This window comes from Thermobia domestica, chromosome 3, assembly GCF_964235325.1.
Source record: "Thermobia domestica chromosome 3, izTheDome1.hap1.1, whole genome shotgun sequence".
Lineage (NCBI taxonomy): Eukaryota > Metazoa > Arthropoda > Insecta > Zygentoma > Lepismatidae > Thermobia > Thermobia domestica.
This window is the reverse complement of record NC_137456.1, coordinates 81,097,178-82,047,839: the sequence shown is the minus strand read 5'-3', so window position 1 is coordinate 82,047,839 and position 950,662 is coordinate 81,097,178. Positions and strand designations below refer to the sequence as shown.

The following is a 950,662-nucleotide window of genomic DNA, read 5'->3' as shown; positions in this document are numbered from 1 at the left end:
ATATATATATATATATATATATATATATATATATATATATATATATATATATATATATCATGGAATTATGTACGTTTAAAGTAAATATCTTGAAAACCGTTAAAGCAATCAAAACAAAGCCTCCTAGACCACATGGCTATCCTGGTCGACTAGAAACGAAACGAGGTAGTAATAAAATATTTCCAACGTGTAAAAGAATATGTCACGTGGGAGAGGAAGTAAAATAATATGTCACTTAACACAAAAGACACAAACCAAGAAAGTACTCCTCTAAATATTGATAAGATAATCGAGAACCAGTTTACAAAATTAGAAAACATGTATTTCTTTCCTTGCGTGTATCATTTTGTTTTCGCGAGTTGTCTGCTTAATAATCGGGGCTACAGAAGTATAATGCAAAATCCTAACTTTTTTTAGTGCAATTCTTTATTACCCTTTGTTGCCACATATCAGACTTCTCTATTGTACATTTTCAGTACATGTAGCTCCAAGAGTGTGCAACACTGTACCACTACACTTCACTGTTATGTTTAGTGATAATAATGCATTTTAAATCTTGCAAACTTGTATATGGTGCTATTTCAAATAAAATATTTTTATGCTGAGTTGGCAACACTGCTTCACCTATTGCACATTGCTTGCGGTTTTCGATAGGGCATTTTGTTCTCATTATATTGTGCAACTTTTGTTTTGATTGCTTTAACGGTTTTCAAGATATTTACTTTAAACGTACATAACTCCATGATATAATTCTTTGGATATTCAAATTTTGAATCCCCTTAGCTCCTATCCTTCTGGTCCATAGCACCTTAAGTTTTGCTCATGTTCATTTCTCATGATGCTCTTTCAGATGTACTATGCGGCAATCAGATTTCAGCGACAACTTGTGGGACCCTCCCGTGTGAGTCTATACTACTGTTTCATCTAAAACAATAGCTACATAATCTGCAAAAGAAATAAAGGATCTTTGAAGTGTTGGAATCACATAGTGGACACCTTTTATCTTGACGGATACCCGAAAAAAAAAGAAAGTAAACAATACAGATGCAATCAAACACAAATAGCCAAATTATAGTTATATTTCGATTGATGTATTTTCAATGCTTTCAGTTGAAAACATTCTAATTCAAACTTTATGATCTTTGCTTCAATTTTGAAATACAAATTTCTACCAGTAGCGAGAAACTTGCTATCGAATAACCGAGACATAAAATAGGAAGACACGAGTATAAATGTGCAATTGTTAAAACAGTATGTTCAGTTCTTTGACATCTCATCATGCAGGGATTTAGTTCCCCATCTGTCTGGTACAAATTCTTGAACCACTTATTGGTTATTCCGGTTTCTACAAGCATTGTGATTAATGTATTAACATGATCAGTGAAAATAAATCGCTTTGAAAAGCAGACAGAACCGAATACTATTGGCAAACTACCTCGCAAAGTATGGTATTGATCGTCACATTTCTTGCACAATGACAAAGCTTTATACACATAAAATATTGCGTGTTCATCCCCAAGAAAAGCATACAATTTGTTTTCTCGAAATTCAGTAAGCCCATGCTGATAACTTTGTATCGTTTTAGATTTCTTACTAAGTTTTTCTAAATATTTATTACTTCCTTCAAGAAGAACAAGGTTGTGCTTCAATCCAAGAACTATTATACCGGATCGCGCTACATCTTCAAATGTTTCCAGTTGAGAATAATACCTAGGAATTGTTAAGAAAGACAATATTGATCCTTGGTACAACGAGCTGATAATAAGTGAGAAACAGAACCAAATGCCAAATAAAAACCTCTCGTATGTTATCTTTGGCTGGCGAACAGATATTAGTAAGAAAGAAGACAAAAGATCCAGATAGACTTTTACTACATTCATGCCCTGACATTGAACTTTCTGAACCACTAGTAATGCAATTCCTGTAAAGAGAAACACAATAGCTTGCATCATCCACGTTTCTGGTAGAAATGGAAGGTAAATTGACATCCACGAAGGTAATGTTTCTGATTTATGTACAATTAATACGAAATTACCCATGCTTAGTGGAGTAGAAAACTGGAAATCTCGAAACCTTTCGTAAGTTACCATTACAGCGGAAAGAAGAAAATCTGCTCGATTGTGTTGTAAATCTCCTAACAAACTTGTCCAAGACCCATTTTCTGTTTTCTCACCAGCATTAGGATTATTTCTACTTGACACAACAATAGGAGTAAAGTTCATGTAGTGTATCAAACAATTGAACATTTCTCCAAATGCTCCCTGATATATATAACTGTTATTTCTGGTATGCGTAACCATTATCAGTGGTACAAATTTTGTTATTATTGAAATGTTCAGAGGATGTTTGTGCATATTTCTTGAATAAGATGGTAAAAATTTACTCCAAGTAGTGTGTTTCATTGATTCATTATCAAGTTTAACTGAATATATGTGTTTCGTAAATGGATTGTACAATCTTGCAAGTACACATGGTTCACGGTTATTTGCTATGATGTTGATATTGTTGCAAGTTGTATCTAAAAGTAAAATAACATCTAAAAGGTACGCAGCCCATGACACATTAAAAAGTTGGCGAGTTATTCGCTCAGTGTTATCCACATTTAAAACAATGATGAGAAATATTGCTTTGAAGTTCCAGTAGAATGCAGATTTTCCTTTGTTTATAGCGTTTACCAGCGCTGTATGTTTCTCAACATATATTACTATCAGTTTAGTATTATGTTGTGGAATTTCCAAATTAGACAGGTGTAACAAATTCAAATGTTGGCGATTGTCAATGTTGTGTATGATAACTTCGAAATTAATAAATAATTTTTGAAAAAGTTCGTTATTCAGAACTTTAGATGTTGGTGTTATTACTGTTATTTGGGACATTAATGGAACAGTGTTCATGATTATAGACTGAACATAACAAGATAATGCAGTATCTGTTGTAGATACTGAAGATATTATTCTTCTATAAATAGTTTGTACTTCCACCTGATGTTTAACAGAATATTCCAATGATGTGACACACATAATTAAATACAAAACTGTTAGTCCATATATTGTCATATTTCATTCTTCCTTTGTACCTGTAAAGAAAAAATCTTTTATTGTTTATTAAGTTAAGTAATTTATTGCACTACATTGTGAAATTGATGTTAAATGTAATATACGATTTAACTGTAAGAAAGTTGTCATACACCATAAATTTAAAATCTACTCACTATTCCCTCTGCATGAGCATGTAATTCTATCACAGGTTTATTGAACGAAGTTAACGAAGATAAGAAACATTTAATTTAATGTCTCATAGCTATGCACTATAGGACTTCCTCTGTACCATAAGAGGAGGGGCATCTATTAGATTATATGGCTTGTGTATAGCCCGCTCCCCCCAAATCTTTGTCACCGGAACTGGAAGAGTCACTTCTACTGCTACTACTACTAATAATAATGCTAATACCGGTACTACTACTACTGCTGCTGCTGCTATTAATACTACTACTTATATCGAGAACAGAACCCAACCAATCCCTGCAGGGTTTTTAACCTGTTCCTACTACTACTACTACTACTACTACTTATACTAAAGCTTCCTTATCACAAAATTTACATATTAAATCTTTATAACTTGTGATTCCGATTCATTATGAACTAATGTGAATCGTTAGAATCACCATGATTCGTTAAAAATCACTGGGGGGAGCGGGTTATACTCAATCCGATTATATATATAAACAAAGAGGTCTGCGCTGATGCAAATATACTCGGAGACATCATTATACCTATTTGTGAATATGTTTTTACTTTCTGTGTGGACGGCGAATAAAAATGCGGATATTCGTTTTAAAAAAAGTTATTGTTTCTTCTAAACACTATTAATTATTTAAATCTTGTAATAAAATGTCATTACCTTTTCGGGGCGAATAACCACCAAAACAAAATTGAGTTTCATTATTATATTATTCTTTTCTTCTTTTAAACCTTATAATAAATATGAAGTGCTAATATGATTTTATGGCAGTTTGTGTGAAGTAGCTTATTTTTTCTTCTGGAGGGTCCTTTGCCTTCATCTTACCTTTACGTTCTGAACAAAAACACTTATCTTATGAGTTAGAGAAAACAAAGAAAAAGATTTGCACGAAATTAATTGACAGAGAAAGTATTATTTCCTTGACAATTTTTTTGCTCAGATATCTACATTTCTGAAGTAATTCTTTATGTTTTCCATTAATTTCGTATTTCTGTTTGCATGAATTTTATTATATTTTATTCAGCTTAGTTGACTTACGATAGAAAGAAATATTATTGAATATGGTGGGTAGCTTGAATTTTATTGATATTATATCATAGAATTCACGAAATTATAAAGAAAGAATTTACAATTGTTATAGTTGAAACTATTTTTGAAAATGTAATTGTCAAAGAACAAACAATTTTATCTGAATTAAACCTTTAATTATGTTTTCGCTAACATTAGCTACAAAAGAAAGAAGATATATTGGTCTGTATGAAGGTATGCACTCTTTAGGCTTGGATTTGAATATGACAATGACAAACGCTACTTTTCCACATTGGAGTTATATGGCCATTGGGACTAATTCTGTATTTTTGTTTTTATGAATAGTAAATTTTCAGTAGGCTTGGTCAAACAATCACTGAGTAAGCAGTTTTGACAATGAAATTGTTCAAACTTTCTGAAAGGATTCCGAAATATACTTGAATAGGCTAATTAAACACTGATGAAAAACATAAGTATTTTTTAAAATTATAAATACATCGTAGTGTCAATTCTGTACAGTAAGTATTATTGAAATAGGACTACTATCTTTAAGAACAAACGTATGTGTTTTTTTCTAAATACCTAAACTGTTAGGAATGAGGCCTAATGTTACGGCAACTTCAAGTTTTGGAGTTCTGTAATTACTTGACAAGTAATTAATACATCTATACTTATACATTTATAAATCTATTCTTTTTACTGTAAACACAGGCGTCTTTTCATTTTTAACAGAAACCTTCATAGTCATAATATAAGAAAGGTAGTGACATATTTGTGATGCATCAAAAATATGCTAATATAAGCAAAAGCGTGTATAATAATTGTATGAGGTTGTATAATAAACTTCCTATGTACTTGAAGAATATGACTAATGTTTCCATTTTTCGTAAGAAGTTATTTTACCTACTTGGTATAAGGTGCTATTATACTATTAAGGAATATTTAAATGATTCATTAAATGAAGAGTTGGTAACAGATACTCGTGAATACATGCCTGGTGTGGTGTAAACGGTTGCCTAATTACAATGTAAATGTTCATGTTTATATATTTGATATATCCTATTTTATGGTTTTGTATTTTATGATTTTGTATTTTATGATTTTGTATTTTATGGTTTTGTATTTATGGTTTTGTATTTTATGGTTTTGTATTTTATGATTTTGTATTTTATAATTTTGTATTTTATGGTTTTGTATTTTATGGTTTTGTATTTTATGATTTTGTATTTTATGGTTTTGTATTTTATAGTTTTGTATTTTATGATTTTGTATTTTATGGTTTTGTATTTTATGGTTTTGTATTTTATGATTTTGTATTTTATGGTATTGTATTTTATGGTTTTGTATTTTATGATTTTGTATTTTATGGTTTGGTATTTTATGATTTTGTATTTTAAAAAAGATGCACAGGTGCAATATGATGTATACATCTGCTACTTGACACTATTGTATGTATTTTTATTTTATTTTTTTATTTTGACAACTGTAATGCTTACATGAGAGCTCCTTCGTGGCTAAGCGGTTAGCGTACGTGCCATTGGCGGCGGAGACCCGGGTACGATTCCCGGCGGGAGCTCATGTGGTTCCGATTCCACGTTAATCAGTAGGTACACGTCTCATATAGCCTTGCTGCTGAAAGGGACGTTAAATTCAATTCAACAACAACAACGACAATGCTTACATGAGAATTTCTCGTGTTTTGTAAGCTAATGAAACAGTTAAATAAATTAATGAAATTAAATAAAAATTTGATATTTTTGCTTGTAGTAAAACTAATGATATGTGCGGTACTTGTAGTAAATATATTTAGCTTCTTTCCACAAGTTCAAAATTTATTTAAAAAAAAATATTTTAATTTATAACTAAATTATAAAAGCAACTAAACACGATAGAGTAAAAATATATAGTGCTTTCTTGATCAAAGAGAGCAGTTTCGGGACTTACCAATGCTATTTAAAATCAAAATTATGGTGCGATTTATGTAAATTTTGTTAATGTGTGCTTTAGAGGTTTTGAAAATGTAGTCCTTATCATAACAATGCACTGAAAAGACTAAAACAAAAGAACTTGTTCGTGTAATGTTTCGTATAGTGACAAAATACAGATAATACATATATTGATTATCAATAAACTGGCTTCTTTTATTGCTTTCGTTAGTATCAGTAGTTGAAGATGACAGATACATTATTATGTGGTGCACTCATTTACGTTTTCTTATTTCATACTTAATGCTATGTGGGAATGAGGGAATCGAAGTGTATATGGCATTCAAAGTGTTAAGTAAATGACACACATAAAGGAAAAGAAGGTTCCTACATATGAGCTTATCGATTTAATGTTCGTGATATTATGCTATTGTTATTTACTTTTGTGGCTTGGTGATTACTTTAATATATATTCCGAGAGTTTGTTGGTATCCTAAAATATGAATCTGGAAATGAGTGATTACGTAAGAATCGGTGGTTCATGTTTGTTACATATTAATAATGTATGTTGCTATCATGTGTTACATATAATGAGAGTCAAAACTAGCAGAATTGTGGATAATCGTCATTACCTGGAATACTAAAGAATTATTAAGCAAAGTTCTTATGCCTCTATTGTGCATTTCTTTTAACACTTTTTTTTTCAAGACAGTTTAAGTATCTTGAACAAACCTTGCATGTAAATAGCTTTAGAGAGATGGTTATGGTCGATTCGCATCGAGGGATGGTGGTTGGAACCTTGAGAATAGTGGCAGAAAAACTGTGCTATTCATCTAGTATTATCAGATTGAATAAACAGCGTGTTTTCAAAGTATTCATCCGAGTTCAAAGTATAATAGCTTGAAAATCGCTAATTGTATATGAATGAAACGTCTACAGTTTGAATGAGGGATGTTCAATCTCACACACATACATATAATCTGATTTCAAAAGTTCTGTGTTCGCTTACAAGAAACAATACAAATTTGTTACAAAATGCAACATCATTATAGTTACATCACGGTTTCAGTTGAAAAATGTTCATTGTGACTTCCTCCGGTCCACAGCACACATGAAGCCGATAATCGAACTCTTCCCATACTTTGAGCACTGAAAGAAGTTGTAGAATTGACTGATGGTTAGCGCGATATGCCACTAGCATGCTTCGCTCCTGCACGCTAGTAACATCTCTCACCAAGTAGAATTTGAATACTCCCTCTTTGAAACTATAGTCGTTTCATTCATATTCGATTGGTCACTTTGAAGCTATAACAGTTTTTAATCGGATGGAGACTTTAAAAATACATCGTATTTTCTATTTTTCATGATTAAATGAATCCGAAAAACTTTGAGCTACTTTCAGTAAATTTTGAACAATACTGCTGTTATAGTCTGCATATATGATTTCTAACCAACTAGTTAATTGCGTGGGTATATCCTTACCCTTAGAGCAACGACAGAGAGAAATAGGCTTAATCAAGAAGAAGATATATAAGAAGGGAAAAAAGGTATAGAGAGGTGTTAGAAATGTACAAGTCGTCATGGATCCACGAATAATCACCACTGTCTTTATCAACGCTGTGTTTTTTGTCTAATCATTATGCCTGTCCTCTGGTTTAGTGAAATAGAAACAGCAAACTATGACATTATGGAGCACCAAGTTAGAATCGACTGAACTATATGGTTATTAAAACGAGATGACTGTCATCGATTATGTCATTGAGAAATAATAGAGAAGAAAAAGTATGCCATACATTTAGATTTAGCAGATTAAATATATTTTCAAGTTTTCCTAATCAGCAGTAGCAATGGGGATATGAGACATACTGAATAAACATACGAGTCATGATAGTAGTTAGATTGTAGATGGTTCTGAAATGAAATTGTTATGATTGTTTTGTCCTTGAAGAATACTGACCAAAAGACTGTATCAATGGATTGGACATTATTTCTTACTGAATAAATCCGAGAGTGTTTGAGCTTCATGTAACAAACATTGGATGGTTACAGAAAGTTTTGAAGTGAGACCGTTTTGACAGGTTATAACTTAAGAAATCGAGTCAATGTTCTTATGCTTCCATTGTGAGAAATGGAATGTCGCATACTCTTAGTATTAGCAGGTTGATACTTTTCCTCACTGAATCAGTTTGAGACAGCTTAAGGTACATTGAAGAAACTTTGTATGATGATAATCCTGATAGTGTAGGTGTCTGGAAATTAATTATGTCGTTACGAAATGATGGCTGAGAAACTGTTCTATACATTCAATATTAGCAACTTATAACTATTACTACTCTTTCCTGGTTGAATCACATTGAGACAATTTGGACTGCATTAAGCTAACCTTTCACTATGCTATAAGTACGCATGACTTGCTTGCTCAGTTCAATTTTGAATATAAATTGCATTTATCATCCTGTGTTTCTCTCACAGGATCTTTGGGCGTATTTTATTATGTTTATTTCATTATTGGAATCATACATTACTGCTGTACCAACTTCACTGTTCAAAAACAATGAATTGAGGACATATAAGTTTATTTTATTTAATAAACCAGATTACATATTAGCCAGTTACTTCCTTCTTCAATCAAATAGTTATTAATACATTAATATTACACAGAAATTGATACATTAATAAAAGGGGTTTCATATGCTTTAATAAGAAGGATGTTGGTTTTGTATATATTCCAGCATTTTTACTGATAGTAGACGAAGAAGTACAATTATTGATCATGTATACGTAAGTAGAAATACATTATATACCTTATGAAGTTATAAACATTTTAATCTCACTCTGATAATACAATATTCAATATTACTAACTTGTATGTTGTGTTGTAAGAATAATATACTCGTCATTTTGATCCAAAAGAAATACTACGTGTGCGGAAAAGCAGATAGTTCCTGAAACAGTCAAAAGTAAACTTCATTGGAGACAAGTTTGATTAAAATGGAAACTATCATATTTCCTATATATTTTCAAATATGAGCTCTTCCTTGAAAACCGTCACAAATAATTAAGATAGGTACGATTTAATTTACGATATGATAGAGTATGACCGTCAGACTTTCTTGCAAGCATTGGATTATACTCACAATATTCGATTAATACATTGGGTATTCCACACATGATCTACCATATACTGTAACCAACTGGACTTGATTTCTGTCATGATTGTGGTCTTCATCTACTGATTTTAATTGGCCTCGTAAATTTAAGGATTTCAGTTAATAACAGACAATTCAATTTTATTCGCAAGTTAAGAGGTCATTTTGTTTTCGGAATGAGCGCTGAAGTTCACAATTCCTATACTATATTCGGATAGTTTGATCAACTGTAAGTGGAAGAACTCAACGCAGCGAAACAAAACTTGGACTCCACTCCTATTGAACACCAATAGCGTGAGTTGAGGAAATAACTGAGGGCAAATCACATTGGTCCTTAAAATTGTTCGCAGTAATGACGAAGGAACAGAAACAACTTTTTAAAAATATCTATTGCAAGATCGTGGAAAAGCATTCTCGAAAGGTATAAGTTTTGAACACAACAAACGCTATTAACATTAAAGTACGTTACTATTCGTAAGGTTCTATCGCCCATTTCCTGATAGAATTTTCAAGATATTCCGAAGGGATTGTAACTATATTTACTTTTCATCGCTTCTTTGGACAATTAGAGAACATTTTCTATAGTTTATCCGCTTATCACCAAAATGTATGCTAGGTATGCATCGGACACACAAACCGCAATTTAAAAAATTGCTCTAAACAGTCTGTTTTCAAAGTATATAAAGATATAAATTGCATTTTAAGAAATACATCGTACAACAATTCATTATACTCATGTATTCTTGATGTATTAATAACAACAAGGTTCATATAAGGAATATATGACAGATGATAAACATGAAATACTACAAAAAACACATCCTGATACTATCACAAGATGACAAATGTACAAGATGTTAAATATACCTGTATCCAGAATAAATACAATATATCACCAGTGGATGCACATTTATAACTGAATACAAGGAAAGACAAGACAAAGTCGCCACATACGTCAAGAAACATAAATAAAACAGAAAACTATAATTACTGGAACAACTACCGTATTGCAAATATCAATCGGAAACCATATTATAAGACAAGCAAGAACTTCACTAGGGGAGATCAATACTATCTGACTAAAATAGTATATCTATTGACATAACAGGTCGGATTTCAAGAAAAACAGCTACACCTAACAGATACAATTCCAAATACTGTAAGAAATCATATAGAGAGAAATATGGAAGAGTACAAATAACTAGCCTAGAACTTAAAAGAATAATGTAAGACGAAAAAAAAAAAAAAAGGAAAATAATACCAATGGTAATGTAGGATACCGGAGTGGCCCACAAGATGTTAAAAATGCTCTTTGAGCAAATGAAATTGAAGAAGAAAACATAAATATGATTCAGAAGAGAGTAGTATTGAAAACATATAGAATTGTAAGAAACTTCCTGCAAAATCCAGACAAGAAAGCAACAAGCAATAATAGACTTGTATGGCAGGTATTACTAAATCGCCTGCCTAGTTAAGGAAGAGAGGAAAAAATGTAACAATAATAAGGACAAAGATGATATATACGAAGAACTGTTACTGTGGTGATTCCTATGATGCCTCAATGGTTTATCTCTAGTGGAGAGAAGCTCTGCTTCAATTCCCAATTATATGCTTTTAATAGTAAATAACGTAGTGAGTTTTAACCGTCTTCCCATTTTTTTTTCATTCTAGTAATTCTTCAGTTTCTCACTTTTATTTATCATTCATTTCTCTTTGCTTATAGAACTAGGATTGTCCACAAAATGAGACAAAATTTTCGTAATAAGACACAAAACTCTTCTAATAGGAAAGAAAATAGATTTTCTGAAACAAGACAAGACTTAGACTCCGCATATAGGCGCAGAATAGTAGTTTGGAAATATGTTATATTATGCAGTCTTGGGAAATAACGTAACGCAAGTAACGTTTCCTAGTAACGCGTTACATTTTTTCCAAAGTAACTGTAACGGTAACGCGTTACAAATTTTTAAGTAAAGTACCTAGTTTGCGTTACTTTTTTCGCGTTACATTTGGGATGAGTAACTACAATATATGTATGTATATATTTTTTCGGAAACAAATGCTTCTTTCCTGTAAGTGAATTTCTCAGAATAGAACAATGTAGCATGAACTACGTATGTCAGTAACCGACAGTCAGTCACCGACACACAAAGAAACATAAGATCATAGTGCCACTTGATGTTTTTTGGAAGATGAGGACAGCCTCAGGGAAATCACGTGTACTGATTGCAAGCACCTGAAATATTTTGTAGATTTTGACAGCTTCAAATCAACACATTCAGTGAGTGAGCTACGAGTGCAATGATACCGGTAGTCTATTTTACTTTGGTGTTGCTTTTATAAAGATGGAGAACGAAAATATTTTATCGATCGAACATTTGAAGGAATACTTTTCTTAAAAGTTGAAGATAACGGACAGAATTTAAAAGTAAAGTGGTGCCCTGGTGGAAGATATTTATCAACAACTTGGGTGCCATAATTAACGATATACAGTAGGTCTAAGGGGTTAATATGAATAAACTGTTCTGATGAGCAGGTCTACTTTATTGATGTAATGTTGATGGAATGTAATATTAGATTTTTTTTTCTTTAGATCAGTTTGCGTATCCTAAAGTCCCGTTGATTATAGAGTTTTGAACAACTAGCGTCAAAACGTATGTATCGATTTTAGAGTTACATACTGGAAAGTTTTGATTCACCCACAGTTCATGTGTTCTAATTTTATTAGATGTAATGTAATGCTTCTCTATATTCTGTATTTTTAATTTTACATAACAACATTTTTATTATTATATAATTAGTTTGGCAGAATAATAATAAGCAGCAATTTTTTCTAACGCATAGGGATGGGCATGACTCAAGCTAAAACTCGATTCGAATTCGATTCGAATCAAAGGAATATTTTCGAGTCGAGTCGAGTTTGATAAATGGCTCGCTCGTTCAGCTCGTTTTAACTCGTTTTGAAATCATGGTCTGATTACACTGGAAAGCGAAAGCCATGAGAAATGTAAGCTAAGCAGTAATATGGAATACTTTTAGTGTTGTTCACGAGAGGGGACACTGCTCCCATCTCGTCTCTTTTCTAGATAGAGAGACTACAAGAGATTTTTTTTATAACAAGCTCAGCTCGGCTCGGCTCAACTGAGCCGATGGCTCGAGCCGGTTCGCTTGGGGTAAACCATCGGCTAGAATTGGCTTGGTTGGGATGAACCGTCTGTTCGGTTCGGCTCAACTGAGTTGAGGGCTCTAGCCGACTCGGTTGGGTGAGCTGTTGGCTCGGCTCACTTCTCGGTTCGGATCGATAGTGATTGAGCTGTGAGCCGAGCTGCTCGAGTCGTTGACAATTCTAAATCTGTGCCGAGCAGTTTTGAAGATATTTGGCCAGCGCCATATAACTTTTAACAATGTTTGGCTTGAGCCCGAATACTCAACCTAGACCCTCAACCCAAATTCAGAAGCTCGTGAACAATGTCCTTGACTCCAAGACTTCACGACTACTGAGGTTGGATACTAGTATTTTAGTATTCAAATACAAAAACCACCTATCTTTCATGTTTATACACAGTATTGCTATAATTAATAATAATATAAGTAGTAGTAATAGTAGTATCATTGATACTAATTACATTGTCTATGTAAGATACTTGAAGAGAGTACTCGAAATTACACACCGGATTTGGCTAGACTCGACTCGAAACTAGACCCGAATTCGAGTCGAGTTGGAGGAAATTTTTCGAACCGAGTTCTCGGGTCGAGCTCAAAGATGTCTGTTTCTAGTCGAGTCGAGTTTCAAAGAAAACTCGCTCGTGCCCATCCCTACAAGTAACGCAGTATGTCAATTTTACATTGTATGAAAGAAAATGTTCATATAGCTGTCAAGTAAAAATTGGCCCTTGCATTTACATAAAACGATTCAGAACGCGCAATAATAATAATAATAATAATAATAATAATAATAATAATAATAATAATAATAATAATAATAATAATAATAATAATAATAATAATAGTACGGAAAATTGAACTAATAAGAGTTTTTCACATATTCAAAGTTTCGGACCTAAAAGTAACGCGTTGGTAACGCGTTACTTTCGAAGTAGGGTAACAGTTACTTTTGGGGGGCAAGTAACGCGTTACATTTTAAGGGAAAGTAAAGTAACTTGTAACGCGTTACATTTTTACAAGTATCTTACCCAACATTGATATTAGGTTAAGTTAGGTTAGGATTAATATAATTAACTCTTCTGTTGTAATGAATTGCTTCCCTGTAAATTTTATTTATCCTGCTTCCAGCTGTGGAACTAACCTCGAAACATCACTTTCATGACATGTTTTTGAGAATAAACACCCTTAACTTTGTTTCGTTGTAGGCTACTCTACATAGTGCATTGCGAGACGTTTGAACTATAAATATACTAGGAGATCAGAGTGGCTCATTGGTAGAGCACTTACTTCTGGTGCATAAGGTCCTTGGTTCGATTCTCTCGCAAGTAAATTTGTGAGGAACAACATCGTATCCGTGGATTTTCTCGGGGTACTCTCGTTTTTTTATTCCACTAATTCTTTCATCATCATTTGCTTGCCTTAATCGTCATCTCCCTTAGCCTAACGGACATACTCATGGGATGTTGAACTGAAAAATTTGATTTCATAAATATACACTAAACTAACCTCTCTTATGTCTACAAATGTCGTCACTGATCAGTCCTTAGTATAAATCACTACTTTCTTTGTGACATTAATGTTCCATTGGCTGTGCATTCTGAAAATACAGTAAAACCCCTCTCGTCTGCCCTCGGCTGGTCCGCCACTCCAATTGATCCGATTGTGCTCGATCCGAACTAGTCCCGACTCGTCGGTGAGTCACGAGGCCCATTATCGTTTACTGCTATCGCGGCATTGTTGTTTACTTCCTTCTTACCGAATATCCGCTTCAGTGCTCCGTCATCTCTTGTATCGTTTCTTCCGTTGTGCATGTTTCTGTACCGTACTGCGCAGTTTTTAGTACTTACTATTAGTTTGTTTTTACTGTAGAGAACAACTCAGTTGTTTAGAATTCAGAGATTGTTTGTTTTATTGTAAATCCGTATTTTTCGGTATTTTCTGATTATCCGACCTTTCTGCATTCCGACCATGCCCCTAGTCCCAGTTGTTTTCCCCTTTGTTGCAGTTAAGTTTCTTGGTTTACGCGTATAAACTGACATCAGATTAGCAAAATAATGTTTTTTATATTTGTATTTTGTGTAATTATAAACATTTAACACACATTCACGGCTTTATGTTTTCACACGCTATCAGGCAACATTATCTAAATTTCCAAGTGAATCCGCTAATCCATTTGTTTTCTTGGAAGGAAAAAGTTGAAAAGAAAAGAATACTACTGCACTATGATATAATATCTGATTACAACAAAAGGAACTTGTTTTCTTTTACTGGCTCATGTATTCAATATAAACACTACTTTCTCTGATGTTCAACTGACTATTTTCGGAACGCAAGAATGATAATCATGTGACTAAAACTGCGTGGACCGGATCTAATACAAATGGTCATTCGAGCTCCTTCTTGCCTATATGGTTAGCTTACGCGTCGTCGATTCCCGGCTTGAGCTCATCTGGTTCGGATTCCACGGTAAGTTGCAGGTCCACGTCTTATATGGCTTCCCTGCTGTACAGGATGCTGAGCACCAAATCAACCGGCCAACCAACGTATGCCCATGTTTCACAAAAACACGATAACGTTTGGGAGGTGATTCCTGACAACCGACCAACCAACGTATGCCCATATTTCACAACAACACGACACGTTTGGGAGGTGATTCCTGACACCAAGATGAGACAAAAGTATAGAGCAACTTAGATTCACAAACATGGGCGGCGAATAGGGGGGGCAAGGGGGGCAGTTGCCCCCCACTTTTTTGAAGTGACGCCCTAATTTATATAGTTTTATTTGTAAACAGGGTGTCCACACAATTTGGAGAAAAGATCTCTGACTTTTCCCTGACTTTCCATGACGAAAGTTCCAGACTTCCCTGACCCCTGAATAACTTAAAAATATAGAAAATAGAAAGAAACCCCAGCCTCTACACTCCGAATATTTGGCCATGTTTTCTTCCGCTTCTGTTTCTTTCTTTTTTAAAAGAAACATTCTTTCCAAACGAATGTAAATTTACAAACATGTGCATTAGGCCGATATTGATTAGGCCTAAATATTACACAAATTGTAAAGTTACAAACGAAAGTGTGCAGTATACAGAGTACTTAAGATATGGAAAAAAATACACATTACAATACCAATTACAATATTATAATATTGCCTATAGTAATAAACAGTTCATACATGATTTTACTGATTATATAAAAAAAACACACACACACACATTATGTAACACATACTTTTGATGATGCAGTTGTTAAATGCAACCTATTTAGAAATTTGTTTTCATCCTTTCTCGCATAGTTTTCTCCTCATTGATCTGAATATTCTTCTTGTTGTCTCCGCAGTTTAATTTTCTTCTCTTTTTTCTCCAGCTCCTTTAGTTGTTGCTGAATCTTTCGTTTCACTCTCCTCTTCTCGTCTCCAGCATTTATTTCTCTTTTCTTTTCCAGATACACATGGTATTGTCTCATTGAACTTCTCACTGAATTTATCATACCTCTTGTAATTATTAATCCTGATTATCCACATATTCTCATCACAGAATCATATATGATCCGCTGAGCCACTAGAGATTCTTCTTGTAAGTTGTCAACAATGAGAATTTTATTTATTGTGAAACCACTTTCAAAAAATGCGTTTCCGTGAAAGAAGATAAAACACAATTTCATAACTGACCACAAGTCAACGAAGTTGTTCCCATTTCCTAAGACTAAGTAAAAAACTCATCAAGTCCAATACAATCTCTGTCATTGGCTTTGAATTCACTCGAGTGTTCCTTAAATTCTTAAGTCTGAGCTTTCACTGTGAGTTGTAGATACTATTTCTTCGCGTTCTCAGCCACTTGTCCAGATATCCTCTTGGCACCATGCAATTCTTCTAGAACAGCGTCTACCCTTTTGAGCAAATATGCCAGGATGCAGTTCGATGTGTTTCTCGCAGAAAATTAGTCTCAACTACTATATCAGAGAACACCGACTCCCTCAATATCATCATTGAGAACACCAGATTTTGCATTCATTAACAGTAAAGAAATCAACCTTATTTTATAAATTCAGTAATTGAACAATGGACCTAAATCGATTTTTCCCTGACTTTCCCTGACCAATCTGCGATTTCCCTGACTTCACCTGATACATTTTTACTTCCTGACCTTTCCCTGACTTTCACTTATTTTCCAGAATGTGGACCCTGGTAAAGATTTTGTATTGTATTACTAAACAGTATTTGGAATATTCATTTATTTGTCAAGTTATTTGATCATTCTGATATGAGTAATTACTAGCTATACATAAAAAGAAATCACTCTATTCAATATAATTCAGAAAATAATTTTGTCTCATTAGGATACTCAATACAGATATGGTGTGACAACATAATGAAACTGTTCTACCTAGTATATTTCTTTTCAGTTTAAAATATTCAGTTCCTGTCAATCCATTGCACCAATAAACTACACAAGAACACAATTGCCATTTTGTAAATTATACAAAGGAAAATACTATGTTCTGCTCAAAATTATTATGGATAACTGTTCTTTTACCAATAATAATATTAATAATAATGTCATTTAGAGTGTTATTTATTCAGAAAAGAAGGGAAAGTATTTGTATTTGAAACAGTTATTTTGCAGAAGAAAGGAGGTCACTTTTAAAAAAAAGTTTCTGCATTACTGGTGTAAATTGATAGGTTTATATTCATGTATCTAACACATCATAAACCATTTTTTTTTTACATGAACTAAAGTACATCGTTGGAGAGACTTGGGGACTAATCTTGTAATCTTATTTTCTGGGAAGTAATTGTGATGGAAAGAAAATCCCTCTTCTACGTGAGATGATCTTGCGTGATAGACTGTGCAACCGAATTACAGCAGATCCAAATCTTCGCGTGTGTTGGAGATCATATAAATACGTACGTCCGCGCCTCACAACCTTGATATTACCCCTCAAAGATGTAAAGAAAGAGAGCAATTGAAGTACACAATTTGTGTATGCTTACTTGTTACGGATAGTGGCAACGGAGAACTTATTTCGGCTATTTCAAGCTTGTTCCGTGCAATAATAACTATAACACACACATTTGCTTGTAACTTTTTTTTCATCTTTCATAGTATCATTTCTACATGTATTATTAATCTAGCAGCTGAGATGCTTATTCTTCGCACGGAAAGAATAAGTTTATGAGAAATATTTGGACCCCTTTCCCCTTACGATACGCATGATGATGAATTTCTACTTAAACGGCATCGGGATGTGTCCACTATTTATCAAATAGACCCCAAAAACTATGGATTCAAAACTAATATTTTTTTAATGAATTTTACATGTCACTTCCTTATCCCCCTCTTGCCAAAAATATGCAAATATGCTAGAAAAATAAGATATGCCAGGATTCACTCGTGCAGTGGCAGATCGAGAAGATAGAAAGTGGAAGTGGGACAGCCTGAACCCAGACTATGATAAGTGTATCATGAGCAAAACTTTGAAAGAAATAGCAAAGAATTGTAACAATGAATTTTTGCTTTTCGTGCAAAATAAGAGAAAGCACATACGTTTGTTGATTTTTTGGCTTCGTTTTCTTACAATTTATTACCAACACACAGTGATATAACACATAATCGTGATCGATTCAAGAACTAATTCGTTGACTGCCTTTGGCTGCAAATTGATTTACAATTTTTCATGGGTGCTGCATAAATTTCCAACTTAACTCTCTCTCTCGATTGATATTATTATGGCTAGGTTGGACGTTAACATTGCGGCCTTCAAATATTGTTTTACACATTGCATAACAGAAAAGAACTGCAACTGCAACTATTACTAATGTTTAAAAAAAATGCAGTAAAGAATAGAAGGCAACGCTTACTTTAAACTTTCAAAAATATATTAACAACAGCTTTAATTATTTTCGTCACTCAAAAAATTGAGGAGGGGGTAAGCACCCCCTTCCCCGAGACTAGATCCGCTACTGCACTCAAGTACCAAAAATTATCAAAATCGGTACAAACAGTTTACGAGGAGTTTAATGTCAAACATCGTTACATTAATTTTTATTCATATAGACAAAGCATTGTTTCAAAATTGTATATACATTTTAAAGCACTGTGTTTCTCAGATGTTGAACAAAGGACTGAAAAGGCTACAGGACAAGCTATTTGCTTATATATGGCAATAGGTGAAAATATATGGAAAAAACGAAGAAATTATATGACGTTTACCGCTTTTACTTTCATTGCAGTACTATAAAAGAAAACTAAGTTAAAATGAAATAATCGAATAGCTTTAAAAAGCATAACTATGTATCAAAGGATAAGAGTTAGAATAGAAGAAGTATTAGAAGAAACCGTACTTACAGTAGAATTCTGCAAGTCTTCTCTTTCACATCAATATAGTCAATATCTCTTTAGAACAATGGTTTCCAATCTTGTTTACCAAGCAAACTTTTCGTGAACACTGTATACTTCACGCATCCTCTTCCTTGCTTCTCGCTAGTCTCATTTCTTTTCGAATTTCAGATTCAGCATTAAATTATAAAAACTTCTGTTATTATTATTATTATTATTATTATTATTATTATTATTATTATTATTATTAATAATAATAATAATAATAGTAATAATAATAATAATAATAATAATACTAATAACCAATTTATATTTATTTCCTGGAAAACTCCCCCTTAAAACTGTAGTGCAGTGAAATATTACAGCTTTGTTCTTAATGGAATCACAGTTCTTACCGTCGAACGAGGCAATGTTGATAGACTTTTTTAGGTAAAAATGTATGTAACTTCAAAATGATAACACCTGGAATTGCAAACAAAATTACTTTATGTACAATCCTTCCTAGATCTTCACATTAACACAAAAATGGGATTAATTAGTATTAACATATTACAGAAAATAATAATAATAATTAGTACTGTATCAGCATTACCCCGAGGTCAGGGCAATGCTGATACAGTCAGTTGAATTTCCATTACCTTGACGTAGATGTCTGTCAGTGAGGCAATGATGATATAGCAGAAACGTTCTCTTTTATCTGTAGATATGTAACATGACATACTTCGGGGCAGATTTTGTCCATTTACATACATGTTTCATGGGAAATAGAAGTTGTGCAAGATAGCTTCTATTAGGCGAATTGGATAACAAAATAGTGTACAACTGAACCAAAATACTTTCAGTATATTAATGTACCAAGGAGCATGAAAATTCTCCATAAAATAAAACCTGGCGAAAATTATACATTCCAAAAAACATTGAAAATGAACATGGAAAAACAAATAAAATTAAATATAGCTATTCTGCTTCTGTGAATGTAGTACATATATTAATGAACGTTTGCTACTGATCCGTTGTGTACAATACCTGTACCATATCAAATAAGGCCTACAGCTCACTGGTGACAAAACAGTTGCGGAACTATCTTGTCGCTGTCGCCTTCAGTCAGCAGCTTCACGGCGACAAAACATTTATGTTGCCACACCCTCGCTCACTGGCAACAAGTTGCCGGCATTTTAGGCGTAACAACGGACGAAAAGCGGATGCAAAAAATACCAATAAAGGAGATAATGGTGGTAGAAAAAAGAACAATTTTATAAAAGGCGATAACATTTCAGTATGCTCAATTTGTTATAAGAAGAACCACGGAGCATCCACGTGTTGGAATAATCCTAAAAATTCCAACCAGGGAAACGTATAACTGGGCTCGCAGGCCAAAGCCAAGCCTCGCGGGCCACACAGACACCACCACAATCAAAATGTAATAACATTCAAGAAGAACAGGCAACAGTGGAAACTTTTAAGGATATGGATGGCAATTTTTTTCAGCCAGACGACCTATAATGAACACCGAGAACATGTTAAGCTGGGAATAGAAAATAATAAACTATTGCTCAATATTAGTGTAAATTCAAGCAGTCTACCAGTTATAATACATACAGGATCTAGTCTTAGTCTATGGTCTAGGCGAGACGTACCTTCAAAATGTACGCTAATACCATTTCAAACTCGTATGAAAGGCATTGCTAACAAAGTTCTAACTTTGAAGGAAGTAGCTTTAATCAATTTTAAAATTGGCACCATCACCTTCTCACATTACTTCCGCATCATAGATGCTGACTTTAATCCGATTTTTGGGAATGACATTCTCACAAGACTTTTCTCTCAAATAGACTTGAAGAATAAGTACATATCGTTATATAGAAAACCTAGGAAATCTACGTTTCCAATGGAAAAAGAAGAATAGGAAGAAATGTCACAAGAAACTACTCACTCTTTGCACTTGCAAAAGAATGCAAACGTCATCACAGCCAGTAAAGTTACGATTCCGGCGAAATCACATTTCTACTTCCCTGTATCGATTCAAAGAGAAACAATTCATGACGCTGCATTTTATATTACTCCACTACAATCATTATTAGACCGATACGGCTTACAGGCAATGACCATGAGAGTATCTAATAACGACCTTACGTTACTAATTTCCAATCCTACGGCACGAATAATAACGCTAAATAAAGGTACACCAGTGGCGTATACAGAGGAGGACGTGGAAGAATTTTAATTTAGAATAGAAGAAGACGAGAAGAAAGCGTACCAATTTCGTACTCAAGAAGAACTAGAGGAAAAATTAAGACAAATCGCTAAAAACTTTTAATATTGATCTTTTTGATATAAATCCGGATTTACCGGAATACCAGCGAATAGCTGTAACCATCTTATTGTATAAATACAGGGATGTGTTTTCATACAGTCCAGAGGATATAGGTTATTTTAGGGGATACCAGCACAAAATTCGTATGGATAAAAGTGCGTCATTCCATCATCGCTCACCACTTTTACAATATACACTATAAAAAATAAAACACCATTGAAACACTTTTAGTACAGATGTTGAGGGGAAAATTAATGAAATAGTGTTTATAAAGTGTGCTTCGCGAGTCGGAAAGTGTTACTTCTATCTTAAAAAAAAATCAGTATCTAGTACGACATATTTAAAACACATCTGTTCGGCAAATAGTTCGAAAACAAAGTAATGACACACATTTTGCACATTTTGTACATACATCTGGGACATACTTGGACAACACAGTATCTACAAGGGGTGAATATGTGTCATCTGGAGGCAATGACGACGCCAGCTTTAAGTTCTTAGGGGGCAAAGGAGGGGCAGATACATTTTCGGGGGGGGGGGCTATTTGCCATACCAAAAATGACATATTTATTACGTTTGACTTATTTTACATTACATTGTGTATTTCGTTGCTGTTTTCATATTAGACCTAATATGATTATAAATTAAACTTATTTCAAGTAAAATTTGTTACTAACAAATAAGTAACGTCTGCACATGAAATATTTTTCAATGAAACTTTTGAAGCCTAAACATAATTACTTTCGCGTATGATATATATACACACAGAGAGAGAGAGAGAGAGAAAGAGAATTTACAAAGAGCTGCTGAAAATGTGGTAGTCCAATCCAGAAGGAGTGTAGGTACTAGGTAGAAAAATGAAACCGTAGTTTAGAAAAACATATCTCTGTATATACAAATACAAATTTTCATATTAATAATGAAATTCTTATTGTTTCTCAGGCCTCTGAAGTGATTACGTGTGCCCAAGCAGCGAATTTCCCGAACATCCAGACACTAACTGTTATAACATTTTTGTTCCACCAAGGAAAGTCACCGAAGTATATTAACTAGGAAACTAGTGAAACACCATGGGACCCTCCTCCGTTATATACAGTGGTGAAGAAGTAAATGGCTTAGTATAAACGTGGCGATTTCTCAACAAATTATGCTTTACATCCAGGATGATTAAAAGCAATGACTCTTCCCGAAATCATGGATGCAATTTGTGACATTATTCTTGAAAATTGCAGCATTTCAGCCAGTAGTGGATAGAGCCCGGGGCCGGAGGGCCTAAGCCACCCCAGTTTTTGAGTGACAAAAATAATTTAAGCTATTATTTTTATAGTTTTAAAAGTGTATAGTAAACTCATGATATATTTATTATAGTCTGAGGTCTGGCTACACCCTGCTTGATCAGTTTTTACCTTCTCAGCAAAACTTGTGTCAGAGATTCTGGGCATTTCTTTGGAACTCGTCGGTAGCATAATTCAGAATGGCTTGGGTATGCTCAAGTTCTCGACATAATGGGTTCCCAAAAAATCTGTCAGGAGAATAAAAGAATGACGGTATTAAGAGAAGTCTTCTTCCAATTTGACCGTAATGCTGATCAATTTCGCTCACGAATAGTAACCATAGATGAAATATGGTTGTAGGCCTACTACTATGATCCTGAATCGAAACAACAGTCAATGGAGTAGTAGCAATCATTTCTCCATCGCCCCAAGAAGTTCAAGACACAGAAGTAGGTTGAGAAACTGTTTGCAACATTCTTCTGGGATAAGTATGGAGTCGTACTTATAGACTACTTCCGCAACGGTCAGATATTTAATACAGAATCTTTACATTACTTACAAAACTGAAAGAAAAATTCAAAGTTCAACAACGTGGAAAATGAAAAGAAAGGAATTCTGTTCCTTCAGGAGAATACACCTGTCCATCAAGCCCCTGCGAACACAACTGACATTGCATAATCTAGGATTTCAATGTATAGGTCATCATTCTCATTCCGCGGATTTAGCTCCGTCTAACTATTACGTGTACTTATTTCCCAAAATTAAATAACACTTGAAAGGACGCCATTTTAGATCTGATAGAGGTAGTGCTACGATCAGTGGTGCGAGGAAATCTTCAGATTTTTTTAACTTTTCTGCAAAAACTGGAGCTCTGTACAAGGTAGTATATTGACTCTCGGGGGAAGTGTAGAAGTAACACTTCAGCATTGCACGTGCACTCCTTCTGGGTTGGGCTACGAATTTTTCAGCAGTTCCCAGTCAATATGGTAGACGTCACGTCAGTACTTTGAAACAAAATAAGTAAGGGAGCACTAGTGTAAACCAATTACTAACTAAAGATCAGCACTCTGACAATACGTTTTATTGGGAATCAATTTCATTCCATAAATTTATTATTATTATTTGCAGGAAGGGAAAGCACAACTCTTTTTATCCCCTTCAAAAAATTAAGCCTTGGTAGTTGCAAACTAAGCTGTTATAAGCACATCCTCTGAATATTGAAAGCCGAGAATAATGTTTCAGAAAAAAGAAGTATAGAACCTTTAAATAAAACAAAATATGAAACTGAAAACTTCAAACCTGGATAAATACAAACAAGTTACGTAACTGATTTTCTTTCTTTTGTTTCCAATCGAAGTTGATCTAATGTGAAGAAACCAAGTCGACCAAATCTACTATTGTTCGCTAGGCACAATAATTAAAAATCATAAGAAAGAAGTATAACTAAAATTTACCTCAAAAGGCGCTAAATTAGAAAACGGAAATATGTGTGCATACCCAGACGCTCAAAGAAGAAAGCTTGAGGACTAATCTGCTACTGAGTAAAGGCATGGAAAGTAGACTACATTTTAACAATGAGATTGGTTATGATACTGATATAAAATACTACATGTAGAATGTTTAAAGATTGTAGGAGTCTGGCGGGGCAGTCTAGGTGACAGTCAGGAGGCAGAAGTAACTACTAGGGGGGCGCTTGCCCCCTTGCCCCCCCTCTGGCGTCGTCACTGTCTGGAGGTGTTTAAAGAGTGTCGGTAATGTGTACAGTGTCCTATTGTGTCTAAAAGTAGTTTCTGTATGTTTTGCACTGCAGTTTTGGCATGTCTCCGACGTATGGTATGCAGGCACGTAGCCAGGATTTCGTAAGGGGAGGGAATCCGTGACAAGAAATATTGTGCTCATCACACCAGGGGCTCGATAATTCTAAACTATTTTACTGGCAACATAGACCTATATTGGTTCATTTAGACAGGATTTTGTAACGCAGGGGGGGGGGGACATGACAGGAAATACAGTGGTTATCATTGCAGGAGCTCGATCAGTCCAAACTATTTTACTGCCAACTTATATTGGTTTGTTAGGACAATAAAATGAGGATATGTTAGTAAGTATTTTGATAAGAAACCAGAGCCCTGGCGTAACCGGCCTGAGAACAACAAAGTCTGATAAGTTAAGTCAATCCTTCAATATGCAATGGAAAATGAGAAATGTGTCGTCATAATATTGCAATGTCTATTTGTCCTTCTGGAATGGGAAAATCATGTGAAAGGTTACCCAAGGTTTGTTTTCTATATCCCTATTCTGTCTGTCTATGTGTTATCTGTGTTTGCTCTGTCCAGCCAGGTTTATTATACAATAATATAGCTCATGAACGTAAAAGTCTTATACTACACTCATTAGTGCATTACGAGTAACAGACAAGATATTATATGTAAAATTGCTACACCATATGTCATACTAACACTACACTGAGAAAAATCCATTATCCGGACAGCGGTATATTGTACAAATACAAGGATTCGTTATGTTTACTAAGGAAATCTGTACGGAGCGTACTTTATCCATATGCTACACAGCTACTGCCTTTAACGCGCTTGGATGTTATATCATGTCGCTGCAGGATGTCTGATATCTAACAATCTTCCGTATTTTATATACGTATACGTATGTTAAATACTTCAGCTATATGTTATATACGTCCATCTGTGTGTGAGGTCCTGACCGCCTATAGACACCTCTTTCTTGCACCATAGATGACGTCATGAAACAACTGTCGTATGCTTGCGAGCTGGTTTATAAACGAGGTTGTTTACAAACGGAAAAGAACAGCGGAAGGAAAGAAAAGCCTGGGTAAGTGCAATAGTAAATTATCACTTTAGTTAAATATTCCATTAATTATATATTCCTTTAGTATAACTTGCTTTAATATAGTACTAAATAAGTAATGTGATTTATGACCACAATTCTTACTATTGTAACTCGTTAATGGTTGAGGAGAAAGAAATGGGTTAATCTGAATTTTGAGAAATCTTTGAATATTAATGTTTTGTAACTTTTTACATTTCAAGGTACGCAAAATGAATGTTATGTGTTTATTCTTTCCTTTTTATATGTGACGGTTTATTACTTGATGGAGATTTACTACAGGACTGCTTAACATAATTGCTAAGAAACCGTTTTCAGCGCGAACATTTTCTTGTGTAGTGAAGATTTAGGATTTAGATTTCTGGGCTTTCGGCATCAATGACCTTGTTAGCCCGTCACATGTGAGTTATGACGTCCCTCGGTGAGCACACTATCCGGGGAAAGGGAAGGAAGCAAACGGCCTGGGACCTATATGTTGGGTACTACCCGGCATTTGCCTGGTATGAAATGAGGAAAACCCAAGAAAGCCTCATTCAGGATGTCTGGACTTAAAAGCTTTTGATACTTTTTCGACCGAGTGCCCCTACCGGAATCGAACCTGGGTCCGCTCGTACCGAAGGCGAGAGCGTTAGCAACTACGCTACGCGGAGCCACTTGTGTCTAGGAAACCTATTTTTACTAGGATATTTGCAACAAAATTTATTTCCTTTCTTTCTTTATTTTTCTTTTTCTTTTTGTTTTTTAACAATAAAACAAAACATATTTTACAGCCTCACTGAAATTTAAAAACAGCAGTCAGGGAGAGCTCACGTTTAAGATTCTTTTTGTTTTGTTTTGTTTTGTTTTGTTTTGCTTGTTATGTTCTTTAGTTAACTAATGTTTGAGTTCCTGAGAATTACATTATTATTATTATTGTTTCATAATTTTCGAACCAAAAATTAGATGTTTTTCTTTTTTTCCTTGTGTTGACGTCATTGTGGCAAGTTGGGGTGTTTGTATCGTACCTTGGCATTAATTTGGTTACTAGCACATAGTTTCAAGGTCATAAGTTGTAGGCCGCTTGAAACAGCTATTACACAGTTGAGTGTCAGGCGTTTGACTTGCAGCTTTCGTTACAGCGTCTAAATTGCAGTATTGGATTGCGTCCAGCTTCTATGGCTGGTAAAAAAGTTATATCGCTTTCGTAATATGGTAAGAAATACAATGTAACAGTTAGGTATAGGGTTATAGTTAAGGAGCCGTACTTCCCATTTAGGGAAGGACGAGAAACGCCATACTTTCAGGAATTATTCATTGACTATCTAGGATGTTAAAAAGTAGGTAATAGACTGAGTTCTTGCCCTTGTACTTAGGGTGTTTAGGTAGTGCAACAGTAAGATGTATCCTCGTGCACGGGAGATGAGAAGTAGCTGTTCTTAACTATTACCAGGTATAGTATATATGACTAGTTTAATTAGTCGGAAATTACTCTGTTTCCTTGTCTTATTCTTTCGATTATGTTTAAGTACTGTGTCTTCATAGTATTGTTTCACTATTTCTAGAAGGAATTAAGTATTAACGAAGTAAAGAATAAGCAGAAGTCCACTTTGATTACCGTTTACTATTTCTCATACTTCATTGAGAATGTTTTGATCCCCAATTGCGCAAACTTCTAATATGTATGTGTGTTTCTTTTTGTTGTTGTTCTAGTATGTATGTGTGTTTCTTTTTGTTGTTGTTGTTGTTGTTGTTGCTTACACTGCTATAGATATGAGCTCCTTCATGGCTAAGCGGTTAGCGTACGCGCCTTTGGTGTGGGAAACCCGCGTTCGATTCCCGGCGGGAGTGGTTCGGAGTCCATGTTAATCAGTAAGTCCACGTCTCATACAGCCTCGTTGCAGAAAAGGATATTAAAATCAACTCAGCACTGCTTTACAGATGGAGTTGTTTGATTCAGGGTTCGAATGAAGCTTTTTACGGGAAGCAGGCACGTAGCCAAGGGGTGGGTCCAGACCCCCCCTTCGGATCCAGAAATGAAAAATATTAAGGAAAGATGAAACAGAAAGAAACAGATGAATCAGCCTCAAAAATATAAAGCTACAATAAGCGTTTTGGTTACTCTTTCTTACGAGGAGCTTTGTGTGGAGGAAACGGGAGGGGGGGGGGCGGATCAAGTTGAAATTGGATATTATTATAACGGAACATTCCGAATTCCATCTAGCTCCATGTTAACCGTATGCAGCGGCGCAAATCTGTCTTCAACATTGGGAGGGACGGGTAAGACAGTTCTCATAATTTTTTTAAGGATGTTCAAATTATGAAGTTGAAAAACAATGCTGCGGAGGATCAGGGGAGCAGAGTTGTCTTCAAAATTGTGAGGTGGGCAGATTTAAGGCTTATTCTGGGGTGGGGACATCAATTTCATCTTACTTTCCTTTGTGGCAATCGGACACAAATCATCACATTTCTCTCCAAAAAACGCATTTCAAATCGGATTATTGAGGGGAAAGTCCCCCCCCCAGTTCTAAGATTGGAGGGGACATGTCCTCATCCCCCCGGGACTTGCGCCAGTAACCCTATGGACTACAAATGACGATCGATAAACCGGTTCTTTCAGATAGCCTGTCAGAACTTAAGCAATGCCCAGAATTACCAATAATATGAACCATTTTGAATTTCGCGGCAACACTAATCCATTTTATAGGATGTCTTTACTCCAGAAAGAGATCTCGTTGCTATCCTTGACGGCATTGAACTAAGATAAGAGAAATAGAAAGAAGACGAGAAGAACCGAGTTCGAATGACCTTGGAAGACTATGTCTTTGTCAATACTTTTTTCTATTATTTTACGCAAGATTTCTTCATAATTCTTTAATTAAAATACTTACTAACATATCCTCATTTTATTGTCCTAACAAATCAATATGGATATGTTGTCAGTAAAATAGTTCAGATTGATCGAACCCCTGGTGTGATAACCACAGTATTTCGTCACAGACCTCCCGTATTGCGAAATCGTGGCTACGTGCCTGCGGGGAGGGGGCGACTTTTCAGATATACAATCCAAGCCTTTTATTTCTCAGTGATGCAAGATATAATATATAGTATATAATATGTAAAATATGAAATGAGGGAACATATTTTCCCGGCAAGGGAGAAATTCTTTGGCGAGTTGGGGAAATTACTTGACGAGAGGGAAAATCTTCATCCTCCCGTTGATTCAAATCTTGATCGAAGATCATGCGAGTAGGATTCCATATTATGCTGTAGGTGTAGGTAGTACACAGTCTTGGCGCTGAATAGGACGCTAAGCTTCAAGCCAACCACATGTCTGTAATAACCTATTGCGATTGAATGGTAATGTAACGTAATGTACGATATGTGCATTTTCTAGATGCCATAAAATTATAATTTTAATTGAACATTCCACGATTATATACTTCAGGTTAAAGGAGTTTGATGATTAATTGAAGTGAATAATCGAGGCAGTGATTCTCAATCTTCTTGACTTACGACACACTTTAGTAAACCCCAATGACATCGATATATTTGTTTAGATTTTGGATTGCTTTCCAACAAGTCGAGCCGCGCCAAAGCTGTAGGCTTACTAAGTTAAGTGAACTGATCCTAATCTAAATCCATTGTTTTCGGGGGCGCAGAAATGGACAGTGACACTTCCGATACTATTTAAATCAAAATTCAGCCAAGCAACTTGGGGAGGGAAAGAGGGGAGACGGATCTTACAAATGATCGAAAATAACCGATATGAGAGAGCGTTTCGTAATAGTAAAAAAAGTGACTGACTAACGTAACATACATGTATTACTGGTTTTCTTATTTTCACCCAACGAAGCAGGTAATTAACGCTAGTACTAGGTATGTGTAGACTAAATGAGGTTATTTGCTTCGTGACCCTTCGAACAATGTACGAAGCGGATGCAAGCAGTTAGTACATGGAGTTAGCTAACCTAAATTTAGATTTCGCTTTCCGAAATCTTAATGGATGTATTAAGTGATTTCGTTACTTACACTCTTAATCTCTAAATACAAGGATTCAAAACACATTTTCGATTCCAAACTATGACTCTGCTAGACAAAGAAAGCATAGTCCAGTGTATGTTTTACTTCATTTTCATATACGTGCTCGTAGGTTTTCTCGGGGACTTGGTTTCCTCCCACTTTCTAATTTCACCAAATATTCCATAATCATTAACTTGCTTTAATCACCGACTCCCTTAGCCTAACAGCATAATAGTGGGACATTAAACTCAAAGACTTTATTTTTATTTTCAAGTAATTACTTTTCTCTCCCTTATTTATTTTTAATTTAATTTCTCTTTCAATTTCCCTCTTTTAGGAACATCAACATAATTTACAATTCTTTCTCATTATAATAACACTATTAAAAGTCCCATATGCAGCTCACCACGTTGGAACCCAGCGGAAACAGATGAACAACGAATATTGTCGAAAATATGCATTGCTTACAGCGGCGTAGCGAGCATTACAAGATTGGGAGGGGGGATGAAACTTGAAATTGCCAAGTCTTGATTTTTATCTTAAAAAAATGTCAAGTCTTGATAAAAAAAAAATGCCAAGTGTTTCGAAAATCTTACAAACCCTATGAAAAACTATTACAGCAACCTTATTTTCATATTCGTTCCATTCCATGCCCCCCGTCTGAGACACGAATAAGGTCAGCCCTTGTTCCGCTCTCGAGTCCAATTTAACATCTAACCTCAGGATCATTATCATCACCCACGAAGCACAACTGTTAATTTGATAACTCATGGCTATGTTAGGTAACCTCCGCCAGCTAATCTTCACGAGAACCTTTAAAGTTACAATCAGTTGTAGAAATGCATTTAAAAACGTAGAATAAGGTAGGTTATATTTACTGTTTGTGATGTAGAAGTGCCTAATTTACATATTAAACATTCAATTGAGGGGTTCAGTGAGAGACCAGGCTAACTTACATCCAGGTCAAGATTGAGATTTTGACAGAACAGCATACTAATGTCATTAATTGACCTTTGCCTCAACCACTTGTCTGTGTGGCTTGTCCTGAGACAGGGGCGGATCCAGGGAGGGTCTATCTCCCCCAAGAAGAGGAAACTTTGTGTATTTTAATATAAAATAAAACCCACCCAGAGTTGAATCTCTTAAAAGTAGCTCTATCTTGTAAGTAGTGGCATTACAACCCACCGCCCCCCAGTAGTCCATCCTGGATCCACCCCTGTTGTATACTAAACCAAACTATGAATATCAGTCGTATCCTTTGAAACGTGCTGTTTTCATTTGTTTCCTTTTCTTTCAGAAAGTTAAAATTGTCAGTTAGCCTAGTCTCTCGCTAAACTGTCAATTGTGACAAAACACACCAATAATTGTTGATGCCAACTAAAACATACATATCCAAAGCCTACAAAATATATCACATTATTTAAGTTTTTTTCTTTCTTTTTTTTTTTTTTTTTCAAAATTGCTTGCAATGTTTTTCTTCGTGCCAAGCATCCGAATGTCATCTTGAATTCTGACCTCATTTCACAACAATTCTTTGAAGTGTAAGACTGCGCAGCTTTTTTTCCCCCTCTCTCTCGCTCTCTTCAGTCCTTCAGTCTCCCCCACTTTGATTTCATGATTTCGCACTCTGATGAAAAGTATTAAACACCAAAATGGAAAAGTACTAATATATAACCTCTCTTTTAGTAGCCCCTCCAACCACACGCCCGGGGCACGTGCCTTGCTTGCTCGCCCATAGCTCTGTGAGCTATATAAGTAAAATACAATGCGCGCGCATATGTAAACTTGGTGCCAGCTTTGATTCTCGCTGAGAGAGTATACATATAATGTTGGTTCGAATTCCATCAAAACCATAGGCTCATTTTTGTGTAACCTTGGTACTGAAGAAGACAGTAGACTTCAACAAATATTCCTGTCGGGCCTCGATGGCTCAGTGGTAGAGCGTTCACCTCTGGTGTTTGGGGTCTTTGGTTTGATCCCAGCTCGCGCCAAGTAAACTTTGTGGTGGACAAACACCGTGTGAGTGGGTTTTCTCGGGGTTCTCCCGTTTCCTCCCACTTTCTTCATTCCACCATTTCATTCATTATATCATCATCAGCGTCTCCTTTAGCCTAGCCGGTATACCCGTCATTATTGATACAACTATTATATACAGGATGCATCAGAAGTCCCTTGTCATCCTTTCTGAAAACTACAGGGATGTAGTTACATTGATTGCGAGATAAGAGATACACATTAGGCCCAGAGGGATACTTTCGGATTACATCACGCGGACGGTCGCCATCTTAGATTCGAAATTGTAATACGGACGATAAGTGGGTAGTGTGATACATGGCCATGCACTAAAATGTTCTGAGGATGTCAAATATGCAATCAGATATCATGTAACTTATTCTGGTGAAATGTTATTGGCAGTGAACCAAGTGAGACTATATGTAGTGGTATGTCATACCCTTCTTTTTTTTTTTTTTCCAGTGATAGAGACATACCGTTTCTGGTTTTTTAGTGATCAAGATAAACCTTCACGGAAGAATAAATGCTAAATACCATTAATAAATCCCTTTTTTATACGTATTGACGAATAGCTTTGCACATAAAAAGATTTTATTTCTTATGTAGATTCTAAGTTGACAATACTGACATTTTTACCTTTTTCTACCTTTTGTTTGTAAAATGAGGTGTTTTCAAAGAAGTTCATCTAGTTTATATTTTGATGTGCCGTATTGAATTGTTTCTTTCGTATGTATGTATGTGTCGTCTTGTCTGAATTCTTATAAGCGTCGTATTTTGAGCATGGGCGGATTTAGGGGATTGCTGTGGGGGCAGATCTTACGGGAGTTTGAAATACCCCTCATTCGAGTGTGTGGTCCAGGAGTTTTCCCGCTGGAAATTGTTAATATTGAAAGTCGGTTTTTGAGCACTTTCGTGTATAATTCTCTGATACAAGGTAAGGGCTATTTTTATTTATTTTTTTCCAGAAAGTTGTTCACGATGGATGGATCAGTCTCTCCGTTTTTTCTCCGTAACTAAAAGAAGCTTTCCAGTGGTTTTCAGACATTATGTAAATAGAAATGCAATCTTGTAGGCTTCACACCTCACTGCATTTGAACATTTAGATAGCCGATATGTCGAGTCAAAATCGTAATAAAACACACCGCCTCTGATTTTTCCCACTTCGAACACATTTCCCTGTTATAGTCAGGGGTAAAAGCGAGGGGGAACGCGGGGGACGCAGTTCCCCACCTCGAAAAATATGTAGGACGTCCCCCAGATCCTAAAATGGTACAATGGGCAGAGATAGGCAGGAGGAACGGCGTGGAGTGATGCCGCTACCTACCGTCCCCCCACCTTTTCAGATCCACTTTTACCCCTGGTTATAGTATATGTTCTACATGTTCCTACTGAGCAATAAACATTTGCAGAAGCTTCTTCCAATTGCTGTGGACACAAAGTAGGATATAGGGTCAAATTTGTGCACAGACGATGGCGATACTTTGTTCTAGATGATAAAAATTATGAATATTTACTGCACAAACCATAGCCTTAACTTTTCCACTTAGCTAGAAATTGAACAGCGTTAGGTCCGGTGATCGAGCAGCCATTCAACTGCCTCTCGTCGATCAACCCATGTTCTAGAAAATTGTTCAAGTAGTGACGCAATACGAATCCATAATGAAGAAAGCGCCATGGTGTTGAAAAAACTGCGAGAATGTACCATCCTCGGGCATCGCAGCTCGCAATATCTATCCCTGTACGAGCGTGAGGTATTATTCCGCAGTTAATTTTATGGAATGAAAAAGTGACTGATTAGACGTATTCCTCATTTGTCTGCCAACAACATAATTAATTTTCTTTGCGCTGGTCATGTTGGAGGGGTCTTGCACGCGGGGTTGTCAGGTGACCAATTGTGCATGTTCTGCCTATTAACCTTCCCATTTACGTAGAGGTCAGCTTCATCTGAAAAGAGTATTTGCATAAAAATGTTAACCATAATTACTCACTGCACTTGGCGATCAACATCGTTCTCGTGGAGATGTTGCTTCATTTGCACCTTGTACGGATGCACTTATACACGCGCAGACCCTATGACTCAACCCACATTGCATTAATAAATGACGTGTGCTCCTCTGGGGCCACATCGAGAAAGAAGTCAGCACTGCCGTAGGCGTTGCTTCATCTGTAGCTCTCTACGATCGTCCGCTACGACGTATGTTCACGAATGTGCCCGTCTCCTCAAATTTAGTTAATTACTGTGACACTGCAACATGTAACACAGTCACATTGTGGATGATTCTGTTTGCAATCGGTAACCACTGTACAGGCACTCCTCCCGCTCCACAGTTTGAATATTTCGATGCATTCCTCACGTGCTAACGGTATGGTTCTACATCTAGAAGAAAGAGGTAAATACAACGTTCAATTGGCAATAACTTTTCACCAAATTAAGCTCCATGGAATCTGATTGCATATTTGACATACTGAGAAAATTCTAGCCTGTGGCCATATATATATATCACATTACCCACCAGTTTATAACAAACAAATTTAATCCAAAATGGCGGCCGTCTGTGAGAGTATTTCCAAACGGCCTAATGTGTATCACCCATCTCACATTCAATTAAACTACACCCGTGTAGAATTTAGAAAGGAACTTCGTATGATGTATACAGGGTGTTTCGAAAGTCCTCTGACGTTACAACAAAACGTAAGAGGAAAAACCATTTCTAAATATGTTGTTTTAATTCTAAAGTGAACACTTTTTAAATCGGAGGAGCCGTTTGGGCTGTACTCTTTATGCGCCCAATGTGGAATGAAAATGCAATGTTACCATTTACCTGGACCCACAACATATGTGAATGAAGTTACTGTTTGAAATGGGGGCTAGCCATCGACATGTTAGCGTAAAAATCAGTAACTTCATTCACTTATGTTGTGGGTCCAGGTAAATGGCAACGTTGCATTTTCATTTAACATTGGACGCATAAAGAGTGTACAGCCAAACGGCTCATCCGATTTTGAAAATTCCTTCAACTTACATTGGAAACATCATATTTGGAGACGGTTTCCCAATTACATTTTGTTGTAACTCTGATAATAATCGAGTTACTTAATGTCAGGGGACTTTTGAGACACCCTATATATCTTATGGAATATATGTTTGATGTCCCTATAACTGTAGTATAATTTAGTTTGTTTAAATTTACAAGTTATTACAAGTAGATTCTGACTTACATGCGTAAGAGTTTGTATGTAACTAACTAATGAATTCTATTTCATGAAATTTACATTGAAATATTTAACACAAAATCTTTTATATTCATGCTTAACTTAGTGACTTGGCTTTGGACTGCAACTGATTATTGTACCCCATTATTGCTTGAGAAGAAAACCGATGTCCGAATCTTCATTTGGAGAAACCAAAGAACTATTGGAATGCTGAGGATTGCAATCATTAATTTCTACACTTCAAGGTGCGTAAATTATATCTAGGTATATTCTGTGTTTATTGTTATAATTACTATTACTATTATTGGGTTTAGAATCAATCAAGTACTTCATGATATTTTAGAGGGATCAAGATGGCTGCCAGATAGATAAATATTTGAGCGTCAGGCCCTTATTTCTTTTCAATTTTATATTTAATCAATGTCTATTTCCCCCCCCCTCATTATTCCACCAAATCGTATTCCAAGATCATCAATTTTCAATACTCATTTGTGACTGTCAGCATACATAGCATAACCGTAGGAAGTAAAACAAAGATTTATTTTTATTTTTCGTTTTCATGTCTTTTCTCCATAGCTGTGAAAAATAACGACTTCAACATCATAAATTTGTATGCTACTTGCCTGCTTTCGAGCACAGTAATCAACTATTTGGACATTACGAAGCAAAGCAGGTCTACGTTGCAGTTAGCATACTTTTGAAAGGATGTGACATAATGATATTGGTGTTGCGATGTTCAGCCTAAACAGTGCAAGTAAATAAATCTGTAACAATTGTATTGGTGTTTAGCTTACATGTCCTCCAGACGGGCCAATTTTTTTTTTTTTTTTTTTTTTACATCTTGTTACTTCTACTCTATATGAGGGGTCGCGGTAGCTCAGTGGTGGAGCGTTCACCTCTGGTGCTTGGGGTCCTGGGTTCGATCCCAATCCCCGCCAAGTGAACTTTGTGGTGGACAAACACCGTGTGCGTGGGTTTTCTCGGGGTTGTCCCGTTTCCTCCCACTTTCTTCATTCCACCATTTCATTCATTACTCATCATCACCGTCTCCTTTAGCCTAACCGGCATAATCGTGGGACGTAAAACACAAAGATTTCATTTCATTTCTACTCTATATGAAGTATATTCTGAGGTTGTGTTTTTGGGGACGTGGTAGCTCAGTGATGGAGCGTTCACCTCTCCTGCGTGGAGTTCCTGGATCGATCCCAGCACGTGCCAAATGGGCTTTGTGTTGGACAAACACTGTGTGTGGTTTTCTCGGGGTTTTCCCGTTTTCTCTCACAGTTTTCCTTCTACTATTTCATTCATTCTCATGATTATAGTCTCCTTTAGCATACCCGGCAAAATCGTGGAACGTAAAACTCAAAGATTTCATTTCATATAAACTTTGGTGCAAAGTAACCCCATAGATGAAGATATTTTGCACCACATACAAAAAAGTATGTTCAATATACTAACATAATGTTTGTCTGCAATGTTTTCTCTCCTGTATTTATACATTTCACTTTTTACACAAAACTGCATGTGTAACGAATTTTTGTTACGAAATTCGAGACGAGACATAGCTCTTCCAATAGAAACAGATACAGTTTTCGAGACGAGACAACTTTCGCGACACCTTTGCGAGAGGTGACAGTCTCAAATCATTTCTCGTGCGTACCCCTAGCCCATATCGTGCGTTATCAAAAAGCATGTTAATGAGAAATAACAACATGTAAATACAATATAGGTAGTTAAAAACATTTTTGTTTTCATTCTTCACTAATGCATTATTATTAACCTCAGTATTTTATTGTCCATTCTTAATCTTAAGGTGATATATAATTAAGTTTTGAATTCGGTTAACTTATTTTGTTTCTCAAATTGTATTAAAAATGTATGTACAAGCATGTTTATTTTCATTCTTGAGTGCTTAAAGTCACTATAGTTATTAAACATAGTAATTAATATTGTACTCTTAACGTTAAAATAATATACAGTTAACTTTTGAATTCAGTTAACATTTTTCTTACTGAAATTGCTTTAAAAAGTATGTAAAAACTTTTTTATTTTCTTTCTTGAGTGCCAAAAGTAATGCACAGTTATTAAGATTAGTACTTTATACTCTATTCTTAATTTTAAACTGATAAACAGTGCGTTTCTGAATAAATTATGTCAAGTTATTTGAGTGACGAACACTGGTACAAAACCCTAACTACCACTGGAACATTTCGATTTTGAGATGACTACTACCGGTGCAATACAAGGGATTTTAAAATATTGTTTTTCCTTCAACGGCTATTCGATTTTGAATTCTGACTACATGGTCATATATAGGAAGGATCAGTGTCTCTTTCCAACTATGGTACAGCTCCGACCGATTCACGGTGCTCACAGAAGAGACAAAAGAGTATGTTTTCAACCTTAAAGTAACGACCACTGGTGTTTTTACCCTGGTATGCAAAAGTAAGTGGGTACCCCAATGGGGTAGAGGGGTACTATGCGGTACCTAATTTCTGCATTTTAGATATATGGAAATACATGTGTCTAAAATGTAAAGAACTGATATTTGTTTACCGAAAACTGCAACTCGGTAAGCCTTACGGATACCGAGACATGGGAAAATAAAGAGCGACACGATATGTATGTGGGGCTTGCATACTTGAAGGTACAATTTGGAAAATGAATTCAAATATGACTAACGGCTATCAAGATATGGTCAAATAAAGAGAGGACCAATACAGGTATGGGATTTTCGTATTAGATGATAAAATTTCCGAAACCGGTCATGGAAAGTTAATAAACACCAGTAGCAATTCCATCTTCAAGTAATTAGATATTTCCATGGGGTGTTAGAACATCTTACAGTCTACCAAGATTAAATTTTAAAAGCTTTTGAAAATATAACTTGACATTTGTAAAGAGTATTAGAAATATGTATTTACCTAAAACTTGCAGCTAGTACATCTAACATATAGAGAAACACCGTGAAATAAAAGAGTATGAGATGTTGAAACTTCGGAAAAATTATTGGTCCCAACAAAATTAAATAAGATGGTATTTCTATGGGTTAAGTAAGTACCTCAGTACAATTTCGATGGAAAGATTAGTTCTAGGTTTTCTTCAGGCAGTTCCAAAGGTTCATCGAGCTGTGTAAAAGAGTGAAAATTCCCTGTGAATATCTAATATAGTAACCAAAATATAACGAGTCATTTATTTTATGACGTAAAAATAGAGATCTTTAAGGATTTGTACTTCTGGGTCTTTGCTATAAGAAAGAAATTCAAAAACCTACTGTATATACCTTAATATGCAATTAAATCAGTGAGGACACAGTAACTTAGTGGTGGGGTGTGTACCTAGTATGTTTTGCAGAAACTACACTGGAGTATTCTCTTAATCCACAGAGATACGATCACACTTAACTGCCCATTTAATTTTAAAATGAAATTAAGGCAAGTGAATGTTGATGATAGAATTGATGGAGTGTAAAGGTGGGAGGAAAGGAGTACACCGAGAATACCCACGAATACAATGTCGACTACAAACTGACTTGGACACGGATCAAACCAGGGACCCAATACACCAAAGGTACGCACTCTACCACTAAGCCACCGTGCCTCCACCCATTTAATTGTCTATTAAGGTGTATACGGTAGTTTTCTGAAATTTCTTCTTCTTACAGCAAAGACTCAACAGTACAAATCCATGTGGGTCTCCATTTTTACGACCTCGTAAAATACATAATTACTTATATCTCGGTTGCTATATTAGATATTGACAAAGAATTTTCATTCTTTTTGTACGCTAGGAATTATCACGCTTGGATTTACCCGAAGAAAACTTCGAGCTGAATTAATCTTTCGATCGGAATTGCCCTGACGAGTGTGAGGTACTCACTTAACCCATATAAGTACCATCTTATTTAACTTTTATTAAGATCAAAAGTTGTTTTATGAAATTTCAAGATCTAATACTCTTTTATTTCACGGTGTCTCTCTAGCTGTAAGATGTACTGGCTGGAAGTTTTGGGTAACTCTATTCTCTTTTCTAATACTCTTTACAAATGTCAAATTATATTTTCCAAAGCTTTTAAAACTTAATCTTTTTAGACCCATGATGTTCTAAAACCCCATGGAAATACCCAGTTACTTTAGGATGAAATTGCTACTGGTGCTTATTCAGATTTCATGATCGATTTCGGAAATTTCACCACCTAACACGAAAACCCCATAACTGTGTGGGTCCTCCCTTTATTTGACAATATCTTGATAGCCATTAGTCATATTTTCATTAATTTTCTAAACTACTGTCAAGTATGGAATCCCCACATACCTATGGTGTTCCTATTTATTTCACCATATTTCGGTAACTGTTAAACATACCGACTTGCGGTTTCGGTAAACACACACCTGTAACGTTCTTTATAAGTTTATTAAGATATATTTTAGAATGTTTAGAAATGGGAGGTCTGCGAATGCCATAGTACCCGAAAACCCCCATAAGGACGTGTGTGTAGTGTATTGAATTGAAACTACTTTTGAGGTTGTTGATAGCCCTCAGTAATTACGTTTTCGAAACTGCACAATCTAGTACGCAAAACTCACACTTCTATGGTGTTGTCCTTTATTTTCCCATACCTCGGTATCCATAAGGCTTACCGAGTTGCGGTTTTCTGTACTAAACAGATATCAGTTCTTTACATTTTAGAGACATATATTTCCACATATCTAAAAATGCAGACATATTAGGTACCCCATGGTACCTCGAACGCCAGTGGGTACCCACTTACTTTTGCATAGTAATACATTTCGAGTTGTTCAGCATCAACAAACACTTTTTTTTTTAATTCATCATTTTTCTACCAGAAACCCAAAAGTCCATACCTGACCGAACAGATTTTGTCCATTTAATCTAAAAAATGTTAAATATTTTAAAATGTAACATTTTAAATATTTTTGGATTTTTGTTTCAGGTATTTCATGTATCAAAACAAAACCAGGATTCTGCATGAAAGACAGCGAAAAGAAGCAGTGTAATTTGTGGCTAAAAGCACGTCCTTTCTGAAGACAGACCCGATTGTATTTACATTCTTTTGTACAAATATGTAACCTTAATAAATATACTGCTCCGCAAATTATTTCTTTCTTCCATAAATTAGAATAAATGTATGTCTGTTTAAAGAAAATGTTTGTTAGTTAAAGGTCTTTTCAACTCTTTTTCTCTGTAAATAAGAACATTATACCTTGCAACATTTTTTTTTATCATTGTGCAATTCCGATTGGATAAAGTAAATCTGCACGAAGCACTATTATTTCAGTCATACATTAATAACTAATGTATTGTTCTGTGAATAAGGCAATGGTATAGTGAATATGTTTTAACATAAAATCTGTAACTCAGCTTTTCAGTAGTCAACTTTATTGAGAATCCGAAGAAAGAAAGAAAAAATGTTGGACTTAACGAATTTCAAAATTATTTTTGTTCGAATTCTGGACTAATCCAAATTATCCAGAGAAATCATTTATGTTGCTCTCTACAGATGTATCCTTTCTCCAAATCGTATGAAAAGGAGACTTCATACATCGCTATATTTTGTATGTACTATGTTTCGTATTTATTTAATCACTTTGTACCTTTCTCTAGTGTTGACAAGGCCGCAAGTGTCAATCGAATAATTTAGTGTTTCACTCATGTAACCTTGTGACTAACGTACGTCCTGTCGGTATATATATGTTACTGGGTTCGGTTAGCGACAAACAATTTTTAGTGTTAAACAAATACAAAAATCTACACGCAATGAGATACGATGATCTCTGCGTCATAGACAATACCAAGCAACTAACGGTACTGAGTGTGGTTGAGTTTACTAGTGGTATTATCTGGCTAAAATCAATGTTCCGAGAGCTATACTTCTTTTTGTGCTCTGAATGCAAACTTTGATATAACCGTTTTAAATTATTGTACATCTATCTATCTATATAGCTATATCTATATCTATCTATTTATCTATCTATCTATCTATCTATATATATATATATATATATATATATATATATATATATATATATATATATATATATATATATATATATATATATGTGTGTATATAATTGTAAACTAGAAACTTCCGAGTAATTCTGAGAATCATCGCTCTTTCTTTAAATAATGTATGAGACTATTACACTGCTCGTTACTTAAAATGTTGAACTAAGAAGGATACATCCAGGAAAGTCCAAATTTGCAGAATGTGTAGAGCAGGGAAGGATAAATATGTTTGGTCGATGGCTGCACAGCTTCTCATACCTGTGAACTCCGCCAGCTACAGTTGATGAGCTGTGGCATTGGATCGTAAGACGCATGGCTTACCATACCAGAAGAGAACATCCTCTCGATGTCTCGCTGTGTTACAGTCGTTCTGGTTGTCAATGTTGGGTCAGTTCTGCTCTGCTATCACCACGTTGTCACACAGCGAATACAGCGGTAAGTTTAACCCTTAACGTAGCAAGCCTAAGTCGTCAAAGTTGTTTACCAAGCTGGAGTCTTCTGGGGACCCCAAGTATTATTTTAATTTCTCAACATAGTATTGCAGAGGGTTACTCCAACTATTATTTTTTGGATGTCTAGAAGCATACTTAAGTTAAATGAACATTGTTGACGTCAAATATTATGTATATTTGAACACTATTCAGTTCTTCATACAATTTCATACTTGTGTGTTCGTAAATCTGAAACACAGGTTTAACAATGAAGTTTTTACATTTTGAAGTGTGTTTTTATTTTTTGTATTTTTTAAAGAAACGCATCGTTGATCTAATCATGTAATTGATATCTCAAAGGGTTGCAGGATACATATAAAAATCGAGAATAAATTGATTCTTATAATTGCGGCAGTATCACCAAATATCACTCTCTGGGGTCCCTAGAGTACCCCGCTTGGTATGTTAAGGGTTAAGCATATTCGACACTTACTATTAGATATCGGCTTGGGAACTTTGGCGTAGCTACCCTGTCTCCTTGAAGTTGCATTTTTAATGGGGAGTACTGTTTAGGAATCATCTTGTGAGGGAAAACGTTTTCAGCTGACACCATGTTTTTAATTATAGCTTCATTTAAAAAATAACTTATCTGTTAATTAAAATGTTCATAGAAGTTATTTCTGGAAAATCCTATTCACGCCTCTTGTGGTAACAACTGCATTTTGGAAGAGGATATTATTAAGGAAAAGAATGAGGTAAAGTCGTCTGTATATAGTACACACGGAAAAGAAAGTATTTGACAGTTGACAAATTTTCTTTTGCCAATAGGTCGGCAACAAATTAATTAATTTGGATCTTTTTGTTGTTATTCTTCGAATAGTTATAACTTGACAACCTGCCAAAGTCGGTACTCTGATAGGTTAATTTATTGTTGAGTTTTTAGGAAAACAAATTTTGTCAACTGAAGAATATTTTCTTTCGTGACTGTACAAGCAATGGATGATAACGGCTTAATAAATGACTGTACGTAAGTCTTTTTTGAGTTTGAACATAGGATTGTACATGGCTGTGAATTTTGCATTATTATTGAAGTGCTGCAACTAAGTTATTGCAAAAGGTATGATAAATTCTTACAGTAATATTGTCACATATTGATTTACTCTGTATGAAAACTAAAATAGTTTAACATATGGTTACCCTCCTTTGTGCCAATAATTTTAAAATTAACTCTTGTGCCACTTTTCAACACTTGGCTTTGCAGTAGCTTTCCAAAGAATTAGCAGGAAGTCCAAACTTACACCCTGCAGATAAATACATTTCTCTGGACAGTTTTACTGCTCCAAACTAAAATTTGAAAAGTGTAGTATTTTCAATTTTATTATTATTGGCACAAAGGAGATCAACCATATTTTAAGCTATTTTTGTTTCCATACAGAGAAAAACAATATGTGGCAACATTACAGTAAGAATGTATCATGCATTTCTCAGTATGTTGCAGCACTTCAATAATGGTGCACTATACGTACAATCTAGATCCTGAATATGTCCAATTCATATATTACAACAAGGCAATACGTATGCGATACAGGTAAAATCCGTATATTTCATATGGACAATCTACAAGCTACATACATCCAGTCCATACATTACATATGGCCAGCCTGTACGCGACATACGTGTAATCTATATGCCGCATGCAGACAGTCTGTAAGCTGCATATGTGCACTCTGTATGGTGCATACGGATATTCTGTATGCTGTATCGGGACAAGCTGTGTGCGACATAAGGAAAATCTGTATAATACATAGGTACAATACGTACACTGTATCTAGTCGTACGTACGGGGCACAAGTACAATATAGATGCTGTCTCGGGATTGAACGCAAGAAACACACGTACAGAACGTATATTGCATACTTCTTGAAATTACGCTCCGTCCTGATAGTCAGTGAGTGTCGTCATTATTAACCCACATGCTACATACGATCCTGACGTCACAAAGCTAGATATTACCTCCGTATATACTTGTTACTGTAGATGACGTCACATGAATGACGTCATTGCACTTATGTAGACAGTACGTATAATACATACTTTTTCAGCTATACGTTTGCTGCAGGATGCTATATACGGTTGTACGTTAAGTCCAGAAACTACAGGAATTACGAATGTAACCTACGTTTTTAAGTATGCCACCTACATTTTTTTTCTCAGTGTACAACTACTACTGCTAATACTACTATTACTATTACGATTACGAATGCTAGTGCTAATTCCACTATTGCTGCCACTGCTACTACTATTACTACTACCACTACTGCTACTACTCATTACTATACTAATACGACAGCGTATACCACTGCTGCTATTACTAGTAATACGAAAACAAAGCAATGAAAATGAAATCTTTGAGTTTTACGTTCGACAGTTATGCCGGCTAGGCTAAAGGCGAAATGGTGAATGAATAAAGTGGGAGGAAACGGGAGAACGTCGAGAAAACCCCCTCCCACACGGCGTTTGTCCATCACAAAGTTCACTTGCGAGTGCTGGGATCGAACCAGGGAATCTATGCACCAGAGGTGAACGCTCAACCACTGAGCCACCGTTCCAGGAACACCTAATTGACCCTGGCATCTTGGTGATTTATTTGATCATTATATTTTGTTATATTTGTAGTATCATACTATAAACAATACAGGAACATGTAACACCATTTTGATTTTCCCTTGCTAATTGAACATTACTACAAATTGCGCTGATCTTATGAGCACGCCAGTTCACGGTTTTGGCCTACGTGGTCTAATGGTAGCGTACCAAATTCTACGCTGAGAAAAAAAAATTGTAGGTGGCGTACTTAAAAAGATAGGTTACATGCGTAATTCCTGTAGTTTTTGGACTTAAAGTACAGCAGACGTATAACTGAAAACGCATGTTTTATAATACTTTCTGTATAAATGTTCCATCTATACGTAGTTTCCGTATGAAACAATGTAGGCGGTCAGGATCTCACATACAAATGGACGTATATAACATATAGCTGACGAAGGTAACATAAATATATGCATATGATATACGGAAAACTGTTAGATGTCAGACATTCTGCAACGGCATGATGTAACATCTAAGGGCAGTGCCTATGTAGCATACGGATAACGTATGCTGTGTACTGATTTCTATAGTAAGCAAGAGGATACCGTATATTTGTACAATATACCGCTGTCCGGAGAACGGATTTTTCTCTGTGTACTTAGTAGGTCAAGTGCTTGACTTTATCGTACGCTCTTTAGGTAACTACGGCTCAGGGCGTATGGATGATGATGGGATGAATTGGTGGAATGAAAACAGTGGAAGGAAGCGGGACCACACCGGAAACTCCCACACACACGGTGTTTGTCCACCACAAAGCTCACCTAGCACGAACAGGGATTAATTCGACGACCTCTAGCACCAGATGTGAGTGGTTTTCCTAATGAGCCACACTGAGAAAAAAATTGTAGGTGGCGTACTTGAAAAGGTAGGTTACATGCGTAATTCCTGTAGTTTTTGGACTTAACGCACAACAGACGTATAACTGAAAACGCATGCTTTATAATACTTTCCGCATAAGAATTCCATCTATACGTACTTTTCGTATGAAATAATATAGGATCTCACATACAAATGGAAGTATATAACATATATAGCTGAGGAATGTAACATAAGTATCTGCATGTGATATACGGCAGACTGTTAGATGTCGGACATCCTGCAACGGCATGATGTAACATCTAAGGGCAGTGCGTATGTAATATATGCATAACGTATGCTCCATACTGACTTCTGTAGTAAGCAAGAGGATTCCGTATATTTGTACAATATACCGCTGTCCGGAAAACGGATTTTTCTCAGTGCACACTGAGAAAAAAAAATGTAGGTGGCATACTTAAAAACGTAGGTTACATTCGTAATTCCTGTAGTTTCTGGACTTAACGTACAACCGTATATAGCATCCTGCAGCAAACGTATAGCTGAAAAAGTATGTATTATACGTACTGTCTACATAAGTGCAATGACGTCATTCATGTGACGTCATCTACAGTAACAAGTATATACGGAGGTAATATCTAGCTTTGTGACGTCAGGATCGTATGTAGCATGTGGGTTAATAATGACGACACTCACTGACTATCAGGACGGAGCGTAATTTCAAGAAGTATGCAATATACGTTCTGTACGTGTGTTTCTTGCGTTCAATCCCGAGACAGCATCTATATTGTACTTGTGCCCCGTACGTACGACTAGATACAGTGTACGTATTGTACCTATGTATTATACAGATTTTCCTTATGTCGCACACAGCTTGTCCCGATACAGCATACAGAATATCCGTATGCACCATACAGAGTGCACATATGCAGCTTACAGACTGTCTGCATGCGGCATATAGATTACACGTATGTCGCGTACAGGCTGGCCATATGTAATGTATGGACTGGATGTATGTAGCTTGTAGATTGTCCATATGAAATATACGGATTTTACCTGTATCGCATACGTATTGCCTTGTTGTAATATATGAATTGGACATATTCAGGATCTAGATTGTACGTATAGTGCACCATTATTGAAGTGCTGCAACATACTGAGAAATGCATGATACATTCTTACTGTAATGTTGCCACATATTGTTTTTCTCTGTATGGAAACAAAAATAGCTTAAAATATGGTTGATCTCCTTTGTGCCAATAATAATAAAATTGAAAATACTACACTTTTCAAATTTTAGTTTGGAGCAGTGAAACTGTCCAGAGAAATGTATTTATCTGCAGGGTGTAAGTTTGGACTTCCTGCTAATTCTTTGGAAAGCTACTGCAAAGCCAAGTGTTGAAAAGTGGCACAAGAGTTAATTTTAAAATTATTGGCACAAAGGAGGGTAACCATATGTTAAACTACTTTAGTTTTCATACAGAGTAAATCAATATGTGACAATATTACTGTAAGAATTTATCATACTTTTTGCAATAACTTAGTTGCAGCACTTCAATAATAATGCAAAATTCACAGCCATGTACAATCCTATGTTCAAACTCAAAAAAGACTTACGTACAGTCATTTATTAAGCCGTTATCATCCATTGCTTGTACAGTCACGAAAGAAAATATTCTTCAGTTGACAAAATTTGTTTTCCTAAAAACTCAACAATAAATTAACCTATCAGAGTACCGACTTTGGCAGGTTGTCAAGTTATAACTATTCGAAGAATAACAACAAAAAGATCCAAATTAATTAATTTGTTGCCGACCTATTGGCAAAAGAAAATTTGTCAACTGTCAAATACTTTCTTTTCCGTGTGTACTATATACAGACGACTTTACCTCATTCTTTTCCTTAATAATATCCTCTTCCAAAATGCAGTTGTTACCACAAGAGGCGTGAATAGGATTTTCCAGAAATAACTTCTATGAACATTTTAATTAACAGATAAGTTATTTTTTAAATGAAGCTATAATTAAAAACATGGTGTCAGCTGAAAACGTTTTCCCTCACAAGATGATTCCTAAACAGTACTCCCCATTAAAAATGCAACTTCAAGGAGACAGGGTAGCTACGCCAAAGTTCCCAAGCCGATATCTAATAGTAAGTGTCGAATATGCTTAACCCTTAACATACCAAGCGGGGTACTCTAGGGACCCCAGAGAGTGATATTTGGTGATACTGCCGCAATTATAAGAATCAATTTATTCTCGATTTTTATATGTATCCTGCAACCCTTTGAGATATCAATTACATGATTAGATCAACGATGCGTTTCTTTAAAAAATACAAAAAATAAAAACACACTTCAAAATGTAAAAACTTCATTGTTAAACCTGTGTTTCAGATTTACGAACACACAAGTATGAAATTGTATGAAGAACTGAATAGTGTTCAAATATACATAATATTTGACGTCAACAATGTTCATTTAACTTAAGTATGCTTCTAGACATCCAAAAAATAATAGTTGGAGTAACCCTCTGCAATACTATGTTGAGAAATTAAAATAATACTTGGGGTCCCCAGAAGACTCCAGCTTGGTAAACAACTTTGACGACTTAGGCTTGCTACGTTAAGGGTTAAACTTACCGCTGTATTCGCTGTGTGACAACGTGGTGATAGCAGAGCAGAACTGACCCAACATTGACAACCAGAACGACTGTAACACAGCGAGACATCGAGAGGATGTTCTCTTCTGGTATGGTAAGCCATGCGTCTTACGATCCAATGCCACAGCTCATCAACTGTAGCTGGCGGAGTTCACAGGTATGAGAAGCTGTGCAGCCATCGACCAAACATATTTATCCTTCCCTGCTCTACACATTCTGCAAATTTGGACTTTCCTGGATGTATCCTTCTTAGTTCAACATTTTAAGTAACGAGCAGTGTAATAGTCTCATACATTATTTAAAGAAAGAGCGATGATTCTCAGAATTACTCGGAAGTTTCTAGTTTACAATTATATACATATACATATATATATATATATATATATATATATATATATATATATATATATATATATATATATATATATATATAGATGGATAGATAGATAAATAGATAGATATAGATATAGCTATATAGATAGATAGATGTACAATAATTTAAAACGGTTATATCAAAGTTTGCATTCAGAGCACAAAAAGAAGTATAGCTCTCGGAACATTGATTTTAGCCAGATAATACCACTAGTAAACTCAACCACACTCAGTACCGTTAGTTGCTTGGTATTGTCTATGACGCAGAGATCATCGTATCTCATTGCGTGTAGATTTTTGTATTTGTTTAACACTAAAAATTGTTTGTCGCTAACCGAACCCAGTAACATATATATACCGACAGGACGTACGTTAGTCACAAGGTTACATGAGTGAAACACTAAATTATTCGATTGACACTTGCGGCCTTGTCAACACTAGAGAAAGGTACAAAGTGATTAAATAAATACGAAACATAGTACATACAAAATATAGCGATGTATGAAGTCTCCTTTTCATACGATTTGGAGAAAGGATACATCTGTAGAGAGCAACATAAATGATTTCTCTGGATAATTTGGATTAGTCCAGAATTCGAACAAAAATAATTTTGAAATTCGTTAAGTCCAACATTTTTTCTTTCTTTCTTCGGATTCTCAATAAAGTTGACTACTGAAAAGCTGAGTTACAGATTTTATGTTAAAACATATTCACTATACCATTGCCTTATTCACAGAACAATACATTAGTTATTAATGTATGACTGAAATAATAGTGCTTCGTGCAGATTTACTTTATCCAATCGGAATTGCACAATGATAAAAAAAAATGTTGCAAGGTATAATGTTCTTATTTACAGAGAAAAAGAGTTGAAAAGACCTTTAACTAACAAACATTTTCTTTAAACAGACATACATTTATTCTAATTTATGGAAGAAAGAAATAATTTGCGGAGCAGTATATTTATTAAGGTTACATATTTGTACAAAAGAATGTAAATACAATCGGGTCTGTCTTCAGAAAGGACGTGCTTTTAGCCACAAATTACACTGCTTCTTTTCGCTGTCTTTCATGCAGAATCCTGGTTTTGTTTTGATACATGAAATACCTGAAACAAAAATCCAAAAATATTTAAAATGTTACATTTTAAAATATTTAACATTTTTTAGATTAAATGGACAAAATCTGTTCGGTCAGGTATGGACTTTTGGGTTTCTGGTAGAAAAATGATGAATTAAAAAAAAAAGTGTTTGTTGATGCTGAACAACTCGAAATGTATTACTATGCAAAAGTAAGTGGGTACCCACTGGCGTTCGAGGTACCATGGGGTACCTAATATGTCTGCATTTTTAGATATGTGGAAATATATGTCTCTAAAATGTAAAGAACTGATATCTGTTTAGTACAGAAAACCGCAACTCGGTAAGCCTTATGGATACCGAGGTATGGGAAAATAAAGGACAACACCATAGAAGTGTGAGTTTTGCGTACTAGATTGTGCAGTTTCGAAAACGTAATTACTGAGGGCTATCAACAACCTCAAAAGTAGTTTCAATTCAATACACTACACACACGTCCTTATGGGGGTTTTCGGGTACTATGGCATTCGCAGACCTCCCATTTCTAAACATTCTAAAATATATCTTAATAAACTTATAAAGAACGTTACAGGTGTGTGTTTACCGAAACCGCAAGTCGGTATGTTTAACAGTTACCGAAATATGGTGAAATAAATAGGAACACCATAGGTATGTGGGGATTCCATACTTGACAGTAGTTTAGAAAATTAATGAAAATATGACTAATGGCTATCAAGATATTGTCAAATAAAGGGAGGACCCACACAGTTATGGGGTTTTCGTGTTAGGTGGTGAAATTTCCGAAATCGATCATGAAATCTGAATAAGCACCAGTAGCAATTTCATCCTAAAGTAACTGGGTATTTCCATGGGGTTTTAGAACACCATGGGTCTAAAAAGATTAAGTTTTAAAAGCTTTGGAAAATATAATTTGACATTTGTAAAGAGTATTAGAAAAGAGAATAGAGTTACCCAAAACTTCCAGCCAGTACATCTTACAGCTAGAGAGACACCGTGAAATAAAAGAGTATTAGATCTTGAAATTTCATAAAACAACTTTTGATCTTAATAAAAGTTAAATAAGATGGTACTTATATGGGTTAAGTGAGTACCTCACACTCGTCAGGGCAATTCCGATCGAAAGATTAATTCAGCTCGAAGTTTTCTTCGGGTAAATCCAAGCGTGATAATTCCTAGCGTACAAAAAGAATGAAAATTCTTTGTCAATATCTAATATAGCAACCGAGATATAAGTAATTATGTATTTTACGAGGTCGTAAAAATGGAGACCCACATGGATTTGTACTGTTGAGTCTTTGCTGTAAGAAGAAGAAATTTCAGAAAACTACCGTATACACCTTAATAGACAATTAAATGGGTGGAGGCACGGTGGCTTAGTGGTAGAGTGCGTACCTTTGGTGTATTGGGTCCCTGGTTTGATCCGTGTCCAAGTCAGTTTGTAGTCGACATTGTATTCGTGGGTATTCTCGGTGTACTCCTTTCCTCCCACCTTTACACTCCATCAATTCTATCATCAACATTCACTTGCCTTAATTTCATTTTAAAATTAAATGGGCAGTTAAGTGTGATCGTATCTCTGTGGATTAAGAGAATACTCCAGTGTAGTTTCTGCAAAACATACTAGGTACACACCCCACCACTAAGTTACTGTGTCCTCACTGATTTAATTGCATATTAAGGTATATACAGTAGGTTTTTGAATTTCTTTCTAATAGCAAAGACCCAGAAGTACAAATCCTTAAAGATCTCTATTTTTATGTCATAAAATAAATGACTCGTTATATTTTGGTTACTATATTAGATATTCACAGGGAATTTTCACTCTTTTACACAGCTCGATGAACCTTTGGAACTGCCTGAAGAAAACCTAGAACTAATCTTTCCATCGAAATTGTACTGAGGTACTTACTTAACCCATAGAAATACCATCTTATTTAATTTTGTTGGGACCAATAATTTTTCCGAAGTTTCAACATCTCATACTCTTTTATTTCACGGTGTTTCTCTATATGTTAGATGTACTAGCTGCAAGTTTTAGGTAAATACATATTTCTAATACTCTTTACAAATGTCAAGTTATATTTTCAAAAGCTTTTAAAATTTAATCTTGGTAGACTGTAAGATGTTCTAACACCCCATGGAAATATCTAATTACTTGAAGATGGAATTGCTACTGGTGTTTATTAACTTTCCATGACCGGTTTCGGAAATTTTATCATCTAATACGAAAATCCCATACCTGTATTGGTCCTCTCTTTATTTGACAATATCTTGATAGCCGTTAGTCATATTTGAATTCATTTTCCAAATTGTACCTTCAAGTATGCAAGCCCCACATACATATCGTGTCGCTCTTTATTTTCCCATGTCTCGGTATCCGTAAGGCTTACCGAGTTGCAGTTTTCGGTAAACAAATATCAGTTCTTTACATTTTAGACACATGTATTTCCATATATCTAAAATGCAGAAATTAGGTACCGCATAGTACCCCTCTACCCCATTGGGGTACCCACTTACTTTTGCATACCAGGGTAAAAACACCAGTGGTCGTTACTTTAAGGTTGAAAACATACTCTTTTGTCTCTTCTGTGAGCACCGTGAATCGGTCGGAGCTGTACCATAGTTGGAAAGAGACACTGATCCTTCCTATATATGACCATGTAGTCAGAATTCAAAATCGAATAGCCGTTGAAGGAAAAACAATATTTTAAAATCCCTTGTATTGCACCGGTAGTAGTCATCTCAAAATCGAAATGTTCCAGTGGTAGTTAGGGTTTTGTACCAGTGTTCGTCACTCAAATAACTTGACATAATTTATTCAGAAACGCACTGTTTATCAGTTTAAAATTAAGAATAGAGTATAAAGTACTAATCTTAATAACTGTGCATCACTTTTGGCACTCAAGAAAGAAAATAAAAAAGTTTTTACATACTTTTTAAAGCAATTTCAGTAAGAAAAATGTTAACTGAATTCAAAAGTTAACTGTATATTATTTTAACGTTAAGAGTACAATATTAATTACTATGTTTAATAACTATAGTGACTTTAAGCACTCAAGAATGAAAATAAACATGTTTGTACATACATTTTTAATACAATTTGAGAAACAAAATAAGTTAACCGAATTCAAAACTTAATTATATATCACCTTAAGATTAAGAATGGACAATAAAATACTGAGGTTAATAATAATGCATTAGTGAAGAATGAAAACAAAAATGTTTTTAACTACCTATATTGTATTTACATGTTGTTATTTCTCATTAACATGCTTTTTGATAACGCACGATATGGGCTAGGGGTACGCACGAGAAATGATTTGAGACTGTCACCTCTCGCAAAGGTGTCGCGAAAGTTGTCTCGTCTCGAAAACTGTATCTGTTTCTATTGGAAGAGCTATGTCTCGTCTCGAATTTCGTAACAAAAATTCGTTACACATGCAGTTTTGTGTAAAAAGTGAAATGTATAAATACAGGAGAGAAAACATTGCAGACAAACATTATGTTAGTATATTGAACATACTTTTTTGTATGTGGTGCAAAATATCTTCATCTATGGGGTTACTTTGCACCAAAGTTTATATGAAATGAAATCTTTGAGTTTTACGTTCCACGATTTTGCCGGGTATGCTAAAGGAGACTATAATCATGAGAATGAATGAAATAGTAGAAGGAAAACTGTGAGAGAAAACGGGAAAACCCCGAGAAAACCACACACAGTGTTTGTCCAACACAAAGCCCATTTGGCACGTGCTGGGATCGATCCAGGAACTCCACGCAGGAGAGGTGAACGCTCCATCACTGAGCTACCACGTCCCCAAAAACACAACCTCAGAATATACTTCATATAGAGTAGAAATGAAATGAAATCTTTGAGTTTTACGTCCCACGATTATGCCGGTTAGGCTAAAGGAGACGGTGATGATGAGTAATGAATGAAATGGTGGAATGAAGAAAGTGGGAGGAAACGGGACAACCCCGAGAAAACCCACGCACACGGTGTTTGTCCACCACAAAGTTCACTTGGCGGGGATTGGGATCGAACCCAGGACCCCAAGCACCAGAGGTGAACGCTCCACCACTGAGCTACCGCGACCCCTCATATAGAGTAGAAGTAACAAGATGTAAAAAAAAAAAAAAAAAAAAAAATTGGCCCGTCTGGAGGACATGTAAGCTAAACACCAATACAATTGTTACAGATTTATTTACTTGCACTGTTTAGGCTGAACATCGCAACACCAATATCATTATGTCACATCCTTTCAAAAGTATGCTAACTGCAACGTAGACCTGCTTTGCTTCGTAATGTCCAAATATTTGATTACTGTGCTCGAAAGCAGGCAAGTAGCATACAAATTTATGATGTTGAAGTCGTTATTTTTCACAGCTATGGAGAAAAGACATGAAAACGAAAAATAAAAATAAATCTTTGTTTTACTTCCTACGGTTATGCTATGTATGCTGACAGTCACAAATGAGTATTGAAAATTGATGATCTTGGAATACGATTTGGTGGAATAATGAGGGGGGGGAATAGACATTGATTAAATATAAAATTGAAAAGAAATAAGGGCCTGACGCTCAAATATTTATCTATCTGGCAGCCATCTTGATCCCTCTAAAATATCATGAAGTACTTGATTGATTCTAAACCCAATAATAGTAATAGTAATTATAACAATAAACACAGAATATACCTAGATATAATTTACGCACCTTGAAGTGTAGAAATTAATGATTGCAATCCTCAGCATTCCAATAGTTCTTTGGTTTCTCCAAATGAAGATTCGGACATCGGTTTTCTTCTCAAGCAATAATGGGGTACAATAATCAGTTGCAGTCCAAAGCCAAGTCACTAAGTTAAGCATGAATATAAAAGATTTTGTGTTAAATATTTCAATGTAAATTTCATGAAATAGAATTCATTAGTTAGTTACATACAAACTCTTACGCATGTAAGTCAGAATCTACTTGTAATAACTTGTAAATTTAAACAAACTAAATTATACTACAGTTATAGGGACATCAAACATATATTCCATAAGATATATAGGGTGTCTCAAAAGTCCCCTGACATTAAGTAACTCGATTATTATCAGAGTTACAACAAAATGTAATTGGGAAACCGTCTCCAAATATGATGTTTCCAATGTAAGTTGAAGGAATTTTCAAAATCGGATGAGCCGTTTGGCTGTACACTCTTTATGCGTCCAATGTTAAATGAAAATGCAACGTTGCCATTTACCTGGACCCACAACATAAGTGAATGAAGTTACTGATTTTTACGCTAACATGTCGATGGCTAGCCCCCATTTCAAACAGTAACTTCATTCACATATGTTGTGGGTCCAGGTAAATGGTAACATTGCATTTTCATTCCACATTGGGCGCATAAAGAGTACAGCCCAAACGGCTCCTCCGATTTAAAAAGTGTTCACTTTAGAATTAAAACAACATATTTAGAAATGGTTTTTCCTCTTACGTTTTGTTGTAACGTCAGAGGACTTTCGAAACACCCTGTATACATCATACGAAGTTCCTTTCTAAATTCTACACGGGTGTAGTTTAATTGAATGTGAGATGGGTGATACACATTAGGCCGTTTGGAAATACTCTCACAGACGGCCGCCATTTTGGATTAAATTTGTTTGTTATAAACTGGTGGGTAATGTGATATATATATGGCCACAGGCTAGAATTTTCTCAGTATGTCAAATATGCAATCAGATTCCATGGAGCTTAATTTGGTGAAAAGTTATTGCCAATTGAACGTTGTATTTACCTCTTTCTTCTAGATGTAGAACCATACCGTTAGCACGTGAGGAATGCATCGAAATATTCAAACTGTGGAGCGGGAGGAGTGCCTGTACAGTGGTTACCGATTGCAAACAGAATCATCCACAATGTGACTGTGTTACATGTTGCAGTGTCACAGTAATTAACTAAATTTGAGGAGACGGGCACATTCGTGAACATACGTCGTAGCGGACGATCGTAGAGAGCTACAGATGAAGCAACGCCTACGGCAGTGCTGACTTCTTTCTCGATGTGGCCCCAGAGGAGCACACGTCATTTATTAATGCAATGTGGGTTGAGTCATAGGGTCTGCGCGTGTATAAGTGCATCCGTACAAGGTGCAAATGAAGCAACATCTCCACGAGAACGATGTTGATCGCCAAGTGCAGTGAGTAATTATGGTTAACATTTTTATGCAAATACTCTTTTCAGATGAAGCTGACCTCTACGTAAATGGGAAGGTTAATAGGCAGAACATGCACAATTGGTCACCTGACAACCCCGCGTGCAAGACCCCTCCAACATGACCAGCGCAAAGAAAATTAATTATGTTGTTGGCAGACAAATGAGGAATACGTCTAATCAGTCACTTTTTCATTCCATAAAATTAACTGCGGAATAATACCTCACGCTCGTACAGGGATAGATATTGCGAGCTGCGATGCCCGAGGATGGTACATTCTCGCAGTTTTTTCAACACCATGGCGCTTTCTTCATTATGGATTCGTATTGCGTCACTACTTGAACAATTTTCTAGAACATGGGTTGATCGACGAGAGGCAGTTGAATGGCTGCTCGATCACCGGACCTAACGCTGTTCAATTTCTAGCTAAGTGGAAAAGTTAAGGCTATGGTTTGTGCAGTAAATATTCATAATTTTTATCATCTAGAACAAAGTATCGCCATCGTCTGTGCACAAATTTGACCCTATATCCTACTTTGTGTCCACAGCAATTGGAAGAAGCTTCTGCAAATGTTTATTGCTCAGTAGGAACATGTAGAACATATACTATAACCAGGGGTAAAAGTGGACCTGAAAAGGTAGGGGGACGGTAGGTAGCGGCATCACTCCACGCCGTTCCTCCTGCCTATCTCTGCCCATTGTACCATTTTAGGATCTGGGGGACGTCCTACATATTTTTCGAGGTGGGGAACTGCGTCCCCCGCGTTCCCCCTCGCTTTTACCCCTGACTATAACAGGGAAATGTGTTCGAAGTGGGAAAAATCAGAGGCGGTGTGTTTTATTACGATTTTGACTCGACATATCGGCTATCTAAATGTTCAAATGCAGTGAGGTGTGAAGCCTACAAGATTGCATTTCTATTTACATAATGTCTGAAAACCACTGGAAAGCTTCTTTTAGTTACGGAGAAAAAACGGAGAGACTGATCCATCCATCGTGAACAACTTTCTGGAAAAAAATAAATAAAAATAGCCCTTACCTTGTATCAGAGAATTATACACGAAAGTGCTCAAAAACCGACTTTCAATATTAACAATTTCCAGCGGGAAAACTCCTGGACCACACACTCGAATGAGGGGTATTTCAAACTCCCGTAAGATCTGCCCCCACAGCAATCCCCTAAATCCGCCCATGCTCAAAATACGACGCTTATAAGAATTCAGACAAGACGACACATACATACATACGAAAGAAACAATTCAATACGGCACATCAAAATATAAACTAGATGAACTTCTTTGAAAACACCTCATTTTACAAACAAAAGGTAGAAAAAGGTAAAAATGTCAGTATTGTCAACTTAGAATCTACATAAGAAATAAAATCTTTTTATGTGCAAAGCTATTCGTCAATACGTATAAAAAAGGGATTTATTAATGGTATTTAGCATTTATTCTTCCGTGAAGGTTTATCTTGATCACTAAAAAACCAGAAACGGTATGTCTCTATCACTGGAAAAAAAAAAAAAAGAAGGGTATGACATACCACTACATATAGTCTCACTTGGTTCACTGCCAATAACATTTCACCAGAATAAGTTACATGATATCTGATTGCATATTTGACATCCTCAGAACATTTTAGTGCATGGCCATGTATCACACTACCCACTTATCGTCCGTATTACAATTTCGAATCTAAGATGGCGACCGTCCGCGTGATGTAATCCGAAAGTATCCCTCTGGGCCTAATGTGTATCTCTTATCTCGCAATCAATGTAACTACATCCCTGTAGTTTTCAGAAAGGATGACAAGGGACTTCTGATGCATCCTGTATATAATAGTTGTATCAATAATGACGGGTATACCGGCTAGGCTAAAGGAGACGCTGATGATGATATAATGAATGAAATGGTGGAATGAAGAAAGTGGGAGGAAACGGGAGAACCCCGAGAAAACCCACTCACACGGTGTTTGTCCACCACAAAGTTTACTTGGCGCGAGCTGGGATCAAACCAAAGACCCCAAACACCAGAGGTGAACGCTCTACCACTGAGCCATCGAGGCCCGACAGGAATATTTGTTGAAGTCTACTGTCTTCTTCAGTACCAAGGTTACACAAAAATGAGCCTATGGTTTTGATGGAATTCGAACCAACATTATATGTATACTCTCTCAGCGAGAATCAAAGCTGGCACCAAGTTTACATATGCGCGCGCATTGTATTTTACTTATATAGCTCACAGAGCTATGGGCGAGCAAGCAAGGCACGTGCCCCGGGCGTGTGGTTGGAGGGGCTACTAAAAGAGAGGTTATATATTAGTACTTTTCCATTTTGGTGTTTAATACTTTTCATCAGAGTGCGAAATCATGAAATCAAAGTGGGGGAGACTGAAGGACTGAAGAGAGCGAGAGAGAGGGGGAAAAAAGCTGCGCAGTCTTACACTTCAAAGAATTGTTGTGAAATGAGGTCAGAATTCAAGATGACATTCGGATGCTTGGCACGAAGAAAAACATTGCAAGCAATTTTGAAAAAAAAAAAAAAGAAAGAAAAAAACTTAAATAATGTGATATATTTTGTAGGCTTTGGATATGTATGTTTTAGTTGGCATCAACAATTATTGGTGTGTTTTGTCACAATTGACAGTTTAGCGAGAGACTAGGCTAACTGACAATTTTAACTTTCTGAAAGAAAAGGAAACAAATGAAAACAGCACGTTTCAAAGGATACGACTGATATTCATAGTTTGGTTTAGTATACAACAGGGGTGGATCCAGGATGGACTACTGGGGGGCGGTGGGTTGTAATGCCACTACTTACAAGATAGAGCTACTTTTAAGAGATTCAACTCTGGGTGGGTTTTATTTTATATTAAAATACACAAAGTTTCCTCTTCTTGGGGGAGATAGACCCTCCCTGGATCCGCCCCTGTCTCAGGACAAGCCACACAGACAAGTGGTTGAGGCAAAGGTCAATTAATGACATTAGTATGCTGTTCTGTCAAAATCTCAATCTTGACCTGGATGTAAGTTAGCCTGGTCTCTCACTGAACCCCTCAATTGAATGTTTAATATGTAAATTAGGCACTTCTACATCACAAACAGTAAATATAACCTACCTTATTCTACGTTTTTATATGCATTTCTACAACTGATTGTAACTTTAAAGGTTCTCGTGAAGATTAGCTGGCGGAGGTTACCTAACATAGCCATGAGTTATCAAATTAACAGTTGTGCTTCGTGGGTGATGATAATGATCCTGAGGTTAGATGTTAAATTGGACTCGAGAGCGGAACAAGGGCTGACCTTATTCGTGTCTCAGACGGGGGCCATGGAATGGAACGAATATGAAAATAAGGTTGCTGTAATAGTTTTTCATAGGGTTTGTAAGATTTTCGAAACACTTGGCATTTTTTTTTATCAAGACTTGACATTTTTTTAAGATAAAAATCAAGACTTGGCAATTTCAAGTTTCATCCCCCCTCCCAATCTTGTAATGCTCGCTACGCCGCTGTAAGCAATGCATATTTTCGACAATATTCGTTGTTCATCTGTTTCCGCTGGGTTCCAACGTGGTGAGCTGCATATGGGACTTTTAATAGTGTTATTATAATGAGAAAGAATTGTAAATTATGTTGATGTTCCTAAAAGAGGGAAATTGAAAGAGAAATTAAATTAAAAATAAATAAGGGAGAGAAAAGTAATTACTTGAAAATAAAAATAAAGTCTTTGAGTTTAATGTCCCACTATTATGCTGTTAGGCTAAGGGAGTCGGTGATTAAAGCAAGTTAATGATTATGGAATATTTGGTGAAATGAGAAAGTGGGAGGAAACCAAGTCCCCGAGAAAACCTACGAGCACGTATATGAAAATGAAGTAAAACATACACTGGACTATGCTTTCTTTGTCTAGCAGAGTCATAGTTTGGAATCGAAAATGTGTTTTGAATCCTTGTATTTAGAGATTAAGAGTGTAAGTAACGAAATCACTTAATACATCCATTAAGATTTCGGAAAGCGAAATCTAAATTTAGGTTAGCTAACTCCATGTACTAACTGCTTGCATCCGCTTCGTACATTGTTCGAAGGGTCACGAAGCAAATAACCTCATTTAGTCTACACATACCTAGTACTAGCGTTAATTACCTGCTTCGTTGGGTGAAAATAAGAAAACCAGTAATACATGTATGTTACGTTAGTCAGTCACTTTTTTTACTATTACGAAACGCTCTCTCATATCGGTTATTTTCGATCATTTGTAAGATCCGTCTCCCCTCTTTCCCTCCCCAAGTTGCTTGGCTGAATTTTGATTTAAATAGTATCGGAAGTGTCACTGTCCATTTCTGCGCCCCCGAAAACAATGGATTTAGATTAGGATCAGTTCACTTAACTTAGTAAGCCTACAGCTTTGGCGCGGCTCGACTTGTTGGAAAGCAATCCAAAATCTAAACAAATATATCGATGTCATTGGGGTTTACTAAAGTGTGTCGTAAGTCAAGAAGATTGAGAATCACTGCCTCGATTATTCACTTCAATTAATCATCAAACTCCTTTAACCTGAAGTATATAATCGTGGAATGTTCAATTAAAATTATAATTTTATGGCATCTAGAAAATGCACATATCGTACATTACGTTACATTACCATTCAATCGCAATAGGTTATTACAGACATGTGGTTGGCTTGAAGCTTAGCGTCCTATTCAGCGCCAAGACTGTGTACTACCTACACCTACAGCATAATATGGAATCCTACTCGCATGATCTTCGATCAAGATTTGAATCAACGGGAGGATGAAGATTTTCCCTCTCGTCAAGTAATTTCCCCAACTCGCCAAAGAATTTCTCCCTTGCCGGGAAAATATGTTCCCTCATTTCATATTTTACATATTATATACTATATATTATATCTTGCATCACTAAGAAATAAAAGGCTTGGATTGTATATCTGAAAAGTCGCCCCCTCCCCGCAGGCACGTAGCCACGATTTCGCAATACGGGAGGTCTGTGACGAAATACTGTGGTTATCACACCAGGGGTTCGATCAATCTGAACTATTTTACTGACAACATATCCATATTGATTTGTTAGGACAATAAAATGAGGATATGTTAGTAAGTATTTTAATTAAAGAATTATGAAGAAATCTTGCGTAAAAGAATAGAAAAAAGTATTGACAAAGACATAGTCTTCCAAGGTCATTCGAACTCGGTTCTTCTCGTCTTCTTTCTATTTCTCTTATCTTAGTTCAATGCCGTCAAGGATAGCAACGAGATCTCTTTCTGGAGTAAAGACATCCTATAAAATGGATTAGTGTTGCCGCGAAATTCAAAATGGTTCATATTATTGGTAATTCTGGGCATTGCTTAAGTTCTGACAGGCTATCTGAAAGAACCGGTTTATCGATCGTCATTTGTAGTCCATAGGGTTACTGGCGCAAGTCCCGGGGGGATGAGGACATGTCCCCTCCAATCTTAGAACTGGGGGGGGGGACTTTCCCCTCAACAATCCGATTTGAAATGCGTTTTTTGGAGAGAAATGTGATGATTTGTGTCCGATTGCCACAAAGGAAAGTAAGATGAAATTGATGTCCCCACCCCAGAATAAGCCTTAAATCTGCCCACCTCACAATTTTGAAGACAACTCTGCTCCCCTGATCCTCCGCAGCATTGTTTTTCAACTTCATAATTTGAACATCCTTAAAAAAATTATGAGAACTGTCTTACCCGTCCCTCCCAATGTTGAAGACAGATTTGCGCCGCTGCATACGGTTAACATGGAGCTAGATGGAATTCGGAATGTTCCGTTATAATAATATCCAATTTCAACTTGATCCGCCCCCCCCTCCCGTTTCCTCCACACAAAGCTCCTCGTAAGAAAGAGTAACCAAAACGCTTATTGTAGCTTTATATTTTTGAGGCTGATTCATCTGTTTCTTTCTGTTTCATCTTTCCTTAATATTTTTCATTTCTGGATCCGAAGGGGGGGGTCTGGACCCACCCCTTGGCTACGTGCCTGCTTCCCGTAAAAAGCTTCATTCGAACCCTGAATCAAACAACTCCATCTGTAAAGCAGTGCTGAGTTGATTTTAATATCCTTTTCTGCAACGAGGCTGTATGAGACGTGGACTTACTGATTAACATGGACTCCGAACCACTCCCGCCGGGAATCGAACGCGGGTTTCCCACACCAAAGGCGCGTACGCTAACCGCTTAGCCATGAAGGAGCTCATATCTATAGCAGTGTAAGCAACAACAACAACAACAACAAAAAGAAACACACATACATACTAGAACAACAACAAAAAGAAACACACATACATATTAGAAGTTTGCGCAATTGGGGATCAAAACATTCTCAATGAAGTATGAGAAATAGTAAACGGTAATCAAAGTGGGCTTCTGCTTATTCTTTACTTCGTTAATACTTAATTCCTTCTAGAAATAGTGAAACAATACTATGAAGACACAGTACTTAAACATAATCGAAAGAATAAGACAAGGAAACAGAGTAATTTCCGACTAATTAAACTAGTCATATATACTATACCTAACTGTTACATTGTATTTCTTACCATATTACGAAAGCGATATAACTTTTTTACCAGCCATAGAAGCTGGACGCAATCCAATACTGCAATTTAGACGCTGTAACGAAAGCTGCAAGTCAAACGCCTGACACTCAACTGTGTAATAGCTGTTTCAAGCGGCCTACAACTTATGACCTTGAAACTATGTGCTAGTAACCAAATTAATGCCAAGGTACGATACAAACACCCCAACTTGCCACAATGACGTCAACACAAGGAAAAAAAGAAAAACATCTAATTTTTGGTTCGAAAATTATGAAACAATAATAATAATAATGTAATTCTCAGGAACTCAAACATTAGTTAACTAGAGAACATAGCAAGCAAAACAAAACAAAACAAAACAAAACAAAAAGAATCTTAAACGTGAGCTCTCCCTGACTGCTGTTTTTAAATTTCAGTGAGGCTGTAAAATATGTTTTGTTTTATTGTTAAAAAACAAAAAGAAAAAGAAAAATAAAGAAAGAAAGGAAATAAATTTTGTTGCAAATATCCTAGTAAAAATAGGTTTCCTAGACACAAGTGGCTCCGCGTAGCGTAGTTGCTAACGCTCTCGCCTTCGGTACGAGCGGACCCAGGTTCGATTCCGGTAGGGGCACTCGGTCGAAAAAGTATCAAAAGCTTTTAAGTCCAGACATCCTGAATGAGGCTTTCTTGGGTTTTCCTCATTTCATACCAGGCAAATGCCGGGTAGTACCCAACATATAGGTCCCAGGCCGTTTGCTTCCTTCCCTTTCCCCGGATAGTGTGCTCACCGAGGGACGTCATAACTCACATGTGACGGGCTAACAAGGTCATTGATGCCGAAAGCCCAGAAATCTAAATCCTAAATCTTCACTACACAAGAAAATGTTCGCGCTGAAAACGGTTTCTTAGCAATTATGTTAAGCAGTCCTGTAGTAAATCTCCATCAAGTAATAAACCGTCACATATAAAAAGGAAAGAATAAACACATAACATTCATTTTGCGTACCTTGAAATGTAAAAAGTTACAAAACATTAATATTCAAAGATTTCTCAAAATTCAGATTAACCCATTTCTTTCTCCTCAACCATTAACGAGTTACAATAGTAAGAATTGTGGTCATAAATCACATTACTTGTTTAGTACTATATTAAAGCAAGTTATACTAAAGGAATATATAATTAATGGAATATTTAACTAAAGTGATAATTTACTATTGCACTTACCCAGGCTTTTCTTTCCTTCCGCTGTTCTTTTCCGTTTGTAAACAACCTCGTTTATAAACCAGCTCGCAAGCATACGACAGTTGTTTCATGACGTCATCTATGGTGCAAGAAAGAGGTGTCTATAGGCGGTCAGGACCTCACACACAGATGGACGTATATAACATATAGCTGAAGTATTTAACATACGTATACGTATATAAAATACGGAAGATTGTTAGATATCAGACATCCTGCAGCGACATGATATAACATCCAAGCGCGTTAAAGGCAGTAGCTGTGTAGCATATGGATAAAGTACGCTCCGTACAGATTTCCTTAGTAAACATAACGAATCCTTGTATTTGTACAATATACCGCTGTCCGGATAATGGATTTTTCTCAGTGCACCGTTGTCCCTCGTAGATCAAGCATCGGTTCACATTCTACGCAGACCGGCCATAGTAACTAGTATTTCTCCTTTTTTTCCTTGTACATCGAAGGTAAATACGGTACCACCAGACATGTCAACTCTGACGCGAAGTCGTAGCAATTGTAATAGTATTAGCAGTGGTTGTAGTAGTAATAGTAGAAGTAGTAGTATTAGTAGTAGAAGTAGTAATAGTAGTAGTGTTACAGTGCTTTGCAGTCTTGAATAAAGAGCCAGTTTTCCAAACACATTACGATTAGCATAGGCTAACATTAGTTCCCGATTCGTCTTTCAGAGTGTCCGGGCCGGCCCGGTCATTTGAAATGGGCCGGGCACATTCCGGGCCGAACCGGGCGCGCCCGGCCCGTGCAGGGCTCTGTAACAAACTATGAAGTGTAGTATTTTGTAATGACATTTATCTTAAAAAGAAAAAAAAAGAAAAGTAAGTCACTGCTAGCGCCCCGAAGTTTAAGCGGAAACTTGAGTAACGATGAAAGCTTCGTGGGTGGAGACAGGTGGCTGGGAAGCCATTGGTATTCTGAATAGGCTCAGGACACAAGTACCTGATATAAGTCAGCTCTATATGACTACTAGTTTCAGTGGCCACCGATAAGTCAGTTATCTTTACTTTAGTGAAAGTTTAAAAGGTTTTTTGAAGAATTCTATATATTTCAATTGCTTTGCGTGGTACGAATTAATAAGTGGTGTTTTAAATTGAAAAATATTATAGTCGAAAGAAGTTATATGACTTACTTCTAAGTTTTAAAGAATTTGGAGGTTAAAAAATTTAAAATTATTTGACGGTACTTTATATAACTAATAAAATGATTTTTTTAAGTTCCATTTCCATTTGCACTAAAAAGTAGGGTAATTGTTTAGTATTGGAGGCCAAAACTAGCAAAAAGTAGGATGATTTACGGAAGAAATGAGTTGATAGTGATGTTCAAGTAGTCAAGAAAGTATTGAACATATTTTTTAAGGCAGTAGGGGATTTATACAAAACGGAAAGGTAAATGGAAGTGATTTATATGAGAAAAGAAAATGAATTGTTGGTAACGAATATAGAAAACAATGTGGCAAGCGAGGCTCTAACCCGCCTTCATTCGCTAACGCTCGCTCTGCAATGCGTTCTGAATTTAATGTTGGTAACGTAATTTAACGTATGAAACCATAAAACAACTGCATCGGAATAGAATATCGCAAAAAAATGTAGGTGCAAAAGCTGCCCCCCAATGCTAAAGAACAGCCAAAATTAGCAAAGTACTAATTTACAAATGATGAAAAGTTACCATTTTGTAAAGTAATTTAGAATTATGTAGAAATAGAGATGAAGTACTATTAATAAACCCTGAACCACCATTAGTAATAGACGTCGGTCTGTCTCCTCTCTCTGACTCGAATTTCTGAAGAAGTACTCAGACTTTTTTTTATTTATTTTATTTATTTATTTATTGAACAATTTCCCAGATACAGCATAACTTTGCCATTTTACACAGGGACATGCTAACAAAAGAAAGAAAAAAAACAAGACAACAATAACAACAACATAGAAAAAAAGAGTGTAAAAGTAAAACTATTCCGTCAAAGCTCGTTTAATTGCTCTTTCAAACACTGGGTAGTTCGAAAAAATGTCCACATCAGTTGTTACTTGATTATAACTGTTTGGTATTCTATAAAAAAGAGACCTCTGTATAACAGCCAACCTAGGACGGGCAAGATGGAATAGGTGGGTATTCCGAGTGATGCGGGAAGGGACACGTAAGGTTAGTTCCTGAAGTAATATTTCCGATCTTAAGGTTCCATTAACTATTTTATGTAGATATTTCAGGTCAGAGATAATTCTGCGTACTTCAGGAGTCTGAATATTAAGATGTCGCAAGAGCTCCTTCTTAGATAATATTCGAAGTGCAGGAACACGAAAACGGACTATAGCAATGAAGAAATTGAGAACAGAATCAAGTCTGGAGAGATGTGTAGGTGCTGCCATGGCCCATATGGGAGAGCAGTATTCAATCTTGGGCGCTATTAAAGTCTTATAAAAAGTTGCTAATGAAGAAACAGTGCGTAGTTCGGTGAATCGATAAAGAAGTCCCAACATGCGCATTGAATTATTTAGTATTGAGGAGATGTGGTCAGAGAAGGTGAGTTTTGAATCAAAGATGACACCAAGATCATTATGACTAGCAGAATGTGTGATAGGGGAATCGTTGATATGGTATGTGGAGGGAACAGGAGACTTTTTCAAAGTAATAGTAATACTGTCACATTTCTTACTGTTGAGTTTCAAGTGCCACATTTCACACCAGCGTGTAAGGTAATTTATGTCTTCCTGTAGAGCAATTGTGTCATGGAGACACGATATTTCTCTGTATAACTTACAATCGTCAGCAAAAAGCAGAAGGCCACTAGGTTGAGCTGATAAGTGCGTGTAGAGATCATCCATATACAGGACAAACAGTAGAGGCCCAAGCACACTCCCCTGAGGCACCCCTGAGATCACGGGTTGGGGGTTAGAAGTCGCCCCTGAAAGAACAACTCTCTGTTTACGGTCCTTCAAGTAGCTTGTGATTAGAGAGAGAAATTTACCATGTACATTAAATCTATTGGAGAGTTTATGAAGAAGATGAATGTGACTGACAGAATCAAAGGCTTTCGAGAGATCAAAGTAGATAACATCTAATTGAGTATTGTTATTCATACATTTGACTGCACAGGAAAGAAGAGTACTTAAGTTTGAGAGACTTGAGCTTTTCGGTAGAAAGCCGTGCTGAGAACTATGGATGTAAGGTGAGGTGAATTTAAGTAGCCTGTCTTTAATTATTTTTTCGCAGATAATTGATATTACAGAAAGAAGAGATATTGGCCTATAGGAGGATACATGATCTTTAAGTCCTGATTTATATATTGGGGTCACGTGAGCTAGTTTCCAACTGGTGGGATAATACCCTTCCTTGAAGCATCTATTGAATAAGATAGATAGAGGAACCGCAATAACTGAAGCAGTTTTGTTGAGAAAGAGAGGACTAATTTTATCAGGTCCAAGTGATCTATGTGGAGGTAACGATAGCAAGAGAGCCAGAACTTCGCTCGGGGTGGTAGAGAGAATGGATAAGGTGTCCGAACAGATGGGGTGGAGAGGGGGGAGATGGGTTGTAGAGGAAAGGGAAGTAAATGTTTTGCAGAAGTAGTTATTGAAGAGGTCTGGTCTTTGATCATCACTCGCTTCAGTATTTTCATCTTGAATTGTTGCCGGTATGCCCGGAGATTTTGTTCTAGATTTAATTACAGACCAAAAGACTTTAGGGTTACTAACAGTAAAATCACCAATTGAGTCCATGTATTCAAAATATTTACGCCGCTGTATTTCCTGACCAGGATATTAGTGCGGTTTTTCGTGGAGGGCGCTAGTGTAGTGTTTACATCAGTTTTTAGGTAAGCGCGGTGGGACAGGGGAACGGAGAACGTCACTCTGCAGTGTATCCAACGATTTTCAAAAGTTGCAGTTTTCATGTTATAAGTAGCCTAATCTGTTTCGCTTAATAAAGAACTCCATAAATTATATAGTTGTTATTGAATGCAGTAATGGTTATTCCTGCAGTAATGCAGATGTATTGTGGATAATGGCATATGCATGGAAATTAACAATTTAAGAACAAGATAGCATACAAGTGAGTTTCTACCGTGTATTAAGCAAATTATATAAAAAAAATTGATTACGTTTTATTTGATTTCATTATAAAACAGTAGAAACCTGTAAAACTTAGTAATAAGATGTAATGACTAAAATATTAATTATGGGTTGGTAGCTTAGATACTTGCGCAAAATCTTGTAACTGTAAGTTCAAATCAAGTTAAGGCTCGCGATGCTTGTATTTGTTTTAATGTAGGTCTATCGATTGACAACTAAATTATTTTCTTGAGTTGTAGCCAAGAAAGAATTCCGATACGTTTCCACTCGAGAACTCTGGAAGTTCTCTCCGTCGGTCTATTGGCTAGCGCATGTGTCTTTGTTGTACGTGGTTCTGTGAGAGCCCAAGAATTAATTTTACAATGTTTCACTTTCATTAATCATCTGTCTCCTCTAGCATAAAGAGCATAATCATGGGACGTTAAACTAAAGAAATTTCATTTCATTGTTTCGATTAATGTGAACCCTTTGGGGGAAAAGGAAGTGAAGAAGAAATTTTCCTTAATTTTTTAAAGGGCTACGGGATTGGATAACTTGTCTTTCGGGATTGCCTTGTAAAACCTGATTACAATGTATCTTTCTTTTAGGATTATAATCGTAATCCAGCCTTTTGGTAAATGTGAAATAAAAGTATCGATAAAACATCAGCGTATGGGTAATGTAAGCATAAATATCATTGGTTCAATACACAATAAATTCACAACTTTTATTTATGAGTATAGAAATTCCCTTTGAACTCCCTCTAAATTTCTTTCAGACCCTAGGTCTCTTGTGACAAAGAATTAATTCTATTATCTGTTTTCATACACAATATAATTTTGAAACTTGGGAGCCTAGTGTTGTCTTTGTGTCTGTAATACGTAATCATTTGTCGATTGACTTCAGAAGACTGAGTTTAGCCCGTGAGCATAAGTTGGATATAGTTCAAACATATCAGATGTACGGTCTTGTTTAACAAATCCTGTGTGCACATATGAAATTCAAAGACAAAGGTAATCAATCGTCTTTAAACAACTGTATTTTTATTTCAAGTGTAAGTACTAAAATGTGCTACGCAGATTTTCGGCCAATTGTTTCATTGCCGGTATCTTTGAGCAATGAGATAGCAGTGGAAGACAAACTTCGTTCTTCTAACTTGATATTTTGAAAAACTTACGCAAGTGGTTTTGTTACTTAAATACATATCTATTCACTCTAATCAATTTCAAAAGTACCATTAATTTTATAATAACATAATGAATGTAAGAGTTACCCTGAAAATGTATTTTGTATTTCTTTTTTAATACGAAATTCATTTTTTCTGAATTTCACGAGCTATAAGAAATCAATTGTCAGGCTCCCCACTTTAAATTTTAATCGCTCCCCTACCGCCTCAATGTAACATTGGGTTTATTTCTTTTAAATTTTTTTTTTCAAAATATGATAGAAATACTGGATTTTTAAATTACCAAACCATGCTAAATAATGACAGGTTAGATATCAGAGAAAGTTATCTTTATCTACCTTCTTAATTAGGGGCGGATTCAAATCTCCTTCGGAGGCGGTTAGATTATCAGTTTCTCTCTCACCAGTCTTTTGCAGCACATCCGAAAATGATCTCAATGCAAATTTGTTACTGAAGGTACTGTCAATCGATCGATCACATGGTCCAAATTGGTAGCAATTTCGAAGACGCCTTATCTCAAAACTACACAATAGAACTTGCTTTAAACAATGAAAGCGCAGTTGCCAAAGTATAACTTTGATTCACAAAGATGAACTTCGAGGTCTCGTTAACAGATGAATTAGGAATTCCTTACACTCTAATGCTACGAAGTTCTCAGTGTTCCTTTGTACAACACTGAGGTTAGTTTATTCGCAAGTTATTGTCATATTAATATGGAGGGTGTATGTACTTTTTTTTTCTTGCAGTCCCTTAAAATGTTCTGAAAATAACTTCCATAACTTTTGAAATTGTGTTTGTCTTAACTTGAACATATGCGTGAAGTGGTTTATTATGAACAGGGCAAAAACAACTGTGATAGATTAATTACAAGTGATCCGGTTAGAAACACTGTTGTTTGTATTTTAGTTCCAAAATCGGCCGCCCGCACTCGTTCGCTGGTGGACTAATACCTTCTTGGCAAGACTTCTAATTCTAGCAAAGTTTTTGTATGTGTAGTCACTCGGATGTGATTTCCATAGAGTTCAAGCAAGCTTTTTGTTTTTAAGAAGGTCACGAAGTTCGTTGTCGTACCAGACCGGAAACCTGTTCGATTTTGATGCTTTCACTGGCACAAAGTCCTTTATGGCTGAGTGGACAACGGATGTAAATAAGTCCACAGCGTCGTCAACAGTTCCTACCTCTAACAAACACCAAGGAAACAGTTCAATAGCCCGGCAGATGTCACCCCAGGGGGCTTTCTTCCATAGAAGTTGTGACCTACTTTTGAGGGGCTGGTTTGCAGTAGTGGAGGGGAGGAAATCGAAAGAAACATCCAAGGAATCGTGATCCGAGGGAAAAAGATTTCTGCATGGGACAATACAACGAGGTTCTAAGTTAGAAAGAATATAGTCAAGATTGCTATTATTGCGGGTATTATGCATATTATGTTGACCTAGACCAAGTCCATGAATAAAATTGTCCATGAAATAACTGTCGTTTCCATCTTTAGCGACTCCATGCTTGCTGTCCTGCCACGTGATGGAAAGGTTGAAATCACCCAATAGGATGACGTCACCGTGTGACAACGCATGTAACAGTGAGTCATGGCAAGCTTCTAAGATGTGCTAGGGGGTGTTCTTGTGCGGCCTATAGAAGCATCCAATAAACACAGAACGACGCTTTGGAATAAATACTTCCACCCAAATAAGTTCACAATCCCGTTCGAGATCTAGTCTTCTCTTGCTCTTCCACTTATTATTTACACAAATCATCACTCCACCTCCACGAGTTATGCGGTCTTTACGATAAATGGTGAAATTATTAGAAAAGCTAATTTCACTGTCGTTCACTGATTCATTCAGCCACGATTCGGTCACTGCGAAACAATCCAGTTCCCTTATCTCACCTAGGTTCAATGGGCACTCAAGTAATTTGTTTTTAATGCTACGAACATTTTGATAATATATATTGAAAGCACTAGTGTAATATGGACAGGGTGGGCCAGGGTTTACGTGAATATCACCACAAAGGAGAAGAAAACAAACGAGAATGAGGCACTGTTTTTTTTTTGCTTTTGACTCATACCTTGTCACAAAATCACTGATAGTTCCTCCGTCATTGTTAGCAGTACCAGAGAGAGCACATGGCGGTCCTCTTGGTATGAAGACAGCAGCAATAAAATGAAATGATCTTCCACTACACTTCAGTCCATGTTTCATTGGCAATGCTTCATTTGGGAAAGTCACAGCACCGTTACTACATGAAGACAGTAGAGCACGCACATAAACACTACACACAACCACGAGAAAAAGATAAACAATAAGAGCACCACTTTGCATCGACTTCGAGCTTGACGCCATCTTGAATTTTTGCATGTGAATTAACGTATGGAATTTCGAGAAATAGGTAGAATGAAAAGTCGCGTATGGAAATGTTACGTGCTAAAATATAAAGATAAGTAAGTATCTTGCAAATTTTGTGAACATAAATATGTACGCGCAAATGTTGATAAATTGGTGAGACATGTATCTTCTAGCATTTACCCAATCTAATTAGTTTATAACATTTATAACTTTAATGTGTTTATAATATCAGTAATAGAGTCAAGTTGAGCATATCAACATACATATAAATTTAAACTATTACTATATAATTTTTTCACACATATTTTATTGATAGATCATATTGTAAATAAATATACATTTATGCGTACTCTCTAAATATAATAAAGTGTTAATAAAGTAACATAGTACCGTTCAGAATATATAGATTTTAAAGAATCCTGTGTGGACAACAGTAATAATATGTTGTGATATAAAAATTAATTCAACTTTGAAATCATAATATAGTAATAGAATGCAATTTTCTTTCTGATTGTACATAAATTCCCGGATAAATTCCCATTTTGGGAATCTTCCCGGGAATTTACTCATCACTATCTATCATATATACGTCTATCATGTTTTTCTGAAAAGTTACGAATTTGAATGAGGTGTCTGCAAGACTATATTTTGTGGTTCAGTTATGGTTTATTTAACTAAATTACTGGTAAGTTGCACTTATACTTTATATTATATTCAATTTAATTTTGAATAAAGAAAATGCACTATCAGAAGTATAAGTGAGAATGGTAGAATGCGAATGATTGCTAATACGCGAGACCTATAATGAATGGTGTTTTCAGGAACTTGCTTTATGCTTCAGTGCTACTGTTATAAATTATTTTCTTTGAAAGACTGTGTGATGTTTGGACTTTCTACATAAAAGTGATAATTAAAATATTATATCAAATATAAATAATAAATGGAATTTTATTTATTGGATTTTTAGAACTTAACGGTGGTTTTGTTAAGTGATAATCGTATTTGCACATACCCTTGTATGTATAACACTCTTAAGTATGAAACTTTTAAATTATTTTGTGTGGTTTTTATTTAGCCCGGCACCACGGCATGTTTTGTTATAAAACCTACGCGTCGCCACAGAAGAAATCTCAAGTAAAAGACTATATAAAAAAGAAGTGAAACAGATTTTACAATATTTACGTTCCTTCTTTTGTTGATTCAAATATAACCATTTTCCTTATGACCTCAAAAAAAAGTACATAGAATATCCACTATTATAAAAAGTACGTATCCAATAATATTTTACATTATCTTGTATAATATTTTACATTATCTATGTTCCTTTTTCTGTTTAATCAAATGTTAATAGAAATTTCTTTCCACATAACATTTTGTGTTCATTATTCCGTCAACTACTGTCTGTTCCAAATGACAGGTTAAAGGATCAGTAGAAAACTTTTCCTGAAATAACATGTTTGATACTGCAGAGAATCGATGACGAAAAATTATGATAAAAAAATGTCCACGCTGTTAGAAAATGGCACTCTGCTTTCGAAAGCTTGACATTTCCCTGACTAGTAGCAGAAATTCTGAGAATTCCGTAACTTTTCTAGAAATTTAAAATTCTCTGACTTTTCCAGGATGTCCCGCTCATTCGCCACCATATATTGCAAGTAATAGGCCCGTACAAATCTCCTCATAAGAAAGAGTAACCAAAAACTTGCTGTAGCTTTTTATTTTTAATGCTGATTCTTCTTTTTCTCGTTTCTTTTTGTTTCATCCTTAATTTTTTCTTTTCTGGTTTCGAAGGGGAGTCCGGACACCCCCCCCTTGGCTACGTGCCTGTGGTATGGGAAACTCTTAATCACTATTTTAAATAAACAAGGAATGAATAAGAAAGAAAGAAGACCAATGTGAAATGTATATACGGTTTTTCTAAAGTTTAATACAATGTCTAACAATGGTGGATATTAAACAACTTTCATTATTTTTACTACGAAAATTTTGAGATACGCATTGTTATGGCACAGTATTTGAATTCCAACAATTGCGTTCGGTAGTGATATTCAGAGCGAAGAAACGAAGCAAGTCCCAACTCACCTCGCTTATCGGCGTGGCCCTATCGCCTTCACTTGTTTGTTGATGTGAGCAGTATTCGGCTGTCTAGAATGGAGCTCGAAAGGGAACATTTTCGTGCAATGATTCTTTACGATTTCAAAAGTGGTTTGAACGAGACACAAAGCCTTGACCGTTTGCAGGGGGCATTTGAGGACCTTGCTCCTTCCCGTGCTACAATTTTTCGGTGGTTTGGTGAATTCAGAAGAGGCCGGACATCGCTTAAACATGAAGAGAGAGCTGGACGTCCGGCAACAGCTGTGTGAGATGAAAACATTGCCGATGTGGAACAAATGATTCGAGAAAATCCTCAAACAACTTTCAAGGACATAGAATCTACAGTGAACATTGGATCGCCAGCAGTAACAAAAATTCTTCATGATCATCTTCGGCTCAGGAAGGTTTCATCTCGTTGCGTGCCTCACACTTTGACTGAACAGCAGAAGCGCATGCGTGTGGAATGGTGTGAAGATATGCTTGCAAGATTTGATGGAGGCAAATCTCGACGCGTCTCTGACATTGTTACTGGTGATGAGACTTGGATTTATCAATTTGATCCTTCATCATGATAACGCGTCCGCACACACAACCAACATCACAATTCAGTTTTTAGAACCTACGGAGGTCAAACTTATGACTCATCCACCGTATAGCCCTGACCTAGCCCCGTGTGGTTTTTTTTTTGTTCCCCAGGATCAAAGATCGCATGCATGGGAAGAGATTTTGCAGCCCTGAAGAAGCTGTAGTGGCTTACGAGAATGTACTTTCAACACTTGAGGAAAAAGACTGGCAACACTGCTTCCAAAAGTTGTTTTCGAGGATGCAAAAGTGTGTACAGTGTAATGGTGAATACTTTGAGAAAATGTAAGTGTTAAATTGATTTTAAGTATGTAAGTTATTTCACATCTCAAAACTTTCGTAGTCACCCTCACATAAAGAAGCTTACCAAATAGTTTGGAAATTCTCATTTCTCTTAAACTAATATTGATACAGCCTACTTACTTTGAAGTCGAAATTTCTTTGGTAACAAATAAGTGACCTGCTGAACATATATTACTTACGTATATACATTAATATGTATTAACCATCAGCATCAACAATACTTCAATACAATCTCATTTCGTATAGTTTCAAATATTGAAGTGTTCTTTGTTGTTCTTTGACAAACACGATAAACACTATTTTGTGTTGACACGTTGACAAATGTGTCAGATTCTCTTCAAAAATTTTTCATACATAAATACCAATGAAATTATGCTAAATTATTTTTTTCCGAATTTTTGGATGAGAAATGGGCCGGGTAGAAATTTTTGAAAACTGTGATTTGGCGCCAATTTCACTTTCTGGCACACTGCATCGTGGAACTAAAATTACCATAACTTCCTTATTTTTCAAGTTATTGGGCTCATCCAGGTGTCAAATGAAAGCTTAGTTTTCACTCTTTCAGTAGATTTTAAGAAACCTTGCAAGAGATTACACTGTCAAACATAATAATTGACATATAAAGCAAATTTTAGATCTTTTTTTTTTTTTTTTTTTTTTTTTTTTTTTACGAATTGTGCCATTGCTCAAAAGTTGCTACAACTATGAAACTTTTGAAACTACTTTTGTACATTCATATCAACACGCACATGGTATGGTTAAAAGATAAACAAGTTTTTTTTTTTTTTTTTGTATTTTACATGTACGGAAATATACAGTTTTAAGTTTTGTTACAAATTGTGTCATTTCTCTTAAATTACAACTATGAAACTTGAAACTTTTATTATATTATAATCATCGAGGTGCTGAAAACAAATGTAATTAAAATTGTTTGATTTGTTACTAATTTTCAGTAATGGAGGAATTTATCTTTTTATTTAGTTATCCTTAAGTTTTGTATGTTATTAATTATCAGGCCTGAAGTCAAAGGTAGAAAAATTAGGAAATCAATTTGTGTAAATTATTCTAGATTTTAAGGTACTGTTTTTATGGAAGAAAGAGATATGGACCCCATCAGGATCTTGCCGCCTATAGTCGGACAATTTGTGCATGCCGACCAGATGCCGCGGTCGGATTGCCGGCGCCGGACACCGGCGTCTTTCCGCTCGATTTTCGACCGCGACGAGCAAAAAGAGATTCGTTCACCAATAGAAAACAAAGAGAGTTAGAAGGTAATTTGTTGCTTTAAAATACGAATTAGGGCTTATATTTCCCTCGTATAAAGCTTTCTCGAAACAGTCGGCAGACAGTCGGACGACGACTGCAAAAAGAGACTGCCGGCAATTTCTTGAAAAGCGACGTCGGCACGACGTCGGCGAAAGTTGCAATAACGCGTACCAGCGGCAAAGAGTCGAAGTTTGGAAAATGAATAGAGCCTGTATCTTCTTTAATGATGAAGTAAAAATTGAAACTGTCCGAAGGTTTTTCTTGTGGGTGGGCACTAATTCCATAAAATATGTCTTGTGAAAACGGAGTCGGCAGAAAGTCGGCATACAGCGGACGGAACGACATCGTCAAAGGATGGTTGTAAAGACGTCGAAACGTTGACGGCGTGCCGACCACGAAAAAGGTAAATGCATGAAAAGAAATGTAGTAAAGGGACTGCACGTAAAGGGTATATGAGAAGTAAATACTTAAAATAAATGACAAGTACGAGAGGATTCTTGACAAACATTTTGCAAGGAGACGGCAAACAGCGGACGGCGACCGCGGCAAATATTGTCGGAAAGACGCCGAAACGTTGGCGGCGTGCCGACAAGTAAAGGAGCCGAAAGAAGGTCGGCAAACAGCGGATGGACCGACCTTGAAAAGATGTTCGGACAGGCGCCGAGCCGCCTTTGCCGCTGAAGAGCCTGATTGCAGAAATCGTAGTCTGGTTGCGCTGCCTGTATGTTCGGTTCGCGTTCTTCATTTGTCACATTGTGGTGCAGTGTGGGTAAAGTCCTTCAAAAAAAATTCGTTGAGATAAGTTTACAAATGGGAAAAATAATGTTTATCATAAAAATATTCATTCATTGGAACTGTACGCAGTTGCTGGTTAAGCAAATACCACGAAAACATGAAGTGAGAGAGTGGTGAGTTAATTTAATATTATTCATATACATTTGCATATATTATTGCACTTATTATGCATATACATGGGGTGAGTTAATTTAATATTATGTATATACATTTCAAATTGTCATGAATTTTATATGTTGTGTTACATATGTTAATTGTTGCTGCGCATGAAAAAGATTCGGTTATAGTATGTTCCCGCGCACTGGCGTTTCTGGCATATAAAATTTTGGGGGGGGGTATCAAAGAAAGTAATTTAAATGGTACTACCTAGCTCAACCTGTGTATTAACTTCGATTCTATTTGTTGCCTTGCTGCTTACCTTCACGAACCCCCTAAGGTATATCGGCAAGTCATTACTTTAGGCAAGGCAGTGACAATAATCAAGTCATCTGAACTGGTTCCCGCAATTATAGTTACAGTTCCCAAGAAGGAAAGACAGAAAACAAAGTGCCCTGCGGGGCTCTAACCCGCCTTCACTCGCTAACGCTCGTTCGGCAATACTATGTACTGACAGGATATCATTGCCTTGCCCAAAGTAAAGAGTTACCGGTATATCAAGAACTCGCTTACAATTGTAGGGTCCGCGCTGGCTCAGTGGTAGAACGTTCACCTCTGGTACTTGGGGTCCCGGGTTCGATCCCAGCCATCACCATGTGAACTTTGTGATGGACAAACACTGTCTGCGTGGGTTTCCTCGGGGTTCTCCCGTTTATTTACACTTTCTCCATTCCACCATTTCATTCATTACTCATCATCACCGTCTTCTTTAGCCTAACCGGCATAACCGTTGGACAAAAAACTTAAAGGTTTCACTTAATTTTTATTTACTAAACGAGGGACAGTTAAGAAACTGTAGTACATTATTTTCTTCTTGAAATTGCAAAAGTTTACATGTCTTAGTTTTTAAGATAAGTGTCTTCTAACTCAACGCCAATGTATTTCTGCACAGTGTACGAAAGCTGTATTTTATGTTTACAACTGAAGCGTTACTAGTATGAAACCATAAAAAGTGATATTGAAAAATGTATGATTACCAAAGCCCATATGTTTTCACTACCCTCGCTTACGCGTATACCCACCGTCGCTGACGCACTTGTTCCCTTCGGACACACCCCCGCGTTGCCCTGCTCTGACTCAGTTATATAGAATTCGTGCTCTTTAGTGGCCAACTAGCACCTGGTGCTAAATTATCTTAGAGAAACGTGGACAATTTCTCATAATGCTTGTGCCATGACAAGGTTTGTGTTCCTTTAGTATTTAGTGTATCTTTAGTAACCTAATAAGATCCACTAGATTATATACTGCAGGACTTGTTTCACATGTGAGCGAAAACTTCCAATTTAGAAAAAAAAAAAACAGGAGAAATGAGGTAGTGGTTAAACGCTCTTGTGTACAGGTTTACTTGTGGCGCAATACTAAAAAAAAAAAAAAAATGAAAAATTATAATTCTTTCACCAGTTTCTTTTTTATTGTCCCCTAGTCGGTTTCAAATGGGCGGAATATATTTTACTTGGCATAAATAAAATTCAAGGGGACCTCTAGAAGTAATTGTTAAAAAATTATAATTCTTTTACGATTTGCGTATAAATAAGGCTTCCAGATGTCTAGCATAAAAACAGCGCAAAAAAGCACAAAACAATCTGTGCTGGGTGGCCACTAAATAGCACGAATGCTATCGAACCGAGTCAGATAGGGCGAAGCTGGTGGGCCCGCGCTGGAATACGTCCGAAGGGAGCAGGCACGTCTGCGATAGTGTGTATGCGGAGAAGTGAGGGTAATGGAAGGAAGTGCGTTTTGAGAATAATACAAGTTTCAACAACACTTGTTGTTGTTTCATACTAGTAACTCTCCACTTGTAAACAAAATACAGGTTCTGCACGCTGTGCAGAAATATGATGCCGGTGTACACGGTGCAGAAATAAGCCGCCCGTGGAAAATATCATCTAATAGAGCCATTTTTCATATGCACTCATTTGTTTTATTCGTCGTAAAGCACTTGTAATGGTTTAACATTAGTAAACGTAAGATACAGTTGTATTACATTGTATGTAATTAAGTTACCTGTAGAAATTCGTTCCTTATAAACATGTCTTTTCATGGAAAGTATTGAATTTTACCTGTAAATTTTCCAAAATGTAGTGCACCAAAACTACACCTGCACCAGACTGTCTTATTTTGATTTTTTGCTGGCCGCGGTGGCTCAGTGGTAGAGCGTTCATCTCTGGTGCATGGGATTCCTGGTTCAAACCCTGCTCCTGTCAAGTGAACTTTGTGGTGGACGAACACCGTGTGCGTGGGTTTTCTCGGGATTCTCCCGTTTCCTCCCACTTTCTTCATTCCACCATTTTCATTCATCTCTCATCATCACCGTCTCCTTTAGCCTAACCGGCATAACCGTGGGACGTAAAACTCAAATATTTCATTTTCATTTTCCGAGTGTTAACCCTTTCTCCTGACACTGTTTCACGATGTGTAGGTACAAAAACTTGGACATCGGAAGTTTGAAAAAATTTAACAATTTAACATTAACATCTGTAGAAAACCATTAGCGACTACTATTAAAACATTTTTGAGGAGAAAAGCTCATCATGAACGAGAGTTTGAAAAAACCCGGGCTTTTTTGAAAAAGCCAAACCCACCTGGGCCCATTTTTTCGGGTGTTTTTCGAGTTTAATTGGGTTTTTTCGGGTTTAATCGTTTTTTTTTTTCGAAATATTTCAATGTCTTTGGGGTAAAAGTGTTAAAATGTGATTTATATTTCAATATTGTCATTGTCACAACTTGCAACAATTTTCTACTCACTGCCGTTTTGAAAAAATGGCCGCCATTTTGATTATTTTTTTTTTTTTACATTGGACCGCCGAGAAAATCTACACAGCAAATTTAGCATATCTTGTGCTTCTACCGTCAAAATTTCAACTTAAAAGACTGAAAATTGCGCTTCGTAGCGTAGATACTCGTTCATTTGACAAAATGGCCGCCATTTTGATATATTACGTTGGTATGCCGCCAAAATCTAAACAGGGAATTTAGAGTGTCTTGTGCTTGTACTCTGAAAATTTTAACTTAAAAGGCCGAAAGTTGAGTTGATTTTGTGTTTAACGTCCCTTTCAGCAGCGAGGCTATATAAGATGGGACCTACTGATTAAGGTGGAATCCGAACCACGTGAGCTCTCTCCGGGAAGCAAACCCGGGTCACCCACGCCTAAGACGCGTACACTAACCGCTCAGCCATAAAGGAGCTCGGCAGACAAACGAACAAATGTAAAGTTATAGTTTTGTGATTTTTTTTTTTATAGCGTTTCTCAAAGTTATGTTCATTCGATTGAATTCTCATTACAGATGGTTTGTGTTTTAGATATGTTACTCAAATTGACTCCTAGGAGAACATAAAATGTATTTGTTTTGAAACTTTTATCATTTTTGCCCACCTGATCGATTTTACCTGTAGTTTATTTAAGTATATGTGCATTTTATTTGTTCCATTAACAAGGTTTTATTTTAAGATGTAATATTTTGTATTCAGCCGAATACAAAATTCTCAAATGCCAATACAATAGTGTCGCAAAACCCTGACGCGTATCGAAGTTCTATTTCAAAGTAATATAATGCTATCTTCACTAAATAAAATATTCTATTTTAATACATCTTTTTGTCTGGTGAGGGACTTAGGGATTTATTGTTTAACTTGCAGCTTCAAGGTAATGTTTCAAAGATTTCTCAAGAAACTCAAATTCCTACCATTGGATATACGGCAGGATTTCTTTTCTTTTCTGATTCTCGTTTGGGGTGGCGACCGTACTGTTGTAATAAAGATTAAGTAAAAGTTAACTGTTTCGACGTAATTGAATTCTTCATCAGTGACTATAGTTTTCATTACTCTTACAGGTTTTCTTGTAACATATAGCGTCTAACATATAGCGTTGAAGCCGGTTCATTGCAACAAGGTCTATTACACTGTGTAGTTTGGTTTGGTTTTGGTGTGATGAAGTATATTTTCTATTGTAATAAATATACGTGATGTGCCAACGCCGTACACATTGAAGAGTATATTTTACAAAGCATTGTATTTGTTCTATTTTAGATAGTTCATTTATTTCTGGAAGCAAGGGGAAATGTTGCTCAAGAAATACAGAAGTGTTGCAATGGAAGAAGACCCACAGAGAGCAGTACCGTAGCCAGGATGTGTGTTTGGTGGGGCAAGTGCTGTTATAGGTACATATGGAACAATTCCAAACAAAAAATATATAAACATAAAAATATATAAAAAATTACAAACATCAAACTACATTGTCGGACCTCTTTGGGGGCCCGGCCTCTCTGGGCCCCCCTTCCCTACGCCACTAACGGAGAGTATTGACAAAAATCATATGTACTAACATCCTTAAAGATATTTGTGAAGAGTGATAGGATATATGTGGGACTACAGTTTTTTTTTTTTTCCTTTTAGAACGGGTGAATTTCATTCAATCATAACATTTGTAAAACATTTCCCATTTTAATGCGGTTTATTTCAAATCACACGGGAATTATGGTCATCACTTACCTTTGAAGCGAATATTGAGAATTACGGCTTTGAAATTGATTTTTGTTTTGCCAATATTACCTTAGTCTCCCTATCCCAGTTTTTGTCGTTAAATTCTTTTTTTATTATTACTTCATCTTTTCTATGCAGTGTTGTAAAATTTTCTGTATCTCTCTATATTCTCACAATCCTGATTCTGAGCTATTTAAATTCTACATTACTATTTCATAGGTTTGAAGTTTTCTTCAATTATAAAGACAACTGTTGTTTGATATTGTTCTTCACTTTTTTTTTTTTTTTTTTGCGTGGAATCAGTTAAGAGAGAAAGTGTAATTATATTTCTTAGAGTACAAGCTCCTTAACGGTGAGGTTCAGTACCATCGCCTCCTTTCTTTTCTATCCCATTGATTTGTAGGGGAAGTATTCTTCCTTTTCTTTGAAATGAATAAAATTTTTGATGTTCTGATTTTACTGATTTCTTCTGAATATCTATTTAAATGTCCCTTGCTTTGTCAAAATGATCTTTTAGTATATATAAGTATATTATTATTTAAATTAGATGTCATTTATGAATATTAAAAACATACAACACAGAATTTTATTTCCACAAAGTAAGAGACATTTAAATAGACCTGAAGAAAAATAATAAAAAGTAAAACCCTTAAAATCTCAAAGAAACAGAGGAAGATTTCCTCGTATATATCAATGGGCTAAAAAAGAAAAATGGCTGAGTTATTCAAGACAAAATATGGATAGCAGGAATTCTTTAGAATAATATAGTGCTTTTTTGAACATTGTAATCACTTCATATATATTTGCTTTTCTGATTGTACATACTGTATGAAGGCTATCTGTGTTAAAACTCAATGTTATGGAATGCTACAAATTTCTGTTTTTAAAAAAAAAAAAAGTAGTAGTACATCCGAAGGTATATTACATATAACTTCTAAATGATGATAAGGTGCATTACATAGGCTAATGTATATAAGTTAATACGATGTGCATTGTATTTTGTTAATATAGACCAGGTGTGTTTTTAGTGCTAATATAGACCAGAAAAAATTGTGATCTTCCCTTCATTTATTCTCTTAAAGAATTCCTTTAAAACAAAGGATCTTTGCAAAGTATTATGTTAAAACACTTCATTTTTTATGTAAATGACTTCATTAACCTTTTTTCTCTATATAATGGGTATGCACGATGAGTATACTGTACATGTGGCTGTTTCATTTACGATATAAATTATTTTCTCACATTTTTCTGTTTCATTGTATACAATTAATGTATAAATCATATAGGAACGCATTAAATGAACAAATAGTTACCTACTTAATTGTTATTTTATCTTAATATGATTTCCACTTTTAAAGTGTATTTAAATAAATATTTAAGGCATAGAGTTAGAACTGACAGCTTAGTCGTTAGAACTTGTGTTTAGTGCATTTCAGTGTTTGGTTTCTACGAATATAGTCATGGGTGTAAGCAGACAAGTGATCGCTCCGGCCACTTTTTTTTTTTTTTTTTTTTTTTTTTTTAATACCAAAGTTACAACAAATGCAGAGACATTTTGGCTTGGCTGCTTGGATACACGTCTCTGTTTTCCATATATTGACAAACTAACATGGTTACTGTCCACCTTTTTCTTGTTTAACCTTTTTTTTTTTTGTTTGTTTTTTTTGCGTGTAGGCTCGGTTTGAATCTCTCCGCCACCACATTCCTTTTATTACAGTATTTTTATTTATAAGTTTTACTTCATTAATTTTTCTTTAAATCTCATTTTCCATTGGGAGTGTGACCCCTGTACTTTAAAAAAATTTAGAAAATCATTGACGTTTAAAATCCTTTTCCAATAGTTGATGGGAAAACGACAACCTAAAAAGACCGTATTTCCGACGGATTGCTGCGGCTTTTTTTTTTTTTTTCCGAAGAAAGCGTTTGCAACTAGCAAATTTTGATTGCATAGAACAGTGTTGTTCCTAGTGGTCGTGATAGTGAAAGATGTGCTTTCAGGGGGAAAATGTACTGACTGTTATAAGTTTTTCACATTAGGCGCACAGACATGTTAATTGAATTATTCTTAACGTTCATTATTAGCTGCTCAGTTGTTATTTTTAGTTCGCTTTTAAGCATTTGTAAGTCATTCCCAGATACTTTTCCTCTATATAGCACTTAAATCGTACTGAGAATTGTAGAAATGTACTGCGTATGTACCGAGTGCAATATTACTGGTGGGGGGGGGGCGCGGTGGCTCAGTGGTAGAGCGTTCACCTCTGGTGTTAGGGGTCTCGGGTTCAAACCCTACTCCCGCCAAGTGAACCTTGTGGTGGACAAACACCGTATGCGTGGGTTTTCTCGGGGTTCTCCCGTTTCCTCCCACTTTCTTCATTCCACCATTTCATTCATTATTCATCATCACCGTCTCCTTTAGCCTAACCGCCATAACCGTGGGACGTAAAATTAAAGATTTCATTTCATTTTTATTACTGGTGGGAATCCGCCATGATTTTCATTGCAGTGCTACGCATCTTTTCTGCTGTCTGTCGACTGGTCGGAAAGGCAACTTTCCACCGGCGGCGCTGGCGCATTTTATGCGCCTTTCCGGTTGTTTGCCGACTGCTCGAAAGGACCTCTTTTCGATGTCAGCTTCTCAATTCTCCCACAGGCGGCATTCGACCTCTTGCCGCAATGGAAAAGTAGCCCTTTGCCGACTGGATATCAACCCTTCAGGAAGGCAAAATTTTCACCACTTTTTAGAGTAGCTTTGCCTAAGTTTGCCTCCGTGCTATGATTTCTCATGAAGGGCACAATTGCTAGTTCTGAAAGTATATAATACTTCCATGTCCCATTCAATTTCTTGTTTTTTGGCTGAAAGTGCTGCAAAAAAGAAAAAAGAACAAATTTTGTACTGGGACACACAAAAAAATGCAAGTATTATACTTCAAGAACTTCCAAGGGTGCTCCTTGTCGAGAAATCATAGCATGGAGGAAGACTTAGGCAAGACTAATGTAAAAGCTGATGAAAATTTTGCCTTCCTGAAGCGTTGATTTCCAGTCGGCAAAGGGCCACTTTTCGACGGCGGCAAGAAGTCGGATGCCGCCAGTGGGAGAATCGGGAAGCCGACATCGAAAAGAGGTCCTTTCGAGCAGTCGGCAAACAGCCGGAAAGGCGCATAAAATGCGCCGGCGCCGCCGTCGAACAGTTGACTTGCCGAGCAGTCGGCAAACAGCCGGAAATGAGCATTAAATGCGCCGGCGCCGCCGTCGGAAAGTTGCCTTGCCGAGCAGTCGGCAAACAGCCGGTAATTAGCATTAAATGCGCCGGCGCCGCCGTCGAGAAGTTGACTTGCCGAGCAGTCGGCAAACAGCCGGAAATGAGCATTAAATGCGCCGGCGCCGCCGTCGGAAAGTTGCCTTGCCGAGCAGTCGGCAAACAGCCGTAAAGGTGCAGTAAATGCGCCGGCGCCGCCGTCGAAAAGAGGCCGGCATAAGGAGTCGGCAGAGGGTCGGAAAGAGGTCTTCCCGACTGTTTTGCCGACTCTGGCGGTCGGCAACAGTCGGCAAAGAGTCGGCAAAGGGCATTATTTTTTACGATTTTCGACCGCTTGCCGCCTCGGCAAAAGGTCGGCAATTTTGAACAAGTAGATCGTCGTGCCGCCGCGGACGGGTGCCGGCTGCCTACCGGCGGCCTGCCACCGTCGACGGCGGCAATCCCTCTTGCCGACCGCGGCATCCTGATGGGGGACCCTTTGTCATAAAGTTCCCTAAATTGACTTCGATATGACTTACTTACTTATCAAACTTACGAAAGGTAGAGGATTTCTAATACTTGATGAAACTTGTTATTAACTTACAACGACTCACCAAAGGTAGCCGTTAACCCTGGTTCAGTTATATCTTCAGTGGCAATAATCGTTTTCACCTTAAAATATCTTCTGAAGTTATATTCACTAGTATGCTCACCTTTTCTACTGAAATTACAAGTCCATGATGAATATTAAATAATTTATTCTTTGATTCCTTTTTAATGTATATTCACACTAACTGACTTGCAATCAAACATGTCCACTGAGTATCTATAAACAACGACATAGCAACCAACCAGACAATAATGTATATTTCTTATATATTAAAACATTCTTCTTTTATTATTTTTAATTAACATTATAACAGGTATAGTGCTTGTGTAAAAGCACTTTCTGCCCGAGATATATGTAATTATGAGCCGATACAAAGTATCTCGTTATATAAAATGTCGCCCGATAAAGGGACTAAATATAAAAGTTACAAGGGAGCTTGACTTTTATGTTTAAGAACCACTGGTCCGTTTATAATAATGACATAAGAATAGTGCTGTTCTTTACATTTTGATCGCCCCTCATATATCACTTTGTTCAATTACTTTATATAAATACATTTATAATAAAACTTTTATTCCATTATTATTTATCTTTTATCATTAAAAATGTCGTCGCTTACTAATACAATCAACGAAGGATGCGAAATCAAAAGCGTAAGAGATAATTACATTTTAAAACACAAATTACAATGATCAACGATTTCATTCATCATTAAAAACGGTCATGTTAAAAAAAATGTTTGCTCTTTCCAGGGCGCATTATATAACAATTACGTAAGATGGTATTTTAGAGTATACATCATATCAACAAGGCGTCATGATACAAAAGAATCTTATCCAAGTATCATATAAGGTGATGATTGAGTACAGTCGTCGGATAATTAGCTTAATAGAATGAACCTTCTACTGAATATAATCTTTGACAATAAAGTTTCAACATAAATCAATATAATATAAATAATCTTTGTTTTTAATCAGTAACAACATTAACATCTTCCCGTATGGTAGATATAATAATCTATGTTCAAGTGAACGAAAAGAAGAAATTAAATTTATTTTCACACATAAATATTCATAAGAATCAATAGCTGATATGGGTTTAACCCCTACCACATCAACTGCAATCAGTTTAGATTCGTACTTGTGTATGATTCCAATAAAGTACATTGTACTGCACAATCATGATTATGTTCCGCATTATTATTCTGTACAGGAATTGTGTCATTATTTTGATTTTGATACGAAATGCCATCTCTTGAACTACGATTACGTCTATCACTAGGGTTTACAGTATTTCTAGAATTTCGCCATGTATTTCGTCTGTTTTTGAATCTACTTTGGTTAAATGGTCTGACATAATTATTGACACGATTAGTTAGGTTAGGTGTGTTCCCATCATATCTTTGCCTATTCTGATTGTTCTGATTGTTTAAATTTACTCGATTTAGGTTATGTTCCGTATCGTCTACATTACGGATATTTAGATTCCGGACTGGTACTGATCTAAAGTTATCTGAATTATTTTTAATTTTGCCTATTCCCGCTTGATGATTCTGTGCCTGGTATTGAGTTTCATAACATTGAACAAGCATCAATAGATGGTTAAAACTCATGCATTGCGTAGAAAACAGGATTTGTTGTAATTTAAACGGTAGTAGATTTCGAATAGATGCAATCACTCTAGATTCAGATTGCAATGGATTTACGATTTTTAATTCGTTGTACGTATTCACAACAAAATCAACAACAGATTTGTGCACGCGAGGATTAAAAGGTTGATTTCTAATCGTAGCGTCTCTGTTTGCAAGTAGAAAGTCATTCTCATAATTTGCAATCAGCGCTGCCTTGAATTCCTCATATGTGTTGACGTGTTCACGTACTGCCTTAAACCATAAAGAACACGGTGGAAGTAATAAATGAGGGATTAGTTTCATATATTGAGATTTATCTATACACATTATACTGCATTCGTCCTGAAATTTTTCTAGGAAAGAAGTAGCATTTTCATTACATCTACCACTAAACTTACTCATAGCACGTATTTCGCTCATTTTTACACTTAACTTTACATTTCTTTCACCGTTTCATGTTCGTGTTGAGTGAAAATTTCTACCTACTGCGTTATGTGTGGTTCCACCATCTCTTTTCCGCCCATCTGTATTCCTTGGTTGAATTCTTTCCAAAATAATATCCTCATCGGATGAGTTACTTGAAGAAGAGATAACGCAAGGTCCTTGTCGATCTGCTTCTGGTGAATGCGAGGGCATCACTTGTGGATGAGGGAACTCCAAACGATCAGTAACAATGTTGTTGTTGTATGCATTGTCTTTAATCTGTAACGTCCTAATTTCTTCCTGTAAGGTAGATATCAATTGTGTATTTGCACGTATTTGGTTAGAATTATCTGTCACCTGAATCTTTTGCTGACGAACAGAAGATTCGATTACTTCAAAATCTTTTTTTTTACAATATTAACTTCTTGGATTACATGATTGTAATTATCCTTGCAATCTTCAGATAATCTTTTTAACTTCTCGTCGAATTGTAACGTGATGTCTGTCACAGCTTGTATTACAGATTGTTTCGCTTCTTCGGACTTTTGATCTATTTGTTCTAACTGCCTACCCAATTCTTCATGCTGTCTCTCTAATCGTCCATTCAATTCTTCATACTGTCTTTCTAATCGTCCATTCATTTCTTCATACCGTCTACTCAATTCTTCAGATTTTCGCTGTACTGTTTGTTTTAACTCTTTGGACATCTGAGCTAAATTTTGTTTCATAATTTCTAAATCATCCTTTCGGCTTTGTTCCTGTCGTTGCAATGCTATTAAAATTCTATCCTCTAGGGTCAACATTCCGGGTGCAATAGGAGCTATATTCTGCTCGTTGTTAGCACTGTCAACAGTTTCATTTTCTACTGTCTCACCAATCATGATTTTTCTTGTGATTACTCTGCCACTTCTAAGAACGGTTGAGTTCGTATTCATGAACCTTCTTACTAAGGTAAATTCACCCTTACTTTAGACTTCGGGATATGAATTTACAAGAATTCCCGGGTGAGGTAAACCAAAATTTTACAACGACTCACCAAAGGTAGCCGTTAACCCTGGTTCAGTTATATCTTCAGTGGCAATAATCGTTTTCACCTTAAAATATCTTCTGAAGTTATATTCACTAGTATGCTCACCTTTTCTACTGAAATTACAAGTCCATGATGAATATTAAATAATTTATTCTTTGATTCCTTTTTAATGTATATTCACACTAACTGACTTGCAATCAAACATGTCCACTGAGTATCTATAAACAACGACATAGCAACCAACCAGACAATAATGTATATTTCTTATATATTAAAACATTCTTCTTTTATTATTTTTAATTAACATTATAACAGGTATAGTGCTTGTGTAAAAGCACTTTCTGCCCGAGATATATGTAATTATGAGCCGATACAAAGTATCTCGTTATAAGCTTTAGTCCTGTAAAAGTATTCAGCTTTTGTACAAATTCAATGAGATACGTTTTATGAATGGTATGAACTTCAACTACTAGGACCTACATAAAAAGGGTTGATTATATTACTGTACGTAAAAGATACTCAACATATGTAAAATGTATTTATTGGTATTTCACGTTATTAGAATATATTGTTACAAATCGTATACAGACTCCTGATGTTATTGATATAACAAAACATTTTACAGTATAGCAGTAATCATGTCACCATTAGTAGTATTCAATAAATGCTGTTCGATATTGCTTTTGTTTATACATATCGGTATTAAATAATAATAATAATAATAATAATAATAATAATAATAATAATAATACAGTGAAACCTCTAATAACGGACACCTCTATAAAGCGGACACCTCCCATAACGGACATATTTTGTAATCCCCAAACACTGTAATAGGAAAAAACATATTGGCAAACCTCTCTAAAGCGGACACGGACTAAAGCGGTTTCTTGTCTTTTATAGGTATTATTTACCTCCGTATTACGGACACTTTCTCTAGAAACAAGTTGGAAAGTGCAGTAAAAATACACTTCAAGTAATTCATACGTATGTCACCAAGGAAGAACATGTGGGTGTGACAACATTTTGCCTCCTCAAGTGTCTGTTCAGCAACCCAGAGGAAGGGTCTGTTTCACAGCACCCTTATATCCTTTGCTTGCATTCCACTCCCACCAAACCTGCTTCAGAAAAAAGTGATTGACAGTTGCCCACTGTTTGGAAAGACACATCATTCTACTGTCCCGCTGGAATCTCTAACCAAACATAAGACAAGTTTGGTATTTTTGACCACGGGTACGCATACTGACTTTTTAAAAAAAGTCATTGCTGGACTGCAATTAACTCACAAATTAAAGCAACACACCGAAAACGTAGTAAGTAGCGATAAGTGTAAAGTGCAGAGAACTATAACATCTTATTCCCATGTTGTGCCTCAATTTGGATGGCGCAAGATAATGCAGATACAGTAACATTTTGGTAATATTTATAAATACGTGATTCATACAAAAATATTTTTTTCTAATTGCATATTACCTTGTTTATTAATTTACGTAAAAAAAATACAGAAACCTCTCTAAGGCGGACACCTCTCTATAGCGGACAATTTTTGATTCCCCACGGCTGTCCGCTTTAGAGAGGTTTCACTGTAATAATAATAATAATAATAATAATAATAATAATAATAATAATAATAATAATATATTTATTTTTAGTGCCATGAACAGCCAGATAGCAAAAATACAGCACTTAGTCATAGAACTAAGGGTTATAACACACATCTTATATTCCTTTTAATATTAATAATACATTTGTTTCGACGATAGGAGGTCATTGTTTATCCTATAATGTACACATAATTTTATGACTTGTGTCTTGTCTGGACAAAAATAATTACTTCATTCTTCATTAAAATAGCTAGTCAATTATCTTAAAATTGTCCTTAAAACAAGGATACCGTCAAACATACAAATATACTTGTAACAAGATGGATTGGCGTGAATTTTTAAACCAACCATCGTATTATTCCAACATCAATTCTTGGAAATGAAATGCGACTAATCAACAGTTGGAGAAGAACAATGCTCAGGAATTTCTCACCCAAAAGGTACCTCACTTCTCCAGACAGTCTTACTTCCTCCCGTCAGTCCATATTAAGAAGAAAAATTTTGCTACTCTCGAGAGAAACACCCACGCACAAGTCCTCATGACGATGACAGAGTTTTACGTGACAATGTGAAGTCTATCAATAATCGTCGATTGTACAACTTATTCGAACAATCAGTGTTTTTAATGTGATTTCTATTAACTTATGAACCATTCATTATATATTATTAGCAATAGAATAAAGTCAAAACTTAATGTTCTCTACGAACTATATTTTAGTTTAGTCAGTGTATTCTTGCGCTGTGAACTGGCAACAGTACGCGCGAAAAGGCTGGGAGAGCGTCATCACCTACAAAGCAAGACAAACGCAAAAATACCAGCTTTCTAACATGGAAATCATATTAGCAAATATATCAAGCGAAGCATTCAGTATATTCTTAAGTTCCCTTATAAGTTTCACGCAATATTTACAATGGCATAACCACCAAAATTAGTAATTTGTAACTTTGTTGTGTGAGGAATGCATATTCGTCTCATATTTATGGTCGACTTTTGAATGAACATACGCAGAGAGGAGTGTCACTGTGAGCCGTACCATGAAAACATCAAATAAACTTAGCTTCATATAGTGATGAAGTGAAGTGCCGGCAGTAAACTGCGTTCGGTCGATAATTTCGCGTATTAATTCGCTTACGTTTCGGTGCACATATCGCAGTGATTGGGCCATCTTTTCGTTTAAGTGAAGTATTGTGTTTTGTGTTGTCATACGCTTGTAAATGTTTTATTTCCAGTGAAATTAAAGGTTAAAGATGAATATTATGCAAAATATTTTCTTTTTCAATATGCAGTGAAAGCAGTTTTTCATAATGTCAAAGTGTGTGGTTTATATTGTCTTTCTCAGTTAATGGAGAATATTACTTTCTTATAGTGTACATGGCTTAGATTAGAACCAAACAGGTAAGGTATCTATAAGCAGTGAAGGACAAACATTACTTTCGCCTCCCACTATCCATCTGGCGTAAATCATGCATTGCTGCCCCACTTGTATTCTTTTACAGGTATTAACTGGTATACCTTGAAGCTGACGCAGCAGCGAAGGTGGGTAAACGGCAAATGTCTCTAGTTAGGGCGACGCCCGAATCCTAGGACTGTGGAGGAGTGAAGATACTTGTTTATAGCTAGCCTCTTACTTCATTTTACTAATTTGTGCATTTGAATGATGTTGTAAAGGAGATTTTTGGGAGATCCAAGGTTCGGATCCCAACATTATTATTAGTTAGTCTTCTCGGACTGGAACAAACGAGTATCGAACCCCATTACATCTGGCGCTTCGAATACGGACATCCGGAACTCGAACCCAGGACCGGCACTCCCCTTATATCTGTCGCTCCGAACAGAAACACACATTATATCTGGCGCACCGACCAAAGACAGATGTTTTAGTGGGAAGAAAGCAAATTTTTGAACTTCACTGTTGTATTCAATGCCACTAATTTGCATGTTGTATTTTTAAGTATAATATTTTACAATGTCAACGCTTAGTGAAACGGAAACACTGCTTGAAGCGGTGAAACAATTGTCTGCAGATTTGGCTGCAACTAACCAAATATTAAAATCAAATCAAAAAGAGTTGACCAAACAATTTGAGAATCTAAAAATACAACTGGCTGAATTACGTGAAAAGTATGAAACGCACAAAAAGGTTGAAAATTCTCAGGAGCTGTTAAATCAGCCAAACGCTGCTGTACAAAAGCAGGTAGGTCCTAGTTTACGTATACCAGAATGCGAAACAATCACTGAAATTTAAAATGTGAACTTAGCAATTAATGTTCTGCGAAAGAAATATATCCTTGCATTCTTTCACATGTAGTGTATATCTATTATCTAAAATTTTCTGAATAAAGTTTTTCTCTATCATTTTTCTTCTTACATGTAATTCTTGCAACCCCCAGTATTTGTTCCAGTAATCATAACTATGAGAGTAGTAATCTTTTTTCTTATTTCTACACAATAGCCTAATGAAACATTTTTGAACCGATTCAATTTTGCTACATAATGTTGTGGATATATTATTCCATATAATTGCACCAAATTCTAATCTGGGTCTTACAAGTACCTTAAATAGGTAGACATATGTATTTGCATTCTTAAACTCAGGCCACTGTCTAAAAACAAACCCTATAGTCTTTCGTGTTTTATTTACTATGTCATTAATATGATAATTGAATTTCATATTCATGTCAAATATTATGCCTAGATCTTTAATCTTTTCAACTTTCTGCAGGGATATTCCATCTATGACATATTTGCTAACATAGTATTGCGTCTTATTGGTATATGAAATAAACTTAGTTTTATTACAGTTTATTTTCAGTAGATTATTTTTACACCATATACTAATACTATCCAAGTCTTTTTGGAGTAAGTAGTTATCGTATTCGCTATTCACTATTCTAAATAACTTCAAATCATCAGCATATAATAATATATTTGAGAATTTGACCTTTTCCGTCAGGTCATTAATAAATAATGAAAAAAGAAGTGGTCCTAAAGGAGATCCCTGAGGTATACCATTCTTTATACAGCCAATACTGGAAGTTACATGACCAATTTTCACTCTATATGTTCTGTTTGATAAATAACTTTGGAACCATCGAATATACTGAGAAGATAGACCAACATTGGATAATTTACGAACTAGAAGTCCATGTTCTATAGAGTCAAAAGCCTTTGACATATCAATATATATAGTGTCAACCTGTAGTCTATTTTTAAGAGCTAAGTACGTAAAATCTGTAAAGTGTACAAGATTCGTAACAATTGATCTGCCTTTATAAAACCCATGCTGAAATTCAGTCAGTTTATTTTTTACATTAAAGTATATATGGTTGTGTATTATTATTTCAAATATCTTACTAAATGCATTAACTAATGTGATTGGCCTATAATTTTTCATATTATTTTTATCTTCTGTTTTATGTACAGGTACAATATACACACTTGTTTCCATGTCGATGGAAACTCTCCACATCTGAGTGATTCATTGAATATATTTGCTAGAATGGATGACAACTCAGTACCACATGCTTTTATTATATAGTACGGTATGTTATCTGGACCAGGAGAGGTACTTCCATTAATCTGTTTAATTGCACTAAGGACATCCGATTCAGAAATATTAGGTATATTAATTATATCTCCGCTACAAATAGATAATGTAGAATACATGTTATGGCCATTTACATGACTTAGTCCCAAATTAAAATTTTCACTGAACATGTCTTTAAACAGCTCTACAACATCAGTCTGTGCAGTAGCTACTGTATCATTATATTTCATTTCATTAGGTAATTTTTTGTCATCTGAGTTTTTAAATACTTTCCAGAATACCTTATTGTCACTAACAATGCTGTTTTCTAAACTAAGATAATAGGCCTTTCTCGCTTCTAGATATTTCTTTTTTACAATTTTACGTAATGCAGAATACCTTTGGTACCACATACTGTCATTGGTTTGTCTTGCTTTGACGAAACATTTAGTTTTCTTATCTATTAAAGTTTTAAGTTCCCTATTCATCCAGGGGTCTTTAAACTTAGGTTTATTAATGACTACTTTCTTAGGTACACAAGTATCTAGAACATTATATATCCTATCATAAAAACTGTTGGTCATAGTATTAATATCAATTGTATCTATATTCAATTCATTAACTGCCTTCATACCCTGATATACACCTAAGAAATCAGCATTCTTAAAATCAAAAACTTTTGTTTGGTTAGAGATATTGTCTTGATTGTTATTATTACTTTTAATTATTTCCCATTCAAAAACAAAAGGTGGATGGAAGCGGTCAATTTTTATTAAAGGTGGGACATCATACACAATGGAACTATTATCCATGTTGGTTAGCAACAGGTCTAGAACTTTATCTTTCCTATTAGGATCATACGGCCTATTCAATTGTTTTAGATTAAGTATATTACTTAGTTCAATTACTTTGTCAGCTTTTTTCATAGTGTAGTAGTTATATGTGGTTATAGTTCCAGTAGCCCAATCTATTCCACCTACGTTAAAATCACCTAAAACTATGAGGTTACAATTTCTTGTTATTAGAAAAGTGGTTAACCATTCACAATAGTTAATAAAATTCTTTAATGGTAAGTCAGGGGGAATATAATGCAAGCACAATAATAATGGCTTGTTGTCAGGGATTAAAACTTTAAGTATAATAATATCAAGAATATCATCTGGGGGAGTTATAATTTCATATGCATATTCCTTTTTTATGATAACTATACAGCCCCCACCCTTAGTCTTGTTTACTAGTGCCAAGTTTCTATCTTTACGTATAGTATTGTAATTATTTGATAATTGTACAAAGTGTTGATTCCTTTCTTTTAACCAAGTTTCAGTGATACAATAAATATCAAAGTCATTACAATTTACTTCATCTATAAATACCTTCTCTTTCGTATTAATTCCATTAGCATTTTGATAATATAATCGCAAGTGCGTCATACTTATTTTATATTAGTTTATGCTATTTATTTACCTTTACTATCCACCTTCTCAGCTCTTACTTCATGGCACACAATTTCTTCCTTTAGTCGACCCATAAATTTAGTAAATAAGACACCATCTGGCCAGACATTTGGATTATAGACACAATCAAAATCATTTTCTTCTACAGCTACATAAAACGAAGAGTAACTACTGTGTTTTGTTTTTAACTGTACACATTTAGTAACATTAACATTAGCACTTTCCTTCACAAATGCAGAGAGATCTTTACACGAAACACTAGGATCGAGTCTCGTCACAAACAGTGCAGACGTACGAGGACCTTTTTTGTTTACTTTCAGTTTGCCCGTGGCATTCTTTCCTTGCATTAAAGTATTACGATTCCTGTTGTCAGAGTCAGATAAGGTTGTAGTTTTTGTTCCACTCGGAAGTTCTTGGTTGTTTCGCCTTAGGCGTTTGGTTACCAGCTTCCATTCATCAACACTTGTTTCCTGTTGTAAACTGTTAGAGGGTGCTTCATTGTCCTTGACATTCATAGAATCACCTTGCACTTTTTTTTGATCAGAGGGTATTGAACTATTTATCACTTCAGCAAATGTACGAGCTTTATTATTAGCTGATAGCAACTCATTTAATTTTATATTTTCTTGTTTCATCGATATCAGTTCAGCCTTCAAGGAATCATATTTTTCACTAATATCACTTAACATAATTAAAACCTCATATAGCTTATTTTTCACTTCGACACAACAAGTAGAGCAGTTCTGTTCTTTATGGCTTAAAATCGAATCTGATTTCTCTTCTATATCTTCAGCTTCACTTATCTCAGCATCGGAATTCAGATTTTGATCTTCTTTTCGAGGTCCAAACTGCTTCGTTGTGGTCGGAGTAATGGTCACATTCTCATCTCTATTCCTAATGCAATTCTGGCATTTATACGTAGATTTACCATTGAAGAAATACATGTCATATTCAATACGTCCAAATTTTAGACAGTTCTTTACATGAAATCTAATTTTACACAAACAACATGCTAATATTAGTTGTTTACCGAAAAATGGTCTGAGGCACAATAATAATAATAATAATAATAATAATAATAATAATAATAATAATAATAATAATAATAATAATAATAATAATAATAATAATAACACAATATAATTGATACCATTTTAAGTGCTAAATGTACCTTATATGTACTTGAGTATTAATTTTTCTTTTTGAAAAATGGATTTAAAATGTTAAAATCACAGTAATAAAATGTAAAATATAGGCTAGGACTAGGGAAGGGGCGCGCCAAAAAGTCACTTTGCTCTGGTGAAAACTTAGCTTTAGTCCGCCCCTGGAGAACAACACTTGGCGCGAGCTAGGATCGAGCCAGGGACCCCATGCTCCAAAGGTGAACGTTGTACCACTGAGCCACCGTAGCCCCCAATAGTAAAAAGAACAGAGAAACTTTTATTACATGTGAAAGGTTACCCACAATATTTTAAATAACGGATGACGCAAGAAGCAAGTAGGATGAACTTAAAATGAAAATGAAATCTTTAAGTTTTACATCCCACGATTATGTCGGTTAGGCTAAAGGAGGCGGTGATGATGAGAAATTAATGAAATGATGAAATGAAGAAAGTGGGAGGAAATGGGAGAACCCCGAGAAAACCTACGAGCACAGTGTTTGTCCACCACAAAGTCCACACGGCGCAAGCTAGGACCGAACCATGGACCCCAAGCACCGGAGGTGAACTCTCTACCACTGAGCCACCGCACCCCCAAGGATAAATTTATATATAGTATAAATGCAACTTAAATGACAGTTTGAAATTGAATTATATGCTGAATCACGTGTTTCAAAGAGATTAAAAGTAATTACTTACAATTTTGTGTGATCATGCAGTCTTATGTAGGGTGAGTTCGCCAATAGTCGACCGCCATCCAATAGTCGACCATTTTTGCTTACTATTGTTTATATAAAATATATCTAATGGTCTTTTGGAGCGGAAAGTGAATCATGATAAAGCTTGCATCATATACCACCAATGACAATCATTGTTTCCCTTTCCCTTGGCCAGCTGGTCGTCTTTCACCGATAAATTTCGACGTATCTGTAGAATTACGACTCAGGTGCACAGTTTAAGACAGCGTGTAATGGGAATCTTGTGCACCTGTTGTTTTTCGCTTTTCTGAGGATATAGATAGTACGTGAGGTAAAAAATGTTTTTGTTACATAACTAAGTTATCCTAGAAGCTGTACAGTATAATTTGTCAATAACTGGAAAGTATTAAATGAAAAAATACATGTTAAAATATGATCGGAATTTGGAATTTTTTCTTTCTCATACAAACCAATTGTCGACCAAGGATGGTCGATTATTGGATTATTTCTTAGTGCGCCAAATTGCTTCAAATTATTTCCTGTTTGGTATTAAGGTCTGTTTTTCAACATGTATGTATAAAATTTTTGATTTCGTGACTTATTCTAAAAATCGACCGACTGTTTCTCGTGTTGGTCGACTATTGGAATATTTCTTGCCACCTGTCGACCGCACTGCTTCATAGCATGTTTCGCGTTTCGCTGACTGGAATTTGTTCAGTAACTTAGTTGAAAGTTTCTTTTTCTGACGATCTACTATTTCAATGTGAAACCAAGTTTTTTTTTTTTTTTTTTTACACGAGAATAAGAAGCCCTCCTCGCTGGTCTAATGGGTATCACCCGTGCCTTTGGTGCTTTGTGTCCCGGGTTCAATTCGAAGCGGGAGAGCATAGAACGAATTAAAGCGGTTCGAATATTACTATAAACTGTAGATCCATGTCTCTACATAGTCTCGCTCCTAAGAAGGGACGTTAAACCATAATAAACAAAGAAACAAGCAAACAAACGAGAACAAGAAGGGTTTCCTGTACGTCTACCAGGTCTCCATGAATGAGAGAAATAATAATAATTTCTTGGAGGCAGGTACCAGACACGTTGTCCAGTGCCTAGCCTGCTGGATTACGAATTGGAAATGGAGAAATTTGCTGGTTGAAACCCCTTCTGACGGGTTTGTTAGGGGTTTTGTCAGTTATACAAGGCGCATGTCATGATGTTATCTACATAATAGGCTCTGGCCGACACCTTTCCTCATCCTTCTCCCTCCCCTATCCCGTCCTGTGCCACAAATGCTGAAAGGACATAAATAAATTCAACAAAATTCAAGTAAGTGTTAACGTATGGTGCTTTGTAATAAAGTCCTGGGTTCAATTTTCCATGGGAATACAATTGGTTCGGAGCTCACGTTAAACTCTAGGTCTCACGTCCTTGGGACGTCATCATCATCCGATTAATGGCAATAAAAATATCGATTCACTCGGCTCAGGGTTTTTCAGGTCAGAACCTGCTTTCGGGAAGAACACTGAAATATTAAGATGATCGATATTGAAAAACAACTTTTGTTGATATATTCTTGACTACTACTGCTTTATAATATAGCAATGCATTTTGTTGTTAGAAATATAGCGAAGCATTTTAAATTTTGTGTATTTTTGACAGATAGCATGGCTCCGGGATATAAAAGAAAATTTTTCCGCTATTCGGAATTTGATATGCAGTGCGCTTTAGAAGCTGTAAGAACAAAACAACTTTCAGTTATGTTTGCTCCAACAACAGAATCAGAGGCCTTTAATTATTCTGAGAAAGGAAGCGTCTATTCCAGAATTTGTGCCATCAAATGAGAAAAAAGGAAACACATCAACTACACTGAATGAAACTGAACCTATGAAGGATATTCGGCAAGATATTTATTCTTCCAAAGACCCTCCTACTGAAGCTTTACTTTCTATACCAGAAACACAGCAAGAAACAATAGACATTGAAAGCGATGTTGTTACTGGACCAAGTGAATCAAGTCAGAAGAATATCACAACAACACCTAAAACTATTAGACCCATATATATAACGCCAACTTTCAAAAAGCATCTGTTCTGGCCTAAGAGTCCAGTCAAAAAGCCTAAGAAGAGGTAGAGAAGATACCGTTTGCAATTAGCTCAGAAGAATATCGCCGCGCACTGACTGCAAAACAAGAAAAACAGAAAAAACTAGAGGAGGAAAAGAAACGCAAAAGGGATGAAAGAACAGCAAAAAAGAGCAACAAACTGAAAAATCCAAAGAAACGATCGAAGAAGACAACCACTGCTGTTATAGAAGAACATCACAATGAAGAAAATGTAATTGACTTCGGCAATGGAGCCATATGTGCAGGATGTAGAGTGATAACAAACGATTTTGCTTTGGAAAGTGAGGATAAACCAGTGGGTTGCGGTCAATGTGATAAATGGTTCCATCTTCGATGTACCGATTTATCTGGCTATGCATGGGAAGAACTTGCAGATAAGCTGTTCCTGTGCGCAGATTGTACCATATAAATGATTTGAATAAACAATCAGGAATTTACTGTTATTATATGAAAAGATAACTCAAGTAACTCAAAAGAGAAACCTAACACGGGAGAGAAACCTTATCATATATGAGACGATAACTCGACGTGCTGAAGTAACAAAGGAGAGAAATCTTATCATATATGAGAAGATAACTCGATGTGCTCAAGTAACACAGGAAATAAACCTTATCATATATGAGAAGATAACTCGATGTGCTCAAGTAATAAAAGAGAGAAACCGTATCATATATGAGAAGATAACTCGATGTGCTCAAGTAACATAGGAGAGAAGCCTTATCACATATGAGAAGATAACTCGATGTGCTCAAGTGACACAGGAGAGAAACCTAACACCGGAGAGAAACATATTTCACACAGGAGAAAAGTGAACACTTAGGATTTTCTAAATTATTAGAGACTCGTACTTTGTTTAGGATTTGTAAAACCGTAATATAAGTGATAAGATAACGTGTGCATATAACGCAGGAGAGAAGTCTTGTTTCACGTGGAAGTTCTATTTAATATTCAAATCCATTATTCCAAATAGAGTAGCTATGTATCAAATCCTAATAGCATGATTCTTTTCTTTATAATCACTAAGGAGAAAACCTTAATGAAAATTAAATAAAATCTATATAATCGTTTTGTCAAGTTCAAATCTCGCGAATAATACTATTTCGAAATATCACCTAAGGCAATCAATTACTTCTACGTGATAGAAACAATAGAAATTGCGCGCGGTCGACTAATAGCATGAATGCGGTCGACTACTGAGCGATGATGGTCGACAAGTGGGAATTTTGATGAGTTTTCGTAAAATGTATTTTTATATCACTGCAAAATTTTAAAAGTGAGCAGTTAACACACGGCATGGTACAAAAGAACCCAAATAAAACAAATAATTAATTTTTGCCAAATCCTATGAAATCATCACGCTTTATAAGTGCTTAGAAGTAAGATTTTTTTTTCAGCGGTCGATTATTAACGAACTCACCCTATACCTTACTGAATTACTATTTTATATACGTACGATAGATATACATACCGAGTTCCACTAAAATATCAAAGACTAGTTTCCGTATTTCTTTTGTTCTTTTAATAAATCATACAATCAATATTGGATTTACACAACAGTGACAATAAACGGCGATGAATTTCGGAAATTTATGTGGATGCATACAGAAGTAAAAGTGCGGGGGAACGCGGGGGTACGCCGTCCCTCCACCTTCAAAAAATATGTACGGCGTCTTCCCAGTTCCTAAGAAATTACAATGGGGGGAAAGGCAGGGAAACAGCGTGATGTCATGCCGCTACCTACCGTCCCTCTACTTTTTCAGATCCATTTTTAACCCTGGATGCATATCAATGGCGGGACGTGTTATATGTTTTCAGTAGTCTCGATATTTTTGATTGTTTTTCTTTTAGTTAAAATATTTTATGAACGCTGGCATAAAGGATAGTGCTGTGATAAAGTAATATATACTGCTACTATAAGGATAAGTTGGGACTCCCTAGCTCAGTCGGTAACACGGCTAACTTAAAGTCAAGAGAAACGGGTTCAAACCCAGGTCCAAGGTTGTTACTGTAATGAATATTCTCAGCATATGTAATCGTAACACTTACATGATGCACAATGATTGCAAATGATATTATCAACACATTACTAAAAGAAAATACCACATTTATACAAATTAAAATGAAAAAAATTTCATAAGAACAAATAATTTTAATTATATTGTAGAAAGAACTGTACAAGTATTTTGTTGTGAACATAAACTACAAAGTGACTAACTTAAGTGTGTTACTTGGTTGCATTTGCACAAACACATTTGAAATAATTATCTTTTAGAGGTTAAATATTTTAACTTCCCTCTCAATGTTTTAATTTGCTTATTATTTTATGTAAATGGCAAGTGAGAAATATTTACTTTATTTTGTTTCTATCAAACTAAAAATGTCGTGAGTGCGCCGCACGCACGGGGTTATTTGTGTGAGTGCTGGAGCACCGGAGCACCCACGTAGTAGGCGCACATGGTGACAATACCATCGATCAGAACCGCATATCAACTGTCACGATAGGCAAAGTAGAGTCATAATAAATAATTGCTGTTACGAAACTGAAAATAAATGTAATCTGATAAATATTCTTCCTTTTTTTCGTTTTCCCCTTATTTCTATGGTACGTATCAATGGCTATATGACATGCAAGTCTTCGGAGAGGACTCTATATGAAGGTTGTAAACAACCAGTTATCAGGTCGCTGTTCGGGTTGCCATTTATTTGTAATCGATTCGTGTACCTGGTCAATGTTCGTTGTTCTGCCAATAAGTATTCTCCTGAGACCTGCGATTACCTGGGTAGGACACTGAAGGGCCTCTCCAAAAAGGGATTACAAAATTGTTTCAAAATCGCTCGTCGGTCTCAATGATGAGATGAGCATTAGGTGCCGAGAGGTTTGGATGGCTCGTCTCGAAAACCCCACGAACGATTAGACGGTCATTCCGACCATAACGCACACAAAATCATTCACACACACAACGAAAACACACTGGGTTAAATGACACTATACTTATTTATTAGAATACTTTTAAAAGAAAAATAATGAAGAGAAACGATCACAACACTTAACACTGGATATATACTGTATATATATATAGTTATTTCCATTTTAAAAAAGCACTTTACTTTTCACTATATTGTAGCCCTTTATCACTTTGATTTATATATAGAAAATTATAATTGAGATTCACATAGTGAGTGAAATGCTTTTCTTACACCATTGATGCACTTGGGGGATTAGCACTGGGGGAAAAGTAGCCGGGATAATCCCACGTAGTAATCCAGTTGCTGCCCCATACAGTCCTGAAGAGTCGACATGAATCTTCAGCGAAATAACACAGTCTCCAAAGTGAAATGCTGATGTTGGAGGGCGCGTTTATAATTTTATCGCACTAGGTATATGAACCTGGGACTTATTGATTGTGGCTAGCCGTAAGTAAACGTCCTTCACCGGCTAATAGCTTGTGCCCCTTAGCACAATTATATACTTGAAGCTCGACGCGACGTGCGTGGTTGCTGCTTCGAGCACTTGGAGTCACACTCCTCGAGCGCAAAAGGTTCGAGTTACGAGCTGCAAGGTTGACTGAAGAATGTTTTCAGTTTATTCTAAAAACCACTCAGTTAAATCACCTGTATGTACATGCAAACAGAATACGGAAAAGAATCTATGTTAATTTTAGTCTACTGGCTACGACGCACCAGACAGTGCGATAACTCTGGCGTGAGAAAGAACAGATAACGAACTGGAAAAGCGGTGTAGCTGGCGACGATCAGACGCTTGGACACCTGTTCTGCTCTGGTCTGCTCTAATCTACTGCAATATTTCGATAAACGATTAAAGAAAGCATTTAATTCAGTTCCAAATAACAGTAGAATATATACGGTGCATATTAATAAGTCAGGGAGAAACACTGAAAAGGTTCGTAGCTCACTGAAAGCAGTGTTATAAATATAAATAGGAAAAAACAATGGAAGACTTCTTTGTCCAGTTGCGGCTTTTAAACTGTGTTGCTATTCATTTACGCAGTGTTCGAAGTGGAAGATCTAAAGAAGTGTATCATGCATACTCCCTCGAGCCTATTTAGAGCATTGCCTTTACGTCACTTATGGAGGAAACATAATGCAAAGGCTTGGATCGGGAGTAGAAAAGTTTTGCTGTATTCGATAAAATTTACATGCTTCCCAACATAATTTACATTAAGTTAATTTGTATTTTAAGCTGAACAAGTAGAATAAAATATCTTTCATATATTGTCACATGACGTGGGCTGATTGCAAAGCCTAGCAATCGAAATATAGGTTCTTCAATCACACTAATACTAGCCTATATTAGTGTAAAAGCTACGGATGCCAGACGGAGAAAACGCAGTACGATGCTACTATGATAACCGTAGTGGGGTTAGCCATACTGACAATTGAAAGAAGTTCTATGTGAGTTCGAGCGGCAACGCCGGATTCTAGTTACAAAGAAGAATTTATGGTAGGAACAAGTGAACCCTTAGTGACCTTCGAGGAAAAAAATGGTTATGTTCTGTCGCGTGTTCAAACTGTCTCTCATTGGTACACTTCAGCACTGTGATTTGGAAATACCATGCAGTGCTGTAGTCCTAAAATTTTCAGAGGGTATACGCTGTATTGTGATTATCAATGATTGTCATTAAAGATTTAAGGCATTTTTTAATGAACAATGTAAAAGGCAAATTAAAATATAAACGATATATTACTGTTTTATAGTCTAAAAGCATTTCATGCTATTTTCTTGATGACACTCCTTACATCACACCCTTAATAACATAAATGGGTGTAGGTATGGAGAAAGAACCAACTCACTCCGAGAAGAAACAGAAAAAATTGCGCCTGATCAGCCAGAAGTAAGAAAATTGTTTCCAAATGTAACTCTATAAAATCATTAAGGCATGAAATATTTGTTTCAATTAATAAGTTCTGTATTGGTCAAAGTTACGTAGTTACGTAGGCGTGATATTGAAAATATTCATATCTTAGTTTAAAAATGTCAAACAAGTTTGGTTCTTTTTCAGCAGAGAACAAGAGTTCAAGCAATTGGAAAAGCACAGCCGTCGATCTTGAAAGCGCTTGGATATCCTCTCAGAACAAAAATGTGCCATTTTGCATCGATCTATTCCCTCATTCCAAAACTAACAATTTGTATCTTGGTTTCTTTCAGTATAATAACATCTAAATAATAATAGCTAGTAATAACAGTAACAATGTAAACCTATGAAATTTAAGACGTGACGCTAACCTTGATAAAGTCTTCTCCGGAAGCTATTTGCGTCCGTTTGCTCAATAAAACTCTAAAATGCAACTTTTAATTGTCCTTACACTTGTCACTAGAACACTTTTCATAAATACCTTAAGTATCACTAATAACACAAAACATAGAAAGCTTAAACAAAATAGTTTGAACACCCACCATAAACTTCCTCTGCAATAATAAATTCTTCCTATGCAGATATTCACATCTCTTAACACGAATCTACTCCACATTTATTACATGTAAACTCTTAATAATTAAATAACACTGCTAGAAGAGTTTTAAAATCTTGAACAAAAAAACATTATTTTAAAGATCTTATTATTTATCTTCAACACTACAGTTGTGTTCTAGAGCTATTTGCACCGGTTTACTTTAAAATGCTCCAAAGCGCACTTTTTCATTCTTCACAAGTGTCACTAGCGCTTTTTCTACAAACTCTTGATTTGCTGTCATTTACAGCAAGGTGATTTTGAAGGCACGTGTTCACGTAATCTAAGGCTCGGTTCAGACGAGCAGAAAAGTCTGTTGCGGGCGAGCAACAGACTCGCAGCAGACTCGTCGCAGCGGGCGTCACAGATCAATCAGTTCAGACGAGCAGAAAAGTCTGCTGCGGGCTCGCAACGAACTCGGGCGGGCGTTTCAGTCCAACATAGGAAACAGCTTATTTTATTTTCAGCTACAAATATCTTCCATGTTTATTGATTTACGCAATGACAAAGAGAAGTTTTTAAAATTATTTTCGCATGAGCAGCTCTTCGTTTGATGAACTCTTAACGATAATAAGTTAAGTGATAAACTTAAAGCAGAAGGTACCATCATAAGACTTCCGATGCCACCAATTCAGATGTTAGCTGTTACATAAAATGTAAGCTAATTATGTTAACTAACTATCGTTTGTATGAATACAGAAAGTAAGACATTCGGGGACCTATTCATAGACATTTTCAGTTGTTATTAGCTTCCACTAGCGTGGATTAACTAATTTCAATTTTTGGCATATGTTGGCAACTATAAATTAAAAATTACACATTTATTTGAGCGTTTCTAAATATTTGGCTCCTAAGAGGGTAAGGGAAGCATTTCAGTAACAGTAAAATTTCCCTTTATTCATTCACAAAGAGCCGAATGTGAGAATTCACTTCGGTTAGAGATGTAAAATTCGGAATGTAAACTCCTAATTAAAAATAATGGAGCACAGGTTCCAGCGTTTTGAATTTTTTTCTTGAAGAGGAGAAGGGGGATTTCTATAGTAGTGGGGTCGCGGTAGCTCAGTGGTAGTGCGTTCACATTTGGTGCATGGCGTTCCTGTTTCGATCTCAGCTTGCTTTAAGTGGGATTTGTGGTGGACAAACACCGTGTGCTTGGGTTTTCTCGGTTTCTCTCGTTTTCTCCCACTTTCTTCATTCTACCATTCCATTCATTCTCATCTTCACCGTTTCCTTTAGCCTAGCCGGCATAATCGTTGGACGTAAAACTCAAAGATTTCATTCCATTTCTATAGTAGTGAAATTTCCCTTTATATATTGAAAAAGTGTTCAATGTGAGGAGTCGCTTAAATTGGAGATGTGAAATTCCGAATGTAAACTCTTAAATAAAAATATTTGATTTAGTGTTTCCAAGTAGTCCACTTCTAAGGTGGGGAAAGGGGACTATTTTTATAATTGTAACATTTCCCTTTATTAATTCAAACAGTGCCGTGTGTGAGAGTCTCTTAAGTTAAAGATTTGAATTCCAAATATGAACTCTTACATAAAACAATTGAACATGTTTCAAGGCTTTCGTATATACCACTACTAAAAGAGGAAGGGTACCATTTATATAATATGAAAATTTCCACTTATTTATTTACAATGTAAGTGGATAGGGAAGTTCAAAATTTATGCCTAAAATAGAGTATCTAATGGAGTTTTATAAGTACATTTTGATTTAAATGCGATCATCAGGAGGAAGGTGGTTCAAATATTTTACGAATAACTATAAAAGGATTTGAGAAAATTCCCAACATGTGTAGCACACCACAAGGAGGCAATGCAGCAAACGAAAACAGATAAAGATGGGCTGATTATTTTGTAAGCTATATAGGTAGAGTTTCTTAGCAACATTTTAAGTTGTTCTTCATGTCAAGAAACATTCAGTTGCTATCTCTAAAATAGCAACAATGTGCACAATATTATCAATTATACGAGAACCAATATTTTTCTTACGCATCCAGCACGCTTATTTTAAAACCTCGGCAAAAGGTCGGCAACTTTGAACAAATAGTCGACGGCGGCAATAGGTCTTTCCGATCGCGACTTCCTGATGGGGAATCCTGTTTTTTTCTTCTTTGTTCTTTCATTAAATTTCTCACATACGCCTACGGTCTGACACATCTTGTTCCATGCCTCTCGCTTTTTATTTCTGTCTCGATATTTTTCGCACTTTAAATACCATACCTCGGGATATTTTTGTATTTCGTTAATGAATAGTTCTACATCCAAATCTTGGATTTCCACTTCTACGGGCGCGGGAAAATCTGCTCGTGTGGCCTGACTCATTGCTGGCAATGGTTTGCCGACCCACTACACCTGTGCAGACTCGCTGCGAGCCAGCAGTCCCCACAATTCAATTTTTGCCCGCTGCGGGTCCACAGCAGAGTCGCGCGGTAGAGTCTGCTCGTGTGGCATGAATGATAAGAACCAATGTATTTCCGGCTCGCGCGGGTCGCAACAGACTTTTCTGCTGCGGGCCCGCAACAGAGTTATCTGCTCGTCTGAAACGAGACTAAGCTATGAACAGATCAAGTGGTAATCCATTTGATTTGATGAACATAAGACTGGAGACGTGGGTAAACAGCAATGATGATATGAAGTCAGTGATAATGTTATTCATCAAGCTTAATCCTCGGTCACAATCTGCTGTGAAACATGGCAATGTGGAAATTGTTCTCATCACTGGTAATATTAACGTCATATCTCGGTACTATACGCTTTAAAGCGGAAGGTACACTCTAATTACTAAGATTAAGCAGAGGGTATACGGCGTGTACCGCCGTGTACACTTGACTACAGATCTGGTACCATGACACAACCGACGATTTGGTTGCAACCTCTCGAATTATTATTTGATTACTTGTTTCAAGTGATCCAAATCCTGCCGTTGATCGGAAAACACCTCGCCTTTGACAATACTCCACATGGAGAAGTCGAATGGTGTGAGGTCATATGAATGGAATGGTCAATTTGTCGTACCAAGATGACCAACCTATTCATTGACATGTTGATCCAAAAAGTCTCTTACAACAATACCAAAGTGAAACGGTGCTCCATAGCCTTTGTCTCACGAAATGAATTTTTTCGTAACGAGGGTTTTTTTCAAGTTCTGGAATGACAACTTTCTGGAACATCTGAAGGTATTATAACCGTCACCAGGTTATAGAAGTATTTTTTGTGGACGCTCTGTTTATTTCGTAAAAACAGTGATTATTTTTTACTATACTTTAATCTGCGACACAAAAAAGTTCTTTCTTCGGTGGGAATTGCTTCCTTCCCACGCAACTGGACAAAGAAGTCTTTCATTGTTTTTTTCATATATATTTAAAACATTGCTTTGTGGTGAGAACGTTTCAGTGAGCTACGAACCTTTTCAGTGTTTCTCTCTTACTTATTAATATGAGCAGTCTATATTCTACTGTTATTTGGAACTGAATTAAATGCTTTCTTTAATCGTTTATCGAAATATTGCAGTAGATTAGAGCAGATCAGAGTAGAGCGGGTGTTCAAGCGACTGAATGGTACCAGCCACAACGTTTTTCTAGTTCGTTATCTGTTCCTTCACACGCCCGAGTTATCGCAATATTTCGTGCGTCGTGGCCAGTAGACTAAAATTAACATAAATTCTTTTCCGTATTCACATGAGCATACAGGTGATTTAACTGAGTGGTTTTTAGAATGAAATGAAAACATTCTTCAGTCCACCATTGCAGCCCGTATCTCGAACCTTTGCGCTCGAGGAGTGTGACTCCACGTTTCGAAGCAGTAACCACGCACATCGCGTCGAGCTTGAAGTATAATACTGTGCTAAGGGGCACAAGCTATTAGCCGGTGAAGGACGTTTACTTACGGCTAGCCCCAATCAATAAGTCCCAGGTTCATATACCTAGTGCGATAAAATTATAAACGCGCCCTCCAACATCAACATTCCACTTTAAAGACTGTGTTATTTCGCTGAAGACTCATGTCGACTCTTCAGGAATGTTTGGTGGAGCAACTGGATTACTACGTGGGATTATCCGGGCAACGTTTCCCCCAGTGCTAATTCCTCAAGTGCGTCAATGGTGTGAGAAAAGTATTTATAGTGAAATCTCAATTATAATTTTCTATTATAATTCAAAGTGATAAAGGGCTACAGTATAGTGAAAAGTAAAGTGCGGAAATAATTATTATATATACAGTAATAATAATTTAATAATTTATATACAGAAATAATAATTTAAAATGGAAATAATTATATATATACAGTATATATCCAGTGTTAAGTGTTGTGATCGTTTCTCTTCGTTATTTTTCTTTTAATAGTATTCTAATAAATAAGTATAGTGTCATTTAACCCAGTGTGTTTTCGTTGTGTGTGAATGATGTTTGTGTGCGTTATGGTCTCGATGACCTCTGATCGTCCGTGAGGTTTTCGAGACGAGACATCCGAACCTCTCGGCACCTAATGCTCATCTTATCATTGAGACCGACGAGCAATTTGGGAACAATTTTGTAATCCCTTCTTGGAGAGGTCCTTCAGTGTCCTACCCAGGTAAGTCCAGGTCTCAGGAGAATACTCATTGGCAGGACCGCGGAGGACAACGGAGGACAGACTACGATCAGGCGATTACTAATCAATGGTACCCGAATAGTGACCCGATACAGTTGACGGTTACAAATAAATGGTAGACCGAACCGAGACCCAAGAATCGATTACAGTATATGTCACTGGTAACAATCCCTTAATAATGATCTTATGACACCAGCACTCCAAATACCATCCCAAAAGGTGGCATCGGAATGTTTAACTCCTCTGTTAGAATTTCTTGTGGATTGGTATCACTCCAATACACACAATGTGTCTTTGTGGGATCGTTCATCTTGAAAGAAGCCTAGTCTGTCCATAAAATTAGTTTTCTGAAGCTTCTGTCAGCTTCGTTCCGAATGAAATACTATTCATAGAATTCAACACGTCGGTCCGGCTCACATTCCTGCAACGTGTGCAGGATGTTGGGCCGGTAAGGTTTCAGCTTCAAATCCGTTAACATGTTCCTTAAATATATATATTGTCACTCCCAGGTCAAGTGCTCGTTTTCTGGTATACTTCTTCGAACTAGATACACAACTCTGAGAAACAAGTTAATTGTTTCCTTCATTTTGTACACTTCGTAGTCGTCCTTTTCGCAGTAGATGATATACAGAACCTGTAATTTCAAATTCTTGGTTTACTTTCTCATGGCTTGACGTGATGGTGGTTCCACCTCCGGAAATCTCCTAATGTCTGCTGTCACCAAATTTGTGTTTTTGTTTCCATCGAGCTTATAGCACGAAAACAATTTTTACCTTTTTTTAAAATTTCATCTCAACGTCTATACTACTCGGCAATACTTCACTCAGAAAACAAATCTTAAACAAAATAAGTGTCGAAACATGGTTACCAATTCCAGCCACACTAAGAGAGACAGTACTACCAGTTCTAGTACAAAACAGTCAACTGATAGCTCTCTTATTTTCTTTTTGTTCCTTACTTGTTTTGAAGAAAGTGGCTTTGTCCCCATAGCTCGTATTTTTCTTTTCTTTCTTTACTTGTTTCGGAGAAAGTGACTTTGTGTCAACAGGATGCGTATTTCTTTCCTTTTCTTACTTGTTTTGGAGAAAGTGATTGTGTGCCCATAGCTCTCGTATTTCTTTTCTTTCCTTACTTGTTTTCGGAAAGCGACGTTGCAACAGCACCGAACAACAGCATCTTACGTTAAAAATTCGATAACTGTTGTACTTTGAAGAAGTTATCTTGTGTCTACATTTCTCTTCTTTCTATGATACCCTGAACTGCTAATTTAGAGCCTGTCTATTGAATGACAGTCACAAAGAATAGCTTCGTCCTTGCTTCATTTCTTCTAATAAATCATTAAAGTCTTCATTCTCAATTATAGACATCAGATTCTACTACTGTAGAACACTATTTTATACAAATTCTCACTGAATATACTTTATGTTCATATGAACTATAACAAGCAACCGTGAGTACTGGTTATGGTTAATTCCGGAACGATTCTTTTCGAAACAGTGAATTCTTCAGGAAAATGAAAGGATCAAATCTCTAAAAGGAACTTTATTGATTTCGGCGGAATCAAAAAACACAAGCTCATTGAGCATTGTTAATGGATCAATTAAATGAACACAGTCCTTTACAATGGACCAGATTTGGAGTATAGTAGAGAGAAGTTAATTCCCTCTGCCCCATTTTTAACTTCTTCACGGATATGGCATCAAATGATGGCACATATTTATCGGGAAAATAATCCGAATTTTTTTCACGAAGAAGAGTGCGAACTAAAGGTAAGTAAAAATAATATTCTGAAGCACTTGTTTTTACTTACCTTCAGTTCACAGTCTTCTTCGTGGGAAAAAAATCGGACGGATTATTTTCGCGATAAATATATGGCATCATTTGATGCTATATCTGTCAAGAGGTTAATACATTTATACTTTCGAATTATGAAAGGAGAGAGAAAAGTATCGTGTAAAAAAATCGAGTTCGAGATTTCAATTGGTTTACACGTTTCATGGTCCATATATAGCTAAAAAGTGATTTACACTTGCCTAGAGGTCATAGTATTCAACATATCGAGACCAAATTTCAAACTTAAGATATTTATGTGATTCTCCAGCGGGGTTTGTGAATTTTCTTTCTACCCGTAAACATAAGGATTGTTTACTGAAGGGTCGAAATTTGCTATTTTCTAAAAAAAAAAGGAAAGAAAAGAAAAGAAAGAAAAAAGAAAAGCTGTTATTTTATTTATATCTCATAAATCCATTTTTCAATAATAACCCCATACAGTGGGGAAAATTGAGAAGAGATAGGAGTGAGTTTTCTCGCGCAATTTTCTCATAACAGCCAGACAATATGACATAACTCGTTTGTCCTGAAAGAATGTACGGGAGTAGTTTGTTCTTTGAGGTGAGTTTTTTCGGACGATTTTCTCAAAAATGACTCAGGCAATTTTATTCAAAATTCATAAATAAATATTAAATATTTCACCAATAACCTGACAATATGGGATAATTTATTTGTTCTGAAAAAATGTACGAGGGATAGTTTATTCTTGGGTGGAGTTTTTTTGGACGATTTTTTCAGAAACGACTGAGGCAATTTTGTTCACATTTCATAAATAAATATTTCATTTACCTCTTTATACCTGCATATATATATGTTAAAATCAAAATATCGTCTTCTTTTTGATAGTTAACCTTAACTTTCTTGATCAAGGCCGAATTTAAGGGGGCGTGAACCAGTGCACGTGCACCGTCTTCGTTGTAAATTTACACTATTTTAAATGAGAAGCTAACAGTGAAAATAACAATACTTTCCAAAATTTTCTGTAGTCATGTTTCCGGTTAGGGCTTGAAAGACAGGAGAGTTATGCAAAACCAATAGTTTAAGTCGATTTTCTGAAGGTTGAAAGAAAAGGATTCAGCAAGCAAGACAATATTTCTCATTCACAAACCAGATGCATAAAGACATTTAAAAAAAAAAATCAGATTTAATTAAAATGTAGTGGTAGTTGTTGGTGCATCCCCCGCCAGAAAATCCTGAATCCGGCCCTGTTCTTGATAAATCTAAACATTAATCCTGTACGATAACCATAACACTCATTGAGGTGAAAATTATGTTGAAATCTTTCCTCATCGTGTTATGGTTAATAAGATACAACGTAAAAATACCATTTACTGTTAAAATTTTAATTTCTGTGTAACTAAAATATGATCCAAATATAAGATATATATGAGATGGTAGATCGCTCCACAGTTAACAAACCAAGATGCATGATAGTAGATTCTGATGTATGGTTTTCGAGATAAAAAAACTACTTTTGTATCATTAAAATGTATTACGTTCGTTGCCAGTAATGATTGCAAATTTTTATTTTGCTTGAATAAATTGTAATCTATGTACTATATATGCAAAATAAATTCATAGCTATCAGATTGTCTCTCGTCTTTTCCTAATACTCTTTATTCATATACTAGTTGTAATTTGTTTATTGCTAGAATGCAACTTTGAAAGCCATACATTGAAGGACATTAGTGTTATGGAAGTCATGAGAGTGAAGTTACTTTCGATTGAGCAAACAGTTTATAAAATTAAATGTACAAGTCAAATATCGTTTTAACGAAACATTCAATCAACAAACTGCTCAACCTTTTACTAATTCACTAAAGTATGTCAGTTATTTCCGTAACGCATTTGCAATAATTGATATACAATGTTTTAAGAAGAAAATTATAAGTCAACAGCAATTTATTTCGGTGCAATTAAGATTAATTGGTAATTTTCTAATGCATTAGTGGCCACAAATATTCTAGTATTGTTATTTTGTAGTTACCATTTACTACTTGTTATAATATGTTGTTTTGGAAAATAGTTGCATGCATTCAGGACGTTTCCAGTTGTAATATTATAACTTTATGTGTTATTATACAATTATCTTTAATTGAACACTAGTTTTGTCATATAATTAAAACAAAAAGCTCTTGAAGAAACCTCTTCCTCTGTTTTAAGAAATATCTAATTAACGAACTCTCAAAATAACACAATAATTAAACCTGGAACACAATTTCTATTTCTCTGAATTTTAAAATTAACCCTTTTTTGTACAAAAAGAATATTACACATTAATCGTACATATTTGCTTGTACTATAGTCATGATAACAAGTAGATTTTTGCTTGTAATTCTTTTAAGACTGCCAGGATGCATTCTAACAGCGTTTCAGTCTGTAAGTGATAATAATTTCTATGTTATGAATTGCTTTCTATCTAAGGGAAAGACATACTTTCAGAATTTTACACATCTTACTGTATATGACTCTAGTGATCAAGAACTTGGATCATCGATTGCCAAGTATATTGAAAATGATCTAGACACTTCTGTTATTTACCAAGGAAAAAATGAAGATATTAAAATAAAAGACCCACTTCCCTACCAACGTAGTGATGTATATATTATAGTAACTGTGAATGAACATTCATTCGAAAAGGATATTATGCAACTGGAAGCATGGCCTGCATGGAATTCCAGAGGAAAGACATTTATTATATTTACTGGAAGTTCAACAACACAGAGCTTCAGAATTGCTCTGGAGTGTGCATGGGCGCACAAGATGATAAACACCATTCTGTTTAGTTCATGTAATAACACAATATGCCAACTGATAAAACTGATAAAACTAACCAGAAAGGAAAAATCTATATTCAACCTTGCAATCATCGACATTCTTTACCATATAAGAATGTGGATATATTTACCGATATATTTAGAAACGTTTATGGATATAGAATACGAATTGCTATAATAAAGGAATTTCCATTCATTCTTAGAGATGTTATATCTGATAATGGTGGTGCACGTATAACAGGTGGAGTGGATGGCAACTTCGTAGTGGCAGTCGCACAGCATATCAACTTAACGTTGGATGGCTATGATGGTACTTATTTAAGTAAGAATAACAATATTGAAGAAATTACTAAACTTATAACGCTTGAAATGATAACAGGAAAAAGTGAATTTTCCGTTAACTCTTATATGTTGCTAGCGGAATCTTTACCGGTACTTGATCACACTGTAGTAGTTGATTTTTCACCCATGTGTTTTGTAGTACCTGCTGCAAAGGAAATTCCTCTTTGGAAGAGTATGGTGCAGGCTTTCGACAAAATTGTATGGTTATTGATAATTGTGTGTTTGTTGGTAATAGAAGTAAGTATTAGAACATTGTGGAAATTTGTTAAATCAAAAGAACAATATCTTGTTCCTACTAACCCCTTCATGTATATATATTCTATTTTCATACAAGTATCTGTAAGCCAACCAAGATCCATACCTTTAAGAATAATATTTCTTCTATTTACATATTTTAGTCTCATTATAACCACTGGCTACATAACTTATTTAACGCTTGTATTAACAAAGCCTTCACATTATCCTGAGTTAACTACTTTACTTGTCGTGGAGCAAAGCGATTTGGAAATTAGTGCCCATCCACTTGACAGACCGATTTTGGAGTTTTCTTCTAATCCACATGTAATGAAGATGTATACACGATATATACCATTTAGTGGCGGAAAAGAAGGTGTGAAACGTATCGCCTCCGGAAGTAAAATAGCCCGTTTAATAGACCAAATAATAATTGAAATATTTATTGCGAATATGAGATTGTTTAAGAATAAGAGGCTACTCGTACATGTTGTAGAGGAACCTGCCAATGTTCAGCATTTATCACTTTACTTCACAAAAGGATCACCTTTCCTTCCAAGATTTAATGCTCTTTTCATGAGGTTGTTAGAGGGTGGGTTTCGTCGTAAATGGTACGAAGACATGTTAGTGAACCTAACAGCTACACGAAAGCAAATTCAATATGATGATGACAACAGCAAAGTCGTTTTATCACTGCAACATTTAAAATACGTCTTCTGTTTATTGCTAATGGGTCTTGCATTAAGCTGTGTGTCATTCATAGTGGAACTGTTAATTTTAAAATTCAGAGCAAAAACAAATGGAATCCAGTAACAACTTAGTACATAAAGTAAAAAAATAAATCTACGATGGATAAGAACAGTTCTTAATCGTGACATTCAACTTGAATGGAAGGATATACTGTAGTTCGTATTTAACATTATTATTGTTTAACCGTAAGGTCCCACGATTATGCAACGAAGTTAAGGGAGATAGTAATGATGTTAGAATGAAGTCGTGGAATGAAGACGGTGAAAGGAAACAGGAGAACTCCAATAAAACTCACGTACATAGTGTATATCCACCACAAAACTCATTTGGTGGAAGCTGAGATCGAAACAGTGACTTCATGCATCGTAACGAGATGGACGCTCTACTACTGGCCTCTATATTTAACATTGTTGCTATTTGAGATCTAATATATTTTCAGTTCGGCACTATATTAACAAAAATATATACAATCTCCCTCATTGACAAAATCTGTAATCTATTTAGTTTCGTAGAAAATATTCTATTCATTTTGTGGACAATTAACCTTCAGAATTTTGAATTCATGGTTCCAGAAAACTAGAAATTTTATGTAGATTTGAAAACACTTGTAGTTTATATCAATATATTGATCATAGTCGTATAGTACCCCCAAACATTTAATATGTAACAATTTTAATTCCATTGAAAACAGTGATTTTAGCTGTGTGTGCTATTTAGGGAATTCTCTAAGGAATAATGACATTTAAAATAAGTACTGGGCATTGTCGTAATGCATTCATTATGAATTAAGCTAAACTGCGGTAGCGTTCGGACGTGAGTTAACATCGCTCCAGGAGTCATCCGTGTCAAGATGGGAGTAGATACCTCAACTTTGAGAACTCGGATAGGGTTATTTGCAAGGATGTTATAAAATAGAGGATCTTCCCATACAACAAAATCGTGAAGCCATACGTCACAGCTTCGCCACACCTACTCTGCCCACTCCGCGCCACTAAGATCGCAATGTTTCGAGCCAACAATCATGGCGGAAACGAGAGTAGCCAATCAGACGTGCCGGCTCAGACGATGCTCGATTGTTTTTAGGCTTCATTGAGTTCATATGATGAAGATACGTATGGGCAGATCCTCTATTATATAACATCGTTGGTTATTTGTTGTGAGTACTAAGTTTCAGTGTTCGTGCAAATTCTGATATTTGTAGCGCAGTGCTTAAACTCTCGTTTTTCTGGTTTAATAATTGCAGTGGTACTTGTAATTGGTGGAGTTGAAGTAAATCAGGCCCTAAGTCATTAGATGACTTGTACAAAAACCTAGAAGAAATGGACTCAAAGATAAATAGAATATACAGTGTGACTAACGACCTAAATAATCAGCAGCAAGTAGTGGTAAATGAACTCAACGCTGTAAAACAGGGGAATGAAGTACTGAAAATTCCATTAGCTGCTAACAATGAACTCTTGGACAAATTATAAAATCATTCAAGAAGAAATAATTTAATATTTCGAAACATTGGCGAGTGCGAAGGTGCGGAAACTTGGGAAGAATCTGAGAAACGTGTTATAAAGTTCGTCACAGAGCAATTGAAAGTGGATCTGATAGCGAGTGAAATAGAAAGAGCCCATCATCTAGGCCGCAGACATAACAGACCCATCATTGAAAAGTTCTGTTCCTACAAGAAGAAAAAACTAATATTAAAAAATGCTTATCATGCTAAGGGAACCCCTGCCTCAGTTACCGAAGATTTCTCTGCCTCAGTTCTTCAAATTCGCAAAGAAATAACCGTCTTCATGTGGTATGCGCATTCCAAACGTGACCATGCAAAGCTTCAGTATAACAAGTTAATTATAAATAATAAGGCATTTACTCTTGAAGAACTGCAATAAAATAGTGCGACGCCATCAAAGCAAGAGGAAATTCCGAGGAACGTGAATACAGAATTAGCAACACTACCAACGGTTAACCAAACCCCGATTTCAGTGAGTGAGGTGGATACCCGGGCAACCTTGCCACACCCCAAAAGGAGCAGAATGTGACTAACAAAGGAATGCAATGGGACATGTGGTTAGTTATCTACATCTGATCTCGAAGAAATGTGTTTGTGTAGTTCAAAAATAGCAACTGGTCTTACAAATAATTAAGACACTAAAAATATTCTATCAAAATGCTCTAGCTTACGTGGTCGAACATGTGAGTTCTTTTGTGGTGTATTACCTAACAATTATGATCTAATTGCAATCACTAAGACATGGATTAACAAATCTCATTATAATGCAGAGTTATTTGATAACAGATATACTGTGCTGAGACAAGACAGAAACTCTTTCAAAACTTGTAAAACAAGGGGTGGGGGTGTTATCATTGCAGCCCTAACTAAACATTACATGTTCTTATTGGAGGACGGGTGTGATGATAATGATGACTGCTTGATAGCCAAAATAAACAGTAAGGAGAAAACCATATATATTTGTGTTGTGTATTTCTCACCGGGATCTAACATTGAATTGTATAATGATTTATTTACTCGCCTGGGACAGGGCGGAAAACCACACACTTGAAAAACAACTCCCTTCCCAGTAAGCCACTGCACAACACTGCAGGACGCCACGATCAAGGTCGGGTGAGTCCATCCTGCCCGGGAGGGGGAAGGAACGAAATCGGCCAAATGTAGGCTGAACAACCTCTGTATTCTCTTACTTCTGTAATTATTGTTTTAAATAATTTCAGTTATATTTGAATTTATGGTCATTTTTGCCTATTGTCATTGTTAAGATAACAGATGATAGATGTCCGTGAGAAAAATATGTACCTTAACAAACATTTTAGGAAAACCAAATAAATAAATAAATAAATCAAAAGATTGCAATCTTGGCCAATAATTAGTCTTTAGATCACGGACCACAAAATGTTTGAACGTCTCCTAAATCTAACTTTCTTATTTTCTGTGGAATAACCATATTATACTGAGTTAACTAATAGTTTGGGTTTGGCTACACTATATATATTTCTCCAGATATATAGCCTACAAGAAAAGTTTTGTTTCAATATATTGGATTTTTTGATTCAAAAATAAAAAGAAGGAAGAATAAACATGAGTGATACAAAATTTTAAAAAATGTTTGAAATAAATTACTACTACAAAATAGAGAAGAAGCACATTTTTTGAAGAATTAGTTAAAGAATATGGATTCGGAATGAAGAAATATAATTATAGATGCAGTAAACTTACTATTGTTATAATATCTTATGGTATTCTACAGGCTATTATTTTATGGTATTGTGGTGCTGATCTTGTGAAATGCATGGAAATATAACAGTTAGTGACTAATTATAATTGTAAATTTAAACAGAAAATATTTTAGAAAGAAGGAACAGATAAAGTAATTGTATATGTTAATCTTGGCATCTGCGGAAATAAGGAAGAAGAAGATGGTAGAAGACGAAGATTGAGACCGACTCTTTCAATCTGATATTGTATGAACAAAGAAAAGAGAAAGAAATATGGAAAATTGTAGTGACAGTGATAGTTTTAAGTGGATCTGTTGCGAAGGCAGAGGCAATACAACAACAAAAAGAAAAAAAAAAAAGACAAAATGACTGGAAAGGTAATTCCTTGTGACAATGTAATTGTTGGTATCATTTCAAGTGCGTAAATCTTGAAAAGGTTCAGCTTGAGTAACCCTTCAAGTTAGAAGAACATCAAATTGATTTACAACGATTATAATGAGAAGGAAAGAATAGAATCCGGAAAGAATGCTAACAGCCTTGTTCTGCTGGCAGGAAAGACAGAAAGTGACAAAGAGACAAATCTAAACTCTAAGAATGATCTCGCAAAAAAAAAAAAAAAAAAAAAAAAAAAAGATCATCCCTAGTGGTAGCCTGGACTTGGCTTCTTCAGGTTTTCATTTGTTGACTCACATGAAGGGGTGGGATACAACAGTTCGCTGACGATAAGGATCTTCAAAATGCTGTGATAGGTTGATTAAATTCCCTGATGGCTGACTTTAATGGGGAAGGGAATAAGTTGGTGAAGCTGAATAGCGAGTACTTAAATTTACATGGCAACTATGTTGAAAAATATGGAATAGCTGTATTTTTAGATTTAGGTAAAAAAAAAAATGTAATAAGTGGTTTTCAGAAATTATTACTTACAGCAAAATCTGGTTACTTTCCGAATTACCCTCGTATATTCAATTCAAGTTTATTTAAAACCAAGCTATAATATAGCTTCTTTAAATTGATTACTATTGACTCTATACATCACGCAGTGAGCGTTAATCCATTTCTGATCCCTTTGTAAAGGTATAATTTTTTCGACATTAACACGACAACGTTAACACTATACGGAAGACAATTATTTTTCTCTGGACTATCAATGAAAGTTATGTCATATTTTTACTCGGATATTCTTAGTTTTGACGTTCATGATGTATATGATACCATGTAAGTGTTTTCTTTTTCTTTCCTTCATTAAAGACAGGTTACAAGCTAGTAAGTACTGTACTTTCTTTGGAGCTTCGTAAATGAAACATAAATTGGAACAGGTATTAGAGCACTTTCCATGTGATTATATATAAAAATAGTTTTTGCTGTCATAACAAAAAGTATAATTGAGAAAATTACTATGCAGTTGACTAGGTAGTTTATCACATGATATCAATACTCATAGCAACTAAGATAAAGTTATTACCAAACTTTAGTCTGCAACTTGAAGAATTTGAGTTGGGTTTCAGTTGGTTATTCAAGTGAATAAAGCTTTGTCTCATAAGGTTTGTTAAAAATATTGGTTGTTAAAATAGTTCAAAGATGAGTATAATAGTGACCTTATGTATTTGTATAACAATGCATATTGAAGAAGGATCTTTCTAATTTCTATACCAGTAAAAAAACCATATATTTGTTAATCAATATCGTAACCATCATTTGATTTTCTTTCAGAAAGTTTTCGACCGGGAGAAAGTGGGAAAATGAAAATGTGGGGAATTGAACTGAAACAATATTTGCTACAGAATATGCTTTGCGTAAGTGTTACATTAATTTAGTTTTAGATTCGGGGAGACAAACCTTCTCACCATGCAATTGTGCCTTGAATGTAAGGCATCTATTAGTAGAATATATTCCATTTAGGTCTGAAGAGTGTTGGAATGGAACATATGATATACAAGGTAACTAAAGAAGTTTCTTGTCGTGCTAGAGCAGTGATAAACAAATAGTAATACAGTACATGGTACATACCCTTAGGTTTCGAAGTTTTCTTCATCAGAATCCAACATCTGTTCCTAATGTTCCTGAAGCTGCACAATACCCTGGTGATAAAACTTGGCGGAGGTGGATCCAAAGAAGTCTGTGAGTGAGTTCCACAGGTCTCTCTGATTTGTGAAGAATCTCCCACGTACGTGGTTATCGAAATTAGGAAGCAAATGATAATCTGTTGGCGCAATGTCCGTTGAATATGGTACATGCACAGTGACTGCGAGTCAAATTGCTAAAGAGTGTCTCGGGCCCTCTTTGCCACATGTGGCTTGCCATTGTTGTGCAGAAACAGCATACCCTTCCGATTCACCAATGACACCTTCTTCTGCCACAATGCACGGTGCACCCTTTGCAAGTGCTGAGAGTAGAGGTTAGCAATGATAATTTGACCAGACGGAAAGAGCTCGTAATGTGGCACTTGCCGACAAGTTCACCATACAGGGAGTTAACTTTTCATTTGTGCAGAGGTGGCCTTGAAGTGTAAAGAGAAAGATCACATGCCAACAACCAATATCTGGTACGGTTAGGAGTGTCATAGGGAACCTATTTTTCTTTACCAGTGAGCAAGCGATTAAAGATGGGTGTGTTCAGGTACCGAGTGAACAAAAACGAACACGTTGTCACTCATTGTTCCTTGTTGGCTACCGACAATGTCTAGGGTACCCACTTGTTTAACTTGTATGACTTCCCTATCTCGTGCAGGTGAAGTCTGACTGTTTCAGCAGAAACTTGAAACTTTTCTGCAAGTTCATCACATGTTCGACCACTGTGTTCCTCGATGTCTGTTTTCAGGGCCTCTTCATCTAACACATTGGTCATCTACTGCAAGGTTCATCTCCAGAACGGACTTTCGGAAACCAGTCTCTGACAGTGCGTTCATTCAGGGAATTTTCGCCAAATGCACAGTGTGTGAGGCGACTTGATGCGTCAGCTGATAGGCACACTTTAAAACCATACAACAAGCACATGCGAAAAAGCAGCTTCGACAACTCCAATTCTCTTCAGCACTGAAAGAGCTGTAACTGGTGTATGTGAATAACGAGCCTTTATTGCTAGATATCTATGGTCAGACTAACTCATGAACGCTTGGCAGGCACATGCGTCATTTTGCTTCCTCTGTAAGTGCATGATCAATTGGACTTCAACAACGGTAAGAATTTTTTTCGTTATCTTGTATGATAAAAAGTGAATGTAGCCTATTTAAAGAAATAGGCATCGCTACTGGCAACAACTTTTTCTGTATAGAGCAAAATAGTAAGTGTGTCGTTCAGCTAAAGATAACTAGTTCATAATCTTCCAACTGGTCTCTAGTTCGGAACGACCTACATATTTCTAATCTGAATGTCTAGCTACAGGAAGATACGCCACTTCGAAATAGGTATGTCTGAAAATAATAAGGAGGTTGTCTATAAACAGTCCATGCAAGTCGCTACGATAGATGTGAATCTCTATTGACTCTGAAAGATTTTAGTAATCGAATCCAGTTTAGTTCAGAGAATAGGTGCTTCTCTGTTACTCTATTTAACAAGGTAATGGCTCAAATATATGGCATAAAACCGTAATTTGGTATATACAATTGAAATTTTAATCCCGGATATTATTTGTTCCCCCTCTCAGTCTTTAAGGCACTGTACGCTGTAGGTTAAAACCATACTTAATTAAAAGCTCTAAATTATTACACCAATTTAACCTTTCCTTAATTTTCTTCAACTAACTTGCGGTTACACAAATATTAGTCCTCAAATCTATGTTACTACCTGCTAATGATAGCGTGCTTCCAGTAAGTTGGCAGTAAAGTTTGCTAAATATTGAACAGTCCTAAATGTAAACAATAACAGCTGTCTGTAGATTATATACTGTGATCATGTTGCTTAACTACTAGATTATATTGACATAAATACTTGTGGATTTCATACAAGTGATTACAACCTAATTTACATTTAACAGTCGTGGTAAAAGGTAACATCCTTCAAACAGCTTGACGGTTAAGCTTCTTAAATATTGCATTACCCTAAAAGAAAACAGAAAGTTTCTCTACTATATAAACTGTCTCTAGTTTATATACTGTGCTCATGCTGGTTAGCTACTAAATTAGAGCAGACTCTCGATTCAGCCCTTCTGTTCTCATTTCTCGCAGGATACTTTACTGTCGGTGACGTCACGTGGAGGTATCACCAAGAATTTTATAAAATAGAGGATCTGCCCATACCACAAAATCTTGAAACCAACATCACAGCCATACGTATCTTATGATTGGTAATTTTCTTACCTATGGAGTGTTATTCCAGATAATTTCCTCTCACTCCTATTTGTACATCAATACACCCGCATATAACCATTGTATAATATAAATCTGAAGCAACGACTTAAATAAAAATAAACGAACTACACGTCTACATATGAAGATTGCAATGTTTTAAGCAAACATATACATCGGAAACGAGATAGCTAATCAAAGGTGCCAATAATAGCTTGTTTTCTTGGACGTGCCAATGATCAGTTAATAAGATGAAGACACATACGGACGGATCCACTATTTTATAACAAAATTGGATAACGCGAGGCATCGTTCAAGATAACAAGTAAAATACTGCATACGCCACTACATTAGTCAGTATACTGTTTTAAGATGGGCAAAAGTCCGTCCACATGATGTCACGGATAGGGAGCCAATCAGAACGATAAATGCAAACTGGGGCTACATTTTATTTTATATACCTTGAATAAATTATATTGTGTTCAGGGGACTCTTGATTCAGCTTTTCTGCACTCATTTTTCCCAGGATACTTTGAGGCCGGTGATATCACGTGGAGGTATCGCGGTATTTTTCAACAGAACAAGTGAAATACTCCATAAACAATTACGCTACTGTTTCAAGATGGGCAAAAAACATAATTGTACAGTAGCTTATTGAAATAACAGAGGGAGCAATACAAATGAATTAATATTCCATCGATTCCCTAAAGATGATGAACTTCGAAGAAGATGGATTTCCCGCTATAAGCAAAAGAACACAACCCTTTCAGACCTGGTGGTCACATTTGTGTATATTAAGTTTTAAGCTTAATATAATTACTCTGGAGGATTCTAAATGGCTGGGTTTTTATGTCAGAATTCTTTGAACTTTTCTAAATCACTTTCCACTATTTCTGTGGTGTTTTAATCTGTTGTCAGGAAGCAATGCACATTTCTTGTAGACTACTTGCAGGGGCTATCACAATGGACAAAGTTCAGCCACGTAGGCTGTTTTATTCTTGGCGAAACAAGCTATTTGCAATAAATTCTCCTTTTGTTTTAGTGATGTATTTTGAGTTTCTAAACTATATAGATCACAATAATGTGTTCGATTAATCCCATTTTTATTTTACATACGTATTTCAACCCTAATGCACGCAAAATGTTTCGTCCATAATTCTCTAAATATGACATCCACAAACGAATTGACGGTTGTATTTCATTTGTTAAGTCATAAAGAATAATAATTCAAAATAACAATAACACCGGAGAGTAAACAAAAAATCAGGTCTGAAAGGGTTAATATAGATAATGCACGAATATGTACTACTCACTTTTCATCACAGAATTATGAAAGGGTTTGAAAAATGAGCTTGTAGGTTTCGCGCAAAAGTAGTGTTTAAAATCTGACACTATTCCTTCATTATTGATACCAAACTGTCATGGGGAAGAAATAAGCTAGACGCTAGTCAAGTTGAAAAACAGGTGTGTAATAAGGTGCAGCGTTTTACCACTTTTTTCCGGAACGAAATGTGATACCTGGCAAAAGTGGCCCACCCACATGGACATTACAGGTATATATTTTTTTTCAAATCGGATAATATCTTCTGTAAGAACTATTGCCTCAAAGCTTCAAAATTTCACTGAAAATTATAAAAAATACCAAAGTTCTTCATTAATTTTAGTTATGTTAAAGTAAACATTTTTTGATTAAATACATGTCAGTTGCTTAGAAAACTGACATTCAAGTATAAAAATGTCAGTTATGTGCCCTTGGGGGAATAGGGATGCCTCCTCTGGAGCCAGAAAAGGGGGCAAATTCAGTATATTTAAGGGTTATGCAGGTCCTCGCTCACCTGGTCATATAGCCTATCCAAGCGTCCCAGAGTCTACCATGTGGAGGTGGCTGCACCTAGGGCTCCTGCGCCAGCCCTATTTAACCAACTAACCATACATAGGGACGGATGAACTAATCCAATTCGTCACTGTCAGGAAAAATAGTCACAAATTGGGACTTTGATTGAAATTTAGACACAGCTTGCCTAGAAAGTAAGGTTGACCTGATGATCCCGTCCCTAGCATCACTACTACATACTCGAGAGACTGCTTCAGTGACTAATTTCACTATCCGTTCTACTGCCACCGTGTGGCATGGATAGACGGTAGAGGACTATTCTGGCACAGTGTTGTCAGAAAGTGAAAGTTTGTCCATGAGCTATTTGTTTGATACCGACCTTAGAACTGGTGGTACAGTTATTGAAACATCAGTGCTTTCCCAAAAGATCATTTCAGTGTAATCTTTCGCCTCAAAATTCAGTCTAGGAATGATGTTATATCTAGTAGTGTTATGAAGATTCTCTGCTTCGTGTTTTCGAGCACTAAGAATCTTATGTAAATAATCTTGTCGGACAGCAAGTAGACCATCAGTCATCATGGCGAAAAGAACATTCTCTGGGAGTGCGAGAAATACATTCGTCTGAATAGATGAACGGATTACAGCCTGGTATTCATATGGTAAGTATCTAGACCTATGAATTGTCTCAAAGACGTGACGAGGACCATTAGCAATGGAAGACTTGAGATAAGTATCACGGTCTTTACTGAGTTTTCTGAGCTCTTCTGACTATGATGAGGTAAGTCACATTTTATTGGTTTGAATGATACCACTGGAAGCTTTTCACAGTCAGATAGCTTTGAACCTATGGGACCTGTGTAAGAATAGAGGCTTGAATTAGCGCCAATATGCATGAAGAGAGCTCGGAAAGGCAGTTCATTAAAATGCAAGAAACAAATAGCCTGTTAGTTCCTTTAATTTTCGAGGAATACCTCCCTTCCAACCAGTGTTAGTGTTAGCGTTTGTTCCATCACACCCAAGAACCTCAACGTCATCAAAGCCACCTTCGATTTGGTTCATGATGTACTCGAAAATAGCCGTGGTCTCGTCATGGCCAGAGCCAGAGTATGGTGTCACGTCACCAACGTATTGAGAGTTAGGTTCAGCCATAATTGATAAGTGCTCTTCTCTAACGATGCCTGCGTGTGTTTTAGTGTCTTCCCTTTGACCATCAAAGTATAGGCTTTTAATGGGATCATCATTTCTAGAACTTTCTTTTAAATTCCGAGCAATTTTAATTTTCGCACGCCTTATTTTGCTCCTGTCCATAATTAAAGCAGATTTATGTTGCTAGATTGTTGAGAAGTTATAATTTCAGCCTTTAAAGCTGCCTGGAGCACAGTTGATGTTATATGTGCCGCAGCACTTTCGCTTACATTGTATCTCTGAGCAATCATAGCAGTTTCAGTCAAATCTAGCTTCGGCTTAGATGTTCTGTCTCTGGGTTTGGTCTCTTCCTCAGAAGAGCTTTCGTCTGTTTTCTCTTCAAGGTCTGCTTCATTGTCACTGAAGGCATTTTTGTGATATAAAAAATAATATTGACTTTTTAAATAAAGAAATACAGAATTTTCTTTGAAAATAGTGTTTTGCAAACTATTACCTGTAACGGCCATTTCATATAAGCTGAAGGCAACAGTAACCAAATATAGCGCTTGAGAAATGGCGCCCAATTTGCAGCGTATCCGACTCGTTCCTGATACTGACGCTGAGTTACGCAGATCGGGACAGGAGAAGGGCGTTGTAGTATTATGAGGTGGAGGGATGGGAGTGTCATGGTGAAAAATAACAATGCTCTGCTACCACTATGAATCACCAGTAGAAGGAAAAGGCAAAGACGAAAATAGCTGTAGAAACGCTTAATTGTACTGAATTTGCCCCCTTTGCCGGCCCCAGAGGAGGCACCACTATTACACCGTAGGGGCATATAACAGGCATTTTGAGACTTGAATGTCAGTTTTCATAGCATCTGGCATGTATAAATCCAAAAATATGTTTACGTTAACATAACTAAAGATAATGAACAATTTTGGTATTTTTTGTAATTTTCAGTGAAATTTTGAAACTTTGAGGCAATAGTTCTCACAGAAGATATTATCTGATTTGAAAACAAAATCTATACCTGTAATGTCCGTGTGAATGGGAAACTTTTGCCAGGTATTACATTTCGTTCCGAAAAAATGTGGCAAAACGACCCACCCTAGTGTGTAATAACAATAATTTATTTTGCTTTTATTGACATTTGTTTCTGAGGACCTGAAACTTAAGGAGTTTATGTACGTAAAGCGAAGTGGAAGACGGTACCAACGAGAATATAAATGTATACTCTCATATATTCTTTAATTTTAATGATATTCTTGAATTTTTTTGAGTATCTGAATCATTATTCTGGCAAAGTACTCAAAGTGCAGTTTGAGCAGAACATTCATAGGAACCTATTACGAACCGAACTTAACATAATCTACCTTACCTAATCTTGTCTAAACGAACCGTACTTGTTACGTATAAATTACATTGATTTTATTTCTTCTCCAATGTCACATCGTGAGACAAAATCACTTGTTCTGCTCAAAGTGCACTCTTACCATTATTCTTATAATTCTATATATATTATTACACACTCTTACCATTATTCTTGAAGGGCTGAGCTCAGTGGCGGCTAATGTTAGTGTTGCAGCGTTGCGCAACGACCAAAGTATTTCAAGAAAAAAATATTATTAGCAATAGTAATAAAGAACAGAAAAAATACTTTCTAATACTCCCAGATATACTTTAAATAACATATTTTTTTGCTTCTCTAACTGTCCGTTTCGTTAATCCGTTTTAAAAAGCGAAAAATAATCCGTCACAGAGTCTCTAATTTATATTGTGTTGCAGTGAGCATGCAACGACCAGATTCCTTCAGCGCGGGAATTGGAGCAAATGTTAAGTCTCCTTTCCCCTATCTCAGAAGTTAAAGGGACTGGTCGTTGCAGTGCTTCTGCAACACAGCACGGTTTCCAGTGAACGAGAAGGTTTTTCACGCTAAATATGATTTCTGAATTTTATTTCACTAGCAATTAACAAATGGAATTTGTTTTTATGCATTCATATTTTTAAATTACGGTACTTATACTGAAGCAAATCAATATAAAGACAGTTAAAAAAGTGATAGCAGAATTACAAAATAAAGAAAATATGTAGTAGAGCAGAAATCAAATGAAAGTAGATCCGCATTTACAAGTTAATTCTTAGCTTATATAGATAATGAAGGTTTCTTCTACAGTAATTTGTGAACCAAATATTAATAAGTCAATATGCAAAATCCCCCCCTCTGTGGATAGTATTTTAGTATATACATATTTATTTTATAAAATATGGTGGGGAACGCCCCATTGAATTTGGGACTATTTAGCAATGCTCAGAGGCGTAGTCACGAGGGGGGTCCACTGGGTCCGGAATCCCTCAAAATTTCGAAACTTGACTAACATTTGTAGACTTTCCTAACGAACTATACTTGTTTCACAGAGAAATGATTGATGTACGCTAAATATTTTATTTTACGCCTCATCATGTACTCTTTCTTTTCTTATAGAAATAATCGTTCTATCATTTTTTCTAAAAATATAGGTGACAGTAATTAAGAATTACTTATCTTTTCGGGTACAGTATAAGACAGGTTCGTTATTACGTAGACGTATTGGACCTTCCTGAAATACTTTGGACCCTTCCCAGATAACATGTTGTTCCTATATCTGGCGGGTTTCAAGGTTGCTTTCCAGAACGTTGATAAACATTGTTTCGCCTCATGTGGAAGTATATTGTGTTCATCGTGCATTGCTAACAACCAAGACGGATGATTTGGAATGTAGTTTTTTTCTTTTACGCACATATATATATGTGTGTGTTGATATATGAATAGGGTTGCCAACTCTGTAAAATAAAAAAAAAACCCGGCACTTCCTCAAAATTCTCTATGATATAGGTCTCAGCGTGAAGTATCTCTGTTCGGACCTATCCGTGGGAAAAAAATGAACTATCGTGAGCAAAAGTGCATTAACACATATATTCTGTATGTCTTTGGAACATTCACTAATAAGCTTAATAGCTACATTGTGCTATAAATGAGAAACTGAAATTGATCAATTTATTGTATTTAGCAGTAACTACTATTTCTTTAAAATTATCGAAACAGATGAACAAAAGTATAATAATCTTTACGTGACAATTTTGGATTTGGAAAATGCAATTCACTCTTTAAACATATAGTCTCTACTTCAACTATGGAAAATTTCTTTAAAAAGTCCTTTTCTACTCTTAATAAATGTATAAAATTCCTTGAAAGTAAATTTCAAATTTTACCTGATCTCTCTAAAATTTTCTAAACAGGTGAACAAAATATATTAATCGTTGATAGATAGTGAAAGGTAACAGTTTTGAGTTTACAGAATGACAGCTACTTTTCAATATCTATACTTCGAACTAGATACAAATTTGAAAAAAAGAGGTTATAAAGGTGCTGGTGAGAAGTTTGTACCCGTCACCGGCTTTAATCAAAATAACAGCAAATTTTCCGGGCAGGCCAATGAAAAGCCGGCCAGTTGACAGCCCTATGTATGAATATGTAACATCCGCAATTTATATACCAGTATCTCTATGGTATCAGCTGTTTTGGTTATTAGTTATTAGATTTAATTTTTTGTGTGTGCTTTAATTCTGTACATAACCTACAAATTCTGAATGAATTACATACCATGACTTCTGTAAATAACTTACAGAAAAAAAATTGCCCAGCTTTCAACCGAGGAAAAACTTACAATTAAGCCTTAGATAAAACAAGCAAAGTGCAATTCAGGAGAGTGTTCGAAAAAAAAAACAGTTTAAATTTACAGGACATCTTATGGTAGTAATGCTGTATGCACTAGATATATTTCCACAATTTATTTTCAATTTTCCTAGATAAATTGTGAATAAAGCGTGTTCAATGTACATTTTTTTTATAACATAATTCTCTGCTACGAACTCTCTTCAGTCTACACTGAAGAGGAATTCGGATCACTGTCAGGAACTGAGTTTGCTAGAATGAATTGTTCACAAAAATCTAGAAAAAATATTTAGTGAATCTACAAAGCTTCTGAAATTAATATTAACTGTACCTATAACGTCAGTAAAAGAAGAAAAGTTTTTTTTTTTTTTAACATCAAGAGAATTGACACTTTCAAGAAATTGAATGTCTCAAGAAAGGTTATCACCATTTGTTATGCTTTCCATCGAAAAAAGACCTGACAATAAGAATACTAGAGTTCAATCAGCATGTATTAGGCAGATTTGTTCCAATCAAAGAAAGGAGAAGGAACTTACTAATTAATTAAGGTGATCAATCGGATTAAATGTTCTGCATTTTTTATTTTTTAAAACCAGAATTTTATTTAATTTAACATGTCACATAGCATTTGCATCTAAAGTTATGCTGATTAGTCAATGAGTCCACTTTACACCTTCTGTCTCCGATCGTTCGTACTGCAACACCCGAAACCACAATCCACCGGCCGCCACTGGCTGAGCTACAAAGGGAGCTAAGCCACGGAAACTAAATTCCAAGAAATCGAAGGGTAAAATGCAGGACAAATAACTGCAGATTTTCCCCTGTTAAGGTGGTTCTTTTGTGTGTATATATATATATATATATATATATATATATATATATATATATATATATATATATATACCACTCTATAGATATATGTGCAACTTGCAATCTGTAATATATAATGTAAAGTGTGTTGTATTGAGTAATAAACGAATATTGGTAATGTAAAGGAAATATTTTGCAGTGATATCTGACAGTTTGATTAATATACACGAAAAACAATAGGTTAGGTTAGATTTCTGACCTAACCTAACCTAATCAAATTAGGTTAGGCTCGGTTATATTAGGTTAGGGTAGATTACATTTCTAACGTAACGTAACCTATCCTAACAGAACCTAACCTAATTTGTTATTACATACCCGGAATCTCTGAATATTTTGAATTATGTTTGTTTATGTATTTTACTACCTAAAATGCTGCCATGGAGAGGATTGGTTTATGGAGAGTATTTGAACTTCCCCCCTTAGAATTCACGTTTCAATGAAAGTGTAAGCCAAAAATCTATAATGTCACCCCTTCCCCACGCTCAAAGAGGATGAATTTGGATTTAAATGGTATCGGTACGGTCACTATTCATTTCAGTGACACCGAAAATTATGGACTGAACACCAATTTCGGCTGTTTACGATTATTTGTCGTCTCCTTCCTATCTCCTCTTACCCCCGAGCTGAAAAATGATAAAATCCTGAGTTAGGCCTGGGTGTATTAAAGTACAAAAAAATACTTAGTACTTTAAGTTGGTCTAGGAGGAGTTAGCAGTCAAACATTGTTACAATGATTTTTATTTATATGAATAGAAAATGCCCCTTCTTTTCCTTCAAACGGAAATTTTCAAAACAATGAGACATGTTTTCCCTTAAGTTTAATGAGGAGTTTATATGCCAAGTATCATCTTCTAACTTAATAGGCTCGTGAGATACTATATTTTAGGCGCAAATTTTGAACCACTTCTTCCCCCGTAGGATTCGCTCTTTTATCAAAGTAACATGATAAACATTTTAGGTGATTTCAACTCATGTACTAAAAATTATAAAAATTGGCCCAATGGTCTAGGATAAGTTAGCGAGCAAACATTATATTCATTTTTATTTGTATAGATAATTAATCATTATTGATGGTATTTATTTATTTATTAAATCATATTGTCTCATCGAACATCTATTATATCAAATATCGATTCAACTTAATTTCTGAAATAATATTTTTGTACTCAACCAAATTTAGGATTTGAATTGTTAATTAAGCACTCTGTGTCAATTTGTATCAACTTCTTAGCAACATGCCAAAGAAAGTATTTTTGGAATAATTTTGGAACTGGAGGACCGAAATCAGTTTTAAAAAACACTATGTTTACGGAAGAAATGAGTTGATGTTACGTAAGGGTAATTTACTAAGTACTAACCTAAACAAACAGAACCTAACCTGAACTAACCCAACCTAACTTAAACTAATCTAACCTAACCTAAGCCATCAAAAACACTTAAAATATGAGAAGAATGTACGGATTTTAAGCAAGGAATTCTGGCACCACAAACCCAAAAATCCTAACCTATCCTAAACCATCAAAAATATAGCAAGAAAGTGCAAATGTTAAGCAAAAAATTCTGCTGCTCCAACTCCAAAAATATACCGTATTTTCTACTAAACTTTTACATTCATTTCGAAAAAATGCGAAATCATTCGATATTTGTTAATTACTCTTTTAAATGAAAAAGTTCTAATATTTAGTAACGACGAATAACCAATACTATAATGAACATAATCATCGACATTAGAAATATTTAAATACTAAAACTACACATTTATTATTTTAATTTTATCATTAACTATAAGTGAACTGTAATTATCAAATACTTTGAGCTACCTAAGTTATTGTTAATTGTCTTTCAGATGGCAGCATACGCACCATTTTCTAAGAGCAGCATAAACAATCTTGTCATAGCCACAACAAGAATAACGTTTCTAATCAACCCAGCAGTCACATTATCATATAACAGTCTGAGTGCACAACAAGATCACAATGACTCTTTTAATCGCTTATTCAATTGTGTCATCTCTGTAACGAACCATAACATAGCAAACATAAGACAACTTACGATCTATGATAGTACTGAATACCATTTAGGATCACAAATAGCTAAATATTTGGAAAATCAATTCCAAAGTCCAGTATTTTATCAAACAGATATAGTTTGTTTGAAAATTAAAGATCCGCTCTATTTTTCTAAAAGTTCTATGTCTATTGTCATTACTTTTAACGAACGAACGTTTGTAAATGATCTACAAAAAATCATGTCATGGCCCACTTGGAATTCCAGAAGTAAGATCTTAATAATAATGGTTGAACAAACTAGAACACAGCAAAGTTTCAGAGAAATACTGGAACATTTGTGGCTACAGAAGACGATAAATTCTGTTGTAATAGCTTCCTGTATTAATGCGTCCGGATCTCAAAGTGAAACAATTTGTGAAGTTACTTTCGATCCATTTGACATCAGTGTCTCAAATGGTAAAGGGAAGATTTATATTGAACAGTGCAATCAACAACACAACAGCAAAACAATTAGTATGATATTTACTGACAGAATGAAAAATCTTCGTGGTTACAAAATAAGGAATAGGGTATACTATGAATTTCCTTTCGTTATTATAAGTACAGTCTCCGAAGACGGGAGAGCCATAGTAAACAATGGACTGGATGGGAATTTATTGCTTATAATTGCAGAGTACATGAACTTTACGATGAACAGTTACGATGCACATTCTATCAGTGAAACAAATGACTCCCAAGAAATATATGAACGTGTAATTTTGAACGAAATGGTGTCTGGAGAAACGGAATTCCTTGTGAATCCATTCATGCTGTACTTAGAACCTGCAGAAATACTTGACTACAGCATAGTCATTGACTTGCTACCATTGTCATTTGCAGTACCAGCAGCCCTTGAAATTCCTCTGTGGAAATGTATGGTGTCAGCATTCGATATAACCGTATGGTTGCTGGTACTTCTGTGTTTATCAATAACGGAAATTACTTATAGAATATTATTGAGAGTTTTATTTTCAAAGGAGTCTCAGCTACTTTCTAACAACCCGTTTTTGTACATTTACTCCATATTTTTACAAATATCAGTTGTACAACCAAAATCAATCCCTTTAAGAATAATATTTTTGTCATTTGCATATTTCAGCCTTGTGATTACCAATATATATTTAACGTATCTGACAAATGTGTTAACTAAACCAATGTATGACTCTGAAATAGACACTTTAAGGGATGTTGAAAGAAGTGGTCTCAGAGTTTATGGCCATACACTGGATGAAGAGGCTATTCGATTTTCTTCGAATCCAAATGTAATTAAAATGCATAAACGCTATGTGCCTGCGAACGACAGAGGATCAAATATTAAACTTGTCGCACTTGAAAGAAACAGAGTATTTTTCTGTGAACCAATTTTCATTGACATTGCAGTTGTTAACTTTAATTTATCTAAAAACAACAGAGATCTTGTGCATGTGGTTGCAGAACCCATTCTCGTTCACTACACGTCAATTCTTTTCACTAAAGGATCACCTTACCTCCCAAAGTTTAACATTCTTTTGAGAAAATTGTTAGAAGGTGGATTTCGTAAAAAATGGTATGATGATATCATGGGTGGTTTAAAAAGTAAACAAAGGTATTTAGAGAGTATGAAGGAAGATGAGAATGAAGTTTTGTTGTCTCTCGGTCACTTACAGTTTGTACTTTATCTGTTATTGTTTGGACTTGGATTAAGTGTCTTGTTCATTTTAGAAATAATCATCTCTTTATCGTTGTCCACTCAGCAAAGTAACTTGTTACAGGTTTCATAGTATCTTTCAGAAACGTGTTTGATAGTAATTTTAACACATTAGCTGCTACATTAGTTGAATTTAGCTCAGGTTAAATCTAAGGGTTCGTGAATCAAATACAACTAACACGTATCTTTACCTTGGGAGCTGCAGTGCAGGGCGACTCAAGCTACCTTGCTGTAACATTTAAGTAATCAAATTAGTGACCTCCTAGAGAAAACTCTTTAGTTTGATAAATCACAAGCCATGACTTCCATAACCACACAAGTCCAGCTGAAGAGATATTAAGAAACTCGATAAAAAAACTGAATATTTGTTGGAAATATGAACTTGGAAATCAGATTTTTTTTACACGTAGTGACATTTGTTATTCAGTAACATGTAAGTGTGAAAAACGTCTGATTTCCAAGTTCACATTTCCAACAAATGTTCACTTTTTATTGTGTTTCTCAATATCTCTTCAGCTGGACTTCTGTAGTTTTGGAAGTCATGGCTTCAATTATTACATAAATAAAATATGAGAATCTAAGTAGAAAGGTCGATACGTAATCCGTAAGATGTACATCTATTTCCGTAATAAAACACCATAACCACCAGAAAAAGACTTTTCCCGAGTGTGGTAGTAAGTGTGTTAAGCACTGCAACATTGTTGAATATGTTCCAATTATTTCTCATATATATTGCAGAATATTATCACAAATTTTATGTATGTTTCTAAGGAATCACATTTCGTTTCATTCAATTTATGTGAACGCGAACTCTTTAATTCTAGTTTACCCTATTCTTTTATTCGACTCAATACTTACTTCTATAATAGTTTTATACTAAACTAATGCTATGTGAAATGGTATTATCTGGACATCCAATCTTTCCGTCAGCTTAGTTTAGTATATCAGTTTATTTGGATAAAAAGCAAGGTGTAACTATCAAATGCTATCATTTTCTTTTATTTTTTTCATGTCGCTAAATTTGCAGTATCGTAAGATGGGTTTACTTTGCACAAGATTTAAGCAATTTTAAAGAAAATCGCTTGTAACTTACAAATGTAATAATTTAGAACACTGTATTTTAAACATATAATAGCTAAATATATAAGGAAAACATTAGCGCAAGTTCATTAGTAAACATTCAGTATGACCACAGTTATTGAAATATAAACTTTGGTGCAAAGTAACACCGTAGGTGGGGTTACTTTGCACAACATACGAAAAAGTATGTTCAACATACGAATATAACGTTTCTGTGCAATGTTTTCCCTTCAATATTTATACATTTTACATTCTACACAAAACTGCATACAGTCTACAAATATTGATATTAGAATGATGATATTGGTATCTGTACTTAGTTTGAATTATCGATATTTGCAAAGAAAATTATGTATTTTCTGGTACCGGTACAAGGAACCACATTCTAATAGTTTAGCGTATGTCTCACAAAGATGCCAACTGAGGAACAGAAGGAAAAATCCCCGTGAACTGATTTGCATTGTCTATTCATTATGTCCAAGAATATGATCCCAATCGTAATCAGTGGAAAATTTACGGGGTTTGGGAATTTTAGGCTGAAACCCACTCAAAATACATGATTTATTTTTTTTTAAATCTAATGTTAGTCATTCGTATGCGTATAAGCTGCAAGCTCCACCCAATAGTATTGTGATTTCTAAAAAAAAAGAAAGAAAGAAAGAAAGAAAAATAAGCGAAGCCTTTGTGAGTGAAGCCTTTCTCAAACTACTTTTCTAAATCCGCCACTATTCATAATTTATTTTCCAACAAGAAATTCATTCCGGCATCTCCCTAAATAGGAAATTTATCTAAATTTAAAATGCAGGAGGTTCCAGCAATAACAATTTCCTATCCAAGGGATATTTTGGACCGGTACAAAGTAACCCTGAGTAGAGGCTGAAAACGCCTTCTCCCAGTTTTATTATTATTATTATTATTATTATTATTATTATTATTATTATTATTATTATTTTACGACTTTAAACGTTTCACATTTTAATTTCAATTATTGCATCAAAATCCCATTATACACAGAGTATTCTACGAAACTGACTTAATTTTGACGGAAATTCTTGTAGTGATATCTTTCAAATTTTGGCGGCCTTTACAGTGACTGCTTTCTATACCTCTACAACAACGAACCCTCCCGGTAATTAGAACTGATGTTGACCACCAACATTACAGCCAAAATACAGTTAGATGTTCTATCTTACGGTGTCAGTTGAAACTTTTTCTTTGCTGTTCATGGTTTTGCTGACAGAGGATTGTGAAACTCTTTTCATATTTTGTGCAAAGTAACCCCTGATGTGCAAAGTAACCCAGAATTAGGTACATCTTCTTTCATTTTAACACGCATAGAAGTTAGTTTATTTTCCTGCACTTTGACACAAAATATCTCTGATTTGTATGGAAATTGTTTATTCTGAAAAAAGGTAATTTTATTACCAATTGTAAATTGTAGATTATGATCGAGAAGAAATAAATATATTTGTTGAAATATTGAATTATTGAAATATATATGTTCTTAATGTCTTTGGATATTTGCTTTCCAGAACAACACAGGTCCATGGACTTGTGTGCTAATGAATCTCAACACGTCAGTAACATCCGAAAGATACGAGAACCTGTGTTGTTTTGAATGTCAAACTATAGAGCTCAGTTAGGCGATTACAACGATATATAGCCTATAACTCATATAGTGCCAAAAAGTCGACTTGCGTTGTTAAGGAACGTGCGGCTTTAATTCTTTTTGACACATAGTATTCACAAATATATCAATTTCCTATTTTTAAAAGAGTCGTGACATCTTTTTAAAAGAATTTCAAAAATAATTTATTTAAAAAGGTTTAAAGAAGAGAATTTACTTAAAATATATAGAACAAGAAAGAAGTGAAATTAAACTCAAATATGTGTAGGTTGAACCAAATAGTATTCTATTAAAACCATTTAAACCCATTTTAGAAGACAAGACTACGAGGTCAATAGCAAATTCTAAAACACTCACATAAGAATGCGTGCCTCAATATCCATATATATCTATAACATTTAAATAATTTGATATTCTAATATGTATGGCATTTTGTTTTGAATCAAAATACTCAATATATTTCAGGCAAAAAATTTCCTGAAGGCCTTATATCTGGAGAACCACATGCAAATCCACTATCACTTAACACAGTATGATGTGCTAATTCCGTAAAAAAAAAAAAAAAAAAAAACGAAAACTCAATTTAGATGTTGTATAAAGATTTGTGACCCCTGATCCAAAAGTTCCTATATATTTCTTTCAATCAAAAATTTCTTTTGTACGCTTTATATCTGCAGAACTACAGATAGTGTAGCTAAACCCAAATTGTCACTTAACTTAGTATGATGTGTTTATTCCTTAAACAATACAAAAACTCCATTAAGGGGCCCCTGAGTTTAAAAATGCAAAAATTTTTTGATCCCTGATCCAAAAAATCCAATACACTCATTCAATCAAAAAAATTTTTGTACGCTCTATATCTGGAGAATTACATATAATATAGTCAACCCAAACTATCACTTAACTCAGTATGATGTGCTTATTCCGTAAAAATAGGAAAATTCGATTCAATGGCTATTCAAATATTTTGTGATCTCTGATTAAAAAACTAATTATTGGCCAGGAACGCAGTCTTTTGATGCATTTTTTTATACATTTCTAAAATTATTGTTAAAAGATCAGCTTAGTTTTATTCTGATATTTCTATTGTTGCATTTGACTTATTTTTATATTTTGTGATGTAATGATGTGGTTGTGATGATTCTTATTTTTACCTGTATAGGAACAGAATCTTCTTTAAATCGACTCTTATCAATCAACTTTAGTTCAATCATTTACATATTTTTGTGAATCTATAGCAGGTCACTAATGTCTTTTTGCCTATCACTATTAACTTTTCTCGTATAAGATAATTGTGTAAAAATATATTATGATATTTTCTTCAGTCATATAAATATCTTACTAAGATTATCTCTTGCTTTGAGATTGCAGGAATAAAATTTTTGATAATTTCTTTCCATGTTATTGTAATCAAAATCATTATAAATTCACATTTCCTAGGTCTCCAAATTTTTAATATTGTTCCGTTTATATTTGTATTGTATACTACTACTTCACATAATTTACCATAGACAAACACTTTGAAATTCTAACTCTAACTCTATATGATGAAGCTAAGTCGATGAAAAATGTTGATTTTTGCTCCAGTAATTTGGAATTTTGCAGTTTATTTCTTGTTAACCATACCTAACATTTGATTACTGATCTAATTATGTATGTGAATTTATAATTACCATTATATGTACTAATTTACGTTATATAGATGGTATTAATATGTGATTTTTAAAAGAATATTATTTTTCACTTTGTTTGGGCTAAGGATCTTTACCTCTTGCATTTTGAGCTTTCCATGTACTTTTTGGTAAAAAAAAAAAAATGCAGAAACTAGTCTATCTATTGTCGCTACAAGCACTAGTAGCTTTAACACAAGCAGGAGAAATTCAGTCTTTATTGATAGTAGTAAAACTTTGAGCATACAATGCAGTAAGAAATTAATCAACAATGTAGGCTATGACGTCAATTTCCGAGAAGATTAATTTTGCTTTAAATTCTTCACAATAAATTGGAATTTGACATCAATAGAATATACTTTCTCATTGTTTGGATCGTCTCTATACATTGTGTGTATTTTGTATCCTAATTGACTGGAACCAAACATCTGTATATCATAATATTTCATATTTCATACTTGCAGTAGACTTATAGAGTGCTACGGCCACTCTAGATTTGGCCAAAATCGGGTGGGTTTTATTAATTGCGTTTTTGTGAAATTTATTGATTTCAGTGATTCCAAACCCAATGCTGATGGCTAATAACTCGAGAATTAAAGGCCTGCACGTTAATATATATATATATATAAAAATTCACATGCATATTAAGCAGATAAAGGTCTAATGCTTTGCTGAGTTTGGTCAATATTGATGAATTTTATTCATGAGATACTAGTTTTTTGACTTTACTAAGTCCAAAGTTCGAGATTGATGACCTATAACTCGGAAACTGAAGATCTGCATACCACACTATCTCACATGCGAGCTAATAACATCAATATCGTCTACAATGGCAACTTTGGTGAAGATCTGATGATATTCATCGATCGCGCTTTAGTGATTTGTGGGGACGGGGGGATTTGACGAAGAGCAAACCCAAAATTTGATAACCAATAATATGGAATGGAAGATCCACACATCATCATATTTAATTTGCGTACTGAGCTTAATTTTAAAGTCTACTAACGTGCAAACCTTCGGCAGATTCTGACGGGCGTTTGATAACATACTATACTGAATGCTTCACTAACTCTAATTCCGAACTTTTATGGACAACAAAATGGGAACCAAACATCTGCTTTGGTCTGCACGACAAGCTTGAATGCATACTACATTTATGAAGGACTATCACAATATCAAGTTTGTTCAATATCGGATGAGTTTTACGGTTAGCGTTTTAGTGAAATTTCTTTATCTTATTAAGTCTCAACTCAAACTTGATTGTCAAATACCTGAAGAACCAAAGGGATTATATCACGTGCGTACTAAGATTGTTAAAGTCTACCACTATGTCAAGCTTGATCAAAATTGGATGTGTTGCATCAATAGCATGAGATATACATGCAAATGTATCCTTTCACTAAGTCTAAGCCCAGCTTTGAGGGCCAATAACACGGAAATCAGACACCTGTGTATCACCGCTAATGTTGTAGAAGAATGTCGTAGTGTTGTAGACAGATTGTGTAATGTCTGGTTTGTAGAAAACGTGAAACTAGAGTTCCCCATCAGAATATTCCGTAGTGAGCAAAGTGTGGGAATGCAATGTCATATTGATTTTATTTGAAGGATGTTTATCTCGCAATGCACGATGATTGTGAAAAGTTTGCAAATAACGGCAGAAATTTATGGTTTTCTCAAGGTTCTCACGGTTCTTCTTCCCACAAGGTGGTGCCCTTAAGTATTATCAGAAGAAGGCATTGTCTTTACTTTCAACATTGGTGGCCTTGCATGCTCTACGGTTTTGAATACTATATTCAATAATAGATCATCTGCTTCCTTTGGATTTCTCTGAAGAAATTCTTTATCATTGATTCTTCTGCTCTTCCAGCCGTAAGTAGATGGGACTCAGCAGAAGTCATGAAGTAAATATCCAATTTCCAAGTTTAACTTTACAATTTTTCGACAGGCTAACCATAAAATTATTCATTAATTACTTTTTACACTGCATTGCGCCTTGTATCTAATATTACTACAGTGACCAGCTTATCTTCTATAACGATGTTGAAAACACTTTCAATATTGCATTCTGTTAAGGCAAATCCTGCGTAACCGCTCCGAGGATGACTTCTGTTGTTGATGTTTCTAGCATTGGAATATTTCACACGTCTTCAAAGACTGCTTTAACCCATACACTCTCTAGATTCGTACCTAGTTGAAATGTATTATGAATTTCAGTAGCAGGAATCTTCTTTTTAACATGAAAACCAATCACAGCAAGTTATCATTGTCACCTATTTTGAAACAACTGTTTGCCATCACGCAATCGAAGCCAATGACATAATTTCGTTTTAGTGAAGGATATATACTGCGAAAATTTAGTTTCTTTTACCTGCATTAATGGTTTCAATTTCTTTTAAAAAAATGATCATAGCTTTTGGTATGTCCCTCGTATATGAGTACTCTGGCATTAATTTCTCTGAAACACAAATACATTTACTATGAAATTTTCTGTGTGTATTATATTTATGTATTGTACAGAATATATATCATAAATTAATAATGTGTTATTTATTTTCAGAATATGCAAATTAAATGTGTAATAGTTTGAATTCTCTGTACTAAATTGTTCTTTGTTTTTAATGTGCGCAGATATTTCGTGGCAATATTTGCCTTCTGAAACGTTTTATTAAACTCAACTCCTGTTCTTGAAGTAATTTTCAAGTTTTAATAATAAACGTAAATTCTAGTATAAATATTGAATATGTTGTCATAATTAGGTAATACCTGATTAATTGAAGAATCCATTGCAAAACATATGAGATCGAAAGTAAGAAAGCCAGAAAACTTGACTTCACACCAAGTTAATATATTCTGGTGTTAGTGTTATTTTAAATGCAAAGATGAGCTGAAGTGAGCTTTCCAGAAGCATGTATCAAGACTTAAATTATATTTTCGCTTTTACTTTTTTAATTTAAATTCCTATTGTGAACAAAAACAATATTCTGTACAAACTTGGGAGTTTTACAGTATTATCGTTGGTATGTCATGTAATTTCGTCCCTTCCTATAATGAAGAAAGTGTATAGCTTCCAAGATTACAATTTTGATTTCATGCACTGCGGTTGATAGGTGACGGACAGCTGATATAAAATTCATGTATACAGATACTTATCAATTTAATGTTACCACATGAAAAAAGTGCAACTTACCATATTATTATGGCATTGAACCACCATCCATCCTAAGAACAGGTCCAACACGATATGGAATAAAGTCACATACGTCGTGAATAGTGGTAAGTGGACTATTACACTATTCCGCAAGCACTGCATCATTCAGTTTCATGAGAGATGAAGAAGATGGAAAGCTGGAATCGTATCTCCAAAACTGACAAATGTTCAGGCTCCGGTCGATATTCAACTTTATTCTGATGTTCCTGAAACCACTTCACAACAGTTTCAGCTGTTTAAATGGATGTTTCATAATCCTAGTTCATATGATCATACGTTGTACGTGATCCCTAGAAATGGTTATATCATCACTGTCAATGACATGACCAATAAGCGTCAGCACGGGAACCACTGATGCGGCGCACAGCATAACAGAGCCACAATTATGTTTTACGGTTTGGTAAAGACACTGCGGATAATATGCTTCTTTGGGCGTCAGCCACACACAAACACATCCCATGGTTTGAAATAAAGTGAATGATGACATGGATACACTGTGCTACTCAACCTCCTATGTCCATGTTATGTAACTCGTGGTGGATTGTGATAGTCAACTCAAGACTGTGTGAGGTGCTGCTTGAGTTCCTCCCATCACTTACATCGCAGTGGCATGGCGGTTCTGAGTGACAGTCCACTTTAATGCACGGCGAGATCTGTCAGTGAGGGTTCTCATGCAACCATTATTTATTTTCGCCGATATGCTTCTCCTGAGAGTTTTGTAGCCCATTTATCGTCTTGCATATTGTTCCTAGTGACATACTGAAAACACTTGACCCTTTCTTTACGCTTACACCACATATAAAAGTTCTAACAATTTGTCCTCTTTGCAAATCAGAGAGGTCGTCCATTTCACACTATAACCGTTTGCTCGGTTTATTGAACACCGCTGTTCTACTATTTTTATTATTTACATTTATTTTGTCTTACGATTTCTAAAATGTATTTGAGATATCTAACACTTTTGATAAACGAAAACATTGTATGATTCACAGATAATTAGTTTAAGGGATGTCGATAAAAGTGACTTTTGAACTCACGGAACTAGAATGGATGGAAATGCTCGTCGATTTTCTTCAAACCCAGATATACTTAAAGAGACATGAATGGTACGTACTTGGCATTAGGAACTTAGCTATAAAAAGTATGTCATTTGAAAGAGTCTTTTCCTGTGATAGCACGAACACTGACATTGCGATTAATTATTTTAATTTATTAAGAATACTCCACTTGTTCATGTTATAGATGAACCTACCCACTTTACTATACAAGAATCTTGTTCACTAAAGTGTCTCCCTTAGTACCAAAAGTTTAAAGAACGTGCACTGGGAACAGTATGATCTCGCAAACAAACAGTGTAGTTACAACGGAGAATTCATATTTTTAAAAAAATCCATTGATAGTTCTTAATTTGACGAGTTGAAAATAGCATTCTCTACAATATACGTATCTATGAAATTCAAACACACATGAAAATACAGAAGAAAATGGAACTGTCGTGTTTCTTTATGTAAATGGTTAGGATTTAACGTCCGTTTTCAGCACAGACAGTGGCGTATTTAGGGGGCTTCCCGGCTTCAGCCACCCTCCCCCCGAAATTTTACTTTTTATATTAAAGTAAATTAAATCTCTTGCAGAATTTTCACATTTCCAGGAATAAAGTTAGCAAAGCCCCCTCCCGAAACAAAATCGTAAATACGCCACTAAGCACAGAGGTTACATGAGACTGAGTTAACTGGTTAAAGTTGTATCCAAATCATCTGATGCGTACCTGAGGCAATTTTCCTTACCTGTAATTGAACCTTCGGTTCCACAGCACATAAAGCATGTCCCATAGCCACTCATTTCTGAAGAAGCACCGGGTTTCTTTAAATTTTCACGATAACAAATAAGTTTGGAATCAAAAAGCTTATCTTGTTATAAAAAACATTCGAGAAATGATTTATTAATTATAGAGATGAATTATTTCTTGTTAACAAGTGGAACAGAATAGATTGGTTGATCGAAATATGTAAGAAATGTCAACTGTGACAGGACAAGAAGATATCCAGTGGCGGATCCGAGGGGGGCTATAGGAACTATAGCCCCTTCCTTGACGCTCAGATATACACTGAATAAAATGGGTTTCAATCCTGCTTTACACTGCATAAAACGGCAAAATATGGTTTAGCCCTTGATCATATGCTGGATCCGCCCTATATATATATATATATATATATATATATATCCGTTACTAATTTTTCTGTTCAGTTAGTCAGCATGTGATGAATTTAGTATACGTATACATCTTTCTTAATGTGCTAGATTTATGCGTAGAAGATTCAAAGCTCTTCAAAGCTTTTTCAATCCTCTTGCGAGCAAATCGTTTTTAGTTATTTAAAGGTAGCGGATGTTTAACTCAAATAGATTAAGGAGGACGCATACACTTGTTAGGTTACTAATGAGATTCAAGGGATCTATCACATATGTTTCTGTGTCTATCACTGGGAAGAACTTCAGACTCCTTGAACAGTTTCCAGTAAATGATGAGGCGAAATGAAATAATATAAATGAGTCAACAATCGATCATGGAGTAATTCAGTGCTTCTTAACATATACGAATAGCAAACAAAAATCTAAAAACCAATATTCGTATAGTCAGCCAGAGAGGTGTGCTCTGATGAATCACCTAATGGAAGAACGTTTTTTTTTTTAATGAGACCTGCCACCTATATGTGTAAAGTATGTGTTTTCCTTTTTTAGTTTTTTCTCTTGTTTTAATAAAACAAAAATATACTCTAGAAAAGAAATTTAAACTTTTCTGATTACTTTTAGCTGTAAATAAGATATTACTCTCAATGTATGACTTAAATAGGAATTTAAGGATGTAATTATTAAATATATGTCATAATATTGTTAAGCAGCAAGGAGTAACGATTGCAAGGTTTTCACGTATGATTACAGGGTGTTTCAAAACAACACCGACAAGGTTTGGGAGGTGATTCCTGACACCAAGATAAGACAAAAAGTATAGATAAGACCAACCTGGGTGCACAAATGCTTCCTTTCGGGGTTATAGGCTGTATTGAAGAATTTGGTAGGGAAAACGCGTTGTGTAGTATTTCTGAGAAGTTGCAATTTGCACTCCTGGACGTTGCAGTTCTTTTTAATTATTGTTTAATGACTGAATTAGTCGGAAATATGCCACATTAATGTGTAAACAGTGCGGACAATTTTCATTATTTGCGACGAAGTAAGGTTTGCTATACAAAACAGAAATTCACGCAAGTCATAAAGAAAGCTCACCACTTGCACTTTAGTTCTAAACTAAAAGACTTGGACAGGAAGCGAGCATGACATATTTGTTGTAATAGTTGTTATACAAACTTGCGGGACTCGCTACATGAAAAAAAGGCCATGTATGCCGTTTGTAATTCCAATAATATGGAGAGAGCCGTTAAATCATACTTCAAACTGCTATTTTTGCATGGTTTCCCCATGGCCAATCGAAAAAGAAAAAAGGAACTATTGCTTATCCCAATATTCCTTCAGCTATTCGTGCGGTACCACATTCTGAAGAACTACTTGCTTCCCTTCACTACATGTACTACATCCTTCATCTTACTCCAGAGGTTCATTCGATGAAATGCAAGAAGATGTTAAACTCGAGCAGATATGCCAAATTCTCGAGGAAACTTCTCGTCATCCACCGATTCTAATTCATATCCAACATATTATCATCTAATCACCATATGATCAGTCAATATGAATTAAATTACCTTGTGAGGGATCTGAGGGTTGCAAAAAAATGACACAAAACTATTGACATTCTGATTTAGACAGTGGGGGAGCTTTTGCTAAATATGTCACAGTATCCCTGTTTCACACTATCAGAAGACCCTGGAAGAATATTTTTCGGTTTAAAGTGACATATTATGTTGTAATATTGTAACTGATCTTATGACTAAACTTAATATAATTCCAATGAATGGTGACTGTTTCAGACATCAAAACTAAGTCTGAAAACTGTGTTACTGAACAATGGAAATCTACGTCCCAATTGATTATACAGTGCACTGGAAGGAGATATATGCAATGGAAAAACCGCTGAAAGTAATAAATTAAAACGAATACAAGTGGAGTATTTGTAGCGACTTTAAAGTTCTAGACATACTTCGTGGCCTGCAGCTCGGCCACTAAATCTTTGTAGCTAGGAACAAAGAACGTTCAACATGTTCCTTTGATGGATTGCAACAGGGATTTACTTCCTTCTTTATGTAACGAATAATATGTTTAATTAAGAACTTCGTTAAAGGTATGGACCAAGCCCGTGATACCTTCAAATACATTCCGCGTAAATTTCCGCTAGTTACTGGTGTGTGGCTGTTTTGTCCATTTGTGTGGGAGTTTTGACCGATTTTGTGGGCGATTTTGACATTTCTTGAGTGTGGGGGTTTTGGCTGTGGCGGTTTTGACCGTTCGTGCGTTTGGGAGATTTGTCCATTTGTGTGGGAGTTATGACCGATCGTGTGGGCGTTTTGACATTTCTTGAGTGTGGGGGTTTTGGCTGTGGGGGTTATGACCGTTCGTGTATTTGGGAGATTTGTCCATTAGTTGAGTCTAGGTCAAAACCCCCACACTCAAGAAATGTCAAAACGCCCACAAAATCGGTCAAAACTCCCACACAAATGGACAAAACAGCCACACATAGCAACGGTCATAATCCCCACTCCACTTAAACTGATGTTGCAACTATTCTTCTTGCACTGTTTTCTAATGACAGAAGCACTAATGTGGGCGTCATAAAGAGCCGCAATAAAGACGTGCAATCACGATCATTTCAAAGTGTGGGGGATTTGTCCGATTGTGTGAGGGTTTTGTCCATTTGTGTGGCAGTAGTGACAATTTCTGCATGTGGGAGTTTTGTCCATTTGTGTGGGGGTTTTGTCCATTTATGTGGGGATTATGACCGTTGCTATGTGTGGCTGTTTTGTCCATTTGTGTGGGAGTTTTGACCGATTTTGTGGGCGTTTTGACATTTCTTGAGTGTGGGGGTTTTGGCTGTGGGGGTTTTGACCGTTCGTGCGTTTGGGAGATTTGTCCATTTGTGTGGGAGTTATGACCGATCGTGTGGGCGTTTTGACATTTCTTGAGTGTGGGGGGTTTTGGCTGTGGGGGTTATGACCGTTCGTATATTTGGGAGATTTGTCCATTTGTGTGGGGGTTCTGACCGTACGCGAACTAATTCAGTATTTTCTATTATCAGTTTCGTATTCAGGACTCTCAATTGCATAAGGAAGTGTACGTTTCCCTTCAGAAGCATGAAAAAAGTTAGTTTGTTGTCAAGTGTTATCCTTTTTCTTTTTTTTTTTCGAAATAGAGAAACTTGCTATTCTAAATCGTTAATACTTCTTCTAAATTTAATATTAAAAATAATATTTCTAAGAGGAACTGTACGTTCTGTGTCGGTAGCTGCTGATCTCTGAAAGACAAAAGTCTGTTGCAATGAGTATAAATTTTAAAAGGTAAAGAAGGGTTATAGTATAATAAATAACTAAAGATAACATTCTGAGATTAAAATACAATATTTCTTTGAAATAATTTAAATTAAATGCAAGCATTGCTTGTACATTAAAAACAGGCATCTGTCTATTACTTTCATATCTTTTTTTTTCTTCATGTGTGATTTATTCCTTTTACATCGTAAAAGGGTAATGAAGTCTATATGTATATATTTAAAAACTATATTTTATCAATCATCTGCTGCGTTATGGTACTATACATATCAATTTGTTTAATATATTTGAAAATTCATTGTAGTTTGGACAAAGTACTTTGGAAATCTGTTAAAATATTGTTTGTACATCATTTTGCATTGTATTTCAGTCATTTATTTCTAAATACTTTTAAGGAAAATTCTACAATTTTAGAGCTTGTAATCTCCCAATTTAATTATCAAAATAAAATTTCACTTGTGTTATACTACTGACTGGCTCGTGAGGGATGTCACATCGGTAAAAATGAAAGATTTTTCACTTGAAACTAAAAGAAGAAAACTTTCTTAATATAATAATGGTTGTATGCTACAATTGAAGGTACACTACTACTGTTCCCTTAGTTTCAAACAATAAAACTTTTACCAGTGTGAATTTCCTTACGAGCCACCTTTTCGCAGAACAAACGTAATATGGTAAATCAGTTATTTCCAACTGACTGCTCTATGACGTCACAGTTTGGTGCTCATATTCTCAATAAATCACACAAAGAGAGCAAAGAGAAGGTAACAAAACCTAGCGTTAATAGAAAACAGTAATGACAAGCAAACAAGATGCAGTCAATGGTTTTGCAGATACACTATATTTTTAGATTGATGACAAATCGTACACTACCAACATTTGTTCTATTATTCCATTCCTCCTTCATCGTTCACTCCCCTCATTTGTTCTCTCTGTCCTCGCTCTGACTGTAAAAGCCCACTCTAGCGCCATATGACGGCCAGTTGGAAACTCCTGATGAGGGTTGTCAGCTAGTTATAGTTTATTTGTTTACTATATTCTTTAATCCTCTCTTCAAACCGGAAATGGTAGAAAATAAACATTTGCGGTTTGAAAATTGATCGCCATAGAACAACTGACAATAGATGGCAAGAAGCAGAATTTTAAAATCGATTCTGCATACGAAAAGTATCTTCCGTTTCCATCCGTATCATTCTATTAAAATCGGAAGTACTTAAAAAATTTACTACTACTTCTGGTTTCAATTTTGATCTTCATAGAGCAAAAACGGTTAGAGATAATGAGAAACTGCTTTTTCATATGGAATCAGTGTTTCAAGAATGAGATTTGACTCGACGTTTATCTCTCTATTCAAACCGGAAGAAGTCAAAATTGTAGATTTCCGTTTATAATACTGAAAAGCAGTTTCTGATATGGATTCAGTTCCGCAAGAGTAGATATGTTTCATCTTTATTCTACTATTGATACCGAAAATGACAGGCACTAACTATCACTTTCGTTTCAATATTAATCTTTATAGACCGCAAACATTAAGGGATAGAGCGTAATGCCTTTTTGATATATGTTTAGCGTCCGAGAAACAGATTCTATTTCTCATCTTTTCCTTGTATTGCAATCAGAAGTTATAGTTTATTCCTTCGAGTTTCATCACTAAATTCTCATAATTCGGAAGTCTGCCCTAGTTTTACATTGTAAAACTAAACTCACTGGTTTCTGATTAAAGACTGTAATATAAATGAATGCTTTATCTTTATTGACGTATATTTTTCTCACTATGCAACCTAAATTTTCCTATATTTCTTCGTATATTCATTTAATTCTTAAGTGTGAGTCGAGGCACTTCAATTGAAAACATCTTTAGACTGTTCCACCATACCATCTTAGTGATATCGATCGCCCTCGTTCGATTTCCGACCAAATAAGTGTATGGTGGACAACATTGCGTCCTCAGGTTTTCTCAGGGTACTGTTGTTTCCTCAGAGTACTCACGTTTCACCAATTCTTCCGTTATCATTCATTTGCCTTAAGTATCTCTCTCCCATAACTTAACGGGCATAATGTGGGACGTTATCTCGGTTTTTCTCGGTTTATTTCACTTGTCTTCTAACAATTATGACATTATTCACTATTTACTATTGCGTATTATTGTGTTATTTATTCGAATGTTTGTAAAATATCTACTTTCATCTCCTTCGAACGTCACGACAGTTTATGTTAAAGAAACATCAATTGATGTATGCAAATGACTTCATTTTCTGAAGGGAGGAAGCAATGCTAAACATAGTTCTTGTTAACAATGAATATCTGATCTACATTCTCAACTTATACCTCTACTTCAGCTCCTTAATTGTCAATGTCTACATACTTTTATGAACTGCAAGGGAAAGGAACTGACCATTCTATCCCTGCTTTACTGTCTCAATGGCCTCGCCTGGCTTCTTCTCTAGGTAAGTGGGAACGAACCTGCCATTAGATAGAACACACAAGAAGGAAAAGACTTTTAAAATTCAAAGGGCTTACCAGCTGAATATTAAATTTAAAAATATATTTCTCTCATTTACTTGTCTTTTATATCTATTTGCCTAAGAAATTAACTTCCGGGTCGTAGCAGCAACATACATTAGGAATAATACATTAATATAAATAACGCAATGATTTAAGAGAAATGAAGTAATTTTATAATGATTATAAAACTTTCCCTCAAAAAATTCTTAACACGACTTCTGACATACACAAAACCCACTTCTGCGTAGCGTAGTCGCTAATGCTCTCACCTTTGGTGCGAGTGGTCCCGGGTTTCATTCCCGGTGGGGACACTCGGTTGAAAAAAGTGTAAAAGTCTTTTCAGGCCAGTCATCCTGAGGGAGGTTTCCCTGGGTTTTCTTCATTCAAACGAGACAAATGCCGGCATTGTACTTAACATATAGGACCCAGGCCGCCTCCTACCTTCCTCTTCCTCGGATAGTGTGATCGCCGAGGGACGTCATCCCTCATACGTGACGGGATAACATAGCCATAGATGCTGAAAGTCCACAAATCTAATTCATAACATAACATAACCTAACGAAACCCACTTGTTTAAAATGTTACAAAAAGTGTTCTGTATTAAAGTGCTCCAAAACTTAGCAATACAACCCCTGTGCTGCTATGCAACCATAATTACGGTAAAGAATGAATGGTTGCCTATAACCATGTTACTTTGCTGTAATTGACACAGCATCTAGGAAGAAAAAACATCAGCATCCAGATGTTTTATAGTCTAGTTCCAAATATGACTACCATATTCTAAAGAATTTTTTATGGGACCACCTTGAAGGTATACTCTTTCAAACAGAAAAAGAATAATAAAAAACCTGTGTTGAAGTTACGGGTGAACATATATAAAACATAGGGTTAAAAGAGAACTTACATCGCTTATTAGGTCTGGAGCAAGAAAGTAAATAATAATAATAATAATAATAATAATAATAATAATAATAATAATAATAATAATAATAATAATAATAATAATAATAATAATAATAATAATAATAATAAAGCACTCTATTAAATACAATTGAGTAGATTGTCTTGCAATCGATTTATACTATGTTCAATTCCCAGAAATTTCCACATACGTATTAAGATTTCATTTATTATATTTTTAGTCGTTGCCTCCAAGGTTTCGACTCGTCTTCAAATCGCTTGCACTCTAACGCCATGTGCTGGCGTCAAGTAGGGGACACCGCAACTAGCGACACTTATTAACCTCACTGTGTATTATTAGCCAAAGCGTCACTGGCGGGCTCAGGTGTCATTATTTTATAAGTTTTGAATTTCTCTCACGGTAGTCGATATAATTGAGCCCAAAAGAACAAAATCATTCAGATTTTTCACGATTCGCTTGCTCCGTGAAATCACAGTAATAATGTAATGACAAAAAATATAATTATAAGAGAAATAGAATATTTTGCTGTCTATTAGCAAAATTCAACTTCTTACGAAAGAAGCTGAATACTATTAATATTCGGTACATACATGAACGTAAACAGACATAAACCTTTGAGAAATAATTAAAAATGTATTAATTTTTATGTATTTGCTTTCATTCAATTTCCTAACACATTATTGTTTACTAAAATTTCCATACAAGGTATTAGTATTCTTTGAAACTTCTGTGACATAAGATAAATTCGATTCCAAAGTAACTTTGCCCATACTACAGATCGAAAATAATTAAGAAATCTGATCTCTCCACTTAATCTCCTTACGTTACAAAAATAATTTTAAAATCCATCCAATAGTATTAAAAATTATTTCATTTTCTTTTTAAAAAAATATTTGAGAAGAAGGAACAAGGATTATAAAATTCGTAATTTGTGTGTTTTGTGTATGTAATTCACAGAGTTCACACTAAACTCATATAACTATTTCTTTGTCCATAATATAAAGTAGTAATTTCAGTTGCCGTAACGTGTCCAGTAATATAGATTAGCAGCTCAGAGTCATCTGTTGGTGAAATCCAGAACCAGTATGTCCACTTGGTAGTCTTTATCACGAGATGGTGCTGAGAGCGAAAGCAGCGTTAGAAGCCGTAAGCGTTGTAGGTCGCGGAGATGTCCAAGGGGACTGACAGCCAAGGGGGACAGTACGTGACGTCAGAGAAAATTGGAAGCACGAATCGTCGAAGAAATTTCGAAGATCAGAACCAACACACCACTCCAAAAATCTTCGCAGAGGTAGAATATGAGTTTGTGGAGCGGTCCAAGATGTAAGGAAGTCTTCCAGTACATGGTGCACTCTGGTGGGACGAGGCAGATTCATTCTGTCGTGTCGTATCATCATATCCGCTTCTGGAATAATAATAATAATAATAATAATAATAATAATAATAATAATAATAATAATAATAATAATAATAATAAATCTGAGTAGTTTTCTGTTCTATGAAAAATAATGAATAAACCTAGATAATTCTTTTTCTTTATAAAATACGATGAATGAACCTAAAAATGACATTATTATAAATAAATAAATACAACAGTTTTGTGTAATACCAACAATATATTTTAAAACAAATTCAAGATTAATTATATGTTTGAAAAAACACGTAATCTGCAGAACAGTCTAGGATAACGCCATAATAAAAGGCAATAAATATTATTTCATATATACATCTGTATTTAACAAAACAAAACAATGAAAGATATGGCCCACCTAGGGTTTACAACTGTCCCGGTTCGGAAGGAATTAACCAATAATTTTACGCCTTACCCCGGAAGATTGTTTTTTCTTTCACCGGGACGCGTAAAATACCGAAATTCAGGCTTCTTGTTCTTGAATAATGAATATATGATATGTTAATTAGTTACAAATAAATAAATACATGTAAGTTTGCAACTATCACAATTGCAAATCTCAGGGAAGATTATGACTTAAATTTTCAGCTGAAGCGTGGTCCAGTGACCTTACCTGTATTACTGGTTGTACAAAAAGCAATTAGTATTCCTGTCTTTTCTGTGTAATTTCATGAAGAGTGTTCCTTGCACTGAAAATCCTTTTAAAATAAGACATTCTTTAAAAAAATATTTGAGTTGATTTTATACTTTTAACAATTTTCCCTATCCCAGTAAGTACGAGTCTGAATATTTTTCATATCTAAAAGTGTTATTCTTTGTTTGTGATATGATGCTAATGACACTTATGCGAGATTTGAGTTTTCATAAAAGCATGTATCCCATGCAGATATATACGGTAAGAATAGAAACCACAAACCTGGGAGTTATACAGGGTGGCCCAAAAGTAGGTATACAGCCCTGCATTAATCAATATGACATTTCAGTTTATTAAGATAATGAGTTTCTTTACTTCCATCTGTTGCAAGCTTAAAATATCAGCGAAAAGAAATTAAGAACATATAATAAAGAAACTAAATCAATACCTGTATGGATAACAATAAATAAATGATATAAAATGCCATGAGGCGATCAAGATGGGACTATCCTATTTTTGGGCCACCCTGTATATAGAGAGATAGAATGTTATACATGTAATATATACGAGGTTTGACACTGTTCTAAAATATATATTTTTTAATTATTGTATAACAAATTTAATGATAAATATGATGAATTCTAGACAACATTATAGATATCAATATATATAAATAGCAATGGGACTTATGTTTAAATGTACCTTTAGAGCTTAAACTATATTATAAAGCTTTTATATATAAATTGCCTGGTAATTGGTCTATTTCTCGATTTTTAAGTCATCTCCAGAGAAATGAGGATGAACAGGTCTATTGTCAAATATTTGATCCGGAATGGACCAACTCATAGATGGGAACCCGAGGGTCACTGCATTAAATTTTCTCGCTCCAATTTCCTAAAATAAATCATGCCATGAATTCCCTCATGGCTATACGATTAGCTTACCGCTCTTCGGCGTAGAGGACACTAGTTCGATTCCCAGCAGGACTATGTAGTTTGGATCCCACATTAAGCTGTAGGTCTACGATCTCATACTAAATGAAATTAAGTCTTTCAGTTTTACGTCTCACGGTCATGCTAAATGAAACGGTGATGATAAGAATAGATGAAATGAAAGAATGAAGAAAGTGGTGAAAACCGAAGAACCCCACAAAAACCCACGTACACAGTGTTTCTCCTCCACAAAGCTCACTTGGTGCGAGCAGAGATCGAACTAGGAATCTTACGCTCTCAGTGCTGAAAGGGACGCTAAGACCAACAAAACCAACTATCAATCTTTTCATGTTGCAATTATTACATTTATTAGTGCAGTATGAACAAAGTTACAAGACGTTTTCGGAAAACTTTGTCTCTTGCATGAATAGGCCTATAATTTCTCATACTTCAGAAAAGGGAAAACTGGACTTAAGTTGCTAGTCGTAAGGGGCGAAATATGATATACAGAAATTTCTTCATGTAGCAACACGAATGTTTCATTTGCAAGAATTTTGAAAAAATGGATGAATTCAATATGAGAGACTGAGAAATAGGACTGAAAAGCTCTTTACGAACTTCTACATGTACATGCACGAAATGAGTTCATATGGGAACTTTGTTTTATATAAAGCATAACAAACATCTCATTCATTCCTACGAATATCAATGAGCTTCCTTGTGGCTAAGCGGTTAGCACACGCGCTTTTGGCATGAAAGACACGGGTTCGATTCCTTGCGGGAGCTCACGTGATTCGGAGTCCACGTTAAGCTGAAGGTCTACGTCTCATATAGCCTCGCTGCTGAAAGGGACCGAAAATCAATTCAAATCAAGTCTACGGATATCAAACATGAAAACCGAAGTGATGGAGGAATGGGAGAAATTTTAAATTATTATAATGCAAGTTTTTCTTGAGTCATACAAGCGAAGACTTGGTATGGAAGTGAAATAAGCATAGTCGTAAAGATAGTCTTTTACGAGTAATCTTTATTTTTATTTAGGTCCAAGACAGGCCTAGAACTTTGATTTAGAACTTTGGTTGTGCATAGATTGGGAATCAGAAACTAGCACAACGTATTTTACACTCTTATAAGGCAGATCAAAATCTAGCACCATGCCAATTTTCATCACTATAAGACAAGTTTCGTTGACTTTTGACTTCTAAAATTGTGACTCAAAACTTAATCACCCAAAATTCGGGAACCAAAATGACTGTGCAATGTATTTTCACATTCCCACGATCTACCATTATGACAAATTTGATCCCAATGGAATGAGATCGGTTGAACTCAGACAATACGTAGTGTCCTTGACATTTCAGAGAAAAAATCAAATGAATAACGAAAAAAACTTTCGCATCAATTAATTGGAACGTCTTACTCGTATTGCAAATTTAATTTAGAGTACAGTAATAATTTATAATAAAACACTTAGAGCTATTAAGTTTTCGTACCTATATAGTAAAAATCAATCCTTGGATTTGAATAAATATTTCAATTAACCTAAGAGCTGACGATTTTCGTTAATGGACTAATAGAGTACAAACTACTTATTCAAAATAGACAAATCCTGAGTCAATGCAAGCACTGAAGCGGTTGTAAAGAAGTTACTGTGCAGTTTTGCTATTCCTTTTTCGAAAATGCCTCCAAAATGGCAGTTGAAACATTTTGAATATGTGAAATGGTGTGGAAACACCTTCTTTTCAACGCCAAATATCAGTTTCGGAAATAGAACTCGCATAGGGTCAAACTTGGGGAATATGGGAGTGATCCAGAACGTAATTTCTTTTTGGGCGTATACTGGCGTATTATCCTGCTCTGTTGCACGGGTGCTTTATCGTGCAACTGGGATCATGAGCCTCGTTGCCCATATTCAGGTTAAACTCTACGAATCCTGGCCAATAGACATTGTAAATCACCCACATAATACTGGCGTTCACAACGTGACCCTATGAAATGATTTCCTTATGGACGATACCTTTGCAATAAAAGAAAATAGTGATTAGAGTTTTGATTTGGCTCTTCTATCTGAAACATATCTGCTATTAAATACTAATTTAAGGCATAAGAAAGTTTAAGGTGAAACGGTTCATTAGTTATGTTCTAAATGAAGGGCGTAGTGATAATAAAGATACATGGATTACAAACCTATTATTAAACGTTAATTTTAGGCATAAGAAGGTAAAAGTAAGGCAGTTCATAGCTGTGTTTTAAATGCAGGTGTACTGTTAATAAAGATAAATGGAACATAAATTTGTTATTAAATCTTAATTTGAGACATAAGAAAGTAAAGGTAAAAGGAAAGGAAGGTAAAAGGAAAGGTAAAAGGAAAGTAAAGAGATAAAGAAGGACCTGTATTACCTAGTAAAGTTAAGAGGAGATGTCCTGCAATTATATTTGCTATTAACTGAACGGCTAGGGTCCCAGGCCGAATGATGTTACTAATTATTTCAATGCATACTATAAATGGTATGAGAGGGGCCGGAGTTCCAGAAGGAACGAGATGGGCAAATATATGTTGAGTGTGATTAATTCAGCCGTAGATTATGAAACTTATTCAAAGGGGGAGGGCAAGAGTTAATGTAAAAGTTAGATGTCTAGAGCTGGTAAATACATAAGGGAATAAGCCTATAAAATTATTAAATAGGATGAAGGAGAATAAAGAAATAAATAGGAAGGTTCTTCCTTGATGACTAGTGGGACCAAGAATAGTTTTGAATTCCTTGTGAAGGGTTAGGGTAATTTTATTTCATAAAATGTTTGGCCGTCCTGGCAAGAATCAAAATGGGATTGGAATAATTAGAAGTCCAATTACTGTTCTAAGTCAGTTAAATGATATGTTTATAATTGAAGTAGAGGGATCAAATTGAAAGAAAACGTTCTGAAAAAAAAATAAATATGTAAACGAAGAAAAAAGTGCAATGTACTGGAGAGGAGTCGCTAAAATTAATTCTCTTTAACGAGGACGATTACGAAACATCACCTACTGATTGAAATCCAGATTATTTTCCAATAAAGTAAATTCCAATAAACTTCTTGTTATTGTTAATTATTCCATATTGGACTCCCGAAGAAAACTCATCGAAACAACTTATTGACCGTGCCAATAGCGACTACTCTCAGTCATGACTCCGTTTTCTTTCATTTAGAAATAGGAAAGAAAGAAAAGAAAGTAGAAGGGTAAAAGAAGGAGGTAGGAAAAGAAGAAAGAAAAGAAATAGGGTATTTTAATAAGAAACAGATTACTGGATAATTCCGGAAAGATAGTAAGAAGTCGAGAAAGTCGTTGAAAGATGAATCATTCTAAATGTTATTAACGACTAATCAATTTTGGAATGCTTCGGAATAGACACATGTTCCCTCATACCACCCGGACCTAGCTCCAGGCACCACGATCATGGGGTTGCCCAGACCTAGACCTAGAAATGAGAAAAGTGAAATCATTCTTTGTACTGTTATTCCAACCGGTGATTGATAACCATCCAGCATCTGAACTCTGTTCTCTAGGATCGACCACACATATGAATTAGCCAAGAAAGGAAAAAAATCAAACTTATAAACTCAATATAAATTTATGTATCGTATCAATAAGAGTCTCAACTTCCTGGAAGAAAGATGTCGTATTTAGGCTCATCCTGCTATTTTTGTTTCACTCCTAGAGCCGATTTAAACCATTAGTAGCGGTCCTTTATGACCTAGGTTATTTACCTTAACACATATATTAAAACATGACACATATATTATAGATGTTAATACAACAAATGATATCACTAAAATTACTTAAATCTATCATGCATTCACTCGCTCACTCACTCAGGACAGTGTATATATGTTTAAAGGAAACCAACTAACTACAAAGATACAAATAGTTTATTACATTCATAGTGAAAAAGGAAAAATAATTACAAAGAAAATCTTAAAAGCACAAGTTCTTGGTTATATATTAATAGAGTACATAGTGTTATATTCTAGTAAATTTTTATATATTCAATCATCTTGACAAATAAGGCATGCTAAAGCAAAATTATGATTTGCGACATACGCAAAGGAGACACTTATTTCACTTTAAAAAAAAAATGGACAAAGAGGAAAGAAAGAAAAAAAAACTTTTAGGTGTATTAAAACTTATATGAGTCTCTACCTCACATTGAGCAATAAAATATTAATAATTCTGAGCGTTCAAAATCACAAATCACGCACTACTCGTAGTGTCCAAAAACATTTCGCTCCATTTAACTTAGTTTATGTTTATATATATATATCTATATCTATATATATATATATATATATATATATATATATATATATATATATATATATATAACTATTGGTTTATAAAAACCATTCATCGACTATATTTAGTTTGTAACTTAGCAGTTTATATCTGCACTCGCACACTGCTACGTTTATACGCATCTAGGGATTTCGAAAAAATCACTTTCGCCAGAGGATGTTTCTCCTCTTAGACAGTCCATTCACAAATTTATTAATTGAATAATTTTAAGTTATTTATTCAACACTAGGACACGTCATGAGACCTTTCCTTTAGATCACTTTCGTATATATGTATACATGGTTCGGATTAAAAAAAAAACGATCTTCCACAGGTGTACGGAGTATGATGGTTCAAATTGAGGATAGAAAAAAACTGGTCAAGTCACAGGATACATATGCAGGTGAAAAGGATTCAAGGTGCACTTTCTACAATGGTTTTAGGTTAGTAGTTCAGGAATAATATTCGTTATGATGTGGGTTACGTTTAGACCTGCCGTTACTTTTCAATACATGCCATTACATAATTACAGAGGTTATCAATTACATTTATTCAGAAGAAAAGGAAAATTACTTGAGTGCACGGCGGTATTCTTGACAAAATCTACATTCTTATATTCGTCGGAAAACTTACTGGTAAACTATAGCAACCAATACACGTTTAGGGGGACAGACACGAGCGCTCTTACATATATTCATATAATACATTTAATATCATACTTTTACTATAAAATCATATTCACATACTAAGTACCTTTACATTTCGACGTATTCATTTCTCTATATATATATTTATAATAAATGCGCACAAATTTCAATTAATCACCCCAATAATAATTTTTGAAAAGGTTGCAAGTACAAGAAAACAAATGAATTCCGACATTACATATAGAAAATAAATTGAATTTTTTATCTGATACCGCGCGTCTATAAATTTTTAACTTTTATATAATCAATTCGTGCTTAAATAATGAAAAAAAAACTTTGTGAGGCAGGCACATAACACAAAGCATTTCTAAAGATATAACTAGATAAACCAAAATACAATTTCTGGGCCCAGGTTAACTACAAGGTAATCGAAAACCAAAACAGAAAGGAAAGTGACCAACGGATTAAAAAAAACTTAGGAAGGACGACGGTGAAAGAACGTAATTGAAGTGTCGTCAAATACGAAGTCTTTGTTCATTTCGGCAATAGGTCAAAATGTGATGGAGGACCCAATCACTATCTACTTTATCCATGAATCGTGTCTTGCAACGTCTCAGCTGGTAATTTCAGATCAGAGTTGTACGTTAAATAAATCGTAAGCGACAAGTTCAAAATCGGGGGGGGGAAGGTTGAAAATTTTTTTAAAAAAATCTCGAAGTAAGAAGGAAGAGACAAGGGAGAGAAAGCGGCGCCAACGAAAGGAGAAAGATTAAAGTACTACTCACTACACAGAAGAGTGATCGAATTTAAATATATAACAACTCATAGCCAAAATATTCACATGCCAAAAGGGTGGTCTACTCAAATACGTAGACTCAAGGGGCGCCCTGCTGCCAAGGATGCAAGTTCTGTGTCCATCAGATCCCAATCCCACAAGAGTTTGGTTGTAAGATTGAAATCCGAGCCCCGTATCCGGCCCAAACCAGCAGGATAAAAGGAGAGGGGGAAGGGACCAGGTAACTGCGTCCCCAATTTTGAAATCTCTAAGTAAGTAAAAAAAAAACATTCGACCCCTGAGAAGAACTAAGGAGGTTCTAGGACAGTAATGAAACTAGAGTAAAAGTAATAGCTAAGATATCCCTAATTAGTGATTTGCCAAAAATAAAAAAATTAAATAAACTGGATTTTGGATCGGTGATTTCAATGACCAAACATCACCGATAGCTCCCCTTCGCAGAATGCGCTAAATTCTGAGGCATCGATTAATTTCCATCACTATCTAGTTTGAAAACTAAGAAAAGAAAACGAAAATATTCAAGGGGAATGGGGTCGATGCCCGGGTACGGGATAATTAATTTCAATAATTAATTGTTTTGATTCTGTAACCCTACCAGAGCTGTCGCCTCCATGAACATTATAAGCTAGCCCGAGTAGGTGACGTGAAGGAAAAAAAATCTCACAAAGCAGGATATTCTATTTTTAAAACCGACCAGAAAATATAATTCACTACAGCCCTGATGTATAACTACTACTGTCTTTTCACAATTTATTATTCAATATGTCTAGTCAGCGATTATATGATGCTACCCATTCTATCAGATGGTATTACTACGGTTGATTATTACTATAACCCATTAAACTACAAAGTATTACCATAGTCCGACTATATATATCGCCCTCCGGTCCGCGTGATATTATGGTGCAGGGGTCAGAACCCGAGATGTTTGTAGCTACACGTATCTATTCGATATCTATATATCAACACGCGGCGAAGTATTCACTGGGCTACTATATATATTTAACTATATGGGTGTCCTATCTTCTATATTCATTTACTACAATATTCATATACTTTCATATTCATATTCGTATAATATTCATATCATCATCTTTTTCATTCATTACGACGCTATATTCTACAAACACCCTGTTTCCTCTATCTACGCCCAGCCTATATACACATTTCATCATAACACTTTAAACTCTATAATCACTACAAACATTTCCCATTCCGATCACCGCACGACAACCTCACTCGAACTCAAGACTCTTTCACCACACACACACAATACTATGTAATACCTGGTAGCTTTATTAAGAATGGAAAAAAACCTACGTATGATCACTGAAAATAGAATTATCCGCGATAATATTTAATGTTTATGAAATTCTGCAGCAACAATGAAATTATTCTGCAGCCACAAAGAAAGAAATGAACATTTAATATAATTTCAAAGCGAAGAACTAGCATCATATCGCCCGACTTCTGTTAAAAAATTACGTATTGTTTATTTACTTACATATTTCGATTTCTAGACTAAGCAGAATGTTGAAATTTTCAGTATATATTAATTTTGGGTCACTTGACCTAACTGTACATTCATATGGGCTGTGAATTATACCTTCTAGGTTTTATTTCGAAAAGAAAGGTCAATTTCACGGAAACTAAATCACTAAGAACATCGACATGCTAATGGCGGTTAGTACTGACTTTTGACACTAGGGGCTAGCGACGATATAATCAACCCTTGAACAACTGAATGTGACCTTGTACACGGAATTATTGTACTATATTACGTTCACTTTTAAATATTGTGTATGAGTTCACTTAATGACGGAATAATAAAAAAATTATCGCATAGTAAATACTACACTGTCCATATTTAATTATCTCACACACTCTTTCATCACTTAACTACCACTACCACTGATACTACATTACAAATATACACATACTACTTAAACTACAAGACACATCATGCCAATACACACCAATCATCACTATCATTAATACATGTTATACTGATAAATATACACAGAAAACATTCATATTTTACCATTTTAAATCGGCTCGAAAAGAAAAGGGAAAGAAAGGAACAGGGCCAACTGGCCCTTGTATTTACTAAATCACATTCTTAAGTGTTTAATTAATGCCCCCGAGGGGACATATCGAAGTATTAGCTAACAATAGGACCCCTGCCCTGAAGGGGCAGGAACCCGGAACAAACTACATGTTCAACTTATCCCACTGGAAGCCGTACTCCCAATTTGGGAGTCAGATAGGAGCCCTTACTGTAAATTTACACGTGCATTGTGATTACTATACTAACTACAACGAAATTAAACACCGCCATGTATGTTAAAAAAAATCACTCGCTACCTACATAAACAAATCTATATATGGACAGGTCTTGTAACCCTCAATTAGCAGGAAAATTGGAGGTGAAAATATCAGGGGAAACACTGATCTTCAGAACCGGTTTTAGGAAAAGAAAACAGAAATCACACTACTTCTGAATCCTGTCCATAGCGATCGGCAGATGAAATCATGGCGTCACTATATTGCACTTCCTATTTCAGCTTTTTAGTTCAGTTTTTAGTATGAAATTTAATAGTTCATGGCTCCTCGAGACTTCCAGTGATTTTAGATGTTAATGAAATCCAAATGTTACCTTGTTTGCAGCTTTTCTAGCTCCTTTTTCGACTTTTTGATCGAGAAGATCTGAATCTGGCGTCTTCAGTGAGACTTCCCGGCATGGAATGGAATAATCGCGCTCTAATATCATCGCGTGGGTGAATCGTCCAATCAAAACAAAGCATTTTTGGCGGTGGGGCTTTGAAACGAATAAAATTTGGTAAAATCTGGATCAAACTAGATTTTAGAAGGACCTAGGTATCTAAAAGAGAGGTGAAGGGTGGTCCTGAAAATTCTGTCGAATTTTAGATTGGTTATTTGATCTGGAAAGTTCCGTCCAATGGTGGACCTATGTTTTCAGATAGCACTGACACCGTAAGAATTGTAATAATCCATTTACACATCCATATACAAGACTTATAACTAATTTAAAATATAAATAAAGATATTGATTCCCAAAACTATAATTCGCAATGAATTTTTTACAGTTTTCCATGTTAAATTGAAATAGAATAACAAATAAAATTACGAATTATATGAACAGCCAGAAATTTTTTGTTAAACGTCAAGTACAGTCGGTGCAAAAAATTTCGGGCACCCTCCTATTAAAAACCATAATCTCATTAGACTGTAATGGCATATTACAGTTCCCCGGCGTCGTTAAAAAAAATTTTGTTTGAATAACAAAATTTTGTTGAATAGAATTAACATGTATTAATATTAATAAACTAACTACTCACTCATACACTCATACACTCAAATGAGACAGTGTAACATTCACTTTGGGTATTGAGATAGAAGTTCCCGTTTTTTGTCCTCGGTACAGTTAAAAAGCTTAAGATTCTGGAAATTGTTAGTTCACCTCTTAGGTCGCAGGAAAACACTAGGTAACCCGTTAGCAATGTTCCCATCGAAAGTGGGAAAACGTTCGATGTCCCGGAGGGAAACTTTAGAGTTCATACTAACATAAGTAGAGGAATTGTTAGTGGGAATTAACATATTATCCTGCACAATCGGAGTAGTCACCGGATTTACCACTGATGACGTCGTAGCGGTGTTATAATTACCCATGTAATTAAAAGGGATTCTATTGGTCGTATTGAATATGTTGGGCTCCATCCCCGGACCAATCGCACCCGTGAACAACGACTCAGAATGGTACCCATCTCCTCTTCCCGGCAACACGCTATGTGATTGTATACCTCCATGTAAGGAGGGAGCACTCACGCTAGTGACCGTAGTCGTCACAACACTCGACTGATTCGCCACACTATTGGAATTAAACCATGACTTTGGTTCTGACCGATGCATGGGGTAGTGCGTCGCAATATCCCGTGCATCAACTGACATTAAATTTTCTTTTCCTGCGCTACAGGTAGTTGTTATAGCAGGTAATATTTCTGAGGAATCGCTACCGGGGAAAGGATAGGTTACCTCTGATTTTCCGCGACTAGGTTTCGTTATTTCTTTTTGCATATTTACTATGTCGTTCTGAATTTTCGAAATTTTTTGATCAGTTTCTTCCAGTTTGGTTTCCAATGATAAATCTGACAAGGTTGACTTTAAACTATCAATTTCGGCCTGCTGTGTTTCTATTTTATTGTTAATCTTATGCAATTTGGCATCTACTTGTTCAAATTCAGAATTTACATGATCTAATTTACCATCAGTCTCCTGCTGAAGTTGCTTTAGGGACTGCTGAGCCTCGAATCTGACCAAATCAATTTCAGTAGACGTTTGCTACCTCAATGTAGTTATTGAGGAAGCAAAGTCCGAACATATGTTGTCGATTTTCTTGGTTAGTACCTCAAATCGAGATTCGGTTTCTCGTTTCGAGGTGTCAAATTTTTCATTTATTTCACGTCTCATCTCTCGGCTATTCTCATTCATTTCATACCTCATCTGTTGATTATCCCGATCTATTTTCTGTAACATCTGTTGTAATGAAAGGAACAGAGCGTCATTATTAGATGACACGGTCTTCCTTTGCTCTTCTTTGGTTTTATCACCACTTGAATCCCCATCTCTTTCATCATCATCGAGGTCAGATATCTCCACTGGAGATATTTGGCCTCGGTTCTTCGGGGTACTATACCCTCGCTCACCGTCTGAATCGGGATGTTCATTTTCTTTCTCAGAGGATAAACTCATGGGTTCACGCGACTGGTGGAGCTTCCCCTCACATTCTTTACAATATTTAACTATCTCACCAGCCCGGACCTTTTCTGCATTTTCAGCAGTATCCTCTAAATTGATACAACTGAAATGAATCCATTTCAGCCCACACTCGTGACACCTCACTAGCCTACGGGAGACGCGAGCTCTTTTCTCTTTACTTTCTAATGTACATTGTGTACATGAGACTTCCGCGTTCTCGTGTGATACAACCTCTCTATTGGTTGCCATAGTTTCCATACAAAAAAGACACAATATAAACACATGCAATTATATACTTATAGACTAACAATACTTATTATTCAGGTACTGTTCATAAATTAAAGGACTCCTATCTAATTCCCTCCTTGGGTCAACTTCCAGCATTTTCAAATTTTAGAATTCACTTTGACAAATTCCTTCATTTCCCCCTTTCTACAGAGAGAGACAAAGATAGCAGAACAGCCAATGACTATGATTATTTCATCTCACTGTGACCTTTTTAATTACTCACCCTTTTGTGGCCAAGTCAATATGTGCTCGATCCTAAACAGTGTTTAATAAATAATTTCAGATTCGTTACCAGGGAAAACAATTGTTTCCATGGTAACTGTCCGATGTCAACGGTCGCCAATTGAAAGAAAACGTAAAAAAATAGTAGTAGTAAACAAAGAAAAGAGCGCAATATAGAGGAGAGGAGTCGCTAAAATTAATTCTCTTTAACGAGGACGATTACGAAACATCACCTACTGATTGAAATCCAGATTATTTTCCAATAAAGTAAATTCCAATAAACTTCTTGTTATTGTTAATTATTCCATATCGGACTCCCGAAGAAAACTCATCGAAACAACTTATTGACCGTGCCAATAGCGAATACTCTCAGTCATGACTCCGTTTTCTTTCATTTAGAAATAGGAAAGAAAGAGAAGAAAGTAGAAGGGTAAAAGAAGGAGGTAGGAAAAGAAGAAAGAAAAGAAATAGGGTATTTTAATAAGAAACAGATTACTGGATAATTCCGGAAAGATAATAAGAAGTCGAGAAAGTCGTTGAAAGATGAATCATTCTAAATGTTATTAACGACTAATCAATTTTGGAATGCTTCGGAATAGACACATGTTCCCTCATACCACCGAGACCTAGCTCCAGGCACCACGATCATGGGGTTGCCCAGACCTAGACCTGGAAATGAGAAAAGTGAAATCATTCTTTGTACTGTTATTCCAACCGGTGATTGATAACCATCCAGCATCTGAACTCTGTTCTCTAGGATCGACCACACATATGAATTAGCCAAGAAAGGAAAAAAATCAAACTTATAAACTCAATATAAATTTATGTATCGTATCAATAAGAGTCTCAACTTCCTGGAAGAAAGATGTCGTATTTAGGCTCATCCTGCTATTTTTGTTTCACTCCTAGAGCCGATTTAAACCATTAGTAGCGGTCCTTTATGACCTAGGTTATTTACCTTAACACATATATTAAAACATGACACATATATTATAGATGTTAATACAACAAATGATATCACTAAAATTACTTAAATCTATCATGCATTCACTCGCTCACTCACTCAGGACAGTGTATATATGTTTAAAGGAAACCAACTAACTACAAAGATACAAATAGTTTATTACATTCATAGTGAAAAAGGAAAAATAATTACAAAGAAAATCTTAAAAGCACAAGTTCTTGGTTATATATTAATAGAGTACATAGTGTTATATTCTAGTAAATTTTTATATATTCAATCATCTTGACAAATAAAAATAATTACATATATTGTATCTTAGGCATGCTAAAGCAAAATTATGATTTGCGACATACGCAAAGGAGACACTTATTTCACTTTTTAAAAAAAAATTGGACAAAGAGGAAAGAAAGAAAAAAACTTTTAGGTGTATTAAAACTTATATGAGTCTCTACCTCACACTGAGCAATAAAATATTAATAATTCTGAGCGTTCAAGTCACAAATCACGCACTACTCGTAGTGTCCAAAAACATTTCGCTCCATTTAACTTAGTTTATGTTTATATATCTATCTATCTATCTATCTATCTATCTATCTATCTATCTATCTATCTATATATATATATATATATATATATATATATATATATATATGTATATATATATATATATATATATATATAACTATTGGTTTATAAAAACCATTCATCGACTATATTTAGTTTGTAACTTAGCAGTTTATATCTGCACTCGCAGACTGCTACGTTTATACCCATCTAGGGATTTCGAAAAAATCACTTTCGCCAGAGGATGTTTCTCCTCTTAGACAGTCCATTCACAAATTTATTAATTGAATAATTTTAAGTTATTTATTCAACACTAGGACACGTCATGAGACCTTTCCTTTAGATCACTTTCGTATATATGTATACATGGTTCGGATTTAAAAGAAAAACGATCTTCCACAGGTGTACGGAGTATGATGGTTCAAATTGAGGATAGAAAAAAACTGGTCAAGTCACAGGATACATATGCAGGTGAGAAGGATTCAAGGTGCACTTTCCACAATGGTTTTAGGTTAGCAGTTCAGGAATAATATTCGTTATGATGTGGGTTACGTTTAGACCTGCCGTTACTTTTCAATACATGCCATTACAGAATTACAGAGGTTATCAATTACATTTATTCAGAAGAAAAGGAAAATTACTTGAGTGCACGGCGGTATTCTTGACAAAATCTACATTCTTATATTCGTCGGAAAACTTACTGGTAAACTATAGCAACCAATACACGTTTAGGGGGACAGACACGAGCGCTCTTACATATATTCATATAATACATTTAATATCATACTTTTACTATAAAATCATATTCACATACTAAGTGCCTTTACATTTCGACGTATTCATTTCTCTATATATATATTTATAATAAATGCGCACACATTTCAATTAATTGCCCCAATAATAATTTTTGAAAAGGTTGCAAGTACAAGAAAACAAATGACTTCCGACATTACATATAGAAAAGAATTGAATTTTTTATCTGATACCGCGCGTCTATAAATTTTTAACTTTTATATAATCAATTCGTGCTTAAATAATGAAAAAAAAAACTTTGTGAGGCAGGCACATAACACAGAGCATTTCTAAAGATATAACTAGATAAACCAAAATACAATTTCTGGGCCCAGGTTAACTACAAGGTAATCGAAAACCAAAACAGAAAGGAAAGTGACCAACGGATTAAAAAAAACTTAAAAGGGACGACGGTGAAAGAACGTAATTGAAGTGTCGTCAAATACGAAGTCTTTGTTCATTTCGGCAATAGGTCAAAATGTGATGGAGGACCCAATCACTATCTACTTTATCCATGAATCGTGTCTTGCAACGTCTCAGCTGGTAATTTCAGATCAGAGTTGTACATTAAATAAATCGTAAGCGACAAGTTCAAAATCGGGGGGGGAAGGTTGAAAATTTTTTTAAAAAAATCTCGAAGTAAGAAGGAAGAGACAAGGGAGAGAAAGCGGCGCCAACGAAAGGAGAAAGATTAAAGTACTACTCACTACACAGAAGAGTGATTGAATTTAAATATATAACAACTCATAGCCAAAATATTCACATGCCAAAAGGGTGGTCTACTCAAATACGTAGACTCAAGGGGCGCCCTGCTGCCAAGGATGCAAGTTCTGTGTCCATCAGATCCCAATCCCACAAGAGTTTGGTTGTAAGATTGAAATCCGAGCCCCGTATCCGGCCCAAACCAGCAGGATAAAAGGAGAGGGGGAAGGGACCAGGTAACTGCGTCCCCAATTTTGAAATCTCTAAGTAAGTAAAAAAAAAACATTCGACCCCTCAGAAGAACAAAGGAGGTTCTAGGACAGTAATGAAACTAGAGTAAAAGTAATAGCTAAGATATCCCTAATTAGTGATTTGCCAAAAATAAAAAAATTAAATAAACTGGATTTTGGATCGGTGATTTCAATGACCAAACATCACCGATAGCTCCCCTTCGCAGAATGCGCTAAATTCTGAGGCATCGATTAATTTCCATCACTATCTAGTTTGAAAACTAAGAAAAGAAAACGAAAATATTCAAGGGGAATGGGGTCGATGCCCGGGTACGGGATAATTAATTTCAATAATTAATTGTTTTGATTCTGTAACCCTACCAGAGCTGTCGCCTCCATGAACATTATAAGCTAGCCCGAGTAGGTGACGTGAAGGAAAAAAAATCTCACAAAGCAGGATATTCTATTTTTAAAACCGACCAGAAAATATAATTCACTACAGCCCTGATGTATAACTACTACTGTCTTTTCACAATTTATTATTCAATATGTCTAGTCAGCGATTATATGATGCTACCCATTCTATCAGATGGTATTACTACGGTTGATTATTACTATAACCCATTAAACTACAAAGTATTACCATAGTCCGACTATATATATCGCCCTCCGGTCCGCGTGATATTATGGTGCAGGGGTCAGAACCCGAGATGTTTGTAGCTACACGTATCTATTCGATATCTATATATCAACACGCGGCGAAGTATTCACTGGGCTACTATATATATTTAACTATATGGGTGTCCTATCTTCTATATTCATTTACTACAATATTCATATACTTTCATATTCATATTCGTATAATATTCATATCATCATCTTTTTCATTCATTACGACGCTATATTCTACAAACACCCTGTTTCCTCTATCTACGCCCAGCCTATATACACATTTCATCATAACACTTTAAACTCTATAATCACTACAAACATTTCCCATTCCGATCACCGCACGACAACCGCACTCGAACTCAAGACTCTTTCACCACACACACACAATACTATGTAATACCTGATAGCTTTATTAAGAATGGAAAAAAATCCTACGTATGATCACTGAAAATAGAATTATCCGCGATAATATTTAATGTTTATGAAATTCTGCAGCAACAATGAAATTATTCTGCAGCCACAAAGAAAGAAATGAACATTTAATATAATTTCAAAGCGAAGAACTAGCATCATATCGCCCGACTTCTGTTAAAAAATTACGTATTGTTTATTTACTTACATATTTCGATTTCTAGACTAAGCAGAATGTTGAAATTTTCAGTATATATTAATTTTGGGTCACTTGACCTAACTGTACATTCATATGGGCTGTGAATTATACCTTCTAGGTTTTATTTCGAAAAGAATGGTCAATTTCACGGAAACTAAATCACTAAGAACATCGACATGCTAATGGCAGTTAGTACTGACTTTTGACACTAGGGGCTAGCGACGATATAATCAACCCTTGAACAACTGAATGTGACCTTGTACACGGAATTATTGTACTATATTACGTTCACTTTTAAATATTGTGTATGAGTTCACTTAATGACGGAATAATAAAAAAATTATCGCATAGTAAATACTACACTGTCCATATTTAATTATCTCACACACTCTTTCATCACTTAACTACCACTACCACTGATACTACATTACAAATATACACATACTACTTAAACTACAAGACACATCATGCCAATACACACCAATCATCACTATCATTAATACATGTTATACTGATAAATATACACAGAAAACATTCATATTTTACCATTTTAAATCGGCTCGAAAAGAAAAGGGAAAGAAAGGAACAGGGCCAACTGGCCCTTGTATTTACTAAATCACATTCTTAAGTGTTTAATTAATGCCCCCGAGGGGACATATCGAAGTATTAGCTAACAATAGGACCCCTGCCCTGAAGGGGCAGGAACCCGGAACAAACTACATGTTCAACTTATCCCGCTGGAAGCCGTACTCCCAATTTGGGAGTCAGATAGGAGCCCTTACTGTAAATTTACACGTGCATTGTGATTACTATACTAACTACAACGAAATTAAATACCGCCATGTATGTTAAAAAAAAATCACTCGCTACCTACATAAACAAATCTATATATGGACAGGTCTTGTAACCTTCAATTAGCAGGAAAATTGGAGGTGAAAATATCAGGGGAAACACTGATCTTCAGAACCGGTTTTAGGAAAAGAAAACAGAAATCACACTACTTCTGAATCCTGTCCATAGCGATCGGCAGATGAAATCATGGCGTCACTATATTGGCCCCTCGAGACTTCCAGTGATTTTAGATGTTAATGAAATCCAAATGTTACCTTGTTTGAAGCTTTTCTAGCTCCTTTTTCGACTTTTTGATCGAGAAGATCTGAATCTGGCGTCTTCAGTGAGACTTCCCAGCATGGAATGGAATAATCGCGCTCTAATATCATCGCGTGGGTGAATCGTCCAATCAAAACAAAGCATTTTTGGCGGTGGGGCTTTGAAACGAATAAAATTTGGTAAAATCTGGATCAAACTAGATTTTAGAAGGACCTAGGTATCTAAAAGAAAGGTGAAGGGTGGTCCTGAAAATTCTGTCGAATTTTAGATTGGTTATTTGATCTGGAAAGTTCCGTCCAATGGTGGACCTATGTTTTCAGATAGCACTGACACCGTAAGAATTGTAATAATCCATTTACATATCCATATACAAGACTTATAACTAATTTAAAATATAAATAAAGATATTGATTCCCAAAACTATAATTCGCAATGAATTTTTTACAGTTTTCCATGTTAAATTGAAATAGAATAACAAATAAAATTACGAATTATATGAACAGCCAGAAATTTTTTGTTAAACGTCAAGTACAGTCGGTGCAAAAAATTTCGGGCACCCTCCTATTAAAAACCATAATCTCATTAGACTGTAATGGCATATTACAAAATGTTGAAAAAAGATTTGTTATCACTTTCAGTTTATGGTTGTTTTTTTAATGTTAGTGCTATCTAAGGAAGGATGAGGTGTATTTGAATTAAAATATATAATAGATGCGAATAAAAGGTAGCACAAAGAAAATATAATAAATAATATGAGTCATTTTAGGGGAGATATTTGTGGGATAGAAAAATACTATTAAGTAGTAATTTAAGCTTGACATGCTTACGTTATAATTTAACTAATTTTTCCATTAGGAGTAATTGTTACTTTACTATATTTTGGTTTAAGAGACCATTGCTTACTTTCAGCCACCCAATGAAAGTTCTTGTATTATTTTTGTTATTCAGTTAATAAATACTGAATGAGGGCAGGCCTCAACAACAATTGGTATGAAACTGTGATTTGCACCAGAAATTTCTGAACATTGACCGAAGAATAAGCCTGTGCGTGTAATATTAGCTGCTACTTGATTTAAACGTCCTGGAGTAGCATCTGCTTTAATACCAAAGGCGGGTATAGCTCATGAGTGAAGAACATCGGCAGCGGTGATTAAGATACGAATGTCAATATTAATAGGCAATACGATGCGATTGTCTACATCTAGAAGACGAAATGAATTAGGACTTATTTCATTGATAGGCACTATATAAGAATCAAATTCTGTTAAGGAGAAGTCAGAATATTCATAACTTCAATATCATTGATGTCCAATTGTTTTAAGAGTAATTGCTGGCTGGTGAATTTCGTCTAGTAAGTATAAGAGTCGTAAGGATGGGAGGGCGATAAAGATTAGTGTAATGGCAGGCAAAATTGTTCAAATAGTTTCTAGGGTTTGACCCTCTAATAAGTTACGGTTAATATATGTGTTTGGTAGAAGAGAGGCTAGTAAATAGCCTACGAGAACTGTAATTATAGTTACAATGAGTATTGTATGATCATGAAAAAATACTATTTGTTCTATTACAGGGGACGCTGCATCTTGAAGTCCTAGCTGATTTCAAATGGCCATTTCTAAAGAAGATGGTTATTCTTATGTTTGGGGCTTAGGCCCAATGCACTTATCTGCCACCTTAGAAGTTTGTTAGTAAGGGAAGTTCTGCATAACTATGTTCTGCTGGCGGTAAGTTCTGGAATCATTCTAAAGATGTTGTTTGTTGATCTGAAAAGACTACTGGTCGAGCTCTCGCAAAGGCTTCTCATATAATAATTACAAGCACTAACACGGCGATGAAGGAAAGGAATGAGCCAATACTTGATACTATATTTCATGTAGTGTAGGCATCTGGATAATCTGAATATCGGCGAGGCATTCCACTTAAACCTAAGAAATGTTGAGGGAAGAATGTGATGTTTACTCCTATAAATATTACTAGGAATTGAATTTTTAGTCATGTAGGATTTATTGTTGTTCCTCTAAATAGAGGGAATCAATGAATAAGACCTGCTATGATAGCAAATACAGCACCCATAGATAGTACATAGTGAAAATGTGCTACTACATAATAAGTGTCATGGAGAACAATGTCTAAGGATGAATTTGCTAATACAACTCCCGTGAGACCTCCAACAGTAAATAGGAAAATAAAACCTAAAGTTCATAAGATTGAAGGTGAGTAAGTTATTTGTGCCCCATGAAGTGTGGCAATTCATCTGAATACCTTAATTCCTGTAGGAACAGCAATGATTATTGTGGCAGCAGTAAAATAGGCACGAGTATCAACGTCTATGCCAACAGTGAATATATGATGAGCCCAAACAATAAATCCTAGGAATCCAATTGCCAGTATTGCATAAATTATTCCTAAAACGCCAAAGGTTTCCTTTTTACCACTTTCTTGGGTTACAATATGTGAAATTATGCCAAATCCTGGAAGAATTAAAATGTAAACTTCTGGATGACCAAAGAATCAAAATAGGTGTTGGTATAAAATTGGATCCCCCCCTCCTGAAGGATCAAAGAAGGAAGTATTAAGATTTCGGTCAGTTAGGAGTATTGTAATAGCTCCTGCCAATACAGGAAGAGATAAGAGAAGTAGTACGGCAGTGATTACTACAGATCAAACGAATAATGGTATTCGTTCTAAAGTTATTCCAGGAGTTCGTATGTTAATTACGGTTGTAATAAAATTTACGGCCCCGAGAATTGAGGATACACCGGCTAAATGGAGGGAGAAAATAGAAAGGTCAACGGAGGCTCCGGCATGAGCAATGGCTCTGGAGAGAGGGGGATACACAGTTCATCCAGTTCCTGCACCACTCTCTACAATTCTTCCTGTTAATAGTAGAGTTAATGAAGGTGGTAATAATCAGAATCTTATGTTGTTTAGGCGAGGGAACGCCATATCAGGTGCTCCTAGTATTAAGGGCACTAGCCAATTACCAAAGCCTCCAATTATAATTGGCATAACTATGAAGAAAATCATAATGAAAGCATGAGCAGTAACAATTACGTTATAAATTTGGTCATCACCAATTAAGCTGCCTGGTCGGCCAAGTTCTGCTCGAATGAGAAGACTTAATGATGTTCCTACTATTCCTGCTCAAGCCCCAAAGATCAAGTATATTGTACCAATATCTTTATGATTCGTAGAAAATAGTCATCGTTGCAAGTAAAATTAAATAGGGTGGCCGAAGTATTAGGTGATAGATTGTAAATCTATTTATGGTTAATAAACCTCCTATTAGGTTTTATAGTCAATATTTATGATGTCGGACTGCAATTCCGGAGTAGTAGTTAATATATACTAAGACCTAAAAGGTTGCCTTTTATTTATAGCTTTGAAGGCCATTAGTTTTTTTAACTTAAAGTCTTTGTTTAAAGGATGTTAACAGTTAAAGGTAAGATAATTATACCTCTTAATGAAATAATAATGAATATCGATCTAATTGATGTTTCTAGACTTTTTTTCATTAAAGATGTTCATGTTTGATTATAGTGATTAATGATGAAAGCAGCATAAGCAATTCGTATATAATAGAAAAGAGTAATTAGTGCTGTTATTACTATTAGGGTGAGAATAATAAATGATATTTGTTCAGCAGTTTTTATAATGATGATTCACTTAGGCAAGAATCCTAAAAATGGTGGAAGACCCCCCAAAGATAAAAGACTAGTAAAGATAGCTAATTTTGTTGTTACAATAATTTTATTAGAGAAAGTTTGATTAATATGGAATATTTTGTTTATTGCAAAAAGGGTGACTGCTATTGTTGAAAGTAAGGCGTAAAATAAGAAGTAGAGAGATCATGCTATGTCACTTAGCAGAAGGGCTATGAGTATTCAGCCAGTGTGATTAATAGATGAAAATGCTATGATTTTGCGTAGTGATGTTTGATTTAAGCCTCCAATTGAGCCTACTACTAAAGATAAAATTAAGGTTATATAGATTAGATTTGCAGGATTTAAGCTGTAGGATAATAGGCCGAGGGGGGCCAATTTTTGTCATGTTATTAAAATAATGCAGTCTATTCAGAGCATAGCCTCTATTACTTCGGGCATTCAGAAGTGAAGAGGAGCTGCTCCTATTTTAAAAAGTAAGGAAATAGTGATTAAATAATATGTAGTTTGCAGTCCTATGTAAAGTAGAATAATTGCTATTAAAAGTAAGGATCTTGCAATAGCTTGTACTAAAAAGTATTTTAAAGCAGATTCGGTGTGACGTTGATTGTTGGTCTTTGAAATTAGGGGGATGAATGATAGGAGATTAATTTCGAGACCAATTCAAGTACCAAATCATGATGAGGAAGTTAAGGAAATAACACAAGTGTTGTAGAGAATAAAAGAGTTTTAGGGTTAGTGAGCATTAGAAAAAGAAGAGTAATCTTCATATGCGGGGTATGAGCCCACTAGCTTATCTTAGCTTATCTTTCTACGCTTTAGTGTACGATGCACGTTGATTTTTGATATCGAAGGTGAAAGTTTAATTCTTTTAGGTGTAATAAGAGTATATTGAAATACTTGATTTATCCTATCACGATAATCCTTTAATCAGGCATCTTATTATTTAATAATTATTTATAGAAGTATACGGAAATTTAAATAGATGAGTATTGTGTTATAGTAATTAAATTTAGAAATAATATATATTAATAATAATTAAAACTTGAAAATCTATTAAATCCTCTTAATTAACCTGAGATACCGGCTAAAGGTATATTAATAAGACTAACGTATCCAAAATATGCTAGTTTTTACAGCATATGTGTAAGGAGAAAATAAATATACTTGTATAGGATACAATTTTGTTTGAAGGGGGAAAAAAACAAAATTGTATCCTAGACAAGGGGGAAAATAGGTTTTAATTAATACTAATTTTTATCAATTGGATTAAATACATAACTAATAATTATTTAATTTAGCGTTATAAGTTAATAATAAAGTATTATCCTGGCTTTTCTTCTCTTGTTTATCTAGTTGTACATGTAATCTTCCGAATAAGAAGTAAGTATTATTTATCTTAAAGGTAAATGATGAAGTATAATTGGTCGCAGTACTTGGTTTTGTTTATTAATTAGTGTTTGAAGCAGTTAAGGTTTAGTAAGACCCGGCGAAATTCGTGCCAGCTGCCGCGGTGAGACGAGGGGGCCGAAGGGAAGAGTATTGACGGTTAAGGTGTAGTTATAAATTTAAGTTATAGGATTTTGTCTTTTTATTTTTAGGTGAAATTATTATTTAAAATAATAAATCCTATGTTTGAAGCTATGAAATTATTTGTTAAACTAGGATTAGATACCCTATTATTTTTAATGTAAAATGTAATACCTGGGTAATAGTAGGGTTATATTCTTGAAACTCAAAGGATTTGACGGTATTTTAGACTGTTCAGAGGAATCTGTCCCGTAATCGACAATCCACGATATATTTTACTTACTATTGTTGGCAGTTTGTATACCGCCGTAGTTGAAGGTATTAAGGAGAGGTTAGAAACCTTCATTATCTTTATTGAGAAAGACTTCAGGTCAAGGTGCAGCTTATTAGTAAGAGGAGATGGATTACAATAGAATGTTTATACGGATTTTATTATGAAATTATTTAAATGAAGGTGGATTTGAATGTAATATTAGTTATATTGCTATTATGAGTAGGGCTCTAGGATATGTACACATCGCCCGTCGCTCTCATTTGTTTAGGTGAGATAAGTCGTAACATAGTGGGTGTACCGGAAGGTGTACCTAGATTGAATTAATAACAAAATAGAGCTTGTTAGTTGAGCTATTCGTTTACATCGAGGAGGTTTCTGTGCAATTCAGATTATTTTGATTGAAGGATGTACTTATATACATATGATTTTTATATTGAGATTAAGTGAATCAACTTTAATTGATGTTATTGTATAGGGTATAGAGTTAATTTGTTGATATTATAGTTAATTAGTACCGTAAGAGAATGTTTAAATAAGTGAAATTTTGTTTGAAGAGAAGAAGACATGAAATGTTGTACCTTTTGTATCAGGGAACACTAAATAATATTATTATATAATTATTTCCCGAAATGGAAAGAGCTAGAATATTACGGTATTATAGGTAGCATACTATTTGTAAATTTTATTTTAGTGGTGAAATGCCTTTCGGTTTCCATTATATCTGGTTGTGCAGGAATTGAATTTAATTCAGCCGCGGCTAGACTTGTTGTAGATTTGATTTTTGTAGTTTTGCCGTGAGTAATAGTAAGGGGGATTTGCTCTTTACTTGTATTATTTATAATGTGGTTGTATATTAAATGAAAGATGTGGGCTTAGAAGTAGCCATCATTTGTAATTTTGTTATAACTTATTTGAGTCATTTATCATATTTTGTTACATTTAATTTATTACTGTACTTTTGCTTTAAATTAGTTAAGGTGATTTATAATGGTGTTATTAGCATATTAGAGAGGATGATTAAAGGAATTCGGCAAAGATTTCCTCCGCCTGTTTATCAAAAACATGTCCTTTTGTTAAAATAAAAGGTCTGACCTGCCCAGTGAGGTTTTAAACGGCCGCGGTATCTTGACCGTGCGAAGGTAGCATAATCATTAGTCCTTTAATTGTGGGCTTGTATGAAAGGTTGGACGAGTGGAAGACTGTCTTTATTCGTAATATTGAATTTTACTTTTGAGTGAAAAGGCTTAAATAATTTAAAAGGACGATAAGACCCTGTAGATCTTTATATTTAGGTAGTAATTTTTGTAGTTGGTAATGAATAAATTTGCTATTTAATTGTTGCGTTGGGGCGACAAGAAGATAAAATAAACTCTTTTTTATATAGTTACTTTTAAGTATTTTTATGATCCTTTATTAATGATTGTTAGACTAAGTTACCTCAGGGATAACAGCGTAATTTTTTTTGAGAGTTCACATCGACAAGAGAGATTGCGACCTCGATGTTGGATTAAGATTTTATCTAGGTGTAGAAGTTTAGTGTATAGGTCTGTTCGACCTTTGAAATCTTACATGATCTGAGTTCAGATCGGCGTGAGCCAGATCGGTTTCTATCCTTTATTGACAATAGTACTTTAGTACGAAAGGACCAAGTACTAGTAATATTTATTTTTAGGGAATAAAAGTAAATGAGAATTACTTTGGCAGATAAGTGCATTAGATTTAGGATCTAATAATGGATGAATTGAGTCCAGGTAATAATGTATTATGACTATATTATAGGTGTGGTTTCTTATTTGATTTTGATTATTTGTGTTTTAATTGGGGTTGCATTCCTAACTTTATTAGAACGGAAGGTTTTAGGGTATATTCAAATTCGTCGGGGACCTAATAAGGTGGGTATCTGTGGTTTACCCCAGCCTTTTGCAGACGCAATTAAGCTATTTACTAAGGAGCAAGTTTTCCCTACTATGTCTAATTATTATCCTTATTATCTAGCTCCTGTTTTTAGTTTGTTTTTATCCTTGTTAGTATGATTAAGAATTCCTTATTTAAGTGTTATATTAACTTTTTCTTTGGGTTTATTATTCTTTTTATGTTGTACAAGTATGGGCGTGTATACTGTAATAATTGCTGGTTGATCTTCTAATTCTTCATATTCTTTGTTAGGAGGTCTCCGAGCAGTAGCACAAACTATTTCTTATGAGGTTAGTTTGGCTTTAATTTCGTTGTCTTTTGTATTTTTAGCTAAGAGATATAGATTATTGAATTTTGGCTATTATCAGGAAGAGTTATGGTTTTTATGAATCACGTTTCCTTTGGCATTAGTTTGATTTGCTTCTTGTTTAGCTGAAACTAATCGTACTCCTTTTGATTTTGCAGAAGGTGAGTCAGAACTTGTTTCTGGGTTTAATATTGAGTATAGAGCAGGAGGATTTGCTCTTATTTTTATGGCTGAATATGCTAGTATTTTGTTTATGAGAGCCTTATTTAGAGTTTTGTTTTTAGGATATGATATTTTTTCTGTTTTATTTTTTTGTAAGGTAGTATTTATTTCTTTTGGTTTTATTTGGGTACGAGGAACATTACCACGATTTCGGTATGATAAATTAATATATCTTGCTTGAAAGTGTTTTTTGCGTTTGCCTCTTAATTATCTTTTATTTTTAGGGGGTATAAAGCTTCTTTTTATTTTTCTTTTAATTTAAGTGTATTAAATTGAGAATAAGTTCTTAGAGCTTTGCTCTGTTGTATGTTTTCAAAACATATGCTTATTCTCAGCCAAAAAACTAAGTTTTATTTAGTAGGAAATCTCATAAGGAGGAGAGATATGGGAGAAATAGGAAGTAAGCGAAGTAGATAACGGTGAGAATTTGGCCTGTTAGAATGTAAGGGTCTTCAACTGGTCGAGCTCCAATTCAAGTTAAAAGGATTACAGTGCTAACTATAATTCAGAATATAATTTGGTTAATAGGGTAAAATTGTAGGCCTCGTATTTTTCTAGTATGAAAAAATGGCATAATCATTAAAATGAGGATTGATATTACTAAGGCAATAACCCCTCCAAGTTTATTGGGAATGGAACGAAGAATGGCATAAGCAAATAGGAAGTATCATTCTGGTTGAATATGTACTGGTGTGACTAATGGATTCGCAGGAGTGAAATTTTCAGGATCTCCTAGTATGTAAGGGTTTCAAAGGGTAAGTAATATTAAGGCTGTTATTATTGTTAGAAATCCAATAGTGTCCTTAGTTGAAAAATAGGGGTGGAAGGGAATTTTATCTTGGTTTCTGTTAAGGCCAAGAGGGTTATTAGATCCTGTTTGGTGGAGAAATAGGAGGTGTACTATGGACATGGCAGCTACAATGAAAGGTAAGAGAAAATGGAAGGCAAAGAATCGATTTAAAGTAGCGTTATCTACGGCAAATCCTCCTCAAATTCATTGTACTAATATTGTTCCTAGATAGGGGATAGCTGATAATAAATTCGTAATAACTGTTGCTCCTCAAAAAGATATTTGACCTCAAGGTAGGACGTAACCGACAAAGGCAGTTGCTATCACTAGTAGTAGAATAGCAACTCCTACTCTTCAAGTGTGAAGGTAGAGATAAGAACCATAGTAGGCCTATATTCCTCGACCGACGTGTAAGTAAAGACAAATGAAGAAAAAAGATGCTCCATTAGCATGCAAGGTACGTAAAAGTCACCCAAAGTTTACATCTCGACAGATGTGAATTACTCTGTTGAAAGCTAATTCAATACTTGATACATAATGTATTGCTAGAAATAGGCCCTAGCAATTTGAATAATTAAACATAAGCCGAGAAGAGAGCCAAAGTTTCATCAATATGAAATGTTAATAGGAGCTGGAAGATCTACTAAAGCGTTGTTAGCAATTTTAAAAAGAGGGTGATGTGAGCGAATTGGTGTTGACATATGACTTAGAGGGCCGAAGAGGACCTTGGTATAGTGAAGTGATCTTTACTACTGCAATTAGCGTAATAAATAGATATGTTGCTAATATAATAGTATTTATTAAGATTGATGTTATATAAAATTTTATGCCAGGAATTTCTTGGTAATTAGTTGTATAGTGGTGTGGGTCTGGCAGTGAAATTATATTTGGAAGTATAAGAGGGTCAATAATTATTATAAGGATTAAGAGAAGTGGAGCTAAGAAAATTAGTAGGAAAAGGCTAGGTGTTAGAGTAAATATTTCATTTGATGCTAGTCTTGTAACATAAATAAATAAAACTAACATACCCCCTAGAAAAACTAGGAATAGAATGTAAGAAAATCAGGGAGATTCTCTTATAGTTGAAATAATTAAGCAGGTAGTAATGGTGTTAATAATAAGTATTAATCCTATTGATAGGGGGTGAGATATTTGAATTAGAATGAATCTTAAAACTACTAAAATTATAAGTAATATTCAGGTTATTTTAATTTCAAGAGGTAGTTTATTAAAATATTAGTTTTGGGGACTAAAGATAAGTTTGCACTTTCTCTTGATGCTTTTAGAATTTTATTCATTAATGGTTTACAAGACCAACGTTTTAATTAAACTATAAAAGCTTATGAAAATATTATTTATTTTATTTTCTTGTTTGCTAGTTATTTTAGGAATAGCTTGTTTTGTTATTCAGCGTAAGCATTTACTGATGGTTTTATTAAGACTTGAATTTATTGTGCTGATAAGTTTTTTTTACTTCTATCATATTCTTTAGGTAGCCTGTATGTTGAAAATTATTTTTGTTTACTATTTCTAATTTTTAGTGTTTGTGAAGGTAGCCTGGGGCTATCAATTTTGGTGTCTATTGTGCGAACTCATGGAGGTGATTATTTGAATTCTTTAGTTGTGTTACGATGCTAAAATATTTAATATTTATGTTGTTTTTGATACCTTTAGGTTTTAATTTTAAATTATGGTGAGTTGTTCAATTTTGTCTTATTAGGGTTTGTTTTTTATTTATAATAAGAAATAGTATAGGACTGGTTCCCTGGGAGGTGGGCTATTATTTGTGGAGTGATAGTTTGAGTTATTCATTGATTTTATTAAGTATTTGAATTGTTATTCTTATAATTATGGCTAGAGAAGGTGTCTTGAGAAGTTCATTTTATAGTGCGAGCTTTATTAATTTAGTTTTATTGTTACTTATTTTACTTTACTTGAGATTTTCTTCTTCTAGATTGTTTATATATATATATATTTTTTTTTTTGAGGGTTCTTTAATTCCTACACTATTTTTAATTTTGGGCTGAGGTTATCAACCCGAACGAGTACAGGCAGGGATATATTTATTATTTTATACCTTGTTTGCTTCACTTCCACTTTGGATTGGTATTTTTTATTTGGAATATATTAAGGGTAGTTTATTGATAATTAATATGAGAAGTGTAATAGATTTAGGAATTACATATTATATGTGATATTTTGCTTTAGTTATTGCTTTTTTAATTAAAATACCTATATTTCTGGTTCATCTTTGGCTACCTAAAGCACATGTTGAAGCACCTGTAAGTGGCTCAATAATTTTGGCGGGAGTTTTATTGAAGTTAGGAGGGTATGGCTTGTTACGTATTATGTATTTTATAGAAAATGTAGCTGTAAGTATAAATTTAATTTGATTTGGTATTAGAGTTGTAGGTATCTGATCAGTTAGATTAGTATGTTTACGACAAGTTGATGTAAAGTCTTTAATTGCTTATTCTTCTGTTGCCCATATAGGCTTAGTGTTGATAGGCTTACTAACGATGGGACTATGAGGAGTTAGAGGTGCTCTTACATTAATAATTGCTCACGGTCTGTGATCTTCAGGATTATTTTGCCTCGCAAATATTTCTTATGAGCGCCTAGGAAGTCGAAGACTGTTAATTAATCGTGGAATACTGTCTTTTATACCGAGATTAGGGTTGTGATGGTTTTTATTAAGAATTGCTAATATAGCTGCACCACCAACATTAAATTTATTAGGGGAAATTAGTTTGTTAAATAGAATTGTTGGTTGATCTTGATTGAGTATATTAGGGTTAGCCTTGCTTTCTTTTTTTTAGAGCTGCCTATAGACTATATTTATATTCATATACTCAACATGGAATGCCTTATTCTAATTTATATTCTTGTTGAGGAGGAAGTGTGCGAGAATATTTATTATTGATATTACAATGGTTGCCTTTAAATTTATTAATTTTTTTTGCAGGACCGAGATTCTTATGGTTGTAGTTGCTTGAGTAGTTTAGAATAAAATTTTAGTTTGTGGAACTAAAGAAGGTTTAATTGCCCTTAGGCCATGGTTTGACCTTTTTCGATTTGTATGGCTAGATTTGCCTTTTTAAATAGAATAAGTATTCTTTTATTCATAATGGGCTTGAGTTTTTTAATCAATAGATATAGTGTATTTATTGAGTGAGAAGTTATTTCTTTTAATAGAAATAAAATTATTATAACTCTTCTATTTGACTGAATATCATTTATGTTTATAAGATTTGTACTCTATATTTCTAGAATAGTAATTTATTACAGTGAACAATATATAGGATCCGAGCGATACCTTAATCGGTTTATTATGCTCGTATTAATATTTGTTCTTTCGATAGTTTTATTAATTGTTTCTCCTAATTTAATTAGAATCCTACTTGGTTGGGACGGGTTAGGATTAGTATCGTACTGTTTAGTTATTTACTATGAAAATGTGCGGTCTTATAATGCAGGTATGTTGACTGCCCTTTCTAATCGTATTGGAGATGTAGCAATTTTATTAGCTATTGCCTGAATATTGAATTATGGGAGTTGAAATTATGTCTTTTATTTACATAGAGTTTTAAATAAAAATGAGATAGTAATTATTTCTAGTTTGATTATTTTAGCTGTAATAACAAAAAGTGCACAAATTCCTTTTTCTGCGTGACTGCCAGCAGCAATAGCTGCTCCTACACCAGTATCAGCATTAGTTCACTCTTCTACACTTGTAACTGCTGGAGTTTATTTGTTAATTCGTTTTAGAGACGTTTTATTGAGTGTTTATATAGGAGATGTATTGCTTTTATTATCAGGATTGACAATATTCATAGCCGGCATCGGTGCTAATTACGAATATGACTTAAAGAAGATTATTGCTTTATCTACTTTAAGTCAGCTTGGTCTTATAATAATAATTTTGTCTATAGGGTTTCCTGTATTAGCTTTTTTTCATTTATTGACACATGCTTTATTTAAGGCATTACTTTTTTTATGTGCGGGAGCAATTATTTATGGTGTGGGTGATACCCAAGATATTCGTAGAATAGGAGCACTTGTAAGTCAGATGCCACTCACTTTATCTTGTTTAAATGTAGCTAATTTGGCTTTATGTGGAATACCATTTTTAGCTGGATTTTATTCTAAGGACTTAATTTTGGAAATTTCTTCTTTGTCTTTAATTAATGTAGTCAGTTTTTTCTTATTGTTTTTTTCTACAGGCCTAACTGTGTGCTATTCAGTACGTTTAAGATTTTATTCAACGGGTAAGGGCTTTGGGGGTGTTAATATTCATTCTATTAGTGATAATGAAGGTTGAGTTATATGTAAGGGAATATTAGGATTAGTAGTAATGGCAATTTTAGGAGGTGCGACATTGAGTTGACTGATTTTTCCTACTGTTAATTGTGTTGTTCTACCTTTACATCTAAAAATAGGTGCCCTGCTTGTGAGTGTAGTAGGTTTGTGGGTTGGTATTTTATTATCAAGTTATTCTATTGGTCAGCCTTTAGTGTGTATGAAATTTTATTTTAGTTCTACAATAATAGGAAGCATATGATTTTTACCTTATTTATCAACAAATTATATTACTAAATTACCTTTATATGTAGGGGGTGTATATTATAATAACATTGATCAAGGGTGAAGAGAATGTCTTGGTGCTCAAGGCATGTATAGTAGTTTTAAGGATGGTTCAATATTAATTCAACATTCACAAGATAATTTATTTAAAATGTATTTATTAATTTTTTTAATCTTTACAATTTTCCTCTGCTTCTTTATATTTGTGTATTTAGGTAGCTTATACTGAAAGCATAGTATTGAAGATACTAAGAATTATGTTCCTAAATATACTCCCTGAGAAGAGCACTCTCTTTTTTACCCCGAAAAGGTAATGTAATATTTATACTAAGGGGGTTATAATTATTTTATATTAAGAGATGTTAACGGTACAACCCGCTAAAGATAAAGTTAGCAGCTTCTTCTTGATTATTCACATCTCCTTAGTTGGGGTGTGGAATATCCAGTAGTATCATTAACAGTGAAATGCCTCTTTTTGGCTTCAACTAACAAGCAGGGGTCAAGGGACCAAAGGTTCAGGTCGAAACTGAGTGCAATTGTTTGCTTCCTACTTATGAGATAAGTTGACAGCAACACCTTTTGGATGCAAACCAAATATTATATTTAACTATTATCCCATCTCATTAGTCGGCTCATGTCAGAGATCCTTGATTTCATTCATGATAAAGGCCTACTAGGAGAATTACTAAGAATGTTAATCTAACGAGAGATCAGGATAATATATTAGTGCTGTTAATAGTAATTGTTATTGGAAGTAGAAGGGCAATTTCTACATCGAAGATGAGGAAGATTACAGCAATAAGGAAGAATCGTAATGAGAAAGGAATTCGGGCTGATGATTTAGGGTCGAATCCACAGGATCGACACGGCATACGACCGACAATTCAGCTCAGAAACCTGTTTCGGTCCTGTGCCGTGTCGATCCTGTGCCGTTTCGGTCCTATGCCGTGTCGATCCTATGCCGTTTCGGTCCTGTGCCATTTTGCTCTCACGCCGCTGCTCTGAAATAATTTAACTTTTAATCATGTGACTAAAAAAATAATATTTTTAATATCTGTTTAATCTTTGCTCTTACAAATTATAAACTCCTGTCGATTCTATGCCTGTGCAAGTTATATGCATAGAATACGTACGATCGAAACGGCATAGAGCCGACACGGCATAGGACCGAAACGGCACAGGATCGACACGGCATAGGACCGAAACGGCATAGGATCGACACGGCATAGGAACGAAACGGCACAGGATCGACACGGCATAGGAACGAAACGGCACAGGATCGACACGGCACAGGATCGACACGGCGCAGGACCGAAACGACGCATGATCATCGCCACTGCGTAGGATCTATAAAACCAAAGATTTATTTCTCATAAAAGCAATCAGAGCCCTGTCAATTGATTTTAAAATATAAGAATTATAAGATATTTACTATATGAATATTAATAATTGTGAGTGACAAAAGAATGATAGTGCTAAATGGACAAAATATAATTTCTTGTGTGCTTGGTCAAAAGCATTTCTATATGTATGGAATACTTATATTTATTATTACTACTACTACTACTACTACTACTACTACTATTATTATTATTATTATTATTATTATTATTATTATTATTATTATTATTATTATTATTATTATTATTATTATTATTATTATTATTATTACGTTTTAACTCGTTTTGAAATCATGGCCTGATTACACTAGAAAGCGAAAGCCATGAGAAATGTAAGCTAAGTAGTAATATGGAATACTTTTAATGTTGCTCACTAGAGGAAACACTGCTCGCATGTCTTCTCGTCTCGATATTGAGACCACAAGAGATTTTTTAATAAGAAGCTCAGTTGGGAAGTAATAACTGAGCCGATGGCTCGAGCCGGCTCGCTTGGGGTGAACCATAGGCTCGAGCTGGCTTGATTGGGATGAGCCATCTGCTCGGTTCGGCTCATCTGGGCCGAAGGCTCTAGCTGACTCGGTTCGGTGAGCTGTTGCCTCGGCTCACTTCTCGGTTCGGGTCGATAGTGAGTGCGCTGTGAGCCGAGCTGCTCAAGTTGTGGACAATTGTAAACTCGGGGCGAACAGTTTTGAAGATATTTGGCCAGTGCCCTATAACTTTTAACAATGTTTGGCTCGAGCCCGAATACTCAACATAAACCCTCAACCCAAATTCACAAGCTCGTGAACAATATCCTTGACTCCTAAAATTCACGACTACCGAGGTTAGCAATCAACTAGATTTTTAGTATTCAAATACAGACCGCGTATCTTTCATGTTTAATCACAGTGTTGTTATAATTATAATTATAATTATTATTTATTATTAATATTAATAATAATAAAAGTTGTACTAGTAGTAGTACTAGTATCATTGATAACCTATATTGTCTATGCAAGATACTTGAAGAGAATACTCGAAACTACACACCAGATTTGGCTCGACTCGACTCTAACGCTGGTATAAAGGAGAAACCAAGCTCTCTTGAAGCAAAGGAAAAGAATTCTAGGTGTAAATAGAGGAACCGGGCTCTATGTCCCGCCTGCACACTTGATTATAAAGAATTCTCCACATGACCCAGGGATTCCAAATATTGTGTGAATACATATGGGGCAAAAGTAAGCTGCATTAAACGGTTTCCTCCTCGTAATATGTAATTTCGTGGAATATGGTACTTCTGTGCACAGAAGCAACAAAAGTGGAGAAACAAGGGATGTTGTACACGTTGCATAAGGATACCAAGAAGTGCGCTGGAACAGTATACTTGATTTATCCGTTAGGTGAATCTTTTCCCAGGAATACTTTTGATGGCGTTTTCCCCTTCCTTCGAGTTGGCAAACCTCAACTTTTCACTGAGCTATGAAAAACTTCATTGCTATTGTGAATATACCAAAATACTATCCTAGTGTAGACCACTTACATTTTGATTTTGTCATTGCTGGAGAAATTTGCTAAAAGGAAGCTCGTTGAAAATACATTTTAAAAAAAGGATAGTCTTTTTTCGACATTAATGTACAGATGGTGATCAGAAAAACGGAAACACCTGTAGTTGGCAACACGTCAGATGTATTGGTTGGCAGTGGTGTCGTGCGTCCGCAGCGCCGGACCGCTGGTGGTGGTGTGTTAGGTCGGTCTCCATACTACGTCAGGCGCAGTGGAACAGCAGTGTCCAGTGGCTGCAGCAGACGGAGGTAGTGTAAAATGTGAGACCTCTCAGATTTTCAAAGAGGGCAAATTATTGGTGCGCGGTTATGTGGAGTATGACGGCAGTGGCTACTGTGTTAGGTGTGTCACGTGGGACAGTGTCGAAGGTGATGACGGCCTACACAACACACGGGAAAACCACATCGGGTAGGAATGGTATCGAGACGAGACGAGACGAGACTTTGTACAGTCTCGGTCTCGTATCCGTAGATAAGTAGCGGTCTCGGTCTCGATCTCGTCTCGAGTCAAAAATCGCCGTCTCGATCTCGTCTCGGTCAGCAGATGCTTGTCTCGATCTCGGTCTCGGTCTCGAAGGCCAAGTCTCGGTCTCGTCTCGGGTCTCGTCTCGAAAGTCTCGAAATAAATAGTGTGAAATTAAAATTGTGAAAGTATTATTATCGTACAGTCTGGCGTTTTCGCTTCTTATTTTTTGCCTTCATTCTTGATTTAGAATTATGGTATGATGTACCTCTTCGTAGCTAATTTGCTATCGCTAATGCTTTCCATGCATGTGTTCCAGGTTCAATCATCAGTGTGGGTATAATATACCTGGGATAAAACCCTAATAGTAACCCATATTTCACTTTCAGTAATAGACTTTGTCTCATATAGCCTCAGTACTGCCTATACAATTAAAACCTATTAAATTAACTCCAGTACTATACAGTAGTTTATTTCCTTCCTTTGAAACAGAGTTGTTCAATACCTCCTAACGGATAACGCAGCACATAGCAACACGAATGTATTTAATCGTACCGAAATTGAAATTTTACAATTTCTCAGTTACTATCCAATACATTCTACTTTGACTGTCATTTTAAAAACAGAATATAACGGTCATTATCTTAACAAATAGAGTAAATTATTACTACAATATATTTTGTTTCAAATTGATCAAATGCTTTATTACCGTTTCACATCTCAGTGTTTAATTGACACTTTAAAACAGGCACTTCCTTAACCTTGTGGTGAAAGCTACGACTCTCATCTTTGCTGTCTGTGGTCTCTGGTTGGATCACCAAACAAGTTAGATTCAAAGTCCGATGCTTCGTATAGTATGCGTCTCAATTTAAGTACATTCTGTTTCTTATACAAGTCCATAATGTCGTAATGTATTACATAAGCATATATTCAGTGTCGTAACATAGATTAAGCTTATTCCTGAGCTCTCAGCGCTGCATGTTATCTTTATTAGAGAAAACTAATCGTGCGTTCATTACGCTGAAATTTTATATTGATTGAAAATTACTTGCGAAACATGGACACACATATTATATAAGTATATAGGTAATTCGAGCTATCTGTATCTATTTTCTCTGTCCCGGCAAAAGAAGTGATTCTTAACTTTCTAGTTTTCTTTTCTATTAATTTTCGTAGTTTTGCTGCAATATGAAGGATCAACAATATTTTTTTTTCGCTGTACGAATTTCGTTAAATTTTGGATCCGTTTTTACCCTACCTTACCTAGTAAAAGTTTTATATATATATATATATATATATATATATATATATATAAATTTTAAATTTTAGAGGTAGACTATGCTAAGTCACTTTTTGGTCGAAATTGAGTTAACTATCCTTTTTTTTTTAATTATTACTTTGTAACTGCTTAGTATAGTTTGAAAACAGTACTATAGGTCTTAGTTAAGGAACCGGATTTTCGCTTCTCCTGTAAAATTGCGAAATTGTGACTTGGTTTAGTTTACCTCTGAGGTCCAGATATAATAAAGTCATAGCCATAATCATAATCAACCATTATCAATCCACTGCTGGATGAAGGTCTTTCCAAGTTTTCTCCACAACTATCTATCTTGACCAATTCTTTTTCAGGTCACTCCCCAGTTGTTCTTGATTTCGTCAAACCTTCTTGTATAAGGACGTTTCCTAGGCTGTTTCTATCTCGTGGTATCCTGTCTAGAATTGTTTTTGTCCATCGATCATAATTTCTTGCAATATGTCCAGCACATTTTCCAGCCCATGCTAAAAATAATTTTATTAGTACCAGTCATTAACTGCCAAATAATTCTTTCTATTTTATACATTTGGCCTACAAATAGTTCAAATCCTCTACTCTTGGAGCACAGAAACGCTAGTTTTTGATCTTTGTGTTGAATCTGACAACACTGACTCAATGATTTAAATCAACACAATATGAGGACCTCCATTTGGTCTAGCGGCTAGCACGCTTGACTTCGTTTCGCGTGGTCCCGAATTCGATTTCCGGTGCGGGTACAGTTGAACGACCGAAGTGGTTCGGATTCCATTATAATTAGCTCCACGTCTGCTTTAGACGCTCTACAGGGACGGCGCTAAGGGTGGGCGGGGGTGGGTAACCGCCCAACCATCCGCCCACCCCAACAGAACAGGGGTGTCATTAAGGGGGGACAGGAGGGGGCATTTGCCCCCGGCAAGATTTTGAGGAATACATATACTTTATCGATTGTCTACTAATATACTAGTGCAAACTGTGAAAGTCTTATGTTGTTGGTGTTCTTGCCCCCTCAAGCGAAGTCTGAAATGACACCCCTGCAACAGAAGTAGAATAATGAAGGTGACCAGTGCCGGATTTAGGTTTGATGGGGCCCTAAGCTATTGAAGATAATGGGGCCAATTTATTTCTAGCATTCTTTTTCAGCGACAAAATTTCGCCTTTTCTGTTTGAATATATGCTATATGGTAATTTATGGACCTAATACATATCTATTAAGTAAATACGTTTTCGTGTATATTCCGTTAACTTAACTTACTGTTTTGAATACATTACAGAAAAATTGTAAAATTTGTAAAATTAGCGGTAGTTTAATTTGGTACCAATAAAGTCCCTTGCCGATCTTTTTGCACCAACTATGATCAACGCTCCACGCCATGCTTCTACAATATGTGGAGACTGCATCATTTCTCATTTCAAGTTGTTTCTATTCAGTTGGGTAAAGTTTGAAACGTTTCCAGGGATCCGTGTAAGTAAATACAGTCTAAATATCATCCAGGGTTGGTAATTACTGCCTGAAGCTCAACTAATCGTGTGAGCTTTTTCCAGGTCAGGTTACTGGAGTAACTCAAAATGGAATGCAACTCTCGAAAATTACACAAGGTGTAATACGACACAAATTCGCTGGAACCAGAGGCGAACTTAGAAGGTTAAAACTGGAGAAGGGGCAAATAAAACTCAGATTATGATAGATATATCGTGAGTTTGCTCTAAACTTTCAAAAATATGTAAGTAATGGCATCAATTAATTTTGTCACTCAAAAAACTGGGATTGTAGACCTCTCCGGCCCCTGGCTAGATACGTCTCTGGCTGAAAATCATAAAAACATCGTTAAAAAACCTAACTGTTGCACTAAAATTATTATAAGACCTATAAATGTAGGTAGCATCTTTTTACTGCGACGTGAAAAGATGTTGGTACCTTGCCTTGCTATGTAGTAACCAGTGGCGTATTTAGGGGGGTGGCTTCCGGGCTTAAGCCCTCCCGAAATCACTTAGTATAGTAAAGTAAATTAAATATCTTGCAGAATTTTCACATTTCCAGGCAAATTCCCCCCCCCCCCCGAAAGTTAGCAAAGCCCCTCTCGAAACAAAATCGTAAAGACGCCACTGGTAGTAACTAGTGCCGATAACCTAATGGATTCAGCCTGTTGCATACTAACTTACACAAGGTAAATTCGGGCAGTTCTGAACGTAACAATACATAAAATACTGTTAATATATACAAACGAACGACTCATATGCCTAGAACGAATGGATGAAATCACTACGATTCGTGCTCCTATTCTTTCCTTTAGTCAGGGGCGGATCCATTCTGAATGTTTAGGGGGGACAGTCGTTCGAAGTCAATAGGTTTTATTTTACGTTTATAATACAAAGGTGAAAATTATTAAGATATGTTTTATTTTTAAAATAAAAACATATTCAATTCTGGGGGGCGATCGCCCCCTGGATCAGCCCCTGCCTGTAGTGATCCATTATTGCACTCTATAGATCACTATATGAGCTCCTCCGTGGCTAAGCAGTTAGCGTACGCACCTTTGGCGTGGGAGACCCGGGTTCGATTCCCGGTGGGAGCTCATGTGGTTCGGATTTTACGTTAATCAGTAGGTCCCGTCTCATGTAGCCTCGCTGCTGAAAGGGACGTTAAACTCAAAATCAACTCAACTCTATAGATCACTATGAAAATCAGTGCCAAGTTCTGAAAGTTATGAAAATACTTCTGCAAACTACTTTTCATACTTACGTACAGCGAAATAAAATAGCTATAATTTCGCGATGTAAAGATTATTGCCGCTTAGGGCTGTAATTCCTTTATATTTTACTATTATTTCGCGAGCTTGTCGTTTCATGCCTTCTTCTTAAGCATCCACTGTTACCAGACTCAATTTCTTGTCGAATTCCAAATAGTACAAGAAAGAGTAGAACTAGAGTTCTATCCGCATACAAGATACTGTATCACTTATGCTGTGAAGTCTTATTAAAGTAGCTAAGTGTAATGGCTGGAAAACAGGGTCCCGATTATAAATGGGGCTCTGAAACAAAATCCCCATTACAAGCGGAGCTGGGAAACAAGGGTTCCATTATAAGCGGGGCTGGGCAACAGAAATCCCATTGCAGGCGGGTTGGAAAACAGGGCCCTATTACTTGCTTCATGAGAGCTTAATACATAACAGTACAGAACACCGTTGTTGTATGTGCGTTTTATCTTATTTGCTTTTTCTTATTATTTGGAAATGACATTACAGACACTTTTTCTTTAAAATTTTTGGGGCCCCCAAGAGAGCTATAGCTTGTTTAGCTTATACGCAAATCCGGCACTGAAGGTGACATCCTGTACTTCACAAGCAATAGGTATTACTTTCGATTGTAATGTAATAGGTTCTATGACTCTGTTTAACTCTGCAATGGACAATGATTTTAAGACAGAACTTGTAGTAATATAATGATGCCAAAAGTCGTGATTAATGAATTGAAGTTTAACACACACGCACAATCGTGCTATTGAAACGCCAGTGTTTGTATGTGCTGCACTGAAAAAAAAAGTGCTTTTTAAAAAGCCAACTAAATAATGGACAGAGCTGGCCAGTATTATCTATTGTCTTATTTTGAGAAAGAGAGGGAGGAGAGTAGTGGTTTGTGTCAAGGGCGCCGATCCTGGGGGCCTAAGGGAGCCCGGGCTCCCACAAAGCCCATGTGCGCCCCCGCATTTTATTTATGAATATACAATATTTGGCATAATTTGAATTCAATTTGTCTTAAAATCCTCATGCATGCCTTCTGCATCTGAATGCCCCCCCCCCCTTCAAATTTACAGAGAAATCGGCGCCCTTGCTTTGTGTTGGCGCGATAGCTTCTTATAAGAGGGTTCCAACTTGCAATTATTTACAGCATTATAGCATTACAGCATTATAGCAACCCTTATTATAGCATTGTTGAGTTGATCTCTGTTGCGTTCAGAAGTCTTGGCGGTCGGTGCTTGTTCAGCTAATATGTCGAAAAAATTTAGCGATTTCTTCTCAGGCTCGGTGTCTTTCTCGTGTTCAAAGAAGCGCGATTTTCAATCCGTTGATGTTAGTGATAATCCTTCTTCTTCAATGGGGAAAAAGACAAAAAATACAAATACATGTGACAACCAGGATTCGCAATTTGAAGTGTTCGATTTCGAGGAAAGTGAAAATGAACTAGATGTTGGAGAGAGCGAAGACGACAGCATTGCTTCTGAAGTTACTCATTTATATTTTTTGTCTCTTGCTTTCTTGTAATAAATACTTCAAAGATAAAAATGTTTGCAGCAGCCTATTTTATCCTTGTTTTACTTTACCTACTTATTGTGTATTTTATGTTATTAACGAATTATCTGTTAGTCTGCGTTGTTTGAACCTTCTTTTATTTCTATGCATTCATGTGCATTCTTGGAGGGAGAGGAGGTAAAGCAGTCTTGAACTTCTTCGACTACACAGAACACACCGTTATTATTGTTTAAAAAGCTGAAAGTAGAGGTAGTGTGTGTGCCACGCGGAATTCGGTAGGTCGAGCATATTGCCACGAACTCCCGCAGCCCATCCTAAGTCCTGCATTTCTTCAGTCTTACCAGGTGAATGCTGGAATGGCACCTTCTATAAAGCCAACACAGCTGTTTTCCACATCCTTGTTTCTCCCCTATTTCGGTCTGAGCCTTAGCTAACTAAAGAGTATAAAAATTGAAATTTAATTATTGTCAAAAAATGTCTACATTGCCCAGTTCTCATTTTCGTTGTCCGCCCACCCAGCAACTAGGTCCGCCTCTTTCCGCCCACCCCATCAAGCGTTCCTGGCGCCGTCCCTGACGCTCTAGCATAACCGTGGGACGTTAAACTAAAACAAACCAAACCAAAATCAACACAGTGTGTATTACTAACTGTAAGTCCTTAAATAATTTGCATATAGCTATATGGTATGGATCGAGTTTGAGGTGGTCGGTAGTCAAACGAAAAAACAAGTAAAATGTAAGTAGGGTGTAATTAGAACTTTTAATTAAGTATGGTTTTGTGTATATCAGGCCTAAGGCTAAGGGGAACAACTAGTGTTACTAAAATTATCAGTTACATTTAATTTCAGTTACAATTTGCATTTACATGTATTGCTGGAACCAAAACTTTGACATTAACATTAACATTATAAAGACTGTGAAAAACATCGTCTTTTGAAAACATTCTTGTACCATAAAACAAATTACGTGTAATTTAAAAATATTTTGCAGTTTAGCTACGTTATTTTCACTGTATTTAGAATAATATCTAGCATTTATTTAAGATGGCAACACTGCTTAAAATAATGGAACTGCGACTTGGAATTAAAACCACCAGAAACTATTGTTGTAATGTTATAGAAGCAAACTAAAGCACCAATCATTATAAAAATTTAACATAAATACGATATTTTAAGCAGTATAACAATCACTATCCAAGTGTTTGGTATCTCTGAAACGGTTTGAAATAACAATTGTTGTAAATGACGATCACTTAAGTCTTTTGGAAGAATCTACATGATGAGACGTGATATGTCAGCACGTTTTCGAAGTAAAGTCTTCAGAAAAAGTTATATTTTTCATCTATATATATAAAAGAGAACGTACAAATCCTTTGTTCCCTCATCACGCTAATACGGCTGAACCAATTTCTTTTATTTTTGGGGGGTTATTAGGATTTGGACCCTAGATGGTTTTTATCATATCACTTTAATTTTTAATTACCAGTGTCTTGAGATAATTGACCATTCAAGTGTCCATAACGTACAAATCCTTTGTTAGATCATCATAGGTAAAAATAAACGTATTTATATGCAACCCGCATGACCGTGTCACTCGGCGGGTTAACATAAATGACAGGCGCTATAATGTTAACATTTACTGCAATCACTTGAAAGCGAAAAAGTAAAAATTATCTAAGTAACAAAGTTTATTGCGTTCCGGGGTGACCGCAGCGAAGCGGGGCGGGTTAACATAAATGACAGGCGATATAATGTTAACATTTAATGCAATCTTCTATGGTTTTTATCATATCACTTGAAAGCGAAAAAGTAAAAATTATCTAAGTAACAACGTTTATTGCATTCCGGGGTGACCGCAGCGAAGCGGGGTGAACGCTGCTAGTTTCTTATAACTTTGTTCCTTCATTCATTCGAAATGCATTATGCCATGATCATAGTATTTGACGCTAAGATACAAATAATGAGCATTGCACCATTCCATTTGAGTTATTAGTCATCTCCAAAATGTTGATGTTAGTGATACTGTATTGTCCTTTGTTACACGGAATAATGTATGTGGTATTGTGGTTTTATTTAATATCTAAATTAGAAATAGGTAATACTTTACATAATGCAATTTGAGAAAATAAAACTTTATTTTGCGTTAGCAACACTGCTTCTTTATCTAGTGGTATTGTAGGGTATCTAGAAGAATTTTTCCTTCAATATTTCACATAACATGGTACAAAATTTCAGCATTTTGAATATATATATATATATATATATATATATATATATACGTGGATCCAAGGAGCTATATTCCCCCTTAACGCTCAGGTATACACTGAATAAAATGAGCTTCATTCCTGCTTTACACTGGATAAAGAGGCAAAGTATGGTCCCTCCTCTCCCCTCCCGGCCCTCAAGCCCCTCCCTTTATCATATCCTAGATCTGCGCCTATATATATATATATATATATATATATATATATATATGAGAGAGAGAGAGGAGATTATGTACAACAGCAGTGGATTTTGTTTCGGGAGAGGCTTGAGGAACGGGTAAGAAACCTTTGTGTTGTACGTGTAATGCGAAAAAATGATCATAAATATATTTCTGGAGGGGCTTGAGCCCCATACCTACCCCCTAAATACGCCACTGTACATCAGTCAACCGTTCCCATATTAGCTCACACAGCAACGAAACAAATTTTGAGTAAAGGCAAAATAGCTGTCAATATTCGAGACGAGACCGAGACTTTCGAGACTGACCAAGGTCTCGTCTCGATTTATAGAGGTCTGTCTCGATCTCGGTCTCGTCTCGGTATGTAAAAGTCCGTCTCGGTCTCGTCTCGGTATATAAAAGTCCGTCTCGGTCTCGGTCTCGGTACCATCCCTAACATCGGGGAAGCGGTACAGTGGGCGGAAGAAAATCATGAGTGACAGGTCACGCCGGGTATTAAAGCGCATTGTCAGGCAGAACCGTCGTGCCAAAGCGGATCAAGTGACGGAGGAACTCAATCAGCATCTCCCCCACCCTGTTTTGACAATCACAGTCCGCCGTGAATTACATGACATGAACTTACGGGGTCGTGTTGCACGGGCCAAACCGCTCATCAGGGACCATAACGCTTTCGCACGCCGCAAGTGGTGCCGCGACCATGCAACTTGGACCGTTGAGGACTGGAAACGTGTGATATGGTCGGATAAGTCATCCTTCACCCTATTCCCAACCACGGGCCGTATTTATGTGTGGAGAACGCCCAAAGAAGCTTATGATCTGCAGTGTCTCCGCCCAACTGTGAAACATGGCGCAGGCTCGGTGATGCTTTGGGCTGCCATATCATGGTTTTCATTGGGTCCTGTGGTCACCCTTAGCGGACGAATCACTGCCAACAATTATGTCGCAATTTTAGGAGACCACTTGCATCCTATCGTCTGGATGTTGTTCCCGGACAATGACGCCATCTTCCAGGATGATAATGCACCCATTCACTCAGCTGGCGTTGTTGCAGCGTGGTTTGAGGAACATCGGGATGAAGTTCAACACCTCCCCTGGCCCGCCCAATCCCCAGATCTCAACATAATTGAACATCTGTGGTCCGTCTTGGAAACACGACTCCAGCGATGATTTCCCCTCCATCCTCTCTCACAGAACTGACTGATGCCCTGCACGAGGAATGGTGTAAAATTCCACTTGCTACCATTCACGACCTCTATGCCTCCATCCCACGTCGCATCAAGGCTGTTCTGAAGGCGAAAGGTGGCCCGACACCATATTAATCTGGTAAGTTGCAATTTCGTTCAGGTGTTTCCATTTTTCTGATCACCATTTGTACCTTAGAGCTGTATGGAATACCTACACGGAGGAATACCTACGGAACTATCGTCCCTTGTGTGCCAATTGCGAGTCGCTTGCAGAAGGCTGTCTTGCAGTTTTATTGTGGAATGGCATCAATTAGCATGGCTGAGTTGTAATAAGCATCTACGCAACTTGTGAGTGATATACATAGTCAGATGCTCTACTGTTACACGTGTAATTGCTGTATAACAGAATGGAAAGTGTTGCGTTCAACGGTAGAGGGTTGTGTCCAGGTATTTAAGATCGTGTAAAAGTGTAGACGTTGGTGTTTAAGTAAAATTGATTGTGTTAACCTGTACACGCCTGCGCAATGGAAGATTACCCTGTCCACGAGCTGGCAGATATGCAACTCATTTATGGAGTAGCAAGGGGCAATAGCCCAGAGGCGAGGCGTTTATACCGTGACCGTCGCCCTCAAAAGAGAGTAACTTTCCTTGTATTTTTTCACGCCTCCATATTCGACTTCGAGAGAGGGGTCCCTTCAGTTTCTCGTACGTGAAATCGGAGGAAATAGCCCCATATAGACAGCTGAACTTGAAGACAGCGTACATCGAATGATCAGAGACCGTCTTGAAACTATCATGTGTATGGCGTAAAAATCCACATGCTACTCTAGTAAAGGATCAGCAGCAGAAATTTGGTGTGGTATGGTGGATAATTTTGTGGTAGGATCTTATTTATTACCGGCCTGCCTCTGTAGGAGTACGTATCTTTTATTTTTACGTAATTTTCTCCCAAAATTGATAATTTTCTCCCATGTGCCCTTGAACATAAGACAGCAGATGTGATTTCAGTATGACAGTGCACCTGCACATTTTGACAGGAATATGCAGACTTACCTAAATGAAACATTCCCAGATCGTTTGCTTGGGAGAGAAAAACCTGTGTTATGACAACCTCGTTCATTCTACCTCACGCTGCTTGATTTTTTATTTCGGGGATACGTATGAAACTCCGGCCACGACAGTCGAAGAACTTGTAGCTCGATTTAATATAGTGCGGCAATTATCTTCGAAATTTCAGATGTGCTTGACCACACGCGGCAAAATTTGCTTCGCCGATGTCATCTTTGCAATAGGGTCAACGGTCGACAATATCAGACTGTGAACTGTTATTCTTCATAGTTGTCTCGTGTACACATACTGCATTGCACAAATACTGTACAAGGTACCTCTGAGTATTTCACAGTTATCCTACCTTGTACGAAACAGAATAAATCGATAATTTGAAATTGTATTTCTTTCTTTCCTTGTGCAACACGCGCAACACCTTGAGCATCGTCGAATTTCATTCCTTCTGTACTTGCAGTTATTATCTTCCACGGATTTACGCATTACGGGGAGGAAATCTTTTAATGCAGCTTACTTTGGCTCAAATTATATTCACATAATTTGTGGGAATCACTGTTGTTATGTGAAGAATCCCTTATACTCTAGTTCACCATACATGATTTTTTGCCCCTGACTGTCTTATACACAGTCGTTATAAACCTACTCTGGATGAAAGTTATTTTTTCCATTTTTACACACTCTTAAGTTGAACAGGAAGCCGTTTATTGATCATCCGTTACCATTAGCATAGAAGTTATAATTGTGATAAGCTATAGACTTCGTTTCATTTAAATTCTTCTTCCGAGTCCAGGAATCACCTCCAGACGTTCATTACATTAATTAAGTTACACCCTATATATATATATATAATGATAAAAAATAATACCGATATTAGTGTCGATGAAATAGTATTTGGAGTCACTCAGACGAACAGTAACACTTCCGATGCAGTTTAAATCCATACTCAGATACCATTGCCCTTTATGCTCAAAATGAAACTATTCTCCCCGTGCGAAGAACGGGTATTCTGTTAATAATTTATTATTAAACATCACACCATAAAATACAGTGTATCACGTAATGTACACGTTATACTGTTACTTGCTTAATGTATAAATGGAGGATGAAGGACTATTATTGGATCAAAAGATCCAATATATTTCAGACAAAAAATTTCTTGTAGGCTTTATATCTGGAGAACAACATATAGTGTACCCAAACCTAAACTATGACTGAACTCACAAGGAAGGGTCACGCAGTGGCTCCGCTGAGATTCGAACGAGACAATTGTGTTTGCATTTGAAATGCTATAACTAGATGAATCCCAAAGTTATACGTGCCACCGGGAGGAATATCGTGAGTTACAACATATTTTGTAATGTAAGAACTACAAAAAAATTACATGGCAGAATAGTTTGAACCAAGTCATTTGTTCGGAAACGGTTGGGTAAGTCGAAAACTCGGCCAACACGTATCCCATCATTTTCAACGACAACCTTTTCGGGGTAAAAAACTTTGTCTCAGGGTCCCCCGCAGGGTCCCAGACGGGGTCCAACTCAAAATTTTCAAATGGCAAGGGGGGTTAAGTGGCACATCATTTGAAAGCTGTTGTAAAATGAAAGAAAATGCAGCAGGTCTCGACTCTCTACAACAACCCTGTGCAAAATTACGGAGGGTCAAAATATAAACAAAAACTTAATTGAAAAGTCCATGGTCCCACCTATAAATCGGAAATGGTGAGACTTGAAAATAGGAAGGGAGTCTTGCATTATGTTCAAAGTACAACAATTTAAGTGAAAACCTCTTGTCGCAGGGTACCCACAGGGTCCCAGGTGGGGTCCAACTAAAAAGTTTCAAATGGCAAGAGAGGTTAAGATGCTCATCGTTTGCAAGATATTGTTAAATAAAAGTAGATGGAGCAAGTCTTGACTTTCTACGACAACCCTGTCCAAAATTGCGGTGGGTCAAAATGTAAACAAATTGGAAAACAATCCAAGATGGCCGCTTAAAACCTATATCGAAAGGATAAGCATACCAAACTGCTGAAGCTAGGAAAACAAATTTGGCATTAATGTTGATTAGTAAGTGACTAAAATATGCAAAATGTTCAAAAACGCGACATCTTGAGTTCAAAATGTCGCACTATATATCGAACGCATATCCAGCTCACACCACTGGTGTTGGAGAAGTGAACGTTTATGGTTAAGGTGGATCACTACCCGGAAGTCAGTACATATTTTAGCTCATTTCCTTAATTACTGCACCATGAAACGTTACATATTATAAATATTGTACTATAAGATAGAGTATTGTTTCAGCTACAGCACAAGACACTGATTCATTTGGTTGTCTCTCCTGATATCGAAAAATGTAACAAATAAAAGAAAATATTTGATTCGTTTTACAATGAGCACACAAGATGGCACTTGCTCTTATACCTTAGTAGAAGTGCTCCGTTTCATGAAATGTTTACTTTTGTGTGCAAATTATTTTAAAGTAACAATCTTATCACGAAATAGATATATTGTTTGACTGTTTTTCGTGTTATGTTTCATATTTTATTGAAATATTAATTTATATTTAAGGGAATAGATTTTGAGACGAAACTTGCGCAGAACGACATAATGCATTGTTGCCAAATTTGTACGTTTACTGTAGTAGTCACAATAAGAAAATTCCTGGATTCTAGCGTTGCAGTTTGAGAAGCGGAATTGCGGTAAGGGTCGAAAACTAATTTCTCTAGTAAGTATCTAAGCAGAATTCCATGATTACTCCCTTTATTATCTGGCATCAGTAAACATTCGACACTATCTGGCAACGCCGCACTATTCAAGCAGCGTTTAGCATAGCCCCGAGAACACATAGTGATCCACCTTAATAGTCCACAAAATATCAAAGAGTATAATCTGTAATCCAATATGGCTGCCAGCGTGAAAAATGAGTTTGTATATAAACATGTTATTTCTTGGAATACTGTGACCAAGCCATCAAAGTTTGACGCAGTTCGATGTGCTGAAATGACTTACATATGTTTGGTACTACTTGCCAATCTTGCAAATGATTTTTTTTTTATTTGGTATTGTTTGAAGTATTGAGATTAAACCAACGAATGACATACAAATGTAACCAACACGAATACGTTACAATAGAGCCCCCAACCTACTGGTGCAGCAAGTTCTTTCTGTATGAACTACGAATGACAAAATTAGAAAAATACCCGAAACAGGGGCGTCATTTAAGGGGGGCAGGAGGGGGCAATTGCCCCCCCCAAGAGTTTGAGGAATACATATACTTTAATCGATTGTCTACTAATGCACTAATACAAAACGTGAAAGTCATATGTCGGTGGTGCTCTTGCCCCCCTCAAGCGAAGTCTGAAATGACGCCCCTGACCCGAAAGTATTCAACTTTTTTTTTTAACTATGAGTAGGAAGTCATAGTTGTGTGTTCATCGCATATTCGTTATATTCAAGTAAATAATGCGAGAGAACCGTGACGAACGTGCATTAAGAAGAAACCATATATATGTTGTTACCGAATGAAATAATAGTTGAAGTGAATCGAAATTCAATTGTTGTTTAGTCTTCCTAGTATTTCTAAATACATAATAGAGAAAAATAGAGATTTAGATTTGTACTGTTATGAATGACAGGTTTTAAGCACCTTGGATTCAAGGTGGCCATATTTTTCAATTAAGCTTTTATTTACATTTTGACCCGCCACAATTTTGGACAGGGTTGTCGTAGAAAGTCAAGACTTGCTCCATCTACTTTTATTTAACAATATCTTGCAAACGATGAGCATCTTAACCTCTCTTGCCATTTGAAACTTTTTAGTTGGACCCCACCTGGGACCCTGTGGGTACCCTGCGACAAGAGGTTTTCACTTAAATTGTTGTACTTTGAACATAATGCAAGACTCCCTTCCTATTTTCAAGTCTCACCATTTCCGATTTATAGGTGGGACCATGGACTTTTCAAATAAGTTTTTGTTTATATTTTGACCCTCCGTAATTTTGCACAGGGTTGTTGTAGAGAGTCGAGACCTGCTGCATTTTCTTTCATTTTACAACAGCTTTCAAATGATGTGCCACTTAACCCCCCTTGCCATTTGAAAATTTTGAGTTGGACCCCGTCTGGGACCCTGCGGGGGACCCTGGGACAAAGTTTTTTACCCCGAAAAGGTTGTCGTTGAAAATAATAGGATACGTGTTGGTCGTTTTCCACTTACCCAACCGTTTCCGAACAAATGACTCGGTTCAAACTATTCTGCCATGTAATTTTTTTGTAGTTCTTACATTACAAAATATGTTGTAACTCACGATATTCCTCCCGGTGGCACGTATAACTTTGGGATTCATCTAGTTATAACATTTCAAATGCAAACACAATTGTCTCGTTCGGATCTCAGCGGAGCCACTGCGTGACCCTTCCTTGTGCTTAGTGTGTCAGTATGATGTGCTTAGTGCCTGAAAAATAAGAAAACTCGATTTAGGGGCCATTCAAAAATTCTGTTGCCCTTGATTCAAAAAATCTAATATATTTCATTCAATAAAAAATAAATCTTGTACGTCTTATATCTGAAGAACTACATATAGTGCAGCCAAACCAAAACTATCACTTAACTCAGCATGATGTGCTTATTCCGAAAGAAATACGAAACCTTGATTTAGGGACCGTCCAAACGTTTCTAGCCCCTGATCCAAAAAGTCCAATATATTTCATTCAATCAATAATTTTATTGTATGTCTTATATATGGAGAACTACATGTACTGTAACCCAACCCAAGATATCACTTAATTCAGTGTGATATGCTTATTGCGTAAAAAATATGAAAAGTCGATTTAGGGACCGTCCAAAAATTTTGTGGCCCGTTATAAAAAAAATCCAAAATATTTCATTAATCGAAATTTTTCTTGTACTCCTTATACCTGGAGAACTACATATCTGGAGAAAACTCGATTTAGAGACCGTTCGAATATTTTATGGTAACTGATCCAAAAATTAATATTAGCCAAGATCATAATATTTTGATCCATTTTTTAGATCATTCCTAAAATTCTTGTTTTTATCCAATCTTTCTTTTAAACAGTATCACTCTCTTTGTTCTCAATTTGAAATGTATCAAGCAATTGTAAAGCATTGCTTATTATCCAATTTGTATTCGGTGTAGAGCTTCAATTTTCTCAAAGTTTCAAATAAGATAATGAAATATGATTTACTAGCGGAATTCGTGTCAGGTATTATTATTACTTTTATTGGTGTTTTCCTTTCTTTCAATTGTTAAAACAAGAAACTTCCTTGCACTGTCATAAAATATGTGCTCTTTTCCAATAGCATAATAAGTGCTCATATTATATTAAACTTTGAAATTAAGAATTGAATCAGTACAAGAAGTACAATTTAGATAACGAATGATTTATAATTGATGTTTAGTGGCGTACTGAAGGAAAGGGATTAAGGACTTTGAAACCCCCCTTGAGCAAGGTATTATGCAAAATTAAGCATGTTTATCATATTAGCACGTTTATATATATAAACACTTGATATTATATAAACTTGTGTTCCTAAAGCCCCTGAACCCCCTAAACATTTGCGTAGAGTACTGATTGTGTTTCTCTTATTATTTTAACCGTTTTATGCTTTGAACGAAATTTGAAGTGCAGAAACCCTGTGAAGGTGACCACTTTTACTATCAAAATTTCTTTAATGGTTCTCAGTTTTTCTTCAAAACAATCAATAACGAACGAAAAATATTTAAATGATTGAGTTTGATTTTGAATCGAAATTTGAAATACCACCAAAAAGTTGGCCCACCCAACCTTATTTTGTAAATGCCTCTTAATAATTTTCCAAACAAACTATTTTCTCTTCAAACCAATCAATAAGAAAGGAAAACACGTTATTAGCTTGAGTATTGAATCGATATTTAAGAGCAGAAAAAACAGTATGAAGTTGACCACTAAATGTATCCTGCAAATAGATATATTTTACTGGTTGTTTTGAAACAAGTGATTTTTTCTTCAAAATAAGCAACCCGCCCCGAAACAAATCACCTTCATCAACATTATTTCTTAATTATATTCTTATGTTTTTCGAATCAAATTACTTTTCTTCCAAACAAGCAACAACAAATCCATATCAAACGATTGATTTTGGTCTTGAATCGAAATTTGTAAGTAAAGGAATCAGATTGAATTTGATCACATTCTAAATTTATTTTGTAAATCTCTTTCTCTATTTTGTCGAAACAAGCGATTTCCTCTAAAAAAACAACCAATAAGAAACGCTTGGCTTCGGTTTTGATTCGAGACTTTAAAGTGGAGCCAATATGAAATTCCATCACCCATTTCTCTTGAAAAGACTCTTTATGTTTTTCGAAACAGACTATTCTTTTTCAAAATAGTTAATAGCATACGCATATCAAACAATTGATTTTGATTTTCAATCAAAATTTTAAGTGGAGGAACAAGGGTAAATTTGGCCATATACCAACTTTATTTTGTAAACATCTCTTTATGTTTTAAGAAAGATACGATTTTTACTATTTTTTCTTCAAAAAAGTCAATAACAAACGAAAAACAAACGATTGGCTTCCGATTTCAATTCGAAATTTGAAGGGAGGCAACTTCACATAGGTGCATTGATTCCCTTAAAAAATTCCAAATTTCCAAACGCAAATTCTAAGCCTATAGTTTTAAAATTGCAGTTACATGTACATACTTCAACTTAGTATACATAAAAAATTACAGCATTATAAAAATATCAGACAAATAATATTATTTATTCGGTATTGAAAACCTCGAATCAACTATTGGAGTTATTTAGCGTCATTTTTTTTAATATCACAAAATTAAAGGTGTGGGACATGGATATATTACGAACAGTATTTTTATATATAAATTGTAAGGATATATATACATAATTTTTTTAAAATAGACCATTTAGAATTATTTATCCTTACAATTTTTTATATCCACAAATTCAAGGTGAGGGATATGCGATATTGATATATTCAGAAAATGTTGACCACCCTACAGAATGTCGATCCTATGCCGTTTCGGTCCTGTGCCGTGTCGATCCTATGCCGTTTCGGTCGTGTGCCGTGTCGATCCTGTGCCGTTTTGGTCCTATGCCGTGTTGGCCCTGTGCCGTTTCGGTCCTATGCCGTGTCGATCCTACGCCGTTTCGTTCCTATGCCGTTTCGATCGTATGACGGTTCTCTCCTATATATCTTTAAGAAAATAATTGTTACTTAATATTGCATAATTATAAAATAATGTATTTTTTATTATTTCGATCGTATGAAAGTTCTGCTGTCGATCCTATGCCGTGTCGATCCTGTGCCGTTTCGGTTCTGTGCCGTGTCGATTCTGTGCCGTTTCGGTTCTGTGCCGTGTCGATCCTATGCCGTGTCGATCCTACGCCGTGTCGATCCTATGCCGTGTCGGCCCTACGCCGTGTCGGTCCTGTGCATGTAACCCGTTGATTAGCAATGTTGTAAGTATAATGTGTACTGATTATACAAAAACATGTAATTTAAACCTGTACTGATAAACATACTGATCAACGTATGCATTATACGTTAATTTCGGCTATAAGAAAGTAAAGGTAAGACGGTTGCTTATATCAGTGTTGTAAATATAGTGTGTACTGATAATACAAACACATGGAATTTAAACCTGTTATTAAACGATAATTTAAGGTATAAGAAAATAAAGTTGAGTCTGTTGATTAGCAATGTTGTAAATGCAATGTGCACTTCTCATTCATTAAGAATCAGTAAAGAACGTTCTTTCTTTTTTTAGCAACAGGGAAAATTACTAGTTTAATAAATCATTTTCAAAGCAATCGAAAAAGTATAAAATCTTTGGAATCTGACAAGAATTATTAGAATGAAAATTTGGGTAAAAGACATATTATTTTCTGCATTTATTTCTCTTATTTGTTTCTCGGCTCTTTCTCAAGACCTTCAGCGTTCTGCGTCCAGCTGAGCGTGCGTCTGACATCTAGCCATGCTTTCCTATTAGAATCCCTCCAGGTCTGTCACCAGGTAATCTCTTCTAAATTTATATCTTTTTTTCTTCCTTCTTCACGAGAATTCAGATGAGCTTACTATTTCTCTTTCTCCCCCCGTGTCCTTCACTCGTACCTGTTGAACTACTGTTTAACCGATAACGCGCAGATATCGAATTCTAAACAGTCTCGAATAGAGGATTTATACAAAGTCACAACAAAAACGTACAAAATGCTGAGTTAAGAACGCGTGATTTTCTTATTTACCTAATATCAGTAACGTGCGCAGGAAAATATACAATTTTCGAAAATAATACGATGTCAATAAAATACCATGAGTACTTCTTTTTTAAATGATTTTAATTTATATTTCCGTGAAAATTTAACAGATCGAGAAGCAATAGAGACGGCTTTAGATGTGAATTAGTGGAAGATCTAGCTAGCTTCAACATAACATTGTGAGTACTCCCATTGGTAATTAGATATAGATTAGTTACATTAACAACACCGCTTCCCAATAGCGGCTATTCGCTAAATATGTTAGAAAACACATAGAAATGTGCATCAGCCTTCAGTTTAGTTGTCTTCAACTGACGGTGAGGATAATCTATGAAGATTAATTTTTCCAACACTTAATTAATTTTGCGAATCTGCATCAAAACTAAAGCAATCATTAAGTGCTTCAATGAATTATCTCTGTTTATTGCAACAAGAACTCATATTTATTTCAAAAGAATGCCACGTTATATTTTATGAAAAGTATTCTCTCTCCGAAACTACAATATTTTCCCACATTTTGGAAGACATATGGATTTCGCGGTAAAAAAAAAAATGCAGGTTCTTTAGAGACAATACACCAATCGAGCCATTTTTGATATCTTCAAAATATCTGAAGTGTTGTTCAGAAAGGCCATGCTGCATCGACCGAAACAACCGATAATCTGAAGGAGCGGCGTCTCGTAAGAAGAAAAAAGAAGTGTGGTGTAAGATATCTCATCAAGGTACCTCTAAGCTTTCCTTCAATAATTTTGCAATATTGTCACGGAGAACAAGTCTTTTTATCATGTTTCGGGCGTGTTTCTTTGAATGCTTAATTGAAACTGGGTAATTGTGTTCGGTAGCGTTCAGCATTAACTGTTTTATAAGATTGTAGAAGCTCATAATAGACTACACCAACTTGATCTCGTGAAATTCACAGTATGGCCTCCTTTCTATGTTGTAGCGTTGATAATTAGCCGGAATTGTCTGCGCTTTGGATTGTGGTAGCATATTCACTTTTCATCGCTACTCATCATTCGATGCAAAAACGACTTCCATTTTTGTCTTTGAAGGAGCAATAATCAAATGGTGTAAACGTTTAACAAACATCTTTTCTATCAATTCATGTGGTATCCAATTTTTTTTAAATTTCTGGATCATTCCATTGTTTTTGAACATTTGCTAACAGTTTATGCATTGACATTTCGTGCTTAAGACAATTCTTTATGCGCCTGACATGAATCTTCTTCCAGATATGTTTTTAATTCTCTATCTTCAAATTTTTTAGTGGTCCAAGACAATCTTTGTAACTTAGGTAAAAATCGCTGTCTTAGAATTGTTTAAGTCAATCTTTCCAAGTAGTGTCAGATAGACCATGGTCTTCATACGTCTTTACTAGCAAACAATGACTTTCGGCAGTATATTTCTTGATACGAATGCAGGAAAGTACGATCCTCTGCAAATGCTTTTCTTTCTGTACAAAATTTTATATTTTTAAACAATAATTATGTTATTCATAATAAATAAATAATTATGTTCTTTTCACTTCAATCTGAAGTCATACATTGATTATTTAAAGCCTATTGATAGTACCTACTATATACGTCTAGTGTCACTTTAAGTTACGTTGAAATAGCACAACTACTGACCTATATTACTCAACAGCAAGAATTAATTCGAGCTAATACAATACAAGAATAAAAGGATTTAGCTGTCAGTAGTATAGGCGGACAAGCTAAAAGAAATTTCTCTCCTAAATTTCCTATAACTAGTATTCATCTGTAAGGATCATCAAAGAACAAACTATTCTGCGGTATAAAATAATAGCAAGAAAAGTACACAGTAAATGAAGAACACTTAAATAATGGAAGGTATATTTTGGAAAAGGATAACACAAGAATAGGAAAAACGTATACTCTGGCATTTCCACATTCAGGGAGCGCTCATTTTCGTTCCCTGTCCTCATCCTCAAACTACATTGGTAGTACAAAACTTAGAAAATAAACTCGAGTAGTGATTCGAGTTTCGATTTTCATAAGAAAGTGTCCTTCAAGATAGGAATTTCTTTTCTTTCTTTTTTCTTTTCTTTCCTTTTTCTTTTTTTAAGTACGTGAATGGACCCTTATCCTGAATTGATTAATGAGTTAATATGTCACTCGTTTCCAAAGTGTCAAAAACATACTTCTCTTACCTGTAGGCAATTTCTCGTAATAATAAAATACTGGATGAAGGAAATTAGATCTGTGGGCCTCAAGAGGGTCGCCAGTCGCTCGATCAGTTCGAAAAGTATCCTTTCCCGGTCCTGAGAAATCCGGTCCATATTCTAGGAGAACAACAAGAACAGGTCCTGCCTGATGACCTGTGAGTTCAGTTAGCCTCGCCAAAAGTGAAACTGGTACTTCAGGTATAAGATCAAACACTGTCATGTTTCTGTTAAAGAAATAAACACACATATATATTGATATGATCTACAGTCAAACATATTGCAATAGTCATTGGCAGAATATTCATAAAACATAAAATGCTCATGTAACTTGCAGTGAATAATGTTTAAAATATCAATTCAGTTGTAGAATCTCTGAAGCACAATTATAAAGATAATAAGAATGTATGCTTAGTATCAATGACTACCGTTTGTTTTTTAGTTTTAGCGTGGGTTAAACAGATAATTTCGAATTAATAGTTTAGTAAAAATTTGTAGCTTTTTATTTATCTTTAATTACTAATAAAATAGATTACTAGCAAGAATCTCCTATAAACTACAAGTCTTTCTACATCTTGCACTTTAAACTAATTGTAACTTTGATGTATCATTTATCTTTACTGCCTAATAAGATAAGGTACTCATAAGAATCTCGCATAAGCTAGCGAGTCTTTCAACCTCTTACTTAAATTAACTTTATCGTTAATAATATATCATTTGTCTTCCGAATAAGATACGTCAGCGACCAGAATATCTTATAAGTTGCCATACGTTTTTATATGTTACATGGATATCACATAAAAGTATCTAATTGAAATATCACATTGGAAACAAGAGAATCTACATTCCTTTGGAAGTTAATTTTTAAATAAATATGTTTCATACAGAAATATAATCCTGTACTCTCTTTCTAAATATTCATATTTATCTCTCAGGTCTTCAAATCTAAGTTATATCCAGAACGTGTGAGCACATGTGGTCGTCGTAGAACAGCGCATAAACACCAAACGAGCTCGAACAATGACCATTGCCGAAGTACACCATGCTCACATAGATATTCAGAATCTGTACGATTGAGGACTTTCTCAAAAGGCTGCCGCTTGGATAGTTGCACGTGCTTTCTTAACTTTTACTGTACGTTTTAACACTTTGTTCGAGATATTCTACAGATACCATATTGGAACAATCATCTTCTTGTGTACAAAATTTGGACCAGATTCGTGAATTCCTGCTGGATGCATTTTCATCATCATATTGCAGCGTATTCACACTGCATACTAAGATTGGTACTAAAGTTTTACCAATATTATTGTATCAAATTTAATAAATAATGTGAGTTATTATATGTCCTTAACTACTTTTATGTTTATATTACAGGAAGTACATTGAATTGTTACGAATAATAGTTGATCCTCTCAGGTTCATTGTAGAGAGATACTATTATGTACAAAATGAGTAAAATATTCAAAAATTATCTTTCGTACAATCATGTGAGACGTTCAAGATCAGATAGAAATCTGTAGATTTTACGAGAACCATTCATATAGCTACAGAATATAACACTTACATAAAACTGAAAATGTATAAACTTAATGTCCACGTTTTACTTACATTTTAGCAGACATTTACGCACGCTGTAAGCTAGAAAAATTTGATACAATAGATTGTACTATAGGTTATTTAGTTTCTCCTATGTTTACATTAACTTTATCGGATATATTGTTTTATACCTCGCGTACTATGTTACACTGATAAAATTTCAGAAAGCTGATAAAGATTTGAATGTATGTTACCAATTGAAGTAATGGTTGCAATCGATAATTAATAATAAAGATTATTATTAATAATCCAAATAATGATAATTAATTATTACTAATTAATAATTGCCGAGACGAGTACAGAAACATCACTGTCACAATATAATGCTAGAGAAATAAATGTAATTATATTCAGTGTTGATACCTTTATTTGGAAGTATTCATAAAAAAAAATGAATTACATGCCTATGAGGAGTCTTTAATAATAGTAATGTGAAAATTAGTTTTGATTCGTAGAGTGACTGTTATATATTTGGACATAGAAGAAACGCAAATGTAACAGTCACGCTTGGCAAATCTACACGTGACAAATTTAATGTTTAGATTCATTCTAACGTCTAATTCAAATTTTTCTCCCTCTACTTCCAAGATATCTTGAAGTAAAAGCAAATACTTCATTATTTTCGAAGTTCTTAATATTTGCTTTGGCAGAATAGGCTTACTTGTGAAATGTAATGATATCTCCAAGAAGTCCAAACATCTGATAAGGGCCAGCTGCTTCGTTTATTCTCTTCACTACAACATTTAGTATATCTGTCACGTGATGACGGGAAGATGGCCAACGAATACCATGATATTTATACTCCAGAATGCGGTGCAAAGCACGAACTGAAATAAATATAAAAAGTTAGTCACATTATTTGAATAATTATAATTTTAGTTTCGAACATTATTTGTAACAGTACCAAGTGTTTACTAAGTTCCAATACCACGTTAAAATATAATGAATATTAGTAATATACTAAGCAGCAAAGTAAAGAAAATGTGCCCAATGTGCCCATCAACTTTCGTGAAAACAGTAGCTTTAAAGCTCCATCATTTGGTGTCACTATTATCGGCTATTGGTTGAACTAAATTTAGCGTTCCGTTCAACATCGAAACTATATGAAACCTGAACCTACAGCTTAACGTAGGACCCGAACTACATTATCTTCGACGGGGGATAAACCCAAATCTCCCAATCCGAAGACGCGTATTGTAGGCATACTGTCACCAGAACTCTGTGGTGCATACCCAGTAATGTGAGACATACTCAGTCCCTTTCACACTTCATTGCACTTATGAGATTTCTGCATTTGATGCAATGGAGATCCGCTGGTTCATGTCCGATGTAGTTGATGAAAATTAAGATCATGTAGAGTGTGTTTTCTGATTAGGAAGACGTAATACATGCTTTTCCAGGCTAAATAATTACTGATAAGTGCTACATCCATGTTCTTCGCCGGTTTTGAGATACAATACGACGAAAATAATCACAGTTCTATGAACTGATGATTGGCAGCTTCTCCTCGACAACACGTCCCTTCATTCATCACATCATTTGAAGAGGATTTTGGTCAAACAGGAAATTGTGACTCAGGCAGCCTATAGCTAAAATTTATAGCCGTGATAATTATATCTCTCCCTGAAACTAAAAACATCTCTGAAATGGAAAAGATTCGATACCATGATGAGATTCAGGTCAATGTAAAAATAGAAGGAGACAGTTATTCGCTAAACAGTTGCAACACAGGACTTTGTTAAAAGTATTGAAAAGTTGAAGTATTGTGCGAGAAGTATTGTAAGAGCCCAGGTGGTTACTTAGAAGGGAACTATGGTGTCTTTGTCATAGTCTAATATTTGCACTACCTTGTACTTTTTCTATTGATTACCTATGTACATGGATTTTGTGTATTATATTACTCTATAGTTCCGGGACAAAATTTGTACTAGCACAAAAACTGGCATATTTTGCCTGAAATTACGATGAAGAAATAATTATGTTTCAAATGTTAAAAATGAAAGAAACAACGAAAATTAACTCTAAGAACATATAAAAGAAAGTTAATATTTAACTTATTAACCATCTTGTATCTTTACACTTAAAACTGTACATATTCTAAAAATTCTTATGCGGCTTATTGTAACTTATTTTCATCTTATGAGTGAAAATAGAATTACCATATATTACCTGTGTATCTAAATCCATGGATAAATCCACCAGCAGATCTTCTGAAGTCTAAAGAGTGGGTAATTGTACCAATAAAGTACAGTCCAGGAATATTGATAGATTCGTAAGTCTGTTTTATTCCAGGATACTTTAGCACCTTCACAGAACGAGCAGGCTTCGTATTACTGCAAACCAAAAATAATTATTATATCGATACTATCGACTATGAGAAATATTTCGATAATAAATATTTTTGATGTTGGATTCTCAATATTGATATTTTAGTGTGATATTTTAGCATTCAGAACCTATCCAGGATTAACTTGTGTTAGCACGCCTTCACCAGTAGTAAATTCCCTAGGCTAGTCCGTGCTAATTCAAGCTAACACTTACCTGAGTGGTCCAGTTACAATAAATGTCAAATAGTTACAATTAAATGACTCGGCCAAACCATTGCTAATATTGCTTTTGAAACTGCCATGATTACTTATAATGAACATTAACTATGAGACGATGTAAGTAGTTTACTGTTAGCAGTATGTATGACATTATTTATAAAATCACTATTAACTAAAATTTGAAAATTTCACACAAATATTAAATACAGGTAATTGCAGTAACTAAAAATGTAAAACATATTTTGAAGGAAAGAACAGTCAGGTATGTTCTGATCGAACCTATTAAAAATACACATGTCTCTCTCGCCATCGATAGCTCTTCTCTCTCTCTCTCTCTCTCTCTCTCTCTCTCTCTCTCTCTCTTTCCCTCATTCTTTCTTTATTTTATCGTCTGTTCTTAGCCTTTTACCAAAAATAGAACGTTCAATGCACCAAAGTCTTATTTTTGACATTTTGGACATTTCATATTAAAAATTTATCTTTGAAGCTCCTTGCAGTGCTGAAAAGATTCAGGGCCAGAGTAAGTAATTCTTATGATGTCTTCCCATTCTGCCTAATTCCCGTTCTGCTTAAAGGCCCTTCATCACTTTGTAGAAAATATTTTAAATGATCTTATCTTTAGGCAGAACGGAAATTCCTGTTCTGCATAATCTTTTAAGATGAGGAATTCTGTGCAGGGGGATTTTTCTAGGGAATTTTTCTTTAATAATTTTAACAGATTTCTTAAGAAGAATAACTGAAACTTCAAGTTTCACCACAAACTTTAGATGTTATTTTACTTCTTCTTCTAAAAAAATACTAGGATCGCTTCAGTTATTAGCAACGTTATTCACATCTTTACTTTAGTAAAGATAAATGTATTTTTTCTTTTAATACTTGCAGGGAAATGGAAAACTGATTGACTCAGTTGCAAGAAAGCTATTTGACACTGTAACTGGAACAAACATAAAATAAACTTACTTCGGTCTAATATCACGTCATTTCACAACAAAACTTTATTCAGTTTTCCAGTAGTTCATCTCTAACATTCTAAGGCTCGCAATACGTAAAAGGTGCCACAGTTTACATCTATAAGACATCTTTGACTATATATAAAACAAACAATGCGAGAGGATGTATAAGATGGCCTTAAGAGAGAGCGTTTGTCTTCTACGTCACATCTCCTTTCTCGAATTGACTGACTCGGTTGCAAGAAAGGCGTTTGACATTGCAATTGAAACGAGGACGAAACAATCTTACTTCGGTCCGATATCAAGTCATATCACAACAAACTTTTATTCGGGTTTTCAATAGTTTATCTCCAGCAGTACTTAAAAGGAGCCGCAATACACATCCTCAAGACATGTTTGACCATATATTAAAAAAATGCAAGGAGATGTCTAAGGATGTGTATTGTGGCCTTTAAAAAAGCCTTTGTCTTCTACATCACAACTCCGTTTTCGGCATCACCTGATCAGGTGATTTGTCTTCTACACATGATTCTATACTACATGCATTATGTCATATATATTTCTATTGTCAATATAAATACTAGCAATACTAAATACTACATATCGTCAATATAGCCAATAAAATTTAAACAAGATCTCATCATCACTGTTTTAAATGTAAAGAGTATACAATCGCAAACAAACACACGTGTAAGCCAACAATTACACGTGATTCCAGCCTTCGTCTCAATGGTTTGATTTTCTGTTCAACTCGTCTACATTTAACGTCGTGGTTTGGTTCCTTCGGCTTCTTTCGTACTTCCAACATTAACATAGAAACTTCATGTTCTGAACGCTGATTGGCTACTGGTGAATCCAGTAGGCAATCATCTTCAAAAGTAGCAAACTGAAACTATAAACCACTTTCCCTTTCCGATTTCTGACATTTTGATTTGATTGAAATCCTACAAAAACATACAAGTATTTCAATATGTGATATTGATATTTTGTATTGCTGCTATTTACACAAGACAAATTAGCTAATAAAGTGATGCCGAAAAATGAGTTGTGATGTAGAAGATTACGACTATTTCTTAAGGGCTGCATTATGCACCCACTTGCATTGTTTGCTTAATATATGACCAAACATATCTTGAGGATGTCATACTTTTTAATACTGCGAACCCTAGCATGCTGGAAATAAATTACTGGAAATTCGAATGAATTTTTGTTGTGAAATGACTTGATGTTAGACCGGAGTAAGTTTTGTTTTGTGTTCTTTTCAGTTATGTCAAACGGTTTTCTTGCAACATAGTCGATCAATTTTCTATTTCCTTGTAGGTATTTATAAAAAATAACCTATTCATCTGTACTAAAGTAGATGCGAATAACACTACTGTATCCCAGTCATCTTTCCGAGAAGAACAAATGGAACAATATCTGAAATATATTATGAAACTTGAAGATATAGTTATTCTTCTTACAGAATCTGTTTGAATTCCTAACAGATTATTAGGAACGCGGGACAAAATCAAAGGAAAATTCTGACAAAGGACAAAATCATAGGCGCAGCCTAATGAAAATACGATTATTTTTTCTTCAACTGTCATGTCATCTAAAATATATTTGTAATTCTTCATTTTATTGAAATAACATTTTTTTAAATACTGAAAAGCGAATAAAACGTAAAACTCTTATAGTAAGTATACATTTTACATTTTGATCTTTTGCTTAAAAATCTTTGATTAATATTTCCGAGTTAAAATAAATAAATATTTATACAACACTAAAAAAATAACTCATAAGGATGAAAGTTTTAAAGATCAAATAACATCATAATTACTTTTCGTAATTGAAATGAATGATGTACAGTAAATATGCAGAACATATTTTAAATGTATTAAATGTATAATAAATAGGAGTACCCAGAACTTTTCATATGGGAGTGTGAAAACTAATTAAAGCCAATCTGCCATTTTATTATAACATTTTACGTTTTACTGGGTTTTCAGTATTTAAAAAAATACATTGAAAAATTACAGATAACATTATAGAAAACATGACAATTGAAGGAAAAGTAATCATATAGGGTATGCACTGGTACATCCAATATATACTCTTATGATTCTGTCCTAGGATTTTGTCTGTCTCGTCAGAATTTTCTTGGATTTTGACCGCTTGAAATTTTGTGGATTGTCCTTGTTATTACAGCCGTTACTACATGAATTCCGATCTGCATAAAATTACGCTAGATCTCAAGCATTTCGGTGCTGCATTTTCCTAAAAGGTCCCTTACCGCATAAATTCCTGTATCCAAAGATTGGGCAGAACGGGAACTCCCGTTCTGCCTAAATGTAAGATCACTGAAAATATTTTCTACAAAGTACTAGAGGCTTTAGCAGAACGGAATGAATCATTCTTATAATGTAAAAAGACAGGTGTTAAGTTTTTCGTGTATTTAAACGTTGATAACTGGACTTTTGTGCTCTGAATGTCTCATAAAACAACACTACCATGCATAAGTAACTATTTTACAGACTTTAACTCAATACATAATTACAGACTTTGAATGGGGAATTATCACATTCAATAAATTGAGAATCCCTATGGAATGAGTACAACAAAATTTCTGATTATATAACGTATAAGTATACAATGATGCATAAAATATCAATATAAATTAGTTTTGTCAACGTATTCTAGTGAAGAAACTACGTGACATGAATCGCAGCGAAATTGGTTCTCTTTCTTTTATTGATGATCAACGAGACCAAAGGATTCAGGTCAAAAAACACGACCACTGTCCTCCATCTGACCTAGTCCTTCGCGATCTCTACTTCTTCCCTAATATGAAATTCCAGTTGAAAGGCAGTGTTTTAACCCTATCGTATAGATCAAAGAGGAATTGGAGCAGTTCTTGAAAATGTTACAGCCAACAAACTTCTAATTAATACGAGTATAACATTATTTCTACTATAATTTATTTATTCATTTACACAAAATTTCTATGTTTAAAGTATTTTTATGCTTCACACTAATTATTTTTTAAAGACAGATACGATGAGTTTAAACCAAATAATTGAAAGCTACAGCAGGTACTTTTCGTGTAAGTCACATATTATATTACACCACAATAACTTATTGAAAACAGGTTCGATCTGTGAAATGATTAAGACTGGAATGATAGATAATAATAAAAATAATAAAGCAATAGAAGTACAATAACAAATACATAAACGATAAATTTAGATGAGAATAGTAATTGGCCTGACGGGATTTGAACTTTGTTTGCCACTGATAGTTTTTGCGCTACTAATATGCTACAAATTCTTCAGACAAGCTGACAAATTAAACTGCTATTTAAGGAAGCTATAGATTTGCGCTTTATACTTGATACAACTCAAGCAATTTTACAAATATCATCTGTAATCTTTATTCCCTCTGAAATAGAAGTTAGGACGCGGTACGAAAGCCTCAACTTTGACGAACCATTTTAGATATTTCCTCATTAAGGAAGGTATATGTAACTTGTAGAGCTGAAAAAGGAATACTAAATAACTCAACTAACAGTAAGGAACCTGTCTTCATACGGGTCTTATTATCTCGTCTAGTTTTACATGTAAGTTCTTTTACTAGGTAACAGATACTGATCTGCGTAGGTAAGGTGATTTTCTCATTAAACTTCGGCCGACGGGGCTCAGGTTCGAATCCAAATAATACTTGGTTTAATGCTTCAATTTTAATTTCAATCCATACTCAGTGTGATAAACAAGATCTTCTCCACAGGAGAAGGAATGGATATGAAATGGCATAGGATGATTGGAGACAACCATTTCCAAACTCATTTCCTCAGATTGTTCTAAATTTGGTATTTTCAATTACAGTCTATTTCAACCATTTTGTAACTGATGGATGATCAGTGTTTTTTCTCTTTTTTGTCTCATGCAGTACGTAATGAAGATAATGTATTATATACACACAACGAATTATAATATAATTGATATATAGTATTCATTGGACAATCGAGATTTATCTTACAATGGAGAAACCGTTCATGCATGAAAACAGCAAAATTCAATTTTGGTCGTATCAACATTAGAACTGTTTGGTGTGTGTTAGGTTGGATATCTGTTCAGGCCAGTGGCGTATTTACGATTTTGTTTCGGGAGGGCTTCGCTAACTTTCGGAGGGGCTTTGCCTGAAAATGTGAAAATTCTGCAAGATATTTTATATACTTCACTATAGTAAGTAAGATTTCGGGGGGGCTTAAGCCCGGAAGCCCCCCTAAATAGCCCACTGGTTCAGGCGTTAGAAAGCCAAGCAAAAAGAGATAACTTCATTTAATGGAATTATATAGGTCAGGGTCCTGATACTAATGTTGGTAACTTTAAATACTCTGATTGCATGCAGCATATAGTACATGGTTAAAACTTGTACGGTTTCTAAGAAATACAGTGTAACAAAAATTAGATGTCTGTAGTAGATTCTTTTATTCTATTAGTTACTTATAACTTTGGTTTGGGGTTTAAAATTCTCTTTAGCATTGAGGCTTTATGATACCTACACATTAACATGGAATGCAATCTACTTGAAATTTTACCGGGAATAGAAATTGATGCTCTTACTCTGAAATCGAGTATGCTGACGACATAAGCACGAAGTTGTGACTTGCAAAGCTACAAACGAAAGAAACAAATGTAATACCAGTACTTGAAATATTTCTTTCGTTAATTTTTTTCTTTTATTTCATGTGATTATTTTGTTTTCAGTAATTTCAAAAGTTATAGACCTTATAAACAAACAATTTGTACTTCAAATGGTCTTCACTTGTACTGCACAGGCCTTAGGCATCTTTTATATGTATACCTTTTCTGAATATTCAACGTTAATATGCATATATGCATGAATATGTGTTTGTAATTTCTTTTATATGGCTGTAAAAAGTAACGAACAATTTAAATATATGATTGGGGACTGACTAGGAAAGTTTTAAAGTAGTGCCTAGGGCTAACTCATACTTTTGTTTTTCTTATTAGGTTTTCGTATTAACTATGCCTAATTCCAAGATCGTTAAGCTAAAAAATTCTTACGTAAGAAGTTCTTTACTGCAAAAGATAAGGTGCGGAGAGTGTATCTTGTAACACCTATTGTATATACACTGCATAAAATCGAGTACCGGCCACTAGCAAAGCCTTTGAAAACCACCGTCCGACCTAGAGGACACCAACAATAAAGCAGAGCAATCTCTCTAATCTAATTCTAAGCACGGATAATTGAGTTAGAGTTAGCCAACGAAGCGCAGGACCACTTTGACAACTCCACAGAAACACCCCACAAAGTAAAAGGACACAAGAGATATATATGCGTGGGAGGTGAGGAAATAAGTAGATGTTCCTGTGAAAGGAGAAAAACTGAAGAAAGAAAAAGATATATACTTATTAGTATGGCTTGCATTTTTGGTGCCCTACCAAATAATAGAATTTTGTAGGAATTGCAGAAACAATTATTTTAAGTCAACACATAAAAGCCCAAAAGAATTTTCTTCACCCAATCAAGAAATTCTCACCAAATCTTAAGTTTTCATTCGTTCTGTACATATTATGTCTATATACGTCTCACCTCTTTCTCGTTCCCCGCCAGTATTAACGTTAATTTATTGCCTTCTTATATTATCTACAACAATGCACGTAATTTTGTTTAAAATATATTACAACATAGTAAAAGATATATCGAAACATAAGTTCAGGAAGGCATGAGGTAGGGAAATGTAAAATTTCTCCGGTCTCTCTTACATTGCTAAGAAAGTAAATACTAACGTGACAGTATATAAACTTGTTGAAACTATGAAATTTTGCTATTCCCGGTCCCAACTAAAGGGAGTAAAATTACTTATCTTTGCTAAAATAAAGGAGTTTGAGCCAATGTTAGAAAAAATCTCATCCGTAGGAAATGTGGCGACGGGAAGCAGAGAAAAACTAGTGGAAACTATCAACTCTAATCTTATCTTGTATTTTTTTTTATTACATATCAGTTATGCACACACACACACTCTTTAATATCCTTAATTCTCCATTTACAGTTCTAGATTCAACATAATAAAATGTATTCACATAAAAGCTATATGAAAGATTCGGAGACCGTAGAACCACAATGTTTCATTTTATCGTCCCTTCAAATTGTTGTTTGAAGCTTATTTATCCCCTCTATCACACGGTCCTACTAACATACACATATAAAGCTATTCGTGCACTTCCTACACAAGTTGTATGACAAACTGTGGTTAGTTCTAACCGACTAAGCAGCACATGTGTTGTCTGTATTCAGATTGTGGAAATGTGTGTACAGCAAAATCGCATCATGTTAGATGTACCACATGCATTTCACCATGTATGTGAGTTCGTACGACCGAAATATTGTAAAGCTAATCGTTTCGTTGCTGAAATAAAGAAAAAAAAGTTCTACTTAAGTGCCCATATCGTATTCAAGTGAATAACGAGACAATGGGATTACCGCTTCCACCAGAACCAGTTATCACAAGGCAGTTAGATACATGACATAGTATTTTATTGCGAAAAAAATGACAAATAAGGGAATTCCATGGAAAACTACATTCATCATCAGAATCAATCAACAATGCTTAGAAACTTATTGCTGAAGAAAATGCTATTAAGGAACTGCATGAAGTTCATAATTAAAAACTATTTGCTGACTACGTAGTAAAGTAGGAGTACACAGTACATTTCTAAGTAGGGGCAATGAAACGTACTTCAAACTGCAAAAGACAGTCTGCAGGGACTAGCAAAGCTTACACGTAATAGTAGTTTGGCGAAAAAACCCAAGCTCTTAGAAACTGGAAATCCATTAGTGTGAAGAACCTGGAGTTTACCGTGAAAATAAAGTACGAGCGTATGCTTCATTGGTATCTAGACATTGAACATTCTTCCTCGCAGTATAAAACACTGTTGACAAATCGGAAAACTGATATTTTTCACCATTGACATGACGAATGTTGTTAAATTCAATTCATTTCTATTTTACATTTTTACGCCTTGAATTGTTAACAAATCAAAGATCAAATTGTGATATTATGATTTTTGTGTTCAATCAACGACATTTTTTTCAAGTGACCAATTATCTAGCCCTATAGGCTTTTGTACTTGTTTACGACGTACTGTAATTATTACTTAACCCTTTGGGGATCCTGGCTTTTTGGCCTATTTTTTAGACTTTCATTCAAGCAGCTACTGTTTCGTCACTATTTATCCTAGGATCATGGTTCATACCTCGTTCTCTTCAGAATAGAGCTGGCTTTCAAATGGTACCACTTACATGCTCATACCATATACCAGAAGCGGGGAAAAAATGTCAAAGTGAAAATTTCGGAGGGAAAAATTTTTTTCTCGAACTTTGGCCCCCCCTGGACCCACCCTGTGTGATCGTAGCCATCTAAAAAAAATCTGATAAATAGTACTTGGTGTACTGAATGTGTGTGCCAAATTTCAAGTTTCTATCTTGAATAGTAAGGGAGGGAGAATTTTTATCAAAAATTCCCACAGTGCCCCAACGTACCATAAAACACTATGATCTGAGGGAAAAAAATTCCTGAGACATCCATAATTACCCTAGGACTATAATCCACCAATCATTCTCTTCAGAATAGAACTGTCTTTCAGGCGGTACCATTCACATGTCTCCATCATGTATCTAAGGTGGGAAATTCCTCAAAAAAGGGATTTTTTGGGACAAAATTTCCAGTTTTTCAAACTTTGCCCCTCTGGACCCCCCCTGTTTTTACGCAGAAATCGGAAAAAAATTCTGGTAAATACTACTCGGTGCACTGAATGTTTGTGCAAAATTTCAATCTTCTACGTTCAAAAATAGGCCCGCCAGAAAAAATTCCCCTACTTTGCCCCACTTTTACCCTATACAGAAGTATATTTGGATAAAAATTCACTGAGACGGCCCTAATTACCCTAGAATAATAATTCGACCGTCGTTCTCTTCAGAATGGAACTGCCTTTCAGACGGTATGACTCACGTGGTCCTATCATGTATGTGTGGCGGGAAAATGACAAAAAACGGGATTTTTTGCGGCAAAATGTCCCTTTTTTCAACTTTTGCCCCTCTGGTTCCGCCCCTGTTTTAACACTGACATCGGAACAAAAAATCTGGTAAATACTACTCGGTGGACTGAATGTTTGTGCAAAATTTCAATCTTCTACGTTCAAAAATAAGCCCGCCAAAAATATATATATACCGACAATGCCCCATGTTTCCCTATATAAAAGTATATTTTTCAAAAAATCCCTGAGACGTCCCTAATTACCCTAGAATAATAATTCGACCGTCATTCTCTTCAGAATGGAACTGCCTTTCAGATGGTATGACTCACGTGGTCCTATCATGTATGTAAGGCGGGAGAATGACCAAAAACGGGATTTTGGGGGTAAAGAAATCCCTGTTTTTACCCCTTCGCCCCTCTGGTTCCCCCCTGTTTTAGCACTGACATCGGAACAAAAAATCTGGTAAATACTACTCGGTGGACTGAATGTTTGTGCAAAATTTCAATCTTCTACGTAGAAAAATAAGCCCGCCAAAAAATATTGAACATAGGCTTAGAAAATGAGAAGAGCAATTTTTGACTTATGACGTCATCACCTCCTGTGTCTGGACGCAGGACGGTCTGAAACCATACGTAATGTCTTCTACAAGGCCTCTGGACTTGGAAAACAAAAAAAACCCGGACGAAAAAGCTCAAATAGAAGAGAAATAACGCAATGTACCATGAAAAGTGCATATGGTACAAATTGTACCATAGGATCCCCAAAGGGATAAGGTAGTTATCATTGGAGTAAATTTCCACCAAGAGTGTTATTATTTATTTTTACCTTTCCACCGATCAATTTGAGTATTTTTTTTTTTACCAAAAATCCTAGTTCTACTTATTAGCAGTGTTGGGCAAATTTCAATTGAATTAACAATTAACAATTAATCTGTAAATTTAATTGTTAATTGCAATTGACAATTGAAGTAAGTAATGGTTAATTGTTAATTGCAGTTGGCCATTAATAATGGAGAATCAATTGCAATTAATCAATTGATTGAAAGTAATTGCAGTGGAAAGTAATTGCAATTGAATTCAGTCATTCAATTGCAATTGAAATCAATTGGCAATTAATTCAATTGCAATTGATTCCACAGCAATTACTTTCAATTGATTGATCAATTGCAATTGATTTTCACTGATTAATTTTCAACACTGTAGTTCAGAGAGGGCGTGGGACAATGAAAACTTTAGTCACGACCAATTGGCTCACCACCCATCGTGACCCATGACCCACCGTGACCCACTCTGACCCACTACCCACCATGAACCACTCTCACCCACTGTGACCCACAGACCCAGCAAAACCTACTGTCATCAACTCTGACCCATGATTCAAGCCCTCTTCTCTACTGACTAAAGAGTTTAAACTTGTAATAAAACAAGCCTATGAAATTATCACTCATCAGAGTTTGAATTTCTACGATCAATCGCTCAAGCACCGCTCTATTACAATAACGGCGGGTCTGACCTTTCTAATATAAATAAAATAAAGAGTTTGTTTGCGTCTGTCTGTCTATCTTTGTGCGGCCTGTGGACCAGATGAGTGGACCGAATCTTTTCAAAATTTGGTCACGGGTAGCTTGGTCTAGGCCCCAGATCAAGACGGAGAGCTTTTTTTTTTTAATTTCGAACTAAGGAGGTCTCAGGGGGACGTTTTCCGGGAACGGCCTAGGGACCAGACAAGTTGACCAAGAGTAACCAAATTTTGGTCATGGGTATCTTGGTCCAGGTCCCACACCAAGGAAAAGCGTTTTTGACAAAATTCGAACCAGGGGGTATAAGGGGGGTGTTTACCGAGACATGTAAAAGTAGTAGAAAATGACCGATATTAGTGTCGATTTCATTGTTTTCGCGTTCGCTGAGATCAATGGTGAAACTCCGATCGCATCAACTTCCAAATTCACCCTATTCAGCTGCGGGCCGGGGGTCAACTGGGAAGGGGGAGGGATACCGAAACGTAAAAGTAATCCAAAATGACCGATATTAGTGTCAAATCCATAGTTTTCACGGTCGCTGAGATCAATGGTGACACTACCATTAGCGATGACTTTCAAATTCTTCCACCCTTGTATGCGGGCCTTAGGTCACCAGAAAGGGGAATTCCGAGACATGTAAAAATAATCGAAAATGACCGATATTAATGTCAAATTTATAGTTTTCGGGGTCTCTGAGCTCAATGTTGAAACTCAAGACCGCGTTTACTTTCACATTTAGCTCCCATTAGCTAAGGAACAGAGGCATTATAAAGGGGATCAAGAGACATGTAAAAATAATCCTTAATGACTGATATTAGTGTCAAATCCGTAGTTTTCGCGGTCGCTGAGATCAATAGTGATACTTTCATTAGCGATGATTTTCAAATTTAGCCACCATTGTATGCTGGCCGGGAGTCACCGGGGGTGGAGAATTGCGAGACATGTAAAAATAATGGAAAATGACCGATATTAGTGTCCAATCCATAGTTTTCGCTGTCGCTGAGATGAATGGTGATACTTCCACAGTCGTTGACTTCTAAATGCAGCTCCCATCGGCTGCGGGCTAAAGGCGTTGTTTTTTGAAAATTGGAACCAGAGGATCATAGGGGCTTTTACCGGGATATGTAAAAAGTAGTAGAAAATGGCAGATGTTAGTGTCACATTCAGAGTTTTCGCGGTATCGGCTGGGGGCCAGAGGAGATTTTTTTTTTTTTTTTTTACAATTTGAACCAAGGGGGTCCGAGGGGGCGCTCACCGGGACATGTAAAAGTAGTAGAAAATGACCAATATTTGTGTCGAATACATATTTATCGGGGTTGCTCAGATGTATAGTGACCCCCCCGATAGTGTTTACGTTCAAATTCAGCCCCCATTGGCCTTCCCAATGAAAACACATGTACGTTGTTGGATATATATTCACACAAAATATATCCAATTTTAGAAATGTTTCTTAATTGTTCTCCCGTTGTTCAGTTTGTGTACATTGATATTTTATCTGATCCGTGCGAAGAACGGGCATAACAGCTAGTGCGAAATGGTAAAGTGTTTGTCATGGATCAAATTACAATGAATTCAATTATATAGGTAATTATTATAATTATCATTGATAATTATTTCCTTGCTACCGTTTTCTAAGCCTATTTCCACGTTTTGTGAATCAATGGTAGTGGGTCAAAATGGGCATTCAATGTGGGAAGAAAAATGACCCACTATCCCACCAGTATCCCACAGTCGCTTTTTCCGCATTGTTTAGTGCATGTTTTGTACCGTTTCTGCGCATATTTTCACGTTTCGTACGCCACCGAAAGTGGGTCAAAGAGGACCTACAAATATGGCAGAAAAAGACATATTCATCCCACATTCAAGGACCATTTTGACCCAGTTCCACTGATGTACAAAGCAACACAAATCATGCATAAAAAATGTGAAGGAAACGACCTCAACATTCGATGGTGACGGAACAGCATTAAGTTATTCCGCTATACTTGTAGGCCATTTTGACCCATTTTTCTACTCGCACTAAAGGGGAAATAGGAGCACAAAACGGTACAAAACAGGCACTGTAAGATGCGAAAGAAACGACCTCCAAATTCGATAGTGACGGAACAATGGCTCTTTTTCCTCACACCTTGAAGAACCATTTTGACGCATTTCTGGCGATGCTCAAAACGTGGAAGTAAGCGAACAGAACGGTACAAAATACACACTAAACGATGTAAAGGAATCGTCCTCCAAATTCGTTGGTGGCGGAACAGCATTCACTTGTTTCGTTATATTCATAGGTTCATTTTGACCCACTTCCGGTGACGCACAAAACGTACAAAACAGGCACTAAACGATACGAAAGAAACGACCCCGAAATTCGATAGTGGCGGAACAGTGAGCCATTTAACTCCCACTTTAAAGGCCCGTTTAACTCACCTCGGGTGATGCAGAAGACGAGCAATAGATGCAGATTTTTTTTTTTTTTTTTTTTAAAAAAAAAGGTACTAAGCGATGCGAAAGAAACGATCTAGAACTTCGATAGTGTCGGAACAGTAGGACATTTTCGTCACACCTTGGAGGCTAATCTTGACACACATCTGGTGACGCACAAAACGTGGAAATGGGGCACAAAACAGCACAAAACAGGCATTAGTCAATGCGAAAGAAGGACCTCGAAATTCGGTAGTGGTGGAGCAGTGAGTCATTTAACTCCCACTTTGAAGGCCCGTTTAACTCACTTCCGGTGACTCACAAGACGAGGAAGTAGGCACAGAAAACTTTTTTTTAAAAAATAGTCACTAAACGATGCGAAAGAAACGACCTAGAAATTAGATAGTGGCGGAACAGTGGGTTATTTTCGTCACACTTTGGAGGTCCATTTTGACACACTTCTGGTGACGCACAAAACGTGGAAACAGGGGCACGAAACGGTACGAAACATTCACTAGTCGATGCGAAAAGAAGGACCTCGAAATTCGGTAGTGGCGGAGCAGTGGGTCATTTTCGTCCCACTTTCGAGTCCCATTTTGACCCTCTTCCAGTGAAGCACAAAACGTCGAAATAGGCGCACAAAAAGGTACGCGATATGAAATTAACGACCTCGAAATTCGATAGTGGCGGAACTGAAAATGAAATTAAATCTTTAACTTTTACGTCCCACGATTATGCCGGTTAGGCTAAAGGGGACGGTGATGATGAGAGATGAGTGAAATGGTGGAATGAACAAAGTGGGAGGAAACGGGAGAACCCTAAGAAAACCCACGAGCACGGTGTTTGTCCACCACAAAGTCCACACGGCGCGAGCTGGGATCGAACCAGGGACCCCAAGCACCGGAGGTAAACGCTCTACCACTGAGCCACCGCGCCCCCAGTGGCGGAGCTGTTGGCTCGGCTCACTTCTCTGTTCGGCTCGATAAGTTAATGAGCTGTGAGAGAGCCGCTTGAGTCGTTAACAACCCTAAACCCGGGTCGAGCAGTTTTGAACATGTTTGGCTGGAGTCCTATAACTTTTAACAATTTTTGGCTCGAGCCCGAGTACTTGCTCCTCCTCAACTCAAACCTAGAACCTCGTGACCGATGTCCTTGCCTCCTGAAGATTTCTTGACGACCGAGATCGACAGTCAACTAATTTTTATATTCAGATACAAACCGCCTATATTCCATGTTTATACACTGTGTTATAATAATAATTAGTTATAGTAGTGGTAGTAGTATCATGGATAATTATATTGTCTATGTAGGTTACTTGAAGATAGTAGTACTTGGAGCTACACAAAGGATTTAGCTCTAATTGGCTCGACTCGACTGGAAACTCGATCCGAATTCGAGTCGAGTTGGGGGAAATTTTTCGAGCCGAGCTCTCGAGTCGAGCTCAAAGATGTCTGCTTCGAGTCGAGTCGAGTTTTAGAGAAAACTCGCTCGAACTCGCTTGTGCCCATCCCTATTGTATACATGACGGGCATATAGAGTTCTTTCGAGGTGATAGAATCATAAACATAATATATTTAAAAAATGCTTAGTTTCACGGCTTTCTTCCCAGGGTGGACGAAGGGATGGTAGTTATCCAGCATTTCTTATAAGTACCTTTCTTGAAATATGTAAAACAGTAACAAGTGGACAACACAATACACACATATCTTCTTATTTTCAGTTTTAATTGCTGATTTCAATTGCAATTAACAATTACAATTAACAATTACAAGTTTCAATTGTCAATTGCAATTAACAATTAAATGTTTCAATTGCACTCTTTGCGATTGACAATTAACAATTAAAAGTTTGAATTGCCTGGTGACCAATTAACAATTAACAATTGACGAAAATTGAATTGCAAATTTTATGATTGAATACAATTGCAATTGAAATTAATTGTCAATTACAAATTGAAATCAATTGCAATTGATTTTCAGAGCAATTACTTTCAATTGATTGATCAATTGCAATTGATTTCAATTGATTTTGCCCAACACTGCTTATTAGATACTGAACAACAACATAAATAAAGATTGCTTAAAATCATCCACCCAAATTCGCAGCTAGGAGGTGAAAACGGTGGGCTCAAACACCTGAAAGTTTTAGTTGATTGTTTAGATGAATCCAATATGTTCAAAAAAATAAGCAGTCAACAATGTGAGGTGAACTTAAAATACCATCCTCCAAATACTCTCCTTCTCCCTTCCTGTCTTTATGTTTTGGCATCTTTCCTGTCCTAACCACGTATGATCCATCCATTAAATTGACACATTGCTCAACTCAAATACTTATTCAGCAAGTTTTTGTCAGCAAATAGTTCTGATAAAATTTTCTGTTGAAAAGACTGCATTAGCCGTAGTCGAATTATGAAATACTGCTACACGTATACATCACTAATTTAGCAGTTACTATACCTTATAAAATTCACTATAAGTACCTATCCCCTAATGGTGCATAGCATCTGTATAACGTACTGTATATACACATCGGGTGTTCTAAAAATGGGCCCACGGACCACAAAACATTATTCTACAAGTCAAAATAAAGCACAAATATATATAATTGTATACCTTTCGGCTCTCCGTCTAGAGAGTGAATTGCACTATGTAGTAATCTTGCAGATAAAGAACCACAGAGATCTACCAATCTATCAAATAGTTACATCGATTCTTTCCAGATGGAATTTGGTCGAAGTAGATATACGCTGACACTATCACCATTTATCGGCATAACAATCGATGTAACCGCTTAATGTATTAGTAAAGCAATGCTAATGGTTCCAAGTTAATGTACAACGTGTCCATATAGCAAATTTTGATCCGTTATACCGGTTGAAAGAGGCTCTGTCATTAAGATATATAAGATTTTCACTTTATTTTGGCCTGAAGAAAAGCGCTCTCTTGTTCGTGGGTACCATTTTAGAATATCCGATATACATATGCTGTTTCAGATAAAGCGTCCAGTGCTTATAATCCGCAAAACGGCTGAAGATAAAAAGATTATACAAAAAGTAAGACAAGGAAATGTCATAAGGTGCAGTGAATGAAAATTGAAATCTTTAAGTTTTATGTCCCACGGTAATGCCGGTTAGGCTAAAAGAGGTGGGGTTGATGAGAATTGAATGAAATGATGGAATGATGAAAGTGGGAGGAAACGGAAGAACTTCGAGGAACCACACGCATGCGGTGTTTGAAGACCACAAACCTCACTTGGCGGGAACTAGGATCGAACCAATGAATTGAATGGAGCATACTACAATAATTTTCGACGTAGGATTTCCTGTCATGAAGCACTAGCAGGTTACTCCAAAATTTTAAATGGGAAGCTAGTATGTCGTTTAATGTATCATTGATTTTTTTCGTGTCGAGTACCGTTTATGGAGCGTCCACTCCTCAAATCTCATTTCCTACATACTACAGCATGGGTTGTTAATACAGCATGGGCCAGGAGCAAGACTTCAAAACCAAAGTAGACATCATTACAAAATTCAGCCGATCAAGCGCAAGTATTCAGTGTAAAAGTGCATTTTGCGAAGTGAAATAGTATAGCGTGGTGTGACGTATAGTAAAGCATCAAAGCTACCATAAGTGCAATTTTTGTAGTAAAATACGAGTGCAGAAGAGAATAATAATAGTACTGCCATAGACGACACAGATGTTACCACTAACTATTTATTTTATATATATACAGGGTGTTTCAAAACAACACCGACAACGTTTGGGAGGTGATTCCTGACACCAAGATAAGACAAAAAGTATAGACCAACTTGGACGCACAAATGCTTCAATTCGGAGTTATAGGCTGCTGAAAACATTAAAAAATGAACTTTAAAGGTCTATAACTCCAAAACTATGGGACCTACCGTAGTCAGGTCAAGACTTTACTTAAGAACTAATATGTGCTCTATTCAAAAATATATGTTTCAGGGTCCTGAGGTACTCCCGCAATAATTTTTGTTCAGGCAGTTTAGTTACGGCCATATAATCTAAAATATTTACCAACTACCTCTATAAAAATTGTTGCGGAAGTACTGTAGGATTTTGAAGCATGTATTTTTGGATGGAGCACATATTAGTTTCTTAGTAAAGTCTTGACCTGACTACGGTAGACTCCATAGTTTTGGAGCTATGGCCCTTTAAAGTCTATTTTCTCACGTTTTCGAAAGGAAGCATTTGTGCACCCAGGTTGGTCTATCTTTTTGTCTTATCTTGGTGTCAGGAATCACCTCCCAAACGTTGTCGGTGTTGTTTTAAAACACCCTGTATACCAGATTATTTGGGCTTCGTCGAAATTGGAATATTTTCCCTAAATTAACTCCTTTTTCTCTTTCTTTACTTGTTCATTGTAATTAAGAAAACAAATCGTCAAGTGTGAAAATAGGACTTTGAGTCATTAATCGTAAAAGTAAGGAGTAATACCCCATGAAATGGACGAATTTATTAAATTTAGTAAGTATCTTGTTTTGAACAAGTGTGGACAATCTCAACTGCTCGCAAATCCATACGACAAACTAGCAGCCAACTACAAATCCCAAAAGCAACTGTGCACAGGATACTCCACAGGAAATTGCGCCTGCACTCTTACAAAATTCAAATTCATCAGCACATAAAATTAGCTCATAATCTGAGGGTACAATTCGCCGAAAAACTGGAAAAAATAATAAAGATGAAACTTTCCTGAACATGTTTGCTTTTCAGTCGAGGTGGCCTTGACTGTGAATGGACATCTTAACACAATATCTGTAGGGTTTGGTGGTCAGAGAATCTTCACGAAGTGTGCGAAAAAGAACGCAAGTTTTCGTAATTGAATGTGTGGTGTGGTGTCATGAAGAACAAAATTATTAATTCTTTCTTTTTGCTGAGGTATCAGTGAATTCGAACAATACAATGCAGCAAATTGTAAGGTCCCAAAATTTTTACGAAAATGTAAGTGTACTTGATGTATTTCGACCTCCTGAATTCGAAAATGATACTCAAAATATCGTATCACCCACAGTTTTCCCACAAATCTCTTACATATGCAATTGATTACAATAGAATATAATGGTATTATAATATATACGAAAACACCACATGAAGCTCAGAAGCGGCGCATCACTTTCAACTGTTCAACAGTTGGCCCCTAGAGGCACACAGAGAACTGTCACATTAGAAATGGAGCTTCCTCTTTGTCACTGTGTTGTTTGAGGGAAGAAGTACGTGTTTGTGGTGAAAAAAGACTTTGTGAAGTCTTTTTTCTTCCACGACCATGAACTTCCTTCAATCGCTTGGAAACAAACGATTGGTAAATATTCTCAATTGGTTAAACTTTTTCCTATAGTTCCCGAAAATTTTTGAAGACCATCTAAATGCTCTAGAATATGTCTTAGAATATACCATTAAAACCGCAAAATTTCAGACCCTTGCGGAAAATGAAGATGCAAATTATTTTTAAAATCATTAATGGTGTAGTCAATCTAGTCATTATGCAACTTTTGTCACCTATTTCGATTTCATTGGGCAGCTTGAAAAAAATCAATATATTCAAAAAAATTCAAATTTTCAAAAAAAATGCAAACATTTAAGGTTCTTGCAGGGAGTGAAGATGGATTGCAAAAATTATGAAAAAATTCCCGAATGTTATACTAGTCAACACACAACTTTTGACACCTAGTGGTATTTAATTGGACAAATTTGATTTTTTTTCGCTCTACCCTAATATGGACCCATGATTCCACCGGCACAATGATTTCACCGGATGCGTATTATAGTTCAGAGTAAACGCAGTGCGAAAACGATCCATAGTTTCTCAAGTTAATCGCTCTGATGGACGAATTTGTTGAGTTTGTGGAATTAAACCATGGTTTTCAAAATAAATGTGCACAATTTGCAAATATTCCTCTGGCGTGAGTCTATTCATGATGAACTGCCAAACCAAACTAACTTCAAAACAACCGAGAACTGTAATATCAGATGTCACAGAAAACAGTGTTGCCAGTTTAAAGTTCTCCGCCTCTTAAAAGAAAAGCTTTACTTTTGAAAAAATCTTAAGTTCTGTTACTTATTAATTCTTCATTTTATTAGCAACATCACACACATTTGAAAAAAACATGCATTGTATCGTTCTCTGAGCCATTTCTCTGCTGAGCGGCGCATACTTTCACTTGAACCGACAGATGGCGTACAAACATGACGGCCATTGTTTTAAGCTCACGAGTAATAGATCGAAATTCACTCGCAAATTTCGACTAGTTAGAAGCAACGCAGGCGAGGAAGGAAATAGAACGGTGTAATTCCTGAAATCAGCTACCTCTGAAATATTTTATAGAACATTAAATAAAAGAAAAAACAGTGAAAATGCCCATTTTAACTATCGGCGATCATAGATTGACACAGTTTGTAGTTCCCAATTACTTTTAAGGAGTTTGGTTTATAAAAACTTTCATTACTCTGTCCGTGTTCTGCCAGGGAGAGACAAAGATCACAAGTTCTATCTGATGGATCACCAATAATCTTGAATAGGATCTAGAAGATCAAAAGTTAGAATCAAGCTCGATTCATCCACCAAAAGTGGTAAAAAAAATAACTTTTTCCGGTTTTAAGGTTGATCATAGTAAACCAGAAACAAGGCCTATATATAGCGAGACTTGATTTCCTGTAATCGATTAGGCATCTCAAGAATATATCTTCTCTCTTAACGTTTTTACTCAAATCGGAAGTGACAGAAATCAACCACTTCCGATTTTAACGTTGATCTCTATCTCTATAGAATAAAGACGGTAATAGATAGCAAGAAGCGGTTTCCTGTAATCAATTAGCCGTCCGATTCTGACCATCCGTACTACATAGAGCAGAAAGGATAGAAACGATAAGGGATAGGGAAAAGTTTTCTCTTTAAAAAAAATCGTTATAGAATTCTGAGTATTAGTACCATCTTCTTCCCTAAACTTCCATTCACATCGGAAGTAGCAAAAATCACTACTTCTAATCTTAACGTTGATCGCTATAAAGGAAAAACGATAGTACATAGCAAGAGTAATGGTAGTAACCTACAATCAACTAAGCGTGCCAAGAATATATCAGGGTCGGATCCAGGACGGTAGGTTGTAATACTGCTACATACAGCTACTTTTAAGAGCTCCAAGCTCTGAGATGGGTTTTATTTATATATAAAATAAGAAAGCTTCCTCTTCTAGGGGAGGGGCGATTGCCCCGATCGCCACCTGGATCCGCCCCTGGAATATATCCATGCTAATCTCTCTACTAGATCTAGAAGTGGTAGAAATCTACTATTTCCAGTTTCAATATTGAGAATATATCACGTTATACAAACCAAACTCCTTCAGATGGTGAACACCTGACACTGCTCCTTGTCCTTTTTAAATTTGTTTCTATCCAATTATTATTTAACAGAAGAAATGTTGTACGTCTACTCACATAGGGCCAAGAGGTCATATTTAATTACTTTTTAAATATCAAAAATCGAAAATTGATGATGTATTTAGTAAGGTTTGGTTATGTAATATAATTTCAACAATTGCAAACAAACAAGAAAAATATTACTACTTTGATTTTTTTAATTTCCAAATCAACCGCGATTATTAGTGAAACCATTATATATGGAGATGTATGGTAAGTTTGCACTCACACATAATTCTTATTAACTATTTTTGTTTCTGCCATTTTTCTTTCCAAAGATGTAATTGTGTATTAGAATCATTGGAGTATGTTTAGCAGAATGGGTCCAAAAAGCACGTAAAAACACCAAATTTACAAGAGAAATTAATGATGAATGTACTTAGACGTGACATAACGTAACCAAATCTAACCTAATCGAACTTAAACTAACCTAAGCTAACCTGAACTAACCTAATGTTAATAGAAATAAGCGAAATTCTATAATTTTTTTTTTTTTTTGGAAAATTACGCTGGACCCCTACTCTAACATAATACAACATAAACTAACCTAACTTAACCTAACCTAACCTAAACGTTCCTAAACTATCCTAACCGCACCGAAACTAACCTAACGTAAACAGAAATTACCAAAATTGTAATATTTTTTAAAAAGCTGGACCCCTTCTGTTAAACATAGGCAGAACCATTACATGAATAATTAGGAATAAGGATGACATTTTATTCCAGGCTGTTTTCAAATATGCCGATACTGCTTATTGACTGATTGAGCACATACATTACATGAAATTGGGTTTATTGTTTTTAAAGTTCTATCCGAACCACTATCGGTACTCAGTTTCCATCTGAAATTTAGAAACATCAAAGTAAAAACAAACCTAGGACCACAGGTGATAAACATTTGAACAAGGATTACGATTAGTCGATTCCACTTCCTAGAATAGGATTTCATAAGTATCAAATTCTGTGGTATTTGAAATTAATCACTCAATCATTGTCTATGTTGACTATTTTTTGAAATTTTAACTGTAGTTAAATGGTTCGAGTTCTCAGCTCGTCACAAGTTTCGGTTCGTGTACCGACGTTATCTTTAGTTTAACGTGTCACAATTACAGATTGTTAACAAAATAATGAGAACACTTCTAGTTTGCAAGTGGCAACACTAAAGATGTGTGTGCAGTGTCTTGGTCATTATTACAGAATGCCAATTCACCTCAGAAGGTCAAAGTGTGTGCGCTCAACTGATCATGACAATCCCTTCCTCCACCAACGGTTGTGCTCGATGTGGTGGCCACGAGCCTGGACTATAGCCCTCCAACGCAATTTCCACTGAAGCAGTAAGCGTCGAAAGTGTGTGAGGGGAATTGTAGACCACGCCGCTTGACAAGCTTTCCAGAGTTCCGCTATGGTGGTGGGACGCCTTCGCGCGAGGCCTTGTTTCAGAAGGCTAAAGACGCAGAAATCCATCGGCAACGCATCTGGTGACTTCACAGATATGGACGAGAAGGATATAACAGATACACCAGTCTCCGTGACCATACGCCGACAATACGCGACAGAACTGCGAGAAGTGTGACTGGATGCTTTGTCCATGTGGATCCACATCTGCCGGGTGTCCCTGCCATACCTCTGTGGGATGTGCGTTGTGTATAAGAGTTCCACGATGTTCGTTTGAAAATAGGCTGCATTCACCTTGGCTCTCGAATTCACACGATGCATTGGCAACTTCCCACGGGCGCAGAAACCTGCCACCACCATGAAGCCTTTGGAAAACTTCTCGTGACATTCACGGACAAACTTGCTGTGGTTCTTCGCATCATATGGTAAATAAAAATTGGCCCTGGGCTTTTATTGCTGTTATCAAGGTAGATCCAGGCTTTATCCAGAGTGATAACCCACTGCCATTTGTTGCCTAAGTGGTACGTACTGCTTATACAATGTTCTTCTGTTCGTGAATCTCTCTTGAATGTGCCTTGGTGATAACTTATGCCCCATCGCCTTATGACGTTTTTTTCAGTCCCAAATTGTCCTTTATGACACACTATGCTCTGTGATATCCTGCTTTGGGTGGGTGGGTTCTCCTTCACAACTGATACCATGATCTTTCTCACAACACGTGGTTTCCTGACTGGACATGCCTGTTTCCTTTTCACTCTTACGACTTGATCTTGATATTTAAGGCCGATGCTTTTACAGCGCTGGCTTACCCTTGCCACTGTACGCCTGCTGAGATTGTTGCCCCTTGTCGCACACATTTTCATCATCACTGACGCACTGCATTGTGCATTGGAAAGTGCACATATGTACCCTTCGCAATAAGGTGTCACTGTAACAGACATAATAGCTGTTCACCACAACAACTTCCACACAGTGTTGTACATGACTCACTGCTGGATTCACGGGCTACTGACTTCAGGTTCCTTCTCCTATGCTGTGCTCGTCATCAGCTCTGTAAAATTGGCCACTTTAGGTGAATTAACCTTCTGTAGAGATGTTACATTGTCGTCTACAATACGCCAGGCGAAGTAGGACAGAGGTGTGTGTTAAAGCGAAGGGCAAAATGTGGGTGCGAATGCGAGGTTAGCTGTCACCCAAGTGTCTGTACGCCGGACAGTGTGCCAAATGTGTCACGGAGAGCAGTAAACAAGTTGACAGCAGTCTACAGAGCTCGTAGCAGAACAACAATGAACAAAGAGAAGTCTCAGTTACAGGAGATCTGCAAGTATTGAAGACTTATCATCAAGCATCGTAGACAGAATGTGCCAGTGACTTACTCATGAGCTGCAATTAATTACCTACTGCGAAAACGACAGTCTCACGCGAGTTGCTTAAACTGAACATCCATGGTCAGGTTGCCATTTCCAAACCGCTTATCCTCTCCAACACTTTGATCGTAAAAAAATGCCACCGTTAACATACGGAGTGGACCGTCACAATTTCATGCTATTTCTTGGGTCCTCTAATTATGTTCACAGACGCATTACTGCCATTATGTGCACATTTTAAGTGATTATGTGCATGTCACGTTCCAGATGTTATTTCTGGCCGTTATCATGGAATGTTTCAATGTGATAAATGCGCCAGTTCACATTGCTGGAGCTATTTAGGCATGATTACATGAACATGGCGATGAACACCAATTTCATTCTTCTACATCCCACTTTACAGAACTGATTGCTGCACTGCATGCGAAATGGTACAATATTCCTCTGGAAATCATAGAGCTGTTCTAAAGGTTAACTGGGGTCCTATACAGTATTAAGCGGAAGTTGCATCTTATTCCATTATTTTGATACCATCCTGTACCATTTAAGGATAATTATAAAACAATCGTGATGATATTAAAATGAGAAAAATGAAAGAAACAGAATAATCCACGAGGAAAAGTCCAGGAGTACGTTGGTGCTCACGATAAGTCACATTGACTGAGATCAAACTACGAAGTTTCGAACCAGGTGTGAACACTGATTGCGGGGCAATCGTGAATATTTTGCCTCATTCATGCCAAGCAAACGTTATGATATTTGTAAATTTAGAGACCTACCTGCCAATTTGTAATTTAAAAAGACGTCATTCTAACTGTTCTACAGTGGTGGATCTAGCCCGGGGCCGGAGGGCCTAGCTCCCCCCTCCCCAGTTTTCAGGATGAAAAAAATTAAGCTATTATTTATTTATTTTTGAAACTTTATAGTAAACTCATGATATACTCCTCATAGTCTGGAGTCTGGCAGGCCACCCAGTTTTTATCTTCAAGATCCGCCACACTGTTGTTCTACTCACCAAGTTAAGATGAGAGTTCGTAACAGAAGTTGTTTCCATTCGGAAAATGCGTGCCAGTCAATCTAACTAGAATTTTGTAGTGATTTCCTTAATGGGAACACACTGGTTAGCAAAAGAACTATATATGTAAAATCACTGACTAACTAATTACAGTATCTTCAGAAACTCTATCGATGAGACAAAGTCTGGCATAGTGATTGTTCTTAACTCCTACGTGCTCGCTAAGAATGGAAACTTAAAAAAATCAACTGAAGTTGGTTGAAAAGGAGTGTTGCCCCCTTAACTTTTGAACTGCTCAATGTAAAAGCACAAGCTTTAGTATATAGCGATCTCTTGAAACACAGTACATGTCATTAATTTAAATTTAATTTGGAGTACGCAGTGGAAGGTGACAAGAAATTTTCAGTATTTTTGTATGTCGCAGTTTTTTGTTGCAAAAACAGCTTAAAGAATCAATAATAATAATAATAATAATAATAATAATAATAATAATAATAATAATAATAATAATAATAATAATAATAATAATAATAATACAGATAATCAAATATAGGTGATTTGTACAGGGTGACAATTAATGAACTGTATTAAATAAAACCGTCATAATTTCTGAACAGTTCGCGTGATGACGTCCATAATGCGTGGCTGACCACAGGGCATGATGGGAATTCGTATGCGCATGTGCACGCAACGTATTGATGTCGGCCATTTGCAAGTGAAAATGTCACGTTACCGCATGCAGGAGCGTATAGCACTTGTGAAAACAAGTGTAGAAACGCCTGAAACCATCGCGAAGACACGCGCTGTGTTTAAAACCAGCCCACGGATATCGAGCAGATGAGCTGCACAACAGGTGGGAATCAGCCGGGAGACCCTGCGATAAATTCTTGTTGAAGACCTGCATCTCTTCCCATACAAAATTCAAACCCATCAGCCATTAAGCCCTGTGGCCATAGAACAGCGGTTGTTTTTCGCCAACACTATTGTCCAGAGAATTGACGACCAGGAATTTGATGTGAATATGGTTTGGTTTAGCGACGAAGCCCACTTTCATTTGGATGGGTTTGTCAATAAGCAAAATTGGCGCATTTGAGGGACTGAGAATTCGCATTTCACAATGGAGAAGTCTCTCCGCCCTGAACGGGTGACGGTGACAGTGTGCAATGTCCAGCCATGGAATAATCGATGCGATATTCCTTAATGGCACGGTGACTACTGCACGATACGTGACGCTTTTGGAAGGTTATTTCATACCCATTATCCAAAGTGACCCTGATTTCGACCAAATGTGGTTCATGCAAGACGGAACTCGACTCCATCGGACCATGAGAATGTTTGGCGTCCTGGAGGTGTATTTTGGGGACCACATTCTAGCTCTGGGGTACCTAGAGGCCACTGGAAGGGAACTCGTTTGGCCGCCATATTCCCCGGATCTGAATCATGTGACTCAGTTTTATGGCGCTATGTTAAGGAGAAGCTGTACTGCAATAACTCCAAAACCATTGCCGAGCTGAAAATTGTCATTCAGGAGGTCATCGACAGCATCGATGTTCCGACACTTCAGCGGCTCATGCACAATTTTGCTGTTCGTCTGCGCCACATCATCGCCAAAAATAGCAGACATATCGAACATGTCATAACCTAAATCCGAATGTCTGTAGTGCCGTTTACATATGCAATACAATTTGTGTGTACTACGTAGTTCGTCACTAATTTTCATTTTATTTCATATAGTTCATTACTTGTCACCCTGTACATGTAGGGAACGTGTGTGTAAATCCAGAAGTTTTGCAAAACAAACTATTCTATACAATAACTCCTTCCAAATATCCGGTAAGGCAAAAAAAAAAAAAGAAAAAAAAGAAAGAAAAAAGAAAGAAAATTGGGTGCTTCTATAGGCCGCACAAGAACACCCCCCAACACATTTTAGAAGCTTGCCATGACTCACTGTTACATGCGTTGTCACACGGTGACGTCATCCTATTGGGTGATTTCAACTTTTCCATCACGTGGCAGGACAGCAAGCATGGCGTCGCTAAAGATGGAAACGACAGTTATTTCATGGACAATTTTATTCATGGACTTGGTCTAGGTCAACATAATATGCATAATACCCGCAATAATAGCAATCTTGACTACATTCTCTCTAACTTAGAACCTCGTTGTGTTGTCCCATGCAGAAATCTTTTTCCCTCGGATCACGATTCCTTGGATGTTTCTTTCGATTTCCTCCCCTCTACTACTACAAACCAGCCCCTCAAAAGTAGGTCACAACTTCTTTGGAAGAAAGCCCCCTGGGATGACATCTGCCGGGCTATTGAACTGTTTCCTTGGTGTTTGTTAGAGGTAGGAACTGTTGACGACGCTGTGGACTTATTTACATCTGTTGTCCACTCCGCCATAAAGGACTTTGTGCCGGTGAAAGCATCAAAATCGAACAGGTTTCCCGTCTGGTACGACAATGAACTTCGTGAACTTCTTAAAAACAAAAAGCTTGCCTGGACTCTATGGAAATCACATCCGAGTGACTACACATACAAACACTTTGCTAGAATTAGAAGTCTTGCCATGAAGGTACAGTGGCGTAAATATTTTGAATACATGGACTCAATTGGTGATTTTACTGTTAGTAACCCTAAAGTCTTTTGGTCTGTAATTAAATCTAGAACAAAATCTCCGGGCATACCGGCAACAGTTCAAGATGAAAATACTGAAGCAAGTGATGATCAAAGACCAGACCTCTTCAATAACTACTTCTGCAAAACATTTACTTCCCTTCCCTCTACAACCCATCTCCCCCCTCTCCACCCCATCTGTTCGGACACCTTATCCATTCCCTCTACCACCCCGGGCGAAGTTCTGGCTCTCTTGCTATCGTTATCTCCACATAGATCACTTGGACCTGATAAAATTAGTCCTCTCTTTCTCAACAAAACTGCTTCAGTTATTGCGGTTCCTCTATCTATCTTATTCAATAGATGCTTCAAGGAAGGGTATTATCCCACCAGTTGGAAACTAGCTCACGTGACCCCAATATATAAATCAGGACTTAAAGATCATGTATCCTCCTATAGGCCAATATCTCTTCTTTCTGTAATATCAATTATCTGCGAAAAAATAATCAAAGACAGGCTACTTAAATTCACCTCACCTTACATCCATAGTTCTCAGCACGGCTTTCTACCGAAAAGCTCAAGTCTATCAAACTTAAGTACTCTTCTTTCCTGTGCAGTCAAATGTATGAATAACAATACTCAATTAGATGTTATCTACTTTGATCTCTCGAAGGCCTTTGATTCTGTCAGTCACATTCATCTTCTTCATAAACTCTCCAATAGATTTAATGTACATGGCAAATTTCTCTCTCTAATCACAAGCTACTTGAAGGACCGTAAACAGAGAGTTGTTCTTTCAGGGGCGACTTCTAACCCCCAACCCGTGATCTCAGGGGTGCCTCAGGGGAGTGTACTTGGGCCTCTGCTGTTTGTCCTATATATGGATGATCTCCACACGCACTTATCAGCTCAACCTAGTGTCATTCTGCTTTTTGCTGACGATTGTAAGTTATACAGAAAAATATCGTGTCTCCATGACGCAATTGCTCTACAGGAAGACATAAATTACCTTACAGGCTGGTGTGAAATGTGGCACTTGAAACTCAACAGTAAGAAATGTGACAGTATTACTATTACTTTGAAAAAGTCTCCTGTTCCCTCCACATACCATATCAATGATTCCCCTATCACACATTCTGCTAGTCATAACGATCTTGGTGTCATCTTTGATTCAAAACTCACCTTCTCTGACCACATTTCTTCAATACTAAAGAATTCAATGCGCATGTTGGGACTTCTTTATCGATTCACCGAACTACGCACTGTTTCTTCATTAGCAACTTTTTATAAGACTTTAATAGCGCCCAAGATCGAATACTGCTCTCCCATATGGGCCATGGCAGCACCTACACATCTCTCCAGACTTGATTCTGTTCTCAGTTTCTTAATTGCTATAGTCCGTTTTCGTGTTCCTGCACTTCGAATATTATCTAAGAAAGAGCTCTTGCGACATCTTAATATTCAGACTCCTGAAGTACGCAGAATTATCTCTGACCTGAAATATCTACATAAAATAGTTAATGGAAGCTTAAGATCAGAAACATTACTTCAGGAACTATCCTTACGTGTCCCTTCCCGCATCACCCGGAATACCCACCTATTCCATCTTGCCCGTCCTAGATTGGCTGTTATACAGAGGTCTCTTTTTTATAGAACACCAAACTGTTATAATCAAGTAACAACTGATGTGGACATTTTTTCGAGCTACCCAGTGTTTGAAAGAGCAATTAAACGAGCTTTGACGGAATAGTTATACTTTTACACTCTTTTTTTCTATGTTGTTGTTATTGTTGTCTTGTTTTTTTTTTCTTTCTTTTGTTAGCATGTCCCTGTGTAAAATGGCAAAGTTATGCTGTATTTGGGAATTTGTTCAATAAATAAATAATTAAATAAAGGTTTTAAGAATTAAAAATCCAAACTTGAAATTCCCTGACTTTTCCAAGTTTTTCTCGTGGAAACGACGTATAATGTCCCTGTGTAAAATGGCAAAGTTATGCTGTATATGGGAATTTGTTCAATAAATAAATAAATAAATAAAGGTTTTGAGAATTAAAAATCCAAACTTGAAATTCCCTGACTTTTCCAAGTTTTTCTCGTGGCAACGACGTATAATATCCCTGTGTAAAATGGCAAAGTTATGCTGTATTTGGGAATTTGTTCAATAAATAAATAAATAAATAAAGGTTTTGAGAATTAAAAATCCAAACTTGAAATTCCCTGACTTTTCCAAGTTTTTCTCGTGGAAACGACGTATAATGTCCCTGTGTAAAATGGCAAAGTTATGCTGTATTTGGGAATTTGTTCAATAAATAAATAAATAAATAAAGGTTTTGAGAATTAAAAATCCATACTTGAAATTCCCTGACTTTTCCAAGTTTTTCTCGTGGAAACGACGTATAATGTCCCTGTGTAAAATGGCAAAGTTATGCTGTATTTGGGAATTTGTTCAATAAATAAATAAATAAATAAAGGTTTTGAGAATTAAAAATCCAAACTTGAAATTCCCTGACTTTTCCAAGTTTTCTCGTGGAAACGACGTATAATGTCCCTGTGTAAAATGGCAAAGTTATGCTGTATTTGGGAATTTGTTCAATAAATAAATAAATAAATAAAGGTTTTGAGAATTAAAAATCCAAACTTGAAATTCCCTGACTTTTCCAAGTTTTTCTCGTGGAAACGACGTATAAAAATGAGATATTTCAGGGGGAAATGGACATAGTTTACGCTTTTCATAATGCATAGTTTATTAATCTGTTCGGTTTCAATTCAGAATGTCCTAATAAACATACAAATTTCTCATAAACATTCATATCTGCTCATTACAAGTTGAATGGACTAGCTTTAATGTATAATTTTTAATACATCACAGCGTTCATTAATTGAATTATTCATGAGTTATATATGTCACATTATCCTATTTGGTTTCAGCTTCTCATTTTGTAAGGTCAGGGTTCCTACTGATCTGTAGAAATATATTTCCCTGACTACTCCCTGACTTTCCCTGACCTTTGACAAGAAATTCCCTGACTTTCATAACAGATGTCGGATGACGTCGACCTATAAATAAGAAATAGGTCAAGTAATGGTGAATATTTATTCTATAGAGACAAATAGTAATCAATTGCTCATATGTACATTCCACTTACCTCCCATAAAAATCTGAATAACGTTTATACTGTGATCATTAATATCTATCCCCAAACGTCTGACAACCAATTACTCTAAAGATACAATACTTCTTATAATTAATTTAACTGATAATGGTTGTCTTAGCTGAAATTGGTGTGCAATTAATCTTAGAAAAATATATTTTATAGAATTTCCCTGAATTCCCCTGATTTCCGGTCTTTTTTCCCTGAGCTTCCCTGACCTGCATCATTTTCCTGAGATTTTCCTGATTTCTTTGACCAGTAGGAGCCCTGGATATGCGCATACAGTCTCACCATTACTGACACACTTTTTAAAGTTTTCTTTTCAGTTATTATTTTGGAGAGAAATAGAGGAATTACATTTTTAATTATTCATCCTAAATTATGGTTTAACACATACTCAGGGCTGGATCCAGACTTTTCTGACGGGGGTGCACCAATAACTACCAGATTTGAATTAAATTTGAATTTAAATGCCATTAGGCATCTGTTGTGTGAATGAGGAATTGCCCTGGAAGTGGTCAATCTCGGGAATCAAACTCATTTTCCGAGCTTTAGCAACTGAGGCACGGACGCTTAGTCTCGGTATACTTTTTCAGTATATAATTAACTTGCTGCTTTAGATCAGGAATTTCTTTAATCATGGACATTTGGAATATGATGGATACTTGTATCGTACAGAATCCTTATGAAAGAGTTGCTATTTTCACTATTAACTTCACATTTTAGATAGTGTAGATTTATAGCAAAAGGGAGGAATCCGGTCTTGCACATAATATTTAAAAAATAAAATAAAATAGCATAAAATAACTTTCAGAGAACGCTTTTGGCAAACAGGCAGGAAAGAGATTTTTTCTGTCCGCTGGTCTAATTGCTAGCGCGTTCGCCTTTGGTTCAGGTAGTGCCAGGTTCGATTCAAGGAATACCTTGAAATGTGAATGCATTACAGTGATTTGGATTTTATCTTAAACTGTGGGTTTACGTTTCACATAGTATCGGTCCTGAAGAGGGACACTTACTCCAACACACAACAAATTAAGAATTTCTCTGCCTAAGAGAACTCTAAAATGCTTTTTAAAAAATTACTTACTTGTGTCTAGAAGTGCTAATAAAGATTTCAAAGATTTAGTTTATTCCTTGCTTATAAAGTGTGTGTGTGCCCTTAACGTTTCGCCATTCAATGCTTAGAAACAACTTTTCTTTTTTCTTTTTTTTTTTTTTTTTTTTTCGTTTCGACCTCTTGAGAGGTAATTAATTGAAGTGCGAAACATATTCTCTGTCACCTTTATCCTTTATGGATCTTAGTCTTCTTGCTTTTTTAATTTATTATTTTTGTGCAATGACCGGTGGAAAATTTTGCAACCAACTGGAAATCCCCCCATCCAAAAAAATATTTCAGGCTGATGGGAAGTAAATGCTAGTTTTCTATGTTGATGTTAGTTGTTTCTTTCATTTCTCTCCCCTGGTGTACTGGTAGTGCATATGCCTTTGGTGCTAGTAGTGCTGGGTTCGATTTAAGGTGAGAGAGCACAAGAGCTTCACAATCATATCCTTAAGCCGAAAGGACATAATTCTGGGACGTTAAACTTATAGAAACTAACATACAGAGTGAAACCGTGATTGAACTGAGACTCAAACCCTGGATCTCCCGGCATACTGTGCCGATGCATTAACCAACCAGTCCGCCTCCCAGAACAGCCAAACACTCTCTCACTCCTGTAGTCGGTGCTCTCCATTCAGACCACATGGCTTGCACCACAGTCTAGTTGCTGTGTTTGGAAAATCCAGTATCCATATATTGAGAACACCTTTTGATGGTTGTGATTTCATGTACGTATTAATGAAAGAAGGAAACCGCCAATTTAAACTTATTTTCACACACCAAATCCTCTGTAGGTGCACATTCAATAACATGAAAAGCAATACTTTGTATGTTATAGCATACTTTGAATATTATTGAATTCGCACCTACAGAGGATTTGGTATGTAAAAATAAGTTTAAATCGGTTGTTTCCCTCCTCTCATAAATGTATATTTTAACAAAAACCATCATTTTTCTTTGATTTTTTAGTCCAACAATTCCTCACATTTTCCATTTAGCATTTTTTTTAAATCAACAATTAAAAACCAAAAAGAAATGGGTGTAACAATCCTTTTTACTCTTCATTTCTATACCAACCATAATTATTCGAAATCTCCACCGCTGAAGACGATGAATGGTGAGTTTACAGTCACTATTTAAGTTTACATATCTTCTAAATGGCTATAGATGCAAATTTCAACAATGTTTTCTTTTGTACATAGAATAAGCATATTTCAGCAATAAGGTATTTACGTTTGTTTCGGGTTGACCCATGTCCCAAATTTTAAGAAAATTTTCAGTTGAGTCGAATTACGACGAAGATGGACGCATTACATGAGACGGCGAATAATCCCAAAACATTTACAAATTATGGGATATAAATTCTTAGTGACATTTGTAGATGTCGATCCACGTGTGTATACCTATGACTATCGAAAAGAAATGAAATGAAATCGTAAAGTTTTACGTCCCACGATTATACCGGTTAGGCTAAAGGAGACCGTAATGTTGAGAAATGAATGAAATGGTGGAATGAAGAAAGTGAGAGGAAACGGGAGAACCCCGAGAAAACCCACGCACACGGTATCTGTTCACCACAAAGCTCACTTGGCACGAGCTTGGATCGAACTAAGGACTCCATCCACCAGAGGTGAACACTCTACCACTGAGCCACCGCGGCTCCCCTACGACTATCGAGATATTGATACTATTCTATCGTTAAAATTTTTCGTGTCGGCCGTAAAATCGCCAATAATGTTATTCTTTGTACTGGCTCAATGATTTGTAACTTTTTTTTCAACTAATGGCCTACAAGTTGTCAAATTTTCATTCATCACTATATATGTATTTCTTATTATTATTATTATTAAATAATTGTACATACAAATTTGGATATGAGGTACCGGCACATCTAATATTTAAAAATGAAACAATATCTAGCATGAGGATACCATAACCCATTTTCAGTCACAACATATTTATATATATATATATATATATATATATATATATATATATCTTTCTGGGTTTTTCCGGCATTTATGACCGTACGCTCATCATGTAATAAAGGATGACGTTTCTCAGCGAGCACTCTCCAGGGAAGTGAGGAAACAAGAAAGAGATTGGGAATGAAGGAAACCTGGGACCTGTAGACCTGTAAGTTAGGTACCATCCCGATATTTGCCTAGCGTAAATGAGGAAAAACCCAGAAAAATCTCACTCAAGATAGCTGGTCTGAGAAAGCTGTTACACCTTTTGGATCGACTGCTCCCACCGGAAATCGAACCCGGTACCACTCGCACCTGGGAACAACAAAGTATATTTTAAATATCGGTAAACTGTACACTAAAATTCGAACAGTGTTCTTTGATTTTAAAATATTTGTAAAAAATGGGAGCAAGAGGAACTTTTTTTTTTTTTTTTTTTTTTTACATTTGCATTTGCTTCAAAGAGATAAAAGAAATTACCTCACGAAATACGCGTAAACCAATAAATTAGCTCGGGGATAGTGCTCCTATTAAACAGTTGTACTGCATGTTTCAGTTTGTTATAAATATAACTAATAGTCTTAGAACATTAAGTTACCTTTGGCAATTGCACCGTAAACGGGGTTACTTTGCGACAGTAGAGTAACTCTGAAAAAGGCATGGCGTAGAATACCCTATTATCGCCGAAAATGGAATTCCATAGCCTCGTCAGAAAAGTAAGCCCGGACAGTCTCTTGTAAGAAGTGCAAGTATCTGAAGTGTGTTGCGGATATGTAAGGGAGGAGGTATTGTTGACATACGTCCAGGGGCGTCATTTCGGACTTCGCTTGAGGGGGCAAGAGCACCACCTACATAAGACTTTCGCGCTTTATACTAGTATATTAGTAGACAATCGATTAAATTATATATATATACATATTCCTCAAACTCTTGGGGGGCAATTGCCCCCTCCTGCCCCCCCTAAATGACGCCACTGCATATGTCTATCGCGCATGTAGAATAGAGCCACTGTTACGCTAACTGGTACCTAAAATGAATACTGTATAGGGCCTGCCTTGATTATTACCACATGTAGGTAACGTGGATATGTATTGTATTGTAATGATGGTGAACTGTATCAAAATTGAAACATTGGCTAGGTAACTCTGTGAGACTCATTATATAATGCTAAAGAAGGCACCATCATTCGTGATAGCAAGAGAAGCGGACTCCTAACAGGAGAAACTCTCTCTTGGAACATCATCATCATCATAATCGGTTTTCTATCCTTATTGACAGGTCACCTACTTCAACTGAGAAGCATCTATGCTTCTCTTCGTTTTCATGTACGATTTTTCTGTTTTGATGTCGTCCATGAATTATAGCCTTCTTCACCCCCTCCCTCTCTCTCCTTCTATCATACCCTCTAGCACGTCCCTCATGACACAGTTCCTTCTTAGCCAATGGCACAACCAGTTTCTCTTCCTCTTTCTAATAATATCTAAAAGTGCCCTTTTCTCCCTTACAATTTCTAAAACCCTCTCATTTGTTTTCCGCTCAGCCCAACTAACTCTCTGCATTCTTCTCCGCACCCACATTTTGAAAGCTTCTAGTAGGTTATCATCATTTTTGCGTAATGTCCATGCTTCTGCTCCATACAGTACAATACTCCACACGAGTCATTTTATGAGTCATTTTCTCAACTCTTTATTCAAGGTCCCATAAAGCCAGGTGTAAAAGTGCGTGGGAATGCGAGGGACGCCGTTCCACCACTTCCAGAAAATATATGTATCGTTCCCACACTTTCTAAAAAAAATACAATTGGCAAAGATACGCAAGGGGGACGGCGTGACGTTAAGAGTCCCCCTACCTTTTCAGATCCACTTTTACCCCTTCATAAAACATACTTTTTTTTATTTTTACTCTTAAAAAAAATGACATATGAAAAGCAAATGGGAGGGGACTGCAGCAGTGGAAGTTCGTTATCAACCTTAGCAGTTCCTCACGCAAAGTCTGATGATAACGGACCTCTCGACAACATGGATATTAATTCCAATTGAGACACGGTTTCTCTTGCAACTTCAGGACTAGCAAGTCCATGTCAAATTTGTGCCACTTCATGCTCGCAAACTATAAATATGAGCTGTACTCCAATTTACCCAAAAGATTACGACCGATTATTATTATTGTTATTATTATTACTTAGCATCTGGGAATAATCGGATAATGAAGACGCCTTAACTTTAAGCTAGATGATATCTTCTAAATAATACATAAGCATCCACGAAAAATTTGTCGAAGAATCTTCAGTATGAACAAGCTGGCTTTGTGTGACGAATAATCCCGTGCTTAATCTACTTTGTGTGCACTTTGGACACTTTCCCCTTCGTTTCAATTGTTGTATTTGTACACAACGACTTGTTTGTTCATTTTGTTTTGATTGTACAGTCAGCGACAAAAGTTCTTTTCGTTTGGTCAAATTTGTTTCGTAAATAACTTCCGAATGGAAAAACAATTTGCGTACAGTTTTCAGTAAATTAAAAAGGATGTAATTCTGTATATTCCAGCCATACGACTGCTATTCCCAAAATAAATTTTATCAAACGGAAAGAACTTTTGTCCCTGACTGTACTTTCTTAGTTTGAATTATTGTTAATATGTTCAACGAGAGTTAATTTCAGTTCTTGTGCATTTATTTTTCAAACAAATATGCTGAAACTTTTCAAAAATGCTGAAACTTTAAAAACTTATATTATTAATTATTGAAAAAAATATAATTAATAATAAACACACCCTTTAGAACCCTGACATTGATACATATCAAATGCGTAATGCGTACTCTCTTGCAAACATGACTTCTCTCGAAGTTACTCCAATTGATAGGGTAACATCAGGACAGAAATGAAACGGAAGGTTGGCTCTATTCTGTTCAGACAGTCTCGGATCGAATTTACTTTCTTTTTTTTTTTTCGTAGTTTTCTAATTATACTAAAAATTATAAAGAAAAGTAACTCTGCTTCAAGGTATTTAACATATTGTTCACGGTTTAATATTGTAACTTGAAATACCTTTATTATTATTATTATTATTATTATTATTATTATTATTATTATTATTATTATTATTATTATTATTATTATTATTATTATTATTATTATTATTACACTTATTTCTTTCTCCTTTTTTCCAGATCCTTCGATGCATTATGTAATCTGACAAAGAACAATCTATTATTAGTACATCTTATTGGTTCATCTTTTGTCTGCCAAAACCTGATTGGGACCATTGGGGTCCCGTGCGATCTCACGGCAGCATATTTGGTGAGATATTTCTTCTTAATTAACAACAGTATAGCTGATATCTACTTATCGTTATATGCATATCTAAAGCAGATATGAAATTTAAAGGAAAATGCAACATAGCAACCAAATTCTATTACCCTATCCTTGTTGAAAGTCAACTCTCTACACTGGGTCAATGGTAGAGAGTTTACCTCTGGTGCGAGTGAAGAGTCCCAGATTCAATCTCAAAGCATAATTGTAGTGAACAACATCGTGTTCGTGAATTCCTCCCGTTTCCTCTCGCATAATAATTTCACCATTTCTTTGAAAATCGTTCACCTACATTAATTACACTGTTCAACAACGAAAATGTAAATTGAACAAAATCAGCTAATTCTTATTGATTTTGTGGTGCTGATCACGAATTTGAAAGTTATTTTCGAATATTAGCTCTACTTTTCGTTTTACAGGCATGTCTAATAATAACGCTTTAAAAAGAAATATATTCGCTTCGTTTGGGGTAAAATGTTACACTGATCCGGAAATACTGGAGAAACTATATGAACGCTTGGTTTCATTGTGTTCCCTATCTCAGTAGTGTTCTGCTATTGTTAGAAAAGACAGGTTTAGTGCAGTTATCAGCGTTTTGGGTGTGACGTTTGTGTAGTGCAGGACACAAAAATACAACTACAAGTACGCAAAAATACTGGTATTTCGAATGTATATTTTTAAATAGTTGTCGGAACTATTTCAAGTGACATTTTGAGGATTTCAATAACCAAAAATGCCGCGAAATTGTGTAAACAGTGCGGATAGCTTCTGCTACGTGTGTGGGGAAGTGACATTTTCCTCACAAAAGCAGACTATAACACCACTAATAAGAAAAGCCTATCAATATTACTTTGGTTGTAAAATTGGAGACCAAGATAAATCTTGGGCACCCCACATTGTGTGTAACATTTGTGCCAGCAATCTAAGAAATTGGATTAATGGGAAGGGGCACTCAATGCCTTTTGCAGTGCCCATGATTTGGAGGGAGCCAAGCGACCACATCAGAGACTGTTATTTTTGTATGGTTCCTTCCGTCAAGAAGGGAATTTCCACGAAGAAGAAGCGGGCCTTGATCTATCCTAACATTCCTTCTGCAATGCGCCCTGTTCCACATGGAGAAGGACTACCTGTTCCTGACCCACCTAAAGAATACGATCTTTTTTCAGATGATGATCAAGAAGTTGAAGCTCCTGAATCAAGTACTTCGAAGGAACCTACGTTTGTTGTAGAAGAACCTCCATGTGAACCACATAGATTTACTCAAGAGGAACTAAGTGATCTAATCAGAGACTTGGATCTCTCGAAAAGCAAAGCCGAAATTTTAGCGACACGCTTAAAGCAATGGAATTTTTTGCAGGAAAAAGTAAATATTTCAGTGTATCGGAATAGGGAGAAGATGTTCATTTCATTTTTTACTATGGAAGACACACTTGTGGCATGTACAGATGTAAATGGTCTCATGAGGGCACTTAAAATTTATTACGAACCTACGGAGTGGAGGCTCTTTATAGATTCGTCCAAGGTGAGTTTAAAGGCAGTGCTTTTACATATTAAAAATGAACTTCCTTCAATTCCTGTAGGTTACGCAGTTCATATGAAGGAATCTTATGAAAACTTGAAACGTTTACTTCAAGTCATTAAATATTACGATTTTCAGTGGCTCATTTGTGGTGACCTTAAAGTAATAGCACTGTTGCTAGGTATGCAGTTAGGGTATACAAAGTATTGTTGCTTTATATGTGAATGGAACAGTAGAGATCGTGGATCTCATTACCGCAAAAGTGATTGGAGTACCAGAGAAACTCTTCAGCCGGGAGTGAAAAATGTGCAGCATGAACCACTGATAGATCGTAACCGAATTTTGCTTCCCCCTCTACATATTAAATTAGGTCTTATGAAAAGTTTTGTTAACAGCATGAACCAAAAGGATGAGGCCTATAAGTACCTAAGAGGACAATTCCCTCGATTAAGTGATGCCAAAGTTAAAGAGGGTGTTTTCATAGGGCCACAGATTAGGCAACTATTCAAAGATCACAAGTTCGACGAAATTCTCCAAGGTGAGGAGAAAGCTGCGTGGGAAAGCTTGAAGAGTGTTTGTTCACAGTTCTTGGGAAGACACCGAGCAACAAATTACAAACAACTGGTAACAAAGTTGTTATTGTGCTACGAAAATCTTGGTTGCAATATGTCTCTGAAACTCCACTTTCTTCATTCACATCTAGACTTCTTTCCCGAAGATTGTGGAGCAGTAAGTGACGAACATGGTGAGGGTTTCCATCAAGATATTGCAGCCATGGAGAAGAGATATGAGGGAAAGTGGAGTTCTAACATATTGGCCAACTACTGTTGGACTATTGCAAGGGATGCTCCAGATGTAACCTACAAAAGGCAACCCAAGCGAAGACGCTCAAAATAAAATAAACATAATCCTGTACAAGGGATCACTTGAAACTTTTGTCTACATTACAGTGCAGTTCTTGCACAAAAAGGTATTTGTACATATTTTTCATGTTTTGATGTTAATACTGATTTTTATTACGGAATTGTTAATGTTTAACTTGATCACGGTTACTTTATTTTCTGTATCGCTGTGAAACTGGTATTTGCGCAATTTTGAAAAAGGAAGTACAAGGGTATAGAAAGCTATAGGTTAGGGTACTTCTTAACTCCCCAGCTTATCACATCACAGTGAAATAGATAAAAAAAAAGTGAAAGGTAGGTTTTTACAAGGATTTTGCTTAAATGTTCTATAAATATTAATACATTTGTATATATACAGCTACTGTTGTACAAGGGCGTTTTTTTCACAACCTGAGCTAAGAAAATTCTTCTATTATCATTTCCTTTCATATTAAGCTTAAATGAATGTAAAAATCGCAATTTCAAAGAATTTACATACTTTCGATCAAAATTTGTTGAACAGTGTTATCGTTCTTCTTCAGCCTAAACAGCAAATGCGTGAGATTTTGAACCAAAGATTCAATTTCATGTATTTTCACTTGCCTACCTTTCCAAGTTTACTAAAGCAGCTGCAACTAAGAACTGTTTTTTTTTTTTAATATCGTTCATACTGTATGCATTCCAACTCATCCCTCAGTCCCCTCAGTGAGGAAATACTGAAAGGGATGCTCCCTTAATTTTCCCCTTATCCAGCAATTTTTGATGAAACTAAGCCCAAAATGCCTGCAACAGAAGAAATTATAGACTACATTTATTCCTTCCAAAATTTACTGCAATTTAGAGTATACGTGGCAAGTTTGCGTACTCCAGTAATTGGTTGTTATGCATTTTCCTTTAAACTTGTTTGTTACAAAAGCAATCAATCGTACGCTTCCTCAAAAGGAAATCACAGTTTTATTTTAAGGTCAGCAGATTATTTCTTTGGTAAATAGCAATATTTCCAGTGTATGATCAAATTAAAGAAAATTGTAATTAGATTTTAACACACATTCGCTAAATTGCTATACATTATGTATTGGAATATATGTAGTACCCATCGCTACTGAAACTGGATGAAACTTTTCTTTATAGAAATATTTTCAACTGTCTTTAGTTGTAGAGGAAATATACAAACGGTGTACAGAAACTAAAACTACAGAAATCCAAAGAATGGAACTTTAACAGAAAGAAACTGGGGATTTACGAGAGCATGACAGAAAATTCGGGAACATCGCGAGGGCAGTTTTTTTTTTTTGTTTGTTTGTTTGTTTGGGGGCGAAATACGGGATACGCTATTGTCATTATCAGTTAACATTTGATTACTGACTTAAAAAGAGAAAAGAAATCACTCAAGACAAACTATAATTCTAAGCAATGCAAATTTGAGATTTTATTGCTCCCTTGTACTCCCTTGTGTTCACAGTCTAAAATTTGTTCCTTGCTTAACTTAATATCTGATGTCTCGAGATAGTGACTTATGCCATTGGAATATTTATTTAGGAAATACGAAATAATCGCCTGAGTCTCTTTGAGAAAAGAGTTTGAAAATAATTTGCCTCCAAAAGTAAACTATCCTTTCAGGATTATTTTTTTTTTTCAGAAAAATAACATACCACATTATGGGATTATTAATGAAAATATTAACAAAACGGTTAAAGGCTTTTCCAGAAATTAGAATTTTTTACTTGCATTCTTAGTATCCAGAAAACTACTCTTATTTTTGGAAAATGCAAGAAAATTCGACAATTCACATCTCTTTTAAAAACCATAAGTTTAAAAATCCGGTCCGCATATGCTAATTTGTATGCTCTCTAAGGCGAGTGAACTTACATCAGAATGAACGAACAGACACTTAAACAATCTATTTTTGGCATGCAGAGGCCACGAAACATGTAAATATGCTAAAACCTCGTTTTCTAACGATATTTTTTCTTCTCTTATGATGTCGCTCAAAAGTGACTAAAATAAAACTCATTTTGACTGACCTAAGAAACATTAATCACTCAATAAAGGTTTGTCGCCACATTAAGACGGCGTCAAAGTACTAGAACCACTATTTCTTGTTGAAATGAAATTTTCCTTCAAAACGAAAGAACTCTTGTAAACTTCGACACACGAGAAACTGATTCTGTAGTCAAGTTAAAGAACAAGAAAGGAAGGTTGATTAATAAAAACTGAAATGGAATTTTCAGTTTATTCTTTGCAGCCTAAACAAGATGCATGATATATACGCTTGAATAATAGTAGAAGAACTAGTGAAATCAAGACAATACATACCAACGTGAGAACTCGAACGAAATCTAAAGGCCCAATGCTATTTATTGAGATGTCCAATTTCACGTTTGGTCGGAAATGCAACCAATGGATAGCCCAAGGTCACGCGTATGACTTCACAAGCTCCGTACATATTCAGGAAACAGGATTGGCGTGTCCAGTCAGTCATGATGGAGTGTGTTGTTAAAGAGGGTCTTCTGTTAAACACTATGGTAAATATACAATTGAGAGTGATTATGCTTTAAGGGTTTACACTAAGACATTCTAAATATCTATCTACAAAAATATCAACAATGTATTTGAACCAGGAAGGCTGAATGAACACATTATAACATGCTGTTGGTTTGTAAAATTTCGTGCAGATGAGAATACACGGAAAAATGAACTTGGCGGCCACCAACCAACAAGCATGTTTTGGTGAGCTTCTCAGGAACACCATCGAAGTGCACCATCACAAAAGCGCTCGTACCGGTACCATTACGAACAAATTACACCTATACCATACCCTGCCGTTCGATGGCTCTTAGCGGTGAAAAGGTTGGACTCATGAGTTGACACCGCATTTTCTAAGTATACGACATTACCGTGACGGTTTTTTGAATCCAACTGTTACTAACTAACCAACTCTAACGGAACCCGGAGTATCAAATACTCATTCACAAAAGCTCTCCATTGACTCCTGTCCTTAATCAACTGGATCTAGTTTCTACTTTGTATTCCTATTTCCGCGAGATTCATCTTTATATTGTCCTTCCATCTACACCTAAATCTTCCTAATGATCGTTTTCCGATTGGATTTCCAGATAAAACTTTGAAAGGGTGCCTACTTTCTTCCGTTCTGCCTACATGACCTGCCTACCTGAGCCTCCTAAACTTGATGACCCTAACAATCCAATAGTCACTTCTGATGAAAAACGTATCTACTACAAGAATCGTAAACGGTCAGGGCAGTGGCTGGATCGTGATCAACGTCTATAGGACTGTTTATAATTCCAACCCTCCACCCACACTTGTTGTTGCTGATATGGTAGTCTTCAATACCAGTGGCCCATTATATCTTTCTCCGTCGAGGCTAAAACATCACAATGGTGGATCTTACTGTTCAACTACATGAAATGCACCACAAACCTGTTCGAAAGCATCCAGCAATGATTGACAGACATGGTGTTCTTACATCCACGTGTCACTCAAAGGGCGTTCCAGACTCTCCATGAGTTGAAGCGTGAAACCTTTCCCCACACATTGTATCCTCCAAATGTCTCTTCCATCGACTTGTATCACTTACTCCGGCATCTCGAACAATTCCTGGCAGTAAAGAACTTTCTTGATGACAGGGCAGTGCAATGAACGGCTGAGGACTTCTTGCATCGCAGACCAAAGACTTTTTTTCATTATGAAATCCAATCGATGTCTGAGCAATGGCAAAATGATACTCGGAAATACTTTGACTAAGCAGGCGGTGTATTTTTCTCCCTTTGAAAATGACATACGCCAACATTACAATAACATCAACCCAATATCGCAGAAGTTACAAGGCCTGGAATCGATCAAACCAGACCGAATATTAAGCGATCATGGTGTAGGACAGAACATTGCTCTGTGAGTAATATTGCAAAGTGTGGTTGAAAGCACACAGAGGAGAAAGGGAGAAGCAGGACAATCTAAACGTATCAAACTAAACCTTCCCTCATACACAGCTTGAATCTCACAAATAGCTCTTTTTCGAGAGAAAAAATATTACAAAACTTGTATTTTTAGTTTTGCTTGATATAGTGAACGAATGGTATGTTTTTCGGCAGTAGCAGTAAATATTTTTATGCACAGATGTTCGAATCTAGTGTGTGAAAGCCTCTGTAATATAGGAAATAAGTTGATGATCCAGTCTCACGAGAAAGTCGGACTGTAATCTGTTTATGCAAACAAGTCTATGTCCCTAATTGAATATCCAGAAAGCTTTGCATTCCGTGGATTCTTGCATCTGGTCAACCACAGCCCTCTACAGTCTGTAATGCCGGTGAAGTAAATTCTAATTTGTTATCAAAGACCTTATAAAGTGATATATTGCCTAATATCCCGATATACAGTCATATGCATTAACTTAAGAATAATGTGAAATAGTATATAAACTTTGGTGAAAACAGGTGTAAATGTATTGAGTTCATCCCAGACAAAATTTTGAGCATTTGTCACACGTGATTCGCGATGTTAGAGCTTGGCAGGGCTGTATACACTCATTGATATCGGGTATGTGACTGACAAGTCCTGTTCCAACATGCGAATAGTTGTGTTGACACGTCACATGCAGCGTACATATAGGCGTATTGTTGATCTATTGCAAGTGTAACTGTAGGAGTAGGGCACCAAAAAATCATATTGATTATATCATGCGTAGGAGAATCATCGGGCGACTGGAGAGGAGTCAGACCCACTTGGAAGTATCGCATGAACTCGGTGTCCCACACAGTGTTGTCATAAAGATCTGGTAACGATTCTAACAGAGTGAAAACGTCTTCCGGACATTTGGCGGAAGCTGTCAAAGAAGTACCTATGACCATAAGGAATATTTATTATGCCCAACAGCCAGACGCAATAGACACAGCACCGCCTAAGGATCTTCCATCTACTACAAAGACCACCGGTTCAACGGTTCAAGGCTTACAGTGACGAACGGTTCACCTAATCGCACCTTTCACTTTTTGTGTACATTTTGAAATTGGGCGACCAGATTTCTTCTTTCTTGATGCTTCACCAGTCTCCACATAATTTTTCAACATTCTATTCACTGTACTATAAGGATATTCACGCTTAAAATGGTCTAAAGCAGCCGTAAAGTCACGCGAGCACTGGTTCTTGTAGAACTGCATAAGCCGCTTGCGGACAGCCTTGATCTGTTCGAGTGTCATTCGTTTCTCGTTAATGTTTACGCGCACACTTAGTGTACACTCGTGAGATACTATGACGAGCAAAAGGTGAAACTTTCATTGAGATTGAAAGAGTTATTTTTGTTTTCATGCTTTTTACCAGTAACTTAAATTACACTCCTTAGATTAGGGATACCTGTATGCCAGACAACCGGCAAAGAAAAGAAAAGCTCCTTTGAATTAGAGTAGGATATCACACATGGCCTCAGAGTAATGCAGGCATGTCATCTTCATAGATAAATCTTGGTTTAGTTTCACTAGTGATTCTTGAGTATATTCATCTGTAGAGACCCTGGGGTTAACTGAATTGGATCACTATAGGAGTGGACGAATCACGGTGTGAGGTGGTATAATCCTGGGATCTCGTACGCACCTGCATGTCTTTCTACGGAGTACCATTGCGGTATCGATGAGTTGGATTAGTGGATGAGTATCTTGAGACTCAGGACATTAGACGATTCGACTGACTCAGTCGATCACCAGATGTGAAGCCATTAATACCTCCCTGGGGCATGCTTGGTAGGCGAATTGCACGCCATCACATGACTCAAAGATCCATTCCTGCTCATTGAAGAATGAAAAGAATGGCAAGTCATTCCTGGAAACCGACTGATAACCTCATCATATTCTGATGCAAGTTTTGAGCGAGGGAAGATTACACACTATAATGTCATACTACGTAACCCTTTTTCCGTGCAATACCACATGGGAACATTTCCGGATTTTCACGCTCCTATGCATTTTTGTCCCTGTTGCCTATTATGTGCCTTTTCTCACACTATTTTCAGTCTGTTTCCACAGGATTTCTGCCTCTCACCAATATATGGGACATTCCGAGCACAAGAGAATCAAGTCAAAGTTCGTAATGCACGGTTTATGTTACATGGAAAACTTTATACTGATATTTACCTTACCACAGTTATTTACAATATTTGAACATGAATCTTCTAAGCTCTGAAACAAGCTTGAGAGAGAGATCTTAATAATGAAATAAGTCCAAAATGACCAAAAGTGGACTTCATTCCCTTGTATACTAAACGCGCATTTGGCTAGTTCTTCTTCGTTCTCTCAGTGTGACACATCATACAAACAATATTACTGCTAATTTTGCATATGAGTGTAGTAATTATCCTCCTTCATCTCCATTGCTGAGAAAAATCATAGTTTTCTTTAGAAGGATGTTTAAACAATAGGACTTCGTAGTATTGCTTTAATTTTCTTTTATTCGTTATTATTATTATTTTAAATATTCTTGAAAGTTCTTCTTTCTCAACAGGAGCTGGAGGCAAAGATATTTCCTCAGACAAGTACATTTATCTAATCCATCAGCACCACCTGTTGTTTACACAACACTTCTATTAAACAGTTAAGACTAACTGAAGGTGACTTCTGCAAAAGCTGAAATGAAAACAGAACGACCTTGTTCTGATCTTAGTGAATACGTCCCAGAAGCAGACTATTTCAATATCAAATCAGAATACAAACTAGTTATAGCTTTTATTCTGTGAAGTTAACCAAGTGCAAATATGGACGAAGATGCAGTGTTAACATGTGAATGCGATATGAACCAAAGTATTTGCGAGTATGATTTTTGCACGAGAAAGACTGTTAAATGTTTTTAGAAACAATTTTACTCACACCTACATTTTGTGAGAGTGTTTCTGTACTGTCATCTAGACTGAGACTTAATGACCAACAATTGTGCTTCTGAGAAATTTGGAAATTAAGGTTCAAAACTGCAATTCTCTACTGAGATGCAAGAAATTGTCTTTGGTACATCTCTATAATTAAGTCTTGAATCACATTACGAGATACAAATCTACTACTCATTTAAGGCTATAGTAAACTTATTTATTTTAATACTACGTCTTTGGACTTAACAAACCAGCAAAACCCACTCAAGTGTCTTGCCTTTGGATATTAAGTATATCAAGTCAGAGCAAACCGTTTTCGACATGATTATGAAGCTCCAGGGACCGAGTAGTTGCAATTTGGATTCTTGCAAACAAAAACTGATTTACGTATTCCTCAGAAATATCCTTATGGATTCGCACTGTGTGAATGCTGTATTGCCATCCGCATGCAAACTGGTACCGAACAATGTATTAAGAAGATTTCAAATATGAATTTTCTTTTGTGCTACGCACCAAAATGTTTCTGACAGATGCAACATACACACACTGAGTACAACGCGTTTGCTTTACATCAAATCATCAGAAACTTCACAGCTGTCTTCTTCTGGAATGAAGCAGAAAACAGTGTCATCACGTACTCTGACAATGTATGTCTGTTTGAAAAAAATTAAAAAAAAAACAAGAAAAGAAAGTAACAGAAATCAATAAAAATTCGGGGGAGCTTTGATAAGGTGGGGTGGCTGGATCCATAGATGGATGGGGTATGTCTACCACCAATCTTCCTGGGATCCCTAGGAAGATTGGTGGTGACTGGATGGGCAAGCAGGGGAGTAGACTGGGGGACAGGACGGGACTTTGGGCCGCTGGGCAGACGGTCCGGTAAGGGGGAGACGGGTTGACGGATGGATTGAGGGGGCCTTGGAAGAGGGGAGGATGGGGGTGTGGGTGTCTGACTGAATAGGCAGATATACACAACATATACACGTACGCACATCCAAACACCTACATTCCTCATCACCACAGACACAGATGCAGCGAGGGACTACGCACTGCGATCCAGATGGGTAAGTATTGTAGCATTTACAGATTTTTACACCTTGGCTTATCTTCTTCGGAAAATTTTTCTGTTTTCAGATTGTTCTTCAAATATTTCTTCTACTTTTTTCAATATGTGTTGAATGTGTCTTCGTCCTCGTCTTTCCGTATCCAATGTTTTTAGTTCTTTATAATATCTCTATGATAACAATCATTGACTCCTCGCCCTACATTTGTTCTATCGCTATTACTATTTATTTCACACACTATGATAACAATTACTCACTTTTCAATTCACAGCTGTTCAGTATTATTTCTTTCCTTTTTCACAGCTTCCAATAGGACATCTCTCCATCAGAATACAGAAAAGAGCGAAAAAATGAAGAAAAAAGTGTTACTATTGACCATATTACATATTCTGCTAGTATGTTGTGATGGGAGAACGTACTATCAGGTTGTAATTTAACATACAATATGTATTACAATAGTTGTAATTTAAAATAGTGTAGAGGGAGGAAGCAAATTGAGATGAAGGGGTGGTAAAAGGCTGGAGATAGTGTGGTGAACCAAATTAATAAAAAGAATATAAACAAATAAATTAAATAAATAAAGAAATAAATTACTTAAATTGATAAGTTATAGTAGCTAAGAAATATAAATACAAAGTTAAATAAATAAATAAATTACTTAATTAATCATAACTCCTTCCCCACCATCACCACCACCATCATCATTATCCTCATCATAATCCTAATCATCGACCACATTGTCTCCAGTTTCTTTCCACCCAAATTTTTTCTCTTTCTGCACTATTTTATATTATAGCCGTTGCATCTACCCGCTTCTCTAGTGATTTTCTTAGTGTTGTGCCTTCATCTTTTCTCATCTCTTAATGTCTACTCAAGACTTTCGACCTCGCCACACGTCGTTCCATACTAACATTCCAGCACAAGACTCAATATGGTGATAGTGACACTCGACTGCACTTTTGTCTAGTATTCTCCATTTTCTTTGGTTTTGGATACACCATGATGACGAGATACTCAATCTTGAAAGCTAAATCTTTTATTCTTTCAGTTTGCTTTTCTTCATAAATGTCATGTACAGTACCTTTTATGACTACAGACCGCACGAAAACATTATTCACACACAGAGGCGGCTCGTGAGAAAAGTCACACTGGTAAAAGTTAAAATTTTATTGCCAAAAATTGAAAGAATGAAAGTAATCTGATGTATTAATTGTTGTATCCAACAATTAATACATTAAGAAAGTTTTCTTCTTATACGTTCACGCGAAAAAACTTAATTTTTACCGGTGCGACTTTCCTCACGAACGCCTCTGAAACAGTTAATATTTCTTTTTCAGTTCTTTCGACAGAGAAGAAAGAAGAAGAAGCCGTACCACGACATATTATCTGTCTGTCTGGAAGGGCATCTGTGTTCTGTCTGACCTGACGCTGGGGTTCTTGATATCTGTCCTGATGCCTGAATCCTAAATGTTGATCCCGACCTGATGCCCTATGTGCTCTTATACCCGACCCGAAGCCAGCCTTCTCCTCTGCCTGCTTTCCCCCTATCTATCTATTCTTTCAGCCACCCCACAAAGCTGGGAAATAATAATAAAAAAGTCCTTTCTTTTTATTTCTTGATGTTTTTTTGCAAACAAATTGATACCGATAAAATGCTTAATAGAGTGCACTTAGCATGGAGCAGAAGCAAATGGTGATGTTTGGCTTCTGCAATGATTATTTCTGTTTAATCAACTTTTCGTCTGTTTTATTGTGAATGTGTCAACAGTTTTTCCCTCAGTCCATGTTCTCAATGTGGTACTTTGTCAAGTCTCGTCAAGGATCTGAATGAAATAAAACGAAAAGTTTAACGTCCAACGATTAGACTAAGCGAGAAAGATGACTGAAGTCGCCCTATATGATTTCCTATACTTATGCATAAGACTAATCTTTAGATGTGCCCTTCGAATTCTAATCGGATGGTTGGGCTGCGGTGGCTCAATGGTAGAGCGTTCACCTCTGGTTCATGGAGTCCTTGGTTCTATCTCAGCTCGCGCCAAGTGAGCTTTGTAGTGGACAGGCACTATATGCGTGGGTTTCCTGTTTCCCCTCACTTTCTTCATTCCACCATTTTCATTCATTTCTCATCATCACAGTCTTTTTTAGCCTAATCGGCATAACCGTGGGACATAAAGCTTAAATATTTCATTTTTTATAATCGGATGGTTAACAAAATATGCCAGATTTAATATTTGTTTACCTTAACTGCTTTTCTTTCTGACCCTTTTCCCTGACTTTCTGAAACACTTCGTAATTGGTTTGTATTACGCTGTTTCTTTACATTCATACTTGAATTGCTGGTATCTCGTCGCTCTTTAGCAATGTAAACATTTCTCCCCATAAAGTATAGTGCACCACAACAGAGCTGTACTTCGTAAGTAATTTTGGGAAGAATGAAATAAAGCTATTAATGAGAGATGGTGTGGAATATTCCACAACGCTTCCCAAGGTACAATTAATCAAGCAGGCTTTAAAATCTCTCCCCTTCTCCCCCCCTTAAAATAATGCTACGGTACTTGTCAACTTTCGATCGAAAGGTTTGAGGTTTCTATGTCTCTGAGAGTACAGTGAAATCCTTTCCTGGAAGTTTTCCCCTCTGTATAAGGTAAGATGAGACATGGGAAAGAAAGGTTTGTCTCATTTCCGATGGTCAAGAGTTGAGTTGATTTTGGGTTTACGTCCCGTTCAGCAGCGAGGCTATATGAGACGTGGACCTACTGATTAACGTGGAATCTGAACCACATGAGCTCCCGCCGGGAATCGAACCGAGATCTCCCACGCCATAGGCGCGTACGCTAACCGCTTAGCCACGGAGGTCTCAGATGGTCATGTTCCATGTGGTACTGACGTGATACTTAAGCCATAATGTAAGGAAGGCACCACAGGGACTCGAACCTCTTTCTTAGTCTCCGGTGAATTGATGGATTGGGTTGGTGAAAGCATGGAATGTATCAGAGGCGTTGGTATGCCTCGTGATGTCATTAGTGGAATTGATATTGACTTAACACTCCCGTATCGGCCCTTGATAAGTTATTAATCTTCTATTCACTACAACACTAAATACAACCAGGAAATAAGGTTTGGTTTATTGTGCAATCAGTCTATCCGATTACCCTTCATCGGGTATGGCGGGAGATCTTTCTGAGTGAAAGTAGAATGCTGACTACGAATCGTTCCGATCACTGATTAACTGCTAGGTTTTTCTTTTAGACTTTTTTCGTCCTTGTACAAGATTACTTTTGGTTACATCCTTATATATAAGAACGATGTTATGAAAACAAGAATCATTTTTGACATTAGGTTCCGAACGAGGACTAGGATCACTATAGGGCGTTCCGCACCACACTATTTCGCCTTCACAAAAGAGCTGAGTTACAGGCCCACGGCATTGATCCAGGCGAACTGTGAGGACGATATTTGTATCCGTGTATGTGTGGCTGTGAGGTCTCTCGGATTAACACACGGGAAATGCTTTACATCGCACATGCATCTTACTCCCCAGATATGTCTCCCTATTAATTACGTTTGGTCCCAAGCATGAAAAAAGGCCTTTACAGAAAATATCTGCCAATAATTCGGAAGTAATTAACGCTCCGGACACTTGATAAGAGAAAACAAGCACTATGTTGTATGAAATGCGTGTTACCAGTACATTGTAGATGGCGTTTATATTGGTACTCCTAATTGTGAGTTAGTTAGGGGAACTAGGATCGAACCAATGAATTGAATGAAACGTACTACAATAATTTTCCCCATAGGATTTCCTGTCATGAAGCACTAGTAGGTTACTCCAAAATTTTAAATGGGAAAGTAGTATGCAGTTTAATGTATCATAGAATTTTTGTATGATTTTTTTTTCGTGTCGAGCACCGTTTATGGAACGCCCACTCCTCAAATGCGATTTCCTACATACTACTAGTTGTTAATACAGCATGGGACAGGAGCAAGACTTCAAAACCAAAGTAGACATCATTACAAAATTCAGTCGATCAAGCGCAAGTGTTCGGTGTAAAAGTGCATTTTGTGGTGGTGTGACGTATAGTAAAGCATCGAAGGTACCATAAGTGCACTTACTGTAGTAAAATATGAGTGCAGAAGAGAAAAATAATAGTACTGATATGGACGACACAGATGTTTCCACTAACCATTTTTTTTTCATATATAAGATCGTTTTGGGCTTCGTCGAAATTGGAATATTTTCCCTAAATTAACTCCTTTTATCTCTTTCCTTAGTTGTTCACTGTAATTTCCTTAGTTGTTCACTGTAATTAAGAAAACAAATCAAGTGTGAAAATAGCACTTTGAGACATTAATCGTAAAAGTAAGGAGTAATACCCCAGGAAATGAATGAATTTATTAAATTTCAAAAGTATCTTGATTTGAATAAGTGTTAACCAAGCACGCACCCACAAAGTTTTGTTTGGGGAAGGTCCATGCTTTGGGGGATGGATCCAATATTTCAAGCCACTACGTTTATGTAGTATTGAACGGGTATTATTCTGCAATCGAAAAGACTACAAGTAATTGTAAAGTTCTTCCACCAATATTTTTTTAGAAAAAATGATAGAACTAGATTGTTTTTATAAGAGAAAAAAGTATAGATGAAGTGTAAGATCAAATATTCATGCTACACCAATTAATTTCCTGTTAAACAAGTATGACTTTAGTAAGAGTGTGTATAAATGTATGCTGAGTTAAAAAGTTTGGGGGCTCTGGACCCTATGGAAACCCCCGTGGGTACGGCCCTGGTGTTAACAATCTCAACTGTTGCATCTTCCTAATCTTCATAAACGGTGCCCTATAGGAACTACTGTTACCACAAAACTTTGTTTGTTTGATCAGATTTTTGTGATGCTATATCATGTGACTTAGTTCCCAGTGACGCTCCTTCCCATTACCCCACAATAGAAAGTCCTATGGGCGAAATAGCACGCTCTATTCAGTGTACCATATCATATTTCTTTTTCCCACATTTTGTTTCATCGTTTTATCTTCAACCGTTTGTTATTTGTAATCACTGGACATTTTACCTCACTGTGCAAGAATTCAGTCTTAAATGGTGGACATTTCGAAAACGGTCTCCCACAGGAAAATCAAATATCTACAAAATGTGTGTGTGTTTTTTTAAATATATTTTCCATAATATATCAAATGACATATCTTCCCATTTAAAATTTTCCAGTGTCCTTTGACGGAAAGCTCTGTGGAGAAAACAGTACTCTATTCACTGGTCTATGACATTTCCGTACTTCACATTCTGTTCCATCATTTTATCTTTAGCTATTTATGATTTATAAACACTTGTTCTCTCATCTGAAACACGATTTAGTTTGGAGAAGCAACTCTAAAGTTACTTGGCTTCATACGTACGTGCTGATAAAGAAGTACGTGGCTTCATCATTAGGATACTTTAATTTATATTATTAATGATTATTAATAATATTGTTTTGTTTATTTTCACTGAACTTTAGCATTTTCTCAGCACTGAGGCTATATGAGACATGGACTATAGTTTTCTTAAGGTGGGTTCCTAATCGTTAAAATCCGTTCATTTTTTTCCACTGAGAATCGAACCCAAGACAACGTGCATCAAATGACGTGCGGCAGCCACCAGACAGCGTGGGTACTATTATCATTATTATGCATTAATAGCTTGATTTCATTACCTACATTTATCTACCCATTAGGAAACATAATAACGAGACAAACTATCAGAATGACGATACGTTTTTTTCAGTGTGATGAGAACTCAGAATGGTTTATTAACAATGCACCAAGCACCACAGATGCTGCCATCTTGTGCAGTAGCTATAAAGGTGTTAACCTCTTATCACTTTTCTACTAGTCATTACGTGAAAGCCTCAGCAGAAGGTGTTTTGTGTGTTACTGCTGGTGGAATTGAAGTCTGTGAAACTTGGTCAGAAACGTTTTCGTGCACATTATGGTGTTGATGCATAAGAAGAAGTACCAACTTACAATCGCTCAAGAAATGGGACCAATAGTTTGAGAAACGGAAACATTGTTACCGGTGATCGGTAAACATACAAAAATGAACTTTCAGACTAAAGCGTGTAAAAAATACTTGTTGCATTTAACAGAGGCCCTAGCAAATTCATACGACAAACTAGCAGGCAACTACAAATCCCAAAAGCAACTGTTCACTGGATATTCTACAGAAGATTGCGCCTCATTCTTACAAGATTCAAGTTCATCAGCGCATAAAATTGGCTGATAAGCCCCTAAAGGTACAATTCGCAGAAAAGAAAAACTAATCAAGACGATGCATTCCTGCACAGAGTTTGGTTTTTCAGACGAGGGGATCTTTCATGTGAGTGGACATGTTATGTAGGTTTTGGGGGTCAGAGGAACTTCACGAAGTGCACAAAAGAGAACGCGATTCTCCATAATTGAATGTGTGATGCGGTGACATAAAGAATAACAGTGAATTCGAACAATTATCTAGACATGTTGCAACAATATACCTTGCCCAACTACCACCCGGAGGGATTGAGTTCCATACCATTTTTCTCACATCATCCTCAATGATCATTTCAATAGAATATGGATTAGAAGAGGTCTAATGTTCATAATATGGCCCATATTATCCCCATATCTTAATGTGTGTGACCTCTTGTTATGAGGATTTGTTAAGGACCATATTTATTCTACTCATATTGAAGATCTGAATCCCAGTGAAAGAATTGTGGTTGCAATAAAAGTTTCAGAACTCACTCCACAGATGCTTTGGAATATTTGGGTTGAAGTGGGATATCGTTGTGACATTCAATTAACGCAGTTACCGGAGCATACTTTGCTTCATTTGTAAAAATAATAATAAAATCTGAGTTGTTGTGTGTGTAAAAAGTTTGGACGATAAATCTTAGTAAGTAAAAAATTATGCCACTTTCATTGATTATAGTCCTAAGTGGGACACACTGACTTTTAATCAATTTATCACATATTATATAAATATTACTAAATCGTCTTGAAACTTCGTCTCTGTGTGTTCCTGATGATAATGTAGAAATCAATAAAACAAATCACTGTATAGTATCTATGAAAACTATGATAGTATTATGAAGTATAAAGATGTTCAAATGTATGAATGTATGAATATACAGTATTTAAACTTGAACAAATCGACATCTCATTCTAAACTTTAAAATAATAGAATAGCTGGAAGGACTACTTCCGAAATTCTCACTCAGACGTATGGTGTATTCGGGTCTTCGACCAACAATAGAGTCTTACACGAGAGCATATTGTACTCATGGGACTGATAGCTTGGGAAATGTGTAGCTGTATATATATTTTCTGTTTGTAGCTCTATGTGGATCTCTTATGTCTACTGTTACTGGCTTTCTTTGCATTTGTATCCCGCAAAGACAAGACTATAGTTTTTTTTTTCTTATTGTATATTTATCCAAACTTTATAGACCACGCCAAAGAAACAAATAATAAAAAGATGAGAAAAGAACCGGATCTTTCCTGTATTTTGTAATCTTGAAAGAAGTTAAGTGGTTTTGTGAGGATAAAGAATTAGGATTTCATCTCTCATTTTCTCTTCTTTCTCTTCTAATGGTAAACAGAAAACGAATGAAAAATATCTCTAATAGCACTATAGAATGTACGTGACTGCGGACAGTGAAACAAGACAAAAATAACTTAAAAAGAAAAGTAAGATGTCAGATTCGTACTTACACATAACTAGAGATGCCAAAATGCTCGCCTTTTTTAGAAGGCTTTATAAAAAGCATGCTTCTGGGTTAAAATGGGAATTTTTCGTTGTTGTTGTTGTTTTTTTTTTTTTTTGTTGTTATTATTATTTTTATTTTCATGGCTTTCTTCTTCAAGTGCTAGTTATGTTCCCTGTAGTGGATTCTACATATTTACGACATCCAATCATGTGAGTCCTATGCCCAATCCGGTGCTGGCTGCCTTGATTGGTTTTCAAACTGGCATTGCAGTTATTGCCAGCTGGTGTACGTTATGCAACTACAATATTGGAAACGTCATTATGGTTTCCTGGCCATCTTATAATGTACCTGGAAGTTGATCATCTTGATGTAAAACCACCTCTTCCATCCCATATAAAATCCCATTGCTTCTTCTTCTCAGTGGCGGATCTAGGCCAGGGCCGGAGGCCTAGGCCCCCCAGTTTTTTGAGTGACAAAAATAATTTAATCTATTGTTTTTATATTTTTGAAAGTTTATAGTAAATTCATGATATATCTATAGTCTGGATTCTGGCTCCCCCCAGTTTTTACTTTCTAGATCCGCCACTGATTCTTCTCTCTTCCTCGAATTCTCGAAATTAGAAACATAGCAAGTGTGATTTAATAGATTAAATCCCAAATCAAACATTATGGTACCGTACATAAAGCTTTTACAATGCTGATACTAATAGATATTTAGAAAGCAAGAAAATTACAATATTCTTCTCGAACATCAAGCCTCACTGGGAAACAGACGAACTTGATTATGTATATTATAGCTTGATGTTTAGAAATGAAGCCCCCACCCAGAGATGCATCATTTTAAAAAACATTGAAAGAAAACTACAACACCTCGTTAATCAAAATAGTCGCATCTGAAACCACACACTTTTGTCATCGTTAATCCAATGACTGGACTCCGCGCGCAGAAAGTTTGAAGTCTGCAATGCGAAGAAGTTTTTCCAGGAATTGAGCGAGATACCAGAAGTGGTTGTCGGTGAGACAGATGAAAGCAGAATATGGTAGGTGATGAAAAGTTTCATACTGCAGTTCACGGAGAGTATGCGACGTTCTTTGAACGATATATAGACGTCCGTTATTATTCATCATAAGAACGCTATGTTTGTTAACAATTACAGGATATTAAATATATACTTCAATTCACTTAGTTTACAACACGCTTCATGGATTTAAGTACTGTAGCGGTCTGTCTGAGAAAGGTAAGATTGATCACTCCCACAATACATCACCACATCAAGAACGAAACATTTTGTTACTGGAAGGTGGTTTAGAAAATCTTCCTTGACGATAATCACGATTCACCCATTATCTTGATTGTCATAGCAGATTCAATTTTTACCTGAAGTGACATTTAGATGCCGGAAGCTTTCCTGATTGTTCTTCACAATTATGGAATTAAATATCTAAAATTCTTGTTGACTGTTTAAACTTACCTGATACACAGGAGTCGAACCTTCTCACCTTACCGATTGCCATCGATCGACAGTGGTGTGATGAATATCTGATAAATGCCTGTTCCTGAGAACATGAATTTAATCGTGCCCATGAGGCTCATTTTGCAATGTTGTGTCACCGGAACAGAATTTGAGAGGCCAACGGCGTGGCATGTTATTCGCAATTTTTTAATCCAAATGTACTGTTAGAGTTTATTTTGCGGCTGGTTATTCATAATGCCAAAGTTTGAAAAATCACTCCGAAGTATGTGTTCTTCATGGTACAATTTAATATGCCCCTGTTCAACAATGTCTCACCTCCAGACTCTCTATGTACCCCAACCTGCCTGCTGCCCATCCATGCATTTTGTTGTTGAGGTGAGTTTCCTACCAGACGTCAAAGCGGATATTTCATTGATAGCAATTTAATAATTGACTGGAAGTGGTAACATTCTTAGAATGGAAACTTAACTAAATTTGGAGTTCAGAAGATCTACAAAAACTTTTGGAAAGTCATGTTCCCGTGTACCAGGGCCGTTAATGCACAATTCTTATATACTTGTGCTACTTGGTTTGATTCTCATGTTAAGGTGGATCATTAGGTGTTCTCGGTGCTATGCTAAATGCTGCGTGGATAGTGCAGCGTTGTCGAGTGGTACTGATGCCAGATAATAAAAGAAGTAATGATGGAATTCTGCTTGGATAATTACTGGAGAAATTAGTTTTCGACCCTTAGCGCAATTCACAGCTAAGTTCCGCTTCTCAAACTGCAACGCTAGAATCCAGGAATTTTCTTATTGTGACTACCACAGTAAACTGTCAAATTTGGCAACAATTCATTATGGCGTTCTGCGCAAGTTTCTTCTCAAAATCTATTTCCTTACGTGTAAATTAATAAAAAATAAAATGTGTAACAAAAGACAAAAAAACAGTCAAATACTATAGCTATTTTGTAATAAGATTGTTACTTTAAAATACTTTACACACACAAATAAACATTTCATAAAACAGAACTTCTAGTAACTAGTATCTAACAGCAAGTGCCATCTTCTGGGCTCATTGTTAAACGAATCAAATATTTTCTTTTATTTGTTATCGTTTTCGATATCAGAAGACACAACCAAATGAATCAGTGTCTTGTGTTGTAGCTGAAACATAACTCTATCTTATATTACAATATTTATATGTAACGTTTCATTGCACAGTGATTAAGAAAATGAGCTCAAATATGTATTGACTTCCGGGTGGTGATCCACCTTAATGAGGGCACACAATACGTGTTGACCCATTAGCCTGGAGCAATTGAGAAGTGGCATTAAACTGATATGTAGAAAAGTAGAATGTTCTTGTTAAGGTAAGAAGCGTAGACTTCAAATCACTCAGTTGAAGATGTACCACCTATCCAACCCAGTGTTCTCCGTCATAAGTAGAAACATGGAGTTTACTATAATTTGCTTTCCAGTGTGTTCTACTTAACAATATGAATTTTTCATAATTTTTTTGAGAAAGTTACGCTGTCTTTTTCATACAGGATTTTAAGGGATCATAAAACATTTTTTTAATAGATGAACAACGGAAGGAACTAATCTTTAAGCAGTTTCGTTCAGAACAGCTTTAGTTAGGAAAGAATTTTCTTACACTCCAAGTCTTTTTTCGCTACATCTTTTAAAGGAAATATTATATAATAATATGTTCTCACTTGAGCTTGGAACTCTTTGCCATAAATATAATGTAAATGTTTGTCTTTAATTAGAAATTTGCCTTTTTCACACCATATAAGAATTTAATCTTCCTTACATGCAGCTTTCCCTACTTTTCTTCATTGCGTTTCCTCAAGAGGCTAATTTATGATACTAATTAGTCTGCAATTTTGTTCCTAAATAAGACAAAAATACAGAAGCAAAAAGAGAGTTTCGCTCCTGAGAAACAAATGTGCATAAAAAGAAAGTTGTTTTTGTTTTCCTTAAATTTGCCTTTGAGTTTTTTTTAATGACTTTAAAACTGCTTTCAGAAGGACAGGAAAAAAAATATTATTATTAAGCCATATTTAAAAAGAGATTGGTTTTCAACTGTTTATTTTCATTTTATTTCATCTACGGGTTACAGTGTTTAGAAAAAAGTATTAAGTACTATACGGTTATTAGAATCTTAATTAGAGAAAATTGTGTTATGTTGAAAAGTATTTTTTTCCTTAAAAAAAAAAAGGTTTTAAAAATGTTTCGTTCATTATTTAGTACTAATTACTGTTGGTTTAAACTAATTTAGTGTCTGGAAAGGATGAACTTGTATGAGAAATGAACTCTATGAAATATGGCCATCCGCTAAAAGAGTTTATTTATAACGTTTTCATTTTATTTCTGACATATTGTGCTAGATAATTAGTCAAATGATATATCAGGAATCTTCCTTCTGTTTGGAACTTTAAAATTTACACTTGGAATTCATTCTATCTTTGGATCAAAAGATCAAATATATTTTAACCAAAAATTTTCTTGTAACCCTTATATCTGGAGAACTAAACATAATGTAGCCAAACCCAAAGTATCAATTAACTCAGTATGATGTGCTCATATCTAACACAGAAAATACGAAAACTCGATTTAGGGGCCGTTGAAAAATTTTGTGACCCCTGATCCAAAACTTAATTATTGGCCAAGGTCTCAATCTTTTGATCCATTTTTTGGTTTCCTAAAATTCTTGTTTCTTCGTTCAATTGATTTTCTTTCAAAAAATTAAAAACAGTATACACAGAGGAAAAACGTATGTGGCTTACGTAAAAGCGTAGGTTACATGTGTAAATTCTGTAATATTTGGACTTACCGGTAACGTTAGAATATATATAAGAACCTTAGCAAACATATACGTGAAAATATAAACGTTCTATCTATACGTACTTTCCGTATGAAAAAAAGAGCTCTGTATAGGAGGTAAGGATCTCACATACAGTGCATGTATATAACATATAGCTGACGTATGTAACATATGTATACGTATGTAATATACGGAAGACTGTTAGATGTCAGATGTCCTGCAGCGGCATGATGTAACATCTAAGTGGGGAAAAGGCAGTAACTGTGTAGTATATGGAAGAAAGTACGCCATGTACAGATTTCCGTAGTAAACGTATGGAAACCTTATATTTGTACAATATACACATATATCGGATAACGGATTTATCTGTGTATCTCGTACGAGTTCTACAAAACTAATCCGATCTTGATGAATACAGGGATAGTCCTGTATTCCAGCCCTTTTGAAGGCGAGGTAGTTTGGTGGGGAGCGCCTTATGTTGTGCATAACCTCGGTGTTGCATAAGGACCCAAAACACAAAACCTAAAACGCAGCTATGGTGTATTATTAATTCGAGAATTATTGATTTTGTTTTACGTCCCGTTTAGCAGTGAGGCTATATGCGACGTGGACCTACTGATTAACGTGAAATCCGAACCACATGTGCTCCCGCCGGGAACCGAACCCGAGTCTCCCGCGCCATCGAGAATGATTCTATCAATTTTCTTCATTATTATCTAAGACACTACATTTCTTTAACTATCCTATGTAGAAAAAGAAGCAGCAAAAATGCATTTTTTATTTATTTTATTTTATTTTTTTATTTTATTCTTTTTACAGAGTTGAGGAAACAAGCCCTAAGGTCATGGGATGTTTTCGGAGTGTATGTATGTAGAGAGCAAAGAGACGCTGGCCAGAAGACAATTTCGCTTTCATTAGCTTTTACATACATTAACGCCCTCCTTCGTTCCCTTATGCAAACAACAGCGACACCAAACGACCAAAGGAATAAAGAGAGATGGGAGGTACGGAGGAAAAGGGGTTAACATCCCCTTTCCCCCCCAATGCACAAGATGGAAGCTGAAAATTAAATTTATGGAGAGAGAGAGAGAGAGAGATTGTAAGAGAAAAGTCAAATCATGAACGACCGGCCCTTCGAAATGAGAAAGTTAGGGTTCGATTCTCGAAGCTTCAAGATTCCACTTGAAATTATTTATGCATTAAGCTGTCCTCAATTAGCTCAAAGTATAATACATGGGGAGTACGAATATTAGTAACTGAGAAACCTATTGTGCGATGGGTGTTAAAAGTATGAAACGCATATCTATGATTGCCTTAGTAATTGAAACTTAAATTTAACCCAAAACAATTTCACAAAAGAAATATTGGTAAATTTAATCCAAAACAATTTCACAAAAGAAATATTGATAAATTTAATCCAAAACAATTTCACAAAAGAAATATTGATACATTATAGCTCTATGGAAGAAAAAAAAATGTTAAGAAATATTTCTACTTTCTGATATATTGTTTACAAAATGATGTTCATTAAAAAATCGTGTCACCACTTCGATGTCACGAACAAGAATTTTAGGAATGATCCAAAAAATGGATCAAAAGATTGCGATCTTGGCCAATAATTAGTTTTGAATCAGGGGCCACAAAATTTATTGAACTGCCCCTAAATCGAGTTTTCGTATTTTTTACGGAATAAGCACATCACACTGAGTTAAGTGATAGTTTTGGTTTAACTACACTATATGTACGGTAGTTCTCCAGATATAAGGCCTACAAGAAAATTTCTGCCTGAGATATATTGAATCGTTTGATCCCCCCCCCCCCAAAAAAACAATACATATAAAATAATCAACTTCCATTTTATTATTATGATAGCGGCACAGAAATTTTAAGGTGCTCATTTAATTTAACTTTCCATTATCTAATTTTTCCTCATTTGTCAAGGAATTATTTACTAACAATTATCAGTAATTAACCAAGAAATGTACAGATTACAAAATATTTGTCCGGTTTTGGTTATTATCACAAAAATCGAGTCCCTCACATGTGTATGGCACAAGGCCTTTTTTTTATAAAAATATCTATGATTTATTCATTTATCTTATAGACATGGTTTTGCTGTCTCTTTGTAGCAAAATATATCAAGTTTGGACTCGAGAAATATAGCATAAGTTCAGAAACAAGCCACCGTAAGCAATAACTTCATCCAACCGATATAGCATTTCCAAACAAATTTACTTACGAGCAATTCTATCGTCGTATTTTAATACTTGCACCATTTGTAATTTGTATGGTTATAGTCGCAACCGTTTTCTCAACACACGTCTAACTGTCATGTGTGGAACGCCCAGCTGTCGAGAATCACACCGGGTTGATTTTGTAGGACTGTTCACAAAGCTTTGTCTCTACAATGTCTTCAGACATACGAGGACGACCTGGAGATTTGTTGTGTCTTACCGAACATTCGGTTTCAATAAAAACACTTCTGCCACTGATGATAAAGGCCTACTGGAAGGATCTTTACCATACTTTGTACGAAAATTACGTTGCACAATTGTCGAAAACTTGAATTGTTCAAACCAAAACACACAGCTAGCATGCTCGGAACCGGTAAAGGCAGCCATATTGGCTCCAACTGCCGCTAGCGCTTGCGGTGGCTTGTTTCTGAACTAGTGTACTAAGTGAGTCAAAACTTGATGTATTTTGCTACAAAACGACAGCAAAATTGTCTGTAAGATAAATGAATAGATCACAATATATGTTTTCAAAGATGTAAAGTTCTTTTACACTATCCACCCATCCGGGAGACAAACATCTCACGAACTACTTGACCAATCATGACCGAATTGGTGAAAATGGAGAGGGTCAAACGTTAGGTAAGTAGTTCTTTTTTGGAGCGGATGCCCAAATCGGAAGTGGTAGGAAATAACCATTTTCGATGTTAACGTTACTAGCTATAGATCGAAAACGGTAATAGATAGAGATAGGGTCTATGAGCTACAATCGATTAAGCGTCTTAATAATACATTAGTCATTCTTAACTGTCTACTAAAATCGAAAGTGGTATAAATCTCCTACCACTTCCGGTTTAAATAATAATTGAGAAAATATCACACCACGCAAACCAAACTTCTTCACGTGGTGTACATATGACGCTGTTTTCTTGAATATTACCATCGACAATGTCGTCCGTACCCGATAGACATAGGTACTAATGCATTGCGATTTAATATTATCAAATCCACTCGCTGACTGCCTTGAGAAGTTGTTGAACTCCACTTTCGTCTATTCCGTAATCATTTTCAACTTGACTTCAGTTGCTCTCTACGTTAAACTCTTCTATCACATTTTTCTTTTTTTTTCCTTTCGTGTCGTTTAAAAGATAACGATGTCATCAGCAAAACGGAAGTGAGTTTGATATTTTCCGTTTACACTTGAAGCGGTTAGAGGATATAAGTTTTATGTAATAAATTGTACATACATTTCGCGAAAATTGACTTTCACAACTATGTCTGTTAACATACACCCTTCACTGTTTGCAAATCTTTTCACTGGGGCGAGGATTCATTAAATGATGTGTAATGGAGCATGATTAACATATAACACGTGCAGGAAACGTCAGAATTTAACGTTTCGAAAAATGTAACCTAACACCTTTATTTTCTAAGCGCTTCATTTATCCTTTTGTTCTCGTAGTTGAAAGACTGAAACACATATTCGATTCCCTTTGTATAAAAAAAAAAAAAAAAAAAAAAAAAAAAACGCTCAACATTCCAGGAAGTTCGTGAACACACGCCGCGGATCCTCAGAGGCCATCATCCCACTTCAGTGATGGTTTTGAGGGGGGTATTGTACGATGGCACAACTAACCTTCACTTCTGTGAAAACGTCTGCTAGAGTGTACCAATCAACATTATTGGAGGCACTTGTGAAGCCGTTGAGCGTACCATGTTCAAAAATGAGCCGTGGAGCTACCAACAGAATTCGGCACCGGCTCACAAAAGCACAGACCACAGAAGAGTGGCTTCAGAAGAATGTGCCTGATTTCCTTACTTCATCAGATTGTCCCTCCAGTATCCCGACCCCAACAAATTGGATTACAATTGTGGACTGTTTTGGAGGACATCGTCTGCAGGAAGAGGCATCGAAATATTGAGAGTCTTAAGCGTTTTTTTATGAAAGCAGTGGCGGATTTTGCCCTCGAGACGTGCGTGCCGCGATCGATGACTGGCCTCGAAGACTTCAGGTCTATGTGAAGGCTAGAGGAAGCCATTTTGAATAGTGACAGGTGCTCTGTATTTGCTAGACCGGTGCCTCTGTAATGACCAAGTAATAATACATTTGCTTGAAAACTGTGTCTGCAACCTGGTGTTTACTTTGTAAGAGAATTTATGATACGACTAGGTAGTATCACCCTTTTGTATATTTAACTAGGTGTATTTGAATCATTAAGTGTGTGACTTGATGAAACTGCTGTTTAGTGATAGTAAGCATCGCTTTCTTCCTATCGTAAGGAACTCATTTGTAATTTGTTTAAAAAAAAATTAAATACAATATGAATAAATCAACAAACTAAGAACTCAATATCCCATTTAGTTTAATAAATTTCGTACATAAAGAACTGGGTGCCTATTTTTTTTTTTTTTTTTTTTTTTTAATCGTGAACAAAGAGCGAAATGATGCTGCCAGATTCTACTGTGGCATTCATTTGTATTGATAAGAAAGAGAAAACGGCATACTCAGAGAGAGAGAGAGAGAAAAACTGACTTTTAGTCTAGAAAATCTAGAGAGGTGAAATTTAGCAGGATTCTCATGGTAACAAAATTTTCTAACGGTAAACATCGTCATGAAATTGAATGAAAGGCTAATGGAGTGTTACTTCGTGTGAATTTGAGATTTGAACTCTATCAGAAAAGGAAAATCGGAGAACAGAAACGTCCGAAATGTCACGTAGAAAATGAAATGTATGGATGAGATATCAAATGAAAGAGCACTGGAAATGGTAAGGGAGAAAAGAAGTGTACTTAAAATTATTTAAAGGATGACTGAACACATTATGAGACATGGAAGAATCACACTGTTAATTATTAAGGGAATGACAGAAGGAACAGTATTTAGAGGAAGGCCGAGAACAAATAATACAAGTTATAGGAAAGGAAAGTTACATCGAAATGAGCAATCCAGCTCAGAATAGGGAAGAGTGAAAAGCTGCATCAAACATATCGAGAGATTATTGACCCCAGAAGGAGATGATGTCAATAAACGAAAAAGATACTAGCATTTTTCTAATATGGAGTCCATTTTAATATACCTTGCGTTCATTTCTACCTTAAGAAATTACTAGTTCTTCGTCTTTAAGCCAACTCATTTTCATTCATTCACACTCTAACACACACATAAAACTATATAGTATAACTTTATAGTCGAAACAATAGATAATGCGTTTAGTCCGTTTAGCAAATACATTTGAGCTCTGTCTCTTGGCTGTTAAGAGGATTAAAAGTAGCGTTTTGTTGAGTTGGAATTTCTCGTGAGAGAGGTGATTTTGAAGGATACGAAATCGATGAAGAGAAAATAAGATAAGCTTTGAATGGATTAGAAGCCAAAAGGAATCCTTCTAAGTTAATAGAAAATAATCTTTTAAATAAAATAACACACAGCCCTTTTCAAACAAGCGCCTTAGCCCTTTTGACGATGTTAGTCGTTAATTTTGTGCGCGCCATCTATGTAATTAAAACGTAACTGAATTAGGTTGTGTTCTTACTTACAATAAACATTTCGTCTCAAGGCATGAACGCGCAGTTATGGATGACTTGGTTTGAGATATTCATTAACTAAATTTTATTTCCCTCTCTTTCTCTCTTTTTCCAAAGTGAATATTTTATTTCGTTCGTTACGTACAGATAGTAAAGTTCGTGAAGTGAAAGTTAAGGTCCAGGGTTTCTATTTAAGTGTTTATTTGAAAAGACAACCTACATTTATAGATGATTATTTTGCACTATGCTCGCGTTCACTTCTTTCAACTGGGATCGCGTTCACTTCTCTCGACTGAGCTAGCGCTCACTCGGACTCGCGATCACGTCTCTTAACTGGGCTCACGCTCACTCGGGCTCACGATACTTTTCACAACTAGGCTTGCGCTCACTTGTCTCAACTGAGCTAACACTCACTCGAACCTGCGATCATCTCTAAACTGGGGTCGCGCTCACTTGGGCTCTCACTCATTTGGTCTCGCGCTCACGTATTTCATTAGGGCCTGGGCTCACTTGGGCTTGCGCTCAATTATTGAGTCTGAGCCCGGTTGAGCGTGAGTGCCGAGCTCGCGAGCATCGGGCTCGAGAGTTTGGACACCTATGCCTAGATTATGATGGAACGTTAAAATCACTCGTAAAATTCGCACCATTTTACGCTCTTTTTTTAAATAACTGTATAGTGAAGGACAAAATAAGTATGTTTTTACTACAGTGGTAGATCATTTACATCTGGCGCCAGGGGTTCTTAGTTCGATTCCAGGCCATATAAATTTGTGATAGACAATATTATGCCCAAGGGTTTTCTCGGGTTTTTCTCGTTTCCTCCTGCATTCTTTTTCATCATTTTTTAAATAATCAATCATTCTCTTTCATTGATCATTAATCTCCTTCAGATTTAAAATTAAGAAATGGACATACTAGTAGCCTCCAACATAAAAAATTACAACATGAGATATAGAGAAAAGAATTGTGAACATGATGTTTCTAGCTGAGAAATACTTTATGATAATGGTATGACATCGCAAATACAACATGATACTTCACAGTTATCACGTATTTCCCAGTTGGAGCCAATAAATATGATAACAATATAACATTATGAAAACTGTAAGATGATATAACGAAATAAAGTTATTGTTTATTTCTCGATTGAAACCAAGAAATATGATATGCAGCGCCGGATTTACGGGGGGTGTACCGGAGCACGTGCACTTCCCCCCTCCGTTGTGAATATACAGTGAAAAGCTAGCAGTGAAAATAGCAATACCTTCCGAAAATTTCATGTCATGTTTCCGTTTCGGGCTTAATGGGGCGTTTACACTTAGTCGATTTGCGTTCGATTCAGTTGAATTGACGTCACTTTCAACTTAATCGACCGTGTAAACGGGACTTCAACTTAATCGCTTGTTGATCGAAGGCGACTAATCGACTGGCAACTGAATTTGAAAGACGTTCTATTTTCTGTGGTTGAAATAATTGAACACATCCATCGATCTGATTCGGCCTAGTTGCTTCGATTTAGTGGCAAATGCAGCGAGTCGATTTAGTCGTGCGACTAAATCGACCAAGTGTAAACGCCCCATTGGGCGGATTTTTGCAAAAGCAATAGTTTAAGTCAATTCCTAAAACACACCACAGATGCCTAAAGGCATTTAAAAAATTTAGATTTTATTCAAATGTACTGGTAGTTAATGGTGCACCCCCCTCCGAAAATCCTGGATCCGGCCCTGATGATATGATAACGTACGGTCTTGTTCAAGAAACTTGGCCTCCCATCTCTCTCTTTGGAAATATTTCACAAGTAAAGGGCCCAAATGGATGGATCGAGTTGAGGGATGAGACATAGTATACCTGATAGAGGATGTGAAAATATGTATATGTGCAAAGTTATAGCGACTGAGCGCTATAAGAAACGAAGGGGGAGGGGGTCAAAGTTGGTGGGAGAAGGGCTATGCTATGTTATAGAAATACATCAAATAAACTGTTGAATCGTAAAAATAGTGAAAGATAGATAATACAAACGGTGGTAGTTTCACATATTGGCGAAAGAAGACTGGATAGAGTAGATCACGAACCTCCGCCGCCATCTTGAAATCCGCCATTTCAATACGATATGATGTCAAATTTGTTATGCCGCATTTCTCAGGCGAAAACAATGAATTTTATCGTTTTCTTTTTCTAGATGTACCAATGAAATACCATGTGATAATAGTACATTAGTTGCAAACATGATATATTTTGTAGTAATTTCTCCGTTCGAGGTCACTATTATCTTGAAACTTTAGTAGTTTTCTTAGTATGTTCACTACTCAAGGCCAGTATTATAACCAAATTTTAATGTTATGTTTTTCTTTGCAGTTATTTTGAATAAAGATTAGTTTGAATTTTACAGCGAATGACTAATAAAAGTAGATAACACATACGCTGATTAGTTATTAGAGTGTCAGTTAGGCTTAAAAGTTAGCAATAAACAATTTATAAATCTCCACTAGCTTGAGAATTTACAACAAAGTGTATATAGACTTACATATATAAAATAGCTAACAATTTTCGATGTTCTTGGTATTAAAACAATATGTAATCGCAGTTTTTGTTTTAATCACCATTTTCATAATATTCTATCCAGTATACTACTGATTAGTGTTCTTGTTTTGCAATTAAAACGTCCCGGATTTAAATCCGGTGATAGAGCATTCTGATTAGGTTCTCGCACGGTTTCCCCTGAGTTCCGCCATCGAAATGTTGAAATGGTACTTTTAAATGTAGCTCTGGCTGTTTCCTTTCCATTTTCTTTGCAATGGTTGTTGTTCATTATTAGCGTGATAATTGACTTCGTAAACTAGTCAAGTACCAGGCCCATATCCAGGGGGATTTAGGGGGGGTCGGCCCCCCCTAAATTTTTACTGGCCCCTCCTAAAATTTTCACGGTAGGTTTACAAGTGAACTATAATATGGTGATGAACTAAAATGTGGTTGGATCGGGCTTCCCCCCTAATAGTCTGGTCTGTTAAGGATAAGATCGTGACAGATCGGACACAAGTATGAAACTTGGCAGACTGAAAGTACTTCGGTATTCAATTCGTTTTTGGGTCGGGTGCCAAAATTTTCTGGCCGCCATTTTGAAATATGCCGCCATATTGGATTTTATGTAATGTTCTCTTAAAAGATAATTATCTCGGTAACCAGTGGTCCGATTTTGATGATTCTTTTTCTAAATTATAGGTTAAGCCCGAATTTAATCGATTATAACAATAATAAAGTCAAGGTAATATGATAAAAACGAGAAAAATAGAAATATTTAAGATTTTGTGAAACATATTTACATATGAATGAGTTTTTCTCCAAAATGGTCCATTTTATGAAAGCATGCACCTTATAACGTTTGAAAGAGCATAAAAAGAGCTTTAATTTGATGTATAATACGTTAAAATGCGATGAGAAATAGTCGAAATATAAGTCTTGCAAACAAACCCAATGCAAATAGGAAAACTGCGTAATCGGTCAACTTTGTGAAATTTAGCGGTGTCTGGTAGACATTTTTATCATTAAATTATCTAGTTATTATTCTTGTCCTGATTACTTAATAATAACTACGTTTAGTCATTACTTAGTATTGTTATGGGAGTTTTCATTGCAGCAGTTCTACGTAAACATGAACATTTTTTCATATTATTGGTTATTATAATGTAACTGTGAACACATTAAAAGTGTATTGTGCCTTTTAAGTTGAAAAATATCATTGCTTGCAATATTTGAAATAGTATGTTTATTAAGTGTTTTCTAGGCGATTCGTGTTCAGAGTTCCTGAGGATCTATAAAGATTTCGATAACTTAGAAGAAATCTGTGAAACTTGTCACTGGAAAAGAAACATTAGTAAACACACTAATTGAAAATGCAGCGAAGTGGCATAAACAGTGCAGACTGAAGTTTGTTGTCTCAAAACTAAAAAGAGAAATCGCAAAAGAATAGAAAACAAAAAGTAAACAGAAATCAACAGAAAATAATGGACCAAAGCGTAAGAGGAGAAATGAAAGTAGAGGAAACGTAATTCCACCGGTTTATATTTTTTGTAATTCTAGAAAAGGGGTTAGAAGAAACTGTCACTTACGTTTGACAAAAATCTCAAGGAAATGGCTTAATAATTACAGGATATATTTCTGCTTTCAAAAATTTCCGGAGGAGAGTTGGTAGCAATGGAGGCTACATACCTTATATAGTGCTTATGGATGCATAAAAATAGGTACAGAAGTTGGTAAAGGGAGAACAGATCTTTAAATGAAACCGAAAGTCAAGATTATGATGTTTTAGAATCTCGTGTATTTGCTGAGCTCATAGATCACTTGGAATGTAAAATAGAAAATGTTCATTTCATTTTCAATTTGTCAGAGCTCACACTCTATATGAAAACAAGTTGAGAGCGGTAGGTTTATCAAAAGCAGTGAATAAAACAAGACTAAAGAACAAAATTCTCGTTCATTTTATTTCCGATTGTACTAAACAGTGATGGCAAAATATGTTATTGGTATTTAAAGAAAGGACGCTAGAAATTACTCAAGGATTTCATGTCTAAACGATCAAATGAAGAGAGATTTTTGCCTTCTCAATGTGCTCAAAGTCTTTAAGAAGAAATATGATAAACTGGGAGTGCCAAACATTTTCAGGATACTTTACAGAAAACTGTCAAGATGAAAGTGTTCCAGAAAGACTAAAGAATTTCGTTCAAATGCTGCTAACATAGAAGAAATTTCTATAGCATATTCTCAAACTGCTCTAACAATAAGTCAATATATTTTAATTTTAAGAACAGAAGATTAGCACCACGAAAAAAAGGCACAACATATCTCATGAACCATCGCTCCCACTGTACGTAGGTTTACAGTTACACATTCTTACTTGCTAGAAAAAGATTGTCAGTAATTTACATAACTTAGACATTTTTGTAACATATAATCGTGTGATCCAAATTGAAGATCAAATAGCAGCAGTGGCATGCAGACGTTACAAATTAGAGGGTCTTGTGTGCCCCTTTCCATTAATGACTAATGTGTACACCATCGGTGCATTGGACAATTTAGACCACAACACATCATCAACTACTTCGACCGGATCTTTCCATGGAACAAGTATTAGCGTATTCCAATTGCCTTCCGATTCCAGCCCTGGTTTACCCCCAATGCGAATTGAAGTTTCTTCATCAGTATAAGATTACTTATTACCAGATATCTATGTTATTGTGTCATCAGTATCATCATGTGATTTTGACAAACTGCAAGTTCCTATTACTGTTCAAGAACAAATACGGTCAGGGTTCGAAGAAGCACTTTAAACAGAGAGGCGGTGGATTGAAAGAAATTCTCCGCTAGGTGAAAATAAATGCTTGTGGGCAGAGTATCATTTGACTCAATCAGGAAGTGTACGTTCTACTAAAGGTACCAACGTCATGTTGCCAATTCTTACTGGAAAACGGAGTCTCTTTCAATGGTGAAGCATGGTATATCTATCATAAAGAAAATTACTGATCGATGTAATCCTAATCAAATACAGATTATTTTCCTTGACCAACCTCTCTTCGTAATAGCAAAATAAATAAAGTGGAGATGGTCCGATTCATACTGTGGAGAAGTTCTATCGTTATGTTTGGTGGACTACAAATAGAAATGGCCCTTTGAAGAGTTTTAGGGCACATACTAAATGGTACTGGTAAATGGTCCTTAGCTGAGGCCGGAGTAGCAGGTTCAGAGTCAGCTGATTCATTCCTGGACTGCTCACACCTAACCAGAACCAGAAGAGCACAGCAGAAACCAGCTGTAGTTCTAGGTTTTCTTCAATTGGCAGAGTTTCATACAGAACAAGAGTCCAGAAACTGTAAACAAGAATTCCAACAGTGGCGGAAAGGAATTATATGGAAAAGATCTATGTTTTCATATTGGGAGTGGGAACTTCTAATTTTGATATTTGTTAGGGCTCACCGACAAAGTAACTTCCTATTATATGTAACTGTGTTGGAGCGTCTTCTGCCTCTATCTGTGCATCTCAGGGGCATGAAGAGTTTAAATGAAGGAAAGGCAGAATTTAAGAGAACTGTGTGTTTTAGAAGAGTAACCAAAAGTTTTGTTTCATGCCGTTCGATCAAAATAACAAAAGTGTTAGAGACACCAAAATCCACGTGGTTTTCAACGATGAATGCTCACTGCTCCTGAGTTATGCAGACCCACAAAAGAATTTGAAGATGCTGCACACATTGAGGAAATAATTAACGAAAATTATGTTGGAAGTGATGTAAGTTTTAAGAATCTTTGTCAAACATTGCATGACAAAATTTCTGCTGCGGGAAATCCTATTTTAGATAGGTAACAGGTAACGAATCTATCATCACATGCGTATGCCTTACAGGATCTTCAGAAACTGTTTCAGAAATAAAAGTGATTGGTAAAAACCAATATGAAGAGTTTGTTGACTCGGTATTTGTAAAACGAAGCAAGTCAATTTAGTCTCCTATAAAAAGGAATAGTTTCTTTTTGCTTGAGAAAACTTAAAGAAGGGTAGGAGATCATCCTAACAGAAGATAAATGAATTGAAAAATTATTGCAGTTTGTTCAGTGGGCTGTATATGTCATGCAAACCGCGTGAGGGTGATCTGCAAGACTTTTTTCTCATGAAAATTGTAGTTGGCTATCATCATTGATCACGAGAAACTTTTACTGTCGTCAAACAAGTCTGAACTACTGAATATTTTCAAGTCCAGAAAACTTCGGCTGGGTGAAAGAAGGTGGATCTTGGAAGCCCTTATGGATGACCAAACCAGAAGTTTCTAAAAGTTCAAGAGAATTGCTAAAGTATGGCTGCAAAGCTCTTCCTCTTTGCTCAAAACAGTGCGTATGTTCAACGAATGGTTTTCAATATACAGATCTTTGCTGCTGCGGAAGCTCCTGTGATGAACAGCAATGTGACTAAGAATTATTTTTTCTTTGTGGAATAGGCGATTGGATATTATCAATTTTTGTCACTTTGTTAGCATTTTGATTTGGAATATTCAGTTTTTCAGTAGCTATTTATTATGTTTGAAAGAGTTAAATTTAAAAATTGACATATATGCAAAGACGTATTTATGATGTGGCTTTTTAGTGTCTTACATAATATAATTTATATGAACAGTATAATGTTCATTTAATAACAATAGCAATAATGCAAATAATATTGATTTGAATAACAATTTACAAAAGTGGAGAAAAAATATTAATTTGCCAGGTTCCGAGCATGCTTGTTATCACATAACATAAGATTCGTCTAGTTGACTCTCTGCACACTCTTTGTATTTTATTGTACTGATTTCTTAATTTAACTATATTTCGGTTATTTTTCATCACCTTTTAAAGTATTATACATCAAATTAAAGCTCTTTATATGCTCTTTCAAATGTTATAGGGTACATGTTTTCATAAAATGGATCATTTTGGAGAAAAAATAACTTATATGTAAATATGTTTCATAAAATCTTAAATATTTCTAATTTTCTCGTTTTTATCACATTTCCTTGTCTTCATTACTGTTATAATCGATTACATTCGGGATTAACTTATAATTTAGAAAAAGAATTATCAAAATCGGACCATTGGTTACCGAGATAATGATGTTTTAAGAGAACATTACATAAAATCCAATATGGCGGCATATTTCAAAATGGCGGCCAGAAAATTTTGGCACCCGACCCAAAAACGAATTGAATACCAAAGTACTTTCAGTCTGCCAAGTTTCATACTTGTGTCCGGTCTGTCACGATCCGAGCCTTTTTTGTTGTTAAGAGACCAGACTATAAAGTTTTGAGCTGGCTACGGGCCTGTCAAGTACACAAATAAAATAAACGATTGACATTAGTGAATATTGGTTCTGATATACAATCTGATCCAAACGTTTCAGTACTTAGTCACTCACACTCTAACTTCAAAGTACTACGCTAGAATCGCCATACTACAAAAGTCGTGATGTTACGTATATATTGTATTTTTAATATGCGTCAATGTTATAACAAATATTGTTGCAGACAATGACTTTTAAGACCAACAGGATGGGGCAACGAGCCATACATCAAATGAGTCAATGTAAATGCTCAGACTTTGTTCTGGAATAGATTGATATAAAAAAAAAATCTCGTGGCTGCCTCGCTCGCCAGACTTAAGCCCTCTAAACTTTTATTTGTGAGACTATCTTAAAAACATAGTGTACAGAAGTAATCCATGGATAATCCAGGACCTGCAGGAGAACATAACTAGAGCAGTGAGCAACATCGGCGGTAACAACACTGCACGAAGTGGCCTCCAATATGTGTCATCGTGTTAACCTGTACTTAGCAATTGATGGTAAACATTTTAAACATCTTTTCTAAATGTTAAACTTTGTTGTTTATCCTCATGTAAGAACAAACTACAGTTGCATATAAATATGCTCATGTTATAATAACTGAAATGTGAAAAATATATAATTGTTTATAGTAATTTCTTAAATTGAAGTTAGGGGATTTTAGAAACGCAGTGTTCTTAATACATATATCTGGCTTCTATCTTATTAACCATATTGTGTATTGTCGTTTAGCTAGTGTCATAATGAAGAGTTGATGAGGATATGCTTGAATATCATTTTCATCTTAATCTATTTTTCATCTTAATTCCTGGCGTGGTTATAGTACAGCATTATTTTTAGGCTTACAAAAAACAATGAGCTTTTCTCGATTTTCTGGAAAACTTCACATGGACATTTACAATCACCTATATCCAGGAGGTAGAAGTGAGGGGGAATGCGAGAGAGCGTCGTTCCCCCACTTCCTAGAAGTATCTAGGACGTCCCTCCACTTCCTAAAATATTACAATGGGTAAAGATAGGCACGAGGGACGGCGTGACGTCTCTTCAGATCCACTTTAGGCCCTGCCTATATCATTCAGTACTGCTTGATAAGATTTACCGATTAGCATATATTCATATTTAGCCGCGGTGGCTCAGTAGTAGAGCTCTGGTGCATGGGGCCCGGGGTTCAAAACCCCGCTTCTGCCAAGTGAACCTTGTGGTGGACGAGCACCGTGAGCGTGGGTTTCCTCGGAGTTCTCCCGTTTCCTCCCACTTTCTTCATTCCACTCTTTCATTCCTTTCTCATCACCATCGTCTCCTTTAGCCTAGCTGGCATACTCGTGAGACGTAAAACTCAAAAATGTTATGTCATGTTAATACTGTTATAGAAGATTAAAATGGTTTCATCAAACTATTGTATTTGTAAAAATAATAGAAAAGCGAATCTCAATTTTAAAACAATATACCTAAAACATTACCTAAAGAATCAACGGGTGAATTTATTTTCATAGAGTCATTGCCGCGTTACCTGCAAATTCTCATTCATGAAATTGAATTCTTAATTGAGATAAAAGATAGATGTTACGGATAAAGGAACAATGCAAGCGGATCAGGTAATTGACTCAACGAATGTAAAGGCAATGCAAACATACTGTACCGTCCTACAGATGAGTGACCTGAATTTACAATTCAAAGCGAAAATGGTTGAATGAACACAGAAACAGGAAAATGTACCAATGACGTTAAGTATTTTTCGTGAAATACAATGAATGTTAATATTTGTTATTCAAATAACCACATGATTCTTCTATCTACAATAGGAAATCATATGAGTCATCCGCGCTAGTCTAGTGGTTAACACCTATATATAGTGTGTTTGAAAATAACAGCAACAAAAAAATTGGAAAAAATGACAAAGATTCTCCTACCTCTTGTAAAACCCGTTTCAGAGATTTCCCGAGTTTTCGTAGGGAAGTTCTGTAATTTTTAACCAACATTCACTAGAAAGTCTTGTGTGAAAAATTGATGAAACAGCGTTGGATTATCTTCTATTAAAGATCTCTATACACCGTTCGTATGATTTAACTTCAAAGTAATCTTCCAAAACAGTGAACCTCTGCTCTTGTGTAAGACTCATGGTGTACTGAATTTGTGCGTGTTTATTCAACTGAAAATCTGGTTCCCGGTTCCACGGCCTGTATCCACGGGGGTCTACGCATACCGCCCCACTAAATTTGTACTGGCCTCCTAAAATTTTCACGGTAAGCGTGCAAATGAGCTATAATATGGTGAAGAACTATAATATGGTTGGGTCGGGCCCCCTAACTTCTACCGCCTCCCTACATTTTGGGGCTTTCTAGGGGCCTGCCACTGCTTACCACACAACTATGAATGATCGACTTACGAAACATAGATTCATGGTAGCAGAGTGCAAAAGTTTCAAATGCCGTTATTACCCGACTGGGATTATTTGCCGAAGTTTCCTTATTTTAGCTTATTTTAGAATATATTTCAGTTCAAAAACTCTTATACGATCGTAATAATCAAAATAAATTACTTTTCATCTCACTTTGACAGCTTTATATCTTAATTTATTGAATATTTTAACACCTGTAGAAACTTACGTGTCAAATCCTTTCCAAAACCCCTGGCGAAATCTCCAACCCAGTTTATTTGCTAACTTAGATGCTAGAGAGAACCTCATGGATATCAACACGGACAGGCCCGCATTTAAACACAGGGCTTTCAAAAGCAATCACACTGGGAAAAAATGTATGTGGTGTACGTAAAATCGTATATTACGTTTGTAATTCCTGTGGTTTTTGGACTTAACCTACAGCAGACGTATAACTGAAAACGCATGTTTTATAATACTTTTTGTATAAGTGTTCCATCTATACGTACTTTCCGTATGAAACAATATAGGCGTCAGGATCTCACATACAAATGGACGTATATAACATATAGCTGACAAAAGTAACATACATATATGTATGTAATATAAGGAAGATTGTTAGATATCAGACATCCTGCAACGGCATGATGTAACATCTAAGGGCAGTGCCTATGTAGCATACGGACAACTTATGCTCCGTACTGATTTCTGTAGTAAGTAAGAGGATTCCGTATATTTGTTCAATATGCCGCTGTCCGGAGAACGGATTTTTCTCAGTGTAGGACAATGAAATTAGTTCTGATCTTTAAAATTAATAATCGGCTTTGTTAGAATTATTATAATAAATATAGTTATTTCAATTAATAAAATTATCCATTTCTAACTGACTATTTTATAAATCGTTTAAAATATTTTTAGATTTATGGAATAATTATAAAATAATCTTCTACTGTGAATCCTACTTTAAATCAATGGTAATCTTTTGCCATCTCAGCTGACTATTCTGATGATATCAAATCTATTCAGTGACGCAAACCAATATAGAATGAGTTAATTAACATTAATACAATTTAAGAAAAATATTGTTACAAACAAGTGCAAACGAGGGTTGTAACAGTATGGTAGGTATTTTCTGCTTAGCTTCCATTAACGTAGCATGGTTGACTTTCGTATGTTTCAATACGGTTTCGTTCTTAATTCATGATTCTTCATTTTAACATTCCGACTAATTTTAGAGGACTATAATTCCGAAATGTGTCATTTTTGCACTTATATTAGTCTATAATCTCTTTCGTGTTTTCCTCTGACGATTCATTTTCCTATTTTGGGGTTGTTACCGAATACCTTGTATATTATACTGTATATGGTCTAAGTAAAGATACATATATCAAAGGTTGAAGGTACTATAAATTTCTATATATCACTATTAACAAAACATATGTCATTTCATAACTTCACACGGATAGAAAATTCGAGCACACTTAAAAAGGAATATCCATTGTAAATCCGTACATTCCGGCTACAGGCGACGTTTCAGGTGCTGCCGCTCCTACGGCAGAAGAACTACAAACTGTGTTGGAGTGCAGATTTTCAGTACTGAGTTGGAGCCAGGTCAACCTAGATGACATACACTTACTGACCTTTGCACGTATGTTCCAAACAGATTTTCTAGATGCTACTGCGACTCTATTCTTTTCCCTGTATGTTTATTTCCATCCAGAAGGATTGTACACAAGAAAGGGACTGTTTAGTGTTCGTACACAATCATATAATATTTATCAAAGTACGTAAGCATGATTTTCTGTATCTTTTGGGTACCGACGGAGAACATACATGATTTCCTTCTACGTATTTGTGGCTGCACAGTTTGATCGTGGCTAAGCAACAATCTTGTATATAACCACGTACAGAAAATCTTGTGTGTGATACAGAATCCTGCCAAATTTCGCCTTCCAGCATTTTCTAGATTAAAATCTAGCTTTCTTCCTGTCACAGTGTACTTACTATACATTTTACCATATATTTATTGCAAGAGAACTGATTTAAGTAATGCCTTAGTTTAAATGTGAGTACGGAAAAGACTTGAATTGAAATGAAATGAAATCTTTAAGTTTTACGTCTCACGATTATGCCGGCTAGGCTAAAGAGACAGTGGTGATGAGATATGAATGGAATGGTGGAATGAAGAAAGTAGGAGGAAACGAGAGAACACCGAGAAAACCCCCACACACGGTGTTTTCTTCCACCGCAAAACTCACTTGGCGTGAGCTGGAATTGAATCAAGGACCCCATGAACCAGAGGTGAACGCTCTATCACTGAGCTACCGCGGCCCGGAACTGAGAGACTTAGTTAAGTACAGTGAAAAAAATAATTAGAAGCAAATTTTTAAAGAGAAAATGAAACATGGATATTTACAAGATAAGGAAAGCTACTGAGAAAAGGTACTGAGTTAAAGTGGTGAAACTTAAGTATGGGAATATCATTGGTCCAAAGAACTAAAACACGTTAACTCAAAAGGAAAAGGTTAATATACAATCGAGATGCAGACTTATCTTTTAGCTTTAAGCACGATGCTTATGTCCCGTAGTATAAAGAAGACGGATGAGTAATGGAAACGGGAGAATCTCGAGGAAACTCATGAACACGATGTTGTCTACAACAAACTAAAATGGATTGGGAACGAACCAGGGACTTCTAGCACTAGAGACAAGCGCTTACCACTGAGCTTGCGTGTCCATCGTAACGTACAAAAATCTCACTTGCGGCAAGTGTCGTACCAGTAAGTACAGAATTCTTAAGAAATGAAGGCAATAATAATTATCCTTAATGTTTGTTCCTGGATATATATATAAGCTCAAAATGATCAATTTTTACTGTAATGTAAGAGATATTTTCTAGCTAGTTATTCCTCTTTCTCCTTTATTCCTGCTTGTACTTGAAATAGGAACGAAATTCAAGGGTGAACATTCCAGCTGCCTCGCATGTAACTCCATTTTCTAATATGACCGAAATTAATCCCATTAAACTGTCAATTCCAAAACTCCAACTGTCAATTTCTATATAAGATTGAATTCTGAAATTGATGTCAAATGCATACTAATAATGTTATTTCCTAATTTAAAATCTTACCTTGAAGCTGAAAGTTAAATTTTATTCAAGATGTGTAAAAATAAACTAAATTGAAAGAACTATATGCCTAAAAATAACTTTATGGTATTTCAAAAATGGTTTTATTAGAATTGTATTTTTATACTTATTAGTTTAATTTACTTCGCAAAAAAAAAAAAAATATTCCTTCTCGGCATCGATGCTGTATGAATTTAATGTGATACCCAAAACACATGTGACCTCCTTGTCATTAATCCCCTTTACCGTGAGCAAAAAAGATTGGTCACCGTAGCTCAATTCCTGAGTGCTCACCTCTAATGCAAAGTGTTCTTGGTTCGATTCTACCTCGAACATGGGCACAGTGGCTCAATGCTTGAGAGCCCATCTCTAATCCAAGGGGTCCTTGGTTTGATCCTAGACCATTTTAGTTTGTGGTGGACAACATCGTGTCTGAGCTCGTTTCTTCCAACATTTTCATTCTAACAATTATTTTTACAATTATTCATTTTCATTAATCATTCGTCTACTTTATCCTCCAGACTAATCGTGGACCTAAAACTACAAATTTTATTTCATTTAAATTCATTTGAGCAAAAAAAGAAAAAAGACATGTGCTAGTTTTTCCTTGTTAGAGGTTGATTGCTTCCATTTTCGATTATGGATAGTAGAGCAGACACAGCTGGAATATCGAGAAATTATTTCTTTCTTACATGGATTTAATGTCCCAGAGTGGAGCACTTTCTATATTACTATTCCTTTAATAAAACCAGATATGGTGAATCCAGTCATTTCCGGTTTGAATATTGAATCCTTATGAAGCGAAAATGATAAAATACAGCAAAGAAAAGTGGTTTGATATGAATTCAACGTATCAGCAGTAAGATCTATTTCCACCAATATTCCTCTATTGAAATTGGAATTTATATATGGTTACAAAGAGATCAGAGATAAGCATTTCCGTGATTAGATTCAAAACAAGGTAGAAATTTTCCAATAACATAGACTCTTTCCAAGATAATATTGAATTCTCACGACGAGGTAAAATACAAGACAGAGCTCTTCCAATACAACAGATACACTCCGAGATAAAACTGAGTTCTTGTTACGAGACAAGATACAAGACAGAGCACTTCCAATAACAATAGACACACTTTCCGAGATAAAACTAAATGTTCATGATGAGATAAGATACAAGACAGAGCTCTCCCAATAACAATAGACACTTCCCAAGATAACACTGAATTCTCATGACGAGCTCTTCCAATAACAATAGACACACTTTTCGAGATAAGACTAAACTCTCCTGACGACATGCGAGACAAAGCAGAGCTCTTGCAATAGAAATAAATACACTTTCCGAGACGAAACAGTATTTATCCATAACGAGATTCTTGACTAGACAGAAGATTTTAATAGGTACAAACTCAATTTTTGAGAGGAAATATCAATTTCATGATCTATTGTCGAGACAAAACAACCTCAACCATTGTCTCATGCGTATTTCTATACATAGCTACCGTTCTCTGTTTCACATGTTGTGCACTGTAGCTATAATGTAAATACTTGTAAGTAACCTACTTCTAATGTAATGTTTTGAACGTCAACAAACATTATTTTACATTAAATTAATTTTAAATGGTTTGAATACTGTATTATTTTCCACAGCACATATTCAATTGTGTTAGGTTAAAATTGTTTGCAATATATAAAATGCTGACTTATACGAGTATTACTTACTTGTGAAAAATCGAGTCATCAAAGGAGAATCCGAGGCACATGATGACATGGTCGTATCCCTCCCTAAGCGAGAAGTTGTCGACGTCTCTTTCCCCTGGGATTGATCGAATAGAAGTCCCATGAGATTTGAGGAAGTCCTTTGCCACACTGTCCCATGGAAACTGTACGTAGATTTTACCATTTCTTTTCTCCAACATCATATCATCCACTGAAGCCTCCAAGATACCATCCAAAGATTTCAGTTGGTATGTGTCCAATAGGTTGTTGTTAATTGCTCTGCAACAAATGAACAAGCAAATTGTCATTTTCTACAATTTAAAAGAATTTTCTGTAATTTAAAGGTAGAATAACTGGAAATATTTACGATCTAATACCATTTTCGTTTTCTAACTAGTAGAAATGCCTGGCTTCCCAAAAGAAGAATAATATTGAAAATAAATGACTGAAAAAATATCGAAGAGCAACGTCTGTGGCGTTGCCTCAATCAATTCCGAATAAGCTGGCAAGTACATTTTTGACTCACCTTGGGCTTAAATGCTATCGGAAACATCACCAATCAGCTTAGCGGCTTTGAAAACTATGGATATGACACTAATCTCGATCAATTTGGACACTGTTTTTCATTCCTTCCCACTCCCAATTCCAATGGGGCTGAAGTTGGACTTATCGGTAATGTCAGTATTCATCTCAGCGGTTCCGAAAACTATGGATTTGAGACTAACGTCGGTCGTTGTTTTTACATATAGTCCCCTTCGTAGCCTAGGGAGTAGGGATGTCTGATACCATAGTATTTGTATTGCCTATTGATGGCTGAAAAGAAGTCTTCGTGAGTAATTTTCGTGAAATTCGAGTTTTTTTTCTTTGAATCTAGAAACCGATGCTGTACGATAATCACATCACTTACTGAATGAAACTGAATCGGAAGTATACCTTCACATGGCTTTTTAATACGACAGTAGCAAGATGTTAGAACGCCGTATGAAAAATGACGTATAGTCCAAAATAATGGGTATATCATTTTGTTTTTAAAAATGAATTTACATACCAAGTTTCATCTTCCTAACAAGAGGAGCTCTTGAAAGATACTCTATTTTTGGCATAGTTTTTAAAACCAGCTTCTCGCCCTTGAATCCTCCTCTTCCCCCTTAAGATACACATTATTTAAAAAAAATTCTAAACAGCCTATGGTCTCTTCGATACAATTACTAAGAAGTATGGAAACAGTCTGAATTTTTTATACCGGAAACATATAGAAACGAACTTTGTCAAACAAACAACGTAAGAATACTTCAGAAACAATTCAAAAAAGTATAGTCTGATATTAATATCATATGTTAATGTATTCAATATTTTACATCTGTGGAAGTATAGAAATTAAAAAAAAAAGTCAGATAAGACATGTAGCAATTGATAGATTGAACAAAACAACATAGATGAAAATAAATCTCCACATGTATTTTCCGCAAAATTCTAGTTTTTTTTTTTTTTTTTTGTATTTTGTTTTTGAAAATCTAAAAATTGATTCTGAACAATGAAAGTAAACAACACAGTGAGTTTGCTTTCTTAATTAACTAGTGAAGCAATAAGGGGAAAAGGTGCCCATTAATGACTCATCGTAACTATTTTTGACGACAAATCAAACGAAAATTTCAAATCGTTATGCGTAAGTAGATAAAAACATTTAGTGATTTTAGGAGAATACACTCTAGAAATGCCGCGAAATTATATTCGCTCTCAGAGCAATGTTTAACTTCGAAAACAGCTAAACATCATGGGGACTAAGTCAGATGAATCACTAGGGTAATCTAATTCAGATATCGGTAATATTGTCCAAACGCTTCGTAACATTCAGAATATCATGGCTCGCTATTACTATTTTTACCCCACCGTTTACATGCTGATCAGTTTAGAAGAACCAACAAAAGAGGTCAATCTTTGCACTATGATCTTGATGTCTCAAACTCATATATATATATATATATATATATATATATATACACGATAATACACTTAATTCCAGCAAAGTTATGGGAGCGCGGTATCTCAGTGATAGAGCGTTCACCTCCGGTGCTTGGGGTCCCTGGTTCGATCCCAGCTCGCGCCCTGTGGCCTTTGTGGTGCACAAACACCGTGCTCGTGGGTTTTCTCGGGGTTCTAACGTTTCCTCCCACTTTCTTCATTCCACTATTTCACTCATTTTTCATTATCACCGTCTCCTTTAGCCTAACCGGCATAATCGTGGGACGTTAAACTTAAAGTATTCATTTCATTTTTTCCAGCGAAGTTACGACACACGTAATTCCAGCTAAGTAGATTAACACATGCGGCCGTTTTATGAAATGGACAATCAAAAAGTGTCACCTTGTATACGAACATCTCTTATAAACATCACCTCTGCTATGATTACCTTTGACATGAAGTCTGTTTATTCTTTCTGAGTGGCAGGGTTGTCAAATTTTTAGAGAGAAAAAAGTAAGTTTTTACGATTTTTAGGACGAAAAATGCAAGATATATATGATATATGTAATTCACACATAACAAACACATATATGGTTTGACAAAGCAACATAGAATACCGAGACAGTTTCAGTAAAAATAATAACAACTCATAAAACTCAAAAAAGTATATTACAGTTCCTGGTGGGAGCTTATGTGGTTCGAGTCCCACGATAAACTGTTGATTCTCATTGCCGTCTCATATAGCCTCCTATTAAGACGGACCCTAAACTAAATCCAACCAATCAAGCATATTATACAAATCTTTGTTATCTTTTACTTGTATTTTAAGGAAGCCTTTGCGTACCTTAATAGTCCCACACCCATTTCTTTATTTTAAAAAAAATCTTGAATAATATCGAAATTCACAACCACGTGTTCTGCCTTTATTAGGTCACAGTAGGCCTAGTTTCTGCCATTAGTTTATTACGACCAATCAAAACTGTGATATGATTAAGACGGTGGTGGTGGATGAAGGCTAAGATATTAAAAACTAAATTACTCCTAAACATAAGTTTGGGGTGTCGATTAGATGGATGCTAGTTGAAAACGTAATCTGTTGTATCTATATTTTTTTCTCTGAGCATTAAGTTACATCGTTGGATTGCGTTGTTAGTGTGTTTCGAAATCAGTTCCTATAATTACTTTTTTCGCACTAACTTATGAAAATATTTCAAATGTGTCAGAGACTATCACTTATTTTATTTATTGAAAAAAAAGCGCAAAAAGAGGTCGATTTACGGGAAAATAGAAACGTGTAACTGAAAACGTACCAAAAAAGCAAAACTTTCGGGAAAAAGGTTAGATCTGGCAACCCTAATAAGTGGTAAGAGAGTGTTAAACTTATCTTTCTAGAGAACTTCATTGACTTTGAAAAATTGGTATCAAAGGATTGCGTTAGCTCATGTGATTGTAAACGTGAACTAATCCAACCAGCGAAAGTTGCAAAGTTTTCATTTTTGCCTTTGATAGTCACTGTACTTGAAAGCTCTTTTAATAATTCTCTTAGCGGTTGATAGAAATGCGAATGCCGCATTAGGCCATTTTCCACTTATTTCTTTTATATGATAGAGAAAGAAGCGTGTAGAAGCCATGTGCTTTCGCTGAAGCAAACAAAATGAAGATGGAAATTTACATTCATTTCCGCTTGAAACAACAACTTCAAGGAAACCAAAATGTTCTTAGAAATGTAGGTTTGTTCGCCAGAACTGAATTTCTTGTTTTGGCTTTATCATTTTATTTGATTTTCAAGAAAATAACTTGCTGCTGTCTGTTATGATAGAACAGCTATCGCTATTACGTAGTTCAAATGAATAATAGAATAATATTTGCACATTTCTATTTGTTTGTTTATTTATAAAATGGTTACACTGAACCAAAGTTACTGCGAAGGGTAGTACAGATTATGGCCGGTTGATTGTTTCGAAGTTTATCATGCTTCAGCTCTAGAGCCTTTCTATTCCAAGATGCCCCTGCCGGCCCTGCTGTCGATGTGTGTTTTCCCGAACCTCTCTCGAAAGAAGACAGACGAATTGCTGTGGCCGAGATCTTTCAATAGTTGGATGAGGACAGCTCTTTCTCCAAACCAAAGTTAAGGTTTTCTCCATAGGAGGGTAGCGTGAGCAAGGTCGAAACATATTTCACTTTTTTTTTTTTTTTCCTATGGCACACTTGAAATAGGAAGGGTCTAGTGATGTGACGAACCAAATCCTCAACTGAACTAGGTCGTTCATTTCGGCACTAATACCGTTCAACGGTATCCGTTCAGTCTTTATCTGGATGTGAAATTCGGTGCTATCACACGGTACCATTATCAAAAAAGAATGATTTCGTTCATTGAGATTCTGAGCTATAACAGATTACATAGGTCTGTTCCGGAAAGATTGTAACATGATTGGACTAGACGCGCGACAGGCGACAAAAATGAAATCAGTTTGAATGTGCAAATGGATAATAGATTGAATCTCATTTGCAGAGGTGAAGTCGTGTTTGTGTAGTGTGGGAGTTCCCAATGTGATGAATGCTTCCAAGAATCATTCCGAATTCTTATTTCTCCGTACACCCACATGAATCATTATGATCGTATTGAGAGTTTTCAAGCTAATTAATTATCCTATTTATTTCATTTTTTTTAAATAAACAAAAACACTCTTTGTGGCTTGAAGATCAGAGTAGTTTACTAAATTTGTATTAGAAAACTTTTCATTCTTGCAATGAAATGGGAAAATTAAAATAATTAAAAAGTAGCAAACGGGGCCGTTGCTCGAGCGACTTTAAGTTCTTTCTGAGTCGATAAGTATTGTTAAATAGTTGTAAATCTATGAGTGAGGAGAGAGATGAAGAATGAAAAACAAGTGTTTGTTGCGTAACAAAACACCCTCTGTCTAGAGAAATCTATTAATATGATAATATATAATGATAAATAGGCTAATTTTAAAAATTATATTTTACTTTCAAAAAAAATTAATTTTTAGAATTAATTTAACGGCTAATAAAACAAACTCAAAAATGGCAAAAGAGATTCATAAGATAAGCTATATTTAAGGTTATAAGCATTTCGTAGATTTGTATGGCTAAGTGTCTCTCCAAATAGGCTAGATTTAGCCAAAAATTTGCTAAACTGCCGTAAACTTGGCTGCCGTAAATTTGCTGCCGTAAACTTTCGACACCTGAAATGCTGACAAGACATTACAGTCTCTTCGTAAACCTCTACCATCTGCCGGTGAATTTCAGCTGCGGTTACATATTTCGCCCACAGAAATCGTATAACTGTGCGGACTTCTTCGCGAAATCAATTTTCCAAATGAGTCGCCATTTGTTTTAATCTACAACTAGCACCATACGTAGCAGGTGGCTGAACTATGCACAATTGCGAACTCCATGTATTAGTTACCACACATTTCTCATAACTTTTTAGTAGACGAAATTCCAGAAATATCGGCCTTGTAACTGGTCCTTTCTCGTAATTTCAGATGCAAATAATTATCGAACTTTAAGATGTATTTAAAAAGCTCTTAAACATGTGCAAGTTAGTTAATACGACCGTAAAATCATTCCACTCATATTTTAATGTCGAAATTTGATTCCATTTTATATATATATATATATATATATATATATATATATATATATATATATATATATATATATATATATATATATATATATATATATATATATATATATATAAGAACTTTTTGAAGGTAAATTATACTGTTGTGTGGTTGCATAATTGTTGACAATAATATTGTCTGATACATGAAAGGGAAAATTCTGAATACAATTCGTTGCGCCAATGCCGGAAGATTGTGAAACATGGATATTTACACAGAGTGCATACTAGTTCCTGTAAAATTCTTTAAATCTCTTGCGATCGATCCCGAGTTCTTGAGCTGTTAAGTTTTAAGATTTATTTTCCTTGTAACTCTGAAAGGAGACATATTTCGACCCATTTTATTACAGCTCTTCTCTTTCATTCCATATAAAAAATCACTTTCTGAAGTTTGGTCACCGAATTTTTGACACATACTGTATTGAGTTTACATAAGAACTTATTCATTGGGAGACTTTTATTTCCGACGCAATGAACTTGTTGGTTCCTTGAAGCATATAATTATTTATTTCTAAATGAATTTGAATACCATAAAGGGATTTCCTTTGCAAACACAAAGTATTCATACAAATCAATGATCATATAGTACAACCTTACAACACTCTCAAACACGTAAAAAAAAGTTTATAAGGGTTTAATGCGGCAGAGAAGCGCAACTTGTGAATGAAGTGCTTTTTTTTAATGCTTTCAACGTAGAATATTAACTAAAAATGAATATGGTAAACAAAATTAATTTCTGGTCAATAGAAAGGCGAGGCGTATTTGTATTCAGAAAAAGCTGGCTTGGCCTTAAATAGGCAATTTTCATCTGTTGATGAACTGAAGTTTCTTAATGAACGTTCATCGTCTCCTGAATTACGTTTCCTTCATTCATTCATCTGTCACGCCCACGCAACCTAATTGTAGGTTGGTGTTTTCATTATAAATGTCACATTTTCCTTGTCCCTAACGCCTACAACTCACTTTCTCTTCAAAGACGATTTCGCTTCCTGCTGAAATAAATCACCTTTACGCATATAATCATAGTTAAAGCATCCTGCGCAACGTTTCTGATACCAATAATAACACTCTTAACATTATATCCATCTTTCCCAAATGCTTTATATGAATAAGAATATTTCAGTACGGAAATCTATTTAATTGGCTTGGGTTAGGATAGTTTGTTATTATAATATATAAAATGCTTGAAATTTTTGAACAACTATCACTACCGTGTACCTCTGCGATATTTGTAAGTGTAGCCAAAATATCACAAATCTAAACAAATACAACAATGCGCTTACAAGTTAAGCACTAACATCTAACTTGAGTTTAACGTTCCTTATTATTTACTTAATTTCATTATCGGCATAGTGCTAGTGTTATATCTATAAGGAATAACAGAATGAAGAAAAACTTTTTCCTTATCCTTAAGTGCTACTGGAATATTTACTCATTAATTTTGGTAAAAATCAACAAAAAGAATGGTTTAGAAACAGAAAATAGCTCGAAAAGAAAGCTAAGTTTTATTTTAGTTCTTGTTTTTATTTTCATTTCAGAAAATTGTATAAAAATATGACAAATTATACACTACCGAGATATGTATTGGGTTGATGAAATTAAAATGTCCGATCCTACGACTGGGCGGGGTGGGGAACCACTCTCTTAAACGGAACTAGTGGATGAACTGAAGCTACATGCACAACGTTACAGACCACGTACAACTTTAGAAAATAGGCCGGAAATTCAGTCAGTCAGAAATTAGTCTGTTAGTGAACAGAATCATGCAAAAATAAACTATAGACAACACACAATTGCGAGTGGTTACGAGTTCAAAATGGTACATTCTGTGCATCTAAGTTCGAGAAACATTAACACTGCATTTGAACCAGGAGTGGTAAACAAACTCACTATACGCCGTAGATGTGTAAAATTTCGAGCCCTATGGCCATCGAACCACGGTGTGATTTGTTTTTCAGGAACATCGTGGAAGCTGCACTCGGAAGAGTATTCATGCAATTATAGACGAGTTAGGCATACCATACCACTACAATTCGGTGGCTTCGTGCAACCGGTAAAGGTGAATATGTTCCACTTACGGATATCACATGAGTTGACCTCAGTCAGCTAGAATTGCCATTTGAATATGTGCACTCTCTGAATGTACGGTATAACCAGGAAAGTGCATTGAATTGTCGCTAATGGTGAAAAAAATGGATCTGCCATGACCAATAATAAATGCCCAGAACAGTGGATGGAATGTGATTAATGTGTAGAACCGTTTTCAAAACAACTTCTCCATTGGCAGAAAATGTTGTTTCTAGTATGGTTCTTAATGGTGACATTGATTCTCATATCTTTCGCTGTCAAAGCGAAACAATTACTACCGATCTTTGAGTGCTGAACTCCGTAAAATTCATTGTACGCATCCAGCAATGATCAACAGACAAGGCGTCCTAATGCTGCGCACTCATATATCTCACAAAGAATGGTACAAAGTTGCAATATGAAACCTTCCATTATCCATTATATTTTCCTGACTTCTCTCTGACTATCAATTTTCTACCATCTCCATCAACTGTTAGTGAGAAAAATTTCCCTTGTGACCGGGCGCTGCAACATGTAGTTGGATTTTTCTTCTCATGGCTTCTTTCGTTATAGGATAATAGTTGTCTCAGTTTTCACAAAAGTGTATGACTGCATCCATAGACTAATTTGATAAAATGCAATTTTATTTATTGTTTTTTCTTTTCTGGCGTTTGAATGTGGTTCACTTTACTCGGACAAGCACCAATCTAATGAACAGACACTCTCATGATAAGACGACTTCGTGGAAGCATTGAATGAATATGAATAGTTAAGATAACGTAGATGATGAAGTGGGCATGCAGTACACAATAACGTCCGTCGTAACTTGTGAATATGGTTTAGAAGAACTGATAGAGTTCATTCGAAAATTCCTATTGGAAGTGCCACAAAAATCAGTGCACCAAAAGTACTGTTTTACGTACACAATTATCAACTGCTAATAGAATTGTAGTGTAAGTTCAAACAAGGAGGAAACACATACGTAGACCCAAGATCGGATCAACTGGTACTAACGCCACGTTTTGTTTTCTCTATAATTCAAATTTGTTGTCACGAATGAGAGTATTGTGTTAGTTCAGGTATTTAGAGCGATGTCAATTTATGGTACAATTTTGTTCCTTTTCTGTCATTCATCGCTATATATTTGGCACAATCACATCTTGAATGTATGTTTTCTTATATATATATATTATCTGATAACGAAGTATGACAAAGATAATGCTAAAAATGTAACTTTCACGACATCATGAGATGAAACCATATCCTTCTTTGACATGTACGAAGCATCAACGCTGATATACAATGACCAATACTTTCTTAGAAACACCAATCTTACTGCCGAGGCAAAATATTCTAGTACGTCTTTGCTGCAACATCACTGGAAGTATCAGTTTCTGCACTGAGAAAACTACGTTATCCGGAGAGCAGTATATTGTATAAATATACGGAATCTTTATGTTTACTACGGAAATCTCTATGAAGCATATGTTATCCATATGCTAATACGTAGTGCCTTTTTTCCGCTAAGATGTTACATCATTCCGCTGCAGGATGTCTGACATCTAACAGTCTTCCGCATATTACAAACGTATACGTATGTTTTATACGTAAGCTATATATCATATACTTCCATCTGTATATGAGATTCTGACCGCCTACATACATTTCTTTGTTTCATGCGGAAAGTAAATATAGATGGAACACTTATACGGAAAGTATTATAAAACATACCTTTTCAGTTATTCGTTTGCTGTATGTTACATACAGTTTACGTTGACACACATAACGTACATTTCTACATCGTCACATAAAATTCAATACAATTCTTGTTGTCTTCAATAAAATTCCTTTCTCCTAAAATCACGCCAGTTTTCAGTATAAAATCATGGGAATGGAAGTATATTGCTTTCTTTATTGCTTATAGATAAGACTAGTTTACTGACATGTTCCCTTCAATACGAGATTTGAAAATCTCATAAGAGATAAATTACATTAGTGGAAGGAGAGACAATAATTTGGAACATACATTCATTGGATCCCAGAAGACTGCAAAATTGTTGCTAACAAGAGGTCGAATATATACAGTAAAACGAAGAACCTAGGAAAATATGCAACTGTGTAAGTTGTAATAAGATATAAATAATACATCAGCTCGGTAATATATCAAACAAGAAAGAAAAAGTTATATTAAAGAACAATTACTTCGCAAAGCTTCAAGGAGAATGTATGAAGAATATACAGAAGAAACATTTTTGTGAAACACCTTCTTATTAAGAACTTGTTGTCCACCTATTTTAAACAGCATTATTACTGCAACGAATAGTAAACCAAAAATTGAAGAAACTTCTTGTTCCAGCTTTTACGACAATCCTTGAGTTAGTTGTCATCTTGCAGTCAAAGAAGAATTTGATTAACCCATAGACACAAGTGAAAGAAAAGCATAGATAGAAAGGCATCAGAAAACGAAATTGGATGAATTTGGAAACAAAGTAAAACTCTACCTTAAAATTTCTAATTTTGATTTTGAAGAAATGTAAAGAGATCACCTGACAATTGATGAAGATACTATACCACTCTTTTTAGCCCTAGGAGTCGTTAAAGATTGGCTGTGTCTTCAGCTTTACTGAAAATCACAGAAAGAAAAGATACATGTTTTTTCTTATGAAGGATGTGAAATAAATATAATTGAGCAAGCCTGTACAACTTGACGTGTAGAATATAAAAGTTGGTGCTGACAAGCAACGCACAGAACAAGGCAGGATCCGATACGATTCAAACCTCGCCCAGAGGACACATAATAGAAAAGAAGACAAAATGCCAAATTAGAGCTGCCCTCGTCCAGAAACACCGGAGATATGCTCCAAAATATAACGCACTACGCGACAATATCATATAAGGTAAACGTCTCAAGATACCCGTTTATGTCGAAAACGGAAAGGATGGGCAGCACGAGGATGACATCAAGATATTTGATATGCTATAACACTGACTTGGCGGCCATCTTGAAAGCCACGATCTTGGATATAGCGTAAGGTATTGAAATGAGAAGCGGGGTGTGTGATATATCAATGTAAGGCATAATGCAGAAACAAAACCAATGATGTAACCGCAAAAAACATATGTGTAATGTATGGACGGGACGAAGTGTAGAAGACTCGGACAAAACAAACGTGTATTCGAAGGACAGAATAATAGGGCAAGACCCCACGACAATGGTACGCGACAAGTAACTGCAAGAGTGTATGTGCATGGAAGTGTATCCGCCTTGACACATTATGCCTTTCGAGGATATTGGGATTCCGTTTGGGATAGTAAAAACCACAGTTGCAACCCACGATACGAGCACTCATTTGGAGACTACATAAACTACAAAGGAATATTTCTTATGGAATAGCAATTCGGTAGCTCGCTCCGGAGTGTAGGAAATATCATCTTGGATTGGTGATCAAAAGCACGACCTAACTGGGATTGAAACCCACTCCTGGACAATGTTTTGTACGTTTCTTGTTCTATTTTCTTGCTATTTTATATAAACAAAGGACATTTCGGCCCACGTTTGTTTAATCAACACTATCTAAAACAAAGTGTGTACGGATGAGAAAGGCCAGCCATGTTCTAGCTTACGTTTCTTTACGAATGTTTCTTTTCCTTTGTACAGTTTGCTACACTGTTTCGCGAAGATCCCAAACAGTCACAATATCAGAGAAAGGCAGCGTTGTGCATTGACTCGATGAGTTCCATGAGTTGTTGAAGTCTCCCACTCGAAGGCTAGTTTATCACACAATGAAACGACTCGAATTGTGTCTACTGGTTTCGAGAGTCTCATCCAGATTCACTTCTGTTACATCGAGGTTGTTCAAAATCTCCAGCATGTGTTCAGTTGCTTGTCGTTCGTCCAATATCGGTTCTGTCGATTGGACGTTCACTTGTTTTGGAAGTACACTTTGCATCAGTAACACCACATTGAGAGAGTTCGCCGTTGCAGCTCTACATTGGTGTTTGTAGATGAAGGATACTGCGGATACATTCACTACACAAAATATTGCACGTTTTGGCATGCGTATGCCACAAACACACTATCACTTCTCACTGGTCGGCCCCTCCTGTCACTTTCACTTCGTTCCATATGTACCAGTGAAACCATCCTTTCCGTTTTCGACATAAACGGGTATCTTGAGACGTTTACCTTATATGATATTGTCGCGTAGTGCGTTATATTTTGGAGCATATCTCCGGTGTTTCTGGACGGGGGCAGCTCTAATTTGGCATTTTGTCTTCTTTTCTATTATGTGTCCTCTGGGCGAAGTTTGAATCGGATCTGATCCTGCCTTGTTCTGTAGGTTGCTTGTGAGCCCAAGGATTATCCAACTACTGATTGCCAAAGATTTCGAATAATTTGACCTTTAATCCTAACATAACCGTTATCGTTTATTTCCATAGAATATTCAGTCTTTAACTGTGTATCTCCTGTTGTTTTATGGTTCCGAGTTGAAGCATTGTATTGTTTTTCAAGAGACAGTATTTTCCTGAAAATCGATCAGCGCTTTTACAACGACATTTTCTTGGCGAAACAACGGAAGAAGCTATCAGGATAGTGAACAACCATAGATTTGAATGTAGGATAGGGGTATAGTAGTTGTGCAATAAATATGCAGTGCAAGTGGTCAGTGGTTCAAATGGATAAATTTATGGCTGACAAGCTTATATTCACTAGTTTTCTCAGGATTTTCCCGATTCCTTCTAAATCATCTACTTCCTCGAATTGCTTTATCACCCTCCTGGTGGGATCTTATGCAAGCCTGGTCTCACGTTTAGTTATAGGTGCCATTGATGGAACGGATTGACACGTGACTCGAAAGAGTCGAAAAACATTAAGACTGGTGACTCAACAGACTTGAAGACAACGAAGCAGCGTCATGCCCTTGGAAAGTTTGTAGGAGGCTGCGAATGTAATTCTAATAAGTATTATTCTCTCCTCTCCTTTCCTCTCCTCTTCTCTCTCTCTCTCTCTCTCTCTGTTGGTGTGTTCATCTATATGTATCAAAGTATTGCACTGAGAGTTAACTGCAAGGTCTATCAGAGTATAAACGCATAAGAATCACAGAAAAGTAAATGTATACGTACGTGTTTTCTTTTGAGAGACGTCAAAATTTAATCGAGTGAGTGTGTAAAACTTGACGTGTAGAAGATAAGAGATGCCAATCAGATCAATTAATATTTGGTTAATTTTTCTGGGCAGTCTCCATTAGAAACCACTACACTAGTTTTTTTTTTAAGTATAGAAAGCCGAATAAACATGAAACTACATTTAAAATATTGAAGACATGGTACCTTGATTACGAAATGTCACAGCGAAAGTTGAACGTGTTAATATTTGAGCTCGAGCTGTGGGTATCATTAATTCAGCATAAAATTCTCCAGTAGTGCTATAGATTTATTTCGATTGCTTCGTTACCGAGTCTGAGAAGCGAGACCTAGGCAGACCCGACTGATCGTGCAAAGTCGTGGTCCAAATGAGCCAAGTGACCCGTGAACTGAGTCATCACTGTAGGTGCATTTCTCCTATAGAATCGGTGTTGAAAGGAACACCAAAACTAAAACCAAGCAAGCAAATGTTTCATCACCATTCATTTTCATATTTCATCGTTCATTTTACCCTAATAACAATATTCGTGAAGGTAAACTAAAGATTTCAAACATTTCTTTCAACCGATTGCAAGGCAAAAACGTTCACTCTTACTTCCGATTGTTAGTTGTTTGTTTTGATATATTCAACACATGTAAACAGCGTTATAAATTAAGATTTTTAAGTGATACAGCGATTTTTACGTGGTTTCACAACCCCCGTATCTAATTCATAATATGAACAGATTTTATTATTATGGAATCTAATCTTCTCTTTTAAGGACATTATTGGATACATACACGGACAATTCTTCTTCCTCCAGTTTCTTTAGTAACCTGTTCAAAACAGGCAGTAGTTACTTTCAGATCATACTTTCTGCAATTAGAAATATAAATTCACAATACAGTAGTGAAGACAGAAAATCATTTCCACACAAAATGTCTTTTGAGATTAATGAATGATCTGGTGAAGCACTACACGGAACAGTTTCAAACTAAACTTGAAATTCTTCGTGTTTCTGTTCATAATAAACTGCTGAGAGTGATAGAAAATCTTTAATTAATCACTTTTATTTTTAGTACAATCAGTATGCGAATTAAGTGATTTTTACATGAGTATTACACAAACTTCAAAAGAAAATTACAGCACATACAGACTTTCAGTACACGCTTATTATATCCAACAATTCAGTTATTTCTTTATAGGAAGATTCCCCCTCAACCCCTTTCCTTGCAACAACTCTATAACGGACATCTCTGATTTACGGGCAAATAATCATCTCCCATTGGTGTCCGTTATTCAAAGGATTCGCTGTAGTATATTTTCAAAACACCAATCATCACCTACCTAAAACTCGGGATATATCCTGTATATATAGCTTACTTGCTATAATAATAAACTCTGTGACAGGTGTCATCAGCTTAAGAGAAAACTCAACCACCCTCGTCTCTCAATGCTGAAGATAAACGATATCCGATAACAAGCCTCAAACGCAAGATATCAACGACTTCGAATTATTGACTAAAAGTCAGATGCAATGCATCGATTTTCAATTTCCAGTTCAAGATTGACATCATTTTAGCTAAGATAGAATTGTGGAGTAGTTGAAGGATGAAAGTGCACCAGACAGGAGAATTATAGTGTTTGTCCTGTTACCTGATAACATCGCCACGTAAATTTAAACTCTCCTTGTATTAGAAAACTACGAAAATTTGGAAAAGTGTGTCATGTTGATTTACTAGTATAGCACTGAAATCAATTGGATTGACACTCACGGGGCATGTTCGTTATAGATTCAACTTCCATCTAAGGTTTTTACTTAGACTTCCATACTAAACTATGCATAAGTGTCAGAATGACTTTGTCCGTCCGTCTGTCCTTGTGTCGACAGGTGTCAGAGGAAAACGTCTCTTCTCCACTCCTCTCATCTCGTGGGAACACCATATGTGTGTGGGTTTCCTCGGGTTTATCTCGTTTTCTATCACTTTCGTCGTTATTATCTATCTTGCCGTCTCCCTTAACTTTAGTGCATAGTCGTGGGACGTTAAACTGGAAAAACGAAAACGAACACAAACAGTATATATTAAGTAAAGTTTAAAATGTTCATACATTTTAGTAGAATTCAAATTCATGAATTTCACCAGTTGATCATCACGGACGTCGGACGCCTCAGACAGGTCAACTACATCATAATAGGCGGACAACTCGCTCCCTCAACACCTCCTTTCCTTCTACACCTGCAGTCAGTACTTAGTATTTCAGTCTACAAGGACAAGACCACAAGCCTTGTTGTACTTGGAGAAATCAGAATCTTTGTTAACCCTTTAGAGACTACTATCAGTTCTTCTTCAGAGGCACCTCGTATACAAAAATAAAAATGAACGTCCGAAACGCCATCCAAGACTGTGATTTGAGTATTGAATGATTTATTTGACAAACTACACGCAAATAATTCTTATAAATCACATCCATCCTCTCTATCCAGATGTTGTGTTTATATACCACGCCTGTCATCAACGGAACGAGCGGATGTGTGTTTATATGCCACGCAAATCTCTAAAGGGCAATGGAAACTAATGACAGTTTAATTTGATATAAGGGGAATGTAAATATGTGTGGAAGATTTGGTGTGAAGAAAATCATTGATAGATTCCTCTTTTTCTCCCGTTTAAACCTTCAATTCTGAATTCTATTTTTGAGTTTTGTTTCTTGCAATTAACAGCTAGAGCAATCATCTCGGCCTAGTTCGTTAATGGAATTAATAAATTAATATCGTCAGGGTTAATGAGGACTTTAACCCGTCTGTTATTGTACACGATAACTCTTGAACGAAAGAAAACTTTTGAATTCTGCTTTTTTGTAACAGAAGCTAGAGTAATTATCTCGGTCGCTTTGTTAACGAAGTCAATCCGTTAATATGTTAAGGGGTAACGGTGACTTTCTTTAGTCCGTTAGTGCACATGATAACTCTTGAAAGGAAGATAATTTTTGAATTAGTTCGATTCCCGGTGGGGTCACTCGGTCGAAAAATTGTAACACGCTTTTTCAGGCCAGGCACCCTGAATGAGGTTTTCCTGGGTTTTCCTCATTCACACCAGGCAAATGCCGGGGTGGTACCTAACTTATAGGTCCCAGGCTGCTTCCTTCCTTCCCTTTCCCCGGACTGTGTTTACCCTGGGGGACGTCACTCCTCAAATCATGACGGGCTAAATGGCCTTAGATGCCGAAAGCCCAGAAATCTAAATCCTAAATCCCTAAATTTTTGAATTATTTCTTGGCAATAAATAGCTTGAACAATTGTTTCAGAAGAGTTCTTTAATGGACTCAATCCGTTAATGTGTTAACGGGTAACAGAGACTTTCTTTAGTCGGTTAGTGATCAGAAAACTCATGAAAGAAAAATAATTTATGAATGCTTTTATTTGCAACAGATGCTAGAATATATTGGCCGATTTTATTAAAGAAGTCAATCCGTTAGTATGTTAAAGGGTAACGATGATTTTCTCTAGTCCGTTAATGCACTCAATAACTCTTGAACGATAGCAAAATTTGTATATTCTTTTGTTGCAATAGACAACTAGAGCAGTTATCTCGGTGGAGTTCATTCAATAAAAATATAAATTTTATTGCTACAAGAGAAGAAAGCATACCTAATGTATTAATGCTTCTATGTAACTTTCTGAGGATGTATGAAGCTTTCTTTTATCGCTACAAGATAAGGGAAGAAAACTTACCTAATGTACTAACTCTTATATAGAGCTTTCTGAGGCTGTATAAAGTTTTGTTTTATCGCTAAAGCTAAGGGAAGAAAGTTCATCTAATGTACTAATTTTGCTTATATAGTTTTCTGATTCTGTATGAAGCTTTCTTTTATCGCTACAACTAAGGGAAGAAAGCTTATCTTATGTACTAATGGCTTTATCTAATCTAATGTCTAATCTAATCTAATATCTAATGTAGATGGCTTTCTGAAGCTGCATGAAGCTTTTTATTATCGCTACAAGATAAGGGAAGAAAACTTACCTAATGTACTAATTCTTATATAGAGCTTTCTGAGGTTGTATAAAGTTTTGTTTTATCGCTAAAGCTAAGGGAAGAAAGCTCATCTAATGTACTAATTTTTCTTATATAGTTTTCTGATTCTGTATGAAGCTTTCTTTTATCGCTACAACTAAGGGAAGAAAGCTTACATAATCTACTAATTCTTGCATACAACTTTCTGAGGCTGTTCAAACTTTCTTCATCGCTACACGATATAGAAAGAAAACTTACTTAATGTATTATGTTTTGTAATTCAATAGGTTTTTGAGGCTGTATGAAGCTTTCTTTTATCGCTAGAAGCTAAGAAAAGAAATTTTACCTAATCTACTAATTCTTATATAGAGCTTTCTGAAACTGTATGAAGCTTTCTTTTATTGCTACAGCTAAGGGAAGAGGAGCTCACCTTATCTACTAATTCTTGTACATAGTCTTCTAAGGCTGTATGAGTCTTTCTTCCCCAAGCATTTAGGGATAAAACTTATTATTTCTTTTACTTATCTGTCTTCCCTTAAGAGCAACTACTGATTATTTCTCAATGAAAGTGAGTAGGTTGAAAAGAGAGCATCTCATTGTACGGGTAAAATATTTTAAGGAGTTACCTAAGCTTCCCCCCCCCCCTCAACTTTAAATTTCCTGAAGAAGGTATTATAAGTCCATAACTATATCATATAAAAATGTGAACTTTATAAAGAGATTTTCCTATCTAACAAGCAAAGTTATAAATAGTTTTCGCATGAGACTATATTTATGAGAAGAGGCTACACAGCAATACAATATTTGGTAATAACAAGAAAGAAAGAACGAAATTTTGCTTTTATTTACATATGTATGACGTAAGTTTAAAGTTTTAAGTGTTCATCAATAGAACAGTGAAAATACTGAAAAGACTTTTCACTTTTGTTTCGGCAACAAAATTTAAAACCTTTTACGAGCATTTTGAGAAGTTGTCTCACAGAAATTTTACTTTAGGAAGAAAGATTTAAAAAGAAGAAAAAGAAAAATGTATATACAATAAAAAATGTGGACACTGGACAACTTTCCGAGATTTTTTCTTTTTTAAAAAAATCTTAAACTCTTTTTTTAATTCTTCTTCTCCTTTTTCCTTGTCCTTCCTAGTCAGAAATTGGTTGTTGCTATAGCAACGGACAGAGTGGAAACTGCAAAGAAAGAGAAAAAAAGAAGAAAAAAGAGAAGAATCTAGATGTGTAGTGCGGGTGGTGGGGAGAAGAACTCAGGTGACTGCCAGGAAGAGAACAAAATGAAAAAAAAAGTGAAGATTTGTTAAGATTTCTTCCACGAATCTTCTGCGAGAACGGCCAAGGGATGAAAACTATAGAAGTAAGAAATTACATAAATCTAAAAATCTAAAAATATACGAGCTTCAGCTAAGTGCATTAATAGTTACTTTGTAGTTCTGTAAATCAAAAATTTAATGAAGGGAAGCCATGTGCTCCTTAATACTCATAGCTATTCTTTACTCTATTACAATACGATAATTTCGAAAGCCGCATACAGTTTTCCGCTAACTACTAGTGGAAAGGAGGAATGAAAACAAGTGGGTCGCTAGTTCTTAGTAATCTGTAGTGTTAGCTGAAAAGAAGAAAATATATCAGTTGTTATTAGCAAAAAATGGGAGAGTTTGATGGTCATCTTGATTTTGCTTGCTTGACGTTTGTTCTGCAACTGCATCAAAAGCTTTTTTTTTTTTTTTTTTATCGTTCCCCCATAAAAGTTTGCTTATGCCCCCGTCCTTCTGGGATTGTGTTCTGGTGACGTAGCCCAATCAGCCTGTATCTATTAATGATCGTCCTTCAGTTCTGAAATGCCATTGACATCCCTACTGGGAAGTACTTTTCTGCTAATTGTTGGAAAATGTACTTTCTGCGAACTATTGGTGGGAAGTGCTTTTCTGCGAACTCAATACCACTCATTCCAGCTTTCGAACTTTTTGTATCAAATAAAAGATAAATTCTGACCAAACCATATACTATCTAATAAATGATAGCGTTACAGTTGCGGCAAAGTAAATTTGGCTTCATCAGACACATTATGAAATACAATTTTTAAGACTACAGCTTATATATATATCTCAATTGAGTTGATTTTTAGTTTAACGTCCCATTCAGCATCAAGGCTATATGAGACGTGGACCTACTGATTAATGTGGAATCCGAACCACATGACCTCCCGCCGGGAATCGAACCCGGGTGTCCCAGGCCAAAGGCGCGTACGCTAACCGCTTAGCCACGAAAGAGCTCTTATGTATCTCAAAAAATAAGGAGAGGTCATAGGCTATGTAGAAGCCAATAAAATCCGTCCTTTAATTTTCAATAATTTTAAATTGATTACATATTTGCAACTTTTAATGATAAAACTTCCACTTGAAAGCTAAATTTTTAATTGGCATTTTAATGTACCTGAGCCATTTTAATGTACAACTTTCACTTTTGAAGTCTTAAACTTTTGATTGTATATTTGTTATTCAATACACTCTTCGTTATAATGAACAGAATGACACATTAACATGTATAGCCGACACTTTGCAAAATCTATTTTTAAGGAAAGAAATATTTAGGCACAATCTGTTTGAGCAGTGTTGTGTGTTTAGGGTGGAATCACTGTAGTAGTTAAGCAACTTAAAGTTACTATGTATTTAAATTTAGGACAATAACAAGATATGTGGCTTACCTTTGTTTTAGATCAGGTAATAATACCCTCTATAGAAAGTGCTGTTCCAATCCACAAGAAAGGCGACAAAACTGACTGTAATAATTATCGAGGCATTTCTCTTCTGTCAACATCCTATAAAATCCTTTCAAATATTCTGTTAGCAAGACTGACCCCATACGCAGATGAAATTATTGGAGATTATCAGTGCGGATTTAGACGAAATCGATCAACTATCGACCAAATATTTACCATTCGCCAAATACTCGAAAAAAAAAGTGGGAATACAATACCCCGGTACATCAACTATTTATTGATTTTAGAAAGGCGTACGACTCGGTTAGGAGAGAAACATTGTACAACGTTCTTGCAGAACTTGGAATACCGAGAAAGCTAATTAGATTAATTAAGATATGTTTAAATGAATCCCAAAGTAAAGTCCGGGTAGGAAAATTTTTGTCCACGAGCTTTCACGTCGAAATGGCCTGAAACAAGGAGATGCGTTGTCGCTATTACTAATTAACTTCGTTCTGGAATACGCTATATAGGAAAATCAAAGATAGCAACCAGGGCTTACAGTTGAACGGTATTCACCAGGTTATGGCATATGCTGATGATGTAAATTTAATAGATGATGATAGGAGAACAATAGAAAGAAATGCAGAGATCTTATTAAACGCTCGCAGGGACATGGGTTTAGAAGTAAATGCAGAGAAAACTAAATACATGGAAGTGTGTCGGGACCGGAATACAGCAAATTATGGATGCGTTAAAATACTAAATAATACTTTTGATAAAGTGGATAGTTTCAAATATCTAGGATCAATATTAACAGAGGAAAATCATATTCAAGAAGAAATTAAATGTCGACTAAAAGCAGGGAATTCGTGTTACTATTCGGTTCAAAATCTCTTGTCGTCGCGAATTCTGTCGAGGAATTTGAAGCTTAAAATATACAAAACGATAATCATGCCTGTAGTTCTGTATGGCTGCGAAACATGGTCACTTACTCTGAGGGAAGAACATAGACTGAAAGTATTTGAGAACAAGATCCTGAGACAAATATTCGGACCTAAGAGGAACGGGAATGGGGAATGGCGGAAACTTCATAAGGAGGAACTACCGGTACATAATTTATATGGTTTACCCAACATTGTTAGGGTCGTCAATTCTAGGAGGCTTAGATGGGCGGGTCATGTAGCTAGAATGGAAGAAAGTAGAGACGCTTTCAAAGTCTTGACTGGAAGACCAATCGGAAAACGACCATTAGGAATACCTAGGCGCAGATGGGAGGACAATATTAAGATGGATCTCGCAGAGATTGGAATACAGAGTAGAAACTGGATGCAGTTAGCTAAGGATAGAAGTCAGTGGAGAGCTTTTGTGAACGCGGCATTGAACCTCCGGGTTCCACAGGCCATAGAGTTAGTTAGTTAGTTAGTTCTATAGAAAGTGCAAGAACGATACTATAGATAAAATCTACAGAGCTATAGTAGATTTGTATTCTAACGCTCATTTTCAGTTCCAAAGCTATGCAAAATGTCAAACTACATCTCAAATTGATATTCGCATCATATGAGCTCGCACCAGGAATTGAAACCGGATTCCCACTACGAAGGCACCTTTGCTAACATACAATCGCAAGTGAGTCTCGAAGCTGAAGTAAGAATCACAGCTTAATTCGCATAATAATTCCAGGAATAATATTACTTCTAATACGAGGAATACTCACATTACTACTGAATTTGTTCCGCAGGTTTTACATTACTTTCAGGCTTGCTAGCGCAAACAGACTAGATTGTGGATTAAGTCTTCTGTCGTGCCCCTTTGTGGCCAAGCGTTAACACGTTCATTTTCTATAAACAGGATTCTAAATTCAATCACTGATGCGGTTTTGCCTCGGATACAAATCCAAGTAGTGCTTCGGATGTCACTTTAAGCAGTAGCACCGATTCCATTTCTTTTACATATATGAGGTGTGATCAAAAATATGGCAAATAATTTTATTAGAAAACAAAGTAATAAGCTTACATGGAATTTTCATTTAATCTTCAAAGTACTGTTCTTCACTAGCAATGGACTTATCCCAAAGTTGAATCCATGACTAGAAACATTTCTGGAAGACTTCTTTTGGAAGGACATTCAGCTGCTCTGTCATGGCTCTCTAAATGTCAGGAATGGTGTCAAAACATTTTCTATTAAGCACATTTTTAATTATTGGGAAGAGCCAGAAGTTGCATGGTGCTTTTTCTGGAAAGCATAGCTCAATTGGATTTCAAATTCTTAAATTAGTATAAAAATTGCAATTAGTAGTTTATTCAAGTGTGCGCACTTTTACTATTAGTATAAGCAGTACTTCAGAGATTTCAATTTTGAGGCAATTTTTCTCGTGACGTCATGGGCGTATATGTTTGATAATAGTTTCATTTGATTCAGCAGCTTCAAATTAGTACAACAAGCGCAATTAGAAATTTGGTCAAGCGTGCACTGAGAAAACTGTTCACTTGTTGGGTGAGGGTTAAATAAAAACTCGGTTGCTAGTAGCCGAATTTCTGTTAAAATTACCCTTTTTGAAGAAATCTTGTGGGTTGCTACAATGGCCAGACAGTACTTGGTTAAGACATACTTTTCTCTTTTAACCTATTTTTTTGGTTACTAGTTACTGAGAAAATTAAGAGAAATATTTTTAAGCAATTCACTCGGTTGATTAAACCCCTAGAAAAAGGGTGTGTATTGAGTCAAGGATGTAAAAAGCTCTTAAGCAACATGAAAAGGAACCTATGTACCAAATTTCAATCAAATTGGTCTGTTTGGGTGGGCTTCAGCTGTGTTGAAATGATTAAAGTGTTCCCATTACCACATTCTTAGTAGAGAAGCAAGAAATGACATGATCTTCAGCAAAGCTTAATGACTACCGTTATGATGGCCGAGCATATTAAGGTGTTATCCTAATGATCCGTGGGTCAGTGGGTCGAATAGTCTCAATTCCATTCAAAGTTTTATTTATCTTAATAGCCTGCACGTACTCGATTGACTAATCACCTCAGTTGAACTATTCAACTACTTCATATATATCGCAAAGTGGTATTCAGTCACAGTAACCAAGAATTCGGCGTGCTATATATTGACAAAGCAACTCGGTTATTAGCACAAGAATTTTGGTTCATTTAATCCAGCATATTTTCTCAGTGTGCGCTTTTTTTTTTACCACTGGCATTAGCATTAGTTTTCTTCTCGATTTTCTGGAAATCTCAAAGAATTTACCCTTATGCTCTACTTTGTAATGGTCGATATGGTCTAATGATTGATGAACAATGTTATAGTTTGAATGATCCTTGGAACTATTACGGTATAGCGTTTATTATTATTATTATTATTATTATTATTATTATTATTATTATTATTATTATTATTATTATTATTATTAAATTTAAGACTTAGGCATAATTTTTTAACCACAACTTATGCTTGTTTCGATAGTGTCATAACGAAAAATTTGATGAGTGTATACTTGAGTATCAATTTGTTCTTAATAGGTGTATGGTTATCGCACAATATGAATTTTTAAGGTTTAGAAAAGAAAATGTTTTCCTCGACTTTCTCGAAGCCTACGAACGAGAAATCACACCTGCTCGTATCATTTTGTTCAGCACGAGCAGATTTATCGATTAGCACGCATGTGTCATCTTTCGAATTTTTATTTTATTATAAACTAAAAATATATTTATTATTATTATTATTATTATTATTATTATTATTATTATTATTATTATTATTATTATTATTACAAAAGCTGATTGCTCTCATAGTTATATTATTTGAGTTCTTCTCTATTTCTCATATCTTTTTGTCCCTATTCTTGGAACAAACTGAAAGACCAGAAACAAACAAAATGATGAGAAAGGAATGAGAGAAGGAAAAGGTTAGCTACTTCACCTGATGGTAACAAAAGAGAAAGAAAGAAAAAAGTTTTAATTAGATTTTGGCTTGTCTGTCGGTAGCAGTAATTACGAACAGAGTGCTTACATTTTTTTTAGTATTGCTACATTTCGTTGAAGAGGAAGATAAATGTAAAGAAAGAAGAAAGAATTTACCTTATTACATTGCAGTTTTTAATCATAATTCTCTTTCTAGTACATATTGTATTGTGTTGCTAAAACCAATAACCTTGATAGAGTTGAACGTCTTTCTTGTAAAACATTCAATGGAATACGTTGTAACTGTTTGAACAAAAACAGATGAAACAAACCAGAGAGTCTTTACATTTCAATATTGAATAATCAGATTCTTTGTTTACTTTACTCTTTAGAGATCATTTGGATTTGATGTAACACTCCCCCCCCCCTAAAATTCTATACTACTGGGTGATTATAAAATCTGAATTAACTGCAGTAATGTGCTGTCTCTTAGATTAAATGCCATATTTTCTCGACGCTATATTGGGAGGAAAGTGCCTGTAAAATGGCCATCACAGTTTCCTGATCACAATCTTACATGCTTTGCCAAATACAGATTTTGAACTTTGAAATACTACTTGATCTCATCTTCATAGACTTTTCTTATACAGAGTTGAAAATTTGAATATTTATTACCTGATCTAAACCTCAGGAACATCGAAATATACATAATTTTTAAAGGGTCTTTTCTAGTAAGATAGTGAAATCGGACTTTGATCCAAATTGGGTCGCTATTGACCCAAAAAGTTACCCTTGACCTAAAACTACCTCAAAACATTTTTTGACCCCCACCCCCTCTCCTTACCGAATTATCGTATCATAACTAACTAACTAACTAACTCTATGGCCTATGGAACCCGGAGGTTCAATGCCGCGTTCACAAAAGCTCTCCACTGACTTCTATTCTTAGCTAATTGGATCCAGTTTCTACTTTGTATTCCTATCTCTGCGAGATCCATCTTAATATTATCCTCCCATCTGCGCCTAGGTCTTCCTAATGGTCGTTTTCCTATGGGTCTACCAGACAAGACTTTGAAAGCGTTTCTGCTTTCTTCCATTCTAGCTACATGACCTGCCCACCTAAGCCTCCTAGACTTGACGACCCTAACAATGTTGGGTAAACCGTATAAACTATGTAGTTCCTCGTTATGAAGCTTCCGCCATTCCCCATTATCGTTCCCCTTTGGTCCGAATATTCTTCTCAGGATCCTGTTCTCAAATACTTTCAGTCTATGTTCTTCCCTCAGAGTAAGCGACCATGTTTCGCAACCATACAGAACAACAGGCATGATTATCGTTTTATATATTTTAAGCTTCAAATTCCTCGACAGAATTCGCGACGACAAGAGATTTTGAACTGAATAGTAACACGAATTCCCTGCTTTTAGTCGACATTTAATTTCTTCGTGAATATGATTTTCGTCTGTTAATGTTGATCCTAAATATTTGAAAGTATTCACTTTATCAAAAGTATTATTTAATATTTTAACGCCTCCACAATTTGCCGTATTACGGTCCCGACGCACTTCCATGTATTTAGTTTTCTCTGCATTTACTTCTAAACCCATGTCCCTGCAAGCGTTTAATAATATCTCTGCATTTATTTCTACTGTTCTCCTATCATCCCCTATTAAATTTACATCATCAGCATATGCCATAACCTGGTGAATACCGTTCAACTCTAGGCCCTGGTTGCTATCTTTGATTTTCCTTATGGCGTATTCCAGCACAAAGTTAAATAATAATGGCGACAACGCATCTCCTTGTTTCAGGCCATTTTCGACGTGGAAGCTCGTGGACAAAAATTTTTCTACCCGGACTTTACTTTGGGATTCATTTAAACATATCTTAATTAATCTGATTAGCTTTCTCGGTATTCCAAGTTCTGTAAGAACGTTGTATAATGTTTCTCTCCTAACCGAGTCGTAAGCCTTTCTAAAATCAATAAATGGTAAATATTTGGTCGATAGTTGATCGATTTCGTCTAAATCCGCACTGATAATCTCCAATAATTTCATCTGCGTATGGGGCCAATCTTGCTAACAGAATATTTGAAAGGATTTTATAGGATGTTGACAGAAGAGAAATGCCTCGATAATTATTACAGTCAGTTTTGTCGCCTTTCTTGTGAATTGGAACAATGATTGACTCTTTCCACTCTTGTGGCAATTCTTCCTTGTTCCAGATAAGGAGAATGAGTTTGTGTATCTTGTTCCACAATTTTTGGCCTCCAGCTAAAATTAACTCAGCCGGAATTTCATCTACACCCGGAGATTTGTGTTTCTTTAATTTCTTTATAGCGGCTTCCACTTCTATTCGATTGGGTTCTGGAATATACGGTTCTGCGGTGTGTATCTCCTTTTCTCCACGCACATTAGTTTTTGGCTGCGTGTTCAGCAAATCGTCAAAGAAATCTTTCCATCTATTTAAGATGCTATTAGATTAGATTAAGATGCCGTCAGATTTCTTTAATATATAAGCACGAGGTTGATAGCCTTTCTTAAATTCGCTGATCCCCTTATACATGTCCCGAACATTTTTATTTTTACTATTATCTTCAAGTTCCTTAATTTTAGCTTTCAAAAAATCCCGTTTCTTTGTTCTAAAACTTTTGGAAGTTTCCCGCCTGATATCTGCGAAATTTTGTGTAGTTATTTCATTCGGATTTTGTAGCCACCGTAATTTTGCCTGTTTTCTCTTCTCTACTAGTTTAATGCATTCTTGGTCGAACCATGGTCTGTTCCTACGTATTTCCGCGAGTCCCAATTTTTCTATTGCTGAACTTTTAATGCTATCTCTAATTTCAATCCAAGTATCCTCAACACTAGTGCACTCCGAGTCTTCTAAAACCGAGGATCTATTCGAAACTTCAATCTGGTATTCCTCTCTTACCTGGCTCTCTTCTAATTTCTTTAAATTAAATCTCTCCGTTTTCGGACATTGAGTATTACATTTATTCAACGATAATCTCTCCCGTATTATCGCTGCTACCAGGTAGTGATCAGTGTCACAATCAGCCCCTCTAAACGACCGGACGTCAATTATGCTAGATTGTCTTCTTCTATCTACTAAAACGTGATCAATTTGATTGTGTGTTTTTCCGTCTGGTGATGTCCAAGTGTATTTATGAACGTCGCGATGTGGGAATTTTGTACTCTTCACGATTAGGTTTTTGGATGTTGCAAAGTTCACGAGTCTAACACCGTTGTCATTACTTTCCTTATGCAAACTTTCGTTCCCTATAATCGGTTTGAAAATATCCTCTCGTCCTACCTTCGCATTGAAATCTCCTAATAGAATCTTCATATGGTATCGCGGGAGTTGGTCAAATATCCGTTCCACTTCTTCGTAAAAGCTATCTTTTATATCGTCACCCTTATCTTCAGTTGGAGCATGTACATCTAAAACAACAATATCACACCACCGTCCCTTAAGAGTAATAAAAGAAAGTCTGTCAGTAACAAATTCAACCCGTTTAATTGCTGGTAATATTCGTTTGTGAACGAAAAACCCTGTTCCTAACTGGTGATTTTTATTTCCTTCCCCGTAAAAGAACGTAAAATTTCCGGAATTCTCAGATCCATTTCCTTCCCACCTAACTTCCTGAACTCCTACTAAGTCCATCCTGTATTTCTCTAACTCACTCGTTACAGATTTTAACGCGCCTGCCCTATAAAGACTTCTAATATTCCATGTTCCAAATCTCATGTCCATTTTCTTTTGCTGATGTCGTGCCAAGTTATCAGTCCTTGTCCGAGGCTTTTGTGAATGTTTCTGAACAAGTACCTTTTTTACAGGATGAGGGTGTTAGCCTTACCCAAACCCCCAAGCTGGAGGACCACTCCTAGTCGTCTGTCCGCGACTGCTTATTCAGTATATTCGCAGCTAACCTCTATATCTAGAGGCCTTCTCCTCGATCCGCAACCTGAGGACGCGCCATGCCGTGGTGACAGGAACCCACGTTACACAGATTATCGTATCATACATGCTCAAAATTGAATATTTTTTAAATTTTTGTGGGGGTGATCGAAAAATTTTGAAAGTTTCACAGATTGTAGATACTATTTAGATGTAAATGTGGATTTTTTCAAAATCATCGATGCGCATTTTCTTTATATTTTGCGTGCTGAAAATTTCAAAAAAAAAATGTAGGAAAAAATTTGGGGGGGGACACGTCGCTGATTTTTTGGTTAAAAATTTGTTATACCCTTAGGTACAACATATATTTTTTTCGGAGCCTGAAAGTGATGGCAACATTGCAGGGGCGGATCCAGGACCGACTTCTGGGGTGACAGTGGGTTGTCATACTGCTACTTGTAAGGGTTCCAAACTTTGGGTATGGATTTTATTTATATATATACAGGGTGGGCCATTTTAATTAATCCACGGAAATATCTGAAAAATGATAAAACATAGAAGAAATGTTTCAAGTACACGTTATATATTGCTAAGGGGGAAAACCAATTCCGCCAAAAGTACCCCTCCCCGCCCCCCATAAATGGGGGTAACGGGGGGTAACTTTGAAATGTCAAATGGGAACATGGGTCGAGTAATACCTCGTTCGAAAGGTCTTGGAAAACTAAGTAACGCTGTACCAAAAGATGTTTCATATTGTGCACCAGTTTCAAAATGGCCGCCATGATATGGTTCGGAAACTCCAGTACCCGTAGTATGAAAACCATGGAAGGTAAATGAATGGAACAAAATTGAAATACGTAAATATCATAGGGTATATCGAATGATGTAATCCCTGTGATCCCAGTGGCCTCCCTGAAGGGGTCTTGTGGGCTAACTTCAAAATTTTAATGTCCGACCGGACAACGGTTCGGGCGTACGCTTGACCTACCCAATGCTGTTTGGAAGGCAGACTTCATGCATAGAGAATTGGTGCACTAAGTTAACGCGGATGGCCACAGTTACATTTTGATTAACTATTAGCATTCATGTCATATTGTGAGCTTGAGGGACGAAACGGTGTGTACGTATATCCCCGAAATGCTTTCTGAATAACCAGCACGCATTGCATAAAAGTTTTTCTTTTTTTAGTCACTACAGCGTCATCCTTACAAACAAATGTTTCAACCACACCATACCTATTTGTAAGGTTAGCCTTAATTTACGAATTAAAGTAGAGTTCTCGTTTGAACTTTCACTTTACTTTCCACCCCACTCACATACAGAGCGCAGGGAGAGATTATTTTGCAGGACTTGGATTTCTCTCTATACATTATGGCAATTTTACTCTAATATTTTTATCTCTGTTGTATTATTCTCGAGCCTTGGAACGCCTCCGTGGTTTTCCTATTTAATTTTCGTTATTTTCATTTATGTCTAACCGTATTCATACTATGGGCACTACACGTTTTCTTAGACACAGTCACCATGTCTTTGCGATCATTTTGAAAACGGTGTCTCATGTCGAAATTTTTCTTACAGAAGCTGTTTGATGTTAATTTGTCTATGTAACGTGATGTTACTCGCTTCAGGCTGCTATTTGAAATTTTCAAGTTGGCCCCGGATACCTTTCAGTTGGCCCTTGGAGTCACCCCGACAACACCTCTCGATGTGCCTTACGTCAGTTAGCTACTCCAGTTTTTCTTTTGTTGATTTATCTCCAATCGCTTTCATACTACGGGTACTAAACCTTTTCTCTGACACGGATACTATGTTTCGGCGGCCTTTTGAGAACACTGCCATTTCACATCAATCGTTTTCTCCTGCAATATGTTAGATTTTGCAAGATTTATCGAACGAGGTACCACTCAACTCATGTTACTATTTGAAATTTTGAAGTTAGCCCCCAAGACCCCTTTAGGGAGGCCACTGGGATCACAGGGACCACACCGTTTGATATGCCCTATGATATTTACGTATTTGAATTTTGTTACATTCATTTACCTTCCATGGTTTTCACACTACGGGTACTGGAGTTTCCGAACCATATTATGGCGGCCATTTTGAAACCGGTGCACAATCTGGAACATCTTTTGGTACAGCGTTACTTAGTTTTCCAAGACCTTTCGAACGAGGTATTACTCGACCCATGTTCCCATTTGACATTTCAAAGTTACCCCCCGTTACCCCCATTTAGGGGGAAGGCGGGGAGGGGTACTTTTGGCGGAATTGGTTTTCCCCCTTAGCAATATATAACGTGTACTTGAAACATTTCTTCTATGTTTTATCATTTTTCAGATATTTCCGTGGATTAATTAAAATGGCCCACCCTGTATATAAAATAAAGCTTCCTCTTCTGGGGGGGCGATCATCCCGATCGACCCCCCTGGATCCGCCCCTGCAACATTGTCAAAAATAAATAAAACTAAAAACAAACGTGTTTTTTCGGGCTCACAAAACCTCGCGTCGGCTGAACGTATCTATCAGTGCTTGCTTCACTGGCCGCACACAGTGGCGTTCTCTACCGGTAGAACTCTCTACCTCAAGCTGAGTGTAAATTTGTTGTGCAAGAGTCGTTGAAGTGGAAGCACTGTTACGGAGATATATTTGGTGTTTCTATTCCGAAATGGAAATAATCGAAGCAGCCGAAGAACAACAGAAGCGGAAATGACGCAAATGAAATTAAAAATGTCAAGTTTGGCAAAGGATTGTTTGAAAAAGCCCTCACCTTCAGAGCAATAAAATGGTGGGAAAACTGTGCAAAAAACACGTTTGTTTCCAGTTTTATTTATTTTTGACAATGTTGCCATCACTTTCAGGCCCCGAAAAAATATATGTTGTACCTAAGGGTATAACAAATTTTTAACCAAAAAATCAGCGACGTGTCCCCCCAAGATTTTTTCCTACATTTTTTGAAATTTTCAACACGAAAAAAATTAAAGAAAATACGCATCGATGATTTTGAAAAAAAAATCCACATTTACATCTAAATAGTATCTACAACCTGTGAAACTTTCAAAATTTTTCGATCACCTCCACCGAAATTAAAAATATTCAATTTTGAGCATGTATGATACGGTTTTTCGATAAGGGGAGGGGGTGGGGGTCAAAAATTTTTTGGGGGTAGTTTTAGATCAAGGGTAACTTTTTGGGTCAACAGCGACCCAATTTGGATCAAGGGTCGATTTCACTATCTTATTAGGAAAGACCCTTTGAAATATTACCTGATCTCAATTCAATGGAGAACTTTAAGACTTGAAATATCTTAAGCCTATAAACTTTTCCATAGACAGAATTTTGAAATTTGAAATATTATCTATCTTAACCTTACATAGAGGCTTCGCTTATATAGAACTTTGAAAATTACCTGATGACGTTTTTCTCATGTACAAAGTTCTAAAATTTGAAATTTACCTAATAGCAACCCACGGACTTTGTCAAATACATAATTTTAAAATTTGAAATATTATCCGACCTCAACCCCATGGGGTTTAGTGTATACATAATTTTAAAATTTCAAATATTACCTCACCTTAACCCCATAAACTATTCTATATAGAATTTTGAAATTTGAAATTTCATTTGATCTCAGCTTGATAGACTATGATTTATACATAATTTTGAAATGTGAAATATTATCTGATCTCACTCCCATGGATTTTACAATATGCACAATTTTGAAATTGAAATATTACCTCACTTCAACTTCATGGACTTTCCCATATACAGAATTTTTGAAATATTACGTTATACCATCCCTATCAATAATACCATATACATACATAACAGAAGGAACCAAGAAATGAAAAAATGAAGACAGAGGAATACGCAAAAGTCTTGCACTAACTTGCTTCCCATCAGGGATGTAATGGGGCATATAGTATACTCACATAAAATTATTTATAGTCAGGTGTTTACTAACCTTAAAGTTACGAAAGAACAAACATATAGCTACGGGCTGAGTTTATATTTTTGAAAATGGTCGAGGATCTAAAAGTTCTGGCATTACGTCACTGCTTCTAACAATCACCGCCCGCTGGAGTCACTCCTTTCGCTCGCTCTCTATACTGCCTGTCGAATCACCAAAAATAACACAGATATTGCCGTACGAATATTTTTCCAAATTCCGCCGCATGGGTGCAGCACTAAGCGAGACACAAATTAAAATGTATTCAAGGGCGCCCATCAAAGACTGCAAGGTGGGGCGTTCGCTCTTCTAGAGGAAATTGTACTTCAAAATAACGAAAACCCAATAGAATTTTTACATTACTTACAGCAAAATTTGAAACTATATTTGAAATGTCGCTTATACTTGCTCCCTTTGGAAACCACAACATGGGCGCCCTTGAATGTATTACTGTTATATATATGGTCTTTTCTAAGTTACGAAGAGGTGTTTAGGAATACGTTGGGATATCGTTTCACGAAATAGCATCGAGTATTCAACTGCAGAAAAATGGTTAATAAATAAAATATCAAGACATGATGATACGAAAGGAAGTAACTGAATTCTTCCAGACAGATTTATTGTTTGTCAACATTCTGTAAAAGTTTTTTTTCTTTTTAATGTAAAGTTCGGAAGCTGAAACAAGACTCTGTGCCCAATGTGTTCTTAATAGACGACTAAAAGAACCACCTAGAAAGGCGAACTTCCATAATCTAAGCTATGTTACGTTCGTTGAGGCTTACTATAACGGATTTCAAAAAATCGGTAGATTTATTGAGAAATATGAGCCATTATGTTTGCCAGTTCTGCAGAATGCACTTTGTAAAACTGTTACAGTGATGAAAAGTACAAATTACTGTTATCAGAAAAAATAGTGAGAAAAAAATTGAGAAACCACTATTCACATATGAAGAAAGCATAAACGAAGCGTTTTGATTTTCTTGCAAATTCAAACTCATTTCCAGAAAGCCAGTCGAAATTCTAAATATGACTATTGGAAAATTTCTACCGTATTATTATTATTATTATTATTATCATTATTATTGATAATAACATTTAAATTTGGAGTGAGTGTAGCGCGTCGTTCGCCAGAAAATAGCTGCAGGGTTGGTGTCAGATTTAATGTTTTTCCACCCATTTGCCGGATCTCATGCCGATGTACAAAATTTTAACTCAATATAATATTTATATATGCGATACCATATGAAAATTCTATTGAGGGATTTCAATGCGAAGGTAGGACGAGAGGATATTTTCAAACCGATTATAGGGAACGGAAGTCTGCATAAGGAAAGTAATGACAACGGTGTTAGACTCGTGAACTTTGCAACATCCAAAAACCTAATCGTGAAGAGTACAAAATTGCCACATCGCGACATTCATAAATACACTTGGACATCACCAGACGGGAAAACACATAATCAAATTGATCACGTTTTAGTAGATAGAAGAAGGCAATCTAGCATAATTGATGTCTGGTCGTTTAGAGGGGCTGATTGTGACACTGACCACTACCTGGTAGCAGCGATAATACGAGAGAGGTTATCGTTGAATATCGTTGAATTCATTGTCCGAAAACGGAGAGATTCAATCTAAAGAAATTAGAAGAGAGCCAAGTAAGAGAGAAATACCAGATTAAAGTTTCGAATAGATTCTCGGCTTTAGAAGATTCGGAGTGCACTAGTGTTGAGGATACCTGGATTGAAATTACAGATAGCATTAAAATTTCAGCAAAAGAAAAATTGGGACACGCGGAAATACGTAGGAACAAACCATGGTTCGACCAGGAATGCATATAACTAGCAGAGAAGAGAAAACAGGCAAAATTACGCTGGCTACAAAATCCGAATGAAATAACTACACAAAATTTCGCGGATATCAGGCGGGAAACATCCAAAACTTTTAGAACAAAGAAACGCGATTTTTTGAAAGGAAAAGTTAAGGAACTTGAAGATAATAGTAAAAATAAAAACATTCGGGACATGTATAAGGGAATTAACGAATTTAAGAAAGGCTATCAACCTCGTGCTTATATATTAAAGAAATCTGACGGTACAATTCTCACTGACACGGATAGCATCTTAAATAGATGGAAAGATTTCTTTGACGATTTGCTTAACACGCAACCAAAAACTAGTGTGTATGGAGAAAAGGAGATACTCACCGCAGAACCGTATATTCCAGAACCCAACCGAATAGAAGTAGAAACCGCTATAAAGAAATTAAAGAAACACAAATCTCCGGGTGTAGATGAAATTCCGGCTGAGTTAATTTTAGCTGGAGGCCAAAAATTGTGGAACAAGACACACAAACTCATTCTCCTCATCTGGAACAAGGAAGAATTGCCACAAGAGTGGAAAGAATCAATCATTGTTCCAATTCACAAGAAAGGCGACAAAACTGACTGTAATAATTATCGAGGCATTTCTCTTCTGTAAACATCCTATAAAATTCTTTCAAATATTATATTAGCAAGACTGACCCCCTACGTAGATGAAATTATTGGAGATTATCAGTGCGGATTTAGACGAAATCGATCAACTATCGACCCAATATTTACCATTCGCCAAATACTCGAAAAAAAGTGGGAATACAATACCCCGGTACATCAACTATTTATTGATTTCAGAAAGGCTTACGACTCGGTTAGGAGAGAAACACTATACAACGTTCTCACAGAACTTGGAATACCGAGAAAGCTAATTAGATTAATTAAGATATGTTTAAATGAATCCCAAAGTAAAGTCCGGGTAGGAAAATTTTTGTCCACGAGCTTTCATGTCGAAAATGGTCTGAAACAAGGAGACGCGTTGTCGCCATTATTATTTAACTTCGTTCTGGAATACTCTATAAGGAAAATCAAAGATAACAACCAGGGCCTACAATTGAACGGTATTCACCAGGTTATGGCATATGCTGATGATGTAAATTTAATAGGTGATGATAGGAGAACAATAGAAAGAAATGCAGAGATCTTATTAAACGCTTGTAGGGACATGGGTTTAGAAGTAAATGCAGAGAAAACTAAATACATGGAAGTGCGTCGGGACCGGAATACAGCAAATTATGGATGCGTTAAAATATTAAATAATACTTTTGATAAAGTGGATAGTTCCAAATATCTAGGATCAATATTAACCGAGGAAAATCATATTCACGAAGACAGTAAATGTCGACTAAAAGCAGGGAATTCGTGTTACTATTCGGTTCAAAATCTCTTGTCGTCGCGAATTCTGTCGAGGAATTTGAAGCTTAAAATATACAAAACGATAATCATGCCTGTAGTTCTGTATGGCTGCGAAACATGGTCACTTACTCTGAGGGAAGAACATAGACTGAAAGTATTTGAGAACAAGATCCTGAGACGAATATTCGGACCCAAGAGGAACGGGAATGGGGAATGGCGGAAACTTCATAACGAGGAACTACATAATTTATATGGTTTACCCAACATTGTTAGGGTCGTCAAGTCTAGGAGGCTTAGGTGGGCAGGTCATGTAGCTAGAATGGAAGAAAGTAGAAATGCTTTCAAAGTCTAGACTGGAAGACCAATCGGAAAACAATCATTAGGAAGACCTAGGCGCAGATGGGAGGACAATATTAAGATGGATCTCGCAGAGATTGGAATACAAAGTAGAAACTGGACGCAGTTAGCTAAGGATAGAAGTCAGTGGAGAGCTTATGTGAACGCGGCACTGAACCTCCGGGTTCCATAGGCCATAGTGTTAGTTAGTTTTTTTTTTTTTTTTTTTTCAGAGTAACATCCCACGATTATACCCGTTAGGCTCAGAAAGACGGATGATTAAGGCAAGTGAATGTTGATGGAAGAGTTAGTGGAATGAAATGTGGAAGGAAACGAAAGTACCCTGAGAAAACCCACGGACACCATGTTGTTCATCACAAACTTACTTGACCGAGGATTGAATCAGGGACCCCACGCATCAGAGGTAAGCGCTGTATCACTGAGCCACCCAGCCCCTATATATATTATTTTTGTTCAAATTTTAACGAATTTTCGTTTCGAATCTGCTGTAAAGAAAGTCAAACTTATACAAATTTAAGTCTTTTAAAATAAAGTTAGAGAGAATGATCAGTTTGTGTAAGAATAATAGAAATTGTTTCGAATTTTCGGCCGTAAAATGTTAATATTCAAATACTAAAAAGTCACAGTATGATTGTGAAACAGTATAATATGGAAATTGTTGTCATTGTCCAAAATCAGATGCGTAGGGTCTATAAGCATTTGCCCTTAAAGTAAATTAACTGCCTTCCTCCTTGTTTTGTACCGAGCGAAAGTATCTATTAACATAATCATACTGAACGTCATGGAGGGTGTTTACTGTCTATAATCATTTTTCGTCTTTTGCATTTTTTCGTTTCACTTATTAAATTTTAGTCCAACGGGCGATCGTAAGATAGTTGTGCCCTTAGGCCCGAGTCTAGTTGTTCTAGTGTTAAATCCAGTCTTGCGGAGGATATATACATATCAGGTACAAAGTTTTGGGGGTTGGCCTAGAAAAAGATGTATGAGAATGCATCTTGGGAAGATGGATAGTAAATGCTGACTTCATTTTATAATGTGTAAATTCAACGGCATTCTTGTGTTTTCGATATGATGAGTTGTTGCTCTTTTTGTCAATAATAATAATAATAATAATAATAATAATAATAATAATAATAATAATAATAATAATAATAATAATAATAATAATAATAATAATAATAATAATAATAATAATATTCACGAAGAAATTTAATGTCGACTAAAAGCAGGGAATTCGTGTTACTATTCGGTTCAAAATCTCTTGTCGTCGCGAATTCTGTCGAGGAATTTGAAGCTTAAAATATATAAAACGATAATCATGCCTGTTGTTCTGTATGGTTGCGAAACATGGTCGCTTACTCTGAGGGAAGAACATAGACTGAAAGTATTTGAGAACAGGATCCTGAGAAGAATATTCGGACCCAAGAGGAACGAGAATGGGAAATGGCGGAAGCTTCATAACGAGGAACTACATAGTTTATACGGTTTACCCAACATTGTTAGGGTCGTCAAGTCTAGGAGGCTTAGGTGGGCAGGTCATGTAGCTAGAATGGAAGAAAGTAGAAACGCTTTCAAAGTCTTGACTGGTAGACCCATAGGAAAACGACCATTAGGAAGACCTAGGCGCAGATGGGAGGATAATATTAAGATGGATCTCGCAGAGATAGGAATACAAAGTAGAAACTGGATCCAATTAGCTAAGGATAGAAGTCAGTGGAGAGCTTTTGTGAACGCGGCACTGAACCTCCGGGTTCCATAGGCCATAGAGTTAGTTAGTTAGTTAGTTAGTTAATAATAATAATAATAATAATAATAATAATAATAATAATAATAATAATAATAATAATAATAATAGCATAATGATGGTGGTGCTCAGTCAACACAAGCAATGTGATCTGTTTATATTGGGCCTTATCAACTGAGTAGATCATAATTTAATTGGTTGGAGTGTATTTCGTCTGTTTTGAATTTATTTCTTTGAGAAAATAAGGATGATACTTTATGTATTTTCATTTAAATATTATTTATTTTTATATGTGAAGTATGTATGCAAATCACAAATTACATATCATTACTGACTGATACAGGTAACGACGACCACATGTCTATTACCTCTTTTTTGTGTTAACCTTTCTATTACTTCGTGATAATAGATATGTAGAATTTCTTCTTTTGTTAATTAAAAGTAAAATTCTTATTTAAAAATATCTATACAACTTTGCCGTATGTAAGTTATTAAAAAAGTGTACTCAGTGGCGTATTTACGATTTTGTTTCGGGGAGGGCTTTGCTAGCTTTCGGGGGGTGGGGCTTTGCCTGAAAATCTGAAAATTCAGCAAGATATTTCATATAATTTACTATAGTAATTAAGATTTCGGGGGGGGCTTAAGCCCGGAAGCCCCCCCTAAATACGCCACTGAGTGTACTATTACCTACAAAAATTGGGGGAAAATATGCTGAATTACAGTATAGCTACATTGAAGTAGACGAGAACAAGCCTCGGCTGTCCCTGTCACCTAGCGGTCATTTTTTGTTTTTGTCGTACGCTATGAATCGTTGTTTCGACAGGCAGTATAGAGAGCGAGCGAGAGGAGTGACTCCAGCGGGCGGTGCTAACAATAGATGACGGTGAAGCATAGGTCAAGGAAAACACGAATTTCGAAATCACTGTAAGCTAATTTAAGAAAACTTGATCGCTATTACTTAATTCATACTGCGCTCACGTCGGTTTTACTTTCCCTACTTTCTTAGTTTAACATCCCTCATTTATGCTCCGAGGCTAATAGGTAAAAGGCGATGATTACAATGAAGGAAATGGTGGAATGACGAAAGTGAAAGGAAACAGATGAATCCCGAGGAAACTCAGCCACCTCCACGTCGTGTGCCCTCCTTTGTGGTATTTTAGAAATTCCTTCGGAAACGTTTTCTATTCCGTACTTCAGTTGGGCTTTACATTCACAAAGAAGAAAGTAACTTATTTATACTTTGTAAGAAGTTTCAAGAGGAACACGTAATGATGTAACTTCTAAATAATATTTCAATTCTTGACAGATACTGAGCAAATTTTTTTTTTTTTTATTTTTCTTAGCCAAAGAAGCACAATAAAAGTAGTAAAACATAAACTACTTTAACTAACTAAAAAAAATAAACAGAACCAAACAAGAAAGAGAAGGAAGAGCAGTGTTGCCAATAATAGCAAATATTCTGTGTAAGTTATTCGTCGAATTCTTTTATATACAGGTTGTTTCAAAACAACACCGTCAACGTTTTATATTTTCGTAATTACTGAAATATACAGGGTATTTCAAAACAACAACGAGAACGTTTGGGAGGTATTTCCTGACACCATGATGAGAATAAAAGTATACAGACCAACCTAGGTGCACAAATGATTCCTTTCGGAGGTATAGGCTGCGGAAAATATATAATAAAAATGAACTTTAAAGCTCTATAGATCTAATACTATGTGACGTAACATAGTCGGGTTCAGACTGCATTTAAGAACTAGTATGTGTCGTATCTAAATATCTATGTTTCAGAATCCTGCGATATTTCCGAAACAATTTTTATAGAGGCAGTTGGTGAGTACTTCACATAATATGCTTGTAGCCAAACTGCCTCTTAGAGACCTGCACGGGCCGAATTTTTTGGCCCGAGCCCAATCCACCCCGAACGTATGTAGGCCCGGCCCAGCCCGGACCCGAAAAGTTTTGAAGATTTTCGGCCCGAGCCCGGCCCCGAAAAGTTTTGAAGATTTTCGGCCCGAGCCCGGCCCGGCCCGGCCCGATTAGTTTTTCAAAATTCTTGGCCCAAGCCCGGCCCTGGCCCGATAAATTTTAAAAGTTTTTGGCCCGACCTTCGGCCCGATATTTTTTTTAAAAAAATTAGCTCGAGCCCGAAATTTTTTCTCAAAATTTAGTACTAAATTTGACCTAACCCTCAGAAACATTTTCTAAACTCTGGTTCACAACCTGACGCTTGCCTCCCGAATGGTACCATTGCCTCTTAGAACTTTGCCTCTCACCGAGAGAACAAAAACTACATACCCTGTAACAAAAATCTAACTTAATTGATTTTTAGCATAAAGTGAAGATGGCAATATTGTTTAGAGACAGGCAAAACATTCCAACCTTTTCTTTTTATATTTTGAGTTCAGTGAAGGTCAAGATCAGAACTCAATTTACCGGATAATGTCTGCAATCCTCTATAGTGAAAGTGGAGCCGCTAAGCAACACAACTGTAAATAGCTATTGCATTCTTTGTAACATTTTTCACGGGTACAACTTCTTCAACGTTTGGCTTTATTCCAATTATCGTTTAACGAAAGTCAATAATTATTAAAGAATTGCAATTGATCGCCTTCAGCCCGGCCCGACCTGAAGAGAAATCAGTGTCGGCCAGCCCAAGCCCGGCCCGGCCCAAAGAAATAACAGTGTCGGCCCGCCCAAGCCCGGCCCGGCCCAAAGAATTAACAGAGTCGGCCCGCCCAAGCCCGGCCCGCGGGCCGGGTCGCGCTTCGGGCCTCGGGCCGGGCCCGGCCCGTGCAGGTCTCTACTGCCTCTATAAACATTATTGCGTGAATACCTTAGGTTTCTGAAACATGTATTTTTGGATAGTGCACAACATGTTCTAAGTGAAATCTTGACCCGACTACGGTAGGACTCATAGTTTTGGAACTATGGACCTTTAAATTTCCTTTTTTTTTTCATGTTTTCGACAGCTTATAACTCCGAAAGGAAGCATTTGTGCAGGAAGTTTGGTCTATACTTCTTGTCTAATCTTGGTGTCAGGAATTACCTCCCAAAAGTTCTCGCTGTTGTTTTGAAATACCCTGTTTATTTCAGGAATTACGAAAATATACAAAATCTAGTAAATTTTCAAGTAGAAAATATGCATTTGGAAACGTATGAACCTTCCTGTCATGTTCTTATACCTTTATCAATCTATAATAGTGGTTTCTATCCAATTTGGTTTACCTGGCACCCCGTTCGTAGATCTTGCATATTTGACCCCCCCCCCTTTCCTCCACAGCCTTTTACTCGTTGATTATATGTGGTTTTGGCTGCCCCCTTCTGCCCTCTTACTCAATAATTATTTTGCTTTTGTACATTATTTAATTTAATGCCTCTATATTACAACATTTAGGCCTATAATATTTGTAACTTAAGCAGTTATAAATTGTTTAATGACGCTTTTATTTGTTTTAGGATTTTAAAACAACGACAACCTTATAATTTTTTTAATGTAAATAGTTGAGCGGTTCGGCAGTAAAAGGTGATAACCCACAAAGGGAGGAAATCGAGAAAAACGGAAACAGAATTTTGTGAAAATCTGTACTGAAAACACAATGAAAATATTATACACAAATAATTACAGTTATTAATTGTTGGTATTTCGTTTTCAAAATCGACACTGCTACCGACATAATTCAGATCACATTATTGTTGAAAAACACAGCTCTTTACAGGTATCAACGTTCAAAATGTTGGTTATCATGTTTTACGTGAAACGAGAAACACTGCACAACATTACCTAAATTGAATATTTAAACAGAATCATCCAGAGAGCCATCATGTTCATTGCTCTTGAGAGCTTCAAGTTGTTTGAAGAATTCAGCATGGAAGGGAAGCACCCATTGCAGTCTAGCATGTCCTTAAATTTGCTTGCGTGGATTTGGCGTGGTAAACACCACAACGCACAAAGTTGTTCCTGGAAAAATATCATGTATCTCACGAATATCATCTGTACAGTTCGAAGCGTAGAAAATGTTACAAAATGTTTAAGTCCAACTTAGGAAACAAACTCTTGCTTATGCATTCCAAAATACACTTCTCATCGACTAGTTACTTTCGGTATTCAACCCAATTCAGCATCCTCCTCCACCTCTCCTTGTCTAAAGCGGTATGCGACGTAATATATATACTCTTTCCATTCAGATGGAAAAACCAGGAACCAGTTTACAAGGTTTATCGCTCTAAAACCGTCTCTTTCATTTGTTGGTTCTGAAATGCCTTTCCAATGCCTAGAAACTACTGCCAGAAATGAGTGTTATTCATTTATTTCAGTAATTGCAAGCAAATGCTCCACTTGGCGTCATTTGGGCAGGACAGAAGAGTGTAATTGCCTCCTCCCTTGAGCTTGAGAAATACACATTGTTTGATCAAATGTGTAGTAATATAATAAAAAAGTTCGATCCCAGCTCGCGCCAAGTAAACTTTGTGATGGACAAATGCCGTGAGCGTGGGTTTTCCCGTTTCCTCCCACTTTTTCATTCCACCATTTCCTTCATTGCCTATCATCACTGTCTTCTTTATCCTACTCCGCATAATCGTGGGACGGAAAACAAAGATTTCATTTAATCTTTTTACTAATAAAAAAATGAAACTATTATGTCGGCGGAGAATCTCCGCTTCCCCTCCCCGGACCCGGGCAAAATCTAAAATGACGCTGCTTTTAACTACAAATCTATATCGTTACAATAGCACATTGCTAGAGCGCTTACATTTGGTTTCAAGAGTCGAAGGTTTCATCCCAAGCCATAACAGCTCATGAACGACATTGAGAGAGAGAGAGAGAGATTAAAATATGGAGACAGAAAGGAATGATTTACGTATACAAGTATAGAATTGGAGAAAAAATGATCGGGCAGCATCCTTATTATGATGAAAATTGTGACTTTGTGAAACAGAAGAAGCACAGGTTCCGAAATGTGAGGATCACATTAGGCAGTTGTTGAATTAAGAGATGGAGAATTCTTTTTAGAACATCAGATGATTACGAAGGGAGACTAGGATCTTAAGATCTGGAGAATTAAGAATTTAAAAAACCTTTAGCTTCCGAGCCGGGTCTCGAACCACGAACCTTTCAGGTATTGATCCTTGACTTTATCCACTCAACCACGGATAACTCTACATAGCCTGTCACATACTTTCCTTTACCTACTAGAATGGAATATTCCGAACGTTGACTCGGTGGATGAACCGTCCAGATGGGACGCAGACCTATTGTAGCTTAGTTATAGGGTGTATAATGAACTTCCCCTTGTTCAGGAGCACTTTTTAAGTCAGTAAAATTTATTTTTATTGTGTTAATTAAGTTATATTTGATAGAACTATATGATAAAATAGTGCCAAATACTTTGCATCGTTGTCTGTTACATGAATGTTTAATGTAAGGGATTCCTACTTGGATGGTCTTAAAAGTTCGAATCCCGACCATTCTTATTGACTTTTTCTTCTAGCCACGCACATACTGTGCAATCGAGAAACTCAAGTTTGAAGTAAATATAGTCACAGCTAGTTTAAGACGAAATAATATTCAAATATGATATTTGTTATTACATGCTTTTCTTTAACTTACGATGTTTCAATGTTGATATTAAATCCTACTACCTTTATGTAATTCATTTCCCAACGTCTTATCATGCTGAATGTTTGCTTAACGACGACAGTCGGATGGTAAAAAAAATCCTATTTTTACTGTAATATATGTAACTTACAAATTTATGCAAATTTATAACATACAAATGGCTATGCTCACGTCGTGGCTTGTCAGACGAGGGCTTCAGTGAACGGTATTCCTTCCCTGGTGGTCGTAGGTTCGAATTTCGTCAATTCTTGTTACTTTTTTTTTTTAGTTACACTTAGTTTATGCATTCAGATCTTCAAGCTTGAATCAAATATAATATCAGCCAATGAACTAATTGTAGCTGACATTATTTTCAAATATGACACGTTAATACATACTTTTCATTGGACTACAATATACAACTTTGAAAATAATACTACATTCAACTTTGTAGCTACATTTAATTCACTAGCTGTTATTGTATTTGCTTCAAGCTTGAAGATCTGGAATGCATAAACTAAGTGTAGCTAAAAGAAAAAAGTAACAAAAACGTACGAGACTTGAACTCAGGAACACCAGCGTAAAAATCCCGTTCACTCACCCCTCATCTAATAAGTCATGACGTAAACATGACTATTTGTAAGTTATAAATACTCATCCAAATGATACCATGTTGAGAATCTGTAATAACTTTCTTGCTCCTTTTTCTTCAGAACGTAACACATGTAAGACAATTGATTCATTTTCCATTAGAACTTCGAAAAAGATGATTTGTGTTTGAGTATATTGTCTTCTTTATCAGACATTTCTACCCAATACAACTCAATTAACAAAACTCTTACTGCCTTAGAAAATGTTCCTAAAAAGGAAAACTGCATCATGCACCCTGAACGGTGGCGTAACTAACTGGAGCGTGGTGCGGGAGGCTCACGGCAGAATTGGGCCCATTTAAGTTTCGTAATTCCTCTTTGTAGGTTTTTATATAATTTCACACTTTTTCCTCAATGTCTAAAATGGACACTACTTCATTCTTAGAAGAAAAGGGAGTTGTAAAGAAACTGTAGACTTTAAAATCTACTCAAAACATATATCACCTGTTTGCTGCAACAACTTTAACGGACAGTAATAGAGGAAAAGATTGCGTGAAATTTCAACTTAGAATGAATTAGCTAAAGTTTTATTCTTAGATAACTGTCATTGCTAGTAGTGTTCCGTATTTGTTTGACCCACACTCATTTATAACTGTATCTCACTTTTCCTGTGACCAGAACAGCACCTAAGCGAGCATTCAGTGAACTAAACGCCATTAAAACCTATATTCATAGCACAATGGTGCAGATGACGAGCTCTTTGACAATCTTCAGCATGGAAAATAAAAAAGAACCACCACATTGGTATTGAAAAAGTAGTCAACGAATCCCTCTTCGAAAAAGATCACATGCACAGTTGTTTTTCAGATGGTAATTTATAGGTATACTTAAGTTGGTTGAAATTCTTGCATAGTTAGGGGCTAGACACTGAAACCATCCCCAATAAGGGAGGAAGGTGACATGTAAAAGTAGTAAAATACGAACGATATTAGTGTTGAATTCATAGTTTTCTGGGTCACAAAGATAAATAGTGACACTGTTGATTATGCTTAAGTACGAGTTAATCCTTGGTGGCATGGAGGTCAGAGTGGGAGGATGAGAGGCAAAAAGAATTGAAAACATTCTATACTTGTGTCGAATGCATAGTTTTCGGGGTCACAGACATAAATAGTGCCATTTAAGATGTAGTATATGTCCAAGATCGGACCCATTGGCATAAAGGTCAGAGGGGAGAACCAGTGAAGATTTCCGAACAGTTCCTTTGGAATGAGTTTCAATACACTGGTAGTGAAAAGTGGTAATGCACAGATACTGGTGTCACTTAAGATGTGGCCATTTAAGATGTAGTATATGTCCAAGATCGGACCCATTGGCATAAAGGTCAGAGGGGAGAACCAGTGAAGATTTCCGAACAGTTCCTTTGGAATGAGTTTCAATACACTGGTAGTGAAAAGTGGTAATGCACAGATACTGGTGTCACATCCGGACCTATCAGAGATATGATTTCTGGAGAATTGACGTTGAATTATACCCTGCTCACTAGCTAAAATCGTCACTGCTTTGCAGGGGCATAGGCAGAATTTATTTCAGTAATAGACAGCTTTTTGAGGGGTCCAAATTCAACATGAGGACATACTTTACTAGAATGTCTAACATCATCTCTAAAAATAGGTAAAATTTACAGATAAGCAGTGATATCGGGGGGCAGGGGGTTCTGGACCGACAGTGCCTACATTATGTGTATGTCCCTGCAGCTCTGAGCCGACATAAGCTTCTCTTCAAACATTTAAAACATGCCATGTATATAGGAAATGTAGAACAGAATAAAATATAAATAGGAAATATGTGTAATTATAACTAAGAGGTAGAAAATAATTACAAACTAAAGTTGAAGGACAAGTTTTTTTAAACAATCACATTTGAAAGAAAAAATATTTATAAAGCCATTTTCCATTTATGTAAGACTAAAAACAAGTGAGGAGCGCTCATCTGATGTGCCACTATTCATCTCTTCGAACAAGAAAACTATGAATTCCGCACCAATATCTTTCGTATTCCTTTACTTTTTTTTACATGTTATCTCTTCCCCTCCTAGGGATGGGTTTCAATGTCTTACACCACACAGTAAATTGTTCATATGGTAATTTACACATTTTCTAAATTCGTTCGAATTTCCTCCAAAGAATATAATAACAAATATCGTATTTGAATATAATTTCGTTTTAAACCAGCGGTGACTACATTTCCTTCAAAATTGAGTTTCTCGATAGAACTGTATGAGCGTGGCTAGAAGAAAAAGTCGATAAGAATAGTCGGGATTCGAACTTAAGACCATCCAAGTAGGAATCCCTTACATTAAACATTCATGTAACAGACAACGATGCAAAGTATTTGGCACTATTTTATCATATAGTTCTATCAAATATAACTTAATTAACACAATAAGAATAAATTTTACTGACTTAAAAAGTGTTCCTGAACAAGGGGAAGTTCATTATACACCCTATAACTAAACAACAAGAGGTCTACGTCCAATCTGGACGGTGCATCAACCGAGTCAACGTTTGGAATATTCCATTCTAGTAGGTAAAAGAAAAGTACGTGACAGGCTACGTAGAGTTCTCCGTGGCTGAGTGGATAAAGTCATGGACCGATAACTAAAAGGTTTGTGGTTCGAAACCCGGCTCGGAAACTCAAGATTCTTTAAATTCTTAATTCTCCAGAACTTAAGATCTTTCTCACCCTTCGTAATCATCTGATGCTATAAAAAGAATTCTCCATCTTAATTCAACAACTGCCTAATGTGATCCTCGCAGTGCGGAACTTTTCCTTCTTTTGTTTCACAAAGTCACAATCTTCATCATAATACGGATGCTGCCCGATTTTTTTTCTCCAATTCTAAACTTGTATACGTAAATGATTCCTTTCTGTCTCCATATTTTAATCTCTCTCTCTCTCTCTCTCTCTCTCTCTCTCTCTCTCTCTCTCTCTCTCTCTCTCTCTCTCTCTCTCTCTCTCTCTCTCTCTCTCTCTCTCTCTCTCTCTCTCTCTGAATGTCCATGAGCTGTTATGGCTTGGGATGAAACCTTTGACTCTTGAAACCAAATGTAAGCGCTCTAGCAATGCACTGTCGCAACTATATAGATTTGTTGTTAAAACCAGCGTCATTTTAGATTTAGCCCGGGTCCGGGGGGGGGGGGACGCGCCGATTCTCCACCGACATAATAGTTTCATTTTTTTGTTAGTAAAAAATGAAATGAAATCTTTAAGTTTTCCGTCCCACGATTATGCGGGGAGGATAAAAGAGACGCTGATGATAAGCAATGAAGGAAATGGTGGAATGATATAGTGGGAGGAAACGGGAAAACACGCTCACAGTGTTTGTCCAGCACAAAGTTTACTTGGGGCGTGCTGGGATCGAACTTTTTTATTATATTACTACATATTTGATCAAACAATATGCATTTCTCAAGCTCAAGGGAGGGGGCAATTACACCCTTCTGTTCTGCGCAAATGACGGCAACTGGAACATTTGCTTGCAATTACTGAAAAGAAATGAATAACACTCATTCCTGTCAGTAGTTTCTAGGGATCTGCGCCCGCATTACAAACTTTGGAAAGCTCAAAACCTACTGCAATGATTAACAATTTCCATAGAATTCCCAAGGAATATCTTCCTAGATTGATGTGATATGCAGCCTTTGAAGAAAGGAAAGAATGCAAATAAGGATGTTTATGAAGCTATGGAAACATTTTATGACGTTTTGTTTTATTCAGGCTCTAGAAAGGTATTTCAGAACAAACGAATGAAAGAGGGGGTTTTAGAGCGATAAACAGTATAAACTGGTTCCTGATTTTTTCGTCTGAATGGAAAGAGTATATTACGTCACACACCGCTTTAGACAAGGATAGGTGGAGGAGAGGGTGAGTTGAGTACTATTGAGTACTATTGAGTTGAATACCGGAAGTTTCTAGTCGATGAGAAGTGTATTTCGGAATGCATAAGCACACGGTGCAAGAGTTTGTTTCCTAAGTTGGACTTTTGTAACATTTTCTATGCTTCGAACTGTACATAGTCGGGTATATTCGCCATTTCTTTGTTCATAATATTTGTTTCATCAATGTCACTCCTCTATCAACGACCCAGTTCAACTTTCAGTGCGTATTCATATGGTGTGCACGTAAAAGCTGACAACCAACAGACACAAATATTTAGCTCAGATTTATTGTTTACAATATTCATAATCACTTATCTAGCTCTCAACAATCTCCTCAGATGAGCTACTTTCATCGGATATATATTTCGGATCAACATCACTATTGTCTCTAAAGCCCACTGTAATATGACTAAAGCATTTTGGTGAAGGGCGATTAATCTTTTATTGGTTTTGGCTTCAATATTTTGTAAACCTTGTTATATTAAATGCAAATAAAATTCAATTCCCAGTCTGGTGCTGTAGGTCATTCACACATGCAAAGAAATTAAGGAAGTCTCATAATAATTTAAAACTATGTCTAGTTAAAACATTCTTTTAAATAGGAAATATAAAAATATGTTACGTAGCAATGTATCAAGGAAATAATAACACTTCCTACTTCATGTTATGAAGTAAGTCTAAAAATGTAATGGTAAGCGGAAGAAATGACGCTACCAAAAACTAGGAAGAAAAGGTAGGTGAACGAAGAGAGTAAGGAATTAGAGAGAGTTCTGAAGTGACCGTCTGACTAGAAGGATCAACATCTCAAAAATTCTTCACTCGTCTAAGTCTGGGTGAGTACAATGCTGGTTGCTATTTGATATCACACCTTATTATTCGACTTTGTCACAAAATTAGTTAATTCTTATCCTATCTTCAAAATTCATTATGACAGCTATTATAACTTTTAACGTAAGGCCACAGCACCAGATTTTGGGTAATATTCTGATCTGATATATCTACCTTTATTTCTACTATTAAAATCATCCATATTAACTAATTATTTGCTTTACCTAAAATTTAATGGTTAAGTTTGTTATAAGAAAACTTTTTCAAATTGCCCCCATGCTATTACTGTTATTAATACATTGAGTTATGTGTGGATAAAATTGAGTATGTCAACGCCCGGATTCCGGTCCAATATGTTGGCATATGTTATGGTGGAATAAGCGCCGAATTTTGTGGCTAGCGCCCGTGTTAGAAACATGTTATAGAGCAATTTTCCGTTTAAAATATAGATATCGATCCCGAAGCCACACATGTGTGAGTATGGAATCAAAGCATGCAGAGAAAAATTACATGGGATATCAGATTTGTTATTATCCAGGATGGTGCTGATATATGTATATGCTTGAATATGTGCATACCATTTCCTATAGAGAATTCTGTGGTAACTTACAACAAAGAAATATTACATACACATATAGATACGTTTTGCGTTCATGTTTGAGTTGCTTTTCATATGTCAGGCATTCTTAGGATATCGTATTGCAGTGTATTGAAACAGGAAATGCTTATGCAGACATTAGCGTGTGCGAAGGTTATCTTGAAAAACGAAGTTAGTTTCAGTGCAGAAATCACGTTCAAGAATTAAAATATTTATTATTTATTTTTATTTATTTATTTATTTATTGAACAAATTCCCAGATACAGCATAACTTTGCCATTTTACACAGGGACATGCTAACAAAAGAAAGAAAAAAAACAAGACAACAATAACAACAACATAGAAAAAAAAAAGAGTGTAAAAGTAAAGCTATTCCGTCAAAGCTCGTTTAATTGCTCTTTCAAACACTGGGTAGCTCGAAAAAATGTCCACATCAGTTGTTACTTGATTATAACAGTTTGGTATTCTATAAAAAAGAGACCTCTGTATAACAGCCAACCTAGGACGGGAAAGATGGAATAGGTGGGTATTCCGGGTGATGCGGGAAGGGACACGTAAGGATAGTTCCTGAAGTAATATTTCCGATCTTAAGCTTCCATTAACTATTTTCTGTAGATATTTCAGGTCAGAGATAATTCTGCGTACTTCAGGAGTCTGAATATTAAGATGTCGCAAGAGCTCCTTCTTAGATAATATTCGAAGTGCAGGAACACGAAAACGGACTATAGCGATGAAGAAATTGAGAACAGAATCAAGTCTGGAGAGATGTGTAGGTGCTGCCATGGCCCATATGGGAGAGCAGTATTCGATCTTGGGCGCTATTAAAGTCTTATAAAAAGTTGCTAATGAAGAAACAGTGCGTAGTTCGGTGAATCGATAAAGAAGTCCCAACATGCGCATTGAATTCTTTAGTATTGAGGAGATGTGGTCAGAGAAGGTGAGTTTTGAATCGAAGATGACACCAAGATCGTTATGACTAGCAGAATGTGTGATAGGGGAATCGTTGATGTGGTATGTGGAGGGAACAGGAGACTTTTTCAAAGTAATAGTAATACTGTCACATTTCTTACTGTTGAGTTTCAAGTGCCACATTTCACACCAGCCTGTAAGGTAATTTATGTCTTCCTGTAGAGCAATTGTGTCATGGAGACACGATATTTCTCTGTATAACTTACAATCGTCAGCAAAAAGGAGAAGGCCACTAGGTTGAGCTGATAAGTGCGTGTAGAGATCATCCATATACAGGACAAACAGCAGAGGCCCAAGTACACTTCCCCTGAGGCACCCCTGAGATCACGGATTGGGGGTTAGAAGTCGCCCCTGAAATAACAACTCTCTGTTTACGGTCCTTCAAGTAGCTTGTGATTAGAGAGAGAAATTTGCCATGTACATTAAATCTATTGGAGAGTTTATGAAGAAGATGAATGTGACTGACAGAATCAAAGGCCTTCGAGAGATCAAAGTAGATAACATCTAATTGAGTATTGTTATTCATACTTATTATAAAACTTATGAGCAGACGTAGGGTGAAATTAAGATCAGACATGGCGACCCCTCTATCTCCCTCCCATAATGTTTCTCAAGCTAGTTCTCAGTCTGGAATACCCAACCAAAATTCACGTAAATGTGTATAGCAATGCTTTGTGCTTACACCACAATCGCAGAATATGCTTCCATGTCTTCTAAAATATCACTGGATGCAGTATGCTACACAACACTTTCCGCCATCTTTATGTGACTTATCTGGAGAGCAGAACAATACTTTTATCTTTAATTTAATTTTAGTACTGGTGGTAACGATTAATATACGAAAAGTCTACATTACTTAGTTTGAAGCTGATTAGTAATCGATCGTTAACGGACTCTTTCTTTCTTGTTTCAACAGTGTCGCTATTGTGCTTCTGAATAATAAATACGTATAACGCAGACTGTCTACAGATAGATAGATAGATAGATAGATAGATAGATAGATAGATATAATTCCAATTTAATTGAAGAATATACTTTAAAATAAAATTATTCTTTTTCAAGGCAAATAAGTAAAACTAAGTTAAACACAATAGCATGAGGGCTGAAACGCAACAAGTACAAATAAAGGAACCTAAAGTAGTTTTAGCACACAGCAAACGCGGAAAAGCATTAGCTACTAGCAGCGTGGGATTGTTGATACAGGAGTGTGCATTACGTTGCGTTGCGTTGGTATCTCGAAATACTGTTCGTAAGTCGAGGGAAAAGTTGTTCACAGAACTTGTTCGCAAACTTGGAGTTTGTAAAACAATGGTTCACTGTATTTATATATATATATATATATATATATATATATATATATATATATATATATATATATATATATATATGCGTGTGTGTGTCTGTGTCTATTAATAAATATTAATTTGTTTGTATGTGGTCAGGATGTTACGCAATCTGAAAGAGAAGTACCAAAGCTTATTGAATAAGTTCTCGGGCCTAAAATGTTCAATTTTTAAATTTAGATTAAAATCACAAATATTGTCAATAAATTGAGAATTCCGAGTTCAATCTGCCAAACTAAACTCTTTTTCCCCCAGAACAGTAATCTTGGAGTTCTGGAACCGTGCAGAAACATAGCCTTTGGCTAGTTTTATTTCACGTGGATAGTTTATAAATGTTCTTATTTAATATTGTTATACGGAAGTTGTATTATTCAGTTTTCTCATACTTTGAAAGACCGAACTCGAACCTTTCCACAGAGATGCTTTGATACTTAGCTTCAGTACGGTAAATGAAACACAAGAATTAATGGGATGGGAATGTGGGAGGAGACGGGACATCCCCGAGAAAATGGAATCTTTCAGTTTAACATCCTATGATTGTGCCCTTTAGGATAAGAAAAAAATGAAATCTTTGAGTTTTACGTTCCACGGTTATGCCGGTTAGGCTAAAGGAGACGGTGATTATGAGAAATGAATGAAATGGTGGAATGAAGAAAGTGGGAGGAAACGGGAGAACCCCGAGAAAACCCACGCACACGGTGTTTGTCCACCACAAAGTTCACTTGGCGGGAGCAGGGTTTGAACCCAAGACCCCATGCACCAGAGGTGAACGCTCTACCCACTGAGCCACCGCGCCCCCCCCCCCCTTTAGGCTAAGAGAGACGATTATTAAAGCAAGTGAATGATAATTGGAAAAAATTGGTGCAATGAGAAAGTGGGTGAAAACAGAAGTCTAGAAAATCCACGGGCACAATGTTGTTCATCACAAACTTATTTGACCGGAGATTGAACCAGGGACCCCACGTACGAGAGGTAAGCGCTGTACTATTGAGCCACTAAGCACCCGCAAAATCCCCAAACGTATCCAAGGACACATTATTATCCACCATAAATTAAAATGGTCTGGCATTGGAGCAGGAACCCATCACACCAAAGGTGCGCACTCTACAACTGAGCCGCCTGTGTGAGTGTGGGTGGGTGTGGGTGAGAATTATGTGGACACTCCAAAAACGAGACACAAGATTTCTGACGAATTCAAGGTGCATGGGTTGGCGTCACTAAAGTAAATGAAAAGAAAATACTCGTAGATGTAAAAGAAAATATATTTAAGAAAAAAAAGAGCAGTTACTAAAGAGTTGTCGAGGAAAGAGTAACTCCATTTACAAGTTCTCGAGAAAGTCGATAAATTAGAAACTATAAGACTTGCGAAGAAGTTTCTCTAAGTCCTCAGCAGAAAGCGTTTTCTAACGATCACTTTACCTCTCTAGAATATAACATAGTTACTCAGACACAAACTTTTCCAAGTTTCTTCGGATGAAATTTATAAATGGCTTCCTTTCACTGTTACCCTATCTCGCATTAAGAGCTTAATATACAAGTAAGTTATAAGCAGAACCACCACCAATGCACAGTTAATAATTATTTATTTAAAAAAAAAGTTTTAAAAAGTTTTGAATGTGAATTCAGCTATCTCAGTATTGATTTCATTTTTTTTCATTTGTATTGCAGAAATGAAATTAAATGCAATTTCTAGTTTTATGCCTCAAGATTTATGCTTCTTTGCATAACGAAAACGATTAAGAAAACAAGTGGTAGAATGAGAATGTTGGATGATATCCCAAGAAAACTAATTGAAACGATGTTGTCCACCACAAATTCAAATGGTCTGGATTCGTATCAGGTATCCGCAGTGGCGTATTTACGATTTTGTTTCGGGGGGGGGCTTTGCTAACTTTCGGGGAGGGCTTTGCCTGAAAATGTGAAAATTCATGCAAGATATTTCATATACTTTACTATAGTAAGATTTCGGGGGGCTTAAGCCCGGAAGCCCCCCCCCCTTAAATACACCACTGGGTATCCGTTCCCTAAAGATGACGGGTAAGGGATCGAATTAGAATTGCCCCAACTTATTTCCATGGTCTTGTAATTTATCGTACTAAATATTATGCTTAATCCACCACAAGAGAGAGACAAACACAAAAGCATAGAGAACAGTTAAAAATGCTCATGATCTTTTCCAATGGGACTTGAATTCACCGTAGATTGAGCCTTTTGATTCGAAACCGAACGCCTAGGACGACTTTCATTTATTTATTTATTTATTTATTTTTACGTAAAATGATGAAAAAAGACTGGAAACTTTCGAAATGTGTATATGGAGAAGAATGGAAACGATTAGTTGGGTCGAGCGGGAAACGAATGAGAGGGTGTTAGAAATGGTGGGTGAGAAAAAAAACAATTTTATGAAGAGAAAGAGAAACTGGTTGGGACGTTGCGCAAGAAGGAACTGTATCATGAAGGACGTGATAGAGCGATTGGTGTCAGGAAAGAGAAGGAGAGGGTGAAGAAGACTACAATTAATGGATTATATCAAAATAGAAAAAGACGGTACGTAAAGACGAAGAGGTTAGCGGAAGACCATTGAGCATAGAAAATTCTCACTTGAGGCGAGTGACCTGCCGATAATGGAAGAACACCTATGGTGATGTATGCCCATTCTGCTACAGCCACTAGCCAGCAGTGCTCCATTAGTATTACAGAAACGATACAGTCAACACTTCGACATATTTTTAATTCACGAAATAAACTATAGAGAACAGATGAATTATTTACGATGATTCAAGTTTATTTCTATTGGTCATATGTGTGTATTTAAAGAGTACAAATTATGAGAGTTAATTTGTGATTTTCGTAGGTTCATGAAATGAAATGTACATATAAGACCTGGTTCCGAAATCATAATAGTCAAAGTGGGGAGACAGGAATGTAAAAGAAAACTTTAGCATTGGAATGATTCATAATCATCATCATAGGTATTCTGCCTTTATTGGCAGGTCACTTGCCGCAGAGTTTTACGTCACACGGTTATGCCGGCTAGGCTAAAGGAGACGGTGATGATGAGTAATGAATGAAACGGTGGAATGAAGAAAGTGGGAGGAAACGGGAGAACCCCGAGAAAACCCACGCACACGGTGTTTGTCCACCACAAAGTTCACTTGGCGGGGGCTGGGATCGAACCCGGGAAACCAAACACCAGAGGTGAACGCTCTACCACTGAGCCACCGCGGCCCCCTTCTACAGAGAATGTGCTACAAATCTTGATATCAGGATAAATAGTACTGTATTAATATTTTTTATATTATGTTCTTCTTATAGGTCAGGTCATAGGTTCGGTTTGTCATGTATAGAGCGTATTGATATATAACCTTTCCCCTCATACGTATTCAATCTATCGAAACCAAACTTACAAGGAACATCATCTTAGTGATCCAAGCCGATTTTGATGAAATTTGGTAGGGAGATACTACACAGGAAATAAACGAATACGTGTTTTTTTTATTTTCTGCGGAAAAACGGTTTGAGGGGGCAAAAGCCCCCGCCCAAAATTGTGAAAGTGGGCCCCGAAGGGCAAGAACAAGTGGACCGAAGCAAATGAAATTGTACACACATACACTAGACATAAAATAAGGGAATACGTGTTTCGTGTTTTCCGGGAAAAATCAGTCGGGTGGTGCACAGACCCCTCCAAACGTATAAACACGAAATCTAAAAAGGGATAGTAAGTGTAATGCAAAAGTACATCAAGCACATGCAGAATTCCGCAGCAAATAAAAACACGTATTCGCTTATTTTTTGTGTATTGTTTCTACACGGAGTTTGGTTACAATTCTGCATGTGCTTGAGGTACTTTTGCATTACACTTACTATCCCTTTTTAGATTTCGTGTTTATACGTTTGGAGGGGTCTGTGCCCCACCCGACTGATTTTTTCCGGAAAACACGAAACACGTATTCCCTTATTTTATGTCTAGTGTATGTGTGTACAATTTCATTTGCTTCGGTCCACTTGTTCTTGCCCTTCGGAGCCCACTTTCACAATTTTGGGAGGGGGCTTTTGCCCCCTCAAACCGTTTTTCCGCTGCAAATAAAAGACACGTATTTGCTTATTTTTTGTGTATTGTTCCTACACGGAGTTTGGTTACAATTCTGCATGTGCTTGAGGTATTTTTGCATTACACTTACTATCCCTTTTTAGATTTTGTGTTTATACGTTTGGAGGGGTCTGTGCCTCACCCGACTGATTTTTTTCCGGAAAACACGAAACACGTATTCCCTTATTTTATGTCTAGTGTATATGTGTACAATTTCATTTGCTTCGGTCCATTTGTTCTTGCCCTTCGGGGTCCACTTTCACAATTTTGGGTGGGGGCTTTTGCCCCCTCAAACCGTTTTTCCGCAGAAAATAAAAAAAACACGTATTCGTTTATTTCCTGTGTAGTATCTCCCTACCAAATTTCATCAAAATCGGCTTGGATCAGTAAGATGATGTTCCTTGTTAGTACACCCATTTCCTATCCCTATAAGTATTTTTTGAAATGCATTTGGATTTGTACTTTTTAGTCGGGGACACTCCAGAGGGTGGGTTAAAATTGATGGAACCTTTTTTGGAGGGAATTTTCCCAACATTCTCCCAATTTTTCCCCTTCAGGTACGTTACGAGCACCACCACTTCTGGAAAGCTGTGTTTCATGTTGAAGAGAATGAACTACAAGCCATGACCTTCCAATGAACAGTGTTGATGCAATAGCCATTGCGTCACTGCGAGCCTACGATTTTCTTTATGTTAACAGGGTTAATGGGCCTCCAGGGGCTTACTCTGTTGTCCATGACACCTAATTATTTGTACATGACCATATATTTGATTTGGATGTCCGGATGATGTTTTCATATCCATTCATTGTAAGTCCCATATTGTTTGACATGGATTTGACTCAACTAGATTTTTCAGATTCATTAGTTTTCAGTGTAATTGCAGGGTCATATGGTTATTTTCAATTGAGTTATTCATGATTTAGCTAAGTTTGAGTTGACAAAATGTGACTACTGACCGCATTTATACTCGAAAAGTAATCAGTGAGTTTGAAACATTAGTCAAATAAAATTAACACGAATGAAAAAGAAAAACTTATTGAACTCGAAACATCTCCGTGAAAATAAGTGAGATACTTAAGCGAGTAGCTATTTGAATTTACTTTTCCTTAATCTTCAACTGAAATAAGGCAATACTTCATAATACAAGAAAATAGTGTATACAGATATATATTCAAGGCCGCATATCAAGGGGGACAAGATGGGGCGCTCGTTCCCCCAATAGAATTTTTACGTTAGTTACAGCAAAATTTGAAACTATTTTTGAAATGTCGCTTATACTTGCCCCCCCCTTGGAAACCACAACATGGGCGCCCTTGTATATATTCCATATCGAAGAAAGTATGGTTAAGCCAATGTGAAGATTACTAAGGCACTTTGATTAAGCCCTTACTTCTCAACGATACCAACACTAAATCTGGGACTTGAGTGCTAATTAGTATTAATTCGGCACTAATTCCTTGAGCCAAAATATTTGATTTCGGAAAATGTGATTGGGCGAACTCCACGGACGTTTTCCATTCTGCCTGATCTTTCAAAATAATTCACATTCATCCAGTGGCGGCGATTGGACGTTAAAAGTGGGGGGGCAAGATATGATCTGAATATGTGTATATGAATGTTAGTGTTCCTGGTCGTTTCTAACACTTTGTTTGACGAAAGGTTGTATAACTAATAGGATACTATCTTTTTCAGTGAAAATACTCTATATCGTGTTTCATATTTAATTAAGTAAATTGACAAGAGCAACGCACATAGGTATTAACCCTTGATTCCTTGCTCATGAACATCCTAAAATTGTTTGGAAAATTGTGTGATCAGATTATTTTATAACATAATTATAAAACAAATAAATAGAAAGGATATTATTAATCATATTAATGAATAATGAGGCTTGTTTTGTAGAAGTTATATCGAAACTGGGGATTAATGAACAACTTACATTTTTAATTCCACACTTGCCATTAAATGTATGTTATTACTCTTAGAAACTGAAAGACAGTAAATACTACAAGCATATGCTACGGCGCAATTATAATATTAATTCCTTTGAATTGCAATTAAAACGCAATTCCTGTAGCTGTTTTAACTCCATGGGAAGACAAATAACCAATACACACTTACGCAACGACAAATATTATATGGTACAATTTTTTTCTATGAACTAGTATATGCAAAAACTTTACATTTTCAAATGAAACTATATACGTTAACCATTTTAAATTATGGCTTTTTAAAGGTAAATTATTGAATTTCAGTCAATCAGCTACGGCATCATCCCTATTTATCCTAGGATCATAGTTAGTACCTCATTCTCTTTAGAATAGAACAACCTTTCAAACGGTTTTATTTACGTTTTCCTATCATGTCCCTAAGGCGGGAAAGTTTGAGGGAAAGCTGGATTTTTTCTGATTTTTTTAAACTTTGATTCCCTCTGGACTCCCTTTGTTAACGCACAGATCTCAAAATCAACTGAAAAATACGAAGGGGTGTACTAAATGTGTATAAAAAATTTCAAGCTTCTATCTTGAAAACTAAGTGCGGGAAAATGTTTACCAATTCCCACAATGCCCCAGATGACCCGGATGTAATATAAAATTTCCTGAGACATCCCTATTTATCCTATGATCATTGTTCGTACATCATTCCCTTTAGAATAGAACATACTTTCCAACGGTACCACTCACATGTCTCCATCATGTACCTGAGGTGGGAAGATCATGAAAAAATGGATTATTTGTTTAAAAAATATTCTTTCTTTGTACTTTTTTGCCCCTTTGTACCCCCTTGTTATAACGCAGAAATCTGAAACAAATCTAAAAAATACTAAGGGGTGTACTAAATGTATGTGCAATATTTCAATCTTCTAGGTGCAAAAGTAAGCCCGCCAAAACTAGTATCTCTACAATACTCCAGATTCCCGTATAAAAAAGGATCTCAGGTAAAAATTCCCCGAGACATCCCTATTTATACTAGAATCATGGTTCGCACATCATTCTTTTTAGAACAGAACAGCCTTTCAAACGGTACCATTACATGTCTCCATCATGTATCTGAGGAGAAAAAATAGCGAAAAAAGGGATCTTTGTTAAAAAGATTTTTTTTTTTACCTTTTTGGCCCTCTGGATCGTCTGTTTTATCGCAGAAATCTGAAAAGAATCTGGAAAATATTAAAGGGGGCACTGAATGTGTGTGCAAAATTTCAATCTTCTAGGTGCAAAAGTAAGCCCTGCAAAAAAGTAATAAAAGGTTATAACAAAATTTTTTTAGTTATGACGTCATCACACTCTACGTCTCGACGCAGAAAGGCGTGAAAGCATATGTAACGTGTTCTACAATGCCTCCAGGCTTGAAAAAAAAAGAGAAGTAAAAAGCTTTGTTGGTACTTTTTTAAATCGAATAATGAAGATTCTAGCCTATCACCGAAAAATAGATGATATAATTTAAAAGAGTTAAGTGGTCACTTCAAAAACGTGGGGGGGGGGGGGCAACTGCCCCTCTTGCCCCCCCAAATCGCCGCCCATGCATTCATCAATCATTCGCCTCTTTCAGCCCAAAAGGGACAAAGTGGGGAGTTAATAATAATAATAATAATAATAATAATAATAATAATAATAATAATAATAATAATAATAATAATAATAATACCAATAATAATAATTAATCACAACAAGAACGATTAAGAATACTGGAAAAGTGTAAAGTTAATATAAAGTATAGGAGAAAGGGATTAATATAAAGTCAAAATACTTTAGCTAAATATATAAAAATCAGACAACCTTGACCTTATAACAACCATATTGATCTAGTGCAGAGGCATTATTTTATTTGAAGGAAGGAAGGAAGAGTATCTAATGAATGTTCTTATCAGGAAAAATTGTTAGCGACGAAGATTGAAGAACCGTTTCAAGCGAGATGATTTCAGCTCTTTTTTGCTTTTCCTGTTGAAAGATTTCCTATCTTGAGGGCGCGTCAATGAGGAGAATTGTCTTCACGACGGTCATCCAAGCATTGTTGACACAGTTGCCAGAAAAAACATCCATTATTGATTCATTATTTGTGCAAAGCACATCCTCCGAGATTGGTCTGTAGCCTGAAGGTTTCATCGAAGTTTATCACACGCTTTAAAAAAAAAAAAAAAAAAAAAGGTTAGAAGACGGTTGATATCTACTAACTTGCTGGATTATAAAAAACGGAATCATCGTTCTGCAAGTACGCAAAGACTATCCATTATTACGAAAATTTCCAAATTAGGTTACTATTTCTAGAATTCGTCTTCAACTCTTAAAATCTCCATCAATTAAGTGATTTCGAAATTCATCATAAATTTTCATACATGGAGACATTATTGATAGTAACCACAACTCCAGTAAATCATGAAAAAGTTCATTATTGTATTCTTCAAACAAAAAACTAAAAAAGTTTCAATAATATGAAAAAATGTTTGAAATATTGTAATCTACAGATAACTTTAACGAATGTGCTGAAATACTGGATAGTTTACCAGACATGGAAGTGGCAATTACTGTTAAAAGAACTTAAATTTGTTATCCACTAGTGAGCAACTGTCATCAGTGTTGCCACAGTCCTAGCTCTGGAGTGGGCTGAAAAATAGTACCAAATTTAAACAAAAAGGGCTGAATTCATTTTTTGTCAAAAAGTAAAATATTTTTATCCACGTATGATCATCCCTGATCTAACTTCAGGCCTATACATAAAGTTTGTTACAACGCGTCGACATAGATCTCTAAAACGCAGAAATGTTCGGATATTTTTATATTTGTCAATATGGCGTCACTAGTAAACAACTTAGCCCGGTAAGCCACCAATTATGTCAATGTATTTTTTGTGCTATACCATGCCGTTGGGGGAGGGGGACGGTCCCGGGCGCCGAAGTAAGGGGGCGCAAAATTCGGAAGGAAAAAGAATATACACTACACCCGAACTTGAAGCAGTGGTGGTGGTGCAGTGTAATATTTGAAGGTGCTGGGGTAGAAGTGTATATATATATATATATATATATATATATACATATATATATATATATATATATATATATATATATATATATATATATATATATATATATATATATATATATATATATATTGCTCAGATCGCGCCTTTCAGTTTCGGCACCTGAAAGTTTAACCGAAACAGGGCTATCATCATTGCAATCTTCTTTGCTTTATTATTTTTTCATCATTCATTTGTTTTTCTATTTGGATAAGGGTGGATAGGGACGAGGGATAGGAAAAATGGACGAAACCACAACACTAAGAAACAACAAAAGATAAATTTAGACAAAATCAACAAAGAAAAAAAGAGAAAAAAGATATTCCCCCGCGCCCCCATTTGAGTCTGATAGAATTAGCCAATGATACACTTAGCTACTGCCAGTAGCAGACGATGCAGTTAGTTACAACTCTAGCCGGTAGTATCCCAGAGTCACTTTTGTTGCATTGTGGGAACGATTTGAATTTCCATTAGGAATATAGGGAGTGGTTCTAGCAATTGAAGTTAAGAAAGAAAACTCCAATATTATTTGTGAAACCAATTGAAGGCCACCGAATGGAAAGGGGCATTGCAAAACCCTGACTCTATGATGAAGAAGGCAATTGCATCGGGCATTCTAAATCTCAATTAATATAGCTTACTAGCAGGCTTTCGGTAGTTGTAAAGATTTACCAAATCAAAGGATCATTCGTTGGTTAAAATAAACATGGTTTTTGTTCGACATTATTACATTCTGGGGTATATGTGTAAAAAAAAAATCATTTCAGATTACAAAAATTACAAAGATAAGTCATAGGTCTTGTAATATTTACACACCGCAAATAGCAAATATATCTATATGCCAAGATCGACTATGAGTACACTGTCAAATTGGCCCAGGAGGCAGTGCGGCAGGCAGACTACATGATGCGGAGCCCGCCACTTTGTCAGTATCTTCAGTTTTTAGTGATAGTTGTTGATGAGTACTAAGCAACGTCTAATACGTGAACTGTTACTCTATGGGTTCAAACTCGGGCATAACGCTGCGGCAGCAACCCAAAACGTTTGTCATTCAAAGGGAGAAGGTACAGTAAACCACAGCACAGTAACTCGTTGGTTCCAGTAAGTTCGTGCAGGTTGTAAAAATATTGAAGATCAGCCAAGGTACGACTGCTTCAGACAGCAGATTCTGGGGTCATATGAGACGCCATGGAAAAAATTCCATCCACCAGTACGCTACGATAATCAAACCAATTCGGTATATACATAGAGTGAAAAAATGCAAAAAAGAAAAAGTTGAATTAGAGAATATACGGCGTAGATGTTTAAAACCGAGAAGATACGTTTGTGAAATATTCAGAGTTCTACTCAACAGCAATTGATAGGAAAAATTATTTCATTATGTTTAATATTTTCTGCAAGAGTTTTGAACTAAGTGCAAGTAAATAATTATCTAACATAGAGTTATTTTGAAGCAAATAACTGTCTCGACAGTTAAGTTCCACACAGCATATTGAAACTTAATTAGAGTTTTAATTTAAGAACTGAAATGTGATCTACCCCTAGTCGCCGCTGGCGGCCTTGTCCCGTTGCTTAGTTACTAAGTCATGAATAGTATTATTATCCAATCAGTTTGTGTTGGATTAGTTTTTTTTTAAAAACATTCTTTCTCAGGGATTGGTGAAATAACTAGAGGTGTCCTGAAATGATAAATTAGTTAAAACTAACCTTTCTGTTATACTACAATGAAACTCTTTCAGAAAATGCAATTCTATCATCACCTTTGAAAAAAAAATAACTTAAAAAACAAGTTAATCTCTTACTCGAAGAAGCAATCAATTTTCATTATCTGATACTGAAAAGTGAAATCGCAAAATCGACACAACCAAAACAGATAAGCTATGATTTGTATAGATTTCACGTAGGCTAAATATTTTAAAAGTTCGCAGAGAGACCATTAAGAAAATAGTAATACTCTAATACGTTCAACCAAACCAGCCTACATAGTTAGACGAAGCAAAAGTTAATGCTGTCTCGTCTTGAACATTTTTGAAAACAGATGTCAGGTTTCGGGCAGTGCGTCTGTTTCTATTCGAAGACTACGTTTCGTCTCGTATCGCGTCACCTGTTTACTGGGCAACTATACATTGTATTTGATCAGTATCAAACGTGCAAAACATCAAGTGAACGAAAATTTACAATCGTTTGAATTTCCTCACAAATTTATGAGAGGGAAAACCCGGGGCTTAAAAACTACAGATCTTATTCGATTTCCAAAGCAGTCTCTTATTAAGATAAATATGCAATTCTTGAACAGCATGCCTTTTTATTAACACTCACATTTTGCTCTCCACATTCCACTATCCAGTTCTATGTGTGAACTATATTTTCCCATATCCTTTCTTATTCGTAAGTTCCCTCTCTAGAGAAACGCCGAATAATATTCGTTACTGAACCGTATACACATCACCAGTACCTATTCCGAGAACAATTATAACTTCTTCTACCAGGGATGCTATATATTGTAGAAGCGAGGATCCTAGCTCTTTTTCGACACTAATTTCAACCCCAAACTTCATGCGTACAGGGTGGCCCAAAATTAGGTATACACCCTGCATTGGTCAAGTATAACATTCTAGTTTGTGGGTTTATTTGCCTCGGCCCTTCTGAGCTTCAGATATAAGTCAAAACACATTAAGAACAAATAATAAAGAAACTAAGTCTACCTGATGGATAACAATAAGAAATGATATAAAATGCAATGAGCTGATCAGTACGGTACTGTATATCTACTTTTTGGCCACCCTGTAAGTTTCTAAACTTCAACAAAACACACACTATGTTTCATAAAATTCCCAGGGTTTTCTTATGAAATTTTCACACAAGTTAAAATCGGGGTAGATGGATTCCCTCACCATTGACTCATTTCAATTCCAGACAGTAGAGATGATTGGCAATCCAAAGAAAAAGTTACACCATTTTTTTATCGAAACAGAATGACATTTTTTTTTTAAACGAAACATATTGTTGAATATATTGTTTACAATTATACCGAAGGGGGAAGTGGTAAAATGAATCCTCATTATTGGTTGATGTTAAACTCAAAGCTGTATGGCTACAGATTGTGTAAAAGCATCAATAAACATATATACCAGATGGCATCAAAATCTAATATATTTTGTGAAAGTTGCCGAACAACATTTTCTAAAAGAAAAGTAGAGAGGATAAGTTACCCCACAATAGGGTCTAAATGCACCGCTCATTCTTCGCAGATTTTAATACCAAGCATTGGGAGTTGTTGTAGAAAAGCTTCAAAGAATATGTATATTCTATCAGAATCGATTTTTTTTTTTTTACGAAATTTGCATTAGAAATAAAAAAAAGTATGCTGAGGTTAATCTATCCCCTTATTCTTTCCTGGTTTTAATTTTATGCACAGGGGGTTATTAGGAAATCACATACAAAATATGCGTGATATTTCTTCAAAGTCAAATATATGTATCATGAAAATTATCATAGGATATTTTTGTTTTAATTTTGGAGCCATTCGGGGTTTCATTCTTTGCAATTTTTACCCGAAGTTGTGAAGACTATTGAAACACTTTTTTTTAAAAAAAAAATATATAGTATGTTTTCTGAAAATCACATTATTTTTGCTTATTTTACTTTGCACTGTATAGTGCAAAATTAGTTTGAATGCATATATTCAAACTTACAACATGGGATGGATTTTATCGTTTTATCCTTGTCTCGTCTCGAAAAGTTGGAAGAATGTATATACCGAGTTTCATTAAAACCAGATAACTTTTAAGAGTGTTATCGTGGGACAGACGGAAAGATATACAAAAGCTGATCGAGTTGAACCGTAGAAGTTCGCTAACCTTGCTTCAACATTTTTTTTTTTTTTTACCCTTTATTATGGCCATGCGCTACTCCCTAACCTCCTTCATCTTGATCTCCTGGTATAGTATTTTATTTACACACTCATATACTTCATACAAAACAAATTGTGTCGCTTTCTAACTACTGGATACGTGAAAAATTCTATCAATCTTTGATGTGCCGATACCAGATAGAAGGCATACTGTCTGTAACTCATCTAAAAGCAGAGAAACACGGGTCACGAATCGCTTATTTACTGTAGTTGATTTACACATATCTGATGAGAAACTTAATAATCGAACTTCGTGTTGAAACCTAGCGCTTTGAGCTGTCCTTCGGCTGTTATTCTCTGTAACTGGAACGAATACGCAATTTTCACTACGTTTAGTTTCGGATGTGTTTCTTATAGCTTAGGCAATCTCCTGTTTGGAAATGCTGAGTCCCGGGCAGTGGTTGATCTGAGATTTTATCTTCCTGTCCAAGAGAAGCTAGTACCCACTGTCCTATTTTCAATTACATCTTCCTTACTTCTTCAATCCATCTTTTGAACTCATGTTGTTCAGCATACTTACTGAATACAGCTACAGGATGTAGCCGCAATACTGTGTTTATCATACTCAGAAAATAAGCAGTGGCTGATGTATTTTTATTGCTCTCTGTTTTACCTACATGCTATCCTGTCCCTTAAGCTCTCCTCGTCCATATTAACTGCTGTCCCCACTCTAAGATTCTTCCGATTACTTGACCACTCACTGGCAATGCAATCTGGGATGTCAGTACTCTGTCACCATTAGTGACCAAGAATCAAAAACGGGCAGAATTTTGCAAGTGCCCACTAGTAAATAATTGCTCTTTATCAGCCTAGAGCAGTTTACACATGCACTTATTTCTTACTTTACATTTCCATAGCTTTCCATTCCTGAAACACGGTTTAGATTTCCGAGAGGTTGTTAGCCTTAAAGAGCTTTAATTCTGAAATAATAATAATAAATTCTTACAAAACAAGTGATCTTTCACCGAGAGTCTCCATATCAAGTGACATACACTTTGACATTCAACGTTTCATGATAATAACAGTTAGTTTTGCAAATCTCTATTTATCTTTAGAAATGACACAAGGTTTTCTTTATGCTCCTTTCATAACAAAAATGTTCATTTTACATGAAACAAGAATTTATTTTTATGATTTCTTCATCATGAACATTCAATGAGAAAAAAAACAGTATCCTTTGTGAATTCTTGATATGATTTTTTTTTTTTTTTTTTTTTTTTTTTTTTTTGTAAGAATGAATTTCATCCAGCAAAAGACAATGATTAGATAACGAACGTAGGTTGGAAACAAACTTCGGGTTCACTGAAGCCAACAGACAGCTCCAAGTTTGTTCTCTTAAAGCAAATAAAGAAACAAAAAAGGCCAAACTGGAAGATTTTTTCCTCTTTGCCCAGCAACGTAAGGAATGCACATAATTTTGTTTTCATATATATATATATATATATATATATATATATATATATATATATATATATGAAACCTTTTGTCCCTTTGAAGTTCTATGTTCTAGAAGAAAATTTCTCTCCCCATGTAAGCACCCCCTTTCTGTAGAAAGTGGGCCATGCCATATTATTCTCTCGCTTCACAAAAGGTTTTCTCGCTTTAACTTCTACTACCACCCACAGAAAACAAAATCCACGACTCAAATGTCTACGAGACATACATAAAATTAAATTACTCTTCTCCTGCTTTACTTGTTTTCTTTCTTTCTTTCTCTTTTTAATGTGGTATAATTTGCATTTCTTTTGCTAGGCTGAGAAACCATGGTGGCTTAAGAGTAGAATTGTTAGGCCATGAATAGGATACTACCATATCCCATCATTGTGGTTTCAACCATTTCTTTTAGGTTTTGGTGCTAAATTATTTTATTTTAAAATGTCAGTTTTCTTAAAATGTTAAAATTTTGGTTATATTCCCCCCTCCCATGTACTTTAACATTTGTATACTAGCTGTTAATACATGTACAGTATGTGTTTAATATTTCTGAGGAGCTCTATTGTGTGAAAATGTTGATGACGTTACATTTAACTAGTATGGCTGCTTCCTCAGAAGAAATTAGGCGCCGTTACCTCCAGGTTCGCACAGTTTCGTGTTAGGGTTGCCAACTTTTGAAAATTGAAATACCGGCCAACCTCTTGGAGTGTATATACTCTTAAGATTGTGACACCATCGCTTGTCAAAAATACGAGCAACCTTAAAGTGGTTACTTCACATAAAATTAAGCAATTCGGAGTTCGAACCTAGTAACTTCAGTTACTTTGGAAACATTCATTAAACTTACTTATTCCAGTTTTGGTTAAGCTGACACATGTAATTTCGTCTACCGTCAATAAGAATAGGAAAGCAAATATAATTGGCAATATAATTGTGGCATGCACAAAATATACTTGAAAAATAAGACATACCAGTTTCGCTGGGGCTGGTAGTGTCTCATAATGCCTACAATCTTTTACTGGATTTGGATGCAATAATATTTAATTGGGAGATGTAACTGAGGATGGAGCAGTGCTAGCTGCGCTCTTGAAAATGTACTTTTGTTGACCTTTAGCAGTTTTGATAAGTTCAGTATATTTTCCCACCTTCAACTCTCCAGCAAATTCCGTGCACGACAGGTCGATATCAAAGCAAATTATAAGTTCTGCTTTAACCATGTTCATCGACAAATGATGCCTTTCGTCACTCCAAAATAATCTGAATGGAACAGCAGATAGGCCTAGTACAAGAGGCAAAAATTACCGGACATTCGAGTCTGGTTTGAGATCGTACCTGGTAAGGAGGTAAAAACCGAATTATCCGGTAAAATACCGGACGGTTGGCAACCCTATTTCGTATGCCTCTGCCACATTATTATCGGAGATCGAGGAAAAATATCCGCAATTTGAGAATTTGGCTTTGGTAACTTTCTTTGGCTGAAAAGAAAATCGTTAAGTTTTATATGTTAAAAATTTTAAAATTATGACTGATTCTCTACCAGCAAAGGAATTTCTGGACTGAATGTTCCCCCAGGCTTCAAAGATGGTTCATTACCTTACCTAACTATGATTTTCAGTTAGTTTAGTGCAAGCAGGTTAAGGTGCAGATTTTTTTCTCTTTCCTGGAGATTTTTTTTTTATTCATACAGAAAAAGATGGAATGATTCCAAATTATATAATTGAAATCTCTTCAACAATCTAGACGAGAGAAAAGATAGAAGAAGAGACTGGTTAGGATTCTGTACTATTTCTATTTTACTCCAGTTGATCTAGATAAAAGCAAAAAATAGCACATGGTTTTATAAAAGTATAAAATAAAAGTAAAATTTATCTATGTATCATGCTGCATAAAATAATTTGCAGTAAAAATATGCATCAAACAGTGTCTTTAGTATATGCATTTTCAGTTGATTGGACAACAACTTTTGTCAGCTCCAAGGCTATATGAGTCAAGGCCACTTACTAGAGTGGAATCCGAACCACTACTGGGGTTTGTACTGGAGGAAGCCCTCCACCATGGATCAAAGTCGTTTCCAAAGTAGTGCTTCTTCGTGGTTATATACGTCTTTGGCGTGGGGAATCCGGGTTCAATTCTTGGCAAGAACTCATGTGGTTCGAATCCCACGTTAAGGTGTAGGTCCATGTCCCATATAGTTTTGCTATACTCAAATTCAATCGCTGGCGCGGGAGACCCGGGTTCGATCCCCGGCGGGAGCTCATGTGGTTCGGATTCCACGTTAATCAGTAGGTCCACTTCTCATATAGCCTCGTTGCTGAACGGGACGTAAAACTCAAAATCAATCAATCAATCAAATTCAATCGTAACCAAATGCCTTAGCCACTTGACCCCAAAGTTGTATCTTGTCAACGTTTTCAACATATTACTTTTTAATTTCCCCAAAATAGCCTGTCATTGAAGTCAAAAGTGTATTTATAGATTGGTTTGATATCTGTTAACAATAATGCTCTCGACATTAATTTCTTTCAAGTGAGAATGTAACCCTAGGACCTAATGTACAATTACGAATTACTCATTGATTTAAACTACATAGTTTAGAGGAATAATCCTAAACAGTGATGATTTCAGAGGTTGTCTTAGATTGAAATTTTGCTCCCGGAGCAAAGAAATTTTCCGAAATTTTGCTCAAATCGGGTTCGACTAGGGTCACCAACATTATAGTAGTATTAGTTTCACCCACTGCTTACTTCGAGTTCTCCTTCGGTTGAAATATTCTGAATCATCCCTGATTATGTACTAAAGAAAGAAAGAAAGAAAGAAAGAAAGAACCAAAATATTTTCCTTAAATATCCACAGATCAAGAATTAGAACAAAAAATTAATTAATGTCATGAAAACATAAGCAGTCCCATGACCATGCACTTGTGGTCCAAAAGTAGGTATACAATCCCGTACCGATCAGCTCACTGTATTTTATTATCAAAAAAGCAGACCTAGTTTATTATTATTATTATTATTTGTTCTTAATATCTTTTTACTTATAACTTAAGCCCGGAACAGTGGAAGCAAATAAATCCATAAACTAAAATGTTATACTTAATTAATGCAGGGGTGTATACCTACTTTTGAGCCACCCTGTATTCATTAATCAAACTTTTAGTTAAGGACCATTCAAGTTTCCTGATCAAAGTTGTTATTAATTCATTTAATCAATCAAACCCGAAGAGTCCTTCCTTTATGAACTTCCTTCCCACTTTATTTTCTGACGTCAGCCCAGATGCTAAAATGCTGATTTAGTTTAGTTAACATATATCAATGTGTTTTTCTTAGTATTCGTAATAATTAAATTACAGGTAAACACAGTACACTAAAATTTTATGTTACTTTCGCTTATTTCAACAACGTATTCATTTACTAAATAAAATATAATTACTATTTACGTTCTATTATTAATTTGTAGAACTCTTTTGGAAGTATACTGTATAATAGAAATTATTAATATTAATTACAGAGGGAGATTATTTGTCATCTTCTAGGTAATTAAGCTTACAATATTTGTTGTAGTTAAAAGATATATTAAATAATACTATTTTATGGATATTTCTTTTGTTTAGTAAAAGTACCTATTTTTATTTAATTATATTATATATTAACATATTTCGCGTATACAATATTTATTTATTTAACAATCACCAGATACAGCTCAGAGGCCATTTTATACTGGATATCTAACAACAACAATAACAATGAAAAGGATTTGGGAAGGTGTCGGCCAGGGCCTATTTAGTAGGTACCATCCCGGCATTTGCCTGGTAGGACTTAGGAAAACGCTGAAAAAACCTAGTCTGGATGGTCGGCAGCGGGAATCGAACCCACGACCTCCCGAATGCGAGGCCAACGCTCTACCACTTGAGCTACTTCGCTCGGTAAATTAACATATTAACATATTTCGCTTAGGCACAGTTAAATATATTATTTGTTCGTTTTATCAAGATTTACCGCGCAACTGAAATTACTTCTGAATAGTTCAGTATAATATTGAGAGAACAAAGTGTGTCGTATGAGTTGTACAAAAACCTGAAATATTAATACCTGAAATATTAATTATGTTTTTATATCATTTGTACTCATTTGTTTTTATATCATTTGTATCAACGTATTTATGTGCATTGCGTTTCTTATTTCAGTTTCAGATAGCTGTCCGATTCAATTTATACAAGCAATAAACACACTATATTATTTCACGCTCCTAAAATATTATGCTTTTTCAATCTGTTAGTAATATTGGGCCTTATGCAGAGTCGTTCTGACGCATGATTAGTACCAATACTAAAAAGAGAGTAAAGAAACATACTATAACATATGTTTCCTGCAATAGTCAGGCCTTTAGTATAACGCTAATCACACGTCAAAACGACTCTGCATAAGGCTCATTGTGTTTTTAAATCAGTGATATGTTTTAAGTGAGTTTCAATTAGAAATTTTGTTTTTGGGTCTTCACTTAACATCGCATACACATTGAAACAAATAGTATGCGACTGCGTTTTGCTTTACAAATGGAACACAAATAATTGTTCAATTGGCAACGCGCTAGTAACTGGAATCATATAGACAGTAGTTCCGATTGTGCCCTAGTGGTTATTTTATAACTCTACAGTTTCTACAGCCGTACTTTACTTTCAGCTGTTGTAATTTTAATGACATTTAGATATTAAAAAGAATGTCTAGCTTTTACGCATTATACTTTCAACTCTTGTAACGTTTAATAACATTCGACATTTAGGTGGATATTACGTCTTCATACACCACATTTTTAGCGGTGTAACGTTTAGGAACATTTCGATATTCTACTTCTGTACGTGCAATATTCCGCTTTTACATTTCAAACTTTCAATTATTGTAACGTTCAATGACATTTCGGCATCTAAAATATTTTCCACTTTCGCACACTATACTTTTAGCTCTTGTAATGATCAATGACGTATCGGCATTTTCCTTGTATCCTTTCTTGCTCGTATTCCTCTTCTCATCGTTCGCAATCTCTTCGTGAAAGTTCCATTATTAGCTAGCTTTACAAAAGAACTACTTCTCAACAACTTTGACGCCCACTTAAGCACGTATTAAGAGTTTGTCTAATGATCTCTTTCCTCTTTAATAATGTTGAAGAAATGCCGTGACTGTCGTCATATCCTATTCACGAATTGTTTTTCTTACTAACTTGCGTTCATGAACAATAAATAGATGGAAATCTCTTACGGAATTCAAAGTTAATACAATTTAATGCTTTCTAAATGCCAGCAAGATGTGAAAAGACAGAACAATGAAACAAATGAAGAGTTGTTATAGTATTACTGAATGATTGGGAACAGGAATCCAATTTTCAAGGCGTTAGTGTCTTTGCAAAGCGCTATCCACGCCCTTGGATCTTTCAATTGGAGTATAAGTGTTTAACGCATCGTCTTCCACTGTCATCATCATTTCTGGCTTTCTAAGTCCCAATTCACAGTCTCTTAATTTAAGTACTTCAGAATTTTTTTTAAACGATTTATCAGTAAAAATTGTATAATTTTGCGCCGCTAAACTCAACTCGAAACTTCGCATACTAAGAGTATGCCATTAATTCCATTGTTTTGTAAATTGGAAATTGATCTTAATATTACGAATAATAAGCCGATCTTGGGGTGCTTTAGGTCCTCTTACAACAGGCAGAAAGAGGCCGCGGTGGCTCAGTTGTAGAGCGTTCACCTCTGGGGCTTGGGGTCCCTGGTTCGATCCCAGCTCTCGCCAAGTGAACTTTGTGGTGGACAAATACGGTGTGCGTGGGCTTCCTCGAGTTTCTCCTGTTTCCTCTCACTTTCTTCATTCCACCATTTTCATCCATTTCTCATCATCACCGTCTCCTTTAGCCTAGCCGGCATAGCCGTAGGACGTAAAACTCAAATTTCATTTTATTTCATTTCTTACAACACGCAGACTAATAATTGAATCACAAATAAATAAATAGAAAAATACATTTGAACTAATAAGAGGCAACTGCATGTATGCTTTATTTTTATATATTTTAAAATATTTAATAATTAGTATAATGATGACACTTAAATGAAAGACAGGATATAATATATATATATATATATATATATATATATATATATATATATATATATATATATATATATATATATATATATATATATATATATATATATACACTCGTATCTTTGACTTTGTATATATATAAGTGGCGTAACTAGTTTTACTGCACCCTGGATTAAGAAAATGAAATAAAATCTTTAAGTTTTACGTCCCACGACTATACCGGTTAGGCTAAAGAAGACGGTGATGATGAGAGATGAGTGAAATGGTGGAATGAAGAAAGTGGGAGGAAACGGGAGAACCCCGAGAAAACAAACGAGCACGGTGTTTGTCCATCACAAAGTCCACACGGCGTGAGCTAGGATCGAACCAGGAACCCCAAGCTCCGGAGGTGAACGCTTTACCACTGAGCCACAGCGCCCCCAGGTTTTATTAAGAAACCAAAAGTTTTTACTTATCTTTTCCCTAAGTTATCAGGAAAAGATGTATATATATATATACATGCATACAGGGGCACAAAAAATCTAAAACGTTTGCAAAATCATACCTATAATGGTGTGGGGCCTCCTTTTGCGTCCAAAACAGCTTGGATCCGACGTGGAATGGACGTATACAGCTCCTGAATCGTGGTGTGTGGAATTTTTTATTATTGTTCCGCCAAAACATGCTCCAGTTCCTTAAGGGATTCTGGTGGAGGGTAATGAGACCGAACACGCCTTTCTAACTCAGACCACAATGGCTTAATGATGTTCAGATCTGGTGTTATGGGACCCAGGAGAGGTGTGATAGCTCCTGGTCATGCTCCTCAAACCATGATTTCACCGTTTTTGCAGCGTGACAGGGTGCCAAATCATCTTGGTAGATGCATCACCATCAGGGAACAATATTTGAGCCATGGGTAGAACTTGGTCCCCCAAAATGGCCTCATACGCCTTAGCATTCATCATACCATGCAGAGCTATGATGGGACCTGCAGAAAACCACGATATCACTGCCCATATTGTAACAAAAACACCCCCATGTTTTACAGATGGGAGCAGACAGTCTGCATCATAGGCCTGCGAAGGTATTCTTCATACGTAAACACGACCGGTTGTTGGAAACAAATTGAAGATCGATTCATCGGACCACATTACGTGTTTCCACTGCTTATGAGTCCACGCTTTGTGATCCTTGCACCACTGGATACGCCTCTTCGCATTTACTGCTGTGACTAGGGGATTGGCGATAGCGGTCCTGCCATGAATTTTCATTTCATGAAGTTCGCGAAGTTCGCGTCGTACTGTTTGCGATAAAACTGGGTTCTGTAGTCCGGCATTGAGTTCAGACGTAATTTTCATTGCAGTGGTCTTCTTTTTAGCTGCTACAATCCGTTTTAATGCCCTCCGGTCTCTATCTGACAGGATTGTCTTTCGACCACTGTTGTGCTTTGCAGACGTCGTTTGCCCATGAATTGTGTATGACCTCGTGACACTGGACACAGTGCCTTTTGATACCTCAACAATGTTTGCCACTGTTGCCACTAAAGCTCCAACCAGACGGGCACCAACGATCACACCACTTTGGAAGTCTGTCAGGTCGACCATTTTACCGCACCGCTTTCACACCACGACACTCAGAGGTGAACTGGTTACTGCTGACGGAAGAGGAAGGTCCACATGACACGTTGAAAACAAAAAAGCAATCGGCAACCGCAACACGTGTTGTACACGATTGCCGAACTTACGTGTCCTGTATGAAGTGTTTTAGATTTTTTGTCTATCTCTGTGTATATATATATATATATATATATATATATATATATATATATATATATATATATATAGAGAGAGAGAGAGAGAGAGAGAGAGAGAGAGATAAACAAATATATAGATATATATAAATTCTGAATCAAATTTGTCTGAAGATAATTTTTTATTTTATATTTTTTATTTTTAATATAAGTAGGGAGTACAGGATAGTTTGATAAGTCTCAACTAAGTTTCAAACAAGCCCAATTTCGTTTTATTGTCTGTAGGGGTGCAACCCGGGAGGGGGCGCGGCGCCCTGATTCAATGACTCATTATGCAAAACTTTCACTAGGCAACTAGCTAGACGCATTCCAGTGACGATTGTCCGGGTATCGCCCAGTGGGGATCCAGAAAGGGGGCGCGGTATTCGCGCGCTCCTCCATGAGGAGTAAAATACTTAAATTAGTTTCTAATTAAGCGCTTGTTCAAAGGCTGTGTGAAAAAAAGTGTTAAAATTTCTCTCAAAAGAAAGATTCTGTTGCGTTCTCCGTTCATTGCAGATAATGTATCACGCATTTCCAGTTCATGGTAATCCTGGATTCTCTCGTGTTGAACAACATGACTTTCATCAATGTCGCTTCCAGAAGGGCGGAGTTAAATACGTATTAGGAAGCACTACAGTCCACATTTTCAGTTAGCAACCAAATATCGAAAAATGTCTCAAGTTTATTTTTCAGACTTGCGCCCCCTCAAAAATTCCTGGATCCGCCCCCGGTATCGGCTGTTGCCAATTAATTGCTAATAGTCATTGCGTACGTTTTGAAATGTTTCCAAACGTTCTCTGCATAAGGAACAGTTTTCCGTATTCTTCTTTTTCGCCCTTGCGCCCTGGAGCAACTGCTCCACTCGCTCCATTGTAGTTACGCCACCTGTATATATACTTATCTTGTATTCTTCTCTTTCCCCATTCCACCACCAGCACCAAACGTTGAAAGCTTAAGTTCTCCCAATATTGGATGTGTAAATCTATTCGGGTCCAATAACACGAGTGCTGAAAGTGGATAGCAAGCCAGCAAGGTTAATAGACGAGCCAGAACTTGAGTCTGAGCGGATGTAAGTTCCGTTGAGGATAGTTAGCCTTTAGTGAATGCGAGTTCAATATAGTAAATAGGCGCGATCCTTATTAAGGATAGTATGCCCGAGTTCGAACGAGTGAAAAACTGAAATGACATGGGCCTCATTGAGACTTGTAAACATGAGCTCTTTTCAGAATAACAAGCCTCAGCCCAGGTTAAACCTAAAATAGCCATCTCTTGCACAGAGAACTTGTTTCAAAGTGGAACTTAATTTTTCAAACTTACAGAAAGAGCGTAAAGTTTGCTTTCATTATAGGCTAGCTGAAATAACCATTCTTCGTATGGGTCAGATAAAATATCTTTGTAAACAAACTGAATAACGAAAGGAAAAAAAACTATCGATCAGTTTCTACTACTTTTACCTATCCCGGTAAACGCCCCCTAAGATCCCCTGGTTCGAATTTTGAAGAAAAAAAACGCCTCTGGCCCCAGCGATGGAGGGTGTATTTGGAAGTCAACGCCTGTGGGAGTATCACCATTCATCTCAAGGACCACGAAATCAATGGATTTGAGACTAATATCGGTCTTTTTGGATTATTTTTACATGTCTCGGTAATCCCTTCGGTGACTCACGGCCCGCAGCTGAACGAGATGAATTTAGAAGTTAATGCGATTGGAGTTTCACCATTGATATCATCGACCGCGAAAACAATGGATTTGAGACTAATATCGGTCTTTTTGGATTATTTTTTTATGTCTCGGTAATCTCCCCGGGTGACTCCCGGCCCGCAACCCAATGGTGTGAATTTGGAAGTTAATGCGATCGGAGTTTCGCCATTGATCTCAGCGACGGCAAAATCTATGATTTTGACACTAATATCGGCCATTTTCTACTATTTTGACATGTCCATCCCTGAGACTACCCTGGTTGGAATTTGAAAGAAATGCTTCGTGTTGGTCTGGGTCCTGGACCAAGCCACCCATGACCAAAATTTGGTAACTCTCGATCCATTCGTCTGGTCTCCAGGTCGCACACAGACACACAGACAGACACACAAATAAACTCTTTACTTTATTTATATTAAATTACGTACAATTTTAGATATTTCTTTTCCGACCCGGTTTACTAAAATATGATAATTAATCTCAAAGAAATCTAATTCATTTATACTAGTAGAAGATACTCTTCAAACAACGAATCATCAGTCAGTCAGTTTCCAATTCGCCTCTGTTTATATCAGCATACCATAAGTGCATAAGCACCGTTTCCATTTGATTACGACCATCAAATATACGAAATCATTAATACAGGTAACGATTAAGTCTATTCATCGGAAATAATTAGAGAAAATCTAAATAATGACCATTGAAATCAATACTTTTGCTTGTTGTTTTTTTTAAAAATAATTACTATTTTCATAACGAATCTTTACGCTTAATTTAATTGCTTAATAAAGTGGCAAACAGTAAACAAATAAACCGCTAATTTTTCTGCTAATTAGTATGTTTCTAAACAACGATACATCAATGTACCTCAATCCAACGAATGTTCTTTTCTTTCATTTGTCTGGATTTTTGAACTCTTATTTCCTTAACTGAATGCATACAGTTACAAATTCATTACTAAATTGGTATGAATGAAATGTTCGTCTTGACGTCTGATGGAAAATCACCTTAACAGCACAACATAGGGTAGATTAAAGGGTCACGGGTATGACATCATAAACTCAGTCTAAGTCCAGCAAACCAAGACAGTCAAGATGTGGTGTGCTGTTCAACAGAGTTGTATGCAAGTGCTTTATGTATAATATGCAATTGCATGTGATTTTTCATTACGACTTCAAACCAAGACATTATGCACAGCAAACCACTGAAAACATTAACCCTGCATTTAGGTCAGAAATGGCGAATGAACATAAGATTTGTCGTTGGTTTGAGAAAATTTTGGTCTAGTGACACCAATGGAAAATAATCCCTGTAGATACCGACTAACATCATATTCGGAAGAGCTACACAGGGACACCATGGAAGCAGAACCTCTGGAGAGTGCTGTGCCATTGCAGATCAGTTAGACATTTATCGGCACATTCCCATATAAACGAGATCAGTTGGTATTGAGACATCGCCGCGACGTCATAAGTCATGTAAGTGATATTCAGCTTTATTTCTGTTGTGTGGCTAATAGGTTAAAAAATAGAACGTGAAATCCGAAGTGTCTCCTTCTCCTAGGCCAAGAAACAAACTCCTAAAAGTAGCGTAATTCCAATCTCGGCTTTCTGTTATATTCCGTAATAGCAAGCGTGTTGGAGTTCATTATTATTCTTGCTTTAAGTGACAATTGTCGGAGAGACTCCTCACCAGGAATTTACGCACGGACTGGATCGTGGGTGTTCAGACTTCCTCACTCGAAATCCGAACTTTTTAAATAAATTTAGTCTAATTTAGGGGTGACATACAAATTTTAGCATATTTTATCCCCATATTGAATTTGGATCCCCCAAAAGCTTTGGAACCCCACGAAATAAATTCCTGTGTACATGCCTGCTCCTCATGCAAACCGAGACAGGAACTGCCTTTAACGTAACAAAGCAATGTGACATAAGAACGAAGTTTGTAAGTGAAGGAATTCAAATGGTTTTTGTCAATATAGTAGGCGAAATCTGCATTATTGATTTGTAATGATTTCTCCTATTCTTCAAATAATGCTTCAATTAGGAGGAATAAACAATATAAAACTGCGCCTAGAAATAAAAATATTTCAATTGCACGATGGAGGACGGGGAGTGAAGGTTGTACTAAAATACACACAGCTGTAGCCACATTATGACTTCTTTCATAGTATGGATATGAACTTTTTTATGTATCTACCTTGTACACTGAAAAAAAAAAAAACGAAATCCAGACTCAAGAAGAAAACTAAGATAATATGCTTTCTGTTGGGAACACCATGACAATGCGGTGGTATCAATCGTAATACTGGATGAAACAGTAAGTGAGAGTAGTACTTGCTGTTTTCACAGGAGTACTTGATCCTCTCACATATTGAGGTACGTCGCCACAGGAAATAAGGATGTTTCAGAAAGTATTACGATTGACACCATCGTCTTGTCATGGTGTTCCCAACAGAAAGCATATTATCCTCGTTTTATCCTTAAATCTGGACTTTTTTTTAGTGTACTTCCTTCAGCGATGAGTTTCTCGGAGAGGACAATGTCTACGTCCATTTAGACAGCCCCCCCCCACCTTGTCAAAATTGGACGAAAATGGTGTCAATCGTTTGTGCATCGTTTGTGCAGAAATGTGCAACACAAATTTTCGTTTGTGCAACAATGAACAATGAGCTAGAGCGAAAACAAAGTGGGGGGCTGTCTAAACGGTAGCCCCCCCACCTTGTCAAAATTGATCAAAAATGGTGTCAATCGTTTGTGCATCGTTTGTGCAGAAATGTGCAACACAAATTTTCGTTTGTGCAACAATGAACAATAAGCTAGAGCGAAAACAAAGTGGGGGGGGCTGTCTAAACGGTAGCCCCCCCACCTTGTCAGAATTAGTCGAAAATGGTGTCAATCGTTTGTGCATCGTTTGTGCAGAAATGTGCAACACAAATTTTCGTTTGTGCAACAATGAACATTGATCTACAGCGAAAATAAAGCGGGGGATGTCTAAACGGTAGCACCTCCACCATCTCGAAATTGGTCGAAAAAGGTTGTGTATCGTTTGTACAAAATTGTGCAAGACAAATTTGCGTTTGCGTAACAGCGAACAATGAGCTAGAACGAAAGCGAAGTGGGGGCTGTCTAAACGGTAGCTCACCACCTTGGAAAATTGGTCGAAAATGGTGTCAAACGTTTTGCATTGTTTGTCCAAATATGTACAGCACAAATTTTCGTTTGTGCAACAAACGAACAATGAGCTAGAATCAAAACAAAGTGGATGGCGGTCTAAAGGTTAGCGTCCCCACTTTCACTACATTGGTCGAAAATGTTGTCAAAAGTTTGTGCAGAAATGTGCAATACAAATTTTCGTTTGTTCAAAAGAGAACAAATAGCTAGGGCGAAAACAAAATGATGCCTATCTAAACCGTAGCCCCCACCTTGTGAAAATTGGTCGAAAATGGTGCCAGTCGCTTGTGCATCGTTTGTGCAGAAAGGTGCAACACAAGTTTTCGTTTCTGCAACAATGAATAATCAGCTATAGCAAAAACCCAGTGAGGGGCCTGTCTAAACGGTAGACCCCCACCTTCTCAAGATTCGTCGAAAATCGTGTCAATCGTTCGTAAAGAAGATATTGCGATAGAGTAAAGAGAGAAATTTCCTCTGTGCAAATAATTTTCTTTGAATATGTTAACTTTCTTGGAACAACATTTTTTTAGATTACTAAAACACTTTCTGATACGATAACATATTCTTGATAGTTGACGAACGAAAGGGTTAGATTTTAACCCACAATCACACACTACGATAAATATTAAGAATTATTTATTCTTAATTCTAATTTCTATGTTTACTAAGTTCAATTCTAGACTTCAGTTGTATCACATTTTACCAATGTTGATTGGAATTCAAGAAATTATTTCAGAATATTAGAAGATGGTAAAATAAAATTAATTTCCAAACAAACCTCAATTAAAATAAATAATCAACTAAACAATGAAAGAAAAAATTATAATCAAGAATTATTCTTATTATTGTACAATTTGACAATAATTATTAACGCAACAATGCTCAAACAACTGAAACCATCATAACTGGTTAGGGCAAATTGGAAAGCCAGATAAGACAGCAACAAATTTATTTTTGTAATCGTTCAATGTTGCAAAAAAAAAATCTGTTGCACATTTCTGCATAAACGATGAAAAAACGATTAAAATAATTTCCGATAAATTTTGAAAAGGCGCAACCTACCGTGTAGACAGCCCAATTTTCTCTTTGTTCATTGTTGCACAAACGAAAATTTCTACTGCATATTGCTGCACAAACGATCGACATCATTTTGTATTGATTTTGACAAGGTGGGGAGTACCGTATAGACAGCTCCCACTTTATTTCTCCTCAAGCTCATTATACATAGTCGCAAAACGTAAATTTGTCTTCCACATTTAGGAACAAAAAATTCACAAACAATTCCAACGATTTTCGATCAATTTTGACAAGGTGGAAGCTAACATTTGGACAGCTCCCCACTTTATTTTGGTTCTAGCTCATTGTTCATTGTTGCACAAACGAAAATTTGTGTTGCACATTTCTGCACAAACGATGCACAAAGATTGACACCATTTATGACCAATTTTGACAAGGTAGGGGGCTACCGTTTAGACAACCCCCACTTTGTTTTCGCTCTAGCTCATTGTTCATTGTTGCAGAAACGAAAATTTGTGTTGCACAGTTCTGCACAAACGATGCACAAACGTTTGACACCATTTTCGACCAATTTTGACAAGGTGGGGGGGCTATTGTTTAGACAGCCCCTACTTTGTTTTCGCTCTAGCTCATTGTTCATTGTTGCACAAACGAAAATTTGTGTTGCACATTTCTGCACAAACGATGCACAAACGATTGACACCATTTTCGACTAATTCTGAGAATGTGGGGGGGCTACGGTTTAGACAGCCCCCCACTTTGTTTTCGCTCTAGCTCATTGTTCATTGTTGCACAAACGAAAATTTGTTTTGCACATTTCTGCACAAACGATGCACAAACGATTGACACCATTTTCGACCAATTTTGACAAGGTGGGGGGGCTACTGTTTAGACAGCCCCCACTTTGTTTTCGCTCTAGCTCATTGTTCATTGTTGCACAAACGAAAATTTGTGTTGCACATTTCTGCACAAACGATGCACAAACGATTGACACCATTTTCGACTAATTCTGACAAGGTGGGGGGGCTACTGTTTAAAAAGCCCCTCCACTTTGTTTTCGCTCTAGCTCATTGTTTATTGTTGCACAAACGAAAATTTGTGTTGCACATTTCTGCACAAACGATGCACAAACGATTGACACCATTTTCGACCAATTTTGACAAGGCGGGGGGGCTACCGTTTAGACAGCCCCCCCACTTTGTTTTCGCTCTTGCTCATTGTTCATTGTTGCACAAACGAAAATTTGTGTTGCACATTTCTGCACAAACGATGCACAAACGATTGACACCATTTTCGTCCAATTTTGACAAGGTGGGGGGGCTGTCTAAATGGACGTACAATGTCTCTATAGACAAGTTCCTTCGGAGTAATACACTTTGGTGATCCCTTGGAGCCACACGCTTTGTGCCAACGTGTAGTCGGTGCCAATGAATGAAATCCTTCTCCCTTCACGTACAGAGTTCAATGTTTTCTGTTTCTTTTCAAAGAAGATGATATACGGCAAGACCAAAAATATGAAAAAGACCAAAAAATACTCTTAGGGATGATTTAAGATAAGTCTGGAACAGTATGTAAATTTTATCTTGAAAACAAGCTTAACGATATATTTTACCATTTTCGAGTACGAGAAATCAATTCAGTTAAGCTTCAACTATAAGAAAATTCATTTAGATTAAACTTAGGGTGTTTGCATTAATTTAATTGCATTTAATAAACTTGCTTAGTATACATTTACATCTCAGACATGATATTTAATAACCAGCCCGATGTAGCTAACAATTGTGTTATGGTGAAATAAAGCGTGAGCTAACCCTGAAAAACATATCTAATTTCTGCCCTTTTAGTAAATACCGTAACAAGAGTGCTGGAGAATCCCAACATTTTGTGACTAAATTTGAAAGAAATGTTTTTATTTCAATATTAATCTGATGTTTCGAAATGGCTGCAATTGTTAGTAAAGCACAATTGCTGTCACTAGTTAAGAAGACTATCATTTTAAAAATAAGTATAAATACGGAATATTCCGTTTATTGTAAACTGAATTTCGGTGGACTGAATGTTGACGTTACCATCGACTTCATTTAGGTCTTCAAAACTGATAAAATCATTTACTTTACCAATAACATTATATATGGCATCTTCAAAATCACGAGCTCTTGTGTCCAAGCAGCCTCAAGTGGTTATTTTTTAAATAAATAAACAGTTCTTATTAAAGTTTCTAAAAAGAAGAGAAAGACACTCAGCAATACATACATGGAGCGACGAGGCACTCAAAAGTGTAAATATATGTCATATTTTATAAGATTCTTGATAGGCTATATGTTTTGAGAAAGAAACAAAAAAATGTAATTCAAGAAAAGTTCGCCAGATCACTAGTAGAGTGCGACATCAACTCAGAACACAACAAAGCACATTACACCAGAGCGCGCAATGCGCCATTTAAACACAAATTAGTGGAGTGCCACAGCATTCCAGTGGGTATATTCCAGAGTTAAATTCAACTAATATAGCATGTTAGTGTGTTAAGCAATATAATACACTTTGTAATTTGCAATGTCAGAAGGGTTTATGTTTCATTACTTCAGTGGCGTAAATAGAATGTGAAATGAATTTGGAGGCGGCACTAATAGTTATGGGTTGTTAAATAGGACAACACTGCAATGGCACCGTAATTTGAGTATGAAAAGCAAGATATTACGCAGTAAAGAAAGAAAAGCAAGAAATCAATTGAAAACTCCAAGATTGTAATGTGGGTTCAGGTAAGGAAATAGTTACTAAACTTGTTAGGGTCATTCTTTCTGCAAGCGTGATCATCTTCTTTCTAATGGATTGGATAGTAAACAATGTTATGATAATCTCAAGAATAATGGTATAATTGTTAAATTATAACAAATGCGCAAGAAATTAAAAATATAAGGTAAACCCATAGACATTAATATTGCAAAAATAGCAAAATTTGGTAGAGCTCGAACAACTATATGAGTATTGTTTATTTACTAAAGTTTAGAGTCCCATTTTAACGCCAAGGCCATATGAGACGTAGACCTACAGCTTAAGGGATCCGGAACACCATAATACATCAATATCTACCAAGGCTTTGCCACAGCTAATCGAACTCGGGACCCCATACACCACAGTCTCACCACTAGACCGGCAAGGAGAGCACGAGTATTGCTAAAATATTAACAAGGCCATTTTTCCAGCCCAAATATCAGCACAGAAGTGAAAAATGAGAAGTACAAATTTAAAAGAACTGTGCGTGTCCGAGTTTCGTGAACATAGAATGTTCAATTTACAATTTAAATTAAAATTCAATAGTTTTCTTAATATCTTTTACTCATCTTTACTATTTGAAAGACACTAAATGAATTCATTATAAAACTTAATATACGATAGAAAAAAACTTAAAAGCATAATAAGAATTAACATGTACTATACACTACTAAACAGAAACATAGTGCTTCCTCACTTATTGTAATTATGTATGTTGTTATGCACACAATCTCTATACATAAAAGTGTACCTCGATACATGAAAGAAGTCTTGAGTGAATGAGTCACTGACTAACTGGGTAATCAACGCCTTGATCAAATTGCTTAAGCTACCAGCTTAAAATTTTGACAGTGCATAGGATTTGTGACCAAAGAAAGGATATTTGGAAGTTTTGTGGGAAAGATGGAGAAATGGGGGTGGGTGACAATTATTATAATAAAATATCCATATCTCCAAATGATAGTGACATGAAATTTGGTATATGGACTTCTGATCGGAACGAAGCGGTCGGTGTTAAATATAGAAATAGAAGGGGTAAAAATAGAACAGGTGACTAGTTTTCGATACGTGGGTTGTGTTATAAGTAATGATATGAAATGTGAACGTGAAATAAAGACAAGGATGGGAATGGAGAAAGAAGCCTTTAGGAGGAAGAAAAATCTGTTTTGTGGCACCTTGATTAAAGAGTTAAGAAAAAAGACATAAAATGCTTCGTGTGGAGTATTGTAGTGTATGGAGCAGAAACATGGATATTACGCAAAAATGAATGACTTTTAGATTTCAAAATGTAAGTGTGGAGAAAAATGAGAGAATTAGCTGACTCGAGCGGAAAATGAACGAGAGAGTGTTAGAATTGAAGGGGAGTAAAGAACAGTTTTAGATAGTATTGAATAGAGGAAGATAAACTGGTTAGGACATTGGCTAAGAAGAAATCGTGTCATGAGCGACGTGCTAGAGGGCATGGAGGCAGAAAAGAAAGGAAGAGGGCGAAGGAGGATATAATTGATGGACGATATTAAAATTAAAAAAAAAAAAAAACTCGTACGTGAAGACGAAGAGGTTAGCGGAAGACCGTTGAAAAAAGAAAGCTTTGAGTTTTACGTCCCACGCTTATGCCGGTTAGGCTAAAGGAGACGGTGATTATGAGAAATGAATGAAATGGTGGATTGAAGAAAGTGGAAGGAAACGGGAGAACCCCGAGAAAACCAACGCACACGGTATTTGTTCACCACAAAGTTCACATGGCGGGGGCTGGGATCGATCCCGGGACCCCAAGCACCAGAGGTGAACGCTCTACCACTGAGCCACCGCGGCCCCGAGGAAGACCGTTGAGCATGAATGCTTCTCAGCTTGCGGCAAGTAACCTCCCAATAATGGCAAGATACCTATGATGATGAAGATAATGATTCAAAATAAACACACGTTTCACTGTTTTTTGGTATTTTCCATAGAGCGGAAAAGAGGCTGGAAGAAAAAAAGGTGGGGTTACAATTGTTAAAACATGATGGTCATGTCTAAAACCCTTCTAAGGTTATAGATATGAAATTCGGCATTTAGACTTTTTTAGACTTCCAAACTATGCTATACATAATGTCGGAAGTCCTATAGAACGACTGTGTCCGTCCGTTCGTCAGTCGATAAGTATCAGAGCAAAAACAGTAAGAGATATCGGGGTGCGATTCAGCGTCCGAACGATAGCTTCCATCTCCTCCATTCACTCTCTATTCAAAGCGGAAGTGGTTCAAATTAGCCATTTCCGGTTTCAATATTTATCTCCTTAGGACGTAAACAGTAACAGATAGCGAGGAATGTTTTTTCGAACGTTTCATTATCTCAAGGCAACTAATCGTAACTATCTCAAACATTCTACTAAAACCGGAAGTGGTTCAAATTTAATATTACTAACTATTTCAATAGAGATTTCCACAAAGCAAAAATGGTAAGTTATATTGAAATGCGGTTTTCTGCAATCAATTCATTATCCCAATAATAGGTTCCATCTTGTTCATTAACCCTTTATTGAATCCGGAAGTGGTTCAAATTAACCATTCCCGGTTTCAACATTGATAGGAATAGAACAAGAATGGTAATAGATAGCGACAAGCCGTTTTATGAAATCGATTCAGTCTCAAGACAACACTCTAACAAAACCGGAAGTGGCTGAAATTAACGATTTCCAGTTTCAATATTCACTCCCATTGAACATAAACAGTAAGAAATAGCAAGTATTGGCTTTTTTTATATATATGGATTCAACATCCGAGGAACAAGTTCTATTTTTGGTTTATTAATCTATTGTAACCAATAGTTATGCATGTACTACTTCAAGTTTGAGTAATGAACTCCCATAATTTGGAAGTCTACCGTGGTTTCACACTGTGAAACAAAACTCACTTGTTCATCTTCTAATCTAATATAAATAAAATAAAAAGTTTGTTTGTGTGTTTGTTTCTCTGTGTGCGGCCTGGAGACCAGACGAGTGGACCGAGAGTTACCAAATTTTGGTCAGGGGTACCTTGACCCAGGCCCCAGATGAAGACGAAGACCTTTTTCAAATTTCGAACCAGGGGGGTCTCAGGGGGGCGTTTACCGGAACCGGCTTGGGAACCAGACAAATTGACCGAGAGTTACCAAATTTTAGTCACGAATACCTTGGTTCAGGCTCCAGACCAGAGTTAAACGTTTCTGTCAAAAGTCGAACCAGGGGTTTTCAGGGGGGGGGTTAACGGGATATGTAAAAGTAGTAGAAAATGACCGATATTAGTGTCGAGTTTATAGTTTCCGCGGTCGCTGAAATCAATGGTGAAACTCCGATCGCATTAACTTCCAAATTCACGCTATTCGGCTCCGGGCCGGGGGTCACCGGGGAGGGGGTGAGATACCGAGACCTATAAAAGTAATCCAAAATGACCGATATTAGTGTCAAATCCATAGTTTTCGCGGTCGCTGAAATCAATGGTGACACTTCCATTAGCAATGACTTGCAAATTTAGTTATAATTGGATGCGGGCCGGGAGTCAGCGGGGGGGGGGATCCGAGCCCCAAAATATTAGTTAAAAAAAGCCCAAAATATTAGTACCAAATCCATAGTTTTCGCGGTCGCTGAGATGATACTCCCACAGGTGTTGACTTCCAAATACAGCCCCCGTGCGAAGCATGGGTATATTCAACTAGTTTAAAATAAATAAAGACATGTTTCTGCGTTTATATTTTCCTACAAGGGAAGAAAAGGCAGGGAAGAAAAAAGAATGAAAGGGTGCAATGGTTAAAAATAAGATGTTCATACTGTCCGTATCTCAAGACTCTTAAAGGTTAATCACATGAAATTTGGTATTTAGGCTTTTAAAATAATTTAAGACGTGTTTCTGTGTTATTTGATGTTTCCTTTAGAATGGAAAGAAAGAGTGAGAGGATAAAAGGGTGCAACTGTTATAATAAGACGGCCATACGTATCGCAGAACCACATTGCAGATGAGAGACATGTTATAGATATGATAGGTTTGAGGCCGTAGACCAAGTAAATGTGCGGAGGTCTGTGATGAGAATCCCTAGCTACCCAAAGGCTAGTATTTTAATGTTTCCTTTCCCAGATGGAATTCAACGCAATACATATATAATACTTTGCATAATCTTTTTCCTCTTTGACTTCATTAATCATCAAGAAAGATTGGTTGGTTGGATAATAAATACTGAAATTGTGGATTGCTTACTTTCCTTATATTGAAAAACATAAGGGGCTGTATTCTATTTCCATTTTGTTCAACGCTACTTTCGCATTTAACATTCACAATGATATTAGAGAACAATAGCACAAAAAGAAAATCCCTGAGGGCATTCCTAAGTTGTTTTAAGATGCTTACGTTGGTTTTGCTTGTTATTTGATGTATCTTGATAGCTAGGATTTCATAATTTTCACTTGCGTATTATGCTATCTTGCTGAGAAACTTTCAAAGAAATCACAAAGTGAATATACAGTATGTTGTGCTTTTTGTACAATTGAATATCTTAGCTAAAGGAAACAAACGCATATTAATACTGTGACTTTACATTTCTCTCTCATAATTTTGCACGGTTTCATATGCAGTTAGATGCAACATCTATTAACTGCATTTGTAATTACAGAAATTCACAAAATTGATGTTGTTTTACTAGTATTGTCTGTATGCTCCAAGTAACAAAACTATTATATGCCGTATATGTCCGAATACAAGGCTATCCCCTATTTTTAACAAAGGATTACAAAAAGAAACCTATAACAGATAACGAGTATTTTTCAGAACTATAATAAAACTACATTAAAAATCAAATCAAATACAGATTTCCCTTAGTATTCTTCACTGGAAGGATTCTCCGAATCTTCAGCGTCACTACTAGTGTAATTGAGACCTTGTTTCATTTATTTATTAACATAAGATCGCCCTCAGTCCCATACCATATAAAGCAAACGACTCCATATTTTTCGGCTCAAAATTCTAACAAAAAACTTGTGTTCGATTCGAAAATACATGGTATATTCGAAGAATTGTACAAACAGCATTCAGTTTTCCGTAACTACCATTATTTGAATTCCAAGTAACGATTGTTGTGAAAAAAATACGTTACGCATTTTCTATGAAGGTTCGAATTTAAGTTGCACCCAGCATTCCAATTTTCAACATATAATTCTTAAGAAATACAATGAAATGTTTGTCCTCTACAATATTTCCATAATTTTAAACCTTGTATATTTATCTATTTTTTGTAAACAATCGCCATTTCAGTCGATATGTTTTTTGTAGGCGCCGTGGCCGTTTTTGAATGTTCATATCATACTAGTTCACCACCAGAAAGACTTGAACCTCATATTTCATTTCATCGCCGCTGCTGAAGGGCATTCCAGCCCAATATTCTTTCAACTTAGAAAGCAGGTGCTCGTCACTGGTTTGCTCAACTTTCGTGACTATCTTGTCGGAAATTGACTTTTATCCGCCCCTTTCTTCATCGTGAATTTCAGTACGACCATTTTCAAACTCCCTAAACATTTACTTGCATTTTTGACATCCATGCCACGAAAAGCCTTTTGCGTTCAAAAACCAAATAACTGCCCGAACTTCCCACTTGGTGTGTAGCGCCAAGCAGGAGCCCCATTACAAACGACTTTCAAGCCAAGACAGCGTACCAGAGAGGTGCGAGGAAAACAACAAACACAACAGCCGCACAGTTTTCCTATGTTACAGATTAATCTCACTGGGAAACTGTAATCCTTAATTGTCAATTTATCTTTTCATTACTTATCAAGTTTTACGTAGAGCTCCTTCGTGGCTAAGCGGTTAGCGTAAGTGCCTTTGGCGCGGGAGACCTGGGTTTGATTCCAGGGGAGCTCATGTGGTTCGGATTCCACGTTAATCAGTAGGTCCACGTCTCACCTAGCCTCGCTGCTGAACGGGACGTTAAAGTCAAAATCAACTCAACTCAAGTTTTACGTACTCTCGAATTACAAAAGAAATGAATGACCACCTACTCTGCTTTACTGTTTTAATAGACCCGTCCACCGATGTTAATCCTTTTATCGGAGTTCCACAAGAATATGTTCTACGTCCACTATTATTTTTAAAAGGCAACTATTGCATCTAAAATTCTTAAATTCTCATACATTCAGTTGTTACTTGTGTGGATTAGGAAGAATGAATTCTTTTTCTTAACCAAGTAGATCAATCTCAAAGTTAGGAGAATGTTTGGCTGCGAAGACTGCTAAGTGAGGGTTTTGTTCCCATCGATCACAATCTCACCTATCCACCCACCGAAAAAGAAGACGACAACGATTTGATATATATGCAGTGAAAGAAGAACTACAGAAACTTTTTCTCGAAAAAAATATATTCTACTTAATTTCCCTAATAGACTTTTTTCTTATAAATTACTTCTCTGTCTGTCTGTCTGTCTCTCTCTCTCTCCAGAAATCCTAAAGCAAATAATTCATTCATCATGACGCCATTTTGCTGTTTCTCTCTCTCTCTCTCTCTCTCGCTCTCTGCCTGTCTCAGAGCCCGGCATTTTCCCCCCTTGGTTCTTCCATAGTTCTAATTAAAATTCAATTAATAAAATTTAGGTCTGAAGGGTCCTTTTTCTTATGTTGCATCATTAATTCCTTTATTTGTAGTTTAATATTTTAATAAATCTGCCGGCATTAGCTAGGAAAAGAAAATTAAAAATAAACAAGTGAAAGACGTAGTTTGTAACGTTGTACGAAGAATAATTAAATAAAACAATATTATTAAAAAGTAACGCGATCTGATCTAAAACACCAGAGATGAGAACTGATGCGTTGATCAGACATTGCCCAAGTAAACTCGTAGACAATATTAGCCTTTGGTAGACAATAATTATAGTTAGAGTCAGTTTAATGGTCACTTAGGACAGGGATTCTCTTGTGTTTATAGTGCGGAAAGATCTTGATTCAATTCCCTATGGAAACTGGGAACTTAAGTGTATGGTAGTGATTTAGCCTTAAACTTATCTTCACGTTCTATCATGATCTCAGTGCTGAAAAAGTAACGTTAAACGTGTAAACAAAATAATCTTTGAATGTAAATGATAGCGAATCTAAATTCTCTACAGTAACGAATCTTGCTAAAAGCAATTTTAATGGAATAGATAAAATTCCTCTTTTTTTAAGTATTAGTTACTGCAAAATTACTCGACATCATCATCATCATAAGAATTTTGGCATTACTAGTAGATCATAACATGAAGTATAAATTGAGAAACATTCATGTACAACTTTCTGACCTAAGCTTTTCGCCTTGAAGTAGAGATTATTCATTTTGGTGTCGCTTATCAGCAGTAGACTTATTTTCAAGCCCTTCTTCATTTTCCTCCACAGTAGCTTATCATTTTCCTCACACAACACAATCTCATGTCATTCCCTTATTCGGTTTCTTTTCCTCTTGTTAGTTATCTCCAACATTGTACTTCTCATCTTCACCTTTCTCTACATTACTTTTCATGTTCAATTATTGGCTTCTGTTATAATAAGCTAGTTGTATTCATGCTTCCCCATATTTACATTTTCAAGTCCTCCACTGTTATTTTTCTTTATCCTTGTTTAGCCTTCTAAATTACATTATGCATAAATATTGGACGACTTATAGAGTAGCTTTGTTTGTATGTCTGTTGATATGTATGAGAGCAAAATTGGTAATATATACTTGTATGTACAGGGTGCGGCACGTAAAACCGGCCCGTCGTAATATTCTGGTATATTGTGTTTTTGGCAACACTTAAATAATCTACCTTCCTACCAAGAGATGGCGTGTCGAGGTCGGGTCGACTTACGTGACCTGCAGCAGTCACGTGCAGCCGCAGCCAGCGAAACTTGTCGAAACCAGTTGAGAAAAAGGCCTCGTTGTGTTAAGCCGGGTGAGTGTCAGTGTGTGATAATGTATTCGATACCCGAGCGTGTTACCATTGTTGAAGGGTTCATTCTCACTGGATCTTTTGTGAAAACAAAGAATTTGTTTCGGGAGAAATTTCCAGGACGTTCTGTGCCAGCAAAAAGCACCATTCAGGAATTGATTGAAAAATGGCGGCGTACAGGATCGGTTCAAAATGCTCCCAGGAACAGACGACCATCTGTCTGCACACCTGAATTAAAGATGCAGGTGGAGGAGATAATGACAAGAAGTCCTCGAAAGTCAACCAGGAGATTGAGTCAACAGGTTCATGCGAGTGAGAGAAGTTGCAGACGTGTTTTAAGGGGACTGAAGTTAAAACCGTACCGGATAAGTGTTGTGCAAGAACTGAAGGAGCCTGACCTACAGAAGAGGGTGCATTTCTGTTCATGGCTGTTGAGCAATGTTGCCAGTGGTTTCTTGGATCCACTAATGCTCAGCATGAGTGACGAGGCGTGGTTCCACCTGTGTGGGTACGTACATTCCCAAAACAACCGGTATTGGTCGGCAGAAAATCCACACGCAATCCACCAGGTATCCTTGCATGATGAGAAGATTGGTATTTGGTGTGCCATTTCCGCCACACGCGTTATTGGGCCCATATTCTTTGAGACGACAGTGAACAGTGACGTGTATATGGGAATCCTGGAGGAGTTTTATACACACTTGACCGAAGAGGAGCGTCAGTTGTTACTTTCAGCAGGACGGTGCAACATGCCACACATCAGCTTCATTATTGTCCCTTGTGCATGAGATGTTTACACCAGAGAGGACAATCAGCAAAGGCTTGTGGCCTCCTCGGTCATCAGACTTGTCCACGTGTGACTTTTACTTATAGGGACTGTTAAAGGGAAGAGTATACGAAACAAATCCACACACAAGTGAAGAACTCAAGACCAGGATCCAGGATGTCATCAATAGCATTACAACACAAGAACTGACAAGGGTATATATGAATCTCCTCAATCGTGCTCACATGTGTGTTGAAGTGGGCGGAGGACACTTTCAGCACCTGCTGTGAAGGCTGCTGTGAAGGTGAGTAGTCATATTCAATACATTACATTTCATTTATGTGTTGTAGTTAATCATATTCAATACATTACATTTCATTTTACGTGTTCACTTTACGGGCCGTTAGCGTACGCGCCTTTGGCGTGGGAGACCCGGGTTCGATTCCCGGCGGGAGCTCATGTGGTTCGGATTCCACGTTAATCAGTAGGTCCACGTCTCATATAGCGTCGCTTCCGAACGGGACGCTAAACTAAAATCAACTCAATTTACGGGCAGATTTTACGTGCCGCACCCTGTATAAGGAATTACCGTCAAAAGAATAGATTTTATCTCCTCTCTTATTCATGTTTTTAAACCGGAAAAGATAGTAAAATTCATAAAGCAAAACCGATAACAAACAACGAAAATTCTTTTATTGATATGGATTCAGCGTTCCAGGAATAAGATCCACTTCCGCTTTTACCCTTCTACTGACCCGCAAGTGATAGATTTATCATTTCTGGTATTAATATTGGATTCTTACCGAGAAAAATTGGTCAAGCATGTCAAGTCAAATTTTCAATAGAGGGACTCAGTTTTTCGAGAACTGTTTACGTCCTCTTTCACCTTTTATTTACCACTCTATTGAAACCGAACTCGATACATCTATTATTTCCGCTTTCCTTATTGGACCCCTCTTGATTCTGAAATTTATTGTAGTTTCAAATTCATAAAAGAAATTCTTCTTTTAAAAAAATAATGCATCAAATAAGAATTAGCAGTTTCACGTGTGCATTATGTGAAGGAGTTTGATTACAATATTAAATACTGTAACCACTGGTCACTGGATTGTATGCAACCAAACTGACATTAGGTACAGTTCGGTTGCATATTGCCAAGGGAGAATTTTACGTATAATAACACTTTACATAGGAGGGTCATATCCTTGTATGAATTGGATGGACTACCTCCATCAAGGTACTCAATTCCTAACTTCTGAATCTCTACATCATAAACAAACTTGACGATAACCCATCAAGTACTTCTTGAGACTTTTTCCCTCCTGTAAGGAAGAACAGTCGGACAGGTGATTAGATATTTAAAAGAGTTTTGGTTGGTAAAACAAGCCCCTTAAAAAAGGAATTGTGTTTTATGCCAAAGGTAAGTTAATATTGAGTGAGTTCTAGTAATTTTTAGGAAAGTTAGAAATTTTCATTGAAAAATGAAATGAAATCTTTGCGTTTTACGTCCCACGGTTATGCCGATTAGGCTAAAGGAGACTGTGATGATGAGAGATGAATCAAATGGTGGAATGAAGAAAGTGGGAGGAAACGGGAGAACCCCGAGAAAACCCACGCACACGGTGTTTGTCCACCACAAAGTTCACCTGGCGGGAGCAGGGTTTGAACCCGAGACCCCAAGCACCAGAGGTGAACGAAATTTTCATTGAGTTTCATCTTCATTCATTCAGTAACTTATCACCCAAAAAAAAAGTTATACGTGGTCTGACCAATAAATACACGAACTGAGCTAGTAGGGTGACCTTGAGTTGAAGTTAGGCCATGCACACTTGCTGCTCTCTTGGTAGGGGACCCACTGGAGCGGTAACCGCGAGATCGTTGAGGCAAGCGTACAGCTAGATGTGGCATTTGTTTTGTGGTGTCCTGTTTTTGTTCGTGTCAACTATGGATACGTGTACAACCATGATTCGCCACCAGTGATGATCCTTTCAAGGAAATCGGAAGTTTGAACGGAATTTTTGTAATCGGTACAGCATTCGATCCTTCGTAGCTTTCGGTCAGGTGATAGCAATTTTGGGCAATTTTTGCACATAATTTTGAACAAGTCCACGTGTTCTCTTCAAATTGTGTGTACAGATGATTTTCCTAAATTCAGTTAATCAGCAATCATCCGAAAAGTTAATCAGTCATCAAAAAGCACAAACGACTGCACATGTTCAATATTTTCAATACAGGATATCGGCGGTATTCCTGGCCTCTCCTCATGCTTGCAGTTTTCAGGTCCTCACTGAAACGCTTGATCCACTTGAAAAGAGGTGTTTTCTTCAATACGTTATTTCCATAAGCAGCCCTCAACATTTCATGAATTCTCTAGAAGTCTTTTCCAAGTTTCACCAAAACTTTGATGTTGATTCGTTGTTCTTTCTGTTCCTTAATATCCATAATCGACATGAACAAAAACTTGACACCACAAAACCAATGCTATATATAGGTGGACGCTCGCTTCGACAGTCTGGCGGTTACTACCGCTCAAGTGTGTCCCGTACGAACAGAGCAGCAAGTGCGCATGGCTTAACTTCAACTCAAGGTCACCCTACTAACTCAGTTCGCGCATTTATTGGACAGACCACGTAGATTAACCAAGGTGATTCAACTTCTCCTTCAAACGATTCGTGTTCATAAGATACGCACGATCATTAATATTGTCAAGATATTATAAACATTCCAAAAATTTGCCACATTTTAAGCGTAAAACCAAGTCTCGTTACAATGAAATCAAATTAATCGTTTAGCATGAAATAAAAATAATTTATTGAGTCAGCAAAATTCAGTTAAGAGCACGATGGCTCACTGGTAGAACTCTAATCTTTGGTGCGAATAGTCTATGCTTACATCCCAGGCCATGTGTTTTGTTTACACTTACTATCACTATTTTATTAGTAATATTAATGTATTAAACATTTGGTACGTGTAGTCTCGGTTTCAAATTTCTGTTAGAACCAGAATATTGATATGAATCCAATATCATGAAGCAATGGGAGAGGTAGAGAACTTCGGTCTAGAGAGTTAGAATAACTTGCTAAGAAGTCGATTCTTATTATATCAGATATATTACAAAGTAAAAGCATTTAGGTCGATCACAGATCTACTTGTATTTATTGTTCCTACACTGTGAAAAATCCATGCTCATGACAGCGGTATATTGTACAAATATTCCCGATGGGGCCACTCGGTCGAAAAATTGTAAAACGCTTTTTCAGGCCAGCCACCCTGAATGAGGTTTTCCTGGGTTTTCCTAATTCACACCAGGCAAATGCCAGGGTGGTACCTAACCTTTAGGTCCCAGGCCACTTCCTTCCCTTTCCCCGGATAGTGTGTTCGCCGAGGGACGTCATCCCTCAAAACGTGGCGCTGTAAATGGCCTTGGATGCCGAGAGTCCAGAAATATAAAATCATAAAATCCTAAATTGTACAAATATATACGGAGTTCTCTTGCTTACTATAGAAATCAGTATGGAGCATACGTTATCCCTATGCTATATAAGCACTGCACTTAGATGTTACATCATGTCGTTGCAGGGTGTTTAATATCTAACAGTTTTCCTTATATTACGTACATATAAGTATGTTACCATCGTCAGCTATATGTTATATACGTTCATTTGTGTGTGAGATCGTGACTGCTTATATTGTTTCATACGGAAAGTACGTATAGATGGAACACTTATACAGAAAGTATTGTAAAACATACGTTTTCAGTTATATATCTGCTGTACGTTAAGTCCAAAAACTACAGGATTTACAAATGTAATTTACGATTTTACGTACGCTACGTATTTTTTTTCTCAGTGTACTCCTAGGAATGCCTAGGTGACGAGTCGAGGCAGAATTTTCGAAAAGAGATGAGACAGGACAGAGTTCTTCCGACAGAAACATAAAGTTACGACGCCAGAGGTGGAAATGGGGGGGTGTATTCTGGAAGATAATTCTACCCTCTAGACGTGGTGCATTTTAATGTAAGTCTAGTAATATAAAACTATCCTTTTCTTTACACACAAAAAAATATCCGCCCCTCAAATTATCTTTGTCTCTTCGCTCGCCTCCTCAAAAATAGTAAAGCTGGCGTCGTCACTGAAAACACATACACTTCTCAAGGCTACACTCACTTTCAGCCTTTTATGGCATCTTTTTGAGACGAGACAGCAGCCTCAACTACTAGCTCGTGTGCAAACTTTACAGTACATAAAAGTCGTTCAACTCAATAAATGCACTGTCAGTGTTAGTGCATCTATTAGCAATGAAATTACTTTATTAACCAAAGTTTTTTAGCCCTTATTTCAGATAGCTCTCGAGATGTCTTATACATATACATATATATTAGGTTAACACGAAAGAGAAAAGTCCCTGCACTTGTAATAGAACTCGGGATCAGTTATACTAAAGGCACGAAATTTAATCATTAAGCTACACGTAAGCAAATAATTACAATAGGTATGTCTGTCACTCTTAGAAGAAATCAGACAACAATACAGTATATGCGATATGTTTAAAGTTAAATTAAAAATTAAAGCAAAAATTGAGGTTAAAGAGTCAATCGTAGCTTTGAGCTATATCTCAGTAATCATTCAATGTCCTGTATCTTGGTAGTATTTAAGCAAAAATTAAAGTTTATGAGTCAATTATAGCTTTGGGCTAGATCTCAGTACCGGTAATAATTTAGTTTCCTGCATCTTCTTAGTATTAAGCAAAAATTAAAGTTTAAGACTCAATTATAGCTTTAGGCTATTTATCAGTAATCATTCAGTGTCCTGCATCTTCGCAGTATTAAGCAAAAAATAAAATTTAAAAGTCAATGAAAGCTTTGGGTTACATCTCAGTAAGGATTCAGTGTCCTGCATCTTGACAGTATTAAGCAAAAATTAAATTTTAAGAGTCAATCATAGCTTTGGGCTATCTCAGTAATCATTCAGTGTCCTGTACATCGACAGTATTAAGCAAAAAATTAAAGTTTAAAAGTCAATCATAGTTTCGGGCTGTATCTCAGTAATCATTCAGTGTCCAGCATCTTCGTAGTATTAAGCAAATATTAAATTTTAAGAGTCAATCATAGCTCTGAGCTATATCTCAGTAATCATTCATTGTCCTGCATCTTGGTGGTATCATAATGAAAGGTTTGATTAGTGTATACTTCAATATCAGTTCCATCTTAATTAATGACATGGTTGTCCTAGAACATGAATTTTTAAGTTTAGATTTTTTTCCCCATATCATTGAAAAGTGCTTAGGATTCACACTCACCGTACTATTTTGTTACTCTCTTTGGTATAGGGTGTTTCATAAAGAACGCAACTATTGATATGCCCGCTATTTCTGTTCAAGTAAGTTGGCAGCACTGAACGTTACACGATTTTCATCTGTTGTTGTTGTAGTTAGTTGTCACGAAGCATCGAATAGCGCACGATCGTCATCTGTTTTCTGTATGGGTAGGAATGGAGCGCTTTGTGACGGGACCGTATATTGTTAGAGTGGAAACTGATTACAAATGTGGTGCATGTTGTGCAAAGACTGTTCTCAAATTCCGTGGAATGTTTGCTTAACGTTATCACAGTCGACCTATTCGGTACATTACGTTGACCAAACATTCCACAGAGTTTGCGAAGTCTCTGCATAACATTCACCACATATGTCATACATTTGCACTAATGACAATACCCTGTTTCATCGTGAAGTGTTCTGTGACTTCTAACCACAAAGACAACGGACGAAAATCGTGTAATATTCAGTGCTAGAACAGAACAGAAATGGCGGGCAAAAAAAAACTGCGTTCTTTATGACGACCCGCTCGGGAGAGTAATACTCCTGGAAGTACGTTTTTCCGCACGCTACTCTAGCCAGCTGTTTTACGCGCTATCCTAGCCAGTTGTTTTAAGTTGGTAACAAAATTTATATCATGAAGTACAAGGGGAACAAAACGAACCCTATTATCATGGAGTACAAGGGCATAACTGCTACAACTACTTATCTGCACAAAAGTAAACAAATCACTTTTTAAGTATTATTTTCATATCATTTTAATTTAATAAGTGTAATAAAAACGTTAAAAAATGTAAAAAAAAACTTTCCTCGGGCCGGGTTTTAACTCACGCCAAAAGCGATTTTTATTACTAGCATATAGTGCTAGCCCACTCGGCCACGATGGCCGACAGCAGCATGCCTTTGATTTCTGCAATTTTAATGCAACGTGGCAAGAAGTGGATAACGCCAACCAATCAGAACTGTGTTTCTCGTTTCTACTTCCGGAAGCATTACTCTCCCGAGTTAGTCCTTCTTTGCGAGACACCTTTTATCAATCGACAGGAATAACTTATGTCTCATCTATGAGCATTTCTTATCGTTAAAGGTCAACAATATTGAAGAGTTATTATTTTAAAAGACACTAAAAACACAGCTTGAAATTACGTACAAAACGATCGTGAGGATTTACTTCCGTGAGTTATTAGATTCTTTTCCATTTGCTTGTTCCTAGTATTCAGAGATTCATTTTCCTCGGTGGTTTCTCGGCAACAACAGTGTATATACAAACACGTTATAAGTCTTGTCGTAGGAGAAAATGAAATAGAGACTTACCTTAAGTCTCCTACGTAGTGGGTGCTCCAAGCAAGCCTTGCCCTGGATCTCCCTACCATATGAACCAGAGTGGTGCTGCCATAAATCCTATCAGCTGTCTCGAAGGCGGAATTCCCTGAAAAAAAAAAGTATATATTTTATAAATCCTTTTCGCGTTTTTCTTTCTTTTTTTACTAATATTATTCTACTCTCTGCATCTTATATACAGAGAAAACAGATCTGCAAATGTCACTACGAGTAAGTAGACGTATTAGGTCTTCAAAGCAAGACCGTAGTCAGGGGAAGAAAAGGTTATTGCCCCTCCAGGTTGCTCAAAGTATGAGAATGTGGTAGTCAGTTTTTATCTTACAAAAAAGAAAGAAGTGAGTAAAGTTACTAAATATTTTCTTTGGGCTCAAAAGAGTAAACAATATCATTTTAAAATCCTGTATCTAATTCTTATTGTACATCTTAAACATGGTCTTAATATTCTGTCCTGGTCGATTTGAGTATAATTCTATTTTCCTTCCTAGTAACAAGGTATTATTATTATTATTATTATTATTATTATTATTATTATTATTATTATTAATAGTAATAGTAGTAGTAGAAGTAGTACTGAAGTAGTATATGCGTCATTGTTAGAAGAAAACAATAATAGTTGCAAACTCCGCTAATAACTACACATGATAATTTTCTCTCCAGTATCTCATTTATGTTGTTCTCTTCGATCTGATCTATCAATCGATATACAAGATGTGTTCAAAAAGGAACCCATTTTTTTACCGCGTAAACCAATGAAACGCGGGAGACTTTTCTTCAGTGTAGATGTAGAGGGGTACACTCATGCGCAGTCGTGAATTTCTGGAGTCACAACGTCAAAGGGAATAAATCAAAAATGTCAATTTTTTTTATTTCACCATTCGATGTCATATGACAAGAGCTTCCTCTGGTAGAAACGAGATGGCTCTATCGCTCTTAGTTTGGGAGTTATGACGTAACAACTCTTCGGGACAAGTCATAATCATGTACTTCTAGTGTTGGTAAAAGGGGATAAGTCAGACTTATTCCCTTATACAGGCAGAAGTGTGTATATTTTCTTTCAAAATACAACTCAGTATAAGGGGATTAGTCAAAATGTATGTTTCGTTTTCGGTTTGTTTCAAGTTTAAATCAATATTGGCGGCGAGTCTTTGATGTTTGTTTAATACGTAAAACGTCAGAAATATATTTCCCATAACAATAATTGCATAAGGAAAAATTACTTTATATATTTTCTTGTCGCAAAGAGGAAGGAAAGAAACAGTGTAACTTTTATTGTTTTTAATGCGATCGAATCATTTTTTTTTTGTTTCTTTTTTTTCATAGAACGTAGTATTGTATTTGAGCACCTTGTGTGTATATATTTAGTTGAGACGTAGTATAAAATTGATGAACGTTCCATTTTTGATGCTCTTAACGAGCCGTCGGAATCAAGTTTGGACGATATTTCTCTTTCTGGATCAAGTTACCATCTTGATGAAACTGAACTTTCATCTTATTCTTCGACAAACTGTGATGAAAAACTTTGTGAAACTCGAACAAAGAAGAGGAAGAAAAAATCAACATTTTCTGAAGTTAAAAGACGAAGGAAAATATCTAAACCTATGAGTGTTGCATCCAAAACCAGTGAAGTGTCAATTGTGTCACCTGTTTTTAACCCGTAAGTACTATGGACCGTCTCTCAGACCGCTGCGACTTTTCGTATCATTATATTATCCACAGTCTCACTACTACAAGTGAATCTTTTCGTCTACCTTCCTGTTCGTGTTATAATTGATCCCCTGTGTGCGGCGCTGGAGGGGTCGAGCGGTCTCACAGACGTACTATAGTAGTTACGTGAGTATTTTGCTGTTCAGTTGTCTTTCGTTATCTACTGATTTTTAGCAGTTTTGTGTCTTAACGTGTGGCACATCTTGCACCACACATCAAATAATGACCCAAAGACTGGAAAATCTGAAATAATCATATTTTATAAGATGAGTAAAGACGGAGTGGATACTCTAGACAAAAAATGTACAGATTACACATCAATTCGTCGAACAAGACGATAGCCATTGACCATTTTCTTTATGCTGGTGGACGTTACGTGCGGTGTCAATGAGTATGTCGTGCATCAAGTGTACGCTGTGTCCGCGGTGATAACAAGACTTGATTTCATGAAAACGTTGGCAATAGGACTCATTAGGCCTCACATAGAACGTAGATTGCTGATCGGACATCTGCCACGAGAGCTGAGTTTTTCAATCAAGAGCATACTACAGCTTGAAAGTGAGTTTCAAACCATCGAGCACAAGGAATTGAAGAGGAAAACAGTCTTCTGTCCACTGAGTTGTAAGCGGAAAGAAAATATATTCGTGTCAGCGGTGTAGGTTACCGATTTCTTTGCAGTGTAAAACAAAAGATATAAGTGCCTACCTGAAGAAAGTGCATACTGTCAGAAAATTATTGCGGTACTTTCTTTACCGGCAAAACATATTTTCTTTACTTTCGCCATCATATAAGAACTAAAAATAAGTTTTATTCATTACCTTTTCACTACAAAAAATGTAACAGTACCACTATAACAGTACTTTCTTGTAAGTTTAAAAATGCTAAAATTCCATGTCTTTTCTCCGTTTTTACTGTATTTTTTATTCTCAATGTATCTATAAGAACAGTGTATTTTAAATTGGTGTTATTTTGACTAGATAGAAACGGAGAAAAAAATTGAATATTTTAACAATTAAAATTTTAGAATGACAATGAAAGCATTGTTGGAAATTTTGACTATGTTCTCTTTCTCATTGTTGTAAAAATATAAAGCTTTTCTTACATCGTGAAATTACTATTTTATATTTATCTGTAATCAACTAAGATATGTAGGATAGCATTTTAAAAAGTATACAATAAAACTATTATTCAGAAAATGTGAAACAAAAATGCGGTCTGACAGACCGTTCCATAGTAGTTACGTGATTATTTTCGTCCATAGTACTTAAGGGTTAATGATAACTATCTTTCCGAAAGCTGTTTTTCTTATAGTGTGCGGAACAAAGCTCAATGTGAGACTAAAGTCAGTGAAGGACCAAAAATGACTGGAACAGAAGCTAAAAGACGAAAGGACCTCGGAGAAGAATGTTTCTAGAAAAGGAAATGTTATGCCAGAAAGGAAAGCAAAACCTCTTTCTTCGTGTCGTATGAAGTGTAGTAAAAGACTAACAGAAGATCAGCTTGAATCTACATTTCGGGAATTTTGGAATCTTGGCGATCATAATGTGCAATCGCAGTATCTTGCAGACTGTGTGAAGTTAATTCCAAAAAAGTTGTCAAGACCTCGGAAACCAAACCCACGTTCTCGAGAAGTCACGTGTCAATATTTTGTTACAGTTGGTGAAAATGTTGTGCAGATTTGTAAAGGTTGTTTTGTAAAAGTGTTCTCAATTGATGTTAAATACATTAACGTTATTATTGACAAGAAAAGATCATCTCAGTCAGGCATAATTTCTTCTGATAAAAGAGGCTTCAAAGTATCCCCGAAAAAGACTGCAGGAAAAAGTTTGGCGAATCTGCGTTCCCATTTCGAAAAACTTCCTATATGTGAATCTCATTATGGACGAAGAAAAAGTAATAAGAATTATTTATTAAGCTATCTCAATAAGCAAATGATATATGAATTATACAAAGAAGAGTGCAAGTCAAGTAATCATACTCAAGTAAGTTATACATTTTACATGAAGTTCATGTAGAAAGAGTTTAATTTTATTTCCGTCAAAGCGCCTAAAGTAGATACTTGCAAGTCATGCGATGTGCTTCAAATGAAAATAAAGTATGCGTCATCCGATGAAAAAGAAGTTCTAAATCAACAACTACTGAATAATCAATCTAAAGCCGAAAATTGTTACGAAGCAAAAAGACAAGATAAACTAAAATGTGAAAGTGATAATGGGAAGAATGTGGGAATTTTTGACTTACAACAGTGCCTTCCAACACCTAGTCTACATACAAGTGTGGCATTTTATAAAATACTTTTATGGACTTACAACTCGACAGTTCATGCGTTCAATGACAATACAGTGACTGTTACATGTGGCATGAAGGAATCGCTGGAAGAGGTTCGGATCAAATTCCGTCATGCATGTTTTCCTATATCATGAGCTTGCCAGATTCAGTGACACATTTGATAATGTACTCTGACACTTGCGGAGGATAGAACCGAAACATAAATTTTGCAGCAATGTGTTCTTATGCTCTGACCCAGAAGGACAGTTTGAAGTTAATAAATCACAAATTTCTTGAACCAGGCCATACACATATGGAGTGTGATAGCGTTCATTCCCGGATTGAGAGGGCAAAGAAAACATCTCAAGTAGAAATTAGGATTCCACAAGGTTATTACCAGATGGTCCGTATGGCACGAGGAAAGAAGCCACTCAAAGTAGTTGTAATGAAGAGAGAAGACTTTTGATCTTATTCCGAAGTTCTGAAAAAGACCAGTCTTGTTCATCGCAATCAGAATACACATGGGGAACAAGTAAAATTGCTTGACATACGGTGGTTACGATACTGAAAAGAATTTGGACTTGCTCAGTACAAAACGTCTTGTGATGATAAAGACAAGTTCCTTTGTATGGATTTGCGACGCCGTGGGTCAGTATCAGTGAGAAATGTACCAGTACCTGTAACCTAATTGGGACCAAACCCTATTAGTTCGGCAAAACACAGAGATTTAATTTCACTATTATCTTTGCTGGGTCCAGTCTACCATTCATTTTATACCAGTTTAACTTCATGCAGAGGTGTTCCTTTTACAGACCCTACTGTTATAGATGATGTAGATGATGAGCACGAACAATCAGCGATTAACATATGAACGTTGGTGTGAACACTTGTGTATATTTTATTATTTTGATGCAGATATATTTCTAACACTAGAATAGACATATGGATATTTTTACAGTTCTATTATTAGATTTTTGCTTAAAATATGGAACCATTATCTTTTTTAAAAACTACTGATGTATGACTTATTCCCTTTGACCAGTAATAATAAATATATATATTTGAATATCTGAAAAGGTAAAAGGAGATAAGTCAAAAATGACGTCATTGCCACTCTCCATTGAAACTAAATTCGAAGCATTGCAGCTAATACGTAACAAAACAGTATGAATGACAATATATGTCAAGATCAATTCGATGTGTTAATTAGAATAGATGCAATATAATACAGAAATTCATCAAAATTTTCAAATCGCTCTCCTGAAAAGTAGCATTTTTTGACTTATTCCCTTCGACGTTGTGACTCCCGCCCGTAGAAAGGGTCAGTCGTTGGCAGTCGGCCAAAGAATGAAGACGTGTAGTGAGCAGTCATCGGATTTCAGTTTTTTTTGTAAAATGGCAGAAACACTTGAGGAGCGATATTGCATCAAATTTTGCCAAAAGCTTTGCGATACCAAAGTGGAAACCATTCAACCGGATCGTTACATTCAATTTTGAACGAGAATTTTTGCATGAGGAGAGTATCCGCGAAATTTGATCTAGTCTTTCATCGCCAAACACAACATTCCTGTATGTCGTAAGGTCCCTACTCACCCGACATAGCTCCGTGTGACTTTTGGTTATTTTCCAAGTTGAAAATGCCATTAAATGGGACCCAATTTGAGTCAAAAGAAGACATCATCCGGAATGCGACGGCAATGTTGCTCACCATTCTAAAAACTGCGTTCCAGAAGTGTTTCCAACATTGGTGGGAGCAGTGGGAGAAGTCTGTGCATTACCAAGGAAAATACTTTCAAGAAGATTAGTGCTTCGGATATCCAAACCAATAAATGAACTTTTGCCAACCGAAGGTTCAATTCTTTTTGACCACATCTCGTTATGTCCTATAGTTGGACTGTATTATAGTTAAACAATAATTCAAGTATAAGAGTTAATTTTGAACACATACCAGAGATGAGCACCCCCACTCATTTTTGCCCTCAAGAGGGCTGCCCTCACCCTCACTCATCCTCATTTCGGTAGATGAGGGTGTGTGAAAGAGTCGATTGAGGGTGAGGGTGTCTGAGGGTGAGGGTGAGGGAGTCGATTGAGGGAGAGGGTGTCTGAGGGTGAGGGAGTCAACTGAGGGTGAGGGTGTCTGAGGGTGAGGGAGTCGACCGAGGGTGAGGGTGTCTGAGGGTAAGGGTGAGGGAGTCCATTGAGAGTAAGGGTGTCTGAGGGTGAGGGTGAAGGTGTCGATTGAGGGTGAGGGAGGGTGAGGGTGAGGGCGGCTGAGGGTGAGTATGAGGGAATAAACTGAGGGTGAGGGTGGCTGAGGGTGAGGGTGAGGAATTCGATTGAGTGTCTATACTGTAATCTTGCCAATGTCATAACGCTTGATAAATTAATGTCTTTTTTCAGTATACACTTATTTTGTTTCTGGGAAAGTCAAGACCTGAGACTTCCCTCTTTATTACGTCATTTTTCTACTTTCTTTTGTCCTTTTTAAGTAAATGATCGCTGAGTAAGAACAATAGTAAATAAATTTAGATGAATATATAAGAAATTGAAGATATGCAATGGGAAATGTAAATGTCTAATAGAAAGTTTGAAAGGAAACGTGGTTGCTTTAGTATTCTAAGCGCGAGTTTCTCTTATTATTTCTTATTGATATGCAACAGACTACTTTGAACCACTACGAAGTTTCTGAATTATTCCACAAGAGTGCAGCCACATCTTACTTTAAGCAGATAACATCTTGATTGGCTGCATTTGCGTGAAAATCTTTTGTTACCGTACAACACAGAACTTGGTAATTGATTCACCACTTCATTTGACACTGTTTAATGTCTTTTAATTTCTAGAGAAGTTGTGAATCACAATAAAACTGCTGAAACTGTAAATACAATGCATCTTGTGTCACAGTTTACTTTCATTTATTCAACATTGAAGCTAATACAACCAACCAATGCTCTTTTTCATTTAAAAATGAAGTATCCTAATACTAAACAAATATATTATTACTGCAACTTCCATTCTTTTAACATGTCCTCCGATATACGTATTCTTCCAGTTTTCTTGCCATTTAGAACATTGTCAACGCACGCAATGTTAATAGAATTTGCAGAATGTAGAGCACATACAATATTTTTTAAAAAGGGCGATGAAATTACATTTTAACTAACTCGAAGAAAAGATTTCGGTACGGCGTTTCCAGTGGCGGATCTGGAAAGTAAAAACTGGGGGCAGGCAGAACCCAAATTATGATAGGTATATCATTAGTTTACTATAAACTTCCACGAATATATAAATAATAGCTTCAATTACTGTATTGTTTAGGGTTCTCAAAGATCCGGTTTTCAGAACCGGTTCCGGACCTGGATACGAAAACCCGGTTCCAGAACCGTATCTTAGGAACCGGTTCCAGACCTGGATCCGAAAACCCGGTTCCAGAACCGGATCTTAAGAACCGGTTCCAGATCTGGATCTGAAAACCCGGTTCCAGAACCGGATCTTAAGAACCGGTTCCAGATCTGGATCTGAAAACCCGGTTCCAGAACCGGATCTTAGGAACCGGTTCCAGATCTGGATCTGAAAACCCGGTTCCAGAACCGATCTTAGGAACCGGTTCCAGACCTGGATCCGAAAGCTCCCAAAGGAGGCACACAGTTCACCTTCAAAAATAATGCAAAGAGGACCATGCGCTTGTGCCTTCCCCGCCCAGACCCGCTTGTGCCCCCAGAAAAAAAATTTTGGTCCACCAGTGGGTGTTTAGCCAAATGAGTTAGCCAGTTTGCCTGTTTAGCCAATGAGTTTGCCTTTTTAGCCAATGAGTTTGCCAGTTACCCAGTTTATTTAGCCAAATGAGACACCGGAACCGTTTAGCGAGGAACCGGTTCCAGACCTGGATCCGAAGAACCGGTTCTAGACCTGGATCCGAAGAACCTGTTCCAGACCTGGATCCGAAAAACCGGTTCCGGAACCGGATCTTCTAGAACCGGATCCGTTCAGACCCGAAAACCGGTTCCACCAGGAACCGGTTCTGGCCATCTCTAGTATTGTTGTCACTCAAGAAACCACCGGGTTAGACCCACAGCTGTGTGTTTCATTGTTTACCGCCAAAAACAGACACCGGTAATAACTATTCTTACTTCAATTACTTAGTCTTTTAAGGAAGATACAGTAATACCTTAATAATAATAATAATAATAATAATAATAATAATAATAATAATAATAGTAATAATAATAATAATAATAATAATAATAATAATAACAATAATAAACTTGAGGGTTTTACGAACCCAAAGAGTTATCGAAACCAGAAAGGAACTCTCATTCAGCTCTCACCTTCAAATACAGAGCTGTCGGGCTTCTAAGCCTATTTCGAACGAGGAATGACCGTTAGATTCTAGAAAAATATACGTATACTTAAATACAAATAATTGAAGGAACATTATTTTCACTTTTTTTAATTGATAATTAGTGATGGACACAAAAACCGGTTTTTCGGTTTTCTCCAAAACCGGTTATCGGTTTTCTCCCAAACCGGATCGGTTTTTCATTGGTTCTGGTTCTGGTGTTTTTCTTTTTTTAATATTGGTTCTATTTCTGACCAGAATAGTGTTTCGTTGTTCTCCGATTCCGTTTCCACAGAAACAGTTTTATGTATTTTCCAAAAGTTTTCACCGACACCAGTTTTGGAGAAAATTGAAACCAGTTTCGATGAAAACCCAAACTGGTTTTGGAGAAAACCGAAGTGTCGGTTTTATGGATTTCGTTTTTTCTGGAAACCGGTTTCCGATTTTTATTAAAAAACCGGTTTTGCCCATCCCTACTGAAAATATCGACAGTGTATGCTTTTTATATGTTTAAGTTCTTAATTACCAAAAAGCTCACTCAACCGTACACTTGAAATTATAAAAAGTTTTTTTTTAAAAAATATAGAAATTAATGAATGTAAAATGAATTACGAAATAAATGTCACTAAGCTGTTTGCAATTGTGATCTCACAGAAGCCAAAAATGTGATCCTCTCTGACGAACTCATGAAAATTCTTATACGTTTCTGGTAGAATGTATATACAAACTTCTTATATTCTGACGAAATCTTGCGCGAAATTTGTTTGCAAATGTAACCCACAGAATATGCCGTATTTGAATTTCGTTATACTGTATGTAGGTAGAAATAAAAGAAAGGAAAGCTATTCTTGGCTGTGACTGAAAATCTACCAAGTCGAGATGCATATAATCTCAGCTCACCAGATTTCGTCTTAGGTATATGTAGAAACCAAATCAACTTCCTCTCACTTTCTACATAAGAGAAGTCAGCAGAGGAAAATCTATTTCGAGACAAGAGTCCCAGGGGAAACAAGAGAAAAAGAGATTCTTTTCTTCATTAAAGTATCTCGGTAGAGAGAATACAACAGGGAATACAAAAAGCTCCCACCTCTGTTGTTTGAATGAAGTTCACAAATTCACAAAGGGAAATAGTACGGAAACTAACACCAAGGTGAGTGTCAAGTAAATAGATGGAGACGTAGATAGACACACACCTACTCAGAGAGAGAGAGAGAGAGAGAGATACGGCATATATGGTAAAGGACAGTAGTGAGAAGAAATAAGATGAACAAGGAGAAAGGAGAAACAGAGAAAGCGGAAATAAGAGCAAATATAAAACGGAGAAATGTTTATAATAAAATAATGGCATAAAATATACGTGCACATATGGGTATCGAAGATGTTAGAGCACTGTGTCGAGAGTAATAAGCTTGATGGTGAAGCACTTAAGTTTATGGTAGACAATTTTCAATACAATTACTTCAAAACTGGTAGTTCTTAATGGGTGCACGGTAGCTCAGTGATAAAGCGTTCCTTTTTGGTGTGAAGAGACCCTAGTTCGATCCCCGGAAATGTTTCTGATGGATAACATCGTGCACATTGGTTTTATGTTTTCCTTTCTTATCTCGTTTCATAAGTTTCTTTCATAATCATTCACTTCCATTAAACATCCGTCTCCTTACGCCTATATGGCGTTAAGAGTCTCCTATCACTGCGAAATTAAAATACCGCTAAATTTACAGTAATTATGTGATGGCTTCAAATAGATAAAAGATAATCGAAATGTGGAACAAGAGCACCCTAGACAATATTATTTTGCATGAGGTACCGTTATCACAAGTGACCTAGTGGCTTTCCGTTTTCAACCGTTTAGAAACGCTAAAATAAATGCCGATTTACTAAATGGCTGGAAATCGAAAGCAGATAAATGAGTCATGATAACGGTATCTCACGCAAAATAATATTGTCTAGGGAGCACTTGTTCCAATTTTCGATTATATTTTACTTATTTGAAGATACCACATAATTACTGTAAAATTACCGGTATTTTAATTTCGAGTGATAGAGACTCTTAACTGTGAAACATAAAACTAAAAGATTTCTTTTCATTTTTACTTTCGAGTGATTAAGACTATGGCTATCAAGGATGCGTTTCCGATTCGTTACCCTCTGCAGCGAACGCGACCTAGGTGCTACTCGGTAATTTTACTTTCGTCAGAGTTATAAATCATACTGTGAACCAGTCAGGGTTCCCAGGCATTACTGTCATACCCTTATTTTCATTAATGCGAATCACGAGAAATTACCCTATTGTGTTACATAATTTTTCTGTGATTAGCTAATTTTTCGGAATTTCCTTATATTTTGTGAATTTTCTTGTGTTCTACACTTACATATTTTATAATAGCAGAGTTCCAATACTCTGCACAAAGCAGTTTCAAGCAGCTGTTTCTTGCTTTTAAAAAAATCCCTTCCCCTGGCAACACGTACTTCCTTTTTGTCCTTCCTTTAGACATCTTTTACTGATTCCGAAACAGCAGATGGTCTATTATTCCGAAACGCACGAAATACGCTCGAGCCGAAGTATTATGTGCGTTTGTATTGCTATCACGTTTGCAGCTTATTGTGATTAGCCATTTACATTTAAATACAGGGTCAGCGTATTCCAAGCGTACGTATGAGCCATAAAAACGCGTCGCGAACGCATCGATAAGCCGAGCACTAAAGGAGAGAATCAAACTTTTAACTCAATGATATGGTGATGTCAAAAGAATGAAATTTTTTTAATGCAGTAAAAGTTATTTTATATGTCTATCCATCCGTCTGAACGTTACGACGAGAAGCATGAGTGAACGAATAGTTCGTATCATACATGTTTTATCTCAAATTGCAATATTATAAATCATTACAAGTACGATACAATCGTGCTTAAGGCTCAGAAACCCATACCAGTGGCATCTAGAGTACTTCGTAGCAGTCTCCCAAAGAATCTACTAAATGGCAGGATTATGACGCGACAGTAATCTATATAACGCAGGATTATGACGTTACAGAACCAGAACTGAAACGTTAACCTGGGGAACGGCGTTATCCAGATTCTCCGCCTGATTCGCCAGACTTCTGTCTCAATCTCTCTTCTGTCAATTTAATAATCATCCTTGAGTATGATATTAAAGGGTGATTTTGTGCCATTTCGTCCTACATGGCTGAACTGTGAATGCACTGTATTTCTCCCACAATTTTCTGCAAGAATACCTACTTTGGGCTATTGGAAAGAAACCTGTAAATCTACAAGATGCTCTCATCCTTCGGGAGCGTGTATGCATAATTTTCTCCGCAATTGGGATAAGAAGCACTTGAACATCCACCACATTTTCCAGACTTATCATATCACCTTACGATTTCGTCCTCGTACCAAAACTGAAAGATTCAGTGGGTGGAACACGCATTTGAACACGTGGAAACAATGTAATAGCAGTGAGGCGTGAAATCAGAAGATTTGCTTATAGTAAGGTCACGAGTATTCGACGCCTTTGGCACTTTATGATGAATTCTTTGGAAGACTGGGAATTAGGACTTCTAATAGGAAGGGAAATTAGTAATTTCATAACGGTGTAGTTGTTGAATACTATATCCACGAAAGTTAAACGACGCATTTCAGAAAATTTTCCGCTATATTTTTCTGGAAAATTTTCCCGTTCTAAACAAATATCAGTGATCAAGTAACAATTCCTCATGAACCATAAGATTGATTCTATTCGCGTATACAAATGTTAAAAAATGGAAGATTGTTTAAAGAATCTGAAAATTTTCATGACTCAGAAAATTTCCAGTACTATATAGGAACAAATGAAACAATTTTTCATGAATCGAAAAAATTTCTGCAGTGTATGGAAAAATTGAAAAAAAAAATTATGAGTCGGAAAATTTTCATCATTTTGAAGCAGAAAGTAAAATAACTTTTGTTTTAATGAATCACAAAGTTTTATTGCTCTGTAGAAACAAGTGAAAGGAATTTTCATGGATCGGAAAATTTTCGTTACGATGTATCACAAATGGAAAATCTTTCATAAGCCGGATAATTTTGAATATTACGTACAGTGATGTTAGGTAGAAAATTTTCTACCATATTCAACTGCTCATTGAACTATCAAATTGAATTCCTGTAGAGGAAAGTAAGACAGAAACAAATTATAATTTTGCAATTAGCTTTCGGGAACCGGAAAATTTTCTATTATTTCCATATTTATTTCCAGAAAATGTTCAATATTTGTTTTCATGAGTTACTTAAAAGGGAATTGTGGGTAGTAAAACAATTACAGTAGGTACTTTATATTATCTACACTTATTTGTATAAAATATGTTGCAAGTATGAGTTTGTTTTTATGAATCGTAAATTATTCCGTTACAAAATTTTCCCGAAAAATTTCATTACTGACAATAGTGTATAGAATGGGTGTCACCACTTATTAAGTACGCCTTTCCTACAAGAACTTACGAAAAAATAAAATTTTAATATATTAATATATGAATAAATAGTTGGTCCTGGCTTCTGTACAAATATTCTTGAAGCCTTCAGTGCTGAGAATAGAGTGTGGGATGCACATGTTTTAAAAGAAGAGAAAATGCTTATGTTCTTTCCATGTGACCATTTTGAGAGTAAATTTTCAAATGTAGTTTTCGAGAAAGAACTTTTGTGGCAGTAATAAGTATAAATCGTTGTAAATAATACAAGCGAGAGTCAAAAGTCTTGCAATTTTTAGTCGTGTGTATACGCCGTAATCGATCGTAAGTACAACGTAAAATTGGCCCAAGAGGTAATGTGGCAAGCAGACTATTTAACATGGAGACCACTTCTTCAGTGTTTTTAGTCAGTTTTTAATCACAGTGACAATGAGTGCTCAACAATGTCTGACACGTGAACTGATACTGTATTAGTTCGAACTCGGACATAACGCTGCGACAACAACCCAAAACATTTGCAATGGGAAAGGGAAAGATACAGTGAACCACAGGACAGCAATGCGTTGCTTTCAGAAGTTTCGTGCAGATCTTAAAAATGTCGAAGATCAGCCCAGGTCTGCACGACCCAGAGTAACAGATTCTGAGGTCAAACACTACACGCCATTGAGAAAAGAAACATCTAGCAGCACACAAAGATAGTCAAACTAACTCGGCATGTGCCAGCCCACTCTTGTGCATCATCTTCATGAACTCTGAAAACAATCAGGATCTGCTGCATTGTGCCATATGAGTTGACCCCAGCTCAGGTCCAAAGGAGAGGGGATGTATAACAAGAACTCTTGCAAAATCCGTGTGTTGTTCGTATCCTGAAACTAATTGTCATGTGCAACGATTTTTTTAAAAATTAGAATGAATAAAAGCATCTGTTAAACAAGGACCAACTTTTAGAACCGATCATCAAACAGGGTCATTTCGAGCTTAAAAGGAACAATCTTGTTCTATGTATGGTGTAACTACGAGTTGTTAATTTTGAGTTCGTTTCTAATAGTCGTACCATCAATGTCGATATTATTCTAAACTCTTGGAGCGAATGTATGCTGCCAAAAAAATATTCTGCATTGATGAGCCGAAAGCATGTTGTACTAGAACAGGATAACGGGAAACCACACTCTCCTAAAAAAAAAAAAAAAAAAAAAAAAGAAATAAGAAAAAAACGAAACCAAAATATCAGGTATTTGATGACACCGAAGTAATACAACACTCTACACATAGTCCTTACTTTGCCCCTCTAAATTACTACATATTGCGATCAATGGTGCACTTCCTGAAATCACGATGCTTCACGAAGCAGCAGGAGATAGAAACACCAAAGAGTGATTTCCTTGCCTTTAAGAACAAGACGCGGTTTTGACGTGAAATCGAGGAATTGGCAGGAAGACTGCAGACACTCAACGCTTTACACATAGCTATGGTTTGAATGCTAACCTGCTTTCATTCTATTGTAAGAAATACAGGTACGTTGTATACGAGAATATTGTAAGCTTTATGACTTAGCCTTGTAAAGTGATAGTTTAAGTTTTTTGTTCTGCTGGAACAGATATTTATTTACTTATGTAATGTATGTAAAAATACACAGTTAAGTAAAATATTATTAACAGTGACACACATACTTTTAACTATAACACATATAATTTTATCAGCGACACACATATTATCTGTAATGAAAGAGAAAATATAGAACCGGAGCCGGAGGCGGATCTAGCCCGGACCCGGGGCACCCAGTTTTCCCCAGTTTTTTGAAAGAAAAACTTTAAGTTTAACATCCCACGTTTATGCCGGTTAGGCTAAAGGAGACGGTGATAATGAGAGAAATGAGTGAAATGAAGAAAGTGGGAGGAAACGGGAGAACCCCGAGAAAACCCACAAGTACGATGTTTGTCCACCACAAACTCCACACGACGCGAGCTGAGATTGAACCAGGAACCCCAAGCACCGGAGGTGAACGCTCTACCACTGAGCCACCGCGCCCCCTCCCAGTTTTTTGGAGCAACAAAAGCATTTGAAGCTATTACTTATATGTATTTGAAAGTTTAGATGAAACTTCTGATATATCTATCATAGTCTGCGTTCTGGTTGTCCCTCCCCACCCAGTGTTGACCTCCTGGATCTGCCTCTGGAAAGAGCAAAAGGGACAGAAAAGAAAATGAAAAAAAATGAAATATTTCAGTTTAACGTCCCCACAATTATGCCAGTTAGGCTAATGCACGGACACGATGTTGTGCACAGCAAACTTACCTGGCCGGGGATCGAACCTAGGACCCCACATCTTAGAGGTAAGCTCTCTAAGCCACTGTGTCCCCCTTAAAATGGCAAGAGGTAAAATAGTAGATAATGTATGTGAAATAAGTATAAAAGAATAAGGTAAACCAAAACAGATGCGAAATAAATCAGAAACCAGAGGAAAAAGAAATACAGTTAAGAACAGAAAAATAGAAAAAGTATAAGGATAAAGAGATAATGAAAGAAGGAAAAGAGTGGAAGATCGAGAATAGGAAACGAGAAAGAGAGAGAGAGAGAGATGTGACAGTAAGCTAACTCATTTAACTAACAGAACGAACGACAGATATGAACATAGAATTCACTGTAATAGCATATGTCTTTATTATTTTTTTAATTAAAGAACGAGGAAAAAAATCATCACCATCATGTTTCCATGATTTCGTAGAGACTTTTGGGTATAATTGATATTTCAAGCGTAAACCCAGAGGTAGTTTATCTCTCTTTCGCTGCTTTAACCTCATAGCATCACCCGGTAACCGGGAGTCTCTATACATAAACATTATTTCCTTGTAAAGTGAGATGTGTCTCTACGTTATGCTATTCAAATTTCCCTTCACTGTTTGCTTGTCTGTTAAACACATTTTGTGTGTGTGATCAAGTTTTCACTCACTTTTATACAAAGCTGTTTACTATTTTTATTTATTTGTTTGTTTATTTATTTTAGATTTCGAATAAATGGTGAACTTCAGTTGACAGAACAATATTTCATATTATTCAACCCAGATTCTATTGCAGCGTTCGCTACTGTGAGCTACCAACAAAAAGAACTATCAGCTTTAAAAAAAAAAAAATCTTACATTTGTTTATTGTCTATAAACGAGAGCCTTTCTGTTTCAAGCGTGATCCTGTTGGCGCTGCTGTAGATGTGTGATTTCCCGTACCTTTCACGAAAGAGGAAGGACAAATTACTGTAGCCGAGATCTTTAAATAGATGGATGCGGATAGTAATGCAACAATGAATTATTTCACGGATTTCCCTGTCCTCTATCTTGTTAGCCATTCTAAGTAGCCTACGATCTTCACTCGTCAGGACCAAATGACTGAATGACAAATTGGTAACACAGCTGAGGTCATTCACTTCTTTTCCCTAAGAAAAGGAATGGTTTCCTCCTTAAGAGGGTTGCGGGGGTGGGGCCGAAGTATGTTTCACATGTTTTCCGAGGGCACACTTGAAATAGAAATGCTCTAGGCGTAAACGGAGCGTTAACGCGATCTACCGAAAATATTCCCATGTGGTACTAGTAGTTCGAGATAGACGGTTTGGTGATCGCTGCTCTATTGGATTAGAATGGATTTTAAGTTTAGCATCACTTTCAGCACCGGGGCTACAGTTTAAATGTGGGCCTACAGTTCAGCAAGCGGGGCAGTGGACCTACAATTCAACGTGGGATCCAAACTATGTGCGCTTCCGCTGGGAATCAAACCAAAGATGCGCATACTAACCATATAAAACACAGGTAATGCACCCCGCATTGATTGCTTCAAAATAATTACTATTCAAACTAATTTTAAAATGAAAAACCAAAAATTTAAATTAACTATAATTTATTAAAAATATTTTTAAAAGTTTCAGTGATGCCAGAAACACCACACTCTATTATTAATATATATAGAGGCTGTAAACAATTCATTCTTAATTACGGTAACACAATTTGTAAACTATAAATTAACATAATTTTTGTATAACTTCTCTTCAATCAAACAAATATTATTTTACAATTTTAAAATATTACGCCAAACTTATCAGAAGTAAAAATTATGATTACATATTCTATTGTTTGTCATTTAACTAACTACACAATCAAAATCAAAATACGACAGAAATTAAACGAAATATAACAAAATGTAAAACATAGTTAAAAGTTATAAATAGATCATTAGGCAAACAAACAAACAAAAAAAGGATATTATTAATATTTCGGTTTTGAGTTTTGGTGTATGAATATCTGAAAATCTGCCATAGAATAAGCACACAATAGAACTGTAAGTTACTCAAAATGTTTTTTATAATCTGTAAAATCAACTAAATGTTGCCAAACACTAACTTCAGAACAACTTCTAAATCATGCAATTGTTAATTCATTGTTATCAGACGGAATAATATTTTGAAGAAACTGTATTCTAGCGAGAGGTACGTGTTTCATCCCTAAAAAAGTGTTGAGGACCAGATCATCTACACAATTTCGTTTAGCAGATTTTCAGAAGAAAAAAATAAAAACACAATTCTATCAGAAAACATGAAAGTATACAATTAGTCACCCTATCATAATCATTTTTTTAGTTTAACATTCCAGAATTACGCACCAACGCTAAGGGAGACAGTGATGAGGAGATAGATGATAATCCTGGAGGAAGTGACAGGAAATGTGAGAACCCCGTGAAGACCTACGTGCACAGTGTTCGTCCACCACCACCATTAAGTTCAAATGACAAATTGGGATCGAACCATGGACCCCGTGCGCCAGAAGTAAGTGCTTTACCTCTGAGTCACCACAGACTTCCAAAAATGACATTTCCAATTTTACGTGCCACGTTTATACCCTTTAGTCTAAAGGAGACGGATGATTAACAAAAGTGAATTAAAGAATTGATGGAATGAGAATGTGGGGGGGGGAATGGATGATCTGCGAAAATTGTCCACAAACTCACATTATTTGGGATTGAACCAGCAACCCCATGTTCCCAACGTAAGCGCTGTGCCACTAAGTCACTTTACCCAAACACTACTATGCCAGTGTAAGAAATCGAATAATAATACATTTTAACACAAGATCAAGAAATTACTACAGAAACACCTATTTTATAGTATTGATGAATATTGAACTGGAGATTTCAAATGATTACTTCAGTTAGTAGTCAGCCTTCGTAAAATTTTACTGTATCTTTCAGAATTTTATGTAGACCTTTACGTGTATACTTTCTCAGTTTTTATTCTAATGTAAATGTATGACGGATCTCTAAGTAGGTATTTTCTTGTTAATACTGTTCTAACTCCTGATCGTAACAACGAATTGATGAAATAATACTAGAAAAACAATTTCATAATAACACTAGCTGAATGCCAGTTCTTTGCACGGGGAGAACATGTTTATGAAAGGTAATTGAGCCCCATCCTTCCTTACGACGCACGAAGAGAATTTGGAATTAAGCAGAATTAGAAGTGTCATTATTCATCTCAGCGACCACGAAAACTGTGGATTGAGCATTATTATGGATCGTTTTCGATTATATTTATATGTCATTACCTTTACCATCCTTACTCAACACCACTCATAACGATCGAGGTTGAACTTGGACTTAAACGGCACTGGCATTGTCAGTATTCATCTTAGTGACCACGAAAACTATGGATTCGTCACTAATATTGGTCGTTTTCAATTATCTTTATATGTCACTCCCTTACCTCTTCAATCTCTTCACCAAAAATGTGCCACACACACATACTTAATGGTGGACGAACAGTGTGCACGTAGGTCTTTACGGGATTCTCACATTTCCTGTCACTTCCTCCAGGATTATCATCTAAGGTCACGGTCTACTCATGCACGAAAAAACATCAAAATCGATGGAACGATCTAAGAGATAGAACTCAAACTTCGTTGCATCTATTTTTATAAGCCTAGGTATATGTTACTTCATTTACGAAATAAATGAATACTGAAAAAGATTAGAATGAATACTGACCCCCCCCCCCTTTATATACAATAGTCTAGCATTATATTCTTTTGTCCTCTCAGATTGGCTTCTCATTTTCTCTTTCTTATTTTTATTCTAACTTTATTGCCTTTCTCTTCTTCCTACCGATAAACAAGCAACCAGATGTGATAAAGGGGAAAAGATAGAAAAAACCAGGAGATAGGATAGGAAAGAGAAAATGCAATTCCAGAATCTGCCCCTCGGGATTAAAGCCCCGAATCGATAACACGAAAGCAAAGGATTTTCATTTGCGCCTTGCAAACTAACCTCTTCCATTTCAACGTATCAGCTTCTCATCATCGTCTCTCTATTAGCACATAAAAACTATATGTACTCCCATGCGCAAAAAAAATTGCGCGTATACTGTAACTGAAGATTTTTCGTATTTATTCCATTTTCCTTACGTTTATAGGTAAAATTCAGTTATTAGTATGTGGAGATAATAGAAAGCAATCCATCTAAGGAAATATTTCCAAAAAATATAATAAAATAATAAAAATATAAGCAAAAAACAAAATTATGCTCGGTTTTGTGTATACTGGCAACGATGATTTCTAGGGATTTTTTCAGTAGCAGAGCATGATTGCGGAGGGAATTCAGTAGAGGAGTCGAGGAGTTGGATCAAGGATCAAGGATAGTGGACTAAAATGTTGCATTTATTGGTTAAAACCTAGTGTGTAGATTGCCTGCGAAATATAAATTAGCTTCTGTAACTAAGACGTCGTACGAAAATATAGAATTAAACAGAAAAACTCTTATCTTAAGGTTCGAAGCGATACGGACCATGGTTATGAAGATAATGTCTTTTTTAAAAAAAAGAGCTAACACCACGTAGCCTCAGTGGTTAGGTGGATGGAGTGACGGACTTGTAGTTATTTCATTATTTTGACACCACATCGAATCCCATCCCATCCCATCCCATTTTTTTTTTTTTTTTTTTTACAAAACATTATAATTTTCCTGTTAATAAGAACCGAAGCAATATAATAAGGACAACTTACTGATATTTTGCTGTAATGACGTGTTTATCCAGGATTAGAGAACTATTGTTAATAGCTATTGTTTTCTGTTCATGCTGTTGTATAGCTTCTCTCATCCTGTTTTCTTGGGGAAAGAACAATTTTGTCTCCAACAAAGTGTGAAGAATATATACGGACAGAAAAAGACATCTTAGTACCAAAAGTTATTTATCGTGATGAAATGGACTAGTTTGCCATTATTATTTAAAAAAAAAAAAATATTGAAGTTGGCTTTTCTTTAGGTTTTACCTAAAAAAAATATTTTTTCTTTATAAGACTATACTTTATGAGGCAAGGTGTGTGATCATACCCACAAATTTAGCTAGGGAGTGAAAGATAATTGTTTATACAAACATTTTACAGGTTTAGGTGCGTGAAATACCAATACACCATGGTCTCGCTTATCCGACCATCCTTTGTTCCACATACCGTATGATCCGATATATCATTGCAAATAGCACCAATCGGCAAGAAGAACTGCAAGTTGTGGTCTTAATCTATTTTTCATGCTCTGGAGTCTATCGCCTAGCGCGCCCTCTACACCTTGACTCATACGTCTATCATTCAGTGCAGACACGTATCCAGGTTTTCTATTCGGAGTGGGCCCAACACGTATGATTCTAATTACGTAGAATTACGTCCTCGTAAGCACGTAAATCTAATGTTTTAAAAATATCAACAATAATAATAATAATAATAATAATAATAATAATAATAATAATAATAATAATAATAATAATAATAATAATAATAATAATAATAATAATAATAATAATGCAACAGTTCTGTACTCCTCTTAAACTTTTTCCTACTTTTCATTTATAAACCGCGTTTACTTTACATTTATTTTGTAAACTGCATTATAGCACAAACAAAATGAAACATATTTTCGTGAAAAATGTAACTAAAGAAAACTGTCTGCTACGTATATCGCATAACAAAAATAGCAAGAAGACATTGAGTGTATCGTTCTAATACACCGTATATTAAAGTTAAAAACAGAACGGAAAAGAAATGTTAATCCTATCTAAAACTGTTCTTTAATTCCACCTGGTATAATGGCATTATGGTATGTTCTTAGAATTATAACAAGACAACAGCACATTGCCCAAAGTTTGGACACTGACTACTAGTAAACTGATATAAAAGAACCTAAAAAGGGTTAAAAAAAAGTTTATTAAAAAGTGCTTGAGTTTCGGAGAGTGACAGCCCTCAGGCTCTCACGCTGGATACGTCCCTGATTCAGTGCAGTGCAGTTATTTGTTATAAAACATTATTATTAGATGCGTAACATGTAAAATTATATCATAAGTTTTACTTTTAATAGGTCTTTTCTTAACACATCCATATTATCCAGCGTTCTGACTGCCTGTTTATGTCGGATAAGCGAAACTCTACTGTATTTCCAAAGCTAGCATATACATGAACTAGAATTGTATCATCCTAGAACAGACAATAGTGTGAAACGCTTATATTTAAAGGCTGGAATAAAAAAAAAGCGTAAGTACTGTTTTGGTAGCGTGAGAACAAATTAAAAACAATTGAATATATTTCCTAGGTATCAGATTATCATCTTATTGTGTCGATGTGTATTCTTTTTTAACATTGTTTTAAGTCATACCATTCGCAATATTCCTAAGGAAATCGAAAGAAAAACTCCCATGTGCCTCTATGGCAAAGCGGCTTAAGTGCATGGTCCGAAACCGATTCCCACGTTAAGGTATAGATAAAGTTCGCGTACTTCAAAAATGCAAATCCGGGACGCTACTAAATTACGAGAATCTTTGAAATGCTTAAAATTGAAAGAAGTGTTGAATACTAATTTACTTTCCTCCATTAGATAGAGTTATTCAAGTATTACGTTATCACATTTTTATTCATTTCACTAGACCTTCCAAGGACGCCAATTTCTCTGTAAATTTGGGGGGGGGGGGCATTCAAATGCAGAAGATATATATATATATATATATATATATATATATATATATATATATATATATATATATATATATATATATATATATATATATGAGGATTTTAAGACAAATTACACTCAAATTATGCCAAATATTGTATATTCATAAATACAAAGGTGGCCTACATTAGCTTTGGGCGGGCCCGGCCCCCCAGGATCGGCGCCCTTGCCTTCTTCCTAGTTAAAAAAACGTATGCAGATGATTTACTCCCTCCCCCTGGTAAGCAAAATTGTTTTTTTTTTCTCAAGATCTGTTGTGTTTCGTGAAATAACAGCAGGAATTTCCTGATTACTTAACCATCTAAATGAATGTTTTCACTTAGAGCCATCCCGTCGATTCGCGTTGCCTAGGACTAAAATAAATTAAGGGTCAATAATGAAGATGAGACTTCCATATCAAACATGAAGAGACATGTGGATCGAAGATCTTTCTTTGTTCCAACTTTGATTTTTTTCAAATCCATGATGGGAAATTATATTATGAGTACAATTTTCGAAATTAATAGTATACAATCGTAAAAATATCTTACAAAACGATGGTTTATTGTAAAATACTTTGACTCAAAGAATGAATTACAAGTAATAAACTTGTTACTTTTCCTGAAGAGTCTAAGTCTTGAATGAAACGGAAACTCTCGAGCGTAGTGCTTGGAACGATTGCCTCACTTGTTCTACCTTCCCGTGCCGCAGCCTTGATTCGACATGATCCTAAACGTATTATTCAGAAGTCGAAGTCGGAAGATGTTTCCCATTTTTCCAAAACACTCTTGGTCGATTACAATCTGCCTCACTCGTGAGGGGAAAATCCCATGCCGTAAGCGTCGGTGGACCACCGATAGGCAACTAGTGACATGTCCTCAAAAATTGGCGGTCCCGCAGCCAAAAATTGGTAACACTTCCGTTTTGAAAATTATACCACCACCGGCAGAGTAGCGACGGGACGCCAACGAACCACAAAATTATTCCCCTAAAATATGTTAAATCGCCTATATGCGTAATTTCTTTGCATCAAGGTGTCTAAAAACATTTTTTAAAAAATAAAACAAAAGTGCCGTGAGCTGGGCGTGAACCATCAACCTTAGGGTTACTAGTTGCGTAATCTTCCGAACTCGCCACGGAAGCGACTATGAAGACAGAGCTTGTAGAGTGATAAATCGTTGAAGTCTTTTTAATATTTCTAATCAGAGTGCTCCTTTAACCGTGTATATTTGAAGATAACTGTTTGGAATCAGATCAAATGCACTCGTCATGTAATTTTATAACAAAATGGCAAGCGTCTATTTACTTTTTTCATAGTTCTCCCATATTCACTTGCTAGTGATCGGCGACAGTTGCCAACTAAATTCATACAATTATACGCACCCATCTCAAGATTTTTCACTTCATGATGTAAAGTCAGGAGTTACTCTTGACCCCCGGAGTTCAAGCATTCTCCTTATAATGACAATTCGTCAGCGAAAAATAATATATATAATAATAACCGCATGCACATGACTGGTGATAGTTCATGTTGGCCCCTTTACGATTTTCCGTGACAAATCAAACGAGCGCGGACCAAAATGAAGTCCTCGTTCTTACGTGGTGGTAACTTCAATACCCCTGATTTTTTTTTTTTTTTTTTTTTTTTTTTTTTTTTTTTTTTTTTTGATGCTTAGATCTGCCTCTTCAGTTTCGGCATCTGAAGACTTTACCCGAAACGGGCTATCATCATCGCATTTTGTTTTTCTTTAGCCTTTTTCAACATCCTTTATTTGCAATAATTGGAAAGAAGACAGGGAACAAGGAAAACGGTGGGAAGGACGAGACCACAACACTCAACATCCAACAACAATGAACAACAAATAAAACAAAACAAAATTTTAAAAACAAAAAGAAAAACGAAAAGAAAAACAAAAGAACTTGAGCTATCTAATCAATATTAACTAACTAAACAAGAATTAAATTACTATCTAATTCCTACCTAATTTTATTATCGTATTACGTAACAAATTTGATTGCTATCTAGCTACTACCTAAATTGTCATATATAGTAAGTTGACAATTGTTTAATATTTCCAAAACATACATTTTCTATTTTCGTCTTATTGATTTTAAGAGTTTATTAAATAACACGAAAAATTCCTGTTATCACACTCTGATGACTTCGGTGTCTGCTTACTGCTGACTGCTGATACTCTTCCTAATCTTCGTTTGTCACCTAAATGATTTTCACCTGTATGTGCGTTCCTCTCCTGTGTCACGGTTTCCCCTGTATGGTTAATAATCACTATATACACATCACTTCACTAAACACTACACTACACATAACTTCACTAACACACCACTTTTCTATAATGCATTTAAGTGTCATATCGATAAAGTTGGTTCACTGATTTTTTAAAAATTTTGATTATGGCTGTATTTGTTGATGTAGCTGTATTATTCATTGATCTCGGTTCATCCTACACATCAGAAACGGACCGTGAGTATCGACATGAGGCCCAGGACACACTCGGAGCACTTAGTGCGGGCCCTGGTCAGTTGTGTACCCACGGACCGAAAGTCGCACGCTATCGTAACCGAATCGCGAAGCGGCTTCGAGATGATGCTCTATTTCCGAGTCTTCATGTCAAAATTGGGATATTTTTATATGATTGTTTCTATTACATATTAGTGTATATTTATTCCCACGGCTCTAGATTTAACACTCATTCCGTCACCATCGCATCACACATACGCTCCAAGAGCATCCGGAGTTCCTTACCAGTCAAAGACCGAGAATGCTCTAGGCACTCACACACCATCACTCAACCTCCTTCCTGGGGGCGCGGAGATCCAGCGCTTCCAGAAGTTTCCTTCGGTCTAGGAGGGAGGAATCCTCATTCATTCTGTTTTCCATATTTTATGTTCATTTAGTTTGTGTTTTCTCTGTAAAATGTTTTCTGCATAGTTCTGAGTATTCCTCTGCTACATGTGCCAGGATTCTATAATCCTCTCCATCTTCTAAGATAGCTTTTATATCTTCCTGTCTAATTTGGTCACGAATTCGCAAGTACTCCTCCAGGAACGGGCACCACAGAACACTGTGTTCAGGTGTCCCTTGTTCTCCACATTCACAGCTATCATGTTCTTTTTTGTTGATTCTATAAAGATGGGTTGGAAAGGGACCATGTCCTGTTAGGAAATGAATTAGTCCTTTGTTGGGATTGAAGTAATTCCATTTGAGTCGCGTTCCAACGTCTGGAATAAACGTGAATAATCTTCTTGATGTTTTGTCTACTTGACAGTCCTGTATCCATTTTTGTTGAATTTGTCTTTCTATTTCATCGAGTTTTTGTGCTTTGGTCCCTAAAAGTTCTTTCGTCTTATTTAAATTTCCTTTTTTATAGCAATATGTTGCCGCTCTCTGGATTACTGTTAAATACATTGGTTTGAAACCCATCAAAATACACAACGCGCTGTGCGGTGTCGTGCTGAAGGCACCAATGAGCCGAATTAAAAGGTTTCTTTGTGGGCGATTTATTTTTACTTTTAAGGAGTTATTCTCTAATAATCAATGTGCCCATACGCTGGAAGCATAGTTCATCGAGGCGCTTAGGATTACCTCCTGATAAGTCTTAATTAATTTTCTCGGTAGCCTATAATTTGTTTGAGCCAATGAAATGAGTTTATTAGTTACTTTATGACCCTTTTGAGTAACATAATTAATATTCTTTCCAAAATTCAGTTTATCGTCTATCATAATCCCTAAATATTTAAATACTGATACCCTCTCGATCTTACTGTTGCCTATTTTAATTATTGGTCCTCTTAATAATTTACTTCCAAAAATCATGTATTCCGTTTTCCTCTCAGAGATTTTTAGCTTAGACTTTCCACATCAATCAAGTAATTCGTTTATAATTCGTGCTGATTTTCTTTCCAATTTTATTCTAGAGTTTGCTGAGATTATTACAGCCAAATCATCAACAAAAGCAATTACTCGTTCAGTTTCCTCTAATTGGTTTAGTCTTTCTAAACACGGCTGGTATTCCAAATCCCACATCAATGGTCCTAAGATCGATCCTTGCGGACATCCCTTTTGTGCAGTAACTTTGATATTTCCCAGGTTTTCATGGATGATGATCTGTCTATTCAAGAAGTAATCCCTAACTATATTTACTAAATATTGTGATAAATTTAGCTCTTTTAACCTTTCAATGAGAGATGGTGTCCATAAGTTATCAAACGCTCCCTCTGTGTCAAAAAACAGGGCCAGTGCATATTTTCTTTCCATGCTACTTTCCTTAACTTGATACACAAATGCATTTAAGGCATCTTCCGTAGATTTGCCCTTTCTGAAACCATATTGTAAACTATCATCTTCGATATTTCTATGCTTTCGTCGAATTCTATTTGCTATTATCCTTTCTAATAATTTTGAGATGTTTCTCAAAAGGCAGATTGGACGGTAAGAACTCACTTCTGTTAAATCTTTATCCTGACTTTTTAACAAAATTAGCAATTTCGATTCTTTCCACAACGAGGGAAATATCTGCTTCTTAAGTAGGGTGTTGAACAATTTTGTTAGATATGGAGTCCGAATATCCTTTTTATTTTTGTAGATCTCATTTACTATACCATCCAATCCTGGAGCTTTTTTAGTTTTTAGTTTCTTAATTATTGTTTCAACTTCCTCGTTGTCCGTTAGTTCGATATCTTCCTCTGCTGTCAATGCGATGGGTTGCAAATATTTTCTTCCCGATACCCCCGATTCTAGATATCTGCTTTGACTCGACGAAACCCTGCCACTAGTGGCACACTAGCGGCAATCCTTCGACGCGTCGCTATATCGACGATCGCCATTTACCGGCAAGTGGGCCACTAGGAGTTGACGTCGTTTACGGCATGGGGAAGCTAATAAACAAACAAAAAAATAAATCGCCTTATTAAAAAAGTTTTCCGAAAATTTACATCTAGCAAAATCATTTGTTGGTATTCCAGAACTGTGAATTCACCTTTATTCATAATTTATTTCTATCGTAGTTTTGATATGAGAATGACATGTCTGAAACTGTAACAAACGTCATTAATACTTTTTTTTTTGCTTTACTCAGATTTAACAGTTTTACTTAACAGTCAGTCAACTTGGATATGTGATATCAGAGTTTTAGAGATTTCCTTAAATTTTTCATTTCTAAAACAGTTTGCAACTAACACCATTAACGTATCTCTTTCGATATTCCCATATGTAATGGCTTGGTCACTCCCAGTATATTTCAAACAATAAACTATTTACGGTGTCTTACTCCATTAATCCGAACTACATTTTATATCCAACAACTCTGTGCATTTTCCCTTAAATCTGCAAACTTTCTATTAGGTTAAAACTCAGTATTTTCTATTTTCTTCCTTTCTTGCTAAAACGAAAGTGTTCTTTAGGCAACCTGAAATGATGACTCTATACTACATTATGTTGCATAGGGCATTTTATGTAGCATATCATTTGAAAGTTGGACACTTTCTTCGTATATTGAAAGCAACAGGGATTAAGTCCTTCTACACTTACATGAGAAGTAAACACATTCTTTTTAATTCGTGGAATTGTGCCAATGCACTAGGTCCGGAGAGTTTTTAATTTAAGCTAATTAATAATAATAATAATAATAATAATAATAATAATAATAATAATAATAATAATAGTATCTATTATTATACTATTATTATTATTATTATTATTATTATTATTATTATTATTATTATTATTATTATTATTATTATTATTTTATTGACAGGTTTTTCTGAATATTAAGCAATATTTCTCAAAAAGCTGGTATTTTTAAACAAATGTGTTCGATATCAAGTTTTCATAAAGTAGTCACTCTCTAATATAAATAATTTCAGAGGGGCCGCGGTAGCTCAGTGATAAAACGTTCACCTTTGGTGCATGGGATCCTTGGTTCGACCCCAGCTCGCACCAAGTGAATTTTGTGGTGGAGAAACACCATGTGCATGGGTTTTCTCGGGGTTCTTCCGTTTTCTCCCACTTTTTCATTCCACCATTGCATTCAATTCTCATCACCGTGTCCTTTAGCCTAGTCGGTATAACCGTGGGTCGTAAAACTTAAAGATTTGACTTCAAATAATTCCAACCCAAACAGTTGCAGGAAGTATGTCATTTCGAATAAAACAAACTACTCTATAAAATTCTGAGTATTATTATTTTTTATATATACAATTCTAGCGGACCTTATTTCTAAATCGAAGGGTAAGAAGATTAAATTCACTCTCTTATTATTATAAATTCATTTCAATTGAAGCAGTTAAAATAGTTGGGAAAAATTAGAAAGCCATACCCTATATTCCAGTGTGCCACAACCGGATAACGGGGCACACTGGCGTGCCCAGCAAAATGAACAGTGTGACGCAAACTTTTACCTATTATTTACAAGAATATTTGTCGAGTTTATTTTATTTATTATTATGAACGATTCTTCCACGGATCAGCTGTCTGTATACAGTTAAACAAACAAGTGTCACATTGAGGGAATGCGTGTAATTATTTACTTTAATAGTAATAGAAATGTATATTTTCTTGTATTTTCTACCGGGAATAACTGCATTCGGTCTAGAAAGCTGCGACTAACAACAAAGGAACCCGATGTGCCAAACACACACCACCTACGCACTTCAATACACCAACAAAAGGTGCAGACTATTCATGAGTTAAAGTCTCTCACCCAATGTATGCTCCTAACATGTCTCTCAGCGATTACAACATTTTTTGGTATCTCAATCACTTCCTAGTAGGATAGCTTTACCTAGAGACCACTGATTAACCTGGTATTTGATGTTTTACTTTTTTACCTTTGGAGTTGACAGTCATCGTTTGGATATCTCACACGCAACTATCTAATATTAACAACGTTTCTTCTATAATTTCGTAATATTGTATTATTTCTTTGTATTATTCATTAGCTTGGTTAAGCTTGTTTAAACACTTTTCTCTTTGCACCTACTTATTACCTATACCTTAACGTTGTATAAAAATACACTAACTCTCACCGGGAATCAAATCCAGAACCAATGCACTTGAACCATTTGGCCACAACAAGGCACATTTAAATAGAAGTTTCGACTTTGTTAGGAAAATTGTGATTAGGTGTAACATTTAAAAATATATTTAAGAATGAAAATGAAATGAAATCTTTGAGTTTTACGTCCCACGGTTATGCCGATTAGGCTAAAGGAGACGGTGATAATGAGAGATGAGTGAAATGGTGGAATGAAGAAAGTGGGAGAACCCCGCGAAAACCCACGAGCACGGTGTTTGTCCACCACAAAGTTCACTTGGCGGGGACTGGGATCGAACCCGGGACCCCAAGCACCAGAGGTGAACACTCTACCACTTTTTTTTAAACTTCGTGACTATTTTTTTTTCTATTTTAACCACTTCTCAGGACTACTGGACACGACAGGGACACGAACACAGAAACATCGAGGACAGTTAAAATTCCACCCTTGCTCTTCAGAGGGACTCGAACCCCCAATGGGCTTCACCTTACGATCATCAGCTTAACGCCTCAGACCGTTCGGCTACACCCACCGGCTACCACTGAGCCACCGCGCCCACCATATTTAAGAATGGGTACGGATGAAACGCACTGATTTTTCTCGCTCGAATTTCTTAAACTGACTCGTGTTAGGCTGCAGCTATTACTGAAACATTTATTTGGGAAATGCGAATAAAATAATGTGTTTTGGAAAACTTTGTTCAAAGCAACTTATGTCCAAAAGTAAGGTACCCATTGGTCATATTTCTGTTAGAAATAACATATGCCATATATTAGAATTATTAAGGAAATAATTGTATGTGAACTATGAGCAAAAGCTTCTGAGTACTTTCTGCGAAATCGTCAAAAAAGTCATCCCGAAGAATAAAATATCCCTTGTGTATCTTTTCAGGACAAACGAGTTATGCTATTTATGAAATACGAACAAAATTGCCAGAGTCATTCTCGACAAAATCGTAGGGTAATCGTAGGGTAATTACTTGCTCCGAAAAGTAATATACCACTTCTAGCTTTTTAGGATGATGGAATTATACCATATCGTTAGGTTATTTATGTAACATTTATTTATGAAATATGAACAAAATTGCGTCAGGCGTTAATGGGAAAATCGTTGGAGAAGAGTAAACTACTCCTTCTGAATGTTTACAGGACGAACGAGTTGTGTCATATTGTTAGGTTATTAATGATACAATTATTTATGAAATGTGATTGAGAAAATTATTCGAAAAAACGCATCCCATACAGTAAATTACACCTTATGTATTTTTTTTCAGAGCAATGATTCATACTATACTTGTAAAAAAATAAGCAAAATCTTTACAGCTGTTTTTGAAACAATTTAATTATTTTAAATTTTCATTCATCAGTAAACTACCCTTATTTTTAGGTGTCGGAGGATATAGAATTCGAAACGATAAAGTGTTATAAAAAATTCGTCTAGAATTCGGTCCAGATACGTCGAACAGTATGGCCTTTATTTGAATGCATGTAAAAGCGTGACGAACCGACAAACGAACAGATGGACAGACATCAAAATAACTTTTTCGATATGTGGGGACGTGAAACTTGAAGTCATTGAAGTCTAGAATTCGATTTTTATCACTATTACTACAATTTCTTCTTTCGTCGCTTGAACGTGAAAAAGAATAGGAATACAACGACACGTAAGGTGATAATTTGTAATTCCCAAAATTTAATGAGTTACGTTTAATGTGTTGCCATGCTAGAAAAAAAGCTTATGCCTGTTTGTTATATCATCTTAATATCAGTTTTTCACGCTACTATATAATGTAGAAATATGGTATGATTATCGTTCATATTCATGCTATCTTTTGGAAATATTCGTGTTCCGCATACATAGATCTGTATAATTTAGTTACGTTCAACGAAAGCATTCTTGCACTTGTGGATATGAAAAAAAAAGAGATAGAAAAAGTTAATACTCTAAAAAGCAAAAAAACACAAGCACACACACACATAAACGATAATTTAACATCAGGTCGATGTAACAAGGGGTAAGATTGGATAGGCTGTCAAGGTCGCGTATGTTCTTTTTCCTGTTCCAGACACACAAACCCGAAGTGAGTTGTCTGCTGTTCAAGAACGGGAAGTAACATACAAGACTATAAACTGAAAACAATAACTGTTTCCAATAGTACACGTATTCTAATACAGAATAAATACGTCGATTAAAGGATACTATCAATAAATTATTTCCTTATTATATTGTTTCGGTTCTTATTAACATCAAAATTATACACTTCCTATAATGTTTTGTTAAAAAAAAAATGGGATGCTATGGGATGGGATTCGATGTGGTGTCAAAATAATGAAATAACTACAAGTCCGCCACTCTATCCACCTAACCACTGAGGTTACGTGATGTTGGCTCTTTTTTTTTTAAAGACATAATCTTCATAACCATGGTCCGTATCGCTTCGAACCTTAAGATAAGAGTTTTTCTGTTTAATTCTATATTTTCGTACGACGTCTTAGTTACAGAAGCTAATTTATATTTCGCAGGCAATCTACACACTAGGTTTTAACCAATAAATGCAACATTTTAGTCCACTATCCTTGATCCTTGATCCAACTCCTCGACTCCCCTACTGAATTCCCTCCGCAATCATGCTCTGCTACTGAAAAAATCCCTAGAAATCATCGTTGCCAGTATACACAAAACCGAGCATAATTTTGTTTTTTGCTTATATTTTTATTATTTTATTATATTTTTGGAAATATTTCCTTAGATGGATTGCTTTCTATTATCTCCACATACTAATAACTGAATTTTACCTATAAACGTAAGGAAAATGGAATAAATACGAAAAATCTTCAGTTACAGTATACGCGCAATTTTTTTTGCGCATGGGAGTACAAGGAAATAAAAAAAAAAGTTCTTGTTTCCGGGCAACTTATCTTCAGGTAGTGGGCAATCAAATCGTAAAGATTAAAAAGTAAAATGAAATAGCGTCTTCTTTTTCATATTTGATGATGTAAACGTATGCTTTATGAGTTAAATGTCCATATATGGAATGTCAGTACCAAGTCAACAGATTATTATTTTTTTCTTGCTATCGTGTAGTGCTGCCTTCGGAATGAGACGAGACAAGAAATGGTGTCTTCGTGTCTCGTTTTGTAAAATTTGTGAAAGTCTTGTCTCATCTAAATTTTCGAAGAATTTTTTTCGTCTCATCTAAAGTTGCGAAGAATTTTTCTAGCCTCATCTTAATTTTCAAAGATTTTTTTTGGCGCCTCATCTAAATTTTCGAAAAAAAAATTCTCGTCTCATTTAAATTTAGGCCTACAAACAATTTTCCTCGTCTCCTCTAAATTTTCGAAAAAAAACTTCTCGTCTCATTTAAATTTACGAACAATTTTCCTCGTCTCATCTAAATTTTCGAAAAAAAATTTTCTCGTCTCATCTAAATTTACGAACAATTTTCCTCGTCTCATCTAAATTTTCGAAAAACAATTTTCTCGTCTCATCTAAATTTACGAACAATTTTCCTCGTCTCATCTAAATTTTCGAAGTTATGTTTTCTCATCTCGTTTTTTGCAGGGGCCGCGGTGGCTCAGTGGTAGAGCGTTCACCTCTGGTGCTAGGGGTCTCGGGTTCAAACCCTGCTCCCGCCAAGTGAACTTTGTGGTGGACAAACACCGTGTGCGTGGGTTTTCTCGGGGTTCTGCCGTTTCCTCCCACTTTCTTCATTCCACCATTTCATTCATTACTCATTATCACCGTCTCCTTTAGCCTAACCGGCATAACCGTGGGACGTAAAACTCAAAATTTCATTTCATTTCATTTTTCGTTTCTTGCAAAAGAATTTCTCGTCTCATTTTGATTTTTTCTTGTATTCTTTTGTAAATGTATGCACAGAAGTTGTGCTCTGATTTTTTCTTAATTGCATATATAGGGTGGCCCAAAAGTAGGTATACAGTAGTGTACTGATCAGTTCATTGTATTCTATACCATTTCTTATTGTTATCCATGTTTCTTTATTATATATTCTTAATGTGTTTTTACCTACATATTAAGGCTAGAAAGAGCTGAAACAAATACACCCATAAACTAGAATGTTATATTTGATCAATGCAGGGGTGTATACCTACTATTGGGTAGAAACTATCGAAATCCATCTGCGTCATGAGAGATCCACGAAGATGTGATGTAACAGTTAAACCACATTTACGAGGAGTGATCAGAAAGTAAGGTTACCAAGTCTGCAGTGAAACGTATATCGTCGCTGCGCCTTGAAGAATCGCTAAGTGTTAAAATCACAACTTTTCAGGAGAAGCAAAAAATATTCCAAACTCTTAAAATTTTGCCGAATACACGGAAACACTTGCAAAATGTAATAAAATTGGTTCTGCGTATATTATGCACTGTACATTGTTGTAGCGTGCTTCAACAATATTATATTACTGTTTTGTGTCTATTGCGCCTTTATAAGCACATAGAGCTTTTTATACATTAATCAATACGTACGTGATGAGAACCTAAAGCCTTTAATTTCAATCTATTATTTTTTCATTGTTGTGGCGAAACAATTGAATATTCACTTATAACATTATATGGGACGCTACCTGAGAGCTTTCAGGTTTATTTCCAACTCATAATTCATTTTCGACAAAAGTGTCACATAGCGGTTTTTCGAGGCGCAGCGACGATATACATTATTTTATACAACCAGTACAGCCAACAGATAGTGCATACTTTAAATTATTTTTCGACATAGTCTCTATATCGGCTGAGGCATTTGTCGCATCATTGAATGAGTTTGAAGATCCCCTTCTGGTATTAAAAAAAAAAATGTCCTTGCGTGTTCAGCTACGTTGTCACGAAGTGTTTCACTTTCTCATTTGAAGCGAAGCAGCGGCCTCCTAGGTGCTCCTCCAAGTGCGGGAACAGGTAAAAGTCGTGTGGAGCGAGGTCCGGACTGTAGGGAGGGTGGTAGATGATGTCCCAGCGGAACTGTTTTAACAGCGTGGTTGTCATTTGGGGTGTGTGCGGACTAGAGGTCTGCACGAGCCGCAATTTTTAGCCCGGGACCGGCCCGGCCCGTGAATTTATAATGTGAGACCCGACCTGTATCCGAAATATATTTTCGCTTTTAGGCCCGAGCCGATGTGAGAATCAAATGAGCCCGAAATAGATCCAAAATTACAGAAACTTAATAATTAACTCAATACTGAATTTTATTTACAGTAATTAGAGGTTTAATTTTGTAGTTGTGCTTGAAAAGTTCTTCAGAAAGAATAGCTTGATAAATATCGTTGCAAAGTTAGGCCCAAAAAGGCCTGGAAAACATCGTTGTATATTTATAAACTTACGCTCCCAAGCCCAGCCCGAGCGCCCGAAATGACATATGTTTTGTAGGCCCAATTTCGGCCCGCGGGCTCGACTTGATACCTCAAATGCGGGCACGTGTTTTCTCTATAAGCCACAAAGTTTCGATACCATTCTGCGACATGCTGATGAGACATTACAGTCTCTCTGTAAACCTGTACCAGCTGCTGGTGAATTTCAACCTTGGTTACGCCCACAGAAATCGAATAGCTGAGCGGACTTCTTTGCGAGACTGGTTTTCTAAACTTGTCACCGCCATTTGTATTTTCCTACAACTAGCTCCGAAGGGGGTTGAAATTGTACAGTTGCGAACTCCATGTATTAAAATTACCGCACACACCTCATTCCTCTATAAGAGACGAAACTCCAGAAATATCGGCTTTATAACCTTAGTTTCTTATCTTCCCTCGTATTATTGGAGTATATTGTGTAATGTCTTACGTATCTTTAAAAGTTGATAAATGCTCTTCATTGTGTTTGTACAGCCCCCTTATATTGTTCATACTGTAAGTCATGTAACACTAAAACAGTTGGTGAAATCTAAGACTTGGGTTAAGAGTCTTCATCCCGGCGAAATTAAAATACCGCTAATTTTACAGTAATTATGTGATATCTTCAAATAGATAAAAGATAATTGAAATATGGAACAAGAGCGCCCTAGACAATATTATTTTGCGTGAGGTACCGTTATCACAAGTCACCTAGCGGCTTTCCGTTTTCAGCTGTTTAGAAACGCGAAAATAAATGCTGATTTTCAAAATGGCTCGAAATCGAAAGCAGATAAGTGAGTCGTGATAACGGTTTCTCATGTAAAATGACATTGTCTAGGGTGCTCTTGTTCCACATTTCGATTATCTTTTATCTATTTGAAGATATCACATAATTACTGTAAAATTAGCGGTATTTTAATTTCGCCGGGATGAAGACTCTTAACTAGCGTTGCCCATAATAAAAGATAAATTTATCGTCTCTCTTCGAATTTAAAAATGTGCTTCTTTTCTCGTTTTCGTCTCGTGGACAACACTAGTATCGCGCACGCCTCAAGTGCACTGGATCTTTGTTTGATTCCCGGTACGAGAGCTTTAAAATTTTAATGCATTACGGTGATTTTGATTCCAGCTTAAACTGTATACCCACATCCCATATAGGCTCGGTACTGAAAGGATCCTACATTCCAATTCTACAACCAACCATAGTCTTAACTTCATATCATGTAACTATTAGTAATGTCAAAAGCTTAATTACGGATTTATTTTATTCGTCTAGAATATTTTAAACCAACAAAGATGGTGTTGATAACGATTTCTTTGCAACAATTCATAAGTATGTTAATTTATATATTCATACCTTGCAAACACAGGCGCCTATTCTGGCGTCAGTGTGACCCTTCTTCAAAAGTATTCTTAGGTTTAGGGATGCGCACGAGACAAGATTTGTGGCTGTCTCGACTCGAAAATGTACTGTAAAAGTGATGTCTCGACTCGAAAAATGTATATTTCTCTATTGGAAGAGCCGTGTCTCGACTCGGAATTTGTCAGGAAAATTCTGTCTCGACTCGTCTCGTGCGCATCCCTACTTAGGTTCTCTAAATTTAAATTTGTTTTATGTTACATAGATATATTTAAATTGTTTAAATATAAATTTCAATAAACCTTCTTAACGACTATGTATGTATATTCTTAAATATTTTACTGGGTAATAAATAAATAAATTTTAACGTTCATATTTAAAACCATGATCATTATCGCTCTTACATTTCTCGGGACACGAATGAATGGGACACGTGCATTAATTTTTAACAGTATTTTTGTTATAACATGTTATTCAAGCGGACAGTCCCTAGAAGTCTTGTCATAAATCCAGATCCACAAGTTTACCCTAACAATTACCTATACGAAACTATCAGGATTTTTTTTCTCGCAAAATTTGCCTATATTTGAAGCGGAATGTGTAGAAAACGTCTTCACATTCATTTTCAATAACATAGCTTTGAGGGGGATCTGACCACTTGGTCCTCCATAGGCTAAGTTAATGTTCTTCTTCCCTTGTACACTGAGTCTAATCATTATTTTAGTGAGCTATAACATTATGTTTGATTGTAACAACCATTTAGTAGTACAGTAGAGCATCGTTTATCCGAATGTCGGTCAACCGAACGACCGCTTAACCGAACTGTTTACTCGCTCGCTTAAAGGATTTTTTTAAATGTTAATTTTGTGTACTGGGTGTATTGTTCATGCAAAATGCGTATGTAATATGTACATATTTTTGTTTAATAAACTGTACCACATACTATATATTCCTACTAAAGTTGGCTTTGTACGTTACTTTGTAATACTTAAAGAGATGCCTGTTTTTATGAATAAATTTACTGTACAGTACTTCTTTTTGGCAAATAAACATGTACAGTTCGATTATCCGAACAAACCAGTTTTCCGAACACCCATGTCCCCCAATTACTTCGGATAATCGACGCTCTACTGTATTAATTAAAGTCTCTTGTTTATTACGTACTGTTGGAAATATGTAACACGCGTAGGGCGTAAAGCCCCACCATTTTTTGTTTGTACGAAGTATCATCATGACTTACAGGAAGCACATTTCCTTGGGTATTAAGTCCTTCATGTCTGCTCATTTGGACCTACCTTTCCTTCACAGAATTTTCGGGAATTCCTTACTTCCTTTGTGGAATCCCTTACGCAACAGTCCTTAATGAGATATTTTTGAAAACTACAGGTTTGGTTTCCTGTGTCACTTTGAAGACTGCCTTTCCCATCCTTATTTCTTTATTTTTATCCTTTTTTATTCGTATTATTGATATCCTTCCTAACTATATATAAAACTACATGAACTGACATAAAATAAAGGAATACTTTTGGTTGATATGGAAAGTTGAAATTTGCCATGATTGTAGCTTTCCGGGACTAACCGACAGGAAAAATACCAAAAGTGAATATTTTTAATTGTTAGGGGGTCTAAAAAAGGGTTGAAGAATTTCCTCATGTTATTTAAATGGGTCTTTTTTGGACCTATAATCTCATGTTTTAGGCACTTGGAATTAGAATAAAAACTTGAAATTCGATATACTTGTACGTTTTTGTTAGCAGTACTTAAGTAAATCATTAAGAATAAAAATTTCCAAACCGTAGAGTGGTTTTATGGAGAACTGAAAAATCTTTCCCATGTTATTTATATGAGACGTCTTCTAAACCACAAAATGTGTAGGCACTTCCTGCAGGATTAGAATGATAAAATTTGACATTATTGTAACCTTCCGGAACTAACCCACAGCAAAATTGTCAAAAGTGGATATTTTTAATTTTTAAGAGGTCTAAAGGGGGACGAAGAAATCCCCATGTATTTAAATGGGCGTTCTCTTGGGATCCAAAATCTTATTTTTTAGATAGTTGTAATAGGAAAAAAACTTGAAAATCGGTAGAATTGTGGGTTTAAGATGTACGAGGCCGTAGGCTGAGGTGCGGGGAGTGTAGGAGCGAAGCCTCCAGCTGGGCAAGTCCAGGAAATATAAAGAGCAAATGCACAAAATTCACTGTTGATTCAAAGGCTGATACATAAGAGATACAAGGCCGTAGGTCGAGCAAACGCGGCGGTCTAGGGTGGAGCCCCCATCTAGCCAAAGGCTAGTCCTAACTATATATAGAACTATATGAACTGACATAAAATAAAGGGATACTTCCGGTTGACATGGAAAGTTGAAATTTGCCATGATTGTTGCTTTCCGGGATTAACCGACAGGAAAAATGCCAAAAGTGAATATTTTTCATTTTTAAGGGGTCTAAAAAAGGGATGAAGAATTTTCCCATGTTATTTAAAAGGGCCTTTTTCTGGACCTATAATTTCATGTTTTAGGTACTTGGAATTGGAATAAAAACTTGAAATTCTGTATGCTTGTACGCTTTCGTTACCATTACCTAAGTAAATCAGTAAAAGTAAAAATTTCCAACTTTAGTGTTTTAATGGGGAACTGAAAAATCTTTCCCATGTTATTTATATGGGACACCTTTTACACCTCAAAATTATTGGGCACTTCCTGTAGGGCTATAATTATGAAATTTGACATGATTGTAGCTTTTCGGGACTAACCTACAGAAAAATTACCAAAATTCAATATGTTTAATTTTTAGGGGTCTAAGGGGGAGATGAAAATTTCCCCATATTATTGAAATGGGCTTTTTTGGACCTATAATCTCATATTTTAGGTATTTAGAATGGGGATCCAAACTTGAAACTCGGTATGCTTGCACGTTTTCGTTATCGTTACCAAAGCAAATCAGTAAAAATAAAAATTTCCAACTTCAGAGTGGTTTTATGAGAAAGTGAAAAATCTTTCCCATGTTATTTATATGGAACATCTTCTACACCCCAAAATGGTTAGGCACTTTCGGCAGGATTAGCACGATAAAATTTCGCATGATTGTAGTCTTCTGAGACTAACCTACAGAAAACTTGCCAAAAGTGAATATTTTTAATTTTTAAGGGGTATAAAAGGGAATGAAGAAATTTCAATGTTTAAATAAATGGGCGTTCTCTTGGGAAACAAAATCTTACATTTAGATATTTGAAATAAGAAAAGAAACTTGAAATTCGGTAGAATTATGGGTTTAAATAGTGCGAGACCGTAGGCCGACCAAAGGCGGGGTTGTTGTAGGGACTAAGCCCTAGCTGGGCAAATTCAGGAAATATGAAGAGCAAATGCATGAAATTCACTGTTAATGCAAAGGATGATATATAAGACATGCGAGGCCGTAGGCCAAGCAAACGCGGGGGTCTGTGGAGCGGTGCCCCCATCTAGCCAAAGGCTAGTTTAACTATAAAGCTTGAAAGTTTAATTCTGCAAGATTTCTGGCGCTCATAACTTTGAGAAGCGCGTTTGTTGTTCGCACACAGGGATTTATTTGTTTGCTTTCGTGCGCCAGTCGAATGGTGCAATAGAAATCAAAAGACTGTATATTTTGTTACGTGGATCCAGGATTTGGCCAAGAAGAGCTAAAGACATCGGTGATTATTGTAAATTATTTTTTATCAGTGAGGGCTACAGCGCAGAATCCTCTTTGGATTTATGAATATATATTTATCTCCTAAACTTTACAACCATACGTAAAGACAGAGTAAGCCCGAAATTTGGTCAATGCTTTATTTTTTGAAGCTTTTGGCTAGTTTTATAACGTTCCTATAATTCTATTTTCAATAACATATTTTCTTGGACTTTGTGAGTCTGAATGTCCTCTTCTTAACTTGCACTCTCCCGCTTATGTTTTGCATTGAACATTAATATTTTGCAGCACCTAGTTTCTCAGGCTTCTGCGTATTGACTCTCTTTCCTCCAGGAAATTTGCAATTAACTATCAAGTGAGAACAATAACTCATCCCCATACTGTAATAACGAAACTTTTATGTAGCAGATTAAGCGTATGGAAAAATTAATTAAAACAAATACGTATATCGTAAATTTGAGGAGCAGTAATGGATTGTCGACCAACCATAGCAATTATAAATGGTAACATATTTCAGCACCAATCACTACTAACATATTGAAATGTAATGTCAATTCATACGTAAATTCTTAGTGTTGAAAAATACATAATTCACCACAAGATGCAAAGGAAAAAATGTAACGAATAGTTTACATCCAGAATAATAAATTCTAGTTATGTACGCGACCAGCAAACGAGTGCGGGCGGCCGGTTTTGGAACTAAAATGCAAGCAGCAGTGTTTCTAACCGGATTACTTGTAATAAATCTATCACAGTTCTTTTTGTCCTGTTCGTAATAAACAACTGCACTCATATGCTCAAGTCAGGGGAAAATCCAGGGGGGGCGATCGGGGCGATTGTCCCCCAGAATAGGATATTTTTATTTTAAAAATAAAACCTAAGAATTTTCACCTTTGTATTATAAATGTAAAATAAAACCTAAAATAGGTAGGCCTTACTTTTCTTTTTTTTTTCTTTTTTTTTTTTTACGTTGCAGAAGTCAAGTAATAAATTGCAAGAAATTACTTACATTGGCATTCTTGCTCAAAAAAATGTCCACCATCGAAATCGCAGGTGGCCATTTCTGTTCTAGAAATTGCAGACAATAGCTACTTCTCCTTTTTTAAAGTTGTTTTATTTATTTATTTATTACTTTTTTTTGCAATACACTCTTACCTTGATTTGACTTCGAAAGACCACCCCCTAAACATTCAGCCTGTATCCGCCCTTGGCTCAAGTTAAGACAAATAGTTTCAAAAGTTATTGAAGTTATTTGCAGGACATCTTAAGTAACAAGCAAAAAAAAAAAAAAAAAAAAAAATCAACAACAAAAAATATAACTCCATATTAACTTGCGAACAAACTAACGAGAGCAGCGTTTTACAGGTTGCTCCTGTTTTATAACGACATCGAATAAAACGTAATCAATTTTTATACAATCTTTTTAATACATGGTAGAAGCTCACTGAATTGTCAATTGTGCTGTGTTGTTCTTAAATTGGTAATTTCCATTCATATATCACTATTCACAATACACCTGCATTATTGCAGGAATGGTTCACTACAACCACATAACTTACGGCGTTCTTTATTAAGCGAAAAGAGATTAGGCTATGCATAACATCTAAACTGTAACTTTTAAAAACTGTTGGATACACTGCAGAGTGAAACTCTCCGCTCCCCTGTCTCACCGCGCTTGCCAAGAAACTGATGTAAACACAACAGCAGCGCCATCCTCCCAAAACCGCACTGCTATCCTGGTCATAAACATTGGCCTATTTTCCAAACAATCAGAATGAATAAATAAATATAACTAGAAACACACGTATGTACGAATAATGAAAACATTAATTTGAAAGATATTTAAAATTAAACCTTAAGACATCATGATAATTTAGCTTATTAAATGTTATTAACCACCATTTGTATTGTTCTTTCAATACTTTCAGTGTCATGTCGTATCTTTTAAGGACACTTGGTCTATTTACTGGGGACCATGTCTGTGAAGTAGACAGAATACCACCTCCAGCAGATCGCAATTTCGATTTCACACATTGTTAATAATTCATTAGTGCTCAATACTGCAGCAAATAACATTGTTAGTCAGGGGTACACCCAGCAAGTTTTTGGTCAGGGGGAACATAACTTTTTCAAGGGGGCCGGATTTCTACATAGTAAAGTGAACCGAAAGTCTTGTTTCAGAATGTGAAAGCGTTAGTAACTCATTTGCAGTTGAAACATGGGTTTTGACCACCTTATATAAAATTAGAATCACAAGTTGTATCAAAAAATATTCATTACTAAAGAACACTTGTCTTAGGAATTAATTTGTTTGACTTCGCCTTTACATATGTAAATAAATAAATTGTGCGGGTCACTGCACTAAACTTTATCTCTCCAATTCCTTAAACTAAATCATGTACAACAGTTATTAATGAAACATTTTCTTGTGAAATACAAACAAAATTATAAGGTGTTTTCGGGAAATTTTGTCCAAAGAAATCTCATTCCCAAAAGGAAACTATTCCTTGTAAATTTTACCATAAGAAACAACTTATGCTGTATGTTAGGTTTATTAATGGCATATTTATTTATAGAATATCGACAAAATTGCATGAGTCGTTTTCGATGTAAACTAACCAGCTTCGATTTTTCCCACAGAATCACAGTATCGGGTTGTAAATGAAATATTGATTTATGGTATATAACCTAAATCGTTAGAATCATTTTTGAGAAAACAGCATTTTTTTTTTAATTTTCACCTTTCAGTAGACTACCCTCACTTTTAAGGGCAAGATGAAAATTCGAATCCTCCCGTCCCTTGAGAATCACACAAAAATCTTAAGTTTAAAATTGGATTAGATCGTTGAATGGTATGATTCCTTGGTGACGGTATGACACAACTGGTACAGTCACGAACATTAATAAATGGAGGCTGAAGCCATTATTTCTGATGGCTCAAACCTCCATTTATTAATGTTCGTGACTGTACAACTGTAAACCAACCGTTCTCACGATTTTTTTTTCTCGTGTACCATATGCATCAAATCATGCGTGATTACAGACAATCAGTCCGTGGCTCACTACGCATACAGTTCCCTTTATTGAGCTTTCTGAGTCACTTCCTTGCCAATCCTGAATTTATCACATTTGCCTTATATACCTTACCCAGTCGGCGATGAATGCTGCTGTTACGATTTAGTTCAAGAAACGAATCACGGACCTCGCCTCACAGTTGGAGGCTCGTACGACAAATCTGAACATTTTCACACATTTTCCACAGGAAGTAAACACATTGTATGGACTATGATTGACCTCGGAACTGCATCTAGCTTGGCAGTGGATAAAAGAATTTATTGTACGTACATGCTCAGAATCGCAAACGAAGCATCGTCGCGGAAATATTTTGAAACTGAAAACGCGCCACTTACTAATGATAAAAATTGTATACGTACCTCTTCCCAAGATCAAGACCTTCTTTCCCTCAAAGTCTTTAGGATCAACAGAAACAGTTTCGTAAGTATCAACAAATTCAGAGCCATGGAATCTAGGCCGATTAGGTTTCCACATTCCAGTTGCAACTATCACTCGTCTGAAATCAGAAATGAAGAAATAATACGTACAGTTATCACTAGAAATGAATATAATAGAAAATTTTCGAACACTGTATACTATGAGTATCACTGAAATCAAACTTAGATTTAATGTTATTTTATGTTTGAAAGCTATTCCCAGGGCCGTAACTAATAGGGGTAGGGGGAAGCTCCCAGCCGTTCGAGGTGGGCCCACTTTAAGACAAAATTTTCTTACTCCGATACGATCATGAAATTATAAATGAAGCATCAAACAGGTTCATTAGATTAGATAAACAAAACAACATACAAAAGGTAAATAAAACAAAAATGAGTTGTGGGTCCATTTCAGTTAAAAATATCTACTATTAGAGATCCTAGAAATAATATTTATTCGTATGTCTTTGAGATTTGTCGATATCGTCTCCTTAATTAATTAGTCATTTATAGAACGGACCCAGAGGCGTAACTAATAGTCCCGCAGACCTTACCGTGCTGGAAGACTACAGGCTCTAAGGACCCACAAAGAGTAAGAGGGGACCCAAATAGGGCTCAAATAGATGGGGCCCAAAACAACTTTATCTAGGGGGTCTAAATGTTAATGCTTGCCCCCCCCCCAGGAAAAATCTAAGTTACGGCGCTGGCTATTCCACTGATTTTTAAAATGAATTTACGGTATGTAGGAATGGTTAAGCTTATATAGGAATTTTAATATTAAATGACAGAGGATTTTGCACAAATGTATTACAATATTCTAAAGATAGAGTCAAAAGACGCACAAAGGAATCTTTTAACCATTCACCCTTTTGTTATAAAAAGGTCTTATATAAATTTTTTGTACAAAGTTTTCACTAAGTCTTTAAATGCTCTAAATAAATGTTCTCAGTGTAAGATAGGAATAGTTCCTTTCGGCATACGATGCTGTCTTAGTAGGATTCTGTCTTAGCTTATGGCGACATCAGACGGGATAGGTTTTACACTCAGTAACCCATAGCGATCTCGGGAGCAAGTATGAGAGGTTTATACTCCGTCCTTTTGGAGAGAGGACTTGTGGAGGGTTGTCGGATTTCTTCGTAGCTTTCTGTGTCCTCTTCATTTCTTCCTGACAAGTAAAGGGTCCAAATGGATTAATCGAGTTTCGAGATGAGACAGTGCACTTGATAGAGGATGTGAAAATATGTATATGTGCAAAGTTATAGCGGCTTGGCGCCATAAGAAATGGAGAGGGAGGAGGTCAAAGTTGATGGGAGAAGGGCCATACTATGTTATTTACATACATCAAATTAATTTTTGAATTGTTGAATTAGTTGTTAAAATAATTAAAGAAACGGAAATGGTGGTAGTTTCACATATTGGCAAAAGAAGAATGGGTAGAGTAGATCTCGAACTTCCGCCGCCATATCTATATCATAAAATTGAAAGTGACTATGTTCGTGACTCTTAATCTCGTGAACCGCCCAACCGACCTCGATCAAATTTTCAACGTAGATGCTGTTCTGGCCTGGGAGTGTTTTTAGCTATTTATTTTGATGGTAGAGGGGGAGTAGGGGGACATAGAAAAAATAAATTAAACTTAATAACTCTTGAACCACCTAACCGATCTTGATCAAACTTTCAATGTAAATGAGGTTCGGGACTGGCATGATTTTTGTCATTTCACTTTGACGGAGCAACGTAGGGGAGGGGTTGGAGGAGGAGATATACAAAAATCTATAAATATAAAAACAAAAGTGACTTTGTTAGTGAATTAATAACTTTTGAACCACCCGATCGATCTCGATCAAATTTTCAGTATATATGAAGTTCAAACCTGAGAACATTTTTATAATTTCGTTTTGACAGTAGATCATAGGAAAGGGAGGAGGAGAGGGGAAATATATGAAAATGAATAAAACTTAATAACTCTTGAACCACCCGACCGATCTTGACCAAACTTTCAACATGGATAAGGTTCGGGCCTGGGATGTTTTCTTCATTTCACTTTTACAGTGCAACGAAGGTGAGAGGGAGGGCTGAGATATATGTGAAAAAAAAAGTAAAAATAAAAGTGACTGTTTTAGTGACTTCATCACGCTTAAACCACCCGCCCGATCTTTAGAAAAATTCAGCATAGATGAGGTTCGGACCTGAGGTGGTTTCTATCATATCACTTTAACGGTAGAACTTAGGAGAGGAGGAGGGGAGGGGAGAAATCCATGAAAATGAATAAAACTTAATAACTCTTGAACCACCGGACTGATCTTGATCAAACTTTCAACATAGATAAGGTTCCGGCCTAGGATGTTTTCGTCATTTCACGTTTGCGCTGCAACCTAGGGGAGGGAGAAGGGGAGAATAAAAAGAATAAAATAGAAGTGACTGTCTTTGTGACTTCTTTAACCACAGGACCGATCTTAATCAGATTTTCAATATGATTGAAGTTCGAGCCTGGGGTGTTTTTTTTATCATATCACTTTGACGGTAAAACTTAGGGGAAGGGGAGGGGACATATATATATATATAAAAATAAATAAAACTTAATAACTCTTGAGCCACCCAACCGATTTTGATGAAATTTTCAACATAGATGACATTCGGACTTGGAATAATTTTTATCATTAACTTTGACGGTACAACGTGAGGGAGGGGGAGGGGGAGGCGGAGATATGTGTAAAGAAAATAAAAATGAAAGTGACTATCTATGTGACTTCACTCTTGAACCACCTGACCGATCTCGATCAAATTTTCAACACAGATGAGGTTCGGGCCTGGGATGGTATTTATCTATTCACTTTGACGATAGAACTTATGGGAGGGGGTAGGAGGGGGAGATAAATAAAAATTAATAAAACTTAATAAGTCTTGAACCACCGGACCGATCTCGATCAAATTTTCAACCTAGATGAAGTTTAAACCTGAGACGATTTTTGTCATATCACTTTGACGATGAAACTTAAAGAAAGGAAAAGACATTTACAAATGATCGAAAATGACCGATATTAGTGTCGAATCTATAGTTTTTGAGGTCGCTGAGATGAACAGTGACACTTCTGATGCCATTTAAATCCAAATTCAGCCGGGAAAATTGTGGGAGGGGAGGGGGTATATTTATATAAAATCAAAATGACCAATATCAGAGTCGAATTCAGTTTTCGGGGTCGCTGAGATGAACAATGACGCTTCTGATGCCGTGTCCCACAACATGGGGAGGGGAGAAGGATATATAAAAATCATCGAAAATGACCGATACTACAGACCGTTTTAGTATTAGTAAAAAGTGACTGACTAACGGAACATGTTACTATTTTTTTTCTTAATTTAACCCAGCGAAGCGGGTAATTGATACTAATATATATTTTATATCATACATTGTATTAGTATATTATAGTTTCATTTGATATTCGTATTTCAGTAAAAAAACATGCGTTTGAAACAGATTAATTCTCTCGTATTTTATTAAGTTTCCAGAGGTTTCTTTTTCCGTCACATTCTATGTCCAGTTCCAGCACTGAAGCCGCACTAGTTTGAAGAAATTAACTAATACTGTAATCGATAATATTATAGGAAACAGTGCTTCGGTTACTTCTCAGAAATGTCAACCCAAGTCCTCTTATCTGAAACTGCTTTAATGTTCTGAGTCCCGTTCCATCACAAGCATTTTAATTTATCTATAGGCAATAACAAGTGTCTCATTAAATATATTCTGCCGTAGAAATATAAAAAATATTTCCCTCTTTTGTTTCAAAAGCAGTGAGATTTGTGTTGCTCACTGTTGATTGTACCAAGCAAAGGACGTGAAAATGTGTTCAAATGTTCCGTTCTGTAACATGGAATGACCCACTTGTATTATTATAACACTTTATTCAATGTTGAAAGATCTAAATATAAAGATAAAACTACAGATAGAACTACAGATAAATTCTTTGGATATGTTGTTAGTTCTTACGTTAGATGAAACTGTTAGTTCCTTGTGATGAAACAAAGTGCGAATCTGATTTTTTTTTTTTTTTTTTTTTTTTGAATTTTTATAAACGGGCTCGTCAATACATTCGATTTCAGCGGTATGATTTCAGTGAAACAAGTTTACCTAAGAGACTCTCGTTGCTTTCGCTTGGAAATCCTGACTGTTCTCTTGAAGATTGCGTTAGTTCTGTTGAGGCGTATAATAATAAATCCATTGATATGGATGGACTTTATGAAGAATTCAAGAAGTTTCAAGAAGTCTCAGATACGTTCAAGAACTGCACAACTTTTGAAAAAAGATATTTAAAATTTTCCGAATGTGCGAAAACACCAAGCGAAAAAGGTTTTGGGAATTTAAGGAAAGTCGATTCACATATTCTTTATATACAAAGTAGTAATTCTTACAGTGAACGGGTATGTTCATTAATGAATGCTGCTTGGCCAAAAGAACGCAATTGACTTATCTTCCAGTGGCGGATCCATGGGGGGGGATCGGGGCGATCGCCCCAGAAGAGGAAACTTTCTTATTTTATATATATAAATAAAATCCATCCCAGAGTGTGAAGCTCTTAAAAGTAGCTCTAAGTAGCAGTATGACAACCTACCACCCTCCCCTAGAAGTCGGTCCTGGATCCACCCCTGATATCTTCCCAGTTAAGTCTGAACTTCAAGTTTGTTTCAACTTTGAAGGAAACGGCGAGAATGGAACGTGCAGTGATATAATTAAATTCTTGCAGAAGAAGCGTCTATTGAAAGCCGCTCGAGGAACAGAGAAATATCAATATGATAAGAATTTTAAAATGTAAATGTAGAAATTTGTAAATGTAGCTTTCCCAGTTTGCTTGAATTAAAGATGCCTAGACGCAACTAATGAACTGAATTGTCATGTGTGGGGAGGTCTGGCTTTCTGAGTCAGTGTCCAGCTTTTTAATCACTGTCTTCTGGCTACGCTACGTCACACTAACATGCATTTTATAGTAACAAAATTTGACAATTAGCATTATTTTCACGTTTATTAAAAATTCATTTGTCTACTCGCTCATAGACAATTTTATTTCCGTCAATGAAACAGATGTACGTATGCAAAATCCCATAAGTCCTGCCAATTTTTACGAAAATTCCCTTTATCCCATTTCAAGAAACAATTATATCAAGAAGTCTCACAGTGTTTATGCTTATGTTCTTAAATGTTCGCGATTTACTTAACTGGTAATGGACTGTCTTCTAACAATGGAAACTTCCAATACTTGTTTTTTAGTTTTTATTGTAACTTACTAATCGCTGGTTTTCAACTTACACTTCAAATAAACCACAAAGTACATATAATAACTGCACTGTGTTCATTACACTTAAATAACAAACTTAACTTCAAAATTATGGAAGAAATGTTCGTGCCTCGTGCCTTATGCACCGTCTCTCTTCAACACTTTCCATCTTGAATAACAAATGAAATCTAAATTTCGTAAAAACAGTGTTTCCAGTTCTTAGAAAATATTACTACATAATATAAGACTTAACATGCCGCCCGCCAAAAAAGGGCTAGTGACCTTTTTTTAAAAAAAGAAAACAAAACCTTACATAACAACAAATAAAATAGACTAAAACAGGAAATAAATATACTTTAACATGAATGACATTACGATTCATCATTATTTGGTAAAACACAAAGTCCTCTAATTGAGCGTTTATATAAACCATTGGAAGTTTTAACAGTAGCCACTCGAACCAAACCGTCAGGTCCAGAATGCACTTCAGTGATGACTCCCAATTTCCATGATAGAGGAGGTAGCTTATCTTCTTTGAGAACCACCAATTGACCTGGCTGTATGTTGGCACAGCTTCTCTTCCACTTATTTCTTCCTTGTAGTTGTGACAAATATTCCATATACCATCTTCTCCAAAACTGTTGAAATTGTTGCTGGATCCTTTGCCATCTTTGAATTGAACTAATCTTCTCCTGATGTAAGTCACGTTCTGGTAGTGCTGTCAATGGTTGGTCAATAAGAAAATGACCAGGAGTTAATGCTACTGGATCATTAGGATCATTGGATAATGCTACAAGAGGTCTCGAATTTAAACAAGCTTCTATTTGTGTGGTTAATGTTGTTAATTCTTCAAACGTGAGATATGACATTCCCATGACTCTTCTTAAGTGGTATTTAAAGGACTTAACTGCACCCTCCCAAAGACCACCGAAGTTGGGCGAATATGGCGGAATAAAATGCCATTGGATTCCTTCAGTAGTTGCAAAATTCTTAATCCTTTCTTGATGGTCAGCTGTATGCAACAACTTTGCGACTTCTTGAAGTTCCTTTTGGCACCAATGAACGTAGTTCCATTGTCGCTATAGATATGCTTGCATCTACCTCGACGAGATATGAATCTTCTCAAAGCAGCCAAAAATGCCTGACTAGTAAGATCACTCACAACTTCGAGATGGATAGCCTTTGTTGCTAAACACACAAACACTGCAATGTAGCACTTCACCTTTGTTTTTGACTTTCTGGTACCAGATTTGATGTAAATAGGACCGGCAAAGTCAATTCCAGAATTTGTGAAAGGTCTTGTTAGTTCTACTCTATGTTTTGGGTTGTCCCATTAATTGTTCTGGTCCAGACGCCTTTAATCTTTGACATGTAATACACCTTCTAATAACTTTCTTGATGGCATTTTTACCATTAGGTATCCAATACCTTTGCCTTAGTGATGCTAGCATTAACTGACATCCAGAATGTAGCAATCGCCTGTGTTCATGTTCTATAATTAGACTTGTTAGGTGATGATCTGGTGGTAGAATAATTTGATGTTTAGCGTCAAATTCAAGTTCAGACATCTTTAATCTTCCACCAACTCTTAGTAATTGTTGCTCACATATGAAAGGATTGAGAGACAAGAGTTTGCTCTTATTGCTAACTCTTCCACTTTCTTTAAGATCAGCCATTTCCTTAGCATAAACTGACTTTTGAACTTCTCGTATTAGTTTGATTAAAACTTCTTCAATTTCTTCCCAGGTAAGAGCATCTACATTTCTTCTTGATGCTTCTACTTTAGCATTCTTGGAAAACCGCATGCAATAAGCCAAAACTCTCTGAAGTTTGTTCAAAGTAGAGAATCTTTCGATCATACTATTATCTTGAGTTGTTACTAAGTAACTTGATTTTAATTTCTTCTGTTCAGGAATCTCTCTGAGTGGGGCAGGCTCAGTCTTAGGCCAATCAAGTGAAGAACACTGTAACCACTGAGGACCGTTCCACCACAAATTATTATGTATTAACTTGTCAGGACTTGTTCCCCTTGATATAATATCTGCAGGATTTTCACTTGAAGCGACGTGTCTCCATTCCCCTCCCACTTCTTGTACCTCAGCAACTCGATTGCCAACAAATGTTTTCCATCTATTTGGACTTGCTCTTAACCATGCTAAGACCACCATAGAATCTGTCCACATATACACCTGGGATATTCGTTGTTTTAATGCCTTAGTTAGTTTCTTGACAAGTTTTGCTGATAACACTGCTGCACATAACTCTAAGCGAGGCAGGGAAATCTTCTTTATGGGCGCCACTTTGGACTTAGCACATAATAACTTCGAAGTAACTTGACCATCCTTGCTGACGGATCTTAAATACACACATGTCCCATAAGCCTTTTCTGAAGCGTCTGAGAAAGCGTGAACTTGAATGTCTATCAAGGTACCCAACTGAAGAACCATTCTGTCTACACTGATATCTGATAATGAAGGAATGAATTCAAGTACTGTCTTGCATCTTTGCTGTAGTTCTTTAGGAAGTGTTTCATCCCACTCCAATCCTGCTTGCCACAGATCTTGAAGAATTATCTTACATACGATTGTTATTGGACTAACAATTCCCAACGGATCAAAGATTGAAGCAATAATACCCAACATCTTGCGTTTTGTTAAATTATTATTCAACCTTTGATTTAGAGTGAATCCATTCATCACTTGAAGTTGATCAGTTGCTGGATGCCAAAGTAATCCTAATGTTTTGATTTGACCCTTATCGTCTAAGCGTAATGGAAGTTGTGTTTCTCTCAATTCTTCAGAGATGGATTCCAATAACTCAGTACTGTTGGAACACCACTTTCTTAGCAAAAAACCACCCTTTTGTAGCATTTGTATTAATTCGTCCTTTATCTTTAAAGCTTCCTCCACACTTTCAGCCCCTGAAATACAATCGTCAATATAGAAGTCATTCTTCAGAACTTGTGCTGCCTTCGGATATTCACAAGCTTCTTCTGCACTTAATTGCTGGAGACAGCGAGTAGCAAGGAAAGGCGCTGAGGCTGTTCCGTATGTGACAGTTTTTAATTCATATACCTTAATGGGTTCTTCTGATCTTCTCCACAAGATCTTCTGGAATTTACAGTCACGCTCATCAATCAAAATCTGTCGATACATCTTCTCTATATCTGCAGTAAAAGCTATAGGGTAGGTGCGAAACCTTAATATAATTGACTGCAAATCGTCTTGCACAGTTGGACCAATTTTGAGAACATCGTTCAGTGAAATGCCACTAGTTGAGCATGTGGATGCATCAAATACTACTCTAGTCTTTGTCGTAGTACTAGCTTCCTTAATAACTGGATGATGAGGCAAGTAATATCCTTGAGTAATATTAGAGTCGCCTTCCACTTCCTTCATATGTTCCAAAGCTTCATACTCTTCAAGGAATGCCACATAATCTGTGCGTAACTTGGGGCATCTATTTAACCTTTTTTCTAGTTGTTGTAAACGCTGAACAGCTGCCTGATAAGAATCACCTAACTGGGTCAATTCTTGTTTGAATGGCAATCTCACTATAAAGCGTCCTGTTGAATGTCTTCTAGTGTTTGCGATAAAATGTTCTTCGCACTCCCTTTCTTCTTTGGATAGAGGAGTTTCTTGAATATCTTCTATTTTCCAAAACTTCTGCAGCTGATGGCTTAAATCATCGTTGTTGTGCAAAAAGAATGTTCGATGTTCTGGCGTGAAGTTGTTGTGCTTTGGCATCTGATATTGTCCTGAAACTATCCATCCTAACTCTGTATTTTGGAGAACTGGAAATGCTCCTGGACGCACTTGTTGTCCTACTTTGAGTAGACTAAAGAAAATTCCAGCACCTAACAACAAATCAATCTTACCAGACTTGTTGAAATTAGGATCCGCTAACTGTAAATTCGGTGGAAAGTTCCATTCTTTAATGTCAATATCAGCATCAGGTAAATTTCCCGCTATTTTGGGCAATACAAAACACTCAACATCTACATTAAAATCACTTACAGCAGAGAATACTTGTAACTTACTTCCGTATTTGACGTTGCAACTTACATTATTAATACCTTGTACAGGAACATTGATAGGAAATTTCTTTAATTTTAACCTTTGAACGAGAGATTCTGTTGCAAAATGAGATTGGGAACAACTATTAAGCAAAGCCCTAACCATATGTAATTTACCATTACAATCTTTAACTCGAACAACTGCAGTTGAAAGTAAAACACGCACATTACTTTTAGGCTTCACAGAGCAATAAGTACTAGTATTAACAACTTCCTGTCCTTGAGACACTGACTTTTCCCCTACAGGTTCCGTAACAGAATCATTTTCAACACTTGCAGCATGATTAGGCTGTGATTTCTTAAAATCACTATGCAGTAACGTGTGATGCTTGAGATTACATATTTTGCATGCACTTAGCGAACAATCTTTTGCTACATGGTTGACAACTTTCAAATAATTAAAACAAAGTTTGTTCTGTTTCGCAAAACTTAATCTTTTGGGTACACTTAATTTCTGAAACTCATTACACTTGTGTAACGCATGACTTTGTTGACAAAACGAACACAAAACATTAGTACTCACATAAGATTGTCTAGCATTTTTTACATCCTTAACAACATTAGATTTACTGAGATGCAACTTTGATTGCGTAGACTTTACCAATTCTAAGGCCTGGCATTTATTTTCTAAAAAGACATGAAGTTCTTCTAAACTAGCAAACTGTTCCCTATTTGTTTGATTTTCAAAGTCTTTACGTGTTTGTTCATCTAGCTTTTCCAAAACTAGGTGCGATAACAATATATCCTCCAAAGGAGTATCTAACTGTAACGCCTTAAGTGCATTTACGTTACTTATAGTTTGATTTAATAATGTCCTTAAGTCCGCCACTGAATCTTTACTGACAGTCGGTAATGAAAACAATGCCTTTACATGAGCAGTTGCTATTAGCTTTGGATTATTATATCTTTTGCATATCATTTCCCAAGCAAGTTTGAAATTTTCACCTGTCACTGGTATATTCTCAACTAATTTGCTTGCTTCACCTGATAATGAGGACAACAAATAATGAAATCTCTGAATATCATCTAAACTCTGATTGTTTACAACCAAACTACTAAAAGTATCATGAAAATGTCTGAAATCTATAACTTGACCTTTAAATGTTGGTAGCTTTATGACTGGTAATTTTAGACACCCTGTATTTGCGGTTGAATCACCTGACGAACTTGTATTGCTACTACTAGCCTTCTCAGCTGTTTCAACAATTGACGTCATTTTTGCAAGAGTATCGTAGTAAGTAGCTTCAAACAACTCCCTATCCTGTGTATATTCATCGTTTCCGTTCTTTAATTCAAGCTGTTTTTGCACTTCATCATATTCTTTGAATATATTGGGTAAACGTGCACACCTAACTTTAATTTGCATTACATCACCGTCTGCTCCAAATTGTTCAACAAATGTTTTCATTCTTGTAAGGGAAGCTTTAGCTAGGCCTCTTGCCTTTATAAGAGAATTTGTATTTGCATCCATTGCTTGTGATATTTCTACCTGAAGTCCTTATAACAACAGACCTTTACACAAGTAAAAAGAAACAAAAAAAAATGGGTGATATCAATAAAAATAAGTAACTACTCCTGAGAAGTCCTGCTCGAGAATCGGAGTAACTACACCTGGAGTAATCTCCTCCCTCAATTTCGTATCAATAAAACAAGCCACTACTCAGGTCTAGTCTGCTCCAGATTTATGAACGTTTACTCGCGCTTCCTCTGCACGTAGCACTGAGTCGTATCAATAAAAGAAGTAGTTACTCATTTCTCCCATCCGTCGCGCGGTCATTTCGTTGTTTTTAACTTATGGCGTAATATCCTAAACGCCATGGAAGGGACAAGTAGCAACGACAGTTTCAATTAAAGTGCATTTGTGGATATTATAAACATTCCAGTGGTACTTTCAAAGTCACAGTTATCAGAAAGTAAACGAAGGAAAGCCGAAGCTTTGAAGGCAATTACAGTGAAATGCAACGAAATATCAAATACATCTGATCTACAAATGAGAGACAAATACAAAAGAGAATCTTTAATATCCGAGCGAGCATTAAGAAAAAAAAAACTAATTTGAAAAAGAAAACGGGAAACAAGAAAGTAATACTGAAACCACGGGAACGAACTTCTTGGAACTGATGGATGTTGATTGGAATCCAGCAATATCAAGATTAGCACGACAAGTGCATATCACGTGTTGTCCAAGGTCTTTGTAGATTGTTTGGCTTGAAGAACGAAATCAGACACTTGGTCCCTTTGTTTCCTTTTTTAAATAGTCCAGCCAGTCACGTCATAAAGCACATCCATCTGATTGCGTTTTCCACACCATACGCGTCCCCTTTCACCTTGGCATAAAAAAATATACATTCTCATGTATACAACCTTCCTATCAGCGTTGAGTTGAGTTGATTTTGAGTTTAATGTCCTTTTCAGTAGCGAGGCTATATGGACGGATGAGTAACTTGGAATCCGAACCATATGAACTCCCGCCGGGAATCGAACGCGGGTCTCTCATGCCAAAGGCATGTACGCTATCCGCTTAGCCACGAAGGAGCTCTTCCTATTAGCGTATTCGTCTCCAAAATACTAGGTTTCTTTATTGCCACGTGTTTATAGTCAAGTGCTCCGATAGCACCCGGAAATGTATATTGTTCTTGCCACTCTGCCTTTGCTGTTTGAATATTACACACACCTCCGGAAACAATCAATTTTCAGATTTCGCAATAATCGCATCCATTACACTTGTAGTAGTCATAGACACAGTACTTTGAGCCACAACAGAATCCCCTGACATTCAAACCTGGAATCCCGGATCACTCACGTAAAGCAAGAAAACCCGCATCTTTTTGCCATTACGTAGTGCACCATCCCAAATTTCCGTTGATTCTCCTAAAAAATGTTGTGCTAACTACTTTACATTTTCTTTCATGAACCTATGTTTTTTGTAATCTCCATTTGCAACATTTCTATGCAATTTATAAATTTTACTACATAGCAAAACAATCATATACTCTGAAATATTTCGCACGGAGTCACCTATTTAGCTTGCTCCACAAATTTGGAGAAGTTACTAGCATCACAGAAGAGTCTTTGATTTTTATTGATATCAAACGCGGAGTAGTTATTCGGCTCGAGAATAGAGGTGTGGTTACTTCAAAAGGGCGGGGCTTCTCCGAGGTCAGCCGAGACGACTAGTGCTCAGTTCTCTTTTCATTGATACCAATGCGAGTAACTACTTCAAAATTGGGCGTAATGAGTAACTTCTCCGTTTTATTGATATCACCCAATATATACTTAGCTACGTGACTGCTATATTGCGCCGTTGTTTTTCTTCAGATTGCAATGCACAGCTGCATGCGTAGGCGCTTACGTGATAAGTCCAATAGGTCAATTTTGCTTCACTCACTGTCTTTACACACACATAGTCAATATGAATGTTTGAATGATTCACTTATTCTTTTTCTTGGCACAACACTTTCTCCATTCGGCACCGGAGGACCAAAAAAACTGTTTATGCTTATGTTCTTAAATGTTCGCGATTTACTTAACTGGTAATGGACTGTCTTCTAACAATGGAAACTTCCAATACTTGTTTTTAGTTTTTATTGTAACTTACTAATCGCTGGTTTTCAACTTACACTTCAAATAAACCATAAAGTACATTTAATAACTGCACTGTGTTCATTGCACTTAAATAACAAACTTAACTTCAAAATTATGGAAGAAATGTTCGTGCCTCGTGCCTTATGCACCGTCTCTCTTCAACACTTTCCATCTTGAATAACAAATGAAATCTAAATTTCGTAAAAACAGTGTTTCCAGTTCTTAGAAAATATTACTACATAATATAAGACTTAACACACAGTATGGGATTTTTCCCACGGTATGACATCACTGTTTCTGAGCGAATTATCCCTTGTCTCACATATCCACTATCTATTTTTATTGGTAGTATGAATTTTCAAATATGGTACTCATATGAGAAAAACTGTTGTTCCATTTCTTTCTATAAAATGTTCCAGATCTTAAAATCTTTTTGGTCTTTCTTTCAGTATCATCTTTTCAAAAGCAAAGAGGAGTAATTGCGACTCCAAACAATTGAAGTAAACCTTGACAGGCGCCATTCTTCAACCATGTGTGTGTTGACAGTCATCTAACGGTTGTAAATTCAAGCACGTTCACCAAAAACTTAATTCCTCGCGAAGACACATGAGTGTTCCTGACTTGAAAGCAAAAGGTTATATCCTTTTTTCTCTTTTTCATTCTTTTTTATTCGTCAAAATGAGTCTTTTGTCTAGAGGGAGATTGATTGTTGTCGTCGGCAACTGAAGCAACAGAAGTTGTACTTGCGGAATTTCTATTAGAACACATCTGTCTGCTAATAAAACGCTCGGGGACAATAGTCGATTCTTTGTGATAGTTACGGAAACAAGAAATGAGGCCAAATCTCACTCAGAACACTCACATTTTTACAATAAAATAGATCAAATCAAGGAAGTAATATTCATGTGTGTTTGAGATTTTTTTGAAGCACTTTCATTAACTCAAAAATTCAAATAAAATGATTTGGTGTATTTTCAAAAAAAAAAAGTAAGTATACTATAATTATTTGAATATAAATATGAAATACCGTGCATTTTTACCTAGATGCATTAGTTATATGCAAGTAGGCTATTGTAAAGCGATAGATAATAATGGGCATGTTTTGTATATTCATAATAGGAACAATTTTCGAAAAGTGAAAATGATAAAACAAATATGGATAATGAAAATATTCCGAAAATCATGTTGTCTTGTTAACAGATGTAAATACTTGTTCTTTCATGGATAATTAGATAGACATTATTGCATAAATGTTACTAAAAGTATCCCGATTTTTCCTTTTCCTATGCGTAAGTTTAGACATTGTGAGAACAGTGAAAAATGCGTGGTTGTCTTAGACTCAGAAAACTGGACTTGAAACTATTGAAGACACATATGTTTAGTTATAGTATTATACTAGGGTTGCTAACTGTCCTGTATTTTACAGTACAGTTTGGTTTTTTACCTCCTTGTCCGGTGCCCGATACGACTCAAAACTGGACGTCAGATGTCCGGTAATTTTTCCTCTTACTAGTCTTATTCTCAGTTCTATTCAGATTATTTTGGAATGACGAAAGGAATCGTTTGTCGATGACCCTAAATAAAGCAAGAGTTGTAATTTGCATTGATATCGACGTGTCGTGCGTAGAATTTGCTGAAAAGCTGAAGGCAGGAAAATTTACAGAACTTTACTTAAAACTGATAAAGGTCAACAAAAGTACATTTTCAAGAGTGCACCTAGCACCACTTCATCCTCGGCTACATCTTCCAATTAAATAATGCATCCAGATATAGTAAAAGTATATAGGCATTATGAGTCAATACCAGCCCCAGCGATAAACTGATAACGGGCTGTCCACATATTACGTAACGCTATTTTGGACCAATTTTTACCCCCTCCCTCCCCCTTGTCACACTTCGTAACGCAACGCCGAACCTCTCTCCCCTTTGTTACGTGACACTTTTTGATTTTTGTTTTTCACCAATTTTGCTTATTTTAATTTTGGGGTTAATACAATAAAAAAAAAAACTATTTTTAATGGTAAAACTTTTTACTACAAAATGCTTGTATTCTGAATACATCTGCATTGTTCTTTAGCCAACAAATCAAAGTATTAGAAAATGGTACTACCGTAATAATATTTTAAAGCCATAAAGTTCTTTAACTAACCAGTCTTAATTCTTCGAAAGTGCGTACTGTCGTTTACCCAAAGAGATCGCACTCATCCTTTTAGGTTCCCAATATTGGCAAGGAGGAAATACTACCGAAATAAGCAGGTGAAATAAGATCTAAGATCTCCGGATCGACTTCTTTTTCCGGAATCCAGGATGCTTCATGTATTTGAAGTTAGCCAGTGACGACGATGCTAAGAAATTCAATTCCTCGTGAACTACAGTGGCTGTACACGTGAAGGAGCAGGGACATCTCGTTTGCGAACAAATTTCAAGCATCTTAGGATTTTGGACTTCATGAATGAATGAATGAATAGAGGGGATTAATGGAGACGTCAGCAACGAGGCTATATGTCCCCGTCACGATTAACAACGTTGCTCACTTTGGACTTCAGTTTACTCCTTTTCAAATTCTTTTTGTCCTAAATCAGGGCCAGAATGCGAATAAACTCGATTTATCCAGAAATATTCAAATCCAAAAATTAAAAAAAAAATCAGTACGAGGTGAACATCGGACGAAGTAGCTTTTTAATAAGTTATTTTGTTCTGCAAATCGTGGATCGTGCCCTCGCGGAAACTATTATTTCACCAGAAAGTTTCTTCTGTCTCAAATGCGAAAGCCCTTGGAAGAATAGAGTGAGTAATGATTCAAATCGAAAGTTTTAAATAATATTCTGACATAGAGATACGAGTGGGAAGGCAATGGCATTTTCAGGCGGTAGTTACAGTCACTAACAAGTAACTCCAGAAAAACGTTTGCCATAAATGTAGTGCTGGGTTATCCACAAAACGGATTTTTATTGTATTGTAATACTTGCAAGGTTCGTCACCTGACTAGACACCAAGTCATGCTGGTATCTAGTAGCGTTTTCAAATTCCTTCTGCATGATTCAATTTATATAGGCTATAGTTCGCAATTTCCCAAAATAATAGAAATATTTATTTATTTATAAACAAAGAAAAGAACTGAATAAAATTATTTGTTTGAAAGATTGCATATGAAGCTTAAAATAGAAATAAAAATTACAGCAAAATTACAGCGTTAGCTAACAAAACATAACCCCCCTCGTCACACTTAGTAACGCAAGACTGAACCTCCTCCCCCTTTAACGCGTTAGGTAATATGTGGACGACCCCTAAGACTTATTTTTCGAGTATATTTTGTGCATGCCAGAATTATATTGCCAATTATACTTGCTTACTCAATCAAAATTGGAATAAGTAATTTAATGTTATGAATGAATAGATAAAGGAGTTTCATGTGGAATAAGTAAGTTGAATAAATACTTCAAAAGTAACTAAAGTTATTGAATTCGAACTTCGAATTGCTCAATTTCATGTGGCGTAACCACTTTTAGGTTGTTAACATTTTTGACGAGCGATGATGTCACAACCTTAAGAGTTTAATGTCACAATCTTAAGAGTTTAATGTCACAATCTTAAGAGTTTAATGTCACAATCTTAAGAGCACAATCTTAAGAGAGTCAGGGATGCAAATAACCAACAAAAGTTTACTAGCCCAAGAAAAAAATCTACTAGCCCACATCCCACAATGGAAATCATTTACTTACCTTGAGTATTTTAATAGTAATATTAAAAACTCGCCCGTACCGATGAACTACTCGCCTCAGGCGAGGGGTTGTTTGCATCCCTGGTTTACCTACTCCAAGAAGGATGTCCGTATGTCCATTTCGTAAAGTGAGGATGATACTTTGTGACAGCAGACCGAGGAAAACGTGGGTGAATCAAAAAAAAGAATCATAGTTCTGAAGAAGGGAGTCAAATAAATGTAATTTTCGCATTGATTAATGCACTTTAATTTCATTATAAACCTATGTAAAATCGTTTCCTCGCATACATCACGAACCTACTTTTAGATTTTAAAATAGTGATTAAAACAAGTGAGGGAATTATGTCATCAAGTCAATTTAAAATAGTAATTAAAACAAGTGAGGGAATTATGTCTCAACCTCATTGAGCTTTGTAATTTTTAAACCCTCCAGGTTAAAGGATAGTACCCGGTTCGAAGGTCAAAATTATATAGCTAATCCAGGGGTTGTAGCATAATGGAATAAATCCCATAATATATCGAGATTTTAGTTTATCTAAACATAATTAGTGTAATTTTTAGTTCAAATTACGATTGATACTTTGTCGAGAAGAGTTGAAATCGTTAAAAGTGTTGTGGATAACGGGGATCGCTGTTTTGTATTATTTCTTGTACAAAATTGGTCATAAAAACATAAATCCTGTCACCACTTTCAGATATCTTAGTTTTATCATTGACAGTAAACTTACTTTTGCGGACCACATAAGCAAAATATCTTGTATTGTTATGAGAAAACTGGGACTCCTTTATCGCTTCACTGACATAAAAAAAAATCCTAATTCCTTAAGCTTGTTCTATAAGTCATATGTTGCTCCCACTATTGAGTACTTCTCTCCTATCTGGTCTATGGTCTGCAATACTCATTTTAAAAAATGAATTCCGTAATTAATTTCTTTTTAGCCATTGTATCCTACCGAGTACCTCACCCCCGAACACTTCCAAAAAATGACGTTTTAAAATCCTTCAATATCAAACCTCCCCTAGTGAGAAACAAAATTTCTGACCTAATATTTTTGCAAAAAATTGTAAATGGGCATAGATCATGTGAACAGTTATTAAGTCAGATCAATTTTCGTGTACCTGCTAAAACAACACGGTCTAGTGATCTCTTTCACACTTGAGCTGCTAGAGTTAATATTGTCCAAATGTCCCTTCTAAACCGAATTGTCAGTACTTATAATCAGTTACCAGAAACTGTAGACGTTTTTTCAAATGAGGATACTTTCAGATTATCTATAAATAAGCTATTTTTGCAATATTGCTGTTGTGCTGTACCATCTTGAGCTCAAATTGTTATTCAATTGTTATGTTATCAAAATGTTAAAATGTTTCAGTATAAAATGGCCTAGTGCTGTATCTGAAACCTATTATAAATAAAATAAATAAAATTCCTCGGTATAGCTGAGTTCAGTCCCGATTAGTTGATTCGAAAGAAAATGTTTGTCGGAAGATATTGAAGGAAGTACATGGCTTATGCCACCTGAGGTAAGCGTACTGTTACTTTCATAAATAAGTGAAGTTGACTGCCAGTGGTTTAACACTGACCCATGAGTATTTTTGTAGACCCGAACATAACTTTAGGGGCCGCAGTGGCTCAGTGATAGAGCGTTCACTTCTGGTGCGTGGAGTCCCTGGTTCGTACCCTGCTCGCGCCAAGTGGACTTTGTGATGGACAAACACTGTTTCTATGTTTTTTTCCTCGGGGTTCTCTCGTTTCCTCCCAATTTATTCATTCCACCATTGCATTCATTTCTGATCATCGCCGTTTCCTTTAGCCTAGCCGGCATAACCGTTGGTCGTAAAACTGCAAGATTTCATTTTCATATCCGAACAAAACTTTGGACCATATCAAGATAACATGGACGCCCGAAGAAAAGTTTCTAGCGGGACTCAAATCCCTGGTTCCTATGTTACGTTTGGAATTTTTTATTTGTATTAAGAAATGTTATGGACTTTAATACATTTTCGTGAGACTGAGGGGGGGCGGTTCGGGCCCCATTTTGCCCTCTTTTTCAGGCGCCCATGCAAGATAATGATAATGTAAAATAAAAGGTGTTGAATCAAGCGTTAGGTGACATCAGGGGAGTACCTACGGGGGTGGTCCACTTGGTCCGGATCCCGTACAGAACTTCTTGACTCAATATACATTTGTATATTTTCTCAATAAAACTATACTTGTTTAACAGGAAAATGATTGATGTAGGATGAAAACTTGATCTTACAGTTCAACCATACTGCTTCTTTCATAAAAACAATCTAGTTCTATCTGAAAATATAAGTGGAAGTGTTTTACAATCAGTTATCGTCTTTTCGGGTGCAGAATATTACCCGTTCAAAACTACGTAGATTTAGTGGCTTGTACTATTGGACCGCCTCAAAGAATGGTCCCTCCCAACAAAAATGACTGGGTGCGGGAATAAATTACAATCATTGTATTATATTTTGAACTTGTGTAATGAATAACAGATATAGTAGCGAAATATATGGTTCATAGACTAGTAGATGTGTCTATTATTACTACCTTGATTAGTAGCTTCCGCAAGAAAAAGTTATTTTTTGTTCTATTTATATGATATATCTTTGAGATCTCTAATCTTACAAAAGGTTAATAGTGTGGTTTAAAACCCGACTAGTATCCACGGTTCTATTTAAGATCTTTGCATGAACACCGAGTGGTTTCTTTATTTGTAACAAGAAAGTACAAATCTACTTTCACTGAATCATAGGTAGCACTAACAATAGAATGTAATACTTACATGATTATGATAAAATTTGACAGGTAAATACTCGCACTACACATGAAATAAACGAACACGTGTTTTTTTTTCTGCGAAATAAACGGTTTTAGGGTCTTTTGCCCCCATCCAAAATATTGAAAGTTGATGTCCGAAAAGTAAGAAGTGGACCGAAGTGAACGAAATTATGCACAAATAATATAGACTTAAAATAAGGGAATACGTGTTTAGTATTTTCCTGGAAAAGACGGTTAAGCCACGGACCCCTCAAAAGCTTTGATTACGAAATATCAAAAGGGCTAATAACAGTATGTCAGAAGTCCTAAAGCACATGAGGAATTGCAACGAAACATTGTGTAGGTGCAATACGCAAACAAATACATTTTTTTTTATCTTCTGCGAAAAAAAACGTTTTAGGCACACAACCCTACATAAAGTTTCATTGCAATTCTCCATATCCTTTAGGCACTTGTGACGTTTACTTATGAGCAGTTTTGATATTTCGTAATCAAAGCTTTTGAGGGGTCCCTGCCCCACCCAACCGTTTTCTCCACCAAAAATACGAAACATGTATTCCCTCATTTTAGGTTTACAATGTCTGTGCACAATTTCGTTCACTTCGGTCTACTTCTTCTTGCCTTTTGGGCGCCAAATTTCACAACTTTGGGTGGGAGGGTTTTTGTCCCCTAAAACCGTTTTTCCCCTGAAAATAATAAAAAAAAACATGTATTCGTTTATTTCATGTGTAGTATCTTCCTGCGAAATTTTATCAAAATCGGAGTGTTACACTTGGAACGTGTTACATGTAAGATATTTATTAAGATGTAGAATGTTTGTAGAGGGAGTAATAATTTTAACGTATATTTTGCTGCCCATCTCACTTTAAAAGAAAATGAATAAACCTGGTAAACCTCAGAAGAGTACACATTTTCTATACCCATCAAACTAGAACCACTTTTAAGCTAAAACAATACTGAACACACAGAAAAGCTCACGATATTTTAAAAAGTCCAAAAATAAATATATAAAAGCGATGTTTTATTTTATTTAAGGAAGAAATCCATTGAATATAAACATATTCTGGCAGTTGCACATGAACTGAGATTTGCAATTCAATTTTTTTCAATTAGGGTTAATTAAAATTCAAGTGGCCTGTCATCTGCTGGACACTTAAATAAGAACGTTATTCTCTCTTAACGAGAAAAAAATCTCGTTTCTCTCTTTTTACGATTCGTTCATCTCGTTTTATATTTCTTGCACCTCCTCCATTTTATTTCCCTTCCATGTTCACGAGCAAATGTGGACATCGTGTAAGCCAGCTTTTTTCAACAAACCGAAATGTAAATTGAACATAACGAACAAGTGAAAAAAATAGAACATTATGGCCTTTCATACAACTACGTAGGAAACTAGGTATGAATGAATACTACAATAACGGAACTTCTGATCAATGCTAACTTAACTATACTCAGCAACAGAAATATAATGTTATTCAAGGACACACTAAAGTTAATTCGTTTTCCCAACTGGACAACAGCGTTGCCAAGTTTGTTGTCTTGCAAATCTAATTTTCTCGTCTGAATTGACATACGAGGGGCAGTCAAAATATTGCTGGAATTTCGTTGTAAATATCTATTCCACAATACAGGTACACTGTGTATTCACTTAATCGCTTACAAAATACGCTTCTTGAGAACACATACAGTTGTTACACCGCTCTTGCCATTGCTGGAAACAATGCTGAAACGGAACGTATATTCCGAAATTCAGCCGTCGCATTGTTTTGGATCTCTTCTACCGTGCCAAAACGGCTCGGAGAAACGAATCTTCCCGTCCTCTACTACCTCCCTACTTACAGAATTTAGCACCAGCGGATTTCGACACATCTTGTGAGGATTTCCCAAGATCAAAAAGAGTCTCAAAAGGTAACTGTATTGTCACCGTAAAAGACATCCAAAACAACGCGACGGCTGAACTTCGGAACATTCCAAAACAGGACTTTTAGCGATGTTTTCAACAATGGAGCAAGTGCGTGTGTGTTCTCAAGGAGCGGCAATTAAGTGCATCTGTACTTATTTTGTGGTAATAAGTAATTACAACGAAATTCCTGAAACTTTTGACTGCTCCTCGTATATATCGTAACATTCCTTTGAGTTTTTTTTTTTTTTTTATCCGTTTAAGATTTCAAATCTTGAAATATGTTCGACTTCTCAATAGTTCGACTTTGACTTCTAACGCCCTTTTCCAGCATCTAATAGTATACTAAGAGTTATGTCTTGAGCGTAAATAGAATACAAACAACTTGTACTTTTTCTAAGCATTGAACCCAGGTCTTCTAAAGGTGGCAACAAAATGAGTCAGATAAGAATCTGTTAAAATGATAGTAATGATAATATTCTGCATTAAAGAAACGAGGATTTTCTTCTCTTAGCTTGATGGATTACAGTGTCTTACCTTTAATCGATCTCAACTCGGATCCTAACAATTAGTTATCCTGAAACATTTCCTTACAGCGGATTATCACATGTTAAATTGTAAGTCTACGTCCCATATAGCCTCGGCGCTTGGAAGGGACGTTAAACTTCAACAACAAACAAATGAAAATCCTCTGAAACTTCGATTATACATTTTAATCCATGATCTCTTTCCTGTGGGCCTTGCCTGTAAATCATAAACCCCAAGCAATGAGGAGTAAGTCTCAAAATTCAAAGAGATCACACACGCTGTGCTTCATAAAAATTGGAGAAATTTTTACCAAATTATCATAGAATATGCCAAAGCCCTAGGTGCACTGAAATAATGCTTGTTGTAATCAGCGAAGTTAAGCAGTACCAGGTTGGGTCCGAGGAAAGGTGATGACTGTTTATACTCACGGGGTTATTATTGTTTTGCGGCGTGCATTCAACATCGTGAGAACAATTTAGAAGATACTTAAAAGGAAGAAGTAACAAAGTCCGGTCTCGAAAGCTAATATTAACGACAAAGGGATTCGATGAGCTGAACACTCACTGTCAGCAAACCAGAAACATCAAATGAGCTGGTAAATTCTTTAGTTTGGGCTTCCTTAGGACTCTTGCGGCTGGAGTTTAATCATGGAACATACTTTAGAATTCGAAGGTCCTTTCTCCATCAATTTTAATGTCTAAGGAATAAGTATGATTAGAAGGCTTCAAACAAAATATATGCCATATTACATCAGAATCGAGTAACTTTTACAAAATGTTATAGTAGAAATTTACGTATTTCCATACTCATCATAATATGTATATTTTTAACGATGGTAAATTTACAATCTTTTACTTCTTTCCTTGATCAGACCAACCTCACGCAATTAAGATGATTGGATATGGTCCTAAAATACGGACCAAATTGTTTCGTTGATTTTGATTTTAACGCCCCTTTCAGCAGCGAGGCTATACAAGGCGTCAACCCACAATTTAACATGGGATCCGAACCACAAGTGCTCCCGCCGGAAATCGAGCAAGGATGTACCACGCCAAAGCACTATGCTGACCGCTTAACCACGAAAGAGCTTCCAAATTCTTTCGAAATGGAATAATATTTACCAAAGTTATATAGAACATTTTCTGAATATCATGTATATAAATGGGAATTTGTAAAAATGGGATTGATTTTACTCCATTTTACCTTTCATTTTTGACGATTTCCAACCATGAACAGGGGTTGCATTTTGTTAAGATTGTAGAAAGACACATTAAAATTTAATTAAAATTGAATAATTTATACGGCAAGTTATCGTGGAACAAGCCAACAAATTCACAAACGTTACTTCAATTGAATCGTATAAGTTCGGTTACGTTTATTTCAATTAAAGAATAACCTCACAAGCTTGGATAACATTATTTCTTCTCTGGTTGTATATAATATTGCTATCTTATTCATGGTTCGACGGACAGTGATTGATTTTCTTGCTACTTTCCCTGCAAACAAAATTCCGCGGCAGCAGTAGCAGCAGCAGCAATGAAAGAAGAAACGCAGAAAAAGAATTCGAATTAAGAAGTCCACGGCTTTATAAAAGGAAAGGAAAGAGCTGAAAAATATTCGAGGAAACAGTGTAGGTTGGCGGAATAAAAGGAAAACGAAAAAACACCCACACCAAGAGGTATAATGTAAAGTTCAAATTCTCCGAGAAATTCTTAAATATGTATGCACAAATTGGGTCCTGACTTCTGTTATAAATTCAGCGCAGTAAGCAAATTTTTACAATGCTCAATCAAATGTAAATATAGAATGCATCTACTAATAGCTCTTTGAAGCATGGTGATTAATTCTACTAAAAACCATAAAACTGTTTTTAAGGCTTAATGGTTAGTTCTGCTAATCACTTCTATGTGTAACTAAATATTAGCATAACAGTAACAACGTTTCTCTAGCACGTAATATTTGTTTTATTTTCTGCTAGAGCTTACAAGAATGCTATTACGTATCAATACTTAGGTATAACCAAATAATTACCATAGATATCCTTTATCCTTTCAACCAATTATTGCTGAAAATCAGTTTTAAAATCGTTGAAGCTTGAGTCACTTATGGATGTCGTATTATGCTTTACTTCCCCAATCCTTAAACAAGATAGGAAGATGACGTAGTTTCACTAAAGTTCAAGGGGTTTTTACTCCCTATGTTTTCTTAAATTCTATTTTACAAACCAGTGTGAATCAGAGTTGGCGTGAATCAATGAAAACTTGACCCACGACCCACTGACCCACCACCCACCGTGATCCACGACCCACTGACCCACCACTCACCATGACCCACTGAGAGATTATCAATATTTTTCAGTGGAAAAAAGGATGAAATTTCAAAGTTCCAAATCAAGGTAAGTAGACCAACCTAAAGGATAAAAAAGTGTAAAATTTTCCATATAATTATGCGTACAATCCAAACTTAAAATTTCCGTGTAATTTAGCTTACAGTACAAATTTTATGCCTATTTTAGTCACAAGTTTTTTGGGTTGATTGCCCTGTGCTGTAAGCGCTCCATATGGTAAACATAAGCTTCAGCAATTATTATAGTAGAAAGCAATGGATATATGAAGCCAAGCACTGTATTTTTTGTTTCTGATTTTTTTCTTAAATAACATCGATCGTTTTCGATCATTTTTACAAACCAACTCACTACCAATTTTTCATATATAAAAAGAACCCCCCCCCCCCACATACACACATAAAGAAGAATTTTAAAAAATGCTAGTACACATTCTGTTTATTTTCAATAAAGAGTTAATACACAGAATTTCAGCTCTGTAAGTTTAACGGTTTGCGAGATACTCATTTTTTTTCTCAAAAATTCGGATCCTCACTAGCTCCTTAGGATATTATGCATTATAATGAAAGCAATATAACACCCAGTTTGGATTAAGGCCTAACTATATACCAAAAGTAATTTAATTTGACTTTGCAATTTGACCGTAATGATCAGGCACACATAGTTACATTCAATTTTTTATATAATAATTTATATGTTACAGTGATTCAAAAATGTATTTTTTCCAGTACTTAGCTCCTCTAAAAACTCACAGGTCTCGAAAGCCAAGTAGTAGTATAAGTCCTATTGCTATTATTACAATTAAAAATATCAATATCCAAAAGTGCCTGAAGTTCTTTTTTCACTTGGTTAGATATACTCACCTCAGGTAAGTAGACAGAAAAGTGGAAAAGGAAGGGAAATGAAGGTCTTGAAAGTAAAACGAAGACAAATTTACCAGTCTTCAGAAGATACTGTATACAATGCAGTGAGCAGAGAGGGTCGGTAGATCATACTGAGTCGGTGGGTCGCAGTGGGTCACGGCGGGTGGTGGGTCACAGTGGGTCACGGCGGGTGGTGGGTCACAGTGGGTCACGGCGGGTGGTGGGTCAAAGTGGGTCACGGTGGGTGGTGGGTCACAGTGGGTCACGGCGGGTGGTGGGTCACAGTGGGTCACATGCTGTTGACCCACGACCCACTCAGAAAACTTGACCCACTTGACCCACTGACCCACTGACCCACCGACCCACTGACCCACTCCATCTCTGGTGTGAATCCCTGAGACAGATTGAACAAAGGTAGAACGAACAATTATTCTTTCCGACCCCTCAATAGAAAGGATCTCTGTGCTCTCCGGTTAATAGACAGGTAGATACAAGTCTCATCTACCCATATTTACGCGTCTGTTTAGACCAGTGGTTAGAGAGCACGCTCCCTTGAAAGGACATGAAGAGCAAATGGCGCTATCTACAACAAAAATAAAATGTGAAATTATGAATAAATCACAACTTGTAATAAGCATTTTTACTTTAGCTTTAGCAAACTTCAAACCACATGTTTGATATTTGTCTTTCCTATTCGTATTGAAGATTTCTACTTTATTAAAAACTAAATATTTATGCAATTTTTTTTTTTTACAAAATTATTAAAAATGAGTAAAAATGCTATTTCAGTGTTTAAGATGGAGTTCAAAAACTTATCAAGTAAGGACAAAGGAAACACCTAAGTGTGATGGTTGATATTGCTTTCCCTTCACAAGTTTTTTTGATATTCAGTGCTAATTTCGACAAAGCACACCTGATATCATTTTCCACTTCCAAACGGTTGTGATACTTTGATTTTATTGTGGTTAACGTTGAAAATCCTGATTCACAGTGATAAGTTTTAGAGAACTGAACAATAACTTTTAAGGTTTATTTTGCTACTCTTGGGTAAGCAGGCAGGAAACAAACCCAAAATTCTTCTAAAGAAGTTGAATGAAACAGTTCTTTGGCACGTGATTCTCACTTCAATTCAATATTATGTGGAAGTAAATCGACATCAATGGTGAAGGGTGTTCTTCCTAAATGGCACTGCTAGCTTTCTCCACACAAATCAGGAAAATATAGTTTGAATTCATCATAGACTTGAGTCTATGTGTGAGTTGACATATTGTCTCTACACATGGTTATATCACACTCTTTACTCTCAAGAAGTTCATTCAACTGTGAAAAAGTTGAGCGTAGAAGCATTCAGACGACGTTTCCGTAATAGGATCTTTTCCATGAAAGCTCTTATCGTGTCATAAGAAGTTAGTATGTTCGTATTTCTAGCTTGTTCTTTGAGATCGAGATTATTTAATATTTCAATGAAGTCAACAAGATGTGAAAGATAAAATACATATAATATTTCATTACTAAAAGATGTTCCAATAGGCGTGGGAAATATGTAGCTAAAAGTGTGTTTCTTGTTAAGGTGTTCATAAAGAATTATAATAAGTTTTCAGTGCTTTTGCATTTTGTTTTTTACGAATGTGTAGGAAGTTGATCCTTACGGCAGAAAGGTTATTTTACAAAAACTTAAGTGATTTCAATTCCTATATTTGCTACAGTTTTTGCCTTTCCTTTTAGGTATGTGAGTCTTTCACATTTGCAGAAAACTCACGTGCATTTTCGGAGTTTTAAAGCACTAACCTTTGACATTTTCATGAAAGAAGCTGAAATCTTATAACGACGTTATAATGTGTTAGAATGTTAATAAAAAAAGATGTGTGTACAGAAATTAATCCTTCATGATTTTGAAATACTGCAATTTGAATGTACATGCTTCCCTCACATGTTTGGTATGTTTTATTTTTTTTAATTTGTATTTTAATTTTTTACACTGTTAATATCTGCTTATTTTCCGCCTTATGAAGGTTTTCTTTTTTAGTATTATTATTATAGTTATTGTATTTTAAATTACATTGTAACTAAATCTGCTTGTTAAATTTATCCCCAATACTAGAAACCTTTCTTTTTACAACAGTGATAATTAAATTTACAAACGTTTAACGATATTATGTGACATATTTTACTAAATTGTCTGTTCAAAAAGGTGGGTTTGCAAGTGGTCTCCCTATAAAAGGATTTTCTATCTTCCTTCCATAAAACTTACTTAAACGTAGAAAGTGAAATCAAAAATTAGATTTTCCTCCTCCTACGAAAATATGTCGTTAAGTTCATAGTTAGAAATCTGCAGTCATTAGGCTATTTAAAGCAGAAAGAAAATCGAACATTATCTATTAATTCTAATTGTGATAGACAATATCTATCAGAATTTAACTGAATTTAACCAGAATAATTATACAAAAGGACCAAATTAGTTCTTGAGAGAGGTTATTATATTTTCTTTCCATCTGGTGTGATTAAATTCATGCATTTTTAGATGTGTCACTTCGCTCCATTGACTTCTATGGAAAAAATGGTCTTCTGGTGGTCATTCCTCGGAAGCACATACTACTCGAGATTCTGTTTCTAAAACTGCTTACCAATAGTAATAGCAATAGTTTAATTTTCATTTGTTATTGATTGTTTTGAAGAAACAATAGTTTGTTTCGAAAAACGTACTCAGATATTTACAAACTAAAATTGGGGTGCAACTAACTTCACTCTGGTTTCTCGAATTTTAATTTCGATTCAATATCCAAGCCAGTTGTTTGTTTTTCGTTGTTTCAGTGGAGTGTTAAGAATGGAGATTTCATTCTGTGGCCTCAATTGTGATTGGACGTCGCCATTGGCCAATCAAACTCTGCCCCTTTCCTGCGAGCACCTATATAATAAAGGGTTCTGTAAGGAAGAAGACTTCACTGAAGTAAAATAGAGAAGAGCCAGGAGTGGATCTGAATCTATGGAGAACCGGCCCTTATCAAGCCCAGACTAGAAAGATGACCGAAGTAAAGGCACTGGCAGCAAGCAGAAGAAGACATTCCTACCATTTATTTGTGCAATTAAAGCATCACCATTGGGTAAAAAATTAGAGCCAATCATAACTGTCTTACGAAACCAGTACATTGTGTTCTCTGACATTATAAGAATACAAATAGCTTCAGGTCCCCTTCCATTTCTACGGCTGTTTACTACCAAACCCAACCAGGTAAATTACCTTATAACACATGGAGTACATATTAACGATCTGCACCATAGTGTAGAAGCGTCTAAAGGGCAAGCAAGGCTGGACTCATGTTGGAATTGCTACCAATATGAGCACCGGAGGCAGCTATACACCAAACAGAGAATTTGTTTCTGTTGTGCGGTAGCCAAAAATAGAGGGCTTGGGCGGGCCGACACTGTTATTTCTTTGGGCCGGGCTGGGCTTGGGCTGGCCGACACTGATTTCTCTTGAGGTCGGGCCGGGCTGGGGCCGATCAATTGTAATTCTTTAATAATTATTGACTTTCGTTAAACGATAATTGGAATAAAGCCAAACGTTGAAGAAGTGTGTCCGTGAAAATGTTACAAAGAATGCAATAGCTATTTACATTTTCTGTTGCTTAGCGGCTCCACTTCTACTATAGAGGATTGCAGGCATTATGCGGTAAATTGAGCTCTGACCTTGACCTTCACTGAACTCAAAATATAAAAAGAAGGGGTGGGAATGTTTTGCCTGTCGCTAAACAATATTGCCATCTTCACTTTATGCTAAAAATCAATAAGGTTAGATTTTTGTTACAGGGAATGGAGTTATTGTTCTCTCGATGACAGGCAAAGTTCTAGGAGGCAATGGTACCATTCGGGAGGCAAGCGTCAGGTTGTGAACCAAAGTTTAGAAAATGTTTCTGAGGGTTCGGTCAAATTTAGTACTAAATTTTGAGAAAGATTGGGGCTCGAGCTAATTTTTTTTAAAAATTTATCGGGTCGGGGTCGGGCCGAAAACTTTTAAAATTTATCGGGCCCGGGCCGGGCTTGGGCCAAGAATTTTGAAAAACTTATCGGGCCGGGCCGGGCTCGGGCCGAAAAATTCGGCCCGTGCTGGTCTCTAGCCCACAACCAACCGTGCAGCAAACCCGTCAGCAAGGACTTGTGAGCAACCTGTGCATGGAGGGACATCGTGGCGAGGTCGTTTTAGGCAGTTTCTGCTTTCAGTTCTGTGTCCCTTCATGCACAGGTTGCTCACAAGTCCTTGCTGACGGGTTTGCTGCACGGCTGGTTGTGGGCTATCGCACAATGGAAACAAACTCTCTGTTTGATGACCGATAAAGGGAGTTTCCCTAGACTCCATGTGTTTCCAGGCTTTTTCTTCCTACTACACAAGCCAATGGTGAAGTGAAAAATTCTTCATGCGCTTTCCTATCTTCTTTGTTACTCTTCTTTTCTTCTTTTTAATACACACTGTCCGGTAAATGGCTTAGGATAAAAACCGCGACGCGAGACAACATGCGACATGCTGCTTCAGATCTCTAACTGCATGTAGGAGATGCACGTAGATATAGATTGGTGCATCACTCGAAGGGGTGAGCTTTCTTGCTATGGAGCCCTCTTTACCTCTAATTTATTTCCGTATTTGGTCTCTCATACTTTACACTGTAGACAAGAACGATGTTGTTAGTTCTCGAAACGTTGTACGACGGGGAATTCAACTGGTAGAGTGGCCGAGAACAACTATATTCATCAATATTTAGATTTGCAAAATTATTTGTTTCAATTTTCTCGAAAACTACACACGAGCTCCCACAGTGACACATATCACCATGTTCTACTCTGTGACATATACCGAGTTATATATGTAAGATTTTTGGACTCTCCCTCCCCCAATAAATCCTAACAATATAGAATTTTACTGTTTCAAATAAAACTATGTTCTTATACTGAATTTTAATCTAATGGGTTTAAGATGCTATTGCCTGGTTTAATTAGGGAAATATGGTAAGTTTGTATCGTATAAAAATAAATACGATTTGAAAGAAGAAATACGCCCTCAAAATTCTTACATTGGAGGGCAATCTGTCCCTCCTCTAGTGTCTTTCCCTAGGAAGATTCGATTTACATATTATATAATTCAGTATAATTATTCTATTACTAGAATATCTTTTGGAAAAGTAAGAAATGAAGACGGAACAATAAGTCACTCCGAAATACTAAAGTATTTTAAAAAATAGACTATACATAAGAACATAAATGTGCTAACTTACCTGCAATTATAGTCTCTTCCTCGCTGATCGCTCATCGTGAAGATCGGATCGATCGAAAACTTCTTGCCGTCAACTCGCTGTATGTTCCTGATTTCTGTGTTAAACAGCACTTTCAGCCCAAGGCGACGCTGGTAGTCGTTCAGGTAGCGTACCATATCATCCGCCTACAATGAAATAGAATTTAATATTAATTAGTACTAAAACAACTTTCTAGAAATACAATCAAGAAAGTGTATTGATGATCATAGGACACATAATTGTTCAGCACATCAGATTGCAACTCCATTTTGACTTTCTAGATGATGATTTTTAAGAAATTTGATTTGCTAAAAACTTCTTTATATATATTTACTCTGTCCAATCCCAAGAACTATTTGATTGATCGCCATCAATTTTGGGCAAGATGTAGAGAGTTAAGTAAGGAACCGAGCTTGTCGATGGACGTGATCCATTCAATTCAGTTGATCCCAAGCAAGAAGTGAACAATCAAAAATCAGTTCCCTGTGTATTTATATAGGAGTATATATATATATATATATATATATATATATATATATATATATATATATATATATATATATAAAAACCTTGATTGATATACTGCCCGCAGTGCTGTTAAAGTTATCGGGTTTGTATAATGCTCAGGATGCAAAATACTAATCTGTCCATGGAAAACAATGCAAAAACGAAACTAAATGACTCTCTGCTCGGCAAATCTAAATAAAGACTTAAATATTTTCTATTTTCAAACAGTTATTCGCCTATTAAAATATAAATAAATAATATACTTTTCAAATAGTATACTTGATTTATTTTGACATAAAATTAGTGTTGCGCAGAGTGGTAGTTTTAGAAGGTAAAAACTGTGGGAGACAGCTACAAACCAAACTATGATAGGTATGTTATGAGTTTACTATAAACCTTGAAAACTATATAAATAAAAGCTTAAATTATTTTTTTCGACCAAAAAAACGAGTGGCCTAGGTCTCCTGGCCCGGGGCTAAATCCACCACTGATTGCTCATGAGACGAGATAAGAAGAGATGATGCTCTATGAGCATTTCTGTCTATAGACGCTGAATCGTGCCAAAATTCACACTTCACGCTGCTGATTAGCCTATTAAAGTTGTTAGCTACGGAGAAGTGGATAACAGTGCGACCTCATACAGGTCAGGATTGTTAAATTAGTTTATTTCAAATGAAGTTTAGTTTATTTCGATTCCTGAGCAGCGGCGGAAAATACAAAATTGCTTATGTCTCGAAATTGGGTTTTATTATTATTATTATTATTTGTAGTATACTATCAAGGGAATTTTCTCACGTGTGAAAACAGCTCGTTACGATCACTGGATCAGTTTCCACAGACCACGGTTATTTTTAAAACTAGAAATACTATTCACTACCCAAAGCAACGTTCATTTAAAATAATAACTGTGTGACAGTTTCGCCAACTAACTGAACATATTTGCTTCATCATTGATAGTATCTGAACTACTGAGAACCACACTTATTTGATGAAGCCAATATGTCCAGTTAGTTGGCAAAACTGTCACACAGTTATTATTTTAAATGAACGTTGCTTTGCTAAGCAATTTGCATTTTAGTGTAAGTTATTCAATATAGCAAAGCTAGTATGAACCAGTTAGTTATTGGATTGACTCCGGTGCTGACAAGAAGAATTGACAGATCGGTCATCATTCTTTATGGAAGTGTGTATTATTCATGGCAGGAGCCATTCTTGTAATCAGTAAGATTTTTCGAGGCCAATGAAGAGATCAAAGGTGGCTGGAGGCAGAAATTAGATTAGTCATTTAGAAGGAATGGAGAGTCAATTGCTTCCCAAGAAGTTTAGATTCCAAAATGCGTTAAATAATATGTTCAATATTCAAATAAACTTGGAGAAACGAAAATGTAAACAGTAAAAGTATTTATTTTTCTTATTATTCATTGATAGAAATTAATAGTTTAAACTTACAAAAATTCTCACCTGTTTTAAATGTAGCAACGAAATTCGTCTTAGTGAAAATATCGGTTTCTAAAACACATGAGAACGAGAAAATATATTTCTTATTTCATTAAAGAAGGTAATAATAATAATAATAATAATAATAATAATAATAATAATAATAATAATAATAATAATAATAATAATAATAATAATAAATTCTTGGTTCTAAAATCCAATTTGCTGATCTGGTCCCTTCAAAGAATTATTTTCAAATGACAAGTCGCCAAAAACATATTTTTTTTGTCACTCTTTCATCACCAAGCATTTCCCATCATCACTGTCAAGTTTTAAAACGTGCCTTGGAGATAACTTCTTGAATAGTGATCACTTTATGTGTTCACCATAAAAGAAAACACCTTTTTAAAAAAATATGTACTATCTTTGCTAGCTCCAGATTATCATACTGGAAAAACGCAAAGTTTTACAATCACAAAGATGTTAATAACAGGTATGAACGCCTACTTGGTAGGCAGTATAGCTATACTAGGCATATAAATGTTTCTCTATTCAAGGTTCGAAAGGACTCAGGACAAACTAATGTTAATTTTTTGTTTGTTTGTTTTGCTTAAGTTAGGCGTTTATTTTTTACGGCTGAGACTATACGAGTCGTGAGCCTACAGTTCAAGATCGAATCCGAACCACCATAATGCATTCAATGCTCTCTCAGCGGGAATGGAATCTTGAACCACGTGATAGATACCAAATTAGCAGGGAGAGCTTTCGATTTATTTAATAATAGTGCGAAAACATATATTCATCGATTGAACTAAGTGAAGATGGGTTGCCAACCAATGAAAATCTGAAATTGATAAAAGTGAATAATATTGGGAATTGTGCTCGATACAATAGTTGGGCATTTAATCAATTAATTTTACGGAAATTAAGTAGGAATTTGTAGGAATCTTTGTTTTACGTCCCACGATTATGCCCTCTAGTCTAAAGGAGACGGTGATGATGAGAAATGAATAAAATGGTGGAATGAAGAAATTGGAAGGAAACGGGGGAACCCCGAGAAAACCCACACACATGGTGTTTGTCCCCCGCAAAGCTCGTTTGGCGCGAGCTGATAGCGCGAGCTGGTATTGAACCAAGGACCTCATGCACCAGAGGTGAACGCTCTACCACTGAGCCATCGCGGTCCCCGTAATTTTTAGTAGTTCTAGACTTTGATTCATTTAAACAATATTCATAATTGCTTTTCAATAACTAATAAAATCATGGGGATATTATGTACTCCACTCCAATAATTCTTTGAATTGTGTTATGGCAATTCATTAGACATCACAATTCCTAACGACTTCTATTAGACCTTTACAGATACGAGGTTCAGGATTAAGTCTATATGTGACCTAACCTGATTTTGTTCTTTGTTTTTAATTTGAAAATTCTACTAGCACACCTTTCAAAAGAAATGTATCAGTTATGAAAAGAATAAAGACCTATCTGAGAAACAATTAAGAGAGATTTAACAGAATGCAGTAATATACAGGGTGTTTCAAAATAACACCGACAACGTTTGGGAGGTGATTCTTGACATCAAAATAAGGCGAAAAGTATAGACCAACCTGGGTGCACAAATCCTTCCTTTCGGAGTTATAGGCTGCCGAAAACATGAAAAAATGAACTTTAAAGGTCCATAGCTTCAAAACTATAGGACCTACCGTAGTCGGGTCAAGACTTCATTTAAGAACTAATAGATGCACCATCCAAAAATAAATCTTTCAGAATCCTAAGGTACTTAAGCAACAATTTCTATAGAGACAGTTTGGATACGTTTATATAATTTGAAGTACTCATCAACTACCTCTATAAAAATTGTTGCGGAAGTATCGCAGGTTTCTGAAATATGGATATTTGGATAGAGCACATACTAATTCTTAAATAAAGTCTTAGGTCTCATAGTATTAGAGCTATGGACCTTTAAAGTTCGTTTTTTTCATGTTTTTGGCAGCCTGTAACTCCGAAAGGAAGCATTTGTGCACCCAGGTTGGTCTATACTTTTAGTCTTATTTTGGTGTCAGGAATCACCTCCCAAACGTTGTCGGTGTTGTTTTGAAACATCCTGTATATTGAGAAGATCTCGAAAGCCATCAGTGAGAGTGTAGGATTCCACGAAGGAGGAATAGAAAATTTGCAGCAAAACATCGATGCACCAAAGCTTACTTATAAACCCTAGAATCAGTGATTCCGCCACACGCACACCCAATCATGTCTTCTAAATTTGAGGGAACAATCTTCAAGTGATACACTGTAACTATTGAACCTAATAATGAATTTGAGAATTGGGAACCTTCCCTAGGTATTAATTACATCTATCTTCCCAATGACGGAAAACTCACCTACCTGGGTAGGATTCCGGACGTAAAGTGAATAGAAAGAAATATCCGCGTAAGCTAATTGATTGTATGTTTAATTGGTCGTTAAGAAGTGTTTCGCTAATAGTGTAATTTCGTAGAAACTTCACTGTATTTTTTGACATGCAATATCCTACTATGTGAAGTTATATAGATGCAAAAAGAATACGAATTGTGCTAACATTTTAGGAAATGTCACGCTTCGCCACTGCTGAACGTGCTGGAGGAGGATGAGGACGCAGAGCCTGTTTAGTAGGTCGGAGATTGTCACATTCCCGTTAATAAACACCAGGGTGTAGTTGGACGATCTAGAAAATTGAACGAAGCAGCGACTCGTGTTAGAAAAAAAAAGTTACCGAAGTTTTAATTGGAAAGAAACTGACGTTATTATACTGCATGAGGAAAACACTTCTTTCTTTTTTTTTTAAAAAAAAAAAAAGTAGCAATATAATGACAAGTATGATGATGATGTTGATAATAGTAATATAACAAGCATACAAGATCAATTATCTTGTTTTATCTCCTCCTCAAGAGCCCTTTAGATACCATATTACATACTGACTTGGACCAATGTATATTATGATATTCAAAAGGGAAACCGTTCCAAAAGCTTGTCTTGTAAACAAATTTTGAGATAATTGATCAAACCCTAATCTTAAATTACTAAGCGTATTACACAAACATCTAATATTGCAAACAACCAGCGTATAATTACTGCCTTTTCATTCATGTCCTGAAACAGACTCAAGGTATACAAGAGCATGTCATTATCGTCTGTAAGGCAATAATAGCTCATATCTTGTTTATTTCATCATGTTCTGAACTTTTACTTTGAAGGTAGCGAATTTCCACCGAAAACTAGGCAAAATAAGGATGTTATTATCCCCTGTGTAATACATGTTTACAAAACTTTTAATGATGTAGTCAGTTTTTAATAAGTGGCGCTGTTCTTCTCTATCGTTTCATATATTGCTATATAGTATTTTTTTTAAATCTAAAAGTTTGGATCAGTGAAGTCCTTTTCAACCCAAGGGAATATGAGAGGAAGCACAGGAAGATCTGAACCCAGTGCCCTAACTTGGAAATTTTCCTGGAGGTCCCTTTAGAAAACTACGAAGTTGAGCCCTTTAGGCAAATATAAAACATGAAACGTTTTCCACCCTCCTAGAATTTAAAACCTTAGTAAACACTTTTAGAGGTCCCTGTTGGCAGGGGTGGCTTTCGGATTTTATCTTCGGGTAGGCCCACTTCCTTGCTTATGGATACATATACACAATTAATTGATTAATGACAGTAGGAAATAGCATTTACAGTAATGGTTGAAGCTCTTTGTTAAATAATTATCTACCATTAATATAAATAGGGAAAAATACATTTACTCTTTACTGTATCTTTTAGCGTTTATATATTTTTCAAATTTTTTCCTGCTAAAGCTGCTACTGTCTGTTGGCGTTTTATCGAAGTAGGGGCCAGATTACATAAGTGATTCATCTTAGAAAAATATATATTTTTCAGATGATGACGTTTCAGCATAGTAGGTCCGTTCCGCGCTTTATTAATTAAATTGAGGGAACAATATTTGACAGGACTTAAAGCCTTAAGATATCTATATTATTTCTAAGGGTCTTAATAGTAGACGCTTTACTAGAATGGGCCTAGATCACATTTACGTTTTATTTAACAGGCTTTTTAATGTGGTGAACCTGCTTCATGCTCCAAATATACACTTTATCATATTCTATGGCGTAAGAAAGTTTTAGTGAGCCCTCTTCGAACGGCGGAGAATTTGAAAAAGAAGGTAGTTGCCCCCCCACAAGTTACAGAACTGTCCGATACATTACCTAAATTTGCCACATGACTGCAAAGAGGCACATATTTAGACTTTACTGATATGCAAAAAAAAAAAAAAAAAAAAAAAACATAATTAAGAGAATAATATTCATAAGAGTAAAGTGCTTACACATGACTTCTTGCATGCGTTCTGTGCATGTGGTTCCGGGAACGATCTCCTGTTGGAGGCACTTGCATAATATAAAATTCCGAGTAGTGGAGGAGCTATGATGACTCAATAATAGATCACTTACTTCTTATGAGTGGAGTCCCCTAGCTCGATCCCCGGCCAAGTAAGTTTGTGGTAAACAACATCGTGTTTGTGGGCTTACATGGGGTGCTCCCGTTTTCCTTCAACATTACCATTCCACCGATTCTTTCGTCAACATTCACGTAATCGTCCGTCTCCGTTAGCCTGAAGGGAATAATCGTGGGACGTTAAATTGAAATATTCCATTTCGTGCTTTTTCCTAGTAGTGGATAGAGTCACAACTTGAACAGTAGGTATGTCCCGTCTCAATTATCTTCAGAATTGAAAAGAGGATCTAATGAACAAAATGGATTGTCTCTTATCGATGTATGAATAAATGTACTCTAAAATACTAATAGTGTGTAAATAATGTTTTTTTTTTCCTTGCTCACATAAAATGTTTTGTCATATTAATTCCTGTCGTCCTTGATCTAACCGGAAATTCATATCTCTCTTACCCATCTAATTCTTATACATCACTAGTTAAAGAAAACGCACAATCCATTCTTTTCATCTAATTTCTACACATCTATAGAGAACATAATCCAGTCTAACTCATATACTCACTAGCAATAGAGAATGCGTAAGTCATCCTACCCACCTATATTCTATGCATCACTAGCAGTAGAGGACAAATAATCCAGCCTATCCATCTAATTCCTGCACATCTCTAGCTACAGAGAACGCATAATCCAGCCCACCCATCTTACCCATCTAATTCTTGTACACCCATTCAGGTATAGAGAAAGCATATCTTTCTACGGCTCATCCTTTATGGCAGTGTCCTCCAACTCGTGTGTCATGACACACTGATGTATCGTTAAGCACTATAGGGCGTGTCACGAAATTTTAGAATTTAAAAGTCATTAAGCATTTAGGGGAAGTGGGGGCATAATGACCCCACGGGGCAAGATGGTCACTCCGGTATATAGTGGTGTTCCTCTGGTGACAGAGAATTGGTATTACTGCACAAGCCGTAGTTAGTGTGGCACGAACTGTTTAGAAAGAGATACGTCGCTACCTTCAATAGCATGTGAAATAAGCGAAGAAAACCATTTTCATGGTACGTCGATATAAGGTATATAGTGAATATTCTGGCTGTTGCTGAAAAAAGTGAATTAGTTGAATAAAACATGGTACACACATAGAAAGGTTTGGCCATCAAACAATCATGCATGATTTCGTTGTGGAAGATGGTAGATAGGAGATAAAGGGTTTTTGAAAGTTACATCAGGATTGGGGCAAAAATGGCCCCCTTAAAATTGTACAGAGGACTAAAATATCTCGTGTTGAATTGAGCAGGGAATAGTATAAAGTCAATGCTTTCTGTGATCGAGCGTGTATCCTTGTTTTATCATCTGTTAGAATGTTAGAGACCTAGTCTCGAAATTTTTTGATAGCCTCTCTATTCCACTTAGTATTTTCTTTTTTTATTTTATTTTAGTTTTATTTCAGCATTATTTTCGTTTTTATAATTTTCCGCTGATTGTTTTATAGCTGTAATTTTGGTTAATCTGTGTATGTTTCAAGTATGGGTCCATTTTACCCAGGGGGTTGGGGTAAAACGGTCATTCACAATAGGTCCATTTATTTGCACATACAACTTGTTTGGTAAAACTTTCACGCCTTCCACCTATTTACATATGTAGAAGAAAGAATAAAGAATATTACACTGCAAAATCATCGACTTTCCATTTATAGCAACGTTCCTATTTCAATTTCAAACTTAAGGTGTCCATTATGCCCCCATCTCCCCTAATAATTAGTTAAAACCAATTTTTGAGACAATCTGTACCAGTCAAAGCTTTCAGCGGCAACAAAAAAATGCTCAGCAGTATATCGGGTCACTAATTTAGAGAAACTTATACGGTTACACTACAATAATTTATATTAATAATAAAAAATACACAAGTGTGTCACGATGTCGTCGACATTCGTTCAGTAAAGTATATCATTGGCTAAAAAAGATTGTGAACCATTTCTTTAGGGAATTAACGTGTCTATTTTATTTCATAATCTCTTAAAACCCAAGCAAAATCTCCAGTTTGTGTATAATATGCTCGTTTAAGTATCAATCTTTATCATAAGATACAAAACTGATTAGAATGTCGCTCTGCAGATAACACGTACTATAAGTGACTGTTCAGGAGATAAGTGAGGGACCAATCAGATTGTTCTTGCGTGTTGTGCTAGGGAAATGTTTATCTTTGACGTACGTAATATCAACGCTTGATTAAACAAGTGCACTGTGCGTTTCTGCGGGTATGTGGTGGATCACATCAGAACGTGAGTCAGCTGTTTTGATGGTAAAACGGATCCGACTACTGTGCAGTTTGCCGAAGACACCACTTATCTCGGGCTTAGACCATCCATTGATCAAACTAATCGCATCTTTCAACGTGTCCTTTAGTCTATATCTTGGCCAGAAGAACGAAACTTTCGGAAAACATTTGAAATGTACAAAATGTTCTGATTTCAAAATACTTGTCTCGATGCAAGTTCCAGTTCACTGAAGTTACAAAAACTCTCACAAAATAACTCCTAAATAAGATTTGTTTTAATGTTTTTTCGCAGTTTCGAAACTACGAAAAATCGACTTTCGCATAAGATATTCATATTGAACTAAGGAGGAATTTAGTCAGTTGCTATATATGGTGTATTGGACTGTATAGTTGAGAGACTTGGACACTACGGAACGTAGAGAAGAAATATTTAGAGATCTTTGAAATGTGGTGTACGAGGAACACGGAGAAGATAAAATAGAGAGAGAGAGAGAGAGAATAGAGACAACCGAAGATTTTTAAAATGGGTAGGAGAGTAGAAGACATTTTAAACCAGCATCCTTCGCAGGAAGACCAATTGGATTGGACGATTGGACACATCTTGCGAAGAAATTGTCTGCGTCATGCTGTCATAGTAGTGCAGGCATTTTAGGTCAAAATTATAGGAATTTATATAAAAAAAATTCACACAAGCAAGGAACTTCGCACAATTGTAGTACTTGACCTCCTTATCAATACACTTAAAGTCCCCTAAGATTGACCTTAAGCTTCGGCCGCCATATTGGAAAATGGTCGCCGATTTTCAGTTTTCCGCCAATAACTTCAGAATCAGCAGAGATAGCGTATAGAGTAATGGTATGTAGAGTATGAAAAAACACACATTATGGTGTATAATACATCTCTCTATTCGTTCAGGAGATGTGAAGTTTTGTTATGGAAACTTCGTTATTTTGTGCAGATAGTACGGTTTCTCTGGCAGAATTCGAACTCTACAGATTGCATACTTACTAACCTGTACATTAAAATGAAGAAGCTAAAAATACATATTTTGATATATAATATGTTTATATATCTCTATCAGTCGCTTGTAAATCATACAGTAATAAATCAAGAGACTATCCGTATAGTTTACAATAAATGTAATTACTTTGTATTAGACATAAACGTCAATTGAGCATAATTTATTTTTCTTAACAAATCTCTGACTTAATATTTCTGTATTGTTTATATTATTTTCAAAACTGCCACTACATGTGTATATCTAAGGATGCTAAAATACATTAGCATACGAGAATTTATATTGAAATTTATTATTAAAAATGTGTTCTACAGTTTGTTCTTTTCTCTATGTAATTTAAATCTTGAATGCATGTAATCCATCCTTATTTTCTTGCTAAGTAGGAACATCTGGGTAATTATCACACGAAACACTGGCAATAACCACACATGGGCTAACAAGGTAACCCAGCGTTGAAATAATCACAATTATTCTTACAATTATACGTACACCCATAAAATATCATATGCAACAACTCAGAAGGAGCAGGTTCCAACTCTGAGCAAATCGGCATCAATTTGTTGTTAGATTGTGTCCATCCCCAATTTGTAGGCTGTAATGAATTTCTCTTTCATTCCTGCACTCGATATACCTGGAAAGAATGTTGCTGTGCGGCTGGATTTGTTGGGGGTAGCACTGCGAGATCAAATCTGGAATTTAATGTTTGCGCTTACCGATGAGAAAATTGTGCTCATCATAACGATACTCACCAAGGCTCTAGCTTTTCTTGGCACCATAGAGTTGAAGCAGAAATCTTTCAACAGCCTCTGCTATTGTTTCTTTGTTAAACAATGGATCATTGAACATTAAAATTGATGTCCTCAAATCTTTATCTTTCTGGAGAAGACACATGACTTGAAGTTTACCCTTTGGCTATATAGTCGAAGTTGTATCACAACCTGTTGATCCATGGAAAAACAACAGTACCTCACATATTTCTTTTCCAAATAATAATTGTTGCTGGTAAATATTAAATATAATTGTCTGTTTCTTAGTCCCAGAGGCTTAGGCCTTAGAAACCACAAATCACACTTTTCGTTTGTTAATACTGTTAACAGAATCTAAAGATCAGTGTCCTAACCGATAACAACAGGCACTTGACGTTTTGCATTTTCCAAGGGTAACGATTGAAATACCAGCATTAGCTTCTGCTTGGCAAACCTTCACATTGGACTTCAAACAACGAGCTACCAAGGAATTGATTAAGGTAACTTTATTGTATCGATTGCCTAAAAATTCAACTTGAGTACAGGTCATGACTGAGTTTTCTTGAAAGTGAATTGTTGCTGACGTGTACCTACTGTTCTCTGTTCCTCAATTCCTTTCCTTGGCTGTTCAGGATATCCAGCAAAAACAACGATGCAATTATCACCGTAATGGATGCTTAGTATGACATGTAGCAGCCAAGAATATCACTGTATATCACTGGTCTTGGCCATACAACAGAATGCAGAATGTATCCTCCACCTAAGACATGAACAGCATTTGTTGGTACTTTGAAGTTGCTTTCTTCACATTTAAAAGCTAACATTAAAGGTGACTTGATGCACTTTCTCATGGAGATTTTATCAAATAGTGAAGGAGGTTTTGGGGAAACACATATCGGAAGAAATCTTTCAACTGATCAGTTCGTTTTACGACACAGATAATTCTATGGAATAATTCTTGGCTATTAATAACTATATTATTGTCTCCGATTTTTATTCCTGCATTTATTGAAGCCAGAGGAGTAACTTTATTCTTCAGTTTCAGTTTAATAGTACTGAAATCATTTCATCGCGCAATATGAGTAGTTGGAATCTATAGTGATAAAATTTTGCAAGAGAAGCCGTACTATTTGCACAAAATAACAAAGTTCCCAAAACTTAGAAAGTCATATCTTCTAAACGAATAAAGATAGGTGTATTATATACCAAAATGTGTGTTTGTTTATTCTCTACACATCATTACTGTTTATATTTTACACTATCTCAGCTCATTCTGAAGTTATCGGCGAAAAACTGAAAATCGGCGGCTATTTTCCAATACGGCGGCCGAAGCTCAAGGTCAATCTTAGGGGGACTTTTAGTAAGTTTATAAGGAGGTCAAGTACTACTGTACAACTGTGCAAAGTTCCTTGCTTGTATATGTTTTTTTTTTTTTCACAAAATTCCTGCACTATAGAGGGTAAGAGAAGAGAAGTAAGGAGTAGCAAGAAGAAGACAACTGATCTGAAAAATAGAAGAAAATGTTGTTAGTTAAAAGAGGAAGCTGAAGATCAAGAAACATAGAAGAAACATTTCCAGGCCCAAAAATTATTATTATTATTATTATTATTATTATTATTATTATTATTATTATTATTATTATTATTATTATTATTATTATTATTATTAAATATTCTTTCTGTTGGCAGGTACTGGACCAATGAATTTTATGTGTCTGTGTGTTTTCTTTTTTAGACTCGGGTCTGGAAATGTTTCTTCAACGTCTCTTTATCTTCAGCTTCCCCTTTTAACTGTTTTTCAAATCATCGATCAGTTGTATTCTTCTTCTTCCCTTTTCTTGCTTCTCTTTCATCTTCCCCTCTAGGGTGTTATGAAAAAGAAAATTTCTTCGTAAGATATGGCCAATCCTTAGTATACAACTTTCATGATCGTATGCTGAGCGCCTAAAAAGAAATTGGTAATAAAAATGGAATACTTTTGAACCAGCCAATGTATCCCTTGAAGTAGAAATAACATGTATATACAAATACACAACTTTCTAGTGTAAGATAACGTTTGACCTTTCGTCTTATCCATAGTCAAGAGTCTAAGGAAAACGTTAATTCAAAATTTCATTTACTTACTAAAAATTATTTAGAACATATCGTGAATGGCGAAAGAGGTTTTAAGCCCGCTTTTCCCCTTAGGAATCGCATTTCTTTACATGTTATCTTTTTCCTCATCCTAGGAATCAATAACAAAAATACAAAACTTATATTTCCTACTCCCAACTGTTGACATCTATGTCGGAAGATCTTGCAAGACGTCTTGCCGCTCTTTCGAATACAGAGTGTTCAGTCTATATTTGGCCAATTTCGACTTACCTAAAAATTTAGAAGATTCTATGGCGCCAGGTCCATAAGTCTCGATGTGTTTCCCTTGGTTCCTAACAATAGCCCGACAACGTAATTTCCACTGTAATAGGCTTCTCTGAAGAACTGGGAGGGGAATCTTGTCCCATTCCCTTTGCACAGATTTCCAAAGTCCTTCCACAGCTGTCGCACGCCGTTTTCCCAAAGCCTGCTTCAGCAATCCAAATCCACAATAGTCTATAGGACTTGCATCTGGAGATTTAACAGGTACCTCATTGAAAAGTATCAACTGTATACCACTTACCTCCTCCATCTCCCTGTAGAATGCGAGGAACGATCGTAAGGTATGTGATGAGGCCTTGTCCATGTGAATGCGCACTAGATTGGCGTCATTTCCGCACGTTGTTGGAATCTCATGATCGTAGATCGGCCGCATGATCTGCTCCTGAAAATACTACGAATTTATTTTACAGTTCTTCGCCACCCTACGAATCTTCTGTTTACCTCGGTAACAGTAGCCAGTAACGAACATGAACCCTTTTGGGAAAGATTCTTTAGACACGGACCCACCTTCTGAAGCTTTTGGCGCCTTTCTCTCGGTACATGATGGCTCTCGGTTTGACGCAGTCGGAAAGGTAAATCCATGCTTCATCGAGCGTTACGACGTACATTCACCTTTGTTTTGCCAGATGCCGTTCGTACAGCTTCCGGGCGTTACACCTTCGTTCTTTTTGGTGGGCATCCGTGAGAAGATGGGCGCGAACTTTCATGACTTTTTCCAGCTTGAGTTGATGGTGTAACGTCCGGCTCACAGTCCCCAAAAACACGTCAAGACGATTAGCCATACACTTTTGTGTTGGCGGATTTTCTATTATTGCCATTTTGCGAATTTTCCTCTGCATGATGGAGGTGGCCTTGGTGCATTCCCGCTTCCTAGGCAACTTTGTTGGTGATCAAAATGGTGGAGCTTCGTTACCCTTGTACTTTTTAATAACATTTTTTATTCCACTTAAAATGATGTTTCAACCATTCTTCTTGCACTGTTTTCTAATGACAGAAACACTAAAGTGGGCGTCATAAAGAACCGCAACATAGCCTTCCCAAAACCGGCTTAATTTGGGCAGCATTTTGGTCACAGAGCGGAAACCCACACACTTGCAAATAAATTAAACACAACAATGGTCCGCGGGAAAAACAACTCCATTCCCAGGAAGCTACTGCATAACACTGCAGGACGCCACGAGCCAGGTCGGGTGATTCTATTCTGCCCGGGAGGGGGAAGGAAAGAAATCGGCCAAACGTAGGTTGAACAACCTCTGTAGCTTTCCTTAAAATTTGTTATCCTCAGTCTTGAGCTCAAAGATAACATTTATACCAAATTTCAAGTTCCAACACCCAAGAGTTCAGAAGCTCTTAAAGGTCAAAGGAATGTTTTCTTTCTTCAGTAATAGCTCAGACTTTCTTTCAGCTCAGACTTATCATAAGCCTAAAGTTAATTGACAATGTTGCTGCGAACAAAATTTCAAGCTTCTATGGGTAGCAGCTTTAGAGATCTACTGAAGAGCAATCATTTTCTTCTTCCTTTTGTATTTCGCAAATTTCGTCTTATTCCAATCCTAAGGCTCAACAATTACAATTAAAAAATTATCACACTCCTATATCTAACAGGTTCGAAGTTCCGATAAACGGAGGAAACATTTTCAAGTCCCCTGTCTCAAAATCTGTACGAGTTGTTTTTTGATATGGCAAGTTCCTACTTAGAAATAAATGCAATAATTACGTCTCCAACATCGCAACTTCGTTTCCAACCTACCAGCTTCTGGTCTCTCATTAATTCAAGAAGAAATAAAACTAGTATACCCAAGAACGTCAACTATGCTGGGAGCACTATTACTAGAGAACAGAGAGCTGAATCATCCTGGCCTCAATGCTATATGTTTGTATTCACTATCCTCGATTTCTACTACGCCCGCTGAAGTCAAAACACTTTTGTCAGGTTTAACTGACAATCTTGCTCTTTGACCTGACACTATTTATATAATCTTCCTTCGCAATACAACCGAGTGAATTACTTACCCTTTGTCTTTGTTATTTAATAGATGTTTTTACAGAAGTCATTTTGCCCCAACTTTGGAAACAGGCTATTATTCAAATCTATAAATCTGGCACTAAATCTCATGTATGTTCCTATAGACCTATTTCCCCACTTTCTACATTGATAATTATTTGCGAGAAAATCATAAAGGACAGACTTTACAAGTTCACAGCTCCTTATTTAAACATCGCACAACATGACTTCCTGAGGCTGAAATCATGCCTTACCAACCTATCATATTTTTTATATTAATGTTGTAAACTGTGTTTCAGAAAATTCTCAACAGGATGTAATATACTTAGATTTCTTAAAAGCTTTTGATAGAATTGACATCCATCTGTTTCTTCACAAGCTATCCAACAGATTTAATCTTCACGACAAATTAATGTTTCTGCTAAAGGTTTATCTTACTGATCGTATGTAATGTGTTGTTCTACCAGATTCAACATCCAAATGTGTCTCAGTTTTTTTTTCTGGGGTTCCCCAGGGTAATGGTCTAGGACCACTGCTATTTCTTCTTTACATGGATGATTTCTCTTCCTTCCTTTCTTTACTTTCTACGAACATTCTATTTGATAACGATTGTAAAATTTTTCCACAAAATGTCTTCTCTAAATGATGCCCCACGACTTCAACAACACATTGTTTTTTTGTTTGTTTTTTGTTTGTTTTTTTTTTTTAATTTTCGCCAAACAAATCATGTTTCTCGAAGTGTATATATATGTGTTGTATGTGACTTAGTACAGAAAGTATATAAATTTCAAAGACTGCATACAAATTTTCCTCTGATTTTATTTAGGCTATGAGGGTGTATTTTCTCTTTCGACATCATGAGCCTTGCGGAACACTCTCTAAGTGTTCTTGCTATTATTGTATTTGGTTCAACTGCACCTTTTGCAGTATTGCACCGTATGCCCCTCGACTATGGAAAATTTCTGTAGTGCCCCCTTCCTTTGATATCCTAAACAGGTGCTTATTTTGCTTAATAGTTAATCCAATCCTGCATGCAATAAAATAAATTGAAACAAAATATGTTCTTCCTCAAAACTAATAAACGAAGTCAGAACAATATGTTGTGCTTTCAAAACAGGACAGTCCCGATTAATCGAGACATATGGTCATTCTAAACAACTGCCATCTATAGCTGAGTTTTAGGGCAAAGAATTTGTTGATTGGGAATACCTTAGATAAATTAAACCTAATATTACTATTGTTGCTTGGAGTTTGTAGCCGTGTAAGTCTATTAATTGTGGTGAAACGCATTTTATTAACATTTCATCTATTTCAACATATAACTATTTCAACATTTCAACTATTTCAAAAAACTATAGGCCCCTACATTTCAACTACAACTCTGATTTGTATTCACAAGATTATGTAGTCAAAAATATAATTTACAGTTAAAACGCACGTTTTGAACTTGAAAAAAATCGGGCTAAGTAATGACAAATAATAAATTGTATAGTATCTGTTAATGTACAAGTTATGTGCTCAATAAGAAGCAAAAATACACTATTCGCTAGAGATTTCCAAATATATAGCATATTAGAAATGTGTTTAGTTTGGGTGCTAAAAAGCACTTAACCTGTTAGGTATGAATCAAATCACCAAATGTATACAGAGTAAGAAGATAAAACGCTGACAAACTGGAGATCTCTACGGATGAGAAATACATGTACAGATTATCCATCTGTTTTTAAGAATTCCCATTGCGCGGTGACTACTTCGCTTCAATTGTATTCACTGCAATTATCGCGTGCGACTTTCTGCGTAATCTTTTGACACGACAGCAATACCTTTCCGCGTCGGCATGAGATAGTCGGCATTGTATCAGCACCTTGGTCGCTGTTTCAACGCCTTTCACGTGAAAACTGTGCCGGTTTCGACCTATGCTCATCAAACACTTTTTGCTTAATTGCATGCCTACCACCACCTCCTCTAATTTGTAGATATATTATCTTATAACTAGTGCTCTCAAACGAGTCGGGTCGGGTCAGCTCGAGTCGGGTCAGTCGGGTCAGCTCGGGTCGGGTTGTCGGGTCGGGTCAATCGGGTCAGCTCGAGTCGGGTTGTCGGGTCGGATCACGGGTCGGGTCGGGGCGGTCTTCAACCCGACCCGACCCGTTGAGAGCACTACTTATAACCCAATCAATGTAATGATTAGTTCGTTGCTGTAAAATCGCTCATCTCAATTTTGGATTTAGTCAGAGTAAAATCAGACCTAGTATTAAATTTGAGGAGTAGGGTTAAATTAATTTTTTTTATTTAAAAAAATACCTAAATAATATCCACGAATAAAGTTTCACAAGAACGCCTTTAAAAAATAAATAAATTTTCCATTTCAATACTTTAAACGATATAGCCTCTGTACAAACATATAAACGTACAAACATTCAGAATTTACGTACTTTTTATGAAATTACGCAAAGGTTATGAAACACTTAATCTGTTGAAACAAAATATTTTGTAAAAAATTGCATGGCTTTCTTTATTTCTATGGTCGCTCGGAAGTGATATAAAAAAAGTACAAAGGAAAAGTTAGTCACCCACACTTCATGTACGGAAAGTTCAAACCACACAGTTGAATGAACTAGTGAGTCCCCGATCTATAATTAGGAAAGAAAATTCATTCATCTCACATAAATAGTAGTTCCATGCAAAAAAAAAAAAAAAAAAAAAAAAAAAGCCAAATGAAAAGTAAAGGTTAAAACGTATTTCCTTTCACGGACACTTTCTTTTTTTCTAATATCAAACACTTTTTTTTCATCTTTTTTAATCAAAGAGGTTTTGGCTAATAGTCTGCTTTAGTCTTGTGTATCCAGTGGCGGTGAATGTGTAACTTTGTCTCATGTTTGGATGTATGATTATAGATATATCACTGAGAGGAGCAAAGCGGAGGGAAACGCCTGCGTTTAATGATGTTTACTTAGTCTGGGAGTAACATCATCTGTTGCCAAAGGCTCTTGAAGTTTTATGACGTAAGGTTTTTTTGTAGCTCTTTTTTAATAGAAAAAATGGAAAAATGACCCTAGAATAAGATTATATATATTATATTCTAGTTTAGCATTCTCTATATAATATAGAGTGTGTTTCGTAACAATATTTACCACAATTTGAGAATACAGTTTATACCTAAGTATATTTGATGAATCTACGTACGGTATAGGTTTAGTTTATAATATAACTTACTGAGAATCTATTAACTGCACTGAGAATAATCCGTTATCCGGACAGCGGTATATTGTACAAATATACGGAATCCTCATGTTTACTTCGAAATCCTTATGTTTACTACGGAATCTGTACGGAGCATACGTTATCCATATGCTACATATGTACAGACGTGTTCAAATTATTAGCCCCACGCTCGAAAAATGCAAAATTGATCTAGAAGTTCTAATTTCAGAGTTCTAGAACATTTAATTTAATAGTTAAACCACCAATATAGGATCCTTCATTTGTTTACTGTACAGTCGAAATGGTGATATCCCCATTGAACAGCAGATGGTATTAATGAGGGGAGGGGGGATTCTGAAAGTGGTGTTTCAGTTGTAGATAGCTATTGTGGTTCCTATCAACAAATTATAATTTGAAGTGTTATGGTTCTTGTCATAAGAAGTTAACGACATTCAAAGCGTTCAACAGTTTGAATGGGCCAATTTAAAATTATCGTGACGTGTTTCGTGTATCAATCTTTTATTCTGTGTAGTCCTGTTAATTGAAGCATAATGGGAAAAGCAAAAGACCTTTCTCCGCGAAAATGGAAGTCAACAAAATATTTCTGGTGGAAATAAGATATACACGGCAATACATTACTAGTAGAGTTGGGATAGAACAAAAATCTGTGAGTAGAATCTCTGTTGGAGTGAACAAGAACCAAAATAGGGTTGGGAAATCAGAAGACTTCTAATAGACTTAAGCATAAAAATGGATGAGTATGACACAGACATTTGGCCTAAAAGTGTTCAAAGGATTCTTTGTGCCGAGGGAATAAAAGAACAAGGTCAAGAAAGAAAACAAAAATTAGAGTCTACTCCAATCATTGCAAAGAAGCGCCTCGAATGGGCACGAGGCCTAGAATATTGGACTGCTGCCGATTGGAGAATAGTGTGTTTCAATGATGAATCATGTATATTTGTGTCTGATGAATGTTTACACTATGTGCGACGTTGACCTGGGAGGAATTCAAGTTGGAATGTCTTTAATAAGCCGTGAAGCATCCTACTTCAGTCATGGTCTGGGGTGTGATCTCTGTCATCGGACCTGGAAGAGTGTATATACAGAGTGGACCAAAAGTAGATATACACCCCTGCATTAAGCAAGTATAACATTCTGGTTTATGAGTTTATTTGCTTCGGCTGTCCTGAGCTTAAGATATAAGTAAAAAAATCTTTAAGAACAAATAATAAAGAAAGTAAGTCTACCTGATGAATATCAATAAATAATGATATAAAATGAAATGAGGTGATCATTACGGTACTATACCTACATTTGGGCTACCCTGTAGTAGAGAGAACAATGAAGCACGACCTATACCTACAAGTTCTTCAAAAAGAACTGCTTTCCCAGACTTCACTCTGGTTTGATGACGTACAATTCATCTTTATGCATGATGGAGCCCCATGCCACCGGGCCAAAGCTGCGACAAAATTCTTCAAGGACAACGAAATTAGTGTTCTTCCGTAGCCACGCACTAGTCTTGATATGAACCCGATATAAAACTTTTGGAGAGGTAACACGATGCCGAATTGAAGGCAAAATGTGCTCAACTCGTACATAGGATCCCACAAAGTATAAGAGACTTAATAAAGAACAAGGGATTTCATAAGAAATATTAATCTTCGTGTGAGAGATAATTTTCTTGTAAGTATTCCATTTCATTTTTTGTTTCCAATTTGGATATACACATTTTATAGTAATTATATTTGAATGTTACGTACACATTTGTTTTATTGATATTGAAAAACATATGCCACACCCACTAGAAACTAGAACAGAGTTTCAAAGTAGTAATTTGAACTAAGTTCGAAGTATTTTCTTACGTAATATTGTAAGAACAGTAAAATTTCAGAAACTGAATGTTGAGTCTAAAAATTTGAACACGTCTGAACTGCTCTTTTCCCGCGTAGATGTTACATCATGTCACTGCAGGATGACTGACATCTAATAGTTTTTCGTATAATACATACGTTAGTTGTATGTTATATACGCCCATAGGTAGGAGAGATTTAGACCGCCTATATACAGTTGTTTCTTACGTATGCGAAGTACATTTATTCGGAACACTTATACGGAAAGTACTATAAATCATAGTTTTCAGTTATACGTTTTCTGCATGATATTACTAGTATTGTAAGTTAAGTCCAAAATTACTAGATTTACGCATGTAACCTACGTTTTTACGTATGCTGAATATGTCTTTTTTTTTAGTGTGTCTTGAATACCTATGTCATTCTTATATGGGAATTATTTTTTTTTTTGTTTTATTGTGTTTTATTCATTATTGTTATGTATGACTTTACTTATTCTTTTTCAAATTGGTTTCAATGTTCCTTACTTAGTGAAAATTAAATTTTGAATTCGCAATATAATTTTAATAATTAACAATCAAATTTGAGCAATATTAAAATTCATACAAAATGAAAATTGATTTTTCTTAAAATGAAATGACATTTAACTAAACTTGAATAGGTAAAAATCACACCATTAAATTTCCTATTCACTTCAAAGAAAACATGAAATAATGAACTTTAAAAGTCCATGGCTTCAAAACTATGGGACCTACAGTAGTCGGGACAAGACTTCACGTAGGAACTAGTATGCGCCCTATTCAAATATCCATGTATCAGAACCCTAAGGTTCTCAGGCAACATTTTTTATAGACGGAGTTTGACTACGGACATATACATTGAAGTACTCACCAACTACCTTCATATAAATTGTTGTGGAAGTACCGCTGGATTCTGAAACATGGATATTTGGATAGGGCACATACTAGTTCCTCAGAAAAGTTTTGACCCGACTACGGTAGGTTCCATAGTTTTGGAGCTATGGACTTTTAAAAGTTAATTTTTTCATGTTTTCAGCAGCCTATAACTTTGAAAGGAAGCATTTGTGCACCCAGGTTGTTCTATAATTTTCTTCTTATCTTTGTGTCAGGAATCACCTCCGAAACGTAGTCGTTGTTGTTTTGAAACACCCTGTATATGACTAAATTGGGGACACTATTCTTAGGATATTATTCGCTACAGCTAATCCTTCTTTATAGAAGATAAATACCGTTTCCATAAATAGTTGTCGAAAGCAATAAATTAGTTACTGATGACTGAAAAATGACTAAACGATCTCAGTAACAGCTAATCAAGTTGTTTATTAGATTGATGCTAATGAAATGTCCACCGCAAATGTGTCATTTTTCCAAAGATCAAAAAAGAAATAATAAAAAACTACTATGCATGCTTAATTAAAATGCGTCATTTTCAAAGGTCAAAAACGAAATCAAAACTATTATACCTGGTTAATCAAAATATTCGTCATCTGAAGACACACACTGCTATTGCTCAGTCAGTAATTTCATTCCGTGGCGAAATAAGTGTGGAGTCTGCGATGTGTATAGTTCCTCAACCGTACTTTGAACCACACGAACATCAGGAAATGTCGTCCTTCCCAAGTCGTGCTCGAGATGCCAGAGGAGATGGTGGTGGTGGGACAGATGTCCGAAGGACACAATGAATGAGGAGGGGTTTCATACTGTCATTCACGAAGGATCTAAAACAGTAATCGCCAAACCGTCGATGGCTGGCGGAGTACTAGTAGCTCGCACAGACAATTTCGGTAGCTCGCGTTAACGCTCTGGTTGGCTAAATTCCTCCACTGAGCTTATGCTGACGACAACAACTGCTTGTTTCTGATGCGCAACTGCCAATGTCAGCCTCATCTCACAGTTGATTGCACACGCGTGGGGTTGTAGACGTTATGTTTTTCGTGTGTATATTAGACATTTGCTATGTTTTTTATGTGTATATTAAACATTTGCTATGTTTTTAGTGTGTATATTAGACATTTGCTATGTTTTTCGTGTGTATATTAGACATTTGCTATGTTTTTCATGTGTATATTAGACATTTGCTATGTTTTTCGTGTGTATATTAGACATTTGCTATGTTTTTCGTGTGTATATTAGACATTTGCTATGTTTTTCGTGTATATATTAGACATTTGCTAACTTGGATAGTTTCATTTCATATTTATTACAATGTAAGTTTATAGGCAATTAACAAATGTAAGATTTTTTTTAAAAAAAAGTTGATAGTACTTTTGGTTGGTAGCTCGCAGTAGAATTTAAAAACGGCACGATAGCTCAGAAAGGTTTAGTGACCACTGGTCTAGACCGTGCTTTGAGCGACATCAGCGCGTATATTGTCGTGCAAAATGAGAACGCCATGTTTCAGCATTTCTGGATACTTGTTGCCGAAATTCCGTTGCATTTCATGGAGTTCAACACTACAATGATGTGCAGTGACGGTTTCAACTCTACAGAGAAAGACATAATGGCTCAACCGAATCATACTGTAGGTCAACATACAGTACCAGCAACATCATCTAGTGATTTTGGAAGCTATTCTGGACTTTGATCAAGATTCAACCACTATCTTGATCGTCATTACAGATTCATTTCCAAACATGACAATCCGATGAAAAATATCACGGTTTTTCTTTGCATTGAGAGAACTTCACACCTTCGGATGACGATCCTTGTTGGCTGATGTCAACTCATGTGGCACCTGTAAGTCCAACTTTTTCAGTTTACCGATTGCACGGTACCTCTAAGCGACAATATTATGATGTATGCTTAACTTGTCTGCTGTGACACTAACACTTTTTGATAAGGACTGTTTCGACTGTATTCGTGATTGTTTTATCCGAACATGATGTTAGTCCGTATCCGCAGTGCTCATTTTTCAATTCTGTGTTACCTGAACGAAATTTGACAAAGTAACGACGAATGGTATTCATTCTCCATTCCTGGTCCAAATGTACTGTTAATAATTTTTGCAACACAGTGCAGAGTGTTCCAGTTTGAATTTGTAAAGCAAAATTGTTCGCAATTGTATGTTTTCCGTGGTGCTGTTTGATAGGACCCTATTCAACAGCGCACTGCAACTGACCGTCTGGGCACCCCAGCCTGTTTTTGAATGTATACAGAGTTTCTGACGTTAGACGAGTAATCTTATTCCATCTCTGCATTTTACTGCTAAGGTAGGTTTCCCACCAAAGACCAATTAATAGTTTGTTTCAACTAATTTAACAATGCATTTTCTTTTTTTACTTAATGTACCAATAAGTGAATAAATTATGAATAATCGTTGCCCAAAACGACTAAGTGATACCTATTGACTGACAGTGTCTTTAGCAGTGATTCGCATTAAAATACATGTGATTTGAGTTTGCCTCGTCCCGAAAAGGCGCAGTGAAAATGTTTTCTTGTGTGCTTTTGTTACAAGAGTCCTGTTTCATTACGCATCTCATCATGAAAATTTTGTCTTTCCTTGACTCGTCGGAAACACTAGAATAAACCAAGTTGTTAGTTTGGAGAATGAGATTGAAACCGGTTTGATAAATCTATGAAGAAAGTGAAGTTTTATGGGGAACACCTGCTGCAGAGAAATATTTTAGATATGTTCTTGTCACCGTAGTTGTTCATCTATTTTTTAAATTTTTATTTTTCATATAGTTTGGGCTGGGTACCCCTAACAGAAGAATTCATGGAAGTACTTATTCTAATGATATGAAAGTTAGAGCGGAGTACCCAAGAATGAAGATTTACGAAGGTTTTTGTTATAGCAATATTGTAATACACCAGCTGTTTCTGTATACAAACAATATTTCACGCTCTTGTTTATAAGTATCACCACATGGATTTACAACAAAGTACTACACTCCACGTGGATTTGCTATAAAGAGCTGACGACAGATCACCAGTGCCTCCTACGAACCACATGACGACGTGTGAGCAACAGCGCCACTGCCGGCAGAACGCCTATACAGGGTGGTCGTGCATCAATGACGGAAAATTTGGGAGATACACCTACAGCTAAAAACAAGCAAAAAAATGTCATATGAACATTGGGTGAATGCGGCTTTGTTTGGCCGCTAGAGGCATCTGAAATGTCACGTTCCGAGGCGGCATTTTGCAATATCGCGAGAACAGAGAAAAATAGGAATGTCGGGTCAAAAGATTTCAAAGGAAACCCCATCCGAAGAATCCAATTATGCATAAGTGATGGCGAAACAGTGGCGGCGCCAGGAGGACCACAAAGAAAATGAATGAAATGCGAAGGAAAGTGAACAATTTACACTGACAATATGTAGGAGTGGGTGTTACATGTAACGTGCAGCAACAAAAGTTAATGAACAAAGGCAACAATGGCTACGCTATAGGAACACTATAGGAGGCGGAATGTAGGAATAAAGTATCATTGTAACAGAGAAATAGAAATGTCGGGTTAAAAGATATCAAAGGGAACCCCATCCGAAGAATCCAATTATGCATAACTGATGGAGAAACAGTGGCGGCGCAAGGGGACACAAAGAAAGTGAATGAAATGCGGAGAAAAGTTGAAGTTGGTGAAAACACAACTACTTGAAAGCAATCGGGCGCAAGGAATAAAACTCTAGGTGTACTGTATAGTACATGTGCGAAGACAGAGGACGCGTAGCTACAGTAGGTGGGACAAGGGAACGTGCAGAGCATTGGGTTGTAGAGCTAGCCATATGTAGTGGTGAAAGCGTGGGTAACTAGAGCGTTCACATTGAAGGTGCAGAGGACAGAGCACAGTTTATTCGTAGTAAATGGGGCAATCACAGTAACAGCACAAGGGTGTTAGTGTTGAACTCTACGGGCACGGTAGTGACCCGTGTGTATGTGAAAGTGGTTTACTTTGTGTCGTGTGAAACAGTGTTGATGCTGCCAAACGCGGGACGGACAGGTGCTGTATGTAATGTACCATGATGAATAGGGTAGTGTACACTAAAACCGAAATGGCGGATAAGTAATTTGATGTACGGTTTAGCGGAACGTAATGAGGAAGAAGCACGCAGATTATACGCGTAACGCTACGCAGATCGACAAATTCCAGGACTGGGGATGTTTATTCGCATTGATTAGCGATTGCAGGACACTGGGTTATTCCTCCCCAACAGAGATATTCCGAGGCGACGACGTGTTCGAACACCCGCATATGAAGAGAGGGTACTCCGACATGTGAGGTTGAGTATCAGTACCCGACAAATAGCAAGGCAGGAACACGTTTTGCATCAACTCGTGCTAAACATCTTGTAATAATCTTGTAAACATCTCGTGCTAGTAATAATCTCAGAGCATACCACGTACAACGAACGCATGCGTTATACGATGGTGACTATAAAGCCCGACGACGATTTTGTCGTCGGTTATACCACCACTATCGTGCATCACTATCCTTTCTAGCACAGGTGTTGTTCTTGGATGAGGCATTATTCACATGGGATGGCATCACAAATGCCCACAATGACATCGATGAGCACCCAACAACCCGCATGCAATTGAAGAGACGAAGCATCAACAGCGTTTCTAATTGCATGTGTGGGCTGGTATTATTGGCGACAACGTTGTGGGACCACACTTCTTACCATAGTGATTGAACGCAATATCATATCTCTAATTTCTGACCCAGGACCCGCCTATTCTACTTGAAGACATGCCACTGAGGACACAACATTGTATTTAGTTTATGCATGATTGCGCTCCATTCATATCACACAATTCGTACATATCTGAACGAAACATTTTCACGCAGGTGGATAGATCGTATGGCAGAAGAGCATGGCCCCCACATTCACCCAACCTGGATCTCCTAGATTTTTTCCTGTGGGATTACGTAAAGAGTCTCGTGTATACAAGGTCCGAGCATGACGTTGAAGATCTTCGCCAGCGTGTATGTGCTGCATTTGCCACACTTCGGAAAACTCCAACGATATTCCCACCAGTCAGAGAACCCTTATGCCACCGTGTAACTGTCCGTCTTGATGAACAAGGAGGACATATTGAACAGCTGCTGTAGGACGGCATTATGTTGACCACGGTAAGTACAATACCTCTGTTTTTTACAATATATCTTCTTTCTTCTTCCATACGTTTTTTCAACGATCTGCACGTTTCATCACTAAGAATGTTTAACAGTTGCTTTGTAGCTACCATGCGCCGCCACTGTTCTGCAGTGCGTGTGCATAAGTGGATTCTTTGGATGGAGTTTTCTTTGAAATTTTTTGACCCGACATTTCTATTTCTCTCCGTTACAAAGATGCTGTATTCCTGCATTTCGATTTCCGTACTGTCGTAGCCATTGTTACCTTTGTTCATTAACATTTGTTGTTGCCTGTTTCATGTAACATCCACTCCTACATATTGTCAGTGAAAATTGTTCCCTTTACTCCGCATTTCATTCATTTTCTTTGTGGTCCCCCTGGCGCCGCCACTGTTTCGCCATCACTTACACATAATTGGATTCTTCGGATGGGATTTCCTTTGAAATCTTTTGACCCGACATTCCTATTTCTCTCCGTTCTCGCGATATTGCAAAATGCCGCCTCGGAACGTGACATTTCAGATGCCTCTAGCGGCCAAACGAAACCGCATTCACCCAATGCTCATATGACATTTTTTGCTTGTTTCCACCTGTAAATTGACCTCCCAAATTTTCCGTCGTTGATGCACGACCACCCTGTACAATGGGACACAGCCGGCAGATCTTCACCAGTCTTGGATTGATCCCCCCTCATTAGTAGTGATGAGCGCAAGATCTTGGTCTTGCAGTTTTTACAAGAGTCTTGCATGCAAGACCAAGACCAAGACCAGGATTCTTGATGCAAGACCAAGACCAATGGGTGCAAGACCATACCTGCAAGACCAAGACCAAGACTCTTGCGCAAGAGTCTTGCACAAGTTCCGGCTTTACTTGACTTTTTTTTATAGAATGTAAAATAGAAGGGGATGTATTTCTTGGCTTCAGTAAAAATGCTGCTGAAGTGAATGTATTCCCAGTGCAATCCTTGTGAGTCGATCTGCCACTGTAGCATATAGCTACAGTATGTCGTTTTCTGAATTGGTTGTTCGCGTTTCTGTAGATACTGCTCGTTTTCAAGCCGCACAGGTGTCATGTTGCGTCATGTCAGCAGTTTTGGTGGACAAGCACCGTGTGCGTCGATTTTCCGTTTCCTCCTACTTTCTTCATTCCATCACTTCAGTCATTTCTCATCATCACCGCCTTCCTTAGCCTTGGTGCATAACCCTGGGACGTTAAACTAGATACTTCATTTCATTTTAAAGCATATTAGTGGTGTTCTTCCAAAACTAAAGAGAAATGTAGTATTGAACATCCGTAATTCCGTACACAATAGGTGTCGACTACATGGGTATGGCCTTGGCTCCGAGACATGTGACCGCAAGTTTGATCTCGTGGTCGGATGCTTATAATTGTTTATAAGCCTGGAATGTTAGGGGCAGTCAATCATTTTTTATATATCTTCTCTCCCCTTTTATATATCTTAGGGGCAGATCGGCTCACACGGATTGAATAAACTACTGTGAACACATTAGCTTGGCGGAGGGGAGGGAAGATATATATAAAAATGATCAAAAATGACGAATATTAGTGTCGAATCCATTGTTTTCGGCGTCGCTAAGGTGAACAGTCATACTTCTGATCCCGCTTGAATGTAAATTCATCACCGCAACTTGGAGAAGGGGGAGGGAGAAGATACATAAAACTTATCGAAAATGACCATTATCAATGTCGAACTCATGAATTTCGAGGTCATTGAGATGAACAGTGACACTTCCGATGCCGTACCTTGCAACATGGGGGAGGAGAAGATATATATAAATTTATTGAAAATGACCGATGTTAGTGTCGAATCCATAGTTTTCGGGGTCTCTAAGATAAACAGTAACACTTCTGATGCCGTTAAATCTAAATTCAGTACCACAACTTGGGGAGAGGAGGGGAGATAAATATAAAAATAATAGAAAATGACCGATATCAGAGAGCGCTTTAGTAATAGTAAAAAGCGACTGACTAACGAAATATATTATTATTTTTTAGTTTAACCCAACCAACTGGGTAATTGATGCTAGTAATCCATATTCACAAGTGAGACTTCAAATAACTTGGAATTTGATGCCATTATTTTATATTTCTAATACAGGTTAAAAGCATTTATATAAATTGAGTTTATACAAAAGACATAGACAGTTGAGTCGTTTTCAGTTTTCACTCAAATTATTCTAAAATATTAAGAGGTTTGATTATAGTAATTATTATTTTTATTTCTCTCTCTTTTTAGGGTCAATCTTGCTGAACATATTATCATCAATATCATAGTTATTCTGCCATTATTGGCAGGTTACTTGCTGCAACTAAGAAGCTTCAACGTACGATGTCCTCAGCTAGTCTCTTCGTCTTGACGTAGCAATTTTCTGCTTTAATATCTTCCTTCAACTACAGTCTCCTTGGCTCGCTTCTTCTCTTTCCTTCCACAATACCCTCTAGCACGTCTCTCATAATACAGTTCGTCCTCAGCCAATGTCCCAACCAATTCCTCTTTCTCCTCTTAACAATATCTAAAATTCTTCTTTTTTCCTGCTACTGCTAATATTTCTAACACCTTCTCATTCGTTTTCCGTTCAACACAGATAATTCTCTCTCTCTCTCTCTCTTTTTTTTTTTTTTTTAATCCATGTCCATGTTTCGAAAGCCTGCAATTTTTTCATCGCTTTCGTGTAATGTCAATGTTTCTGCCTCATAGAGTACATATTGGAATTAGTAAAACAAAATCTCAATACTTAATTGGAAGTTTGTTTAATACAAGGATTAGCTAATCGTGGTTGAAAAGAAAAATCTGACGTCTTTAGTGTAAAAATAATTTTGCACTTCGTGGTATTTCAATAATCTGTGCCTTCTTGATTTTCTTTCATGCGTCTCAGAGGTAGCCTCCCCAGTTTGAGAACCGTACAGTGTTCGATCTGTTAAAAAATATAAACAGATTACGAAGCGTTGTGATTTATCTTATCAGTAGTGAAGCGTGGGCACCCATTAAAAAAATAAAGGTCATCACCTATGTTGTACACTATCATCATACTTACACAAAGGTAAAACTATATTACATTTAGAAACTTACATTGTATTTCCGTTACTTTTGGCGCATTGTAGAGTTTATTATCCCTTATATCGAGAGTAAAATTTACCTATGAAAAGCATAAGATTTCTTAAATGCAAGACTTGCAAGGCTCTTGCAAGCAAGACCAAGACCAAGACTGGATGTGCAAGACCAAGACCAAGACCAAGACCACTCCGGTCTTGGTCTTGGTCTTGCATTTGCTCATCACTACTCATTAGATTTGCAGTGGAGTCTAGGAGGTACCTACCCTTCCCCAAAACCTTAGCTTGCAGCAGAGATAACGGTTCTTAGTCTTTTGTTCTCTTTGCTGCTTGCAAGGGAGCAGCGGGAGAATCCTACCACAACCCGGCCTGGCTTGCAACAGAATCTTGACGGAAACCTAACCCCATCTACTTGCAGTAGAGTAGAGCAGTTCCTACAACCCCCAACGTAGTACGCAACTGGGGATTCCTTTCCGAAACCGTCAGGTCGAGAGGTACCTGTATTTGTCCAGAAACTTATATTAGAGAATTGTATACTAGTGTTTGTGAATACTATTGTAATCTATTTGAGGATTTGTAAATAAACCAGTAGGGGTAGTCGATTCCTGACGCTCAGTTATTCAACTTATAAATGAAAATGAAATGAAATCTTTGAGTTTTACGTCCCACGATTATGCCGGTTAGGCTAAAGGAGACGGTGATGATGAGTAATGAATGAAATGGTGGAATGAAGAAAGTGGGAGAAACCCGAGAAAACCCACGCACACGGTGTTTGTCCACCACAAAGTTCACTTGGCGGGGGCTGGGATCGAACCCGGGACCCCAAGCACCAGAGGTGAACGCTCTACCACTGAGCCACCGCGGCCCCAGTTATTCAACTTAGCTCTACCTATAAACCGTAAGGAACAACATTTTACAGTATAGAGGTCTGAATAGTGTGCGGTGCATGAAATAAGCAGATTTTGTAAACAGTTTGGTATTGTCTACGATTGGTCATATTATATAGCAACAACTTTTATATATGGTGAGGAAGTTTGCATAGAAGCACATCAAAAATACATTGTGAAATCTATGTGAATGTGGAAATAAAAGATACATGAAGAGAATATGGTATGGCTGTATATTTCTAGAGGTTAGTAATATGGTGAAAGTTTAGTTTAAGTAATTTCATTGATAACACTAGTTCCTAGACACAAGGCCATATGTCTAATTCTAAAATAACTTCTAAATTTTCATCTACAAATAAACAATTTCAAGAAAAATGTTTCATTCTAGGTTCGACAGGAGTAATTTTGGTGCTCTCTTGATATACTACTTACAAGTAAACCTTACGTTTGGGTGAATCGAGTTGCTGACTGAGACACATATGAGAAAGTAGTACTAAATGTGGTCAGTATTTCAGTGAAGTTGTAGGTGCGAAGCTCCAGGGGTTTAGAAGATACAGCTACCAGAACAGAACAGAATAGTTATCATACAGTTGGAGGTAAAAGCTCTGTAAGACCTCTTGTAACGACAAAAGGTGAATAACAAATATATGGGTACATATTAGGACTAGGGGAAGTCATATATTGAGGGTATACCTGACGGCGGCCATCTTGAAATCCGCCATTTTGAATTAAGGGTAAGTTTTTAAAATAGGAATAGGGTCATGTGATACATGATTTAAGGCGCAAATTTAATCAGAAGAACAATGGTGACGTTAATTTTGAATTACGCGCAATTAGTAAAATGTTACAGGGAAATTAAATATTGTTGCAGCATATGTATTAGTCCTTTACCCCACCTTGTAAATTTTGTGTTAATGATAATAATTAAATTAAATGCAGGTGGATAAATATTAGGTCTATGGTAAGAGTTGCCTTGCTGGCGGCCATGTTCAAATCCGCCATTTTGAATCAGAGAAAGGTTTTAAACAAAACGCAGAACAGTGACACCTTATTAATAGCAAATTTTACCATAACTCCAACGGTATAACCATTTTTGCTTTATCATTAACCAGCACAAAATTAAATGGATCGCTCCTTACGACTACTGCTTTGACGGAATTGTTAACGACAAATGTGTCACTCCTCGACTGTAACTCGATTGCCTTTGTCAGGTGTGCTCACTGTGAGCATAGCATTTGTGCAAGTCATGCACTCTTTTCTGAACTACATATTGATTGTAGTAATTGAGGACTTTTCTGGAAGAAAGACCCAAGTTCAATTATGACTCAATTCCACTTTGGTCATTTTTCCTTCAATTGGCAACTTGTTTATGCGATAACAAATGCTGATTAAAGCAAAAATGGTTATACCGTTAGATTTACGGTAAAATTTGCTATTAATAAGGTGTCAATGTTATGCGTTTTGTTTAAAACTTTTGTCTAATTCAAAATGGCGGATTTGAACAGGGCCGCCAGCAAGGCAACTCTTACCATAGACCTAATATTTATCCACCTGCTTTTTATTTAATTATTATCATTAACACAAAATTTACAAGGTGGGGTAAAGGACTAATACATATGCTGCAACAATATTTAATTTCCCTGTAACTTTTTACCAATTGCGCGTAAATCAAAATTAACGTCACCATTGTTCTTCTGATTAAATTTGCGCCTTAAATCGTGTATTACATGACCCTATTCCTATTTTAAAAACTTAACCTTAATTCAAAATGGCGGATTTCAAGATGGCCGCCGTCAGGTATACCCTCAATATATGACTTCGCCCTAGTCTTAATATGTACCCATATATTTGTTATTCACCTTTTGTCGTTACAAGAGGTTTTAAAGAGCTTTTACCTCCAACTGTATGACAACTATTCTGTACTTCCATGTGATGTTCTGGTAGCTGTATCTTCTAAACCCCTGGAGCTTCGCACCTATAACTTCACTGAAATACTGACCACATTTAGTACTACTTTTCCATATGTGTCTCAGTCAGCAACTCGATTCACCCAAACGTAAGGTTTACTTGTTAGAACCAACACTGGTTTTGTCAAATTCTGCTATCTTCACAGTACAAGAGTTCAAAATATTATATAATGCAGAAACACGGAGTGACGTGTATTATATTTCACAAGCGAAAATAGATTCTCAGATTCTCTGCTCTTTGTGGTAGAGAGTATGACAGTATATGAAGATCGGCTTACACAAACTGAGCTCATTTCGTAATCTAAACGACGTCATTAAAGCTTGTGTAGAAGTGAATCTGGATAAAACAGGTAAATGCATTACTTTGGTAATTCAGCTCATTCAACACATAACAAAAATACAAGAACAAGGAAGAGATTCTGAAAAACCAACTGACAGGCTTTCTAGTAAATCAACAACAACAGGCTTTCTAGTAAATCTACAACAACAACAACAATATAAATTATGTTTCAAGTACCTGAAGTACAATACTACTTTTTCTGGCTTTTCTTCTATTTGGTAAATCACAGCATGTAAGTTAGCTGGAGGACAGAATACAAGTGGGTTAGATTGTACTAAAATCTACACTTAAGGCTTAATCTATATCATCAGCGCGGTATTAATGACTCTTATTTCTTGGTATTCTGAATCAATAAAACTTATTGTATATTTTCTTTCATGTTATTTCTATATTGTCTCTTGTGAACTTAAACACAAAAAGAAAATATTTCTTGATTTAAGTTTGTATTGTATCTTCAAAAACTTTGGTTTCAATTCAGTAGCAAGGTTATATATATATTAAAAAAAGATACACTAAGAAAAAATCGTTATACGGACAGTGGTATATTGTACAAATATACTGAATCCTTATGTTTATTGCGAAAGTCTGTAAGGAGCATACATTATGCATATGCTACATACGTACTTCCCTTTTCCCCGCTTAGATGTTACATTATACCGCTGCAGAATGTCTGACATCTAACTGTCTTCCGTACATGGCATACGTATACATATGCCATATAGGCATACGTCAGATATATGTTATATACGTCCATCTGTATATGAAATTCTGACTGCCTACATACATTTCGTTGTTTCATACGGAAAGTACGTATAGATGGAACACTTATACGGAAAGTATCATAAAACATACCTTTTCAGTTATGCGTATGTTACAGGATGTTATATAGAATCGTACGTTAAGTCTAAAAACTACAGGAAATACGTATGTAAACTACATTTTTACGTAGGAAACATACCTTTTGTTTTCTCAGTGTATACGTATTGATTTCATTCTCGCACTAAGAACAGAAGAGGCAAACCCAAACCAGGTTAGTTTCGTTTCACATCGTCAAACCATTATAGATTTTCAAATTAGAGAGGTCAAAACATTTAACCGGAAAATATAGACTTACGACTTCCGCTTTCACTAGACGGATAAGGTGGATATGGTACATATATACGAGGGTTAAATCATAAGTTATGGAAACTAGTTTTATTCTCTCGAATGGGTAACCAAACAGATCGAAGATACTGGTACACGTTGGAAGGCTTATGGCATGAGCCGTCGAATGGCCTTATCAGAGGAAGGCTGGATGAAGGAGGCCCTCTTAGAGAACAAGCAAAACACGGGCAAATGGACAACATTGGTTTCTAATCGTATGAATAAAGGTTACACAACTACTTACACGGACTTTACAATCGTACACAGTACAGGTATCACAAGTTACACGTGATGTTTAGCAACCTTCGAAGCAAGGGCGCCAATTTCTCTGTAACTATAGGGGGAGGGAGCATTCCGATATCTGTGGTTGCAAATAAGGGTCTAAGAAGGCATATATCAGGATTTTAAGACAAATTCAATTCAAATTATGCCAAATATTGTATATTCATAAAAAATACATATAACAATTAAAATACATAGGCCCCTATAAAAATACATATAACAATAACAAATACATATGAAAATACATATTCATAAAAATATATGAGGTGGCCTATATGAGCTTTGGGGGGCCCGGGCCCCCTCGTCCCCAATCCCCAGAATCGGCGCCCTTGTTTCGAAGTATTCTCCTAGTTCAGCCGTTGCCAGCGATGAGGAAGGCATTGAATACTCTGCTTTATGTGAAACGCTAACGTGAGCCACCACGAGTCGAAATTCTGTCACAATCACTGATTTGTTACGCAATGGCTATTTCATTTTGAGTATCAGGTCATAATCGAATGGACTAAGATCAGGAGAATATTGCGGATGTGGAAAAACTTCTCATCCCCATCTGCACGTTGTTCAATCTTCGTGACCTCCATTCCAGACTACTGTCGCTCACCTACTGAAATTCGGGGCGTGCTGAAACATGCAACTCTACTCACAAGCACTATCTGGTCAGACCACTCGATAGTATAACCCATAAGCTTTCCAACATCTACAGTATATTTGATGGCCTGTTATGCCCCATTCGAAAGAAAAATATTTGTCGTGATTTATGTCTTAATCCTTGTATATATAAATGTTATTGCTATTTCTTACCGTTAGCCTCTCTTTCTCTCTTTCGAGATCCAACATTAAAGGTGAAAGTGAGAAGTTTTAACCACTTACGATTTCAACGAGCGGAAGGTGATGGAGATATATTCTTGGAACGTTGAATTGATTTAAAAAGATGCTTTTCGGTATATCATGTCGTTTCTCTTCTGATGATCCAATATTTAAACAGGAAGTGGTAAACAGTAATTCTATTCTTGTGACGTTTGACGACTTCGCTTTTTCAAAGAAATCATTATCTCTTACAATTTAAGCTATACAGAAATCTAATACTAACACCAGAAGTGTTAAATCCACCTGTGTCGTTGATTTTGCTTTTAAGAAACATTTCTCGTTCTCTCTTCATGGTGCTAGCTTTACAGTCACCTAATATGAAACCTAAAGTATTCCACATGCCTCTTTAAAAACACGTACTATAGTGCTGTCTCTTACAATTTTAGCAGTATCAGCGGTAAACATATTAAGGCTTTGGAGATCAAAATCTAGAATACATTTATTGTTATCAAAATAACATTATGCAACCAAATATGCATTATTTTGTTCCATGAACTGCCAGTTTTTCGGCAATACCATAATCCCGTCGCGTATAGAACTAATGTGGTTTCGGGTCAAGAAATTGTAACATCTGGTTGCCTCTTTTGAAACTAACTTGAAAACGTTTAGGGAGTTCTGGAGAGAACAAAACAAATGATAATCCGGCAGTACTAGGTACGGGCTATACAGAGAATGCATCAAAACCTCCAGCCAAAATTTTGCAATTTCTGAAATATCTTTAAAGATGTATTCAGTCTGGCTTTGTCAGCGTGGATATACAACACCCTTTCTGTTCACCAGTTCCGCCCGTTTATTTTGAGTTGCGAAGTAAACTCGTGCTGATTGGCTAAAGTATACGTCCTTGTCATCGTTCTACCCGGCGGCAGAACCTCGTGTTGTACGATGCCCTTCCAATGCCACCAAAAGTACAGCATGACTAACCTGCCTTAACGTGTGAGTTTTTTGGTCGTTGCGTTTGATAACGTACAGTAGTGAAGAGTTCTTTGCAAACCTGCTCTGCACCTCGCGCAGCAAAGCTCGCTACGCTTGCGCCAATTTGCAGACACACTTCTGTCAGCAGTAATACAAACTCAGAAATTGCACCACCAAGTTATATGAGGTGGGGTGAAAATAATACTGAGGAAAATACTGGTAACACACGTTGAGTATGGTCGGAGATATGCAGCAAGGGAAATTTTGTAGCTTCGGTTGGAGGTAGAATTTCCTCCCCAAGACACCCTTTCAAATCATCACTAATTCACGCAACGCCGAAAATATAAATTAGGGAATTTAATATCACAATACTGTTCCCAAAGGAACACTTTCAGATGCATTCTTTCGGTGACGATTGTCATTAAACGGTCGTGTGAATGGTGTGTACGAGTAGTAGAAATACTGAAATTATATTTACAATTACAGTTACAAAATAAATTGTCTATTGATTGTATACTATCTGGGGGATTGTTTCCTAATAAATTTTATATGTAAAACTAAATGTTGGTTTGTTTGCTTGTTTGTATCTTTGTCCCATATACAAATCCATATCGTTTACTCCCCACACTTCTTAGATAATTGCAGGAAAGAGACGTAGACAATTTACAATTTTGCTCTATACAGTAATATAGGTTTATCGATATAAATAAACTCTGCTAAAGACAGTAAAAAGAATCACGCTTAGACATTTCAATTTCGTCCGGAAGATGTCAACCTCTGGAAGATGTTTTTGCTGCCATCTAACGGCGTAATGTATAACTTCTAGAATTCGAGAAGTGTAAACTTTCGTTTCAATAGTAGAAAATAGGATATGGAAATCCACCGTTAAATCCACCGTTACCCGTCCGTGAAGATATTAACGGATTGTTTCTACTAACGAACTCACCTAAGATAATCTATCTATTTATCTATTGCAGAAAACAGAAATTAAACATTTGCCTTTGTAAAAATGTTATCGTGGAAAGTAACGGATGCACTAACATTATATAGTACACTGAGAAAAATCCGTTATTCGGACAGCGGTCACAGCGGTATATTGTACAAATATACAGAATCTTTATGTTTAGTACGGAAATCAGAACGGAGCATACGTTATCCGTATGCTACATACTTTTCTCGCTTAGTTGTTACATCACGCCGTTGCAGGATGTATGACATCTAACAGTCTTCTAGTGCTGTTGAATTTTTGTGACATTTGCGGTTTTCGGTTTTTGAGAAAACCGATTTTCTGAAAACCGAAAACCGCAAATGCGGTTTTCAAAACCGAAACCGCAGATGCGGTTTTCAAAACCGAAACCGCAAAAGCGGTTTTCAAAACCGAAACCGCAAATGCGGTTTTCAAAACCGAAACCGCAGATGCGGTTTTCAAAACCGAAACCGCAGATGCGGTTTTCGAAACCGAAACCGCAAAAGCGGTTTTCAAAACCGAAACCGCAAAAGCGGTTTTCAAAACCGAAACCGCAAAAGCGGTTTTCAAAACCGAAACCGCAGATGCGGTTTTCAAAACGGAAACCGCAAAAGCGGTTTTCAAAACGGAAACCGCAAAAGCGGTTTTCAAAACAAACCGAAAAAGCTCTTTTCGAAAGCGAAAGCCGCCCGAAACCGTGTTTGCGGTTTTATAAGGGATTGTCCTTTTCAAAGTAGAAACAATGTTTGCTGTTTTTAATTACACCTTTTAACAATTGTGAAAGCATCTATCGATCGAGACAAATGCATTGATTTATATGTGTGTTTTAACTTTTTTTATTTGCTCCAAGACTATTATGGTAATATGTGCAGCACAGTGCGAAAGAGATAATTCGATGGCTGTACAAGTCACAGCTAAATTAGGGTGACAAATACTGACGTTCGATCCTTAGCTTTTTTTTTTTTTTTTTAGTTATTTCTTTGACGACTATTCAATGTACTTTTCGGCTGCAGGGAAGCAAACTGGACCCCATCTGATTTTCATATATGTTGTAAATTAGACCACCAGGAACACGGATCTGAAGGAATTTTGACATTTCGAATGTCGGAACTCGAGATATTCGAACATAAATTGACCATGGAAGCAAACTGGACCCCACCTGATTTTTATATATTTTGTAAAGTAGACCACAAGGAACACGTATCTGAAGGAATTTTGACATTCCGAATTTCGGAACTCGAGATATTCAAACATCAGTGAAAACGGAAGCAAACTAGACCCCAACTGATTTTTATATATTTTGTAAACTAAACCACGAGAAACACGAATCTGAAGGAATTTTGACATTCCGAATTTCGGAACTCGAGATATTCGAACATAAAGTAACCAGGAAGCAAAAAGGACACTATTTGATTTTTATATATTTTGTAAACTGGACCAAAATTAGCAATTATCTGAACGAATTTTGACATTCCGATTTCCCGATCTCGAGATACTAGAACTTATACAGTAGTTTTATGTAATATGTATAAAAGTAACGAAGAAAGTTCTGTCGCTTTTTGACCTATCACTTAGAGCATAGATATGTCACCAAAGACGTACCTGGAAGATCAAAAATAGTACCCATCAGTATCAATGACCTTCTGCCAACGTTCGGGTTGGGCATGGATTCCTTCGCGGTAGAACTTGGTTTGCCGTGAAGCGAAGAAGGTATCAAGTGCATTTAGCACCTCTACTACGGAGTTGAACTGGAGTCCTCTAAAGTGAGTGTCCAAGGAAAGGAACAGGTGATAACCGGACGGTATAATGTCCGGACAGTATGGCGGATGCAATAGTGTTTCCCATTCAAGGTGTAGGATGGTGTTCCGGCTCATTCTAGCTATGTGGGGCATAGCGTTGTCCCGTAATGGGGGAACCCCTTAGCGATTGAGAAGTGTTGGCTCCAGGGTATTGAGTTTTTCTTGAACACGTCTCAACTGCTGACAGTAGACAGTTGCATTGATGTTCTTCTCTGACCGCCCGGTAGCAGTTCCCGATGCACGATGTCGTGAGCAGTCCACCAAACACACAGGAGGACTTTCTGGCCCGGAAACAAATCATCTGGGACACATAGACCCAACTTGTAGTGCTTCCCAAATTGATGGAGGTGCTGGCGAATGGTTTCTCGACTAACACTGAATGTTAGCACCAGTTCCTCACATGTCTGTTCGGCTCAATTGCTACCTGAAGATCCTCATTTTGTACATGTGTTGGTCTTCCGGCACGTGTGGTGCGTCTTTCGTGAGTGTTTCGTCACCGTTCGTAAACTTGCTAAACCACTCTTGCACTGTCTGCGTAATCACGACACCCTCACCAAAGGCCTGAGGTATCTTCCGCCCCGCTACAGTGGCGTTTGATCCAAGTTGGAACTCGTACAGCATACACGCCCCTATGACGCTCTGTGGAGGTTCCATATTCACTCCGTCCTTACATACGTTTACGTTGTAACTGAACTTCCACAACCAGGTAGAATGTCGGATACCCACACCAACAACTGATCTTCGCCTTATCTCCATTCGCATTAAACTCACGGTATGAGGGTCAATTTTACACAGAATTCCACAAAAAGCGACAGAACTTTCTTGGTTACCTTTATATATCTCTCAGGACATAATATGTTTCGTATAGAGAATATTGTGTTTTTTTTCATATAGCGTCTATATTAAACTTTAAGTTTTAATATCTCGAGTTCCGGAGGTCGGAATGTCAAAACGCCTTCAGATTCGTGTTCCTCGTGATCTAGCTTACAAAATATATAAAAATCAGGGGAGGTCCAATTTGCTTCCCTGCATCCTACTTTTCAAACGAAACAGTTTTCCAGATTGTACATTTTGCTTCAAACTGAGTTCTGCCCTGGCTAAGAAACGTAAATTCGCTTCTATAAGAGTCTTTAAAGTTACACTTGAAATTGTCGATCGGCATTCTTGTAGCTTGTGAAGGTATGAATAATTCAAGTATGTTTGTTACAACATCTACAAACGAATACTCATTCGTATAGAACCTCCAATACATTACATAGAAAACACATGAAGTATACAAAGAAAACCATTGTGCATTAGAGCAGATCTCTTATTAGCAAATGATTCTGCACACGCGCACTGCTCAGATAGCCCAGAGCTTGAGCCTGAGCGCGAGTCCAAATTTAACTCAATCGCGATTGAGATTGTCAAAGGTGTAGCGGTTTACGGGGAATATATCATACCAACATTTTATCAACTAAGTTTTCTTAGATTTTTCTCCAATCCCAAAAAGCGGGTGGTTTTTCGTGATTAAGATATGTTTAAGCGGGGGACGAATATATAACCTGAAAATCGGGTGGTACCCGCTAAAATAGGGTAATAAGCCAACACTCAACACTCAGAGATATAATAAGGTATATCCCTATTTAAGATCACTACACATGCAACTCATGAAATTCAATTTGAAATATCATCCACTTAGACTGACATCTTTTATATTATTATTACTCTCTCCCCATATTTTTAAAAATAGTACTGCCACTCTTTCTTTTGTTAACAAAAAGGCACCACCTCCCTTTCTTAATATAAAGAAAGAGAAAAGAAAGAAAGAAAATCTCTATCGCAATACACAATTTTATTGTTGATTTGTTGCCACTCCGATAAATGTGAATGTTGTGGTTTTGCATGTGTCGACTGGCTTCTTATCGCAAGTCCCAGACACCTGCAATAGTTTATACTAGACGGAAACACCGATCATATTTTATTCTGTATCTTTTTACTTCCCAATAACGATAGCCGTGCCTCTTTGAGAAATTGCAGCTTATTTTTTTTTTATTCTGCCAATTGTAAAAGTATAGAATTTCCCTACACTTTAGGACATTTTAAGAAAAAATACCTTCTTTTCCTTCTGCAAATTTTGATCATTTTCCCCTAAGCCGCCGAGGGAAATTTCCCTCCATCTGGCAACTGAGAGCCGGTGTGGGGAAAGATTCTTTGCTGTTTTCTCGTCGTTACTTGATATTAGTGCTGTAGAATTTTTGTGACATTTGCGGTTTTCAAAACCGAAACCGCAAATGCGGTTTTCAAAACCGAAACCGCAAATGCGGTTTTCGAAACCGAAACCGCAAATGCGGTTTTCAAAACCGAAACCGCAAAAGCGGTTTTCGAAACCGAAACCGCAAAAGCGGTTTTCAAAACCGACATTTCGGTTTTATGAAATTTCACTTTTTTCAAAAACCGGTTTTCGGTTTTTTCAAAAACCGATTTCGACAGCACTACAGTCTTCCGTATATTACATATATATTCGTATGTTTGATACGTCAGCTATATATTACATCCGTCTAACTGTATGTGAGATCCTGACCGTCTATATAAAGCTCTTTCGTTCGTACGTACTGGGAACTCTTATATGGAAAGTATAAATATACGGAATATACAGATTAAATATACGGATTACAAAATATTTTCTTTTCAGTTTTTACGTTTGCTGTATGTTAATCCAAAACTACAGGATCTACACATGCAACCTACGTTTATACGTATGCCACATACGTTTTTTTGTCTGTCAGTGTATCTGGAAACAAGGAGGCATGTTGCTTGTGAAGTAAACATTTCAAACGACCTAAGTGTGTTCCTGATTCTCTCCGTTAAGTTTTTGAGAAGAGCGACTACTTATCTAGTAAATTAAAAAGTAAATAACATTTCTAAAATTTTGACTCTATGTTTTCTTGTTTAATCTGGTAATTAAATTAGCGAAAATTGGTTATTACATCCTGTTCTCGTCCTTAATTTGTTGATACTTCAAAGAAAATATTCTAATTTCACAAAGTATCTTTTTTTTTTTTTTCAACTTACAAATCGTGAAAGAAAGCGGAGGAGGTGTGTGTCAAGGGTCGGTTGAAGAGGATATTGAATCGAGCGCTAGACTAACGGATATTGCGTGCAAAGAGCGTTGTAAGAAAGATGTAGGTCAGATCCTATTTGCTAAGGAAGAAACCTTACTATCGACTTGGAAATTACATTTTAGTGGTGTGGGGGAGAATCCAATAGCATCACCCACCACAAAAGATTAAAGTCTGGGAAAGCTTATTATTAAAGCAACCACATTATCGCTTATTTTCTTCTGATAATCATGTTTTTTATCTTTTCGCAAATTATGCTTGATTTTAAATTTGTTTTTAACATACACTGAGCCACACGTTTAATTTTCTAAATACCTTATTCTTTTGTCAATTTACAAGTATGTATTTTTCCAAGGGGGTAGGGGTGCGGGATTTCCAATGTACACACCTTGTTGTACATACTTCTTGTAAAATTATTATTATTATTATTATTATTATTATTATTATTATTATTATTATTATTATTATTATTATTATTGACGTGTATTGTATAACTTTTGACTACACTGAGTATAATAAATAATGAGCTGGGTAAGTAAGCAAATTAATGTTTTGACATGTATTTCGAACATCCGAATCACTTTCAAAAATCCAGAGGGGAGCAATTGTCCTTCTTGCACTCCACTTTGGGCATTCATGGTAGTATGCGAGCAAGAGGTATGTGTCACTGTTAGGAAAACATGAACAACAACAACAACAACAATACAAAATCGACTAATTAAGAATGTACAGAGTGGCGCGTCGTCGACTTCCAGTTTCAAGAGTTTCTTTCAACTAACTGGTGAAGTTTAGGAAAAGAAGAAAGATACCTGCTAAGAGGACATATCTTGTCATTAATTACCTTATAGCTACAAAATTATTTACGGAATTACAACATCAGGAAGATGACATCCATTACAGTCAATGACTTTCTGCAATCGCAACTTCCTCAGAAGAACACTTGGAGACATTCTTTAGCTTCCTCGCTCTCCCGACCTGCCCATTCCTGACTTTTTTTTATGGGGCCTACTTTAAAGAGAAGGTATACCCGATTTCTTAGTTTAAGGACCAACATTGAAGAAGTTGCGACCATTGCTGGATCGTGTGTTTGAAAATTTCATGAAACGATTACAGTAAACCATTCACCACTCTAATCTCTCTTTTAAAATCGAAATTTGAAGAAAATCAACCACTTCTGGTTTTATCGTTGATCGTTATGAAGCAGAAACGGTAATAGATAGCGAGAAGAAAACGAAAACCACGTAAAGGCAAAGCAGAAAAAGTCAATAAACAAAAACAATGTAGCAAAACACGCTCTGCAATTTCTAAATTGAAAATTTAAACATTTACCCATACTTCTTAAGGTACCGGTCATATTTGCATATTTTTGATAAACAATAATAAATAAACGACTGCGTTATTCAAAAGCATCCGTACTCTGTATTATATAATGCTATAAGTTTATTCAAATTAATTGCTTTCGTGCCGAGTTTCTGTTTAAGTCGTCCATATCCTAGACTTCACGTTCCAAAAAAAATTAATTAATTAATTAATTAAATTAAATTAAATTAAATTAAATTAAATAACAAATTCGTGTGTCATTCCTTGATCTTTACACCCTTTTCCTCTCTTGCATTATAATCCGTTTTCAATTAAAAATTATTCAATTTATTTATTTTTTTAAAAGCAACCCAAGTCACAAACCCTTTACCTCTTCTCTAAAGGTTTTTAGTTTACAAAATCTTAAGATGGCTTGTCAGTTCTAAATCTCCAAATTCTTAATTTTACTTATACTACGTCAAGACCATATTGCACATGTTGAAGATGCTGGTTTTTATTTCTAACCTCCATCTCTTGTGCTATTACACATGCTTTGTAATTAAGTTTTTATCTCCAAATATCAATATAACTTTTTAATTGTAACCCCCCAACTTCCCTGTTTCTGATAAGAGTACTGGTAGATATATTGCTATTAATTTTTGATTCGCTCATGAAAACTTATTTGTTTTTGCTTTACGTTTCAGAATCTTTCCGTTTAGATAAAACGCAAAATTTTGGTAATATATTTTCTATTAACAGAAAATTTACCCTGCTCCAATTTTTTTCTGTGGTCCCATTTCTAGATGTTTTGGTTACTAGATTGAATATGTATTTCTGTAATACAGTTGTATATTGTTTTATTTGCCCGTGTTTGGCGCAAGATATTCACATACAGCGCGACATAATGGTAGTATCGTGTGTGTTCCTAAAATGCGACTTAAATACTTTATTTCAATTGTACCTCCTGTTTTATTTACTGGCAGTTATGCGGACGCTATTGTATTGGTGTAGTTTACGAGTAAAGATGCGTTCGAGTCGAGTCGAGACAGAATTTTCCTGACAAAATTCGAGTCGAGACACAGCTCTTCCAATAGAAAAATATATATTTTTCGAGTCGAGACATCACTTTTACAGCATATTTTCGAGTCGAGACAGTCTCAAATCTTGTCTCGTGCGCATCCCTATTTACGAGTTAATGCAGTAAAAAAAAATCCTTACATGTTAAAAATGCGGCTCCGGCGTGGTTTTTGGCTCTTTCTGCGACTGATAAATTTTAAAATTTCTCTTACAACAATACTGCAAAGAAAATGTTATCACGGCTGTGGTTGCTGTGTGAAATATGAAAAAATGTTTGTAGTGTGACACTTAATTGTTTCGACACAGAGTAGCGATTCAAAAGACAACCCAATTCTGTCATTTGGCTGAAGGTCTTTCCTTGTGATGTAATATTTTCGGAAATGTTGAATCTGCCCCCCCCCCCCAAAAAAAACTTTCTTCTGACACTTCTAAGGGAAAGTTAAAAAAATCACTTGAAGTTAATTTGTTTAATTGGCTCAGAATGAGGCAACTTTTTCCCCATTTCTGACAAAAGTTACACTACTTCATAATACATTCTTTCAACACCTACTATTCAATAATAATAATAATAATAATAATAATAATAATAATAATAATAATAAGAAGAAGAAGAAGAAGAAGAAGAAGAAGAAGATATCAGAATTGGTCTACCCATGCACACTTGGTTTTCCGAAATTTTACCTTATCTCCAGTTTTATTGTATTTTAGTCATACTGAAGCCACCGGCAATGAAATTATTTACCAATGTGTATTTCTTATTTTACTACAAATATTATATATCACTCTCTTAGGATTCCAATTATAAGACCTTATATTTTGTTTATCTAATCTCACCTTAGTAGTCCCTTGTAGCGTTTTGGATATTTCAGCACGTAGCAGGGGCGGATCCAGGACGGACTTCTGAGGGAGGCGGTAGGTTGTAATACTGCTGCTTAGAGCTACTTTTCACAGCTCTAAGATGGGTTTTATTTATATAAAAAATAAGAAAGTGTCCTCTTCTGGAAGGGGGGACAATCACCCCGATCGCCCCCTGGGTCCGTCCCTGGTACGTAGGTAGATTAGCGTTCCTAGTTTCATATTTCAATAAATTTCTTCCTCTTTCACTTTATATTGGTCATTAATTCATTTATGTATTTCTTTCGTTCTATAACTCCCTTCAAACTTTCTCTGATTCTCAATTGTTTTTTCCTTGGATATTTAAGAGGAATGATCTACAGAGGTGCAGTGTATTTTCATATTGATCATAAGTTACATATTCAGTAAAGTATAATTCTTTAGAAACTATTCTTGAGAGAGTTTTAAAAGTTGGTTGATCTGGAGCTTATCGTTCCGTTCAGCGCCGAGACTACATGAGACGCGGGATCCGACCACATGAGCTCTACCGGGAATTGAACTCGGATCTCCGCGTCAAAGGGCTGCACTCTAACCATATAGCCTCGAAGTTCTGGAAGAATTTTGTAATAACTATTTTGCAGATACGAGTAGTCATTCAAAAGTAGCTTCAAAGAGATAATTCAAAGCAAAATAGATTTGAATGTAAGTGTAAAAGGCCTTCGTTGCAAACAGACTTCGTGCAAACAGACTTCGTTGAGATTAGTTTAGGATAAACATCGGGGAATACAAAAGCTAGCTAAGGGTAAAAGTGAAATATACAATTGTTAGCTAAGGACAGGACAAAAGTTTACAAATATTAGATAAGGATAATAGCCGATACCTACAAATTAGCTAAGGATAAAAGGTGAGACATACAAATGTTATCTATAGACAAAAGTCGAACCCTACAAATGTTAGATAAGGATAGAAGCCTAATCTACAAATCTTATTTAAGAGCAAAAGCTAAAGCCCAGAACAAAAGCTGACATCTGCAAAAGTTACCTACTGGTAAAAAATCGAAACCTATAAATATTAGCTAAGGATAAAAGCCAAAATCTTTAAACATTAGATGAGTATAAAAGCTGAAATATATAAATTTTAAAGATAAAAGGCCAAAAACCTGGAAATTAGGTCCAGATAAAAGCCGAATTCCGCAAATTTCTTACAACGAATATAGCAATATGATCTTAGAAAGAACTGAGAAATCATGTTTCTCAGTAATAGCTCAATGATTTAGACCAACATTACAATTAAATGTTTATTTAGATACAGATTTGGTTGAGATCCGTTTATCCAGAAGACGAAACCTACAAATGTCTTAGAGTAACGTCGTTATATAATGGTACAAAAAATACAGAGTGTTCCAAAAACCTTTGTCCAATTCGGATCGTCATACAGATTGACAATAAGATTAGTATGAGTTTAATAGTTATACGTGTAGAGCAAGATTGCCAAATTTCCTTAAGAAGAAATCGGGACGGGACAATTAGTGTTGGAACCCCCTTCCCCGGAGACGACTACACGTACGGCGAGTCGTTGAAAACAATGTAAATAATCAGCCGAATAACCCGAACCTGAATGAATGCGTCACTTTATTTGTTTTTTATTTTCCCACTCACTGCTCATCACTAGGTATAAGCAATATGCAATAAGTTCAAACCAAAATAACTGCAATTTATTTAATACAAATAAAGTTTAGAGAGAAAACTATAGAGATTTTTTTTTAAATCACAGATGAGTGCACACAAATAAGGAATTACTAACAAAAAGTATTATCAAGTCTTATTCTTTGGCTATCATCATGCAAAGTCTTTGGCCCAGTAAAATATTAATTAACTTGGAAAATCGATAAATCGGGATAATATGCGTTCCGACGAGTGTCCGGACGGGACGCGGGACAAATAAGTCAGAGATCGGTACAGTCCCGACAGAATCGGGACGGTTGGCAACCCTGGTGTAGAGTAGTAGCGATAGAAACCAAAGACTGTAACAGTAACCTAACATCGCTCTCTGTTTGTTTTAGTTAGTAAAACAGTGCTAGAAGATAAATTCGAAGAAATACCAATGATAGTTCTAACAAAAGTAGAAATAGTGTTTTGGGTTAGGTACATGTGTAGTTCTGTGGCCTCTTTTTCAAAACTATTAGTCTTGTAACACTACTATAAACATTTTCAAAAGCAAATATTTTACAATTGTATATACCATAAAATGGCAAATTAGACGTACCAGCATTAGTAGTTTGGAATGATTTCTACTATTATTCTAGTATTTCAACTTCATGAATTTTCACTTGTAAAAAAACATATTATAAGACTAATAACTTTGAGAAATAGGCCTCTGGTGGTAATCACACAAAACACAAGGTTATAGATTACACATAATCCACATGCACTTCACGACAATCTTTTCATGATCAGGAGGTTGAGATGTGGTGCTCCATGAATTGCTGGGCCGACTTTATCACGACAACATATTTTCGCAACGTTTTGCAACCATTCATGGTACATCTCATTGAGGCTGAAATTGCAGATGGTTCTAGCAGAATGGCGCCACAGCGCACGCAGCCAAACTATCCATGACCTTAGTTTTAGTCGTTTTTCGGAATCGCATTATCTCCTGGCCTGCATGTTTCATTAACTTGACTCTAACAGACTTTTATTTGTTGAGTTATCTCAAAGCACGTGCTTATGAGATTTGAAAATTGCAACATTCAATCTCCTTCATATTATCACATCACATCAAAAACCCTCAACAATGTCTTTAGGAACATGCAACGTCATGTGCAGACTTGCTTGTAGGTTGATGGTCATATTTCCAACATCTCTAGTACCTATACCCGTCACGTATCATGATACGTGGACATTTGCTGAATTCCCTATTCCATAATATTCTCTTTACAATAAGATATAAGTGCACAGTGGCTTTTAGGGTGTGAATTACTCACAGTAAATTACTTGCAGTACACAGCGTGAATTACTCACAAGATAGGGAAAATAAGAGTGAGAAGTACGTGAAAAATAATACTGCAGATAACGATAGGTAATGCGCCACGTGATCAGTTCGAAGGAAAGTTAGAAATAACAGGTGTATAATGATCTCAGTGTGTATGATTCATTCAATACAGCTAAGCTCATTAAAAAAAACTATAAAAACTCTTCAAAAAGGAGTGAGATGTCTTCCTTCTATTCACTGCTATAGCAACGTATTTTAAACCTCATTAGCGTTTCTGTGTCGTGGTAAATCAACACAAATCTATTCTACCCCCTGCGAAGCAAGTGGGTTGAAATCTCTGCAAGACGCCTGTCTTCAGCAGGTTTTGTCAACAGCTGCTTCTCCTATTCTTTTTCCTTATCCACTCCTTACAAGAAGATCTATTGTCATCCTCCAGAGTTAATTGTGTCTCAACGGAGATGTTAAGTGGGCTCATTACACAAGCATAATTAGTCCGGATAACAGTTTAAATGGTAGTGGGATTAACAAAAGACGTAATAAGAAATCCTCATCTAAGAACTCTTTGAATGCTTTTAAATATGCGAATCATCCATTTGGCGGTTATTGAACAAAGTTTACGCAACTTAGGTATAAGAAGAAATAATCAAATAAACGCACAATTTTGACAGATATTTTAGGAATTTTGAATTACTTCGTACACGTGAATGTTTTCTACAGGATGATGAAAAAATCAAGTAATATCTCTGGCGTTGTGTAGGGCCTTAACAAGAAATGGAGAAAGGCAATATTCAAAAAGAAAATCGGAGAAGGTTTTACCTAAAGTGACAGAAACAGCAACACATATTAGAGAGAAGCCCGCCCTTCTCCTTGATCTAGTGACTAGCGCGTTTTCCTTGGTGCACGGAGTCCTGTGTTCGATTCCCAATAGAAGGTATTTGCAATTTGAACTCTCTTCTGAAATCGAATTAGGAAAGTTGTAAGTAAAAGGGACGAAAAGTTTGTACGTTCCATTTAAATACATATAATGTTAACACTGTTTTTATCCTATAAGAGTTACTAGTATTTATGATATCTGGACGTGAATCTTTTAATTACCGAAAGAAGCTTCAGATGGATATCTTAAACATGAAATATATTTAAAATAACCAAAATTAAGCTTGAATCCCTTGTGCATCCATACTAGAGAGACTGGAAAATGACTTAAAATTTATTATATCGTGTAATACTCAGAAATAAGATATTATCGAGCTGAAATAACTCATTTACACGCTCATATCTCATTTTATATATATCCTTCAAATGAAACATTTGACTGCACAACAACTTCGATATTAATTATGTAATAACTTGTTTCAAAATTAAACTTTGAACTCGTAACAAATGCCGCTATTAAAACTATCAAAAGGATTGCATGATCAGGCAATACATTGAATAAAGTTAAATTAGTCCTGTTTGACAGTTTCTTTTTGAATCTAGGGACAACATATATATATATATATATATATATATATATATATATATATATATATATATATATGTGTGTGTGTGTGTGTGTGTGTGTGTGTGTTGGTTCGTCTACAATAATTAATGTACACAAGTAAATTCACCAACCCATTAGGTAGTAGCATCCATAATTATCATTTAATGCAATTGAATTTTCACACGCAGTTAACAATTATTCGTACTACTCAATTTCTATTTAACACCGTGTAAATTTGGGTTCATTTTGAACAGTTGAATTTTGCCTCATAACTGAGGTGAAAATTTCCAACAACTTGTACGTTCCATTTAAATACATAGTCAATTATTAGCCACTAGTCGGACTACCGTAGTCGAGTGAAGACTGTTTAGGAACTAGTATGTGTTCTATCCAAATATCAATGTTTCAGAATCATGCGGTACTTCCGCAACAATTTTTAGAGGTAGTTGGTGGGTATTTCAAATTATATGCCCGTAGCAAAACTCCCTCTAAAAAAGTTGTCTCATGTATACCTTAGGTTTCTGAAACATGGACTTTTGGATAGTACAGATATTAGTATACTTAAAATTGCTTAAATTAGATTGCTTGAAATATACAAAACGATAATCATGCCTGTTGTTTTGTATGGTTGCGAAATATGGTCGCTTACTCTGCGGGAAGAACATAGATTGAAAGTATTTGAGAACAAGATCCTGAGACGAATATTCGGACCCAAGAGGAACGGGAATGGGGAATGGCGGAAACTTCATAACGAGGAACTACATAATTAGTACGGTTTTCCAAACATTGTTAGGGTCGTCAAATCTAAGAGGCTTAGATGGGCAGGTCATGTAGCTAGAATGGGAGAAAGTAGAAACGCTTTCAAAGTCTTGACTGGAAGACAAATCGGAAAGCGACCATTAGGAAGACCTAGGCGTAAATGGGGGGACAATATTAAGATGGATTTCGCAAAGGTTGGAATACAAAGTAGAAACTGGATGCAGTTAGCTAAGGATAGAAGTCAGTGGAGAGCTTTCGTGAACGCGGCATTGAACCTCCGCGTTCCATAGGCCATAGAGTTAGTTAGTTAGCAGATATTAGTTCCTAAGTGAAGTGTTGACCCGACTACGGTAAGTCGCATAGTTTTGGAGCAATGGACATTTAAGGTTCGTTTTTTCATGTTTTCGGCAGCTTATAACTCCGAAAGGAAGGATTTGTGTACCCAGGTTGGTTATATCCTTTTTGTATTATCTTGGTGTCAGAAATCACCTCCCAAACGTTGTCAGTGTTGTTTTGAAAGCACCCTGTATATGATGACAAACCATTACAACGAGTAGATATTCTGTCTTTTCTTTAGAATATTAGAATAGTAACATACAACATAAATAAAACAATTCTAAATTAAAGTAACCTTTTTTAGGAATAAAGCATCTCGCCATATTTCAGTTTTATTTGAACATTGACATAGATTTCCATATGCCGCTATACTTTATAATCGAATAGATTGAAAACAAAGTATTCAATACGGCAGTTTCTTTTTAAAATGCATACTTTTATTCAATAACCCTGGTTTTATACTAAGATTTGTCTTAATATAGTAAGGGTGATTAGACGGAGGATGGACGCATTATATTTTACACTTTTAGGACCACAAAAATGCTATCATATGCTGTCAAGAAATTCAATGCATGGATAATCTATAAATAGACATATTTGCAATATTTGATAGACGGTACAACGGTGTTTCTTCCCTCATCTTTTATTATAAAAACTATAAAAGTAATCTGTATAGTTTATAGTACAACGGATCACAAATAAGTGTAACTTCTACAAGGATCTAGAAATTCTTCAAGGTTAAACACAAGGAAACCTCTGCCCATAGTAGCACGGAGGTTGAAGATTAAGAATATCTTTGCTCATAGCAGCTGGGTCTAGGATTCCTCCTGCCTGTTGCAGCACGGAGATAAGGTTAGAAGAATCTCTTTTGTCCGTTACAGCTTGGATAGAAAGAAGCACTTCTTGCCCATTGCAGCTAGAGATATTAGATGAGGAGTGACCAGTTGGAAACTGATCTCTTTTGCTTTGGAACCTCCGCTTATATAGCCAATCTTCTGCGGTGTTCTTGGAGGGGGTATCGAATTGGATTCTCTTCGTGTCCCTTCGGTGGCGGTAATTTCCATCGCCTGCTTGCTAGTAATGGTGTTGACGCACGAGGTTTTGATTATCAAGATAAGACACGTGGTGTTCATTACCAATATGAGGGAATATTGCAAAACAGAGAAACTTTGTCTGAAATTAATGGTGCAAAACTACCAAAATTCTTGAACAACTGAGTTGAATTGAGTTGATTTTAGTTTAGCGTCCCTTTCAGCAGCAAGGCTATATGAGACGTGGACCTACTGATTAACGTGGAATCCGAACCACATGAACTCTCGCCGGGAATCGAACCCAGGTCTCCCACGCCAAAACTCTTGAACAACTGAGAGGATTGAGTTGAACCATGTATTCAAGCAATTAGTGGCGATATTAAAAACGTTTCAACATCAACAAAGATGAAATGTAACGTGAATTTTGTCTTAGTCTCTCACACAGAAAACACATGTTTTCGTTTTAGTCCGTGTAAAATTATGAATTTATGTGCTAAAACCATTTCATAAAGCATATTAGCCAGTGGCGTATTATGGATTTCAAACCTACTGAAGCAATCCACATTTTTATATAATAAGCATTAATATTATCCATTCAAGATTTACAAATGTACGTACAGTATATTAATACTTACTATTATAGATAGAGAGAGAGAAAGAGGTAATTACATATTGGAATTTCTTAGTTTTATATTATGTTGCATAATTTTCTGTTAAATGTAGCTCACGAATTACTGAATTATAACATTGTTTCAATTTAAATTTATGGAAATTTAACATATGAATAGAACCATATCAATAGAAACCAAAAATTGCAGATCGTAAGCTACTATAAATTCTTATTTTCCGAATCGCTATGAAAAGTTTGTAGATTTACAGATAAATCTGTAGAACTGGAAACACAACCCAACTGAGCCAACTGGAGGAGGCGATCTAGCGAGATGAAGTGCGATCCACTTGCTTCTTTTAAACACGCAGTTTTTACACCGCAACATGGAGCTCTGTATGGCAGTCTTCCTCTTAGAAAAAGGCAGAAATATTGAAGAAAAGCATGATTTACTACACAATCTGATCTGCGGCACTAATTTTACTACATCCCCTTAATGTCCATTCACACAATAAAGGGATTCATGCATTGCGATAAAAAAAAAAGGACCGTGTTACGTCTGAAATTCTTCTAGAGAATGACATTGGAAGACACAACTAGGCATAATCTAAGGAAACAACTTCCTTACTGAAGCACTGCTTCATTTGCTTGGCTTAAATGCATGCCACCGATACAACCAGTGCCGAAGCTCGATAAGAGCTTCTAGAGTCGGGGGGTACTTTCTGAATTTTCATAGAATTCTTAATTGTTACTTAAAAATATCCACATTTCTAGTGACAAAAGTTATAGTCAATACCACTGGTAAAACTCACCTTTATGGCTCTTCATATTTTGTTTCGCAAGTCAACATCCAATGTTATTTATGTAGCGAACCAAAGTTAGTAACAGGACATTAGTTGTATAGAAATCTGAGAGCTCGCCCCGATGAAAGCTTGCATCTAGAGTTTTGAAACGAAATGAAATCTTTGAGTTTTACGTCCCTATCACTGAGCCACTGCGGCCTGAGACGTTATTTGATATACAGGGTGGACAATTTATCTGGAACATTCGTGTATATAATTGAAAAAATATAATTTTATACTGAGATGGCAACACTGTTTATTGGATGGTATTGTTTAATACGTTAAACGATGTCCCTATCCTTATAGTTGCTTCGTGCAAAGTTTAGCTTTTCTTCCTCTTTTGGTTTCTCCGTTATCACGGATGTTCCAGATAAATTGTCCACTCTGTGTATATATTGCCGGAACACGGATTAATAATAAGTATTTATTTAGGTGAGATTTTTATTTTAGTTATACATAGCTCCAAAGCTACAATGAAGAGTGTCTTAAAATTGTCAAAGCTTATTTTTATTTATGTCATACGTAGCTCCAAAGCTACAAGCTACAATGAACAGCGTTTTTAAATGATCAGAGTTTATTTTTATTTAAGCTATACGTAGTTCCAAAGCTATAAAGAACAGCGTTTTTAAATGGTCAGATTTTATTTTTATTTAAGTTATACGTAGCTTCGTAGCTTCAATGAACAGCGTTTTTAAATGGTCAGATTTTATTTAAGTTATACGTAGCTCCGAAGCTACAATGAACAACATTTTTGGAAATTTTATAATGTACGTATGGTATAGTGTTATATGTAGCCCAACTTACAGTATCAATGTTTTAGTAACACCACCAATATAATAACAGATTGTATTCTAATAATTCAAAACAAAGTCCAGAACACTTTAATGTATCACAAATTTAATATTTTTCCCGCTTATGTTAGTGTGTTGATCTATAAATAAATTAGCTATTCTTGAATGAGCTGGTAAAAAAAAAATCTATAACATCAAAAGAGATTCTGTCAGCAGATACTTTTCTTAATTTATTTCCGTTCATTAGTCGAACATAATAGAAAACATATTGTGATAGTCTTCTTTTCAACAATAAATCCTTCTTGTCAATTTTTCTTTTTGCCTCACTCCTTCCTTTATATTCTTTTCTTTAATTTTTAACAAAAGTATATTTTAAGTCTTCAAGTGAACGCCTTCGGCCGTTGATTGAAAATTACAAAGCGCATTTGTTGTAGTCATAGTTAATGAGTATACTCATTCAAAACCTTCTTTTTTTCTACTTCCCTACAACGGCTTTTGTAGTAAGCGCATTCACCTTCTGATATTCTTTTCCATTAGGGATATCTTTCCTTTTAAAAGAAGATTGTTCATAATACTGCAGGCTTCATGGCCACTGTTTCTTTCTCCAAGTTTTAATTTGACTTTGCCGTTGGCTCTTTAGTTCAGATTGTTCGTTCCTTCGTAATTTTCTTCGAAGAAGAAAAGAAAAACAACATTGGAGCAGAAGAGCTGTAACAAACAGTAAATACAAGAGGTTGCAGTATTGTACCGTATAAGGAGATTTCCACGCGTGAGTATTGATTATTTCTTATACCGTTGGAAACAAATATAGATAAGTTATTTGATCAGTGGTGAGTCCCATAGATGGCCCAAGAGAAGAGGAGAATTCTCTTTTCTGGAGACCCAAAGTTCTCTCCGAAAGATAAAGTTTTTTTTTTCATTTTATTGTACAGTTTTAATTTATATATATATATATATATATATATATATATATATATATATATATATATATATATATATATATATATATATATATATATATATATACTAGCACAATGTCTGTTGTTCGCACGGGGAGAATACGTTTCATTTGGTACACAAAGGGCACCAAAACTGCCACCAATAAACTTAGGGACCCCAAAAACTAAGAATTCGACACGTATATCGGTGATTATTTTTACATGTTACCATCCCCCCTTTAGGAGTACTAATGAGAGCTGAATTTTGATTCAAACGGCATTGGAAGTGTCACTGTTCGTCTCAGCGACCCCGAAAACTATGAATTCGATACTAATATCGGTCATTTTCGATCATTTTTAAATATCTCCCCCTCCCCTTCAAATTTGATCAAAATTGGTCGGGTTGTTCAAGAGTTACTAAGTCACATAGTCACACTCATTTAAAGATATATATATATATATATATATATATATATATATATATATATATATATATAGATAGATAGATAGATAGATAGATAGATAGGTAGATAGGTAGACCAAAGGAAATAAAACATCTTCCCACATCTTTTGTGTGAGAGTGATTGTAGGATGGCTTGTTAGTATATGAGATGGAGATTGTACAGCTTTTGTAAAACTATTTATTAACTATATTAACTTATTTAACTGTTAAAGATTTATTTTGGATATTTTATATTTGGTGTTTGGAAAATAAATTGTAATCTAAAATTGTTACACGTATAGTAATTTATTTTAAAGAATGTTCTGTTTTAAATATAAATTAACATAAATTGTGTATTTTATTTAGTTTAATTTCAAAATGTTTATACAAACACAGAAAAGTGTAAATTCATTGAATTATACACACTTTTATCACAAAAGCTTTATAAAGTAATACAAGAAAATGATTTTTCGTAGCCCTCCATACTAGACTAGTGGCTAGTTCATTCTCCTTTGGTGCACATGGTCCGCGTTCGATTTTCGGTGGGAAAGTCTTGAAAAATTTGAACGCATTGTGCTAATTTGGATTCAACGTTAAACTGTAGATTCACGTCTCATGTAGTCTCGATGATGAAAAGAGGCTCTTAACTTTAATAAGCAAACATAATAAATATATTAATAATAATAACAAACTAAGTCAAGCCTTTCCCGTTGATTAAGTGGCTAGCATGCAAATCTTTGATGCACGAGGTCTCCTGTTCAATTTCCAGTTGAAGCACACATGATTCGGATTTCATATCAAGCGGAAGTGTCACATCTCATACAGCCTTGGTGCCAACAAGGATCAAGGATCATGAAACTCAAAAGATCGATTACTTGATATATATATATATATATATATATATATATATATATATATATATATATATATATATATATATATATATATATATATATAAAGTATCGTAGAGAGTGTCCGGAAGAACAGAAACTATTAGCAACGTTTTTGTTAAGAGTAATACTCTTATAAAATACAAAGACTAGTCATAAGTCTTGCAATATTTCCTCACACCAATCAGTAGGCGCGTGAATACGCCGTGATCGATAGCAAGTACAAGGTTATATTCACGCAAGATGGGTAGTGTGTCAAGGGACTTTTTAACACGGAGGCCTCCACTTCATGAGATATTCAGTCAGCTTTTAGTGTCAGTGACGATGAGTGCTCTACAACGTCTAATAAGTGAACTGTTATTTCATGAGTTCGAGCTAGGGCACAACACTGCGGCAGCAATCCATTTGGCATACGAAAGGAGGTGGAGAGATTTACAGCACAGTAACTAGTTCCTGAAATTTCGTGCACGTTGTAAAAATGTCGAAGATCAGACAACGTCCGGACATCCCAGGATAACAGTTTCTGAGATCATACGACACGTCATTTGAGGAAAACTCATCCATCACCGCGCGACGATTGTCAAAGTAACTCGCCATATCCTAGTCCATTGGAGTGAGTCAGCGTCACCTTCACGAACTCGGGAAAACCATCAGGACCTGCAGCATTGTGCAATATGTGTTAACCTCAGCTAAGACCCAGAGGAGATTAATGTGTACAAATAGCTCCTACAAAATCTGCGCAATGTGTATTTCCTGAAACAGATTGCCGCATGCGACGTGAGTGCGTGTTTTCCAAAATCCGAATGTACAAAAACATGGCAATCCGAACAGTGAATGTGCAGCAAAGGCCAACTTTCAGAACCAGTCGTCAAACAAGATCGTTTCGAGCATAATTGATTTCTCTGTGTGTGGTGGAACTACAAGTGGGTAATTAATTTCGAGTTCGCTCTTAACGGACGTAGCATCAATGCTGAGCTTTATTCCGAATGGTTGCAGTGGATGTATGCTGCACGACGACAAAAATACTCTGCATTGATGAACCGAAAGCACGCCCTATTGAAACAGGATAATACAACACCACGCTCGGCTCGAAAAAAAATGAGAAACTTGATAACATCGAAGTGATATTATACGCAAAATATAGTCTTGACATTGCCCCTTCGGATTACTACCTGTTTCGGTCCATAGCCCACTTCATGAAATCATGATGCCTCACCAACCAACAGAAGATGAAAACAGTAGTGACTGAGTTCTTTGCCTCTAAGGACAAGACGTAGTACCGACGTGAAATCATGGATCTGCCCAGAAGGTGGCTGCAAACAGCCCAGCGGTAGGGGCTATACTTTTAATGAGGGAAGACACAGCGCCTCAGGGTGGGCAAAGCGTACCCTACTTTACTTGAATAATTTATGAATCAAATCTTTCGAATATTTGTAGAGCATTGTATCAAAACTATCCTGTATCACAGAGTCTTCGAAAAGTTTAAATTTGCAATTAATGATACACACAAAGGCCTGGACGAACGTGCGCTTATCAACTTTTGCACGTAGTTCATGAAGAACACCCTAATAGCTCTGAAATAGCTAAGATCAGCAAATGTGAATTTGCCGGCTCTGCCAGATATTGTCAATGTGTATTACAAGTTTTAGTCCATGAATAAGCATAATATTCAACACATGTTCCGAAGCATACACAGCGCATGCGTATAAAGCTTTGGCCAGCTCTTGCAGACTATGCCTAACCCAACAGATATCTCCGTGTGTAAAGCATAGAATGATCGCAGTTGTTTTCCCATGTGTTAGTGGCGTTTGTAGTGTGTGTATCTTAACAATGTAGTTACTTTAAAAAGTTTTGCTTTTTGTAAGGAGAGACATATCAAAATTTTATTATATAGTGTATCTTTTGTGTTAATCTACTTTCGCGCTGTAGTGATGTAGAAAAACGGTACATTGTGGAGAGTGGGAGACAAACTCCTTTATTAAACACAGTTGTTCTAAGAGTTAATGGCAAAAAATGCAAGAAAATTCAATAATTCGTGGTATGAAACACACAAATAATTAGCAGGAGCTTTCCTGTTTGAAGATTAAAATCGTATTTAAGGAGCACCATGGTACAAGACAAAATTTTAGCTTTAACTACAATGTCTATTCAACATCTAGATAAGTTGGAAAAACAAGAATTTTGGTATGCGAATATCATTAAACGTTATGCTAGTAGGAAGGATCGGCACATAGATCTGCTCTACAGATAAAAGTAAGCTGATAAGTTTAGTTTTGTTGTGTACTTTATATTTTATTATAATAAGCCTACCCTGAGCATTTTGGTACAAGCCGCCACTGAACCGAGTTAGCCTGCTTTCATTGTACTGTAATAAATACATGTATACTGTATACCAAAATATTGGAAGACTTACGGCTCAACTTCGTACATGTAACAAAGAGTTCAATGCTTGAATACTTAATATTTTTCATTTGGCGTGTAGAAAGCAAAGGTCAGCTTCTGCACGGGACAAGCATGTTGGGCCCTCAAGCCGTGTTTCTTAATTTTGGCACATAGTCAGCACCATACTTTGGTCGCCTTTTACTTATCCAAATTATCTTAGATATTGACCTCACAAAAACTGTATTTTAGATCCGCATTGGAACAAGGATAGAAGTAACAGTTTTCGCGTTCCCACTGGGGATTGAACTCGGGCTGACTGCACTACCTGGACTATTGATTTAACATGAGGCTACGTAAAAAGAAAAGGGAAAACAATATCAATATTCGAATTTAAGACTCAATACTGGAATTTGAAGCATTAGACAAAGATATTTGTATTGTTTTAAAATAGGCATAGGTATTTTACCAGAAAGTGTTGTGAGTATATAAATACAAATATAGTTACGAAACTCAGAAAACGAAATATAATCAAATGTTATATATTACTATTTTATGATTTTCTTACATAGATGAAATATTAATTTAAAATAATCATTATTAACTTAGTACATAAATAATCGTTCAAACATTATTTCACGAAAAATAAAATTAAGTTAGTAGTGCATAAATTTTATACCTCTGGATGTGTCTGAAATGTTATCATGTTCCGCATCGCCCAACCAGAACCTCGCTGTGGATTAACAGTGAACCATAGAATACTCTGAGAAACATAATTCTATATATTGAAAGTAAGTTAGAAAATTATGTAGTAAAGTATTCCGAGGTTACTGTTTATTCTTGAACTAGAGCATAGTTAGAAGACACAGCAATGACTTACAATAATAATGTTTTTTGCGCTATACACTCAGCTCGAATTAACTGTTGTTTACTTGTTTAAGCAGTCCGCTTCACTCGAACTAGCCGACATGGAGTCACAAATGTCGAAATAGAAACACGGACGTTACTTCAGTGGCTTGCTCATATTACTGCTAGCTGGATACATGAGCAAATCCACCCAGAAAAGTATCCAACCATGGGCACTTTTACCAAAGGTATAGGCAGACGGATATGTTCCAGAATAGTTTCATTGAATTAAATATAATCAAATTAGTACAAAAATTGCAATTAGAAATATATCTGAGCGTGGGCACTTTTACCATTGATATAAGAAGTACTTTAAATCCCAACTTTGAGAACACTTTTCTCGTTACTCCATGAACGAATATGACCAGAATTAGTTTCATTGAATACATCATAATCAAATTAGTATTTAAAAAGTGCAGTTAGAAGTTTATCCAAGCGTGGGCACTTTCAACATAGGTATAAGCAATACTGTATATCTCAAATTTGAGGCCATTTTTCTCGTCACCCTATGGACGGATATTTTCCAAAATAGTTCCATTGTATTATGTATAATCAAAGTAATATTACAAGTGCAGTTAGAAATGTATCCAAGTGTGGGCACTCTCACATAGGTATAAGCAGTACTTCAAATTCCAACTTTGAAGCCATTTTTTTAAAAATTTAAATTCTAGTTTCCAATTCTAAATTCCAATTTTAATGATAATTTTAAATTCGTGGGAACCGCGTCCAAACACTTGAAAGAGATGGACACTGTTGTTGCTTTTTTTTTTTTTTTTTTTTGCAACGTGGACTTCCTTCTATCACTTGTTTTGTTACACATCTCAATGTGACCTCGATGAAATGTAACAAAGCTAGAAAGGAAAATAGATCCCTCCCCATCAGCAATCAAAGTGGATACCCCAACTCTATACATATGCGAACACTGGAAAAAAGAACATCCTTTTCGAGAAATCAGTTGCGAAAAAAAAAGATTACCTTATTATTCAGTAAATATACTTTTTTGATTTAAATCCATAGACAACGCCCAAATAAGAGGAAGTCAGACTTTTATATATCATATATGTGTATATTTTTATTTACTAAGGACGCAAGTAACGGTAAACTGGTAAACTCCTGTTTCTCTCTCTCTGAAAGAAAGTCTGTGTATCGACCTACGGATTATGTACTTTTAAAATTGAAATGGATGGGAAACAGAGCAGCATGTTACTTCTTGGTAAAAACACACTAAGCGCTCTTCAGAGCTCATCCATGTGTGTATCAAGAGTAAGTTAGCTACTTTCTTGTTCTTAAGGAAAAGCTTCTCTTCGGATATTTTGTTTATATTTTTTATATCAGACAACACTCGTAGGCTTTATATTTCAACTTTTTAATGTTTCTTTTTTCTTTTTTAAGAAAAGGAAGAATGTATTTTAAAGTATGAAGAGGAAATTGATGTTAAGAATATTTGTTTTGCTTTGTTATAATTTTCTTTTATTCTTTGCAGGATTTAAATTTTGACATTGAATATTTCTTTTCTTTCCCTTATATTCTGAATTCACTTCTTACCACCCCATAAAAGAAATATACTTGTAAAATATGTAAGTCTATTATTAAGTATTCTGCCTTTCGGCAGGTCCTGGGAGGATTTTTTTAAATTTTATTTTTGGGCCTGGAAATGGTTAGGATCTTCAGTTTTCTCTTTTAACTCCCAATATTTTCTCCTATCTTTCAAATCATCGATCAGTTGTGTCCTTCTTTTTCCTATTCCTCGCTTCCCTTCCATCTTTCCTTCTATGGCAGGAAGACAATTTCTTCGCAAGATATGTCCAATCCAATTGGCCTTTCTACGAATGATGGTGGCTAGAAGTGTCCTCTTCTGTCCTATCCTCTTTAAAACATCATCGTTTGTTGCTCCCTCTGTCCATTTTATCTCTTCCATCTTCCTCCATCTCCATTTCGAAGCTCTCTAAATGTTTCTTCTCTAACTTCCGTAATGTCCAAGTCTCTGAACCATACATTCCAATGCTCCATATATTGCACTTGATCAACTTCTTCTTAAGACCAATATTGAGCCTCGACCAATATTTCTTTGGTCAGTTCAGAGTGATCTTTTCTTGTTGAATATTTCTTTATCTATGGCAATTCTTGACCTGATCTCTTTGGTGCAGTAAGCGTCTCTCGTCAAAATACTTCCCAGATACTTGAAATTAACGACCTCTTGAAGTTCTTTTTGTTCTACTCTGATCCGTAACGACGTATTTCCACATGATATTCTCATGACTTTCGACTTTTCGATGTTAATTTCCATTCCATACAGTTTTCCAGTGTCAACTATTTTGTCAATCATTTTGACAAAGTCCTCCTGTAGTCCTCCTTCGGTTTTAGCTATTATAACCGTATCATCTGCATCCTGATCTTGTTAATGATCTGCCCTCCAATCTTGAATTCTCCAATTCCCATTAATGCTTCCTTCACTAAACATTCACTGTAAATGTTGAATAATTGGGGCGACAAACTACATCCTTGTCTGACTCCTCTTCCAATCTCCACACTATTGATTTCTTCTTCATTCAAGCGCATCTTCACCCGTTGTTCTATGTACAGGTTTTGAATGAGTCGTCGATCTCTCCAGTTGACTCCGATTTCTTTAAGTATTTTCAGAAGTTTCGTCCAATTGACTCGGTCGAAAGCTTTTCGCCAGTTGATGAAGCACAAACACAACTCTTCCTTTACACCAAGAATTCTTTCTGATATGATTCTAATCAATCCAATAGCATCTCTGGTGCCTTTTCCTTTCCGGAATCCAAATTGATCTTCTTCTAACCTCTTCTCTATCTTACTTTCCAACCGACTGTTCAGTGTGCATGCAATGATCTTTCCACTGTGGGAAATCAGGTAATGGTTCTGTGATCGCTGCACTTCTTTGCTTGCTTTTTCTTGGGCAATGCAATCAATGCAACATCAAGAAAATCATTTGACCATTCTCCACTCAGGTAGATCTTGTTAATAAGCGAAGTCAGTACTTTCATTGCGTTTTCTCCTAATCCCTTGAGCAAATCTACTGGTACGTCGTCGTCTCCAGTGGCCTTTCTCCTTCGCATGTCTTTGATTGCTTGTACTACTTCACTTTTCAATATACTGGATCCTTTTTCATCATCATCCACCTCTTCTTCTGATTCGATCGCAATATCTTTGGGGCGGTTCTTCTGATCATACAGATCTTTTATGTATTCCTCCCAAATTCTAAGGAATCTTTGATGGTCAGTGATTACATTACCCTGTTGATCTTCGATGCCGAACGTTCGTATACTTTTGTTAGCTTTCCCTCCTAACCCTTGTGCTTTCTGGTACATCACATCATATCTGCCGCGCTGTTGAAGTTCCATTATTTCTTCACATATCTGCTCCATGTACATTTCTTTGGCTTTGACTGTTTCTCCTCTCAATTCATTATTCAGCCTTCTGTATTCCTTGATGTCCGTGTTATTTGCCCTTCTACGTTCTTCCATCTTTTTAAGCATTGCTTCAGTTATCCATGGTTTTCTCGGTGCTCTTTCCATCCAGCCAATGTTATTGTGGAGTGTGTCAAGTAGAATCTGTTTAACTTTTTCCCAACTATTCTCTATATTGTCAACCACATCGCCCGTTGCACAGAATTTTTCTTCAATCTCTTCTTTCACATCATCATCAATATCTCTTAGTCGCTCTAAGTTCCATTTTCGATTTCTCCTCCCATTTTTCTTGATCAACTTTAACCAGGTTTCCACTTCCGCCACCAGGAGATTGTAATCCGAATCAATGTCCGCTCCTGGCAGTGTCTTCACGTCTCGTACACTATTCCTGAAACGTTGCTTCACAAGAATGTAATCGATTTGGTAGCGTTTCTTATAACCTGGACTTTTCCACCTGTACAGCTTGTTTTTTCTTTTCTTAAACCACGTATTCATCACCACCAGATCATGTTGCTTACAGAAGTCGATAAGCATTTGACCTCGTTCGTCTCTTCTATCTAGTCCAAATGGCCCAACTACCTTATTCGCAGCCCCTTCTCCTACTACGCTGTTGAGGCCTCCCATTACTGATCTGATCATACATTACTTTTACTTCATTATCATCATGGTCGGTTGCTGGCATATACACTTGTATTATCACAATATGCACTGGTTTTGCATGTAGTTTTACAAACATCAAGCGGTCACTGCAGTATTCCACTTTAGTTACACTTCTTGCTACTTCGTTCTTCATTGCTATCGCGACACCATTCTCGGCCTTATCGCCACCCGAATAGTATATGCTGTACTTTCCCGATACTATCTTATCTTTCCCTGGCCATATCACTTCACTCAAGCCCACTATGTCCACTTTACATTTGTTCATTTCCACTTTTAATTTTCAAGTTTTCCCTCACGTCGTCGTAGAGTTCTTACGTTCCAGGTTCCCATTCTGAAATGAAAGTTATTTTCTACTCTGATTATTCTTCCCGGAGTAGTTCCCACCCGGAGATCTAAACGGGGGACTATTTTACCTTAAGAAGAACCATCACATTTATTTATTCTCCTCCTTCGTCCCTTCTGGGAAAAATATAATGTGGTAGTATTCCCATTTCCTTTTTACATCTCCATGGCGTTGACTATCTAGTGGTTCATTAACCTTTTAGGACAGTTTCTCCTCCTAAGGACAAGAAGGTGCCCTAACCTCCACCCACTCATCCGCCCTCCGAGAAGGCGTTGGAACTTGGTCGAAGCTGACTCTTTATTGTCGGTCGGTCCCACCTACGTTAGACGCCGCCAAAGACGTTGCCCGCTTTCTCCCGCAGGAGGTGTAGGTTGGAATTTTCCCTTCGTTTAGGATGAGACCCGAAGACTTTTCTCAAATCTCTCCAGTACTTTTAGAAAAAAAATTAGCAGTGCATCTTGATGTTTCCTGTGAGATTTGTCCTTTATCTTTCTATCTTTTACTTTTTTATTTTGTATACATGAAAGCTTGAAGTCACTTTCTGTGCTCGGGTCCTTGTGTCCATTGTGATGTATTGTGTCATACTTGTAGGTGTAAAATCATGAAATAACGTGAAAGCATACATCGCAACACGCGTTACCCAGAACAAAAGTAACTGTGAACAGTTGTCTTTAGTGCTTTCGATTTCCCGCCGACACAATACCATATATATATATATATATATATATTCTTTTTTCTTCTTCACAACAGATTGTGTACTTTTAAGCCCAAAATAACTACAAGATAAAAATGAAAATAATTCACTGATATACAATATCGTTGTAGAAGTACAGTATAGATATTGAATAATGTGACGTAACTATGTAAATTTGGGCCTTACCCCCTAATTTTCCTCTTTGAAGGGAGAATTTTCCAGTTGTCAGATTTTTAACTTTGAGTTGGCAATTCTACATTTGTGTCAAATTTTAAGATTTTATGTCTGGTGAAAGTATCCTACAGGTTTTTAACGAAATGAAATGTTTTCGCCTTGCCCCCTAATTTTCCCTTTTGGAGTGGGAAATTTTAAATTTTGGGAATTTTTTCTTTACTTGTACTAGAAATCCTATACTTGTGCCAAATTTCACGTTTCCACGTCTACAGGAAGTGCCACATGGGTTTTGATGAGTGAGTGCCAAAATTGGAGTTTCTTTTTAGTATGATGTGACCCCTATCTCGTAAACGGTTGATGATGCAGCCAATTTTTGCTTCCTATCTTCTTGAGAAGCAAAGTTATGGATGTTCAAAATTTTAGACTTTAGAACAGTCTCGGCTGAATCTCGCGTACTTTAATAAATGCATTTGAAATTGAATTTTTATAGGCTATATATGTGTTTATAAGATACCAGCGGCGGTTCTAGTAGTTTCAGGTAGGGAACGTGGAATTCAGGAAGGTCGTTTGGGTGTCTACCTCACAGGCAAAATAATAATTTATAGTTTACTCACACAATATAATAGAGATAAAATTATGTACAGGGTAATTCGCCTTAAACTTGCACCATGAGTTGGTCGGAGATGGAAGATACTATCGACGCGCTGTTTTCACAGACGTTAGTCCAAATACATCAAGAATTATCGTTTCAAGAAAGAAAGGACGAATGTTAATGCAGTATGAGGCAAGTCCAATAGGTCAAACGATGCTTTTTCATTGTAAGTTATGTCCATCAGCTGCATGAGAAGTCTCCAGTCTAACATGTAAGCATCTTTACATAAAGTTTTCCAGTATAGATGGTAGAACAGGCTGTAGTATCATGGTATTCCATGCCGTCGGGAGTCTTTGCATGTTCTGTCCTTGATCATTCACCACAGAATGAGCTGGCCAATTAACAGATCTACATTAAATCCAAGAAAGGGAAAACATTTCGTTAAGACAGACTGTAGCGAATCATGTACTGGGGCTAGACAGCCCTCATTCTGGAACCACATATTCCTTCTGGTCTTCAGTCGGATGTCTTCTTTAAATAATACCGGTGGGAGGCTATTCCTTAGTAAGTCGACATGCTTTCGGCAACTGAAAACGCATCCAATGAAAAAGAACTCTAACTTTGTCCACTATTCCACACCATACATTTACACTCCAAGGACTGTCGTTCCAACTGACACAACCAAGGGGGGATTGTTGACAAACCAATAATGCATATTTCAGAAGTTCACTTGTCCATGACTAGTAAATGTTGCTTCGTCAGTAAACAAGACAAGACAAATCAGATGCTTTCTGATGTCCATTCACAAAATAGTTGACTAATATGATAATACACATGATACAAGTGGACTTGTGACGGTGGAGGACACTAACTTCACGCGCCATACCAGTCAGTGGTTTGTTTCTCGTGCGACGGCGAGTTGTAACATTTCCAGTTTTCCATAGTTAGTTCAAAAGATTCATGAATAAACGTTGGGATATATTTGGGCGCACGCTGAACATAACAGCACAGCATTTCTATATCCTCCACACACTAACAGCACGTCACTTGATAAGCATTCAAAAATATCATCTTCTCGAGCAAATCCAGCATGTCCTGCTTCGCTTAACTCTCATAGCTAGAAATGAACACGTGCCATATACTACAAAACACACCTGACACCGAATCATAACAAGGACATCTTTTGGTCCATGGTGTCGGTTTCGTACTATTATACACGACATTAACACTAGTGTTTGGTTTCTTTCGGCAATATTTCTTCACGTATTCGGACTAGATACGTGCAATAAATACCATTAACATTTTCACCACTAACTTTACTTACACTTTAGTATACTTGGCGTTTCAACACATTGTTTTTTTACAAAGCCCAATTCAACTATATTTCTTTGTTCTGTAATAGACTTCAAATATCAGTCCTATACACTTGACGTCTGTAAAAAGTATAAATCGTACAATGACTTTAATTTCCGATCTATTCGCGGAGTAGATTTTAGGTAAATCGCCCTGTATATAAAATCCTAAATAGTCTAGATCTCTTCCCTGCAGTTAACTCGAAGTCTGTTAAGCCAACGGTGGATATGTAAAGGGACAAACTATCAAATGATGAATTTTATATATAAAGAAAATATGTATACTAGTATTTACATCCTCGCCGAAACTGATTTGACAATATTCCCTTCTACGTTCAGACTGAGCCTTTAAATACTTTTAAATGGTATTTACTTGTACACTGGTGACTACACTAAACGTATAATTATCACAAAACTGCAATATATATATATATATATATATTACAAATTCACAACGAAACATAATTTTTGCAGTTTCTTTTATATATCTACAGTATTTTTTCATCATTAAAACTTAAAAGTGAACACTCAATAATATATGTTTCTATCTGCATTTATTTTATAATTTGCTCTTGTAATGAAGAAAGAACACGATTTCTTGACGGAATCTATTCTGATATTACTAATAACATCCATTATTATTATTATTATTATTCATTTATCTCTTACATATACAATTATATTTCCTCTAAAACACTGTGTTCCAAACTCCCATTTCATCCCGTTATAAGACTATTATCCTGTCACACCCACGTTCAGATTATGTAACTTTAAAAAAGCTTATATACCTTTACGTAATATTTAATTAATTGTAGAGAGCATTATCACGTCAGATTTAACGCTATAGATCGATCAAAGGGATTTGTTTTCAATCAATGGACTACTTTTATTTACAATTCTTCTACTCCATCGGAAATCACACATTATTCATTTTCAAAGTAAATATATTTCAATTTCAGTTTCTTCTTCTTTTTTTTTTTTTTTGCAATTGACTAGTCTGCTGCATACGCAACATTTATATGGGTATGTATGTGTTAATAAAGAAATCTGATGTTCTTTTTAGGAGGTATTTCATTATTATTGTTACTATCAAAATAATAATAATAATAATAATAATAATAATAATAATAATAATAATAATAATAATAATAATAATAATAATAATAATAATAATGGAGAAATTTTAGCCAAGTAACTTTTTAACAATGAACTTTGGAACGGGCAACTTTTGTATAAGTAAACTATTCAAACACATCACACCTTTTCAACAAAAGTGACACAAGTAAAAAAAAAGAAAACTAACTTAAGGTCCACAATCGTATCCCTCGCAGTGGCGGATTACCAAATGGGCCCACTAGGCACGTGCCTATGGGCTGCAACTCTTGGGGGTGGCAAATCTTTTCTCCAGAACATAAAAATAAAGTCTAACGTACACAGTAACAATTTAGACCTTTGCATCCAATGTTTCAAATCAATAATTTGCAACACTTTCACTTCATATGAAACAAACCTTTGTGTATCGTATATATGTGTTATCGAGAAATGTTTCGTTTGCTCTGCCTCCTTCAGATTCGGATTGAGGCGTCAGTCACTTGTTTTTTTAACCCGTGCTGTGACTTTTATCGCTTGCAATAACAATAATGCAACCCGCCCACCCAACTTTGCTGGTTTGTTTTTGTAAATAAACCGTCGATCTCTCATCATCCTTGCGAAACCAATGGCCAGGCGACAAAGAAGACTGAAACTCACATAGTCGCATTACCTGTACAAAGTCAATCTTTAAAGAAAAACATTAAAAAAGACAGAACAAAGGAAAATACAGTCGGTCATTTTTTAGACTGCTGTTAAGGGGTCAGTGCATCTTTCGCATGTGCCACAAAAGTGGTTGCTTTCGAACAGTGTTATTAATCTAGTCGGAGCTACTTCTGTTATACGCAGACGAATATTTGTGCTTTACAATAAATAATTACGCAGATATCTAATTCGATGCAACTAGTTTTTGACTTAATGTATTTTCTGGTGCATTCAGTTGGTTGCTAGTGCGTTTGCGATTTGGTGTGTCTTTTTATCCAGCAGCATGAAGCGAACAAAATTAAGTGGGGTGCTTATCGTAAACTTGCAAACGAAAAGCGTGAAAGAGAAGCAACCTTACAGAAAAAGTTTGGTACAGTGGATACACTTTTTAGGTGAAAGGAACAAGTGATTTCCGAAAGCAGTTCAATAACTGAAGTAGAAGCGATTACATCGGGTGAACTCTGCCAAACGAAAAATGTTGACAATATTATGGGTTTAGTGGAGGAAGAAAGTGCACTTAAAGTAGTGTCTCCTCAGTACGTAGGAGTTAGTGATTGTGATAGTAAGAGTGCAACTTTCGTTAGTGACGATCCTGCTGAGTGGTGTCTGAATGAGTCTACAATTGACATTCTAACAAGTAAGACGTGGAATTAAATAGAATACTGTAAACGATTTTTCTAAATCGCAAAGATTCATAGTAGACAAAACAAGATTTTTAAATAAGAGTGCTTCTTTTCGTAAACTTGAAAATGTCGAATCGATTTTGCGGAATTATTTGGTATATTCGTGTAGCACTGGCACCGTTTATTCTGCATCATGTAGGTTGTTCAAAGGCAAGACAAAGATCGCAACTCACGGCATTACACGAAAATCCTGAAGAATATAAAGAAATCGATATCTTGGCAATCTTAACAAGGTAGAAATCTGTTGGGACCTTGGAGAGCCAATTTCAATCACATATTCAGACAGAACATACGTACTGGGTCAGTGTCTTAAGAAGAGTTTTCTGTCATAAAGAAGCTGACAAGTTGCGGGCTTCCCTTATGTGGTCACGAAGAAAAATTCAATTCTCTGCACAACGGGCAATACATGATGTCTTTAGAGCCTATTGCCGAGTTTGATCCATTTCTTGCGGAACACATTGAACGGTATAGAAATCCGGGGAAAGGTCATACAAACTACATGTCTTCTACAATTTGTGATGAAGTTATTGAACTGCTTCCTGATAGAATGAGAAAAGAAATTATTAACGACATAAAACAAAACAAATATTTCTCCATAATAGTTGATTCAACTCCAGATATTTCGCATACTGATCAGTTAGCTTTTGTGTCAAGATATGTGAATGAAGAGGGTAAACCTGTTGAAAGGTTTCTTTCGTTTCTGTCAAATCCAGGTCATAAGTCTGAAAATCTTTGACCAGATTCTACTGACCTTACTCATTGCAAGGGTCAGTCGTACGACAATGCCAGCAATATGTCGGGGGCATATACGTTTACAGGCTCGAATTAAAGGAATAAATTCTAAAGCGTATTATGTGCCCTGTGCAGCTCATTCTTTGAATTTGGTCGGAAGTAGTGCAGCAAGCAGTTGGAAGGAAGCATGTTCCTTTTTCACTATACTTCAAAATATTTACAATTTTTTTTTCAGTTCAACAAAACGTTAGAACTTACTTGCCTCTTTCATGTATCCAGGAACGAAAACACTAAAATCTTTATCACAGACACGTTGGTCAGTACGAGAGGAGGCTTGTACATGTATATATGAAAACTGGGATAGTGTAATTCAGACCCTTACTCATGTAAGCAATGATCCTTTTGAGAAACCTCTAGTTCCAAATGAGGTCTTATCCCTCTTGAATCAACTAAACAGGCTGGAAACACCTTTCAAGATCATTTTTTGGAATGATACACTGCAGAGATTCCAGAGTGTCACCGTGAAATGACAAAGTGTCAACATAGATTTATCAATAGTACATGATTTATTTGAATCACTTGTGAACTTTATAACTTCTCTTCGTGACATGTTCGACTCTTATGAGCAATAATCCATGGAATAAACTGATATGAATTACGAATGTAGTCATAAAAGGTTTAGAAAAGGTAACATTCAAGCCGATGAAGTAAGAGACAATAAGGTTGTTCTAACAGAAAAAAAATTAAAGTTGAGGTGTTTCTTCCTATTCTTGATAAATTGCACGTTGGATTAATTAGAAGAAAGGAAAACTACAAAATAATATCTGACAACTTCATGGTTTTTAGTAAGTTTCTGCTAAGTTCTTCTTGTCTCGTTTCTGAACGCACAGCCAACCTTCAGGCTGCATATGAAACTGATTTAGAATCAACATTTCCAAATGAATGTATTCATTTTGCGGAACTCCTGAAAACCAGAGGAATCTGTGACTCATCAGCAGAAATGTTAGCGTTTATACGGAAATAAAAGTTGCAGTCTGTGTTTCCAAATGTGGCGACTGTATTAAGAATAGTTTTGTGTACTGCTGTAACAAACTGTCCAGCTGAATGCTCGTTTTCGGCTCTGAAAAGACTGGAGACTTATCTCCGTTTAACCATGTGTAATAAAAGACTGAACGAGTTATCTATTCTCCACATCGAAGAGACATCTTGACTGACGGACAAATCAACTTTGAAGAACTTATACACGAGTTTGCAGCAACCAAAGTGAGGCGGAAGCAGCTTCATTTATGACTGGTAAGTGGTGAATTTAATTTCTGAATATATTACATAATTTTAGGTATAGCACATACATAAAATAAATTGTTTGTACTAAGCCTATTACTTTATTATTGATTTTTATCCTTTGCTATTTATTTCAGTATGTTCACTAATTTTATATTAGCCTTAAAATACTGCAAATACTATTTTTCTTTTGAGAAGGGCGCACATTAAGTTTGTGTCTAGGGCACCGACGAAGTTTAATCCGGCACTGATCTCTCGCGAGAAAAATGACATAACTCGTAACTTGTTTTAAAGTTATTTTATAATCACAATGGTATTTCTTTCATGCGCAAAAGTGTTGTAAATAAAACATTAAAACTATCGCAAAATCAGAGTATATTAAAACAAAAATGACAAATTACGCGTTATGTCACTTTTTTCGTGAGGGATACGAGCTTGAACCTGCAGGTTTTTTAACTTTTGTCACTTGTCGAAGAGGTGCTATATCTTCCTAATACCGAAAGTCGAACAGCGAACTCTTTGTCTGTAAATTATCGAACGTAACCATGACCAAAGACTGGAGATTTAATATTCCACCAGTCCATATTAACCTGTTGAACCACAAAAGATAGACGCAGAAACCCGAGCCTAGTATGGTGTTCAAACAGTCCGTAAATTATCATTAGATTTTAGATCAGAGTTATGAGTCTCTTCTACAATTTAAAAGGCAATGGTTGAACAAATATTCAAGCTATTCTATTAAACTTGCTTTCAATTATAATTATGTTCCAGAAAAACATGCTGTATATAAAAAACGCACCTTCTCAAGTATTAATAAAATAGATTAATATGTTAAATAATAACTAAACTAATACAAACAATACCACTTCAAATTCTTTAAAAACTAAGCTTTTAAACATATCATGGAAAGCTAAAAAACTTCTAACTACCTTTTCGATTCTTTCACACATCTCAAACCAATGCACCAAATCGCCGTTTTTCATCCAACAGAGTGGACCAATCTGGTCGGTGAACGTTGCTGGTCACATACTGCCTAGGAGCCACTCTAACATAACATATAACATCACCTTAGAAGTAAAGCGACATGTCCTATGGTGTTGGGACTATTTCATTATTCAGTAAACCACAATCATGAGCCTTGAATAACAACTGATCATTCAGTGCCTACCAGGGAAAGTAATCCTACTCCATTATTCCCCGATAGCCGTCCTGCATGGTCAAAGACATACTTTGGCAGCAGCCAATTTATTGGAGAACGTGACTTGTACACATATCCATTGAAAATGTACCTTTTGGTTCATCACTCTGAAGGATTAATTTCCACTACCGCCTTATTTAGGTTCAATCTAAAAGTGCACGAAGATGCTTTGTTCGATTAGGTTTATTTATATGGCTGCTGCGCAATAGTTGTGTCAAAATATACGAGTTTGGGCTGTCACTATACAACATCCCGACAAAAACTGATTTCTGATACAAGTTGAACTTCCTGAGAGATAGCATCTATCGTGTCTTTTTCTTAAAAAATCGTATCTTTTTTTAAAAAAAAATCTTATAAAATATTCTACAGCCTTTCAAAAAAATTCCTTTGGTCGCCCAGTTCGTGCAGACAGTGTTTCTTCCAAACATTTTTTTTTTTTTGGTGGCACTGCCACCCGCAGTTCTAAGAGTGCCCCCCGGAGCAGACTAAAGTAATACATCTATGATATAATAATAAATAGAATAGTACCCGGAATCTTAAAGGGTGCCCCCCCGGACTATTTTTTCTGAAAGAACGACTGCATACTTATTCCCCACTCCTCAATCATCCATCTTCGCAGAGATACAATGTTACAGTCTTAGGTGCGTGCTGTCTGAATGTAAACATCAGTTACCGCATTGTACTATTATCATTGACGAATTGTAAATTAGTTTTGGTACCGTACTTCAAATTTGCACAAATTAACATGTAAACTATCAAACACATTTTGAACAAAAAAATGTGTTTAGAATACTGGAGTTTAAGTATATTAAGAGTATGACATACTAAAAAATAATACAAAATTTACCATTTTTTCTTTTGCTTGCTTTTCATAAGTGCAAGCATATAATGAAATACAATTCACCACAATCATAGATAATGTTATTCTACAACAGAAAATATGAACCTAAAGAATTTTCAGTGCTGCCACCCTAGAAATTACAGTGCTGCCAGAATAACAATTCCCCGAAAATATAAGTTAAGGCAGCGACTAGAGGAACGAACTCAACTGCATTTGACTACTTTTTAAATAATAGTTGTATATAGTTTGTAATATACAAAATAGTTTTAACATATAATTATTAAAATTAAATAATAATATTATTTAAAAACTACTTCTTAAACCCCGAATTAGATTTTCGGGGAAATGTTCTTCGGGCAACACTGTAATTTCTATGGATGGCAACACTGAAAATTCTTCAGGTTCGTATTTTCTGTTGTAGGATAACAATATATATGATCGTGGTAAGTTGCATGTCATTATCTCCTTTGCTTATGAAAAAAACAAGCAAAAGAAAATGGTAAATTTTGTGTTATTTTTAGTGTCAGGCTCTTTGCCATTTTGCAATGTATGCTTACCATAGAACCATCACAGAAAAAGATCTACACTCTCATGTACTTTTGACGACTTCCAAATAAATTTATGAAAAGAAATAAAACTTTTAGTACTGTGCAGAGAATTACCTTCTGTTTAGGTCACAAGAAACTGAATTGAAACGGTATAACCATTTCTGCTGGTAATTCTAGGAACCACAGTTCTTTTAACATGGCTGCCTGTACGAGTCGCTGAAACATTCATAAAGGATAGAGAATACCTACAAAATGTAAAATATTTAGTATTTGCATGCTTCTAGATTTCCAGTAAGCTTTTACATACTTATGTTGTTAATATCTTTTGAAGGCTTTTCAAATTTAAACACCTGATTTAACTCTGACAAGAAACAAGTTATTTATATTTGAAAATCTAGTGCTTTTAATATTGAAACCCTGGATTGAGAAATCTTGCAAGACACTTTATTTCTTATGCGAGATTGTGTGATCGGTTTTCTAAAACAGAATAAAGAATTTGAATGTGACAGCTACTAGAAGAAAGAAGCTTGTGCATTTTCCCCCACCCACATCCTTCCTTTCGCGTGTATTTCGAACGCACACTCTCATCCCTATTGCTTTAGTAGTAGTGGTACCCTGCGTTGTGAGAAGTATCTCACTTGTATTCAACCAACGTTTGTAATGAAAATTCTCTCCGGCGAACACTTCTGTGCATGCGAGATATACGTAAGTATATATTATATATATATATATACTTACTCCCTTGTTCCGCTTAAGGTTTTTATCTTTTAATTTGCTCTCAAATCCTTTGGGATTTATTTGGCGCGGATTTATCTAAGAGTTCATTCTTTTTCTGAGGCTTTAATGAATTAAATGCGTTCATAATCTTAAAGTTTCAAGAGATACTTCCAGCCTAATTGAATACTTGTATTTCATTTGCATTTATTGAATAGATGGGTTGGAATCTTTCAGCATGTCTCCAAATCTAGAGGATGAAGTTTCTCGGCGAAAATATCTTTGACCAAAATCACCATCCTCTCGTTCTTCTTCTTTCTCTCCTCAACAATATGTTTGTGGACAACATGGAAATTTTAAAACTTCTCTCTCCCTTTGGGAGAGCTATTTTATAATTTGATAAGGTGTCTTCTTCGTAACTGCATCTAAATATTCTATCCCTGGTCTTCCTCTTCCTGGTTTTCCTTCTGCTTTTCCCTCTATCAACACGGGATCCAATCGGAGTGCCGAATAAAATGGCCAAGCATGCTGTTTCTTCTTTTTTCTATTATCTTTATGATCTGTCGTCCTTCGTTAGCTTCCTTTAGCACGTTTTCATTTCTTTTTCTTTCATTCAGTCCATGATATGCGCAGCAGTTTGCGTCAACACTACATTTCAAATGCTTTCAGCTTGGATATTTCTGCTTTTCTCAATGTCCACGTCTCTGATCCGTAAAGTGCCACGCTCCATACCACAATCTCAATAAATCGTTTTCAAACTCCCAATGACACATTTCTTGATGTTAGTAGTCCTCTTTTCCTATTGGATGATTGTTTAGCCTGCACTATTCCCCATCCATTCTGTCTGGAAATTGTATTCAACTTCCAGAAAGCTATTTTTTAAAAACTATATCAATTAATTCGAGAAGTTGACTGGTCGGTTTTAAAACAATTTAGTAATGTTGATGATGCTACTAACGCATTTTATGATATAATAAATAAGATAATCATTGATACAGTACCTAAAACGCGAAAATGTAGTATGAGAAAATATCCATGCTGGTTTACAAAAGATATAATAAACAAGTTAAAATTAAAAGAACATTATAGGAAGCACATGAAAGACTCAGAATATAATAAACATATGTATAAGGAAATAAGAAAGGATACAAAGAAAATTATTCGTAAGGCGTATGAACATTATATTAGGGAAAGCGAAATTGAGGTTAAAAAGGATGTAAAATCTTTCTGGTCATATATAAAATGTAAACAGAAGAATAATAATAGTGAAAGTGGTAGTATGACGTTAAACGGTAATACATTGAACACAAACAAACTAATTGTTGATGGTTTTGCAAATTATTTTAAATCAGTATATGATAAAAATATATCATCATACAATCCTCCTGAGGAAGAACATATGGAGGTAAGCAACTGTTTAGAAATTGATAGAGTGTCGAATGAAGAGTATAGGAAAGCTATTAAGAAGTTAAAACCTAAAAAAGCATGTGGACCAGATGGTATTCCTCCATATGTGATAAAAGCATGCTCGGAAATACTACTAGAACCACTGTCTATACTTTTCAATTTAATACTTAAAACCCAAACGTTTCCTGAAATCTGGAAAATTACTAAAGTATCACCAATCTTTAAAAATGGGGATAAGAGTAAAATAGAACATTATAGACCGATAGCCATAATTTGTGCACCAGTAAAAGTTTTCGAACAAATATTATATGATCGTGTTTTTAACCATGTAAAGAACTATATTTGTGAAAACCAGCATGGATTTTACCCTGGACGATCGACGGTAACAAATTTGCTTAATTTCACTCAATTCGTTCATGAAGCTATTCATGATCGCAAACGAGTAGACACCATATATATTGATTTTGCAAAGGCATTTGACACAATTAATCATGACATACTACTTAGAAAACTATCAAGGTTTGGATTCTCATCAAATTTACTAAAATTGTTTAAATGTTACCTGTATCAGAGAAAACAGTATGTATACTTCAATCACACAAGATCATTCAGTTATAATATTAATTCCGGTGTCCCGCAGGGCTCAAACTTAGGACCCTTATTGTTTCTACTTTTTATAAATGACCTCCCAAAATACGTCAAATATTCCAAATGTTTATTATATGCTGACGATTTAAAATTATGCAAAGATATACAGAAAAATCATGATGTATTAAAACTGAATGAGGATCTAAATAACATATATCAGTGGAGTATAGAAAATAAATTATATTTTAATACTACCAAGTGTAAATTCATGATATTTTCAAAGCAAAGAAGGTTAACTAAAATTAATCCCTATAAGATACATAACAAAGTATTAGAACGTGTATATACATATAAAGATTTGTGTATTACTTTCAGTTGTGATATGTCTTTTAATAAACATACATTGTTGCTAACACATAACGCTTTTAAGCAATTAGGATTTATAATAAGAAACACGAAAATGTTTACAAATATTGATGTTATAGGAACTATTTTTAAAAGTATTGTAAGATCAAAGATGGAATACGCCTTTGTGATCAGGACTACGAAATACGTAACTCAAAACAATCAATTAGAAGCAATTCAAAAAATGTTTTTAAGGTATCTATACTACAAGAAAACTGGACAATCTGCAATTACTAATAAAATTTCGTATTCCAGACTACTAGGTGAATTTAATTACTCAACTTTTTCGGATAGATGTGTTATTCTACAAGAAATGTGTTTATTTAAAATAGTAAATAGTAAATTCGATAACAGTGAGTTTTTGCAGTATATCAAATTCAATATAAAATCAAGAACTTTAAGAACGAGGAAATTATTATGGTATGCAACTGCGAAAACAAACACATACAACAACTCACCTTTAATAAGATTATGTTCATTATATAATAATATAGCTAAGAGTATCGATGACATTGACTTAAGTTTGAAAGAAAAAATATTTAAAAAATTATTGAACAGATATTTGTGTGAAATTAAGTTAAATGGAAAACTTAATTAATATTGGATATTACTATATTAACTACGATAATGACATTTGATTATTTTCTTTTTTCATGTTATTGTAATGTACAATATCAATGGTGAGCAGATGGATGTGTGCATGTGAAATGTGCGAGATATGTATGTGTGTTCGTCCATATATATTTGCATGTATAAATATTTGTGTATGTATATGTTTATATATGTATATGTAAGTGTATATATGTATTATGTATGTATGCCTATTTCTAGGATGAGAACATGAGTTCGTGCTTCATAAAATGTATGCATTGATCTGTGGAATGTCCGTATACAAAGTTGTATATTGTATTTGCTTATTGCTAGCTTAATATTCTTAATATTTTCATTTTTAATATTTTCATTTATAAATTTCTGTTTTATTATTATTATTATTATTATTATTATTATTATTATTATTATTATTATTATTATTATTATTATTATTATTATTATTATTATTTGGTCTAGGAATTAATTCGTGCGGTTGGTACGCACACATTGAAGCTGTAGTACAAACACAAAATACATAAATACCTTAAGAAAAATATTGTCCATCGCTAGCCACCACTTTCGCCCATCTGTCAGGCAATGTACGGATTCCGTGGCGAAAGAAGTCCTCATCCTTAGAAACGATCCAGTCAGAGACCCATGTTTCGATATCTTCTGAAGAAGTAAACCACTGTCCAATCAAATCGTTGTTCATGCAATCGAACAAGTAGTAGTCCGAAGGAGCAACGTCTGGTGAATACGGCGGGTGGGGTAGAACTTCCCATCCGACATTTTCTAAATAGGTTTTGACCGGTTTTGCGACATGTGGGCGAGCGTTATCATGTTGAACAATAAGTTTATCATGTCTGTTCTCCCATTCTGGTCGTGTTCTGGCCAGAGCTTGCTTCAAACGCATTAATTGTCGTCGATAACGTTCTCCATTCATAGTTTCACCCGGTTGCAGCAGCTCATAGTACACCACACCTTTCATATCCCACCATATGCACAGCATAACCTTTGCACAGTGAATATCTCGTTTTGGTTGTGATGGACCTGGTTCACCTGGTTTCACCCAGGCCTTTTTTCGTTTAGGGTTCTCGTAATGGATCCACTTCTCATCACCCGTAATAATTCGATGCAGAAACCCCTTTCTGCTCTGTCGTTGAAGCAGCAATTCGCAAATGGTTTTTCGTCTTTCAACGTCTCTGTCTTTCAATTCATGTGGAACCCAATGTGACATCTTTTGAATCATTCCCATGGCTTTCAAGCGTTTGGAGACTGTTGTTTGATCAACGCCTAATGCTGCTGCAAGTTGTTCCTGCGTTTGACACGAATCCTGCTCGAGCAATGCTGTCAATGCTTCGTCTTGAAATTTTTTGGCTGTCCAGCTCGCTCTTGGTCTTCCAAGCCGAAATCACCACTTCTAAACCGTGCAAACCACTTCTGACACGTTCGCTCAGCTAGAGCATGGTCACCATACACTTCCACCAAAATACGATGACTTTCAGTCGCACTTTTCTGCATGTTAAAGTAATGCAGCAGGACACCCCACAAAAACACTTTATCAGGCACAAATTGCGCCTTGTTCACTTAACTACAAACTGGTGTTGTTGACGCTTTAATCCACTGCCCTAATCTACGAACGATACGCGATGACAGGGGTTTGCAACACATGTGTGGATACACGGAACTGTGGGACGCTCCGTTCGTTGCGCCATCTCTTGTCCACCCGCACGAATTAATTCCTAGACCAAATATTATTATATAATGTAATCAATTGTGTACACCTCATATAATTGGAGAGATCTCTCTGTTGGAGGAAATAAATAAATTAATTAATTAGAGTAAAGGAAATAAATATGGAATACTATTTTCATTTTTACGCAAATTAGTTACTATTTAAGGAAGGAGAGAAACTGCTATCAGCATCATACACATGTGCAACCGATTTGTCACGTAGTAACCTTATTTCCTGTGGTAACTTTCGTTCAAAACGTTTCCTTGCAATAATTGTGATTCAGTTTGAGTGTATTTATGTTAAGTGGTAGTGATAGGGAGTGAACTTGTGTATGCAAGGAGCATATTTATTTCTCTCTCACTAGCCTGCTGTTGATGATGGAGATAACTTTCCTCTTATGAACCTGAAAACGGTTCTTCCTTGTATATTGATGGATGAGACTTAACCCGAAGGCCACTGGATTCACTACTTATCCAGAAGAACATAGAATGAGGATAATTGATTGATGGTTACTGAAAGTGTTACTTCTCATAGGATCGGTTAAGTTAAGAGTAAGCGTTGCGTACTCAGCTGTTTGTCTTTAAACGTTTAAAGTATCGGTGTTCTACAGAGTGTCCAATATACTGTGCAACCCGGAGTTTGGGATAGGAGAACTTTTGAACCTGAAGTGATACATAAATAATGGTAATGCCAAAATGAAGCTTTGTTCAAGCATATATTTTTAAACTAGAAAACATTGTTTGAAGTACACTAGGAACCACACAGTGTTACATCTGGCAACCGCTGGCGTAAATCAATTTTTTTGCAAAACATGTAAATTGACTGATAATTTATACGTCTGGATGTTCTGTCGTTAATTTTCAGTTTGTTTAGTTGGAGTTGCTTGGAAATTATGGAGCATAAAAAAAGAATTTTTCATTTCCACCCATAACTAATGAGGCCTCTGTAATGGGAAACTAGGAAAATCGTAGTTTTCATAGATTAACACTCTAATTGGCAACATTACTGATGTTTCAGTGCATCAAAAGGTGTGTTAAGGATCTGTCTACATAATGCAATTCCTGAAAACAATGAAAAAGAAACTTTGAAATTATCATGATAAAACTTTTACTTACATGCACCCGGCAACACTGCTACTATCACGAAACGAGTTATCAGCTCTACAGCGATGGTGGGACTGCCCCCTGTTTTGATTCGAACACTGGTTCACACGTTTCATATGTTGGCAGCAACTTTACGAAGAGTAGAAGTGTTAATGTTCTCAATGGCACTGCGAATGTTCGTTTGCAGGTCTTGTATAGTTCCAGAATTGTTCTTGTATACTTCTTGCTTTAAGTACCCCATAGAAATGAATATCAGTGTTGCCGGATGCATATAAGTAAAAGTTTTATCATGATAATTTTAAAGTTTCTTTTTCGTTGTTTTCAGGAATTACATAATGTAGACAGATCCTTAACACACCTTTTGATCCACTGAAACATCATTGTAATGTTGCCAATTCAGAGTGTTAATTTATAAAAACTACGGTTTCCCTAATTTCCCCTTACAGAGGCCACATCCGATTAGTTTTGGGTGGAAATGAAAAATTCTTTTTTTATGCTCCATAGTTTCCAAGCTACTCCAACTAAACAAACTGAAAATTAATGACAGGATATCCATACTATGAGTTATGAGTCAATTTACATGTTTTGCAAAATAATTGATTTAAACCTTCGGTTACGTCTGGCAACACTGTGTGGTTCCTAATCTACTTCAATCGTTGCTTCTTACTTTAAATATATATATATATATATATATATATATATATATATATATATATATATATATATATATATGAACAAAGCTTCATTTTGGTATAACCATTATTTATGTATCGCTTCAGGTTCAAAAATTCTACTATCCCAAACTCCGGGTTGCATTGTATATTGGACACCCTGTAGTTACGGGTCACTAAACCAATAAGACCGAATGAATGAAACTAGGTAGTCCTCAGTTTATATACCACGAGAGAGATAATACTAAAACGTAGAAAAGTAATATCTATATTTTCTCAAATCCAAACTCTAGAAGTGTGCAGAAAAATACTAGTTTCATAGAAATCCGTTCATCAGAATAATGTAACTAGGAACTTCTTACAGTTTGTTATAATTTGTTGCATACACAGATTTACATGGTTCGGAAGTTATAGATAAAGACAAACAACATAATTCGCATATGAATACATAACGCTAATCTTTTCCAGCTTGTCTAGACGATTTAACAAGCGGATAGGAAACTAAAGTTAACAAATCCACGTGTGTAAAACAAAGATTTCGATAAAATTATAAACTATTGATTTCCATTTTTACTTTCTAAATACACATTCCTCAATCCAATATTTCAAAGTAAGGTACGCAGTGGTGAATAATAAATATCTCTCGATTACTCTGAGAACAAAGCCAGAGGGCGATCATCGCAAACTGTTATATTATGTTTACGGTCCGTCCCCCTCGGAAGGAGGGGGGTTTCTATCTGTATGCACACAGTTTACAGATAAAACATTGTCTGCCTAAACAGCTATCGACCAAAAGGAAACATGTAACGCTGGATCTGTCCAAGAAATTAGAGGTATTGGATAACTTAATAAGAGGATCTCAGAAAACCGTCTCCACTGGGTGTAACACAGTTTAAATTAAATATTAAAAAATTTGGGATCCCACTAATCCGGCACATTTATCAATTTGGCATCCTCCTTGCAAGAATTGGTTGGATTAAGAGATTGTACTATCTGGATTTTTCAGAGAACCATCTCAGAATTTAGAGGCATAAACCAGGAAGGACGGTTCTTGTAAAATTTTTGTAGCAGCTAACGTTATATACTCTCTTATGTTAGAAAATACTACCGTTAATTAGCATCAACACATTTACACTATTACCACATAGAATTACAAACTGTCAGCAAATTTACAGAAAGTTTGTAATGCAAGCTATGTAAACTTGCAGAGAATTTAAACTGTAAGTCTGCAAATTTGCAGCAAGTTTAATACCAAAAACGAAATCAGAATCAAATGGATTATCACTACAAACTTGTAGGTAAATCTGTAGTGTCAGTCAGCTACAAGCCATGCAAATCTGGTACAAATAAAGTCTGGCAATTTGGTGCATTTACTGCAAACTTTCAGAAAACTTCCAAAGCACTAGAAATTAGTCCAGTAAAGATAGCCCATTTTTCTGCCAAGAAAGGAACAAATTAGTAACAAGCTGAAAATTGGTATGAAAGTAGGGGGATGTGTCAGGAATAACATACTAAAAGTCCCCTAAAATCCCACTGTAGCTTTTCCCGCAATTTTGGAAAATGTCCGCCGTCTTTAGATGGCGACAAGGAATTTATAGAAATAGTCACCTTTTATGTTTATTCTTCTAGCCACCGTTCTAATTATCACAATGCCATGAATAATATATGGTTGGAAAGCTTGAAAGACAGAGAATCTAAGAAAATAACATATATGCCCATCGTGCTAAATTTCTAGAAGAAGAGGAAGAAGAAAACAACTTTTTTATTTAAAAAGGATATTTTCAGATATCATGAGAAGTTTGCAACACTGACAGTTATTGCACACCAACGAAACACCACCAAAAGATATCCTTGATATTTATCTCAATCATAGCCAACAATGACACAAATCGGTCCAATACAAGTCGAGAAAAAAATATAACTTATGTTACTTTCTGACCTCTTTGTACAAAAGTGCATAAGGTGACATACACTTTCACGGTTCTAGTCAGCTTCTTTTATCACATAGGACCAAGAGTTATATACGAGGAAATCTTAAGAAACGTAAATTCGAACGAGGTAACACTTATACTAAGCAACCCAATTTGTGGCAGAAGCGCAAAACCCAAAATTTCGGGACAAAACGTGATTTTCGCATAAATTCTTCAAACCTTGCAACACTAACAATTATTGTGTGTTAACAAAACTCAGCCACCGTTTTCACTATCGTCATTATTAATTTACTTTTAAAATGGCCAACGTTTTCCCCAATGGAGTAAGCTATATAGTTTTACATCACTTAAGTATAGCACAAAAATCATTTATTGACAGCATTAGAAAGTAGCAGAAATTGGTAGTCTCCTATTCATAGGAAAATCGTAATTCACACACTTAAAATCACTCTCAACTACAATAGTCATTTGAACGTAATTTCTTAAAAATGTCTTGTTTAAACTAGAATGCAATTTTCCTCCTAGTATTCTTCAAATCAACTTAGTATTTACATTAGACGTTAGTATGCACTTTAAGAACATTTTTGTAACTAGTCCATTCGGACTTATTTTATTAGAAATCAATGAGGTTATCATTATCTCGTTCATCTCCATGGTTTTCAACATTTGATTTTGCATTCAAACATCCAATTCCTCGAGAATGACATAAATTAGAGCACACAATTCCTGCTTTCCGACAACCGTACATACTTTCACAGCCCTTTTTACAGTTACAGGATATTGCACGGATCTGGTTCCTTGGTCATTCTTGCTGGTGCGAGAATACCTCATAATGTTGTCCATCCATATTCAGTCGCTCGCAAATCATTTCCAGGGTACTATTGAACCTGATGAAATGGTGTTTCGCAGCATCACTGGTGGGTGGCAGTTTTGCCCATTGTATTTCGTTCTGAATTGGGGGCGACTTACTGCAAGGATGTATGAGTGATACTGGAATTCATCCAGTAAGGTTACTATTGCTGGAGAATCGTAGTGTGTTAGTAGAAATGATGTGCCAGCTTTATAGATTGTACATTAGCATTATCATGGTTCAAAACTTTAAGTGATCGGCATAAATCTTCCTGTTTTTGAATTAATCGCAATGGCTTTTTCTTTCCCTGTCGATACAAAACACATGATGTGTCGCATTCAGTTAAAGCATGATAACTGAGCAAAACAGTTAGTATATTTGTCTGTGTAATTTACAGCTTCTTAGTAGTAAATTCTTTACTCACGTCTTGTACACGTCCAATGTCGTACTGATTATTTCGAAATGTGATGTCGTACTGATTATTATCTTGTTCAAGCAAAATGATTAAAATGTCAACATCCTCGCAAGTTAGCATGATATGCCGACAAGGATTTAAAGACTTGGCTACAGCAGTTTTAGCTATAAGTGCGTCAGCATCACTTCTTGCTTGCTGGGTTTGAATTCCAGCTTATGTCAAATGAACCATCAACTCACGGGCTAAACAATCCTTATGTTTGAAATTACCTAAGAATTTATCTCTTTTTGTTAATAATGCGGTTTCATTTGTGAATAACACCAAAGCTGATTGAACCTTTGAGTCACGCTGCTCCCGCTCAGCGGCTTTTGTAGAATTTTTAGTGCAATACCCATAAAAAATAATTGTTGCTTTCGTTCTGAGTTTGTGAGTACATAGGACTCATACGAGTCATGCACGTCAAGGTATGTTCCATGTTGTGGCCAAATAACATGATGTAGAAGCCAACCTCTATCTATAACGTACACAGTGTTTTCAATTTGAGTTTTAAAATTTGTCCGATATTCAAACATGTCGTACAAAGCGGACTTTTTTGTTTTTCTCATGGACATTTCTGTGAAGAGAGAAAGTGAATAGGGTGCAAGCTCGTAAGCAAAACACTACTGGAGTTCTTTTTCGGACTTCTACTCATATGATTCAGTTGAAATATGGTGTTTGCAGCCAGTAGCTCATCACGGATACGCACTACATTGTGCATTAGGGATAGTGGGATGACTTTATCTTTTTGTTTAAGTTTCACATTTCCCAAAGTCTGTCCAAACATTCCTTCCATAGCAGCCAATCCGATTTCCTTAGATTTATCAGTTGACCATTTCATTACCTACCATGCCAGTGCTTAGGGACGCGAGCTCCGGATATGAAGGGAGTGGAGAATGCTGGCAAAACCAACGTAAGAACTTCTTTAGATGTAATATATCACGTGATTGACTGCTTTGGTACAGGTTCACATGCCGACCAGTGTGAAGTTCATGCCTATTTTTGTTTAATAATTTTTCAAGACATTCTCATAAGTGGCACGCTGCTGGCACACTTGACACACACCTAGATATTATCTTTTCAGTCATGCCTCTCCCATGGGTCAGTCCACCGCTGCTCTTCATTGCTCTCGCTAAAACCTGCTCAATCGTCATATCAGACCATGTACCACTCCAAAATATATCTTTTCTACGTATACTGAAGTAACCGTCTCCTGCAAATAGCTGGGACTGATGAAGATCCATTTCATCCTCCAACCGCAACATTTCTTGTAAGTACAGATGTGCGTATTTGGCATACAAAAGATGCTCAGCTGCATAGAAGTATGGTAACATTTCTTATATGCAGTGAAGATGAAGATTCAAGTCTCCAGTTCTTTCGAATTAAAAGACGCATAATTTCTACAAGCTGAAAGTACAAAGCGAATAACTTAGAGATACGGCTTGTTTCTGCAGCAGCGTCAATGAATAACTTCAGGTCATTTGCAATCTTGATTGACTATGAATGTTGAACAACTACATCAATATCGATATTTTCTTCAGTCATCAGAGGAATACAAACATCTCGCAATTGACGCACAAACTCCTCAGTGCCATCTGATTCATTAATTAAACAGTATATATTGCAATTGCTAAGGGCCGTGTTGTGTTAAAAAAACGAGCTTGCAAAGCACGAGCAATAAGAATGGCCTGGCTTTATCTGTGGCATGGAGTTACTAGCATACACACAAGACCAAAGTTCTTCAATGCCACTACCTTTCATTATATATACAACTGTTTCCATAAATGACATTATAGAGTGAAAAACCCCGAAGTCTAACAACCACTGACGGTAATTCACCAGAATTTCTACATGCTGCTACAATGTCACATGCTTTATAGTACAAAGGTTGATCCAACGTGACTAAGCACGCTTTTTTGCTTATTTCCTGCACATTCTTTGCTGGCAAACATAAGCGCTGAGTATACAGCATCCATGCTTATTGGCTGAAGATTGATGAAAGGTTGAATTACTACTTAATATGTTTGATACTTATGGTTGTTGCTTGTCACCAGCTGCATAAATCCATTCCAATTCGGGCAAGTTAGTGTCTTCAACTACTTGAGAATCATCCATGTTACATCGTACATAAGGTGGATTTCACTTTGGATATTCAGAACACGAAAGTATCTTATATCTTCAATGATTAAATCCGAAAGGCATGCGTGTGTACGTGTGTACGTTAAAAGTGGTATGTTCCATTCATTCTTTGACAGTGTACGTTTTTTGAACCCAGGTATTGCTCAATGATATGCGAGCGACTTAATGTGAATGGACAACATTAGGAGGTATCCTCGTACCAGCAAGAATGACCAAGGAACCCGCTCCGTGTAATATCCTGTAACTGTAAAAAGGGCTGTGAAAGTATGTACGGTTGTCGGAAAGCAGGAATTGTGTGCTCTAATTTATGTCATTCTCGAGGAATTGGATGTTTGAATGCAAAATCAAATGTTGAAAACCATGGAGATGAACGAGATAATGATAACCTCATTGATTTCTAATAAAATTAGTCCGAATGGACTAGTTACAAAAATGTTCTTAAAGTGCATAATAACGTCTAATGTAAATACTAAGTTGATTTGAAGGATACTAGAAGGAAAATTGCATTCTAGTTATGAACAAGACATTAAAAAAATACATTCAAATGACTACTGTAGTTGAGAGTAATTTTAAGTGTGTGAATTACGATTTTCCTATGAATAGGAGACTACCAATTTCTGCTACTTTCTAATGCTGTCAATAAATGATTTTTGTGCTATACTTAAGTGATGTAAAACTATATAGCTTACTCCATTGGGGAAAACGTTGGCCATTTTAAAAGTAAATTAATAATGATGATAGTGAAAATGGTGGCTGAGTTTTGTTAACATAGGATAATTGTCAGTGTTGCAAGTTTTAAAAAATTTATGCGAAAATCACGTTTTGTCCCGAAATTTTGGGTTTTGCGCTTCTGCCACAAATTGGGTTGCTTAGTATAAGTGTTACCTCGTTCGGATTTACGTTTCTTAAGATTTCCTCGTATATAACTCTTGGTCCTATGTGATAAAAGAAGCTGACTAGAACCGTGAAAGTGTATGTCACCTTATGCACTTTTGTACAAAGAGGTCAGAAAGTAACATAAGTTATATTTTTTTCTCGGCTTATATTGGACCGATTTGTGTCATTGTTGGCTATGATTGAGATAAATATCAAGGATATCTTTTGGTGGTGTTTCGTTGGTGTGCAATAACTGTCAGTGTTGCAAACTTCTCATGATTTCTGAAAATATCCTTTTTTAAATAAAAAAAGCTGTTTTCTTCTTCCTCTTCTTCTAGAAATTTAGCACGATGGGCATATATGTTATTTACTTAGATTCTCTGTCTTTCAAGCTTTCCAACCATATATGATTTATGGCTTTGTGATAATTAGAACGGGGGCTAGAAGAATAAATATAAAGGGAGACTATTTCCATAAATTCCTTGTCGTCATCTAAAGATAGCGGAAATTTTTCAAAATTGCGGGAAAAGCTACAGTGGGATTTTAGGGGACTTTTAGTATGTTATTCCTGACACATGCCCCTACTTCCATACCAATTTTCAGCTTGTTACTGATTTGTTCCTTTCTCAATCCTATCTTTATTGGACTAAAATCTGTCAAGTTTCGTTCAAGTTAAGCGCACATTTACTATAAACCAACGTACTGTCTTGAACCATACCTTGTAGCCCTATTGCGTGACTAGTTTCATTAGAAATTTCTTTTCTTTGTTTCATTTCTAATTGAACTATCTCTGGTTTCATTTTGTAACTCACAATTTTCCACAGGTTGTAAATATCACCGTTCTCCCTCCAGGTAATGGTTGTCTTCATGTTGTGCATGATACAACGCAAATTACAAAATATGTATAAACAAGACGAGGAGATCTGTTGGTGACATTTCTGATGGACACGTGGGCGATTAAAGCGGTGATGACTAGGTATGAGGAGGTGTTGGAAGGGAAAAGAGCATGAATATGATTGGAAACAGATTAGGAGGAGAAAAGGAGAAGAAAATCGATTATATACACTACAATAACTACTTCCTACCCACGAATTCACATGTTTTCGTCAATCTCATTTTGGTTTTATTATTGGTTTTTTTTGCAAAAACGTCCAGATAAAGACAAAAAGATAATTGCCTAACGGCGGTACGAGATATTGTTACTAGAACTTTCAATTAATTAGAAAAGAAGAAACCAATTGATCGAAATATATCATTACAAGAAGAAAATTAAATTGTATAATTACAAAAGACCTCTTTCATGTTATGTAATCTTCTGGTAATTCCTTTACCTCCCACAATTCTGTTCCTAAAATGTAATTCTTCGTGGAAATATGTTACGAAACTCAATACAAAGAGTTATTTTTCAGATAGATCTTAATAACGTTATCAATTCTTTCTCAAATCACATGTACTGCAGGGGTAAAAGTGGATCTGAAAAGGTAGGGGACTTTAGACGTCACGTCGTCCCCAGTACATATCTTTGCTCATTGTATTTTTTTTAGAAAGTGAGGGGACGCCGTAGATTTATTTGTAAGTGGGAAAATGATGTCCGTCCACGTTCCCTCAATTTTTCCCTGATGTGCTGTAAATGGATCTACATGGTACAAAGGAGTTGCTATCATCAATACTTTTGGGGGAGATAGCATTTTCGGAATGAATAATTCAATATGTCAAAATATATTATTCCAAAATTTTTCCATATTCATATTCGAACTGATATCCAGATTATCCGGAATGTGTAACACGAAATTTTTGTTGTTTAACACTCCATAATCACGCTCTGAAGGTAAGGAAGACGGTGATTACAACTACTTGTCTTAAACATATTGAGCTTTCTGTGCACGAGATAGAGTTAAATATCTCAAAACTTAACGTATATATGAGTCGTCCAGTTCCAAAATGGCTCTTGTTCATTTACAGCAAATTCCAGAAAACTTTAAAAATGTAGGATCTACATGTTTTGTAAAACTGGAAACACTTCAGTGTGTTCATGTGAGAAATTTGAATATCCTCAAATATTTCCAGTTCCTCATAAATGCATCGATCCTACAGTTTTTGTTGGTTTTCTGGGATTTGATATCAATGAACAAGAACCGGTTTGGAACTGCAAGACTCATACGCCACAGCAAGTCAGTTTTACCGTCATTTGACAGTAGGTAGTTTAAGCTAGTAGATATACAAAAGTGTTGGGGTTCTTATAACGTGACGTAAGGTAATGCGGCGAAAAGATGAGCGAACGGTCCTCAAAACTGCGTTAAATTTTACAATTTCAACGAAGAAGCAAATGCTGCGTAGGACCATGAAGAAATTTGTGTTGCTTATTTGAAAGATGCGTTATCAAAAGTAAGAGCAAAAAGGCGCTTTTGTTCTAAAAACTTCGATGTTCAATATGCTCCTCACAGTAGGCGACCAATCACAGCAAAAGTGGATGATATGCTCGCAAAAGCTGAAGAATACCGTGCAAGCAGACATGACGTTGCCAATGACCTAAATACCCATCACTGTACAATGTTAAACCATTTAGAGAAAGCTGGTCACAAAAAGTTATACACACGAGTGCCACATGATCTGACTCAAAAACATTTACTCGATTGAACTTCTATCTACGAATCTCTACTGAAACGTAATGAACTTCAGCAACATATCTGAAAAGATTGTTCAGGAATGATGAAAAGTGAATAACTTACGGCAACAATGGGTGAAGAAAGATCGTTGTCGAAGCGAAGAAAAGTTCCACAGACTGTGGTAAAGTTCACATTGACGCACTGTGCTGTGACACGCAGTGTTGTACTGTGCGTTTGGTGGGATTGAAAGAGCACCATGAATCACGAACTGTTACTGTCCAGCAAAACAGACTAGGACCTGTAGTGTCGCTGCCTGTAGACTAGGACCTGTACTGTAGCGCGAGTTCATCAAGTAATTCAAAAGAAATGGCCGGAACTGGTCAACAGGAAATTTCTCATATAGCACGTTAACAATGCTATATCACATATTCATCTTCCATAGGCCCGTCAAAAATTAAAAGAATGTGTCTGGAAGGTCTTAATGCATCTACCGTATAGCCTTGGCATGCCATCTTTTCTTTTGGTATCTGCAGAACTCTGTGAAAGATGTTAAGTTAGCGTCAAAAGAGGTTTATGAAACCCACGTATCACAATGTTTAGTCCGAAACCACAGAAATTCTGTAGGGACGGGGTTCTGGTGTTCCCGGAAAAATTGCAGGAGATTATCGAACAAAATTGTGTATATGTGTTTCATAATGTTCTTTGCAAATCACAATAAATATATCCCCATTTTGACCTCCAAAGACTCAATAAATTTTCGACAATCTAATAATAATGAATGAAATACTGGAATGAAACAGTGAGAGGAAACGAGAGAACCTCTAGAAAAATAACATGCGCTGTGTTTGACCGTTACAAAGCCTACTTAGCGCAGATTGGGATCAAACCAGGGATTCCGTTCATCAGAGGTGAGCATTTTATCGCTGGGCTACACGGGATAATACAAAAGTAACATTTAATATAGGAATATCATATATTCCTAACATCGCAAATCTTGATAAATACAAATCCAATATACAGATTTCAAATATATGCATATAGATTCCGTACTAAAGAAATTTATGCTCAAATTGAGCTCTTGGAGTTACTGTCAAAAATTAAAAAAAAAAAAAAAAAAAACTGGTAGAAAATGTAAATGGAAGTTATACCTCTGCATAGTATGTGCATAGAGTCCTACAACTACGGAGAGGATGCACAGGGTTTTTCAAAGAACCATATCAATACGTGGGCGCCCTCCTTCAACTATAGCATAAGCCTCCACTCTAGAATGGAAACGATCACAGACATATCATATGTATCCAGATAATGGAGTTTCTCGTCTCTTCCACTTTGTGATGTAATTGTCCCAGTTTTTATTTCCACGGACTAAATTTGAAAAATCTTGTGGGTTATTTTGTGGGTTAAGGAAGTTCACTCATACTCGGATATCGCGTTGAGTAACGTGACAGGTATGTGGGCAAGTACTGTCGTGATAAAAGAGCACATATCTCTGATGGTACAAAAACTGCAGCAGGACTAGTTGATGATGTAGATAGACCCAGCGCTGGTCAGTGTCTCATGTAAGTACATAAGCCATAACAGTAACTAGTTATGGCTTCCTATACAATGATGACAGGTAGTATTTCTATGTATCTGGAAGGTGCTTCTTACCTGGTCAACGTGACACCTACAAACAACCATCATTATAACATTTAATCATCAAATACACTTTTGTTCCGTTCATTCCTCAGTTCCTTTTTCACGATATAACTGAGAGGACTGCACGGTTGTGAGTGGCATTCGTAATGGTAGAACTGCGTCCTGCAACCTGGTCTTCATCTGTGATGCAGTATATCTTGCGAATGGTAAGGACAGGTCGCCTGATGCAGGTGTTCAGGCGTGCATCCGCATGACGTAGTCGTCCGAAACTGGGCTGATGTAGATTTGGTCTTCTTCCGACCAATGATACCAGGATCGGTGCACAGCTAACACTTCCCGCAATGCATATTGCATTATTCTGAGAGACATTCACTCGAGATATACGATACACCCTTTATCAAATTTCGTTCATCTATTCCAGTCTCTTTGGCCCCTCCCTCTTTTTCTTCTTATCGTACTTTCTTCCACATCACTTAGAACGTTTATCTTTCTAAGACAACATTCCAACTAATTCGTAATTTTCTTTCAAATTAGTTGCAATATTGTTGTTTTCTCTTCTACTATAATATTACTAGCACTTCGTTAAAGGCTCTCTGTTCGACCTAGCTAATATTATCAATTTTTCTTCACATCCATATTTCGAATACATCAAAATATTTTCTTGTTGTTTCATCGTGGTAGTGCCCATGTTTCTGTCCGATGGAATACAAAACACACAAAACATAAGGTGATTATTTTAAAACTTATGCAACCGTTACATGAGAGAAAAGTTTCAATCAAATATTACACAACTTTTATTTTTGCAATATCAGCCACCAATTTGCTGTTAAAAAGTGGTACTTGCAAAACTGACTTTTCACTATTGATATTTATATATAGTATGTACTTACATCGGGAAAGAATTCCTGTGAATAGTGACGAAACTCCAATTCCGGGTCATCGCTAAGAAGTGAGTTCCAATCATGCCTCATGTTGAATTCCTTGTTGGTTCGTCCTGTGAACCTCTTGTTGATGGAAATTAAGGTCCGATGGCGAGGATATCGGGCGAAGAAGCTCCCTGCAGAAAACGAAAATAGGATTGTAACAAAATATTTCGAAAATATTCAGCTAACACATGGGCTGAAAAGTCCCGGGCCTAACACATAGATGGCGCTAGTTGTATTGCAGTCACCTTGTTTTCAGTGAATACTAACCTTCACAAGACAGCTGTGAGAATTTCATGATATTCTATTCATTCGTCTGTGAGTTATTGTGCTAAGAGTGACCCTACTTGTGTTAGTTTCAAAACAATGGATCAAAAACAATTTCGTGTTTTAATTTTACACTGCTTCTTGATGGGAAAAAATACCGTTCAAGCGAAGCAATGGCTTGAAAAGTGTTATGGGGACTCCGCTCCATCAGAAACAACAATAAAACGTTGGTTTGCTGACTTCAAACGTGGTCGTAGAGACACCGATGATGCAGAACGCAGTGGACGTCCAAATGATGCAGTAACATCAGAAAACATAAAAAAAATCCACAAACTTGTTTTGAATGATCGAAAAGTGAAGGTGCGTGAGTTAGCTGACATCGTAAAGATATCAAAAGAACGTGTTGGCTTTATATTGCATGAGCATTTGACTATGAGAAAGCTCTGTTCAAAGTGGGTGCCGCGTTTGCTCACTGTTGACCAAAAACAAGAACGTGTTGATGCTTCTGAGCAGTGTTTGGCCATGTTTAAACGTAACAAACCGGACTTTTTGCGTCGATATGTGACCATGGATGAAACATGGATCCATCACTTCACTCCGGAATCAAAACGATCGGCATCTGAGTGGACAGCAACTGGTGAACCTCGTCCAAAGCGCCCGAAAGCACAACAATCGGCTGGCAAGGTTATGGCCTCGGTATTTTGGGATGTGCGTGTGTAATATTCATCGACTATCTTGAGAAAGGACATACCATTAACAGTGACTATTATATAGCGTTATTGGAGCGTTTGAAGGCCGAAATTGCAAAGAAACGACCGCATATGGCAAAGAAAAAACTTTTGTATCATCAAGACAACGCACCGTGTCACAAGTCAATCAAAAGAATGGCAAAACTACATGAATTGAACTTCGAATTGCTCCCACATCCACCGTATTCGCCAGATTTGGCTCCCAGCGACTACTGGCTGTTCGCAGACCTGAAAAAAAATGCTCGCCGGTAAGAAATTTCGCACGAATGAAGAGGTTATCGCTGCAACTGAGGCCTATTTTGAGGCAAAAGATAAATCGTTCTACAAAAGTGGTATTGAAATGTTAGAGCGGCGCTGGACTGATTGCGTTGCTCTTCATGGAGATTACGTTGATGAATAAAGCTAATTTTGAACCAAAAAAACGGTGTTTTCTTTGTTAGGCCCGGGACTTTTCAGCCCATGTGTTAGCACATATTGCAAGAATATTAAGCGTTTTTCTAAATGTGTTATGTACGTACATCATAATCACGAAAAAGCAAGAAACTGTTTGTTTAGTTGGTTGATGTGTTTTTTGGGGTTGGTTGGTAGTTGAACTTTTAGCGGAGGCTATATGAGACGTAGAGCTATGTTTCAGATGAAATCCAAACCTGGGAAACCAGTAGAAACAGCTAAGTAAATATTTGTCTTTAGAATATAGCAATGTATTACGACTTATAGCTAATGCTGTAGAAAAACAGAAAATAAAATATAGTTGTTTTTTTTTTTACAAAACGTTCTTTTCTTTAAACAAATTAACAAAAAATGGAAAAGAACTAACTTTGTTTTCAAGAAAATTACTTTATACAATATATATACGAGAGTGATTCGGAAAGTAATGTATCCAAGCCCACTACTTGGCCAATAGTACTGCAAACATTCCCAACTGTTCATCACTAATGCATTAATGTTTAAGCTACAAAATTCCACTTGTTTCACCTTTCTATCTGTTTTCATTCTAGAGTAATGGCACAATCCGTGGTATTCAGTGGTGACGTCAGGTTGAAACAGCGGGCTGTCATTGAATTTCTGACTGCGGAAAGTTGTGCTCCTAAGAACACTCATCGCCTGCAACGAGTCGTGGATACACCATTACGAACCGGAGACGAAGCGTCAGTCGATGGAGTACCGCCATACGTTCTCTCCTCCGCCAAAAAATTCAAAGTTGTCCCATTTACTGGCAAAGTGTTGTTGTCATTGTGACTTATTCTGCCTATGGTCCGAATCTTGCGCCCTGCGACTTTTGGCTCTTCACGAAACTTGAGGATCATCTTAAGGGCCCAACGCTACAGTTGTGACGCAGTTCGGCAATGATGTCGTTAGCAACCACCACAATTCTTCGCCAACGGAATGAAGAACCTTGTTTCGCGTTGGCGCAAGTGTGTTGCCAGTAAGGGACCATATTGAAAAGTGATACCACCATTTGTAGCTGACATTGCAAGCTTTGCATTCATACTTGTATTGGTGCTATTTGCCAAACATAAATAAAAGTATCACCTTGGGGGTATTACTTTTTGAATCGCCTTCGTATTTATGCATGACTAAAAAAAAAAAATTGGGGAGCGCTCTCCTATACAATAAGAGTATGTGGACCTGTCCACAATTTTGCTTTTATTCATGTATAAATATTTTTTTTTAAAAAAAAGAAAGAAAATAATTTTCTTGAAAACAGAATTATATTTTACGTTTTTAGCAGGATTTGGTTTAATTTGCTTGTTAATATTTTATAAGGAAAACAAGTTTTATACAAAAAATTACTTTATTTTCTGCATTTTAATCATAATTAAATACATTTTTATCGATGTAGAACTTTGTTTAATTTCTTTTCCTGAAAGCTTCTCGAGACTTGGTCTTTAATACTATGATCTACCTAACGAGAACATTCAAAAATTACACCACAAAAAATTGAGCTACTTTCTGGTGCGACAAAAGTAAAGAAATAAAACTAAGATTAAAAGAGTATTCGGGTCTCTAAGTAGATCGTTGTAATTCAGTATATTCAATTGCCCCTCAATGATTTTAAGACTTAGACCCATTTGCTCGTGTTACCCACAATAAAAGAATTTTTTTTCGCATTTTATAAAAGCATTAACCAGAGATTTTTACATGTTTATTTTTTGTAATTTTATTATGTTTTCATATTCAATCAGTTCTTGAAAGTGACCGTACTTCCACAATAACAATGTAATTTACGAAGTTCTCTGAATGTTATACTATACATCAGTAGCGGTTCGTGGTCTGTAGAAGCATCGGTTGCCTTTTTTGCAATATCAAAGATGGGTAGGTACGCGCAAGTGTTCCCTTCTCCCAGCATTCTTGAGTCTTATCCAAAACATATTCAGGAAATATGAAGAGGGATGTCCTTTTAAACTGTATTTGTATATTTATTGATTAAAGTGTATTCTCTAATATTTGTTTAATACAAGCTATTTCCTTTTTTTTAAACAACCACTATCAATGTACGTTTATACACTATTTATATACAAAACTTCTTTACTCATATCATTAAACAAGAGATAAATCGAATATATAGCATGTACTGTAAGCCATGAATGATATCATTAACCCTAAAAGAAAAAAAGCAAGAAAATTGCATATATTCATGAACGCAGTTAAACAAAATTATTTAATTAAGTAAATGATGCATTATTTTAAAATGGACGATATTCTTCATTCTTTTCGAGCTTCAAATTTTTTTATGGCTTCATTGAAATCTGAAATGCTGCTCGCCAAGTTTTTCTGAATAGAAAGCATTGCTACCGCAAATATTTTCTGCTTATTTTCTTTAGGGTACAGAAACACCTCTCTCCTCCGACAATATGCATTTCGTTAGCATTTCTTTGTATGAATATAAGGGAGAAAGAGTCCCTTTTCAGTAACCACATATTTTTGTCTGCTGTTCTACTATAAAGAAGCATGAAATCTAAGATTTTTTTCTTCGAAAATGAAAAAAAATATATTAGTCTAACTCCAGAAATTTAGGCTAAAGAAGACAGATGAGCATTGAAAGTGAATGATTTGAGATTATTTTTTTATGCTCTCCGCCGGAAATCGAACACGGGATCATGTGCACGAAAGACACAGAGCTAGGAATTAGATCAGTGGTAAGACATTTTCTGCTTCGAGACTCGATGGCCCCTTCCCCCTAGAATAGGATATTTTTTTTATTTTAAAAATAAAACATATTCCAAGAATTTTCACCTTTGTATTATAAATGTAAAATAAAACCTATTGTCTTCGAACGACCGCCCTCCCCCAAAAATTCAGCCTGCATCCGCCCCTGCTACCACCAGACGCGTATTTGTTCTTTACGAGTTTCTGTTTTGTGAATAACTTCTTTCTTCCAAGCCTCTATATGTCACCCACTCTATCAATTGAGTCAAGCGCTGCCAAGCAAAGGAATTCGTAACTATTACAGAAGCTGAATATATACCAGTAGCAGAAAAAGGTGCAACTGGAAGGGGGCAATACGGGAGGATAGCAGCGACGCAGGAATAAATCCACTTCCTCATGTTAAGAGATAGGAGCTCACTGCCATATGCTCAATGTTACTGCTTCCAGTGGCAACGCTCACTGCAACTGGAAATGTAAATCACTCTCTTTCTTTCAGTTTTTTTTATTTATTGAATTGTTTTAGAAATGCATCAATTCTGTTTTGTACTCAAGAGCAAAGGTTTATTTTTTTTACTGTGCACTACTTTAATACCTAAAAATATCTTTAGTATTAAAAAATATATATCCGGTTGCACAACCATGCAACATATAGTACCAGCCGCCGCTGCTATACATGCCATCTCCAGAGCGTTTTGGTTGCATAGCTGAATAGGATATATAATTAGTAAAGAGCACTAAGTTTATATTGTTATATATATATAGTTAAAGATATAGAAATATATAAAAGTTACAATGAAATAACGTATTGTCACGCGACTTTCGTTACTGTGCATAATTTCATCATTGTAAGACATCGGGAAATAAGGTTGCAGGATTTGAGAGCACGGTTGAACCATAGTACGTTAAATAAAAGTGTGTAAAAATAGTTTTTGCTCCCGTTAGTTACAGCAGGAGCGCCTAAGGGATGTTACGCACGGTTTTCTTATTAAAAGGAAAACACTTAGAACTCTTAGATTTAAAAAATCATTTAATGTGTTATTTAATGTGTTTACTTCGTATTCAACACGTTTTGTGTTGAAAAGATGAAAATGGTAGAAAAGAACCAGTTGAGAATGCTCCAAGAGCATTGGCAGAACAAACTTAAAAAGAATGGAGAGATAGAGTGGAAAGGATAACTGTGATTTTTCCTACATGTAAAAGTAAATCTTTCTATCCACACCTTCTTCTGTTTCTTGCAAAAATTCACAAAATATTATCTCCCTATGTCTTTACAGTTCCCGAGATTGACCAATATCTGGAGAACGGTGGCCATTTGGCCAGTGGCCACCGGTTAATATTTGCTACCAAAATGTTTACCATCCTCTTAGGTATTGATCAACACCAATATGGTCTCTCCATAACTTTCGGTTCCCGAGATATGATATCTGAAAATCGGCCATTTTTGGTCAATATTTCGGGAACGGTAAGAGTGACGCGAAAAATTCCATCACTTTTTTATATAGTTTTTGACGCTCTATCGAATGGGGGGCTCAAAATTGAAAAAAAAATCGCAAATAACAGACAGACGGACAGACACACACACACACACAGACATAGAGAATTCAGTAACGAACTTTTTTAAATTCGTTGAAAATCATATATCTTGTTAACTCTGTACAGGTTCAATTTTTGAAACATCACCTAGCCTACAACTTACATTTCAACGTTTGAATTATACTCGAGCCCGTCAAACGCGCGTCTTGATGTTCTGCTGTTGCAGCAGAAGTCCCTTTTACGTATTCCAAGAAAGTCTACAAGGTGTGCTCAAAAAGAAACCGAACTTCTGCTGCAACATCTTTGTTGCTCATTGTACAACATTTGAAGTACTGTCCCCCTAAAAATAGTCTCCTCTTCTGTCTATACTCTGTTCCCAACGCTTCTGTCATTTTTGGAAAGTCTCTTGGAACGCATTTTCTGGGATGGGACGCATATCTCCTGTCGCATTTTCCTGAATCTCGTCTATGGTTTGGAAACGATGTCCTTACAAAGTGATTTTAAGTTTGTGAAAAACAGGTAAAAGTATATTGGGGCTAGGTATGGAGAATAGGATGGATGAGGCACAACGGGAGTCTGGTGTTTTGCCAGATAACTGCGGATGAGAAGCGAAGCGTGAGTAAGTGCATTGGCATGGTACACTATTTTTTTTTTTTTTTTTTTTTTACAATTCAGGCCTTTTCCTGCGCACAACATCCCTCAAACGAGCTAAAATATCCTGGTACAGCTGTTTGTTTACCATCTGACCACGTGATACAAATTCATGATGCACAATGTCTTTCCAATCAAAAAATTCAACCAACTTCACCTTGATCTTTGACCTACTCATGTGCACTTTTTTTTTTTTTTTTGGACAAGAAGGCCCTGAATGAATTGAAAAGCAATTGAAATATCTCTGTAAATATTTTCCCAAGTTTGTAGCAAAATTTCACACACACGCCTTATTCTTAAAGCTTTTTAATTGTCACTGTATTAGTAATCTGACGAACAGCTTGTGCATGTGCTCACTTCTACGGTTATATGTCACCAAATATCGGTCATGGTGAAACGCGGCAAATGACAATTTATTGTCTAAATCTGCTGCTAGGTGCACTCAGAAGCCGCAGCGCGCTCTCCCTTTGCCGGTTGGTGTGCAATTTCAAAAGTTCGGTTTCTTTTTGAACATACCACGTAAATGAGAAATCGAACCTTTTATTACATTATATTAAGTTCCATATCTAACGTTACAAAAATGGTATTGTTATTATTACTATTATTATGGATTTATATGCTTGTTTTAATAACGAAAAATAAGCACGTCGAAGTGACTTCAAATTTGGAAATAATTTATTATAGATTTTTTCTATTTTACATAGTTCTGTTGTCATTGTTACAAATATAATTAGTCCGACACATTTGATCCTGTGCTACTCTGGTTTTGCAAATTCCAGCTTCCTGGCAGTTCGTGTATTTTTAAAAGGCTATATCAGGTAGTCAGAAAATGATAGGTATGCGAAATAAATGGCAAATACATCTTTAAACAAGCAATTTAAAGATGAATATAATAATTGTTTATATTGTTGGGTGGAATTTCTGCAATATTACTTCAAACAAATGTTTCTTTACTTACATCAAAATTTTTTTTATTACAAAAATATATGAAGTAAGTAAGTTGCAAAAATTTGAATAAAGTGTGAAACCCTGTTATAGGTTTATTGCTCTTGTGTGTTTCACATTAATACAGTCTTGTGTGCAGGGAGCATGACGAGTGAGTAAAACACATGACACAAAAAATACAAGCATGTTCTAACTTGTATTGAATAATTTTTGGCTATGTAATTTATGCTTATGAGTGTTTTATGTATTTTATCTTCTAATTAATCTTTCTGTCTTTTGAGAATACTTAAATGACGATTCCGAAAATCGTGAAACATTGTTTCAAAGAATTATCAACTTTGCCGTCAAATACAGAATCAAACATTAGCTCCAGAACATTCGGTATTTATTCTTCAGCTATTTTGATTCATTCATAGATTACGGTAGAAAAAAAAATAAAATGGTTTTAGCACTAGACGTTTAGCGAAACATTCTACGTACAGTACATTAGCGAAGTACTGAAAAACAAGAAAACTGGCAACAGATTTCAGCTTGCATAGTGTTAACAACTTCATTTCTACATATCAAGCTAATAATGTTTACTGTTAGGTATGAGGCGGAATAAGTTTTACATACAACCGACAAACCTTCACGAAAGGTTTCTGAGAGACTCATATGTTGAGTCTTGTTCAAAAATACTGATCAGCCACCTCTCTTTAAAAAGTTATATATTCTTATCTACAGCTGAAACTACATCAAACCAATAGGAATTTTCTTTATACAACTAAGATTGTAATTTAGCCTAGAGTATAGAATTTCCTGCGAAAGTTGCTATATCATCACTTTCTAAAACAAGGTGGGAGGTCAAGATTTTTTGAACAAGATTGGGCCAGCCAGAACTAGACTTGACCTTCGTCCAGTTTCATTAAAAGGGTACCCCACATTCTTCTCGTACTTAGAGTTGACGGTGATAAAGACGAAACTTGTTTATTGTAATATTAAAAGCCGCAATACCGTAGTCGGTAAAACGTCTACTTCCCCAAGTGGGCGACTCGGGGTCGATTCCCAGTTTAGGTGGAAAATATTTCTTGCTCTACCCACACATATTTTTTGATTTATAAATTACTATACATTTCAATCTTTTATCAACTGTGTATGGAAGTGTGATTAACTAGCCGAAGTATATGTTCTTCTTACGGGAAACGTAAGGTTTGTTGAATGAAAAACAAGAATTTTGAACACTGTAACTATTACCCCTCTTTCCCCCTTTAAAAGCGGAACTTTTCGGAAACGCTGAAACACGAATGCATTTATTTTTAATTCAGAGTTTAAATACCGAATTTTACATCTTTAACTTGAGCATATACTCACATTGGGCATTTCATGAATAAAAAGTCGCTGAAATTTGAATATTTCAGGAATTGCTTCCTTTTTACCTTTAAGAGCAGAATTTTCGATAACCCTGAAACACATGTTTAATTGTTTTTAATCAGAAGTTTGTATGTCAGTTTCGAGTCCCTAATAAGAGGTTCGGGATATACTCTATATTCTCAAAAAATCCTTTCTTATGCCTATACCTTGTTTCGGTGTAAAACCTATTTTTTTTCTGTCGAAAATTCACGCTTTTATTTGTAGTAATACGGCTGAGTGTTTATAACTGAGTCGGTTTTATTTTTATACTTAATCACATAGATCAATACTTTTGAAGCTCCAATTCGCGAACCGGTGGCACTCCCCGAAATTGTTTTGACCTCTGTTGAGAGCACCATGATTGTTCCTAGCTATCGACAGGTCATTGTTGGTCATGTACCCTATTCATCTTGGCCATGTTTCTAGCTGGTAATGGTATCTTTCAGCAGTACAACCTCATTGTCATATGGTCAACAGTTGTGCTGCAGTGGTTCGAGGAGCACAGAGGCGAATTTCAATTGCTGCAATAACACATAAATTCGCCCGATCTTAAACCAATTAAATACCCTGGGATGTCATTGAACGTCAAATACGACCCCTCTCTCCCCTTTGCAGAATTTACAGGAATTAAGTGATTTGTGTAGATATAGATGTGCTTCATTGCTTCAATGCCCAACTGCATTGCTTATGTCGTGCGAGCCAAAGGTTGGCATATCAGATATTACATAGGTGGTTACAATGTTCTAGGTGGTCATTGTATGTACCAAGTTTCATCTGCCTAACTTAATGGGGGCTTCTAAGATACTCTAATTTTTGAGCTTTCTTCTCACATTTTGGGATACACATGTTAATCAAAGTAGTATGATGAAAATCCATATCGACCGAAGTGCTAACTATTTAAAAAAAAATCAAATTGTTCAAAGGTATGGATTTGGAAATACCAAACAAATAAGAAACAGACACACATTCTCCTTTATCAATTCGTATTCTGCATAGGAGATTTCACGTTGGAATAATATTGATAACTGCTGTTAACATTCTTAGACACAAGTACTTATAGTATCCATATATTAAGTTAGTTTCAAGTCTTGTTTGTCAGTAACAGAATTTAGAAACGTTATTCTTAGTTTCTCGATGATGTTAGACAAAAATCAAAAATCGTGTCTATGGTACATATCTAGGTAATTCAATACAAGTTGCTTCTCATTTATTTTTCACGGAATGAAGTCAAGCTTTTAAATTAACTCTTCAATTTAATAACATACTTTTTTTTAAAAAAAAGATAATAAAACCCTACAGTTCCTGTCACAAGAGCACTGGAAATAATTAAAGTGGATAATACGGCACAACCGCATATACAGATAGTAGCTATGCTTTGAACTTTTGCATCATTTTCTTTGTTCCTCGGCAGTTCATCATATGCGTTGCAAGCTTTAAAACGAAAATTTAAAAAAGAGAAGCTTTCCAGGAGATGATGGGAACGATTTAATTTAACATAAATAACAACAAAAAATGATGTGTGCATTTCTCTGATAAAACATATATATGAATGTTTTTGTACGTATTGGGAAAATAACCTTATTTATGCGCAGATGTAAAATTTATGACAGTAGCGTGTAATTTGGTTGAACTTGTTTTTTTCTAAGTGTAGAAAGAAACATTTATATATTTTATACTAAAAATAAAACGTTTAAAATCATTCATTGATGCAATTAGAAATATAAACCAAGAATTTTTCACACACATATACTGTAAACTAATTCTAAATAGTCATACAATGTGACCTACAGTACATTGTCAATATCAAAAGGAAATACTGAAGTTTTACATGGGAGAATTTTATTACTAAAGAGTAAAATATCTTTCCAAGGATGAAAATGAATATAATGGCAGTTTTATGTGTGTGGATAGAAAGTCCTTTCACTTGGAAAATGAACCTTAGTTACATAGTGTATGTACTTTGATAGGTACGTTCTTTAAATAATTTGTTCATAGTTGTGTTAATTCTATCTGTGAAAGTTTGGGCAGAGTACTGAAAAATATACCTAGGTATCATATAAATAAAAAGACGCAGTGGTAACACGAGAGAAGTCTTGTCGGTAAAAATTTAAATTTTACAATAATAATTAATACATTAGATCATCCTTCTTTATTCACTTTCTACCGATTTATATTTTACCGATACGACTTCCCTCAAGATCTGTTACTGAAAGGTCGTTCAATACATTCGTCCTTTGAGTTTTCAATAACCATGACAAAATCAAAAACTAATACTGTTAACTTAATTTGTTTTATGATGTAGACAGTTATGAAACTCTGACACTTGTATTACAAGATAACTATGTTCGTAAGTGACGTACGTCAGGCAGACAGGCTGCTGTTTTCGGAATGAAGTTTTAGCCAGGCAGGTAGACTCTCTTTCTGTGAATCAGGTTTATCCTGGTAACAGGGGTGTCATTTAGGAAGGGCTGGAAGGAGCAATTGCCAGCCTTAAATTTGAGTATTTTAATCAATTATATACTAATACACTAATAAAAAAAGTGAAACTGTTATGTCTGTGCAGAACCTTTGCACCCCCCAACCCTTCAAGCAGGCAAACACTACAGTGTTGTCTACCCTTAAAATGTATGAAATAGAATATTAAGTTTAAAATATTCACATACCTCTAGTCCAAAGTTGTTCGCCTAAAGACAGGGAAAATTTTGGCACTTAGCTTATCGTATAAAGATCCTTATATCCGTCCATTATCATATAAGTAAGAGATCCAATACCTAACATAGATTAGCCGGATTCAAACTGAAGTGAACAGGCTCGGAACCCGTTTTAAACAGTACGTCCCTTCCACATACCCTCGGTTCTAAAACAAAATGGACATTAAACTCCAATTAACTATTCAACTTTATTTGGGGCACACTAGAATGAGAGAAGATTCATGGTATCATTCTCCCTGAAGGATTGATATATTTTGAACCTTTCATATGTTACATGTTTATTTCTGTTGTATATTTTATTTCTCCTCTACATACTTAAAGCAGAGGGTAATTGTCCTCACAGATTCATATGTTACATGTTTATTTCTGTTGTATATTTTATTTCTCCTCTACATACTTAAAGCAGAGGGTAATTGTCCTCACAGAATACTGATATAGAACAACTATCCACAATGCTATGGAATGGCTTCGTGCCCGTAGTGCTGTTTTCGTGCTATTGTCTGTACTAAAATTTTGCATATTTATGTTTTTCTCCGGTGCAGATACCCGACTTGGATTCCACGAGGAAGCTTGTGTGGTTTAGATTCCATATTGACTCTGAAATATTAACATTTTATGTAGAGAACATAAAGTCTAACCAGTAATCTTATAAACTACATAATAATTAATAATTTAAAAATATAATTTTACGGGAAATAAGAACATATCCAGACCACTCACATAGTACATGTCTCATATCTGTCCCGGGACATTTAGGTTCGCAATAGAAACTTTTAAGGATAATGGAAATATACACAAGATTTTCCTTGGATATCAGTGGGATGGACCTGTCATGGGATAATATTTGAATGTCCGTATTAAGTCCTTTCTTCATATTCCGTCCTATAGGAAGCGGTTAGAGGATTTCTACAAAATGTTCATGGAGCTTCATCTGAATATTCTGATATCTGCGACTCATGCCCTTGGAACCGAGGATGTCCAATGGACGTCATTGTACTATGATGGTAATACACGTTCTGAACTGACCAATAAAGAACAGTAACAAACGAAACTGGTAGTGGAGGATAGTAAAGCCAAAAATAAGGACATAGAAGTCTCCAGAATTTAGTCTTTTCGAGAGAGATGGCTAAATTTCTAAGAGTAACTCGTAAATTTACGTCTTATAACAGTTTCAATGTCGAAACGAGATAGTAAACTTTAAAACAACCAAGAACGAACCGTAAGAATAATTGTAAGTAAAAATACAATTTACCGACCAAATGCCTCCACATGTTACTGAGGGAATATTTTCGTTCCTCATTCTGTTCTATCATACAGAATTTGTCTGAGTTCGATGTCTTGCATGAAATTCGAACACAGATATCTTAATTAACTCTTAAAATATGAAACAAGTGAATTTGCTTTCACATTTCTGAAACAATGATGAAATTCCAAACTATTCGAATTCAATATTAAACCGGAAGTATACTAGATCCATAACTTCCGGCTGCAATAGCGGGAAAATATAAGAACTGAAGCCTCTTTTTTAATGTTGAATCCATGTCAAAGACAGTTTCTTACTATATCTTACAATTATTACTATATAGAACTCAATATTGGAATCGAAAAAGTTCTACTTTCTTACTACTTCTGGTTTCAATGGAAGAATAAAACTGAAATGAAATCTAATCTTTGGATACTGAACGCATACTTAAAGAAATCATTTATCGCCTTCTATTACTTTTTCACTCTATTACCATTTTTGCTCCTTAGCAAATAACATTGAAACCGGAAAACGATCAATTTCTATCACTTCAAGTTTTAATCGAGTGTTAACTGATGAGATACTCTATACACTATTCTTGAGACGCTGAATCAATTCCAAGTAATCACTTTTCAATATCTGCTACAGGTTTTGTTCTATCGAGATCAATATTGGAACTGAAAGAGGTAGTAAATTTCTACAACTTCCGGTTTTGGTAGGGAGAGAGAGAGATATGGGTGGAACTTATTATGTTTTTTGGAGATGCTTAACTGATGCTAAAGACATAGCACTTGTCCGTATCTATTAAAGTTGAAACGGAATATTATTTATCTTCTACCACTTTCCCAACCTTTTTCAACTTGCGGCACACTACGGGGTAGCTTGAATTCTCGCGGCACACTCATAGATATTATTATTATTATTATTTGTAAATATAAATTACCGTGGTATTTTTTCTATTACTGATTTTTCTCACACAGAAGAAAGCTCGATCACTGTTTTTTTTTTTTTTTATCTCTCGTGAAAATCATTATGCTTATTTTTCATTTCAATTTAAAACTTCAAAACAATATTGCAATGAAACATAGGACTCAGATTTTTTTAAAAAACAATACATTTTCTGTTTCGAAAGCTGTATTCGATTTTTCACTAAGAAGGAAGATCACTCAAGAACGAACGAACAAACAAATCTCTTGTACTTTTAAAACACAGTAGGTAATTTGTATGTACGTTTGCTTTGCCAAGAGGATTAAATGATTTTTTTTTTTAATTTTAAGTTACGAAATAGTCTGCAACAATAAAGAAGCAATAACAGTCATAACAATGATAACATATACGTTTGTCCACATTAAAATTGTACAGAAAAGTAACACAGTATGAAACTTAAAATTGTAGATTCATAGTAGAGGTTCATAGTAATGTGAAACAACAAATATACAATTTTTCCCTATGTCTTGCAATTTATTGCTATGGAATTAGTAATTTTGTTTCGATTTCCTCGCGGCACACCAGCGGCCCATTCGCGGCACACCGGTTGGGAAACGCTGTAGTAGAGTAATGTTTGCGGAGATAGTATTTTTCCTTAAGACGTTGTCGATTCCAGAACACCGTTGATCATACTATTGCTTTTGTTGTATGACTATGAACTATGAAACCGGAAATAGTTGATATCTAGTACTTCTAATTTGAATAGAGGATTAATGGATGAGATGGAGCCTATTCTTGGGATGCTGAATTGAATCCAAAATACCGCTCGTGGACACTAGTTATTGTTTTTGCTTTGATACTTATCGACAGAGGGACAGATGGACACAACCATTCTATATGACTTCCGATATTTATGCATAGCATAATTTGGAAGTCTAAGCACTCTGGGGTACCTGTTTAGTTATTTAACGTTTTCCATTTTACTCTTTCCACATCGAATTTTCGTAAGTCAAATATCAAAAAGCGATTAAACATAAATGCTTATTATAAATCCAAATTCCTAGTACCAAATTTCATGTTTTTAATCTTAAGAGATTCAGACATCTTATTATATTAACTGCAGCCTCCTATTTCATCCCCTAATCGTCAAATTTCCAAAAATACTTCCTTAATGGTACCTCACGTCACAAAACCTTTGTAATGTTAATACTTATAAAAGCGGGGTACTTTTAGAAAAAATACCCAGAAAACCGCCCATTTTTTATGTTTTTTCATTAAAGAATTACAAAATATTCTACTGCTCAGAAGGTGTTTTTATTACATCAAATTAAAGGTCATTTCCTCCTCTACACCCACAAACAAACATTGCAACCGTACATGTATCCTTAGCCGAACTACAATGGTTTATGTTTGACATTATTTTCAATATAGGAAAGAAGTCCGTGCTTAGAGTTCTTAAGCGTATTTAGCCTTAGTATGAAATATTCTGGCATGCAAAACCCGTATTCAGGACACATCCACGTTGTGTTATTTTGCATTATTTTGCCTTCACTTGTCGTTTCAAACCTCATGCGAGCACACCTGCAAGAAAACCTCACAAGTAAACCTTACGTTTGGGTGAATCGAGTTGCTGACTGAGACACATATGAGAAAGTAGTACTAAATGTGGTCAGTATTTCAGTGAAGTTTTAGGTGCGAAGCTCCAGGGGTTTAGGAGATACAGCTACCAGAACATCACATGGAAGTACAGAATAGTCTTCATACAGTTGGAGGTTAAAGCTCTATAAGACCTCTTGTAACGACAAAAGGTGAATAACAAATATATGGGTACATATTAGGACTAGGGGGAAGTCATATAGTAAGGGTATACCTGACCGCGGCCATCTTGAAATCCGCCATTTTGAATTATGGTTAAGTTTTTAAAATAGGAATAGGGTCATGTGATACATGATCTAAGGCGCAAATTTAATCAGAAGAACAATGGTGACGTTAATTTTGATTTACGCGCAATTGGTAAAAAGTTACAGGGAAATTAAATATTGTTGCAGCATATGTATTAGTCCTTTACCCCACCTTGTAAATTTTGTGTTAATGATAATAATTAAATAAAAAGCAGGTGTATAAATATTAGGTCTATGGTAAGAGTTGCCTTGATGGCGTCCATGTTCAAATCCGCCATTTTGAATCAGACAAAAGTTTTAAACAAAACGCATAACAGTGACACCTTATTAATAGCAAATTTTACCATAACTCCAACGGTATAACCATTTTTGTTTTATCATTAACCAGCACAAAATTAAATGGATCGCTCCTTACGACTACTGCTTTGACGGAATTGTTAACGACAAATGTGTCAAGTTAACTCGATTGCCTTTGTCAGGTGTGCTCATTGTGAGCAGAGCATTTGTGCAAGTCATGCACACTTTTTTGAACTACATACTGATTGTACTAATTGAGGACTTTTTGGAAGAAAGACCCAAGTTCAATTATGACTCAATTCCACTTTGGTCATTTTTCCTTAAATTTCCAACTTGTTTATGCGATAACAAATGCTGGGTAATGATAAAGCAAAAATGGTTATATGGTTGGATTTATGGTAAAATTTGCTATTAATAAGGTGTCACTGTTATGTGTTTTGTTTAAAACTTCTGTCTGATTCAAAATGGCTGATTTGAACATGGACGCCATCAAGACAACTCTTACCATAAACCTAATATTTATCCACCTGCTTTTTATTTAATTATTATCATTAACACAATTTACAAGGTGGGGTAAAGGACTAATACATATGCTGCAACAATATTTAATTTCCCTGTAACTTTTTACCAGTTGCGCGTAAATCAAAATTAACATCACCATTGTTCTTCTGATTAAATTTGCGCCTTAAATCATGTATCATATGACCCTATTCCTATTTTAAAAACTTAACCTTACTTCAAAATGGCGGATTTCAAGATGGCCGCCGTCAGGTATACCCTTACTATATGACTTCCCCCTAGTCCTAATATGTACCCATATATTTGTTATTCACCTTTTGTCGTTACAAGAAGTCTTACAGAGCTTTTACCTCCAACTGTATGATGACTATTCTGTACTTCCATGAGATGTTCTGGTAACTGTATCTCCTAAACCTCTGGAGCTTCGCACCTAAAATTTCACTGAAATACTGACCACATTTAGTACTACTTTCTCATATGTGTCTCAGTCAGCAACTCGATTCACCCAAACGTAAGGTTTACTTGTCAGTAGCATGATGCGCGCTCAAGTAAAGCTACTATTATTCTCGCTTTCAGTCAACAATGGAGTTCATTTTACTAATAGACTGAAATAGTGTGACATCACATCCTTTTCGTTGCCATGGTGATCGCTATTTTATTTTCTAAACAACAAGTAGCTTAAATACCTAAAGGACCTAAATGCAAAACGAAAATAGTGATGAAATATTTCTGAATTGCGAACATTAGACTGAATGAAATATTTATGTTTCTTTTTAAATATTTCTAATCATTGAAACTAAAAACAATGATATAGAAAAAGAAAGAGAAAACAAATGTACTCATCTTGTTCATAATCAGATATTAACCTTAAATAATTCTGGAAAATGTTTGATTCATTAATATGTTTCGTAACATTGCATACGTGGACAGAATTAATGTTTAACAGTTGTTAAGAATATATGCTGAACCATTCATAATTGGATGTTTTCTTATTATACTGTTTCTATTTAAAAACAAAAAAGTTGATAGAGAGTATAAGAAAAGATCTGACCTACGATCCACTGATGGTCCGGATTGGAAATTTTCAATTTTTTTTTGGGGGGGGGTAATATTGTAGGCATTAATATTGTGCGCTTCCATTATGAAAACTGGATATAAGAAAAGTAAATGTCTCAATAGAATGAATGAATGAACATTAGATACTTTTAAAAAAAATTATATATTTTTACACTTTTCCTTGTACCGACAGTTTGTCAATCTGCACGTTAGGGAGTTTATATTGTGTATAATTGCTTCTTAACATGAATTACATGATAATGACGTTTATATTAATTATTTGATTTCTACCGTATCACTTAGAGATGTGACGCTTTTAGAAATAAGTTCCTTAGATATTAGTCTTTCTTTATGAATTCCCTTGATTTTATTCGTAGTTTCCTAAACGCATTTCCATTTTCTAAATCTGTACCCTTTTCTCCAGCTTTATTAGCCGTTAAAATATTTTATAATTGTAAATAAATTTACAGCTGTTGTCCTTGTTTGTACTAGACTTTAAAATATACCATTTGCTTCACGCGTTTGTATAGAAAAAAAACATGGCGATCACCATGGAACGGAGAGGAAATGACGACATCACTATTTCAATCTATAAAATTAGCCTGCCCGTGCTATGCACGTGCATGGCCGACTTGGACAAAATAGCACGCTCGTGCTATGCACAAGTATGGCCTTCAATGTGTTAAACTTCAAGTTTCTAGCTTAGGCGTTGATCAGTCAATCAGGACTTCTTTTATAATGCTTAGTACATACCAACCCTGTTCTTGTTATATTTTACCTTTAAAAAAAAAAGACAATGTCGGCGGAGATGCACTGAAGGAAGAGTAATAGGCTAGTAGGAGCAGTCGCCGCTTCGCCTGCCTTCGAAGCACACGAGAAAAGCGGATGATTTCCACAACAATGGCGGATTTTGCCTCTTTTTTTTCCTATTTTATTTGTTGAGAGCTAATGCCATTAAGTGAATGGAGGCGTGGTTCTCCCCTCTCCCACTATTTCTCCAGCCACTATGCCTTGTGTCACAGCATGCAAAAGAAAAGAAAGGCCATCCTTTAGAACCACTGTGTGTGTGTGTGTGTGTGTGTCTGTGTCTGTGTTCTTGTTGATGCTTCTCTATCTCCTATCTTTCTCTCTGAACAACGTATTCTCTCTCTCTCTCTCTCTCTCTCTCTCTCTCTCACACACACACACACATACAGTGAAGTACTGTAGTAGTGCAGCTATTCATCTGAAATTTTTAAACGACGGAGAAGGTTATTGTTAGAGATATGTGTTCTATTATTATAATTTCCAGAAAACGGAGGTAAAGGTGAATGAGCTATATGTGAATAAATCCCTCTAAAATCATGTTCTGCTATTCAGTACAAAACTATTACAACCTACATACTGTATGTGTGTTGGAGATTACAAGTTTGTTATTCCAAAAATATCACGAGATTATATACATAAATTTATTGGTACAACTCAGTTTCAATGGTGAAAAAACAAAGTATTGGCTATTTACTGAAAACATAATACACATAATGTTCATTAAAATTTAACATTTGTACCATTTATATATTCACTCTAGAGCCGTTATCGGGATTGGCCTCTGCTACATGGATCGATGAATCAGTAAGTACAGCAATCCTCATCAGGCAAAGATATCTGTTATATGATCAACGAATTGTTAAGCACAGCAATCCTATAAGAGGAAAGGATCTCTGTTGTAAGAATCAACGAATTGCTAGAGGATTTCCGTGACAAGGGAGAATCTCTGCTAGAATGGAACGAAAAGTACAGCAGTTACAGTAATAAATTAGGATCTCTGCTAGAACGGATCCTAAGCACAGCAAGCCCCATAACATGTATCTACAAGCAACTAATAACCATATCTTTGACGTCATTTCAATTGATATAACTACGATTAATGAAATAATATAAACAGTTCAAATCAAACAAAAAAGAACAGTACCAGGATTGACATATCAAGGAAGCTACCTCCTTTCCTCATGCTGGAAATGCTGGATATTTGTCCTTCGAAACGGACAATATTCGATATCCTTGAAAATTTCAAAAGTCCTCTTGTTTCCAAATCAGTATCAGACACTGACAGTCTTACGCTCCCATTTAACTACTCTCAATACTCGTAAAAACGTTTGAAGAGATATGTTATTCTGATGTAGTAGTCAAGCCTTGAGTTCCGAAGGTCACGTAGGTTTAGACGTACAGTATCACGTAGACAACGAAGGACGTCCAGATAGTAGTCCTTCATGGCTTGTGTATTTTCTCTACGTACTCATGTACCACGATAATCAAAGATCACAAATAATATTACTTTGTTTTTCCTACTCATCTGGAGAGCCATTTTTGACCTTGATAAGCTTGAATGCTCACTGGATCGACTATACTTTCGTTTCCAAACGTGCTTGTACGCTCGCGTTTGATCATCTGTGCTGGTAGTCTCCAGGTTATGAGAATATGTGTTCGCAGTGTGCAGCATATTCTGTGCAATTTCCACACGAAGCTACTATTGTTCCTGTGTGAAAATCTTGGACACAAACTCCATCCGATCTGTAGTATATTTGCTCCATCTGCTTCATGATTTTCGCGCACTTAGAATCATACTAAGACTCCACGACGATGCCCAACATACCCGGTCCCTTACAACAACAGACGCAAGTGAAGGTAGTGTCTCCTGAAGGCTAAACACATCTTTGATCCATCCCTTTTCACGACGTGCAGTGCGGTCATCAACCTACGCCCTGGAGACTTGACATCAGAGAAAGTCGGACATACTTCAGGCAGGTCTTGTGCTCATTAGCAAAACATAGACAAGGCCAAAGCTACTGTTAGCACTAGTTAAACCCATCCTTTTGTAAACAGAAGTATGCATCTTTAATTAGTCTTAGTGTTTTTTAAAATAAAAAAAAATAAAACTAGTGATGATTTAATTTTTCATCAAAATATATACATGAGTATGAAAGATTCAGCGAAAAAATTTAAAACCCCAAAGTATGTTTTCCACCATCCCATTCAAATGAAATAAAGTGAAATGTAAAATTTTATTAAAAACAAGCATTTTCGTTAATACCCAAGCATATCAGAGAACATTTTTTTTTTATCTGGACTTAACATTGCGAGTTTAAAATTGAAGATATTTTTAACTACGCTGCTTCCCGATTTCGTTTATTTATTCACAGTATTTCGACTCACACCCAGATATCAAATTACTTAAGACGACTTCAGTGTTAAAACTTTTGACACCCATGCACCAGATTAAGTTTATCTTACGAGGGCAGTTTGAAAAGTTTCTGCCTCAACATAGAAAGGGAACTGTTCGATTGGTACAATTTGAGTGTGTGATAAAGCGATTCTTGTATATACCGTACTTGCGGGCTACTTGGACCCAATTTTGCAATAAATTCGTTCTTTTGTTCTGTATTCAGCCACGAAAACTCGAAAGTTATAGCCGTAACCCATAATTAATAGAACTGCAGACATTATTGTACATATCGAGGGCGTTTTTAATTACATATATTGAAAACAAAGCACAAACGATTGCTGTAAAAGCATGGGTCCAAGTAAGACTCAGGTTCGGGCTACTTGAACCCACCCCTATATTTTCTAACAGAAAACCATGGGAATCTGCCCTGGAACTAAGTAGGACGTAGGTGTTCTAAAAATAACACTTTTTATTTACTGCAAAAAAGAAATAGAACATGTTAAGAGATACTATCAAATAAGGTATGAGACATATTGTAGGCACAAGAACATGTTGCTACTAACAGCAAATTGATTCCTCTAATGGCACAAACTCTCCTACTTAGCCCAAGAGAAGTATTTGAAATAAAATAATACATAGTTATTAACATAAAATAAAATGAGGCATATCTGTCGTGGGCCATCTTCAGGGATTGTAGTTAGGTTGTAAGTCTCAGAAGTGTAGTGAAAACAACTCCCTTTTAATTAATTGAGGAGCATTAATCTTCGTCGTAATATCATGCCATTTGGAGAAAAGTGTGTCCTTCTCTTTGGGCCATTTCCAGATATTTTTTGTAGGTTCCATACAATCTACAATGGCACCTTCAGGCAAAGTGTTCATTATTACACCTGGAAATTCTTTCCCATTCCACAGAACAAGAACAAAATCCCCTGTCCCACATTTTGAAATGAAGATTTATCCTTTAACTTTTCTTTTCTGGAAAAAGAGATAGTTTGTTCCAAATGACTGGTAACTTCACCATCAGTACTGGAAGCACATAGATTACTATCTCCTGATGACTGAAGGCTAAAATAGTCTTCATCCTCCGTTTTTTTCTTCTTTTGTCGTTTCCCCCTTTTTGATGGACGAACTTGTTTAGTTTTGCCGGTAGACAATTCTTGTGACTGAAGGTCACTTTCGTAAATACTTTTCCCGGGGGCACTTGCAATTTCTTCCTTCTCTTGACGCGAGGGATGACAAATTCATTCCTTTTCTCCTCAAGCTGTGCCAGGAATGCTTCTCCAACTAAATCCAAATTTGTGGTTCTATCTTGATTAGGTAATCGCCTCATGATTTCCTCTTTATTTAGTGGGAATATCCCACACTTCTTGAACCCGGCCTTTAAATTGTCAGATACATTTGGTCGCAAATCCAGTAGCACTCTTTTGAGTAGCATTGGAAACTGATCTTTCGGCAGAGTTGACAGTCTTTTCCCAGCATCTGATTGTTTCCATTTAATGAGAATATCCCTCCATTTCATTTTAAGAGGCCTAAAGTAGGCAACATCCAGGGGCTGAGTCAAGTGGGAGGAATTTGGTGGCAAACACACAAAGTGAATATTTTCCGCACACGGTTTGATTACATTTACGCTGAAATGGGAGGACAGATTATCTCCAATGATGACCTTTTTCTCTTCTTGCTTCCTAAGTGTTGGCAGGACATGAGACATAAACCAGTCTTCAAAAATTGCCGAATCTATCCAATCGTGTTTACTCCTATTGTAACGCGTTCCAGTGGGTCAATTTTCTGCCCATGTTGTCCAAAGATTATCGGTCTTGTAAATTACATAAGGCGGAAGTGAAAATCCTGCTGCATTACCGCAGAAAATGACGCTGGTACTTGACTTTGTAGAGTTCATTATTCGTTTTGGATATTTACATCCTCGGCGGCAAATGATCTTTTTTCTTCCAGGGTCGTCACTCATATTGGCCTCATCATAATTATAAATATTTTCTGGGGATACTTCCTTAAGCAACTCACTCAAATTGTCCATATAATTGCTGATTACTTTTTCATCTATAACTGCACGAGCCCTCTTTATGTTAGCAGCGAATATAGTCGTTAACTGGGGGTGCCGTTTTTAAAAATAACTTCACCCAATCTCGACCGGGAAGATTGTCTTTAAAAGCAACGACAGTTCTGCCATGCACAGCTCAATAAGACTTCACAATAAATCTGAAATCAAGTTCATCAACTTGAAATCCGAAATCACAGACTTTCTCAAGATGGCTAGCGAAGACTAATTCTTCTTCTTCAGTGAACGCTTTCGGATGGCCCGAATTCTGCCTTGATCTGTTCTTCAATCTTCTCTTTATGGTGGGACGACTTATCTTGAAGTGAGCTTCAGCTTCTCTTTGCGACATTTTCCCCGAAAGAATTGCTGCTAAACATTATTCAAGCTGTTGTTCTGTAAAATCAGCATATTTTCGAATTCCAGGCAATCATTTATATTGATGTACCATTACGTAAAAGTATCTGTAAGGAAACAATGAAAAATCCTTACTTGTGTGACATGTGACATTGATAAAGATAACAAAGGAGGGGGTGGGACCAAGTAGCCCTGTTTTCCAGGTCATGTGGACGCACTTCATAAATAATGAAATTACGCACACACCTTAGTGTATATGAGAAAGTTTACCTGTCAGTTTCATTAACCTATATGTAATTACTTATGTGTTTATTTACCCTTCGATCCACTTCCTTACAAATAACTTCTACACATAAAAGTTTGGCGCACAATAAACACATTCTTTTCGTCAACGATAACTCTCACCAATGCTGCTATTTCGTAGCCTACCACAGAACTAGTTTCAACGTGTCTACACCTTAACTATGACGCAATCTAACGGATCTGACAGTGAACTCAGTCAATATTGCATTCCATATGGGAGTTAAAACGACGCAAACATTTGTTTTGTGTGTGTGTGGGTGGGTGGGTCCAAGTACCCTCTTAAGGGTCCAAGTAGCCCGCAATCACGGTATTGCAATTAAGCAACGTCGTGTAAATACTTATAATATTGTTTGTTGCATGATGGCACAACAAAATATGGAAGCTTGGTACAACCGCGTGTCGTCACTGCCATGACTGCTGTTTGGTTTCTGAATCATAGTTGGGGATTCAGTTTTCATCAACAGTCATCAAACGGCTGAGAAAGTTAGAGACATTACCTTGAAAATGGTCCAAAACTGCGCGTAAAACTGGCAATTGGTATCACTTCTAATCGTTTTCAACTCTTTTGAGACCCATTATGCGGATAATCTTCTCATTCGTAGTTTCGTATTATCAATGTCATGAACACACTTCACAGATATCCAGACTATCTCTGCAATCCACTTTAGGCCAATTTGTTTATAGTATGGGCACACAATCAACTTTCTCGACAGTTACTGTAGTTTTTGGTTGTCCTGAGAGCGCCTCGTCTTGTTCTTCCTTTCCTGAATAACAGCAAGAGTATTTGCATCACCATGTTCAAATTGCAACTGAATTACATATAAAATTAGTTCATCATATATTTCAATCGTAGCAGGGCCATGCCATGCGGGGGGGCGAGCGGGGCAACGGCCCCGGGGGGCGAAAAATTCAGGAGAAAAAAGGAAAAAAGATAGGAAAAATTGCTTGGAATATATGTGTGGGGGCGCCGTCGTATACTCTCGCCCCGGGCGCTGATTTTCCACGGCACGGCCCTGAATCGTAGTAATCTATCTCTCTCTCTTTCATGTTAGGCTGGAAACTTTTTCAAATTCTCCTCGTATTGAACAAACTTCGACGCGTTAGTTTGAAAACTTTTATAAAAGGAAACTATTTTTTTAATGTATAAAGAATATGCATATTCCGAAATGAACTATAATTTGTATTAAGGAAAAATATATGTTTAAGAAATTATAACTACTCAAGAAATTCATAAAAAGTAATATTAAAGATTTCTAACATTCTAGTAACAAAAAAAAAAAAAACTCTTCCTGCGTTTCTTTTGGCTTTCTAAACTTTCAACCTACAGAAAGTAATAAAAGAAAAACTCATAGGCCATCTCATCCAATATCGTTTTTTCCTCTCTCTCTTCATATTGATGTTTGAATAAAAGTGTTGAACGACGAGAATGACAATAACACAGCCACTTTAATTGAATGAACCTGGGTTGATTACTTTCCTTCATGGCCCGCTTTTCGCTACGAACACACTCACACGTACGTATATACACGTACACACAGAGCGTCCTCTTACACTTTACTTTAAATGCTCTCAGTAATAAAGTTTCTTGTAACGGAAGAGCATTTATTGTAACGTTTATTTTATGTCATCTATCCAGCCGTAATCTAATGAATCGAAAAAAAAAATCAAATCAACATGTAGTTACTTCAACCGGAATCTAGGGTACTAAAGGCATCTACAACCGCTTAGTTAACCATTAACTTGTACAGTGTACGCTAGTCGAAACCGGCCAAGATTTAAAGTCCATATTTTTCAATGGAGGACAATGGCAGTCCTTGATCTAATTCAGTAATAGCCAAATAGCGGCCCACGCGTATCTTTCATCCAACCTGAGAATAAACCTGAAAAATGTATGATTTGTTCCTCTTTTAATTTCGTGTTTAACAGGAAATGTACAGCTGATCATCGTAATATACCTGAATTGAGAATTCACTATTTTTTTTAAACCTTTTTATTACCAACTCCATTTTGTAAGGTAAAACCATTGGTATTGGTTCTATTAGATACAGATTTTATATAGTTGCTTTCACATGTTTGTCGCTCAGGCCCTACTTGTTCTAGTACAGTGACTGCACGGAGTCGTGAAGCTTGACCTAGACTTACCAATTTCAGCAACTAATAGAAAACGAACATGTGTCCCCGTTGTCAACCACTATCCATGAAATTTTGTTAGTGACGTCTCTCGCGCTATGCAGAGAACATCTCCTGAGGAAGCAGTGTTGTCGGATTGTCGACAAGTTTCGTTTTCTTGTTATTATTATTATCGTTGTTTTATATTTTTACTTTTATTATTGTTACCATTTAATTCGAATAATTCTGAGTGTTTCTGTTATAGTTCTTTACGTGCTGTATTTTTTATTGCTCCTTCGCCATGCCTTCTACATTTGGCAACATTGTTGGTGCACTTCCATTGTTTCACAGTTTTTTAAGTGTGTTTAGGAAAGCAGCTCCGCGAATCGTGCCGAATTCTTACGATGCATCATACGTGGGGCAAGGCAGTTATATGATTGCTGTAGAGCCCAGGCTTCATGAGTCCTCGCAGTCACTACGGATACGTGGAGCAAGAAGCAAAATACGCAGTATAGAAGAAAGATTCAGAAAATGTGTGACTGACGCTCATGCAATGAATACAACAAAGATTCAGAAAATGTATGAATGACGCACACGCAATGAATACAACAAAAAGTTAGGATATGTATGACTGAGGCACATGCAATGAATAGAACAAAGATTCAGAAAATGTACGACTGACGCACGTTCAACGTTTTCAAGAAGAGGGGTTGGAAAGGGAAACAAACATAAAAATGGATCTAAAGTTTGATACTTATTTTCAGCGCCGTAACTTAGATTTTTTCTGGGGGGGAGCAAGCATTAATACGCGTATTTGTCCCCCTAAAACAAGTTATTTTGTATGTCTTGGGCCCCTTCTTTCCATATTTATCTTACTCTTTACGGGTCCCCGGAGCCTGTGGGTCCTTCCGCACGGCAAGGTCTGAGGGGCCGTTAGTTACGCCCCTGAGCCCGCTCCATACATGACAAATTAATTAAAGGGACAATATTCACAAATCTCCAAGCTATACAAATAAATATTATTTCTAGAGCCCCTAATAGTAGAATTTTTTCTTCTGAAATTGGCCCACGATTCATTTTTGTTTTATTTACCTTTTGTGTGTTGTTTTGTTTATGTAATGTAGTGAACCTATTTTATACTTCATTTACAATTTCATGTTCGTATCGTGTACGGAGTAAGAAAATTTTGTCTTAGAGGACCACCGTAGAACGGTAAGGAGCTTCCCTGGGGGAACAGTTGCCCACTGCCCCCCACAAGTTACGGCGCTGCTTATTTTGTCCTATTCATTGGATTTTAAATTGACTGTCATTAGTCTAAAGTATACTATTGCCATTGTTGATTTGCTCTTGCGCAAGTGTTAATATTATTTTATCTATTTATTTTCAAACTAGCTGAACCTGCGCTCTCTACACAGCGCATCATTCGCATATGAGCATAAATATCCTTCTCATTCCTCACAACATCTGTACATGTCCCTTTACAGACACAAGTGAAAGACGTCTTGATTTTTAAAAAAAAAATCGGCAAGGGGTATCATAAAGGGGAGATTTTTTCGATTATTTTTTCTCAATATTTCGCACCGTTTGCAAGATTTGAGCCTACTTCCGGTTGGAGTTTCTAATTCATGTATGACCAGTGTTTTCTTTTTTCTTGCATGCAGTATGTAATAAGCAAATACGTTACATATACAATTATTTACAGTGTCAGTTATATATGGTGTTCATTGGGCAAAATACTCAAAAAAAATAAAGATTTATCTTAGACTCGAGAAATGGTTATCCTTCGTTTTTCATTATTATTTGGCCATGAAACAAACGCCTGAGACATATACAACCCCAATATACAACAATGTGGTGTTGGAATGTATAACGCATAGGACATGATGCTTTAGTTTTTTTTTTTTTTTTTTTTAGTTTCAACGCTTCCAGTGTACCCTAAAAATGTAATAAAGAAATAATGGTCATGCTTGTTTAAATATTCAATTAGAACTGGACAATCTACGCAAAATTTTCAATTGATCAGTGAAAACGTCATCTTTCTAGAGCCTGTAGTTTCCGAGATCTCATTGTCGAAAGGATTGACCACAAACATATAAACATAGTTTAAAAGAACTCGGAAGATGGAAGCACAATTCGCATGCATTGATTTTAGAGAAGGCTTATTAAAATACAAAGGCTTTGAACAATAATTTTATATCATAAACTTTATGAAAAAGATATAGTTAACTAATTTAGACTATTTAAAGTACAAATACTTAAAATGTTTGTCTCTGTTAAACGTGAAATCACACATAACCGTAAATGAAAGATTTGAAAGCCAAAGTTATAGGTTGGAGCTAGGCGATTTTAATTGCTATTGTAGCATTTTAATAGATAGATAAGATCAGATTTGACCTTACCCTAACCTCAATTGAGTGTATCCTACCAAACCATTTAAGGAAGGAATGAAAAATAGATATACAGAAGCTGAATATAAGATGTCAAATGAGTATAAAAAAATTCAAGTTAAACACACTCTGATTCAGATTAACATCAACAGTTTTACCGTATTAACTTATAACTTCTCTTTAAACGATTTTATGAAACTGATATTGAACTTGATTGTCGCAGTAACTGGCAGGACCAAGCTGGCAACACCATTCCGGCACATGTAATTGTCATTATTGACGTAGTTTCATATCCGGAGAAGGTTTCACATTTATGTGTCAAACAAGCCATCAATTCTTACGATGTGAGGACGTCCGAGATAACCTGCTTTCTCTCTCAGCGATAGTGATGAAGAATCAGACTGTGATAACTCAAACTTGCATGAGTGATGTTTGCCTAAGGTTTGTTGATCAACCAGCAAAAATGTTGAGCTAATTAAAACCAATAAACTAGTTATTCGTATTATGCTTCGAAAAGGGTAGCAAGCAAAGCAAACATCCGAGAATTAGAAAAATTCATAGAACACATGGATTGAAGAAACCGTACAAGGTAGATTTCTAAAAGTTCCTGTTCGTTTTGTGTTACTTTGTGACTAGGTATTCTATCTATAACGTTGTTTATGGATGAGGCATCATTTCACTTACCACGCTGTCAACACACACAACACAACATGAGAAGTATGGTCGAAAAAAAATGATAACTTACAAGAACAATTTTTTGGATAAGGCATTTGAAGTTGTAAATTAATGTGTAAAATCGAATTTTATAACGACCTACTCGAGTTTCACTTTTTAATTAATCTTTATTCAAGGACTACAAGTGCTTAAACTGGCCATACTTATGACGATTATTAAATTATTTTGAAGAAAGTGCATCAGGTAAAAAACATTTCAGTGTGAGTTATCAAGTTTTTCAACCATAACCATTATACTATATTGAACGGTCGCAAATCGCAATGTTATTTTAGAAACGCCATTGCATCTGAAAAAGTTGGTATCTGATGGGTAGCTTCTACTTTGATAATCATTAACCCCATTTCTTTCGACGACACTATGGCTACTAAACCTTACGTTCGCATATTGAAAGCATTTACTAAATAGCTTTCAACAAGACGATGCTACATAACACATTCAGTGCTTCTTGCAACTCATAACCAGCTTATTAGATCACCGCTCATTTTCGAAGAACATATGGTCTCCCAGATTCCCTGGCTTAACGTTTTCTGATATTTTCTTATGAAATTGCCTGAAGCACATGAATAGGGTGTACATGAATCATTCACGAAGTCTGGATGAGCTGTGCAAAACCACAAGGAAGAAGTTAGGAACAAGCATCACCGTTTATACAATTCACGAAACACCACAGAATATGGTGTGATGCGTTTAGTTATGCTCACAGAAAATTGAAAACCGTTTCGTGCTGTATGGATTTTGATTTAATATCGTTTTGCTTTCCTTAAATTGCACTTTTTATTCATCTAATTATACCCTGGTTCATTTACCACTTCCTCCTTTAAAAGAAAGGATAATGAGACGTTAAAACTACTTTTATATACTGTATAAATATTGAGTTCACGACTTAATAATTTGTTCTCGTAATTATCAACACCGGAAGCAATATCTATTTCTTACTAAGAGCGAAAGAAAAAGCCTCCCCTCAACGTTCCGCCCGAAAAAGGTAGTTTTGTAAGTGGTAATCCCATAGACGTGTTTCCTATAAATACATATGAACGTTGTTTTATTGTGTATCGAGATAGTGGAATGCACGTTCAAATTGGTTTTCTCTTGCCGGGGAAAACAAACGGATCAAAATTACAAATTTCCGTTCAAGCACATACAAACTAATTTTGAACTCTCGTGATAGGTACGCCTAAAGCTGCGCATATATGGCAAATTGAACTTGCAGCGAAGCGATCTTTAATAGCGTGTTCCATTTGTTTTAAAGCGTATCAAATAGGAGTCTATCTCTCACACATCCGGAGATGAAAACACAAGAGAAGCTTCTGAAAACATGTTTAAAATTCGATCTCATACAGCAAGCGGCTACGTTCTCTTCATTTCATTACAGTGTTTGCAACAAAGAAACGGAAACAAAAGAAAGCAGACCAGCGAAAAATAAACAATATACACCGAAAACAAAGAACATCTTTCATAATAGAGACCTGTTCCTGTACAGGACTAAAAGAAGATTACACCATTATCACTTTGTTTATGCTGAAGTATATATAAGCATGAACACATATTAACATGAAAAAGATACCAAAATAATTTTAGTCTTAAGTTTTAAATGTATGTTTTTCTTCTTCGTGCATTTCTTTTCATTTTTTCACAAAAACTTTTAAAAAAATTTAATTCACACCACATATTGCAAGTACGTACTTTTCATTGAATGATTCACTCTTCATATTAGCTTTAAAGGTCCTGTAGAGACTGTTCTCCGTAGTCAAGTGGATATCATGCATTCTTTGTTTGCTTGTGATCCTGGATTCGATCATACATAATAAGCTCCGACGCGAAAATTTACGATAATTTATTCAAATATTGCTTAGATTTCTAATATTTCGTGAATGGAAGTCATTTTTCATGAATAGTAGTGTGTGGCTCAATGACAAGTGGGGAGTCAGGTAGCTGAGGAAGTTTAAATTTAGGGATGCGCACGAGACGAGTTGAGACAGGATTTTTCTGACAAAATTCGAGTCGAGACACGGCTCTTCCAATAGAGAAATATACATTTTTCGAGTCGAGATATCACTTTTGCAGCACATTTTCGAGACGAGACAGCCACAAATCTTGTCTCGTGCGCATCTGTATTTAAATCCGCAGGCTTCGGCGCCTATGTCAGTCTTTCATAGGGTCTAGCCGTGGAAGTAAAGTCCCATTTCAAAACCCAAACAGTGGTTCGAATCGCACTTTGATCGGTAGATTTCGCTTAGAAGTCTTGTAACTTGAAAGAGTCACTCCAATCATACTTCCAAAGACATTTAAACACAGAGTTTTAGTTAACAACAAGAAGTATTTTTTTTTAAATATTTACGACTTTGTTTGGCCTAATCTTGCAAACGGATGAAAGTACAGAGCATTAAGGAGGACTTATAAGCACATACATATGACCAGATCCTAATCCTGCTCTTCAATCCTGAAGAATTCTCTTCATAGAGGATCGTTTGAGTTAGCCATAAATTTATAACACTTTGTTTTACACAAAACTATAGTACACTTTCCTAATCATATACTATGGAACTTGTTTCACCACTATTTTCTTTAATTTTTATTAACGGAAATCCCTACGACCACTGATGCTATTCAGCTGGTTCAGGCGAACCGGTTGTTAAAATATGTCTAGTTCGCAGAACCGTTTGTTATACCGAAATAAACCTACATACAGACGTACACACACACATTACCAAGCCAAGCGTGAAAAAAAGAAGCCAAACAAAGTATGTTTAAACCAGGCAGAACCCATTTTCAGAATTTGAAAATTAAACCTTGCAGATCGTTTGTTTATGATTGTTTTCATAAAATTTTCGATTGTTCAGGATTTATAAACAACTTATATCAAAAACAAAATGGACGGTGGCAACTTCACGTAGCAGAGCCCATTTTCGGCAATCGAAGATAAACCATGCAGATAAGATTTCTATATATTTTGTATTTCTATTAGTATAGCAAGTGTGTGCATTGTAAATTTCATCTGGAAGGGAGAGCTGGTAGAATACAAATTTTTCACAGCCAAAAACAATTGACCTATTTAAAGAACATTACTTTGCTCTGTATATACGAGAAGATTAGTGGAGAACGGAGGGAACGGTAAATTTTATTTTAAGTGTCTTTGTTCTTAGAAATTCTTACAGCTACATGGTTAAGTACGATCTCTCAGAAGAAGGTATAGACGTTTATTCGTTAATCTCAAATGCTCTCATATATCAAGAATGAGAACTGAGATCATATGAGTGAAGCAGTGAGGGTTATTTAGATTTGAAATTCATACATACCATTATTAACAATTATCGATCCATTGCTGGATGAAGGTCTTTTGACAGCATCTACCTTGGATAATTCGTTTCCAAGATATTCAAAGTGCAACATAATTTCGTCACACCATTTGTATGCTGTGTAGGTCGCTGCATGTCACAAGAGAATTACAACTATCTATTTGCTTACCCGTCTACTATTATAACTCCCAGATATATATATATATATATATATATATATATATATATATATATATATATATATATATATATAGAGAGAGAGAGAGAGAGAGAGAGAGAGTTGTTAAAAATTAGAATAGTATCACTGCCTAGGGCATTCATAATGTCAAAGAGACTTTGAATTTTATTGAGAAAAAACGAAGATTATAAATGCCCAAATATAACCAAATTCTTACTTCATGATATAGTATCAATAACCCAAAAATATCCGAGAGTAGTTTTAAGTATTAGTACCTCCCTACAGACACAACAAAATTCCGATGTTTTAACCATTACCTTAATTGTAAAAGCTTCAGTCACTAATAAATAAAACCAAAAATTCTAATTGCAAAACTTCCAAAAGTATGGAGTGACATTTTTGGGATAACTTTTCAGAGATGAAAAAAACAGAACATTTTCCATCGAATTTTCCACTGCAATTTTTCTGAAGAAAAAATACCTTCTTAATGAAAGATACATTATTAATATTGTATATTGTTCATCATAACTTTCGAAATATTCAACATTATTAATAAAACAGAAGCTCTAAATAAATTAATACAATTTGTGTAACTGTTTCGGCTATCGCTTTCGGCAATTGTTCTCACATCGCTTTCGTCAAACACGTTATCTCTTTAAAGGATAAAATTATTAATATGTTGAATATCATAAACCTCTAGTAATCCTACACCTTTGATCTTTGTATATTAACATGACAAAATCATTTTAAAAACCCAATTCTCATGAAGGCCATATTGTAATTTTGTTGTGTAAAACACTGATGCAATACAATAAAATCATTAGAAACCTAAAGAAAAGTTACGATCACAGTTAAATAAGTAATATAAAACCAGAATGACTACGAATGATAAGAATGTTACTATTCTTGAGACTATAGTTTACATTATGCTAGAGTCTGGGTAATCGTAGTAATGTTAGGATGTTTCTCTTAACCAGAAAATAGTAAACGAAGAATTACTTTCAATAGGAAAGAATCTTACAAAATTTTCATTCACTATCTGCTTATGACTGAAGAAAAACATGTTTTGATCAATGACGTGTCCAGTGGCCCCAGTATTTAAGAGGGCTTTCGGGCTTAAGTCCCCAGAAATTTCTTGTTTATTCCATAAACTATTTTAAAGTAAATGAATTATCTTCCAGAATTTTCACATTTCCAGGAATAAAGTTAGCAGAGCCCCCCCCCCCCTCAAAACAAAATCGTAAATACACTACTGGACGTTTCAATTCTATCAGTTCAAAGAATGTTGAACAGTTTGTGCAGTCTAATTTGCAATAAGACTTTACACAAGAAATACTAAAAAAGAATTTAAAAAAAACAAGATACTGAAAAACGAAACATTTTCCGGAAAAGATTAATCACTCCTACAACACAATTCTTTCTACATTTTTTCTTCTTTTTAAAAGGAAAAGTTTTATCACTGTCTGCTACATAGTTGTTTTTGAAGAATTTTCAAGACAATTTTCATTACTGCCTGCTACATAGTACTATTTAATGGATTTTTCAGGAAAATTTTCATCGCTGCTTACCACGAAGTTCTTTTAAATGATTTTTTTTTAAAGAATAAGTTCTATTACTGTCTGTTACAGTTCGCTTTCCTTATTTTCTGAGACACAGTTCTAATTAAAAGGTTTTAAAGGAAAGTTTCTTCAATGCCTGCTACACAGTTCTTTTCAAAAGATTTTTAGAAATAGTTTCATTACTCAATGCTATACACTTTCAAAGGATTTTTAGAAAAAGTTCCACCGTTACTTGCTTCGTAGTTTCTATTTAAAAAAAGTAAAAAGGAAAAGTTTTATCGTTGTCTGCTATACAGTTCTTTTAAAGAATTTTCAGGAAATGCTTCATTATTGCTCTCTACACAGTTCGTAAAGTACTTCCATTACCAAAAGCATTCTCATGCTCAGAAGATAACATATTTCCTATAGTTAGATTAAGTATGTTAGTTTATTAGTAGATTTTGTAGAATCACTAACTTATATGAACAAGGGATGGTACTAAGACAAGACTAATCTCGGTATCGTCTCGAAATTTTGAAAGCGGCACGCTGGCTCAGTGGTAGAATGCTTACTTCTTGTGCGTGGGGTCCCTGGTTCGATCCCCGTCCAATTAAGTTTGTGGTGGACAATATTGTGTTCGTGGAATTTCTCGGGGTACTCCCGTTCCCCTTCCATATTTTCATTCCAGCAATTTTCTCATCACCAATCATTTGCCTTAATCACCTCTCTCCCCTAACCTAACAGGCATAACGTTCGACGTTAAACTAAATTATCTCATTTCATTTCCGGAATTTCGAGATAAGATAGAGATCGAGATAGACCAAGATCAAGACAGACACTTGTAATCTAAGATGAGAACAAGCCAAGTCTTGAAAGTCTCAATCTCGAATAGAGGATTGACAAAAAATGCTGCAATTTTCTCTACTCAAAACCTGTTGCGTTGTTCAGTTATATAACATAGTAGAATGGTCGCTCTTGGATGCCATCAGTCATAAGCAAATACACGAGGAAAAAAGGAGGGAGCAAATACCAGTTTTGATTACTTGGTACATATATTTCAAGTGCTTTAAAGATCATACCGTTTTGAGTTAGAATTAAATATAATTTATTCACTTTCCAGCCATTTTGCATATGTAATCAAAGAGAATGTTGACATATTACGAATCTTAATTTTGTAGATCAAACACATAAGGCCTCAATTTCACTTATTTCTCTACATAGTTCTCCAGGGAAAGACATATTTAAAAATTTACTGCAACCGTTCGTATAAGAAAACGCACATATTTTCATTTGAAACTCAGGTAAAATATTCAGATTGGAATAAAGTAAAAGCAGATATTCCAAAATAAGACAGGCCAAGAACATGGAAAGAGGCAGTGTATCATTTTAAACCCGAGAATTGGTTAGAACTATCAACATGCCATTGCTTTACATTAATATATGTAATAAACTGTATATAATATATATTTTAAGTACCTACTAAAAAAAAGGATCTTAAAAAATTAAATGTTCATATGGAAAGTTAAATTAGCATTGCTTTAATGGTAATAGAATTTTCTATATTCATAAAGTTAGAAAAAGTATTTGTGATGTTTACTTGTAAAAAATTAATGTTCATCTTTAACTTACATGTTAGTAGTTACAGTTCATAGCAGTCATACGACAAAGATCGTTACTTTAACTAAATTAGGAAGTATAGGTACAGTCTCCATTCGCGGCAGGCCAAATGTCTACGAACAGTGTGAAAGCACAGTTTTACACTTCCATAAACGCGATATTGAGAGCAGGCCTGACCGTATTTACTCATTGGTTAATATGAGCCATGGCCCGAGGCAGCAGTCTTTAACATAGGGGCAAGAGGAGCTTCCAGAATCATTTGGAGTTACGCAACAAGCAGTTTCCGTTAATTATTCATGGGAATGATTCACTAGGTCCGATCAATCATTGGCATCGACCTCAACATCAACACCAAAGCCGAAAATTCATAGTTCGAAGGTCGTGCTGTGTACCTGGTGGGACCAAATGGGTGTTGTATAGTATGAGCTGCTACAACCTGGCGAGTCCATTACGGGCAAATTTTCTCTGACCACGCTTTTCTTTCATGCTCCATTTCTGGAGATGACAGAAATTTTGGCGGGAAACATTGATATTAAGCGACGGTATTTTCTAATGGCCCAGGGCTACAAAAATGTTAAATACGGTCCTATGAAAACTCTGGTCAGAACCACACTTTGATTGCTTTTGCCTCCAAGTTTCCTTTAGGTATCCACTTGACAGATGTTGGATGAAACCCCAGAGTCATATTTCAACCAGTGTCGAATTGGTTCAAATCATCCCATCAAGGACCGAAACAAGGCTGTCTGTTGATAGGTAGACCTCTTACCAAGTAAACCTTACGGCTCTATTTTTTTTTTTTTTTCAGGAAATTATATATATGTTTCAGCTTCAGTTGCGAAAACAATATTTTAACGGACTATACAGATGAACTACTATATAATCAATCTATTCGGGTTAACATATTTTTTCCCACTCAACAATTAAAGCCACATATTCGTATTGCTCTATATTTAGTCCAGTGTTTAAAATACTGGGAGTACAAATTAGTTCGGTCCGTTTTCAAAAGATGGCTCTGGCTGTTATGAATGCTTCATAGTGACAGCTGATTTCGGTAGTTTCATAGAGGTTAGATATCTGTCAATAATATTCAGTTTATATCAAAGGGACTTTCATACAAACCCCTGTTTTTTTACTGTATTAAAAATGTTAAATTTCGTGTTAACTAAGCAGCGTTTGCGAGAGGTTTTAGTTTTCTGCTTCAATTGGAAGAAAAGTGCAGCTGAAGCGTATCGACTGCTTGTAGAAGTTTATAGTGACAATGCTTCAGCTGATAAATCATGTAGGGACTAGTTTCGATGTTTCAAGAATGGCAATTTCAACGTTGAAGATAAACCTCGCTCTGGACTGCCAAAAAAGTTCGAAGACAAAGAATTGGAGGCATTACTCGATGAAGATCTGAGTCAAATGCAAGAGAGGCTTGCAGAATTATTCGGAGTTACGCAATAACCAGTCTTCGTACGACCGAAATCCATGGGAATAATTCACAAGCAAGGTAATTGGAAGCCTTATGAACCGAAACATAGAGATGTTGAAAAGCGATTTTTCACTTGCGAGCAGGTGATTCAAATGCAATAAAGAGTTTTTTTTTTTTTTTTTTTTTTTACATCGGATTGTAACTGGGGATGAGAAATTGATATTCTACGACAACCCCAAGAATAAAATATAGGGCCTACTACGCTATACCCGGTCAATTGTTGCCTTCGATCTCAACATCAACACCAAAACCGAATATTCGTAGTTCGAAGGTCATACTGTGTGTCAGGTGGGACCAAACGGGTGTTGTATAGTATGAGCAACTACAACCTGTCGATTCCATTACGGGCGATCGATTCGTTTGAGCCGTGCATTACCAGAAAAACGGCCGGAATACTAGCAAAGACATGACAAACTCCCAATAACTTCTTTTGATGCAAGAAATAAGAAAATCTATTGAAACTCTACATTTCTTAATAGGTCAACCCATATTTAAATAATGCATTCCAGACTCGGTTGCTTTTAGCTACTGATTTCCTTTTTAAAGTTAATTTTTACTCTTAACCAAATATGGCACCTTCGAAATTGCACAGGAAGGATCTAGACTAATAATAATAATTAACACATATCAATTAAATGAGAAATTGCTCTCCACTTCAAATAGAGTTGAGTTCATTTTGAGTTTAACTCTCTGTTCAGCAGCGAGGCTATATGAGACGTGGATCTACTGATTAACGTGGAATCCGAACCACATGAGCTCCTGCCGGGAATCGCATCCGGATCTCCCACGTCAAAGGCGCGTAAGCTAACCACTTAGCCACGAAGAAGCTCATCTACTTCAAATTGAATAGCAGTATGAGATTGGGCGTTGGATTAGCGTACGTGCCTTCAGAGCGAGGGACTCGGCTCAGTCCCCAGTGGGAGCTCATGAGATTCAAATCCTACGTGTCTTGACTCTCTCTGCGTCTACATGTCATATAACTTAAATGTTTAAAGAGAACGTTGATTTGAACTATGCAAAAATAGTAAAGTGTCTACTTAATTCTGATACCGGTAATTTTAGCGCTAAAGTAAAAACCTAGAGCTCACTGTAAAGAATGTGAAAACTTCAAGTGACTGACGCATTTGCTATATTAGGTCAATTTAGAATTACAAGACCTTCCTTCCAACACATTTTAAAATGAAATGAAATACGTTTGATATACCTTTGATATAGTTTAAAGAAAGAAAATACATTTTTACTTCATGTAGATAGCAATGTTAAGCGATTAATGCCGAACGAAGAAGTAGAATTAACATGTAAATGCTTAATCGTAGTAGACTGTATTCTAAGCTTTAAATTTGATTTTGCTTTTTGTATTCTGCATAATATATGTTTTCTCCATAATTATATCTAAAAGTAGCAATATTTTACTCCACTCCAAACATGAAAGCATTCGCCGCGTTGAATTTGGAACTACTGCGATCATTAGGTGGGAGAAGAAAATCGGGATATATATATATTTATATATATATATATCAGGGAGCAAAATTCAAAGTCAGGCGCACTCGCCAATCCAAAAATGATAGTCGCCAGTATCTCTCAAGTACAAATTATGAGAGGTACCCCCCTCCCCCCGGCCTTTGGTTTGGCAAAGAAAAAGATTACATCAGGGTATAAAATTTCAAAGTTAAACAATTAGATTTAGGATAATCAATTTTGAATTGGACAATTCATATCAGTGACAATTATTTACCCAGTCAGTCACAACTATTTTCGTGCAAAACAGAAACTGCGCAGCCTTGTGAGTTTACGCAGAAACCATTCCTACTGAATACTGGTCGCCAGCTCTAAATTTCTAGTTGCCATTGGCGACCGGAAATTTTGTGCCCTGTAAATAGTATATAACCTTATAAACTAATATAAGAAACGAAATACCGTATATCCGAATTACGTGAGTTATCGAAGATTGAATCTAATCCGTTTAGGAATTCAACCGTGGATTTAGATTTCTGGGCTTTCGGCTTCTATGGCCATTCAAAATCCAAGTCATTCCTCTCCCACGCCAAAGGCGCGTACGCTAACCGTTAAACTATAATATTAGAGTTGATTGATTACAGTTTACTATTTCCCTTCACTATCGAGATCAATCACTATTTGAATTTTATCTAAGCCTTGATGAACTAGGATAAACTTGATAACAACACTCAAGGATTGATTTTGATTTGATTTTTAGATTAGCGTCTCTTTCAATAGCGAGGTTATTTGAGATGTGGACCTACAGCTTAATGTAGTATCCGAATCACATGAGTTCCTGCCGGGAATCGAAGCCCGGTCTGTCATGTCAAAGGCGTGTACGCAAACTGCAACAGTTAATGTGGGATTTAACGGTACATAAGGCACGATAATAAGACATCTAGCTACCGAGGAATACGTGGATAGCCATAAATCTTCAATGAAGAATGTAGATGAAAATAAAGAGGAGATTAGAAGCTGTACGATTATACTATTTATACGTATATTTTAATTTGATATAATTTATTTCAAGACTATCAATACGAGACCGACTCCATGTGAAGTATTGTGATACATGGAACAGAAACATGAACATTAGACAAAAATAATGAAAAACGACTGGAAGCTTCCGAAATGTGGGTGTTGAGAAGAATGGAGGGAATTAGATCAAGTGAGAAACGAATGAGGTGTTAGAAATGGTGGAAGAGAAAAGAACACTTTTAGATATTATTAGGAAAAGGAAGAGAAACTGGTTGGGACAGTAGCTAAGAAGAAACTGTATCATGAAGGACTTGCTAGAGGGTATGGTGGCAGGAAAGAGAGGGATATGCGAAGAAGACTAAAATTAATAGACGATATCAAAATAGAGAAATCGTACGTAAAGACGAAAAGGTTATTGGAAGACTGTGGAGCAGGGAAGATTTTCAGTTTCAGCAAGTGGCCTGTCAATAATGGCAGTACCTATGATGATGATGATACGAGACTGAGATGCGATAGAGAATTGGCCCGAGACAAGCATCTGTTGATCGAGACGAGACCGAGACTGAGACCGCTATTTGTCAACCGAAACGAGACCGGGACTGTATGGAGTCGTTCTCGTCTCGTCTCAATTCCATCCTTAATATGGACTGTAGAGGTCAAAGACCCATGACCACATACTTGCTTATATATATCTTACACAATGTGACTATTAAAAGTAAATGTATTAAATGCTATAAAATTGTGTTGAATGCAATATTTTTATTGTTAAAAAGTAAGGAAAATGATACGTTAATGAACATGAATGCTACGTTAAACAGCGAAGTATACATAACCACAATTATCATTTAGTTAATTTAGTAGACGTTGTAAGCTGATCTCTCAGAGTGAGTGAGTGGGAGGTGTTGCTCCAGAGCACCTACATTTAACACAAGCAGACATTAAACGAAACGTAAAACCGTAGCTGCAAACGTAAAACAAAAGAAGAAAGAAAATATATAAGAGAGCTCGTTAAGAGAACCATAGACACGTTAAGGCTAAAGAGGTAATTAGCAGACAAGGATTTATGGTTATTCTCTCCCTCTTTCTTTAATTATGACTAGGAAAGTAAAATGCACTATACAAACATAGCGAACTTCCTAAGCGAATTAGGAGAAATTATACCGCAAGAGGAAATCGTATAAAAGGGAGAAAGTACCAATTATGTGCTAAATGGAATAGAATAATATTAGAAATAAACATAAAAATCCATGTGTGTGGACTGTATAAGTTTATCTAATTACGCACCCAATAAACTGTAGTTTATATACTATGTAGTTTATATATTTAGTATGTACTATGCTTACAAGTAGTAAGTGGGTCACAGTTAGGGTTATTACGTCACTGCTAGGATTATATATATGTGTCACTGTTCGGAGTATATGTGTCACCTTTTAAGGAGATATAAAGAACAATAGATGCGATCTGCTACTTAACAGTGCATCTTCTATATACAGGGTGTTTCAAAACAACATAGACAACGTTTGTGAGGTGATTCCTAAAACTAAGTTAAGACAAAAAGTATAGATCAACTTCGGTGCACAAATGCTTCCTTTCAGAGTTATAGGCCGCCACAACTATGGGACTTACCGTAGTCTGAACAAGACTAGTATGTGCGCTATCCAAAAATACATTTTTCAGAATCCTAAGGTACTCACGCAACAATTTTCATAGTGGGAGTTTGACTGCGGGCATATAATTTGAAGTACTCACCAACTACCTTTATAAAAAATTGTTGCGGAATTACTAGGGCACATACCAATTGCTAAGTGAAGTCTCGAACCGACTACAGTAGGTCCCATAGTTTTGGTGCTATGGATCTCTAAAGTTCATTTTTTATGTTTTCGGCAGCCTATAACTCTGAAAGGAAGCATTTGTGCACACAGGTTGATCTTTACTTGTTGTCTTATCTTGGTGTCAGGTTGTATTTACATTAAGGAAGTATTTTACTTATTTTCATACTTTTCTCCCAGTATTTCTCAAAATTTATTAGTAACTTACAGTAAAAGACTGCAATATATAAGCAATCCCTGAAGCCTTCAATACAGTTCAGAGAAGGAGCCCGATATATGACATCACGCCAAATCAGGCTGTTTCTGTTGCTGCGACGTAAGTAGCACATTTTGCATTGTATGTCCATAACTAAGAAATAGTAGGGACGGTCAATATATTTTTGCCCTCGTATAGAAATGCAATTTGTATGCAAATTATGCAAGAAATTTGGCAATGATGTCTGATGAGACTAATGTGTAAATGTTATGCTTCTAGACTTCAAACTGTTGCAAGATGTGGCGTCTGGAAAGAGTTAAGTGTAAAAGTCGCCAAAATGGAATATCGTGCGGACATAAAGTTCTTCAATCTAAAGGGGACGAAAGCCAAGGACACCTATACAGAGATGAAAACTGTTTATGGTTAAAAGTGCCCATCCTTAAGCTCTATTAAAACTTGGAAGACACAGCTGAAATGTGGACGGATGAGTTTGGAGGACAAATCTAGAGAGGGAAGACCGTGTTCAGCGATTGATGACGACATGATTCGGAAAGTGAAACTTCTAGTGATGACGACAGACTAAACCATAAATACTATTGTTAATGAGATGAATTTTCCCATGGCTCAGTATTCATTATCTTGCGTGATCACCTATGCCTATCTAAAGTGTCCCCAAGGTGGGTTCCCAGGTTACTTACTTATTTTCAAAAACAGCAACGCGCTGATTGTGTTTCGGAAAGGTTGTCTCTCTGTGTACACAATGAGAACGACTTTTCGATCGTCTCATGACGATGGATGAATGTTAGGTATATCACTTTGACCCAGAGAATAGAGTGATGAGTAAACAGTGGAAATATAGCAGCTCCCACCCCTTAAAATGGCTTTTGTGCAGCCTTCTACTAAGGAGGTCATGCTTTCAGTTTTCTGGAATTGCAAGGACGTTATTCTTACGGATTACCTCACTTATGGACATAGTGTGATTGGAACATGTTACAGAGATCTGCTAAAAAAAAATTGCGATGGCCTAAAGGAAAAGCGCCCTGGCGTTCTCACGGAAGGTGTTCGCCTGTTAGTTAACAACGCTTCCCGCCTACAAAGACCAGGGAACCATGAATCTTATCCAACGCCTAGGGTACCAATTAATTCTTCATTCTCCATATTTACCTGACATCGCGCCGTCAGATTTCTTCTTTCCAAAACTGAAACAGTCTCTGAAAGGACGGCATTTTTCTTTAGATACTTAGGTCATTGTTGCAGTAGAGCACTGGTTTTCATGCCTACAAAGAGGGGTTGGGGAAGCTGAAAAACCGGTTGCACAAATATGTTACTTTGCTTGGTGACTATGTAGAGAAAGATTAATCATATGCCTGCATTTGGCCTTTCTCCCTCAACTCCTTCATAGTAAGAACAAAAACTTATTGACCGCCCCTCGTATTTTTCTGAGATTTTTCGTATGTGCTATATTGAACAGTAGTTTTACACGATGTAATCATTAAATTAAAACTTTTGGTCAGAAAGGAAATGTCCACTATGGACAACACAATAAAATATTCAATACAACCATTATGGTAGAAATAAATTTATGTGTATTGTTAATGTGTATCTACAGTACCTCTTCTATCAAGTTTAGTCTCTAATGTTTACAGGATTAGACTTAAAATATACGTATGTGTTGCCCTTTTTCAAAATGTCTCTTGTCCATTTTACAAAACTTTCGGGGAATCAGTTTTTTTTAATCATCTTAATTTTAACACCTGAAAACATCCAAAATAAATTTTATAAAATGTAAAATAGGTACCTGAATACATTAAATGGGATAAATCAGCAGAAATTAAGTATTAACAAATAGAAAGCTATGAGAAAAGCACATTCCAAAAAAAAAAAAATGACAAGAGACATTTCGGAATTGAATGACTCATACACAATGTTACAAAGTACCACACCTATCGTTAAGTAAACATGCCACACCTAAGCAACCTATGAGTTACTCAATGGATTATGACAGGATATTTCTCATCTCTTATTAGCTTTACCTCGTTATACAACTAATTACCTCATTATTTCAACTCTTTCAACAATAATCTAAAAGAGAACATGAATGGATTCACCCAATATGGACTACAAGCTCCGATTTAATAAGGCCTAGAAACACTTTCCATGAAGTTTCTTTGAAAAATAATACCACAATGTTTCAGTGCAAACGACAAATATGTTAACCCAGCTGTACGATAGAAGCTTCGAGGGTACAGTAAAGTTGTACTTCATTATATTAATAATTGAAAACTCCATATGGAAACCTATTTTTAATGTTACTGATTAATAAAGTAGATAACTTAGGAATCAAGTGAGGTGGAAAAAATATTAAGATGTACAGGCTGGGTAGTGGGCCTGTGTTATTGAAATAAGAAACTGACGTTAGTCACTTGTAAAGGTCCCAAAAAGGGAAAACTGTAATACCTGGTTCGTCAAAGTATTCTCCGGTTGTAGCCACATACTTTTACCCTTGCTTAGTCAACCACTGAATTTTATGAGGAAAAAAGTCAACAGTCTGTGATAGAAAAATCTTCAGCCACACGTTGTATCTTTGGTTATTTGGGAATTATTTCTCTGCCAGAAAGTGATCAATTTTCTAGAAGAGAGAGTAGTCGGTAGAATACTATGAGTAAGGAAGTTTCATACTGCAATTCATGGTGATTCTGTAGTGCAAGCTGAAGGCACCATAGTTGTTGATCATTGTTGAATGCTTGATAGCAAGCTGTGTTTCACGCAACTCAGCAGTAATGGTCCCGTGTTGATGGAGAAAGACATGATGAATCATCATCATAGAGCACCATACTAGCAACAATACCTACTCCAAGTGCAGAGGTAGTTTTGAGAAGCCATTCTGAACGTTGATCACGATCCAATTCCTGCCGTGACGATTTACGATTGTCGTACCACATCCAGGGGTAAAAGTGGATCAGAGAAGGTTGGGGGACGCATGACACCACGCCGTCTCCCGTGCCAATTTTTGCACGTTGTAATTTTTCAGGAAGTGGGGGGAGGCCATAGGTATTTTTTGGAAGTGGGGTTACGACGTTCCCCCGCGTTCCCCCTCACTTTTACCCCTGGCCCCATCCATTTCTGTTACTGGAAGTGACAATGCGATTTAGGAAACTTTGACATTTACTCTGTACACTCAGAGAACTGCACGGCGATCCTTGTAAACTGGTGTCAACTCATGTAGCACACATGAATCCAATATTTCACATTATGGCTGTACGGAACGCCCAAAGGACAATGGTATGGTGGATGACAAACTCATCTACACGAATACTTCTCTGAGGATCTGCTTCCACTATTTCTTGAGAAGCCTATCAGAACATGGTATTGATTCGTGACCGCAAGGCGCATTTTTCAAAGTTGTGTCACCGACACGAAATTTCACAAACCAACGGCATATGGTGCGTTCATTCACTACCCCTGACTCAAATGAACAGCTGGATTTTTTCGCAGCTAGATGTGCTGACTACGTGGATGATCCAGAGCTCCATCATCCGCACAAATAATCTTGTGAGTGCGGCGCACCCACAAGATTTTTAGTTTGATAGAATCAAAATAAAATAAATATTTCTTACTTGTCATTATCAAAAAATAAGCAATTAAAACATTGAGATGGAAGTTAAAATTTCTAACTTCTAAAATAGAATTGTTTGAAACACAGTCTTTTATGACATCTTTCATAAAAGATTTTAACTAAAATGAAATCAATCAAAAAATATCGAGACTTCCCTGAAACCATATAACACGTTCCGCCATTGATATATCCATTCACGTAAATTTTGGAAAGTCAGTGCCGTTGAATGTGCTGAATGTCTCGGCTTGAACACGTAAAGGAAAATCACTGGCAACTATGTTTTTTCCATGGCGCACTTTTGCACAACACTGTTCAACAACACACTAGTTCCTGACTGACTGGGCACGATGGCCTATTTTCCTAGCACGCACGTACTTTGTAACGTTGTACGTATGGCCTCGGGCCCATCCATTGGGTGCATTTCAGTGATTGGTTTTCCAACTGTTGCAAACCCGAACATTTCAATTACAACAAACCAATAAACATAATTAAGCAACCTATCTTGTAATGCAAGACCTGGGACTACGTAATTATTCCAGTATAAGGCAGTCAAGTTATATGTCTCCGAAGAAGTGATGTAAGTATATATGGGTTGATTTTACTTAGTCTAATGTAAATATGTAATGAGTGATATTTTGTGATGTAGTGAATGATTTCCAGAGAGGATTATCTATACTCCTACCGTACAACTGAGTAAATGCCGATACTATGTTCGAAGTAAAATTGTATATTTGCCAATAAATAACACTAACAAGGGAACATTTTATATTGATAATAGCATTGCCCAATCAAACAATGCGCAATCGATAGAGGAGTGAAGGAAAGTAAGAAATCCAAAGTTTTACGGGCCAATACTCGGTCGGGCAGGAGATACAGAGGAAAGAAGGATCTAGAATTATGTGAAGATAGCAATGCAAAAGATACATTGACACAGAAAGAACTTGAAAATGGTTAAAGTAATCAAAATGACATTTACACAACAGCACAGTAAGTAAACATTGTGCCCACAGGCATGCTCAATAACATCATATGTAATGCAGTGTTGCCAACTGAGCACAAAATGAATTTTTATTAAATGACACGGAACCCAAATTATAACATCTAGCAAATCTAATTATGAGTACAACCATACCTATGAAGTCGTGATGTACAGTGTTGCCAACGTTTGAAGATAGGCCTATATGAATTCCTTCGTGAATCTCGGGTGTATAAGAGTACATATAGTACACGGTTTGAACTAGTTGAAACCAAAATATGAGACCACAAACAAGAATATAATTACTGAAGTACAAAAATAACGGACGAAGCAGTGTCAAAGCATTTTTGCCAAAAGAATATGTCAGAATAGTACCAAAACACAGCACATAAGATGAAATGATCATGCCCTTGGATGACCAAAGGGTCCGCAGACTCGCTGCTGGTGCATATGTTCGATTTCCGATTCGAGCGTTCTGCAACGTAGTAGTAGTTGGAATTCTACATTAAGCTGGATGCAGGGCCGGATCTACGAGGGCAATTCAGGGCATTTGCCCAGCGGCGCAGCTGGTTGAGAGTATGTAGGGGACGCCATTTCGATCGTGTACTGTATGTACTCTTCTACATCGAAGATTCATATAGGAATTCAATAGGTCTATCCTCAAACGTTGATAACACTGTACTTCAAGACTTCATAGGTATGGTTCTACTCATAATTAGATTTGCTAGATGTTATAATTTGCGTTCCGTGCCAATACTGCATTACATATGATGTTCGTTCACCTCTGGTGCTTGGGGTCCCGGGTTCGATCCCAGCCCCCGCCAAGTGAACTTTGTGGTGGACAAACACCGTGCTCGTGGGTTTTCTCGGGGTTCTCCCGTTTCCTCCCACTTTCTTCATTCCACCATTTCACTCATCTCTCATGATCACCGTCTCCTTTAGCCTAACCGGCATAATCGTGGGACGTAAAACTTAAAAGATTTCATTTTTTACATATGATGTTATTGAGTATGTCTGTGGGTGCAATGTTTGCTTACTGTACTGTTGTGTAAATGTCATTTTGATTACTTTAATCATTTTGAAGTTCTTTCTGTGTCAATGTATCTTTTGCATTGCTATCTTCACATGATTCTAGATCCTTCTTTCCTCTGTATCTCCTGCGTTTCTGGGTGTCGCCCTGTAAAACTTCGCATTTCTCACCTTTCTTCACTCTTCTATCGATTGTGCATTGTTTGATTGGGCAATGCTACTATCAATATAAGTTGTTCCCTTGTAAATGGTTTTCTTGAGGGAAATATAGATTTCTTCTCTTTCTTGTATTGTGATCCCTAATAAGTCTAAAACTAAAATCTTGAGATATATATACTATCCAGGATTGAGCCGTTTATATGCATACATGTTAAGAGCTATTATACCCTTGTCAAACATCACCGTGCACAACTATAAAGGAATCCTCGAAAGCTTGCTGAGAACAGTAGAAGACAATATGAACGCCACACTTCTAGTAAGCTATGGAAATAGCACTACAGGTATATTGTCAACAATACAAATTGAACTGTAGAACCAGCAGCTGCTGCTGGCCTGTGTAAGCACTGGTTGCCATATCAAAGACGCTTGCGCAATCGCGAGTGTGCTTACTGCTCCCGAGTGATTGTACTTCAACATTTAGAAAATATAGACAAGAAAATATAGACAAGAAAATATCTTTATCAATTTTTATATTTATAATCTTTACATTCGATATTATTATTATTATATTTAGTTACTATTCATTCTGAAAGATAATGAATAATAACTACGTAAGTTTCAAAATTATTTCCATACATAACTTCTGTTTCTATCAGTAAATACTTCATATCATATACCTACCTTAAGGTATCGGGTAGATTTTAATAATTATATATATATATATATATATATATATATATATATATATATATATATATATATATATATATATATATATATATATATATATATATATATATATATATATAATACTTTTACTAAATTTACAAATAAAAGCACTACCACATTCTTCAGGTATATCTGCAATAAAGGAAGGCAATAATCCATCCTGGTATTTAATTTTTTACAGGTGAATTAAAAACAAATTCAGGTATTTTGGATTTTGCAATATATCCTCATAAAAATAATTTGAATTCAATTGTATGTACCCACCATCACATACTTATTTGTTTGATTTTTTTTTTCGAAGGACATTTGCGTTTTGTGAAATATTCAACGTCCCTTTCTTCACATTCTTCCGTCACTTGCTTACAATAGATAAAACAAAACTGAATTTGCTGCTAAGTGAAGAAATTCGTAATTATTATAAAAGTAGATTGCTGGTGGTTTTCAAGTGACTGCAAATACTCGTCGACAATACAAGGAGATAGGAGCGATGCAGATATAAATGTGCTTTCCCATGTTAAGAAGTAGGAACTTTCTGTTGTACGTTCAATATTACTGGATGTAGTTGCAGCTCTCATTCAACTATAAATGTCCATTGCTCTCTTTCTTTCAGCTTTTTTTAAATATATTTTTATTTAAAGAGGTTTAGCAATATTGTTCTAAAGATTGAAGTTTTATTTGTGCTTAAAACATTGTCTGATGTTAAGATAGAGACGATTGCACAACCTAAAGCCATAGTCGACACTGAATAAAGTCCAACTGATAATAATAGGTTATATACTATGGGTATATTTCTTGAGGTGTGAACTCTTCTAAAATAATTCGCAGATATCCCCAATTAGCTTTCTATAGAATGTCGTTAATCATGTGCTACTTGAAAGAGTCATGGTGAATCTGTCAATTAACCTGAATAACTTATGGGTATCCCTCAGTTTTATTTTAGTCACGTAAAGCCAACGATAGTATATAACATTATTATTGTTATTGTTAATTGTTTTATAACTAAAATCAGTTTTGATCAAAATCGTATGACTTAAAAATCTTTATAGTATAGCATACTTTCTTAAATTTCTAAAATGATAAGAATGTTAATCTGTCTTATGTTAAACACTTGTCCAAAGTATCGTTTCAAAAGAGATATTCTGTCGCAAAACAACATCTGTATTGATATAAGCTGATACCGGAGTTTCTACACATGGGAAATTTCACATATAGTGTAAATTATAACAACATAGAGTTACTGGTAACCTATGAAACTCAACTGGGTAGTTATTCAATAAAATGCAAATTGATTTCAGTACATGTGAAAGGGTTACATACTCTCTCACACACACATATTTCATTATGATGTAGTGGGTGTAATATCCTGGTGTTTGTAGAGAAGCAAACAACATTCAATTACCATTTATCTTCTCGCAGTTAGCAAAAGTGACAGTTGGAGGCCACAGTTTGCTTGGATTTATACCACTTAATTTCCAATTCAAATAAACATAATTTTTAAACTGGTAGATAAGTCATGATCCTTGTTGTTACCAGCTCGTCTTTCATTCTCACCTCTTCGAACACATTCTGTTTATACACAATTTCATTACACATACCAGTGCACAAACAAACAGCTTCCTGTGCTGTTAATTTTCATTCGCAAACAATATATATACATATGAGTATTAGAGAAAGTGGTATCTGACAAAAACATTTGTTTCATGTTAAAAACTAATATTATTTTACTCTTTGTGAATTCAACCTGTGAGTTCACAAAAAACTGAAATATAAATTTTGATGTAAATGTGCTATTTACCTCTTCACAAGAATCCATGTGACGTACATACAGAGTGTCCATAAAAATACTATCACACTTTAAAGTGGTATTATGTTGCTTTGGATAATCGTATTCAAATAAATTTGGTCACATTTGAAAATATTTTTGTGCATATCAACAATGGACAACAATGTCAATAAAGGATCAATAAAGGATCAAACAGAAAAAGTAAATTTACTCATGTTTACTTTGTGATTAGTCGATATGGGTTCATTGTTGGATGTTTGGCAGGCAGTTACTGTTTCTGTTTGAGGTCACCTGGAAAGCTTTCATGTTTCTGCACTGTTATGCCGTAATGTGCTAACGTAAATTTATTTCCTTTCGTTGTGTTGTGTTGTTATTATAGAATAAGTTTTAAGGAGTTATAGCTACCCCACAAGAACGAAGTTGGTGTGTTTTGGAATATCACAGCACGTAGATAGCGTCTGGTGCTTGTTCAGCGTGCTTTTAGGCGAAGATTTCAACATCAAGTTCCAACGCGCACGTCTATTTTGAAGTGGTACCTTTATTTTGTGGATTGCGGCTGCATATGTCATCAAAGGAAAGACCATTTAGGAGACTATCTGTCAATCCGGGAATTGAGGAACAAGTGGCCGCCGAAGTCGCCTAGTAGCAGGCTGTGACTTCCTTTTATGTGGTTACGTAAAGGATTGTGTCTATGTACTCTCATTACCTCAAAACATGCAAGAAGTGCAAATTCGTATCAGTGCTGCCGTGTACTCCATTTCATCAGATATGTTGGAGCACGTGTGGCGTTTCGTCTTGATATCTGCATCGACACTCGTGGGCCACATCCAATGTCTATCCATTTAAATACAATTATCCAAACCGACGTAGTATCACTTTAAAGTATAGCAGTATTTTACGGACACGCTGTATATAGATAGATAGATAGATAGATAGATAGATAGATAGATAGATAGATAGATAGATAGATAGATAGATAGATAGATAGATAGATAGATAGATAGATAGATAGATAGATAGATATACAGTGTGCCCGTAAAGTTGCACAACCCAAAGTTTGATTGCGTATATATTTTGATCTAAGAATGATAAAGACCTGAGACTTGAAACAAATGTAAGCATGTACTATGTGGATATTTTCGAGATCATGACCAATGTTGGAACTTGTAATGTTTTTATGTAGAGACGAAAGAAATTGCCGTAAGTATAAAATAAAAAAAAGTGTGCAAAATGAAGAAAATCAATATTCAATTGCAGAAAACTGATTTACTGAGGGGTAATTCCTGTGTGTATGTACAGTATACATATACATTTATCCATCGGTGCGAAAATGTATATAAGGCAGTGTTGTGCATATAAAAAGGCTATTTAATGCAAGTCCGTAAAATGGATGTTTTTTAACAGAAACGCGTCCCCTGGCAACACTGTTCTCGTAAAATTAGGTGTGCTTTAGGTGCGCAACAGGTGTGCTTTAGGTTAATTGATGGTAAGCAATGAGAATTTCCACATCATTGATAGCATGATTTTTATGCAAGAATTTGCGACTGTATATATATATATGTTCCTACATAAAAACATTACATATATAACATCATATTTATTTCAGAACGCTAGTAAATATTTCAGAAAAGTATCTTTCATTTATTTATATTGTGGACTGTACCGTTAGTAAAATATCTGATAACACATGAAGGGTACACGGAAAGAAGGGGCTAATCGACATTTTACATTTTTGTCAGGAGAAGCAATTTAAAATGTTGATGGGCGCCTTTATTCCTTGTATAGCTGTTTTTCTTGTGTAAGTTTCTCTGCAACGAGTCATTTCTTTCACAATATTCGTAGTGTATTTAGAAGTACAAACGAGCAGTGTTTCTTCCAGACATGTTTTTTGGGAGGCACTGCCCTCCCGGAAGTCTGAGAGTGCCCTCCCCGGACGAGACCAAAATAATACTTATATAATATTATAATAAATAAAATAGTACCAGCAGTGCTTCCACCCCCACCCCCCAGGACACCTTTTTCTGAAAGAACGACTGCAAACGAGCACCAACAGGCTAGTTTGCACCTACAGACACCAACTAGCACCAACAGTCACCAGATGTACAAACTAGTGTTCATATCGGCTTTTTCGCAAAAATTGCAATGAGCCCTTTTTTTTTCGTGTATCCTTCAAATGTTTTGGAATAAAATCGGTTATACGACGGTGAACAATATTCATTAATTCATATCAATCACTAACATACTGTCCAGTAATATCCTAATATCCGACATCTTATACACGAAGTAAAAACTACTTGGTTGGCTTCTTTGATGAGCTGTAACCCAGGGAGCTTTTGGATAGAAATAGTCACTCCTACTCTTTATCAATTTAAATTAATTGATGGAGTTAGGTACAGATAATAAAACCTACTAGATTTTCCATTCGACTAACTAGACTCTATGCTCAGAACCCAAAGTATATAAAACTATAATTTTCAACATAGATAGGCATATGTGCCAAATATTCGCTACACATCAAGTCATACTATTAGTAAATACTTAAAAATAAAATCATTGACTCACTCACATCACTGTAGGAACTTCAAATGATGAACACATGTTCTTCTTGGTTAACGGTTGTGAACAAAATGAAATTTTGAGAAATTGACCCTCAATAATAAAATGGGTTCTGGAAGTTTATTTCACTGTTAGCCAAAGTTTTCGGAGGTAAGGGAAAGGGAAGTTGAAAACTTGTACAAATTTTCTCTTTAAAGCTCAGGATAAGACAGAGTTTTACCAGTACGAGGAACAAGGAGGCTTATTTTCTCCCACATTCTTGGGCACATAAATTTAAAATTTTGTTCACATGTTCTCGTTAAATTCTAGTTTGAGCAAAGAAGGATTTTTACGAAATATGACCCGTAAACGAAACAAGAGAGCGCAAAAAGTATCTGCTACTGGTCATCAAATCTCCGAAACTGTTAGGTGTGGGCACTTGTAATTTTGTACACATATTCTTGTGCTAAAACCTAAATATAAGACGAAGTTCTCGAAATGCGACTCCTGAACGAGGACATCGTCACTAGACTTCCGAAATTATCTAGCACAGAAATTTGAAATTTTGTACAGATATTCTCGTTGAAACCAAGACTAACATAGGAATGAAGGTAGAAGAAAACATAGTATACTAACCACGGTGAAACATGGACAAATCAGTACTTTCAGACTCACAATTTTTATGTAATTTACTATATCTACTGATTACAGGTGCGGCAAACTAATTTTTCTGCTTCTACTTTGGGAAGTCATTCAGCGTCAAAATTTTGAAAAATTCATTTCCGCGAAACAAACGAAGTTAATTATTTTCCTATTGTTTTTAATAAAATAATATGATTCTACCGTATCAGGTACAAGAAAGAGATATAGCTATGTCTCAGCTGAACTTGGAAATAATTATTTAGGGCACCTTTAAGGAAATTTCATTTCAAAGGGAAAGAGCTAAATGTTTTGAATTAAGAATGTTTCACTTTCGATTGCAAGAAAACAATTTAACTAAAACTCAAATTTATTTTAAACTATTTTAGGAGAAACTTTTGAAAAAAAAATACAATTGGCGAGGAATAAATATTTTGTCTACGTATTTTCATTAGTCAGGATATCTTACCATTCTGGTGTGTAAGAATTATATTGTCTAGTATACATTAGATCAGTATATACTAGGCATGTGCAACTTGGATCAGGGGGTGGCCCAATCGCAGAGCAATTACGGGTGTCGAGGGCCGTTCAAGACAATGTATAACATTTACAGAAGAATTGAAGAGCTTGGACAACTTCGTGAACATCATTGTTTTATCTTTTTAAAAAAAATGCATGTGGTAACCACACAAGTTTTTCTTCAGTTGTTTTCATTATTATTATTATATTATTATTATTATTATTATTGAGAAGTCGTCCTTGCAAATCATCAAAACTAGAATGGAGAAAAAATTTTAAAAAATAGAAGTATGATGTATTTTAATGTTATACTCCTTTATTATTGCTAAACTTTCCTGACGAATAAGGCAAAGTGGCTTACCTTTTCCATTAACGAAACAAACTAATCGTGAGTTAATTTTTCTTGGAACACACGATATTCGGCGTCTACTTATCTTGTTTTATGTAACGATAATTTTATTAACGTGGGCCTAATAAGCTGATAAAACATCACACAATATACAGACACAATACCACGCAAGAAACTACCAGTAACAAAAAACAATAAACAGACACGCTTACACACACGAAAAAAAACCAGCAAACAAAAGTAACCATGATCTCCAACGTGCGTTTGTAAGCTTTACTTATGACGAGGTTTGTCTCATAAATCCAAGTGGGAGAGCTTGGGCTGAAGAGAAACGTTCACTTCTGTGTTGTTTCCTGAGCAGTGTGAAGTACCACTTTCACACTGCGCAAACGAGAATTGCAGAATTTTCAGTTCAGTTTAAGAGATTACATAAAAAGTGCATTCTAAACAACGGGTCGAGTGGACCAGATGAAAGGGTTCAGTGGGCCTCGATCGGCCCTGGAGCCTCTTGTTGCGCATGAGTGGTCTATACTTAAAGTTCAGGGAAAGTAATTTGAATGGTTAATGTTAATGATTTCCTTAGAAAAGGACTAATGTATTATGTTCGAGTTCGAGAATGCGATTTGGCAAAGTCTTCGTGTTTGGGAAAAGTAGTTTAGAGGTAAATTACAGAGAGACAATAGAGGGCCCATGGAATAAATGAAAGTTTTACAGGTTTAATGTTGATTCAACACTTAAAGAATAATTTATTTAAAATATATGAACGTTTAGCCAGGGGTAGACTGGCTCGCTGGATAACCGGACAAATCCCCGGTGCACCCTTTCCAAAAATCGATTTAATAACGAATACATAGCTAATAAATTTCTCTGAAATATTTATACCAGGGCAGTCAAAAAAGTTCCTGGAATTTTGTTTCAACTCTTTATTGCCACAATATAAGTACACATTTACTTAATCGTCTTCAAAGTAGGCTTCTTCGGAACGCACACACACACTTGCTCAACTGCTCTTCCCATTGATGGAAACGCAGACGAAATTCTTGTTTTGGTACCGTATCTTCCGCAATTTAGCCATCTCGTTGGTCTTGGTCGTCTTCTGCGGTGTGAAACAGGCACTTTTGAGGCCAACTTTGCTTTAAAGCATTGTACTGTAAACTATTTTAAGGCTATCAAAGTCTTTGAAGCAGATTTCCCCAATTTCCACATGAACTTGATGTTTGCACATTGCTTGCGACATTGCGTCAACTGATCACCACGTACTCCTCCGTTCAGCTACACTCAGCATTGCAAATGGGTGGTGTTATTCTAATATTTTAACAACTAGTTCTCTATAATAAATATACATGTGGTAAATGTTGGCGATTAGGGCCACCGTTCGAACAGTGCCTCTCTAAGAAAATTCAATCTGACAACGCTGGATAGTTATGCAGAATGTAAAACGTCTCATGGAGAGAGAGTTTAGTACGTGAGCAGTATTAATGGAACAGGTGGATGCGTGTTGGTTGTACAGTTTTCATTGTATGAAGAATTGAAGTGGCAGCCTTTAAGGTAAGTTGTTACAATTCGACTGTAAGTTAAAAGTCAGTGATGAAAAAAATTGTGTATCATATAACATGTGTTCTTCCTAACAATAAAACATTTCTTTATGTAAGAGCGATAGTTATGGGGCAACAAATAGTCATTTGTTCAAGGTCAGTCAGTGCATGAAAGTAGGGTTACCATCCAATGATATGAAAATATATGTAAATTGGGTGAATAGGGCCTAGTCATTTGGGGTGAATAGGACCGCCATACTTGTAACATATTTTGTAGACTTATATAGTTTAAATGCTTGTAGTCATGTTGTTTTGAAGTTGTCTTCATATATTAAGACGCCTTTAAGAAAAAATATGAATTATTTGGTTACTGTTTAATTTCAGATGACTAGATATGAAAGAGAAACTGAAGTCAAATGAACTAAAGAAGTTGTTCAGGCGGCACTCCAGGTAATTAGAAACGGTATGAGTCAAAGACAAACAGCGAGGATGTATGCTGACAATCCCAGCACGTGCTTGCAGAGAAGAATTAAAGGTAAGGAAAGTTTCAAACCAGTTCAAAAGAAAGGAGGACAAACATATTTTACAAATGACCAAGACTAGGAGTTAAAACAACGATTAATAAAAACGTCAGAATGTGGTTTTCAAACCCAATCAACAACAAATGTGTGCTAGAGATCCTGGATCTTCTACTGGAAAATCGTAAGGAAGTCAAAAAATGAAAGGAGAAAACAAAGAACATACAATTGATGACAATATTTGTTCATTTTGTGGTATTTCGTATTACCACTCCAATTCTTCATCCATCGGCGATTGGATATCTTGTGTGAAATGTAAAGCTTGGTCCCATGCACGATGTATAGGACAGAGAAGATGATGTTCCGATGCAGACGATGCTTGATTGTCTCTACTTCTTAAATACAAATGTAACTTCAGACTCAAGTGTAACTATTGAGTATCGAGTGATTTTATTATTATTATTTCATACGAGCAATATAATTTCATATGATATTATTCTGTAATCTACAGTATTTTGATTAATTTACTGTTTTATGATTATTCTGAATCCTGAAAGAAAACCTATTTTTTTACATTGTTCTTTGATAATTCATTATTTCATGAATACATTGTAATCAAATGTATCACAGTAAGAGTAACAATATTTTTGTACTTACGTTATTCTTGAAAAAAAAATCTTTTTTTGGCATTATTGTTCTTTTTTCGGACTATTGATAATATATAATGTTTGCTGTCTTGATAAATAAATGTATTTTCCAAATATTTTAATTTTGTGATAAGTAAACTCAATGGCCCTATTCGCCCTTTGGGTGGCCCTATTCACCCAATGAACAATGGTGAATAGGGCCACTCGTAATACTTTGTCTTTTTTTTTAATTTTCTCTCCAACGTTAGAGGATGTGTAAACATTTCTGGGTGGAATCAATGGCTAATAGATGTAGGAAGTATATTTACTAGAAATTCGGAAAATATAATAAACAATGAAGGAGCAGCAGGATTTTTTTAAAGTGGTCCTAATCACCCACAATTACCATATATCTATATCTATCTATCTATCTATCTATCTATATACAGGGTTTGTATGATAAGTAATGAGACCAGGTCTGGAAACATTGTTTTATTGATCTGATCTGTACAGGGACTTAAAAGCTTTCGAAGTACTCTCCTCTTGCGTCGATGCACTTCTGCAATCGATGTTTCCACGCTGCAAACGCCCCCTGGAAGTCAGCAGCCGGCATGTCCTTTAGAAATGTGGTCACGGCTGCTTGGATGGCTGTGACGTCTGCAAAACGGGTTCCTTTCAAGCGTGGCTTCAGCTTCGGGAAGAGGAAGAAGTCGGCCGGGCTCACATCTGGGCTGTAGGGTGGTTGTGGAAGGACTTCCACCCCAATCCGGGTCAAAAAGGAGGTCACTAAGAAGGCGGTGTGGGCAGGGGCATTGTCGTGATGCAACTTCCACCGGCTAGCGATCGCCGGTCTTTTCCGCTTGACGCTCCTGTGCAGTCTCTCAAGGACTTGTTTGTAGAAGGCGGCGTTGACGGCTTGTCCTTGGGGTACAAACTCCTTGTGGACCACCCCCACATTGTCAAAAAAAACAATCAACATTGTTTTCACCTTTGACTTCGACATTCTGGCCTTCTTGGGGCGCGGGGACGCAGGAGTGTGCCACTCCGCGCTTTGACGTTTCGTTTCAGGGTCGTACTGGAACACCCACGACTCGTCACCTGTTATGACGTCATCTTCAAAGTTAGGGTCACTGTTCATGAGGTTCAACAGTTCCTGACAACAATCAACACGTCGTTGCTTTTGTTCGTCAGTCAACACTCGCGGCACCAGTTTCGCACAGATTTTTCTCATTCCCAATTGTTCCGTCACAATCTTGTGCACTGTTGTGTGGTTCATATCGAGTTCATCAGCAATCAATCTCAACGATAATCGACGGTCTGAGTTCAGGAGATCCCTCACTTTTGCCACAGTTTCGTCCGTAGTCACTGTTGTCGGGCGTCCAGCCCTCTCCAGATCCTCAACGCTTTCCCGGCCGTTCCGGAACGCACTGTGCCAACGAAACACCTGGGCTTTGGATAGGGCTTCCTCTTTGTAGGCCTCCGTGATGAGAGAAAGCGTCTGAGTAGCCGTTTTCCCCAGGCGAACGCAAAATTTGATCGCATAACGCTGTTCGATGGAACCCTCCATGTTTGTTGATTTTCCGCCGTGACAAGAATGTTCACAAGGGCTTTGTCCAAGGCTTGTCCGCGCTCCACTAAGGCTCGGAGCCAACTGACGCGCGGTGCGTTGCTTTGCTCGGACCCCCCCCTACATCCTCCATCACCGACAAACCCGCTCCAGCGACACGCGCGCCGCGGCGCGGTGAGTCTCATTACTTATCATACAGACCTTGTATATATATATATATATATATATATATATATATATATATATATATATACAGAGAGAGAGAAAGTAGATAGATAGTTTTAACTCTCTTAGGAAACAAGCTATACAAGGTAGACAAAGGCATTTTTTTTACTGGATACCACAAGTAACAAGTAGGGACCTACACAACATCCTAATACAAGGTGGTGTCACGAAATTAGGTAGCACTGCGAAAATTTTGGAAACGAATCATCCAAGATAGATGATTGTCAGAAAGTAATGGAAAGACTTTTAATCCAGCAATGGATCAACAATGGTTGATAATGGCATATATGCGTTTCAAATATAAATAACCTTCACCACTACACTCTGTAATCCCAGTTCTCATTCTTGACATCTAAGTATTTGAGATTAAGAAATAAATGATTATAGTTTCTTCTGGGAAATTATCTTTAACTCTGTAGCTGTAAGAATTTCTAAAATCAAAGATAGTGAAACTAAAATTTACTGTTCCTGGGTATAACTGGGCAAAATTTACTAAGTATAACAAACGGTTCTGCAAACTGGAAATATTTTAACAACCGGTTCTAGCGAACCGGTGCGAATCGTTGAATAGGGCCTATACTATTCGTATATTGCCTGTTATGACCTGTTCAGACTTTTTTTATCAGTAGATAATTTAAGGACTGTGATGTACAAGAGTCATTGTGATTGTATCATAAATGCTAAAACTACAACAACATTCCTTGAACTGCCCTGGAATTGTTTTTGTGAAATCGTATACCATATAATCTGCATATTATTTGAATCTTTGTTGATAATACTCGTAACTTTTCATTGCGCGTGAAACTTTGACTAATTTGAGGTTATAGCTATATCATCGGGATACTTCAGGGATCCTTTGAAATCAAACATCGAACTAAAAGAAAGTAATTTAGTTTGTTTGAGACTTCTACGAATTACTGTAGAATGGCATATTTACAATGTTTCAACCACCACCCTTTTTAAGGAGCCCTTTCAATATCAATATTATCACCCTTTTCATAGATCCAGTCCACCCCTGGCTTTACAAAACTCCAATAGCTTCTACTTGCCGTTAACAAATACCTTGAAATCAAAATGTTATATATTGTATATTTGAGTGGCTCGAGTGAACATAATGGATAAGCGTCACTTCCGGTCAAGTTGAATTACTGGGTTAAATTGAATCATAAAACAGTATTTTGGTAGCTTAATTTCGTAAATGTATCTGCAAATTGTAGGGGAAGCTTGTTCGGTATGTGTCGTTGCATTGAATTTCATGGAAATGTTGAACCTTCTTTCTCAGTTTACTGGAAAGTTAGAAAATATGATTTACCATTATGTTTCCCAGATTGGCTTATTTCTATCATTCAAATATTTTCTAACAATTTTATTTCTTCCTATAAAATGAAAAATGGGTACGTGTATAACTGTTATATTTATATTCATGCTTGTTCATAAGAAAAATGTTATTTGGATCGAAAAACAAAAGACGACACTTCAATATCCTTGTTAATTGTTAAGGAAAACAATTTTTAACACAAATATTATACACATCCATGCATTTACTAATAACGCAGAACTTGACACGATTACTGACGAACTAAGCAAACAAAATATTGACAAAGAACAAATGAAAGATTGATTATTTTTCTTCACGCAGGAGGGAATAAAAATGATGATATCAAAATATTTTCTTAAAACTCTTTTGAGTTCAAAGTTCGATTAAATGCAAAGTCTCTGTGTTATGTTTAAAATTATTCTGTTCTCAAAAGAACATGAATTTTCTTCCGCAAACCAAGATCTGTAAATGTATTGTACTTCACCTACCTCTCTTCAACTTACGGACCTTCGTTGAAAACAGTATCTTCCGAAATATTGGGTGCAATCAACGCCGTCTATCTAGGAATATATTTTATTGCAACCTTACTCATTATTTCCCCCCGGTTTTAATCTGACCCTTGACCTGATCCGCTCTCAATCGCTAACTCTTCTGTATTCATTGCAATTACCCTCCAACCTTCAATTGATTTTAGTCCTTCAACTCCGAACTGTCGCTCATAAGCTACTCGTACCTACCTTCAAATCCTGATAGCTGTTCACTATCAACTTCCGCCTAAACTACAATTCCGAACTTGCCCTCGCTCTTTACTCAACTTCATTCTTTAATTTCTGAACTTCCCTTCGTTCACTACTTAACATCGATCTCCAACTCTGAACTTGCCTTCACTCTTCATTTAACTTCACTCTCCAACTCTGAACTTGCCCTCGCTCTCCAGTCAACTTCACTATCCAACTCAGAACTTGCACTCGTTCTCCAGTCAACTTTACTCACTATTCAACTCACAACTTGCACTGGTTCTTCAGTCAACTTTACTCACTATCCAACTCACAACTTGCACTCGTTCTCCAGTTAACTTCACTATTCAACTCAGAACATGTCCTCGTTCTCCAACGATCCAAATTCTCCAACATCGAACTAGCCTTTACCCTTATTTTTATTTTCCTAACGCCTTAACTAACTGCGCACTGGCCCTCTACCTCTGGACATTGGTCATCTATGCTCTCATTATGCTTCATTATGAAACGTAAGAGGATGTGATTTTTTCAACAAAAAAACTCACTTATGGCTCCTCTATCTTACAGTATTCATGAGCCTATCTCACAATTAAGGACAGCCACCTTGTTAAATGAAGGTGTATTGAATGATATTCTCAACCCTTTCAAAAGTAAATAATCTGTTTTTTTATATAGTAGATACAAACTTGATGGACTCAAGCTACACTTTTAATATCTATGTGCAAGAGCGTCTACGTTCGTCAGTATTGCAGTATTCTTCAGTATTTTGTACTGTTCACTATTTTAGATATTTCTATAATTCAGTATTGTTCTGCATTCAGTATTTCGATATTTCGGTGTTTCGGAATATCAATGCATTAATGATCTATTAACGAAATCTCGGAGCTTCAAACTAATTATTGATATTGATTTCGGTATGTAGGTGTTTTTGACAGTAAGTATGTAATTAGCTTAATGCAACGATAACACTTACTTCTTATGTGTCTAGCTCCAGAAAGACCTCGTATTTTTGTATATGAGATTCATAAAGACCAAGGAAAAATTCAACTTTCATTTTGCGCTTATCAGGGGAAAAGGAAGAATGGTTTGAATTATGAAATATCTACCCCTTAAGTAAGAGTCTTACGTAAGGATTCAATAATAGTAAGGTTGATCCCTAATACATCAGAGATTTGATCCTCGTCGGTATCAAAGGGAAAGATTTAGCTATAGAGTTCTCGCTGAAACCCAAACCATATCTCTTTTATGGATAAGATACTGCGATCGGGGAAAGGAAAAGAAGAATTCATTAAGAGGATTATGACATGTTTGCAAATAAAAAGAGAAAATACATTAGCAGTTAAGCCGAAAGAGATGCCTTTTCACTTAAAAGTGTATGAAAAGTTATTTGTCCACTGAAGGAGATAAGGAAAGTCAACACACGTTATGATGTGTAGTTCCTTCTTATATGTAGGCTTGGGGGCTGTGTGTAGTACGGAGATAATAGTACGGATAATTCAACTGAACACTCGAAGAGGAGGGCGTAGAGGAAGTAAAGACAGAGAGAGAGAGAGAGAGAGAGAAAGCGTGTTACAGGAAGTGTTCAGAGTTTTTGGGAGAGCTCTAGTTGCAAACAGAAGATAGAAAGAGAAAGGTGGAAAGCAAGAATGTAGATTATGACGCGCGTGGGTGCTTGCCTAGATGGGTTGCTGAGCCGAGATTTCAACTCAATAGCCCAAGGAGTTAAAAGCGCTGGATGAATCGAGGAAAAGCAAAAAAAAAAAAAGCTTTGGTTTCCGACCACACTCACTCTCTCTCTCTCTCTCTCCTACTGAACGCCTTTGTAGTACATAATCACTCAGTGGAATGCAAAAGCAAGCCCCCAGCCTATTGGTTGGTTTCCCCGCACCTATACACTCACTCTTGTTGTGTGGTGGTCCAAAGAGAGTGCCTCATCGAAGTGCAACAGCACGAACGACGTGACTTTTTTTTACCAAAACAATCCGAAAAGAAACAAAAGAGAATTCTTTAGAAAACAACAAATGGCATTCAAGCCGAGAGTAACAGTTAAAAATAAAATGCGAAAAAGAAAGGCATACTGCACATCAACATTCAATAATAACTGAACTGCAATAAAAATAAAAGTGAAGGGAAATATTTATTTTCATGTTTTATGGCGTAAAACATTGGCTGGATTAGAGTTTAATGTCCCTTTCAGCACCAATCCAGTATGAGACGTGGATCTATAGTTTAAGGTGAAATCTTAACCGCAGTAATGTGCTCAAATTTCAATGTTCTCTCTTTAGGATTCGGACACTCCAACTCAATCTTAAGCCAACGAAAATGATCAGAGAAACGACAAGTAGATAAAATCAGCATTCCACTCAATCTTGACTCTGGACAACTAAGAAAGATATACTATTTTTACCATTATTTACGGACAACCAGCTATTATTATTGGTTTCAATCTTAGTATGCTGTTGTACTCCTGTTCTCCAATAACAAAAGTAATATTCTCTATTGTAGGAGAAAAACACTTATGAGAAATTCTAGGTCTCCGTCAAGAAGTTTTAAAACATAATGGAAATCCGTGATTTACCCACAGGATGGTGCGGAAGTGGGCATACCCCTAATTGGTGTTTTCTGACTGTTTTAGATTTTACCCACATTTGTTTGGTAACATTCCTTATCATTGTCTGGTAACATTGTTCAGCATTGTCTGGTAACATTGCTATCCATGTTCATTTGTTTTCTGCTTGGTAACAGTTATTACCTGAATCAGACGTTTCATGGCTGCTGAATTGGAAGAGGTTATGCATCTTCACCAGCTCCCTTTACCTGACCTCCAAGAAGTCCAGATATGACGACACCGGACTATGCTCTCTGGGGTTTCATAAAGCAACAAGTAAGAAACACACGATATCACACAACGCAGGAATTACGAACAACAGTGGAACATGCCTTCACTCTCGTGACTCCGGAATATCTTCGCAAAATATCTGAGAACTTGGCGCAGAATTCAGCTGTGTTACGACATGGATGGTGATCATACCGATGTTTATGACTCTTAAAACTCCTAAGACATCAAAGTGACTGTGTATAGACATTCTACTATAACTAACACTATACTGTTGAAACTAACGGGAGGTCCGAACTACCCTGTACAATTCAAATCTGTGTCGGAGAACTCCTTCCGGAATCTGTTCAGTTTCGGTGGCATCAGAACTACGTTCGAGCACACTGCTGTTTTCGTGACTAACAAGATATTGTTGCTTGCCTCGTGGCAATGTCACGGGGTTGTTCATGCGCGGTGCAATTACACATTGACTTTGACTCAATATCAACGAGTCAACTCTACAATATCTCTTATCTTCAGTTTCATATAAGGCGAGATTTACATTTAATAGACATATGTACATTTTTAATGCACTAAATGCAGTAAATGCTTATCCTTTCAATTTCATTGAAATATGTATCTTAAGGGGAAAGGATTGAAATATTTTTCATCAACTTATTCTCGCCATAAGAAGAAAGGATATTTCTTTTAACTATATGTAAACATATAGATAAATGCACCTACCTCTCGCAGTATTTCTTTTTCTCCTGATTATTCTACTTATAATGACATGAAAAAAATCCCATCCCTTGCACATTGTTTTTCCCTTCCATTAAAATTCTCTTTTCCTCATCTTAATTGGTAAAGGGCTTCAAATTGATAAAGTTTGAATTGTACCAGAGTGGGATTTATACAATATATTAATTTAAAACTTAGGCCATCTATGATATTGATGAATTAAAGAGAGTGGAGTGCGAAAATTTGTAATACATTTTTGAGTGAATATTCATTAAATTACATTATTTCTCAAGGAAGCATTTTCGCGTTATTGCTCACATAAGTACTTGGCACAAGCCGCACACGCGCAAAAACTGCATCAGTGACGGCGCCGATTTGCTATAGTGTATAACGCTTTGTGGGCCATAATGAAAGGAACTATATTTGGGACCATTTTGCATTTTTCTTGTCCCCCTTCCTCAAGGTAAATTTGTTCAATTTGTGTAAGACACACGTACATCTGTTGAAACTTTGTTCTATTCTGGGTATCCTAGTTTTACTCGTCTAGGTGAATTAGGGCCTAAGCTACAAATATATAAAACAACTACTGTATATGAAATCCGCATGTTTGTAATACTCGATCTGGTACTAATGCACTTCCCTTGCAAAACGGGGTTGTTAACCATAAAGTTACAGAAAATAGTTTTTGCAGTTAACAGTAAAGTCTCGATTCTGTATGTTGTGAAGCATGTGTTCCACTAACTACAACTAACTTACGAATCACTCTTTTATAACAATAAGATCTGATTTGGTCAGTTGGTAAATACAGTTAGTACCAAACAGAATTCATCACTGTAGACATTAAACTACTTTTGCAACTATCATTACACAGAGTATTTTTCTGTTAATTTTCTTCGTACATTCCCTTTACTTTACCATTAAGCTTGTTAAATCCTTGTCATTCTACCAATATCATGGTAGTTACTTTTCCTGATAGACATAGAGTAAAACAAATAAGAACTAATCATATATTTCTCAATTGAGTTCACAAGTGGATTCGGCCTGCGAGCCTCTATTTGGTCATCAGTTTTACATCATGGTTCTGTGGTCTTTCTTACGCATTCGGAAAACACGATTGAGTTAGAGATTTCACAAACAAATCTTTCAGTTTCATATTTTCACGAATACTTTAGTTTGCCGTATAAGTAAATCACTTGGTTATACAGAAATGCATTATTGTGCTCACATCGACATTCTGCGTTTCTTTTAAAAAATAAGAACAAAGGTCATTCGGGTCACTCATACACTGATTATAGACTCGTCATACACTTATCATTCAGTTATACAAACATATTAACGCTTCCTTATGCAGCCTATCATTCATCGGATTATATTCGAGTCTTGTGATAGCCTAGTTTTCATTTGGTAGAGACCGCATGTCAACAACTACCATGTAACATTCAGTGACAAGAATGTTACAAGTTAGATTATCTGAAGTCTTTTATAAAGTCAATAACTTCATTCTTTAAATGTCATTCATTAAAGTCAATAACTTCTGAACTGTGTACGCTCAAAAAAAATATTTACGAGCTTAAAACTAGAGTTATGAGAGGATATGTAAAGGCTACATTACAATTTTTGTTGTTGCCAAACAGATGTCTCTCCCAGAGTTTAAAAGTCGTTTTGGTTAAACCTAAAAAATATCGGTACGGTTAAAAGTTCACATACTTATAGTATAAGACAGTATTTTTAAAAAAATGACTAGAATATTGTTTTGTCCGGTGTCAGTTTACCTTCAAATATAAGATTTTTTTAGTTAAACCTAAAAAAATATTGGAAAAATGCCCAGAATATTGTTTTTGTCCGGTGTCAGTTTATCTTCAAATATAAGATTTTTTAGTTAAACCTAAAGAAAACCTAGGGCACGATTTTTGTTTGGCGTCAGTTTAACTTCAAATATAAGATTTTTTTAATTAGACCTCAACAAATCTTGGTGATGATAATATCACACAGATGGAAAAATGAAATGAAATTTTAAAGTTTTACGTCCCAAGTTTATGCCGGCTAGGCTAAAGGAGACGGTGATGATGAGCAATGAATGAAATGGTGGAATGAAGAAAGTGGAAGGAAACGGTAGAACCGCTAGGAAACCCACGTACACGGTGTTTGTCCACCACAAAGTTCACTTGGCGGGAGCAGGGTTTGAACCCGGGACCCCATGCACCATGGTGAACGCTCTACCACTGAGCCACCGTGGCCTCTATCACACAGATGGAGTATGACAATGTACATAATACTGACCGCTTCAACTATAATCATAATTCATTCATAAATGTAAGGTAAAATATATTTTTTCGAGTGATCCTCTTTAGTGCCTTTACTAGTGCTTATTACAAATTGTGTTCTGCATGTAATTGAAGATTCACATTTAAATATGCGGATACAATTATACGGATTTCTATTTCTTTTTCACCTACCTGACTGGTTTGTCCTTTCGAATATGAGATAATTGCGCCCAGATGACTGTAGAAAGTAGCCCATTTGCAGTCCTGCTGGACCAGCCCCTATCACACAATAGTCTATAAAGGTGGCTGGAGAAGGCGCCAATAGAGAATTCACCAACAACAACACAAAGAAAAGTCTTGATGTCAAGTGGGCATTTTGCAGTACAATAAACTCCATCACACGCCACCTGTAATACAACAAAGACATGTTAAATTAGAACTCATACTTTACTTTTGCGGTATTACTAACGTTTTACGGGGAAAAAATGGTCCAAAGATTATACTATAGTAATTGTTAGATATTATTGAGCTAAACAAAATTAAGTTCGTGAGTGTAAAAGCTTATGAATAGTTTTCTGAGAAAATGGAGAATCTTATTAATTTGGTGCAGTACAAACACACCCCTCCCTGAAAATGATACAAGACATCGCCACTGAAATTGCTACACACTTTTAATTGCAGGTGTATAGGCAACCCAACTTACATCCTTCAGTGATTACTTAGGTCGACCGCTCTCTGCCAATTTTCTGTCGGGCAACTTATCTTGTTGCCCTGGCTAAATGCATTGAGTCTTATTGGATTCCGCTCACGAGGGTACGGCGACAGAAAAGTTGCCGAGATGTCTTAAAGCAGGAAGACTTTTAAAAAATATTGTTTACTACAAGTTTTTTTCGCACACCACTTCGTTCCGTGTGCCGCACGTGAAAACAAGTGTTTGCAATGGAAGCTAATACTTCTTTAATTAGCGATGAAAACAATGAAAAATTAATTGAGAAAATAGAGAAATGCCCAGTGTTATACAAAAAATGCAATAATATTGAGGTATAGATTTAAAGAAGAAATTGTGGGAAGAAGTGGGCTTCGTTGTTATGAGAAAGTGGAATGAGCTTTACATCCAAGAAAAAATAACATAGGTAGGTGCATTATTCGATAATGACATATCGTTGTCCTACTACACACTACTACTTTCATTGATTTCCCACAACTAGAAAAAATACAAATAAAATTATGATTCTCAATTTTCTTTCCATTTCAAGTGTTAAAAAAAATCAATTATACAGTAAACAAAATTGCTAATTTTAAAACGTGAAGAGTACGCGGGAAGAACGAGAACAGCCAATTTTTATTTTATGGCGTCAATCGTTAGAAACCAACATGATGTTTCTGGACGTGCGTATCTATATTCATTTCTCACAGAAAAGCTCGGAGTCCCTTGTAAAACAAGATTAAAGAATTAAAAATGTTCATTGTAATGTGTTCAATTCTGACAGATTGTGATACCGAATGCCCCGCAACTTTTCTGTTGCCGTCGCCAGTGAGCGAGGATATGGCAACAAAAATGTTTTGTCTCCGTGAAGTTGCTGACTATAGGCGACAGCGACAAGATAGTTGTGCAACTATTTTGTCGCTAGTGAGGGGTAGGTCTTATGTCTGGTTTTCGATTCCTCCTACTCCCCTTGCCTTATCTAAGGTAGTCTTCGTCAACTCATTGCTAGTGTGACTCAATATACTCCTTCCATTCAGAGATACATTCGTCTACAGGGATTTCTGAATAGAGCGTAAAAATGTGATCAACAGATTGATTTAACTAAATGTAAAGTAATTTGGCACGTTTGCGAAAGTGTTTCCAAACAAAAGCAGGTTTGTTTTCAAAAAGATAGCATTACCTAGAGTACAAATTAAAGAAGAAAAGTAAGTTACTACCTATAGTTACTAAACGTATGAGTCTAAACAAAGATACGAATGAAAAATCAAAAACATAAATATACTTGAAAAGAAGGAAAGAAAGGTTCATATCCTTCTTTTGGCAGCGAATAAATATAATGTTAACTGAGTTTGTGTAATATGTAGGCTGTGGATTTTGTTAAAAATCCCTCGTTTTTTCCAAGGGTGTTAAAATTAGGTTGTTTAGTAATAAATCATTTCTCGGTCATTAACGAATACTGGTTAGTTCCCTCGTGTCTAGATAGTTAATGTACTCGCTTTCAGTGTAGGAGAACGTGGTTCGATTCCTGGTGGGAGTGCATACGATTAAGATCTCACGACATCACGTTAAGCTAGTAGATCTTGTGTCTCATATAGCCCTATAAAAACTCTACCTCCTATATCTCTTCCTCTTTTCTCTCTCTCTCTCTCTCTCTCTCTCTCTCTCTGTGTGTGTGTGTGTGTGTGTGTATGTCGTCCATCATGAACTTTGATTAGACATATGCTTACGTAGTAACTTACGTTTCTTCTTGTGTCTATACTCTAGGTCTTTTGGAGAACAATTTGGTTTATTTTTAAATACAACTGGTCAAACGTTACAAAATCACTTTACATTTAGTTAACGTGTAAATCAGATGAACATATTGTAACGCTCTGTTCAAAAATCTCTCGACGTAAATTTCTCTCTAAACGGAACGTGTATATCACGTCACAGTAGCAATGATTTCACGAAAACTGCTTAGATAAGACAAGAGGAACAGGAGGATTTGAAAACCAGGTATTGAGGAATTGACATAATTAATCGCTCGAGGATGTAAGTTGGGTTGCATATCCACCTGCAAAGCAGTGGTGAAGTCTTATATCATTTCTAGTGGCGCAGTCTGTACAAGAGCGATGCACGTATTGAAATGATGCTAATCTTGAAATATACCATTACTAAGCTCTTCATTATCATGTTAATAAGACGATAGTATCAGTATGATTAATGATATATAGCCTAAAATTTCCACTAACTCTTAAATTTAATTTTTGTGTAGTTAAAATATTGTTCAAATACAAAACATTCATCAGTTGATAGATCATATCAAGCTAAACAAAATAATATGCTAAAGGGTATATTCTCATATGTATTCTTTGAAAAAATCGAAAAAAGTAATTTTGTAGCTCCAGAAAGCCATTCCTTTGTTGCAAATAATAATTGAGAATTGTTTTGCTGGGAAGGCATTTTTGTCTTATTTATGCACTGGTGCAGCAATACTTATGTACAATGCTATTTCTTTTCTTTCTTACAAGAAATAAAGCATCTGAGTACCAATTTCAAGCAAACATTAATGAAACGAAAACCTTAAAATTGGCTCATTTCCCAAATTGCCGTATCACGCCGAAAATTCTGAAACTTCGCCAAACTTTAATGCGGAACTGTGTTTCAACAAAAGCATGGATACAGACTATTTGGTTATATAATAATAAGCATTTTTAGATGTTCAGATGTTTTGGTAATGCTTTTTTGTATGTTATGTGTATTGATACTGTAATGTACTACGTACTTCTTTTTATAAACATTACACGTGATTCCAATTGTAAACAACAACCACATATATTTACGTTGGAGTACTACACCTCAAGTTGAATTACTACAAGAAGCAGACGACAGACCACCAGCGCCACCTACAAGTCACACAACGACTTGGGAGCAGCAGCGCTACCACCTCCAGGAGCGCCTTTATAAAGAAGAGGATTCAATGGACAGTCACCAGTCTGCAATTGATCTCCCCTCCTCTAGCTTACCTGGAGCTCTAGGAGAAACCTAACCTCAGTTGCTCGGCCTGCTTCGGGGCTCTTAACCCCCGCATTGCTTGCTTCAGAGCATTGGGGTTTCCTACACCGCTCTACTTAGCTTGCCCGGAGCTTTGTAGAGATCCTACCTCAAGGCTGTAAGGTCTTCGGCTACCTTTCTTTTCTACCTCGCGTTAGAGAAAGTTATATTGTAGTATTTCTGTAAATACTGTTGTATTATTAGAGCAGTCTTTGATAATAAAAACCGGTAGTAGGAATCCATTCCTGACTATGATACACTCAATCTAGCTCTACATATCCCTTCAAAAGGGAAGGACTTTACAATATTGTTTTGAGGAAAAGATGCCGACTTTTAAGCAAGTTGCAATTTTGATACACTTAAATTTACAAGAAGTTTACTTTTCTGTAGTTGCATAACTATATTATACATTATATAACGACACATATGTTCCTATAAGCATCATATTTGCCGTCGTTTTTCGTTCATCTTGAAAGAAGTGAATGACTTTAAAATGTTCTACCAAGAAGTAGTTTTCCTACAAATGCATTATGTATAGATATAGCATATGTCATACTCATATACCACAGTTCCTTTGGGAGTTCGTTTTTTTTTTATTTCTGCATTTCCAGAAGCTCTTCTGACTCTGTTTCTACATTTCTATTTTCCCTTTCACCTCTTTCTATCCTTGTCTCTATCTCTATCACTCTATGCCTTTCTTTCTTTCTTTCTTTCTCCTTCTTTTGATCGACAGAATCATCGTCTGAAGAAGCTGAACCTTGTCTTCCAAAAGTCACTTATGTAATCTCGTTTCCTGACTGCCATGTAGAGGAGCCCTTATTAGAATGAAGACAGAAGTACCAGATCTTCCTACTTCTACAACCAAATATATTAGATCAAAAGAACTTGTTTCCTAACAACTTCTCATCTTCTAATATATCAAAGCTGCAATATATGCCTTCTTCCGTTTTTGATTAATTTATTTTATATACGTACCGTATATTCCAGTCTATTTTTTTATCATTGTTAGCATAACATTTGAAAGTATTATAAAAGATTTTAGCGTAATATTTCCTTTTTTTTTTACTTCCTTCGTAAAACTAATGGAAAATGTCTTTACCGTGTGTTTATATGAAATGAAATAAAGTTTCAAGTTTTACGTCTCACACTCAGCGACGCAAATACGCTAGTTGTCGCCCGGAGCAAGAACTCGGCTTAGTGTGCCCCTGATAAACCAAACCAAAACGCTCCCCCAAATACTTTGCGGCCTCCTAATTCGTCGCCAGGGGCCCAAGCCCCGTTTACTTCCCTCCCCCCCCCAGTTACGTGACTGTTCACACTTATGCTCTTCAGAATAAAAGGGACAGATGATTAGTGAAAGTGAATCATTATGAGTAATTTTTGAAATGAGAATGTTGGAGAGAATCAGCCTTGAAACCATTTATCATGATATGCAATAAACCTTAATGCGGTATAAGGTAATGCCCTTGCGATTATAACTGAATATATAATAAATTTAGAACTCCCACTTTTTGGATGTGCAAATAAATTGTAAATGTGCATTAAATAATTATAAAACATACTCACTGAGGCTTTCAACAGTCATTTCCGCTAAAATAAATCAATAACAATTTGAGAATTGGGAAATGACAACCCTGCATCCATTCTTTAAATTCAATTACGTTTACGTTTAGGAGAGAGTGGTGGAAATATTGTCGTTGTTCAGAGCAATGTTAATAAGGATGTAAAAAAAAATCTGAGGACAATGACGCTGAATTTGGAGTTCGAAACTGAAGATTACTAGTTAAGTATATTACACAGGGTATTTCAAAACAACACCGACAACGTTTGGAAGGTGATTCCTGATAAGACACCAAGATAAGACAAAAAGTATAGACCAACCTGGGTACGTAAATGCTTCCTTTCGGAGTTATAGGCTGCCAAAAACATAAATTAACTTTAAAAGTCCTTAGCTCCAAAACTATGGAATCTCCCGTAGTCGGGTCAAGATTTCACTTAGAAACTAGTATGTGCTCTATCCAAATATCCAAGTTTCACAATCCTGCGGTACTTCCGCAACAATTTTTATAGAGGTAATTGGTGAGTACTTGAAGTTATATGTCCGAGCCAAACTCTCTGTATAAAAATTGTTATGTGAGTGTCTTCAGATTCTGAAACAAGTATTTTTGGATAGTGCACATATTAGTTCCTAAGTGAAGTCTTGATTCGAATACAGTAGGTCCCATATTACAGAATTATCACATGCACAACGAATATTCGATAATTTTAAAGACAAAAATCGATAATTTTGTTCTCTGAGGTTGACAACTCTGGAGAGAACTATTGAGAAAACTCACAGACACGATGTTTTTTTACTACACACTCGCGTGGTCAGAGATCAAACTTAGGGTCCTCTCACACTAGAGCTGTATGTGTTGCTTTTTTAATAGTGTTGGATTGGAGTTTTGTTCTTCTTTTAGCACTGAGGCGATATGAAACGTAGACTTACAGTCTAAGGTGGAGTTCTAACAGCTGTGATATGTTCAAATTTCAAGGCTCTCCAACCGGGAACCAAACCCAGGACTGTGCGCCAAAGCCACTAGATTAGCGGGTACATCTTGTCAAGTCTGTCAACTACATCTAGAATTCTTAGAATAGCTTTGTAGAAGACTTAGTAACTACAAGACTTATTTATCAATTATTATACTGAAGCTCTTCTCTTAAGGATCTTGTAGTATGGCATTATAAGAAATTAGATCAATTTTTTTTTTTTTTTTTTTTTTTTGTTAGGGAGGAAGAGACAATATGAGTTCAATAGCAGAGTTGAAGTCTATGATAAAACGATTTTCATCCTCCTGCCTCTCAGAGGGTTATGCCCTCTCTTTGGCATGTGATTCTTATACACAAAATAGGCGCTAGGAAAGGTAGGTGATGGGCTAGGAGATATTCTTTATTAACTGCTGAGGTGGAACATCTATTAAAGGGGTTGTGAACTCATCATCATTTAATTTTATGTTATTGTTTTACATTTATTTTAATTTATGCTGAAATATATAATACATGGTGCAACAATAACTGTAAGATTAAATAATTATATAGTGCAAAAGGAGAAATATGAAATAAATGCAAAAGAAAAGAAAACAAACATGTTTAATCATCAGTGCAACAAAATCAAAAATATAGAGTAGGTGCAACATGTGGCCAATGAAAATTATGAGAAGTGAAAATGATAAATGAGATGAAGTGCTAGCACGTCACAAACATAAATGTGTTAATCAGACAGATGAAGGGTTATATCTTCTGTCCCGGGGCGACTCGGGACTAATGAACACAGTGGGAAGCCCTTGTTAATGGTGAGGATCTTCGTGCAATAATGGAGAAAGATGAGGTATGTGATCGGCAATAAAATAAATGTCGTAGATTTCTCGTTCGTCCGGAGTCAAGTGTGTGCTGTTGATATATAGAGATATAAATATGTTTAATGGTGAAAGTATGAACCGGTAGGTGGAGTCTGTGAGAGCATCGCAGTGAAGAATGTCTAAAAAGAGCGGATGACCTGTGTTTATCCGAGAATTGACATATCTAATACGGAGGTCTGCAAGATGTTCTGTAATTTTCGGAAACGAGATATATTCATAGGTGAGCCATGTGGGATATGGTAGCTTAAGGCGATAAGCTAGACGAATAACATGTCTCTCCAGTATGCAGAGCTTTTCGTAATAAGAAGCAGAAGCATTACACCAGGCAGTATGCCCATAAGTTAGGATAGGGCGGAGGAACGCCTTATAGGTGTGAAGCAAGACATCCGCTTTTAAGCCCCAAGTTGTTCCAGTGAGTCGGCGTAAGAGATTCAATCGATTTTTAGCCTTTGCTGTTAGCCTCTTCAGGTGGGCGTTCCAGGTGAGCTTAGAATCGAAGACCACGCCTAAGTAGGTGACAGTGGGTGTAGGATGGATAAGATATCCATCAATAGTGACTCGGAGAAGAGTTGGGTTCCTGTGAACTCTGGAACGTCTTTTAGGTGGTAAGAACACTACTGCTTGTGTTTTTTCTTCGTTGATAGTCAGATGCCACTTCTTACACCAGGTGATGAAATTATTGAGTGTAGTTTGAAGAGCAGTATTAAGTTGATGTACAGTTTTGCCAAGAGCGAGGAAAGCCGTATCATCTGCATATTGAAAAGTGAATACATTGTGCGGAGTTGAAGGTATGTCAGAAGCATAAAGTATATACAGTAAGGGGCTAAGTGCTGATCCCTGAGGAACTCCAGTAAACGGAAATACAGGCCAAGAGAGCACATTACCAACAGTGACATAAGCAATACGATTTGTAAGAAAAGAGTGAATGAGCCTCAAATAGCACATGGGAAGGTTGAACGACTGAAGTTTTTGAATTAGTCCATAATGCCAAACCTTATCAAAAGCCTTTTCTAAGTCCATGAGTATAAGACATGAGGGAAATGCTTTGTTATACTGGTTTGTGATGATAGTGCTAAGGCGAAGCAATTGATCATTTATTGAGAAACGTGGTCTGAAGCCTGCTTGATGAATAGGTAGTTTGTTACGTGCTTCCAGGTATGAATGAAGCCGGCACACGAGAATTTTCTCTAGTAGCTTACTGAACACTGATGTAAGTTGGATTGGTCTATAAGAGCTGACAGAATGTATAGGCTTATTTGGTTTATGAAACATGCAGACTTTTGATACTTTCCATTCCAATGGATAGAGACCAGTTTTTAGGATGAAATTGTAGATTGCGACAAGGAGGACCAGCAGCGATTGTGGAGCTTCTTGAATATGACGGTAAGATACGTTATCAATTCCTGGTGCTGTATTCTTTTTCCGCTTTAGTGCGATTTGAAGTTCGGAAGCGGTGATAGGTACTGTAAGAGGATGCTCCGGATCAATGACATGCTCTGTGGAAGGTTGCAGAGCAGGGATGTTAGATAGGTTTATCCGTTCCGAACGTGTGGAAGCGGCAGAAGGTGTAAATACCGTCTGTAACTGAGTAGCAAAGGCGTTCGCTTTATCTTGATCCGAAAAGAGAGGTAGATCAAATGTATAGCAGAAGAATTAAAATTAAAAAGTACACACAAGTGTATGTGGGTAATGGGGTCTAATTTCTCAGTTCATGTTTACATAATCCCTAATCCTAACTCTCAATGTATGCCTCCAATCCAGTTTTTTAATGTCCTATTATTATTATATTCAAGGAAACCAACAAAAAAACGCTGTCCGTACTGAATTGGTTTAGTGTCAGAACTAGCTACAAATTAGCTAGAATCTGTGTATGGATGGAAGAATCCAAGACAAAATACACTGAATTTGGTGACATCTTAATTTATTATTATTATTATTATTATTATTATTATTATTATTATTATTATTATTATTATTATTATTATTATTATTATTATTATTATTATTATTATTATTATTATTATTATAGGTAAGGAGTGAGAGAGTGTGTCTGTATTGAGAGTGGGCTGAATAGAGTGGTGTGTTAAAAATCGGAAGTTTTTTAGATCCTGTTTCACCCTACATCTTCCGGCAGTACTGCCTCGTTGTGAATCATCGGTGATCTAAAATAATGTGCGCGATCTCCTTGGGAAACGACAGTATGCAATTTCGAAGAATTGATACTGGATTAAGAAACGTTATGAGGTTAAAATACTATTACGGTACTATCATTTTTATAATACTTTGATTTGTTGGCGAAACAAACACTACAATTTTATTCAAAGTACAGGCATTTTGTAATAAACAGTTCTACCATTAAAATTACAGTTTTGTTATAATAATACCTAAAATAAGCAAAATTGGTAAGAAAACATAACTCAAAAAGAGTTATGTGTCAGGCGGAAAGAGTTCGGCCTTGAATTTACGAAGGATGACAAACGGGGGGAAAGGGTAGAAATTGGTCAAAAATAGCGTTACGTAATATATGAAAGGCCCCTAGAACCTTGTAGTTAAAAAGGAGCATTAAGCCTGAAATAAATAATTAACAACAAATATGCAGATATTCACAAAATAAGCATAAGAAATTCGAAAAGTCTGGGTTTCTTTTGGAGTTTAATGTATCTTTGCAGTAACAAATCAATATGATTTAGACCTATAGCTTACGCCTTCTTTGAAATACAATTATATATAGAGAAATATCTAAGGGAATCTATTGAAACTATATACTAGGGTGGGCCGAAATTTTTTTTTTTTCAGATATTCAGGATTGAGTAGTTATCAAAAGTAGTGTATTGGTACGAAATGAAGCCATGTCAGATATGTTGATTTTAAAACAATATTTAACCGGGCCCCCGTGGCCCTAAATTCTTAATTTTTTTGTTGAAATAAAATGATTTTAGGTAATAAGAACATTTTTCCATACAATATTATTAATACATAAAACATGAAATACATGGTTTTAATATACTCAAGTAGCTATTGAGACCTTAACTAACTCTCATAACTACCATATTAACCACAAAAAACCTCCGTGTTGAGCCCAGCTCAGAACTCTCAAACTTTAAGAGAATATCACTTTTTCGCATCTAGATGCAAAATGCACAACACTGGCTTTCCGAAGGCGACGCTTACATTACTGAATTCAAATAAACTAGAAACGATATGGCTGAGAGCCTCTCTTCCTATATTGTCTTGCCTTCAAATTTAGGATATGATTTTGAATTACAACTCAAAATGTAAAACCATCATTAACCCCATTAAGAAACAAAATACCTCCATTAAGAGCCAAATTAAAGAAATTTAAGAACGATGTTCAGAAGTTATTGATATTTTCTCTTGGAAATGCTGCGATAGATTATCCTGTAAGTGTGATAAATCAAATTAAATACCGCCGTGGGAGCTCATATTAGATCAGAGAAATCAGAGACAAATGACGAGTTGCAATGTAGGTAAAAGCAGAAACCCATAGGCCTAAAAGAAAGCATGACACACAGATCGATTACGATCGATTATGTACCAAATACAAGAGGGTTACAATCGTTAGCCTCAATCACGCACATGGAACATACATTAAGTGCTTCCACCCCGAATTCAGACGGTGAAGAGTTCGCATGGAGCTATCGTTTAGAGAATAAAATCTAAAGTAAACCTACATAAACAATAGTGAGCCCTAAACAAATGAGTACCGCCAAAGATTTAACAGTGTCTCGAACAAGTCGGCTGCTAAAATTGTATCCGCTGTTTTAGAAGATATTAATTTACTGAACAAAACTAACCAAGACAAGGTAGTAGATAAAACAAGAATCCATAGGAAACTAAAAAAAAAAAAAAAAGACCGTCTACAGTGTAAAGCTGCTAATTTTAAGGGTCTATTTTGATGGCCGAAAATACCAAACTATAGTTCTAATTGACAATTGCAGTAGGCAAAGCACTGAAGAATATGCGGATTATATCGATTTGACCGATTGGTCAGAAGTGATAGGAACGAAACCTCCAATTTTGGCTAACGTATCAACAGACGAATTAACCGAAATGATTGTGGAAAAGAGGTTTCACAGTTTGTCACGTTCCCCTTCCACACACACAGGCTTTGGAGAGGTGTGTAAAGGTAGTAACAGAACCTTCTTCAGAAGTATGCGGTAGTGTTGCACGAGACGGTTATATTCGCGCATAACTGGAAGCACGAAAGTATCTACCAAGCTTCGAACATAAATCTCAATATTTTGTTCCAAGATTCAACTAAGGAGTTTTAAGTAAGAGGGAGGTGGGTGGGAGGAACTCGCTGTGTAGCCATCTCCACGTGGTGAGTTCTGGGCTGGTTTGGTGTTTGTTTTTCAATTTTTCAATCTTACCTTATGTATTTGTGTCCGTACTATTATATCTACTAAACAACAATCAGACGAAGAGCTGCATATCAGATCAGAACATTTAAAATCCTGGGGTCAAGTATTAGGAATCTTAACCAATTTTCTATACATACTTAAAATAATGGTATATATTAAAAAAAATTAACACTTTTCGGACCCACAGGTCCTGGTGAATATTTTTATCTGCCTCTGTTTTGGGGAAGAAACATAGCATTATACAACTCAAACTTAATTTTCTGAAAACAAATATTTCAATAATATTTTCACTGCTCACAACCATATTTTTTCAGCATTAACGTTCTTTCGGGCTCCCGGGGCCGGTTAAATATATTTTTATCCGGCTCTGTTTTGGCGAGGAAACAGACATTATACATTTTGCACGGTACTCAAACTTAACTTTCTAAAAAAACATTTCAATAATATTTTCACTATTTACAACTATCTTTTTTAAAATAAACGTTCTTTAGGGCCCCCGGAGCCCGGTTAAATAACTTTTTATCCGGCTCTAGTTTGGTGAAGAAAAATAACATAATATTATACAACTTTTGCACGGTACTCAAACTTAACTTTCTAAAAATATATTTTAATAATATTTTCATTGGTCGCTACGTTTTTTTTTTAAATTAGCGTTCTTTCGGGCCCCCGGGGCCCGGTTAAATATCTTTTAATCCGGCTCTATTTTGGTGAGGAAACATAATATAACATTTTACAACTTTTGCACGGTACTCAATCTTAATTTTCTAAAAAAAAAAAAAAAAATCGGCCGTTTTCGGCCCACCCTATTATATACCCCATAAGCTCCAAATTTCACTCATCTTAAAATGTCATACACTTTAAATGGATAAAACGTTATATGGACATCTATAATTTCCCTTGGCCATTTCCGAGATCGGTGTTTGAACAGATATGAAAAAACAATTGGTCATACATCAAAATTACGAAAACTGTAGTAAATATCAGCAGCTTAAAAAAACTATTTGTGTCATATGACTTCGATGCTGAAAGGAAAGTTAAATCTAAAACCAACCAAAAAGTTAAAAAAACAACATTGAAATGTATTACTGTACGATACTTAGTTCATGCCTAGGTAGATCATTTTATCAAGCTTAAAATCTGATTTCTTTTGATTTATGGTCAAACCACTGTACTTCAAAAGGTTAACATGAGAACCAAACAGTAAATAACACCACCAAAGGTCTAATCCGGATCTCCCGCAAAAATATCGACAACGATAACGACAAAAAGTCTTTGTCTCTCACTTGCGAAAACTTCTGACGTATCCTATGACATATACTAACCTAACAATAGTTAAATAAGAAAAGTAATAAATATCTAGCGGAAAAGCCAACAGAATACCCCACGTATTCTAGATACAGAATGTTTTGTAGGAAAATAAGCGTTCAGTATCTGCCCTAAGACAACTGTAAAACTAAGATAAACTTAGTGACACAACACCATTAAACGGACCTTTTTTCCTAAAAGAGGAAAGACCTTTCTCTATCCCCTATAGCTTAGTAACCATAAAACTTCACTTGTGTGCTTGAAGAGGTCAAAGCTGTCAGATTTCTTTCGTTAACGATTTCATTTTCTTTCTTTCTAGATATCCATATTTTAAGACTGTTTCGAACTCAACAAAAATGATAATTCATTTCTCTAATTTAACATATATAGCTTCATCTTGGATTATGTTTGTAGTCGAAAGATTTCTCTATAAAGTGACATGTTTTTACTTGTTTACATCGAGCAAATGGCTTAATGTAGCTTGCACTTTACTGAGATTTAAAAACAAAATAATCCTCTTTTCTTCGGCATTTTTTTTTTTTTTTTTTTTTTTTTGTCTTTTTATTTTCTCGTAGAGGAAGTAACGAAGAAAGGAATGAAGAACATTATGCTGTTGCCCGGAAGGGGTAAAATATTATCTAGAATTCTTACAATAGACTTCTTTTGGTGTTTTCGTTTCGATTTATAAATTTAAGCAGGTGGTGGTGCTCTTTCTCTTTAAACTCTGAGCTTTAAAGTTTTCAGGATTTTGCAAGGCATGATATAAACCACATACTTGTAAAATTACTCTTCAATATCATATTTTATCTGTAATTCTTTCAAGATATCTTCTTCAGAACAGAATTGCTACCTGGTTTCTTGAATAGTCAGTTCAAATTTGAAATCTCAATAACAGTCAATAAGCGCTCAATGGAACCGCTTTGGGTTAGTGGTAAGTTGCTCATTTCTGGTGCGCCAGGTCCTTAGTTTGATCCCAACTCCAGCAAAATGGGCTTTATAGTGAACAAACACTGTGTGTATGGGTTTTTTTGTATTATCCCGTTTGCTCCTACTTTTTTTTCATTCCATTATTATCATCCATCTCTCTATCACCGTATCGTTTAGCCTTGAAGTACAATCGTGGGATATTAACCCCTTCCACTACGATTTCATTTTCTGAATTCTGATAATTGAAGTATAAAAGTGATGATAGATGGTTTATCATTAAATAACTTTCAAAATATCAATATAATAACCCTACTTGATGCTACAATAGTTTAAATTTTATGTCAAGTGTAGCTCGTCATTGTGCGATTTGGCACTGGGAGGCCATGGCAAGCTAGACTCTTCATTTCAGTGCAAGGAGTTAATCTCAAAAAAAGTAAACGCATAAAATATGAAAACTTTTTTATTATTTTGGGATGCAAATAACGAAGATAAGGCAAATGCCTTGACTGCATTAACAATATGTTGTCAATAGTTGTCAAACGACTTCCCTATTCCACTTCAAAAATTTTGCACAAGGCGCTTATGGTATGTTGGTGATTTCGCATTTCGTCTTGATCGACTATCTTCAAGAAAATTTCCATTTTCAACTATTACTCTTTAGTTAGCTGATCCTATTTTAGGGTTTAGTTAGAGAAAGCTCAATGGAAATCCCCTGAAAATTAAAAGTTTGAAGATTATTCTTCATATTGACAAAGTTATTATTTTTGAACCAACTGTGAGTGAAGCCAATTATATCTTATAATAATGTCATCTGTAGAATTTTCTATTTTAATCCTCTTTCATCTGCGAACAATTTGGTCTTTAGGCCGCTACGTACACGAGAATACAGACATAGAAAATAAACACTTATACGTATCGAGATCATGAATCGTGTAAGAATAAGAAAAGTAAGAGAAGAAATAAGAAATAGTATTATTTCCATTCTTTATAGAACATTTTACTTACATTATCACTCGAAATTAAAACTTCCGAATCTTAATCTATATGCTAGCTGAAATGTAATTTTTTTATTCTATGATGTATACGTATTCTGTAAGAAAGATTATATTTGTTTCTGCTCATTATTTGAGTTTATATTCAATATTTCGTTGACATTTCCGTGTAGCAACGTGGAGCTGACGTTGGTATTTCAATAACAGCCTTGACGTATATGCAACCCAAACACACGAAACGTAGTGTGGGTTGCAGGGTGATTAGGGTTCATCACGAACTGTACAGTATATTACTCTGTTCGCAACGCTAAAATGTGCATTGGCGCAAAGCTGGGAATTCTACATACGTACTTGCGTTTAGAAGAAACTATCCGTAACTCCTAATTGTGGTATTCCTCAAAGGGTAAACAGACAACAGAATATTTTCTGAAAACTGATGATTAACTTTATATTAACATACAATACACATTCAATTTAAGTTAAATTCATTAGAGCAAGAGTATAAATAAATATCTGCCTTTCACTAGCAATAGTAGGTGAGCAGTCAGCAATTTCGTTTCGTAATCGAGAGGTCGCAGGTTCAAAATTTGTAAACAAACATCGTGATTGAAGTTTTCTCATGATGTTCTAGGAGATCCCGCAGGGAAATCCTGGTTGACTTCTTTCCGAACCTCTCCTCTACCCGTCATTTGTGGTCCCCGGTTTAACATAAGTTTGCCAATGTGTCAACTTCTGACGCTACAGTTAAAGGACGAAATATGGTCGATCTCGCTATGGTGCACTCCTGTTGGACAATAAATCGTCTATACGTATCGCCTCTCAATCACTTTCTTTTTCCTTTCTTTCTAAATTGAAGCTATATGTAAGTGTCTGCTTGAATGAAAATAATCTCTTCACTTCGCTTCATCAAGATTTAAAAATGTGCCCCGAATCTGTCTCCAACATATGCATTAAGGGAATGCGCGAGTACTATTATTTTCCGCGAAATTATAAGTAAAAAATAAGTTAATAAATATTTTTAAAAAACAAGATGCAACGTGATTCTATTTCTTCGTTTTTAAATACTTTAATATATTATTCATCTTGTCAATTGCCGTTCAGCAGATGTAGTATATCAACAACCATTCTTTCAAAACATAGAAGAATAGACAAATGTGAGGTGTAAAGTTTGTTGATACAAAATTTCTATGTAGAATTATCATGTTTACTTCTGAAAAATATAAATGAACTTAATGTTTTTTTTAAAAACTTTTGTTGCTCAATTAGCCTATTCCTTAGCTGAAATATTTACTGAATATTTTTCCCCAATAATATAGACTGATTTGGAACGATGATAAAAATTCATAACTTTCCTTAAAGGAAAAAAACGTTGATTAAATATTTGGAATCAAGAATTCCTGCTCCCGTTATACATAACTTCCCCAGTTACTTGCAAAATACGATAAAACATATTTTATGAATCAAGTAAGAAATAGACATTATAATTTATCATAGAAGTAATACTAGCTGATAAGAGCACTTTAGTTTGATAGCGTGATCAATTGACTCCCAAATGACCGAGGCTACATTAATTAGTTATTTACACATATCAGATTTTTAAAAATATATTAGTTGCCTAATTTTAGTCCGTTATTGATTCATTACCTCAAAATACATGCAACTCCAAGGAGATAAAAAGTATATTCTTGGAACGTACCATGTACGGTATCTGACCCAAACGTAAATATAGGAGGCTTTTAGAAATACCATCAAAATATTATCAGCTGAAAGTCGTTCAACTACAAATGAGTACAAAATCGTACATTTTGAATAAATAAGAGTATTGGTGTCTGTAGCGCCAAGTCAATAGAATTTGTGATTGCAAGTAGAATTTGAGTGATGCCAAATTATCAAAATTCCATTCCGAAAGTGAAGGTGTCTGGAGGTTTAGAACAAAAAGTTACAAATTTTATTCGAATCTAGTGCACTTTATATGATGTAACTAGTACTGAATTATTCATTAAGCACTAAATACTACCCAGTGACCAAAGCGCACCGCAATCGATAAAAAATCGAGACATATGAGATAAGCACAGAATATTTTCTCGGACGGACACATCTCAGAGTATCAATTTTATCCACGCGAGAGTACATTCACCAGTATGTCACACAACGTACATGGAACATAGTTAATTTGGTTTTCGAAATATACACAGATTATTTTGGTTTTCGAGATACAAAGTGTTCAAAAATGAGTCTGGTGTATTATAGTTCTTTGGTGAAGGGTGTATGTACTGCCTAATGATGATAATACAATTCCAGTAGGAAAAGAGGTTAGGAAGATACGAGGTAAAAACTATCAACCTTATTCATTCTAATACGCTTTCCAGAGACCACCAGAATCGATGCCTTAGCACGAATACAGGGTGTCCGGAATGGGACGAACGGTTTTTAAAAGTGTATAGTTCTAATATGGTCAGAGATACAGGTGAAACAAAAACATACATTTTAAAGGATAACTCAAAAAGTTTATTTGGTCGTACTTACAAGTCATTCTAACTCAGTGTAACTCCACGTGAGTTCCATTTGTAACTCTTACAATATCTAGAGTGAACTCAATCTCTCTTCACGTATTCTGTAACATCTGAGGTGTTACTGAAGCAACGGTTCTTAAGTTCATCAAGGTTACGCAACTTTTCACCAGAATACACAAGGTCTTTCACATACCACCACAGAAAGAAGTCCAGGGGGTAACATCAGGAGAGCGTGGAGGCCACCTAATTGGCCCATCACTAGTGATGGGCAAATTTCTGGGAAGATATTTTTTGGGAAGATTCCCAAAAATGGCAATATTCCGGGAATTTATGTACAAACACAAAGAAAATTACATTCTATTACTATATTATGATTTCAAAGGTAACTTCGTTTTTTAATCAAAGTATAATTATTACTGGTGTCTCCAGAGGTTCTTTAAAATGTATATTCTGAACGGTATCATGATATTTTATTATATTTAGAGAGTACGCATAAATGTAGCATATATTTACTTACAATATTTTTTATGCGAGTAAATATGTTAAAAAAACATTTGGTAGAAGAAGTCCACAAACCTTTACACCACTAAACAGTTTAAATTTATATGTAAGCGATTTTCTAAACTTGATTCTGCTACTCATATTATAAACGTATTAAACTTTTAAATGTTATAAACAAATTAGATTGGATAACTGCCAGAAAACACATGTCTTATCATTTTTACCAACACTTACTCACACATATTTACGTCGACAATATTTGCAAGATACTGACTAACTTGCCACACACGATCTTTCTTCCTACCCATTCCTCAAAATTTCATGCGTTAATTCACATGTAAAAGAAATCCGAGTACCTATTCAGAAATTCGAGTCAGAGACAGCAGACAGACCGACGTCTATTACTAACGGAGGTTCGGGGTGTATTAATAGTATTTCATCTCTACTTCTACATAATTTCTACATTAATTTACAAACTGGTTCATTTTCATCGTCTGTAAATTAGCACTTTACTAACTTCTAGTGCAAGTGGAAATGGAACTTTTAAAATCATGTTATTAATTAGTTATATAAGGTACGGTCAATGAATTTTATTTTTTAACTTCAAAATCATTTAAAACCTAGAAATAAATGATAATAGATGAAAATAAAGTAATTAGTCATGTAGTTGTTCTAATTTGGAAAGAAAGTAAAGAAATAGAAATACATTTCTTCACGGGAATTTATATAACTGGAAAAATTCCCGAAATATTTCCATTTTTTATTTTCCTTTCCACCTGGAATATTCCCACTACCCATCACAGCCTATTCAACGGCCAGGAAATTCAGTATCAAGGTACTCCCTCACTTGTAGGCTGCAATGTGGCGGGGCACCATCCAAGTAGAATATCACTTGAGGTTGCAAATGTTGTAACTGGGGAACAGCAAAGTGTTGAAGCGTGTCTCAGAACACACTTCCTGTTATGGTTTGCTCTATGAAAAACAAGAGGCTGCATTAACACTGCATTATATGTTAAAGCACACCAAATATTCAATTTGGGACTGTCTCTAGAATGTTCAGAATGTTCAGAATGTTCAGAATGCTCTAGAGAATTCTCAGATCCCCACATCCAAACATTGTGTCTGTTAACACAGCCAGACAAGTGAAACGTTGCCTCATCAGAGAAAACAACGTTCAATAGGAAATTATGGTCATAATCAATCCTGTCCAGAATTTCAGTAGCAAATGCTGCTCTCTGTGGCTTATCGTTAGGCTTAAATTCTTGCACCGTTGGACGTAAATCACAAATTAAATTCTTGCAACAATTGCACCTTATACGCGCACAAACGTAACCGTTTGTGTACCACATCGTGCACTCTTGACTTTGGAATTGCAAATTGCCTGATCGCTGCGCGAATTGACTTCCTCGAGCTACGTGAGAAACACTCTCTTATTGCTTCCACATTTTCTTCTAACACACGCGATTTACCACCGCTGTGTTGTTTCACTACACTCCCCATTGATAAAAATTGATCCTTCCACGCCTGGATACTGTTGCGTGATGGAGGACCCATGTGGTAAACACGTCGAAAGTTGTCGTTGAACTTGAAAAACAATTTTTGTCTCTGCAAACCACCACACGCATTGCACGTTTTCAACTACCGACACCATTTCTGTTTATCGGCGATACTAACGCCGTCCCCGGTAGTTGCTCAAGTATGAAAATTTGCTGAACAAAACTTTTTGAGTTTTCCTTCAATATGAATGTTTTTTTCTTCTGTATCTCTGACCATATTAAAACTTTACACTTTTAAAAACCGTCTGTCCCATTCCGTACACCCTGTATAACACTGATTGATTAATTAATTTTCAGTATGCTATGGATTAGTTAATTTAAACTTCAGCGAACTAAACACGTAGTCGTGTGTATTTTATTATATACCCATATATGAAGATGTCATGTATTGTTTTCAGCATGCTTTATTTTAGAAACATGTTAACAGTCTTTTTTTTTTAAAAAAAAAAAAAGAAATTAAAATTGAAGACGACATATGGAAGATACATTGTTCAGTGTTTTAATTCTCCAATATTATCAGTGTTTAACGAGAAAAAAGTCGTCCAAAGACGATAGATATATCAATCGACAGATGTCGTTGAGCAGAACAAATTACTGTATATATTTCAACATAAAAGCCTATCCGCAGTTTTTGAAAAAATCAAGTAAAGTTTTTTTTATAAACCTAAAAATTGATTCTGCACAAGACCACGATACCTATTAACGCGAAACAGACACTTCAGTTTACCAAAATCGACCGTTTAATTATGACGTTAAAAAGATGACGGTCATGGTATGGTTAATGATGTTAAACTTTCATTTCTGTTGAAATAAAATACTGTCTGGAGATGAAGCATGTTTCAGTCCATAGACACATCCTGCTGAACAAAATGCTATGCTCGAAGGTACACTCTCATGCGTAGGGTTTGAGAAAATTGAGGAAACAATTTTTATAACGCTAAAAGTGTGTTGTTTATTGGCAATGTGATCAAGTTTATACAAAAGTTCTCTTTGTAATTTGGATAAACAGGTGTCCATAGGCAAATGTAACCAAACGAAGGATTCCACAGAGTTCCAGGCAAGCTGAGTGGAAGTGATTTAGGAATTAGGTGTTCTAGACAAGCAAAGAGAGGTTGGTGTAACGCAGAGCTCTAGGCAAGCTAAGAGGGTAGAAGACCTTAGAGCTTCAGGCAAGCCAATTGGCTTTGATTAGGTAGATCTCTCAGAGCTCCAGGCAAACAAAGAAAGGGGGATTTGACCAGCTGAAACTGATATCGATGGAGACCTTACACGGTATTTTATTCCCTCTTCTGGACAACGGTAGTGCTAGTGTTCCTCTTCTGTCACCTGACCTGATGATGCCTTCGTCTACTTGCTTGTAGTAGTTTAGTAAGAGAGCACGTGGGTTTGTTTATGAATAAGAAGCACGTGTTAGTGTTTACAAATATAGACCACGTGTAGATGTTACAAGATACAATATTAAATAGTGGACTGTATCTATTCTTGTTTGGTTTCACAAGAATGAAGTATGTACTGCTTTTAGCTTAATTATAAAGCTATTACTAAGTAATCAAAGGGGCTACGGTGATTCATTGGTAGACTGCTTACTTCTTTTACGTGGAGTTCCTGGGTAGATTCCAGGCCAAGTAAGTTTGTGGTGGACAACACCGTGTCCATAGGTTTTCTCGGGGTACTCCCGTTTCTTCCCCCATTCACATTAAACTAATTCTTCCATTATCATTCTCTTTCCTTAATCATCTGACTTCCTTAGCCTGAAGGGTATAAGTGTGGAACGTTAAGCTGAAAAGATTTAGTTTCATTTTCCAACATATTAACCTTTTACCAAATCAAAATTCTTATTGAGACATTTATTGTTGGTGCTAATGAGATCTCCGCTTTGATATATGTGGGAAACTCACTTCAGAAAAACAACACAGGAATGAACTACATCCACATGTCAAACATCATAAACTCTGTATACATGTTTAATAAACAGTCTGGGGTACGAAGACAGTCAGAAGATAATGCATTTTTAAACATTATCGTGTGAAAGTGTGCTAAAAAGAACACATAATGTTTAGTGATTTTTCTTTGCGAATTCAAACTTGAATAATCTACGTAGTGAGCCTCAGAATACAAACATTGTTTTTTGAGCCAGGAATGGTAAATGAATGCATCATTCGAAGTTGATGCATTCCGGTTTTGTTCCGGTGACACACCATTGAACAAGTTTTAGAAATGATGCCCAAAAATGAATCAAAAAAATTTGCGATCTTGGAATGAGAATTTTAGGAATGATCCAAAAAACGCATAGAAAGATTGCAATCTTGGGCAATAATTAGTTTGTGAATCAGAGGCTACAAAATGTTTGAACTACCCCTAAATCAAGTTTTCGTATTTTCTACAAAATAAGCACATCATACTGAGTTAAGTGATAGTTTGGGTTTGGCTACACTATATGTAGTTCTCTAGATATAAGGCCTACAAGGAAAAATTTTTGATTGATATATGTTAGATCTTTTGATCCAAAAATTAAAAGAAAATATCCCCCGTGGGTACCGACCGACCAACGTTATGTTCGGATGAGCTCAGGAACACAGTGGAAGGGGACATTCGGAAAAATGTATTTTTCCATTGGGGACGAGTGAGGCATACGCCATATTAATGTGAAACGACACTTCTGTGCAACGTTGATAAAGTTGGTAAAGTTGGACTCATTGTTGGCCCATGAGTTCACATTGCCTAACAAGTATTGCCGACTGCGAGTGAGCAGTTCCCTGAATATAAGGAATATAAGGGAAAGTTTCTTGCATCGGATAGTCGCTTTAGATGAAAAATAGATCTGCTACAATTATTGGCGGGTGGGTGTGTAACATGTGTTAAGTCAAAAGTTAGTGTTTTAGAGAAGTTACATTTGAAAGTTCATATATAAATCCAAAAATCCGGTTTTAGGTTCAGACATAAATTCCAAAAACAAAAACAGTCTTATTATCGGCTTTTGGATTTATTTCTGAACTTTCAAATGCGATTTCTCTAAAACAAAATAAGGTTGCCATAATTTTTTGATTCTAAATACGGACATGCCTTAAAATGATGACTCATCAAAGATACGGTGCCCAAACACAGAATAAATATTTTGAAATTTCTTGCCTAAAACTCACCTTTTTAGGTTATCACACAATTGTTTACTATAATACGTAAAACACTAATGGAAGCTAACGTGTTTTATAACTTTTTTTCATTAACACGAATATAATAAATTATGCCCTTAGATTACGCATATCAAACCTAACCAAAAGAACCTTGGAATGGAAAAATGAGACACTTTTTAAAAACATAACCTACTTTATTAATAGTAACTAAAATATAAGTTACCGTATGTGATGAAAACACAAATCTTTTCGCCCGAGATTTTAGCGATTCCGGATTCAGAAATTTTCGGGCAGTTCCGGAAACTGTCAAATACGGACATTTTCCTATTTTATGCTTTGTACGATATGGACACGGACACTGACCCAAAAATACAAACAGTCCGTACAAAATACGGACATATGGCAACCCTATTTAAAAAAAACACCCATTTTTGACTTAACACACTTGACACACCCACCCGCCAATTGAAAACTGCCAGGATGATTGTTGGATCGTAATTAAGGTCAGGACGATTTTCTAAACCATCTTCCCATCCACAGAAGGTGTTGTTGTTGGCATGGTTGTCTATGATTGGAGTCATCATGAAAGCAGAACGTTATTGTGGTGAACTACGCGAAATGCACGGCAAACTTGTACTCAAACGTCAACAGACAGAAAGCCTTCATGTTGCAAGACAATGCTCGCACATAAGTAAAGCAAAGAGCGATCCTGGCTTCCCATGAGGTGCAGTAGGAAATTCATCCTCACCCATTGTATTCATCCACCAATATCTCTCCCACTAACTACCATCTGTTCCAGCATCTAAGTCACTTCTTGGGATGGAAGGAGTTTCGTGATTATCGGCAAGTACAACGTGCGGCTGAGAACCTCTTTGCACCACACATTCCAGACTTATTTCGCCAAAGAATTTGGAAATAAGCTTAGAATTTGGAACAGATATTCCCCACCGTTCTTGCTGACGGAACTGAGTGCTTCATTATACGATGATTGGTACAGTATTTCCCCGACATTTATTCATGACTTATTCCACGACGAATCAGAGCTATTCTGTATGTTAACAGAGGTTCCGCGCCATATTGATACGAAAAGTTGAATTTTCTTTACATGCTGTCATTATTTCGATAACCATCTGTATTTATACAGCATTTTCGCTACTAAATACAATATAGAATGAACATATATGAGCCAACAAAAAACTACGTAATAAATAGGCTAACACAGGGAAGACCTCAGCGTGTTGGTCACTCGCTCGTAATAAGCTTATCATTGCTATTCAATGCTGAGTCAGCAGGGGATCGTAGACGTGATGGAACTGTTACAAAAGGTGTTTAGATTCATCATCCTGTTTTAATTAGAGTGAGAAACAAACGAGCTGGGAAGCGAGAAAGGACACATATACATGTACATTGTCAATTAAAAACTCACAAACACATCTGATTTAATTTTCGCCAGTCGACTAAAAAAAAAAGAAACGTGATGAAGTACAAAGCATATGTTCGCTCTATTCTATTCTATTCGCATATATATATATATATATATATGTTATTGCTTGCCGCTACATTTACACACACACACGTATATATATATATATATATATATATATATATATATATATATATATATATATATATATATATATATATATATATATATATAAGCAGTTGAGACCCAGAATCAATGAATCAATGTCATATGTAGGGAGTCCATCGTCCATTACTTTAATCTTGCTTTTGAATCTGAAATTATTAACACATACAAATAGTTTAGTGACAAATGAACATAACAAAGAGATGGAGAGAATTCTATATATAGTCGTTTTCACATTGTGACGTACATATCAGACATATGTCATTTCATAAATCGATGCAGAATGTATGATTAAGAAGCAAACATGAAATATAGAAGTTTAACACAGGGAGACGATAACGTGGGTAAATCGTTCCCAAAACAAAGGAAACCTTCTTTATCCTTACCCTTCTCCGAGGTAGAAAAACCAGTGTAGATGGCTAAACTGTTTAAGTACAGTAGATAAAGTTCTTCATAATAATGTTTATACCTTCCCAGGATGACATTATAGTCTTCAAGAGATATAATCGGACATCATCTTCTAGATTGTCGCTTCAATAGACCAAAGATACCTAGAAAATATTCCTCGATGAGAAATTTTGGTATTTGGACAGCTCATCTGAACTTGTTAGCCTTGGTCTAATACGGTAAAAACTCCGTGATAAGACTTAATCTTAGAGATACTCCAGTGGCAAGTCCGAAAACATTCTTGATTGTGAAGCATGTTTATCGTTCCCTTATAATCAGTCTGTGCAGGTATTTGGTAAAACACTTGGAAGCTTTTTAAATGTTGTGTTAAGAAGGGACTTTGACATTTCATCATGCATACATATGTAAACTAACACATATACTGAATAGTTAACCTTTAAGTAATATTAATTGAAATTTCATATATTCTTATTTAAATTGGTAAATGGAAATAAGCCGCAAAGTTATAATCCAATTTTGTTCCGGATTCTCAAGTAGTGTGTGCGTCACAGTCAAGAGAAATCAAACAAAACAAAATAAAATTTGCTACTAAACGGTTCATACTTTTCTTATACAGAACACAAGTTAATAATAAAAGAAAATATCAACTGTATCAGATTCCCATAAAACGACATACAGAGTGATACAAAAGTATCGTATACCTATGTACAGGATAAGATACACTGTACTACAGTTTAACGAGAGATAGCTTGAAAGCTAGTCCTTGGTAGTAGTTGTGTGCAAGATAGTGGTGTACAACCTATCACGATTTGTCTTTTATTTTGTCATTTCAGAAATCACGAGCCAATTGATAGTGTACTGATTTATATATTTTAAAAAATTGGAAAATAAAAATATTAAAATGGTAAATATTCAGTATCTGTAGGAGCCATAGTATCTATAGGGCCGCTAAGGTTTGTTAGTCGCTTATAGCGCCAGTGCTGGCAAAATTTGGAATTAAAGTTTTGGTAGTTCGTCTTGAGCTATTTCAACTTTAATTGCTAACTAGTATTAACCTTTTCCCCTCACTTTGTTACATGTGTTGACTTTGCAAGCTGTACAGCTCGGATTTATTTTGAGATATACCCAGTACTTGAGTCGGCCAATACAAATACTCGTAGCCTCCATTTGGTGTGCTTCCGTGGGTTGTAGCACTTATAATCTATTCTCCCTTTGAACCCCACTGTACTTTCATCAATGTTTAGATTTTGTCCTGGCACAAAAAATTCCCTAACCTTGTTGTCAAGATGTTCCACAATGTTTTTTATCTTATAACCGCTTGCACGAACATCTTGTTGCATCTGAGGTGCTGGGGGGCATAAATGAAGCATCCAAAAATTTGAAAAAAGCCTATTGCGGTTGAAAATGTTCTTATAAAATGAACATTTGTCCAACCATTCCTCTGAAAAGTAATCTTGTATATTTGGTTTAGGATTTAGTGTCATATTTAGTATTACACCCAAAAATGCCTTCAGTTCAGGAACTGTCATGTCATGCCAAGTGGACCAAATGGACCTTTTTTGTAGTGGCATTTGTATCTTAGACTTAGCATACCTGTTTGTTTCATTTGTAATTTCCTCAAGCAAAGTATCACTAAAAATAGTTGGAAAAATCCAATTTCTGTAGTTGGCCTTCCAACAACAACTGGTGGTTTATACCCGGAATTTGCTGTGAAGGGTATTTTTGGAAAATCTGCATCATTATTACCATAGGGAGTCCAATTGTCCCTTGTCAACACATCACCTGTCACTTGGTCATCATTTTCATTGGAATCGGAAGATTTATCACCACTACTTTCTTCATTCAAACTATCATTATCTAAATATTCGCTACCAGTATCGCTGAAATCGGTATCTGAAGCTTCCAAAACACCTTGTATATCTTCGTCTCTTACAAACCCAGTCATCTTTGGTGTTTGTTTACATTTGTATATCGCTTTACATTTGTTGAAAACTCTGGCAGGAACAGCCGAGTAAGGAGTTGAATAGACGGCCAAAAGATGACAGAAGTTGTCGACTAAATTATACAAGCGGGGCTCTGTCGACATGCGAGTAATTAAAGCGTCAAAATTAGTGCGGGGTAGTCCCGACATACGAACGGAAAGGAAAATCTCAATGTCGGGGCTCTCGCCGCATTCGAGGGGAAAGGGTTAAACCGATCAAATTTATAAAAACAAATTGTGATTAAGTGTATAAAGAAGTATATCGTACCACTATTGTATGTATAGTTTTTGGATGCCAAATCATTATACCCGAGATAGTTTATTATCTGGTGAATCGAATGTTAAAAATTTGTTATGAGCAGAATTATTACTTTCCTATTTCAAGAAGAAACTATATATTCGAACGATAGTTTGCTTAATTGGTTATATGCAAAACATATTGAATGCAAAATTGAAACTTAATATAAAGTTTAAATATCCTTATGGTATTATTACAAGAAACAGTTTAATTGTAGAATATAGTTTATTCATGATCTTGTTTGCTTGATACTATAATCAATTAATTTTGTTCTGTATTCAAGTTAATTGAATGATTGTTAGCATATTATTAGGTTTTCGAATCTGTTATAAAAAGTATAGTTTTCTTTGAAGTAAATTCTTTAATTTACCCCAATTTTGCAATAATTGTTAATTTTCTTAAATTAGTTTTACTAGTAGAATCTTAAGTTTTCAACAGTATTACATTTCCGACAAAGTACTGATTAGTTACATGAAAAGTGAGGGATGTTATAAAGCATTCCTGATCGGAGATAGTGGGATACTCATTTCATGGATTAAGACTCATGTTACAATGGATTCCGTATTTTTTGAGGAACGGGTTGTTATGAGCACCTGGAAACTGAATTTTTCACAGTTACCAGCACGTCTAGACCGGACTAACCTAAGTCCCGATTTTTCATCATGTGATCACGCATCGTGAGATTACATCAAACATCAGATTGCTGCTATACGCTAACACACAAAAACTAATGATATGGAAGAAGCTGTTAAACATATATTATGCACAATTAGTCGTATAATCCTATGTAGAATTTCACAGTGTAACTGGAGGTGTATAAATATTTGGTACGAAAATAATGGTGTCCACACATTACTCTGAATTGAATTACTATTTCGTCTCTTATCGCATTGCATAATTTTCTGATACATAAATTAACCTCATCGAAAATACATACAGGGTGTATGTAGCTAGGCTTTTGGACAACCGTGTACTTTTTAACACAATAAAAATTAGTTTCTCTCGATTTTCGCCAAAGATTATTGTATACAGAAATTAGAAATTATGATTATGTCTATTGGATTATTGAGAAAATTCATTACCAATACAATAGGGCATTTCGTTTCAGAGGTAATTATATATTTTTGGATTATCAATAAATATTTTAAATATTTACACATCTACATCTTTCTTCACCTGAAAGATAATGGCGAAAGTGTGCTGAATATTGTGAATGGTTCCAACTTGAATATAAACTTCTTTGTGAGGAAAATAAGAAAGAGTAAAATCTATGCGAGTTCAATCTTTCGCAATTGATCGATGGTGTGCATGTTATTTCACATTCATAAAACAAGTTCATGAAAGGGTCAATTCTAGGCTAATTACAAAGACAATGAGCCTTTGCTTGCTTATTATTAGGAATTCAAGTTTACGTTTTCACTAACAGTTCATTATATAGTCAATATTCAATGTTTCCCGTTTGCGTTTTCTCTAGAATTGTATATATTAAGCGTTAGAGCAACCTTAGCCTCACCTTGGTCTGCTACATATAGACTATTTTAAGGATTATTTCATCATAATCCACCTTAATTATTTAGGTTTCCTTGTAATTTGATTTTAAATATTTCCCTTTCACATTATTAGGATCACGACTGTGGGTCTTCTAAGATTGTGATGTCAGTACGTACTTTACGCATACGATAACTTCTGCACAAAGCCCAATTTTTAAAATTACTTGTTTTTGCAACAGATGCCTAGAGGAGTTATCTCGGCCGAGTTCGTGAATGGAATCAATCTATTAACATATTCAGGGGTGACGATGACCTCAAATGTGGCTATATTCCACTCAATCACAAGAAATGTCTCTTACTGATGATATGCAACTCGCAAAACATTAAGTAATTTCAGGTTGCATAAAGATCAGGTGAAAATATTTAAATGTTTTTTTTAAATCCTTTTTATAAACCCAAGCTCATTCATAAATATATGATTCGGGTACGTGATTCTCTTTATTGTCTTTAACATGGTTTATTTTTTATTCTTGTTTCGCTCATTAGTCTGTTCGCAGAGAAATCGGAAATATATCTATCTACCAAATTAGCGTCCCAGGTTCGATTCCCGGTGAAATCCTCGTTTCGATACAACTCAATGGCCAACGTGTACTTTAAGATAAAAGCACAAGGTACTTGGTGTTGACAATATTACCTCTTGTATGTGTTAGTGTACATACTTATTTCTACCCAGCTTCTATGACGCGCCCCCAAATGAAGGGCGCCTTTATCTTACTTCTTCCTGTATTTTCTTTTATAATTCCTCTTTCTTTTGTCTTTTACTATTTGTTTTCGTCGAAAAATAAAGGGAAGTTTGATATCTTTCATTCATTCTTTGTTGTTATTTACTCTGTAGTTTTCAACTTTCACTTTCTTAATATTGAGATTCATCTCTTTCTTTATGTTTTCTTCCTCAGCTAACTTTACTGTTATCTATTTTCTTTTTCATTCATTTCTCTGCTTCTCTCTTGCTCTTCTTATTTTATTAATTGATTGACATACATTTCCATTATGACTAGCTCTTGTTATTTTCTATTTATTATTTTCATCTTCCTAAATCACTCTTCAGTTTGTTTAATCATAATGTTTCCTTTTATTTTGGTATTGTATCTTCTTCCTTCCCTTTCTCGTCTTTTCTCTCACTTTCAGTCAAACACATATACACGCAAACGTACACACAATCTTACCAGTTATTATTACTTACTTTATATTTTCTGTGGTATTTGTTCATGTTTCTTTCTTATCATAAAGCACAAATTTCCTGTTAGACCATTTGTACACTTGTCTCTATTCTAATTTCACAGCTCATCGTAAAAAAATATTTTAATTGTTTTATTTACTTTAAAGAAATGTATTATTTTTTCTCTCAGCATTAACTTTCATTCTCTTCTTCGTCTACTATTGTCGTCGTCGTCTACCTCTTGTTTGCTTTTTTGTCAGTCTTCTTATAATGTATTTTAGTGTATTTTTTGTTGTTCTCCTTGTGGCTAAGCGGTTAGCCTACGCGTCCTTGACATGGGATACCTGGGGTCAAATCCCACGTTAAGCTCTAAGTCTACGTCTTATATAGCCTCACTGCTGAAGAGGACGCTAGATTAAAATCCAAAATCATTATTTTGTTCACTTTTTGTTTCTTTCATGAATTTTCTCACTTAATTCTTTCTTTATCGGCTCTTTTCTTTGAAATTTTTATATTATACTTATTTTACTATTTCTCACTAATTCGTTCTTTTAGATTATCTAGCAAATAAAGATGCAGGAGCTTGGAAAAACCTGCTTTTTTATAAATTAAAAAAGTCTCTTTCAAGTGGAAAAACGCTCTATCAGTATTATCTTCTGCTCCATCATTATTTAGTTTCCATCTCATAAGTAGATAACCTTTCCTTATTTTTTTGCTGAGTTTTTCTTTGTACGTTTCCTATACACGATGACAAGGATTAATTTATGCTTGAATTGCAACAGACATGTGTAACACATCAGCTTCCAACGGTATGTGAGGCAACTTTCGTAGAAAGCTGAACTGATTAGCCCCAGTGTACTTCCAATTACGTTAACACATGCATAATTAAAATGCATGTCCTTGGTAAGTTACGCTTTATTTAGGAATGACGAAACAATAACAACAAACTGTGAGGCGTAAACAGTGCAAACCGAAATTGAAATCAGTGTCAAGGTAAATTAACTTGTTTTATCTGATCAGACCTCGCATATATTTGAAATCTTACATTTAGATTTCAAAAATAAAATTTAAAAAATTCTTAAATCAATAATGTTGTATTTGTAGCTTGTTCTGAAAATGATTCACATGAAATTAACAACATCTATTATAGTTTCTTCATTTCAGATGGAGATGAATTGTAGAACTCGTTCCAGAATGAAAATTGGGATGTTCCAAAGGCAGAATATACATCAGCGACATCGTCACCGGATCATCTTTCGAAAGGTAAATATTTAGTAGTTTCTGAAGATAAGTATTGAGCAGATGTAGATTAGAAGATGATAATAATAGTAGTAGACAGCATTTAAATTAAAGCTGATAGTGGTAGTAGTAGTAGTAATAGTAGTAATTATTGGCAAATAGTTGGTGTAGTTAGAATTGTCTGCCCCTGACGCAAGAAAGTCAATTGAAACACAGATAGAAATTAGGTTAAGTTCGTTTCTTCTTACCGTTAGTTAGGTTTTGTTGCAATGAACCCATGTTAATAGCAAGCTAATAGATTATGTACTGCATAAACATAACTAGACTATATTGCTTGTATTGGTACTTCTACAGAAAGTTGTTAGTAGTATATTAATTAAGTTAGTATGTTATGAAGTAAAATAAATAAAAAGTTTTTATTTTGCAATCGCTCCACTACGTGAATTACTATCGAGTTTTTCATACTAAACAATAAAAGATAGGTGGATCAAAGCATGTTTATAAATTTACTTAATAAAATATTGATATTATGTCGTAGTATTTATTTCATTTTAAATTCATTGTTAAATTATAATATATACATTCACAGTCGACAATAAATATTTGAATCATTTCAATATATTGAAACCAATCCGGCCGTTACCATATTATAACTTTTCACTTTGTATTTATTAGCCATGTAATAAAATGTTTCCCCATGAGGTAATCAGCTCAACATATGTTTAGCGATACTGCAGATAAATACATACAATTGACAGATAGAACCGAAATCCAATACGTTTTCAGTTTGTAAACAATTCATATACTTGAAATTAATGGAGATTTCTAACCCACAGCAACACAAAGCATCTATTTTTCAATAACCAAAGATTAAAATATTTTTACGGAGAATTTAGACGAAAAGGGATGTTTTACTAGTTGAACATACATACAAATAGCGGTGACATAATGATCTAGGGAAGTTCTGAGCTTAGATAGATAGATAGATAGATATTCTTATTTCTGAAGATATTACCAAACCTTCATCCAAGTAATGGAGTAAAAGTTTAATATTTCGTGAGCCAATCAAATCGTTTGTTTATTCAAAACAAAAATGTATTTTAGTTTAATTATTTTCTTATTCTAATTCTTAAATGTCAGAACGTAGTTTTTATGCAGTTGTTTTTCGGAATTAATATTTCTATACATTCATTCAATGATACTGAAAGGTAACAAAACAAAAATTGGATAATCGAAAGCAAATTAGACGTAACATGAAATAATAATAATAATACAAACGGACTGAAATCTACTTGAAGTACTTTTCTGACGTGCAATGAAGTGAAATGAACGGAGTAATTCGTGACAATGCATTTTTACATGGAAAAGTTTTGGCTTTTTAAAAAATATTTGAACTTCAATGAAGAATTAACAGCACCTTCCACATTTATTTTTTCCATTATAATACAAAAAATAACATTTACTTATTGTCTTCTGAAAACAAACAAAGAATTATGAATCAAATAAAGTCTGTCATCCATAAGAAGAATATATCGGTCAATACAGTGGCTTTTCTACTTCCAACAAATTCTTTATTGAGTCTTTTATATTCGACGAGGAGAAAACTAAAAGTGTTATATTCAAATTTTCTGTTTCAAATATTTTGACATAATATTAAACCAAGAAATTCCTTGAATAATTAACTTCTACTATCATATTAAAATAACATTCCAACATGGCCGTCTATGACTTTAATTTTATAAACTGGACTTCTGCTAGAATATGTGGAATCGACAGTAAAGTTTTTCTCGAGCTAAAAGATGAGATGTAAGTAAAATTTTGTGCCAAGTTAAATAATAAGTTGTATCGTATCTATTTCTTGGTATTATATTACTTTTTATCGTCTTTCAGTATTAGTTTAGGCAACTCAAAAAACACATAAGACACAAGACGTCTAACTATCAAGTGTCAATAAGGTGATTAGGCACCCACAGCAACACCTGTTAAATGTGAGGATGTGTAACTTACACTTTCTGATAAGCAGTATAATGCAATGGCAGTTTGAAAATAACCAAATTTACCAGATCCGGACTGAGCATAGAGCTCAAAAGCACTGAATGCTGTAAAGGCACTTTGTTTCATTCTAGCGTACAATGCAAAAGTTACAATAATTCTAAATCTATTGTATGAAATATACCCCAACCTTTTTCATCTTATGGCAGTGTAACTATAAACTAAAGTGTGAGAAAGATCTCTAAATAACCAAGCTCTGATATCATCTAGATGTAAATCTTAAAATATTTCAAAACATTCAGTTATTTATTATTTAGCTTTTAAACCTGTTTGAAACTGCACATTGTTATTGATAAATTATTATTATTGTTATATGGTAACACTAACTTTGTTATATACAAAAGTGCCCATCAGGTAGGGGGCAAGGTGGGGCGCTTGCCCCCCTAGAGGAAATTGTACTTCAGAATATCGAAAATTCAATAGAATTTTTACATTAGTTACAGCAAAATTTGGAACTATTTTTGAAACATCGCTTACAGTTGCCTCCCCTTGGAAACCACAACATGGGCACCCTTGGTTATATAATATATTAATTAGAACACATAACTGTAATTAAAGCAAATCTTTTCGAATAATTAAATAACTGTAATATATTCAAGTAAAATTGAAGAATCCTACAAAAATAAAGCCAAAGTAATTTAAACAAACACTATTGAAGTAATATATCTAAATATTGTTGAAATTATCTATAGGCCTACAAGTTAAATTGAAATTATCTATACTAATAAAATTCAACTAATCTATACAAACAAAGTTGAATAAAACTATACAAATAAATTTGAAGTAATTTATAGAAATAAAGTTCAAGTAACCTATATAAATAAAATTGAAGTAATTTATACAAATGAAATTAAATAAGTCTATACAAGTAATCTTGAATTTATCTATAAAAATAAATTAAAGTAATCTGCACGAATAAAGTTCAACTAATCTATATAAACAAAGTTGAATTTGTGCATTTAAATGATTAAAAGTAATCCATGCAAATAAAGTTGTAGTAATTCATACGGATGAAGTCAAGTAGTCAATACATATAAAATTTCAACAATATATACAAGTAATCTATACAAATAAAATTGAATGTATCTATACAATAAATGTGAAATTATCTATACAAATTAATTGACGTAATCAATTAATATATACAAAGTTGAAGTTGTCTGTTAAATGAAGTTAAAATAATATATATGGTGTGATTGAAAAGTACCAGAACTTTTCCCGCCGCGCGGCTCCCTGGCGTTCGAAAAATATGAGGGGTGGGGGAAATGTGCGCGGGACCTTCCTCTTTCAAGCTGAATTTGGCCCAGTGCGCTGCAAGCAGCGGTTGAGAAAGCATCGCTGTCCGCGCGAACGTCGTTTTAGTCGTCGGTCACGTTTTTTGAGCGCCGAAAATGGAGTCAAAGATTGACCAACGCTACGCCAAAAGACGTTTACCGAGGGGTCGCACTCGTAGCACCATGTTTCATCACCACTGATCACACTGTCTAATAACTCTTCGTCGGCTTTCACACAATCCAGCACTTCACGACTCATTTTCACTCGCAGTTCTTTTTGCTCCTCGGTCAACACCTTGGGGACCAGTTTGGCGCACACCTTCCGCATGTTCAATTCTTCAGTCACAATTTTTGGCACTGCATAGTATGTCAAATTAAGTTCTTCGCTGATCTCCCGGAGGGTTGTCCGACGGTCCAGGTTCAGGTATTCGCAAACTCGGTCGACATTTTCATCGGTTTTCGACGTCGACGGCCTCCCAGAGCGTGGTTCGTCATCGGCGTCCTCCTGGCCTTCCCTGAAGGCCTTGTGCCACTCAAAGACCCGAGTACGAGACATCACATCTTCCCCAAAGGCTTCCTTGAGCAGGTCCTGGGTCTCGGTGAACGTCTTTTTTAGTTTGATACAAAACTTGATGGCGTAGCGTTGGTCAATCTTTGACTCCATTTTCGGCGCTCAAAAAACGTGACCGACGACCAAAACGACGTTCGCGCGGACAGAGATGCTTTCTCAACTGCTGCTCGCAGCGCACTGGGACAAGTTCCGCTTGAAAGAGGAAGGTCCCGCGCACATTTCCCCCATCCCTCACATTTTTCGAACGCCAGGGAGCCACGCGGCGGGAAAAGTTCCGGTACTTTTCAATCACACCCTGTATGCAAATAAAGCTGAAGTAACCTGTACAAAAACATTGAAAATATCTATTTAAGTAAAATTGGAGTAATCTATGCAAATAAAATTGAAGCATTTTATGCAAACAAAATTGAAGTAATCTGTATAAGTGAATACGAATAGAAGTGAATCTATTACGAATAGAATTGAATTAATCTATATAAGTGTATAGTTATCTATACAAATAAAACTGAAATTATAAAGAGTTGTGTGTGGCACCAGACAAAGACTGCTAAGTATTTGTTGTTAAATGTTGGTGTGATGTCACGCTCAGTCAATAGATGTTTTATTTAATGATTTTGCTTTGGTGATCTAATTATCATCACTTGCAAAAATAATTAAACACTAAACGATTTATTAAAATCCAATTGAAGTTGCTTTTCTCACTTATGCAAAAATGAAATGAAATCTTTAAGTTTTATGCCCCACGGTTATGCCGGTTAGGCTAAAGGAGACGGTGATTATGAGAAATGAAGGAAATGGTGGAATGAAGAAAGTGGGAGGAAACGGGAGTGCCCCGAGAAAACCTACGCACATGATATTTGTTCACCACAAAGTTTACTTGGCGCGAGCTGGGATCGAACCAAAGACTCCAGGCACCAGAGGTGAACTCTCTACCACTAAGCCACCGATGCAAAAACTGAATGAAATTTTCCTTTTTGTCATTCAACATATTTTATTTCTATATGTCTTCTTCATTTTAGATGTTTGACAAACATAATCGAAGAAATTATTGTTTCAGGAAATTTTCAAGACGAGAGAGAGTCTATTTACCAAAGATACTACTCATTCCATCAATCCTGCGTCCCTTTCAAGCGACAGCAGTGTTCCATTAAACTTGTGATTGCAATTACAATTAACAAGATACAAGCATAAACGTTAAGAGTTTCCTGATTTACAAGTAGTTTGTGCATCACCGTTACACTGAGAGAATAAACAAGCTGATTGTAGTCGAGAGAATTCGGAGACGCAAAATGCATGATACTGTATCATACACAATATTTTCTTATCAGGTTATACAGGGAACAGATATTCCTCACATCAAAATAAGAAAAAAAAAGCTCATATGCTCAAAAGTGGATAGTTTCGGAATTACAGGGTGCCGAAAACGTGAAACAAATTAACTTTAAAATGTATAGCTCCACTACTATGGGATTATCGTAGTCGGGTCAAGAGGTCACTGAGGAATTGGTATGTGAACTGTCGAAATATCAATGTTTAAGAATGTTCCAGTACTTGCACTCCAATTTTTAGAGAGGTAGATGGAGGGTGATCAAGTATTCCCAAACAGCCTCTCTAAAAACGATTGTGCAAAAGTACCGGGGGTTCTGAAAGATGGAAAATGAAATGAAATTTTGAGTTTTACGTCCCACGGTTATGCCGGTTAGGCTAAAGGAGACGGTGATAATGAGTAATGAATGAAATGGTGGAATGAAGAAAGTGGGAGGAAACGGGAGAACCCCGAGAAAACCCACGCACACGGTGTTTGTCCACCACAAAGTTCACTTGGCGGGAGCAGGGTTTGAACCCGAGACCCCTAGCACCAGAGGTGAACGCTCTACCACTGAGCCACCGCGGCCCCCCCTTCTGAAAGATGGATATTTGGATAATTCACATACTAGTTCCTAAGTAATGTCTTGACCTGACTATGATATGTCATATAATAGTGGAAGTATGGACCTTTAAAGTTCATTTTTCACGTTTTCGACACATTATAATTACGAACTATTCAACTCCGAAGACAGGTCCACATGAACTTTTTTTATTATTTTAATGTGAGGAAACTATTCCCAAATTTTTGTAATACCCTGTATATGAGTTTGTTCCTTAGTCAAGATCAATCTCTACAATCGCAGACAGATGGACACCATATATGTCTCCCATCGGCACGTGCAGGATATAGAAAACCATGATTTTGTATTTGGATAAATATTATTCTGGTTGTGTATGGGTACTCTCACACAGTGCAGAACATCTGCAGTACAGTGCGAATCTTCTAGGATTGTAATTTTTTTACGGTGGCAGGAGCAGCGCCACGAAAGCCGCCTGCAGCAAAATTCTATGGATTTTCCTTCTGAACGCGCTCGACTTTTCTCTCCGTAGGAGTATGTGTTAGAAGAAAGAAAATAAACAACAATAATTACAACCTGCTACTTAATAGTGTATATAACGTGTCCCACAAAGAGAACGTATTAAAGATAATCTGATGAAATTGTTATTATTTGTTAAAATTTTATTTTATTTTCAGTTCACTTGCCAGTAGCGGCAAGTAATTAACGAGATGGCTATGAGCTGGAGCGTACCCACAGGGGTCCACTGGGTCCGGAGCCCCCAAAACTACCTAACTCAACATACATATCGTCGCATGAGAACCAGAGGAAAATAACTCCATTTTCGTAGGTTTACAGGCGAGAAGACAAAAATGTTATTTTCTTAGAAAGATGTGTTCTTAATAAGATGGTAATTGAGCTACAATACAACACATGATCGACAAGGAGAACAGATGGCGTTACGTTCTATTTACACCAAGTGGGACTTTCAAAATTATGTCCAAACATGAGTAAAACGAAAACGGCATTTTTGGAGTTACGTTATTCTAGTTCTCATGTTACGATATGAACCCTTTCTCAATAAAACTATACTTGTTTAACAGGGATGTGATTGATGTAGAATGAAAATTTGATCTTAAATTTCATCTGGACTCTTTCTCTTATAAACACAATTTAGTTATATACTACCACTCTTTTCTGAAAATATAGTTGGAAGTACTTATCGTCTTTTCTGGTGCAGAATAATACCTGTTCAATGCTACATAAACGTAGTGGTCTGTAGTATTGTACCCCACCTTCACGCCCCCAAGAAAGCTTGGACTCTCCCTAACAAAAAAATTTCTGGGTGCGAGCTGGCTGGGATCCATTTTTTTTTTTTTTTTTTTTTTTTTTTTTTGAGCAACGAGACTTGGTTTTAAAGTGTTTCTGGACATGTGAGAACATGAAAGAAGTGCAGAGACGATGGTGGCCAGAATTTGATACTGCGCCCCCGTCACCTGTTATAATTACGAAATTACCCCAGAAGTTTAAAGAGGAAGGACGTATACGTGATCTGAAGTACAGATCTGAAGACATTACTAGTGGACGAAAGAGGGGTAGAAGCAGTGTTACAAACATTCATAAGATCCCCTCATTAGTTCATACGGCAAGTTTCGCGTAAATCATGTGTTATCAAATCAAGCGTTCACCGCATTTTGAAGCAAGCAAAGTTGAAACCCCTACATTCCCAGATTGATTCACGCAATCAATGACGACGATTCAGATTGGCGCCTCTAATTTTGTGAACGGATTTGCGATAATGAAAAGTTGACTAATTTTATGGTTTGCTCTGATAAGGCGACTTTTAAATTGAATGGAACGATCAATCGCAATAACTGTGTGTACTGGGCAAGAAATAACCCCCATGTTATGGAAGAGCAAGTTGTTAGTCTTCCTGGGTTATGAATATGGCGCCTTATGCCTATCAGAGGACTTGAAGGAACAGTGACAGGTGTAGATGATCTGAACATGTTGCAGGAAAAACTTGTGCCAACTGTTCATCAATTGTATCAAGATGAAGATTTTTTTCAACAAGACGGCGCACCGCCACATTGCCATCGAGACATGCATTAATTCCTGGATGAAGTATTTGTTGAGAAGTGGATAGGCTGAGGAGTAAGTGTCGGGTATAAGCCCAGATCTACCGATTTAACACCGTTAAATTTCTTTCTATGGGGAATTCTGAAGAACACTGTTTAGGCCCCAATCCACGTACACTGATGCTATGAGAGAGGTGATTGAGACTACTTGTGACTCCATTCCAGTGGAAACAATATCACATGTTTGTCGGTCTGTTCCATAGCGTTGTCGATGATATATTGCTGTCAATGGAGGGCATTTTGAACATATTCCCATTACAGCATCATCAGTAATGAACATCTTTGTGACTTTATATATATATAAAATATATATATATATATATATATATATATATATATATATATATATATATATATATATATATATATATATATATATATATATATATATATATATATATATACCCTCCATTCCAAAAGAAACCGAACGTTTTAAAAAACAAAAAAGCAATGTACATTTTGGAACAAATCATTTTTATTAATCAATGTATTTTCCTTCTGCATCGATACACATATTTGCACGTTCCAACAAGTTGTCAAACGACTTCTCCATGTCCTTTATTGGAATGGTCTTTAGGACGGCGGTCGTCGCCTTCTCAATGGCATCAATCGATGGGTGCCACTTTCCTTTCATCGCCAAATGCAGTTTCGGGAACAGATAGAAATCGCACGGAGCGAGATCTGGTGAATAGGGCGGATGATGCAACCGGATAATGTGATTTTTGACCAAACATTCAGTTACAAGTCGCGAACGATGTGATGGTGCATTATCGTCCAAAAGAGTCCAACTGCCGATTTCGCGATATTCGGGCCGAATACGACGAATTCTTGCCAGCAAACGCTTCATGACGCCCAAGTAAAACTCTCCAGTGACTGTCTGGCCGGGCTGAACAAATTCTTTGTGGATAATTCCTTTTGAATCGTAAAAACAAATCAGCATCACCTTAACTTTTGACTTCACCAAGCGACTTTTTTTGGGTGTTCCTTCATCCGGCGCTCTCCATTTAGCACTTTGCCGCTTTGTTTCGGGCTCATATTCAAAACACCACGTCTCGTCACCAGTTACAATCGATTTCAAGAAGTTTCGATCCTGCCGAGCACTTTTAACGATGTCTTTGGAATGCGGAATTCGATCAACTTTTTGGTCTTCGGTGAGTTTGTGTGGTACAAACCACGAATTAACCTTCTTAACGCCCAAAACTTCGGTCAAAATGCGGTATGCGGTAGTTTGAGGAATGCCTAATTCCATTTCAATAACTTTCACCGACGATTTTTTGTTATGTTTGATGAATTCACGCACTTTTTCGATGTTTTCTTTCGATAATCCGGTTCTGGGACGGCCTGATCCTTCGTCATCATCCAGCGTCTCTCTACCCGATTTGAATCGCCTGAACCACTCGTAAACTTGCGTACGGGATAGACACTCATCACCATATGCATTTTGTAGCATTTGGTGCGTTTCACTAAAAGTTTTACCCAGTTTAACACAAAACTCAATTGCAGCTCGTTGTTTGAAACTCATTTTCCGACCGATGTACACAACACACTGACAGTTGAAACGCAATAACTTTGTTGCCGTGCATCCAAATGTCATGACATTTATACCAGTTGTCAATGAGGGACTACGCCATCTACCGGTAAAATATTACAACAGATGGCACTAGTGGTACTATTTGTTTTCAAAAGTTCGGTTTCTTTTGGAATGGAGGGTGTATATATATATATATATATATATATATATATATATATATATATATATATTGTTTATGTTGGTTCGAGTTATTGAAGTTCAAACATTGTAAATCCCTTTGTGGAAGAGCCTATATTAACACACTCAGTTCATAATCAAATAATTAGTTTTTGTAATAGAATAAAAACTATCATTTTTATTTACTACGAACCACATATTCTTTAAGATCATAAAGATTAGTTTTTTTGTCGATTTTCCCAAAACTTTGCTTCAGAATTTATCGTTGTGTTATGTCATCTTTTGTTCGCTTAGATTTGATCTATTCATTAAAATATGCCTTATTTTTAGGCGTATCTTTAGGCAAGTCATAAGTTTAGCCTATATCTCACCAAAAAAACTGTATACCAGCACTTTGCTAATGTCATAACGAAAGAGTATACTCCAATATGAGTGCAACTATCGTACAGAATAAATTTTTAGGCTTACAAAAAAATCCCTTTTCCTATTTTCTCGAAAACTACGCATAAGGATTCAAACTCATATCATTTTGTTCAGTCCAATGAGATGCATCGATCGATATACATTTCTTTTTTCTTTAAACGTTAAAGTAAATATTGAAGAATTTACAAGTTTATTCACAAACTTATGTACGAGTATAACTAAATTTTGCCTAGCAAAGGAGACACACCTTTCTAATTTAATATCTTATATATATATATATATATATATATATATATATATATATGGTATAACACCGCCAAACCACATCCGCAGCCAATGTAAGTCAACATTTTAAGCGTCGTTCCAGTTTTGTCCTCAGCAGATATAACTGGGACCATTCACTAACTTTTACACATTCTAGCAAGGCAGCAACCAGATGCTGTAACAGTTTAATGTAGGTGATGGAACTGCGCTCTCTGCACTGTGCTACGATCACAAGCCAACCATCTCTCTTGATTGAGACTTATTCTGTGGGCAACCACGCGTTATTACATTCAGCATTGCCATCCATGTTCTAATTCCTTGAGAACACATCCAGCTTTGACGTAATGACAAACTACCAGCAGCGATGTGGTATTAATGACAAGTTACAGCCATGAAAGTTTTTACAAGACGATAGCTTAAAAAGTATTCATATCACTTTTTTTGAATTTGAATCAATAGAATATACTTCACATATTTTTGGAACATTTATAACATTTCTTTAGGAATATTGGGAAGCATCTAGAATCTTTTGAAGTGTTCGTAACATGTGTTTGGACATTAACAATATTACAGTATAGCGTAAGTCATTTGTTGGAGGTGTTCATTTTTTAATTATTTTAGCAAATTTAGTTCTCAAACACGATTCAGACGATTTTGTTCATATTAGTTTAATAGATATTAATTAATAGATATTAGTTTAGTTATAAGTGCAGCATCACGGTATTTTATTTAAGACATGGGAGCGAGAAAGTTTATTGTGGTACTCGTACCTATTATTAATAAAGCTATGGAGGAAGTAGAAGCCCATTTGTGCATGTAATAATTTGGAAATGGTAGGACAATAATTATTTATTTTACAGTAAACATTTTATAAGCTTCCTGACGTTTTGAATATTTAGTTTCTCAAGTGATTCCAGTATTCTGTCTTAGCGTAGGGACTAACAAAATACACTAGACTATCTCTAATCCGGCCCTCAGTAGTCCGGCCTCTCAGTAATCCGGCGTATATCTAACCAAAAACACGAAAACAATGGATTATCGTGCGCATGCGCAACAATGCTTTATATACTGTACGTATTCGAAATATATAAATCAAATACACACTCAATAATCCGGTACTTTCGCTAATCCGGCACACATATGTGCCAAGAATTGCCGGATTGGCGAGAGTCTAGTGTACTCAAGTTTATCATTTTGTCCATTGTAAAATACCAACAAATGTCATAACTATTATTTTATTCCGCGTAAGTGTATAGCAATAAATTTAAATAACTATAAAATATTCGTTCAATTTTTATTTATACTTAGCAAATTACTATTGTTTCCCCTATTCCCTTTTTATTACCAATGCTGTCCTATTATCTTCTCTTTTTCAACACTTTCTAATTTTCCGGCAAATTTTCTTCGTTCCCCTTTCATGCCCACATTTCGAAGAGCCTTAGTTGTTTTCAACGATTTTTTTAATATCAACGCTTCTAATTTTGGCAAAAACATTTAATCAATTTTCTTCCATACTTCTTAAGCAAATGGAAAAGGGCTAGAATGAGGATTCACATAGTTAAAATACTGTAGAATAGGGTGGAGTGAAAAAAACTTTTTTTCACCAAGCAAAACACCTGGGGTCCAAAAAGTTGCGTAGTGGCCTGCTGTCAACGGGTGTAAAATATTTCCTTGATCGGTTGATATCTTCAGGTTGCGTATGTGCACTGAAGTTTGGCGAAAATGAGGAAAATTTGAAAAAATGGGATATTTTAATTTATTTTTTATTTCTTTTTTTTTTGTCACCATGCAAAACGCCTGGGGTCCAAAAAGTTGCGCAGTGACCTGGTGACAACGGGTGTAAAGTATTTCCTTGATCGGTTGATATCTTCAGGTTGCGCATGCGCACTGAAGTTTGGCGAAAATGAGGAAAATTTGAAAAAATGGGATATTTTTTTTTTTTGTCACCAAATGTGAAATGAAATAAAACTGTTACACCATATTTTTGACGTTTCTCATTCATTATCCAAATATGTGCATTTACTATTTTTCATTTATTTCTTATTTAAATATTTAACCTAATACGCATTTTTTCTTTGTTGTAGAGAGCGATTGTTGCCGTATAGTTAGCTGAGGAAGTGAAATGAACAAAGAATCCACGCGCAACAGTCACCGTTATGTTCCGAGACAGGTAGAAGGGTAAACAGACAATTACACAGTAAAAAAAAATGACTGAGAAAACTTATAATCTTTCGAAAACAAGACGTCAGGTTGACTGCCCGGATGTAGGGAGTGCCTCCCGCCTAGCGGATGCAGTTCTTCCCACTCATCTAGATGTCCTGAAGTACGTGGAATTCAAGCGTGAAGAAAAGAAGCAGCTGAGCAAGAAAGACCTGCCTCTGTCTTTCATCGCAGACGAAGTGGCCTGTCAGGTAGAGGAGGTATGGACTAAGGCATCGATTCCGACAGTGAGTCACCAGAGAGTCATGGACCTAATTAAGAAGGATGTGGAGAAAGTACAGAAGCTGAAGAAGTGTTCCTTAAGTCGAAGGAACGTCGACGCTTTCAAGAAATCGCTGGACTCATTTCTAGATGAAAATGGCAAGTTGTTCGACATCGCCGCTTGTAAATGTCAGAAATTTTCCCTCTGCCAGTGCGAGAAAGGGAAGAAGGTCGCAAGACAGGAGCAAGAATTCATTGTCGACCAGAGAACAGTTCGGCAGATGTTCATTGGGAGACTGGACGTCAAAGTCACCAAGGCTATTCAGAAACGATTAAGTAGGAAGGAGTCCGAAGCAGCCAGAGCAAGATCTTTCAAAAAGCGGAAGGAAGACCCCGGTCCAAATTCCCAATGTGACACGGAAACTGACTATTCGGATTCCAACGATAGCGTCGATTGCGCGGAGTCTGCTGAAATGATGGCTGATGGAAAATTACATCGCAGAGAGATTGTGGAGGAACACGTGTCCCTAATCAGTGAACCAGGGTCTACATACTTTGGACACGTGACAACAAAATCCGGATCTGCTATAGCAATTACGAATGCAATCCTGGAATACGCAACCGTCGTGAACATGGAGTTTTCGGGACTGCAGGCGATCGGCAGCGACGGTACTGCTGTCAACACAGGAAAGCGAAATGTGGTTATTCATGGCTGGAAGTTCAGCTGGGCAAGCCATTGCAGTGGATAGTCTGTCAACTCCACTTCAATGAGCTTACCCTACGTCATCTAATCGAGTATCTAGAGCGACCTACGAGTAGCCCACGAGGATATACGGGACCACTCGCAAAGAACCTTCATATTTACGAGAACCTTCCTGTCCTGGAGTTCCAGCCTATCCAAGGCAGTTTTCCCGACGTCGTCCCAGACCTCAGCACCGACCAGCAGTATCTACTCGACATCTGTCGGGCTGTCGCAACCGGGCAATTCCCGCAAGGGCTGGGAGGAAGAAGTCCTGGCATGTTGTCCCATCACGATGGTTGACTACTGCAAATCGAATCTTGCGGCTGTATATGGCGAGTGAAATCCCATATGAAAACCTAATCATCCTGTCCACGTTCGTGGTCCGCGTGTACGCTCCAATATGGTTCAATATCATGACCCATTGGAAAATCACGGATGCACCAAAGAATCTATGGCATTCCATGCAGTTGTCGCAGTACCTCGATCCGGAAGTGAAGAAGGTCGTTTACGACACTATGCAGAGAAACGCCTTCGCCGCACATCCCGAAAACCTCCTACTGGCGATGCTGCATGACAAGATACCTCATATTCGTACTTTGGCCAAGAAACGAATCCTGAAGGCAAGAGAGACTCTTCCTGGTCCTGGCGGCTCGATTCGAACCTTCGAAGTTCCGCCGTTGAACTTCAGCGCCAAGGATTATACAGACATCATCTTTTGGCAAGACCTCGCTGTCACCGAACCGCCACTCATTATTGGACTGCCAGAAGCTAGCCTGGATCAAGATCAACTTCAAAATCTGCGGTGGAAAGATCTACCGTGCCATACGCAAGCAGTCGAACGATGCATTCGTGTGGTGACAGAAGCTGGAAATCAAGTCCGTGGACAGGACAGGCGCGATGGTTTCATCCGGGCACGTCATCTGAATCGGCTCGTGATGCCGAAGTTTTAAATTATGAAAGACTTTCGCCCCTGTTAATTATTAACTTATTCTTCTAATTGCTTCTGAACTTATTCTTACAAACAATACATGAATGTTGCTAACAGAACTTCAGTGCACGAATTGGGCTTAATGGAATAATAACATTTATTGGTAAAGCAAAAAAGGATGTTACTTCAGTGCGCATGCGCAACCTGAAAATATCAACCGATCAAGGAAATATTTTACACCCGTTGTCAACTTTTGGACCCCAGGCGTTTTGCTTGGTGGCAAAAAAAAAATTAAAAAAAACAAATTAAAATATCCTATTTTTTTAAAATTTTCCTCATTTTCACCAAACTTCAGTGCTCATGCGCAACCTGAAGATATCAACCGATCAAGGAAATATTTTACACCCGTTGTCAACAGGCCACTACGCAACTTTTTGGACCCCAGGCGTTTTGCTTGGTGACAGAAAAAAATAAAAGAAAATAAATTAAAATATCCTATTTTTTTCTAATTTTCCTCATTTTCGCCAAATTTCAGTGCGCATGCGCAACCTGAAGATATCAACCGATCAAGGGAATATTTTACACCCGTTGACACCAGGCCACTACGCAACTTTTTGGACCCCAGGCGTTTTGCTTGGTGAAAAAAAGTTTTTTTCGCTCCACCCTACTGTAGAATCTAATTGCCTTTAGATAAAACTGTAAAGTCCTATAAAATTCATTTTTCTTCTTTCTAAAGACTTTTTTCGCGTTTTCTACTCTTCCGTAAGAACTATAATACGAGTATTGCTACAAACTAAGGAAAGATAAACGTATAGTCATTTTGTAAATTGATATGTTACTGAGATTGAGTCAATTTTTATTTTGGCACTTCAAGAGTTAATCATATGTAATTCGACTGGGATCAATTGCAAATCTCCTTCATCATAGTCTTGCATGATAAATACTTACTCACAAGAGAGCTCTACACGTTGTAAGAGAGGAATAAACGTAGAAAAAGTAATCTGTTTTTCTTTGGCATCTTGGTAGTATTACTTATTGTTAGTGACTGCTTTATAGGCAAATTAGATCGGAGAAAGGGGACGCGGTGGCTCAGTGGTAGAGCGTTCACCTCCGGTACTTGGGGTCCCTGGTTCGATCCCAGCTCACGCCGTGTGGACTTTGTGGTGGACAAACACCGTTCGCGTGAGTTTTCTCGGGGCTCTCCCGTTTCCTCCCACTTTCTTCATTCCACCATTTCATTCATTTCTCATCATCACCGTCTCCTTTAGCCTAACCGGCATAACCGTGGGACTTAAAACTTAAAGATTTCATTTCATTTCCTAGATCGGAGAAGAAATTACAATTCTTAATGCAACATGTTAAGAAATAGAAAACTTACCCAAGGTACTAATTATTTCTACGTATATAAATGTAAGACTGTATACAGGCAGTAAGTACGAGGGTATTTCAGAAAATTTCCGGCCTAACACTGAAATAACGTTCCACTGCTAACAACTTATTCATGGCACATAGCGCCATCTATGGAAAATATAATATATCACTTTCAATTGTCCAGCTACATCAGTTTGTTGGAAGCAGACATTGAATCAGTCACTGTTCGTTGAGATCGCATACTGCATGGCAATGCTCCAGTCCAAACGGTTGATGTTGCTCAGCTTGCAATGCAACATTGTGGCTTCAAGAAGATTCAGTATCCACTCTTAAAATCCAGATTTGGTAACAAATAGATGCAGCTAACAGTTCAAACTGATAGTTCAAACTAATTCACTACATAGCTACTGTCGTCTTGTTAATGTAATAATGAAAGACCTTCAAAATGCATCCTTCAGTATTAGTCTTACCTTAGCTGATACCGTGGTTTTCATTCAGCAATAATTTTTAGGTTTACAAAGTTTGTTTTTCGCAATTTTGTAGAAAATTACGCATGAGTTTGCATATTAGCATAAATCATTTTCTTCAGTTAATACGTTTTATCGATTTATATATGTCTCACTTTGAACTTTTTTTTTCTTCGTTAAACGCTCATGATATTGTGAAATTAATAAAAAATATCAATATTTCTGAGCTCACTCGTGGCTAAGTGATAAGTGTAAAAATCTTTCAGGTTAACGTCCCACGGTTATGCCTGTTAAACTAAGGGAGACGATGATTAAGGTAAGTAAATGATAATGGAAGATTTGGTGGAATGAAATGTGGGACGAAAACGGAGTACCCTGAGAAAACCCACGGACACGATGTCGTCCACCACAAACTTACTTGGCCGCCCACGTACCACGGAGATCCGGGTTCGATTCCTGGCGAGAGCTCATATAGTTTGGATTCCACATTAAGCTGCAGGTCCATGTCTCATATAGCTTCGCTGCTGCAAGGGACGCTAAAAATCAAATCAAATCAAATCAAAATTAATCTTTCTGAGTGTCTGCATCATTTCGATCCCATCTTACTTTTGGAGAAGTTACAACATACATGAGACGTCCATGTTTAATATATTCTCGTTGCTCGAAAAGGCCGTGTAACGTAAGTTCCTCTCACCACGGCATGGCGCGTCCTCAGGTTGCGGATCGAGGAGAAGGCCTCTAGATATAGAGGTTAGCTGCGAATATACTGAATAAGCAGTCGCGGACAGACGACTAGGAGTAGTCCTCCAGCTTGGGGGTTTGGGTAGGGCTAACAACCTCATCTTGTAAAAAAAAAAAAAAAAAAAAAAGCACTTGTTCAGAAATATTCACAAAAGCCTCGACAAGGACTGATAACTTGGCACGACCTCAGCAAAAGAAAATGTACATGAGATTTGGAACATGGAATATTAGGAGTCTTTATAGGGCAGGCGCGTTAAAATCTGTAAGGAGTGAGTTAGAGAAATACAGGATGGACGTAGTAGGAGTTCAGGAAGTTAGGTGGAAAGGAAATGGATCTATGAATTCCGGAAATTTTACGTTCTTTTACGGGGAAGGAAATAAAAATCACCAGTTAGGAACAGGGTTTTTCGTTCATAAACGTATATTACCAGCAATTAAACGGGTTGAATTTGTTACTGACAGACTTTCTTTTATTACTCTTAAGGGACGGTGGTGTGATATTATTGTTTTAAATGTATATGCCCCAACGGAAGATAACGATGACGATATAAAAGACAGATTTTACGAGAAAGTGGAACGGATATTTGACCAACTCCCGCGATACCATATGAAATTTTTATTAGGGGATTTCAATGCGAAGGTAGGACGAGAGGATATTTTCAAACCGATTATAGGGAACGAAAGTCTGCATAAGGAAAGTAATGACAACAGTGTTAGACTCGTGAACTTTGCAACATCCAAAAACCTAATCATGAAGAGTACAAAATTCTCACATCACGACGTTCATAAATACACTTGGACATCACCAGACGGGAAAACACATAATCAAATTGATCACGTTTTAGTAGATAGAAGAAGGCAATCTAGCATAATTGATGTCCAATCGTTTAGAGGGGCTGATTGTGACACTGGCCACTACCTGGTAGCAGCGATAATACGAGAGAGGTTATCGTTGAATAAAGGTAATATTCATTGTCCGAAAACGGAGAGATTCAATTTAAAGAAATTAGAAGAGAGTCAGGTAAGAGAGAAGTACCCGATTGAAGTTTCGAATAGATTCTCGGCATTAGAAGATTCGGAGTGCACTAGTGTTGAGAATACCTGGATTGAAATTAGAGATAGCATTAAAATTTCAGCAAAAGAATAATTGGGACACGCGGAAATACGTAGGAACAAACCACGGTTCGACCAGGAATGCATAAAACTAGCAGAGAAGAGAAAAAAGGCAAAATTGCGCTAGCTACAAAACCCGAATGAAATAACTACACAAAAATTTTCGCAGATATCAGGCGGGAAACTTCCAAAACTTTTAGAACAAAGAAACGTGATTTTCTAAAAGCTAAAATTAAGAAACTTGAACTAAAAGCTAAAATGAAGGAAAACTAAGGAAGATAATAGTAAAAATAAAAACATCCGGGACATGTATAAGGGAATCAACGAATTTAAGAAAGGCTATCAACCTCGTATTTATATATTAAAGAAATCTGACGGTACAGTTCTCACTGACACGGATAGCATCTTAAATAGATGGAAAGATTTCTTTGATGATTTGCTTAACACGCAACCAAAAACTAGTGTGCGTGGAGAAAAGGAGATACACACCGCAGAACTGTATATTCCAGAACCCAACCGAATAGAAGTAGAAACCGCTATAGAGAAATTAAAGAAACACAAATCTCCAGGTGTAGATAAAATTCCGGCTGAGTTAATTTTAGCTGGAGGCGAAAAATTGTGGAACAAGATACACAAACTCATTCTCCTTATCTGGAACAAGGAAGAATTGCCACAAGAGTGGAAAGAATCAACCATTGTTTCAATTCACAAGAAAGGCGACAAAACTGACTGTAATAATTATCGAGGCATTTCTCTTCTGTCAACATCCTATAAAATCCTTTCAAATATTTTATTAGCAAGACTGACCACATACGCAGATGAAATTATTGGAGATTATCAGTGCGGATTCAGACAAAATCGATCAACTATCGACCAAATATTTACCATTCGCCAAATACTCGAAAAAAAAGTGGGAATACAATACCCCGGTACATCAATTATTTATTGATTTGAGAAAGGCGTACGACTCGGTTAGGAGAGAAACATTATACAACGTTCTTACAGAACTTGGAATACCGAAAAAGCTAATTAGATTAATTAAGATATGTTTAAATGAATCCCAAAGTAAAGTCCGGGTAGGAAAATTTTTGTCCACGAGCTTTCACGTTGAAAATGGCCTGAAGCAAGATGCGTTGTCGCAATTATTATTTAACTTCATTCTGGAATATGCTATAGGGAAAATCAAAGATAGCAACCAGGGCTGTAGGTTGTATTGTAGGTTGTAGGTTGTATTGACATTTTGACCAGTTGCCCGTTTGCACAGGGTCATCATAGAGAGTTGAGATTTGTTCTATCTTCTTTTATTTAACATTAGCTTTCATACAATATGCTACTTGACCCCCGGTTCCATTTGCCAATTTTGAGTTGGACCCCGCCTGGGACCCTGCGACATATGCAGGGGCAACATTTTTTCATTCAAAAGGTGGGGGGCTCCCAACACTAATTTGATATGTATTCGCTGAGTTTCCTTACCTGACCGTTTCCGAAAAATCTGACCCGGAAGCTGACTTTGTAATGTATAGTATAGAGCTCAATTTCTACCTTTTCACGCTTATATCTCCGCAACGGTTGCGATCGAGGATGTATCACTTTTCGTGTTATGTTCTTTTGCTACAAGGTATCCAACGACCATAGTCTCGACTCAAAGTCAGAGTTGCACTTGGATAGGTTCCCTCGTAAGTGGCGAAAAATAATCGGAAAAGTTTTTTTTAAAAAATATTGAGAGAGTACAAGAATATACAAATAAAAATAAGAAGCGAAAGAAACTTTAATTATGGAATTCTTTGAGAAGTTGTATTCTGAGAGAAAAGATAGAATTCATTACAAAAGAAAAAAATAGCAAAAGCAAAAGTAAGTATTTCTATTGTATGGCTGTGGTCTTATTATGCTTGTTTGAAGATGAAGAAGGCACAGCTTCCATATGGCTATGTGGTTGGCATACTCGTCTTCGGTTAGGGAGACCCTGATTCAATTCCCAGCCGTAGCTCATGTCGTTTGGATCCCATGTTATGCCCTAGGTCCACATCTCATATAGTCTTGGTGTTAAAAGGGCACTAAACTCCAATCGAACGAATGAAGGAACAGGGCAATGTTTGGAAACGTAAATTTGAGGAGTACAACTAACATGCCTATAATCCCAGAATACTTGTAACTTTGATGTTGATTAATGTAGGACCCAAAAACCAATAAATTGTATGCTGAAATTTGAAATGAAATGAAATTTCTGTAAGCTAAAAAAAAAAGGCAGATGATTGATGAAAGTAGATATGATTACGGAAGATTTGGTGGAATGAGAATGTAGAAGGAAACGAGAGGACCTCGAGAAAACCCACGGAGAAGGTGCTGCCCAATTATTAACTCACAATGCCTTAAATCGAACCAGGAAACCCTCGGACCAGAAGTAAATGTTCTACCACTGTGCCATTGTGCTTCCCATATGTTGAAATCTGAATATGTATAAGGTAAAAAAAAAACTTTTTTAAAAAAAATAATGGAACTGATGCTTATGAGTAAAAGAGTTGTCCATCCTGATTCCACTTGTAAGTTTGATCAGTGCTGTGGAGAGCCGCAGACGACACCAATAGAAGCACCTGTGCACACTGACTTTTCTGTTAAAGAGTTGGTATTAAAAAAAAAAAAGTTTTTTTAAAAAAAGATGGAAATGTTAAAAAAGAACTTTTTCATTTTGTCATGTCGTCATTGGAACTTTCGATCCCTCTGGAAGAAGAGGAAATTAAGATAATAAAAAAAAATCCTTCAGGTTCAGGCGTCTTCTGTCAAGAAGGGAAGATAAAAGAGCTGAAAATATTTAATTAACTTTGCGGAACAGCTGGACAAAAGACTAAAATTTAATGGTCACACTTACTGTGATATATAAAAAAAAATGAATACCGAAGTCTATATCTAACTCTTGACTGACACTTACTTTTGCTTTAATTTCAAACTACAATTTCATAATGCTTATTTATGTTACAAGTGTCTTTCAGAACTTCGCAAATATTATGAAATACAGGGTGTACGGAATGGGACTAAGGGTTTTTAAAAGTCTATAGTTTTAATATGGTCAGAGATACAGAAGAAGAAAAAAACATTCATATTGAATAAAAACTCAAAGTTTTGTTCAGCAAATTTTCATACTTGAACAACTACCGGTGACGGTGTTAGTGTCGCTAATAAACAGAAATGACGCTGCAATCAAAAGGGTGCAATGCCTGTAGTGGTTTGCAGAGACAAATGTTACTCCCCCCCTGGACTTCTTCCTGTGGGGGTATGTGAAAGACCTTGTATATTCTGGTGAAAACGTGCGTAACCTTGATGAACTGAAGAATCGTATTAGGAATACGATTACTTCAGTAACACCTCAGATGTTACAGAATACGTGGAGAGAGATTGAGTTCAGGCAAGATATTGTAAGAGTTACAAATGGAGCTCACGTGGAGTTACACTGAGTTAGAATGACTTGTAAGTAAGACGAAATAAACATTTTGAGTTATCCTTTAAAATGCATGTTTTTTTTCTTCTGTATCTCTGACCATATTAATCTATGCATTTTTAAAAACTGTCAGTCCCATTCCGAACACCCTGTAGAAACATTAGTATGGTAGTAATACCCAGCTGATAACATAACTGCTGTTAGTTCTAATGAAATGAAATGAAATGAAACTTTTACATTTAAGTTCGACGATGATACACCGTACTAAAAGAGATTATGTAGTGAATGAAAGCTCCGTTAACATGGAGTGCGCTCATCACAGATTTAAAAAAAGATTAATTCCAAAGTTTTGTACACATTTTGTACAGTTTTGTACAACAAAAATAGTTTTGTATTGTTACCCAATTTTTTAAAAAAGGCGAAAATAAAAGCGCACTCTTAAGTTAACGCTGGAGTGCGCCCTCAACCGATATCGAAAAAAAATGTACCATTGTTTCATTTGAGTTTTGTACAGTTTTGTACACTTAAAAGAAAGTTTTGTATCATCACCCATTTCCAGAAAATAACGGTCAAATTGTTACCAAAACCGTTAACCTGGAGTGCACCCTACACCGATATCCGTAAAAATTATTCTACGTTTTACTCTGAGTTTTGTACAGTTTTGTACAGTAAAAATAAAGTTTTTGTTATCGCAACCCATTCCGAGAAAATAAGTCTTAAATTTTTTAATTCAACCCTTAACCTGGAATGCGCGATTATTTGACAACCGTAAAAACTATATCATAGTTTTCTCCCTGGATGAGGTTTTAAGCTTGTCCATGGTTATCAAGTACTTTGTTGCAAAAGTAGAACAACTCACCTAAAACACAAAGTGCAATCAATAGGAAAAGAACTATATAAGAAGGAGGAGATTATTTCGGTGCTTTATGCATATACTCGTAATGCTCTTTTATTTGGATCACATTTTATCTGAATTTGTTTCTTCGCATTCGCAAACCTTATTTGTAAGCTTAAATCTTGTTTCGACTTACAACACAAGACGGTAATTTTTAAGTTTATAAATTACAAACAAAGAAATTAGTAAAAGTGAAAAACTGTCATTTCAGTGACAGTAGTAAGCAGTAAGTGAAAAACTGTCATTTCATACTTTTAGATTTTCATTTCATTATATTTCATTTCATTATCTCAAATCGTAGTTCAGATGCCATTCTGTCATGCTAAGGCATCTAGCTAATAATGGAGTTTTTCCTACAGAGCATTTGTGTGAACCACCTTAAGGTCTGTAAATAGTAGGTTTTTGAAAAAAAATAGTGGCTTTTAAGGTTCGTAAATAGTAGGTTTTGGAAAAAGTCAAATTTTGCTTCGTTTTCTTTAATGAAAGTGAGAAGTGACAAAAATAACTACACCATTGGATTCACAACCTAAAATATCTTATGAATATGCCATGAAGTCAAAATCGATTTTTAGGTAAGTTGTAGGTTTTGAAAATAAATTCCTCAATTATTGTGTAAAACGGTAGTCTGGCAACGCACGCTTATCTACTTTAATAAAGGGCGTTACAATTACAAATATATATAACCAGAGGCGGCGAAACTGGCTTTAGGGCCCTTCCGCAGTAATTTAAAAGGGGCCCTATCTCAATCGTGGTTCCTATTTTTTATAAGATCCTATCGTGGTTCCTCGTTAGTGTTTCTTACAAATGTTGTTATTGATGTTGTTAGTTATTTAGTGTTATGTAACGGAAGATACGAAAAATTCGGATAAGGTCATTCATATGCAGGGAAGATCAATAATTTCAATATTTACGTTTTTTTACTTTTTTTTTTTTTTTTACGCTGTTCAGTCATGGTCACGTCGTTTTCAGCAATACGGAGGTTGTTTAATATCGGATATGACTGATTGTTTCACTCAAACATGCGGCCATCTTTACTGACTTTTTGTTTGTTTTTTTTTTTCAATGACACAAAGTAAATGCCGGGATGTCACCTCCAACATAGGCTCTGACCGAAACCTTCCCGAATCCTTCCTCCTCTTCTGTCCCGACCTGAGGCTTCGATGCCTAAAGCCACAAATAAAATTAAAATCCTACGTACAGTACGTAAGCACAAATAGAGGCTGTCAGGTATCTGCTTGTTTGTGCTTACAAGATTTGGGTTGGGCGGATAAAACGATTAAACACATGTTTACTTAATAGATTACTTGAACAGTTTGGATGAAGGTAAATTTTACCAGGAAAAGGGAAATTCTGAAGCTTGTGAAGGTAAAATGGCTCTGAAGTTATTGCCATCACTGGAGTCTATATTGTATAGTTTCAACTAGTGCTGCTCGATCGCTCTCTAAGCGGGTTTGTTCAAACTATAATTTTAAAAAATTAATTCTCGAAAAGGTACAAAAAGTATAGGGACAAATATTCCCTAAACAGCGTAATAAGAAGTAAGAAACAAGTCGCTTACGGGGCCCTCTTGAGCTCGCCCCCTTCCGCCCTACCCTTCCCGCGCCGCGGGGTCTGCTGGGCCGTGAAATCCAAAATAAAACATTGTTCCCGTTTCACACGAAATTAAAGGCTTAGAAGATCTTGTTCCGGAGCTGAACGCAGGTTAACTGTTGGGGTAACAACTTTGACCATTACTATTTTGCAATGAGTGACCATACAAAACATTCCTCCGGTTGTACAAAACTGTAAAAGAAACCTCATACTGATAAATGATATATTTTTTTACAGTTATCGGTTAATGGCGCAATCCAGATGATAAGTGATATAATGCTACATTAGATTATAAATATATATATATTTACCTTATTTCCTCACATACGAAACATCCTTTTGCGTGTGCAAACCCATAAAAAACTCATAATAAAAGATAAAATAGCTTCTTTGGTTAGCGGGTTAATCCTGCACTGCAGGTTAACTGTTGGATTTAAAAAATTAACCCTTTTTTGTTGGAATTAGAAACGACAAAAAACTTTCCTTTTTGGTACCAAAAAAAAATTCAAAGTGCAAGATTTTTTTTTTTTTTTTAATCGCAATTGGTTAATGTCACACTACAGGTTAAGCGATTAACAAGATTGAACCTAATCTTCTCGGAACAGGTGGCGGCCAAAAATTTCTTTTGTTGTACAAAACTCAGAGTAAAACATAGAATAGATTTTATGGGTATCGGTTGAGGGTATACTCCATGTTAACGGTTGGGTTAACAAATTTAAAGCTTATTTTCTCGGAATAGGTTACGATAGAAAACTTTACTTTTGCTGTACAAAACTGTACAAAACTAAGAATAAAACATGGAATAGGTTTTACGGATATTAGTTGAGAGCGCACTCTAGATTAACGGTTGGGTTAATAAATTTAAGGCTTATTTTCTCGGAATGGGTTGCGATAACAAAACATTATTTTTGCTCTACAAAACTGTACAAAACTTAGTGTAAGACATGGAATAGTTTTTAGGGATATCGGTGTAAGGCGCACTCAATGTTAACAGTTGGATTAACAAATTTAAGGCTTAATTTCTTAGAATTGGTTGCGATACAAAACTCTATTTTTACTGTACAAAACTGTACAAACCTCAGAGTAAAACGTAGAATAATTTTTACGGATATCGGTGTAGGGCGCACTCCAGGTTAAAGGTTTTGGGAACAATTTGACCGTTATTTTCTGGAAATGGGTGATGACACAAAACTTTCTTTTGGGTGTACAAAACTGTACAAGACTCGAATAAAACAATGGTATGTTTTTTTTTTTTCGATATCGGTTGAGGGCGCACTCCAGTGTTAACTTGGAGTGCGCTTTTATTTTCGCCTTTTCTAAAAAAGTGGGTGACGATACTAAACTTTATTTTTGTTGTACAAAACTGTACAAAATGTGTACAAAACTTTGGAATTAATCTTTTTTAAATCTGCGATGGACGCACTCCATGTTAACGGAGCTGTGAATGAAATGATGAAATGAAACGAGGATAGTGAGAGAAAATGAGAAACTCCACACATAGGCACACACCCAAATTTCTTTTTAGAAGGGGAGGAACTCCAATGCTACAACCCTAGTGTCTATATAGTATTGAACGGGTATTATTCTGCATCCCAAACAACGATAGGTAAAACATTTCCAAATATATTTTCAAAGAAAAAAAATAGATCTAGATTGTTTGTTTTCATGGTGTCTTCCCGTTGTGCCTACTTCCCGTTATGCCTACAGGCCCTCCAGCACTTTGTAGAAAATATTTTTAATGATCTTATCTGTAGGCAGAACGGTAATTCCCGTTGTGCCTACTTCCCGTTGTGCCTACTCTTTCGAGACGGGGAATTATGTGCAGGGAGGAATTTTTGTAGGGAATATTTCTTTAGTATTTCTAAAAGCTTCTGTAAAAACAACCACCACCTCTACAAGTTTCATCATACATGGAAAATTGGTTGACTCAGTTGCAAGAATGTTAGACATTGTATGTGAAACAAACATTTAAAAAAAAAAAAAAAAAAAAAGATCTAATATCAAGCAATTTCAGAACAAAATTTTATTTGGGTTTCCAGTAGTTTACCTCCAGCATGCTAAGACTTGCAGTACTAAAAACTGGCAGCTGCTGCACTACCACTTGTGCTAGTGGAGCAAGTGGGTGACATGTTCCTGCATCTCCAGGAAAATGCCCCGGAAGTACAAAACGCAGAGAAGTTTCATGACTATTTAGTCGAAACATGGCTGGACGATGCAGACGCCATTTTCACAAAGTAAGTACGATATAGTAGTTACCTTATTTTCTACGCTATTTCACTATCTGTTTTTCGTTTGATTTTTTTTTTTTCAAATATATGTGGTTTTCGTTTGGGAAACGAAATCTACGTTAGCAGTGATTAGTATTTCATATATAGGCCTACTCATTCGGTCATTTTAGTCCTTTATGTTTTTTCCATTAGTTTCGTTTGTCATTGTTGTATTGCCTATGTGTTCTACAATTGTGAGCTCAGAAGTGTCTGGATATGAAATGGTGCATAGCGTCTTTAATGGAGTGTGGTAAGCGTAATTATTATTCTCATTCCATAAAAAATCATTTCTGAGATCTGCATGCCAATACGAAATTTTAATCTGCTCATACCAGAGATCTGAAATTAACTCTATACTAGTGTAATGATTACAAAACTGAATACTTATAAATTTACCGTGTTACTAACAACAAACAACAGACGTTATCCTTAACGTTATCTACGACAGACGTTAACATGCAACTTCCAATCGTTGTTGAATGTCTATTGTCAAGCTTTGATTTGTTTTATGTAATTAATGTTTCTCTCTTTTCCAGAGATATATGGAACCAATATGATAATGTTGAGGGAAGAACAAATAATGTTGTAGAGGGCTGGCACTCTAAATTAAACAGAAAACTTACAAGAGAACATCCAAATATTTTTACATTTGTACAGCTGTTGCAGCAAGAACAGAGTGAGAATGAAGCTTGTATGCTGATGTTGGAGGTAGGAAAAAAGCCGAAGGAACCAAAGCTGAAATATAAGCGAATTGAACAAAAAATAAAATCATTGAAGGCACGTCTGGAATCACATGTAATAGACTTGGTGGCTTACACAGATGCAGTTGCATACTGTTTGCATTTAGAACAGTGATGGTGAGATGTTTTAAATATATTGGCTATATTAACGATATATGGTATTAACATTGACGATATGTAGTATTTACATTGACAATATAAGTATATGTAACATTGCATGTAGTATAGAATCGTGTTAGAAGACAAATTACCTGTTAAGGTAATGCCAAAGAAGGAGCAGTGATGTAAAAGACAAAGGCTCTTTTTTTTCAAAAGGGCCGCCTTATGCATCCTCTTGCATTGTTTGTTTAATGTATGGCCGAACATGTCTTGAGGATGTGAATTGTGGCACTTTTTAGTACTGCAAGCCTTAGTATGCTGGAGATAAACTACTGGAAAACCGATTAAAATTCGGTTGTGAAATGAATTGATATTAGCCCGAAGTAAGTCTGTTTCGTGTTCGTTTCAGATACAATGTCAAACGGGTTACTGGCAACTGAATCAATCAATTCGAGGAAAGAGATATGATGGAGACAAACACTCTTTTTAAATGCCGCCTTATGCATCCTCTTGCGTTGTTTGTTTAATAGTTGGCCAGACATGTCTTGGGGATGTGAACTGTGGCATTTCTTAGTACTGCAAGTCTTAGCATGCTGGAGGTAAACTACTGGAAACCCAAATAAAATTTTGTTCTGAAATTGCTTGATATTAGATCTTTTTTTTTTTTTTTTAATGTTTGTTTCACATACAATGTCTAACATTCTTGCAACTGAGTCAACCAATTTTCCATGTATGATGAAACTTGTAGAGGTGGTGGTTGTTTTTACAGAAGCTTTTAGAAATACTAAAGAAATATTCCCTACAAAAATTCCTCCCTGCACATAATTCCCCGTCTCGAAAGAGTAGGCACAACGGGAAGTAGGCACAACGGGAATTACCGTTCTGCCTAGAGATAAGATAATTAAAAATATTTTCTTTAAAGTGCTGGAGGGTCTGTAGGCAGAACGGGAAGTAGGCACAACGGGAATGAACCGTTTTCATAAGGGCTGAATATATTTAATTAACTTTGAGGAACTGCTAGGCATCTCTGGGCACCAATTCAAGGCCTTGTAAGGCAGCACCTACTCCGTTTGTTTCTTATTAGGTCCTCCCGTTTCCTCCAACATTCTCATTCTACAATTCTTTCATAATCATACCTAATTTAATTAATCATCTGTCTTTTTTTGCTTACAGGACATAAATATGGAACGTAAAACCAGAAATTTGATTTCATATCAAAAATCAGCATATAAGTTATTGTTCTTTTGGGATCTACATTAATGAGCATGAAAGTTACAGCAGTGAGTGTAAGATGAAACAGAGTGTAGTGAGTGCAGACCAAATGTAAGATCAATCATTCCTCTGTTAAACAAATATAATTTTATTGAGAAAGTATGTTGATTACGAAGTTTTGAAGGGAATCTGGACCCGATGAATTCCCCGTGGGGACGCCTCTGCCCACGTACTCAGTGTTTGCTTACCACAAAACCTACCTGGCATGTGCTGGGATCGAACGAGGACCCCACGCTCCAGAAGTTCATATACAACTGTAACATCGTGAAATATAAAAAGAGAGATGAGAATAAAAAGGCTATAATTGATTGACATTATTAAGAAGGGCAATTCTTTCATGGGGGCTGGGTGGGCTCAGTGTTACATCACTTACCTCTGGTGTGTGGGGTATCTGGTTCGATCCTCGACCACGTAAGTTTGTGGTAGACAACATCGTGTCCGTCTCGGTTTCCTCCTACAACCGCATTCCACCACCTCTTCCATCATCATTCACTTGTCTTAATCACTCTTCTCACTTAGTCTAAAGGGAATAATCGTGCGACGTTAAACTAAAAAAAATCATTTTGAATGATTTCATCACAAATTATAATCACTAGAGGAGAACAAACCCACAAACCACTACATCACCGTCTCCTTGAACCTGGAACTGCCCGATGATTATCCTAGATCTTGAGGATAAAGAAAAAAACATTCAGGGGGTTTTTCTGTGAATTACAATGGGGTGTGTCTGTCATGGAGCAACATTTGTATGTCTTGCTGGGATTATCCCAAAATAATCCAAGAAATGCTCCAGAGGAAGTCACGTTTCTGGGACATAAATGTCAATCTGGACTTCAACAAGAGAATATAGCAAAAATGGGACGTTCCATTAACATCCCGATCCCACACTGAAAAAAATTTGCAAGGTTAAAGTAGACGAAATTCTTGTGCTAATAACTCAGATGCTTTATCAATATATGGAATATAGAACTGTTGGTTACTGTACTTGGTTACCTAAGCTTCACTCATTCAACCGACATCATCCATTACTTACTGGTTAGTTAATCCATTACTTATTGGTCATTAAGAAAAAGTAAAAAGAGAAGAAAAGAAATTCTGACTAGAATCCAGATGATTCGAACGGATCAGTAGTATAACGTATTAATACACCCACAAGGAAAGCTATCCAACTCCTCGACGAGTATCGCATTGAAACTTGCACAAGTGGAAAGGCATATTTACAGATGGAAATATGCTTATTCCTACGATTCGCAACATCGTCGAACCGGAAGTAGAATGATCGTTCTCCCATAGCACCTGAAAGTTATGTACTCTGGGTCATACATGCCAGAATGTGATACACTGAAACCTCACGAAGACAAGTATTGCAAATTCAAGATGATAACAGTCGGTGATGATTGGGATCTCTAGTAATTCATTGATGCTAATCGATGTCAAATGGAACACGACACGACAAACCGATCGTAAGTTCAAAACGAACACGTTTACCCGTTGGAGAAAAGGGACACGCTGAAAGCACAACGCAAAAATTGCTTTCTCTGATTATTATTATTGTTATTAGTCTGAACAAAGCAACGTTTATTTAAAATAATAACTGTGTGACAGTTTTGCCAAAAAAAAAAAAATACTCCGATGAACTAAACACGTTTCTCAATTCAGGTCTTCAATTGTAAAATATATGTCGACAAATCTTTTAAAATATGAATATTATATGGACACATCTATAAAAGGAAACACTATATTTCATAGCCTGTACAAAATGCATATACAATATGCCATTTTTCTTTTTCCGTAAACTGTACAAATAACTCGTATTCTAAACCTCCATTAATAAAAGAATTTTATATTTGTATATACAAATTTGTTTTATGTCTCTTTTACTTGATCATAATCTCAAACTTACAGTTTTGAAGAGAACAAAATTGTATGAAATTGTACGTTATTAGTTCAATGTTCTCTACTGAATTCTCTGAATAAAAGCGCAAAGTTGAGCCTTAAAGTTCCCCGAAATAGTGTGCTTCTAACGAGAAACTGAAACCATAGGAGTTTCTCGCAAACTAAAGAATTTATCAGCTAGGACGACCCACAATTGAAGGAGTGACCTCAATTCGATCAATGGAAGTGTCGAATGAGCTTTTAAAAAACGCGTTAACATCTCTCTCTCTCTCTCTCTTGCTATCTCGGAACGTCGGAGTTTATCGAACGCAGAGGTCTGTTCGGCTCTCTTCGGTCTTTATGTGTTGGAGATAAGTACATGTTACATAAATTATATCTCCCGAAATAGAAATATTTGAGATTTAGTTGATGAATGGGAAGCACGAAACTTAGTAGTAAAGTGATCAGCTTCTGGTAAAGAAATATCATTGATTCATATGTGAGCTTATGGTTTACAATAATACTGATACACCGTATGCCAAGACTAAACAACTGTATCAATACTATTTTTTACAATTAATATATCAAAAGCATATTCATGTCATAAGAAGTACTAAAAAATAGTCCCAATTCATTTAAATACAAATCTGGGAACATCACAGTATGTTGATTTGATGCTATCTGCAGTTCTTCCAGGGTAGGCATGACGGAACATACTATTTTTTTTTATATATATATATATACTATCTGCCGTTCTTCTACGGTGGACATGACACCGCATGTTGATAATACTGTCTGCAGTTCTTTCATAATGAACCTGATGAAATGTGTTGACTGATACTGTCTGCAGTTCTTCTACGGAGCTCGCTCGTGGCAAAGCGATTAGCACACGTGCCTTTGGCGTGAGAGACCCGGGTTCAATTTCTGGGGAAGCTCATGTTGTTCAGATCCCACGTTAAGCTGTAGCTCCATGTCTCACATAGACTCAATGTTAAAAGAAACGCCAAACTCAAAATCAAATTAAATAAAATCACTTTTCCTACGATGGGCACGACACAACATGTAGATAGATACTGTCTGCAGTTCCTCAAAGCCGATGCTGCATATAGTGTTCGGTTTCTCGACTTCTTGAGAGTCCTCCATATTGGTCTAGTAGCTATCACGTGAGCGTTCGGTGCACAGAGTTCCGGGTACGATCCCTTCTCGGAGGTCAGAATCATGCAAAACAAGGTTCAATCTAAGTAAGTTCAATATTTGCAATTATGGAAAATTAAAATACACCTTATGTAAAATTGAATGAGATACAGGAATTATTTCTTTACTAGTTCCCATTAGATGTTGTAATGGAACTGCCTCTCTTAAAATTCATCGTTTTCCAGAAGAAATGAAGAATTAACCAGTTGAGAATGCCCCAAGAGCATTGCCAAAACAAACTTAAAAAGAATAGAGAGATGGTGCGGGAAGGATAACTGTGATTGTTCCTACATGTAAAAGTAAATCTTTTTATCTACACTTCCTTCTCTTTCTCGCAAAAATTCGCAAAATATCATGTCTCTATGACTTACGGTTCCCGAGAAAATGCTCCTCAAATCTCCCGAAATTCGAACTTTTTGGCCAATGTCTGGGGAACAGTGGTCAGTTTGCCAGTAGCCAGTTGTCCAGTAGCCACCAGTTACTACTAGGTATCAAAATGTTCACCATTCTCTTAGGTATTGGTCAACACCAATATGATCTCTCTATGACTTATGGTTCCCGAGATATGGATCCTTAAATCTCCCGAAATTGGAACTATTTTGTGGCCAATATGTTTGGGAACGGTAAGTCATAGAGAGATGGTGTTGGTATTGATCAATATGTAAGAGCATGGTAAACATTTTGGTATCAATATTCACTGGTGGCCACTGGCCAAACTAATGGCCACTTGGACAATGACCACCGGTTACTATTTAATACGAAAATGTTCACCATCCTCTTAGGTATTGATCAACACCAACATCATCTCTCTATGACTTATAGTTAAAGATATATGGATCCTTAAATCTGCCGAAATTGGCCATTTTCTGGCCAATATCTCGGGAACGGTAAGAGTGAAGCGAAAAATTCCATCACTTTCTGAGATAGTTTTTGATGCTCTATCTAATGGAGGGCTCAAAATTGAAAAAGAGTCGCAAATAACAGACAGACAGACACACAGACGTAGAGAATTCAGTAACGAACTTTTTTAAATTCGTTGAAAATTGGACCTAGATGATTCAGTGGCAAAGCGCTTACAACGATAACGTTGTATTTTGTATATTTAGTTCGTAATCAGGGTAGCAATGCTCAAGCATTTTGCCATAAAATAGAAGAAGGAGAAAGAAATAATGTAACCAATATCTGTAGATTCATATATATGTTTTTGTTTGTACGTTGCTATACTGATGTAAACAGTTGTCAAGGAAATGTTTTATAATAATTGAGAGAATCGCCATGATAGTTGGTTGTATGATTTTGAACTGTAATGTGCTAGATAAAATAAGTAATTTCTTATTAAATATAGTGTTTTAGAAGTTGAGATTGGTGTATATTTCAGTGTATTTATTGCTAATATATGTAATAATTAAATTACATTACCCAAATATATGAACTGTAGCAATATATAGGGTTATATTTTGAACTAAATATACAAAATTCGTTATCGTTGTACGCTCACCTCCTCTGGTGCGTGGATTCTTGATTCGATCCCAGTTCGCGTCCAGCGGGTTTTGTGATAGACAAACACTGTATGTGTGAGTTTTCTTTGAGTTCTCCCGTTTCCTTCCACCTTCTTCATTCCACCATTCTGTTAGTTATCATCATTATTGTCTGCCTTAGCCTCGGACCATAATCGTAGGACGCTAAATTTTAAAAATATCTTCAGTTATCACGACAGTGATGATTTTTGTGGTCGCTCGAGGACTGAAATTCCTCTCGGAACTATGAATTCCCCTGAGGGTATATTTCTAATCCACTCAACGTGGGTTACCAGAATTTTTGCAGCACCCCGTGTATTAAAAGTCCCCGGAGACATTCTAACATCACTACTGCTCGCAACTTTCGCACAAGCTGAGAACAGAAAGAAAACTTTTTAACTAAAATGTAATGGTGTAACAACTATATAACATAATCTCTGAACTAGGTGCTTGCGCCTCAGAATCTCAGTCGTAAAGTATGAGCGAATCAATGCAATCTGATATATATATATATATATATATATATATATATATATATATATATATATATATATATATATATATATATATATAGTGGCGGATCCAGGATATGATCAAGGGAGGGGCTAAACCATATTTTGCCGTTTTACCCAGTGTAAAGCAGGATTGAAGCTTATTTTATCCTGTGTAAAACTGAGCGTCAAGGGGGGGGGGCTATAGTCCCTATAGCCCCTCCTTGGATCCGCCACTGTAAATATATATATATATATATATATATATATATATATATATATATATATTTGGTCTAGGAATTAATTCGTGCGGTTGGTACGCACACATTGAAGCTGTAGTACAAACACAAAATACATAAATACCTTAAGAAAAATATTGTCCATCGCTAGCCACCACTTTCGCCCATCTGTCAGGCAATGTACGGATTCCGTGGCGAAAGAAGTCCTCATCCTTGGAAGCGATCCAGTCAGAGACCCATGTTTCGATATCTTCTGAAGAAGTAAACCGCTGTCCAATCAAATCGTTGTTCATGTAATCGAACAAGTAGTAGTCCGAAAGAGCAACGTCTGGTGAATACGGCGGGTGGGGTAAAACTTCCCATCCGACATTTTCTTAATAGGTTTTGACCGGTTTTGCGACATGTGGGCGAGCGTTATCATGTTGAACAATAAGTTTATCATGTCTGTTCTCCCATTCTGGTCGTGTTCTGGCCAGAGCTTGCTTCAAACGCATTATTTGTCGTCGATAACGTTCTCCATTCATAGTTTCACCCGGTTGCAGCAGCTCATAGTACACCACACCTTTCATATCCCACCATATGAACAGCATAACCTTTGCACAGTGAATATCTCGTTTTGGTTGTGATGGACCTGGTTCACCTGGTTTCACCCAGGCCTTTTTTCGTTTAGGGTTCTCGTAATGGATCCACTTCTCATCACCCGTAATAATTCGATGCAGAAACCCCTTTCTGCTCTGTCGTTGAAGCAGCAATTCGTAAATGGTTTTTCGTCTTTCAACGTCTCTGTCTTTCAATTCATGTGGAACCCAATGTGACATCTTTTGAATCATTCCCATGGCTTTCAAGCGTTTGGAGACTGTTGTTTGATCAACGCCTAATGCTGCTGCGAGTTGTTCCTGCGTTTGACACGAATCCTGCTCGAGCAATGCTGTCAATTCTTCGTCTTGAAATTTTTTTGGCTGTCCAGCTCGCTCTTGGTCTGCCAAGCCGAAATCACCACTTCTAAACCGTGCAAACCACTTCTGACACGTTCGCTCAGCTAAAGCATGGTCACCATACACTTCCACCAAAATACGATGACTTTCAGTCGCACTTTTCTGCATGTTAAAGTAGTGCAGCAGGACACCCCGCAAAAACACTTTATCAGGCACAAATTGCGCCATGTTCACTTAACTACAAACTGGTGTTGTTGACGCTTTAATCCACTGCCCTATACTACGAACGATACGCGATGACAGGGGTTTGCAACACATGTGTGGATACACGGAACTGTGGGACGCTCCGTTCGTTGCGCCATCTCTTGTCCACCCGCACGAATTAATTCCTAGACCAAATATATATATATATATATATATATATATATATATATATATATATATATGTCAATTTATCGTACCTTGACAATGCTTGTATCCGCTGCAATCCCGGTGTAAGAAGAAATCAGTGGGTCAATAGTGTAAAGTTTCCATAGTATTGAGAGTTCTTCATTACCCAAAATGTTATAATACGCATTTGTTATCATTATGCCACATACACCATCTATAATTTGACGCCATACCAATCACTGTAAGTTATTGTTGGGACGATACATTCTGGAAATTACATTTTCCCGGAGAAATACCACATCTAAACATGCCCATCGAGCGAAAAAAAAAGTGTGAATCTTGATTTCTCATTCGACCGTTGAAAATTCCTAATACTTTCTGAAATCCTGAAGCTAGCCACTGAATGTCTCTGATTTTTTTTTTTTTTTTTAAATCTCGTGTTTGAATATTCTGTAGTCTCCATATGTACTGTATATATATTCCTGTCGGTCAACATACAGTATATCACACTCCAAAATTCTCCTCTACTTTCCACGTAAGGATAAACGCTTCAGTCAATTGAGATTGTTTAAGCTCGCACCTATTTCCGTATTGGGCAAAATCAAGATGTTATATCCAATAACAATTACTCTTATCGAACTTCGTGAGATTTTCACAGCGAGCAATTTTACTCTGTATTGTGTGTGTTTTTATCTCCCGAACATGTATTAGTGTACGGTCTCACTGGGATGGACCCATTCTCCTACTAAAGGGATCCCAAAATGTAGTAATTATTATGTACTAACTGAAATGACTGTGTTCTTCACACAGGGAGATTAGCTTTATGGAAAATCCCTATCCCTCTAGCGCGGTGGCTCAGTGGTAGAGCGTTCACCTCCGGTGTTTGGGGTCCCTGGTTCGATCCCAGCTCGCGCCGTGTGGACTTTGTGGTGGACAAACATCGTGCTCGTGGGTTTTCTCGGGGTTCTCCCGTTTCCTCCCACTTTCTTCATTCCACCATTTCACTCATTTCTCATTATCACCGTCTCCTTTAGCCTAACCGGCATAACCGTCGGACGTTAAACTTAAAGATTTCATTTCATTTCATTTTTTCCCTATCCCTCTATAGGATACCCATTTCAATGAAGGAATAAATATAAAAACCCATCAGGTATTCTATACTTGACATAAAGTTTGAATCCTCCATATCCTTAGGATACGTAAGGGGACAATGTGGCTCAGTGGTAGAGCACTTACCTCTGGTGCGTTGAGTCCCTGGTTCGATCCCCGGCCAAGTAAATTTGTGGGGGACAATATCATGTCCGTAGTTTTTCTCAAGGTACTCCCGTTTCCTCCCACATTCTCATGCCACCGATTCTAACATCATCATTCACTTATAGTCTAAGGGCTAGACATGGTCCTGTTATAAGGTTCGCGTATAGAGAATTTGACTTCCGGAATGTGTTCTAGGATGTTAAAGGACAAGATTTGAGCTTGGTCACATAATCATCATCATGTGAGGTTTTCAATATGGCCGCCAATCATGGCGCCCGCTAGTTCTAGACAGTCCTATTAGCAACAGGAACTGTTATCTGTCCTAAGAGCGACCGATTTATTTACATTGAGATGATGGAAGGTGATATGGTTCCCTCTCGTAAAATATGTTTGCCTCTGGCATTATTAGCGTCCGAACAGCCTTGCAATGAAAAATGTACGTGTCAGTGATACTGTTCGTCAAATATATTTTCCTTCTACTGTGAATGCAAATTAAATTTATCTTAATTTTGAGTTAGAGTTGACATAAAACATATCAAATAACTTAAAGAGACAATAGGGATATTTCTATTAAAAGCATATTCTTATGTAATTAATGATTGAAAAATCAATTGTAATATCCCCTTTCTTCAAGAGCTCTGCTTTGTGTATTTAATTTAATTCAAATCTAATTACTTACTACGCAAAGCAATATATTTTATTTTAGAAAGCTTAAACTTAAAACAGTCTCGCGAATTATCTACTTTTTAGACTTCCTAAGATGCTATGAATAAAATGAGAAAAACATTTCAATAATAAAAGACGGCTTTTGAGATCCCTTACAACTGATAGGCTATTCTCAACCAATCCCACCAGTTACAATGCAGTGCATTCTAAACAATCCAAAAGGTAAACAAACTCTTTAAATTACCTTCCCCCCCATTGTAATCTACCAAAACGTAAACTAATTGCTTAACTTGCATCCCCAGTTATTTTGACTTATGCTTGAAAATTTATCATATAACAGTATGATATAATGCCTTATAGCTAGATGAACTGTTAAGTCCTGCGAGACATGAACGAATCGCTGACTCATAGGCCAGTTAACAGATCGAATCGGTCGCTCATTGGACAGTTAACAGTTCCTGTCGCACATAAGACTCGCAAGTAGGACGACACCCTTGCGTATAATGTATATACATAGATGTTTATCGTATTTATTAGTTTGTCTAATCGCAGGATATGCTAAATAACAGTGTTGCCAGCTTAGGTTATTCTTGACTTTTTCAGAATAATGTAAAAAAAATCTAATGTTTTGGTCTGCCTCTTGAGCAGGATGTACTTGATTGATATAAAAGTTATCATTTTGAAATATACGTTCATTCAGCTTTACAATGGAGTAAAACTCATTGCGTCACGCTAATTAGGAGCTTCACAAGAGCTGTGCAAATGAAGGTCTGCAATTTTTCTAAAGATATTGGCGACCATATTGAAAAACTCACATGATGATGATTATGTGACCAAGCCACATCTTGTCCTTTAACATCCCAGAACACATTCCAGAAGTCAAATTCTCTATACGTGAACCGTCCAACAGAACTTATGTCTGGCCCCCTGTCTCCGATTACAATGCAATGGAATACGATTCTAAAACAATTATATAGAAACTGACCTCCTTTCCATTAAAACAAAAATTTTGGAAACGCTGGGGCACGTGCCAGTTTATCTTTAATGAGGTTATTATTTAGTTAGTTTCATCGCCCTAACTTGAAAGTCTGGTGAGATGCTCAATTTTTCGCATAAATAATGATCCTCATTCTACCCTTTCAGATATGCATTTTAAGCAACGTAACATGACAAAAACCTAGCTCGAGATAGATGTTAGCTATATTCGAAAAAGCATTCGAATCGGTTCAGTCGTTCTCCCGTGATTCGATCACAGAGATTAGTTTCATTTTTGTATAATAGACTGGCAGAATACTCGTTGTTCGCACTGGAAGAATACGTTTCATTTTGGGCATAAAGGGATAAATTTGGATTCAAACGGCATCGGAAGTGTCACTGTTCATCTCAGCGATCCCGAAAACTATGGATTTGACACTAAATCGATCATTTTTATATATCTTCTCCTCCTCCCACTAGTTGCGGGACTGAATTTGGATTTAACCTTCTAGGTTCTAGTACCTATTAAGTCACAAACGTAGTCACTTTCATTTTTATGTATTTTATATATACAATATATATATATATATATATATATATATATATATATATATATATATATATATATATATATATATATATATATATATATATATATATATATATATATATACCTCCCCTAAGTTGCACCGTCAAAGTGAAATGATAAAAACTATTCCAACCTTGTGGTTTAAGAACATGAAATCTCATAGTCCCTTTCATTTTTGTATATAAGTTATAGAAGACTAGCTGTATTGCCCGTTCTTCATACAGGAAAGTATTGGAATTCCTTACTCTCTCTTCTCCCCTTAAGATACGAATTTCAATGGTAGTATAATGATTAAAAAAAAAAACACTCGTAATATTCTAACAGTTAAGGTCATATAGTCTTAGTGGTGGCGTACTCATCTCTATTGCAAAGTTTCGTAGAATTGGTTCCAGAGTTTAAAACCCTTAGGTTGAACATTGTAAATACAAAAGCAGTAAGACATAACGAAAATCGGTTTCTGGTATCGATTCAGTGTACAGAAAAACAGGTTCCATCCCCGTCATTATCTCTCTATTGAAACTCGAAATAATGAATCTATTATTCTGTTTTCAATATTGGATTCGTTTAGTCTGGAAGGTCTCTCGTAGTTTTCTAATATGAAATGATTCACTACTTTTAATTGAATTGAAATGGTAGTGGTACACACACAATACATTTTTACTGTAGTGATACATAATTCTGCTCTCTGTTCATTGCGCACTTATGCACTGAAATTTTTGTGACACACATTATAATGGGTGACAAGGATGAATGTGTGAGTACATGTTTCTTACTATCGTATTACTGCATAGAAGCAGTTTAAATGCCCTTCTTCGTACGGATAAAATACGTTTCAAAAAAGATTTAAACCAGCTCTCGCTCTTTAGAACACGTTTTTCAGTGCGGAATAACAAAAGTCCACACTGAGAAAAATCCGTTCTCTGGACAGCGGTATATTGTACAAATATACGGAATTCTCTTGCTTACTACAGAAATCAGTATGGAGCATACGTTATCCATATGCTACATACGCACTGCTCTTAGATGTTACATCATGCCGTTGCAGTATGTCTGACAGTTTTCCGTATATCACATGCATATACTTATGTCACACTCCTCAGCTTTGTTATATACGTCCATTTGTATGTGAGATCTTGACCGCCTACATTGTTTCATACGGAAAGTACGTATAGATAGAACACTTATACGGAAAGTATTATAAAACATGCGTTTTCAGTTATACGTCTGCTGTACGTTAAGTACAAAAACCACAGAAATTACGCATGTAACCTAACTTTTATGTACGCCACCTACATTTTTTTTTCAGTGCACAATATCATGCATTCCCACCCACATCTCTCGTTGCTTCTCACCACCCTCTCCCATGCCAATGATGGCTCAAGTTGAATTTAAGCGGCATCGAGAGCGTCACTATTTACCTTAGCGACCCCAAAAACTATGGATTGAACGCTTATATCCGTCGTTTTAGATGTTTTTACATGACAACCCCTTATCACCCTTCTCCCCTTATCCTCATGTAGATTGGGGATTAATTTGGACTTAAACGACTCAAAAGAGTCACTATTCAGATTAGTGATCTTGCAAACTATGGAATGAACACTAATATAGGAAGGACGGTTTTGATTATTTTTACATGTCATCCCATCATCTTTTCTTCCCCATTATCCAAAATTTGTTTTTAAAAAATAATAAAAATAAGGTATGCCAAATCCACTCATGTACCAAAAATCGTCAAAAAATGATGCAGCGCTGTTCAGAAGGAGTTACAGAGCTAATATCGTTACATTCATTTTTTTAGACTTCCAAACTATGCTATGTATAAGTATTGGGAGTCTTACATAACGGCTTTAACCGTCCACCTGTCCATCTGTCGATAGATATCAGAGCAAATACGGTAAGAGATAACGAGATGCGGATTTTAGCAATCGATTCAGCGTCCAAATAACAAGATTCGTCTTCTCCAATAACTCTCTATTTGAACCGGAAGTGGTTCAAATTTGGCATTTCCAATTTCAACATTTACCACCATAGAATGAAAACGGTAACCAATAGCGAATTTCTTTTTGCAAACGATTCAGTGTCTCAAGGCAACATACCATGTCTATCCAGAACTCCCTACCGAAATCACAAGTGGTTCAAATTTAATATTTCTTTCGGTTTCAACACTGATTTCCACAGAGCTAAAACGATAAGAAATATCGAGATGCGGTTTACTGCAATCGATTTATTGTCTTGATAATAGGTTTATCTACTAGATTAACCCTCTATTCTCAAATAAATCCTTTCCGGTTTCAACACTTATTCCATAGAACAAAAATGATAATAGATAGCAGCAAGTAGTTTTCTACCATCAATTCAGTGTCTTAAGAGAGTATATTGTCATAACTCGCAATACTCTGCCGAAACCGGAAGTGGCTCAAATTTACTACTACTCCTGGTTTCGATATTGGTTTTCGTAGAGCAAAAACGGTAAGATATATCATGATGCATTTTCCTGCAATTGATTTAGCATCCCGAGAAAATAGGTCCCGGAAATGGTTGAAATTAACGATTTCCGGTTTCAACATTGATCGCGATGGAACAAAAATCTGTTCCTGACATCAGTGTATCACGATCGGTTGAAACTGTAATATAATTGAGACAGTGTTGACAGACTAAGGCTAAGATGCTAAAACCAAAATAAACATAAGGTTGGGGTCCTGGTTAGATAGGAGATAAAACCCAACTTCTTGTATTTTCTTTCTGAATTCTAACTTACATTTTGGGTTGGGTTGTTAACACTGTGTGAAAATTCAATTTCTCTAAACTGATAAATTAACCTTATAGAAATATTTTTAAAGTATATAATCATTTATTTATAGAAACTGAACGTATTGTTATACGGGGGGGGGGAATTAAAAATGTATAACGTAAAAATTTACGTTAAACGTAAAATTTACGAGAAAAGAGTAAGATCTGGCAACCCTAATCTCCATAGAGCAAAAATAACAAAAGATAGAAATAGCCTTCTGATACTGATTCAGCATCCCAAGAATAATCACTAATCTCTCGTTTTCTAAATCTCGTTCATTGTCCCTTTATTAAAAAATGAAAATAAAATGAAATATTTAAGTTTTACGTTCCGTGGTCATGCCGGTTTTTCATTCATTTTTCTTTACTTTAAGGCCTCCACATTCCCCTGTCTTTGTCAATTACTTTTGGACTTATTATAGGGCAGACGCAACTTTGCCCTACCAGTTGAAATTTCAAATTTGATTTTTTTTTTTTTTTTTTTTTTTTTTTTTTTTTTTTTTAATGATCAACATACTTTATTCTTTCCTTTCGCCTCCCAAAAGTGAAAACGGTAATGCATAGCGATTAGCAGTATTTTATATTTATACGGATTCAGTACTAGAAAGAGGTTCTATCCCCGACTTTATTTTTTTCTTTGCGTCACTAAATGAATAAAAATCACTTTGATTATGAAGAATGTTTGGTTTGTTCAAAATTTCTCTCTATTACCAAATTTTTCTGTTTAGAGTGCAATCATAATTTCGTTGTGCTAAGATTTGTAGATTAATGAAATATATCTCCTTGTATACCTAAATGAGTACTTACTTATCAATTCCCCATAGTGTACCAGAATGTATAACTTCATGGTAATCGCCATATTCCATCAAACTTCTGTGATGTGACAATACTAAAAAATAGTCTGCTATATTCGATTGAAGGAAGAAGCAATTAGTGAGAGTTCATTATTATTATTATTATTATTATTATTATTATTATTAGTAGTAGTAGTAGTAGTAGTAGTAGTAGTAGTAGTAGTAGTAGTAGTAGTAGTAGTAGTAGTAGTAGTATTTCTTTAGGGAGGTCTGGAAGTTAGTAACATGATTTTGCCTTTAAAATATTTTATCTCATTAGCGTACCACAAGGATTGGTTCTGTCAGGGGCGCACTCAGAAGTTTTTATTGGGAGGGTCCAAGCTGTGGAAGAGTTCAATACTAGAAGCCCTCTATTTAAGAGTCTTCATCTCGGCGAAATTAAAATACCGCTAATTTTACAGTAATTATATGATATCTTCAAATAGATAAAAGATAATTGAAATATGGAACAAGAGCGCCCTAGACAATATTATTTTGCGTGAGGTACCGTTATCACAAGTCACCTAGTGGCTTTCCGTTTTCAGCTGTTTAGAAACGCGAAAATAAATGCCGATTTTCAAAATGGCTCGAAATCGAAAGCAGATAAGTGAGTCGTGATAACGGTTTCTCATGTAAAATGACATTGTCTAGGGCGCTCTTGTTCCACATTTCGATTATCTTTTATCTATTTGAAGATATCACATAATTACTGTAAAATTAGCGGTATTTTAATTTCGCCGGGGCACCCGAAAACACGCTAAAGTAATTTAAAATACTTCCACCTATTATTTCAGAGAAAAAGTGATAGATTGTTTTTTTTTTTTTTTTATTATGAAAGAAAGAATACAGATGAAGTGTAAGAACAATTTTTCGTGCTATTGTTCATCAATCATTTCCCTGTTAAACAAGTAGAGTTACGCTGAGTTAGGAACAGGATTGCCAACTCTTGAAAATGGAAACACCGAACACTCTCCTGAAGAGTACATATACCCTTAAGATTGTGACACCATCGCTTGTCAAAAATGTGAACCTGAAAGTGGTTATTTTACATAAAATTGAGCGATTCGGAGTTCGAATTTAATAACTTAAGTTACTTTTGAAGCATTTATTAAACGTATTGATTCCAGTTTTGATTGAGTCGGCACGTGTAAATTTTGTAGTCTACCGTCGATAATACATAGTATTTAGAACAGAAAAGCAACTCTAATTGGCAATATAATTATGACATGCACAAAATATACTTTTAAAAAAAGTGTTGCCAGCTTCAATGGAGCTGGTAGTGTCTCATAATGTCTACGTACTTTTACTGGATCTGGATGCATTGTTTATTTGGTAATGGAGCCGAGGATGACAAGTAGTGGTAGCTGCGCTCTTGAATATGTACTTTTGTTGGCATTTAGCACTTTTAATAAGTGCAATAAATTTTCCTGCCTTCAACTCTTCAGCAAATTCCTCGCAGGATAGGTCGAGATCAAAGAGAATTATATAAGCTCTACTTCAACCATGTACATCGACAAATGATGCCTTTCGTCACTCCAAAATAATCTGAATGGAACAGCAAAAGGCCTAGTACGAGGCAAAAGTTACCGGACATTCAAGTCCGGTTTTAGGGTCTACCGGACAAGGAGGTCAAAAACCCAACTATCTGGTAAAATACAGAACGGTTGGCAACCCTAGTTAGGAAGTTTTGGGGAGATTTGTACGCGGTGAACCCCTCCCCCACCTGGGTGCGCCCCTGGACTCTGTCACGAGCTCAGTACATGAACTGTAATTATTCTAAGTGCATTTTAAAAGCTAAAGCATTAGCTTTATTTAATTTAGTTTCAATAGTTATAATAAATATTGAAAAATACAGCATGTTACAGTGAAACCTGTAACTTGGCCACCTCTCTAAGTTGGCCACCTGCTTATCTTGGCCTAGTTCGTCTTGAACATGCATTTTCCCATAAGACATTCGTTACTTACTACTCTATAAGTTGGCCACCTGTCTATCTTGGAAGTTGGCCACACTGAAGCAATGTTTACCTGTAATGATAATGATAAATTTACCTGCGTATCTTGGCCACGAAAAATACAGTTTTGTTATTTTTCTTAACTCTTTCGAATTCCCATATGATAGGCAGATGTTCTGTATTTGTGACCGGACACAAAGAAGCATAGATTCGCACGATTTGTTCTTGGAGGTCAATGGCCAGAACACTACCCTCATAAAAGGGTGGTGAAGGAAGATGTGAATAAGAAAAGGCACGTACAGGAATTCAGGAAATGGTTGTACGTATTTGTTTACCCTGTCTGTTCTGGTAAAACCATTAGCTATATCGGCTCCTTTCATCAGTGGGAAGCTTTAGTAATTTCGGAAAATTCTCAAGGTTAATAGCCTAGTACTCGACAAGCTCAATTGTCATTTATTGGCACCTGACTGCATGTCAAAAGGTAGCGGAGGTTTTGAGATATGAATTCCCTCAAGATTTTCTCAAAACATCTTTTGCTCCGAGGGAAACACTTCTAGCTCATTAACAAGAGATAGTTAACTAGAATATTAGAATGTGCATATCTGCCAAAAAGAATACAGCAAATATGTCTAGAATGAACCACCATTCAGGAACAACTGAAAAGAAGTCATATAAATTGCATATGGATTTCTCAATTTTTAACTTAGCTGTTCTTGTTTTCAAGCTGAATAACTCAGTGTGCTATAATATCAATTTCAATAAACTGCGTACATACGCTTCTATTTCATGGTTGTTTGTGTTATTGTGTTTTCAATCCGAATAATCCAATGTACCAGACTAGTTTTCAGGTATGCATATAAAACATACTATGAAGAACGCCGATACTGGGGGGACCAAGGGGGACCGGGCCCCCCAAAGCTTATGTGGCTCCTATTTTATTTATGAGTATACAATATTTGGTATAATTTGAGTGCAGTTTGTCTTAAAATCTTCATATATATATATATACCTTCTGCATCTGAATGCCCCCCCCCAATTTACAGAGAAATCGGCGCTCTTGCATACTATTTTCTAGTACTGTATATTTTTATGATTACTCTATATACATTATTTATAAGTAGCTGTCGTGCCACAGCTTATTAAAATTTTACAATCAAGTAATACTGGAAATCCTATTCTAAAAATACACAAATCACACTTATTTTCTGTAAGTTGGCCACCTGTCTAAGTTGGCCACTTTTCGATGGAACCGATGGTGGCCAACAGACAGGTTTCACTGTATTTTATTTACTAAAATGCTTAGCTAAATGAACTTCGAAATTATACTTTGTGTGGCCGTATTAAAGCATAATAGCATGTATAAAACACTGTTATCAAGTATTAAAAAATATAATTTCCTTTTAGTGCTTTTGCCATAATCATTATAGACGAGGCGTTGTGGTTGATGAGTTTCTGTGTGGACAATAAGCGTGATATAAAACGCATAATGATCTGTTTTACTGCTTTCAAACTAAAGGAAAAAGAACATGACGGGAGAAAAATCCATGTTAGATACACGTGGTGTCATTAAATTTCCGTTACTGAAGCTGTGAACATTATTATTTTACTTTTTTTTTTCATGCGTTGTTTCAACGAGATTAAGATATAACGACTATCCTTTATTATTAAGCTATAACGACTATCCTGCTTATATTCTGTATACGGAGAAAGAAAAATGATACCGTCCTGACTCCCACACTTGGACACGTGTTGAGACCTGGGCAGCTATTGAGAGTGAGAGCTGGTAAAAAAAGACGTCATAGAAACCTGACTCTTCTTCACTAGGTCGCTGATCTCTCATGTGAAATGAACATTTCACAGAGGGAAGGAGATTGTGTGTCACTGAAAATACCCTTAACGAAGCCCAGAGGGAATGAGGAAGTATAGGTGGGAGTACTCTTCCACGACTGCTAGAACTACTCAATTGCTGGGAGAGGTTCGGGTTGATAACTTCCGTAAACATCCATTTCTTCTAGAAACTCGTTAAGACAAAGATTGGTTTTACTCTCCAGTGCTAGATTTTCTTCTTGAAACTGCTTGTGTTTTCTCATTCAATAACGCATGTTTTCCTTAAAAATATACTTTCTGGAAGTGAATTCCATATATTAAGGAATTAATCGTTTTGGTATTATCTGCTATAATTCTTGTACCTTTAAAATTTCTCAGTATATTAAGTGCATTTGGATAAGATATTAGCTAAGAACAAAGTTCGTATTGTGTTGTGTCGGAAACTATTCGTTAAATTTCTTGCTGCTTTGGATTTCGAAAATATCCCATGAATACGTACCGTATACCAAACAATTTTGATTTGAATTGAGTTTAGCCTCTCTTTCAGCAGCAAGGCTACATGAGACGTGAACCTACAGATTAACTAGGATCCAGACCACATCATTTCCCGCCAGGAATCGAACTTAGGTCTCCTAATCCAAAGGTGAGTACGCTGTCCACATAGTTAAAAAGGAGTTCGTTTATCGAACAAGTAGAAACAATTAGCTGTTGTTTCGCTACAGTTCCTTCTCCTGCCGTCTCTTTAGGTCATATTGTTGGTTATCTTGGAAGCCACACTATAGGATATATATATATATATATATATATATATATATATATATATATATATATATATATATATATATATATATATATATATATATATATATATATACATACAGGGTGGAACATTTTAATCTTTCAACGGAAATATGTCAGAAACGGCTGAACATAAATGAGCCAAACAAAAACTCAAATAGGAAATACAATGGGGCAAATCGAATGGTAATGTTGCGGTGCCCCACAGGGCCGCCCTTCATGGGGTCCTTGGGCCCGACTTTAAAATTTTAAATGGAAACATGGATCGAGTGATACCTCGTTCGATAGATATTTAAAAACTAAAAAGCGTTAAAGCAAAAGATTTTTCATATCGACCACCGTATTCAAAATGACCACCAAGACATCGTACCTGTATCAGATAAAACGTTCAGTACCATTAATATGAAAACGGTTAAAGATAAATGAATAGGACAAAACTTCGGACAGAGGAAAAGATGATTAGAGTGAGTGTCATAATGCAAAGGAGAAACTATCGCTCCAACCTTCCTTTGTAAGTGGGTGAAGCGGGAAGGAACAATGAAATTGCAAATGAGAACGTTAGTTCTTGCAAATTGTAATCTACACAACAAAATTATCTTAAATGTGTTTTTATAAGAGACAAATATCTCTGTAATGGGAAAAAAGTAGGTAAAATTCTTGTTAAATCGTACCTTTCATGTTGATTGCAGGCAATGATTTGATGTAAAAAATGAATCAATTGCAATGTGAAGCATATTTGCCGAACAGTGCAATTTTAGAACAACGTGTACAAACGTTGGTTTTGTTCAACAGTCGTCTGCACAATACTTGTTCGATTCTAATTCTACGACTCCTTGAATTTGATAGAAATGAGCTTCACTGAGATGTTATCCAGTTACATTCTGAATAATTTTCAGCGGTAATTTCAGTTGTCATCCTCAGTAACGAAACGGTTCATACTGATGCAAATACCTCCCAGACATCTTGCACGCATTGTGTTAATTATCAGGGGTGAAAGGGAGGGCAAATTGTTTGCAAGTTCCAAAAATGTTTATTAAAACCTTTGCTTCTTCATTAAAACCATTTCAGTTGCTTCTTCCTTCCCATCCAATCACATTTTGCAATACAAATGAGTATTAAACTTGAATTTCACCTTATTTTTATTCATTACAGTAGCAGTCACTTGAACACCCAAGTGTTTCAGAAAAACCATACCTATTGCAAGTAAATGTGGGGTTCTCATTTGAGATTTTACCATTCATTCCCGCTTCCGAAAGATAATATTCTAAGAATTAGATTTCCTCTTTTGCAATATGTTACTTTTACTTTAATTATCTTTTTCTCCGTTGCATATCGAGCCGTGGAGTGATAAATACCCTCTGTGATTTCATATACATGTTTTATTCTGTTCATTTATCTCCAACCGTTTTCATATTAGTGGTGCTGGACGTTTTATCTGATACAGGCAACATATCTTAGCGGCCATTTTGAATACGATAACAGAAGTGAAAAGTGTTTTGCCTCAACACTTTAGTTTTTAAAGATCTATCGAACAAGGTATCGCTCGCTCCACGTTTTCATTTAAAATTTTAAATTTGGGCCGTGAGCCCACATGAAGGGCGGCTCTGGGGGCACAGCGACATCACCATGCGATTTGTCTCATGGCATTTCCTGTTTGAGTTTTTGTTTGGTTCATTTATGTTCAACCATTTTCATATTAGTAGTACAGGATTTTATGTGATACAGGCAACATATCTTGGCAGCTATTTTGAATACAGTGACCGATATGAAAAATGTTTTGCTTTAACACTTTTTAGTTTTTAAAGATCTATCGAATGAGGTATCACTCGACTCATGTTTCCATTTAAAATTTTACAGTTGGGCCCCAGGACCCCGTGAAAGGCGGCCCTGGGGGACAAAGCGACATCACCAGTCGATTTGCTCCATTGTATTTCCTATTTGAGTTTTTGTTTGGTTCATTTACGTTCAATGGTTTTTGAGATATTTCTGTGGAAAGATTAAAATGGGCCAACCTGTATATATATACATACCTTACTTCATTAAAAAATACATGTAAAAACTTCATTTGAAGTGTAAACTCCTTTTTCGTTTTATTTATTTACTATCTTAAATACCTCTACTTCGAGTAGGGAGAATAGGTTTAGGAGGAGGATTTGAATCCCTTCATTCCCTTAGGAAATGGGAGTTTAACTATAAAAATCCGTAATTTCAGCCCCGTTTCCACCTCCGTGCCGCTGATATACAAACTTGGACTTACCGGGATCGGGTGTGTCATTATTCATCTCAACGACCCCGAAAACAATAAACTGGACATTAATATCGGTCATTTTCGATTATTTTTTCACGTCACCACTCAATTTTTCATATAAGTAAATTATGACCCCCGCTCATCTTTAAGATATAAATTTAAATAATATACAGGTAATCAAGAAAGTTCTGTCGCTTTTTTGTAGAGATCTGTGTTCAATTTACTCTAAGATTGTGAGTTGAATGCGAATGGAGATAAGGCGAAGGTCAGTTGTTTCTGTGGGAATATCCAACATACTACATGGTTGTGACAGTTCAGTTACACCATGAACTTGCGTAAGGACAGAGTGAACAATGGGACCTCCACAGAGCGTCATAAGGACGTGTATGCTGTACGAGTTCAAACTAAGGTCAAAAGCCGCTGCAGCGGGACAGAAGAATGCCAGGCTTTTGGTGAGGATGTCGTGACTACGCAGACAGTGCAAGGGTGGTTTAACAAGTTTAAGGACGGTGACGAAACGCTCGAAGACGAACCACGTACCGGAAGACCAACACATGTACAAAATGAAGATCTTCAGACAGCAATTGAGGCAAACAGTGGCCAGACATGTGAGAAACTAGAACTACAATTTAGTGTGAATGAAGAAATCATTTGGCAGCACCTCCATCAACTTGGGAAGCACTACAAGGTGGGTCAATGGGTCCCACAATATTTGAATGCGGGCCAGAAGACAACGCGAGCAGAGGTACCTGTGTTTCTTTGCAGTCTCGTCTGAGCAAGAAGCCACTTCTGGACAGGGTGTTGACATGTGATGAGAAGTGGGTTCTGTACAAAGCTCCACGGCGCCATCATCATTGGTTAGCATTCCATGAACCGGTTCCAAAACAACCAAAACCAGTACTGCACCAGAAAAAGGTCCTCCTGTGTTTTTGGTGGGCTGCTCGCTGCATCGTGCTTCGGGAACTGCTACCAGCTGGTCAGAACATCAATGCAACTGTGTACTATCAGCAGTTGAGCCGAGTTCAAGAAAAACTCAAAATCCTGGACCCAGCACTTCTGAATGGCAAAGGGGTTGTCCTGTTATATTACAACGCTAAGCATCAGGTCACCATTCTACACCTTGGATGGGAAACACTATTGCATCCACCATATTCCTCGCACTTGCACCATCCGATTATTGCCTGTTCCATTCCTTGGACAATCACCTAAGAGGAAGCCAGTTCAAATCCCTAGTAGAAGTGCAAAATGCACTTGATATCTTCTTCACTTCACGGCCCACCAAGTTCTACCGCGAATGGAGCTGTGGACCTTTAAAGTTCATTATTTCATGTTTTAGGCAGCCTATAACTCCGAAAGGAGGCATTTGTGCACCCAGGTTGGTCTATACTTTTTGTCTTATCTTGATGTCAGGAATCACCTCCCAAACATTGTCGGTGTTGTTTTGAAACACCCTGTATATATATATATATATATATATATATATATATATATATATATATATATATATATATATATATATATATATATATATGCATAGTTTTAGAGCTAGGGTTGTCCAAAATGGCGAAAAAGCCAAATTTCAAGAGGCCCTATTTCGAATTCGAGAGACTGTGAATGGTGGTCCTTATCAGTGTAAAGGAAGCCAGGCATATACAATCCAAAAGTGCATATTTCATCAATTGTCAATAGGTGTAAAGGTTATTCCCCACAGGGTGTAATTCTCAGATACGTTTTCAATAGAGTTTTCAGACATACCCTGATTTCAAGAAGGGTCCAAAGTAGACAGAAAGTAAAACTTGACACCAATGGACATCCAATGCTTCGGAGGGAAGTCGGAAGTGTTAGGAACTGGCAGCTCCATGTTTCTATGTGTTCGCAATAACGTGTAATGATATGTATTTCGTCACGGTATATTTCACGTTTCCGTCACTTACAAGCGTGAAAGAAAACATCGCACCATGCGTTTTTCCGCGTACAGGAGACCGTGCTGCTGATTATCCTTAACACTTCCGACATCGCGCTAAAGGATTCCGTGTTCACTCCTAACAAGGCTTATCGTTTGCCTACTTTGGACAAATCATAGAGTCAGAGCAAATCTCAAAATTCGGTGGATAGCATGTCTGGGAATTTCGCCCTGCAGGAAATAATGCGTACAGGCATTGAACATTAATGAAATATGCATTTTTGGATTGCGTATACGTGACTTCCTTTACGCTGATAAGGACCACCATCCACAGTCTCTCGAATTCGAAGTAGGGCTTCTTGAAATTTGACTTTTTCGCGATTTTGGACAGCCCTAGCTCTGAAACTATGCACTTTTCGCTATAGGTCCATATGATCTTTTTCTGTTATTTTTATGTGAGGAATCACCTCTTAAAGTTTGTCGGTATAGTTCATGAACACTCTGTATATATATATATATTAGTTTCTGGGATTTACGTCCTTATGCAACATCAAGGTTAGGAGGGACAGGACTTACAGTTAATGTGGACTCTGAACTTAAATCTAGTGCAGTTGGTCGTTCCCCACCATATTACCTTGCCTCCAAGAGCTGAATTACAGAAGCACGACAAAACTCTCTTACGGAGCATTACATACGTATAATGAGTATAATATGTATACTATGTAAAGCTCGAATTGTAAAGCTTTGTTTTATTCCTGAGAGACATTTTGTGTTATTAGATAAAATACGCTTGATTATGCAGTCTAAATGACTATATATATCAATCTTATTATTGCGATCGACTAAAGATATGCTAGTGTAAAATATTTTAAGTCTTTTAATTACACCACCTTCTTACAAATGGCAATGTAGTAACGACTAAATCACGCGTCTTGAGCACCTTGCTACGTTTTCAGTTGGAGGGAAATTCTGAGCACTGGCGGGAATGCAGGAATTTTTCTTCAAAATACGCTGAGAACGGAAAATACTCACATTTTCATACTTTTTATCACGTTTTGTCATTCATTCTTTCTTTTTACTTGTCATTCACTCTCTTTCTTACGCACACATAAAAGTACACATTTATCTATCTCAAGATTGACGGATTTTGTAGGCCTATCTATAGAGGCATAACTGACAACGCCTTAAAGGAAGAAAGAATCTAGATCAAAATCAGAAATGACAAAAGGAAAGAAGAAGGGGCTAAAACCATGAACTTCTGCTGCAGAATAACTGTTAGTTGCAAACATTCGTTCTGCTACCTCTTTTCCATCGCAAATTTGGAATGGAATTATGGTTGTTAAAAGTGGGAAAATAATCATCTCTCATTTTTTTAGTTTTAACACCCACATTGGTGTCTCTCACTGCTATCTTTAAATGATCAGAAGAAATTTCTGTAGTCTATCTCTATCTATGTCAGTTGGCAGGAAAAGTTTCTCTAATCGGGAAATTGCATGGCTTCAGACGGGGAAATTTGCTGATACGAAACCGAAAACAACTGAGCTGGATCACAGGACCAGCCACATATTCCTACTTTCTGTCTTTAATAAGACTTAGGTCTCTACCTAAAAAAGGACATCCCGTTGCACATTTTGCTGATTTGAGCGCGCACTGGAAGTGATATGCCCTTGCTCCGGCCGCCGTTACCCTCCTAAACAAGTTTTCCCAGTCACCTGTTCTGCAGATGCCTGGTAAAACCCTGAGCCTCTTGAAACGAAAAGTAAAACACTCTTCCTCGGAGATTAGAAGCAAGTCCATCCAGTTGGCAAGTAAATATAGCAATACCTAGGTTTCCAAGTAAACATTAAAACACACAAAATGATTCAAATATATGTAAGATTTTTCTAAAATAAATGTCAAGGACTAAAAGAGAAATACGTAAACCAAGGTTATATGCTGCAATACGGAATACGGCAATGCGTATGCTCCAGTCAATACTTTACACTTCGTTGCAGACAGCTAATTTAAGGTGTTTAAGATGGTGAGGACATCTCATTCGCAATGCTTAAGATGTATAATTTTGTTATTTTTGCTGAGAAAGCTACTGGAAGAACTATTTTCATAAACCAGTAATGAGCAAACTATGGACCGTGGGCCAAATAAGGCCCCCTGAAAGGTTCTAGCCGGCTCACAACATGATTCCTAATTTGACGAATGAAAAGAATAATAGGGGTATTTCTACAGAGTTGTATTAGAAACAGACTGACAAATTAATGTTTACCTTCACTTCTGAGACTCGGTGCATCCCAATTATGGGAGCACGGTGGCTCAGTGGTTGAACGTTTACCTCCGGTACTTGTGGATTTTGGTTCATCATTAAAAAAATATTAACATTCTTTTTCATTCTCCATTCTATTGACAGTTAATCCATACACTGTACATAATGTCTTCATTGAAATTGTATTCGAAATTTATACACATATTGCAATTACATTTCAGAAAAAGACCAACAACATGAGTTATTCAGAAATGTGTCGAATCTTATACTGTACTAACAGAATGAGCGTCCTTCGCACGGAGAGAACATGTTACATTTTGGACATAAAGGACGCCAAAAAAGTCACCAATCAACTTAAAACTATGAATTAGACACTATAATCGGTCATTTTCAGTTATTTTTTCATGTCACATCCTCCTTAGAAGTACTAATGGGAACTAAATTTGGATTTAAACGGCATTGAAAGTGTCACTGTTGATCCATAGCAACCCCGAAAACTATGGATTCGAGACTAATATCGGTCATTTTCGATCATGTTTATATATGTCCCTCCTCCCCCTCCCCTACGTTGTACCTTCAAAGTGAAATGCAAAGACACATACCTAGACCGAACTCATCTACGTTGAAAATCTGATCGAGATAGGTCGGGTAGTATATTAGGGGGCCGCAGTGGCTCAATGGTAGAGCGTTCACCTCTGGTGCTTAGGGTCCCGGGTTCGATCCCAGCCCCGCCAAGTGAACTTTGTGATGGGCTAATACCGTGGTTCTTAGGGGTTCTCCCGTTTCCTCCCACTTTCTTCATTCCACCATTTTATTCATTTCTTATCATCACCGTCTCCTTTAGCCTAGCCGGCATAACCGTGGGACGTAAAACTCTCTGAAGATTTCATTTCATAGCTATATTAAAAATACAAAAACCAAAGGACAACCTTTGCCCTTTCCTGCGAGAAATCCCGTGGATGCATATATTTTTTAATCAAGTCAAGGAAACTGAATGTGTACTAGTGCTTATGATCTTCTAACTAGTGCTCTCAAACGGGTCGGGTTGTCGGGTCAGGCTACTTGGATTGGGGGTCAGCTCGGGTCGGGTTGTCGGGTCGGGTTATTCGAGTCGGGTCAATCGGGTCAGCTCGGGTCGGGTTGTCGGGTCGGGTTATTCGAGTCGGGTCAATCGGGTCAGCTCGGGTCGTGTTATTCGGGTCGGGTTGTCAGGTCGGGTCAATCGGGTCATCTCGGGTCGGGTTGTCGGGTCGGGTCAATCGGGTCACCTCACTTTGATTAACTGAGTTTAGGTTGAGCTTAAACTCAGCTGGAGTTGAAAGCTGCTGTTTTTCACTAGCTGCCTAATTAAAAATAGCAACTTTCAATTGATTTTATAGAAGCCATAAATCTATTTTGAACACTTGCAGCTAGTGCTTTTATGGTAAATGCTTATATTTGTATTTCTGTGTACTTTAATTTTTAAATGTAGAAGATTGATTTTACCAATCGACTGTAATATTAAGATCTACGCCAATATGGATTCTGGATTTAGAACAAAACTAGAAGTTGTTTAAGCAAAGCCAAAAGAAAGATTGGATATGGACGACCAAGCCCAAGCAAGGCCGCGGTAGCTCAGTGGTATAGAATTCATCTCTGGTGCATGGTGTCCATGGTTCGATCCCAGCTTGTGCTAAGTGGGCTTTGTGGTGGAGAAACGCCGTGTAGTGGGTTTTCTCGAGGTTCTCCTGTTTCCTCTCACTTTCTTCATTCCACCATTGCATTCATTTCTCATGGTTACCATACCCCTTAGCCTCGGTGCAGAATCGAGGGACCTTAAACTGAATATTTCATTTTATTTCACCAAGCCCAAGAACATCGATACAAGAATAAGATAAAGATTGGATGTGCAAGACGAAGTGCATTGTAATCTTGCTCTTGGTCTTGTTTTGGTGATCACGAAGTAGCGATGAGCATATTTTCTTGCTTTCCGTATAGTATGAAAGACCATAATCAAAATCACACTTGGTCTTCGTTTGTACCGATGAGGCGAGCATTCTTGGTTCTTGTATAGCATGAAAGACCACCAAGACTACGAAATGCAGGACCAAGACTTGACTGTGCAAGGCAAAGAATAAGACGCAGTATTGATGACCAAGACCCAGGGTGCGAATGATTTGAATTTCATTTCTTGGGCTGAAAGTGATTAAATAAAATTAGTACTTTATAATTAATTATCATACTGTATTTTTAAATTTTTAAATATAAAATTCATATTATGTATGTTCTTACTTGCAACTATATATACTGTAAAATACGTTTTAATTACCGAGAAAGAAAAATCAAAGTGGCGCTGGTCCCGGAATCATAAGAACCTATTTTGAAATGAAAGTTGAAGGGTTGGAAAAAAATCACAGGTGTTCTCCCGCGCCATTGAAGTTAAACGATTTCCTTTTGTCTCCGCCAAGAGACTCTTGCTACTGCCTTCTGAGAAGACCCGCTGCCGTCCGAGCAGGTGAGAACACTGACCTTGAATAAAAATTTCGTCACATAGAACTAAAGCAAAATAAATAAATAAATAAATTTTTCCCACGTCAGACACTGGTATCAGTTATAAAAAGAAATAACCAAACCTCAAAAGTGCCAAATATTCATTAAGATGGATATACAAATCCCCCGCTTGATCTAGCTGGTGGTTAACGTGTAAGACTTCGGTACACATGGTCCGGGTTTAATTCCCAATGGGAGTGCATTTTGGTGTTCACCCAGTGTCGTGACCTAGTGGTCTCAAACGGGTCGGGTCAGCTCGGGTCGGGTTACAGATCGGATCGGGTTGTCGGGTCAGGTTACTCGGGTCGGGTTGTCGGGTCAATCGGGTCAGCTCGGGTCGGGTTGTCGGGTCAGGTCAATCGGATCGGATCACGGGTCGGGTCACTCGCGTCGGGTCGGGTCAGTGAATTTGGGTCACGGGTCGGGTCGGTCTTCAACCCGACCCGTTGAGAGCACTACTTCTAACTCGAACAATCCAATGGAAATTATGTTATCCATCTTCCATCCGTTCCTTAAGGTGTGTGATGGTCTCATCCATAGGCGGATCTAGAAGGTAAAAATTGGGGGTGGGGCAGTCAGAACTCAGACTATGATAGGTGTACCATGATTTTACTATAAACTTTGAAAAATATATAAATATCTTAAATTACATTAATTACTCAAAAAACTGAGGTAGCTTAGCCCTCCGCTCCGGGCCAGATCCGCCACGGAGCGGCAGTAATTACGTGTAATAAACCTGGGGACCCGCAATATGTTCACAATCGGGCTCCGCATCATCTAAGGCCAGCCCTGACCATATTATTTGCCGAAACTTACGCGACGCATTTGGCGTCGAGCTTCGAACGGGAAAGAACGCACTGTATAACATATATTAAAGTTAAATTTCCTGTAGTCTGTTTGTTTTAAAAAGTACGTTATGTGTTTTTTTCATGTTGTGAAACCATGCCGCTCGTAGAAATTTAGTTATCAACAGAAGTTTCCCTAGGGACTGGTTGTGTCGCATACTGAGTTTTTTTTATTATTTTTTATGGTTTTTTAGCTGCTCTCTAGCCTTTCCGAAGCAACATGTGGTCATTCGCTGACAACATGGCCGCGCTGAGTTATTGACGCTGAATTACCAGAGAGAGCGAGAGTCAGAAATTACAAAAAAGAAAATAAATAAAACAGCGTGAAAGCGGAACACCACACGAAGAGAATTATTAGCAACATGGAAGTTGTAGAGGCCACGTTTACACATTACATGATTTTAGTAAATCATATGTCGTAGTTCAAGCTTTTTTTCTTTTTTATACATGTGTTTTATGGTCTCAGTACTAGAACATGAAAAATAATTCATTTCAGAATTCGAAATTACTGTTTATGTGTAGTGCAGGCCTTCTTGAGGGAAGTCACAGAGGTAAAAATTAAAGTTTTGTATCCACGAACAAAAGGAATAAACTTTACAATAGCACTACATAAACAAAACAGCAGCTACACTACAAAGGAAATCCAGTAAGTCACAAGACATGTAGTACTTCTCTTTCCGCCATACCAGAGGCGGCTCGTGAGGAAAATCACATCGGCAAAAAAAAAATAAAGTTTTATCATTTCAAATTAAGGGAAGATAAACAACCTAATATTCTCACTTTGTATACAGCATTCTGAACATTAGTTAAAGATGACGCTACAGGAAGAGAAAAAAATACCCCGCAACTTGGAGGGGCATTACGTTAATATGGTAACTTCCGGACGAAGCGGCGCCCCAACCGTAACATAGAGAGGTTGTCTGTAAGGAACATAAGTAACCCAAGCAATATATATATATATATATATATATATATATATATATATATATATATATATATATATATATATATATATATATATATATATATATATATATATATATATATACAATATATATAATACAATTTGTAGAGTTGCCCCTAGAGCCACTCCTATCTTGTTTGTTGTTGCTGACGGTGAGGGATTTTAGTCGGGAACAGTTGTAGAAAATCCTTATCATCTTGTAAATTAAGAGCATTTTTCCTGGTGTAATTTCCTCCAGAGCTATGGGATTTTAAGTTGACACTGTAGGCATCTTAAACATTGCGGGGAACGAGTTCTCTGCTTCAAAGAACTTCAAGGTACATACAGTATGTACTGTGGAGAACCGATGGAAATTAGAAAATCGCCGTGATATCAAGTTATGCGGAGAACATATTGGAAAGCTCTACCCCAGTGATGTAGTGGCTAATGCGCACGTCTATGGAACACGGGATCCCAGTGAGAGCCATGGAAATTGAATGATTTATAATGATTCAGATTCCACTTAAAACTGTTAATACATGTCTTATACAGCCTCGGTACTAAAAGCAAGGGACGCTAAATTCCAAGCAAACAATTAATCAATCATCGTCCTCGGCTACTTATAAGAAGATGAATGTAAGGATCTTTCAGGTGTTTGCCCTTCCCCGGTGCTCCTCATTCTACCAACAATGAAAGATATGCACGTATATTACAAATTTCAATCAAATATATCGCAGCGATCAACGGATCAAATCCTCAAGAACAACTGCTCACAAGGAAGTAAATCATGCACATTCAAAGGAATATTCACTGTGCTGATACGAATTCAGTCTAGAAGATTATTGAATATGTCGTGGTACTCGTTGTTGTTGGAGATACTAAACATAGACCTATAAAATTGGTTTGATCCTTACGCTTTACTACTGACCACCAAAGCAAGTGCGAGAGTTATTATTCAATTCAGACTTGAATCATTATGTTTGTATCATAAGAGGAACCGTACTATCAGAAGGGTTTGAATTTTGGACCATATACCCTCAAATTGAGTACGCTAGCTACAGAATATTACGGGAAAACCTTATATGAGGAAAAAATCTATAGAGTGATTCAAAACTCTCTCTCTCTATCCTCATATTTTCTCATTCCAGATTGTAACATCTCAAAAATAAAAGAAAGAAAAAAAAAGAAAAACTGGGCCCGCAGTGACTATGTGAGTTGCCCAAGAATAACTTTATACAAACAAATAAAGGAAGCATATTCAAAGAGGATTTCAAAGCACGGTTTAATAAACCTGTCTCACGGAAATGGACAATCTCACAATGGAACAAAATCTATTTGAAACTGGTGATGACGGTGCAGCAGCACATCATGCACTTGTTGTCAGGGAAAATCCGAGTAGGGTGTTCAGAGATAAATAGATCGAAAGCTGTTTAGCACAGTTACTTCCACCTCTGGAATGCCCCCACGAAGTGCTAATCTATCCTCGGACGATAGCGTGTTGGAGTATTGCATCAAAGAGAACGTATTATCGCATCGGTCATAGTACAATAGAGGAACGTGAAGCTACAGGTAGATGTGCTTTTGCATCAATAACGTTAGCAATGTTACGAAGAACTGTACATCGCACTTGCGTCAAATTGTTCTTGTGATATTAAAATTACGGAATTCACACGAACACTCTGGAATAAGTATTGATAAGATCTATACTCCTATACTCCTATTCATACTTACTCCTATACTCCTATACTCCTATTCACAGAGGTAACGGAATTTTTTCAATCTCCCTGTATAATGGCATTTGGTGAATGTTCTTTTTCCAATCCCCATTTTGTCTTCATCTGACCAATACATGACAATTATATTGAAACTTATCTTATTTTTCATCCTTGGTTACATATCACGTGTCCTAATGCATATGAGAGAACAAATTCTGGAATATACTTAGACGGGTGTGGTATTAGTATGCTACCAAAACTACACAATAAAACTAATCAGATTCCCAAATACTGTAACAAAAAATATATAGTAGACCTAATTAGATGTCCAACTTAATATGTTTTACTGCACGGTATGTAAATGCAAATACTGTGTCAAAAGTTCCCGTATTCATATGTCGTCGCCACTTCATTTATTTATAGTATTTGCATTGCAAAAAAGGGGGGAAAAAATAAACCATCAGAAACTCAGAAATTATGTTGAAACCAAAAAAACATCTGTGTAACATTCAGTAATAATAATAATAGTAAAGGCTATTACAAAAAGTTCATTTCACGACTGGTGGATTCTGATTTGAGTTGTTTAAAACAGTTCCGGAACGTGGGTTGCAAAATCGATAGCAGTAAACAACATGTGTGGTTTGATGGCTGATCAGTACTCTTTCTATTACTATTATTAGTGTGAAATTACCGTTTCCATTCCTGAGTCATTAACCAACCTATTATTTGATTTTTATATTTAATGGTCTTCATTCGTTGGATAGTACATATGGAAGAGGCGTGTAATCAGAATCTATACGGTCATCATTAAAACTTAATTATCAAAAGATTAAGTTATAAATTGGAAATCAATGTTACAGATGAAATATATAAAAAAAAACTTTTGAAGAACAAATTAATGCAATAGACTCAAACCACTTAGTACTTTTGGGAATATTACTTGTTATAAGGGCCACGGTGTATACCTAGGTATATACACGGTGTGTGTATGTGTGTATGATTTAACACTGTATGTTATAGGAACTGTCAAAAAAAATCAATTTTTTTAGCCAGGGGGAAGGAGTAGACTTCATAGGCAGAGACGATGGTGGAGGATGTGAGATCTACGATGGCTCAGTTGCTTCTAAGCATTAACATGTTAAGAAATAGGAATTCGCGTTATATGTTCAATGGTATTGACTGTAGTTGCAGCACTAAGTAACTATAAACGTAAAATTGCCCCCTTTCTTTCAATTTATTTTATTTTATTTTTATTTTTTGAGAGATACGTCAATACTGTCTTGCGGTGAAAAGCAAAGTTTGATTTTTACTCAAAATCTATTCTAATATTTCAAGAATATTTTTTGAGGTTATTAAATAGGTGGCTGCGCAATCATGTAACTTGCTACAACTGCGCCTGGGTTATTTAATTTTCTATTTCTAAAATGATTATCTTTTCTCATACATCATATTTATATGTTACATGGTAAACTAACATTAAGTATGAAATGTTCATTAGTACCTATTTCCTGGATATAAGTAGGAAAATAAGATCCTTATAATTTAACATTCGATATGTATGTCCATTAGGCTCAAGAAGATCGGTGAGCAGCAAGAGTGAATGATTCTGAAAGAATTGAGTGTGTGAAATTAGTAATTGGAGACGCAGGAGGAAAAGGGAAACTCCGACAATACCCGTGGTCACGATATTGTTTATCACAAAGGGACGAAGCTTGGGATAGAACCACGGACCTCTCGTACATATCGTCGGTAAAGGCACGTACGGGCGTAACTCACAAAATTGTAAGTTTGAAAAATGAGCACCATGCATGCTTATTTAACCTGCTCTATCAACCATAAAACTTTCAGAGCTGAATTCCTCATATGAAAGGAGATATGAGCTGTCTGCAAATGGTGTATCTTGATATTAAGCGTCTAAAAATGTCGGGAAAGAGGCATTCGCCCATGATTAGTTCCTTTGTGATTTTAAAGTCTTTGCAGGCTATCCCAATACAGTGTTAGAGATTCTACTTTTATTCATACTCTCAAGAACCTATGACATGCTCTGACGTGAAGTTAGTTCATGCTATGATCATTAATTTCTATAACATTTAATTTGGTGTATAGTAGTATGCTGAATATAAAACAGTTTCTTGTTTTGCTAAGTATGTAATAAAAATATAATTTAAATGTTCCCAAAAAAATAATGGACACCATATTATTTTTGGTACTGTTAGCAATTGCAATATGTAGGATTAGTTTAAGTTGCATTAAAAACAATATTTTTCTGTAGGATTCTTATTTTGTTGCACAATATTCTTATTCTGTAACACCAATATTACTAACTAATAGATATATTCTCACTAAGTTCAAGATATGAGTAGTAATACGTACTTTAATATAACGTGCGAGAAGACAACATTCTTACTGATAATTTAATTTGTTCCTTTCAAAAGATTTGATTTGATTTTGAGTTTATCGTCCCTTTTCAAAGGAAACAGCACATTTACGTATATCAGGGACATTACTACTTCCTGGCCACAATTAGGTCTACAAACACACTGGATTGTCAGCCGTGATGTTCGGCAGTGGTGATTGCGAAAATACCGGAGCGCCAACTGCGCGTACTGTTATTATTATTATTATTATTATTATTATTATTATTATTATTATTATTATTATTATTATTCATACTACTGTACTACCACTACCACTGCTACTACTACTACTATTATTAATAATAATAATAATAATAATAATAATAATAATAATAATAGTAATAATAATAATAATAATGGTCACACACACTTCTATACTTCCTTAATTCAAACTGCGGAACATGAAAATTCAAATTTTCTCGCAAAGGAATGTTCGGAACGGTACACCAATATCTGAAAACATACCAGGACGATGCCCTGGCAGTAAGACAAGTACTAGGACATCACCTAGGCGCGCCCCAGCTCGACTTCATTCCTGGTCATCAGTGAATTCTTGAACACTTAACACTATTGATGTATCTTATTTTTAATTTCTCAAGGGCGTAACTGATTAAGATACATTTTTTTTTCGTCAAAAGTACAACTTGGTCAACTTTTAAAACTGTCTTTAGAAACAGTAAGGTCAAAGCTTTCTTGGTACAAACTTTCGCAACACTGTGTTGAAAATAAAATGATTAGTTGCGTATAACGTTATAACAACAATTTCAAATCGCTTTCCTATAAAATTAAAAACATTCAGATAAGCCTGTACCTGTTTTAGCGACGATATGACAGCATGGTTATATAGGTACATGGTTAGCGTACCCGTCTTCGGCGCGGGAGATTCGTTTTGATTCCCGATGGTAGCTCATGTGTTTCGGATCCCACATGAAAGTGTAGATCTACGTTTCATATAGTCTCGCTTCTGAAAGGGACGCTAATCCCACTCTAATGCAATTCAATCTATCAATGAACCATTGTGTCCCCTATATAATTAATAATAAGAAGAACTTTAATATAACATTACCCAATTTCAAATCAACAAAATTGATGTACTCAGTTATGCGTAATCATACACAAAATTAAGGTATTTCACAATGCATAATACTCGTACACTGTGGTGTGTCATGATCTAGCACCGAAGATAATATTTGTATTTCGATTAAATGTAAAGATCACTGGGGAAATATATACTTTCAAACAAAAAGGTTTGTACCTACCTCCAAGTTATGCACGAAAACAACCACAACAGATATACAGGTGTTTCAAAACACCACCGACAACGTTTGGGAGGTGATTCCTGACACCAAGATAAGACAAAAAGTATAGACCAACGTGGGTGCACGAATACTTCCTTTCGGAGTTATAGGCTGCCAACAACATTTTAAAAAAATGAAATTTAAAGGCTCATAGGTCCTAAACTATAGGATCTATCGTAGTCGGATCAAGACTTCACTTAGGAACACGTATGTGCCCTATCCAAATATCCATCTTTCAGAATTCTGCAACATTTTTATAGAGGTAGTTGGTGAGTACTTCAAATTATATGCCCGTAACCAAACTCCCTCTATAAAAATTATTGCATGTGTACCTTAGGATTCTGAAAAATGGATTTTTGGATAGGGCACATATTAGTTCCTAAGTGAAATCTTGACACGACCACGGTAGGTCCCATAGTTTTCGAGCTATGGACCTTTGAAGTTCATTTTCTCATGTTTTTGCCAGCCTATAACTCCGAAAGGAAGCATTTGTGCACCCAGTTTGATCTGTACTTTTCGTCTTATCTTGGTGTCAGGAATCACCTCCGGAATGTTGTCGGTGTTGTTTTGAAACACCCTGTATAAACGTATCGTATTGAGACCCTCCTCCCTTTTAGAAGTTAGTTAAAAAGAACATAACGAGCCTTGATGGTACGGAATTGAAAAGGTCAACAACATGCATCTATTTATTGCTGGAAACGCATTGTAGAACAACCCGTATACACACCTGATCAGTGAAATTAGCACCATAGAATGTATAGCAATAGAACATAGTGGTCATGCTGAGCTTAGTTTGTAGGACGTAACACATCGGATCTTAGTGTCCATGTAGGTCAACTGTTACTTATTTGAAAATATCCAAGCAACACGATGAGTGTAGTTGTGTATACAAATCCATTGTGTATAGGTCGCAATCGGTGTCTGCAATGTCGAAACAAGATCAACGAACGAATATTCTGTAATTGACTTTAAGCGTGGTCGTATAGTGAATCTGAGAGAGGACGGATAGTCACTGCGCAGAAATGTTGTTCCTGTGAATCATCAAAATGTCAAAGGTGTACAGGATGAGAAGCAAACGTTTTCCACACCAGACATGCCTCCCCAGTATAATCGCGAAGCACCTATGAACACCTTGACGAGCAATCTTAAATGAAGAAAGGTTACTGCCACTACGACTAGAGTCGCCGTACAACCTCCTCCATCTGAGCAAATGAATACTAAAATGATTATTGGAGGTAAACTGAGATCAGAATTACTCCTGACACTTGCTCATCGCCTAGAACAAGAATGTTTTCGGCTATATAGGTAAAGACTACAGTGACAAAGAGAATTGAAGGTGGTAGTATTCAGCGATAAAAGACATTTCTGTCTAGAACACGGTAATGGTCGATTCCGCAGTCGTGTCAGTGGACAAACGTGTGCCGTTTGCTTTTGGTCTCCATTATGAGCACTGCGTTTTACCGATATAAACATTGCGTAGTGCATATATCCTCGACTCCGATCTTATCTTTATTCTTGGTAGATGCTCATCTTTAAGCAGAATAATGAATGTACGTATATCATCAGAGCAACTCAGCGTGTTGCACTCGGTATATGACTTTTACCTTGACTTGCTAGGTACCCAGACCTAAGCCTTATCGTGCATATATAGGATATGATAGAACGATGCCTGACAGCCAACCTTCTCCAGCAATGACCACTGACCAGCCACACCAAGATCTGCAGCGTGCGTAGGATATTGTGAACAAAAAAGATATTTTGTATCTGCACGGCTGGAACTAACCCAAACAACTGCTGTGGTAATCCGAGGTAGTAAGATGTGTTACTAACGCGAGTTCGATATTCTTTAAACGCCCTGCGTAAAATATGGATTTTGTACGGGCACCAGGTGTAAAAGTGAGGGGCATCGCAGGTTGATGTCATCCCCTCACTTCCAAGAAAATATCTACAGCGTCCCTCCACTTCCCAAAAATTACAATGGGCAATAATAAGCACGGGAGATGGGGGACGTCATGCGTCCCCCTACCTTTTCAGATCCACTTTTACCCCTGACGGACACCATGTTTATTTCACTAACACCAACCATCATCTTCCTTCCGTGTATAAACTTGGAGCTAGATCCATGAGTTTCTATTATCTCATATTCAAAGGTGACCATATGGGAGCTCCAGATTTACACAACATAAAATGAGATGTACTGTATCGTACTTAATACAACAAGCTCTGGCCTCTACTTCCCCAGGCCTCAGAGCCGCATTGGAACGAAGGTACGTAACAGGAAAAATCTCCAACTCCCACTGGGGATCCAACCCAGACCGCCAACTTGGCAGGTTGATATCTCACCGACTGTGCTACCTTGGTGTGCATAGCATTTTCAGAGGAAGCATAGTAAGAACAAGATATGATGCATACACACAGGTACACAAGGCAAAACCAGCGATGACAAATTACCCAAGTAATAGGGTGGAATCAATGTTATTTTTTCACCCTCGGTGTGGCTATCCTATGGTTATTAGAGCGTTCTTATGTTCATAAAGAGACTTTTTCACTGCTGAAGGTACACCTTAACTACATACTTAACGTAAATTGGTATAATAAATGATTACTAAACAATGTCTATTTAGTAATTTATCTGTGTCCTGGAAAGAAAATGCTCAATCGCTTATGAATATTAATAGAATGACACACAGATATTAGTTTGTTCACATTCTATATATATTTATCCTTGAAGTCGAGTACGTTTGAATAATATAAATGTTTTTCCGTCTTAATTCCTACTTATAATTCGCTTGACCATTAATCATTCCAGTTCGGGGAAAAATAAGGAGAATAAATCGATTTTCCCATTTTAATTTTCAAGTTGCTTGCCATTTGAAATTGAAAGGCTGCTACCAGTAGTAACCGACCAAGTTCAAACTATTTATTTTCAGCAAAACAGAAAACACAGCTGGCATTTATTTTACATTTTATTGACGTCATAATACCGCATATAAATAGCTCTTACAACTAGCACGTGCAAGAAACATTTTTATGTCTTATGTTTTGCTAAAACGAAGCTCTTGTATTTACATGTCACATTTTGCAGAATTAATACCGTTCATTCGAAAGGATGAATAATATACATATATTTAAAAAAAAAAACATTCGAAAGGAAATATTCCAAGATAAACATATAGGTAATTAATAAATTCGAATTTACATACAGATTGCTTACAAAAATATTTTAAATCTAACTTTTTTTCACATTTTTCTTCTCATCCTTTATTTGAAATGAAGTAAAATCTTTCTGTTTTACGTCCCACGGTTATGCCGGTTAGGATAAAGGAAACGGTGATGATGAGGAATGAATGAAATGGTGGAATGAAGAAAGTTGGAGGAAACGGGAGAATCCCGAGAAAACCCACGAGCACAGTGTTTGTCCACCACAAAGTCCACACGGCGCGAGCTGGGATCGAACCAGGGATCCCAAGCACCGGAGATGAACGCTCTACGACTGAGCCACCGCGCCCCCATCCTTCATTTGAATTTTCTAAAAAATCAATCAATCAATCACAAGAATTGTATGTGATCGATGAAACTGATTCAATCTTGAAACTTCACAGGCTTAGTAAGCACACAAAATATTATAATGTGTATGCCTTTGCTTCAAAAGTTATGGATTATCAAAGCTGGAAATGGAACTCAGTCGAATTTTCAAAAAAATCTGTAATTTCTATTTAGTACTTGTTATTAAACATATATTGCAGCATAAGAAAGTAAATGATGAGGCGTTTGATAAACTTGACTTAAATGCAATGTGTGGGGTGGGAGAGGGACACCTGTTTCCTTTTACTTATTTCTTCCCCATTATCATCCATCTTATCATCACCGTTTCCCTTGCCCTAGGCGCATAACTGTTGGACGTTAAACTAATATACTTATTACAACGTTTGGGAGGTGAATTTACTCATAAAAATCAGAAAAAAATCCAGTAAATATCTTCTCAGAATTGCTTAGTTTTAGAGTTACAGACTGCCGAAAGCGTGGAAAAATGAATTTTCCAGGTGAATATGTCCTAAACTACTAACCACTGAGCTGAGGTGGCATGTTATCAATCTGATCTATCCAAGAACACATGACTCAGAAACTTTTTGGACGGCACAAGGGATTTCACCCCACAGTGTGGGATTTCTTGACATTCCGTTAGAATATGTGAGTTCTACGACATATGGAACAACTCACAGCAATTTTTTTTAAAGTTGACGGAACATCGATATCTTGATCAGAATCAAGATGATGAAGAGCTTTCGGTGTGTTGTGCGTGATTGTATAACAACGGAAGGGAACGATTGTAGTGGAAAAACTTAAATTAAATAAAATCATCAGTTTGATGATTCACGATCATACCATGTGGGTTAAAGGAGACAGATATTTATGGTATTAAATGACTTTAAAAGAATTAACACAGTGATTGTGTGCGAGAAGACGGGAGTATCCTCGGAATAAATGCGGACGGATACGAAATTTTTACACTATTAACTCACTTGGCCGAGGGTCGAAAGTGGGACCCCTGCAATAGAAGTGAGCTCTTATACCACTGACTCATCATATATCCTTCTTTCCATCTCTCCTTAATGGACAAAGGATTGTTAGCAATGCGTAGAAGTTGATGACGCATGAAGTTTTTAAAAAATGGTTATGGAACAAGCTGAAAATTGTGTTAAGTAGTAGATATGACGGAAAGCCGGTAGGATAATGGCAACAGCAGCAGGCCGGTAGCCAGCCTTAAAATTTAGGGGGGCCGGCTGAAGTTAGGGGGGCCGATCCAACAATATTATAGTTCATCACCATATTATAGTTCATATGCAAGCCTACCGTGAAAATTTTAGAGGGGGCCAGCAAAAATTTAGGGGGGTGGCCCCCCTAGACCCCCCTGGATAGGGGCCTGAACAGCAGTATTGCAGAAATGCGGTAATATGCGCTCCACAAAAAACATAGTATGAACTGCTCAAATATGCAAAAATCAGATGTATAAAATGAGTCCTCCTATATGTGTTCCTGCGCCATCATTTGACCCATTGGGACTCCATTCTGTTTAAAACCCTGTATGATAGTAAATTGGGTAACTATACGATAGGGGCGAAATGAGGAACACCTCTGAGAGTGTGTTGAAACTGTCCGTCATTGGCCTCATTCTACTAATGGCATCGACGAGTCTGGTGTTGCCTGCTATATTCAAATACGTTTGACATTTCTGAGATGGCCACGGCAGCTACAATGACATGAGCAACGAGGTTCTCGCGTATTGCATATCTTCGTGTGAGAACCAAAAGAACGTAATTCCAAGAATGGAATTTCTGTTTTCCTGGATTGTGTACAGCTCACAGATGACGAGAAGAACCCTACCAGAAGTAGTGTGACGTAGATATGAGCTCGCCCACTTTTCGCACGGGGGTTTCAAATGACACCACGGAATAGCACACATATAACTTTACCCGGAGTAGCAAATGACATCTAAGTATAGACCACACCTCAAAAACCGAAAATGGACTTGACCATGTCGTTGACCTTTCCCCGCTACCCTTGTTTTAGGGTTCTTCTCGTCATCTGTGAGCTGTACATAATTGTGAAATCCTCACTTACGAGGGAAGGGCACGATGTCATTAAGAGATAATTGCACCAAATTTGATGTAGGAGTAGGTAATGGGAATAGAAAATAACGTGAGGAAGCATTCGTTTCGCATGCATTCGGAATCAGAAATAATGGGATTTCAGAGGAAATATGGCCTGTCAATCAAATGATGAAACGTAGCCTTTGCTCGCTATTGCGGCCAAAGTGGAAGTAAAAGTTCAAGTTAAATAAAATAGAAGTTAAACAAAGTAAAATGAAAACAGAAAAGATTAACTGAACAGAAAATGCGACAATGTCCGTCTTCAGTCCCACCAGGCGAATGTCGGGATACTAAATCTATCAACTGCCCAGCACTTGCCGTTACCAATTGGGTATGGATCACTAGTTAGCTTGGTGAAATTATATTTTTTAAAAAATACAGAAAATATATACGGAAATTAATCGTGGGTGTCGCCAGAAGTTTTCCAAGGAAAAGCTCGAAATGAAGTTGCTGTATTTCTTCACGCTATAAGATGCTGTCAGTACGCAAGTACTAAATGTTTGAACCTACCAATATTAATTGATTTCATTTGTACGGGTTTGATATTTACGACATGATACCCACCAAAATTAAAGTATTGTGAGTTTGTGAGGCGAATTTAAATATATTTTTTGGATTTAGTGATGTTTAAAATGGAAACGACTGTGAATGGCCATAACAAAAATGACCGTTTGAAAACATACAATACTGTTCATTAACACAACTATGTTAACGCAAAAGGTAAAGGAAATATTTGAATTTGGTCTACTCACCACTAGAAAGCAGCAAAATGTACTGAACAGAAACAACCTCGTAACAACTGCGTTCAAGACTCCAAATATAACTCACGCATATTTCAAAAACATTGCGCTTTAGCAGTGGGACACAAATGAATATGAGCGTTTCACTTCTGTTGCCTAGCACACTTGAGACAGAATGTTTTCACTGTCTACACACATGCCATGTTCGTAAAGTTAGCGTCCAAATTGGTCTCAACAAGATTAGAAAATACCATACTTACCGTACAGTGAGTTACATACTTTTTTTTTTACATAATGAAACAGTTGTTAACAGAAGCATTAAAAAATATAACAGGCATACATAGTACTAGGAACTCGACACAAAAATTAAAATGCTAAAAAAATGCATTTTCAGTCTAAAAAAGTTGAGACTGTCTTTTTAAAAACGTATTTCAATTCCTTGTTTAGCGCGATAAGGTGGGTAATGGCAAGGGCAGTTGATAATTTAGTATCCCGGCATTCGCCTGGTGGAACTGAGGGCGGACATTGGCGCATTTTCTGTTCAGCTCATCTTTTCTGTTTTCATTCTACTTTATTTAACTTCTTCTGCATTGGCCGCAACAGCGAGCAAAGGCTCAGTTCCATCAATATCTGATTTACAGGCCATACTTCCCGAAAACTGTAGGGTCCATTATTTCTGATTTTGAACGCCTGCAAAACGAATGCTTCCACACGTTCTTTTCTATTCCCATTACCTACTCATACATCAAATTTGGTGCAATTATCTCTGAGTGACATCGCACCCTTCCCTCGTTAGTGTCATTTAAATGTTATTGAACCTGACTTCGTCATACCTTGTCTACTATGCAATAATGTGTTTACCATCTTATTAAAACATCATTTGTTTGAAAAAAAAAAACAAATTGTTTTGTTCTTTCCTGTAAACCTACAAAAATGAAGTTTCGGTACTCTGGTTTTCATACGATGATATATTAGGCGTTTAATCCCTTATTAATTAGAAACTAATCCTTAGAATCTCTTAGAAACTAATCCTTATTAGTTAGCTTACCACACGTAGTGGCCAAGACACAAGACTATCACTTCCAATATTTGATTTAGGAAATTTCTGACATCCACGTCAGTGCAGGTGATCCATCGTGTTGAAACCACATTCTCTAGAAATTCCGGCAACACGCCACGTAAAAACATAAGGCAATTACCGCTGCAAAGATGGTTAGGTAACAGATAAGGGCTAATCAGGTGGCCCTGTACTATATCAGATCATCCGTTTAGTGAAAATTTGTACTATTGGTGTTGCAAAACAGTAGAATACGGATTTCAACATCCTACATAGGACTGTTGTGCCTATTGAACATACTTGATCTCTTAAATATTGCATTGTCTATCAGTAAAACCAGAGTTGGAAAGTCTAATACAGTTCGAAAGGCGTGCGATAATTAGTAAACCATATAAACTTGAATAAGTATATTTCTTTCTCATTAAAGATGATCCAGACATTGACGTAGTGTTTGTTTAGCAGCCGGCACAGAGCACGTGTACTGGTATCACGACGCACAGCTATCGAAGCAAGTACACTCTCTTCAAACTGATCCGTATGCACTGTTCGAAATGTCTATCTCCTTAACAGACTTTTCAACTTAGTTCACAATCAGTTTTGTTGATTTCATGTGTCATCAACTTCCAATTGCCTCCAACAATCTTTTGTCCACTAGTATGAAGGGGGAAGAAAAAGTAAATGATGAATCATTGCTAGAGTATTTACCTGTACTGCAGGGTGTCCCACTATCAATGTAAAATGAAATGAAATCTTTGAGTTTTACGTCCCACGTTTATGCCGGTTAGGCTAAAGGAGACGGTGATTATGAGAAATGAATGAAATGGTGGAATGAAGAAAGTGGGAGGAAACAGGAAAACCCCGAGAAAACCCACGCACACGGTGTTTGTCCACCACAAGGTTCACTTGGCGGGAGCAGGGTTTGCCCCATGCACCAGAGGTGAACGCTCTACCACTGAGCCACCGCCCCCCCCCCCACTATCAATGAGTATATGGTGGTAGTATATCGTGTCCGTCTGTATTTTTTGGGAGATTCTCACATTTTCTTGCATATCATCATTTCGGTAACATAGGATGTGATCATGACCCATTAAATCGAAGATTTTCTTTGATTTTATTTTATCCACTACAATCATTTCCTTCTGTTCTTATACAACCACGCATGACACATCAAAAACCCTTATGATCAAGATATCGATATTTTTTCAACGATTTTTTTGTTACTTGCTGGGACGTCGTTCCATGTAATAACTAGGTCCCACTTATCTTAAAGGAATATCAGGGAATCCCACACCTTCTATACGGGAATCCTTTGTGTTGCCACCAAAAGATTCTGAATCATGTATTTTTTTTTTTTTTTTTTTTAATAGAGTAGATTACAAGTCTAAAATGATAACATGCCGCCTCAGCTGAGTGGTTAGTAGTTTTGGACATGTTCACCTGCAATGTTCATTTTTCCACACTTTCGACAGCTTGTAGCCTTGAAACTAAGCGATTTCTAGAATATGAGCGACACAATGGAAGACAATGACATATCACATTTTCTGACTTTCGAGTAAGCTGAAAGAGATTTCAACATTCCCATGCAATGCAATGCAATGACACATACCAAGCAAGCTTTCCCTGTCATTTGCAGATATATTTCCTAAATTAAACTACTTACATACTGTTCTGTGTACCGATTCCAACCCATTCCACCTAATAACTCAACTTCACCTGAAGTGGCGCTTATCATTGTCTTTCTCCGAGCCGTTCATTCTTTAAAACCAGAGAGAGACAGAGAGAGGAAAGCAGCTGAAGGATTTGTAGAAAAATCTTAAATGAACGAGTTGTGTCGTCATTTCCTAAAGCTTCCTCTTTGACAGGAACAAAGTGTTCGCGGAAGTGAAGATTCGCATTCTACTTCCTTTCGTGAGTTTAAGTCTCTTTCTTAAATTTTTTACTTTGTATTTATCTCTAAGAAAACGAATGGTCTTCCATTGAAAAATGTGGATAATTATTATCCTGTCTCTAGGTCGTCGATCAGCTCTTCCGCCCAATTTCAGAGTTTGACCACACCACCGAATCCATTAGTGCAATGTGCAGTTACAAGGTAAGAAAAAAATTAAATATGTATTTGGTTTTGTCACCTTTAAATATAAATATGAGTTGATGCGTATGTTTGAGGACCTTCCTTATAGTTGCATCAAAGAGATTTTAACGATTGGTTAGCGCTCTCACTTCACAATAATGAAGTTCCAGCTTCGAAACATTTGGCCGACCATGATGATTAGGTTTATGTTAAGTCCAACTAAGAAAATACTAAGACTAAAAGCCCTCATCGTTGATACAGTGAGTAGCGCGCGCGTCTCTGATGCACAGCATCTCGAGTCCAATCCTTGGTGGGAGTAATTTCTTGAAATTTTAACTGTTGCATGATTTTGCCCGTCGTACTGTTTCCCCCTCGTGGCTTTTGCTCATAACAATTTTCTACATGTGATTGTAAGCCGAAAATCACGAGTCTCAGAGTCGATTCCGAGCGTAATGTTGAAAAACTTCTTTGTTTTACCTAAATCCTGAATCGCGAACAAAAGTATTGAAACCAACCAAAAAAGAACAAACTAGAAAAAGATTTTGAAATTGCTTTTCTTTCATCCTGAACTGAATCAAAGCGACACACCATAATCGAAAAAAACGTGTGTGTATACAGGATGTCCCAAAACAATGTTTGGGACTGAAGATAACACGAAAAGTATACATAAATCAGGTATAGAAATACTTCTTTCGGCACTGTGACCAGCTGGAAAAAAATTGTCGGGAAAAAATGCAAAAACAGCCATAACTCGACAACAAAATGTTAGATCTAAGTTGGGTAAAAGAGAATATCCATTATTTCATATCCATCAGATAGTTCAGGATAGTCATACCGATAATACTCTAAGTTATTGAAACAAAGCCATTTTATCTATTTTTAAAAGTATTTACTGCAGTCAATTTTGTCGGCGTGTAACAGTTTCCATATAGGATTATAGTATTCATATTAGGGCTTATAAAGGTAGTATATAAGCTGATGCTATTTCTTGAAAGAAAATTGGAAGAAACGATTTAATATAATTGATTGATTGATAGTTGTATTTAATAGAGACGTTAGTAACTGATTTTTTTTTAAAAAAAAAGAAACGTGTTCAATGAAAACAGAAAATAGAAGAAAATGAATTTCGGTATTTTAAATTTCTAGCTGTGGTGTCATTGAGTTAAAAATTGGATAGGTTATATAATGTGGTGACTTCAAGCACCACACATGTAGTTTGGGAGGTAAATTTCACACCATGGACTATTGTTTTGTCTTCTTCTTCTTTCTTGAGGTTGAGAATTAATCAACTCGCCTCATAAGCAGTGTTTCTTCCAGATATGTTTTTGGGGTGGCACTGACCCCCCTCCAGAGCTCTGAGAGTGCCCCCCGGACGAGACCAAACTAATACGTCTATAATATAATAATAAATAAAATAGTACCAGAAGTGCCCCCCCCCCCGGAACATTTTTTCTGGAAGAACGACTGCTCATAAGTCCTTAGTGTTAGGATGAATAACATTCAAAGCAGACAGTATATGCATTACGTATTTCAGCTATATTTTGATGAGAAAGCTATACAATTTCTAATACTTTCTGGGAAAATATTCGTCTTAAGAGAACATTGCAGTGATTACTCTATATACTGTAATAACTTTGAATGCACGATTGTCCTATCCATACAGGATATATACATACAAACAACATCACTGGAGCAACCAGCACCATTAATAATTTTGATGCTACAGGATTAGTGAAGCTACGCTAAGTGCATGACATGATATGCCACAAGGGGCTTTTAGTTCAGATAGTATGTATGTATCTTTGACCCCACATGGATTTGGGCGGCTTACGTATAAAATCATTATCGAGAAAAAAAGTTTTCAATGCTCAAGATAAGAAGCAAATATCAAGTTTAGTGTTAAAAGAAGGGGTGAATTCTTATTTCTCTTACTACCCAAGTCAATTTGGAATATACCTCTATTTTAAAATGATAATTATGCATATTGTGCTGTATGATTGCAAAACATGGTCGCTTACTTTGATAATAAAATTCTGAGGTGAATATTCGGAACGAAGAGGAACGGGAATGGGGAATAGCGGAAACTTCATAATGAGAAATTGCATAATTTACACAGTTTACCAAACATTGTTAGGGTTATTAAGTCTAGCCAGAATGGGAGAAAATAGGAACGTTCTTAGAATTTTAACTGGAAACTCAATCGGTAAAAGACCATTAGGAAGGCCTAAGAGCAGATGGGAGTACAATATTAAGCTGAATCCCGCACAAATAGGAATACAAAGTAGAAGCTAGATGAGGGCATAAGTCAATGGAGAGCTTCTGTTGAATGCGGTATTGTAGCTACTGTTCCGTATACAGGATGTCCCAAAAGTAACGGCGAAAAATAAAACCACAGATTCCTGGCACTAAAACAAGAAAAAAAGTTTATATGACATATAGTCCGGAAGTGGACAGTGGTGGAGCTCCGAATGTGGAGGGAAAGAAACTTGCCGACTTACAAAATCGCATTGGAGATGTGTGTGAACAGTTACACAACACATCGGGAATGATGGAATGCATTCGAAACTCACGATTAGCACACGTTTCATAGATATGGGAGGACAATACTTTAAACATCTTCTGTAGATACGTTTATTGTTAGCAGGTATGACCTAGTAGTTTGTAGTGTAAGATACTACGTTACAAATGCAGTGTGTCGATCTGGATTCTGCCTGTTATTTCATTATATGACACGACTAGTTACACTTGTTTTTAATTCTACTTTCTCTCTCTCTCTCTGCAAGTTTCTATCTGGTGTACCACTTTTCGTTGTTCCCTGAGATTATGCAACCATGCTAAGTAGTTCTTTTCTTTGAGTCCCATTATAGATGTGCGTGCAATCGCGCAATGGATAACAACTTTTTTTCTGTATGGTTTCCATCTTTACTGCGCCGTTTCATTACCTCTGCCGTGCAGACATTCGGTGAGTCCCTAAATGACGTATGGAGAATCTCTCTGACGTAGTTATGTAACATGCGTTTAACATATCAAGCCGATATGACCTTTATGTCTTTCTGAACCCCCTTCCTAGCTCCTATCATTATTCCGCTGGCAAGTGTGAAGTTCCTTTCACCCCACATTCGAAGCTGTCTAGTTCCGCCCCTGTCCATTTCCGGACTTTTTTTTTTCTTGTTTTGGTGCCAGGAATCTGTGGTTTCATTTTTCGCCATCACTTTTGGGACACCCTGTATACAGAATGTTTCAAAATAACACCGACAACTTTTGGGAGGTAATTCCTGACACTAAGATAAGGCGAAAAGTATAGACCAACCTGGGAGCACAAATGTTTCCTTTCAAAACTATACGTTGCCGAAAACATGAAAAAATTAAATTTAAAGATCCATAGATTCAAAATTATGGGATCTAATTTAATCGGGTCAAGACTTCACTTAGGAACTAATATGTGCGCTATTCAGAAATACATGTTTTAGATTCCTAAGGTACTCAACCAAAGATTTTTATAAAGAAATTTAACTACGAGCATATAATTTGAATTGCTCACCAACTACCTCTACAAAAAAACGTTGCCAAAGTACCGCAGGATTCTGAAACATGGATATTTGGACAGTGCACATAATAAAGTCTTGACACGATTACTGTAGATCCCATAATATTGAAGCTAGGGACCATTAAAGTTCTTATTTTTTTCATGTCTTCGGCAGCCTATAACTCCGAAAGGAAGCATTTGTACACCCAGCTTGGTCTATACTTTTTCTCTTATCTTGGTGTCAGGAATCACCTCCCAAACGTTGTCGGTGTTGTTTGGAAACACCCTGTATAATGTTGTATGTTAAAAAAAAAAAAAAAAAAAAAGTCAAACAAATGTTATTAAAGTAGAAGTATTGGTAACACTGATATATTGGTAACTATGCCATCTAGTGAGAGTTTTGAACGTGAAATTCTGTAGATACGGTTTACGTCAGAATTCAGGGAAAATTGAAACTGGTCGGACCTTTTGACCAAGTGTTGTTAAAGTTATAATAATGGTGTATAATATTCATCTGTTATTAACGACTAATTATTGTGATTTCCGGAATATAACTTTGAGTTAAACATCTAAAATTGGGTGAGTTTGTTCCATTATTTTGCTAATTTGAGTTAATTATATCTTTAGAATCTGTTATAGACCGTCATTCTATTAATTTGACAACTGTAATCTGAAGGTTTAATTGCTTAACAACTAGTAAATTCAGCTTTTGTCTTAAAATTTAAATATATATATATTTCAAAATTTCGATATTTCATGAGCCAAAAATTAATATTAGAAATTGTTATAAATATTAATTCTAGAAATTTCATGAATTATAGTTTGAGCTCTTGGGGTAGTTGACTACTAGAACCATTATTGAATGTTACATTTTTTTGAAAGTTGCTGTTCCTGTTTCTTGTTCAATTCGAAAATAATAATTATTTACATTAAATTCATAATCTTGTTATTCAACCTAATTGATTATAGATATTTGAACACTCGTTACTATTTTTGGTACGTGGAATTGAGAAGTTGAAATTAACTAATTTAATACCGTCTATGCAGATTAATAGCGTATATTAAAAGTTGAGTGCTTATACATGCTTATATACTTATTTAAACGATTTAATGCTGATTACTCTCTACTATAAATTACTTGGGGGTGGCGTATTGTGACCCTGACCAGTGACGATGCGAAAGTACTGTTTCAATTCTTTATCTTTTTTATAAACGCACGTTACACATGATTTTCCCTGAATTCTCTCCTGCCAAAAAGTTGCATTTGTTGAAAATTAAAATTTTGTCTATGGTTGTAGTTATTTATTTGATATGTTTGAAGTTGTGAATGGTAGGATAATCTAAGTAGGGAGTATCAGTGTGGAACTACGATTCACCATATTAGATTTATAGGTTTTGACTAGAAATATTACTAATCAAAAGCGATTCATTTTGGCATAAAGTTGTTTGTTATGACTTATTATATTATCTAAATTGTAAGAATGCAGGTTAACCGAGATTATCCGATTAGGCAGCAATTACATTTAAATTCTTTCCCAAATGGCGATGGAGGGATAGTGGAACCTTATAATCCCCTTGATTGGGATTTATCATTTCTTGAAAATAGAGGAAATGTTTCCATAAATGCTACCTTACATAGCACAAACCCATTTTTATCTTCGACTTCGTATCAAGAAATACGAAGAGAAAGACATTCGTCCTTGACTGATAATGCCAATAGATTACGTGTCGTTGATAACCATTTGGTTGGTCAAGGTCAGTTACCTGTGCAAACAGGTGTTCAGGGCGAATACTCAAACCCGTTCCTCGATACTCACGAAGAAAAAGAAAGCAAAGGTGCTTTTGTTCCACCAGCTGGTTGTGCTGGATTAACTTTACGTACAAGTCTTTCAAAGGTGACTCAGTCAGCTGCAAATGTTAGCTTTTTAGAAGCAATAAAAAGTATTCCACAGTGTGATGGTTCACGTTATGAAGAATTATTTAAATTTTTGAAGGCAATATATTATATTAAATCCACTGAGTTATATCCCGACGAGGCCTTATATTTTTCTGCTCTATCTCGGACTTCGGGTAAGTTGCATTCGAAGTTGATAAGTGAGTTTACAACAACAAACGATTGGTTGGTTGTTTGTGTTCATATACTTAATGACATGGTGTCGGTGCTGGGTAAACGAGAATTACGAAATAAGTTTATTGATCGGCTACAATATCCTAATGAAAGTGCTTCTGAATATATTAGGGAAATACGCCTTTGTTATGAGTTGCTGGAAGGTAATTGTGCAATAGATAATATAGCTATTCTTCGGCAAGTTTATTATGGTTTAAATCCGCAACTTAGGTACGATTTATTTCGTGAAAAAGAACCGGAAAGTTGGCAAACATTATTGAGTGCAGTAAATCAATATGAACTTTACAAAAACGATTTGTTGGTTTATAACGGACTGACATCCACTTCGAGTGTTAAAGAAAAGAGGCAGTTACAGTGCTATGTTTGTGGTGGTGCGCATTCGTATAAATATTGTAATGTAAGGCGGACAGTTGGCGTGAAAACAAACATGGGCGTGAGTGATCGGCATCGCTCCTCTACTCGTAATGTACATTCCTCAAATCAATCCCGGCCTACTAATAGTGATCTGATGTGTGAAACTGGTTCTGTTAATAGTGGTCGTGGGGAAGGAACTTCTACTATAAACTGTTCTACCAAAATAAAAACTTCAAAAAAGGGGCAATTTATGTCTGAGCATAACACGGAAAAACAACGTAATATGATATGTATGGGGCGCACGAAGGTGAAATCCCGGTGTGATTCAAGTGTTGAGGAATTTATGAAACCTTCAAGTTCTGAAATTAATAAACAGTATCCAGATACCTCTTTACGTCAAAAACATATCGTTGCTGTTTTTGTTCAGGCTTTTGTTATGGGACAAAAATATTACGGTGGTTTAGATAGCTGCAGTACTATTTCAATGGTAAATAAAGAGCAATTTGAACGTTGGAACTCATGGATAACAAAACCTATAACTGTGAAAAGTGAAACTTTTACTGGTGTTGGTGTGGATAATAAAACTTTGACATTAAATTCATATGTGGTGTTACCTATAACTTTCCGTAGAAGGGTCTATAATTTGAAGTTTTTTCTTGTGCCTAATTTGAGTCCAGTGTTTATTGTGGGCATAAGGGAACTTAAGCAAATTCAGGCAAAGTTGGATTTGGTTGCGAACAAACTGTGGTTAAAATTAGAAGGACAATTTGCACCTTTATCTTATTCGCTGGTAGATTCAATGAGAGGTGGGGGGTCAGAAATTTCTCCTACTTATCCAAGGAAAGACAACGATGATGCTGGTGATTGTTTTGGTTTTTCCAGCCAATTTCCGAAGGGGTCCTTGTCCAGATGGTTTATTGGAGAATCAACATCCAATGTGAGTGGCCCAATGAGTAGCAGAGTTGCCAACTGTACGGAAGAAAAAGTACCAAATTCTTTACTGCAGAGCGGTCTTGGGGAGAATAGCTGTACAAATCCTCTGATGGTAGATCCAGTATTATTGGAACAAGACAATACATTGCAAGGGTATGTAGATGAACTTGTTAATAATTATTCTGACGTGTTTTGTAAGAAAATAGGGAAGGTGAAAGGTGTAGAATATCAAATACGTGTTAATAATGAAACACCAATTAGGAAAAAGGCGTATCCATTAAGCAAACAAGATCAGAAGCATATGGATATTATTCTAGATGAATTGTTAAAAGAGGGCGTGATTGAAAAATCAGATAGTGAATGGTGTTTTCCAAGTTTTTTGGTTAATAATAAATCGGGGGACAAAAGATTAATAGTAAATTATCAGGATTTAAATTCCCGTTTGTATTTAAATCCTCAATACACTCCTAGGATGGAGGATATATTAGCTGAGATATCTAAAGGTAAAATAAGATCAAATCTTGATGTCCGGAGGGCGTATCTACAAATTCCACTCTCTGAAAATTCTAGCAAATACACTGCTTTCATGACTCATAGGGGGCTGTTTCAGTGGCGTGTTTTGCCATTTGGGTTGGCAGCAGGTTCCCATATGTTATCAAAAATTATGACAGAAATATTGTATCCAATAAAACATTTAGGAATTGAGTGGTTCTTCGATGATATAATAATTTTTCAAGATACTATAGATGAACATAAGCGTGTATTAGAATTGGTATTGCAGAAATTCAGAGAAGCAGGGATAACGTTATCTTTAAGTAAGTCAACCTTATTTCAGACTAAGGTATCGTACCTTGGATATATTATTGACGGAAATGATTTGTATCTAGATCCCTCTAGACTTGAAATTATTAAAAATTTGCCTCCTCCCAAAAATCGAAGAGGTTTATTAGCTTTAACAGCGTTTTTACAGTATTATTCCAAATTTATTCCACATTTTCAGGAAGTTCTGGAACCCATTAACCGATTAAGGTCAGCAAAAGTTGAGTTTGTATGGGGTCCTGAGCAGCAAGCGGCACTTGATAAATTAAAAGATTTATTCGAGACTCATATTGTATTATGTTTACCTAATTTAAATGGTAAGTTTGTAATTAGTTCAGATGCATCAACAAAATCCTTAGGGGGATGTCTCGAAGAATATGATAGTAATGGGGTGTTACGGCCTATTGCTTATTTTAGTCGAAAACTTCGTCCTTATGATTTAAATAAGCCTATATATTTATTGGAATTAATGGCCTTGGTTGAATGTATGGAACGTTTTAAAACATATTTACATAATAAATTCGAGGTACGAGTTGATCACCAAGGATTAGCATATGCCATACGAAATTTAAAGAAAGTAAAAAACTATGGAAGCTTATTATATCGGCTGTTAGGGTTTGATTTTGAAGTCAAACATGTACCTAGTGTGTTAAACACGCCTTCAGATTTTATTTCCAGGGTCCATGACACGCAGATGTTCGAGTCAGTTGATTTAGAACCTACTTGGAAAGATGAGGTAACAAATATGTGTAAAATTAACTTGTGGTTAATGCCATTTGCGTCTCAGGCTGTGTTTACACACCAAAGAAGGGATGAAGAGTTGATGAAAATAATTGAACAATTAGAAAATAATGTAAACGTAGATGGATATAAATTGGTAAAAGGGATATTATGCAAAAAGACGAAAGCTATTAAAAATCCCTTTAAGATTTGTATTCCTAAGAGTTTGATAACATCTATAATTGATTATTATCATAATAATATATTACCGGGTGCTCATGCTGGAACGCAGAGAAGTATCTCTAAAATATGTGCAAGATACACGTGGAATGGAATAATTAGGGACATTAGGGATTATGTTTCACGGTGCAAGGAATGCCAAATAAATAAAAGTACTAATAGACAGCCTATGGGACAACTCATTTCTCAATATGAAAAAATTCCGAACGCCCTATGGTATTTTGATGTATGTGGGCCATTATGTGAATCAAAATCTGGCAAGTACTGTCTCATTGTTGTAGATTCTTGTACTAAATTTATGTGGTTAGAGCCTTTTAGAACTTTAAATGCTAAAACTGTACGAGATAAGCTGTATAAAATTATGTGCCGATTCGGATTTCCCCATTCGGTTTCCCATGATAATTCAAGTCTCTTTGTTTCATCTTTATTTAAAGATTTTCTGTACGGACAAGGAATTAGGGATATTTGTATATCTCCGTACCACGCTGCTTCGAACGCATCGGAGCGTTATTTGCGTGTTTTGAAGGATTGTCTGAAAATTTATTTCCGGAATAAACAAACTAAGTGGGATCAGGGTATCCATGAAATTGAATTTTCTATAAACTCAGCGGAGCATACTGAATCAAAATGTTCACCAATGGAGCTAGTGTATAATTATAATGTATGCGATCCCCTAGATGTGAAATGGGAAATTGATAAATATGAAATCAGACAAAAGGACAAAAATTTATGGGTAACAGCTTTAGAAAATTTGGAAAAAGCGTGGCACCGTAAGAAGAGAGAATATGACAGGAAAAGATCTCCTGTAACATATCAAGTTAATGATAAGGTTTTAATAAAGTCCCAATTTAAATCTAGTCTAGCTGATAAGGTGACTAAATCTTTATGTCCTAGGTGGCTTGGCCCATTCCAGATTTTGAGATTACTTACAAAGAATACATTACAAGTTAGATCAATTGAGAATCCTAATGATGTAAGAAAAGTACACGTTTCAATGACAAAAATTTATCGTGAACCTAGATTATCTGTTAATAATTAAGATCAAACCAACTGTAAATTTCATTTCTGTGGATCAACTGTTTCTAGTCAGAATCTTGAATTAAGTAAATTAAATTAAACATAGAATTATACAAATAAACAACTTGGTCAGCATATATTTTAAATATTGTATGAATGTGATGTTAATATATTTTTTGTATTCCAGGCCTGGAATGAATGTCGTGTGACTGTCCTTTTCACTTTGTACTTCGTGTATTCAATTTGGATTGTAACCTGTTTGCTGTACGCAAGTTTTGTTGTCCTGGTAAAAATAATTCATTTTGATGTTGTTCTGAAACTACCCGAGCTGCTGTAATGTAAGTCATTGTTTTCATTTCTAATATAAAATTCTGTTACTACTTCAGGAAATTAATAATTATAATTATATTGAAGGTCTCCTATTAATGGAAATTATTTAAAATTGGAAATATTAATTGTGGAAATCAGTATTTCGATCATCATTGGAAATGTTATTATAAATTATTTTCGATTATTTACTCATGACCTTATATTACTAATACAAGGATATGCTAGGTCGGGCGAGTCAGATGGATGTATGCTATTGAATGAGATTTTGGGGGAAAATATATTTTTTTTTTGTTTTAGTTTTTACTTTTATTTGGTGGTGCATGAGAGAATGAGTCTGGTATTAGTAGTTGGTGGTGGAGTAGGTGTTGATGTTCTAACCAAATTGACACAAGACTGCTATAATCAAAATAATTTATAAAATAAAAGTACAACTTTTATTTTATGGGGGCCTCTCGATGTTGTTGTATGTTAAAAAAAAAAAAAAAAAAAAAAGTCAAACAAATGTTATTAAAGTAGAAGTATTGGTAACACTGATATATTGGTAACTATGCCATCTAGTGAGAGTTTTGAACGTGAAATTCTGTAGATACGGTTTACGTCAGAATTCAGGGAAAATTGAAACTGGTCGGACCTTTTGACCAAGTGTTGTTAAAGTTATAATAATGGTGTATAATATTCATCTGTTATTAACGACTAATTATTGTGATTTCCGGAATATAACTTTGAGTTAAACATCTAAAATTGGGTGAGTTTGTTCCATTATTTTGCTAATTTGAGTTAATTATATCTTTAGAATCTGTTATAGACCGTCATTCTATTAATTTGACAACTGTAATCTGAAGGTTTAATTGCTTAACAACTAGTAAATTCAGCTTTTGTCTTAAAATTTAAATATATATATATTTCAAAATTTCGATATTTCATGAGCCAAAAATTAATATTAGAAATTGTTATAAATATTAATTCTAGAAATTTCATGAATTATAGTTTGAGCTCTTGGGGTAGTTGACTACTAGAACCATTATTGAATGTTACATTTTTTTGAAAGTTGCTGTTCCTGTTTCTTGTTCAATTCGAAAATAATAATTATTTACATTAAATTCATAATCTTGTTATTCAACCTAATTGATTATAGATATTTGAACACTCGTTACTATTTTTGGTACGTGGAATTGAGAAGTTGAAATTAACTAATTTAATACCGTCTATGCAGATTAATAGCGTATATTAAAAGTTGAGTGCTTATACATGCTTATATACTTATTTAAACGATTTAATGCTGATTACTCTCTACTATAAATTACTTGGGGGTGGCGTATTGTGACCCTGACCAGTGACGATGCGAAAGTACTGTTTCAATTCTTTATCTTTTTTATAAACGCACGTTACAATAATCAATATTATTTGTTCTTTTGTTAGAAAAATATCTATCTTCTTAGAGTTATTGTACGACTCAAACTTCAATCCATATCGTCTGTAAAAACGATACATTGTTCTTTGCTTTTATAGTAGTAAAGATTTATTAAGAAAAGAAACTAATAAAGCATTTCTATTAATATTGATAATTAATAGAATGCATCATTGTTTGAAATTAAAAACTTACTCCAAATTTCTATCAGCGAAATATACCAGAACTACTTTGAGTCGATGATATTGCGTAACATTCTGTCTTTTATGAGCTCTGTAAATAAAGTAATGAAACTAGAGTCAGAACTCACGAACTGCGTTCCCCCTCTAAACCTTACCCTACAGCGCACGCGCGTCAACACCTCATGCAGCCTCAGTGTGAGTGATGAGTTCGAGGTGAACTGAGAGACCTCGTGTAGTGAGGCGAGTTGTGCCGCATCACAAAAATGAGTGAAGCAGCTGTGTAGCATCAAGCTCTGTTTCAAACTTGGATACAACGCGATTGAAATTCTGCGGAAAATCAAACGTGCCTACGACAACGCTGCTTTGTTGCGATTCCGGGTGTTTAAATAGTTCAAGGCATTTTCCAAAGCGTAGGAATTTATGGAAGATGAGCTTTGGTGTGGAAGGCTAGCAACACCCTGAAATAATGCATATTTGGAATGAACTCGAGACCTTGTGAGACCGACTAGCAGACACACTGAATTTGAACTACACGATCATCCATCATATTTTGATCAACGGACTGGCGATGAGACAACTTTGTGTGGAAGTGATACCAAAAGTTTCATTCTTAAACAAAAGTACAGCAGGAAAGATGTGTGCCGTGATATTTTGAAGCGAATTGAAAGTGATCCAGATATTCTGAAGAATGTCATTACAAATGATGAGTCGTTTATCTTTGTGAACGATTCTAAGACCACACGACAAAGTTCAGAGTGGATGAATAACGCCGGAGCATACTCCCAGCTCACCATGGCCGAATAAAGTGCGAATGAGCAAGTCAAGATTTAGTATCATCTTTATTTATTTATTTATTTATTTATTTAATAGCAGAGGCATCGTCTATAAAGAACAATTAACGAACAGTTTTGCTGTAAAATTCTTGGACGGCTGAGAAAATGGGTCGTTTGAGTGCGGCAAAACATTTCAAACATCTGAGCGCTGCTTCATGACAATGCCCCTAGTCAGTAGCGTACGCAGGAATTTATTTCGGGAGGGGTTCAAACTCAATATGAGCATATTTTATATGTAAATTCCTAAAATTGCTCCTAAAATTAGGCTAAATTTATACAAAAGTCGAAATTTCGGGGGGGGTCCGGACCCCCAGGACCCACCCCCTGCGTACGTCCCTGCTCCTAGTCACGCAACGCTTCCAGTTGTGGATTTTCTACCACGGAAAAAACAACTCTGTCATTCCTCAGCCTTCTTATTCGCCTCACTTGTGTTCCTGTGATTTATTTATTTACCAACTGTGAAAACGCACCTCATGGAACGACGGGAAGCACCAAAGCTGTAACGAAGGAGTTGAAGGCCATTCCGCTTTCTCAGTTCCGACATCATTATGAAGACAAATACAAAGTCACAATTGCTTCGTTGCTTCCAAGAGAAGAATTGTGAAGACGACAGAGCGTGTATTATAAATCAGGGGCGGATCCAGGACCGACTTCTGGGGGGGGGGGTATCATACTGCTACTTTTAAGGGCTCCAAACTTTGGGATGGGTTTTATTTATATATATAAAATAAGAAACTTTCTTCTTCTGGGGGGCCGATCGCCCCGATCGCCCACCCCTGGATCCGCCCCTGTTATAAATAAAGTTGAATTTTGAAAGTGTCATTATTTTATTTACAGACATCGTATTTGTTTTTGCAAATTGTTCCTCCCGGCAGATTACGTTGTAGGGTTGATTGTTTTCAAACATAGTTAATATTAAGGATTGCTAGAACAGAATGTTTATTTATTTATGTACTTTATATGTAAAAAAATAATACACTATTCTTGTTTATCTTATCCTAATGCTGACACACACAACCCTTGTTAGCACTTGTTAATATCTATTTCTGGAAAAGTTTGGAGGCAGGCATTTGCCATGTTAAGTTCAGCCTTAGAGCCTTCTTAAATAAGCTAGAAACCCAGTGACACTTAGTTGGATAAGCATACAAGAGGTCATCCTAAAATATCAGAGGAAAACGACTCAGAATATGAAGTACCGAATACTGATATCTCCCAAGAAATATTTGCATTGACTTTCACAGGGATCACCCTTGCGCAGAAGCATTTCATCATGCTACAAAGTTTCACGCCTATAGTTTCTGTGGTCCAAGAATTACATCATAAAAAGTTGAAAGAGTTGCATATTGTCGATTGCTTCAGACAAATCAAGAAAAAAAATGTTAATTCCGAAACACATTTGGTTGTAGAACAGTCCTTGGTTTCGCCTGTCACGATACGTTAATCCTTGAAGTTCCAATATTTGGGCAAAGTGAAAATCACAACGCCATAAATGAAGAATGTAACCATTCCCAAAGATTGTAGTACTCGCGCCGAGTCGTTAAGCTTGACCTAGATCTACCGATTTCGCCAACCAATAGAAAGCGAGGGTGTATTCCAGTCGTCAACCCCCACCCGTCAAATTTTGTCAGTGTCTTCTCTCGCGCTACACGGAAAACATCTCCCGAGAGGACAGTGTTGTCGGATTGGCGTCAAGTTCCGTTTTGTTAATTCTTTTTTGTTGCGTTATATTTTCGTTGTTACTATTTGTGCTATTGTTACCATTTTAGAATAGTTGTTACAGTAGTTATTGTTGTGTAGTGTTATTATTGGCAATTTTTAAATGCCTTTTTTTATATACTCGTTTACTACGTCTTCAAAGTTTGGCAACATTGTTGGTGAATTTCAGCTGTTCGACGTTTCCCCAAGTGTGCGCTCGGGAAGCGGCTCCACGAATTGTACCGAAGTTTTCCGATGTGTTGGAGCTCAAGCAAAATATATCTATGATTGGTTTAGAGCCAAAGCTTCACGACTCGGCGCGAGTACTATAATATTTAGTGAACAATGTCCCTGTAGCATCTTATTCTTTCCATCTTTCTTATGATACAGTAATCACAACAGATGCATAAATAGAAATCTTAAAACAATTTTATAAATCAAATAGTCAACGAAAACTTCAACTTCGATGCTCCCTTTGCATTTCAACAATCAAGCAAGCACTTTACTAGAATTACGCGGTGAGACTTATGAGATTGTGTTGTTAGTCCCTCCTTCCATCCACCCTTCCGCTACGCCGCACGATAATTCTTGAACAGATGGGAACTTTTTACATTAATCGGAGTAATCCGTTAACAACTTAATAGATAACAGCGACTTTAACGGTGAACATTTATAGCCCATATCCCACACATGTAATTGTTATTATTTTTATTTTATTTATTTATTTTTGCAATAGATAGGTACAGTGATTATTCTCGGTCGAGTTTATTATGCGAATCAGTCTGTTGACAGATTAACAGATAACGGCTACTTTAACGGTGGCTATCTATAACCCATTTATCATACATGCAAGCGAATTTTGTTTTGTGGAGTAGATAGCTAGAACGAATATTTCAGGCAAGTTCCTTAACGGAGTCAATCCATTAACAACTTAGTAGATAACGGCGACTTGAAAGTGGCTATCTAGAGCCTCTATCCCATTTTAATTTTTAATTTTTGTTTTTATTTTTATTTTATTTATTCATTTGCAATAGATACATAGAACGAGTTTGCTAGTGGAATCAATTCATTAACATTAAGGTTAACGGCTATTTTAACGGTGACTTCTATAGCCCATATCTCATGCATGTAAGCGATTTTTTTTTAGTTATATTTTTTGCAATAGATAGTCAGAGCGAGTATGTCGGCCGAGTTCTTTAATGGAGTCAATGCATAAATACATTAAAGAATAGCGACCGTTTTAACGGTGCCTATCCATAACCCATATCCAATATAGGTGGACGAATTTTTGAATTCTGTTTCTTATAATAGATAGTTAGAACGACTATCTCGGCCGTGTTCGTTAATCGAGTCAATTCGTTAGCAAATTAATGTGTAACTGCTATTTTAACGGTGGCTATCTGTAGCCAATATCCCATGCAAATAAGCGAATTTTTAAACTATGTTTTTTTATAATAGATAGCTAGAGCGATTATCTCGGCCGAGTTCGTTAATTGAGTCAATTCGTTAGCAATTTAACGGATAACGACTACTTTAACGGTGGCTATCTAGCCCATATGCTATGCATGTAGGAGATTTTTTAAATTATGTTCTTTTTTCAAGATAGCTAGAGCGATTATCTCAGTCAAGTTCGTTAATGAAGTCAATTCATCAACATGTTAACAGGTAACTTAGTCCTGGACCCATAATATACCCCCGTAAAAAAATCGAGGTCCAGAGAATTTGATTTTTGATTTGTGTTCTCGGATCATTAGTGAATTAATTTAGCTTGGGTAGACATTTCTAATCCGGGCCGATTAGGTTCTGAACGTCATTTTAACCCGTTCGATACGGTGCGCTTTTTGATGTTTTCGTCGACGAAGTTATGTAGGTGTTGCAACTTCCCTAATTATCCTACTGAAACTTTCTGTGGTGCGTTGTGTTGGCCAAAGACAAGGTGTTCAGATGCTGGTATATTTGTTTCAATCTAGCTAATAAGAGGGAAAGTATAGAGGGAAAAATGGGATTTTTTCAAAATTTTCAGTTAAATCTGGGAATTAAAATTTCTCATGGCTGGAAACACTGCCACTAGATAGATGCAACTCATCTTAAAATAAACTTTGGCACACCACTAATATATCCTAGAAATATCATGTCGATATCTAACAAACTAAGCATGTAATTTTAAAAAAACATATTCTATTTTTTAAAAAATCGCCATTTTCTGGACGTCATTTTTAAGAGGGGCGAATTTATTTTAATGATGACTTAATATTTCGTGAATCATGAGATCTACATTCAACATTATTGTGTCAAAACGTAGATTATGAAGGTCAAATATCCTTATAAATATAGAAAATAACCTATCAGAGCAACCTTTTAGTCATTTTACAAAATAGCGAATAATATATAGGAAACTATAATAAAGAATGTTATTTTTTGTGGTTTGTTTGAGTTATGTCATAGTGGTTAAAGGAGACGCGGACCTATTGATTATAGACGAATCCAAACCACTTTTTAGTTCAACTGTACCCCCACCGGGAATCGAACCCGGGACTATACACTCAAGGCATGCGTGCTAGCAACTAAATTAGCTGTAGGTCTTACGGAAAGTTATGATGGAGGCTATAATAAATAACGAATAGACATGTATTGAAATAAACTAAATATAAATAGGTTTCAATCCTTTTATTGTGATCAGCAAAGAATGTTTAAGATCATGAATAGAAGTAATTAACACAAGTAGATAAAATACCTAAGTTTGCCTATGGGTACACAAGTATACAAATTCAAATTATAAAGAATACTCATTATAAGTAATGAATACATGTATATAAATTTGTTTGATTTACATTTGTATGAAATACTTGACAATTTTCTTAAGCTATATTAATTCAATAGTGATGCAAAATTGCAAATCAAAAATGAAATTTTGTGAAACACGATTTCTTTTTACAGGCGTATATCGTGAAGCTGGATTTAATTATGTCCATTTGCAATTACGCGTTTTTACAGTCACTTGCATTACATTTCCAGCATGATGAACATTTCAGAAGAGCGTATCGACAGGAGCATCTTTTCGTAGCGCAGATTTTGCAGTTACATGTTCACTGAGTAGAGACTTAAAAAAATTAATAGGTTTAAGAACACCATCAACGTTTTCCATCGAAACTCACAGAGGTCTTTTGGAACATACGAACGATTCAAAACATTTACACATCTTCTGAGTAAATAAAATGTTCTTTTAATGTGTCCATGCACGGACGATGACGTTGGCGGAAGGTCACTTAGTGGGACTGATCTCTTGAACTCATTGTAGGAAAATTCATCAAAAGTGCCAACATCACACTTTGTTTTCCACACTCGCACAAGATACTTATCGACGTCTTTGAATCGCACAAGATACTTATCGGCACAGTTGTCGTCAATCTCAGCAAATTCTTTTAGAAACTTCACTGGTTCAGCGGCTAAAGCTCCGCGCTTAGTTCCTATTTTGCTCATAATGTCATCACCTGTAAGAATATGGGCCTTGATGAGAACATTCTAAATCTCTGAGTTGAGTCTATGGTAGAGACCTGCACGGGCCGAATATTTCGGCCCGAGCCCAATCCAGCCCGAACGTATCTAGGCCCGGCCCAGCCCGGGCCCGAAAAGTTTTGGAGATTTCCGGCCCGAGCCCGGCCCGGCCCGATAAGTTTTTCAAAATTCTTGGCCCAAGCCCGGCCCGGGCCCGATAAATTTTTGAAATTATCTCGAGCCCGAATCTTTCTCAAAATTTAGTACTAAATTTGACCTAATCCTCAGAAACATTTTCTAAGATTTGGTCCACAACCTGACGCTTGCCTTCCGAATGGTACCATTGCCTCCTAGAGCTTTGCCTGTCATCGAGAGAACAAAAACTCCATTCCCTGTAACAAAAATCTAACTTAATTGATTTTTAGCATAAAGTGAAGATGGCAATATTGTTTAGCGACAGGCAAAACATTCCCACCCCTTCTTTTTATATTTTGAGTTCAGTGAAGGTAAAGGTCAGAGCTCAATTTACCGCATAATACCTGCAATCCTCTATAGTGAAAGTGAGCCACTAAGCAACACATACTGTAAATAGCTATTGCATTCTTTGTAACATTTTTCACGGACACACTTCTTCAACGTTTGGCTTTATTCCAATTATCGTTTGACGAAAGTCAATAATTATTAAAGAATTGCAATTGATCGGCCCCAGCCCGGCCCGACCTGAAGAGAAATCAGTGTCGGCCAGCCCAAGCCCGGCCCGGCCCAAAGAAATAACAGTGTCGGCCCGCCCAAGCCTGGCCCGGCCCAAAGAAATAACAGAGTCGGCCCGCCCAAGCCCGACCCGTGCAGCTCTCTAGTCTATGTTATAAATACAAAATATGAAGAGGGATGAAGCGTCTTTTTATACCTGTTCCATAACATATCCATAATTCTTCCAATCCTTGACTTATAAGAAGTGCAACAAAATGAAGTAACAGAATAATTACATCTGTGTTATTCGATAGAACAATTATTCACTTCAAACCTTTTCGAACTGCTCACTCTACATGTGGAATGAACGAAGGTCAGCTTCCTCCAATTTGTATTTCAGTTCTTCCACAATATGGCCTGCACCGTTTGAATATATTTGTGCCGGCAGTAATTCCTCATTAACAATCATCCACTAGCAATAATTGGAAATTCTGAGTTTGCTGAAACATGAGTAATATTTCACCGCATTAGCATCTCCAGATTAAGCTTGTTTGATGTAGATGACCATAATTGTCATGTTGCAAAGCCAGAGGTGTAGAATTTGTTATACATGCGAGTTCGATTCATCCAGTTGTAGACATTCGCCTGATTTTCTCACACTCTTTGAGCGAAAGTTCAAGACAACTGTCAAATATGATATGCAGTTCTTGCAGAGTACATACTGATTTTGATATTTGTAGAACTCTCTGAATAACCTCTCCAAAATTTTTCATGGGTGACAGCTTGACCGTTCGCAATTGGGACATATAATCCACAATAACAGAAGTGTTTAGTGCAGGGACCTTTTCGAAATAAAAATCGCCAGATGAAAGATATTTTTCTAATTCTTTAAAGAGTGTGTGTTTTACTGGTTTTGTCGCAGCATCTCCGTCAAATAACGCATTTGTTGGAAGAAGGTCGTGAGACATAATGTTCTTGATAGATTCCTCACTTTCTTTTGCCAGATCTATCTCTATGTTGACTTGGGAAAGAATTTTATTTGGGATCACCAGTAGAGCTTTTCTGGTTGCTGGTTCTGTTACACTGTTCCGATTAAAGCGTGGAAGGTTAGCTTTATAGATTACGTCAAAAACGATTTTATTTTCAATGCAAACTTCTCCTGCTTCAGATGTGTATATAATTCTGATACATGTGAAAAGATATCTAATAGACGTGCCTTTACATCATTAATCACATGTTGTTTTGTGACAAACTTATGCAGCCTCTCAGGCTCAATCATTTCAAACGGATTTCCTCATCGCTGCATAAAATGAACAAGGCTCTCAACATTTCTATTGAAACGTTCTCCTCTCTTTCCCATTAGCTCATGGTGAGGAACAGTTTCACTGTGGTCTATTAATTTAGAATTAGTCACCTCTTTGGAAGCGTTACAAATAGAAAGTACTTCGTGGTAAACTAGTTGCCATTGAGCAACATAGTCACTTTTAAGTGTTTGACCGACAATTCCCTTCAAGCTATTTTTGATCTCTGAATGGTTTGTTCTAATTTCATGTCAGGAGCTACAGTATTGAATCGTCCTTCTCTGTCTTTGATCACGAAGTGTCCTTGAACAAATTTGTTGTGAAGGTACTTGTTTTCTACTTCTAGTTTTTTATTCTTTCCGAATATCAGGAGCCATATCTCACTTAGTTTATACAATCGAATTCACGAAACACAGGAATGAGTGACTCCACAGTTTTTTCTGCAGCTCCCAGTCACCTTTTCTATCAGCATGTACTAGATCCTTCAGTAGACCGATTAAAATTAAATTTCCCCAGTACTTGCAAAGCTCTGACTTATCCTCGCACTGTTTGATAAACTCTGCAAACTTGGCTCTTAAGGTTTGTGATATTGAACGAAGTGTAGTAAATGTTGCCTGGCTTTGCATTGTGTACCTTGCACAGTTCTTCCATAACATCTGCGAAATCTAATTTGTTATTCTTCTTCCAGAAGGCCATCCAACGCAATGTTTCTATAGCCTTAGAGATAGTGAGCATAGCCTGTAACGATCGAACATAATGAGTTCCGCTCAATACAGATTGCACAGTTTTGGCTCCAAATATTTCAGTCTCAATGAGTGCATCTTCTATGCCACATCCTGTTAGATAACTTCCTACACACCGCAGTGCAACTTTTGTCATGTGAGAAATGCCCATCATTAGATAAAGTTCACTAAATTCTTCTGGATTGCTCATACAGATCTCAGCGACAATACGGAAGACACCTTCGTCACAGAATATTGGGAGGATTGGTTGATCTTCAAGCTGAGGACCCACATTTTGGAATTTTTTTATAGCCGTATATACTGTTACGTAGTTTGTGACAGGAGATGGTATTACTGGTAAAAAGCCAATCTTTTTCAATAAGACGGTACTGTGGGAGATTAGAGCATGAATTCCAGCCCATGGAGGAACTGGCTTGTGCTGATCTTTCAGTCCACACTGAATAAGAGTAATAACAAATTCAGTTTCCTTGGTTTTACAGATTGCAGTATCGGGCACTACATGATGCATATAACCAGCCACTTGGAAACTTTCTGGTAAATCGGGACGTGTTTTTGGCTTGTAGTAGTTTTGCACACACTGACAAGGCAGCTGTATTATAAGTTTAAAACTTCGTTTCTGTATGTTTAATGCTGACACTGATTGTTTCCCTGCATCTAACTCATTGGCACGGTCTTGAAAAAGCACCATTGCCGTATTATGTGTGCCATATGTGCCGGACAAAGAAGAGCTGTCTTCAAAGTCAACATTATCAAAGGCTGCAATTGTAAATGCTTTGTTAGTAAAGTGACTGGGGAGTGGCCTTGGCCAGAGATATGAAAGACATTCATAACCTACGTCTGACACAAGAATGTTGAATGTAGGTCTCATGATTCACGAAATATTAAGTCATCATTAAAATATATTCGCCATTCTTAAAAATGACGTCCTGAAAATGGCGATTTTTTAAAAGATAGAATGATATGTTTTTAAATTACATGCTTAGTTTGTTAGATATCGACATGATATTTCTAGGATATATTAGTGGTGTACCAAAGTTTATTTTAAGATGAGTTGCATCTATCTAGTGGCAGTGTTTCCAGCCTTGAGAAATTTTAATTCACGAATTTAGGTGAAAATTTTGAAAAAAATCCATTTTTCCCTCTATAATTTCTCTCTTATTAGCTAATTTGAAACAAATATACCAGCATCTGAACACATTGTCTTTGGCCGACACAACGCACCATAGAAAGTTTCAATAGGATAATTAGGGAAGCTGCAGCACCTGCATAACTTCATCAACGAAAACATCAAAAAGCGCACCGTATCGAAAGGGTTAAAATGACGTTCAGAACCTAATCGGCCCGGATTAGAAATGTCTACCCAAGCTAAATTAATTCAATAATGATCCGAGAACACAAATAAAAAATCAAATTCTCTGGACCTCGATTTTTTTTTACGAGGGTATACTATGGGTCCTGGACTAACTGTGGCTATAACAATGGCTATCAACATCTCACATATATTTTTCACGTGATCCTGTCTATTGTCTTCACCAGAGTTTATCTTTGTACTATCAGCTGGAGTACCTCAAACTCTCAACTAAAGTATTAATGATGAGTTTGTTTGGCTCTGGTGTTTGTTTTTTCTCAGACTACTTCTCTCTTCTCTCACATTCTCATCCTACCAATTCTTCCATCATCATTCACTTCCCTTAATCATCCATCATCCGTAACCTAAAGCGGAACAACGTGGGATGTTAAACTAAAAGATTTCATTTGATTTCATTTTTAAATTCTACATTTCCAAATCTGATTTTCTTTCAACCATTAAAAACATTTCCTTTACTTCAGAGGATTAAAAAAGGAAATCGTTAGATGCCAAGTTATCCTATTAATAATACAATCTGGTGTCGATTGAAGACACCAAGGGCCTTATGCAGAGTCGTTTTGTCGCGTAATTAGTGCCATATTAAAGAGATCGACTAACATATGTTTCCTGCAGTAGTCAGGCATTTAGTATGACGCTAATCATACGTCTAAACGATTCTGCATAAGGCGGCAAATGTTTGCCAAATAAATTACCCAATCCATAAAATAGGACGATAACACGATAACACAATAAACTACATGTCCATTGGAATAAATATAGAATCTGAAAGGGTTAAGCTGATTATACGTGGAATTATAAAACTATTAAGTAAGTATACGACGTGTGCATTCCACTGCTTCCGTGCTACTAAGCTGCTTAGTGTTGAGGCCCACGAAATGCTATCGCCGTTAAGATGAACACACGTTCAACTCATTCGTGTCATAGCCGTGTGCACCAACGAAGTTCAACTGTTGAACGAGGGTCATAACCAAGCTCGGTGAAAATGTCTTTTGCACCAACAACGTTCAAGGTTAAGTCAAGGTCAAGCTAGTTTATCAATGGTGGATAAACTTGGTTTTAGTTTGAACGGCCGAATTTGAACGACACAGACTCCCACATATAGGTTAGTAGCCAGTTTGATTCCTTTCTTCATCAAATCTCAATACTCAATTCACTTAATGATACCGAGCGAGCGACAGCGAGTGAAGACGGGTTAGAGCCACACAGGGCACGTTGTTTTCTTCCATTATTGTAGCTAAATGAAGATGAGGTCATTGTTCTAGACCCTTGCCAACATGAATCTTGTTTATTCCCCACTATTACTAGTCTAGTACTACCAATAACCTAGTAATACTGCTATTAACCTTTCAGTGATGTAATTGGGTGTGGATACATTCCCAATTATCAGTCCGTTTACATTCAATAATGTCTTTGTATTTTTCCACTAATGAAATTACAATACATTTCTCGTGTTCGGAAATTGTTTTTGCTCGTGGTTTCATTAATTTTTCCATCACAATTACGATCACTGAAATTAAACTACTCAGATCTCTCACACAATCTCGAAAGTCGAAAAGACCGGCACGCAGTATGTCTTCTTCATTTATTACTTTGTTAAACGAAGATTACAGACAAAAGACGACAACCAATCAGAGTCGATTTTACAAATTGACCGAAGTATACTTATACGAGATGTGCCGAACTTCGATTTTCAATGGTGCAACAAAAGTCCTAGAATCACGTTTAAACTTGAAAGTTTAATTTTGAACGCGTTTAAGTGAACGCTCGTTTAAACTTCGTTGGTGTACACGGCTATCAGAGAGTATCAGCTTCTTTTGTGTTTTAACATCATGATTCTAAAACAACATCCACCAGGAATCAAACTCAAGACTACTCGTACGAGCATTAATTTTTGCATAAGCTCCAAACTATAGATTCTGTAAAACGTAAACTATGTTTCAATAGTTATTAGTACGAAACTTATACTAATTGTTATAATGGATATATTGTTCATGTGTAATTCCAAATCATTTGTTTGTTTGTTTGTTGATTCTACTAATATCATGTCTTGGAATTCTGGTCCAAGTTAATTTCATTAATTATATCGTTAGCATTTCTTAAGCTTACGAAATTAAACAAGGTTTAGATATAAGAGTATGAGATCACAATCGTTTCCAAATGACCACTGTAAAATATAGATACAAACTTATGAAAGTATGTTTGTTTTCTTTTTTTAACTTCTAAAACACTAACGAAAATATTACTTTATAATATAGGTTTTACATATGATTATGTGCAGGCAGACCAAGTAAACAACTCGGAGTGAAATTAGGGTACAGTTTACTGTAATTTAAATTACGAAGGAGCTGTAGTACTTCCATTCCAAATACTGCTTTTCCCTTGAATATGAAAATTCAAATCATGTAAACATTAATTAATTAATGGCCACCTAAACTACCTCATTTGACCATAACTTTGATTTAAAAAAAAAACTGTTGAATAATTTAGATTGTAAGGTTTTTTTTTTTTTTTTTTTTTTTTTACTTAATAAAATTATAAATGAAGTGATCCCTTTCACTGTTACATTACATGTATAACATTTGGGATTAGCATATTTTGAAATTAAAACACGAGGGAATATTACGCAAACAACATAGGTACTTTGTACACATTTTTCGTTAATTTTCATTCTTCCGAAAATCTGTTTTGAATACGATATGATCAGAGCAATCTGTACATGTCATGTGGATGAAGTGAGATAAACATGCAAAACTCTGGTTTATAGTGTTAACATTTCAATTAACTCTCTCGACCGTCTACTGAACATTTAACTCAATTGTGCAAGCCTCTATGAACTTGTATTTGCAATTATCTTCAAGCATAGTTATAATTTCAATGCTCGAACACAAACACGATGAATATTTTGGTTAATATATACAAGAGACGAAATGTTATTCTACATCTACTAAAACTCATAGACTCGTGAAGCGCATGTAATGGCCAAAGGCGTAGAACTGATAAAAAATTACCTTCAAGTTGAAAATTGCAGAATGGCCAAAGGCGTACCGTAGAACTGATAAAAAATTTCTTCAAGTTGAAAATTGCAGATTAAGTAGATGTATTTGTTCAACAATATACTGGCTTTGTAATTACATTTGGCAATGTCTAGAAAAGAGGAGTAGAAACTCGTAAAGGAGATAAAAATGAACTGTATTCGAGAACCAAAGAGTATACGAGTTACACATAGGGTGAGCCAAATTCTGTGAGCACCCTTTTATTTTGAAACCCGAGAGGGAAAATGTGCAATATGTTAATGGGAGTAGAAGGGGGGTGCGCGAATTGCCATGGTCTTGGTGGCCATGGTCACCACTTGGAAATTCGCCATCTTAGATGTATGTTCGAAATTTCAAATAGAAATGGGAGCATGTCGCATATCAAGAAACACTTGTGTGAGTTCAGGAATCTATAAGTGTAGTTGTTCCTGTCATATTTTGCATTGTATGCACGTTATGAACACTAAAAATATGAAAAGTCTCAGTGGTACTGACAGAATCCCTTATTGTTGCAGGTGATCTAAAATGCTTCTGTCAAAGAAACGAAGGTAGGAATCATCCTAATATCAGGGAAGAGTAGTTTTAAAGACATCGCAGAGGATTACAAAAGACAGCACCCAGACAAACATCCAGTATCGTGCAACACGGCCACGTGCGTGATCGCCAAATTCCGAAAACCTGGCACTGTGGAAGATAGAATACGTAGTGGGCGATTAAAGACTGCCACCATGGCAACGACGGTTCGAGCACAGCTTTCGAAGTCCCAAGCCTAGTACTTATTATCTTTCGCTGGAAAGTGGTATCAGTCAGTCCTCCATTGCATACCAATCGCTGGCATCCATATAAGCTACATATGCAATATAAACTATATGAGGACTCCCCAGATCGACGCGTAGAATTTCTAGTGTGAACTACGAATAAGCACGAACTGGATCCTTCATTTGCACGTGGCATCTCTTCTGTGACGAAGCTAATTTCTGTTTGAATAAGGTGGTCTATCAGCATAATTGTCGGTACTAATGTGACAGTAATCCGAACAACGTTGATCCGGGCAAGGAATATAGTCCTGTAAAGATTCTGTAATGGTGTGGTGTGACAGATGAAACACCCACATCGTTAGTTCTTTTTCATCGACACAACAGTACCTTAAGTACCGGATGAGCATATTTTTCCTTTTCTTCTGAACCCAGACGGCAACTATCCGTTTTATTTTCAACACGATGGGGCCTCTCCTCACTATAGTGCCAAGGGCTCAATGCACAATTCCCAAGGAAGTGTATTCGTCGTATTTCGTGGAATACTTTAGATCACCTAAAATCATATTCCTTGGTTTCTCTCTGTGGGTTCATCTGAAGCATATAGTGTATTTTGAGAAACTTCGTGAGGCAACTACAGAAACCTATTCAGCACACGGTGGCCACATTTTCACCGGACAGTCCTCTGTAAATGTAATCGGAGTAGATTCGTCGACTACAGTTGAGCATTAGGCGGGATGGCCAGCACATAAAAAATGTGCCGTTGGCAGGTGATTTTACTCACTATATATTACAGTTCTTGCCAGGCCCGTATCCAGGGGGGTCTAGGGGGCCGCCCCCCTAAATTTTTACTGGCCCCCTCTAAAATTTTCACGGTAGGTTTGCAAATGAACTATAATATGGGATGAACTAATATTTTTGGATCGCCCCCCCCCTAACTTCCACCGGCCCCCCCTACATTTTCGGGCTGGCTACGGGCCTGGTTCTTGCTCTGTGGATATCAATATTGAAATATGAAATAGCAGCAATTTCTACTAACTCTGTTTGTAATAGGGAAATAAAGTCAGAAACAAAAAGTATTTTTGCAATATTTAATCCCATACTTAAAATAAACGGTTTTCGCTAATTATTATCGTTTTCTAACTATGACAATCAGTGTTGAAAACGAAAATTGTAAATTTCCACCACTTCCAATTTGCTTGGAGGGATCAAGTTTGATATGAAATTTGTCCTTGGGAAGTTAAATCCACATGGAAAAGCAATTTCTTGCTATCTCTTATAATATTTGCTCTACGGAGGACAATATTGAAACCGGAAGTAGGGCAAAATTCATACAACTTCCGGTTTTAGTATAGAGATAATGTTTAAGATTATATCTTCCATTGAGACAATAACTCGATTCCAAAAAAACGCTTTTCGTAATCTATTACCGTTTTTATTCTTTGGCGATCAACGTTGAAACTGCTAATGGTTAATTTCTGCTATTTTCGGTTTGCATTTAGGGTTTAACGCATGAGGAGGAATTCTATTCTTCGAACGTTGAATCGTTTCCAAAAATCTGCTTCTTAGTATCTCTTATCATTTTTGTTCTGATGTCTATTCACAGACGAACAGACAGACAAACAGACATCGCCCTTCTATAAGATTTCCTGCACGTATACATAGCATACTTTGGAATCTTGAAAACGAGGAAGCACTGAAGTAAGAGATATTTGGAGCGCAATTTTCTTTTCCTTTTTGCCAGCCTTGTTCGTTCAATTATTTTTCTCAAGCACTCCCTGCTAATCTAGTGGCTAGCGAGCCTGTGCTTTTGGTGCAAAGGCCCTAGTTTCGATTGCCGGTGGGAGAATATTGAATGCATTACGGTGGTTCGGATTCTACCTTAAACTGTTAAGTCCATGTCTCATATAGCCTCGGTGCTGGAAAGCGGCTCAAATCTTAAACAAATAACTTCAATTCTTTTCTCAACAGATTTAGATATAGTAAGTTTATTAAAAACATGTTCAAACAACACAAACTAAACTACCTACACTAAAATAATCGTAATACACACACACACACACACACACATATATATATATATATATATATATATATATATATATATATATATATATATATATATATATATATATATATATATATATATATATATATATATATATATATATATATATATATATATATGCTATTGTATATGCTGTACAGGGTGTTATAAAAATTTGTTAAAATATTTTGTGAATAGATTCCTTACATCAAAAGAAGAAAAAAGTCCATATGGACCTGTGGTCGGAAGTGCATAGTTTCGTAGTTAAAAAAATGAACTTTAAAGGTCCATAGTTCCGCTACTATAGGACCGATCGTAGTCAGTTGAAGACGTCACTGAGGAACTAATATGTGAACTATCCAAATATCCATCTTTCAGAACCTCCAGTACTTGCACAATCATTTTTAGAGAGGCTGTTTGGGAGTACTTGATCACTCTCCACCTACCTCTAAAAAAAATTGATGTGCAAGTACTGGAGAATTCATAAACATGGATAATTGCATAATTCACACATCAGTTCCTCAGTGAAGTTTTGACCCGATTACGATAGGTTCCATAGTAGTGGAGCTACGAACTTCACAGAGAAAAATCCGTTCTCCGGACAGCGGTATATTGTACAAATATACGGTATCCTCTTGCTTACTATAGAAATCAGTACGGAGCATACGTTATCCGTATGCTATATAGACACTGCCCTTAGATGTTACATCATACCGTTGCAGGATGTCTGACATCTAAAAGTTTTCCGTGTATCATGTGCATATACTTATGTTACCTTCGTCAGCTATATGTTATATACGTCCATTTGTATGTGAGATCCTGACCGCCTACATTGTTTCATACGGAAAGTACGTATAGATGGAACACTTATACAGAAAGTATTATAAAACATGAGTTTTCAGTTATACGTCTGCTGTACGTTAAGTCCAAAAACTACAGGAATTACGCATGTAACCTATCTTTTTAAGTACGCCACCTACATTTTTTTCTCAGTGTTTCAAAGTTCATTTGTCTCACGTTTTCGGTGACCTGTAACTCCGACACTTTTGAGCACAGTTCCTTTTTTTTTCTTTTTTTCATTATTTTGATGTAAGGTATCTGTTCCAAAAATATCGTGACACATTTTTGTAACAATCTGTGCATATATATGCATTACGATTGTATAGGTAGATAGATATAGATATATTTCGTGAATGATAATGACAACCATTTGTTCAAAAGATAATTTTTGTATTGTCATCTATTTCCAAGAATCCATATTGTTTATGAGCTTTAAAGTACAATTCTTTTTCTTTGTGGTAAAACTAGGTTATTCAATTGATAAGTAATAAATTTTATAATTTATGTTTGATATAATTATCTATAATTCGAACTAATCGTTTAAATGTGAGGGTACACACTTGGATAAAACAGTATCTTTAGGGGTACGCAGGTAAAAAGAGATTGGCAATCACTGGTCTACTGTGATCAAGTCGTCATATATTTAAAAGATTTAATTTTTCATATTAAAGAGAAATGTGATATGTAATATTCACTACCAATAATATGTCCCCTTCGTAAGTTAAATTGCAGTAAAACCATAGTAAAGTCGTGCTGTGGGTGGATTCCCGGCCCTTACGCCAGTTCTATACGTAAAATGATAAATGAAATGAAATATTTTAGTTTAACGTCCCATGGTTAAGGCAAACAATGATTAAGAGAAGTTAATGATGATGAAAGAATTGGTGGAATGAGAAAGTGGGAGGACACGGGAGTATCCCTGAGAAAACTTACGGACACGATGTTCTCCACCACAAACTTATTTAGCCGGGGATTAAACCAGGGACCCCACACACCAAACGTAAGCGCTCTACCACTGTGCCACTGTGCCCCATGGCAGTCCTATACGTGATCAACCATCTCATAGGAGAGGAATTGATAAGTAGGTATCAGTCAAGTAAAGTGATGTGGACGTTCAGAGAACATCGTTACAAAGACTTTTTTTTTTTTAATTTACATCTGCAGCTGAACAGTAACTTCATGAATATAAAATGATGCGTACTCAATCCTACACACACACACACCTTTGCTGTATACTGATTATAATATACAGTAAGTTGTAGACGTACAAAAGTCATTTTTGCATAGTTTTCTAAGAAGAGGCGATGGTAAAACGGTCAGTAATACACTTTTACTTAGCGATGGTAAAACGGTCGGTATACATTTCTTCTTGATTCTTGATGGTGTTTTAAAATTGAGAAAATGAAATACCGTATTATTTTAATGTTAAAGCTTCTACACTAAATATATTAATGAATATGAATGGGAAAACGCAAATTAACAATGATTAAATAAGTTAAATGACGAAATGAGAATTTGCAGCAAGTTGGAGCACCCCCAAGAAAACGTCCACAGATGGTACTGGTCAACCACCACATTCAAATGCAACGACCGGAATTGAATTCGCGACTCTGCAGCAGATCTCATTATACGCTGTTGTTGCCTCTCGAATGACTATGGTTTCAATCGAGAAATGTGTGTTGATGCTAGTGCAATGTATTTTAAATACGAACTAAAATAATGAAAACTCTGAACAAGATACTACAGTCTCAAATTTATATAACAAGGAACACCGAAGTAAGAGCGCGGTTTTCTTTCTCTTTTGCCACTATTTTTAAAATCAACTAGACCTATAAGAAAATAACACAGATAAACTTTATCACGATATAGTTATTGAGATATCATCATTGCAAATAACCCAAAGTTCCTTTATTAAAAAAAATACTTTTTTCTCGCGCATAGCCTGCTGTTTTATACTACATAAATTTCCTTCGTTATACCGATGGTATTTCTAGTAACCAAAACAAATAAAATATAAATTCGAGTTTTAAAAATACGTTTTCCTCTATGCAGTGGTAGATTTTATACTACAGTGCAATTTTAACAAACTTTTTTTTTTATATTGATAGTGGTATTGACTGTTCTTTTTATATTAATTTATGTATTTGTTGAATTTGATAAATTGTCACTAAAATATTTTGCAATCGCAGTCAGTAGAGAATTACACTCTATCTTCGGCTAACATAGGATATTATGCTGATTCTTTTTTTTTTCAATCTAACAATAGATCTGTGAAGTTTAAATGCAGTAGTAGATAAATAGGAACGAAAAATATTTTTTTAAAAAAACTCAGTACTATCTCGGCAAAGATATTACTTAAACGGTAATGAGACAGTATAAGATGATAGATAAAAGTGATGAAAGCAAACCACAATGGGAACTTTTATAGCGTTTAACTGATTTCTGTTTTAGAATATTAAAGTTATATTTACTTTTTAAATGTGTAAAATAAATGTGTTTAGTATTTGAAAATAATTTTCAATAACATCTTCAATTGGAGACAATTTACTTTTAAAAAATTTAAGAAGGACACACATTCTATCAACACTTCTCTAGCTATATGACATTTGTTATCTGGTTTGTTTTAGGGCACTCACCGTGCGATTTGAAGAAAACGATCCGATGCGATGTCGTGACACAAGCAAATGGCAAGCTTCTCGCCGTCCGCGCGATAACTTCGAACGCTCAAAGTCAACTGAATCACCCGCAAAAACCTTTACGAAAAGATAGAGCGCTCAGATGCAGTGTTGCTAGTACTCCCAATAGAAAAGTCAATAAAACACATTACAAAAGTTGTGTGTGTTTGAAAAATAAATGATTTAATCTGAACAGAACGCTAAAAGAGCAGAATTATTGAAAGAGTGGGTGATAGAGAACTAATGTTACAGGTAATCAATATTTTTAAAAGTATAATAAACTGGTTAGATGATTGGTTGGGAAAGAAATGTATTGTGAGAGACCTGATAAAAAATATGCGGAAAGAAAAAGTGACAGTAAGAACATTGTACACTAAAGTTATGAAGGACGTACTATTAACGTGAGCTTGGAACTTCGAGCGAAACGAATCCGTTGCAATTGGTGAGTGATAGAGACCATCATGCAGGAGGAGCCCTCACCACACTATCTGACTTCCGAGAGAGTGACTAGAGTTCCATGCCGGGGTCTCACCTTTGCGCTTGATGAATAATATAAAACACAGTTCTTAAGTTTTCTTTAAACGGAAGCATTTGACCCTTTTTATGCAATCCTTGCTAGTCTAGTGACTTTGCACAAGCTCTTGGGTACAATTCCCGATGGAGATACATCGAACGTGGTATAGTAGTTCAGACCCCATTTTAAACTCTGTCTCGAAAAACGTAATTACAAATCAATCTCATACCTACTCTAGCTTGCCTTGTTTTTATATTGTTAAACTACCACAACAGCACACCGATCGAGGCTATTGTGATAATAATATAGAAAAAACACACAATCACGAACACGTAACAGTTTCAACACACTAATTGTGTCTTCATCAGACTTTCCATTCCTTTTCTCCTCTCCACTCCCAGAGAAATGGAAAGTTTGATGAAGACACAATTAGTGTGTTGAAACTGTTACTCCAGTAGCAGAGACAACTTCCATACCGCTTGCTGTAAGCTTGAATTGCAAGTCCGCCAAGCTTGCATCTAGCTTGATTGAGAAACGTGCACGCATGTCGCAAGCTTGATTCCAGTAACGAAGTTACATGGGGGCAACCTTGCATTCAATGTTCCATTCAAGCTTGACGCAAGCATTTTACAAGTCAAGTCAAGTCAAATCAATAGATAATGAACGGCCAGTGATGCTATGCCTCTCTGTGAAGGGTCTAAAGCGCATTGCTTGCAAGTACAACAAAAGGCAGATTAAATGAAAGCATGCGTTTCAAGTGGAAGCGTAGGAAGCCTAATGCCAAGCATGAACCAACTAGCTTTCTTGCAGGCAATATGTCGTGGTGGTAGTTAAACCAATTTTCCTTATCTATTTGTCTATGCGTGAAAAATTCCTTAAAATACGGTATGATACAACTCAACGGTGAAATTAAAACACGATAGCGTTTCCCTATATTTTTGTAGTAATAAAACCGGTGTACATTTTTCTTTTTTGTAAAAAAAAATCTTTAAGAAATAAAACCTGTACATTATAGTGTATAACTTGAGTTGAAACAAGTCACCAAAATCGCTTGTGAAAAAATCTGTTTTTTAACTATCTTCGATGTTTCTCTGTCCTATCTCTGTCAGATCGAATTGTGGGTAACTTGAAATCAAGATGGGTTTAGATACTATTAAGTGGGAAACAGTTCTGGTTAGGTTTTAAAAAAAAAAAAAGAGGAGTGGTAGAGCGCTCACGTCTGTTGCGTGGCATCCCTGCTTGGATTCCAGGCTATGAGAGTTTGTGGTGGATGTTGGGAATGAGGCTACGAGGCTAAGGACATATAATGTTAGGGAATAATGACACATGCCTATATATTGAATATGTGTTGCTAGGTTAGATTCTGTGCAAACAAGTCATGCTGTATTGAACTGAATCAAGATGGATTAGGTTTCAAGGAATCTCTTTCATTGTTCTCTCATGTAGTGGAATCTCTTTCTCTCATTATATTAATAGGATTAGTTGCAACAAGATTAGAATCAGAAACTCTTATTGTGGAATATGAAAGTAGACAGTATGGCTAATAAATATCTCTTGAGAAAATACTGTGTTTATGTTTGGTTTGTACAAGGAGGGCGTGGTGGCTCAGTGGTAGAGCGTTCACCTCTGGTGCTTGGGGTCCCTGATTCGATCCCAACTCGCACCGTGTGGACTTTGTGGTAGACAAACACCGTGCCCGTGGGTTTTCTCGGGGTTCTCCCGTTTCTGCCCACTTTCTTCATTCCACTATTTGATTCATTTCTCATAATCACCGTCTCCTTTAGCCTAATCGGCATAACCGTGGGACGTAAGACTGAAAGATTTCATATCATTTAATTTTTGGTTTGTACAGCTGCTCTAGCCTAAGAGCAAAGGAAAAGTACTCTTATGATCGTTGAGATACTTAGTTGTGAATATAAATTAAGAATAATTGTGGCGCAATTACAAATTACATATGCAATTTTCATATACTAACATTGTTACAGTCACATTTTCACGATATATTAACAGTGGATAACATGGTGTCCATAGGTTTTCTCTCGATTCTCCCTGTCATCCCACATTTCATTATTTCATTCACTTTCATTAATCATCCGTCCCTTCTAGCATAAATGGCATAAACGTGAATAATAAATAAAATATTTATTTATTTATTTATTCGGTTCAAACCTGCTGAGGGTATACCGGTAACTGCTCACAGTCAGATAAAAATGGAAACAACGGTTCAAATTCAACTGAAATACTCGTGTCCTTCATAACCTCATCTTCTGATATTGCGAAATTCTACAAAATTAAGCATTTGACGATAAAAAGGAAATTATATTCCGGAGACGATACATATACTGAGTGAAGTGAACTGATTAATATATGCTGTATATGCAGGGTGTTAATGAACTATACCGACAAACTGTAAGAGGTGATTCCTCACACCAAAATAAGAGGAAAAGTTCATATGAACGTATGGGGAAAAGTGCATAGTTTCAGAGCTAGGGCTGTCCAAAATCGCGAAAAAGCTAAATTTTAACAGGCCCTATTTTGAATTCGAGAAACTGTGGATGGTGGTCCTTATCAGCGTAAGGGAAACCACGCATACTCAATCTAAAAATGCATATTTCATCAATGTCCAATGGGTGTACAGGGTATTCTCTACAGGGTGTTATTCTCAGATATGCTCTCAACAGTGTTTTCAGATATACCCTGATTACAAGCTGGATCCAAATAGTCAAAATGTAATACTTGACAACAATGGACACCCAATGCTTCGGAGGTAAGTCGGAAGTTTTAAGAAATGGCAGCTCTACTGTTTCTTGTGTTCGGAATAACGTGTGCTGGAATGTAATTCGTCGCAGTATATTTCACGTTTCTTTGCACTTATAAGCGCGAAAGAAAATATCGCAGCACGCCTTTTCCCGAATACAAGGAACCATGCTGCTGATGTCCTTAACAGTTCCGACATCCCGCCAAAGGATTCCGTGTTCACTACTATCGGAGCTTATCGTTTGTCTACTTTGGACCAAGCATAAACTTAGAGCACACCTGAAAATTCGGTTGACGACATGTCTGAGAATTACATCCTGCAGAGAATACTTTATACACCTATTAAACATTGATGAAATATGCATTTTTGGAATGCGTATGTATGACTCCCTTTACACTGATAACTATCATCATCTATAGTTTCTCGAATTCGAAATAGGGCCTGTTGAAATGTAGCTTTTTCGCGATTTTGGACAGCCCTAGCTCTGAAACTATGCACTTTACCCCTTGGTCCATATGAACTTTTTCTCTTAATTTGGATGTGAGGAATCACCTCTTACAGTTTGTCGGTATAGTTCATTAACACCCTGTATAATGTATAATATATATAGGCTAACTGCGGCAAATAACACCACCAATTCAACATATTGTTCTGGTATTCAACTGTTTTTATATCTACAATCGTGCAAATTACTTGGAAGACGGAATGAACCCTCTGCTATAAAACAATGAGAAAGCAGAGATTCTATATACACAATGTTGACCACATGCACTGAGAATCTAAGTGAGTATGAGATGGCGCTATTACCAGACGTCTCGGCAAATAACGCCACTTCCTTTACAACAACGGAAAGGTGTTAGAATCGTAACGAAATACATTTTGAACACAACTAATCAATGTTCTTGGCAATGTGTCACTTGCCTTGCTAGTACACAAACCTATAGTCATAGTACATGTCGTTAACCGGGTACTCTTGTGATGATTGCAAACCCCTTAACATGACATCTGCAGTCACATAGAGCACTACTCGTCGGAGTCAGACAAGAATGCACAACCAGCGTCACTCCATGTCCACAAGCCACATTTAACAATGCTGCCAGAATCACATGACTCGTGTAACCAAATCTTGCATTCAATACACTAAATCCATGTTTTAGTATCCCTGGAATCATAGTATTATCCTCCACAGTTTCCACGAAACATGCCTCCATCTTTCTTCTTTTTTGAGAATGCTTGATTCTTCATACCGTAAGAAGTGAAAGGGCCAGCTGTTGCAAACAGGTCTGGTGTTACCAATACTTCTCTGGTAGAAAGAGCTCCCCCTAGGATGAGATTTGATCCTAGTTATTTTAGGTGTAGGCAGAAGCTCGTGGATGGAGTGGTCACTCGGTGGTTTTGAAGAAGAGATGAAGATTGCTAGTGTGCTTGGGGGTGTTGGTGGAGGTTGCTCTTGCTCTGAGACATCACTTGGGATTAAAATGACATTGAGATTAAAATGACAGATGCCTGTAGCGTTGAAGCCTGAAATTGTGTTCTGAGGTGTTGCTAAATGGAACCATGCTTGTGAAAACAGTTTTGGAAACTGTAGCTTCCCAAGTATTCTTCCGGGATGTGTTCATCGATAACTGTCAATTGCTTCAGAGCAGTACACTTTCAACGGTTTGAAGAAGCTCTTATCGACCGGTTGAAGTCGTGGGTGCAATGTGCATGCAAGCGCAGCAGTTGGATATCTATGCTCTCAGCAGCATTTAAAATGGTAATAACAAGGTGACTGAGGTGACCATTTACAATAAACAGTGCTCGGCCAGGGATCCTGTTTCTGTTTAAATGCTCCAGACATGTACGGAATTCTTCCTTTGTAACATAGCATTTAGGTGTCGTTGCAAAGGTGTTACGTGGAGGAAGATAATCACTATACTCTTTTTTGTTTCATATTTTCCCTTGTATAACACCATTGAAGGGATCCAGTATGAACCTGTTGCATTGGTGCAAGCAATAACACTCACAGTTTCACATTTTTCGACATGTGTGGCATTATGTACTCGCATGCTCACTTTATGTGTCAGAATTTTTAGCTGTTGTTGTACTTATTTGTAAACTAGTTTCATCTTCATTGTAAATAAGTTCAAGATTGTCACGTAAGTTTATAGCATCAAGTATATTTTTCAGTAGCGTATAAAATTGGTTCACTATAGTTCTGTTGAACCGCATGAGTCTATCATAGCTGAAATTTTCCTCCTTTCTGCTAACGATATTCTATTGTCTTGCCACGAATGGATATCACAAGTCTTTTGCGGCTCTACGACTACGAAATGGATGAGGTATAACGTTCTCTTAACATATTCTATACACGGACTCACAAACACCTTTTCTGGTTCACCCAAATCCAACTATCTGTAAACGAATTATTCTTAGTTTTAATTTTTCTTCCAGTTCCTGTGACAATACACAGTTGCGACCAAATTTTAAATGGGCTTTCTGTCCTTCCGTTTTACCCAGTCAACGTTACCCATGCAGCCCTTGCAACTTGCATACAATGACCTGTGACCTGATGAGGTACGGACATTGCGCTGTTTTCACTGAATTCAAAGGGTTCTCAAGATAACCTGTGACCTTGACCTGACCGTGACCTCTGATCTTGACACTTGATTGACGCATATTTGGTCGGACATAGAATCATACCATACGGCTTTTTCTTTGTTATCACTTCGATTTACGTTTTTTCAGGCTCTTTCAGAATTTACCATTGCAGTCCCATAAGGAAGAAATCGAAATTTGACCTTTGACCTTATATCTCTTCAATCTTTAGTACAAGTGACATGCTTCTATGACGAAACTAAACTTATGTTCTTCGTCTAAAGTTACCCCAAATTGCACGGCTTTACCTCATACTACTTTTGCACAGTGAAAAATGAAATTGACACACGAAATAATCAACCCTCTGTATACATATATATATATATGCGTGAATGTGAAAGCTCATACGTTAGCTTTCGAGAAAATGAAGGAAAATGAATTTATTTGTAAACCTAAACAAAATAAAATCGATGCTGTACAAGAGCCATATCATTTAGTGAGGTGACACTGATACTGAAATATATATATATCCTCATTAAACTCTGCCTTACAATAGTAGCACAATGACAATACAAAAATAAAATTAAATGAAATCTCTTCAGTTTAACATCCCACAAATATGCCCTTTACGCTAAGGAAAGCGATGATTATTAGTAAATGAATAATGAAGAAAGAATTGGAGGAATGAGAAAGTGAAACGAAACGGGAGTACCCCGAGAAAACCCACAGACGCGATGTTGTCCGCTACAAATTTACTTGGCCGGGATCGAACATAGGACCCCACGCACCAGAGGTAAGAGTTCTACCACTAAGCCACCGTGCTCCCCCACGATGGCAATATAAAGTATGGTTAATGAGATTATTAAGTCGTATTATATTAAAATATTATAGTATAATACTAAAAGTATTATATTAAGAGTCTTCATCCCGGCGAAATTAAAATACCGCTAATTTTACAGTAATTATGTGATATCTTCAAATAGATAAAAGATAATCGAGATGTGGAACAAGAGCGCCCTAGACAATATTATTTTACATGAGAAACCGTTATCACGATTCACTTATCTGCTTTCGATTTCGAGCCATTTTGACAACCGGCATTTATTTTCGCGTTTCTAAACGGCTGAAAACGGAAAGCCACTAGGTGACTTGTGATAACGGTACCTCACGCAAAATAATATTGTCTAGGGCGCTCTTGTTCCATATTTCAATTATCTTTTATCTATTTGAAGATATCAGATAATTACTGTAAAATTAGCGGTATTTTAATTTCGAAGGGATGAAGACTCTTAAGACCCACGCCCTCAACCAGAGGTGGGCTAGGGGGGCCTGGCCCCTATAAATTTGTCGTGGCCCCTCCAGACCTCAATTTAAAATGCTATTATTAATACAAAAATCATAATTTAGATATCTGTAAGAGAATTTTTGATGACTCGGCACCCCTAAACCACTGTGGCTGGTTTCGGGCCTGTTAAGACCTAAACTTTAACCTTGGTTTGCCCATAATATTGCCCAAAGATAAGACATGTGTCAGTCGATCACAAGCGCACCTACGGTGGATCCATCGGGTCCAGCTATCTCCCCTGAAACATTTTAAATCAACATACACTTTCTACACTTTCTCAATAAAACTATAATTGTTTAACATAAAAATATTAATGTAGCATGAAAATTTGATCACACACTTCATTTGTACTCTTTCGCTTATAAAAACAATCTATCCCTAGTTCTATCTTTTTTTATTTTTTTATTTTTTATTTTTTATTTATTTATTTATTTATTTTTTGAAAACATAAATGGAAGTATTTTCCAATTACTTATCGTCTTTTCGGGTGGAGAATAATACCCGTTCAATACCATATAGACGTAGTGGCTGGTAGTATTGGAGTTCCCTAAAACTTGGACTCCTCCCAATAAAAAAATTCTGTGCGGTGATCCATTCGATAGACCACATTGATCTTTAAAAAAAAAATGCTAGTTGGAAATTTTTCATGCGTAGTTTTAGAGAAAATCGAACGTTTGGTGCCTTAAAAAGTATGTAGTTCGTTGCCAATAATGACAGACAGCTTTTTTTTTTTTTTTTTTTTTTTTTTTTGCTGGAAGAAATTATTTATAAATCGTATGTGTAGCAATCGCATTTATTGTTGATTTTCTTCTCTTAACGGTGACACACATATTCCTGTTTTCTTCTCGAAAACTACGCATGAGATTTTTACCCTTAAGCATGCTATTTTGTTAGGCTCGATGTGACATATCGACTAATACATATCTTTGGACAATAAGTATTTTAAGAAAACAGAAATTAAAATTTAAGAGTTAATGGTAGCTGTCGTCTTGGTGTCATATCTCACTATCACTTTCACCTCGTAAATGAATTGTCCTCGTATAGCGTCAACTTTGTTTACCAAAAACAAAATGTTTTTCTCCATTTCTCGAAAACTATGCATGAGTGTTTACTCTCATACATACCATTTTGTTAATGCAAAAAGATTTATCAATTATCGATAAGATCTATATATGTATCTCATATTGGAAACTTTTTTTCCGTTAAATGTTAATATAACTTTAAAATTCAAAATGATATTTACTCGTACGTTGGTAGAGTTATTCGTATATAATTTACTTTGTGTAATGCATAATACATAATTTAAATCATACACCAAGACTGGTGATAAACAGAACCATCTAAATTTGCTAGGAGTGTTGATTTGCAATTCACTAAGTTTCTCACATCCGACATGCTTGGGAAACTCCAAAGCACCGTGTGAAAGTAGCTTCTAGTTCCTAATTTAGCCTTGAACCTTTAGGATAGTCCTGAATTTTAAATCTTACTGTTGATTTCTGTTGTGGAAAATCACGTTCAAAAATCCTCCAATGCTTACTAAAATTCATTAAGTTCTATCTTAATACCCTAAAACAACGATCGCCAAATCTCACGAATAAAAATAAAAACGTATAATTTGTTCCTAGGACGGGGTGACGTAACTAGGGGGGGTCAAACGAGGCTTGTGCTCCGGACGTCGGGTTGGGAGGGCGCAAAAGTGGGCAAATATTTGTGGTACTGTGTTGGTTTGGTTGGTCAGGGGGGGGGGGGGCGCTAAGACGAGTTCTTGCTCCGGGCGACAACTATCCTAGTTGCGTCGCTGCTAGCACGCCACGTACCCATTGTCATTGGACTGCAGAGCAATGGCACAATGCTGCATGGTCCAATGAATCACGTTACTGGTTTCATCACATCTGTGGCCGGGTCAGATCTGTTGTGTACCCGTGAACAGCTGCTCGAGACGCGCACATTGAGATGAGGACAGGGCCGTGGTGGCTTCATTGTCATTTTAGAAACTTTCGCATGGTCATTCACGATTCCAGTAGTGCGTGTGAATACCACCATGGCGGCTCCTAGTTATAGTCAGATCAGTGATGATCAGATCACATACCCTCATTCATATAGGTCATATTTACAGCTGGAAATCGGACCTTTCAGCAGGACAAAGCTCTTTGTCACAAGGCCAAACGTGCTGCACTGGTTTGAGAAGCACATTGGTAAATTTCAATTGGTGCAATGGCCTTCCTTGCAGTCCTTACCCAATTAAACACCTTTTGGATGTCATTGAATGTCATATCGGAGATCATCGCCCCCCTCGACGGAATTTGAAGGAATTAAGCGACTTATGTGTGTTGTTGTGGTGTGTAATGCCTCCAGCCACCTACTAGTCTCTTTGCTTCTACACCAAGTTGCATTACTGCTGTCCTGCGAGCCAAAGTAGATATACCACATATTAGGTAGGCGGTCATAATGTTCTGGCTGGTCAGCGTAGATTGGTTTCTGGCTCAATTGGGTGTTCTTGTCAACAATACATAGTTTTTCACGGGTGCTACGTTTGAAAGAACATTGCATTTTGCAAAAACATTGTAATCAGGAGCGTCATTTCAGATTTTGCTTGGGGGGGGCAAGACCCCTTGATATAAGTAAAATTTCGCGTTTTTCACTGATTTACTACTATTCAATTAATAATATCTATATAAATCTCCAACTCAGGCGGGGCAATTGCCCCTCCCTCCCCCCTAAATGACGCCCCTGATTGTAATCATTCGAAACAGTAATTATTAACTAGCTGAACCTGCGCTCTCTACACAGCGCATCAGTCACATATTAGCATGAATCTCCTTGTCATTCCTCACAACATCTGTACATGTCCTTTACAGACACAAGTGAAAGACGTATTGATAAAAGAAATCTTCAAGGTGTGCCATAAAGGGAAGATTTTTCGGTTACTTTTTTCAATATCTCGCACCGTTTGCATATTTGAGCCTACTTCCGGTTGGAGTTTCTAATTCATAATTAGTGTTTTCTTTCTTCTTGCTTGCAGTATGTAATAAGCAAATACATTACATACAAAATTAATTATAATGCCAATGATATATGGTGTTCATTGAGTAAAACACTCCAAACAATAAAGATTCATCTTACATGTTAGACTGGAGAAATGGTTATCCTTCGTTTTTATCGCCATTTCGCCATGAAACAAACGCATGGGAGATATACAACCTCTGTATACAACTGCATGGTGTTGGAGTGCATAACACATAGGATCTAATCCTTTTTTAAAAAATTCAACACTTCTAATGTCTCCTAAAAAATGTAATAAAGAATTAACGGCCATGTTGTTTAAATATTCAATTAGATCTGGACAATCTACACAAAATTTGGAATCGGTCAGTGAAAACGGCAAGTTTCTAGCACTTCTGGTTTTCGAGATCTTATTGTCGAAAGGATTGGAGACAAACATATAAACTTGTCTTTGGAGACCAGTGGCGTATTTAGGGGGAGGGCTTCCGGGCTTAAGCCCCTCCCCACCGAAATCTTCCTTACTATAGTAAAGTATATGAAATATCTTGCAGAATTGTCACATATTCAGGCATAGCCCCCCCGAAAGTTAGGAAAGCCCCTTCCGAAACAAAATCGTAAATACGCCACTGTTGGAGACAAACATATAAACCTAGTATTTTAATATATAGATAATTAATTTGTGGGATTGATCATTTGAGCTCTTCTAAACTCTGATACTAAAACAATATTCTCAAAGAAATTCTGCTGTCGGAAATTTAAAGGATTCACTACGGAGTTCCCAAATCAATGAAGCCAATGGCGCTTTTCGAAAATAAATTTTAGCCTGTAAGCTTGACCGTACATCAGAATCCCCAACCAGGCTCAGTCGGAAAATAGAAGCTACATACTGGTAGTTTGTTTCAACAAATACAGTTTCAACCGTTTCCCCATGATGCGATGACAGACAACAGGCAGCATCGTTTTCAATGTCAAAAAAGAAATTGTAGAAAATACTACCTTCTCCCTTAAAACTGGAATTCTCAAAACGCTGTGACACGGGTCCACTTGTTTTAAATGAACAATTTACGCGTATATTCAAAATTTCATCTTCCTAACTTGACAGTGTTGTGAGAAACAATAATACTTAATAAACTGGTATTCCCTATGTTTATAAGTAAATTTTACAGTAAATTTTAAGATACAGCGAAAATTATTTGCAAATGTTGTGATCGGATTTAAGTACACGTATCTACAAAATTCCAGAGTTCTAGTTTTACTAACTGATCAACATTAGTGTTGCTATTTTAAGCAACTTAAACTAGAAATACAAATCATTGAATAAATCAACGTTTATTATTTTAAAATAAATTGCTTTATTTAATGATTTGTATTTCTTGTTTAAGCTCTAGTTAGTATGAATATGAAAGTGCGTAAAAATTAACTTGTGTGACGAATAACTAACAAACAAAAAATTTAGGAATGATCAAAAAAAATGGATCAACAGATTGCGATCTTGGCCAAGAATTTTAGGAATGATCAAAAATGCATCAAAAGATTGCAATCTTGGCCAAGAATTTTAGGAAGGATCAAAATGCATCAAAAGATTGCAATCTTGGCCAAGAATTTTAGGAATGATCAAAAATGCATCAAAAGATTGCAATCTTGGCCAAGAATTTTAGGAAGGATCAAAAATGCATCAAAGGATTGCAATCTTGGCCAATAATTTTAGGAAGGATCAAAAATGCATCAAAAGATTGCAATCTTGGCCAAGAATTTTAGGAATGATCAAAAATGCATCAAAAGTCTGCAATCTTGGCCAAGAATTTTAGGAATGATTAAAAATGCATCAAAAGTCTGCAATCTTGGCCAAGAATTAGTTTTTGGATCAGGGGCCACAAGATTTTTGAACAGTCCCTAAACCGATTTTTCGTAATTTTTACGGAATAAGCACATCATACTAACTTAAGCGATAGTTTGGCTTTGGCTACATTTCTCCAAATATAAGGCGTACAATAAAATTTTTGATTGATAAAATATGTTGGATTTTTTGGGTTAGGGGCTACAAAATTTTTGAAAGGACCCTAAATAGAGTTTTCGTATTTTTTACGGAATAAGCACATTTTACTGAGGTAACTGATAATTTGGACTTGGCTACACTATATGTAGTTCTCCAGATATAAGTCCTACAAGAAATTTTTTCCTGAAATATATTGGATCTTTTGATCCAAAAATAGCGTAACAAAAGCGTTCATTTCTAAGAGACTGTTATTCCATCCATACAAAAAGATTTCTTGTTAAATATATAAAAATTTGATTTTGCCTGGCAATTCTGTGGAAAACCTCCTCCACCTATGGTGACGTAACGGACTATGGACCACTCTGATGGCAAGTTGGCGGGTTGCCGTGGTAACTTGCTGCCCCTCTTCTTCCATGTTCTACTCCCCTTCTCCTTTCCCAATAGTAGGAGGCCCATTGCGATTACTGCTCAATTAGCACAAAATGTATGAAAAAAGGACGGAAGAGGAAAAAATTGATAAAACAAGCGAACATCGTCAAAACAAATGACTATCTTATACTGTGACAGATAATCGGTTGAGAGGATTCAACTTAAATGGAGAAACAAAACACGACCGTTTACCAAGCCAGCGGATAAGTAACAGTTTTTGAATAAAAATGATTGAACAGGTGTACAAGCGCTTGAGTGTTTCTTTCTTTCTCACTAGAGGACATTTGAATAGTATATTTTGAGAATTGTTCAAGGATAAATAGATCGTAAATAAATAAACGAAAAACTAGTAAACTGGTAGGCATTTTCTCTGCGTGGGAGTGAACAAATTAAGTGTCAAAAACAGGTCCGCAAATTGAATGTTACTTTCAGTGAACCAGAAACCGTACTTTTTCAACAAGGTATTTGGTTAATATAGATCTATACTTTTGTGTATCTGTAAATAAAACATTGAGGATGATAAGGCATATGCTAGAATGTACGTACATAGATGTAGTGGAGACGAGTGGCTACTCTGATTTTGTGGCTAAAGTGTCATTCTAACTGATTATGAGGATCATATCGTACCAGTGTTCGGAAAATTCTGCGTACAGCAACGTACCTCAAAAAAAAAAAAAAAAAAAAAAAAATGCTATGCCATCACAAACTGTTTTGTGTTGACGCAAACAGTAACTGAATGTGTCGTATGAGTATAAAACAACTACGTATTTTCTTCCGTTAGTTTGACTGATTTTATGTCAGTATCGTTGTTATTTTAATCATTCTATTGGGCTTTATAATAGGGCAAGATTTAAGCTAACTTCGGCTACTGTCTTAGAGAAGATACGATAGACGCCTCGGTGGGGGCTCAGTGATATAACGTTCACCTCTAGCGCGTGGGGTTCCTGGTTGGATCCCAGCTCGTATCAAGTGCGTGAGTTTTCTCGGGTTTCTCCCACTTTCATTATTTCAATCATTGTCATTATCATTTAGGCTACACGATACAACTGTGAGACGTAAAATTGGAAGATTTCATTTCTTAGAAAAAAGCGCATAAAAGCAGGGTATGTTCGTGTTCGTACTAGTCATACGGGACCCATACCTGATATTCTGGTATGGGGGCAATAAGCTAGCATCCCACTCACCTCTAATCTTCATTCAGGTTAGCATGAATGATGCATAGTAAGTACATTTGTGAAATCGTACAATCATATTCTCTGATCTAATCTGGATTTCCTCCAGAAGGATAACACGCGTTGCCAAACCGCCTAAACTATCTAGTATGCTAAAGTAGGTATACACCTTTTGCCCTGGCCTGCTAGGTCTCTGAATCTAACACTTATCAAGCACGTGAGGTATATGGTGTGACTGATCTGACTGCCAGCCGGGTTTCGGCAATCACCATCAGTCAGGTGTACCAAGATCTACAGCGAGTGTAGGATACTTTGCCCCAAATATTCATCGTTTGTACTACAGGCTACGTGTTGAATAACTGCTTGTGTGGCCACTCAGAGTCGTTACAACTGCTATTAATGTGAAAACTGAATTTTTGAAAATCCATCATAATATTTTTGGTGAAGTCTCACGGGCGTCATTTTGGGATCATCATCACCTGCCTCCAATGCAATCAAAACCACCGTGGTCCCCATGTAAATTATTGAATATTAGAAGGTTGTCTAGAATCTCACATTCTTCTCTGATGGTTACTTTTATACCTGGTTATCTCCCAGAATCTTCAGTAGATTGCAGTGGCTCTCCAATGGGCTATATTTTTTTTCTTTTTTAGTCCACTTTCCATTCTCTGAAACGAACTGAAATTTTAGTGTCTTGATTTTACTGATTTATTCTTCAAATTTGTTACTTTCTTTATTAAAATTAAATTCTGCGGTGTACCATAGTAATTTTAATATTTATAAATCAAATTTAATTTATTTATAATGCAAATGCGTTGTGATAAAGCAAGAGCTAATTAAATAAATTTGAAGAAGAAATCAGTAAAATCAAACAATCAAAATTTCAGTTCGTTTTAAAGAAATTAGAATATTTCCCATAAAGCAATGGGTTTAAAAAGTGAAGATTGTGTAGGTACTCCCTGTAAGCACCCCTAACATAACCCAATTCAGTTTTCTTCAACACAAAGTCTAGATATAGTGCTATATATATATATATAACTATATATATAGTGCTATATATATAACACTAATATATAGTGCTTATGAAGCTGAACAAATCTCACTTAACAGTACTCACTAAGGAAGGTCGCGGGGTGTCACTCTGACTTCACATCGACACTATGCTCAATTGACTCATTTTTACATATAAATACATTTCATTAGCTTATCAACCCAGTGTGCAAAACAGGGGGCGAGTCGTTAGACGTTGTTAGACGCCATTAACCTTCAGCGTCTCCCCATTAAGTGCCCTTATCTTGCAAAATGCATATGTTTTGACCTCACCACTGTGCTGGACACCCAAGGAAATCCTCCGATACCAAAAGTGAAGAGTCTATTTCGAGAAATGGTTACTTCAAACTTTCTGCAAAAGCTGTTCAATTTTAAACTTTTAACGCTCCTAATTCAAACACGCTTAAGATCGAGGATTTCCCCGTTTGCGTAATTGTTTCATATGTAAAAATGAGTAGATTGAGCATAGTATCGATATGAAGACAGAGTGACACCCAGAGATCTTCCCTAGTCAGACACATGAAAGTCATACCAATGGAAATGGGAACTCAAAGATCATTAGCTTGTAAAACTATCATGAAGTTGTTTCCTCCGCTAGAGAAATAGGAAAGAAGATGCCTGCTATGAAGATAGGAAGGCGTTTTGTGTGTTGGGTTTTGTCTGCCAGTATGTTATAACTGCACTTTCTTTTTTGTTTTATGAAGATGCTCCCAGTGAGCACAGTATCTGAAGTTCATATTCTGAATTTGAAGCAAGTCTAAGCAAAAGTCAGCAGCTGTCCACCAGTAAGCAGGGTAACTGTGGAGTGTGTGAGATTTAGTTTCATATGAAGTGAGCCGTATCTAGAGATTTCGGTGCCCGGGGCGAAGTACAATTCGGCGCCCTAACACTCACCTTACCAAGCATTTTTACATACAAGAAAAGAAGCTTTTGTTATTACGCTACGTTGAATCTTTATCAAGCAGCTTGGACCGACCATTGCAACAGCCAAAAGCGATCATTATGTATTCTTTTACAAATGCTGTTACAGAGCTGTTTTCAAGAGGCTTATTTTGGACTTTTTGTTAAACTTGACAAAGCTTGGTTGGTATACAGATCCACTTGGAGAATAGTTATGGAAATTTACAACTACAGTATTTACAAAGTTTTATACCATCGATAAGAAATGAAAACTACATTGAAAACTATGTTCTTTTAAAATGTTCGAAATGAGTGACAACATTAATTTTCAGTAACAATTGTAAACTTTTGTAATGTGACCCAGGGTTGCCAACCGTCCCGATTCTGTCGGGACTATACCGATTTCTGACTTATTTGTCCCGCGTCCCGACCGGACACTCGTCGAGACGCATATTGTCCTGATTTATCGATTTTCAAAGTTCATTAATATTTTACTGGTCCATTTTTACAAAGGAATAACTTATGTTAGTTATATTACACGCATAGTTTTATGTATAGAATCAATTTAACAAATTTGTGTTTTAATTACACTCATGAAAAAATACTTAGCAGCTCATCTTTAATTTATAGTTATTCCCTAATTGTTTTGAGTTGATAATTCTGCCGACTATGATGATAGTATATTCCATTCAGCGCTAAAAAATATTGTTTTTGCAACCTCTACGTAAAAGCGCTGCTACTGCAGTGGCAGTAACACTCACTTCAGCGAGTGACCGACCCCAAGCCAACTATAACTCATGTGTTTGTGATAAAAACCATTTTATATAGTTTTCTTTTCAAACATTGTTTATGTTAAGTGAATTACAATTATTTTGGTATGAATTTGTTGTATGATGATAGCCAAAGAATAAGACTTGATTTTAATAAAACTTTTTGTCAGTAATTCTTTAATAATGTTATGCACTCATTTGTGATTAAAAAATTCTAGTTTTCTATCTAAGCTTTGTTTATATTAAATAAATTGCAGTTGTTTTTGTTTGAATTTGTTGCATATATTGCTTATAGCTAGTGATGAGCAGTGGGTGGAAAAATAAAATTTAAAAAAAAACTAAGGTGCTGCACTCATTCAGATTCGTGTTATTCAGCTGATTATTTACATTGTTTTCAACGACTCGCCGTACATGTAATCGTCTCGGCGGGCGGGGGGCTCCAACACAGATTGTCCTGTCCCGATTTTTTCTTAAGAAAAGTTGGCAACCTTGATGTGACCACACAAATAGCATTTTAATTTCGATCCCTTTACAGTAAAATATATTTTGTGAAATGTAACGGAAATTGAGAATGAGCCTTCTTTGCGATCAACGGTTTGGCTACTGCATATGTTTGAAATTATATAGTAATTACTTAATTTATTAATGAATGGAAGTTCTGCGTTTAAGATTACTTATTATTAATTAACATATTAGAATTACACCGAAAGACATACACACATCTCACCCTTAAGCCCCTATTCCACAACTGCTTCAAGTTCGAAAATGTTATTATTTCCTTTGTTTATTTTTATTTTTAATATTCCCATGCAAACAGCAGCTTGCATGTGTCTCTTCACTACTCTCATTTTCATACCTTTATTCTCAACGTCGTGATTAATCCGATTGGATAGAAAAGCGTGATTAACTAAGGAAATTCAACACCTTCAAGATGCCGAACACGTATTTCATACTTTGACAATTTCTGATTTTGAAAACGCTCCTGCGTATACTACAAATCATATATAATAAATTTCTTTAAGTAATAAGTAAAAACTTGTTGTGACTTAAGTTTGGACTGCGAGCGGAGCTAGGAAGAAAATTTTTAAGAAACTTATTTCTTTACAAGTCGACAACAATATTGAATTAACAGGGCGCCAATACTCTTTTCTTCGCGGACCGTCGTTCACTCATTCCCAACACTTTTCCTTTCTTCTTACCCGCTCGCGCCCTCTTGATATCAGCACCTGGGGCAAGAGCCCCGCTTGCCCCCTAGCTACAGCTCTGTATGAAATCCATGGAGAAAACCACCACCACAGTCAGCAGGGAATTAGATATCCTGCAACCAACTGCGGAAAATTTTACGCAAACATTTACAGATGCGTCCTTATCATTTGTAATTGTTGCAGGCTCTGAAACCAGAGTAATGGATTCGTCGTACTGGTACAGATAATAGTGAACATTTGCGTTATGATCCACGTTGCCCCGACTTTACATCCTGAGACATTTTTCTTTGCGTTTTTTTTAAACAACACCTATATAGACTACCTTTATCATCTACCATCCAGGATCTTCGTGTTCGCATCACGAAGGCCTTTGCATTAATAGATCGTCCAACGTTACAACGTATATGACAAGGAGTGGACTACAGGCTAGATGTGTGCCGCGTCACAAAGTGAACTCACATCGACCACATGTGATGTGATGTTTTGAATCAATGTAAAAGAAAACTTATTGAGTTTATCTTTCCATTAACACCATTTTCACATGTCTGAGTGTTACAGTAAAGTTCCTAAAACTCGGCATTCGATAACCTGAGTCCGGATAACTTGGCCACACACTGGTAAAGCCCAAAGAACTGCGCAGACCCGTTCAAGTATCTTTTCTGAGGTCTGTCTTAACAGGTAAATAACTGTACAGTGTGTATTCATTGATTTTCTTATTCATATAGTATAGTAAAGGCTCTATGCTTTTATAAAGTACATACTTTTCCTTTGTTTAAGGGTAATTGGGCACTATACTCTCTGTTCTATTCTCAAGCAATCAATACATAAAAATGCAGTATTGTATTTTCTCAGGAAACACTCGTACAGCTCACAGATGACGAGAAGAACCCTAGCAGAAGTAGTGTGACGTAGGTATGGGCTCGCCCACTTTTCGCACGGAGGTTTCAAATGACACCACGGAATAGCACACAGACAACTACCCGGAGTAGCAGACGATCTCTAAGTATAGACCACACCTCAAAAACCGAAAATGGACTTGACCGTGTCGTTGACCTTTCCCCGCTTCCCCTGTTTTGGGGTTCTTCTCGTCATCTGTGAGCTGTACTTATTCTTTTTTTTTTTTAACCCCATTCCCGATAACCTGGGATTTTCACAAATTCGGCCACCCTTCCGTACACATTAGGCCGAGTTTTCAGGACTCTAGTGTATTTAGGTTGTATTTGTTCATGTTTGAATCGGGAAGATTATTTTTGTAACAACATTGTATAAGTTTGTTAAATGCAAATCTCGCCTTATCCAATATTGGAGACAGAAGACATACATTGGATTCAAAATTCTTTCAGTTTTCTACCTATTGATACGTTTGAAAAAGAAATGAAAGCTTCTTTAACCTATGGTCAGTGTGTGAAAAAGACTACAAAACGCAATACACATTAAATCATTATACTCACCAATAATTCTTTTTTTTTAAGAATTACAATATATTAACAAATAAATGCACACACAATTGACATATATCAAAAGTCTTCTTTTAATAAATTTACATATAACATTACAATAGTCTTCGTTCTCTCATAAAGAAAAGCACAAATATTTAATATCTTCTCAGTTACGTCAAAAGACAATAGTACTATTAAGCTTATGTCTTCACAATTGTGTTAATTTATAAGCTTACAAATAAATCTTACATTTAAACTTAATTTCTTCAAAAAAGGAAATATAAATAACATTTCTATTGTGTATACTTAAAACTATTAATAGTTCATTTTGATTTTCAAATTTAAAATGTTTATTTTAAAAAGTACTAAGGCAGCAGAATTTTTAAAAAAAAAAGAAAAAGAAAGAAAGAAAATTCCATGTACAGAACTACAAAACATCATGCCTTATCATGACATGTAATACCAAAACTAGAAAGAGATATGCAACTATTAGATTTACGGTTAAACCTTACTATCCTTGAATGCAGTTTACAAATGACATAATTTCGCATCACTCTATTGAAAGATTATATCTTCTGTATGTTCTTCTGTTCGTTCACATAATATTACCATCTGTTGTTTCTTCCTCAGGTAAATCTTCATCATCATCTTTTGGTGGCCATACATTGTACGGAACAACAGTTCTGATACAAGGCGAAACGTATTCTACAACGGAGAAACAATAAATTATATTTTTTTAAAAAAAGGTTTCAAAATAAAAGTTTTAAATCGTTTACAAGCAGCGATGATTTTCAAGGGTAGCCCAGGAGCGAGATTGCCCCCCCCCCAAGAGCCACAAAATTCCCTTGGGATTATATATACTATCGTGCTCAATGTACACCTTGTCTCAAAAAGGTTGAGCGCATTCTTTACTGGTGTTTTGAGGCAAAAATTTTCTAAGTCCAGCTTCGGGTATCTTCGGGAAAAAGTAAGCCAGGTTCAAACCTCCAAGCCAGCCTTTGCAATCGGGAAAAAGTTTGCAGATGTGTTTTTCTTCTTTTAAATATAATAAGACTTGTTACCAAGTGTTTAAAAAAGCAACATTGATTGAAATACTTAATGATACAATATTTCGAAACCTTTTTTTTTAATGTTAGCACATGCTTGTTTGTCATTTAGCTCTCCATACGTAATGGAACATTTAAATACGTTAAGGAATCTTTCCATATGTAAAAGAATGCTCAAAGTTAAGAAATAGAACATAATTATCGCCTGAGTACTAAAATAAAAGTCAAAGTAGAACAGAAACAGCGTTTGTAATGGATATGAATGTCATAATTATCTTGAGATCCGTTATACCTCGCTAGAAGGTTGTGTTAGCTCATTGGTAAGCTGTCGGATTTCAAATCATAAGGTTGAGGGTTCGAATCCCGTCTAGGCTAATCCTTTTTTTTAAATTATATTTTCCGCAATGCATGAAAAATTATATAAAATAATTACATTAGAATACATAAGTTGTGTATATATAACATAATCATTGCAGAACATAGTAATTATTATGTTTAAAATATAACATCTGAGATAATTTTCACAGTAGGTCGGTATTATATATGAGGATGTAAATACAAGTTAGGAAAATCATTTAATAGCAATAAATAAGTTATGTAGTGTATTTATTTGCATCTATTTGTCATACAGATGTAACTTCTCAATATTCTCATTACAGCATGTCATTTACATTCGTGAAATACAATATATTCCTACGGATATAGAAAGTGTATAAACAGAGTATCCAAAGTCGTATCCTGCTTCAAGATACATAACTTTTCCCGATCCCCTTAACGTCACGGGAAGAAACACAAATTCTCTTTAGAACGGAATGTCGTTACTTAGAGTCTCATTCGTATACGTTGAATATGCTTTTGTATATTCATCTCTCTCTCTCTCTCTCTCTCTCTCTCTCTCTTTCGCTTTGTTTATGTGTGTGTGAATGTGTGTTGCGGAATATCCCAAGTTGAATACAACATTTGCCAAGTATATGAGGATCATTGTCATCGAATACCAGAAATTGAAAATCGGGTTTCTTCAGATTGGGTTTGCGTGTTCATGTTAGCTCACTGGTAGAGTACGGACTTGCCAATAAAGAGGTCTTGAGTTCAAAGCCTACAGCTAACTATCATTCTTTTGTTGGTAGGATTGCACAGAAATCGGATACAAGGAGTGGTTTACTTCTAGAAATATTTTCAGAAGCGTTTAGGTAGCCCTGAAAAGGGCTGTTTTCGGGAGTTAAGGCTGGGACATTAATATTGTGTCCAAGACCCTTCTGAATTTATTACACGCTCCATTCTTCTGGGCATGGAATCTATTACATGGGTGACAAATCTATCTCCTTCCCCTACCTCCAGCCATGCTTCGGAAACAAGATGCCACAGGTCATCCTGAGTTCTTGGTGGATCTGCCTCAGGCCAACTTTCCCTTAGAGTACGCTTCACTTCTGCCCACATATTTTCCATGAGATTGAGGTCTGCTCCACGAGCGGCCAGTCGATTAAATCAATCTCAGGATGCCCTGCGAACCATTCCTGAATCACGGGAAGTATGTATTGGCGACTGGTATTGCTGGAACTGAATTACACCATCAGGCTGAAATACTCGTACAGATAGCACCATGATATTACTGATAATGTCTAAGTACTGAGCATTGTCCAGATGTCCTTCAATTCTATGAAGCTGTCCTGCTCCGCGACTGGAAATCCAACCCCAACATAAAATAGATACATGGCCACTGCGATTGCAAGCAGCCACATATCCATGGTCATATCGGGTGCCTCTCGGACGATACACAAAACGGCGTCCCTCCTTTGATGTTGTGAATATGGATTCATCTGAGAAAACTACGTTTTCCCAATTGAGACCCACATTCGCCTGTGCAAACGCGAGACGGTAAATTTTGTGGTCGCCTGAGAGTTTTTCCTTCACGGCAGCAACACGGCCACGTAACCCAGCATGACGAAGCCTTCGCAGAGCTGTATGCTTACTACCAGGAAAGAGAGAAACTTCCCTTAGCTGTCTAGACGTCCTTAGTGGGTCTAACCGGGCTTCGTTTACTAATCTCGCATCTTGGGCTTCGGTTGACACATGCGGACGACCAGGAGATCGTAAATTATCAGTCTGACCTGTAGCACCATATTTCCGAATCCATCGCCTTCCTGTAGAGGCCGGGACACCTACTCGCCTGCTAGCTGCAGTTGCAGAATAACCTTCCAACTCCCATAAAGTAATTACTGCTGTACGTCTATCCATAGTTACCAATGTTCTGAGCTGTGAGAAGGAAGCAATAGGTAAAAGCTAGTACCTGACGTGTGATTGCTTACTTGCACGACACGCCTATTGTGGGGAACAGCGTTGCCAGATCTAGCATAATGATGCTAGATCTAGCATAATTTGCATGTCTCTAGCATCTAGCATCTTGCTTTTAGCATCCTGCCCAAATCTAGCACAATTTCAGCAAGTTTATCAAAAAGCCGTAAAACCTGGAGATGAGAAAGAAGTTGGTCGTGGGAAGAAAAAGAACGGCAGAAATGTATCCTCTTCCATTCATTCATACAGTCGGTAAACCATACAGGCAGTCTTATTTTTCGAAGTAAGTTCGAAACGTCTTTGGGCTTTTTTGTGGCTCCACCCAGGGTTTTCTAATCCTTTAACTCCGACGCATGAGCGGAGCTATGGGGGCCATTCTCCCCCCAACTTTTTGACAACTTCACCATCTTTATTTCTGACTTCATGATCATATTTATTCCTGAAATGACAGCTCCGAGACCGACCAAAAATCTCCCCCCCCCCAACAGACGATTCCCAACTCCGCTTATGCTGCGAAGTAATTTTCTTTCAAAATATGTAAACAAAAACTTTGCATTCATTTATACGACATATACGCCATTGAATCTGGCAACGACTGCATTAATTTAGTTGAGTTAAAATTTTGGTGCGTGAAGTATTGAGTTCTATCCATGCATTCTTGCTCTCTGTGTATTTTAAGTTACGTTATCGTATCTCAACTTCGTTTTTTTTAAACTCCTGAATTAGTAATTATGAGGATCTAGCATAATTTGACCGAATCTAGCATAAGTTCGATCAGGTTTTGGAATAATTTCGAGCTGTGAGTCTGGCAACGCTGGTGGGGAACGACTTGGTCAACGACTCGCGAAAGAAATCTGAAAATGGTGCGCCGTAATAATAATATTAAAAACAGTTTTTATAAAGGAATATTAATACATACGAAAAGCTGTTTAAAGAATGAATTGTTATACTGACTTTACACGTATAAAAACATATACCATATACCAAACAGATTGAGCGATATGATGATAGCTGTTTTGAGACAAACACTTTCGAAGTCCAACTTCGGGTATCTTCGGAAAACAGTAAACTAAAGCTGCTGGTTCGAACCTCCAAAGCCAACCTTAGTAATCGGGAAACGATGTACAGATATGTTTTTCCTTCTGTTAAATATAATAAGACATGTTCAAATGGTATTAAGTGTAGAAAAAAGTAACATTGAAATACTTAATGATACAATATTTCGAGACTATGTATTCACACTCTCGTTTCGTCATTGTGATTTCCATACGGAAAAAAGCATTTACGTATGAGCTCAGTTATATTTCAGAAGCAGCTTCCGAAAAGCGGTCATATTAGCTCAGTGGTACACCACCGAGCGCTTAAATCGTGAGTTCGATACCCGTTCAGGTGAAATTCTTTTATGATATTTTACTTTCCTCAATGCATGAAAATTATGTAAAATAGTTACATTACAATTCATCAGTTGTATATATCAGTTGAATATATATATTCATATCATCAGTTGTATATATCAGTTGAATATATATATTCATATCATTTCACGACATAAGTAATTCTTATCTTTAAAATATAACATCTGAGGTATTGACAGAACGTCGGTGTGTTATGTGTGAATATTGAATACAAATTTAAAAAATCGTGTAATAGCAATAAATAAGTTATGTAATGTATTTATTTGCAGCTACTTTCATCGCAGATAACTTCTCAATATTCGCATTACAGCATTTAGGTAGAGCATATCGAAAATCGGATCGTGGTCCAAGACAAAAAACTAGCTAGCCCCAAACTGTCACGCAAGAAATTCGCGAATCGCAAAAGTAAAGTGAAGAGATTGAGAGCGGCAATTCCTTAATCGCTATCTCTCAACTCTCTCTTATCTGCATTTATACACATAAAAGTGTATGTATGTATGTTCCAACATAACTCATGCATGCCTAGAGCAGGGTTTCTCAACCTGGGAGTCGCGGCCCCTAGGGGATCGCGAAGATAGGCGGAAGAGATAAATATAGTTAGAATCTAATACCAGAAATTATTTTTAAATATTATTTTTAATTTTGTTCTGATAAGCATACTTTTATTTTTTATACACACTGTAAAGAACAATAAAAAATAAGTCTACTGAACATTTTCAAAGGGTGTAGAATTCGTGTTACTATTCGGTTCAAAGTCTCTTGTCGTCGCGAATTCTGTCGAGAAATTTGAAGCTTAAAATATACAAAACGATAATCATGCCTGTTGTTCTGTATGGTTGCGAAACATGGTCGCTTACTCTGAGGGAAGAACATAGACTGAAAGTATTTGAGAACAAGATCCTTAGACGAATATTCGGACCCAAGAGGAACGGGAATGGGGAATGGCGGAAACTTCATAACGAGGAACTACATAATTTATACGGTTTACCCAACATTGTTAGGGTCGCCAAGTCTAGAAGGCTTAGGTGGGCAGGTCATGTAGCTAGAATGGAAGAAAGTAGAAACGCTTTCAAAATCTTGACTGGAAGACCAATCGGAAAACGACCATTAGGAAGACCTAGGCGCAGATGGGAGGACAATATTAAGATGGATCTCGCTGAGATAAGAATACAAAGTAGAAACTGGATCCAATTGGCTAAGGATAGAAGTCAGTGTAGAGCTTTTGTGAACGCGGCATTGAACCTCCGGGTTCCATACGCCATAGAGTTAGTTAGTTAGTAGAGTTGTTTAAAAATGAATTTAAATCAAAGAGGTATGATATAAAACTAATGAGAACTGTATATAGAAATACTAGAAAAATACACATGCAACAAAACCTGCACATTGAAATACAATTAAAATTAAAACCTAATGAGATACCTAAGCATGGTGTAATTTCACTAGTGCAGCAATGTCCGGTTCAATCTTCATGACGAACATTATCAAACCATTTTCAACTGATAAGCGATTTCTTATCTTTGTTTTAATGTTTACCATAAAAAAAACACACTTTCGCACAAGTACGATATAGCAAATGGAATTATTACTTTTAAAGCAGCAATCCCCAGACCAGGATATTCTTCTCTCCTCATCAGGCAGAACTTGTCCAAGTCTTCGTTACAAAAAACCAGTTGCAAAGACTTGTAGCATGATCATTCTATTATTTGGTCAAGAAGTTGTGGGCTTAGATCGGATACGTTAATGGCCTCTTCAATGAAGGAGTTTAACATCCATCTTGAACCAGCACCTTCGTCATTGGGAATATAGATATTACAGTTACTGTATCCACTGTCAGTGCGGGGCGCCGAAAAAAGGGGCCACACATTTCGGAGGAAGTGTGTTACTCATGTTAGGAAAGTACATGTGCTCATGTGTAAAATAGAAGGAAAAACGTAATAAAATGTGCTCAAAATTAAGGAAAGGTAGGGCTTATTTTGAAAATGTTATTGAGCTTCGTGCCAACCATGGTGGTGCTTCGTAGCTAGTCTGTCGACGTCACTCATATATACGGTGACATCGTACTATACTCTCGCCCCGGGCACTGATTTTCCATGGCACTGTTCACTATAAACAAAAAAATGGATTCTACTATTATAGAAATAGGTATGTTAAAAATCTCACACAAGCTTATTATAAAACAAATTATAAAAGGGTCGCTGGCAAGAGCGTGTGATAAAAGGGGATCGTGATAGGAATTAGATTGAGAACCACTGGTCTAGAGTAATTTTAACCACATTTCTTATAGTTTCAAAAAGATTGCTGTCGGGTTACCTATGGTGAATGGGAGGGGGATACATATAAAAGATTGCTAGAAAATGATCGATATTAGATTCATAGTTTTCGGGGTCGCTTAGATAAATAGTGAGACTTTCAATTTCGCTTAACTCCGATTAAGCTCTCATTAGTAGGGATGGGCACGAACGACTTTTCTTTGAAACTCGACTCGACTCGAAACAGACATCTTTGAGGTCTACTCTTGGACTCGGCGCGAAAAATATCTTCCAACTCGACTCGGATTAGAGTCAAGTCGAACCAAAACGAGCCAAATCCTGTGTGTAGTCCTACCTAGACAATACATAGACAATATTTATTCTATCATCAATTATACTACTGTTACTACAAATAATAATAATAATAATAATAATAATAATAATAATTATTATTATTATTATTATTATTATTATTATTATTATTATTATTATTATTATTATTATTATTATTATTATTATTATTATTATTATTATGACAACACCGTGTACAAACATGAACAATAGATGGTTAGTAAAGGAATACTAAAAGCTAGTTGACTGCCGACGTCGGTAGTCATGAACTCTACAAGGCAAAGACATCGTTCATTACTCTAAGCTGTAAGCGTCGGTGGACTACAGATGGTCAACTATTGACCTCTCGCCAGAAATTGGTGGCCCCGCAGCGACGATCCGTGGTGGCCCAAGTTCCATTTTGAAAACTTTACCACCAGCAGCAGAGACGCGATGAAACGCCAACGAACCACAAAATTACTCTCCCAAAATATGTCAAAATGCCTATATGTGTGATTTGTTTATATTTAGGTGAATCAAAAAAACACAAAACAAATACCCGGGGTGGACGCAAACTATCAATATTACGATTACTAGGCACGTGTTCTCCTGACTTCCCCACGGAAACGATCATAAAAGGCTTGGTTGTTGAAGGATAAATCATTGACGTCTTAATTTAGCCAATCACACAAACCCCTACATCTCGAGTTCTAGAAGGTGATACCGTGAACCGTTTCAGATTTATTGCTTCCTGGTGGAGTACTATCCATGAGCAAAATTTGAGCATAATAGCCGACATGCATCTTCGGTGCCTCTTATCTTTAGTACAATTTTAACCAGAGATGGTGTGGGTCAATGAAAATTTGATCCACGACCCACCAAGACCCACTATCACCCACCACCCAAATGCCCCATTGGCCCACTCTGACCCATCAACCATCGTGATCCACTCTGACCCACCACCAACTATGAACCACTCTGAACCATTGCGACCAACTCCGACCCACCAAAACCCATCGACATCAACTCTGACTGATGGCCCACGTCCTCCTCTCCATTGACTAAAGAGGTTACACTTGTAATAAAACAAGACTGTGAAATTATCACTTATCGGAGTTTGAATTTCTACCGTCAATGGCTCAAGCACCTCTCTGTTACAATACTGGTGGGTCTGACCTTTACGATATATAATGGCAAAGTGTTTCTCATCTTCCAAATTAAAATGATTTAAATTTATCATATATAATTATTTCTTTGTTGCCTTACAGACACATTTCAGTAGAAAATAGGGTGAAATTTGAAAGTTTCAAATCAAGGAAAAGTAAACCAACGTAAAAAAAAAAAAAAGAGAGAGAAAGAGAGAGAGAAACTAATTTTCTATATAATTAAGCATGCCGTACTAATTGAAAATGCCCATGTAATTAAGTTTAGAATACAAATTTTATGGCCATTTTTCTCTAACTTTATGGCTTGATTGCCTTATGCTCGGAACGCTCCATACATTAAACACCAGCTTCAGCAATTATAAATAGAAAGCAGTGGGTATAAAATTCAAAAAGAACTTTAGTATGCATTACTCAATTTGTTTCTCAACTAATATCAATCGTTTTCGATTATTTTTACAAATCAACCCACTACCAATTTCCAATATATAGAAAATGCACCCCCGTCCCCCCGCCCATAAAAGATAATTTAAAAAAATGCCAGGACATATTTTCTTTATTTTTAATAAAGAGTTATATGTTGAATTTCAGCTCTCAGTTGAACGGCTTGTAAGATACTAAATTTTTCGCAAAAATTCGGACTTCTACTCCCCCTAAGGATATGTATTATAATGAAAGTGACACGCGTATGGTAACTTCCCAGTTGGGAATGGAGCCTGATTATATACCAAACGTCAATTCATTTGACTTTGCAATTTGACCGTGATGATTATGCAGACATAGTTACTTTCAATTTTTTATGATACATATCCTTATTTCATATGTTACAGATGATTCAAAAATATTTTTTCAAGCAGTTAGCTCCTCTAGAATCTCACAGGCTGCATCCCAAAATCCAACTCCTACTATCCTATGACAATCCAAAAGTGACTGTACTTTTTTTTATTAGGAACAAATGACAAAAGAAAAATGGAGATCTTGAAAGTAAAATGTAGAAAAGCTCGGTGCCCCCAATAACTACATATTTCTCCACCCCTTCATCCCGAACTTAAAAATAAAACTTAATTCGAATATGGTTAATTAGTGAATTTATTACAGTTAAATTCCACTCACTACATGCTACAGCTACAACTATGTAACAAAAAATAACAACTGTGAAACATGTTCTGAATTACTATTAGATTTCTTACGCTATTATTAAACATATTAGAATAGTAAAAGAGGATTGTTCGTGAAATAGTATATTTGCTCTTGATTTATAACTTTTTCATACGGAAAAAATTAAAATATTATTCAAGTTTTAAACTTTGCACTCTGCAAATATGTTGCCCTCTAGGCAATGGGACTAATGTGAAATGTGGACTAATGTGGACTAATGGGAAATGCTGCACTGTTAGCGGCGCTGAAAACTTACGATTCGATTCTAATATCGAATGATTTCGATATCTTTATGTCGCTACGTAACCACCCTGGGTGCTAATGGAAGCTTAATTGGACTTGAATTGAAAGTAGAACTATTCACCTAAGCGACCACGAAACTATAGATTCGATACTAATATCGACCCGTTTCTAGCATTTTTGATATGTATCCCGACAGTACTCTTTTTCCAGACTGTAAGAAATATAGTTAAAATTGCTCTAGATATATCAGAATTATGTTGAAATACACACATAAATCCACTTTTATATTCTGTATAAATAGAGTGAGCGAGCGAGCGAGCGAGCGATTGAGGCCGACTCAAGGCATCACCACCTCCACATTGCAAAAGCATATATCAGGAATTGAATTGAAAATCTATGTAAAGACTTTCTGCTGTGGCATGCTTCATAAGGACAATTCCAGTCTGCTCACGTGACCTTTGGGGTTCATGAATTTTTTTTGCGAGCGTTCCGACTTTGGATTCCCTGTTTATACCTTCTGTTTATGCATCGAATAACTTTTCAAGAACATAAATGACATTCTGTATTATGAATGTTGAGGATTACCCTCTATATGACAAATAGCTGCAAATAAATACACTACATGATTTATTTATTGCTATTGAACGAGTTTCTTAACTTGTATTTACATCCTCATATATAATACCGACCTACTGTGAAAATTATCTCAGATGTTATATTTTAAACATAATAATTACTATGTTCTGCAATGATTATGTTATATATACACAACTTATGTATTCTAATGTAACTATTTTATATAATTTTTCATGCATTGCGGAAAATATAATTTTAAAAAAAAGATTAGCCTAGACGGGATTCGAACCCTCAACCTTATGATTTCAAATCCGACAGCTTACCAATGAGCTAACACAACCTTCTAGCGAGGTATAACGGATCTCAAGGTAATTATGACATTCATATCCATTACAAACGCTGTTTCTGTTCTACTTTGACTTTTATTTTAGTACTCAGGCGATAATTATGTTCTATTTCTTAACTTTGAGCATTCTTTTACATATGGAAAGATTCCTTAACGTATTTAAATGTTCCATTACGTATGGAGAGCTAAATGACAAACAAGCCTGTGCTAACATTAAAAAAAAAAAAGGTTTCGAAATATTGTATCATTAAGTATTTCAATCAATGTTGCTTTTTTAAACACTTGGTAACAAGTCTTATTATATTTAAAAGAAGAAAAACACATCTGCAAACTCTTTCCCGATTGCAAAGGCTGGCTTGGAGGTTCGAACCTGGCTTACTTTTTCCCGAAGATACCCGAAGCTGGACTTAGAAAATTATTGCCTCAAAACACCAGTAAAGAATGCGCTCAACCTTTTTGAGACAAGGTGTACATTTCCAGTATTTTCGTACTAGTACTTATCACCCCCAGTGTATTGAAATTCCGCCCAGAGAAAATCTTCTGAAATCATCACTGTTTTCAAGTCATGACTTCATTTTTTATATTAAAAAACGTTTTAGAAACCATGTACTACCATGAGCAAAATAAATGACGCGTCTCTTTATTTTGAAGTTTTTTGAAAATATCTCCATTTTCTTTATATGTTCGAAATTTCGGAAGGTTTCCCCAGCAGGACAGGTTAATAACAAACCCGTTTTTAATATTTGTGTTAGATATTAGCTTAAAATAAAGAAATTAGAAGCAAAAAACATTAAATCGACAGAAATCTCGAGAATTACCAACTCTGCTAAAGTGGGAAATTTTCAAGAACACGAGGGAATTCTGCATTTCAACACGAAGCAGCGACATCTATGTCATTGAGAGAAATCTGGATTAAATCTACAAACTAAACTTTTAACGAATATTTCTAGTATGTCTTATTATATGCATTATCTGCAAACTCCAAATATATGAATATATGCTAAGTATTAACATAAAGATAGAGCAAATAGTGGAAATTATCTATGGAAAAGGACGAATTGGTAGGACGATCGTAATGAAATATCGTCTTTACCGGAACAGGCTCAGTTCACGTAAGAAACAAATAGCTCAGTTAGTTAAAGCAACGAGTCTGTATGCAGAAGGTAGCGGGTTCGATCCCATGGAAGTCCCGTTGTCATTTTTATCTCTACACTACGGTTATTTTATTTATTTTTTTATGTGGGAAAGAATTAAATTGTAACGTGTGTGTAAAACTCATGACGATACCAAAAAAAGAAAAAATGCCGTTGTCGCACTTGCATTAGCGTCCCTAATTTTGTTTGCAAACAGTTTCGTAATTATTTCCCCTGTGCTCACTGCTCACCATATGCTCGCTGGCGCATAACGAATGTTTCCCAGTAAATGTTCATTCTAATTTGGAGAATTTTATAAAGTTTCACAATATTTCTCACTAGATACTCTTCTATCTACGTGTTTGGATATTTTGATAACAGATGTCCCTATTAAATGTTTAATTTTGCCTAGATGTTTAATTACGGAAAAGTTTTTCAATGTATTTGTATTGAATTGAAATTGTTTTGAATTTACTACATAAGGTAAGTAGACCGAAGGAGGAGAACTCAAGTAATTGATATTCTACGTAAAAGCAACCTATTGTAGAATGATGATGCTTCTTACCTTCAGCACATAATCTTTACGTTAGAGAGTCAGACAGAGAAAAATCCTGGTTTTTCCTCCTCTATGACCACCCATCTTAAACCTCTACATATCATTGTTCGTCTCACAAAATTTCGGTGCTCCAAAAACATTCAAATAATAATAATAATAATAATAATAATAATAATAATAATAATAATAATAATAATAATAATAATCCTGAATATGCCATCCTTACATAATGTAAGGATATCTTAGTTTCCTAGTTTAAATCTTAAATATCTTAGTTTAAAATGCTTTCTTTAGTACTTATTTGAGCAACCATGTAGGAGGGGGTACGACTTTTTATTTTGCCCCTCTCGTTTCAATACCCTTCCAACAGAAAGTAATTTTTGATAAGCAGGACAGACAAAATGAATAAGAAATATATTTACAGCATCCTCTCCCCTTTCATGATTGGAATATCACGTAATATTTTTTATTCTACGAAAGATGGCCCTGTGCGGTTAGGGGTAGGTAACTAAAAAATACCTAATATATAGCGCCCCTTGATTGTAATATTACCGCTTCTTTATTTGTACGAGGGAGCCCCTACACAATCAAGGGTGACAAAAAGAATAGGAAGAGTGTCTATTGATTCCAGTGGTGGATCCAGCACGAACTCCTGGGGGAGGGGAGTTGAAGTGAAACATTCTTTTGATGATGTGAAGCTGTCACAAATTACCACTTAACTAAACTAAACAATAGTGGGGGGAACCGGAACCCAGTCAGTTTAAATTGATGTAAAAGTTTAATTTTTGGCTTCATATTAAAAGTTGTGGTTTCAAATGAGAATTTCAGTCCAAGTGGTCAATCATCAAATCTCGTGGGGCTCTTCAGTGTAGGCTAATACGGCCCCCTTATGAGAAAAGGCAAAATTATTAACATGTTTATAACTTTCGAATTTTTCGTCTATTTTAAAGAAATATTTTGCTTCGCATTAAAGTGTTGGTTCCAAATGACAAATTCAGTCCGAGTGGACAATGATCAAATCTCCGGGGGGGGGCTCTTCAGTATGGGGGGCTACGGCTCCCTTATAAGAAAAGGCAAAAATATGAAAATGCTTATAACTTCCGAATTTTCCGTCTATTTTAAAGAAATTATTGGCTTTATATTAAAGTCTTGGCTTCAAATGACAATTTCAGTCCGTGTGGACAATGATCAAATCTCGGAGGGCTCTTCGGTGTAGGGGTTTCGGCTTCTTTATGGGACAAGATTCACGTAGTTGATATTGCAAAATTGTTTTGTATATATAAGTGGAAACTTACACCGTTTGGTTAATTTTACCTCTTATGTTTTGCAGATTCATATTTCAAGCAATAGTTACTTCGCAGAGCCAAAAGAAGGCACTTACTAGTTTCATTAAAATGAAATGTCTTTTATGAGAAGTTCTCATGGAGCCGACGAACGAATAGGCACCCAAACGTTGGTTAAGTCGAACGGTTGAAACCCGTTGAGCTCGCTACAATTATTATTATTATTATTATTATTATTATTATTATTATTATTAATAATAATAATAATAATAATAATAATAATAATAATAATAATAATAATAATAATAATAGAGCATTCACCTTTGGTGCATGGGGTCCGTGGCTCGATTCCACTTCGTGCAAGTGAAATTTGAGGTGGACAAATACCGTGTGCATGGGTATGTGTTTTCTTGAGATTTTCCATTTTCCTCCCACTTTCTTCATTTCACCATTTCATTCATCATCATTCTCCCTTAGCGTAGGTGCATAATCGACCAACGTTAAACTAGATATTGCAATTTCAATAATAATAATAATAAGAATTAATTCAACTGAAAGGACTGTAATTTATGTGGACAGTAATTATCATAAATATGCAACCATTATAAAAACAATGCTTTGAGTAGAAAGATAATCCTTTCCAAGTGTTAACGAATGCGCACGAGATAAGACATGTCTCGAGAAAGAGACAAGACGCGCTTTGTGACATCCAAGATAATACGAGGCAAATGTTTTGGACACGAGATAGCTTGTAAAATGTCTTGTTTTGTCTGAAATGTCTCGAAAACAAAAGTCTAAGTTTTAATATTATCTTTCAAGATCTATTCTCTCAGAAGTAGTTCTCTGCCTTAAAATTAATAACGACATTTGTGATTTAAAAAAAGATAAACAATGCCTAAAGTTAATAGTTAACTTTTCGAAAAGAAGCTTCAATAAGGGTGAACCTGAAAGATGTCCACAAACTTCGGGAGGTGATTCGTGACATCAAAAGGAGACAAATGGTCCTCTTGCAGTTTTCGAATTCAGCTTCGTTGTCGAGATACAGGGTTGCCAACTGGTCGTGTTTGAGAAACTCACTGAGAATAAATTCAAGTCCAAGAATAAACTACTACTCATATATTTTTCAGGTCAATTGACTTATACCATGTTGTAAGGTCAAATATTTATTTATGAAGTGTGTACAAAATTCGCCAGGGTCTTTTCTGAGAAAATCGTCGAGAAAAAGTCACCTCCAAGAATAAACTAACCCTTGTAAATTTTTCTAAGAGAAATATCTGATACTGCAATATAGGGTTGTTAATTAAATATTGATTAATGAAAAATAAACAAAATTGCTAAAACCATTTTTGAGAAAATAGCGTTTTTCGATTTTCGGCTGTTTGTAAACCACACTTATTTTAAGTGGTAGGAAAAAATGGAAAAGCTCCTGTAAGAATACTAAGTAAACCCTAAGTTTAAAATTTGGTGTAGATAAGTTGAACGGTATGGCCTCTAGGCGAGTGCATATAAAAGTGTGCCGAACGGACGGACCGGAAGGACGGGTGTCGAAAAGTCACATTTTCGGTATGTAGACGCCATGAAACATGTAAATCCGTTGAAATCTGAATTTGATATTATTTTCACAATCACTATATTTTCTTCTCTCTTTTGTCGCTCGAAAAAGAAAAGCCTAAGTTTACCACAAAAAGCTAGGGAGTTCAAAATATATTCAAAAAATATTCAATTACAGGGCCACCGCACTAAACATTTTCAATTCAATTTCTTAACTGTGTTAGGCCGCAGTTGTTACTGAAGTGTGTATTTGGATAATACGAATAAAATTATCGTATTATTCAAATACATCGAATGTCAGATTATCGAATAAAAAACTTCGATTGAAGAAAATCCACACTACAAAACTAACTCACACTTTGAGCACATTTTCATTAGACATATAATAGACCAATTAATGCAATCATTGTTTATGAAATATGAAAAAAATCAAATGAGTCACTTTGGGAAAGTCGTTCAAAAAGAACACGTCAAGAGTAACCTACCTCTTGTGAATTGTTTCGAACAATGAGTTAAGATATACTTTTGGTTATTAATGAAATATTTATTTACGAAATTTGAACAAAATCGCCTGTCGTTCGAGAAAATTGTCGGAGAAATAACCTTGACCCCAAAAATAAACTATCCGTTGTAATTGTTTTTCATAGAAATGACTTATACTAAAATATAGGGTTATTAATGAAATACTTAATTATGAATCATCAATAAAATTGTCCGAGTAATTTTTGAGAAAATCGTGAGGGAAAAATAACTCCCCGAATAAACTATCTCTTGAGGATTCTTTCAGGGTAAGCGAGTTATTCCATATTACTAGGTTTTTAATGAAATATTTATTTCTGAGTACGAACAAAATTGCTTGACTCATTTTTGAGAAAACCGTGGAGGAAAAACACCCCGAAGAGTAAACTACTCCTCGCATATTTTTTCAGGACAAACGAATTTTGCCATATTGTTCGGTTATTAACGAAATATTTATTTTTGAAATATGAATAAACTCTTTTGAGTCGTTTTTGAGAAAATTTCCCAGACAACACTCCACCAAGAATAAACTACCCCTCGCATTTTTTTTTTAGGACAAACGAGTTATGCCATATTGATAAGTTATTAATGAAATCTTTATTTATGAAATATGAACGAAAACATTTGAGTCCATTTTGAGAAAATCACTGAGAAAAAACTCACCCCCTTAGTATAAACTACCCCTTGTAGATTTTTCTCAGATAAATGCCTTATACCACAAAATAGGGTTGCTAATTAAATATTGATTTATAAAAAAAGAAAGAAAACAAGATCGTTAGAGCCAGTTATGAGAAAATATCTTTTTTCTATTTTCATCGTACAGGAAACTACCCTTGTTTTGGGAGTAGGAGGGAAATAAAAAAAACTATAGGAAATACTATGAAAATCTTAAACTAAAATTTGGTGCAGATAAGTTGAACGGTATGGCCTCTAGGCGAGTGCACAGAAAAGTGTAGTGAACGGACGGACGAACAGATAGACATGTATCGAAAAATAACTTTTTCGATGTTAGGGGCTATAATACCTATAAATTCGTTGAAATCTCAAATTTGATTTTTTTCGAACACCATACTTTCTTCTTTCATTTGTCACTTCAAAGTAAAAGGAACTCAGAACTACAGATAAAAGACACCTACTTTTACACATAGACATTATTTATTGATTTAAAACTGTTTTAGTTTGTGTCATTTCACTTCCAATTGAAAGGTTTTACAATGATTAACGGCATACCAATGACGAGACGGAAGTTTTCAGGAAGTAAATGCATTCAGAAGTCTAGATTGCATTACAGCTATCAGCCTGTTTTTATTTCTGCAATTGTTAACAGCTGTAATTTCGTCCAAACGCTACATGAAATAATTTTTGGTTGACGTCATTGTATTACTATTTTAGTATTGTTCTCTTCAGACTTGGTTGAAGTTTTGTCTTAACGGTTATACATTTTTTTTCTTATTTCATCGTTACACAAGAATAAAATGTTGTGGTGACTGGATAGATTCGAACCTACGAACATTGAGTTTTTATTCTTCAAACAATTTACCAATGGACCAAGCTTTGTCCTCACGTTAACGTACGGTTACAGGGTTTATTACGATTTAAATAAAATGGCTGGCTGTTAGAGTTTCCTGCCCAAATATTTCGATAAAAAATTTTCATTGCTTCGTACATTGTTTAGATACACATTTTAGGAGAGTGAATTTTGGTGTATATAATAATTTCATGCCAGATAAAAGCTGGATAAGTTTTAATAACATGTTTCATATGTAGTTTTCAATAATAGACTTGTTGTTCGGGATGACGTTCCAAGGTTTAGCATTGACTAGCAGTTTTTGCTATTAATATCCCTTCTAGCAATATTGGCAGTAGACAAAAGTTAGCCCGCTTTTTGCTCCTAATTTAGTTATTTTACTTTATTATTTAACGAATATATTGAAAATTGTCAGAGACACGTATGCAGTAATTTATTTCGGGAGGGGTCCGACTTCAATATTAGGATAAATTATAATAAAATTTTAAAAGATAATCCTCAAAATTAGGCTAAATTTACAGAAAAGTTGGGGTTTCAGAGGGGGTCCGGACCCCCTAGACCCACCCCTAAATGCGTTCTTGTTTGTCAGTAACATTTCCTCATTTTGAAACCCTCAAAAACTTCGGATAGACTATATAAAGGAAAACGAGTTATTTTCGATGAAATATCACTTCAAGGAGACGCGTCAGTTTCATTGCACAGTGTGGTATCCCACGTTCACAATGGCAAGAGTTTCTTTTCTCTGATTCTCTGTCATTGTGCTCTATCAAAAGGTTAGGTTTGTAACATATTACTCCTACGAACAAGCATGACTGGCAGATAGGAATACTGAACACAACTCCAGAGAAATGCATGCTGGAACTTACGTTTATAGCTACGCTTTGGTGATTTGCCCTCAAGGTCAATCGAGTGGTAATTCAGTTCCGTCTCTGTTCTTAAGCCATGTTCGTATTACTTCGAACAGTTTTGATAATGAAAAGCATGCCTCTTAATATAACAGACTTCTTTCGCGTAAGAAATCGAAACTCAGTTGGTCAGAGCAACTAGTCTGTAAGAATTAGGTTGTTAGTTAGTTAGGAGCCCAGTACGAGTAAGGGTTTTTATTACTATTGTTTTTATCTTTTTTATGTGAGGAAAAATCAAATTGTGACATCGCGATATCAAATGTATTTGATTAGGTAGCTTTGTCTTACCTAAACTTTAAACATCAGTAACCGTCGAAATTATTTCACTAACCGATCACATACTGAACATTTCAAACACGTCAAACCAGTGGCATAACATGAAGGTTAACATCTCCTCCGCAGTCCTTAGTTATGCGTCCGTACTTTCAAGGGCGGACTAAGGGCCGGGCGACTGCCCGGGGTGCCAGAGAAAGAGGGGCACCAAAACGAGCCTCAAAAAGTAAATTTTACAATGTGCTTTCTACTGACGTTTTTGGTTTATATTCTTGTAAAGTAGTGGCAATTATATGATCTTTTTACATTTCACTATGGAAGAAGAGAGTTTCATAGTACTAAGGGGGCTGTATCGAAAAATTGAGAGATGGCATGTAGAATAAAGAGTGCCGGGAATTAAGTATTGTTTGTTTGTTTGCTTGAGTTTAGCGTTCCACGGTTATGCCTTAATGGGCAAGGGAGATGTGGATACTAATTATAGTGGAATCCGAACCACTTTTATCGTTCAACAGTAATCCACCGGGAATTGGACCCGGTACCACAGAGGTCAGGCGTGCTAGCCACTAGATCAGAGGGGGTGGAGTTGGTATTGTTTATAGCGGGCCCATATTCTTTGTGAAGTTTTCCTAGGTAATGGATTTCTTTTTGAAAATGGGTTTAAAACAGGGGCGTCATTTAGGGAGGGCAGGGAGGGGCATTTGCCCCCCCTGAGTTTGAGATGTATATAGATTTTATCATTAGAATAGTAGTAAATCAGTGAAAAACGCGAAATTTTACTTATATCAAGAGGTCTTGCTCCCCCCCCAAAGCAAAATCTGAAATGACTCTCCTGGTTTAAACTATTAAAAACACTATGATAAAATGTAAAATATAGGCTACTACTAGGGGAAGGGCGCCAAAAAGTCACTTTGCCCGTGTGAAAATTTGGCCTGCTCCGCCCCGGCGTACTTTCTGTATATTTTTTGGCCTTGCAGCTTGTGCGGTCCCCACGCCACATTGTTGCGGGGGCGCTATTTACGCCTACCTTTTGAACGTAATTCAATAACTGTTTAAGAAATTCTACCATCAGCGTGGAAACGGGAATATATTTTTCTAATAGTCCCATAGAACTTTCACTCAGAACGCCAGATGCAATTTTTCAGAGTGGGCTCTGGCTCATATTCAGGAATAATAATAATAATAATAATAATAATAATAATAATAATAATAATAATAATAATAATAATAATAATAATAATAATAATAATAATAATAATAATAATAATAATAATAATAATAATAATAAATATGAATGTCTTTGGAGAGCCGAAATTATGTGACACGAATCATTATAGATAGAGCTTTAAGATGAGTGGTCATAGGGGAGGAAAAACAGGATTTTTCTCTCTCTGACTCTCTAACGTTAAGATTATGTGCTGAAGGTAAGAAGCATCATCATTCTACAATAGGTTGCTTTTACGTAGAATATCTATTACTTGAGCTCTCCTCCTTCGGGCAACTTTGCTTATGTAGTAAATTCAAAACAATTTTAATTTAAGACAAATATTTATAGAGAAAATTAAACATTTAATAGGGAAATCTGTTATCAAAATATCCAAATTTTTTCTTTTGGTATCGTCATGAGTTTTACACATATGTTACATTTTGATTCTTTCCCAAATAAAAAATAAATAAAATAACCTTAGTGATAAAAATGACAACAGTATTTCCACGGGATTCGAACCGCCTACCTTCGGTATACACACTCGTTGCTTTATCTAACTGAGCTATTTGCTTTCTGACGTAAGCTGAACCTGTTCTACAGTAAAGACGATTTTTCATTACGATTGGGCTAACAATTCGTCTTTTTCCATAGGTAATTTCCACTATTTGCACTATCTATACGTTAATACTTAGCATAGATTCATATATTTGGAGTTCGCTGATAATGCATATAATAAGACATACTAGAAATATTTCGTTAAAATTTTCGTTTGTAGATCTAATCCACGCTTCTCTCAATGACATAGATGTCGCTGCTTCGTGTTGAACTGCAGAATTCCCTCGCGTTCTTGAAAATTTCCCACTTTAGCAGAGTTGGTAATTCTCGAGATTTCTGTCGATTTAATGTTTTTTGCTTCTAATTTCTTTATTTTAAGCTAATATCTAACACAAATATTAAAAACGGGTTTGTTATTAACCTGTCCTGCTGGGGAAACCTTCCGAAATTTCGAACATATAAAGAAAATGGAGATATTTTCAAAAAACTTCAAAATAAAGAGACGCGTCATTTATTTTGCTCATGGTAGTACATAGAGAAAAAACGTATGAGGTGTGCGTAAAAACGTAGGTTACATGCATAAATCCTTAACGTACGACTGTACTGTATGTAACATTCTACAACAAACCTATAACTGAAAACATATGTTTTATAATGCTTTCCGTATAAGTCTTCCATCTATACGTACTTTCCGTGTGGTAAGAATCTCACATACAGATGTACGTATATAACATATAGCTGAAGTAAGTAACATACGTATAAGTATATCATGTACGGATGACTGTTAGATGTCAGACATTCTGCAGTGACATAATGTAACATCTAAACGGGAAAATCCAATACGAATGTAGCATGTGGATAACATATGCTTCGTACAGATTTCCGTAGTGATCATATGGATTCCGTATATTTGTACAATATACCGCTGTCCGAATGACGGATTTCTCTCTCTCTCAGTGTACTTTCGTAATACTGTTAGCTTCATATTTCCTGTCCTTTCATTTTTCCGCAAACGATTACGTCGGTTATTTTGGAAAATAGGAAAATTTGTAAAGCTCTTTTCGTCTTTCATTTAATTTTTCTTTTCTCCCTTTTTTTAAAAAAAAAAAAAATAAATCAATGTCGCAAGGACAGCATATGTTGTTCTATAACTTGCAGCCGTGCTCTGTCTAGATGGTGTTGGGCAGTGCCGGATTTAGGTTTGATAGGAGTGAACTATTGAAAGAGGCCCTTTAGACGTTAAGCTTTGTTTTTCAGCGACAAAATGTCGCAGTTTTTAGGTTTGAGTATATGCTATATGCTAATTTATGGACCTATTGGTTATCTAAATGGAAACACGGGCCCATTATAAGCACGACTGGGAAACGGGGCCTTCTTTATAAGCGGAGCTGGATAACAAAGACCTCATTATAAGTGGGGCTGAGAAATAGAGTTCTATTATTTGTTTCATAAAAGCCTAATACATAACAAAACAAAACACTATTGTTGTATGTGCATTTTATCTTATTTGCTTTTTCTTGTTATTTGGAAATTACATTACAATCAGTTTTATCTTTAAAATTTTGGGGGCCCCCAAGCGAGTGGAGGCCCTAAGCTATCAAATTTTTAGCTTATACGTAAATCCGGCATTGGTGTTGGGGATGCTGCTAGAGGTAAAAAGAAGTTGAAAACATAATATGACATTTATCCACCGGTCCTTGTTTTGGTGATAGAACCCAATAAAAATATGACGATGTAGCAACACCGCATGACAAATTAAAAGTGTTGATGAAAATGTATCGTCACTGCCACTGAAAACTGACTCAAGACGGCCTCCATATTAAATAGTCCGCTTGCCAAACTACCTCTTGGGCCAGTTTGATTTTGCATACAGAGTAGATCATGAGCTTACTGTTTGGTTTGTGGAAATATTGCAGAATTTATGACTCTCTCTTATGTTTTAACTTTTATAGTGTTCATTATAATTTCGGATATATTCTACATATACAATTCGGATATATTCTACATATACATATATAATTTCGGATATACATATGCTAATAAAACACACACTGACCAAAGCACTAAATATACAGGGTGATTCTTTATAGGGTTTACAACTTCAAGTATATACTTTCAGCTATAATTCCTTATTGGAACCACATACAGATTTGGTTTATATGTCATTATACTGCAAAACACTTCAAGTTTTTTGTGACAAATCCATTATGGCTGAATTTGTGCAACTGCGGCCATCCTGGACACATCCCAACGAAAGTTGATTTCCTGCCAAACAGTAGCCAGCATTTCGGGGGTACCGTCCGTGATGGCTGTTGTGATGCGATGTTTCAGTTCATTAACATTATCAAGTAGGGGAGTAGTGTACACCTTATCTTTCACAAACGCCCACAGAAAGAAGCCAAGTGCCGTGTAATCTGGAGACCATGGCGGCCAGGCAATTTGTCTACAACGACCTATCAATTTATCTGGGAAACGCTAATCAAGAAATTCTCTTGTCTATCAGGTAGTGCGGCGGGACGCCATATTGTTGCTACCATGAGCGGCCATCGTGCTCATCTTTATCTAACTGTGGAACAAGTAAGTTCTGAAACATATCAAGATAGGAGACACCGGTGAGGGGTGCTCTCAGTAAAGAAGAATGGTCCACACTTGATAAGAATTAGAAACACTTGTGTAACAATTTCGGGAAGGTATCATTGCCTTCATCAGACACTTTATGATAACGTATCTGATGAAGGTGATGCCATATTTTGGTATATAAATACGCACTAGACACTCTTCCTTTAGCAGCAGAAGAAGAAGTGCACTTTGGTCGGTGTATGTTTTATTAATTTTAAATTTCATGTAACATGCGAATAAATAAAATCGGAAATATTAATACTACAACTTTATGTAATGAAAATGTTTGTGTGAGACTATTTCCCATTTATTGATACTTTTATTGCATACTTTTTTTTCTGATTTAACTATAAAATGGTAATTTTGTTGAGTGAAAACTAAGAAATTAAATATTTTAGAAAAGAAAACAGTGTTATTGCCTATGAAATTACCTTATTTTTAAGTTTATAAAAATTATCAATGCATCCCTAATCTATTTCTATGGTGCCTCTTCATATAGTTTCTAACAATATGTAATCCAAAATTACCTCATAAAATTAGCTCGTGGTTGCCCACCGTGGATATATTGGATGTCATATTTCTTTTGCTGGTAATATAGGATTTATAAATTAAGATTTTATTGCGAATAGTAATTTACGGGTAGTATGTAAGAAATATAGAATACATTGAGAATTATGAATACTGTAGCAATACAGATTTTGTTAACGCAACGCGAGGTTCGCATTCAATTATTAGTTCATTTTTATTAAAAACAGTGGGCCTTATGCAGAGTCGTTTTGACGCGTGATTAGTGCCATACTAAAGGGTTAGACTAACATAAGATTCCTGCAGTAATCAAGCTTTTAGTATGACTCTAGTCATAAGTCAAAACGACTCTGCATAAGGCGGAGTGTGTTACAAAAATATGATGAAAATTAGTAATCCCAAAGGAACTTACAGCTGTAAATTCAAATTTGAAATCAAAACTTGGCTGTCAGGGATAGCCTACTTTTGAAGTAATTTGATCAGATGCATAATATGTATTTGCAGCAAATATAATAAATTTGTGTAAATGGTCACTTTTGAATTTGTAACATTTTCAAATATCAGTTTCACTGTTCAGATAGCATAGGATGATGATACAATCAAATTCACAGTGAAAAAGTAACTTAAATTCACGAACGTAAATTACTTTATTATGATTCTTTGAAAATACAAAGTGAATGTAAGTTTATATCCGCAGTGTTTCGATGAATTTTCGTGTTTATATTCAGTATGTATCTAAACAAAGTGTCAGAATAGTAGTTTAAAAATGTGCAGCAGAAAAATCTAATATTTCGTGAAGATATATTTCCCATAAAACTTGGACTAATTAAATAACATTTGGAAAGGCTAAGGATACAACAGGCAGAGGATTTGCAAATTTTTCTGATAAAAATTCTCGTCTATCAGATGCTAAAATTAAAAATGGCATATTTATGGATTCTCAGATTAGACACCTTCAACAAGATGGAAAGGTTTGAAACATACGTCACAAAAGAAAGCGAGCATGGGTATGTTGCAATAATGTAACACAAAACTTTCTTGAAAGTAGAAGGGTCGTCAAATACACCGAATTTGTGAATCAAATTATCAAAGTTACACAAATTTATTCAATATAAACCTTGAAAATACATTTCAGGAATTCAAATCTGGACTTCTTTCCAGAAAGTTGCAGTGATGTATCGGACTATCATGGTATGAAAGATTTCACAAAGATATAGCTACCATGGAAAGGTATGAGGAAAAATTGATTCCCACAATGTTAGGAGATCATTGCTGGACTATAATTCAGGACATGAAAGATAATTAGCAGGAAATGACGAAATTAAACATTCTGTTCAAATGTTATCTTTTCTTTGTAAATATTCCTTCAGAATTTCTGCTTAAAAGAACTGAATACATATGTGAACACTGTGTCAACATATGTGAACACAATTTCTAGAATTAAATGAAAATGTTCAAATACAATTAAAATTTCATTACTTTTAAACTATCGCTGATGCAAAGAAGAAGAAGAAGGAAAACTAAATACATTTTTGAATTCAGCTCTCAAATATAACAATTACAATTTTTTTCCCAAGAAATAGGATTTTTTCGTAGAACAGTACAATTTTTAGTTGTTATAGTACTTCATATTATTTCAATATGTTGTCTGCATTCATAACGAACAGAAACTTGATGTATACTAGAAACAAAATATGTCTATTACCTCTAGGATTCACCATATGAGTTGCATGGCCATGCATTTTATAATATTCTTCTATAGTAAGCATGCAGTCCAGATCTAGTAGATAATTCAGCAACTTGTAATCAGGTAAGTCGGTGCCAAACTTTTCGCTCAAACGTTCTAAAGCCGCTCTATACGTAGCCTGAAAATAATTATTACTCGTTATTAAAATTCACAATAAACATTAATAATAATAATAATAATAATAATAATAATAATAATAATAATAATAATAATAATAATAATAATAATGAGGACAATATGTCGTAAAATCAACATCTGGCTTTGAGTCTTTCAGTGATGTTTTACTTTGAAGTTTTTTTTTTAATTCTGATATGAGTATTAATTACAAATATTGCAGGAGAACTTTCTTATTATAATATTATATCCATATAGATGACTTACATACAGATTTGTTTAACTTTACATACTGCATTCAGCAAAAGAATTAAAGTTATTCAAGAAGTGAAAATATTTTTATACTGCTAACATTATTCAATCGATTTCTTCAATTGAATTTTCTCAATCTATTCTGTAAACGTTCACTTTCTGCTGCCAGCAAACTCGGGAAAAATAGAGTTGTAGTTTCCCATTGGCTTCCACTCCACAGTACCCTTTTTGCTGCCGCTTTTCCTGGCAGCAGAAAGAGAGCGCATGTAGCCTACATTGGAATTTCGCAACTCGGAAGGTTAGCGGAAGACTGTGGGGCATGCAAACTTCTCAGTTATGGCAAGTGACCTGTCAATAATGCCAGAATACCTATGATGATGATGATTCTGTAAATGAAATAAAATTTCTAGTTATGTGTCACATGCTACTGCCCTTCAGGCTAAAGGAGACGACAGTGGTGGATCTAGCTTAGAGCCCCCGGTTTTTTTGAGTGTCCAGAATAATTTAAGCTATAATTTATGTATGTTTTAAAGTTTATAGTAACCTATCATAGTCTGGGTTCTGACTGCTCCCTCCCCTAGTTTTCACCTTCTAGATCCGCCACTGGGAGACGAATGAATTAATGAATGTGAATTATGAAGTAATTGTTAAGTAAGAATGAGGAAGAAAATAAGAAAAAACAGAGAAAATCCTCGGACATGATTTTGTCCAACACAAGCGCATGTGAGCAGGAATCAAACCAAGGACCCCTTGCACCACTGATCCACTGAATTCCCTCTTAATCCATTCTGTAAATATCATTAAGTTACGTACCCATTAACATACATACTTAAGAGTGTAATTTGAAAGAATACAAAAACTAAATAATAAAAAGGAAAAGTAAATAGCTTCGTATATCGTATATTTATTTGTTTACTTCTAAAATAGACACTCGATAATTAATTCAATTTCGATCGTTTCTACAAACAAACAAGTAATTCATTCGACCATATTCATTTTCAGCACCAAGCCGCAGACCGGCTGTTTACCGTATACTCTGACTGAATAATAGATGTTCTTATCGAGATTCTAACCTATGCCGAAAACTCGTTTGCAAACTGTACATGCACGAGGAAGCTTCAAAATAGAAAGCATGAAGTTCCACAAGTCTGTCGGGGACCGAATATACTGACACCCGTGAGTATTGTCATTCTCAAGTGTACCCTACTGAACTTGCCAATTGACTATTCTCTACTTATTGTTATTTTATAACTTTGAATTACAAGTGTAACACTTTCATATTTGTCTATATCATCGTATGAGTACTTTTAAGGTAATATTTCAATGGTAAATCAATTTAAAATATACTTCAAGAATATTCATTCGTCATCTAATTGTTTGAAAAAATATTAAACATACAGTAGGTGTCATTAAATCCAAAAATTGCAAAGTGCATTAAGAAAATGTTCTTAATTTTTTCCTTCGTAATAATTAGAATGAGTATCGCAACAAACAATGATTTGAAATTGTACTGTGAATTCTGATATAATATGTGTCATTATTTTATGTGTATGCGATAACCGGAACAAAGACATCTCACTTTGCTTGGGTCGAACGCACCAGCACAGCTACAAAGTTTAGGCTCTTTTCCCGTACTTCCGTCTGCCGACCGAAATGGATTTCTTTTTTCGTGACGAAAAATGTGTGATTACATTGTACGTAAGGGCAAAGAGTCAAGCCAGAACACGTGAACACAGAGTAGCATCAAGTATCATGACTTAGAGTATGTTCCCAAATAACTCATGGTCACCAATCAGGGTTGCATACTCCATATTAAGTATTTTTTCTTCGGTCGTATACAGGAATAAATGTCCATACTTTTTTCTTAATATTTTTTCGAATTAATTGGAAAGGTAGAGAGCTTTTGACTACATTATAGAGCCGCTCCTACTCTCAACGACAAGTCCCGTCAAGCATTAAAACGGATTGTTACTCAAAACCGTCGTGTGACTGCGTTGAAGTAACGGAGAAACTCAAGCAACGCCTCCCACAACTTATATCAACAATCAAAGTTCACCGCGAGTTACATGACATAAACATATTGGATAGGGTTGCACCAGCGAAACCCTTGATAAAGGATCATCACGCTTTAGCACCAAGACAATAGTGTCGCAAACATGCAACACAGACCGCTGATAACTAGAAACGTATGATATGATCGGATGAATCAATCTTTACCTTATTTTAAACCACCAGACGTGTTTATGTGTGGCAGACGGCCCAAAAAGGTACGTGATCGGCACTCTCTCTGCTCAACCGTGAAAACAGCGGCGGCTCTGTGACGCTGTGGGCCGTAATATTCTGGTTTTCAGTGGGTCCTGTCTTAATGCCAATGAAGACAAGAAGTCATTTTGAGTGTTGGATTTTCAAGTCAGCTAATGTGTTATCTCTGTCAAATATAATTTTAGAAGGAAGTTTGGTGAAGATGTACCTAGCAGGCACAGTATCCGTAAGTGCTATTCTAAATTTAAAGCAAATTAATGAACCTGAAAAGAAAGTCAATCGACCGGCCACCAGTAAGTGAGACAACTGTAAAGTATTAGAGGTAATATTGAACGTTTGCGTTGGCCACCACGTTCCCTCGACCTTACAATCTGGGACTTTTTATCTGGGGTTTTGTCAAATAACACGTGTGTCAGATACCTTTACCATTAACAATCTAGGACCTTTGTAAAAATGAAATGTTCTTTTTTTAGTTTAACGTGCTACGATTGTCTTCAGGCTAAAGGAAACAGTTGAGTAATGAAACTGAATGATTTTCAAATTAATGTTTTTGCGCTCTCCTACAGGGATGCGAATCCGGGATCACGTGCATCAAAATTCACAATCTTTGTGTTCACATCACGGAGGTCATTACATTAGTAGATCGTCCAACGTTACAACGTGCATGTCAAGAAATAGAGGCTGGATGTGGGTCTCGTGAAAAAAACATTTTTGGTTTCCATTTCCATTGATACCTCTTTTCACGTGTCTAAGTATTGGTAAGCGAGATCTGTTCAGAGTTATCATCGGAAAGATCATTGGTAACAATACTGTATATATAAGAAATTTAATTAAATTAATTCAAGAACCGACAAAATTTTCAGAAATGAACTATTATATATTGCAAGGTTGATCCCCGCACAAACGGTCATCACATGCTTTTACTAAAAACACATGGTTTTACGCTCATACATAAACAATAGTAAGTGTCATAAAAAGAACACATCTCCAGGAAGACACGTAGAAGGATTTAGAGAAACCTACGAAGAAGGCCGATTGCCCCTACATGGACTCATCTTCAAGATAACTCCTCAAGACGAGAAATCTTTCAGTTGACCGTTGATCACTCACCCATTAAGATTTTCTCCTGGGGTTGCCATGAGCTACGGAGAATTCCTTTCAAACCCATCTCCTTATGCTGCTATGAGCAAAGGAAATATCCTATAATCACTTTTCTCACGAGGCTGCTATGAAGTACGGATAACTCCTTTCACTGTCTCCCAAGTCTGCTATGAGCAAAGGAGATATGCTATAATTACTTTTCTCCCGAGGCTGCTATGAGCAAAGGAGATATGCTATAATCACTTTTCTCCCGAGGCTGCTATGAGGTACGGAGAACTCCTTTAAGTGTGTCCCAAGTCTGCTATGAGCAAAGGAGATATGCTATAATCACTTTTCTCCCGAGGCTGTTATGAGGTGCGGAGAACTCCTTTAACTGTCTCCCAAGTCTGCTATGAGCAAAGGAGACTTCCTATAATCACTCACTCTGGAGGCTGCCATGAGCGAAAGTGTTATTCACGATACTTGCCTAAACCCATTACAAGGTAAAGACAATGGCACCTTTATTTCAAGGCCTCTTGTGTGTACCGAGTACTTTATTGAATTCTGAAAACATTTAGAGACTTACAAGAACTTTGTAAATCTGTTATAGACTATTTTTTGTAATAAAAGGCGAAAGGTTTAAATTTCAGTTTGATTATTTAAAATTCTACAAAACAAAGCATTGCGATATGTGTACATTTGAACATAGTTCTTTGTGTAATTCCAGTAATTCATAACACAAAATATATTTCTAATTACATTTTCATTTTACTAAACTCTAAAGACTTTACACAAGTAATAAAGAAAGAAGCTTTAGGATAATTCATCTTGTATTCAGCTCGAACATTTCGTTTCATAGGTTGCGGATTGGAACAAACAATAACTTCTAGCTGCAATATGAAAACGCTATCTTCCCATGAAAATATTGAACAATTCTGCTTCAAGAGCAAATATTTTTGACAACTGCGTTTCCACAGATTTCAACTCAACTAAACCACTAACAATTACAAATATGAACGAATATGGCCATGGCAAATATAGAATCACTTACCACTGTCTGTTCTTTTAAATAATCTCCTATCGCCCATAGTTTCAATATGCATTCTCTCATGTGAACATCTGGATCCAAAGTTGAATCAACCTCATCCATTATTGTAGCAGGCCTCGCATTCTTATTGGACCACTGAGCAAAGCAACGCTGAAAGAAGATACACAAATGGTATTTACAAGGCTTTCTTGTATACTTATACATTATTGCTCTTGAAATCAGACCGCTCCAGAATCCAAACAATTTGGAACTCGAACGAAAATTTCGAACAAATTCTTTTCCGAAATCTGAACGCAAAATTGTTCGTGTTTATTTGTACGTACGTGTCTCCAGTGCTCAGAATAGCAGTACCCTGCTGTTCAGTACGTTGATGAAAGTGTAATGAAAGCAACTCGTGTGATTTTTGCTGCTGAAACCTGTAAATCAGTCTGACATTGAAATAAAAGAGTTAACTTTGCGTTACTAAATCGTTTGCTGTTTATGTAGGGACGTAAGGAAATCCATATGTTATACATGTTTTCCTTACTTTATTTCTTACCCGAAAAAGAACCCTTCTTAACACATGGTTAACATAATTAACAAAGAAAGTATCGAAAAATACAAGTCTTACTGATGTTTATGAAAAAGCTTTACCAACAATCAGTGCCAGCATTGGTACAGAAAGTTCACAACAAAATGCATTTCAGAATTCTCTGCAATGTGCCTCATTTGAAGTACAGGATTCCACGAGCACCTCCAAGCAGCAAATTGAGCAAAGCGTCAGGCAAATTGCGACAAATTTCCCCGACACTCCCACACAGCACTTGCCTGAAGAACTTGATGAAAGATCTTGTGTAACCGATCAAGGGAAAAGATCGAACTTCCTGTTTTAGAAAATAAACTCAGCCGACTAAGGATTTCAATTTTTCACGAACTGCAAGCCGATCTTGTCGCGAAGAATGGTTTTATACATTCCCTGGTTACATTATGATACAGTCAGAAATTGTTTTGTATTTTGATTGTATAAGGCGTATCATTTGACAAGTAAAATCCTGATACAATTAGGTGAATTTACTTTTCTTACCATAGGGTTCAAGAACTGGAAAAGGACCACAGACAAATTCAGAGCACATTAGAAAAGCGGACCCCATTGTCCGAATAATGTCCGTGTGGGCATTTCCAACACAGTTAAAAATATGTATATAAAATGGTAAAAATTGTAGTTACAAACAGGCATTTTTTGTAAGTAGTACAATTTTTACTAGTAGTAAGTAGTACAATTTTTAACTGTGGTTAACTAACTCTATGGCCTATGGAACCCGGAGGTTCAGTGCCGCGTTCACAAAAGCTCTCCACTGATTTCTATCCTTAGCTAATTGCATCTAGTTTCTACTTTGTATTCCTATCTCTGCGAGATCCATCTTAATATTATCCTCCCATCTGCGCCTAGGTCTTCCTAATGGTCGTTTTCCTATGGGTCTACCAGTCAAGACTTTGAAAGCGTAACTGTGATTTAAGTGGTTGAAAATGTTTGCACCAGAATCCAGCACAAAACTGGCAGTTGATTTATTAATCAAAGATGTAAACCAAGATGCTTCTCGTATATGGAAATTTTGCCCTCACGAAACTGTTTATAGCTGCATTATTATTATTATTATTATTATTATTATTATTATTATTATTATTATTATTATTATTATTATTATTATTGTTGTTGTTGTTGTTCAACCATGTTGCATTACGAACATATATTTAGTATCATCTTACGAATGTCACATTCCCCAGTCTATTTTCAAGACAGTAGTTCAAAATCAGTTTACCCCAGCTGAAAAATACTCCCGGCGCCACTGTCTTTTTATGAATAGTTGTTGCATAATAGAGTGAAAAAGTGACCCGCAACGTTTTATTATGACAAAAAATACTTAATAAAGCGAGGGAGAATACACGCTGCACCCCTATAATACAATCAAAAGAATGCTATTTCCAAGCAGAAATCCGTATTCCAGGGGAAAAACGTCAGCGCAGTGAGTGGTAGACCCGGTTTGAATCTCTCGGGCACCACATACCTCTTTTTACAATATTTTTATTTATAATTTTTACTTCATTAATTTTTATTTAAATCTCATTTTCCAGAGGGAATGGGACCCTTGTACTTTTAAAAATTTAGAAAATCACTTTTCGCCAATTTTTTCCTTCCGTCATTTTACACGCTGGAGCGCGCGAACAGTGCTGCGTGTTCTCTGGCGAGATTATAAAGTTAACAATTACGAAAATATCTTTTAAAAATAATACTTTTCCCAACCTTTTAGTACAATTTTGCAGAAACTTTTTTGCATCAAATAACAATAATTGCACAAGTTTGGTTATGTAAAGAATCAAACAGTTCTGTATTTTCTTATTTGGGCTCTCGGCCCGCCAGCAGATTGTCAATGGGGAACGCTGGTGGCGCGCCGACTACAAATATTTTTTGACAGGCAATTAGTGGAACAGTAAATCTGATAAATTAAATCATGACTATTCTTTTGTTTATAGTCGCCGATTTTTGGGCATGCTCGCCAATAAAAACTTAAATTGTCGTTTAAAATCCTTTTTCAAATAGTTGATGGGAAAACGACAGCCTGAAAATCCATATTCCGCCGGATTGCTGCGGCTTTTTTTTTTTTTTCGAAGAAAGCGTATGCAACGAGCAAATTTTGAATGCATAGAACAGTGTTGTTCCTAGTGGTCCTGATAGTGAAAAATGTGCTTTCAGGGGGAAAATGTACTGACTGTTATAAGTTTTTCACATTAGGCCCACAGACGTGTTAATTGAATTATTCTTAACAGGCATTATTAGCTGCTTACTTGTTATTTTTAGGTCGCTTTCAAGCATTTGTAAGTCATTCTCAGATACTTTCCCTCTATATGGCACTTAAATCGTACTGAGAATTGTAGAAATATACTGCGTATGTAGCGAGTGCAACATTACTTATGGGAATCCGCCATGATTTTCATTGCATTGCTACGCACTCTTTCTGCTGTTTGCGGACTGCTCGGAAAGGTTGCCTTCCACCGGCGGCGCCGGCGCATTTTAAAGAATGAGTCAGAAAAAACCTGGCCACTTTCCTCCCTCCATATTTTCTAGTATATAAGATGAACATTGGCAGCACTGTGCATAAGCAAGGGCAGACTGTCGATCTTACTCACGAATAGATTGTCAGCGTGGAGTGCACTTAGCGCCCGTAGATTTTGCGCCCACATATAATATCGTATACTTAGCGCCCAGAAAATATTTGATGCTTATCAGTGTGCTAGGGTTGACCAAAGAGAGAACTAGTTTATATGTATAAATGTAGTTTCGTACTCAAATCATCTATCCCATCCCCTCTCTTTTGACGACTAAAGAACAAAAATTTTTCACTTGAAAGATCCTGCTATACTTCCTGCACAATTGTCATGTCACTTTTAAAACCCCTTAGGCAAGTTGAAAGAAATGTGTTCTTTTCTTCCTCTTCTGTTCATCACAGTCAGCTCTAACACTCTGACTTTTCATGTACATCTGTAATTACGTACAATTTAATTACGACTTAAGAGCATTACCATATCACCTATGAGATTTTCATATACGGATGTGAATTCATGTGCCAACGTTATTTTAAAATTTATATAGTTTTAAATAATAATAATTACACGCACCTTAATGCAAATACTACTGCATAGAAAACAGCAATTATTTATGCACATTGCATAACTTCATTTCCTATCGTAAATACAGGGTGTCAAAAAATTCAAATGCCAAAATTTGCTGGGTAATTCTTTATATCAAATGAAAATAAAACTTTCTAATGAACATGTGTCAAGTGTTATAAGCCGCCCTAAACGCAATCAATCACATTTTAAACCCTATTTTAAAAATAATGGAACATATCGTAAGTAGTTAAAGAAATTCGGCAAGAACTAGTATTTCCTGTATCTAAATATCCATACAAGGATACACTTTTAACCCTAGGACCACGGGCGGCGATTAGGGGGGCAAAGGTGGGTAGTTGCCCCTCCACTTTTTGAAATGACCCATTAATATATATAGTTTCATTTGGAAATATAAAGTTTTGTATGTATTATTGGTTCATAGAATACAAATGGTGCCATAAAATATTTGCCGTTCCATGAGTACGTATTGGTTATCTTTCCGTGAAGTTAAGAAAGCTACAGAAATTGCGTTTTAAAAATGCCACTAAAAATGGCCCCAAAATTAAGCTTTTGGAGCGAGACAATTCGAGCGTACTTTCATTTCATCTTACAAGGGCTCGATATGTTAGTAAGCCGCTCTGGATCTAATTGAGATATCATTTCGCAAGAAAAGAAGTCCTTCACAAGTTCTTTAATTGCACAAAAATTGACAGTTCCTAAAACAGTTCTTTTCTTGAAAAATTGACAGTTCTTTTCTTCTTTCTTATAGTAAGGAATATTTTGATTTGATTTCTTTTAGTTTAACATCCTGTTCAGCAGTGAAGCTATATGAGACGTGAACTTAATGATTAACGTTGAGTCCGAACCACGTGAGCTCCCTCCGAGAATTGAACCCAGGTCTCCCACGTCAAAGGTGCGTACGTTAACCGCTTAGCCACGAAGGAGCTCAGTAAGGAATATATAGTTTTGCAGTGTAATATACGAGTTTAGGGGTGTACATATACAGTTTTGTTATACAATTAAATTTAGTAAATTCAACATAATTCTAGGTTTTAGGATTATTTTGTATAACTGGAATGAGGAGTGACTAAGTATTGTTGAGTTTTGATGTATTCCAAGAAAATGAAAACTGTATCTAATGGCAACGAACATGTTTCGGGAAGCTGCAAAAGTATTTCTTTGAATGTCGTAGCATATGCTTGTAGTATTCACTGTCTCTCTAAGAGTAATAACACATATAATAACATGCGTGGAATTAAAAATATAAGTTGTTCATTAATTTTCAGTTTCAATATAACTTTTGCAGAACAAGCCTTATTATCCATTACTATGATTATTTGATTAATATTATCCTTTCTATTTATTTGTTTTGCAAATTTGTTATTAAATAGGTCCCTAATCTGATCACACAATTTTCCAGACAGAATTTTAAGATGCATGATTTTATGATTTTTTGATTTCATTAGCAAGGAATCAGATCTCTTCTTACACCTTCGTTGTATAAGAGTACAAAGAGTTAGTATCTTGTGTTGCTCTTGTCAATTTACGTAACAAAATATGAAACAAGATATACGGTATTTTAACTGAAAAAGATAGTTATACAGTTATACAGCCTTTAGTCTATATAACAGTCTCCTAATAGTTATACAGCCTTTAGTCTAACAAAATGTTACAAGCAACCAGGAAAAGTAACATTGACATACAAATACTGTATTCAGATCATGTCTTGCCTCCCCACTTTTAACGTCCAACCGCCGCCACTGCCTAGGACTACCAGGTGAGTCCATTGCACTCGTACGCATACTTTCTTTAATAATTACTAAGGCTTAGTAAGTATTGAGATTCTATGACATTTCCCTGGTTGTGTTCTTGTATTATGTTATATAAGTTTTTTTTTTTTCATTTCCGTGAGTTAAGTGATAGTTTTTTAAATTTATAGCATTGGGTACCGAGTAGGTCCATTAAACTCGAGCCTTAATGAAGAAATATGAGGATATATTCAGAATAGATTGAGATTGTGGCTCGTAGCGGAGTGAACGTTCTGATAATCTTCTAACTGTCCCAATGAAGTCAGATATAACATATTGCAACTTTATGTGTTATTATTTAGTTTGATTGATTTAATTATTTGCAATTTTGCTTATTTTAGTAGCAGCTTTTCTTTATTTATTCACTTATATAAGTCCATTGTCAGAAGCATAATAGTTGCTTTTGTCTATAGAATAGTTGCTAGAATAAAATCTAAATTTGCGCTTTCAGTCTCCACATTAACAAAAAAGTTTTCCGGAGTAGGACACTGACCCCCCCCCCCGAATAGAAATCCTGGCTTTGCCACTGATTGTATGTAAAGTTTTGTTTATTGTTAGTGTGTTTTGATCATTGCACGTGGTAGACAAACATCTCACTAACAATACACGTCACTATTGATGGTAGAGGAGGAATATTTTTGATAAATCAATAAACAATGAAGAAATTGATTCCCGACAGACGATAAGATATTAGCAGACTTATATATACACAAATGCAACTGAAGTTTCTTGTTCAGGTACCGATATTGAAATGAGACGTTGAGTAGTTTTCTTATCCAGAGGATTGGTTAGAAGTTTGAAGCATAGCACCTATAGCTAATGCAAAAGCACGTGCTAATGCAAAAAGCAAAACTCCGGAGAAAAGCGATCCTACATGGGCTGCCTTATGTTTTGATGACAGCATCGGCGCTATTAGAATACCTGATGATGAACTGTTCCTAATTTGTGAAGTTGCAGATTCTTCACACACTCTGCAATATAATTTTATTCTTACATATAATATGACTGTAGACGAACAATTTCTCATTTTTTGGGTGCGCTGTCTCTTTTGACAATATATACCCAGTAAGATCACCCATTGCAAAACACAATGCACAACTATCCTGAAGCTGTCACTTCTAGAGCGGAGGAAAAAAACTCAGTTATCATATATTACAACACAACAAAATCATACGTTCACACTAACAATCATATGGCTCGCTGTTACACCACAAAACAATGAACAAAATGGCCTATGACAGTATTTTACATAACTGATGTAAGTGGACTCAACACTTATGGTATTATATCATCAAAGCGTAATTTCAAACGAGAAACAAACATTAAAAAGTTTGAAATTCCGTAAATTTTTCATTTCGTCTGGTTAGCAGTACGCCAACGTTGAGAAGAAATCACGGAGAATTGAAGCTTCCCAGCATACTGAAGAGGAACAGCCTAAGAAAGTCTCTCCAGCAAAGAGGGAGCACAAATCAAGAACTTTTTGCCGCAAATGCAAGCTACATGAATGTACTGACATTTAATATTTTCCAAGTGTAACACTCCGATTTTGATAAAATTTGGCAGGTAGATATTACACATGAAATAAATGAATATGTGTTTTTTTTCTTTTCTGGGGAAAACTGTTTTAAGGGGGTAAAAGCACCCACCCAAATTTTGGAGAAATTTGAGGCCGGAAAGACAAGAAGAAGTTAGTCGAAGTGAATAAAATTGTTCACAGATATTATGAACGTTAAATGATGGAATATATGTTTCGTACCTTCCCGGGAAAATGGTTGGGTGGGGCACAGACCCCTTCAAACCTTTGATCTCGAAATATCAAAAGCGCTAATAACAGTACGTTAAACATGCCTAAAGGACATGGAGAATTGTAAGGAAATTTTGGGTAGGGGCAATATAGAAAAAATAAATGAACACTTCTTTCTTATTTCCTGCAGAAAAAAATGTTTTTAGGGGCAAAAGTCTCCACCGAAAATTTTGGAATTGACAACCGAAAGGCATGAAGAAGTAGACCGGAATGAACGAAATTGTGTGCATATATTGTAGACGTAAAATGACAGAATATTGTGTCGCATTTTTCTGGAAAAGATGGTTGGGTGGGGTACAGACCCCTTCAAACATTTAATCACAATTTATCAAAGTGTTCATAAGTATAGTGAAAAGTACCTAAAAGGACATGGAGAACTGTAACGAAACTGTGTTTAGAGCGGAAAAACTGTGGTGTGACTAAAGTTCCTCCGAAAAAAAAAAGTAATTATTACCGCAGAAGCGCAGGTAGTTTTCACAGGAAAATACGACACGTATTCTCTCATTTTACGTCTACAATATTTGTGGACATTTTCATTTATTACAGTATATTTCTTTCTGGGCTCGTGGAGTTGAATTTCGTATTTTTAGGAGGGGGGTCCTTTGTTACACTTTTGTTTTTCTGCACAAAATCAAAAACACGTAATCATTTCTTTTCTTTTCTTTCTTTCTTTCTTTATTTTTGCGTACTGTTCCTACACAAACTATCGTTGCAATTATGTCCAACCGTTTTTCCCAGGAAAATACGAAACAGCTATTCCTTCGTTTTACGTTTATAGCATCTGTGCACAATATTATTCACTTCGGTTCACTTCTTGCCCTTCGGGACTCAAATTTCAAAATTTTGGGTGGGGGCTTTTGCCCCCTAAAACTGTTTTTCCGCTGAAAAGAAAAAAAAAACATGCATTCGTTTATTTCATGTGTAATATCTACCTGCTAAATTTTATCAAAATCGGAGTGTTACACTTAGGAAGTGTTACATGTGAGAACAGCAGAATTGTATGAGAAGAGTCTTTGGGAAATTATACTGTAACTCGTTACAATCCAATAAAACAATTACCTGTGAATAATTAATTTTTAAATTTTGTTACGCAGAAATAAATTTCCTGCTTGCAAATTTTAATATTATATTTCTGAATAGTGTTTTACTTCATAATAAAACGTTCCTTTTGCGAAAAAAGAAAAGGTTTGCATTTAGTTTTACGTTCCATGGTTTTGCCGGGTAGGCTAAGGAAGACTTGAATTTACTGATTATAGTGGAACCGGAACCACTTTGGTCACTCAATGCTCTCCCACCAGGAATCGAACCTTGAACCTCATACGCCAAAGGCTTGCGTGCTTGCCACTAGACCAGCGGGGAGGGATAAAACAAACAAATATTGGAATATGTAAATTAAATTCACAACCAGACGTGGCTAGTGAGGGAAGTCGTAAGCCAAAGCGTTCCAGACAAGTCACACGAACACGAAGTACATACTGCAGCAGTTGGGATTGGCGAATTTTTACAGGGAGAATGAGAAAGTCCGATTTCTATGGAATGGTGGACGGATTTGTTTTCCTTCTCTCTGACAAGGGTCAGAAGGGATGGATTACTTACAGCAAATCGTACCAGAAGAAACTGAAGAATTCCTAATTTATTTTGATCAACATTACGTATCAGGTAGTCTCTGGAGTATGCGACTTTCATCTTATGGTGATCTTACGATTCGATTTCTTTGCTAGCCTCTTTTATTTTCTCGCAACATACCCGTTCATATAGCAACATTACAGAAAGAGACACGAACGAGTAAATTGACAGAAGCTTCGAATTTGAAATTCCAAAAGGTTGAACCTGTTCATCCTTCCTTGTGGATGGACATTGTAAAAGGATGAGGCCATGGTTTCAACTGCATCGAACAAGAGTAGCGAGATGAATTGCCGAAGAAGAGGATAAAATGGAAGATGATTAACCTTCAAAGGCGCTTGTTCAACTTATTGATGGATTATTCTCAAGGAAACACCATACTCGTTCAATATCTGATTGGAATTGATTACTGCATAAGGCTGTAACTTTAGGGTATAATGTGTACAATAAGGTTCGTAGAGCGATTAACTTATTGGTTCGTAAAGTAACGTTCTTTTTATTATAGAACGTTACGTTGTTTTTCAGTGCTTGTAATGTATGATATCAATTGCTTAACTATATACATTTATATTACGCATAAAGTTGTGAAATATGTATCAGACTTAATGCGGCTAGCTTGTTAGATGTTTTTTTTTTCTGAAACTGTGTAATACCATATGATAATTTGACTTTTTCTTTTTTTGGTATGGAAACTGATGTTGTTATATAGTCAGAGTTACCATATGTCAGGTTTTTACCGGGACAGTCCCGGTTTGAAAGCTCTTGAAATGAAATGAAACCTTGAGTAGGATAGAGAAGACGGTGATTGTGAGAATGAATGAAATGGTGGAATGAAGAAAGTGAGAGAAAACGAGAGAACTCCGAGTTTATCCATGCACGCAGCGTCTGACTACCACAAAGCCCATTTGACGCAAGATGGGATAAAACCAGGGATCCCATGAACCAGATGTGAGTGTTTCTACCACTGAACCACCGTGACCTCCATGAAGACTCTTATCCCAGTGTTTCGCCAGTTTACATTTTGTCCCGGTTCTCAGTCGTGAGAATATGTTCACCGTTTTTTGTATGCCTTATCCTCATTGCGGTATTCTAGATTACGTCTGTTTTACATAGTTTTCACATTAAAAGCTAAATATGTAACCTTAGTTTATAGTACATTTAAATATTGTAGAGCATTGCATACCACGGAGTACAGTTACATTTATATATATATATATATATATATATATATATATATATATATATATATATATATATATATATATATATATATATATATAACTACGTTTCTGCGTTTCACCTTTTCCCCGGAGGTTATGATTCATTGAAGCGTCATAATCAGTGCTATTGGCTGGTCTCTCTCGCTCTCTCTCTCTCTCTCTCTCTCTCTCTTCATAACAGTTTTACTTAGTGGACGCTAAGTACACGGGTGGAAAGAGTGGTAAAATGAACTGGACAGCCCTGATTGTGAGATAAGATCAATAGAAAATTCCTTCTGTGAGCCAGAAACACTGGGCGCTAAGTCTACGGGCGCTACATGCACGGAACCATTGTCAGTTGTGAAGTGTGCATACTGTGGTAAAGAACGATGAGTCAGTTAGAAAAACGAAAACTAATTGTGAACAAATACCTCGAAAATCCAGGTATGTCCTTAAATAAATTAAGCAAACTCGTAAAATACCCTCGGTCTACTGTGCAAAATGTAATTAAAAAGTACGCACAAGATTTAACTGTTGAAAGAAAACCTGGCTCAGGTAGAAAACCGGGGACTAGCCAACCGAAGCTGGAGAAAAGGGTTACTGCATTGCTGCGTCAAAATCCTTATTTATCGGAAAGAGCAGTTGCTGGTGTGGTCAAAGCGTCCCAATCTACAGTGCACAGATTTAAGCAAGGAAAAGTTTACGATCTTTCAAAGTCCAAAAGGTACCTAACCGAGACGAAAAGCAAAAAGTGACGGCAAAATCCAGAGCAAGAAAACTCTATGATCAGTACCTTACTCAATATGGATGTTGCATTATGGACGACGAAACCTATTGTGTCGCTGATTTCAGTCAAATTCCCGGAAAGGAGTAGTACGTGGCACTGAAGAGGGGAGATTTGCAGGATAAATTTAAACAACGGAAGGCATCCAAATATCCCAAACAATATTTGATTTGGCAAGCTATTTGTTCATGCGGTAAAAAAAAGCAAAGCGTTCATCACAACAGGGACAATTAACGGCGAAATTTATACGAAGGAGTGTTTACAAAAACGCTTGTATCCATTTGTGATGTCATACAGTAACTCTGTTTTCTTTTGGCCAGATCTTGCTACCTCTCACTACTCTAAAGCAGCCACTGATTGTTATAAAGAAAAGGGTATCGTCGCAGTTCGAAGAGAGGCAAATTCACCAAATTGCCCTGAACTTAGGCCAATTGAAAAATATTGGGCCCACATTAAAAGAACATTGAAAACATCAAAAGGGAAGGCGGCTGACTTGAAAACTTTTCGTCGCAAGTGGACTGCAGCTGCCAATCAAATAACAGAAGAAGATGTGCGAACTCTTATGAAGCGGATTAAGAGTAATGTACGAGCATTTTTCCATAATTAGTTCTTTATAATATATTTTGTGTGTTTATTTTTTTAAACTTTATAGTCAACTAAAATATACAAACGACCTTTCTTCTTTTCATTTCTTTACCTACTTTTTTGGTCAAAGTTACTGGCCAAGTTTTTTCTGACTCATTCTTTATGTGCCTTTCCGACTATTTGCCGACTGCTCAAAAGGACCTCTTTTCGATGTCGGCTTTCCGATTCTCCCACAGGTGGCATTCGACCTCTTGCCGCCGTCGAAAAGTGGCCCTTTGCCGACTGGAAATCAACCCTTCAGAAGGCAAAATTTCCACCACCTTTTATAGTAGCTTTGCCAAAGTCTGCCTCCGTGCTATTTCTCGGCAAGGCCACAATTGCTAGTTCTGAAAGTATATAATACTTCCATGCCCCATTCAATTTCTTCTTTTTTGGCTGTAACTGCTGAAAAAAAGCAAAAAGGAAGAAAGTTTATACTGGGACATACAAAAGAATGCAAGTATTATACTTCAAGAACTTGCAAGGGTGCTCCTTGTCAGGAAATCATAGCATGGGAGAAGACTTAGTCAAGACTAATGTAAAAGGTGATTAAAATTTTGCCTTCCTGAAGGGTTGATTTCCAGTCGGCAAAGGGCCACTTTTCGGCAGCGGCAAGAGGTCGGATGCCGCCTGTGGGAGAATCGGGAAGCCGACACCGAAAAGAAGTCCTTTCGAGCAGTCGGCAAACAGCCGGAAAGGCGCATAAAATGCGCCGACGCCGACGCTGGAAAATAGCCTTTCCGAGCAGTCGGAAACAACAGAAAAGATGCATAAAATGCGCCGGCGCTGCCGTCGAATAGTTGTCTTGCCGAACAGTCGGCAAACAGCCGGAAATGAGCATTAAATGAGCCGGCACCGTCGTCGGAAAGTTGCTTTGCCGAGCAGTCGGCAAACAGCCGTAAAGGCGCAGTAAATGCGCCGGTGCTACCGTCGAAAGAGGCCCGGCCGAGCAGTCGGTGAACGGCCGTAAAGGCGCAGTAAATGTGCCGACGCCTCCGTTGAAAAGAGGCCGGCATAATGGGTCGACAGAGGGTCGGAGAAAGGCCTTTCCGACTGTTTTGCCGACTCTGACGGTCGGCAACAGTCGGCAAAGGGCATTTTTTTTTTTACGATTTTCGATCGCTTGCCGCCTCGGCACAAGGTCGACAACTTTGAACAAGTAGATAGTCGTGCCGCCGTGGACTGGTACCGGCGGCCTGCCGCCATCGACGGCGGCAATCTCTCTTGCCGACCACGACTTCCTGATGGGAAAGGGTCCCTTGTAAGTATAGAACGACTAGAGGGAGTGATACCCATATCTTCTATCAGAGAATCGGCGTAGAACTGCATTGTACCATCACGCCAGCCATCTTGAATTCCACCATCTTGGATTCAGGTCCAAAATTTGTAATAGAAAGGGGTCATATGATATGTTTTAGAAATCTTTCCAACACAAACACATATCTGACGCTATTTTCAACTTCTATGTAATCATTTAACAATTATTACCTCCATAATGTATGTTTATGAACTTAAAATTGTTTTTCCAAACCAGTGCCATGCAGTGGAAGGGGCGAGCGGGGCGACGGCTCCGGGCGTCGAAATAAATTGCCGCAACATTCGGAAGGAAATGCATGTGCACATATATAAAATGGAAGGAAAAGTAATAAAAAGTGCTCAAAATCAAGGAAAAGTAGGATTTATTATTATTTCTGAAAATTTTCTTACACTTCGCGCCAGCCACGATGGCGCTTCGCGGCTGGTCTATCGACCACACTCATACGTACGGGGGCGCCATCGTATACTCTCGCCTCGGGCGCTGATTTTCCACGATTTTCCGGCACTGTTTTAAACTGAAGGTAGGCTTATCTTTGCCTCATATTGTATAATGTAAATGCATTCGAAACCTGAGGTCGTTTGGGGCACCACTTAATACTCAATTGGGCTAATGTTTCTCATGGGTTACTTTGGTCCGATATGAAACCATTTTAAGGGGTGAGACTCAAGAAAACTCGAAAGTTAAAAAAATAAGAATGTAATTTATTAGCCATGTGTCCTACAGAATACAATAATAATAAATGCATTATTATTTGTTAACATGTTATCTTAAAATCCACTGTATTTACGTAAAAAATCATTTTGAAAATTCAAGTTTGTTCTAGTACCCGTTATTTTACAGTTGGGTAAAGTGATCTTGAAACTGAAACGAGGCTCGGGAACAGATTATATTTGGATTCCAAGGAACCACTCTATACTATTCGTGCCAATTGGTATGCAATCCCAGCTGAAAAATCGGTTGCTTATTTACTTATTTCTAAAGAACTCGAGACCTCTGTTAAACATGTGTATAGAGGGAACAAGGTACGCAACGTCAATAAGACGGGCCCCGTTACCCAACTTAGTCAGGCGTGGAGCACTGAATCAGTAGAGAAAGGGTTTGGTAGTGATGGCAATATGTCCATTATAAAATCCAACTTTTATATTTCTTCAATATATCACCCCGTATCATTCTTCTGAAAGACACTGGACATCTGTAATAGTCACATTTGTTAATGTTTGCGAAAGATTCTCCTATTATTTGCAGATAGACTCTATAATATGGAAACTCTGCCTTTTTAATGATGAACAAATCGAAGTCGCTAGGGCTTATATCAGGGATACGGAGAATGTTTGAGTATCTCCTATCCACAATTCGAACACAGCAGTAAACATTATGACAAACATGTGTATTTGAAGAGATGGTCGACTCAACACAAACATTTGGGGCCGCGGTGGCTCAGTGGTAGAGAGTTCACCTCTGGTGCTTGAGGTCCCGGGTTCGATCCCAGCCCCCGCCAAGTGAACTTTGTGGTGGACAATCACCGTGTGCGTGGGTTTTCTCGGGGTTCTCCTGTTTCCTCCCACTTTCTTCATTCCACCATTTCATTCATTACTCATCATCACCGTCTCCTTTAGCCTAACCGGCATAACCGTGGGACGAAAACTCAAAGATTTCATTTTCATTTTTCAACACAAACATTATTATGACGGATACCTGAATGCAAGGACAAGCCCGATTCACAAGGATCCCAAAAATCCTCCATGGAACGCCCCCCAATAAACTCCTATTCAGCTTAGTTGCAGATCTCCCTATGTGGGGTTGCTTTGAACCCAGATTACAATTACGGTAGTGGGATACGTCTATTGCGCGATTGATCAAAACCTATTGCCCAGTTATACCTACTGGTGGAGGGAACTCCCTTAGCAAGTAGAAGTCTACCATCATCCCTTGTGTACACGTTGGAGCGTTAAGACATGCTCGCACCCCGTTTGGCGCCCGAGGATACTGTAAAGTACCGAATCTCACCGTATGACTATAACCCAGCAAACCCCAACCCATTTTATGGAGTTCTTGATAACCAGGTAGTTTGAAATCGCAGACCTGTCTATCTCAATTTTATGTACTGAGCTACCATATGTACTATTAAACCTAATGACTTTTGCTGGTCGGCCATTTGAGAGATGGGACAAGTTTCTCCTCATTCAGTAGGGATAGCAGTATTGTGACCTTCGTGGCTAACGCCGGTTCTCGAGAAAGTGTATGAGATATTACTCCTCCCCAGTGGTTTAGCTACAGTCCAATTTATTGGTGAATACCTAATCCTTATTACCTCACCGCCGCGCATTGGTCACATCGAAGTTACCATGCATGTTGAATTTCTTCACACTTAAATTCTAGCAATGTTCAATGAAGTGGTTGATGAGGATACACTTGATTCTCGAACTGAAGTTCTCTTATCAGTCTCTCACAAGTGGGACCGATCCACATCAAACGTGAAGTTGCAAATCTCCCGCCTAGGGCTGTTCCTTTATACTTGTGTTGTGACACTGAAAATATGGTGCACACTTCATGCATGGGTGTGAAGTAAAATTGCTAGTCTTAACAAAACACTTCTTACCTGATAGGCCACTGCCTAATATGACAAGGTTTCATTACCACAAAACAGACTTCGTTCCTGCACTACTACAAACTGTAAATTTCAAGATTGTTGTTTAGTACTTATTTTAAAGAGTATCGGACTTATTTTGGACCCTACCTATTTATTTTGAATAAAAATTTAAAAATTGCACTAAGAGGCATCTGATTGTGGAGCAAAACATGAATGTCACAGCTTTCCTTGAAGTTTGTTTATTGTAAATACCTGTGTGTTTCATTTCCTGTATCCTATGAGTATCCCCTGTAGGCTAAAAGAAGAAAGATCATCAATAAGAGTGAATGCTAATAAGGAGGAATTAGCACAGGTGAATTTCCCATAGGATATATTAACTTTTCATTCAATATTTTTATTCAACAATTGCCGATGTCAAGATCAAAATATCATCCTCACATAACTACGATAGCTTCAGGTTTTATAATATATATATATATATATATATATATATATATATATATATATATATATATATATATATATATATATATATAGTGGTTCTGGGTAAATTGCACATACTGAAAAAATGCACAGGGCAAGGTTTCTTGGCTGCCTGGCAAGACTGAGCGAATTGAGTTGTATGTCACGAGAGCACAGAAGGGAAGAATCGTACCTCAAGAAGAAACGCAGTTTTGGTAGGTAAGTAATCCTTTGAGTGTATAAAATGTATTTTCATATGGTCAGATATAACTTTCATATACTATAGATATAGTTACAAACAACAATCTATTGCTATTAGAACAGAATTACAAGGTGGAATGGAAGCATGAGGTATTCGTGCTTGTCCGTACTCAGCATAATGGCCGCCGAGTTTATCTGTAATTAAGGGTTCCCAGTGGTAATAAAATTTACAATTTGGGGTAAATGCGAATATATATATAAGGATAAAATGCACTTATGTGCAAATTACCGCAAACTTTAATGTTTCATTTTGTCTTGTGGGGGGGGGAGACTAGTATAACTGCATGACTGTAACTGTAAGTGCACTTCGTGACCAGTGATGATTTCAGAGGGTTTCCTGAAAGGATGTTTTCCAAAGAGATACACAATTTTCCCTGGGATGCTTGAGATACCCACGGACATTTTTGTAGGATATTGATTGTTTAAACTGTTTTTCACTTCCTGTATGTTCAAATTCCATCCAGAAAAAATTTTCTGAAATCATTACTGGTCATAACCGTTAGGGTAAGCAGGCCCGAAACCAGCCACAGAGGTTTAGGGGGATCATGAATATTCCAAGTAATTAAAAATTATCTTACAAATAGCTAAATTATGTTTTTTATTAATAATAGCATTTTATGTTAAGGTCTGGAGGGGCCACGAAAATTTTAGGCTGGCCAAGCCCCCTCTGGTTGCGGTCCTGGTGGTAAGTAGAATAATTGACCAAAACTACGTAAGTAGGAACACACAAAAGATTATATCATAACACTTTTATTCCATCATGTAATCAGTGCTTCCTCAACTTCACAAAACATATCCTAAATTCTAGATTGATAATGTATACATCCCCCTTATTCCGAATGGATGTACAAATTGATAGCGTTGGCCAAGTAATTCGCCTTCAAGCATATTGTCCAACGTAACTTTAATAATAATAGTTGTAAACTAATTGTACAACTTCCAAGGAATTCATACATATCTATCGTAGATAATGTTTCCTGTAAGAGTAGCTTTCTTAATATCCATACGAGCAACAGTTCGTTAACATCTTCATATAACATAATTAAACCGTCTATTATTCTCCGTGAATCTTAACACAATCAACAACTTTAATTTTAAGTCAATTAGTAATAATCCATGAAATTACAGTGATTTAGACCATTTTCAGCTTAATGCCTCATAGTAAAACAACCATCTTTTCGCTTTCCATTACAATTCTCGTCATATTACACACAATATTTCCTCCACTGAAAGAACATACTATAATTAACAAATGTGTTACAGTAATAGTTTTCGCATTTGGTTTCTGAGGATTTGTTTTGTTCTACTTTCAGATGAACGACCATGGTTCGTGAATACAAACGTCGAGGTCAGAGATGTTCCTACGGCGAGGAAGCAATGCAAGAAGCACTGACAGCTATTAGAGAAGGCATGACCATTTATAGAGCCAGTAAAAGATATGGAGTATCGCAAAGAACTTTGCAGCACCGTCTCAACAGAGACGTTATGTATAGACCAAAATTAGGACGACCTATAGTACTTGGATCAGCGGAGAAGGACTTAGTAAGACATTTATTGCAGTTGGAATCAAAGGGTTTTCCACTAACTATGGCTGACACTCGAAAAATCGCATATCAATATGCAGAGAAGAATGGACTGAAACACCCATTTAGTTCGCGCACTGAAACTGCAGGATATGGTTGGTTGTATGGGTTGTTGCAATGGAACAATGTTGTTAGACTTCGAAAGGCTCAACCCCTCTCTTACGCACGTTCAGATTCTTTGAATAAAGTTGAATGTAACAATTTTTTTCAAACTCCTCGATGAACAAATGGAAGAAACTGGAGGTAATCGTTTGCCTCCATCACATATTTTCAACTGTGACGAGACGGGTTTACAAATGATATTTAAACCGGGAAAAGTGTTGACGGCTAAAGGCAAAAAATCGGTGAATGCATTAACTACGGGGGAGAAGAGGGAAACAGTTACTGTAATGGGATGTATGAGTGCTTCAGGGGTTTACGTTCCACTCTTAATCATTTTTAAAGGTGTTCGCATGAGAGAAGAATTTCAGGATGGGCTACCACCACGCTCCGCAGTTGCTATGACTGATTCAGGATACATGACAGAGGAAGCATTTATGCTCTGGTTACATTTTCAGCACCACAAGCCTCGAGGAGGAGTTCTGCTGTTATTAGATGGTCACACAACACACTACAATAACATTGAAGCAATTCAATTCTGTGAAGATAATCAAATAGCTCTATTGTGCCTTCCAAGCTAAGGTACACACTGGCTACAACCAATTGACGGAGCAATATATCGGCCATTAAAGCACTATTGGAATGAACAGTGTTCAGCTTTCATTCGGCAGAATAGAGAAAGGAATATAAGTAAATTTGTTTTTGAATCTCTTTTTGCTGCAACGTGGGGTAAAGCTGCTATTGTGAGTTCAGCAGTGAACGGTTTCCGCACAAGTGGAATTTATCCATTAAACCCTGATGCCATACTAAGTAGTGCGTTCCAGGTGGATACAATCCCAGGCGACACTTCGGCAAAACCTTCAGCCAGTACTTGTGAACAATTTGAAGGAACACAAGGAACTGCTTCACGAAGTGAACGAATTGCTGCAGCAGAAATGCATGGTGGTGATAAAAGTAGGGATCAAACTACGTCATTTCAAGATACCATGCCTGTTCCTACCCGTAAAGAGGCTACTCGCACTACGTCTACCAGAAGTGCAACATGTCTAACAATCCCGCAACATATCGAAACTCTCAACAAGAAGAAACGAAAGATTACCAGTCCATCATGTGTCCAAAACAAGAAATTTAAACGTAATGTGCGTGCAAAGGAAACTGTAGAAATTGTTTGCAGCCGAAATGAGTCACTCGAACCTCACACACGTCAGACGATGGCAGATCCCAACAATTATTGTGTTGCCTGTAACGGGTATTACTATGTAAGTGAAACAACAAACATGGGTGATTGGGTTAAGTGTATGAATTGCTTCAAGTGGTATCATGAAAAGTGCGTCAGAAAAAACGTAAGAAACAATGTATTATTAACTTGTGACAACTGTTAAAATCACTTCCATAAATCATTTTTGGCATCCAAAGGGAAAAACTAATGTGACTTGTTTCTCAAGTGCAGTATGTTAGAACCTTTACTAGGCGATGTAGGTATATATTTAGACACACAGTGCATGTTGTACAGGTGTGTCCATAATTACTGCAGTACTCACAAATATTTTCAATGCAAACATTTAGATATGCTACTTCTTTTAATGTGTAGGTCCTACAGTGTGTTAATGATTTGGTGTAGGTATTAAGAACAATGTTCCATAATATGCCTAGACTAGTACATGCTCAAGGCGTAGATATTGTATACCAATAGTACATTAGTATTGTTAACATTTATTTCTACTCCTATGTATATGAATCTATCAATAAAGCAGAGAAGAGTTTTAAATATATTTTTCAATGAAGATCTGCGCAAATTTTCCCTATATGTACTTTTTACACCCATATTGGGGCAATATGTCCGTTTTGGAAGGGTAACTTTGATCTCCAATATTTTCTCTACTAAGCTGAATTGACAAACATATTTTATATCCGTAGGTAGCAGAAAGATGTAAGTATATTGTCCTAAGTTTTCGGGTTTCTTGGTCTGATAGTTACAATTTTAGAAGGCCTAATGTCAAAAACTGCGCATATTACCTCAAATTTCTCTCTCTCTCTCTCTCTCTCTCTCTCTATATATATATATATATATATATATATATATATATATATATATATATATATATATATATAATACTTTCCTACATATTTCCTATTTTCTTGTCTACACTCCACTACCTGAACACTGCGTAAACCGAGGACGATGGTGAGCCCACACATGTGCCATCCCACTTGATATTTCATCCTAAATGTCGGGCAAAACCTTTGAGCATATTTCCGTCAATCTTCTTTGAGTAGCAGTTTCACAAAGGAAAAACAAGAAAATTTTCCGGCCCAAACTAGAAATAAAGTTAAATTTCAGGTTTCCCAAGTCGTGTACAGACCCTACCTAGGTACATATTGTCGCATGGCGTGTGCTCCAAATACCCAAACACCATATAAAGCTCACCTGAAGTATATGATGTCCCACATAAAGCATTCTAGTCCTTTTTATCTGAAGCTTGCCAGCTTGTATTTCGTTGAGCAACAGTTTGAAGTGCTTCATAATGGACTCCTCGGAACCCTAAAATCAATAAATAAAGGCAAATATCAATTAAAAGAAAACCATCCACTAATGTGTGTATAATAATGTCGAATAATAAAATATAGCATTCTCAAGTAACTTTTATTAATTTATTTAATATAGACTTAGTTTCTTACGTATATTTAAATACTAAGGTAAACACCCCAGTCATGGACACGGATAAATTCGTCGCCAGTAACACTGGTCGGCAAAATGAAACTTTTTTTCGCTCCCACGAACGAAAATAGGTGATTCCTATAGGTTTCGAGCTCCTGAGTCCGAATCCGTAACCCGTTTTTCTCCAAGACGTACCAGTTTTCAGGGAGGAGGAGGTTCAATATCCACCCAAAGATGCTATTCTCTACCCATAATAATTTGCACGTTATAATTTAAATATCAATATAAATTATGCAATTAAAATTGCATAAAAACTTAAAGTTACGTGTCATTTGGTTTTCCTACTCCTCTTGTAATTGCTACAGGGTGTCTTGCGTGTTACATTCCAACAGAAGTCTGACAACATATTCACACTCCATTTACCACTGTAGCGCGTTTCCATGGTAGCTATTTGCTGGTGAAATCTTTCCCCGTGTTCGTCAGAGACCTCCCCCAAGCTGTACATTTCAGGAAAGAAGTACAAGTGACAATGCAGGAAGTGTAACTTTAGGGACATAATACATCCTATGTTACGAAATGAAGTAATTAACCTGCCCACAATGTCTTTGCAATCAGGTGACTTATGATTCCCTAGAAAGTTACTGCACACTTCTCGAAAGGCCTCGCAAGCTTCACTTTCCACTTCATTAAGCTTAGAAGAAATTGTAGTATTCTTTAAAGCGTCTCTGATTTGAGGTCCCGTAAAAACACCTTCTTTCAACTTGGTCTCGCTGAGTCTTGGGAATAGTTTTTTGAGATAATTAAATGCTTCACCATCCCGGTTTAGAGCCTTGACGAAGAACTTCATGAGCCCTAATTTGATATGAAGGGGTGGTAAGAATATTTTCTCCGGATCCACAAAACGTTCATTAGCCACGTTCATCTCCCCTGGGACCAGTTGCTTCCTTGGCGGCCATTTTGTGATTTATTTTCTGCAATAGGTTTCGCATGTTCTCGTATGTTTATTTCATATGTACAGCATGAGCAATAGGGATGGCTGGCTTTTCATTGTCATTGTGTGAGTAACACTGCCTTGAGACATCCATGAGGAATTTACGAATAGCCTCCAATCTTCAGTGTTGTCGCTATTCTTCAGTTGTCCCATAAGCGATGGAATGTCACTGCAATACAACAAATCACCATTCTTTGTAAAATTAGGAACTAGGCTCGCCTCTCTTTTCCTATACGTAGATATATTCATATCTTGGTTTAGTAAATTCCATTGTTGAAGTCGTGATGCAAGCAACAGGGCCTTCGACTTGGGAAGGTTTAAGTCTCTGATCAGATCATTCAGCTCTTCCTGACTTATCACATGTGGTTCATTAGTGTTAGGCACTGGAGCGTAATTGGGATCTAACTATGTGCTCGAAGATTGTGCAACATCCTCACAAGCAGCAGGTTCGTCATTGGATGGAACACTGCACAGGGTGTATGAGTCTGGTGGTACGTGTACAAACATCATGATTCACAGGTCTCCTCGCGGAGTCCAAGTTAGGATACTGTATTTTATGCTTCATGTTTTTTGAAAAACTTTTTATATTAGTCAGGCAGAAGTAGCAGTCTGAAACATGATCACCGCGAACGGCATCGATTTATGTGTACCTTTCAACCATCCTCTGAGAATACGCACACTCGAGTTACAACTTTGTTTCGGAACCCAAACGCGATCCTGGTCGCCGATTTTACACCCGAAGTACAGATGGTAGACTGTCTTCAGGAACGGTGACAATGGCCTACTTTGTCCCTTGAAAATCACTTCCCCACATATGCAGCAGAATGAATCTGTCGAATTGTTGCAAGTTCTCGGCATGTTCCTTTAACACTAACGTCAGTGTTTCACGCAGAAATATTTTTCACCTACGGTATACACAGACACAGCGTAACACCACCTTCTAACACGAAGATCAACTCAAAACTGAAAATCTGAAATATCTGTTTCATGCGACAACGTGGTGTATGTCTTGGCGCCTTTTTTTTCAACAATCTGTCTGTCGTCTAGACAAAAGGGAGCCGACGAATGATCGCAAGTTGATTACGAAACCTTCTTCCGTCAATAACACCTAGGTTTTATTGTATGCAGTGTGGAACGACAATAAATCCTTGCAACCCAAGGGGAGGGGGTACGTTTCCGGGGGGTCGTGAGCTAGAGAAAAGAATGTTCCGGGATATAGCCTAGTAACAGTTCTTGGATTAAGATAAAAATTCAGAATTATGCCTTCCAAACACGAAAAAAACATATTAAATACGAAAAATACGATTTTTCTGTCAATTATGGAAATAGCACCCCTCCAAAAAAAACTTACATGCTGGAACTTTCTCGATGAGGTATTCGTAATCAGCGTCTCGAAATGTGCCCGGTACACCCTTTCACCCTCGTGGGAGGATTTTCATGCCGACCAGTGTAATAGACACTTCGGCGAAAATGTGTGAAAAATAAGAATTCATTAACGCAGGGAAATTTGAGTTGTGTTGGATATTATCTACCTGATATACTGGTTCCATTCAAGATCGTTAGGCTGCCGTCTCCTAGATCTACGGACGCTGTAGTTTTGGTAATGTTGTGGTGTCGATTGCACACGCTTGTTTTCATATTGTGTTAAAAATTTGAACAAAGTAAGAAATCACTTGGCGACTCTGCTATAGTAAAGCTATGAACAAATTGAAAGGTGAGTGTTTTTCTACACACTAATATTGGTATAGGAAAGACATAAGTGTGGCAGGGTTAACTTTACAACGCCCGCTCCAGCAGGTATACTCACTCAGAAACGAGAAATTACAAACTAATAATTTTATGAAAATGGATCAAAACTTACTTAACCTTAAGCTAACCCGTTTCCATAGGCGTCGGCAGGGGGGTCGAAGGGGTTGGTCGACCCCCCTGGAAATCTAGTTAATATTACCTTGATCTTGAAGTAGTCAAGTATATATATTGAACTTAAAAGGAGTTTCCGGAGACAGAATCGTTATGTTCCCTCCGTAGCACTTCACGATAATTCCTGTTTTCAAAATCTCAAACGTTGAAAGAATCAAGCAAGTTATCCTCAATCATTCCCATAGAAAATGAAGAGCCATATCTTTTAATACTTCTGCAGTGGTTTCCTTTGTAAAGCAGAATAAAAGTGTTTCTTTGACTCATTTGTCTGACCTTTGCAACAATCGGGAAAGTATGAGCATTTAAACAGAAAAATAAGAGTTCTGTTTGTGAAGGCAATAATGTCACCGATTCCTCTGCACCCGTTTACCCTCTGGCTGTAGCAAAGTGATCCTGAAAGACCCCGCCTCCTTTTAAACCAAGAATCTTGATGGATTACAGAGAGGGGAAGGGGTCAAGAAGACAAAACTGCAAATAGAGCAGCAAGAACAATGATTCTAATACTGTCAAACATTGTCTTCCTTGTTCTTAGTAGCGTACTGAGCAGAAAGAAATTGAGCTTCTTTTCCCTATGAAATCCCGCGGTTTAAAAGTACAATGTTATTTTTAGCGGGGAGGATGAAGATTGACCCTTTTCAAGAAGAGAAAGGTTTAGTTTTGCATAGCTGGTTGTGCGCAGTTATTGCAAATCAGTGTTTCTGGTGTGTCATATAAGCGGTTTTCGTTTTCAAAACTTCAAAGTTGCTCGGGAGTGTCGGAAAGTGATAAATGTGTGTGGTTTTCGATCTCTGGTCTCTTTCAGACTTTAGTGGGTGTTTTCCCCTTGTTTATAATTTATTTAATATCTCATGTGTATGTGAGTGAATTAGAAAGAATTGCTTTTTAAAAATTAATCATGCATAAGCATAAGCAAATGAAACTCGATGTTTTTTTCTAAAATAGCAAGTGTCCTCAAAACTGGAAAACACCAAAAGTGATATTCTGTGTGTTGAAAATCTGAGCGAAGAAAACGAATTACCGGAGGGCAATATCGTTAGCATACCTTCTCCCCAAATATCCTCTTGTGCAACTTTATTATGTGAGACGTCCTGTGACCCAAAAGACATTGGCAATTATGTAGACTTAAATTTGCAGTCAAGTTTGTCGGACACTGGTCGATATCAAATATTGATGTCGCCGTGGCGCCCGACCGAAACATATGATTTTAAACAAGATGTTATGCCAGGAAAACGCCCCTTTTTGTATAAGTGATTTGTTGAATTTCCGTGGCTAGCATATTCTAGAAAGTTTGGAGGGGGATTGTGCAAACAGTGTGTTCTTTTTTATCTCCAGTAAAAAGAGGATTGCAAGGGTCTTTTATACTCACACCGTGTAGAAAATACAGTGATTTATTTTTTGCATCTGCTCGACAACACGAACAATCTGAATGGCATCGGGCGTCCATAAAACGTGCTCAGTTATTTTCTAATGTTATGTCTACGAAAAGTTTGCCCGTTGATTTCAAAATTGATGAAGCGGCTCGGAAGCAAGTTGAGGAAAACCGAAAGAAACTATCATCAATCATTGAGACAATTGTCTTTTGTGCGACACATGATTTGTCTTTACGAGAAAAGAATGCTAAATCTGGCCATTTCTACGATCTTCTCCAATTTCGAGTAGATTCAGGAGATATAACATTAAAGCAACACTTTGAAACTGCTGCTCAAAATGCAAAATACTTATCTGTGCAGACTCAAAATGAATTGATATCAGTTGCAGGCAACACTTTATATGAACAGTATATAAAGCCTAAAATTGTTTCTTCCCACTATTATAGTGTGCTTGCAGATGAGACAGCTGATATTGGGGATGTAGAACAATTGTCTCTAGGTATTCGGTTTTATGACACAGTTGAAAATCAGATGCGAGAAGATTTCGTTGGTTTCATTCCATTAGGAGAGTTAAACACCACATATATTGCTAGAATAATTCTAAAAGCATTGGAAGAGCGTGGATTATCTCAGTGTGAACTTGTAGGGCAGGGTTTCGATGGTTGTTCCACCATGGCTGGATGTAGTAACGGTGTACAAAGCATTATCAGACGACAATTCCCAAAGGCGTTATTTTTTACCATTGTGCATCACATAAGCTTAATCTTGTCGTTGATAAGCTATGTTCCGTTTCTCACATACGAAACATAGTGGATACTGTCAAAGAAATCTCAATTTTCTTTCGCGAGAGCACATTAAGAAGAAAAAATATTCCAAATATCCCACTTCTTTCTGAAACCTACCAGACTTCCAAATACAGTAGCATCCGAAAATTTTCTGAACATTTCATAGAAATAGTGTGTGCGTTAAAAGAACTGTCAATAAATTCTACAGTTTCTGAAACTAGAAGCAATGCTTATCGTCTTTTTTGTGCAGGAACAACAGAAGCCTTTATTGTTTCTTTGTCAGTTATCAGTCAATATTCCTCGTACCTTGAGCCAGTAGCACAAATTTTGCAAGGAGTTCAGTTGAACTTAATGGGGGCAAAATCACACATTTCGGAGTTGATTTGTATGTTCAAAGAACAGAGAGGTACAGCTGAAGTTACTTTTTACTCGATCTTCGAAAAGTGTATTGGTGTTGCTGATGAACTGAATATTCAACTGTCAGTTCCCAGACTTGCATCTCGACAAGTTCATCGTGCTAATCCTCCATACACAAATGCGGAAGAATATTATCGGCGAACCCTATTTATACCGTACATAGATTCTTTGTTACAGTCGCTAAATAACAGATTTTCGGAAGAACATAGTCCAGGCTTTTCACTCTTCACACTGCATCCCCGTGAAATAAAAAACACCTCTAAACTACAATTCATGAAAATGATGGGTGAAATAAATGAAATATATGAATTTGACAATTTCCTTCCTCAAGCTCAATGCTAGAAAGATTTATGTAAGCAAAGAAATCTAGATGCAAACAGTTTAGAGAAACTCTCTCTTTTTGATTTGATGGATCACGCCACATTTTATCCAGCAATAAAGCAAGAAATACAAGTAATGGTTACCCTCCCCGTTACAACATGTAGTTTTGAGAGAAGTTTTAGCACCCTAAGACGTGTGAAAACGTGGTTAAGGTCAACTATCTCTGAAGAAAGATTGACAGGACTGTGTATGATTAGTCTCCATCGGGAACTAAAACACAATTCATATCAAAAGTATCTATTGAAGCTTTCCTAGCGACGTATTGTGAACAGGTCTTCTCGGGCTAGCAGCCGGGTAAATACCGGGCCCGTAAATACCGGGTAATATCTTGCGACGTTTCGAGGGCTGACATCGTCCTCATCTTCAGGCGAATATGATGGTGCAATGGAGTGTATGTAATATATATACTCATGTATGTATGATTGGACTCTTCTGATTGGTGGTTGAAATGGCTGCTTCTGATTGGTGCTTGAAATGGCGGGATATGATTGGTGTCCATGTTTTGCTCAGTTGGAATCCTGTGTCTCTGTTAAGGTTCGTTTTTTTTGTATAATTGCAACGGCTTCTTTTATCCTCCTGTCAAAACTCTTGAGCATTTTGCTATTATTTCGGCATCTGTAAATAAAATCTTATGTTGCTGTTTGATGCTATGTTCAGCCAGTCCGGATTTTTCTGGTTGGTTTAGTCTGATGTAACTGTTGTGTTCTTTGCATCTGGCTTCAATGGTTCGTCCTGTTTGTCCAATTACCACATTCACATGGGATGCGGTAAACTCCAGGAGTTCGGAGGCCCAGGTCATCTTTGGTTGATCGTATTAAGTTCTTTATTTTTGCTGGAGGCTTGTGTATTGTCCTGATGTTGTACCTGGCGAATAGTCTTCTGAGCTTTCCAGAAGTGTTCCCGGTGTATGGGAGGCAGATTGTGTTCTTCCGTTCTTCATTCACAGTTTCTTCTGCACTTTTGTCCTTGTTGTCAGTGTCCTTCGTTCTGGTCCTTTTCAGGGCCATATTTATATCTCTCATTGAGTATCCATTCTGTAGCATGGCGCTGCGAAGGTGATTAAGTTCCTCTATTAAACAATCCTTGTCGGAGATGGAGAATGCTCTATGTGCTAAAGTGTTGAGAACTCCAAGCCGTTGAGCTTTGTGATGGAAACTGTTTGCATTCAGATATAAATCTGTATGTGTTGGTTTCCTGTATACCCTATGGCCTAGGCTGCCATCTGGTCTTCTGTATATCATGATGTCAAGAAATGGTAGACGTCCATCTTGTTCAACTTCCATTGTGAATTTAATATTCGGATGCTGGTTATTGAGATGCTGCAGGAATTCCTGTAAGGAGTCGCGTCCATGTGGCCAGATGGTGAAGGTATCATCAACATATCTATAGAAATGTGTGGGTGCAAGTGGTGCTTTCTTCAGTGCTTCATGTTCAAAGTGCTCCATATAAAAATTGGCTACTGCAGGTGTGAGTGGAGAACCCATGGCGACGCCGTCTGTTTGCTCATAGTACTGACCACGGTATAGGAAAAAGGTTGAAGTGAGAACATGTTGAAAGAGATCCAATATCTCAGGCCGGAAGTGTTTCCCAAGAAGCAGTATTGTATCCTGGACCGGAACTCTGGTAAACAATGATACCACGTCGAAACTAACCATAAGATCTGTGGAAGAAATCTTCATCGTCTTCAGGCTTTTTACAAACTCTATTGAGTTTTTCACATGGTGTTCACACTTACCCACGTATGGTTGGAGTAATGTTGTAAGATACTTGGCCAAAGAGTAGGTTGGGCTTCCTATTGCACTAACAATTGATATCAGGGGTATCCCTGCTTTATGTATTTTTGGTAAGCCATATAGTCTCGGAGGTATGCTGCAGTGTGGTGTAAGTTGTTTGCGTGTATCTTCGTCCAGTCCCGAATTCGTAAGTAGTGAGGCTGTTCTTCTTTCTACTGCAGATGTTGGATCTCGTGACAAGGTGGTATATGCTGGATCTCGAAGTAACTCTGAAATCTTCTCTTGATAGACATCTGTGGGAAGCACTACAGTGATGTTTCCTTTGTCAGCTGGTAGAATAGTGATACTTGCGTCTTCTCTTAATGCTTTAAGTGCGGTCCATTCGGCTTTGCTAATGTTTGGTCTGGGCATGACGGCTCTTTTCAGGATCACGCTGGCTTCCTGACGTATTTCTTCTGCTGTGTCGTTGGGAAGATTGCTAACTGCTTGTTCTATGCTGGCAATGATGTCTATGGCCGGAATTTTCTTCGGTGTGATGGCAAAATTTAGCCCTTTCTTTAGTAAACTGGTAGTGTTTTCATCCAAAGGTACATTGGTGAGATTTACGACCACTTTCTCAGCTTCGATTCCCTGTTTGGTTGGTATGGATGGTTCTAGTCGATTGAATTTCTTAATTTGTTTAGTCGTCCTTTTGGTGCGTGAGATATCGGCCAACGCTGTTGAAGACATGTCGATCCATTCCCAATCTATTGGAGAGAGACAGCCGGCTAGTTCCAGGTGAGTTGTTAGAAGCTGTCGGTCCGTACGGTCCAGCTGCTGACGGATGAAACGTATGCGTTCTCTTACAAGTGTCATACTTGTGTGTCTTAAGATTCTTGAAATTCTGGCAGACTTTAGAGGGAAGTGCAGTCTGGTAAAGATAGGTGACACTCCATTGTCTCTGCATCTCAAGAGGAAGGCTAAGTTGCATAAAAGACGTGCCTTCTTGCTTCGTAGTTCTTGTAGATGATGAATGCTACGAAGTAATTCCTCAACGTAAAGGAATCTAAAGTATCTATTGAAGCTTTCCTGGCGACGTATTGTGAACAGGTCTTCTCGGGCTAGCAGCCAGGTAAATACTGTTATATCTTGCGACGTTTCGAGGGCTGACATCGTCCTCATCTTCAGGCGAATATGATGGTGCAATGGAGTGTATGGAATATATATACTCATGTATGTATGATTAGACTCTTCTGAATGGTGGTTGAAATGGCGGCTTCTGATTGGTGCTTGAAATGGCGGGATATGATTGGTGTCCATGTTTGGCTCAGTTGGAATCTTGTGTCTCTGTTAAGGTTCGTTTTTTCTTGTATGATTGCAACGGCTTCTTTTATCCTCCTGTCCCAAACTCTGGAACGAAGGACACTGACAACAAGGACAAAAGTGCAGAAGAAACTGTGAATGAAGAACGGAAGAACACAATCTGCCTCCCATACACCGGGAACACTTCTGGAAAGCTCAGCAGACTATTCGCCAGGTACAACATCAGGACAATACACAAGCCTCCAGCAAAAATAAAGAACTTAATACGATCAACCAAAGACGACCTGGGCCTCCGAACTCCTGGAGTTTACCGCATCCCATGTGAATGTGGTAATTGGACAAACAGGACGAACCATTGAAGCCAGATGCAAAGAACACAACAGTTACATCAGACTAAACCAACCAGAAAAATCCGGACAGGCTGAACATAGCATCAAACAGCAACATAACATTTTATTTACAGATGCCGAAATAATAGTAAAATGCTCAAGAGTTTTGACAGGAGGATAAAAGAAGCCGTTGCAATTATACAAGAAAAAACGAACCTTAACAGAGACACAGGATTCCAACTGAGCAAAACATGGACACCAATCATATCCCGCCATTTCAAGCACCAATCAGAAGCAGCCATTTCAACCACCAATCAGAAGAGTCCAATCACACATACATGAGTACATATATTCCATACACTCCATTGCACCATCATATTCGCCTGAAGATGAGGACGATGTCAGCCCTCGAATCGTCGCAAGATATAACAGTATTTACCTGGCTGCTAGCCGGAGAAGACCTGTTCACACAATTCATATCAGGCTTGTTGGATGCTTTTGAGAAAGAACCAAGGCGTATGCAACTCTTGTTCAAGAAGTAGACCTATATGACACGTAATAATGCTTATCTATATATAGAAATTTTTATGTGCACTTTCCTTTATATTGTGTGTTTGCTTTTTTTATATATATAAATATAATTTGATTGTTCTGCGTTTTGTAAAGTGGTTACAAAAGAAAGAAAGATTTTGTTCATTTTGTGTGAACTTTGTGAAACAAGACAAGGAATTATTTCTACCTGGTGGCTTAGTTATTTACAGACACGAAGATGACGACGATTTTATGTTATAAAATATGCTCTTTTCCTGTCTGGTAAGTAAAACCGTAATATTTTCGTAAATACATTTTTGCATGAGTTATTGTTTTTTAATTTCTATTTATGTGAAATGATTAGGTTCTGATTTTCATGCACAAAAAATATTTTCTTGTATTTATCGAGATCCCGAGAGCAGTCTCGTTGTTGCATGACTTCGCAAAGGACTGATAAATAAACATCAAGAAACACAGTACTGTTATAAAGTTTTCTCTTTTTGGGTTGGTTTATTCTGAGTTTAGTGTCCCTTACAGCCCCGAGGGTGAGATGTGTACCTAAAGCTTCATATGGAATGCAAACTTCATGAGCTCAACTTCTAACTCGAATCTAACTCGAATCTCCCACACCAAAGGCACGTACGGTAGCAACATAGTCACGAACATGCATTCTCTCTCTCTCTCTCTCTTTCCTTGATTCTTTCAACGTTTGAGATGTTGAAAACAGGAATTATTATGAAGTATTATGGAGGGAACATACGATTCTGTCTTCGGAAAGTTCTTCTAAAGTCAACATAGTATATGTACTTGCGTGACTTCCTAATTATAATATTGTGATTTGTTTTATATATATATATATATATATATATATATATATATATATATATATATATATCGGGTGTTGCAAAATAAGTGTTACAACTCTTGGGAGGTGACTGCTCCCACTGAGACAAGAAAAAAGTTATCTTGAACTTTCGGCTATCAGACATAGTTTCGGATCTACAAGGTGCCGAAAGCGTGGGAAAATGACTTTCGGACGCCAATAGTTCGGAAACTATCCAACGTAAAGAGGGCGGGTAAAAAATTTACTGAAGAAGTCATACCTGCTGTATTGAATTTTGCATGTTTCACAATCTTACCATGCACGCGCAAGGGATTCCCCAAAGGAACGTAAAGAGTCCCGGATAATCTATCAAATGAAAATTGGTCTAAATGATATGAATTGATAGGGTTTCTACCAGATAACAATAATTCGTTTGAATTAAGTCGATATCTGGAACAAATACAAAATGGTGGACACCTTCTTTCCCGTTGTGTGTGGTTGCATAATCGCCAGGTACGGATGCTTGCCAACTGTGACGTTCTGAGTATTAAGTGTAGCGAATTTGTACTCAACTGCTCTAGAAAGACATCTGGAGTGTCGGTAGAGAACAACAGATGAATCAGGGTGATTCACATGTGTGGAAACACGTAACGAGAAATGCCCAGAAATGCACTTATACTAAGTAAACATGAGTTCAAAGCGTCGGAAATGTAAGGATAAGCGTCAAGAATATGAAAGCCATTGCCAATTCACCAATAATATTCCATTAATCCGATGCAATATGATCTGCACAGTTGCATACCAATAAGTATGCAGCAACTGAGGCCAAGTTGAAATTGTGCAAGGGGATTCGCTAAGAAACTGGGTAAACTAAATGAATGTCACTAGTGGGATCGCATGATCGATATTGAAATGTGGCCAATGTGTGTGCTGATATCGACATGTAGCTAATGGAGAAATGTCAACATGTCCCATTACTGCTGGGACACCGTCCCACATGCGGAAACTAGGAAAATAACGTTATATATTCTGTTATTACATCTGGTGCACTTTTTGGTAGAACGTAACTAGAACACGATTGTATCAGTGTACCTCTTTGTTTGGGATATTGTCCCACAGTCGACAAATAGGGAAAGAAATCTCTTAATCCATGGTTCAAATTCTGATAGAGCGTGAAAATAACAAACTTGTATCATGTCCCACGTCTTTTGGGACATATGACGTACTCGAAATATAGGAAAATACCTCCAGAAATTTGTATCTTACATACAGTGCACATGCCAAGACAAAGACGAAAATGAACCAGTTTGGCACATGTAACACTACAGCTGGAACACCATACATATGGAAAATAAAACGACATGAGAAATAGGAACGAAAAGCTCTGATTGTTTACAACTGTGTAGTAGGAGTAACAAAATGAAAAACACAAGCATGTCGGGAGGCTGTACAAGAGCGCTTGCCGATCAAAGTGGGTACTCCTCAAAGAAATGAATACAATGAAAGTGAGGCTCCCTTGAAGCCTCAGGGCTAGTGCGCTCGCTTTCGCTTGCATAGTAGCAGCTTCTAATTCTACTAGGAGCCCACGGCCTCAGATTCAAGACCCGAGTAGTTATTTTCCAATTTTTCGCACGTGGGACGGTCTCAGTAGTGGGACATGTTGACATTTGTGCATTAGCTACATGTCGATATCAGCACACACATTGGCCACATTTCAATATTGATCATGCAATCCCACTAGTGACATTTATTTAGTTTACCCAGTTTCTTAGTGAGTCCCCTTGCACAATTTCAACTTGGCCTCAGTTGTTGCATATTTATTGGTATGCAACTGTGCAGATCATATTGCATCGGATTGATGGAATATTATTGGCGAATTGGCCATGGATTTCATGTTCTTGATGCTATTCCTTACATTTCCGACGCTTTGAACTCATGTTTACTTAGTATAAGTGCATTTCTGGGCATTTCTCGTTACGTGTTTCCACACATGTGAATCACCCTGATTCATCTGTTGTTCTCTACCGACACTCCAGATGTCTTTCTAGAGCAGTTGAGTACAAATTTGCTACACTTAATACTCAGAACGCCATTGTTGGCCAGCATCCGTACCTGGCGATTATGCAACCACACACAACGGGAAAGAAGGTGTCCACCATTTTGTATTTGTTCCAGATATCGAATTAATTCAAACGAATTATTGTTACCTGGTAGAAACCCTATCAATTCATATCCATTTAACGTTACGTAACGACTCTCTACGTTCCTTTGGGGAATCCCTTGCGCGTGCATGGTAAGATTGTGAAACATGCAAAATTCAATACAGCAGGTATGACTTCTTCAGTAAATTTTTTACCCGCCCTCTTTACGTTGGATAGTTTCCGAACTATTGGCGTCCGAAAGACATTTTCCCACGCTTTCGGCACCTTGTAGATCCGAAACTATGTCCGATAGCCGAAAGTTCAAGAGAACTTTTTTTCTTGTCTCAGTGGCAGGAGTCACCTCCCAAGAGTTGTAATACTTATTTTGCAACACCCGATATATATATATATATATATATATATATATATATATATATATATATATATATATATATATATATATATATATTAGGGATGGCCAATTCCGGAATTTTTACTTTCCGGAATCCGGAAAGTAAAATCGGAAAATTCCGGAATTCGGAAAAATTCCGGAATTCGGAAAAATTCCGGATTTCGGAAAAAATCCGGAATTCAGAAAAAATCCGGAATTCGGATAAATTCCGGAATTCGGAAAAATTCCGGATTTCGGAAAAATCCGGAATTCAGAATAATTCCGGAATTCGGAAAAATTCCGGATTTCGGAAAAATTCCGGAATTCTGAAAAATTCCGGATTTCGGAAAAAATCCGGAATTCAGAAAAAATCCGGAAGTCGGAAAAATTCCGAAATTCGGAAAAATTCCGGATTTCGGAAAAAATCCGGAATTCAGAAAAAATCCGGAATTCGGAAAAATTCCGGAATTCGGAAAAAATCCGGAATTCAGAAAAAATCCGGAATTCGGAAAAATTCCGGAATTCGGAAAAATTCCGGAATTCGGAAAAATTATTTTTTCTTTTTGTAATCCTAAGAATTTTGTTCAAATGCAAACGAACAAATTTCCTTTTTGTAATCCTAAGAATGTATGATGCAAGTTAAGCTGAAACTTACATCCTAAAGTATACACTACTCAATCGTTAATGAGATGTAGTCCAAAAGTACGATGTACTCCTAATATTTAATTTTTGTTTTACTGTAATATTGTCCAGAGGTAAGACATATATCACACTGAGATAAACAACTTGACATAATGAAGATGTTATCATACGTAGTTTTCCAGAAAATCGTGAGAAACGATTTTTTATGAAGTTAAAATATGCGTCGCTTGTTGCCAGTGTGATGCAATTGATAACTTTTATGCTGGAATAGTCTTATTATTATTATTATTATATTTATTATTATTATTATTATTATATTTATTATTATTATTATTATTATATTTATTATTATTATTATTATTATTATTATTAATCGTTTATGTACTGTAAAAGAAAAATATGAACCTTTAAGTAGTAGATTTTATCTGTTGTTTTTTGATATCTTCTAACAGTAATAACAAATTGCTTGTAAATACGCAATGATTATCAAGGACAATGGCATATTAATGTAAGGACTACTCTGCAGATTAGCAATAAACAATAAACAATAACAGATAAACAATAGTCCCAAAAAAAAAAGTAACTAACTTGGGCACGTCAGAATGTTCGCGAGAATATAGGGACGCATTGAGACTAGCAAAAAACGTGATGTTATTATTACTCAAAGGGCCGTACGATGGAGGCATTAACGTTAATGTTAATGGCACCAATGAGCACTTACTTGCTCTAACGGTTAACGTCATTTTTGAGATGATTCTTAGAAGTGGGCGTGTTGGCATGCAGTTGGAGTACTAACGATTTGCGTCACTATCGAACACTAACGTAGCACTAGCGACGTTTAAAGTCGAAATTGGAGTCTGACATAAGTGGCTTGTCAACTTCACGGACATTATATTTTCCTTGAATGCGAGAATTTTGCGCCCGGGAAATTTGCGCCCTACCACAAAAATAGGAAAAAATGCGCTCGCAATATATTTGCACTGGGATGTTTGCGCCCTACCCCAAAAAGAGGGGGAAATGCGCCGGCTATATATTTGCACTGGGGTGTTAGCGTCCTACAATTCAACTTATTATTGTATTGTGTAAAGTAACTTCCACTCGCACTTGAACTAGGCTTGTCTCTCATCGTCTCAGTGAGTTACTCCATCCGTTATAATATTCCGAACAAATGAAAAAAATACAATTTTAGTTCACTAAAGGGCAATCCATACAAATACAATTTTTCATTATACTACAAAATTTACAATAAACGTATAAATGACTAATATATAATTATTTATTAATATAATCAAAGAGTATAATTTAATCTACAAAAGGCTGTTTGGCTCTACCCAGATATCTCTGTTCACAATCCTTGCGAGTTGTTTGGCTTTTCAGAACACAAAATATAGAAAAGAAAATGTAAAGTGAATGTAAAATCAGTTCAGTAATATTATCAAGAAAACTATTTACAGTGTGTTTACTTGCTGGAATTACACTTCAAACACACAATTGCGTTCAGTCGTTCTTTCAGGAAAAATGTTCCGGGGGGCACATTTAGTATTCCGGAGGGGGGTCACTGCTGGTACTATTCTATTTATTATTATATTATAGACGTATTATTTTGGTCTCCTCCGAGGGGGCACTCTGAGAGCTCTGGGGAGGCCCGTGTTCCCCCAAAATCATCTCTGGAAGAAGCAGTGATTGCGTTGATCCGTTGTGTTCTTTTGGCTTATATTGAAGTTTATTCTCCCCTTATATAGCCACAATGAAAATAAATCACAAATGGCATGGTTGTGAGGGGAGGATTGTTTATGTTGTAATGTCAGCCCCTCCGAGGAAATGCGTAAGCTCCAATAGGTTCTTTTATTTTGCAGGGCTCAAACTTCCCGGTGGAGGTACATCGCAGACGCAATTTTCCCTGTTCTTGAGGTAGGGCGCAAATTTCCCAGACGCAAAATTCTCGACACAGTTCGAATGACCTCGGAAGACGATATCTTTTTCAATACTTTTTTAATATTCTTTTACTCGAGATTTCTTCATAGCTTCTTATTAAAATACTTACTAATATATCCTCATTTTATTGTCCCAACCAATCAATATGGTTATGTTGTCAGTAAAATATTTAGATTGATCGAGCCTCTGGTGTGTAACCACAGTATTTCATATCATGCCCCCATTAGAAATCTTGGCTAAACGAACCAATATATGTTGCCAATAAAATAGTTTAGAATGATTGAGCCCCTGGTAAATAACCACAGTATTTCGTGACAGACCCCCCCCCCCCTCCTTCCTATTACCATATTCTAGCTACGTGCCTGGCTCAGCTAATTCTCTACATTCTTTACCAAGCACACATTTTCTAAAGCGGAAAATGCTCTCTAAATACCTAAGCTCATTATTTTCAGCAGATGCACAAACTGGGTAACATTCTATCTACATGAATGTTATATATGTCGATTACTGGAAACCGCTTCTCGCTATCTATTACCATATTTACTATATAATGATTAACGTTAAAACCGGAAATGGTGGTTTGTACCGCTTCCGGTTTGAATATTACATTCATCAGGGAACTCGATTCTTAACTATTGACTCTGTACATCATGGCCAAAATTGATTGGTAATCCATCAGATAGTTCTTGAGACTGTTTGTTTCACTGACGGACAGAATGAATATATGGCTATAGAGTTTTGATAAACTAAATTCGTTAATGAGTGATGATGGAACAAATATAAGAAAGGTAGGCCTTCCACCGGGAAAATTTTCGAACACAAAATTAGCCATTGAAAACTCACATGTCCTGGGTTAGAATACCATAGATGAAAACTCTACCACTGAGTCATCAATCACCCGCTTATTAGTTTTATTAATTATTATATTAATATAAATTAATGAATGCCTGCTTATGTTAATTATTGAACAATTACATTGTATACTTCGTAAAGTCAAAAATTATAAATTTGTATTTACTGTACATACAGTGAGCGCAGAAAGTGTTCGTACACCTATGCTATTGAAACGAGAATGCCTGCGAAAAAGAAACAGAAAATTTAAGAAGTGTAATAACACACACAATATGAATAATGAAAACTAAGCTTTATGAATATATCAATAAAGAACCACAAAGACAAGTTTAATGGTCAGAAAGTAAATAAATTCCGTAGAAAATGTATAGAGTAGACGCAAAAAGTGATCGTACACCTGACGTACGAATACGAAACAAAGATACCACAACTGGGGTTCACTAGTATTCACCTGAGTATACACCTCTGTATAGCATGACGAGTAACAGAATGAGTTTAGTTGTGAATAGGAGTGAAAAAACTGCACGGTGGGCTGTCGAAATGGGAAGCAACCGAACAGAAACAAATGAGGAGGCAAGAAAAGTAATTATTAAAGTGCATAAGAAGGGTAAGTCTTTGAGAAAGATAGCAAACCTCAGGGGCAGATCCAGAGGGGGGCGATCGGGGCCATCGTCCCCCCCCCCACAAGAGGAAACTTTCTTATTTTATATATAAATAAACCCATCCATAACAAGTTTGGAGCTCTTAAAAGTAGCAGTATTACTGCCGACCGCCCCTTCCCCAGAAGTCCGTCCTGGATCCGCCCCTGTATAGAGTAGCCACAATCGAGTATTTTCCGCTGTATGTTTGGAGTCGTTGTCTTGCTGAACAATAAATTGTTTTCAAGAACCATCTTCTGCGCACTAGTATGGAGATATTCCTTTAATATGTTAATATACACTTTGTGGATCATCACTCCATCGATAAGGTGGAGACGACCCACTCATGAGGCACTCATACAACCCCAGACGAGCACGGACCCTCCTCCGTGTCTTACTTTAGGGACGAGATTTTGAGGATTCATCTCTGTATTCACCTTGCGCCATACCATACGCCTCCCATTGGACTCGATAAAATTAAATTTACTTTCGTCCGAAAATATGACCCTATTCCAGAAAGAAGCCTGATCCCTTATCTTTATACTCTTTTTCAAACTTTAGTCTCTTTATACGATTTGTCTTGTTCACCCAGAACATTTTCCTGGCTATCCGACCATGATACCCTGCAAATATTCCGCACTGTACTGGCTGATACTTTAACACCGCGTGTTTCCAGATCCGTTGCCAATTGCACAGCACTACTTTTTGGAACCTTTTTTCTTTCCCTAATAATGTGACGTTTAACTTGTTCACTCAACACTCTTGGTCTTCCAGTTCTTTTTATTATTATTATTATTATTATTATTATTATTATTATTATTATTATTATTATTATTATTATTATTATTATTATTATTATTATTATTATGGTTTCGCACAGTGATAGAAACATTATACATCGCAATTATTGTTTGTACTGTTGAACGAGGCCTGTCTGCAAGGTTTGCCAGGGGCGGATCCAGGACGGACTTCTGGGGGGGGCGGATCCAGGACGGACTTCTGGGGGGGGGCGGTCGGCGGTAATACTGCTACTTTTAAGAGCTCCAAACTTGTTATGGATGGGTTTATTTATATATAAAATAAGAGTTTCCTCTTGTGGGGGGGCGATCGCCCCGATCGCCCCCCTCTGGATCCGCCCCTGACTCTATAATACCTTGAAACAGCTTCGCACACCACCCCAATCCCCAGACATGAACCCCATAGAACATCTATGATCTCTTCTGGAGACAAGAATCAGAAGGCACAGCTTGTCTACTAAAGAAGGCCTAAGAAAAGCTATTCAAGAAGAATGGGACATAATCAGTCCCGAAGCTACAGAACTACGAACTACTACAGGTGAAATCAATGCCACGAAGACTACAGACAATCATTAACGCACAGGGTAATCCCACAAAATATTAAATAACGTAATATACTTTATAAGCATTAATTCAATCATAAGTGTACGGTGACTTTTTGCGTTTACAAAAAAGGAATTCTCTCTTTTCTTCTGAACAAAACAGTGATTGTCTTTGTTTGCCCTTTCTCTTGTATATAGAAATAAAATGTATGAATGTGTAGTCTTAATTCTGGTTATATATATATTTTCCACCTCCCATTCTCATGCTAGCTGTTTTCAATATAAAGTATGCACGGTGTACGAACACTTTCTGCGCTCACTGTAGGTATGTTGACAATAAGCGAATGTTATTAGAATATTTGTTGAGATTTATTTTCCTTCACTGCCTTTCGCCTGGTTAAAAAGTAGTTTGCAGTGCTTTGGAGCAGCTGCAGGTGAGAACGCGATAATGTTTGAGACATACCGGCGACTTTTTTGTGTGTGAAAATAAGACCTTTCTCATAAAGTAGTAAATAACTGCAGTAGCAATTGTCTACGTAAATGATAAAGACATATCCAACTACAAGAAATTAATACAGTATATACAGCCTATTCATTATTGTGTTTCTCTTTTAACAGCTACTAGCTAAGGATGGCCAATTCCAGAATTTTTACTTTCCGGAATCCGGAAAGTAAAATCGGAAAAATTCCGGATCTCGGAAAAATTCCGATTTTTTTCTAAATTCCGGATTTTTTCCGAATGTCGGAATTTTTCCGAAATCCGGAATTTTTCCGAATTCCGGATTTTTTCTGAATTCCGGAATTTTTCCGAAATCCGGAATTTTTCTGAATTCCGGAATTTTTCCGAAATCCGGAATTTTTCTGAATTCCGGAATTTTTCCGAAATCCGGATTTTTTCTGAATTCCGGATTTTTTCCGAATTCCGGAATTTTTCTGAATTCCGGAATTTTTCCGAAATCCGGAATTTTTCCGAATTCCGGAATTTTTCTGAATTCCGGAATTTTTCCAAAATCCGGAATTTTTCTGAATTCCGGAATTTTTCCGAATTCCGGAATTTTTCTGAATTCCGGAATTTTTCCGAAATCCGGAATTTTTCCGAATTTCGGAAAGTAAATTTTCCGATTCCGGAAAACAAAATTTCCAGAATCCGGATTCCGGAAAATTTTGGCCATCCCTAATATATATATATATATATATATATATATATATATATATATATATATATATATATGTATGTATAGTGTGTGTGTATTATTAGCGTTTGTTCTTGGCCCCCTGCGAAAGTTTCTGGCGACGCCCATGCCCGTTGCTAACCCCTACCCTACTTATTTATATCTTACTCTACTCTACCCTACCCTACTCTACCATACTTTTAGGGGGGCCTACTTATCGATGCGCAGCTGGAGCGTATCTTGTAAAGTTTATCCGTGCGGCAAATATGTATATTAATACATTGAACAGTCAATATTGGGGTGTCCATGACTGGTAAGGTAAAGGTGCTATTTGCAAATGTTGGACACCCTCTGTCCATTATTGGTAGAATTGAAAAATGTCTCAAAAACACAAATGTACTGTGAAAGCTATATGAACAAATTGGCTCAAAGAAACTGACAGCTTGTGACATTTACCAATAATGGACAGTGGGTGTGATTACTGGTGTAGTTTAGCAACTTTGGTCCAATTATGGACACTTTGCGAACATTCCAGTTCATATATACGGGGTGATTCAAATAACTACTACATCGCTTGGGAGGTGATTCTAGAGGTCAAAAGAAGACAAAAATGTGTCTGGCGTTGTTTCCTATAGGACCTCGTTCCGTTGGTAGAGCCCCTTAAAGAGTCCAAATATGAATGATCTGTTTGGCTTTTCGGTAACTTTGGCTGAACGTAAAGTAATGAAAGGGTGTGGGATATTGACAAGAAGTTGTATAGAACCTATTCTTAAGATAACATCCCGGCATTTGACCATTGGAACTCAGTAAAAGATATACAAACAAACGGTAAATTAGATATCACAGATTCAAATTCAGCCATTTATTGCCATGAATGAGTTCCAACGGACAAATGATGGGATGTTATTTTACGAATAGGTCCTACACAATTTCTTGCCAATACCTCACACCATTTTCGTTCCTCATGTTTAGCCACAGTTGCCGAAAAGCCGAAAATACAATTAAAATGTGAACTCCTGAAAAGGACCTACCAACGGCACGAGGCCCCAAAGGAAAACATGTCAAATGTTTGTATCATGTTGAATAAATGGAATTTCAACGAGCGACTTCAGAACAGCTGTAACAGTTATTAAGTCTCAAATTTCACGAGAAAAACTATTACTATTTAAACGTTTTTGGAAAACTTGCAACCATGATATGGACTCAACGAGGATACATCTCTGTTTTATCTTTGGAAGGAATTAAAGTCCAAAAGCTTCAACGAGTCAGCGCAAACCGAAGATGTATCTCATATGAATGATGTTGCTCAACTTGTCCAAGAAATTCCTGCACCTTCCCACAACATTTTGCCAAACCCAACACAAGCAGATTTGGATGAAGTTTTCAGAGTTGGGCCCTAGTCAGGCAATAAATCTCGCAGCAAATGACGCGTCAAATAGTTTGTTCCTATTCTCTGAAACAATGCCCATGCCTGCTCAACATTCTTCTGCATTTAAAGAAACAACCAGAAATCCAGACGTCTGTACGGCAGCTTCCTTGATGACTGATTTTCAAACAGGGGACACCTCTTCAGAAACCACAGAAGCCAACAATTCAGAACCAATTTTTTAATGTCCATCATTTGTTACAAAAGTAGGGTTACAAGAATAACTCAAATAATACATTCTATTCGTTTTCTATAAGTAATGACTACGATTTAATAGTCGCAAGTTTAAAATACGCCTACCACTACGAAACAACAAGATTACTACGATTCGTTTCCATCTTCAACATATTTTGTCAAACGTGCTCTTAATGGTATGCATGACTGGGGTGTTTTCCTTAAAGGAACTCATCTTCGAACTAACTGAAATTTGATGAGTCGTAAAGAATCGTTCTTCATTTTATTTTTCCTATCCAAGACTGACCTTTAATTGCTATTTACACGGTACTTGTTACGTTTTTATTGATTTAGAGTTTTGTGCATAAGTTAGGAACCAAAAGCCTATACAACCTTGCATAGCAGGACAATGTCCAGCACGGCAAGTTTCATTCAGTTCAGATGTGTTCAAAAATGTGACCCAAAACTTCACCGCTTCTAAATCGGAAATCGAAAACCTACACAATATAATATTTCATCACGTTTATAAAGCAGGTCAAGGTTTACCATCATACCAAGTTTGATCCGATTGGATAAGTTCGGTATGACTTCTTGTTTTCGAAACTCAAAATTTGACTGCTCATATCTCGGAAACCGAAAACCTGAACAACATAATATGTTACACTCTCCTATATAGGTCACGATATATCACCATGCTAAGATTGAGCTATATCGGAGGACTTTGGTTGAATCGTACGCCATTTCCCGAGTGCTTGTGCAAAGGATGTTAAGTCACAAAAGTCCATTCTCCAAACACTTCGAGAAAAGTAATATCACTGGGAAGAGAAAAATGTATCCTGGAAGTACGGTATTTACCTAGGTATAGGAGCTAAATCAAATTCAAACTTATGCTGAAGTTATGAACTTGTTTCTTGTGAGGGTAGTTCAAGACACCATCAATACGCTTAAAAGCTCAATTCAAAATTTCCCCAAAACGTGTATTTTAACTTATCATCTTTTGCACAAGCACCAGTGCTATAACATTCTTAAATTTCCGGCGAAAAATCAAATAAAAGACAAAAAAATGTCAAATGTTAACCTTTTGTTCATTACTTTTTAAGTTCTAATAATTTAAAATTTCGGAGAACTTGCCATGAACCAATTTCTTTATCAAATAATAATGTAGTCTATTTCATAATTAATATTAAGGGTTACAAAATATTGGAGCGAACGACTTAGGCGTTCGTTAATACGAACACTTCTCCGAAATGCCTGAACCGAACTTAAACAAATTTTACATGGTGATTCGAGAGCGCGCGTTGAGTGACGTAAGGAGTAAGTAGTGTGTCACGATCAGACATACCATTGAGGACTAATCACCGAAAAACGGGATCCCCATAGACTTAACATTGGAAAAGAATTTGGCACGCGAATTCTCATTGTAAACATTGGAAAATAGATATTTCAGCACTAAAAATTGTGCGAAACCCTTTTCGTTACGCTCTGTGAACACAATTTTTCAACGTAACGTAATATACTTTTTTCCTGATATTCCAAATTCAACTATTTGCATGTCGTATTTGTTCACAAAACCAATTGATGCACTACAACATTCTATGAATAATCAATAAAGGTGGATTGCTTCGCTCCAAATTTCCAATTAATGCATATCTATTATGATTTGAAAGCTTTATATATATAGGTTTCTGATATATAGTTCAATAAGAATGGTAATTAAAAGAAATTTCCGAAAACTTAAATTGAAAATTTTGAATTTAAATTTGTGAAAACATGGTTATTTTTTAACATTTTAATGAAAGTAATAGGTAATGTTTTAAGCCAGGGCACAAAATTTCCGGTCGCCAGGTCGCCATTAGCGACTAGAAATTTAGAGCTGGCAACCAATGTTTAGTGAGAACGGTTTCTGCTTAAAACTCACATGGTTGCACATGTTTTGCACGAAAATAATTGTCACTGGGTGGGTGAAATCTTCACAACGGACATGGAAAGTGAACTTTTCAGAACGTTGTAATTCGACCCTCCTTTACAGTGAAAACTTCATTACGAGATTCTCAAATTTGCTTCCAATTTTCACATTTTGTGCAGTTTTACCTGTGAGTAGTTTCATGTGAAAGAGGCTTCAACAGTCTCAACAGAGTTAAGACTGCCTACAGGAATTCACTGAAGACTGATACACTGTATGATTTGCTGACAATCCCCATCAATGCCCCTTAACTTAAGGACTTGATCCGAAAACTGCAATCGACAACTGGCACTTCAGGGGAGAGACAGAGTGTGAATGTGTTACTTAAACGTGAAGTCTTAACATGTATACGATTTTCCAATACAAAAATGATTATCCTGAATCCAATTGTCTGGTTTTGAAATGTTATGCCTTGATGTAATATTTTTCTTTGTTAAACCAAAGGCCATGGGGGAGGGCAGGGGGAGATCTCTCATAACTTGTGCGTGGGAGATACTGGCGACCACCATTTTTGGATTGGCGAGCGTGTCTGACTTTCAAATTTTGCACCCTGCTTTAAGCTCATAACATGAAATCACATCTAAAATATAGTTTTTGAAACATAATGGTATCTTAAGCTATTAATAAGTTATTATTATTATTATTACTTCAAGTGTATGCATAAAATGTGATGGATAAGCCAGAAGAAATCCGGTCAACTGTTCATCAACATGGCTTCCATTTACTTGGCGAATATTTCTTTCGAAAATATGCCGAAGTTCTGTAGCCTCTTCAGATAATACCTCGTTTTCCCCAATGTACATGATACGGTGCAGAAATACTCTCTGAAAAAAATATATAAAATCGTTTTGAATTACTTATTTTCGTTTCAATTTGTTAAATTTATGTACAATATTGCAGTACAGTAATTTAAGTTCAATATTGTATTAGTACGCTGTTAAATGAACAGAGTGTCCTTATAGGAGATAGGGTAGAGGTCCTAGCTCTTTTTGACCGTACACTGGCAGCAGTTTCTTACTATGCAGCAGTTTCTCAACTTGTAGTACGTGTTACGCATTTGATTTTTACTAGATGGACGTAAATCACATTCTTGCATAGCCACCGACTTTTAAGTTTCTCAATGGGTGCTGAAGCTTCGGCGCTAACGTCTCATATTCCTTTCATTTATTTTGTTTTATTTTATTTATCTTTTAAAGTAAATTTAATAGACCACTGGTTCTCAAATTATTCCTGAGAGACGAATAAGACTATCAAGAGCTGTTGAAGTAAAATGAACCTATGAAATTATTTTTAAATTCCAAAGCTTTAAAAAAAAATATATATATATATTTTACCACGATTTCGTAAACAAAATTCCTAAACGTAAACGTAAACGTATTGAACAAAATTCCTAAACATTAAGATTTTGTTTGCGAATTTCAAATGTGTTTAGCAATATTGGTCAAAATAATAATGATTACAGCGAAATCTTTAGAACACTTGACGATAATTTGAGTGAAAATAGATGATCCAACTGTCTTATAATTTATGTAATACATTTTAATTTTAGAAAAACATAAATTAACAATATCAAATACAAACTTCTTTAAAGAAACAATTAAACAAAATTACACTCCACTTACGAATTATTTTTTTGTTGTAATTATATTGCTCGATCCTCGATATGCTGTTAACCTGAAGAGTCTAAAATAAGTATTGATAAATGACTTTTCAACACATATGCATCTGTATCTAAAATTTTACCTGGAATCAAGTGTAGTATAATTTCTTTTTATTTTTCACCACATGAAAGTGTAATTTCGAAGTTAATAGCAACCCAAAAAGTCAATGTGTGCTCAGTACTCATTAGATATCTCCAATGGGTACTTGAGTCCCGGAGCACCCAAGTAGTCGGCGTCTATGCATTCTTGTTTCATGTTCTAGAACTTATTGCTTGAGACGCTCATTAACAAAAAAAAAAAAAAAAAAAAAAATCATCCTGTGCTCTAAAGATAATGCTTCGGAAACTTAATGACAGTTTTCGTTGACATAGCTAAATAATAATGTGGCAGAAAATCCTCTATAATTAAGTGTGTTTGATACCTCACGGAAGTGTTAGGATATCAAAACGTAACATTAAATTCCACTTTTCAATAACATAATCCAAGACTCGTTCGGAATCTTGTTGCTCTCTTTGCAACATTTAGTTTTCTAAAACTGGCGAAATAGCATTACCTGGAAATGCATCTATGATTTTCCGCTTTATATTTAAATCGTAAAATTGCCATATTCAGTACATTGTAACGCAATAAAAATTCACAAGCTCCATCATCTAGGCAATAAGGCAAAAGATGTCTTTTCTGTACGTCTTTCAAAGAATATATTATTGTTTAATCTCCAAATACATTGAAGAATGTTTGGACATATCACAGTATTGCGAGTGGTGATATTATTTAATGAGAAGCAAAAAGGCTAATACTCAGCGCAAAAGATATAGAGTAGAGTTTTCTTCTACATGTAACAAGTAGCGGTTTCGGAAGAACCCTCTTCCAAAAGTAAAATAGTTCTGTAGGCACTTATTTCTGGCAATAAGTCCGCACGAACGTCTGTGTTTTTATTACCAAACGCCCCTTCCTTTCGGAATACACCTCGTAATACAGGCAAAAATTTCATAATGAAAATAAATTTTAAAACAAAGTTACTCTTATTAATGAGTAAATTTATGTTTGTAGATAGGGCGGATTGCGAGAGAAAATATATAAAATCTTACTTCGCTCTTCTGCAAAAATTAAAATATGATGCTTCTCGAGAGACTTTTAAGAAATAGAAACACAGAATCAATACTATGTGCTGAAGGTTAAGAGGAACTACAGAGATTCAATTCCACCTAAATCTCTATCATTTGCAGGCATGCAATGTCAATTCGATTACCTCACAAATTGATTTATAAATTACTCACAAACTACCTTAAAATCACTAAAGCAAAGGGGTGTAAATGAAGATGAGAACTGACAATTCACACGCAACTAAGATCATGACAAGTTCCTTCAATGCATAAATAAAACTCAACAATTTAAAATGATGAAATAAAGATTAGATTAGGTGGACGATAAAAGAGGCGGAGAAGAGAAGGGTTTGTATTTTAGGATAGGGAATAAGCATTTGCCCAATAATAATCGTTGTCTTGATGCTCAAGTTATTCCAAACTGGTGAGATGATTATCCAAACTATTATGTGACTTCCTGGCGGAAATGCAATAGTACCAATGGTGAACTTGACGATTGGATTTCCATCAAGACAAATCTGCCATGGGAGCTCCTTCGTGGCTAAGCGGTTAGCATGCGTGCCTTTGGCGCGGGATACCCGGGTTCGATTCCCGGTGGGAGCTCATGTGGTTTTCGGATTCCACGTTAATCAATAGGTCCACGTCTCATATAGCCTCGCTGCTGAACGAGACGTAAAACTCAAAAATCAATCAATCAATCAAATCTGCCATGGGTGACAAATGGATGGTTGTAGTTCAACTCAATGATGATGTTGGGATAGTGGCCTGTGCCTCGTGTTGTGGGCTGATAACCGCGGTGATCAATTCTCGCAGATCTCAAATAGCGGTAGGCCTGGGGACGATCCTAACCTTCAATAGTAGTTGTTGTGGCGATCCATTACTCTTTACTGTTCACGTTCATAATCCGCGTCTAGAAGTGTGTTCCAACAGTTTTGATAGAAAAGGACAGTGACGTCTTCGGTCATACAACCAGACAAGCTCGCACAATCCAAAGGAATGTGATGTCATGCTTTAAGGAATAGTAATCTGTTATTTATTGCTTTTTTTCTTACAGAATAATGAAATAATTAAATTATTTTACTAATACATGTCTCGCAATGTACAACAAAGATAAAAGGTTTCTGAGGTTAATAAACTGAATGAGATTTACCAAACACTAGATGATTCGCGTTCAGCAATAATTTAAGTAGTTCGTTATAGATGTAATTGTAATAACTTTACAAAACTTCACAGTACTGCACAATATTGTTGGCTCCCCTCATCTCTCATTGCAATAAAACATATTTCGCATACTGATTCGGGGGAGTGGGACTAGTGGGTTGTTCATATATTTTGTGAATAGTGTTTGAAGAAGCAAAGTTTCATTAGGGTCTCTGTACCTTAGTGGTTAGGAACTAGACTCTATCCGTGTGGCCTCAGTTTGATCATCGGGCCTCATTTATTACACTATCTACTTGTTGACGTGGGAGCTGGCAAGGTAGCTTAAACCTGATTTCTAATTTCGAACCCTGTACATTTCGAATTCTGTGTCAGTGTTTTTCAGGGGATGAAATTAAGGACTCATATTTTCATTCTACACTGAGAAAAATCCATTATCCGGACAGCGGTATATTGTACAAATACAAGGATTCGTTATGTTTACTAAGGAAATCTGTACGGAGCGTACTTTATCCATATACTACATAGGTACTGCCTTTTACCCGCTTAGATATTACATCATGTCTCTGCAGGATGTCTGATATCTAACAATCTTCTGTATTTTACATACGTATACGTATGTTAAATACTTCAGCTATACGTTATATACGTCCATCTGTGTGTAAGATCCAGACCGCCTATAGACACTCTTTCTTTCGCCATGGCTGACGTCATTGAACTACCGTCTTTTGCTTGCGAAACGAGGTTGTTTACAAACGGAACAGAAGAGAGGAAGGAAACCTGGGAAGCCTGGGTAAGTACAATAGTTAACTATTACTTTAGTTAAATATTCCCATTAATTATATATTCTTTTAGTGTAACTTGCTTTAATATAGTACTAAGTAAGTAATGTAGTTTATGACTACAATTCTTACTATTGTAACTCGTAAATGATTGAGGAGAATGGAATGGGTGAATCTGAATTTTGAAAAAACTTTGAATATTAATGTTTTGAAACATATTATGTTTCAAGGTAGCAAAATGAATGTTATGTGTTTATTCATTCCATTTTATATGTGACGATTTATTACTTGGTGCAGATTTACTACAGGACTGCTTAACATAATTGCTAATAAACCGTTTTCAGCGCGGAAATTTCCTTGTGTAGTGAAGATTTAGGATTTAGATTTCTGGGCTTTCGGCATCAATGGCCTTGTTACCCCATATGAGGGATGACTTTCCTCGGCGAGTACACTATCCGGGGAAAGGAAGGGAAGAAAGAATTGGGGAAGGAAGAAAACGGCCTGGGACCTATATGTTAGGTACCACTCCGGCATTTGCCTGCTGTGAATGAGGAAAACCCAAGGAAACCTCATTCAGGATGGCTGGACTTAAAATCTTTTGATACTTTTTCGACCGAGTTCTCCCCCGGGATCGAACCCGGAACCGTTCGCACCGAAGGCGAGAGCGCTAGCGACTACCCTACGCGGGGCCACTTGTGTAGTCTAGAAAACTCATTTTTACTAGGATATTTGCAAATTTTTTTTTTTTTTTTTTTTTTTTGCTTTTAGTTTAACGCCCCATGATTGTACATCAATGTAAGAGAGAAGGTGACAATGAGATACATGATAATGGTGGAATCAAGAAAATGTAAGGAAACTGGAAAGTCTTAAGAATAACCACACCTACAGTGTTCACCAAAAGGCTATTTGTCGGGAGCAGGAATCGAACCAGGGACCTAACGCGTCAGAGGTAAGCGCTCTACTACAAAGCTTTCTTTTGTTTAAAGAACTTGTTTACATTGAAATATATATATTTTACGAAGATACTAACATATTTTACAGCCTCACTGAAATTAAAAAAAAAAAAAAAGTAGTCAGGGAGAGTTTACTTGTCAGATTTTTATTTTTTAATTTAATTTATTTTTATTTTTATTTATTTTTGCTTTGTTATGTTCCCTAGTTAATTAATGTTTGGGTTACTGAAAATTAAAACCTTTTTAGTATTATTGTTATGTCATCACTTTGGAACCAAAAAAGTTAGATTTTTTTTCTTGTGTTTTCATATAGGAAGTTGGTAAGTTTGTGCCTTAGCATTGGTTTGGTTTCTAGAACGTAATTGAAGGTCATGTTGAGTTGAGTCTTGGCGGGTTTAGAGTTCGTGAAGTGTCAGGCACTGCTTGTGCTCCTGTCTTCTGTCTGTGATGTTTCCTGGCTTTGGGCTGTGAGGTATTTATGTTGAGGAGTACCAACGCAGGCCGCGTGATATACGGTAGCTTCAACAGCTACGAGTGCCAGATGTTCATCTTTCGTTACGGCGTGACTAATGCAGTATAGTACTAGGTTCAAATTCTATGGGTGGTAAAAATGGTCGTGGTGTGGTAAGAAATACAACGTAATTGTTATTAGTTTATTAGTGTTTCTTCATAGTATAGTTTCACTATTTCTAGAAGGAATTAAGTATTAACGAAGTAATAAATAAGCAAAAGCACACTTTGATTGGCGTTAACTATTTCTCATACTCCATTGAGAATGTTTTGATCCTCAGTTGCGCAAACATCCAGTGTGCGTTTTTTTGTTTGCTTACACTGCCTTATAGATGAGCTCCCTCGTGGCTAAGTGGTTAGTGAACACGCCTTTGGCGTGGGACACCCGGGTTCGATTCCCGGCCGGGGGCCGCGGTGGCTCAGTGGTAGAAGGTTCACCTCTGGTGCTTGGGGTCCCGGGTTCGATCCCAGCCCCGCCAAGTGAACCTTGTGGTGGACAAACACCGTGTGCGTGGGTTTTCTCGGGGTTCTCCCGTTTCCTCCCACTTTCTTCATTCCACTATTTAATTCATTACTCATCACCGTCTCCATTAGCCTAACCATCATAACCGTAGGACATAAAACTCAAAGATTTCATTTCATTTTTTCGATTCCCGGCCGGAGCTTATGTGGTTCGGATTCCACGTTAATCTGTAGGTCCACGTCTCATACAGCCTTGCTGCTGAAAGGAACGTTAAAATCAAATCAGCACTGTTTTACAGATGCAATTGTTCGATTCCGAGTTCGAATGAAGCTTTTTACGGGCAGGGGGCGACTTTTATATATACAATCCAAGGATTTTAGTTATTAGTCAGTGATGCAATATATAGACCTATATATATTACAAAATTGAAAGTGACTATGTTTGTGACTCTTAATCTCTTAAGAGCTGCGGTGGCTCAGTGGTAGAGCGTTCACCTCCGGTACTTGGGGTCCCGGGTTCGATCCCAGCCCCCGTCAAATGAACTTTGTGATGGACAAACACCTTGTGCGTGGGTTTCCTCGGGGTTCTCCCGTTTCCTTCCACTTTCTTCATTCCACCTTTCATTCATTGCTTATCATCAGCGTCTCCTTTAGCCTAACCGGCATAACTGTGGGACGTAAAACTCAAAGGTTTCATTTCATTTTTTCTTAATCTCTTTGGAATCTTGTACTTAGGTTCACAGCGGAAGCGACGAAATAACTCGACTCATCCATTGTAGCTCTCTTCGCAACCAGTTTCCAAAATGTTGGCAATAAGTTTGCGAAACGGGATATGAAGACTCCAATTTTGGGTGAAAAGTCGCTATAAAAAATAATAGAGAAATTCATTGTCTATAAGCATTGTTTTAAAGTTGTAGATGTAAACTAAACAATATGTTCTACTCACTGGCGCAAATCCGTGGGGGGGGGATGACGGATACATGTCCCCTCCAATCTTAGAACTGAGGGGGACTTCTCCCCAATAATCCGATTTGAAATGTGTTTTTTGGGAGAAATTTGATTATTTTTGTCCGATTGCTACAAAGGAACGTGAGATAAAATAGATGTCCCCCAGAATAAGCCTCAAATCTGCAGCCTCCCAACGCTGAAGACAACTCTGATCCTCCACAACATTGTTTTTCAACTTCATAAGTATTTTGGACATCGTCAAAAAAAGTATGGTAACGGTCTTACCCCTCCCCCTCCCAATGTTGAAGACAGATTTGCGCCGCTGGTTCTACTCACATCTTTGTAAATAGGGCGCAACCAATCCTTTAATTCAGGGATCATTTTTTTGTAAAAGAAAAAGTGCAGAATAATTAAAAGACCCCAAAGGACAAATATAACAAACATCTTCTTCGCCTTTATTCACGCAATCTATAGCTAATCTTGTTGCTATCGGTAATGATGTATTACGTGTGTTTCTCAACGGAAACTCTGCGAACTAAAGGACATCAAGTTTGTAGTTGTTCTTCGTTAGAGGGCAAGGGTAACATAACAATGCAGGATTGTGGGGCAGTGAGTATGCTGTATTTCCAAACTCTTCATCAGTTGCGCTGATTAAAACAAACAAACAGAAAAAAAGAACGTAAAAACTGTTTTGAACTAATAATGCTTCTCTACAGATGAACATTTTGTTTGGAGCAGAAAGTCGCTAAATGTGTAAGTAGGTAAATCGTCATTTAAAAATCACCCAAAAAAGTCTCCAATCGGAAAAAAATATTTTTTGTCGCTATCGTAGGGCGACCATACGTCCCGTTTTGACCGGGACAGTCCCGTTTTAGTGGCGTGTCCCGGCCGTCCCGTCAGTAGATGGAACAAGTAGTATTCGTCCCGTTCTATGTAAATGAAAGAAGTAAATAACAAACCCAGTATCTTTACTCCTTTTAAAAGTATTAATAATTAATAATAACAAAGAGGCAAAAATTGAACTGAAATTCCCTATATTAAACATACTCTATAGTTCGCAGTACTGCTCGAAAGGCAGCAGAGGTTTTAGCAGTTGGTTGTGTGTTGAACAAATTTCAACGTGTCTTTCCTTTTTCATAAGTACCCGTTCTGTAACAAAGAGAGAGAGGAGGAAATCTGATATCAAGGCACTGATAAGAACAAAGGTAGATCTAAAAGTCTAGGGTTGCAAGAACCTGTCCCGTTTTTAACTGAAAATTTTATGGTCAACCTACGCTATCGTTGAGGTCGAATTCCCCTTATTTAGCGACTTTACCCAAAATTGGCAACATTGACCCCCACCGAACAACCAGGGTTGAATTCAGGGGGTAGCCCGGGGGGAATCTCCCCCCCGAAGAAAATTCATTCCCCCCCGGAGAAACTCCCAAAATTTCAGTCACAAAATGTAGAAATTACTTCACCCAATTATTTGCTTTTCTGTCCGTGTACGTGCAGACGAAATCCGATCTCTCAATATACATATAAATGACGCAGACCCATTCTATATAAATGTTAACATGTAACATCTAAGATAGAATACCAAATAGTGAATAAAACTTGTATTTCTTAACGCTATGACTGAGTTTGGCAGAACATGAAATTGTTAACTGTTGAAGAAAGGTTTGTATTTTAGTAGGTACTATACTCTCGCCCTATATTATATATTAGTAGGTAGCACTAGCACAGGTTGAGATACGAAAGGAAAGATAGGGAAGATCTTTCGATCATTCCATATAATCTCTCATGTCAGCAGACTTCAGTTCTTGAAAATATACAGTTCCTACATTATTTGAAATAGGGCGCCTAAATCCCATTTCTCGCATCGGAAGTAACAGACGTAAATGTGTTTTACGATTGTTAAAGTAAACACATCTTTCTTTAATTAAAAATAATTCAGTTAAAGGGTGAGATTCAGTGGGCGTCATTTAGAGGGATCAGGGAGGAACAGTTATCCCTCCTTGATTAGAGACTTATATAGAATTTATCAATATGATAATAGTATATAAGTGAAAGATTGCTATTGAAGGTGGCCAAGATCCTGCTCAGTGCCGTTCCATGGGGGAGGGGCAAGCGGGGCGACGGCCCCGGGCGCCGAAGTAAGGGGTGAAAAATTCGGGAGGGAAAAAGAAAAAAGAAGGAAAGAAAAACAGAGGAATGAAATACATGTGGACATATATAAAATGAAAGGAAAAAAATAATGAAAAGTGCTCAAAATCAAGGAAAAGCAGGGTTTACTTTTTAAAATTTTCCCACCTTTGGCGGCTGGTCTGTCGACCTCACTCATATATACGGGGATGCCGTCGTATACTCTCGCGCCAAGCGCTAATTTTCCACGACACGGCACTAATCCTACTGAAGATTTCGTCAACTAAACTATTGATGTATATGCAGTGAAGAAACCAAGGCTAATATGTTTGATTTAGAATCAGAAGTGTGAGAAAGAATGATAACTTTTTATTAAGATATTCCTAAGTATGTTTGTTTTAGGAGAAAAAATATTTCAGTTAATTTAAATCTTTTTAAAAATTTTTACATTAGTAACAAACAGTAATTACTGAATATAGGAAATAATAAAAATAGTTACTGTAAATAGCAGTTAAAGTTTAGTGTAAACTATTTTTGCCAGTCTTTATTTAATGTTTTAGATGAAATCAAACGATTGTTTTCTTAAAATTATAATCTCATTGAATATTTATCAGCAATTAGTCTCAATATTAGGTAAGATGTGTATGTGAATGGAATTGTTAAATATGCTGCTTTCTTGAAAAAAATACAGAAAAATAACCCTCCCCCGAGCAGTTGACATTCCCCCCCGGGTGTAAATGTCTGAATTCAACACTGCGAACAACACCCCGTTATCTTTAGCCTAGCCAGCATAATAGTGGGACGTAAAACTTAAAGATTTCATTTCGAACAACACTCCCAGAAACCTATTGTTATACCATTCCCAAAACACCCTTTTGTACAGTTCTCCCTATTCGAAAAAAAATTGTAAATAGCAGTGTTCATATATAAATATGGAACTCAATTTCCCTGAATTTTCCAGGTTTTCCAGGTATTAATTTTTCAATTTCCAGGTCTAGTGGAAGAAACTAATAGTACGAGAACACATAAATTTTAAGAATACTATATTTATATATTTGAGAATGGCCACCCTTCTCCCCAATGAACGATTGCAATTAAATATTGAGTCACAAGAAAATAAATAATTAAAATAAATAAAATTTAAGTTGAAAAATATGAAGTTGAGAAACCTACTAAGGGAATTATATAATACTTTTGTTCCATACTTGAATACATTCAAAATATACAAAAATATTGGCTTGGGGAAGAAAAAAGGGCCCGCGAGATTTTAACTGATTCTTATAGTACTCGACAACAGAAATAAATTACTGAAAGAATTTTCAAAATCGGCGCAGGTAAACATGCAGAAAATCGCATTTTCATGTACCGGTTCAAAATGGGGAAGAAAAGACGACCGCGAGATTTTAATTGATTCTTGTACACGACGAGAGAAATCGATTAGTGAAGGAATTTTCAAAATCGGCGCAGGCAAACATGGAGAAAATGGCATTTTCATGTACCGGTTCAAAATGGAGAAGGAAAAAGGTTCCGCGAGATTTTAACTGATTCTTGTAGTACTCGTCGAGAGAAATCGATTAGTGAAGGAATTTTCAAAATCGGCGCAGGCAAACATAGAGAAAATCGCATTTTCATGTACCAGTTCAAAATGGGGAATGAAAAAGAACCGCGAGATTTTAACTGATTCTTGTAGTACTCGACGAGAGAAATTGACTAGTGAAGAATTGTCAAAATCGGCGCAGGCAAGCATGAAGAAAATGGCATTTTCATGTATCAGTTCAAAATGGGGAAGAAAAAAGGGCCCGCGAGATTTTAACTGTTTCTTGTAGTACTCGACGAGAGAAATCGATTAGTGAAGGAATTTTCAAAATCGGCGCAGGCAAACATGGAGAAAATGGCATTTTCATGTACCGGTTCAAAATGGGGAAGGAAAAAGGTTCCGCGAGTTTGAACCGCTACGATGTATGTTCACGAATGTCCCCGTCTTCTCAAATTTAGTTAATTACTGTGACACTGAAACATGTGACACAGAGTCACATTGTGGATGACTGCAATCGGCAACCACTGCACATATACTCCTCCCGCCCCACAGTTTGATTATTTCGATCCATTCCTCACGTGCTAACGGCATGGTTCAACATCTGCAAGAAAGAGGTAAATGTAACGTTCAATTGGCAATAGCTTTTCACCAAATTAAGCTGCATGAAATCTGATTGCATATTTGACATACTGAGAAAATTCTAGTCCGTGGCCATATGTATCACATATCCCATCAATTCATAAAAATTTTGAACACAAAATTACGGTCGTCCGTGTGACGTACTCCCAAAAGGCCTAATGTGTATCACCCACCTCACATTCAATGAAACCACATCCGTGTAGAATTAAGAAAGGAACCTCTTATGATGTATACAGGATGTCTCAAACGTTCCCTGACATAGGGTAACTCTGTTATTATCAGAGTTACGACAAAATGTAAGAGGAAAAACATCTCGAAATATGACGTTTTCAATCTAAAGTGAACACTTTTTTAAAAAATCGGACAAGATGAATGTGCTGTATACTCTTTATGCACCCAATTTTAAATGAAAATGCAACGTTGTCATTTACCTGGACCCACGACATAAGTGAATGAAGTTACTGTTTGAAACGGGGGCTGGCCATCGACATGTTAGCGTAAAAGACAGTAACTTCACTCACTTCTGTTGTGGGTCCAGGTAAATGGCAACGTTGCATTTTCATTTCACATTGGGCGCATAGAGAGTGTACAGCGCAAACGGGTCATCCGATTTTAAAAATTCCTTCACTTTAGATTGAAAACATCATAATTGGATATGCTTTTCCCTCCTACATTCTGTTGTAACTCTGATAATAACAGAGTTACCCTATGTCAGGGGACTTTTGAGACACCCTGTATACCTTATTTAATGTATGTTTGATGTCACTATAACTGTAGTATAATTTAGTTTGTTTAAATTTACAATTTAATACAAGTAGATTCGGATTTACATGCGTAGGATTTTGTATGCATCTAACTAATGAATTCTTTTATTTTTATCCTTAACTTAGTGACTTGGCTTTGGACTGCAACTGATTATTGTAACCCATTATTGCTTGAGAAGAAACAAGATATCCGAATCTTCATTTGGAGAAATCAAAGGTCTATTGGAGAGCTGGGGATTACAATCATTAATTTCTACATTTCAAGGTGCGTAGTAAATTATATATTGTGTTTATTGTTAAATTACTATTATTGGGTTTAGAATCAATGAAGCACTTCATGATATTTTATGGGGATCAAGATGGGTGCCGGATAGATAAGTATTTGAGCGTCAGGCTCTTATTTCTTTTCAATTTAATATTTAATCAATGATTATTTTTCTCCCTCATTATTCCACCAAATCGTATTCCAAGATCATATATCCATTTTTGTTCGATATATCCATATTTTTGATCTCTTTCATATTTCTATATTTTCGATTTTTGATATTGTTTATATTTCGATATTGCTGTATTTTTCGATATTTCGAACAAGTTTCGATAGTTTGTCGACATCGATTATCTATATCTAAATTCGGATATCCCAAAGCCCTATCGAGCACCCTCCGAAATGAAGTTTTTGGCTATGGACCTGATTAGGGATGCGCACGAGACAAGACGAGACAATTTTTGTTACGAAATTCGAGACAAGATAGAGCTTTTCCAATAGAAACGGATCCAGTTTTCGAGACGAGACAACTTTCGCGGCACCTTTTCGAGAGGAGACAACCTCAAATCTTTTCTCTTGCGCATCCCTAGACTTGATCATGAGTTATCAAAAAAAAAAAAAATGTTAATGAGAAATAACATGTAAATACAATATAGGTAGCTAAAACATTTTTGTTTTCATTCTTCAGTAATGCATTGTTATTAATCTCAGGGGGGGGGCGGTGGCTCAGTGGTAGAGCGTTCACCTCCGGTGCTTGGGGTCCCTGGTTCGATCCCAACTCGCGCCGTGTGGACTTTGTGGTGGACAAACACCTTGCTCGTGGGTTTTCTCGGGGTTCTCCCGTTTCCTCCCACTTTGTTCATTCCACCATTTCACTCATTTCTCATTATCACCGTCTCCTTATCCTAACCGGCATAACCGTGGGACGTTAAACTTAAAGATTTCATTTTTTATTAATCTCAGCATTTTATAGTGTATTCTTAAGCTTAAGGTGATGTATAATTAAATTTTGAATTCAGTTAACTTATTTTGTTTCTCAGATTGTTTTTAAAATGTATGTACAATTGTTTATGTTCATTCTCGAGAGTTTAAAGTGACGTATAGTTATTAAACATAGTATTTAATATTGTACTCTTAACGTGGAAGTGATATACAGTTAACTTTTGTATTCAGTTAACATTTTTCTTTCTGAAATTGCTTTAAAAAGTATGTAAAAACGTTTTTATTTTCTTTCTTGAGTGCTAAAAGTGATGCAAAGTTATTAAGCTTACTACTTTATATTGTATTCTCAACCCTAAACTGATACACAGTGCGTTTTTGAATAAATTGTCAAGTTATTTGAGTGATGAACACTGGTAGAAAATCCTGACTACTACTGGAACATTTTGATTTTAAGGTGACGACTACTGGTGCAAGGATTTTAAAATATTGTTTTTCCTTCAAGGGCTACTCCTTTTTGAATTCTGACTACATGGTCACTATAGGAAGGATCAGTGAGTCTTTCCAACTATGGTACAGCTCCGACAGATTCACGATGCTCAGAGAAGAGACAAAATAGTATGTTTTCAAACTTAAAGTGAGAACCACTGGCGTTTTTACCTTGCTATGCAAAAGTAAGTGAGTACTCCAATGGGGTTCCAATGCGGTACCTAATTTCTGCATTTTAGATATATGGAAATACATGTCTCTAAAATGTAAAGAACTGATTTTTTTTTAGGGGGGGGGAATAAACTATAGGTATGTGGGGCTTGCATACTTGACACTACAATTCGAAAATTGAATTAAAATATGACTAACGGCTATCAAGATGTTGTCAAATAAAGGGAGGACCAACACAGTTAAGGGGTTTTCGTGTTAGATGCTAAAATTTCCGAAATCGGTCATGGAAAGTTAATAAACACCAGTAGCAATTTCATCTTAAAGTAATTAGATATCTTCATGGGGTGTTAGAACATCATGGAGTCTACCAAAATTAAATTTTAAAAGCTTTTGAAAATATAATCTGACATTTGTAAACAGTATTTGAAATATGTATTTACCCAAAACTTCCAGCTAGTACATCTAACATCTGGAGAAACACTGTGAAATAAAAGCTTGAAATTTCGGAAACAATTATTGGTCGCAACAAAATTAAATAAGATGGTACTTCTATGGGTTAAATCAGTACCTCAGTACAATTTCGATCGAAAGATTAGTTCAGTCCTAGGTTTTCTTCAGGCAATTCCAAGGGTTCATCGAGCTGTGCAAAAGAATGAAAATTCGCTGTCAATATCTAAGATAGTAAATAAGATATAAGGAATTATATATTTTATGACGTGAAAATAGAGATCTTTATGGATTTGTACTTTTGGGTCTTTCCTAAAAGAAAAAAATTCAGAAAACTACTGTATATACCTTAATAGACAATTCAGTGGGCGGGGACACAGTAGCTTAGTGGTAGGGTATTTAACTAATCTTTTTTTTTTTTTTTTTTTTTTTTTTTTTTGCAGAAACTATTGGAGTATTCACTTAACCCATAGAAATACGATCATACTTAACTCCCTATTTAATTTTAAAATTAAATAAAAGGAAATATTTCAGTGTAGCGACCCACGATTATGCATTTTAGTCTCAGGGAGATTATGATTAAAGCAAGTGAATGTTGTTGACAGAATTGATGGAATGCAAAGGTGGGAGGAGAGTACCCCGAGAAAACCCACGAATACGATGTCCACTACAAACTGACTTGGCCGTGGATCGAACCAAGAACCCAATACACCAGAGGTAAGCACTCTACCACTAAGCCACTGTGCCCCCGCCCATTTAATTGTCTATTAAGGTATATACGGTTGTTTTCTGAAATGTCTTCTTCTTACAGCAAATACTCAAAAGTACAAATCCATGTGGGTCTCTATTTTTACGACGTCATAAAATACATAATTCCTTATATCTCGCTTGCTATATTAGATATTGACAAAAAATGTTCACTTTATTTCAGAGCCCGATGAACGCTTGGAATTGTCCAAAGAAAATTTAGAGCTGAATTAATCTTTCGATCGAAATTGTACTGACGAGTCTGAGGTTCTCACTTAACCCTTATAAGTACCATCTTATTTAACTTTTGTTAGGATCAATAATTGTTTTCTGAAATTTCAAGATCTAATACGCTTTTATTGTATGGTGTCTCTCTAGCTGCTAGATGTACTAGCTGGAACTTTTAGGTAAATACATATTTCTAATACTCTTTACAAATGTCAAAATATATTTTACAAAACTTTTAAAATTTAATCTTGGTAGACCCCATGATGTTCTTAAACTCCATGGAAATACCTAATTATTTTAAGATGAAATTGCTACTGATGCTTATTAACTTTACATGACCGGTTTCGGAAATTTTACCACCTAACACGAAAACCCCATAACTATATGGATCCTCCCTTTATTTGACAATATCTTGATAGTCATATTTTAATTAATTTTCTAAATTGTACTGTCTAATATGCAAGCTCCACGTACCTATGGTGTCGCTTTTTATTTCACCATATTTCGGTAACTGTTAGGCGTACCGACTTGCGGTTTCGGTAAACACACACCTCTAACGTTCTTTAAAACGTTATTAAGACATATTTTAAAATATTTAGAAATGAGAGTTCTGGGAATATCATGGCACCCGAAAACCCCCATCAGGGCGTGTGTGTAGTGTATTTAATTGAAACTACTTTTGAGGTTGTTGTAAGCCCTCGTAATTACGTTTCCGAAACTGCACCATCTAGTACGCAAACTCCACAGTTCTGTAGTGTCGCTCTTTATTTTCCCATATCTCGATATCCATAAGGCTTACCGAGTTGAGGTTTTCGGTAAACAGATGTCAGTTCCTTACATTTTAGAGACATATATTTTCATATATCTAAAAAATACAGACATTAGGTACCCCATGGTAGCCCGAACACCATTGAGGTACCCACTTACTTTTGAATGGTAATACATTTTGAGTTGTTGTTCAGCATCAATAAACACTTCATAGTTTTTCTACGTGCAACCCAAAAGTCCATACCTGACCGAACAGATTTTGTCCATTTAATCTCAAAAATGTTAAGATACTTTGTATTGTTAAGTACAACCAAATTAAGCACACTGAATATAACATTTTAAATATTTTCTGATTTTTGTTGCAGGTATTTCGTGCATCAAACCAGGATTCTGCTTGAAAGACAGTCAAAAGAAACAGTGTAGGTTGTGGCTAAAAGTACGCCCTTTCTGAAGACAGACTCAGTTGTACTTACATTATTTTGTACGAATATATAACCCTAATAAAGATACTGTACTACAAATTATTTCTTTCTTCCATAAATTATAATAAAATATTATCTCTGTTTAAAGAAAATGATTGTTAATGTTAAGTCATTTTAATTCTTTTTCTCTGTAATAAGAACATTATCCCTAGCAATATTTTTTATCTTTGTGCTATTGCGATTGGATGAAGTAAAATTCTATACGAAGCACTATTATTTCAGACATGCATTAATAACTAATGTATTGTTCTGTATGTAAGACAATGTGTATACTGAACATGTCTAGCGAAGGTGTTGTTTTAATACAGAATCTATAACTCAGCTTTTCAGTAGTCAACTTTATTGGGAATCCGAAGAAAGAAGTTAAAAAAAAAAAATGTTGGACTTACCAGCGTGTGTGTGTTCGAATTCTGGACTAATCCAAATTATCCAGAGAAATCATTATATATTTCTTTGTTGCTATTTCAGATGTATCCTTTATCCAAGTCGTATGAAACGGAGACTTCATACATCGCTATACTTTGTATGAACTATGTTCCGTATTTACTTAATCACTTTGTAACTTTCTCTAGTGTTGACAAGGCCGCAGGTGTCAATCGAATAGTTTAGTGTTTCACTCATGTCACCTTGTGACTAAGGTACGTCCTGTCGGTATATATATGGTACTGGGTTCAATTAGCGATAAAATACATTTTTAGCGTTAAACAAATGCAAAAATCTACACGAAATGAGATACCGTGATCTCTGACTTACGGATAACACCAAGCAACTAATGGTACTGAGTGTGATTGAGTTTACTAATTACTATTTGGCTAAAATCAGTGTTCCTTTATCTATAGTTCTTTTCGTGCTTTGAATTGCAAAGTTTGAAATAACCGTTTTAAATTATTGTGTATATATATCTTCCGAGTAATTCTGAGAATCATTGCTCTTTCTTTAAGCAATGTATGAGACTGTTAAATTGCTCTTTCCTTAAAATGTTGCACTAAGAAGGATGCATCCAGGAAAGTCCAAATTTGCAGAATGTCTATAGCAGGGAAGAATAAATATGTTTAGTCGATGGCTGCACAACGCCTCCGCTGTCACCACGTTGTCACACAGCGAATACAGCGAACGTTTAAGAGTATTCTGCACTTACTATTAGGTATCGGCCTGGGAACTTTGGCGCATCTACCCAGTCTCCTTCTTGGTGTTTCATTTTTAATGGCGAGTACTGAGTAGGAATAATATTGTAAGCGAATGCGTTTCCGGCTGACACCACACTTTTAATTATTGCGACATTTAAAAAAAAAACCTGTTAATTAAAATGTACAGAGAAGTTATTTCTGGAAAATTCTATTCAGGCCTCTTGTGGTAACAACTGCACTTTAGTAGAAGATACTATTAAGGAAAAGAATGAGGTAAAATAATCTTTATATCGTACAAGCAATGGATGATAACAGCTTAATAAATGATTGTACGTAAATCTTGTTTGAGTTTGAATATAGGATTGTATAAGGCTGTGCATTTTGCATTATTATTGAGGTGCTGCAACTAACTAACTGCAAACCATATGATAAATTCTTACAGTAATATATCACATATTGATTTACTCTGTATGGAAACGAAAATAGTTTAATATATGGTTAACCTCCTTTGTGCCAGGGGCGGATCCAGAGGGGGGCGATCGGGGCGATCGCCCCCCCCACAAGAGGAAACTTTCTTATTTTATATATAAATAAACCCATCCATAACAAGTTTGGAGCTCTTAAAAGTAGCAGTATTACCGCCGACCGCCCCCCCCCCCCAGAAGTCCGTCCTGGATCCGCCCCTGCTTTGTGCCCATAATTTTAAAATTAACGCTTGTGTCACTTTTCAACACTTGACTTTGCAGTAGCTTTCCAACGAATTAGCAGGAAGCCCAAACTTATAGGACACCCTGCAGGTAAATACATTTCTTTGGACAGTTTCACTGCTCCAAACTAAGATTTGAAAAGTGTAGTATTGTTAATTTTATTATTATTGGCACAAAGGAGATCAACCATATTTTAAGCTATTTTTGTTTTCATACAGAGTAAAACAATATTTGACAACATTACAGTAAGAATGTATCATGCACTTTGCAGTATGTTGCAGCACTTTAATAATGGTGCACTATACGTACACTCTAGATCCTGCATATGTCCGATCCATACATTACAAGAAGGCAATACGTATTCGATACAGGTAAAATCTGTATATTTCATATGGACAACCTATTAGCTATATACATCCAATCTATACATTACATATGGCCAACCTGTACGCGACATACGTATAATCTATATGCTGCATGCAGACAGTCTGTAAGCTACATATATGCACTCTGTATGGTGCATACGGATATTCTGTATGCTGTATCTGGACAAGCTGTGTGCGACATAAGGAAAATCTGTATAATACATACGTACAATACGTATACTGTATCTAGTCGTACGTATGGGGCACAAGTACAATATAGATGCTGTCTCGGGGTTGAACGCAAGAAACATACGTACAGAACGTATATTGCATACTTCTTGAAATCATGCTCCGTCCTGATAGTCAGTGTATGTCGTCATTATTAACCCACATGCTACATACGACCCTGACGTCACAAAGCTAGATATTACCTCCGTATATACTTGTTACTGCAGATAACGTCACACGAATGACGTCATTGCACTTGTGCAGACAGTACGTATAATACATACTTTTTCAGCTATACGTTTGCTGCAGGATGTTATATACGGTTGTACGTTAAGTCCAGAAACTACAGGAATTACGAATGTAACCTACGTTTTTAAGTATGCCACCTACATTTTTTTTTCTCAGTGTATTACTTGTTTCAGATGGGACCCGGGATAAGGATATGATCGTGATTGCTTTAGTGTGTAATAAGGAGTTGGCATACAAAGCAGCCAGTAAGCTATACGATTTTCCTAGGATAACATTGAAAGATTATTTCAAGAAAACCTAAGGTTTCTAGATTCGACTTACACTAGAAGATTACACTATAAAAAAAATTCATAGGTAAATTTACAACAACAAAAAAAGTTGACAATCTGCCAAGCCTCTATGTAAATCAATTTACACCTAAGTTAAGAGAAATCAAGCTAAGAATGTGTCGGTTTTATTGTTTGAGCAATTTTGTTATGAATTAAAGTGTCTTATTTTCAAGCCTAAAAATTACTGTGATTACTGTGGAGGCAAGCTTTAATTATGTAACAAAGTCATGAAATGTGTGTTACAGTTTCAAAAGATGTACGAGAGAAGTATGTGAAAATACAATCTGCAGCTTTATTATATCATATCATATTATTTATTTTTTATGGGAGATGGTTTTATGACCAAACTTATAAAGCTTCCGAAGAAACTTTTTTTGACAATTATATATAAAGTTTCTTAAATATGTATTTTAACCATTCCTCATAAACAAACAAACCAAATTGAAAATAAACAGATGTAATTTACTTATTAATGAAAAATACGCGTGATTATATAAATCATGTAACGTTATCTTCACGTAATACGTGGAACTGGTTATGTGCTAGCTCTGTCTAAATATTTTCATGTTCTTGTTTCTCTCCAATCGGAAAACGATCATTAGTAAGACCTAGGCGCAGATAGGAGGACAACATTAAGACGGATGTCGCAGGAATAGGAATACAAACAAAGTAGAAATTCGATCCAGTTGGCTGAGAATAGAAGTCAGTGGAGAGCTTTTGTGAACGCGTCATTGAACCTCCGGGTTCCATAGGCCATAGAGTTAGTTAGTTTAATAGCAATCCGGAAACACAGGAATGAAAATAACATGTAGCAATGTAGCCAACATAAATTTAGAAACATCCATACTGACTAACAAGAATAATGACCTGTATATTAAGTACTGTTTGGAAATGTAATACCTCTGTAAATAACTCAAAAGGTGGATAATTGTGTAAATTCAAATGAATACATCAAGAAACAAATGAAATTCAAAATAAATTCCTTTGATGCTGCAGGTAAATAGCTCCAGGCAAATGGTTATCGATCTGAATCCAGATATTCACATGGTCAATATCGTGCAATGCTTAGTTTATGTTGAATTTTGAGTCGGATTCCATTGAGTGCCCAAAATGCAACTTTGTGGTGTTTTAGTACACATATGAGACTACAATCTGCACAATTTTGAACAAATTCAGAGCGACATTTCTATGCGAAATTCAAATCTTAATTTGAATTTTTGAAGTGTCATTTTTTACTTTATAGTTTTCTTTTAATATAGTACAACTTATAGAGCATCTTTAAGCTTTCCAATAGTGTTTGTTCCACGTCTCTAGTGCACATATTAACTATTTTATGGAAAAATGCCGTTTTTGGCATTTTGAACACCCTGTATGGAGACACTTTCAGGAGGAGAGAGGTAATATTGGGATTTTTCATCTCCCACTGTAATAAAGCTGTGTACCATTGTTTACAAAAATCTAAGATCGTCAGGTCATATTTTGTCATTTCATTGGTTGATTTCATATGGAATGTCCCAGACAAGAAAATAAGTCTAGTAATCTAAGGTTAATAATAGCACCAATAATAATAATAATAATAATAATAATAATAATAATAATAATAATAATAATAATAATAATAATAACAACGTATCAGCAGTAGCGTATTTAAGGGAGGTTTCCGGGCTTAAGCCCTCTCCGAAATTTTATTTACTATTTTTTAAAGTAAATAAAATATCTTGCAGAATTTTCACATTTCCAGGAATAAAGTTAGCAAAGCCCTTCCCGAAACAAAATTGTAAATACGCCACTGCTTATCAGTATTATCAAGATCAATGGTACAGCCACTGATGTGATTATCCGCCAGGAATCGAACTAATAACGGACTAATTCTTGCATACGTCTTTAACACAATGTAAACTATCACAAAATTAAAAAATCTTGTAGTGCCAGAAGTGACATGTGGTTGGCACAGGGCCGCCCACAGGGGGGATGTATGGCGCAAGCTGCGCCATTGAGAAAAATTTTGGGGGGGATTTTACTCTACTTTCGAACTAGCAATTTTACTGTCAGAATAGCATTAAAACACGATTTTGAGAAGCTAATTTTCAAAAATTTTCCGGGGTGAACCCCCGTACCCCCTGCTTCGATACTCGATGAATGAAGTACCGCGCAAGTAGCCGTATGAAATGAAAGGTTGGTTCGTTTTAAGAGAGAAGGGCCCTCACGGGAGGGATGAATGGCGCAAGTTGTGCCATCGAGAAAAAAAATTGGGGAAGAATTTTACTCTAATGTCGAATAAGTAATTTTGCTGTCGTCAGAATAACATTGGAACACGATGCGATTTTTTTTTTTTAATCTCGAGAATGAATCCCCCTACCCCTGCTTAGACTCTATGAATGAAGTACCGCGTAAGTTGCTATATGAAAAGATGGGCTGGTCGGTTTATCGCTTTGTGTAGGTAATTTACCCATTTTCTGCTGGGAACATTTATTTATTTCTTATTTATACCATGTACGACACTTAATAAGTAGCCTAATGCTGTTCAATTGCTACATGATGTATAATAAATTAATTAATGATAATATTTTGTATAGTTTTCTGTTTGTGCGATTACATTTTCCACTTAATTAAAAAGAAGTGAAATCACAAAAATGAGCGCCAAGTTCTGGGAACAACAGTTACAAACACTCAAGGAATCACTTTCAAATTTAGATTTGAAACTTGCCTATGTTGTCTGTTGAAAATTATGAAGTAGTTTGACATAATTGTGAGCTAGTGGTAACCATACAGACAACAGCCAAGTTTCAAATCTAAATTTGAAGTGAGCCAGTGAGTGTTTGGAACTGTTGTCCACCAGAACTTGGCGCCTATTTTTGTGATTTCAATTCTTTTTAAGGTTACTCGTACTTGGCTCTTTTACAGGAATGTTTTTTGTTGGATATCACTTCTTTTTGTAGGCTAATTTCGAGGATAACGTTTTCTTTTGGTATCAAACTCAATAACTTGTAACTTGCGTCTTACTTTTCATGTACAAGGGAATTATATCAATATTTTGTAAAGAAAAAAAAATAATACTACTAATTGTAAAAAAAAGAATACCTGTGCCATACACAGTGTGTAGAAGTTTTTATACCCTTCAATATCCTTATAGAACATATTTAGTATTGTACACTACCAAGACTACTAATAACAGTAATGCCATTTTTATAATTACTACTGCCCCTACTACTACTACAAGCATTCTATAATACTACTACAGGAAATAAAAACAACAAAAATAACAATTACTAGTACTATAAAAACTACTGCTACACTGGGCAATTGTTTTTAGAGGACTTGAGTTTTGAGGAGGGAAGAGATTATTAGTTTTTGGGGGGGAGTGCGCCATCAGCTTTGGGGGGGGATGGGCACCCCTGGGTTGGCATATATCTAATATTATAATTAGATTAATTTTTCTATTATACATACCCTGTGATTAGCTCGAAGTCTCTGACGGACGACATCATATATTGTCTGCTTCTCACTGTCATCAGGTAATTCTGGTTCCCCTGGCAGGTTTGAAAACATCTCTCACCACTGCTTCGTGTTTATCTTCTTGGTTGCCATAGCAACAGGATTCCATATTCTAGTCACAGATTATATATGATTATTACCAATGTTTCCAATGTAATATGTCAGAAGTTGCGGTGTTACCACTTGTTAATACTTATTTTTCTTCTTCTTAGCCTTTTAAATTTATTTGGATGTTTTACTCTTTTTATTTTCATTCTTTCTTTGACGAAATTCTTTTTAACGAAGTTTCTTGTTCAGCAAGCACAGACAAGTAAGAAATATCGATAGAAGAAGAAAATGTTCTCGGATACCAGGAAACATGTGCGAAACGTTTCAGCGTATTACCCGATGGAAATGGAAATCTGAAAGTTAAAGCTTGAAATTATTTTGTGCGCGAAGTATCTGTAGTGAGGGTTTGTATTTCTCCCATGTTATAATATATGTTAAATAGTAGTGTAATAATTGTTATGAAGAATAGTGATAGTTATGCGTAGAAATTGGGAAAAGGTAGTTAGTTTTTTAAACTATCATTTCTGTAACTTCCCTGGTTTCAAATGGTTTTCCCTGTTATACCATTTTATGGGCCATACGCAAATTCATGACATATGAACTCTGGTGCAGATTAAGAATAGGGGTTCACTCGAGCAGACGGTTCTGCCAAATAGAAAATTTATAGGTAAAATACAATGTGAAACATTTTTCGTGAAGGAATGAGTGTGTAAATATAAGTAATTACTGTCCGTGCACAGCACATTAAAATGAATTTTGAGTGACAGTGAAAGTGTTGTATATGTAAGTTCACTCGTCCACTATCTTCGTATATGCATATATACCCCATCGGTGATATGCCTGCTCTTCTACCTTGACTCGGTTAGATAGCATTCGTGCATTTTAGTGACCACCTAATGTCATACATCTACACTGTATTTATATTGAGCCCTCCTCAAGTCAATTTGAAAGTAGTAATGGAGTTCCTCATGTAGTGCATGCTCTGCTAAAAGAAATACGAAGCTCTAACCAAACTTTAAAGCGTAAGAAATGTGTCAAAATTTGATACATTCCTTTAATGCTGGTCAAGTTTTGATACACCACATTCTGGAAAATATACAGGGACTATGTTTAGTACAAAGGGTCCAAAAGCACGTAAAAAACACAAAAAATTAGGGGAGAAATGAATGATACAAGTACTTAGACGTAACAGAACGTAACCAAATCTAACCTAACCTAAAGTAACCTAAACTAACCTAATATTAGTAGAAATAAGCTAAATTCTATCATTTTTTGGAAAATTATGCTGGACCCATACACTAATATAACAAACTAATCTAACCTACCCTGAACTAACCTAATGTGAACAGAAGTTACCAAAATTGTAACATTTTTTTAGAGAAAAGAGCTGGACCCCTTCTGCTAAACATAGGCCATATAGAGGTCGCTTTCAATACTCCGTATGAAAAGACATATTTATAAGCAAGAAATTTCGGCCTATGTTTAGCAGAAAAGGTCCAGATCTTTTCTCTAAAAAAAAGTTACAATTTTGATAATTTCTGTTTAATTCGGTTAGTTTAGGTTAGTTTTGTTTATGTTATATTAGTGTAGGGGTCCCGTATAATTTTCCAAAAAATAATAGAATTTCACTTATTTCTACTAATATTAGGTTAGTTCAGGTTACGTTATGTTACGTCTAAGTACTTGCATCATTCATTTCTCCTGTAAATTTTGTGTTTTTTACACGTTTTTGGACCCCTTGTACTAAACTTACCATCAAATTTCTGCAGGCAACAGAATTAAATAGGCTACAAAGTAATTTAGGTGTACAACTGTAGTATTACTAGTGTAAAATCGTTACAATTGTCTTATGACGAATAAGATAATAGAGTGCATGTGAAAGATTTCTATCAAATACTATTTTCCACCGCCAGTGTATTTCTGCACAGTGTACAGAAGCCCTATTTTATTTTAACAAGTGAAGTGTTACTAGTGTTAAACCATGACTGCTATTGAACTCGTATCGTTGCTGAAACCCACTCGCTTATATGTATACTCACCGTCGCTGACACGCCTGATCCCTTCGGACGCGCCGGCCCATAATCTTCGTCCTGCCCTGTTCGGTTAGATACCATTCGTACCGCCTAATACTTTTTTTTTTTTTTTCGGCATTACCAAATTTTGGCGTATTTCTTACAATTTCAGATTAGATTAGAGCTTCGTATTTCTTTTAGCAGAGTATGCTCTAAATGAGGAGCTCCATTACTAATTGCAAATTGGCTTGAGGAGGGCTCAGTGTAATTACAGTGTAGACTTATGACAAAAAAAAACTAAAATATATAAAACAAATCAACTTGTGTTAGGTGGGCACTAAAAAGCAAGAATGCTATCTAACCTAGTCAGGGCAGGTGGGCCCGAATGGTAGCGAGGGGATGAGTCCGTACAGAGCAAATGCGTCACTAATGGAGTGTATATGAATTCACGAGGATAGTGAAAGAGCGCACTTACACATACAATAGTTTCACTGTCACTCAATATTCATTTCAATATGCTGTGCACTGGCAGTAATTACTTATATTCACACACTCATTCCTTCACAAGAAATGTTTCGCATCATATTTTACCTATAAATTTTCTATTTGGTTGAACCATCTGCTCGAGGGAATCTGTTTTTATGCCATAAAACCGGACGCCGTATTTATACGCTAGTCGTATAAGATTTTGTAATTTTTCAAACATTACTTCAGGTAGGCCCGTTGGATTTTATCTATGTGGAATGGTGTAATGGTGTAAGAAGGTGTCCCAAAATTTGACCCTGTATGGTTATTATTCTGGCGCATGGCCAAATAATTGCATACGAATTAATAATATCCGTGCAAACTGGTCTGTCTTTCCTTAGCGATATGAATATACTTCATACATAAATATATACTGCATAAAAGTAATAGTGCAAAAGCTACGAACCAACCTCTGTTAGGATAGCCATTAAAAGTGAGATTAATATCTAATCAAGTTGAGACAGGAGCGCAGCCAAGGCGTAGGCGGGGGTCCATTCGTGGAGTGGAGCCGCGTCACCGAAGAAAGGAATCCACATAAACGAGCATAGTGCAAAAAACACTTAATATCGCTTAAAATAACATAGGTTAGAGTAGTTATAATGCTTTCACACTAGTAGTTATTACTTGTAAACATAAAATACAGGTTTCCTGCAGAAATACTCCTCCGATGGATATTAGTATGTTACATAACCCTGTATATCCTTTATAATGGTTTGACCCTAGTTAGTAACATTTCACTTGTAAACGTAAAAAATGATTTCCTATATTGCGCAGTAATACTCCGGTATTAATATCCTAGACAGTTCTCATTCATTTACACTCACTCACTTAACTGTACAATTTCCATTTTTATGACGGAGTGATCTTCACCAGTAACCAAATAATTATGTACATGCGTAAAAAATTGATGTGGTGCAGTAAAGTAGGGTAGGTCATGCTCTCCTAGTTTTCTATGCCTGTGGAAATTAAAATATTGTACAGTCTTCGTTCCTATGCAGTCACAAATTTTAACCGTAAAATTACCATTCTATGACAACTTATTCTCAATCTGCACCATATGAAGTAGGCCTACTATGTAGTGTGATTAGGATCGACCAAAAGTATATTTATACAATACCTACAGTAACCAGATATTAATGCTTTGTATATAAGTAGATCATTTGTATTCGTATTTCAATTGAGAGTTTAGTTTGTATTTAAAGTACCTTTTGTCCAGGGTTACAGAATAGCTCACTTTTTAGATGCTACTTCAGTTGCTGATTATTTTATTAGATAAGATCATACTTCAGCACGAAGCTATGTAGTGAACACGTACTACAGAGTGGTGTCTCTATGGAAAATGACTAAATCCTCATATCTCCTATTAAAATTTTGTACTTCATCCTTGCCTAAAGAAAACTGAAATTTCAGATTTCCTAGCTATGCTAATACAGTTTAACATACCCGGTATTCCAAAGATGAGTGGGCTTCGAAATTAAAGAAGTCCTGTGTTCGAGTCCCAGACAGTATAACTCGTCCCGTTCTTTCATATTCCAGTATTTGTGTTCCGTAATGACATTAAAAAAAAAATGCTTGTGTGTAAAGCCGTTTGTGTAAGTCAGGTGACGTTAGTTTATGCTGGACGTTACTTCTGTAACAGCTCTTTAGTTCGTTCGTTTGTCACAATTTCTACCCATTGTGCAATTAAACGTTTGTAGATTTTCATATCACTCTCGTCTTTTATTTGTATTGATAATGTATTATAAGATTTTCGTTTCTATGTAATGGGTTTGATATTGTGTGATAGATCTATCATAACTTGTAGATGCTCTAGGATACATATTTAAACATGAAGAGAAGGTGCAAAGTGAGTTCCTTTCATGTTACAGATCTAGTTGTTGTTCTTGTGAATAAATGCTTGTGTGTTACACTTCTATAGTCTCATATACTTGATCAGTTTGCTTGTCATTCATGTTTTTTAGGTAAATTAAAACAGTTTTCATATACAATTGTCGTAGAGAAAACTGAAAATTCTTTATATGGAATTTCTAAATTTACTTTTTTTTTACTTAATTGTTTATGAAGACATACTCCAAATATTGTTTTGGTGTGCAGTTATTGGTTATAAGTTTGTGTGGAGTAAGCAGCATCCCAATTTAATAAACCGTAATTTCAGATACTCTGTATAAGGGCTCTGTACATCATACGCAATATTTCTAACTTAACAATATTTCTGAGTTGGACAACTTTGTATGACAATTTTCTTAAAACTTTAGTGGAATACGATAATACCTTACTTGGCAGGGATAAAGGACACCACCGCGAATAATTCTTCAAAATTTGAAGTTATTTTCACTACAAAGGCATGTCTATAGGAGCTCAGGACGTGCAGTTTTACGAGCTGCCGTCCCTTTTGTAAAATTATTTTAGTCACTTTTGTTACATTTTTTTCTTGTATAACTTATCCAAATAATTGCATACAGATTTATAGTGTATTTAGAAACACAAAGACGATTATTCATGCGAAAATCATGCATCACTTGAGCTAAATGGTTACTAGAAACACGAACAGTATCGATTCCCACTATCCTAATGAGAAGTAGGGTGAAGATGAAGCGCTGTGCTGGAGCGCGTTTTGTGAGGAGGCGCGAAAAGAGAGTGGGTATGTCCATAAGCGAAGATGTTCTTAGAAACTACGGTCATTACTCGTATTAGAAGTCATTTATTATTACTCTCCCATGTTTGCTTTGTACAATTTTGCAGAAGTTTATACATGATTGTAATTCCAGAAAAGGAATATCATTGACGACTTCGTCACTCGAATTATATCTTACAAATCTTTCAAAAGGTCACATTCAAAACAACATGTTTGAAAGTGTGATAGAATTACGAAGAGTTTAGACATTATGTATCGTTCAACACTGGCGCAATTATGTTCAGCCCCCGATGTTTATTCCGAAATATTTTATATTTTCTTGATTACTAATATCTTTACACTGACACATTATTAGTACTCTTACAATTTTAGTGATTTATTCGTTACCTGTCCAATAGAAGTAGGTGAGAATGTCAAATATCTAGTTTTATTAGTATTTAGTACTAACATTATTATTGAGCCATGCCCTTATTTTCTCTAATTCGGCTTTTAAGAATGTTTCGTCTCAGGGCTTCTCAGCAACAGTAAGAGAAGTATCATCAGCAGAAGATTGTATATACCTATCTGTTTCTAGGCTACATAAATCATTTGAGTTTTTTTTACGTCCCACGGTTATGCCGATTAGGCTAAAGGAGACGGTGATAATGAGTAATGAATGAAATGGTGGAATGAAGAAAGTGGGAGGAAACGGGAGAACCCCGAGAAAACCCACGCACACGGTGTTTGTCCACCACAAAGTTCACTTGGCGGGAGCAGGGTTTGAACCCGAGACCCCTAGCACCAGAGGTGAACGCTCTACCACTGAGCCACCGCGGCCCCATCTACATAAATCATCAATATATATTAAACATTATAGAACTGGCTTTAAGATTGTTCCTTGTGGAACACCATACTTCTAGTTCTAAATTCCCTTCGAAAATTCCAATTTGTACAGTTTATTACTGTTATTTAAATAGTTATTAAACCAACATAACGCTACTCCTCTTATTCCATATATTTCAAGTTTCCGTATTTTTCAAGTTTTCAAGTTTGTGTGATAATTGTGTCAAATGCTTTAACTAGGTCAAAAAAACTGTAATTACCTCATTGCAATAATCCATGTTTCTACCAATAAATTTTGTTAATTTATAGATAGCACCTAATATATTTCTACCACTAAGGGAACCATATTGATTCGTTGAAAATATATTATTGTGTTTCAGGAAAATAACTGTGTACAGTTCGATGTAGTTTTTCAATAGTTTGGCGCAATTACTAAATAAGGAAATTGGTCTATAGTTATTTACATCAACTTTTGATATATATACATCCTGTAATACCCAGTTTTACTTCTGTTACCAATTGTGTTACCCTATTTCTATATGTTTTGTAAAATATGTTTAATTCTGCATTATTTTTGTTACTAATCGACTATGTCTCTCTCTTTCACGTATAAAATTCCTTTGTTATCCATGATTTTAGCTTTCGAAATTCAATATTTGTTTCTGACTTCAATTTTTACACTTTTCTGCATACAGGATTTAATTCATTGACTGTGTTTTTGCACTTGGTTTTCTTTATGCGCATATCCACTGTCGCTAATGCGCCTGCTCCGTTGAAATTTTAAAAGCTGTCGTCCAAAAAATGATAATTTTAAGGTAAAAATGAGTGAATGCACAAGAAAGAGGAATGTGGAAGGTACTTAATTCCACCTCTACTCAAAGTATGAGACCTCTGTTTTATGTTTGCATTGTTAGGGTTACTAATATGAAACCAATACAAGTGGTATAGGAAGTCTGTTACTATTTATAATTCTATTACTGTTCGCAACAAATAAATTCTTTGGTGCTGATTTACAATAGGGACCCCACTAGAAATTCATTCCATAAACCGTACCTTTCTGATTAAATTGTCTCTCAGTGTCTTCAACAACCGTTTAACTATAGAAGACATTGCATTGCAGAGGTATGCTTTAGGATGACATAACCGTTATAGCTGTAAGTAAAGCGTTTACTTCGCAAGAATCGATGAAACCCACCTTAAAAAACTGCTATTAACACGAAACGTGCACGAATTTGTGCTGGGGATCACTACAAGCAAGAGTTACATCTATTCTACTTGAGGGCAAGTGAAACTAATGGATCAACGCAGGAGTAATCCATAGGGAGCAGGCGCATTAGTAACGGTGAGTATGATTGTAAGCAAAGATAAATGGGAAAAGACACACACCAAATTGTCCTAAGTGGTTAACGTGAAGTACTCTTTCGAATTACAATTCTATAGCACGGAAGCAGCTGCTGCTGCTGCTGATGATGATTATTATTATTATTATTATTATTATTATTATTATTATTATTATTATTATTATTATTATTATTATTATTATTATTGAGGGGGAGTGTTGCGGACTTCTTTATGTAGGTTCACCCAAAGGAAAGTCCACTGGATGATTTTGAGCTAAGGAAATTCCAACAATCTTGATTGTTAGTGGGTTAAATAATGCATTCCAACATATTATTTATATTGTTTTGATTGCTTAAAGCCAAACTTGCAGACGACGAAACAATACTACTTAAACAGACATAGAAGACCAAAACCATCACCTTTTCGTTTGATATAAAACTACATTTTTGTTACATTCTTTTTTCGATCTTCTGCAAAGAGCTAATGTGAGCTATGTATTAAAGCTAAAGAGCTGAATGGCCATTTTGCTTGGTAATAATTTTTTCTTTGTTTACAGAACCTATTATTTCTTTACTCTTATATCTTATGAATACTTTTGAAATACAAATCTTGGAAATAGCATAAAAATACCTTCCTCTCGAATCTGAAGAACATCCATAAATGAGTTGTTCTGCCTATGCTTCCATAAGATGTGACTTTAACTTTTAAAACCATGTGACCAACTCTAGTTTTCATTTATATTTAAAGTGTAACTTCTTTTTTATATTTATTATTTATTCTTGATTTTTTTTCTTTTTTCTACAAAATATAATAAGCATCAATTATTTTGTTTCGAGTCTTTGCGTATCTTTTGACATAACAGGGCTATAAGACTCTTTACACTAAAATGCATCGTTTGTATGTTTGTAGCCAGTTCCTTTCGATAATGTGGTCTTGGAAAGTACAAATCCTAGAAACGTGCTGTTTTCGCTGGTTGGTTCCAAGTTTGTGTGGTTTTACCAGTTCTCATTCAAATTTTTAAAAACCGTGCAGTTATTTTTCTACTCAACGTCTCAAGGGTTCCTTTGAGCCCTTAAGATTAACTTGTCACTAGGACCTTGGTAAGGTAAACGAATACAGAAGCGGAAAATTACTTTTTTTTTTTTTTCAAAAGATCGTTTACCCCTTTAAAAGCGTCGACTTACGCCATTCCTGGGTTAGGTATTTTTAGAAATGATGGATTCTGCTTTGAATACGGAAAACATGCGAATTTCTCGAAAAATGCGCTGTTAATATAAGTTATGCGGTCCTGTAATACTTCTGTAGTCACTTAATCTCTCTCTCGGCTGATTTTTGTATTCATGTTCGCATTTTTAGGAAGAATATTAAAACTTTTATAGAGAGAAAACAAGTCTCCGATATCTTCTCGTAGTTTAGGAATTATTTGCCTTGAATCTCAAGCGAGTGTGGAGAAGGAAATGTAATGAGTACTGTAAAGGGACATTTACAGATATAGTGAGGAAGTGGGAAGGAGATTCATGCTCATATTTAAAAAAATGTACTGTGTAGACACTTCAGGTTTAGCTGGACTTGATTTAAACTATGCACAATTATTGCCTATAAATTCATGAAAGTTATCCATACTTTTGTTTCTAGTTATGATAAACTTCGTCGTATACTTGCATTAAAGATAAAGAAATAAAGAAAATAAGTGCAATTGTTCAAGTTTTCCGTCTTACGATTATGCGCAGTAAGTTAGATAATTAATGAAAGTGAATGATTAAAAAAGGAATGAGAATATGGAAAAAACGGAAAAGGCTACAAACACGATGTTGTTATCCACCACAAATTCACGTGCTCTGGTATCTAACTAGGGATTCCTCCCATCAGAGGTAAGCGCTTTGCCACTGAGCCACCGTACGCCAAAGAAGTGAGATCATGAATGTAATACAAGGTAATAATATTTACTTGATTGGTTATATGTATTAATGAAGCATATTTATTATATTATGAAGTAAACAAAAGTGGTTTGTTTTTCTAGGATGTGCTCTCATCCCAATTGGAAAAGTCTTGCAACTGTAGATTTCAAATGGAAAAACTTCGTTCGTGAGTCTTCTAGTGGATCATCAACAGAACCAAAGCCAAGGAAGTGGCTTGTTTCGAACATTAGTGGAGAAGAGGCTAAGAAAGCTTATGAAGACGTTGTGCGTGACGATCGACTTCCTACTAAATGCAGCCGTGCGAACGAAGTAACTAACAAAGCGCGTTCTTCCAAAGTTTCTGCAGTTTCTCGTCAAAGTGTTAGCATCAGCAGTTTTATGAAATACTGTGAAAATAACGAAAAGGAGGGTGTTTTGACGTGTATTTCTAGTGGACTTGACATTAACCAAACTGATGAATTCGGATGGACGCCATTAATGTGTGCTTGTTGTGCGGGATCAAAGGATGTCGTTCAAGTTCTTTTAGAAAAGGGTGCCAATCTGACAGCTGTCGATAGGAAAGGGAATAGTGCACTAGACCTGGCAAAGTTGAAAGGCCGTTCAGAAGTTATTAATGTAATTCAGAATTGGCTTGAATCTCAAACAGATAATCACAAAACAGAAAGCAAAATTGTCAAATCGCCCCCGCAGAACACTGAATCAAGTTTTTATTGTGAAACTTGTAAACAGACATTTCGGGAAACTACCCAACAGCAGCATATTACTTCAACGGTTCATTTGTTTAATAGTGGATCTAAGCCGTCCTCTACAGTGTACGGAATACCTGAAACTAACAAGGGATTTCAGATTCTTTTGAAAGAGGGCTGGGATAAAGAGAAAGGTTTAGGTCCTGAAGGTTCTGGGCAGAAGTATCCTTTAAAGACTGTCCTGAAACAAGACCGTAAAGGTCTTGGGGCTTCCTCTCAAGAAAAACCGCGAGTTACTCATTTCAAGCCCTACGATACGAGAGCTATTGAAAAATCTGTAGAAAGGAAAGAACGCCAAAGTACTTTGAATAGAAGGGAACTGGAACGTCAAAGAAGGAATTCTAAAAGGAAAGAAAGAGATTTGAGATTAGAACTAAACGGTTTATAGGTAAGATTAATGTGTGTTGTAAGCTATAATTGAAACTAAGATAAAAGAGGCGTATACTTAAATTGAAATCGAGAAAGGACGCCGCACATCCGTTATAGTTTTCTTGAATCTTTTGATAAATACATCTGCACTACTTGTAGTCCAATTGTGGCTAAGCGATTAGCGTACGCGCCTTTGACGTGGCAGACCCGGGTTCGATCAACCGGCAGGAGTTCATGTGGTTCGAATTCCACGTTAATCAGTAGGTGCCGTCTCATATAGCCTCGCTGCTCAAAGGGATGCTAAACTCACAGTCAACTCAACTTGTAGTCTAATTGTATGAAAAATCAAGCGAAACAAGGAAATGGGAATCGATACCCAAAATGGCTTGGCAGCCCTCACCGCTGGTTTTGTTGCTGGTGCACGTACCTTTGTTGCACAGAGTCCTGGGTTCAATTTCCGGTAAGAGAGCCTTGAAATTTGAAAGCATTACGGTGGTTCGAATTCTAGCTTAAACTAGCTCTACGTCTCATATAGCCTCGATGTTGAAAAGGGACGCTAAATTCCAATTAATCTACCGGTACCAAAATGGCTGAGAGTGACGTATGACCAGACTTATTTATTTACGAATATTTGTTTGCAGTGTAATCTTATTAAAGTATTTCTCTTGTATCAGGTCAACAGACATTCGACTCAAAACTTATATAGCAGTGTCGTACCTCGTTAGAATTGTTGGAATGGTTTTTTTTTTTTTTTTTTTTCAATACTTAAGATATAAACATTTTCTTTGTAATGTGTAGTGAGAAAAAATAGAAATTAATCAGAAAGTGCATATTTTATCGTACTTCCTTGGTAGATGAATGTTTATAGGACTATATCTCGAAAACGAGATTACGTGAAATAATTTCTTGTGCACAATATGTAGGTATATCTATTACCTGTAAGTTCAGAAAATTTCACTACTCAACATTTTTTGTGTTATTTAGTTATATATATATATATATATATATATATATATATATATAAAAGTGAGACATCATTGTCTCCGAATTGCTACAGTGTGTTATCAATCTGGGGAGAAAAAAAAAAACTAGTAGAAAGATCTTACAGTACCTTTTTCAACGAAACTGTTTTAATTTGTTTTAAAAGTTAAACAATGACAAGTATGCCATTATAATTTTCTCTGCTCTGCGCCCTTCGCTATGCAGTTGATAGGGAATGCTACGTTGCCACATTTTCCTGGCACGTATCTAATCGTGATAGCTGGGTCGTCGAGAGAGATGTATTGTTGGAAAGATGTCCATCGTTTGATTCAACTATTAGTGTTAGTGATTCATTTGTTTTGTTATATATCATTATCATGCATCATTTGGAAGTTCTGAAAAGTCAATAGTTATTAAAGCCCGAGCTTATTTTGATGTCGTGAAAAAGCGGAGTGTAAATAATTGTATATCTTAACCAGTGAAACATACGGCTGAGTGTCTTGGTGTTACTGAACGAACTGTGAAACTCGTTACACAAGAACAGCACGAAAGTGGGGAGGTTTCTTCTCCAAGGAAAAGTTCTGGTGTGCCAGAAGAATATATATTGAATAAGTTTATGCAAGAGGTGATTAGGCGAAAAGTGATTTTTATGCGGTTCGAGAATTCCCTACGGTAAGGGGTGTTTCGGAAAAATTGAAAACCGATGTAAATGATTTTCCGGATATGAGCGAGACGTCTCTTTGGCGCATATTAAGAAAATCTGGTTTAAATACAGAAAAGTTAACAAAAAAGAAAAGAAAATAGCTTTAGTGGAGAGTTCCAGGATAGCAGGGCAGAGGTATTCGTTCTTTTTGCGAGAAATTACTTTTCTGCGTAGTAATGGATGGACAATATATTACACGCACGAGTCATTGTGTGGGGTAAACCATTCGAAAAAGTATGGGTGGCAAGATCAGATGATGCAAGATACTTCAAATAAAGCATTCGATTATCATAGGAGAACAGTACAACTAGTTAATGGGTGGAAAGGTGGAATTCGAACACCATCCGGAGCTGGAGAAAGAGCGATTGTGTGTCACATTGGAAACGAAGATGGATTTCTGGAAGATGTAGAACTATGCTTGATTGGGTGGAAAGACGTTCAGATTATCATTCAGAAAGGAACGCCAAACATTATGAGAAATGGTTTAGAAAAAGTATTAACAACCTTCCGACAAAATCAGCCATTGTCATTGATCAAGCTACATATCACACCATGATAAATCCAAAAACGAGAAACCCATTTATGAGCTGGAGAAAGAACAATATCATTGAATGGCTTCTAAATAATGATATTTGCGCTTCGCCAAATGCTTCATCATTTGATGATCTTACAAAAGCTCGATTAATTGAACATGCTAGACCGTACTTTAAACCGAAGGAACTACTTGTTGATAGTATATTAAGTACTATACCTGACAAGGAAATTAAACTCTTTTAGGTACCCGTTGCACATTGTGAATTTAACGTGATTAAACTCATTTGGGCATTCATTAAAAATAAAGTTGCAGCAAAAAACAAAACTTTTAAAGTAGCTGATGTCTTGCAATTGTGCACCAGTTCTCTGTAGAGCGTTCCCTCTGCTGCTTGGAAGAATGCAGTGAAATATGTTCGTAAGCTGGAAAACGCATATACTCATAGAGCTCAATATCTTGAAGTACAAATGGAGACATAGTTAATAAGTGTCCACGAAGATAATAACAGCATCAGCAGCGATGAGTCAACAAGTGACGAAAGCGAATGAGGTAAGTAGATTAATAGATATTTGGATGTGTTACTTCAGCATGTTTTATTCCGATGTTACATTGAGATACATACATCCATTGTTAATATTTTTAAGATGTGAAATATTACGAGATTTTAAATACTTTTTTTTTTTCCTATTACATTCTTATGAAGTAGATTTCGCAGTGCAAGCTTTTTTAACACAACAACACAGCACCTGATTATCTGTACAACGTTGCCGCACTTTCAGTTACTGTATTCTGTTTCTTCATATAAGCAAGGGGATATGCTGGGCTGCATCATGACTCTCCGCTTACCACGCAGAATGTGTTGGAATAAACATTTAAAATAATAATCTCTACACTAAATCTTTTTTTGTTAAAAGTTTCAAATTTTTAGAACACTAGAGTTCCAAATTTCCGAATTGCGTTTTCTGTGTTTCTCTACCTATCACGGTAAACGAGATCAGAGAGTCATACATTTATTTTAATTACGCAAGAAATACCAAGTGATGAAATTTGAACTTTTCACAACTTACAGCTAATGGATGCATCTACATATCGTACACAGGAAATTATTTCACGTTATCTCGTTTCCGAGATATAGTTCTATAAGCATTGATTTACCGAAAAAGTACGATAAAATAATCGTATTCATTAATTCATTTTTTTCATTAATTTCTACTTTTTTCTCACTACACACTACAAAGAAAATTTGTTTGTCTTAAGTATTGAAAAGACAACATTCTAGCCATTCCAACGAGATACGACAATGCAATATAAGTTTTGAGTGAACGTCAGAGCACCATCGCGAATCAAAGGCTATCTTTTGAAATTGATAGTAGACTTTATGCGAATCCACAAGATCGACAGTATCTGCTGGAAGGCTATGACAAATGAAGTGCCCACTAACAATATCAAATCCCGCTATACGTTGGTCTAGTGACCTGCACACGTCTTTGTTGTGCAAGGTTTCGAGTTCGATTCCGGTAAGAGAGTATTGAATTTGTTCAGATGGCGAGGATTCCACCTTAAACTGTAGATTCATGTCTCATATAGCCCTCGGTGCTGAAAAGGGACGCCAAATTTCAACAAACAAACAATAAAACAATATCTCACACATGTTCGGTGTTCATCAGGCGACTGTGCAGACAAGGGAGTCAAAAGTATCCGTCGTTAATGGAAAGCTTTCTCATTTCGGTAGCTCAATTAGGAGAGCTGCAATTCTAATTTCAAAATTCATTGAACATGCTATTTTGGAGATTATTTCCAAACTTTACATAGCCCTGTGTTCAATACCGGTTGATATATAAAGATGAAATTTGGAATTTTTCTTAGTCTATATAGAGAGCATCTATGTACCAAATCCTTGCTATATCAATGATATTTAATCATGCTTATTCTTGTTTTAACTGTCAACTCATGCAGGAGACTGTTGTTCTTTCGTTTGATCTTCATTCTGCAGTCAGTGTTTACAGCGAGTAAGTGTTCACTGAGTTGAGAATGTAGATCAAACGAAACCACAACAGTCTCCTGCGTGAGTTGACAGTAAAACAAGCATAAACATTATTGAATATCATTGATATAGCAAGCAGCAAGAGCAAGGAGTACTTGCGGACATTTTTTTGGCAAGTGTACATTTTGACTTTCCTCGCCTTCTGCTGATAGCCGCATTCTTCACCAGTACTGCTGTGGGTGTGATAAGACAGTGTTAGAAACAGAACTAGAGGAAAGAAACAAGCTTGAGAGCCTTGACTGCATTAACCATTCATCCTGCTTTATTTTACTTCACAACAAAAAATTTCCAGTAGATTTTGTGAACAAAACACTCCTAGAGTACGACGTCCTTACGTAATACTTTGACCCCCTTCTGCTCAAAAACACAATACGCGTTTTGTTGTGTATTATAGTATACTGAAAGGACTAACTTTTCCCAAAATTTCAGATTTTTTTATCCAGGCTTTTTTTTTTTTTTAATAATAATAATAATCCAGGCCCATTGAAGATATGGGGAATGGCGGAAACTTCATAACGAGGAACTACATAATTTATACGGTTTACCCAACATTGTTAGGGTCGTCAAGTCTAGGAGGCTTAGGTGGGCAGGTCGTGTAGCTAAAATGGAAGAAAGTAGAAACTCTTTCAAAGTTATGAATGGAAGACCAATCGGGAAACGACCGTTAGGAAGACCTAGGCGCAGATGGGAGGACAATATTAAGATGGATCTCGCAGAGATAGGAATACAAAGTAGAAACTGGATGCAGTTAGCTAAGGATAGTAGTCAGTGGAAAGCTTTTGTGAACGCGGCGTTGAACCTCCGGGTTCCATAGGCCATAGAGTTAGTTAGTTAGGCCCATTGAAGATATTGGACAGTGAAACATGCTAAATTGGCATAGTTGCCCAACTTTACGATTATTTTTCAGGCCTTTGGGAGCAGCTACAGGTCTGTAAATTTTTGTGTATTAACTTTATGACCCCGGACTACATGTACACATAAATTCAGACCTCTACGTCAGTTTTTCCTTTTCCCAAACATGTCTTCAATGTCCAAAAATGTTGCTACTGTAGACCTTGATTTCACCCCCTTCAAGTAGTTTTAGGCAAGAATGTTAAGAGATCAAAGTTTTATCTCTGCAGTTTTAGCTGGAGATGTTCAGCAATTTTCAATTTGGTAGGACAAATGCATGCTGAGATATTCAAAACAACGTAAACGCCTAAAATTGAAAAAACGCAAAATGGCGGCAGCTGCTGCGTCGCTATGGGGTGTTGTGGAAAATAATTATTGTGGTTTTGAAGTACCCTGATATAGGATAAACATTCATGAAAAATTAGATTTTTTGGAGATGGTCGATGCACATGCTTGATTACTTAGAATGGATTGACTCACGAACATAAAAATATCCATAGAAAATTTTTCTACAATTAACTTAATTTTGTCAGGATGTACTCCCATTCGACTTGTTTATACAATGATGAGAAAGTTTTTCTATTCGTCTTAGTTTAAGTACACTGGAATGAAACCAAATTGACAACACAATAGAACGTGTGTACATGAAACAAATTTAATTTCAGGCTCATTTCACATCAAAGTGTCAAGTGATTACCATGACATACTGAGAAAGATAATCATATTTTTAATTGCCGCCATCTTAATTTAGGCTCATTTTTCTTTACTGCTGAGTGTAAAAAAATGGTTTGCAATGGTGTAGAGAACAGACTGCTTCACGGTTATTACAAAAGATACTAAGTTGCTGTTTGTACTAGATTAAAGTTAAGATGTTGCTTTATAACAAAACAGATAACAAGGAAGGATAATGTTTGGTAAAAGGGATTTTCAAGATTTCAAATGCAGCCATCAAAAGAATAAAATTTGCTAATTTCGAAAGTATAAAATCAGAAGTATTTGAAACCACAATTATTATTACTGTAATTTTTATTATTAGTAGTATTAGCATTATATATATATTATACAAGAACTATCGCTAGGAATTTCTTCAGAAACAATGAAGTTTAGCTGGAATTAAAAGTCCGTCGTGACAATTTTTAGCTCCGAAAATCAACTTTTGAAAAATTTTTAATTTCAAGGTCAAATTTCTCAAAAGGGAGAGCAAAAAGAAATTTGAAATTGGCTCTAGATACTCTCTCCAGTTCTGACTAGAAACTAAATTTTAGTTTGTGGTTTCCAATTATGAACGATTTAGAGATCGAAATTCTTATATACATTTTTTATTGTATTTTTATTATTATTATTATTATTATTATTATTATTATTATTATTTTAACTTTACTTTACTTGAGACTGCAAATATCTGGAGAATTAAGTATTGAAGGAAAAAAATGTTAATATTTTGGAGGAGGTAATTCGCGTATGACAAAATTAACCCCTTCGTTCCTTTGGGGGTGGGATGGTGGCAAGATTGAAAACTTAAATGAGGACCCTTTTTTATTGCAGGTTCGAATTCTACGGGGGGGGGGGGGGATAAGTAAATTTTATTCAAAACTTTTTTTTTTTTTTTTTTTTTTTTGATTCGTCATAAATGGCGTACTCAGTGAAACCTAGTTTTACTGTTTTTTCCAATCAAAAGCTCTTTCGTTTCATTCCAAAATAAATTTGCGATAAACAATACCAATATTTTGTCCGAAACATTTTCTCGACTTGTGATTGTAGCGTGAAAGATTGCTCTCCATTCGGCGTGAATTCAGATGATTCAAATGTGGCAAGTGCAGTGTACAGTGGTAATCATGGTCGGCTACCAAGCATTTTATTGACAGCATCTGCCCGTGGTTCGCACCTACGGTATCTTAGAGGATATCCAATATTCTTTGTATACTTTCACTCACTTCTTTAATTGCGAAAGATATTAATCTAAATGTTAATTAAGAACTTTGTTTATCAGTCGCTTTATTCGTTTATTTTGTATTACTTTTTAATTTTGTTTTATTTCACATCCTTTGTACTACTGACACCACATTCAAGATAAAATTTTTGCTACATTCTTCGAGTTGCTTCATTTGTATTGAACTGCGTTCATTGTTGTTTTTGAACTAGTTTTGTCTAGTTTGATGACCAAGGAGAGGCAGCCGATAAAATGTTCCGATAGCAAGTACGATTACCAGCGCAGACTCCATTTAATTGCACTGCTACATACAATTATCTGAACTGTAATTCAATTATATTATTCTAATTGTATATTATTGTATTCTAATTGCATATTTTATTATCTGAATTCACACCTAGTGCAAAGCCATCTTCCACAAGTCGAGTAAGCGTTTAAATCAAAAGATTGGTACTCTTTATTGGTACTCTTTACTCTTTATCGCTTCCCACTTTTGAAGAAACTGGGACTTTCCAATTGAAGAAACCTCAGTGAAACTAGTTTTCACTTATTGCAGTACCATCTTTTACGAATCGAAAAAAAAAAATGTTTCGAATAAAATTTACTTATTTTCCCCCGTAGAATGAATCCGAACCTGCAATAAAAAGGGGTTTCTATTTAAGTTTCCAAACTTACCCCTACCCCCTCACCAGGAGGGCGAGGGGGCTAATTTTATCTCATGTATATTTCTCCGTCCAAAATATTTTTGTTTCGAACATTTTTTCAATCGATACTTATTTCTCCAGATATTTTGCAGTCCTTAGTTACGTATGCCTCTTAGAAAAGCTCACCCTGTGTATAAGGATTTAAAAAGCCTGTAAATCATTCACCATTGCAAACCACAAAATGAAATCCACAGTTTCTATTCAAAACCAACATTTCAAATTTCTTGTGCTCCCTCTTTGAGAAATTTCACTTTTAAATTAGACATTTTTCAAAATTTTTCATTTTCAGCATTTCTGGAAACCGTCTAGCTAAGATATATATGTATATATATTCTACACTGTCGAAAATGCGTTACAAAACATAATTTTTTATGCATAAAACAATTTAAAAATAAATAAATAAATAAATAAAACGCTGAAATCATCCATTTATTCCTGGTTATGATACAGTTAATTATCATTACCTGGTACTGCTACAGTTGGAAGATTCATAACACAGGACATATTGTTAGGAAACCTCTTATCAAATTTCAGAATGAGTTTTCGTATGGAAATATTACGTAAATATGTGTTAGAAAATATGCACTTTTTGCAGCAAAAATTCATCTGTGTATAAATAAAATCTGAGAATTGTTACAAATGACCTTGTTCTCCCGGTTTTTATCAGTAACTATAATTACGAATTGATAAAAACTGTCAGAGTATGATTGTAAAATAGCTTGTACTTTTTATTTTGTTGCAGGTTTTTAACCATGTCGCTGTTGGAAGATTCAGATCGCACAATGCAGTATTTGATGGAGGTAGAGGAGTTAGCGGAAGATATTCTTTCTGATAAGCAAGAGATAATTGCTCTGGACAGGAGGCGAAACGCCAATCGGGAAGCGATTCGCTCACTTCACAATGAATTAAAGAAAGGACCTGAGAAAAAATCGTGGATGGCTATAGGAAAGCTCTTCATGAAAATTCCAGAAAGGAAGGCAAAGTCACTGCTTGAAAGAGGTAGGTAATTTATATTAAAATTACGATAGGAAAATAAATGTTTCAATACAGGGAACCTAATAATGTAAGAAAATAATTTGTACTTAAATGCAATAGTAAGATCATGCATGGAATGCGTATAGATCCATGATACAGAAAAAAAAAATAATAATTTTTTATTTGGTCCTGTGTAGCTCCTACCTGTCGTAATTCAGCACAACTAAAAGAAAAAAGCAATGAATATTGAAAAATTAGGAAGTTTGCATTAATCGGATCTGCCAACACTATTAATATGGGTACTAGTACGAAATGACGAGGTTATTTACGAACATATCCAAAACTTAAGTACTAAAAAGGATTGCAGACACCACCAAAATTTAGTATTTAAACGACGTGACAAAACCGTTATGGTTTCCAGTATAAATTTAAATTTTAAAGTATTATTAACGTATAACGGGGGAGAATGCCCAAAGATGAGATATACCAATCAATTAATCTCAATGCATGAAACAAGATGATATGAGTGAGTGTAAATCCTCATGTGTAGTGTTTGAGAAAATCGAGAGAAAGTAGTCATTTTGTGTAGCCGCCAAAATTGATGTTGTACGATAACCAGCTACCTATTAAGATAAAACAGATACTGGAGCATACCGTCATCAAGTTTTTCATTATAATACTATCAAGACGATAGTTTGCTGAAATAATTGTTGACCTGAAGTTTCCTATCTTAAAATACTTATAATGGACTCCTCTATCATCTATATAAATTACCTAAGAGATTAGAAATACCCTGTGTGTTATTTGTCTTCTTCTAACGGTGATACACATGCTTCTAACAGTGGCGCAGATACTACTTGTAAAAAACCACTAGTTTTCAATAAACTATTCGATATACTGTAAAACATTTTAGTAGGACAGTTGGAACGTTTCTCAACCAGAAGATACACGATATTAGAACAAGTACAGATAGACTACGTGACAAAAGTGCATACACAATAACAGGAAACAAAAGACTAGCTTTTGCTTATATATCAGTGACGTAAAAGAAATGGATGAGTTGAAAGCAGACTAAGTTTAACATATTTTTTAAAAAAAAATTAATATAATTTACATCTTGTCAATTCTTTTAAACAGGTAGTAATTTCTAAACGACAAAGATACCTTACTTGATCATCCTTGTGTTTAACACAGTTTCAAGGTTTCGTTGGCCTCGTCTTCAGTGTGTAGTATCGCTACGCTGCTGTACTTACGGCTAAACTGTTATATAGTAATTAAGTACTGTTCTACCCAGTAACGGTTTTTCCAGAAGGAATATTCGAAGCTTTCCGTCCTACAGTACTTGAAATGTGGAATAAAAAGTTTTAGGTTTCCTTTCTATGCGAGACATCGGTTTTTCCAAGGTAAAGAATTCCTTTATCATGCCATAAGTACAGAAGCGTAGTGGAATAACAAATATGGGAGAAGAGCCCAACGAAACTTTGATCCCATTTACGCTAAACACAAGGATGTTAAAAATAAGTCATCTTTGCCTATTATCCTTATTCTAAATCCAAAAGCTTGGTTAAATTGCAGTTTATTTGTGCAAATGTAGTAAATCTATGCAACATGATATTCAGCTATCGCAAAGAACATGTCTTCCTGTCCTTTTCCTGTAGACTTGAATCTCTTCAGTGATGTGATTCCTTACTATCTCCTTTCTTTGACTGAGTTCTACAAAGTAAAGTTACTCATTTCGTGGATGTGTGTTTGAATTTCTTCATTTAGCAATAAGTATATTTTGGGTGTTCCGGGAATAAATATACAAACTTCACTATATATTCAAGATTTCAATACAAGAAAAAATACTTTATCAGGAAGTTTGGTCGGAAACGCTGAACGGAGAGTAGATCAGTTTAATGTAGTTAATGGAATTGATCATAGGGTAGCTACACTGAATAAAACTTTGTGTTGCAAAGTTTACTGTAGACCTCTGTTTGAACAAGAAATTATTGTAATAATCCTTTACCAGTTGGTTTTATTCAGTGTAGCACCGTACCATCAGTTCCACTAATTATCTTAAATTGGTCCCGTCTCCGTATTTAGGCGTTTCCGAAAATCTCACGTAACTTTTTGGTGTGTATTTTTGTCCTGAGCATGTGTGCAAAGTTTTTTTTAGCTATTTTCGGAACACCCTGCATACATGTGATTTGACGGGGGGGGGGGGGTGCCCAAGTGAAAAGAACGAAAGAACGGGACATTAGAAAAAGAAAGAAAAAAACAGTTGAACAAAGGTGAGACACATAGCAATAAATAATTCTCATCGAGCTGAGCAACATAATATGGGTGAGTGTAAATCCTGATGCGTAGTTTACGAGATAAACTATTTACAAGGAACTTAAAATGTTCGTTACTGAATTCTCTATGTCTGTGTCTGTTATTTGCTGTTTTTTCAATTTTGAACCCTGCATTCGATAGAGCATCAAAAAGTATCAGAGTAAGTGATTAAATTTTTCGCGTCACTTTTACCGTTCCTCAGATATTGGCCAAAAAAATGGCCGATTTTCAGAGATTTAAGGAGCCATATCTCGGGAACCGTAAGTCATAGAGAAATCATATTGGTGTTAATCAATATCTAAAAGGATGGTAAAAATTTTGGTACCAAATAATGACCGGTGGTCACTGTCCAACTGGTTACTGGTTTGGCCAGTGGCCACCAATTAATATCGGTACCAAAATGTTTACCAACCTCTTAGGTATTGATTAACACCAATATCATCTCTATGACTTACCGTTCTCGTGATATTGGCCAAAAAATGGCCAATTTCGTGATATTTAAGGAGCCATAGCTCGGGAACCGTAAGTTGAAGAGAGAGGATATTCATGTCTATCTATACCTAAGAGGATGGTAAATATTTTGGTACCAAATAATAACCGGTGGCTACTGGTTTGGCCAGTGGCCACCAATTAATATCGGAAACAAAATATTTACTATCCTCTTAGGTATTGATTAACACCAACATATCATCTCTCTATGACTTAAAGTTCCCGTGATATTGGCCAAAAGCTAGTTCCGATTTCGTGAGATTTAAGGAGCCAAATCTCGGGAACCCTAAGTCACACATAGATCATATTGGTATTGATCAATACCTAAGAGGATGGTGAACATTTTGGTACCAAATAGTAACTGGTGGCCACTGATTAACTGTCTACTGGACAACTGGCCACCATTCCCCAGATATTGGCCAAAAAAAGTTCGAATTTCTAGATATTTAAGCAGCTATATCTCGAGAACTGTAATAATAGAGAGATGATATTTTGCTAATTTTTGCGAGAAAAAGAAGATGCGGATAAAAAGATTTACTTTAACATCTAGGAACAATCACAGTTTATCCTTCCCGCTCCATCTCTCCATTCTTTTTAAGTTCGTCCTGGCAATGCTCTTTTAGCATTCTCAACTTTTTTTTTTTTTTTTAACTAAAAATTGGACAAGTAGCCTTAGTGCTGGTGTTCCCATTAAATATCCAATATTTTCTAACTAAAAACTAATGCTAATAGGATAACCGTGCCACCTATTAAGATAAAACTGATACTGGAATATACCGCCCTCATCAAGTCTTTAATTACGATACTAGCAAAGATGACTGTATAATATGGCTAAAATGAGATATAACGCAAAATTATATTAATTCCAAACTTCAATTTTTGTTTAATTATAATATTGTCTAAATATTTATATATATTGTATATATATAAATCTAAAGAGCACATCGAGCTTAACAAAACGAGATGCTTGAAGCTAAACTCTCATGCGTAGTTTTCGAGAAAATCGAAAAATACGAGTTGTGTGGCTCTTAAAAAGTATATCTTTAGTTTGTCAATAATAATTATAGTTTCTTATTCTCTTGGAACAGCTTATTTATTTATATATGTATTGTATATGTATAAATACATTGCTAAGTGCAGATTGTATCTATTTTGTTTTCTCCTCGTCACTGTCACTCACATATTACTTGTAATAAATAGCTTAAAGAATTGTTTGTTATGAGTCGGAAGGGTGTAGCGATGGTAGTCAAACGCCTGGCAAAGGGAACCGTATGCATACAATAAATTCATGGTAAAACTGATTCTATGTCAGCGATTCGAGAAGGTCGTTTGCCCAGCGCTTATTTATCAAATACTAGAGTATATATGAACTTTGTAAATACAGTTTCCTTTGTTTAGCCTTTAACTGTTGCAATTCACATATATTTTTTAATGTGTTGCTGCGAACATTCTGATGAACTTCTAGTCTAGTATACTTCGTTGTTAATTTCCCATATATTTCGAAAGAAAGAGGCTACGGAAGGTATCTATATAAAATCAAAGCAGCGAAACTTTTTAAACTGTAGTTGCCAAACCTATTCTGCAAAGTAAAGCCGTTGATACAGGTCTGAGTTTTTAGCAAAAAGTATGATACCATAAAGTTACTTTCAAATGTTTGTAGCCTAGGCCCTAATTGGCCTAGACATATGAAACAAGAAGCAGGATACACGGAAGCAGCGCCGGATTAAGGGGAATGCTTAGGGGGTCTGTAGCCCCAGGCCTCCAGGTGGACAGGGGCTTCTACTCTTGATCAAAATCCCAACTGGCTATCTAAAAAGGATCATAAAAATACAATCATCATAAAGTAAAATATGACCAAAAATATTAAACATATTCCCTTAACTTGCCTACTGTACTTTCACAGAAAAGTATTAGGCGAAGTCAGTAAGGGCCACGTATTTTTTCTGCTCCCTGACCTCCAGATGGGTTAATCCTGTCCTGCACAGAAGAGAACAAAAAATTCAGAAAATGTACTACTTACGCATATTCAGCGAACAGTATCCTCTGCGGGACCCTCAAGTATGATTCTTATATTGTCTTGACTGCACTACATTATTAATTGGCCGTCCAGAAGATTTCATGTTTTAAGATGTATTATCATTTGCATTATATCCTCATCAATCTACAAAGATATTTTTTTTTATCTGTTTCAGATCAAGTGGAACTGGATGCGGAAGTGAATAAGCTACGAAGCAACTTAAAACCAAAAGTAAACAAATTAAGAGACTTGGAATATCAGCCTCCTGTCGAAGGGTTTAACTTGAATCCTCTCTCTAGAGAGGAAATGAACGCTGTTAGGCAAGTTATATCAGGCAGAGGAGGTTAAATAAATTAAAATACAATAAATTATTTGTGTTTACTTTAGTGTACCTTGAAGTAAACCTGTGTGGATAATGCTACGATATTCTTAGCGTTTAACAGGAAAACAAATTGTACAAAGATAATACGCATACCAATCAATAGATCGTATTGAGATAAACAAAATGATGCTGTAAAAAAACCATGCCATTTATTTAGGTGAAACATATTCAAATATACCCTCATTACGTTCTTCACTCTGATACTAGCAAGACAACACTACGTAGTATAGTTAATGATGATATATATCCTAAAATTATCATTAACTCTTAAATTTTAATTTGTTTATCTAAAATATGACATATATTAATTAAAGTAGAACAAACATAAAACATATTGCAATGTTCTGTTGGGAGAGTTTTAAATAAAGGACTTTGGATTTAACCCCATCAGCTTTTATTATATAAAATAAAATATTATAAAAGTTTTTACAAAGTTCTTGTAAGTCTCTAAATGTTTTCAGAGTTCAAATAAAGATCCTCGGCACATGAAAGTGGTCTCGGAATAAAAGTTCAATTGTCTTTAGCTCATAGGCAAGTATCGAGGATAACTCCTTCGCTCACAGCAGCCTCAGGAGATTGTTTTAAAGGAATTTTCCATAGCCCATGGCGACCCCAGAAGAAGGTGTTGGTGCGTGAGTCTTCTTGAGGTCTTCTTTTTAGAGGGAAGACCCATGAGGGGAAGTCGACGTTCTTAGTGGGGGGTTTCCGAATCCTGTTGGTGTCTTCTTGGTGGTCTCCTTCCGTCGTCTGCTATTGTTTGTTGTAAACACATGTGTTCGTAGCAAAAGCATGTGGTTGCTCTGTGTGAGGGTACGGAATCTTACAATATATCAGTCGATATATCATATCGAGATGGTTGAAGGTTCATTGTGATACATAGTATTCGAGAAATTGAGTGTCTACAGCACTAAAAATTAAGTCGTTTGTTGTCAATGATAGTTAATAGTTTTCGTTTTTCGGGAACAGATTATTTATTTATTTATGTAAACAAAATACAGTTAAGTCGCATATTTTTTTATTGTTGTTTTCTTCTAAGACCGACAAACTTACTACTTGTGAATTTGGATCGTGAAAGTCTCTTTAATTTTCCTAATTGACTAATATTCATTTTTTATTTAAGTTATTCTGTATTGACACCTTGCAGTTCTTGAGATGCCAAATGCATTTCTACACATATTTCGAGTTTTGAAATTAGGCGTGGAATCAGTTTTTTATGTTTATTAATAAATACCAACTAGATGTATGTGTCTATCGTCATCGTCAATAATTTTTCAGTTCTGCGTAGAAATTGAAATTTTTCTGTTTTTGCAGTTCTTTTTTTAGTGATTGAGTATTCTTTAAATTGTGAACACGTAATTCACTCATATACCGTGTGTATCAAAAGTCCGGCGCTATGGACCAACTCCGTTATGACTAAAGATACGAAAAGAGGAAAGTGGTTGGAAATAGGTGATTTTCAGTTTAAAAATTGCAGATTTTTTCCAATCTCGCCATTTTTTGGCTCCACACTAGTCAGGTGCTCTATATTAAGTGAAGACGCAGCATTTACACTTCAGAAGGAACGGAACGCAAGAGCACACAAACATTCCATTACAGGGAACATGCACATTGTTACGTGAGGAAATCCAAAACACCTCGAATCCGTTTTCCAACAATACTGAATTGTTAATATGGCGAGGGCCCAAAGGTGAATAGGCAACGTTGATTTTTCTTTTAACAGGGCGACTGAAGCCCAAATGAGCTGCGATTGGGAAAAATACCACTATTTTAGATTATAAATTACTTATTTCCAATAAGTTCCCTCTCTTTCCATTTTGTCATGTCTTTACACATAATGGCCCGGACTTTTGCTATACCTCGTATTAAGATCCAGTTAAATGTAGCCGTCTACTGTTAAATACTCGTTAAAATGACCGTTTGAGTAAGTTGTCATTTACTCTGGAACGATGAGTCGCCAAATTGAGCAAGTTTCGCTGTATTAGCGAAGTGCAGAAGTAATATTGTAGCATAGCACTGAAGCTCTGTTTTCGGATTAGTAAGAAACATGCAAAAGCAAAATATATTCCTTTCCCTCCCAACACAGACCTTCCTAAGACTTCTAGTGCTAAATCATCATTTGCATTGTCATACAGCCATACTATTCACATGTAACGTAGTAAAGTTAAAACATAAAACTGTGTATATTAACCGTGAGTGTATATATACTCACGGTCAATGAATGCACCGAAGAGTTTATGAGTAATATGTGAATATAAATGTTAATGTACTGTATATATATGCTAAGGTATGCATTGAACGCACTACTTTCTATTAAGTCAAAATTTGTTTACCTCACCCGGAATTGGAAAGAGTAGTAGGTCAGGACGCGCTCAATTAGATAATTGCAATCGAAAAAGCTTGTCATGAGCTTTCGAACAAACCCAAAACACAAACCCCAATCGACCGATAACAAGGAAAAAAAGCGCTGAAAACTCGATTATTGTTCAATTTTCGGTGAAACCTAACATTGAAAAATAACTAGCTTACAACACACTACACCTGCACATAGGCATTCATTTATTCCGAGTGGTTCCGGAGAGAAACAGGAGTCAAATTTAAACTCTGTTAATGTTGCAAATATAGTATTACATTGTGTCAAAAGAGTTGGCTTTGCAAACTGTGTCAAAAAGTTAGCTATCATCTACAAGATACCACAAACATCGACCGTCAGTGAAGAAGAGAAAAGCCTGACGAAGGATATCGTAGAGATGATTGGCGGTAACTGTAATGGAATAGTCGATATAATAGGCTTTTTAATTTTAAATAATTAAGCATGTATTTCAGCGTCTTTTGATCTTCCCTTCCTTTAGAAGGGAAGAAAGAAGGTCGGAGGTTGCAGTTGTTATGATAAAATTGCGATATCTCGAAATTCCTTAAGAGATATCATATCCGGAAATTCCGTCACAGCATTTCCGGAAATTCTATTTTTAACGAGAGAAAGGGAGCTATTTCTATTTTTTCCCCCAATATATAAAAATGAGGTCGAGGTCGTCAGTATCATCATCAAGGGAAAACGGGTGAACCAAATGAAATAAACTTTTTGAACACAGCACTTGAGCCGACATGGGTTTTTATTATTTCACTTTGATTGAAATGCTTATTTAAAGGGGAGGGGGGAAAGGGTTTGAATTAGGGATGGGCAAAACCGGTTTCTAGGAAAACCGACATTTCGGTTTTCTCTAAAACTGGTTCGGTTTTTCACCAAAGCTTGTTTCGGTGAAAACTTTTGGAAAACACACAAAACTATTTCTGTGGAAACGGAATCGGTTTCCGGAGAACAACGAAACACTATTCTGGTCAGAAATAGATCAAATTTTGAAAAAAAACCGGAACTGGTTTTGAAAAAAACCGGATCCGGTGAAAAACCGAACCGGTTTTTGTGACCACCACTAGTTTGAATTTTTCGAAAAAAAAATATATATATATACGAGGGCTATCCAGAAAGTAGATTACGTTTTGGAATAAAAAATCAACAAAGTATAGGAAACAAATTTTATTATATACAGATGAAAGCCACACACAAATACTACTTTTCGACATAGTCACCATTCAAATTAAGGCATTTATCGTAGCGATGTACGAGCTTGGAAATTCCTTCGTCGAAAAATTCTGCCGCCTGCGACTTGTGGTAACCAAGCTTTTCGCTGATGATTTCGTGCAACAAACTTCGCGAAATTTGTGGAAAACTCAAAGAAAGTTCCGTTATTGTGAACTTTCGATTTTCACGGACTTTAACATCGACTTTTTCGACAAGTTCGGCAGTCACTTTGCTGGGTCTCCCACTTCGATCTTCGTCGTGAACATTGGTTCGGCCATTTTTAAATCTTATGACCCACTGTCGCACTCCACCTTCAGTGATAATGTTGTCCCCATACACTTCACACAGCTGCCGATAGATTTCTATCGGTTTACAGTTTTTTGCTGTCAGAAACCTTATTACTGCACGCACCTCGCAGCTCGCGGGATTTTCAATTAACGCAGACATTTCAAACCGTCACAGTATCTTAACGGAGCACAGCACGAACCTCTCACTAGCACGGCTAGATGCCGACTGAGCTGCGCAACGCTCTGACCCCAAGATGGCCGCGCTAGCCCCGCCCCTAGCGGACACAGACGAAAACGTAATCTACTTTCTGGATAGCCCTCGTATATATATATATTCTTGCAGTACGAAGAGAGCAAGCAAACGCTCAAATATGAGGTGCAAAGTCATAGGCCGAACAAACGTGAGAGTCTGGGGGCGAAGTCCCCAGTTACGCGAAGGCGAGACTTCAATATTTCATTAATTTTAATCCTGTTAACTTTGACGAATGTTATTACTCCGGGATTATTTCTAGAACTGCTATTTATTCAATTTGTTTTTCGTCTGGTAGCAGGAAAAGATATCTTCAGATATAAATAGATTTGTAATCTGTCTGCTTTTGATATAACTATATAATACTATACACCAAATATGATTTGGCAGCCATGTTTGTATTATCAAACTAACATTGTTTTCATTTCCATTGATATTGAACTAAATAGAGGTTGTAAGGCATTCATAGTTTTACGGCTACGGAAATTTTGATGCAGTATTGGTAAATATAGATTTTATTGTACAGTAGAAGACCGAAATATCGCGGATTCAGATATAATACGTGAATCAGCTATAGAGTAGTTCTATCAAATTGGACAGTATATGGAAGACCTTACAATCCTTGCTGTAAATGCTGTGTGTTGGTCCTTTTGCATGGCTTTTAATTGCCTATATTCCCATATAACTCAATGAAAAACTTTTAAAGCATACCCCGCAAAATGCACTATGCACATCCACTTTAACCTCCTTCAACCAAGGCCTCCACTCAGGATGTAATACTGGATCTAAACACTGATCTTTGGCCAGATATATCTATAATTCAAATTTAATATACCTGCAAAGAGATGAAAATTAAGCAATGAACTTAAAACAGCAGCGAACAGGCTTAATTCTGCCTTGAAAAGCCAAAAGTCGTATCCACAGAAAATCTGCTTTTGAGTAAATCGTTATTTACTGTTTACTAATAAGCCAGCATCTTATGGTACAACGTCTATATCAGATAAACAATTTATATCATATAGCTCCGCTAGTTTGCAGATTCAGAGTTCTTTCTTTTTCAGATGATGTATTACATTGATATGACCTAGCTGACGTCACTAACTCAATTCTAGCGAAAACTGTAGATACGACTTTTTGGCTTTGGAGGAGGACAGAATTGTCTAGCTGTTTTAAGTTCGTTGTTTAATTTTCACGGATCATTTCTCAATATGGGAAAAATAATATTTTATGAACCTGCACAAAATGCTAATACATCGAATGTACCACAAAAGTCAAAATGGAAGTTTTTGAAGAAAAGGTATTAGCAAGAATTTGGCAAGATCTACGAAATACTTTATTGTTTTAGAATGAGTAGGAGTCAATTCTGAGGTTGCAAGGATGAAATTCTAAAGAACTGCTTCTATACATCAGTATCGCTTTCAGTATAAACTTTTGTTCCATACTGAATACATTCAAAATATACAAATATATTGAACTCAGTTTCCCTGATATTTCTAGGTTTTTACTAGATATGATCGATTTCCCTGAATTATCCAGGAATTTTTCTTCCAAAATTAATTTCCCTGAGATTTCCAGGTTTTCCAGGTAGTGTATGAACCGTGGATGCTTATACTAAAGAGGGAAGGTGGTTCAAATATACCTTTTCAGTATTTTCCACGAACCTATTCTACCCGTGCTAAGAACGAGTATTTCAGTTGTGGCAAATATTTATGGGGGAATGGTTTTAGTTACGACGCATCTGCAAAACGATTTGTATAGATCAATGACTTTAAATTCCTTTTCATTACTATTATGTAACGCCATGAAAGAATAACATTTCAAACAGTTTGAAGTTAAGTACTTTCTTTATTGCAACTTTTTGGTGAAGTTAAAAAACTTGGTTAAAATACATATTAGTTGTACATTATATAATATTGCACTCATTATAAAATTTACATGCTTCACAGTATTTGTACAACATAAATTTATTTATATCCTTTGATTATAACACTAAATTGTAAACCTTAATATTTCACTATACCTGAATATATTGCGAGCGGTGATTACATTTAGAAACAATTACAAATAAAAGAAAAAGAAAAAGAAAACTTAGTACTCAGCGCAGACAAAGTGCTCATCTAAGAAGTACTTTCGAAAATTACTATTTCCATTCTCAACTTAACAGTTGGAAAAAGAAAATTTAACAATTCATTTTCAATATCATGTGAAAATCTTTCTGAAACAGAATTTTGGTAACCTGGAGGAAGACCTTCGCACGAGACTGAAAATTTGTGAACTCTGGAAGGTAAATATAGTTAAGTCCTTTCACATGCTAATTCTAATCCCTTTCTGTGCACAAATTATAGTAGTATTATGGCGTTATAAGGCCTATTTTATGCAACGCGTCATATGTGTAAGTATAAGTTCTCAGTTAAATTCCATGATACTGAACCTCAAGTTTTCTTCATAATAATCCTGAGGATGGGAATAATACTGGCCCTAAAAATGTTGGACGTTTCAAGGTAATTCTTCTGGCTGACTATACGAAAACATCTTTGCAGGATAAAATTAATGCAATATTTTGTAATAAATCTAGATATAATTCCCATTAATGAAACAGGGTCTTAAAACCGATTAATATATTTAGACTAGAAATGAACAAGGCACTCAGAAAACACTTTACAATTCAAAGGCGTTTGTAAACCATGAAGGCAGGAGACGATATTCCTCATCATTTTCGAATCTTTCCACCTTTATGTCTTCCATTGTTGGCTCCCTTCTTGGTGAAGAAGGTTCCCATTGGAATTTCCATACAACTTCTGGGTTATCATCCGTTACAACTTCTTTTGCAAGGCACAGGAAATCATAGCAAAACTTCAAGCATTCACTGGGTTGCCAATCCTATGGAAATTATTCAGAGGGGGTCAGAGAGAAGAGAAATAGAGCGATTAATTATTATAGTTATCACTCTATTATTATTATTATTATTATTATATTAAATATAGTTACATCTTTTTGGAGTAATGCGAATATTTAGTGTTATACTTTAAATGATCTAAGGATAAGTATAGTATACTGTATATAAGAAAGTAAATCTCACCCTGTTGGGATTTTTTTAATCCTCTATTGTTTTCAATATTACTTTTAATACATCCTACAAATAACAAAAAATAAGAAACTTACAAACCAGAAAAATCAGGAGCCTAGTAAGAAAAAAATGCATTGATTCTGATATACCTTTCTGTCATGAAAAGACAATGTGTACTGACCTCGGAAATTTGAATTAATATGAAATTTAACGTATTAAAGTGGTCAGACATTCTATTAAACTTTTATAGCTATTTTGATCTTTCAACATTTTCTTTTATGAAGTCTCATAACGAGGATAATGTGCATTTGATGAAATATTCATTTAAGAACACTCAGTAGGAATTTACGGATCTTGCCAAAATTTGATACGCAAGAAGACTGTGATGGTAGTGATCCCAATATGGTACAAGTGGGACATCCCTAAGATATTCGAAAACATACAGTACTCACCGTAATAGCATGTGCAAGCAGCTGTTCGGGCGGATAGCCGCCGAGTGTACACATGCTGAATGTATGTTTGGGGTTGGTATCCCAAACTAGCCGCACAGTTTGGCGTAATTGGGTGATTATATTTGCCGGTCACACTTCGTTCCACAATGTTTACACGTGCTCCATAATGATTTGTCCGGAAACCCTGTTGACTATGATAGAAGGCGTACACCGAATGGAGCACGTTTGATTGATCTGGCGATATTGGTATAAGTTATTCTTATGGAAGATGGAGTCTCTCACAAAGTGTTCAAATAAAATCTGAGGATGGGATTGGTGTCGTGAAAATTGTAGAACAGAATCATACAGATCATGTACGAGGCGCATGTCAAAACAAAACGAAAAAATAAATAAATAAATATAAAATGATATTTAAAAATGTAATTGACATACAAGTACATGCCTTGACTATTTTCGACGTAGTTACCACGAACCTCCAGACATTTCTGATAGCGTGGTACAAACTTCCACGTACCCTCCGTGTAAAAATCCGCCATCTGAGAGTGCAGCCAGTCCGGAACTGGGTTTTGAGCACTTCCCTGTCGTTGAAACGCTTCAATGCAAGCCATTTTTTCAAGTAAAGGAAAAGAAAGGAATCGCTGGGGGCAAAATCGGGGCTGTAAGGGGGATAGTTGAATAGTTCCAATCAAAATCTTTAAATTTTCTTAATAGTACGAGCAGCTGTGTGTATGCGGACGTTGTCATGGATCAGAATAATTTCAAAGCGTAGTATTCCTCTCCGCTGATTTTGAAATAGCACGTCGAAAATTATTCAGTGTTTGGCAATACATATCTGCTGTAATTGTTCGTCCTGGTTCCAAGAATTCCACAGGAATCACTCTTTTGGTTCCAAAACACGGTTAACAAGATCTTGTAAACTGATGGAATGTGTTTGAATTTCTTCGCTGAGCGTCTGTCAGCACTTTTGACACCCACTTCACATACATTTTGTTTTGTCAGTCACAATTCGATCCACTGTTTTCATACACATGTCTGGAAACTCTTTGGCGAATTCAGTTATTGTGAACCGGCGATTGGATCGTATTTTCTTGTTAACATGTTCCACCAGATTGTCCATCTGAACATTAGGCCTTCCGCTACGCTCATCGTCACAAAATGTGAACACTCTTCCCGAAAGTCTCTGTACCAATGCCTGATTTTCCCTTCACTCGTTACTGTTGGTCTGTAAATGACGGATTCTATGCAGAATACTACAGCATGTTTCTGCACATGTTCAGCTTTATTAGTGTTGCCAGCCCTGCGAATTTTTTTTTTCTGTCTTTGACATGAGCCTCATACAGCTTATTGCCTTCCATAGCGAAATTCCTCTTGTGGGGTGAGACCACAACATACGCTGGATTTTTTAACGTTCATTTGCACATCTACAGTCATATTGTATCTAAGATAGGAGAGAGTTTCATCGTTGAAATGTTATAGTCTTGCATTAAATTAAGGCAAACAGTACTCGGCGATGAACAGGTCTCACGGGTATCGTGCAAGACGAACGAAGAAAGTAAGACTCATTCCAACAATTGATTGCTTAGTGATTGTGCTCTCTCCTTATACCCACAGTTGCCGTCCTGTCAGTGTGAGAAAGCGCTATTATTCTCACTGCACTTATCGGTGAGTCGTGAGAGTACTGGGAAAACCGTCTGCTAGTCATGAAATGCGTCTTCTATATACTGGATGTTGTATGACGTAAAGGTTAGAAAATCCTTATCAGGGCCGTAGAAGCACACTACACAGAACTATTCTTTAAACCTAAGTAATGGCAACATCATCGATTGACGCACGATTTTGGCTCCTTCCTGTGGCTACTGCTTTCACAAATCTGATGTTCTTACATTTCATGGACAACCTGTCCTAGGGCGGTGATCGACCACTCTTTAGTCTTTACAAATCTCTCACGGGTCCAGTACACAAACTCCTACCTAGAGTTCCTTCGTGGCTATATGAGTAACAAACGAGCTTTTGATGCGGGAGGCGCTGTTGGTCCATGCTTCATATAGCCTTGGTGCTGATAAGGATTTTCCAACCATTACGTCATACAGCCCTATATGCCAACTGTTTCTCAACATACACACAGCCACTCAATAGTGTTTCGTAACCTTCAAGACTAACTTTACGCCATCTAGCCAAACTTCATCACAAAATTGATGATTTAGATAATCCAAAAAGTTCAAATTGGATTTTTCATGTGGTAGCATTGCACTCTCTCCCTACACTTTTCGTTTCGAGATGACGAAGAAAGAAAAAAAAAAAGTGTTAGGAGTGTTTTCCTTTATAGCCTCCTGGCTAAGGTCGCAAGCAGGTCAAGCATGGGAGAAATTAAAACGGGAATGTCACTGAGAAGAGGTCAAGATGGTAGGAGTTAAAGGGAATGTCTCTGAAAAAGAAAAAAACAAGAATGGGATAAGTTATAGGGGACGTCTGAGAAAAGGTCGAATGGAAAAAGTTAACGGAGACGTCACTGAGAAAAGTTAAAGCAGGAAACCCAGGTTAAAGCAGGGGCCTGTACATTTACTGAGTTTACATTAAGAACAAGCGTTAGTGAAACGGGAAGAAAATATGCCAGGTATTCAGTAGGAAATGTGGTAAGTGCGCAGACAAGACAATGGTATTTTTAGTAATTAATTTCAGAACGGTAATGGATTCCTCCACGATGCACCATGTACGGAACGTGCACAAACAAGAAAATCTCAAGTGGCTATTGAGGCCAATAACAGTTAAACAGCATTGGAAAAAGAATTCAATTGCGATGCAGAAATCATTCACGAATACCTTCACCAGGTTGAGTTTCATGTAAAATGGAACGATGGGTCTCACATGAGCTGACTGTAGCTTAGAAAGCAACACGAGCAAATGCTTGTTGTTTCTAGTTGTCTCAAGAAAATGATCCGTTTCTGGACAGAGTACTGAGTTATGGTGAGAAGTAGGTTTTTTACGATACTTCAAGGTGTATTGAACCACTCCCATATCAATCAAAACCATCACTTCTTCAACAGAAGTCTATGTGCCGTTGCTTGAGTATGTGCCTCATGAAGTGCTGTCACCTCGCAAGACAATGCAACTGTGCACTCGTAGCAATCAGAACTGTGTGCATGTAAAATTGATAACCCTGGTGCTAGTACTTGTAAATCGCGTAAGTGTTATTGTGCTTCAGGACAATGCGAAGCCATATATTGCTAAGGTTAGCCATATTAGTCTTAGTTGAGTAACTCTATTGCATCTCCCATATTACCCGGACATTATATCGTCGGATTATCGTACGTTTCATTAGTCAGAGAAGTATCTGCTCGGCTCGGACTACGTTTCGAAACTCTTTACGAGGTGATGCACGCTCTTGATGACTTCTCTAGTCTATGATCGATTGAGTAGTGTTATGTATGATCTGGAACGTTGAAAACAGGTTATTGTTACTGTATTCTATTCTGTTTCTGATTTTCCAGGTGTCATACTTCATCGTCTTTTCTCTTTGTATGGTCACGGCCCGACAAATCCTTCTTCGATAAATACAACTACTGTGCATGTATATGAATAGATGTGAGTGTTGAGCTGAAAAATGAGATAAATACACCAAGAAAGTCTTTAAATGTGAAAATTAAAAATAAATAAATAAATAAAAAATTTTAAAAAATGATAGATACCCAGAAACAGAAGACAGTAAATTAGCCTTATCCGCCGTGGACCAGTAACATGAGTTCTAACGTACTTCTGGACTTTCTGGTCAAGTTATTGATTAGTGTTCTTTCAATTTTCCATAATTTAATAAAAGGACAGGCCACCGCCCCAATTCCTAAATTGTGTTATGCTGCACTTACTAATGAAATATTTTCTTGTGAAATACGAACAAAATTCTAACGCGTTCTCCGAAAAGTTCATCGAAAGAAAACTCATCTCCAAAAGAAAAATACCCCTTGTAAATTTTTCCATAAGAAATAATTTATGCTATGTTAGGGTTATTCATGAAATATTTGTTGATAACTTAAAATGATAATAAAATTGTGAGTGGCATTTTACATTAAAAAAAAAAAAAATCCCAAAAGTAGACTATTCCTTGTGAATATTCTCATAGAAATGATACATACAACATTAGAAGAAGAATAATGAGATATTTATTTATGAAATATGACCAAAGAGGCACGAGTCATTTCTGAGGAAATAGCATTTTTTTATTTTTATGTTTAAGTGAGCTACCCTTACTTTTAGGAGTAGGGAAAAAATCGAAAAACACCCCTGGAGGATCACATAAAAACCTTTAAGTTAAAAATTTAGTTTAGATTTGTTAAACAGTATGGCCTCTACGTGAGTGTGTTAGGACGAACAAACGAGCAGATTTGGGAAAATCACTTTTTCAGTATCTATGGGCCATGAAACGTATACTTCCGTTCAAATCTCGAATTCCAATTTTTTTTTCTTTCTTTCACGATCATCAAACTTCCTTCTCTCCTTTCGTCGCTCGAAAATAAACATAAATAAAAAGTTGATACAAAAGCTACAAGTACAAAATGAAACTAATTTGTACATTTATTTTCGTCGTGTTGGGCAGTCTTACATCAATCAGTTATACTACTTATAGACTAATCAGTGTCAAAATTTGAGGTTGTGTGTGAACTCGGAAAATGACAAGACACGGAAACAATGCACTACAAAGTTTACAATAACATATTTAATCAACTCTACAGCTAATAATACTGAAAATATTGTTGTTGATATTGAGTTTAATGTCCCGTTCAGCAGCGAAGCTATATGAGACATGGACCTACTGATTAACGTGGAATCCGAACCACATGAGCTCCCGCCGGGAAAAGAACCCGGGTCTCAAACGCCAAAGGCGCGTACGCTAACCGCTTAGCAACGAAGGAGCTCAATACTGGAAATGTGTAGGTTTAACGTTATTTATTCCGTACTTTCGGATGCATAACTTGATATGTATTAATAATGTGCATAGGAACACCATTGTTCTGTTTTACGTTAAAATACTCCCTTAAATTTTTCGAAATGATATAAAACTGTTTAACACGTTAACTGCCGACACGTAAAAGAAAAAATTGTATGAGCGACCGCAATATTCTTAGAATGCTTGTACATATTTGAAAATAAAAAAATACATGTCTAAAATTAGGATTTACAGGCCGCCGAAAAGAAAACATTAATATATAAGAGTAGAAAAAGTAACCTACTGGTGGTACATGTGGCCAAAAACGTGAAAGTTTCCGTGACTCATAGATGAGTCTCGCGGCCCCTGGAATAAAATTATAGTGACTCATAAATGGGTCACACGGCAGTTAAGGTGTTAAGAAGTTACTATGCGTAAAATCACTAAAACGAAAACGGGAATATAACTTACTTTGGCTAGCTTTGGAAGGTCCGATACCTTGTATTCCTCTAATTTATGAACTATTCCATTGTCGTCTCGGATACCGCATACAATTTTCTTTGTTCGTACAACAGAGTTTTGTATCCACCATCTAAGAGACTTATACCTGAAAACAAAATTTATCAGTTTTATTTATTTTATTTTATTACTATATACACAAAATCTGCAGCTATGTACAATAAAACTTGCTTAATTTGATAGCGTATCCGTAGAATGATACTGTACATACGCACACCGAAAAAAGAAATAGGCACCCCCTTTAGTCCCCTTTCAGTTGGGTTTCCCTGATAACATCTGACTAAATGACCGATCACAGTTGATGCACGACTACTGCAGTTATCTGGAATCAACAGCTCGTCAAGATGTGTCGAAGCAGAGAATACCAAACGGAGCCAATTTGGGTATGAAGTTGCCCAATTAGTTGGGGTATCGAATTGGATTGATCAATGTGTCTACAAAGCAATAGTCTCACACGTGTGTGAACGAAAAGTGGCGTTAGAATTGTAGTTACAAAATCATCTTAACCAGAGGGACCGCCAGCAAGTTTCACGCCAGGTCATCTGCAGTATATGGAGAGTATGGTTTAAGCTGTAGGAGGTGTTACGATAGTATGGAGATTTACTATGACTTGGGCCCACTCATACACGTAAATGCAAACACGAACATGAACCAGTATATTTACTTGCATATTCTCAGTAACCAAATGGTGCGATTTCTTCAACATCTTCACGATAAATACACAGTAGACACTCCCATTTTCCAAGATACCAACTACCATGTTTACAGAGGAATACATGGAAGTTACGAAGGGAGGTGAAAAAGATAAATGTAATTAGGATCTAGCAGCGAAAATATGTATATTTTTAAAGATTACTCTGAATTTCTTATTTCGATAGATAGACAAGTTTTTATTTCTATACTTACTATAAAATATTAAAGAAACAAACAAGCGTTTAAAAACAAAAACAATTGGAAAGAGATTGGTTTCGTTTGAGATCATCTGTTACTCTTTGCACAAATGTGTAAGCGATAAGCAGCAATAACACTGATCAACAAGGTTTTTGTCACAAAGAATCTAAATATTGTTCTAAGCTAAGTCGAGGGTGCTAAATTCCAAAATGAAATAAGTTTCTGTCTATCGGGCTCAGTTTTCTCGTGACTTGCTACCCCCTCCTTATTGAAATCCTTGAAAATCGGCGAAAACTCTGCATATGGTTTATCCTGCCATGGCTGAATTTAAGTAACTTGCAGATTTATTGATTGAAATAAAGTTGAGAGAAAGTAAGATAAAATCGAGAAAAGTGGAAGGAATTCCGATGCATGCCCCTCACGTCAATGAACATACTCCAGGAAATGAGTGACGTTTGGCAACATTACTGATGAGTCATATTCAATCATATAGAATTGCGTTGTGATTCTTGTCACCTGTGTCGCAGCATTGTGAGTTCTGATAACGTGGGAAGTGATTGCATGTTGTTCTAGGTTAGTGAAATTTGTTTGTCGTGGTCATTCAGAAGAAGAAAATGCCTCGTACCTGTGTCAATAGTGCAAATTCTTTTTGTCATATCTGTGGAGAGGTGACTCTGAAGTCGCTAAAACGACAATTGACCCCGCTCGTAAATAAGTGTTATGAACTTTATTTTGGGTGTAAGGTTGGCAACCAAGACAAGAAATGGGACCCCCACATTTGGTGCTTGACATGTGTTAAGACTCCTGACAGGCTGGGCAAAAAGTTCATGACATATGTCGTTCGCTGTTCCCATAAGTTGGCGGGAATCAACGGATTAAAGTTTTGCTCCCATCTTTGTGTCCAATAGGATAAAGGAGACGAAGTGAATAAAGATGATTAAAATGGATCATGATAATGATGACAAAACACCAATGCCTACGATGGGACTCCAACCTACTACTTACACGTCTTGTCCTCGTTAGTTTTCACTTCAAACTGACTTCTCTGCAGTCAAGGAAAATAGCTGCTAAAAAAATAAAAATAAAAAAATAAATCACTTCCACATACATGCAATGCTTTCAGTTGTATATAGGTTGGTCAGAGGAGATGCGAGAAAAATAAGTTTAAGTGGTAATCCAAGAAAATCATACCGTAACTAGGAAAAAATAATTAATTTGAGGAATATAAATTATCTACATAATTCGAGGTACCACCAAATATAATAGCTGGAATGAAGCAAAATTTTTTCTGGAGAGACTTCGTCTCGAGAGCATTTCGCTCAATCTGAGAGAAACCTCTTCATACATTTTACATTTTATAGTAGTGTATATTTGCTATCTAGGAGATTGTTCTCCAGATTACGTTTATCCAACTCGTACAGACACAAAATTAATAAGAATTAAACTGAAAAGGGTCATATTCTCTTAACATTAACCATCTATACATACTGGATTTTGTATCCAGGATAATGAAAAAAATGCTCGGTGTAGTTTCATATTGCATTAAAATTTTGAATATCCCCAGAAAATTAGACCAAAAAAATATAGTTGAAAAATTGAGTTATTCCCAGACACTGAGTACGTATGTGGCAGTGCAAATAACGCCACCTAACGATATACAAAAATTTGAACTTTTACTGTTTTCTGTATCGTCACGAGAATATGCCCCTGCATCTTTGAATTATGAAATGAACACTGGTACGAGATAATGTGAAAATAGAGAAGAGATCAATTTCCCTTTCCAAAATGAGTAATAAAAGGAAACATATCACCATCAAATTAAATCTAAGGAAAGTACTGCTAATAAATAATCTTTACGAAATGAAACTAACATTCACCAATTCAGTAAATGTTAGATAATACACTTCTTGTCCTGGAAAAAGAAAAAAAAAACTTTAAAAATGAACAATTCTATTCTGCAGCTAGTATTGCTGAAGATCCAAAACGAAATTATGGAGGTATTAAAGGTACAGGGAGAGAAAGATCACGAAGTTCAACAGCAAAATAAATTGCTAGTACAAAGGTAAAAATTGTTCTGCAGGTACACTGGTTACGCCAATTGAAGTTGCTGAAAGAAATCTAATTTGCAAAAACAAAGAGGAAGCAAACAAGTTTGAGAAACGGTACTGTAGATCAGTGCTATTCAACCTTTCGCCATCCAATTGTGTACTCCTGAAGCTGTTTAAAATAAATTAAATCGAAGTAAACTTATTAAGTTTAATGCACATGTTCTGTTGATTAAAAAGGGGGACAAACAGAGACCCGACAAAAGGACAATCAGTGTGCCAATCAAAAGACTATTTACAGGGGGAATAAAGTGCACATCCGAAAAAGTTAACATGGAAAATTTCAAAACAAATGGGAGATATCCAGTTCTACTGAGGTGGATTTTTCCTTCTTTCTCCCTGATAATTCGTACACTGAGGACAATGTTAATAATTCAAAAACTAAAAGTAACTTTAGAACTAACCTGTTAATGAGATGACTGAACTTGTTTCCGGGACGCCAACTCCTCGATTCTTAATCGAATCTTCGAGAGTGAAGGAATCCGAACTGATTTTGGATTCAAGCAATTTATTTTTATTGATGTTAACGCAGAAACCGTTGGAAAGAAAAAAAAATCTCCAACTATGATCATTCATTAAATATTGGAAATATGTTTATTTTGGGATTATTTACCCCCAGAAACATCTTCGCGTACCCCTGGTTGAATAGCACTGCTGTAGTTCATACGCATGGGACGTAAATCTTGAATGTAGATTGAAGTATGGGATCACCGCCTGTGCTTAAGTATAATGTTGCAACGAGTCTGGATAAGTGTCTGTATGTAAGACACAAAAAGCAGCGTCGCGTCGTGCCTACTTTATTTTATTTACAGCTAGCATTTGTAAAATATTTACTTGTAAAACAAAATTCAGAACCATATTGATTTTGTTCTTTAGAATCTAATACTAAGTGAATCAATGATTGCGAGAGATTTCTTGTCGGGATTTTCTTATTGTTTACAAAAATGAACATTCTTCACTAACCATACAAAATCTCAGTCTTAGTGAGTGATCCTTAATAACTGTCTGTATGTATACACGGAAAGACAAGTATTTTTTATTTGTTTGATAATGGTAACGTAAACACTTTTCAATACTCGGCGTGTAACAGTTTTACAACCATTGGCACACATATTCGTATCCCAAAAAAATAGGTATACTCCTGGAACATGTAGTCATAGAATGTTGAATGAAATAAGCGTATGGGCATCCGGATCACGAGGGGATGTATACCCACATAGTTCAGCCTTCCTTCATCCCTTTTTAAAATATAATTGTTCAATTGCGTTTTTTTGTGGGATACAAGAACATTACAAGGGTATCTATTCCCCCACACGGTGCCACAGCCTTGATTCAAATTCAATTCAGTGAAATCAATTTTAGAGATTGTGAAATTGTACGTACCTCTTAAAGCTGTTCATAATGTTTTTCGTTTTTTTAATGTCCTTCTGTACTTTCAGTTCTATGAATGACAGCGAATCCCATGGAATATCGGAAGAATTTCGGTAATCAACTTCCGAATCCACACCATCGACTTCCGCAGCATAAAGCATATTATAATCACCAAAGCGAGATTGAAATACACAACACAGTTCTTCATTTTCATCTACAGGTTTATCTACGTTTGGGCGTCGTCCGGGTTTATCTACAAAGAAAATAAATATATGAAGTAGGCTTTTGATTCTCGATTACTTCATAAACACCAGAACAAGAAAATTATGAGAAAATAGAAAACTTCATGACACGAAAGTACTGTAATAGACAAATATGACTTGAGCGAAAGAAATGTGAGGTGAAACATAGTCAAGAGAGAAGAGAAACATAGTCAATTTTAGATCTCTCTGTAGTGGGCAGTTCTACTAACTCTTACTGTAATCATACAAAAAATATTTAAGAACATACTGATTACGTCAAACTCTTTCGTTTGCCCATCAGTTCTATCAGAAATTGGCAGTTATATTTCGGCTTCTCACTCTTGAGCTCAATACGACCATCATGTTTAAACGTCATTTGTTTGCTTTGAACAAATAAATACCATATTCAGTAGGGAAATAGTTCATAGCCGCTTATTGAAAAGACAGAGAGAGAGAGAGAGAGAAAAGAAAAAATAGAAAGACCTAAACAGATTCTAAAAAGCACATTTATTTATTTATTATCAATTCTTTCAATTCTCTGTATAAAAGTATAAAAGTGACTCACTGATTCATTAATCAATGCCCATCCGAAATCGCTGTGTTCTATATACACACTAATTTCTTATACTGTAACTCACTCACATTGAACATGCCTACTTACATTAGCAGATAAGAGTTCCTTCGTGGCTATATGGTTAACGTACACGCCTTACGTGAGAGAGACCAGAGTTTGAATCTCGGTGGGACCTTACATGATTCCGATCCCACGTTAACCTATAGGTCTCGTCTCATATAGCCTCAGTGCTGTGTTTCGAAACTTTAAAATTAAGAGACTGTTTACTAATTTAAATAAATGATTATTCCTAACCAGGTTTTCCAATTCTAATAATCAAATAACTATACCCATTCTAACTAACCAACTAACTACCAAATAACTAACTCTTTGTTTACTATTTGTTTAATTTAAATACCTCTGGTTTTTAGCTTTCCACCTGTACAAGTTCCTTATTTTGTTTTTATATTTTATCATTTTTACTTTTATTTTGAAATTTCACTTCCTTAAAAGTAAATTTATTTATAAAACTTCAGCCTGTTTCTTCTTATTTTTAATTTTAAAAAATTTTAACATACATCAATGTGTTAAAAGTTACATTACAGCTGAAAGGAACGCTAGACTACAAACCAACCAACGTTACGAGATGTAATAAACTTGCTTAATAAAAGGTAGAATATGATTATTAGATATTGTAGTACATATTTACCTGTTTACTGCATATCTTCACAATTTTAGTGCGTCGCTGCATGCATATTTTGACGGTTTTAGTGCATATCGATCCGAAGTCTAGTGATCATAATGTATCAAAGTTACCGGTTTCTCAATTTTATTTTTTATCAATATCGGATACTTTGCGGTCCGTTCCTTGCCTTTGCCAACATTGTTCAACCGACATCCCTCTTGTTTCAGCCAACTGACATTCTTCTTCAGTTAAATATATAAAACGTCAGAACTAATCGTCTTTACCTACTTCTTAAGAACTTACTTTTGTATGCATATATAATACAATAAACTAAGTTAACCAATTAAACATGAGAATGTACAGTAAAACCCGATAAGCCAGGGTTAAAGTTATGTAAACTGGAAAATAAACTTTTTCACAACAAGCTATAACATAACATTTGGTTAACCTTAATATGTACATTTGTAATCTGATTTATTTTTTGCAAAAAAAAAAAAAAAATCTTAAAAAAAAAAAATTAAAAACAAAATATTTGGTAATGTTTTGGTGGATAAATACACGGATTTTTTAAAACTAAACAAAAATAACCTTTATATTTGTATACATAAAAATAATATTTATTAAAAAAATATAATTTGGACTTTTTTAAAATTTAAAAATAGTGCCAACTAGTTGTAACAAATAAAAACATTTATGAGTATAAAAAGACAAATTTTATAAACTAAGCAATTATTTTAAATAATTATTTAATGATAACTTATTTGGATTTTACCATTTCTGATTTACTTTGTTTTGTTTAGAGTTTTAACATGAAGTTTTTGAGTAGCTGTTGTTAGGACATTAAATATAAATTTAAAAAAAAGTATAACTAATGTATGGTATAGTACAACAAGTTAAAATTATTTATTAGCAATTTACATGCTTTTATAGTTATTGTATGCTTTTTTTAAAGTAATATATTTGTATATTGGACTTATATAAAAGACAAATTTTATAAACCAAGCAATCATTTTCAACAATCATTCAACGATCATTCATTCGGCTTCCACCATTTGGGATTCACTTCGTTCCGTTCAGAGCTTCAATATGAAGTCTCTGAGTAGCTGTCATCAGAACATTAAATATAAACTTAAAAAAAAAGTATAACTAATGTATGGTATAGTATAACAAGTCAAATTTATCTATTAGCAATTTACATGATTTTATAGTTATTACATGCTTCTTTCTTTTAGTAATATATTTGTATATTGGACTTACATATAATTGTTTCTTTTATTCTAAATACTAATTAATTACATTATGCATTCTTCTTATTATTTTTATTCAATCTCTTTTATTCTACTATCTGTCACATCTAAATAAAATGTCATAAATCATTTGGGTAACGGTCTCCATGTAACAGGCAATACACTATAAATATAATCACACTATACTACCCGTTCCATTATTGTAGTATACTAATACACTTTACCCATTACACCGTCATAAATCAATTATATATATATATATATATATATATATATATATATATATATATATATATATATATATATTAAAATAATGTTCACCTATATGGACCGAGGGAACATCTATCTGGCTATAGTATGGTTTCCGTGTTCCAACTGTTCATTCTATGACTAAAGATCTCCTGCATTATCTGAATATCCAGACTCCGGATGCTTGCAGAAATGTTATGGCCCAAAGTTTCTACATAAGGTAGTCAATGGAAACTTAAGGTCTAAAGCCCTACTTCAAGAATTCTCCTTTCACATTCCTACCCGCGTAGCACCAAATACCCACCTCTTCCACCTTTCCCGCCCTAGATTATCGATTATTCAAAGGTCTTTCTTTCACAGAGCACAAATTTATATAATCAAATAATAACATTTAAGCTACTCAACTTTTGACAGAATAATTACACAAATTCAAAATAACTAAATATGAATCAAGAAACTTCATCTTTGCTTTGTCTTTTTCATTATTTTTATTTTTTTTTCTATTGTTAATATAGGTTTGTTATATTTTCCTGTGTATATAGCACTCGTCGTGCTGTATCTGAGTATCTCAAGTAGCAAGGGATCTAACAATAATTTTCTTACATGTGGTGAAAGAGGCTCTGTATGACTGCGATAAATAATAGTAGTTTGTGAGATTGAAGAAATTACGGGATCTGAAGAATACAACAATGTATGCAGCAGGTCCCTTAAAGTTTGTTTCCGAAACGTTTTGCGGTATTTCGATCCGAAACTACGTCTGCATTACGCCACACTTGAAATAGCTCCCGATGTTTCATCGCCATATTTGCTGCAATAATAATAATAATAATAATAATAATAATAATAATAAAATAAAAAATAAAAAATAAAATAAAATAAAATAAAATTAATAGGCAAATCTTAGCAGCCAGTTTTTTTACCATTAATTCTTTATAGTATGCAAATCAAAACAAAATTAAAATGAAGACGCCATCTCCCTACATCAGTTACTAAATGTTTACACACATTATGTATAATAAATAAAAACACATTTTTGAGCTTTATTTAGTTAAAGACGTATTTCAAACAGTCATAATTATAAAATAATACGACTACCAATGTGTAAAGAACTACTTAAGTACCAAGTGCTTGATACATCTCCAAAATGTTCAAAATCTCAACCGAACTGGCGAAGAGATGTTTTCGCAAATACGGAAGTTTATAGCTTCATCTTGACACAAACAGAAAATGTGAATATGGTCAACATTTAATGACTCGTACACTCCTCATTGGCTTACTTATCACATTGTTTTCAATGACATTGCGTGGACTCACTATCTCCGATTCATTACCTATTGCCATTTTAGGCATAGGTGTTGGTTGGTTTTCGAATTTTCAGCCACTAAAATGGCACTTTTTCCCATTGTGCGACAGTCCTAGTAAAAGAGTTTGCAAGTATGAAAGCAAGGGAAGTACCGTTAAGGTTATAAATGCTGTTGCTCAATTTATCTCAAACAGTGAGTGAGAGACTTATGTACCCTAAATATTAAAATGTACTATCCCAACATCACAAACTTTATGTTGTTTTTTACAGTGGTGCAAACAGAATTGATATTTCTGTAATATTTGTTGGATGTAAAGCTACTCCAATCAAAAATATATGTAAGCATAAACTTTCCATTACTTGTTTAGACTAATTTGTAACAATTTTTAACAGTTCAAAACACAAAGCTGTTTATAGTATATCTCTTAACTTTCGATTTCCTTAAACTGACAAATGTTAAATTTTTGGTCACATTGTAGTCACTAATCACGTATTGAATTTTTTAATTGAATCTTTTTAGAGAGAACTTGCATCAATTACCCGCTTCGCTGGTTACGAAAACATAGTAATACGTTCCGTTAGTCAGCCACTTTTTACTATTACTAAAGCACTCTTTGATATCGGTCATTTTCGATAGTTTTTATATATATCTCTTTTCTCCCCAAGTTGCGAGCTGAATTTGGATTTAAACGGCATCAGAAGTGTCGCTGTTCATCTCAGCGACCTGGAAATCTATAGATTCGGCGCTAATGCCTGTCATTTTCTACCATTTTTATATATTTCCCCTCTCCCTCTCCCAAGCTGCAGGACTAAATTTGAATTTAAATAGCATCGGAAGTGTCACTGTTCATCTCAGCGACCCCAAAAACTATAGATTCGACATTAATATCGGTCATTTTCGATCATTTTTAAATGTCTCCCCCTCTCCCTTAAGTTCCACCGTCAAAGTAATGACAAAAAAATCTCAGGTTTGAACTTCATCTAGGTTGAAAATTTGATCGATCGGGTGATTCACGAGTTATTAACTCATGAACATAGTCACTTATATTTTTATATTTATTGATTTTTGTATATCTCCCCCTCCTCCTCCTTCATCCCTATGTTGCTCCATCAAAGTGAAATGATAAAAAAAAAAAAAAAAAAACATCCCAGGTAGAACTTCATCTATGTTGAAAATTTTATCGCGATTGGTAGTTTGGTTCAAGAGTTATGAAGTTTTATTTATTTTTTATAATTCCCCTTCCTCTCCCTCCCCTAAGTTTTATCGTCAAAGTGAAATAATAAAAACACTCCCAGGCCCAAACCTCATGAATGTTGAAAATTTGATCATGATCGGTCGGGTGGTTCAAGAGATTACGAGTCACAAACATAGTCACTTTGAATTTTGTAATATAAATTACGCGCATCTTTTGTTTTATATTTACAATGGACATCGACATAGTTTGCATCACAATAAAACTTTAATATCTTGTTGCTCTGTGGATATATTAGTAAAATTTCATTCCAGATGCCACAGCAGTAAAAATGTTTTAAAAAATATGGGATGGCTTATGGATTATTTATTAATATCATAGAGAGAGCCATTGGGAATAAGTTTTATTTTATTTAATGCTTAAACAAATGGTAACAATGTGATGGTGTGGTGAAAATGTCAGGGGTGACAAGGCTTCACTTTGGTTTGGGGGAGAAGGTGATTATGAGAGCGCAGACATGTTTTTCGCCTAGGGTATAAAATATCCTAGAGCCGCCCCTGCCCTATATGTATTTAAGTATGCAGTTTAAATGCATCGTAATAAACGCACTTTGTTGCTGTAAACATTTTTAATGTATTTTCTACATTTCTTCTCGGTTATTTTAGTTAATCCGAATTTTCTTAAACATGTCAACTTATCCCTCAGTTAATCCGGATTAACGAAATTTTACTGAACGTATAATGCACACACACACACACACACAATAGTTTCTATCTCTCTTAACAAAACGTCTTTGGAAATTAACCTGATTCGCATACAGTAACAACGTGACTGCTTGCCACTACGTATCTTCGTCTACCCACCAAGTTACATAGCGACAGAAAAACTTACCAGTTAACATATACTGTTCGAACTTCGGTCCCCATGCTGTAAATTTCTGTTGATATGAGTTCATCTTCTTTTCACTATCTATCTCCTTTTCCGTCCTAAAAGTACAGAAGTATATAATGCCATCAAATTTTGTTGCCCAAATGATCCATCCATATTCAGTTTCATAAGGAGTTCGCATTAGGAATTTAAAGAGACCCCGGAAGGAAACAAAATCTGCAAAACAACAATAAGATACATTTTTCTTTCCATTAAATAATAATAATAAACAACAGTTCATAATAATAAGTTCTTATCTTTTATGAATGAATACTTTAGTAATATATATATATATATATTTGTGTGTGTGTGTTTGTGGTGCAAAACAACTCCAAAACGATATGTCTCATGACTACATATCGGATTTTTATGCAAATACATATTTTGTTTTCTTATATGCATCTCTGTTAAACTAGAGTAAAGGTTTTTAACAACAATAATATAGCTCAAATTTAAACTTTCTATAGTGCATATAAATGCATATTTCAAAGATTAGAAAGCATATATTAGTGCTTAAAAGCATATTCAGCATATTCTGTAAGTTTTTATATCAGATGTATGCTTATAAGCGTGGAATAAATTCAGTTTTAATGTATACTTTATCAATGCATTTACATAATTTATGCAACAGAACGGCTTTTTGCATGAGAAGATGGAAGAATGACTAGTTTACGGAGGACCAATAATGTTAGCAACCAATCAGCAGAGCAAAGACGCCTACAATTGCCAAGACGTTAAGAGAAATCTAATACGATAGATAAAGGCATTGTAAATTCGAGTCGACATCAATTCAGAAACAAGAGAAAAGAATGCTTATCTCTAAGTGATGAAGTTCAGAACAAGCTCCAGTCAGTTCCCAGATGCTCTAAGGAAAAGAAACTGATGGATGCTACTGCCAGAAACTCTCACTACAAATCAATTGAAGCCATGGGAAAATACCTTCAAGGGTCAAAATTCAGCTTGCCAGAAAATATGATACTAAACTTGGTCCTCTCTGATGTTAACAGATCATTTACTGGCTACAAATGTCACAAACTGACATACACACACACAAAAAAAAAAAAAAAAAAAAAAAAACAATGAAGAGAAGCATCTTGTGATATTACTGTAAGGCTAATTACAGGAAGAGTAAATCCATTTTTTTTAAACAATGGTAATGCGTTGAAAGGTGAGGCTCGTATTATTTCATGTAAAGTAAATGCATTCTAAAATGCAAACGTCAAGAAAAACTAGAGATCGTGTTCTCATATCCAGTGAGATGTGTTTATTTTAATCTTAAAAATTTGTGTGTTTTAAAAAAAGTTAGGAGATTATAAACTGTAACTGTCATAAAAATAAAGAAAACCCTGAAAGGTATACACTTTCGATGTTATATTTCACCTACAAAACTTTGTATCAACTTTGCTGCATGTTTGAAAATGCTTTCTTTTATTGCACTGTTAGTGCATATTTTAACACGTTTAACAATATAGTTGCACGCATATTTCAAGAATTTTAAGTGCACAAAAATCCGATGTCTACTCAAGACCTCCTCCTTTGGTTCTGAATCCAAGATGGCTGCCATAATGATACTATACAGGTAACAGATTTAGTTCTGCCTTTACACCAAAATAAATCACTCCCTTTAGATGTTCAACATATATATATATATATATATATATATATATATATATCGTCATATCGTCTACCAAGCCAAAATATTCTCAATTACCATCTCGTCAATGAAGATGTCAGTTTTATCTTTCTTGCTTTATGTATCAATTACATTTTGATACACTTCCTTCTCAAATTCATCCGAATTTACCTTCGACAGTAAACTAGAAAGTATGAGCAATATCCACACCACCTCTAACTAGAATTGCAATCATGCTAACTTGTAAACAATACTGTTGAAATTCACGTGTTCACAGGGTATGGTTTGCGTTAGAAGAAGGCATAGATTCCATCAGAGATTGTTATTAAAATGGCATACCTTCAGCAGCTCCGATCTGTACGACACTATGTAGCTCTCCCATGAATTCTGGCACATACAATATTTATGACTCACTCAGTGTACAAGGAAATCAAGTCTACTACTGGTTATTTAGGACATATTTCATCTTTCAGATCTCTATCTGAAGCAGCTTTCAGAGCTTAAAAAATTTACGTCTATATATTGTAAATAATTCTTATAATGTAAAAAAACAGTTATATTTTCCATGTACTTATGAATATCGTACAAACTTCATGTTTGTTTTTAACACAACTTTGTTAATTGAACTTAATTCCCTTGTGCTCTGAACGCCCTAGATACATGAATTCAAACGAAATCTTTCAGTTTTACCTCCCACGGTTATGCCGGCGAGGATAAAAGAGACGGTGGTGATGAGAAATGAATGCAATGGAGGAATGCAGAAAGTAGGAGGAAACGGAACAACCCCGAGAAAATCCTCGCACACGGAGTTCGTCCACCACAAAGTCCACGTGGTGCGAGCTGGAATTGAACCAGGGACTACACGTACAAGAGGTGAACGCTCTATGACTAAGTCACCGTGGCCCCAACCCAGATATATGTAGAAATTTAAGAACACTAGTGGGAATTTACGGTTCTGGCCGAAATTGTTATAAAAGGTGGTAGTGTTCCCAGCATGGCGCCCGTAGGACATTTCGAACGTATTATACAAGGTTTACAAAGAAAAACATAATAATCACATTAGTAACATGTGGTATAATACTCCAAGTGGGCATATAGGCATCTATTCAGACAGAACGTACTGATTTTGAAATGTCTATCTGGTGAATGGTATTTTACGCTTACTTTATGTAGATCTTAGGGCAGTTGGGTGATAGTCTTTGCCAGAGCCCGATTAGCAGTCAGGCACAGTCCCACAGCTGCTATATGGGTGTTAGGTGCAGAAACCTATCCGAATATAGCACATTGGGCTGCTCCAGTGCGTTGTTGTGCGAGAAGATGAGATCCAGCCAAGTGTCCAGATAAGGCGTGAGGACAGTTCGACGACTTCACGAATATACAACGCACTACTTACACTCCCCTGAGAGGAAGTAACAGGCGAGGAAAATGTGTGCAATATGTGTCAAGTAAAAGACATGGAGCAAATTAACGGCCTCTCCCTGTATATGCATGTCTTTGTATGTGTATTTTGTTGTGTGTACCCATTTGTGTTTAGCATACTTTGCTACTGCTTACGTGAATATGTGTAATTCCTAAGACAAGGCAAATGTTAAAAGTAATAATATAGCAAGAAGAACAAACTTACCGATTTCTGGTAACTTGTTTCCAATCCTTTCATAGTTATCAAGAATCCATTTTAAGATATTGTCTATTTTCTCATCATTTTGAAGAAAATCATCACTTTTCTTGATTCTCTTCTCCATCCCACGATTTAAGTCGAAGTATACTTCGTTAGGTTTGTAAGGGTATATGTACTTCAACTGCTTCAAACCCGAAGTATATTCCCTTTTCTCGTTGACACAGTAATGACCATGTACCTGTTTTACCTCAAACTGATATCTTCCGTATTTACGTGGTGGTTCTTCAGATTTTTCAGTCTCCTCGAATGTTCTCGACCACCTCGACCTTTTTCTACTTTTCTCAACATTCTCTGCGTTACCTTTAATATAAAATATATACGTATATAATAAACGACTTGCCATTTCACAAAAATAATCGTACTACTTACCACCACCACCACCACTACTACTACTACTAGTAGTAGTAGTAGTACTATTAATAATAATAATAATAATAATAATAATAATAATAATAATAATAATAATAATAATAATAATAATAACAATAATAATAATAATAATAATAATAATAGTTTCTCTGAAACTGTAAAGAAATCTTCGTTCAAATATCTCAATATAATGTTGTTACTATTAAGCTTAAACAGAACTCAATGTTACAATAATATACAAATTTATATCTATATCAGTGGAAGCTCTAGAATTCTACAAGAGGAAGTCACAAAGTAACATTGGCAATGTCGTTGAAACTGACTTTCCACCTCCCCAGCCCTAAAATTATCCCCAAGCTTTACGGCCTCCAATGGAATTTTACATTGAAAGTATTCTTTGATTCTGTTATTAAGTGCAAATGTGAACTCGATTTAAATCAACCAAATTAATTATTTTGAAAAAAGTCATGATTTTTTTCAACCCTGGAATGTAACGATGTTTGTTCCCCAACTCCTGAGCACTACAGCACTGCACCGATTCTGATTTTGGTGCCTGCGTGGACAATGACCTAGATTTTTATAAATGTTACTTTGATTACAACGTACATCCTAAGGAGGGAGCGGGGATCACAGCATAAAAAAATGTGAGTATCTTACGAGCACGTCAGGGTAGAAAGATGATAATCGATATATAAACTTTAATAATGAGAAGTTTATACACCGAGTTTCATCTTTCTAACTTGACAACGGGCTCGTAAGATCTTGTAATTTTTAACATAAATTTTGAACCCTCATTACGCCTTCTTACCTGGCATAATTTTCAGAAATCAGCTCAAGGTACTGTACATACTATGTTCCAAATTCATTTCAGGGTGTTGAATCGTTTCCACGTTATGTGATCACAAACAACTGGCAACACTGCTTTTAATGTAAAGGAAAAAATGTAGAAAATGTCTTTCTTCCCCCCCCTTTAGAACGGAAATTTTTAATAAGGGGGAGAGATGTGTTCCTTTAGTTTATTGTTATTGGGAAGTTTATATATACCCAGTTTCGTTCTCGTAACTCGACGGGCTCATGAAATACTGTATTATTGGCTGAAATTTTGAACCCCCTCTCTACTCCTCTTATGACACGCCCTTTAATCGAAGTAACCAAAGAAAAAAATCAGCTCAAGGTAGGTAGTAACTACGTTCCAAAATTCATTTCGAACTGGGGGCCGCGGTGGCTCAGTGGTAGAGCGTTCACCTCTGGTGCTTAGGGTCCCGGGTTCGATCCCAGCCCGAGCCAAGTGAACTTTGTGGTGGACAAACACCGTGTGCGTGGGTTTTCTCGGGGTTCTCCCGTTTCCTCCCACTTTCTTCATTCCACCATTTCATTCATCACTCATCATCACCGTCTCCTTTAGCCTAACCGGCATAACCGTGGGACGTAAAGTTCAAAGATTTTCATTTCGAACTGTTTAACAGTCTTTCCGTGATGCAATCAGAAACAACGGGCAACATCGTTTTGAACGTGAAAAAAGTATAGGCTTATAGGAAATTCCCCGTTTCACAACGACAACTCTCAAAAATCCTGGGACACGTGTCTGTTTAATTTAATGAGAGGTTTTATATATCAAATTTCATCTTCCTAACTTTAAAGGATTAGTAGAAACTCAATTTTACGAATACAGTTTGACTCATTGCTCCTTCTTTAGGATCTGAAATTTTAATCAAAGTACCATGAATTTAAAAACAAGGTCGATGTTACTAATAAATATATCCAATAATTCATCTCAAATGGTTCCCGACGCTTTCCCGTGGTGTGATCTCAAACAAGATTGTTTTCATTAAAAATAAATAAATAAATAAATATAATCAAATACTAGCTGAAATGCCCGTTATTCGCATCGCGAGAATAGATTTATGGAAAATATTTGAACTTCCTGTAGGATACGATTTTTTTTTTCTTCAGAAAGTGTAATAAAAAAAAACTCATTACACACCGGTACTCTATCTTTAACAGAAATTTTGAATCCCTACCCCTCTTGCGATATTCTTTAATGAAAGTGACATGACTGTATTTCAAAATTCATTTCAAACAGATCAAAGTGAGGAAAGACATTATAGAAAATGTCCACCCTTCCCTTAAAAACGAAAAATTTCAAAAACAGTGAAACACGTGTCCGCTCATTTTTATTTAGTGACGAATTTATAGACCAGTTTGTTTTTTTTCTACCTTGACGGGCCCGTGAAATACTACGTTTTTCACATAAATTTTAAGGCTCTATACATCCAGGGGCGCCCGAAGAAAATTTTCTAGGGGGGGGAGCAAACTCCATGGTTGCTGTACGGTGCCTTCCATTTCAATTCAGGCAGAGCATGTACCATCACCATCTCAGATATTGTTGAAACTTTTTTTATAGCAACTAGACATGTTTTTAAGAGACCCATATTTTTTTGTTTTGTCGAAAAAAAATTTCCCGCCAAGTAATGGGCCATCAAAGACGGGGAGTACAATTTATGAATTGTAGAAGACATGGAAAATGGTCAATTTCGGAGCCTCACCATTCGGCTATGGAGACAGGTAGAGTTATAATTCTTGTTGTGGTATGTACATAGGGATATAAATAAACTATATTTTATTATAGTTTGGTTTGCGCATGCGTATCTTTTTGTACATAAATTAACAAATGAACGTCAATTTATCTGAAAAGTCGAAGTTTGCGAATTTTTTTCGAGCACTTCCGGTTCGAATTTTAAAATTCTGTTTTCACGGTTGGTAAGACCTAGTTACCCGCTTTCCGAAAAAAAATTTGTATCGCTTCTGTGCTCAACTGTTTTGTCGCAAAAAATTCGAGAAATTGTAAAATTTTCAAAAATCGCCATTTTTGGGCGCCATTTTCTCGAAAACACCATCTTTTAAAATTCTGAAATTTTGTCAGATGGTTCAACTTTACCTGAATAATAAACACACCAAATACCATTCTCGACCAATGCTTCATGGATTAACTGCAGCCTTTTAAAGTTAGCGAAGTTTCGCTAATTTTGATGTCACAGTTAGCAACACTGGGAACAATAAAAGTGCAATGATTTTATGATGTTTGTGGTTCATATTCATTAAATGAAGAATAAAAGGTTTTCTTGGGTGGTTTTTTATTATTTTGAACAAAGAGGCTCTCTGAAATAGTAAAATGAGCCCCCCTACTCCTCCGTTTTCTTAAACTGAAGTAATCTGAGGTGGAAATTACGATTAGGAAACACACAAATTTTAAGTTTACTTGAAATGGCCATCCAATGAATTCTGATGATCTATAAAAGGCCTAAACTATTACCTCAGTATGATTTGGAATGCTGCAGACAAATTCTCAAGTGCGATGTCATTACAGTGATCGAAAAATGACAAAAAGTTAAAAAAAAAATCGAAACGTTTTCTTACGCGTTCCAAAGAAATTTACTGAACTTAGCGTTTAACAGGAAAACAAATTGTACAAAGATAATACGCATACCAATCAATAGATCGTATTGAGATAAACAAAATGATGCTGTAAAAAAACCATGCCATTTATTTAGGTGAAACATATTCAAATATACCCTCATTACGTTCTTCACTCTGATACTAGCAAGACAACACTACGTAGTATAGTTAATGATGATATATATCCTAAAATTATCATTAACTCTTAAATTTTAATTTGTTTATCTAAAATATGACATATATTAATTAAAGTAGAACAAACATAAAACATATTGCAATGTTCTGTTGGGAGAGTTTTAAATAAAGGACTTTGGATTTAACCCCATCAGCTTTTATTATATAAAATAAAATATTATAAAAGTTTTTACAAAGTTCTTGTAAGTCTCTAAATGTTTTCAGAGTTCAAATAAAGATCCTCGGCACATGAAAGTGGTCTCGGAATAAAAGTTCAATTGTCTTTAGCTCATAGGCAAGTATCGAGGATAACTCCTTCGCTCACAGCAGCCTCAGGAGATTGTTTTAAAGGAATTTTCCATAGCCCATGGCGACCCCAGAAGAAGGTGTTGGTGCGTGAGTCTTCTTGAGGTCTTCTTTTTAGAGGGAAGACCCATGAGGGGAAGTCGACGTTCTTAGTGGGGGGTTTCCGAATCCTGTTGGTGTCTTCTTGGTGGTCTCCTTCCGTCGTCTGCTATTGTTTGTTGTAAACACATGTGTTCGTAGCAAAAGCATGTGGTTGCTCTGTGTGAGGGTACGGAATCTTACAATATATCAGTCGATATATCATATCGAGATGGTTGAAGGTTCATTGTGATACATAGTATTCGAGAAATTGAGTGTCTACAGCACTAAAAATTAAGTCGTTTGTTGTCAATGATAGTTAATAGTTTTCGTTTTTCGGGAACAGATTATTTATTTATTTATGTAAACAAAATACAGTTAAGTCGCATATTTTTTTATTGTTGTTTTCTTCTAAGACCGACAAACTTACTACTTGTGAATTTGGATCGTGAAAGTCTCTTTAATTTTCCTAATTGACTAATATTCATTTTTTATTTAAGTTATTCTGTATTGACACCTTGCAGTTCTTGAGATGCCAAATGCATTTCTACACATATTTCGAGTTTTGAAATTAGGCGTGGAATCAGTTTTTTATGTTTATTAATAAATACCAACTAGATGTATGTGTCTATCGTCATCGTCAATAATTTTTCAGTTCTGCGTAGAAATTGAAATTTTTCTGTTTTTGCAGTTCTTTTTTTAGTGATTGAGTATTCTTTAAATTGTGAACACGTAATTCACTCATATACCGTGTGTATCAAAAGTCCGGCGCTATGGACCAACTCCGTTATGACTAAAGATACGAAAAGAGGAAAGTGGTTGGAAATAGGTGATTTTCAGTTTAAAAATTGCAGATTTTTTCCAATCTCGCCATTTTTTGGCTCCACACTAGTCAGGTGCTCTATATTAAGTGAAGACGCAGCATTTACACTTCAGAAGGAACGGAACGCAAGAGCACACAAACATTCCATTACAGGGAACATGCACATTGTTACGTGAGGAAATCCAAAACACCTCGAATCCGTTTTCCAACAATACTGAATTGTTAATATGGCGAGGGCCCAAAGGTGAATAGGCAACGTTGATTTTTCTTTTAACAGGGCGACTGAAGCCCAAATGAGCTGCGATTGGGAAAAATACCACTATTTTAGATTATAAATTACTTATTTCCAATAAGTTCCCTCTCTTTCCATTTTGTCATGTCTTTACACATAATGGCCCGGACTTTTGCTATACCTCGTATTAAGATCCAGTTAAATGTAGCCGTCTACTGTTAAATACTCGTTAAAATGACCGTTTGAGTAAGTTGTCATTTACTCTGGAACGATGAGTCGCCAAATTGAGCAAGTTTCGCTGTATTAGCGAAGTGCAGAAGTAATATTGTAGCATAGCACTGAAGCTCTGTTTTCGGATTAGTAAGAAACATGCAAAAGCAAAATATATTCCTTTCCCTCCCAACACAGACCTTCCTAAGACTTCTAGTGCTAAATCATCATTTGCATTGTCATACAGCCATACTATTCACATGTAACGTAGTAAAGTTAAAACATAAAACTGTGTATATTAACCGTGAGTGTATATATACTCACGGTCAATGAATGCACCGAAGAGTTTATGAGTAATATGTGAATATAAATGTTAATGTACTGTATATATATGCTAAGGTATGCATTGAACGCACTACTTTCTATTAAGTCAAAATTTGTTTACCTCACCCGGAATTGGAAAGAGTAGTAGGTCAGGACGCGCTCAATTAGATAATTGCAATCGAAAAAGCTTGTCATGAGCTTTCGAACAAACCCAAAACACAAACCCCAATCGACCGATAACAAGGAAAAAAAGCGCTGAAAACTCGATTATTGTTCAATTTTCGGTGAAACCTAACATTGAAAAATAACTAGCTTACAACACACTACACCTGCACATAGGCATTCATTTATTCCGAGTGGTTCCGGAGAGAAACAGGAGTCAAATTTAAACTCTGTTAATGTTGCAAATATAGTATTACATTGTGTCAAAAGAGTTGGCTTTGCAAACTGTGTCAAAAAGTTAGCTATCATCTACAAGATACCACAAACATCGACCGTCAGTGAAGAAGAGAAAAGCCTGACGAAGGATATCGTAGAGATGATTGGCGGTAACTGTAATGGAATAGTCGATATAATAGGCTTTTTAATTTTAAATAATTAAGCATGTATTTCAGCGTCTTTTGATCTTCCCTTCCTTTAGAAGGGAAGAAAGAAGGTCGGAGGTTGCAGTTGTTATGATAAAATTGCGATATCTCGAAATTCCTTAAGAGATATCATATCCGGAAATTCCGTCACAGCATTTCCGGAAATTCTATTTTTAACGAGAGAAAGGGAGCTATTTCTATTTTTTCCCCCAATATATAAAAATGAGGTCGAGGTCGTCAGTATCATCATCAAGGGAAAACGGGTGAACCAAATGAAATAAACTTTTTGAACACAGCACTTGAGCCGACATGGGTTTTTATTATTTCACTTTGATTGAAATGCTTATTTAAAGGGGAGGGGGGAAAGGGTTTGAATTAGGGATGGGCAAAACCGGTTTCTAGGAAAACCGACATTTCGGTTTTCTCTAAAACTGGTTCGGTTTTTCACCAAAGCTTGTTTCGGTGAAAACTTTTGGAAAACACACAAAACTATTTCTGTGGAAACGGAATCGGTTTCCGGAGAACAACGAAACACTATTCTGGTCAGAAATAGATCAAATTTTGAAAAAAAACCGGAACTGGTTTTGAAAAAAACCGGATCCGGTGAAAAACCGAACCGGTTTTTGTGACCACCACTAGTTTGAATTTTTCGAAAAAAAAATATATATATATACGAGGGCTATCCAGAAAGTAGATTACGTTTTGGAATAAAAAATCAACAAAGTATAGGAAACAAATTTTATTATATACAGATGAAAGCCACACACAAATACTACTTTTCGACATAGTCACCATTCAAATTAAGGCATTTATCGTAGCGATGTACGAGCTTGGAAATTCCTTCGTCGAAAAATTCTGCCGCCTGCGACTTGTGGTAACCAAGCTTTTCGCTGATGATTTCGTGCAACAAACTTCGCGAAATTTGTGGAAAACTCAAAGAAAGTTCCGTTATTGTGAACTTTCGATTTTCACGGACTTTAACATCGACTTTTTCGACAAGTTCGGCAGTCACTTTGCTGGGTCTCCCACTTCGATCTTCGTCGTGAACATTGGTTCGGCCATTTTTAAATCTTATGACCCACTGTCGCACTCCACCTTCAGTGATAATGTTGTCCCCATACACTTCACACAGCTGCCGATAGATTTCTATCGGTTTACAGTTTTTTGCTGTCAGAAACCTTATTACTGCACGCACCTCGCAGCTCGCGGGATTTTCAATTAACGCAGACATTTCAAACCGTCACAGTATCTTAACGGAGCACAGCACGAACCTCTCACTAGCACGGCTAGATGCCGACTGAGCTGCGCAACGCTCTGACCCCAAGATGGCCGCGCTAGCCCCGCCCCTAGCGGACACAGACGAAAACGTAATCTACTTTCTGGATAGCCCTCGTATATATATATATTCTTGCAGTACGAAGAGAGCAAGCAAACGCTCAAATATGAGGTGCAAAGTCATAGGCCGAACAAACGTGAGAGTCTGGGGGCGAAGTCCCCAGTTACGCGAAGGCGAGACTTCAATATTTCATTAATTTTAATCCTGTTAACTTTGACGAATGTTATTACTCCGGGATTATTTCTAGAACTGCTATTTATTCAATTTGTTTTTCGTCTGGTAGCAGGAAAAGATATCTTCAGATATAAATAGATTTGTAATCTGTCTGCTTTTGATATAACTATATAATACTATACACCAAATATGATTTGGCAGCCATGTTTGTATTATCAAACTAACATTGTTTTCATTTCCATTGATATTGAACTAAATAGAGGTTGTAAGGCATTCATAGTTTTACGGCTACGGAAATTTTGATGCAGTATTGGTAAATATAGATTTTATTGTACAGTAGAAGACCGAAATATCGCGGATTCAGATATAATACGTGAATCAGCTATAGAGTAGTTCTATCAAATTGGACAGTATATGGAAGACCTTACAATCCTTGCTGTAAATGCTGTGTGTTGGTCCTTTTGCATGGCTTTTAATTGCCTATATTCCCATATAACTCAATGAAAAACTTTTAAAGCATACCCCGCAAAATGCACTATGCACATCCACTTTAACCTCCTTCAACCAAGGCCTCCACTCAGGATGTAATACTGGATCTAAACACTGATCTTTGGCCAGATATATCTATAATTCAAATTTAATATACCTGCAAAGAGATGAAAATTAAGCAATGAACTTAAAACAGCAGCGAACAGGCTTAATTCTGCCTTGAAAAGCCAAAAGTCGTATCCACAGAAAATCTGCTTTTGAGTAAATCGTTATTTACTGTTTACTAATAAGCCAGCATCTTATGGTACAACGTCTATATCAGATAAACAATTTATATCATATAGCTCCGCTAGTTTGCAGATTCAGAGTTCTTTCTTTTTCAGATGATGTATTACATTGATATGACCTAGCTGACGTCACTAACTCAATTCTAGCGAAAACTGTAGATACGACTTTTTGGCTTTGGAGGAGGACAGAATTGTCTAGCTGTTTTAAGTTCGTTGTTTAATTTTCACGGATCATTTCTCAATATGGGAAAAATAATATTTTATGAACCTGCACAAAATGCTAATACATCGAATGTACCACAAAAGTCAAAATGGAAGTTTTTGAAGAAAAGGTATTAGCAAGAATTTGGCAAGATCTACGAAATACTTTATTGTTTTAGAATGAGTAGGAGTCAATTCTGAGGTTGCAAGGATGAAATTCTAAAGAACTGCTTCTATACATCAGTATCGCTTTCAGTATAAACTTTTGTTCCATACTGAATACATTCAAAATATACAAATATATTGAACTCAGTTTCCCTGATATTTCTAGGTTTTTACTAGATATGATCGATTTCCCTGAATTATCCAGGAATTTTTCTTCCAAAATTAATTTCCCTGAGATTTCCAGGTTTTCCAGGTAGTGTATGAACCGTGGATGCTTATACTAAAGAGGGAAGGTGGTTCAAATATACCTTTTCAGTATTTTCCACGAACCTATTCTACCCGTGCTAAGAACGAGTATTTCAGTTGTGGCAAATATTTATGGGGGAATGGTTTTAGTTACGACGCATCTGCAAAACGATTTGTATAGATCAATGACTTTAAATTCCTTTTCATTACTATTATGTAACGCCATGAAAGAATAACATTTCAAACAGTTTGAAGTTAAGTACTTTCTTTATTGCAACTTTTTGGTGAAGTTAAAAAACTTGGTTAAAATACATATTAGTTGTACATTATATAATATTGCACTCATTATAAAATTTACATGCTTCACAGTATTTGTACAACATAAATTTATTTATATCCTTTGATTATAACACTAAATTGTAAACCTTAATATTTCACTATACCTGAATATATTGCGAGCGGTGATTACATTTAGAAACAATTACAAATAAAAGAAAAAGAAAAAGAAAACTTAGTACTCAGCGCAGACAAAGTGCTCATCTAAGAAGTACTTTCGAAAATTACTATTTCCATTCTCAACTTAACAGTTGGAAAAAGAAAATTTAACAATTCATTTTCAATATCATGTGAAAATCTTTCTGAAACAGAATTTTGGTAACCTGGAGGAAGACCTTCGCACGAGACTGAAAATTTGTGAACTCTGGAAGGTAAATATAGTTAAGTCCTTTCACATGCTAATTCTAATCCCTTTCTGTGCACAAATTATAGTAGTATTATGGCGTTATAAGGCCTATTTTATGCAACGCGTCATATGTGTAAGTATAAGTTCTCAGTTAAATTCCATGATACTGAACCTCAAGTTTTCTTCATAATAATCCTGAGGATGGGAATAATACTGGCCCTAAAAATGTTGGACGTTTCAAGGTAATTCTTCTGGCTGACTATACGAAAACATCTTTGCAGGATAAAATTAATGCAATATTTTGTAATAAATCTAGATATAATTCCCATTAATGAAACAGGGTCTTAAAACCGATTAATATATTTAGACTAGAAATGAACAAGGCACTCAGAAAACACTTTACAATTCAAAGGCGTTTGTAAACCATGAAGGCAGGAGACGATATTCCTCATCATTTTCGAATCTTTCCACCTTTATGTCTTCCATTGTTGGCTCCCTTCTTGGTGAAGAAGGTTCCCATTGGAATTTCCATACAACTTCTGGGTTATCATCCGTTACAACTTCTTTTGCAAGGCACAGGAAATCATAGCAAAACTTCAAGCATTCACTGGGTTGCCAATCCTATGGAAATTATTCAGAGGGGGTCAGAGAGAAGAGAAATAGAGCGATTAATTATTATAGTTATCACTCTATTATTATTATTATTATTATTATATTAAATATAGTTACATCTTTTTGGAGTAATGCGAATATTTAGTGTTATACTTTAAATGATCTAAGGATAAGTATAGTATACTGTATATAAGAAAGTAAATCTCACCCTGTTGGGATTTTTTTAATCCTCTATTGTTTTCAATATTACTTTTAATACATCCTACAAATAACAAAAAATAAGAAACTTACAAACCAGAAAAATCAGGAGCCTAGTAAGAAAAAAATGCATTGATTCTGATATACCTTTCTGTCATGAAAAGACAATGTGTACTGACCTCGGAAATTTGAATTAATATGAAATTTAACGTATTAAAGTGGTCAGACATTCTATTAAACTTTTATAGCTATTTTGATCTTTCAACATTTTCTTTTATGAAGTCTCATAACGAGGATAATGTGCATTTGATGAAATATTCATTTAAGAACACTCAGTAGGAATTTACGGATCTTGCCAAAATTTGATACGCAAGAAGACTGTGATGGTAGTGATCCCAATATGGTACAAGTGGGACATCCCTAAGATATTCGAAAACATACAGTACTCACCGTAATAGCATGTGCAAGCAGCTGTTCGGGCGGATAGCCGCCGAGTGTACACATGCTGAATGTATGTTTGGGGTTGGTATCCCAAACTAGCCGCACAGTTTGGCGTAATTGGGTGATTATATTTGCCGGTCACACTTCGTTCCACAATGTTTACACGTGCTCCATAATGATTTGTCCGGAAACCCTGTTGACTATGATAGAAGGCGTACACCGAATGGAGCACGTTTGATTGATCTGGCGATATTGGTATAAGTTATTCTTATGGAAGATGGAGTCTCTCACAAAGTGTTCAAATAAAATCTGAGGATGGGATTGGTGTCGTGAAAATTGTAGAACAGAATCATACAGATCATGTACGAGGCGCATGTCAAAACAAAACGAAAAAATAAATAAATAAATATAAAATGATATTTAAAAATGTAATTGACATACAAGTACATGCCTTGACTATTTTCGACGTAGTTACCACGAACCTCCAGACATTTCTGATAGCGTGGTACAAACTTCCACGTACCCTCCGTGTAAAAATCCGCCATCTGAGAGTGCAGCCAGTCCGGAACTGGGTTTTGAGCACTTCCCTGTCGTTGAAACGCTTCAATGCAAGCCATTTTTTCAAGTAAAGGAAAAGAAAGGAATCGCTGGGGGCAAAATCGGGGCTGTAAGGGGGATAGTTGAATAGTTCCAATCAAAATCTTTAAATTTTCTTAATAGTACGAGCAGCTGTGTGTATGCGGACGTTGTCATGGATCAGAATAATTTCAAAGCGTAGTATTCCTCTCCGCTGATTTTGAAATAGCACGTCGAAAATTATTCAGTGTTTGGCAATACATATCTGCTGTAATTGTTCGTCCTGGTTCCAAGAATTCCACAGGAATCACTCTTTTGGTTCCAAAACACGGTTAACAAGATCTTGTAAACTGATGGAATGTGTTTGAATTTCTTCGCTGAGCGTCTGTCAGCACTTTTGACACCCACTTCACATACATTTTGTTTTGTCAGTCACAATTCGATCCACTGTTTTCATACACATGTCTGGAAACTCTTTGGCGAATTCAGTTATTGTGAACCGGCGATTGGATCGTATTTTCTTGTTAACATGTTCCACCAGATTGTCCATCTGAACATTAGGCCTTCCGCTACGCTCATCGTCACAAAATGTGAACACTCTTCCCGAAAGTCTCTGTACCAATGCCTGATTTTCCCTTCACTCGTTACTGTTGGTCTGTAAATGACGGATTCTATGCAGAATACTACAGCATGTTTCTGCACATGTTCAGCTTTATTAGTGTTGCCAGCCCTGCGAATTTTTTTTTTCTGTCTTTGACATGAGCCTCATACAGCTTATTGCCTTCCATAGCGAAATTCCTCTTGTGGGGTGAGACCACAACATACGCTGGATTTTTTAACGTTCATTTGCACATCTACAGTCATATTGTATCTAAGATAGGAGAGAGTTTCATCGTTGAAATGTTATAGTCTTGCATTAAATTAAGGCAAACAGTACTCGGCGATGAACAGGTCTCACGGGTATCGTGCAAGACGAACGAAGAAAGTAAGACTCATTCCAACAATTGATTGCTTAGTGATTGTGCTCTCTCCTTATACCCACAGTTGCCGTCCTGTCAGTGTGAGAAAGCGCTATTATTCTCACTGCACTTATCGGTGAGTCGTGAGAGTACTGGGAAAACCGTCTGCTAGTCATGAAATGCGTCTTCTATATACTGGATGTTGTATGACGTAAAGGTTAGAAAATCCTTATCAGGGCCGTAGAAGCACACTACACAGAACTATTCTTTAAACCTAAGTAATGGCAACATCATCGATTGACGCACGATTTTGGCTCCTTCCTGTGGCTACTGCTTTCACAAATCTGATGTTCTTACATTTCATGGACAACCTGTCCTAGGGCGGTGATCGACCACTCTTTAGTCTTTACAAATCTCTCACGGGTCCAGTACACAAACTCCTACCTAGAGTTCCTTCGTGGCTATATGAGTAACAAACGAGCTTTTGATGCGGGAGGCGCTGTTGGTCCATGCTTCATATAGCCTTGGTGCTGATAAGGATTTTCCAACCATTACGTCATACAGCCCTATATGCCAACTGTTTCTCAACATACACACAGCCACTCAATAGTGTTTCGTAACCTTCAAGACTAACTTTACGCCATCTAGCCAAACTTCATCACAAAATTGATGATTTAGATAATCCAAAAAGTTCAAATTGGATTTTTCATGTGGTAGCATTGCACTCTCTCCCTACACTTTTCGTTTCGAGATGACGAAGAAAGAAAAAAAAAAGTGTTAGGAGTGTTTTCCTTTATAGCCTCCTGGCTAAGGTCGCAAGCAGGTCAAGCATGGGAGAAATTAAAACGGGAATGTCACTGAGAAGAGGTCAAGATGGTAGGAGTTAAAGGGAATGTCTCTGAAAAAGAAAAAAACAAGAATGGGATAAGTTATAGGGGACGTCTGAGAAAAGGTCGAATGGAAAAAGTTAACGGAGACGTCACTGAGAAAAGTTAAAGCAGGAAACCCAGGTTAAAGCAGGGGCCTGTACATTTACTGAGTTTACATTAAGAACAAGCGTTAGTGAAACGGGAAGAAAATATGCCAGGTATTCAGTAGGAAATGTGGTAAGTGCGCAGACAAGACAATGGTATTTTTAGTAATTAATTTCAGAACGGTAATGGATTCCTCCACGATGCACCATGTACGGAACGTGCACAAACAAGAAAATCTCAAGTGGCTATTGAGGCCAATAACAGTTAAACAGCATTGGAAAAAGAATTCAATTGCGATGCAGAAATCATTCACGAATACCTTCACCAGGTTGAGTTTCATGTAAAATGGAACGATGGGTCTCACATGAGCTGACTGTAGCTTAGAAAGCAACACGAGCAAATGCTTGTTGTTTCTAGTTGTCTCAAGAAAATGATCCGTTTCTGGACAGAGTACTGAGTTATGGTGAGAAGTAGGTTTTTTACGATACTTCAAGGTGTATTGAACCACTCCCATATCAATCAAAACCATCACTTCTTCAACAGAAGTCTATGTGCCGTTGCTTGAGTATGTGCCTCATGAAGTGCTGTCACCTCGCAAGACAATGCAACTGTGCACTCGTAGCAATCAGAACTGTGTGCATGTAAAATTGATAACCCTGGTGCTAGTACTTGTAAATCGCGTAAGTGTTATTGTGCTTCAGGACAATGCGAAGCCATATATTGCTAAGGTTAGCCATATTAGTCTTAGTTGAGTAACTCTATTGCATCTCCCATATTACCCGGACATTATATCGTCGGATTATCGTACGTTTCATTAGTCAGAGAAGTATCTGCTCGGCTCGGACTACGTTTCGAAACTCTTTACGAGGTGATGCACGCTCTTGATGACTTCTCTAGTCTATGATCGATTGAGTAGTGTTATGTATGATCTGGAACGTTGAAAACAGGTTATTGTTACTGTATTCTATTCTGTTTCTGATTTTCCAGGTGTCATACTTCATCGTCTTTTCTCTTTGTATGGTCACGGCCCGACAAATCCTTCTTCGATAAATACAACTACTGTGCATGTATATGAATAGATGTGAGTGTTGAGCTGAAAAATGAGATAAATACACCAAGAAAGTCTTTAAATGTGAAAATTAAAAATAAATAAATAAATAAAAAAATTTAAAAAATGATAGATACCCAGAAACAGAAGACAGTAAATTAGCCTTATCCGCCGTGGACCAGTAACATGAGTTCTAACGTACTTCTGGACTTTCTGGTCAAGTTATTGATTAGTGTTCTTTCAATTTTCCATAATTTAATAAAAGGACAGGCCACCGCCCCAATTCCTAAATTGTGTTATGCTGCACTTACTAATGAAATATTTTCTTGTGAAATACGAACAAAATTCTAACGCGTTCTCCGAAAAGTTCATCGAAAGAAAACTCATCTCCAAAAGAAAAATACCCCTTGTAAATTTTTCCATAAGAAATAATTTATGCTATGTTAGGGTTATTCATGAAATATTTGTTGATAACTTAAAATGATAATAAAATTGTGAGTGGCATTTTACATTAAAAAAAAAAAAAAAAATCCCAAAAGTAGACTATTCCTTGTGAATATTCTCATAGAAATGATACATACAACATTAGAAGAAGAATAATGAGATATTTATTTATGAAATATGACCAAAGAGGCACGAGTCATTTCTGAGGAAATAGCATTTTTTTATTTTTATGTTTAAGTGAGCTACCCTTACTTTTAGGAGTAGGGAAAAAATCGAAAAACACCCCTGGAGGATCACATAAAAACCTTTAAGTTAAAAATTTAGTTTAGATTTGTTAAACAGTATGGCCTCTACGTGAGTGTGTTAGGACGAACAAACGAGCAGATTTGGGAAAATCACTTTTTCAGTATCTATGGGCCATGAAACGTATACTTCCGTTCAAATCTCGAATTCCAATTTTTTTTTCTGTCTTTCACGATCATCAAACTTCCTTCTCTCCTTTCGTCGCTCGAAAATAAACATAAATAAAAAGTTGATACAAAAGCTACAAGTACAAAATGAAACTAATTTGTACATTTATTTTCGTCGTGTTGGGCAGTCTTACATCAATCAGTTATACTACTTATAGACTAATCAGTGTCAAAATTTGAGGTTGTGTGTGAACTCGGAAAATGACAAGACACGGAAACAATGCACTACAAAGTTTACAATAACATATTTAATCAACTCTACAGCTAATAATACTGAAAATATTGTTGTTGATATTGAGTTTAATGTCCCGTTCAGCAGCGAAGCTATATGAGACATGGACCTACTGATTAACGTGGAATCCGAACCACATGAGCTCCCGCCGGGAAAAGAACCCGGGTCTCAAACGCCAAAGGCGCGTACGCTAACCGCTTAGCAACGAAGGAGCTCAATACTGGAAATGTGTAGGTTTAACGTTATTTATTCCGTACTTTCGGATGCATAACTTGATATGTATTAATAATGTGCATAGGAACACCATTGTTCTGTTTTACGTTAAAATACTCCCTTAAATTTTTCGAAATGATATAAAACTGTTTAACACGTTAACTGCCGACACGTAAAAGAAAAAATTGTATGAGCGACCGCAATATTCTTAGAATGCTTGTACATATTTGAAAATAAAAAAATACATGTCTAAAATTAGGATTTACAGGCCGCCGAAAAGAAAACATTAATATATAAGAGTAGAAAAAGTAACCTACTGGTGGTACATGTGGCCAAAAACGTGAAAGTTTCCGTGACTCATAGATGAGTCTCGCGGCCCCTGGAATAAAATTATAGTGACTCATAAATGGGTCACACGGCAGTTAAGGTGTTAAGAAGTTACTATGCGTAAAATCACTAAAACGAAAACGGGAATATAACTTACTTTGGCTAGCTTTGGAAGGTCCGATACCTTGTATTCCTCTAATTTATGAACTATTCCATTGTCGTCTCGGATACCGCATACAATTTTCTTTGTTCGTACAACAGAGTTTTGTATCCACCATCTAAGAGACTTATACCTGAAAACAAAATTTATCAGTTTTATTTATTTTATTTTATTACTATATACACAAAATCTGCAGCTATGTACAATAAAACTTGCTTAATTTGATAGCGTATCCGTAGAATGATACTGTACATACGCACACCGAAAAAAGAAATAGGCACCCCCTTTAGTCCCCTTTCAGTTGGGTTTCCCTGATAACATCTGACTAAATGACCGATCACAGTTGATGCACGACTACTGCAGTTATCTGGAATCAACAGCTCGTCAAGATGTGTCGAAGCAGAGAATACCAAACGGAGCCAATTTGGGTATGAAGTTGCCCAATTAGTTGGGGTATCGAATTGGATTGATCAATGTGTCTACAAAGCAATAGTCTCACACGTGTGTGAACGAAAAGTGGCGTTAGAATTGTAGTTACAAAATCATCTTAACCAGAGGGACCGCCAGCAAGTTTCACGCCAGGTCATCTGCAGTATATGGAGAGTATGGTTTAAGCTGTAGGAGGTGTTACGATAGTATGGAGATTTACTATGACTTGGGCCCACTCATACACGTAAATGCAAACACGAACATGAACCAGTATATTTACTTGCATATTCTCAGTAACCAAATGGTGCGATTTCTTCAACATCTTCACGATAAATACACAGTAGACACTCCCATTTTCCAAGATACCAACTACCATGTTTACAGAGGAATACATGGAAGTTACGAAGGGAGGTGAAAAAGATAAATGTAATTAGGATCTAGCAGCGAAAATATGTATATTTTTAAAGATTACTCTGAATTTCTTATTTCGATAGATAGACAAGTTTTTATTTCTATACTTACTATAAAATATTAAAGAAACAAACAAGCGTTTAAAAACAAAAACAATTGGAAAGAGATTGGTTTCGTTTGAGATCATCTGTTACTCTTTGCACAAATGTGTAAGCGATAAGCAGCAATAACACTGATCAACAAGGTTTTTGTCACAAAGAATCTAAATATTGTTCTAAGCTAAGTCGAGGGTGCTAAATTCCAAAATGAAATAAGTTTCTGTCTATCGGGCTCAGTTTTCTCGTGACTTGCTACCCCCTCCTTATTGAAATCCTTGAAAATCGGCGAAAACTCTGCATATGGTTTATCCTGCCATGGCTGAATTTAAGTAACTTGCAGATTTATTGATTGAAATAAAGTTGAGAGAAAGTAAGATAAAATCGAGAAAAGTGGAAGGAATTCCGATGCATGCCCCTCACGTCAATGAACATACTCCAGGAAATGAGTGACGTTTGGCAACATTACTGATGAGTCATATTCAATCATATAGAATTGCGTTGTGATTCTTGTCACCTGTGTCGCAGCATTGTGAGTTCTGATAACGTGGGAAGTGATTGCATGTTGTTCTAGGTTAGTGAAATTTGTTTGTCGTGGTCATTCAGAAGAAGAAAATGCCTCGTACCTGTGTCAATAGTGCAAATTCTTTTTGTCATATCTGTGGAGAGGTGACTCTGAAGTCGCTAAAACGACAATTGACCCCGCTCGTAAATAAGTGTTATGAACTTTATTTTGGGTGTAAGGTTGGCAACCAAGACAAGAAATGGGACCCCCACATTTGGTGCTTGACATGTGTTAAGACTCCTGACAGGCTGGGCAAAAAGTTCATGACATATGTCGTTCGCTGTTCCCATAAGTTGGCGGGAATCAACGGATTAAAGTTTTGCTCCCATCTTTGTGTCCAATAGGATAAAGGAGACGAAGTGAATAAAGATGATTAAAATGGATCATGATAATGATGACAAAACACCAATGCCTACGATGGGACTCCAACCTACTACTTACACGTCTTGTCCTCGTTAGTTTTCACTTCAAACTGACTTCTCTGCAGTCAAGGAAAATAGCTGCTAAAAAAATAAAAATAAAAAAATAAATCACTTCCACATACATGCAATGCTTTCAGTTGTATATAGGTTGGTCAGAGGAGATGCGAGAAAAATAAGTTTAAGTGGTAATCCAAGAAAATCATACCGTAACTAGGAAAAAATAATTAATTTGAGGAATATAAATTATCTACATAATTCGAGGTACCACCAAATATAATAGCTGGAATGAAGCAAAATTTTTTCTGGAGAGACTTCGTCTCGAGAGCATTTCGCTCAATCTGAGAGAAACCTCTTCATACATTTTACATTTTATAGTAGTGTATATTTGCTATCTAGGAGATTGTTCTCCAGATTACGTTTATCCAACTCGTACAGACACAAAATTAATAAGAATTAAACTGAAAAGGGTCATATTCTCTTAACATTAACCATCTATACATACTGGATTTTGTATCCAGGATAATGAAAAAAATGCTCGGTGTAGTTTCATATTGCATTAAAATTTTGAATATCCCCAGAAAATTAGACCAAAAAAATATAGTTGAAAAATTGAGTTATTCCCAGACACTGAGTACGTATGTGGCAGTGCAAATAACGCCACCTAACGATATACAAAAATTTGAACTTTTACTGTTTTCTGTATCGTCACGAGAATATGCCCCTGCATCTTTGAATTATGAAATGAACACTGGTACGAGATAATGTGAAAATAGAGAAGAGATCAATTTCCCTTTCCAAAATGAGTAATAAAAGGAAACATATCACCATCAAATTAAATCTAAGGAAAGTACTGCTAATAAATAATCTTTACGAAATGAAACTAACATTCACCAATTCAGTAAATGTTAGATAATACACTTCTTGTCCTGGAAAAAGAAAAAAAAAACTTTAAAAATGAACAATTCTATTCTGCAGCTAGTATTGCTGAAGATCCAAAACGAAATTATGGAGGTATTAAAGGTACAGGGAGAGAAAGATCACGAAGTTCAACAGCAAAATAAATTGCTAGTACAAAGGTAAAAATTGTTCTGCAGGTACACTGGTTACGCCAATTGAAGTTGCTGAAAGAAATCTAATTTGCAAAAACAAAGAGGAAGCAAACAAGTTTGAGAAACGGTACTGTAGATCAGTGCTATTCAACCTTTCGCCATCCAATTGTGTACTCCTGAAGCTGTTTAAAATAAATTAAATCGAAGTAAACTTATTAAGTTTAATGCACATGTTCTGTTGATTAAAAAGGGGGACAAACAGAGACCCGACAAAAGGACAATCAGTGTGCCAATCAAAAGACTATTTACAGGGGGAATAAAGTGCACATCCGAAAAAGTTAACATGGAAAATTTCAAAACAAATGGGAGATATCCAGTTCTACTGAGGTGGATTTTTCCTTCTTTCTCCCTGATAATTCGTACACTGAGGACAATGTTAATAATTCAAAAACTAAAAGTAACTTTAGAACTAACCTGTTAATGAGATGACTGAACTTGTTTCCGGGACGCCAACTCCTCGATTCTTAATCGAATCTTCGAGAGTGAAGGAATCCGAACTGATTTTGGATTCAAGCAATTTATTTTTATTGATGTTAACGCAGAAACCGTTGGAAAGAAAAAAAAATCTCCAACTATGATCATTCATTAAATATTGGAAATATGTTTATTTTGGGATTATTTACCCCCAGAAACATCTTCGCGTACCCCTGGTTGAATAGCACTGCTGTAGTTCATACGCATGGGACGTAAATCTTGAATGTAGATTGAAGTATGGGATCACCGCCTGTGCTTAAGTATAATGTTGCAACGAGTCTGGATAAGTGTCTGTATGTAAGACACAAAAAGCAGCGTCGCGTCGTGCCTACTTTATTTTATTTACAGCTAGCATTTGTAAAATATTTACTTGTAAAACAAAATTCAGAACCATATTGATTTTGTTCTTTAGAATCTAATACTAAGTGAATCAATGATTGCGAGAGATTTCTTGTCGGGATTTTCTTATTGTTTACAAAAATGAACATTCTTCACTAACCATACAAAATCTCAGTCTTAGTGAGTGATCCTTAATAACTGTCTGTATGTATACACGGAAAGACAAGTATTTTTTATTTGTTTGATAATGGTAACGTAAACACTTTTCAATACTCGGCGTGTAACAGTTTTACAACCATTGGCACACATATTCGTATCCCAAAAAAATAGGTATACTCCTGGAACATGTAGTCATAGAATGTTGAATGAAATAAGCGTATGGGCATCCGGATCACGAGGGGATGTATACCCACATAGTTCAGCCTTCCTTCATCCCTTTTTAAAATATAATTGTTCAATTGCGTTTTTTTGTGGGATACAAGAACATTACAAGGGTATCTATTCCCCCACACGGTGCCACAGCCTTGATTCAAATTCAATTCAGTGAAATCAATTTTAGAGATTGTGAAATTGTACGTACCTCTTAAAGCTGTTCATAATGTTTTTCGTTTTTTTAATGTCCTTCTGTACTTTCAGTTCTATGAATGACAGCGAATCCCATGGAATATCGGAAGAATTTCGGTAATCAACTTCCGAATCCACACCATCGACTTCCGCAGCATAAAGCATATTATAATCACCAAAGCGAGATTGAAATACACAACACAGTTCTTCATTTTCATCTACAGGTTTATCTACGTTTGGGCGTCGTCCGGGTTTATCTACAAAGAAAATAAATATATGAAGTAGGCTTTTGATTCTCGATTACTTCATAAACACCAGAACAAGAAAATTATGAGAAAATAGAAAACTTCATGACACGAAAGTACTGTAATAGACAAATATGACTTGAGCGAAAGAAATGTGAGGTGAAACATAGTCAAGAGAGAAGAGAAACATAGTCAATTTTAGATCTCTCTGTAGTGGGCAGTTCTACTAACTCTTACTGTAATCATACAAAAAATATTTAAGAACATACTGATTACGTCAAACTCTTTCGTTTGCCCATCAGTTCTATCAGAAATTGGCAGTTATATTTCGGCTTCTCACTCTTGAGCTCAATACGACCATCATGTTTAAACGTCATTTGTTTGCTTTGAACAAATAAATACCATATTCAGTAGGGAAATAGTTCATAGCCGCTTATTGAAAAGACAGAGAGAGAGAGAGAGAGAAAAGAAAAAATAGAAAGACCTAAACAGATTCTAAAAAGCACATTTATTTATTTATTATCAATTCTTTCAATTCTCTGTATAAAAGTATAAAAGTGACTCACTGATTCATTAATCAATGCCCATCCGAAATCGCTGTGTTCTATATACACACTAATTTCTTATACTGTAACTCACTCACATTGAACATGCCTACTTACATTAGCAGATAAGAGTTCCTTCGTGGCTATATGGTTAACGTACACGCCTTACGTGAGAGAGACCAGAGTTTGAATCTCGGTGGGACCTTACATGATTCCGATCCCACGTTAACCTATAGGTCTCGTCTCATATAGCCTCAGTGCTGTGTTTCGAAACTTTAAAATTAAGAGACTGTTTACTAATTTAAATAAATGATTATTCCTAACCAGGTTTTCCAATTCTAATAATCAAATAACTATACCCATTCTAACTAACCAACTAACTACCAAATAACTAACTCTTTGTTTACTATTTGTTTAATTTAAATACCTCTGGTTTTTAGCTTTCCACCTGTACAAGTTCCTTATTTTGTTTTTATATTTTATCATTTTTACTTTTATTTTGAAATTTCACTTCCTTAAAAGTAAATTTATTTATAAAACTTCAGCCTGTTTCTTCTTATTTTTAATTTTAAAAAATTTTAACATACATCAATGTGTTAAAAGTTACATTACAGCTGAAAGGAACGCTAGACTACAAACCAACCAACGTTACGAGATGTAATAAACTTGCTTAATAAAAGGTAGAATATGATTATTAGATATTGTAGTACATATTTACCTGTTTACTGCATATCTTCACAATTTTAGTGCGTCGCTGCATGCATATTTTGACGGTTTTAGTGCATATCGATCCGAAGTCTAGTGATCATAATGTATCAAAGTTACCGGTTTCTCAATTTTATTTTTTATCAATATCGGATACTTTGCGGTCCGTTCCTTGCCTTTGCCAACATTGTTCAACCGACATCCCTCTTGTTTCAGCCAACTGACATTCTTCTTCAGTTAAATATATAAAACGTCAGAACTAATCGTCTTTACCTACTTCTTAAGAACTTACTTTTGTATGCATATATAATACAATAAACTAAGTTAACCAATTAAACATGAGAATGTACAGTAAAACCCGATAAGCCAGGGTTAAAGTTATGTAAACTGGAAAATAAACTTTTTCACAACAAGCTATAACATAACATTTGGTTAACCTTAATATGTACATTTGTAATCTGATTTATTTTTTGCAAAAAAAAAAGAAAAAAAAAAAAATCTTAAAAAATAAAAAAATTAAAAACAAAATATTTGGTAATGTTTTGGTGGATAAATACACGGATTTTTTAAAACTAAACAAAAATAACCTTTATATTTGTATACATAAAAATAATATTTATTAAAAAAATATAATTTGGACTTTTTTAAAATTTAAAAATAGTGCCAACTAGTTGTAACAAATAAAAACATTTATGAGTATAAAAAGACAAATTTTATAAACTAAGCAATTATTTTAAATAATTATTTAATGATAACTTATTTGGATTTTACCATTTCTGATTTACTTTGTTTTGTTTAGAGTTTTAACATGAAGTTTTTGAGTAGCTGTTGTTAGGACATTAAATATAAATTTAAAAAAAAGTATAACTAATGTATGGTATAGTACAACAAGTTAAAATTATTTATTAGCAATTTACATGCTTTTATAGTTATTGTATGCTTTTTTTAAAGTAATATATTTGTATATTGGACTTATATAAAAGACAAATTTTATAAACCAAGCAATCATTTTCAACAATCATTCAACGATCATTCATTCGGCTTCCACCATTTGGGATTCACTTCGTTCCGTTCAGAGCTTCAATATGAAGTCTCTGAGTAGCTGTCATCAGAACATTAAATATAAACTTAAAAAAAAAGTATAACTAATGTATGGTATAGTATAACAAGTCAAATTTATCTATTAGCAATTTACATGATTTTATAGTTATTACATGCTTCTTTCTTTTAGTAATATATTTGTATATTGGACTTACATATAATTGTTTCTTTTATTCTAAATACTAATTAATTACATTATGCATTCTTCTTATTATTTTTATTCAATCTCTTTTATTCTACTATCTGTCACATCTAAATAAAATGTCATAAATCATTTGGGTAACGGTCTCCATGTAACAGGCAATACACTATAAATATAATCACACTATACTACCCGTTCCATTATTGTAGTATACTAATACACTTTACCCATTACACCGTCATAAATCAATTATATATATATATATATATATATATATATATATATATATATATATATATATATATATATATATATATATATATTAAAATAATGTTCACCTATATGGACCGAGGGAACATCTATCTGGCTATAGTATGGTTTCCGTGTTCCAACTGTTCATTCTATGACTAAAGATCTCCTGCATTATCTGAATATCCAGACTCCGGATGCTTGCAGAAATGTTATGGCCCAAAGTTTCTACATAAGGTAGTCAATGGAAACTTAAGGTCTAAAGCCCTACTTCAAGAATTCTCCTTTCACATTCCTACCCGCGTAGCACCAAATACCCACCTCTTCCACCTTTCCCGCCCTAGATTATCGATTATTCAAAGGTCTTTCTTTCACAGAGCACAAATTTATATAATCAAATAATAACATTTAAGCTACTCAACTTTTGACAGAATAATTACACAAATTCAAAATAACTAAATATGAATCAAGAAACTTCATCTTTGCTTTGTCTTTTTCATTATTTTTATTTTTTTTTCTATTGTTAATATAGGTTTGTTATATTTTCCTGTGTATATAGCACTCGTCGTGCTGTATCTGAGTATCTCAAGTAGCAAGGGATCTAACAATAATTTTCTTACATGTGGTGAAAGAGGCTCTGTATGACTGCGATAAATAATAGTAGTTTGTGAGATTGAAGAAATTACGGGATCTGAAGAATACAACAATGTATGCAGCAGGTCCCTTAAAGTTTGTTTCCGAAACGTTTTGCGGTATTTCGATCCGAAACTACGTCTGCATTACGCCACACTTGAAATAGCTCCCGATGTTTCATCGCCATATTTGCTGCAATAATAATAATAATAATAATAATAATAATAAAATAAAAAATAAAAAATAAAATAAAATAAAATAAAATTAATAGGCAAATCTTAGCAGCCAGTTTTTTTACCATTAATTCTTTATAGTATGCAAATCAAAACAAAATTAAAATGAAGACGCCATCTCCCTACATCAGTTACTAAATGTTTACACACATTATGTATAATAAATAAAAACACATTTTTGAGCTTTATTTAGTTAAAGACGTATTTCAAACAGTCATAATTATAAAATAATACGACTACCAATGTGTAAAGAACTACTTAAGTACCAAGTGCTTGATACATCTCCAAAATGTTCAAAATCTCAACCGAACTGGCGAAGAGATGTTTTCGCAAATACGGAAGTTTATAGCTTCATCTTGACACAAACAGAAAATGTGAATATGGTCAACATTTAATGACTCGTACACTCCTCATTGGCTTACTTATCACATTGTTTTCAATGACATTGCGTGGACTCACTATCTCCGATTCATTACCTATTGCCATTTTAGGCATAGGTGTTGGTTGGTTTTCGAATTTTCAGCCACTAAAATGGCACTTTTTCCCATTGTGCGACAGTCCTAGTAAAAGAGTTTGCAAGTATGAAAGCAAGGGAAGTACCGTTAAGGTTATAAATGCTGTTGCTCAATTTATCTCAAACAGTGAGTGAGAGACTTATGTACCCTAAATATTAAAATGTACTATCCCAACATCACAAACTTTATGTTATTTTTTACAGTGGTGCAAACAGAATTGATATTTCTGTAATATTTGTTGGATGTAAAGCTACTCCAATCAAAAATATATGTAAGCATAAACTTTCCATTACTTGTTTAGACTAATTTGTAACAATTTTTAACAGTTCAAAACACAAAGCTGTTTATAGTATATCTCTTAACTTTCGATTTCCTTAAACTGACAAATGTTAAATTTTTGGTCACATTGTAGTCACTAATCACGTATTGAATTTTTTAATTGAATCTTTTTAGAGAGAACTTGCATCAATTACCCGCTTCGCTGGTTACGAAAACATAGTAATACGTTCCGTTAGTCAGCCACTTTTTACTATTACTAAAGCACTCTTTGATATCGGTCATTTTCGATAGTTTTTATATATATCTCTTTTCTCCCCAAGTTGCGAGCTGAATTTGGATTTAAACGGCATCAGAAGTGTCGCTGTTCATCTCAGCGACCTGGAAATCTATAGATTCGGCGCTAATGCCTGTCATTTTCTACCATTTTTATATATTTCCCCTCTCCCTCTCCCAAGCTGCAGGACTAAATTTGAATTTAAATAGCATCGGAAGTGTCACTGTTCATCTCAGCGACCCCAAAAACTATAGATTCGACATTAATATCGGTCATTTTCGATCATTTTTAAATGTCTCCCCCTCTCCCTTAAGTTCCACCGTCAAAGTAATGACAAAAAAATCTAAGGTTTGAACTTCATCTAGGTTGAAAATTTGATCGATCGGGTGATTCACGAGTTATTAACTCATGAACATAGTCACTTATATTTTTATATTTATTGATTTTTGTATATCTCCCCCTCCTCCTCCTTCATCCCTATGTTGCTCCATCAAAGTGAAATGATAAAAAAAAAAAAAAACATCCCAGGTAGAACTTCATCTATGTTGAAAATTTTATCGCGATTGGTAGTTTGGTTCAAGAGTTATGAAGTTTTATTTATTTTTTATAATTCCCCTTCCTCTCCCTCCCCTAAGTTTTATCGTCAAAGTGAAATAATAAAAACACTCCCAGGCCCAAACCTCATGAATGTTGAAAATTTGATCATGATCGGTCGGGTGGTTCAAGAGATTACGAGTCACAAACATAGTCACTTTGAATTTTGTAATATAAATTACGCGCATCTTTTGTTTTATATTTACAATGGACATCGACATAGTTTGCATCACAATAAAACTTTAATATCTTGTTGCTCTGTGGATATATTAGTAAAATTTCATTCCAGATGCCACAGCAGTAAAAATGTTTTAAAAAATATGGGATGGCTTATGGATTATTTATTAATATCATAGAGAGAGCCATTGGGAATAAGTTTTATTTTATTTAATGCTTAAACAAATGGTAACAATGTGATGGTGTGGTGAAAATGTCAGGGGTGACAAGGCTTCACTTTGGTTTGGGGGAGAAGGTGATTATGAGAGCGCAGACATGTTTTTCGCCTAGGGTATAAAATATCCTAGAGCCGCCCCTGCCCTATATGTATTTAAGTATGCAGTTTAAATGCATCGTAATAAACGCACTTTGTTGCTGTAAACATTTTTAATGTATTTTCTACATTTCTTCTCGGTTATTTTAGTTAATCCGAATTTTCTTAAACATGTCAACTTATCCCTCAGTTAATCCGGATTAACGAAATTTTACTGAACGTATAATGCACACACACACACACACACAATAGTTTCTATCTCTCTTAACAAAACGTCTTTGGAAATTAACCTGATTCGCATACAGTAACAACGTGACTGCTTGCCACTACGTATCTTCGTCTACCCACCAAGTTACATAGCGACAGAAAAACTTACCAGTTAACATATACTGTTCGAACTTCGGTCCCCATGCTGTAAATTTCTGTTGATATGAGTTCATCTTCTTTTCACTATCTATCTCCTTTTCCGTCCTAAAAGTACAGAAGTATATAATGCCATCAAATTTTGTTGCCCAAATGATCCATCCATATTCAGTTTCATAAGGAGTTCGCATTAGGAATTTAAAGAGACCCCGGAAGGAAACAAAATCTGCAAAACAACAATAAGATACATTTTTCTTTCCATTAAATAATAATAATAAACAACAGTTCATAATAATAAGTTCTTATCTTTTATGAATGAATACTTTAGTAATATATATATATATATATTTGTGTGTGTGTGTTTGTGGTGCAAAACAACTCCAAAACGATATGTCTCATGACTACATATCGGATTTTTATGCAAATACATATTTTGTTTTCTTATATGCATCTCTGTTAAACTAGAGTAAAGGTTTTTAACAACAATAATATAGCTCAAATTTAAACTTTCTATAGTGCATATAAATGCATATTTCAAAGATTAGAAAGCATATATTAGTGCTTAAAAGCATATTCAGCATATTCTGTAAGTTTTTATATCAGATGTATGCTTATAAGCGTGGAATAAATTCAGTTTTAATGTATACTTTATCAATGCATTTACATAATTTATGCAACAGAACGGCTTTTTGCATGAGAAGATGGAAGAATGACTAGTTTACGGAGGACCAATAATGTTAGCAACCAATCAGCAGAGCAAAGACGCCTACAATTGCCAAGACGTTAAGAGAAATCTAATACGATAGATAAAGGCATTGTAAATTCGAGTCGACATCAATTCAGAAACAAGAGAAAAGAATGCTTATCTCTAAGTGATGAAGTTCAGAACAAGCTCCAGTCAGTTCCCAGATGCTCTAAGGAAAAGAAACTGATGGATGCTACTGCCAGAAACTCTCACTACAAATCAATTGAAGCCATGGGAAAATACCTTCAAGGGTCAAAATTCAGCTTGCCAGAAAATATGATACTAAACTTGGTCCTCTCTGATGTTAACAGATCATTTACTGGCTACAAATGTCACAAACTGACATACACACACACAAAAAAAAAAAAAAAAAAAAAAAACAATGAAGAGAAGCATCTTGTGATATTACTGTAAGGCTAATTACAGGAAGAGTAAATCCATTTTTTTTAAACAATGGTAATGCGTTGAAAGGTGAGGCTCGTATTATTTCATGTAAAGTAAATGCATTCTAAAATGCAAACGTCAAGAAAAACTAGAGATCGTGTTCTCATATCCAGTGAGATGTGTTTATTTTAATCTTAAAAATTTGTGTGTTTTAAAAAAAGTTAGGAGATTATAAACTGTAACTGTCATAAAAATAAAGAAAACCCTGAAAGGTATACACTTTCGATGTTATATTTCACCTACAAAACTTTGTATCAACTTTGCTGCATGTTTGAAAATGCTTTCTTTTATTGCACTGTTAGTGCATATTTTAACACGTTTAACAATATAGTTGCACGCATATTTCAAGAATTTTAAGTGCACAAAAATCCGATGTCTACTCAAGACCTCCTCCTTTGGTTCTGAATCCAAGATGGCTGCCATAATGATACTATACAGGTAACAGATTTAGTTCTGCCTTTACACCAAAATAAATCACTCCCTTTAGATGTTCAACATATATATATATATATATATATATATATATATCGTCATATCGTCTACCAAGCCAAAATATTCTCAATTACCATCTCGTCAATGAAGATGTCAGTTTTATCTTTCTTGCTTTATGTATCAATTACATTTTGATACACTTCCTTCTCAAATTCATCCGAATTTACCTTCGACAGTAAACTAGAAAGTATGAGCAATATCCACACCACCTCTAACTAGAATTGCAATCATGCTAACTTGTAAACAATACTGTTGAAATTCACGTGTTCACAGGGTATGGTTTGCGTTAGAAGAAGGCATAGATTCCATCAGAGATTGTTATTAAAATGGCATACCTTCAGCAGCTCCGATCTGTACGACACTATGTAGCTCTCCCATGAATTCTGGCACATACAATATTTATGACTCACTCAGTGTACAAGGAAATCAAGTCTACTACTGGTTATTTAGGACATATTTCATCTTTCAGATCTCTATCTGAAGCAGCTTTCAGAGCTTAAAAAATTTACGTCTATATATTGTAAATAATTCTTATAATGTAAAAAAACAGTTATATTTTCCATGTACTTATGAATATCGTACAAACTTCATGTTTGTTTTTAACACAACTTTGTTAATTGAACTTAATTCCCTTGTGCTCTGAACGCCCTAGATACATGAATTCAAACGAAATCTTTCAGTTTTACCTCCCACGGTTATGCCGGCGAGGATAAAAGAGACGGTGGTGATGAGAAATGAATGCAATGGAGGAATGCAGAAAGTAGGAGGAAACGGAACAACCCCGAGAAAATCCTCGCACACGGAGTTCGTCCACCACAAAGTCCACGTGGTGCGAGCTGGAATTGAACCAGGGACTACACGTACAAGAGGTGAACGCTCTATGACTAAGTCACCGTGGCCCCAACCCAGATATATGTAGAAATTTAAGAACACTAGTGGGAATTTACGGTTCTGGCCGAAATTGTTATAAAAGGTGGTAGTGTTCCCAGCATGGCGCCCGTAGGACATTTCGAACGTATTATACAAGGTTTACAAAGAAAAACATAATAATCACATTAGTAACATGTGGTATAATACTCCAAGTGGGCATATAGGCATCTATTCAGACAGAACGTACTGATTTTGAAATGTCTATCTGGTGAATGGTATTTTACGCTTACTTTATGTAGATCTTAGGGCAGTTGGGTGATAGTCTTTGCCAGAGCCCGATTAGCAGTCAGGCACAGTCCCACAGCTGCTATATGGGTGTTAGGTGCAGAAACCTATCCGAATATAGCACATTGGGCTGCTCCAGTGCGTTGTTGTGCGAGAAGATGAGATCCAGCCAAGTGTCCAGATAAGGCGTGAGGACAGTTCGACGACTTCACGAATATACAACGCACTACTTACACTCCCCTGAGAGGAAGTAACAGGCGAGGAAAATGTGTGCAATATGTGTCAAGTAAAAGACATGGAGCAAATTAACGGCCTCTCCCTGTATATGCATGTCTTTGTATGTGTATTTTGTTGTGTGTACCCATTTGTGTTTAGCATACTTTGCTACTGCTTACGTGAATATGTGTAATTCCTAAGACAAGGCAAATGTTAAAAGTAATAATATAGCAAGAAGAACAAACTTACCGATTTCTGGTAACTTGTTTCCAATCCTTTCATAGTTATCAAGAATCCATTTTAAGATATTGTCTATTTTCTCATCATTTTGAAGAAAATCATCACTTTTCTTGATTCTCTTCTCCATCCCACGATTTAAGTCGAAGTATACTTCGTTAGGTTTGTAAGGGTATATGTACTTCAACTGCTTCAAACCCGAAGTATATTCCCTTTTCTCGTTGACACAGTAATGACCATGTACCTGTTTTACCTCAAACTGATATCTTCCGTATTTACGTGGTGGTTCTTCAGATTTTTCAGTCTCCTCGAATGTTCTCGACCACCTCGACCTTTTTCTACTTTTCTCAACATTCTCTGCGTTACCTTTAATATAAAATATATACGTATATAATAAACGACTTGCCATTTCACAAAAATAATCGTACTACTTACCACCACCACCACCACTACTACTACTACTAGTAGTAGTAGTAGTACTATTAATAATAATAATAATAATAATAATAATAATAATAATAATAATAATAATAATAATAATAATAACAATAATAATAATAATAATAATAATAATAGTTTCTCTGAAACTGTAAAGAAATCTTCGTTCAAATATCTCAATATAATGTTGTTACTATTAAGCTTAAACAGAACTCAATGTTACAATAATATACAAATTTATATCTATATCAGTGGAAGCTCTAGAATTCTACAAGAGGAAGTCACAAAGTAACATTGGCAATGTCGTTGAAACTGACTTTCCACCTCCCCAGCCCTAAAATTATCCCCAAGCTTTACGGCCTCCAATGGAATTTTACATTGAAAGTATTCTTTGATTCTGTTATTAAGTGCAAATGTGAACTCGATTT

General features: G+C 36.1%; 6 protein-coding genes across 7 annotated transcripts; 2 read left to right on the top strand and 4 right to left on the bottom strand.

Annotated features, from left to right (window-relative positions):
- Positions 1-145,235: 145,235 nt before the first annotated feature.
- LOC145680556 (FAD-dependent oxidoreductase domain-containing protein 2-like) lies at positions 145,236-750,953 on the bottom strand. Its single transcript, XM_081751188.1, has 11 exons — positions 750,851-750,953; positions 616,913-617,127; positions 550,927-551,093; positions 459,011-459,174; positions 428,616-428,752; positions 385,975-386,089; positions 289,250-289,525; positions 209,405-209,568; positions 207,897-208,062; positions 205,625-205,863; positions 145,236-150,008 (listed from the first exon to the last, which is right to left on the bottom strand). Exons 2-11 carry the CDS (start codon positions 617,115-617,117, stop codon positions 149,710-149,712), a joined length of 1,932 nt encoding a protein of 643 aa, XP_081607314.1. The 5' UTR covers positions 617,118-617,127; positions 750,851-750,953; the 3' UTR covers positions 145,236-149,709.
- Positions 725,374-730,566, top strand: LOC145680555 (uncharacterized). The gene is made up of 2 exons (XM_081751186.1): positions 725,374-726,851; positions 729,682-730,566. The coding sequence occupies exons 1-2, from the start codon at positions 725,434-725,436 to the stop codon at positions 729,701-729,703; spliced, it is 1,440 nt and encodes a 479-aa protein (XP_081607312.1). The 5' UTR covers positions 725,374-725,433; the 3' UTR covers positions 729,704-730,566.
- Positions 750,954-770,119: 19,166 nt separating the features above from the next.
- LOC145680554 (testis-expressed protein 47-like) lies at positions 770,120-867,682 on the bottom strand. Of its 2 annotated transcripts, XM_081751184.1 has the most exons (6): positions 867,369-867,676; positions 844,384-844,560; positions 820,251-820,364; positions 800,023-800,169; positions 795,222-795,381; positions 770,120-770,752 (listed from the first exon to the last, which is right to left on the bottom strand). In XM_081751184.1, the coding sequence occupies exons 1-6, from the start codon at positions 867,465-867,467 to the stop codon at positions 770,643-770,645; spliced, it is 807 nt and encodes a 268-aa protein (XP_081607310.1). In that variant the 5' UTR covers positions 867,468-867,676; the 3' UTR covers positions 770,120-770,642. The 2 variants fall into 2 exon arrangements, with proteins under 2 accessions (XP_081607310.1, XP_081607311.1); XM_081751185.1 differs by lacking the exon at positions 820,251-820,364 and having other exon boundaries at positions 867,369-867,682.
- Positions 867,683-867,704: 22 nt separating this feature from the next.
- Positions 867,705-891,780, top strand: LOC145681847 (G patch domain and ankyrin repeat-containing protein 1 homolog). Its single transcript, XM_081753456.1, has 5 exons — positions 867,705-867,865; positions 876,817-877,847; positions 879,291-879,483; positions 886,358-886,614; positions 891,588-891,780. Exons 2-5 carry the CDS (start codon positions 876,818-876,820, stop codon positions 891,758-891,760), a joined length of 1,653 nt encoding a protein of 550 aa, XP_081609582.1. The 5' UTR covers positions 867,705-867,865; position 876,817; the 3' UTR covers positions 891,761-891,780.
- A 5,961-nt stretch (positions 891,781-897,741) lies between these two features.
- On the bottom strand, positions 897,742-919,284 carry LOC145681846 (decapping and exoribonuclease protein-like). Its single transcript, XM_081753455.1, has 5 exons — positions 918,888-919,284; positions 915,595-915,807; positions 909,244-909,484; positions 904,817-904,952; positions 897,742-898,788 (listed from the first exon to the last, which is right to left on the bottom strand). Exons 1-5 carry the CDS (start codon positions 919,282-919,284, stop codon positions 898,567-898,569), a joined length of 1,209 nt encoding a protein of 402 aa, XP_081609581.1. The 3' UTR covers positions 897,742-898,566.
- Positions 919,285-928,651: 9,367 nt separating this feature from the next.
- Positions 928,652-950,205, bottom strand: LOC145681845 (decapping and exoribonuclease protein-like). The gene is made up of 5 exons (XM_081753453.1): positions 949,809-950,205; positions 946,521-946,733; positions 940,156-940,396; positions 935,729-935,864; positions 928,652-929,698 (listed from the first exon to the last, which is right to left on the bottom strand). The coding sequence occupies exons 1-5, from the start codon at positions 950,203-950,205 to the stop codon at positions 929,477-929,479; spliced, it is 1,209 nt and encodes a 402-aa protein (XP_081609579.1). The 3' UTR covers positions 928,652-929,476.
- Between the last annotated feature and the right edge of the window lie 457 nt (positions 950,206-950,662).

Bases quoted from the DNA above. Each gene is read 5' to 3' on its own strand.
- LOC145681845 (XM_081753453.1), bottom strand. From the start codon at position 950,205: ATGGCAAGTCGTTTATTATATACGTATATATTTTATATTAAAGGTAAC. The intron at 946,734-949,808 runs GTAAGTTTGTTC...GTTGTTTTGCAG, and splicing joins AAACAAGTTACCAGAAATCG to ATTTTGTTTCCTTCCGGGGT. The intron at 940,397-946,520 runs GTAAGTTTTTCT...TTTTCTTTGTAG, and splicing joins CGAACAGTATATGTTAACTG to ATAAACCCGGACGACGCCCA.
- LOC145680554 (XM_081751184.1), bottom strand. From the start codon at position 867,467: ATGTTTTCAAACCTGCCAGGGGAACCAGAATTACCTGATGACAGTGAG. The intron at 844,561-867,368 runs GTATGTATAATA...TATTTTTTTCAG, and splicing joins GACTTCGAGCTAATCACAGG to AGAGTATTTCTGCACCGTAT. The intron at 800,170-820,250 runs GTGAGCTTTATA...ATCTTCTTTCAG, and splicing joins TGGGACATCATATACTTCAG to CGTTGCTTTGCTCAGTGGTC.
- LOC145680555 (XM_081751186.1), top strand. From the start codon at position 725,434: ATGGTGTCGGTGCTGGGTAAACGAGAATTACGAAATAAGTTTATTGAT. The intron at 726,852-729,681 runs GTATGTAGATGA...TTTGTATTCCAG, and splicing joins CAAGACAATACATTGCAAGG to GCCTGGAATGAATGTCGTGT.
- LOC145680556 (XM_081751188.1), bottom strand. From the start codon at position 617,117: ATGGAGTTTATTGTACTGCAAAATGCCCACTTGACATCAAGACTTTTC. The intron at 459,175-550,926 runs GTAAGTACATAC...ATTTCATTGTAG, and splicing joins CACAGGAATTCTTTCCCGAT to GCGGATGATATGGTACGCTA. The intron at 428,753-459,010 runs GTAAGTTAGCAC...TTCTGATTTCAG, and splicing joins GGAAGAGACTATAATTGCAG to ACGAGTGATAGTTGCAACTG.
- LOC145681847 (XM_081753456.1), top strand. From the start codon at position 876,818: ATGTGCTCTCATCCCAATTGGAAAAGTCTTGCAACTGTAGATTTCAAA. The intron at 879,484-886,357 runs GTAAGGGGTGTT...ATTTTGTTGCAG, and splicing joins CGGTTCGAGAATTCCCTACG to GTTTTTAACCATGTCGCTGT. The intron at 886,615-891,587 runs GTAGGTAATTTA...TATCTGTTTCAG, and splicing joins AAAGTCACTGCTTGAAAGAG to ATCAAGTGGAACTGGATGCG.
- LOC145681846 (XM_081753455.1), bottom strand. From the start codon at position 919,284: ATGGCAAGTCGTTTATTATATACGTATATATTTTATATTAAAGGTAAC. The intron at 904,953-909,243 runs GTACGTACAATT...TTTTGTTTTCAG, and splicing joins ATTATGAACAGCTTTAAGAG to GTATAAGTCTCTTAGATGGT. The intron at 898,789-904,816 runs GTAAGTTATATT...TAATTTCCATAG, and splicing joins ACCTTCCAAAGCTAGCCAAA to GATTGGCAACCCAGTGAATG.